The following is a 1,059,753-nucleotide window of genomic DNA, read 5'->3' on the forward strand; positions in this document are numbered from 1 at the left end:
AAGCGAACAATTTCACTATCAATTACTTCCTCTCTTGCTTCAAAGTATCTATTGCACACAGAAATGTCATTAGACAGGATTGCAGAAAGAAGCTACACAATAATATTCACCCAACTCGTTTCAATTTTCATTTTCTTCAATACAGTATAACATACTTCAAAGTCAGTAATCAGTAATCTTAGATTTGAAATTCCTTGCCTACTTTTCACCATCAGGGATACACGGTATTTCAAAAGCAATTGTTCTTTTAGTAATGCTGCAGATATTACAGTTTTGTTGTGAATGAAATGAATTATATTGCTATCCAAGAGCAGTGTAAGTTACAAACAACAAAACCACCTTCACTGAATATTTAAGACTTATCTGTGTTCAGATGCTCAACAGTTCAACATTCAAACTACGTTTCTGTGTCTCCTACATAATAAATTCAGTCATTTTAGCAGGTTTACAAAATTACCAGAGAGCAGAAACTCCTACCCTCAAATGCATCCCATTATAGCAGGCCCTGCTACATTGTTCTCTAGCACCTCTCACTCCTCCATTGGTGTCTGCATACATATAGCTTTCCTCGCTTTTCTGCACATCCTAGGTATTATTAAAACTCAGATCAAGATAAATAAGATATTTAGGACACCTACACACTTTAAAGTAAAATCTGTTCATCAATAAGCTAAAAAGCCAGGCTGAAGCAGTACCTGCCAAGAACACAATGTGAGCTTCTCCCTTACTGCTAACAATTTGCTTTCACTCAATGTGTACAGAAGAATGCTTATAGTAACAAGTTTGCATCTAGTGAGTAAAGGAAGAAACTATTACATCAAGTTTCCCTTGCCATCTCAGAATCAAATCACACAAGTGTGACAAGGAAAATTAATTGTTAGAATTAATCCCAACTCATTACATCCTTAATTCCTAGTTTAGCCATTCACCTAACAAGAAATATATAACATAGAATTTATAAAATTCCATTAAATTATTGCACAAGGTTATACATACATTCACATTCTCAGTGTTGTGTGCATGTGTCTATGCTTACACTCACAGAGACACAGGAAGACAAATACATTTATAGTGTATAGACAGATACATGTGTGCACTGCTGGATGAAATCAAAACATTTTGAAAGAAGAAAAAAATTCCTTGTTTGAGCACACTCATTACCTATTAGTGGGCTGTTCATTCAGGCTTTCCTTAGGAAAATACAGTCATGACTTTTACTATAGGTATATAAAGCAAACAATCAAAAAATTTCTTCAGCAAATTCGTAACATAAGCCTATCACATAAACTAAAATTTTCTCTTCAGCCTGAAGGAATAAAAGAGATACCTTTGGCTTTAAAATTTATCATCTCAATACCTGCGTAAGTAAAAACAATGCCCAGCACCGTAGCCCTTGCAAGTGAAATTAGTGTCTGCTATAAGAAGAGGGGCACAGGACCGAAGCTCTGAGTGCTTAAAACTTTTCTGATACACGTGGGTCAGTGCTCTCTTTCCTTTGCTATGCCTCTAATCCTATTTCTTGCCTTCATGGCAAAAGCTACTGGTTTTATGAAAGTCAAAGTAAAAGCAATCAGTAGTGCAGTACTCTCACAGAAAGTCAAAACGCTCATGGAAATATGGAAATGAAAACCTGCCCCCACATTCAACACCAGGCCAGAACATGACTTTAGGCAAGCTTCACTTCTTGTCTCCATGTTGTAATCTCTGAGCAACATCCTTGTTCTGCTTCAAACATAGAATCATAGAATGACAGAATCACCAAGGTTGGAAAAGACCTAGAAGATCATCCAGTCCAACCGTTCACCTATTCCCAACAGCTCCCACTAAACCATGTCCCTCAACACAACATCCAGCCTTTCCTTGAACACCCCCAGGCTCGGTGACTCCACCACCTCCCTGGGCATCCATTCCAGTGCCTGACCACCCTTTCTGAAAAGTAATACTTCCTCATGTCCAGCCTGAATCTCCCCTGCCGTAGCTTGAAACCGTTCCCTCTGGTCCTATCACTAATGACTTTGCTACATTTGCTACAGAGACTAGCTTTGAGCAGGTAAACATGCATGGGTATTGCCCACCAGCCATCAAACTGTTGTCGGGGTCAGGTATTCACAAAACAATAGATTAAAATAATGGGAATGCTGGGCAGTGGACAAATTACTCAGTTGAGCTGTCTGTAGTAACTGACCCCTGAAGGACTTTGCAGAGCCATACTGCTGCAATTCAGAACAACCCTTCTGCCATAGGGGTAAGACTTGTAGATTTAACCTGTCCTTGTTTTTATACTGCGTTTCCTCGGTCATATTTACCCACTGTTGGAATGTGTCTGTCACCAAGTTACATGTTCTTTATGTTATCCACCCAAGATTTTGTTGCCCAAAGGCACCAGCAGAACAATAACTGGTTCCAAGTAAGCTCCCCTTACACAGCAGTGGACGTGCTAATAAATGACCTGCTAAAGACTGATTACAAGTGAAAGGTGCTTGAAATTTATAAGTTCTCAAAACAGATAATTTTCATTTGTTCTGACATAAACTGGATGAAATCCAGATTTTGAAGAAGTCCCATTGCTGTAAAACAGAACAAAGTATCCTAAGTGGTGTTCAAAAATACTGAGTGTTCATTTCTATATAGAAGTCAACCGCTTGAAATAAAGTGCGTAAACTTGTCAAACAAAAAGAGTATTACAACAGCAGATCCACTGCTGTTCATTTTTACTTTCTCCACTCTAAGTTCTCCTGATTTCTAGTAACTAGCTTGCTGCCCCTGGCAATCTCTTTGCAATTTCATTTGTAATGAAAATAAACAGAAAACCAATTTTAGGCATAATATAAGTAGCTTGCTGGAAGTATCTAACACAGTGTTGTTGTTTTTTTCAATATACAACGTTTTCCTCCTAAATATCCCAGAGATAACAGGTACTCTTCATTCAGATTGATTTTTAAGAGCCCAGCCCTTGTCATCCCTTCCTTCCCACCCCCATCCAAATTTCTGTGTGTTTTAAGAGAGCTGGGCAGCAGTAAGAAGCAGCAGGTTGAAACTATTGAAATAGAACGAAGTGTGGACTCAAAAAGGCTTTTTCTGTATGCGTGTCTTCTAAATCTACCATTAAGCTTTTCCCTGAGTTTATAATGTGTGAGATACAGTGCAAGGACTTGACCATTACAGTCACTTCCCTACTGTGTCTATGCTGGTTGTTCTTATGTGTGTGTGTTTTCTTGGGACATTTGGATCATTCCCTTACTCAGATCCCAGAATATATGGTAAGAGGCGTTCCATTAAACATTTTTCCAGGTGTCCTAAAATACTATATAACTCCCCCACCCCAAAATAAATAGCTGTCTCATTGAGGTGTTCAGCATCTCTGACATTCTTCACAGCAAAACAAGCTTGCTTAAACAGCTTAGATGGACTAATCTCCACACTTTAAGTTACAACTTAAATAAAATGCCCTCTATGTGGTTTTCAGACTCTCCAAGCGTAGATTCTTGAAAGATAGAGTTAATTGTTTTTCCAAGACTACAGTTTTGGAAGTGCAGCATTGCCCTCTCTAAAATATTTTTCAAATTGCAACACCTACAGCAGCAATATTCTATCTCTAAAAGTACTTGCATGCACTTTTCAGGTAGAAGTGATACGCCATCACTGCAACTACCATGCCTACTGTATGCATAGAGAAAAAGAGCTATGGAATGAGGACTTGATTTATCCCATTCACAAAGGATGTCTGCAGTGTAACTGCAAGGGAAACCCTGACCTTTTGAGACCCTGCACCTTAACCACTCAACCAACATAAACACCCCAGTGCTCATTAATAATTATTTCCTAAGAAATAAGCATAGCATACTAGCAAAAGTGCAGCATAGATAAGACTCTGAAACAACTCTTCAGCTGCTTATATGTGCAGATATAAACAGTACACAGTCCATAATCCACCTGGAGATTTCAGAAGGTTTTGATGTCAATGCTGTTCAAACACATCCTCTAAAACACAGAGTATATAATCCCTCAATATGTGTCAGATAAAGGATTCCTTATTGATCTGAGGCCGGGATTTCAGCATAGTGTAACTCATGCAAACTTTAGGCTTTTTGTGTTGTTTCTCTTTCTTTGTCTGGCTGCTCCTTTTTCAGTTTTAAACATGCAATGCATGATCCTTAAGACTTAGGAAAAAATCCAAAACCGTTTTCCTTGTAATTCAGTACATCCAGATAAAACCATGCTAGAAGGTTATTGTTGATGCTTTGTTTGCTCATGCTATACACACAATCTATATATAATCCCTGGATATCCTGAAAAATCATTGCTAAAATCAAAGAACTTCTGTTTGAACTTGAAGTTTTAGTGACTGAAAGGCATCTGTAATTAGAAGATGACAAAAACCATGCAGAACATATACCTTGTTAACCACATTACTTCTCACAAGCTAGCCATTAAAAAGACTCTTCCTAGGTAATGTCAACAGATCAGTTCAGATACGTGAGATTAAGATTCACTGTACTTTCTTGGGACACATCCCCAGCACAGACATATCTCCTTGGCACATACAGAGCTGCATCATTAACTCATTCACTTTATTTAAAAGCTGTTCTCATTTGTGTGATAGAGTGCAACTAACAGTCTCTTTTGTAAACTATTCATGTCCGTTCTGTGCTTATGCCATTTTAAAGACTTGTCTACATACAAAAGTTATGCTTAGTTACACTGCCTCGATTTAATCAGCTCAGGCCTTGTACTGTGATGAGATCATAAGGTTGTTTTCTACCTTATGTGTGAAATTCCTCATTTTATGGAAAACAGACAGGGCCCTTTCAAACAATCACAGCTGCATCCACATCCAGGTTACACCTGCATAGATAATATTTAGCTGAAGTACTTACACTTCTCTAACACCCATACCTAGACCAAAGCATACACCTGAAAGTGTTCCTTAGGTATTTTGGTAAGGGATTTCATTAGGAACTAAAGCACTATTATTTTTGACACATACCATTTTAGAGCTGATGGAAAGTTCCAGGTATAAGAGTCTCTATGGGAAAAGAAAATGGCGTGAGTATTGGCACAGCCAGTTTCCTGAGTGTCTGTGTCATCCCAATGGCAAGATGGCATTTCAATTTACATGGCAAACTATCACTAACTTTGGATGTTTTCAAATAGTATTCAGGATGTAATTATAATTGTTGCTTAGAAAACTGACAGGCTGAAGTTGCCAAGTCAGCCGAGCCAATAAATCCTAGTAAATATTCAAAACATCAGAAAGTGTTGAAAATGTCCCAGAATTTCTTTAAACTCACGATGAGATTTCAGTATTTTGCAAAATCTAACGGTTCTTTGTTTTTGTGGTTCAGTGCCAGCGCTACCACACAGCAAGCTGGAGCTTTAATAATTTGAAATTTCCTTAATGAAAATATTTTGTAAGAAACTTTCGTCATTGATGACATTGCTGATTTAATAACTGAGCAGGAATCTCCATTCAAGGACATTAAGCACAGAGGGAAATACGAATATTTAGATATTACAAAGACCCTATAAAACATGGTTTCATTAACAGAATTTCAAAAGATGTGAACAGTTTTAATGAACAAACTGTTCTGCAAGCAATGTAAATGTTCACAGAGGGGCTACCGGTAGATTTGTGCTCTATGGAGCTCGCATGGGTGCAACCACATGAATTTCCCTGTTCTGCTTCTATCTCCTGTGACCTTTCTGTCTACTTCATCTTACCAGAATAATACCAAGAGTTCTGGTTTCCTTCAGCCCTTCACCAAGGAATGCAGTTGGGTACTCAGCAGGGCAATATGCAACAGGCGGCTCACACAGAAACTAAGACAAGCTGCCTGGCTGGCTGGAGATACTGCTGCATTGGTGCTACATCCTACTGGTACAGAGGAACATTTTGGATCACTCTCTGTTTCTACCTAGTCACCATTTTTTCTGAAGCCTGTAAAAACATAAGAAGTGTAAGAGCCTGCCCCATTGTCAAATTCTCATGAAATCAGACAACACTTTCTGACATACAGACTAGCATTGACAGTGCAGGCACGTTTCTTCCAGAAACAAGGTGAAAAGACAATTGGTAATGAATGTAAACATATCTGATTTTCCTGGAGGTATATGCTTATCCTGCTTTTCTACTTCAGGGCTCCTAAACTTTGTCCTCTTGTCTAGATTAGCACATGAGATCTCACATTACACGGCCACAAAGGTTGGTAGTAGAATGCTATATATTTGTTATTAAAATATATATATATATATATATATACATATATATATATATTTGTTTAATAAAAAAAAAATTAAATTTGAAATGCTATCCATCTGTAAAAGCAAGGTGACATGGACTCCCAGAACACTGGGCAACAGGATATGACATATCCTTTAGGAGTTTTTCAATTTTGGATAGATAATATTTTTGCACAGCAGTTGCTTGCATGTGGAAATCTTTAGGGATTATGTTACTTCCTCACAAAATGTCTGTAGAGGCAAAAATACACAGAAATGTAAGAGTTAGATGTATTAGATGTTAGCTAGATGTCATGTGAATGACAGAGGGCATGCAAAAGATTGCGTTATGACTCATATTCTGATTACTCACATTCTGTATATTAGTATGAGCATTGCACACAGAGCATATATGCATATTCAAATGTCAATTGAAGCTCTTAAGAAATTTTACAAGGTAACAAAAATTTAGGCTTCTCATTCTAATTTCAAATGCCCGCTTTAAAGCCAAAGCAGTCTGAACTGTTCAAACTTCTCTTCCACAGATACACCTTTTCTAACAAGGTACATGAGTGCTACATGTGGTCAAAGATCTTCCATGTCACAAATCACACTGCTGCTCTAACCCAAACAAATCAGTGGGATCAGGCAGATCGGGTGATGTACCTGCGTTCAGCATTGTTTACACCCACATAAGCATCAGCTCTCAAAGTTATTAACAAGGCATAAAGCTTTTGGAACTGCAGTATACTTACTAATATTCACATTTAAAATTTCTGTTTAAATCTTGTATCTTTCTGAAGTTTAATTAAGAAACATTTATTGGTTATTAAATCACAGGACAATACTGCGTGCTCATTCATCCTCTTCAAGGCTTGGGTAGCCTAACTGAGTCTGCAGCTGGTCTCTGACCCTGCTTGCTAGATATATTTACCTCACTTCTACCATTTTGTATGGAATTATTTGTCGGCTTCCATGCTGCTCGTTCCCCTGAGTTAGACCTTTCATTTTGTTCAATTTTCATCTTTTAGTCTCGTTTTCTCTCTTCAATGGATAAAGAAATTGAGGAACTAGCTGCAAATATAACTTCATCTCCTTACTCCTTACAACTTCCGTCTCCTTATCATAACCCTCTAGATTAGCAAGTACATTCTTAAAAGTACAATGACAGATTCCTTTGTATGGTCTTCCTCCAGATCCCACAAATAAGCCCCCAAAAATTCCTGTAATATGGAATTTCAGCTTAGATGATCGCAAATTAACCAGAGAAGGGCATATGTTAGCTCAAGCAAATTACTCACATTTTCCATTTTTGCTCTATACCAGAAGAAATTAGTTAATTTTAAATGCAAAACTTTGTACAGCGTGCAAATCATGTCTGTGTGTCAAAGTAAAATAACAAACCTAATGAGGAATGTTAAAAAAGCAAGACCCATTAGTTTAAAGATACATGGAAGCAGCCAAAGATGACAAACATGCATAAAATTCAAAACATGATGGAAAAGGGAACAGGCACTGAACCACATAAATCAGTGTTTTGAATTCTATTTCTCTGTGGGTATAATTGTACCTTAGTTTCTTATAATGATTTATTGAGGTAAATAGTCTGTATGGTTTAACAGCTACAGCTTCAAAGTGTCAGGCACAGACTCTCCTTTATTCATGAGGCAGCTGAGTATTGGGATGTGAATTAGCTTCTGTATTCTGGGACTTGGCAAAGTTTGTTATAAGGACCTTAAGGTCCTTATAAAGGATTCATGTTGATGCAGCTATTCAAATGTGAAAAACACTGTGCTGCAATGGATGAAATAGAAAAGCTTTACAGTAATTCTGGAGGCTCAAAAAAAAAAAAAAATAGAAACATTGAAATAAACCATTCAGAATTACTTTCAGCAAAAGAAAGGCATGTGCTACAGTTAATTTTAATACATTATATTATCCCGAGGAACACAGAAAAAAAAAATAATTCCTGATGAAGTAAAAAAAGTGTGAAGGAATTCCAGAATTTACTTTTAAGTTAAAATAAAATATAGTATGAAAAAGAAGCGGTAGAATGTTAAGCTGTGATATTCACACTTTGGGTCAATTGCCAAACTGCACATTCTATTGCCCTCAGACCAGGATAAACCAACCATTAACTAATCAAAAGAATCGTCATCCATGAAAGCTATGATGGTGTTTTAACAGTTCTTAATCTATTAATAAGAAAGAATAATTAGCAGAATATATTCCCTCTTCCGCTTATATTCGTAGGGCCATTCTTAGCAGAAATTATATGTAGGCTCCCATGGTGCAAAAGCCCTACGAAAGCCATGAAAATTCACTAAGCTTCCTTACGTACGGTGCCAAGACATTCAGCAGGAACCTCGGTCCTTGCCAAGAAACACGTGTGCCTCAGATACAGAAGCTCTGCATGTACCGGTATTTCAACATTCCTGGAGAGAAATGTGACCCCTTGATGAATACACTGGTTTGCTGGCATGCCTGCATTCCTCCCCATCTGTCAGAGTGGCATTCTGCCTTCTCACAAGGTGGGATGCCAGTTTCGGAGCACAGGTGCCAACCAAATATAGGTTCAGACTAATACTCTGCAAAATGTGGCAAATGACATTTCACCTGCAAGAAGATCGTCCTACCTCTGACCCATGCCAAATTAGGATTGCATGCCTCATTAACAAAGGGGGTCATCTTCTGAAAATCATGGGCAGCACCAGAAATGCTGGTTTCCTCTGCAATATCTAGCTGAGAGTCTTCAGTGCGGAGGCTTAATTTACAACACACCAGATTTTCCTAGCATTGCAGGCATGCAGCCCTTTTGAGAAAGCTGCAACAGACCATGGACAGGGATATGTGAATTCATTCTCCCAGACACATTTCGGATGAATTCCAGGATTCTTAAAAAGAGTAAATGAACTAACAGAGCAGAAAAGACGTAAGTAAAGATGTGTATTACCTCTAAGGGGTTTTGCTAACAACACAAAGAGAATTATCTCTGTTATGAATGTCAAGAAAAAAAATAAATAACCCACACTTGTTATCAATTACCAAACTATTCATATAATTTTAAAATTCTTATAAAATAATCAAAGATTTTAATTAGAAAAAATGACATAAAACACAAAAATGCTACAGTTATCCTTTAGTTTGAGAATTTATGTTCATCTGAAAGCACACTAGTAATGAACAACCACTGTATGAAAAACATTCATCATATTGTGCCAATACTGATTTGTATTAAGTGGTGTCTCAATATCCTCAGAATAAAGTTTATTTTGCATACTTTCTTTAAATAAAATATTTCACATTATTTTAATCTGACAAGTTAAATATTCACTTGATCAATAAACAGAATAAACCAAGAACAGTATTGGCTTTGCTCCCAAATTAGCTTATCTATACTGTATATATAATGCAAGCAACAAAAATGGAGTATTGTTAATCTAAAAAATATATATATCTCCTTTCTGGAAATAACTAATTTTATCTTCTTTGGCAATTTATTACTGTTTCTGTAATTTCTTTATCCCAGGTCACACCTGAGATACCAGCAGCTTTATCTTAAATTATGTTAAACTGATTATCGACAAACAAAAATCGTTATGTACAATCCCATATTATTTAGACTATTCAGAGAGCATGCCACTGCTTTCCCAAATGACAAACTCCAGGCTATTAGCTCTTCCTAGCACAAAATTGCAAACCAATACCTTGAATTCTATAATTATAATTCAATACATTGAGATGCAGAGTCCTGCATCTGAGATGAAATAACCCCATGCAACATGACAGGCTGGAGGCCAACTGGCTAGCGAGCCTATTTGCAAGGAAAAAACCTGGAGGTTCCTGGGGACAACAAGCTCATCATGAACCAGCAGTGCGTCCTGGCAGCAAAGAAAGCCAACAGCATCCTGGGCTGTACCAACGGAAGCAGTGACAGCAGACTGAGAGACTTGATAATTCCCATCTTTCTGGCACCTGTGAGCCTGCATCAGGAGCAGTGCCTCCAGCTCTGATCTCCCCAGCTGAAGAAAGGCACTGAAAGAGTAGAGCAGGTCAGCAGAGGCACCAAGGCAATCAGCAAGATGAGCAAGAGGAAGCTGAGAGAGCTGATGTGCACAGCCTGGAAAACAGCAGGCAGAGGGTACAGCTTATAGCTGCCTGCAGCTGCTTAATAAGAGGGAGTGAGGAAGATGAAACAAGGATCCTCACAGAGGTACACCAAGAAATGACAAGTGGCAATGGATGCAGGTTACATTACAGGAAGTTGTAATTAAACATAAGGAAAAAAGCACCACGAGGATGGCCAAACTCTGGGCTAGGTTGCCAAGAAACAATGCAGTATTACCATCCTTGGAGATACTGGAAACCACACTGGATGCAGCCCTGTGCTCTAATGGGATCTGCACCAAGCAGGAGGTAGCACCACATGAGCCCTGGTGTCCCTTCCAACATACAGGATTCTCTATGTTGCTGATAGACATGATTTTATATGATACACATAGGGGTTCTGGCAATGGCACACACAGGAATGTTCACTCATTAAGCTGGTTAGGGAGAGCACACAGCCTTTTTTTTTTTTTTTTTCCCCCATCTCAGCTTTCCATGCTAAGAAACCATCTCAGTCTTCTGTACCAAACTAACTTCTAGTAAATTAACAGCATTATATGTGACATTTTTACTAAGCTTCCTCACTTTGGATCCCAAATTCTTTATAAATAATGTATTATTTTAAAATAGATAAAGGCACCTGGTACACCCCCTGGGAAAACAAAGACCTGAAGTCAGCAGAACAGCTTATCTTTCTTTCTGGTACTTTGTACCTGTGGGCCATAACCACTCATCCTAACATAAAGCTTTCTGGGCAGGATACCATGACGGTCTCAGACCTGTCATAAAAACCACGATATAAAAAAGGACGTGGTCTTTCACATCCAGGTTAATTTCTTTAAAATTTATTATTTCAGACAATTAAACATACTCTGATGCTTGGGCTCAAATTCCTATGCTTAATGTCAAAATGTACACACTTTGCTGCAGTACTGCACCTGCAACTTTATGTTGTTTACTATAAGAGAAAGCATACCAAAATGTTAAAGTCAACCGCAGCGGAGGCAGAATGCACAGTAGGATCTTGGCAAAGTTTGTAGTTTATTAATACTGTGTATAGCTTGAAAAGTTCACTACATTAATTTTAAAGACCCGATGCAAGAAATAAGATGTTGGCATTAAACAGGTAAAAGCGGGTAATGAATTTCCCTTTTATTTTTGTATTTATTGCAGTCACTCAAAGCCAATAGGCTGTGACTGATACTGAATTAACAATCCATGGCCCAGCACAGGGACAAAGTAGAAGAGCAAATATCTATTCATACATCTTTTTGTATAGTAAAGATCTTACAGCAGCAAAAATCAAGGGGACATGCTCTCTGCATGTTAAGTAACACATGTCACCAGAACACATACAAACTGGCTGTAGTTTAGATCTAATTCATCTCTAGTGTAGATCTAATTCATCTTACAGGCTCCTGTAAGTAGGAAGGGTAGTGAACAATCACATACATGGAACACAGACTGTCAGGACACAAATTAATGTAGGTGTTTTTGTAGAAGGAAAAATGTTTGTATTGCAGTGGCAGTTGACAGTGCTGTGACACAGCCCTACTGTGGAAATGCAGATTTGTGTCAGTCTTCCAGGCTTATTTGGACATCAGATGCATGTGAAAGTTCTGCGTATTCCACTGAGCATGAAAATCAAGCAGGAACATTTCAGAAAGGACTCTGATTTGGGACTTACACACACATATCACAATGGTAATGCACCTTCTTTTTGTTTGTTTTTCAAACCAAAATCTTTTCCAGATCATTTTGAATTGACTTAAAAGCATCAGTATCAAGATACCTGGTGTAATGTCTTACACCTCTCTATGGACCACTTCCACTGTTGCTGAAGCCCTAATGAGGAGCAACTACAGTCACACAAGATTAGGAAGGAGACCATGCAGAGCCATGGTTTCTGCATTCCAACTACATTTCCTTCCCATTTTTCTTTGCTCATACAGAAAAAGATTCGAAGGTATTAGAAACAGGGAATCGTTATAAGAAAACACAGATTCTATACACAGACAACTTTCAACTGACTTCAGAGGCTTGGCTTTCACAGTGTTATATGACTCAAAAAAAAGACAATGTATCCAAGCTTTTTCAGAGAAGAAACTGTCACCATAATGTATAAAGGTTTGTCCGTACCATTTTCAAATCACCCAACAGTTTCAATTCCCTAAGAAAACCAGATGGAACTGTTAGATTCTCATGAGGAGTTTCACCTCATGGGAATTTTCCTTGAAATATTCTGCTTTACTACAGATAAATGAAGCAGAAGATAGAGGAACTACTGAATTTGCAGTCTAAACAAACACAATTCATTTTGATAATGCTGAAGGTTTTGTTTCACCATTCAGGCTCATGGTAGAATAACTGAATTTGGCAAATACTTTCTGTGAAATGTCTTGTCTTTATTGGTGCTTTTATGTGTTATCAAGCACAAAAGGAAAAGAAGGAAAAGAAGAGAGAGATATAAAGCTGTATCTTCATTGCAATAGAAGATTTGTACCCAGGTACAGTATTGGGTACAGTGGTAAATGAAGAAGCCCAGACAGTCTAATACGATGTAATAACTCAATGGAAGGAAAGCTCTCTGCTTTCTTATTTTGATGTAGCTGGTTCACATTCACTGCAAGTAAGAGAGATGCCTGGCCTTGACTGGCTGTCTTGATATAGAAGCTACCTGGCTCCTTGCTCCCCTAGGACTGTGCCTATAGAGAGCTGTCCTGACTTACCTTTTAACTTGCTAAAAAAAGGGGATTTTTTTTAATCTTTATATTGAGAACAAAGCCTAATACATGCAACAATACTGGAAGCCTACGTACAGCTGGGTTCAAGGACAACATTTCTCCGTTCTTTGTTTTCTTCATTTGTTAAGCTGAGGCAACAATTCTTACTTTGTTCCCTGTGGTACTGAATGATGGTGTCTCTCCTAGCCCAGAAATAAAAGTAAGTGAAGATAGTCTTTGTATTGATGTGCTGCCTGTCTTGTTTACGATAGAAACTATTTTGTTTTCAGAAAGAAAGCTTCTAAGAAAAGCTTTTATAACAGGTTCAGAAATATAAAAGCCATTTCAGGATGAAGACACCTCTATCCTTTATTTTGTTAGTCCTTGAAAGGGCTTTTTAAATGTTAACAGCTAGGACTGACTTCCCTCAGCTGATGCTCCCTTCTCAGCAATCCTTTTGTTGACATCTCTTTGTTTGCCCTTAGCTTGCCCCTCCTTCTTCCCAACCCCGTAAAACACAACTTAGCAAGAGCTTGGGCTGAACTTTTGGCAGACATCGTGACACTAAGACACACCGAGCAAGTACATTGTGTAAAGCAGGTCTCAATTAAAAATAGGTTTCCCCAGCAATACACAGAACATTTTCCACTCTTCTCTGTGGTAACCTCTTCATACTGCAGTGGTCAGAGAAGCAGCAGCATTTTCATCTTAAAGTATACTGAGAGAGATGTAACATTTCTGAAATGCCAGGGCAATATCCTGTTTCCACTTAAAAAAAAAAAATAAAATAGAGCTTCCTGCTAAAAAGAAATTTAATTTCAGCTGTGTACTTAAAATAGGTGTATGTGTACATATGAAACGTATTTCTTCTTAATTTCAAGCTAAAAAGATGCTTATTCTTGGGCAGAGCCAGGACTATAACTGGGGAAGATTCAGCTCTGAAACCATAGCTCCCAGACCAGGGTCGTCCTGCCTCATTACAGCAGCTCTGTCAGTATTGTGAAGCAAAGACATCCTTATCACATTGCACAAAGAAAAAAGGCCTCTTGGCTGTGAAACCTAGCTCTACTTCACTTTAATCCTCTCTACCTCCACAGAGAGACCTCAATACACATATGCATTTTTTCAAACGTTCTACATCGTACTCCTCTAAGATAGAACTACCACAAGATGTAGGTAAGCTTCTGCTTTCCCATATCTAGCTTTCCTAAGCTAGCATCTGCCCAGAAGCTCTTGTTGCTGAGGTTCAGAGCTTGTAAATGTGCTGGTGCAGAAAGTCTTCACTAAGGTAGTTTTTCTGGCATTTCCTCCCACCCCAAGACAGGAGCTCATCACCAAAGCAGAAGAGAGTAACTATGCAGAACAGCGAATAGTTTTGTCACCTTAAGAGTCATTGGTCCTCACCTCACTCTCCCCTCATTGTCTAGGGGTTCTTCCCTACTGTTGTTTAGCTATGTGGATGGGCAGCCATTTAGGTGAAGTCTGACTGCTGCATCACAGCCAGTTACTACTTGATGACAAAACTCTACCTCCTGTGCCCTGAGTGCCGGCTTCCAGAGCATCTCTTCTTTTTCCCCACAAATGTTGCCCAGGATCCTTAACTACTACTTTGTTTATATGCTAAAACAGTCTCACAGATTCAAGAAGACAGGTTTCTTCGTAAAAGCCAGTCTGTCTAGCTCTCTTGTGAATCATTCAATTTCATTTCATTTCAATTGTTCAAAAATGACAGGAAATACAACACTGGATCTTAACCTAAGACGATTTCCATAGCACTGTCCTTTCTCCTAATGTACTAGTAATGCTGGAGTTAAGTAAAGCTCACACATCCTCAGAACAGCCTGTAATATCTCTGGATAGATAAGTGACACTTTTGCATAACCAGTTTTCAGAGACAATTCACACTTTTGCCAGCATTGTGATCATTCCATTTTTAAGTTCCCCCATACGTACCTGGTAGCATTTAGTGCTAGAGATGTATGCGGTTTTTTTATTATTAATCAATAATTCAAAAACAGAATTTTTATCATAAGTGAGCAATAAGGTAATGAATATATTTACAGAAGTCCCTTACTAAAATGTCATTATCACATCGTTATTTATAATGTAAACAAAAAACCACCATTGCAGTCAGTGGTATAAGTAATATGTCAGCCATCCTGAAAACATCCTGAAGTTAACTGTAAGCCACAACTGAGACCCCATGATCAAATATGATTTTGATTTAGCACAAAGCCTGATTTTCTTGCATCTTTTTTTTTTTTTTTTTTTCCACAGTAGCAATCCTTCCCAGTTTGTAAGGAAACCACAGCCATGAACCTCAAACGTCCCATGTGTTTTTCTTAAGGAACAGGTCTTAAAGTATGATAGTACAAAAACCTGCCACAAAAGCTTAACTAAAAAACAAAAAAGAAACAAACAAACAAAAAAACCTGAAAAAATAAAATCTCACTGATACGAAGCTGACACAATTCCTATTTAACAGACTAAAAATGCTGCTAGGTACTATAAAAATAGAAGTGTGTTGTTTTTTTTTTTTACTTTCTCTGTGGCTATGCTATTAATTACACTTCTTGTGATCCATTTGTGATAAATCATTGTTAAAAAAACTGAAATTTCAGCTAAGCAAATCCCTTTAGCAGTCACTGTGTAATTATACAGATTCATTAAAATGGGGATAAAGTTGTAAATACAATATTATCTTACATCAGTGCTCCCTCCTCTTTATCATTGTCAAATTGTTATGGCAGTTTTAGAACAGGAGGAACAGCTGAGCCTGTTTGATTTTGCACACTCAGTGCAATAAATGTAAACATGAATTTAAATATCCCTATCCTATTGCTGTTTTGTATAAATTATATTGAAAGTAATGACAGTCAACAAATATCTATAATTGAACCTACCTACCTAGGAGCAGCAGGGCTGTATCAGCACATCTCTACATTAGTAGAGCTGCAGAACTTCTGTGCTCCATCTCAGGAGTCGTTTCTTACAATATCTTCTTTCTCTGCACTTCAGCCCTACAAAAGAAGGATGGAGGACATGTGAAGGACAGGGCACAGGGAAGATGCTAAAAAGTATCAAAGCGGCTGAATAGCTTCAAAGCCCTTCTCAAACAAACAAAGGAAAACATCGCAATGATACCTTTTTAACCTCCTCCATTTCTCCTCCTCTGCAACGAGGAAATTCATAAGAACAGCTTCGCTGAGAGCAGTTCACCCTTTACACACACACAGAGATCCCTCTCATAGACAGTGCAGAGCAGAAGCCTAACCTCGGTAGCCCAATAGGAGCTTTCCATTTATTTACATCTTTGCAATTCCATCGCAAAGAACTGAACACCTTTCCCTTGTGAGATAAGCTGTCCATCAGCACGTTTTCACTGTGCGCAGACCCCTGTGCTACAGGCTGTTTGCACCCAGTCAGGCTTTGTAGCAGTGTGGGCTTCTGCCTTGCAGGTGACCACATGTGGAGTTTGCAGGCAGAGCCTATCTTGTCCTTTCCTGCGCCCAGCCTCCAAAACTCCAAAATTTCCATGCTATAGCATAGATAAGTAGCACTACAAAGGAAAGCAGATGGACTCAGTGGCTCAAACCTGAAATGTTTAGCTGTTGCAAACAAAATCTCTGGAATAAGCCAAGCCAAAACAAATTACTAAAGAGAAGTATGCACAAAGAAAAGCAGCTTAGCTCTCTACAAGTCAAAAGGAAGCTTGGATTAAACTGAAAAGAACACAGGGTTTGGGACACATCCTGACTTACATACAGCATGTAGAAAAACTGAGGGGACAAGCACATGTGATTTCTGGGCACAGCAAGAAATGAGAGCTACTTGGCTGAACTCACTGCACAAAGGCAGTGTGAAAACACAGACCAAGCCACTCGAAGACCCGAGGAGGGCACCAACTTCAGCTCTCTGATTGAAAGAAAATGGGAGCCATTCATTTCGAACCAGGTGTTAAGCAGGATTTGAGAGGACTGAGAACCTTTATGTGTGTTTATTCCTGTTTCCATCTGCTGCAGCTTATTTCATTTTAGCTTCAAAAATCCATAACCAGCCAACTTCAACCCTTCAGCAGCCACGTGCAAGTTGCAGCAGGACTTTGCACACTGCACTTGCACCTCTCAGCGCTTGCACCTTAACCCCCTGCCACAGGCGGTGCCTCAGGGGAGGGACTGCGGTGCGGTGCGGGGATTTAGAGGCGAGGCGAGGCGAGGAGAGGCAAGAACTCGCCTTCCCTTTGCGAGCATTACCTCAGGCTCCGAGCCGGCCGCGCTCACACGACGGCAGAAGAGCTGCTCCCCTAAGCCGGGAGCCCCACCTCACCCCTTGAGCGCACTTCGCCGTCGGCGGGCGAAGGCTCGGCGAGCGGCTGCACCTCAGCGCCAACCGCCACTGTAATGCAGTAACAGACTCGACTCCCGGTGCGAGCCCCCACAGGTGCCTCGCGGGGGCGTGGCCGCCCAACGGCCGCCTCGCGCCCCGCCCTCGCGCCCAGCCCTCTTTCCCGCCCGCGGCGGCTCTCGGCTCCCGCCTACCGCGCTGCCAATCAGCGTGCGGAACGGCCCCGCCGCCGCGGGGATCTCTGGGAGCGGTAGTCCTCGCCCGCCGGGGTGGCGCCTCCGCGCTTCTTGTGAGAACTACCGATCCCGGCGTCCCCCGCGCTCAACCCCGGGGCCGCGACCCGACGCCGGCGGAGGGAGCGGCTTCGGCAGGAAGGCGGCGCGGCGGCCCGGTCACCCAGCCGCGGCCATGAGCTCGGCCCGGGAGTCGCAGGCTCAGCACGGCCTCAAGCGAGCGGCCTCCCCCGACGTAAACGGGCGCGGGGCCTGGGGCGGCCGCGCGGCGGGAGAGGGGAGGTGGGAGGGGACGGCGGGCGGCCGCGGCGCGAGGCCCGGAGCGGGACCGGGGCCTGCTAGGCGGCATGCCGCCCTGCGACGAGGGCCGCGCGGGGGGCGGAGGGGAGAGGCGGCAAGCGGCGTGTGCTCCCGCAGGGCTCCGGCAGCTGGCAGGCGGCGGACCTCGGCAACGAGGAGAGGAAGCAGAAATTCCTGAGGCTGATGGGCGCAGGGAAGGTGAGCGCGCTGCGGCTGGGCCGAGCTGAGCGGTGCGCGGTGCAGGAGGAGCCCGGCTGCGGCCCCGGGCGGCGCGGTCCTTCGCGTTAGCTTGTTTTGTTTGAATGCGATGTTTTCATAAGCTTCAGTGTTTGTCTGAAAGTTAGCGTTCCTTAGTGGTTGGCGATACAGCATTCGAGCATCCCCTCGCTGTACCGCTGCGCGGTGCTTAAGGCAGCTTGCCGCGCGGTGCCGCTGGGGGATCCGTTCGCCAACCAGCAGCTGCTCGGCGCCGTGTCGGTGAGACTGCGATGGCTCACCTGGTACGGCGGGCCCCAGGAACTCCCTCAAGAAATAGCAGCCGTTAGCCAGTAGAACTTACAGTCTTACCTTCGGGTATCAGGGAACTTTTTCCGTTCGAGATTTCCAGAATGTTGGCAGAGCTGTCAGTGCCTAAAGCTCCAAAACAAACTGCATTTTCTTTTAGAAAGAACATACTGGCCGCCTTGTTATCGGAGACCACAGATCAACCTCTCACTTCAGGACAGGTCAGTCTATCCAACAGCTGCTACCAAGTGGGAAAGCAAACGCTTGGGCAGGGACATCCCAGGACTTTCAGCTCTGTAGATGCTGCAGGGAGGGATTTCAGGTTTTGAGGCTGAAGTTGGAGACAGACGAGGCTGTGGAGCTGGAGAAATTCCTAGCTTCACATTAGGACACTGACAAGCAGCTTCTGTGACCACACATATTCACCTTCTGAAGTCTGGGTTTAGAAGAGTACTTGATGGTCACTTAAACCTGCATACGAATGCTCTCTACATCAGGGCCTACAGGCTCTTGTCATACTTTTTTATCAAAATAAGAAAGTAAAGTGCTACTGCTGCTGGTTAACAATGTTTTTATACTTCTTCCTTGCTAGCCAGGTACGGCTATTCTAATCTCTGCTTCAGTGTGTATGAAAAGTACAGGTTGATTTGTATTTTTTTTTCTTACTTCACCTGGTTACCTATTGAATAGAAAGCAGTAAGGTAGAAGTTAAGATCTGCAAGGTCATCTTTGCAATTAGCAGTAATTTGACATCCTGTAATGGATGATCTTAGCAACTTCTTATCAGGCTTGCTCAGATTGTAAGTCAGAGTACACCAGAATCGAGCTGGGCTTGACTAACAGAAGCTGTGGTAAAGCTGTAAAGTAGCTGTCAGCGTTCCAGAGAATTTGTTCTCCTGATATGCACTGCAAGTAACTTCTGAGTTGACAAAAAATGATTTAAAAACCAAAAACATCAAAGGAAGTTTGGGGATTGACTCCAGGTTCTGCTGTTACCCTGCGGAGTGCCTATGAATCACTTTGTCCTAGGATGGAGATGGTGCTTCCTCTAAGGAGTCATAAACATTCCAAACTGTATCAGTAGGAGCAAGCAGTTAAGATGCTGCATTTTACAAAAAAATCACTCAGCTATGTTCCTAATGCTGTGCTTCCTTTCCCAACACGTGGTTGTTATCTTTCTATAACACAAGACTCCAACTTGCAAATGAGGAAATGGTGAGGAAATGCAAGTTTGCTATAAAAGGTTTTTTGTTTTGCAGTGATACAGATTAAAATAGAAGTGTTGTAGGCTGATCTGTGGAGATTTTAGAGGTTCCTACTTGCACAAGAACAGAGGATTCCATGCTATTTTGGATTATACTTTCCCCCAATAAAAAAGATCCTCTATTTGTGTGTTCAAAAATGTAGTAGTAGAGGGCATGCAGGAATAGCTCATGTTCTGTTAATTAGGTATAGAAATTAGTCTTCTTGCTAATTCCTAAGTATGGGCAAGAATAAAAAGCTATAGTTTCTGCTCCTGGTAATTCAGGGTGCTTGTAATAATTTCAGATGTAGCTCTACAAACAGGACTGGTAGTGTTTTTCTGGTTGCTGCAAAATATAACAGTCACGATGTAATCATGGCAACCATGCGTTACGTAGCGAAGGGCAGAAATGTGGTCCTTTCTGTGACATATTGCAGTATTGGCAGGAGCACAGCAAAGTCGTATTTATTGGTTACTGTGTTGAGCAGAACGTATGCTGTGTGTAGCACATCTGAATGTGTTGAGTCTTACGACCTTCCTGTCCCTTATTGTATCAAAACAATTTTGCTTGCACACTCTTTAACACTGCTTATGAATCAGCATGGTTTGTATACAATACTGTTCAATCCAGGAGTTCCTGAGGTGGCTCAGTTTAAGTTTTCATCACATATAAGTAGTGATAAACTGAAAGTCTGATGACTTTGTGTAATTTGATGTCTTTGTTAATTTGAATGAACCATAACCAAAGTACACTGGACATGCAGGGGAAGAAGACAAGAAAATGAATGAAGAACTGGAGTCTCAGTACCAGCAGAGCATGGACAGCACGATGTCTGGACGAAACCGGCGCCATTGTGGGCTGGGTTTCAGTGAGGTAATAAGTTCATTATTTCTCTAATGATTTGGCTGCTGCTTCAGTAAGATGAGATGATGCGTGGTTTAAAAACCTAATCACCACAAATAGCAGTAAATCTGCACAGTTTGGGTTAAGTGAGAGACTTACTGACTTCTTGTGGCCCTTTTGATATCTGGAAACAATCAGTGCTTCTCTTTGTTCTGGAAAGCAATATAACGTGTTCTTTTATGCTCCACTGTAGTCAAGGCTGATCAGGACAGAAAGCTGCAAATACATTAAATCAGGGTGCTGCCAAAGAATGCATGAAAGAACAATGTAAGCATCTGCATTGTCCCAGAGAGCTAATTAATCTGCTGCTTGTTACTGTGAGGCGTGTCCCTCTCTGTGGCCCTGAAAAGCAAATGGGAATAGAGGAGTCAGATGGGGGAACTAGCTGTGCAGGGAGCTGAAGTCCTCCAGTGGGTTGACAGCCAGCTGGCCTTGTATTTGCAAGGAGCTACTTAGGAGTAAGTAGGAAGAGTGACAAAAAAAACACATTGGATTATTAGGAAGCCATCTTCCTTGGCCAATTAAAATGCCTGTTAATTTTTTCCTGTTAGCACCAATTATTGCATAAAAACATTGCCAGTGTTCCCACAGAGAGTGAGACAACCTGTGTGGTGCTTAGAGCTCTTAATACTATAGACGTGAAGGTTTTGCTCCTTAGGTGCATGAACAAAATGCCATTTGGGGATCATTCTTCTTAGCAGTAGCATTACTTCATTGTTCCTGATGCTGCTTTGTGATGCTGCGTGCTAAACTTATTTCCAAAGATTAGTCATGGTTATGAATTCCTGATGATCTGTCAGTTAGTTTCAGTATGTCTCATTTCCTGACAAACATCCAAGTGCCATTTTATACAAAATGGAAGTTTAACCAAAGTGATGGTGTCTGAAACTTTCCAAACTCATTTAATGGTACGTGTAGGATGGCTGCTGTAACTAAATAGGAAAGTGGCTGAAGAATCCCTAGATGTTGTGTTTGGTGCTCTCAGCCAGTCCAATAGAGTTGCTTTCTATGTAATAATTTGTTTATTAAAGACCCATGTTTTGCAAGATAGCCCATCTTAGTACTGAAACAAAAGAGCAATGGGCTGTTCAGGGAACTGAAATGGAGTTGCCAGGAAATAAAGGTTTACCTTTCTCATAATCTGAACTTCTAGTTTCAGGAAGGTGAAGAAGAGGCAGCTGGGCATTCCTCTGACCACGAGAGTTCAGAGGACTCCGAAAGCGGCTCTGATTCAGAGCAAGATGAATCTGCAGAGGAACTGCAAGCTGCTGAAAAACATGATGAAGCTGCGGTCCCAGAAAACAAAAAGGAAGCAAAAAGCAATTATAAAATGATGTTTGTTAAAGCCAGTGGTTCATAACTGCAGATGTAACAGCTTTGTATTTAAAGTACAGCAAGCCTTATTGTTACAGTGCAAAGTGGAGGACTGCTACAGCACAAATCTTTGTATTATGATTTTAAGACGACCCTGTTAGATGACAAAAAGTAGTGTTTGCTTTCAGTTGCCATGGGCACAGTGAGATTCCTGGTTTTTGTAAAGTGTATAAAATAACGGATGAAGAAATAAATTCTTTGTTCCTGCCCAATCTCTACTATGTTATCTAAACTATCCTTCCCCTTACTTCATGGCCAGATTAGAGAAATTCCTGCTTGTAGTTTCTTCAGTTATTACTCTAGTCTTGAATTCTTAACTGTGAGATTACACGTGACTTACTGGATGTTGCATTAGTTGTAAAATAACCAGTATTGGTACTTGCTCTGTGATGCAGTAGAGCTTTAAACAGTGATTTTGTCAATAGATGCTAGTGGTGATAGGACTAAGAGCAGAAACTGCTCACTTCTGTGACAGTATTAATCACTGTATCCAGCTCAAGTCCTACAGCAGTTGGTAGGAAAAGATTCTTTAGAACTGAATTCTACAACAGGGGACTCTAGTTTCTTCTTTCTTTAGGTTGATAGTAGCAAAGGGGTAAGAAACTGTAGGTTGTAGGCCTTTATACCTTTCACTAGAAGAAAGTGATTCTGAATGATTGGCTCCTGGTTAAAGGACTGAGCTGTTATTTTTTAATAATTCCTCTTAAAGAACTGAGTTTACTTTAAAAGAGAATATATACTTTGATAATGAGAAGGATATACAAATAATTTAGTGTTTTAAGGTGTAAAGTTGAACATGCAAACCTTGTTGTCTGAGTTACCATGCAAGAGTTGTATCTCTCCAGTAAATCGGACATGCTTACAGAGGCAGGACTTCAGTAACTCCTTTCAGCAAAAGTCAAGCACATCCATTTCCTCTGCAAATTTATTGTATTAAAGTAAACAGTAAAATAACAACTCAGACTTGGTTTCTTCTTAGTGCATCAGATGGAGGATCTGCCTTTCCTTGCTGGGGGATGGAATGTCAGATCCATACCTCTGGCACAGCCTCCTTCTACAGCAGTGTTTTGTGAAATCCCGTGTACTTACGGAGAATCTTCCATTTCTGTATACAATCTCTTGCATGCAGATACAAGTTGCAAGCCAATGAGCTTACACAAAAGCAGCAGGTTATACTATTGCATAGGTTTACTGAACCTACACAGTGGAGCACAAGTTTTTGAGGGAGATCTTGGAATAAAATGCATTATGGAAAAAATAAAAAGCAGTATGACTGTAAAAAAAAAACCTGTATCTTTTTAATTTAGGTAGTTATTTTATTTTGGCACTTTGTCCAGTTGTTGGTTTGTTTTTTTTTTTTAAAGTAATTTGGTTTTGAGAAAACTCCATACAGCAGTCATTAAGTTCAGTGATTTGCATGAATTTTTGGTTTTCCAATATTCCAAGAGTTTAATACATAGACAAACACTGCCTGCATACTGCAAAGAACAGAGACTTCACCGTGACTTGTGAAAGGTGTTCTGTCTTTAAGCCATTTAAAAGCATGAAAGTGGAAGGATGGTTCTTTTTTCTTTTAGTTTAGATTTGGCTGTCAGCTGTTGTTTATTGCCTTGAGTGGAGTGCAATTACAAAATCTCAGTGTGGGCTGTAAAGAGCTGCATATACACTGACCTGTCGTCTCTGTCCCAGCATTGACACCAGTGCTGCTCTTGCAACTTTTTCTTCTGCAACTGCTCAGCACCTACTCAGATCTCTTGACTTACCACCTGCAAGCATCTAAACAGACTCAGAAGGTGACAGAACCCACCCTGCTGCTTTCCCACTAGCCTCCGAGGAAGGGCATATCAAAACCTGCCCTGAGAGCTTCTCTCCATAGTGCAACCAGCCTGGAAAGAGCTGGGAAAAGGAGACAGCTGGCAGGCTCTGCGTGGGTCTCTGCCCACAGAGAAGGCTGCTGCAGTGAGTGCCATCAGGGCCTCCAGCACTCAGCGCTTCCCTGAATTCACTGCAGCCTCCTGCCTTGTTGAAGATTTGGACATCAATTCCAAACACAGATAGATCACACAAGAATGAGACTTTTCTGATAACAGCTCTTACCAGGAAGAGTCAACACAGCATCACTTCCATTCCCCAAGGACATGGCAGATAATTTTGATGAGGTCCAGTGCAATGCATTTCTAATAGTGAACTAAGACTAACTTGCTCAGAACAGGAGCTGTGCACATTCATGTCAGTTTCTAATACTATGTCAGCACCTGCAGATTCATCTCTGAAGCAGCCTGTCTATGGAACTTCTTACATGTTAAGGAAGACTGATGCAGTTCAGCACAGATTTCTAACTGCAGAGTCAGTTTTAACAATATTTGGTATAAAAACATCAGTATTAGTGGTGTGTTCAGCAGCAGAACAGTTTCAGCTTCCATTAGAACTGAGAGAAAAAAAAATAATCAAGACTCTATTGGTTGAATCTGTAGTTAGTTCTCTGCCTTTACAGGCTGCTGTGGAGAGAACCCCTGAGAGGACTGCAGAACACAAGCAGATCCCAAGTCAAAGAGACCGAGTTTGTCTTTCCAAACAACATTTGGCCACATATTCCTCAACTCAAAGACCTCTCAATAGAAAGGGATAAGTGCCCACACTCGAATGTGCCTTTGGAAACGACTGATGCAAGTCTCATCTGTCACAGAACCACCAGTAAAGGTTCTCATCTGGGTCTAAACCACACTGAAAATGTACCCACAGGTTAGTGCAGGTGCATTGCTGGCACGTAGCTTTGGAAAACAGAGCACTCGATCGGGTGGAAAGCAGCAGTGTTCCTGCCCTCCTCTCCTCTGCCCTCTGGAAGAAGGAACCCCTCAAGATGAGTTCATCTCAGCCCCTGGCCCACAAGGTCCTGCAATCGCAAAAGTGGGTATTTCTAAGCCAAGTCAAAAAGGAATCCATTTCTTTCTCAGCATCATACAGGAATTCTTCAAGGCCAAGGAAGCCTGGTCTATAAGGTGCCCTGTAGCTTTGTGCAACTGCTTTACAGTTTACTCTTCCTTTTTTTCCTGAAGAAGAGGCTGACAACTTGATTCCTGAAAGCACAATTTATAGGCCAGCTTCAAAGCTATAGGTCCTTCTAAGGCTCTGGTTGGGGAATTCACATCAAAGACGATGCGCACATGTTGTTCTGATGTCAGAGAGGACGGTTGGCAGAAATCTCTGTGGATTTACTGCAGTCCCCAGAACAGGGATTAAATTATGCACTGAAGCTGCCTCTGTAAACTGCAGGAGACAAAGAGAATAAGTGGCAGTGCAATATCTCATAATCAAAGCCTGGCACAGTTACCTGTATCAGCCTCGTCTAGCTATCTGGGGATTAAGAGAAGGGACATGCGCCACTGAAGGGGCAAAGCAGAAGATGGGTTTCTTTTCAGGAGTGTCACCTCACGTCCACTTTTCTTGAGAAAATTATCCAATATGTACAGCACCAAGATGGATAAAAGTTTCCTCAGGTTTTGCACAGTGTTAATGAACCAAAATACTTTGTGATTTAATCTAATTAGACCTGGTTTTGAGGTACAGAATGAGATCCCACCAACAGTTTGTGCTATTATCTATCCAAATCCAGTACCATTTCCAGTGTCTCATAGCTCAGGAAGATCTACTTCAGAAATAATAATAACTAAAAAAAAAAAGAACCTATCATGTAACAGAAAATAATTTTTTGTATCATCCATCAGTCAAGCAACACAGAAGCTCACGTATAAACAAGTTTCTCGCTTTTAACTTTTGCACATCTGTCTACTTTGACCTGCAGGGAATTGCTCTAACCCATGGTAAGTACATGTGCTCATCACAAGTGCATCCAGCCACACTGAAGACTGCAGGAAAAAAAAAAAAAGACAATCTGAACTGGTTTCTTTTCACTGTTGGATTTATTGCCAGGGAGGACCAGCCTCTTCCACCTCTGGCTCTGGGACAAACTGTTCCACAAGAAAAAAAGAGGGCTTTACTGACAATAGCTAAGATTTGTCTCAAAAGAACAAAGCAAAGCAGCTAGCAATAGAATTTTCCTCTAACCAAATCACTACCTTGTCATCAATGATTCCCTCCTTCATCCAGTTCCACCATCAGTACTGTCTTTTCATTAATCCCTTTCACAAAGTATCTTTTGTACTAGGAAATGGGTATTGCATTCTCTCACTTGCCAGGTGTTCTTACCTCTACAATTTAGGCTGAGTTAAAGGGATTTATTACAGTGATTTGCTTCAAAGCCACTGTATCCCAGCTCCTTCAACCCCTTTACAAACGTTCCCTCACAGCACAAGGCTGTTCTCCGCTCTCCCCTTCAGCCTCTTTCACGGCCCTGTTTGCAGACACAGCTGCCATCATATCCTACAAACTCACTACTCACCCTCATTTCCTTTTAACTTCTTTCTTCCTCCAGTGCTTTCTTACACTTAGCTACTGGTGAAACGTTTCTTCTAGTGGGCAAAAGAAGGCATCATTATCCTTTGAGCTCACATCTTAACACTATTTCATCAGTAAATTACTGCTTGCTGCAAAAAAACAAAACAAACCTAAACCAACCGCCCTTGATTCATTTAATGTTTTGTCTGGGGTATTTAACACTCTCTGTAAGCCAACAAGGACACTTACAAGTAAATAACGGGTGAACAGTGCACAAACATGCACATATGCAATACTTTCTGGATCAGTTTCCTTTTATAATTAGCACTCAGTTATTCTGTCATCTCACAGTAATTTCATGGTGAGCTTTATGATTTCACTTCCCTCTGAGGTTTACCTGTAGTTTAACATTCAAAGTTGGTTGTTGCACAGAATATCTCGACAGACTTGTATTAAAAATGCTCTTTAAAATTCCAAAGCTTTGAACTAAAGAAATATCTCAAGAAGTTTTCATGGAAAGTTCATCTCAGTTGGTTCAATTCAGCTACGGTTAGATGCACCTTTTCAAATAATGGAAAAAAATGTAAAGGGGTCAGACCCAATCAATACAGTTGTTCAAACAGAATTTCAGGCACTATGATGTGTGTACTTTTTGTGCTCTTTCTTTGTACTGCTCCACTATGAAGAAAGGTTGCTTTTGCTGGTAGAGCAATAAAACAGTCGTAGCCTTTTGAATACAGCCCAATAACCAATGGGAATGTTCACTAGGTGTGGAAAATATAGCAACTTTTCATGTCTTTCCTGTGCTTGCCTTTGTTCTTTTTATAACTACGCAATATACGCACACACACCACAAGCAAACACTTGAAAATACTCAAAGACAGACATAAATCAGAGGAGTAACATCAGATCATGCCTTCCCTATCTTCCAAGTTTTGACACTAAGTAAATCCGGTCTTTCTTTCATATAACATCCAGAAGTTAATTGCTAAAACACTTGGGAAATGTGTGGTTTTATGCAGAGCAAAAGCCACCAATATAAAAGATATACACATTTATTTAGAGATCTGGAAGTCAGACGGGTAAATGAGGAAGGTGGAAAAATAACCCCATAAACAACACCAATGGGAGCTGGGCAACCCATCCTCCCAAAGCTGATGGGTACTTGAGCCCACCTCATTTGCCCTCTGGCAATTTCTGGAAATAGCAGCACATGAGTTTAACAGTATCGTTCAGCAGCTTTCAGTTCCAGATAGCTGCAGCTTTCCAGAATAGCATCTCTCCATACAATTGTTTCCCCCCAAAAAACTTACTGGCAAAGTGTTTTTTTTCCCCTCCCTAACTGTTCCAAAGCAGTATGAATGCCACTCAGACAGACAGCTGTATGTCCTCGTACATAGAGAGGCAACAGCACAACAGGATTCCTGGCAGGCCGTCAGCACATGAAATAGTAAGAAGTGGGGTGGTGGTGTTACACGAGTTCAGGAAGTTGGAAGCTGTGCTACTTACAACCATCAAGCTGCATTTTTATGATAAAACACCAGTGCAAAAAACATAGGTAAAAGGTATGCAGTCTGCATAATTTTTGCCTGGTGTAACATTAGAAAACACTGACTAGAAGACAGCACCTTCAAAACAACTGTCACTGTTTCTGCTTCCTTATTTACAACTTCACTTAAGCTTCCTAATAGATTGGAGAGAAGCATTGCCTTCTGATTGAAATGCAGCAGTCTGCACATAGATACCTTTTCTTCCTTTCTAGCCTTGATATCAGAGAAGTAGTTAAACCTACAAAACAACATTTTGATGGGCAGAAACAACTGAAAAAGGAAATTGTCCCAAAGCAAATACTACAAGCAAATGAAAATGACCTATAATTATTGATGACTACATGCACTCCTACAAAAAGGTGGTCAATGAAGTATAGCATTTCACATATTTAATGACAAGTTTTAGAAGACCAATTTTCCCCCCCCCCCCCCCCCCATATATAAGATTAATTATGGACACAGACCAAAATCTTTGGAACAGTTCATTTCACTGCAAGCACTCGTGGTATAACTGGTTAATGCAAAAGCCTCCTCTTTAACACCAGCTTGAATGAGCAGACTCTGGGTGCATGACTGAAGGAAAGAAAATGAACATCTCCTGCAACCTGCAAAGCAGAGCTGCACTCAGTCCTTCCCTTTCACTGCCAGAGCAGCACAGGAATTAGCACTCAACGCCTGCAGTGGTTCAGGAGGCTGTGGGCTGCACTCCTCACCCAATTAGGGCTCCATTCTCTTCTACCCCTCACAACAAAGCCTCTGGAGAAGGAATGCAGTTTCACTGAACCACAAAAACACGTGGTCAAAGGCTCCTTTGTATTTCAGTCTGTGAATCTGAGCAACAGACAGAGCATGTCATAAGCAGCTCAGCTGGGAAGCCAAGGACTCACATTCCTAAATGCTCCATCTCGAGGTCCTGGAGTCGACACTAAGCCACAGAAATACCAACTGCTCCTCTGCATTTTGTTCTACATATCAAGTTCCAGAAGCATTAAACACTTCCACTATTCTCTCTTGAACTCACATCCACTGAGGGAACTGAGAGCAAAAGCTGCTGTAGGTCAGCAGGTCACTCTGTGGGGTCAGCTGGACTCCCAGCACCCCATCTGGCAGGAGAAGGAGCCACTGTTTAGATGGAGTTACTTGGGGTACCTTAATCACCAGGCACTCAGGGACTACGAATGTGTCAGACAAACACACATCTATGAGACAGAAGGGTCAGTGTTGCAGTAGTTGTATTTAGGACAGCGCCCTGAATAACCGTTCCAGAATAAAACAGATTTAATCAAATGGTAAGAAATATTTCTAGAAATTATGAATCTTTGGTGTAGGGGGAACGTGATTCAAATTCCAATGAAGAAAGTGGAAAATTCAGGAGCTTCCATGGGATTTACTCTTAGATGTGGTAACAGCACAAACAATGTGGGATGTCAAACTGCACAGATGCTGGTAAGAGCAGGAGAGACAGAGGCAAGAGGAGGCAGTTATGTTAATAGTTTAATCTGTACATAGACCATTTTCCAAACTGTTACATTTAAATTAATGTTTTCTTGCAAAATATTCATTTACGCTCTCAAAACTTTTTTATAAAGGCAAAAATAAATCATTGTTTTGGCAAAAAGGTTTTGAAGTTGATACTGGCAGTATTGAGGTAAAATAGATAACATTAGCTAAATATATATTTTAAAGAACATTTCCGACTACAGTGTTAAGATAATATGATTTGACTCAAAGTCTGAAACTTGAAGTTCAATCAGTTTCCAGGGCTTTGTATCTATTACTTGAATATGGCATATAAACAAGTTAGTAGTATCACAAAATACTGCAAATTATTTCTCAGCTGTTCTTTATCTAGAGCTGAACTCAACTACCTAATATTGGGCAATTTCTGCATCTCTTGCACTCAGTATTTTATTTTATTTTTTCCAGGTAAAGCACTTGTAGCCATTCATTTCATATTCTTTTCTCCTTTCGTAGCCACCTCACCTTCGCCATGTAAGTAGAATGCTGAATTTCAAAGTTTGGCAAAGTAAAGCATGAGGTGAACTTACATGTAAAATTAGCAGGTGCCACATTCCATCAGTTTTACTGTTTCCAGCATAAACACTAGTCAATACGTCATATTGTACTTTTTATTGAATAGGTATTCTGAAGAAAAAATATATATTTACTAGTAAAATGACACATCCTATTTTTCTTATTGCTTACGTGACATACTTTAATTTAAAAGTTTCCTTCTTCCATATCTCAACTTTCAAAAAATATATATACTTTGTTAGCTGGTTGTCACTACTGTCAGGAGCAATGTAGCATGCTGTGTATCAATACCAGCAAGCTAATCATACGCAATCAAAAAAGGAAACTGGAGTTCAAAATTGGTTTTTGTAATGGCTTTCATGGAAAATTTCAGCTACGCTGAGATTTAGGAAATCAAACTACAAGTTCCTTGCAATGTATTATTCCATGGGCAAAAGAGTGGGTGATTAACTCTGCTAAGGTACTCAGCCCAAAACACCCTTACAGCAAACCTCTCAAGTGGGGTTAGCTCTACCCATACCCTACAAACATGTTTCTAGGATTGTTCAACTTGCATTTTTTTCCATAAAACTTTACATTGTGCTTCTGAGCCTGAGGGGGAAGTAACAGCATCTCGTAACAACTATGCAAGTAGTTCCTCTTCAAATGAATTCAGCCCTTAATTTAAACAAATTCCAAAATACATTCTGTTCTAAAAATACATTGTCAGTATTTTACAGAGTTTATTAAAAGTGCCATTCATTCACATAAAAAGTCTGAACTAAACTGAAGTCAAAACAGGATGTTAAGCAATTCTCTCCATTTTCATAGAAAATCCCCCATTATTCTCTGAACATATTTTCCAAAAGAAAGAACCTGTGATCAGCCAGTGAATGCCTTCACAGAGTGCTTGTAATCAATCTCCTCTTTCTTCCACGTGGCGCCACTGGGGTGGGATTGCCTTCGACTCTTACATCATTGCTCACTTACTGCTTTGGCTGGTGTGAAGTAAAATAAAACATGGTTAAATATGAAAGCGAATGCACTGATGCCAAGCAGCAAGCACTTTCAGGAAATGTATGTTTGGATTAAAGCGTCCTGAAGATAGACAGAAAGAAGAAAATTAGTACTGACACGTTAAGCAAACCATTGTCACGTGATGTCACTGAGCTCACGCTCAAAACGTTGGGTCCCCTGCATATTGCTGGTTATTGCAATTATTTTCTTGGTCATTTTTCAAACACACACACACACACACACACACACACGTATATTTATACAGACATATGATAAATGTGAAGTCTGCCTGGAATCAGGTTGAGTTTGAAAGGGACCTCTGGTTGGAAGCTCACCTGGTCCATGCTCAAACCTGACAATATCCTAGCAGGGTCAACTGTTACTCAGTCATAGCAGAGACAGTTAGAATCTGGTTCTCAGAAAGATAAACAGAACCAGAAACACAAATAGCTATTTCCACCAAGTTCTGTAGAACTGCTCTGAATGTCTCTGCACGTCCTCTCTCGCTCTACTTCTCTCATTTACTGCAGCATTTCTGAAGACAGGTCAGTGCCTCATTGGGCCTTTCTGGAACATGCTCATTTTTATTTAGTTTGTATTTGTTGCAGAGGAACTTGATTCAGATTGGTGAAACTGAAAACAAAGGTATCTAAAGATTAACACTATTTAAGGCATTCATTCAATCCACCTGCTTTACTGCTTCATCTCCGTTTTAAGTTCTTATTCAGAATTAGTTAACAAATTAGTCCAAAGGAAATCAGGAACATGAAAACACTTCTGAAGGAAACTACAGATACACAAGTGCTATAACTACAGCACATCCAGCAGTTAGCCATTATAATATTGACAGGTTCTTCTATTTCAAATAGAAAAATCACTGCAAATACTACCAAGAAGAGATGGTAAGTATTTCTTTATATAACTTTATAAGAACAACAAAATTATCTTAACACTTGAAATGTCAAAATTACCAAGTCAGAGACAAAAATTAACACTTCTGTTAACCCAATCCAGCAAAGAAAAAAAACCAAAAACCCACAAAGACACAAAGCAGTCACAGTATTGCAGAATTAGTTATATAGGGCCAAATTTTCAGCTCATCTCAAACAAGACATGAGTTTTGGCCTGTGTACTTTTAGATATCAGCCCATAAACTATCCTCCACCCCCCCCCCACCCCCCTCCGTATACACAACATTGGTTGCACTTTCAATTCACTTGTGCAGCAAGTGTACACGTACAGGTCACATGTAGGTAAAACTGCCTTCAGAGCTCAGCTGCAGCCACAGCTGCATGCAACACTTGCCATAGGAGTACAAACGTGGCTGAAAATCTGGCCCCCCGCTACCAAGAGTGTAGACACCTCTTTCCTTCACCACAGCGAGGACATGGAAGTTCCTCATCTGGAAAGCTACAGCAGTTATTTGAAGACTATTAGCTGTGTTAGCTCATTAGAAGCAATATTTATTATACAAGAATGAAAGTTTTCTGAGAAATGGATGCATGCGTTGATTTGGATCTGATTTAGGTGGTAAAAATTCAGCAAGCCACAGCGAAGATACAATGGTAAATCAGACATGTCAAGAGCAGTTAGTTCTTACTTTTAAGGTGTTTAAACAAATGTGTAGTGAAATCCATTGCTTAAGGGAGAGTGAGGTGGCTGTGGTACAGAAGGTGAGGGTGCTTTGGGTGGATAGGTCAACTGCTGAGCTAGAAGGGATCACATACAGGAATTAGGCTGCACAATCAAACATTCACATTAAAACAGAGCCACCTCAATTTTCTAACACATGAATAAGGAACCTGATTAGTAATGCAGTGAGGTGTTACACTATTGTAGTTACATGGAACACAAACAACATTTCTAATTGCTTTAGAATTGAATTTCTATTAGTCACAGTAAATTACGCAAACGAACATTCTTCTTCTGATGAGAAGTTGGACAATTACCTTATGACTGGAACGTACTAAGGAACACACAACACTCGTGCACCCTAATCAAATCCTGCCTTTAAAATCAGATCTGGAAGGGCACCGCTGTTTAATAATTTGGTTTTGAGATTTTTCTGAGGTTGTACAGGTTCTCAGCTTTCCATTGGTTACAGATAAAAAGCAGAAATTAAGAAAATCACAAACAAAAATATTTTACAGATATATGTAACTTTTTATGTAATGCAGTGCACAATAAATCAATTCTCAGAGCTCAGCTTGAAACTTCAAAATAAAAAATAAAATAGAATAAAAATATTCTTGTCTATAAAGCAGAGTAATTTAAAGACAGTAACTCTGAAACAGTCTTAAATTCTGCTTTTTCATTTTAGAAGGCTAAAGGTTTCCAAAAAAACACAATTCAGGAACTAAATTCATAAAATGTGCACATCTTACTTTAATCTTTCAGATTCTTGGCAGGATTTCTATTTAGGAGGTGGATTTCCTACTAGCTCAGAGGAACTCTACAATGCTACGTGACAGACATTAGACAAATGCACAATCTATACTGAAAGTGAAGTGCATTATCACAGCATCCTAACGTTTGTTATCTGCTTCACAGAAGAAAAATGTAAGGAGTTAAGCCTGAGTCTCTTTCAAAGCAAATCTTGATACAAAATCTGGACACGTAGGTTTGGATTTTCAGCTACAGTTTGCTTCATTGGCAAAAAGCAACTTCAAAAAATATATATTTTAAATTCAAAGAACAAAATGTGAAGGAATATGTAAAATTGGAATAAATTAGAATGTGCAATCAGCTGTGCGAAGCATCACATTATTTTCATTTTAAATCACTTTAGATTATCATAAAATGCCCCATAATCCGAAATCCTGAATTCTTTTTATGGATTGCACACCACCAGTCAAAATTAAACTACTCTGGCTGCTTCATTGCTTTTTTAAGAATTTCCAAAATTTGGAATAATTTCAAGCAAGAGTGTTAGCTTTCCCCAGAAGAAGCTAGAACTCATATGGCAAAATGCTGTGTTGGTTCATACCTCCTGAAACACCTAAGACCCACTCCGTAACCAAAACATGAAAGTCAGTGGTACAGTACCAAGGACCTCATTATTAGAACTGTGACCAGAATGCCTGTGGAGAAGACTGAGGATCTGAAAAGCTATTTCTGAAATGCTTCCAGGACCTTACAATTCTGTTTATTTCTGTTGTCTACCCTCCCCAGTGAACCACTTTTATTCCTTCAAGTCAGTTAAATCACCCATTGAAACTCTCCTTCATCTCAAGATTCCTAACTTGAAAACGTATCCCTTCCCCTGAAAACTGCATTCCCCTTACGTTCAGTTGCCACTGAATCTGTGAGTGTACAGCCATATCCAATCCACAGTCTGTTATTACAGATGCACGTTACGTATCTGGATACTAGAATAATCTGTCTTTACTGGGAAAGTCTTGAGGGCTTTTGTGGCAAGTGTCATCCATTTAAACTGACAGCTTCAGATGAGAAATGGGCACACTTTTCTCCATCATAGTTAAGACTCCATTATTTCTATTCTCCATTGGAACAGTGAGCAGTGCCAGTTATAAATGGCTGCCCAGGTACTGGCTAGAATAACTGCTGCATCTATTACCGTGCCATACAAATCTGTTGACACTTTTTATTTATTTCAACCATAAAGCAATCGAGAGTGAAATTATCATCTTAACTAACATATTGCAACAGGTCTAGTAATCTCCAGACATCAAGCAGAGTTCATGCGTGCTTGTCTTGCTCTGGTCCCTAATCTTGATCACCAAACAGAAATATACCAATACCAATTTTAAGACTTTTAGCCTGCTGTCTCAAGCTGCAAGTGGTTCTACTGTACTTTGAATCACAGAAACCAGTGCATTTCTCTTTTAAATATATATATATATATATATATATATATATATATATATTAAGAAGGGTGTGTATATATAAATCCTTTTTTTTTTTAAATAAGGGACCAATTTACTTTTTAAAAATGAGTACAGAAATAGCTCATTTCATGTAATTATAGGGAATTCATTGGAACTATTACTTTTTTAGTGCTATTAGTGGAGTGAGTTTTCAAGTTCCAAACTTTCTGATCACAGCATATTCTCCCACTGAATGTCAAATGCTCAGCATAAACCTTAACTTCTCTTCATGTTATCTATAGACAGCACTCTGCTATTGTGAATATGAATGTTTTGAATATGAATTGCTAAAAAGTTCTCTTCGGCCAGGAGTTCAGCAAAAACCACACACAACTTTATGAGCAGATAGCTGCTTATATAAGAAACAGCTGTTAGTTGGTAAATAACTAAGTATTACCTGCTACCTCCTTGCTCCTCTGAGAGGCTTCAGAAGCCAAAGCGTATGATATGGTAATGATGCGTTCCTGCTCTTGGAGCTGTGAATCTAAATCAACTGAGTTGTGCTTGTCCTGGGCAACAGTAGGCTGTAGATTGTGCATACTAGCAGGAAAGTGCAAAACAACATTAACATTTACAAACATAAAGAAGAGCCCACTGTGCAGAAAAGAAAAAGCTTCAATTCATACAGTAGTGTTTGGATCTCATATGGCAAGCTCCGTATTCAGCTGAATTCCTTTGAAGCAGTGTTAGATATTGTATTTAACTATTGCAAACAAAGACAAGTAATTGCAGCCATTAACATATCAGTCACAATTTCTGCTTAGCCTTAAGTACACCTGAAAGTCCTTTGTAGCAAACAAGTTATTTACAGGAAAGCACTATAAAAATGTTATTTCTTTGTATCTGTTCATAACCTTTCTTGTTACTGTCCAGAGGAAGTGATGGTCCTCATGTTCAGACTCATTTACATTCTTTCTAGGAGACTACAGGTACTTGAGGTAACCACATTCATGAAAATGCATGTTTCAGCTGCCTCTACGTTAGCCTGAAGTAGCCAAATTTTATCCTGCTTTTGGCTGGATCTGCACCTTTGCCTCTCCCCCCTCTCACCTACAGATTGTGTAGTAACAACTTGCTACTATTTTAAGGTGCTCCAAACAAGAAAATGGACATATGCAAAATCTGTCATAATTAGAATCTCTGACGCTTGGCTTTAAAAAGGAACTTTAAGTATGCTAAGTACAATACATACATTCTGTGTGCATTTTCCCTGCTCACGTAATTAAATTGTACAGGAAATAGACTGTTGCATGAAGTTAGATTCCAGTGTTTAACACCAACCTCTGTGTAAGATCAAAAAATAACCGACCTTGATTTAGTAAGAATATTCTTTATCTTCTCTGCTTTACGCTGCCTTGCTGCCAGTTCTTCTGTAGAAAGAGGTTCTTCTGGCTCCAATTCAACATAACGTTCTGGAATTGCAACCTTCTCAGGTTTTGACAACTGTGGAACAAAAACAAGCATCAAGTTTTATCAGCCCAGACTTAAACACTTTGAGATTTAATCTTCTTAACACAAGAATATAGTAAAAACAATAAAGCACAGGTTTGCACTGTCAATACATGTAACCTGCTTCTAAACACTCCCTCTGGAAGTGAGCTGATGCCCTTTTAACAGTGTCTTTTTCCCTTCTTTTAGAAGATAAATCAAACAAATATTAAAGAGGATTACGGAAGAAATTTGAATCAATAGGGAGCCTTTCTTCAGCTCAGCTTTAGAGCCCAAAGTAGGACACTGCTTGTAGCTGTTGCAATAGGAAGAAGAAACGATATACAAGAGTGATGAAGCAACCAGAAATTGTAAATGAACATTGGAAGGTATTTATGTCACTCCAGGATTTCCTGTAAGTGAGAGGAGGTATCGCCTCAAGTTTTAATTTAGGTACCACTCTTCTGCATAATCTTTCTCCGTGAGCAGCAGAAAAAAAACCCACCACCAATTTATAAACACTTTTGGAAATTCCTGGACTGCAGAATCTGAAACGTTAGGTGTTCAAAAGTTGTCCAGGGAACTGACCCACAAATACACCAAGACAGTGCAGTTAACAACACATTCAATGCACAATTATGTAGGTTGAAAATTTTAATTATTAAAATTGATTGCAAAAAAGCTAGCAATGATTTTTGTGTCAGGATCAGTTTCCTCGCAGAAAGATTTTCTTTCACAGAAGATATCTGAACCACCTAATGAACATACGTGAACATAGTTTACAAATGGACACTGAAAGCCAAAGCATAGACTGCTGTTGAAAAGCACAAATAGCAAACATGAATAAATAAAAGTGAGAGAAAGAGAACTTTTCTCCTGCAGCTGGATCCAGCTTTGCCTTCAGTGATGAAGATCAGCAATAATAGGCAACGCACAAACTGCCAATGCACTCCATAAGTAATTGTCATTCATAACCTAAAACCGAGATCATAACCTCAAGTTTTTACAGTCCCTTTCAAAAAAAAACCCCTAGGTCAATGCTTTCTGAAAATAAGGATTTTTTGTTGCATTTCCTTACCTGCAACGCCAGCTCCCCCACAGAGCAACGTGTATATTTATAGTACAGCTAGCTGAGAATAGCTCACCCTGCCACTTCCAAAACAAGAGTTTTCACACAAACAGAGGATTTATCAGCCATAAAAAGTATAGCCTTATGAGGTACAGAACTGGCCAGGTGAAGAGGATGGATAAATGAAAAGGAAAAAGACAACTTGAGGAACTGGAGAAAGAAGCTTTAAACCCAGACCTTCAGACTGTTTCAGTCACATTGAGATATGACAGAAATGTCTACATGCACAGATGTTTCTTGCTAGTTTGGACTAGCAAGTGATTCAAGAAGCCCTGGAGGTCTCAAAGAAAACATGCGCTGGCTCACGTCTGAAATCTAACACACCCAGATTCTTCCCCACCATACAGCTTTCCAGCCACTCTGCCCCAAGCCTATAGTGATGCATGGGTGGGGTTGTTGTGACCAAAGTGCAGGACCCGGCACTGGGCCTTGTGAAGCTCATACAATTTTGTCCTCAGCTCAGCAATCAATCTGTCCAATCAATCTGAAGGCTGGGCCTTCCTACCCTAAGGTAGATCTGCACTTCCCCCAGTTCGGTGTCTGCAAACTTACCAAAGGCACACTCCATCCCCTCATCCAGATTATCAATAAAGATATTAAACAGGGATGGCCTGTTCAGTCCAAGTGCTTCCTACTCTCAAAGTCTTCCTACTGTTAACAATTTCATCGACTTCCCCTGCACTGTGGCATTTCATGCAGCACATACCTCTGCCTTCCACTAGCTATACTCCTCCCTTTCCACTAGATGGCTCAATCGCATTTCAAACAAATACTGCGCTCAGATACCAGAGCTGGAAGCAAATCTCACCCAAATCTCACCCCGGGAACAAGAAGTCACACGAAAAGCCAGCAGAACCTTTTCTGTCATATCAAAACCAAGAGCAAGGTAGCTCTGTGGAACTAGCTTTTACCTCTTAGCACTTTCTTATTTTAAATACTCTTTATGTTGTCATCTTATTTTTTTCTAATTCTCATATAACATTGCCTAACTACCTCTTTTCCCCATGAAGCCTATGTATTTCACAAGGTAGAGCCAACCTTTCCATTTTTTCTCCCCACAAACCTTATAGACATCTCAAGAGCCAGGCCAAAAGTATGCTTTCATTTCAATACCCAGAAGACTCCTTTCAGTTTGAACTTCCAGCTCACTTTTGAAATAAAAGGTGAAAATGAACTACATAAAACTTAAGGTCAATATCAGGGGGAATACATAGGAAGCAAAATTATGAGTGTTACCTCTCTGCTGATGTCTAAATCGTAGTCTTGAGGCTCCAGGTCTGTCTCTGTCACCGCTACTGCTACTGGCTGAACTTTTAACCATTCATTTTCATCCTTGTCTTCTCCACGAATTGCCCTCTCAAGTAGCTGCAAATCAAATTCTTGCTCTCGCTTCCACTGGTAACAGATACAAAACAATTAATAGCGTTCAACCACACTGACAAATTCAACTTTCAGCAATGTACATAACTGTGTCTGCAAAGGCTATTTTGCTGAGAGAATCCACAGAGCAAACTGTTCAACTGATAGAAAAAGAGAAAATGCTGCTGTATTTCTTGCAATTCCTGGCTGGGAGATATAGCAACGCTGAATGGATTTCAGAGTACTGTTTAATTTTATACACAGTGTGCAGCTGTATTAAACTCTATCACATATATTAACCACAATGTTACAAATGCTGATGAACGTGGCACCAGCACAAACATCCACAGAAGTACAGATGTCCGTACAAGCAAGTCTGCAGAGTGCTAGCCTTGTCCTAGGCACTCTAACCAGGCAGTGCTGTGCCACTGCAAATCAGTACACAGAAAGGACATTAATACTGCAGGCTGAGAATCACTGCCTGTTAACTCTACATGTCTTCCTAGAAAAAGACTTAGTGATTGAGGTTGGTATTTTTAGTACTAGCTTTAACTTGTCTGAAATTCAAACAGTAACTTTAATAACTTCTAAGCTACTTTACACTCTATTAACCCAGCTACCTGCAAAAATTAAAAATCTTACACATTCTCCTTACAAGATAAATATTTAGCAATAACATAATCAGAGCATAGTTAAATTAAACAGCATAATTTTAAGAGTCCCCACATTATTGCTTAGCAGCCCCTTCACAGCTACATACAATACAGCTCCATAGAAACTCAAGCTTGAGAGCCCTAACAATGCTTTTGCTCATAAATATCAAAAAACGAGGCTCTGTTGCAGCATCGCCCCATCCAGCAGATATCAGCGACTTTACCGTACGGACTTGAAACATATTAAAAGCAGTGGGGAAGAAAAGGGACAAGAACAATAAGATGACCTCCTGAGTAGGAGAGCATGCCATTATGTTTAATAAAAGTGTCTAATATTTCTATTACATCTCTGGCTTGTTTTGGTTGAAGTTTGAACTCTATATGAAGCCCTTAGCCTCCAGGATGCTACTTGCATTATTAAATCTACTTGAAACCTATTCATGCACAAGCTCTCGATATTCACTCAAAAGACACATGTCCTCCATGTATATTTAGGAAGTTAATATACCTAAGAAGGCAATTTCATCTCAAAAATTAAGATTTCTTTTTCGGAATTCAAAGGAGGAAAAATGTTTTATCGTTCTCACACTCCAAACTTGTTATTCTACTCATATTCGAACCAGGCCTGATTGACATAGTATACTTCAAATACACAGAATCATCTTCAAATTATGTTATGTAGGTAAGAAAAACATCAAACCATTATTACAAAGCAGAATTTTTATTGGCTTTGATGTTGCATTTTTACATTAAAAAGGCATTTTATATAACAAATGAGCCCATGTGCTGTGATCCATACTTCAAATGCCATTCTACACTTGCGAGCTGACTGATTAAAAATTCGAGTTACACATACAATGCATGTTTTAAGCAAATGTTACATACTGAGCAGCATTTCAATTATACATTTAACTGTTTGCCATTTTGGCTGCTAAATAATTGCAATGCTGTAAGTAATTGTGCTATTGAACATGCTTTTTGCGTTTTGAAGCCCTGTAGGTACAAGAGATGATCTCTGCAAAATACTGCTAGGGCTGAAAGACTCAATTTTAATTCTTTACAGCAAGAAAAAGACCAAGATGGCACCCAATCTATAGATAAAGTACTTGTCACAAATGTTAATAAGGAGTGTCACAAAAATGTTTAAATTCAACTTGTGTATGTTATGCCAGACTCCGGAAACATCAGAAGCTCAGTTTTAGTTCCTCTAATTAAAATATGAAAATAATGGTTCTACTGTAGTTCCATATTTCCCAAGTATTACATACTACCTTTAGTAAGTTCGTGATTGCAAAACAGAAGGCAAAATAGATGGATGTCTCCGAGTTGTGCACTCATAATTACTGGGAAAGTAAATATAAAGAACTGGCTGTAAAATAGTGTTACTGAGCGGTGGGAATGAAAGGCTGAATATTATAAGGGGTGGTTTAAATGCCAGCAACTGACACACATGTACTAAATGCAATTAAGCCTGGTAAAAATTGAGTAGTCCAGTTAGAAATTTTAAAATAACTACAAAATTCTGCAAATTAAAAACAAAACAAGCAAACAAAAAGAGGCATTAGGTATGATGAGTGACGAATCTAAAAGCAAGAGATCTTGTGCAATGAATTAGGTAAAACAAGGTGATCGTTCTAAAGCTCTAGTGGACCAAATGAAAAATAAATTAAAAGGCTACAGCGTAAGTGCAATTACAGTACAATCTTGGTTTAGCACCAAGTGAGCAACTGGGTAGCTTCACCAATTGGAATTGCTTTGGTTAGTATCCAAAACGTATCATTACAAACTTCGATTCTGTACAGCATTTAATCTCAGAACACAACAAAAAATCTTTTCTTCAGCAGCTTAGATTTGAGCCTTATTAGAATATTCTACATGTTGAGCTTTAAAGGAGGACTTGCTGCAACTGAAACAAATTTGATCTTAAGTTTCTAATGAGTATGATTAGGTTTCAAAACGTATTATCCATTTCTCCTTAAAAACAGAAACAAAAAAGAAAAACCAACCACACAACCTGCTTGGCCTAATATTAGCACAGCTCTCTTGCAGCCTAATTTGTGAATTTAAAAGAAGAATAACCATGGTAAGAACATTCTAAAAGGCCCATTCCATTATGAAGCAGTTTGAAAATTCTAAAAGTTTCTCACACTTTCTAAATACAATTCTAGTAAAAAACAATCACATCTCTGAATTCGCTCTAACAGAGTCTCACCTCCATCCACTCAGCACACTGACCTCTGACCAACTTACCTGCCAAATCTGCTACATATACTGTAACTACTAGTAAAAAAAAACAACCGTCTGTTAGCTGCACTGTCTCAACTCATTTTATACTGCATAACACTAATTTAATTATACTAGAAGCATCACACACACTCAAGTGAAAGTGCTTGCCAGGAAAAAAAAAATAAATCCAAAGGTATTTCTAGTTTAGTCCTTTTAAGGCATATCTAACATACTGAGCCTATGTCTGCAGAAATGGGCCTGATGAAAGACCGAGATGAAACAGACTGCCTTTCTCCTTGGCTAAGGGTTCTCTTGCGTTCACGAACTAATGCCTTCTGATGTCGTTTCATTCTTTCTAGTTGTTCCTCTGCACTCATCTTGCCTCTTTGGTGGTCTCCAGAGTATAAACGTTCCAAGGCACTCTTTGGTCTCTCCTGAAGAAGTTATAAGGCACACAAAAAAATGTGTTGGAATTAATAAGTTTATAAGGAGCACACAAATAAGCAGCACCTTTCGCCCACCTTATTTCTAAATTAAGACGATTTTGCTCTATCGCTTGGTATTAATTTGAATATTTCAATGTTATAATATCTATTAGTACAGGTGATTTTGGTTCCAAACTTTGTTTTTATAAATCTATTAGAAATGTAGTAAGTTGCTTTTCTACTTCCTGATTTATTTAAGAGAATTAGAAAATAAATAGTATTAAATCATTGGAGATGGGTCCTCTCCCATGGCATTAGAATCCCATCTCCAGCTATGCAATGTATACTCTGGATTTAAGAAAAATTTGGAAGATCAAGACAGTAGCCTTCAGATGTTCTTTTAAAACTTACCTTGGACCTATCTCTTCGAAGAGTTGCATATGATGAAATGGTAGATGACTGATGCAATCTGGAAGTTGATCCAGACAAGCCTTTATAAGGAAAAAGAAAATGCTTTAAAACCAAGATGTGTCAGATACTTTTTTTTTTCTTATGATAATTTCATTATTTTAGCTCACATTTCTCTTTTTTTTTTTTTTTTTTTTTTTTTCAGTTCAGAAGGACATGAGAGGCATGAAATTTCATTTCAACCACAACTGTTTTGAGTCACTAACAATCAAAACACAAAAGTCTATGATACTTTGATACTTTAAACATATATTAAATGAAGTATAGGGTGAACTCAGCTGTACAACAACATATATGCTTTACAAATAATCACATCTATAAAGAAAAACAAACCTTAACAGTGCTTAGAGTTATAGGGATAAAAAAACAAACTACTTTTCCCCAAATATCCTCTCTAACTTCATCTGTTAAATGGTGAAAAGACTTTAGCACAATGAGATCCTAGTGACAAGTCACATTTAGTGTTTGGAGGCATCGCATTTTTATTCTTTACTGCTTCCATTTCACTGACTTCTACATGTACTTCAATACACATACTTTTAAAAAAAAAAAATCACTTGAGTTTGTGAATACAACACAGAAATAATAAGGAAAAGCAATTGCGAATACAGGAGATATTCCAACTGCTAAATTCATTTTTTCACTATGCTTTTTGTTTCTTTAAGAATTACATACGAAGCTCCTTTGCCAAAGGGTGGTAATCCATAATAGCACCATTAAAATCACAGATTCTCTAGAACTTCCCAGCACTATACAGTTAACCTAAAAATAACAACCTCAAGATAAAGATCATCTCCAGCAAATCCTAAGAGAGAAGCTCCTATGCAAGAAGTTCTGTTAAAAATCAACTACGTTAAATCCTGGCTTACCACGAGTAGGCAATGTCTGGTATCCACTATCAACAGTTACGACACCACTGGAAGGTTGGCTGAGGTCACTGCCTATCATTGCTAATTCTGGTTCACTCACATACGAACGCAGTTCTACCTGTGTGGAAAGATATTTATTGGCTCAAATGACATCACAGACAGCAAGTCTGAAGTCTTAAAACAAATCCCAGCAATTTTGTTTCTGGATTACTGAATCTGTCTCTGCCATTAGTGTAACATACAGATCTCTTCCGTCTTCTCTCTCTTCCCTCTCGTTACAAGATCTAGCAGTACACATATTTCACAGACACTACTGTCTGTTATTGCTTCACACGTTCCTTACAGTGCAGATGGTCTATGAGTGCTCACCCTATAATCTCCGTTTACATACTGTCCTAGTTCTCTGTCTCTCTTTCTTTCATCCGACTGACGTTTCAGGCCTCGCACTGACGTGTGCCTGATGACAGTGGCTTCTCTTGGGAGTGGTGGAACAGCTGGTGGCTGATCTTCAGGACTGTATAACTGAGGAAGAGGTGGTCTGGGCGGTGCTTCATCTTCCTGGTCAGAAAAAGCACAGGTATGTGGCAAACAGTCTGGTCTGGAATAAACTGTCTGAAAGTTCATAACATTATACAAATTATTTGTAATTGCTTTACCATGCTCTTCTCTGTCCACCAGAAGCTTGAGTTCTTGAAAGCAAACAAGACCCAAGAAAGCAAATAACCAGTGAACCAAAAGGCATTAGTAACTAAACAGCAAGGAAGGCTCTGCTATGCTACATTCTAAAACACTATATGGCTACTGTGAGTAAGCCTCCAGGTTACTAACATAGGACTAGAGAAAATGGCCTCAAGTTGCGTCAAGGGAGATTCAAGTTGGATGTTAGGAAATACTTCTTCTCCAAGAGCAGTCAGCCACTGGAATGAGCTGTCCAGGGAGGTGGGAGTCACCATTCCTGGAGGTGTTCAAGGAATGTTTAGATGTTGTACTGAGGGACACTGTTTAGTGGGCAGTATTGAAGACAGGTGAATGGTTGGACTGGATGATCTTGGAGGTCTTTTCCAACCTTGTTGATTTTATGATTCTAAACACTCTCGTGTATTTGTTACTGCTCAGTTTGATTATAACCCTTAAGTCTTCCTTTGCTGTGCCTCTACATTGCATGCACTTAGCAACCATGAAAGCTTTCTGTCAGAAGCAAATGGAAGCAGCGGAGAACAAGGCTTACAACAGCAGTACTTACAACCTTTGGCATTAGCCTAACTGGCGACTGAAGAGGTGGCTCAATTTTTTTCAGCTGTGGTACTTGTTGCTGCGTTCTGGCCTGGAAGTAAGGCTGTGGATACAGTCTCACCTCTAGGGAAGGTTTGACCAGGCTGGATGGAGGGCTTTGTGGAACTGAAGGTTTGCTCTCCACGGTTGTGAGAGAAGCCGGTAAGGAAGGCACTGTAGACTGAGAAAACGAAGGCACTGTTTTTCTTTCTAGGGGAGAAATATGCATATCTGTTAGATTCTGTGTTTCTTCTATCTGTCAACAATGTTCATACAAATAGAAATCAATATTATTAAGCTCTCCAAATTATTTCCAACATAAATTGAGGGTTTTTTGATATAAAAATCTACAACTGCTGGCTTACGGCAGGGATGAGAAACATTTTCTTGATGAGGATCAAATAACCTTTCAGGCTAAAAATAAAAATATACATTAATACCATTCAAACAAATCCCTTGGCAAGAGGAAGAGGAGGAAAAGTTCACATGTCATATGCAATCATTACAATGGCTGGATATGGCTCCCTACCTCATAATCCTTTGGCTACAGAGCTAGACATACATACCTGTGCTTAAGGTATAAGCACCAATAGCCATACCTTAAATAAAACCTCACCAAGAACAATTTGATTTCCGTGTGTAAAATGGTAAGCAAAGACATTCAAAATACAACATAAATTTACAAGAGGCATTAACAGCCTCTTGGTATCCCAGTGTTCTCTTTTATTCGAAACATAATAAAGCAATTGAAATGCAGACCACACATTCTTTTCTTTCTTCTATTTCACAGCTGATGCTGCTGCCCTGCCCACCAAGCACCTGCCTGAAGAGGAAGGGGGAAGGCAACTGGGGCAAGGGCAGTCGGGCAGAATCCAAGAGGAAAAAAAAAAGCAGACGAGCACAGAGAGGAGCTCCCAGACAACATACAGAACAGATACTTTGGTATGAGTTTGGTGTACGTGTGAAGCTATTTCTGTGACCTGCATAACTAATCCCACTGCTAGTGTTCTCTTTTTTGTGGCTTGTTATGCTTCAGTATGTCAAACAGAAAAAACACACGCTTTTTTGCTGGCTCAACCAAAGAAATGCCAAAACAATGTGCTCAAGATACAGAGATTTCCAATGTAGAAATATCAGAATTAACTGTGTTTTCTGGTCTGGAACATACTTCTCAAGTATTCACATAGATTCAAAGATTCAACTGCATTTGTATATATATATATATACACATATATACATAATATATACATATACATAAATATACATACATACATATATATATATTTATTTTACATTTTAATTATGTTCTCTTTACCTGGATTCTTGATGGAGTCCACTATTGTTTTGTAATTTGCTTTATTTGCACTCAAGCCAGCTGTAACATCTTCAATTCTCCACAAGTCTTTTTGTATTTGTGTTTTCTCCTGATAGTTTAAAAAAAAAAGAAAGACAAAAAATTATATCCCTTTTTATTTACAATGGATTTGTATTTCTTTTACCAAAGCCAAACTAATGTTTCAGAACTTACATGAGAACTTACAGGCATAAAAATAGGTTATACAATTATTTTAATGTTTAAAACAAGCAAAAACCACATTAGCCACAGACCAACATATCTTGCACACAGATCCATAGAATTTAGAGCATTTTGAGTCTTGGGAGATTCCCTAGAGAAGACATGGAATGAGACATCTCTATATTGTTCCCTACAATATTATTCAGGCTACAAAATCCTGGTTCTACATAAACTGAGCTTACAGAGACTTTTAAATTGAACTTTTCTTAAATCCTTTAGCACATTTTAGGATGCTAAGGTTGCAGATTTATTAATTGCAGATTTAGATGAAATGTCCAATATCAAAAACAAAAAATATGTGTTCTCCATTAATAAGGCTATAAAATTGTCTAACAGCCTGTAATGAATTAAATATAAAACCAAAACTAACTGAGAAGAAATGACAAATATAATTTCTTTCTATACTTGGATGGTTAAGCCTACTGGATATAATATGTTCTTAAGTCTCAACTTGTGTCCTGTTTGTTCTACTAATCCTTCCCAGCAGGCAAGAATGGGAAGCTTTCTCTACCCCCTGGACTCTGCCTTTGTGTATCTTGTGGCTAGAGGCTGTGGCTACTGAAGCCATCACTTCAGATGTGTTTATTGCAATCATAAACCACAGGTAAAAACAGCTATTCAAGGCGTGTGGTTTTTTTGTTGGTTGTTCTTTTGTTGGTTTTTTTTTTTTCTTTTCCTCCACAGGTTGTAAGTAATGTTTTTAATTTACTGTAGTCTATTACTTTTCCTAAGGAATCAATGCCTAATAACTCTTCCTTAAAAAAAAAAATAAAAAAAAATAACAGCACTAAATAAAAAATAAATAATATTGTTGTCCACGTGGTTTTATAAAGGCAGAATGTTGTGCAACACTAGTTGGAATTGTTTACAAACTCCTTAGCAACACTAGGAATCTATCACTTGCCAGGAGCTGCAAAATAACTAATTAATCTCTTAAACCTGAAAGAGAAAAACTTTAGTAAAAGCTCTTACACCTCACAGAACTAGAGGAAGTGTATCAATTGCTTTCTACGCTCTGTTTTAGCTCAGAAAATATGTCCAGTCAAGTTATAGATCAGCAAACAGGGTGTCAAGAACACAAACATTTAAATGATGGAGAACGTTATTTGCCTGCAGTAATCTCACTCCATGGATGGGATATCGTGAAAGACTGTCAGGATACAAACTATAAATTTGCACATTTCATTACATTTTTCTGAGATTAATCACACTGCAAGGAACCGAATGATGGATTTACGGTGATCACGTCTCAAGAATGGTTAAAAATCCCCACATGCACAAAAAAAATCCTGCTTCTGAAATCACTTGGAGAAACTGCATGGTCAGCAATGTACACAAACCGCGAGATCTTCTAATATTATTTCCTACCATTACTCAAATCTCGATGCAAAGAGAATCTTTTTAACCAAAAAATGGGGTAGATCTAAAATACAAAAAGATTAATTTATTTTTGAATTATGAAAGTCAGGATTGCTGTTTACCAAAGGGTATGAAAGTACTTTATAGGTAAGCGGGAAAAGTTAGTTTGGAAAGATGTGTCAGTTTCTCTAAATTCCTTCACATAGAAACGTAATTTAGAATGATTTATAAACCTAGAGCAGAAACACTTAATGAGAGGTTATCACTAAAAAAATACTTCTATGTTAATTTCAGCATACCTGATTGTGGGACTCTTAAAAGACAACAAAGCTACACTCTTAAAAGTAAGATTTACTTTGAGCAAGTAGTTTGAACCATTTAGTTTTTAATCTGTCAATGCTATGTATAAATAACATCAGCTGCTTTCCATAGCAAAACGTTGCTGCAATTTTATGGCATTTTTAGTAATATTTATTGAAGAACACATAATTTTTTCAGTAGTGTTTATTTACCTAATGCTATTGCAAAAAGCTAGATAAATCATCTTGAGCCTATACACAGCCAGGTAGCAATCTAAAGACTGTAATGATTTTGGGTACTTATAATGATACTTCTTTGAAGGAATATGATTTTGAGAATATTCACTACTTTCTGGGAAAATCAGTTCCCCTTCATATCTCCAAAACAAATATTCAAAAACAAGTATGTATGTTTGTGTGTGTGCTTGTGTGTGCATATACATACAGATATATACACATACATATATCAGTATGCACACATGAAACACATCCTATGCATAGGTATGCTCATGTATAAGTTGGTACGAGATGCTAATTAAACTAAATTAACACTTGTTCTGTGTAAACCATCTGCCCATCTATGTGTACTGCTACATCACTTGCAACACAGGCAGTATTTTAAGCGAGTTCAATACACAACCAAAAACTGTTTGTTAAAGTATTTTGTTCAAATACATTCTGTGTAGAACATCCCCTTTGTTAATCGACTGAACTTCATACAGACCTGACTTTTATTCTAAAATACCTCTGCGATGTTTTGGAGGCATGTATTCTACAGCTGAGCTCAAATAAATGAGATTCTGGCTCTAGAAACTGATTACACACACAGAACAAAAATAAAAACACCAAATTTAAAAGTGGCTGAAAATGGAATCTAAAGATTGAAACATCTAAGAAGGTTTTACACCTCTTGTTTTGATACAAGTTTATCCATTAATAGTGAAAACAGATATACTAACTTGCCTCTGATCTGATACTTTTTGCAAATGTGTAAATTAAAAATGTTGGGTTTTTTGATCCAATATACTTGGAAAAGTATGCTTAGGTTTCAGCCAATTAAACACATTGGCTTTGTTTCTTATGTTTTGTCTTTTAAAATTCAGCAGTTGTGCACAGACATGGAAAAAACAACCTGGAGAGTATTCCTGGTCCTAAGAATAAAATCATCGGTTATAAGCAGGTATGCAGAATTAATCTCATATGCCACATCCAATTCAGCAAAGAGAATAGCTCTGCTTCAAACAAAGCTTCTTTGCAAGATTCAAAAATGAATAATTGATTTAAAACTGAGATGCTGTTAAACACTCATTCCACTTCACAAAACGATCTGCAGAGATAAATCTTCCATAAAGAGAAGGCATGACAAAGAGGAAGTAATGACAATAACAAGCCAAAACTGATGTTCTTAAAAATGGATAAAGAATCCAACAATGTCAGATCAAATAAATGTATGACTAAGAAGTCCTGCATAGTCTTATAAATTAAATGTTATCAATGTCAAGATGTCAGCATGTAATGAAAACATAATAAAATGACAAACTTGCATAGGAAACTTTTGAGAAACTATTAGACATCCAGAAGATAGCTAGTTAGTGCACAGCAATGCTGTTAAGATTTCAGAACTCTGCAAACTAAGATGTGACAGCTGAATACAATGCAAAAGTTACAGAGCATCTCTCTTGTGATAGCTTTCAAGTTCAGAGATAATTTTCTCACAAGTAAACCAGTGTCTGGAAACAGACTCACCTGAGATACCAATGAACTATTCATTTGTTCCTGTAAGGCTTTTTTCAGCTGGCTCACGTCCTTTTCTAGTTTCAGATATTCTTTCCAGGCATTTTCCATTTCCTAATAACAAAGATAATACTCTAGCACAATTACAATGAAACAGGATATCACTATCAATTCTCTAATTGAGCAATTGAGTGCTGTTAAGATGGATTTTTGCCTTTATAAAGAGAAGCAAAAAAATCTGTTCTGTAGCCTGTATTTTATACAAATATACATATACACACATATATGAACTTGAAGATACGCTTCAAAATGCTTTATTGATTGCAAGACTAGTTAATCCCTAGTTAAGAAATTCTTGCTAGCTTACAGACACAAAACCATTTCTTAAGCGTAAAACTGCTGTTTACAGTTTAATTCTACTCATTCTACTATACTATGAAGGAATCAAATTCTACTCCCTTTCTACCTTCTCACTCTACTACAAACAAATTCACAAATTCAAACAGGCACCTGAATCAGAGATGATATTTTAAGACACAAAGTTTAAAGTTCTGATTACAGTGTTTCAATGTCATTGTAAGCAAATAAACAAGCAGACACCTGGAAAATAAAGCTATCCAATCACTTTTATGTTACAGTATTTCCAGCACCCACGACACCACAGGATGCTTTCTGACCCAGAACTGTGAAAATTCAAGTCAGTGTAAAGAGTGATGGAGAAGGTTTCCTCTCCTCTGAAGTTTGGAAAACAGATAACTGAGGAGTTGAGCAGAAGAAATACTGGAGGCCTACAAAACCATGAGATGCAGTGACACATTGGATAATGACTGGTAGTTCCCCACCCTTGCACACAAACAAGGGTCTATCACATGAAACAAGTGCGAGTCAGGCTCAAAACAAACAACAGAGTGCCTGTCCACACACTGGGGAACAGATCTATGCAATCCTTTGTCAAATCATGTTTTAGATGCAAACGGTTCGCAGAATTGAACAGGGAAGTGGACTTGGAAGTTAGATATGCAGAGGATTATTAAACAGACATAAAATAATGGTCTCAGGAATTATTATTTTTTTTTTAATCAGAAAATAGAAGCTGGATTGATTATCACAGAAAATACTGCTCATCTCCTAACCTTGTTCTTCCCAAAACACATCCTTACGCCCACTGCTGAAGCCCTAACACTGCAGCTATTCTCACAGTGACTTGCTACTTGGCAGATTAAACGTGAAGAACTTTCACAGACCACCTGTATTTTCTCCAGGCAGAAAACATTGTACACATACATTTAATTACTGCTGGCATCTCAATGTTCAGATCTTACTACAGAAAAGGTGCTCAAGCAATTTTATGAAGAGCAGACCCTGCTTCTATTGAGAGATAAGATTATGTGTGAGCACACAGCACCCAGGTTTATATTATTCTTTCATCGCCAATTCTTACAAATATTTTTATTTAAGAAAAATGCAAGATTAAATTGCATTTGAATATTAAGTTGTAATAGTAACGGTAAATTTTGACTGAAATACAAAGAAACCCATGCCTTCTCCCTTGGAAAAATACCATAGATTCACATTTATGCACTGCGAAAAGGATTAGCTGAAAGATTTGTAATTTAAGGTCTATATATAGGAGGCAAAACTATTAAATGAAATTCTGAGCTTCTGAAGGGAGCGCATCGAAGAGGATAGCTGTAGTGGTAGCTCATATACAACTTTCTTCTGACTTAGTATCCTCCACTTTAACAAAATCAGTTCACAATAGGATTTTTTAAAAATACATAGTTTTCCTCTGACTGGCATCTTAGCTACTGTTTTCTGAAAACAACCTGAAATACATACCGTTGAAACCTTGGATATTTCAGCCCGAATATGTATAAGATCTTCTTGCAAAAGTCTTTGCTGGTAGGAAATTTTTTCTGCATGCTGTGGTTGGTCTTTGTATTGTTCCATCTGCCTGTGTAACACCTCCAAAACAGACTCCAGCTGATCCTAAGAAGAAGCAGAGAACAGAAAAGCAGACAACAGTAAGCTTACAGCACTGATGGCAAACTTAATAAACAAATTTACCTTTGTGAATATAAAAGCTGTACTCTTCACTTCCAATGTTCCCTCTAAGCCACTAGGTTAGGACTGCCCTGCTACTGTGGAGACTAAGATGTAAATGAATGAAACACTGCAGGAGCCTTAATCACTTAAAATTTTCTAATATTTTCTATAGCATCTGTTTAAGTTGTCAAACCTGTGGAAATCACAGATCAGTGAGAATTTTTCTGTTTGCAGTCTGTGCAAAACTATAATTTACAATTTTAGAAGAATCTCCTTAAGCAGCACAGAACTATGATAGCCCTAGCACACCACAGTATTAACAGTTTATTTATAGACAACTTCTCACTCATTGCTATAGCTAAAGCAGCCACGTGAGGGATTAAAACACTACCAAAATACAAAGTAGGCCTGATGCATTCAGTCAGAAGTAACAGTGGGGCATTTCTGCACAACAGCTCTCTGAAGGATCTACTCAGATGGCACTTCCATTTCAGAATGCATTTTTTCTGAACCACCTGGCCTTAGACTCTTTGACAGCCATAGCTCATTGTGAGGGAAGCACATAAACACATGCGAGGGAAGACACTTCTGGAGAAGACACTTCTGGTATTGTTTGCTGTTCAAACTATGAATCAATAGGGCATGGGAGGAAGTAAGAGGGTTCCAAGTACAAACTTGTCCAGAAGTATTCCAGAATTTCAGTCACAAACCTCAGAACAATGCTCAAAACTATCTATAAACCAGCATGGTTCCCAAATGACTACAAATGGGAATCTCACTGCCACACACAGCATGCTGCTGTTTATGCAAACAGTGCTTGCACGTGTGGGAAGAACTGCGAATGAAACATGACTGCCTCCCACTACATGAATCATAAGACATTACAAACAAAACCACACAGAAGTGTGCATACACCCTCATTTGTGAACAATACCAGATTAATTGTATATGGTTCTAAAACACTTCTCTTCAAAAACGTTTTCTAAAAGTAGGTACTCAATCTTACCATAAAAAAAAACTTCCACATAAATTTGATGTACATTTTCAAAGAAAACTACTACAAAGCAAGCGGCATCCAGTAATTTGGTATTATTTTTAATTCCATATTTTATAAATATTTTTAAGTTTATTGAAATCTCTTTACTCTTACTTTATTTTCCTTAAGAGCTCTTATTTTGTCCTCCAAATCCTGCAGAATTCTGTCCTGCTCACAGAAAACACTCAGCTTGACCTGAAAATAAAACCATATTGCCATATGTAACGTGAGATTTTTAAGAAGAAAAGTCTCCACTAACAATATTTTATCCCAAAGAGAATAATAAATGCAAACAATTAGCAGTACCAACAAATGGCCAAAACAACACCAGAGTTTCTGAAGCAGTGGCTGATACTTACATCAATATCACTTTCTGCAACCTTGACGGGTTTCGTACTTCGCTCTTTGAGCGTGTCACGTCCCGACACCTGTGAGGAACAGGTTTGAAAGATCTGAGAAATCTGCTGCAAACTAAAACTATGTTTCAGCCATGAGAACAGAAGCTTTGTTAAATGTGCAAGTCCAACAACGAAGATGAATAAGAAATAAAATCTTGGATATAAGTCTCTTAAAAGTGCACTTCTCAAAAACGTAACCAGAAAAGATTATCAATGATACCATGCTATTTAATAACTCTTAGAGTAGCTTAAAAATGTACAAATTAGCATAATCCCATTTGTCGGTGGTTACAAATGTCCTGTTCCTGCAAAACCTAACAACTTTATCTCTTTGCTTTTAATAACTTTCTTGAGCCCATAGGGACTTAAATAGTTATTTTAGAATGTGCAACTGCAAGAGTAACAGCATTAATTGATGACTGAAATACACCTTCCTGGCATCTATTTCATTCTACAAAGGATGGGCTCTTCCACAGCACAGGGTGAATTTTATTAAAGACAGACTGCTGTAAAACTGCAGGGTGAAATTCAAACGTCATTGACCTATTTTGATATGCTTATAATATTTCTAATTTCTCGTTCCATAAATCACTGTTTCCATATTCCATTTCTCATGAGATTACCTCCTCACGTAACTTAGTTTTTAAATTAATACAGACTGTACTGTATCACACTCCTTCCTTCCAGCAGCCTAAGATGAAGGCATGTCTACCCCTGTAGAAAAGTTTATTACTTCCAGTGCTTACGTTTGACACTTTTGATGAATAAACAAAGCCAAGAGAATGGTCACATAGTACGGCTCATGAACTGTACAATTTTAAAAGCCTTACTCAGTTAGAATACTAATCACTTATTCAATTAGAATACTTTTAAAGGTCAATTAAATCAAATCCTACCTTACCAAAGGAACACATGGTACTGAGAAGTACAGTGCTCAAACACACACAAGAATATAAGAAAAGATCACCTAATTATTGTATTGAATAACATAAGTGGTAAATTTATTTTTTGTTGTTTGAAATGGTAGGGATATTAGTTTTTGTTGTCAGTCTTTTGGTTGGTGTGGTTTCCTTTGTTTTACTTTTTTTAGTGAGAGAAAAACAGTTTAATATTTGCTGACTGGCAGTCTGTAGACCTAAGCAACACAACTTCCTAATTAACTTAATGGGATCACACTTGATTTCGGAAAGTAATTATTTTTTACTGCAAGTGGAAATCAATCTTTGATACAACTTCCTTTCTCATTTCACAAGCTGAGTATTTTCAGATAAACTACATTTAAGACAGGGTTACAATAACTATTGATGTTTAATATCTCCTCCCCTTTGACTGCAGGCTCCATTAACATACTTATGGTGGGATTTCACATGGAGAAAGTTACACATTTATTACTTCCCCACTCCAAAATCAAAAAGCACTTCACTGTCTCTCAAAAGTTATGTTCTGATTTTCAAATATTTTCAACAGTAAATACGTTTAAGAAAAATCCTGTCTTCAAAGGTACTAAATGGAATTGTTTAAGTGCTAGGTCCTATGTATAATAGTAAGAAATAATTACATAGAGGAAGAAATGTCAACATGTCCAAGTAATAACAAATAATAATTTTATCACCTGCAAACTAACAGAATGCAAAAGCCTTTTTCAAAGCAATGAAGATAACATAAAAAACACAGTCTACCAATTCTGAAGACTTAAAATTACATAATCACAGCTATACAGATTTTGTTGATTTTCAAGCAGTATGAGAACATAATGAAGATTCAGCATGCTTTCACACTTTCCAAATTACATATCAGACTCGCTGCTTGACACAATCATTTTCATGACAAAATGAAACCAAACACTGAGGTCAGCCATAACTTCACACACAGACTCCAAAAGGCAGTGGGGGAAACAAAGAAGAAAAGGAAAAAAAAAAATCTTACAGAAAGTTCTATTGTTTGCTATAAGACACCTGCAAAAGCCAGAATACGTACACATTGACTGCTATTTTAAAAAGCAATGGGATGAACGCATTTTGGATGCAAGCAATCTTACATGTATACTGGAAAGTAACCCCTGTGCTGAGTTCTTCAGCACTTTGTAAATCATGTTGATCAGAGGTCCATTATTTTCTATCTGTTTTAAACACAAGTTTGAACAATAGCTTGTTATAGATGTAAAGACTGAAGAAACAAAACCTTAGCACATAAAACTCCATAAGCAGCAGCAATTTCATGTTCTTCTTTCACACAGACCCTCAAGGTTTAGAATCTATATATTTTCCCATTATGGAAACTATAATTAGATACCTATCAGTGTTATTTTCAGTAGATCATTCATCCAACCATAAGACTTTTGTTTTTCACTTTCACAAAGCACACATACCAGCACACTGCACAATCACAGTTTAAGTGCCAGGGATGATGGCAAGACATTTTCTGTGACATAGAACATAACTCTTGCACCAAGAGCTCTATGTTGATAACTGGAGCAACGCAGACAAACCCTTTATGAACAAAGCCATCAGAATCGCACTCGTAATTACCATTACTCCCATAACAAATACCTGCTAGGCAGCATTTCCTTAGGCACCTGTGTGGCACAACCTTGTACTAGCAACCTCTTCCAACAGCAGTACAAACAAAACGGCTTCATGTGTGGCTGCAGAAGAACAAAGCAGCACCAGTGCTGAGCAACTGGAGAGGGACCCAGATTGCCTTAGAATGGTTGCACAACGTATACTTAGAAGCACAAACTTTGCACTTCAGCAGGCCATACTCATTCATGTTTTGTGTAAGTCTCCCAGATAAGTGCAACTGCAGTCCAGAACTCCTTTAGCCTGATTGAAACTTATTTCATCGTCTTGGAAAGGGAAAAATCTTTCCCTGATTGCGTTCCTCTGTTGTTTGCAACATCATCTCAGAGACTTGTAGGGAAAGAGTCACTCACTATTTCTGCTCTTCTTATACAGGGTCACACTTTTCCACCTTCATTTAAGGGATTTTAAAAAAGCTATAACACATTCATGGAAATCCATGTGCACAAAAAGCATGGTTGTGTTATAGCATAGAGATACAACATCTCTGTCGTGTCTTATATACCTATATTTTGTAAGTGAAAAAGGATAGAAGGCCCTGGCATTTATTTTTTTTTAATGTCAGAACTAGTTTGCATGCAGGAGAAAAATCCTGAAGTTGATTAATATTTGTAAAGCATATCTATTTCACTTATACCACTCTTACGACAAAGCGCTGTAATGTTGAACAATACCATCGTAGTATTAACATCAAAATATTTCTAAGATAATATTTTTCAGCTTTTAAATAATAATCAAAAATAGATCAGTAAAGTAGGATAAGACTGAGGTTTCTCTGGGGACAAAACATCTGACTTATGACAAATTACTAAATGACTTGTAACGAGTTACTGCAACCTATAATACATAATACTATGGCAGGAATTAAGTAGTTAATTAAATGTTTAATCGCTATTCCATGTTGACAAGTTGTATTTCAAAATATCTAGGAAGAAACATCTTCAGAGATAATGAAGTAAAAACATTTGACTTCAGCTCTAAATTTTTTAATCCTATTTGTTTCATTGGAGTAGATTCAACTCAGGCCAATGAAGTCAAAACTGATGTTTGAAATAAAGGGCATTATATCTAAGCCTCCAGTGTCTTCAATGAAAGGCACCCTGTATACTAATCATGAATTCACAATATTCCACCATTATCAAATCAATTTGTAATTTGCTTTGTTTCATTGATACTAGCTTTCCTCATACTGTGAATTCAATAATTTATACTCAGTGGCAAAGCACAAATTCAATAAGAACACAGACACCTACTCAAATTTCACAAGATCATTTTAATCTCTCAGCACCCCTATCTGAATTTTACATTTTCAGATCACCATCGAAAGAAGGTTATTCTTTTGAGCATGAAAGTATCTGAGAAAGAAACAGCCACCTTCAAATATTATATGATTCTTACGGAACCTCACTTGACACTTTGACTGTCAAGATTTGTCAAATGGAAACTCGAAGTAATACTACATTTCTTCTTGCATAAAGATCAGGTTGCCACCATAAATTTTTTCTTTCTGGCTGCTTTTCTGGGCACAAGGAGAGCTCTCGGGGCCAAGCAACTCTTCATACCTTGGCTGCAACAGATCAATCTGCAGGAAATCCACTAAAAAGTTAAGAACCCATCCTATTAATTCCTCTAAGCACCTAACATTTTCAGGCACTTACAACATGGTCCTTGTAACAGTGAAAGTCATCGCTTTAGGATGGGCAGAACACTGTACTTATTCATGACCTGTAAAATTGTGGGACCTCCTAAACTGAAATGTCACAAAACTCAGCCAAAGGCTTGGGATGCAGTTACATTTGGCACAGCAAAGAACACATCAAAGAACAAGGCCTGAAGTGAAACACGTCCAACTGATTTTACATTTGTATGTTCATGACTATAACAGTTTATATACGTGATCATTTCGTCTACATACACCGCAAATATGATGCAATATATATATCTGTATTGCTAATATTTTCCATTGATATATTTGGTTGTATATTCAACCATGCAAGAGCAGATGAAATTGAAGTTGCCATACTAGTGGTCCCAGCAGCTCATTAGTGGCACACAGGCAAAGCCTCTTGGCACCAGTGATAACTACAGACAAATAAACAAGGATAACAGGGTGTCAAACTTCACCTTTATTTTCAGGAAAACCATGTGATTTGTATATGGTAAGACATGCTACACAGCATGGAATGGGATAGATTGCTTTATTAAGCAAAATCACTGATTATGCAGTTTGATTTTTTTCCTTCAAATACCTGCTATCAAGAACTGCTTTCAAATTGCCAACTATCAGGTGTAACAGATACAGAAGTAATTTCATTTAGACAGACAGTCTGATGCTGAACACCATATTATATTTTTATTTTATCTTTAGGAAATATCACCTATTATTACATGGGCAAATTATATGTATGCATGAATAAATATATAGACCTGACATACAGATCTCTTAGCCATCAGAACATGAAAACAACGAAAGCTTCCAATTAATCACCACATTTTCACAAAAAAAATGCATTAGAAATGTAGCCTATTATAAAAACAAAGAAGTCAGCTTGTGCAGATTTAAAGAGATAAAAAGCTGAATTGAAATAACTTCTCTCTTAACTTAGAGCAGCTGACTTCATATTGGCTCTAAAGCAACAGCAAAAACATGTTGAAGCAGTTTGTAATCTTATTTCTTTTAAATCCACAAAACACCACCCATCTGAAGTACCTTGATGCAAATACTAACTAGAAACCGAACTATCAACATTTGTTTCCATGTCTGTTCTACAGCTACTACTGTAAGCACACATCATTTTAAGCACAATGAGAGCAAAAGACACAGAGTATCAGTCTCTGAAAGAAAAATGATTCCAAAACCTGTAGGTGTAAAGATAGCACACAAAGACAGCTAGGTTATAAAATAATGAAAGTAAACTTTTATAGAAGCTTACCTTCAGATCTAAATACTCCAAATCCTTTTTCAACTGGATATAAGTGTCATCAGCCTTCAGGTAAGTACATAGAAAAAAAAACAAACAATACATTTGAAGGTTTGAAAAAATAACTTCAAAATAGATTGGAAATATATAGAGAAAATGATGAAAAAGTAAACAAAATAACAGAGTAGGAAGAACATCAAAAGCACATTTGCTCCACCAGCATATTGCTATTTACAGCTGAAAAAATGGGCAAAATATTTCCTGAGATCATTACTACCTCATGTCCACTCTTTCAACAGATGGATTTGATTTTTACACTGCTAATATGATACACAACTACACAAACAATACATTTTCATTTATTTTTTTCAAGCCCAATTTCTGCTGGCTATCCCTTCCTCAAAAAGATGATGGAGTTGTCCTCCAGCACAATATATCTCTAGGAGAAGTTTTCTACCTAACTGAATGGCGCATATAAGTAGAAGCCAGTATATAAAAATAATTGGAACACTTTTTGATCTGGTTTCACATACGTCTTAAGATAAGCACTCCATTTAAGAAAGGCAAGAAATAAGCTTCATGAATAGAACACTAAAGATCTCACTCGTGATTGGAAAATCCATTTCACTTTTTAAGTGAATTAATTCAACTTGATCCCTCTTTTTCAGTGGCTCACCCCACCAGTTGTCAGTTTAGTCGAACAGGTACATTCAACTAGTAATGTCTTCCTTAGAATCACTTCAAGAAAAGCATACACAGATGTCATTTGAAAGTTACTTCTTTTTCCTAAGAGGTGTTTGTGACACATAATGAAGTAAAACTTAACTGCTACAAGTGGACTTGGTAAGAAGCCAAAATTCCTACAGTTCTTGCTGAAATTCTGACAATTTCCTACTCTGAGTTCACTAAAAATCAGACTAAAAGAAAAGTACAACTATACCTTTCTCCAGCTTGTGCCAACAAGACTGTGCATTTAAAAAAGGAAAGAAAACCCTTGCTACAGTGAAATCGACACAGTCCACTTACATTTCTTTAGATGCCGTCACCTAAATTATTGTACCTCCAAAAATACCTTTTGAATTTGCCAGAGGCTTTGACTAGAAAGTATGCCCATTTTTAAGGAGAAGTCCTTATTATTATAGACCACCTTAGTGCAATTGTTCTGTAGGTGAGGTAAGGAAAGTAAACTTTTCCAGATTAAAAAAAAAAAACACCTTGAATTCTAGGCCAATATAAAGTCTCCACCAATTCCAAAAAGAGTCACCATGTTTTATTCCTATTTTTGAGGTTCTAATATAAACTAGTGTGCTCTTCAAAAACATTTGTTTCATCCCACATTCAAGTTTCGTACATCAATGCAATCAAGAGCACCGTTCATGGTTCAAGGTGCCCACGAATCTTTATGAGATAACGTTCACCTGCAGAACTGATAGTTACAAGATCATATGAAGATACAAACTGGCTGATGCATTTTAACTTGCAGGTGTGGCAGCACATGGTACAGGGAGCCAATCTCACCATGAAAGCAGCACGAAGAAATGGTTTTGCTGTAGAATGAGCATATCTAATCTTGTAACACACATTTCTGAAAATGCAGTATTTTCAGAAATAGTACAAAGAGGAAGTATACATAACACTTTGAAACATACGCACTGGTACTCTGTAGATTCAAATGCTTATTTCCGACAGCAAGAATAGCAAAGAAAAACTGCAAATGATCTGGGCATTGCAGAATACCAGAGAATGGGCAAGAAAGCACAGACCCAAGCATGCCACTGACGAAGCGTTTGCAGAGTCACAAGATGTCATACGGTACAGATGAACCAAGCAGCAGCTGACCTGATAGGTGGAATTAGTTGGCAAGTGCTGCAGTAATTGTGCGATTGTGTAATTTCGTATACTAGCCAACTTAGCCTGATGTCTCCTTAATCGAATGAGAAGCAATGTTAGCTCTTCGGGCTGCAGGTATTTAGACACATTGTAAAGAGGAAATTAGCAGTCTTCAGGAAGAGTAACTGTTAATTATGTTTTTCACCTCAGTGCCCAGAAAGCAGTTACTTGACACGGTTAAGCAATTATTTCATTAACTCTGCATTTGGTCAAATAAACATAATAGAAGTTGAATCCTGTAATAATAGCTCACTCCTGTTCACACACAAATAAGAGCAAAATCCCTACGGGCGTTATTATTCCTACACACTGCTTAAGTTCAAGTTTCACATTCAAGTTATTTATGTTTTAATTAATGAAAAGAGAAAACCCAACTAGGAATGAGCAGGATTTTAAAACTTAACTACAACACAATGATGACACGAAAGGCAAAGAAATTGCTCCTTCAACTTACCGACTTGCCATGCAAACTTGGTGCGCTCACAGTATGGGTCATGTAGCCCATAGCTGGCATCGAGCGTCGATCAATGTGAGTTGAGCTCTGTAAGAAGCCCCAGGCAGAATTATAAGCATTGTCTCAAGTGAGATGTATGCTGTACTAGAGGGAGCGTTCTGAAGATATGCACCTCTGCTATAAATTTTCTGTTCGAATCCAAGCCATGCTTAGATCAGGGGCCAGCCGAATCCTCCAATAATTATGCAGAACTTATAAATGAACAAATACAACAAACGTAGAACCTGTGATGCTGGACAGGGCAGTGGATTCTGGCAGCACAAGCAGCTTCAGAAGCATGTGCAAAGCTGTTTTCACCAAGTCAAAAAAGAACACTCAAAATTTTCCACACCCCCCCACATATTGTCTCCCAGAGAAAATCTGCTTGGCTTAACACCTTTAAACAGCAGGCTTGTGCACCATATAGTAACAACTGTGAATGTCCTCCTTTAGCTATGGAGCAGTTCTCCACTGTTAAGCCACTGACAGGAGTGACACCTTGTGGCAAGGGGTCCCATCAATACCAGGTTGTATTAAGTGATTTCTTCTGTCTCTTTCTGCTTATACTATAAGTACCCATTTCACATCCATTCTTCCATCCTTCCCTTCATGCCAAGCTCTTATGGCTTTCTTAAAGGCAGACCAAATGTCTGAAGATTTGTTTTTATTCCTGTGTGAATCTCACTGAATGCTGTTTTGTTCTGGGCTGTTTTGTTGGTTTTTTTTTGTTTGTTTGTTTTTGTGGGTAGAATTAAATGAAGCGTTCCATTAAGGGGGAGTATCACAAGCTTCTGTAGACATACACATTTAAATGTAAAATGATGCTGCGTGCTTACATACAAGAACACAAACATTTTTCCTCAAGAAACCTCTGCAGAGAAATTTGGCAGTGAAATTTTGTTTTCATATACGGCTTCATATAAAAACCAATGTGACATGAAAAGATTTTTATTTTCTAAGTAAAATTTATGCAGCTACACCACACAGGAAGGAAGGAGACTACTAAACATACCCTCATAGGGGATGTAATGCTGCTTCAATTTCAACGTAGAGAAACTAATGTTTGATATAACAAGAGTTTATAATTTTCAGTGCTGCATATCACCAAACTGCTTCATTCCCCAACTCAGAATTATAAATGCTGAAAGACATCTGACAGCTACACAGCATATACTAGGAAAAATCTGCTGTGCATGATGAAGTTGGCACACAACTGAAATTCACGGTCCTGAACTCACGCTGAGTTTGTGAATGTACAAGACTCTTTCTTGGCAAATACTTTCCCCAGCAGAGCTCAAGTTTGAGGTTAAAGAATTGGCTGAATGCAGAGGCTTTTATTTCCACTTATTCCAGTGTAAGTCCTACCAAGACAAGCAAGTTCTACATTGATTCAATCCTTAATTTCCCTAGTTTTCTCAGACAAGTAGAGCCACACAAAGTACTAAGCGAAAAAACCTCTGTCACCTCTGGAGAAGAGGTTAAAAAAATGCCTACAGTCAATCACACTTAAATTCTGCAGAAGGTTAAAGTTTAAGACCAACACTACCTGACTGTAGTTAGTCCAGAGCTATCAACTCTGCAAAGCATGTAAACTGTCAAATGCATGAAAAAAAATAAAAAAGCGATGCTTTCAGCTGGATTAGCTATATGACCAACTATACAAGCAAAAGGTTAAGAGAAAGTAGAATGGCAAACACTTAAAACCACAACTGTAAGTATAAATCAAAGATGTGCTCATCCTGCTGTCTTTTATATTATTCTCCACACTATTCATTGAAACACTACAATTTGTGTATATTTTATATATACACACACACACCTCCCACGTTTTGAATGACAATATTCCAAGTCAGTATGATGAGTCACTAATTTGCCTTTCCAAAAACACACACACAAATGAATCTGAGATAATCATAAAGATATGAGTTTTAGGAGAAAATTACCCACTGTGTTAACTCTCACAGCTTGCAAGATCTTTCAGGCAGGATGCAACAAAAATTACTAAATTAAACAATCAACATATCACAGTACATGTAAAATAGCTTGAAATTACTGTTATGCTGCATACAAACCTTTAGAGCATTACTTTGAATCTTCCTAGGCGATCCAGCGAAAGGACTGTCTACAGTCTGTCTCTCGTCAGATGGTTTAACTGTAAGCCTTTCTGCAGGAGTGTGCGGTCTCCTCGGGAGAAAGCTTTTTGGAGGTCCAGGTGGAGGAATATCAGATGGAGAGGGTGGAACAGATACTGATCGTGGAACATCCAACGAACTTTTTGACTTACCCCGATCCATAAAATCCGAAGAGCCTACATAAAGCGGGGCAGTGGGGCTGCCATGCTTAAACTGCTGTCTCTGCTGCCACTCATAAAGCTGCCAAACAGTTCCATCCTTATTTGCTTTCCTTTCCTCCTGGGACATCTTCAAGTGGCTAACACGATCTTGTGCGTACTTGTAGTCACTCGGCAAATTGCGACTCAGTGGTGGCGGTGAGCTCCCTGAAGGCTGCCTGGTATTCTTTGGCAAAGTGTGATAGTTTTCAGAAAAAGGTGGTGGATTGGGACCCTGGCATGTGAGAGTCAGATCAGAAGCAAGGCTGGGAAGGGGGGAAAGAAAAGAGTAAAACTTGAGCGTACAAGGAGTGGCTGATAAATAAAAATTATAGTAGAAGAAAAACAAAATAAACTCTGGGATGACATTAGCTACAGGACTCCAAATACAGAACTCCTTCAAAAAAAGTTCACAGAAACTATTAATAAGTTAATGAAATCTACACTGCAAAAAAACATTACACTGAATTCATGTACGGATGCAAACAGTTTAAACAGAGGCTTTTAATTGTGTCTAGCCTGAATGACCTAGTAGAGATAATCATAAGGGACAGCTGCATTACCTTTACTTAGACCAAAATGAGTGTCAAAACACGAAGAGAGAAATTACTGTTAGTTTTAAAGAGAAAATCTTCAAATTAAAAATAAGGATTTTTTCCGAAAGCCTCCTCACCACCAGATGGTGCAGTCTGCAAACAGCAAATACAAGCTTGTTGCAAACAATTACCTTCAAGTGTGAGAAGAAATCTCACTCACCACGGAATGAGTGTCTTACACATTTTTTGCTTCATTAACATGAACAAAAATTAAGAATGAGCTCCAAGTTCCCAGGTCGGTACGATTTACTTTCATCTGATCAAATGCTATGAGTTCTACTACCATTTTAAGCAGCACAAGGATGAGCACCAAAACTTACTGACAAACTAGAATTTAAAACAGAATTATAAACAGAGTCACTACATGTGGATATTAGTACTGCTTCCAAAACTCTAGAAATCACTCTGTATCCACCAAGAGATTTGAGACAGAATTTGGGGAAAGTTTTGATAAAGTGTACTTAGAAGTAGGAGAAGGATCTAAGTCAAAATGTCTCCATAGCCTCATGCACAGGAACCTGCTTGTCTCATTTCTCATTCTACCACTAAACATTCATGAGTTTCCTCCTTGCAGTCACTCATCTCTTGCTTTAGCATTCCCAAACAGGAAACCATTCTGCTACATTTGCCAGAGTAACAATACAAACAAAAATAAATGAAATCAGTCAAACAGACACACACACACACAAAATCATCTCACAAACAGAAACAGCAAACAAAAAAACCTAAACTCAGAGCAGATTCCTCGCTTCACTCAGTAGGCTTCACTCTCTGCATGAGAATGAGATCTGGTACAGAGGGAACTGCAGGAATTCCATGCCAACAAAAGGGCAGGTTGAAAAGGAGCATCTTTGTCCAGCATCCAGGAATAAGAGAAGCATAGCTGAAGCAGGAAGAAAAAGAATTGATATCCGTAACTGTTGCTCAATAGTTGCCTCTATGTGTTTCTACTTGAAGGATTTGGCATTGCTGGACTGTGTTGAAACACTGCTCTTGAGAATGTCCATACAGTTACTTACGAGAAAGCAGAATAACTGCTGTACTTTGCACAGAGGATTACAAATTCTTAAAAGCTCTGCTCTCTCACATGTTACCTAGAATTCCAAAATACAGGTAAAACAAGCAGGCAGGATGGAACAGAGGCAACTAAAAAATCAGCATTTAGTGGTCAAGTAACCTCCTCTGCATTACTTCCTATATTTCGAGCTGCTAATTCTTTCCACATGAAGATCAAAGCAGCTATTAAAAATGTATTTTCTCCAGATAGAAATGAGAACTGAGAAAACTAGGAGCAGCAAAAGCTTCAAAAGTACATTTGAGACAGGCATGAAGATGACTTTCCTGTGGAAAAAAAGGGGAGAGGCTCTTCCAAAAGCCAGTTGTTCCTATACTCCATCCTAGTGAAGTCCTCACAAAGACACCACCAAGTTCTGTACGCTGCAAACCATCCATGTGCAGTTATGCTCTAATCAGTCATAAAAGGGTGAGGTGTTCAGATGAGCAGCAATTACTGTTAGTCAATGAAGTCAACGGGGCTAGCAGCTGTAGGAGCAGAAGCAGCCTGAAAACAACATCCCGAGTTGTTTCTTTTGTTTGTTTTTTTTGGGGGGAGGGGATCCTTTATTTCTAGGAAGAAAAAAAAATAAAGTCTGAGAGGAATTAAAAACAGTTTGGATTAGAGCCATGTTTCAAGCAGTAGGAAGCACTGACTTTATGTAATTCTTCAGCCTATAAAAGCACTGTACGCTATAAAAAAGAAGAAAGTTGCACACTGCGTGGAGAAAGTCATGCTCCTTTGATGCAACTGCGTAGATACAGGCAGGCTGTAATTTCTCATTGCATGAAGTAGGGACAAACCACCAGCTAAGACAACAAATAGGCTTTAGTCAGGTGGCACATCTGCTACACAACATTTCAGACCCTTAAAAACAGTGTGTTATATAAAAACAAGCACCAAGATGACATACAAATTTCTAGAAAAGGGAAGGAACAATGTCCTCAAATAACTCAAATTACTCTCTTATGAACAGTGAACAATGGCTTCTCTCAGAGACCAACAGTAAAACGAACAGAAGATAATCTTGAGACTCTCATTCTCTTGAATGATAAGGTATAAATAATCTAAAAAGGAAAGCAGACAGTGAAGAGTGAAAAAAGGGCCTGATGCCATATTACAAGACTATTTAGCATGGAAGTTGTTCAACATCAGCGGTGGGAAGCAATTACACGGACAGTACTGTAAAAAACAAAGATAAATGTCCAAAAGAAAACAAATACCATTATTGGAAACACCATGTGCATTCATGAGAATACACAGAAACTGACAAAGACATGTGATGTTTCTTCCTTAACTCAGAAAGGAACACAAAGTTCTGCACAAGAAAGTATGTTTAATACTCCATTACTGTATTTGCAAAAAATAAAAACATAAAAAAAAAATTCCTCAACATGACTTCATTTTGTTCAGAAATCTTACATTTATTTTTATCAGATTTTTTTTTTTTGTTAATGCAAGTAAATAGTGAATTCACTATATCTACCCACACACTGAAATCCAGTCAGAGACTAGTAATTTCTAGATAGCTGTTGGCTCTGACTTTCAATTATTTAAAATGCCTTTCAAGCATCTTTCCAAACTCTGTATTTCTCCTGGAGGCTGAGATGAACCTTACTGAAGTAGCCTATTGAAGAGAACAGAGAGGGTTTGGGTGACAGCATTGGACCACAGTGCATCTAACAGCCATCAAGGAGAGATGCATCTCTGAAGTGACTGACAGTTAACATCTGTTAGCTCAGCAAACAGTTCTGAGTGCTTTATAAAAAGAGGAAGTAAAATACCTATTTGAGAGATCTAAATATCTATACAGAGTGCAATCCTGCAAAGAATTATTGAAACAGCTGATGTATTTGTATGAGACACATAACTAAGAGAGCTCTTTCTTGTCATAGTCAGCTTGCTGGCAGACACTGCATCTTTATACACCTCAGCCAGGAGAAGAACTGTACTCAGTTTGTATTCAAAAATTCTGAAGGCTAAGTCCTAAGAGGTTCTTTATTTGTAACATTTCAGTAACCATGAAGCAATAAGAAATTAAGTGCTCCACTCACGCTAAAAGCAAAATGGAAATTCACTGAAATGATCACCTCTATTTTAAATTTCTATATCCTGAAATCAAGAGTACATCAGACAACTGCCATACCACTTATAAACATTACTTCAGTGCACTGCAACAACCTCAACAGACACCACGTATAAGATTGAGCCATTAATCTCTGAGAAATAACATGCAATTCAGATGCAAAGAACGTAATGCCGTTTGTCAGGGGAAGAGAAGGAAAACAAGGTCACCTGAGCTAAAACACAATGGAAATAAAGTTTGTATAAATTACTAAAAGACACAGATTTTGGTTACATCGCTGCAGTTACACCCCTGAAGGCTCCCTGCATGTTTGGTGGTGCCAGCTGAGGCAGCTGTTTTATCTAGGGCACCTACAGCAGCAGCACCACACAGCACAGTGCCTGGTACACACCCCGAGTCAATCTTACTGGAAAGACCAGTAGGGGAGAAAACAGTGCTTACTTCAATATTAGCCAAGGCTGTTCAGTGCCTACATTTCAGATGTGAAAAGCACCGATGAAAATTTCATTCAGCACTGGGTAGCTTGATAGTTTTCTGGATCACTTTAGACTGATACCTCTGTGCATGTACAGAACAGACACACCAAATCCTTTTTTTCCCCCATTAATGTTACATTTTTTTCAGGAAGCACTGACAAGCCAAGCAAATAAAAAGAGATGTAAAGTGACTCTAACATTCTAAAACAAATTAAGTAATACTGAGAAGCACAAAAGCTTCTTTAAGGGTAATCCCAAAAGAGTAGAAAAATGGATTTCCAAACAGAATTAGCAAGCCTTGAATTTCTCACTGGATCTATGATGACAAGTGTTAAGCTCAATAAGTCCATCATTGCACTAGTGATGCAATTGAGAGACTTCCAAATTCCAAAAGTGCATTCCAGCTTTCTGCACGACTTCTGTAATTTTCAGGGACTGAATAGGGAAAAGAGAATCCTGGAAACCATGAGAGCATCCTAGGATTTTTTCCATTAACAAAATGAACAGAGACTTTTCAATATGTGACATGCGCATTAACCACAAATGCAGCGATCTGATGTATAGAAACAAATGGATGTTGGGAAGAGGAGCACAAGAAAAAACAGCATTCTATGTTTTTTTTTTTGCTTTTAAGTGGAATGATAATCTATATTTCACCTTTTGTAGATGTTTATGAATAAGAGATAACTGGTCTCCACTTCCTTTTCTTACTCCTCTATTTCAGCAAATAAATAGTAAAGAAGTTTTTAAGTATCAACAGTGATGAAAACCTGTGTTGCTGTTTTTTCTTTTTTAAAGGCACTCTAATCTCACCTTTTTAATTTACAACACAGTAACAACATTAGAGGAATTTGATTAGCCAATCCTATATTGACTTTCCCATGAGATAAACACCTGAAAAATACCATTGTGCACTAGAAAAGAGAAAGCAAGTTTTGTTATATATTGCCTCTGTATTGTTCCAGTTTGCACTGAATATATTCCAAATGCATATTTTCCTTTATATTAGGAACATTCTGTTTGGCAGTCTATTTACAGACAGGGCCTATTACCAACCTTTTTGTATCTCCTTTTTGGACCTTTACCCAGTGCTCCACTTGAGCCATATTACTTTTTCTTTGAATCTGTTTATCTGGATTTGTCCTGGGAACAAACCCTCTTTTATATGAGCCGGTACCATTCTGCTCCACTAGGCCAGCACTCATACTTAATGAACTAGGAAGCGTTCCATTCTTCTCAATGGGCACAGACTGAGCTACTTGGGATCGTGGTGCATTCGTTAAATCTGGAAATAATGAATCAGCTTCTGTTAACGCATGCTTAGCCTTTCCCTTCTTAGTTTCTAGAGCTTCCTTTCTGTGGATATAACGCTCCTCCTCTTCTTTGTCTCTTCTTATCTCCTCACGCTTATCATATCCAAGCATTTCAGCAGATTTTTGATAACTTTCTTTTGTGCCGGTAATCTCTGCCTTCACACACACTTTACAGGCATCCACATGATTGACTTGGGGAACAGCTCGTTGATCCGCCTTTTCAGTTTCTCTGAAAAGAAAATATATGTTGGTAATGAACACCGTTTAGCTGTCAGAAGTTGATGCACTCTCGTTAATATTTTAGAAAGGATAGCTAGAAAAGCACCTTCTCTAGGTTGTACTGAATTTGACAGATGTTAAGACAGACATGGTCAACAAAACTCAAGTTATTATCCCAGTCAGACGAAAGTTACCTCTGCAGGAATCTTTTATATGCAGCTGTAAAATAACTGAAAATATTAATACTGTATGAAAATTGTTCAATTTGTGTAATACTACATACAAACAACCATAGAAAAAGATATCTTCCTATCCTAGGAAGCACAGAAAGCCAAAAAATAGAAAACCAACTGCCAGCTGTGCATCTTAAAGTGAAAAAATGTCTTTCATATATTCATAGATTCCCTAGAGACTAGTAATTTCTGGCTAGAGGACAGACCATCTACATTTGACTCTGTACTGCCATTGTCTATGAAAACTACAGTATTGCTATTCCCAAACAAAGTTAAATTAAATCTCAATTTTCCCTAAAACACACCATTCATGTTACTTTATCATCCAAATATTTCAAAAGTTCCATACCAGAATTCCTGATACAAAATTTGCAATGCACTACAAAATGTCGAAGGGTCCGAAAAAGCTTTACACTGCTTTTGACACGCAACACATTTCATTTGCCATTTTCTTCATCTCTTTATAGTCATAAATTTCCCTACCTCTAACAGTTTAATAGTAGCATCGTTCTCATTTTCTCTAAGCTATGTTTCCTCAAAGCTTTACAGAAGGTGGATTTCCAAGTAAATGTCACAAAACAATAGTTTTCACCTCACTCTGATAGTGTAGTAAAATTGTCTACTAGGAGAGCACTGAGCAATCTGATCAAGCTGTGGACATCCCTGCTCATTGCAGGGCAGTTGGATGAGGTGACTTTTTGTTCCTTTCACCTCTAAGAATTCTATGATTTTGTGATGATTTTGGAACTATCAATACTTCTAATGTGCCAGGCTTCCACGATTTTTCTTTCAATTACTCCTATCCTTATAAAGGACATAAAGAATAACAAGTAACAGGTCTCACATTACTCGAAATTAAAATTAATTCCAGAAAATTTTAACGAAAATCATATAGTGTGTAAAAGTCCAGAAGGGATGTTAGACTTTTGTTTATACTGTATTATATTTACTAGAAGCAATCACTAGTGCAAGATAGCCTGAGAAAATGCACTATGACATTTCAACTCTCAGAGTGCCATAGATAAAAAGCAGGGCTACCTCACAGTACAACAGAAGCTTCTTTCACAAGGGCTCGAAGGGAAAGAATCACACCAAAGTCAAAACTTAATCGAGAAAGTTATATCAGCTTTAAGAAAAGGGAAAAACTGGAAGCCCATGAAGGCACAGTGCTTCAAGCACTGTTAAAGAACCAAAGTACATCCTTCTTTTAAAACTGCACTTTTTTCTAGACTGAGGAAAACATTTAATTCATACTAACGGCCATCAAATTAAGCCAAAAATAAGCAAGTTAATGTCTGCATAAATTAGCTAATAAACTTAGCTCTGTGCATTTGTAATGTACTCATTTTTAACATTCTTTTCCCTCTTAGGAAGGCTCTGATCCTAGTTCTAAACACTTAGCTGAAAAGACTCGCTGCTTTTTGTTCTTTCCCTTCTATTTACCTTCCTTACAGCTGCCATTTGGCTGTTGCATGCGTATGAATTTTTCTCACAAACAATTGTAACTTCAATTCCCTAAAAATACGTATATAGAAAAGAAATCCGTGTCATTAAACGGGGGCATACAGTCTATTTGTTGCTAACTAGCCGATCTGCAACAGGAACAAGTTGCAGAAATTACAAGAATCATTTCTTTAAAATTGAAATAGGTTTCATAGCACACAGTTACAAGTTTCCCCTTCAGAAATCACCACCCAGTTTGTTTTCTAAGCTAGGAATTGGCCTATGGAACTTGCCTTCTCAGTGAAGAGCGTGTTTGCATAAGGGCAGCTTGGTTCATAGCCCGAATCCAGCTGTTCATATCCTCCTGGGTATCTGCACTGAAGTAGTACGTCCGCATCCCTGAATGCTCTGCCTGAGAGCCAATAACAGAATTCTTATTATAAATATATGCCCGCATCCCTGTATGGACAGCCTGTCAGAAAAAGAAACAAAAACAAAACACAAAGAAATCAACATCGGACAGCACTGCTGTTTTCTCTCCAGAATGTTTATTGCAACTTTTCCTGATATCTTTAAAATAAGTAAAACTTTCAGCATTCTTTGGCTGAAGTTAGGGTACAATTATCATCTTGCCACAACTGGTAGCTCTGCAGCAAACACCAATGGCACTCTCTAAATTTTACTGAAATTCTTACCCACACTATTAGGCTACAAGTGCAGCATTTCTGTTTTTCATAGTAGGAACTTCCACTTTTTAAATTTTTCTTAATTGATGTTCCATTTACTGCCAATAACACACAAAACAAATTAAATTAATTTTCACTGAGACACGTGTAAGTGAGCAAACCACCACAGCTTTCTTCATAAAGCAATTTAGTCAGACAAAACAAAGACAAAAATTTTACCATTCAAGCAATTAAACTGCTTCTTTAAGAACTGTTAAGATCTTTTTGTTAAAGCGTGCACTTGAGCCCCTTTATTAGCTGCAAAATCACAAGACTTACTGAGGAAGTTATCAATACAGATGGAATTACTAAAGTGCATAAAATACTGACAAGCATCTCTGTATATCAAAATGTCCCATGGAATTCCACTGAAGACTACAGGTATTCAGAAATTTCTCAATAAACATATCAAACACCTAAATAGTAGTGCTGTGCACAAAATCATGTTTGAAGCGGGATGTCTGTGCAACTCTAGGCTAATTGAATTTAATCAAATCTTATCCACCTTTGTATAAGGGATAGTATAAACATCACTATGTCACACAACTACGTTTCAAGACTAATATTTCCTCCAAATTACCTTGTGGATGCTGTTTAGCACTTCATATGCTCTTCACGTTCATTAACAAAACTAGTAGGAAAAGACTGATTTCCCTATTTCTTTTCAAAAAAGCTGAATCAAGTATATTCAACATGAAAGCTCTTGCAAAAAAAATCTAAATAAAACAATTTACATTGCTTTTAATAAAACTAAACCTGCTATAACAGAAAAAGCTAATGGCTAAGACAGCATCTTTTCTTTAACATTCAGTGCAAGAACACAGCAAGAAAAGCAGCTCCAGACAAAAAAGAAATCAATGACTTCAAGTTAGACCTTATGTCTACGTAATTCCTATATACACACTATTTTGAATCTAAAGGAGAAGATGCTAGAATACTGAAGTGAAGCAACTCTAGACTATACATGCACCAGTAGGATCCTAACCTTCTCTGGCTACAAGCTTGATGGAAATAATACAAACATAATAAACCAACAACGGGACTTTGGTTAACAAACTGGAGACTGTATACCCCCAGAAATACATGGATTTATTTCACTTGTATGTTATGTTCAACATAATTCATTTGCCTTTCATGCTCCCTTTCAGTGGTGTATAATGAACACAGCTGAAAGCATTGCTTAAAAGGCAATGGAGAAACAGAATAAAAACGCAAAGCATGTTGCACTATTCTCCTGTAAAAAACTGAAGCTATCGCAGCCAAAACCATTGATTGCTCCAGAAGGGAAAACAGAGATGGCTTGCTGTTACCAACAGACCCGACATCTTGAAGTTTGCAATATATAAAATCAGTTGAAGGAAAATTCTGATACGTTTCAGTTACAGTCATTTATTAGTAGCATGTGTAATAAGTAGAAAGCCACTTTCTGCTCGTGTCTTGTAGCTGTCCCTCCTAGTAGAAACAGAAGCCAGCATTTTTTTTTGTTGTTGCTTGTTTTTAAAGCCACAGCTATTAGGATGACTACAGCACATGAACAAGCCTAAAACACAGCACGTGCCACACATACATAGTACACAACAGGGAAAAGTAATACCGGTACCTATTCATGCATTCAGACGCCTTAATGCAGATAGATTGAGAAGGGAAGCAGTCTCTCTCCCAAAATGCACAGGAGAAATGGACAGTAAACCCCAAAAGCGTATCAATAAAATAAGACAGGGACAAAAAGTTAAGTTAAAATTGTGAAAAGATCCATGTTTCTAAAGAAAATATTCAATAAAAGATTATAGTAATATAAGTATACAGGAATAAGTATCTACAACTGCTATCTTTATTCCAAGTTGTTCTGAGGAGAGAAAAAGCCAGAGTTCACAGAATGGAGGGATGGCAAGAGGAACACTTTTTCTTTCCTTTTTTTTTTTATTTTTTTTTTTAAATGAAAACCAGTGAAATTGTCCTGTCCCATTTGGTCTAAGCAGTGAACAGATATTTGCTTTAGTCTGTCTTGAGTATCAATAATGTAAATATATTGAAAAAACAGTAGAGTAGCATCTTCTTGGAGTAATGATTTGGCCTGGCTGCCTTGGCTCTGAGTGCCCCCACACTGACTGGCTAAACCTCTGAAAAAACGCAAAGGATAGTATCAAAGTAAAAAGGAGTTTTATTTGTTTGGGTTTTAGCTCCAGTGTACTTCACATCTCTCACAGAGCATCAAAGCTTATTTCACTGACTTTATCTGGTGGCAAGATGTGCATATACATACTGACATCCACTCACATACATTGGCTGTGCTTAAAGTTTTGCAGCTTTAGAGCAGACGCTGGTAGACCTTCCAATTATCAACAATTTGCATTAATGTCAGATTTATAAAATGAGTTTCTCATATTTTAACATATAAAATCAATTAAAGTATCTTTCCAGACAGAGAGCAGGAAGACTTCTAAAGAGACTGCAATTACATTATCTTCTATGAATTGCTAATATTTATATGTTAAATTGTATTACTAAGAGGCACAGTACATTCTCTATTTGTCACAAGGAATATTTCCAGCTATATATGAATGTCATGTGAATTTTTTCACAGCGAAGTCCAAACATAGCATTTGTGGTATCCCACATCTGCATCAGCAGATAACTACTATATGAAGAAATAGAACTATTAATTAATACTTCTAAGATATTAGCTACAGAACTGAATGTGCAAAGATACTCAGTTTTAAGGGTCACCACACAAATTAATGACAGTAGTAACCACAGGACTTTGCTTGGGAGAAATAGTGTGAAAAGCTTGTCAAGATGGACACTTAGAAGTTGCTGATCAGAGCAATTTAACACACGTATTCCCACATTTCCAACAAGTTTTGAATGCATCTGAACAGCCATATGCTTTTCTACAGGCCTGTCATTACCAAGTATTTAAAGACGACACAAAATGCATGGGTCCTTTGGAGGTGATAGAAGGGCAGAAGAACTTCCACAGGGAATGTTTTACTTGCTAAAGTAGACACATACTTTACTAGTTTACTAGTAAACACATACTCTAGAATTTGTCTTCTAACTGCATCACGTACCAAAAACATTCATGTATTTGCTAAGTAAAATTCCTCTTAGTTTTACAAAACAACATTTTCAGAGTTTGAACACTTACCTAGCTTCAACAACTCACTGCCACTTAAAAAAGCCATTTAAGCTGAAACCTCCACTGTAACAAACAATTTACAGCAACCAGAGTAAGTGACAGGCCAAATGCAAAAAGTGATGCTCCGCATTCTCCTACTCATTCGGGACTTAAATGTGAGAAAGTCCTATCTTTATTTCAGGCTTACTCCCGTTGAGTTTTCTATTTCTGGCTGTGCTACACTGAGACAGAATGTCCGTCTGTGCTTTGGCTATCAAAGCACACTGAGATTAGATAAAGGTAATGGCTGGTGAGTGATGGAATGCCATCATGGCCGTGCTCCCACCACAGTCAAGGCTGCCATTGCTGAATGTTGGTATCAAGTGGGGCCCAGGCAGCAGGAATCATTCAAAATCTGCCAACTGCCGTAAGAGCTGGTTCTAAATAAAATGAAACTGCATTGCAAGTGCTTGCTTCTCTATTAACTGAAAATCCCAGTTTATTGGCTCAAACTAATCTTCAGAAAAGATTCAGATTAAAGATTTAGTACAGCTCACATAGGTATAATATCTTGGAAGGATCAGGAGAAGTCTGCACTTGCTTCTGAATATATTTAACCACGTCATAACCATGGGTTCTATTCTGCAGGAAGAAAGAGGCACAACTCGGCAGTGGTGACCAACAGCTTGCCTACAGAACGCATCATTTGGAAACTATGTGTGTGTATGAATGATTTTAAATTAAAAGAGAGGATTTTTAGATTAGATACTAGGAGGAAATTCTTTACTCAGAGGGTAGTGAGGCACTGGAATAGGCTGCCCAGAGAAGCTGTAGTTGCCCCATTCCTGGAAAGCCAGGTTGGATGGGGTCCCGGGCAGCCTGATCTAGTGCCTGATTTAGTGGGTGGCAACTCTGCCCATAGCATGGGGCTGGAACTGAATGTTCTTTCAGGTCCCTTCCAACCAAAGCCACACTGTGTGCATATATACACATATCTACATGCACACACACATTAAGATTCTTTCCCTAATGACTGATAGTCAGCTGAAGGTTAACGATCCTAAACCACGCTTGATTAACACATTAGCAAACACACTCCCAGGAAATTAAAAAGAATCTTTTCAAAACACTAAAACAGCAAGATTCAAGCAGATACTACTGCTATTTCACCTACATTCCCAACCTGCACTAAGATTTATTCAGTAGATGTAGAAGCCTAAGCATACATTAGGTCCTCATTTTGCACCATGCGCTTCTGCCTCAAAAAAGGCTCAAAGAGAATTTCATGAATCGCATTTGTTCAAAATTGGAGTAAAATGATTTTTAACAAAGAATCCTCTGTAGCTTATCCTGCTATCTCATGTTCAATATATTTGAAAAAGTACAACAAATACTTCCACAATAAGCAGCAGGTCTTTTTTTAAACACACTTCAAGTTAATATTTGTTTAATAAAATTCAAATCATTGTACACTTGAAAATAAATCCTAATGCTACTACAAAAGGTAGTCTACCATTTAAAAACACCTAAAAAAAAATTGAAAGCTGAACAGATGTTTTCAGCAAATGCATAAAGAGAAAGATTTCTTTCAGATCTCTTAAACTACATCTGCTAAAAAATGAAAAAAAAAATAGTTGTTTGTTTAGTAATATAGCTCACCTGCCACTTCAGTACACAGCAGAACAGGTTTTTTCTCCAAATACCAGCATAACAAATTTGCAAACATACACTGACATTTCTGATCTTTGCCTTAATGCTGCAACTTGGACAATTAGGCAGGATTTTCTACTGTTAAGAAGGAATGAATTTTGTATTTCACTTCCTCCATAGGTTTTTATAAGAGCTAATAGAATTTGAAATCATACAATTAAATTTCTTTTTAATTAAAAAAAAAAAAAAAAAAATCAACAGAACATTAAAGCTGCATTGAAAGAGTGCTTTTACCTTAAAAAAAGAAAAAGAAAAAAAAAGCAGAAAATTACTCAACATCCCTTAGGACAATTATCACTTCCAAAAAAGAAAGGAGAAATTGCATACTCTTTCTTCACTTGAAAGGAGGCAATTATATATCAGAAGTCAGTGTTGCTGTTTTATAACTATGAAAACTGAGCTGCTTTTTTTTTTTTTTTTTTTTTTTTTTTTTTTTACAGAAACCACAATAAAATTAAAATTTAAAAAAGCCATCAGATCAACCACCCTAAAAAGAAAACAAAAATGTCAACTCTTTCAATATCTAAAAGCAGTGGAACAACTTAACATGAATTTCTAATTATCAATCTCTAAAGACGTCTATACATAGTAACATATATTAAAAGCAATTTATAAGTAACAGAAAAGTGCTACGTGACATTTCAATAGACAAAGTCCCTTTGAAAAAAAATCATAATAGGAAAGAAGATATTTTTGCTTACAACAACATGATGATTTCTAATGCAAATAAGCATTTTAAAATACGGTGAGCTGCTAAGCTTTGTACCCATACCTTAAAAGAAAATTTGCGATTTATACGATCTTCAGGTCCAACAGGAGATATTACATAGCTGGGCAATGGTATGCTACCCAACACAGATTCTTCTCTGCTATCTGCAGAATAATAAAGAATAATTTTAAACAACAACAAAAAACACTAATTCACTGCACATTTCAGTGGAATATCAATACATTCTCCATTATGGACACAGTGGTCCATTACAGAAGGACAACAGACAATAGGCATGAAGTCTGAATGTGAGAGAATTAAAATGGATATAAGGAAAAGAAATTTCTACAGGAGGACAGAGAAACAGTGTGACAGGATGACCAAGGAAGCTGTGTCATCTCCACCATTGGAGGTTTTCAATGCATGAACGCATTAAACCCCAAAGAGCCTGATCTGACCTCCTTTTTTGGACTCTGGTTTGATGTTTGGATGCTCTTTGAAGTCTAAATTTTATTGTGACTCCATGGCAACAACACAGAAAAATGTTTCATTTTGAAAGAAGCAATATTGTATTTTTTAATAATAAAGTAGGTGGGGGTTTTTTGTTTGTTTAATTTGGTTTGGGCAAAAGCAGACTTCTGAACAAAGCTTATTTTGACAAATGAACCCTGATAGGCCATGTAACAGAAATGCCTTTCCATTTAGCATTTTATTATAATGAAAAAGCCCCTATTACTATCAACTCTTAAGCAAACAGCAGGAGAAATATAGTGCCCACATCAATTTGAGCTTAACATTCTACGTTTCCCAAAAATTGTAAAATCCTAATCAAAACCTAGAAATAACCTTATGTAATATTATACCATTATTCCTATTCAAAGTAAAATTGTGTTTAACCTGTAGAAATACTGACTACAGGATTTCTCACTCTTATGTTATCACTTGGATGAAAGTTGAATCGATGCCCTGATGTGGTTGCACTGTATTATCATAATCAGCCACACAGCCACAAGGAGGTAGGTAACAACTCCAAACATGAATGGAAAAAATCTTAAACTGGTATTGCTGCCAAATATTTTGTAACGTAAGCCTTGGCATATAGGAAAGACAAGTTATGTGACAAAACATCATACAGCAGCCCCCTGGGTCCCCACCTCTGGCTTGAAATTTGCCACACCTTAAAGAGGAATGGGCAAATCCTTGCTTTACGGTGCATTCTGTTGGAACACCTAACTGTACCTGAAACATTCAACTAGCTTATACTTGCAGTGTGATTTGAATAGGTAAACTGTTACAGGCCAACTCAGAAGAGCTACTATTATCTACTCACCTTTATAGTAAAACAAACAATAATCAGCAAGCACAAACCATCGTCTTTTCCATAGTCGCATACCAGAACTGTCCTGAAACGGAAGAAAGGTGATACATTTTTTATCTGATGAGAATGAGAGCTTAACATGCAGTGCTGTATCAGTGAATAGCTTACCAGAAATCCACCCAAGTATGGCATTAATTACAAAAACAACCATTTTATATTTTACAAAAAATACTGTATACTCAAGAAGAAGTAAAGCATCCAACTATAAAACGATCACATTGCTCATTTTCACTAAGCAATTAAACTTGCATCTAGAGTTCAGATAAACCCCATAAACGATCAGTGCATATTTTTATTGGACAGCTTTGTCCCGTAATAAAGAAAAAAAGGTATGCATCCTGACAGCACAAACTCCAACAAGGATTGCCCTTAGATCAAGATGAAAATCCCTACGACTGTGAAATATGACCTCAAGTTTAAGACAACGATCTCCTGTAATTCTGCAGTCCATTTTCCATACGTTACCCATGCCTAAAATGTAATTTAATAAATATTCCTAAGGAAATAGACCAGGATGCATAACATACAGACTTTAATGAAGTATAATTCAATATGCCTGTGGAGACAAATGTCTCCATATAACATACATCACCTTGTCAAAATGAGTAATATTTACATATAAATTAATTTTAGAAGCCTTTAAAATTGCCAAAATGTAACCTCAGCATGTACAACTGATTACACTGAAGGCTTTGATGAGACCAACTGCAGAGAAAGCATCTTTAGTCTTTAAGTGCTTGCAAGTAGAAGTAAGTGGACAGAAGGAAATAGCTAAATGAACACTATAGATACTATTTACTTCACTTATTTTTCCAGTCATATTAAGTATGCGATGACTTTCTTCCCTTTTCTTTTTCATGCTCTCAGCATAGTTCTGCCTCTGCCCTGAAAACCAATGGACTCACTTAGTGGATGTCAAATGGAACATGGATCTCACGAAGAAGGAAGTGTATGGCTGTCAGCAATTTTTTCCTTGGCATGTAGAATCATGCCTTTAGACTCAGACTTTAGACTTTTCCTACTTGTCCCTTAAACAAGCTGCTAGACCTTCATCAGCATCCACCAGGTTATTATCAAATCAGAAGCAAGTTTTCTTATATAACAGCTTTTTTCACTTTCTGCATTCAAAGATGTCTTCTGCCAGCTTCAAGATGCAGTAACTGCAAAATTCAATAATCCTGCCTTTATTTTGACACTGGTCTTGGTGACAGCAATGTGTGATGCATGAGGCCCTATCTACCTTCATCTTCTCCCTCTGCTCTGAAGGCAAATGAACTGGACTCAAGCCTTTGATCCAGAGCCTAAGGGCAAAGAAGGCAGATGGCTTTCACACCCAACCCCAGGTTAATGATGAGATCTCAAGGGGACTGAGATCAGCATGGTAGTAAGCTAGCAGGATAAAACAGTGGAAATCACCAGACACTGACAACAAAGCTATAGCTTAAACATTTAACCAGGATAGCAGCGTCCATTCATCACTTTTTTCACTTCTGTATCAAACGTGTATGCAAAACCTTGTTTTCACATGTATTGAGCACAAGTCCCTTGTTACAAAAGCTCATGGGTGTTCCTAACATTGCCCAGCATAACCAGCACGATGACTTAAGTTTTTACAGTTATCTGACAGCATGTGGACAGAAACAGATGATTGCATGCTTACCTGTTTGTGTAACCAGCCTCTTACTATCACAGGAACATTGGGATTTCTCCTGATAGCTTGTTCCCTCTTTCCAAAGCTATGAACTTTGTTTCCAGCCTTCATTACCTGTACAGAAGTATACAGTAGCAGTGTTTTTTAAACTGCTCTTACACTTCATATTTAAAATAACTTCCCTGTAACAAGTCATAACACATTAATAGACTATAGCATTTTTAAGGGCAAGCATACAGACAAAAATGTTTACCATACAGCAAAAGCAACTTCCCACTCTCATCAACACATTGGTGTCAGGATGGTGTGCTAACAGCAGTAGTGCTGGTGGCTCCAGTCTGAATGGCAGAATCACTAAGTTTTATTGTGCTTGGAATGTACTTCTGAGTGCACAACAACACCTGCATGCAAGCATCCCTCTACAACACATCGGAGTTTGTGTTCAGGAATAGTAATCTTGTTTTCAGTTGCTTGCTCTATGTTTGGTGGTTTTTTTTCCCATTTAAATTCACATTACATAGACAGTTCAATAAAATGCTTGGCTTTAACCCCGCAAGCAAAAAAGGGAAGATGTAGCAGCATGACTGCTAAGGAAGAGACCTCGATGGTAGTAAAGAGAAAATAAGGACTATGTAACGCTTTGTTTTAATACAACCTTGGTTTTGACTCACATCAGCAAACCAATTTCAAAAAGGAGCAGGGAAAGTCTGTGCAAAAGGGAGCAAAACTCTCTAGATGAATGATCTGCCTGTTCTTTTCCAATCTCAGCAGCTTGCTACTGCAATTGCTTAGGAACCCGAGGTGCACAAACTGCCCTCAGAGTTGCACCCAATCTCTCCAAGGAAAGAGCTGCCCAGATTCACTTCCTGCCTCCTTCCTAAAACGACCCTGCGATGTTGTCTTTGTTCAAACCCCTCCTTTTGAGTGGTCGGGGAACTGCTACTCTGTCAGCTGCAACAAACAGCAGCTCTGGAAATAAGCATGTTTGTCATATGCAAAAGATGATACAGAAAAACCTCAGTGCACTATTTCTTCCTGTCAGGCAACATCTGGACTCGAAGTCAGCACATATAATCATAAAACGCTCCAGCAATGTATGAGTACACAAAGAAAAATTCTCCTCATTTTGAGGCCAGGCTTTTCCAACCTATACTAAATTTCATACATTTCAGTAGATGCGAGCACAACTCTTAATGCAGAATTGAGATAATGACAATAACTAGTTAAAACAAAACAAAACCACCCAGTAATTTCCTTGCTTTGGTGCCACAGCATAAAAAGCAGCCATGTAAACGTGTAACTTGTAAGCAGATAACAAAGAACAGTTTTTACTAGGTAGTGTGCTGAGGCCTGTTTCTCAGGGAGCAGCAGAGTGCTTTCCGCTCTGCTGAGATGCAGGTGAGCTGCACGTCACCGTCATTACTGTGAGAGACACTGACACAGGAAGAGTGCCAAGCGTGGGCTCTTTCCTAGGCACAGTTGGCATTGCAGTGCGAGGCTGAACAAGGTTTACCTGTGGCCCAGTGCTACACAGAATATCTGAACAACCCAGCTGCCAAAGGCTAGCACACACCCAACAGGCCAGGCTGCCAGCAGAGCACCAGCTTTCTGAGCAGATGATCAAGCACTTGGATTCCTTGATCTCAATTCATTTTTCAATTTTACTAAATGCAGAAAAGCCACCATTAGACTAACATATAAAAAAAACCCAAAACACAACAGTTATTAGACAAGAAGGGGGTAAGTCCTTCTAGGGCTGTATATTTCATACCAAAACTCGCCGTAGAAATAACTATTCTTCCACCTAATTTAGATTTTTCATATTATCCATAGCATAAATTGTTTCATTCAGTTCTAGAGTAAAAACAACTTCATATCTTGCTTTCACTGGCTACAGTAAGAAGTCAGTTTAAAAGAAAAAGTGTAATTTTAAAACTCTTTGCATGTGCTGGAGTGATCTTTTCCTAACTTGAAATATTGATTCCACTGTCATGTGTTGAGACATGCAGGTCAGATCAGCTGAAGACAAGTCACTTTTAATTTCAACGCATCTGTTACACTGACTTGTTTGTGAGTGACTCACATTTCCACAAAGAAGCAAAATATCAAGAGCCAAAATTTCAAATTCCTTTTCATCACTGCTTCATCCTCTCCTCCATTAGAGTAACATCTAGCTGAGAAGGAAAGTTGTTAATTATATTTATATATATATATATATATATATATATAAAACTGGACAATCAAAATAATCAGCATTTCATCTGGAAGACATTTTCTAAATTGAAAAAAAAAAGACTATCTTGATGGGAAAAAAGAAGCACACATAAACACAAGAGAATGCACAACTTCACTTATAAAACAAAAATATATTATTAGTATTTAGCTCTATGTCCTAACCTGTTCTGTTCAACAATCTCAAGATGTTCTATAGCCAAATTAATTCATCAATTCTTTCTGTATCTTTAAGAAAATTAGACAGAATTCTTATTTTTCAAACAGGATGAACTGAAACACTCTGAGTTCCTGTTGTTGATAATGAACATTCCTTTGAAGTAGCCCTGACCTAATCCCCACATTCCAGCTCCAAACGGCTGCAGAGTTTGCTCCACTGCACACTTGCCACCATTATCAGTTTCTCTCAGCTGCTATACCAGTTCTTTATTTACTTGTTGCAATTCTCAGCTGTGCATATTGGAAAAATATAAGCAACTATCAATGTTAACAACAATTCAACTATTTCTCCTGGACAGAAACTACCAAAAACAGACACACCGCACTTAGTAAGTAAAAATTACATGACAGTATTATTCTCTACACTCCTGCCTTGACAAAAATAGTAGCATTTGCTGACTATATTCCAAATTATTCTCAAATTGTAGCAGTCCTTTACTCTTCCAATAACCTTTATTCATAATCAATATGAACAGCTTTTAACATGGTTCATAATGGAGAAACATGCTTCTGTAATTTAATCGTCTTTGGGATAGAGAGTGATTTTCATCAACATCCATTTTGAATTGTATTTCCGAAACTCCATACCCCTTAAGCTTCAAAAGGTGAACTGGTCTGAAGTCTTCACATGACTTATTCAGACAATACCAGCATGAAGGGGGTGAGGCTCACCCTAAGGACTGACATACGTTTCTGCAAAACTACCCATTCCCAGGTGTCTTATGAAATGAAGGCATGTATTTATACAGATATCAATAAAACAATGACAGCTTTGGTTTTAGTTTGTGATAGTTTTGTTTGTTTGTTTTCCAACATGCTCCTCTTTGTTGTGCAGTATACAACAGACATTGTAGTAGAGTGAATGCAAAATTCTCTTTGAAAACAACCACTTTTTATTTCCTACATTTGATTCACTCCCAAGCTCAGAATTGAATCTCGAAGCAGGAAACCAGTAGGCTTTGTCTCTTTCAGCATTCAAACCATATGCAGACAGAGTGCCAGTACTATAGCATTTCCAGCACAAAACCATGAAGCATTTCATAAAAGGTGATAGACAGCTATAGGTACCAAGAGGCTGTGGTAAATACAATGTGACTCTGGCTTCACGACTGTGCCCCAGACCTGTGCCTGGAAAGTCACTCTACAAAAACAATGATTATAGAACTCACAGAAACCTGTAGAGAACTGAGGAAAGGTTCGTAAAATCTACTCTTAGCGTGCTAACAAATAACCTCAAAGTGGAGGGCACAGATTATTCACTTTTCAGCTTTTCTTCTTGTTGCTGGTTAACTTGAATCAATTCTGATGGGTTGTGAAGGAATTTAACACACTTCTTTCTGATCCTACAGAACATAGGGAGCGTTTTCAAGCTTGGAAACCCGAATTCAATGATGAATCAAAGCGTATATGAAAAATACTTTAGTTTTCTGTCTTAATAAAAAATGAAGTACTTATTAAGGGTCCACAGCTGGAAGGAGTTCACATAAACAAAATTGGTGTGGAAGAAAAGTACTTGCAAGTCCTCTATGAGAAGTCCAGTCAAAGTCTAAAGCTGCAAAGTATTTTTTAAAATGCCACATTTGGCAGCCTGGCAGAAACATGCAAAGCCACACTACTACTGGACAGCAAACAAAGTAGCAAAAGAGATCATAAACAAATCTGTTGAAGTTTTGGGAGGTGACTGTGGTTATTTTCCGAAGCTGTAATGAAAAAAGCATTTCCCTCCATCTAGCTGTGCAGTTGTCGTCTCCCATAAACCACCTCTGTCATGTGGGTGGCCCTGTACATTGTGTCTAGTCAATTGTTGTTTTTACTGTTTGCAGAAAAACCAGATTAGATCGGTGCAATTACAACAGAGCAGCGGAGCACATTGGTTTCATGCTGGATTCACGCTTACTGGCAGAAGTAGGAGCCTGGATCAGTTAAAGACACTACACTGCTCAAAAAATCTCCATATCAAAGCAGAGCATCAGGTCCCCAACAAGTTCACCCATTTTAAAAGTGGAAAAAATAAAGCCTTCTCCCACTAATGCTGGCATTACAAAAATGAGAATAACAAGGATAAATGTAAACTCAAACGCACGAGTACTTGGTAAGTACTAGTCCTCTAGCCCAACTCAGAGCCCTATTATAATTAATGATAAAACACATCAGCATTGGTCTTAAAAGCAAGCAAAGTTCTGATCACCAAATTCAAACAACAGTCTGTTTCCTTTACCTTAGAACCAGGCTTTGTATCAACAGCAGACATAGTTACTGCAGTGGATGATTCACTGACCATGCTTGAAGGTCTTTGGTTTATTTGTGGCTTGGACATAGGTGAATTCTGTCTAGAAAACAAAAACAAACAGATACTCTAAAGTATATTGTATCAAACATTTATTTTTGCCTTCTTATATTTGAGATTCTAAATAATCAAATGACAGGCTGGTCCAGTCGCAAGGGAAACATTTTCCATGTGTCAGCTCCGTGGCACCATCCCTACTGTTTTGAGTTGGGGTATTTCTCAAGCATATACTGCCAGTGACATCTGATGACTGGCATTTTCCAGTGTATCAGGAGAAAGAAACCCGTCAAGTCTTCACATCCAACAGAGAACCAAGTTACAACCAACAGCATTCAGAGAAGATAAGATTAATGCTATGCCTGTTTCAAAGGCTTGGCTGCAAAGGTGAGGAAGAAACAAGACCAAGGAGGAAGAGGCAGGAGTCACAAACACTTTGCAGTTAGTGGTCTGTTGTTGAAATTAAAGGTGAGGCTAATCTAATGTCTGATCTTTAACTCAAAAAAACAAGTTATACTACAATATGAGTTATTAAAATAAAAATACTTTTATTTGAAGTGATAGAATTCATGGTACATACTGAAAACAATAAATAGCTAGGAGTCATACAAGTACTCAAGAAATCTGGATAACTATCTCAGACACAGATACACATTTAAAGCACAGGGAGATGAATCCGACAGTAAGAACCTGTCCAATAAGTAAAAATTCAGTACAGCTGCCCAGATGAAGAAATGAGGGCAAACGCAAGTACAAAATCCTGTGGCATTCCTTATGGAGATTACAAACAGAAGCCTCAGCAGCCAAGCTTGACGCTAACGTGTCAGCTGAGCCAGCGTGTGGTATTTTCAAAAAATCATTAAGAACACTTTAGCAAATTGTATTGTAGGAACATTAACTCATTCATTGCAAAAAAAAAAAGCAAAACCAAAAAACCAACAAACCAAAACACCTACTAACAAATTATGATTTTTTTCCTTTTTTTTTTTTTAAACAAACACAAGAAACAAAACACAATATAAGCCACAACAAGCATTCCTATAGCTGCTGCTGATTCAATCATATCCTCAATTTCAGCAGAAAACAAAGCAACTGTGAGTAGTTCTCAATCATAAGAACTGAAGTTTGTGACTGTAGTAGCCCAAAATATAGCTTTAGCTTAAGCAAGAACAAGTTGCTTGCCTTCCGTTGCACTCTCAGCTACAACACAATCACCTGTCCAAAAGCTTTTATAATTGATGTAAAAAAAAAAACCAAACAAACCACGTTCTTCCACATCTGTCTACAGTTTAACTCATCTTGCAAGGAATTAATACCTTAACCTTGACCTATTTCCCTCATACACTGCTTTATCTGGCATAAATTCCCTCTTTGTAAATACAGGACCAAGACAGGAGAATGAACTACAGCAAGCACCTAAAATCCTGGGCCAGCCTTCAGTGTGCAAGCACTTCATGACCTGAATTTGAGCCAATCTGCTGTACTTTTTAGGGACCAGCTGCCCTATTTCAGCAATTCATCAGCTTTAGTAATACCCATTTTCAGCAAACAGATTAAGATGCTTCCCATGCAAAACGTCACCTGACCGAACTATTTCTTATCAGTCTTACCTGCTTTTTGACTTGCACTAGTTGCTTTTCTATTCTACAAAGTTTCAGAACAGACAGAAAACACATGCTTGCAAGGAGCACATTTTACTTGCAAAAGCATAATACTTGCCATTTCCTAATATTTGCTTATCAAAAAGGTCCCATTTCCCTGCTTCAGGCAGTTTCAAAATAAGAAATTGAGAGTAGGCATTTCAAAGTAAGATGAATTCTAATGAAGAGTAAAGGCCTTCAACCCTGCCTCTTAGAATTGAACCAAACCACATCAGTGCCACATCTATGTTTCTTAAACACCTCTGGGGATGGTGACTCCACCACCTCCCTGGGCAGCTTGTTCCAGTACCTCACCACTCTCCCTGATGAGAAATTTTTCCTAGTATCCAACCTGAACCTCCCCCAGTGCAACTTGAGGGGGAAAGCTGGAACATATTCACATAAATATGAGAAAAAAACTTCATGGTGAGCATAACAGAACACTGGTACAGGCTGCCCAGGGAGGCTGCGAGGTCTCCTTCTCTGGAGATACTCAAAACCTGCCTGGATGTGTTCCTGTTTGACCTGACCTAGATGACCTTCTCAGGTATCTTCCAATCCCTGATATTCTGTGATTATCTCTCATCTCACCGATGTGGGAAAAAGAGGCTGACCTCCACCTCGCCACCATGCCCTTTCAGGAAGTTGTGGAGAGCTATAAGGTCTCTCCTCCTTGGCCCCACTGCTGACTCACGTTCAGCCAAGCATCAACCAATGCTTCCAGGCCCTTTTCCTCCACAGCTTTCCATCCTGTAGTGATGCATGGGATTGTTGTGATCAAAGCACAAGAACCAGTAGTTGGTTTTGAAGTTCACACAGTTGGCTTCAGACCATTGATCCTGCCTCTCCAGATCCTTTTTGTAGGACCTTCCCACCCTCAGGCAGATTAACACTTCTTCCCTTGGTATCATCTGCAGCCTTACTGAGGGTGCACTCAATCCGCTCATCCAGATCATTAATTAAGATATTAAACAGGACCAGCCCCGATACAGAACCCTGGGGAACACCACTCATGATCAGTCACCAGCTGGGTTAAGTCCATTCACCACCAAGCAACAATTAACATACACACTCAGGAAACCTGTAAAATGAAAAGCCTGCAGACAATCTGATTAGGATATGTTTCTTCACTTCATAGAGTAGCTATTTCAGAGAGAGAGAGGGGGAGAGAGAGAGAGAAAGAGAGAGAGCACGTACATGCCAACTTAGGGAGAAGAAAAATTAAAACTAAAACTTTAGTCTTAACAAATTAGAAATTAATTTTTGCAACAAAACTTATGGAAAAAGAAATGATCACCTCCCTCATCCTGGAAGAATGGCTTTAAGTGCAAATCGGTGTAGGCACCCACAGACTAATGACATGTTCATGTCTGCTGTTCAACAAGATACTGTTTTGTGGTGTTAAACTTGACACATTAAAAAAAAAAAAAGGAATTCAACAACAGAAAATGAGGAAGCTAAGAACTACAGAGAAAGCCAAGATTTATACAAATAACAAGACCTATCAGAGAAATCACTCTGAACTATCAGAAAACTGTAATGTAATACAGAACAACAAATCCACTGTTGCTAAGAACTGATCATTTTATCATTTAATGATTTCTCTTCCATTTGTTACTGAAAACAATCACTGTCAATAAATAAAGCTTTCATTTGTTAGTATCATCAAGATAAATGAAGAACTTCAACTTGAAAAATAACAAATTTTAAAAATAAAGGAGAAAAAGATAAAAGCATGCAAGGTTGTTGTCATGGAAAAACACAAATAGCCAGCAAGAGACAGTGAGTCAACTGAAACAGGAAAAAAAATAACAAACATTCTCCTAAAACAATGTCTTTGATGGCAAACACTGATAATCCAAACATTAGGCACCTAAGACATAACAGAAGACACAAAACAGTACTGAAAATGAATTTAAAATACTTTTACATCATATTTCAAGATTAAAATAGTATAACAGACTTGCATTAAATCAGATCACAATCAATCTCAAGGTCAAGTCTCTCAATAGCTAATTAGTGTTCTCAGTTTGTTTTAAATAGCAAAGAAAAATATATAAATTATACAGAATTACCTGAAGCATCTCTATGTGTGTAACAGAGTTAACATCAACCTAACAGTGCTTGCAGATTCATCTTCAAAAATGAGGAAATAAAGCATTAGCCCTGTACATTTAGATGCATTAGTTCAGAATCACGACTGCCAAAGATGTTTGATAATATCTGTTTAGATTCTCTTCATAGTGCTGGTTTTCTTTATGTTCTGGTCAGTTTTCTTGCTGCCTCCCACAGAAGCGTACATGCATAAACATAATCCAGTTCCTTGTAAATCTTTAGAAAACATATGAAAATAACTCCATATTCTAACATATATATATGCTCTAATATCTCCCTCCTATCAAGGAACTTCCTACTCTACTTAAACTGTGTAAGGATGCCTAAAAAAAAAAAAATCACAGAAAACTAACTCAAAGAGAATCACATTGACAGTATTTGATTTATTTAAAAAATTGAACAAAATGGGATTTTACACCAGTAGCTTATATTGAAAACGCAGTCCTCGAGAGAAAACAAATTCCTTTTCTCTAAAGGATGATAAAGATTAGTCAACTGAAAAGATCCACGTCCATACCAGTAACTCAGAAGGTTTATTTTGTTGGAACAAAACAACATCATGTCAATCCAGCTCTTACATTAATAAATCTCTTATTCAGATAGAAAAAAAAATTAGCTGTCCTCATATTTCTATACAAATAAAACATGACAGATGTTTATTTTGGGGCTTTTTGGGTTTCCTCTCATCTCTTCACCTGATACTTTTGCTGCTATAGTAACCAAATGTAATAGACAAGATGGCTTTTCTCTCTAGAGATACACAGACTTTATCAGTTGCACAAAAAAACAGGCAAAAAGGGATAACAGACATTGAATTTCAGGCATAACATATGTATTTTCTCCATTCTATACTGAAGTTTTATCCTTTTTAACTTTAAAGTACTGTTTTTTCGTTTGCAAGCGTAATGTAAAAAATATATTAAAAATAAAAGGCACTGTAAAATTTCTAATACACAACTTCTAGTGTTTAGCAACAGATGCAATTAGATATATGTTGTAAGTACCTATTTCTTCCTTTCTCTATAAAGTAATGAATAGCTGTTTACAGAAAAAAATAACAAAAATCCAAAAATTGCATGTGTCTATCCTAAGCAATTCTACCATGAGGTTTTCAAAGAAATGCATAACTAACAATGTGTTGAAACCTGGTCAGTAGTTTGAGAATGAAAGGTGGGGATTCAATAATTGCCTTAGCTAAGAATAGGTCAGGAAATGCTGATATTTTAAAAAAATCTAATTACCAGAACTGCCAAGAAGAAAGAAGTGCATAAGGATCAAAAAAGTCACGCAATTAAAAAGTTACAGTTCTAAGCAATACTCTTTGTCCTTGTTTTCCAACTGCAACGGAGTTGAAGAAATCATTTTGGCTTTAGCAGGAAGAATGACGTGATATTGTTTAAAAGGCAAAATTACTTGGGAAAGCACCAGCGAGGGACAATCTCAGCTATCTGCTGAAAGTGCCCAGTTCTCATTTGATCAAGTGAGTCAAGGGCTTCTGGTTCATAATTGAGTCATAAGTACACGAGGCTGAAATTATTCAATGACATCATTTTACAAATATCTTCTTTCCTTGCCAGTATGTTGATTGGATGAGGAATGGCCTGAGCATGCATCCATCATCTCCACATTACTGTAAAATACTTTTCTGATGGTAAAGGTTTCCTCTTAATAAAGACTTTTGTTGCAACCTGAACAAGTTTCTGCCAAGATCTCCCCACTACTCCTAGTCAATATCTAGTGACTATTCCAGGCTTTAGCCCTAATCTTAAATTAAAATCAAACTGTAAGGAATAAATCACGTCACAACATCACTGAAGAAGAAACTGCTGTATATGAAGCTCTTAAGAGTGCTGCTATATCAGACAGGATTCTTGAGCTACAGAAAAAAAAGGTACTCCTGCTCAAAAGGATCAGATGATGGAGTTACCTCAGATAATGGAAATCCAGGTAAAAACTTTCCAATTGTGTCTTGCTAGTTAAAACTTTTCATCACAAGATATGATCTACCACACTGATTCCAAATTAAAATGCAATCTATGACTCTGATCCCACACCAATCCTTGAGGGAAAGAGACATCTGCATATGTCAGCAGAGCATCTGACAGGAACTCGGGTATGACAACAATGAACAGCATCTGTGTAAAAACTACACTGTTGGAAGGAGTAGTAAAAATAAAAATAAAAATAAAAATCAAAGAAACCAGAGGATCTCAGGTTTCCATCTTTAAATCAGTTTTTGCTTATATATTAAAAATACCTAATTTTAAAAACACCCCGTGTACTTCAGATCAATAATAAAACTTAGAGAACTGTTCTCACAAAGACAGTTCTCTGAGAAGTCACTACAAATACATCTTTCTATATACATACCTCTGCAGTCATTCCCTCTTCACTTAAAATAGAACCCACTTGTCTCTACTAATGCTGCTGCATTGAAAGATTGTTTTTTCTACTTTTGACACCACCTCAGAGCAAGAAGTTGATGACAAGTTATGCCTGTTTATCAGATTGTCCCCCAAATAAACATATTCAATTCTTCTATGAAAATGCTTCTGATAGCTGTAGATCAATAAGACCATGTGCAATCCGTTGTTCTTCCAATTCAGCTTCAAATACTTTCTCTGCTACTATGATTACAAAACCAGAAACAACATATAGAAGTGTGAGTAACTCAGGGAGGCACCCTAAGGAGTTCTGTCCAAACACCTACTTTCCTTCACAAACATGAGTTTTCTCTGTACTAAATTTGAACAAACTTGTCCAGCAGATCAAATAAAGATCCATTAACAGCTGGAAGTCAGAACACAGATGTATAGTGTCTTGTTTATACTGACCTTAAGTGTTGCTCCATTGCAAGATACCTGTTTTCCTCACTAAATGACCGGAGCAGCTTCTTTGAGTACCTGTAAAAGAGCCAGTCCCTTCCCAAGCAACAAGACACGTGCATGACACTAAGCAGGGTGATCTCCTTCTAAGTAGCTATCTCAAACTCTTTGCACCTGCTCACAGACTTCTCCTCTCCCAGCAGAACACATTCATCCATTTTGTGCTGGTTCACAGCATGGGCCTTAAGAGACGACCCCTTGGATTTGCTTTGGGCTCTTGGGAGGGAGGTTTGTTTAGTGTTCAGGTTTTACTAAACTATTTGAGAAGCACTTTCTGGGGTTCTTCCTAAATCTCTGCACAGAAAGCTATATTGTTGTGCTCCACCTCTTCTTTCCTCCTCAGATTCACAACAGAAAACATTGTCACAAAAGCCTCAGACCCCTGGAAGCCTCACAATTTCCTTCTCTATTTAGGCCAATGAATTCAGTACCACTTAAGTGCTCTTAATGCAATATTGGTTTAAATTAAATGTGAATTAAATTAGTGTCACATAGTTTGAAATATAAAGCACTCAAACTCACAAAGGCAGCCTTACAAACCACCACAAGAGGCTATTTTACAGCATGATGTCTACACTCTGTGATGCAGGGATGCAAGTGAGGGCTGGAAGCTGCTGAAGCAGTGTTGCAAGACCAGGATGGAAAAGGGAATGATACATGTTGTTGCTCTATTTCTCTTCTTCTTTGGAATATATTCATAAGTGAAGTAGCACTGAAGTTCTGGATTTTGTATAGGAAAGATACCTAGTCATCCAGTTACAGAGGGGATTTCAGGAGCCAACTAGCATGCAGCATGGGTGATGCTAGAAGGAAATACACTGGGAACTAACATACATGATTCTGTGTCTACAGAATAAACTGAGGAATGCAGGAGCAACCATTTTCAATTAAACATCAGCCCAAGACACAATGAATGTAAAAAAGTTAAAACAAAGGAAATGTGAGATATTACAACAGAAAACAATAATATTTTTATGTATTCCAGTTTCAGTACAAGCATTTCAGTGCTTATGTGAAGATGTTTGAGATTTCTTTAATACAAAGATGGTACTTAACCACACTTCAACTTTATACAGGTATCCTATTTAAAATGCCTCTTTTTTTTCTTCTTTTTTCTTTAATTAAAGATCTGGGAAAGATTCCATCTCTAGTCCCAACATGGAACAGAGCTACAATCAAAAATATACTGTCACAAGAAGTAGTAAATTTTTAAGCATCAAGCAACTGTATGACATTTTTGCTACCCCACGTACCAGACGAATTGTCAAACCACTAAACCACTGTAAGTAAATGTGTCACTATTTCAGGATTCTTGCCATGGGTGTAGAGCTACTTACTCTTCTTGCAAAATAAATTCAATATTTTCTGGAGAAACCTGTCCTGTCACAGGATGTCTAAATGACGTGGTCTGCTGATTATGGCTGAAAGGAAAACAAAAAGAAAAAAAGAAAAAAATTAATATTGAAGTGCTGAACTGCTTAATATATACCTATGATACCCCAAAAGGCAAAACTGTATACGGATGCTTTACTTCTGCTACTCCAGCATTTCTCTTAGGTAATTTCCAAGCTTCTTGCTCCATTCTCGTTGACTGTCAACGGCATATTATACCTTTTAATTATTAAACAGGCTAATGTTTTAGCAGTAACCTAGTTGCAAACCTTACCAATGGAGATGCAATTGAAGTTGTGATTATTTAGATCCGATTGTAACCAGATTATTTAAACACCAACACAGAAACTACAAAGCAAATTATTCATTTGTACTTCTGCAAATATCACAGAGAAGACAAGTGACATATACTAATATGCTGTTGGACAGTTCAAAGTGCCACAAAATATGTAATATTTTGAGCTCAGTGATGTTGATGTTTTGTGGAAGTCACTTATTACATGCATTCTTTTCTCCCTGGTATGGTATGTATTAGTTGCATGCCTTAGATAAATGAACATTACTTAATATTTCATCCAAGTCGAATTAAAATTGTGGTTGTTTTTTTTTTGAATCAATTTTCCCCTCAGACTTCTATCACGTGTTTTGCTACCCTCTAAATAATATTGTCCATTAAAGGCTGTCTATTAATTCATCTATCTGTATAATTGTACTCATATAATGCAGAAATAGTGTGAAAGTTTATTTCAAGATAAACAAGTAGTCTTTTCTCCTCCCAAATATGTCATTTGAATTAGTTTTATAGAAGACACAAGGCAATTTCCACAGTTCTCCATACATAGTAAGCCTCTTATTCTGAAGCTCTATCCAAAGGAGCAGTCTACAAAAATCACAAATCTTAAAGAAATAAAATATGGAAGATCATATTTCTTAATTACTATGATTGTGCATTATGCACCGTTTGGGAGCCCTCGAATGAGGATGGACTTGTGAACAACGAGTTCATTTATTTAAGGTTCTGAAGTTTTACACCAGGAGTTAACAACATTTAGGTACAAACATCCAAAACTAGAATTCCCATCAAATAAAACAAAAGCTTAAAAGTATTCAAGAAAGCAAAAATACAAAATTATAAAATGTAAAGGCTATTAAAAAGCAACAACAACTAAAAACTTGTGCGTTTTTCTGTTTTAGAGAAGATGTGTAATGCTGAGCCACGTCAGGTCTTATAGATGTGACCTAACAGTCTAGCATAGCAAGATATTCCTTAAGAAACAGTTAGGAATCAAGAAATATTTTAGGATTTCAAAGTCAATGCACTCTAAAAAGATAATAGCCTTCTTACAGCATAGAGGATACCTAAAAATCAACCAGCACATGCATCCACAACATTCAGATGTAATCAGCTAAGGACAGACCTTCATCAAAGAACCCAAGTGGCTGCGTTTCCTCTCAGTTCTTACTGATATTGCTCTCAGGAAGTCCACTTAAACCACAAAGAGCAGAGGAAGCTTTCTGCACTGTAAACCTTTCACTCCTTTTCCAACATGCCTTGCTATGCAGCATCATATACAAAAGCAATATAATAAACACTGCCCATGATAAAATGAGAGCAGTGACACCTTATATTACACCAAAAGGACTTATCCCAGCCCCAGCCATTCCAAAACCGCAGCCTTATAGCTATTAAGAACAGAGAGGAACAGGAGGCCACCAAGCACCCAGCGCAGCAGGGCAAGGCTCATTGCCCCAGCAATGAACTGAGTCTGTGGCAGAGGTTTGAAGCAAACTCCTCAGCATTCCCATGAAGTCAGAAGTCCGGAGAAAGTGTTTACATCAACTCTGCAGTGTTAACATCTACAAAGTAGCCATCTTTTTCTTCCAAGAGGAACAAGGAGCACTGTATTATAAAGAGACAGCACTTTCACCTAAGTTTATTAGGCATTACTCTAATTTTGGGCATATGTGCAAAGATAGGAAGAGGAACTTGCAGATTTTTTTTTTTTTGAGCAAATGAATAAATAAACAATAGCAGAAACAAATTTCTTTTTCATCACACAGCCCAAACAGTTTTAAGCCATATCCTTTCCAGTCAGGACCAAAGCAGCCTATTTAACCTTCAATCCATAGGCAGCAGCTACCAACAGGGACGTAATTACGTTGTCAGCTGTAAAAATGAAAGCACGTTGTCAGCTTTATTCTCCAGAGGCTGACAAACTGTCAACAAATTTTCATCTGCAGGCTTTTAGTCATTAATAACTCCATAATTAAGAGTAAGAAAAAGGACTCTATTCCAGAAGTGCTCAAGGGCTAATCGGGACACGAAGTTTTTCATCATACCATACTTGCACTTTTTAAGCCTTGTATTATTTCCCATGAAAGAAATTCACCAGCCCTTCAGAAGGTGAATTACCTCCACTGCTGTAATTCCCAAGCAAGTTCTCCATTTTGGAACAGTTTTTCCCCTTTGAATGGTAAGAGCCGAGGAACAGAAAAGCGCAGCCACGTTACCACATAATGCAGAGATAGGAATTTCACAGATGAGGTCACACACACAAAACAAAAACTTTCTGCAATCTTTGGACCTGCTAGGAGGAGAGAAGCAGCAGCTTTGTACAACACAATGGTTTATGTTAATTTGGAAAGCCAGAGTTTAAATGTTTTGCCTCATAAGAACCATTAAGAACAAGCAATACCGTTCAAAACAATCTATACTATTGATGCTGAATGCCTCATAACAAGGAATGAGGGAGCTGGGAGATTTCTATCCACAATGAGGGCAGGCAGATACTAGAAGAGGTTGCCTAGCAAGGCTATGGAATCTCCATCCTTGGAAATATTCAGAGTGGCTAGATAAGGCCCTGAGCAATCTCATCCTAAATTGGTTCCAGCTTTGAAGCTGGGCTTACGCTGAACAGGAGGGGCTGCATCCAGGGAATCCAAGGATTCCTTCCCACATGATTTACACCATTCCATCAGTCTGTGCTCCTCCCCCCATCTTGCTCCCCAGTTAGCACTCAGTTCTTATAATGCCTCTGTACCTTTTCAGCAGTATTTAAATAGATGTAGTCCAAAGACATCAGAAGTGCCTTGTTTTTAATAGAATTAAATGAAGAAATCAAGATCTGGTATTATGTTTTTGCATTTAGATCACATTCCTCTTCTCACATTTTTCAAACACTGGCTTAGCAGCAATTTCTCTGCTTACTCAAAAGTAACATCTCCAGTGCCAGTGACCTAGGAAACTTGTTACAGTGACAACTATTTATCCTTCCCAAGCCTTGGCACCACTGTTTTTCATAGATACAAGATGAACAGGCCTCTTGGTAGTTCATCACCCATATTTATTCCAAACAGCAACTGTAGAATAAGTCCAGAAATCCACCATGTGTAAAAGGCACAGCAAGCGAGTCTTAATGAAGAGACGTGGTACGCTGTCACCACTCTTCATGCCTCTCCTGTTCCTTTTTCACTAGAGGGAGCCTTGATACATCTGGATAAAGTTGGAAAAGCTCACAATGCCTCATCCTCACTGCCACGCAACTTGTACTAGCACAGCACTGTGCTAACTCCCCTGGCAAACTCTAGCCCCTACGAAAGCCACCTATGAAAGCTTGAAGAGGTACCATAGCTTCACTTCCTTCACAGCTCACCTCCTGTCCAGCTCAGCTCCTGGGTGAGTGGGAGAGCAACACACAGACACTGATCCTTGCTGACGCCTTGTTGCTTGCCACCAGAGCACAGCCTACAAGATTTCTCAAGTATTACTGATGAAGCAAGTCAGCAAGTTTAACAATGCCTACCATTTGCTTGCACTAACATAACTCAGATCATGAAATGTAACCCATTTAAACACAGAAAACAAGAAAGAAAAAAAAAAAGAAACAACTGCAATTTGTTTTCCAGTCCCATAATTTTCAAAGCCAGATAACCACACGGGTCCTTTTGAGGAACTCAGTCAACACGACTTCACCTATTTCTCTCCTCAGTTCATTCTGCGTTTGAGTCAAAGCCAAATTTTGATAAATTTCTGGCCATGACTGATGTTGATGACATACATACAACATCACAGAAATTTATATATTGCTTCTAAACTAATTTAAATGCCCACACAGCTGAACCTTGAAATGTGTGAATTACTGATCAAGTCTACAAGACATTAGCAACAAATTTATAGATGGCAAGAATAATTCCTGTTGTCATTGGATGGACTACAAATTATTACAAGCCATTTGTATCATGTACATTTTTCCCTGCTGGCTGAGCACCTTATGCCTACCTGCAAGACCAGGCAAACATGAGCAGTTTTATCTTGAATGCCCCATACAGCCACAACAGCAATGGTGAGCATCCTGCTTCTATGGGAGACACTGCTTGGGGCAGCTGACAACAGAATCAAGAATTCAATGGAAGACATGTTGGTCAGCTGCACATTCTCCAAATAGGAAAAGTGCTTATGTCTAACCTGACCAGCAGTCCCACATAGCTTGTTTCATAGTATAAAACACTTCTAAAATATATAAGTAGCTTCAAAATACTTTCAGCATTGCCCTTTTTATATTAGTGTTGAGAATTGGTTGAAAAGACCGATTAGACCAAGAAAGTTGGTACCATGAAGTCCTTCTTTTAAGAAGAAACACAGTGTAATGCAAACAATTTGGAAGAATCTGGATCAATACCAACTGATTTTAGTACACAAGCAGTAGCACCAGCTACAAACTGCACACACCACAAACATCTTTTCAAGATTGGACATTAGTTTAAAATAACAAAGTGCCTCTTCAGACTAGCAGTAAAATCCTCACTCCATGGAAATCAAGGTCCACTAAATTTAGTAAGCTCTAAACTGTCACCCTCTCCTATCGTTTAATTAGCAACTTAACCTATGAACTTTTACAGAAGAATCGTGGAATAAACAATCCTCCTTAGAAGATCATGAGTTTGTACTTGCTTAGAACACAATTCTCTAACTGTCTTGAGCAGCTGTGCCTGTGACTGCAATCAGTCAATACAAAAGCCCATGTTTCTAAAGACAGTTGAAAGGATGACTTCCGCAATTCCAAACTGTATCACATCTGTCCATTTTTGTTTATAAATATAGACAAGAAAACTTTGAGAACAACAGATAAATGGGCAGTACACTGACAGACATTCTCATGTGTTGTCCCTTTTCTATCTAGCTCACTGACAACTTGGTTAAAAGGGAACTTGAAGTTTCTTTGGATCTGGATCTTCTTTTTTTCCCCCTTAGGGAGCTATCAGAGATAATCAGTAGGAGCAGGAAAGATTGGGTTACTAATAGGTCAATGATAAGCTAACACAGAGAACGCCAAGGAATCACCACAGATCTTTCCATCATTAAAAGAACAGATAAAACTATGAATACGCTATCATACCATGGGATCACTGCAGAGCTCCATAAATAATACAGCTGAAGTCAACTGCTGATTCACAAATCCTTTTGATGTATATCATAAGACACCATCAGGACTGTATTAACCCAATAACCTGTATTACAGTAACTTAAAATTAAGGAAAGAAACATGAAAGTTCTTAAGAGCAGGAAACCCTTAGGTGAGAAGAAACTCCTGGAAGGTAGAATGTGATTCCATTTCTTTACTTTTGCACCTATAGGAAAATTAGTATTTGCCTCTAAAAATGAATCGGGAAAGAAAAAAATTCTCTGATCATACCAAAAGAAAATCAGAAATGTAAAAGACCATTTTATTCTACTATATCATCCTAATTCAGACTTGGAGCTCAGTTAGGGCTGTTCCTTTCTTTCCCACTCATGTATTTGAGGTTAGTCCATAAACAAAAGTCGGTGCCTTCAAAAATATCCAAATGCGTTTGGAAACCTGTGACTAACAAAAGCAGCTTTGACTTTCAGTCAAACAATGAAATGACAGCAGTATGACAATGTGAATGGCAAACTGAATTGATTGTATGTTTGTTATAGATATCACGTGAACACCTATGCCAAAGTTTGAAATGGAAACAGGAGTCCAACAGATAAAGACATGTATTGGTGATACATGCATTCATATATGTGTATGCCTACACATATACCAACACACACACGTGTGTACCTATGAGACAGATGGATCTCTCTCTCCTGCTCTTCCCAGTCATCAACTCCAATGCTGGCACAGCTGTTTCTACAGAGGTGTAGTTAACTGGTCCCTCTGAGATTAATTCTCATCCCTCTTCCTACAGATGGTCCCAACAGGCCAATTGGATTTGGAAACTCTAAAGATGGATGCTCACTTGGAAGGCAAGGATTTTTTTTAATCAAAAATTTTTAGGAAGTGTGGATTTGTTTGGTGTTTTTTTGTGTTGTTTTTTTGTTGGCTTTTTTTTTTGTGTGTGTGTGTGTGTCTGTGAGTTTTGGAGTCAGGGGTTGCTTTTTGTTGGATTTTTTTTTTTTGCACTGAGGTCACTCATGAAACTGGAAAGCAGGCCCTTGTTTTATCATTGGGAAATACTACTATTTACTATAAGACTATTGGAGAAGCAGTGTTGACCGTGTGGTCTTTCTCACAATAGGCAAGGATACAGACAACATAACTGTAGAACTGTAGCTGAGCTGCAGAACAGTTACACACAGAAGTCACTGTGAACCAATCCTACCAAAAGAGAAGAACATGGAGAGCAACGTTGCCACCAATTCTTCTGAAAGCAAATAAAAAACTTTAACCCAGAGAAGAGAAAGTGGTGATATTCCCGAGTATTAGGATTAAAGTACTCTAAGTAAAAGCAGCTCACCATTAAATTCCAAAGTGAACTGCAATTCAGAGTTTAGTGAGGGAACAGCCCAACCAGCTCTGCCAGATAAGCAAACTATTTTGGAAGAAGCATTTAGGGGAAGCTTTACACAAATATGTTACATATCTCAATCTTTAAGCCATAACAAAGCTGATTAAAATAAAAAGACACGTTTGTATGCACACCGGGTAAATCTACCACAGGAGGCTGAACACCCTCATCAGTCCTACTTGAATACATTTCCCTTTGATGCAAAGGCTTACCCAGTAAGAGACACGATTATCTGCGTTGTTCTAAACATGAAAGCAAATACAAGTTTTTCAGCATTCAGCTTTCATCCAAGCACCAACCTATACAAACTGGAAAGCTGAAACAATTTAACATGGCAGCTACAAAAACAGAATAAAAGCATTCAAAAGCTTCATTTCTCTGCCATGTGAATTGCATCACTTCCAAACCAGCTTTCTCCTCACTGGCTTTACAACGTGGAACACAGATTTCTTTAAGACACATACACTTCTGATCTATTATTTATTAATTTTAATGCTTCAATGTGACTAAGTGATCATCAGTGGACAATACTGCAGGCTGACAGGCCTTACAGGGCTGCTGTGGGTAACTTCAGACAAAATGCAAAAAAACCAACACACTCACGTTCTTCCTTCCACAGGATGGAAATGCTTATCCATAACCTGCACCAGAGGAATACAATTTTACTCAGATTCTGTTTTCTTGCACAATCACCAGTATCCAAAACAGGATTAAAGAATACAATATCAAAAATGCAGCATTGGATAATGCATTCAGTTTTGGACCCCTCAAAAGACATCAGTGTGTAGGCCAAACCTTTCCACCCTGAGGACGCAAAGAGGTGCAGGCAGTAGAGCACTTACAGGCTGCCCAGAGGGAGTGTGCAGTCTCCATCCTTGGAAGTTCACAACACCAGAAGGTAGGAAGACCTGAGCAAGCTGGTCTGCTCTCATAGCTGACACTGATTTAAGTGCATTTACATGCAATTCCAGGAAAGAAGAGAATTTATACAGCCTGGATTCTTGTGGCTGCTTTCTACCTATGTTTCTATGCTTTCTAGCCTATGTTTCAACCCAAACATTTCCTGCAGTAAAATTTCATAATGCTCATGGCTCTGTCTCACTACTACCCTTCATCTCCACCTCACCTTCTTGAGGCATTAAGCGCAATCCTGCCAACTCCATCTCCTTCAGACATCAGGCTGAAGAATAAACAAAGATATTAGCATTCCATTCCCCTAAAGGACAGTTTAGCAGGAAGAAACCACAATTCCCACAGCACACACCTATTCTTGTGGGCTGGCCGTTCGTGTTCACCGGCACATACACTCTTAAGAGGGCCTCCATTGGCACCAAGCTGTTCCAGGAAATCTTGTGGTTAATTCTGAAACACTTCAAACTCCATATGCATACTCCAAGGATAGCTTAAGTCATAAACTTAATAAAAAAAAAAAAGACAACAATGAAGTTATTCCCTTTGGTTTACAGAACTCTCTATTGTTTAAAGGGAGTTCCTCCTTCCCCACTCTTGTGCAGCTCATTATTGGATAAAATATGACACATCTCCTTCAAAAGTAAATGTATTTGAAAGGGAAAGTATTTTTCCCCATCAAATTTTGAGAATAAAAGCAAGTACAATACTGCTGAAGGGCACGGAACATAAAGCTTCGCTTGAAAGAAGGCTAGTAATACCTGAACTGCTTGCCCCCAGAAAGTACAAATTAACAGACTCTATCAGACAAGCACTTCACAGCTTCGAATTACACAGACACTGGTTATTTTCCTTTCCACAGAGGTCCCAGCACTGAAATGCCTTGGCATAGGAAAGGCATTACCTTAAAGCATGAGTTTATTGGTCCCTACTGCACTTTACACACAATCCCATACCAATTCACAGCTGAATTGATGTTCCGCAACCCAGATGAGCAGAAGGCCCTTTAGCTGGACCGTTCTCTGCACCACAAATGGAGAGGGGGATCCCACAGCCAGAAGAAAGCACTATAGCTGCCACTGCCCTTCAATACAACTTCAGACATTACCCAGAGGGATTATTTTCACTGTCAAAGGCACTTTACAAAAAGAAAAAGTAGCTGCAGAGAACTAATACGGTATTACAAGGTCTTATGTATTAACCACGGCCTTTCAGACCTCACAGAGCACGATTCTGAGGCCACAGCTACAAAGCTGATAAAACATTACTAAACTGCCATTTATCCAAATGTTCGGGCAACCTTATGGTGGAAACACGTCCCCTCGGTGGAGTGAGAGACGCATCAGGATTCATAGCCTAAAACTAATCCCAGATAGATATTTTGGGAATTAGAGCTGTAAATGTGGAATATTCTCTTCTTAGATTAAACAGGTTATAAAATTATCCAGAAATGCATTCTTAATTCAATAAAAAACTCTTCAGCATATAAAAGGATTTATAGATGTATCAGTTGCAAAACCAAATCACAGAAATAACCTAGAGCAAACTCATCCTTTTACAGAGATGTCGAAGTCCTCGGGGGCTCCCAGTCAGGTAAGAATAGAAACTCCTGAGACATTTCCAAGCAACCACAGAAATACTGCCACAGAATTCATTTAAAGCATTCTCTGTACAGTGGTAAATATGCTAAGGCATACACAGTAGTGCTAGACAAGTTTTATACAATCAAACCAGTAGGAACCATAACAGCATACTAAACAGTTCCAAACTCTGTAAAACTACTTTTAACACTCATTACTTTATTCAATGCAGAAATTCAAGGAAATTGTTCTGAAAATTAACTATTTTGCGGTGTGTAATGCCCAAATTATCTCTGCTAAATGCAAATCAATTGAAAAAATCCAAAGAGAGGGAATGAATTATTTTTCACCATCAAGTATTTCCTCCTTAACCCCCAAACCCAGTGTAAAGTAATCAAAGCACATCCAGTCAAAATATAATCTCCAACAGTTAATAACCATTTCTATTACTTGCACAGTGTATTGGTGCTGAGTTTAGCATACTGAATGTCTAGCTATGAGAGCCAAACATAAATTAACAAAAGTTCTTATCATGCACAGTGTTCAGTTTAATTTCAACAACACTCTCATCGCACTTTTAGAAGGTGAAAAATTCAGAACGAGACATTAAAATAAAACAGAAGGAAGACAGTAGAACTGAAAACAATGCAGTGATGGAAGAAATATTTAAATGTTCTTAATGCCTCAAAGTAGATACACTAATGGTAGCTCAGAAAGAGTTTGCAGAAAACAAAGGTGATATCAATGCAAAGAGCTACTGGCTAAGAAGACCAGTGCAAGGAATGTATAAAGAAACATTTCCACTATTTCATTCTCAACACAGCTTTAGCTTGCAAACATTTTAAGACCTACTTTATTGGTTTTGTATGGAATACTAAGGAAGTTTCATCTATAGCAACAAACACTGACATGCATTGTCAGTAGCAATGTCATCTGGGGACAACATGCTTTAAAATCAGCTCTGAATTAGGCACTGCATGAAACCACATTGTCCCTCTGGGAAAGATTAAAACTTCTTCCTTAAACACATGAAGAGTGCTATTATTTATCAAAGTAACTGGAGGAATGAAGCAATCACTACCTTTCACAATAAGCCTGGAAATCAACGGGCGAATATAACAGCCAAAATAAAAAATGGCGAAGGAGATGAAATCGGGCTCCTTAACTTCAGTTCCAAGAGCAAGGCCGCAGCAAAACCCAACAGCCCTCAGCATACCACCATATATAGCGGGCTATCAGCTGCATTCCTCTGGCATCACTTGAGTAGCAAGTCACGGTTGCTTGTCTGGTTCTCGTCCTGTAGCTCCACTGTGCTGAACCCACACAAGTGCTTCACTGCCGTCAGCACCAAGCAGATGTTGATAATGCCTCTAAGAGTACAATGGCAGCTGCTTTATCGCCAGGGCCTCCGCAGTAGAGCTGGTGTGGCTGACTGTCAGATAAATGTGCCCTAGAATAAGACCAAAGCCAAGGGATCTACACCATTTACATCAGTGAGAAGGGAAAAGTTTCTCACCTGCATAATACAAGGACCAGCCAGTGCTCACAGAAGGCCAGCCTTTTGCTCTCAGCACTCAGATCCCCATTGCCCTGTGCTGTTTCCAGCCACAGGACAGAGCACGGCCCCACTCGGTCACCCTGCAGGCCTCCCTTGATCAGTTGCTGCCTCTCCTCTGCTCGAAGGGCATGCAGGCAGAAGCGAGGCTGAGGAGAGAGGATGAGGCAATGAGCAAGCTCTCAGCTTGCTGACAGGGCCTGGGGAGAATAGGGAGTGCTGGGCAGGGTTAGAGATTGAAATTCCATAAACTTTTTTGGATCCTATATTAACTGCTTTCAATGCCAAGTAAGCCTCTATCAAGCATGTGACTGAAACTTGGCAGCAAGGTAGGTGAAGTAACTCAACATGAAATGTTTGTTCTTTAGGTAATCATTTAACACACACAATGACCGAATGACTTAGAAAACTGTGCATCTTGCACTTGCAGAAAACTTGGCAATCTCTTGATTAAATAATCCTTTGCTACTTGGGAAACTTAAAAGATTATTTTTCCCCCCTTGAAAAGGGAGATTAAAAATAAAGTGCTCCAAAGCACGAGTGAGCAGAGCTGCACGCCCCAGATCAGGTCAGACTGGCGCTGTAGTTAAAGTGGTTTTGTTCAATTCTGAGTTTTAAAACAGAAAAAAAAGCTACATACTATATATGAACATTACATGTACATCAGTCTGGTCAAGTGGCAAAGCACCTCTTCATTTTTTGTTTTTCAGTCCCATTTTAATTTACTAATGATAGGAAACACATTTCGATAATTGCTTTAAACTTAGGTGTGTAATTTAGCCCCTTCCATTCTTTTCAAAGGAAGTTTCACTGTATCATACCACTGAAGCACCACCAGGCAATAACACTGCAGCGATTTTCTCAGTAATTCTAGGGATCTTCCCCTCTTCTCCAAAACTACATTGGACATTACTGCCATGGAAACAAAAGCTATGATCCATTTTCAACATCTTGGAAGGAGTGCCACACTGTATTAAATAGTTTTAGGATGAGCTTCGTAAGACATAATTAACTTTCTTTTCACTTTAAAGCACTTGGGTAATAGTACTTAAAAAAGAAAGAAAACCAATCTGTAAGTAGCACAGGAAACATTAATAATACTTCAGAATGACTTTTTTTTTTTTTAGTAGAATAAGTCATCATTAACTCACAGAGTGATTTTGCTTAAAGGTTAAATTCATCCATTTTCCATTATAAAGTTGAAGCAATCTGAATTCATTGAGTGATGACACTGTATCTGTTTCAGCCACTGGACCAGGACTTAGGAACACCTCTCTACACAGATACTGGCTTTTCCCACAAGAAAAGAGAAAGTGGCTACATTTGTAAAATCTTTAAGGTGTTAAGTTTTTCTGTATCAGTAACAGATTAAAAAAGTTAATGGCTTTGGCACTGCTACATTGGGATTTGGAAGACAGATTCAGATCTTAGCTCTGAAGTAGATTTCTTGTGTGACCTTGCTGAGTAATTCTATTTTTGAAAATTCATTGTTTCATTAACATTGAAGACCCTGAAAAGACAGACAAGTGCCTGCCAATTTAGACTCTTCAGCTCATTTGCAGCTTTCTGGGTGCACTACATAAAAGCAATATCATTCAACGCTTTTGAGAGCAGAAAGGACTACCCTGGTCCTCCCAGAAAATTCCAATCCAACCACAACGGAAAGGACAGCCTGGAATTTCTGAATCAAGGTGAGCAAGTCACACTGCTGCCTTCCAAGTTAAATCGCTCGCAAAATGACAGAAAAGCTGCATGGAAGTTTGTTTTTTCATAATATTTGTATCTAACACAAAATCTTCTTTATTCCAAAGACAACATTTTAGCTGCATCTATTATTTTTTCTACTTCAAGTACTAGGCATATGGTTGTGGAAAGAAGGTTGCCTATTTTACTGGTGTTCTTCACAGCCGTCAGGTAAAACAGCATACAAAAGGATAGAATCCTGCAGAAATGTAATAAATTCTAATGCATTGTGATAACCAGAAATCAAGTTCAGCAAAGTCATTTGACAAGATTAAACTGCCAGAGCAGTTTTACAAAATTCAAGCAATAACACCATTTAAAAACTTGCAGCTCCGTAAGTCTTCAAAGCTAAACTCACTGAGCTTAGCTTTCCAGTACTACTCAATGACAATCTTTCTGCTCAATTACTTACTTGCTAGTCACTAGCACTTTCCTTATAAAATCACCCAGGTTGGAAAAAGATCCTCCAGTCCAATTTTAATTCATGCAGGACTGGCTTATAAATAACCACGCCAAAACATCAAGTCCAGTCCAAGATGCCTCATACTGTGTTTGCTTTTGTGCTATCACGTACTGTCACATTGCAGCAAACTGCTTTGAAAACAATCTAAGAACCTAAATTAGTCACATCAATACAGCAAATTAAACTCCTAAAGGGATGAGTGGCAGTATTCATTCAACTCAAAGTACAGCATTGTAAAGACACAAATACAATCTAATACAAACTAATGTCAAATTGCAATTAGAGGAGAGAGAATGCCCTGCTTCTGAATAACAATAATTTATCTCTAGGAAAAATAATTGTTTTCATCTTGTATGATGCAGACAGCACCTCTGTTTTAAACAAAGTTCTGGGACTTGCACGTTAAATATTTTATGTCATTACTTTAAGTATCAATATCTCTGAATTATTTTCAGACAGTTTGCAAATTCTGCAAATATCATGAGCATATATTACATTCCTATGACATTAACAGGGGAGAGAGTAAGAAGCTGCATTCTTAGGACATGAAAAGAAGTATTAAAAAAAAAGAACCCAAAGATTTTGGCACCTTGAACTGCCTGGTCCTACATACCTTCCTTTATTTTCACCTTCAGATATTGATACTGACATGAATGCCAATTTTTTCTGTATGAGAACTGGAAAATAGACAATGAAAGCTATTTTATTGATACATTAGAAAATGACAGTTGAGAATTGCTGTGGAAAAAACCCTACTGCTGGAGTTCTGACTTGGAAATAGCTAACCATGCTTTAGGGACAGAAACTAGCAGCTCTAAATATTTTGTTGTGAATAGGATGAAAATAAAGTAACACAAGCAATATAACTGATTGACATTCTAAGAGCACCATTTCTGACTACTCAGCATGCCCTACAAAGGGTAAGAGAAATAGGAAAGAGAAAAAAAGGCATCACAATCTCACCTTCTGAGATGGAATTGAAAGGGACCCACTTTTCTCCATCCAGATTCCAATGCACACCCCTACTTCCATTAAGAATCTAAAGAGAACTTCCTCTCAGCAGGTATTCTGAAGAGTGGTTTCACCAAAACCAGATTCCCATGACTTAAATATTCCACTGTTAACCATCATCAGTCACCCAGCTGGAGTACTTCCTGACAACAAGGGATCCCCAGCTCCCCCACTGACAAAGCACCCCAAGCAGTAACCGCACCAGCTGAGTCTGTGTGCAGCAAAGAACATCCCACTGCGCTGCTGCCAATCGTGAGGCCGGCTCCCTGCACTTCACAGGGAGCAGTCATTGGAGGAAACCAAAAATAACCTTGCAGCAGGACCAAGAATCGCAGTATAGTTCTTATAGTCCTCTCTGGAAGCTTACCTGAAGGAAGTAAAAAAGAGTGGTGACGTTACAGTCAGATGATCTTACCCTAGCCACAAAATCACAGACGTAAGAGTCTCAGTCCCGCTTTAAGGATATTTCCTGTTACAGCTCAGAGCAGATTCTTCAGCAGAGAGGAGAATCTACATACATGACATGTAACACCAGCTATTTTTGGAAGCTAGGAACCTCCACCTAATGCTAAGTGGCATGTATCAGATGCGTGCAGAAGTCAGTTTTCCCAACTGCTTCCCAAAAGAAGAGGAAAACACTCAAGAACTTTTAATTAATACTTGCATTCATAATTTACACAACTTGACTCCACTACACACCTGTAGAATTGATACGTCCATATATTTGGTGGGAATTGACAAAAAGGGCACTGAAGACAACTGAAATTCACATTATCACTACCATCACCTTACATAATTATTTAAAAGCTTACTCAGGCTACCTCAGTCCCTAAGATAAAAGATCATTACAGCATTACATGGCTCTAGCACCACTGTAGCCCTTGTGGAGCTTATTGCTAAAGTTGAGGCCCCATATTTTGCTTCTGTTCATCTGAATTCCATTAAACTTCCTCTCTGTCAAAGTAATGAGCAGATCACACTAGCAAGTCGCACGTCCTTTGAAATGAAAGCAGCAGTGCAATGCACAGAGCATAATTCACAGGACTTTCCCTAAGGTAAGCCACAAGCAACCAAATTCCAGCACATAAAAAAGTCCTATAGGCATGAGAAGGATCGTCCTTGTGTCCTAATCCTCTACAAGTGAGATGCTCCCTTGTTCCCTTGGGCTGGAAGTACAGGTTATTCCAGCTCACAAAATATCCTGTCCTCTTCTTCATACAATAACTAAAACTGTAACTGCATTATAATCACTTTATTACAATTATATTCACATACACATATAACTACACAGATTTCATAATCAAGAACACAATTATAAATTCAAGAATAAGAAATTAACTGACCTATGAGATTCCAAATGGAACAGACCTTCTAAAATGAAGATATTCAGAACTCTGGATGTGGAACATGAGCAGCAGCAATTTTTCTGCAAATTAAATCTCAGTGGTACCAATTAGCAGGAAATAATTGAGATAGGATTCTCAATTCAGTGTTCACAACACTGCTTCTATTGCAATCTCCATAATCCAACAGACTTTTAAAAACTTTTCACCTTCAATTTCCAGAGAGCCCTTATTGGCAGTGTTGTTTTATAAATGAGACACTCTTATCTGCAAATATCCTAACGACCCTGCACACGTTCTGCTCCAGGCTCTCTCACCCCATTCTTCAAGAACTATTCACCTCCAAGCAGGACTTCCCCTTTGCACTGCTTTTAGTTCAACCAGTCTGTCACACGACTGGGATCACTACACGAATCCTGAACTGGGTGCAGGCAAACTGCACAGGTGTATTTTATCTTCAAAAAATGAGCTAAAGGTCTCATCTTTCTTAACCCATCTTAAGAATATTTTCCACTATCGGTCTTCATTCACAAGAAACCATCAGGCACTGCAACAGGCTGGCATCAGAGCATATAAAGAGAAACAGAGCACACTCCCTTAAGTTACCGAACAATGTTGCCCTAGCACAGTTTTCCTTCCCTAGCCTGTTTTCTTCCTCTGTGTCAGAAATACCATTTTTAAATCATGGGCTGTTTTCCTTCTCTCATCTTTTCCTTTTACTAGAAAGGTCGTAATGACCAAAGAGAAAAGACTGTAATACAGAATCTCAGGATTTCTAGCCGGAAATCTCTATGAAAAATGAACTTTAACAGCTAATATTTCTAAAAAACATAAATAAAACCTATTATAGCTGAAACCATAAATGTTACTTAACCATCCTCAAACACCTGAAGATAACTCTTCCTCATCGTAAATTAAGAATTACTACAATGTGGTGGGACTTGTAAGATGCGAGCTTATCTTGAATTGTGAACGCTTTTCTCCACTGTTAATTTCATAGATATTTCAACAGGCAAGAAATAATCTTCCTATCAAGGACTAAGCAAAGATGTGGGGCCACAGGCACTATGCAATGGAAAATAGGGTCATTTTACCTGACAAGCAAAGATTGTATCACCTGCTGACTGGATCACCAAGCAGGTGTGACTCATACTCCATATATTCACCATATTAAAAGGAATTTAGCTTTGAAATCTTTCCTTGCATTTATGCTTCCTTAAATGACAAACTTCTTCTTATACATTTTCTTCTTCACTGTCTTTAAGCCGAGATAACCAGAATCACCCGTTATGTTTTCTGAACCAGTGCATCACATATTATTCCAGTTACTCATCACACTAAAAACTCACCTTAATGCAAACAACTTCTGACATGCATTATGCCCATAATACAAGAGGAAGTTTGCCAGGAAGAAAAAAAGCACACGTACTAAGCAGCTTCTAAAACAAATTTAAAAAAACCACCAGTTTAAATGATTTGTCAGAAAGCATGTTACCTTCGTCAGGAAAGGGAAAATCTGCACTGACAGAAACCACAAGTTCCAAAGAACAGCACCTTTTCCAACCCAGCACTATAATAGCCTTTGCATAGCTGACACCTCTCAAGAGTAGCATTTGAAAGTCTAAACTACACTGCTGATTCTATTTCAGCTACTTAAGAGAGAAACAGATCAGTAAAAATGAAACATGAAAAAACTGACATGTCACTTAGCTACTACAGTGTGAAAACTCATTAAAAGTTAAGCTTAATTTACAAATGCTCCCAACAGGACCCCTTGTATTTCTCAGTGTTTGCAGCACTAGAAACAATGGCCACCTAAGCAGCATGCCTGCTTTTGTTATTAAAAGGTAGGCAGACTTCCTAAACATTAAAACTCTGCAAGTTCACAAAGTCAGTCCTTTGCATATTCAGGAAAATCATGTAGGTTTTGATTATAATGTTATGTATTTAATTAAAGCGCGTTTCAGAATAAATACGTCACAACAAATGAATCCAAGAAGCACTTCAAAGACAGAACAAAGCAGTTAAAATCCAGAAGAGACCTTCAATTCATTTTACTATTGGTAAGCTACTGATATACCAGAAGCTCTCCTATGAATTAATCTATGCTTACCAGCATTCAGAAGATCACAAAGCCAAGTAGACAGGCTAACACACTGTAGTTATCATGTGAAATTCTTACTTCAAGGGATTCTGAATCAAACTGATGTCACTACATTATATAAATTTGAAACGAACAGCAGATTTAAAATATTTTTCCTGCAACAACTCCCATGACTTTAGAAAATAATTCAGATTTGAAATCAAGTAGATGAATGACAAAAAGGATGCACGTAGGTGGGTTACCATTTTCTATATGGTAAGGTGAGACCAACACATTGGTTAGAGCATCACTACCTAATGCCAAGCACAGCCTACATGCACCCTTACAACTTGTGAATTTTACTTCCCTTGTCATTCTTTAAATCATGGACCAACAGTGGTAAAAATGCTTGTGGAGACTTCAAAACCAAGAATACACAACTTCACTCAGTAAATGCCTACCTTCCACTATTCAGAAACAGGATTTGTGGGCTTTGAAAAGCAAGTGTAATCCTAAGGAAACTTTTCTAAGAGAATCTAAAAAAAAAAATTAATTTACAAAACTTTTGTACATGCAATGAAGTCCTCATACTCCAATGCTACTGTCCCCACAAACGATCCATTAAAACTTGCTACCTGAAAAAAATTACAAGCCATCAAAATACAGTAAGTGCAATGTTGTATATGCAGACCGTGCAGACAGACATAGCACATGCACCTGGATAAAATGCATACATACCCACGCCCTGAGAGAGTGCTAGAGAAAAACTCAATATATAGGGCCTGTAGGGCACTGAATATTCCGATCACATATGTCAGGTTTGGGTCCTTCCAATCAAGGCAGGACAAGGAAGGAAAAGCAATTAGACATGATATTCCACATAATTAATAAGAAGAATCAGGTGAAAGAAAAAGACTACACGGAAACACTTCTAGGAAAAGACCAGGTGTTTTGAAAGCGGGGTGAATAAATTTCGTTTTGTCTTGAAATCCTCTCTGAAAGGTTGCAAATGTTCATGCCACTGCTCTCAGCAGCAATTACTCACTTGGAAGCTGCCACTCAGCTGTCCCCATGACAACAACAAGCCCTTCTTGCTCGCCTCCAGAAGACAATGGAAATCTTAATTACTGCCATTCATTCTGCTGACACTTCAAGTGAAGCAAAATTCGACTCATTAAAGAAATAGAAATACCAATTTCAGATTTCAAAAGCGATAGCTTTCCCTCAAGCATCCTGCTCTTTTCCATTTGCTCCCAACGGCATGCAAGAGCTCAGCCTTGGGGAAAAATAAACACAAAGCTCTTCCAAGTGATTGGGTTTTGGTTTGGGGTTTTGAGGTTTTTTTGCAGCTTGGTTGTTGTTGGGTTTTTTGTTTGTTTAGTGATACTCTACGTATTGTTTTGGAAATAAATCAATCATGCTTTAGACCTTGCAAACTCTTAAACTCAGATATTAGAAAATACATTTAGATTCACTAATAAAAACACACAAGGGAACAAAAGAGGAACAAACTGTGGTAATTCTACTCCACACTACTACAAAGCACAAATTTCAGGAGGTATTTAGTATGACCACATAAAAATGTTTTTCACCAAGCTGGCAAATGCATACAGCTCGATCATCTCATCATTTGCCACTAGTTGTAGCACACTTGGAACATCAGGTTAGATCACAGAGCAAAGGAGAGATTACTACCCTTCTAACATACGTACACTACCCTAATCAACAGTTAGTACCTGTGAACAGACAACACTTTCACTCCCTTGCTTGACCAAATACAATTTTAAAAAGTCAGCTCACAGAAGAGTAAGAAACAACAAATGAGAACAAAGGTGAATCTTCCAAGATCTGAAGCCTAGATGAACATTTTGAGCACAGACTACAGCCAACACGATGAGCTGCAAACCAAAACAAAGCAACAGAACCAACGTGCAGAGGAATAAAGAAAAGTTATTTATTCTGATGTTACAGGGTGGCCTGAGTAGGACATCTAAACCCAATCTGGAAAAACCTTCCAGTGGAAAAGTACCAGAACAAATATTGAAGAAGGACACTTGGAAATCATTAATACTGAAATATTTCAAGTTTAATGAGGAGAACAAAACCATACTTTCAACAAAGAGAGAAAGAATAATTATTGACCAGTAAGAGGTTTGTACTGATGGAAAGGCAGCATTACACTGCCTTTTGATACAACATTTATTTGGTCTCTCTAAAAAAGATGATGGGGAACTTAAAATTTTGTGAGAGAACACAAAACTGAGTGTTTGAAGAACTAAAATCTGAACTAAGCATACGGTTTTTCACTGACACCACAAATACTTCACAAGCCTGACCAAAATATTTCAAGAAGCCTCAAGTCAGCACAGAGACAGCATCCCCAAGACTTTAGGGAAGGGATCTAAACCACTGTTAAATCATTAAAAGAACAGAGGCAGAAATAAATAATTGTACACGCTGCTAGGTATGGTACTTAGAAATTTTTTTAAAAAAAAAGTCCTTCTTATCCCAGTATTTAATCTTCGACTAACTGGATTCCTACTCACCTGAAATTTCTTACCAAGGGCATCATTTCTATCTCCATCCAGAATTCATTAAGGTACTCAATACAGCAGCAAAGGACAAAGTCAACTTGACTACTCAGAAAACACAAGTTTTGTTGTTGTTTTGTTTTGTTTTACCTAAAAAAACATCCTTCTATGTAAACTGCTGAATTACTTATTAGTTCAAGGTAGCAGGCCTTTCTTTCTGCGTATTGTTCCAAACAACACTGACTGCTGACTGCCTTTCTGAAATGCACATTTAACAACAGCAAGTCATGATCTAAGCTAATGCACACAATTTTGCAGCCCTCTACAGAATGTTCTAAACCAGCACATACACAGAATGTTCCATGTATATTAATTTAAAAAATACAATCCACAAGTAAAGAACAAATCCATGGCATTAATAACCTGTACTTACTTTGTTTAAACTGTCATGCTGTAGAAGTTAATGATCAAGAGTTGTAGACTATGACCAATATCAACCTAAAAAATTTCCTTGAAGGGACAAATGATTCTGGAGTACTAAGGGAATTGTGTAAATCAACATCTTAATCTAGACATGTTTGGTAAAGACAGATAATAATAGAAAAATGGTGCTTGAATGCAAGTTTGTACAACATTTTAATGTAACCAATCCTTGTCACAAAAGTACATAGTGATACAAGTTGCCAGAATCACTAGAGAAATCCAAGCCTTTCTACAAAGCACCTGCATTTGATATTTGTCCAAGAGCTGATCACTGATGGCTGGCATTATCAGGAAGATACAGATGCACAAGTTCTTGGTATCATGCAACACCTAAAGCAAAGATTGCAGGCTTCACTTTGGCAACAGTTAAGACTGAAGAAGTGCAGTACAATACAAGAAGACTGGAATCCAGGTTGAAAATTTGACATTGTGACAGTAGTTTTAGAGTTACTCATAGTCTTTACAATGGTAGTAAAAGTAACAAGATGCATGCATATACAAGCTCATATTTCTCAGCTGTTTTCTTGTTGGTACTAGAATTTATTCCAATGCAAGGCTTAACTAGCATTCCAAATCAGGTGAAAAAGTGGTGATCTTAGCTCCAGCAAGATTTACTATACCTTTAACTAACTGAAAACGAAGCATTCCTGAAAGTCACATGTGAAATAAAGGAATAAGCTTGCATCCTGCCAACTGCTTATTAGCTTAAATCACTCTACATGCTTTGCTGGCTATCTTCAGCACCTACACCTCTACTTTAATCATATACTATCTACGTAATGCATAAATGGGATATGAAGAATGATTCTCTTGCTGTACTCTTTGGCCTTCCTCTCTTCCAGGAAACAGAGCTCATCTACTAGCAATAGCCAATTATATTTGTGTTCTGCATCTCTCTTACATCAGAGTCTTCGTATTTTTAAGTCTTTTTATAAAGTTACAAAGTGATAGAAGCCAGTATCAACTGTCAATATGCAGTCATAATACTAAATCCAAAAAACAATCCAGTAAAAGTGATTCTGATTTTATTTATTGAATTATAAAGCCCCTGTGTTTGGGGACTCATCACATTCTGTAAATGCTGCAATTTGTGCTATGCACAGAAGATTTAATTCCTTCCATTTCAGGAAGGCAAACACTGGTTTTACTAGTAGAAAGAAGCAACATCTCAGAAACAATAGCTTCCAGATACCAGTAAAATTAATATCAACCAGAATTCTGACTTCTAGCCCAAGGGGTATGGGAACTTTTTCAAGCATTGTCTGTTTTTCCTTAAAGACCTTAGAAGAACATTCCAATTTACAACCATCACTACACGTCATACAAGGCAATTAGCACAGAAGGAGCAAAATATAGATTTTAATATATAGATAATATGCTAGATTTAAAAGGGTGAAAATTCTCAGCACATGTTCATGTTCTAATTTTAGGGAAAGTGAATTCCAAGTTAAAATTATAACCATTTCTTCAAATATGGCAAATAGAAAAAACACTACGCTTTTAAGGTGTGCTCAGCACTTAACACATCTCACACCTACAGAAGGTGTTCCATGCTATTTACACCACAGAACTATTTGCCTCTGCAGTGTATTTCTGACGTACCCTCCAATGTCCTCATTCTCACACACAGGTATTTTCAGCTACACATTCACAACTATAGTTAAAAATCTTTTGCTCTTTACTAATCAAAGAAAAAAAATAAATCCCCAAGAGAACTCTTCATGACTGCCCTGTGATCACACAGGCATTTCCTGTCAGATTGAATTTCACATATATTCGTTTGCTGACAGCCTACCTTAGAGATCCTTGTGGGCAGCAAAGACAACTATCCATACACTGCCTGACATGTAAGCAAGTATATAACGTGCAACAAAGGTAAGACTCCATTAAATAAAAACATTTAAATCAAAAACATTCTTAAATCATAAGAACAGAACCAAATGAACAAGTTGGATGGGAAGAATGATGGCAGAGGTGTTCAGGATGAAATGGATATTTTTTTTTCCTTACATCTTTAGATGCCATCTGTGCTATTGCTTCTGCCCTCACCATTTGGCAACATCTTTTCATTAGAGAATACTTTCTTAGGCAAACACCAACATTTACCAATAACATCTGACCAAGGGACGTTTTGTGATAGTAATGCAGGGCCATGCAGCACCCCCTACAGACATCTGTCCAGGGACTGAACAGTCACCTTGGTCCTAAAGGCATTTCCTATTTCTCTCTTTACCCTACAGTTGTCAAGGAAGATTTCCTCAGATTCTGCATACATGAGAATTTCCCATAAAAGAGCACAACAGTACGTGCAAATGATGAACCTGAACCCTTCCATGGCTACTTTGAATCCAGAATATATCAAGAGCAGAAAGGAAGCAACGGCTGTCATCTGGAAACAGACAATGATGTTTTGAACTGAAAAGTGGCCCCAGGACTGAGTACCTCATCACATGCAGAACTCAGAGCATCACATCTCAATAGAGCAGTCCTACGGATTGTTTTTTCCTTTTTCTTCTTGAACACTGGTATAACAGTGCAGTGGTTCACAAGAAACATTCTTGGTCTCACAAGAAACTATCCTAACTCACTGATTTCAAACACCCAACAGCTTAGTTGTAAGGAAAATTTCAGTTTAAAACTTGGAAAATTACGACATTTCAGCAACTGACGTCTTTAGAACAGCTTGGGCTTAAAAAGAAAGGGCTTGTCTTCAGGAGCTTTTAGCATCTGAAATACAGAAAATCATGACCCAGCAGGGGGAGAGTGGGCAGAAAAATAATACAGAGAGAAAGCACAACTGAGTGAAATCATGGACCCTGGTGCATAGTCATAGAAAGGTTTACATTAGGCAAATGCACTGCAGATTTGTCTTGTTTTCAGCACATAGAAATTGGGCAAATCTGAAAGACAGCAGCAATAAATCCATTAGAAAAGAAGGAAAAAAAAAAAAAAAAGCATGTTGCCAATGAAGGAACATTAAAAACTAGTAGATATTAACAGACCAGTGCAGCTCATCAGTTTGAACAATTCTCAATTCTGCATGAAAATTTTAGGATTACAAACTGACAAAAGCTACATATTGAATATTCTACATTTTACAAGATTTCTTATCCACCTACAGTAACACAATGAAGAGAGAAAGTAAACCTGCTTGTAATCCTTCCATGTGCATTCTTCTGCGCTCAGAATCCGAACAAAAACTGGGTTGCCTCTTTCCCCGTCCAAAAGCAATACCAACACTCTTCAGACATCCCACAGCAGCTCAAAACAGCCACAGTTAAAGCAGAGGTGCTTAGCAGACACACCTGAAAAATCACTCTAATTAAAATCCAGTTGTCCTGCAAGATAATGTACGTCCTTTTCTCTAATCCTTACGCACACAAGTTCTTTTCATTAGTGTGAACAACTTACAATAGAGAAACTCTTAAGAACAATGTTCCCAGATCTCTGACATCACCTGGAACCCACCTTTCTTTGCATCTTGCCAACAGAAAACAGAGGCACAGTTAAAAGACTCCGCAATTATGAGCAATGCTCTTATGTTGTCTTTTAGTTTCCTCCAGGCTTCTTTCAAAGCAATGGAACAAACAGGCTGTAGGAAAATGAAGTGAAACTCTGTGGAAGACGGCAGGAGGACAGAAAGGAAAGCAGGAAAAACAATTGGCTGAGAAAGACAGAAGACAATTAACTTTTCAGAACAGTAATAAATGAAACAATTACTCAGACATATAAGGAGCTACAAGCACTGTAAATCACGCCATACTTCTAGTCTAGAAGTCTTACCCAGCACACAGCAGACAAATGTAAAACGAATCATTTTACTACAGCCACATTTGAACAAACTTAAACAAAGGGAGTAACCTGGCAAGAAACCAGAGTAGGGACAGAACTAATGACATGTCTTAAAGCAAGTAAGACAAGCTTTAACTTGATGCAGTTTAACAGGAGAGCTAAGGAACACATTTTCGAAAAAGAGTGATGAAGTTAAAGCAGGGGATAAAACATGGATTACATAGATGGGAATAAGGACAGGATAGGGAGGAAACATGCTACAGAGCACTAAGAAGCTACAGTCACCTAGCAGAGCTACAAGGCAGATACAACTTTTTAAGCAATGAAAGGGGCATCAAAATGAGGGCACTGTAGGAATTTGGAAGGTAAAAGGGAACAGGAGGTAGCAGTAGACTAGATAAATACAGAATTTTCATCAATCATGACACTGTAAGCAAAACATAATAGTAAAACACCTGAGAATCTGCAAGGGAAGAGGGCCAACGCACAAACATGTCTGGAAATGAGACCTTAATTTCTTACAAAAGGACCCAATTTTCCACTTGAAGTCAGTAGTGTCTGAGAGATGTGTTGGGGAAGCAGGAACAACTTGGAGCATAATTACATATTGTCTAGGCACCCCCCCACATGAGAACATGCACTCAGCCACTGCAGTCCTCTTCACTGTGATGGTATGTATACAGTAACACTTAGGTGTTATTGAAGTTATGAATAAATGGAACCACTAAGTGAGCTGAAAACCTGAGGTAAATTTTAAAAACGTTAGCAGCATCAACACTATCTGCATTGCAGTCCTGTGAGCAGTGTACAGAGGCATCTGCCTGTCAACAGGACTCCACATCTATTTCAAATAAGTGTCTTCAATTTAAGGTGGCTTTCCTCAGCAAACAAGGAAGCAGTGATCTATTTTTTTTTGCAAAAAAAAAAAAAAAAAACAACCAAACAAACTTAGAATATGTAAGTACTCATTTATTAAGTGCTCAAATTCATGATTATTTTCTGCAGGAAAAACGTCCTTCAAATGAATCTCAGAACTCATGAAACTGGATTCGCAACGTCATTAATCACACCCTGGTCAAAACAGCAGCATAGAAAGTGAGACTAAATATAATCTACACTTTATTTGAATAGATGCTATCTATTTTAACAATTTGTTATAATTCAGTCTTAGTTGACACATCCAAATTTAAACACAAATCACTGTATTGGTTATAATTTTCCTATAGTTAATTGTTTTAGAAACAACACATTTAAGCTACTACAATGTCATCATTTCTTCTTTAATAAGAACTTCTGAATTTGCATGAAGAAAAACGTGCAAATTTATGCCTTAGAAATTTTCTATCATTGCTCCAGCTTTTTTTTCTCCAAACCAAATTTTAACCAAATTCTACACTTCATATTTCACCAAGTACTTCACAAACCAGGACTTCTCTGTCATTTACAAGCCAACAGTTTCCTTTATTTATACTTGAAAGAACGGAAGGTTCTGTGCGTAAAGCAGGCTCAAAGTTAGTCTTGACAGTGAAGTTCAAAAACAATGCATTAAAAGCACAAACTCCCAGAACTGTTGGATGGTCCTTTGTTGCTGCATAACCTGGACCCCCTAACACACCAAGTCAACCCTGAAGACAAACCCCTGCAAGGAGTTCTAAGGGATGCAGGAGGCACCCAGGCAGTTTCACCTCTAAGACAAGCATCCACAGCATAACTCTGGGGAAGCACACGACTGAGGTAAGAACTATAATAATTCTTTTACTCTGTTCTGTAAGTACTTTTAGTCAAAATTGGTAACTGAAGGGAGTACCAAACAGAATTCTGAACAGCCATTATCACTCAGGACAGCAACTTAGTATATATTTACATGCATACGGCAAAAGTCTTCAAAAATAAGCAAATTGCCTTTTCAGAAATCCATAGAATAACAAAAATACAAACAGCTACATTGAGATCTCTAGACATTTTCTGAAGAAAAAATAATAAAGGATATATTAGAAAATTGCTGCTAGAAGAAAAAAGTAAAATAGAGCTTGTTGCAACTGGTTCTGCCAGCCAAATATCAATATCATTAGAACAAGAACTGCAATTACATTTCTGTGCACAAGAGCCTGAAATACTAGATATGACAAAATAAACACAAAGAAATATTCAAAGTTTTGGTAAGAATTAATTCAGAAAGTAAATAGTTCACATCAGAGCAGTTACTTTGCATCGTATGCAGTTCATACCTTTGTCTCCTTTTAAGGAGGCTAACAGACAGCATTGTTAGAATGCTTACGTTTTTCCACAGTTTCTCTTTCCTGACAGAATGAGTTACAATGAATTGTCGCAATCTGTCATGCATTCATGTGATTGCACCCTTACCGTCAAGTGTAACGCGAGCCATGCCTGGAATGTGGAAAGGGACTTGAGGAGCCAGAAGGTAACGCATGGTAAGCAAGCCAGAAGTGACACGCATGCCTAAGGAAGGCAATATCCAGTGTACCTCAGCAGGGGTAAAACCAGCAGCACTGCTCTGCAAACAATCTTGCAAGTGCTCAGTTTAACACTGATATAGCATAGACACTCTTGCTGTTCCAAAGTTTGTCCTGTAGGTCACAACACTGGTGTGTTGGATCATCTACTCAATGACCACTTGCACAGCACCCAGGCTTTTCATTTCCCATTGAAATCTGACAGCCTTGGGGAGATTAAAAAAGGGGAACACAATACACTGGGGGTAAAAAGGAGGGAATGAGATAAACAAGAGAGAAGAAACCTCCCATAGCAGCCACATTCTATAAGAAAAGCATTCTTACCTAGCACTACTTTCCAAAGGGAGCACCTGAGGAAAACCATACAGGAGCTGCAGTCTGCACCTTAACTGACATCTCTCAGTCCCAGTTTCAGGATTGGATCTTCTCAACAGAGTTTAGAGGTAGTAATCTTGCAATCAACTTCTTCTCTAACAGTTTTCCTATTATTTTGTCTTCTCAGAGAGCAGCCTGTACTTAAGATTTATTCCCTGCAAGCAAAACTCTTTTTTCAAGTTCAATCTTGCTTAATGAGTTACTTTTTATTACGTGAAGCTTTTTAATGCATTGTTTATCCTATCAAGGCCAAGTAACTGCCGACATTCTAATCATGAGGCTCCTTGGGGAAAAAAGAAGGGTTCTCTTTGTTTTGGTTTGAGTCAATTTAAAAGCAGTCTCTATACTTGCCTGCAAAGCAACTATATAACATTTAAACCATTTAAATATAAAACTAGCCTGTCCACATTTCAAATATTGCAGAATATAAATTATATAAAAGTTTCTTCTTCGTATTTTGATCGTTCCCTCTCAATTATGAATTCAGTGCATTCCTTTCTAGCCCTAAATGAGAATGCTAGCATGAGCAGCACCAGCTATCTGCGCCAGTTCTTTCCAAATCCCAAAAAATAAATTTTTACCCATCCAAAAACAGATGCCAATCTCCCTCTCCCCAGTGAGAAAGATTCTACAGGCATATATAAAAATCAAATTATATAGGGAAATAGCTTCTAAAACCAGCTACAATTTAGCATACTACATTTCTGAATATATTTCATCAATGGCTTTGCCTTCCACTTTCTCTTCTTCCTCCTACAGGGAAAGGGAATGACTGAATGAAAAGCAAACAAAATGCACAGGAAGCTTTGCTCAACTGATTGAGTTATTCCAAGAAAATGCAACTTTATATCCCAGTCATACACATGCATGCTTCTGAATATTCAGAACAACTGCATTCAATAGTCAGCCAGGAGTTTGGCTAACGCAATGCAAATACTTAAAGTAAGCAAATACTTAAAATGTAATTTTTGGCCTTCACTTTATTCTTGACCATCGTTCACTGACTTCATTATTTCTCAGAGATTTTAGTCCCACCAAACTTGACAGATGATGCTACAAAGGAAGCTCAGCAACTGCTTTGTTTCCTTATAAAAGCAATGGCTTTCTTCTACGGCCTTTGCAACACAGACTTGATTATATAAAGCAGCAAAGAAGTATTTTAGTATTTTCTTTCACACTGAAGGAACAGTTGCTAATTCAGTATCAACACTTGAAGTGGACAGCAGCTTCTGGCTGCAACACCTCTTTCCCGTTTCACTTAAGTGCCTACAGCTTGTTGCTTAGTTTCAGTTACAACAACTTATTTACCATATTCCTACAACCAGCTGGGATCTGCAATACTACATTTTGAATGAACTTTAAGAGACTTACCATCCATTCACAACATTCCAAGTTTTCCTTTTCCCCCGGATAGCTAGTTGCTTTATTTACTCAGTATTATTGTATGTCTCAACTTGAGCAGCACCGTTCTTGTGAATTTGGATTCTACCACCTTTCCTCAAAGGTGAAGTTCCAGCATTTCATAGGGCTGCAGAAGGTTTGGATATGGTTAAGCCAAAGGACTATGCCAAATGTAATAAGCCCTAAGAAGTATTAGAGAGAATGAAACACTGAAAACCATGAATTCCCCACACTATGTGGCTTTATATTCCAGTCATACAAATGCATGCTTGGGCAGCCTGGCCTGGTGGTGGGCGATCCTGCCCACAGCAGGCGGATTGAAACTAGGTGATCTTTGAGGTCCTTTTCAACACAGGCCTTTCTAGGATTCAATATGTACAACAAGGGCATCTTGACCTCTAGATGTGTGTGTCAGAAAGATTCTGCCTGAAAAGAAAACTCATTAAGAGCATTAGAGTCCACCAGCCTAGCATCAGTGACCTCACACAAACATTAGCAACTGCTCTACGGCTGAGACTGGGTTGGGACTTCGGTTATCTCACTTTTCTGCACAAGAAAAGCTATGAAGCTCTTACTCGAAACACTTTTCTCCTACTCCAAAATATTTCTGAATGTGTTTCTCTTTGAGGCTAATGTGAAAGTATTGACAATTTTCTAAGATGGCTATAGCATAAAAATTTCCTAGTGGATACTCTTGGTAAACGTGGCTCACACACTAGATCCTTCTTTTTCTCTTTGCTAAAGGAAAACTCATGAAGCTACCAACAAGAACCACTGGCAGCTTAGAACAAAGGGAAATAACAAAGGTTCTTATAAGAAAGACCTCTTGTCATGCCAGGTTAAAACTGGCATGACAAAGAAAAAAAAAAAATGCACGAGTGTAGTCTTGCAAGTCCTGCCAGAAAAAGCTTTGTTCTTAATCTCTACTGATTAAGGTTTATGAAAATCATAACACAATAAACATATTTTCAAAGACTATCTTTTGAATGGTCTCACTTCTGTCCTATCTGAAATATGACACAAAATTAGCATTACAACATCAAGCAGCTGCAGAAGATGCAAGCTACCTGGCCAGTGCCATCCCAGCTGATGTGAGATGGGAGCTGGTGTGTTAACTGGCACACTGTTGCTAATCAGCTAAGGCTCAGCCACTGGTACTGACTTTACACTTGCTGCTACTTATCTTAAGCTACAGAACTCACAGATGGTGATATTTTCTTTGAATCTCTACACTAAGAACCAATCATATAAAAAACAAAGACTATAAACTACTTGAGGAAGTGTTTTTCAATCATGCAGAATATTTTCTACCACTACTGTTTAGATCAGATCCCTTATGTTGTGCCAAGAAAGAAGCTTAACTGTCACACTCAACATAAATGCTGTTGTTTTGGTTCTTTTCTCAAATATGGAAATGCTGCCAAGAACTTCCAGTTTTGCACTCCATGGGTATCAGAAGTGAGTCGCAATATGGCTGGAGATGACAGCCACCAAGCCAGTGATGCTCAGTGATGCATTCTGCAGGCAACAGGCAAGCGAGGGCAGTGCTACCCCAAGTGACTCTGTATGGCAGACTGCTCCTTGGTCACTTCCAAGGCAGGAAAGCTTACCTATGCAAAAGGCAGTTTTCTGAAAACAGAACTTTTCCAAAACTCAAGACTTGGAACTGCTGACTTGACACCATCCCAGATGCAAGCCATATTAGATTAACATGCCAAAATATGAATTTAGCATAATGTATATTAATCCTCCCTGCTCCACAGAGCCATTTATGATAAACAGTGGTCTCATTGGAAAATCTTCACTCACCAGAGCCTAACTAGTTACTAGCTTGAAATAATCCTAATTCAACTCCATGTCTGCAAAGTTTATTGCACCCCAGTTGGAAATGGCCACATATCACTTTTCTGAAGGAATGTTCTACGCATGAGGCCAAGCTCTAAAATGACTGCAGGTAAAAAAAATTGTACATAGCTGGATCTGTCAAGTTATTCATGGTTGCACGCTATGCACAGGATCTGTTTTTATATTTATTCTATACTAAATCAGTAAGAATGACTTTGCAATGAAATACATATATCTACACAATTCTACATCTTCAAAACTGGATTTAATGATCTAAGATGCGTATCACATAAATCATCTGAGAATTATCGAACAAAGCTTCACTGAAATGCAAAGTAACTGCCTATAAAACCAAGGGAGAAACAAGAAGGAGAGAATTCAAAACTCCAAATGTCAATAAACAACAGGGAGCCAGAAGTTCAGTAACTTTAGTTCCTCTCTTTTCAGAGAGGTGAGGACTTGGAAGGCCCTTCATTCATTCTGCCCAGAAGGTAACAGAGAAACCCCAGGAGCTGGGTGGTAAGGTCCAAGCATTTTGAGTGCTTCACTGAGCAGCTAACAGATTACTTCTGGGAAGAGATGGAAAAAAAGAAAAAGAAAGAAAGGAAAAAAAATATATTGCTACAAGCAACCACTGTGGTTGACCTTAAATGGCTAACTCTGGTTTCAATAAAACTCTACTGCTACCTTTGACCAGGCAACCTGGTAGTACTACTGAGAAATAAATAAGGAAGTAAGTGAGGGTGTTTACTTCAGGGAATACACAGGAAAGTGGCCAAATGAACAACATGCAGAGCTACCACTCTTTCCATTCCCAAAAGGCTATCACTGCAGCCTTACAAAACTAATCTATGCCATTTTATATTCCACAGTTCACAACATCCATTTGCCAGGTGCAGTCTCTGGATATGAACGTGTTAATTATTAACTTATTCCCTCATGTTTCTCTTTAAATGCATTATAGAAAGACGAGTAACAGCAGAGAACTCCTGTTACAACTCAGATTTTTCCCTATGTTGCAGCACAAGAGGCAGAGACTTCAGATTTAGACATAATAAAGGGAGATCAACATTCCTTGATTAAGGTGTGCCAGAAACCTGACACCTCAGCCAAAAAAGTACTGTAATGCATTCCCACTGATTATTATGCAACATTACAGCCTTCTACAGCAGGAAAGGTAATTGCATGGGTAGAATCTAACCCACTCTACAAGACTGTTCAACAGCACCCTTGGAAGGAAGGATTTTTTGTAGGACTGCTGAATCAAAACGAAGGCAGTAAGAAGCCCACACAATTAAGCTTTATCACAAGCATCTATCACTTTTACGCACACAATGCATATGTTTTGTGAATTGCTGTCCTGAAAGCATAATGGCAGTTAAGCACTTTTGTTTACCCACTTTATGCCATTCTGCATGAAAACGCTTAACATGACTCATACTTTCTAGAAATGTGTGATTTCCAATTCTCAGCAACATAGATACCCAATTCCCAGTACAATGACTGAAAAACCAGGGTGCATAATTCACTTTATAAATCTCCAAGGTTACAGCTTGATTCTCCCAGGTAGAAAAGCTCTAAAAACATTTAGTGTTTAAAAATAAAATCTTGCTTAAAATAAATGCAAACCTAACTATAAACTCAGACACAAAGCACTTAAAATGAATTTATGTTATTCATCACCTTCATTCTGACTTCTTATACGTTTTCAGCCTGCAAACAAACCTAAACAACAATGTTGCAAACGCAAGCAGCATCCTACAGCCCGATCCAGCAGCACATGAAAAGATAAAACTTAAAACACGCTATACCTGCATGGCACCTGGTAGAATGGGTATCCTGGGAGAGGCACAGAGTTCGAAAATCCAGACTGACTCGACATTGCCTTCAAGGTATTGTATCCACTTAGATGGCTCCAACGCTCTGCATGTTAATTCCTTACCAAAAACAAACGTGTGCACGTATCCATCTGTACGTTCGCTCCGAGCTAACTAAAGAGAAACCAAGAGCATATTCAAAGGTCTTGAAAATACTGCCTGCATTATCAAAACTGCTTCCTCCGTAGCGAAATTCCTCAAAGCCAACACCCTCGTGACATCACGTACTACAACGCCGTCGACACGCAACTGTTTCAGCAAGGCAAGGGCAGCCCGGCGCTTCCGACTCGACGCGAAGCCCCGCACCGCATTCCCGCTGGCAGCGCGGTGCCGCGCAGGCGGAGGCAGCGACCGGCCGCCTCCAGCAGCAGCAGCCCGGCTCTGGCAGCCGCCCAGGAGGCAGCACAACTTATTGCCAATGCCGCAAATCCCTCCCATCGGCTAACGAGGAGCGGGACTGCGGGTGGAAGGCGATTTCAGCCCGCGACGAGGATTTCCTTGGAAATGCATGAGAGCCGTGACCTTGAGCACAGCGACAGTCAATCCTTTTAAAATTCTCAGTTAAACCCACGATGCACACGATTGTTTTATAAGCACCGTCAGAATGCATTTCTGCACTTTACAGGAGTATTAAAAAGCACATGGAGCTTTCCTCTGCTAATAAAGAATTGCACCATGCTACCTTTTCAAACACGGGAAGGCAGGAGGGGAGGCTCAGAGCCGGGATTTCGAGCAACATTACTTCAGCTACTGAATAGAGAAATGAAGTTATCTGCCTGCACTCCTGCAGGATTTAACTACAGTTTAAATCAAAGAAATATCAAAAGCAACATTTCTTTTGATATCAAGTACAATGACGAGTTACATGAAAGTTCATTCTGTGCATGCCTTCCTCGGGAAGGGGAAAGACATTTACCAAGCAGGAAGGCAGGTGAGCAGCCGGGCAGCATGGCCAATGTCAAACATAACCATGGGGTTATTTACCTGCACTGCTGAGCACAAAGCGGGGGTACGGTGCTCTCATGTGAAGACTCGCTTCCTTTTAGCAGAATAGTAACTAGAACAGATGTAAAATGCATTTCATTATCTGTTCCGCCCCCACTGGAGAACATTAAAATGGGTAATTTAACTCACCCACATGTTATTTATGTTTTGTCTCTTAGCTTTGGAAGACAGTCAAATGGATTTCACTTGGCTTATTGCAAGTTTCTAATCAATATCTCAGCCATGAGGAAATCCGTGCAAAACTTTGTCACTAACTTCAGATAACTTCTAACACTTGACTTAAAATAATGGAAACTTGTTCTTTCATCTTTAATGCACCTTAAAGTAACTCCAACCTCGCTGAGACGCTCTGTTACTGATTTGGAACACTCAGCTGTTCCCATAGTCTGAACAGCACTGTGATGTTTCACCTTACTAGGTGTTGAGGCATAAAAAAGGGCACTTTTATTTTGCAACATGATATCAACGTTTCAAATGGAGATGAAACAGTAGGGGAAAAACAAACAGGAGCAGCAATCAGAAAACACATAATGAGGACTTGGTGCTCAACAAATTGGGAACACTGATTAATTAACGATCACGCAGAGATCTATCAAGTAGATGACTGTTCCCAACACAGGAATCCACCACCAGCTGGTGACTGTGCTCACACAAATAGCACAGGCCGCTGCTTCAGGCACCAATTCCTCAAGTACCATAAAAGTGCCAGAACAACACAAGCACAGCAAGGTTTGCCCACAGAAGAACATTTTCTATAAGCCTAATGGATACACGTGCAGGCTGCTGGACACATCACTTAGCAGTTTTTATACCTCTCCCTGCTGTACAGAAGAAACTACACAAGGCAGGTCAAGCACAAACGATGCCTGCTATCAGCTGAACTTCTACAAATAGGCTTGAAAAATGGTTATCAGAAATATTATGTCTCTATGGAGCAGGAATTCCAAAACCCACTGCTATCATAACCCACACAGGCTGTGGGATAAGGCCACACAAGATGTCCTGCTACATTCAGACACAGCAGCCACCTCATACACGTGTCCCTAAAGCACCTTGGTCTCCATCTTGTATATTCACGCACCTTTTATCTGGTGCCTGCTTAGCAGCAGTCAGCATTAGCACATTCATCCAGTAATTCTCATCTCAGAAGGGTTTTCCTTAGTCCCAGCCAGGATTTCGGGGGCTCCCATTTGATTTGCCAGCTTAGTGTCAAGTCAGCAGATTGCAGGCTTATAAATCAGGGCCTGCTTCTGACTTGCCACACCATTCTGCAAAAATCACTTAGTAACCTTAACGCCTGGCTTATCCACATAACAAGGAAAATACTGGCTGACAGCAGAGGAATGATGCGAGGTTACATTTTTTTGTAATTAAGTATTGAAATCCTTTGATTAAAGATTTATGAAGGGATAATACGGCTGTAGTATTTGCGGGAAAGGATGTGTGGGAATATTCAGAAGAGAGCCTTCTTTTTGTCTCCTGCTCCTAGCTCTAACAAAACAGAAGCCTTCTTGGTCTGAAATTTCAATTTAGATATAAAAGCCACTTACCTTTTAAGATGTGGTATAAACAATACAGTTTTTAAATGGGTAAAGAGCATTAAGTAGCATTTAAAGATGAGAATATCTAAGCTGACAATATGCAAACAAAATCTGAATTTAAAGTGAACTTAAAGACACAGAATCCTTCACCTGTAAGCATCGTAACTGGAAACAGGAAAGGAACGTGAGGCACAGGATGGAAGAGGGATGGGAAAATCTGGTAAGGACCACAGAGAAAACCCCCACAGAGGGCTACTCGACATTATCAGGTGCCCCTGTCACTTCTTCACATGTGCCACTGGACTATAGCTGGACCTCCATTTGTCAGCCATCATCATGAAGGAGACAAAAAGCTTTCCCTTCCAAATGCGGTTCTGTTTGTCTGCATTTGGTGCCCGTACTTTAGTACCCATAAACAAACTTCTGAAAAACCCAGCACATTCGGGTTGTTTGGCATAGCATGCCACATTGTACTTAAAGGCTGTGCTGGAACAAAACTAAACAAGAAAAGCAAGTATAAGGCATCAGATTTGTAAGTTCCAGAACTTACAATGACCTTACTACTTGAAAGTAACTGAGCTGTTAGCTGTTACACCATTTAACCATGCTAGATGAAAATGGATGCCGTAGAGGAACTGCAGCAATTGCTTGAAAGACGGGAGAGAAGTACTAAATACAATTATTTTTTTAAACAACAAATTAAAAAGGTTCAGTATTTCAGAGAAGTAACATTCTTGGTAAACTAATGGAAAATAAGTTTAATTTTAAAAGGCAGATTGAAGGAGAAACAGAAACTAACCTCATTATTGGAATCTAAATTAACTTCATAAAATCTAGATCATAAGCTCCATCAAACCTAGGCACACTGCAGACAGTTACGTGATGATATATCAAAATGCATATAAAATGTTAGTATTCATTAAAAAATAAAATGAAGTGCTGTGCAGAATTTATTGTAAAATCAATACCATAAACCAGTAATTTACTCCTATATTTTATATTTGATATTTTCCCTGTCTGAAAAGAGATATTCCAGACACTAAAATAGGGAGAAAAAAAGGATACAGAAAATGGAAGGAAAAAAACTACATGGAGTTTGAAAATAAGTGACCCACACAAAGAAAATATTAGACAAAATACATCCAACATAACGAAAGGTACCTAGAAGACATAATGGTATTTTGATTGGTTGTTTTTTTTTAAAAATCTCACATAGGAAACATATTAATAGGGACATATACAATAGCACTGTAGAAGAACGGCAAATCTGTAACTGATGGAGAACACTATCACCAAAACCCCAAAATTCAAGAGTCAAAGACTAATTGGGTGTTCACACAGAAAATGAAAGTATCCAGAGGTGGTAAATGGTAAAAACATAGGAAGCAAAGAGGATTTGAAAAGAACTTGAGAGAAAATGTCCATCTGAGAAATCGGTGTCTAATGCAGTTGCTGAAGGATGGCTTTCTCTCTTTTCTGCAGCAGAACACTAGGTTCACTAATAATATCTCTGGTCTTGTAACTCATCACTGGAATGACTGAACGTTCTTTCACTTTAGTTTCCGAAGAAAACTGTAACGATGTAATGATTACTGTCGCTAGAGAAGGTGCAGAAAAGGCAGGCTTCTTGTTATTTTCAAGTAGGTTACATCAGGAAAAATAGAGAAAAGCATGCAACCTCTAAAAGAAAAAAGGCAGCACTTGAGGAGATGCTTGCATTCAGGCCTCAATTAAACTGAGGTTTTCAAAGCAAAATACACATCCACCTACCTCCTTTCAGGTACCCCTTTAGCCATCCACCTAATACCTTGTTCCCTGCCCACTTTCAGTAGCTTCCCACTCCTCCAGCCCCTCTTTCCCTCCTCTCTTTTACCTCCAGGAACTATTTCCAACGCAGTGCCCTTCTGTTAAAAGCAGCTTCACATCACGTGGGAGGCACTACCCACAAAGGCCTACTGACAAGCTTGTTAAGCTCAGCATCCCATTTGGCCTACATAAACATGGCTGTCTGTTACCCATCCTCAGCCTCCATTGGCTTTACATCATCACAGTAAGATCCTCAAATAGAAGTGAATATAGGAACGTTTAAGAGTAATCAACGGCTGACTGCACAACTAAGAGTGCATATTTTACAAAGAAATGGGAGTTTCTCCACAGTTTCTCCATATGATCCCTTTCCTATACTGCCGTGTCCTGCACAACCTCCACAGCTCTGACAGGTTCCAGTTCCACATCAAGGGAAAAATAAAAAAATAAAAAAATACATCTCCTGACAAGGATTCTATTTATGTAATTCTTATACCCCCTGCCTGCTCTGCCTGGCTCTACCTCATGACTAGTACTTGAAAGCACTCCTTTCTGGCTTTGAGCCCCAAGTGAGGTGCCACAGCAACTACCTTGCCTCTTCCACTCTCCTCAGATGGTGTCACTCCCCACTTTCAAGTAGCTTAACGCTCCATTCCATCTACTCTCCCTTAGATACTCAAGAACCCAGACCTTTCCTCTGGCTTCCCACGTTGAGACTGCCATCATTCTGCTATCGTCACATCCTGCAGGACCTCCAGACTCAAGTTACAGCAGGCTGTGCCACAGTGGCTCACCAAGCATGACAGAAAACACATGGCAGGTGGAGGGCCATGTGTTCTCACAATTACCCATGACAGCAAGTACAGGAAGTGCATGAGCTAGAGCTGAGGGCTGCAATATTCATCTAGATTTCAGATAACCGACGTATGATCTTCCACTGTTCAGCAAGCATTCAGGAGGAAGCCAAACAACTCTTCACTGTGACCAAAGGTCCCCAATGACCCACTGACCCATAAGCAAATCAACACGGCCAGCATCCTGCCCATCAACATCCACTAAGAGAAAAAAGGTAGCACATGAGTCATGGTAACCTCCACTGTCAGTACAAGCTGAAGAGAGCACAGACCAGACAAAAATGACTTGGAGGTACTGGTGGATGGCAAGCTGGACACGAGCCAGCAACGAACACAGCCCTGAAAACCAACCATATCCTAGGCAGCATCAAAAGAAGCGTGGCCAGCAGGGTGAGGGAGGTGATCCTGCCCCTCTGCTCCACGCTGCTGAGACCTCACCTGGAATACTGCATCTAGATGTGGAGTCTTCAGTGCAGGAGAAACACAGACCTGCTGGAGTGCATCCGGAAGAGAGACACAAAACTGATCCAAGGAATGGAACATCTCCACTGTGAGGACAGGCTGAAAGAGCTGTGTCTGTTCAGTGCGGAGAAGAGAAGGCTCTGGGGAGACCTGAGGCCTTTCAAGTACATGAAGGGGGACCATAAGAAAGAAAGAGACAGGCTCTTTAGCAAGGCCTGTTGTGACAGGACAAGGTGAAACGGTTTCAAACTAAAAGAGTGGAAATTTAGATTGGATATAAGGAAAAACTATTTGTACAATAAAGGTGGCGAGGCACTGAAACAGGATGCCCAGAGAAATAGCAGATGCCATATCCTGGAGACATTGAAGGTCAGGCTGGATGGGGCTCTGAGTACCTGATGTAGCTGTAGGTGTCCCTGTTTATTACAGGGATTATGTCCCTATTTATTACAGGGATTAGATGACCTGTAAGGGTCCCTTCCAATTCAAATGATTATCCTCTGTGTTAGAGGAATTGAAAGCTACTCAGAGTTGGGCAAGGCAGAACTATAGCAGTGCAAACCCATAATCACAAGAAGAAATTTGCTACTTTTTCCAAGTCCCATGTTCTTAGCCAGGCTGTTCTGCCCTGCAGCTGGCTAGATCAGTCCACACCAATTTGCAGGATAAACAAGAAAATCACCTCTTGTCAACAATAAAACACTGGGATGTCTCCTGGAACAGAAGATGAATATCTAGGCTGTAAAAGAACCTAGAGCAAGTAGTGAAACCTCACATTTGCAGATTCACTGGGTGTGACACCGACTGGACTAAGCACCCTCCTTGTGACCTTGCCCTCCCCTCCAACGGCAATGTCAGCTGAAACCAGAGCTGCAGGTAACTTGTGGCTGGAAACTATTAGCTTTTGGGCTTAACCTGAGCATTACCCACAGATGGGTATACACAGATGTTATTCCACACCTGTGTACAGCTTGCATCACATGTCTTGGAATTGTAAGCTACCAGTGAGCTCTGGAGGGATGTTCTCATCCTCAGCATTATAGGAAGTGCTGCCCTTCCTCAGCCCAAACCACCCCCACGACCTTTACTCTGGGTATGGAGTAAACATGTCATCTAGCCACACTGCCAGGCTCGTTCCCAGCAACCTTTCACCTGCTGGTAGACTACAGCAGTGACTACTGTTGCAGGAAAGCAATAGGTCAGGAAAGCAATAGGTGCACAGCAGTAGGCACCAATGACAGCATTTCACCAGTCAGAGCTGCTTGCCTGGCTTTGGATGGGGTAGCTGAAGGACAGAGCTGCAGCTCTTCCCAGCACTGCAGCGCTCACAGCACCCAAGGGCAGTGCTGCACTGCGCCGAGCTCAGGGCGCATCGAGCAGCCTGGCACAGGGAGGCTGCAGCAGGGCTGGGGAGCGTGCCAGCATCCTACCGGCCAGGAACTGGGGAGAGAGTTCCAAAACAAATCAAGCCAAAACAAAACACACACACAAGAAAAAATTTCACAACCCTAAAGCAGCCCCAAACAAACCAGAATCCCAGCCAGTTCCTCAGAGAACTTTATCTAATTGGCCAACGTGTGCAAGACTTCCCTATAGTTCTACATAGGAAAATATTTAAGACATGTACCAGGTACTGACTGCCTCCTGATACTATTTGGGCAAGATAGATCCATTTTCTGGGAACTACATTTATAAATAGAAGAGTATAAATCTCGTGTGCTGCAGAATTACCATGTATTCCACACTGTTCAAGGAGAGTTACAGAGTCATTGCTGTACAGCACAATTCAAGATTCCTAAAACTGAAATACCTCTTCCGAACAACCACCAAAACCATAAATACATTTCTGTATCCAAAAATATAAATAAATGCAGGGCCTGAGACGGGATTATCTTGCTTAAAAATAAATTATATGAGATAGAGACAAAAAAAATTACTTCCAGGTGAAATCATTGATCAAAAAATAAGCAACATAACTGAACTTAGATTTCTTTGGCAGACACAAATTCTATAGGAATACATTTTTGATAAAAGCTAGCAGGAAATGTGATATTTCATCAAACACGGATGCACACAAACTGTATCAGAGTGATAAAATACAGTCACCAGGAACATACGTACGAGGCGGAATGCTGGTATTATAGCAATTTTAAAAATAACTCTGCATTTAGAAGACAGCTCTGGGTTTCTCTCTCCCATGACCCTAACAAATCTCGATTTAATTGAGCTACCAGAATGCACTGAGTTCCCTGGTAGAACAGATCCAACTCTCATTAATACCAACCAAGCAGATGCTTACTTAACAGCATCCAAGCCTCGCTTTGCTGCCTCTGGGTGCAGACCCAGAGTAGGGAGTGTGCACATACAGGGCTACAAATTAAGCAGGTAGAGACTATTTTTGGTCTTCAGCATAAATAAGACAAAGTCTATCGAATGGGAGAACTGTCATTGTGTCCTTTTTGATTTTATTTTATTTTTTTTAAACTCTAAGGCATTTTATGGTAACAGCCCTGATATCTACGAGGAACACATTCATAATAACAGATCAACTGTAGCTAATGCCTTGACAATTGCTCAGATCAAATACCAGCTCATAGAACAGTGATGCAGATAGAAATCAAGCATTCATTTCATTTTCAAGTCCAGTTTGTAGAATTCAATATGGCTCTAAAGAGCAGGAGTGAAAAAAATAAAAATGAAGAGTGTACAAACTGCTGAGGTCAGTGACAAATGAAAGCCATTCCAAAATAAGCCTTCCTAATTAAGGCTTCTAAGCCAGAGCTGGCTTGCATTCAGTTAATTTCACTGTTACCAGTCACCTGAAATATTCTTGATAAAATATTTTTAGTATTGACTTCAACATATTAAAACCAGTTGAAGGTCACTGTGAGGAGGAAAAAAATAAAGCATCAGACATAGGAAGGATGGCAACATCATCCCTAAGGCTACAAAATAATTTTGAGAACTTCATAGTTAAATTAGTTCAAAGTTAAGTGAAGATAATCTTACTATATTGTAATCTGAGCACTTGAAAAGAAAGAAATCACATTCATCTGTCAGTCATTGGGTTCTATCCACTGAATTCTACCTTTTTGTCCCCAGAGGAACACCTGGACTACCAGAAGCAGAGAAGATGCCTTTCGCTTATGAGACAGAAATGTTGAGCAGTAGTTTTAATCAAGCTTACATCACCCCAATCTCCTTGAAGGAATATTTAATTGCTTAATTAGACAGATGGCACTTTCAACTGTACTTGTATTTTTTCATTGCACTGAAGAACTTTAATTCGCTTAGCCCAACTTTTACTTTTGCTTGGTCAACTCGTGTCACCACATGGCGGTTCAGCTCTATAAACTCAATTATTTCAATCCACTGTGTTCTCTAAAATTTGGATATTCATATGACTATTTCTGAACAGCCGGTTGTTTAAAATCCACATTCTATACTGGTGTAAGAACTTACTTAATTCTGGCATATCCTTTGCTCTGTCACTTTAATCTCCAAAAAAAAGTAATGCCAGCGAATCCTTTAAATTCTGTTATTTTCTTTTCCATTATCACACACAATCTTGAAACTGAAGAAATGAAACTGAAGTATGAAATAATAAAGTATACAATACACATTTTAATCACAGTCACGCTGTTAAAGACTAAACAGTCTCCATAGAACTCCAAAAGATTGCTGAGATCTATGGAAACCCCAAACACAAGCAAGCAAACTTCCAAACTTGGGTGGCAGTGTGCAAGAGAAGAGGGCCACATGTTTTCCAAGAACACAGAAGACACTCCTTTGCAAAACAAAGCACATAACTAGGACGTACCTTAAACCACACACAAACATCCCAGATGCAAACTAATATCACTGATTGTATTTTGACACAACTTCAAGTTGTAAGCAAGAATCTTTTTTTGCAGACGTCTGAATCATCTGAAGTGCTTCACTTCAGATAAGAAACTTTACTTTTCTTAAGAAAAAATGCATAAGTAAACTCAAACCTGGAAAATCTATCACCATTACAAGGCAAGGCAAGACTTCATTTGTAACTGAACTTCTGACTGCTACAGCAACCTAATCACTTTGGATTACAAGGCATTACAAACACTTCCACTCTTCATCCTCCTAACAAAACATATTCAAACGTTTTGAAATAATGGCAATATTTATTCACTTTGATAAGAATTAATCATCAATTTGAAAACAAAGTCCACAATGACCAAGAAATGATCCTACCTTTCTTGTCAGATCCTTCACAAACACGGAATGCAAGCACTGGGAGAGAGGTGGTGCTAACAGTCTGCGCCAGGAGTACCCAGCATCCACTGACACAGTAGCTTTGCTAAATTATTCCAGATAACAGCATTCAACTTCCAAGCAGGTATTCTAATCACAAAACAAACTTTGACAAACATGGTACCGAATCAACACAGCACATTTAAAGCTGCAGGGCTAGCAAGAATTTGGTACAAAACGCTTAATGTTGTCTGAGGCATTTTAGTACCCAAAAGCAGGAGAAAATAGAAGGTTTGAAAAGAACCACTGCAATCTCTTTGCAAGGAACCAGCACCAACACAAACCTAAGACAATACTTTTTCATAGAAGCGTTTACAGACCATCAGCTTCAGTCAGTCATTAACCTTTCTCATGATTAAATCCGAGGCATTCCTAAGTATTCAAAAACGAAGTGCAGTCATTATAAACCAACCACGCTTCTCCTCTCCCCATTTGCTGAAAGATTCATTAACTCCATCAGTCCCTCCTCTCCTTCTGCCTAGTGAAGGAAGGGAGATGAGCACAGCAGAACAACCACCTCCCACTGTCAGTATTTCCTCCTACCAGGCAGCAGGGAGAGAGCAGAGAAAGAGGACTCTGGTTTGTACACCAGTGTCAGAACTTTAAACTGGCTGAAGAGAAACAAAAGGAAATCAGCTCACACGATGCAACTTATAAAGCTCTGTGCACTTGGTATTAGTCCATTTTGCACTGATGGTATTACCTCTCACTCCTGGCGATGCCCAAATATGACCACATCCAGTGTATGCTTCAAGACAAAGGCAATCGATTTCAATACCAAAGCTATTAACTGGGATATGATATTGTAATAATTCCTAGAAACAGGAAGCCAACGTTTTAACAGAGTTGCATTATTTGAATTTGTTATGTGAGTCCTTATTCAACAATTTTGGATGCTCTGATGACAGCAGCTTTGCAAAATTCTATTTGAGAACAATCACTTTCTGTGTTTCCTCCCATCTAGAAGAAGCTAATCACCTTGTTATATGAAGCAAAATTAATTATTATCCTTGAAAAAAAAAAATAGCCCTCCTCAGACTAATTAAACCAAGCAGAGCAGAAATAGTTACTGCAGGAATGATTTTAAGGGAAGGCCTTACAAAACTGGATTCCTTTTGGGGATGGGTGGATTACATCTGTAAACTTCTCCTCGGATATATGAATTAAAAACATCTCTTTTGCTTTGCAAAATAGTACATTTATTAAAAGAACCTTGAAACGTTCCAATGATCACTTATTTAAAGTAACTGAGTTATCAGGAGTTGCTCTGCTCTTTCTCTTAAAGCTGCCTTCAAAGTACTGCTCATCACAGGATGGCTTCTGGTCCAACCACTCCAACCTGTTGAGAACTTTTCTGTAACAAACTTCCTCAAGAACCAACCAAAAATCTCACTGTAACTGCTCCCGGTAATGAAGTCATTTGGTCTCAATAATACCCCATGTTAAAATAATTATCTAACATCTTACGCTAATTTAAGTAGGCCACACTGTTTCTATTAAATTTGCCTTAAAGCTCTTCCTAATATATCTAGCTGCAAGAAAAGGTTTGGTTTGTTTTTCCTCTAAAACGTTGTTCATGTAAAATTATATATTATGCAACCCACGTTCTTTGAGAGCTTCAACACAGCGTCTGCCAGCTCTGTCGAAGTCCAGAAGATGCGTTACGTACATAACATCAATTTTGTTATGCAGCTGATACACAGAGAAGCCTTTGTGAAAATGCCATGGTTTATGACTGCACAGCAGAAATGCCTCCCATACTTGGAGCAGAAGGGGAGGGGGGAGGCACTGCGGAGCTGCTAAGAGTTTACTCTCATGGCTGAAATGCTCTTTGTAGCTCCCGTGACCCTTGTTGTTCCATGCCTTTGTAGTTGGGCAGCGCTCAAAGGAGCAATGTGTGAGACATGGCAGAAAGTCAAGGAGGTCTCTCTTTATATATACACTGTATTTACATACAGCTCACATTTTACAAAAGAAGGTTTCGACTGAAACAAAATACAACATAAAAAAGGCAAAACCAGCATGTTCTATTATTGAGGGATGCAATAAGAAACATTTGGAAAACTACAAGCCTTCTGCTACCTTTCCAGGTCACATATACAGGTGAGAAATTAAACTTTTCCCCAAGCTTTTATTCTACTCATCACCTCAGGATCACAACCTACAAAGCTGAGAAATGCTCCCATTACTTCTTATTTACCTAATGGATGAGAAATGAAAATACATGCAAAGAAGTGCTCTGGAAATAAATGCCAGGCAACCACCTCCACTGAAACCTAACTGACAAGGAGTCCTAGCAAAGTGACAGTCCCTTCTACCTCAGTGCTTGCTTTTAATCGCTTTACATTTAATTGCAGGTGCCCACAAAATTTAAAAGCTAATACCAATCTCTGCTTAATACAAAATATTTTAAGCTGAAATCATCACATTAGTTAACAGTAGCTTAGTCTCGCTTTGAAATAATATTTACATAATGTTACAACAGCAAATGTTGTCCCAGACATTCCTAGGGGTACATTAAAAATAGAAACAAGCACGTACAAGGCTTAGAGCAACATCAGGGAAGCCCCTGCCTGGCAGCTGTGCAGTGCTGACAAACGTTCATTCTTCTATTTTATCCAGAACTATCACTAATTACCTGTACAACCTGACACCCGTTTCCACGCTGTGCAATCTCACAAACTGCACGAGGCAGATGGCAATGAATTTTTCCCCTAAGGTCCCCAACGACATGCGACTGCTGGCAGAAGCACACAGCATTTTGCACATCACTTTCTAGTTCTAAGAGTAAATAGTTGATAAACATCCTACAAAGACCACACAGAACAGGACCACCTCTGCCTCAAACAAACACACATTCTTTTCCCCCATGTATTTAATAAGTTAAAGATCCCAAACTTACTTCAAGGTCACTCTATGCAACCTGAAGGGTTTTCTCCCTTAAAAAGGAGAAAAGAGACATATTAGCCTTTAGACTAGAACAGTGAAGAAAGCAATATACCACAACAGCTGATACAATTACAGGTTAATAGAAATGAACTTTGAACAGTGGCATCTGTGTTACTTGTGATGTCATTTAAACAGAATAGGAGGAGATTACACATCGTATGCATGCGATGATTACTGGACTGTTATGACATCTGAAAGTGAATGTACAGAAAGAAAGAAGCCAAAGCAGTTTCAGCATGCTAAGCTTCTCTTCTGCACAGAGAAAAGGTATGAAGCCACACAAAGCTTTCATACGTTTTAGACTTTTGGCAAAGAAAGAATGTTTATGTAAGAAGCTCAATCTGAAATCACAATGGCTCTAGAGGTATTTGAAGACAAAAAGAACTCAAATTGACTTCTCTACACCAAGAAAACACTTCCCTCACGTGCGGCACATCTGGTCCTACAGAGCAATTACAGATGGAATATCAGGGACTGTGCAAACCCTTATTCTCTAAGATCATACAATACACAAGAACCACAGTGTAGAAGCAGTAACAGATTTCCTCATGATGGCAGCACAAACCATTCTGATGCAGCACTAAATGACAACACCCATTGTTCTCCATGCAATGCAGGGAAATCTGAGCTGCTCCAGAAAAAGAAGTTACCATTATTTTTTTCTGCCTCTACATCAGCATTCCTACACAACTTTATGGAACCATCTTTGACTCCCAGGATTACATAGGAGAATTCACACATAGAACTGGTCAAGAAACAGGAGATTCCACACTAACGAGTGTTTAGACAAGTGATAATTAATGCAACTACCCTATATGTCTAATTGGATTTTGTACCATTTGTATCCTTCATTTTGTAAAGTCAGTGACAACTGCAGAATCCATGCAGTTGAGGCATCACCAAAGGTCCACAAAGAATGACTTGCCATTGTGTTTTGTCTTTTCTAAGAGGCTCTACATTGCAAGCAGGATGATACTGTGACTTCAAAGGCTCCGTAATTTCCTTACAAGTAGCAGTAATTTAAAAACTGCTTATAAGGATTCTGAAAATCTTGCTTCTTCTATTTTTGACCTTCCACACGATACAAAGGACAAGTATCTACGGCTAAGAGAAAGCTAGCTACATAACTTTTTAAGCTGTAAAATCTAAATTCCATCTACACTTGCATAGATTTTGGCGTACAAATAAATTATATCAATTAAGTCTTTGTTGATTAAGAACAGGTTTGAGATTTAAAAAAAAAATGACCAAGCTTGGAAAGACTTTACTTAAAGACTATCAATAGTGCATTCATGTTTTCCAGGTTATCCTGGAAGAGAGGAATTGCCATTCCACCTCCAAAAGCCCATCACCTCACTCTTTAAAAGGTTGATGTCTCCCTCACAACATGCCATGGCAGTTGCACTCACAGTTGTTCCATGGCCAACTTCCAACAAAATCAAAGTTTTTGATAATGGTTCAGTAGAACATAAGGTAACCCAGACCACAGACAGACCAGGTTAGAAAGAGCCTACAGAATACTGTTAAGCTGATTGCAGCAAGGGGACAGTTAAGTCCCAGAGGAGAAGAGGCAGACAAGAGTGAAAACCTGAGAGCAGTGCCATTGCTGTTTCCGGCTCAACTCCATGAGCTTCGTACCTGTCTGTGCCTTTACAAGTGCACCAAGCCTCACCACTTGTTTCTCTGTGATAACACCACGTAGAAAATAAACATCAAAAGTGCATTTTGCTTTACTACATATTCACTTTGACCATCTCTGCTAAAATATATTCCTGAATACTTATCACACAATTTGCAGTTTTACACTATCTCTGATTAGTCACCAACTACTTAGAGGAAGCAATCTTGAGACTTTATCAAACTGAAGATAAACTAGCACACACCCTATTTCTAGATGTTAATAAAGACTGAAAGAACAAACACTTAAAGTGAAAGGAAAGAGGGGGGAAAAAAAAAAATCAGTCTGCTTTAGGCAAAAAAGCAGCTGACAGAAACACAAATGAAAGCTTTAACCCACGCAATCAGAAAGGCTGCATTAGTCCCAGAAGAAGCTTAACTTGCAGTATGTATTGGAATACAGCAGAACTGCACAAATTGGCATTCCTGGACACACCAAGGGAATGTTCCTGCGTGTGGACATAAAAGCCAAAAGCAGCAGTGAGTGAGTAAGTTTCCTTAACCATAACTTGGCAATTCTACCTCCACTATGGTAAGAAGCAAGGTTAACACCAATTTTCTCAAATCAGACTCAGATTACAGTGAGTGAAAAGATGGACTGTATCTTAATTTGAGGGTTCACAGTAAGATTAAAACAAACCAGCAGCATCCTTAGTTTTTAAGCAATAGACTCACTGTGCAGCAAACAGACACCACATCAAAGATGAAGTCGCTTTAAAGTCTAAATCTCCTGAACATTTATTGTTTCTAATAGAATTATTATTGCTCCACAAACCTTCCATTCTCTTCCTTCTGGCAAAGACACAGGCAGAGCTTCACCACGTCGTCTCTGCTAGCAGGATTTTTCAGATGAGCAGCAAATATTGGGACCAGCTGGAGCTTCAGAAAAAGATTGCCTCTTTACTAGAGCCAATAAACAGAATACACCAGAGGAAAAAGCCAAGTATTTTATCTAAAGTAAGAGGTGTAACAGATTTTTCAACCTAGTACACTTGCGTGTACTAAGGCATAGTAAAAATAAGAGTGCTGAAATAATTTACTGTCTTTTGCTCCTTTAAGTGAGATTTGGTGAAAGAAACACGATGAAGTCCACTGAAGTCATATGAAGAAATTCCCCAGATGTTATTAGAAAACATGAATTCTGCTGTTTTCAGCAGTTTTTCAAATGTGTAATGAAATTGTCGTGGCCACACTGTGATAGAAAGCCTAAAACCATCAAAGGAAGCAAGTGGAACTGTATGACAATCTGTCATATTAGGGGGGAAAAAAAAAAAAGAGGTACGTATGGCAAGACAAACTTTCTTTTCCAAATTATTTTTCACTCCAGACTCATCTCTCATTGTTATGGTTTAGCAGATTTTTTTTTTTTTAAATATAGAAACTTTCTTCAGTTATCAAAGTTTCAACTTTCAGGGCATAATTCATCAAACACAACTTGAGGTAAAAGCAATTTGCAGGCTTGAAAAGCAAGTATAACATCCAAACTCAGATCCAAAGCGTGAGCTAGCAGCTGAAAGCAGAGATAATACATGCTGTTCACCTGACAGTGAGCTGCTCAGTAAGCAGAGGATCCCAAGCATGAGCCACCATCAGAACACGGCAGTGAAAAAGATAAACTTCAATGCCCACATGCACTGTGACATGTAATTCCAGAAAAAAAATATACAAAAAAGGGAAATATTTTAAACAGCCCTGTTTCAAAATGACTTCATCAAGCAGATTTACAGAATTTCTGTATCTGGAGCAAAGATCAGGACAAATCAAGCAGCCTGTCATTTACAACAGCTAGGGCACATTGTTCTATAGAACATAGCAGAAGGCAGAAGATGCTGAGCTGAAGCAAGGCCAGCCAGCATGTGACCCAGTGACTGGTGAGAGCCCTGCAAGGCCCTGATGGCCGGGGCATGTCACTGTGCAGCCATGGCTGTGCTGCATTTGGCTCAGAACTGGTGCTGCTGGCTTGTGCTGTGCCACAAGGGTACATGAGCTAGGCTGCCGTGCAACCCAGTGCACACTGCAGACAGGCATCAACACATACCTCAAGCAGCCTCTCGTTTGGTAGGGTGTGGGGCTGTTCTGTTTACAAACAAACCAACACAAATGCCAGTGAAGGGAAAGGTGCCCACATCAAACAACAGGGATGGCCAACAGATAGTGGATTGCCACTAGTTAGTACCAGCCAGAATCTAAAACAGCATTCCCAAAATTTCTTCATTCCCAACACAATCCAGTAGGTACAGGAAATAATAATTCTAAAATGGAATATACTAGAGGATGTTGGATTCCAGTTAACTGCTACATCAAAGAAAGTCACCTGCTCACTGCTGCTAAGGAGATTTTTGTTTTCGTAGGTAGCACTGTGATAACTACCCTTACATATATTACAGCAGTAAAGGACTATCACATAAAACAATATTGCAACATACTCTGTTAATATAAGGAAGTTAAAGGAATGCTTAATTTAGCTATCTTCATTTTTTTTTTTCAGATGGATCTTCTACTATTTCTTTGTCATTTTAAGTACATCTCTTCAAAAATTTGTCAGTTTATCCATTTCCATAATAATGCAATGCAGTGGAATTAATTTATTTATTTTTTTTAACTAAAAACTATTTTAAAACCTCACACCACCACTTACTATAGCAGTAGAGTGACAAATTAAGCTACTCCAGCTCCAAAACGTTTGGCAAAGTTCACTCCTTTAAAAACTCAGAACCTACTTTCTTCTGAATCTAGGATATGCAAAAGAAGTCTTTGGTCTGTAGTATCTGAGAAGATAACCTGCTACAGTTAGCTATGCTAAATACAAACTAAGATCTAACTCTGTTTTTTTGTGTTGATTTTTTTTCCTTAACTACCCTTTAAATGAGCAGTGAGTGAGAGATAACAAAGCATTACAGCAGAGCAAGAGGGCAGCAAAACCTTAAGACTTCAAGTCACATTTTAGCCTGCTGGGAAAAGAATACGGCTTTCCCAAGACATGAAGGCATTAGATTGTGTAATACTTTAAAAAGAAGAAAAAACTCCTTAGATTCTGAAAACAATTCCTTTAAGTCCACAATAGCCTGTTACACTTAAGTTTTTGTTCCACTAAAAACTTCCAAGAAAGCTCTAACTGGACAGTGACTGTTTCTAGGGTTAAGAGTTCACAAATTCCCACTCTTCAGCCCCCAGATTTTCATTTGTGACTCTAACATGGCTATGGATTTGCGATAGCATCACTGATAACAATGGAGTTCAGAAACAGTAGTTTGATTTAAAAACAAACAAACAAAAAAAAAAAAAAACCTTTTTTTTTGTAAACTTAAATGTCTAATTACAAATACTTTAGCACATACATGTCTCTCTAAGGAAGCTCTTTATCATTCTTCAAACATACACAAAAGTCTTTTACAAAAAAGCATTCATCTATGTTTGTCAAATGTGCCAAATTCCTTACTTGCATTGTTATACAAGCAAGCTGAGACAGAATAGCACAGCACTCTGCTCCAGTGCAGTAAGATGCTGAAATTCAGATGTCTGTACGGTATGGTTGTTTATTGTGCTTTCTTATAGCCATACTTCACAAATAAAGAACTAAAGAGGAACTCTATGCAAGAAATGACCAAAAACCAAGGTTACCAAGTCTTCTACAATTCCACAAAATACAGTTTTAAGCAACACAAGAGCACTAGAGGACACTGCTGCCATTTAGAGGGCTCTTGGCAGGCCGGAAAATATGTTGATAAAAACCTCACACCATACAACAACAGCAAATGCAGATTCCTGCAGCTGAGAAGGAATAAACCCCTGCAGCAGTAATGGTGGAAGGCTGGCTGGGAAGAAGCCTTGCAAAATGGTCTTAGGGGCCCTGGTGAAGAGGCTGAACACTATTTATGTAACACTATCATGGGATAATAATAGCAGGGTGGCAAAGTCTTTGGTTGCAGCAAATGAGAAGCAGTCCAAACGCAGCAGCCACTGACACAGAAAGGAAAGAAAAGAGCTGCTTACCTTTGGAAGGCCTCAGGTAGGCAGGGGTCTCCAGCAAGAGATACCCTCTGCTCCACTGCCAACCCTTAAATGAGGGCAGGAAAGGGATGGATCCTGGCTCCACCCTTTCTGGTCACTGAGTTACACTGCATACACGAGCTCCCCCGGGTTGGCCCTGCCTTTTCACCAGGTGCTCCATCACTGCTTCAGGCCATCACTTAGCATTTGCACTGCAGTTTATTACATAATTTTCATTCCTTATCTTGACATCTCCTCTACATTACAGCATAGAAACACAGAAGACATGCAAGCAAACAAATGCAACTGCCTATCCTCCTGAATTTTCTAACACAAGGAGTATCAGGAAAGTGGGCAGAAAGGGAAAGATGGCCTTTAGCTAAAAAACATCACTTAGTACACCAAAATAAGCTGGCTCACTGATGAAGAAAAGCTCTTGCAGAAAAGCATAGGCTAACAAAAACCATTACAGGAGCCTCACCATGCTCTGTAGACTAAAAGTTCCTTGTCCCTGTCATCCCCAGAAAATAGGTCTGTCAGAAACCAGTTTGAACAAGGATCAGCCTCTGTAGTTTCCAAAAGGACCTTCCTCACACACAGAGCTCCGTTGGTGCTTCAGCTGCAGTCTCTAGAATAAGAGCATACTAACACACACCACTATTTTCAAGGAGCTCAATGTTCCTGCGTGGAATAAGGATGAAGCTTCCATAAAGAGAGAAAAGCGAAAGTAAAATTACACTATTAATGCTCAATTATCTACCCAAGAGAGGTGCAAACAGCGAGCTCTCTGAAACATGAAGATTTGTAAGGTGCTTCCACTTTTAAAAAGACACTATGTTCCTCTAAAACCAGCTGGGATAAAAGTTTTTATTACACTTTATTTCAATATGTTCTCTCCTCTACGCCTCAAGAATGCCTGCAAATCCTGTATATAACCCTACACAACTCCATTCTACAGATTCATCAAGAAATTTTCCTGGCTTAAACCTATATTCTCCAAAGCATATTAAAAAACATTAATACTTATGCTCTGCTCAACTGCCATTTGTAAAAGTATATTTTTGTTTAAATCAAAATAAATTTGTTTCTATGATTTTATCCTTTCTTTCTTTTTGTACTATTTTTGTAATATCAAAAATTACAGCTCCTCATTAAAAAAGGGAGGCACCCAGCATCACAATCTTGCATTAATTACAATCTGATATTTCTAGCAAGGAAGAAATGCCATATAGATTGCACGGTCAGCTCATCTTTAGGAAATCTATCTTTTCCATAAAAAAAAACAAAACAACAAAATACCCTTACATAAACAGCACCCTTCTATTTACACAATTGATACCACAGAGCTTAAATCTGTAATCATCTCTCAGTGGTTATCATGCCATAATCACCTCCTCGTGTTAACTAAATAGTTTCTTTCTCAAAATAAAATTATTACCAACTCTCCCCCCACATACACAAAATCAGATACATCGTCCAATGCACCTCTTAACAAATATTATGATAAGATTTCTTATCTAACAGTAACATTAAAGTCACAAATCCTATGCTATTTGTTCGATTTCATTGAGTAATAGGAGTAGGTCAGCATCCAAATTCATCACCTTAATTTAGAAATATGAGTTTGTTTGCCATCTATGAAGCCAATTTTGCAGCTAGTCAATACCACAAAGACCAATAAACCCAACAACAGGCTTCTGACACCATTGCAAATAACACCACATTAGCATAGGAAGCAGACTGCAGCAGATCGCAAATTAGCTGCAATTTTCAACCTGGCTACATAAAACATTTAAAGCACAAAAAGCAATTCATGCTACTTATTCAGACGAATCGCTTCAATTTGCTCACCAGGAGCTATATGCAGTCAGGCAATCCTTCTGCTTCCAGGGATATGCAGCAGCGTGCCGCCTGTAACTTGGTTTTGGCCACAGATTCTTGGACAACACTACTGCAACGCAATCCCATATTCTACCTTAGCATAAACGTCATCTCCTGAGGAGTAGGAAAGCCATGCCATCTTGCAGGTTGGGCTCTCATTCTTCACATCTTTAGAGCCAAGCTGGTTGTTTTTGAAGCTGTTAGGCAACACATTTTGTTAAATGTCACACCAAGTACATTCCATACAGTGGAATGTACGTGGTGTCCCTGCACAAACCACATCCTCCCACCACAGCTGGAGATTTCAAAGTTTCTTTGTATTTATTGTTTGGAATAAAGGGACAAAACACCCCACTTTCACCAAAGTAACTCTCCACACACCAGAACAACTGTTTGGCATTTTGCAAAGATTTTGAAAAAGAAGTCTCAAAGGGTAGCTAGAAAACAAACAACAGGCACTAACACACGTCTACAGGAAAGTCCATGTGCCACAGCTGTCACTCAGTGAGCTGGGTGTCTATGCATCCTTACACAAACCAGTCTCTGCAATTGCTACTTTAAGGCCTAAACTATGTTGAAACCATGAATGTTTGTATTTGAAACGGCACAACACATCCGTTATCTGAAAGCATTTGTGAAGTGCCCATTTTAAAAACCAAAGCTTAAAACTATTCTGATATAGCTTAAACACAGCTATCATTTAACAAACTGCTAGTTCTTCTTGTCTCTGCCAAGGATTTTTGGCATACTAATTTCATTTCAAAGTTCACATGAAATCCACAGTAAGCTTTCACACTTATGACTATTTCATTTTAATCTTACATTGGTTTTATCTACTTGGAACTATTATAGTTTCCCTGTAACTGATGTGACAGGTGTAGAAAGCTAAGCACAGGTAAGAGGTATTTAAGAAAATGAATGTAAAAAATAACTATTTGAAGTAATTAATTAGGTAACTATATAAAGCAGCCCTTCGAGGACGATTGCTAAATCTTAAGGAGTGCCAACTATTGGGAGTCCTAAATCTCTAAGACGTGCTACTTAACGCTCATTTGCCATGCAGTTCCACTGAATGTGTAATCTTCTACAGGGCATGCGTCCAACAAAGATCCCAGTGCTACTGAATGGCACAGTCCCACCTCCTACATTCTCGACACTGCCTCTGCGCCAGCACTGCAGCTTGTGCAGCCATGCAGTGAGGTGAAGAGCAAGCAATTCAGCTGGTACTCAGCTCTGATAGGATTTATCTTCCCTCTAGATCAAACAGGTGAGCTCAGTCATACAATAATCCAAAACCCACCAAAATCAGCAGGCCTCAGGTTATACCTTTAACCACACAAGAGCACGGTGACACTGGAACGGGTTGCCCAAGGAGGCTGTGGATGCCCCATCCCTGGAGGCATTCAAGGCCAGGCTGGATGTGGCTCTGGGCAGCCTGGTCTGGTGGTTGGCAATTCTGCACAGAGCAGGGGGTTGAAATTAGATGATCATTGTGGTCCTTTTCAACCTAGGCCATTCTATGATTCTATGATATAATATTCTTGTCCTTGGCTTCTATAATCTGAAGAAGTTTATTACCATCTTACTTCCAAAACAGGGATTGAAGTAGCCTCAATGTTTTATCATGGATCTGCTGACTTGAATCTCTCTTGTTCTTTGTCTTTCACTTAGGTACTCCTGCTGACAGCATTTTGTTAGGGCTTTCAAATCTGAAAGTTCACAACAGAGAAGCAAAACTAGGGTCTTTGTTGAATGGTTTAGTTGTATGCAGGCAGAATACATTTTACAGTCAAAACGAACACTGAAAAACAGCAAGATATGTGAATTAGCTGAGAAAGAAAACTTTGCTTAATCCCAGAGAATACCTTCATTAAATAATAATAATAATGCTACAACACAGGAGCAAATACTCATTTTGAAAGAATAGGAAGCTGCAAACACTGGCTAACAAGGGGATAATCTCTCCTCTGTACCTAACTCACCAAGCTCAAAAACTGACAAGTACTAATATAAGGATTTTTGTTGAAAGCAAAGTTCCTTATCTCAAACAACTACAGAAATCAGGTGACTTCTCCAGCCTGTATCTGTACTGGCTGCCTAAGTCAGCAGTAAGCAGCTGTATTAAGTTTCCAAGTAAGACATAGCATGGGCTTCACCTGTGATATCTCTGAACATCAACTGCTGAGCCAGTCATCCGCTGCATTTCACAGAGCTAAGAAAGGGAAGTGGGGAGAACAATGTATGCAATCAACTTCATATATCTGCCTTAAGACAGATGAAATTGCCCCAGAAATGCCTTTCTTCTGCTGCCTACAAATGAATCCCAAAGCAACAGTCTCACATAAAAACAGAGTGATTCTAAAACAGCCTCTGCAGATAAACTTGCACATGGCACATGAGATGCCAAAGGCAGAACCAAAACTGCAATTCTCATACAGTAAAGGTCAGCAATTAAGAAGCACATTAAAACTGATCCTACTTGATTTTTCACAAATGCTTTGCTTATTTTCCTAAAATTGCAGTAACATTAAAAAGCTCTTGAATTATTTGAGGCACCTGTATTTATGAAGCCTAGTATGAAAATACATCTGCAAGTATAGAAATTCGATAAGGGATAAAAGAACCAATAAATTTGGCATTAATCTTCTCTATTTGCATTTTTAATACAACAGCATTATCTGGCTTTCTAAACATGTATGTATGTATACTTGTAGTTTAAAAAAATAAATATATGTAGAAGTATTCCACCAAAGCTGTTTTTTTATTTTCAGACTGCAACGAAAGGTTATGCAAGCTAAAATACTAAATCCAAAATAATTTATTAAATCAATACTTATATGTTCTTCAGGCAAGATCGGTGCAGTTGAATACCCTCAAGTCACACGGAATTTGTTCTTACGCACATACAACTACACAGCACACCCACTGACCACCTGGAAGTTTCCCTCATAAAACCTGCGAGGTTTTAACTATTTCTTTAAATAACGTATATGACTTAAATAACTCATTAAGTCAATAGCTACACATAGTACTAGACAATGAAATTAAACACAGTCATATTTATATATTAAATGCTGCTGAGGAAGTGCTATGGCAGCATGTTTAGCAGACAGTTATACTGGGCAAGATGTTGGGACAGGAATGCAGCAATACTGAAGAAAGTAACTTTCTGATCAGCCAGTAAGATCCCTCAGGATCAGACTACTTTATGAATACCCAAGAACATTAAGGAACGGGACACCATTAGAACCAATCTGGTTTAAAGCCAATTCCCCCAATACCTTTGTCTTTTATTCCACTTTTATTCATTATGGACTTTACAAAAAATCTGGAGCTACGCTGGCATTCACAGGACTTGCTACAACCTCCACATCCTAAAACCTTCACTCTTTCTCAAAATGCTTGTCTACGTAAAAGTAAAATCCAGTTTTAATACATTTCCTGTGTCTGACAAAAATTCGACTGCAGTAGAAATGCACATCAAGAGCCTAATAACAGATAAAAATGAATCTGCAACATGCCCAATTCTTATGCAATTGTGAATACATTTGTTTTCAAGAAATTTATTTTTTCCCCACTCATTTGAGCAGCCCATTATTTGGCATTCTCCCATTATCTATCTCTTAAAACTTCACTTATGAATAGGCACAACCATCAGCACACTCAGCTTACTTGAAAGGATGTTGCTAAAAGCTCCTATAAAAGGAGAGGATGGAGACAGATTGCTGGTTTAGCTCAGAGAACATAGTTTCTGGAAAAAAAAAATAAAAGCAAAAGATAACAGAATAAAACTTCTACTTTTTCTCAGCATTTCATTCAAGTATGCTAATCTGCTAGTCTGCAAGTAAACATATGCTTCTTAACAGTTTTGCTCTACTTCCCACACAATTTTTGCCTCCTATTTTTATATATATTCACCAGTACTCTCTATGCATGGGTAACTGGGTAGAAATGCCATCAGAAAAGACGCACACACATTCTGGCAAAGCCTTGTAGGCAAGGAGAACTCACTGGCTTTACAACACCAGCGAGGAGGATGGTGGGATCTGAGATGCATAACTTGAAGGCCAACACCTTGGTTACAGGCAACATATGAAGCTCTTTGATTGTCAGCCTTCACTTCCAGCTCAGGAGGCGACCATTCCTGCAAACACTTTAGGAGAGCAATGGACACAGATCTGTATCTAAAGAATTAACATAAAGAAATGATACGAAACATCTATTACTCTACTGAACAGCAATTTTCTACATGTTTACTTGTACCTGTAGTTTTAGTCAATACCTTTCTGACTTGCTGACAACTATTCCTCCATTACTAAGGCTGTCAGGGTTCTTGTCCAGGATGCTCCTGCATGAGCCACCAAGTTCCAGCACTACCCAGTAGCAATCACATCACTGCTTACACGTTTCTTCATTTCCTTTGCGTGGTTGCTGAATACAACAGGATCTCCACAACTTTTTTCAGACGGTTACAAAATCAACTAACTGAATGGAACTTGCAAGGCACACATAATGAGGGTTAATTATATTCATGTGTTGCAATCGAATTTATGATCACACAGAATTTCAGCTCCAGTAGCAATTACGCAGAATTAATTATGCAGACCTAGCAGATCCTCGTGCATAAAGAAATACACTGCAATGGTGGCAAGACATGATAAACACGTATGTCAGCAGCACCTTAACCTGTTCTAACCTATTTGCTTTGGAAGAATATCACCGTAACTATTTTCTTAAAAGTGAATAGTTTACCAATTTGATAATTTAAGTATTCACACAAGCTCCATTCCAGTAAGATTCAAACTTGTGAATGTGACCTAGAATCTAAGTTCATTATTTAGCTCGAGAACAAAAGGGCTAAACAAACACCATAAGGCATGACACGCTTGAACATTAACTACTGAAGAAATTACCTATTCTCAAAAAAGACACTTTTGAAGTCACTAGCTGAACTATCACTAAATAACATCTATATTCATTATCAACCCGGCCATCATTTGCTTGATTTCAAAATACCATCGCATCATCACAATAACCATCAGAGAACCAAGCCTGTAAGTGCCACTGCCCCTATCTATAACAGTATATATACCTCGGGCGTTGGCAGTGCAGGCATCTTGCTTCATGTCCAGTATAATAAATAGCATGGAGTTAGAGCTGAAAAAAACACATACATGTGCTGAGTAACATTTAAAAAAAAAAAAAAAAAAATTAGCAGCATTAACTTCATTATTCAACTAAATATTTGTAGAACAGACTTCTAAAGCAAGAAAAGTTTTGAAATATAAGCTGTTTTAATTTTCTATTATTGTTCAACTACTTCAGTAATTGCACACCATTCAAGTATTGCATGCATTTTAAGGAATACATGCAAAAACATTTAGGTCAAGTCAAATGGATATTTCTTTCAAGTTATAAAGGTATTTCACCTTGCCTTCTCCTTGTCAAAACCCTGGAACACCTCATACAAAGGATTTTATTATAGTACAGTGCCTTTGGTAAGACACTGCACTCTGTACACCAACCAATTTTCTCTGCAGGAGAAAAACGGAGAGCAGCAGTACATGATACGTATATTCTAAAGCACCACAAGTAATACCAGGAGCAACATGGCCAAGTGAACATTGCCAAGGTTTGGCTCTGGCTTTAAACCACAAAACAGACAGCTTTATTCACAAAGGAGACATCCAGCAACACCATGTTGTTTGGTTTGGTAACAACTTTCCCTACAGAAAGTGATACAGTAATCACAGAAATAAAGAGTGGACTAGGATTTAGTCATTTACAGACCAGCAATCTGCTGACGAATCCCCTAACAATGCCTTAAAAAAAGCTTGTGGCCAAACGTTATATGTTCAGGAACAGTTGCTCTCACTCACATCCCTCCACCAGTTCCTTCCCTCTCCTGCTTTAGTGACTGTGAAAAGTATCATTTCTGAGACTGTATATAAACATACCATCCACTGTTATTAACAGCGCAGGAGTGTAAGAACCACGTATGACTTTGAACATTTCAAACAAGGATTTTTACTGGTTACACATTGAGTTAGTAGAGTGTTATGAAAAATATTCAGTCTATTAAGCACATTCTAATCAATAATGAATCTTAACCAAAGGTATTGTTTTCCAAAGCCAAAAGGCAGCACCAGAAATTAAACCTGGTTACTTTGAGTAGCGCCATTCACAGTAGACTACGAACAAAAGTCATCATTGTGGTGTCAACAAGGCGGACTGCAAGCATTTCACATTGCAACAGGCCCTCCATTGTGCTATGCACCAGCTTTAGCAATTTGTAGTAACAATGAAGTTCTCATGGTATGTCCCTGGAATCTGCTGCTTGGATGCTGGACAGGGCTCCACTGGAAAGACTTCCAGCAGCATCTCCGTAAGCCCTTACAACACAAACCACAGCTCCCAAAATGGCACTTAATGCGTCTTGTTTTCTACAAATCCAATGCATTTTGCCCCCTTGCACGTATGGATACAAGTTCTGTAGTGCTGTGCTGATGGAAATGAGCAATCCTGTCATTTCTACACGTGCTTGTGTGGGAAGAGGGAGGGTATGCTTGTTTTTAAATGCAGCTAGCACAGCTTGTCATCATTCCCAGACTCTAGATTTAGAGCACAAAGGGTTTTGAAAAAGTGTTTTATTGGCTATACGAGATCCAAGGCATGCATGTGTCTACAGGCACATACATCTGTTGCATAGGTGTACAGCTCTGGATTTCTACCAGCTTTCCTGCAGTTTAGCACCAATTCATGTGAAGAGCAGCAGAGCTTTCATGAGTAATTCAAGCAAAGCCTCAATTAAAACTTTCAAAACAAAGTTACTTGGTGCCAATTATGACAGTACCTCTTCTGCAAACACGATTTATGAATCCACTCAGGGCTAACCACAGACAGCAGCTTAGCCTTAACTCACGTCTTTCTAGTTTCTTTCAAGTTGCATACAAACCCAAATCTCCAGTGCTTTTTACACTCTGGATTGTTGTCCCAACACTGAAAGGAAGAGAGCTTTAGTTTGGAGCTAGTTATGTTTGCACTTGTATGCAGAACCAAGCTAAACAGCTCTAGAACTGGGTGTTAATACAGGCTTACTAACAGCTAAAATGTTGCTCTTAAGGGGTAAGCAAAATAAGCTACCAGCACACGCACTTTCTCATTCCAACGAGATTAAAATTCCACAACAGCCTCAAAATGAAACTGTTAGAAGACACAGAAGCACTGCAGAACCCAGCTGAAAAATCTGTCAGGCAGGATATCCTTTTGTAGAATCGTAGAATCAATTTCTTCCAGCACATATTCAGTTTCCTTTTTTTTTTTTTTTGAAGCACATACATTGCAAGTGTATTCGCATACAATAAAGAAAATAAAGCCAATAAGGTAAGTTTTCTTTTAAAGGGAAAAGAAAGCAGTGAAATAATATGAATGATCTTTTGCAAGCAAACTACAAAGATAAACACACCACGTACAAAGGCACATACTCTTCAGGAAAAATACACAGCTCAATAAAAAAGAAATCCCAATAGAGAACTAGCAGAAGAACTGTAGAGAACATTGGCAGAAGAATGAATGCTTTTCATGATGAATCACTGCATGTCTAACCAAACAGAATTATTAAAAATTAGCATTCATATTATTCAACTGATGTAAGAAAATCATTAGTGCCACTGTACCCTTCCACAAGAAGTATTCAGAAAGCTTCAGCCATCCTTTGAATAACCATGCAGATGTGCTGCAGAACTGAACAACAAAAACAGAAACGTCTGTTTTCCTGATGCAAACTACTGACCTTTAAAGGAATGATTTAATATCAAATTTCAATTACAAGTCTGTTTATTTTAGAATGTTAACTACAGCAAAAAATGCCAAGTGACTGATGGCTAAAAAGGTATTCCCATACTTTAATTTTTTGAAGAGAGAGACCCAATACTTCTTTTTAATCTGGAAAATACTTCAATGCTTTGACATTAATAATATGGGCTTGTTATTAAAGAAATAAGGTGGGTTTTTTGTTTGTTTCTTGTTGGCTTTTTACTTTATGTGTGAATTTAGTTGTGCAAAAAGTACGTTAGACAATCATCCACGCTTTGCTGCGGAGAGAATTTTTGCTTCACCTTTTCAAATTTTTTAAGTTGTTTGTGTAGCATTGGCAAATGCCTTCCCTCCAACCTCAGAGCATGAGGAATGGTTTACAAGGCTTCAATCTCCCCATTTGGAATAAGCAAACACACCAAATCCTACCGCAATTATGCTCAGCGTTCAGTGAGATCGGAAAACCCCTGAAGATTAGTAGGGCTGGCATAACAAATCCAACCTGCCAGAACAATTCATCTGGCTTCTGCGCTCCTCCCTGTTGCCATATTTCCCGAGGGATGCTCAAAACCAGAGGTATTTCAAGTTGGATAAACTCTCCTGGCATTCTGCTCCTGCGTTCTTTTTTTATGAGTGGAGAGGACCCTCATCACGTGATGGTGAGACTTGGGAATGAAGGTGAACAACCGAAGAGCCTCAGCGTGCCCTCTGAGCTGCCAAGAGCCCATGCTGCTCTTGCAGGCCTTGCACCTGATTAAGTGAAGGCACACAGGCATCAAGGGGAAGGAGCAATACGTACAGGGCTGTAAGACTTCCTGAAAGAGCCTGGCTCATCCCTCTACAAAGAGTGGGCACCTCCAAATTAAATGGTGAGCCTAATTTACTAGGCACAGTCTACAGCTCCAATTATTTCTTCCACTTACTATCTTGCTGATTAGCAGTGATAAAGTGCAAACTCTACAAAATGCCTGCATGGTTGTATCTTGCATTAGGTGCAGTACTTCAGACTGCAGTGCTTATAGTGCTTGCAGTTACATTTCCTCCCTTTTTATCAGTCTTCCATATGACAGAACAAATGGATACACTGTTCTTACCAGCCAGCTGAATCACACAATAAAAAGTTTCTGGTTCCAGCAACATATTCTTGCCCTGCCTGATTTAATTCTACTCATCACTACCAGGTGGATCATTTATTGAAACCTCTCCAGGTGCAGAAATCAGGGAACACTCTACTTTGAATTCTTAGACATCCAACAATTCCAGGTTAACTATGAAAACAGAGATGTCAAACTATTTCTTTTTAAGTTACGAAACTAAGGAGTTTAGAGAAAAGAAACATCACTTCAGTCTTTTTTCCCCAGGAACGATTCATCCACAGGCACGCATGCCAAAGCCATCTATGCCCCAGCGGTAGCAGAACCAGCACCAGGAATGCCCTCTTGTGGCACAGCTGAAGCCTGCAGAGCCCCAATTTCCTCAACTGCAATTAACATAAGAAAGTGTTTCTCAGGGCTCGCTTTGAAACTGAGATACGAAGGAATACAAGAAATGGGACCAAAACTGCAGATGCTGTTCAAAGTCTGAAGAAACGTTTGAACTTCATTTCTCTTCATTGCTTGCTTGCTTCTTTGAGTGTTACTGTAAGTAGTGGGAACCTTTGGTCCTTCTCGTAAATCTGTGGGTAATCAAATTCCTGGGAAAGCTGTTCCAGGAACCGAACAGGAGTGTCTGTTACTGTGACACTCCTGAGAGAGGGCTCTTCCTGCCTTTTAAAGAGCCTGCGTAAAAGCAGTTTGGCTGCTCAAGAATCTGTGCATTTTGACACCTCAAACAATAGGAAATGTCTTGCAAGCCTGCCTCCTCATCCCCATAGGCCTTGCTGATTCTCAGTGGTACACCACTGAAGCCAGAGGAACAACCAATAAACAACAGCACAGCCATGTGTTTCCCCACAGAGCTAAGCTAACGCACAACATATTTTTCTGTTCAAGATGCGTGACTGCGAAGGTCTCCGTTCCATTATGTGAAAGCAGCATCCTTTGCACAGGTTTTATTTCTGCAGTTTTTTAACTCTCCATCTGCCAAAACGCCACTAGCACAGCAGTTTACATGCAAGCAAACAGAGGGGCAGCAGGAGAGCCTTCCAGGCACAGCCAGGTCTCAGAGAGCCAATGCTCGGCAAGGGGGGGCGTTCGCCCCGCACTCACAATGCTGCACAGTGGCGGGCGCATTCCTGAGCCCATCGCTCTTGGTTGCATTTTCCCAAGCCATGGGGATTCAGACCAGCTGGCGGCAGGCCAGATTATTCAGCAGCAGAATCACCAGCTACTTGTTTCCATCGTCCTGCCACAAAAGGTGTTACTCCACTTTTTCAGAACACAGTTCAAGTTTGTAAGCACAGGAACACCGGGTTTCAGCTGGCAGTTGCTTTGCAGCTGCCCAAGCCGTGCTCCAGTTTCCCTACAGCTTGCTGCAAGGAACAGGCAGCTCAGAGAGCATTAAGCCTGATAGGAAAAAGTATTTGGTTCTAAGAGGAAGCGATCCAATCAATATTTTCACCTCTGTGGAATAATTAACGACTGGCAAAGAAAAATACATCACTCCTTCACAGCCTATGATCAGCCCTCAATCAAAGCCTCAAAAACTCTAGTGGAACATTCAACCTCATTCAACCTCAGAAAAAGAACAAAACACTCTGATGATGTGCATGTCTGACACTTCTGTTTTCATAGAGAAACTATCCATGCTTGGGGTATAAAAAGGCATTTTCCAAGTTTCAAGTTAAGAGAGAAATTTGTTAGAAACACTTGTTATCAAGCAATGCATATTTAAATGAAGTTATTGCTTAAGCTTTAGTGAAAATACCACATCACTTCATGAGTGAGAGCACAGACAAAGTTAAAAATAATTTTTTGGACAGGTTTCACTGAGCAGTTTGTGTGTAGGTGAAACACATAAGCCTTCCTGCAAAGGACTTCCCCGTATCCTTTGATTTCATGACACTCTAGGATCCCCTCCCACCCCAAACTGCAGAGCAACCACAGAAACACATTGCTGACACTGAACATACAAGCAGGCTCTACGGACAAAGCTCACTGACCACACTGCAGAGCTCCTTGGAGAATTCAGAGCTACACAGCAGAAGGGTCAGGCTGCTCCCCAGCCCAGCACAATCATGTGGGAAACTAGAGGGACCTGAGCTATCCCTACCACTCTGCTCACACAGCTTTTACAGTAAAGATTCTCAAAGCAAAGAAAATCAGGAGTCATTAAGCTGAGATTTTCTAGGTGTAAACAGTTCAACAGCTCTTTTCTTTCCACGATCAATGAATTTTTTCACTCCACTTGAAATCAGTAGATCAATAGCCCCCTGCAGAGTTATCCTTCCCTGTCTATTTACTACACTGCAATCTTACTACCTAAAAGGAAACAGTAACAATCAGACTGAGTAAAGCCAGCCCATAAGAAAAAGAACAGAGACCTGACCAAGATGCCCACCTGCCAAAGTTGAGGTCTCTCACACAGCTTTACCTAACTTTCCTCCACTGCTTGGGGAACACAAGTACATGTACATACACCCTTAAAAAAGGAGCAGTATGGGTTGGAGAAGAAGAGAAAAAGCAATCACCAAATTTCCTTATTACCTCAGAGTAGCTGTAATGTCATACCTCAGACACCAAGCAGTAGTGCAGCAACTTTGCAGGCTTCCTCTTCACCCAGCCTCCCTCAGGCACATGGTAACAACATTCTTGCCTCCATAACCCAGCCCGGACCACCAACTGAAGTGCTGTCCCTGGTGTCCGCAGCTTTCTGAGCCTGGCTGTCTTCTGCTCCTGGAAGGAAGTGCTCAGTTTCTGTACCCACCCATCTTGACTCACTCAGCAAGTCTCCTCTCGGGGCACCAGTTCACCCATTCAGACAGAGAATACCGTTTCCCAACCCCTACAGGAAGTACCTCCTCATAATCCTCAAGCAGTTGAATGCTAAGGTTTGTCTGTCATTTACAGTTTCACTTCAGTGTGCGCATGTTTAAACAAATGGCATTGACTATTCAAGCCAGGAGTGTCCGTGTCTCAGCACTGCTGGTGGAATGGGAACAGTTTCTCATCAGTAGCGGCATCCACACTGTGGCTAGAAGCAATTCTAGGTTTATGCAAGTACTGAGCTGTGTGCTGTAGGTCCCTTGCTTGTTTCCAGCTACTTTGAGCCATTAAGACCATACACGAGCTGTGACATTTAAGCCTCTTCAGCAGGCAGCATAAGGAGACACTTATGCTTACAACAAATCTTAATTTTTATTTTTAAGTACCTACTAAGCAGTAGCCCACTTTAGTGAGTTGGCCTGCCTTTTTTCCAGCACATGAGCACTTGCTTTCCACAACAGACCATCCCTAAAACTGTTTGTCTCCTGCAGGTTTTTCTTTATTTTCCAAAGAAGCATTACTGAAAGACAAACCTGTTTTTCGTGCCCTATAGAAACTGGTTTTAACACCTTTGGGAAAGGCTGGGGGAAGGGACTATCAACCTAAGACCTAGAAAGCTTTTACAGACATTCCTCTCCTGTGGTATTTCAGATTAGGTACGAATGCCTTCCTCTAATTGTTGGAGTTGTTGAGGAAAAAGCATCCATCCTCACAATTAAATAGCTTCCATAAAAAGCTTCACCATAAGAATTACCAGAGTCTGAGTATCCAGTCAGTGATAAGAGTCTTTACCCCAGTCAGTGTTAAAGGTCCAGACATCAAAAAAAATCAAAGGAAAATTAACAGGACATCTACAACTAAAAAGCTTACTGCAAATCTCTCTGACCTTTCAACAGCTGAAACAGCAAAAATATCAAGAAAGACTTAGAACTGCTCCTATTTTTTCAAAGCTTTTGATTAAGACACAACCTTTTTTCTCAGCATCCAGAAAAATATACGAAGCGGAGCTATTTCCCTTACAGCCATCTGTCTCAGTGGGCAGGCAGCACGTTTGGTAGTGCTGTTCTAAGAAGATGGCAAGTGCTGACTTCTGAGAGGATTTACCAAGTATGAGACAGGAAGAAAAGCTCCTACTATACAAACCCTCACACTTTGTGCTGCTTGAGCTTTTTGAAGAATTTTTAGTGCTTTTCTTTTTGGAGGAGGAGGCGGTACCTGCATCATTATAAATGCATTTTAACATAGACTCATTCGAAAGCATCTAAATGTCAACTGATTGGGTAGTGGGTATCATTTCCCTGTTTTAATCTTACCAGATTTCCATCTCCCTTAAAGAACGGTAGCCACTATAAATGCATTTGCTGTCCTACATACAATGACATGGGGAAAAAAAAAAAATGAAACAGGACACTTTACAATTCTCTTATGTATTTAAAATTCTGGGGTTTGTGGTTAGTTGTTGGTGGGCTTTTTCCCCATTTACAGCAAATGAAATGCAATGGCATGCTTTTAGGAGTTGATGTGCAATCCTGCACAAATTTCTCCTATATAAATCTATTGTACAGTATCAGAAACCACATTTTAACAAGTTAACTTGCCCATAACAGATGGGGAATAGGTGATTCTTGTACCTCTGAACTACTTTCCAAAGTTTGTTCAATGCAAAGTTGTTCAATGTTCAAGGCACAGTGAAAAGATTTCCTCTTCTTATTCAGCTATGTCAGAAGCTCAGAAGAACTACAGGAAAACACTTAAGTGCCTTTTTCTTTCGACAATTTATGACCAGGTAGGAACAGAAGCCCAAAATCAGCCCAAAACTGGAACGTAACACATCAAGATTTGCTATTTACAATGATCTGAAGCACTTATTAAAAAAAATAATAATAATAATAATAAAAAAATAATAATAATAAAAAAAATCCATCAAGACACTTAAAAATCTATTTCTTCACCTATTGATAAGACACATTTTATTTTAGCTCAGTTCACAAATGAAATTCAATTGGGATCCACAAGTTTTCTGCTACAACAAAATTGATTTCAAACCTCTATTCCAGATCACCAAATCCATTTTCTGGAAACACAGATCTAGCACAAAATGCCCACTGAAGGATTTCTTATTTCACACAAATGAGTCCATGTAAGTGAAACTATTTCAACTGCCAAGCTGGGTAAATTTCACAGACAGAAGTAGTTTTGCTCGTGAAGATGGCAGTTCTGACTAATGCTACATTCTACCATCTCCACTTGATACAAAAAGTAATTTATTTGATTATTAGACAGAAATTGTTTGTGCCTACCCTACAGGTAGATAAAAGCTTGCAGGAAGGCTGGTTGTTCTTATACACATCCATCCCTACAAGGCAGGACTGGATGTTTCCTAACCATTTATTTTGTATCTGATGAGCACAGCTGAACCTAAAGAAAGCCAGGACCCTATGGAACAGCAAGCATACTACTTTCAAATCAGCTGTAATCATATGGGCTCCACTAACACTGCTGTTCCACTCTAATTCTTCATATGGGCACTTTTTGGAGATGGTAGCACTCAGAAGCCATACCTTCATAGCTGCGCTCACATCCCCAGAAGATAAGCCTTACACTGCAATTTAGTGTTCTCCCTGCAAGCTTTAGCAACCAAATGTAATGGAATATTGAGTTAATTGGCTAGGAGGCAGCTGAGCTGAATGAATAAAACCCAAAAGTGAGTAGTACAATAGAAGTACAATTTCTAATCTTTGCAGCAAACAGATTTCTATGCGACTGCAGAACCAGAATACTTTTAGGAGAATACTACATAATTTTGTTCAATTAATCCAACGCAGAACCATGCTCCATTTACCTCTTCACTTACATGTCTTTACAGGATGCTGAAATTCACCAAGAGCAGCATTCTCTGCAGTCAGTTTCTCTACATCAGTTTCACCCCAAACCATTAGGCAGACCTGACAACACGTGGAAACATGTTCATTATCAGTCACAGAACTAAAGGTGAGATGAAAGGAGGAAAGGTTAATTCACCATTTACATTCTACAAATAGACAAGAACTGTCTGTGTTGAACTTCATTCCTAAACCAACTGCATTACCTATGTTTGGACCATCAGTTTACTCAGCTCATTAGCAGACCTCCTGATTGCGCTTCTTATCACGCAAATCTTTAAAAATTCATCAAGAATAAAATGTCTGACATTTTGTTTCTACAGGAAGCAAACAAATATTCACTTGCAGGCCATTATTTGTAAAAATAACTTCCTATCCCCACACAAAAAGCATAACGTACCTCATCGTGGTACGTTATCATCAGAAGCCACTCTGGAAATAGCTGCCAGACAGCCTAAACAAATTTAAGTCACATTTTCCTACACAGATAGAACTCTCTTCTGTACATCAATAATTCAAAAATCCTTGTAGCCTCATTCTAGACATGACTTAAGAACACAATCTGTGGCTGTTTCTTTGTAAAAGATTTCAGGCAGTGCTTTAACTAACCTCTGCGTCCACAGCTCAACTGTCTTCCAAACACGGCAACGCAGGAAGCACATGCTGCTCATCACACATTCTCTGCATCCCCAAAGCCACTAACACTTGCAGCACTTCACACTTAGCAGAAAGGGAAGCTACCACCACAGTACAAAACTTAGTATGATTTGTAAACCTCTTGGCAAGGACTCCCCTGCATCAGTATGACAGCTCCCCCCCCAACAGATAGTGGGTATCACCACTGACATTCAACTGCAATAAGAATCCATCAGCAAAATCTGCATTTTATGCCAAATAATCACATACTGAAGAAAATGCCACCCATGGAAATATACAGGAAGTCAAAAAAAGTGACTGCTGTTTTCCTTCACTGTCAAACAGCACTGTCATACCCCTCGGTAATTCAGTCTTCTTACCCCCATTCTGTGGTTCCAATACTTTCTCAGACAACTCAGTATTCTCCAGGATACAGAAATGCAACTCTGCAGAAAGGCTTTGCTGGAGCTGTAGACACCCAGCTTCCCAAACAAGACAGTTTTAAGAGAAAGTAATAAACAGCCACCAACACTGAGGAACATCTGTTACTCTGATACTAGCACCTGATGAAATCAAGATTTATCACGTTGCATTTCAACTGGAAGGGCTAAATTACATCATAATTACAATGAAATAATTACAATGAAAAATGAATAAAAATGAATACACCAGAGCCTAACACGGTTGTCTGTAATCTATTTTTTTAAATAGTTTTATATAGTGACTTCACATTTGAGAAGTTAAAAAGTTACTGTGTGTTTTCTGTTCGTGGGCTTGTTTTTTGTAAATGAGCTTCAGCTGTGACTCACTGCATGAGTAATTCCACGAGCAAAAGGAAGGGGCTGAGACTATTCACAACTGAATACTGAGCCAAGGCACACAGGCACTGAAGGAATAAATCTTATCGCTCTCTGAAAATATTTCAGGTATTCAAGTATGCCTGCGCTAGAAAAGAAAAGCACAGAAGTAGCACTTGAAGAACAGCATCTTCCAAAGACGTGCGAGGAAGGAAATAAAGACATTGCTCCCAGTCACTTGACAAAACCATTGTCTTAAATGGAAAACAAGCAGAAAAAATCTCACTTAAGAAACGGTGTGTCAGCAATAGAACCTCTTTTTACAATGTAAATAACTACTTTAAGAGTATGTGAAGTACCAGTTTAAAATAAATAAATAAAACCAGTTACATTTATAAGAGCTGATATCCTGAGACAGCAACAATAAAAAACGACTAGCTGATGATAGCTGTCATCTAAGAAAAGAGGCTTTCATTACTTTGCAGTTAACTGCAGTTAATTCAGTCCAGGCAATTCAACGTGGTTTTGAACCAATGCATCCTCTGTGGAACAACTGCTTGCTGTCTAAACTCCCATGCAAACAGCTGGTGTAATGACGCCTGATCTTCAGAAAAATACACTGAAGAGATTAATGCTGCTTTACCAATCAGTGAATCACACCCATTAGTACAGTTCTGTCTGCTGATACGCTCTAACATTCCGAGCAGATCTATGTCGTTAAGTCCAATTTCTTCCTCTTTGATCCAAAGTAGGCACTGAACTCAGAGATTCATCTGCAGAACACACATTTCAAACGCCTAAAAATCAGCTTTTAAACATACCTATTAAAAAACAAAGAAACAGACAACCCACCTGCCATTGGCCTTTTGACCTCTGATTTACAGTGGATGATAAACAAACAGTGCCTCCAGTTCTTCTTCATTCTATTGACACCAACATCTTAAGTCAATGAAAAGGAGTCATTCTTCCACCCAGAAAAAGGGGCAGAGAAATATCACTCACATGAAAGTTCCTGCTCCGCCATTTTGCTAATTTGAAGACAGCTGTGAAAATATGGCATTTTGAAACAAATACACAACTTGCAAAAAGCCATTAACTCTACATTTTTTTCAGATGAAATAAAGTAGAAAACTATGAGCAGCTTTGCTGCTTTGTCATATTTCACCACAAAAGGTCCTGGAAAAATCACGGGCATGTTGCAGTACTGACATTATTCACAGAAAGCTCAATACTCTGTTCTTAGTTTGGCCTCCAGGAAGAGAATACAAACCATTATAATGCTTGACATAGCATCGTAAATTAAATTTAGTATTACTCCAGTAATTGAGTGTACCCAAAACTCATTCACAACTTTTTGGTTGAGGTTTTGTTGCTGATTTTTTTTTTTTCTGAAACTGCAGATAGAACCTTTAGAATACAGATAAGCAACAAGGAACGTAAGGGCTTAAACCTCCAGGAAGAAATGCACGTTCCTGCTACTGATAGCACACTTTTCCACCTGTCCAGACAAGTCAGCGATGTTCTTGCCAAGCATACGTGGTAGACAATCAAGAAAAGAAAAGAAAAGAAAAGAAAAGAAAAAAAAAAAGGTTGGGAGCTTAACCAGATTCTCCTTGGATTTTAACTTCTTCAATTAGCAATCTGCATTCAGATCAGAAGTGCTGTTTCTAAGGACAGCAGTACCTCAGAGCAGACTTTTTTAAAATAGTCTAATAACGCCGCAGGAAAAGACAATTAAGCTACAAGCAGGATGAGGTTTTAGCTCCATCCTTTATTGTTAACCAAGCCAAGGGCATAACAATAAAAAAAATTTAAGAAGCACATCTAGGAGGCAAAGTCAAACTAAACTTGATTCAGCAGCAAATTTGAATGTACAGCCATACTGGATAGTATCAGATATGATATTAGTAAATGTGACACTGCATTATTGCTCCTTGCAAGGTTGCAGCAGTACGATATTAATGCAACATACTTCATCTGTAGCAAAGAAGTGTAAATATTTGAGATGATGGCCAACTTTGATCAGTCGAGAAATCAAAACTCATTTTAGAATAATCCATCTGTAGCAAACAGAAGGATTGGGAAACGCAGGGCACAGAAGCAGGGAGAAAAGCCTGCACCCAAGTACTTCACAGCACACACTTCTGCCTTTGCTGAAGCACTTGTTTAGTACAAGGCTGTTTAGTATTGCCAGGCTCATCTGGAAAATGTACTTCTTCACTTTCTCCATCATAAAATACAAAAACATCTTATATGAGATATTTGTCTGCAAATAAGTAATCCTTTAAACTACGACCAGCTGCTGGAGAGTTCAATGCCTGCTGGCAGACTGAAGAAGCAACTTCCTTCAGCAAAATATGTCTTATTAAAACCAAGATTTTGCTGTACCAAATATTTTAAATTACATATATGTATATATTTGCAATAAACAAAACCAAATTAAGTGTTGAATAGATTATCTGTTTGCTCACCTGATGTGGCAGACATACCGTACGCTTCTAGAAGCAGTCTAAAATGTAACACAGGGTTCAAAAAGCTATTTTTTAAAACTAGGGCTATACCTATATTACAATTGCATATATTCCTCATCTATACATTATAGCAAGACTTTCAGAACCACTGAAACTCCCCACTGCAATATATCTGATTCAGACACGGGGTCACACACACACACACACACACACACAATCTCAGAGAATGCAGAAGCACACCTTGCTCTGCAAGGAATGAGAATGAGGAATGAGGATGAATGGCTGAAGTTTTTCTGACCGACTCATGTTAAAGATACAAGAAAGTGTACTGAAAGAAAGGTGCAAAGTGGACACCAGCAGCTCTGGAACCAAGTTTTACCCGTATTTCTGAGCCACAGACATAAGTCAGTTGTATAACCCAAAACAGAACAAAAGAATGTTCCTTTATTTACCAGAAGCACTCAACACCCAAACAGCATCTGAAGTTAATAGGAATTATGCTTTAAATATGTGTTACTCTCACTTCCCTCCTCAGGTAGTCAAAGTTCAGTTTTCCCAACAACTAAATGTGTATTTTGGAAGAAAGGCAAACAGGGGCTGACAAACCAAGCTAAATACCTTTTGGTGCAGTCACACTTTAAAAACAAACAAAAACTGGCACCTCCCCCTATACACTCATTCCCCCCCTCCACCAGGGAATGCACACAATGCTCCTCTTCATATACACCACAGAACCAAACCACACGTGGTATTCTCCCTGTGCAAAGTTCCCAGCCTGCTTATAGAGGGCACCCTGCACCAACCTCGCTCCCTCCCTTCTCTGAGAGCTACCAAGTACTTCTTTTGCTGTCTGCAATTTTTAGCAACCTCTGCCTGAGTACAAATCTATCAGCGTTTACTTGACTTTTTAATGAGTGATTTCTCATTTTAACCATCGACAAGGATGAGATGTATGTGTTGCCCTAACTTGAATGAAACACAGCTGCTGTACCTACCCAGCACACCCAATATTCCCAGTGCAGTTTTGCTCACCACCCAAAATTAATTAAAAAAGTCGTGTGCTCAAGCTGGAGATCCAAAGGGCAACAAGAGATGGAGAAACTGCTACAGACAGTGCAGCTTACTTTATGTAGCTCTTCTTCTCCACACTGCCCAAATAGGCCACTTGTTGGCTGATAGACCGGCAAGGACAAGAAGGCAAGCAGGCAGGCTTGGCCCCAGGCCGGCAGCTCCTCCCCGGCTCTCACCTCGCACCCGTGAGCCAGCAGATGCCGCTACAGACCGCCCGGTACTGCTGCCGAATTCCACGGCTTTTCTCCCCTCCTATCCCAACACAAAATCCAATTCCGGCATTTTTCTTCCACCTCTTAATTTCACACCTCCCATACGAATTACTTCAATGAAGCCCAGTCCCCGCAGTGTCAACACTTGTTCTGGCAGCGAATCGCAACCTGCAAGCTGCAGCACATCTAGCCAAACAGCAGCCTTTACTGCTGTGGAACCACATTTCTTCCCCCAAAAGTTTCTCCAGGACACTTTAGAGCACGCGGTCCTTTCATTTAGCCAGAAACCATCCTCAGAGTCCCTAACAGCAGAGCAAATGGCTGGGGATCACCTACAGCCAGCAGCTGGCAAATCCAAGCTCCTGCATGGTTTTCAGCAGCACGGTATCTGCATATATGTTTGACAGAGCAGAATCCCAGCTACAAACACAGATTTCAGTTTGCTGCTCACCACTTCGGTGTTCTTCCCATTTTTGGTATTTCATAGGATGGCCTGGGTTAGAAGAGACCTCGAAATCATCCAGTTCCAACCCATCTACCACACACAGGGTTGCCACCCACTAAATCAGACATAGATTTATATCCAAGTAATACATACCATGCTTTTTTCCTATATACAAGAGGGGGGGGAGGGAAGAAGGCACTTTTATGAGTTTTAAGAGCTACTCAAACAAGTTACCAAAGTAGATATTATCCTGTGAAAAACTGATTTCAGAAAACCATCAGCAAAAGGTCAACTTCAGCTATTTCAGTGCTGACAGCTGTTTGCCTATTCCTAACTTTACAACTTGAATGCAATTCTACCTTTGTGACATGCAGTATTAATGTGGCATTTTCTCCTTCCCCAGAAAGCCTGCTGGCCAAGCCTACCAGCTCCTATCAGCTACCTGAAGCAAACCACAGCAAGTGTTGCAAGTGCTCATTCAATCCCATATACGTTTAGCAACATTCTTTCTGCAGTGACTCCAACACAAAGCACTTGCCCAGCATACACAATGTATTTCATAAGCATTAGCAGAGAAAACAAAACAGGAGAGAGGTGAATGAGTAGTGCAAGCCATCATAGGCACTTCAAGTCAGAAAGTGAAATGCCTGCAATACTGTTAGGCAAAGAAACATTTGAACCTCTGACCAATCCTAAATCAGCATTCCTCTTAAAATGGATGAAAGGCTGGCAAGCCAAGCCAACCAACCATTTTTTGTTAGGAGATACTTGTTTTCCACACATTTTTGTCACTCGAAGAAAAGAGAAAATATGTCACAGGGGATGATACAAGTCTCACAGCTCAGAGGCAAAGGTGACCACATTGCAATCTCTTACAATTGATGCCTGTACTATCTGAGTCGAACTAATGATGCTATGCCTCTTTCTGATTAACAGTAACAAAGATGCTGAGGTTTTGTATACATGGAAAGACACTTAAAACCATACAAAAGTTACCCTATTCTTCTCCTTGGGGCAAGCTATCTAAGTTGCAAATAAACTGCAAACACGAGATTTTATCTAAACCACCAAGTGGAGACCCAAAAAGATTAGTTTCTACATCATTTATTTAGTGGTTCTAGGATAAAAGGCAGGACTACACTAGTAGGATTTGCTGCTATCAAGAAAAATTGAAAAATAATCAGTACAGAGAAAATCACTCAGAAAGATCTGGATGTGCAGAAGTGGGAAGAACCAGAATGCAGCCTCTTACATGACTTCCTTGTGCAAACTACAGTCCTAAAAGTTAAAGCAGCAAAGGAAAATAAAGGTCAGGATGCATCAGTCAATTGGCAGCACTCACACACGCTGTCAGTGTAGGTGTCTTTCCCAAAAAGGCAAACAAGTTCTAATGCAGAAAGCAGAGAAGTTTCTAAAGCCAGAAAGCCAAAAAGTCCACAAAGCACTTTTGCAACAAAGATGACTGACTTCATGTTGCAAAAACTGCAGAGAAGTGCTTATCAACTTTTGTTTTACTATATGCTTCTTCAGGACTAACCACAGTACTGGCAAAAAGAATAAAGACATGGAAGTAAATAGACATCAAACATTACTTTTAAAATTCAAAGACAGCTCACATCCAACACTCAGCCTAACATTTTGATTGCTGCCATTCTAAAAATTAAGTTATGTAAGTGGAGTTGGCCAACATATTTAAATATTTGACACCACGTCCCACACAAAATTAATTAAATTACAACTAATATAAGACCCAGAAGAGAGAGAAAGAAGTAAATCAAAGAGGAGACTACAACAGCTCACATTTAAAGTGGAAATTATGGCAAGAGAGAAAGGCAGCTCACAGCATTCCTCCCAGCCCCATTCAATAAATTAGTAATTAAGGAGCAAGAACTGAGCGCGTGCTCATGAAACATCTGTGGATGACACCCAACTGCAAACTATCACCAGTTAAAAGAGGCAGTTAATGAAGAGCTCGTGCTTTCTGTGAACTGGAGTGCTATTAAACGGTACAGGACAAGATGTGAAATCATGCACTAAGGGACCAGCAGCCTTTCTGTTCTGTAAGCTGAGAATTCGTCACGTGGGAGCAACACAGGAGCGACGAACAGAGCAGTGAGCTATGGAAATCCCTGCCTAAGGACGCTGGACTTCATGTGAGCAAAAGAGGGGCTCAGCGTGCTCATGGGAAAAAGAGGAAAGCAGAGAAAACCCACGTGGCTCCAGGGCCTCTGAGAGGAGCAGTGTGCAGAGAAGCATCACTGCTGCAAAAGATGCTACGTCAGGTGAATCTGAAGTGGACAGGAAAATGTTTGGCTGCACCAAAACTGCTATTGCTCTCTCACAGAAGTTCTTCAAAGGATGGCCAAGTTTATCGGACTGCTGTGTAAAACACGCACTCCCTTCAGTAATAAACGCTTCATTTTCTGAAGCAACTCCACCTCAAGCTGAAAAACACTATCAACACCAGTTGGGACAACACATTGTGCAGAAGCGGGTCAGAAACCAAAAAGTTTTCTGGCCGTCGAACACAAAAAGCCTTCCACACAAAGCATCTGGGACCAAAGCGCAGCTGGGGCTCTGCGTCAGCCATACAGGCACGGGGGGGGGGCTCTTCAGCGCGAGCCACATCGGCGCACAGCCGCGCGCGTCGCTCCCGCCGCACCGGGCGCTGAGTTGGCGCTCACACGGCTGCCGCCCCTCACACAAGCGGCGCCCTCAGGCCGGACCGATGCCGCCGTCGCCGCCCTCCCCGCGCCCACACACGCAGCGCCCACACAGCCGGCGCGGGGCCGGGGAGCGCTCCACCTGCCGCGAGCCGCGCTTATCACTACCAGGAAGATAGGGGGAGAGGAAAAAAAAAAAAAAAAAAAGACTAAGCAACCGAGCAGGCGGCCGGGGGAAACCTGTTGCCGGCCGCGCGCGCTGAAGGAGCCGCCGCAGCCCCGCGCCCAACTTTCCCCATCCCGCGCCCCTCCGCGCGGAGGCGGCCCGCAGCCCCGGGCCGCGGCACTCACTCGATGAAGTAGCTGGCGCCCTCCTCCGAGAAGCCCTCCTCCCAGCCGCGGGGCAGGTCTGCGGGGACAGAGACAGGACGGGCGGTGAGCGCGCGGCCCGCCACCCTCGGGGCGGTGGAGGGAGGAGGGGGGCGGGGGACGCGGGCACCCACCGGAGCGGATCATGTGTCCCGAGTTGACGGGCTCCCCGGTGCGCGGGTGCAGCCAGGTGGTGCTGCGGCTCAGGTCGCTGCGGGGGAGAGGCGGAAACGCGCACCTGTTAGCGGCGGGAAGCGGGCGGGCGCGCGGCCACCCCCCCGCCCCTTCTCCCGCCGCCCCCTTACTCGATGAAGAAGACGCGACCGTCCCTGCAGACGCCGTAGGACCAGTGCTCAGGTAGCGCGTCCCGCCCCGCCGCCGCCGCCATGTTCGCCGTGCGCGCGGCCGGCCGGCCGGCCGGGGAGGGGGTGTGCGGGCGGCCGGCGCTCGGCGCCCAGTGCCCGGCTCTGCTCTGCAGCGCCACCCCCGGAGCGGGCGGGGGGCGACGCCTCTCGGCCTCAGAAGGCGGGCGGCGGGCCCGGGAGCCGGAGGCGGCAGCGGTCCTTTGTCCGCCGGCGGGAGAGGCGGCATCCCCGCGGGCGGCCGTGGCTGCGTCGCGTCCCGCCCCGCGCTGCCTCCCGGCGCTCGCCAGAAGGTGCGCTGTGGGCTTCGCGCTGCGTCCCGGGATGCCGCCCGCCGATGGAAAAGCACGAGGGGGGAAAAGGCCGTAAGGGCTTAAAGCCTCGGGGAGGCTGTCGGCTCTCCAGCACAACGGCAGCTCCTGTCGGTCATGCAGCCGGCACACCGGGCACCGCCATGGATGGGATGGGATGGGATGGGATGGGATGGGATGGGATGGGATCCTCTGCCTCTTTAGCCACTTCTGGAGAGGATAATACGGTTCTAGGCCAGATGGTTCAGAATGTGCAGTACTATGAGACGCAATGCGGGATAGACACCAGACAGTGGTTTGATTGCATGTGAGGATGCGTGGGCTCAAATTCTACCTTGGAAGAGATTTTATGAAAGTCTGTCAGAGTCCCACAGCTGCAGAACTGCTTCTAACTTCGACAGAACCACAACCTTAATGTTACGTCATCATGATGCTTATCCTCAACATTTCCCTCTTCCAACAATTCAGTTTGGTTTATCCTCCTCGATAAAGGAGCCTTCCAACCCTTTGTCTTACATCAGAATTTCATTCAAAACTTGTAAGCCCAAAACTTCTGTGCTGCTTTTCTTTGAGACATTATCATTTTTGAGGCTCTCCGGCAATGCTGAGATGAGAAGCAAGTTGTCACATAACAAAGTACCCGCAGTAAGTTTGGTTCTCTTGCAACTACAGGAGTAAAACAAACACACGTTTCAGTAGTGTCATTACATGTTAAATCTGCCCAGAAGAGCCTCCTGCTTTGAAAGATGAACTTAGTGCCATAGAGCACTCTCTCATGCATAAACTCTTTAAATTTAGCTGGTAACTCCATCGTGCTTTGGCCACTAGACCACCAAATAGCGTGTGGCAAAGTGTTCCTAATGCTCATCTTACCTGAAGTGTATATAGAGAATCACCTCCTTTTGTTTGCTTTGAACTTGGTTCCTATGTCATTGATTTTCTTCAGTTCTCACAATGGAAGATCTGAACCTTCTGCAGGGTCAGCACAGGTTATAGACCAAATTTCTCAGGAGCTGAAAATCTCAGAAGACAGAAATTCTGCAGCCTGTCTTGGAAACTTGTTCCTATGTTCTTGTGGTGAAAATGCATTCCCTTGTATCAAATGAGAAACTGCCCTGTTTTAATTTATGATCCTTGCCATATAACCAAGTTTTGAGTTGGTGCATTATTGTAGGCATATGTTGCAGGTACTTACATTTCCTAATTTCAGATATAGTGTTTAAAAGCCATGTTTTGTTATAGAAACTTGCAGAGTTCTAATCTAAATTTAAGATCAAAATGAGAATGTAATCTAAATTTAGGCATTTACAACCTAACTTTTGCTGGCCTCATCATCAGGAGGCAGGTTTGTGATTTAGAGCAGTGGAGCGAGAATACCTCCAGGCATCATTCAGTAAGAAGATTACCAAATTCTTCTGATTTTTTTTCCCCCTGCATATAGCTAACGCTCAAGCTCTGGTTCCAGTCCTCCCTGGCTGATTGCAGACACATTCATTTTCTGTTGCATCTCATTCATTCCTCTCATGGGACACTACCTGATATAAGCTATGTGGGGTTAAATTGGAGTTCCAGGCCATAATAGCAGGAACTTGGCTAAAAGAAGTGAAATATGCTGTTCAACAAATGAAGGGTCTAATAGAAGCTAAGAATTTCCAGGCTTCCTTTGTTGATAATGGGGTAACTGAAAGAGATCTGTTAAGATCCCTGAATATTAATGCATGTTTGAACCCACATTTGACAGCTTTATCTGAATGCATTCCTAGAGTTATTTGCTCTGTCTGCAATCCCAGGAAGCACTGTTTTGTGTGCTTCCTTTAAGCACACTTCCATTAAGCTTTTTTCTGCCTCAAGAGTGACATATTTTAAAACATACACTAAAATCTGTATGCAGACCTTGCTATTTCCAGAATAAAATCAAACAATAGAATACAAGCATCCTTTCTATCTCATTTCTTTCTTTTCAGCCCTTTTCCTTGCAATCCAGCTTTATTGATCGTCCTTTCATTGCCAATATCCCAATGTAGTTTATGTTCTTGCCCACTTTTACATTATTCCCCTCTGCCCCCATTCAGGTCAACATGTTTCCCTGCTCTTTTCAACCCTTCATAACCTATAACTTCTCAACCAAAGATGCAATAGGAATCTGGAAATAACACTGGAAACACTATATAAGAATCTCCAACCAAAAAATCTGAAAGCATGATTAAGTCACAATCATATCCAGTGTCTAGGAAGTTACAGAATCACAGCTGGATTTCATGCTGCTGTGTACTTTAATGATCTATTTCCCATTCTTCTGTGAATTGAATATAATCAAATTTGATGGTCTCAGAGGTCAAAAGCTGCTGCTGTTTCGGGAAACTCCAATACACAGAAAAGCCTACTGGGAATGACTGTTTTTAAAGGACAAGCACAACCTATAAAAGGTGAGAGGCCAAAGGTGGAGCACTTGAGAAGCAGTGAGTCTGAATAAATAAATCTTGATTAAGAAAACTCTTAAGTCATAGTTGTAAAATGTGCAGTGTGCCTTTCAGCATGATTTGTGAGCTCTGCTCAGCACAGCTGAGAATGAAAATGACAAAAAGTTTCATAGTGAGACAGATTAATTTGCAAGGCCATTTTGGAGCAGTTTGCCCAATTTCTCATTACGTTCAGAGGTTGTGCAACTGAATTGTTCTTCAAGATTGTGCAGTGAGATTCCCATCCAGCAGTGACAAGTGCTTAAGAGACCAGAAATCAAAACACAGTCTTACGGGCACAAGGATATGTTAATCACACAATAGGGAAACATGACAGATCTCAGAGAATTAAGGGAAATGTGTCTTCCAGGAAAAATCTCTGATGCTGTTTTGCCAAAACTGCAATGCTGTTTCAACTGAAAAAGGAATTTCACTGAGGAACAGCTATGGTTTTTCATTCAAATTAAGGAAATTTCAGTTTACACTACTGAACTTTCAAAAGTGGAATGGGAAAAAATCATCTCAGATAACAACACTAATAATCCCCAAATAGTACAATAACAGATTTGCCTGTGCACTACAGGATTGCCAGGGGTCCCTTCCAGCCCCTATGACTGTAATTTTAGAAAAAATAAGATTTTTAGAGCTTGATTCTCTTGCAGTAGATTAAGAGGTTTCCCTAAATTTCTCTGGGACTAGTGTCAGCCAAAAGAGAGAAATACATCTCATATAGAAAGATTAAACAGTATCAAATCTATTATTGAGGGAATTCCAGCGATGGGAAAAAGAATTATTCATATTCCTGGGCAATGGAAAGAATATAAACAAATTCAAACTGTACGCACAATTCCTCCGAGGACATTATGGAGCATGGCAGATCCTGTGCAAGAGTATTATTCAGGCTCACCCTATCACTGTGCTGCATGGTCTGACTGATGACTGCACAGGAGGATCAGCTGAGGCTGTAACGCTGCAAGCAAGACAGATGGGAAAATGACATTGAGAAGGCAACGCTCGTGCTGCATCACAAATCCACGCTTCTCCTTCCAAAACGTGCTCAAGTCTCCAAGGACTAAGAAAAATGGTAATCGTCCTCAGTTAAAAGGTTTTCTATTCCAAAGCACTGTCAGTATTTAGAACTGTGCTAAAAGCACCTTTGTGGAATCCAGGAGGTATCTTCAAAACAGTTTTACCTGTTTGTGTTTCCTGTACAAGTCTCCTTCATTTGTAAAGACATCCAGCTGATTTACTTTTTAGATGCTAATGTTTGAATATATCCAATTATCTCACTTACCTGAATATCCCATGGCTCAGAAGATTTATATTTCAGGAACCAAGCTGAGCTTGTCCCCTAAAATGCACAAAAATGCATCTGAAAGCAAAAATGAATGAATACATTTCCTAATGACTCTGCCAATTTACAATTTCCTGTCACACCAGCTTTTATGATTACTATATTTAACACACTTTTATCAGTTCTTCTCTTCATTTTCTCTCTATTTCATTTCCTAAAGTCCCAATAATTTACATACCTCGTGCCCAAAATTCTTGAACCAAAATATATTTGGTAATCAATAATTAAACTAAAGAAGAAACAGTCACAATTTTGTCATCGTACACATAGTTCCAAAATAACATCAGTGACTGTAGTGATCTGACTGCACAGCATTCAACTTATTTGTAGAAGAGAAAAATGCATGAAGAATGCAGAAGAGCAATTGCATGCCAAAGTATAGGGTCATTCACAGAAATGTAAGCAAGGCTTGTATAAGGACGAGTCAAGGGTCTTTCTCATATTTTTTTGGCAAAGGATGCTGTATGTCTGGCAACCCTGAGAAGCCCTCAGCTCAATATTTATACATCTGCGACTGTCAGCGTTTGGTTCATTTCGAAGCAGACACCTCAAGTGTGTCATCACACAGCCATATGCACTTGCGTGGGAAGAGGAGATGCTCTTGTAAGAAAAGGGACAAACTCCAAGTTAGATGTCTCTAGGTGACCTTCTGAGACTAACAGCTTACAGTTTTGAATCCTGCTGTCGAATTCACTGAGGTTTTCTCAATGACCAAGCAGTTCTCCCTCCTTCCTCCAATGTGTGGCACATCTCAGCCAAAGATTTTTCCCAGCTTCAAGCCCACTGTTCTGCATAATCACTCATTGCTGATATTACCCTTTTCCAGCACCTCTGGCTACGGTCATTACCATATTTACCATCTTTGCAATTGCTACTGCATCCGGGGCAGCACAACATCACAGACCATCAGTACTCTTTGCTATGACATTTTTTCTAAACTAAAGAGCACGAGCTCACTATCCAGGCTCCTCCTTGTCTGCATTAAAACACCCAAAATGCCTCCTTGGAGTCCCCTCGATAGCAATATCTGCACAAAACACCAGACAGGATTCAATTTTAGTGTCTTTTGCCCAGCCTTTCCTGAGGTGCTGTTTTCTCAGCAGGCTCATAACTCACCGAGGTTTCAGCCTTCTTTCAAATTGAGCTTTTGCCAGGCAGAGCAATCTCTTCCCACTGTTCCATTTTCAAAGACTCCTTTGCAAAAGATTCTAAGATTCTGGTTACCTTCTGGCTCCAGGAGCAGGAGATTACTGAGGGCTGACCAGGCTTCATTTTTCTTACAGTGCACATACCTCTTCACAGGTTTCCCAATATCCGACTTCTTTGCTATTTCTTCCAGCTTTCCATTACAAGCCTAGAAAACGTGACCTCTTGCCAATCCTCCACATCTGTCTTTTCTCTTCCTGTGCTGGACTCAGGTCTGTCTTTGGTGTTCTGGTCTCCTGTTATGCACCTGTATCCCCTCCACCCCTGAGCTTCGATGGTTTGATACAATGATCAATCTGTTTCTAAAGATGAGGTGATAAAATAAAGCACCTGTATGTGAGCATGACACAGCCAGTAGCTATAGTAACAGAAAAGCATATTTTAAACAAAAATGAAACAAAAATAAAATCCAAGAGAGATTTCTCCTATTTTTGCCCTGCCCCCAAATATTGCAGGGTTCCATACATCTCCTCCCTTGCCCAAAAGAGGGTGAGACAGAAATAAAACATTCTTTCACCTAGAAAAGGAGGAAAACGAATAAACAATCACACACAGCAAAACTAAAGAGAAAATATGGTCTTCTCAGAAGAGAAAGGGAAAAAATAACACTGTAAGCTGCAAATCTGCTATAGATAAAAACGACACTATCCCAGTTCTGCCTCAATTTCTGGTACAGATTTATGCACAGCAGCCTTGCAGGTGGAAAAATAATTTCCACCGTTCTCTCTTCGTCATTCTGTTCTCTTAATAATCTTCCCTCTCTGCAGTAAAGCAGTTTCAGGGCAGGAGTGCCCAAAAGCCTCACCCAGGACTCAGGCTGGTATCACTGCCTGCTGGAGCTCCCATATCCCAGGGGCAGAGTGGCTCTCAGGGCCACAGCACCCGGCACGGGGATGAGAAGGATGGCTGCATAGAGCCTCCCTGCATTGCTGGGCACATGCACAACCCACCTCTGCAACAGCTCTTCACTTCAGGCTTTGGGATGCAGATCCCCAGGGAGCCCCAGGAGGATTTGGGAGGTTTGCAAGGGTTTGAGAGAGGACATCCTCCCAGTGTGGTGCTGCGCTGCCTGAAGTCATCTGTTTGCATACGGAAGCAGCAGGGATGTGTGCTGACGCTGGTGACCCAGCTCACATTGCACAAACCTGGGCTGCAGTCTCTGAGAATTCAGAATTGCACAGGTAACTTTTAAAACAGAAAGGCAATATGAGTTTTCTGCAAGCCCTTGGGAAGATCTCCTAAATCTTACCTGTCTGAGCCAAGGTATTAAAGAACAGGTGCTTCTTTCAGCCTTCACATATTCTTCATTCCTCTAGAGCCTATGTGGGTGGCCTTCCACAGAAAAGACCAAAATAGACTTGGTGCCTCAGCTTACTTTACAGGTCAGGAGGCTGCAAAGCACTATTTGGCAGTTTCACGCATTTATACAAGTCACACCTTTTCATTCCCTCTTTTTAAAATACGCATGTGGAAATCAATAAGCAGTATGGGTTCATTTTGTTAAAAAAAATGTTTCATTAACTCCTTAATTTCACACAAATTAAGAAAAGTAACGTTTTTCATTTACTGCAGCATCATCTTTCAACCAATTATTGTTTTTTATTCGATAGTCCCTTTGCTTAGGGACTAAGACTATTCCATATTGCTCTTGAATACATACAAATGTGTTACTATTTTCAATAAAACCCACCTGAAATAGATTTCCTTTTAATCACTGAAGTAACCTACCATGGAAATAAGGAGAAAGAATTATGTATTTCAGCCATTTATATTCTGGCAATTGGAATATTGTTATACCTGATTCAGTTTTGTACTTCGACATCTTTCCATTGTTATTGATTAATGGATAAAACTCTGTAAGTTTGTTATAAGACTGTTATAAATAACCTCTATTATTTAGATATATAATGGATGCAGTCTCTGCAAATGATAAATTATATCCTGCTTTTTAATTACGCAATCCTCTGAAATTGAATTTAAATAGTAGATGAGCTGATTAGGAAAAGAACAGAAGCAAAGCCGTTTCCAAAATGATACATTCAGGTTTCTGGCTCAACACTACAGTTTTTCCACAGACTGTTTTGTAAAGCATCATCTTTCTCACAATCTTCCTAGGTCAGGGTAATCTGGATTTCCATATTGATTCAGTTTCAACGATAATCATAACACGCAAATTTAATAAAAACCAACTCTAATTGTTCTTCAGAGACTCAGCAATAATCACTCTCCTACCATCCCAGTCAAGCAGTTGTCTTTCACATCTTCTGTTTTTCAAGCATAACAATTGTACATTTCTTTTGGACACTGCACACTATGCGAATCAGTGTTTCATTCATTGAGATGTTGATGACTGCCTTAACAACAGATCACTTAGGGATCACACTTGATAAAATCGGAACTGTGTTCTGTCAACAGTAATTATGTGGGTGTGCTGCTCATTTCCTGCCATAGTTGTCCCATGGCAACAGTGTAAAAGCAGTACTAATTTTGAAAATATGCAAATGAATCCTTACATGACACGTTTCTGACTAAGGTTAGGCAATGGCATGGTGAAAACAAAGCCTTTTGTGAGAAAACATCACAATTCTTCCATTACATGCAAATCTGTGGGGGAGGTTCCAGCTCCCCAGTGAAGAGTGCAGCTCTGCTCTCTGAAGGGGAAGCACGACCTGAGGCATTCCCAGAGACTGAGAATAAGCTAACGTGTTCACTTCAGGCCATCCTCATCACTTTCTTGTGAATTTCCCAAAAAGTGCCCCAACTGAAGGTCATTTTTCCAATTAACCTTGCTTCTGAGGTTGTTGTTGCTGCTAAAGCAAATCAGATAAAAACATGTGAACAATTCTACTTTTTGTCACAGGCCCCCTCCTGGGGTGCAGAAAAACAGCGACTGTTACTGATAATATCATCAAATAAACAGTGATAAGAATTGAAGTACGGTGCATGGGAGATCAGCTTTATGATTTTCAGTTGTAGCTATATTGAGATCAAGAGAAGCAGATAGCCCATGTTGCAGTTACAGGATGAGGCAGGATGCTGCAAGCTTTGCCCACGTGCTCTGTGAACATCCGAGTTCCAGTGACCTGGTAGCAGGATCCAGCGCACATCCAGCTCCACTCACTCATATTTCAGTTTTGGTGCCAAGACTACAGAAAAGGTACCATTCTGCCTATTTTTTCCTCAATATGAGCACCCTGACTGCACTTGTTTCCTTGAAGTTGATGCTAATGTAATGAGAAAAACCCAGCAACTAAATCAGCAGATCAAATTCAGGCTGGATGTTTAGGAGAAACTGTTTAATGACCCACCATACGTCCCTGGAAGCATCTCTTCTTTTTGTTCTAACGTTCCAGGAAGGTTTGAAGAATAAACTTTAGCATTTGCCAAGTGTAAGACTTGCAGATTTTAAAATACATCTGTTAGAGCATCCAGTGCACAACTTTTTCTCACTAAGGGGAAGAAATGCAGGTCAAAATGAGACATATAATGGCAAGCTGTTTATTGGTTATATTGACAGAAACCAATTTGCCTGGAATGTGGAGAGTGAGTCTTCTGTTAGTCACATATCAATTGTCTTTTGTACTGTCACGTGGACGTAAAGGAAATCGTGAGTGTTTGCTGTCAGCATCTGATTAACCACTGAATTGAAACCATAGTTTTGGAACAAAGAGCAATTTTATTTGATGCCAACTATTGTCTGTAGCAGTGCCACAGAGCAGTTTCCATTAGAGGAGGATGAATTTGAATTCTGACAGAATGCAGGGATGAAGTGTTAACTTAAGCCACATGAATATTCATATAGGAAAGTGAAAATAGGTGTCAAGGACTTGCTGCACTTAAGTCCTTGGTTACATGAAAACTGTACACCATTTGACAAAACAACAGTGGTTTCTAATGATTACTTTCCCCATATAATTTATTCATCTATTCCAGACCAGTGTTTCGGGGCTTAATGACTATTTGTAAAGCTCTGGCTGAAATGCACTCTCTAAATGCAAAACATTTACAATGAATGAAGTAGTGTAGATTACTGCTTCAAAAAGCCACCAAAGCTCATCAGCATGTGCATTGGACGGGTTCATTACTTCTCAGACTAGGAAAGCCCTCTGCTAATGTCCTATCCAGTTAAATGGCTGTGTGCTTCCTTCCCAGTGAGTCCTCTCTGAAGTGAAGACAGAAAGAACAAGTGGTATAGAAACTTTGTCTCTTCTCTTATTTTCACTCCATTTCACCCTTATTTTTCACATACGGGGACAATGCTGTATTTACATCTCCAAGAATATCTGACAGAGTAAATAATAAGATTAAATAGCAAAATCACCTCCCTTTGGAAACAGCTCTTCTTCATTTCTAAAACATGACTGACATCTTACTGACATGGTCTGAAGCTCTCCTCTATACTTTGTAAGTTCAAACACTTTTATTACCATCAGTAACACACTATGAAAAGTGCTGGAACACCAGGACAGTTGGGCACCTTCAGTCCATCTCTACCAGTCCTACACGCTATCGAAGTCAGCTGTCATTCTTTCTCAGCTTTCTGAAATACACATCTGTGAAAGTACAGACCATACCACAGACTTCCGTCAGCAGAAGGAGCAAACAAGATGATCTCACATTTCCATGTGGGATCTGCATGCTAATGCAATTCTCTTGTCCATTGTTGCACTATCATTACATCTCTTAAAGATCCTGAATGTCTGTTTAACTAGTTCAATATTGGTTTGAGAAACTGAGATTTCAACAATGGTCATTCTCTCAAACAAATTTTTTTTCATTCACAATATGCAGTGATACTTAAATATTATTCCTAGTGATAAAAACTTATATAACAGTAATGATGATGATGAATAGCTCCATTTAGTATGGAAAAAGATACATCAGGTACAATAAATACTACAGAATTAGGTATCTTTCTTCTCAAATTAACCATCTGTTTGCCAAGCATTTTCATTTCTACATCATGGGAATTTCTGCTTTGGACAGTAAATGAGAACTCAGGAAAAGCAAAGCTTTGGCTATTAATGTCTTGTAACTTTTTGTCCATTAATTCATCTTTCCCACTCCTGTAAAAAGATCCACAATTTACAGTTGCTCACACTTTCCTCATACCTGGTTTCTACTGCAGCTTGGGACACAAGAAAAGATACAAGAGAACTGTAGATTCGTAGAATGGCGTGGGTTGAAAAGGACAACAGTGACCATCCAGTTCCAACCCCCTGCTATGTGCAGAGTCGCCAACCAGCAGACCAGGCTGCCCAGAGCCACATCCAGCCTGGCCTTGAATGCCTCCAGGGATGGGGCATCCACAGCCTCCTTGGGCAACCTGTTCCAGTGCATCACCACCCTCTGTGTGAAAAAAAGAGAAGTTTATATTTTGTTTATCTAGAGTAATGCACTAACAACAATAAATAAATAAATAAGGTTCTTGATAGTTCACGGCAGCATCATAGGCAAAGAACAATATAAAACATTGCTATGTTCTATTTATTAATTAGCTGACTTTAAAGTTCAATATAATTTTTCTTCATTAGCTGAGCATGGTAAGTAGATTGGCTAAAATAAGTACCGGTGGTCACTATGGAGACTGCTTTCCATTGGGAAGTGGGAAAGAAAAGAAAAGCAAAGCAAAGAGGAATAAATTGCCCAGGAGAAAGATCACCAGAATTCAACACGATGCCAGCTTCCTCAGAAGTATCGTATACACAGATGGTATTTATAGAAATCAACATGCAGCAGAAAAAAGCATTACGTTAATTAAAATGTATTGTAGCCTAAGATTACATGTAATTAAGTCCAGTTTTCTAGAAGGTTACATCTAAAGATTTCCTCTTGCACTCACTGTTTTTTGCATTTGGACCAATAAAGATTTTGATTCTTGTTCTACTTGCAGAGTTACTTGCAAACACAAGTGCCAACACCCTTTGTCTTTCTGAGTTCCATTTAAGGTTTTGCCCCAACGTGATTCTCTTTTTCTCAAGATAAAACAGCTGCACGTACGGCATCAGGAATTGTAATTAATTTTACATCAGTGCAAAATAAAAGCCATGCATCCAGACAACCGGTGTACTGCAGCTCTCCAAATACCCAGGATAAACGACTGCACACAGCCCAATACTGTCCCCAGTTGCAATATTGCTGCTTTACCACAGCTGTGACAAACACAATTTCTTGTGAATACTTAATGTTGAGTTACGCCGTGTAAACGCATATTAAAGTACGAATGATGTTTTCAGAGACTCATGTATTCACAGCATTCTAGATGAAGGAAATGCAAATTACAAAATAATCAGCAGCAGTTGCAGGAAGGGGTTGTTCCTTTCAGTGCCGTGTGGCCTCACCTCGAGCACTGGATGTAGTTTGGGCACCACAGCGCAAGAGGGATGTAAAACTACTGGGGAGTGTCCAAACGCAGGCAACAAAGATGGTGAAGGGCATGGAGGGCAATACACACGAGGAGCAGCTGAGGTCCCCTGGTTGGCTCAGCCCAGAGCAGAGGAGCTGAGGGGAGGCTTGATGACGGCTGCAGCTCCTCACAGGGAGCTGAGGGGCAGCGCTGAGCTCTGCTCTGTGTGACAGCGACAGGGCCCGAGGGAATGGCATGGAGCTGCGTCGGGAAGGGGCAGCCAACATAGCTGCTTAAATAGAAGACAATGATTTGGCTTGAGCCTCTTCAGAATACACCTGTGTCTAACACTGCTAGCAGAAGTAGCATGTAAAACACAGCACATTCCAACCGTACATCTAAAATCCTTCCAAGTAATATTAATCACATTACTGACTTGAGAGATCAAACCAAAGGGAGTTAACCAATTAAATACAAGTAATCAGTACTAGCAAAAAAAAAAAAGAAAAAAGAAAAAAAAGCCCAAGTTTGCCTGAAGTTCTTTTCACCTTGACAACTGATGTGCAACTTATCTCATCTGAGCATACAGCATTATTCAGTCCAAATTTTACTGTTAGGAACACAATTACGCTCAGTCCTAGAGATTTGCCTATCGCACCAGGGTCTCACACTCGGTTGTTTTGCTAGTGAAGACATTTAAAAGGCCCCTGACTTACTTCCATTCTCCTGAAAGGAAATCTATGTGTCTTCCATAATGTATGGCCAGCAGAGATATCAGATGCATGGGGAAGAGGTCTTGGAACTTCATAACTATTTTGCACACCTTAAAGACAACTCACTTGCATTCCTCTGTATTCTGGGCATCACTGTTGCCTGTGAAGATTGGAAAGGCCTCATGGTACCATCACGGCTGTGATTCTGTGCTCAGGTTTCATTCTTGTGGCTGCTGTTAAAGATGCAGCCTCCTCAAACTCATACACAAGCTTCACTGAAGCTAGTGATCAATGCAATGTATGTTGGTACAGCAAGTGCAAATATTTGTAATCATATCTCACGAAGGGTGCCGCATGTCCTGAGAGCAAAGAGCAGCTAAGACTGAAAGACAGGGAGTAGGCTTTCAAACAGGTAAGGGGGAGCAGAACAGGAAATGCAGTTCCTACTTAATGCAATGTGATTCAGGCAGATTTTAAGCCTGAATAAGTTCAGTGATTTTTACTGAATTTATCTGTCATTAATTTGCCTTGTCATTTGAAAATCCTCATCCTGTTGTAAGAATGACATTTCCAGAACCTACTTTTCAGCTCCTGAAGGAAAGTCTCTCAGTGAAAGCTGTTCTCCTCCGAAGAGGCAGCAAATTAGAGTCGGAAAACAGTTGTCAGTGAGCTTCCTACTTTCCCATTCCCTGAAGCAATGAGCACTGAAAGGCTTCTTCAAGCAACAGGAAAAAATCAGATGCATACCAAAGGTCATGGACAATTTCTTTAATAATTTTAGTAAGGCTTTGTTCATGTAAGGAAGGATCAATGCAATGAAATCAATTCAGCAAGTTCTTTGGTTAAGTGTTATCTTCCCCTTGAGGGGACACATCAGATGATTTAAGATAGTCTGAAAAAAAGACATGTATTGTTTTGACCAAGGGCAAAGGCACGTGACTGAGCAGGATCCGGTTATGACTGCAAAGCAATTTATGTTTGAGGAGAGCCAAGATCACATGTCACAGCTTGTTGCCGGTCCTAGTTGGTCAACTTTCCCATGCCGGCAGCACAGCAATGGGGAGAAGATAGGAAGGATTAAAAATGGCCAACTTGCATGCATGAGAATAAACTGCTGTTTTTCCCCTGGCTCTTTGTGTGGCATTTTCCTGTCCTTGCAAGTGACCTGAGGTACTCAAATGTTTGTCTTTTTTCCATCTTCAAGGGACCTAAATGTTTGCCTCCCTTACTCCCTTCTTTTCTACAACTGACCTGAACCAAATTCTTCCTTTATATTTGACCAGTATCTTAAGACATCTCCAAAAACAACACAGTCGCAACAGTACGACTGTTGTCTGCAAATAAGGCTCTGTCTATTCCACAAAGCTTTGAAGATACAGTACATTTATTAAGAACATGAGTAAGAAAATACCACCACACCCCATCCCCATCACACACATACAGCTACAGAATATTTTCTTGATTTATGATATGGCTTTTAGAAAAGTGGGGAAAATAAGCCCAGCAGCAAAACTTCCCCTTGTCACATGGTGCATCTTCAATATGGGACTCTGCTATCCTGGGTACACTAGCACAGACGAAATCTAATAATACTTACAAGTGTGAAATACGAAGAGTTTAAAACAGACATCCACTGGGAGCAATTCTAGCTGTTTTTAAGACAGAACTTAGCCGTTTTAGAAAAGGAATTGAATGCTGTTGTACCTATGATAGCAGTAGGCTGGATCCAATGATCCAAGAGATCCAATATTGCTAAGCAAAGGAGGAAATGAAAACACTAAAGTGCTGGCAAGAAAAAAAAGGAAAGAAAAAAAAAAGAGTATTGGCTAAGAAAGAACAGCAGTAAAAAGCAGCTAGTTACACATTAGCTAACACACATGCTTTGACGTGGCTTCCATGGCTGGAAGCTCACAGAGAGAACCGTATGTCCCAGCAGGGCTGGCATGGTCACTGCTGTGTAATGTCTTCCCTGCCACAGAGGGTAAGAAAACATTACAAAGCACAAAAGGAAAGTGAAAGAGATAAAAGCAAACCTTATCCATTCCCAAGACACATGGGAGATAGTATTTCCAGGAACAAAAGTCCAGGGAAACGTACTCACAATTCTTGGCAGCAGGGAGGCTGAGCGAGCCATTAACTGTAGTGGCATTGCAATGACTGGAGACCTTTATCACAATCAAGGTGCTGCTACAATGTGCCTGGCAAACAGGTGCTCAGAGACCATTCCTATTCAGAAGAGTAAAGCACCAAAAGGACAAGGTAGACAAAAAGCAAGAACAGAGATGAAATGGGGAGTAACTCATGCGAAGTCACAGACTCCCAAAGGTAAACACCATCTCCTGTGTGCAAGGCCAGTGCTCTGTCTGCTGGATAACCCTTGTCTTGCTTCCCTTCCTTCTATCTCCATTCTTCAATTCAAAACCCGCACAGTGGAAGTCTAACTGAATTTCAGATTTTGGGACCCAGGGGTAGACATGGAATAATGAAGAACTTTTAAATCAAGGACCAATATACAGATTGTTCTGCAGAGAAGAAGAAGAAAATAATGGTTTCAATTCTGAACAGCAAATTCCCATGTCCTAAAAACCTGCTTGGATACTGAGGAAATTCTATTAAGTTTCGTATTGCAGAATAAGCAACGTTTCTGTTGTTTACAGTGAAAATCCTCCTTCTTGTTGGACTTCTACAACTTGTCATATTGTTTCCTCTGAGCATTACTTGAAACCTCAAGTTGAAAAAAAAAACTATATGCCATTTTTATAGCTGCCACCTACAGCGGCTACTATCTGTGAAGAGGGATAACACCACTCATACGTGGGTAGGAAGGAAAGAAATTTAGCCATGCAAGAATGGTTGCAGCATGGATAATTTATCAACTTTGCTTGAGCTTCATTAAATTGACTTGAAAAACATTTTGACTTACATTTGGTGCCATTTTTACTCTAGAACAGTTTCACTGGCATAAATATTTAGTGCACCTCTGCCAAAAACAAACAACCCAGCACACCACAGAAAATTAACATACAAGGCAAACAGTAAAGGAACAATTCAAACCCTCTTGGAATTTCCTCAGGAATCAAAAGCCACTTAGAATAAACGTTTGCCAGCTCAACAATTTGAAATGTCTTATACCCATATCTCTCTAATAGCCTCTGTAATAATTGACAGAGCACAATGTACAGAAAAGATGCCAGCACATCACAAATATGAGGCTGTTGAGAGGATTAAGCATAATCCTTTCTCGCCAATGAATAAAGAAGTAAGAAGTGGAACTGCATTATGTTGAGTAGCATTGAGTCAAAGGCATGCTTATGGCAAGGTTTGGGGTTTGCTGGGCTGTTTTTTGGGGTTTTTTTTGCTCAACAGAGCTTCTCTGAGAAAGTCATGCATGAGTTCTGAAAAAAAATGGCAGTATTGCTGCTGAGGAACGCCGGGCAGACGGGAAGTAATCTTTAATTAATTTGTGAGGAACTTTCATTTGGCAGACACAGTCTGCCAAATAAAGACAGAACAGTAGCTTTTTTATTAAGCTGATAATATTCGACCAAAAGTGAAGAAACCCCACAGCTAAAAACCATTAGAGCAGTGGATTTTTACTGGGATATGTCATAGAAATCCACAGGAATCCTGACAACACCCATCAGGGCTTTTATGTTGAAATCAAAGGTATTTGGGACAGAAAAGAACAGAAAAATGATTCTTTCTTTACTTCTAGACTCCAATTCAGTATGCGATCTCAGACACTGCAAAATGCAAGCATCTTCAAACCTGTTAATTCTAAGTTCAATGTACAATACTCTGTGAGGCTTTTTTTTCCGTCATTACTATTGTCACTGCAAATTCCATTTCCCATTGCCACCTCCATCTCCCAGCAGCACGCACAGGTATTAAGAGGTATTTTTGTCATTTGTACAATTCTGCAAGAACCTGAGATAATGGGCACTTCATAAAAGTAAGGTGTTATTTTAGTGAAAGTAGGACAAAGCATTCGTTTCGGATGTAATTGGCTACAACTGAAAAACTGGAGCATCCATAGGAAACTGGGGCATGGTGCGTGAGAGGTGCTAATATTTATCCTAATGTGGCAGATTTGGCTCTGGACAAACCTGGAGTTCACTCCTCTATGTAGGGGTGTGAGAAAAAGAGCTTTAAAAGAATCCCATCTCTACTTTTTGGAAATGTTTCCTGGGAATAGGAAGCAATTCAGCAAATCACTCTGCCTGTTTTTCACATCCAGAAGCCAAATCTTAAATCTAACATAAGCCCAAAGGGAAACAAATGGGGCAATTTCAACATAATCCCATCAGAAATGTATTCTCTTCACATGAAGGCTGCTCAGCACAGTAGCAGCTCTGTAAGCAGAAGCCACACACAGAAACGTAAGAACTGCTACGGTTTAGGGTAAAAATGACAGCCTTTTACTGGCAGCCTTTATAATAATATCCTATATAAATTCATAAATAACGTTAACATATTGACATCCTGCTAAGGAAATGTGAAGAACTTACCTATGACCTGCCTGCATTAATCTTCATTCTTTCCTTTGCTGGCATTTCTCCCAGTTTCCTATGCCCTACGTTCACAATATCTGTTTTTAAAGGAACACACTGATTCTTACAGAGTTGAGTCCAGAAACCCTGGTCTGCTACTCACTTTGTATCTATATCCTCTCTGCCTAAACAAATAGGTTTTGAGCTAGTTTCTAACGAGTCAATGGAAAGCAATTCTAGGTGAAAAAATTTGGTGTGCAAATCAGATGACCGAAGAATGTGGATTTATTGCACTGCTGGGCCTTATGGACAGATGCCAATATAAAGCAGCTGTATGCAGTGAAGCTCAGGCTTATGGCCCAGCCTCACTAGTAACACATCAACATAGGCTAACAGCCTTTTATCACAGACTTCAAGCAACTGCCCATTAACTGGGCAGTTATAGGCATCCCAGATATAATCACAAAGCTGTCTGCAGCCAAAATTCCTTGCCATGACAAACAGAAATTTTGCCTTCATAAAGCAGATTTGCTGTGGATATGGGACTTGTATTGTCTTCCTCTGAATGAGAAAGGGAGAGGTGAGATCAGAGCCAAATTGCTAGGCAGGCACACTCACAAAAACATTCCTGGAAAAATAAAACACTACATGCTGAGGGACAAGAAGGTTCAATGTTTTCTACACAACGGGACTACTTCACCAATCCAGGAAACTGCCACAGCAAAACACTCCTGGTGCACATTGAGGATCTACTGGCAGAGTCTGTGCTGATATCCCCCACCTCAGTCCAACAGCTCAAGCTGCCTATGTCCCTGTTTCAGACATGGTCCTCATCCATCACAGTTCTGGAGTCCCTCCAAGCTCACCCACATCCCAACACAAATGTACCACCGAGGCTCATTAAATTGATCCCACTCGCCCGTACCTATGCCAGGTCAAGGCATCAGTACTGCACCTGTAATTTGGGAGCATATTGCTCAAGGTAGCCATTGTGGTGGCACTGAACTCAAAATCCCAAAGCTTTCCCTCTGCTGAAATTTTCCCCATGCAGCACTCGGTTTTCTACCAGCACGTGCACTTCTTGTGTGACTGAGAGCATCCCAGATAGAGAGCAATTAGCAGGAATGGAGCACCACAGGCTCCATCCAATGTTGTGGAAGAGATGCAGGCAGGCTGCAGTTCCTCTTCTTGAGACCCAGGGTCAGGGAATAGGGCTTGCTGAGTTGTCTGATTTAGAAGATCTTGTGGCCATGTTCACAATAACTGAATGTATGCGTCACCAAGTCAGAGCACTATGGAGTCTGGGTTTGGTGCACATATGTAAAACCAGAGGGACGCTCAATGGCACATCTGTGCAGTCCTACCTGAGACTGCCTCAGAATGTCGCTCCAAGATCTTACTTTCTGCTTAATAACGCTGGTGTGAACTATTTTTGGGTTACCAGGCACCTTCTGAGATGAATACGCAGCTTCCATACTAATCAGCTCCAAGGTTAGTAAAGGATACAGCCTGCTGCTGCTGCTTATTGAAGCCAATTTATTGAAATTAAGCCAGTTTACCTGCTGGCATACAGGACGTGCACTCACTGTACTCTCTAACAATCCAATATAATAGCCCCAGGGAAAGTTTTGAGCAGCAGGAAGAAAGAGCCAGTACTATTTAAAGCTTTTCTCTACAAAGTTCCCCTGTTGCAAGGCTGTTCCCTTACAGCATTCAGATGATACATGTACTAAGGGGACACAACACTAGTAGATATTCCAAATCAGGTTCCATAGGCATCCAGCACAGCTACTGCAAGTTTACACTGGTAAATTTGAAAGAAGAGTTTATTCCTCGCTTGACACTGTGAGGACAATGCAAGATGATCACTTGAAGGAAATACAATGCGCTTTTTATCTACTGGACATCAAGAATATCTCTGTTCCCCACATTTTGAAGTCCTCCCTCTGATGCGTGAACACAATTCCCACTGATAGCTGCAGTGTGATCCGTGCCCCAGTTCCCATCGCCCTGGCACACTGCTCTCAGCGACAGCGGATGCAGAGGACAAAGACAGCAATGAAAGTGACATTATCAAAGCAGGTAAAACACGAGAGTAAGTCTTAAAATATGTATGTTAGATAAATGGGAACAGGAATGATTTGCCTGAGGTTGCCTTTATTATGCTACTACAAAGACATGTAGGAATAAAGTTAACTCCACTTCCTTAGCAAGGCACACAGCCTGTGACCACGCTCGCTCAAGGCTTTCCCTTGTTCTTATACAAACATGTCTGGTGCAGACAAAGGTTTCGCCCTCCACCTGATTTAATTTGCAGTTTGGCTTTACTGGTTATGCATAGGAAAGGTTCAGTTCCCAGATATTTCATTGACTTTCAGAGCGACCCTGCAACTCAGCTGTCATCTCACAAATACACAAAGGAAAATAATGTTTCCTCTTCTGGGCTCGTTCCACCCTTATTCCTCATGCTGCGAACCTGTCTCCTATAAAGCATTTAGCAAAAGGAAGTCCTGAGCTCAGCAGGGGCCCTTGGCTGCGACAATGGCAAACACCAACTAGAGAAATATGAACCACAGCCCACCTCAAGGCTTTGCACAAGTTCAGATCTGGATCTGTATTTAGGAACAGGAACGTTCCTTCTGTAAACGGACTTGTCCCTCTGATCCAGTTGTGAGCAGGCATCCCACAGTTCCTGTTCTACCAACCGTCTGATTTTTGATTGAAATACTTAAAGCAATCTAAAAATACAGCAGGAATAAATCACGCTGCCTGAAATTCTGCCTTCCCTCCCCTCACATCCTATGTCTTTTATTCTGAAATGGACAAATGGCAAAGGCAACAAAAGGCTGATTATTAATCTCTGATCCCGAGTCCCTTTCCCTCCAAGACCTGCTCTTAATCTCAGGAAGCGCGACACACGAGCACTCCCACAGACTGATTAGAGGTGCAGGTATGGGGTCACACAATGCACAAAGAGAACTGCCAGTTCGGAGCGTGGTGTGTATTTAATGTCTGACTAAACATCACTGTGATAAAGAACAAAATAATGAGCGTTCCCAATGGCTGCTTTAACTGTGAGCTGCCACAGAACTCTTTGAGCTAGTTACATTAAGAAACTGAATTGCTTCTTATGAAAGAAATTACCAAGGCTGTTTTCCAAAGAGTTAGCCTGGATGATTACAGATGAGAGCTCCCCAAGAATGCCAAATTGTTGAAAAATGGCACTGTGCCCTTCTCAGCAGAAAACAGCAAAATGGAACTAGGATTTACAGGCTTATCCTGAAAGCTAAGACATCAGAATTGGAAACAACGTGAGTGAGGTAGGTAGCAGCTGAGATTGCAGGTTTCTTGGTGAAGAAACACCGAGCAGCAGGGTCAGAGGTGGCTGGAGGCATGGAAGGACACAACTAAGCTCAGACAGGCATCAAACCCATCTGGTCCTTCAGAAAGCAAATCAACATTAAATCCATTTTTGATGAGAACACTTTGGCTTTAGATAAAATGACATTGCTTCCCAGGGAGGATGCTCAGATCCAGTTCTCCCCTTATTTCTTTTCATCCTAACTGAAATTTAAGAAGAAACTTTTTTTTTTTTTTTAAATCACATGAATTTTAAGAAGAAAGCACAACCGAAGCAGCTGTGGTGGGAGCCCACTTGATCCTGGCAGTTTGAAATAGCAACACGCCTGTGAGCTCTTATGACTGCTCTCAGTAAAATTGACTTCTATGACAACTCTTCTAACAAGGGATTTGCAGTGCTCTGAAAAGCACTGAAATTGTGGATGACAACAAAATTGCATCTCAGATAGCAGGATGTGAGGGAAGAACGGCAGCCTCAGAGCCAGCCCTCTTGGGAAAAGGAAGCTGAGTCCCACGCTGGGCAGGAGCCTCCATTCTCACCAGCAAGGAGGATGTGTGAGCATGAAATCCCCCTTAAGCACTGCTCACACCATAGAGCTGCACAGAATAACTGCTTTGGCTTGGCAACCATGAGGGGCTGCATTTTGAAGTTCAAAAGGTCAGAGAAATACCCTCCCCCCCATAATTTGTAGGATTTCTTAAGTTCTATCAGTGCTTAGGAATCCAACCAAATAACTTGATTCTCGGTGCCAATGGATTTGATGGAGTTTCCAAAAGAGAAGCGACTGCAAAGATGATAGGGAACCACTCTTACTGCTAATTTACAAGTCCCTGGAGATTTCCATGTCCCTAGTTAAGTGTGAAAAAGCAACTACATTCTACAAACTCGCTTTCCATATAACAATGCCAAACTTTTTAGCTGGTTATCAGAAAAGAACTGGCAGAGCACCAAGACAAACTCGATGTTAACCAGATCTAACAGCAACTAAGAACGTATCAAGAACTCTGCTCGTTTTTATCAGCAGATGAGCCACCTCCTAACTAAACACAGAGGCTTACTCACCTATTCTGTCAACAGATATTTTAGTCTCTGAAGGACATTCTGATTAGAAAGATGACAAAGAAGCTGACAAGTGTTTTACAGTAGAAATTCAGGACAAGCCATGGATCTATGAAGTACTGAAACCCTTTGTCTACTCTTGCCACACTTCACATTCCAGTTCAACTTGCAGCAATAAGCAGCACTGCAGCCTGACCTCTTACACCAAGGTACAGTTGGACAGCACAGTTTGTGCCCTGTGTGACTCATGTGCAATATTCAAAGAGGCTGTTTTACAAAAAGGCTGTCAAGGATGCTTGTAAGTAGCAAAAAAAGAAGCACTACCAACAGCTGAGACACAGGAAAATCTCTACACATTTTGCAGCCATTGTTTAACATAAGGAACAAACAAAAGACAGCATGAAGGTTCAACATAAGCACTGTATTATGTTTTTCTTACCTTTTTTTTTTTTTTTTGCAAAGCTGCTGCTCTGCATCCATATACCGTGGTGGAAAATTCAGTAGGATGAATAGTTCTAAATTTAGGCTGCAGGACACTGCAGCTGCGATAACATTTCGGAAGTGGAAGGCATGGTAGATACATAACATTGTTAGATAAGGAAAGACAAGTATTTTTAGCCAAAATGAAGCTCAGTTTTGGCAAAGCGCAGTCATTTGGCGGATCAGCTCAGATATGCTTTGGTCCTTTCTCACTGATAAGAGGCTGAGACAGCTACATCTGTTCAGCCTGGAGAAGTTGCAAGGGGATCTTTCCTGTGCCTGTAGATACCTACAGGAAGGTAGGTGGAGCCAGGCTCTGCTCGGTGGTGCCTGCTGCCAGGACACGAGGCAGTGTACACAAAGTGGAGCACAGGAGGTTCCTGCTGAACACCAGGCAGCATTGCTGTGCTGTGCAGGTGCCAGAGCATTGGCACAGGCTGCCCAGAGGCTGTGGGATCTCCTCCTTGGAGATAACCAAACGCCACCTGGGCGTGGAAAAAACATCCTAAAATTGCCACGAAGCATTTCCCTCTCCTAAGCATCCAGTAACAGGTGTTTCAAGATATGTCAGCTCCAAGTCCACAGAGCATCAGCCCAGCTCTGGAGAAGTCAGGAGGAATCTCACCTCACTGGAAGCTGTGCTTACTGTGAATCTACAGAACTGTTTATACGGCACACAAATATATGTGCATCACCAGCTACACTCTCTGGGATAATAGTGCTACAGCACTGATTTCATTGTGCTTGTGCCAGTGAGTATCAGAGCAAACATTTGGACCATCAGTACAGCATGGAAGAATTTATATAAGCCCCTTGCAATTCCACACAGATTCCACAGTCATTTCAATTGTCTGTAAAACTTAAAACTCAACACCTGAAAGTAAGAACCAGTCCCCATTTTTATCCCTTAATCCAGCTGAACTCCCAGGAGATTTGCTGTACCACACGTGAACTTCTCTCACAGTACTTTGTGTACATTTGGATGGAAGAATTAGGCTACCAGAAGCTCACATGCCCAGCTTATTACACCAACACTGCACTCTTGTGGCAGACACTTAAAGTGAAATATTGATGCTTTACGTATCACAGCTTAGTGGTAATACAATCTAATTGGCAAAGGTTGCACACGATAACAAATTGCCAGTAAAAACGGATGCTCAGATTTTTGATAGACAAAAGACACTAGAAGCAATCATTAGACATCACCTTCTCAGATGTAAAATATTCAGCTGTCCATCCTCGTGCCTGTATCAACACCAAGATCTCACGCAGAAAGCAGCGCTGCTCCAATTCTCTTTTCTGAACTGTTCTGGGATACATTTATCAGACCAAAGCTGAACGTCATTCTATGAGCTTTCAGGTGCCTCCCAGAAATTCAGATCATGCTCATCAGAATGAAAGATCTTTATTTCTGTCTCTCAGTCCTCGATTATCTCAACATTTGAATTTACACTATATTTGTAAACCAGATGCTCTTCCTTTTCTTTCCCAGAGTGAGTACAAATGATCATGGGCATAATTCATATTAGCAAACTCATTAGCAAAACGGACATGGGCATAATTCGTATTAGCAGACTCATGGCGATAACCATGGTAGACTAAACTGTGCATAGCATGATCAATAATCAAAAATTAAAGGGCAAATGTACATAAACAGGTACATATCAGCCCACAATGTAGCGTGATAACTCAGCGGATCACAAGCAAGGGCTTTTGGGACTCATTCCATACTTTGTTCTGATCAGCACATGAATGTAGGTGTGATCACAAGTGAAAGCAAGTGTTGGATCTTCACAAAAGAGTAACTTGCTGTTCCCATCTCCTGCCTTTTCCTTCCTCGATGCACAACTTGCAGAACTCAACACCACCATATCTGCACACAAATCTCTGACTTCAGCCAATTAGTTTTGAGACAGGTCTCATCTTCCTCATTTTTCCAGATGAAACCTTACAAATCATTGATATTTCACACCTTTTTAATGTTGATACAGATTTCCAGAAGTCACATTAAGATTGTGAAGACAAACCCAGCCAGAACAAAACAAAGCAGAGCCTACTTTCAATAAGCAATAACCCAGTTTTGTGACAATGCTTCAAATCATGCAAGTTTACTCCAATAACTGCCAGGCTTCTCAAGTGGAAAGACCATCTAAAGTGTCTCTTGGGCCAACCACAAGGGAAAGCCCTGCCTTCAAAACCAAGTATCAGTTCACATAATACAGCAGCTGAAACAAGCTCTGGGGCACAACACTCAAGTGCACAATGGCCAGCCTCCCTAGCCCTAAGGTGGCACTGCTGTGGTTGAGGTGATGCATTTTGGAGCAGCAGCTCCTTGGAGGAACAGCGCCCTGGAAGCGGCTCGCAAGAGAAGAGAGTCAGATTGGACTGTGCCATGCCAGCCCCAAGAAATGGAACCCTTCTGTCCAATCTGCTTTCTCTGAAATGTCTTAACACCAATGTCAATGCATACTTACACTTCACATAGCTTGTCCTCTGTACACAGGTAACCCAGGACAGACATAATCCTCCTCCAAGCCCAAGAAGAGCATCTGAAATACCCACCATCAACAGCTACCACAGGGGACCCAAGAGTCAGAAAACCCACTGGTGAAATGCATCCCATAACAACACTCCAGCAAAGACCAGCAGCACTATTTTTGCTCTGAAGCTCCAGAGATGAAGGCTGATGACAGTCATGGAAATCTTGCTATGTTCAAATGTGCACAACTTTTTTTTTTTTTTTAAATTCACATCACAAAGATGCACGTTCTTTAAAAAGGGTTCCAGGCTAAGACTCGTTTTGCTCTGCCACTGACAACCTGCCACATGACACAACACATGCGTCCAAGATTTCACTCAATTGGCATATTTTGATTGCATCTGTCACACACAGGTAGATCTTTAGCTTGAATGAGCTTTTAGATCTCCTTTCATATGGCTTCATAGCATATGCTGCTACAGGAATGAACTTGTCAACTCAAACGCAAAATGAATGAATGGCTTTTAATCACTTTGATAATGTTAACGTTATTGCTTTGACAGGATAGCAGCAGATACAGTTTGCTGATTCAGCCACTCACATAACGATCTAATGGGCTTTTCTGACTAATGCCACGCTCTAAAAATATACATGGGGCTAATAAATGAGCCTCTGCTGTACTGAAAAACAAGCTCATTAAGACAATTCCTCTGAAAAGTGGCATTTTATGACAAGGTACCGAAGCACTGAATTATCCTATACACAAACAGATCTGAAAGAAATTGAGAAAAACGTGTAGCACGTCTTGAGGTCTCAAGAAGAGAATTCTCATATAGATGCTCACAGAGAGTAGTGTGAAGGGGAGTTTGAGAGGAACTGCATGGTTGTTTCCGTACAGGAAAGGGTCTGTTGTCGGCTACAGATTGCCATCCATTTACAAAGAACAGAAGGCCAGCTCCTAAGAGGAGACTTGTCATTACAGATCAATTAATTCTCTCAGTTGTACTCTGTCAGAAGAGCAGCTGCTGCTGTTGAAGGACAGCAAAGACAGAGATTTAGGAGGACAGAAAAGTCTTTAGTGATAGCTGAGGTAAGGGACTTGTTTTCATCACAGTGTTTGCTCGGATTATCTACCCCTTAAGCTCATTCCCTCCTCTTCAAATCAGCATGTAAGGACAGTTAGAACACAGCTCATGCTGCAGCACGTAGCAGTGTGGTAGTGCAGAGACTGGGCAGCACACAACACAACTGTGCCTGGAAGCGACCCTGAGTGCCACCCTGCAGCATGGGCATAACCGAGGTAACAGTGCCATCATGTACTGCAGATGGCCTGGGGTAGCTCACTTTTTCTGGCCATGCCATCACCCATGAAAGTGAGCTCTACATGGCCCCTCTCTGTTGTTAGGCAGAGATCTGTTCCTACCTGTGCTCCACGGCACTATTTGTGTAGTGGCACAGTAAACCAGACCAGAGAACTCTAATTTAAAAACCAACCACGCCTCCAATTGATTTCCAGCATAATATACAATTTCTTTTTTCTTGCCAAACTACGTTTGTTCTCACACCAATTTACCATCCTGCTGCATCGGTAACTTTGCAGGCACTTCAGAAAAGGTGAAGAACAAGGGCTGAGGTGGAAAATGCCTAATCCTGCTTAAGCAACACCGGTACGAAATGGGAAATGCACAGCCTGTGCCCCCCACTGCTGCATTAAGGGAGTCTCAAGGCAACATTCCCTTGAAGGGATCAAGCTAAATACTTCCGCAGGTGAATGCAAGCTGCACGAGAGGCAGGGCTTTAAGCTGACCTTCATAGCACTGTAGTAGTGAGGACAGGTCCAAAGTGATACCATGTGGAGCAGAAGGCTTTTCTCCACATGAAAAATGGTTTCATTGCACACTAACACTTCAACAGCTGTTGTTTGATTTGGATCTTGCCTTTGTAGCAAATTTCAGCTTTAAAAGTAATACAGGCTGTTGTCTGCGTGCCACACGTGGTTTGTTAAGTTGCAGCCCACAGCGACAGTCACTTCCAGTAGTTCTTCCCATTTACATCTCAAGTACAGGTAGGTCACAGCAGGGAGCTCACAGAGCAGAGAAGCATCCAGCGCTGGCCCTCACCAGTTTGTCCAGCAATGAAACAGGGCTGATTTCTCTAACCATTCTCCATTGGCCATTTCACTGCTTGATTGCTGTTCTCAGTCAGCAACAGATATTTACCTTCACACCACAGTGACAGTGTGAGCATGAGAGCTGTCGCTGTTATGAATAGAACAGCTCACATTTTCCACTTACAGATTCACCCTAACAAAGGTAGCATGGCATTCATTGCTCTTTACATTTAATCCTATATTTCTGCAGGAAAACAGGAGTGCTTTCCATTGCTGACAAAAGCACAATATAGCTGACTGTTTCGATTCCTTAGGGAATGCTCATTGTTTGAAATGACACTCTTGCAGCACGTGTACAAATAGCCAAGCAGCCCTTCAGTAGCTCTAAATAACAGCAGAATCCAAGCCACAGCACTCAGAGAGGCTGCAGGTCATCAGTACCAATGGGAAACATGTAGCGTAAGCAGGACTCCGCACGTACTTTAACCACGGACACACACCTTTGCTCCTTGCCATGCTGCCAGATGCACCTGCACTGCACTCTGTGCCTCACTGGTGAGGATCTTAACAAGAGCAAATGAGGCATGGGGCACAAGCCTGTGACCAGTGCACTCTGGGGAGGCATGTGAAGAATGTGTAAGCGGCTGCTCAGGTAAACACACTGCCTAAAAAGATGGGGAAGCAATGAACTACATGGTCCCCCTAGTGTTTCCTTGCCTCTGATCATCACTGCAAAGCAGGCATGAGAATGTCCCTGCTCCCTCTCATCCTACTGCCAGTGGAGTGAAATAGCCCTGCACCTGCTGTGCATTACTGGCTGCATGGAAAGGTGACCCTTCACAGGAGGGAAGAAACACATTCCACCACAAAGTGTTCAGCACGGTTCTTTCCTGGGAAACGAAAACAGCTGAGTGAGCATAAAGAGCTCACAAATGCCTTATTAATAAGTGAGTTGGATCTAATGATCTGTGAAACTGAAATGAGATTATTTGGGTTATCTCATTAAACAAGAATAATAGCAACAATAACCAGGCAGTAATCAGGAGTGGGCCAACTCAAGGACAAACTAAAAACTAGGGGCCAAAAGGCTCTTAATTAATCTGCATGTCTGTGCCTCTATTTCTAGATCCAGAATTCATGAAAAAGTCAAGAACCACATCTAACTGAAAAGATCAATGTCAACAAGCAGGAATTAAGTCAGTGCCTACCAGAGCTGTATGGGTCTGCCATTTGCTCACTCAGCCTCAAACACGTGCAGATGCTAAGCACACAAAGCAGCAGAACTGCCTCAGTTCTTCATGTGATCTTAAGCTCTTGAGCAAGGCATAGTGAAGCCCATATTGACGTGCGTGAGGATCAGCTTTTTTTTGAGCCATGGATTTGTGCATGTTTCCCACCACCAGAAGCCAGCCTGGATGCCAACAGCTGTGAGACAGCTCATAACCAGGTTAGGCAGTAAACTAGTGATAAAACCTTTTTCCCCTCTCCTTCTCCTCCACAAAGAGATTCCTGCAATTTAAGACAGGTGTTGATGATCAAGGTTGAATCTACCTCAGCTTAGAGCAATAAAGGAAGAAAGATTGTGTTCCCTGCGAGTCCAGGCTGTGGGACTGCCAATGGAATCATAGCCACCAAAAGCACCTGTTGGCACAACAGTTGTGACTCCACTTACACTCCTCATAGAGATGCTGAAGAGAAGCACAGAGAACCAGTCCTCTTCAGTTGTAAATTTATAGTCCTTGCTTTGCCAAGGCTGTCAGAACTGAGCTTGATGGCATGGACTTCATTTTAAGAAAAAAACAATACAGTTTTTCCATTGTTTAAAAAAGCAACAACCAGAAAAAACCCCAACAAGTAGAGAAAGAGGAGACTCACAAAGATCATAGAAAGGACAAGCTGTGTCAGGACTGTACAGAAAAATATGAACAAAGGGAGCATTTGCAACATGACAAAGGTTTGCACTGATTCTATGAAGTCCAGCTACCGACCTCCACAAGTGACATTCACCAGTTTCTTGCTTCATTGGGATGACAGACATTTTGTCCTACAACCCAACGGGTTGTGGTTTCTTGTTTGAAACCAGAACAATTTCCTGGTGATGAGAAGTAAACACCCACAACTCAATTGGAAAGCTTCTGTTTAAACTGATTCTTAACTTGTGTGCTGATAGCACTGCAGCAAGTAAAGCTGCATTTGAACAGAGTGCTGCATGTATGACTGATGGAAGGGTCATAGGATTACTGTAATCACATCTTTGTGTCCTCTGGGCAAAGATAATATGGAAAACAGGTACTACTATTGCTGAGAAAGTCTTCTAGCCAGGGAATGAGGTGTCTTTAGCAGATGACCAGGACGTGTTGGCTTGGAAGTACAATGATGGAGGAGACAGCGCTCAGACTCTCCCAGCTATGTATTTGGCATACATCAGAGAAAGTCCCAATACAAAACCAGGACCACAGGTACTTTAACATGTCTTCTGATCAGTCTCTGCTCTTCACTAAGTGCAGAAGTACTCAGGCCTAGGGAGCAGAAATAAAGTCACTGCTCAAAATATGCATCACAATCATAATCCACAGTCTGTCACATTTTTCTGAGACAACAAGGTGGACAGTGCAGACCTGTAGGACTATATTCCTAACCCAAAAACTTCTCCATAGCAGCTACATTTTCCTATTGAATATATAGGGAGAAGAAAGTTCCCATTCCTAGTTCACATGAGAGGAAATAGGAAGACAAATTATATTGATGGCCAATATTTTTGTATGCACTGCAACTACATCATAGCTGACAGGGCTTGCTTTCCAACACCACTAGTAAGTTAACTCCATGTTTAAAGATTAAAAGCCAGGATGCAAGAAGGAATACTTGTAATTGCACAGTATTTTACTACTAAACTTGTAAGACCAGTACCAGTCTTAGTTATACAACAGTACTCAATTTCTACCTTTTCCTGCCCTATGTATCCTTTGTCATAGTTTGCCATACACAGAAAGACAAGATTGACAGGAGAACACATCATGTCCTGCTCTGAGGTGGTTTGAGCATGAAGTCCCGTGTCCCACAGCAGCACAGAGAGACAAAGCTCTGAGACAACATTTGGGTCCATTTCCCTGAGCTCTATCATGTAAGGAAGCTAGGCCCAGCCGACTCCACATTCTAGACTGAAAGAGACTGGGGAATTGCTACATTCATTCTTAAACTTAAGCATCCATCAAGGCAAAAAGGGGCATCAACCACTGCCCGCTATCATTCACCCAGTCACACTACAGTATCCTGCATCAGGATTAAGTATCATGGTTTACATCCCCATGTGCCACTTTAAACTGCCTCTGTGCTGCGCTGTGCACCACTTCCACATCTTCCATTTGCATATAAACACCCACTCTTGTTTAAAGTGTAACCTTATGGGCTCACAAGGACTCAGGGCTGGCGTTCAGGACATCAGAGCACCACACTTAGTAGTCCTCCCACCCCAGCCAAGATATTCCTGTTTTGTGCCTGTCTCACAGTAAAGGGTGGGTTACAGTGGTACTCTATCCCCATCCAGAGCTCTGCAATTCCTTGGCCAAAAGCACTACGTAAAAGCTAGACACCGTTACAGAGGTGTTATAATAGCATCAGAGCTGCAGTCCCACTTGGGGAGCTGCAGGAAGCCAAACACTTTCTCCAGCAATTGTCTACTCACGGTCATAACACAACACTGCCACACTCACAAACATCACCACAGCACTGGAAGTGGAGAACACTGAAATATGGAGTCACCTTCTTGTACATCACAGGACAGTTATGGGGGTTTTATCTGTTAATCACATACATTTTTGAAGAACTTGCTTGACCTGAACTACCAAAATGCTACTTTTAAATATGTTTTGTATTGCTTTCCAAATGGCTGAATGGGGAAATGCTAGAACAAAACACAATTTGGATCTGATTCTACAAGTGATACCTAAGGACTTACTTGTAGCACGAGTCTGAGTTGTAAATGAATAGTCAGTACACAAGATAGGAATTACTCTGTCATCAGTTTCTGAAACGTTATTATAGTCCTCCTTTTGATAAGACTGTCAAAAGCTGACAAACTCCACTTTAGGAAAAAAAAAGTTAGTTTTTCCATTGCTTAAAACAAACAAAAAACCCAAGTGCTCTCAGCTTTTAGTGTGCCTCAGTGTCCAACAGCTTATATTATACTGAGAGATATGCTTCCACCCCGTCCTGCAAATCTCAATGCCTTCACCATCAGAACTGATCCTCTGAGATTTGGATCTTTCCCAAGTTCGTTTAACTTGATCAATTTTTAATGGCTGTCACTGGTTATTTCACCCAGTTTCTACAGTTCAAAACACCAGCCACTCTCTTCCCTCTCTGGCATAACACAGGGGCTCAGAATCTACAGAAATTATTCATCTGCATCATAAAGAACTTGAAGGAACTGTAAAAGAGATTGATCCCTGACAGCCGCACTAAACTTGAAAGCCCCTTCCTGGCTCTGAAGAAGGAGAATTCTGACCTGAAAAGGGGTCTTGAGTGAGCAGCCTCAAAGGGAATAAAATATTAGCCTGTAAAACCAGCACTCACTAGAAAACACGGGTGATCTTTTAATGTAGGTACACCTCTTGCCTCAGGCACAGCCAGCATAATTACTTGTCACACTGTACCTCAAGCTGGAAGGTTGATGTAACAGAACACACTTCACCTCCTTTTGTCCTATGTCCTGAGCAAGCCTCCATGTGCTACTACCTGCCAGTGCTGCTATGCCAGAGACCAAGTCCTGCAGGACATCACCATTTATTGCTGTTCCCAATACATATTGCTATGCCATTCATGTTATACTTCTATAGTGATGCAACTCCAGTTACTAAATCTACGCTGGTTAACGTCTTCAGTATATCTGGAGGTGGCAGGAAAGAACTTGTGCTTGTCAGCAGCACTGATCCTTACAAGGGCTATAGATTGCTGAGCAGAAAAAAACATTTATCCCAAAAGCATGAGAAGATGGAGAAGGAGGGAAGCCTCCATTTATTCAATCCAAGTGTCTAGAAATCCTTTGGAAGCAAGAAATGGACATTCGCAGACTTCCCACTTGTGCAGCGAGCACTGCTGAACTGCTCCTGTTGCCAAGGTACATGGCAGAGGGACGTTACCAGGGCACCACAATGTATTGTCATGCAAACGATGCAGTTACTGGAGGGACTTCCCAGCAACAGAGCGCATTTTTGTCCACTAGTTTGATCCTAGCATTGAAAAAGAAACAAAACAACGGCATGAAAGGGAGGCACCAGTGGTCTAAACCAGAACCACTACCCCAGAGCTGTGTGTGTCCCAAACCTGCTTTCGGTGCGTTCAAGGGTCCCTACTGCTCTTTATTTAAGCAGGAACAAGGAGTTGGGCCCTGCAATCCAAGGGGTTACATGCAGTGCTTTTTAACTACGTTATTTTCCACAAGCTGTGAGTGACACCGAAAACAGTGGAAGACAGGGATACACAATCCTTCACTCAGAAAACCATTATATATTTTTCATCCACAGTTTGCTATTTGGAATTAACTCACATGAACTGATTTTGAGTTGAATACTGTCAAAAGCCCACTGATAGAAACTGAAAACTTCAGAAGCTCAATTCTCCAGAAAAAGCAGAGGAGCATACACTGCCAGTTACATGCTCATAAATCCAATTCTTTTCTGCTTTTAATGATTGTTAGTATTATAGCTCGGATGATACATTTTTTAGCCCCTTTCAGATACAGAAAATTATCATCTCCAGCAGCAGTAATGACTTAGCAGAATAACTGGTGCTCAATTTCCCTTACTGAAACGAGCTACGAGAACTACTTATTTTTTCATACAAGCTCTTGTTTGCATCCACAAGGAAACTAGTCACATACCACAGAAACACTGGTGATGAACAGATACTCAGAACTGAAAGTCCTCCAGATGTGCCCACATCAAATCTTTCCTTAAGCCCATGTCCAGTTAATTTTTCCCCATCCTACCAGACACTTCCCAGTCTCACTCTAAAAATGAAGGCACAACTTGTGGTGGCTATCACCTGTTTATTTAAGACTCACCTTTATGGACTTAACGTTTCAGGATGAATTGAAGGAGTGATGAGAATGTATCCTGTTCTTGCATTTGAATGCTGCTCTAGGTGAACTCCACTGACTCAATCCAAGCTAAGCTACATTCAGGTCATGTAGAAGTATGGAAGAGCATTGGCTTGACTGATTTACAAAGCAGTAAAGTTTCCTTAATGGGAACTAAGATGCACAGCTATTAGTGCCTGGACAAACACAGGCTAGCAGAGAAGCTTGGAATAATTTCTTATTCCAAGTCAGGTGCAGGGTGAGGCCAATGAAAGGTAACAGAGGGGAGCTTCGTGCTCCCAAGGACGAACCTGGAATAGAAAGAGATGAAAATCTGAATGGAAAAAGCAACCTATATTTCAAAGAACTCTCTTTTACTGTCTGCGTGCCACATGCAATGGAGAACTTTGTAACAGAAGAAAAACAAGTTTTCTCATGTCCCAGACGTGGTTCTGAAGCATCACCACCGTTAACACTCTAAGATGGTAGGGTACCTTAGCAGTGAACTTTCAAACGTAGTTGCTTACCAGCCACGTGAAATAAGCCTCTCATACACCCCGTAGCCCTGAATGATCTGGACAGATTGCAAGATTGGAAACACAAGGGGAGGCTTTTGGGAACCAACCTCACCACGTCAGGTCAGAGAACAGCTGCAGTGCATTAGAGGAGTCCTCGTGTACTGGGGCTCAAGAGCCCCTGCAGCTATTTTTCTCTGAAGAAAAGAGAAGCCTCCCTGCATCAGAGGAGCTGGTAGCAAGGGAGGCTGTGTGCCAAGTTCCACAAGAACACAGTGCTCCTTTCTGATGCATGCCCTGGCACAACACAAGGAAAACCTCATACTGGAATAGGGAAAAAAAAACAATCACTCAGATTTGTACTGGCTGAGGGAGCAAAAATACAGCAGGAGGCAAAGGACAACACTGGAGGGTCAGACAAGACTGCTAGGTATGAAGCAGAAACAAGAACACAACTTGTGAAACTTAAGCCAAGGCACAGCAAGGAAGAGAACAGTGGGGCCCCAAGCCCACAGACCACAGTCTGCTCGGGTGGTGCCTGGAGGTAACCATGAGACAGAGATGGTTTGTTGTGGTTCATCTGGATTTAATTCTATTACTCTAGTAAATTGCTCACTAGTGAAAGAAAATTATAATGCTCTTATCCAGAGAGGAAGGAAAGACTTCTCTGACTGCCAAGCGGCCGTAACATATGTAAGACCTGGGCAGCTGAATCACAAGTCCCAAACTGTCCAGGTACTTGGATGTGGTAGAGAAAATCTGACACTCAGGCACAGTCCTGTAACACAGCCCCAGAGATTAACCTTACCTGATGTTTCCACAGGACTAGGCTCCCCTGGTCACATGCTTCTCTTCAGACATACTCTGTAGGATCACATCCCTCCAAACACGTTGATCAGCATCATGCTCTGCAAGGTCTGCTCCTGTGTGAGCAGGACATATCCCTGCCAGTGGTGCCACGCATCTGGCCAGGCTCCACTGCCCATGTTCTGCTGGCTGCTGAGCAGAGCAGAGCAACTGCCAGGGCAAACGAGTCAGCCTGGAGCAGTATCACTCCTGGCTGAGCAAAAGGGGCTGACAATCGTGGGAACAGACCATGTACTTGAGCATTAAAAGCACACTCTACTTGAGACTTAAAAGCACACAGAATCTTCAGCAATGTGAACAGTAGAAATATATGTGCACAAACATCATTACAGTTCTTTCAGCAAGAGACTGCTATGTTCTGTAGCCAGCAAATGCAGTCTACCTTTCTTTATCCTCAGGAGTATCTTCAACATGGGGATTTCTTCTCACTGAGAGCAGTATCGTCGCTGCATAACTTCATCCCAGACACAACTGTACAGCATTTACACTGCACTCCCCCTTTTTTCCACTCCTGTCAGTACACACTGTAAGCTGCTCAGCCATTCCCTCTCCTGGCAGGATAAGCAACACACAGTACCAGTGCATAAGATGACATAGGAACATGGTGCAACCTGGTTCAGCCTCTCTCGTAAGCAAAGGACTCTTGTGCTGGAAGCAATGATGGACAGAAGAACCAGAGACCAAAATATCCCAGCAGTGCAAAATGCAAGAGCTGTGTGAACCTCAATCCTACGCTCAAAACCACTGTTATCATTTGGTACCACACAAATTTAGAACTGCAATACTAAGTGTCTTGTTTGCTGGGTTGGACTGTCAGTGTTGGCACTTCCTCACTAGGTGGCACTGTTTGCAGTACACAACTTTTTTTTTAAAGGAGAACAAGCGTTTGAAAGTGCCATCTGCTGGTATTTTAATTACTTACAGGTAGTGAATGCAGAGCAACAAACACTGCAAGCATGTGCAAAACTGTCCGGTAAGAACAGTTTACAGATCACGATAAGAGAATGATGGGTGCACACCAGCAGCACCGAAGGAAAACCATCAGCAAAGACTCTTAGGAAAAGCTGTTACTACACTAATAGGATCCGACGACTGTTCAGATTGCAGTTTGCATAATGTTCCCTATGCTCAAGTTCTGTAAGAGCTGCTCTTCTGCTTTCTTCTAGTGGAAGATGCTTTGTGAATTAACAGCTCTGTCTCTTTCATGTCTACAACACTGAAGCAAAAGGTCACATTACTAAGAACTTGACTGAAAATTTCTTAAGGTTTTGGTTTTTGGACGTGTTAGCCATTTTGATTAAGAGACAGAAAGAGAAAGCTTAACTCATATTGCCTTGTCAGCTGCAGAGATAAAGCAGCTTTTCAACTCACCACTTTCCAGTTACTCATGAAATAAGCGCATGTATTTCAACAGCTCAAAGAAGCTGGTAATCTCAGATCCAGGTAGATAGAGAGTTCAGTCAGAGTGCAGAGCTTTTCTTTAGAACTGTCCTAATCCCAAATGCTGTATTTAGCATCACGACCAGGGCAAAGGAAATACCTTTCTGCAAAATTGGATCCAGAAAGCACCAGCTTAATCGTTACGATTTAGCAAGTAGCTGCTACACCTTAGAAAAATGTAGGTCTCATTTAGTCTGATTTAGATTTACTTAAATGCTTTTTAATATGGCAAAGATTTAGAAGCAACAACTACAACAGTTTATTAAAACCTCCACTTACAGCTTCATCCTAGGAGAGGCAAAAGCTGTCAGCCCACCTTCTACGTTTCAGCAGAAAGATGACTCTCTTGGTCACAGCTATTTAGAACTTGGAGGCACAACTTCAGCAATGGTGACTGCACAACAGCCCTTTGGGTTTAGGTGAACTACCTCAGTGAAGACTTAACAGCTGAGGAACACTACATTGTTCTGCTTACTCAAACCTCAGAGATGATCCCTAAAATTACTTACAAGTGACAGCAACAGCTACTCAGACCATGCTCTCGGTTATGAGAAGTGCAACTGAGCCCTGAAACGGTCTGCATAGGTCCTCCCCAAAAGGAATAGATCTACACTAACCTGCAGTGATCCATACACCTCTTCAGTTCTGGTTCCCCTCCCTCCCCCTCTTCTCTTGCCAAATTATTTCCTCACCACCTTTTCTAAGCTTCCAATTCTCCTTCCTGTCCTTGTTTTCTTGTTCTCAGTTCTTCCTGCAGGACATACACAAGCATGGCCCCATATTAGCTAAATAAACACAATGAATGATTACATCACTTTTCTAAACTGAGGCTATGTGCTTAAAAATCAAGCTTAAGCAGACAAACCACACAAATGAACAGCGAGAGTCACTGTTCAGATCTGCAACAGCAGGACAGCAATGTGGAAGATGCTGCCACACTCGTGCTCCAGTCTGAGAGCTGCCCATTCACAGGCAGCTTCCTGAAAAGGGCAAATGTTTGTAAGACACCAACCACTTAGAGACAACACAAAGTTAATCAAAATTTATTCTTTTTCAGTAAGTCATAGTCAGCTCTTATGCGACCAGGGCAGAAGCTGTCGATGATTCACTAAAAAACAGAGAGAAAAGAGAGAAATATTAATTGCAGGGGTGGCTTTTACAAACTAATTCCCAGAAACACCACTTCAGTTCTAAGCACCATCAGCCCTGAGCTTATTAACAACCTTTATACAATTCTGTATGGGACAAAGGAAGATTTAATTCTTTCTTTTAGAACAGAAATACGATAACAGAACTAAACTCTATTTTTAAAAACCTGGCTAGCTGCACTTGAGACTTTTCAGAAAGAGAAGATTGCCTGCACTCCAACTGGAGCCTTCTCCAATGCTGGCTGGTTTTTCCTAAAGAAAGGACAGCTACCAATGACTACTTTTGCAAGTATTTTCAACATGTTGGACATTTCGACATTTCTCAACACATTTTTTACACAGCTGTAAGTTCAACAGATTTACCAGTTCATATTTATGAGAATAACTGTTCTTTGCTGCCTTAGGTGAACACCTGATCATAATGTGCTCCCGATGCTCTTGCCAACAAGGCCAGGCACAGCATTTGCCAGCCGTACAGACCTCAGTGAAACAGCAACATAAAACAGAAGACTTACTACTTCCAGTTGGGTGGCAGCACTCTCTTGGTTTTGTAGTAGCGAGCCAGCCTATGGATTCTGCTTTCAATCAGAATCAAACGGAATTTGGCATCTTTATCCTTTCAAAGAAAGTTGTAGCACAGTCACTGCTTTTGTTTCTAGACGACACGCATCCCACCTAAGCATTGGTGAAGTCAAATATCCAACACTACTGCTACAAAACACACATCCCCACCGCCAAACTGGGATGAGATTGGGACCTTCAGAGCAGGACAAGAAATACCTGGCTTAAGCAATGCTTTTCATCTCCTTCACACAAGGACTACAAAGTCCTTCATTAAAAGACCTCCCCAAAATATTAAATTCACTCAGAGGAGGCAATGGACAGGTAGTACAATTAACTTTTGGGTTTGTCAGGAGTGGCTCCTCACATTGCTTTTTTCCCCAGCTACAAAACAGACCAGCATAAATTCCTCCATAAAATGGAGATCTTCAAGTAAATGGCAACCACAACCCTTCACCCAGCATTACACCTGAAGATTACAAAAAATTTAAGCTGAAAGTGATCTCAACCAAGGCAGATAAAATACATTTATGGGCAGTGGAGGAGTGCTCCCCAGATCAGTTGCAATAAGTTTCAGCAGTTATTAAGAAGCTCCTGTATTGTTTGTGAAACCAAAGTGAAGTTTCCACTTCAGACCAGCACTCACCTTCCTGTTCCTCTCAAGATGTTTGCGAACAGCAACAGCCTTCTTGATCAAGTGATAAAGATCCTCTGGCAGATCTGGGGCCAGTCCCTTTGATTTAAGGATTCTCAAAATTTTGTTGCCTGTTACAAAGCGAACCTGGGCAACGCCATGGGAATCCCTCAGGATGACACCTGAAACAAACATTCACACCTTCATCAGACCTTACATAAACACATCTTGCTACCATATCCAACAAAAGTTCTCTCTGAATACTGGTTAAACTTTTCCAGCAGAAACTGTTAATAGCAGCAGATGATAAGTAAGAAAAATTCACCTAGCAGAAGCAAAAAGCACACAATAGACAACAGACCCACACGCCAATATAAGAAGACAGCACAGTAAGTGCTTCAATACTGTATGGAAGTTTGCAGCAGGATTTAATCAAGCCAAGTACTCAATCATTCTTTCCTCTATGGGTAACAAAAATTTAATGGATTACTGAGGAGTTAAATCTCTGAAAGCCAGTAAGCACGCATGCCTACCAGCTCTTAATACAATAATTTGCCGTTCTTCAACATTCTTTAATAAAATAGAAAATAAAAAATAGCCCAAACAATTACTACATCATAGACATCATTAATACTCTCAAAACTATCATTAAAAAAAAAAACATACAATAATTCACATAGCACATAATTGCACCACAGAACTCATGATCAAAGCTGCAGCACCTGTAAGCAGAGCTTTAGAGGGAGCCCCAGCACTGAGCAATGTTCTACCAGGCAGATACAGCATCTCCTTAACATGGGGTTGCTGCTACTTGAGGAATGCGTAGGTACAGCACAAAGTCTGTATCTCTCTGATATGTTATTTAGCACAGGTTGAGTGAACAATTACATTATCACCGTCAGAAAAAGGTATTTCACTTCCATTTAGGAATTATTTATAAACCTTACCTATTTGTGAGGGCGTCAGACCTTTCTTAGCAAGCTTGTAGATCTGTTCCTTTACATCATCAGAAGTAAGTTTCAGCCACTAAAGAAAAACAGAACAAACGTACAGCGCTTAATAGAGAAGCTCAGGCTGCCTATGAAAGCCTTCCATACATGATACAAACAGCTGTTCTGTACTGCTTAAGAAAACAACTGAGAAACCATGTTTCTAGTGATACAGAAACATACTGAAGTCCTACAAACCAAACCAATCATCCTCATGAAAACAGCGGGGGCAGGCAGAGGTGAGGGAAAAATGACCCTATTTAATTGAATGCACACAGCCTCCAAACAGCTGCTTTACCACTACTTTATTTTAACTGTCAGACTTGGTAAATGAATGTAAATTTAGAGAGAAAAATCACTACGGTCTTGGTCAGAAACCCAAAGCTGAGAGCCATCTGGCCTATTAACCAATTACAAAAAATCGTGCAAAAATCTGACCTCAAGTAGACAAAGTAATTTTAAATACACAAGTTGATCTTTATTCTGATAGCACTGTGCTTTTGCTGTCCTATTGTACTTTAAACTGTTGCTGGAACCATCGCTTCTGTGTTTTTTATGGGCTAAACAACACCAACAAGCTCAGTAAGTCCAGCTGTCTGTACAAGCTACAAAAGCTCCAGAGTTTTCCCACCTCTCACCTCCCTTTTAATACCATCAAATCATGAAATAGAAACACACACTAAAGCACACATTTGGAAATGCTGCGTAGATTGTAATTCAGAACTGCTACACCTACAAACAAATGCAAAGCATGCTCAAAACAAGTATAACATTTGAGCATCCCAATCACTGAGACGATGAAAACATAATTAGTGCTTCGAGTGGCTCTACGTTACGTTTGTTTCATCTTGGAGCCTTAATTCCATCTTCCTGTTTTAACCCCTGTTCAGCATGCACAGCCCCACGCATGCTCATCACAAATTACTCTTTTTTCATGCACATCCTCCAAGCTACAGCCTGACAAATCAAGCTAAATGAAGCAGCTACCGACTTAGTTCACCGGCAAATATTAAGTTTGAGTTAAGAGGACCCTGAACAAACCAATGGCACGCTGGGATTACTTGAAGTTAGAGCCCCGACCACCCGATTACAGTCAGCACACGCGCTAAAAATAAACCAGCAGCACCTCAATCATTTGAGCTGCACAGCAGAATCTTTTTTTTTTTTTTTGCTCTAAGAATCAGCAGGCCAGCAAACGATCCACGTTTCCAGAGTACCTTGAAGGCCGCAGGTACAACATTCTGTCACCCTGCAGCCCAACAGCGCGCTCCGGGGCAGCTACTCACCGTGGGCACGCTGCGGCGGTAGGGCAGCGCGGACTGGGACAGGCCCTTCCTGTAGGGAGAAAGGAGGCGCTCTGAGCGAGGCGGGCCCGGCTGCGCTGCCCCAGCTCCCAGGCCGCCCGCTACGAAGCCCGCGGGCTGCCGTGCCGCCGACAGGAGCCCGGTGCTCCCCACGCAGCGCCATCGGGGAGCCCAGGCGCCTCAGCGCCAGCACCACCACCCCCCCCCCCCTCCTTCCCGCCACGTTCCCCTCTACCGTCCCGCTCCGCTCCCGTGCGCCGCACCGCCCTGCCCGGCAGCCTCCCCGTTCCTCCTCCTCAGCCCGTCCCGCCCCCGGCACCCCGGCGATCCCCCGCCAGGTCCCCCCGCCGCTCACCCAGGAGCGTGCATGCGACCCATGATGGCGGCGGTGGAAAAGAAGGGACGGCGCGAGGGAGAGGCCTTTCTTCCGCCGGAAAGGACGTAGACGCCTCCAGCCCCGCCCCCCGTCCGCACGCCAGCCACTCAGGGGCGGCGAGACAGCTCTCTAAACGCCAGCCAATCAGGGGCGGCGAGACAGTAGTAGTTTTTTTTTCCCCGGAGCCCAGACGAACCGTAAGAAGCGCACCATGGTTTTAAATGATTCGGGTTTATTTGTGTTCTGTGCTGTAAGACACTGTGCTTTCATAGCAAACTGCAAAAAAGGCAGTACGTATTGCTTTCCTCTTATTTCGCAACGGAACGTTTCACAAAAACAGTAGACTACCTTCCTGTGGCTAAGTGACCGGTGATTCTAAGGATGGAATGCAGCAAGTCTCAAAAGCACGGGGCGAGCAGGAAATACCGAGTTAGGCACACGGAACGTTACGGACAGGCTCTGAGTGACAGATACGCAGAAGGCGCTCGTTACAGCCGGGGTTCGGGACTTGTTAGTGCCCAGCTGCAGCGACACAGCTTCTAACATTCACGGCGCTCTCAGCTTTTTAATCGCAGTAACTGCTAAGAGGTTGGACCACGAGCGTTGTAGGCACCAGGAGATTCAAGTTTACTTCTCGCTTCTGTGGTGAAGGGAGATTGGTCAGTAGTGGGGGAAGGAAAACCAGGCTCTGGAAAAGCTTTTTAGTGTTGGGCAGACAGAAGACTTTCCCCTGTTGTGTCTTCATTCGCCACCGCATGTTCTGCATTAAAAATCCATTCTCATCACAACCAGTGCTGACGATCTCTGACCCTTTCTCAAAATATGCATCAACGTTTACTACTGAAGTGTGCAGCTTAACTCTGTTGCTTTGTCTAGACAAAATATGATGACCACTCCACACTGAACAAAGGTGAACAAGGATTCCATACCTGCAGTGCAGAAGCAACCTATTTAAGTAACCCAGGGTATTAACAGGAGACGATATCTGTGCCCCACTATCACAGTATATTTCAGTGCTGCTTGGAATGGAGTTTGTTTTGTTTTTAAAGTGGAACTAGAATTGAGAAGCAGTGATGCTGTCAACTAAAGAAGAAAGAAAAGTGCAATGGAATTTGTCTCTCAAAAAGTTCTGTTAATGCAGCTGGTCTGCAGTTCATCCAGCAGTTGTGCTTTTTGCCTAGTGGCCACTTTTATCCTGGAAGTACAGGTAAGTAAATTAGGGGTAAGTGCCACTTTAATTCACTGTCTGAATCAATTCTACATTCAATCCACTGCACTACTGTCATTGTAGAAATTTGAGTGTTTCAAAACACTGAAAAGCTGGGTGCATTTCTTATGGCATCACATTTAGCCAGTCTTAGTTCACCTTTTGGAGTTCATGGATAGAAGAGGGGTTACAAATATTTACCATAAGTTGCACTAATTATGAAGATCAGCATAAGCAATGTCATTTGTAATGCACACATCTCAGAAGAAGCCTCCCAGTAGGACCTGCGGGTTATCAAATATGAGAACGTTTTCCTTCTTTGAGGAGCAGAAAGTTAACACGTATACATACATATTTAAATACCAGAAGTGAGGTAAAGAGAAGCATTTGAATTAAGGCACCATTATTTACAAATTCCATTACTGGCACTCACTCCAAGAAATCATAGAGATGCACTCATCTGGGAGTAAGTGCAATGCTAAGGATTTTTTCCAGCCCTTCAACCTTCATTTCTACAGGCATGTATGAAGCCACCAAAACTTTTACCCATCACAGCCTCTGTGATATCTAGTATCTAGATACTAGCATGAGAGTAGTCCTAAAAATATGTAGTTTCTTTAATATCCTCCAGCATCACGCCATGGATGACAAAAAACAAAGAAATGATAAAGCAAAAATGTGTTATATCCACAGGCCTAATGATTAAGTTATGGTTTAAGCAACCAGTATAGTCAAACTGTTCATCGTATTGTCAAGGATGGTTTAAAATCCCCTTCCTTTACCTGCAGCTCTTAAGAAAGGTTCAAAATAATGCTTTGATAACATTGCATAAGAATAATCCAGCAATTTTTTCTAGAAATCCTCCAAAATTAGGCTACATGAAGGGTTGGTCCAATTTATCTGTTCAAATGCAGAGTCTCTTATTTTTAAGATGAATGAGTTATTTTCAAGTCAGAAGATGCACAAAGCACAAGTGAATGCAACTGTTCCATTCTTACTCAGGTGTAGCAGTGAGTTCATAGATAGGGTACAGCAGTTAGTCGATACCAATTAACAGTCTCCTTGCTCAAGTTGAAGTCCTTCAGAGAGAGTGTAATTCCACCCAGGAAGAAGTTCTCACGCAGGGATTCCGCACTGAGCACACTCAACTGAAGTTCCCTCTGTTTCAGAGTTTCCACGCTATATCCACTGTACACGAGCTGGAAGGTAAGAAGTCAGGAATTTTGGTTATTCAAATGAAGTGATACAGATGGTTCCTTTTTCTGGCTGCCTCGTCACTGATGTCTGAATTGCACATCATGACCATTCATACGACAGCTTTTCTGAGGCTGGACTGAAGCACATGCATATTTTATTACGTGCTCTTAACTGTTGAAAAGAACCAATGTTTTTAGATGGAAGTACTGTTTACCTGCAGTGGGAATGTTCTGAATTTATTCTTTTCCACATTCTGAATCAATGAATTGAGGGAAGAATCTTTAGTTTTAAGACTCCTTCACTTCTCACCATCACTCCTCAAAGTCAAAGAATTTTTTGCTTATTTGTAACAACACATTTACATACTCCCATTTTATTTTATTTTTTTAACAGGGCACAAAGTTTTTGAAGCAAGTTCATTTTAAATTTATATATATATTTGCAGAGTGTTTTTAGACAAGATTTCTGCTTATTGCTGCTTAGAATAAAAGATGATAGCAAACTATACAGAGTCGCTACAAAAAATTTAACTTGCCATTTCATTGAAAGTTGGATTTCTTGTCTTCCGGGAGATTTTGGTTTTGCGTTTGGATGTTTTGTGCGTGTCTGGCAATAAGTATGTTTTTACATAAGGATTTGGATCTGCACCATCTTCTGTAACCTGGAATCCAAAACCAAGACTTGTTAGAAGATGAGTTGGAAAACTAGTTATGGCATGCCTACATGACTAGTTTCAAATTGCTGGCCTTAACCATCAAGCAGATCAAAACCAGCAGCTGAGGTAAGTTTGCAGTGGGAGAGTTTGGAGGAAGAGAGGTATGTCCTATCATTCCTACAAGACTGTCAGTCAAGAAGGCAATTGATAAAACAGTTTTTGGCAGTGAGCTTCTCTCCTCTCTTACTTACCAGATCTTTGATGTGCATCACCATGATAAACAGAGTGCTATTTCTGTATGATATGGATAGCTTCACTTCTCCACCCACTTTGCCTGAGGTAGGACTTGATGGACTTGCATCTGAAAAAGTACACAATTGTTTCCTCTGTGAATACTTGTACGTTTCATCAGTACTGCTCTGATGAACTATATACAGCTTAAAAAAAAATGCAAGGTTTAGTCTAAAGTTCAGTTTCTGATTTACATTTTCAATTCCCCAATAAGATGGCAAGGCTGTAGGTTTTAAAGATTTTTGGATTCACTTGTTAAGATTGTTGGAAAATCAGAGCCAAAACTTGAATAATTTACTTAAGCCATATCACATATATTGTTGTAATTCTTGGCATGTTTTTTACTTCCTTGGAATTGTATGCAACCATATTTGGAAAGGAAGATGCACACGCTTCTCAAAGAGGAAAACTTCCAGTTAATTTCCAAAGACTCTTTAGAAATTGCATTTTAAAAGTGCCATGCTATAGTCACCCAGTTTAGAAATACTCCACTCCTGCCCCACAGACACGACTTACCTGTAGACCTGGCTATTCCATCTATTCCTTCCACTTTGTCATCACGAAGCAATGGATGGAAAAATGTATAGACAAGATCACACTAAATTTGGAAGAAATTTCACATATTAGATGAAATGTTATTGAGCGCTTAGAAGCCAAAAGCCTCCCTTGGATTTGCTTAAGTTACTTAAACTCACTTCTGCCACCTCTGGAGAACTGTTCATCAGACTCTGTATGTAGCTGTTCAGCTCCACTTTTCTTTTAGCAGCTACGTCTTTTATGTGTGTTCTTCCCAGAACCATCTTATTAGGAAAGCTGTAAGAGAAGAACAAGATGACCTTTTTAGTTAGTTTTTCTGTAGCACAGTTAAATTTCATTCTAATTTCCATCCTGAAGTGCTGACATCTTTATGACATCAATCATAAATGGAGACACAAGCATCCTAACATATAATGATGTTAGAGAAAGGCAAGGAAACTTTTATGGTAATTGTTACAAATGATAAATCACAATTTGAAGACAGAGTAGCTCCTCTAGTTCTCCTCCTTCAAACTTAAAAATCGTATTTTTCTCCCTTAACTGCCACCTTTGAGGTCAAGTTCACTGCTCAGCAGTTTTGTCTCAGCTATCTTCAACTCTACCCTAACTAGGATCATTCTTTATAATAGTGAAAAACATACCCTGGTAACTTCCAAAGTGGAAAAAGAATGCCAAGTTTGTTGTGGAGCTCCTGGAACTCATCAAATGTTCGGAAAACAAAAGTTGGCTCAGCTTGTCCTTCTCTCAAAACTCTCACCACATATATCTGTCAAAAATGCACATTAAAAAGACAGAAAGTAGTAGCAATGTTATAGAATTGACTTAAACACTGTTCTTTTCTTACTACGGTAATCTTTCTCCCACATAAATTTCCCAATGTTTGCATTTTTCAATGCATTGAAGTTTGAATTATAAATCGCCCTACTGAAACGTTACTGCAAAGTAACATTAGGTGATTTTCCCATAAAGTAGATCTACATCTGACAGTGAGATAAAAGAAGCTAAGGCTGAGCTGTCTGCATTCTCCATTTTAAACCTCATTGTAAGTTCATACTCTGCATCAGGTGTACAGAATTGTAATACATCTAGACACAGCAGGAACTACTGTGAACATTTACAGTCCAGACTCTTAAAGCAACAGTTTGCTAGGCAAACGTTGGTACACTGCAATATATAAAAGGAAATTTTTCAAATGCTTGAGATACATCTCCAGGACTCAGTTATTCATGTCATTAAGAAAGGAAAAATGAAAACTGAGAAATTGCATGGAAAATTAAATTCAGTTAAGTTCAGAACTAATAAATGAGTCAAATGTGTATTTTAATCAAATGTGCAACTAAACAGAAGGACGTTACACTACCTCAGCAGCTTCCTGGAAGATCAAACACTGCCCTGGCTTAGAACTGGAATACTCAAATACATTCATCTAATGCAGTGATTCAATACAAAGCTTTTCTTCAGTTCTGTAAGCTTTACCTTACCTAAGTGGTGTCTCCCAGTTTAAGTCATTTGCAGGAAATACAACTTGGAAATAGATATACGTTAGCTCACTTTTTAAGGCAACTTGAGGAAAATTTAGCTTGGGCTGACCAGTCCAAAACAACAAACAGCAACAGGAAAAAAAAATAATAAATGGGACAAAGTATAGTTGCACAGAGTGGAAACAGATTCCACATACTTACATAATGCTTATCTGGATTATATCTCTTCTGATATGTAAATACAGACACTTGTTTGATGCGGCCATCTTGTTTAAGAGAATATGTTTTAGCAGAAAATGAGAGGATGGGTTCATCATTAGAAGGCAGTCCTGAGAAACGCAGCTGAGCCAAATTATGAATAAAGAAGTTAAACTTTGTGGCAACACTTCCCAGACTGGATTCAATCAACCTAGAGTAGAAAAAATAACTTCAAATTCTAGAACACACAAAATCCTCCTCATTACTCCACTCCAGGCCCATTTAAAGTGGGACAGAATAGTACATTCTGTAACACACAGCAACAGGTCACTTACACTACGTGCACACACTGATTTGCTCTTACTGGAAGTGTCATCCCTCCCTCCCCAGTGAGCAAGAGCTCTTTTGGGAAAGCTTCTTTATGCTGTGTGCATTTCAAGGATATCAACACGTACACCACTATTAAGCAATCTGGGATGCATTCAAAATGCAACTCTCAAACAGCAGAACAGAATTACTCTATTTCAAGCAATCCTTTTGCACAAGATTATTCTTACAGGCAAAATATTTTAGCACAGGTAGCAATCATACATGAAACTGATCTTATCTTTGCAGTTCACTGGTTATGTGATGGGTATTCTTTGGTTGCATAACCTAACTACTCAACTTCTACAGCCAACTTTGCAACATCTTTAGCACATTCATCCGAAGCAGAGAGCTCCCACTAAAAGGATGATGCTGGTGGATGTTTCCGTTCCCTCACAGCCAGTACCTTGTAAAGAAAATGGTAGCTTCTGCATCTGTTGTTTGAGGCTGGAGAGCATCCTGGACGTACTTCAAGTCCTGCACCCCACTTAGTTCTGGTAACCCAGAAGAAAGCATCTGCCCGAAAATTAATTTGCAGTTTTAACAAATAAAATGTGATTTTACATTGAAATAATTAAAGTCTTAGATTCTCAAAGTCATTTGAAGCCATCTGAGATAAACTGTTTAATGCTAACAGAGGTAGCCAACAATTACTTTCAGCCAGCAGCTATTCCCTTGTGTATCTCTGCTGAGTTAAAAGCAGCTAACAAAGCTTTCACAGAATCACAGAATTCTCAGGTTGGAAAAGACCTTAAAGATCATCAAGTCCAACTGCAACCTGACCATATTACCCTAACCCTACACTAAATCATGTCCCCTTTACAGAGTAATTTATAGTATCTTCTTAATTTTAAACTCTCAGGAGGTAGTGGAAAGGAAAGGGAAAAGGAAAGGGAAAGAGAAAAGGAGAAAGAGAAAAAGCCTAAAAAAATCATCACATACAACCTTCCTAAAAATATACATTTCTGCTTTTAAAGGAATACATCTGGAGTTCCTGCAGCATAAAGAACTTAGGATTTAATAACAAGCCAGCATTACAAATCAAGTCTCAACTAACTTTAATAAAAATGCTTACCAGGGAAAGCAGGTTAAGGAAGAGGTTTGCATGTTTCCTTATCAAATTGTAAGCTTGACAACAGAGATCCACAAACAACTGAAAGCGAATGGTGGGTTTTTCACCACCATTAATGACATAAGCCATATCTGATGTCAGCACAAAAGGAGCCCGATCCCTGTTCAAAAAGCACATAATTCATAGGTGACTTATAAGCTCTATTCACTTTGTCACGTTCTTCCCTCCACTCCCATTCCCATCCCCAGGTACTGATATCAAACAACCCATTAATACCACTTTACTTTTCTAGGTTGGGTTCAGCTGCTCGGGTTTCCTGCACATTCACACGGACCTACTTCAGAATCTCCTGGAGCAGCACTTGGAGGGCAGGTTAAATTACAATGCCTTTCATCCCCCATTTCTAGAAGCCGTAACACACAAACACAAGATGTCCGACAGCATATAACAGGAATTTAAACGCTAATGCTTAAACACACTTCATTCTGCTTAGCAATGGAAAATACCTTTTAAAGCTACCAAACATTTGAGCGTGACCCAAAAACTTCCCAAAGTCAATATGAAACATATGCCCTGTGTTTCGGAGCATTATGTTATCATTGTGGCGGTCACAAATTCCCAGCACGTAGGTAGCGACACAGCATCCTGCACAAGAATAAATGAAGTTCTCTGAAGCCTGGGAAGGAAAGAAAAAAATAAAAAAGAAAGCCAATTGAGAATAAACATCCATGAAGAAACAGCATTCATACATTCAACAGGGGTAAAAATTCAAGCCAGATAAAACGAATCCTAAGATTTACCTTTTTCTGCACAGTGTTCTCTGGGTAGCATTGCAACAATCTTTAGAAATTCATAATCTCCAGGAAAAAAACGTGTGTGCTTCGTTTTTCTTTTAAATAAATGCAAGATAAAGGAGGATTTGAAGGCAAAGGACAAAGTGTAAGTAGTGTGTGGGAAGGGAAGGGTACATGAGATTTATTCTCTAGTGCATATTAATAGCACCATAAAGAGTACGAAGCATTTTATTCTTGGCATCCTATGTCCCAAGAGACCACTGCTCCTAAACCACAATGCAGCTATCATTCTTTCCTATCTTCAACAAGATGTAATGGAATATTGGCAGGAAGGTTCAGCCTCTAATGTCATATCACCAACATCTGCCTCTGAGCCAACATAATACAGCAGAAGGCAATACTTTTGGAGCAGATCTCATAAGGAATTTCATTAACTCTACCTGAGGAATAGGAAAAAAGTTAAGCTTCCTAAAGATTAAAAAAAAAAAATAAAAAGCTTCACTGTAAGATGAGGAAGAAAAGGTGCTCTCCCAAGAGCAATCCTTATTTATCTCATTTTAAAATGCCTTCAAAAAAAGAAAAAAAGAAAAAAAAGTTACCTTTTCGTATTCCTCCTCCGTAGGATTATACTTCCGCAACCATTCTGCCAGAGGCTTGTCTTTAAAAGAACCTGTCACTCCATATTCCACTTGAATTTTCCTAAGTGTCTCCGAAGCAGGAACAAGTTCTACCATACCTTTACATAAAATACAACAAAATATCATCTCCATAAGTTATATTGCATTTTCACTGTTTGGTATAAAGTGTATCCAGCAGTGCTCGATTCCATAATTTAAGATTAGCTTATTTCAAAATCCAGCTAGATGTAGAAAGTGCTATTAATCTAGCAAGCATTTCTGCAGACTACATTACAATGCTTTGCCATGAGGCGCACAGAGATTCAATTTAGGTTTACTTTATTGCAATTAGTTATGGTTGATAAAATACACATATATTATACTTTTACTCAAAGCATCAACGCTTAATTACTCTCTAGTACATAAACTAGTATTGCTCTATAACCAATAACTGGAAAATATTTGGATAGTGTCATTTCTCAAAGACACTGCCTAGCAGTCTACTAACTTTTCATGGTCAGTGAGCATTGAAATAGACCAGCCTGCCTTCTTAAAGGAAAAGTGGGATTTACATGTGGCCTCATTTTGGAGACATCATTTACTAGAAATATTTGTAGAGCTACATAATTAAACATAAAACATTTTGTTAAAACAGCCTGAATTCTATCTTGGCAAGAGCTACTATGAGAAAACCTGCAATTTATGTCTATTTCTACTTTTCACTTTAATCCTTCAAGTACTTTAGGGATACTAATACTGCTACCAACAAAAAACGGAACATACTATGCAGTCAGGTCATCACTCCAAGTATGAAGAAATGCCATCTGCTTCTTTAAGAAGCAAAAGCTTTCCATAAGTTGAAGCTTTTGGTATAGTTTCACCAACCTGAATTTTCAACGCCTTCATATATATATTTGGGAGTTTTCATCACGCTGTTCTGACTGAAGAGATAAATTTCTGCTGACCCTCTTTAAAGACCCTGTTTCCTATTGGCTATCTATAGAGAATTAGGGACTTAACTTGCATTAAGCCTGGCCAAGGTGTGAGGCAGTATTTGTACTCAGAGTTCTGTAATGTTAAAGTTTCTAACTTAAAAACCTCATAATCCAAAGGAATTCTAAGTAGCACAAGCCAGTAATTCTGTGAGGGGTGTGGGAAAGGGATTAAGTTTAGTTTTCCTTCTTTTTGCACGTTTCTATGCTCCCTATTTCTATGACTCAACTGCAACAGATTCTAAATATCTTGGAATTTCAGTTTTGACTTGAATGTTTTCTTAATCCATGAGTAACTTGCATAATCAAAACTGCTGTTGTACCACTGAATTCCTGTGTTGCAGTAAGGATATCAGGAAAAACCTTATACTTTTATTGTGACATTTGTGCCACTATTCGTCTATGATAGATTGCCTAAGAATCTCAGGACTCCAGAAGAAACATTTAAATGCAACTCTGCCACGAGGAAATTCAAACAAATCAACTTTCTAGACTTTCGAGTACTGAATTTCCTTGTAAAGAAGGCTTTTGGCCTTCCAGTGTTTCCAGAGCCCGTCTGAGTAGCAATTTCCTCTGTGGGCATGACAAAAATTTAGGCAGTGTGAAAGACAAGCACAAAAATTATAGATGGCATCTGGTGTTGCACCTCGATCTTTTCCAGTCGAGAGACACTTGAAGATAACCATTCGTAGATCCAGTCCCTCCTGCAGCCAGATCTTATCCATGATCTTAATCATCTGTAAAGCCAACATATCTTGTCGCAGATCTTCTCCAACCTTAATGGAAATACAGAAGTTAAACAGAAACATGATATGCTTTCAGCAGAACTGAACTGGAGATCTGAATTGCTTTACATTTTAAGTGCAGGATACATTACCTGCTTATTTCCTTACAGCTTTGCATGTAGATAGACTACAAGCTAAGATTTCACATGCAGTATGCTGACTTTCACATTTTACAACCTGTTCAGATGTTAGTTAGCTTCTGAAACTGTAATGTTTAAAGATATCTTATGAAAATGCTACATCTCTTCTTATCCCTTTTTATAATTAAAGCTTATGGCTTCTCTCTGAGAAGACGCGACAGTACAGTTTTCCCTGGAATACCTGTCCTTAAAAGAGAGCAGCAGTAACTCCTACCACTACCAGTCCTCCCACACAGCTTTAAAGAAGTATTAAGCAGTTATGATAGATGCATCATGTGTAAGATACATTTTTTTTTTTTCCCACCCAAAGAGGAAATTTTGTGGATACTTGCAAGATTCTGAAACATTCATTTATGTGGTATCATGCCAGCACTCGGCTGGAAGTTTCCTGTTGTACAGTTATGAAATTGAGCTGCTTTCTGAAAAAACTAGCCATTTTCAGACATCTCTTTCTAATTGTGGAACTGATGAGATGGTTTTAGATATACAAGAACAAGCTTACAAAGTATCTAAGCTTACTGATCTATGCTGAAGTTAATCATTCTTTGATTGGTATCAACTACCATTTAACATTTTTCCAACACACGTGTAAGGCCTACCTTAAACATCACATTAATCTCTTCTCCCAGAGGGTCTGCATTTATCAGTGCAATTTTCAGAGGCACTGCATTGGAGCTGAAGAAGGAACACGCCTACAAGAAGATTTAGTGTTACTACTCAAAAAGGAGTAGCACAGCTAGTTCAGGAAACGTGACATTCTGACAACAAGCACGTATGACACAATGTGCATATTCAGACTAAAAACACTGCAATTGTGGCAAATGTGTTTCCTTTGAACAAAGGGCCCTTTGGCTGCTATTTGTTCAATTCCTGTACAAAAGCCAACAGTTCAGCACAGTAATGTTTTGTACTAAATAGAAGAATGAGTAAAACATGCATAAATATTTTACCATCAACTTTTTAAAACTTAAGACTATAAGAACTGGATATTTGTGCCTTTCACTATATTCTGATTTATCTGTTTTCAAGGACATGTTCATGATTTTATTATAAACACGTGTAATAGAGAAGGAAAGCAGAAGAAACTCTGTGTTTACACTGGATTAAATCCCACGCTCACAGACCTTTAGGTACTCAGTTATGCACAATGATATAATCAAGACTGTCAAAGCAACAGTCAAACTTTGCAGAGCTCAGCAAAAAAATAATTTTGTCAGCTTCTACAATATCATTGGTTGGATTTTTATAATGAAATAAAGCTACTGTCTGCTTCCCTGGCACAAGCAGTAACAGGCACATTCACTGATTTCATGGTATTCACTCATTGTTTTATCTTTACAGCGTCATTCACTTTTCTCTTTTGATTACTACTGGAAACAAGACCTTTTCATACATTTCCTCTCCTACTGCCACAATTACTGGTCTCAAAGCAGAAAAAGTCTGAAGAAATAATCACTGTTAATTATTTATTAACAGTACCTTTCCTTGGTATAAGTATTTATATAATTTTTCTTAATTTTACTCTCTCTTTCAATCAGAATTTTTTTAATTAAAACTCTCCAACTAATGTAAAGACCTTTCAAGAAAGTAAATTAATTTTGCTATTTGAAAAAGCTTTGCCTATGTGTAACTTTGACAAAAAAACCCCTATACCTTAATATTTAGTTCTTTTGCCACAAGACTGGGATTGAGAGGCAAACGGCATTTGTTCTTCAAGAAGAATGACTGCACACGTTCCATTCCACTTTGTAAGGCAGTCTGCAAACAAACAAAATAATTCAGCTGATAATTCCTAACTGGAGCATCTATGGGAAACTTCTGGGCAAAGTTACCCTGAAACACATCACAGCCCGTATTTTAGCTTCTCAGCATCAAAGGAATCAAAAGATGTTACAACTGCTTTACCTATTAAACTTACTGTATAAGTAACTTACTGTATAAACTTAGCAGTACAATATTAATACCACACTTTTTTTCTTCTAAATAAAACAGATACTCTCTATCAAAATGTTAGCTTGTAATTAGCACGTAAGTAGATATTCTGTTCTTTCACACAGCTGGATCATTCCTCAGCAGTAATAGCTTTAAATCCAAATCCAGCTTAGCATACACAGAAATCATTCTTCTTTCTATCCCACCACCTCACACAATCTTATGCTTCAATTGACAAGAAATTTAACAGACATTGACTTATTTAACTCATTAGCTTGCTAAAAGTCAGAGAGAAACTCACAGATCTTCCTACATATTTTATATATATAATTTTATCAAATTTGGACTAAAAACGTAATTGAGTGAATTTCTTTGAGAGTAAACTCAGTTTTATCTTCTGTAACAATACTAACATTTAATATACATACCTGTCGACCAGATACACTTGTTTGCTTTACTTTTTCTGCTACCATTCCAAAAAGCAGCACAAGCCTGGTCTGTTTCTCCAGCTCTTCTCTCAGCCCTTTCCCACAGACTGAAAGAAAGGCTCCAAGAATTTGCTCATATCTTAGGCCAAACTTTGGATCATATAATGTATCCTTAAGAAGCCTGAAATAAAAGACTTAAATTAAATTTTCACATAGAAGATACTGTGAACAATGCAGTACTAAAACAGTTATTTAGTTTAATGAATAGGTATTATAAACATACAAGTATATGGTAGAGAAGTTAAGTTTGTACTTTGTAGGGGCACTGTTTCTTCACAAAAAAAAAAACAACAAAACAACAGGATTTGTATTTTTTCTGCTTTCGATTTTATGTACCAGGCATTATTATGAACCTGCATATTAAGACAGAGTATTTTTTCTGAAAATACTGCTCTTATAACAAACATTAGACACATAATGGAACAGATAGTATCTTACCAGTAAAGGTAGTGTGCTATTCGAATATTTCCCAATGCCCGAGCCAAAAGAAATTTGACAAGAGCACTGTCCAGGTAGGTTTCATACTTCAATGCCTAAATGAAAAGAAAATGAAATAAATTGGGTCTAAACTTAATTCCAGATGAAAACAGATGTTATGACTAGGGCACTGATAGAACCGTAACAAACTGAGGGGACACTCACAGAGCAGCCATCTACTTACATTGTTTTCCACCCAGTACATTAGTTGAGGTTTTATATAGACTTATGCAATTGCACTTCCACGACTAGTGGCCAGGGACTCCTTTGCATTTTCAAGAGCAAAAGATTACAACTATGGTGTCAATGGTAAATCTTACCTGCACAAACTGAGGGAGGAAATCTGTTAATTCATCGTCGCTTAATGTTTCTATCCAGTTCACAGCTGTATTTCTCACCTCCTGATCAGCAAACCTAGAAAGTCACCACAAATCCACATTAAGTTTATTGTGCTTGCGTGACACACAAACAAAACTTTACTCTGTTTTCTTACTTTGAATCAAGTAGTTCCAGTGCAGCTAAAGGTGATAAAGGAGGCCACTGCTGAAGTAATGAATATATTTCTGGAAGACTTGCCCAGTCCCAGTGTGGGGCACTAGCCAGTATTTTTGGTAAGCTATTAGTATGACTGTGACAATAATGTCTCCTCTCCCACAAAAATTCTTTATCTTCTTTTGATAGCCTGCAAACAAAAGAATTTCAGTTTGTAGTGCAAGTTGAAGAACACCACACACATAACCCCAATGCGTCACTGTATACAATTTTACACTAAATTACATGACTTGTAAAATGGCTACTTCCTCCATAAAAGTCTAAAGATGAGCCAAAGCAAATCTCAAACATCATGGAAACAGTTGTTCAAAGCTGTGATTTGCACGAAGCAAGAATAGATTTTAGTGAAGTCAGAAAAAAACCAGGCAGTTAACATTAGGTTGGTGCAGATGACTAGGAAAACTTGTTAGAAATGTTTTCGTGACTATGAACAGCCTCCACTGAAACTGCCAACTCTTCTTACAACTGAAGAAATACCAAGTGGGAACAGGCATAAACAACAGTCAGAGTAGTAGGAGAACATTACAGCACTAGCTGCAGAGAATACAAACAAATTTATAAAGTCAGCAGCATTATTTTACAGGTTTTGTTCAATCTCTTGATTAAATCTCCACAGATCTTCAAAAATATAAGCATAATAAATAATCTCAAGAATAAATGAGCATTCTACACGCTAGCTGCACACTGTCATTGTACAAACAGACCAGAGCTACAAAGAGATGAACGTACCCAATAGTGTTATCCCTCGAGAGAATGGCAAGGAGACGTTCTCTCAGTGGTTTTTCTAATGCTTCTATGGAATGATGCACAGTAGTCTTTGCAGCTTGAGGAATTTTATATTCAATATCAAAAGCATGGGTGGGAAAATCAACCTAAAAAAAAAACCAACCCAACAACCTCCTAAGAAAAGTGCAGAGAGCTTCCCCTTCCAGCAGCATCAGGTTTTTGGGAATCTCAGCTCCTTAGTTCTGCGTGTATAATGTTTTCAGGCATGGTTACTGATTTTTATTCCCAATCTTACTTCTTCTACATAACTACTGTCCTTAACTGTATGACAACTGCATTGTTTTACAATCCAATCTTGGAGTTGGGAATTAATCCAAGAACTACTAAAAACCCCACGCCAAGTGGTTTCAATCTAATCATCACCTCTAATGACATGTTGGGACTGTGAAGCCATGCCTAACATGGTACCTTCTCTTAGGGAAATCTGAACACTGAATTGAGGACGAGAGGCACTTGCATTCTGTAAAGAAACTGGAATTGCTACCATTTGTCCCAAGAAATTCCTCTTTCACACACATCTCTATGGACAGTGTTTCAAAAGATACTCTCTGTCAGTACTGATAAGTAGATATCTAAGACCAAGGCATTTCCAATTTTTTTCAACTTCACCAGAGTGACTGTAAATGCATATGTTAACAGCAGCTTTCCATTCTTTGTCCTTAAAGTTTAGTAACTGCTATTCTATGCTGGCTAACAAATATGATTTAATATTTACACTTTCCCCAAAACAATCTATTACCACTCCTGTAAAAATTAGTCACAATATTCACAAAAATGGAGTCAGGACAAATCAGAATCATATATAACCTGCAGTACTATTCTTCCCATATTTTCTTTCTTACTGGCCATCCCTGAAGCATGACTCGGATGTAACGAGGTCCAGAGTTGCAGGAGCTTTGTCCCACAAGACAGCAATCTGAGAGAAAAAGCACATAGAGGTATTATATCACAAGCTGTTTGCTTCAACAGTATTATTTGTTAAAATACCATCTGACAAAGCCCAATGGTTACTATGAGGAAAACAAGTTGGACATATTAAAGCCTATCTATGACTTTTTATTCCTCCCTTGGTTTAGTTAGCTACAGTTTTTAGCTCCTGCCCACTGGCAACACTACCTCCAACTGCAACTAAAATATTTGCCTCATGTCTTTAATTACACAAATCTGGACTTAATTTCTCTAGACTGTAAGCATATTAGACTCTAGCAACTCTACAGCTGCCCTATACAGGCCATTCAGCATTCTCTTGTGCAACACACCTTACTGCAGCACTCTACATAAACAGAAAATACAGATCTCTCCCCAGGCTAACTACTATGACAATACGGTGCAGCATGAAATAAGACTAATTCTGCAATTTAAATTAAAATAAAAATGATGTTTGTAATCACATATTATGAAATGTGGCATTTAGGAGACCAAAGGAAAATATTTAGATTGAAGACTGAAAGAAAGATCATTTGTGAAAACAGATTGAGTTCTCAGTGGAGACAGAAAGCTATTTTCGCAGTGCAGGAAAGCCTAAACTGCTACATAGCTGCAGCCTTTTGGAATGATCAGCATAGAAAAGCAGAAATAGAACAAACAGAGCACCGTGTAGAAGCAAAAAATGCAAAACACACGTAAAGACATAAGCAGTATAGACTAGTAAGAGACCAAGAAAGACTGGGGGTCTTTGTTGACAAGTAGATAATATGAGCTTCTAGTAGGATCTGGAAGTCAGAACCATTTACAAAAATAAAATTCCAAGCGTAATTCCCAAAGTTGTTTTGCAACGCTGTGGTCATTTCTGTAACATTATGCCTAATTGTGGTATCCACGGTTCAAGCTTATTTATTGAAGTTTCATGAACCAGCTACCAGAACAATTAGCATTTTGGAATACATCCAGTAACGGAAGTTTCAAGGAGAAGGAAAAATCCAGGAACGCTTAATTGAGGACAATTATAGAAAACTTTCCATTTTAAGTGATAAAAGAGCACAAGAGGATCCGCAACTGCACTTGAAGAAATACCAGAGAGATCTCCGTTACTTTTACAGGTTAATAGCAGGAATGGTTTGTTCTGCCTATTTCTGAAAGTACATATGTATTTTAAAATATACATATGTTTTAAAATACACATCTTTTAAAACTTTGTAATATAGTATTTTGATTTTCTTTCTTGCTGGATTATTTATTACCATTCAATTGTCAGACTAGAAAAATTCATCTTTCCAGAAGGTAAGATACATTTAATCAAACTTAATCCTTTGGTAGTTTGGTTCCTACACATATAAACTTACTGAAACACACAGCATCAAATATTTTACAGCCAAGACAGAGATAACTCTAAAAAAAATAGTACTTATAAATACTGCAGACTTCAGATTAAAAGTATTTTATCTGTAATAGTTTGAGCCATCACCATATCTAGAGCTACTAACAGAAGTGAGTGAAGAAGTTAGTTTTCCTATCTCAAAACAGTTTCTGGCAGATTTCTTATCCAGTGACAGGGAAGGATAGTACATTTACCTGCTGTGAGGATTCTGCTCTATTTTGCACTGCACTCGACACTATTCCTACTGAATCCATTGCTTGCTGCAAACACTTTCTTTTGCATTCTCTATCACTCATGTACTGGCTGTCTGCACTTTATCTGCTAAAATATATACGAATAACAACTGAACTGCCTCTGGCCAACAGAACATACTTTTAAAATTCATGAAATGCCACACTCATCAAGACTGCATTCTTTCAATGAAGAAGGAAGTGATCAATTCAGCAGGTAGTGATGTCCATTGATACTTAAACCACGGATGATTTAGAAGTAACAGATCCTGATCTGAACGTCAGTGGATTCCTTGAAGGAATTCATTAATGTTGTGATTACATCCTCAGCTGCTGCATGCTTACAAACCTTGGTGCTAAGATGACCTCTTTTGGTCCACATTATCATGGGTCAGCAGTAGTATTACCAACATTTTAATTCAAACATTCAACATGCCCCTGCAGGCAAGTTTTCCACCAGTTAAAAGAAAATACCATAACGTATTTAACTGACAGTGTTATTTCTATATGAATACCCCTTAAGATTGCTACCTTTGCCACTTTCTACTACATTCAGCAGCAAAGAAGCAGTTTCTATAATTACGGGAGTAAATTAAACTTTATATAGAATAAATCATATTACTAAGCTTACCCATATTTTGGATACTTACCGCCTAAAATCAAAAAGAGGTAGAGAAACCTGACCCAACATTTCAGGGCCCTTTCTCTGCTTATTTGAATCAGGAGAACTTCCACTACTTTGATTTAGGATTCCAAACAAAGTCAGACATAAGACTGATTCCAAAGGCAGTTGTGAAATCTGGATGGGGAAAATTATTCTATAAAATAAAAGCATTGAAATAAATCAGTTGTAGAAGGAAAACCAATTATTAGTAAATTACAGGCTTGTCATTCATAGAATCAGTCAATGCCTTTTGCTTTCAAATTACCGAAGGACAAATGCTAAACTTTTGTGCAATTACATTCCACTCTAATATCTTCTGCACCAATAGTTCATAAAATCTGCTAAACTACAATTCTGTATGGTAGCTAGATTTAGAACAACCCTTTTTAATAGGCAGTAGAACAAGCCTCTTTAATCTTCTTCTATTAAATCACATTCCTTGCACAGAACTGCACAACCCAGCATAACCTGTCTTCCCACTCTGCTCACTACCAGGACCTTACAATTCTGTGCTAGCCACCTCCTCAACTCTCACATCTGACTGGAGAGCAAGCTGACAACAGTTTCCCATTCCAATGAAACAAGCCCTTAAGAACTACTGTAAGTTAAATTCACCAAACAGTACAAAGCTGGCAACCATAAAGGTTGCAGCTGAGGAGTATACACCTCACTGTATAATTCCAACCCAGAGTTTTGTTGGCACCTTCTCACTGCTTGAAGCGTTCTTTAATTTTCTGTAACTTATAGACTGATTTTTTTGGTATGTATTCACAGCATATTACTAAGCCAGTTAGACTATAAAACACCCAAACTATATTAAACAGCTTACAAGCAATCTGTCTAACATCTTTCACTTTAATACATTATCTCTTGTCAGCAAAAGATCTGACAATTAATTCATTGCATCATAAAAAAAAAGGTAGTCCAAGCAGTATCAGCTGTCAGGTATTTCAGAACCTGGAGCTTTCATTTCTGGTCTACGATAATTTGTTCCTGCAGGCTTTCAGAGTATTATTTGGAGTCCATCTCTGAGCTTTAAAAATTGTCAGGAAACAAGGTGTAGGGCAACATGGAACTCACCTGACTCTTCAATAATGACAGACTGCCTCATACTACTAAGTCAAAAGGAGTAAGTGTGTATAATGAAAAATATTTTCCCTTCTCAGATATTAACTGCCGTTCTGTGTCTCTTTTCTGCATGCCCTTCCTTCTACCTTTCTACTCTCTTTCCCTGCTCCAAAAAGAGAAATCCAGCTTAAGTAGCTCAAAACATTCTCATATGCTATAGACAGATTAAGCACTTCTGCATCTGATCTCTTTATAGAAATACTTTAAATTAGATTTATAAATTAGATACAAAATTGCTGTGATATATTTGGAACAAAAAACTATTCATCATCAGTGTCAATAGAAGTCAGCTTCTTTTCTTCCCTATTTAGAAAATCTGAGAACTGCTCAAAAAACAAGCTTTATTCATCATTCCTTAAGCAGTGCAAGCCATTCCCATTACAAGGAATCCTACAATCTTCCCAACTCATTATAGTTGTACTCTATAAATACACTGGCATAGGGCAATTGTCCAGCATTTCCATTCCCACTTTTAAAATGAGAGGTCAAATACCATTCAGAATAATATTTCTGATTTTGGTCACAAGGCTCACATGCTGTTCTTTCAACACTTTGGGTAGAACTAGGAGCAAGAGTTGACTGAATGAGTGCATTCAGCAGTTAGGTAGGTATAGCTAAGAAAACCAACCTATTTTGCAGGGGCAGTTAGTATTGTGAAGTCACTTACAGTTCATCCCATTTAATCAAGTAGAAGAAGTTCTTGTATGCGCCAGCCTTCTTGGACTGAACAGGTTTGAAGAGATCTTTTCCATTATGGGTCAAAGAACAAATCAAGTAGTATTTTTCAAAACTGGACAAAGAACAAAGTAAAGTAAATAAAAAAGAACTCCATAAAGGGATGATTTTCTACAACTGGAAAATTACTTACTTGGATACCCAATCAGGAGAAATTCTATGTGCAGCAAATATTGTGAACTGGAGATGTTCTGTGGCAGTCCACGCTTCCTTGGTAGTGTTATCTTTTGGAGAAACTGTTGCAGAACTGCTGCTACATGAATTCATGTGGAGTCGCAGAAGGGCCTCAACTGCTCTTGTCAACAGGTCTATACTCACTTTCAGAGGACTTTCAGGCTGCAGTGAGCCTAAATTGTAAGCGATCTTTAATGCATATCTTCCTTAAAATAGTAACCTTGAAGTCACTTTTAATAAAACTGAAGAACTCTACTCACCAGACGAGCTCTTGCTAGAATCATCGCGACATTTCAGGGATACCTACACAGTAAGTCAGAGTAAATTCCAGTACCAAGAAACCTACCCTTAAGAATCAACTTGGTCAGAAATTATTAAACATCTGAATTAGGACCACGTTTGTGTTCATTTAATACATCTTTTTATTCAATTGAAGTTCCTCATGATAACTGACAGTGTGACAAGTTCTACATCATGCAGAAATTATTCACCAAGTTCAAAACCTTTTGTTAGGTCACATATCCTGACATATCTTACAAGGCTCAGTACATTGGAATATTGCTCAGAGTACTCAAGCTTCTCTCAGTAGAGAGAAAACTTGGGGCTGTTAGAGATGAGAGCAGAAGCCAGTAGCTTAATTATGTATCAATTCAAGCTCAAATAGCTGTTTTGGGAAGGCATCTTTTGTAGGAGCAGTTAAGATTAAAAAAAAGTCAGACTGAAGAAGCTGAGCAGTAGGTATTGCCAATATCTGTTGTTTTTTTTGCTCCTTGGTCTGCTCAGATGGGAGTCTAAACATGATACAGTACTACCACAATGTCTGGCCTCATCAAGGACGCTGCTGAAGTCTGCAGGCCTCAAACTAATCATGGGAATTTACTCCCTTCAAGTAAGGAAGGACTTCATACCAAATTCAACTTCTGATAAGAACTACAACTTCTAATGAAAACTGAATTGGTAACTTAAAGGAAAACTTTGAATTCCTAAAAGCTGAAACAACTGCCACAACTGCAGAAGAAGGAAAGCTCTACCTACATCTTCCATGCATTAACTGAACAACTTGTCAACATAAAGTTACGTCAAAAACTTAAAACTTTCATCTTGAAAAGAAAAAAAAAAAGGCAGAAACTTTATATATCTTGAATTTCCCTAACCTTTCACATAAATGTTCTGCATTTCTCTGCAAGAGAACAGTTGGTAACAGCTGTATTTATTCAGTCTATGATTTTGCAAGATTTCAGCTTAGTATTACAAATACAGAACTAAACTGTAGACAACAACAACAACAAAAAAACGCAAGAAAACAGCACAGGAATCACAATTCCTTTTAATATGGCCTGAAATAGCATTATAAGACTATGTAGCTGTTTTATTTGAACATTCTTCCCTTTAGCGACTTTTTTTTCGAGTAAGTGATATGAGACCAGCTGTGCTCAAGTTAACTGTAAGCCAATTCTATCATCAAAATCTGCACTGCTGGTAAGATTTCATTTTTGTCCATATGCTCAGAAATCCAGCGATGGGACTGCTAGTGTTTTAACATGACACTGCTTTCCATATAAGTACTGCACAAAAAAACCCCAAAACATTATGTTAATTCTTCATCTAAGCATTACTGCATTGATTTTAGAGGACAGCTGGATTTCCTTTGGTAATATTGAACAGCAGTTGCTCTGACCCAAATCTGTAGTTACAGAACTAGAAAAGAGTATTTTAAAAATACCTTCAAGTTGGATTCCAAGTGATCACTACATTAACAGCAAATGACTGTTCTAAAAAAAACACTGAAACTATCAGGTAAAATAGCAATAAATATTAAAAAAAGAAAGAGAAAATATAATTCTTAATTGTTGCTAGTATTTGCAACTACCAAAGACTATGAAATGTTATCCTTTGGTTTTAAAAAGCACACCTCACAGTGTAATTTATAGTGTACAAGTTTACCTCTGTGTCTTTAATCCTTGGAAGATTAACAGCCCTCCGCAGCTTCTTTACAGATTCTGTTATTGCAGGAGTTTCTACACCATCCAATGTTGAACAGATTTTTCTGACAGTCTTAATCAAGTGATCCACTGCTTTATGTTGATTCTAATAAGAAATGTAAGAAAGAACAGACTGAGGTGGTCACTACTGCAAAACACAATATTGCTTTATTACTTTTAAGAAAGAATTGCCAAGAAGATTTTATGATGGTATGCATTTCTCAATTACATTTACCTGTAGTTTAACAATGTGATTAAACAAAAAGCTGCCATACTGAAAACTTCCTTATAGCTCAGTTAGCAATGCTGTAAACATAGAGCTAGCACAGGGTGCAGCACGGTGCCCCAAGAAATACGAAGATTTTTTACACAGAATCACAAGGTTGGAAACGACCTGCAAGATCATCCAGTCCAACCACCCTCCCATTCCTATCAGTACCACAAGCACTAAACCATCTCTCGTAGCTCCTCATCCAGGCGCCTCTTGAACGCTGCCAGGGACGGCAACTCCACCACCTCCTTGGGCAGCCATTGCAGTGCCTGACCACCCTTTGAGAGAAAAAGTTTCTCCTAATATCCAACCTAAACCTCCTCTGGTATAACTTCTTGCCATTTCCTCGGGTCCTACTACTTGCCTGGGAGAAGAGGCCAGACCCTTTTGCACCACAACCTCCCTTCAGGAAGTTGTAGAGTGCAATGAGGTCTCCCCTGAGCCTCCTCTTCTCTTTCCTTTAGCTCAAGGCAGATATTGTCCAACGAGATACTAAGCTCAAATTCCCATGTGATTTTTTTTAAAAAGCAGATTTAAAAAAAAGATATTCAAGGAGTGTGAGGAAAGAATCACACTAAAGAAAACGCTTCTCAATTTCAGTTCTTTCAAACACATAGATTCAAACTATATTTACACTATCTTCTAGTTTCTGTAACAGAACATATTTATCTTTTTGATAACCTTGAACCTACTGTTTGAAAAACACTGCTTGCAACTCTTTGCTGTGCATACTATTCAACCTAAATAGTTATTCGAAATCAAAGAATTGCAAACTGCCATCCTGAGGGTGAAAAGGAAGGGGAATTGTACACTTCAACATAACTTCCCAATATTCTCTTCAGAAAAAAAAAAACAAACCCTTCATTTAAATCCAAAGAATTATAGATTTTGTTTTAATATTAGCAGTCTTCATCTAAAATACATACGGATAATAAAAATATTTGCTTCAAAATATTTGCTTCTGTTTTCTTTCTGAAGGCCTGAAGTATAGCTTCTGTTCACCATCACTTAGGATCACTTAGAATAGGAGGAATTGGTGTAATATTCTCTTGCTAAGATATAAACTGATTCCCTCCATACGCACACACTCTCATGTGACCTTCATTTAAATGGATAACAAAACAGCCATTTGAATAATGAAGTTTTTGGATTGGGAGTTACCTGGCAACAATTAACTTTGCACTGGTAAGAAAATAACCCTAGAAATTGGAAGATGCTGTAAATGTTTAAGCCTGCTTTCCAAGCTGATGACTTGAAGACAACAGCTGTTCAGCATATGAAAAGCAAAATCTCCACTACTATTTTCCTCACCAGCTCTCAAATTATTACAAGGACACTAGCTTACATTTGAATGTGTCCACAGATGCAAATTCAAAGGCTACCTATGAGTTATTTACTAAAGACCTCACCCTGCTTTGCTTTGATTAACGAACTTCAGCTACTGAATATGTACTGAAAGTCACTTCAGGAAGTAAAAAAATTAAAAGCAATAATTCTTGATATTTGGACTTAGTTGTCACCTACAAAATGCATCTCTCATCTTCAAAAAGACTCTGTAGACAGAGCAGAACATAAGTCTGAAGTGCAACCTTTTATATTTCTCACCTCAACATGTGAACAGCTAAATAAGCAATCAGAGGCAGCTGCAAGAGCAAAGTAACAAAAACATCATCATATTAAGGGGCAGTTAACATCTCACTCTTCTATAATAAGATCGCGTTTGAAACTACCCTTGAGAATGTGGTTAAACATCAAGAGAACTGAAAAATCTGATGAACTAATGGTATTAAGGGAATATGTAAATAGTGGAGAGCAGCTTGTTGAGACTTGCATTCCTACAAAGTTAATAAACAGACTTAATTACAATACTTTTCATTTCCACCAAGTCTTTAATTTCAAGAGTGCTCCTTATAGAAACTTTAAGAAACGTACTTCTTGAAGAAGCTATTCAAGGTTTCAGTCTCCAAGTTAAATTACCATCAGGAGTTAACCTAAGCTGGTTGTTGTAGTTTAACCTGGCAGGCAGCTCAGCATCACACTCCCATCACTCCGAGCATCGGTGTGCTATTAACACTGTTTCAGTAGAAACCAGGACACCAGAGGAGCAAAGTAGGTTATCTTCAGCTAGACTTTTGCATTTGGGAAATTACTTTATTTTACAGAAAGCTGTTTCAAGTTAGAGTGAAATACCCACTATTTTTGACTGTGGTTTTTTTTAAATTAGTCCAGTTGCAGAGTAAGATGTTGTTATGCTTTGTGTAAAACTAACTTCTGTGTTCCAAACATGCAAATTCTACTATACACCTTACAGCTTAATTGTATAGACTTGGATCTGTTGGCAATGTATCACGAATAATGACAACTGACATAGTCAAGATACAGACCTTTTTCCCTAAATTCACCTTTTCCAGCATTTTTGAGGAAAAGGTTATTTTGCACCTTACGACTGGGAAGACACACTGCCATTGCAATGATTAGGTAATTATAAGATCACAGAAAAAGCCAGAAATAAAATTTTAAAAAGCAATCTAAAAACCAATTATTCCAAATTCACATTTGACTTCTTGTTCGGATCTCGGTTTTCCCAAGAACACCTGCAATTTCTTTTTTCCTCCAACTGCCTTATCAGTAAACATTCCCATGCTACTTTTGATTCAGTAATAATTTGCAATGACCTTACCTCGTTTTTCAGAGCTATTTCAGTTTGCTTATGATAGATATCAAGAAGCTCTTCAACAGAAGATCTGCAAGATACAGTAATTATTAAGCACATCTGTAAGAGCATTAAAATCTTGGTCAGAAATTCAGCATTAACTTGATAATGAAAAAAAACCTACATATTACCTTATATTGGGTTCTCTGAAAGGCTTTTCTACTTTGTAGAGGTGTTTGGTTAGGTCTATGGGTGTTCTGTCATCTTCTTCCTGCAGTAAAATATTATCTATTGAGTATAGTTCACAACTTCCTGTCATCTATAATAATGTTTTAGACATCTCATTGCTAATGGAATAAAAGTGGAAAGATATGAAGTTATTTCTTCAAAATTGAAAAGAAATAACAGATAGCCTCCAAAAAACGCTCACACTGAGACAGTGGAAAAGAAGAGAAACAGCTACTGAGTGTCCAACTCTGTTCCTCCCTCCCTTTCAGTTGTCAGATATATGTCTAATTTAAGTCAAAAACTGTCTTCAGCTTATCTTCAACTCTGAAATCTGCTGCTTTCCTCTAAGGCCTTAAGTTTAGATAAAAAACTTGTGCATTTTTTCCAGCTACAGTAATTGGTCTTACGACACATTATCCATGTTTCACATGCTCTTAGGAGAGGAGAACACAATTCCCAACATCATACAGATTTACTGATGGGTTAATTACAAAAGAAGATTTCATCTCAGATCCATCACCTTTAATGCAAACTCTCAAACTCTTTAAGATTAAATTGCTACTGCAGTTTAGAAGGTACTTACTGTTCGTGCCAGACCTCTGCAAATTTCAGTATGGGTCACGAGCTGCAGTTTAATTTCTGTATCCCATTTCCGACAGTTCTGAATGTATTCATGGCTTCCTACGCAGTGCTTACTGTAAAACAAATGAAAGCTATAGTTATTTACACCAAAAATATTCAGTGTTTTTCAGAGAACTCATGTGGAATATTAAATGCAACCTACTGAGCTCAAAATAAGGAAATGGTAAATGAGTTTCCACATCATACTGCTCAATCGCGTTTTTCTTCAGTGGAAGTTTTAGCACGCTACTACTGGTACCAGCATTTTTGCTAAAGCTCTTAACTGCTATGGTTAACACTGAAACCAAACATTCTAACCCAGAAAATGAATATGGATTTGCCACTCAATCACTTTGGAAAAAAAAAAAATTGGATTATTAGAAGTTATCAGTAGATTTTTTCCTGGTTATTGACATTTAAAGGACCTGAAAACTAAATCATCCATCTACAGAAATGCTTTAGAAGTCTGCATGTGAAGAAATTGTATTCCACACAACAGATAGCAGTTTAGAACAGATTTCTGGGAAGCTGTTGAGAATCTGTTGTATCCCACAGGAGCTCTAAAGACTTCTGTTCTTCGTGCAAAATGTGCACCTACATTTTGAAGATTTCTACTTTCACGCATTTAATCATTAAAAATAAATTTGCCAGTAACTGTGCCATTAAAAAGTATGAAGTTAAACATGAACGAGAAAGACTTTGGCTTACTTCTGTAAAACTTCTTCTTGGCCACAGACTTTCAGGAAATAGCTGCCAATGTCCACTTCATTCAAGTCATCATGCACCCAGCAAAGTGCCTGCATTATTATAAGCTCAACAGGAGAGCTCACTGTTTAAAGAAATGACATCTAGAAGTTAAATATAGGTGTATTGCAAATGATGCTAAACATATTTAGAGTAGTGTGGGTACAAAGTAGCCATTTTTCAAGAAGTACAAAACCACTTAACTCACTATATATTTTGCAGGAGTTTTTACACAAGAAATGCATTTAAATTTATTTTTTAATAAGACTGTGTTAAACAACAAAGATGACAAATGATTAAATGACTCTAGAGCGCTCTGAAGTTCAAAAACCATTATCTTAAAAGTTGATGACAGAACTTCTGTATTTGTGCTACTTTTGAGGAAATTAAAGCCTGCTGCAACAGAGAGAAATTGTACTGGAAATCTTTTCCCTTTTAATTTATCTAGAGCAGCTTTCACAATGAGATCAGATCAGTGATCTTAGCAAGCATCATCACGCTTTTGCAAAATACAACTCTTAACTACCAAAGCTTTTTTATCAGGTATCAAATGTTTTGAAAGTCAATTTTCCTTTCTAACCAGCAAACACATAGCAAAGGAAATAACCTCAGTCAAGCCTCACATTCACTCTCCTACAGGCACCAGCTGTTGCTGCAGGAAGAGAAGACAGATGTTTTAACACAGAAAGCTTGTTTAAAAAACATTCCTTATGCCTCCCTACCTACTTTCTGATTGCCTTTGAATCATCTGCCAATGATGTCAAAGTTCCTCAAAGTTCCCTAAAAAAACACTATACAGAAGCATTTATTTTTTTTTCAGCAGCACCCTCAGAGTTTTCTTTTTTTCCCCATTGACCTAATCTTCTTACTCATAAGAGATGCTACTACTATGCTGGATACACAGGTAAATCCAAACAATATTTTCTGTAAGAAAACAAGTGCTTCATCTCACTATCAGATGACTTACTATAAGCATAATAGTATTTGATGAATGAAAAATGAGTATAGCTTGACAACAAGTAACAGTAAGTTTGAACTCAGAACAGCAAAAAATATGGTGGATGATGGAATAAAAAGGTGCAGCAACAGCTTACAGCTTACGTGCTGTACTCATAGGCTCTGTTTAAGGTCTCTGCTTAAGGTCTGTCAGTGTTGTGAAGAATTACAAACTAACTGGAGACGTTACCACCTTTTTACCCCCTCTATCTTACTGAAAGATAATCATTTCTTTCTGACACATGACTGCTCAAGTAGGCTTGTACTTCCCTGTACAGTCTAACAAATAGATCAAAAGGTACACCCAAATGAACTCAGCAGTTGGCCTGTTTCCCCCCTCTACACACTGAGCCATAAGAACAGTGAAAAGCTACAGTTCCATCTGAGGAGGACTGAAAGCCATAATGAAGCTACTCCAGCATTAGGAAGCTAAAATATGCAAGAATTTACCAAGAAAAGGTGGACTTAAAGAAAGAGGGCAACTTTAAACACACCTATGTCTAGTAACAATATATGCCTCAGTGCTTATAGATAGGGATGAAAGATTTGAAGTTTATTGGTGATGTCTCAGCATGAGAAAAAAAGGATGTCAGCAGACATTACAAAGAATGAGGCATGGGTGAGGCTAGGAATAAACCACATTCCAAGGTTTCACTAATTTCTAGAAACAAAGGGCCACAGCTATAACAATTCTTTACATTACTAACACTTTTTGTAGGAAAGGATTAAGCCTGTAATATTAGTGAAGAGCAAATTTACAGATAAACAGCATAAGCCCTTCCTAGGCTACACTTAACAGAGGAGTATTAAATCAAAGCAGAATAACTGTAAGGTTCCACAGATTAACATTAAATGAAAATATTTATGCATTAGAAGCTTGTTTTTCAGTACAGCTTCTAGGTCAAGGGAATAGTATAGCAATTTTATATCTTCCTGAGAACAACCAGTTCTAAGGGGTCTACGCTTCCCAACAGAGGTGAATGATAAGAAGGGCTGCAGTACAGACCTACTGCCAGGTGACCTGGCCTGGGAATGGGAGCTTTCACCAAGCCTAAGAGATTACAGCAATGTACAGACTAAGCTGTAAGCTGCTCCTGAGGTAATTTATTATCAGCAGCAGTTATTTAATCACCAAGAACTGACATAAGTTGATGGCACCCAAAGTTACAGCCTTAATACAGACAGGCTGTGCAGTGTTGACTGCACAGAGAATATGAATTTATGTCCAAGGACAAGGCAAGCCTCTAAATTCCATCCCAAACTAATATGCTTCATTACCCATGAACTGGGCCAGCTAGCTGAAGTACAGCAAGCCAGCATCATTTTGATACATGTAGACAAGCATACATTGATCTCATGATAGCTAGAATAATTTCAGTATTTACAATTATTTCCCAACAGCAATTTGTCTGTATTTTCAGGTAATCTGAAATAACTTTAAGTATCCTAGCAAATGTTTGAATAAAAAAATTGATGAAAGTTCTGAATCTGTTTCCCCTCCCTTCTCTCCCAATTATCATAAAGTAGGTCAAACTCTGAAAGCTGTATTAATATTCCCAGCTGCGGATAGAACAGCACTTCTAGCTTCTTTGGTTTTCTTTTTTGAAAACTGTTCCAATTTGTCAGCTTCTCAGTATTTTCTGATGGAGTTAGTGACCCACATCTAGGTTCTTCCTTCAGCTACCTTTCCACATCCCCCCGCAAGCAATCCCTGTAACCAAAACCCGGGATTACAAGACTTTAAAAGCCACTGGCCTAGACCAAGTATGCAGTCTCAATCCGCCATTCTAAGCCTTACAAGCAAATTCCAGTTCAAAAAGTAGAAACATACCATCACATGTAAAAGTTACTGGCTGCTGGAATCCTTTGATTTCTATAGAAACCTTGATACTGGCACTCTCCCCAGTTATATTTCTTTGCAGCATGATTGGACTCAGCACAAAGCCTGGATTTGATTGCTGATTGGTGTAAGGAAACTTGGTCCTCAATCTGTAAATAGAAAAAGTTCATGAAGCGTTGCAATGGATAAGTTTATGACTAAAGCAAAAGAACACAGTAATAACCACAAGCCAGAGCAGTAAAGAACACTTACTGCTCCTACCTAAACCACGTATACAAAAGCATTCTATTTTTTCTACTCTCAACAGAACACTGCCCACAATAATCATACAATAGTAGGTAGAAGAATCATACAAAAGTAAGTAGGAAAAAGAACTAGATTATAGTCAGGCACGTTTTCCATATAGCTTACAGGATAAAAGCTAATTCACAACATTTGCCTGCAATTGAGTTAGAACACAAAGTAAATTCTTTTGTGTACAACAGACTACCAAACTCTTTGCACGTTTGAATTTGTGGATGTCTAATCTGAACTTCTGAGCAGCATCTAAACTCTGAAAGTTGAGAGAGGCTTGAATTAAGGTAAGGCTTTTCTTTAGGACACAAACATTATTAAATATGTTTACCTAGTAAGAAATACAGTCCTCTGATAACCTGCTTTTTACTTTCTACTATTTAACATGGACAAAGGAATTTAACTATCCATTAATGTTAAAGCAGCATTATAGGAGATTATGAGCAGAAGTCATTTATAACAATCACCTATCTCATTTTCTTGCCTCCTGACAAGAGCATGAGTGAGGGGAAAAAAGAAAAGGATCCCTTTACTTATGCAGCCATAAGTTTAGAAATATTTTAAGTGCTGGGTCTTGAGAAAGGGCAGCAATTAAACATAACTAGAAACTGTTCTAACAAGCCTGTTTCATTTTGAAATATTTGTCAGTGTTGTCAGCAAACTGTATGTGACTTCTCATTGCTTTTACACTCCTGTTTTACAAAGCAGTTAATAACCAACAAATTCAAAGAACTCTAATTTCCCATTTTTTTTACTGGATTTTGAATGGGTGAGGCACGACTCCTAGTTTGTCTTTCTCTAGGAAGAAAACAAAGATGCGACTCATTAAATTGCAGCAGTAAGTCAAATTAACAGAAGGAACACCAAGTTATCAAGTTCCATCTCCTTTGGTTCCATGCGTAAGAAATTTCACCACCCAAGCAAAGCAGGAAAAACACAAGGGATTTTGTCTGTTCTTGCTAGCTTTTTTTTCTACAGAGTTCCAGTGGTAGCAGTGATATAAAAGAGCATTTAAGGTTTAGAAAGACAAATGAGTGATGGGATTTGCCAAAGCCTATCAGTTAAGAAAAAGACTGAGTTATTTCAAAAGAATTTGTACTGAAAAACAGAAGGAGATAAAGACATAATGAAGATACAGAAAATACTCTAAGGTTAAAAATAAAAAGCTTTGCAAAACCAGGAAAAAAACAGTGAGAGGAAAGTGACTAAGGAAAGTCACAGGATCAGAAGAATAAAAAGGAGACTTCATACTACTGAACACTCTCAGGAGTGTTGCATTTTTGAAAATCATGATAAAAAACAAGAAAAACTGGGATAACCAAAGGGAAAATACATACAAAAAGTCTACTTCATCAAGCAAAAAAAGAAAACTAGCAGCAGTCCTCCTGACTATGTGTGTTTCCAATATAAAAGTAGTAATGATTCTTCTTCTGAATGCTACTTCCAGTAATTTCTTACTTTGTAACTGCTTGAGAAAAAGCTGACAGTTCTTGATTCTGCCCTTCAATTTCTTGGAGAAGCACATTTTCTGTCAGCGTGCCAGTGGTCCCATTGTCTTTCTGCAACTCAAAGATAATACAGTATTTAAATAGCTGCAAACATTCCTGGAGCCTACAAAGCCACATGCAGTACACAGAATTTCAGACAACTGAGTTTTATTATCAGTTTTATATCTATTTATATAAGGGGAAACATGTGCATCACTACCGAGTTTAAAAAATAAAGATTCACTGAAACAAAGACTTCTTTAAAGAAAGCAATTTATTTATCTGACAGTATCAATGTTAGTTAAGAATAGGCTACAAGTGTAACAGCTCCCGGGCTCTCAGCAGTGAGCAATGACATTGGGCATTTGGCCAGATTCTGCTGAACGTGATGAGGAGAGCAAATTGCTTTTTTTCTTCCACTTCTGCCATTCAACCTTCAGTATGGAGCCCCACAAAGAACCATTACACATCAAATCTAACCAGGACTACCTTCACCTACAAAGCAGCACAAGATAAACTGCATACTTAAAGCAGCATTCAGAATGCAAACTCAGAAGAAATCTCACGGTAACAAATTTGTGCTGTTTTGATCTCTTATGTCCCCAGCACTCCCCACACACCCATTAATGCAAACCATCTTCCCTTGAAGAATCCAGCCCAAAAACAATTCCTAAAAGTGATCTGCATTTTGAAAAAAAATAAACCCTGTAGCAAACAGAGCTTTCTTGTTGTTTTTACAAGTGCAATAGCTTTGAATACAACCTTGTTTCTGATCCAATTCACATACATACAATACACAAAATAGCCATACAGATGCCAGCACGAGCTGGAACAGGCAGCAGGGTTGAGGTAGAGCTAAAACCACTCACAGCCCAGCAGTCAGCAGCAGCTTGAAGCACTCGTGGAACTCCAGGCAACTGCTCCACAGAATAAGTTGATCCTAAGGAATCCTGTGTGCCATGCTCCTTTAGAGGATGATGCCTTCCCACCAATTCTTCTGCATGCAGAGCTTTTGCAATGCTTACAGAAACGTTACAGAAATTCAACCAGAAGTCCAGAAAGAAAGCAGATCATGCTATTGTTTTTATGAAAATCGTAGTAATCATTTCATCATAAAGATAAAAGAAATAGAGAACTACTTAACCAGTATGTGGGTTGTTTGTTACTAGCTGACAAAACGAGCTGAGCATCTCATTTCTTTAGATTGCGTCAGGTACAACCTGACAACGTTGGCAACTCAGACTGAAGGAGTCAAATGTGAAACAAATGCAGAGTTAAGATCTTTTTTCTTTCAGTGCTCATTTTAATTAAATTAGAATGATTAAGTATTACACCATTAACTTTGAAGGGAAAATATATACGCACCCAATGTTTGTAATCTGAAGTGCATTTAAATCTACTTATTGCAGCTAAAATGCCAGTTTTGTGAACACTGATCAGTTCAAAGGGATAAATCCTTTGCAGCTGGGGATTATGGGGATCAGCTACAGGAAGCTGGGAAGCCACAAGACCCAGAAAGAGACTCATGAACAGGGATGCAGGTATGATACCTTACGTTCAGAAAGCTTCATTCTAACTTCTCAGACAAGATCTATCAAACAAAAACGCTTCTGATCACATAAAACCTGCTGCCAAGCCTGCGTTATTGTTTCTACAACATGAATTCTTTAAACAGTTACACAATAGCAACAAGGAAAAGGGAAGCTAACAAACAAAGCGAAAGGTGAACACCTTTGATAAGGAGTCAACCAACTGCTGGTCAGAACTGGCCACAAAACTCCCTTGTTACACTGTGTGACAAGTTACAAATAACAAGATTTGCAGGTTAGTTGGCTGCTGAACCCGGACAAGTGTAGGGAACTACAAGGCAGTTGTTCACGCTGGCTAAGCTTGCCTGTGTACAATATGTTCTAACACAACCAGCCAAGAAAAAAAAGGTTTATTTGGTTATCCATAGTGGTTCTGAGAGTCGCATTTGAATGAGAAGAAAAACTGGAGGCTATTACAGATTTGTTTTGCTGGGAATTACCTCCTAGCATGACATCAAGAACATGAAATACCTACTCGTTTTTCTTAAGTTACATTTCACTACTTAGATTTGACCATTTTTCAGAAGATAATTTCAAGAGGACAAGCTCTAATGAACTAAGAATTTGTTCAACACACACTGGACTAATTAGGTGATCGATTAGGTCCTTAGGCTACAAGCGAGATCTGAATTTGTTAACCTTCTAGATGAGCCAATTTAAGAGGTGTAAGAACTTGCAGTCACAGGAAATAACTTGTAAGGAAGGCACTTCAGGCCAAAACAAATAAACAGCTGTCTGAGAAAAATGCCTCATTTCAGCACAGCCTACAAAAATAGAAGTGGTCTGCAAATACAACTTCTCTCAAGGTTTGATACAAGCTGTTCAGTGCACTACCAAAAGTCAAACTGAATTGGACCCCACAAGAATATCAAGTCAAAAGATTTCAGCTTCAACTTCTAGAGAAGACAGCATCTAAAATAGGACATAATGACTTTGCCTCCACTTTTAGAAAGGAGAGATGAACACTGAAGCATTTAAAGGGGATGCATGGATACTTTACTGAATACGAAATAGAACTCAAATCCTTCTATTGATTCAAGGGATTAAAAATAACATTACGGAATCAAAATTATCACAGGAAACTCTTACTAATGGTTCTGGCTGGAGGAATAGTGAACTATGAGGTGATTCAGAAAAAAAGTGATTCATACTAGTAAGGTGCAAGACTTCAGGAAATACTTTGAAGGAAATGTACTGCTGGAGGTCAGTGGGATAAAGTACAAGAAAATTGCCAAAATTAAGAAAAAAACAAAAAACTCAAATTCATACTATGCATGTTGAAATGTTATTTATAGAAGAAAAAGTAAGTGTGCACAGGACAAGCAAAAGCAACATGTTGAGTGGAAGTATCTCAATCTAAGAGACTCACGCTTAGACAAGAAGCAGAAACATCCCAGCTTTGGAATCTCAGGTAAGTTTATAATAGAGGCTAGAACTGGAATATTACACCAAAAGCAGGAAGGAAATCACAAGCTTGCAGTTGGGCATCCACTGCCATAAACCAAGAACCTGTCTGAAAAAGATGGTGAAAAAGATTCAAATACATTAACTGATCACGGGATCAACATTTGCTGATGTGATGTCATCATGAATAAAGCAAATACAATAAAGATATATGAAGCAGAAGGCCTCCCCTTGTTAGGAGTTTATTCATGTCCCTGCATAAAGCACGTGGTATATATATGCTCTCATACACAGAATTAAGATTTTCATAAGTCATCTTCAACATCAAAACCATTCTTATTCTTTAATAGCTGCTGTTTCATCCTATTAAGAAAACTGGCCAAGAACTGGTTAGGAATGCACTTCTAACGAAAATCAGAGGACTAACAACAACAGTGAGGGGCTGTAATAGCCTTTAAATGGGAGGTAGCAAGAGTTAAAAAATAAGGCACTGAAGGCAGAGTCTGAGCATTTAATGAGCTGGGTAGTTTTCTGCAAATAGCATGGGAATGGACCTATCAGCAAGTAAGACCCTTCCAGACTCTGATTCTTGAGAGAATCCTGGAATTCATAGAGAAAAGAGATTGCATTCAGCAACAGTCAGGCTCCACACACAGCACATCAGAAGCACCAACCAGTACAAACTGTCAGTAGTAACACTGCAACCAACTAAACATCACTGGAAGACAGACAATGCACACCACTGGATAAAATGACAAAGTGAAGAAGCAAACTGCTGAAGAGCCCGAATTTACCTGCCTCTCCAGACAAACACTAGCGAATAACTGAGCTCAGATTTCACAGCTTAACACTGGAAAGAGGAACAGGAAAAAAAAACAAAAAAAAAAGAAGTTAGATCCAAGATCTTCACATACTATTTTAAAAATAATGATGCAGAAGAAAAAAAGGAAAGGATTTTTTTTTTCCTCTAAGGTTTTTTTTGTTTCTTCTTCCTAGGCCTTCGAGTAGATGTGTGCCAGAACACTGACAACTAGTCTAGAAAAACAGGAAATACTCCAAAGCAGTGGCCAGAAATTCTACCTTAATGGAAATTCAGACATAAAGAATCAGCCTCACAAATATCCCTTTTCTTGGGGGTGGGGATGAAATAGTCCAGTTCAGGCTGGGGACTGAGGAATTAAGGAGCAATTTGGAAAGCACCCTTGATAGGTAATAGTTACTTTTAAAGCTTGTCCCTTTTCTGTTAAAAACACCTAGAAAGACAATAAATCAGATTTGAAACAGCTGCAATTCTAAGTCTCCAAGGTGAACAAATCTTTTAATCCCTGCCTCCAGCCAGTCTCTACAAATGTCATTTTCCTGCCACCACCATCCTTGCCAGGGTGTAGATTTTTCCACTGAAAACTTCTCCAGTCTCTGTACTCTGTCTATAAAAAAATATATATTTTTTTTTAAATGCACAGATCTTCATATTTACTTCATAGTGAAGTGACTGATGTTTTCTAAAGATACATCTTTCAGGAATATAAAGAGGAATTTAAAAATATAGGAAAAGCTAAATAATCAACCCTCACTTCTCAGATTTCTACTGGGCAAGGGCAGGGTGTACTTCTGGTGGCATAATTACCTGGACAATACCACCAGTAAAGTCATGATCACATGCTGCACAGTTTAGTTTCCACAGAAACCACATATGCTTTGTGTCCAAAAGGATGAGCATCATAACTTGAGGGTCCGCTGATATTTTTGTCTTGAACTTCTATTGAAAGAGATTGTGGTCCTAGAGCAGAGATGAGCCTTTTGCTCTGCACCTGAGCCAACTAATATTCCACAAAGATGGTTTTCTAGCACACAAATACAGGGTTTCTGACCTATCAGCACCCACAAAGAATCCCACCTTCAAGAACTGCATATTTATCTACAAGTTTCGGTTACCATATTTTTAGCATCCCTCCATTAAACAGAGTGGAGGAATGGTCTACAAAAGAGAATTAACAGTGATCCTGTGCAAGGGAGAGCAGAAAACGGTTTTGACTACAGCACCTTTTTTTCTTTAAGAAAAACAAAGCAGACAGGTTGAAATATAAGGTGAAAACACCACTTTTCTGAGTCTGAGATAGAGCCTGCTCAAGATGTAAGCTGTCAACATCTACCTCGCCACCTTCACTTTGCAGCCTTGTTTGATTTCCTCAGGAGTTTAAGTATTTATTAATATGGTTTAAATACTTCATTGATGTAAAGGTTATTTTCATTTCTCTTCTGTAACGTGTAGGAAAACCGCAGTTCCCTTGGTAAATTTGGAAAGGTAACAGAGTAGCATTTACTTTAGGATTTCCTTTAGTACTAATGCTCAAGTTTTTAAAATATCACTGAAGCACGCATATGTCAGTAACATCACATTGTCTGGACAAGTCAGATAGTATTTCACAAACAGATGTTAAAGTGCCCTTAAATACTGTGACTAATCATTATCCTTATAGCACTACTTAAAAATATTGATTTACACACCTGTGATGTTTGGCCTTGTAGCTTCCCAAGCTGAGCTGTGCGCATGTTTAAGGACTGGCTCCTTGTAACGGTTGCTCCAGAAGATTTCCCATTTAGCTTTCTTTCCAGATGACAAGTTACTAACAGCTTCTCTTCTAACAGCACAGCATCCCACGGATCTTCAGCTGTCATACCTGATGCCAGCTCTCCGTGATCCTCTGCCTTATACAAAGTCTCCACGCTATCCACTTTTGGTTTACTGAGGGGATCCAAATCTAACCAGTCAAATTTACTGATGTCTCTGCATTTTTCTGAGGCTGGTAGGCTGGAAACTGCAGACTTTATAGCAGTCATCTCTAGGTCTGTGCTTGACTTCCCATTTCTCAGAAACTCTGAGGTGCTTGCAATTTTGTCAAATACTTTTGCCAATTCTGGTGTAAGTACTGGAGGATATATAGGTAGGCTTCCTTGTGGATGGAAAGGTGTAGTAGCTGCCAGTGGATATGAAATGTATTGCGACTGCCTTGGAAGACCAAAATAAATAGGTTCTCTAGAGTGATAAGAGGACATACTCGGATGGAATCCATTCTGAAATACACCAGTCTGTTTTATATAAGAAGCTGAGGGGTAAATAGGAGGTAAAGTGCATGTCACAGGTGCTGGTATCCCAGGTGTCCACTGTCCTCTCTGACCAGTAGGCCCAATATAAAATTGTGAAGACAGAGATGGGCTCAAAATAGGAGTTACTGGTAATGCAGGTACTTTACTAGATTCAAAACTGTCATCCAGCAGCAGTTTCTCCAGTTCAGCATGAGTAAGCTTCTCTATGTCAATGGTACTTAGTTTATCTTCCATTCTCTTGGCATCAGACTCAGGAAACACCATGAGATCATGGTCGTGTTTGCTATGTGTCTGTGCTTTTTGCCCAGTGCTGCTTAACGAATGAGAAGTTTGTTTATTACCAGCTATACCTCTTTCTTTCTGCATCTTAGCTAATGCCTCAGCTTCCATCTGCAGTGCCTCCTCTTTGTCCACGTCTTTTGACCTTGCAGTTGCCAAAGAAGGTGATGAGCGCTGTTTAAATCCATTGCTACTGGATAACTGGGCCATACCGCGAGGGCAAATGTCCATTTAACGAAGCAACAAGTCCCTCCTACTGCTAGGTTACCTTTGGCTTCAGAATACGTTCAGCAGCTCTGGAAAAGAAATGAAACATTAGAAAAGCATAAAAGAAATTACATGCAAAGAAGTACTAAGCCACATACCACCAAATTACAAGGTTGCACACATCCTTCAGGAACTTCGAGCATAAATGTTTAAAGACATCACATTTTTTTTTTAAACACAACTTAAGAGAAGTCACAGAATTACATTCACAGGCTAAGCATTCCACAAGACCCATTTACTTCTCTTATTGGTACTTACAGGTAGGTAGAGTAAGTGCTTTGTTTACTTTTGTGCCACTAAACATCAGACTGAAAAAGATGCATTTGGGTACTTAATCAACTTCAGATTTGAAGCAATTCTGCACTCTTAATCAGTTTCCATTTCAGAGGAAAAAAAAAAAAAAAAAAAGACTGTTCTGATTTTTTTTTTCCCTGAATACTGTAAATTCCAGCATTGGTAAAGCACACAATCTAGAGGCCTCTCAGTTTACTTCAACATACGTTAGAGAAATGACAGGCCTAGCAACTTGACAACTGTACCACGATTATGAGGGCCATAAAGAAAGGAATAAAAAAAGAACGAACGGCTGAAGAACCTCACTTCCTTTGGATTTGACTTTACCCACCTAAGCACAGAATTAGCACTTAGAAAATGTCATTTTGTGGACAAGCGAGACAGATTATTCAAGTACAGCTGTCATTAATTCTTTTAACAGCTCCTTAAAAGAAGTGTCATTCACTTATGTAAGGGAAGAAACTCTGGAAGGTTACTTTTCACAAGGCCATTGCCAAGAAAATGACATCTTGCATTCCTCCAATTCCAATCTTGTGCTTGGTGCTATTATGCTGCTTCCTGCATTCACCACAATATCTATGCCTCTGTATTAAGATAATTTTACAACAGGTCACCAGAACAACCATCTGATTCTCAGTATTATTTCTACAGCTTTTAAACACGGTTGGGATAGAGTTGACTCCAGGAGATAAGCTGTCTTCCAGCAACAGCTAGCTGCATATCAAGTAGCAAGATAAAAATCGTGAATAATGAGTTTCTGCTAGGAGGGTTATGTAAACAGCAATCCTCATTTAAACACTGAACTAAATGTGCCCTTTGGAGGTAAATCATCGTGGGTTTAAATCATGCAGTAATCTACAAATAATTTAAAAAAGCATCTGCATGAAATAATATATAATAAATGTTATAATTATTAAATACATAGATACTGTCTTCTATCCACACCAATCAGACATTCTTTTCCTCCTTGAATCAGACCAGAGATATGTGGCTTCAGACAAACTGACTGTACTTCTGTCGACTGGCCACAGACAGCAAAATTCTTAACAGATTTCAAACAGATTCTTTAAATTCCTGAAGACTCTGGCCAACTTTTTGTTTCATCTACTTCATTTCAATGCCTATACTATGAAGGATAGACATCTTTATAAAAGATTCTATATTTCAGCTAAGACTGAAAACAAATTCAGGTCAAATCACTCAAAAATCAAGATTAAACCAGAACTGATAATGTCGGTACCAAAAGACTTCAAGGAAAAGTAGCTTTTTTTTTTTCCCCTCTACTACCAAATCTTTCCCCTTCTTCAATTTTAAACAAAGCCTGTTTCAGTAAGAAGTCAACAATTTTTATAACATCTCAGCCTGTAACAAAAAGTAGACAAACAAACGAAACGATATTTGTATCTGTAATGCCCACAACATGCTCCTAGGTCAAGTGATTTCCCTTAGGAAATAGGAATATTTTTAGTGCAAAGCACTGAAAGGCATACCTCAAACTGAACAGATGCCCTGGCAGCTCAAGAATACAATGTTTTTCTGACCTCAGTTGGACTAAATCCCACAGTACTATCAGACAACTCAGTTGTTTATCATCTACTTATTAAATTAAAATTAAAAGCTACCATAATCCTTCCACATCAATGTGTTATACCCCTTAGATATAAGTTAGGAGAGGAAAGGTTTATTCTAGCTTTAAAAGGAACCCTCTACTGTTTTAAACAAGAGAATTCCCTAAACACAGAGCTACCGTCTAGTATAAGAAAAAGAGAAAAACAAAACAAAGCAGCTATGCAAGCTAGCTAAAGAATTAAGTTTACTTAGACAATGAATACTAGCAAATGTAACTTCTCTATTAAAACCTAAAACTCGACTTTTTAATAGCTCTCTTAGAAAGCGTTAAGGCCACAGTGCACAGCGTATCTCAAAATCACACTGTGCTCAAGAAACATTTCATGCTTTTGAAGTTTCTGCTCTCTTTTGTATATTTCAGAAAAGTGCTGATGAACAGAGACTGAAACAGTGACAGACCAACATAGTTAAGAAAAAAAAGAAAAACTGAAAATCACACAACTGAAGTCCTGGATAATAAAGTCTTGAAGAGGAGTTTTGGTAGTGACTCATATAAATCCACTCCATGAAAAAGAATTTATTCCTTGCCAGTGCAGGGGAAATCTATGGTAAAAAGCAGACACCAGATCCATTCCCTCACTGAATTAGGCTGCACAGTTAGAATCACACAATCAGAATTGCCTGGGTTGCAAAGGACCACAATGATCAACAAGTTTCAACCCCCCTACGTACAGGGTCACCAACCACCAGACCAGGCTGCCCAGAGCCAAATCCAGCCGACTCATCACAGCCAGAACTATTGCCTCTAAAAAGAAGTCGTGTCCCACCTGCTGCCCATTGGTACAGCTGAGTGCTGAATGAACCAGGGAACTCATGAGGAACACAGTGCTGCTGAGCTACTCTACCATCAGGGCACGTCCCAGCCTGGATTACAGCACAGCTGCAGCCTGCAGCAACGTTCACTTAGTTACTATCCTCCTGCTAACACAAGTCTCTCTCCATCTTCTTCTCAAGATGTATTTTGTAGAAGGTCTAAGCCCACTAGCTACAGACAACATTCAAATGAGAAGCCTAATATGCTCTGCACCAGCTACTCAGACTGTCTGGATATCTAAGCAGGATTTAATCTCTTCATTAGCTTCCAGCTGGTTAAGATTCCAATGTCAAATTTTCAGAAGCAAGAACACCCTGTTCTTCCCAGTTTATGAAGTTCTCGTAGTAATTCCTACCTGGCTTTTCCAAGAAGCAGCAGCACGGAGTACCTAAGGATTCTCAATAGCAGCTGGATCTTCTCCATGAATTTTATTCATGGAGATAATGGAAATATGATCACACCTGCTAAGACAGCTGAGAACTATTTGGACAATAACTTTGAATGTTATCAGTGCATTCTGGTGCTCCCTGATAACAACAGCAGTGAGAACAAGTGATTTTTCCAAAGGAGAAAAGACATAGAGATTACATGGCCTTCAAAGTAACCATATATAAACCAAAGAACAATAACTTGGGCTCCTTAAGATCCAGGAAGCCTTATTTTTCTACTGAAACGAACAGCTTTGATCTCTGTGCTCACCAAGTAGCCTCCCTCTCTCAAGAAGCTTCTGTTTCAGCGAGCCATGCCCACAGGTAAAGGTTCACTGCTCTGTGCTCAAACACAGTTTGTATTTAAGTCCTGTCCTCCAACACTTCTAAGACATGTATAAATTTGCCTGCAGTTTTTAATTTTCAACTGTTGAAAAACATCTGATAACTTTACAATACCTTTTCCAAAACCTCATCCTGCATGCCAGTTTTAAACAGTACATTTACATGAGAGAAGATCAGAAGCTCCCTAGACATAAAGGTTACTAAAGAAAAGGCAAGCCTACCTTCTAATGTTAGCTACACTGCAGTAGCCAACATTTTCACTTAAAAAGACTAGCTCCACTTTGAACTTCTGAATTTGCAGCCACCTAAACTCAAAGGCAGACTGCTAGCAATATTTAAACTTCTTCACCATCTACAAAGAGAAGGAACAAAGTAAGGAACTACCCAAGCACTCAGAAGGTTTCAGTTCTAACTAAGGATGCAGGAAAAAGAGCTACCAGAACCATTAGGGGCCGTACTTTGAGAAATCAGCAGACCTCTGCAACAGCTGAAGGCATATACAGAACTAAAAGGAATATCTTCGAAGCTAGGATCGTTCTCTTCGACTATCTCACACTAACCTAAGCAACAACTTAAAAACAAATTTTTCAGCAGTTGATCTGCTCACCTTCAAAGGCACCTTTCTCTTCCCAAATACGTAAAGAATCAGACAAACACTTCAAATACAATATTTTCTGAGAGTATTTGATCAGATGCAGTACGGCAGAAACCCACAGACCTCTTCCTCTGACTCCAGCCATGCAGTTTCCCTAAACGTAGCACTTCCTTGGTGGTATTTTAGAACACACACGTTTAAATGCATTCAAATGCATTCAGACATTTAGAGTGTGAAATTCTCTTACTCAGTCAAGTATCTGTGTATTGCCATGTCATTTTATTTAATAGAGCAATGCTCATTACTCAGAATTTCAAAGGAGCCAAGTGCTCCTTTTAAGAGATAGGCAGGAAGATGTCTGGCAATCTCCTTCAGATCAAAGCCTCTACACAGGATTGAAATTAATTTCAAGAACATCTTCATTTTCAGAGGCTTACATAAAAATGAAACGTATCTACATACGCACTGCTCCAGCATTCATACCAAACCATGAAGCAGTTTTTGCTAATGAGAAACGTACAGACTTTTAGAAAGAACAAACATGTAAGACATTACATCTCTGCCATGACAGAGACTAATCTCAATAGGTTTCCTATCTAAATGAACAGGGAATGTCTTTATCAGAAACAAATCCCGCCACCTCAAGCAGAGGTAATCTCACCATCTGCTCATGGACACGTTACTCCTCCACTTAAGCTGAGCTGCACAAACATTTTCTTCTCAAAAAGCAAAAGCACGACAATAAGGCTTTTAGCATTCTATTTATAGCTTGTTCTAGTGATAAAGAAGCACAGAGTTCATACTATTTGTACTTCATTCTTCAGAAACACGTTACAGCTATCGCACATGAGTGCACAAACTCCTTGGAGTTCCAGCACTAAATACAGAAGCAATGATAACATGTCAGACCGCTTCCTGCCTTCCTTATAAAGCCTTCAAGCAGAGCTTCCTCAAAACAAGAGCAGTATCCACAAAAACTCCCTGTGGTTATTTTGCCATTAACTAAAACAGATTGTAAGCATCTTTCTGTCAGTGAATGTCAGCAGACTTAAGAATTAGCAGAGTAGCAGAAACAGCAGCAGTTCTACAGAATAGCAAGGAAAACTTCAGCAAAATAAGAAGGCAGTAATATACTATGGAAAGTACTAATCGCCTGGAAAGGAATTCATAGCAACACATTTGCCACAGCAGGAAAACTCCTTACCAAGAAAAAACACAGGAACTTTGATGTTCGAAAGCCCTCTATTCTAGCCAGATGCATTCACAGATTGCTAGGAAGTGAGAAAACGGAACAGATATTTCATCAAATTAAGTAAACCAGATGAGTTACTTACAGACTTGTAGTGTGGGCAATTTGGAGGGGGTGGGAGAAGCACTGGGAAGGAAGTATGACAAAATGTTAACTGAGAAAAGATTCTGACAGAATGATCACTATGCATGAAGTGGCTGAAAACAGAAGATACAGCAAAAAGCAGAGAAATCAGCCCAGCAATGCTTGAGAGAACAAAGGCTTTATTCTGCTTCATGTACACATAGCAGCTAACACACCAGATATTCTAATTCTTGAATATGCATTAAGCTTCCAGTGCTTATCCCTCCCATGCATCTAATAGCATAATGGCCTCCAGGAACATTAAACATTAGGAAAAAAGCAGATTCTTTGCTGGTGTGACAGGCTGCACATCAAGCATGCCTTTGGTATTAAGTGGTTTTCCATGCTTGAAACTATTCCCTTTTCCATGGTCATTCTCCTCAAAGTAAGTGAACTGTTTATTTGTTAGAAAGACTTTCAAAGTCTAATAGCCTAAGCAATAAGTATAAAATCAGATTGATAGCTCTGTCTCTTTAAAAAAAAAAAAGACAACCAACAAAAAAAGAAAAAACCCACCTCTTTCTACTGCTTTAATTTGGAAGAACTTATGTGCTTCAGATACACCTGATACAAAATGTAAATCATTGCAAATAAGATGTAAAGAAACGTTCTTGAATTTACTGACAGATGTGCAAGTTCTGGAACAGACAAGACATCCACTTTCTAAAAATACCATTAGTGCCAAGTGTTTCAATAAGGTGTATGCAAGTAGCCTGAAAGATCAATGTTTGCACTATAGTTCTACTGTGTTGTAACTCCACCAAAAGTTAGCAGCTCCTTGAAGTAACTTATTGTAGCAAAACTGGAAGATTCCTCCTTGGAGATGAGATTAACTGTTGGCTGAAAAGGTTGAATCCATTTCATTTCAGATCCTGTCCAGAGAATCTTCAAAGATGGTTACAGTAATTTAAATAAGGGTGTGATTTTTAATTGGGCACTAACTCTGGATCAGTGCTCCCTTCTGTTTTGCTCCAGTCACTCAGCCTCTAAATGCCCAAACAGCTGTACAGACCAACAACCACACATCTTCATTTAGATTTGAAAAATTCACTTCCATCCAGAAAGCACAATTTCATCACAAAGCTGCTGATTTTAACAGCTAAGGAAGAATACGGTGTTTCTAATACCAGAATAGGAAGCCTCCAGGAATGCTTTGAAGTCTTTCAACATTGGTAACAACTATCATGAAAAACAAACAAAAAACAGCATCAGCTGTTTCAGTGCCTATAAGAACGCTTCAGAACTCATTTACTTTGGTCAGTTATCACCCATGGCATTATGCAGAAGATTCTAGACACGGCATCCTTTGTCAGATTGTTCAATCAGGATTTTTGACCAATGTTCCCAGACAACATTTCCAAGAAAGCACCCACCACAGTGTTCCAGCCAAATGCCAACATAGGCGGCTGTAGCTACCTACAGATGTTTTTCATGGCCACAATCCATTCTTCCCCTTCCTGAACCAGCAGCTCGCACCCATAGCCACTGCAAGCCACTCCAGCAGTGGATGTAGATATACACAGATCAGGCATGGCAAGTCTGTGAGCTTCTTCGGCATATCCATGTTGTTACACCCCCCTTCCAAACTCTGAACCCAATTACCATTTCAGTTGTCTGCTGAAGAGATAGAGATCTTAATTAAATTTCACCAGGCTGCATAAAATCAAGCAACTGAAGGCAGCCAATAGCGGGCTGAAGAAAACAGCAGCATGAGCTTACATTATTGGACATCACAGATTTATTACTGGAAGAATCTTTATAAATACTTGAATCATTCCATGATGTCCTTAAGGCTGAGGACACATATCAACAGGAAACTTAACATCAATTTTGTCAGTAAGTAGTTTTACAGCTGACATTTGTATCTTTGTATTTCACCCCATTTTGTTCTCACTCTCTGCCACTACACCTGCAATTTTGCTCCTGCACAGAACCTCATAGATGCAGACACCAGAAAAAGCAATCATGAAACTGATGGCATCCCAGGCTGTTTCACTCCACTGCACTCAGTCAAGACTTTTTCCATCCCTTACAGCCAAGCCTATTACCAGCATTGTTAGACAAAGGCTAAGAATTTTGGTACTGTTGCAACATCTCTTCTTACAGAATAATGTTTTCATATCCACTCCTGTTTATTTTAAGAACTTTTAAATGGTTTCTTCTGCTTTTCAACCACTTCTAAAGTTGTGCATTTCTCCAGATCTGCCATACGATTCATGCACTCTTCCCATCAATCTCTCCTTTCAAAGTGCACTTGAAAACCCCCGTATAATGAGAAATACACCACACAGAATCAATATTAGCTAGTGCTTTAGGGCATGGCTTCTCTTTAAGCAATGCCAATGCTCCAGATAACTTGACTCCCGTCTGAATAATTCACTCAGTAATCCACAATTTGCAAAATAATTTCTTTCTAAAATGTCACATATATACAATCACAGAAAACAACAGACTGGACAGGACCTCAGAGGGTGTCTACTCAACCTCTCGCTCAAAACAGAGTCAGTTCTAGTAAATAATTATACATCCACAGCTACAGTAGAGGAATATATTTACAGACGTGCTACTGTGAAGCCAGTACTTCACTTTTGTTCACTTTTAATTTTGTTGTGTTAGTCAAGAAATAAACAAATCCATCTTAGAGTAACTTCTGCACTAACTGTGGGCACAGAGTTCTTGCCCTGTTCCAACTCTGAACAGTATGCACCTTTAACGCAACAAAAAGTAGAATAGTAGAATACAGAGAAGACCTTGCCATCACAATTCTAGTGTGGATTTACCTCTGCAGCATTGTATTGGTACCAGGCTACCAGTCTAACTAAATGCAATTCTGCTGCAGGAGCCAAATTACTTCTGCCACTTGCTTCAGCAGACAAGCTTCCCCCGAAGGCAGGGAACTTGCACAGTTTCAGTTACAACTGGTTGATGCTTCTCAGTCACCAACCTGGTATGTCTGAAAGTATTAAACAGTTGTTGATCACTGACCAAGCCAACACACTGTTTACATAGACGTCTTAGCTGTACATACTAAAATGCTTCTAAGATGTATTATTTTCACAAACAAAAAAGCACAAAAACAAAACACTACAATGGTAGATAGAAAGGTGACAGGATGGTTATATCGTGTCAGACCATAACTATATCTTGTCCTTGTCTCTATGGGTAGCTTCAGAAGTGCACAGGAACAAAACAAGTACTTGATAACTTTTCCTCAAAATACTCTTCCAGTTTCCACTAATTAGCAGCTCAAAGGCTTCCTGAATCCTGAGATAACTTCTCTAATATTTAACATCCAAGTTGGATTTTTCCTCCAGGAATCTGTTGAGTTGTTCATTGGCCTCAGGTAAACTTGGCAGCACCTTGTACTTTGCTGCTGCAACGACAACCTAAGTAAAGAGTGTATCAAACAGCACTCACCTGTTCTTGATGTGTCTGCTAAACACCAACATCAGTGCCACCACTGCAGCAATCAGCTACCAACTCTGTGCACATTGAGTTAGTTCATCAAGGTCAGCACGCAGCAACCAGTTTCTAGACCTGACCTGGCAACAGTCTCAACACAGATATCTAAAGGTCCTCATGTGCTACAGACTGCAGACTTCCCAGCTTTTTCTTTTTTAAACGGATCAATGTGACATTGTAATTTTAATGCTAAGCACCTGAAAGTATGAGCTACATGAAATGTGCAGACACACTTCCTCTCTCTATTCCAAATTCTCCATAAAAGCATTCCCAAGTGACTACTGCTTGGAACAAAGTGAACTTACTCTGCAGTACGTAAGTGCAGATTGCATTTCCACTAAAAAGTAGAGATGAAAGTAATATTTCCCATGACTTTTCTTTAATGTGAACTTTGAGGGAGATATTTTACTCTGAATCACTTATAGAACAAATGAGGTTTATATAGCACTGGCATGCTTAGAAACATTTCCTTCGCTGACGTGCCCAGTCTGGAAACAACTTCTGCATTCTTCTGAAGAAACTGACACTGCTGCAGCCTTCCCATGTACAAAGGAGCTGGATGAATGCTGTATGAGATGGATGACTGATGTTACTGGTCACTGCTGATAAAAACTGAACTCTGGTTCTGGTAAGTAATTACACATCCACAGCTACGGTAAAGGAATATATTTACAGATACACTGCTGCAAAGCCAACAGTTCACATTTGTGCTACTTTCACTCATTTGTAATTTTGTTGTGTTAGTCAAAAAATAAATCCATCCTGGAGTAACTTCTGCACTAACTGTGAACATTAAGAGGCAATCATTACTCGCAGACTCAAAACCAGAATATCTTTATCTCAATGTCATGACCTCAAAACAACACAGGATATGTTATGCTTACAGCATGCTACCAATCAATATTACTTCATTGTTGTTTTATTTTTTTTTAAAGCTCCTACAGGATAACTTTCAGATTGATCAGGACTAAAAACACACACAATATGCAACCCTTCTCTAATTACATTCAAACTCTTGATAGCATTAGTTTTTCTAATTAGTCCTGTAGTGGTCTACTTTTAGTCCCACCCCTAAACCTAACATGACAAAAAATCCTAAACATCATCCCAGCATATTTATAAGTAAGCTTTGAATTTGAATTTCTTCAGCTACAGAGCAGGAACAAATTTATAATAGCAGTATATGATTAAAGAATACCAGAAGTTGCAATTTCACTCAGTTTGAGAAGCAAGAGACAGATAGAGCACATATTCAGAAATAATTATTTACTTGGCATTTTGAAAGGTGTCATTTTCTACTAAAGGCATTCAATTTCCCTTGTTGCTGCACAGAGCTAACCAAAAAAGATAAAAAAACAAACACTAGATCACCAGTGTATACTTACATACACTGGTTAACTGCATTGATGAGCCTTAACGTCCGTGACTATAACAATATCCCAAAAGAGGAACCTCAGGTTCTGAGCCATGAGTACCAGTACGCTGTGATTAAGTAGGTCACTTTTATTTTATGAAACTACCAAGAAAAAAGTAGGGTGCTTTTTTTTTTTTTTTTTTTTTCCCCTTTCTTGAGACCTGTGTATATATGAATATATTTGAAATACAATTACCTTTACGTGAAAGATTTCCAAACACAACACAGCATAAAGAGGGCCAGGCTCTAATTTATTCAACAGAAGGCCGCAACGTCAAACATTTGTTACTTGGCTTCTTCTCCCTGCACTTTCTCCCGCTGCCTTTACCTTCTATGCAACTTCCTCTTATTGTCCACTTATTCTCGGTAGTTTGGCCACAACTTGTTTCTGACTTTTTTTATGAGCCCGGTGGACGCCGCATCCTCTGCCCCCAGCTGCAGTCCATCAGCCCGTGCCGGGCAGCACAAAGGAAGTTTTCCCAGGCCCACTGGCAGCGCTGAGGCGCTGGGCCAGGCCCCAGGAGCCCCAAACCCCGCGGGCAGCGAGCCACTGGCGGTTACTTCACCCCCCCGCCCGCCTCTTCCCTTCGGGATACTTCGCAGACCATCCATCCCCACCACCCGCGCACCGCACGATGAACTCTCACAAACAGCGCCGAGCTTCTCTTCCACCCTCAGCTCCGTCCCAAAGTAACACCGCGCAGGCAGCCAACAACAAGGGCTGCTACCGGGGGCTCCGTACCCGCGCTCCCGCAGCCCCCAACCGCCCCGACCGCCGCCACCCCCCTGCGGGAAGCCCCGCGCTCACGGGAACGCCGGCTGCGCCCGCACCGCTCCGCCGCAGGCCCCTATCGACGGGGCAGCGCCGCCAGCCGCGTTCGGACCCGCCAGGACAGCGGACGGTGCCGCGCCGAGGCCGAGGGTCGCGGGGCCGCGACCCCCGAGGCGTGAGGAGCGAGAAGCGAGAGGACGCCGGCGGGAGGGCGCGGAGCGGAGCCGCGTCCCGCCACCCACCTCGCAGCAGCGCCGCCGCCCCGCGGCCATTCCGCTTCCTGCCCCCGCCGCCAGGCTGCAGGCTGCACGCTCCCCGCTCGTCGCCCCCCTCTCGCAGCGCCGCCGCCGCCACCGCGCGCCCACTTCCGGCCCCGGCCCCCACCGCTGGAGCGCAGCAGGGGCGGGGAGAGGGGCGGGGCTTCGCTGTAAGGAGATGGGCGGGGCGCGCCCGGACACCGCCTCACCTGCGCCCCTCTGGATGGCTGCTGGCTCACGGGCGCTCCGCACGAACGCTCCTGCGTGCCATTCAGTAGCTCCCAGTCAGCGGGTACCGCCTCAGATAAACCGGTCCCATTTACTAAGGAGACTTCGTACACTAAGCTCCAAACAATACAAAACACCTGATTAAACACAGAAGACGAGTGAAAAGTATCCACTTAGAACCTACCACATCAGAGAATCATCACGAAGAAAACGTGAGTTGATCTGTTCAGCGTGAGTACAAGGCAGCAATTTCAACCAGACCATGACAATTCGATATAGTAAGTGCACCATAACATCATTTGCCACTGGGGCAAATAGGAACCACAGAAGTAGCAAAAAGGAAGATGATTTGGTCCCTTCTGTTGACTACTGCAGACTTTCAGACCATCTCCATGCCTGTTTACCAGAGGATCTTCTGAGGCATTCCTCGGGAAATTAATAGGAATTTTTCCACGTACTTAGCATGTATTTTAAAATTTCAGCTCAACCTTCTTAGCGATCCTTTATTCAATATATTTACACATTCTTAGGGTACTTCTCATGAAGCAGCCACTAATTTTCTACAGACAAACTGAATACACTGTTCTCTTGCTTACACTCCTTAAACTGAAGAGCAACCCCAATGCCAGCACTGTTGGCCCCGCTTCCATAGCTCCTATGACAGCTACACCACATGCACAGCTGTGCTCCAGAAGCCACACCAGCCAGCCCTCAGAAACAGCCGTCCAACATCAGACGGCAAGCAGCATTCCCCACAGCTTAGCTTTTAGTGATGGGGAGGGAAAACAGTTCTGCTTCCAGAGAGAGAACTGCCTGGCCCTGGGAGCCTGGCTTCTAGGAAGAAGGATGCTACCCCCAGCTGAGTCAATACAGGGAACAATGGCATAGCCTGCAGACTGCCTTCTCAGTGGGTAATTACAGACTGCACATCACCGCATGAGAGCGCGACGTCAGCTTGAAAGTATTTCTTACACAGGAAGTTACTAATATGTGGCTGTACTCGCAATGCACAAGGTGCACGTCCCAGCAGTCTCACTATCTTGTTACTATATATGTTTCCTGATACACTGTTCCAGTGTCATAGTTGGCCTGGGAGTTTTCAGGAAACGCTTAGTGACCATAACATCTGGTACAGAAGAAAGCAGTAAAAACAATCCATATAATGTTACTGACATTCTTACTGATATTTAAATGATATATTACAGGCAGAATAAACGTGAGGACATTTGTTCAAATGTTTGGAGAATAAGTGCTGTGCTCACTGCCCTTCATACTCAGTCTTCACAAAAGAACTCCGATGTAACACATGCAAAAAGCAAATCACCTTGTGTAAATAACCAGACTAATGCTGAGATTAACTGGCAATCTCATAAACTGCAGCTGGCAGATGCCTTTTAAAACAACTTCTAGGATAAAGAAGTTTTATGTGTATCCAGATTAAAAGGCCAACTACATGCAATGAAAACATAAACAAATGCTTTGGCAAAGACAACATATGGAAGTACAAACATCTTTCAAAAGAAAGTTGCCTTCGTTTTCATCTCAGCCTGAAACACATTTACGTAAGCCTCCCAAATTTAACAGATGAATGCCTCAATATAACTACTGGAATTCCTACTTGCCCTTCACTAATTGGAAGCAATAAACTTGGTGCCTATTGTTAGAGCATCCTTTCTGAGAATGAGAAGTTGTTAGTAGAAGCACGGGAATTTTAAAAGGACAAATGAGCTTCCTCTGCAAATAGGAAGAACGTATCCCAGCAAGGAAAAAATCTCTTAGCAGATTGCATTTTGCATACCAGAACATGCTGCATACTTTATGCACATCTATTCCAAGGAAATTCCCAAATGTTTGTTCATCAGGGTGGGAATGCAGCATGAAGTTCACCCGCATCCTGTTGCACGCTCTCGTTAGCACAGACCACATCAGGGCTTCTCACTGCCTCCTAGAGCAGTCTAGGGCAATGGCACTGCACAGCCCACAGCTGCATTTCAGCCCTACACTCCGTCCCAAAGCACTCAGCTTCAACACCACAGTCCTCCTGCGAGTCAAGGAAACCCTGGGCAGTTGTCACAGGTGGCAAACTGTAGCTTTTCCTGGGTCTGTGGTTCTGAAAAGCCTCATGGCCTGTGACTTGTAAGGACAGAGTAGTTCATGAACTTAGGTTGGAAAGAAAAAGGCACGTCCATGAAATACCCTAACTCAAACCATGCAGGAATTGAAAATTATTCATCTAGATTTCTTGAAAAGCAGCCTAACATTAGAGTCATAAAGCTACGGCATCAGGTGATGTGTGAATTCAAAGCTAAACAATATAATCTTTAATCATTTTTCATTAATGATGCAAACAAATTGTTTTAAAATATACTTAAAACTATTAGCTTGAACTACAGCAATCTACCAGTTTCCAGTAATCAAGACAGCTAAAGTTCTAACATCACCAAGGTGACTGCAGCTCTTAAAGGCATCAAGTTTCAACCACTACTTGTGGAATCTTCGGTAGTTTTTAAATCAAAATTTTAGCTGTAATTTTTTTTTTTTTGTCTGTACACTTATTTCTCTTCTCTAAAACCAGCAGAGGGAGACAGGTTCTTTTCTACTCCTAAAGAAAGGAAAATACATTTTCTGTGAAAACATACCTTCTGAGCATTCAGCATAATTTCCTACATTAGTCTCACAAAGCTTTTTCTTGGCAATTTTGGACTTTGTTATCAATCCTCATTTTGCTTGCTCTGTTTATTCAAGCTTAAACAGCTACTACTCACTGTTGAATTAACACCTCCAGATGCAAGTTACCAATATTTACTTGTGGAGATCTTCCAGTGGGAAACAGGATATCAGTGTTGGTAATGAAAGAAAAAACAACTTTGGCCATTGTTATGTTTTTATTGTTTCACTGTTATGCAACAGCTCCAGGTTTTCACTCTGCAGGTCCACATACAGCTTCCAAAAGCCACAAAATTATTTCAGCTACATACACGAGTTACATTAAGATCAAACAACATTCTCATCTGCAATCAGAAAAAAACATGCTAAAAATTTCTAGCAGAAGGACAATCTTCAGATAACTTCTTTGGAAACAGGTCCTGTTTCAGTAAGTGAAGATTTAGGTACAAGCAGCCAAAATACTATTGCTATTTACACTATTTAACATGGAAAATTCGTTAAGTCCCATCTCTACAGCAGTGGGTCAAGGCAGGCATTTCGAATTCCTAGAAAACAAGTTCATATTTACACAATTTTTAAGGAAATTAATATCCAGAAGAGCTGCTGGACCAGGGAACTGAAGAACAGAAGATTCCCTAAACTTCACTACCATCTCCACTGCTAATATTTTGTGATTTTATTTTACATAGAGAAGAAATTATACGAAATGGTTTTGGATAGGAATGACTGATCAACTGTACATATGCACAACTGGTACCATTTGAAAGCTTTAAATAGAAATAAGCTTCTGAACCTTCTTAAAATGGAGTGCAGGTTACAAAACACATGCAGAATCTGTGACAATGCTGCAACATGCTCTGCAGGTACCATGGGATAGTTTACAGTATACAATGGCAAGGACAATTAATGTAAGCATGACGCCAGAATAACCTGAGGGCAAAACTGTGGACAACAGGATGCATACCTGGGAACAGCTACCAGTCCTTGAGTAAAGGTAATAGAGGTAATTGGGAAGACTTGTGGCAAATCAGGTATTTAAAATCCCAATTACAGCAAGTCATGCTTAATCAGATATCCGAAGACAGAGGATGATAAAGCTTCATACCAACTACTTGCTAGAACTGCCCTGTGTCAAAGAATTAAAAGAAAATAAAATCAGCAACAGATGTAGAAATTCTACAGCATGAGACTTCCACAGTGATCTCTGGCAGATTATCATGAGAAAGGCTACTCTTGTCTTCCTCCAGCTGCCCAAACCCTGACACAAGCTAACTGCATGAGGCTCCCTGTAGTAACCCCACGTTCATTATTAACACGACTTCACAGTTCTTTAAAGCATTGTAAGTAAAATATTCTACCCTTAGGAAAGAATGAACAATTGTTTTTGCTTGTTCATAATCACACAGTATATAACACTGAAGAAACTGCCGTATCAAAGGCATTCAGCGAGCTCAGCTTTCATATTTCTGTCCAAGTCTGATTCTGTTATGGGCTTGGCCCTTAATCATTGTATTTCGGTGTACGATTTTTTTTGTAGTTTCCACAGGGGAAGTTAAGTTCACAATGTGCTTCCTGGAGGACATCAGTAAAACTGGTTACCAGGTTAAAGCTCAATGATTCAAACTCAAGATTTTATCTAATGGATGCTGGAAGCAGTGGAAGTAATTCAAATTGCTCGAAATCATTGCCAAGGTGCTTTAGTTGGTAAATAGCATCTCATGCTTAGGAACGATGGTTATGTAAGAGTAGGATACTGCATACAAGAGTACACATTACTTAGTACATATACACATTATTACTGCTTGCATTTGTTGCTTACATTAACGCACAGAAAGGCATCCGTGCATCCAAAGGACAAAACTGAATATTACTTTAATGAAACTGATCTCTGAGTTCAGTGGAAGACTTTTTAGATAGGACAGCAGTAGTTAGCACCCAGCAGACAAGTGAACAGTATTAATACACACTGCAACTCACCTGAACAACTTAAGACAGAGTGTGCATGTGGGAGAAGAAAGTGTGTGTTTATGAATTTTTATGAATTCACCTGCTCACTGAGAACTTCAAGGACTGCTCACCAGCATACCACACCCAGTCTCATTATTAACTCTGTCTTCATAGATGCTCCTCACCTGTCAGAATAATCCTACTAAATCTACAAGGAATCTTATCAGGACCAGGTTTATCTGGATGAGGAGCTACAAGATATGGTTTAGTAGCTTGTGGTAGCAATGGTAACGGGTGGACAGTTGGACTAGATGACCCTGTAGGACCTTTCCAACCTTCTGATTCTATGAACCCAAGCATGGGTGAACAGAACACATTATGAAAAAATTCACCTTTCAAGAAGCCAGTTGGAGAAATCACCTGGTCATCAAGTCTCAGGATCTACAGTCACTCCTCTACAATGTGACACACCAGGTCATTAAAAAAAAGTACAGCATTCATCCTAATTAAGAGCAGTACTTGAGCAGTACTGAAGCACTTGCAAACCTAGTATTAGCATTAAGAAAACTACTTATTTTCTAAGTATAAATGTAATACTAATTTCTAAATAGCAACAGACCTTTCCTTGAGAAACACACTGAAGAGTAGCTGAAGGATATGAATGAGAACACAGATAAGAGTATGGCATTTCAGTGTAGTGGCAAAGACTAATTCTGACTACAATACCTTATATGCTACAGTGCAGCAAGTATTCAAGTTAATGCTTGTGTTTGGTGAAAGTATGGAGCAGTCCAAGTGGTTTTCCATTAAAACAGAAAATCCTTTTGCTTTAAAATAAATACTGCTTCCAATAGAATATTTCCATTAGAATGCCTGCTCCATAGAGTAGAAATTCCTCATCATGCCAGGAGTGACATTACTGCAGCATTAATGCAAAAAATCAAGATCATGCTTATGTTTTTCCTTTAGTCTCATTTGCAGAAGAGCCTGAAAAGAATAAAATTACCTTTGCGTTAGTCCTCTAGAATCAATTGGTGAATCTACCTGCAGCATTTTGGCACCCCCTAAAGGTACCAGGCTGAATCTTTGACCTGTGAGAGACTATTAAAATGCCAACCTAATTAACAGCTAGGTTCTCCAGCTATTTGTTTACACTCTGTTAACGAAGCCATCCTGTTTTTTCTAGTTTCATATAATTAGGAACCAACTGTGGTCCTCAAATTATTATTATTTTTCTTAACCTCCTACCTGATATTAAAAGCCCTCCAAAATCTGCAAGGTCTAGGTGAGAAAAGTCATTTTTTCCTTCTAGAAACAAGTAGCCTTTCTAGATTTGAAATTTAAATTAAGACTAACATGCCCAGAGAAGCTGTAAGTGCCCTCTCCCTGGAGATGCCCAAGACCAGGTTGGAGGGGTCCTGGACAGCCTGATCTAGTGATTAGCAACCATCCCATGGCAGTGGAATAAGAACTGGATGGGCTTTAAGATCCCTCCCAGCCCAAGTCATTCTATGATTACAGAACAGCCATGTCATGTGGTGAAGTATTACACATTTATTTGCTGCTACTACACTTTCTAAAGCAGCAGAAAATATGCAGTACTGATGATCACCAATCTTTCTCTGGTTAAAAGAAACTTTAATACTTTCTTCTAAAGTCAAACAGAAGTGGAATTTTTTTCAAGCCCCAAAATACAAAAAAAAACATAGAAGCTATCATCTTCCTAGGCTCCTAGAGAACCTCCGAGATGGCTTCGATTATGCATACAGTATTTTCTTGCAGCTTCCACTGCAGCGCTAAGACACAGATTTGAAAGGGTTTTGTTGCTGTCCTGAAATTATTGCTATCACAGAACCCACATTTTGGAATAGTCAGGCTAAAATCCTACTCTCAATTCTATATTTTTCCTTAATACCACAGTTTCATGAGTTATGTAGTCATCATACAACATTCTAAGGAAAATGGCAGATAGCCTGACAGCTGTAGAGGGCTTACATCGAAAGCAGTTAAGGATCCTTCTTTAAGCTGGTTTTAATGGAAAATAAGCTTCACACATTTTCTATTTGCACTAAAATGAACAGGGTTATCGCACTGCTAACTAAGACTACCTGGAAGTCTGGAATCAGTTACATGCAATCTCAAAAATCATTGTATTGCTTTCAGAGAAGGGAGAAAAAAACAAAGTACTAGAGCAAAAAAACTGAAACTGTTTCTGTGACAACACATATTAGAAAGTAGTGTGTTAATATTACATGTACACGTGTGCTAGCACCTCTGCAAATAAAGGACTTGAAAGACAGACACTGCTTGCCTAATGGCAAAAAGCAGACAGATGTGATGACAGAGGTGGAGCTTGTACTGAAAGCTTTTTTTTTTTTATTAAACCCATGCTTAAGCTGCATGTCACTCCGTAACCATTAAGCACTGGGAATAAAAGCTTTGGGCTACTGCTATAAATTAGGATTTACAAAGATCTAGTATTGGCTTTGAAAATCCCCAAGCAATTAAATAACCCGATGGTGGGTAGTACTAACCTTTAGTGATATCAAAGTCAAAACATTTTAATGCACAGAAGACATCAATTCTTGCCTAAAACTTGAGTCTTACTGGAACTCTATGTTTGCAGTCATTATTAAAAAGGCAGCTTGAAAGAATGCTCCTTTCAAAGTATTTGCAGGGCCTGCGTGTGTTCTTTTGCATAAGTAGTTTTGAGGAGAGGCAGAGAGAAGCTAGATACGAAAAGGTTCTGTTGCTAGGTAAGCCTGCTGGTCCTACAGTAATGAGGCAACTAAACTTGAACAATCTCCTAGATGAAGTCATACAACTGCAGCACGCGATTGCCAAAAAAGCTCTGATAACACAGCAGATGCCACTTGTTCAGGCAAACCAGTTTGTCTTGCTAACAAAAGCTTTTACACTGCATGTTACATTTTAGTTGGTGGAGGGCACAGCATATGGAAGGGCAGTGCTGTGAGAATTAGGCCAGAAAAAGTAACAAAGGAAGTAAACCCCAGAACTGTCACTGAATTCTACTCCATTTCATAGGTCAGCATGTCTCACAAACATTCCTATCAGTTCTACCCTTCACAAGTGTAAACATTTCCAGTAGTTGCAACAGTTTCCATGAAGACAGACAGCATTAGCTATCTTTATTCCAACATCAATACCAGAAAAGCAAGCAGCCCTTAACTGACCTTTCTAGGAAGCTCTTCAGCATTGGGTCACAGTGCAATTCTCTGTCTTAGACTGTATCCACCAACTGGGAATAAAGTTTCTAGTTTCTTGTTTCCCAGTGTGGTGCTTGGTCCACAATGTAGAATAACTTCTTTGCCTCAGAAGTTACGAAACTCTTGGCTTGACTGTCACCTATCTCACACAATAAATATGAATAGCAGCTACTGTAAAATATTTTGTATTTAAACCGTAAGCAGAAATAGTGTCTAAGTCATAACAGCATGATGGCTACTTAGTTGCATAATTGATTTGCTATTAGTCTTCCAACAATTAGTTGGAAGAACGTGTAGTAACTCTGGTTTTCTATCCACAGAATGTTTTCCATACCCTTTCCTTCCAAATGCCCATCTGCAACCCACCTGGGTCACAGAACATTTCATCCAATCTGATATATTCAATAAAATGACCAGTTTGATGTCAAAGGCAGTGTCTGTACAGGCTGTGCCTTCTGAAATAAAGATCAACCCATACAAAGAAATGCCATACTGGTCTGTCCTTTTGCCTGCTCCAGGATATGTAGCTTTTTTTTTTTTTTTTTTTTTTTGAGTGAGAACATTACGATTTATTTTCATTCATCTACAGTAAGTACAAGTCTGCATCTTCATTTTCTAAACATACGGCTTGGCAGAAAAAATAATTACATACCAGGCTTTTTCAAATATTCTCGCCCAGTCAGATTTTTATGAGTACTTTTTAAGGCAAGAAAAGTATCTGTAGTGCAGCATTATACGTGTTAGAATTGACAAAGAATAAAGACTGACAGTTGATGAAGTACAACCTATGAGAGGTAAAGAGTGAAACTACTTTTAAAATATTTGTGTGTTTAGCTAGAGTTTATGCACATCAATGAAAAACACTCTGCCACACCTTCTGCAAAAATCCCTTTTTAAAGTTTCATCAGAGAAAGAAGTTGGATTGGTTTCCCTTTCTATAACCAAGTCACTGCTCCCTGTGATTATTCACACTTCTTGCTCATAATACTGCTACTGAAGAGCTAGCATTTCATTTCTAATGCAGACAAAATGTTTCCTGATGGATCCAAACCAACACAGGATGGAGCAAACCATATCCTCCCCTTCAAATTTCCTCAGCAAGTTTTTCAGGAACAAGATAATGCAGAGGCCCAGCAAGGACACCAACAATACTTTTTGCTAAAGCATGTTCATTTTTTTCCCCAGTGTGAGGAAGCATACAGTTACAATTTAATTCATTGTTATGATGAGAACACCAATTCATTTCTTTCAACTCCCAAAACCACAGAACAGTGCTGACAAACACGCACGTCAATTTCCAGGGTAGCCAGAAGAAACAACAGACAAAAAGGGGCTTGCTTTATGGTATGGAATGCCTGGAAAAATTAAGGAAGCAGCCAGGAGACCACAAATACTCCTATTATGGTTTCAGAGGAAGATTGAGTCTTCAGCTCATTCCCAGTGGAATAACAGCAGGTAAAAAACAAATAGGCTGCAAACACAGAGGACTGGGGAGCGGGAACCGCTTCTGCACAAGCATGGCTGCAGCATACAAAAATGAAAGGTGGCAAATTCTGGTTTAAATCCTCAGCTTCCTTACTCCCTGAAAAACACTCTTAATGCAGACTTTCACCTGCACGCTAGCTCACACTTGTGCGTGCTTCCATTCACTGCTCATGAGCGTGCACTCACACTGATCCCTCTTTACATTCACACACAGCTCCCACGTGTCCATTTGCAGACACACACTCAGTCCTGCTATCATACGCACATGCACACATGTAGTTACTAACACAACTGCACCTCCTCACACCTCAGAGGTGCTTCTCCCCCTCTTTTGGGATTTTCTTACTAAAGCAACTGCTCATTCTTCAGCTAAGCATTTTGTATGCTTAACAACAACCTGAAGTTCTGCCAATGGCACTTCTTATTTTGCTTGTACTTCAATACATCAGGGTCTAAACACCGTTAATTTAAAAGCTGAATAGAAAATGAAGACCTTTGGTTTGCATGATTCATAATGCAATGTAATAGAACTTTCCACCTGTAAGAGTAGAACTGTACTTTGCACAAAACACGTAGGAAAGTGAAGAGTGTGTGCTGAACTTTAATCTCAGACACATTAGACCCTACCACATCTTTCTCAACAAAGCAGTTAAAAAGCTTATACTTTAACTCTGATTTACCACCCAGTCCATACGGCAGAATAATTTCACAGAGCAGACATGTCAAACCAGCAATACACTCATAGCACATACTTTAGAATCTGTCACCCAATCGTTTATTTGATGGCCTTTTTTCTTGTATTATGAGAAACTGTGAACGTGTCTATGTAACTACAGCATGCTATTCATTACACAGGATCAGACCTGCAAGCCTTATTTCAGATTCTGTGACACAAAAGAAGTAAATATCAAGGACAGACTTTTTAAAAAATGCATACTGTAATCTTGCAAATATCTGGAAGGCATTCAGCTGTTGCCTGATCCTCAGGTGCTACTCATCTCTACTATGCCTGTATTATATGAACTGCAGATGATTTGAAAGTTTAAGAACGCACCAAGAATAAAAAAAAAAAGATTTTCTGGTGATGGGAAATTTATACCACTTCTTGTTCAGCATTAGACTGGTACGAGATATGTATTTTGCATTGCTTAACTACAATCAATCTGTTCTATTTTCTAGCGTTTCCGTTAAAGGAAATCAGAAGCCCCAGAAGAGCTGTAAATGACACACTTCTTTCTGCAACCACAGCAGCCTACCTTTGACTTCTTGTTTCTACTGCTACTCATTATTATCTCATCTCATTTCCAAGCCACCCTCTATTCTGTTGTGAGCAGCAAAATAACTTGCATTACCTCAGATGTCTTACCTCCTTAAACAAGATACCATTCCTCTTCTGTCTTCTTCACAGTTTTCTTACATCACCATAGGACAGAAGCTATCCTCACGCATTGCACTAGTATTCATGTTTTTTCCTCTATTTTTAAAGAAATTAGACTTTTTTGCCTCCAAACTTAGCTCCCTTCCTCAATTTACTGTTCTTTTCTTCAGAATGTTATAGGTCTTGCCTCAGTCCTACGCATAAATATTTTGGAGACAAGTCTGTAACCATTTCTCTGATCACATTGCATTGCAGTACCATGCATTTTTACCAGGTTTTAGTTAATGTGTTCGTAGATAATCTTCCTCTACAACATAAAAGCTGTCTCTTTTTAATTAGTATAATGGTAAAATAGTGAAGGAAGCCATTTTTCTCTTACTCCTAACCCATAAGCCCTGAGTCACTGACTGACTTGTTTAGAAATACATCTTCTATAATTTTGATAGAAATGCAAGGGGATACTCAGAAGTAGGCATGGACCTAAACAAACACTTTCAAGTTTTGCTGTACCAAGGCACAAATGTTGTCTGTTCCCAGATAAAGTCATTTGACAGGCAAGTTTCTGTGCAACAGTTGCTGGATTTAAAACAGATGCATCTAATTAAGCATTTATAAAACACATCCAAATACAACAGTAGCCTCAAGAATCAGACTAATATTATTTTTGTTCTAGAGTAGCCCCATATTACAATTCAGTAAATAAAATTTTATATCATGAAAATATTTATTTATCCTCCTCCTTTCCAACTCTACATTCATAGAACTTTCCTTTACACTTACAATACAGAAACAGACAAAATCTTACGTTTTTCATTTTAAACTCTAAAAGCCAGTCTAAAAGTGACTATATTGCACAACAAAATCCGCAGCAGAAGGACAACTCAGCACGAGCCCAAGAATGGACAGGCAGAAGATGACATAACATAGGATGGGCGTAGACTTAGAAAATTCCATAAAGATGTCTAATTCTGTGCCTGAGCTGTTCAGTACCTAAAATAAAGGGGTCCTAGAGTTCCTGGTCCTGATAAATACTTACAGTAATAAGGATAACTCATCTTTATTGTATTTTTTTTTTTTCCCTTAGTGCTAGAGGATGGATTTTGTCCCCACCTCTCCAAATTAACTAGTCTAACAAAATGCTCCTCAGGAGATGCAATAAATACATTATTGATACATGTAATTTAGTGATAACACCAAAGCAGGTTGAAGAGGCCTCTAATGACTAACTAGAACAACTCACCTAGTAATTTGTTCCAATTAATCACATGACATAACCAGAAGCAGATCCACCAAGACCAAACTGCAGGCACTCCCAGCCACCAGATAGGCACACATCCCACCCCCTGGCTGCAGTCAAACCACCAGATGGGCCACTGATTATGGGAAGGGGCATTGGCACAGCACCAGATAGTCAAGGATCTACTCCACCCAGAAATTCTCCACCCTTCAGTTAAAACAGTCTGAAATGAAGTAGCTGTAGTATGTGCAGAAAACAAAGTTACAGTACTTACCAGCTGGTCAGAGAAAGCATGAACACAACCCTGAAGCAGTAAAATCAGTGATGGAAATCTTCTCGATACCAAGCAGCAGCAAGGCTTACAACAGCATAGGACCTGAGAGAAGATAGATACGATAACAACTTTCAGCTGTTGGTTATTTATTTCTAGAACTACAAGACCTGTTGCTTGCTTTTTTTTCTACTACGGAGAGCAGAGATCTTAAAATGTGTTTCAGAACAGTTGTCATGATGGAGGGGCTTTTCTTAAAAGGCAACAACTTAGAAATACCCCTTCAACCCAGGCTGGAAGATCTCCTTAAAAGTGACAGCAATTTTCAACTCTAAGTCGCTGCTTTTGAGTTGCCCTCTCCAAAGTCTTATGTTCTACATTTTATTTGGCTTGTAGTAGCCAAAATTAATACACAAAGCAACTGCAGTTCTAGAATAGAAAGATTTGTCAGTAAATTCATCTCGGTTATACTGTAAATAATAAATGAGATCCACATACTATCTACTAGAGTGAGAATACCAACATATGGTGCAACAACAAAAGATCTGGCACATTTTGAGGCAAATATTCCTCCCTGCCTAAGGGAAAGGCAGATTAAGAAATTATATATAAAAACCAGCTCATTTTGATTTGTGAAGCACTGGTTACAGCCTGAAGCTCACTGAGTTTTCATTTAGGAACTCTGCTAAAATAAGGCTTACCTTTTACTGAGGAAATTCGTACCATGGCTTAAATGTAAGGAAGTAATTTTGTTGGAAGTCTAACCTTGTAACAACAGGAGCCAACCCAATATATAACTCTTGTATAGAACAGTGTCCAGAAAGTCAGAATATGACCCTAACTGACAAATTAGTAAAGATAAAGCATTTCCAACTATTTACATACACAGATAAACCTGCATAGTATTTACCAGGGAAGATGTGAGCTGTACTTATTCAAACTGGGGAAAAATTCCAGGCCTAAGTACAAAAGAAAAAGAAAATGTTTTGCCCATACACTAAACTAACAGAAACCTCACACAACTTTTCTGAAATCAGTGCCTGCTCAAGCAAATAAGAGGCACAGCAGAGTCTCAGCAGCAGATTGATTGTATTCTTGCCTGCCATTTTCATGTGAAATCCACAGCCTCCCTACACTGGACAAATTAGGCATTTAACCACAACATTCTTAAATTTACCATTACTGTTTCATTTCCATGTCAAGTCTGTGCTTATATGTATTAAATTCATTGCTGTTGAGAAACAGAAAATTAACTCAGCAGCCTCACTTCAGTGGCTGGCAGGTACTTGTACACATCACAGAAAACCACATGCTGAGCTAGCTAAGCATGACTATTTCAATAACATCATTACTGTGGTCAGAGAAGCACGGAAAATAAGTTTGTTTTCTCCCCTTCATTTCTAGTTGTGTTTTCCTAACTCAACTGAAAAAAGCACTCTATGCCTATAACATGGCTACTGTCACTACTGTTGCTTCCAGCACACAGACTGTGTGGTGAAATTAAGTAGCATCAACACTTGCTTAAGACAGCTTTGGTATTACCAGCTGGCTGTGGTTAAAACAGAAGCTAACAGAAGCAGTTGGCCTTTCTATCCACTTTGAAGAAATAATATTTGCCACTGTTAATGGCAAAAGAAGCATCTGTCTCTACATTTCACAGAGCAGAGACACAGAAGAGAAAGTCTTAGGAGTGAGAACTTAGGGCTCTCACATCAGAGATATGTGACTACCTAATTCTCTGCTCTGCTGATACAAGTCTAAATATCAATAACCTTCTATTAAATAAAATAATAAATAAGCACACTAGTATCCAGGAACCCTCTTCATATTCTACCCATTTACTTTAACATAATGCAGATAAACATAGCAATGATAGCCTACAACAGTCTTCCTACTCTGCCATGCTACATTTAAGAAAATGTTTCTCAATATCAGATTAAATTAACTGCCTCCTTTGCAATACTGAAATCCTAAGCAGTTCTCAAACCTTGCAACTTCCTGCATGTTGAAACTGAAATAACAGTTAAGAATCTAAAAAGCATATTCTAAACCAAACAGCTTTAGAAGCTAAGGGAACAGAGTCAGTAGAGATCTGAGCTAAAGGGACCCAAAAATCCCCCACAGAAATACAGGAATTAAGCGTGGGGGGGAAAAGCAATATCTGGAAAAAGAAGTATCTATTGTAATATTTATCACTATCTTGTAAGTCATAATAGAAGAAAGCAGGAAATAGAAATAAAACAGGAGCACATAATATAACATGCTTGGACAATGCATTAAAGTGAGCGTATTTTAATCTGTCAGCATACACCAAGATGCATTTGCCTGTATTCCAGGGCATCTCACAAACTGATCAGGTCAGTAGCAATAGGAACACTGCCTGGGCACCCTGATGGTTTAAAAGCTGTTTGTGTAAGTTGCCCACAGATATTTTAATCTCAAGAACTCCAGATCAGCTCAGCATAGAGCAACACAAGAGAAAATTGTGCTGGATGTCCTCTACTACCATCAGATCAAGGGCACACTTCCATAAAGCTTTGCCTTTGATGCCAATATTGGTTCCATCTCTCTCCCTTAATTTCCTTCTTTACTGCTCCCAGCAGAGGCAGAAAAAAAAAAGCAGCATATGTTTTAAACACTCAGCAACAAACTGATTTATCTTGCAGTCCTGCAAACATCTACTCAAACACAAAACAGCGTGGCAGAGCACCGTGAGGTTGGCTGGAGGGAGACTTGGTGGGAGCTCCTTAGACTGGCACACTTGCTGGGAAAAAGATGCACAGACTTCTTTCTCTTAATCTTCAAAGCAAGCAGAGGGGTAAATTGCGCTCATGTAGCCACATCATGAAAGCCTAGCCGTGCTCTAACACTAAACCAAGCTGCAAAGGCAAGGATGATTGCATTCCCAGCAGGCTAAAGTCACTTGTAGAGAAACATGAGCCAGAACACCAGCCCTTTCCTGCGTGAGCATACAGCAGGAACCGCTCCTAACAGCCTGTAGGTGCTGGCACTAGGTTCCAGCCACGCAGTCAGGACAAGTCCCCCTGCCAAGAACAAGTCATATTTGAAAAGTCTGTGACAAGTCCAAAGGAGTGGTCCCAACCAGCTCTCCTTGTGCAACGCTCTGGTAAACCACAGAGAACACAGAGCTGCCATCTTGCAGGTTCTTCTTGCGCATATTTTTGGCATGCTTTCAACTAAAAGTATCACTGCATGCTTGCTTCAGCTGCTCCATCAATGAAGTTACTCTGGCTATTGCAATAAGCCACTTGCAATTGCTGAGTGCTCACATGAATTCACGCTCAGTGAATTCCAGCACTTCCACGTCTCAAAAGTCATCTACAAGCTAACAAAGAATGCTGGCTGGCCAACAGACCTGTTTCAGAAGCAAAAAATGCTGTGGAAAAAGACTGAGTAGTAACAAACAGTATTTCCTTAGGAGAGGGGAGGCCTGAGCAGCACCAGCCCTACTGCTTTAACAGCTGTCTGCTACCACAGATGCCATTATTACAGTTTACTTTCCCATTTTTCTCCCACACGCTCAAACCAGAAGCTATGATTTCCAAAACCACTCTGGAATTTCAATGCCCACTGTAAGCAAGCACTGAAAACCTGATGGCAGCACAAGTACCTCGCCGGGACCACACAAATCCCTGTATTTTTCTTATCTGCATTAAGTGCTGCAACAAATTCGTCAGAAGTGACTTTCAGATACTCTGTAAGCCAGCAGAGCAGGAACGCACTGCACAGCAATACGAGTTCTCCAAGAATTCGTACGCAATGCCTCTGCTCAAAAACAAGCTGCAGGCTCAAAGAAGTAAAACACTCTGTTGACACAACTAAGATGAAGGTTTATTCCAGAAATTTCAGCCGCTAACTACTCTCTAAAAATAGCTTCTCCTACACACGCTCCGCCCGCGGCTGGACGGCACAGCGCTCCCTCACAGAGCGCCCACCCGCGACAGCCTCCTCCCGCCGCCCGGCTCCCACACAGCGCACGAACCCCCAGGCCTAACAGCTACAGCGCCTCCCGCGCAGCGCGAGCCCGCCTCCCGCTGACGCCAGGAGCGCGCGGCCCCGCCTCACGGCGACCGCCACGTACCTCAGCGCTCAGAGTGGCGTCCCGCCTTCCGCGCTATCACGCCGCCGCGCGCGGTGCCGCCCAACCAGAGCCCTCCGCGACGCCCGGGAGAGGGTCAGGGCTGACCAATCGCTGCGCTCCCGGGGGCGGGATCTGTCCCCATGGAAACGAGAGCCCGGGCCGCCGGAACGCCACCGGGCTGCCGCATCGTGACGCGCAGGTCCTCGGCGGGACCCCCGGGAGCTATTCCCTCTCCTCACTTCCACGCGCGGTTTCCATCTGAGAGGCAGCGGCTCCTCTCACGCCACCGGGACGCAAGGTAACATCGCCCTTTCGCTGGCGGGCCTGCGGCGGGCGGGAGGCGCGGAGCGGAGGCCGGGCCGCGGGGCAGCTCCTGTCAGGAGAGCCGCGCGGGGCCGAGCCGGGCCGGGGGGGGGGCGCCCTCCGCGGCGGGCGGTTAACGGCCGCCACTCCTGTCAGGTTAAAAATAACGGTAACGCGGCGGAACGGCGCGCTGAGGCAGGGGCCCTGCGACGCCTCCGGGGCTGAAGCAGCGGCGGGGAGGGGGGAGGTGTTGGTCCTCAGGAAGTAACGCGCCGGCAGCCCCGCGGGTGGGCGTGCGAGCGGCGCTCTTCAAAGCAGCGGGGGGAGTTGAGGCACACCTGGCAGCGGCGCGCCTCGATGGGCGGCATTGCACAACCTCGGGAAAACGGCTGCTTCGTGCCACGGACGGGGATGGTCTCGCTAGAAATGCTTGACGTTGTACCTGCTAACAGTACTACTGGAAGAACTTAGTAAGATTCTGTAGTGCTAGCTCAAAAATAATTCAGATAGTGTGGAATCGTGTTGATAAAGAGGAACGCGAGAAATACCTTCTGTTGTCTGAGTTGTGTTTGCTGTAGAGAAATAAAGCCCGATATTTCTAAGATCAGACCATCACCGCACCAAAACTAGGGCAGCAGGAGTGCATCATGGCGCTGAGCTTAGCCTGGAGAGTTGCTGCGTGTTGTTTGGCATCTACTTTTCTCACACGCTGAACAAAAATCCCATAGGTGACTCAGTATAGAAACACTTCTACCCAGACTCTGCAGTGCCTGTCTCTCTCACCTAACCTGGTGAGCACAGGAAGGCTTTCTACTCCTCAGTCTGGGTAGGAGGTTCTTTACTCAGAGGGCTGTGAGGTCCTGGTACAGCTGCCCAAAGAAGCTGTGGGTGCCCCATCCCTGGAGGTGCTCAAGATGGGGCTGGGTGCAGCCCTGGACAGCCTGATCTGTTGGTGGGTGGCAACTCTGCTGACAGCACGGGGTTGGAGCTCAATGATTTTTAAGACCCGTTCCAGTCTAAGCCTTTTCATGACTCTATGAAAAGACACTCAACATTTATTTGAAAGCACCTTTAATTATAACTTTTACAGACCTCTGCTTAAAGCTCAGGAAAGATTTTGAGAAACACTCATGTTTGTGTGAATGCTTAAGATCCACTTATATCTCTTACTATCAGTTGCTGCACACTGATCTTGTAGTCACAGCACAAGATCTGCCATGGACTGAAACTATAAATCTGATTAAATACAGTAACTCCTAACTGTGATTCTCTATTTTCCCTTTTATGTGCTGCTATAATCTTTTGGACAGTGGGAATACTTTATTTTATAATTTAAAAAGATAACTATATGTAAGAAGTGATAAGTCTATTGAAAAAAAAATTGTTTTGTAGTAGAACTATGTAGATCTCATTCACTTCTAACCAAGTTAATCAACATAAAAAATGGGTGGACAGATGGACGTGACACAACGCTATCCATCAGTTAATATTGCCCATTGGTCTTCTTCAAACTTCTATTAGCAATTGTAGGCAAAGGCATCTTCCGTAGGCATCAGGTGTGAATTTGCTTCTGCCTTGATGCTGTAATAGAGGTTGGCAACTGATTATTTTGGTATGTGAAATTATGTTGAGAAAAAAACCCTCAAGGAAATACAAACTAAGCAACAACAACAACAAAGGGTGCCTTCCAACCCTTATGATTCTGTGAAACGATTATTGCTGAATGAGAATAAGGGTGACTTGTCGCATCTTGGCTGCATAGTGATGGCAATAGTGCTAAACCTAAACTTTTGAAGCATATTAAGCCAAGTTAAAAGTTTTATGTCTAAAGCTGCCCCCGTGTGATGCATACATGATTTAAATTGGATTTGTGAAAGGGAAGAATGGTAGTTCTTAGTGATAATAAAAAATGTAGAATATTTTAGTATCAACTCAAATGTCGGAAGTGTGAAAATATTGACCCATACTTCTAGTGATATACTGACTAAACAAGCATGCTTTACAAAAGAAAGATAAAATCCTTAACTAATAAGTTGAAAGCCTGTATCAATGTTGCCTTGATATGAACTCCTGTGCAGCAGTGGTGTTTGTTTAATAAAGTCCTTCCCTATTCGTTTGCTCAGCAAGCAGCAGAGATCCTGGGAAGCTCCTGTAAGATACCTAACAGACAGACAGATGCCTTCTGCATAGGGATATTCTTACCTGTAGCTTAAAACACTGCTGAGTATTTAAGACAGATCAAATGAAATTAGGGGCAAAAGTCATGTTAGTTTTCAACAGGAGTAGTTATGATTCTTATATGCATGCTTTGACAGTTGGAAAAATGAAATAAAATTGTTAGAACACTTTTACACTTGTAAATATGTCTTCATCATAGGTAATTCAGGAAACGTGTAGTCCATTTTTGTTATTACATTTCTGATACTTTGTGTTCTTTATAAAACAAGAGTGAAATTTTTGGCTTTGACATTTGGATTCCTAAATGTGTAGAAATCCAAGTGAATTAGAAAATGATGGCAGCTATCATTAAGTGGTTGAATATTTTTACATCTGGCTCCATGTTATCACAGAATCACAGAATGGCCAGGGTTGGAAGGGACCTCAAGGATCATGAATCTCCAACCCCCTGCCACATGCAGGGCCACCAACCTCCCCATTTAATACCAGACCAGGCTGCCCAGGGCCCCATCCAACCTGGCCTCGAACACCTTCAGGGAAGGGGCATCCACAGCCTCTATGGGCAGCCTGTTCCAGCACCTCACCACTCTCTCTGTAAAGAATTTTCCCCTAACATCCAACCTGAATCTTCCCTCCCTCAACTTAAAACCATTTCCCCTTGTCCTGCAGTTATCAACCCTTTCAAAGAGTTGACTCCCCTCCTGTTTGTAGGCTCCCTTTTGGTACTGAAAGGCTGCAATGAGGTCACCCCACAGCCTTCTTTTCTCCAGGCTGAACAAGCCCAGCTCCCTCAGCCTGTCTTCATAGGGGAGGTGCTCCAGTCTCCTGATCATCTTCGTGGCCCTTCCTCTGGACCCTCTCCAACAGCTCCCTGTCTTTCTCGTACTGGGGGCTCCAAACTTGGATGCAGTACTCCAGATGGGGCCTCACAAGAGCAGAGTAGAGGGGGACAATCACCTCCCTGTCCTTGCTGGCCACCCCTCTTCTGATGGAACCCAGGATCCCATTTGCTTTCTGAGATGCGAGGGCACACTGCTGGCTCATGTTAAGCTTTTCATCCATCAGGACCCCCAGGTCCCTCTCTGCAGGGCTGCTCTCAAGGACCGCTCCTTCCAGTCTGTATGGATGCCTGGGATTCCTCCGGCCCAAGTGCAAAACTCTGCACTTGAGTGCAAACCTCTGCACTTGAGTGCAAACCTCATCGGGTTCACCCAGGCCCACCTTTCCAGCCTGTCGACCCTCTGAATGACATCCCTTCCTTCTATCCTATCAACCACACCACTCAGCTTGGTGTCATCAGCAAACTTGCTGAGGGTGCACTCGATTCCATCATTGATGTCATTGATAAAGGTGTTAAAGAGCACCGGTCCCAAGACAGACCCCTGGGGGATGCCGCTCATTACCAGCCTGTTAGTTCTAAACTTACTCCTTACTGTTGGCTATATACTGTTTCCTCTCCAAAGAGGAAAAAGGCTACTGAAGTCCTGATGAAGTGTTTAATAAGATAATTTCTTGTTGTCTAGAGCAAAACATGTACTAGTGGGTGATCCCATAGACTTCTTGAAAGGATTTTTACTTGAGGTGAGAGTAAAAGCAAACTTTTCCATGCAATACCTGTGTTGCAGGTGGTAGCATACTGGAAATTAGGTTGGTTTTTATGCCAGAAGTGGCAGAATTGCTGTCCTCATTTATACAAAATGGATTTGGATCAGTGAGACTCCACGTTTGCTGGTGCATTTTGTTCTGTGTATTTCGTTGTAGTACAGGAAGCTGTATTGATAGTAGATTTATTTTGTTTTGCTTTACTTTGCGTTTGAAGTGTGTAAGAGTTTTATCACTGAATTCAATGTAAGTTTTTGCTTGCATGTTAGTTTCATAAATCTTCTGAGCCAGCTTTCCTGGTAAGAAGTGATAAAATCAAGCAGGTTCCTTTTGAAAACAAGACCGATATTTCAGCATTCTTCAGTTTGCAAGATAGCTGCATAGAAACTGATAGTGTTTTTCTAAAACAATGTTTGTAGTTCCTTAGAGGCAAGTATCATACAAACAATGTGCGTGCATTTGTGTGCACACGGGTTTTAAAATAATGGACTATTAATGTTGCAGGCTGTGTATTTGTGTGTATGTATGTATGTGTTTTTGCTTCTCTACCATCATTGCTTCTGGATATAGTTGCCTTGTAAATAGTATTTCCTTCTTTCAAACTGGAACATTTGTATTTTCATTCCCATATAGCATCTCCCGTCATTTGGGTGACTCATTTAATAAAACAGCTGAACTGGTGAGAAGAAAGGATTCTGCCATCTTTATGTACTTCAGTAATATGAAGTAAAGCTGTATTTATGTGCAGTCTTATTAAGTAAACGCTTCAAAAAATGAGAGCATGTTCTTATGCAGAGCAAACTAAAGGGGGTATACTCTAGTAAAAGATGAGGAAAGCACTGCAGATTGAAACCTGCTGGGAATTGCTAGTGATGGATAGAGAAAAACTGAACATATGAATCATAAAAAATAATGAAAGGAAAACTCTTCTGTCTTGTGTGGGAGGGACATTTACTGCAAGAGGAGTGATGGAAAAGAGTGCTTATGTATTAATTAAAGTGCTTAAATCTCATACAAGAAGAAAGCTATGCAGATGTTTTTGTGATTTGGAAGATAACTTGTACAGCAAAAAGCAGTGCAGATTTTAGCTATTTCAGTTCCCACCTTGTTTTCTGCATGTCTTTATGAAATCTAGTGTTTTAGCACAGCCTTGTCAGCTGAAAGGGACTTTTGCACTTGTTGCTCCAAGTTGTTGCCATATTTTAGCAGTGCTAATACCCATTTAACTTACAGACAGACGCTGTGAAGCAGATGCATTACCTTTAGGTTCATTAACTTCTGTCTGTGGTTAAGGTATGATAACTTACAGCAGTCATGCATCAAGTCTTCCTGAAAGCACACGAAGGTACTGTTATGTCAGGTGTTTCTGAACAAAAAATGTGACAGAATAATAATCTGTTTATGTCTATTTCACACATTTTAAGTATTTTATTAATGAATTGGTGAGCCAATCAACATTTATCTTTTCAAATCATTTTTAAAGAGGTGGAAAAAATATGTGAAATTGAACACTATTTAAACTGCAAAATTGTAAGGCAAGGTATATTGTTGAGAGAGCTAGCTGAAAGTTCTGAGGGAGTGCTTTATATGTTTCATGTATCTACTTGTAATATTCCCATTCTAGTAGTGAGTTTAGTATATTCTTAGAAAGATGAGGATCATGAGATCTATTGTATCACCCATTTTGTTTCTGTTTTTTAAGGCAGCACTTCCTGTGAAGAGTGTTGTTATCTCCCACGTACAGCATTAAAATAGGAAGTCGTGGTACAGACATGACTATTGAGAGTATTGCTATCATCCTGTGTGTGCACTGTTGCTCACATAGGTTTAATTATTTGCATATCAGACAGAACACGAGTGCATCAAATGTGTGAGTAGGTCAGCTTATTTTTGTATTCTGCAAGTGTGTGTTCATGATGACGTTACCCATCACAGCACACGTTGGTTTGGCAGGTACAGACATGCAGTGTAACAGCGCTTTACAGCACTGTGCTGTTCTGCTTCGTATCATCTGCAGGCACTGTGCACTGATATCACTGTATGAGTTCACCCATCTCAGCCTTTGAAAATTTGACACAGACACTACTGATCTAAAAAATAATTGTTGTTTTGCTAAGGTGATGGAGACATCAGCTGAATCTGTGCTGTTTTCTGGACAATGGTTATTAAGTGAATGAGAAGTACGTCTGAAGCTGTGTAAAATAGGTGCACTAATGCCATACTGAACTGCTTGTGCTCGTGTTGCAAGCTTTAGAAGCTGCATTTTGTACATATCTTTCAAAGGCCTTAGCTCTTTGTAATTCCAGTGCCTGATTCTGTTCCACTGAAGCTGATAGGAATTTCTGATTATGTTTATTGGGATCAAGATCAAGGTTGCTGGCAGACAGCCTACTTCTTTTTTTCTTTTCCAATTCTGTTTTTCTGTCCAGACAAGTACATGGGTAGCTCTGTTTTCTGCTACCTCATTCTTGTACCTCTCACTAAGAGTTTGTTGATTTTTTTAATATGCTTTCTGCTTGGAGAAGTTCTGATTTTTTGTTTTCCTCCCCAAAATATTGGCTTTGTTTATGAAGTACAGTATTTATCACCCCTAGAGGGTTACTTTATGAGTAGTTCTCTTTATAAAGTATGAATATTTATCTCCCTAGCATTGTGGTGCTTAGCTAATTTGGAAATTTAAGTTTGCTTAGTTTTGATAAGAGCAGTCTAGAGTTGCAATACCTTTCCATCTAGGTGAGCTGCGTGTTTTTCTCTAGAACTGCTTGGTTTCCAGATGAAAATTGGGTGAAAATTGTAACGTTAGCTCTGTTCATGGATCCAAGTTGAAGGAGGGAAGATTTAGGTTGGATGTTAGGGGGAAGTTCTTTACAAGGAGAGTGGTTAGGCCCTGGAACGGGCTGCCCAGGGAGGTTGTGGATGCCCCGTCCTTGGACGTGTTCAAGGCCAGGTTGGACGGGGTCCTGGGCAACCTGATCTGAATGTGTATGTTTGGTGGCCCTGCTAGGCAGGGGGGTTGGAACTACATGATCCTTGAGGTCCCTTCCAACCCGGGTGATTCTGTGATTCTGTGATTCACATATTGTTTACAAAGTAACCACTGGATTATTAAAGTCAGCTGGGCAAAATTTATGTTTCCATTAAATTATTAAATAGCAGGAGGAAAATAGTAGTTAATAATAGGCTAGAGCAAGGCACCCATGACAGGGCAAGAGGATATATACTGTGCATTATGTATCACTCATGACAGTGACCAAATTGACATTGCTTCTCTTCTGCAGCACTGAGACTGCTGATTGGCTTGGTGGCTCCTAGTCATGGTAAAATGCCTGGGAGGGATGGTCATCTCTAAATGGGTTTCCCAAGAGTCAGAAACTGCTCAGGGTAGCATGCTGAAGATGAGTTGAACTCTTAATGGTAAAGTGTTAAGAGGAACAAAACCCAAAATGCCTCTTTTCTTCTCAACCTGCCCCTCGTCACTTCCCTCTGATTGCTGAATTTGCAAATCATGCTGAGTTGTCTGTTGCAGCTGATTAATGTCAGGCTTCACAGTGGGACTGACTTGTCTCTCCTAAAACGTATCAGAGTAGAGCACGTGACTCAGTTCTGACTGTCACTTTGGGCTGTCACTGTGACTGTCTAAAGGTTGACACATCTTAGACATCTGCTCTTAGAGAGATAGTTTTCATGACTATTGTCTTGGATTACTGGAAAACTAAATACAGTAACTCTGGCTTTACTTAGTACTTATTTTTTTGTTTAATCATGTATTTCCAGCTTACTTGTTATAGCACAGGTTGTATAACCAGGTGAGTTCCTCAAAATGCTACTGGAAATCCTGACTTTAACATAGTACTCTGCAAAGTCAGCTGCAACATCTTGTTACCCATTTAGATCTTCTCTGCTTCTGATTCTTTGTAGTACTTGTGGAATATTTTTGGCCTATTTTATCAAAATGCTGATGATAAAGCCATCCCTGTGGACAACCTGAAACAAAACTGTCTCATGGGCACTAGATAGTCTTTTTTTGTTGTTTTTTTGTTTTTGAGCCGTGTATTGCATCAAATAGATGTAAAAACATTCTGTGGTATTGTCCAGTCTTTCCCATTGTGTATAACAGCACATAATTACAGAGGCTGGTACTTTCAAAGGAGCCTAAATTACCTGTGAGCAGAAATCCCACTGAAAGCTAGAAGATACAGTGGCAATCAGTTTGATTACAGCTTTTGATAGACAAGCTTTGTGACTACTGCAGGGTAGTTGAGGATGATACAGCTCCAGCTGCCCATCTCAGGTCCCTTCTCTTGCCTACGTGCCCCATTACTACCCTACAGAATTTCAGCTTTTTGTTTTGTTTTGTTGTGTTTTTTGTTATGGTTTGTGGGTTTTGTTTTGTTTTTTTTACTATAATACTTTGTGTTTAGAGAAGTTATTGTCCTGGTTATTCAACCAGAAACTTTCAAAGGTTCAGGTTTCTCCTAGTTATTTTTCAAATGCACCAGGTTGACAGATACCAAGTGTTTGCCTTACTTTTTCATCTGAAAAGGCAAGTAAAATGCAAAATCTGACTTACTCATAAATGCACCTCAGTCTGCTTTGGAAATGAATCAACACCTTACAAATAAATAAACAGGCAGCAGCGTTCAGAGAGTGTCTTTAACACCAGGCATGGCCATCTACTTTTGGAGAAAAGAGGACAAGATTAGATGACCTTGGCTGTGCAAGACAGGTAACAATAAGTAATGGGAGGTTAATGGTTGTCTGCCTGCTAAAGGAGCTGATCTCCTACATAATATATGTTAATTTTCTAATATTACCCATGCTAATGAGCTGTTCCACTAATAGATACAAACCCAGCAGATAGCTCTAGCACAGTTCAGGATGACAGAGTTTGAGGGCTTTTTATTTTTGCTGTTGTTAGTTTGGGTTTTGTTTGTTTTAAATGAATGGCAAAGTCAGTCTGAGTTTCTAATGGGGAACTGACAGTAGTGCTGATGTTGAATCTGATGCTCTGAATGTGTTTTTTGTAGCATAGCCAAAGACTGCACTTTCACACTACTGGATGAATTGTCTTCAGAGAAAGACTTACAGTTAGATGCTGCATTACCACATTTACTTTTCTGCCTGAACTCACACTGTTAAAGTATTTTATCTTAATAGATTTTGAATGAATGAATCTGTTTTCAATCAAATGCTTCTTTTGGGAGTCTCAGTCAACATGAAACAGACAATTTGGCTTATAAAATATTTTGTCTTGCAAATAAAATTTGGAGAGGATCTTGGCTCCAGATTAAGCACTTGCTTCACTGCTGAAGCCTAAGAACTGTAAGCATTACTACACTAGGATCTGATTCTGTGCCCGTGATTATCTGTAAGAATTTGCCAGTTACTTCAGCAAAGACAATTCAGAGTAGAAACTCTGGTATTATTTATCCAAGACTTGGCCATCCTAAACAAGTACATGAACACCTCTTCCTATTTGCAATGCAACATTGCTGTGTGCACAACGGTCAGCTAATCTGCTTGTGTCATAAAAGCCTTTAAAAATTAATGCTATATTTAATTCTTTGAGTTATAGTGTTCCCTGATAATAGCAGAACACATGGAAAGTAGGTTATTCCAGGTGTCATATAGGAACATCAAATAATTCTAATCAAACAGTCTGATAACAACATTCTTGATAATTTTTGTGACTTGATCTCATTTCAGATGAAGCGGCGATCTCTCCTGCCCCAACAATGTATTTTGCTGATACCATGTCTCCTAGTGGCTTTGGAAGCTGTACCTATAGACATAGATAAGACAAAAGTCAAAGGAGAAGGTCACGTGGAAGGAGAGAAGATAGAAAATCCAGTAAGTGTAATGAAATAAATCTTCAGTGAGATAAGTAGTTTGTTTTAATTATTAGTAGTCCAGCCATAGAAAGCTCCTATCCTGAAATTTAGATGTCTTTTACCGGAGCTGTATTCAGGGAAGAAAGGAATATCAGCTGGGATTATCAAACATGCTACTTTCTGCTGGGGTGGGGTTCCATTTATATTTGTTCTATTTTCTTGTCACTTCTCTGATCTGCTGAAGGTGAGATAGCAAACTGAATTGAATTCCCCAGCATACAGTGGAAAGAACTGTTTATTTTTTCGCAGGACTTCTTTGAAGTGACTGACTGAGTGGTGGCTTAGGAAATTCCATTCAGTGTTTCCAGTTCATTGCTTCCAATCGAAAAGGAAAATATTTGATTAGAAGAATTCAAGTACATTTCAGAAAAAGGAATTTTTTTCAACAGCAGACATACTGTGTTTGTGAGTGCTACAAGCACATCAAATAAAGATGAGTTTGAGATCTCAAATTTCCCGAAGTGCCAACTGTTTTTGTCAAGAAACAAATCTCCAATATCAGCTTTTAATAGCTGAACAGCGATGTTGTGCTATGAAAGCCAAATAAATTCTTTTGTTGAAGCTGACTTTCTTTCTTTCCGGAATGGAATTATTCTGTCTAGCACAGTTGTATTTGCTCTGGATTGGTCTTTTGGAGAGTGTTTAATTTGCACCACACTAACATAGGAAAAATCAGAGCGTAGCATATGCCACAGGAACCTTAGCTGATCTAGTAGGCTAAGTCCTGGGTGTAGCTCTGGTTTATCTGTCCTCAGTGCAGATGAACTAGTGCAGTTTCAGTAATTTTATCTTTGCTTTTAAATGTTTCCCAAACAGGCTATCAGCTTCTTTTTTTGAAAGATATGCTGATTAAAGCCAAGTAAAACTTCTGGCTGTTGCTTCTGGCAGATTGGAGGTGGCTGCCTTTAAAGGAGGTTTTCTAGGAAATGCAGCAAATAGTCTCAACATTCTTTTGCATCTGGAAGAAAAGAACAGCAGTATTCTGAACCACTCTTAAATTCTTATAATTAATGAATTGCACTGTTTGAAAGCCCCACTATGCTAACGTGATAGATGCTTGCATACAACATAGTTTCCTCAATGCCTTTCTCCTCTTTGTCATCTGTTGCTGAAACAAATTATTTCTAGGTTCCTACAAGACAAAGATGCAGATCACAAAAGTAGAAAATATATAAAAGAGCTGTAATGCTTGTATTGCGGAGAATTGGATTTCAGTTATATGATAGTATTTACATGAAATGTATTGTTTGGCAGTATATTCTATTCTAAAGTTAACATTCTTTTTTGAAGGATACAGGGCTCTATTATGATGAATATCTCAGACAAGTAATTGATGTCTTGGAAACAGATAAGCATTTCAGGGAGAAGCTCCAGACTGCTGACATAGAAGAAATAAAGGTAAGTTGAATATATTAATTGAGGCTAATTAAGTCTATCATAATGAACCCTGCAAGATGGACGTTATATATATATATTTTAAATCTCCAGATCCCTCTTGTATTTTGTGAGACACGTTTTCTGTTTACCTAGGTATTTATCACTTTCTGAGCTTTGTCTTTAGTAAAGGAACAGCAAGTTTTCTGTTAATTAAAGAATATCCCGTAGAATAATAATAATAAAAAGTACTCAAATGCATGGTTTCTGACTTCTGCCCATCGATTTAAAAGGCTGTTTGAGGTTCAGCACAGGTAGATACATCCTGATGTACCACAAAAAAGCTGCAAGCCTAGTTCTCACTCAGTTTTTCCTGCTGGGTGATTTGGAGCACTGTTTCAAACAGAGGTTTATATGCCTTCTGAAGTGAAGATGGTGCATCATTTGTTGATATGAAGTCATGGAAGGGAATTACAAGAAAGGAACGTTTTCTAGTCTGAGGAAATTGAGAAGCTGTGCTGGAAGCAACGTCAGTGTGCTGAAGCAGGTTTAAGATAGACTTCTGGCATTCTCTGCTGCTGTCCTTTCTTGAGTACCAGTCCAAATAGCGCACGCTCCCAAAACCTCATTGTGTTTTTGTCTTTGTACTCCAGTGGCTCTGTATGGTAGCTGTTCCACGTTCTCCTTTTATGAGCTAGAAATTTTGCACGAGACAGGCAGGAAACAGCCTAAAGCGCCAGAGAGGAAATCCTGCCTTTTGCATTTCTTTTAATCCCTCATGTTGCCATTGGCAGCTTTTGATTCCGCTTTCTTCTGTGCTATAACTAGGGTTACTCTTGCAGATTACTACGAATTACCAGAGCCTGATAAATATTCGTGCAGTGCATATTAATGGCTGTTGCCTTGCTTGTGTCTTCTCTCAAGTGTTACAGCTGTCATCAGTGGCTGAAGAAAAAGCACTGTGCGTTCAGCTAGCAGCTCTTTTGAATTAGTTTGAGAATGTTTGATCAAGAAATTTATTATTTCTGAACCTCAGAAGGTATTTCTGCTGCAAGGTCAAGCTTGTGCTCTTTAAAAGGAACAAATGTTTCTGGAGAGAGTTTCTAAACCTTTCTGGATTCTGCTCTGTGTCTATAACCATAGGCCTAAAGTGTTTTTAATATGTTCATTGAAAGACTTTTGAGATCCTTGTACGTATGGGCTACATTATGAGAAAAGCTAGAATTGGTCTGCTGTCTTGCAGCTCATATACAATGGGAATAGTAAAGGCTGCTTTCTTTTATGTTTTTATAGATCAGTTTTGTTTTTTGACAGAGTGGAAAACTAAGCAGAGAGCTTGACTTAGTAAGCCACCACGTGAGAACACGACTGGATGAACTCAAGCGACAAGAGGTGGCAAGATTAAGAATGTTAATTAAAGCCAAAATGGATTCTGTTCAAGGTAAGAATACAAAATCTAAGAAGGTGAACTGGGCACCTGTCCAGTACAAGCTAGACAAAATCGAAGTTACGCTGTCTTTGATGTCAATAGTAATAACTGTTATTTGAAAGTAAGAGTGTCCTTTTCGATCTAGACTATGGACAACAAATATGTATCTTTATAGGAAATTGAGGAGAAAATAAAAGCCATCTGTATTTTATAAATAGCTAAACTTGATTTGGGCAGTGGATTTTTCAGATACATCTAATCCTTTCTCATCTTTTTTGGGTATTTTTGTAGTGCATCAATTTACAAATAACTCACTGAGAAATAGCCATATTTTGATTGTTTTAGAATACAAGACTATGTTCCATGTATTTCAGGTAGGTTTTTTTTAATTAATAGTCATTTGACATTATGTTTTCATTTTTTCTTTTTAAGTTTTTACTGGTAGGAAGAGGCGTGTTTTACAGATTTATATCAAATGTTTGATATAAAGATTTGTATCAAATTCAGAAGATGATTTTTCTTATTTTTTGATGATTTTTCTTTTTTTTTTATTGCCTGAAGGCAATTTGAAGGTCCTGAGTAAAGAGGAACATTTAGGGTGCAAAAACTTATCCATAGCATTTTTTAATTATTAATTAAATCACTGAAACTTATATAGTTTTTTAAAATGAATTGAGTATGCATGTTCCTAAATAATCTGTTTGATGTATACTTAGCTGGGAAATAACACATACTATCTCTTTTTACTTTTTACTGAAGAAGTTTTAAGATTTTTACTTAGAACAAAATCTGTAAGTTTCTTCTTAAGTATCACTTTTTGAAGTGAATTAGTTTCCCAGAGATAAAGATCATAACAGTGGACTGCATGTTCTTGTTTTCAAAATGGTGTTTTTCACAAAGATGATGTAAGTACTGAATTTGCTTGAGCAGATTGTTTTCTTGCTCATTAAAAACATTACCAGGTTGCAGGGGGGATCCCACTAACTGGAATAGGTATTGGATCAAAAAGTCCTCCAAGAAGAAGGATCCTAATCCCATTAAGCCAGTCTTAGAGGTGGCAAGTAGGCCAAAGAAGCAGATATATGCATATATGTCTAGGGGTTATTATTGGAGTCAGGAAAAAAGTCAGATTAATTTGGGAAAGGAGCAATTTTTAGTACAGTACCTTTCCAATGAACGCTTTAGATGCTATCATAATACAGTGAATGAAGAATATAGAGTTTGCTGAGAACTTCAATATAACCTTCTTATCCTTTGCTTTCTTTTTCTGAAAGTTTTAGTTCAGAGAGTACAGTCCACCAGTAGCTGGACAGTGCACACCAGACCTCCACAGGAAGTGAGTGCATTGCCTCACATACCTATCAGACCCTGTGGTTCTTTTTTAAGTGGCTTTTTAGCTGCCAGGAGCCTAATCTCATGCTTATATTGCAAGCAAGCACTCCAGCAGCCGCCACAGATCAAGCGTGTTTACACATTCTGTCACTGTGTAAGTAAGTGTGATATTATATTTGGAAAGACCCAGAGCACATTGTACCTTTTCAGAATATTCAGATGGCTATTAATGTAATGCAATGCAATTCAGAAGAATTTTGTAAAGTTTATAGTGGGCCCTGCCACTGAATATTTCACATCACATGTAATTGTATGGCCAGATTATCTACAAAGCACAGCTGCATCTATGTGCTTATGCAGCACCTTGGGATACGTACAAAAATGCATTCTGTAGTAACAGCAGGTAGAGCTGTTTGATTTCCTTGTGTTTGTTCTTCTAATATTTTCCATGTGGTACAACTTAATATCTTGGTCCTTTATCTGATTAAGACCAGCTTTATTTGCACTCAGATGGATCAGGTCCAACAGACTTGGACATATGTTTTTCATATATTCAGTCTTGATCCAGATGTGTTTTTAAACATTTGTACCAAGATCCTGCTAGACTGACTAGTACAGGACAAGAATGTTAGGAGTTGGATGACTTTCTCCAGGATCAGCTCTTAGATAATGCAATAATGTGACCAGTAAATACTGTCAAACTGAATGAGCTGTTTCTCTATAAATAGATTTGGGGGGATTTTATTATTTTGTTTGTTTTTAAAATATTCTAATACTACACTTCCAAAAAACGTTCCATAAACAGACTAAGGCGTGTATATTTCAGCAAAAATTATGATCTCATCAGGGATAAATGTGCCCTAGACAATGTTTGCTGCTCTGTGATAATATGAATAAAGCACTGAGTGTGAGAGTAATAGTTTGCCATAGGATAACAAGTTCAGAATTATCTTTTCCTTTAATTTATTTTTTAAGGCAAATCAAGTCTTTTTTACTAGCCCATTTAGTAAAAGCTGTTCACAGTTGTTACCCATAACATACTAAAGTGTATGCTGCTTAAGATAACATTATTATTTAGCATTAACAGTCAGAAAAAGGAACACTTGAAAAGCTTGTAATTGTAGAAATGTACTTTATTGTTAATGCAGTTTGTATTGATATTACTGGATGTCCCTGTTGTAAGAAAGGAGAAATGTTTGCAGCTTTTAGACAAAGGACTTGACTCTCTGCTGTCCTATGTTTCTTGTTTTGCACAAATGAGATTTGAATTTCGGGTTATCAGATTTCATTTTCAACCATGTATCTTGCCACGTCTATCTATCTGTTTATCTATCTATCTATCTATCTATCACACACACAGTGAATGTTTCATTCGCAAAATATACCAGGCAAGTTAGAAGAGTTACAATTCTCAGATACAAGTTGTTAGCTGTAATAGCTGAAGTTACATCTCATTTTTATAAACAAAAGAAGGATAAAATGTTTTGGTTTGTAGAGCTCAACTGATTGTACATTTCCTTGCTGAAAGGCAACCTCAGTATATTAAATTATTGTGTGCAGTGCAACACCTGGCACACTAGAAGGAATACAGTGCAAATTGCTGTCAAGTGTACTGATCTCCTTCAGGGAAATCTGCTTTATAAGTACTAACATAGATAAGACACTCAAGGCACAAACACCTTGTGAAAGTACTGAAATTCCTGATCTTTCTTGCTTTCAAACTTAGTTTAATGTTTTATGTTTGTACCTGTGCCTCCTTCTTTCAGATACTGGCATAGACCATCAGGCTCTCCTTAAACAGTTTGAGCACCTGAACCATCAGAATCCTGACACGTTTGAGCCTAAGGACTTAGATATGTTGATCAAAGCAGTAAGTGCTAAATAAAAAGTGCTGGGGGTTATATTTTATTTGCATTAATTACATTTTTTCATCTGTTAAAGGCAAATGCTTTATATATACTTTTTCTTTTCTTTTTAAAGGAATGAGTTGCAGTTTTCTGTTTCAGAGAAGAGTCAGTTGTCTGCATGGCACGCTTGAAAGCTTTGTTGCTAAAGAGACCATACATTTTGGCATGGCATGCTTACAGGATTTGCATTCATGTGCCAGTAACGGCCAACTTTGGGAATAAAAAACAACTTTCTGAAATCATTTGAATTAAACATAGTATTAAGAGAAGCACATCCCTCCCAAACCTATTTCAAAGTGATTTAAGTGTCTGACAGATTGGCATAAATAGTCATCCCTAAAGTAGTCATTTGAATTTGGGGATCTGTTATACATACATCTGAAGGAGAGCAGAATTAAGATATCAGTATCAGAAGTTGCATATATTGAGCATGGAATTTGATGTCCAAATAGCATCAACAAGTGACACTTTTTTTTTTTTAAATTCCAGTCAGTGTTTATTAAGACAGTACAGTTAAACTAAGCATGGAATAGGTTTTTTCAACTGCTGTGAAAAAATATATTTTCCTGAGAGGGAAAAAGAGGATGTAAGTCTCAGTTGTATGACAACACTGCGTTTCTGAGAAGGCATTTTATATTTTCAAAGTAAATGGGAAGACTCTTTAAAAATAAAATCTGTTTTAAGCTTTGTTCATTTCTTGTAGATTTTTCTACCCTTGGAAATTTTAACCTCAATTTTTCTGTAAAATTTTTCTCTCAGTATATATTTACATATATAGTAAAGTTTCTTGCTGTTTCTGAGAGCATCGCTGCTGAGAAAATTCTCATTGGTTAGGAGAAGCATATCCTCAGCAGGGCAGGTCTTTCTCTTGGACGTTGTTTTTCTTCTCTTATTAGCAGAGATGTTGACCTGTTGTAATGGGTAATGGGGGGTAGTGGAGGTGTTAGAATCATTTATGAGGAGGTCCAATTGATCAAAAAATTACAGATAACAGAAAGACTTTATCAGGTACGAATGTGTTACTTTGAAAAGCACTAGAAGACTATAACTTTTAATAACTTGAGCTGAAAATGATACAGCTTTAAATCTTATATATGTCAGAAATTCTCACACTTTTCTCTCCATTTAAATGGTTTTGTTGATTTAATCTGTAATAAGCTGCTGGATAGTAGCATTGTAATACTGCATTAGTAATGGAAAGGTAAACTAGAAATTCTTATACTATTTGATGCTATGCTTATTTTGCCCAGGACGTACTTTATTGTTAACTAATGAGAAAGAATACCTCAATGCTTTCTTACTGAACTGTAGTTGCAAAAGATTTCTAAGCAGTCAAACTTTTGCAAACTAAGTTCTTTGAAAGTAACAGAAGGAATGAGGAAAGATGTTTTCTTTCGCTGTCAAGTGAAGGAGGACCACCACCAAGTTTACTTCATGCTTAAGAAGGGAGTGGCAATATGGACAGCCTTGTCCACGTACCTGGATGATTGTTTTTCACATGGTAATGTATGACATGCATTAACATAATCACGTGGTGTTTTCATGTGTACATAATATCTATATTTATAGGCTACAAGTGACCTGGAGAATTACGATAAAACCCGCCACGAGGAATTCAAGAAATATGAAATGATGAAAGAACACGAGAGGAGGGAGTATTTAAAAACATTGGATGAAGAAAAGAGGCAGCGCGAAGAATCCAAATTTGAAGAGATGAAAAAGAAACATGGAGATCACCCTAAAGTTCACCATCCTGTAAGGCTACAGTCTATTCTTACGCGTTTGGAAGGAGGGTTTCCTTTCCAGTTGATAATGAGAAGGATGTATTATGTTTCTTCTCGTGATTTGCTTCTTTTCATTGACGTAGAAGCAGAGGAGTAGTGCTGAGAGCTTTAGAAAACCCACCACATATACTTCCTTTATTTCTGTATTCTATTTACTGTCAGAATCATTATTTACAAAGTAGCTAAAATTCGAAAAGAGAAAAGAGGGGTATTTGAAAATGTAGGGATTCCTGCAGGGAACTGCATCACAGCACAATTTGCTGTAGGAGCAGCAACTGATTGAATTTACTTCAGCTGTTGATTCTAGATGAATCTGTGTATCCATGACTGATAATTATAGGCATTCCTTTCCTCAGAATATACCTTTTTTTTGCCTTGTCTTTTTCCTTGAGCCTTTCTATCTAATAAAAGTATGTGACCAGACTTAAAGGAAATTATAATGATTATATTTTGAACATTACTAATTAAAAAAAAAAAAAAAAAAGCCTGTCAGAGAAATTGGAGAAACTGTAATACAAAAATGCAAAGGAATGTAAAAGTACACTTAATCATCTTCTGAATATTTTTCTTTGTAACCAATTTATAGGGAAGCAAGGATCAATTGAAAGAGGTATGGGAAGAAGCAGATGGGTTAGACCCAAATGAGTTTGACCCCAAAACATTCTTCAAATTACACGGTAAGAGATTTTGTTTAACATTAATTTAATTAGCAAACACTCTGACTTTCTTTTATGTCCTCAGCAAAAGATATGTTCAGCAAATTTGCATTATGCGGGGAAAAAGACTTAGAACTCAAGCAAGTTGAGTGAATCCAGAGGTAAAGAGGAGAAAATATCTGCTGTCATCCACATCTACTGTGGAGTCAAATGGGGCCTACATGTTGAAAATGGAATTTTGTTTAAATGCTCAAAAAATGAAACAGCAATAACGAGAAGTAGTTGCTCAGTGAAGTAAGAGTATTTACAGGTCTGTCCACAGCCATAACTTTGCTCATACACTGTACACCAAGGATAAGACCTCAAGGGTGTGTTGAGGAAGACCTGCTTTCTTCACGTCTTTGCAGAGAAGTACCCCTTATGTTTGAAGGGGTAAAATTGCTTGACGCTTCTAACACTGCCTTAAAAAAAACTAAGTCCAAAGTGCTTCTCAACGCTTTTTGAGCAGTCTGCAGTTAGAAACAGTGAAATAGTAGCTGAGACAAGGATGCATCTCAGTAGGCATTTTGCTTTAAATGAGGTTATTTAAATACGTAGCAGTCTAATGAGTGCTTCATAATCAAGTATCCTTAAGCAGAACCTGTTATTATTGGGCTGTTAAGGGTTAGATGGTACAAAGAATTTGACCAATGCCAATGATGATAATTTAATTAAAGTGTTACAGATTAAGTCTAGTCTTTTATTTTGGTTTATAAATATATAGAAAGAAAGCCTTATTTCTTCTTCCTAGAAAGAGATCGTGAAACATAATTGTCTGAAATTTTTTGGTACTTATTTTATGCATGTTATATCAAAACAGCAGTAGCCAAAATAACCTTTTCCTTGGGAGCTTAGGGCATCAAAAACTTTGAATTAAACAAAAAAGACTGCATAATAATAGTCATTTGAAGTAGCCGTTCCCTTTCTATTTCAGAGGTTTTATAATATTATTCAGAATTGAATGTAGCATGCAAAGTATATTGTTACCAAGTAGTCTGTTATTTGCATTGGTCATCAAGACTAATTTTATACTGCTATTTTTTAAAGCATTGCATGTTTATGTAGATTTTTACAAAATTCTCTTGTTATTTTGGAGTTGTACTGTTGGCTAACAATATTTTTCTGTTCACTTCTGTTACTCTTGGGTCTGTTTACAGATTTAGTTGTTAAATTAGGACGAATTGTTCTCAGCTATGTTTTTTGGCAGTTGCGCTGGGTGCAGTCTTGTGACCTAATTCATCTTGCTGAGGACAAGGGGCAGTACTTCAGACTTATTCAATCACTTGTTAACAGCCAGGTAGTGAAAGGTGGTGATACGGATCAACTGACTCTTGATAAAAGCCAGAACAGAAAAGCTGGCCTATGAAACCAGAATCTCCTTAAACTGTATTTATGATCTATGTGGGATGTATGCATTGATGCTTAATCCATGGAGACTTTCTGTCCATAATGAACACGTATTTTCAACACTTCTTATTTTAGATGTCAATAATGATCGTTTCCTGGATGAGCAAGAATTGGAAGCTCTGTTTACAAAAGAGGTAAAAAAAAAAAAAGAAAAAGAAAAAAAGACCAACCTGAAGGTTCACTTGTTTAAAAAAATATTTGAAGGAATGCTTGTTTTTTCTTCAAATGCATATGGAGGTTTTGGACTACAAATAAAACAATTTGTTTTGATACTTAAGCACCCTTAATATTTATACGCAATTGTAAAAATATACAAAAGCTGGAAAAATAAAGTATTTCAATCTTAGGACTCAGATAATAGACATGTATTTATAGATGATACAGTCTTCTGCCAGAAGTTCAATTGAGATTTCATTATTAATCCTCTGGACAATATACCTGTAGAATTTGCAGTGTAGAGCTGCAAATCTGCTTTGGCTCAATGTGGTCTAGTAGGTTTTGAAGCTGAGTAGCTGTGCACATTCAGTGCCAGTCATAAACCTTATAGAGAGAGAGAAAAAGGGTCACACTCACTTGAAAATACTTAGGTTGTATTTCTTGACAAAGAATCAAAATGAATTCATTTGCCTCATCAGATGTAATTGCTGTACAATGATGGACAGCACACTGTAGAAGTGGCAGCAGGGATTTCACATTATTTACATCTAGCTAGTTTGGATCACAGGTACGTTTGGTAAAGCAGGCAATCCTTAGTTTCTTTAAGCTGCACTTAAAAAGCAAAAATATTAGTACTTTTTTGCCTCCCAGAGTGGCAGCAAGATGCTACAGAAACAGTTAGTAAACAGAAGGCCTTGGCTTTCATTTTATTGGTAGGTTCTGTCTTCTCGTAACAAAGAAAAGCTTCCCATGCAAAGATCCAGTATTATAGCTGGCACTAATGAGCTTTAGAATTTGTTAGAATTCCTTTTAGATTTCATGAATCAGGGAGTAAATGTGCTTTAGCATACACATGCAAGATTATAAATCTGAACTACTGTGGAAGTGAAATTTTCAAAATACTATTTTTTAATGGTACGTACTGGTTGTTGTAATCCCTTTATGTGCTACAAAAATGTACAGCAGTCTTTTTTGATGTGTGTCCCAGCATTTCACAATCTGGGGCCTTTTTACCTGTGACAAAGAAAGCTAAGCTAAATTGCTTAGAAAACTGAAGAGAAGCAAATAAACGTGTGAACTCACCAGAAAGACACTGTTTAAGAAAAGAAGTGGACAGTTAAGCTTAGCACTCAGTTTATCTTGTGATATCCTGAATGCTTATGCTGTGGACAGCATGCTCTGATAAAACAAAGAACTGCTCTTTCCTGTTCAAGAAACTCTGGAAACTCAACTTGCGTTGAATCAAACATGAATGCAGACTGCATGCTGAGGTCAGTGTCTAAAGCACTGAATTTCAGCAGACCACATGAATTAACCGGGAACTTCTTCCTTACCAATGATGACGTGCTCACTTGTTACCTAAGTACTATGGTAAAAGAAGTGATTTACACTTATACACATGCTTGGAAAAATGATGAACTCACATTTTCATCTGTCTCAAACTACTATTCCAAATCCATCACTTGAATGAGCAGTCCTTTCTCCAAAATAACATTTTCTAAATTTGAATTTCAGCTAGAAAAGGTTTATGATCCGAAAAATGAAGAGGATGACATGGTTGAAATGGAAGAAGAGAGGCTGAGAATGAGAGAACATGTAATGAATGAGGTATAGACTAATGTTTAACAAACCTGATGTTTTCCTACTATGTTAAAAAAAAATAGTCCTAATACTAAGGATTGTCTGAGTACAGCAAAAGGGCTTAACACTGTTATTAGTGCTGAGATCAGAAAGCCACAGTTTTCAGGCCCTATCTTTGGTCGATGTAAATGCCTGCAGACTGGATCTGTTTTCATTTAAAGAAATTCCAGAGGAAGATTTGTACTATAGCCTCACTTTGCAAGTACTCAGATTTAATACAAATTCCCAGTGAATTTTGTTAAACAGGGAGGACTGTGAATGTCCTCTTACACTTGGCAGTAGGGTAGCATTCTGTGGAAAGACAAAGGAAAGCACTATCTTCAGGTTTTTGTGCTTCCAAAAGAGTCGTGAGCTCAAGGCATTATCTATGACTCTGAGTATTACTGGTTCTCATTAGTTTTTTGTTCAGGAGGCAGAGGAAAGGGAAGAGGATGTTTTGAATCACTCTTTTTTCGAATGTATTTTTTCTCTATTCAACTTTATTTCTTAAGCTTGAGGATTAGAGCAAGCCTGGACTTCTTTTACTCATGAAGGAAGGAATTTCTTCTATTCCCCTTAAGGGTTTCTGACACAGTTTCAGCCTTGTTTGTTTTGAAATCTCCCTATCCAACAGTAGAGATTGCTCTGACTCAGAATTACACTGTTATTATCAAAAAGCTACAATTTTTTTTTCTCAAAAACATCAGGCATGCTACTATGAAGCACTGGGGCTGCAGCCACACATTTTTCCGATTAATTGCCAAATGAAACGTGAGGATTTACTTTTTATTTCCATTTTTATTTAACTATGTGAACTTATAAGAAACATCTTTAGAATATGTTACAGGCATTCATTTGAAAATGGGATAATTTAAAAAATAAAATGGTTGTATTTGAAGGTATTTATGTAACAAAATTAAATGTTTTCTCTACCAAAACCCATCCTGAGTTTAATTTTTTGCTTCAAACAGGTTGACATCAACAAGGACAGATTAGTAACTTTGGAAGAGTTCCTACGAGCTACAGAAAAAAAAGAATTTTTGGAGCCAGATAGCTGGGAGGTAATGAGAACGTATTCCAAGTGCAACATACAGTACTATTACCATCAGTCTAACCAGGAAACCAAATGGCTTGTCTGACCTTTGCCTTTTTTCAGTCCTGTTTTGGTATGCGTGTGGTTAAATGCTCTAGCTAAATGCGATGTACAAAATGTAACAGTCTAATACAGTGCAGATGTAATCTTTGTGGTCCACACTCAAACAGAAACAGTCTTGCACTGCCACCACGTGGATCCTAGAAGATCTTGATCCACGTGCTTTTCAAAGATAAAATGCACATTTCATTTATGAATCACTTTAAAGGGGAAATATGAGCTCAGTTGGAAGCAAGAGGATTTTTTTTCCTCCTACCTCTGAACTTGTAATAGAATCTTGCTAAGAAAATAGCTGAGAAATAGCTATTTTACTGTTTAAGTGAACATACTAGCTCTTTACATTACGATTTAGTGTCTTCTAGTGAACTGTAAAATTCAGCTAATAATTATTTCAGAGGAAAGATAATCAAAATAGGTATGCGTTCCTACCCAAGTATTCCTGTTTGTGTTTTCTTGCAGACACTAGATCAACAGCAGCTGTTCACTGAGGATGAACTGAAGGAATTTGAAAGTCATATTTCTCAGCAGGAAGATGAACTCAGAAAGAAGGCAGAAGAACTTCAGAAACAGAAGGAGGAACTACAGAGGCAGCATGACCAGCTTCAGGCTCAGAAACAAGAGCTTCAGCAGGTACACTTGACACAACAGTATTTTTTCTCTCCCTTCTGTGTTCTCATACGTGTAAAGGCTTATGACAGTCCCCAGCTCTGGAGCATCTTTCATCTTGATTTCTCTTAGGAATCTCAGTTGAATTTTAATCAGCAGTAGTACTGCAGCATGTCATAATCCATTACTTCAGATTATAGCAAACAGTGAAAGCATCTCAACTTAGTAGTTTTCCCGCTAACCAAGACTCAACGTAATGATGTGCATATATTTCCTGTGTGTATTCACTCATATCAGAGAAAGTTGACAGAGTGAAGTTTTTCAACTGTGTTACTTTGTTTTTTACTAGGTTGTAAAACAGATGGAACAAAAGAAACTGCAGCAAGCAAATCCACCTGCAGGACCAGCTGGAGAACTGAAATTCCAGCCCCGTATGTATCTTTCTGTAAAGTTTGTGTACTTTAAGATCTCCAACATTAAAGTCATTAAAAATACATTTTCTGTTCAAACTCTTAATATAATGTGATTTTAATTATCTCTGTAGGGAGTGTTATTAAGATAGAAGTATGGAAGCCTTTTAAAATGTTACTGAAATCTCAACAATTTTATATTTGTAGGGGAAAAAAAAAAAGTTCTGACTTATAGCATCAGATGGACAGAGAAAAGATTGCATTTTTTTTGGAGTGTTTTGCATGTCAGTCTAAAAATAGTGAGATCTAGGATAACTCTGATATTCAGAGAAGAGTAGGGGCATACAAATGACCACGCCTGTCTAATGTCCTATGGCTGCATTACCAGACATAGGTGCATTCAGTGTATTTTGCCTTGTGCAAACATGCTGTAATATACCTCAGTTGAGTAGCAAGAATGTGAAATTACAGTAATTTAAGCTTCACTGCTTGTTGTCCAAGCATGCTCCTGATCCCAAGATGTCTGCACAAGCACTAATGTTGGTGCACCTATCATTTAATGGCTATCAGTAGTTAGGCAGCTAGATGAAAGTTGTCTCTTAGCTGTTACTCTCTTAGCTGTATCCTAGAATTTCAGATTGTAATCCAGAATTGTGGTCCCAGTCCCTGACTGGGAAACAAATCAAAACATTGAAATGCTTTCATCATGTTTGTCCTCTGTGGTCAGTTTATCTGCATTTGAGCACAACACGATGTGACAAGTTTTAGACAACATGAGCAACCAATTGCTTCAACGTGCACAGACAATAAGGTCACAATAAATCATTCCATATGATTACTGATAACAAAAAAGTGGTCAGGTATATTTTAACACTTCTTAGTTCTGTTCTTCCATACATGCAAACATTTTCTTCCCCATCTAGAAACTAACATGACTTTATTGGCTTCCATGTTTATGTGCTAACATTATCAGCACAGCTCAAAGAATTTTTAACATATTGAACATGAATCTTTGGGCTGTATCCAGTCAGCCTTTTGAATATTGGAAGGACTTAACAGCACCTTTGGGGCCAACAGTGAAGTTTCAAACCTGAAATGCCATTTTCAGTGATTACAGCTCACTTTGCTGAGTATCCTGGAATTATATCCTCAAGGTACTCAGTTCTATGTGCAAAGCAAGAAACAACGGAATTTGAACATCAGTTTCATTTTGTCTTTCATTTGCTTCAAAGCTGCTTGGGGCTAATATCAATTTATATCCCTTAGTTACAATAGCTTCTCTTTGTCTTCCCTTCAGTAAAAACACAGTTTGTGATAGCAGATTCCTTGGACTTGGTTCAGTGATACATTTTTTAACACTGGCAATAACTGATAGCGTTCTTAAAACTTTACACAAAAATAATACAAAAGTTTTTGTAAAGTCATTAGACAAGTATCCTAAGCTCTCATTTTATTAGCCAAAACTATTCACTATTCATTGTCTGAGTTAAGGAGGTCCCAACTATGAAAGCTGGCATTCTGAGGGAGGCAGAGGGAGAAAGTTGTAAAGATTGTCAGCGCAGTAAGGATTAAAATACAGAAGCAAGTTGCTCATTTTTTTTTTTTCTTCAAGCTTGCTATGTTAGGATTAAAGGTTTCATAAACATGTAGTATGTTTTAGAAAGAACAGATTAGTATCCAAAAAGAGATTATATAAAAAAAACATTTTTACTGAAAACAGAAGCAACTAGTAATCTAAGAAATCCTGAATATAATCATTTTGCAGCCTGTTGGGTAAACTCAACCTGATTTCATTGTTAGTCTTCCAATTACAAAATAAAAACAGGTGGTTCAATTTGATTGTCTGTACACTAGAAACATTACTTTAGAGACTTCTCACATATGGAGCTCATTTAATTGAAAAATTTTAAGCAGTTTTATTCCTGTTTTACAGCTGGCGAACACAAAATTGACGAAGCACCAAAACATCCTGCAGGAGGTGATCAGCCTTTACCACCAGGACATATCCAAGAACCAGCTGCTAGAACTGATCAAGTTCACCCTTAACCACTCGTGCCTCAACTTTATAGCATCTTTATTATTTTGGGGGGAGGGTAAAAGGCAGGAAAGGGAGAGGGACAAAAAAAAAAAAAAGGGTAATGAACTCTCCACTTTCTTTCCCAGATTGTAAAATCACTGGGAATGTTAGAGATTAAATATCAATCAGACTTGAATCATAAATCAATTTTCTCTCCAGTACATCAGTAAGAAAGGCAGTGGGGATTATTTAGCAGCTATAATGGAGGAAAAAAAATAAGGAAACTTATTATTAAAGGTTTTTATGGCCAAGGGACTCAGCTCTTGGACTTCTCTGTTATGAAAAGAGGGAGGAGATGTCTGTCATTGTGTGTTTAGGCATGAATTGCTACCTTTTCTGAGAAGCAGCAGCAAACTGAACTGAATATCAAGTTAGGTCTTGTTTTATGTAGAGACTCTTTCCAGAAATGTTGAGAAGCAAAGTACAGGGAAACAGATCATAGACAAAGGCCTACCGTTCCCAGTACTACCAACCCCTTTCTTTTGAGACCAAATAAAAATGAAAATTCTTACTCTCAACTTTTAGAAAATTTGCACTTTCTAAAATTTAACCACCACAAACAATTGCATGGGACAGTGAATACTTTTCATGTTTACAGAAGCCTAAGAATTTCGCTGTAAGCCTTCAAAAGGAATACTGTACTTCTAGTGGATTGGTCTGAACTCTCCTTGTTAAGATTAATTCTGTGTAGCGTTGGCTCACTCATTTGGCTCTGGGGATAGTTCTTTTGTCCCTGTTTCTTTCATCAGGTGCCAAGTGATCTCAAAATTTTGCATGCGATTAAATAAGCTTTTTATGTTGATGGAAATTTGTACAAAACAGAACAAGACTCACTGTCTTTTTCTGCACAGATTTTCCTACCTCTTGTGGTAATACCAGATTTTTCAAAATGCACCTTGTGCTTCTAAAAGCTGTTCTCAGACATGAATCTTTGACTTAAGAGTCTCACTGTTAATATGTACTTGTCTTTCAGCAGTTAGTTGATGTAGGTTTATGAAATGTCTAAAACAAGGGTGCTACTTGATTGCATTGTTTTGGTACAGAACCAGGATAGCTCCCTCATATCGTAAGCCACGATTTTTCAAAAACCAAACAAAAAACCAACAACAAAACAAAAACTCAGCAGCAAAAGTTGTCTTTCCTGTGGGTTTCGCTATAATGTCAAAAAGCTGTGTGATTGTCCTTCCTTGTCATCCACTTCAGCCCGAGTGTAAAGCCTCCTTCTTTTTCTAGCTTTGTGTTTGTTGTTGTTAAAAAAAAAAAAAAAAAGAAAAAGGATTGCTCTGACTGTATAACGTTGGCTCTGAACTGATACACACACACCTTGGCAAGCATCCTTTGTATTTTCTTCCACTTCCGTGGCTAATTGCTTACACTGTCATTCAAAGAGATCATTTGGGTTTTGAGCAAAGAAATAGGCACGCATCTCCTAAGAAAAGATGTTCCTTTCAGAGTAATACTCAAACATTTTAGGCAAACTCAAAGACAGGTGGCAGTTAAAGTTTTGTATTGATATTTCATATTTAAGTTTCTCACTGAAGACTTGTGATTGATAGAGGCTAGTCATATTCCTTACATGCTTAATGCTTCTTGCAGCAAAATTGAGCATATTCGTGTTCTTTACACAATGTAAGAAAACTCGTTGCTGGAATGGATTAGGTTTCTTTATCTGTTTCATATTGTTAATTATGACATCACATTTAATTCATTTCTACCAGTCCAGCAATTAGATTTACTTTGTTGTTGTTCTCTCTGTGAGTTGTCAGTATCTTAATTTGTTTCTAATTTTAGTTTCAAAAGCCACTGTTTGTTACTTTCATGTAATTCTAACATCAGTTTATATCTTTGTCAGGAGGCTGAAGTATGTTTCTACAACTGTTTGAGAGAACTAGACATAGTTACAACTACAACCAGAGTAACATCATTTCCCAGTGCAGTCTTGGCTTTAGGTGTGTAAGCATAATAATCAGGAGCAGAGCAAGGAAAGAGGAGAACAAAGGGTGAGTTATTCTAACATCACAAAAAAAGGAGGGAACATTTTTCCTTCTCCTTGTACCACATGAAATTTTACAAAGACTGAGTGATGCAGCAGGAGTTTTCAGAGAATCAAGGACTGAAACTTTGAATGCATTTCTACCATATAAATCATTCTTCCTTCATGTTACATCTGCCTCATCACTAATGTTACTATAGGTAATGCAGTATATGCTCTCAAGTGCTTGCCACAGTTCAAGCTTTGTTTTCATTGCAGCGTTACATTTCAGTTTTAAGAATCTCACTCTCCCTGAAATGGAAGAAAAGTATTTTATCCCCTTTACATTATTTACTTTATACATTATTATTTAAATACACAGAGAATTTTATAAAGAACTATTGTAACATGGGTGCTGAACTCGTCTCATGCTAGCCACAGGGTAGTGTAAGTTGTGTCTAAAGGAGATGCCTAGAAGAAGCCAGAGTTTTCATTTATTATTTCATCACGAGTTAACAAGAGTTCCCAGTTTTGCATTTCAACTAACCACTGAGCTGCATTCAGCATAAAATAATGCATATCTTTCCTTCCATTGCTGTCTGGTACCTAAATGTTCTCGTCAGTGTTAATTTTATTGATAGGCTTGCATTTTAACAATATACTTAGGTTCATTTTTTAGAAGTAAAAACAGGCAGTTTTCTAAACTTTAGAATTATTGATTGGATTTATTTCTAACAACGATCAAAGTTGCAGTCCAGCTGTCAGATGTTTGTGCTAAATTGTGAGGAAGTCAATGCCTTAGTTCACAGTAACACTTCAGTCTCCTACTGAGCAGACACTAAATTTGCTGCCTAAACGTTTTTGAGATGAGAGTTCAAATTACAAATTCATACTTGTCTGTCCAATTCAGAATCTGATATGAATCATTATCTGTTCCACAATTCTGCATAGATAGCGAGGACTGAGTGGGTGTTTTCCCAGAAGATGGTCAGTCAGGTCTGGTCTACCAGCAAACAGGCCTGACCTGGTACTGCCCATCTTGTTGTCCTCTGGGGAAAGGACATTATTCTTCAGACCTAAGCTAACGAGATCTCAATCTGAGCATAATCAAATTATTTTTGAGGATTAATTCTGAGATAAACTTTATCTCACTGTAAGGAACATCTGACTTAGAAGTTATGCAACACGCTAAAGTCCTACCTACACAGGGGAGATGTAACTGATTTGACCCTTCTTTAACACAGCTTGTTTTCAATGATGACATCTTTCATTAGATTCTCTTGTCCATAACAGAGACTGAAAGTATTACATTATCCACTTAAAGCATGTTTTCTTCTATGGTATGGATTTCTCAGGAGCTTTTTAAAAGATTTTTAAAAACTTCACTTACAGCTGTGTTGGAAAGTAGAATGCTACAATTGCAGATAAACAAGGGACTGGAATATCATGGGCACCAGTGCTTTGACCTGTACTCTGTTTTTCCTTTAGGAGGTGATTTACAGGAAAATTGAATGTAACCTCATAGAGGCATCACTTCCAAGATAAATGTGCAGATATTTTGTTCTGTACTTGGCTGGGATTTCAGTAGGAGGATTAAGGGGTAAGATTTGGTCAGTGGTGTATAAATTTTTATCTTGCAGTGCAATATATATGTAAGAAAAAAAGCCCCAGTCCATAGTTTGTATTGATTAGTTTTTAACTGGATTAAACTGAATCTCAGTGCAGTCACAGACTTACAGTGTTTTATTTTAAGTGGGTCAGAATGAGGCAACTGCTGCCAGCAGGCAGCACCACGGCCAAGGAGCATTCCCTTCTGCTTCCTCCTGTTGGCCCACTAGCTTGGGGACCAGAGAGGGGCATGACTCAATGCAGCCCCAAGTCTGCTCCCAAGAGAGAACAGGTGATGTTTCAAGGTGCTGACACTGCATTGTTTTTGGGTTTGCATAGGGGGTGAGCATATCCAGCCAGGTATGGCTGGGCAGGCTTTGGGCTGTGCACAAGCACGTGAAGTCTTTGTGGCTTAGATCTTGTGTATAAGCTCATTTTTGCCTTCCTGTTTGTTGCGTGCTTTCTGGAAAGAGGTAAAAATATTTCACAAACAAATAGACATCTTTTATTCTTCCTGACACCGGCTGCATCACCACAATAGCTATTCACTCACTAAATAAGTATTTGAATGCTACACCTCCTGTATTCATAAAAAAATAAACTAATGAAACTGCACCACCATGAGAAACTAGGTATTAACATCACATACTTCCCTGAGATGTTCCAGTTCAAAAGAGAAATCCTGGAAAAGTAGAAATACCACATGCGTTACAGTAGCAGATTTTGCTATAGGTTGCTTGTTTTTATTTACAGATCCTGTCTTCAAATCCAGGTATCAGCCATTTCAGGATATCAGAATTGCAGTGACAGTGTGTATTTTGGGGGAGATGCATGGGACATGATGGCTCATGGAACTTCCATTGTGTACAGTATGTAAGCATAGTGTTGGTAAGCACACACTGAATAAGAAAAAAACAATGTATGGTGACATTCTTTAAGGAGATGAAGCTCTGAGGTGTATGGAGTGTCCTTTTGTAATGTAAGCAAATGCCAGGAGCTGTCATTAATGTTTACTCTAGAAGTCCTTTCTTGTTTGCATCTTCAAATGTCTGTTGCTAAAATTAAGAGGTAGTCATAGCACTGAAAGATGAGTCCCATCTGGAAACACAGCAGCACTTAGCAGACCTAGGTTACATTTCTAAAAGATTTTATTTTGCTACTTAGTAGGAAATAGAGAAGTAGCTTGAGTCCCATAATTTACACAATTGCAGATAGCAAGCACCAAAACAATTTACTAATGCCCTAATTTTTTATGTTTTAATGCCTTAAAAGCTGCACTTAAATGATGTGTTAAACAGCCTGCATCCTTGCTTATACAGTAAAGCAAAATATCATGATGGAAAGAGGTTTTCTTTTTTAATTGTTTGTTTCTCCCCAGATATACCCAAGTTTCTAAACCTGGTACATTTGTCATTTACAAATACACAGATAGAGCAGCATTACAATGCTGATCTCTCCGCACATTAAGAGGGCATCAGTTTCTGAGTTCCCCTCAACAGGTGACACTGGAGAAAGCAGGATGGAGGCACAGGCAGCCATCTACCATCTGTATCATACCAAGCTACCCTGCTTCATGAATTCAGAGCCCACGTAGCAGGAGAGGAAGTATTATTCAGCCATGACTTTGATACTCTATGCAAACTTGTATGCATGGAAATTTCACAAAAAGACTCCATATACTTTAGTAGCAATGAGCGAAATTCTATACTGCATCTGTACTAGAGACTACTCAGACATTGCCAGTGCATTTAGTACCACGGGGGAGTGACACAGCGTCTGTTATAAAATTGGAGTGATTTCTAATCATGTATAGTCGCATACCATTTTTTTCCACTAGAGGGAGTTCGAGAGTGCTCAGTAATCCTAATCTCAAAAGCGCGTTAAAAAGCAGTCCGGTGGCATAATAAAACAGGAGGGTGAGGACTGAATGATCCCTCAGAAGCCAAATTAAAACTGCCATGTTTTAAAAGGGCTCTTTCCACCCTTAGAGATTTCTTAAAATATGCTGTTTCCTTTCTGAAGAGACTCTGAAAGTAAGAACTAAACGAACAGTGTTTTTCCTGAACACAGACATCTCCATACTGTACTTGATCTCCAAGTACAATCCACCATATCTGGATATCAACACCATGTGAATCACCTCGTATTTTAAAAAGCCCAAGATGAGAATCAGGAAAGGACACTGTTTGTGTTTATAGATGAAAGCCCTTGTCATTCTAGCATAGGATTCTACTCATCAAACAGCAAAATAAAAAAAGGAATGCTGCAACATTTCTGTCAAAAATACAGCTAGGAGATGCACATACCAAGTCATGTCATTTCAATGCTGCTTAAGGACTAGCTTCTTCAGCAGTAGTTGGTAAGCTGTTTCATATCAGCATTTTGGGGGGAAATCCTAATGGTAAGAACTGCATACATCAGAGCCAGTTTAGGAAGGCTAGTTTGTTCAGTCTTTAAAGCTTGCCTGGAAGAACAGTTACCAGTAGTCAAATGAACTGATAACATCATGATGTTATGAGAACCAGGATAAAGGGATAGAGTGTTGTGGTCAAAACATGCCTTAGGTTTTTGATAACATTTCCCTGTTTCTCTAGTTTAATTGGCTATGGTCAGTGTTACACTACTTAACCATAAGGCCACAGCTCATTTTCACCTACAATAGCTTTACATTTCTTTAATTAAATACAGTCTTTCTATGCATTTTACTTCTTTAGTAAGAATGAAAATCTGTGCTGTAAGTGTTCACTTCTTGTTCACTGAATATTACAAATTTATCAAGAATTTAATATTCACATATGATATTCATGGTGCAAGTCCCTTTGCTATGTTCTTAACTACAAGAAAATGTTAGATGTAACGACTTCTGTCTTCAATGCACATATCTAAGGTTCAGCTCATATGTGCACGTGTGTACAAATGCAAAATCAGCATGCATGAAGAGAAACAGCTTCACTGACACTTATTTCCAGGCTACTCAGCCATCACAGTGGAGTCACAATAGAAAGGAATAAGACAGCCTTTGTATACCAACTCAGAAAAGGCTGTCTGCATTCACCTGACACCAAGTTGATAAAGATTTCCAAGAAGAATCTGGTTACTACTGTGACTGTTATCTGCCAACAGTTAAAGGTTCAACTATCTCTGCAAACAACAGCAGTGTTCAGTAGATATTGTGAATCACAGATCACTAACAGATAACATACTTCTTGGGTGCTATCTTGAAAGTCACATGTATTTGGGCTCTCAATTGCTGCCATCCACAGCTTATGTTCCTTCAGGTTGTACACCCAACACATCTGTTAGGAAGCTGAATGATTTAAGTGTTGTCACACATTGGCCTGGATATCTTTCTTCAAAGAATTATTTTCCAGGCAGACAGAGAACATTCAGGTTTTGTTGAGTTCTGTTGGGTTCTGTGTTTTGTGCTCACTTTATTTATTTTAAGATGGTAGACGTAAGAAAAAAATCATAGTGAGCAAATAGAGAACTTTCAGGAAGGTTCTACTTGTTTTGGCTCAACATGCAGCAAGTCTGCTTCCTCTGCTCATAAGCCACCCTGTTTTCAGGGCCTGTGGCCACTGTGTTCTCCAGTAAGGTGCCTTTTTGCAGAAAACAGCTATGCTGTGGACAGTCAGCTTCACATCCACAGATGCATGAGGATGATGCTGAAGTGGATCAGAAAGTGCTCCTCCTTGTAACATTTCACAGGCTTTCTCACAAACTACCTTAATTAAGCATTATATAAATATATAATGGCATATATACATATATACCATCCCACCCAGATCTAATTCTCATTTTTCCCCAACGTAAAACACAGCACTTGCAAACTAAAACATGCAAGATAATAATAATATACCAGATACAGATTGAAATTTAACTTGAAATGTAGGTTCAGCTTCAAAGTTAGCTTGAGAATTTCAGCTTTCACAACATCTGTATTCCTAAATCTAGAAATCTGGGAACCACGTTCCTTGAGCAGACTTGAAAGATTTTAGAGTTTTTAAGAAATGCTTCCAAACATAAATAAATAATTAAATGCATAATTATTTGAGTTTTTCAAGTATATTTTTGAACACATGCGAAGCTATTTTTGAGTAGTATGACACAGCTGCTTTACCAGAAACTAAGTAGATTGTTTCTTCTGCAGCAGGAAAAGTGCTTATACTTCATAACTGACCACCTTTTAAATTGTGCTGTTCTGTGGACTGTGAGAAGCATTAGTAAAGAAACTTCATGACTCAGATTAATTTCCAAGGAAAATGTAGCATGTAGTTACATATTTTGTTACAGAAGCCCTGCACCTGAACAATTATTGCACTATTATGTGTTCATTTTCTTATATAAAGAACTAGAAGTATGTTGTATTTAGGCTGCCAAAAGAACATCATGCCTCATGCTTATTGCATTTCTGAGTAAGACTGAGCAAGACTATATAAATGCTTCCTGTATAAATACCCAAATATATAAACACCAAGGCTGTGAAGAGCTCTATATAACTGAGTTTCTTCGACCTCCTTTTCACATTCTTATCTGCTTATCTGACATTAGAAAATACTATATCATCTGGGCCTTTTGTTTACACAAGTTTACTAAAAGCCACAGATACTGTTCTTGGTATGTGAGCCAGAGTACAGAGCATGCCTATCTCTGAAGTGATTCAAACCCAGTTTCTGAGGAAAGACACAGTCAAGGATAATGTCAGCCAGGAGTTTCTGGACAACTGAAATGATTGTTTCCACATAAAAGTCGCGCTTCAGGTAATTCCTACAGCTTTCATGATTGACAAAAAAAGAATTTGCTTCCAAAGTAAGGCAGAAAGCCCTGGGAAAACTCATCACAAGAATCTATGTTTTTAAGACTTCCAGAAACATAGTACATTTTTAGGTCCTTTCCCTGCAAAGGAATTATAGGACACTATTGAATTTAACTTGAAGGGAAATTATTTTTTTTCTGATGCACAGAACCATTTGGGACAGGAAGGTTTAACTCATAGTCACTGAGCAAGCATGATTGAGCCCCAGTTTGCTATTGAATTAGTCCACAGTGTGCTCAAGCTGATATATTCTCTTGGCATGTCATTTTGCCACTGAGACTCTTTGCAGGAGTTCCAACAACCAGTATAAACAGAAGTTGAAATGGATTTACTGGAATAGTTTTATTTCAAATGAGAGAAAAATGTTTTACTCCCTACTACAGAATTTGTGTAAAATTGTTGGTTAAACGTTAAAGAGCTCCAAATTGACACTGTTATCTGTAATTCAGCCACTCTAGCACTAGTTTGCTTTCTGAGGCATTCCCCATTGACAGAACCAATTTCACTTTCCCCTCTCAAGCCCAAGATCTGATTTCATACTGTAGTATTCTAGTATTGAGAAAATGATATTGATTTTAGATTTTGTACTTAAAAAACAAACTCAGGACAAGTGTACAGTGGTAAAGCTTCTTAACTAGCTTAGTGTCAAACTACAGTGCTTTCTCTTCACTCTTATTTTTAGCGAAGTAACAGGATATTTTGATTGGTAGAAGTGATGATGAGCAGGCTGGAAATAGCCTGCTCAAGGTAAGTGCTTATGTTGATACATAATTCCTACCTTCAGTCTTATTCCTGCTGCTGAGATGATGGAGGGATAAATACATACATACATACATACATACATAGAAGAAACAACCATTCTTTAACAAAGAGCAAAATTTCTCTATTTTTACTATATGCAGTAATGACCATGCATGCATATGCAGGTCCTTACTGAGAAAGGTTACTGAGGACTCCAAGACTAGCAGGTGAATCCTAACAAACACTCTTAGCTTAATGTCTCAGGACTATCTTATTTCAGCAGCTTTCTAATGGAGTCTTTTCTCTTTCTTCAGCAGTCCCCTGTTGTCTCAGAGATGAAATTCTTATACAAAGTACACCTAGTAAGACAGTTTTGAAGTTTGCATATGCTAGGATCAGAGGATATTAATCCAGCAGCACACCAATATGTGAAAAAAGCTTTTCAACTCAAATTTGCAGGTAAAATGTTTTATTTATTATATATTTATTATTATATATAAATGTATTAGTTTAAATCTGACTTCTCTTTAGCAAGTACTTAAATTTATTTTAGAGCAGTTGGATGAGAGGATGAGACATTCTTCAGAGTTACTATAGATATTGGAGCCTTAACTAAAAGCGGTTACCTTTTTATGTATTGCTATATGTCATAGGAATGTGGAAATCACTGAACTTCCCATCCCCCAGTTATGCACTGAATAGCCCTCCTTACACTTGAAACGCAAACATTACTTTTCCCTATAACTCCTGAAGGATCAAATCAAACCCCTCAACCGATGCTGATCAGCGGTAGCTTTATTTAAACGCTTTCTGAAAATGAATTTAAATGTATGTTCCAGCAGATCATTTAAATCAGACATTCTCTGAACTGCTTCCACGTTTTTTAGAGTCAGAAAAAAGGCATCTGCTGAATTTAGAATATTTTGGAGCAGTTTTTCTGTGAATTGATGTGAAAACCAGCAACCACTGAATATAGGGGAGTGAGAACATACCGTTACGTATCTTTGGACTGATGTTAATTTGGCAGTACATCCCAGTGCAGCACTATGGATTTGTGTATAGGTACATTCATTCCCTTTGTGACGAGTCAGTAAAAAGTAATTGCTATTTTAAATCATTGTAATTCTTCCTATACGCTAGGAGAACCTAGGAGGTTTTTAACAAGCTGCTAATAAGCTATCTCTGGCTGCAAATTAGAGCCACACGCAACCCTCTGAAAATTACTTGTTTTAAAACAGGATAGCATTTATTTATTTAAAAATTCTCTTAAAAAAAAAAAAAAAAAAAAAAAAAAAAAAGTAATTCTGGTTCTTCTGGTCAACAAGAAACTACTCCTTGGAAAATATTTTCCAACATACAAAGAAGTAGGAACAGAAACTGGACCATCCTTGTAATCAATTCCTAAGTAACTACAGAAAAGTGAGGCAAAAAATATAGGATCACATGTAATGTTACCAGTAAAGAACAAACTTTTGGTGAAACCTATGTTTTAAAACTTCACTGAGCTCCACTTAATAAAGGAATCAGGCTCTCTTCAGTGAAGGCAGATGCACACAACTGTAGAAAGAATTAATACCACAGAAAATACTTGTAATGGTGAGATTGTAAGAGTTCTGACTGCAAATCACAGGCCAATTACAAAGCAGTTAGTTTTCATTTTCCTTAAACAGATGCTGTTCAAGAACACAACAAAAGCTTTTTAGACTCTATACAGCAGTGAACCAAATAAACAGAAAAATCAAGCACAGGAATAACAACTTAGCAGGAATAAAAAGCAACAATATTACAAACTGAATGATCAGATTTACAAAAGTTTGTAGAGCTATATAAATAACTCATTTAAGAATGCATTACACACAGATGCTGAGTATAATTATTTCAACCTAGGATGTCCAGACAACATCCAATAGATGAGAATCTGTGAAAAGATAGTGACTACTTCTTACAGACATTTCTGTCTTTCGAAAAATATCTGCTTACTGCCTATAGTTCTAGATGAATGCTCAACAAGCATGAGCTATCTTCATATCCTCATTCACTAATCCTTGGTAAAGCCAACCATTACGCCCTCCAAATCAAATCACCATTATGCACTCAGCAATCAGCATGCCTACAGAGTGCTTGCCATCATTACAAAATCATCATTAGAATTGGCTAGAGAAGGCAATTTCTTTATTTCCTTAGCTTCTTCAAGATCTAAATTTACTGTGATGTTCTGTAAGGAAGCTGTTCTTAGGCACATCTTGCTCTTATAAAACCCATACATTTGTTTGAGAAACATACTAATCTTCCTACTCATTTCCCTGGTCCTTGTTTCCCCCAGCCCTCTGAAACACATGTTATTTTACCAGGAGTCTTCCCTCAAGTTTAAAGCCAGAATGGAGCTACCAACAATTGAAAATTGCATCTGGGGAAAAGGCAAGATATTGAGAATACTGGTACACTGCCTGGGAGACAGCAGGAGCTCAAACAACAGATCTCAAACCAAGCTGTGAACGTTCAAGCAATTGAAGTTCCTCAATCAGTAGGCATATACAAAATGCACAATAGACATAATCCCACATGTCAGAGAAAAAAAGTTAAGACTTTTACTTACAAGACAGAGCAAAAATCTCCTATAGGCTGCTAGAGAAGAAAAAGACTTTCAACATAAAGTACAGGGAACAGCATGTTTTGATAAAAGCGCCATCAGAAACTATTTGGGTCAGCTGCCCACTCCCATCAACTTAACAGGAGTCAACCCCAAGAGAAAAATCCCAGTGCTAATGAACCTGGCAAACTCTTGGATTTAAAGGCCTAGCATTTAAAATGGGGGCCTGATTTGAGACTTGTTGAAGATAAGGACTTCTGCTGCCACCCCTGATATGCAGTGATATTTCTCTGTGCCTCAGCTCTGCTCAGGGATAACTATCATAACTAACAGTAATAAAAACGCTGTTTACACATTTTGTCTACCATGTCCTGGATAGAGGAAACAAATGCCACTTAAATGGCAGACATGCAAAGAATATCCAGGGGAGGAAAAGGATGACTTCACGGCCACCGCTGTGTGGCATTGGGATGAGTCAGGATACTCAATGCCTCCAGCCAGGGCAAGCTCCAGCAAAGAGGGGGCATCCCTCTGTGTGGCCACCACTGTAACACCTCTGACTCCACCAATTCACATAGGATTGCTGACTTAGAGCTGCTCAGCTTGAGGTAGCCTCCTGTGGATATGCCTTCTGCATTTAAACTCTGTAAGCCAGGTACAAAAGCAGAAAGCGGCAAGTGGCAAAGAGGAGCTGCACAGTTTTAATATTCTTTTGAAGAATTTTTTTTTAAATGAGTCGTTTTCCTGTGATGACTCTTCAAAGTTGCATTATGCATCAAAATAGCAGTGTAAGCAAAAAAACCAGGCAGTGTGCTGTGCTGTCTTCCATGGGCACCTAGCAGTGCTACAAGCAAGACTGAGGCAGTGGTATCTACAGCCTCTCAAGAATGTCTTCTGCACTTTTAATAGTTCTACTTGGGTGGGGGAGAGGGGGAGGTGGAGGTTTGTATCACATATCTTTCTCCTGTTGCTGAATCAAAAATAGTACGCTGAGTCATGTGTTATAAGCAGCTAGGCAGTCACCAGCCACACTGAGCACGTGTCCCAGGTCTGGATTCCCCACGGCCTCCTTCCCGTAAGGGTCTTCCCACCTCAAACAGCAGCTTTTCTTGAGTGACGTCTGTAGTGCTGATTGAATCCATCTTAATGCTGCAGCACAGGCTTTCAGCAGATCCTTTGATACAAAAATGCATTCAAATAGGTGGGAATTCTTTTACTGCCTTCTGGGTCAGAGCTGTTGTGTTCAATGTATCCATCTTGGGATGGAGCATCTGCCATTTGATGAATGCAGGAACATGAACTACAAAGAACACTGATCCTTTCCATTTTTAGTGGCAACACCTATATGACTTTGAGTACAGGAAGAGAGAAAGGTGTGTCAGTAATAACCAGGAAACCTAAAATGCAGCATTTCTTCTCTTCTCCCTCAACCAATACCTGAAGAACTAAACCACTTTTCCTTCTGCAGCAACCTGTAAAATGAACAGGAAATAATCTTTGGTGAATTTTCTTCCATGCTTTGTACAAGAAATAACTGTGACAGTTGCAAGCTTGGCAGTTTCACAGATTGTTCTCTAATATCAACTTTATTTTTATATTTTATTTCTCTAAGCACTTTTTCCTTATCCCACACTGAAAGTAAGCTGTGCCATCTGGCCTGCAATAATTATCTAGTAGGGGCGACTGGCATACAAAGAACGAGTGGAAGAGGAAGGAAAACACGAGGAAACCAATTCAGCTTTCAGAGGACTATTAATTTTTCATTAGTTTGATATTATTAACTATTAATAAGTAACTAGCCACAAGAATCAGTCACCACAAATGCTGCCTCCAGAAGGGCTCTCTTGTGACTGGTAACTTGCCCAGAACACAGCAGTATTTACCCACTGTCCAGATTGAGCAATGAGGATCATGGCTGGCCTTCACTCACCTCTCAGGGCAGACTGAATTTTGACACTGACCCTTCTGCTAATCTATCCCAATATGTAAGCACTGGTCTAGTTAAACACTTTTATGTGAAGCTCCCACATCTACTTTAACATCTCTGTTCTCTCATTTCAGCATCTTCACACCTCTGCTGGTATGAATCACTTCAAATGAAAACAGTTTACTGCTTCTTGACATCTTCCCATCATGTCACTGGTGGATTTAAAATCTGTGTCTCTGACCATCCTTTGCCATAATACCCAGCTTGCTGAGCTCACCTCTGGTTTTTATCTGCTTCACAGGGAGGTTTTCCTGCTGAAATGCACTGCCATAATACTATATTTATCATATGCCTAGGGGGATAAGGAGACCAAATCAAACCTTGTTGTCCTCTAATTTCTTACACATATGCCTCTTGATTTCATTAGGAAACACAACATAAAACAGATATGCCCCATGGCTATGCTGTCACTGCAAGTATTTTAGAACGATGACAAACAAATGTTCTTCAGCTCCTGTTTCTTATTAATAAACCCCACAATTCTTTTGTCCTTCTTATCGACCTCTAAACTAAGTGCATTAAACAGTGTGAACCATGTGTATAAGCTGGTAATGGTCTCTAGATTCCATAGCACATGAAAAGCAATTTGCATGGACACAGCTGGCTTCACCACACCCTTAAGAAATCGAGCAGTGGGTCACTACAAAACTCAAAGCTTCCCACTGTCTCTGTCCATGTTCTCTCCCAGTCAGGGCAACCCCCAAGCACGTCATCCGCAGCTTCCCTCCCACAGGTTTCTGTGCAGAGGAAGTGTGGAGGGAGCAGCAGTAGGAACTGCGGCACACCGCCCCAAACTGCTCCCTCAGCAGGACCCCAGGATGCCACCTATCAGAAAAAGAGTAGCAAGTTCAAAAGCTTGCTCGTGTTGAACCTCAGCTACAGAAAATGCAGCTTTGCTCGTTGCTGAGAATGAGGACTTTTCTACCTCAAAAGACAGCACTGATGTGTTCTTCAGAATGCATCATACAGAGGATGTGGGTGGTCAGCATAAGTGCAACTTCATGAAAATCCTTATAAATTTCTGTTCTCAAGTGCTTAGTACGTGGCAAAATGAAAGAGCCCTCCAAAATAAGCAGTGCCCTTTTTTCTTCCTTGCTCTGCCCGACTGAAATACTGCTGAATGTTGAAAGTGAAGAAAGAATAATTTAAAATTACAAGATTTCTGGGATTCAAAATCACCAACAAATGGACTGAAATAATTAGCTAATGATTTTAATAGAACAAATCCTGCCTTCCTCTTAATATGATAGTGCCTTTTTTGTCTAAACTTCAGAAAATTGAGCAGCTTCTTGTAAAGGGAGTGACGTAAGAGCTGGTTCTGAAAGCAGCCCAACAGAGGCAAGCTCTTTCCTTCCACCCATCCCCTCCCCATCTCACAAAGAGAATTTTCTACCTCTCTGTAGCACAGATCTCCCTGAGGGAAAAGGAGGCTTGCATCAGGGCCTGAAAATAGTTGCTGAAATTGCTTCACATTTAGGTCAAATACTTCTCCATCTGAAGAGGTTTTATGTGACAACATTGAATGTATCTTACATGTTAATGCAAGGCACTCTGGAAACGGAGGAGAATCCGATGGTTTAAGTCCATGGAAAGCTAATGCTAGAATTGTATCTGTGAGCAGTGTAAAAACAGAACAGGAATAAAGAACAGTGAACTTTCAAAGGAACGAAGGTGCTGAGGAAAAGCAACTGGCTTTGCTGCCAGTGCCTCTCGATGAGTGATGGAACTGGTGCAGAAAGAGGGAAAGCTGGAACATGATGTGTCAACTGGACTCAGAGAATAAATGTCATACACAAAGGCACTGCACCATTCCCTATTTGATAAAAAAAAGGTTTCTTTTTTTTTACTATTACAAATGTAAAATATGCCTTTTCCTGTTTTCTTTACTAACTACTTGCTAATGCTACTTTCACTGCTTTTTCATTGTGAAACAGAACAGTGCTGGTCTATGGGGCATTTGGAAATTGAATGGATACTTATTCACCTAACTGCAGTCTGATCACACTGACACTGACATTCGTGGATCTGAAATAGAAAAGTATTGAAAATATAGATACAATTTTATCATTTTAAATCAAACTGTGATTCTACCTGACCACATTTTCATTTTATTAGATCCCTAAAGGTGTTCTATAGTCAGAAGGGAAGTTCTGTGACTCTGGAGCATCAGTCCCATTGTTACACTGACCAGCTGTCAAAAATGCGGCCGTGTTATCGCTCAGACGGATCACCGAGCACACACGGATCTGATCAGGGAACTCCTTCAATCAATGCCCTTCAGAGGGGATTTGCTGCCATCTCTGTGAAAACAACTGTAGTCAGGCATCAGGTCAGTTCCATAAAGCTTATTTAGGTTTTGCTTACAGAACGTTGTATTCTTTAATTGAGTGGCAGTTTGTCCTGTTAATAGCATACTGCAGTCAATGCCACCGCTGCCCCTTAATAGCGCAGGAATAAAGCTGCTGCTGGTGCTGCCATCCCCACACAGAGGAGCGTGCAGAGAGGAACCACTCCTGCTGTCACCGGCGGGGCTGGCAGGGTGAACATGGCTCCTCTGCTCTTGAGTTCAGCTAAACCAGCACCGGCTGTGCAGAGGTCAGGATGGGAATGGAAAGGAAACCATTTCCTCAGCAGTAGTATTTGTGACCGGCATCCCAAGAGAGACCATGCTGTCCTGCACAGCCCTCCTTCCTGCTGCACAAACCTCTGCTTCTGCTTTTACAAAAGGGAGAGGAGTAAAAGCTTTTGTCTGCCGCATGCAGATACATTCCAGGATTCAGCACTGCCTTCCCATTCAAAATACCGGATTCTATTTATAGTCCCTCATTCTCTAGCAGAGTTCACTCCAACCTAAAGCAGAGATTCATTTCCTACTGGGTGTCCCTACTGCCATGTGAGAGGGGGACGTTGCTTCTCATTTAGACAATTAGAATACAGAATGTTTCCTATTTATGCTTAGCCTCAGTTGCACGTTTTCTGCTGTTCTTTTTAGGGAAAAGCGATGCTTACTATCAAGAACACACAGCCCAAAAGGTACACTTGACTGTTTTATTTGGGAAGTGTAAAGGGTTTTAAAATAAACAAAAGGAAATGTCCAAATACATTTCGTACTGCATGTGGTAGGAGTGGCTCCATACAATACAATATGGATGCAGCAAACCCAGCCATTTATTTAAGACATTGAGTATAATAGCACACAGTCCCAGATCTGCTCTTGTGTCGCACTACGCTGCCTGACCTTCTCGTTACTGTTCAAATTCAGCCTACTTCATTAATTATTAATACTTTATTTCTCGATATTGATTGTTCAAGTTAGAAAAGAGCAGTTAAAAACTACCGACTTTAAGACAGACACTGCAAGACCCCCAGAACTGCAATCTCTGAGGATATAGAAACATTTGTTTCTTGAGAAAATACGTAGTTACCTAGAGATTAATCAATGCAGAATGATCGTGCAACTCAGCATGACAGTCGGAACCAAAATTTAAAGCTGCAGATTGGGATTTTCCTACTCCCAGTGCTGCCTGAAATTTCGCACCTTTAAAAAAATATAATTAGCTTTACATTTACCCCGCAATAAATAACAGCAGAACATACCTTGTGCTACCGACCTGAATTTTTTAAAAAGTAATAGAGGCCACCTCAGTGTTTTGAGTTCACGAGATCTTTCAGACACAAAGCCCTAGCACAGTTTCCCAGTCCAAAGGCATCAGGAAGGCTCGTCAGATAGGGTGAACTTGGGCTTTAGCTTGATAGATCTCTTCCGTATGGTACTTCTAGGGGAAAATGGCACTGTGTCCATAATGCTCTTGTCCTCCTCCAGCTGCCTGGCAGTGCACGAAGGGGTGGGCACTTTCACCGTGTTACCAAATTTAGAGTAGTCCACAGAGTATTGCCCATCTTCCTCGGCCACGATGGGCACAAACCTCTGGCCCCAGAGGATTTCATCCGCCAGGTAGGAGGTTCTGGCTTGCGTGGTGATGCCGGTCGTCTCCACCACCCCTTCCAAGATGACGATGATCTCCAGGTCCTCGTGGTGGTGAAGGTTCGAGGGGGAGATGTCGTAGAGGGGGCTGTTCTTGTCTATCACGTGGTAGATGATGAGCGGGGAGACGAGGAAGATGCTGTTGCCCCCCACGGGGTTCTCCATCTGGATGTCGATCTGGTTGAGGGGCACCACTTCCCCCTCCAGGCTGGAGGTCTTCTTCACCACCTGCATGCGGATGGTGGCACTGATGATCATGCTCTTCCGGAGGTCGCCCACCCGCAGCATGAAGCACAGCTTGCCATTGCGCAGGGCGATGACCGCGTGCTTGCTGAAGATGAGGGTCTCGGCACGGCGGTGGGCTTGCGAGGTCTTCATGAAGATGCAGCCCAGCATGATGGCGTTGATCACCAGCCCCACGATGTTCTGCACAATCAGCACCAAGATGGCGGCCGGGCACTCCTCCGTCACCATGCGCCCTCCGAAGCCGATCGTCACCTGCACCTCGATGGAGAAGAGGAAGGCGGAGGTGAAGGAGTGGATGCTGGTCACGCAGGGCACAAAGCCGTCCGGGATCTCCGTGGCCGGGGTGCGCTGCAGCCGGGTGCCGTGGTCCAGGTCTCCGTGGGCGAAGGCGATGAGCCACCAGACCATGCCGAAGAGCAGCCAGCTGCAGAGGAAGGACATGGTGAAGATGAGCAGCGTGTGGGGCCACTTGAGGTCCACCAACGTGGTGAAGACGTCCTGGAGGAACCGGCCCTGCTCCCGGATGTTTTTGTGGGCCACGTTGCAGGCGCCGTTCTTGCCCACGAAGCGTGCCCGCCGCTCCCGGGCGCGGTACCGGGCGTGATCCGGCACATCCTCGGCCAGCCGGGTCAGCACGTACTCCTCGGGAATAATCCCCTTCCTCGACAGCATGGTTCCCCGCCGCCGCTCCGCCGCTCAGCGCCGCCCCATGTCCGCTGCCGGCCGGGGGCGGGGGCGGCGGCCGCGCCACGGGGCCGAGCGGGCGAACGGCGCCGCCGCAGCCCCCGCCGCAGCCGGACCGGCAGAGCGGCAGCGGGGACGTGACGGGCCGGGCCGCGGCCACCAGGGGGAGCTGAGGAGGCCGAGAGCCGGCGCGCGTGGCTGGGCTCGAGCGGTCGCTCCCTCAGTAGGGCTGGGCAGGTGCCGGCCTCGGCCCCGGGCGTAAGGGTTAACCGGAGATCTGGAAAAGTGCTGTTCTCCGCCTGACGGCAGCTCGCAGCGGTTTCCAGCATTTTAAAGTGACCGTAAAGAGGCTCTGCTCCATCACTCAGTACTCAGCGGTGACGATTTGCGCTCTTACAGTGATGGAAATAGTTACACAAGAGGCAGCTGTGCCTTTGGTGCCTTTTTTCCCTTCTCGTTTCTCATCGTCTTATTCTGTACCTTATCCTCCAGAGGGCGGCAACTGCATGAATATAGAATCAAAAAAATGTGTTTGGGGGAGAGGCTTAAAGAACGCGGTTGTTAGGAAGAAGCTTTTCACAGTAGGGTGGTGAGGCGCTGGCACAGGTTGTCCAGAGAGGTGCTCAATGTCCTATCCCTGGAGACAAAGTCCAACTGGATGGGGCTCGGAGCTCCTGATCTAGTGTAGGTGTCCCTGCTCGCTGCAGGGCTATTGGAGCAGGTGGCCTTTAAAGGTCCCTTCCAACTCAAACCATTCTGTGATTCTAATGGTGTTACCGAATGGTGAACCGCTTCACAGTCTGGTTGATGATGGGATGACCTGTGCAGCCCAGTGCAGCAAGGAGTGCTGTGTGAACGCACCACGCTGCGTTTAGGAATCCCGAACTCCACAGGGCTAGAAGGGCATTCCCTTGTTTCCACTTCTGTTCTTTATTGAGATTGTCATTTTCCACTTACCTCCTCTTGCCTTCACCTCTTGTTGGCTGAGATAGGACAGTAAAGCAAGTGGCTTCTGGTGGAGAATTTCTAGAGCAGAATGAAAGAAGCCGTGTCTTTGTGGATCAAGTAACAGACACTTAAAAGAGAAAAGTGACAGATCTTCAGTGTGAGCCAACATATTTGTGTTAAGTACTGCATGACAAATTGGGCTCATGGGAAAAACCCCATACTTGAAGGCTGTGTACAGAATCATGAGGGGTAGTCACAAGGGGTAAGATTTTGAGCCCTCAAAATAGGTTTTACATTTCAAAATTTTTTTTATCATTTTTTCCTAATTGTAGTAACTTTTCCTAATTGTAGTAACTATTCCTAATTGACTTTTCCTAATTTATATTGCCATGGTAAAATGAGGGGATAAAGTTATAAAGATTTTTATTAATTTATAGATGCCAGCAGGGTGGATCAAGCCCTATTTTCATCACCATGAGCAGCCCATCCCACCAGTATCTTTGGGATGGAGCCAAGCCTCAGCCCAGAGAAATGAATGAGCCTGGATGGGGCAGTTCCCCCATGCCATGCTGCTGCTCTGGGGCTGCTTTGCTCCCATTTCAGTACAGCACTTTGATTTATTGCCCTGCTAACGTATCTGTGAGTCTTCTTTGGTAATAACTTCTGGATAACTCAATAACAGCAGCGAGCCTTCCATCTTCTGGGGCTTTACAGATCCCACCAAAGAATAACTTCCTTGGAGATGGCTTCTGATCACTGTTGAGACTTCAGCCCTTTGGAGTTAGGGGGCAGAAAACCCCTGGGATTGGATCCCATATAAAGGGACTAGGTAAAAATACACTAAGGAAACGTGCAGTGTATTCGAGCCAAGTGGTGGCTAAGAGGCATCTTGTTCACACGTTTATCCAGCAGTGTTCTACCATTAAGAAGATACATAAACTTTGGGCATGAACTAATTCTACCATGCTATCTTCCTGCAGTGACGCCTTATGACATCTAAGCTCCATTTACAACAGAAACCAGTCATTTCCTCTTTGAGATCTTATGTCTTAATACTTCAAGATCTAAAATAGTCTTCCACTTTCAAAATCCATGATATGTTGGCTCCTTTTCTCACTTCCTTTCCATGCAAGTCTGTAGAATAGGAGCTATGCCAAATTGCAGTCTTTGATCCTAGGCACATTCTTAAAAGTGTATGAAACCTCACTGTCCTGTATTTTACCTCCTGCCATTTCATTATGGGATCTTCCATAAATGACTGTGAAGTTTCTGAGGGTATCTCTGTTCAGCATGAGGTTCAAGACGCTCTGCAGAATGGTGTCTTCCTAAGCCTTTATGGGATGAGCTCCTGCCTTTTGCCAGTGCTGGGCAGGAAGGAGACAGCACACGTGGTGCAGCATGGGGCAGCCGTGGGGTAGCTGCAGTAGCAACCTGCTTGGCACTTGCTGTGCCCTTCTGATGCCCTGGAAGGAAAGCTACCTGTCTTCAATTTCTGCCCCCACTAGGCCTAATAGGTGCTTAGTGCCTCAGGGTGAACACACACCAATACTTCAGCAGCTGGTTTTTCTTTGAAGCTGCCCAGCAAAATGATACCCTGGAAGAAGAGCTCTCTCTTAACTGCCCATTTTCTCCATCTACAGTCACAATGACAGAACTCGTGCATTTTATCTGCATAACTGCGTTCTGCCTCCCCCCTTCTACCATAAAAGTAGTATTAGCACAAGCCACATTCTCCTGTTCTCTAGGGCCAGTTTAAAGCCCTTAGATAGCACGCAAGTAATAGAAGCATAGAATTATCTGGGTTGGACCTTCAGATCACTGAGTGCAATCATCAACCAGACCTCTCAAGTCTTGCCACTAAACCACATCCCCTGTGAAACTGGTTATTATTAAATAGTATTTCCTACAGCAGCAACAGTTCTTCCATTTCCCTGCTCTTTGCTGTGGTTCTAGAAGAGAAGTAACGCATTATAAATATCATGTATCTCTTGATAGTGTGCATCTAGAAAATACTGTTAAAACAGCATCCATATTAATTCATTTGGCTAAAGAGGAACAGCAAACACACACACACACACACACACACACACAAATCAACCAAACAAACAAAAAACAGAAACAAAAATCAGTCCTCAATCCACTTCCCAAATGCTGAGCTCTTCAAAAAGGGGAAAAAGACAAAAAAGGATGTGAAACAAAAGTTGCTGTGAAAAGAATACCAGTGAAGAATTCCTTTTAATCTCTCATTGCAACTCTGCCATTTTAACTGCTAGAATGAATGTTACAGTCAGGTGACAGGGCAGGAGCAGCTGTCCAGTTAAGCCACGATAATTTCAGTGATTACAAGTTTTCTTAAGTGTACATAATTTATAGGTAAGGATCACAGGGAATCCAGAAACAGTATTGGTGGGCGAAGTATGTGACAGGAGCAGAGAATGAGTCAAGTCCCCAGGGCTCTGAGCTACACTGAAAGGTTTAATGCTTTTTGTTTACCATCTCTGGAGGGATAATTTAGAGATTAACTGCTGTATCTGGAAACAGCGTGCATTAAATACTGATACTTCATCACAGCCTCCCTCCTCTTAGCTTCCTCGCTATTTGGGAGGGAGTCTGGCCCTTGGGAATCAGTATAATATAATTCAATAGGGGTAGGGTGCAAGGCAGCCTAGGAAAACCTAAAGAAATCAAATTGTGATTAATTTTTTAAAGACATTAAGGGAGAGACCAAGAGACACAAGTAGTATCAACGAACCGCAATGAAATGTTTTATAGATTTTATATTTAGATATTAAAGCTTTACATAGTCGTATCATTAAAAGAGCAAATAAGCTTTCCAGAAATACCTTTGGTATATTATTTTTTCCTTCTGCATTTAGTCAGTAATAAGCATTATCTATGGTGGGGCTACAGTGCATATAAAATCACACAGTAACAAAATGACAAGAGAGATTTAAGAGTTACACGAAAGCTCCATGCTGGCCACACTTCTGTTTGATGTTATATCTTGTCATATTTCATCTGTGCAGGTTTGGTCAACAATACTTCACGATTCTTTGGTAGCAAAATAAAAAAGAATAGTTGTATACAAAAAAGAAAGGTACAGGGATAATTTATTAATGCTTCAGGTGCAGACACTGCTCATTTTATTATAAAAGGAAAAGTTCGGATTTATTATGAAATAGTATTTACATTTTTACATTTATAGGTATTTTACATTATTAGAAAATGAATAATACAAGTGTACTTTAAAATGCTTCATTTTTTTAAATTACTTATCTGCTTGTACAAAAGAAGCAAATACACTGTCTTCTTGTTCCAGCAGAACCTCGGGTTTGTCATACTCCAAAATAAGCCCTCTCTTCATTACAATGACCAAATCTGCATTCAGGATCGTGTGCACGCGGTGCTGAAAACAAATAAACAACATGCCAGTTCAGGGTACCCACCGAATCTATTCCTGTGTATGACAGCCTTCCAGAAATTAATCTTCCTATCGAGGTTAAGACCACGTAGTCCTACTTTTCATCCTGATTTACCATGCAAACACAGCAGACAAATATGAAGACAAAGAGCCATACAAATACTCAAGTACTTCACTTGTGTACAGGTACTTGAGTGTGAAAGGTTCTACGGGTTGAGTTTAAGGACATCCCTGGCCCAGGGTCCTGTCACTGAGTGTTGCCACAAGAAGGCAGTCAGGAACATGGGAATGGGGCAAGTGTGTGTAGCACTGCTCTCAAGTGTTCTCCCAAGCCTGTACTGCTTCTACTCTCAAAGCCTTCTTGAAATTGCTCTCAATCTCTCTCTCTCTGTTTTGTTAGCCTCCCTTATTTATTTTCACATCATTTCTGGTTTTATCGTTTGGCTGTGGGTTCAACTTTTATAACAGCAAGTGGTCACGTTTGTAACCGTACCTTCTGCTTCTCCCTTAGTTGAGCTATTCCTAATAAAATAGTATGCACTGGCCTTGGGATTGTTTTAACTCATACTGTTCAGTAATTTTCACTATCCCAATCAAATTCTTTGCTTCTTAGTTTTTTCTTTTTTGTTCCTCTACCCTTTCTCCATTAATTTTTCTCCATTTTTATGGAATTCCACTTTTTAGTGTTGAATGTAACTGCACTGCAGTTTTGGCTTGCATTAATCCTGCAGGGCTGTTTTACCTCAGAACTCTACAGTACCCTTTACACAGTCACTCTTCAGCCAGAAGGTTCTCAATCAGATTCTGGGCACCCTTCATGTCAAAACAGGACTTGTGCTTCCTTCTTTTCCTTCCTAGCCAGGTGCTCCATAAAATAACCACCGATAGCATCTACACATCTCATGCCTGCTGCAGTCTTTGTGCGACATTAATCCAATCTGCAGACAGGGGAGGGAATGAAATCTCACATTCCAGTGCAGCACCGCTCAGTATTTTCATGGAGAGAAATCAGAAGGTTTTATGCTTCTTATTCATTTGCTTTTCTTATAATTGCACGATGGGTACCATGAGAGAAATCAGGTTTTCTGTGATACATTTGCTAAGTGAAAAGAAAAAGATGCTGTAAGATTCTTGAGCATACATTTCTTGAATCGGGCTTTATTTTTAAATGTAAAGAAGCAAATTTACTTTTTTTCACCTCCCTGCAATACATGTATTTTTAGAAAATAGAGGACTAAAAGAGATGTGCAGTTCTGACATATTTGTCAAGCCAGCTGCTTTGATTCAGGTCAATAAACAATCTTATTTATAGATACTTGAGAGCTTTGTACAATCACTTCAGGAGTATGCAAACCTAAATTCGATCACATTAAGCAGGGATGGAAGGTTTATTTTTATAAGTCAGTAAAATTCTCTTTCACTTGTTTAAATACTGAAACAAAATTGATCCCTCCAGTGGCAGAAATAATCAAGTAATTTTCCTCTTCCTTAGTTAAATGATTATTGTGCCTTGAGAAAACTCATATTTCACAACAGCCAATGTCACGTTACATTTGAAATTAGCCTAAGATATGTAACAGGAAACAGACCACACGCTGAATTGTCTTCACAGGCAATCAGACCTAGCACTGAGCAATGTGGTTAAGAAGCTGTTTGTATGTATTTAAATAAGAAAGCTGTTTAGATGGTTAAGCACTTCATTTAAAAACGAAAGAGTAGTGGCCAAATTAACAGATTTCTTAACACTGACAAAAATGAAGAAATGCAGCATTTCTAATTCTTGTTTGGATCAGAATGGTAGCAGAGACTACTTACTGCTATTGTAACCACAGTACGATCAGCAAACGCAGTCATGACCACCTTCTGGAGTATGTTCTCCTACAAAAAGGAAAACGTTTGCTGCTTTTCAAAGAGCAGAAGTTACACAAACAGGCACACAGATACTAGGAAAGTTTAAATAACCACTGATCATTACATGCTTTTATTGATCCTTTGCAGCAGAAATGAGAAATGAACTCCACGGCAGAACTTTGGTCAGAGCCTGGCCCCCAGGTGGCCCCGTTTGCTGCTGCTGCCCTCACTGCCCCTGGCTTCAGTGCCATCGCGCTGTCCACAAACGGGCTGTGCTCTGGCTCCCAAAGAAAAGGCTGCTACCCAAATTCAACCTCATAGAGAAGGAAATTGAGGACAAATTCAGGGTGCTGCCCGGCTGCCTGCACACTGGCCCCTCTATGGTATGTTCTTCACCCTGCTGGAAGCCCAGGAATGTCCCAGCACACTGGGGACATCTAACACCATGAGGTGCAGGGAGAAGCATGGGACTGTACCTGGTATGCAGTGAAGAAGAATCTGTGATAGTTTGAGAGTGCATAGTTCTCACTCAGCAAGTACTCATCCATTCCTATTTAGGAAACACATTGTCGTGTACCAAACTCTGCTTACAGATGTCACTAGAATGGATATCTTTATTTGCTATTAATTTTTCACTACACGCATATCCCAAGGAATTAACTGTGTTCAAAATTCAAAACGTGTTTCAATTGTATGGTGCAATTCCAACCTTACCAACACTTACCCCACTCACATTTTAGAGAACTAAAAATTTTGACTGCTGTAATAACCCACTTTCATTATATTCTTCACTTATAGAATACTGTCATTATGAAGAACACTGAAGTTTATAACCAAGGAAGAATCTTAAGAATGTACTGTTCCATTTGGCTAACATCCACTCAGTGTGCTCATGCTGTGTGATTTAACCTCTGTCCAACAATTTCTGGCAATTCATGCAATCATCCAGTATGTCTTTTCTTTGTCCTTATTTCTTCAACCCTGTTTTCAAGACTTCTAACTTCCTGACTCTTCCTGTCCACCATGTTGGGGAAATTTCTCTGCTCACCAACTTACCCTCCACTGACGACTGCAGCTGACCTTCCAAAGCTTTGTTTGCTTTAGGAAATCAAACTGCCAATGAAAACAACACACTTCACTTTCCTAATGCAAACAGTGTTGCAATAACTTTTCAATTCTTAGTAAAAGGATTTAAAAGCACGTTAGATGAGTTACCAATAATGCAGAACTGAATGAGTCCACAGTAAATATGGTGTAAGTCAGTTACAGCATAGATAGTATCATCTTCCCCATTTTTCTTTTCATGTAACAGCTGTCACCCACTTCAATGAAAACAAGGAACTGGAAACACTTCAGACTCACGGTTGCCATGTCAATAGATGCTGTGGCTTCATCCATGATGAAGATGCTGGTCTTCCGCACGAAAGCCCTCGCTAAGCAGAACAGCTGCCTTTGGCCCTGGCTGAAGTTTTCACCCCCTTCTGTGACAATAGCGTCTGGAAAGGGTACAGCAAAAACATCACTTCTGTGCTGTGGACATAGGTGTGTTTATGAGAGGCACAGGTCAGAGCAGGGCAGATATCTCACTGTCAACATTTTCCAATATTTTCTGATGCTGACCCAGTTTTATCTGCTTATATCTATTGTTCCAAACAACCATAACTTCCGACTCACTGTAACTCAACGTATTCTTTATTAGATATTAAAGTAGCCAACCATGTTTAAGAGTAAATTTCTCTTGGCCACGTGCAACCCAGAGCACTGCATCCCTGTCCAAGTGGCCTCCATCCTTTTTTTCCACTCTAAGGCTTTATAACTTAGGGACACCTCCAGCTCCATCAGGCACTCACAGCCCCATCCGTCCTGGCCTTGAGTGTCTCCAAGGCTGGGGCATCCACCACCAAAGTTAGATGGATCTAGCACCCCTGCCTGCAGGAAACCATTTTTTTCCACTTTGCATAAACCTAAAAAGCTTTTTCTTCAGCAACTGCCTTCCTTATAAATAGTAAAATGTGAAACAGAAAGGTTGGGAACAGAAAAAGCAGTCTTCTCCAGCAGGAGGTCTCATTACCTAGGCCTCCAGGCAGTGCCTTCACCACATGCTTGAGCTGAGCTATTTCCAATGCTTCCCACAGCATGCTGTCAGTGCACTTCTTCTCAGGGTCCAAGTTAAACCTACAGTTATGTGCAATTCAAGAATATCAGTCAGCATCAACTTCTACAATGTGTTTCTTTCAGCGTGCTCAGAAACAAACCTGCAAATAATTGGAATCATGCTGGAGATCTGGGCCTAATTCATATCTCTGATTGGTATAAATCCTCTGAATTACGCAGACTTGGTCTGTACTTACACTGCTGGGATTAAGAACAAAATGCCACTTCTCCAGTTCAGCAGAATGGGAAAGAATGTCCTGTTTTGCAGGTATCTCCCCTTGCAGAATTTACTATATTCTGAATTAAGTCAAGAAATCATTATGTTTTATTACAAAAAGCTCTGAGGAAAGAAATGTTGAATATAATCAGGCTTTTTCTTTTTTTAATGCAAAAATTCTACCATCCCTCCTTTTAGATTCAATATGTCCTTTTGGTCCTTACTGCTACGGAAATGCTAAACAACAATCGAGCTTCACACTGAATTATAAAACGTGAGTCTTTACCACAGCTGAATAAATCATGGATTTATGAACGGATGAATATTATTGCAGTTTGCTGTGGCCCAAAAATGGTAGCCATAAATGTGACTCTTGGATCATATTTGTATACAGAGCAATAACCAGAAATAAATGATTCAGTGCCATGTGTACTTTTTTTGGTTTTACTTTTTACTGCTACCATATGTGCTGTGAACAGCCAGTGCTGACCTAAATGTATTTCTGAATAGCTGAACGATTAAAACAAAGGGATGCAGTCACTCTGTCTTCTGCTACGAAGGAATCATGCTGTATTTCAGCCAGTTCAGAAGATAATCCTGGGACCCTTGTTAGTCTCAAGTCAGCAAACTCAGAAGCCTGTATCATTTCCATTCAACTCCAATGACTTTTCATGCAGAAACTACACCTGCAGGTGCTGCAACTCTGCACTGAGGACTGTACTGTTCCTTTCTAATGCAAATGTCTCAGACATACGAAGGGGCAGTTTTTGGAAACTAGAGCTTTTTGCTCATTGTTTCTACTGCATTATCAACTCAAAGAAGAAAGAAGAGAAAAAAAGAAGAGCCCAAAAAGCTGTTTGATCATATAGATGAAAGAATGGCTGGCTAGAGGAGCAACAGAGGATAGAGGCTCCAGGATACAAAACCCCGCAAGTCCTACAGCACTTGTCATATTGTTCTATTGCTTCCCCTTTCTCTGCATTAAACCTGCATTTTCTTCATATTTTATAAGGCAGGCAGATGCAAAAACATGGAGGAGGATTTCAAGAATGGCTGTATAGTTATGGATCAACGCACTAAACTCAATCCTAAAGGAATAAATAATTACTTTCTCTTCTTTCCAGGCACTGCATGCCTCATGCTGACAGCACACTAAGCAGGCACAGGCAGTGAGGAGGTGCACTCTGGCAGGGGTTGATAAAAGCACCAAAAAAAAGCCAGTGATCCTCCAAAAGGAGACCCAAATCAAACAGCTTGCTATCAGCAGTTTTGTACAAGTCGTTGGGATAATGTACACTGTCTTTTTATTGCTGGTGCTTAATGCTTACCGGATTGTTCCACTGAATAAAATAGGATCTTGGAGAATGATTGACAGCCTGGATCTCAACGTCTGTAAGGGGAGCTTAGCGATATCTATGCCATCAATGATAATCCTTCCTATTCAAAAGAAAAATGACAGTCTGCTAGACTGCTGGTCATGCCACACAGCCACTGACAAAGACATGGCTCACTTTCCGTTGCAGTACACTGCAGCAGGAACAAACCTGGAGTCACATATCCCTTCATTCAATAACAAAACAAGTTCTGATTAAGCAACAAGCACAGTTCTCTTAACACTAAGCCACAGCCATAAAGAATGTGAAGTACACCTGTAAATTTTAAGGAATGATTAGAAATGTTACTTATCTGCTTGACCAGCACAAACACATAGCAAACAACAAGGTAAGAGGTTACCTCAAACCAGTGACTAGTTACAGAGGGGAACAGTTGTTTCAGGAAGCCAAATCACTATTGAGCACTTGGAAATTTCATCCCCAGCTACAACTGTCTGGCTTTGCCCTGTGGACACCGTTTTTAAGATGCACATGAAGGCACTCTGTGTGCGGGTGGCTGTAGTGAACACCAAAAGAAGTATGGCAGGAAATTCCAGGGCAGCAGGCCTGACTGCAGACGAGTCTTCCAGACCCAGTGAGTCCTATTTATTATGCCTTGTGTGCAGATCCTTGGTGGAACTTGAACATTTTCTCATTCTATTCTTTGCTCCTACTGTTGGGAATTAACAGCACTGTCACCCTCTGTCACTCTTGGACTTCTTCTGTTACAGAGACTGAGAATTTTTATTGATCCAACTCGTCAACGGCACAACTGTTAAATGGCAGATGACAACACATTTACTCAAAGGTGGCCAGATAGTATATCCCACAGATTCCAAAACTGCACTTCAAAGCTGATGCTGTTCAAGAAAGGGATATCAATGTATCTCCAGAAGCTAAGCTTGACGGATATAGAAAAAGTGTAATCTTACCCTCAAAAGTGTCAACCATTCTGAAAAATGCAAGAGAAAAGGAAGATTTTCCACTGCCTGTTCGGCCGCAGATCCCAATCTGTGACACAGAAAGAAGATGAACATCAGCTGAGTGCAAATGAGCAGTGTGTTCGACACTTAAGATGACTGGATGGAGATGCTATTCCAATCCACTGAACAGTTCCATCAGACTGAACTGTTTACAAGAGAGTCTCTAAGCTGTCTCTTTGTCTTTACAGGTCTGAGCGTTTAGTTATAAATCAAGGCCAGTCCTGTGTACAGGGAACCATTGGAGTGATGGAAAGGAGCTGGCCAGCGCTGCCAGCAAAGGACACAATCCAGAGGTGGCTTTGCTGAGCAGGAAGGACGCAGGCAAACAGAATTCAGGAGGAAAAAAAAAAAAAGAGAGCAAAGAGATGCAGCCAAGCGATAGAGAAATGATGAGAATAAGGGCAGGGGAGCGACATGGGAACGATGGAAAGTAGGTCAACGTAGCAGGGGGTCACTGTCACTTCTTTTGTCACTGCGTGCTGAGAGCAGGGCACTGGGATACTGACATGTGGTGTGTAGTTCTGACTTCTCACTATAATGTACTTCTAAAAGCTAAGACACGCAGCAGATTTCTTCCCAGTGCACTACATTCCTTCACAGAAAAAAGAATATATCTGTAATTCTGTCCTTAAAATGAACAGCGGTATATCCTTCCAGAGCTACGGTCTCTATGGTGCACTACTCTAAACATATTTTCAAACTCACTGCATTTACTTACCTTTTGTCCTGGAGAAATGTGAGCATTGACATGCTTCAGCACTGGCTTTAGGTTGCTGTCATATCGGACACTAAGGTTCTGGATTTGGATCTCGCCTCTGTCTGGCCAGTTCTGAGGAATCTGTGAGGACGCTACACCAGAAACACAAGAGAAGGAAAAAATAAACCAACAACCCTTCTATGATAAATTCATCAGCTCATTAAGTGATTTACTAAGTTATTCATGGTAATACACTGCAAAATCATTAAAATTTCAGCAAGCTCTTTCTGCATGCTGCACAAAACTGCACTTACAAAGAAGCCCTTCGTAATTTTCAGCTTCTGTTTTGAGAAGGCCATGGATTCTTTTCACTGCACCCAGCTGGATCTCCATGTCAGCCAGGTTACGAACCATCCAATTCAGATAGTTAGACACCTGATGTAAAGCAAATAAACTCCTAAATTCCAGATTTTTAGTAGTTGGCATCATTTGACCAGCATGCAGCTTATATTTCTCCAAAGCAACAACTGTTCAGCCTTGACGAGCTGAAGTGGTGGACAAACAGAATGGTACACATCAATAGGGTGACAATGACTTTGGCTTAAACTTCCTAACTGCAGTGCACAGAGACTTTGGTACTATGGATACGAGTAGAGAAAGAGAAAAAGCAAAGACAGGTGAAAAGACATCATCTTGCTAAATAAAACTGTTTGACAGTCCAGAACGATGTACTGGGACATAATTACAACTGATGCACTGAAACATTATTCTTCACAATGGAAAATAATACCAAAAGTAATGCAGCCTGGCCGTATTTTTATTGACATATTTGAACTACTGTTTCAGTGAGTATTTTATCTAGAAAATGAAAAAGTATATACTCAAATATGTCAACCTCTGAATGTGCATTGAAGTTAACACATGGTTTCAGTGATGTTACAGTACCCACGGAGAGATGTATAGACACCTTCAATCTTCCTGTTCATCTCTGTGCCCTGAAGAATTATAAAAACATGTTTGGGAGAGACAAGAAGGGTCCTAAGTTTCTTACCATAAGAGCATAGGTTAGTCCCAAGCCTACAAGTCCTGAAGAGAGTTTACTATACAGGCAACTGGTAATAGAAGTGACAGCTGCTATGAGTACCACACATGCTCCAATGTACTCCTGAAGGAACATGAATAAGCTCCATCACTACAAGTCTACCAATGATGACAACGTTCTCATAACTGCATAGCAAAACACAAACCCATTGCACAGTTCAACATATAGGCAGAAAACACCCCATAACTTTATACAGACCTTGCCTGAGAACCTATTTGTATTGCTGTTAGCATAGATGTATTGTTTGGAAATGCTTTTGTAGACTGGAGTTGTACCAACACTCCTATCTTCTAGAAAAGTCAACACAGGTATGTTAAGCATACGAAGGAGATGGCCGAAAAAACTTGAGGTAGAGAGGTGAGAGAAATGCCCACATGATCCTTTGAGAGCAGATCCTCTCTAATGAGAGACAGCTGGGAAGCACTGTAGTCTCTTCTGGGTGCAACCATCACATTTGTTCAAACAAGCTGTTCTTGGACAGAATGCAACTATTAGATTGTGTCTCTCCAGGATGGCTTTTGCAGCTTTAATTAAAACTGTGATTCAACTTCTCACAGAGAAGACTTTGATTAAAATTATGTAACAGACTAGAAAATGACCTCTGTAGGAGGGAAGTTGTTATTCTATATGTGTACTTTGCATTCTTCTATGCTTTGTGAACCATTAATGGCACTTCTGCATCCTGTCATTCACAACACAAAACTCCTTGATTTACTTTTCAATGATTTATTTTTAATGTTTTTTTTTTTTTTTTTAATGCCAGGCCACTTTGTTGGAGAATTCTAAGGAAATGGGCACTTGAGTATCTCTGGCACTCTTCAGAGGACCCAAACCAAGCAGAAACTTGCCTACATCGTTCTGCTTATTAAGAGTTTCAAAGATACTGAAATGTTCCTGTAGAGCAACAAGGCAAAGGCCTGCTAGCAGTGACTGACAGTTTCTCAAAGGCATTCTAGCTGGCAACACTGTCAGACCAGATCTCCTGATACTCTTCTGTACACAAAGGAGACAGTGCAATCTTCAATAATTATTCCAGTCTTGTAGAAATAGCAACAGGTTACAGGAAAAATTCACATTCTGTTCAGACTTCTGGATGGGAGGGCATGTGTTCATTACAGATACACATAGAGGTAAGGGTACAGCATCAAAACTCAAATGTGGCTGCAAAACAGTTGGACATTTTCTTAGGTTGCTTGGAATAAAGTGAAATCAATTCACTGTGTATACAAGAGAAAAACTAAACACAAAAGTACTTGCCATGCGGACTTCCAGCCAGCGATTAGCAGCTGTAAGGAAAAGGGAAGCAATGTTGTTGGAATCTGTGTATTCAAGAAGCTTCTGTCGAAATTTAGCTTCATACCTTAAAAAAAAGCAAAAACAACAGCAATCAAAACCAATCAGAAAACAGTCAGGCCTTGAGTCTTGGTAAAACAGAAAGCAAAATTAATTTAGAGGGGTTTGTGTTCATGGAGAGCCTGACTCAGAAGTTTAAGTCCGTAGTTCAGGAACATCATGCACAGATTTGTATCTGACATATGTATACTGCATTTGGAACTTCAGGAGTAAATGGGTTCTATTGCACTGGTAGAACTCCGTGCACGACTTCTGTAATGTGGGGTATTTTCTAATTATTTTATTACATGGCAACTGTGAGAAAGACAAACCTGAAATGAAAAACAAAACAGAAATAGGCCATGCATGTACTTGTGAAAAGAAGTATGAGTGCACGTAGAATGCAGTTCTTCTTCTCAGATTAAATTTTAAAACTTCAGCTCACATTGCTGTAGTACCTACAGACTCTTCCATGTTTAAAGCATAAACTTAAAGTCCTCTGGTCGTGGAAGCTCCAGTGTTAATTACACGTTTATCCTCATTGCTAATGAATGGAGCACTTCAGAAAACAAAAAGCCAACAAAATGCAGCAGAGTGGAAAGAACCAAATTTTTTACCTTCAGTAATGAACTAGTCAGAGAATACAAACTAAGAGCAATTGCAAACGGGTCTGTTTACAGCTTCTGATGGTGGATCTGCACCCACTCATAACAAAAGCTGCATGAATGAATTCTGCCTTGAACACAACCGATAAGAAAGGTGATGACTCCTGGCTACACATATTTAGATGGGGTCTTGGCCAGCACGCAAGCCCACCAATCACCTCTTTTAGCTGGGCGTATTTATTTGCACAGGTATAACTTAATGTGATCTTAATAAAGGTGTCAGTAATTACATCTAATAATGAGGGAAAGGTATCACAAAAGTCATTTTCAGGGTAGTAACAGAGGTTTGTAGGCCTGAAGATTATGCATCTGTAAGCTGACCGTTTTATAAACTTTGCCCTACTTACATCCTTCAGTATGATGCTTGTAACAAGCACTGCTTATTTATAAACTCATCTCCTGGTACACTGGTATGAAGGAATGATACGCTTTGCTTAATTATGAAGTACGTTTCAAATTTGTCTGCTGCAGGATATCCAAACCGTTATTTTGAGTACAGTGTAATAAAGTTCCAATGTAAATGGTTTATGCTTTTCAGACAAAAAAGCATGATTCTGTGCAAATGAAGAAACAGTTCACATAGTATAGCCGTGTGTCCAGACATAACAGACGTGTTGGCTGTATGTAATGGAAAATGGCTGCTAAGGGCCTGGGCTGGCTCCACACATATTGGTGTGTTTGGACAGTGTAGAAAGGTCGCTCCTGAAAGCAAGCAAGCACTCATGTCACACCATGTTGCAGCTGGAGGGCCCTGCCTGTCCACAGGACACACTGCCCTCAGAGCTCTACCACTGGGAGACAGCCGTGCTGCTTCTAGAACCCCCCCTGTTTAACTTTGGTACCTCCGTACCACAAGGCAAAACATGATGTAGATATGAAGTGTGCATCATGAGTCAGCCACAAGTACGCATGCGGAGCAGTGGTGCAGACAAAGTCACTGTTGTCAGTGGGGCACTGCAGAAATACCAGAATCTGTCCACAGAAGGTATCCCTAGCTTCTCCGGTTTCTCTGAGTACAGCCCTGTCTTTGCAGAAACCTTCACATTTACAATTTATTGATTACTTAGCACCAATGCTATTTGAGGTGCCAGACACGCTTGCAAGCTATAAATCAGTCCATGGCATCTGCTGAAGGTGTATTTATAGCTGCAGCAGTAGCTGTCTCTCTGATCTCCCTCTGGATTTTTGCATGTTTCTTTCCCTATGCATTCTCAGTAAGTACAGGATGGAGAGCAACTAAGGAACAACTGGCACCTAACTAGATGACTAGATTCCTGAGTTAGCGTTATTTTTAGGGCCACTCAAGCGAGCAAGTCTGAACTGCACTCCCACTAATATGTTAGGCAGCCGAGAAGCTTCGCAGGCCTATAAATAGGCAGGTTAGCAGCTGATGCGGGAGGCTGGCAGGCAGATGGAGTACAGGACTCACAGAGCACATAGCTGCTTGGGTCACAGATGCATCGTTAGTGCAGAGTACAAGAAAAAAAAAGAGCACAGAAAAAAATTCTTTAAAGGGGGAATTCATCTCAAGGTGACAGGAAGGACCAAGAGGGAATGGTCCAACTGGCTGAGAGCATTAGCCAGATGGTATTCAATAGAATTTACTGCGTCATCAACTGAAAATATACAGTCATAATACTCTAAAGATCCCCTTGATAATGTAAAAGATTATGCAGGTAAATGAGAAAAGCAAGAATTAAAAGAGAAATTGAATTTCCTTAAAAGTGAACGCAGACATAGCTACAAACTACAGAACACTGCTGGCACTTAAAATAAATATCTAATAATAGTAATTTGAAAATATTTTGCTGTTCTACCTCTCTTTAGGAGGCTATCTTCAGCCAAAAAGAAACACGGTTTTGTCCTGGTAGTTCCTACATTCTGCTGTTTATATCCTATCTAGAATTGCTTAAAAATAGTCTAATTTTTGCATTAATTGTATTATAAAATTAAATCTGCAGGTTAAGAAGAATAAGCAGTTTCAAAGAGAGAACAGTAACAGCGATAATTAACTGGCAAAATGTGTAGATATCTAGAGGAGATGGGCGTGGAAGACATTCGACTGCATTTGAATCAACTGGGAAAAGCCAGGAATAGCACCAATGCAGGGAGAAAGCAGCTGGTGAGCGCGCAGTAGCTTCATTGGAACTCTGTGAGTATCAGTGACTGCCATTTTGTAACAGATACACAGCTCAGGCACGTTATCAGGTGTTCTTAGACTGCTCCTGTGAGCTCACCTTGGCAGAAAAATGCATCAGAACAGATGATAAAGACTGTATCTCCAAGTTGCATATTTTCAAAACCAATCTGAACAACCACGTTTTCAGCTAGCAACCTGAACTATAACTTGTAGCTTCTGAAATTACCAGCGTGCACAGTTTATCTTAGCAGGACATTGGCCCATACACAGATTATCCTGGCATAACATGTTGCTGCATATTCGTTGTTCCATGGAAACTGTCCAAATACACAGCCTGCCACAACACACGCTGCGGTAATTGCAAGCCAATTTAGCTCCTTAAATCACATTTACCCACAAAGTTTTTTTCAGGTTGCGTGCGATTGCGTGCAGGGTTAGTACAAGCACAAGGTACATTAGCCTGGTTTTCTATAGTAGCTCCTTCACACGCAAAATATTTAGTCCTCAGTGTTTCACTTTCCCTTAACAGTGCTTTGGGGACCATGGATTTCTGGGTGATTCAAATGACAAACACTTGCACCTGCACACTTGCAGAACAGAACCAAAGAAGGACGCTCAAAAGAGGGGTAAGAAATGTTTTCTTAAAAACCATACCTGAAGGCTCGGATGGTGGTCAGGCCTTCAACAGTCTCTGAAAAATGGGAAAGTAATGGGAGCTGAGTGCTGTCATCCAGCTGCTGAAGGTCCCTACAGAGAGTTATGAAAATAATTTTGCAAAAAGTCAGTTCTGTTGTCCAGTTATTCTCCTGGGAATATTAGCACAATAATGACACACATAGCATTCAGGTGGGCTGCAACGCAGCACTGCAGGTCTCTAAGCAGGGAATGAAGTCCCCAGGTGGACTTTCCTCTTTAAACCCGAGCACACAGTGCTGGACTTCTGGATAGATCTTTCCCCTTCACTGCCTTCCCTCGCTTCTCTCCTGTTACTAATTCTTATATTCAATATTTTATTCATTTAAACATAATTGTGGCTCAATGCTGAATATGAATTTAATGAGATACTGCAAGTAGGAGTTCCAGTTAAGCAGAAGGCAAAATGCAACTTCGTCTTTGTTCTCTCCCCACCCCCAGAGGACAGCACAACTTCACACTGAGCTAACAGTACACAGACCCTGTAAATGAGAACTTGCAGTTCTCAATTTCATGTTTAGTCATCAAGACAGTGGAAGTACACATTGGGTGAAATTCTATTTAGACTCATGTCCTTCCAAGAGGAACTAAGAATTGCTTGCAAAGAGTCCTTGATCAATGCATATACAAAAGGAAAAATGCAGTGCTGCTGCAAATGCTTGTTGAGCACCACCACAAGAGAAGCAGCACAATTGTAGGAGAAGAAAATCACAGATGTGGCTAATGTTTTTAACTTGCTGAGTGCTAAAAGACACTCAGAACGAGTGAGAATGTTTCCACGTGCAGGAACCACCAGGAATAAAGGGCAGTACCAGCAAGGCAATGCTCCATTTGCAGCCTCTCTGCCTGGCTCTATGGACTTCTGCTTTCAATTGGACAGGTGAAACATCAGCTTCTCTGTTCTGTCCCCACATTTTTTGGACATGTCCAACATGCAACCCCTGGGGAGGACAGAAGCTGTTGGTTTTTATTTTTTTGTTTTGATTCGTCTTTCTTTTCTTTTTCATAGAATCACAGAATGGCTTGGGTTGGAAACCCAAAACCCTGGCCTTAAACACCTCAAGGTATTGGGCATCCACAAACCTCTCTGGGCGTGTCAGTATCAAACTTCCCCTTGACATCCAACCTCAATCTCCCCTCCTTCAGTTTAAAACCATTTCTCCTTGTCCTATCAATATCTACCCATGTAACAAGTTGATTTCCCTTATGTTTATAAACTCCCTTTAAATACTGGAAGGCTGCGATGAGCTCTCCCTCATGTCATGTGAACTGAGAGAAACTTTCATCCTGGACAAAGACCTGCTCCTGCCTCCCAGGTTTGGTTCAAAGAGCTGCAGCCAAAATGCACTTGTAGAACAACAAATTTTACTAGATTGGATTTTGCTCACCTTCAGATAAGACAATGCCTTTGACAAAAATAAAGGCCCTTTGCAAATCTGCCATCATGCACTGCAAAAGATGTTTCAATAGCCAGAATGACACAGGTCTATATTCTCACCGTGATGCGACTCGGAAGTATTTCTGGATGAAGTAACACATGATTGCAAGGGGAACCAGGGCAATGAGAAACATTGGTGTGACGTACGAAATCACGGCCAGAGCAGATACACACAGCAAGGTGGAGCGACTCAAACACTCCAGGGTGGCAGGAATATGCTGGGGACATAAAGAAGTACACAGAATCAGAGAAATAAATGCATAGCATATAAGACTCCCACAGTTACAAACAAATAAATATATAAAATCGAAGCTTTGAAACATTAAACAGACAGGTCTGCTTTTGAATTTACCGCTGGATTTTGGGAAAGCATTGCAGCCTGGAATAAACATGGAAATCTGAATTTCAGTCATTAATATTTCAAGCAACAGCATTTGCCTTTTTCTCAATTCATTTGTTCGCATATCTGAAAGGAGCAGGTTTACCTACTTTTTAAATGAGTGGGTGCTCTTAGTTTAAGGATATTGATATTGATCTACTTTCTCTTCCCTTTTCTATAAGATGGAAAAAAAAAATAAGCAAAGCTTTTTATGACTGCAGGATATCTTAATTAAATAAATGTTTTTCCAGTGTGCATTTAAAGCTGAGGAATTCATTTGGAATCCAGAAAGCTGTGAAGCAAAGTGATGCAATATTCAACATTAGAGATCACCTGCAAATTTCACCTAAATAAGAGAATGCAATTTTTCAGACTGAAAAAATAAGGTATCATGGGAGCTCAGATGTATTTATTGAGTACCTGGTCGATGGTGTTGCAATCAGCTGAAAATCTGTTTAATATACTTCCCAGAGGTGTTGTTTCAAAAAACCTGAAATGAGGCAATGAATGAGAGAATCATACCACCCATACTAAACTAGTTCTTAATTGCTTTTCTGTCTTTCATAAGCTATGCACTGTGCTACAGACACAAGGCAGTAAATCAACAAACATGGCAAAGTTTCTCATGTTTCCCCATAAGCACAGCTTCCCCAATAGAACAGCAATCTTGACCATCCCCAACAACAACAGTCTCCTCAGCTGCCTTTACTGCCCAACCTGTGTAAATCACATGATTACATTTGCTTTCATGTTTGCAATTTTAAACTCTTCAGTTTATGAAAAATGCAAGCAAAGCTCAATCCCAAGTTTTGACTTTTTCCTGAGAATAAAAATGCATAATAAGAACAACTGCTGGCATAATGCATCACAAGTCCTTTCCTTTACACTTGCCCATCCAACATACAAACTTCGTTATTGCTGTGTAGTTGTTAACTGTCCCCTAGCTTGTGATGAATCTAAAGTCTTAATTCTGTCTTGGGGGGGGAAAAAAAAAAAGAGTGTTTGTTGTTTTTTTTTTAATGACATTTTCAATATTTATCCTTTCCTCATGACTTCTGAGCTAAATATGGTTAACACTAAAATAAGTATTCTTCCAAGTGTTCAACACTTGCAGGTTTGAATAAAGCTACAGCTGTAATGTGGCAGCACTGGAAATTAAACGCACAAAGGACAAAGGCCTTTCCTGCTATCTGTGCAATCCCAGCGTGCTCCACTGATGCCTGTGATGACACTCATCCAGGCTCCCTGACTTTCATGGGCTTGCACAATCACTGCTGACAGTAAATACTTCCATGATTAAGATTATGACACGCGCTCTGCATGAACTGCACCACGCATCTCCAATTATTGTGCTTTCTCCTTCATTAAAACAGCAAAGAGAAATAAAAGATGCTGGGAAGTAACTATCTGCAGCCACAGTCAGACAGGAGAGGCACTTGACCACCGTCCAGGAACTTGAGCAGGTTGGGTACCATTTATCAAAGTTTGCTCAGTAGTTTGATACTTGGTGACCTTCAGTGATGCATTATAAAACGTGAATCACGACCACTTTATAGAAAAAGGAGACTGCCTTGAAGTAAGGAATACAGAATGATGACAATAGTTTGTATTCAATCAGAGGAATACCTCATTGGTGCCAAAATAATCTTATTCAATAAAGAAGCGTGCAGCTTTTTGGTGACTTTCAAGCCAGTCCACTCCACTGCTATGGATGTGACAAGACATAACACAATCCCAAGGCAGCAGAGAATGCTGAAAATTTTTGAATATGGAGAGTGGTTGAAAACCTAAGAAACAAAGAAAGAGCAGCACATTATTCACTGTAAATTAAACTTAAAAACCAATGAAAACAAATGCAGGACTGAAAAAACGTAAGGAGTAAATCCTTCCTTCTTCCCCAGATTTTCCCAAAATTAAATTTCCAGTGATTTCACGTTAAGCCCAAGTATTTTTTATCCTTTGGAGAAGTGACTGGTTGCAGGAAAGTAAGAGAAATTCAAAATTTACAATGATAGAACACTACAAAAAGAACTGATTGATAATTTTGAAAATTTTGTCTCAAGAAAAAAAAAAACATCTTCAAAGCATTTGCTATGGCTCTGGTGACTGGGCCTATCCTTTGAGTGAGAATAGAATAGAATAGAATAGAATAGAATAGAATAGAATAGAATAGAATAGAATAGAATAGAATAGAATAGAATAGGCTATTATTTTTAAATATTAATTTCATATTAAAATCCATCATCAATAAAGCTTTTAGAGAAGAAAACTTTTAGAGAAGAAAAAATGATCCCAGTGAAATCAGACATGAACCTCCCAAAACATCTGTGTGGGATTATTTAGAGGCACTCAATTCCCACGAAGAAAGCAATCTCAGTTCTAACAAAATCCCTCTGCTACAACTTTGTACACACAGAGAACCCTGCTAGGTAACCCTGAGGTCAGCTCCATGTGAAATTTATCTGTAGAACAAGGAAAACAGGGTAGTGATCATAAAAATCAGGGTTCCTCATATATTACAGAACCCGAATGCCCTACTGTAGTGAGAATTCTATCATATGGGAAAAACAAAGAAGTACAGTAATATCAAAATCACTTTAGAGACCAAAGAGTAAGGATATCAGCTAGATGATGAAAACGTAATCAGTCTGGCAACAGGAGAACAACAATGCACACAACTTAATTGTTAGCTTTATTGTGTTGTGTGCCCGAAAATGCATTAATGTCCAAAATGCTCTGGAGTGGCTCCATTACTGGGAACATAGCACACTGCATACAAATCTTGGAGCAGAGGCTGAGTGTGGGAGTTCAGCACTGCTTACACCTGAGGAGGGGCTGTGCAAGGTGTCTCGTACCTCACAGTGAGAGCAGTTTTTCAGCTCCACCTCCATCTTCTCAGAAATGGCATCTGAAGTCCAGCGCGCCAGGCAGTAGTCAATGGCCACCATCACCGTGTGCTTCAGCAGCTGGGACAGAACCAGCAGTGGCAGGAGGAGTATCCCTGCTGCACTGAGGTACTTCCCACATGCTCTCCAAGGCATCTTTGCTCTCTGATGTAGCACAGACGACAGGTTGTCTTCATCATCGCTTTCTGTTGCTTCTTCTGCAATGTCCAAAAAAATAAATAGAAAAAAAGAGTACAGTCACACTGACTTCCTCTTACGCACCTTTCACAGGAGCTGGCAAGTGGCAACTTCAAAATACAAGTGATCATACAGCAGAAAGGCTTTCAGGTGAAATTATTCGCTCAGGTAAGCACGTATTACCTTGCTAAAGTTATAATAATAAGTAATACGTGCTAAGAAGATGCACTAAGCACAGTACTAGCTGTTCAACGTCTTCAGCCACACTTGGCAACTTAGAAGTGCTGGCTTGATTTAAAAAAGGAAGTGATTTTTTTCCTATGTAAAACCTTAAACAAATGTGCTCAGCTGTTGACAGGTTTGAAGCTCATCCAACATGAATTAGTCAAAATTAATTCATCTCTCGCAATCGAATTATTTTAAGTATATTAAAAATCCCTCAAAAGTTTGACAGATGCTATGACTTCTGATGGTTTGAAAACATTAATCCAGAGATAAACTCAATGGAAACAGCACTCTTAGAAACCACGACCTACCTGAAAACCAAGGACTCTCCTGCTGGTTTGAAAGCTGTTAATTCATTGCAATATAATTAAACTGTAAAACAGCAGTGTAGTGGTGCTGGGCATAAAGGGTGCCCTTTTACCTTCATCTTCTTCGTCATCTTTCAACAGTGCTTCACGGGAATACATAGTCCTCCGGAGATTTGTTCTTTCCAGAACAGTTTTAGTTTCAATTGTAGTCTCCTAAAAAGGAATGGTTGGCGTGCTTTCAACCACAGAATTCATCAAAACATGAATAACTGTGAGGAAATTTGTTTTCAAGCAGAACATCAATGAAAAATAAAGGAAGCAAGAATCTTCCATCATGCAGTTACAAAGGACTGATGTGCCACTGCTGCATAAAACCAAGGGCATCGATTATGTAACTGACATTCACTGCAGTTTGTCAATCCCAGCTCTCTGTCTTGGGCTCTCAACTTGGACAGATAGTTCTAAATTAATAAGAAATAACACTAACATCTTGTCCATTTGTGCCGCAGTATTAAAGAGAAAAAGTGATTTGGAGAACCTCTTACGTGCAAACGTGAAAAAACGTCACCTAATGAAATCAGTAAACTCAAGTACATCCTACACAAACAGCTGTCAGCACTGCGCCTAAACAATGCTGTTCCCATTACGTGGCCCAGTTTAGTATTCCTTAGACAGGACCCAACAAAAACCTTCTCCAGCTCCTGGTCCTGTCGATTCATTAGTGTCTTCCAGTGTTCAAAAAGCTCAGTCTCAGATTTCTGTATGTCCTTGAGTGTTCCTTCTCTCTGGATGTAGCCATCCTTCATCGCTATTATCTAAGAAGTCAGAAACAAAAGTTGGGAGGTCACATACATCTCTCTTTGTTTTAAGGGTACTCTGGTTTTGGTCAGAATTTTTCAAAAGAATATTTGTATGAACAAATTTGTCTTTTAGAATCAGTCTAGTCATCTCTCAACTTCATCCCTTCTACTTGAGAGGCTGAAAAATACAGAGCTTCCTCCACCTCACACTTTCCAAAAGGAAGGCTGCTGTTAAGTAGGAAAAAAGAATGGGGTCCTCTTCAGCAGACAGTAGAAAGCACTGCTGTCTAAATACAAGTCATTAGCAAGATAAGATGTTAGAGATCTCTTGCCTCCTAAAAGGAAAAGGCTTTTAGCAGCACACTGCGCAGCGTGCGTTGCCCTCATTCAGGCAATTAGGTATGAGCATACTGGCTCCACCGTCTGTTTGATACCATGGGCCTGATAAGGAAAAGCTCAGGATTTTGAATCCCTAAAGCTTTTAAAAGCATAAATAGTGGACACAGGGTAAAAAAAACTTGTGTCTACAAGACAAAGTCTGAAGAGTGAGGTTTCCGGGTTTGTATCAGCGAAACCACATTGTACACATAATGCAGCTACCTTAACTTGGTATCTGACAAGGAGAATTGGAAAATGAGGCGTGTGGGCTGTAAACTCACATGACATCATTAGAAGATGGTTAATGCGGTGTTTATTTTCTCCCTAGAAACTGAGAAATTTAGATGGAAATGAATAGGAAGCGCATTTCATTTATTAGTGAGAATTTTTACACCACAGGAAAAGTAATAATAAAAAAAAGCAAATGGGTCTTTTTGTGGTCGATTTATTCACAAAGTCCTGAAACAGAAGGGACTCTAAATTCTTACAAGGGTTTTGCTACGCACATATAGGAAGGCCATCACATGTTTCAGATATTTCTATTTAAAATTCCTTAAACTAAACCAAAATAAAATATTTTATCTGCACTGTATAAAACTTGCTGAGGCTTATTGAGACCTTTGCTTTGGTAAAAATTCTCAACTCTCTCTTAACAAATAGTAATTATTAATAAACTTAACTAATACAAACCCTTCCTGTCCTACAGAGTATTTGAAAGTCTATTTCATGAAACATTACTGAAACCTACTTAGAAGGTAATAAAAATCTTCTCATTGATAAACTCATAAAACAGAGACACCTAGAAACGAGTCTGAGATTTGGAAAATAAAATGAGAAAGATGATACTGGATACAGGAACATAGCTGTGCACATTAAAAAGCTAAGGCAGACTTCAGATGGAGAGGAAGAGGACAAAATTCCTGTACTCAGAGACACCAGCAGCAAAAGCAGAACTGCACTGAGAACAGTGTTAACTCGTAAAGATGTACAGCTGAGGGCCAAGGTCACAGCAGACACAGTAGAGGATAAATGCTTCCCACTAAACATATGACCAGAACAAGATTAATGGCTATCTGCAGCTTTACAGCAGGCCAATATGAATCACAGAAAGTAGCCAAAATATGATTATTGCTTGAGACACAAAATAACTGCTTCTATAGTCCATGTGAGCTGCAAATGACTGAGAATTCCTGCTGGGAGGCAGCACTGCAGTAATCAATCTTGGGCGAGGTTTTGTGGCTACGTAACTGCAGAAGTGCAATGGTGAGCCAAGAAACTAAAAGAATTCCAACAAAATAAATCTCCTTATCCTACACAGTCTGTTTTACCTTTATCATTTGTAACTACAAACTGCTACAGGAAGCACGCTTTCATTTTTTTTCCTGTAAACTTCAAGATGCAGCAAAGAAACAGAACTGAACAATGCCTATTTCTTAAAATTCCGTCATCACACAATGGGAAGAAGTTTTTGATGTGCTATCTACTGCTATCAAACCTAAGGAAATGCCATTTTTCCTTGCATTTCTACACGTCTCAACAACCAAAACCATCATAAAAAACACCTTTTTCTGTGATACCACAAACAAGTTCCTGGTAACATCACAGACAGAGGCAAATATGTCACTGCAACATCTTGTTGTTCTGAGAACAACATTTTACAATGTTAGAAATGGGTTGAGATGCTTGTATTTTAGCCACAGCCCATTTTCATGAGATTATCAAGTATCAGCTCTAGGAAAATCAGACCTGTTAAGGTGTTCTACAACAGGAATTCCAAAATCACACACTCCAGACTCACTGTCTAACTTCTGCAAGACCTTAATTATGACTCTTCTCACTAAACTACCACTTGGTAGAAAGACGAAGTGTGAGTCTTCTTTGTGGAAGACTTATTTGTGCCACTTCCTTGCCTCTTAAAAATATATATATATATATATAAAATGAGTTTTCTTACCCAGTCAGCATGGGGCAAGTACTGCAGTTTGTGGGTCACCAGCACAACTGTACGCTTGTCTTCTCGTAGCATTTTCAGGATTCCTTCTTGCATGAGATGGTCACTTAGGTGAATATCCAGTGCAGAAAATGGATCATCCTGTCATGAGGAAGAAAAGGCCAGCTTGTGAGTTGTTTTAAGGAAACTGGTGCATGTTATTACTGGTAAAAGCAATTAGATCAATACAGACAATCAAAAGAGGTCATGAGAAGATCAAAACTGTTCAAAGGAGAAGTCTTCTGAACGTTCCCCTCAGAGCTGCAGGCAGTCTGTTGTTGTTTTTGCAGCGAGTACTCAGACATGCAGTAACATCAGCTGTGCAAATGCCAGATTTCCCGAGGCCTTCTGGAAACTGCACTTCTTAAAAGATGCACTTCACAGCCTTGGTAATTGCAGTTTGTGATTTCTGTACAACTCAAGACAATGAAGCAGCGTGTACTGATGGCATATGTTATCTAAACTGCTCCAGAGACAGTGACAAATAGAACAGTTTTATTTCCCATACTTTCCCTCTTCTGATTTTTTAAATTATTTTTTAAATTCTTATAATGAAATTTTATTAACAAAGCATCACAAAAGGAAAAGTACTGATCTGTTTGATGATCCTCGTCAGATGATTTATGGCCTATGCTAACTTCATCTTATTAAAACAACCCATTACAAGCAATTAATTTAGGAATAAGCTAATCTGTATCATCATCTATAATTTTTTTCACTTAACCTACTGGGCTTTTAGAGCCTGCTCTCACTCTTTTCCACAGTACATCTGCTGAAATTTGGGCAGGATACACAAAGAGCAGTTCAGGGAGGGAAGACAGCTTAGTTTGTTGCAGAAAGGAAACACCTTTGACACAACAACATTCGTTTTATGCCTGAGACAGCTTAGGAATGTTATAAATATTGCTGAGACCACCAAACTTCTGGGTACAGATTTCTGGATAAATACAAGACTCAAAATAAACTTCAACAGAGAGAGGGTAAGCAACAGCCTTTCAATTTGTATCCTAGTATCTGTCTGTCCACGGCATTTACAAAACACTCCATACCTGCAGGCTAGCTGACAACAGATATAAAATAAACAGAGCACGTTTAGCTTAGCTTAGTGAAGCACAATGTTCTGTGTGCCTCCCATGAAACACTGTAAATGTTTACATCTTGGGCTTCTGATTGCAGCATAAACATAATGGCATCTACTCACCAGGAACACAACGTTTGTCTGCTGGTACAGTGCCCTTGCCACACTGATACGCTGGCGCTGCCCTCCAGACAAATTAATACCCTGGAGATAAGCAGGAAAAATAACATCAATTAGAAGAACATCAGCTGAATATTTATATTTTGATTTGATTATCTGGACAAAAACTCAGAGACGTTTCAAAACTGTAGGCCTGCAGGGGAGCTGGGAACACAGCATGCTGACTGTTGGAGAAGCCTGAGAAGGCCATCTGAGCTCTATATGGATGAGGAGTGAGAAATGTTTAATGGCTGCTGGCAGCACAATGGTGCAGGCAGCACGTGAGTCTAAATTGGCATCTGAAATCTGCTACATCCTATCTGCATTTTACACCTGTACCTGTGTAACACCGTGTTAGTTCCATCAAGCTCTATATCACAACTGCTGCAATCAGTAGCTCCTGCAATCCAGCTGCAGTTTTACCAACACCATAAGCTCTCACAAGCCAGCTCTGCTACCAGAAGGTCTGCTCCTCCGCCCTGCCACTTCATCCCATCCCTCTACTTTTCTCTTTCTGTTCTACATTCATTTAGCTACACAATGAACCAATGCTCTGCAAATTAACATGGCAGTCAGTGTGGCTATTAGGCATGGAAACGTGTCCTTGTTGCTGCTGTGTGAGTGCAAGTGTCACTATGTGTCTGGGTGTACTGTTGATGGAATTGGCACTTATTTTTAGATTACCCCCAAATAAAGCAAAATATGTGCTGTCAGCAGAATTAGTCAAACACTTTGATAGCAGCACGTTTAAATCATGGCACCTCACATAAATGACAGTGCCTCTTTGTTTACCAAGCAACCAGCTTTCAGACTAATGACTCAAATGTACACTTACCAAAAGATGACCTTTCTTGTCAAATAGCTGGTAAGATTTTAAGAACATAAGAAAATAATAAAAAACCTCTACATATCTAAAACAAAAATAGAAGCCTGTAGCTGTTTACTGACCCTCTCTCCAATCTGGGTTTGGTCTCCGTGAGGGAGAATGTCAATATCAGGCTGGAGGGAACAAGCATCAATTACTGCTTTGTACCTGTGGGAACAAAAAAGGTAATGCAAAATCCACACAGATACTGCTACAGAAGCACATTTCCTACCTGAAGAGGAACAAAGTTAACCAGCTGGAAAAATCACACGGTGGAAAATGTATTTGTTAGCCACTAATTGTTCTAATGGGATCTCTTTCAACTGCAGGCAAGCAAATACCATTTCAGCTAAGAAAAAGAATCTTCCCAAATACAAATACTGAATAGCTAAAACCAGGCAAAAGAAGAATAGCTTCTTCCATACTATATCATTACTGTTTGGCATTTAGATGCACTTCTAACCAGAAGCTTTGTTTCTTGTTTTAATACCCAAGGATGGTAAAAACAAAGGAAACGCAGGCAGGATGTGAATGAGCGGCTATCTACTTATTCTAGGGTGGGGAGAAGGGGGAACATCATGGAATACCCACAGAAACTTCCAAGTCTCTTAGAATGCTTTGTGGTCATTTACACAGAATAAAAAGGCAGCCCATTAATCCTTCACAGTATACCAAATACAGAAATCTTAACAGACCTTACCCCTGCTCACAACCTACCACTGACCAAGGCAATTAAACTTGCCAATCAGGGGTAAGGAGAAAGTACTGCATGCTGCACAGATGCGGCCCTTGGAAACCAAAGTAGTTCCACACTCCAGGCCAAGTGAGAACGAACTCTGTCTCGTGTCCTTCAGGAAAATCATGGTCCAAGCTGGCTGTCCAGGACTCAGTGCCTTCTGTCATGTTCAGACAGGTGAACTGTTTGTTACTGGAGTGGGATGGGGCCAGTGTGTCTGTGCAGAAGGTGTAGAAGTACGCAGCACCACAGTTTAGCTAAAAGAAGAAAGCACACAACAGGGCTGAACCCTATTACCTCTGTTTGTTGAAAGAGCTTTCAAATGTGATATTCTCTTCCACTGTGGCGTTGAGCAGCCAAGGCTTCTGTGATGCATATGCTACTGATCCTCTTTTCCTGGAAAAACAAAACAGGAGTTTCCAGCTTACCAGTGCAGTAGGGATTATTGGAAACCTTTTTTTATTTTTGTGTACAGACCAGTAACAAATCTCAAAAAATGCTGCCTTTCCTTTCTGCTCTTTAGGACGATTTCCAACAGAACACTGCAACTGATCACCTAACTTGAGAGCTGGTTCTCTTGAATGTCAGTTTGCTCCCTCATTTTCTGCTGTGAGAGTGTTTTGCAGAAGCTAACTCCTTCAGCCTGAGCAGTGCAGGTGACAGGATAAAAATTACAAAAGACAGAATCCCAGCTCTGTCTGGAGAGATTAATTAAAAATGTATAGCAGATGATACCAGTTAGGCAGCACATTTCAGGAGAGGTGTTCCAATGAGATGTTTCTAATGTATTAAAAAAATGTATTAAAAAAATATAACGACTCCACACTTAAGCAAAGGCAATTCTCCCCCGAACACATTTATTTTCCTTGCTATCAAAAGAGAAATTGAGTCATAAGGATTCCATGGTTAACATTTTTCTATTTATTTGTCTCTGTGAAGACAAAAACAAGGACACAGACAAAAGCTAGTTGCTAAATCTCTGCTTGTGGAATTGCCCCCATCATGCCACAAAAAAGAACGCTTTTCAGAAGATGGCAAACGAGATCTCTTGATGCAGATTTTCTTTAATCTGTGTTATTATTACTACGACTTAAAATGTATCTGCCTGCTAACAGTGCTTCTGTGGCTGTCTGCGCTCTGAGGGCTCAGATGGCAGAGCTGGGAGAAAGGCACGATGCTTTATTAGAACACCTGATACTGCTGGAAAAACAGACAAACTCATTGGCACATCATTGTTTCTCCAGAAAAGGGCCAAAGGAAGGATCATGTGCCTGAAAGTGTATTTGTTTTCCTCCCAGCGATATCAGCTAATCCAACAGAAAGCTCTGACCTCTCACCCCGCACAGCCTTTGTCTGCTAGACAGCCTCGTTCCACTTAGACCTGAATGCAACTCGAACCACAAGGTGGAGGAAAAAAAACCTGCTTTATAATTTTTGGTAATTCCTATCAGGAGGTAATGTCACTTGCCCTGCTCATTTTTTAGCCTTTCCCCAAGCTTGCTTAGGCGTCATTATAGGATCCAGTTTTCACTGATGATCTGAAAGAACACAGTTGTGCTACCTTGGTAGCATGCTTCCCTGTTCAAAAATCTGATTGCTCATTACAATTTAATTTTGTTCTGTGAATTCTCTTACTGGAAAATGAAACACAGATGAACACACACACACATACACACAAACCCCTATGCAGCTCAGCCCAAACCCTCAAAATCTAATTCAGAAAGCATTAATTTCTGACTCAGGAGGGAAAGTATTTTTTCAATTAGTATGCAGTGCTCAACTCCGTGATTGAGACAAAATTGCTCTGAGCATTCCAAGATGAACGTCTATTCCCTTCCCCTCTTTTTATTGCTTCAAATTGTGTTGTGTCTTTCCTGCTATTAACTCTCAAAACAATCAAAAAGATATTTCTATTTTATCTTTGAAAAATGAATGTTGAAGTTTTGAGGAAAAAGGTCTAAGAAGTTTTCTAGGCAGTTCTCCTTCCTTCAGAGGTACACTCAGTCACACTCACTCCATGCTGAGAGCCATCACAATGCCTGCATACACCACTCATATTCTGGCTAGGATTCTGCTGTTAGGCTACTGATTGCACTGCAAGGGACTGGGGAACAAGCAGGGAACTGGGCAAAATTCATTACAATTTAGGAATTTAGTAAATGTGCTTCATATAATCTGAAGTGCAAACTGACACTGGGATGACACATCAAGGCAGAAAGGCACATCATGCTTTTTACATGAGAAGGGAGTTTGTACAAGGAATGTACAGCGTGTCTTCAGAGCTTCTCACAGTGAGCACACAGTAAAAAGAACTTACTGAAACTATGAGATAAACAGAGGCACGAATTCAGAGAACAAAATATTCTGAAATGGAGCGTGCAAGGTTTTTTCTCTGAGCCTTGATTCTACCTCAAAACTATTCTATACTCAAAACTGAGCATTCTCCAGACACGAGCAAAACATGCCCTGTTCCTATATTAATGTTGCATCTACATAAAGAAAAAAATATGCTTCCATTATTTTCAGCCTGATGCTAGGATGTGGAACATTTTCATGCTTGGAAGACTTATGGCCGGCCAACAAATGGCTTAGCAGACAAAAACTTAGAAGGAATTTATTTCTGTAGGTGGAATTAATTGCCTCCTACCTCACAGGACTGCATAAACAATCATATTTTCATCACTGGAGTGTAATATTTCTCCTCTGATAACACATGATATACTGAGCATAGCCTCTTAACGATCACAAGGATGCAAACAGCAAAACCCAACCTTAGAATAATCAGGGAAACCCTCCCTGGTCACCCTGGAGAGGACTTCTTTCACGAGATCAACTCTCTTCGTTAATTTAGTAACCGAGAGCCAACACTGTCAGGACTGTCTGAAGCTACTTATCTATCTACCCTCACACATCGTCTTGCTAAGTCCAGTAGGCTCAGAACTGAAAATAAGATCAGTTATTGGACATTCATGCAAGAACCTCAGTGCTCTAGCAAGCATCAACAACTTTAAAATGATGGTGATTTTTAAAGGAAACAAAAATGCAGTTATAATAGAAGTTAAATTGAATTATAATGCAAGAGGAAATACTACACAGTAGAAGATTTTTTTTGTGTGCATTGGATTGATGACTACAATTTCATCACGGTTATTTTGCACAGTTCAGGAATTTCTAGCATTAACTCAAAACTGAGCATTCTCTAGACACGAGCAAAACATGCCCTGTTCCTATATTATTGCTGCATCTACATAAAGAAAAAAATATGCTTCCATTATTTTCAGCCTGATGCTAGGATGTGGAACATTTTCATGCTGAACGCCCTGATTATTAAGGAACAAATGCTTTTGCCATTACTGAATGGTGAGGTCACTGCTAGTAGTGTGGTGGTTGCATACAGACATGTTTGGCTTCTAAAGAAGAACAGTTCATTAACAGCAATCACTTCTGAAGACTATTACCGTTAAGTTTTTAAAGTGCTGTACCTGAATTCCATTTCAACAGGAGATTCTTTCTCTGGGCTGCAGGAAACAGATAGATTGTTATTATTATTTTCAATTCAATAACTTTAGACGATCCAAAAATGCCTTAGGGTGCTATCCCTGCGTTGTAACTAAAAACACAACAATTTAACTACTCTCTTAACTATGCTGGACTCATACAGACCTAAGGCTGGTATGGTTAAAGCTCCAGTTTTGACAAGTGTTAAACAACACTGCACAAAGTATTTCAACACCTGTGAGCAAATGCTCAAGATCTCACACAATTTTAGCTCAAAAAAACCACAACCCACCTCTGTTCTGAGAGCACCAGAAGCATTCTATGAGATGCCAGTGCAACAAAGCCACTACACGTATTCCTACAGCTTATAGCCAACACGGCAGGGACTCGCAGAATCTATGATAAAGTAGGCAATTGCTTCATATAACCTTTCATGGCTTTTTTAATGTACTTACACAATACATACAGTTTTAATGTACTTACTTACACAGCTTTGTGTGTTACCTTACTTGGTTGTACCTCTTCAACAGTTTCAAACCTGTGAATGTCTAATTCTGATCATATTTCTTTTGTACTCTAATGGGTTCAAATGGTTTCACTTTTATTCATTCCAAAAATTGTTGTTTCTCTTATTCAGAAAGAGCTACAAGATTTCCAAGTACCCTTTAGCCATGAGATTTAGGTTGGTGCACCATGTGAAAATGACAGAAAAACATCAAAAGAATTTGCTCTCTAATAAGTTGCTAAGCATTCCCGAAATATAAGCTGAGCTATGTCAATCAGGTAGAAATAATTTCCACCCAAGCATCCCTTGCCAACAGATGGACTGATGTGCAGCTTCTCACACTTCCCTTTTTGTGTGTGTCTGAGGAATGCTAGTTGAAAATGAACTCAGGACAGGATGCAAACAATGAAGAGAAGGGTAAAGAGGAGAATGTGCTTTAATAAATAAAACCTTTAAAACAACACTTGATACTATATTCTCAAGTGCAGCATTAGGAAATTACCTGATTACCAAGAGTGAGATTTTCAAAAACATGCAGAAAAGTTAGGATATGATTTTCAGAAAATGGAAACATTTTCATAAAGGAAACCCAACTCCTATTTTCATGAGTCATATTGGTGGTTTAAAAAACTGCATTGTAAAGCAATGAAAGTTTCAAGGAGTTTTAGAATCCCGACTCAGAAAATCTGAAGTGGGATTTTAGAAATCTTTGGTTCCTCCTGCTGTGATGAACTCAGTCAGAAGAGCAACACGCGTATGTGAGACCATACCTGATATCTTCCCCCATCTCGCTGTCAGAAGTGCAGCTGCATCACAAACAGAAAGCAAAATTGTTTACTTAAGTAAGCAAAAGCAATCTGCCCCAGAAAGGAAAGCTATTAAATTCCATTTAGTGCACACACTGCAAACAGTATTTATCACAGAGCTGCAGTGCAACATCTGTTCCTTCTGCAGAAACTGACTTGATTTCAGCAGTCCAAAAAATTGGCACCTTTTCTTTCCTTACAAACACTTAATTAGACTCAACAAGTGAGTTCACCTTGATTCTTTCCTGGAGGTGCCACCAGAGCTGAGAAGCTGTAGTGTGATGAGAACAGAGATCCATTAAGTAGACTACATTTTTAGGGAAAACAAACAGATAATTTGTGATGTTGTATTTTTCCATGACAGGAAATGCACCTTCGGAGGTCAGCATGAAAACAAAATCCCACCTGCAGATGACTTGCACTGTGCTGCACTCTGCAGCTGCGCTATCCTCGGGGATGCCTCTGCAGAAACAACCATGGGCAGGTCTGAGGGATGAACTGCTTTGTGTTTTGTGATTTCTGAGCATGTGCAAAGATGCTCACGGAAAGGGCAGGGCTGTCTGACTGAATGATCACCCAGATTTACTACTGAAGGCAAAATCACTTCCGCTGAAAAAAATATGAAAAATCTGTGTTCGACGACAGGAACAAAATCAAGGAGGAACAGAGCTCTTCATGCTTTAAAGGAAACTTCAGGCTAACATTACTTGATTATAAGTGGGCAGGAAGGAGAACTATACCTGCAGTTTAAGAGGCTGGCTTGAAAAACATTTAGAAAAATGAATACGTAGTAAAAAATGACTGTATCTGAATTCAGTCTACTGTAGAATCTGAGAGACAGCTAGCACTGTACACAGTTACATAAAATGAAATTAAGTGTCTGGACATTTCTGAAAGTTCCAACAAACCATGTTTATAAAAATCAATGTACTTTTTAGCCATCAAAATCACATCTGTGCTGTCATTTGACAAAAACAAAGAGACAGCTCCATACTGAGTACAGCAGGAAGAAATCCACTGCAAACAACCTTAATGAAGCCATGAGCTCCCTCACATTATAAGACTCACATGAGAGTATAGATGTCTTGTTTAGGAACAAATGATGTAACACTGTGCTCATTATTTCTCATTTAGTTCCATCTTCTGATGTTACTTTTTCCAAAAAGACACTGCAGACTGCTCCCTGGAATTGGAATGGTGCTTCTTAAAGTGAGATACTGCCCAGAAGCATGGGGTACACTATTTTTTACTCAATAACCAGTCAAATCAACACTATTTGCCATCTGTTCAGAATGTAATCATGTCTTCTCTATTTTTATAGTCTCTGACCACACTATAATATATTCATGCCACACATGTTCTCAGCCTGCTTTGGAAAATGGGCAGTAATGCGTTGGATATTCCTGGCATGCAATGCAATACAAATAACAAAATAAAATACAAAATGAGCCAATGCTCACGTCTGATTAGCTGATTCCTATTCCAGTAACAGGTTATTACATTTGAAGGTTTTGAAATAAACCATTTTATAGGAAGCAAATAAAGTTGATATACTATTAATCCTGTTTTATCAACAGAGCGTGGAATCTCAGAGGAGGGAAAAAGATTTGTACAAGGTTATCCATTAGACCAAGGGAAGGGCCAGGAACAGCACCCAGATTTCCTGGGCACCGAGTGACATGTCAGCAGGGTATGTCCTTCACATCCATAGCTGCAACCTTGGAGGAAAGGAAGGGGACAGAAATTTGGAGTGAAATAATGCAGGACCGTTCTGTAACATGAATGACTGAAGCTAAGTGTTTGTTTCAGCCCAATGAAAGAACTGTAACAAGGATCTTAATGATTTTGGTGACACTGTTGCTTCATCTAAGGCTACACAGCCCGGTGATTACTTGGTAAGATCACTCTCCTTGCACCTATGATGATATGGCACACGCCTGCTCAGGCATTAATGTTTTCTTATCAAATTAAGGGAGCACACAGGTGCACAGCCTATACCAACTACATCCATCAATCTGATTCTACCACTGCACATGACAGCAGCTCTGAAAGGTGACTTGAAAAAATAATCTGTGCCAGTGTTGCCAGCAGTTACGGTGCTAAGATTCTTTCAGCTGCATGCCCCGTTGTGCTTGTTGGACAGATGGCCAAGCTAATGTGATAACAACTGAATTTTACCTTGTGATACTTTGACACATATAAAAGGTATGAAAACAGATTCTGACCTTTATGCTGTTTAGAAGTATGTACTTCATAACAAGTGCTATTTAAAAACACAGTCTAGAACCATCATGTCATCTGCTTTAGTTTAGTATCAGACAATCAAATTACTCTTCTTACTCATGTAATCTCATACACAAAAAATTGCAGCCTTGCTGAAACGTAATTAGTTCACTCAATAAGGCTTTTCCTAGCTATACTCTGATTCTCTGTTTAGCAAAATTTGCATTAAAGGATATTCTGCAACTTCAGCTCCCATTCTTGACACCCTCACAAGCCAAAAGGGTCACCCTTCCTCTGTTTCATTTTCCACAGCTATAAAACAGGGAACCTTCCCCCCTTGTACTACCAAGGGATTTGGTAGTTCTGAGCAGTGTGACTGGCATAAGCACAAAGGCTAGATATAAATAATGTCTTTACAAACACTCCAGGAATTTGTGAGAACAAGTTCACAGAATCAGCACAGAAACCATTAAGTAACAATAGCCTTCTGTCAATCAGAGTGACTTAGGGTTGTATTGCAACTCATTTCCAACTGAATCGTTCCTGTTCAGCTGAAAATAAAATTGTTTCTTTAGATCCTCCCGCAGTTCATCAAGCTTTACCTACAAGTAACAGCAGGTTAGCTATAAACTGCAGATCTCTCAGCAGTTTGTCAATGTTTACCTACAAATAATTGCATCCCTAAAGGCAAAGCGTAGTCTGTGTAACTAGCAAATCTAGTAAACAGCCTCATAAACAATCCAAAAGTGTTCACACACATTGGTCAGATTATGAACTAGAGATGGCACCAATTATCAAAAAATACACTTAGGGGTTGCAATACATGATGCAATCTGTCATTGAGTGCAAGGGTTAAGATCAAGCTCTGGCAGCACAGCCATTGGACTGTAGCACTGTTTCCTCCTTTCACGGTCAAGGCTAAAGTCAGAAGTATAGCCCAGGACAGACTGTATCTGGCTTAGGAGCACAGCTGCTGTGCAGGGAAGGAAGGCCATGACTATCTTCCTCTCGTCAGATCAAGCAATGCATAAGCAGGATGCAACTGGGGACTATCCTGAGGTCACTGCCACTTATAAAAACGTTCTGAGTTTCTCATGCACTGAACCTGTGCTACACTGGAGCACACACCTAAAAGCACAGCCCAAGACATCTCCTGGTGAGCTGTTATCTCTTCACAGCGCTATTCAAGGTCCCAGGCTCAGGGCCTCAAAGCAGAAATGCCATTCTGTAGCAGCACATTTCAGCTGATCACTTCTAATTGAAAAGTATGATGTTGCTAACACTGCTGGACTGCAGAATGCCCACCTATTTCATGGTGGATAGAGATGGCCAGGCTGGACAGGGCTTTGAGCAACCTGATCTAGACAGAGGTATCCCTGTCGACAGCAGTGAGTTGGAAGCAGATGATCTTAAAGATCCCTTCTGACCCAAACCATTCTATAATGATGCTTCTATGACGATTCATCCTAGCTAGGGGCTCTTTCTGAAGTGCTCACCTGCCATTAGGGCAAGGTTTTTCCTCTGGACTGTACACTTACAAAATCCTTGACTCCACAGATTCCTGGGACAGATGTTGGTCTTTTTGTGCATTACTATTCAACTCAGGTTCAATTTTTTAAATAGCACTACCTGCTCCAGGATATGTTGCCAGAGATCTTCTGCATCTCACCAAGTATGGCCAACAAGAGAGATGACTTACCACAGCCAACTTGTCCTACAATCATCGTTAGCTGACCTGCAAGAGAAGGCAGCATATAAAGCCTCAGATTTTCCAAGTGCTCATGGAACACCACCTTACCCTGTACACTTGATGTCATTTTGTACCTTGAGGGATTCGGATATCAATGTTGGACAATGCTGGAGGACCTTCAGGTGTCCAAGTGAAGAACCCATTTGTAATCTATACCAAGACAGAGCAAAATAAGAAAGAGAAAACCAGCTTTAGGACTGACTTCTTTTTTCAACGAAGAGACACGTCCATTGGTTTCATCACACTGAGTATCAGAACAGAGTTAGCTTTTTCTCAACACAGGAAACATTTGAAACATTTTCAAGTGACTGATTTTCTAAAGGCTTGCATTCTCTTGTGCTACAATCTCTGAATTCAAGCAAGCACAATAATAAGATCATTGTGGAAAATTCCCAGGGAAATAACAAAGTTTCTTATTAGGGTTTGTTTTGTTATTTGCAAGATGAGCACACAAAATAAGTGAAATGATTCCAACATGACTAAGCTTCATAGAGGGTCATGGTTTGCTCTCTGCAGAGCACTGAATGTCAGCCTAGATACACTGCAGCATATTCTGCAATTATGCATTCCAAATTCTGAGGAGACCTGCAGAACTGTGCTCAGAAATTAAATGTTGCTGCCTTTACATTTCTGATTTCCTTTATATTTCTGATACGATTCTCAGATAATCTAGGCTTTGTTAGATATAAACAACATTTTCATTTAAAAAGATAAAAAGAAACAAATCTGTTCAGGACTCTAGCTGGAGATTTCCACCTGATACTGTGAAAAACAGGAAAGAGGAGACAATTTTACAGCTCTGTACTTCTACAGGATTCTCTTCTCTAACTTTTCAGAAGCACTGAAGGTCTCAGAGCCTTCCAGCAATGTAAGGTACAACATTTTTGATTCAGGAAAAGAGTGAAATGGGACACTTCTACCCTACCCTCAAATTCTATTTCTGCTGGAGAGAAAGCCTTGATGGCTGTATCATCTCTGGAAACAACCTGAAAAATGAGCAAAAGAAAATACAGTGCTCCTCCCTCTAGATTAACAAAAACAGGCAGAGAGTCCTCTCTCAAAAAAACGCCCTTTCTAGAGCACGAGCTGCAGAAAGCACTTGCTGCAGAAGTTCCTTGACCCCAGTGCAGCCTGTGACAACGATGACAGCAGATGGAGCCAAAGATTATGGATCCTCACCTTCCATACAAGATCTTAAAATTGCTCCTCACAGAGCCTACTGCTCTGTCCCACTCTTTTGTCATCAGTCCAGGCTGATCTGATCTAATTATCCTCTCTCCCCACCCCCCCCATGCTTCTGCACTAAAGCAGGATGTCGACAGCCTCCAGAAAACCCTGAAAGCACTGAACAATTATTATACTTGGTCCCACTAAACCAAAATTACTCATTGTCTTGTGACAGAAATGCAAATGTAATAGCCAACTTCTTAAATAAACAGTATCAACACTGTAACAACCATCAGGATTTTTCTTAATTCTGGTCATTTCTATAGCTGATCAAGAGCACTGGTATGAGCAATTTTAATTTGCCTTCAAAGAAGTGAGAAATTCTTGTAATGAAAAGAGGACGTTCGATATCACAAACAGAAATTTGCTGAGTGAAATTCAGAAGGATGTACACAATCACAATATAAAGGTCAGTAGGCAATGGTTAAAATCAAAAGGCATAAAAAAGAAAGGTGGAGGGTGATCTTTGGTACGAGTCCAAGCATCTGACAGCTTCAGATCAATTACTGGATCTTGAATTTGAAGCTCTTACTGGAATACAAAAGCGACTGTTCATGTGCTATAGTAACAGTGTTATTACAGTGACCTTCATATCACCTTTACACAAAAATCATCCGGTTCTGTGATGTTAATTGGTCTTCTTGTGTGAGAGGTGTAATTGTTCCACTCCTCCCTGGCAGGCCTCTTGCGGTTCACCACTTTGAGTGGCTGTGAAAACACAGAAAGGCAGAAATAACAGTAATTGGTGGCAGCACCAGCAAAGCATCCTAAGCACCAGCAAGTGTGTTGCCACCTATACTTTAGAGGGTGCTGAAACAAGTTTTTATAATCGCAGTAATAACCAGTAGGAGATAGAAAAGCAAAAAAGTTACTCTGGGTAAAAGTGACTCTCGTCATTTCACCTGCAATTAAACATTATTACTCACCACTGCCTGATATTTGCTCTGAGCATCTGCACTTCTTAGCTCTGGACATTTATCATGTTCTTCAATCTCATCACTTGACAGGAATTCACTCAGTTTCTGCACACTGAAAGGAAAAACAGAATTACAGCTTGAACTCTGGTTCAATACAACACTTTTGTCCACTGCAACGAGCATCCCTTCTTGTACTTCAATCACTGTCTGTTGTATGGTTTGTTTTCACCTTGTTACAGGCCTACGAAAACATTCAGTGAGACATTACTGCACCAAAGCTGAGAAAATGTGCTTGATTGTTTTATAAGAGCTGTGACTTTCTAGTGGTTTCTGCAAAGGCTTCTCGGGCCTTTCAATTTCTGATGCCATCAGAGAGGTTACACAAGATTTTTTCAGGTACTTGTTGTGATGGAGACTAGCCCCAACAGTAGCTGCTTTTGAAGCCATGTACTGATGTAGGATTTGTTAGCTGTATTACCCAAGCAGTGCACAGACAGCTCTTCCAAACAAGCACTAAGAATCATGAAACCTGCATAGCATGAGGTAACGTGGAAAAGGAGAAGAGCGTTCAGTAGGTGAGATATAGAGTAACACACCAACTTTTCCCAAGCAGTTTAACATTAAATTATTTAAGAGACAGCGTGCCTTTATTATGGCATTTAACAGATCATGACATCATTTTGATCTCTTTGCCCGACTCTGTAACATTTATGTCTAACCTTCTTATAAAACAAGAAAATTGAATTTCTAAACCTACACAGATTGAACTCTGAGCTTAATGATAAAGGGGCTGGAAATAAGTTTGTTAACAATCCAAATTTGTAATGTATAAGAAGGCCCTAAATTCTTAAAATACATCTACAGAGAACAACTGAAATAACTGATTTTAATACTTTCCCTTAGACTAATCGTAGTATTGTACAGTGAGATGTGCTGACCTGTTGGTATGCAAATCTAATATATATATATAAAATCAGCATTTATTTTGCATTCATCTACTGGGGATTCTTTTTTCATAAGGAAGAAAGTGTCTTCTAGGAGCCTCATAGGATACTCTGATGGTGCCAAAACAGTGCATGGACAAAGGCTTTATGAGATCACCTAAGTCTGGCTGCCTGTACAGTCAGCACGTGTCCTGCAAGCAGGGATTGTGCCCAGCTGGGAAGTGTCCAGTGAAGAAGTTGTGCTATAGGTTTTCTATCAATCTGCTCACTTGGATAACTGCAGCTATCTGAGTACTGAGAGATACAGTGGGTGGATTTGGGTACAACAGGTATTACAACCTAAGAGATTTAAGAGAGGAAGAGGAACTAATTGGGATGGGACAAAAGGAATAATAAAAGAATAATAAGTAATTCAGGCCTGATGCTAGACCACAGTTTCTTAAATGTAAAGGCCTATTACTTCAAAGGAAGAGGTGATAAGCCTGTCTCTAGATATTTACACAGGGCTAGGAATGGCCCAGGCCCCTTTTTTCAGGGAACAAGATGTTAAACAGAACATTTTAAATGTTCTTAAAAGGACCAAAACGATGGTCTAGCCACCACCTACATGGAACTGGGACTCAGCAGCAGGTGAACTCTTTACAGGCATACATTAACATCTGAGTAATTGCTCTGAAATTGAAAAGAGCACACACAAAAGACCTCTGCTTATCCTCTTCACGACAAAGAAGGGAGGAAGAAAAGACAGAAAATATATCCTTGCATCACGAACCCAAACAAGACCATGTCCTTATTAAGCTATTTGATAGTTTTGTTGGTGCTCCCTGCTCATCGGTATTATATCAAGTTTGCTGTGCTCTAAACACCAAGACTTTTCTCTATAAGCAACCTGCCTAACGTTTTTCTTAAATCTGGTATTACTGCCTCTAAGACAATCACTGAGGACATGCAGTGACAAACAGTTGTGAGCAAATCTTAGAGGCACCAACTGCTACTTCAGAGTGTCTCACCACTGCACACTCATGAAGAATAAAAACAGAGAAATTGTGCTCTCTGCAGAGCTCCAGCCGACACAGCAATTTCACCAGAACTCCAATATCTCCACTGGGAATCTTATTTTTAAGCTCCACGCTCGAGATATTGATTAAAACACAGTTATTTGCACAGCTGACTAAAAAAGCAGTTTCATATTAAACTCAGTAAGATACATAATGCCACTCTCACTACTTGACCTTTTCTGATAGAAAACTCTACACCATTTTCCTTGGTCCTTGAAGACTTCACATGTAAGAAATAAATGAATTGGCTGTTTAAAATTTAAAGACCTTACAGCGGTTCCCTCTCTCACCCAGGAGCAAACACCTCGGCCCCGAGTTGGGAATTTTGCAGTATCCTTATGTGGAACGTAAGCTTTAAATCTCTTCTGCTACTGCTGTGAATCACATTGTTCTCCCGGATGTCAACCACAATCCAAGCTGCTGTTTTGCAATTAGGCCACTATCTTTCTGTCACATGACACATCTGCAGGTTCACTGGTGGAGATTCTTGTCTTTAAGAGCATCTGGCATTAGAGATTCTAGCCAATATTAACAAAGCAGTGACTGCAAAATGCCCAAGATTTGAAGCCAGTAACACATTTCTTAATATCATTTCACAGGCTTGTTCCACTCCTGGATCATTTTCTGCATCACTCAGCCAATTCCTTTCTGCCACTGCAGGACGAGCTGTTTTGTACACTTGCTAAACACAATTAGAATATCTGAGCCTAATGAAAGCTAAGTAATAGCTTCGTGAAGTTAATTACCCTTATCAAATCTTATTGATCAGCTACTTATTGGCAGCAAGGTGTAACAGCAAGACAGTTACAGCAGTAGACATTACTTGTGCTCAATTAGTACAGACACAGCTCTCTAGCACCTGTTTTACCAAGGTATTTAAGTAAGCATGTGTTTGTATGGGCTGAAAATATCTGGCATTTGCTTCCAATGAACTGCATTGATTGTTGGGGAATGCAGAACAGCACCAGTAGCACTGGTGAGCAATGCACTCTGTGGCACTAAGTGAACCACTAAGACAAAGACAGCCAGGAAAACAGGCTTCCTGTCTACTCTGCTGCACAGTTTTAACTGGGGACTCCTGCCTGCACTGTAAACAGCAGGGCAATAGCCTGCCAGGAAAAAGATAACTAAAGAATCACTCATGAACTTGGCTAGCGGTTGCTGCTTGCTGACACTAATCATTTTAGCACTGATTTGTGGCATTACCAGGCACAGAACTCAATGACAAAAAAAAAATCCATCCACAAATCCAAATAAATGACCATTACCAGCATGAGTCCCTAGATACTTAGCTGGCTGCACTCCTAGCATGACAATTTGCCACAGCTCAACGGGCTACCACTGTGCCTGCAAAATATTTCAGGCCAGATGCTGATGCTCTCAGATTTCACACTTGTTCAGAGAGTGAAGACAGCTGTGACTTTGCACAGTCAGGGAATTTTTAAACAGTGAGGGCAATCTCACGTTCCTGCTGTAGTCTCCTTTCCATCTCCAAAGCGGCACAAAGACCATTAAGCTAGAGCTGGTATCCAGTATCTGTCCAATACTTCAGCCAAGATTTTAGACAGCTATATTTGAGATCACAAAGGAGTGTAACAAAGTAAGAAGCCCAAAGTGTCCTTCACTGAATACGATAAGTATCAGGAGTTGGGACTTCGTTGTTGTTTCAAACACCAAGCTGCTGATAATCAATGGAAAACTAGTAAACACGTTTTACTGAGAAAAAGACTCAAGTACTGATTATTATTTCAGGTGTTGAATGCTAAAGCTAATGCGTTCATAACAGAGTTAAAATTCATCCCCTCTAGAGCAGATGTTCTGTCATTTGCTTACTCCCACACCTAATATTGCCACTTTTATGTCCACAATGTCATGCTTTGGTTTTATTTGCTTGTTTTAAGTGCAACTCTCTAATAACAGGCCAACATGCAGAGGTGGTTGGGAGAGCAAAGCCTAAATGACACACACTGAAACACATGCTTTCCTGTGATCATCTTCTACATGCTTCATGTAGGAGGAATCAATTGGGTGGTTGACAGAACCACACTCTCAGTAAGTTTTCACCTCCTTTCTTGTGACCACATGTATGTCACATGTGGTATCAACACAGCTCAGCCCATTTTACACAATAAATCAGTAATGGCAGACCACAAAACATTGTTTGTGACAATTGTACCAGTGAAGAACTTGGCCTGCACCCTACAGCCGAGGGCATTATGCAAGGCACAAGGTAAGGAAGCAACTTAGAGTGATCACTGATGAATAATCAGTGTTATTTCTAAAACTACAATTGCAAAATGAGCTGTAGTCCAAGAAGTGGAAGCAAAGGTATTCATTTTATGGTTCTCACCTTACTAATGCTTTGACAGTCGATCTAACCACACTGGAGAGCAGGAACAGTGGAGACACGAGAATGTGAAACAGGGAGAGGGAGGCAAATGCCACAGATGGAGAGAAGTCAGCCTTTCTTGTCAGATGAGCATGGACCACAAATGTCTACAAAGATATAGACATTATCATCAGTATTTAGTCATAAAGAAGGAAAAAGCACAAAGACTTCAAATTCCACAAGCATTCTATTTACTCTCTCTTATTTAAGAACCACTATTTATACCCTCTTAACAGTTTGGAAGAGTGCTGCATACTCCTTGTTGCCTCTGGACACAGACATAAAGTGAACATCTTCCATTCTCTCCCAGTGGAAACGCAAATGTGTCAGGTTTGCATCTTTTCCTTCTTCCTCATCTCTACATCATTGACACTTGAAAATGTGTTTGCAATTAACATTACTTAGAGAAGTCTATACTTACTATAAGCACAGCTGCAATTGGTATTGCTGCATTCATAAAGACTGTGAAGGAAAACATGTAGAAATGTTTAGACAATTTCCATTCAGACAAGGTAAATGTTAAAATACTACTAGCTGTTTTATAATGATTATTTCCATGTTTGAAATAGGGAAAAAAGACAATTATCCACGCACAGAATTCTTCTAAATACCTTCAGTTTATTTCTCCAGCTACCACAAAACTAATCAGAATCCAGCAGTGCAATCTAGATGAGATGAACAATCTATGGATTTTAAAGCACACTCTGCTCACATACAGCTCAGGCATGGGACACCAGCAGGAAGACCGAGCTGGTTATGAGGTCTGGGAAGCAGCCTGAGTGCTTCACAGTGCAAGGAAGGGATTCCAGGAGAGACTGTGCAGGTCATGCCACTGGGGCTGCCATGGAGGCTGGCTACTTCAGATGGGAACCTGCACAAGACCTCATGCTTCCACACAAATGCTACAGAAAGTGGAACTAGGTGGATTATGCCATTTGGTTAGGCATAATGACACTGGCTTTGTCAGGCTTCCTACTTTGATTATGAATATCCTCAGCAGACTGACAGACGTTCCAGTAGTATCCAAGCATGGTAGAGCTTTGATTTCAGATGGGCCTTGAGTTACTAAAAGGTAAATAATGAACCTGTCCTCCCCTTTCCTGTAACAGCGTTTGTCTCAGTGCCCTGGATTCTCTTACTGTAACTACTCATACATCATAGCATTTACAGTTTATTTAACAGATGAAGAGGGAGAAGCAAGCCAATAACATTTATGTACAGGAGTCTTTTTTAGATGGGTCAGGAATATGGGTTAGCAGTGTAGTAATAACCATCCATTCATGCTTTATGTTGAAACGCAACAGAAGCATTTCAACACAACACTCCTACAAGCACAGAGAGCTCAGGATCCCCAGAGAGAAAATCTGGTCTTGTACATCAATGAAAATCTCAACATCAGCAGAATTCAGTGAGATCAAGACCTTGCCCTCTTACTCACAAGATCACTTGGCAGAGAAGTCAGACAACTGTGCCTCTTTTGGGCAAATGTAAGCAAATGACACTAATTAGACCGGAAGTTATTTTCCCAAGTAATTGGTTCTCCTTTATTAGTCTAGAAGGTATTAGTACAGGTAGCTTGTAGCCTTTGAATACTTCCTGCTCAAGTTTCCAATTCATTAATATCTCGCAGATTATATAAATAATGTTCTTCAGCATGACTTGACTGCCTGTTAGAGCTTCAAAGCAAAGGCATTTTCTATCACTGGATTGTGCAGGAGGGAAAAAAAAAGATAAACATCAACAAAGGCTTCTATCTGAATGTTATATTATAGGAAAGAATAGTACTGGCTTGAGCTAGCCTCTGAAATGCTTCTCCCTTAAAAGCTCTTTAGAGCAGCTAATGCTATGAAACTTTGATTTGACTCTCTATTTTAGGCTTATTTCCTGTACAAGCAAAACTCTACTTAAAGAAGTGGAACACATGATTAAATAGAAAGTGAGGAGTATGGGATCAGGGCCTAAAGCAACCAAAAATGATCTCAACAGAGAAACGGCAAACTTGTTAACAGCTAATAATGCAGTTGTCCTTTAGCTGAGTAGTGGATAAAGAATGAAAGAGACTTACTAGATATAGAGGTATAAAGGGCAAAAGACTTGAGGCTAGTCATTTCTTTTTGTCTGGTTTCCTCCACACTGCTGTGAAAGATGTGTTCCCAAGCATAGAGTTTAAGGAGCTTAATGCCTCGGAGCATCTCATTTGTCTTCTTCAGTCTCTCATTGGAGTACTCCTGCAACATTGGCATACACATTTACTTCAAGAGCATAATTAAAGCACCTGGCCCTTAAACATAAGGACCACAAAAATTGTATGCAGCCTCTTGTAATCACTCAAGCATTCTCTACTATTTGCTATATCTATGGACACAACGTTTATTTGGATGTTCTGCTGTTCTTTGCAAAGATTAGGAATCTCACCTTCCAAAGGTGAGAGTTTGAAGGAGAAGTCAATTGGCTTTTACTCCCAGTTCACATACCTTGTTCTGAAAATTTTACTCTTCTGAAAGCTTTCTGATCACTTGTACCCTCTCATGACTTCATCTGACAAGCACACTGGCTGGGTTTTCAACAGGCACTCTGAATGCGTACAGAGGAGATCAGAACAAGCAGATAAGCTACAACTGGGCACGCTGCACTGCCAAATCAGCATGAAGTGGAAACAATGGTGCCAGGCTTCAAAGCAGCCAGGCTGTATTAGCAAGAAGCTGTGTTTCTGTAGGGAGCCCTGATTCTGAGCAGGGCTGCTTGGCTTTGGCACTACAGTGCACTGTAGTTACTCTGCTTCCAGCTTTCAGGCAGGCTCAATGATCTTTGTGCTGCACTTCACTGCACAGTACAGACAATCCAAGCACAACATACTCTTTTCCCATCTGCAGGAACTTCTGATGCTGACTCTCTGCTTGGATGATACAGGGATGAATGCTGTCTACATTACTAGAAAGTGTATACTGTTGATGCACTACATTCCTCACAGGAAGGCACGCAAGTTTCTCATAACACATGATTTGTTTCAGAAGAGATTTCAACAACTACATCCTGCTGTCCAGCATCATTACAGGTTCATAAGGCCTCCCTGGCATTGCAACAGATATCAAACATGGGGAAAATGTTCTGAATAAGGTGGACAAGACAAATTTCTCAGCAGTGATACAAGCAATTCAGGCAAGATAGAAACCAAGACACAACTCATGACTAAGCAGATCTCAAAATTCCCCAGCTGAGGAACATGCTGCAGGAGATAGGCCTCAGGTGTTAAATAAGCTACATCCATAGATTTCCACATCCATTTCATCCTGAGGTTGAATACAGCTTTCCTACTTTCTTGGACAGATTAACCTGCATGATTTATTTATTTGGACATCATCCGGCTGCACAAGGTCATTTCAGTCAGTGATCACTGATCACTTGTATTTGCAAGGCAGAAAAATCTTAACTTTTTCCTGTTAAGGAAAGATGTACTGGTTGAAAAATACAAACCTGAAGACAAATTGCATCTTTACTGCTTGTCATTTTTTCATGTTCTTGCATTTCATATTCTTGAACATTGCACAGTGCTTGAGAATCAGCTTTTGGTTAATTTCACAGCATCTGCTTTGTAATTCTAAACACATGCCAGTGCATAAAGATCAGTGGTGATATTAATATCATATGCCAGTGTGAGGACACTTACCAATGTGCTTCTCTGGGCCTGTGAGAGTTTTGTTGCTACAAAGTACTGAACAGGAGCAAGTACTATGATTACTGCTGCTCCAATTAAGGCACTGATTCCTAGAAGGTAGTAGAGGAGAAGAACTCCTACAATTATCTGTTGGGAAGAGAAGAAAATGAGTGAAAGGCTTGGGCTGACTTTAGTTGGGGTACGTTCCACAAAAATCAATCACTGGATAAACAGGCAGCACAGTCAAGCCACCAGCACTGCAGCCAGTCCTACTCCCAAACATCCTACATTCTGCATCACTGTCACGGTTTCATCAGTCAAATATTCTGTCAAAGGATCAAATACACCTAGAGCAGTTCTCCCCAGCTCGTGGATTCTCTGACTTTAATCTCACACTGCAAAACAATTAGAAAACTCCAGCTAGCTACATAGTTTAACTTCTCATGGACCCTCCGTGATCAACAGTAGAAAAAGATGTGCAGATTTGTATATCCTTTATAACAACTTCCACAGCTACCTAAAACATTTTTACTTAAAAATAAGAACATTAAGATATTTAAATAAAATATAAAAGTTATTTTAAGATGCTTGTAAGTCAAACATCAAGCTACTTCCCTTCTTTACTACATTTCCTACAAAATATTCTCAGCTGACCAGATGACACAGCATCTTTCTTCGACATTTAAGCCTTTTTACACCCAGGGAAGAATCTGCCTTTTCCAATATGATTGGAACCCACTAATCTACAACACCTTCCTTCTCTGTAGAATTCTCATAATTCTTTGCTTACTATAGAAACTAAAATGCAATACCATTAAAACGCAACTGATATATTTTAAATGATAACTGCCTTCAGTGTTTATGACATTATTGCTGAGGAGTACCCAAAAAAGTAACATCATAGGCATATTAGTAAGAATCCCCAATTCAGATAAAACAAACTGTTAAAAGGTTAGGGAAAAAAAGTTGTCTTTGGATAAATAAGGATTTGGAGCACAAGCCAGAGTCTTGTTCTCTGGAAAGAGATGCACAAGCTGCTCACATTAATTACCTCTATTCTAATGTCTGACTCCTGAATGATCTAAAGCACTGACACTCTATTACATAAAATATAGTAATAGCTAATAAATTAGTCAGATCACAAGACACAGTAATAGAAATTTAACTGAGTACATCATTGCCTTTAATTAAAAATAATCATTTGGAAATTTCCATAAACCATTATCTATGACTCCTACAATATTTGCATACTCATATAACCCACATGGAAACACAATTTTCCATCATTCCAGAGTTCAGCAGTCACAAGCAGGTCATTTCCCATATATATTCATGTCAAATGGGTGCTTCCATGAAGAAGAACAGCATACATACTTCACCCACTCCTGTATCAACACTTCAACAAATGAACAACAATTCAAGGTGCACAGAGAATAAATCAGTTTTTCTTAGTCATCTTTTGATGCCTATCTGCAGACAAACTAAATGCAAATCTTAAAATGAGTCACAGTGTGAGCAAGTAATCTGCTTCCAAGTGTAGTCAGGGATTTCATGAGGGTATGAAACCAACAAACACATGCAAGGACCTGCATACCATAGTCCTGGAAGAGCTCCCCTCCAGAACATGAATTGTCTTCAGAGATCAAGATATTAATTCCCAACTGATTCTCCACGGGCAAACAAGGAGGCACTCAAATTACAAGAAAGCACTGAATAGCATATGGTCAATAGATGCTCAAAAATACAAAGTCTACATGGAAGAGTGACGTCTTGATTTACTGCCACCCCATCACTGGTTGGGACTCCAGTCACTACGGGACACACTAATTCTAGAAACAGAAGCTCAGCTTCTCACAAACAAGGGGAAAGCTTCTCTAGCTACTGGATCCGGAGGGAGTTGTTAGCTTGACTTATTCTTCTCTAACTTGGCCACTGAAAGGGTGAATCTTTGCAATAAAATTTATGTTTTCAATTGATTAAACATGACCTCAGTTCAATTTTCTCTTTTATACTAAAAAGGCTTTCCCCTAGGACTATATATTTACCATGTGTGGAACAAAAATATATTCTCAATAGAAGTACATCGATAGAAGTATCTGAAAAGTACTGATATCTGTAAATGTTAATGCAAGTGCTTCTAGTCTTATACACACACTACAAGGCTGACAATAAGCAGTAAGTGGTAACATTTGATTTGGCAGAGGACAGTATCTATCAGCTGGGAAAGCTCTCATCAGTAATCCTGAGAAGGTAACAATCATATTTTTTTTAACAATTCTGTCATGAAATGCTTTGCTTACCTTTCATCAGAATCCCAAAGCTCTTATCTGCCAGAGATACACAACATGAACTTGGTGATACCTCTGATTACTTTTAAAAAATCAAAGAAATCCTTGGTCTAGTGACTGTATTACTGAAGATAGCCAGCACTTATAAGCAGAAATTTCTTTGTGGCCAGTTTTTAAAGAGACAAGTTATCATTTCATTAGTACTATAAACTGTCTCTGCCAATAAACCAAAGATGTGAAAACACAGGATTTTTTAAAATAATCCCCGTGGAATCAAACACAAGTGCTTATAAAATGGAAGGGGAAAAAGCCTTTACGGGGGGCTCCTTTTGCTCCCAGGGTCTGATCAAATCTAGTGAGGGCTTCTTTCAAGTAATAAGCATCTTCAAGCCTCGCTTCAACTGCTGCTTCTTGTTTTTGCCTCTTCTGCTGGGATTCAGAAGGTAAATGATTGCAATATACTTCAGTTAACTCCTCAGACATAATGAACAACAGAATAGGAATAATATAAGCTACTGCACATTATAAATCCTTGTTACAAATGCACAACATACTTGGCAGCAGACAAAATGAAGATCCTAATAAAATCTTAAATACCTACAGTCCTCTCATAGATATGGATTATGGTATCTATAACATCTATGGATATTAATAGATTGAAGACTTTTTTCAAGCTTCAATTTCAAATTCAAAAGCAAACAATCATTATAAATCTATGTACATTAATAAGCAAAAGACATGCTCACCTGTACTGGCATAGCCCAAAGGTTAGGGCAGAGGAAAAAGAACCACATCAGCTGGTTTGTGTCTATGGCAACCAAATTACAGATCTGGCCTGCAGTCATCTCCCCCATAGACATGTTAGAAGTTGAAAGCTGCATAATCTTATTGTATATTTTTGTCTGGAAGACAGATGAAATACTGTTAGCATAAAGATATAAAATAAGATTTCTAATTCAAATTATAACACAGGCACCATCCAGCATGTCAAGGAACCAAAATCCTCAGGAACTTGAATGTAAACAGGTTAAGTTTTGCCTTTTGTGTTATGATTAAAAATTTAAGCTAGTATCCTATTGCTTGCCCACAGGAAGCACAGTGAACAATTAGGTACCTAACTGTTGCCTAAGTACTCCCTTTTTGCACCCCTGGGGATCATTAAGAGAATGAAACTATATTCCAGGTTCAGAGCTGAGAATATTCTTATATTTTGGCTAGAAAGCCTAGTCCCATAGCAAACATTAATTCACAGGCAAATAATGTAAGGTCTGATTCTACACTGAATGAGTTACCTTAGTATAGAACCAGGCACTATGAATAAACAAACAAACAAAATGAACCACATAACACAATAATGAAAGGGCACTTTTACCAGCTTGTTAGCTGAAAGGCTGCACAATCATGCTTTACAGTCATGAAATTTTACTGATAGGTGGCACATTGACTCAGAAAATGTCTTCTGATCGAGTGCCAACTATCCACCATGAAGCATGAAGTCATACTGGGCATGTGGAACAGGTGTAGATCCATACAGGGGGAACAAAGAGACAAAAGCTCTAAAGAAACTCAAAAATTACAGAAAAAATAATTTATCATTAAATAACAGCTGGGAAAGTGCCATTAACATTAATTATGCTGCTTCAAATGATGTCCAAACATCTTCCAGCCTGAATGGTATGACTGTTGGCATTATTTGAGCTTCTGTGTAATATCTGAGTGCACAGAATGAAGATTTTCTTAAACAACATTGATGGGAATGGAACATTATTTTCTTGCAATTCCCCTTTTACTATTTTCTAGTCGCTGCAGTCTGCATATTTTTCAGTCAGTTATCCTGCCTCTGCTTGATATGTTTTGTGCCTTGTATGCTTTAAGTTTTTATTTCTTCAGGTATTTTCTACCACACTCTAGTAAGAGAAAACCAATAGGTGTAATCCAGAAGTCTGGCAGCTGACAACTGCTTCCAAGTGCACGATCAAAAGAGGATTAAATCATTATGCTGCTACTGAAAGCGTCCACCTATATCAAGACTCTCTGAGGGTCTATGAAGTTCAGTGGATAAACACTGTAACTTATAGGGTTGGCTTTCAAGATGTCAAAGGACAGATATCAGCTAGTGCAATTGGAAGCATCACACTGTAATATAACTCCTAACTCTCCCACTTACTCATCTTTCAGGCACAGGTTTTTGTACACTATATACAACTTTGTCTGACTGTTCACAGTTACACCATTTTACAAGGCCTCCATTTTACTGATCTGAAGTTCAGTAATTACAGACTTCACAGCACCTAGTAGTTTGATGGCACGGCCCACGCTACTCCAGGCATTGTAAATACAATCTATCTTTATGCCCAAAGTATATTTATATGTACACTACCAAATATAATAAATGGGTATGAAAAATATCATATAGAATAAAAGTAGAATCTCAGTTGAAATTAAAGCAATCTAACAGCAATGGCTATGCTCAATTTACTTCGGGAGAGCATTCTTTCAGTTGCCTTACCTGACCTGAACTACTACAGATATAATATATATTTACAAATATATATGTGATTGCATGAAAACAAGTCACATGATACATTGGCTACCTGTATTGCACCTCTCAAGTTGATTCCTGTTTCAATAGCAACATAGTATGATGCTTGGAGAAATGTCCTTTGCAACAGTAGGGCAAAAAACAGGAGTACAGCCAAAACATATGCATTGGACAGGAACTCTTGAGATGAAATGAAGAAAACACCAAGAATTTTAGTCTAAAAAAAAAAAAAAAAAAGTTAAAAAATTAGAAATCAGGTGCAATTGCAATTTACTCATCAGTTTTGCTTAATTAACAAGCAGATAACCATTGTTTATTACTTTGGAAGTGCTTACAACCTGACCTGAAACCTCACCATTTAACAGTTCAAGGAGACAGTCATACAATTTGCCAGCTCAGTAAGTTCTATTTAAATGCAAAGTGACATTCATAGGATTTCTGGTATCCTTCCAAAATTCTAGGATGTTTTGAGAAACTCAGTATCATCGTTTGCTAAAGAAATGCAATGCCCACTGTCAGAAAGGACTAGTTAACACCCTTCAGAAAAACTTGCCACCCTACTTTGACATCTAAGGTTACCAAACGCCAAACTGACCTTCTCCACTTGCTGTAAAACACATCCTTCCAACTCCTGGAAATACACACGTTATCTCAGTTTGTGGTATTTAACAGGTTTGTTCAGCACTAACTTATTTATTTTATTTGTGGTCACTATCTCCTAGGATGTTTGTGAGGTCACTGGAGAGCATTTTGAAGCATGTCTGCAATCCACTGGGAAAACAGTGCATTTATTCGACACGCTCAGTGCCACAACTAGTTCAGAGTCAGCCTCATTTTGAGAACCCCCTGAAACTAGAATGTCTCTTCCTTCCTCTTCCTCCTCTTGGTTCCTTCAAAACATTGATCGTTGGCTTACGCTGCCATTAAAGGCAGAAGAAGGAAGCTGCTTTCTTCTATTTCCTCCCAGCAGGCTTCCTCATCATTTCCATTTCTGCTGTACTCCTCACTGAGCACATTTCTAGTCTAGATGGTTTATGTGCTGTTAAAGCTTTTAAGACTGCTGTAACACTTCATAAACCACATTTCATAAACACTCATTGACTAATGCATCTGATTTGTGTCTCGCAGTTAACTTTATAAAAATCCCACCTGAGAAATTAATACAGAGGCTAAACCTAGTTTTGAAGTTGTGGTTTTGCAAGATCACGTTGAGCCAGCTGAAAGAGGAGTGCACATCTCTCTGCCTTTAACTGCACCAAGGCTGCTCCAAGCTGCATGCTTCTGTAGTTTACTGTGTGCTACTCTGGGATCTTATGGGATCCTTCGCTGAGCCAATTCGAATCACTAACAAGAAAAGCAGTACAGGAAAAATAACCTGCTAGCTTCCTTTTTATCTTGTGGGTCAAGAATGGGGTGATGTGTACCAGAATTAAATCAAAGGGGGAAAAGAGTGCAGGGTCAACAAGAAATATGAAAGGAGGGGTGAGGCCTTATAGCTATGGCAACCCAACAAGTCACTTCGTTTGCCTGAAGAAGAAGAGCTCTAGGACACTTTTTCCATCTCTTTCTATTCCATCTTACAACAGCCATGATGGTTCCTGCCATTATGTAACAAGCACACCATCTATCCCCTTGACACCACTATGGTAATTTATAGTCTTAAAAGCAAAGAAAACTACGTTTGCCTTTGCAATAAGTAAACCAGTTAATGAACAAAATAGCTTTTGAAAAGATCCTTTGCATTACTCTGTCAGACACATAAGAACACACCCAGCACATGCTTCCTGACACAGTGCCTTCCACCATTCCTTCTCAAGAGAGGAAACTAGCCTGATCCACACACACAACAGCTTAACCATCTCATGGGATGTCCAGGAGGTCATCTACTGACACCAAGGACTCATTCTCCATAAACATCTGATCACTTAAAAATGAATTGTGGTTGACTCTTCGAACACTAGCCAAAGTAGACACTAGCCAAAGTAGACACCAGTCAAAGGACTTTTTGTCACCATGCAGCACAGATGTGACTAGATAGTTTTATTTGTTACAAGCTACTAAGTTTCTAACCAAGGCTTGGACACAAAGCTAGTAATTATGATTCCATTTCAGTAAGTCATTGTTGACTCAAATGCCCCTTATTCATGTGAGGAGGCTTCTTCATGGCCATATTCTTTTAAGCAAGCGTACAGTGCAATACCTTACAACAGCATGGAAAATTTCCTTCAGCATCAAATTCCATATTTGAAAACAGGGAATAAATTCAATAACTTATTTCCAGCTCAGCCAGGTGCTTTGTCTTCAACCAGTTTTGAATGGGAACACTGAATTAAAAATAAGGCATCAGCACTCAGAAAAGCCTTCCAAGAAAGCATTCAAACACACGGAATCTTCCAATTCAAAGAAAACACAGGCAATAGCTGGATGTGCTTTTTTCCTTCAATTTGTATCAGATGTAAAACTTTCTGAGCAATTGCAGTACATGCCAATAGTTATGTTCAGATACAGACTTTTAATTATGGATTTATTTGTGACTTAAATAGATTTTAAGCCATAAATGACCGTCACTTCTACAGTAATTCAAACAGGCAATAGCAGCATTATATACTACAAAAGGTCTGTGGTGAAGGAAGAGCAACTCTTCCAGATTACTGATAGCCTTACAAGTTCAGTCTTTCGTGTCAGATTAACTTGCCTTTGACTCCTGCAAGATGAAACAGTGAACATAAGCTCTTCATGCTGTAATTTTAAAAAATAAGACAACCTAGGACTTAATATTTAGCTGGAAATGTACCACTTTTAGAAAATGTACCACATATGAAAAATTTTAAGTGTAACTAAGTCTTCTCCTGTGTTATCTGTAAAGCGTTAACAGTGGAAAAGAGCAATTGATAAAGTGGCCAAGTCCATGGCCAATTACATGCTTCCAATTTATTTTCACACTTTTTAATATCTATGCTCCTAAGCATAAGGCACATGTAAGGTGGACAAACTGTACCTAGTACTTAACTGACCAAGAGCCACCTGCTGTTTCCTGTTCACTGCATGCGTTCTCAAAGTAGAATATAACTGCCTAAGTCAGCAGTTTGGGTGAAGAAAGTAAAAAAGACACATTTGGGATAAACCCAGCATCATTTACATTTGTTATGTAAATGTGTGACATGTCCTCAAGCATAACTTAACTTGTAACTGTGACAATATTTCCTCTGAGCTGCCCTTTCACAGATCAGCTATAATTTTAGCAGTTCTTCTTGATAATTACCTTTTAATTGAACACAGGCTCACCCAGGGTGAAAGTCATATCCAACATAACAACATACATGTTTGCAATGCTGAAAGATTACAACCGTCAAAGACATCCCTTTCTCTCTGCTATCATGTTAGTGTATCACAGCCACAAAGCTTGCAGATTACAGTGTATTATACCAAAGGCAGTGAAAAAGGCAGTTGCTGACCTACATATACTGCTAATTACTGCAGCTAATACTACTTTTTCATTTAAAAAAATTTTTTTACATGAATACATTTTGTCAAATCATACTTTCCTAGCAAAGACATTTTGACTTAATTTTGATTCACATTAAAACATCAGATAATAGGTAAGCAGGGAGGAAAAGGGAAATTAAAGTCCTCGTTTTTTATTCTAGCATACAAATTGAGAGAAAAGGAGGATGTACACATACACACACACACATATCACACATATATATAAATATAAACATCACACACAGAGACATTATTCACCAAGATATGCACAGTTTCACGTGCACCATCAGGCTGTGACGGTTTACAATGACTGAGCACCTGTGTAACTAAACTACAATAACTGTTTAAGCACACTCACAAAGCCTCTGGGAAGTATAAAGAAATAACTGAACAACTACTGAACCTTTTCAGTGTATGGCAAATAACTTTGAGAAACTAATAGATAGAACTAATTAGGTGTTTTGTTCTAAAACAAAATGGTTCTGGAGACATTCAGTATCCCACCTGCCTGATAACTTCGGGATAACATAATTTCTAAAGTTCTAGCAGGCACAGCCCAGAGGAAGGCCAAGCAAAAGGCCACTGTTCCAAATATTTACAGTCCCTTGACTAATATAGTCTTAAATGTCAATATTGGGCCTTTTCTTACACTGACTCCTATGCCTTCTTTTTAAATAATGATTCTGTAGGTTTAATGTATCATTTCAATTTATTATGTCAACAGGTACACCTCACAGTACAAACACCAATCCTAATGCTGCAAAACAGAAGACACTAACATCAAAACATAAAGGTTATTGTTCTGACAGTCTCTTCTTTGGTGTGAAGTGCTTAACACTCTGACCAATTCGTGTCACAGGAACGTTCCAGGGGTGGCCATAAATATTGATACTGGAGTTATAAATAAACATGAAGAATGTGACAGAATTTAAGATGCTATCGTAGCTAACTGTAGCACAAACTAAAGCAGTTAATACCACCTGTGACACCCACGTGATCTCAGAGCTCCAGCTCTGTGGCAGTTTTCATTTGTCACAAAGGACCTGAAGGACAGAGCAAATGTATTTTAAGATTTATCTCTCTGCCTTCAGTTTCCAAGACAGAACCTCTGTTTGAAAGATACAAGTTTGCTGCAATACCCCCCAGTCTACACTACATCAAGTGAAGAAAAATCAGGATAAGTGATGGCTTAGTAGATGCTCCCCACTGCACTCACATCTTACTTTGCTTGTCTGATTCTGTCCAACTGCATGGAAATTCTCTCCAAATCCATCAAATGCAGCAGCACATCAGAAACAAGCAATTATTCCCAGTAGCTTTACTTTCATAACACGTTGTTTTAAATGGTTTGTTTCCTACAGCTATGAAGCTCTCAGGAGCAAATAATTTAAAAGGCATGGTTCTCTTTTCTGATTTTTTACAAGTAAAGACATAACATCCCTAGCTGTAGAGCAGGTGTAGATTTTCCAGACTAGGATCAGCTGACTAGCAATGTGCATATATATATGTAAGAGATTTCCCTGAACACACCAGTCTATTTACAAACAGCTCAAATAGAAAACCCTAGTACATTTTAAAAAGGTAGTTCATCTAATTCAGAGAAAGCAGTTTTCAGTCAGAAAAGTCATTAGGCTCTTACCAGAAAAACAACATTATAAATCAGGCTGAAACAGAAGAAAAAGCCTTGATGGAGCCTTTTAATCAAAGGTAAAATGAACTCCTAATGGTCACTCACGAACTATCACCATCAGTGAACACTGCTGCTATGTGATCCCCCAGTGGTATACATTACAACCACGAGGCCACACTTAGCCAGACGTGGTGAAAATATCAAAGCTGGATGACACTCCACTAGGAGCCTATCTACCAGACAAGCATTTTAACAGGGGAGTACTAGCTGGCATTTCAGTAGGAAAATTAAACAGGATAGCCTGTAGATATTTGGTATAATTTCAGCTGAGATGTTTAAGTGTTCCAAACAAATTATCAAGAAGCACCTTAAAAGCTTCCATAGCACTTTGCCACAACATACCCTCTATAGCCTTAGTTTTTTAATTTCCTGCTTTGACTGGTTTTCACTGAATCTATTTGATATATAAAACTCTCCAAATATTAGGACAAAGATTGCAACGTGTATAAATAATTCATTTCTGCTTAAGGCTTTTTTTTTCTGAAAAGCATTCAATGTATTTCAATATTTACAATGGATCTAATCCAAAGCCTACTTGAGTGAATGACTGTATTTCCAGCACTGTCAATAGACTTCAGAAATCCATCTTTTACCAAACAATAAAGGAGCTGGAAAAAAAAAAAAAGTGTTATTTCTCAAAAATGAGGACCAAGTAACCCCACCTTCTGAAAAAACACTTCCTGATATTTTTCGGGGTTTTTTTAATATTTATAAATCAAGAAGTTTCTTCTTGGGGATCATTCAATTAAATAGCATCTTTAAAAACTTTGCTTCAATTGATCTTTCAAAACAAATACTTCCAGAGCCATTAGCAGAGATTCTTTCTCACACCTATACCATTTGGTATTTTATCATGATGTTAAAGGCGCACTTTAATCCTCCCAGACATCTCTTAATTTTGGAAATGAAAAGCCATTTGGAAATAAAAACGTCCTTTTGCTTTTCCAAAAGCACTTAATCACAGTTGGTTCAATCTCTGTAACAACTGTACCAAAAATACTGACAGCATGAGCAAGATTCTGAGTGTTTCACCATTATCCTGAATGAGATTATCTTCCCAAATGCAAGCCTGATGAAATGTGTAGGTAACACATTTATGTTCACCACCCAGGTAAAAATGTAAGTAGCCATTACATACATACTAGCAAACACTTCTAGTATTCAGAAATACATTGCAGTCACTCTCTTCACAAGGAATCAATAATATACAGTTTTAGCACTACTTTTTTTATTCCTGTTCTTATGACATTTTTACAGTGCAATGGTTTCACACATAGACAGCTGATCTCCACCACACTGCTCTCACTCTCCCTCCTCAAAAGAACAGAAAAGAAAATACCTTGAAAAAAAGGTTCATGGGTTGAGATAAGGAGCATTTTAACACAAGGGGGAAAAAAAATGGAAAAGCTGTGTGGAAGTAAAATGAGAGAACTATTACACTTGATGCTGTGCCAGAGTTGCTCAGGAAAAATCACTGGTACATTATGAATGCTGTTCTTGCTACAAGTGCAAAGCACAGCACTACTGGGCTACTGTGGGGAAAGTTAACCCCGTCCTGGCCAGATCCAGTACAGACTGTACCTGTGGGCGGATGGTGTTATTTCCTTTTCCAACGTTGTGAACAATCCCAGAGATGCAGAGGGGACCAGCGAAGCCAAGCAAGTCAGCCAGAATACGGAATGTGCTACTGAGAAGTAAGGGTCTCCCAAAAGCACAGCAGAGAGCACGCCAAATTGACCCGGATCCCTGTGGAGAAGATGGCCTTTTGTTCTGTCCAGAATATGAAAAGAAAATCTAAGGTTATATAATTGTATTCATGTACAATACAGTATTTTCCCCCTGCTTTAATTTATTGACAATCAGCTGCAATCCTTGAACTAGAAAAGCACAGAAATCACAATTACTCCTTCTACAAAGCCTGAACTTGTACTCTTCTCCACTTCACAAAAAAAAGCTATTATTTCTTTCCTGCTCTTAACAGGCATCAAGTAAGTGATGTTTGTGTCTTGCCAGAAGAGTAGGAAAAAAAGAAAGGGAACTGACAGGTTTTGTTTTCCTGTGAACACAGAGAATGAAAAGCTTACCTTCTTCTAAATAGGCTACAAAAGACATTCCTGAATACACTTGGTTCCCAGTAGGGAGCCAAGCAGAATCTGAGCTAAGGTAGTTTTGGTCCTAAATTCTCTTATGGACAAACCGTAGCTCAAACAACATCATAGAACAGTGCTATGAGACCCCATTAATATTGACTGTGTTATTAAATGGCTTCAAGGTTTTATTAGGAATAATGCTAATGGTGTTTTAGAGAGTACAGTCAGTAACTACTTTCTGCATTGTAATAGAGGCCATATGGATTTTACATGCATTTAACTAGTAATGTGTTTGATCTGCATACTTTTTTAGAGAAATTTCATCTGTTCAAGCTAAAACTGAGTGACATTTCTGTACAGAGAAACCTATAGTAATGGATACTTCATTAATACGACTGTTCACACAGTTTTATATCACAGTCATAGCATAAAAAGCAGTGAAAACTGTAAACAGTGAGAAAGTTGACTGACAATTCTATGCTTCACATACCTTCTGTGCTTCAAAAGCCTCATTAAGGAGAATGTAATTGGTCAGAGCTCTCATGGCAATGGGAAGCTTGCCTATGGTTTTCAAGTCTATTGGCTTTTTATGGGCAGTCTTGATGAATGTGTTCATCCACCAATATGTTCCTTTGGATAACAGGTTCACAAACGGCTGTAGGAATCGAACACCAAGGTCCTGGAGATCCTCAGGAGGTTTAACTTCTTTAGGAGTTTTGAAGAAAACATATCTCTGAAATTCAAAAAAGTCCCCCAAAAGAATCACACTCATATAGAAAATACAAGTCTACAACAAATATATAAGAGATAAGGACACAGCAGATCATCAGGGAATCAAAGGCTTACATTCTCAAAAGTACTCATGGAATTTAGGCATTCAAATTCAAACAATATAACAATCCAGGTACCTCCAGTACCATGGCAATATTGGAGGCATCTAGCCCAGAAATATATTACCCTAAACATTCAGCATCATTTTCTTTACGAGGCACAAACTTGTATACTTGAAGAAAAACACAACAGTGCAGTAGTGGTTCATCTTCTTTACCACAGTGCCTCACTTTTAGCTAGCTCAAAACACACAGTGACCTGAGCTGCCCCGAGTCCAGAAAACCACAGTACCACAGTGCATATGGCACTAATAAATGCTTTCACTGGCTTAAATGCTGAAAAAGCAAAGGAAAACTCCTAAGAATAAGGGAAAATTCCTAATTATTTCCTATTGTCAAGATAAAACTTTTTCAGATGCTGTTTTTTTTTCAAAAATGAAACATCTCTTAAAAATACACCTCTTAGAAGTTCTCAGTCACACACTTCACACACTTCACTCCACTTCTACTATCTCTGTATGTAAATTACAGTATTAGTAGGATTTCTGGATATGCTTCACTGGTATACTTTCTCCAGCCATAGCTGAAGAAATAATTCATGTTATCCTAAAGCTGGAGCACCTCTCCTACGAAGATGGGCTGAAGGAACTGGGCTTGTCCAGCCTGGAAAAGAGAAAACTGCATGGAGACCTCACCTTCCAATATTTAACAGGAGTTTGTAAACATAAGGGAGATCAGCTTTATATAAGGGTAGATAGTGATAGGGGGAATGGTATTAAACCAAAGGAGGAGAGATTTAAGTTGGATGTCAGGGAAGTGGGTTTTGTTGTTGTTTGATTGGTTGTTTTTTCTAAGGAGAGAGTGCTGAGGTGCTGCCACAGGCTGCCCAGAGGGGTTGTGGATGCCCCCCCTCCCTGAAAGTGCTCCCAGCAGTTGCTGACTCTCCATTCAACCCAACCCTTTCCTTCAGCAGCTGTAACAATAAGCCTGTCTCTCCAAACTTTGGCATAGACACAACAGGCAGTAAAAAAATCCATGCTGCTGGTTAATTTTTATGCACCAGTGACATCCCTTAATAATTAAATCCAAATTAAAAAAAAAAAATTAAAAATGACAGTAGACAGTGACCATTTTTATTCCTCTTTGTGGCTTATAATTCCACAATGACCAAATCCAATTTAAAATGCAGTTTTATTACATGAAGAAAAAAAATATATATGACACATATGTACATCTGATGTTGCTTATAGTATTACTGGAAATAAAACATATATTAGGGTGAAGGAAGCAGCAAGAGCATCTACACGAAGAAATTCTCTTCCCTCCTAAGAGTAAGTTTAATTTGCACATACAGTTAGGTGAGAGACAGCTGAAGGCAAGAACTTTGGCAATTATCTACCCAGCAGGTTCCAAAACCACCTCTTTTTTGGATTATGATTGGATTATGACTGGAGACACAAAGAAATGCACACATCTGGGAGGCTATATAGCAATTTTATTTGCCCCAATTAATCAGCTACTGAAATTATCTCCTGCAAAATGAAAGATGTTAATTGTGCATCTAATACGACCTCTTAGAGTAGACAATTATTTTCACCCAGTCTTTTCTTGCTTTAGAAATATTTGTTTTTGATAATTGAAATTGTGAATTTGTAATATACGCTTAAACAGGTGAAATTTATCTACAGTTGATTCTGGCATTTTTAAGCTATGACTGAATAAAACTGGGTTCCTGTTTAGCTCTCGAATATATTTCTATTTATCACTGGATTTTCTCTCTCTCACTTACAAATGTGTTTCATACTAAGCACCTGGCAACATGGGAAAAAAAAAAGGACAGGAGGCTTACAACACTCAACTTACCCTCACTCTGATTACATTTATTTCTACAGCCAGTAGCATTCCATACAGAACAACCAGCAGTCCTGTGAGGCAAAATCGAAGCTGAGAAAATCCAACTCCATTATCACAGAACTTTACAAATTTGATGGTTTTAGTTATGAAAGCTAAAGTCCAGTAGAACAACAAAGCTGTAGGGAAGAAAATAAAATTAATCAGCTGCGTAATTGTGAAAATACACAAAGGCAGTACTTACTTATTAAATACTCATTCAAAAAGAATGCAACAATGTATAAAACCAGAGTGGACATCCTCATGTCAAAACAGAATCCTCGTTCAATTTTGCAGACACAAAAATGTTAAGATAATGTTTGATCCAAATTCCTTTCCCATTATATCTGGTGATCCTTGGAAAGCTTTACAAATTGAAATCTTATGAAGGAAATTTCTATCTGTTGTAAGAATGCAGCCACACTACGAGCTCAAGGGAAGAAGCTTCCTCAAAGAGAAGGTGGCTATAAATGGTGCTTTTCAAATTGTGTTAATGCTGCAAGGCTGCTACAACTCTGGTTTGAAGGAAAACTGACCTCACTAACCCCGCAAATCTCTGGAGTGTATGTAGGAACATAAAAGTATTTTCTCCAAACTGCTGCTGCTCTTCATCTTTATTGCACAACACAAATTCCATATATGTAATTTATAACAGACATACATTCACAAGGATGTTCAGACCTTCATAAAATATAATTTTAACTTTCCAGAGTACACAGAAGGGCCTAGGATGGAAGGGACCTTAAAGATCACCAAGTTCCAAGCCTCCTGTCATAAGGAGGAACATCTGCTAGATCAATCTGCCCAAAGGTCCATCCAACCTGGCCTTGAACCTCCAGGGATGGGACACCAGTAATCCTCCAGGCTGTTCCAGTGATTCATCACTCTCAGAATTTCTTCCTAACATCTAATCTAAACTACACTTTGAGTCTAAAAAAAAAAACACCACCACCTAGTCCCTGCACTCCCTGATAGAGAGTTCTCTCCACCTTTCCTGTAGGAGCTTTTTAGGTACAGGAAGGCTGCTAAAAGCTCCCTGGAGCCTTCACTTCCCCAACTCTCTCAGCCTATCTTCACATGCTCTGAGCATCTTCATGGTCCTCCTCTGGACCTGCTTTAAGAGCTCCATGCCATTCTTATGCTGAGGGCCCCAGAGCTGAATACAGTACTCTAGGTTCTAGAGCTTTCCTGAACTTCTTGTCTAGAAGTGCTTGTGCTACTGATAACTGTAATCCCTGCAGTAAGCCCTGGTGATTTTAGAAATGCATTCCATGTTATTTACTACACAATAAACCAGTTGCTGATCCCAACTCTAAAAGAAACAATTTATGGGGTCATGATATTCTACATGGTTTTTGGTTTTTTTGCTGTTATGTTGTGCCATGGCACAACAGCTGAGATGTGCTCTAAATGACAAGAAAGGCATGTATTTGCTTTCTCAGTGTCTTGTTGCAACACTAGAGAAAGTGCTCTAAGGCATCAGCAACTGTAAGTCCAGCTTACAAATGCGGAGAGCCATCAGCAGCTTGCTGATGCGAGCGAATGAACAATGATGCTAAGGTACAAGATATTTAAACTAGAAAACTAGATTACTGTCAAGAATAAGGAGGCAGTCCTATAATTATGATTGGTAAAACAGAAAGAAGAGCAGAAATCCTTATTAAATTAAAAGAAAAGTCACGTGTCCTCATACTACTACCTCATTCAGCATAATAAGTCCTGTTATTTCATAATTTTCCCCAAATGTTTTATTTCTGGGGTCAAGAAAGCTAGCAGATTTTCTGTATGAGAATTTTAAAATGTGTCCTGCTAAACTGTACAACTGTTTTGCATCTATTCTGCAGCACTACGCAAAAAGTCCCCAAATCAGCATTATGACGAGAGCCACGCGTTATCAGTGTCGGTCTGGAAAAGCGATGTTTGATGCAATATAATTACAGGTCAAGATCATACACAGAAAAACAGGCTCAGGTAAGATCAAAGCTCTCCAACAGTTTGGATACTCTGGGACCCTGGACTCAATCGTTAGCTTCAGAGAACAAAAACACTAAACCTTGACAACTTTTATGATAGAAGATAAAAAGAATGACTACTTTAAAGTAGCCTGAAGCCTGGGCACAGAGCTGAGAGGCAGGATCTGTACAGGAATTTGCAACCCTTGTTCTGAAATACCCCAAGAGAATGTGCTAATTCCCCGAGTTGACAGGATATTCATCCCTTGCTTGCTTATGTACAACAACAAATGGATTTGATTTGTTTACTGTGTAGAGTGAAAAAGCTTTCAAAACAAACAACAAAAGCTCCCTTTGACAGGATTGGAAAATTGTATCTGTTCAAAATGAATGGACAGACCTGTAAGGGTTTCTGCATAAAAGAGAGCTTCCCCACTGAATGTGGTAAGTTCTGAATGAGGCTCTTTAGCCAAAGAGCCTTTGCTCTATGCTGTTTCCAGTTAGCCTGCTGTTTTATACTGCTACCAAGTGCAACTGCAGGCACTGATCCTCCAGCTGAGGCAGGTGACACCTTCAAATTAGGTGGAATTTCACTTCTCTGTGTGTGTAGAGTATTACATCTCCTCTGCAACATCTTAGTAAAGAAGAACCCTCTTTTGGTCTCTCTTCTTGTCCACTCAACCATAATTATGATTAATATAAATTCTTCCTCATTGCTTCCATTTACCTTATTTGTGTTAGGCTCTAAGAGAAAGCTGCTTCATGCACACACTGCACTCTAGTGAGTTGACAGATTTAATTATAGCTATATTCAGCTCCATACACTCAGCTAGTTTGCAGAAAGGTATCATTGCCTAGTCTCAGCTCCCAATACAAAGCAGTTGCAATTAACACTGAAAGACAACAACTCATAAGGTTAAGTAATAAAAAATTCATACAACTAAAATAAACATAATTAAAACTTAAAAATGTTTTTTTGGCATTCTCACAAAAATATGACAATGAAGAGAAAAACAAAAAATACTCAGAACAAAGATCTGGGACTCAGTTTATGAAGACTCCGGATTGGGATTCAAATTAGGTTAACTAATTAGAATAGAATGTAGTTTATTTTTTTTTTTTTTTTTCCTAAGAGTTAGCATTAAGATTAGATTTCCTAAATTCCTTGGAAATTCTTGCAAAACAAAAATTTCTTATGATTAACTTTAGCACCATAGTTACTAATTGCACTTATTTAAGTTGCTGACATTCACTGACATATTTGTTTATCATTCAAACATTGTCCAGAGCTCCTCCAGCACCAGTACTCAAAATACCAAACAAAATTATCGTGAGAGAAATCTTTACAAGGAAAGGATTATACAAATAAAGGGTAACAACTGGATCCATGCTTGTGCTACTCTTAGTGATCTAACAGCAAGAACATGGGAACAACACTAAATTATCAAAACCTCTATTGAACATCTGAAAACAAACTAACAAAAAACAACTCAATAACAATGAAAGCTTGCTTTCTATGGGCGATTGTAACATATGGGCCATGCTCTCCTAAAACATAACATGTAGAGCTAGGAGAAGACATTAAAAGTAGGGATGTCAACTTGCCAAAAATGTGACTGTATAATCCCACCTAGTCACAAAGATAGAAAAGATCCTGCTTAAGAGAAGAGTGCAAGAAGAAAAGCAGTCCCAAGTAAGAAACCATGAAGGCTGCCATGCCTAGATAGAAACCCTCATTTAGTTTCTTATTTGCTTGTAGTTGTTTTATTCTTTATCACCTAAATTAGACCTTTCAAAAAGGAGTGACTTCGTTAGTGAGAGATACAGACTCCTGCAGAAAAAGATGCCTGCATATTGCAACATGCAGTCTGTTGGTGTTGAAAAGCTTTCTCAAATCAAACTGTTGCTGACTTTTTACCACTTGACAGGAATTACAACAGAATGCAGATTCACAGTCACTACAAAACAAGAAAGCCTAAGGATCCATTAAAATAGAAAATGAGCTGAAAGTGAATTGAATGAGGTGACAGGAGGCTAAACACGTATTCTTCCACAGACTGCAATCTACTCCAACTGTTCAGAACCTATCACCAACTGTGATTGTCAGCAGTAACATTTCCTACAGTTAGCTACAGCTTATTTACAGTCTTGCAGGAAATACGAGGCAGTTCTTATATGTCCCCAATGGAAAATGCCCTGACTTAAAGCAATTTAGAAAGGATGTTTTAGGAAGGAGAAGAAAGAACCAGCAAAGAAAGAAATACATCAAAGTCACTGGCATCATTCATTTCTTCTGACTCCTCACATATTTCAAGAGATCACAGACAGGAAGACAGCTTCAATTTTATATCATGATTAAACATAACATGCCGACAAGCAGAGGGATACTGATAGCTTTTAGAGTTTGATTTCTAACATGTGCTACTTTTCCCACAAATCTAGTTTCTCTTAAAGAAGCATTCAGCCCAATGGATCCCTGGAAACACACCATACAGAATATAACTGTAATTCAAAAGCACTGAAAACAATGAGCCATTTCAGGAAAACTGCTCTCCAGAACTGAGACTGGTAATGGCAACCAGCAGACCAGAGCATAGGTGTGGCTTCACTCAAGCTGAGAATGCAGCGACAGATCACAGAAGGAGCAGGTGCACAGCACCAGCAGTCACACTCGCAAGCTTCTCAAGTCAAGAAACATACCGATTAATAACTTTGGAAAATTGGATGTTTCAATGTTATGGTAATAGACAACAGACGTGATGGCTGCCAAGAACGCCATCCCAGCCGGCATGTACAGGTGTAAATGGCGGGATTCTGAAACCCTAAAAAATACAAACAAACAAAAACCAATTAGAATCAATCGCAGCTATTTAAATGCTGCCTTTTAAATCTATGAATTCTGTTTTGTACACAGTTTGGAGGTAGGACTTTCTAAGATGGTTTATAGATGCAAAGTTATCCAATTTTCAATGGGATTTAAATCGCACAGTCGGATTTCAAGCTCTTCCCCCACACTGAAAATGAAATGTGCACACTCTTATTTCCTACTGAAGTTAGCGGGAACACTGTTTAAATTAGAATAAGCAGCTCAGTTCCAAAATGAGAAAAGTTAATTTAAGCTAAACTAGTTTGGGAGCTGTCCATCAAATAATGTAGAGAACACCAAGTGACAGCACTGCTTAAGATTTCCTATAGAAACATTCCATGAAAATGCTTGATTTTCCTTCTCCAGTTTCAGAGAAGAAAACAGCATGACAGAACAGAACTGACTTACACAGTGCACTGTTTTCAGTACTTACCATTCATCAAACAAAATCTACCACAGAATCATATGCCTCTAAGTTTTGTCCTATAAAGCAAAAGTCTTGACACTTTGCTTCATGTAGGAGTGGACAGTATTCTGGAAAACACAACCTTTGGGAACATGGGAATTCTCAGCCAGCTTTGTCAGTTTGTATAAAGAGAAATAAAATCACCCCCCCACCTCTTTCCTCCTACTTGCCATTTTCCCCTCTATTCCTTCTTTCACAAAAGCAATAATGTTTCTTATACAGTCAAGAGGTACAGTTTCTCTGTCTCCCACTGCCAAAGCCTTTAGCAACCAATCACTGTCACAAGGACTTAGCAATATGGTACATTTTGGTCTCAGAAAGCTGGTGAATCTTAAAATCTGTTTTTATAGACCAGCATGCTCACTAGCCTGCTCACAGCACAATTGTGGGCTGGCACTCCCTCAGGATAGCTAAGAGCTTAAATTCCTGTCAATTGACACTTATTACTGAACAGCAGCATTCTGAGCCAATTTAAGTAGCAAGTGATCATACTCTCCCATTATCTTTAAGAATAAAATAAAACAGAAAACTCAAGGCAGGAGATGCTGCTTTGAGCCTCCCACATCCTGATAAGCTTGAAAAAGACTCTCAAAAAACACATCAAAAACCTGGCTCTGAAAAAAAATAATAATCCTATTTATACATATTGAAGAGAAGTTATAATAATAATGGTATCAGCTTTTACAGCAGAGTTCTGCACTGTGTCTCACATGGTGAATGGACATTAGTTATGTAAATGGATAAACTTCTATTTAACGAGCAACTTCAACCTCATAACCCTCAGGATGGAAATTCATGCTGTTTATGAAAATCAGACCTTTCTTTAGAAGATGATGATCACAGTGAGCAGTACAGGCCTTTACCTTTTTTCACAATAAATCATTTTCCCGTATCACTTGTTTTACTTAAAGTAATTTTCCCCTTCAGCTAACTGTTGAAAGATTTTCCTCACTTGAGTAACAAGTGATGGATTAAAGGAAACACGGAACAGATGTTCACATAATAGCCTTTTCCCCTCTATAACACCTAACTCAACTGGGGAGGAATACAATCAAGCCACAAGCAGTACCAATCAAATCAAACGAAGGCTCTAACAGATTTAAATTTGGGGAAAACAAATCTTTTTCATCAAAACAATGCGAGATGTTCTGCTAAGGCAACAGATGTACTGCACCTTCTGGAACCTCAAAAGCAACTCTATCGGGTGAGATGATGACCTCCAACAGACCTGCTCCATTTATTACGGTGAACAGGACTGAGTCTGGGGGGGAAGTGTTGTGATCTACTGCGCTCATAGAAGTTCAGCGTGAGCAAAGACTGTGGGACTGGATCCTCAGACATAAAACACATCAGGAAAATGTCACCATCTGCTTGAATCATTAGGATTTATCTCTGATTATTCTTTGGAAAGATACTGTCATTAAGCTGAACTAAAAATGATTAAGGTCAATTTTGTGTATGCATACTTGGCAAGATCTGTGGGATTTCTGATACAAGGTCGGTAGGTTAATCATCAAAAATACAGATTTCACTTTTATAATCACAAGGAATCAAATATAGGGAATACAAGAATTTAAACAGGGGGGAAGCACCCTGAAATTATTTGGAAACGCTCAATGCTATCAGGAGAATGGAGACATACACTCACCCATCAGACACTATGCCCTCCGCAATTTCACACACCAGCACAAACAGAAGGATAAAAGTTAGAATCCAGCGGAGATTGTGGCCAGGAAAATGAAGCCATGTGCTGTGATGGATATGGACTTTGGAGCTCTGACTTCCCCATCCTGAATAGGAAAAGAGTTTTCTTTACAAAATTGACATATGTACTTTTCCGCATGCAGGAATTATATGTAAGAAACAAAGTGTACTAAAACAAACAGAACCATGATGTTAAACATGCACACACTCGAATCCTTTCAGAACTGCGTTCTTGTTTCTTCATCTTCACACAGGATGAAGCAAATGAAGCAGACAGGACGCTGCCTAGAATTCCCATACTGTCGGCAGCTTACCGCGCAAATCAAATATTTTCCAAACATTTTAGCACATCATAAACTCATAGAACGGCTTGTGTCGGAAGGGGCCATAGAAATCATCCGGTTCCACTCCCCCACCACGGGAAGGGCTGCCTCCCACCAGTTCAGGCCGCCCAGGACCCCATCCGGCCCGGCCTGCAGGTGCTCAGAAGCAGCGGCGGAGCCGTGCGTTAAGCGACTGGGCCACCTACCGGCAGCCCCAGTTTCAGGTCATCAGATGATAGCCACTGCGGACACGGCAAGTTAGGGCAGCCCTCCCCCGTGGTTATCAGGGCTGATAGCCACAGGGCTGCCGCACAGGCCGGCAGCGGTTTTACCCGATCGCACGACGCTAACTTGCCAGGTTTGCGGCAGCGCTTCACAGCCGCTCCGCCCTACCCCGTGTCCCGGGCACGAACCGCGGTCGGCGGCACAGAGAGGCCGGGGCATCCCGCGGCGGGGAGCGGGGCACGGCCGGGCGGGAAGGGGAGCCGGGGTGGACAAGGCGAGACGGGCACGGGGCGGGAGGGGTCGAGGAGGCGCTCACCGATGAAGAGAATGGGGAAGGTGATGAAGAGCAGGAAGACGTGCGGCACCACGTTGAGCGCGTCCACGAAGCAGCCGTTGTTGAGCACGCCGTGGTCCACGTTGTAAGCGGTGGAGTTGCCCTCGTCGCCGCAGAACGCCAGGGCCATGACGGGACCCTGCGCGCAGCCCGGCGCAGCCTCCGCCTCCGGGCACATCCAGGCGGGGCCGGCGCGGGCTGCGCGGCTGCGGCTCGCCCCGCACCTGCGGACGGCCGGCGACCGCCCCTCGCCGCCCTCGCGGCCCCGCCCCACCGCTCACCCCGCCTCGGGGACCGCCCCGTTTCGGTGTGCTGTCGCCGTTGACGGCCATCAGGGTTCCGCGCTGGCTGAGGGAGCCGAGATGCCGCGTAGTGTCGCGGCGGCTCCGCCTCACGGCCGGGGGCTGTTTGGGCGGGAAAAGGGGCATCGCGCGGCACGCTGTCCTCAGCGGGAGAGCGCTCTGTAAAGGCGCTGCGTGAGCGGTGACCGCGGGCCACAAGAAGTAAATTCAGGTTTGACCTTGTCTGGCTTGAGCTTTCCCACGTGTCTTGAGAAGTTAGGCTCAGCTGAACCAAAGCTCAACAAAAACTAGTCAAATACTGACAATAAAAACGTGCCGTGCACCAGAAACTATTATGTGGGAAACTGCAGGCCAGTCAGCCTCACCTCCATCCCTGGAAAGGCGATGGAACAGCTTGTTCTAGGCGCCAGCTCCAAGCAAGTGAAGAGAAGGTCATCAGGAACAGTCAGCATGATTCACTAAGGGAAAATCATGCTCGACCAGCCTCGTAGCCTTCTGTGATGGCTTCAGCAGCTGGGTAGATAAGGGGAGAGCAGTGGGTGTCATCTACCTTGACTTCAGCAAGGCTTTTGATACCGTCTCCCACGACATCCTGATAACAAAGCTGAGAAAGCGCAGGATAAATGAGTGGATGGTGAGGTGAGTTGAGAACTGGCTGAGCTTAGAGGGTGGTGAATAGCAGTGCAGAGTCCCGTTGGAGACCCATGACCAGTGGTGTTCCCCAGGGGTCAGGGCTGGGTCTGGTCTTGCTCAATATCTTCACTGATAACCTTGATAAGGTGATAGTGTACACCCTCAGCAAATACAGTGATGATATAAATCTGGGAAGAGTGGTGGACACAGCTGAAGGCTGTGCTGCCATTCAGTGAGACTGAACAGGCTGGAGAGCTGGCAGTAAGAAATCAGATGAAGTTTAGCTGAAAGCAAGCATAGAGTCTTGCACTGGGAAGGAATAACCACAAGTATCAGTACAGGTTGGGACATAACCTGGCAGAGAGGACCTCTGTAGAGAAGGACCTGGGGGTTCTGGTGGATGACAGGTTGGTGATGAGCAAGTAGTGTGCCCTGATGGCCAGGAAAGCCAATGGGATCCTGGGGTGCATTAAATGGAGCACAGCCAGCAGGTCAAGGGAAGTGATCCTCCCTTTCCTGGTCAGGCCTCACCCAGAGAACTGTATCCAGTTCTGGGCACCCCAGTGCCACTTCTTCACAGTGAGGGTGACAAAGCACTGGAACAGGCTGCCCAGGGAGGTTGTGGATTCTCCTCCTCTGGAGATATTCAAGACCTGCCTGGACACCTACCTACATAGCCTGCTATAGGGAGACTGCTTTGCAGGGGAGTTGGACTTGATCTCTAGAGGTCCCTTCTAGCCCCTGCAATTCTGTCATTCTGTGATCAGAAGTTTGTACCTGGTTTATTTATGTTTCCAAGCACAGGTTGAGTCACAGCTTGAGCTCCAGCATCTCTCACAGTATGAGCTGTGAAATACTCTCTGCTGAGGTTCTTAGCCAAAAAAAAGCCTTATCTCCAAGCTCCTCTTGCTCCCAAGTCACACTTACCAGTTGCTCAGCCAAGTAACTAATACTGCCACATCCTACAAACAATATCTGCAGATCCAGGTGTAACTCTTCAAATTGCAAGGGTATCAGCTGGCTCAACATCAGCACTGTGCTCTTAGGGAAATGACCCCAAATGCAAAAATTTGTGTTTAGGGAATGTTTCCTTGTCTTTTATTTAATGATGAACTATGAATGCTCCACAAAACAGGAAAAGAGCATCTGACTTACAGGACAGACAGTTCTGAAATTACTGTAATTACTGAAAAGTCCTGTAATTACTGAAAATTACTCTTTCTTCATCACACTGCTTTTATTGATCTTGCCATTAGACAGGAGGAAAAAAAAAAAAAGAACTTTCTGCATATGGCATATTATTTCTTATGTATGTTCTTTGGGGGCCACAGCAGTGTGGTTAATAGTAATAATTAAAAGCCAAATCCCCTGTGTTTGTATTAACAAATGTTAGAATTGCTCCCACACCAGGAAGACTAGAATTATTTTAAGTTTTGGATGGAACCCAGCATTCATCTTAGCTTCTGGTTAAGCTTATCTCTGTTATACTAATAATTATTGAATAAACAAAACAGCATGTGGATTTTAAACATAGATAATTTTAAAATCATGTACTTCAGAGTATCCTAAGGCCTCAAGCAATGCAGGAGCTCTGTATTACAGAGAAATAAATGGTAGCAATGACTTAACAGTTTACACTCTAGGCTAAAATTGTAGGGTTAGAGTTGGAGGGATGAATCAACAGTATCTTCACTTTGTGCCTGGAGAAGTAAGCACAGAAATGGAACAGTTTGGTAAAGTCTCCACAGGAATCCAGGAACTGTGCTCAGATCTCCAGCCTCTGCATTGCCTCTGAAACTTGATCTTTCTTTACTACATGGTATCAAGAGCAGTATTTCTAAAAAGTATTTCTTGAATTATAAATCACGAGGAGACACTACAGATTGGAATTTGAAATGTGTCTTTTCAGTGATTTTCAGATGTGACAGATATGTAATTAATACAACAGGTACCTGCCGGTATATATCCAGTGTATCTCACATTCAGGTCCTTCAACAGATAGGCACTAATCAAAGAGCTATAGGTGAGTCAGCGCTGTGCTGGCAGTCTGGGTGGAAAGGTGGTGGATGAAATGAGGAGGGGTATTGGCTTACAGCTGACTACTTAGGAAACACTGGGGAAAAACAACAACAGCCCAAACTGAAAATCTTCCAGTAAACTGAAATTGGTAAACTGAAGATTCTTAGCAACAAATTCACATGTGCACACATCTGGAAACACAGATCAAAAAGCTTGTTTTGTTTTATAAGTTCTGAACCTGTATTAAAAATTAGGCACAGAAGTTGAGGCATGGGACAGGCAAGTTTTAATTTCCTGTGTATTTTGAAGGCCTTAATAGGACCAAGAATCAAGAAGAAATCTTGATCAGAAGAATCTAATACAGCACCCTCATCCTTACTGTGATTCAGAATTTGCTATACAAGATGTACTGATCTATCCCTTTTGCTTGCTATTAAATTCTGCTCTTAGAAATAGAGAGGAAAAGAAATGTACATGAATAGGATGATGTCTTATGTCTTTCACAAACTCATGTAAAAAGTTGAGAGGGGAAAATGCAGAAAATCATAACAAGAGAAAACTGATATTTTATTCTTGCAGAATAAATAACTCCATTCTATTATTCATTGAAGATCTTACATAGCAAATTGAATTGAAGATCTTACATAGATTCATTGATCTTACATAGCAAATTAAATATCTTTGTAAAAATAGCCTAAGGTACAACTATTAAAAGTAGTGTAAGCAGCACAAGAGTACTGTGCAGACAATCACAGAAATGGCTGTTTTTCTCTAAATAGATCTTATTAATTTTTAATTGCCAGTCCTCATGAAAAATGAAGAAAGAACTTCCGAGTAAGTAGATCTATCTTAGAATGGAAACAAAGCCCAAGCTTTGTTGGACAATGACTGTCAAGCACTAGGCAGTGAGTGTTTTAGAACAGCATATGTTTAAGCATGTGACAACATTCTAATTTAATTAATGAACGGGCACTCTTCTGCACTCACTTGTAATATCACTAAAACCACACCAGAAAAAAAACATAGATATACATGTTATACATGTATGATTCAACTGTTGAGTTGGTTTCCTTTTTTTTTTTTTTTTACCATGGCAAGAATGTTAAAACTGCATATTTTACCCACCTGATCTGCACAGAGTGGCATTCTCCTTTACCTGCTGCCAAGGAAGCCATGCCATGTTATTGTAAGATGATGCACACGAGCTCTTGTATACTCTTCTGACCTCTTGTGGCTTTAGCTACTTAATAAAACATGACCTGTATCATTAAGTTGTTTTATGAAGCATGTTTGCCAGCAGAACGTTTAAGCAGCTGTAATTGCTTCAAACAAACTCCTCAACTGGAAATCAGCTTCCTAGTGTAATCTAGTCAGAGTAGAGCTGACTTGGCAGTACCACACTTAAAATCTGGGAAGAGGCTTATTCTCCTCTTCACTCACTGTGCTTTGAAGTGTTAAGGAAATACTTAAGCATTTGGTGAGACCTGACTAAACGGTGAGCCAGCGCAAGGGTTGCAGGATAATTCCCTTACTAGCATGACCAAAGCCTACACCTGATGCTCCACTGCCCTTCTGCATGAGAGTTCTTCACAGCAATTAAAAGAATTCTCTAATGGTGCAGTGCTTTCCCTAGGTGACAGTATTTTGCATCTTGCACCCTCTGGGCAGAGAAGTTACTGTCATGCTCATCATTTTCTCTCTTAAGGCATCCACTTCTCATCCCAGAAGAGCAGCCAGCATTTTCTCTTAAAGGTTTGCTGCTTACCTGCCTCCTTCTTTATTCCACCTACTGCTCTGATTCTTCCTGTAAGGTTTTTTTGTTTTTTTTTTTAAAGTAATCAGTTACCTCCATTTCAGTTAGCTTGAAACTGCTTGAAAATACTTGAGTTGATAAAAGCATGAGGTGCCATAAAAGCAGCTGTCATTTGTGAAAAATCAGGACTCAGGCAACTTCCTATTCACTCCTAACCATCTTAGTAAACAAATGTAAGCTTAGAATTTCCACCCTGTACCTTATTTTCCAGCACTTAGATGGTTAATGTCTGGAGTACTCCTTGTGCAGTACTTGAAGTACAAGCGTTGTGTTTATCCTTGGGAGAACAGTGCTGTGAAGTAACACATGCCAATAACAGCTCACCTGCTGGCTCTAGTGTGGTATTCTTTAGTAAATGTTATTTTAGTTACTTATTGTAAAATGTCATGTTAGTTATTTAATTACTCAAAGTGCCTTTGTGATTCTTGCGTTATATATAGACTCATATCTAAAAGATCTTTTTGGCCTGTTTATACTACAAAAATCAGGTGCACAAACAAATAAACATATAATCAGTGTTGATTTCTGAAAGACAGCAGGGCTAGGAGTCACCAGTCTCTTTAGGAAGTCCTCAAAAAACAGGAACTGGGTTGAAAACTGAAGTTTGAATTGCTTATGTTAAAAACTTTTAGAGACAGCTTCATTTTATCATCTTTACTTTTCAGAATAGAACACTGTTTTCTGATTAAGCACATTACAGTTACCATTAGTTGTTTTGTTTATTCACCACCTGGGAATTGGCCCAGGTTATTTTAGATTTAACCAGCAAGTAAAACTTACTCAATGATTAGAGCTATCAATTCAGACTTGGATTTAGAGTATGTAAGTCCTGTGGCACTATTTGACATATGTATAAAAAACTGAAAAAGCTGCTGTTGCAATGTAATGATTTTTTTTTGCTGTACAATCACTTCTTCCATTCACCCTGAATAGACCTCAATATGGTATTTATTTAAGCTCTTCAAAGAACAGCAACACATCACATTTTGGATTTGCTTTAAAAAAAAATAATAATATCATAAGTATGCATAGAAAAGCTTGATCCTCCATAGCCAAGGCTGTTTATTCTCTGCTGTGAGTCATCCTATCACCAACTAATTGTCAAAGGCCTACAAGTCCTATTTCAGAAAGCTTTCCTCTTGAGTTCAGCCCACATGCAGGCTACGTTTGGGATTTTCAGAAGCTCAAGGGAATTAAACAATACAAAAAGTAATGAAAATTAATTTACTTACTAGTTTATAATTTAATTCCTAAGCTAATGAGACCTGTTTTTTTTTTCCATGAAAATTTTAAGCAGAAGCTTATTATCTCTTAGAAAGCACAGTGTTGGTATCCATTGTTTTGGAAGCTTTGCATGTAGTATGCAACTCTGCTGTCTGGTGGTAGGAAGTCTTGTGTCCTCACACCAAATAGTGCACAGCCTCAGCCTTCACATCAGCCGGAGGTTCACCACTCTGGGCAGGGAATATTTGTGTTCTCAGTCTGTTGTGGAATCAAGTGGTTTCTGTCAAAGAAGAAATTAAGATTGCTTCAACACTTCCCCCAGCTAATGCAAGTTGGCACTACTCTATGCTCTCAATAACAGGAAAATAACATTTAATGTTAGTGTTGTCCACAAAAATGGTGAGAAGCTGAATATCAAACTCACAAATCAGTGAGCACTGACAAAACTAAAATAGGGCAAAAAATGCAGCATCAAGAGAGCTAAAACTGTTTGCAAATTTGAGTCACATTCCATCACTTTTTTTTTTTTCCAAAAAAAAAAAAAAAAAGAGGAAAAATTCTAAATACGTGTTGGGTGATTTTTAATTTATTTATTTACTTTGAGGGAATGAAATAAGTGGGAGTTTTCATTCAAGAACAATTTCCCCTCCCCACCTGGGATTTGATGTTTTTCTGTGAAAAAAATAACATTTTTTTTTTTATTTAACTCCCACCGATTCTGTGAAGCAGTCAGCCCCTGAACTGGAAAAAAAATTAGTCAGCACCAAGAATTTGTCCTTGTTTGACAAGAAACCAACGTGCCATCTGACAGATATGCGCTGTGGCCCCTAAAGTTCATGAGAGATGAAGATCAGTTCATCAGAGGATCAAACAGCAGCTTTGTTGCAGACTTGCATTTCAGCTGCTGCTAAAACCAGCTCAAAATATTAAAAAAAAAAAAAAGAGGGGTGGAACCACTTGAGAACCAGGGCAAAGAATAATGGCAGGAATCTTCCACTAATAGGAGTCAACAATAAGTTAAAGCAACAATGTAGACAGCTCTACACAGCAAACAAGGAGTCAGAGGTGCAGTTGTACTACTGTTAGGTCCAGCTGGGACATGAGGAACTGTGCAGCAGGCTCACATGCAGGATCAGTGCCACAGGAAAATTGGGCCTCTTCCTGCTGCTACAGCTCAACAAGACCAGTAGGAACACTTACCAATCTAGCAATCTCATGGCAACGCAAAGGTCATGCCTGTGATTTATAAATCACTAAGCTACTCTTAGCTCAAAAGTGAGATGAGGAAAAGCAACAACCCAACACGTATGTCAACGATTTACGGGCCGGTTCGGCCCACATTAAGACCAGCCAATGACAGTTATTTTTGTAGACTGAAAACTGGCTTCCATCAGAGGGGTGAGGCTATTTGTTCATGATCCATCAACAGCTTGTCCTTGGGAGTTGGGGTACAGTTCCTCAGCAGTGTCAGAAACCTCAGCTGTTTAGGCTAATGTCGTAACATGCTAGGAGTAACAGAAGACTTATGGAATGATCCTGTTAGGATACTTTCAATTCTTAATGCACTCTTACAATTCAGAATTCCGTAAGTGACTGAATCAAGGGGTGGGCACAAGTTGTGGATATTCACAGAACTGAGTTGGAAGGGACCCTTGAAGGCCATCTAGTCCAACTCTCCTGAAAAGAACAGGGAACCAACAGCTACATCAGGTGCTCAGAACACTGTCCAGCCTGATCTTCAGTGTCTCTAGGATCAGGGCATCTGCCACCTGTCTGGGCAACCTGATTCCAGTGCTTCATTACCCTAATTGTTAACAACGTTTTCTTTATATCCAGTATAAATCTCCCCTCTTTCAGCTTGAAACCATTTCCCCTTGTCTCATCACAACAGATCCTGCTAAAGAGTTTGTCCCCTTCTTTCCAATAGACCCCCTTTAGATACTGAAAGGCCACTGTCCGATCTTCCCAGAGCCTTTTCTTCTTCAGGCTGAACAGACCCAGCTCTCAGCATGTCCTCATATGGGAAATGTTCCATCCCTTGGATCATTTTTGTGGCCATAGGTTAGCATTAATATATTATGCACTGCATTTAAAAGCTGCAAGTTTTTGTTTGTTTGTTTGTTTTTGAATGAATAAGAGAAGGGCTTTGTACAGCTACAGCATCCCTCTAAAATGTACCCTGGCATAGAAAGTGCTGAAAGAGAAAGATTCATTTCCAGCAGCATTTAAAATAAAATACTACAGCTAATCCTATTCTTATGCACAATTGTTTCCTCTGTGAAATCTCTTGAGGGGAAAAAAAAAAAAAAAAAGATATAAAGATGGGAGGCTGTTTAAGATGCAATAAATGTGCACCATTATCATACAAATAGAGTTGTAAACAACTCTAGGTATTCAGTGCACTACAGGACGTAAAGCGACTGCCGATTTCTCTATAAGAACTGCTCTCAGGAAAGTATGAGCTATTGTTAGCTTTAAAAAACAAGTTGGAAAATCTGTTTTTTCTGACTCTAGCTGTGAAAATAACAATCACTGTTCCCTCAAAAGTAATTATCTCCTTCAGCACACGTATTAAATTTTTGCTGACACAATGCTTACGTTTTGTATTATGTATCTCTTAAGAGAATATACTCCCTCGATGTTGATAAATGTTTTCTTTCCACAGCAATTATATGTTCCACTGTTTCACTCTAAAGCTTTAGTGAAGAAAACAGCCCTGGCTCTCACTGTAACCAAGGTTAATTTACAGTGTGCTAAAACAGTAAAAGAGCTTCAAAATTGCACACAATTGTGATTGATAAAGCTAAAATCATACTGAGGCCATAACTGGAATTCACAAGTAACATGAACGAATGTTGTTTTGGGTTTTATATCACCTATATAGGGCATGATTCTCAGACCCTATTCCTACTATTTCCAATTCTTTATTTTTCTCATGATTATAAATAGCCTGTCTCAGAATGTTTTCTGTTAGTTATATTTGTTTTCCGTGATAAGAAGGGCAGTGTAAAAGTTAATGGAAAATTTCAGCATGTCTTCTTTTTGTCAGTCCAAATGCGAAAGTTGATGTCATGCACTGGTGTTCAGCCACCAAAGTTTTCATGTGCAATCATCTGCAGTCTATGTTTTCACATACAGGATAACAGCAGTGCAGTGAGGAAAATGAGAACAACCATCTCCAACCAGTTCTCACACGTGGCAGGGATGAATCCTCAGTACAAACTCAATGGAACCGGCCAGAACAGGAAGTTCCCAATCCTCAAACTGGCCAGGGATTCTTTAACAGATGCAAAACTTCCTATTCTGTCAGGTGGGATATCAGCATGTCACAAAGAGCACTGGCCATTTCCCTGTTTGCCTCTATTTTGGAGCCATGAAGACTACAGATACTAGAAGATGAGAAATGCATCGTGCTAGAATTAGATATAAACTTTGCCTTCATCTGCTACGTTGACAACACAGCTCACTACACTGAGTCATTGCTCTGTGATTAAGAGAATACATCAATAATGAGTTAGGTACACTTCAGACATATCTGCTCACTTGCACCTGGGTTTAGATACACCATTATTAAAAGCAGCACAGTTAATTCTGTGATTTAGAAAGTATATCACTTTTTTTGTTTGGTGAGAGGTACAAGATTGTCAATTAGAAAAAAATTAAAGCTTTACTGCAACAGTGCAGTAATACAGGTTTAATAGTTACAAGTACATTAAGCAACTTAATACACTGAGACAGCTTTGCACTGCCAACAGTCCAACCACAAAATATGCTCAACCCATTTTAATCTTGCGATCAAATCCTTGAATAAGACAAATATTACAGATTATCTGTACCCACCTGTTAATCCTGAAATCACTGCTGAAACGTACGTTGGATGACAAATACGTTTGTTGCAACAGCCCTTCTCTCATTCTGGACTTCATTTATACTTTAATAATTTTCAGTTAGGATCAGTCTAAAGCACGCTGACTTACTTATAATTTCTTTGAAAATAGAAAATGTACACATACCCAAGGTATGAACTGTGTGATGGGGAAGCTGCCTTCCCCTGTGTAATGCTATAATGAGACAGAGAGTACCGCAGTAACAGCACAGTGGCAAAGTCTTTGGCTGCAGCAAATGAGAACGAGCCCAAGTGCAGCAGCTGCGGAACAGAAATGAAGGAAAAGAGCTACTGACCTTTGGAAGGCCTTAGGTACAGAGTGATCACTAGCAAGAGATGCCCTCGCCTCCACTGCCAACCCTTATATGAGGTCTGGGAAGGGGCAGATCCTGGCTTCACCCCTTCTGGTCCCTGAAGTACTTTGCATACACCTGAGCTCCCTGGTTGGCCCTGCCTTCCCACCAGGTGATCAATTACTGCTTCAGGCCATGACAGCATTTCCACTACAACCTACGTGAAGGAAAAAACTACTTGGACTCGTGAAAACAATAAACAGAACACCTCAATTACTTCAGTTTCTTTTAACCAACTACAACATCTGTATGAACAGTTTGATGTCGATTATAAGTGACTGCCCTGAACTGGAACAATCTCACCCACCTTGAGGAGCTCTTCAGTTCTCAACTCCTATTATGCTAATCCTAATATTCCTATTATCAATCCTAGTGCTGTCTGATTTTCAGTAGAAACAGCACGCAGCTCCTTCTGTCTTACCTGCATGACAGTTCACACTTAGGAATCCACTTAAACACAATTCTTTGTGAACAATGAAAATGGAAATCCACATCTTTCTTCCTCTTTCTTTCTCTTATCTCCCTTGCTGATGGAATTGTTGCTGATTAGACAATATTCCTTGTTCACTCTCCTCTGAAAATTTTGATGTTTATACTAGGAAATAAAGGTAACAAAAAGAGACTGCTACTTGAAAAATTCAGCTTGAAAGGATAACCCTCAGAAGTTATTTCATACTGTCAAGAAAATACTCAGCAGGAGAGTTGGATCAAAGCTTAATTTTGTGCCCAGTGTTACTAAAGAACATTTTCTATCTGTTCTTATTTACGTTTTCTCTGCTGGGTGGCAGTAATGGTTAAAAACCTCAAGCTGTTTGCCAGCATCAATACATAATACCAGTCCCCCTCTTGCTAAAGCATCCAGGACTGCTTAGGGGAAAGGGGACAGAATTATGTCAGAAAATAGCAACTTCTGAAAGGATAGGAGGAAGCTTTCCCTAAACAATCTTTTCCTCTCCCTTCCCTATTGTTTAGAATAATCCCAGACCTCAAAAGAAGTTTTCTGATTTCTATCTGTACTCGATTTGTTGGGAATATCTCAGTCTCTCAAACTTTCTTTCAAGCACCACATAAACAAAACAGCTATCTCTATTGAAGTATAATGAGATCTACTGTCATCTAGAAGTGAAATGGTGAGAAAAGATAAAAGGAGGTTAAGCCAGGAAAGTGGGCAGTTGTGGTCAGGGGAAGGAATAACTTCTAAAGATTATCTGAGAAAATGAAAAGGGTCAGAAATACATCATGTATACATCAGATGCCACATTTTTTTTCATATAGACACGCAGTTGGAGTTGAATACTCCAGCCACTGAGACTTAGAGCTGCCAGGCTGCAATGTACCTGATAGAAATTAATTCCTTAAAACTTCATTCTAGTGGTTGCTCACATCAATACAGTTCCTGGGGTTGAAAGATGACTAAGAGTTCCACAACAGCTACTCTGAGCCTGTTTTATCAATTCAAGGTCAAAATACAGCAAGCATGTAACAGCTACTGCATACAAAGCTCTTCTCAACCACATATACACACTTTGACATTGAACTATGGTTGTCAGTTCTGTTTTTAGTGCAAAAGACTGTTTAGATTATTTGTATTCAGAGATTAAAGATCACATTTGCAAAGTGCTGAGATTATTTGTTACGTGTGCTATTGAAATTGGTTAGAAAGTATACTGTTGGTATGCACCCTCAAGCATATAAATTTGTATATGCACATAGGTTGTTTTTTTTTTTAATCTTTAAAATGTACTTGGATGTTTTATGGTTATATGATAAATAATAGCTAATTGGAATTTCTTAGAGTGGCAGAATGCCAGCAATAAACAGATCAAAGATTTCCTATGCTAGTGTCCATGAATATTAAGCAGTGACATTTCCTACTCTGTAGTGAGTGTCATGATTCTGGTCATGAATCCATAAGGATTCATTTTCTGTTTCCTGCATACAGGCACGCACAGGCTCACAGAGCAGATGTGAAAGAGAAGACTAATGCAATTCTTCCTGCAGTTCAGCAACTGTCAGGGTACTCTGAAGTCGACGCTGTGACTGACATGGCCAAAAAATTCCTGAGAGAATAAGAAAGACTATTAACAGCTCTGAGAAACCTCTTCCTCTGAGTAATTATCCCATAGAGACAGTGGGTCTTAGCCATCTTAACCAAATAAACAGTTCTGAGAAACTAAACATGTTCTCTCCAAGATTACAGTGAATGAAAAAAAAAAACAAACCATGTTGTGTTAAAAGCAGTTTGAAACATATGTGCTTCCATCAGTGAAACACTTGGAGCTCTTCCTGCTTTGTGCATCAGATCAGAGTTTCCATACTCCCAAAGGAAACAAAGCATTGGCTGAATAAAGGAGAAAGCCCCATTTTACTCTACTGTTACCTTTTCACAGCTGGTTTGATCAAACAGGAGTGAGGCATGGGCACTGTTACAGCCACCAGGAAACAGTGCAGTGGCAACTCAAATGGGCAGCTGTTCTGTCTGGGACATGCTGGTCATACCCATCAAAGGAACCAAAAAGGGAAGTTGTTTTAAAAACTGTATTGCTTTGTCCAACTCTTTGAGCTTGCTGGCAAATGAAAGATGTGATCTAGTCCAAAGCAATGAAAGCCATTAATAAAGCAAAAATCTACCTGACTGAAGGCTTAAGTAAGATTTCAGAAATAATAGCCTTTTTCATTAAAAATCAAAAAACCAAAAAAACAAACAACACCACAAAACACTCCTTACATTGTCATCTCAACAGAGGGCGAATGCACACAGTAACATTTACTTAGGTATATATGAAGTAATGAGCAGTAATTGTTTCCTTAGCTGCCTCTCATGCATTTTAAGCTGTATCCAAGCAAGAAAGTCAATGGGTAGACTGGGAAACGTAAGACAGTTTTGTGCTACAACTCAACTGTTGGTCCTCCCACAGATTTCAGATTTCTCAGCTCAGTTTTCTGTGCTCCTTTACTCTCTGGAAAAGCATCAATGAAAACACTTCTGGTCTCTAAGGTTTCTGTGTTATATTTCTTATGTTCCAAGACAATGATTAGTACAACCACTGGTTGCAAACTGAAGTTCACTACTGGTGCCTTACTGTGGTTCTATTTGCTGCTAATAACGTTAGAGCATCTCCTAAGAGAACATCTTATAGCATCACTCATTTGCATTGTCATAGTGTGCAGATGGTCACGGAACATAGGCATGGAGGAACCAGAGCAGGAGGAATACATCCTGCTTGAATTTCTCCTCTAGTGCTAATTGTAATGCATTTGGGTTAGTTTTTTGTTTCTGAAGTCTACAGCTCTGGGTGGACACATCCAAAGATGTAGCAAGGGAAATATAAGGGAGCAGCTGCACTTAGCAGCATGCCAACTACCAAGTGAGCAGATCTGCCCATAAAAAAAAAGTCTATAAAATGTTACTGCAGCTCAGACTAATGACAATTCATTCCTGTGCAGAGTGAGTTCTCTTTTGAAATTTACGAGGTTGGCATTTTGATGCAAATACATTTGTTATTAAACAACAACTGAAATCTATACACTTCAGCAGATTAGCTATTAATACAATGTACAAATTCACAAAGAGGAAGCAACACTTCTTTTCCATTTGGCATATGCAATTTTATTTCTGGATTAGTTGTGAGAATTACAGAATTAAAACTTTTAAAAGTTTAACATGTGTACCCTGCCTGACAAACTAATTGGCATACTGGAACAATACTGCAAATAAAATGAAGTCAACAAAATTATTTATCTCTATATAAGCACAGAGTTCTCAGAAATGTAATTGTTACTTTCCTGTGTTACAGAAAGGAGGGCTTCCAAATGCTGAAGAAGCAAGACTTCAGAGTGATAAGCCAAAGAACTACGAACTTCAGATCTTACTAGTCCAGGTAAGAAAAATCTACACACAATATGAGCAACCATATACAAACTGGCAAATACAAGGAAAGAAGAAAGACAACTGCATTTCCAAGGGGACACACTGACAATATAAAGAAATGACTAAGTCTACAACTGTAATCAGACTTCCTTATAGTCAGGCAAATATAGATTCTAAGGTCTGGAGACAATTTCTTAAGCAGAAGACCATCACCAACAATGGACTTGTATGCTTTCTGACTACACAAGTTAGTTGTGTGTAGATTTACTGAGCACAAAGTACACAACAAGACTGTGATTCAGACCCAAATGTTCCTAATTCTGTTATGGACCAATAGAAATATACATTAGCATAACTGACTGCACACAGTGATGTTGCTGGACTACCTGCTTGATATTTATTTTGCTGGTAGAGTATTCTTTATATCATATAAGCATCACCAAAATTATTCCAAATAACACTAGCACTGCTGGTATAGCTAGAATAGAGGCTCTTCCACAGGCAGGATTTTCACAATCAAAACAACTCACAACCAAGCTACAGAAATGTACATTACAAGGATATCAGTGAGAACAGAAATTACCCATATACATCCCAATCCTCACTAGATAGAGAGTAAAAATATAGTCCTCGCACCCAAACTACCCTGTGGATGTGTAACCACAAACGCTGCATGTGGGAAAAGACATTTGTGATCTATCTTCATCTGTCATTTTAGTGTCTATTTCCAGGAAAACTGGAATTTTTGATAATTTTTGATTTTGTCTTCTAAAAATAAAGAAAAATATGTATTTTGAGTTCTCACAGATAAAGCTGTGTTCACTGGCAGCCCTTCTACATGCAATTTAAACAATTTTTTTGCTGTATGTCTGAAGAATTACTTGAAATTAATCATATAACCCAAGGAATATGAAGTTCAATCTGCAGATTCCAATTGTTCATGTTTCTTTAAAATCAAAACACATTTCATGTGACTTTCGATTTTCTATGAAATTCCAGAGCAGCAGGTTTGTTCAGGGAAAGGACCAAATTTCTCTTGGGTAGTCTTCGTTAAAAAAAGGTCCTTCAGGAAAAAAAGAAAAAGAAACAGATACTGTTAGCTGAAGTGCAGTAAGAACAAAATTGTGTAACGAGATTTCAGTTGGCCAACTTTTATTTGCATTGTAGCAATTGATAAAACAAATACCACATGCAACAAGAAACCTTACTCTGGTTTTCCAGACATCTATGACTCTACTTACAACTATTACAGTAGAGAGAAAACATTCATAGTATACTGAGCCTGTAAAGCATGGGTAATTTTGGGACAAATCAACAAAGGTAAGATTCAGTGAAAACCACACAGTTCTGATCAGTTGTTCAGAAGCACACTGCTGAAAAATACAAAAGAAAACTTGTTCTTTGGACAAGCCTTAACAAAGAAATACTTATATAGTTACGAATTCACAAAGCCACAGCAGTGGTCCACAGATGAGGAAAAAAACATTAGATTAATACTAATCATTTAGGCAGAGCCTATTTATTTTATAGTCTGGCAGATGATGAACCAATTCTGTGGAGGATCTCCAGAGGACATTAGAAATACTCTTTTTTTTTAGTAGGATAGGCATGGCAAAAGCCCAAAGAACACTCCAGCGTGGCAGAAACAAAGTGGAGCGTAGCATGCAATGTGCAAGCAGGCACATGCTTGAAGTATAACGCGGCCCCAAAATGGACAGTCATGTTAACCCGGGTCTGGCTATTCACCATGAGGGAACACTGCAGTGGCTACAGCTGCAGGAGATACCCTTGTCTGTACACAGGTGCACTGCCTTCAAAAACCTTTCTGTGTGTGTTGGGACTGACTGCTGAGGTGGGGATAGTAGGGCTAAATATACAAAATATGAAAACAACAGAAAAATAATGACAGTTATTAAACATCAAACAATTTTACAGCAGTTTTCAGTTGGTGTTAGTCAGTAAAACTACACTGATTTACAGAAAGCAATAACTGGTATTCTACACAGAACAAGATTTGGGGCTAACAGTGCCCATAAATCTTTCCTCCACCATTTTATTTAGTGGCAATGATATCTTGAAATTGTTTTAATCGTTGCTTTAATCAAGCAACAAAACCTTAGTTTTGCTTTTTAAACTTTGTCCAATATAAAACAAGTTATATCGACTTGATAACTGCATCACACTATGTCGTGGATTCTTGTTTCATACCTACACTATCAAAACAAACAAACAAAAAATCATCAAACCAAAGCAAAGCAATGACAAAAACAATGAAAAAAACCCAACCCCACTGTTAGAGATAGTAACTGTGATCTAACATAAAATGAAGGCTGAAAAAAACACCAAAGGAAAAAAAACAAAAGCCCACACCACAGAATCAAACATCTCACTGCAATGAGGAATGCTTATGGACATTTGTTTATCCAGATTCCAAACTACGATCCATTGCATTATAGTAAGTGATCCAGATTTGAGATCAGCAATTTCTCACCCCAAATTCCTTCAGCTCTAAACCAAAAGCATAAGAGTGTAGTCATGTACACCCAAATTTGAGATTCAACATTTTGAGAACTCTGAGAACCACTGCTGATAGCTACTTGTAACTAACAAATTAGCAACCATGTGATGCAAAAGGTTATATAGTCCACAGTAAATGAATACATTAAGCACTATCTGTCCCATAAAAAGCATACTGTTGTTACTAGTCTTTTAATCCCCACAAAAAGAAAGCTTATGCACTTACATTTCATCATCATATTCCTTTGGAGGTGACACTGCAATGACTAAGTCAATCCAATCCTGCAACAGAAATGAACAGGAAATGTGTGCTGCTAAACATTCATCTTAGAGGTGGTTAATGGACAACCATGAAATATCAGACAGATGATCACAAAGACAATCTATTCCTGGAAAGCCACAGGGAAAAGGGAACCTAAGGAGATGCCTGGTCCTCTAAAATACAGTTTCAAGATAGAGCTGTTTGATTTTTATCCTAAAATTAGAGAAAAAATTTACTGGTCTTGCAATAAGCTTTCAAAAAGAAAAAAAAAATCATTCTAAGTATCATACTATGTTTGGTCATTGTACCAATTAATACAGTTCAGTACTGTAGCCAAAGTGCCCTGTAGCTATTTGCACATTTAGAAATCAAAGATTAGATAAGCTATTATCAAAGTTCAGATCAGCATCCAAATAATTTTCAATATTAAAGAGAGATTCCACAGATAAAAGTATTACAGTCACTCAGAACGTAATGTGTTTAAGCACAAATTTGATGTGTGGCAGTCATAAATTTTTGGAGTAAATTACAGGCAAGACTTTCAGAGTTGTTGTATACCAATATCATCCACAGATTTCAACTCACTCTGGTGATATGGCATACTGGTGCTTTTGACATTTTCAACTTCTATCGCTGTGACAACATTGTGAAAGAAAAATACACAATACACAGAGTTACAGGTAGAAAGGAAAAGTATTCCCACATACTTACCCCACCCATATTCCAAGCATTTGCCAGAGTTGCTTGTGCTTCTGCCAGCCTGCAGTCAATTACTATCTTGCCATTTACAGCCAGTATTTCATCCCCTTTCACTATGCCTCCTGGTGACAGATGAACACGGCATACATACACATTATCAAAATAACATCTGCGACAGACGTTGGGTATTTATGCAGTACTGAGTATGATGATTATTATTAACTAGATGTGAGAGCCAACACTGAAAGTTGACACACTGTATGGGGGCTGCTGAATCACAGCCTGAACCTCCAATTGATCACTTGAGGCAAGCAATGAGTCAGCCACAGGAGCACAGGTGAAGGCAATTCACCTGTGCTGCTGGAAGGTGGAGCCTGGCTGCACCTCTCCTTGACCCCTTTAAGAACTGACTACCAGTAGGGAAGTATCTCTTCTGGAGATCTGCTCCACTGGAGTTTCTTGTGTGAGCAGTCCTCTTTTCTGCTCTAGTGTAATAGCTACACAAGCCAAGCTCTCGGATGTACTATATCATTTGTATATTCATTGATTAAACACACGTGCATTATCTACAGGCAAAAATAAAAGGAATTAGTCAACAAGTTTAGGAAGATTTTCTGTAGTAACAGTTTGCCTATCTGGGCAATATATCCATACTCCTTGTAAACTGTGGTTGATTGTAGTCTGCTACCATTATTAAGAGCAGCATTACTTAAAAACCTGGATGGTTAAGTGGTGTTTGTCAAGGTTTTACAGGACTCCCATTCCTTTCCAAAAGTGTGTGTCTTCTCTAGTTCTTTGAACTTATTTTGGTTTGCTGATCTAGTCAGCTAGTTGGGACTGGGTTTGAGAAGGGGAAAAATATATAGTAAGGGGTCAGCCTCAGCTATAAAGAGAGGTCAACAACAGTGACGAGTCAAAGAAAAACAGAGCACCTGAAAAAGAGACTAAGGGGCTGAGAGCTTTTCAGAGAAAAAAGTGATTTGAACATGTTTATGGCTGGGACAAAGTCATAGTAAGCAATCTAAGGAGATGTCCTGTCTATCTACCTGTTCATCAACATGGTTCTCAAGGTTAGGATGCCAGAGACCAACCCACAGGAGCATACCCTCCAGGTATGCATGTTCTCATGGCTTTCAGAGCTAAGCTGTCAGAAGGCCTTTAGATGGATTTTGGGAGTAAAGACACATTTTACAAAACAAATTACCATTGGAAGTAACATTAAGAACAAAGCTAAACAATGTACTACAGCTATTAGCTAGTATCTGCTTTGCACATTAATGTAATTACAAATGTACTTGTTTGAGAAGTGTGAAATAATGAAGATCAAATTTGACTTTCTTTAATGAACAGAATAAGTGATTTTTGATATACAACTAGAAAAAGGGGAATCATTGAAGAGAACAGATCTACATTTTTGGTCCATGTTATTACAGTTTTTACCATGATAAAAACACAGCAAGAGTGACTATTTCTTAAAGACAGTTTTTAAAATTTATGTATTTATCAGCTTATCAACACTTCTCAAACCATGAACCTCTCTTTGTGCTGCACTTAGAGCACAGATAGAATTGGTTGCCTTGGACAGTCTAAGTGAGCTTCTCAGTAACAGCTATAGCTCTGAAGTCAGCTAAGAAATCAGCCAGTGCAAGAAGCCACTTTGAAGCAATGCTCAAATTCCCCATTGTTACTCACCATGTTTGTCTGCAGCACCACCCTCATAGATTGCAGATACAACTATCTTTCCAACAGGAGAATCAATTCCTCCCTCAACTGCAAGGTCTAATGATCCTTCCTATTAAACAAGAGTTTTAGTACAGAAGAAGCTGTGAATTTTTGCTTAATCTTTCATTTTTTTCTGTAAACATACCTTGCTTATATGAACTCTTTAAGTATCAATCAGTGAGGTAGTATTTACCTTTCTAATGCGTAAGAGGCGTACGTCTTTTCCCACAATCTGCTCTGGAGTAAACTATAAAAATACATTGTTAGTTATTTCCATCTCAGCAACATAAAACAAGCTGATCTATGTAGTTGACTGGTGAAAAGGGTCTTTTGCCTCCTCTAGAATAGTCTTAAAGGAAGAGCAGAACACTCACTAGTGTTTTTTTCCAGTAAGAAATCTTTCTTTAATAATGTCTAGAAGAAACAGACAAGGTCCAGCAAGCCAACAAGAAAGACTATTACCCCTCCTAGGCCTCATAATCAAATATGTTTGTATTTTTCCAATGTATACTATATTAAAATAAGATGCATGAATTCTCTCCTTACCATTGAATGTGGATCAAAGTCTTCCACATATTTCTGGAAGCCCTGTGAATAAAATAAGACAGTTATAGAAACACGTGCATGAGTCTCACGTTAAACACACAAACTCCATTTTAGCTATTAATGAGAAAACATAATTCTGTAAGATAAGAAAAAAGACTGTAAATGGAGAAAAGCACAGAAAGGTAGCAAATAGTCTGTCCTGACAGTCAGAAGAGATTTTAAAACCTTACAGTAAGTCAGCAGTTAGAACTGGCCACACTATGGAACAATTTTGAGGACCTGTTTACTACTATATATACTGGTATATGGTATACTGGTTCCTTTCTACACCTGATGGAGCTGAACATATTTATCACAGGAGAATATGTTCTGCCGTGTTCTTCTAAGTAACCTTTCTTGGGACTGTCATCACGTTGGGCACTGTTTTACACTGACAGAAGTGACATTGTGATTTGCACATCACCAGCTCTGCTCCATGAACCAGTTGTAAGACCAGACTCAAACTCCTTCGTTCCTCCTCTTCACGGCATTTCAGGGAGTTGGTTGCACACCATGAGCAAACAAAGGATAAAAACCAAATTTGTTTGTGTGCAGTTTTGCAGAGAATTGAGAGTCCACATCTTAGTATTTAAGTAAGAATTGGTTGCACTGCACTTATGAACTGCTACTTTTGATGAACTAAATATTTGCAGTTTGATCACATGCTTCAATGAGGACAGAATTTCATCATGTGGGGAAAAAAAAAACATAATCATTCATGATTTTAGAAAGCATATTAGTATTACAAACACTTTTTCTAAACTGGGAGAGACGTTTTACAATGATAGCTAAACAACTTATAGATTGAATAGCTGAATTTGTAGTACAAATAGGTACAATTGTTGAAGTAGACATCTATGGTCTTGGAGCAAACAACTGAGAGGAAAGGACTCCAAGCTCAACCAGGTCACTAATTCATTACGTAATGTAAAGCAAGTCATTGAACTCTTTGTCCCAAGTCATCCTCACAGAAAACAGATGTTGCCCTTGAAGAAAATTTTCCTGGGAAAGCCACTTTTAAGCAGGACAAAAACTAAAACTTCGCAACAAAAAAACCTACAAATGAAGAAATTACGTGATCTGGATTCAACAAATGTACAAATACAGCCATGATAAAATGAACACATCCTCTGAACAAGTGTCGTAAGTTTACAGTGTAGGCAGTGCACACAGTATGCAAGCAAAGGCTAATGCACCAAGCAATACTAACTGGAAACCAGTGGGCTATTTCTACCTCTCACACATTACAGGGGAAAGTTATGAACATCCCTGACAATATTGTCAATTGCAAGAACATTCAAAGGAATAAATATCTGTAGAATACAGAAGATTAAAATGTTTGTCTACACTGAAACAACTGTCTGGACTTCTAGATGAAAGTTGATGCTGCTGCTTTGAATGGAAAAATAATTTTTTTCTAAAAGCACATAAGCCAATGGTATGCTCTGATTGACATAAGGAGAAAAGAAAAATTAAAACATACTAATATTCAGTTTCAATCAAAGTCTTCAAGTTTGATTTGCTATCTCAGTTGAATCTAGTTTTCCATTCTGACTAAGCCTCCATCTGAAGTCACCTGAATCCTCAGTGGGTCTGTTCATCGAAATTCATCTTCTCAAATGGACACTTGAAAGATCTTATTAAGTTAGCATATGTATGGTGGACATATCTTGTCTGGGGGGAGTTTTTCAGTGGAGTAATTAAAATCTTAAATATTTGACATTTTGCTAGCATTTCACATATTAACTTGACTGCACCTATGAGACAGCTCGAATTCATCATTTTCATAAGGATACATAATGGTTAACCTTGAAGTTCTCAACAAAAATCATTTTTATTTTCCTTCTTCTGCATTATAATTTCACTTATCTGGAAAAGGTGCCTATGTAATGATTCTACATATTAATTGACCCATGCTGAACATCAAGAAAGACTAAAACTAAACAAAAGAAGGAAAAAGTCATGATTGATCTTCATGGTTTACCAAAGGTTCACCCTGTGAGCTTACAACTTTGCCTTAACACTTCCATATAATGTGATAATGCACATAACTTAGCTTGCACTAGTAAAGCTGTTTTGGATAGAAAATGGCACCTTTAACAGCAACAGAGAACTTAAGCACAAAGTTCACTTGACAGCACAATCTATTAAAACAGAGCAGTCAACCAAAGAGGGGGAGATGGAAGTTTTAGCACTATGGTTATTTAAAGCTGCACAGAGGAAGGCAATAAATACAGTAATATGGTAGAAAGTCCTACAAAATATGTATACATTACATATATATTATATATATAATGCTATATGAATAGGTGCTTTCCACCATCAGTGCCTCTGATTTCCTACCAACAACTACGTCATGATAATAGATTTATTTGTTTAACTAAGAAAATATTTTATTACTGAAAGCATTTTAACTGGAAGCTGAAAGAGGAAAAAAAACAAACAGCTGTAGGAATATATTTTTAAAAAACCACCCAATCTGAGGACATTTATCAGTGTTAAACAGTCTTAAATATTGTGTTATGTAAGTAGCTAGAAGATGGTTCAACCTGAAGCTCCTGTTAGGCTACAGGAGCCACATGCACACGCTGCAATCTTACCAAGGCAGTTTTCATGCACTAGTGCTGCCTTAAGTCCTCTGTTTTAGAAACTGAGCAACAGGATTAGAAAAGAGGGTTTAAAATCTGCAACCAGTCAAAAGAAGTACCACACAAAACATGGAAAATGTTATTTTACTTGTTTTTTGTTAGATCTAAATGATGAATTGTAAACCACCATCCTTTTAAACATCTCTTGTGGCTGCAAAAGAAAGAACACGGCCAAACCAAGTATTAACTCCTTGCTGTAGACAAATATCACCTGATAACATGAACTCAATGTTTTTTTGCTCTTCTTGGGACTGAATCATACTTGCACTTTTTAGTACATGTTCCCTACACAACTGCAAGTGAGAGAATACACATAGCAAAATGATATCAAATCATACAGGAACTATGTAGGTAGTGCACATTTCCATATCCCAAAACTGTCGAGCCCCTTCCCAGCCACTTAATAACAAGGAATTATTTTTTCTGTTCAGATGATCTTGTTGTAACTATGGTTAACAACTGAAATTTCTGACTATGTCTTATTGCTGCTACATCTGATACACTTTAGCTGCAGTCCTGCAGAATCAAGCTTCACATCTTGCAAGAAAAGCTTAAATATTAACCGTTCCTTTCCGAAACTCCATATCAAACCACAGTGGAGCTCAGGAGAGAAATCATTCACAATTGCATCAAGGCCTTCTAACACAAAAACAGATGTTTGTGATATCTGGGAGAGAAGACTAGTATCCATGTTGGTTTTGCCCCCCTGAAAACCTTACCGCTGAATCATAGCCATCCTCCCCTGTTCTCTGAACCAAAACTTAACTAGCCTTGCCGTGAGTGTATTTTAATTCACTCCAGCACTATGGAGCCACACAGTTGAAACTGATTTTGATCCAGAGAGCTCTATGCATTCAAGGCCACATTCAACATTTAATTTCCATCCGTTTACTTTATAAGTGAAAATAATTTCATTTTCATGAAATATTAAGAAACCTGGAAATCCTAGCCTGAATTCAGTTACTATAAAGATTTAAGTAACAACAGTCATCAGAGCTCCTGGATAACAGGAGATTTGGAAAGTTTTACCCATTCTTGCAAATACATATATGTATAGATACATACACACACACACACTATATATGCAAACATTACATATATAAATATATATATATATATTATAAAATATATATGCATGCATTCTATTCACAACATATAAAACAGAGTCCGTGCAAGTCTTATTCTACATACTACTACTGTGGCTTCAAATGCAGCCAGGATGAATAACTCTTATAGCATTAAGATATAAATAGAGCAAAGAGGTAACTGGTCTGCAAAAACAATTCACAGACAGATGTTTTTCTCAAAGTCCTATTAGAATATTACTCTCAATGAACTGTGATCTTCCAACTCATGTAAGGCAGTTGAGGAATTAGGATTATTGATATTAAAACATTTTAGTACTCTTGTGGTCTGGACAGTGTGCATAGATGCATAACAAATGGTAAGAAATTTCCCTATGAGAATGAATCTTATTGCCAGTTTGTCACACTAACTGTACACAGTGACAATAAACAAAGCAATATTTCCGTTTTGTATCAAGACCTTCTCATCACGCACAAGGGTATTACCAAATTTTCATACTACTTAATATTTCTATATCAGATATTTATTTTTCAACTTTTGATTGTATTAACTGTGGATTATGCCTTTTACACTTTTTAATCCTCCTCTACGGAATTTCAAATTGCACAGAAGTTATAAATTTCTAAACATAACTAAAATGGAAGTTCCTTGCATACAACTGAAGGAAATAACTATGCTAGAATGATTTTTATCTTTTTTTCAAGCTCATCCATCTGCCTCATCTTGAGGAACTTACAAAACCTGCTTTAATTTTTCATTTCAATCTATTTATAATAGAGCAGTTTCACAGAGAAGAGCTGATTTGATAGCATTTGAATCTTTTCAAACTTAATTGGGAAAGTAGAGGAACAATTGTGGAAGAAAGTAACAGAAAAATCCATCCCATTGTCACAAAATACAGCTACGAATGCTGTGCATATCATTTATTGTCAGATATAGCATAAGCTTTTAATTAAATGAATGGAATGCAAATGTGATGTTTTGTGCTACATGAAAAGCTCACACTACAATATACAGCCTTCTTCTTGTAACTGTGTACATATATATGCACACATCTACACACATACATATAATTGACACATAACACCAATGGTAACAAAACAAGCCAAAATTATCCTCAATAATAACGTTGTAACTACTGATTTCTCCATCAATTATCTTAGATGAAATTTCTGGGCTGATGTGTGGGAGTTACCACTTGCCATAACAGTATTTCCTTCTTTTCAGAAAGCCATAGCTTATCTTCCCTCATAAAACAGTTCTTGAAGATGCTATATGTTTGGTCAATAATATTTATCTTCAGGTTTTCTTCTTCATTTATATTTGAAACAGATATTGGTAAAATAAAAAAGTACCTAACTGTGAATAGACTTTGTACCATCCATTTATTGATATCTAAGATACCAACATTGTTTTCTCTCTGCCAACAAAAGAATGAGATGCAGAGATACATTTCAAGTATATTTATGACTATTTACAGAAGAAAAAAAAGCAGTATAATAAGCTTTTTACTATTTCATTTCTATTAAAAGGACTCATGAATTATGAAAATGCAAATCAATGCACGAACAAGTGAAAAAATAACATCTGCACACTCTCCTACAGAGATTAAGGTCTATATTGCTCTGTAATTCTACACACTAGTGCAAAAACTGCCATTAATGTGACTCTTAGATTATGAACAACTGGAAAAATATCCTTTTGTACTTACCATTAGTGATTACTTGAAAGTCTATATGACTTTTACTTAGCGGAAAATGAGACAAGCACTGCTTCTTTGAGAAGAAATCAACAACAAATCCCACAGTACTGTAACATTCACAAGAAAATAAAAGCATTAAAAGGCTTACCAGGGCCTCTGATTTGATAGTTGGCCTGACCATAAGGTTTGGGTCAGGATGAAGCATGACTGGTTTAGAGATTATTGGTACCCCTGGATGTCGTTGGGTAGGTGGACTTGGAGCAAATTGCTATGGGGTTAATTTAAGATAATTACAATTTACAGCATAATTTATTATAAACCATAATTTCACCAAATACTCCAACATAGTTTACGGCAATGAATTTAATGATGCTAATAGAGCAAAAGTCTTACACAAATATTTTAAATGAAATACTGTCAAAGTTAACAAATGAAAGCACAATTTCTCTTAAATACCAACTACAACTTTTTCCCTTAACTTTTGGCTTCACCAGCAAGATTATGGAAAATAATCTCATCTCTGCTTTTGGCATTCATCCCATTAAAGCAATGAACTGAATGAGAAACCACAGAAAAAATGCTAAAATCGAATGCAAGAAGATAGAGAACTTAAAATGAAATTTTAACCGACTGGTGGCTAAATGGATTTACACAAGATGAAATTCAATAGGACTGTAGTGATTACCTTTCCACATAAATAACTTCAAGATAACTCAGAGTCAAGAACAAAGATTAGCTATGCTAACTACTCTACAAAGTACAGATGTCCAGAAGCATTTGAAATTTAATCATGCAGCATGTACTAGCTATGTGACTGATTCCACACTTTTTACTCAGTCAAAACTCCTACTGACGTCAAGTGTAGCTGTGCTCAAGTAAAAAGTTCAAAACTGAGCCCTGTGGGTTTAGTTTGACTTAACCCCAGCATCTCTCAGGACAGTCTTGTCAATGTTTCTCATCAGAAACATGGTCTATTCCAGATATTATTCACATGGTACATGCTGTATCTTCTAAAATTATTTGAATTGCTTCCAGTAAATTGTTTTATTTATTTATTTAAAGCATTTTTGGAACCAGTTCTTTGAAAGTCCCTCAATCCATGTAGACATCCCTCAATTAATGTTGCTTCCACTCCATAAAATATATTATTACTTTCTGGTTTCAGAAGAGAGAGAAAGTTTACAGATTAACTTTGTTAAAGTCACACTGGAACTGAATAATTTCTCCTGGAGTTGCGCAACATGGAGAGTGCCTCAGAATGGGGAAAACTGACATCCGGTCATCCTAAATTAAAATCAGTGCAAACACTGATGAAATAAATGCAGTTGTTCTCATGAAAAAGAAAAAAAGAGCTCACTTTGTAGCATGTAGCCATGATGTTTAACATACAGCTCAGTCCCAGCTCTTTGTCTTAGCAGAAAAGCACTCTCATGTGGTCAGCAGTGTAGAGACTTTGCATGGAACACACAAACTTTGACTGTATATGGTTGAAAGTTTGAAATATGAAATCTTCAGACCATTACAAGTCACTATCACTACCTGGCATTAGGTATCTTGTAACAGGATATAGACATATGACGGCAAGTGCCAAATTTGAAATAAATCAGCCATGCAGAGTGAGACCCTTAACCTTTCCTTTATGTTACCATTACATGGGAAACTCATAAAACTACATTCATTATTAACAACACATGACATACCAGCGGGCTGCTTGACACGGCAGACACTTTGCCAACGTGGGAGGTGTTTCTTACAACCTAAACAGTAGCAGACTTAGTACTGGGTTCAGGTAAAAATATACAGTTGCTAATAATCTTATGAAAGAGATCCTTTTATACGAGGTGTTTTAATAGCTAGTTGCCAAGAACATACTTGACAGGAAATTTCGTTCTTTTTGTCAGGTATTTGTTAAGAGCTGAATTTGAAATACAATGATCCTGAGGGAAAAATAGCACCAAAGAAAAGATTTACAGTTTTGAATAAAATGAGAAAAATATTCTTAGTGGACAACACGAAGTCTTCCTTAATTTTTGCTTTGGTTGGCGTAAATGCAAGATGTTTCATTATTGAAATCAAACAAAATGTTTTTGTTTTACTTGCAGCATTTTTTAAGATGAGGCAAGGAGAAGCTGTCCACCTTCTGATTTTACTATCATGTCTGATGCCCCATTAGCAATACTAGGTTACTGATAATACTGCTTATAAACAAAGCAGCTCTAGTTCAGTATTAGTAGTTTATTAAGAGCTTAGTTATTTCCTTGTATACACAGCTAATTATATTCAGTGAGAACTAGCCTACCATTACTGAAGGCTAGGTAATTTTTGTTGTTCTTGCCAGCTGTGTTTTTCTTTAATTACTGACCTTTTGCTCAAAGACATCTGGCAGTGAATAATTACCAGAAACACATATTGGAATATGTGAGTTTGAGGTTAGATCCAGTTTAGAAGCTCCTGTGTTACCTTTAAAAATCAGACCCTTAGCATTAGATGCACACGCACTTATTTGTGGACAACAAGGGACCTTTGTTATCCATAAGAACGTGCGACATCTCCATTTCAATGGATCTAGCATATTCTTGGCACTTCAAACTTGTAACCCACATAAGAGGAAGCACTGTAAGAAGATAATAATGAAATATATGTAGTTTGCATTAAGGCAATTATTCACATAATCTGCCGGTTTCCCCCAAGAAGTGATAAACTTGCATATCCTTTCTCACTTCAACCAAAATCACGCAAAAGCAGAAATCTAGTATTTCCAAGTAAAAATGCAAGAAAAAAAAACAAGCAAACAACACACACAACAGTGCAATCGATAAATCCATGCAGGAAAAACAACATGTAGGAAAGACGTGACAATACAGGACCCTCTTTTGCTTTGATAGAAACAATAATATTTTGGTACACAAATTGGAGTACAGAAATCCCATCACAGCGCAAGAGAAAGTGCAATGCAGCAGCTGCCATTTCTCTCCTAGAATGAGACCTGGCACAAGATTTCTTACATATGTGATCCTCTTTTAGACTGAGATTGTAATAAAGTTGGAATATTCTTAAGAAGAAATCTCTAGCTCTTTTGTGTCAGTAAAAAGTCAGCAAACCTGATTTACAGAAAGATCACCAACTCTTGTTCATTTAAAATTGCTTTACTGATAATTTATGCTATGTTGAGGTTTTAAAAGTTGGGTCTTCTGATTTCAAGCTAATTCTCTTCTTCCAATCTTTGCAGCTAACAAACAAACCTGATAAAATTTTAAAGACTTTCAGAGCAGTGATTTTCACTACACAGATATTTTTTCTCAAACTTGAATTAAATTTGCTGCCTGACATTTTCTTTTTTAAACACATCCAAATATCTTTTTAACTATTACATTCTGCCCAACATATTTGCACGTGATGGGTCTGCAACACATGCAGGAAGGAGAGAGCAAAGCCCTCTAGGCTTAAATTTCAAGAATAAATAATGAAACAACCTCTGGACTGCATTCACGGACTATCAAACGACAGAAACACTTCATTTATTTTAATGTTACAAATAGTAGACTGGCTGATCCAATAGATGAAGTGGGTAATGGAACCAGGGAGGGAGGCCAAGCAGGGGAATGGTAGAGGCACGTGCATCCAAACAGATAATGAGGTCACCTGGGAAGCTGGTGATACTGTTAGGACTGGACCTTTGGATAGTGGAACATTCAATACAGGAAGTGGATGAGCTGATGATATCGGAGTAACAGTAAGTGGTGGTGGTGGTGGTGGAAGTGGTGCCACATGTTTCTCAACTTCATCTAAGTTTATATCATCAAGATCTGTGGTATGAAGCTGTAAGCCACCAGCAAACCGCCTCACCGATGTGGCAGAGGAAGAAGTGGCAGGACGTCCACTTGCCAACTATGCATGAGAAAACAAAAATCTGCCTTACTAGTTAATATCCTCAACAGCTCTAATGAAATTAATGGCAAATCCTGCACCACCACCCAACCTAACTGCCCCTGCTCTGAAAACTCCTGGATTCTTGCACACAGAATATCCATGAAGTGTTTCTATGGAAGCTTTTTTACATATCAAAGAAAAGCAACTTAAGGCATCCCTGAAGTTTCAAGACATTAAAAAAAAAAAAAAAAAAAAAACGGAGGAGAAAACAATTTGCAGCAGATCATAATGATGAAGGGGGAAGTAAAAGCAAACAGCTATCAAAACAAAACAGCTTTGGGTTCCATGAAATCCAAGTCTTCAGGAAGCTCTGGACTTTATAATTTCTATTGATCAACACATGACTTGCAAATTCCACAATTTGAACAGAATAAGCCACTCACCTCGCAGAAACTTAAGAGAAAGCATTTACAAGTATAAAGAAAGATTGCATATGTGCTGTTACAGTTACTAACGTTTTGTTTAGACATTGATCAGTGGTATGATTTAAGCAGGTAAGAAACTCCAGTTGATAGATGCAACTTAGGAAATATTAAAGAGAGATAAGCTGTTCTACAGATGCATGCATCTTAGCCTAATCTGACACCATTTTCCCCAAATGGATTTCTGTTGACGTTGAGATCTCATGTGGCATAATCACTTTTTGGTACTAAAAAAACACACACATTTCTTCCCAAGTAAAATAGATGTTGGTTGCTCTTGTACCCAAGCAGGAGTTCAGGCCTGTAGTACTTGAATACAGTTCAGCTGCATCTATTCCTCAGAAGCATTCTATCTTTACATATTATATGAGTGTAACTGCTTGAGTAGTTTTGTAGAAGTTCTACAATAGGCTAATTATACATAATGTAGAAGAATTGGTAGCGCAAATACAGAATATTTGTCTCAAATGAGAGTAGAGCTCTGCAACAGTGACTTTAGCCCATAATGTGCCAACTTTACTTTCCAAAAAGAGGGACCAAAATCCAGTAGAAAGCCGAAGAAAAACTTAGCGTAATCATTCCACCATTCTGGAGACCTGCACTAAAGAACAAAGTGGATCCAAACCTATGAGTAGGAAGAATAGAAGACCAGCTGTTTTTTTCAGGGGTGCTGCATATTGACCCTTAGAAAATTTGACTCAGAGGGTTCCCCAAGGGTCCCTTTGTGGTTGTGTGGTTACAATTGCTTGGAGTCCCAGGGGAATTCAGTAGATTGCAGTGTTCCTCCTGAAAGCAGCTGTGCTTGGAAGAAAGCCACACAGCAGGATGGTGGGAAAGCCTCTCTCCACACAGAGAGGCACGTAGCTAAGGCACAATCACTCTCTGCAACTTTTCTTCATCTGAGAGGACTACTTAAAATAAAGGATCTGATTATTTGGGAGGTTTTTTCTTTTGTCAGTCTCTTAATGTCACTTAGTTAGTTGCAATTAGTACTTGAATTGTGATTACAATTCAAGCAGGCATTAAAGAAATGATTAGTGATGTTATTATTTGTGTAGAATATTAAAAAAAAATACAGCTGGATATTCTACTCTCACTTAGTAAATTTTATTGGCAGCATGTTCTACCTATCCCAAAGAGTGCTCATGAACCAATTAAGTTATTTTGTAGCAATAGCATACTGAAATGTACAAACCAGAAACACTAGCATTGACCTTTAACAGATGACATCATCTCTATGAACTACAGAAACATCAAATGCTATAGAATCATAGAGTCATTAAAGTTGGAAAAGACCTCTAAGATCATCTAGTCTAACCATCAGATTTACATTGCCATTCACCAACTGCTGACAGTTTTCCTCTTCTTTCCTTTTTCCTTTATTAGGATGAAGGCTGAGAAGGAAAGAACAAGACAGTTTTTTTTTTTTTCTCTATTACATCTGGTAAAAGCGGTTGTTCTTAGGAGAAAACCAGTGAGTAATTTTGAGATCGTGCAGCATATAGAAAAACTAGCATTTTACCTCAGGAGATTCATTTTCCACAGAGGAAATCTGTTCTAACCGTGTCTGACAAAGTCTTTCCACCCAATGCTGCACTTTTTCTGATTCTTCCAGATCTTCACGTTCTGTTTCAGATACCTTAAGCATATCACCAGTGTATTAAAAAAAAAGATCGGAGATATGGTTACAGTACAAAGGCTTCAAACTTAGGATATGCCATTTAGATTAGTTTTACAACTTGCTGTGCTTTTGAGAATGACTTCCTATTCTGCTGTCTTCCATTAAACTCACCACTAAATGTGGACGCTAGAAATGCAGTTTTTGCCTCATTTGAACAAAAATTGACGGTAGCAACAATCGAATTTGGAAACAGAGGTTTGTAGTGAAATGTAATTCATTTTTAAACTTTGTTATCTTTCACAATTAAACAAGTGCCCAATTCAGGTAATTCCACTGAAAATTCACCTCATTTTTCTCAAATGCAATTTTTCACCTGATAGAAGAATACAACATACCTCCTGCACAAGACGATTTATTTTCAGTTGTTTTTCTTTCTCCAGCATTCCTTCTTTCTCTTTGGCAAGTCTTTGCTCAAATTCCATTTCCTTCTTATTCTTCTTCTGTTCACAAAAACTGTCACTTTTTGACTTCTTTCTCTCCTTTCCTTTCTGGGAATTATTATTATATTTAAGCTAGAATTTTACATAAACTAAAAATATGGCAAACTTCAAGCTCAGTACATGAGTGCCTGCCTTGAAAACTGAAGTATAGTGCAAGTGTGGAATCAGTCTTTCAGGCATAATTTTTAACTGCATTTCCTCAGCAATTTGCTAGAAATTCAACCTCTTTTGGACTGCCTGTGCACAGCCATTTAGCTTAGAGAAGATCTGAGAGTTCAGCGTATAGAAGATTTGAGAGTTCAGCTTACTTCTCTGCAAAGCTACAACTGTAGAGCCGATAGGTCCATTACAAAACTTCAAATAGTCAAACAGTTTTGATTAGTTCTCTTTAGTTAGTTTGGTTTGGTTAGTTATTATCTCAATTTTTTTTTTACATCAGTAGGAGACTGACTGCTTTCAGACACTCGTGTACACATAGATGCGAACGTTTTGCTTAAAAAAACAAAAAGAAATGCTTCATACTTCATACATCGTAAACACACCATTGCATGCCTTAATACAAACGAGCATCTTTAAAGGAGAGGTTTAGATCAACAGAGGAACTAAACTGCTCTCGGGAAAGAATTCCAGATTGTGAAGACCAGTCCCTACCACCAGCAGCAAAAATCAGCTTTTGTGTGAAATAATACTGTACGTAATAATTCTAAAATGTTGAATGCACAATGCAACCAAAGGGCAAGATTTCTTCATAGTCTTTTAGCCCATGATCCTGTTGGATGAGTTCAGTGGTAAGTTGACTACTGCTCTGCAGTTAAGTGTAGCTACTGTTGGAAAACCAACCATTTTTAGAGATAAAAAAGAAAACCACAGAACAATCTTAAGTCAAACAGCTAGCTTCTCATGTTTTAATAACATTCTGTTGGCATGTTTTATGCAGAGCTAGTTAGTTTAGTTACAATTTTTGATAAAATTTTACCCTCTAATAAATTAGAAGATACTACATTTCATAGATAGCACTTAATGTATCTGGAAGGTGGTAGTCAACCCACCAGCTCTCAACATTTGAAAAATTACTAAACCTAAAGGCACGCTAAGCAGTATGCATGCCAAAGAGTTTCAAAATATCAACATCAGAGACAATCTTAGCTGCATTTATTGCTTTCAGATACAACAAGACGAGTCATCTCTTCTGTCCTTTTCCCCATGGATTCAGTTAATTTCCTATTAAAGATATTTTAAGTACAGAGTGAAATTTTGTTTTTAGTGCACACGCAGGAAATCCATTTGCAATTTTCAGTAGGAAGAAAATTTACCGTTTGAATATTTAAAAGTATTTCTAAAAGTAAAAGGTTAAGGTACTTTCAAGTTTTAGTCCACATTGTGTAGCAGAGTTCAACAAGAACTGAGCTGAATCTTTATTAATATATGAGAAGGTATTTGGAGACTCTATAAATTATCTCGGTCAGCAGCCATAGCAAAAATCCTCTATTTGTGTGAAGAGGCTGAATTTTCATAATGTATTTATCTTTGTCAGATGATCCTAACCATACTGGATTTTATGTGTTTCAGATCGAAGATGATTTACAGTCACTAGCAATAAGAAATGGCATCAGAGTACACTGTCATTTTCTTATTCTTGTTAAGATCAAAACCCCTGGCATTTCTTACCCTCCTAGAAGGTTAAAAAAAACAGTCATAAATGATGATTCAAATACTTCCTCTGTCCTTCTCAGAAATTTTGAGTTCTTTGAAGAGAGATCTATGAGCCCTCTTTGACGGTTTGTCCTACCCCAGTAAATTACTATCAGCCATCATAAGAAACAAACAACACAGAAACCTATGATATAACTAAGATATATTGAAAGAAATAAAGAGAACAAAGCAATATCAGGAATAAAGTACTACTTGGAACTGCAGTAATGTCTTAGATGTGACTCTACAGATTTAAGAAGTATTCCATCATACTTAAAGATTTTCTGGTACTTTTCCTCTCTGTGTGTGATTTACACAAGCCTTTTGCCTTCAGCACTCTCAATGGGAGATCTGCACAAGTTTAACTGGAAATGGCACACATGACTTCCATTGAATTTTTGCATCTTCAAAAACTTTTATTATTTATGGATTTATTATTTTGAGGACTTTTTGATCTGTGCTGAACAGCTTCTGCAAAGTAAACACTCAATTCTCACTGCAGCTGGCAGGTTTTGAGAAGTTCTAAGTGTTCAAAAGAGTGCATTCATAGGCAGATATATCTGAAAAGCATCTAAATTTCTACGTGTTAAAGAGAAGAAAGAAGAGGAATTAAAATTCAAATGCACAGCAAACAAGCTCACTTATCACACTTTGTACCTTACGGATTGTGGGAAATTTTCCTTCATACCGATAAAACCATCCAAAAGCTACAAAAAGGTAAAGGAAAAGATGTTGTTTTAAGAAGAGTTGATGTCTAGTTCAGATTGATCCCTGTTGATACATATAACTGGTTAAAATTTATTTGGAGGCACAACGAATGTTCAATATTATACAACAAGTACTTAAACCACTTGTTCATTAATTGTGCTAGCACATTTAGTCACAAATATCCCTTATTTTGCTGATACACATTTTGTATTAAGCTGATACACATTTTGTATTAAGCAAAGCAAATGCAACAATTAACTATTATACAGAACCATACAGCCATATGCATTGCTGAGATTTCTGTAGTCCAAGTCCTACTTTACACAAACCATAACAAGTAATCAAATTATTTCAAGCTTGCAGAACGCATTGGTGCTTAGGATGACAAGAAAAGCTGTTTCCCACAGTGAACTATGCACATGCAGATGCATAAACATTCAAAAAAAAGTGGAGTAAAATCAGACAAAATAATATAGTATAATAATTGTACATAATAAACACTGACAAAACACAGAGTTCTCAGTATAATCCATGTTTCTGTAGGATTGACATGTTTTGTATTCTTGTCGAAGTATCTTTAGAAAGCAGTGACAACAGCAGTATCATAACCTTTCATCATACCAAAGGACAACATATATTGCTCTAGCAAAATCAGATCATAGCTCAGTGTCAAGACTGACTGTCAGAAGGAAGAGAAACATAGGAAGGATCTGAATCAGGATAGGAAGTTAAGGCTGGATGGCAAACCTGTTTGTCCTGCTTCATGATCACTTCATCCATGTCATCTGTTTCAAGTTGGTCATGTGCAACTCCCTCTAAATCTACTAGAGAAACAAAGGAGGAAGGGAATGAGGAGACAGAAAGTCAACTGGAGATTCCCATGAAAAAAAGAGACCAGCAATGGGTGACTAGTAGTTTTCTTGAAATAAAAAGAATTAGCAATGAGGTACCTTGCCTCAAAAAAAAAAAAAAAAAAAAAAAAATTGTAGTCCTGCTCAGATCAAATCAGATTCTAACCTCCTCTAACTTCAGAAAGCAGTTAGAATTTACACATGGCCAATTAGTCTGCTCTGCAATAAAGATAAATGTGCAGGTGGCTTCTCCTATTAAGCCATCAGAAGTCCTGAGATGTCTGGCTTCAGAAACAGATAATGGCCTTCTGTTGCACTGCCAGTATGGCAAACACTGTACAGGGATAACACTGTCCAGAAGAGTCAGAAAACTAAATGGATGAAACATTTTCCCCAGCTCAGTTTCTTACCCATGGAAAGAAAACTGACTTGCCCACTCATGAAAAAAATAATGTGAGTTCAGAAATGACCCAGGTTTCCCTTAAATTTTGCAATACCTGCTCCATAAGCATTTCCCACTACTTACTTTGTCTAAAACCGTTTTAGTACACTCTCTGGTCATCATCTATAGCTTCCAACTTCGCTTCTTAACTGCAAATTAAGCTCCATGCGCCTTAAATTCCCTTGGACAACTTAACACCTCAATGTAATTCCTCACTGAAAAGTTGCAGTGTACAAAAAAAAAACAACACTCCCTCAATCTCTCAAATAATTTTGATGCAGACTTGCAGAGTTGTTGCAACAGATGAAAAAAAGATACAAAAAGGAGGGCTGGGAAGGAAATAGAAGATTAACAACAGGATCCATGAAGAAAGGTGACAACAAGATGGGAACAGAAAAAGAGGAAAAAAAAGCAGGATTTCTTTCTCCCACTAACAGATGGTCTATTAAAGATGTTAACACATCTGCTACACATACTAGCTCACAGACAAATGCACAGATTTCTCAAATGCTTACAAGTATCCTGGCTTCCCAAAGGATTAGGTCACTGGGAATTGGAAATTCTGATTTCTTTAGTGGATGCTTACGTCCATACAAGCTCTTAGCATGCATCACAGACAGATACAACAATTTTTGTATGAACTCCAAACATTGTTATGCCATTATTTCATTTTCAACATAGTAATCAAAAAAGCTCAAAGTCCAGAAGATGATATATTAAATAATTCAGCCTTAAAATGAATAAAGGAGGTCTGAAAGTCATAACAGTAAGAAGTTGATTTGTTAAAAAAGAGTGGGAAAACCACTTAAGATGTGTTTGATTTTTTTCATTTATCCAGTGCTCTACTGTCATCATGCAGTAATAGCTTCTGTTGTAGTCACATTGATTATATTAAAGTGCTTACTCAATTGTTTACTTAAAGGTTATAACTAAATATTGACCCATACAACACGACTTGTAGTTCAGTACAAGAAGTGAGAATTATTATTTTTTTTTTCAGGCAATAGGAAACACATGGCCTCATGCTGAGTGAGAATGGGAGATGCTAAGAATGGGCTCAGTCACTTCCTCCTTGTAAAAGAGAAGTGAGGAAGCTGTAAGACATCCCAGTGGTTCCCAAGTCTGCCAAAATAAAAGATAATCAGGTTCTGGTGAAAAGAGGACAGAAAAGATATCTAGAATTTTATGAAAGTTAAACATTGCATTCATTTCTTTCAAGCCAAAAGTAGCACAAGACAAAATACAGAAAATACACAAAACTGTTATCTCCATCCTTCATAATACTTCAATTAAGTAATTAACATAATTCTTCAATTAAGAGTGAGGGAGGAAAAAAAAGCATTAGAAGGAGCACAACAAAGAACATTCAGTCACTCCAACTCAAACTGCAAATCTTGTATTAGTTTTGTGTTTTCAAAGTTTACCTCCCAACGCCTCTCACTAAATTTAAAAAAAGAAGCTAAATTACGTAGTGCTATGAGTAATATATTAAGTCAGAACTATTCCCAAATGAGAAAAAAGAACAGAAACATTTATCTCTTATCCCTTCTTCATACCTTCCTTTTCAGAAGTAACAAACCTATGACTTCTTACAAATGGAAGAAAACTATAACTTACTATAAGTGACATCATCTTCAGTGAAGTAAATACTCTTTTATGTATGTAATTCAGCATGTTATGTTATGTGCATTATGTGTACATTATGTTATGTACACATTATGTACATGTACATTATATATATGTACCATCATATATATAAAAAATATAAACACACCATTTTCTTTTGGACATATAATGGAAACCGCATGTCCACTTTTTCAAGAACACCTCCATTAGAAGTTTGACAAATGAAACTCAAAAACAACAAGGAATGCAATGTATCTGAACCCCAAATTAAAGAGATTGTATCTCAAGCAGTGATTTCTTAGTTAACTGATTTTATTCTTCCCTGCAGCTGATTGTAAAAAAAAACCCATGATTGTTTGAGTAGTTGTAGCATCTGTGAGCTGGGTACCTCCTAAGAACCATTAAATACAATTTTCATGTGCTCCCAGTCTTCTGAAAATCACAAACTGATCATTAACCCAGCTTAGACATACAATATATTCCATACAACTTGATGTGTCTGAAACAAAAAAGTTACCAAGGAATCAGACCAAAATCAATTACTTACTTTTGTGTTTAGAACGAGGAGCAGAGTGCACTTCTGCAGTTACAGTTTTCAGAGGTTTGGGAGGCTCTTTAGGCCCCCAGTCTTCTTCCCACTCCCTTTTAAATTTCTCTTCCTCTGCTGTTATCCTATGTGGAAATAAAATGCAGCTATGAATACAAAGTATAAAAATAACAACACAGACATAAATTCATTAGAATTGTTTACTCTGTAGTACATCTTGGTGTGTTTGTTTTCCATTAATGCATCATAAAATGCCTCTTGCACCAAACCAAAATCCTTTCAGTGATTTAAGAGTCATTTTTTGAAGAACCTAATGACTTCTTTCTGATTTGCTGGAAATACGTTCAAACACTAAATGAGAATTTACTTACACACTCCAACATTACAGATGGGAAAAAAAGCTATTTTAATGTTATCTATTATCAATGGCTATTAGGATAACTTGGAAAATCTATGTAAAATACTCTGATTTTCATATTAAGTTAAGATGTATATATACAGATATATAAACAAATTCACAAATTTTAAGCCAAGAGGAATCCACAACAACACTACCACCTTAATTGAAATCGCCTGTTTCTTCTTAATTGAAGAACTGTTTCTCATTTTTTTTCCACTTCAAAATTTGAAGTATGTATTAGAAAAATAGCATTTCAACTAAAATATGGAGTGTAGAAGTATCTACAACATGCCTAGAGTCAAAAGTTTCAGATGTAAATTTTTAATTGGATCTTACTTCTATTTTGATGATTGCTTCCTAAAGACATAGTTCTAGGCTACACTAAAAAAATGACTCATTTGGCAATGAAATATAAACCTTGTTGAGGCACAAAACACATTAAAGTCAGCATTTTAGATAAACAGTCACACCGCAGGAAAAAGCAGTTCATAAAACAAGGAAAAAAAGTAGAAAGGCACCACCATAATAAATGGACACTTCGAAAGAAAATTCTGAAAATCCCACGTCACAACAGTACTATCACATAACCTAATAACTCGTAGCTTCATATACAATACCTTTAAGTGGCCTAAGATCTATTCTTGGCTCCAGCCTATCTTGAACTGATAAACTGACAAACGGCGCCAAAATTTACCAGATCTTATATGATACTATTTGCACTTGGATTTTCTTGTGGATCCCAAATTAAGCTAAGATAAATTTAAAACATATCCACGTGGCCAAAGCACTATTTAACCTGCACTGAAAGTCAGTACTTAAAATTGGAAGCACAGTCAGCAGCAAGGCACATTGAAAATAATGTTTAAACTTGTTATATTTAATAAAAAAAAAAAATCTATGGTGTTACAATGTAACTTGAAGTATACTGAGAATTGATGACCTCTGTCATTTAGGCATATCTGATTTTTTTTTTCTTAAAATTTATGTTTTCCATCTCTTCAGCCATTCTTCCATTTCTTTCTTGACCAATTTCGTTGCAACATTCATTTCTTCCTTTCCATTAAAATTAAACACCAGAAACAGAATAATCAAGTTCTGAGACACCATTTCTTTTATCTGGTGTTCTGTACATACCTGTTCGACTCATACCTTATAACATAGTTTTAAAAAAGAACATTCAACTTCATTCAACTTGAAGTTTACATTATTTATTATCAAGATAACATTTGTGTTTTCCAGGTGCTGCTTTTCAGTTTCCCATTTTGCAACTCTCTGGTGCTCTTATTGAGATCCATGGGATACTACACTTCATTAAATATACAATTTTATTAGAAAAGAATGTTTTTGGCCAGATCTAATACATAACAATCCTGGTTTTTTGTTTTTTTTCCCCCCTTCTTTTTCCAGGCAGCATATTGCCTCTGTAGTCTGTTACTTACTGCTCAATTTCTCTGCGATATCTCTCTTCTTCCTCTGCAGCCTTCTGGGAAATTTCCATTTTTCTTCTGTAACAGGAATTAGGACACCGTGATAAAAATAGTATTTTCTGAGTAAGAACTTGCACAAAATGTGTCAGCATATAATTACTGAAATATATGGTCAGCAAATACATACACATAGGGAAAGAATTTTCTTTTTTTTTTTTTTTTAATAAAGTCTTTAAGATACCAAGGGTTCAACGTACTTTTGTTCGAACCTTGAGGACATTCATGACCATATGATAGCAAGGACACATTATCTATTTAACTCTAACTCTCTATCTCCTTCTGAGACAGTACTATAGGGTGTTATTCCAAGAGCACAAATTTGTTACCATCCTACGAAAAATCATAGAGAAGGGAATGGCATCAAGAAAATGCCCAATACTCCAAGCATTGGGAGTATGACAGCTGAGGAACAAAGTAACCCTTTAACTCAGTACACCTATTTGAATGATGCTGGTTTTGAAAACCCAAAACATCGGTGCAATAAGGATTCATTATTAGAGACTCCATAAGATCAAGTTCAGCTGGGAATCTTCTTACAGTTATTCCTGTCTTATTTGCCCTCTTCAAATCTAAGCTAAAATTTTTCAGACCCTCCTGGACAGATTCCTTACAATCTCTCTTTCTCTTGCTGCTCTTTGATGATTTTGTTAGTCTCCAGTGCCAGTCGCTTCTGATGCATTAACTCCTGGCGTTCCTGCTCACGAAGATGTGCTTCTCTCTGCCTCTCTTCTTCAGTCATGAATAGTTCCTTTCCCTGCAACCAGCACCCCAACACAAATCAGTCACTAGAGAGTCTCACAAATGCAATTTTCCTAGGAAATAATTCAGAACTGCTTACATAACACATAAGTACATTTGCCATTACTTCCCATTACTTTCAGTCAAGAATGCTTTGTGAAAGACAAGAAGATCGGGCACTTCACTCCAAAGAAATACTCCAGTTTTGGAGTAATGTATGATGTGCATATGCACATATGCAACTACTTCGCAGCAGTAGTGCATTTGTCATGCCCAACTCACACTCAATACATCCCACAGAATGTGAACAAGGCATCAAAAGAATCCAATAGTGAAGACAATCACACAGTAATCATCTTTTAACGTTCTTGCGCCTATCTGCTATAGAATACCATAAAGCAAGGTATGTAGTTTGTAAGAGGTTATATTAGATGATGTGTTTCAGCTGGTTTTAGTCCTATTTTATTTGCTTTACAGATAAGAATCCAGAAAATACTACTCAAGAAAGGTGTATCAGTGGTTCTGATTGTGGAATGCGTTGAAAATATTTAGTTATTACTGAAATATAAATAACATTAATTATCAATGCATGAGTTTTCAAAATTCTGTGGTTTTAAAGCTCATAAACAAAAATAGGCATTGAAGAATGCCTTTGTGACATGGTCTTTATTTAACCAGAAAAGAGGATTAAAGCAACAAAGTTTATCTATTGCAATTTCTTATTTGGTACAGAAACATGTCCCAAAGAAACGAGAAAAAAATGAGGTGAAGTACAGTGGAGCTGAAGAGTTCCACAGCAAAAATTTTAATGAGGCCAATGGCACACACTTTTTCTAACAGCTTGTAGCATCTCTTGGAACTGAAATCCTTTGGATGTTCATTAGGAGATGATTAATCAGCTAGCCTGGAGCATTTCTTTAAACAATTTTATCATGCCTTTGAACAATTGTCTCTTCCAGTAAGAGTTGTTTAATTAAAATATGGATTCCTTCATACAGATAAACAGCATGCAACAACCCTTATGAGATAGTCCAAATGATTTATTAAACCTTGTTTCTATTTAATTCAGTTGTGAGGTAATTATAAAGTGTCTTCTTTGATTAGTCTACTGAACTTAAGAATGCTGTTGTATAAACCTGCGCATTTTACTGTCAGGATTAAAGCAGAAAAAGTATTGAAATACTATTTGAAAGCCACACTGAAATCAGCAGAAATTAATTTCAGCTGACTTTAGATCAGGACCCAAAGGCATATTGTTCTGTTGTACAAACAATGAAAATTAAAAATTGAACAGTTTTCAATGTGTTGAATAAACACAATAAAGAGAAGAGATCTAACAGTTGTACAAGGAATACATTAACTATTCAGGAGAAAACGTTAATTGACTCAAACTTTCAGTAGAAGAAGCTATCTGTCAAAACACAAGCTCTAAAATCAGAAAAAATCATTACCATAAAATTAATTCCCAGTCCTTGCAAGTGAACAGTATTGTCCTGACACACTTCACATGAACAATACACATTCCTGGCACTGTTGTATTTGAGCATACTGTGGATAGTTGGAAATAATAAGAAGCCACTCCAAATGGCTTCAGTTCGACCAAATTTGGAAGTAAAAACATCGTAATGAAATGCAGCTTTGTTTCTTATTTATTTTTACTATTTATTTGTGCACACAGTAATTTTCACAAACACTGTGCTTCTGTAAACATACTACTTACAGCGCCTGCCACTACAGAGATAGTCAAAGTACGGCTACTTTTGAGCACTCTGACAGCCTGCAAAATAAAACAAAATAAAATTTATCCTGCATTTAGTGGTAAACATGCTGTGCACATACGATGAAAAGCAGCTAAGAGAATCAGACAGAAGCTTAAAAAACAAAACAAAACAAAACAAAAAAAACACCTGACAATTACATATTAATGGAATTAAGTAGTTTTAATCCTACCTCTTTATGATCCACATTCGAAAAGTCCACCCCATTCACCTCAACAATCTGATCACCAACCTAAAGGAGTAAATCCAAATCTTAGTACAGATTCTGTACTAATACACATACTAACTGGAATGAGAGACTGTCAAACATTCTCAATATAATAATTACATGTACTGGCAGAATATTCACAAGGGGAAATCAGCCAAGCATGCAAGTTCTCCCACCGGCATTTCCAATTGCCACTATTTGAGATGGAATTTTGAGTTAGGTGGACTGTTGTTCTGACCCACACATTTTGAAAGGCAGGGAACTTTTTTGACTGGAAATCTAACCACACAGTATTTCTTTCCCATAGAAAAAAATAACAGCTAACATCTCTACAGTGATCCGGAATCCCTGAAGAAATAAATGCCAAACAAGATTTCTTTGTAGTACCAACACTGTAAAATGGTATACTTACCTCTAAGCCCACTTCTGCTGAAAGAGAACCCGGCTTCACATTACTGACAAAAATGCCTGGTTTTTGTGTTGGACCACTGGAAATACTGGTGGAAGATTAAAAAAATAAATTGTAAAAATAATAATTATAGACTGATACAGAAGCAATCAACAAGTCTTGTTTTCTTCTTTCTCATTGAGAAAGTATTTTTATGGTGTAGATTACTCTGAAACAAGCACTGGACTTTGCAAGTACAGAGAATACTTTTCTATCTTTCTTGCCACAAAATCATACTCAAAAGAACAACATCAAAAGAAAAGTATTCAGGCTTCTGGAGATTGCTTTGGATGCTGAAGCTAACAGAGTACATGGTCCTAACGCTAAGGGACTGAGGGCGCTTATGGTATTGAAAAGTCAGCATGTAAAGCAGTGAAGAGTTTAATAACTGCTTGCATAATTATTTGTTGAACTATAGTATACTGTGTACATGTATAACAGTATTATTGTTCAGGATTGTTTACCAAAAACAAAAAGGATATTACAATCAGGGTCCAACATCTAGCGTTGAAAATCCAACCTGCAATCCATGCTGGCCCTCAAGACAACAGTCATTTCTGTTAATAATACGTCCTGCAGGTGATGTCAAATCACCCTTCCAGGTTTTGTAAATATATTTAAAACTTTTTATCTTCCTAACAATATTAAAGAAAAATTATTCTTTTGAAAATATTCTGTGCAGGCAAATCTTGCTAATCTCAGCTGCTACACACTGCAACATGCAAAGAAAACCTACAATTTCTCTTCTACCTCAAAATCTTCACAACTAGATGAAAGGATACAAGTCTGAGAAGAATTTGCTCATATTTCAAAAAATGCTAGATATTCAAAATTAATATTAGGAAACCACTGCCTCTTAGTTCAGAAAAATGTCACAGAAAGTAGTCTTGGTGAGTCAATTTGACAGTAGACAATGCTAAAACCTACTATATTACAGAGCAGCATTTCAAAATATTGAAAAATTTAGAAATTTGAAAGCATTTAAAAGATCTAGTTCCACAACACATCTTTTGTGATGTTACTATCATCTTCCTTTGATTTTTAAATTGAGATTTTTTAAAAATTTTAAGTCAGAACCTGAGACGCAGTTACTTATATTTGTCTAATAATATATACATGACACAGATGCCCTCCTTTTCCTGTCAAGTTTTCTTGGTCCTCTGTGGTTCTTTATGTTCTACGTATCACCTCAATGAACGAAGGAACAAACTGCCCTGGATGTTTCATTTAACAAGCCGTGGACCCACCTGCATCCCATGCCTTTTGTGCCGATTAAGCTAATGAAGACTTTCTTCTCTTTACTGTCTCTTCCTCCTGAAGAAGCAAGACCAGCCACACTGCCCTTTCCTTCCTAGAGAGAGATTTAAAAACTGCAGGCATTACTCTGTGTTGAATGAAGTTGTACGAAGACCAAAAGCTAAGAACAAAGTCTGGCAATACCAAATTAAGATTCCTCCATGGATCAATTAAAAGTGTATATGAATTACAGTAGTGCAGTGTGACTGATGTGAAAGATGAACATCTATTCAGAGAAAATTGTTTCAATAATCCAGCTTTTTCTCCAGACAAGGATGAAGGAAAATTAGAGGAAAGTGATACGGCAAAATAATAATTTAGATGTCCCCTAACAAAAAAAGCTTGAAAAAAGACTTGATAATGCTCACTACTTAACGTAATTTTTCTTCCTGAAAGACAAATTAGATAATTGTGGTATTTCTCCACATGTCTACAATTCACTTGCATTCACGTTGTCATTCCTCCACCAATATAAGAAAGATACATCAAATCATCTGTTAAATATTTATACAGCTAAAGAATGGCCTGGTCAAATAAAATAAGGTACCAATCAGTGAGTAAAAGTTATTACACTTGTATCTGGCCCTTTCCTTATCTAGTGATTCTAGAATCATTTCATATCACAAAAGATGTTTTTTCCCAAACACATGTAATAAGATACGGCATCTAAAAAAATAAATACAAAGACTTCTGTGATAAGTTTCAAGGAGAAAATGATTCAGAACAATTACAGACTTCACAGAAAACAGCATAATTCATCTCTTACCCCAGAATCTGACACAAACTGATCCACATATTGCCATTTAAGGGGTTCATCTGCTGAACTGAAAGGAAAGAGTGATTAAAAATGACAGTGAAAAAAGAACATGAATGTGTTCAAAAAGCTGTTTTGAAATGAGGCATTCTGTTTTGCATCCACTCATTCCTTAGGATACCATTCATTATAACTTGTATGTTTTGCTCAGCTATTTAAACAGAATATCAAGCAAGCATAAAATTATTTAGACTAGTAAAGTATTCAATTACTTCAGTGAGTAAAGCTGGCCAAATTTAAAACTGAGTAATCCTCTTCAACTGAAACAATAATGAGAAACTCCAGGAATAGCAAGGAAAATAATCATAAAAACTTAGTTTATATAAATGTCTATGCTGATGCACACTTCATCAACATTTGTCAGATGTTCCACTTACAATGTCAAACTGTCAACAAATTGGATGAGGACAATAGTTTGATCTTTTTCTAAGCTCTAAAGCAATTCTTGAATGCCATATACATGCAGAAGTAGTAAAGCTCCTTATTAAGCAAGATGTGTTGAGAATAAAATTTTCAGGAAGCAACAACTATTAACAAAGAAATCAGAATTTGTTCATTTAAGAAAGCAGCCATATAATAAGTCAGACCTGTGTAACAAGATAACACACTAGACAAGCCATTTTAACTAGCTATAGAGATGCATGGCACAAATTTTCAAGCATACAGATAAACAAGAGTGATACCTTGAGTACTGAAAGGGCTGTGTGAAAATTAAGTATTATTACCTTTTGACTGGTATCATTCCAACATCTGAAAAGGAGAAATGCTGTGTTAAGTAACATTTTCTACTGGTCGCTGCTTATCTATTAACAACCTTTAGTAACAGAGGTGATTTTTGATGCCACTTACGTCTCACTTTTATGGACACTATTTTCTTTGTGCGAATGAGGTTTATGACTTCCTCGTGCGTGCATGATGAGATGGAATATCCATTTATACGAACTATCTCATCCCCAACCTAAACAAATGAAAGATAAAAGGAAAACGTGAATTAAAGTAAAAGTTTCTAAGAAATGATGTAATCGACAATAATTACAATGCAGGAGTTTGATAATGTTCTGTTCAGTACTTTAGGGATTTCAGGTAAACACTGGATGAAATTTACTTGTACTTGCTTGAACTTAATATTCAAAACCAATAGCATAGATTAATGGCCAGAATAACAGTTTTAGAAATAATATACAATGGAATGCATGAAGATGAGCCAGACTTCTGCCTCACAATTTATCTTAAGTTCAGGTGTCCATTTTCCAGTTCAAACAATTTTTGAGTGATGATTCTTTATGTTTTAATAGGCTAAATTAGTTTTTATCACATGTTCTTTGAGATACCTTTTCAACTATTTTGGTCATTAGGACATAAAACTTGGTCTTATCCAGTTGTCTGATTCTAGATTCAGAATACTATGTTATTTTAATGAATTTAGCTCAATTTCAGATGCAATATCTTATTGGCTATAAGAGTCATACACTAGCATAATGGAAGTTTATTCTGGGCTGCGGTAGCTCAAACCTTCTTGGATTATGTACACTAGTTACAAAAGAGTACATTATTCATCTGACATCCTTTCATGAGTCTCAAAGCAGCAACCCATTGTTTTTCATACACTGTGGCTGGGGAGATGGTACTGCCACACTACTGCCCCAACTCTGTTGTTGTAAAACACAAAAAAAATAAGCGGGACACTTGGAACAGAACCATACAAGAACTCTCCCACCAAACGGAAGACAAATTATTATTTTATTCCCAAGGCTACTCTGCATGCATGCGATACATATTTGGGCTACATGGACGACAGAGAGCACGATCAGCTACAGAACAGACCAAGAACAAGCAACCTGAATTGCAGCAGGAACAAAACTAAGGTTATTCCCAAGGCAAATTCAGCTGAAGAAAGCTCAAGTGAAACCAGAATTAGCTGTATCAATAGCTCATGTTTATTTAGTGATAAAACGACACTGCACCACTGCAAAGCTTTCATTTAAAAAGGCCTCCTCTCCTTTAATTCACATCCATGCATATTATTTGACAACTTTGTCTCCCCCATGGAGACTTTCCAGCTTTACTGTTCTAGGACAGAAGATAACACCACCAACCTTAGTCACAACAAGAAAGTGATCTACTGCGGCTAGTTTAAATCATGAAGTGTTTCCACTGTTTTTTCCATCATACAATTTTGATGGGAGTATCTGTGCCTGAAAAGGCTTTTAAAAAGTGAAGAAGTCACAGTTCAGACCACTGAAGAGTAGCTTCTTTGTACCTTGCTGACAATTTTAAGGCAAAGATGGAGACAGATAGAAATTCCTGCTGTGGCTCTGCACACTCTATCAGTTCTATTTAGCTCTATCTAAATCCTACCATTTACTTTGCCACGTTCATGGGAGAGGAAGACAACGAACAGGAAGCAGGAATTCTTCAGTATGGCTTGTGTCTTGTACACCAACTTGTTTGATGGGATATTAGACATGCCATCATCCACCATCTCTACCTTTATTCATATGGAATAAATATCATATTTTCCAACTGTGCTCTGTTCAAGTGGAACAAAGGAAAAATAAAACCCACAGTCTACTTTTTCAATTCTTTCCCAAACTTTTCTACTTTTTCTGGGAAGTGTCATATGATGCATAGCAGTATGCAAAATACTACATACATAGTAGTATACGAAACCTCCCCCTCGTGCCAAAATATCTCTTGAAGCACAGACTCCACTGCACTTCAATATGTTTAGCTAACACAGTATAACTTCAAAAGACCACCAAAGTGGAGGAGGAAAAAATAAACAAAAAGCAATCTACGACTCCTGAATTAGAGAATATTTTGCAGAGGCACATGATGACCGTAGTCCACAGCGGGTGGAACTGCTGCCCCACCTGCTGGACACTCAAAATCATACAATCAGAATCGTGTAACTATAGAATAGCCTGGGCTGGAGGGGATCTTAAAGATCATCCAATTCCAACATCCTGCAATGGGCAGGCTGCCACCCACCAGTCCAAGCTGCCCAGGGCCTTATCCAGCCTGGCCTGTTCTTTCATGAACAGAGTGGTCAACACTGGACTACCTAGGAATCGTCAGACAGGGCAATGACCCACGTGCAATTCTCAGCACTCCTGGAGCTTAACTTTTTTCATTTAAGCCAGTAAGATCTTCAGAAAGAAGGGAGTTAACTCTGCACTGAAGGCTTTTGAACATACAATCTATGATAAAAATCAGAGCATCTGAGAAAGAAAAGCACACCACATCTGCAATGTAGTGTCACACCTCTTATTGCTCTATTTATGCGAGAGACACTTCTCTTAACTGTCTTGTTGCAAATGTTCAAAGCCACATCCATTCACTCATTCTTAACTGACAGCTATTGCCTTTCCTCTGAAAATCCACTGTGAAACTCTAAGACAGTTCCCTGCCCCAAAAACTAAGAGAGAATATAATCTAGATCTGTTTCACTGCCCTCCACACTTCAGAAAATCCATTGTAAGAAAAACATTTTTAAGACCAGGCTTCTCATTGGCAATGGTTGTACTGCCAAGAAAAAAACAAGCTGTGACTAAACTCAGACTCTTGTGGCTTTGTGCACAGAGACTTAACATTCTCTACAAATCATTAAGACTTTCAAATGTATTTAGGATTCTACTGCTCAAGCTAGGAAACAATAAGAGAGTGAGTGACCCTAATTTTCAAAGGAAGGCCGGCTGAGTCCTCAGTAATAAAAAACCTATAGAGCTTCATCCCTTCCTACCTTTGGCCTCTCTGGATTACACACTTTAAAAAATACCAAAAGTTTGTGTAAAATAATTAACACGAATATGTACTATTGTCTTCAGTTGTTCTGTCTGCTCAGTTCACCTTACACACTTGTGTTGGTGGTTTTTATTGTTTATTGCTTTTAAATATTTTTAAGAACAGTTCAAGATCTGTCCTTTATTCCCCGCTTCTAAGCCAAGAAACTACAACAGCCCATGGAGCCTACATAAAAACAAAAAGACAAACTTAAGAAAAGTAAATTGTTCTTCAGGAAATAGCCAAATTCAATGCGATCAATTGCAGTGATGTGACACACAAAGGAATCTACTTTTGAGGAAAAAGCGTTACTCTGAAGTAAGCTAGCCGTATCTGTTAGCATTACATCATTGTCCTAACAGACGCAAAATTATAAATGTAGCCAAGAGAGTTTTTTCTCCTCCCATAGAGCAATGAATTTTTCCCACGTAGATATTTTCACCACTCATCTTCACTATGTTGTCATTCCATTTCTGAAGCTTGCTATGCTTAACTCGTTCTAAAAACAGCTCCATTATTGTCAGTGAAAACTGATGATGCCTTAGAACAATGCCAGTCTAGGCTGAAACTACAGGAGACAGCATAGGAATGTAACACATCACTTCTTGTTACAACATTTGAATTGCTTTTTCTGGGGAAAAAAAAAAGGGAAAAAAAAGTGTCCACATAGTTAATTCGTACCTGTTTTTCATATATCTTTCTTACTTTTCTACCAGTATTATTCCATACCAAATGTCTCATTCAGAAGCAGTAAAAAAAAGTTTGCACAACTGAGCAGAGTAGAACACTAACTCTTATGTCACTGTATATTCCTATTTCTCTACAAACAAGGAGACATCAAACTTTCAAAACTCAAGCTGCAAACCTTTTTCCCCAAGTGAAACACCCTTTATTTTCAACTTTTAACATGAGAAATACAATATTTAGTGCTTCCAGGAAATTGAATGGCTTTTACACAATAACACCATTGTTTCAAACTTCTCATTTGGTATACTACTTCTACTTTCATCATTCATATCAATCTAATCTCTTTGTATTCAACAGAATCCTCACAGATATTTATATCTGAGAAAGCAGAGGAAAAAAAAATAGTTCTTCATGAAAGGACTAAGCACTCGCCTTTTTTGAGAAAATGTAGCTTAAAAAAAAAAAAAAAGGTCAAATGCCTTAGAAAAAAAATCCAGATTATTCTGCCATTTTCATGTAGCTTGGAAAATACTTCAAGGAGAAAAATTTGCAAAATTAACTAGTTTTTTTTTTTTTTTTTAAGCACAATAATGGACTGATGTTATAAAGAAGATCATTATATCTTTCTCAGACGGCATTTTCTGGTTAGAAAATGTGTAGAGATTTAGTCAAATAAAACAAGTGGATGAAATTTCAGTAGCAGTTGGCTTTACTGTGAGACAGCAATTTAGAACAATGGGCTGCCTGTCAACTCCTGCCACTCAGATGGCTTTAGAAAGTGCCCAGTGCCACCTATTATGAAGGCACCTGAAGGCGATCTTTAACAGCATGTATCAGGGAACGGAAATCAGGCAGTTACTTTAGCTGTGATGCACCAGCTGTTAATATATATAATCTAACCCTAACAAATTCATAGTCTGAAGGATATTCTGTGCTTGTTGTCCCTGTTACGTCTGCTAAACTCTAGCTAAGCTTCTAAGTTGCAGTACAACTTGTAAGAGCAGCCCAAAGGTCCTCCTGTGCAATCCCATTCACCATCACTATTTGTCATGTCCAAACATTAGCCTGAAACAAATGAGGATCAGATCTGCAAGATAGCATTAAGATGAATGTACTACCATGACAGCTGAAGACAGTGGCCATTAAATCCTTTTCTGCTGGGCATTGTCCAGGAGATACTTTTTTTAAAAAAAGCAACATAGATGACTAGTCTTTTTTTTTTTTTCTTTTTTTTTTTTTTCCCCCCCAGGAATGAAGGAAGGATGCAGCTGGAATCTCACTACCAAACTTGCTACAATCCAGGAACATCAGTGCATTGGTGCCCCTTTCTGAATAACCCACAGGTACCTCCCATGCTTAGGAACAGGCTACTGACATTACAGCCTATGTTAACTGTGTCTGATATACCACCCTCTCAATGATAAACTCAGAATTTTTGAGTATGTTCCCTGAATTTGAGGTTTTGTTCCAAAAGGGAACTTCTAAGAGCGTCCAGGAAGCTGGTCATGTTCAGAGAACACTGCCAAAAGACAGGACTTATTCAGTGTTGATTCTGAATTGGTGAATGGCATACATAGCTGTAAATGCACAAAAGAGCATGTGGATATAAGGAAACGTGTACAGACGTGCGTATAAGGAAACGAGAACAACATGTACATTTTAGAAAGTTCTCAATATAATATGCAAACATGGAACTTGTACAGTCAGCAAACGTACAATGCAGCTAGGATGGTACTTTACAGGTGTCATAGTTGGAAAGATTATCATGGTGGGAAAGAGATAATCAAGGAAGAAATGCACACCCATATCTAAGGATATAGGCTCACAGTGGAAAACTCTACAAAGAAGGGATCTCCAGAAAGAGACCCTTCCCCTGTGGCAGTCAGCCCTTAAATGGGGTCCAGGAGAGGTGCAGCCAGGCTCCACCCCTTCCAGTCAGCAGGTGAATTGCCTTCACCTGTGCTCCCAGGGCTGACCCAGTCCTTGCCTCAGGTGATCAATCAGTGGTTCAGGCCGTGACTCAACAGTTCCCATACAGAACTCTAACCGTAACAGGCGTATCATTAAGGGTTAAAATGAAGCATACCTACAAAATATAACTTAATTAAACACTGTATCAAAGTATGATGATTAACACATTTTGAACTAGTATTAAATAGAAACCTTGAATGTCAACTCTTTCAACAACTATTCACACTCCACAAATTGAAATTAGCCAGACTTATCAACTGTTCTACTCGGAAACAGACCTTCAAATACTCCTTATCAGCTACAGAAAGATTTATGTAGACAACTGCCACAGCAACTGCTCATTTCTCTCTTCACTATGTATGAAGAAGGAATGACACACTAAAAAAAAACCAACAACAACAAAAAATACAAAAAATACAAAAAACAAAAAACAACAAAACACCACAAAGCAAAACAAACAAACAAACAAACCCCATACAACTACACAACCTCAAACGTACAAGTCGGAGAAGTACTGAATTAGGAAAAAGAAGTGTTCCTATACTTTTTTTTTTTTTTGCCAGCACTGTTACAGTTCAGATGCCTAGAGTTCAATCATTGGAAAAGCAACTCTATACAGTATAAAATATACTTGTAATGGCTAAATAGGGAATGTTTCTTTTCTGCATTTTCACTGGGAAAAAAGCCACCACCACAATACAATTTATGTAATGAGGTGTTTATTTGAACTCCGTGTATAAATTATATCAGCACAACATGGAAATAGCATTCTTAATATTTATATACTCTGTCCTAATTCTATTGCCAAACGGAATTGCCAAATTCTGAAAAATGAGAATTTGGCAAAATTAGAACAATCTTCTCTGTCTGCTTACATTTAATTATTGCAAGTAACAAAGTATAAACTCCAGAAAAACCTTTTATCGTCCAAAATGATCGCAGCCCTAAGATGAAGAAGGTTTTATCATCTACAATTAAATAAAACTGATGAAGAGAACAATTTGAATAACTGCATTCACCAGTGGCATTTGCTGTGACATCAATGTACATATCTTACATATTTTGTTAGAAGAGACAAAAATCACCTAGCAACTTAGCTTTTTCTGAACATGAAAGAACAATTCTTAATGCCTGTTTCTCTAACGTCACAGAAAAGCTTTTTACAGCACAGTATCAACGGATATAATTGTCTTACCTGCAGTCCAACATTGTCTGCTTGTCCTCCTTTAACTAACTGGGAAATAAAGAGGCCACAGCTAAATTCCGCTCCACCTCTCACACTTATTCCCAGTCCTTCAGGGTGCAAACGATCCAATCTCACTTCCTTCAGTTTTCTGAAACAGGATAAGATACCTAACTGCCCAGCTGCATAACATTTCCTAGTAACAGCATTTCATATGAAAGCTATGTATTATTTTCCTCTTAGAGCATTCAGATATGAAAAAAGAACAAGTTGACTAAAACTTCGATGGATGTCTATTTATTAAAACCACAAAGTAGTTCCCGTAAGAAAAATCACTGCAATCACTGAAGCTGTCAGTGCTCCTAGGGTGTTAGAGCAATAAGATTTTTTGTTTCTATTAAATGCAGGAAAAATGAGAAAAGTTTATTTCAAAAGAGAAGCATTGTTTTTGGACTCCCACACCCTACTTTTACTAGATTAAGCTACTTTGCAAAAAGTTTCAGGTAGTTCAAGTTTTTCTACAAAACAAAGCAAAGTTTAAAAGCGCCTGTGTGCCCAGCTCTGCATAGATAAACTCCAAGTAAAATACTTGCTGTCTTAAAACTCAGTCAATATTTCTTGTTTGTATTTATCTGGAGTTAGCTACATTGTTCTGCATTTCTCTTACCTTGATCTTTTGGGGGTAAGCTGATCGTACTCCACCTGGTGTTTTAATGGAATAAGTGGGCGGATAGCATCAAACAGAGGCAGCCTGCTTGGTTCATTAATTACGAGTTTTAGGTCACCCACAAGCACTGGAAGGTTCATAGATCTACAAAAACACAGCGAGAAAAGAGGTAGGGGTCATCAACACAAAGCACTATTAAATAACTTGCTGTTGATGTGGCTTCAATATTGGTGTGTCCTTGCAACTAAGAAAGTTATTTATACAAGTCTTCATTTAACCAAACCAAAATACCTCTGGAAAAGTAAACTTTCTATAAGCAAACAGAAAGAATACCTCCTTCAAAATGACTGACATCTCTTATCCATTGTCTTTATCATTTAAGGTCACATACATAACTTCTATCAATGAGATCTGTAATTAAACAAAGCTCCTAAAAGAAAACTTATACAACATCCACTTAAACTTAGTCTATAGTAGTACCAGCTGTTCCCTTTCTTATAGTTTACATTTCCTGGCATAAGATATTTTCCAGGCATTTGCACTGAAAATACAAACCAGGAATGTATGTTACACAGCTTTCATTTTGAAGTGCTTTTCACAAAGAAGAAATGTAAAAATGTGTTTTGTCCAACAGTGATTGCGTGTAATTTTTCCTTGGAATACTCCATAAAGGGTTTTTTAAAAATTGGTACTTCATCAATATATGTTCATAGAGATATGGAATTTCTGCTTAAGCTATTGCCATTTTGGGAACCGAGGAACAGTTATACTATACACGTTGTTAGTTCTATAACTGGAAGAAGATTTTAAATAATTAAGAGATACTGATTCAACCTGCTTTCCAAACAACAGGCTTTATGAAAGGAGAAGCAATTAGGCAGACCTGAGTGAAACTGAATCAGATATGCAGCTGAATACACCAAAAGCTATAGCTTCGTACAAACATCTGATCGAAACGTCTGCATTTCACTCAGCTTAGATGCTATTAAGGTATGAATGGAAACGATGTCTATCAGTGCCACTCGTCTATGATGAGTGGAAAATACTTTCTAATCCTCTTTGAGAAACAATGTATGAGATGCTGATCTCATCTGCAGTGACACAGGTCCAAAGAAACTGTGGTTTAAATCAGTTCAGCAAAAGAACTAGTGACCAGCCTATCACCTTACAGTTTCTTTCCATTATATCATAATAACTCAGAGTTAAACAAGCCAGAGTCCCACCCTAAGTTTTCAGCTTTTGGGTAAAGCAGTTGAAAGTAAGTCTTATCCTAAGTAGTAAGCAAAAATCTTTACTCAACAAAAACCTCTGCTATAAAGAAATAAGCATCACTGGGAAATAATTAATTTGATAAACATTCTCTTCCTGTCTCTGAAGAACTGTTCTATCATTCAGATGCTTCACTCCCACAGTCCACCCCTAATCAACCAAATTCATTTCCAAAACAGCCAAGTCATTACGTCAAAATAACTTTATGAGCGACAAAGAAATGCCCCCTTAATGTCTGCAGGCCAAATTGTAGAAGCATAATATTTCATTAAAAAGCACAAAAAAATACTACTTCTGCTGTAACTTCCTGAAAGAGCACTTAAAGTCTTGACTCCCAAAACATTCTCAGTATTCTACACAAACATATATAAAGCTACTTACTGGTGGTACATCCGCAGCACATCATAAAGGTAATCCTTCTCCGCTTCATTGTCAATTAGCAGATTAACCTAAAAAGCCAAGGACGTTACTGTAGATCTGATTAAACAGCCACAAACGTCATATGTACAAATCTTCAACAAATTCTTACGTCACAGATCAAAGACTTTAGCAGGGAATGGGTTTTTATTTTTTCTAAATAAAAAAAATATATAAATAAGAAGTTTTTCTAACAAAGTATCCTTCAAAAAATGAAATTGACAAGACTTCTTTTAATTTATTATTGCAGCAATTGGACAAAATAGTAAATATTGAAGTCCTCTTGGCCGTGCAATACCTCTAAAATAACAGAATATCAGTCTTACCTGATAATCGCTGTACTGTTGAATAAATGTTTTCAGAAACCTTTTTGGCCATTCGTTAATATAGCACATGCTGTCACAGATAAAAACATTCCTCTGAGATAATTACAATCTATGTTCTGTGGTTCCAATCCACTGATTTCAGGCAGTACCTCATTTGTAACATTACGTAAACAGCTGCACTACCTTTCCTCTCAGCTACAGTTCTTAACTGGTAGAACTTGCCAGTTATTCTTTCCTCCCCCTGTAATAGTACGTTTAGTTAAACCAGTGTCACATTACAGTGCCTGTTCTCAAATGCTTACAGGAAAATAAAGATATATATAGATATAAATATATCAACAACAACAAATAGAATTCTTATATGAGGAATTCAACTTACACTCTGTGATGCTGGTGAGACCTTCCAGTAAGAGGTCACAGCGCAGCAGCTTCACATTTAGACAAGCTCAATATTTAAGAAAAGAATTTACATTTGACCTAAAGGCTAATATTACTGTGAGGTGTAGACTGAGGACCAATTTGCATAGCTAAACAAAGGCCCTTGCTTTCTAAGTTTGCAATGCTTTATATTATATTCTAAACTAAATACATGCTTCACATTCCATTTGTCCCTTTTAGCAATTTACCTAGGGCCATCAATAACTTCTATCAGCTGACTCCAGCTTCATAAATCTGTTAAAGATCATGCCTCCACGTTTAAGAAAAGAGGAAATCAACGGTGACATAACTTGGACAAGTGAAATATTCTAGTATCTCTTTTTTTCAATAAAAGTTAATTTTGAAGGCATGGGATAGGTGATTCCACAGCTTTCAAGCCAAGAAGCGTCCATTCTACTTGTTTTTCTTATATGAAACTCCTATAAAACATCTGTTGATTTGTGCTCCAGGACCATAGCTTCTGGTTCAACTCCACTGTCCCTTTTGGAAATTAACAGACATTAAAAGATTCTAAGAGTTCACCCAATGTATTTCTGTGTCGGAGAGACAATAGACAAAGTTTATTTTCACACATGAAAAGTTACTTTGCACGATGAGCGTAGAGCATCTCATACTCAGTGTTACACATGTATACATGCATGGACAAGGTAAACTTGTCTACAAAGACACCAACCATGGCCAAGACATGTCTGTACCTACTAACCTTGTCAAAGATATACTTCTAATCTTTCTTCAGTGCAACAGATTTTTGCAACTTCCAACTTCTCCATGTTTTTTTATTGTGTTCTGTCAAAGCAGTGCTATCACAAGACTCACAGCATACTAGCAGCTTTATAAAAAACAAAGAAGCATTCAACAGACATCTATCCGAAAAGAGGTAACACCTGAGATTAAAACAGAAAGTGCAACTGATGTAAACTCTCTTAACTGTAAGAGCAGACCAACTTGAAGAAAGTAGTTACCACAAAGTTCTCTCACTAGCTGAAGAAATGTTTTGCTGTTGGCAATCACAAAACACAGAGCTGGCTGCTGCTGACTAATCATGTCTACTAATTTCTTTTACTATCTGTAAAATTGTTACGAGCTTTGCCTTCAAGCATGCTTTTCATCAGAAAACTGATATAGAGAAAGATTCTGCAGGTAGAAGTGAGTATTTAGAAATGGATTTACTGATTCAGTTTCCGGAATGAGCTTCAATATACGGCACCATTTAACTTGAAACACAAGACTGCAAAGCGAACTGTGTAACATCTGCTGCCCTTTTAAAACACTGCAGAATCAACTTAAAAGTAAATCAGTTCTCAGGAGCCTTAATAAAGTGAAAATACATTTTTACTGTTTAAAATAAGCACTTTTTGGTGTGAAACAGGTTCGTACTACAGTGATGGGGCTGTTGCAGCAGCAGCGTGTCAGTCAGCTTTTGCAGAACAATATCAAGCTCCATGTGAGTTTTGAGGCCTTGGAAAGCTAATAAGGAAAACTGAAAAGCGGGCCAATAGGTTTACGTATATAACTTGTATTAGTGCTTCATCAGTGGGGAGAATTGATTGAAATTACTGAGGACAAAAAATGAAACGAAAGAGACAAATATCTGAGTGGTAGATAACTGGTCATTTTCCTCGTTTTGACCAAGGAAAAAAAACAGTCAAGACATCGAAATCCCCACAGAGGCCACTTCAGCATGATTATACAAACCAACCTAAAGAAGTGTTCCAGTATCGTCTTACTCAGAGGAAGAACTTTCACTTAGGCATGAACCCTACGTACTTGCACCAACACATGCTGACAATAAGCCTTTCTTACTCGATCGGGGTGGGACTGGGGTAGTTTATGAATAATTGCAGCAGCAGTTAAAGGGAAGAGGTGGAAGAGGGTTTAAAGTTCAGAATGGCAGCCATCCGCCTAGCAACCTGAGCCCTTACAGATACCTTGCACAACCCACTGCTGGGTTACACAGTAATAGATATCAAAACTGAAAGTACTTGCTGCACAGCTGCAGCCATCATTATTCAGTATCCAGGTTCTCAAAGTCTTTGGAATTCATTTCGTTGTTTTTTTGTTTTGTTTTGGTTTGTTTTTGTTTTTTTTTTTTTACAGCCCCTCTACTTCATTCTAACATTTCCTTGTTAACAACTTCATTACCAGATGATATTTCTACAAAACACTTCTTCTCTTTTCAGGAGTTATCTCAAAGAAACTCCTCATCCGAGGAAAGCAAACAAACAAAGCCAGCACTCACTGTTATGAAAAACAAAATCCTAAACATGTAAATCACTTTTCTCCTCGTTTCCTTTTGCGCTTATTCCAGTCATGCGCTTTCGATCTCTGCCAAAGGCTTACTTGATGGTACATGATACAAGATGTGCCAGGCAGAGGGAGCCGCTCCATGCATCAAGCGCCTTTGCACATGGCTGCACACACACAATTGCACTCCCAAGCATTAAGGAGGAACTGAACTCCTGCACAGAAGCTGCCTGCAGAACCGTGGGCCTGGACTTCAACACCTGCACCTTTGCCTTCCACAAACCACGCTGGGCGCTACACTTTCGATATGATTTTATTAAAATAATACAACACCCACTGTATCAACGCTCATGCTTCAAAGAATGGTTTTTGCTGGTGGTGGTTTTGTTTGTTCGCTTACTTGTTCGCGGTTTGATTGTTTGTTTTTCTCCTCCCTCCCACTTCAGGGACCCTCTCACAGCAGGCTCACCCTGCCACTCCTGTCACCCGACCCACGGGCGGCGCACAGCCCAGAGCCGTGCCCCAGCGCGGCGCTTCGCTTCGTTTCCCCCATCCCGAGGTGAGCAGCCGTGCCCCGAGCTTTCCCTACCTTGTGCCGGAACTCGCGGGCGACCCGGCGCTCCATGCTGCGCTGCTACGCTGCGCGGAGCGGCTGCGCCTTCGAGGCCGCGCCCCGGCGGGGTGGGAGGTGCGCCCGCCACCGCCTCCAGCAGTCCCGGCTGTCGGTACCAGCCGCTGTAAGCGGGTACCTGAGTGCGAACCGACGGGATGGCTGCTTAAGGGCAAATCGAAAGAAAGACAACAGGAGATAAGAGAAAAAAAGTCACCCCTTTCTGCAGGCTGTTCCCTCAGCTCGCACCGACCTGTTGGCTGCGGGATGAATTTACAGCCTGCTCTCACGCAGCAGGAGCTGACGCCCAGCCTTCTCCCTGGTCCTGGTTGGCAGGTGTGCCTCTAGCTCTGCTTTATACACAAACTGCAAGATATAAAATGTATAGCATGCTAACACCCGGTGGAAGGCGAATTTGTTTCAGTGAATTATTCTACTGAAATATATCTAATATATATTTAGGTAAGCTGTGTGATTGTGTTGTACCGTAGTTGGGTGTTCAAGTCTGACTTCATTGCCAACAGGCTTTCCTATGAAAGTAAACACCACTGCTTACATCGGTAGCATGAAGCGCCTACAATGAGTGACTGGATAGGAATCAAGCTCAAAGCACCTGAAAGGGAAGCTCTTTCACACTAATCTCTTGTAGGTCATTTTGTCCTGGGCTCCTGCTCCTCCTACCTTCCCTGATCTAGTAGCTGATAATAAAGACTTCTACAATGAAGGCTAGCAGAAGTGCAGGGGAGCAGCTGCCCCATGTCCTTGAGCCTCACAGCAGAATGAGCTTTACCTCCCTAGCTCCGTAGGGAATGTTACTTAAGCACTGGAAGCTCCCCTGACTGTGGGAACCTGTCGGGATGTATAGAAAGGCATGATAAAAAAAATTAAAAAATCCAAGCAGCCAAATACAAACCATATAACAAATACATTATCTGTGTTAAGTGACACCAGCTCCCTTGGAAATTGCTCCTGCCCCTTTTTGCTGTGTAGGCACATTTCAGTGGTAGGTCCGCTGCCTGCTTTGCACATAGGTGTCAGGAACAAGAAGGAGGAATGCACTGCCAACCTGTGTACAAACACAGAGAGCTTTCAGAAAACAAACTTCTCTTAGTAGCACAACAAATAGACAAATCACTTGTCTTCTGCCCACGGTAAGCTGCAATACCACACCATGCTGAAAAGTTGTTCTAACGGAGCATTTTACACATTGTGAAATAATTTCATCCCTGCGTAAGTAAAATAAAATTGTTTTGTATTTGCCAACAGTAGGAAGGAGATGCACAACTTTAAAGGACATTCCTTACTTTGTACGCGTCCTTCAGTTTTACATTGAACTCTATGTCAGTGATGTCTGTCAATCACTACAAGAGGACTTCACAGAAATGGATCTTTTGTCAGCTGAGATTATGTGTATTAGAAAGAAATTGACTTTTTAACTCTAACTTTCAGCTGATGAAAGAATAATTTCTGTAAAATCCCTGCTTCAAACAGTGAGCTTAATAATCAGAAAATTTGTGACATGGTTCTGAATCATTCATTACTTCAAATAGGCCAGATTAAAAGATGGTATAATTTTGACTGCTTATTAGTTTTGGTAATGAAATCTTTCATGTTGGGAAATCAAATTATGCCTAGATCAGCTTTAAGCTCATTCCAGTTATTATTTTTACATGTGGCATTAAGGAAAGATGAATAAAATGGTCAAGCCCATTTGCAAAGCAAAGAAATGAATTAAAATGTTTGTTGCTCAAACATTTTTTTGCAATGTTTTTTGCACTTTTGTTGCACAAACATGCTTTTGATGAACTCTCTCCACTTCCATTAACACGGTCAGGAACAGAGAAAGCACACCAAAGCCAGGTGTGTGGTGTGCCCAGAGGAGCAGGGCTCTGCGCCGTGGGCAGAAAACAACTGCAAAACTCTGTTTGAGGTTATTTAGAAAAGGATCTTTTCTGTCTCCTCTTTTCATCTCTCATACACATTCTTCCTCTAACTTTTACAGGAGAGAACAGAATCCTCGGTGAAAACATCGCTGGTTTTCCATCATTTCATTAGAAATGAAACACTTGTTGCAACAAGAAATACAATCCTCAGGGACAAATTACAAAGGCAGAAAAGAGACCTTTTTAATGACTTTCTGTTAACAGACTTCCCAAAGCAGGCAGAGAAGGCCCCTTTTCATTCAAGGCAGTTTCTCACCCGGTGTGGGCAGTTTCTAAAGCTGCTGTCATAGGATATGTGCACCTGCAAAATGACTGGGGGAAACGCAGCAGCAGATGGGAGAGGGAAAAGCACAGAAAATAATAATAATTAAAAAAAAGGCAACAGGGAGAAAGAGGGGAAAGGGGGAAAAAAAAGAGGGTAGGGAAGGTAGAAAGAGCAGAAAAGAAAAGAAAAGAAAGCTCTAAATTCAAGACTGAGTGTGCAGCTGTGAGAAGCTGCAGAAAAAATCACTAAACATCAGCTGCACACCGCATTCTGCACCAGCACGTCTGCTGTGGTTAACAGAGTTCTGTCGGTCACTCCAGCAAGCAGCCTCGAGCCTTCAGCTCACAAGGCACTGACAACCGCTGTGCCAGCAGCCGGTGTCGGGAGCCGTGCGTAGCCAGCAGCAGTAGGGCAAGACCCAGCAGCATGGGCGTTATAGCATAGAGCTCAGATACGCAACCCCATCGCTGTACAGGAAATGCGGGCAGCGGAGGCGCTGCGCGTGCCCCTCACTTGTAGCAGATGCAGGGCTGCACGATGAGGGGTGGTGGCTCGGGGAAGGGCCGGGGCGAAGGGCGGGAGGCCACTTATACCCCCCGGCCGCTGCGCCTGGGAGGGCGGAGTGAGCTTAAGTAGCGGTCGGTGTGAGGGGCTGTTGTTTCTCAGGACATCACTGCCCGTCCGTATGGAGGCCAGGCTGCTCCTCGGGGCGCTGCTGTGCGCCGGGCTGCCGCCGGGTGAGCTCCTAACTCGGGTTAGCGTAGTATAGCGCGGTCTGACTGCCGTTAACCCGGTGCTTTTGCTTTGCAGCTTGGTCTCCACGAGGTGCCAGCGCGAAGACTCCCGCTGGTGACGGCTTCCCCATCCACAGGTAAGAGCAGCCGGGGTGGAGCGGGGCTCCTGAGAGATGGGCTGCCCGAGCCGACCAAACCCTGCCGTGTTCTGCCCGCAGCCCAAGCAGCGCCGCGGGACCTTGGAGAGAGGACGGCCTTGGTGCGGCCATGCAGGTAGGAAGAGCGGGAGAGAGTGGGGGGTCTGCGCTCAGCCCTTTGGACCATGGGGTGGTGTCTTACGAAGCGTGAATGGGGCAGCGGTGGGTCCTTCGTGACACGAGGTGATGCCTCGTCCTGCCTGTCTGGTGGAGGTATGAGGCAGGGCTACTGTGGGGTCACGGTTTTAGGCACGGGTAACACCAGGTGCTTGGGGACTGAGGCTCCCCCCAGGGGGTCACTATACAGGAATAAGCTTCATTTCCTTCTGTGGTGGCTTCCGGGGCTATTAATACTTCTTCTGTAAGAAATATGTGCAGGAGAAATGGGAAAAAAATACATGCGTTTCTTTTCTTAATCAAGAATATGAGGTAGAACAAACCATTTTTACATGTTCTCTCTTTTAATAAGCTGTCTTAAAAGAAAGAGATACAGCAATGCTAAGGTTGTTCTTACACTCTCTGCAGGGTTTATGTTCACGGAGACATAGCTCTTAATGTCAGTTTTCAGTCAGATGTGTCAATAGATATGTAGGGCATGGAAAGCACTTGCTGTTTTACAAATACTTTATAGAAACCTTCACAGGACTGAGAAAACCAAATAAACATGATAGGTATGATTGCATCCTTAGCTAAAACCCCATAGATGCTGCTGTTGGTGTTCCTGGTGGGATTTGGGCATGTTTATTGCTATTTCTATCGCTTTGTGCACAATAAGAGGTAGATAATATGTTATCCTATTTTACTGAGTAACATGTTTATTATTGAATTTACTTTGATGAAATCTGTACTTTATTTCAGTGGCATAGTAGCTACTTATATAACCACTGTAATGATGCAGCTGCAGTTCTTCAATCTTCAAAATTCCACGGTGGAATAGATGAAGACTTGAAATAGGAATGGCTATAGTGTTTGTTTTACTGTAGTAAATAAGCTATATAAATGAAAGTAAATGCATTTATAATAAGGGAGAAACTTATGATGACAAGTTTTAGGCTTCTGAGGATAGAAATGTCTACATTGACTTGAGAAACATGTTAGTTGCCTTGGATGCAGGCTATGGTAGAACAAAGGTAGGTTATTGTGAAGATAAGGGATGTGTTTTTAACATAGTCATGCTAATTATTCTAAGCTGTAGCTAATTGTTATTCTGTGAATTACATGATAGTCTAGAGGCAGTTAAGAGTTGATGGGGAGGATAGGAGTATAGGATAGGGTACACAAGAAAGTATGCAGATGTGAGTTTTGGGTATTTTAGTTAACAGGCTGAAAATCTATTTGCTCTCTTTGTGCCTATTTTGCCTATCCTGTGCCTACTGATAGTAGCTTACTGGAGTCATGGGAGTAATTATACATTTTAATATGCAGTAATGGTTTTTTGGTAAATTTTCAGTAAATTAAATATGAAGAGTGAGGTTTATAAAATTGGTAAATTTGTGGAGAGATTGGGAAGAGTTTTTGCCACTCTTGGCTTTAGCAGCTTAAATAGCTTTCTTCTTCCTTAAAGGAGTCTGGAATGACAGTTCATAATGCTTCAGCTACTGCAGTATCGTTGCCTCAGAACAGAAGACTTCACAGTATGAAATGTGGACCATCCAGTAAGTTGAACTTTTTACATGGAAATAACTTCGTTTGTCTCTGATATTCTGCACAATTTAATTATTGCTATGAAGGAAAAAAGTTGAATAATACAAACCTGTTAATAATAATAATTAACATGTAAGTTGGTGCTAAAAATTATGCTGAGAAAATTTATTACTGCTGTGATTGTAATGCAGAATTTAGTTCACTGTGTTTGTTGCTAAGTGAATTTTTTTAATGGCACAAATGAATTTTGTGTTCTGCTTCAGAGAAAGCGACTGAAAGGGTTAAGAGTCATGGTCCTACTTGAATGGAAATATTGCAGAAAGATCATGAGATCAATCACTTCAGAGTAGGCCTAGTACTAAAGCAGAGAAGAAATCTAGAGTGGAGAATGAAAGTGTTTCAAGCTAACGCATCATGTCTGAGCTTTTAAAAGAGGGTGTAGTTATGACAAATAATTGTTTCATTGCCCTCTGTAAATGCTATAGAATGAACCTCCTAGAATCATAAAAAGGTTTTGGTTGGCAGGGAGCTGTAGGACCATCTATCCAAATCCCTGCTATAGGCCACTTAGCATGGTCTTGAATGCCTCCAGGGAGGGGTCGTTCACAACTTCTCTGGGCAACCTGTTCCAGTATCTCATCACCCTCACAGTAAAGAATTTCTTCCTAATATCTAGTCTAAATCTATCCTCCTCCAGTTTAAAGTCATTTCCCCTTGTGCTGTCATCACTAATTGCCCTTATATAAAGTCCCTCCACAGCTTTCCTTCGGGTACTGGTAGGACTGTTTTCTTTCTCTATAATGCATTTCTACTGGTCAAACATTTCATAAAAGCTTTCTATTTTTGATGTCCTTGCTTTAGCAATATAAAGTTGTTGGAGACATGCTTTAAAAAAAATCACTATCTATATTTGCAGGTGGAATATTTTTCTCCTCTGTGTAGCGAGTTCAATATCTAGACTCAGAAGTGTCCTTCTAAAATCCCAGTGAACCCCCTGTGGGAAATAGAATCCATTGTTGCCTGTTTGTGATAGGCACATATGAAAAACAAAGCAAAACAAAGCAAAAGAAAACCCTATTTTCTGAAAGAGTTTAGATTTTCTAAACACTTGAAGTTTTTTTTCAACCCTCTCTATCTGGAGGGAGATGCAAGTTACTGTTGTTCTGTCCGTAGGTTTCACTTTGCGCCAATCTGGGGATATATAACATACTCAAACCCTTTCATTATTATTTTTTTAAGCCAGAAAAGGAAGCTATCAACTTCTTTCTCCTAGTTTAGAGCTGTCTTGTGTTGGAGATGTTTTTCAAAACTGACTATCACAGACATATTTCACACTGACTGTTGCAGTCGTTCATTGTTACAGTAGTATTTTTCTTCCTACAAATGTCTGCATAGATAAAACCAAACATGTTTGATATGAACTCTTTATATGATATGTGCAGTAAGTGTCTTCACTATTGTGTTCTATTACTCAAGTATGTGCAGTTTAGGAAGTAATATAGTGTCTTAAGTCAATGGAACAACAACAGCAAAAGTTATAGGTAAGTATCAAGAGGTGAATTGTTGGCTTAGTTTCTTGTCACTGGGGAATATAGGTTTTGGTTTTAGATATTAATCACAATAATTGATTGCAGTTAATCACAAATCACAATTGACAGCAGTTAACTGTCCGTAGCTCTTTAAGCTACAGCTACCTTCTGCACATCTGTTTTTAATTCTATACTATGAACTAAGAAACTCAACCGAACAAAACACACACAGGCAGATGCACACACACCTCAAAATGTACAAACAAAACCAACCAAAAAACCAACCAAACAAAAACAACTGGTCAGCATGTTAAGAACTTGAAGTGACCAAAACTAATATTTTCTGGAAGTAACTTCCAAACTATTGCTGAAAATTCCTAACAAGTTAAATACTTTAAACACTTCTGTGTTGAAATGCTGAAGGAGGCCACGTTGGAGATTTATGTAGATTCTGTTAGATGCTTACAGTGTATGTGTCATGATGGTGGATAGCAGAAAATCTGCAGTTAACTAGAATGCTGTGAGTGAGGTGTTAAAAAATAACATCTCATTCATCTCAGGAAAAAGTTTTGCATCCTGAAGTAATGAGGTCTTTGTCCTCGTGTAAAGGTTGCATTGCAGCCTGCTGAAGACTGTTTCAGTAGACTTGTGCCATTACTAACAGATTCTTTGGAAGACTATTATTATGCTGAAGGTTAAAAGATAATGCAAATAGTAGTTGTGTTAGTTCTCCCATAGTTAAAGTGATATCTGAAAGCACTCTTGGGGGAAAGTATGCAGTGGAAATTATGCTCTTAATAAAAGCAAACTTTTGAGGATATTAACAGTTAATATTCTATATATTATATTCTATATAGTCTAATATTCTAAGCATTCTTCCTACTCTTGTGAAATGAAAGTAGCCTGGTTGATGCTTCTTGCAAAGCCTGATTTCAAAATGCCATGGTTTTCTTTCATTTTACTTTTCCATTTCAGAATAAAATTTGCTGCTTTTGAAGTAAAGAATCTTTTTAGTGCTTTGATAATTTTCAGGTTGATTGTCTACATTTGCTTGAAACTTTTTAATAGCTTAGATGAAACTTGAAACTCTTGAATGTTTGCTTTTACATTGTTTGAACTTTTGAGTGTCTCCTTGGCTTATTATTTTAACTTTTGTGTGAGATTAAGATAATGGCTTCCTTTGCATTCAGCTCTTTGTGGTGCAGGAGGACTGCTGTCCTTTAATGCCTGTATCCTGCTTTCTTCTGATGGACTTCATATCATATGAGTTATTAAAGCTGTACTTTTTTCTTCTGCTAAGTATGTGAACAAATTTGAACAAACTTTGGGTGAGGGAACCCAAACTTGTACTTGGCTAACAACAGAATAGGTTCATACCTTAGATGCTATGTAGTTTGTTATGCCTTATTGCCATACTGATTCTCTAACTGAATACAAAATGTTGTGATATTCTGAAGTACGTTTATTTTGACAAAGATGCAAGATTTCTTTGACCAGTTGCCATACAAAATCAGCAAGATTTATAGTCAGAGCCCAGGTGTTGAACACTTGAGAAGCCAGCCAGAGTTGGATGGGATTACAGGGTATTTCAAAATGGATTTTATAACATCCTTTTGTCAAGTCTGCATGATGTTGTTCAAGCATCTCTATTCAGAACAAAAACAGCCACCTCTGACTCTTGGACATTGATTGTCAGGAAATCTTTACAACAAAGTACAAACAGACTGGGTTATGGTGTCTAAAGAGCTGTAGTGATCTTAATTAACATACTAGTCCATACCGGGTTGGAATGCAGCCTCTTTCGTAGTTAAGAGATGTTTAGGCTTAATGAGAGAATAAGAGGAGCAGAGAACTCAGACTTTCTCTGTAAGATGGTTCTAAATCTTCACCTTCTTTAATAAAGGAGTTTCTGACACTTGGCTTTGTGATGATGATGGTTATGTTATCAGGGTGACCTGCAGAGTGTAAGGGTAGAGTGCATATATTTCTTTCGTGACAGAGATCTATGTTAACCCTTTATTATGGGATGTCTATTCTTGTTAGCTGAGGAATTTTTTCAATGTTAATTGAACAGAAATAGATGTTCTGAGTTCCTGATTAAAGGAGCCTACACTGTTGTAGTAAGATCATTGAATGTAATTGGAATTAACTCTATATTCTTCTGATTACCTAATGAAAAATTACTTTGGCTTTGCACACAAATTTTCCATGCTGTGGAAAGATGCCCTGCAGTAATGTAAAAAGGGATATGAGCAGACACAACAGCTCAGTTTATCGTGTTGACTTAGAATCACATTTGTGGAAATAAAAGAGGACTTCGTAAAGAAGAAAACACTTTTCAAACTGAATTAACTGACTTCTAACTGGGAGTTGATTTCTTTCTAAAAGGAAGCAAGCAGCTTGTTTCCCAGCTACTGACTATGAGCTTGCTGCTGACAGATCAGCTGACTATGTCCACAATTGAAATAAATGCAGCTTCAGGCAGGTTACCTGAGCCATGCTTAAAGGGGAATCGTTCAACCTGAAACATCAAAAGGGAGCAACTTTGTCTACAGCAAAGAGGAACATGACTTGCAGTCTAATTGCAGATTATTGTAGCTTGACAGGCAAGAGGGTATAGTCTTAGAGAAGCCAAGAACAGAGACCTGAGCTCTGATTACACAGGTCTCACAACACTCAAGATGAAAGAGCTATTCTGCCCTTCTTGACAAGAGGGATAAGGTTATTGTATTAGTGACAAGATTGGTCACTGTGAGGATGTAAATGAGGTGGCTCAGTAGGGACCTTTCTACATGGTGCTTGCATTAGTGCATGAACTTGCTCAAGCTGGCCAGGCAGGGGAAGCATTCCAGCTCAGCAGTTTCTGCAAGTAAAAATCGCCATAGGAAACACCAACAGTGTACTGACAAACTTGCACAAGCTAATTTAGGAGATTAGAATGAAGCTGGAGTTTGTAATGTTTTGTTAAAATGTTGGATGTTCTTGTCAAAAATACTGTTTCTGATCCTTGTTAGAAGTTTGGTTATTTTTTCACAGGATGCTATCTTTCAAATTTAGTGAGTTCAAAGCTTTTAAGTATGGCTTCCTGGTTCCTTTAATGTTCTCTAATGCAGGTAAAGCAAACTAAGTCTTTGCTCTTAAAATACGTTGATTAGAAAATTTCTATTGATAATACATCAATAAAATGAGATTCTAGAAAGGAAAGAAAAGTTGCATTGGTCTTACTGGAGTGAGGAATTCAGCATCTGTTCAGCAGCAGTAGGTTGTCAGTGTTCAACTCTTGACCTGTTTGGATGCATTTGTTAGCTTTATGGAATTAAACAATTAGTTTGTGGAAAAACATTCCAACCATTCCATAAAACAGTTTAGAATCTACTTTTGATATTTAGATTTTCCATGCATGTTTAATGAATGTCAGCATTGAGAATAAAACCTGACGATGGTGTGGCCCATGAAATCATAAAACAGTGTATTTTGTTTAAATAAATTGCAGTTTGTATAGATTTTTCAGAAATCAGCTTTGCCTGCGTTGACAAAGCCTCAAACCACATTTAATCACTATTTCTCAAAAGCTTACAGGGTAATCTAGGTGCGTTAGGGCTTCTGTGTTCCCCACTGATGTTAACATATTTCATATGTCAGGGTTTTACCAAAGTGGAAGAAAAGGTCCTTTTCTTTATTTAGAATTTATTCTGCTTTTCAGAACAGCACTTATGCAATACATGTTTTATTTTTCAAGAAAAATGTATTTTTAGAGGTAAGGGAAATAAAAAGGATTAAACTGCCTTCTCTTCCTGAAATAATTTCTTCTGAACTTGCGTGCTTATCTATCTTTAAATATCTATCTTTAAATATCAGTATATTTATTCTTACATGACAAATAATGCTTTCTCTAAACAACAGAACTTACTAGATTTTTTTTTTTTTGCATAATAGGCAATTATTAAAATACAAATGCTTTCCCAAGTAGACTTAAATTTTAGAAGGTCAAATTTTAGAAAAATAAGTGATTATATTGTAAGATTGAGAATAGCGTTTGATTGTAATGTCTAAACTTGGTAGCAAGAAGCTTAGAACTTATGGCATGGAAGGAGAGCAGTTGAAAGATGTATAGCTGGGATCTCAAGATCTGTATGTCTGTGACAGAGCTGGCAGAGCTTACACATCCAGTATTATTTGTAGCATTCTTTTAAAGAAGGATATGGGCACTGAGCTGTTTTGTGTTATGATAACTGTTCACTTCATTTATTCAGTATATGAATGGACAGAAAGTATGTCAGAATGTCAGAACCCACAGCCATTTTGATTTGTCCTTCTGAATGAGTAATACGTTCATAGCATCTGGTTGTATTTCTTAAGATGGAGTTTTTTTTCAGCATGTTTCCTGCTTGTGGGATCCTGTGGCATTCTCTTGGGCTCATGCAGAATTTAAATGCCAAGACATCGTCTGTCATTTGTGGAGGTAAAGATCAGTAACAGAACTGGGTCGTAAGAATGAAGATTGTAATTTATTTTTGATGTGCCTTGTTTTTCAACTCAGGTTCATTTGCATGTTTTAATGGAGGTGAATGTGTCTACAGGGAACTCTGCAACTGCAGTAGATTTAATGCATCTGGACCAAGATGTCAGACAGGTGTGTTGGGAGGAAACAGAATGGATTTCTGTGTAATTGCATGTGGGTTCCCACAGATGCAAAAGTTACTTCTGCCTGAAGTTTCCTTCATCTTCTGGTATTTTTCCTTTCCTCTCCCTTCTGTGGTACTGTATTGCTCTATGTTACATTTCACACAGATTAAATCTAAACGACAGCAGTACTTCTCAAGTGACTCTCCTTTTATTAGTGTACAACACAGGTGCTGAAAGGGATCATATATGCAGAACGTGGGGTCAATATCACTTTGAAACTTTCGATGGACTCTATTACTATTTTTCTGGGAAATCCACATATGCACTTGTGAGACAAACTGAATTAGATGAGCAGAGTTTTTCTATACAGGTAGGGATTGGACTTCTATATTCCCTTTTACTGTTTTTGAACATACTGATGCAGTAATTTTAGTAGATTAAAAATAACTTGAGATGGTAGTATAGAGGGATCTAGAATGCACATGTAATTCTAACATAATATATGCTACTAGCTAATCTTGCAAAAATTATAGAGATCTGTAAGAAAACAGTTGTCTGTACTTTCTAAACCAACTGTTGTTGTGTAAAGACTGCTAATTGTACTCAGACTTTTGGGAAGAGTGGAATTCTTTTCACATGCTGAAGGTGGGATTGTGAGTTTTAGTTGTGTATCATATGCACTGTGAAGAATTCAATTATAGTCTTAACTTTTGACAATAGTAATTTTGTTTTACAGGTGAATAATGATCCTGAATGCCTTTCTTCTCCATACTCTTGCAAACGGTCTGTTAGTTTATTCTTTTCCGGAGATGAACAAATAAAAATGAGCAGTGAAGTCACCTATAAAGGATTTGGGTAATGGTACTCACCTTTCTGAGGCTGTAATAATAGTTGTAATTTCATGATACAGTTTTAATAAGATATAAACAAGATTACTTACTTATAGCTTAAAGAAAAGAAATAAATTCATACCACAGCTGTAACCAACCCTCCTCAGCTAGAGGAGTAGTACAGATAGAGTAGTATCTGAGGGTGGAGGTATCTAACTAAACAGTAGTAATGTCAAGAGTCGTTATATCAAGTAACTAGTAGTGGTATTCCTTATTTGAGGTGTGTTGTTTTGTTTTGTTTTTTTTTTTTTTAATCCTGTCTTGCTTCACAGACTTCAGTTGCCTTCTGTTATTGGAAACTTACACATCCAGAAACTAGCTGGATATTTTCTAGTCAGGCACCAGCATGCCTTTACTCTGGCTTGGGATGGTATATCTGCAGTGTATATCAAAATGGCACCAGAGTACCTGGGCAAAACACATGGACTGTGTGGGAACAATAATGCTGTCCTGCAGGATGATCTTGAAACTAGTTATGGTGAGTATTCAAAATAATTTCAGTGGTGTAATACATTTTTTTTTCCAGGTAACTGTTACTTTGTTTAGTTTTCAATTGCAATGCTAATTGAATTTAAATGCACCATTTTTTGAAATGAAAAATGTTGTATGGAAGCACTACTGTCAACGAACAGGACTGAATTCAGTATGAATGGGAGCCTGGAGGGTTATGAGCTTTTGAAAAGCATAGCTAGAATCTGGAGTACTCCACTACTTACAGTGGTATTTGCACTTCAGATTCCTGGGACCTAAAAAATGCAATTGTACCTTTAAATGTTCACTGCGCTCTAAGCAGTTTTACATAGGAACCTATGGAAGCCTGAGCTATTACTATTGGAATTGAATAGATAATTTTATTTAGCAAATAATGAAGATCGCCAATTCCCATTTGATACAAAACTTCATTTATACTAATACTTTCAGAAGTGACCAGTGATTCTCAGAGTCCCAGTCCCTTAGATGCCAACTTCAGATACTTGAAGAGTCTTGGCTTTCAATAATTTCTAAATAAAGACCTCTATGAACTAAAAAGAACAAGGGGGAAAACAAACAAACAAACAAAAACAGGCCCACTTAAAAAATATTTCAGTCTAGGCAATCAAAACTTCTGGAGATTGTTGCTTTGGGCTCTTTAACTCTTCACTCCTCTTCTTTAAAAGTAAAACATTTCTTTAGAATACAGTTTCAAAGATCAAAGTACAATATATATAGTAGGTTTCCTTTTGCTGTTAAGGCATGTCACTCAATTTTGTAAAGCATCAGCCCATTAAACAGTTAGCTCTCTAAATCAAAATGCTTTTAAGTTAATTCTGAGATCAATAGCTCGTTGTGCTCGTTGCCATCAGACATTTCCCTACCCTCTCAACTTCCTCATGGTATCTCAGTTGCATAAAGCTGCAATTGTAGCACAAGTAGATGCACTGCATACTACTTTTATCTGAATATCTTGAGGAGAATTAGTAATGCAGATAAGGCATGATACGCATTTATGGATAATTTGAGCAGTAATCAATGTCACCGTATCTCTTTGGATTATACCATTCTTACCTAGTTAAAAGCTGGCATTGGACATATCTACTCATGAAAAGGCATACTTGTAGATGTTTACATAGATAATGTAGATAATTATATTGTACCCTTGCAGTGACTCAGGAATGCCTTATTATTCTCGAGTTTTAGGCTATCTGTTTAGAAGCATTTTAAATCTATGCATATTATTACAGATTTCTTTCCTGCTTTCATTCAAAGATGGCAGTAGGCACAGTCCTACTCCCCTAATGTCCTTCCTTGTTAGATCACCTGTTGAGTTAGGGTCTTTCTGCCCTTCTAAAACTTTTTCTCTATATTCCCTTTTAAAGGGCTTTCTGTGTCTTATAAGGACCAGTATGTTTTCAGACTTAGACCTGATTCATCTTGTTGTAGGTAGTTGTATGGTAACTACTGAGTCATGGCCTGAACCACTGATTGAGCACTTGGGGAAAGGACCCAGGCAGCCCTGGGAGTGCAGGTGAAGGCAATTCAGCTGTGTGACTGGGAGGGGTAGAGCCTGGCTCCACCTGTCCTAGACCCACTTATAGGCTGACTGCCACTAGGGGAGGATCTCTTTCAGGAGATCCTTCCCTGGTGGAACTTTTGCCTGCAAACCTGGAATCTTCTGATATGGGTAAGCAATCTTCTTCCTTTGTACTTTTCCGTAGCGTCAATCCTCCCATCTTATTTTTCTGTCCAATTGCTACAGTAATATTTGTTTGTCTCTTGTTAACATGATAGTATGTTTGTTCAGATGTTTTCTTAGTATAGCAGCATTGTCAAATCACTCTATTGACTGTGTGTCTTGTTTAGGAAAACTGACAGATGATATAACAGAGTTTGTGGAGAGTTGGCAGGAAAATCCTCCGCAAGGACAACCCACATGGGATAATTCTTTTCTCAATGAGCCACCTTGCCTGACTCAAAGCCATGAATCTTTACAGGTTTGGATCCTCATGAAAGGATTATTACCATAGTCTATATTTCTTACAAGAATTTGACTCTAAATATTCTCAACTCTCCTTTGGAGAGGTGGATTAAGAAGGCTGCTGTAACAGCATGTAGTTTATTCCTCTCTTTCACCATGCTGATCTTCTGTATAAGTTTGTAATTTAATATTTGTTCTTCTGGGGATATTATGCTGTCTGGTTAGCAGCCAAAATAAGTGTTTGAATTTTGGCTTAAATTAGTGAGAAGTTGTGAACTAGAAGCTTGTTCCAGAGCTGATTCCCATTACTTCCTTTAAGAAGGATAAGAAGGAGGCATATGAAAATAGAGTGAGAGCATGTTTTATTTACTAGTATTAAAAAAAACCAACAAATTCTGTCACTTTTGTTCACCACATCAAAATATTACTTACAAAGGAGAACTACTTTGAAGTTATAGCCCTGAAATGAAGTACTTTGAAACTAATGGTGATATGAGGCATCTTATTTCTGTTAGCTTATATTTTTTAATTTGAATAAAATGAAGACTCTTGCATTTTGTCTAGGCTTAGTTGCAATACTATCTATCCTTTTCTGGGAAAGGATATATTATTAGCATTATTATGACCTTGTATAAAGTTTCAATATTATCAATACTCTGACATGTGGAGCACTGCGTTGCTAGCCATAGCTTCTAGTTGATGAATGGACAGGGATTCCTGGTCAGCCTGAGAGAGGTCTGTTCTGTTTTTGCTTAGTATGTTATTCTGCTTAGGTTTACTTTTTAAAACTTTCACAACTCTCTTTAATTTCAGAGAGCATATGCTCTGTGTAATATTCTACTACATCCTCCATTTGAACAATGTCACGAATATGTGAGCCCTCTTCCTTTTATGGCAAGCTGTACCAGTGATCTTTGCATGTAAGTGAATGTTTTTGAGAGAATATTGAAAATTATGAAAAACATTGTCCTTTATTGTGAGAGTGAGTTCTAACTAACTGGTAACAACAGTAATGTGGCTCTTTTCTGTGTACTGATTATCTGAAATTCTTTTAAGAAGTTAGAATGCGTTGCTTTTTTCACTCCTAGTTGTACTGTCAGATTTCTGTGGAATTGTTTGTTTGGTGTAAGCATGGCAAGGCCCAGTTATTAGTTTATTAGTAGTAATAAACATTTATTAATTTACCTTTCCTTGAGTATGGCATTTATTTTCATGCTGAATATATGACATCATTAGTATTTTGAATCTTAATGAAAGGTAACTGTGAATAGATTAATTGGGCATTCCTAAGCAGTAAACATTAATTGAACAAAACTTGAAATTACTTGCATGCTCACAAACTATTTGAGTTTATGCTATCATTTAAAAATCTCCTTTCAAAGCAGCTTTGACTGTTTGTAAGGCAGGGCAGAAAACTATTTCTATTTCTTGCACCATGACAACACTCTGGTGGAAATCTTATGCCTTCTTCTGAGTGTTCTGTTGGACACTGTTTCTCTTCTAAAAACCCAGACCCCTATTCACATCTCTCTTTATTGCTGTATTGCTGACTTCAATGGATTTCATGTCAGGTTTCCAATATATCGATCTTCTGTCTTCAAGCATAGTAGAATGACATATCCATTTAAGACTTTTAGCCTCTTCAGTAAACACGTTAAAGCTATATTAATGTAAACTCAAACTGTTCTAGTAGGCAGTGTAGGAGCAGTCATGAGATTGAAAGAAAGACAAAAATAATATGACAATTTTTGTTTGTTGTAAGGTCAGCAGTTGATAATGCAACTTGGTGTCGAGCATTAACTGAATATGCCAGAGCATGTGCCCAAGCAGGGAAACCTCTTCATGGATGGAGGAAGCACTTTCAGCCATGTGGTATGCAGACATCTCAGTACTTGGAAATACTGCACAGTAGTTGATTGCTCTTCACAATTTACTTTCTTTCCTCCTATTATAAACAAATATAGTTATCAGTGAAAGCATAACTATGGACTCCATTGCTGTGTACAAGTTGGGAATTTTTTTGATATGTGTAATCTGTGCTGAGTATATTAAGTATAAGCTTAGTCCTTAAAGAGTCCCTGATAATCAGTAAGATTGAAATGTTTTTCTCATGGGGCTACTCTTTCAAATATTGACCAAGACTTCATAGATTTCTGATATGCAAAATAAATCATGACTGTTAAAAATCAATTTGAATTACACTTGAAGTCTTCATGTTAGAAATCACAAGAAGTAAATTTGAAAGAGATCGTCTTAATTTGTCTGTCTGGAAAACAAGAAACAACATTGTTTTATCTTTCATGAAAGAAACATTTCCCATGTGCTTCCAGCAATGTTGGTTAATGAATATTCTATTGTTTGCTATGTTGATCTCACAGCTTTGCTGTAAGAAATGTCCTACCTGTCCTGTGACTTAAGATTTGTTTCTTGATGCACCTGCAACAGACAGACTATGGATATATGAATATTCTGTTTGCATGTTAGAAAGTCATTGTATTGTTGGTACAGATAACATATTCGGTTGAGTTACCAAAGAGTAAATACCTGAAATCAGTGTGTGCATCTGTTCATGTCATGGGCCAGTAGCCCAAGAGCTGTTTGTTTCTCTATCTTTTCTGTTTTGTAGTGATTACCTGTCTTGAACCACTGACCTACAATGAGTGCATCAACTGTTGCCCTGCTTCATGTCATCAGCAATCACAGTGTATTGACAGTGAACTTCCTTGCATTGATGGATGCTATTGTCCAGATGGTAATAGTTTTGCTACTCAGATATATATTAGCTGGTGCTACTTTATTTTCTGATTGCTTTCCCCCAGGTTTACATGGCCTGTAAAGCATTCATAATAATTCTTTATAAACACCGTGCAAAGAGGGTGTGGATAACTTACTGTGTTTATCTCATTTGGTGACAAGAGGCTTTTCCTCAATCTAGCAAGTAGGAATATTTTCAGCACAGATCCAAATTCCAGGTGTAGAGTTCTGTAGTTGGGTAAAAAATGTGCTTTGCTCTGGTGATTATTTTATGTATAGTGAAGCCAGCCTCCCAATTCTTGTGGTTGCTGCTTGGTTTCATTTTATTTTTTCCTCACAAAGGATGTCTGCGGTTTCAGGTGTTCATGAGAGCATGAGTAGAAATCATTCGTGAGGCTAGAAACAAGTTTTATACTGAGACATTTACTGTTGTATGGTTCTGGCAAGCAAGATATTTGGTAATTCAGCCTATAGCAAAACTCTGCACTTGATATTTTTATGTCTAGTTTTCATCTTCTTACTGACTTCTTATGTATATAATTTTATCTGATCATTATAGAGAAAATGATATGCCATAGATCCTTGAACCCTGTCTGCTCTAAGTGTGATCATCTTTGTCACATGCTTCATCTTATATGGGCTAGTAATCTCTTTTAGTTTCTGGATCTCTAATAGTTGAATAATTGAAAAACAAAACAGCCCTTTCCTCTACACCTTCCCCCCCTCCAAAAAAAAAAAAAAAAAAAAAAAAAAACAAACAAAAAAAAAACCAACCAACAACAAACCTGCTGTAGTAAAATAAGGGCCAAACAGTGCCTTAAAACAGAGTCAAAGATTTATTAAGCTGTCAAAAAAAGTCAAGTATACCAAATAAAGCAGCATGTTTTTTTTTTTTTTCCATGTTATTGAGCAGTACTAATACATCTCAAGCAATTTAGGAATAGAATATAAAATGACTTCAAAATAGCCCACAACTTTATATCCTACAACTTTATATTCAATGGAATATGACCATTTGTTGCTCCCAGTTGTCTATTGATATTTATAAATATTTCAATCTTTCTTCCTTTTTCTTCTTCTAGGCTTAATTTATGAAAATGAATTGTGTGTCAAGCCTATGGACTGTCCTTGCGATTACCATGGCAGTTCTTTTGAAGTAGGCTCTGTGGTTTATGAGGAATGTAATAATTGGTTAGTACTCTTTCTTTTAATACTGTAGACGTACTGCTTCCATTGTTATGAGAGAGAGGGAGAGATGGCACTTAAGGCCTATTGGACAAAATTGACAAATCACTACATTTTCTACATACAAAACTGTTGTTCCCTAGACAACTAGTTGCTATTAACAGACATATAAAAGAAACTATAGATCTGTTAATGGAGAAGAAGAGCAAATCATGGATATTGCAGAGAGTAAGGGAATATTTAGATTTTTTTTTTCTTGAACTCTAAAAGCGATCTGGAATTAAAAATTTTAGTAGGAAAATTACTTTGACTTTTCTTTCTTCTGTTGTTGCTTTTGGAATCCAGGAAAAACAACTGAGAATAGCCATATACCTTTCATATTGAGATTTTATTTTGTAACCTTTTTGCCTTTATTTCAGCACTTGCATTGGAGGAAAATGGATTTGTACCAACCTTACATGTCCAGGTATGTTTTTTTTTTTTTTAAAAAAAAGTCTTGGTTACTTAACCTTTTTCAGTGACTATGAATTTTTGAGATAAAATATTGATGCTCATTTTAAATTTTCCCCCAGTGCATTTTCTATACAGTTGGGTTTTTTGTTTGTATCTGCTTATTAACATATTCATACACAGATTAAATTAATAAGTGCTCTAAATAGCAGATGTGCCTTTCAACTTAGCTCAGTACTGCATGTGCCCTTAGGTCGCTATAGTGCCTCTGATAGATGATACTACCTGATTGTTCTTGGCTTTCAACTGAAGCTTCCTCTGCGGTCTCCAATTGATAGACTTGCAGATATGTTTCATGGAAGAGTTTCCAAGTGCAAGAGTACTATTTTTTTTTATTTTTATTTTTTTTTTGCTTTTCCTCATGGTATTCATGCCTAGTGATGTTGTAGCTAGGCATTAGACAAAAGCCTGTTAATTGTTTTCCAAGCTGCTTGTCAAACGAGGAATGCAGCTCTCATTTCACCCATAAACAACAAAGCTACAGAGCTTAGTTAAAAGGATTTTGCATGTTAGAGGATACTCATAGCCTCATGGTTTATACAGCTATTAATAGAATCAAGCACTGATCTAAGAGTTGTGAAACAGTGTTTCTGGAAATTGGTTTTTAGAGCCACACATCACACTCAAAGGCAAGGAGTGTACATTATTGTGTCATTGCAGTGGTGGAACTGCTTCAATATTTTGGCCTGGCATCAGATACAAGCTTTTTTTTTTTTTTTTTTTTTTTTAAATAAGGCTAGGGTTCAGTTCCTCACCGTTTTCCTAGTTCCTGTTTATAATGTAAGCACAATTTTATAAACTATAGCATATATCAGGAATAACACTTCATAATACATAATACTTTGTCTACATACTTAATTCCATTATTGTATTTCTCAGCTGAATGTTCAGTTTCGGGAGACATTCATTTTATGACATTTGATGGACGTGAATACACTTTTCAAGCCACTTGCCAATACATTCTAGCAAAAAGTCGTACATCTGGAGAGTTTACAGTATCCTTGCAAAATGCTCCCTGTGGACAGGTAAGGCTTAGAAATTCCTTGTTACGTTTGTATCTTGAAGGGAAAATATATATTAAGGAAGAAACAATGTCAAAGCCATTGAATACATTGAAATTATTAGCAACAGTTGTCCTCACTGATGAAATAAATGGGAGCAAAAGCATTCAACTAATAGGAAGGATCCTGCCAGTGTTCTCATCTGGTGTTCACTGAAGTCATTCAATAGTGCGCTGTGATTTTTGTGGCAAATCTTGGATGACTTGTTTTCTTTCAGCTTTCTGGGTCTTTGTGGCTTTGCAATGAGCCCAAAACTATCTTACTGCTTATTACTACTAGAAAGAAGAACGAGGCTGTCAGTTTTTTGTTGTGGGTTTTTTTTTTTGGTTTTTTTTTTTTTTTGCATTTAGAATATAGATTTCTCATTTGGCTTTGTTCTTGCAGCTTGAAATTCACTTTATGTTGATGTAGGAAATTTTGGGTAGCTTTTGAACAAGTCTCTTGGCTTTAGGTATAGATATGTGTCTGTGTTGCTGTTGAAAGTTTGTAGTCTGTACAGCCAAACACCCATGTGCGTATGTATAGCTGATGCTGTGGATGCTACTTCATTGGAGTTCTGATACTAAATACAGAAGTCAAAAATGTATTTCATTTGCTTTACATTGAAGATCTCATCTCTTGTTCTGTGTAGATTGCTGAACGTGTATTATACTGTTGTACTTGTGAGGTATAGAACACTAAGATTTTCATTGGAATTGCATGTTGCTAGTATGCTTTTTCTCGAGTTGCAACAAGGTATAGTATTTTACTCAGTGCATTTCAAGTCATGTTGCAGTCATGAAGCTTCTCTGCAACTTATATTGTTCATACACTTGACATTGCCTTGGGAAGACAAATGGTCATGCCATGTTTTCTGAAGTCATATTTCAGTGAAATCTATTTCTTCTAGTGCAACAAAAGCTACCTGAGTCACAGAGAAGACCTTTAAGTAGAAGGAAGTCATATGAAACTGTCACTGAAAGTTCACCATAATAGAAATTTTATAGTATTCAATGGAATAAAATAGAGTAGGTAGAATTATAGTTAAAAAAGAAAATAAAAAGTAATAGAATTAAATGGTTATCTGGACACAGATACAGGATGGGAGATGAGTGACTAGAAAACAACTTTGCAGAAAGGGATCTGACAGTCAAGAGTGCTGACTGCATTGTAGGGTGTGTTGAACACAGTGTGTAGACACCAGATCACAAGAGGTGATTCATGTGCAGTATTTAGTGCTGATGCTACTTTGCCTTGAATATTGTGCGCAGTTCTGGGCTTCACAATATAGAAAGGATGTTAAAGTCCATGAAGCTTGTGACAGTCTCTTGTATGTTTAAGTTGTCCTGTAGTACACTGTTACCAAAACTGGCAGAAACTTGCTTTTTGGTTTAGTAGTTCTAATGTTTTTGTTGAGGAAGGTGAGAGACAAATTAGTTAACTATCTGTAACACTCCTGACACTGCAAATGCCTTGTATATTCTTTGCCCTGGGTGAGGAATTGTGCTTAAGGCATTCAAGTGGCTTGGAGGTGGGGAAAAAAAGACTTTGGCTTTTACTACATGTGGGCTTCCTATTTCAATTTGCTGTTAAAAAACTAACCTGATCAGTCCCTAGTAAGAATAGACTGCTACAAAGCTTTGAATGGAGTATTCTGAACATAACAGCCAGGTAGTTGAGCCAAGGCTTGGGTGATCTTTTCCAGAGTTAAATGCTGCTAAATCAGTTATTGGTAGGAAAATAGCGAGAGAATATGAAGATCAGTTTGTGTGTACTGTAATTCAAAAGCCTGGAGTTTCAGTGCAGTTGTTTGGGTGCCTAACTATCAAAAGGATACCACTTGGCAGAAGGACTGCTTTACAGTTCTGTAGGCACCAGACAGACTCTTTGGCGGGGTCTGTGGTAGTAGAACAGCAGGTAAAGGTTTCAAGATCCAAGAGGGTAGATTTAGCTTGGATTTAAGGAAAAAGTCTTACACAGTGAGGATGAGGTACTAGAACAGGTTGCCCAGTGATGTGGTTGATGCCCCATCCCTGGAGACTTTTAAGGTGAGGCTGAATATGGTCTTGAGCAACCTGATCTAGCTGTGGTGTCCCTGTTCACTGCAGGGGAATTGGAATAGTTGGCCACCAGGTGTCCCTTTCAACTCTAAGAATTCTACAATTCTTGATTCCCATTTATAAAAATGAATGAATTGAAATGGGAAGCTAAAAGATTTGTTATGTAGAACCTCATTTTCCAATAGTTGGAGATTTGTATGCTTTTAAAATTCTGACCATCTTTTCAGTTATCAGTTCCATGGCATTGAAGCAGATTAAAAAGCGTAGAAAGAAAACACCTGAGGAGATTTTTTAGTTCTGAGTCACAAAGAGTTCAGTCATCTCATGCTTTAGAGCTGATGACATGAACTGTCATCAGGCAACAAGTGATTTGAAAATGTGGAATTTTGTTTAAGCGCTTCTCGGAGTGAGAATCAGTCAAGAGCTCAGCACAGCTTAACCTTATCTAGGTTTCAGGTGACAACCTCGCTGTCTTTGTAGTCTGTATGATGAGAAAGTAGTCTGAATATAGGATTTTTTTTAAAATGTGGAGTGAGAGAAATGGCTGTCCTTGTGAAAACACTTGCTGAAAGTTGGCAAGGGCAGTGCTGTGAAAGGAGCAGTTCATTGAAATGGAGAATAATTGTCAAACAGCATTTCTTCAGTTTTGAGTATGAAGGAATAACGCAGCTTTTGTACTATTGTGTAGCAATGTATGTACTATGGAGAGTTGTTCCCTTGGCTCTGCTCTGTGGGTAGGAGCTTGCATGTTTTATTTTTAGCTTCTTAAAAGGTAGGTGAAATTCTGTATTCGTAGCTGCTATTTCTGAATGATATGTACAGAAACTCTTAGTGAAGAAGCTGGAGAACAAAATAAATAGGAGTGTTGTTTGGCAATTCAGATGTCTATCTTTGCCAGCAGTCTAGGTGAGGTGGTTGAACTGATGAAATATATCTCCATATTATTATTATAATTCAATATTTTAAAGTTTCATTCTGTAATGATGGATGACTTGCATTATTTTTTAGAGATGTTGAAATTCTGAATGCATTTTTTTTTTTTTTATTCTTTACTTACCACTTTGCATTCATGGTACTTGAAGGACAGAGAGATGATCACTGTCTATTTCAGCATGTGTCTGCCACCTAGTAATGTTCAGAAATCTTGGCAGCTGTAGTGGCTGTTCTTGGGATGTAAAGTAAGACTTCATGTTAGGCAAATCTTAGTGAAAGTCACTAGGAATACAGATCTTTGAGCTGAAAGTCTTCATCTACTATGTACTGTTAGTGGTGCTAGTTTGACTGTCCAAAGATAGGATTTTTTTAAAGGGATTTTTGTTCAGTGCCTTTTTCAATGTTGAAGGTGCTTGACATTTTACTTGATAAAAACATCAACAGGTAAGTCTTTACTGCAAGCAGTGGAACTGTAGCGCAGCCCCCAGCAACTCTCCTGGAGGTTTCTGTATAGCTACTCAGGATTGAAATCCAATCAAGGAAAAATTTCCCTCAGAAAGACCTAGGTCACACTCCAGTGACTTCTGCATATATCTGCGTATGTTTATCACAAGACTTAAAAGATGCATAATCAAGAACAGAGTAAAATGAGCTTATGCAGTGTACCAAAAGTAAATAGCCTTTTGTCTTTGTGCTTGAGTGTCTTTTAAATGGGTACAAGATCTTGCAGTGACAGAGCTGGAACAGAAGAAACAGCAGTTAGGTGCTGACCTCTTTCCTCAGCACACTAAGTCAGTGTAAATAAGCCTTAGAATCTAGAGCAGAGGTATAATAGGAGTGGCAGAAATTTAATTCCTTCCTGAAACAAGGAGAATGTAATAACTCCCATTTTTGAGAAAGGAAGATGTGGGGATCTACAGGCTGGTGAGCCTCATGTATGTGACTAGAAAGATCATGGAGCACATCCTCCTGTAAACTTTGTTAAACCACATGGAAGACAAGGAGTTTTGATTTGAGACAGCGTAGCTTCACCAAGAGTAGATTGTTCCTGACCTATTTGATGGCTTTCTATGATGGAGTGACAGCACTGGTGGACAAAGGAAAGGCAACAGATGTTGTCGTGTAAAGCCTTTGATATAGTTCTGCACTACACCCTTATCTCTAAATAGGAGATAAATGAATTTGAAGATTGAACTGTTAGGTGGATAAAGAATGGGTTGGATAGTCACATCCAGAGGATTGTGATCAATGTCAAGGTGGAGGCCAGTCACGAGTCCAGGGTTATGACTTGGAACCTGTGCTCTTCAACATCTTTATCAATGACAAAAACAGTGGGATTGAGTGCAGTTATGTAGATGACACCAAGGTGGGTGCTACAGAAGAAAGGGATGCTATCCAAAGGGACCTGGACAGTCTTGAGAAGTGGGCCCAAAAGAACTGAGTGTGAGATATTGTACTTGGATTGGAGCAATCTCAGGTGTGTGTACAGACTGGGAGAAGAACTCATTGAGAGCAGCCCTGCAGAGGAGGACTGGGAGTCCTGGTGGACAAAAAACTGGATAAAAGCTGTCAGGGTAACTTCTTGTAACTCTAAAGACCAGTTGTATCTTGGGCAGCACTTAAAGAGGACCTGCCAACAGGGCAAGGGACAGGATTGTCCCCCCTCTACATTGCCCTTGTGAGGCACCATCTGGAGTACGGCTTCCAAGACTTATGTCCCCAGCACAGAAAGATGTGGAGCTGTTTGAGAGGATCCAGAGGAGGGTCATGTGTATGATCAAGGGGCTGAAGCATCTATCATATGAAGAAGGGCTGAACGGCTGGGCTTGTTTAACATGGAGAAGGCTCTAGGGAGACCTCATTGTACTTAAAAGAAGCTTATAAACAGGAATGAGGACTTTTTACATGGACAAACAGTAATAGGATGAAGAGGAAGGGCTTTAAACTAGAAGAGGAGAGATTTAGGTTAGGTGTTAGGTGTTAAGTTTTTTCTTCAGGGTGTTTGAGGCACTGGCAGAGACTGTCCAGAGAGACTGTGCGCCCCATCCCTGGAGGCATTCAAGGCCAGGTTGGACTGGACCCTGGGTAGCCTGGCAACCCTGCTAATTGCAGGGGCTTTGGAACAAGGTCGTTTTTAAGATTATTTCTAGTGTGTGCCCTTCTGGGGTAAAAGTAGATTCTGATTTTTTTTCAGGATGTAGCAAGGTGAGAAAGTAGCATGCTGAGATGTCAAAGATTGAAACTCTCACTCCATCTCTATGCCTGATCCACTGTGCTAGAGAATTTTTCTCATAAAATTGATGAATTATCAGTTTCATTCTAATAATAAAATTCTAATAGTCTTCTGTCACTAATGAGCATTATTGTGTCAGATGTACTGAAAGCAAAGGATAATTAGCTTTTGAAGTCCTAACCTGGAAACTTTGATAGTAACCAAGTAGTGTTAATCATCTCTCTGGCTAGCTGCCCTGTTATCTGGTACAGGTGTATTTGTTACTGTGATACACTAGATAAATTCAATATTTGGTAGCTTGTGCTGCATTCCAGCTGGTATGTTGTCTAGATGAAGATCGCTCATGTAACATGAGTTGTGCAGGAATACTAAGTAGCTTGGGACTTCATTTAAGTATCACAGGACTTCTTTTAGGATTTTTCTTAGACTATCTCATGAGCAATTCTATCTACTTATTTGATTTTTTTTTTTTTTCTTCCTGCTGAAGTTTATAAATTGTCAGCTGTTAGGCTTTTATGTCTTGCTTTGATCCTGGGAATCATCCATCTCCAACTGTAATTTCATTAGTTTTAGGTCAAAGTATGCTCTTTTTGAAGTTAAAATGACTGAATGAAGGTTTGAAAATAAACAAATCTATCTGTAACTTAGCTTAGGCCTTAAAGAAGTTCCTTAGAAATACACAAATAATGGGCCAAAATCACAAATGGAAAGAAATATCTAGTTTCACATAGCACACGTGCTATAGCTGATTCCTGCTTTGATGGAAGCAATTAACTTGTATTAGACTCTTCATCTTTAAGCTGATGTAGAATTTTCCTGTGGCCATCAATTTTCTTTCTGTTGTGAGACTTTAGCACATCAGCCTCAATACTTTGCTTTTAGGATTTTGATTGATTAGATTTTGATAATGTTGACAGTTGAGTACTGAAGAATAAAATGTAAGTCGGTAAGGCAGATGAAGTTAATCTAAAATATTTTTTTCAATATATTTCCTGCTGAGTGAAGTACTCTTTTTTTTTTTTTTAATGATTTTCCTAAATTTATATTTTCTTTGAATTAGAGAATTGAAATTATGGGAAGAATAAGCAATGCAATGGTAATAAAAGCAAGTCAGGCCAGCTGGGTGCTGTGATATGTTGCTGCTTTTTTTTTTTAATCAGTATTAAATTAGGGAGCTTATGAATATATTCCACAATTCTTCTCTTAGAAATAATGAACTTAAAAGCTGGAGTGTGGTGGGTTTTTTTTTTGTTGTTTGTTTGTTTGTTTTAGAAATGAGTGACAATATAGTTTTATCTTTCATTACTTTGAAAAAGTGATGTACATTGAATATGCTGTAAGGGAACCTGGGTTTATCAGAACACTTTAAAGAAAAAGAATTCAAAATCAGACTTGTGTCCTGCTGTGTGGATAATGCAGCTTTGTTTGTGTACAGGAACTCACCCACAGTGTGTTTTGGATCAGTGGATATCATGAATCGCACATGTCTTTGTAGTAAGCCCTGGAAGGGCTGTTTACATTTTTATTTTCATATCCCACTTTTAAGCTGTGTTGGCTTAATGTGGTAGAGTTGCATCTAAACATACATTTGAAATGATTAGAAAATTGGTTTTATCTTAACAATCATGCTATATGTTTTTAAAGTGCAATCTGCCAGGAAGCAGCATAAAGCCGATAATTTTCAATTTCTTCTTGTTAACTTGCAGTCTTATTTAACATTCATCCTGCTTAAAATCAACTGTATCTTTAAATTGCTGTCTTTTGTAGAACCAGGATGGGTCATGTATCCAATCAATCAGCATTATTCTTAAGCAGGATCCCAAGAGGCAAGTGACTCTGACTCATTCAGGAGATGTTTTGATATATGACCAGTACAAAATTAACCTGCCTTATGCAGATGGTAAGGAACAATATATGAATGTACAATGCTTATCAAGTGCTGAAGCAGTGTTTTGGTGCCATGTGTATGTTGCGATATCATCAGTATTGTTAACATACTAATGCTAAGTGATTGTTGATGATCATTTTTGATGAAATATTTCATAGTTTAGCTGCTAGCATATGTTGTGCTCTGATGTTAGGAGTTGTACTGTGCTAGTTTCTCTTATGTTAAGATAAAGTACGTTGTGTCCCCCCCAAATACCATCCTTCATAAGGCTGCTTAGTTTTCTTGAGGCAACGTGATTTTCTCTAATTAATTTTCTCTACGTAATTTTCTCTAATTCTCTAATTTCTCTTTTTGTTTCAATGAGGTTTGTAAATGTTTCCCTCTGAAGATACTAGCAAGTATTTTACATATGAATATATGGCTGTGTTCTGTGAGGATCGGTGCTCGCTTTAGGATGATATGCAAACCACGAGTTCATTTGATGTCTGGGGGATATGTGACTGTTTGGGAATCCTTACAAGGGACTTCAATACAGGAAGAACATTGCCACTGCTAGAACTAGGTTGTCTGAAAGAAGTGAATGGAAATACTGTCTCCAGTGTTGACATCTTGAAATTGATGTACTTTCTTTAGTTAATTTGTATGAATATTTTGGTGAACTCCAGATGCATTGTTACTAAGTTTGACTGTCATTAATTTCTTACTTTTTTCTTTTAAAACATAACTTTTTGTAATAAAACAAGAGTTTGGGGCCAGAGTATGAAAAAAGTCACTTATATTAAACAAAAAAAAGTAAAGTGAAATGACAAGAACAAAATGCAAGTTATAGGCAGGTTTTCTTTGCCCTTCAACAATCTCTATTCTTATTCACTAGATTTATTTGAAATACGAAAACTCTCCTCTGTATTTCTTCAAGTAAAGACACACATTGGATTACAGATACTATATGACAGAGAAGGACTGAGGCTTTATCTTCAAGCTGATGGACGGTGGAAGGATGATACTGTTGGACTTTGTGGAACCTTCAATGGAAATATGGAGGATGATTTTTTGTATGAGTACATGAATATTTACAATTAGAATGGTGAATCGGCTGTACTGAGCTAAATAGATGGCTGAAAAAATGTTTGAAGATTCGGTTTTAGTTGGCTAGATAGTAGGTTTTAGTTTGCAAACAGAAAAACTGTCCTTCAACTACAGAATTTCAAAAACACGTTCTGTATAGAGTATTTTAATGTAAAAACACAGTGAAATGCATACCATTACTAAGGGATAGTTTATCTGAACGTTTGTCCAGAAGATGGACTGCCCTCTGTAACAGACTACATCCCTGCCCACAATCCTTTGTCTGTTCAGCTTCTATTCTCTACTGCAAGTTCTAATCTGCTTTTGCCAACAGAGCCTCCTTTGTTCAGTGCCTGCAGGTCAGCAAAAGGAATTGACTGTTACCTGAACTTCACTTGCAGTGTTGCAGTGAAAGATGGTCAGAGCTGCATGAGCATCATAGTAAATAGGCAATTCAGGCTAAATAATTGGCCTCCAGAAGGTGAAGAAGCCTCATGGAAGAGGGGATAGAGGAATGGGAATTTAGAATACATCAGAAGGCTTGGTTAATGAAGGAAAAATAATCAGCTTTAAAGAAGACAATAGGAGAATTAGTCTCAGATTTGGAATATGAGTCAAAATTGATTGAAAAAATAGCACTAAAAAAATAGAAAAGAGGAAATAGTATACTGAGTTTTCAAATAATTCATTTTTTAAGGTTAGAAGAATTTCCATAGACACTGCTGTCTTTTGCAGCACATCCACCAGAGGTATTACTAGTTATGTGCCTATACAACCTTTTACCTAGTGTGCAACACACCACGTTTAAGATATAGTTTTGATTATTCTTTATACATAATGTGTACAGAGTTATTTCAATCAAAATCTGTTTTTCAGTTTCTGCTACACGTCTTCTTAACTGAGCCTCATGGATATCCAATTGCTTTTTCACTTATCTCTGGCCCATTGAATTTCCATTCCCTCTTCCTCCTCCTCTCAGAGAATTGACAGCCAGAAAAGTCAGCTACTCGGTGTCAGTCATGAAATTATAGACAGAGGAGAGATCAAAATGGATCAAGTATCACTGAGGAGGCAGAAATATGAACAAGAGAGTGCATACTTTCTGGACAGCAGCGCTACTTGCAAATCCTGCGAAAGTGGAACTTGGTCTGATTTGATCTGAGCTTTCATGCAGAATATCTAATGATCCTAGATCACATCATCATTTTCTTTTCTGTGCTTTTGCCTGGAAAGAAAGAGACAGGTCTGAAACTTTACCTGATGGTTTAGTGCTTTGGGGATGAGTGCAGTGGAAAGGGAACTTGAATTAGCTGTGTTGAAGGCTATAGTAGAACTGATATTGATTACAGTTCTGAAAATTCACTGTCTCTTTTGTGACTGATTTATATTTTGTTAAAGATCTCCAGTTGGAGTAACTGAAAGCACTCCACAGCTGTTTGGAAATGCGTGGAAAACATTATCAGCATGCGTTCTTGTGCACGATAGTTCACAAATGGATCCATGTGATATTCATCTGCAGTCAGGTGGGCAGTGATCAATTTTATTGTCAAATGCATTAGTACTTATTGCATCTGTGACGTTTTCCTAATTGGAAGAGAGAAATGAAACAAACCAGTCCTTTCCACTGACAAGATATAGTGAGATTTATTAAGCTCAGTCCTCTAACAAACCACATTATTGAAGTGTGTTCTGGGACTTCCGTAAGCACATGAAATACTCTTTTTTTCTAGTAGTAACGTTTTTATTTTTGACCATTACTGAGCACACATTAAATGCATTCCAAAATAAGATATTAAGGTGGGTGTTGGAGCTTATGTAACAATTTCTTAATATTCTTGTCTTCTTTGTGGTGGTGTCACTCCAAGCTTGCAGCTCTAAGCGTGGTTGCAGCCTTACCTAGCGTGAAACAATGTGTGACAACAGGTTATTCTTTACAATGCAGACTGAAGTAGTTGCTGAGTATAACTTAAACTACAGAAATACGTACTCCTGTGTTGTTATGAAAGGAAGTGGATAGAGTTTAGTGTCTTGTACCTAACCTACATCAATGAATAAAGATAGATGACTGCCTGCATGTTGTACTTCTTCAGATATCTTAAAATGATTCTAAGAAAAAGCTCAAAACTGAGTAGCTAACTTTTCTATCCTTCAGTACAATTGTGTTGATATGAAAAATAGTAATGTATATATATATAGAATTTGTCTATATCAATAGCAAAGATTAAAAAAAACACAAAAAACAAAAACAAAACAAAAAAAAAAAACCCTCTTCTTAAACTCCTCCACTGAAAGTGTTTTATCTGTTATTTGTGTAGCCTCTTATGCAGCGGAAGCTTGTAGCATCCTTACGAAAGACGTTTTTGCTCCATGCTACCCTTATTTGAGTCCCATTCCCTATTTTGAGCAGTGCAGGAAAGACACTTGCAAATGTGGACAGAATTGTTTTTGCTCTGCTCTGGCTCATTATGCTCATCATTGCAAAAGATTTGGAATAGTAATAGATTTCAGAAGAAGCGTTCCAGACTGCGGTGAGTTGTCTTTAACTTCTAGTCATAATAATTACTCTTTGAGGACTTGAATTAATCCACTTCTGTCTGATACTCATTTAGTTTTATTTTCTGATTGTCATTTTATCATGGTGCACAGGACAAGGCTCTTTTTCTTGGTAGGAAAAATGTGACTTTAAATGTCTCATCATACCTGTGTTACTATTATTCATTGGCTGTGTAAATATATTTCTTTTCTCATAAACACTAGGTTAATCTAATTCTTTAAATGAACCCTTGACAAATGAGAAATTTTGTTGCCGTACATAGCAGTTTTATTTGGATTGTCATCAACTTCTACTCTGATAATCTCCAAGAGCTTATTTTCTTACTGTCAATAGCACTAACGTGCATATTGACTGCTGACATACATGTGTGTAATTCATCTCACTGATATTTTAATTAAGATGAATGGAAGAATATACGTACTATAGAAATAGCCAAAGCTAACTTCTGTTTCTGGTTTGTAGTATTTTCACCTGTAGAGGAGTGGCTAATGTTATTTAATTCCTCATTTTACATGAACTTTTAGTGATGCCCTTGTGCATTTTTGGAAGTTTTAGGGTTAGGGACTCATAAAACAGCCCTTAACTGACAGCTGTGTTGTGCTAATAGGCTTTGCTCCATAAGCAAGACTGAAAATCTTATCTAAAGAACATTCAGAAATTCCACATTGCGTAAATCATCACGTCATCTGGTTATCCATGTCATAATGTATAATAAAGAGGATTTTTGAAAGTTTGTCCTGCTGAAGTATCTCATGCCAGATTATCTATATATGTACTCTAAAAAAAGCCCAGCTTGATTAAACTTTGTGGCAAAGTTGGTGGTGCCTACTGTTACGGAATGAAGCTGTTTCAAAATATTTAATTTTCTTTTGCTTTTAAAAAAGCAAGTGTAGATTTTCTAGAGCATATGTAAAAAGTCATGCTTGTGGGGTTTAAAAGATTAATCTTTTTAATATAACAAGCACTTCAAATCTGTTTTTTTTTAATGTAGAACTTTATGGAATGTATAAGAAAAGACGGTATGTGCAACAGCTGTAAAGTGCACACATTTCATTTACAGTTTCTAATATTTCCACTAAGATGCTGTATGTCTTCCAAAGGCCATGTAAAAAGCCATACATTTGGGAGTTAGAGGAAAAAACTTGAACAGTCCAGTTTTCCTAATCTGTATTCTGGATTAACTGCACAGACTTAATTGTATCTGTTATTACTGTAGATTTACGTCTGTGTAGTGTACACAGTGTAGTACCCAGATAGCAATTTTAGTGGAATTTCATGTAATTGGGAATGAAAGAATGGAGATGTTTATCAGAAAACTGTTGGGAGCTACTCGAGTCTCTTGCATGGTAATCTGAGAGATTTTCTTCATTTGGACAGCTCTTTCATGTGAAGATACAAAGGAGTACAGTACTTGTGTATCTACCTGTGGCAGAACCTGCCAAGCACTGTCTGTGCCAGAGACATGCAGCAGTGATTGTGTTGAAGGCTGTGCTTGTCCCTTTGGAATGTACTTGGACTCCAAGACTGAAAGATGTGTAGAGAGGTAGGTAAAGTTGCGCTTCTGATAGTTACACTCACTGTCTTACACCATTGCCTTTACGTGACATTTAAACATCAATAAACATGAAACACATAGATACTGTGCATTAGCAAAATTGGCAGGAACTTAAGTACATGGAACCTGCTTGTTGATCAAAAACAATTGGAGTATTTAAATTCATCAGGCACTGACAAAGCTGGTGGTCACATACTGCCTGTTTCTGGCATATGAGAAACACAAAATGTCTCCATTGTTATATGAAGGTTGCTGATTGTTTGTTGCTGATTTCGCAGGGAATGCAATTAATTTTTTCCTTCAGTTTCTGAGGTAATCAGAGTTACTTTTATTTTCTCCTACTCTAGAAATGAATGCCCCTGTTATTTTCAAGGAATCGACTATCCACCTGGAGACAATGTCATCACATCTTTGGGCAAATGGTAAGAGAATAAAACTGTTCTTTCATCTGACAGAAATGTGCTCTCTGTCTCTGTTCTGAAAACTCTAGCAGATCATTCTATTTACTCCGTTTTTTGTTGTTGCTGTTAATGTTAAACACAGAAAAATCCTGCATTGATTTCTATGCATATTTGGATGGAGCTTCTTTAGAATTTAGTTTTTCAAGTTGCTGTGCTTGCATTTCTTTATGCTGAAGTGCAGATTAGAATGAAAAGCTGCTGTCATTAGATAGATTCATACTAACACAGAGCTCTGGAAAACCCCAGCTTTTTTCTGATTTAAGTATGCTAAGCACTATGGTAAACAATTGGCTGAGTCACACTGTTGATGTGATTGTCCACAAATGGATTTTTATTTTTAAGAAATGGCTGCACATGAAAGTCATCTTTCTGTTGATTTCAGTGGATTTATATTGGAATTTGGTAGCTGGGATTTCAGATAAAATAACAGATGTGTCTCATTTAGTCAGGACTTTTGCTTGCAACATTTTTGACAGCGGCAATCAAATTTTCTAACGTTATAAAAAAAAAAAAAAAAATACTAGAGCATTTTGGCTGGAATTTTCAGATGGATAGTTTGTTAATGGCCCATGATAGGAGTGGGTGAGAGAGGAATCAATCTATTCTTACTGTGTTTTGGTTGGGGAAAAGTCACCCTGGTTTAGCACAAGAAATGCTGCAGTTTCAGTAGCTCATGTATGTATTATATTCAGTGCTGAAATTTACCTGCAACTGTGGGATAACGTGGGGCTGTTGGTATGGTTCTAAGCTACTGTTTAAGAAAAAAAAAAAAAAGGAATACTTACAATAATGATATGAATGTTTGTATAATAGTACATACACAGAGCAGAGTAGCTTGCTGTAACTGTGTATGTATTTAAGACCTTGTTTTATTTTGCTACTGTTACTGCATTTTCTTAGATGATGATGATAATCCTATTTATAGGGCTTGGTTTGCTATTCCTGCACTAATGTCTTAGGGAGCAATATAGTGGTATATTTCTGGAGATATTTTTGTGTCAACTCAGGTACCCTAACTCCTCAGAATAATACTTGTACTATTCAATGGCTGTTATCTGTAGGGTTTATCCTATAAAAGATTGGAGTTCAGTACTTTCTGAGATAATGAATATGTGCTTTTATCATAGTTCTAATTTTCAATGCAAATCTTACACAATTTTTAATTGATTTGTACTGTACATTTCATTACTGAACAGAAAATAGCAATATCTGACATCTTCCCGGCCCTCATATCTTATATTTTCATTCCAGCCATTGCAGTAATGGAGTCATGAATTGTGATAACAACATAATTGGTGAGTGAAGCAGCACAGGGAGATTATGCTTGAAGTCTAATGAATATTTGCCCTCTAATCGATGTGAAATTTTGTATTTGGTACAAAATGGTGCTAGATGTAGAAATATGTTAGATAGAATCCCTGAGAACTGTCTAAAATGCTTTAAAATCTGAGCAACTTTTTTTCCCCAGTGCTCTGAAGTAGTTTAATATATTTTCTTTTTTTAAGATTGCTAATGTAAATGAATTTAAGCTCATGACAAACGGCAGAACTTGAGTAGAGATTACAAAGGCTAGCATTATCACTTAATATCATTGTAGGAATTGAACACTAATTTCTCAGATACTTTTCTTTCACTCTACAAATTCTGAATAAGAGATAAAGACTAATACTGCATTTCTCATTTAAATAAAAATCAGAATTGCCTTTTCTATTAAAGTATATTTCATGTTAAGTTTTATGGCCTAGGCTCTGTGATGGTGCTCATTTTATTTCGTTGCAACTGCTGAGAAAGTTATGTCCCTTATTAAATATATGTATAAATTTGAGTATTTTGTATGAGGTTTGTAGAGGTACTGGGAAGTTAACTATGCTCAGAAAAGACAGTTGGTCAGAAGTTACAGACACTACATTTGTAGCTTTGTTTGAACAGTGTATTGCAGACCACTGTTGGATACAAAATTTGAAGTGTGGAGAACTAATGTGTTTGTCAATTTATTTCCCCCCCAGCACAGAACTGCCCAGTTGGGCAGATTTATATTAACTGCAGTAATCCAAAAGTTGATGCTGAACTCAGCAGAGAGAGAACTTGTGAGAACCAACTGCTAAACCTCACTTTTTCAGCACACCTTCCTTGTGTTTCAGGTTGTGTCTGCCCACCAGGGTGAGTAGTATTTTGTATTGTGTTTTGGTGCACAACCACAGTTCAGTAACTTTAGTAGTTATCTCTACTGAAGATGTACCATAGCATTACTTGGAGAACTTGGGTTGACTGATACCCTCCAAACCCAGTGGCTACATTCAGCAGCACTGTATGGCTGAGAACTCAGAAAAGAACAGAAAGTTTATATGATCTACTCTTTTGCTGTGACTGGCCCTAGGATTATGAAAATTTTCCACTGCTTCCTGAGCCAAGTTCTTGCACTTAAGTAGAGGAAAAAAGTGTCAGTAACTGTTGATGTTAAAGATCTTGTAGTGTATTTGTATGGTTACATGAGGGAGAGGCTTGTAATATTTTCAAGACAAATCAACAAAGTAGAAAGTTCCTGTAGAAAGTTTAACTTGTGCAAATCTGTTTGTAGGACCACATCCTCAGTTTGTAAAGCAGAAGTAGGAAATGGTATCCTCAGGCCCAGGATTTTGACCAGAAATATTACTCTGTACTGCTGAGGTAGAAAAGCTCTGGGGAGACCTCACTGTGGCCTTCCAATATTGAAGGGAGCATGTAAACAGGAGAGAGAATGGTAGTTTACAAGGGTGGATAGAGACAGGATAAGGAGGAATGGGGAGACGGGGAGTTTTAGGTTAGATATTAGAAGGAAGTTTTTCATACAGAGGGTGGTGAGGCACTGGAACAGGTTGCCCAAGGAGGCTGTGGTGCCCCATCCCTGGAGTATTCAAGGCCAGGCTGGATGTGGCTCTGGGCAGCCTGGTCTGCTGGTTGGCAACCCTGCACGTAGCAGGGGGTTGGAACTAAATGAACATTGTGGTCTTTTTCAAACCAGGCCATTCTATGATTCTATTCTATGAATCTATGAAATGTCTGTTTATTTCTTTCCATCCATCTTTCTAGGCAATCAGTTCATACTGGAGAAACACAAAACTGAAGTCACACAGTCAGCTTTACAAGAGTAAAATAGCTGTGGAATTTCTTTGATCTTAACATCAGCTCTTGAACTGAAATCATTAGTTTCCACTCCTTTATTTATGCTTTTGTGATATCTTGCATCAGTTTTGTTTGATTTGCTGCCCATAATCTAACCTGACTTAATCAATAGTTAGGCCAGTTTAGCATGTTTGATTAGTTTTAATTGATATTAGGTAAAGAAATGGGGAAAAAGTAGTGTAGAAAATGAATATATCAGAATTTAAAAATAGTTACAGGAAGCTACATTTATTGTGGGAGGAAGGATCCTTCCAATCTGTGCAGTGATTATTTTGTGATATAAGGAAAGGTATTTAACATGTACACCACAGAAGGAGAAAACTTTTTGCTGAAAGTAATGTGAAGACTTTAAAGGGCATTTTTTAACTTATTTTGCAGTCTATCTAAGATCTAGAGTCTGAAATATTCTTTCAAATAGATCACAATACTTCCAGCAGTACTCTTATTTTTGTGCTCAGAGTGCATTCTAGTGCAACTTCTATGAAATAGAAGTTAAATACAGTTAAGAAGTAAATCATAGTGAAATGTAGCAGTTTTCTTCGTCTTACTTGACTCCAGTTTTAGTCTACAGTGGATAGATCAGACATAACTGTGCTCTAAATACTTTATGGGAGATCATTTTCAGTCTGAGTTACAGTTCTTGCAGTATAAAAAATTATGATCATATAGTCTCCCTCTAGTTTAGAAGAACTGAGAGCATTTAATTTCCTAGAATACACATTCTAATATTTCTCTACTCTGCTTTGCTGACACCTTTAAAGCTACTGTGCTTTTTAAGATTAGCACTTCTGTCTATTTCTCAGTTTCTCATCTCATATAAATAACATTTTCTCCCTTGCTGCATTTCTGAAGGATTAGTACCCTGTTCACAACCATTTGCAACTTTGCCATATTAGTCCAAGTTGCGTTTTCTGCTTCTGTGTTGTTACGATTCAGATGACTTGTCCTTCCAACTTGAAGACTGAGTCTTCAGTTGGAGAGTAAAGAGTTAAAAAAATAAAAAAATATATATATATATGCAGAAATATGAAACGATAATACTTAAAGGAATTTTTTTCTTCCTCATATGCAAGTTTTAGTTGCTATTGATATTTCTTAATATATAGTTGGGTAACTTAAATGTGTCCATTTAAATTTCTCTGCTAGGAGAAAAAACTGAATGGTTGAAGTACAGCTGCTATGTTTTTGTTATCCATTTGCTGTCAGGGATTTTTGTCTAAACTGACTTAACCGAAATACTTAATAACCAGAAATAAACACTAATATATATTATCTACTCATGTTTCTGGTATCAGAGATATTTAACAAATCTAGGTATGTATTTTTCATTAATTCAGTCTTTCTATAGAAAAGAAGAGGCTGTTCTGTACAAACTCTGAGTTTTTTTTCAATAACTTGCAATACATGTGGACCCAGTTGCAAATATTAATTTCCTGCTTCTGTTAATTTCTGCTACTACTTTTATTTTGTAGTTTCAGGGGGAAAAAAAAAAAACACAAAACATGAGTTCTTCTTTCCTGAACTTTGTGACGGTGTATTTCTTTAGACTTGGTTTGCGATTGGCACTCCCAACATTGGCAGTGTTGATTCATGTTATAATTCTTTTGGTGCAAGAGTATATGCTTTTTAAAATTACGTACACCTCATGGTTGGCAAAATGAATTATAGTCTTTAAGACACCATAGACATATAATTTTCACTTCATTTTTTTTTCTTGAATGAGTGTTGTAGCATCACATGGAGTTTCCAGGTTGGTTGTGATGTTCTCCACCTCTGCAGGCATCTATTAATGATGGCAGAGGATACTCTCCAGTTAGATGAACTTGGACAGTATTACACTTGAGCTGTTTTAACATAGAGTTTTTTAGGTCTGTTTCTTTTTCTCTTGCTTGCTCTCATGAAATGGAGCTGTGAAAATACAGTGCACTGGAGGCTGTAATAACCTGCAGTTGTAATGAGGTTTTTTCTCTAAGAAAGAGATATTGAATCACTTTACTCAAAAAATATCTGATTTATCACTGTGTTTCTAAGGTGATGTACTGTATCAAATAACATGTAAGGAGCTTAAATACAATTTTGGAATGTTTCATTGGAACAGAAAAAGTTCTTATTCAGTTCCAGTGTTGCAGCATTCTTTCCAAAATTGGAATTAGGTTGTGCTTTATGGGGGTTTTGGGGGAGGTAGAGGCAGCTGGGTGAGCCAAACACTCTAAAGCCTCTTGGAAGAGTTAATGAAAATGCATAGGAAGAGGGAGGAATCTACAAAAGAGGTTGCAGAGTATGGGAGCTTAGATGAAACTTAACCATTCCACTTCATTATTTTTCTTACTCTCACCTACCTTTTGTATCTAAGTTGTTAATGCTGTTTTTATCAATTTTATTTTTTATGGCCTATGCTGCTTAGCACTGATAGTATGCTGGTGGTAAAGGTTAGTGCAGGAATTCTACCATTACAAGATGAAACAACAGGAGTGCAGGTGTCTCAGTTGAAGAACTGGAGGAGTTGGTACTCAGAGGGGTACAGCAAGGGCATGATAAAACCACTCAAGCATTATATAAAATTAACTTTACCAAGTACCTGGCATATTATTGATAAAATATGAAGAAGAAAGGAATGGGTAGATCTCAAAAAGCTCCCCAAACAATTAAAAGATTCAGAAGGATTGTAGTAACTCCTCCCAGCTAGACAGTGAGTGAACCAAAATGAAGTCATCAGGCACTATACTCATATTATCAGCATTTCATGCTTTAAAAAGAAAATAATGGTTTACCTATTTTCTTGTTAGAGAAGTTGTGTGCAGTGATTGTATTCTGGTACTAGAGACATGTTGTTTATTTCATTCCTTTTACCTCTCTTGCACTCTATCATTGGTCTTTACCGGAAATGCATAGAAATGTGTAGATGTGGCACTTAGGGACGTGGTGCAGCCATCGTGGTGGTGATAGGTTGATGGTTGGATTTGATGATCTTAGAGATCATTTTCAACCTTAATGATTCTATTGTTCTATGGTTTGTGGGCATCTCAGACAGCAGAATTGTTGGTGGGCCATAAGTGTCCATGGCTGCGTGTATCAGTTGGCAGTAGGCTGTTACTCAAGGGCAAAAGCTGGATATTCACAAACTATTAATAACTGCTCTGGTGGATGTTGTTGGAGACTTATTATTTTGCCTCAGATCTATGAGCTTTCCAAAAGTGAAGATCTCACTCACAAGACACATTTATGCAAACTATGACTTTACAAAAATTATTTATGTGGTTATATGAATGAATAAATATGTAGTTAATAAAACAGTAATGAAATTGAATATTGGTTAGGCACAATGAAATGCGATAGCTATCCTTGTATCTTTGGAGTTCACTGGGGGCTGGACAGTAAAATATAGGTGTCAAGAAAAATGTCTGATACTTCAAAGGGGAACAGTGCAAGGCCTGTCATGTATTTGTGGTGAATTCTTAGATTACTGAAATCTATCCACTTGCTTGGCTTCACAAGAGAGAAAGCTGTTATCGCCTGTTTTAGCCACTCTGAGGGAAAAACTGCATTTAATGTTGCCTTGCCAGTATGATGCTCTTCGTGTCTGAATGTTCTCTTCAGTTCTGAGCTTTAAACCAGTGGGAATTTCAGTCTTCCAGTCGATTGTCTTCCAGTGGCACAATAGTTGAATTAAGTATGGATTACAAAGAACATGTCATGTACCCTGGGGTAGCACTGTAGTTCTTCAGTTTAGTGTAGGGTTTTTGCTAACGACTAGACCTTTGACTAGATCTTTGCTCTTGGAAATGAAGGGAAAAAACCCATCATCACTCCCTAAAGATGTCTCATACCTCTGGTCTGTTGTCCTTGGTCCAGTGTCTTGCTGAAATTGCAGTGCTAAGTAACAGAAATGCTTAATCTGAAATTACTGCTGTAGCTTATCAAGAGTTCAGATTTACAAAAGTTGCATGTCATTAGACTTATTTGTCATCAAAGGTGTTCTATCAGTTGTTATGCCAGTAGGTCTCATGTATGGAAACTGTTCAGTCATGGCCTGAACCACTGATCTGGGGAAAAGACCTGGTCAGCCCTGGGAGCACAGGTGAAATCAATCCATCTGTGCAACTTGGGGGAGGTGGAGCCTGGCTGCACCTCTTAGACCCCATTTAAAGGTTGATTTCCATTGTGGAAGGATCTCTGATTGGACTCCCCTTGTGGAGTCTTTGCTGTGAGCCTAGATCTTTGGAGATGGGTGAGCACCTTTATTTTTCCTGTGAAATACCATCCTATATGTGCTAGTCCCTTTGCTGTTACATTCCTATATTGCCCTTCCACTGTGTTAGTCTTTCCAATTACAACAATCCTATCTTGATATCTACTTGACTATCAAACAGCATTAAAATAACTTTGGAAGAAATACAGCTAGAAAAAAAACATTTAAATGAAAACATTCAATATTTCTGGTGTATTTCCTGAGACTTGTTTGTAGAATCTGAGATCTCTCTTTTATAAAATACTGCTATTTCAATTTCTATGGATATCATTAAAAGCCACAAATATTTTACTTCAAAATGAAGACTGGCTGCTTTTTGTCTTGCTGGACATGAATTCTTCCTTCTTTTCTACTGGAATTTTTTTCAACAATATTTTTTTTATGATTCAGCTTTTTATCTGCTTCTGTAGGAGTTGTAATTATTTCTAAATACAGATTTATAGCTTGAACTACAATTATTTTTTTTAGCCTTGATCTACAAATGCCTGTGCATGTTGTCTCCCTTGGAGGCTTTTTTATAAGTATTTTTATGATTGCTTGCTTAAAGGTAAGAAGTCCTTCATACAGAAATATGTACTCATTTAATGCATCTGAGAAAGTTCTTTTGATAATCTCATTATGTTATTCATAGAAAAAGAGGTTAATAACAGATATGGGAAAACTATGCAGCGTCTGAAAGTTCTCTAATTCTGATGGCTAAAGAAATACACATTTAAATCTACCCAAATTTTTACAATGATTAAGTCACTTTTTTAAAATGGATTTATACTTCTAGAGGAAATGTCTGTGATGGCAATTCTGCTATAGTTAGAATCATAGAAACGCAGAATTATTTGTGTTGGATGGGACTTTAAAGACCATTTAGTTCCAGCACCCATGACATGGGCAGGAACAACTTCTGCAAGGTCAGGTTGCTCAAGGTCCCATCCCAACATGACCTTGAACATTTAAGTGACTAAATTCAAAGAAATTTGGAGAAATTTGTGGGAGGTCTGATAGACCTTAGTTTTCATGGTCTTAAGGCGTGTACATCAACGAATGTTTTCAGAAGATTACTGCTTGAAGAGCTAATGCCCCACGTGCTTGTATTTACTTACTAAAGGTACAACATACAGCTGCTGTGAGAGTAAATTGCCAAATTACACATACAAGTATTACTAAAACTGTATGTACTCAGTCTGAGATTTAAAATATTTTTCAATAATAACATAATTTGCAGCTTTAGAAAATATTTTTGTATATACGTATCTGGTTTGGATGTACTTCTATTGAATGCATATATCTTTTTTAATAGTCTTGTTAAGCATGGGGATGTATGCTTGGAAACAGATGAATGTCCATGTTTGTGGAAAGGAAAGGAGTACTTCCCAGGTGACAAAGTGATTTCATCCTGTCATACATGGTAAGCACAGATCTTTTATTTTTCATTTTAACTTTTAACTATGTCTTGACTACTCTTTTGTTTTTTACCTTCATCTTTCTAATTCATAAGTACACACTAGATTCTTCTTATCCACCCACCATAATTTTGTATTGCTCTCATGTGAAGAACTATTGTAGCTATGTATTTTTTAGAGTTTATTTCGAGAGACTTTTACATAGCAAAACAGCAATATGTTGTTTAGGAATAAAAATAACTGGATTTGGACAAAAACTTGATTTGAAAAATCATGGTTTTGACTATTAGCCTATCAAGATTCTTTAAATATTTCTTGGAGAGTGTTTCTAGAGCACAGGAAGAAGTCCTTCAGGTAGTACACCTGTATGGCATTTGTGAAATCGAAGCTTTCTATCTTATTTTTACTTTTATGATGGAATCTGAACGCTCTGAGGGCTCAAAACATAACCCTGTGGCCTTCTATGATAGAATTGTAGAATGGCTTGGGTTAAAAGGGACCTCAAATATAATCCATTCTAACCCCTTGCCATCAGCAAAGTTGCCTGTTACTAGATGAGGCTGCCCGGGGCCCCGTTCAGACTGGACTTAATTGCCTCTAGGATTGGGGCATTCACTGCTTCTTTTGGCAGCCTGTTCTAGTGTCTCACCACCTTCTTGAGTAAAGAATTTCCTGCTAATACCTGATCTAAGTCTTCTCTCTTTTTAGTTTAAAACCATTCCTCCTTTTTTTTTGTGTATCAGTATCTATGTGAAAAGTTGGTCTCTCTCCTCCTGTTTACAAGCTCCCTTTAAGTATTGGAAGGATACAATTAGGTCTCCACAGAGCCTTCTCTTCTCCAGACTGAACAAGCCCAGCTTCCTCTACCTTTCTTTGCTGTAGGGATGCCTCACTCCTTTGATCATCTTTGTCACGAGAGATTAGAGCATTGTGCTGAGCACAGTTAGTTAACTTGTTTTATTTGTAGGTGAGATAATTGACGAATCAATTGGCTTCTACTGGAATTGGTGTAAATAAGTGATGGTTGATAGAATCACTGAGTGACCTGCAGAAACCTAGTTGTTCACTGTCCAGTGTTGCCCTGGTGCATGGTGCCTGCCTTGTAGCTAGGTTACTCTGTGGAGTTTCCTTCAGTGCCCTCAGTAGAACACTATACACTACCATTTCAATAAGCTTCACTGGAAATAGGATGTGAAAAAATACCTGACTGATGGACCTGCCTGTTTTGATCTTTGTCTAGTGTTGAATTTTGCAAGCAAGGCACTAAGTCTTAACAGAGGCTCAGAAAAATCAGCTCAGAAAAATGTCAAGTACTGAGATACTGTGGTAGTGCTGTAGCCTCCAACCTCTCAGCAGAGTAATCTGCCCTTTTGTCCCCTTATTCTAAGCTTGCCAGGAGCATTTAACAGATGTCACCTGGTAAACTATTACTTCTGGCCTGTGCAGTTCAGTACACCCTTGTCCAGTGAAGGCTTGTCCAGTCAGCGCTAGACGTTGCCTTGTCTGGATATCAGTGCCCCCTCCAGCCTTGTGCTGACTGCCTACCTCTGCCTCTCGTCAGGTCCTCAGTATCTGCTCTAGAAGATATTTGTAGCCCTTTGGTCGACTGGTGAAGCGTCTTACAAGCCATCTCCACTGGGCAGGCAGGTAAAGCGACCCGGGTTATTCACCCCATTATTTCAAAAGCCATCTTCACACCAGTTGGACCTGGTGTGTTATTGCTTACATCAGAAAGAACTACTATATCTTATCTGTGTCAGAGTTTGCCAAAGGCAGCAGCAGAGCAGGTGGAAATTCTCTGGATTTTTAGCTTGATGTTATTTTTCTGAGGCCAGGCCCATGAATTCCTTAAGGTTGTCATGGTTTTTCAATGCTTCCACATCCAAGAAGCAAAGAAATGTGAAGTGATAATGTCTTTTTGGCGATCAGTAGTTTACTGATGAGAAGTCTGTAGCCAGCTCTGTTTCCTTCAGAAGTGGCATACTTGATAAAAGATGGAGAAAGTCTTTGAGAATGCTGTATACGTATGCATAGATATGTTTTATATGGCAAGGGAAAGGTGTGTTTTTGCCTCTGTAAACACAGAGAATACTCAGTAAGCCCATTAAACATTTCTAATAGTTGTAATGATGTTTATGTAATTTAGTGTACAGAAATAGTGCATTGGTATTGCATAGCATTGGTGTTAAATACCATTATTGTCATTCATATCTGATTTAATATTAACAGCACGACTACTAATCTGATTTCTCTATGGAACAGTAAAATGACAAACTTCTTAAACTGGCAGAGCTACTGTTGGAAGACTGATCTGCTATCGGAGATAGCAGTTTTGGGATGGGCTAGTTTTTTTTCCAGTGCAACTGCCTGAATAATATGCTGGCTCGATTAAACACAAAAGGTTGTGGTAGCAGCTGACCTTATCAGAGCAGCATTTTGGTGCTGTGTTGTGCAATGTAACATGGGTGGTGCAGTTAGCTGTGCTGGTTTGCTGTCGTACATTGAGAATATAGGAAAAATGCTGTTCAGTTGCTGGGGGATGCTGAATTGGGCTTTCTGTGTACTTATAATACTACTTTGAAATGCACTGTTATAAAACAGCTAGTCAAAGTCTGAAAGCAGCCTGTAGCTCTGCTTTTTCAATTTGAACTCCCTAGACTCTGTTAATGAAATATCAGTTTACTTGATATGCAAGAAATGTGGAGAGTAGGACACCCAGGACATAACGTACCTCTGAAGCCCTTCATTCTGACTGTGACTGTGTTAAGGCTTCTGAAAGGGAGCTCTCCATTCTTTGCATGTTGAGAAATGTTTCTGCACAAGAGTGCATCTGAATCCTAATGTCTCTCAGAGAATGTGAGAAGCATCAGTTATTTTTTCAGCCCACATGTGCTTTCATCACTTTTTTTCCTCTCTCCATTGGCTTTGGTAGGTTCCTGCCTTAGGTGCTGCTACAGAATGACTATTAGAAGCTGGGTTACAGCCTGAACTTTTCACCTAAAATTTCTAAAAGTCAGGCTCATACATAGTTGTAAATATAGAATGTTCATTTAATGAGGATATTAATTGTGTAATGTTTTTGTGAAAAAAATTTAGGTATGTATTGAAGTTATTTTATGTAATATATTTATTTTAGCCTGGATCTATAACACGTATCTAGTTGTGTCTGTAATAAAGCTGTCAGGGCACCAACTTGCTGTCTTTGTTGAGGACTGTTTCTAAAATGTTCATGTGGCTTAGAAACTTAAAATGTAACATTTAAAAATTTGCTTGTGGAAAGCTGACATAACTTTGTCCATTATCTATAAATGCTTACATTTCCAAAAATTATATTCAAATACCAAGAGGATGATGCACAGGGAGACACTGTGATTCTTAAGGTGAATGTAGGCAGAACCTGAGCTACTTCTAAGCTAGACTTAAGGGACAATAATACCTATATATAAGAAAAAAAAAAAAGCCCAGAACACAGTTATTTAAAGGAGCCTAATGGAATAGGACCACATATAAATATACGTATAATTATAATGTATAATATATACATTTATTATATTATGAAAAAGCTTATGTAAAATCTCTGTTCAATCAGGAAGTGAATAAGGACTGCAGTAATAGGACACATTGCCTATTGATTCTAAGAATCAGTTAGAGTACAGACAAATGTACTGATAGTTAGCTTCATCCTTGAAACACATCTCTGGTGTGTGCGAGTAAGGAATAAATTGTTACATTGGGTGGCATTTTTCTTGCTTCAACAAAATAAATGCTCTTTCCTTATCTATAGTGTCTGTATATTTTGAAACCTATTGATTCTTACAGGACAGAACACAGGCTACCTGAGTTACGTATGTAAAAACAAATTCTAGGGAATAAATTTGTTCAATCTGCTTTTAGACGAAACAGTTGTTGTTCTTTTGTCATTCTTATGCATTCTTGGTGGTTTTGCTTCTCAGTGCAGAAGCTGTAATGGTTTGTTGGAGGTTACAGTTGATATTACCACTGTTGGTCATACATTTTTCAGCATTTGCCAGCATGGATCATTTCAGTGCACCTTCCATCCCTGCCCATCCATGTGTACTGCTTACGGGGATCGGCATTACAGAACATTTGATGGACTTACGTATGACTTTGTTGGAACTTGTAAGGCTTATCTAGTTAAGGTGAGACATTTTATGAAGCCTCTGCAAAATGGGGTTTAAAATCTACCATTCTACTCATTTTTTTTTTATCAGTGCCACATACCACATCCAACACATTTTTTTTTAAGCTTTGCTGTGTTTTAGATATTGAGTTACACTTAACATAAGTGCTGAAGTTTCTGCTAATTTATCTGTGTAACAATATATGTAGTCATATTAGTATATTTTAAAGTGCCTTTTTTTTTTTTTTTTCCTCTGCAGAGCACTTCAGCAAGCTTCTCAGTAGTTATACAGAATATTAACTGCTTTAATACTGGAATCATTTGCAGAAAAGACATTTTCATAAATGTTGGAAAATCTTCTCTAATATTTGATGATGAAACTGGGAATCCAGTAAGTGTCAGTCTTGAATATGGCAAAAAGGTAGCAAGTATACATCTCTAAATATTTTTTATCTTGATGGCTAAAAAATGACTGTATCACTTAAGTAGCCAAGATGTAAATATCTTTTCACTGAAAACTGATTCCATCCGCATTGTTGAATGGGAACCTTCAGTAAAATCTTGGCTGTATTTCATGAAAATGTTAGATTTGACAATTATAATTCTTCTATTTTAGCCTTGATGTGTCTATGAAAATTATTTTGAAGCCAGTGGGAGTCTTGATATTAGTTCCACTGGAACTAAGGTTTTAGTCTGTTTTGGAGTGTAGTTGTATAGGAGGAATGCATTTCATTTTTATCATAGCCAAACTGCAAGTTTTATTACTGTAAATATTTAGTATTTATAGTAGTCTAAGTAGTACTATTCATAGTTTACAAACCAACTACATAGAAAAGTTATTTTTGTATGAAGCTTAATGCGGCTCTGTGCAAAGCTGTATGTAGTTAAACCAGGCATTTTATTCTGTGGTTTAAATAATTTAGCATCAAAATGATGCTGATAAAAAAAAAAAATCTTTATGTATAGAAGATCTCAATCTCTAAACGTACTTAATTCTAGTGTGCTGCATGCGTACTTATTCCTATCTGTATTCAAAAAAGCATGTCAGTGGTTAAGACCTTCTGAATGTAATGTTGTGTATTTAAGTTAAAATCATAGCCAGGGACCATTTGAATTTTGAACATTCCTGATGACTCAATAACATTTTGACCTTAACTTCTCTTGTCATTACCATCCTGTGAATTTGATATAAAACGAACTTTTAAGGTAATTCAGCACTGTTTATGGTCAAAATCTAGAGCACTTCAGTTCAAGTGTTTATTCCTGCATGACCTTATGTCAGTTTTGAGATGCATAACCATCCATGTCATTTGTTTTATCATATGTTTCAGTTTCTCTCAAATGAATATTTTGTGAAGATGTTACATTTTAAGCTGCCTTCTTTTATTTTGAACAGAGCTCATCTAGTTACATGGACAAACTACAAAAAATACAGTTATGGAAAGCTGGGTTTTTCACTGTTGTTCATTTTCCTGATGAACATATCACTATTCTTTGGGATCAGAGAACGACAGTTCATGTGCAGATGGGTCATCAGTGGCAGGTAAGGGGAAGTTGCCATTCTTAATGCCATTTCTTCGCAGTATGTGCGTGAGTCTTAAGTTTATGCTATGAATGTTTGTAGAAGAGACAATGCCGTGAATCCTATAGGAACACAGTAGTAGAGTCAAGGAGAGAAATATTCAGCTGCCTTGACAAATTAATCATTCTCACTGGCAATCTTTATTCACTTTTTAATAATTTCTGTAATAGCAGAAACAAATATCTTCAGAGGTAATGTTCTTCTTCAGTACTCATTTCCTATGTGACTGGAGCAGATGTTATTTTGCTGCAAGTTGCTAGCAAACAGGTTGCTTCTCTGAACAAAAGATCAGTCCTGTTCTCAGAGGCTCAGTGACACTCAGTCTAAAAAAAATTGTCTCCTTTTACTCTGCTCTTGTGAGGCCCCACTTGGAGTACTGTGTTCAGGTCTAGAGCCCCCAGTACAAGAAAGACAGGGAGCTGTTGGAGAGGGTCCAGAGGAGAGCCACAAAGATGATCAGGGACTGGAACACCTCCCCTGCGAAAACTGGCTGAGGGAGCTGGGCTTGTTCAGCCTGGAGAAAAGAAGGCTGCGGGGTGACCTCATTGCAGCCTTTCAGTACCTAAAGGGAGCCTACAAACAGGAGGGGAATCAACTCTTTGAAAGGGTTGATAACTGCAGGACAAGGGGAAATGGTTTTAAGTTGAGGGAGGGAAGATTTAGGTTGGATGTCAGGGGGAAATTCTTTGCTATGAGTGCTGGAACAGGCTGCCCAGAGAGGCTGTGGATGCCCCATCCCTGGAGATGTTCAAGGCCAGGTTGGATGGGGCCCTGGGCAGCCTGGTCTGGTATTAAATGGGGAGGTTGGTGGCCTTGCATGTGGCAGGGGGGTTGGAGATTCATGATCCTTGAGGTCCCTTCCAACCCTGGCCATTCTGTGAAATAATACTGAGACTATCGGCATAAAATATTTCCAACTGTTTTATTATCACAAATAGCTGAACTTCTCAGGCTCAGAAACTGGTGAAAATGTGTTGAGTCCTGACAAATTTTGATTGAGCAACTGAAGACAAAAACATAAAAAGCATGTTTTGAAAATAGTTGGGATGGATAGCATTTTATATCATGCAGGAAGATGATTGGTTTTGTTTTCCAGGGTGAATTGTCTGGGTTGTGTGGAAATTTCGATTTGAAAACTGTAAATGAATTGAGGACTCCAGATAATTTTGAACTAACAAACTCACAAGAATTTGGAAACAGCTGGACAGCTGTAGAGGTACATAGTAAAACAAATATAATTGCTTATAGATTTTGGACGTTTGCATCATACAGTTTATCTAGAATCAGAAATCAGAAGTTGCTGGAAATTTCAGTCAAGCATCAGTACAACCACCATTTCTTCAGACTGTGTATTTTTCATTTTCCTTGTATTAGTGGATAAGCCTCTTTTAATTCCTTATCTGAATCTCTTAATTTTCCCAAATGATGTGGGTTTTTTTGTTTTACATCTCTTCAAACAAACACTGACAAAACAAACCCATTTTGTAAGCTCAAACACGAAGTACTAATTAAACAAGCTGTTTCTTCCCTTGATTTTACTTTCGTGTTAAGTGTATTGACAGGTCTGACATTCAGAATCCATGCATTTTGAATCCACTGAGAGAGCCATTTGCAAAGAAGGAATGCGGAATACTCTTTAGTGAAGCATTTGAAGCTTGCCATCCAGTGGTGAGTTGTAGTCGCATGTAAAGAGATGTTAAAGTCATTGTCTTACTGCAGAGGAACTGCTCTTCAGCTCAAATCACTTTACATCTTCTCCTTATTTGCCATACTTTTTCTTTTTCATTACTACAGCAATAAAGAACATGAAATCTGAGCCATCCCTGTTTAACCCTGTAATGGGAATGTTTAATTAGATCTGCCACAAGGACTACCTACAATTAGCTGACTTTGCCTCTATTTTATTATTTCTTATGTTTTATGTATATTTATTAATGTTTGAGATACATTTTCTTGTGGTCAGTTGAGTCTCTCTTATTAAATAAGATTCTAAGTACCTTATTATGGTTTAAATATTACGAAACCATGAGAAAACATCTCACATAAGCATCTGTGTATTTTGTGTTCTAATAATGTATTTCTCTTGTATATAATGCAGGTATTTAAATTAAAGCCCTTAATGCTTAAAAGTCTTATGTTAAAATTTTGAAGTAATCACAGGTTTGTGTGAAGATGATTGTTGTCTGTGTCTACGTGAGTATTTTCTTATATTTCTAGATTGATGTCACTTGGTTTTACTCGAACTGCTTGGCAGATACATGTGGTTGTAACCAAGGAGGAGACTGTGAATGTTTCTGTACAAGTGTATCAGCATATGCTCATCAGTGCTGCCAGCACGGAGTTTCTGTAGACTGGAGGACTCCTAGAGTGTGTCGTAAGTTTACTTAACTAGCACAGCCACTGCTTGCTGTTGTATTTATGAGATTTAGACCTGAGAAATCAAACGCTGAATTGCCTGGGGGTGTGAATCTCTAAGCCACAGTATCAGAACTGATATGAGAATGAGCTGCTTGGGGGATAGGAGAGCAAGTGAGTGCCTCTTACTGGTCTCCATGTTCGTTTTTTGTCTAGCTAGATTGCATGCTTCTTTCATATTGCTGGTAGGCACTTAGTTTTTCTTCCTTGTCCCATGATGTGAAAGAAAAAGTCATGGAAAATCCATATATTTATGGATATGGTATGCAGGGCATCCCTCAAACCAAAGTTAGGCAATTAGCAGCTTGTGTAACTTATCTTCAGTAGGACTGTATTTATTAAGCAGGTCTCAAAAACATAGGTGTGACTCAGTGCTGCCCCTGGAGCATGTGTGGAAGATAAGTCTTCTAAATGAAAACAAGTAAGATTTTAAACTGGACTTTGTTAGCCTGTTAGTATCCCCATTCAACAATGATGAGAGGTAAAACATTATCTGAGGCCTTTTTCTATGGCACCTGGGTCGCATGCTTGGCAGGAGAGAGTGACTGCCTGGAAATTGTATTGAAAGAGAGCAAGAAAGGAAAAAACAGAAGAAAAAAATCATTTTTCTAATTTTGTAGTGTCTCAAAGAAAGCATGTAGTTTGATCAAAGTTATAGAGGAAATTTGTTGTAAAGCAAGAGGTATATTCAATTTTGTTTTGTAGAAATGGTGCATGTGTTTTTAATTAGAATGGAAAGACAGCAAAGCTTAGCCTTAAACACTAGAGGTCGCAAAAAGACAACTTATGGGAATGTGTATTTCTTGCTGGGAAACAATATTTAAATCAGTATGATTTAAGAATTTTATTAAGGTAGTAAAAAAATTTGGCAATAAATGTTACAATAAATTGTCATGTGTGAACTAACTTGACCAAGCAGTTGGCTTAGACCTTAACTAGCAAAGGGTAGTGGCAAAGCTGTTAAATGTAGAATGCCCACAGTTTCTTTTTCCTTTCTTTCTATTTTTCAGCTTATGACTGTGAATATTTCAACAAAGGTGAGTCCTAAAGGCCCTGATAAAAGTTCATTATACCAAAGTTATCTTTATATTCCTTGTTGCATTTTGTATAAGAATAATTGCAAATGATGAATTTTTTACATGTGATGTTTTACAGGTTCATTTTTTTCCCAATAGCTTGTAATTTCATGATCCTTTTAATATTGTCTTTCCCAAAAGTCTGATTAACTCAGTTGCTTTGCATTTATAGGTAATGGTTAAATAATTAAATCACTGTGTAATTTATATAATATTCCATTCAAGTGGCAGTATGCTTAAAGGTTTACTGCAGTCCAGAGTTGATAACTGCTTGTTCTGTCAAACCATTCAGCTCCTGTGCAGCCTCCAGATGGAGCTAGTTACAAAGATAATTCAGCTTTCTGTGATATGGAATAACTATCTATTTAGGTATCTCCGACCTGGCTTTACATTTTTGAGCAAGTTTTATTGCTTACTAGAATTGATCTCAGAGGGAGGTGCAAAATTTGTGTAAGCTGCTTGAATAAAACATCAGTTGCTAATTTGTGCTGGGTGCTGCACTACTGCAGAAGTGCTGGAATCTCTATGCAGACTGTTTCAAAGTTATATGGAGAACGTCTGCATCGTTAGACATGGCAAAAAATCTAAGCACTGCAAGCCAACCTGATGTGAGGAGCAAACAGGATTCCTGCTGTTTATTCTGTAATTACTTTTTGTCAAGCTCATCGAGCAATCTGCATATTTAGATGGTCCATAATGTTCTGATCTTCTGCTAGACTTAGCCTGAGAAAGATCCTGGGAGGAATTGTCTTAAGCAGCAGCTGCCCCCACTTCCTCTCCTCTTTATCTAGTGAGGATGTATCAAGCTGTAGCCCAATATGTAGTATGAATGTGACTTAAGCAACATGTCAGCTTCAAATTATATGGCTAAATAAATAACCTTTTCTGATACACAGATGGCTGAAAAGATTTGAAATTGATAGTATAGAGATAGTATAGAGAGTGTAGTGGAATTTAAGTTGAATCACATTTAAGCCCTTAAAGTGTAGTTAAGTGAGTTGACTGCAGTTCTGAATTTTTGTACTGTTTTGTTTTATACGTGCAATCTGAGACTTAAGTGATCTTCTTGCAGTTATAACAGATTGGAAGCGCAGCGCCCCTAACACCTGTGCTGTAGTGTGGGGTAGTGGTGAAAAGAACTTGGATGGTAACAGATATAAAGTGTGGTATTAGTTTTCTTACTGAATTTTTATTGGCAAAAACTTGTTGATATACTGAAGTGCTGTACATGTGATAAGCTTGCAATAAATATAGTTACTATATACCACTTCCTGCTGTTTGCTTATCCAGCTCATCAGTACTCCTCATAAGATGTTCCAGAGTGGCCAATGAGGGGACAAAAAGCTATTTCTGTGCTAAGTATTTTCTTTTCTACCCGAGTAACTGAAGATTCATCTAACTTTGAAGTGGATAAGAACAAGGGAGAGAAGCTGATGACAATTCCCTAGAATTTAAGATAGGTAGTTTTGAGTGTGAATACTTTCCAAATGTGTAGTTTTGTTTGCCAATAACAAATGGCACCTGGAGTTTTCAGCTGTAGTTTCTCTCTATATCATAATATTTAGGACTCAAGCACTTGTGACACTTGACATGAAAGGTAATTCTGCCTACTTTTTTCTCAACAGCTCTGGGAAAGGGCCCATACAAACTTCTCAGCTACGTCAATGGAGAATTTGTAATGGCAGCAAAACTGGTGAATGGTTTTGTTTTCGCAGTGAGAGAAGATGATATTGTTCCTGGACATATAGTGAGCTTTATGCTTACTTCAGGACTTTATAAACCCAAAGCACATGGTAAAGTGATTGTAATGTAGAGGCTTAAGCCAAAGCATGTTCTATCCTTTAATACTTGCTTATATCTAAGTGTAGATCTGGGTTAAAAAAATTCTTTTCTCTTTATCTAACTCTGCACCTAAATGTCTGCTGAAATTTCCACTTGACTAATTTTAATTACATGATTTCAGCTTTATTAAGAGATACTTTTATTTGATAAACAATCATCCCTCCCTAATTATAACTTTAACAAGCTTCACAGTCAGTATTGTAGCCAGTGCCTCAGGTGTGTATTGCCCCCTCCACTCTTCCTCTGGGAGAAGAAGAAGGGGTGATATAAGAAAAGTACTTTTATTCACTTGGTCACCATCACATATTTTCTACTGTCATGTACAGAGATGGCCATTGGCTCTATCCTGAGCTAAAGGTACTGTGCTATGAATTTGTCTACTTCACATCCTGAATTAAGTTTCTCAGTGAATGAATCTTGTTTATTCAGAAGATGGAATAAATCTTGCACACCTTCAGACAAATATAAAAGGCTTACAAGAATGTATTCAGCACTTTGTGACAATGATTAAATGCTGTAGTAGCCTGCATACCCAATTTCACTGCCCCCAGAGCACTCAAGCCTCAATGAAATTTTACTACAGATCAGGAATTTGGACAGTCTGAGTGTAGTTGTCACTTGTATAATCAGAAAAAATGGATGTAGGTCAGTTGAAAAAGCAGGCATTTGATTAACTGTTGTCTGTAGAACACACAGGAGCTCATGTAATAGAGTATCCAGGGCCAGACTGCTTTTATTAGTCATAGTTTTGAGACACTTGTACTCTATTTGTTTTAGGCTTGGAAAGTGAAGGTCACTCCTAGTGTTCTACTTGTATAAAATCTCTCTCTCAAAATAGAACTTAACAAGTGGATTTTGTGTCTTATAATACAAATTAGGAGAATGGAATTTCATTTTTTGGACATAGAGGAGTTTGTAAAATCAATGCAGTAATTGTCATGTTTTTCATACTCATTTATATTATCTGTGTTCTTGGTTGTTCACCTCCCCCAAATTGGATGTATTTCATCTGTTTAAGACAAATCATCAGTAGTAGAACGTTTTGGGTCTATAAATTATGGTGATTGTCTCATTACTTTCCAATCACTAGCAGACATCTATTAAAAAAGATAGTCTTGTTTTTTCAAGTAAGTCATAGTTTTTTTACTCAGAAAACAATCAACTCTTCCAGAATTGTTATAGGAGAATATAAAGTATCTGTTTAATAGAGATCATTTATTTTCTGAGCTCTTTTAAAAATTTTCTAAGAAATGCTATCTAGGCCTGGTGAGTTAGTTGATTTTACACTAGTTTAATGGCTGCTTTCCACAGAAGAGCAGAATTTACAGCAAAACAGAATGAAGTAATTCTGTGAGTAACAGATGCCTGTAACAGGCTCAAAATCTGCCACTCTGCAATTGATTGTACAAGGGCTTGCTTGAAATCAACAGTACTGCTTTAAGGGTGAGGTATGGTGTGGGTACGTTTGTCAGAAGACAGACTTTGCTGTTGTTAGGGGGAAGGCTGGAGAGCTGGCTGCTTAGAGATGCAACACAAAGCTGCAAGCTGAATGCGAAATAGCATTTTTGAATTTATTTTTAGTGCAAGGCTGAGCTCTTGAGCTGTATGCTTCTGATTGCAAACGTTACAAAAAGATTATTTTGTTATCTGCAGTGAATTTAGAAAAATAAACACTCGTTAATCTAGGATTCTGTAAAATATATATAGAATGTTTCCTTAAATTCTGTTTTACTGATAAGGTCAATGCTGTTTACATTGCTTATGCTACTGATAGCAATAATGTTACATTTGAATGAGTTTAGTTTATTAAAGAACATTAATGAGTCCTCTGTTTTTCAGATTCCAACTTGGTTTCATTTGAAGCAGCTGAGAGACCTAATTATTTTCTTCAGTTGTCCTCAAGTAATACCCTTGTTCTTTCTAAATGGGAAAAAAGTGAAGAATTTCACAACAAATCAACATTTGTTATCCACAAGAATACATGGCTTTCAGGATATAGTTCCTTTGAGTCATTTGCAAAACCAGGATACTTCATCCACATTTCAGTATCTTCAGTTAAGCTTCTGAAGTACCATCATTCAGAGGAGTTCAGACTGTCAGTACTTCTGAAACTTGTGGGTAGGTAATCAAATTTATATTTGCTTCCTATGGAAATACAGGCCAAATATTATTGGCATTTTTAAGAGGTGATGAACTTTTCCCTGACATAACTGGGAGCTGTTGTTAATCTCTTTGTGACACTCTTCCTGAAAATCATCTTTGAGCTCTGTAGAAAGACGTGATTGTTTTCTTGTCATGAGCCATTAAATATCCTCATGACTACACTGTATTTGCCAGTGCTTTTGGGTATTACTAGAAGAGTACAATGTTTCTGGGCCATACTTACTTTGTGATGAAATGCTTAAGGAACAGGAAATTCATTCAGATAAATAATTTCATAAAAAAAAAAGAAAAGAAAAGAAAAAGAATACTTCTCTCAAAGATAAGGTCTGTGCATGATGTTTTTTTCCTTCTTTCCCGCTGATTGTCACTGAAAGAGTTTTCAGTACAGTGAGTTCTCCTTGCAAACTCTGTAGCCTTCTTACTAGAGGTCATGGCATCCAATGCAAAAGACAGCCTGAAGACTGTATTCCTTAAATCTTGCATTTCCCCTGAAAAGCAACTTTAGCTTTATCTATGTTCCCATTCTCAAAAGCTCTGCCTTTTCAGCTATTAACTGCTAGCATTTCAAGTGCAGTGGAAATAGAGGCCTCTTCTTGGGGATGTAGTTGTCTGTTTTGCTGAATATGCAGCAGTCTAATTAACTTCAAGAGCTGTAATGGAGATTGCTGTGAGACTGTTTTGGTTTCTGCCTTCTGGAGAGATTCCCATGCCTATAACAGTAATCACATTCCACTGAGTGTAAAGATCAGAAATGTAGGCAACGTTCTTAGGACTTTTTGTCAGAGCTGGATGCAGAAGTTGCTCCACTAAGAACCAGTGACCAACACCATACATTTAGGATTCCATAACTGATCAAACTTAGCTAGTTTTAGATTAGTAAGGAAAAACATACTCTTTAACTTTTAAACTTGAAAAGAGCCATATCCTGAAGTGAAGATGGTGTTAAAGATCAGAATGAGACGCAATAATTTATATTGTCCTGTAAAGCAAAAACACAGCATATTATTCATGAAACTATCACTTGCATTATTGTCAACTTGGGTTAATACATCAGATATTTCTAGTGAATCTATACGACTTTATTTACAAACCTCGATATCAACTACTACTTGCTGGCTCCCATGGCGTTTATGTAGTATGTAAAGTTCCCAAATCACCATAACTATTACTTTTATGTTCTAATGCTTTTTATTTTGTTGCAATTTTGAATGTAATGGTAATTAATTTGTTGGGATAGAAGAATTTTAAAGATGTTCTTGGTAATACGATTTTCTTAAATCAGTTCTTCATTCTCTGAAATAAAAACTGTTTAAAAAAAAAAAAAAACAAAACAAAAAAAAACAAAGAACGAAAGTGAAATATTTTAACAAATGAATCATTGCCTGGCTGTTTTATAGTGATCAGTTTGAATCTCTTGGCACAGGCAAATCTGAAGCAAGCACTGACTTCTGTGACAGAAGAGGCCAACTGTATGCCTCATGGAGCTTCTTGTTATCAAAACATTGAATTAAAGTGTTAATGGTAGTATTGTGAATCTGCTGCTGTTTTGTGGTGCATTATGATGACAGCCTAATGCAGCTGTTGACTGGCACACTCCAACTTCTGAAAAAATGACAGATTTTGTCATTGCCAAATGCCTGTTGTCTCTTGACAAATGCTTGTAATTGCAGAGCTGTTGAGGTTTTCGAACAGCAGAGTTATGAGCTGAGCCTGTTACCAGGATGTTCTTGCAGCATTTAAAGCAAAGAACTTTTTTTGGATGTAACAAAAATATCTCCTTTCGTCTTTTATCTTTGAGACAGGAATGAAGAAGGTTAAAACGTGTTCCAATTCTCAGTGGTCATCCATTAACACAGAGTGGTATATCTTTTCAAGTGTGAAGTCTTTACCATTCAGTCATTATAGCAAAAAATCCTATCTATGCCAGTGGAAAACTAAAACAATTCACCTCAGCATGTGGGATCAGATCAAATGATCGAGGCATTTCATTAATCACCACATCCGAGGGCTTGGGTTTCAGAATTTTATAAGCAGAGAAACACAGGGCTCGAATCTTTCTCCAGTGTACGTTCACAAGGCCCAGCCTGCTGATGTAGGGTAATTACATGGTCTAAAAATACAGCAGCATTTGTTTTAGTTAATGGAAAAGTTACACCGGCTCCAGAGTGCAAGGCAAAAGCATATTGGGTTTCCTGCTGACTATTGTAAATGCTTTGCATATTAGATCAGAAACCCTTGAACCAGGAACAGCTATTCCTCTGGAATCAGAGGATAAGTATCAGGAGCAGAATAATAGGCCCAGTAAATCCCCTTGGCCAGAAAGTTCCTCATGAGACTTCTTCATGCTCTGTGACGCACGTTCAAAAGGAGGAATTTTAAATGACCCTATCATCACAGCAATAGATACGTGGTCATTGAAAGTCAGCTGATGAGTCACTTTTTTCAGTTTCGTGGCAGTAAATATTGTCACATTCAGATACCTTGACTATGAATTACGCAGATAGGATGGGCTAAACTGGAAAGTGTTTTCCAGATATAGTCACTGCAGTTTGTAAATTCAGTTGTTTTAATTATGATCAGATTTCTTTGCCCTCCTTCCCACAAACATTTGAGAGTCTGAGTTGATAATGGAATTTGTCTATCTAGAGTGTGTATTGACAAGAAAATATTTATCTTCAGAAGAAAATAGACTGAATATTCTATGCAGGTTTTTTTTTTTTTTTTTTTTTACAACCAATGGATTATTACTCATTAAGCTGAAAGAATACACTTAGTCTTACCTTAGTCTTCTAGAGACAAATGTTGTGCAAGAGCTGTCATTAGTTCATCATTAGAAATCATTAGTTAGGGAAAGTCAGGAGGAAGAAGGAAACTGTTTTTTTTTTTTAATGCATATACCTGTAGTTTCCTTATCTTTATTTTAATCATATGCTCAAGCTAGTTGATTTTTATCATTCACAGAGTGATAATAACATACTTCACATTTTAATATGGCTGTGGGTTAATATTATAAGAATGTGACTTGTTTTATATAAATTCTGTGGCAAAGCTTTTGTGGAAAGTATTGCTAGCTATGTGCTTTAGAGACTAAGTGGCTGTAAATGAAAACCTGTCAGAATTTTCAGCAAAAATTAAAATCTCAAGAAGTAGGTGGGCATATGCACACTGCACACAAGTATCTATCAGTATTTGTGCTTCACACAGGACATTTTGCATCTTTGTAGTATTTGTACCTTAACTGAAATATTCAGAAATTGTGCAAAACTGGAAATGAAAATATATACTTTAACAAAAGCCTCTTCCATCTTAAGTCAGGTTTCATATATAATGTAGTTGACTCGCTAAATGTTAACTTAGTTTCAACATTTCCACCAATATAATTCTTTTTTTAACCTATCCTGTTTTAATTACAATGCATTGCTTTGAAGTTTAGTTCAAGCTCTAATGCTTTGCCAGTCCCAAAGATAATGGCCTGGACTTGATACTGGATAATTCTGAGCAACTCTTGTTGTACCTGCAAATTCCACTATGACCATTAACACACCTTCTGTGTAGCTCTTGAAACTGAACTGATGTTCCCTGGAATTATAAAATCTTTCTTACTTATACTGCAAATACAAGCATTTGACCTTCTGGCTTCTGAGTGAGTAAATAGGAGGAGATTAGATAATTACGTTAACAGGATTATATCAATCTAACAGTATAATAAACTAAAGCTTAAGTATTTGAGGGGTAGGCAATTATATTCCATTTTCAATTATGTTTACGCTGGGCACAGAGTTCTTTTTTTTTTTTTCTGTGATATTTCCTTACATTTCTCATTGCAGAAACTTGAAAGTCATGAGCAGAGTTTGTTGGTAGTTTGTGTGTGTTAAGTGGCTAGATAGGATTTCATGTTTCTAAACTTGTAGCAGAAGAGATTGGCAATCTGAGTTACTAAGCAGAGTTTTGCTGCTGTTATAAATAGAGGTAACTCTGAATCAGATTTTCTTCCTTCCAAATTATTTGAAGTCTGAGGGGAAAAAAAAAAAAAACAAAGTGTCAGATGAGAATGAAAGTTTAAGTATTTTTTTTTATGTTTTAAAAAAATTTTATTCTGAATACAGTCTTTTATAGTTGAATTTTTAGGTTCTTCCCCTTTCCTCTCCCACTCACCCCTTTTAAAGTAAATTGGAATTTTTTGAGTGTAGCAGAAGTTGCAAATATATCAAAACTCTGACAGCAGCAAATGTTGTCCTTGTGGTAGATGTCAATATAAAAAAAAAGGCAGGATGGACTTGTAAACTAGTAGGAATTGTGAAAACACAAAATTGTGGCCAGGGTTTTTGTAATCAACATCACTAGCAGACTCTGATGTTATGAAAAATAATATTCTTTATCAGATCCAGGAATCAGAGAATGGCTTGGGTTGCAAGGCACCTCAAGGATCATCAAGCTCCAACATCCTGCTGCATGCAGGGCTGCCAACCTCCACATTCAATGCTAGACCAGGCTGCCCAGGGCCCCATCCAACCTGGCCTTGAACACCTCCAGGGACGGGGCATCCACAACCTCTGTGGGCAGCCTGTTCCAGTACCTCACCACTCTCTCTGTAAAGAATTTTCCCCGATTGTCTTCCCTCCCTCAACTTAAAACCATTTCCCCTTGTCCTGCTGTTATCAACCCTTTCAAAGAGTTGATTCCCCTCCTGTTTGTAGGCTCCCTTTAGGTACTGAAAGGCTGCAATGAGGTCACCCAGCAGCCTTCTCTTCTCCAGGCTGAACAAGCCCAGCTCCCTCAGCCTGTCTTCATAGGGAAGGTGCTCCAGTCCCTGATCATCTTTGTGGCCCTCCTCTGGACCCTCTCCAACAGCTCCATATAGTAGTTGTTGTTTTTATTACCACAGACCTAAATTTGAAAGCCAGTAGGAATGAAGATCCTGAATGCTTCTCTGATGCTCAAGGAAGTGAGAAAATTATGTATAGGTTTGGGAAGTATTTTTTTAATGTATTGTCTTTGGCAAAGTGTAAACTATATTGTTACGAAAGCTTTCTACAGTACCATCACACTTTTATATGTTTAGCTCCTATTAGACAAAATAAATGAGGGGATATTTAGTGGAATATTTCCCATCCAAGATACACTTTACCATTTTATTAAGGATTTGCTATGTCACCAAATAGAAGACAGTGCTGATAGACTTCACTGGGATGCACGTGGTTACTTCTGAATGACATGACAAATCCTTTTGAGGAGCATATACCAGATATAAGAGCCATGACTCTGTATGATTCTTTTGTTGGGAGTGAACTGTACGCAGAATACGAAGCTCCTATTACTGTTTGCTGGTGGGGGAATTTAAGTAGTATAAAAGTGGGAAGCATGTGTTGGAGATGGCTGATTAAATTCCTCGGGAGCGTAAGGCCTTCATGCTATTACTGGTGAAATCCACAGTTTTACTGGTGAAATTTTCTGTAATTGGATTAGCAGTACTCTAGGTCTCACTGGCATGAAAGTTGATGTCTAAAATCAAAAGAGAGAGAAAAGGTGTATTTCCTTCAGTTTAGGAAGTGAGAGGAAGATTTAAATGGCTTTAGAGCATGTTTTTGTCATTTTTCTTTTTCTTCTTTGAAGACATTTTCTATGACAAGGGTCCTGATTTCATCTGTTGTCTCTCATGTTCTGCAGATGCAGAGGCAAAATTTGCAGAAAAGCATGATTTTGTTAGTTCTTTGCAGAAAGTGGTATTCATGAGCAACAAATTATGTGCAGGTTCTCACCATTTCCTCCCAAGTCATGCAGCACCTGCAAACTCCATGAACTTAATCTGCAGGAGTACTTGAGGCAAATGTGGCTATCGCTTTGAGTCTAAGCTCATGTGAAAAATAGGAAAAAGTATGTCAGTTCCACACTTAACAGTGTTAATTCAAGATCACTCTTCTAAACTCAGAAACTAACATTCCTCGTGAGGTTTGTGTATGTTCTCTACAAAGCTTGTGCGTTTGTTGTGTGGAACTTTTTTTTTACTGTTAGTGGTGAGGTTTATGGCGCGAGTTAGAAGTTATGGACCTGTGTACTTACCTTTGGGTAATCTGAATGAGATTTCCTAGGTTGCACTAGAATATTCTGTGATTGCTGGTCCACATTAGGATGATGATAACCTGCTCCAGTAAATCTTGGGTATGTTGTCTTTTTGTCACACATCCTCTTCATGTATCATTAAACCTTTTCACTTCGACCTGCCTTTTTATGCAAAGCTCCAGGCATCTGTCAGCAAAATGTACAGAAATAATTCCCTTCCTCCATTAAATGTTATTTAAGTTGGCTTCACTAGAAGGGGTTAGGTTAGTTCAGTGAAGCATGTTTAGTTTTATATAGGGATGTAATTATGTATAAGTGCATTTGTTACTGTCTTTGAAGTCATGTTTTTGAAAATGGTGACAGTTTAAGTCCTTGGACAGAACACCACTGAAAGGATAACACTAGATGGCAACATGCACATTCTGTGACTATAAGAAGGATGTAGGCAGCTGAGTTTGAGTTATAGTTTGTTTTGAAGAGAATTATTTTTACTAAGAAGAAAGATGTTTATGATTAATAATGGCAGAGAACTAACTATCCATGAGTGCAGATGTCTGAAATTTGCAGGGAAAAGCAATTTCTTAGGATCTTCAGGGAAGGATGAATGCCTTCAGGAAGATGTAAAAGAGCTAGCCACAAAACTTGAGAGCAAAAAAGACTTAAGACAGAAGTGGAAATTCTTTGTAAGCAGTAATCATTTCTTTGTGATCATTAACATAAATATTGTTCAGTTGCAGTTAGACTTCACAGACTCTTAACCATATAGGTCTAAAATCAGTCTTAATACTCTGATATACATCATGGTAGTGGTCTTCTCTGTATAGACATAAGGAAACTGTCACTGCCTTGCCTTGGCTGCTACAGGAGGGAGCTGTAGTGAGTTGTAGTTCAGGTACCAATATCCAGATGGATAGCTTAAGCCACATAGACTTGAAAGAGTCTCTTGGCTGTGCACATAGCACTGACATGGGAGCCATTCTGCACACAAATGGGACAGGATTGTAGTGAAAAAGAAAACACAATGCATTTGAACATGCGAGCGTATACACCATGTGTGTTATCCATATGATTACTGAGAATTTGCTTCTCTGAAGCTTTATATTCAATCTAAGCTGAGTCTGTTTATTTTTCTTCTTTATGTTCATTCTGAAGAAACTAATAAGCATTAGAACTGTAGCTGATCTTTACTTCCATTTATTTCCACTTTGAAGTTTAATTCTTCCTCTATCTGAATTTGCACTTTGAGTTTCAGTTATCTGGGCTTGAAGTATTTCAGTAAACACTATCTATGTGCTTTAGATATTCTGAAGGGAAGTTGGGTAGGTATGTGTGATTTTTGGGTGGGGGGGTGGTTGTTTTTTTTTCATTTGTCATAGTGTTTGACTTTTTTTGAAGTATTCAGTTTGGAGGAATGTTTTTATTTTTTCCAATCTATGTATGTGATCATGTCTGAGTTGCTCTGGCATGTTAGGAGCAGTTAGGCATTTCAAGAAAACGATTTAAACCTCAAGTCATTTTGAGTCTGAAATTCTATCTTATGCTGCTTCTGAACTGTTAAGAGACGTGGTAGTAAAGAGCCTAAATTGATCTCAGATCAGATTGTTTGTTTTGATTTTTAAAAGGCAGTTGCATTGCAAGTTATGTACCTTCTATCACCTGATTTTACACAGCAGGCAAACCACTTTTGTGATGCACAGTGTTAGTGCGTTGGTGTGGTGCTGGTGCTTTTAATTTTGATTATAATAGCAGTAACTGTTCAGAATCTGTATCTTAATTTTTCATCTTGTTTGAATAACCCAAAATACAGATTGATTGTTGACATGGTTTTTAAAACAAGAAAGCAGCGCGCTGACTTACCTGGCTTTATTTTCAAGTGACTGTAATATACGGTAAGCGTGAGAAATTCAGTGGCAGGTTTTATCTCTGCTAAGAGCAAAACAGGTTGCAGAGTATTCTGTACTGTGTGTAAAAGTAAACTTTCATTTTAAAAAGAGCTACACAGTTTGAAAAATGCTGCTATTAATTTTGTTTGTAAAGAATGCTGGTAGAAATAGTGAGTGTTCTAGAGCTGCAGTGAACTTGAGCTATCTTTCCTAGTGAGATGTGTGTATGTTTTTAGAAATAAATGAGATTAACAGATTTTGGTTGTCTTTCAGATGTAAAATTTCTATCACGTTCTGCATGTGAATGGCATTATGATGCCTGTGCAAGCCCATGTTTCAAAACCTGCAAGGATCCTTTGGGAAAAAACTGTCAGACAGTACCAAAGTAAGTTTTTGTAAATGTAAAACTTTATAATTTGCATAATAATAGGCATACAAGTAACCAAGCATAGGATCAGTACAGAAGGACAGTGTTAATTTGGAAGATGAGTAAAGGACGAAAGAATTGAAACTGCTTATACTTATATGTAGCAGCTACATATAAGTGAAATTTCTAGATGCCACCAGTAATAAGTATTGTCAGAGTCTGTAACAACAAGTGTTTGTAACTTTGAAACTGGAGAGAATGAAAGTGCACTGATAAAACAAGTTATGTTTGTTTCAGATAGTTGTGCCCCTATGTTTTTGTTGGGGTAGAATTACAGAATGGTTTGCATTGGAAGGGACTATGAAGATAATCTACCTTCAACTTCCCTACCATAGAAAGGGATACTTCCAACTAAATCAGGCTGCCTAAAGCGCCCCGTTCACTGGCCTTGAGCACTTCAAGGAATGGAAAATCCACAGCTATTCTGGGCAACCTGTTCAATTTTCTCACCACGCTCAACTGTAGAGTTGCAACAGCCACATCTCTTTGACTTTTCCCTTTATGTACTCTGTGCACTGTGCTTCTCAGCAGGATTGAAACTTGTACTAAGTCTTGTAAAAGTGACATTTGGACTTTGGTTTGCAAAAAAGGTTTGGCATTTTTTAAGTGAGTGTTTACAATGTGAACTTTCATTTCACAAGCTAATTGCAATGTTCCTGCTTTAGCTTTGGTCTGTGAGAATGTATGCCATATCAGTGACATTTTGAAGGAGAACACTGAGGTGATGAGAGCAAGGATGTCTGTTAAAAAGGATGCTATAAATAGTGTTTGCCTGAAATTTAATTACTTGATCAAGAAGATACTGTTCACCTAAATGATATTGTTTTTCTTTTAGAGTGGAAGGCTGCATCCCTGCATGTCCTCTCAATATGTTGTTGGATGAAGTCACTCAAAGATGCGTGTATTTTGAAGACTGTATGTGTGAAAAATTGTGTATATATGCATGATGTATTTAGCTTATTAATGTCTGAGGTGATATCTTAGTCAAACTTTTAAATAAGGGTGCTTAAATTGGTATGACTCTGACCTCAGTTATGCAAATCTTAAGATTCACTGAACATGCAGTTTAATTAAAATAGTTTAGCTCTTTGCAAATCTAACATTTTACAATATGAAAGATATTCTTCATAAAACATTTCAGTAACATGAAAAATGAAGCAACTTATTGAAATTTACTTTTGAGTTTGGCTCTGAATTTTCAAAGAATCATCACGGTTTGAGAACAAGATCACTGAGTCTAACCGTCCACTCGTCACCAGCAGTTCTCTCTAAACCACATCCCTCAACATGGTGTCTAAACATGGACACCTCTGGGGTCAGTGACTCCACCACATCTCTGGGCATCCCATTTGAGCACCTGACCACTCTTTCAGAAAAGCAGTATTTACTAACATCCAGTCTGATTCTCCCTTGGCACAACTTGAGGCCATTCCCTCTAGTCCTTCTCTAGTTACCACTAGAGAAGAGGCTGACCCTCAGCTCACTACAACCTCCCTTCAGGTAGCAATAAGGTCTCCCCTGAGCCTCCTCTTCTTCCAGACTAAACAATCCCAGCTTCCTCAGCTGCCTCCCTTGTAAGACCTGTGCCCCAGACCCTTCACCAGCTTCACTGCCGTTCTCTGGACATGCTCCAAGGCTTCCATGTCTTTCTTGTAGTGAGGGGCACTCAAAACTGAACACAGTACTCAAGGTGTGGCCTCACCAGATCTGAGTACAGAGGGACAGTTACTTCCCTGCTCCTGCTAGCAACACTATTTCTGATACCAGCTAGGATGCCTTTGGCCTTTTTGGCCACCTGAGTGCTCTGCTGGATCATGCTCAGCTGAGCATCAACCAATTTTACAAGCTTAAAGGTAGTTGAAAAGATCAGAGCTATATGAATTGTTATGTAATCTTTCTAGCTTCACTAGCTTTGTCTGTAATTTAGCTGCTAATGTCAGACTACCATTTATTTATCTGATTCCAGGCATTGAACCTGCAGATGGTACTTCACCTTTGCCTGCCAGCATTCAAACACCAGCAGTTTCCCACTTAACATTTAGTACAACTTTGGCAGCCATCAGTGAAGTAACTTCATTTCCCTTACGTGCAACAACGGACATGAAAACAACCCTTGCTTCAAAGTTGAAACTCCCTGCAACTACAGAGAAAACTAAATTTTCAGCTATAACATCTAATACAACTCTTCTAGCCATAACTTTGTCATATCTTTCTTCACAGCCAAGAGAAATGACATCAGCTGAGAAGAGAACTACAACACTGCCTGAGATAGCAAAATCTAATGTAAGCTTGTCTTCTCTTGCTGATGTTTCTCTGTTGTTTCCATCTCCTGTCACTTCAGAAACCTCCACAAAAATACAAATGATCAGTAGTGGTTCCACTAAGCTTCTGAGGGCTACAGAACCTCTGATAGTAACTGCTCCACATACAGCGTCTAGAGGCCCAGAATTAGAAGGCCAACCAGTTTCTACTTTTATTTTTACTGGGACACCTGTTACATTTAAAACAACGGAACTGCCAGTCAAAACTAAAATGATGGAAATATCAGAAATAGCCACAATGGCACTTCCTACAAAGGAAGCACAAGTAAAACCAGAAGGACTTGCAACATTTACACCCTCTTCATTTGAATCAAGAACAGAAAAAACTACTGTGTATCAGCCCAAGGATTTCACCTTATCACCTCTGGGTGTACGTTCATATACATCATCAGCAAATGTAACATCAACTTCAGAAATGACAAAAACAAGCATAGGCCAGTCTTCTACCACAGTACCTAATGTTACAGTAACATCATCTTCTCCTGTGATCACTACTTTGTTTTTGCTAAAACCAGTGTCTTCAGAAATGACAAAAACAGCAGTTGTTTTAACTGAGCAAAGCACTAAGACTGTACTTTCACCAGCATCCACACTGCCTTCATCACTAGGTAAGGCAATTACAGAACTTCCTCTTGAAAAGGTTCACCATCTGACAGATGCTGTGGGGGTACCTTTCTCTACAACTCTAGGTCCAAAGATGACAACTCTGCAAACAACTTTGTTACCTTTTAAAACTGAAGAAAAAGAAACTCCTGAAGTAACACCTCACGTGCAGCATACATCTAGCTCCCATTTCCTTCCATATTCACTGCATCCGAGTTCTACAGTTGGAAAACCCATCAGTCTTTCTACAGGAAGGCCTTCAGAGTCAGTTCCTACTCCTGCTACTCCAGCTTTGACTGAATTAAAAAAAACATTTAAAACTGTGTCAACTACAGCATATCCATCATACACAGTTCTAAATTCAACAGAGTTCTTGACTACATTATACACTAGATACCCTGTTTTGCCTCAGACTACCACAATGCCACCTTTGTTTGTTAAGGTAACTTCTGAAATAACATCACCTTTTGAATTAGAAGCAAAATCAACTGGAAAAGCATTTACCGATTACAAGTCACCTCTGGTTTTAAGTACAGGGAAGAGAAGCACTTCAGTGTATTCAGGTAGCATTGCCACATCAGCAATGAAAACCTTTATCTCATCAAAAGAAACTGCTACACTTCCTTCCATATCTACTAAAAGAGAGTCAGCTCAAACGATGTCCTTCACTGGATCTCCACATATTCTCCTTAGTGCATCTGAAACCACATTGTTACCAGCACAGCCTGATGAATCGGAAGAGGAAAGAATTACTAGCATCTCCACTACAAAGACATCTGTTTTTCCTTCTTCACCATCAAGCTCTCTAATCTCTTTGAATATTTCTCTTCCTTCACTGTCCATATACGGAAAAGAAGCAGTGACACCTCTCAGTCCTGTGCATACATCCCATGCTGTACTTCCAGTAACAAAGTCTTTTCACACTTTCTCTACCTCTCAGCATCTGGAAGACCAATCAGTTTCTTCAACTTCTTTAACACAATCGATACTGAAAGTAACAACCACACCAAAATATCCAGCAGTAGAAACTAAAGTAGTTCCTACAGCATCACAGTCTACAGTTGAAAGTATAACAATTATGGTAAAACCTGCCACTGCTACAGCTCAGACATCTCTTATTCCATCTACAGGAGATAAAGTTCCAGTACAGACCACAAAGGCTATGACTGTATCACATCTTCCTCCTACAATGGTAATGGAACTTGCTCATCAGACATCTAAGCCTTCCTTGACAAGCAAAAGCAGTATCTCAACTTACCAGCATCCTGAAGAAACTTTAACAAAATCCACTGATCAGCCACAAATTCTATTAAGCACAACTGAAGCGACAGTAGAATCAACTTTCTCATCCTCTTCAACTACTTCACTACCTAAAGATATTCATTCAAATGTATTATCTATCTCATTGGACCCTACACGAGTTATTTTACCAACTGAGAAAGAGTTAATTTTAAGTGATTCAGTTACGCAGCCGTATGTACCAAGAACTACTGTTTTCCAGTCTACATTCCCACCTAGAAAAACAGCTGAAGTTATTTTTGGAACCAGTATTCTCCCTTCCTCACCAGATTTACTTGCAATTTCCTCTTCTTCAGCAACCATCAAAAAAGATGCCTTTCCTTTTATTTCCACAGATACTGGTCTAAAATCCACATGGCAGGCCCCAGTTACCAAATCACTTGTTTCAAGTCAAACTCCTAAAACAACTACAACTTCATCTGTTTTACTACCTGAAACAACAGAAATTCCCATTGTGATGGAAAGTGAGCCATCCATAGGTGCCTTTTTAACACCTGTAGTTTCAACAGCATCCACATCAGTGGTTAAAACTACTACAGAGAAAATTGTTGTGTTGCCAAAGCAAGACACACTTTCAACCACTGCTCACAGTTCCACTTTTCTAGCAACTACAGTGCTTCCAGCTACTACCCATTCATCACACATATCTTCAGGCTCTTCAACAATAAGAGGTACGGGGCAAAGCATTACTGTTCCATCAGCAACATATGACAAAACAGAAACTCTAACAAAATCCACCACAACCTTGGTGAAACCCACCTATTTTTCTGTTTCTTCAAAATCAAAAGAACTTATGTTCCCTGATACAGAAAAATCAGAAGAGCTGGATGTCCAACCTGTCCACGCCCAAGGTGTTGCCATTACCTCAGAAATACCTCAGAAATTTTATTCTCCATACTTCACAACCACAACTGCAGCTCCTTCTAATGGAAGCGTACTGATACCATTCACCATACATTCATCCTCTGAAACAAAACCTTTTTCTTCTGTAGCTGCTGCATCATTGGCCACTCAAACTTCCAAGCATGGAATAACATCTGAAGTACAAACACCTTCAAAGAGTTTGCTCTTAACAGTACCCAACTACTTAAATGATACAACAGCTCCATCAGTTTCCTCCTTTGCCTATTTATCTGCCAAACCACTTTATGGGTTACCTACAACAATTGCTGATGGATTGGCCACAGCTGAAGCCATGCCAGGAGTCACACAGCCAGCTTCAGTTCTCCCTACAGAAACAGCAGCTCTCCAAACCTGTATAGTGAGTAACATCATAACGTTATTGCGTTTGGTTTTGAATAAATCCAGGTTACTTTTATATGCTGATAAAACCATCATGTGTGAGGCATACTTTGATCCTCATGATTTAAATGTCTGCATTAAGTAGGGCTATTTGTTATTTTAACAGTTATATCTGTAAGTCTGAACAACTTCAATTGCGCATGATGATTTTTCATGAGGGTTACATTTCACTGTGATTTGGACCTTGGTTTTCTGAGTGTGACTGTTACAGGAATGTTTGGGATTGTTTTGGTAAAATGCAATGCTTCGTGTGGTTCATGTACTTTGTATATCATATAGCCTTCCTGCCCACACATCCATGTTACTTTCTTCTCAAATTCTTTTAATTAAAAGTAAACAAACAAAAAAATGTTATGCACTTTACAGCAGGACAGAATTTTAAACTATTCTCAGAAGGGTCAGATTTTCAATGATGCTCTTTGCTTAAATCTTCCATCATTGTTGTCATGAGGATTTATAAATATTTGGTGCCTGAAGGATGTGAGCCTCTTTTATGAGCAAATACTATGCATTATTGTGATATTACTTGTGTCTTTTAAATATGTCTTAGCCACTTACAGAGAATGAGTGCATAAAATACATTTGCTTGGATGGACAACTGATTCAAGTTAATAAGTCACAGAACTGCCCATACAATGCAACTCAACCTAGCTGTGGAATTTTAGGATATGCTACTCAAGTAAATGGGGACAAATGCTGCCCAAAGTGGGAATGTGCATGTAAGTTTTAATTACTTCGTTCTTTTGAAGTGAATTTGAGTAACAATTTAATACATGTCAAAGAAGGCAAAGCTCCCATAACCATGGTGAAGAAAAAAAGGATCTGTATTGTAGAGATTGTTGCTTAATTAAATTTATAATTCTAGTTCTGCATCTAGTTAAGTGAAATGAAAATGCTCCTTTACTGTAGGATAAATATCTTAACTAGCTTCTGGTAACATGAGGAGACTTGTCTAGGTGTGACTTAGACCTGTCTTGTTTTTAGTCAGATGAGATACAGTGGATATAGGCAGTGGATTTTGTGGGATATCTTGTAACTACTTCAGGGTGAGAAGTTAATTGTTAACAATTTATGTACACTAGCAGCATAGCTGTGCTGTAGTCACTCCTACCAATGATGCAGAACTAGGCAGAATGAATCCTAACCTCAAAGAAAATTGAATTTAGTCCATAATGGCAAAATTGTTGTGCAGAGATAAGCGAGGTAAATTTCCATTTATGAACTCCAGGCTCTGAAACAGAGCAGTATGACTGTAAAGAAGAGAACTTGAAACAAGATCTCCCTCCTTATGAATGAGACTGGAGAGAAACTAAAGATCTGGCATGGTTCTCTGTCATCTGTGTTTTTGCTGGTTTAGGGTTGTGAAAATTATAAATTTATGCTGCTAAAAATTGTATGAATAGCAGAGTGCTGTGGATTGTGCCATTGGACTATGTAGAATTTGACTATGCTGTCCATTTACAGGGATGCAATAGTAATAAAACACATCTGAAAATGTGCTAAATATCTGAAACTGTACAGCAAAGAAGTTGGTCTTAGTTCATTGCTATATCTTCATATCTTTGTATTTGGTTACATTTACAGAAACTATAAAATAAGTGAGCAAATACAATTTTTTTTTTTCCTTAGGTCGTTGCACAATTTTTTCTGATCTGAGTGTTGTAACATATGATGGAAATCGTTTGGCTTTATTCAAAGAAGCATCATACATTGTTAGTCAAACTCAAGATGAAACTATAACCATCCATGTCCTTGACTGTAGAATGGTAATTATAATTTATCAACTAACGAAGGATGTTGAGTATTGCTAATAAGATGCATCTTGGGAATGAGTTACACATATATTCCTCTAAAGTGCATCCTTGTCAATAAAACTGCTAGTATGTAATTGTAGTAAATTATTCACTCCTTTGCAATGTCTGTGAATGATACTTGCAATTTTCAGCATTTGAGAGTTGGGTAGAGTTCCTTTGGAAGCAGCAGAAAGGTAGGAGGCAGATCCATATTATCTTATATGTAGAATAGACAGTGTTGTGAGAGGGTAAGTGGATGATGTTTATTAGTCACTTTTGTGAGTACTGTCATGTAAAAAGTATTGATGTAGAGTTCTACTTTTTTGTGTATCTAGGTTTACTCAATTTTGCTGCGCTAAAGAGGCTCTACACAGAACTAAAAAGAACTTTCCAAAGCAGCATTCACTCTCTTTACATTTCATCAGGCTATACCTTGCAGAGTGAGGATTCACACACCTGAATTCCCTATATTAATTCAGCTCTAAATTGGTTTCAAGACCAGTACAGTATTTAAATGCACCACTTTTCCATATTTTCATATGGAAAATTTACTGGAATGACCAATCTTGAGAGCCCTAAAAGTATGTAGTATTGTTAGACTAAATTATACTACCTTGCACATTACAAGTTTCAGACAAATGCAAGTATTTGCTATTTCAGAGAGGAAAGAGAGAAACCCTACGGGATGCAGTTACAGAGTATCCTATCCTAATGGATAGTATAGAGGTTGGCTTTATGTTGTGAAGAGTTAATTGCTCATGGGCATTTACAAAATTCTTTTAACCCCAGTTTCTTCTATGAAAGCTAGGCAATTCTGGTGTCCATATAGGTGTTCATCTCAAGAGTTGGTCGTGAATAGTACCTTATGAAAGTTAATTTCAGAAGCCCAGTATGATTGAAAGGAGAAAGCAGATCTGCTTCTGACTTTCAGAATTTTTGTTCTCCACTGTATTAAATACTATTTAATCCTTTGGAACCTTGAATCTCAACATGTGCATGTATTTCTGATTCATTTCTTCTTTAAGATTCGTTTATCATATAAATTCACCAGTCCTTGTCCCATTTCTGCTCACCTTGGCTATGTAGTTCTTATTTTTCAGTATTGTCCTGTATCTTTTCTTTTCCAGAATGAAAGAAATAAGAGGTTTTACAAAACAGTTCATGAATGCAATAATATTATTTTTGTAATATTTTGCAAGAATGCTATCTATTAACCTCGTAGACTGGACTTGAAAGTACAATAATCAGCAACTTTCATCTCTTCAAAATACGTGCAAACAATCCTCATTGTCCCAGTACCTAAAAATATTAGACAGCTAATGTATACATTTTTATACATTATAACTATGACTAATAAATTTTTGCTTTCTCCACAGAATAATTCAAATTCCACTTCCTTGTGCCTGGCAATGTTGAATTTAACCTATGTATCAAACCAAATTATTATCAATCGTTTAAGTAGAAAAGTGAGTATTTTGAGGCTTTTTTTTCCTCTGCAATTTAGATAGCATCTTACTTCTGTAATCATCAGCTGCCTTCTCATGTGCGTACTGAAGATCAGAGTAGGGCATGACAAGAAATGTGTTTCATTGTTACCACTTTGGAGTTTAGTAAACTGCTGATAAATTCAGAGTCAAATTATGATGAAAGGACAGTTAATGAGGTAAGTCACAAAGCAAGGCATTTAAAATGACCACTGGTCCCTTTAATGCCTTGATAACTTTGTGGAGATGAGCCTGAGTTCTTTTGAAATTAGTTATGAGTTAGATTCCTACTCTGTTGAAAATCCAGCCATAGTTGTTCTTCTGCAGCATTCAGTGCCTGACATTTAAAATCTTCTCCGTGTGTGTTTTAGATAACAGTAAATTCAAGATTTGCTTGGCCTACTGTTAGAAAATATGGATACAAAGTAGAGGATTCAGGCTTCATGTATGCAGTTGAGACCCCAACAAAAATCAAAATTCAGTGGTTTCATTACACAGGTGTGATGATTATAGAGTTTAATACTACCAGAGAACCAAAAGCTTTGGGACTATGTGGTAAGTATTGAGAACTGCAAAATTAAATACATTGAGATGCTTTTCCAGAAAGGCACATTTTCCTAACTGTATCTTTTGCTGGATATTGCTTAAAAGAGTTATTGTAGATTATTGCAAATTTTTTAGGTACTATTAACATGAAATGATTCATCATTTCGGTAGTTGTTGACATAAAGTTCAATACCTGTCAGTGTAATCACTTTTTAATGACAGTTCTGCTTTTAACTGTAGCCCGTTTGAATCACAAGCATGATTGCTGTAACCAAACCCAAATAAGTCAAGCATAAATCTATAAAGTCAAATAAGGTCATTTAAAGATTTAGTGTTTGCTATCCATCTGATAGGAAGTGATATGTGCTATTTTCAGTATCTAAAGGTCAGAATTCACAGGAACTGTTAACTTGAGATAAGCTATTTTAGTTTATCTGTTAGAAGAAATATTTTAAAGGGAATTTTTGTAATTGTAATGGGTTAAATAACCCTAATGCTGCACTGTCTCAAGTCTGCTGAATCACCTCGTGTAGTTACTTTCTCTTTAAAACCCATGAACTTGAATAATTTAACAGAGCAGTAGCTTTTGTAAGCATGTTTTTCTGTTGTTCTAAATCTTTACTGTGACACCTGAATCTGTAAATTTATCTGCTGTAATTTGTAGCTGGAAAACAAGGTTACAGAGTTCATAATTACGGTGGAAATCTTGCCAGTTTCAGAAAGGGCAAATGCCTGTAGCTCAATATCAAATACCAGTGATAGCTTGGTTGAGTTCCAAGTCCTGCAGACAGTAATGTGCTCCTTGTAAAGGAAGAGAGCTTAAATTTATTGCCATTTTGAAATTGGATTATTATCTGCAATTGCTTCCGTCTTTTTTAACATCGTTCTTATTCTATGTGGCTGTTATTGTAATTAGATCACAAAGAAACAAGAATGTAAAGATAGTGTTTTTCAGTACGTCTGATTCAAACGATTCTTCAAAGTCTGTTTTGCCTTTACGTACTTGATTACTGTAATGGGGAGAATTAGAGACACCACAGTCCTGGTATATGTGGCCTATTAACAAGATGACAGCATACCTCTCTGGCTTCTTTGGAGAATATGCTGTGTTTTTCTAGTATTCATCTCTAATTAGGGTTCTCTGCATAAATCTGTGCAGTGCTGTCCACTGGGACTCACCAGAACCTGCTTTAAATGAGGTGGTTGCTCTGCACCTCTTCACGGTAAATTAATCTATCTGAAGCTCCTGTGCTTGCTATGCTACTCTGCTTCTTGTATTTGAGTTTTCTCAGAATGTCTTTAGGCTGCAGTATTGATGTATCCCAATTTCTCAGCTTTGTAGAAATGAAGGCACTGTTCCAGTTTTGTAGCACCAAGTATCACTTGAAAGAGTCTTTTTCTGACAGCAGGGTATTTTATAGTGACTGGATAAGGCAAAGATGGCAATTGGTGAAGAGCTGATGTGGGAGATGGGGGATGTCACAAGGGAGCAAGGGATTTCTCTGTAGTAACACTGGTGGAACAGAGTGCAAGTGTGTCAGTGATGTAGGTGCAGCCAGATCCAGCCAAGCCAAATGTGAAACTTTAGTTTTGCTGTGTTAAATCTTGTCAGTGTATGAGAAAGGTGGAAAAAGGTAAATCAGATATGGTAGCAGTCCCTTTAAGCCAAATAATTCCTCTTTGTGCTGTATAGGCTCACAACTTCAAAACATTCAAGCAGAAACATTTTTGATTGATTAATATTTATAGCTTCAAAAGCTATTTTACTCTCAGAATGATTACTATTCTCCTTGATTGTCAGTGGCTTGCTCATAATGCAAAATGCTCAAACAGACCCATAATTATTGAACAGATATCCTTAGAATTGCCATGAAAGTCTATGGAAGCATCAGAAGAATGCTTTCTAGAAGTCAATTACAAAATTATCAGCAATTGAGATGAGGAATAAAGAATGGGAGACTGATCTGTTATTCAGTTTTTGTATAACTATTGGCTCTCAAAGATAAAGTATCAGTAAGGTACTCTTGTAATACTTGGATGTTCTGTGCTGACCAAATTGCTCTCTCTGTTAGGATTCTTCCCTCATTCCATAGTCTTTTGAAATTGCCAACTACCTTAATGTAAACAAAAAACAAAATGTGATGCTGCCTTGTGTGAATCAAATACAGAAAAAATTGCTTTCTTCTTGCTGTGTGCTATTATAAATGTTAGCCTGGAAGTGACAAAAGTTACATTTCTAGGTTAGCTCTTATGCACAACGCTGCCCAGAAGCGTAAGTAGAAGAGAGTATTAAATTTTTGAACTGCAGTTTCAGATAGGCAGCTTTTTTGTCAATCTTAATTGGAATTTAACAAGAATTGCCTTTTCTGATAACATTTTTCATTTGTCGCTATACATGGTTGTGCTCTGTAACCTTCTTTTATCTTTTTATTTTTTTTTTAAACATATGTATTTTTTGTGCTCGTGCAACTGCGTGGTGAAGGCTGTGTGTCATTGCTGGGATCTCTGAACCTCTCTGGTGTGATAGATCTTGTTTCATGCATGTGCAATTCACAGGTGCATCTTCACTTTCACTTTGTGTCATTTGTGTGCAGTTTGTGTATTTTGATCCTACTAGACTTTCCACATCTGTTGTGTTTTATGAGACTGTACATTTTTTTAAAGTTCCTTACTTACTGTAAGTTTCTTAAAGGAGTTTACTTTTTGAATGAGGTATTTCAAATGTACTTCAGAATAAACATGTGTGGCGTTAACCAGCTTTTTCTTCTGTTCATACATAGGTTTTTGTGATGGAAGCTTGGAAAATGACCTGATGCTACCCAACAGGACAGTGTTAAGCAAAAGTGATGCTTCATCAACATTTATAGACAGCTGGCAAGTGCCAGACACATTAAAGTATGTTGGAGAAGACAGACATCAGGAAGCTAATTGTTCAGTCATGGACTGCTCAGAGTGCTTAAGACTGGTGTTGAACCAGACCTTCAGCAGCTGTCATCCTTATGTATGTTAACTATTTTGGAAGCTTACATTTTGGGAGAGATGCAGTTCTGATATACTTTTGTACTCTTGATAATTTAATTAATGCGGAACTACATGTAACCACATCTGTGGAAAGAGATACATACTTTTCTCTATCTACAGTTGCAAGATAAAAAGAATTGAAGAGTGCAGCAGCTTGGTAGGAGAGTTGCAGTAAGCAGCTGACAATTTCAGAATTCCTAATAAATCTCTATTAGTTTTGCTAATAGCATCTAATTTATAAATCAGTCCCAGAAAATTCACTTGGACCAACAGGATGTGCAGCGAAGTAAGATGAAGTAATTTTAGTATTTACTTCTTACTTAAACATTCAGTAATTTAACCAATTCCAAATCACATTAGATAATGTAAGGGCCTGAATTCTCAAAGGCTGTAGAGAGTAGGAGATCCAGCTTAGAGTGATGAGAGGGTAGAGCAGATCCTTTACAGCAAAGTTAAAGCAAAAAAAAAAACCCAAAGTGTAAAGAGAAAATATTTATTTGTGCTCATTCAAGAATGTTTATCATTTCAACTTTTGTATATTGGTGAGTTTGATGAACAGGAGGCCAAAAACAGACAAAAGCAAGGAAGAACAAAGTTCAGTGTGTAATTATGTCTTCTGTTGGAAAATTTCTATAAGCTGTTCCTTTGGCATTTATAATACGTGAAACAGAAGAATATAAGGATGTCTTTTTTTTTCCTCATGCTCAGGAAGCCTTGCTTTTAAATAGCAGTAGACTCTCTTTGTAGACCAATAAAGGCTAGCAATTTTATTTTTTTTTTTACTGTCAGCCAAGAACTTTTTACTTTGCTGTTTGTAGCTGATATTTACAATTTTTTTTTGCTACATACCAGAGTCTCTATGAAAATATGTTTTTCATTTTTTTCCTTTTTAGGTTCCACCTGAGATATTCTGTGATATCTGGGTTCAAGATACTGAGTACATTCAAAACCCATGTGTCTCACTAGCTGCCTATGTGGCAATGTGCAACAAATTTAATATCTGTATAGAATGGAGGAGCAACGATTACTGCCGTAAGTATTCCGCATGTTTGTGTAACTCTACTGTATTCTGAGACAAAACCTACCTAGTAATAAGAGTTAGTGTAAATTGAAACTATCTGTGTTCCCTGGGTTCTCAGATGCTTTGGAAGTTATTACTGAGATTATAAATTCAGCAGCTTTTATCATATAATTCAAAGTAGCACGTAGAAGGAATCATGCTCATTATGCCCACTTCACAGATGAAAAAGTTAAGCTGAAGTGACTTGCTCATGGGCCACTCTCTGGCTTGCAATGTATTTAATTGTGGAAATTGAATCCTCTTCCATGCAGTGTTCATTTATCCTAGTCTCTATTCATTAATAAAGCCAAAACACAAGAGAATTGATTTTGGAAAGGAGGAAGCCACAGAAACTTCACTAGTATTTTGAGCTGGCACTTTGAGTCTGCTTGATGCTGCTCCAGAATGCTGCATCTTGACTGGAGAAAGCATTGTAGTAATTGGGAACCTTTGTAATGAAACAGAAAGTAGGGAGTAAAACACTAAGAGCTTGTGGATCCCATGAGAATCTATTTCCCAAAGGCCAAATGGAATCTGTAGTTGTCAGTGATTCTCTGGGAAAAGTTGTATGCAATGATAACCCAGAGAGGTCTGCAGTTTCAGTATCAGAAAAGGAAAGACCTGTTGGTCAGCTGTGATCACCAGATCACACAATTGATTGTGCATAAGAACTGTGTTGGTAAAAGTGGTTTCAGGTGAATATCTGCATACAGGCTCCATGTGAACGTGTCATAATGAGCTGCAAGTTGAACCAGTAGTCATGCAGTCTAAAGCTTAAAAATGGTCAGATTTAAAACCAAACAAACAAACAAAAAACAACAACAAACCAGCCTCATCACCTCTTCAGTTTTTGTGGTTTTTACTAGCAAACACCATTTTAAAAAGATACCTTACAAAATGTATCTGTATATACAGTTAAGTACTGCGCCCACTGTGAGGGGACACATACTCTATATTTTATACCACAGTGACCTCTGGTGGTGCCTACAAAGGAAGAACCATGAAGTCACATCTGGATTTTGTGATTACTGTGCATTGATGTGCTATAGAGTGATTTTCAAAAGCCCAAGCTTTTCTATTTTTACAGGGCTGTGCTAAGTATTTCCTGTGGGGCATTACTGTCATTTATAGCAGGGAGGAACTGAACAGAATTGACCTCCACTTTAATATATAAACTGGAACGTTGTTTACAGTTGAGCAGGTAGTCTCCTGTGTGAACTGAACATCACCTCATTTGCCATCATTCCAGGTTGGATTACTGGGTGATTTACATAGATAAGGATCCTATTGGCTGTTCATAGAACCATATTGTTGGCATTTGTAGTCATTTTCTTTTAGTCATATTTATGTAGCTTGTATACAATTGGCATTTAAACACTATTTTGAACCAATGAAGTATCATAGTAAATTCTCAAAAACTTATTCTGACATATACCCATTTGATACCAAAGAATTTACATTAAAATTATAATGCATTTTCCATTTAATTCTGTTGGTTCACTTTAAAATAACAATCTTCATCCATGAGAGTAATATATGTGGATGTCTGCTAAATATAATCGTGAATTTATCCCATTTTTTATTATTCAAGGTAAAACAATGCTGAACTGGACTTTACATTTACCTTTTTTAGTCATAGACTAGGCTTCGTCCTTTAGCAATCGCTTGTCTTTGCTGCAAAGTACTTTGAATGTTTAAAAACACTGTATTACCAATCTGAGGTAGATCAAAGTCTAAGAAAAAGTGCTTGCAGAATATTATTATGTTTGAATTCATGTAGAAGGTCTGTGTCAGTGTTTCAGGTTGGCAGATCCTACTGAGTTGGCAAACATCACGAGTTGACAAGGAGACAACAGTGTCTTCCTTTAGGTAGTACATGGTTCATGTGATTACATCTTCAGATGAGTGATTTTTTTCCTTTCTAGCCTTTGCCTGCTCTGAAAACTTCTCCTATCAGGCATGTATAGCTGCCTGTGAGGTTGCAGAGAGTTGTCAGAATAACGAGGTTGCTGCTTTGGACTCAGACACCTGCTTGGTGTTGACAGAAGGTTGTGTCTGTGCTGGAGGGACCATCCTTCACCGAGCTCACACTGCTGTCTGTATTCCTGAAGAAAAATGTGGTATGTTTTGATGTGATTTTCCTCTTTATTATCTACGAGCTGGGGGTCAGATTCTTCACAATTAATAAATTCATACGTGGCCTGATGTTGTGAAGGTTTTGCATATGTTATTCAGTTGAGGATTCAGGAGTTTTAGTAAATATTGGCTTTACAATTGAGAAAGCATTAAGTGTCCTTCTGACATAGCATTTTGCTTACTTTTCTGAGCTGGAAGATGCTCTTCAAAATGGTTGTTTTTGGCTTATGCACTCCATTATTGGAAGTATGTCAGTTCTAGCCCTCTTTTGCCAAGGAATCCAACTACTGATATTAAGTGGCAATCAGAAGCTTTGTAACGGTTAATTATATGGTTTGAATTATTTATGTCTTTTGTTCTTTTTGTGGTCATTTTTATTTATTCTCATTACAATTCTACTTGAAGACACCATATTGTGGACAAATACTTAACACAAATCTTAAAGATGCCATTTATTATAAATAAAATTGCACAAAGCCCTGTAATTAATAATAGCTTTGGAAATAAAAAGGAATTACTTCAATTTTCTGTTGTCCTCATTGTCTAGCTTGTACAGACAGCTCAGGAGCACCTCATGCAATAGGTGACATCTGGAAAACGTCTTTGAGTGGATGCTGCATGGAAAAATGTGTTGACACTGAGACTATTATTCCAGTGGAGTACGACTGTTCCGATAGCCACAATTTTGACTGCCAGAGATTTGCAGAAGTGGTCTTGCTTGTTCCTGGTGATCAGGCATGTTGTCCTCAGAAGACCTGTAGTGAGTATTCTTTAATGGTTACGATTAGATTACAATTGTTCTTAGACAACAAAAGGACGGGGCCCTGGGCAGCCTGGTCTGGTATTAAATGTGGAGGCTGGTGGCTGTGCATGCGGCAGGGGGGTTGGAGCTTCATGATCTTTGAGGTCCCATCCAACCCAAGCTATTCTATGATTATGATGCTCACTGAAATACATGGATAATCTTTCCTGTGGTTTGTTGTCATGTTACCTTATTTTTGAAGTGAATGGTAATTATCTGAATTCATAAGTTGTGAAGAAAACTGTGAAAACTTTCTATCACTGACTCAGAATCTAGTGGGATTTATCAGAGAGGTAGGAGGAGGGGGCACATTTTAAAAGGAGTTACATAGCTCTGTGATTATTTGGTAAGCATTTATTTATCTCAGCAGTACAGTCTAGTGATACACTTTTAACATCCAAATACAAATCAGTGATGTAAGTAATGACTAGGAAAAAAAAAGATCAGATGTTTGTGTATGTGCTTTACAAATTTAGCAGTAAAAAAAGGATATAAAAGCTTTTATTCATAATTAGGTTAGAAAATTCATCTTGAAAACAAGTTGCAAAGGGTTTTACTCTTTTTGCCATCCGGGTTGATATAGTTATCATGAATTTTCCACTGGAATTGCAATTTTTAAGTGGAGTTTCCAAGACAACTCAACTGTAGCTTGATTTTTGCCTTAAGACAGTGAGGCTAGACAATTCTGAACATAATCTGAGGGGTTTTTGCTAATTTGTTGTGGTTTCTCAGAGATTTGTGTTATCAGACTGCAAATACTGCTTGCCACTACTCCATTTATAAATGCATAAAGTAATTTAGATGTTTTTTTTCTTTCCTTTTATGAAATAGTTTGTAATCAGAGCCTATGTGAACCCCTAATCCCAGAGTGTAATGGCTTGGAAAAACTGGTCACTTACTACAATGAAGAATCCTGTTGTCCCAACTATGTTTGCGGTAGGTGACAGTAAACTAAACAGATCAACTTATAAGCAAAAATTAACTTAGTATAGAAACCATTTTTAAAATGTCAGCTTACAAAGTTTTCTTTCATCTAAAAACTCATGGTTGGAACACGCCTCAGTGCAGACATAACGGAGTCCTGTGTTCAAGGATCAGGCGAGAATGTGTGCGTCACTCTGTCACAGAAAGTTCTGTAGTACTTCAGTTCTCTCATTTCTTACTGATGCAGCAATACAAAACGGGAATGATGTACATAAATAATTAAATCTGTTGTGCTTGTTTCAGAATGTGATCCAGCAAAATGTGAACCAATGGAGCACATGCCAAGCTGTCAAGAGGATCAAACACTTATTGCTGCTCGGGTGGAGAGTACATGCTGCATATCCTATATATGTGGTATGGAATCTTGGCTGGTTGAATCTCTAAGAGTTTTAATGCATGCGATGATATCTGCTAAAACTTAGCAGTTAAGATTACTCGAACTTTCTTGAGCTCTCCCAGCATAGTAAGGCTTGAAAGTGGTTAAAGAAAAGAGCATTAAGTTATAGGACATAGGTAATGACAATTACCATCAAGTGTCGTAAAAGTGGCTTTGTGTAGCTGAGTAGTACTTTTAGGTCAAGTAGAAGATTAATGATGTACTACGTGAATGAAATATCTGCCTTTGATCTTGGCCTTTGAGAGACTGACCATGCATTGTATGCGACTGTGGTAGTTTGATTGTTTTCCCTAAAGAAAGACTGAAATTATATATGCTCTGGCTCTCTGTATCCCGTTGTTGTATCATCTATGGCCTATTTTAACTTGATGGTAAATATCCAATATAAAAGTATTATGCAAATTTGTTCAATTTTCTTGGGATTTGGTCCTTACTAACTTAATATAGTAATAAAATGGCACTTTTGGTATCAGTTTAGGAGTTCTATTTGCTATCAAGTAGTTGTTTTCTTTATGATATTAAGTTTATAATTATATATCCCATATGTTTCTCTTGAATGGGTTCTGTTTTTGAACATAGAATTCTGTCAATCACAGACTGATTCATCTTGATTAGCATTTCTGTGTGCAAAATTTGAACCTTAAAAGAGAACAAAAGAAGTCTGAAATAAACTTCTGTCATTTGCAGTATTTAGGAAGCACTCTGAACGTGTTACAGTAGTGTTCTACCTTTGACTCTTGTTTATCCATGTAATATCCTTCTGTTTCTTTTTTTGATATAAGGAATCTTTGAACTGGTATTTGCACAGAATATATCTGCTGTGATTTTGCCGTGTGTTTAAGTGGGAGGATAAAACCGGGATCACTTTTAATTGCCTTTAATTGAGGATCAAAGATACTGTATTTGTAGCAGAGGAAGCATTCCTGAAAATAGGTCTTGATTGGAGAGAAAAACAAAAAGCATGGAGAGAAAGTCCTGTTCATTATGATCTGACACAGTTTACTATATTCTTTTTTTTTTTTTTTTAAGCAGATGACAAAGAAAAGGCAAGCTGCACTGAAAATTAGCATCTTCTGTATGGGAGGAACAACTTTACAGTACATCTGCTCTTTTTAATGTGTCTGTGAGGAACTTAATGGGAGTGTGTTTCTAGGCAGTGATAAAATTTCTTCCTGTGTTTTAGATTTAATTTTTTTTTTTTTTCTAGCATGTGGGGCTTGCTCTGATAAAATACCCAAATGTCAAGAAGGAGAAGTTCTTATTGTGGATGACAACACTACAGAAAGGTGTTGCCCTACCTACCAGTGTAGTAAGTTTGACTTGATTTTGTTATTTTAGGTAATAGGGAACATGGCAAATTTTGTAGAGTGGATGTTCAGTGCAAAAAAAAAAAAAAAAGGTAGATTAGAGATACAGCTTCACTGTGCATATGAGCAAGCAATCATCTGCTTACTCTTTTAAAACTTCACGTGTCTGAAGCATAATCTGAACATCTGTATCATGGAGGCAAACTTCATACCCCAAATTCTGGAAATATTTAATTTTGGCTTATTTTATTAAATATTTATTTGGCTGTGTTGAATATTCGCTTAGGATAGCTGTGTTCCACACTACTGATGGCTAACACATTTCAATCATCAGTCTATTCAACTAACGTGTTTTCTAAAGGTTTCATTAAATAAACCATTTAGTCTCTCTTGATTCATATTTCTGCTCATCAAAATATGACATCCTTGTTTTTACTGGACTTTCTTTTCTTTAATTTTAGTTTGTGAAATACATCGTTGTCCTGAATTCAAATGCATGCTAGGCATGTCTTTGGTGGAGGTATGGAGCCCAGAGAAGTGCTGCCCCTTTCGGACATGTGGTAAAATGACTAATTTTCATTTTAGTTGACAATAAAACACAATAAAACACAAGAGCTTTGGCAACTTGTATTTAAGTCTAAGACTTTATTAAATACATGAGCCAATGATGATGCGATATGCATACAAGCCAGTTCTATAAGGGTGACTTATTCATGAACAGGTGAGATTGTAAATCATCTCATGGTGAAGAGCTTGAATCTGCCTGGTTTGGTTTTTTTCTTGCTTCATGAGGATGACAGCATACTGTAGAATTTGTCCATCCAAAATGGGTGACTTCCTACTTTGGCATTTTCTTAACAGTTAGTAATTTATTTATGGCTCAAAAAAAAGGGTGAAGTGTCTATGGGTCAGGAATTTGCCAGTTTACAAGGGTGGCAGAACAACTGTTTATTATGCACTAGACACAATTCTCCATTGCTTTGTGTTGTTTATGAGGACTGTCAACACTGCAAGGAAGCAAGAAGCTGTAATGATCATATTTTTATCAATATATTCCGACAGACTGTAGGTGATAAAGCACTGCAATTTTTTCTAAATGGGTAAAGGTGGTCACAGAAGCTGGAATTCGTTTTTATGGTGGATTAGCAACCGGGCATAATTCTGGACTCCCCAAGTTATGTATTTCAAATAGCTGCAAAGCTTCTTCAGTGATGACTCAAAAATGTGGAGCTTCTTTTTTCTTTGATGCTCTGTTTAGAAGAAATGGTATATAGATTTTTTTTTAACCATTGTTTCTGTAATTGTGTTTTGTTTTAGAATGCTCATGTGAAACGATCCCCAAACCTCAATGCAAACTGGTATGGAATCTATCTTTCCTGTCAGAATTCTTTTATAATTTTCTCATGGAATCAATCAGTATTTTGTTAAAAGTTAAATGTGGAATGCTGTGTCATTCTCTTTTATTGAAATTGTTTTACTAGAAACTAGATCACTTTTTAAGAAGCCAGATTTAAATGTCCTGCAGAATAAAATGACTGTATGACACTGATATTTCTTCAGACTTTTTATTGCCTGTGGCCCCTGAGTATTCATGGAATGGAACTACTTTCATGCTTTTGAAGACATAATTTTGTTCTTCAGTTATCGTACAGTGCATCAGTGTTTTGTTAATCCTATTTGTCATAGTGACAAATAGTCAAGTCAATATGTGCTTATCTGTAGCATGTACTCAAATCATTGACTCACCACAGTGTTTTTTAAGTTGTATTCCACTGTGACTTGTTCTGCACTACAGAAGTGCTTATTAGCATTATTGGGTTAGGTTCTCAGTCAATATCAGATATTTTATCCAGAAAACAATGCTGCAAAGGGAATAATTAATGAAAAATCTAATTGGAAACTCTCTGGATACTGTACTTAGATTTTCTTCAGGGTTTCTAGTTAGTTAACTTCAAAAGGCTTTGCAAATGATGTTGTTGTTAGTACTTCCATCTTACAGATGAAGAAGCTTAGGCACAAGATATTACAAGGTGTTAGGAAAGTCTTGATTTTCATCTATGTAAACCAGTAAAAAGTACAGCCATACAAGCGTAATACTACTTGTGTCTGTTAAGTCAATCCATGCAAAAATAAACTCCATATTGCTTGGAGAGTTCTGTATAAAGACAAGCTACTGCATTTCTTTTTTTTTTTTTGTCTTAAATGTTTCCTGTACTGACACCGATAACGGCTCCTACTTTTCAGATGTAAAACAAAAATAACAAATATAGTATTTACTCTTCGTTACTAAATTAAATATCACTGTGGAAGAGCAAAGTAAATTCTAAAGTAGTTACTGGGCATCAAGAGATACTGCTACTTGAATCCCAGAGGAAAGATGTCTAAAGTAAAAAGATACAGATGAGCAAACTCCACTTCTCTTTTTTCTGCTTTTATATCCACAGGGACAGAAACTTCAGATAGATGAACAATTTCAGAACAGTTCAGAAAATATATGTAACTGTGTTAAATACAAATGTGGTAAGTCCAGAAATAATCTAATTCAAAGAAATACCCTTTCAAGTGTAAAATAAAATTAGTAGTTGTAATTTGGATGTTTCAGCTTTGCGCATGGTACATAGGAGGAAAGAATTGACTGACATAATTCACAAATAGCAGGAAAGGGCAAGAGAATAGGATCACTCACTAAATACTTGGTTGATTATAGCCTATCCTTGGATTCTGTTAGTTCCTGAAGCAAAGTCTGTGCACAGAAATAGTAGACAGAATTTGGGAAATGTTGGGTGGTGTTCACTGAGCAGGCTGTGCATTAATGAGCTGGATGGAGAACTCCAGCAAGAGACTAAAATCCATACTTGATGTCTAGGATTAGCCCCATTAGCCCATTTTGAGGTTACTCAGGAACTGGTTAGATACGCTTACGTGTTTTATGTGAACAAGGAGCTGGTATTCAGTGCCATGCAGAGCTCGTCTTGGAGCATGCCCAGTAGTGCCAGAGAAAACTAATTCTGTGGGGCACGCAGCTGGCTGACAGTTGAGACTATCTTTGCATAGATTTCTGCAACAAAGATACATACTTCTGAGCTAATTGTGCTCTATTCCCTCCATAATCAGTGGGGAGAAATAGGCATTTACCAGGCACAATTCTTCTTACCATAAAGTAGAATTAAAGCCAGTTGAAGTCTCCACTGTCAATTTTGTGGTGCTGCTGATAAAATGTTAAATTCATGAGGAATTATGTTTGAAGTAATTTGGCAACTGTAATGAAACATTAGGCTATTATTATTAGCAGTTTATATTTGAAAATCTCTCCCATAATTCTTGAAGAGGTAGCTTTTTCCATGCCTATTTTACTCTTTGAAGCATTTTTATTTAATGTTTTGGATACCAAGGTAATTGTACTGAGTTTGTTGGTGTTTTTTTTTTTTTATTTTTTTCTGTGTGTGCTTTTTTTCTTGCAGTGAGAGACAAAGTTTGCCTGAGTAATGAGAGAGGTGTGCTGCTGCCTGGACAGACAATTGTGGAACACAGTCTAGATGGCATTTGCCATATTTCTTACTGTACAAATGTGATTGATCCTTCCACTAAGTACTACAGAATAAACACTTCTTCAGTAGCCTGTGCTGTCAAGTGCAAAGCTGTAAGAAATTCAGATTCTAGACGTGTATATTGTGACTGGTGTTTTTAATTACTATTTTTTCTTGAGTAGAGTGTAGTCATGAGAACAAGATGGAAAAAGTAACTGTGAGACCCCTCTCCTTCTCCCCCTAGTGATTTACTACCTATCTTGGATAGAAGTTTTCTGAAATCTCTCTCCCTCCACTGTTTTCCCAGAATATAATCTGTTTATGCTGTCTTTGTTTCTGCATGTTGAATGTCATAAATTCATGAAGTGTTTTGTTACGTGGTCTCTCTCCTCTCTATTTACTCTCTCCCTAAATTACCCATTTTGATGAATAATAAGTACCATAAATGGATAAAATACCAGGTGCCTGGCTGGAGCACAGAACAGATACAATTAAGTCATTAATAACTATACTATTGCTCCTCTTTAGAAAGACAAGAGGGCTTTATTTGATCTTAATTTTCTTAAAACTGCAATTGTATTTAGGGAGAGTTGAGCACTAGCCCTGTGGAGAGATGGCTTGAAGGTTTGGACAGATTTATTCTCACTGAGAATAAAGAAGGTGACAAGCTCTGTTACCATCTCATGCATTTGAACGAGCTGCTGCAGAGACCAAATGCTCAGCAGGGTCCCAGACAGAGTAGCAGTGGACTAAGGGACTAATACCATACTGCCTCTGTGAATCTTCAGCTTTAGCTGTGTTGTGCTGGCACAAATTGCCAGATATGGCAGCCATTAGGTCAGTAAGAACTGAGAAGAGAATAATCAGAAGAATTTTAAATGCGATGAAAACAGCTACATTAAATTTGGAAATTGGTAGTTTTTTTACAAACCATGATACATAACCATGGGAATATTATATGGATTACTTTTCAAATTATGTTTTTGTTTGTTATCTAATGTGTAAAAAAGTTAAAATTTCAATGGTTGTTGATGTAAGTTGTCAGACTAACATTTAAAAATTATAGAAAGACTAGTTAATTCTATGAGCTGGATCTTCTTCTCATTTTAGTTAGCATCAATGGTATTTCATATTTTATAAAAGGTTCCTGAACATACAGAGCATACAAGCACAAACTGTGTGCTTTGAAAGTTATTTTAAAACTGTCTCTAAAATAAAATACCCCTAAGAAATCTGCCCATTACTTTAATAAAATGTCAGGTTACTCAGTAGTTTCATACAAGGAATAATCTGTTTATATTGGCAGAACCAAGTCTATCAACCTCCAAAGGATTTAACAACTTGCTGTGGTAGCTGTAAGAACATATCATGTCTCCACACTTTCAACAATGGCACAGTTTCCAATTTTAAGGTAAGTTTATAAATCCCTCAAAGTATTCAGAAGTAAAGAAAAAAAAAACAGATAATACTATACACACATTCCCAAATAAACTGTGCAAAGAAGAGATACTTTTGGCTAAATACTAGGAATAATTTTGCATTTACTCAACATTATTTTTTGGAGTGTCAATCATATAGCTGTCTACAAGGATTAAGGAATTTTGATACTTATTAATTATTATTATTTATAATTATATATATTATATATATAATTAATTTTTATTATTGGAGAATAATAGCTTGACTATTTTAGAATCTCCTTACATGATCTAATAGACTTTAAAAGAACTTTAAGGTGCATCCAAATCATATTTTGCTCCATTACTTTTGTTTCAGACAAAGTTTTACTCAGTGGAATTGTATAATAAATATTTGTAGTACTGTTTTTTCTGAGTTGCTGAGTATAGATTTTGTCTTAACATTTTTAACAGCCTGGTACTACTTGGATTTCAAACTGCATGAGGTATGAATGCATAAACACAGCAATAGGATCAGTTCTGGTTGCATCTTCAGTTGGCTGCCCACCCTTTAATGAAACCGAATGTGTAAAGGTCAGTGCTTAATACGTTGCTTACATTCCACCTATGATTCATGATTTCATGAAAAGATTAACAATGACAAAGGACTGTCTGATCTCAAGAAGGGAGACATTCGTAAGTTCTTGCAATGCCTGGAGTTTTGTCCAGATATTTGAAGATGAAAAACTCTAACTGTACACGTATAGCATGCCACCAGACTCCCCATTTACACAGCTGGAGATGCTGCATTCTCAGAAGGTATTTTCACTTCTCCTGGAGGTTTGTAACATCAAACTAGTTTTTCATGCAGCTGTCTGAACTTGGATGATTTTCTGGGTTAAATAACTTTATAACTGACTTCATCTGTAGCGATTTATTATGGTGGTAAGGAACGTTGAAGAACAGGAAAGATCTCATTATCATTATCATTAAAATTTTCAACATTCAGACATAAGGCTTTTGGGACTAGATTTGCAGGGGAAGCAACAGTTCTTTTAATTCGTGATATTATTTTGGACTAAGTGCCAGCAAATGTATGCAGGGAACAACTCCATTTCACTCGAATTCTACATCTACATGGTACACAAGCAGGGAGCAGTCCTAGAATAACTAGGTGGTTATAGTTCTTTGTTACTGATAACAATGGATTGGTTCTTCAGAGAGAATCTTTTGCCCATGCAAGGTTATAAAAATATATTTGTATTAAATTTGTAAATTTCTATTAAATGTAAATTTGTAGAGCTTTCCTAATAAAGACTTTCCTAATAGCGAAGACATGCAGATATATGTGAACAAATGTTTGAAAAAATTGACTTTTTTTTTCCCTGTCATCTTTCTTGATCAGGTTGGAGGCTATGTTGTACCATTCCTGGAAGGATGTTGCAAAACATGTAAGTGATTAATGAAGCTCACAAATTTCCACTTATTGAGACTCACCAGACTGTCTGATCTGTTGTTACTTTAGAAATATGTTTGATTCCTTACTGCCTGGAAGCTTGATTCTGATCTCAAAAGATGTCCTCTTCTCAATCACGTTTATGTGAACACTAATTAAGCTAGTGCAATTAAACCAGAAAAAAAGTGGTTTAGCACTGAAGGATTTACTCCAGTGACACACACTCTGGCTAGCCAAGTCTCTAACCTTGGTATCTTGAGTGCTTTCTTCTTCTCATGTAAAACTCTTAAAAATAATTTTTTTTATTTATTATTATTTTTATTTTTATTATATATTTTTTATTTATTATTATTTATATATTATTAATATACTGCCTCTAATGCTACTATAATTTGGAATGTGCCTTAAAAAAATGCTTCAGCTACACTCACATCTTCATATCTGGCTAAAAAAAAAAAAAGAATTTATCCATGCTGTTTGTAAGTTAACACTGTAAATACTTAATTAATTGTCATGTAGTCTTGGATTCTGTTAATAGACACATTTCAAAAGCTTTCAAGCAACGTCTTTTAAAATAACTTAGAAAAAAAAACAACCACCCTTACCTGATACCAAGGTCTGTTTTTATGTCTATGAGAGCTAGTAAAGGGGTTCTGGAAAAAGTAAAATAATTCTTTACAGAATGTTTTCTAAATTTCATAATTCTCAACTACAAATCATGGCCTAAGTACCCTTTTTCTTCATGTCCTGGTACATAAATATACGTAACTGGGGCTCATGCAGTCAATGAGCCCAACACCTAACCTGTAGAAATTACGTTCTAATTCTTGAAGTTGACCACCTTAAAAGCAGTGTAAAAGGAGATTTGTGTTACTGGACAGTATTACGTTATCTTTTTAAAAAGTACAAAATTCTTATTCTATTTGCGTAAGTGGGTAGAACACTGACCTAAGAGCTAAGGATAGGAGATAAACTGTAGGAGAGAGTTGGAGAAGTGTGCAAGTATTTCCTACTGGTTGGGGTAGGACTTGATCGTGACTACCAGCTATGACATTCAGAGTTACTGCAGTGAGGTACATGTTGTCAGTCAGGACACACTTCTTCATTTCATTTATTACGTATTACGCGCTGTGGTACAGAGCTTCTTGAAATTGTAGATTGCTTTTTTTTCTGCTCCCAATCACCGTAAGGTAATAGTACTACATCTTCATGATTGAAGATGAAAGATTCATCTTTCATTGTAATGGACCTGTGCTTTAAGCGCTTGTTCCCAGTTCTTTAGCTGACTCTCGATTGGCTCTTTGAGATCAGTTCTTTGACATTATCTGACATTACTGTTCAATGCGTTACTAGCCAGACAATTTCTGTACAAAACTTATTAACACAGCTAAAACTCTATTAAGCTGATTCTGATTTTCAGCAAGGCAGAAGATACTACTAATATATTTAGGAGGGATCATAACCACACTCTTATTTATTTAAGACAAATTAAACTTTTTAATGTAGGCAGAATAGAAAATTAGTGGTTAATATAAAATTAGCCACTTCAAAATAGCCACTGACTTTGGAGATTTGCTTTCACAAGTATATTCATGTTATTGATTTCACAGCTGTTTATAGATAGCATAGCCGGTGAATCATGTAGTTAAGTTTGACTCAGAACAAATCTGGCATGAGAGCTATCAGTCAATTGTTATTGTGTGAGACACTTTATGAGAAGGGTTATCAGTATACCATTTTCTTTTGAAATACTTTATGATTAGAAATCGTTGTGATGTTTGCTTTCATTTTAAAAAATGAAGTCCTCTCTGTAAGCCTCAAGAGTTCCACAAAAATCCAAAGAGTTTTTTTTTACCAACACAGCTAGAAAAAAAAATACTGTTTCTTTCTCGCAGTCCCAGAGAGCAACTTAAATCTGGGATACTAGATAGTCTTACTTATACTGACATAGATCAGAAATAACTTTTTTTAAGGTATCTGGGCTTGAACCAGTTAAACAAATAATAGTAGAGCCACGATGTAATGCAGCATTCTTAGCAGTATGTTTGAATTGTTCCTGGCTTTGACATTATGCATTGCAAATAGTACACAGACTTTTAAAAGTTGAATTCCTTTCTCAACTATGTTGAAATCTAATAGCTTCAAAGTGTTTCATATTGATAGGGAATCCTTTGTAACATATAAGCTGTTCAACGTGTAATATTCTTACCAGGTTCTTCCGTGTCAATGCTCCTCCCATTCCCTGTTAGCCCAGTCACTCCTACAGCCTATGCTAGCTGTAATAAAGGTACATTTTCCTGAAATTAGTAGAATCAACCCAAACAGCATCATTGTTGATTTCCAACAATGTACTCCCTGATAGGAGCATCAGGCCTTATGTCATCCGGTTATACCAAAAGCTGCAGTGTAGTAGAGCTGCTTATGGTTCAGAATGGCTCACGTTGTGGTTTGGTTCTGTTTTTCATTTTGCACTGCGTGGGCAGTGCATTGTTGTTAGCCAACAATATACTGTTGGTAGTAAGCACTCGCATAGTCTTTAGCTTGCTGCATGTGTAAATTACTGTCTTTGAAAAACTTATGCTGATTCCATTATGTGTATGGTGCTGTAGAACATAGACACTAATGGCTTTGCTTGTTAAAGTTAATTGAATAAATAACTTTTTTGCATATGCTGTTTCATATAGCTTTGCCTACAGTGGCATATTTAGTAGAAGCAGCTCATTTCTTTCCCTGCTGTAGTAGGGGGAGCTTACTGAAAATAGCAAGCCTGTGCTTACTCCATGAAAACTGGAGATTTTATTTGTTGTGTTTAATAGAGGATGATAACTTCTAGAGTTGTAAATGGTATGAATGCGGTTAGCTTGGCATTTATTTTGCGAAAACATCTCTCTGTATTTCTGTAAGAAAAACAGTGTTGACTGTAATTTTGTACGTTGCTGAGTGACACATTTTTCATTAAACTGCGCTCCTGATTCTAGGAATACTCCATTGAAGTCTGTATTACTCCTTTAAATTGACATCACTTTAAATGACAGAGCTGTTGAATCAACTCAACATGAAAAAGAAATTCATTAACACAACCCATACAAGAAAATTTTCACGTGTTTTGAAAGGCTCTTCAGAGAAGAGCATTCCATAGTCAGAGCTCATTAAAAGCCACTGGACATTAAAATACATACATGGAAATACTTTATATATTTATTTCTATGTGAAATGTGATGCAGTTTTGCTGTAGCCCAGATGAAGTCATAGCCACAGCTTCACTGATTTCTGCATCCTACACACCATGCGTAATGCAAGAGAAGAAAGTACATGAAAAAGACTGAGAAACGTAAAACAATGGTGAGTTTTTTATATTCAAAAGTATTTTTTTCTTCTTTTCTCAATTTCTTTTTTTACCTAAGGAAATATAATTCAATAATAGTTGAGCCACTAGCAGCTATTTCTGATTGTAGATGTTAATTTCCTCCCAGGAAAGTTCATTGCTGTCCTTTCTTTCAGATTCTAGAAACTTATGCTATGCCTAGAACCAGTAGCAGGTCCTCAAGTCCTTATGTTGTTTGCAAAGTGGAGAGAAAAAAAAGAAAAAAAAAAAAAAAAAAAAAAAAAAAACCCAAAAATTCACAAAAAATATTTCTCTTTTGGAAGCAGTTTAACCTGATTTGACAGTGATTAAAGCAGGAAACTGGACATTGGGCATGAAGATGCAATAAAACTCTGTCACACTTTAGTATTAGACAGTGGTAAAACCAATGAGTCTTTAATTGCCCTGGCTTTTCTGAAGCTAACACCTTTGGTTTGCTTAGCTGAAAGAAAATGCAGTTTTCTAAGTAGAGAGATGTGGGAGTGCATCATGTGTGTAAAATATGTTAAACTGCAGTGGAAGCTTTTATAGTGGAATGAACTATTTGTTTTTCTTGCAGATCTTCAGTGTGATGTGATTTCTTCAACACAGAGAGGATCACCTTGAGAAAATACTGTGCTTTCTGATTTCAGACAACTGAATTCTAAACTGAACTTCGTTGCTTTTCTTCAAAATGCCCAGGATTCTCTCCTTAAGTCAAGTTTAATTGCTTTTATTTCATTTCTTAATATCTTTTGTTATTTCATCACATACTTTGTAAACACTTTCGTGAGATAAAATGTGATCAGAATGCAAATGAAAATGTAAATAAAATATTTAATTTATTCATCTATGTTCTTTTTCTTATTAAAAAAAAAATATACAGAATCCGCTCCCTCTGCTGAGCCCTAATTACTTTCAGATCCTGGTGTTGTGTTCATTTTAAAGTTTATTTACATCACTGGAATTTGGTTATTACTATTAAGGTTTGATTTATTTAATAGAAAATGCAGTTTATGCATCTTGAAAAAGCCATTTCACATGAGTAATTGATCAGTTTTACAAAATGTTGTGAAAGACAGCATAGACTTACTCTGTAAAAGGATTCTGAATGAAGAATAAAACTTTCAGAGATACAAGATAATGGAGACACAAGGAGATGTATTTTAATGAGTGAACTAGAATGTTTTAAAAGCAGTGACTTCAATGCAAAGTACAGCTAATGTCACAAGAACTTTTGTAGAGATGTATGGGGTATATTCTTTGCCTCTTAACACCATAACACATTCGGGAATGTTCTCATCTCTGAAATGTTAAGAAGTTTGAGCTCATATTTTTTTCAATCAATGCCCATTTTGCAGGTAAGGAAGATGGAAAATTCTGTAAAAAGGTGACTGTTAGGATGACTATCCGCAAGAATGACTGCAGGAGTAACACACCAGTAAGTAAATAACTATTAAAATTTCTTTGATAATAAGAAAAATAGGGTGAAAGGAAACAAAAATCTCAAGGTGCTACTGTCTGCATCTCTCTGTATCACAGAGATGGAAGTCTGTGTTTCCTTATATTATCAGCAATCATCTTCCCAATTAAGAAGAAGAATGAGTATGTCTCCCCCACTTTTGAACACTTCTAGGCTGAAGTTAATTTAGTGCAAATCCTAACTCTCATCTTTCCCTACAATGCAATTAGTAGGGTACGATGCAGTTAACTTTAATATAACAGACACTTGCCAGTGATATACTGCAGTTGAAACTACTGCAGATGTGTTTAGTTTTCCGTCTGTCCCAGGAAAGTGCTTCAATGCCATCTTAAATGCCAACAAAGAAAGGAATCTCAGCTCCTGAAGTTCATCTTTAGACAGCAGCATGAGCATATTGTGATATATATAGGAAGAACGAGGCGCTATCTGTGTGTCTACTGAATGATTTATGGCTGGAAGACACCAACCTCTTGCTGGGCAGTAAGGCAATGTGAGCAGTAACAAGAGTGCAGATGTCTTGTGTGAGATGTGCAAGAGCACCTGAAAAAGCTGTAATAGAAGAGTATAGCATAACAGCTGTAACCTCCAAAGTGACACTGAGCACATTTTGCAGACTGAATTGTTGTACAGCCAGAAAATTTAGTCTCAGTGTTAAGAAATGCATCAAGCAATGCAAAACCTGGTTACTGAACTTGAAAAAATCACGAGTTTTGGTGTCTTTTTCTGTCACAGGGCGTCCTGCTGTTTTAACACAGTGACGATTGTTGGCTTTTTCGTTGTATTCCTGCTTACTGCTGCCAGCATATTGACACCACATGAGTATATTGCTGAAATTAATACTGTAGGAAGTTGCTGGGAGCATTCAGTGCCATGCTCAAGCCACGGTTGCTATGAATACTTTTAAATTCAAAACTGAAGTTGTTTCTTTGTGTGTATTTATAGGTAAAACCTGCTGTTACTGAAATCAACAGGAAAGTCATCATTAAGCTCAGTGAGATGAAGGTTGAGACATATCTAGGCAACATGCTTTAGTGTTTGTTTATTACTCAATTGCAGTGGAATTCCATAAGAGGATAAAATAAATACCTACTTTTTCATTGCTTTGCTGTTGGTTTGGGGTGCCTAATTTCTTTAGACTTTTTTTTTTAGGAACTCCTAATATTATTTCCTAATTGCTTAATTTTGTTGATGTTCTTTATATTTTTTTACCAGGTGAACATTGTTTCATGTGATGGAAAGTGCCCGTCTGCAAGTATATATAACTACAACATCAACACATATGCAAGATTCTGCAAATGCTGCAGGGAGCTTGGACTACAGAGACGAACCGTGCAATTGTATTGCACTAGTAATTCAACCTGGGTCAGCTATTCAATCCAAGAGCCTACAGACTGTTCTTGCCAATGGTCTTAAGAATAAATAAATACAAGGAAAGTAAACAGTCCAGCTGCTGCTAGCATAAGATAATTTGAATGTCTGTAAAAAAAAATTTACCAGCTTAATGTTAAAAGATAAAGGAACAAAAATATTTTTGGACTTTCCTCTATTTCTAAAGACTGGGTTTGCATCATTTTTGTTGGGATTTGTCTTCACTTCACAGGCATTATTTTAAGAGTTCTTGTGATATGTGCCAATTTAGAAGGTGATTTATATTTGAAACACCTCAAGGGAAAGAACACCACCTATTTTGTTCTCTGAGGCTGACCCAGTGCTCTGAGGCACCCATTCCTGTTTTAAATCATTGATACATGGGTATATCTAGCAGCAGTCTACTATTTTGAATGCATTGCAATGCTGCAAATACATTCAGTGTCTTCTAAGAAAAAATGATTGGACAATATGAGAAGAATTTTTCAGTTCAAATCATCTTCCTAATGCAAAATAGAGTATGAATGGGAAATGAAGACACAGATATTATTTTTTAATCAGGGAAAAATTCTTGCTATTAATAACAGTATGCAATATTCCCTGGTAATAATTTCAATATTTTGTAGTGTATTTTATATTGTAGCAAAAAGTAGTATGGCCAACATGTAATGTATAGCACAGACAGACAGTTTTAAGTTAGTCATCAGTAGTAACGTTTTCTTTTTTCTAAACAATATGATACAAACTGAAAATACAGAGATTGAGCAAATAAAAACCATTTTACATTCATTAACATAGCTAATACTTTAAATGAAAATGGGCATCTTAGGAAACATTTACAATATTTCTTTAGCAGAATGAACTGTGTTTTACACCAATATTAAAGATGTGACAATTCATTAGGGAATTAAAAAGCAGGACTATTAGTTTGTCTAAAAGAAAAATGTAAGTAGAAATACTTTGTCATCAATATATTTCAAGTGTTTGATATTGAAAATGTACAATCATAAGACTTGGAATTTCAAAAGCAATTCTGTTGATGAATTTGAACAATTAACATTTTGTTGTAACAAACTACTCTTTTTTTTTTTTCCCCTCTAAGCTAATGTTATTGACCTGTTCATTCCTGATGCTGCAAAAATTTAGTTGCTTTAGTTTTGTAGATCAAACTGTAGATAGCACAGTGATATGCTTAAAATTGGAAAATGTAAAAATGGATCTCAGCAGAACTTGTTAGAAAGCTGCTTGTGTAGTTAATCCAAAGAAAAATGTGTTGTCAAAACCAGTTGTGAACAGTTTTGATATGAATTTTTATACTGTGCATTTCATTCTTACAATATCTAATAAACAACAAGGAGTCTTATTTTGTTACAATTAATTTTCTGTCATTGTTGAAGCACCTTACTATGTGATTCAACATGTGATGTTTACTGATTTGTTTTTCAGCAGTGCACATGCTACAGAAAAGTACAAACTGAGGAGAAGGAAAATGCTGTTTACGGGATGCTGGGCCAAATCTTCAGTTGCCTAAAATTCAGAATTGCGAAGATGAACTTCAGCCACTCTTTATACCAACTGGCAGATGTCATCTTAGAGGGTAGGAATTAAAAGAAAGCTGCTTCTTTTGCTCTCAAGTAAGGTGTTTCTCAGCACAAAGTGCCAACCACCAAAATGAGAGACTGAACAAAACAAGAATTAGTCTTGCCACCATGCTTCCATGGGCCCTTCTCTTGCTGCTCAAGCTATTGGTAGAATGCTCGTTGCTTCCAGCACAAGGCACTTACTTTGAGAGGCAGACATTTCTTTGCTGCTTTTAAGAGCAAGTAAATACTGGCTTCTGTCAGCAACAGTAGAAAGTAGAGTGTGGTGTCCATAAACCATAACCGAACACTGATTTGTTTCCACTTTGGGAATGAAATAATAAACACTGTGTTAAGTCCCTGCTTCTGGATTTGTAAACATTAGGCTTATGCTGAGAGAAACTGGAGGAAAGATCCATGCTGCTTATGGCATGACAAAGGAAGCCCCTTTACCCCTTGATTAGCATAAATTCCTTCACAGATGCTTGGCCTGTCTGTCTGTGGTTAGTTCAAAGCAATCCAAGCCCTTCACATGTATTTACCTTACTTGGTGTTTGCACAAAGCAACTCAGCTGGAAAAAGATTTGGCTTTATTTGTACTTCAGCATCTTCAAAAGCAAAGGCAACCCTAACTGATGGAGGAGTTTATCTGACACTTGCTTAGAGGAGGCACTATATTGCCTTATGGTTATGTAGGTGAAGTAGCCAAGGTGGGCAGCATTGAAGCTGTGCTCTTGAAGATAAATACATTCTACCATAATGGTGTTAACTCCAGTTTTTTAGTAGTGCAGCCGGGCCCCAGCACCCTGATGACTGGGCTGCCTCAGCTGTGTGCAACTGCACAGCTGTGTCAGGAAGGCTGTGAGAAGTTACACCTGCATCTCCTGGGCTCTCTGCTAAATTAAAGGTGCCCTGCTTTCCAGGCTAGCTTCACCTGCCCCTGGGCTGCCTTGCTTCTGAGAGCCATACGTTGATATTAATTGGTTCTCCAGCGAGGGGCACAGTGCCTTAGAAGTTAACAAACCAACCAGAATTTGGGTGCTAGTCCTGCAGATACTGGGTTGTTTTGGAGGGCTACCTCAGCTAGGGTAGGAGTGGAGTTGAAGGCTAGAGCATACCATGCTGCCATGGGGAAGGGAGGAAAGTTTAACCAGCATAAAGCAGGAGAGCATGTTTGTGCTGCTCTTGTGGACTCACTACATTTCTGAAAGATGGGCACTGGTGGCCACAGCCTGGAAAGGGTTAAGGTGCAGTCTGAGGCAGGTGAGGGAGCTGAGGCTGATGAGCTACAGCTGGATCCTCCTTGTGCCCCTGTAGAAAGGCTGGAGATAAGGACGTAGGTGCTACTGGGGCGAAGCACAAGAAGCATGGAGAGTGGCCTGCAAGGTTGTGGTGAGTCTTGTTTTCCTAAATTGATCTTTATTTTTAAGAGTGAGGATGGGGGGGGGACTCCTGGGTTTTAAAACTGAGGAGAGGAATGTGGCCTGTGGGGCTTTCCTCAGGTCTGCTCCAGCGGGTCTGTGGGCAGGTATTGAAAATACGACATTTTTGTTAGGAAAGCTGAGTCCAAGTGGTGAAAGCAACAGGGAAATAAAAACAAAAGCTGTTGTTGTAGCAATCTGTTTGCTTTTAAAGCTGTACTGAATTTTAGTAGCTTGCTGGTGTAGCTTACCAGGTTCTTGCCAGCTGCTGATGCCTTCTGGTTTTCTTGTAGTTGTCTTTAAGGCAGCCTGCAGAAGCAGACTTCAGGAGTCAGATTAATCAGATTGCATAAATAAATGGATTGTCTGGCGTCTGACAGGGTGCACTGTGAAGTTGTTTCTCCTGAACAAACAAAACCAAATCTAGATTTTGAAACATCCTCTTTAGAAGCTGGCAGCAAACTTTTTTTTTTTTTTTTTTTTCTTTCCTTCTCTGCCCCCTTGAAGAAGGTGAGGGGGGAATAAAAATGTGCTGAAGTGTTTTTCTTTCCTTCTTTCCTGATCTCTAATGTCCCAATCAAGAACTTATGGCTTAACATGAAATTAGATGCTGTGTGAACAAACCCCAGTCTTCTGGAAACTGAGGGTTGATACATGTTCTTCACAAGCCTTAGAGTTTTACTCCACCGCTGAGGGTTATATTCTTCTCATAAGTTTTTCTACACGTTGATTTCTCTACCAAAGTTATTCCTAGTGCGGATATGAAAATACCTTAGGCTTATATCGTGTTAAAGTTAGGACTTCATATCTTTCCAATGCTAGGCTGTTTTACATATTTACATAAAATATTCATTAAGTGATTTGAATATGAGAATGTTACTTTGTTATGGTATTAATGTCTCATTGGTACCTCCTTTAAAAAACACTTCGCTTGCGTTACTTCAAATAAGCTTACCCAACTTGATTCATGGAACAACAGAATTGATTTGGCACCTGGAACTTCAAGTATGATGAATATTGGCCATTAAGGAAGGCTTTTAAAAAGCACAATTTGTATCACTGTATTTCCATCTGAACTCTTACTGTCTAGCTTGTTAGTATGTTATTTGGTCTCAGAGTAACAGCCTCTTGAGTAATGATTCATGTAATTAATGATACTGCTGCTTGGTAAATTGACTAATTGGCAATACTGGCATCTGGTAGTCTATAGTTTAAAGTAAACTGTTAATTACAAATTAAATAACTTGCATCTCCTTACAATAGTATGCAGTCCGTGAAGTCAGACAACGCTCAGAAAATTCCATTCTCATTCTCTCTACCCACACCATCTTCTTTATTCCTAGTACAAGTGTCTAGACATGAATAATTAAAAATGAGGTAACAGCTGCTATGCAAAGGGTGACTGGGGGGGGGGAAATCCCCTCTCAGTGTGATGATAACATCTAACCTGTTTAGAAATAGTACCTGACAGACTGTCATCCTCTTGGGTCTGGTTTCTGAGCAGACTTTGACCAAGGTTTTGATCATATCAGCTGACTTAGATCTGTGAATCTGGAAAAATGGCACCCGCTGACATTCATCAACGCTTGCTGAACATTTCTGGAGACAGTAGGTGGTATATTTCAGCAGTGAAGACAGTGGGTCTCCTTTGCTGGTGCAGATGTCTACAAGGATGGCATGCAGGTTGTTGTCTGTGTCTGGTGAAAATATATATCTAGTAAGGGTGACTGTGTTGAAAGTCAGGGTTTTGTACCTGAGCATTTGCTGTATCAGTGTTGTTGTGCTCTTTGTATCTGCTGTACGTGGAAATAAATCGGGGGATGTTTAGCAACAGGATGAGAGGATGTGGTTTTAAACTGGAAGAGCGTAGACTTAGACTAGATATTATGAAGAAATTCTTTACTGTGAGAGTGTTGAGACACTGGAATAGGTTGCCCAATGAGGTTGAGGATGCACTTTCCCTGGAGGTGTTCAAGGCTATGCTGGATGGGGCTTTGAGCAACCTGCTCTAGTGGGAGGTGTCTCTGTCTATAACAGGGGGTTGGAACTGAGTGATCTCAAAGGTCCCTTCCAGCCCAAACCATTCTATTATTCTTTCAGAGCAACCCAATATACTTTGCCTTATGTAGCTTTTCCTGTATGTCTTAAGGTAAAGTAATTTATTAGGACATCTATACTGAAATTATCTCTGTATCTCCAGAGCTAAAGAAAGTTGCTATCATCTGCCAAATCTTCAAGCAGGAAAGGCACAGCTAGCTGCATTCATTACCTGTCCAGCTGAATTTGGAAAGATGTACTGCATTTATCACCATTACTAGCTGGAAAAAGATTTGGTCAGTGAAATTTTAAGTACTTCTGTTTTATAGGCTTTTATAGCGTAAGCATTGGCTTGAAATCTTAGAATCCTGGAGCTCTTGTCCTGGGCAGGATTGTCATCCACCAGCTCAGACTGCCCAGGATCCCATCCAGCCTGGCTTCACCTCCAAGGATTGGGTATCCGCAGCTTCTCTGGGCAGCCTGTACCAGGGCCTCACTGCCCTCTGAGTAAAGAATTTACATCTAATATCTCACCTAACTCTCCCCTCCTTTATTAAACCATTCCTTGTTGTCTTATCACTGTCAGAACTTGTAAAAAATTAGTATCCCTCCTGTTTATAAGATCCCTTCAAATTCAAATCCTAAAAGGCCACAGTGAGGTCTTCCTGGAGCCTTGTCATCTCTAGGCTAAACAACCTCAGCCTTTCTTGTACAAGAGGTGCCCTGAGGAGCTCCATCCATTAGCAGCGTTCACAAGTTGTGTCATCTGGCCCCATAGACCTTACGTGTTCTGTTTTTGCTGCTTTTCTTTCAAAATAGTTTTAGACCTTTACTATTTTCAATAGTAGTAGGTAGTCTTTCTACTCTGTCTCAGCCCTGTGTTGTGGACCTAAATAAGAGCTTGTACCCTTCAGGTAGACTTAGTAGTATGAGTCCTATAATTACCTACAATGTAAATGCATCCCTAAAGCTAATGCTCCATAAATACTGTACTTGATGTAAACTCTGGAATTAAATTCATAGCACTGTTTCATATTTATTTCTCTGCTCTATGACCACTGTGGGAGAAGAGGGGGGAAGAAGGAAAGTAGTGTTCTTAGGCTTTGTTTGGCTGTGTTGCAGCACTTCTAAATCTTCTGTCAACACTGGCATGATGTTGCATTCATTAAAAATGCACGACCTTTTTAAAGATCCATCTGTTATATAAATATAAATAATGCAGCCCTATATTTTTATGGTATGCTAATCCTGTGTAGCCATGGTCTAATTATCAAATGATTTCATGCCACCCTGGTGGCAGGCAACGTCCAGACCACTGAACACTTGCTATGGATCTGTTACTAAATCCCTCTTGCACAGTTTCATTCATAAATTTACCACGGCTTTTAAAACAAAATAGTTTGATGCTTATACAGCAATATCAAATAAGAGCAGTATGTTTCCAGAACGCAGCAACACTTTTCAGATGCTCTGCTTCATGCATGACTGAATAATTGGTGGCAAACTCAGTTATTGCTTTCTTCTGCCTTAAGTGGAAGCCATACTGCGTGGCAGATAATGCGTGCTGTTGTGTTCAAAGGCGAGATAGAGGCCTTGTGTGCAATTTGGCCATACCAAGCTGTGAAGCTTGAACATTTGACTGTCTGTGTCAAGCTTCATTTTGGTGATGGTTGTCCTAAGTCAGATGCAACGCTCCTGATCAGCAGTTGTTTTTCTTGCTCTGTTTTAACTGTCTTGGAGCTAGTGTAGGTGTGCCAGGTCCTGGGGTGCCTGTGGTTCTTGCCTCCTCTGGTGTTCCTTTAACGCTGCCCTCTATCAACTCCCAAGGGAGACAGTCAAAATTCAAAGAAAATGCCATTTTTGTTAGTTAAGTCATTGCTTTATCTTTGAAAAAAACAGAGAACATCACTTGATGGAAGTGATTGGTGAAACTGCTTGTTTGTTTGTTTGTTTCTATAAGGCTATTTTATTTATTAATTTATTTATTAATTACCATTGACTTCAGTGCAAAGAGCTCGCTCCCAAGCAACCATGAAATCAACTCCGGAGTAACAATGGAGCTATTAAGAACAGAATTGAAGTGCTTTGCCCAGATGTAGTTTAGATTTCAATTTAACTTGAACAGTTTAATGTCATCTGTGCCAGTTTAGTGCCATCTGGTCACTTACAAGATGAGATTTGCAGCTTAAATGAAATTCTTCCTTTTCTTGTGTAACTGAGAGCGTTCTTGTAGTGTCATTTTCTCTGGGTTCGCATCATCCACCACTGTGTGGTTTTTTTTTTTTTTTTAAGGCTGTATGTATCTCATAAATGCATTTTTCTTTGGCTACAGTGAAATGTACAGAAATTTAAAACTTTAATAATTATATATGTTTTCAACAAAACCTGCTTCTAGCGTGGAATTGAACAGGATATATTTTACCTCTTTGTTTTTGTCCTGAATGTTTCTGCCCTTGTATAAGGGCTGGTGGGGACCTAGTGTGCAGTACATACAGGATTTGGTGTTGTGACATGGAAGAGCCACTCTCCTGGGGGACGTGGAGGCACTGCTGGCAGCAGGGAGCATCACATGCAGGCAGCAGGGCTGCTGACCAGGCATAGAGGGTATGGCCTGGAGATAAAGCCCATGAGCAGACTGGAAATCTGAATTGATTTCCCAGTCTTTTTGCAGTTTGTCTTCTGCTCAATGAAATGTTTGTTATTTCAAGTACTTGCATATTCTAGTTCAAGCTGCCTGGAACAGGCAGAACATATTTTTATTAACCTTTTCTGTTTGCCCAGATAAATCTGCTTCATGTAAATCAGAGCTAGTAGCACCACGGGAATGTTTTTCACCCACATGTTACCAGCATCCTTGATCTCTTGTGAGCATTTAACAAAGTAATTTCCATCTTCTCTGACACAGCTAATCCTGATGTATTTGTAATAAACTGGGAATTTCATTGAGCTGAATGCTTACTCACAGAAATGTGACTTGCTGGTTGCTCGCTGGATCTGTTACCACGCCATTTGGAGCTCAAAGGAGTTAATGTCTGCCACATACTGTTCTGTGTAAGAAAATCCAGAACCCTTTAAGAAGTTTTTACAGGACATGGAGTTCAAGCAAAATCTCTTCTAATTAATTTGGATGAGAGGTGGCTGGAGACCACCTTGGAAATTTTGCTGGTAGTGCCAGTGCTCAGGCCTGCTTAAATAGTGGGTCATGTCCTCAGGTGGCTCAACTGCCACTCTCAACAAAGGCACAGAGAAGGCAGAACAGATCTTCTTTTTACTTACATAAATAGATATATACAAATATTTGTCCATGGTTCCCCAGTGTGCCAGTCTCCTTTGCAAACTGTCTGAAAGCTGCAGCAATGCAGATAATAATAGACTTCCAGAACTAGAATTTCAGCACTCGCAGGCATTTCCTCCTTGTTCCCATCAAGTAGTTCACTGAAACACCTTTCATTTTATGTACATGCCTGTTTATACAAGTAGGTAAAATTAGATACTATATATAATATGTGAAATAATACATTTTTTTAAATTCAAAGCACAAGCACTAATCAGATTTTCAGGTCATTGACATTGTCCCATCTCTGGTGGGTTTCAAAATGATAAGAATATTTTCCAAATGGTCAAATCTCGTATTTAAAATTCTGATGTACTTTACATAACATAAGAGATTTGCAGTACCAGAAAAATTCCATTTTCCTCAGCCCAGTTTCAGGTTCCTAACCTGATTTTCTGGGCTTAATTTTCTTCCTGTTGAAATCAATAAGTACATTGTAATATAATGATTCACGTTCAAGGTTCGACCATAGAAAATTAAGACTACATGCTGATTTGACTGCCATTGTTGAAAGATGATCCCTAGAAATGTGTAAATGCACAGTAAACTCTTTAACTCTTTCAGCCCTATTCTTTTTTTTTTTTCTTTCCCTTTTCATTGGGCCTAAATACATAAAAATGGATCTTTGTGTAAGACCTAACGATGGCAGGAAGATTTATGCTGAGATGTTGTTTAGACATGTATATCTTCTGTGGTTTCAAGTACTTTGTAGTGGATACTCAAATGCAAAGATCCTGTCACTGGGCAGCATAGTGGTGAGGTGCCAGGGAAACTGCAGCCTATCTGTGCGACCTGTCTGTCCAATCTCCAGCACTGCTTTTCATTAGAACTTTCTGTGCAGCATGCTGACATCCTGGTACTGTGTGGCTCCTTCCTGGGGTTAAACACACATCCTATAGCTTCTGTTCCCTAAATCATGAGCCAGTTAATGAGGTAAATCTACCTGCAGCGTGAACTTTAGGTTCTTCAGCATCCCAGCTGAACTCCTCTTGTTTTCTTCTTACCTCACAGTTTTGTAGGAAAGAAGGAAAATCATCTCTCTCTCTCTTCCCTCCCTGGCCTCAAGTCATTCCAAAGAAACCAGACCCTTCCTTCTAGGTTTGCCAGTCTCATTTGGGCTCAGGGATTTTCCCTTCAGCTGCTGAGCTCTCCTCCCTTTCTGACTCAGGTGGAGAATATGCTGCTGAAATATGGCCTTTTCCTGTTTTACAGGAGCAGTCAGGCACTCCTGCCCTGTCCATGGCTTTAGGGCCCCAGAAGGAAATACGGAGATCTGTACAGGAAAGCCTGTGTCTGCAATGTGGGGGAACAGCACTGTGCAGAAAGGACAGGGAAAACAAATGATGTTTTCATGTGTTCCAGCTGGCAGAATTACATGCTCTTGTATCCTGTGATGAGGGGATGAGTAGCTGGGTTTTGATTTTGTTGTTTTTGTTTTTTTTTTCTAATTTGTTTTAAACCCACAGGCTTGTGGAAAACTGTGGACTGAATATTTCCAGCGCTTGTAGAGCCATACCTTCTCCTAAGGATGGTAGTCAAAAGCTTAGTCTGAAACTATATGCTACCAATGAAGTATACTTGCTTTGGAGACCACTCTTGATTCTAGTTCAAATATATCCATTACGGTATAAAACACTTTCTTCCACTTTTTTGCCTTTTTTTTTTTTTTTTTTCTTCCCTCTGGTGGTTTTCCTATGTTAGACCAGTGAAGCTCCACTGAGGAGAAAAGGCTTTAAAAGGTGAAAACCAGGAGGATAGGAGAGAGTTTGCTGTCTTATGGGGTGTTTTGCTTTATTAGCAGAAGAAATGAGTTTGCGGGTTTGAAAAGGGTGGTAGGTGCACAAGGCCAGAAGAACCAGTCTTCGAAACTCCTTAGTAAAAAGAAAACTATTAATAAGAACTAATTTCAAGGCCAAGAGCTGCAAATATCCTGGACTTCTCTGAGTACCATGGTAGAAATGAGCAATGAAAAAATCTGGAGCCTTTTTTCCCACTCATATTAGTGAAGAATACTTTGATACAAATAGTCTTGTCTTGGTGTCTTTTTTCATGGGGGTAGGAGGCTTTCTCCTTGCTTACCACAGCATATTTCATAAGTCTGAGTCTTAGATGTAGCTCAGGGACACTGTAAGGTGGGTCTTGCTTCATTCCAGAATTTCTTTGACCATAGTCATTCTGGCTTCTTTGGTAAGAGAGGAAGTAAGATGGTTGCAAGGAGCCAGTGTTGCTACTCTGCTTTCTGGACCAGAGGAAATTAACTTATTTTTAGAATGGTCTTGGTGTGTCTGTGGGCTGCTAGTACACTTCAGGAATTCATGTTGCATAGTTTTCCCAGCAGAATCTAACCCTTGACTTCTAGAAATGTAATACAATATATGTCCTTGATAAAAGCCTCCTGGTGATAATGCTACTTGGATTCAGAGTGAAAATTTTGGTGCAGATGGGAATAATTCTTAGAAAGATGCTGCAGGAAGTACTTGGAAAAGCTCCAATCAATTTGCAATATGTACTGATATTTTTACATGCTTTTTAGAGCCGCACAGAATCACTCAGGTTGGAAAAGACCTTAAAGATCATTGAGTCCAACCACAACCTAACCAAACTATCCTAACTAACAACGCCCTGCTAAATCAGGTCCCTGAGCACCATATCCAAGTGGTTTTTAAACACATCCAGGGATGGTGACTCAACCACCTCCCTGGGGAGCCTATTCTAGTGCTTAACAATGCTTTCTGTAAAGGAGTTTTTCTGATATCCAAACTAAACTTACCCTGGCGCAACTTGTGGCCGTTTCCCTTTGTCCTGTCACCAGTGAGAAGAGACCAACCCTGCTCTCGTAAGCACCTTTCAGTTACTGGAAGAGAGCAATAAGGTCTCCCCTCAGCCTCCTTTTTCCCCACACTAAACAGCCCCAGCTCCCCCTTCACAAGCCTTGTTGCCCTTCTTTGGACATGCTCCAGCACCTCCATGTCCTTTCTTTACTGAGGTGCCCAACATAGTACTTGAGATGAAGCCTCACCAATGCCAAGTACAGGGCAGGTTGACTTCCCTAGTCCTGCTCACCACACCATTCCTGATACAGGCCATTGGCCTTCCTTTTAGAGAAGATCTTGGAAACAATGTGATTTATAGGTAAATAGCTGTGGTTTATAGGTAAACAGAAGTTTTTGTTATTGCCTATTGTGAAAGGAAAGGTTGCATAAAACAAGAGAAATAAAATAAGAGAAAGTGGTTATCTAGATCTTGGAAGCATTTGGCTCTGGATCTAACAGCGAAAATACTGTCAGATCATATTGAAGATGGTGGCTTGCAGTTCTGTCAGGGCTGGTTTTGATGAAGGGGCTATTCAAAAACAGTATTAAACTGCTTATTCCATTGGTGAAAAGCCTTTATAAAGCAAACAAGAAACATTAAAAAAAAAAAAAAAAAAAAAAAAAACCTAAACCAACCCAATGGAAAAAAAAACAAAACACCCTATGATTAAATGTTACAGACTGGTAGAATCTAATTTCTAAGTTAGTTGAGGACATTGCTGTATTTTCCACCTGTGGTTGATGGTTGAAGTATATTCTGTATCTGGCTGTCTGCTGTTCCTACACATGGAAGCAGGCTGACTTCAGTCCTGTGCTGGGTGGCAGCTGGGCTTTACAAAGCAGTGACTCTTTAAGATGTTTGTGAGAAAACGCTCGTAGGTTGCAGTGTGCTTTTTATGTTTTTGTTTTGTTTTTAAATGCTGTAATTTTCATGCTATGTCTGTTAACTCAGGTTTTTGACTGACATGACAAACCTCATAGCTGGCATCCAGTTACAAATGAAGAGCTGGGGAATTGGCAGAATTTTCATTTGGTGGGTCCTGTTTGAAGTTAGATTGAAGACTCATCTGAGTTGCACAAGTGTTTGCATTGTTGATGTTAAGACAGAGCTCTGTATAAGGGGTCTCATTAAGCTCCATTTCTAATTTATTTTTCATTCTTGTTCTAGCTTCATTACTTGCAAATTGTCATTTTGTGAAACAGATGTCTGTGTGTTGAATATGATAAGCTCTTGTCTATTGTGAACCTTTAAATAGAGAGCAGAGCAGCTTTGAGTTGGCGGGGGAGTGAGCCAAGGCCTCTCTTGGTAGAAATGGATAGGGCTTCACTGAGGCTATTTGCAGTAGCAGAGAATTTGCTGCAGTGTCAAAGTGCAGGTGTTAGCATTGGAGCAGGAGTTGAGAGACAGAGCACTGACCCCAACCAGAGAGATAAATGTTTTTATGTGAAGTGAATGTAAAAAGTTACCTTATATAAATTATTTTTATATTACTGGAAAACATAAGATGAGAAAAATAAAGCCATGGGCTAAAAAAATGGATTTTAAGTAGTCAGGATGTCGTTACTTCTTGCGGGTCCGTATAGCTACATTTTCATTATTCAGGTTTGTCAGAAGTTGGCAGTCTCTTTGGGCTCGTATTGGTGGCTTTCTTTTTTCACTGCGCTTTGTCTGGCTTTTCACCTGAGATGCTGTAGTACCAGCTAAGGCAGAGCAGGTTGCCTTACGTTAAGATTATCTATTAGATAGATTGTCTGTGTCTAGACTATACTTCAGTGTTGCTGAAATGATGCTTGCGTATTTAAGATGGAACTACTGGTTTGGATTTAATCGTACTACTTCTGCTCCTGAGGTCCTTACGTGGTTCCACGTGTAAATGCCAAAATCAAGTGTGCTAAGAGTCAAGATGGGCAGAACTGCTATAGGAGTATTGCTCAGAAAGGGTGGTGGAAAAGCTCAGGCAGATTGTTGTAATGTGGCTATTCCTGTGAAGTGGCAAAGAAGGGGCCAAAGTCTGCAGACCAAAGAGGTGCGTGTTGTCTTCCCCTGTATAGAGGAGGCTAGCAAAAGTCTTCATTTATGAGGGAAAGCTGAGAAACCTGACAAGGAATTCAACCCTTGAGCACAGATTGATGGCTAGTCCTAAAAATTACCACCAGGCAGAAGTAATTAGTGATATAAAAACTGTCTCCATTACTCAGTTTATAAGCACTTCTGGTAAGAAAGAGGTTAATAACTCTGTTTATAGTAAGAAAAGACCCTTGCCCTTCAGTACACACACTTCACTGTACCCAGATAATCCCTGGAGCAAGGAGGTTTAAGGTAATTTGTGGCGCAGCTGTCCTTTTCTGGAACATGAGCAAATTCTCCTGCACATGGTCAGCTGCAAGAACAAATGTCTATAACAAATGAAAAAACAAGATGTTCAACCCCAGCCTGCTGCACTCGCAAGAGGAGCACATGAGCTGGGCTGTTCGTCTTGCTCGAATCAACTCCATGGCACGAAGGGGTTTAGTGCACAGCTTATGGCCAAGTGGAAGCAACGTGTCAGCGGTGAGGGAGGAATGCTGGTGATGGAAACCTGACTGATTGACAGACGGTGGCCATACAGTCATAGGCAATCTATTGTTTCGCCAGAAGGAAGCAGGATTAGAAAATGTATAATCGTTACAATCCCCAATATAAAGCTTCAAGTGACGGTTGCTTTGCTGTTGCTGGTGTGACTTACACTAGGTCTAATCCCACCAAGCCTGTACTTAAGCAAAATCTTCACGTGTTCCGTGTGGCTCGTGCCTCGCTCCCTGGATGTCTCACTAAAAAACATCTCTGTGGCACTGCAGAAATGAGCTCTGTGATTTTCAGGAGCTACTTCTGGCGGTGTTGCTGCAGAGTGCCACTACAGTGCACACAGCAAGTCCACAAATTATGTTCTGGGAAGAAATTCTCATTATTAACAAAAATCATCTTAGTCGTTATGAGCAGCAGAATTCATTGCTCTGAAACAGATGTCATTTATCTACCAAAAAAAAAAAAAGTAACAAACAAAAAATTGGCAAAGAAAAGTAGTAGGGCAGGAAGGCCAATGGCATCCTGGCTTATATCAGAAGCAATGTTGCCAACAAGAACAAGAGGTGATCGTCCCTCTGTTCTCAGCTTTGGTGAGGCTGTGCCTCGAGTCTGTGTTCAGTTTTGGGCCCCTCACTACAAAAAAGGCATCAAGGCTCTGGAGCTTGTCCAGAGAAGGGCAGTGAAGCTGTGAAGGGTTTGGAGCACATGCCTTATGGCAGGGAGCTGAGAGAGCTGGGATTGTTCAGTCTGGAGAAGAGGAGGCTCAGGAAGCACATGATGGTTAACTACAGTAAGCTGAAAGGAGGTTGTAGTGAGATGGGGGTGGGGGCTTCTTCTCGTGGGTCACAGTGATAGGATGAAAGGTGATGGTGTCAAAATGCACTAGGGGATGTTTGGGATAAAATTATAGTTGATGGCTTTTTTTGGTTCTGTTTTGTTTTGTTTGAATAGCTCTCTTTGCTACCATTTCTTGTTTGACCTGTATTGTGCCTGAGCTGTGGCCTGCTTCCTGCCTGAATGCTGGCACCCTGGTTTCAGCCAAAACAGTGTTGGCTGGTTGGTACAGAAGTTCTGCTTATTTAAAAATGCTGAATAGTGTTCAGTACTACTGGTAAAATTTTCTGAAAGTCTCTCTAATGTGGCCATAACATCAGACCAGTCCTTGGCAACTGAACGTTTCTGGCAGCAACTCATAAAAATGGCAATAGTGTGTTCTGTGTATAGGACAGAAATAGTTATTGGGAGCAAATAAAAATGTAGTGCTATTAAGTAAAAATAAAACTGCTGAAGTACAGTGTCAATGCTCAGGAACTACCCTGCAAGTGAAATAATGATGCTTGAATCTCATTTGCTGGAGAAGGTGGAGAAGTTTGATAATTACAGACAAAAACAGTGACATAGCACATGATGAAGTGATTCCATATCTACTTCTTTTTGTTTTAACAGAGATATCTTTCTTAACTAGAATATCAAAAGCACAAACCATATGTTTAGTTACCACAAGCTGTATGTAGGAGGGTGTTCTGCTGGATGTGGGCAGTGATGCCCTTTTGCACGAACAAGGCTGGACTGACAAAGGTCTTGTATAGAGTGCATATAGTCAGGGCTTTTTGCATAGGATCTGAAGAGCTGGCAAAATGACTCTGTTTAGAGTGAAGTGAAATAATTACACTGCCTGTGAAGGGGAATTTTCAATAGTATACTAAAGCCATTTTGTTTTAGCAAATCAAACCTGAAATCCCAATGCTCCAAGCTGAATGGAGTTTTTTGAATAAACGTTAGCAATATGTGTGTTTTTGTTTGTAGCTTTTGGAGTGAGAAGCTGACAACATGAGCAGCGCGTGATGAGTGCCTCCTAAAGTTATATGTGAGTGCTTGTTGGGTGGGAATGCCTGTCCAGAAGCTTACGGGGCAATGCCTCCATCTTTTGACTTAGAATAGAGCTTGCTTTTGCAGTAAAATGCTGTGTATCCTAGCTCAGTATTGAGGTTTATTCTCTTTGTTTGTTGATGCTGATGTCAGCCTGCCCTTTGCAGCATGGAATAAGGAAGCTTTATTTAAACTTTCCATAACCTGGAGGGCTGAATTTAATGACTGATTGAAACCTAGAGCAACTCCTTGTTTGGAGTGGGTTCTGCTGGGTGTATGTCAGTGTAAATCTCATCCAGGCTTCTGGAGAACATTGAATTTCTCTTCCTTATTTGAAGTGGAGGGAGGACTACCTGCGCTCCCAAAAAATTTGGTCACAACAGGGGCTGTTGAGATCCTTGACTGAAAGGAGGGAGGAAGGAATTGGACTTCAAATTCATTATCCCGATATGTGTGAAAGTCCTAAAATGAATGGGGGGAAAAATAGATGGAGGTGGGGTGGGATGTGGAAATAACTGTAATTCATCCTTGGGTTTTGCAAGCAGCTGAGCTCCACTGAGGTGATCTCGTGAAGGGTTAATGCAGCAGCAGCTGGCCACAAGGCTTGGTCCTTATCTCACTCTTATCCTCTGCTATTAACTGGCCACAATTACGGGCTGTATCAGTTACTGCCATCTGTTTTTTTCGTGAGGCGCTCGTCGGATTGCGGCCAGCAAAGGGGATTAGGTGGAGAAAGGCTGAAATGCCAAAACGGTTCCGCAGCGCCGGGCTCCCGCGTGTGCCCGCGGCCGCTGCGCGCCGCCCGCCTGACAGCTGCGAGGAGTGAGCGTAAAGATAAACTGTGAAGGCTGGTTCAAAGCTCTGCAAGGGAAGCGCATTTCTGCCTGCAGTTGTTGTAATGAGGGATTGTGCAGAGAGAATTGAAGTGTGGAACGTGGGTGTTCGGCACCAGGGGGGTGATTTTAGTTTCCAGTGTGGGTTGCTGCTGGTAGGGTTAAACTCCAGCATGAGCCGTGTGCAAATGGCAGCAAGAGGTGGGCATTGGGTGTGTTGAATATGGGGGGGCAAACAGCCACAGGCAGTGGGTTGAAATGAGCCTTCAACTCTCCGTGTTGCACTAGGTGTTGCTGTCTGGGTGCTGGTCAAAGACTGGGGCAAACTGGGCTGAGATGCATGACCAGGCAGGGCGGTGTGATCCAGTCCTGATCATCAGCGTTTTAAAGAGCGCTGAGACTTTCGATAAGTACTGACTGTAGTGGTTGTTCTATTGTTTAAACTTTGAAATGTCAAACCAACTTGTAGTAATGAGAGAAAGGAAAAGGTTCCAGTGTGATATCGGGGATTCAGGAATCATTATGGCTCAACAGCTGTACTTTGATTCTAGGTTTTACTTAGACCAGATTAATTACGTTATTCTGAAGTATGGCATACTGCCGAAATAAGGCTCTTTGGATTTTATTATTTTGAGTAAATTAAATTAAGGATAATACAGATCTTATTGTTAGAAAATTAATACTTAACTAATATTTAATATCCTTTCATAATTTTTAATTAATATATGTTAGTCAATATCCTAAGGATTAACATCAATGGAGGAACAAATCTATTTCTTTATAACACATAAGTTAAAGGAATAACTGGGGATGCCCTGCGCTACTCCTTCCCCTCTACCCTTTCCTGATAGATATGATTAGCAAATTGGAGAAATGATTGTAGACTCATAAAATGGCCTGGGTTGAAAAGGACCACAATGCTCATCTAGTTTCAACCCTCTTGCTATGTGCGGAGTCGCCAACCACCAAACCAGGCTGCCTAGAGCCACATCCAGCCTGGTCTACAATGTCTCCAGAAATGGGGCATCCACAGCCTCCTTGGGCATGTTATATGATGCTCTAATGCCTTTGGTGTGCTCATCTTTTCAGATCAGTTGAAGCTTTTTGAGTCATGCAGTGGAGCACTGATGCTCCAACCATGGTGCTGGCAGAACTCAGGTGGTCGCTTTCCTCTGGAAATGTCACTTCAGCCTCTGTGCCAGAGAACCATCTTCCACATCATACAGAGAGAGGCCTTTTTCAGCTTTGTGTGTGAGAGCTGGTGTTGCTGAGCTCTGTGTCCTCAAGAGTCAAAGTTAATCTCCCAATGGAAGTCACAACTAAACGTTAACACGTTCCATCTGGTAAAACCAGTTTACTTTTTTGTACCTTCTTTCCTTGCCTCACAGAAATAGCGTGCTCTTCATTTGCCAAAAAGCACAATGGGTTGTACTGGTACCCTGTGAGTGATAGAATCCTTGCCAGGATTTCTTCCTGTGTAGTTAGATTTCTATGAATGAAAACCTTTGCATAGAAGGTTGTGCTATGTTCACATAATCGCATATCAGGCTGCACTGTGTTTGAGGACTTGGATAAAGTATTTGCTAGCCAGGCAGTAGCTCTTATTTTCCCTTTTTTCCTCAGAGAAAATTCATACCTCACTTACTGCTGCTTCAGATGCACCCAGGCCACCTTTCTGATCATCAGGTAACATGTGGCTTCCAAGTTGTTAGTATAAACCTCTTGTCAAACTGCAATATTCAGAGATCTTTAGGGACGGAAAAAGCCTCCAATTTTTGCTTGAAGCTTTTAATTCTATTTAATTTGTAAACATTTGCAAAATGATGTGAATTTTGTTCCTCTTTTAAAAAAAAAAAAAAAAAAAAAAAAGAAAAAAAAAAAAGGGACATTGTGAGTAATAGTTCAAAGCATAGATATTTCTTTGCCATCATTGTGCTTCAGCAGTGATGCCTTGGAAAGAAAAGAATAAGTTCTGAAGTATGTTGCCATGTTGACCCTCTGGGTTGGAGTTTTGGAAGGCATTTGCTGCCAAAGGGATCTGGTTGTGTTTGTCACACATTCCTGGGGGTTATGGCTGCCCGCCTTGGCTGTGGCACTGCTGGTTGGCGGGCACAGGAGCGACCAGCCTGGGCAGGTGGGACCCCAGCACACTTGGCTCAGGAGGGCTGCCTGCAGAGCGGGACAGAGGGGAGGTCAGGTCATGGCAGCCGCTGGCTGTCAGGGCTGCGAGTTGCGCACCTCCCCTCCAGGCAGGGCAGGATGTCGAGGAGGTGCAGCCCAGTGTGCAGAACAGAAAGCAGCTGGTGGTCCCGGCGTAGGAGGTCGGGCCACGCTATCGGTGCTCCCCTGCTATGGGGTAGAACTAATGAATGCCCATGCTGCTTCGTGGGTGGCAGCATCTCACAGCCAGGGCTTGCTGGTAGCTCTGCGGGAGGGAAATGATTTGTGAGTGACCCGGGTTCACGGCTATCACGGCCTCCCTAACGAGATGTCTCCTCACCTCGCCGTGTAAATGGGGCTGCACCTGCCGGCTCTGCCCAAAGTGAGCACAGTATGTAAAGGAACTTAGAGGTGGTCAATGTGTGGAAAGGGTGAGTTTTTTGCTTTTTATTTATCAGTAGCATTATCTCTTATTATCCCTTGGCCTGGAGCAGTGGAGGGGAGAATGTTTTCTGCAGCGAGCTCGATTAACAGAGGGTGTAACAGAGGCTGTAACAGAGGGTGTTACAGACTGGAATGCAGAATGAGCTAGCATGACTTGTATGAGCTGTCACAGGGAGTGTATTGGAGGAGAAAGGGAGCTGCAGTGATGTTCTGTAAGTTATTCTTCTTGGAAGGCACACAGGGCATTGCTGGCCCCTGTACCACGCTACTTGTAGGGCAAGCCCTGCCCTTGCCCCAGCACAGCCTTACAGGGGATCTGCCTCCCCATGGGGCTGGGTGATGGCTGCAGCTCTGCGTGGGTCAGGGGGGAGATGCCTGCAGTCAGTGCAGAATTCGGTGCCAGCTAGACTCTTCTTGCTGGGAGGGAGGATCAGCTCTTTCACACATCCTGTGGCATGAAACAAGATCTCTCCTTGCCCCAGCAAGGGTAGGAGGTCACTTCTCCAGCAGGTGACATGGTCTTGTGGCGCACTTGGCTAAATAGATGAGGCTGGGCTTGGTTTCTGTTAACTTATTTATTTTCCACCAAAAAAATTCAACTTCTCTTGAATAGAGGGAGGCACTTCTGAAATGTAGGATATGTATGGTTATAGGCTGAAACCTATATAAAAATATAAACTATATAAACTGGATTTATTTTCCACGTATCCTGTAGGCATGGAGAAACTGTAGAAATCTCATATGTGTTAGTAAGCCAAAGAAACCTCATTTGTTTTCTTATCCTACATTTCAAAACATATCTTTTTGATCCTTTGGGTATTTATATTAATATATAAATATATATTATACGTCCAGTCAGGTTGTGGATGCCTCCTCCCTGGAAGCATTCAAGGCCAGGCAGGATGCTCTAGTGGGAGGTATCCCTGCCTATAGCAGAGAGTTGGAACTAGGTAATCTTAACGGTCCCTTCTAACCCAAACCATTCTGTGATTTCAAACAGTCTTTTGAATGATTAAAGTAAATCCACTGGATTTGTTTGTATATATTGATGCATTGTTTAGGGCATGATACAGTGATCTGAAATCTCTTTTGTAGTGAAAAAATAAAGGTACATGGGTGAAACATAGCTAATATGGGGAGAGAGTGGAAACTTTATGAAAGTCTCAGCAGAGGTAAATGATGTTTAAACAATGAAAACAGCAGTTTGAGTTCAATAGGAAAACAAAAACTAGTTTCACTGAAGTCACATTTTAATCTATTCCAATAATTCACTTTCTTTAGCTTGAAGAAGAAAAATAGCCGTGTTCCAGTTTCTGCCTTCCAAAGAACTGATACAGACTGCAGCAATGAGCTTACCTCATGGCACTGATCCCTGGGAATTAAGCAGCTTCAGAAAAATCACTGGTAAAGTTAGGTTGTTTCTTTGAACAGAAGGTGCCTTTTGTCTTTCTTCTGTTTGCTTATTCTGTGTGATACTGTTGTTTTTGCTGTGGCAGTGAGGAATGATGAAGGTGAAATGTTATACTGCAGTACTTAAAGGTTTTCTTAGCCCAGGAATTAGGGTACAAATGCAGAGACTAAGAGGAAGGGAGTGTGGAGTCTTTCCTGTCCCCTGTTTGGATTCATCTGGAGGGATAAGTGTAAGCATGGAGGTGAAGCATGTGTCACTCAAACATACTGTGCTATTTTATAGCATTGTAAGTAACCAAGTCACTATACTGAAAGAAAATAAAATCCTTTTTGAAATAGAAATTTATTTTAAATCCTGATAAGGAATCTTTTATTTAATGAATGCTGACAACTTCAAGGCTACAGCGTGTAACAGTATCCTTATAAAGGGCAGAAAAATATGTGTTAGGCCAGGCAAGCTAGGCACCATTTGCTATCTCAACAGTTAGACTTTTAATCCTATACAGTGTGTAACTTAAAGCTTCACTAAAATATATAGTGACATTTAATAATATTTATGTGTGTGTATATATATATGCTTATAATTGTACTGTACCAAAAATCAAACCATATCTCTCAGTCCAATGTCCATTTGAGTCTGATGGTGCATTTACAGAGAGCTAGCTCCCCTGGGCTCAGGTGCCTGCAGATGACAACAGAGCCCAGCCATAACTGCAGTGCTGGCTTGCTGTGACTTCTTTTCTACAGCTGTTTGGCACAGATGAAGGTAGGATAAGATACAGGCTCAAGAAGCAGCAAAGGCCCTGTTTTAATGGCATCTGTGCAATGTGCTTGGTTAGAGAAAACTCCTGCAGGAGAGGAGAAGAAACTCAGTTGAAGGTGTTTGGCAGCAACATTCTGACTGATGACAATCCAGCTTCACCCAAGGATTGTGCCACATGCCATTAAAGAATGGGTCACATACAACAGTGCCTGCTGTTAATGCTGCCGAGCACTCTGGATGTCTTCTGTGCTTCCAAGTGCAACAATGCCCTGTGGGGACTAAAAGGCCTCACTTAATGTATCTTCCCAGATAGAGAAAAGGGAACCTTCAGAATGAAAAGGAGATGTCTCTTAAGGAAAGCATTCTTCCCTCTGCATTACCAAAAAGCAGGAATTGTTTGAAGCAGAACAAAAACACAGAACCAAAAAGAAACATTTGCAATATTTAGCGTTCAACGTTTACGCTTTCAAAAGATGTTTCCTTGCAGAGCCAAGCATTTGACTCCCTGCCACTAATACCATTATTTATAGTGTGGCACAGGCAAAGGGACTTAATCCAGCAGACCCCAAATAGGTGGGTAATATTTTTACACTCTGATGTTTCAGTGGAAAGTAACCAAAGAGGGACTCGCATTAGTCACAGTGCAAGTGGTTTAAAAAAGTAATCCTCCAACTCTTTTCTCTATTTCATCACTTATATGTGCAACACATTTCTGTGGATAGAGTTATAGTTTTTTCCTTCCAGAGTTGTCGCATAACTTTCAAAGAGCCTAGTGTTCAGCATAACAGCTGCTCTTGCTTTTTTTAAACAGGGCTTCTTCATTCATAAGAAATATAAGGAAAGTGTGTCTGTACAGCGTCTGGCAAAGTAGTCCCCTGATCCCTTGCTGGACAGGGAGGAGCTGCCAGCATTAAGGTATGTTGTGATGGAGCTGGGTAGCAGCTTGATTTATGCTTTCAAGAGGCAGGGTTTTCTCCTTTGTGACCTTTTTGAAACACCCATATTCACTGTTCCTCCATTAAACACAGAGGTTTAAAAATCTTTGGCACATAGGGGCAGAAATCCAAAAACATTACACACAGCACATGGACAGCAAAAGGACTGTTTGCTGTTATGCTAAACATCTGTCTGGAGCTGTGCACTTTGCTTTTCTGCTGGCAGCTTTTTTGTATTTGCCTTTGACCAATACCTGAATGTGGTGGAGGGTGAATGCAGGGCTGGAAGGAGAAAGCTGCTTACGTATCAAGACTTCTAGCACCTAGAAGCAATACATGGGAAAACTAGCCTAAAAGTTACTAAAAGCTTAGGTTGGTGTGTTACTGTCTTAACTTGCCTTTAAATGTGCTTTCATTGTAGTCAGTAACAGAGAGGCAACTGTTAATTACAGTAACATTTGCAAATAGTCTCATACCCTGTTGCAAATACCCTATTGGTTATTGCCAGTATTTCTGCCTGCCTTCTTATCTCCAAGACAAAGTTTAAATGGAGCTATTTTAGATTTGAATAAGAACAGCATTACATGTATGTAAAAGCATTTTCACATCCTCCAGTACACGTTTTTCAACAACAAGGAGGTACTGCAGTGCTTCTGTTCTTTGCCACTATTTTTGTGAGTGAGTCTCCTGCCTCTGTCTTGTGTGTTAGGCATCATGTCAGCATTTCAAAAGAGGGGGGAAAAAATGATATTCCTCATTTCTGGTGTGGCTGTGTAATCTTTAGGTCTGTTCTTCCGTGAATTGACAGTGAGCTAAGGTTGTCAAGGGGAATACAAGTTTATCCCTGTCAAGTGAAAGGAAATAGCTTTATCCTCTATTCTGAACTGCATTGTATTAGCCAAATACCTATTAAACCACTGCAATTTTATTGCTTCTCCATGATATTCCAGAATGCCTGATCTCCTTATATTTTTTTTTTTCTGATTATAATTTTTTTTTGAGACTGGGAACAGTACCATGCAAAGATAAAATCCTTCCACTGAATTCTACATCCTAGCCTAATGGATAGGGCTGTTTTTAAGGGCAAGTGCTCAGCTGGTATGTCTTGCTTCAGTTCCATGTTTTCAGTGGATTCCTGATAGCTTATCCCAGCAAAGGGCCTGCCCTTTCCTCCACAACTATCAGATTACATTGACCAAGCATTTTGTTTGCAGCAGAAAAGTACAGCAAATTGTGATTAGTAACATCAACTGAATGCAGTTCAGAAAGCAGCTTCAGTTGTATTTTTACATGACTTATTTTCAGCAAATGAGAAATGTATTTAATCAGATATTTTAGGATATCTGTTAAGGAAACTGATAGGGTAGGACAGAGGACTGTGAAGATCACTTATGGTATTGAACAAGGGCTGAATGTGCCAGTGAGCCATGACACAGGAAGGTAAAATTGCATATTAAGTCAGGAAGAAAGATGGATGAAGTTGGAAAAAGAGACCAGGCAAAAGAGACATGGTTTTGTGCCAGCCACGTGCTTGAAGTGGCACTCAGAGAATGCCATAGCCCAGGGCTCATGACATGAATCAACAGTCAGAGTGCTGGGGTCAGGAGCTGTACATCTGGGCTCACATTGGGGAACTGGGATCCTGAAGTTCCTTGAGGTGCAGGGGCTTTAGGCAGCTTCTCTGTTGCCGTCAGTCCTCTATTAAACGGTCAGATGAGATGCTCTACTTTTCTGGCTCTGTGGCAATGCCAGTGATGGAGGAAAAAAGGTCTGCTGCTGTGGGGCACTTGGATGCTGGGTGTGTCATGATGAAGCAAAGCATAGTTGTTTTTTTCCCCTCTTAGTCGTGCCCCCAGCCTGATGCTAGCACTTCAGTTTGGTTTTCCAGTTCCATGATGGTGTAACTAAAGGTAGAGTAATGCATCAGAATTGGGATGATCTGCATTGCCTGTGATCAAGTTGGAAATCCTACAGGCATTAAGCATTTCTTGGCAGGGTTTTTTCACTGCTTATGTGTAATGCTGAAGGAAATATCAGCAATAATTAGAGATACTATTTTTTATTTATTTCTGGCTTAGTTGAATGTAATGTACCAGAAGAAATCCTGTTATCCTACCTAGTGCTTTGAGCTGAATCAGTGGCACTCTTTGGCCCTAAATTTTGTACTAGAGAGTTTATGGGTTGTATTTCTACAGATATTTACTATGACAGAACACTTTTTTCCCTGGCCTGTCTGCTAGACAACATAAACCATCCAGGAGTACTGCCCGTATGTTGTGACTGTGTGTACTGCTTTTGTACACACAATAGTGGTTCATGAAAAGGCTTTTGAATCCTCAAGCAATACAGATGTATATGTCCGGGTAGCTGTTGCTGTGGTTAGATGTATTTTTATTAATTTATTTATTGAAATAGTAAGCTATGAGATACAAAACCAAACTTTACTGGCTTACAGCTTGAGAGCAATCCCAGAGTTGAGTTTATAAGCCTCTGGGAAGGATTTTGCAACAGCTTTTTTTTTTTTTTTTTTTTTTTTTCTGAGGGGGGTTTAGGTATCCCAGCTATGACAGGACTGAATTTCATGCTCCTCCAGTATCAGACACCATTACTTAAAATAGTTCCACCCTGCGGTGGGCTGAGCTGGTTTCCCTTACTCTGTGGCGGATGGCAGCTCCCTGGGAGAAGGGCAATGCAGGGGCATGCCTGAACTGCTCAGGAAAAATTCACTCAAACAGTGATCTGTAGATGAAAGTGAGGGATTACTAATCAGAAGGATCAGTTGTTAAACTGTTAATAGTACTGATGGAGTATCTTCGTAAGACACAGCCACGTGCCTTTGGGTATTTCTAGCCAGAGCAGTCCCTGATGAGAATTTGAGTGGTTTCTGTGGGCTTTTTCCTCAAGCAGCCCATATGGGTTGGTACAGTGGGATGTCCTTTGGAGCAGGTTGTCAGGGATAATGATCAGCAATGCACCTTTAGTGAAGCTCAAGTAATTTCAGTGGTTGAAGACTTGGCTTTAATGCTGCTTGGTGTTGCTGTAAGAGTGTAGTAAATAGTACCTGGTGAGCATGTGTGGTTGTACCTGCTGTTCTTGCAGCTGTTTGCTTTCCCTAGAAAGTTTTTCCTCTGAAAAGTCTGGATTGTATGGAGCATTGGATGTGAAATGGCTGCAGTGAAAGAGCAAGCTGGAGGAGCATGGCATTGTCTTCCATGTGCAGGGATGCGAGGATAGCATCCTTCAGTATTGGCTGATCTGGCTGAAAGGACTGAGTTAGAAATGAGACAAGAATGTGGGTCTGTGCACAGCCTGCTGGTTTTGTCAGGCATATGCTATTTGCCAGGCATATGCTTTGCTGATGGAGGAGTCTTGAACGTCAGAGAAGTGCTACTCTGACATTCAGGGCCTCTTCTGGTTTGAGCTGTGGAAAGTAGAATTGAGAAGAGGAAAGAATTCGTGAGAAGAAACGTTCCTAGCTGGCTGATGCCCACCGCACTGCTTTTAAACATTGTTTATGTAACTGCTGAGGAAGATGGAAGGTTTATCTGACCTACAGGGAGCTCTAAAATATCTCCAATGTTTCCCATACAGTTTCTTTTCAAAGAAAATATTTGCTGAGACTGAAACAGTCACAAAATGCGCTGCTTTGAGGCCACTGACAACAATGGAGCACTTCCAATCTGTAAACTGCTGCCTACATCCTAAGCAGACGATGGTTCTGGAGCTTTTAAGAGAGTTTGCATGTTGAGTTAAAGAGAAGCTGCTATTGTCTGCAGTACTAATAGTAGCCAATTTGAGTAGCCAGTTATGTGCAAGAGGTTGCAGTGATGATGAAGTCAGATGCATGAAAGAGCAGCACCTTGGTTTGTAGATAAGGTCACGGCATTAGCAATGTTTAGAGTTTAGTTGCTTAAATTATCAGGGGGATTTTTTTCATCTGGTGACTGCAAAGGAAAATGTTGCACGAAAGTGCAGCTGCTTGTTGGAAAGGCAAGCAGTTGCTTGGTTGAGCAGGAATACAGAATATCTGTCTTTGTGCAACACTGTAGTGCTTGTTGAGCAGAAATTGTTTAAAGTTCAGGGGCTTCTAAAGAGCATATCCATATATATAAATTGATGGACACATCACTACTCGACCTTTTGCAATAAATGAAGTGTACAAACACGTTAAATGTACATGAGACAGTCACACATTGAGGAAAAACCCAAGTCAAGCATTTTTTGTCTTGAAAAGATCAGTTCAAGATCACTTCTTGGACACTGAAGCCTTTCAGAAAACTTTGAAATCGTAAAGCATAACCAAAAAATGTCTCTCTTAAGAAGGGTCAGTCCTGCGTGAGCGCACTTTTTGTGAAAGTCAGGTGAAAGCAGAAGTTATTTTGCATTTGGCGAATGTTATCCAGGCCCTGAGCAGTGCATAGCCAGCAGTTTGGAAGGATCCATCTGCCTCTGGTGACTGTGAGAAGTCTGTTAGCCCAGCCCAGCATGTGAACCATCGCTGCTGACCCGGAGTAAGGCATTCAGGCCTTGTTTAGAACAGCCTGGGGAGCAGAACCCTCTGAAGAAGGTAGGGCAAAGGTTCATAGTGAAGGTGACTTCACAGCCCCAGAGAGTGGTGATTTCAGCATGCTGCTGCCTGGCTTAGCCAAGTGGGTGCATCTAGAAAATCTTCAAGTTATGTTTGCTGCTGTGGTCGGTGACATTATCAGATTTCCTAGTGCGAATGCTTTTGAGAGGAGCAAGCATTCAGTTTTTCTTCTTAGGATCACTTAATGAGTCATTATTTACTTTTGTCTCACAGCAACAAGAAACTGGATTTCTGGGAAAAAAAAACCTAATTGTGCCAGGGTTGGTGCTGAGCAGAAGCAGCATGCTTCCTGTAATAAAGTGTCAGCTCATCACTTGCATAGTTTCCAGATACAGCTTCTGTTGTGATTTCTTATTCGCCACTATGGTGCCCAGGGACAACAGCCTCCTTTCAGATAAGGTTTGCTCTGTCAGGAGCTTAGAAAGCGCTGCTTCTGCTTGAAAAAGGGAAATCCATTAACAACACGGGGAAAGTAGTATAAAATATTAGGATGCAGAGTTGAGTACAATCAATTTTTGGTTATGACAGCAGGAATTTTCAGCTGATCGGATGCATTGTTTGCAAGGAGGATGTGCATTTCCCCAGTTGTGATTTTGGGTTGGTGTTTTGCTCTGACTCTTGAAGCCAAGAAGTTACGGGAGTCTGATCTTTCAGTATCTTGCTGGTGATACAGGGGGAGAAGAAATTCGCTTGTTTGCCTTAAACTCCATTAGTCTGTTTTTCCTCATACAAACTGTGGTTGGATTTTTGTTTTTGTTTTCATTCTCTTTGGTTTGTTTGTTTGTTTTTTAAAGCCAAATAATAAAACAAACATGCCAAGCAAGTTTACAGGGCGCTCTCAGACTTGAAAAAAGCTGAGTGGACTATGCTGTGTCCAGCTCAGCTCTGGAGTGATGGAGAACAAGTGCTCATGTTCATAGTCAAACATGCATCAGACAAGTGTTGACCTTCCTACTGCTGGACAAGAGTAATTGTTAATCTTCATTTACCTAGAGAACTTGTTTATAAAATATCCCAGTCAGCAAGCAGGCTGTGAAGAACGGAAAAGGCAGCCATAATAATATTGATTTAGGAAGTTGTTTAGGAAGAAGTAGGAATGGTTTTTGACACCGTGACACATGTGACGTCTGCCTCCTGTCTCCTTCTTGGCTGCAAACTGAGTAGGAGCTGTCTATGTACAAACCAGCTCTTCTGCATGACTACAGGGCCAGAGCCTGACCTGTCATAAATAGATGCTGACTTCTGCAAAGCTACTCTGATTTGTGCCAGTTGGGGATTTGGCCCAAGATGGCAGGCTGAAATGTTGCTAGGAAGTCTCTCTGGTTTTGTTTTCAAAGACTCTTCAGTCCAGCAGCTCTTAATCCCTTAGGGCTACCTCTTTGTTCCCCCACCTCCCCCCCCATCTTTCTTGCTGCTCTTGTACATTTTGTTTTCTCAGCTTTGAAATTGCATCAAATTAAATTGCATATATAAAAAAGTTTTTGTTGTTGTTGTTGTTGGTTTTTTGTTTTTTGTTTTTTTTTTTTTGGTTCCTAACTTTTTCTCCTTTTGAATGTCAACTCCAGTGGTAATACAAGAAGTTTTGGCTCAGCACCTGAGGAATGAACTGACTGTAGCCTGTTTCTAAGATGTCTTTCTCTTAACCAAAATGTGTAATGGATACCTTGTAGCACAAGGCTGCAAGACACTCCTTGCAGCTTTCTTTAAAATAGATCTAGGCAAGCAGTCAGCAATCTTACATGAGTCTCCCCAGTTCAGGAACTGTTTGGACACAAACCATGGGTCACTTGCAGTGCTCCATTAGCAATTACTACTGGAGCTCAAATAATAACATGAAAAATATGAAACAAGAATCTGTCTTCACAGAGCAAGACTGGTAAATTTTGCAAACTGATAAGGGAGTTCTTGACATGCTTACAGGGATGCTTCTTAGTTGACGACTCACTTGAGCTTACAATTGCCACCATGAAATCTTGACTGTTTGCCCAAATCCTATTATCATTCAGGAAGTTCGTGATGAGTAGATTTAAGCACTAATCATGCAAAGCATAGGAAAGTATGTGAGAATACCCACCTTTTATGGCATAGCATTTGTTGGCAGTATCAGCTTGGTTGTAGCTGATGAGATTAAAGGATTAGGAACTAAGCCAGATACCAAACTGCTGCTGCTAAAGTTGTAATTTGCCAGTATATTGATTACAGTGGATTTTTCTTAAGCCTTCAGCACAGCATCCCGTATCCTTATTTCTCTGCTAGCTTGTAACCGTATATCTTTAATAAAATGGAGTCCATATTTCATAAGAAATGTGAGGTCTCCTATTGCTGATGTGTAACCCATTCATTTGATCTATTTTTGTAGCTGTGTGCATGATTTTTTTTTTTCTTTCTCCCCTGTAATATTTGCTGTGAGAGCAAAAACTAGGCTTTGTAAGTGTTAATATGAGCAGAGAGACTTGAGCTAAGTCTCTTCTTTCTGATATTGGAGGGAGAACAAACTTCTCAGCCTCCTTTGCTGAGGATCCTGAAGGTACTTCCTGTCTGTGATCCAAATTCGTTCCTAGAAGACTTTGCAGAAGAGAGCCCTGAAGTTTGTCCCAGTCCCTGACTGATTTACTTGTTTGCTATTATTATTATTTTTTTAATTAATAATGTAAATGTAAGGAATTGAATGTGAAGTTCTAGGCTTTCTATTCTGTGTAAGGTTATGCTTAGTCGGAAGCATTTCTGCAGGGCTCTCTGTCTGGGAGTGTGTGTTTGTTTTTTTAATAGCACCAAGGGAGCAAGCTGATAGGAAATGCATCTGACCTATTGAGGTGGCACGAAGGCTGAAGTGTGATCCTGGTGAAGGGGAAATTCAGAGAAATTGCTCCATCAAGTGTTGAAAGGTAAAACTGGCACTGTTACTGGCAAGCACACGAGTCTGCCTTGAGGCCAGGAGCAAAGTGCTCTACTCGTGTCTCATACAGGTGAAACCCACAAAATCCCTACTAAGTTTCCTAGGGACAAATTTCACTCTGAGCTGCACAGCATTTTATGGGTGGCCTTCTTTTTAATCTCATGTTCACTCTACTTTAAATATCCACAGGAGCATTCAACTCAAAGCTGCCTTTTTTTTTTTTTTCCAACAAAGGCAAAATATCTTGTATGCGTATCTTGTATGCGTGCAAACATGTTCGAATGCAAAAATTAGAGGTAAAAATTCATATGCTTTGCAATTATGCAGTAACATTTGCAAGAACTTTAGGGAAAGAAAAGTAAGCAGTCAACTCACCTTGGATTTTAAGAGTATTCTGTTAAATGTTGGAAGATATATAAAAGATGATGTACCTGTACAAAATTCCCTGAAATAATGCATAGCCTTAGATTATCGCCGGCTTTGTTGCTTCCTTCCATCATGGAATCAGTACCGATGTTTCGCTTACTCATTTAGGATATTTGTACTGTTCATCTCCAAGGAAAAGTTCAGCATCCTTGCATAGCCCTCGGTTTCTATCAGAGTGAATCAGCTCTCAAGGAGCTAATTCAATCAAGTGAAACAGTTTATTTTAACAAACTTTTGACTTCTGGGGTTTTGTGCCAGGCAGCTAGACTGAAAAGGTGCATATCTGTATATTTGCTTTCTTCTTTTAGAAAACAAAGCATTCGCGAGTAGGAAATGGTCAGGAATAACCTATAATGGTGACTTGCTTTATTTTAAAAAGCAGTGTGATGAATAATTGCATTAAAAATGTGAACAGGGCTCTTAAATATTGTTTCTTCAAAACATGATTATTTAGCTTTAAAAGCTCTTGCTATTAGAGACTTTTAGCTGTGTGATAGATGATATATAAATGGTTTCTTCTAGTATTTTCAGCTAAAGTCACTGAGTGCCTGCTTCTGCCTGCTTCCATTAGCTGCTTAGGATTGTAGACAGTGCACTGCACTGCTGTATCGCCTCCGTTCCCAGATGGTGAATGAAGTTAGTGGAGTGTACAAATCTTGCGTTTTCTGGTCAACCTCAGTAACAAGTGCAGAATGCTTGTGCTGTTTTCTGGCCAGCACTGTGAATTCCTTCTCACTTTACCAGCACATAAGGTGTTGCTTGAATTTCATGTTGGTGTGAGAATGATCAGTACAGAGATCATCAGAAACCCCAAATCCTACTTCTTCTAGCAGTGTGGAGGGTAAGTTACCTGCACAGGGCCTCCTGCCTTCAATGGGATGCAGAAGTGTGCAGTGGAAAGGCTTTAGGTGCCTCCGTCATTTCAGTGAGAATATTTTGTGATTTTTTTTATTTTTTGTAAATAGTGCATTTTTTAACACAGTTGAAAACCAACCTGGAAAGGAGAGTGGTAATTGCTAGGAGACCTATCAACCAAGAGCAAAGGAAAGGAGGCTGAGTCACAGCAGAGTGATACTTTTTTTTTTGGTCTAAAATCCTCCAAACCCCCTCCACTACTGTGCAGAGTAACAGGTGTAACTGCAGGCTTTCCCTGCTGCTACCCTCAGCCCAAACTAATTTAGATTTCTAAGCCTATGGAATGAATACGACGTGATGGAGCCAAAACTTACAAAAAATATCCGTGCTAATACAGACTGTAAAATAAATGTAAGCTAAAGCAAAACAGCCTTTATTCACATGAAAAAATAAACCTGTTAGCTCTGATAATCGATTAAAATATTATACAATCAGGCAATCACAGATGTAGAAGCTTATCCTCCTTAAAGTCATTATAAATCACATCCTTTCCTAAATCTCTCTATTCCCCCTTATTGCTTATATTATAATCCCTGCCTGGGTATCATTTTCATTGCTAAACATAGTGTTTGCCAGTCAGTTTATTAAGGTTTGTCTTGATAGTGCCAAAACAAATGCCCTTGTTCAAAGATAAAAGGAAGCCTAATATTAAAATAATAATTTCACTTCTTTGCTTACAGAGCCTAATTATTGCAGAAATTGGCACATGAAATCTCTGAGGTGATGTGGCATTAATACATCAACAGGAGCCTGCTTTGAAGTTGACCTGTCTCCTCCTCTCAGTTGTGTTGGATGTATGGGGTCTTCTGAGATGTCATGTTAGGGAAGAAAACCTTTTTTTTTTTTTTTTTCTTCTCTTTTTTTTGGGGAGAGGTTTTATGGAAGGGGGTGGTGGGAAAACAACGGAACTCTTGAGGCTGCCCTACCTTTGCCTTATACTAAATGCTGTTTTCTCCAATAATTATACAGCCTTCGCTTAAATCTGCAACTGTATTCTCCTGGGTGTTTTTGAGGCATGTGAACTTCTTTCTGAGAAGTGAGTAAAACAAGTATCAGTTGAGCGTTCAAAAGTCCTCCAGTAGAACTGCATTTCACTCAGCATTAAATGGAAAATTTTATGTACCTTTAAACATCAAAACAGCAAAAAAAACATTGATGGTTCATTATTTTCATCAGGTTGAAAGTTACTTCTGGTTTTATGTGAACTCTCCCCTGCTGGCAGTCTGGATCCTACTTCCATAAAGGCTGACAGTACGGCAGCTTAGAGACAGGTAAATGTTTTGAGTAAAGTGAGGAGCTGTGGTTGAGCTCTATGCTTGTGCTGAAGTAACTCTCCTGATTTCAGTCACTCCTTTGAATTGGTCAAGAATAGTCATGTCTCTTAGGGTTTATTTATCAGTGAGGCACTACCTGTTTAGCTGAGGAAAGCAAGTCTTTAATTTAGAAATACTATTTATCTATGGCTAAAGATGAAGCATAAATGCTGTCATCAGATTTGACTGCTTGGTTTTGTGTTATGGAATAGGATGGAGTCGCTAGGACAACTGAATGAATTTCACCTAAGAATGTGTCTGAAGTTAGTCTGTATTTTAATTTTATGCATGCTGTTGGACATTTCAAGCTTTGATGCAAGTAAGCTCAATCCCAATGTGATCAATCTTACCTTGGATGTATTTGGATAACTCTAGAGAGAGAAACATGAGCTACCAGTTCCTTTCTTTAAAGCAGTAATGATGAGTTTATTGAGTTAATTTTCTGTAGGAGTTAGAAATAAACTAAATTTATCTTCCCCTGTTCAGAGAAGACAATGTGATGGAAAACTTTCTTATGTTTTAAAATGAATTTTGATTTGAATAATTCTGCATCTATATTAAGTTTTCAGTACAGAGGGAGGAAGAAGGCTGTTGATAATTTGGTTTCTGAAATGATTTTCAAAGAGGAGCCAGGCTGGTGATGGGCCCTGCATGGCCAACTTCAAAAAACAAGCTCTGGTCCTTTCTTGACACGTGTGCTCTGGATGGAAAGAGATTCTGATGTTTTTAATGTCACGTGGAAACACGGATATGCTCCCATGAAATACAATGAACTTAAATCTTTTATTTCGCTCTGCTCTGGGACAGCTGGGACTGAGGATGAGCTGTAATTCTGACCACCATTAGTTCTTTTTTGTTTCCATTGCTATGAAGCACAACCTACCTGCCCCACCTGCAATGACTGCGCATGGAGAGGTGCCAGGCCAGCAGAGGCACCTGAGCTATCATCTGTAAAAGGTTGCATTAATATTTTCTGGCTCTGCAAATGTTCAATGAACACTTGCGCCTTAAGATCATTGGGAAAAGTTCATGAGAGAGCTTTCAAATTTTTGTATATTAGAAAACAAAAATAAGAGGGAGGGGAAGTAAAACCAGGTTGCTGTACATAAAGTGAGGCTTTGGATTAAACAGGGATCGTTTCATGAGTCCCTCAAAAATCTGTGGGGTTTATTAAGGTATGTTGTTGCTGTCAAGTCCTAACAGGATTTTAACTTTTTATAATTGTTCTCTGTTGACCAAAGCTGAATTTCAGTGTCGAGTAGCAGTGGCGTGGTTTAATTTATTTTGTCTTTTAAAAGCAGTGTAATGTGAGCTGAGGCACAGCAGTAGCAGGAGAGTCTCTGGGGCGGTAAGGAGATGTGTCTATGGGAGGCTGCTAGCAGAGATTGGAATGCTTCTGATTGTCAGGGCACAGCCAGGGGACGAGAGACACAGCATGGCCACAGAAACAGGGACAGTCAGCAGGGTGGGGACTCCTAATGGACACATGCTCTGATGGAGCAGTTTCCTGAGCTTTCATCATGTAATGTTAGTAGTGAAGGCTGTTGCCTTGCTTTGGGTACCGTGCACAGTGCAAGTGCTGGGTAACAAGCACACCAAACTTGCTGGGTCTTGAGGCCTGCAAGCAGAACTAATGGCTTGGGGAGGGCAGTAGGCATGCATGTGCTGGTGAGCCCTCAGCCCCTGGGCAAAAGCACTTCCCTAAAGCCCTTGGAAGGGGAGAGCTCCTCCATGCTGGGCTCAGCTTGCCCAAAAGCACAGCTCCAGAGAGCCTTTTGCAGCCGTTAGTGCTGTCCCATGCTGCAAGATGACTGCAAGGAGCATATCAACATCTCTGCAACGTGCTCAGATTTCAAAGGCGGTCCACCAAACCAGCTGCATCTAAAAAAATTTAGTATTTTTTTATGACTTTTTTTTTTTTTTTTTTTTTTTTTTTTTTTTTTTTGAAGATACCATGCCAAGCCTTTTGAAATGAAAGCTGGGGCAGGCCTAGTGGAGATTACTGTAGGAAAAATGCTGCTGGCTTGATAAGCCGCAGATGTCTGTGAGATTTGCTGAGGCTGCTGACAGCTCATGACGATTCACAGCTTGCAAAGTCCTCCATGCATGGCTTGTGTGCTGGGTACATGACTGCTGGTGGGGCAGGGGTTGGAGGAAATCTACAAGAAAAATGATGAGATTTTTAGACTTGATCTGGACCTGTTTTCATAATAGGCGTTTCTTGCAGCTATTTGGGCAAAAAGAGTGATGTTTTTGACAAAATAGCGTTGCTACAGACAACTGTGGTTATAGCACTGTAATGAGAAGATGTAAGCTGATGAAATTCTCTGAAAGTATGAGATGGTGGAAATATAGCTTATTACAGTGATGTATTTATTATTATTTTAGAGAAGAACTTGATTGGGTCTTACCAATTAGTAAGTCTTAACAAATCAGCAGCAACTAGTATGACTTCTTTTCCTTTTTTTTAATAGCATCCTCTCATCACAGTGTTGCAGTCACTGTGCTGAGTGTGACAGCAGGTCCCCCTGCAGCCCATTAGGAGACAGGATTCATGGAAAGATCTCAAGTTTCTGTGAAGAAAAGCGAAGCTATACATCAGTCTCAAAATAAGGCAATTAAATGGTTTTGCTCTTGTGCTGGTTCACATACATACGCCTTTATTTTTTGGACGATGCTACTAGTTAGACTATTTCTGAATCAAACTGTTGTTTTTGCCATAGCAGTGTCTTCACTGACTCTTAAGATGTAGATGTGAAATTATCCCCTGCACACTGTCAGTGACCTTTCCTGCAGAAATCCCGTGGGTATTTCATCCTCTGCTCAGATTAACGTTCTTCCAAGCCTGCACTCTTGAATGCCCTGATATCATGTGTTCAGGTTTACTTTAGACAAACAATGAATTTAATTAAATTTGATGTTAGTTTTAATTTAAGTGATGCTTGTTTTCCATCACCTTAAAATACCTTCATACGCTGGTGTTCACGTTGGACCTTCTTTGTCCCAGTACTTTGAGCATCTGGATAATGGGTTGGAATTAGTACAACCACAGCGCTCAGCAAGTCTCAAAAAACTGCTTTTCCAAAATACTTTAAAGCAAAGTATTCTTTGCATCATTCACCGGGACGGCAGAGTTCCCTACTAAATCGTGATAAACATCAGGCCAGAAGGGATATTTGCACGATCTTGAAAGGGATTTAGCAATTTAAAAGCAGATTTGACTCTTAATGTGAATCTCTACAGGTGTAGGGTAAGACAAAGATCAGTTTAAGGCTCTAGAAAAGAATATGTTTAATTGGTTTTGAGTAATTCATGTGTTCATGTGATTTCTGACAAACAACTGTGCTGTAGCTGAGCTTTGAATTCCAAATGGTTCTTAGTGCCTTCAGTCTCATGCTTCTATTAGTTTTGTTTAATTTCATTATCTGTTGGGAGTAATGGGTCTATAATGTGAAAATGTTTCAACAAAATGGGTATCTGAATAAAATGACAGTGCTACATAAAACCCCAGCAGGACGTTTTGTTAAAAGAGAAGTAATTTATGCCTAGATAATCAGTGGTGTTTTACCACCAAAATGTGCACCACTTGGAAGAATAGGCACTGGAGCCTTTCTCACCTGCATAGGATATGAAATCCCAAACAATTAAAGCAATTAATATTTCCTTCTGAAAAGAAGGCGTCCATTGTGCATTAACTAACAGCGCATTGCAGGAGTGAAAACAAATGTGGTAAAGCAGGACGTGCCATCAGTGGAAAATGTACTGCTGGAGATTTTCTGACACATCTTCTATTCCAGAAACATGGAGTGATTTTGTGAGTGAGTGGCATTTAAAAGGCTGAATTTATCATAATATTTCTAGTGCAAGGCTTTGCTTTTAAAGAATGGTTCCAAAGAGTTGTGGGTTTTCCTAATAAGAATTAAATGATGTTTTGTCTTTTGGTTGAAAACTGAATACAAGTAGTATATGGGGTTAAAAGTAATCTTACAAAAAATAGAATCATAGAATGGTCTGGTTTAAAAAGGACCACAAATGATCATCTAGTTTCAACCCCCCTGCTGTCTGCAGAGTCACCAACTACCAGACCAGCTGCCCTCTATTTCCACTTTTAGTCTAGGTCCCAGTCAGGGCCTTTGGAAGACAAAAATTAATGATGTTATTTGACTGAAAATGCTATGCTTGACTTCCACCAGTTTGTGTTCTTGTGGTCGTCTTAGCAAAGAGGAGGAAAACTGAAATCCCCTTTGCGTTTCCTGTGCAAAGCGGGCGCAGTCTGTGGGCGCTCAGAGCCATCCCTCTCCTGGTTCCCTATTTTTGGAAGCCTGTAGAAGGTCAGTGGGAAACATAACCCCCAGTTCCTAAGGCAAAAGCAGCCTGGATTATCATTCACAAGAAACTAAAGACGGAGAGCTATTAGAGAGCAAATAGCTATTCCTAATAGTATTTCCTAGATGAACGCAAGCAGCTTAAATTTCGGTGGTTCAAAATTAGTTGCTGAATTAGAAAAATGTTCAGGTCAATTTTTTTTCCTTAATTACTGCCGCTGTCTAACTTCTGAAATCTAACTTGTTGCTGAGAAAAGACTTCAGGAACCTATCCACAAGAAGCCTTTTAATATTAAGAGCACAGTAATTTATCAATTGCTAAGAAAAATGAATACTATAGCATATATTGTTAATTTTTATGTACCGCTTTAACGTGCGGTTGCTGCACTTGCATTAAGAATCCTAGGTTTGGCTGTAACCAGTATTTTGTGCCTTTTACTAGAAAACAGGCATTGAAAGCTACATAAAATGCTTTGTTTCCCTGATGGCTGTCTTGTGTTGGAGCCTCATGGATGTAATCTCTGCTCTGAGCAGGATGTGCAAGACAGAAAGGTGCTTACTATCTGCAAGCCTTTGTCTTTAATCAAAACAAAAACAAAAAAACAAAAGTAAAAAATGAAAAGGAATAATGGTAGAAGAAAAAAGGGTGAGGGGCAGGGATAATTGTGATATGTGGTGGGTGAGAAGCTTTCTACACCTGTATTTTTAATGCCTGCTGTCCCAGGAGAGCATTGCAGAACTGTATGCTAGAGGTGGAAGGCAAAACATTCTTCTCTGTCTTGTTCAGTGAGACACAGGGAGGGTTTGACTTGGGTTTGTGATCCTAGAACACTCAGTCCCTGTGCTACTCAAGCTCAGCTGCCCAGCCAGTGTGGCTCTGCCAGTGCGGTAGTGCTGGGAAGCAGCTGTACTGGGGCCATGGCTCTGCTCGGGGATTCTGGCTTCCATCTTCTTGTGCCTATTGGGGACTGTGAGTCTCTTCAGGGAAGGACGAGTCCTCTCCAAAAAAGCTGGAAAAAAAGAAAAATAAATTATATCTTTTAGGTATTAATTAAGTAATGTATGCTTTGAATTCACCTTTTAAAGTTGTCATCCTTCAGAAGGGGAGAAAGCACCAAATTCGTTGTTTGGTGAACAGCAGAAGTTGATTTATGGCTCCTCTTGACTCAGTCATGCAGCAGAGGAGCAGCTGGTAATGTGACCAGTTAAAATAACATAAAGAGGAGGAAATGCTATATAACCGAAGCAAATGGATATTATTAGCTCCTGTACTCTGCTAGTGAAGATCCAGGGAATGAGAGAAGCTCGTTAGGAGGCCAAGGAAGCTTCCCTGCAGCTCCCATTCCCCTCTCCTGCAGGCTGGCTCCCAGGACTGTGCAGCTGTCTGCAGCAGGCAGCATGTACCTGGCTGAGCTGTGCTGGGAGCAGAGGTGCTGGGCAGTCCTATGGAGGAGTTTGGCACTCGTGTGTTTCTGTTGAGAGGGATTTCTGCGTTGTGCTTTGCTGTGCTGTGTCAGAGACAAAAATGTCATGCGTTGGAGCAGCTTTGAGGATAGAAAACAGACATTTTCTATGTGTTGTGTTGATCAAATTGGGCAGGAGACAAGTGTTTGAAGGTGTGGGGCAAGGCACTGACCTGCTGGATGGGCAGTGAAGAGGTTGCTGTGCTCTGAGGATGCCACATTAGTAACGTGGCAAATTGGGATTCCTGTCCTATACAGCCCTGTCATGGGTACATAGGACAGACATTCTCCTAAACTTCATCTTAAAGTGCTGAAGCTTTTGCTCATACCTCTCTCAGAGAAACAGTTCTGGACTTTGCTTGCTCTGACAAAACAACCTTCTCCTATTTGTTTACTTGCTTTCTAATGCAAGCCACGAGCTCAGCAGGCCAGCTGTGAGATACTGCAATGTGCTCAAATTCCTACAAGGACTAAAAAGGAAAACGAACATCAGTGATTTTCAACTTAAAATGCAAACCCACAACTCTTCACCAACTTCATTAAAACAAGAAGCTCTTCTTTTTGTTTGTTCTACATTTTCCTATATGAATTTAAACCCTGGAGAATGTGCATGTGAGGCCATCTGAGTCCAGGTTGGCTTAGGATCATTCTTGTGACTGTGCTCTGTGTGCATTTCAGATTAAATTCCTCTTTCATAAATACCGGGAGAGCTGAAGCTTGCGCCATATACTGCATGAGATATCACTGATGCTTGCGTGGTAGCATGAACGCCTCCTTGTTTCTGCTTGAGGATGTTTCTAGTGACATTCTGCTGGACTCGTGGTTGTCCTAAGTGTATCCCACTGATGCTGACAGCTATTGCAGGATCACCTCAGTCACACAATAACAACTCCATTTTTGCAGCTTTAAAATGAGGTATCAAATGGTAAAGTCAATCCTTTCAACTAATCTCATGCTTCTGATATTGCATTTTATGTTATGAAAAGGCCATTCTTTCGCATTTTTTCCTTCATTCAACCATTTCCTTCCATACAGTAGTTCCCAGATTCTTTGTGTTGACAGGACTCTTCACCTTATTTTGTTGGACTAATTTGGTTTTGTCTCAAGATGCTGAAGAAAAATATTTGGACCATTTGTCCCGTACCTATTTTTGACGATCTCCGCTAGTGAGTTTTCTCCAGCTTGATACCAAACTTCTCAGAAATGCTCATTTCCATTTTGTCTTGCTTCAATTCTCATTCAGTTTACAGTTTCTCTGCTAAACTTTAGTGTTCTTCAGAGAAATGTTTTTCCTAAGCCACCATTTCAGGTAGTGCATTAATATCTAACCACAAGAGATCTGTTACATCAGCTTTCTTTGGTAAGTTTTTTAGAAAAAGTCACTTAATTGGACACACACCATAGGTGTCCATATACACAACAGTCTGTGAAGGTCTGTCTAAGACATAAATTCACTTCCCTTTTCTTCAGGTTCTTTACTCCTCCAAGATTTCTTCAGAAGAATGATTGACTAGAATATAATTGCTTGAAGTAATTTCTCAGCCCTCTTCATAAATATCAGCGCTATGTTCTTGCTCTCTGTTCAGCTGGAATCACCGGTGACCTGATGGATCTTTCATAAGTATTTAATGTAGCTTCTGCTGTTCTTTTGTTTCTGCTTCTGCCAGCCCAGATGTATTAAATCTTTTGAGTTTTGCTTCCATCTTAGCTGCGATCATCTCATATCCTCGTTGCTACCTACATAAACCTATTTCATGTTGAAAACTGACATCAGATTCTCATGTAAACCTGTACCTAGATCCTCATTCTCTATCCTACCTGTACCATATGTTGCCCTTTTATTGCTCCCTTCCTGGTTCTCCTTTTATTTGGATGCAATGAACTTGTCGCTGTCTGTTCTGAGATACTTTTCAAATTTTGCAGAATCACATTTGCTCAAGATGTATGCAAAATGAAATATTTTTTCTTAATGTTTTTCCTGTGCCTTACATTTTTCTTAATCTGCTTTATGCTTCCTAAAATCATGTGTGCATAGGCACTGTCTTAGTGAGACGTGTTTTATGTAAATGTAGTAATAAAAAAAAATGTAAAAAGAGAACAACAGCTCCCAATCTCCAGATTGAAAATTAGTTTGTCCTTAGCAAGTGAGATGGTTTTGGCAGCAATCACACTAAACAGGGATTTTCCAATCTTGGCTGCTAACATGAGATTCCTTGTTTAGGATCACATTGCTTGTAGATTACAGAATTGGCCACAGAATAGACACACTGCTCAAATGACAGATTTGTCCAACCTGTGCCGTGTTACAGGAAACGGGGCCATGTTTTGTAAACCAGAGCTAATATTTTCCATCTGTAACCAAGTAAAGACTGATGAAGGACATAAAGAATATTATGCAATGGAGAATGACTGAAAGGAGAAATCTCAAGTCTTAAGATATTGTGTTTCACTTATGTGTTACTCTCATTAATTTTCAGGATGCTTCAAATAATAATACAATTCTTACCCAGCAATAAACAATCCAAAGCAGCTATAATCAGATTCTCCAGAGAAACTTTCACAGCTATTCTGGGCTTTAAGACAAACATTTCCATTTAGTAGCTGGCTTTGTAGCATCCCCATGGAAAGACATTGTGTATGTTATTGGGTAAAACATTTAGGTTGTGCTTTTTGTCTCCCTCCTTCTTAAAGGACTGAACAGGCTCTGCTGAATTTCTCTGCTGAATTTCTCATAACATAAAATATGTTATGAGAAATCCAGGACTCCCATTTCTGTCCTAGCTATCCCCCCTGAAGATGACAAATTTAGAAATGAAGTGCCTGGTATTAGCCACAAAGAGCTTTCTATTTCTAATTAGAACAACAGTCAAGTCTATAATGCACATCTACTTCTACAAATGCCTTAGTATTCAAGGATAGTCAACTTTTGTCAACTGTTAATTGGATATTTGCTTACAGTGGTACCAAGAAAGCTCTGCCAATTCAGGTGTATGAATGGCAGGTGGGGAAGGAACTCTCCTAAACAATTTGTGAGATAGTAGCAGAAATAAAAAATAATCTATTCCTGAAGTATTTCTAGTAGGTCAGATGATGCATCACAGGCTCCAGAAACGGATTACGGATAGATGGATGACCCCATATCTTTGGACGGGTGTTGGGTTGTGTGCCACCTCTTGGTTGTTGAATTGTTGGGTTTTTAATGGTGACCATTTCCTCAAGGGTTTTCCTGCTGGCTTTTTTTTCCCTCTGCATAGAGGAGAGCTCCTTCTCAGGCACTGTATTCCCAAAATTTACTTTGAGGGAAGAGAGGCTCTGGTTTGGAGGTTCTCCAGGACGAACTCTTACTGAGTTCATCACATGAGCACCAAGTGTATACAGACAGGATCTCAAACCTGCAAGACTGGAACCGTATTTTGGAAGACAGTGCCTGGAAGTGCTGATGTGAAAGTATGGGCTGAGCAAAGGAGACTGTGAACTTTATTTAAAAAAAAATAGTAGAAGACGACTGCAAGGTGTGAAGGGAAAATGCTTGCCAGGCTGGGTCTTTCAGGGAGCTGGGACAAAGAACCTAGCAAGCATTGCTGGCTTTGCGCTGAACAGATGGCCACAAAAATGTCATGCTCATAGAAGGGGATTTCCAAAAGGGCAGAATTTGGCTCTGTTTCTTCTAGCTTGTGGTGTCTACAACAGTCGTGGGGCTGTGTTTTAACTGCAGAGTGAAAAAGCTTTGTAAAGGAAATAGTCCTCTGCTAGGTTGTATTGATAGTGAATGAATGTGTAAAGACTGAGTGGTGTGCAATTTTTTTCCTTTCCTACTGTAAACCATTTCAAGTACTTCTGCCCTAATTTCCATCTACCTCCAGAATACCGCTTGACCAGTCTAGGACTGTGATGATACTGTGTAAATACATGTAAGTGCTTCTAGAAAGCAAGTTTTCTGCACAGAACTATGGCAAATAATTAAAGAGAAAGAAAGAAGCATAGGTGACTTTCTTTTACTGGACAACAAACCCAGATATAAAATCTGGGGTTTCTAATAGTATATTTCTGATGTATGCAGAGAATGATAATTTCTTGGTGCTTCCAGAATGCGTTTTCAAGCAAAACCAAGTATCAAACAGAATGGTTTTCTTATACTGAGCAACAAACTTTTTTAGGTGCTAAAAGCTTGCAGTGATGCTATAGTCTACAGTAAGCTGTGGCTGCATAAGGGAGAGAAATGTTGGTACCCCTTTGTGTGGTAACACTGCTGAGGGCTGCTGCTTCAAAGAAGTTGTCATCCTATCTCAAGCAGTCAGATGTGGAAAAAATGAAAGGTCAGTCTTTAAAAGAACACCCCTAAACTCCTTGCTGGTTGACGTGACAGGGGTATGTGTTTCAGGGGTAGGTATGCTCCAAAAAGTAATTGTTGACAAATGTGAAATATAGAGCATCTGCCTGAAATCAGCTCCTGCCCATTGCATTTTCCCCTCTAATCCATGTGCTCCTCTCACACCTCATGCTTTCAGCAGTAAGACTTGTAAAGTTTGTTTTGATATTTTAGCACTTTCTGAAAGATGGAAGATCAATAAGAGTGCAGTTGTGCAAATTTCGTGGGGTAAACTACTCGTGTCTGCTGTTAGATAAGGGCACAGTTGCTTTCATGGCACCATCTCAATCTCTGCACATAAGATGAAGTAGTGATGGGACTGGGCAGGACTCAGGGTTCGTTTCTGCTAGTATTCTACAAAAAATCTAGGATAGATAACAACTGTGTTGGCAGTGTCCTCCAGTTACAGGAAGCATGTATGCTCTGGACAGAAGTTTGGAATTGGTTTTCTCTCAGTTGTAAGTTTCTGGGATTTTTTGTTTGCTTGTTTCAAAAGAAATTCCTTCATTTAATAATTGTTTCTAAATATCATTCGTTATTCTCACATGTATGTTTGTCTCTTCCACCTTCCTGTTTTATATATTTAACCCAGTCATCGTGGTTCTCTATCACCTTTGTCACTATGGCTTCTCCAAGTAATAGAAAAATATACTGTATTGGGTAGTCCTTTCTGCTTGAGACCGTATTATTTTGGCAAATTGCGATCTTTGACTCTAAAACCTATCCCTCTTGCAGACTCATTCAAATGCTGGTGGTCTGATCATAGTTCACACTGAAAAATTAAAGGTGAGCAGGACTGCCCTCAGGCCTCACACTTCTCTTTGAAAAAAAAAAAAACAAAAAACAGCTCATAAATAACACAGGCTCTCCCACCCTGCTCTTTAGCAACCCTCGCACACAGCCCTAGACCTATTCGCATTTGTCACAGCATGTCCCAAGAGCTCAGCCAAGGCAGGAATTCAGCTTTACTAATCCCAAGCAGCTTCCTGCAAGATCAAGTATCAGGGAAAGAAATATGTTCTTTTATAGCAAAACTAAATTTCTAACCCCTTGCCTCATGCCAGAACCAATGCTGCCACTCGCTCCAGTCTCAGTGGTGAGTCAAAGGTGGCAGATGTCCCTGCTGCCTTCAGCCTTCCTCTCCCGTTTGATCTGGAGTCTGCGAGTTGGGAGTGGTAATTCATGCCTATTGGTTTCCCAGCCCTAACCTGTGCTGTATTCACTGGAGTCCCTCAGAAGAATCCAGATGCAGAGAGGGAATTGTCTTTATGCTTTCTGGAAGTGCTGACTTTACCAAATGCTGTTCCATCTCTCCTAGAAACAATCTGAGGCTGGAACGTTTGAGTTTGCTTTAAATTAGAGCTTAAAGTAAGAGTTCACCTTTCATCTTTGGCCAAGAAGTAGATGTATTCTGTATTTGGTGACACTAATTCTTCTACATGCTGATATTGTTGTAAAGTAGTACCTTCTTCAGCTTATAAAGCTCTAACTGTTGATATGTGATTGCTTTTTTTTTTTTTTTTAAGGGTAAGCCTATGCTTCAGGCCCTGCTTAGGTCTGATTTGAGAAATAGAGAAGACTTTTGATACATGTTCATTTTAGTCTCTGGGAGCTGGGACAGCAGGGCTGAGTGCTATTTCCCACTTGTGTAGCCTTTGTTGGTCACTGTTTGGAGGCAAAGTTAGGTTTGGAATCGGAGATCTTAATCTGACCTAAATAACAGGGACCACAATAAAGCCAATCCTTCCAAAATGAGAGGTGCTGCTGGAGTCAAGTGCCTCCTTGATGCTGGGAACAACTGGCTTTCTGTTTTCTGGTCTGGGCTCATTAGGGTGGTGGTCTATCTGGTTCAACCAGGTGTGGGTCTGCTGCCTTGGAGCAGTTCTGAGGCAGTTTAAGGATAGATGTTAGTTGCTGTGTGCATGGACTTTACCTCTCGTCTTATTTTAAGGTGAGTAGCAAAGATAGACAATAGAGTTGCTTCAGAAATAAAGCTGCTTCAGTGGTAGTGAGCCTCTATAACTAGCTGATCTGACACTTGCTGCAACAAGCTAAAGGCCAGCTGCAGCTGTGCAGTGTTTGCTAGAAAATAAATACCTGTGATGATTGTGACAAGGGCTAGCACTGAGACAGGGGCTAGGACTGAGAAAAGCAGATCGTCTTAAGCTTATTTATGGGGGTCTTGTTGATTGTAGTTTTGATTGCAAATGACTTGATACAGGGGATTGCAGGATCCCACTTCTCCTTGGAGCACAATTAAGTTTAAGTCTTCCTAAACCGATTAAACATTTTCATAGTGGTTAAGACAGTGGCCAGCACTTGACATGGAGGCTCCAGCTCAGGAAAACCATGGCTGTTAATTCAGGTCTTGGATCCTTCATCTAATTTGGATGAAGGAGGATACTTCGCTATTTTCACTGCTGATCAGAGGTACAGCTATGTTACTGAATGGAGTCAGGAAACAGGTTCAAAGAATTCATAAAGGATGGTGCCTGAATTGTAAAGTTGGAACTGAGATGTCACAACAGAACTAAAAGCTGTCATGGCTGTGACTTTGAGTCAGATCTGTGGGCTGATTTATTGCCAGCCCTTTGCAGCTCCTCGCACCAAGACTCCAACTTATCCTGATAACTGGTTTTCCTGTCTTGATTCAAGACTGAATTGGTGAAGGGCAAGTGCAATGATAAATAATAGAGGTCGGTAGCAGGACACGACCCTGCTCTTTGCGCTGCCTTTAGGTTTGGGCTGAAGGCTGGGTGTGGGTGTGTGGCTGTCCAGTGACTTACTCCATGGTTACAGGAAGGAAAATATGGGGCCAGAATGAATTGAACACCTTATTTGTTCAGTAGTTCCCATTGTTTCCCATTTTCGGAAATTCACTATTCAGTCTGCATCCAACTACCTTGGAAGCCTCATGTATGATACATGGATCTCTAAGAACAGCTCTGACCCTTTACATTTCTTTTCAATGGTAAAATGTTATTTATAGTAAGGAGTTTGAGGCTATGAAGTTATTGGCTGTATGTCTTATAAAGCAAGCCAAATGGGGAACCAAAATAATTCTGATTCAAGTTTCTCTAAGCCCAAGCTCTGCTGCTATTTGTGGGATCCATTAAAAAAAAAAACAAAACAACAACCCTCATTAAAGCTTTTCAGAGCTGTTCAGTTCTTTATCTTGCAGAATTTTGACCTTTCATCCAATTAAAGCACTGAAAAGCAAGAATTTAGCGTAGCTGGAAATTTTAGGGGAAACAAGTTATGAAGTTATGCTCTCCTTCTGTGAGAAAGGTTTATTGTATCTTTCGCTGGTTTTCTCCCTGGATGTGAGGTGAGGGCACGTGGATACCTGAATCTCCACAGTGGAAAAGTGGAGGCACTGGGGAAACGTGCGTCTTTTAACCCAGGAAACTGCAGATGTAGGATGCCTCAAAGGACAGAAGGGCAAAGGATGCTGCAACAGGAGACTAAAGTTTGGTATTTCACTATTTCAGATGCTCAAGTGGGCTGGGTTCTGTGTTTTTTTTGTTTTTTTTTTTTTTTTAATTGAAGTCTCTGTCCCTACTTTGATCACCTGCTTTCTGCTGAGTATTTCCCTTTACTTGTACAGATGTAATTGAGCAACCGTATGACAAAAAGCCCCGGATTTCTTCTTCTTGTCAGTTATAATAATGCAGGTAGGCATTTGAATTCAATGCCACGGTGAGCAGCTCACAGAAGAGCAAAGGTGATGCTGGGTTTGAATCCTCTTTGTCTGGGCAGCAAGCTGGCACTGGGCCTGGACCAGCCGGGGTTTACCAACTGAGAGCTGCCCATTTCCCTGCTCCCCAGGCACTGTGCTCCATTCGCACTTTCCTCCCCACGGGGCACATCCCTGAAGGCTGATATTTCATATCACCACGTTGCCACAACCCTCCATGACGGGGAGAAAATTTCAGTCGTTCGCCTCATTTACTTGCAAACCTTTATAAATACCGCAACTAATAGCCCGGGTGAGTGGAAGATTAATTTCCATACCACCTGGCGGCAAGCTGTGGATTAGGCTGTTGTCCCTCTTGTGGGTTTAATGTTCGAGGAACAGAGCACTCAAGTGCCCAGACAATTGGCCTCTTGTTTAAACAATGAGCTTATAGGTCTTGTTAGCCAGGGCTCTTAAATTTTCATTTTATTCCGGTATGCAGGCTTGTGTGATGTGGAGAATTGCTTCAGTGCAGAAAGACTGTAAACCTGTTCAATTAAAGGAAGTGCTCAGATCCAGCTGTTGGTGTCCCATGAATGCCAGCGGTCCCAGCAAAGTAAATAAGGCAGACACACTCCGCCTTTGGAACAGATACGAAGATTTGCGTCTTAATTCTCCTGAAAGAAGAGTCTTTGTTTGGAAAAGACCGTTAGCAAAAGTAAGAGGAATGTAAAACTTGATGCATAAAATACCCGGTTAGACAAAGTCTTCTGCAGATAACAGAGAGGGCTCTATAGTACGGGTCTAGTTAAAAAAAAAAGAAAAGCCACTGTAAATATCACGTACAGTACAAGATCCTGTTACAGTTACAGCATTTTCTTCTAAATTCTGAATGCCTTCCTCTCTTATGGGGAGACATATGTTGCAGATTAATTTATGCTATACTTTCTCTTCCAAGAAAGAGACTAACAAGCATAGCTGTGGCGTGCACACACTTGCAGCGGGTGCAAGAACATTCTCTGCACGGTCTGCGTGTACTTTTGGAGATCTTTGTGCCGTTTTCTCTTGGGGTTTTCAGTTTCCTTGCTTTTGGTGACAGTGGAGCACTTATTCATGGGCGACTGAAGGGTTTTTGGAGGCACTGAATGGTTATGGCAAGTGTCTTTGTAGGGGTTGGAGTATATATGTTTGTTTTTATGTATATATGTGGGCTGCTTTGAAAAGTAGTGCCTCTTGTTTTAGAAGGGGGTGGTGATGCTATGGCAGTAGAGTTGAACCTTCCTGACAATATTCTCTTACGTGTTGTTGCAGTGAAATAGATGGGAGCAGAAGGGCAGTATGACACAGAAGAAGCAAAGGTGTGTCACTGAACTCCTCCATACAGGAAAAAAATGGCACTATTGAAAACAGAGTGAACACAAATATCCATAAAGCAAATGCAAACAAAAACAATGCAAAGTTAACCTAAACGAAAAATAAATGTAAGCAAAGTTAATGTAAACAAAGTCAATGTAAATGTAAACAAAAACAATGTAAACAAAAGCAAACAAAAAACAATCTAAACAAAATAGAAGCTAACATATGCAAACTTAATGTAAACAAACTAAAGGTAAACTAAAACAAAGTAAATGAAAACAAAATTAGTGTAAATGCAAACAAACTTAACATAAATGTAAACAAAGCTAAAGTAAACAAAAACTTAATGTAAATAAAAACAAAGCTAACATAAGCAGAGTTAACATAAATATAAACAAAGCTAATGTAAACAAAATAGATGCTAACAGAAACAGTTAACATTAACCAAGTTAATGTCAACCAAAACAAAGCTAATGAACTTAAGGTAAACAAAAACAATGTCATGCAAACTAAAAGAAAGCTAATGTAAACAAATTAATGTAAACATAAAATTAACATAAACAAATACAAAATATAAACAAAAGCAAAGTTAATGTAAACAAAGGTACCGTAAACACAAGCAAAGCTAATGTAAAGAAAAACAAGGTGAACGTAAACAAAATAGGAGCTTATGTAAACAAAGTTAAAGTGAGCATAAACAATTTTAATGTAAAGAAAAACAAAGCTAATGTAAACAAACTTAATGTAAATGAAGTTTTAATGTAAACAAAGTTAATGTAATTGAAAACAGTTAATGTAAAGAACAGCAAAGCTGAAGTAAATAAAGCTAACGAAAACAGACCAGGTAAATGAAAACAAGATTAATGTAAACAAAAAAAACGTGAACATAGAAAAATCAACGTCATCAAAAACAAAGTTAGCATAAACAAAGGTAATGTCAACAGAAATAAATTTAATGTAAACAGAAGGAAGTTAAGGTAATGACAACGTTCATGTAAACAAAGTAAATGCAAACAAAGCAAACGGACACAAAGAAAGTTAACAAAAACTAATGGTGAAGGAAGCTAAGGTGAACAAAAATAAACAGAGAGACAGTTAATGTGAACAGAAACAACGTTAATGTAAACAAGAACAAAGCAGGCTTCAACTTACTGTAAACAGAAACAAGGGAAATGTTCTCACGTTTAATGTAAAGAAATGCAATGTAAATGTAAACACACCTAATGTAAGCATAACAAAGTTGAATCAAAATCAAGTGAAATGTAAACAAATCAAATTTAATGTAAACAAAAATGAAGACTGTAGACAAAAACAAAATAAACATAAACAAAGTAAGTGTAAATACAATCAAATAAGCAAAGTACACATAAATAATAAAGAAAACAAACTGTGCTATGAAATAAATATTTTGTTTATTGTTTATTTTTATGTTGTCTATGTGTGCTTTATTGTTTCTTGTTTATTCATTTAATTTTATTATTTTTGTTTATTTTATTCATTATTTTTGTTTATTTTTATTATTTTTTGTTGTATAAACAATATAAACATAAATAATGAACACACTAGAAACAATGTAAACATCAAATTAACAAGCGGGTCCAGAGGAGGGATCTAAGATGATCAGAGGGCTGGAGCAGCTCTTCTAGGAGGAAAGGTTGAGGGAACTGGGCTTGTTCAGTTTGGAGAAAAGAAGGCTTTGGGGAGATCTCATTGTGGCCTTCCAGTACTTGAAGGAAGCATATAAACAGGAGGAGGAATGGCTGCTTACAAGGGTGGATGAAGATAGGACAAGGGGGGAAGGGTTTTAAACTGAGACAGCGGAGGTTTAGGTCAGATTTTAGGAGGAAGTTTTTCACACAGAGGGTGGTGAGGCACTGGAACAGGTTGCCCAAGGAGGCTGTGGATGCCCCATCCCTGGAGGCATTCAAGGCCAGGCTGGATGTGGCTCTGGGCAGCCTGGTCTGCTGGTTGGAGACCCTGCACATAGCAGGGGGTTGGAACTGGATGAGCATTGTGGGCCTTTTCAACCCAGACCTTTCTATGAATCTGTGGTTATAAACAACAAAAATAATAAAAACAACAAAAAATAAATAATAAAATATAAAGAATAAGATATTATAAAAATTAAAAAAAACCCAAAATATAGCAATAAAAGTAGAAAATAATATACAGTAAGAAACAAAAAAGAAACAACAATAAATAGCAATAAAAACAGAGATAAAAACAACAAAAAATAGAAACATTAAAATTAATAAAATACAAAATAAGGACAATTAAAAAGAAAAATACTTACGTTTACTATAACGTATAATTGTATTTTTTAATACCTCAAAGATATTATGTATTTTTATACATACATGCACACACATGTGTATGTATGTATATATACATATAGTCTCCATATTTTTAAAGCATTTCCATAGACACAGGGCCATGCATATATTGAGTAACCCAACACTTGCCTGCCTTGCCTGGTTTGGAAATGCCCACAGTGTGTCCAATAAGCACAGAAGATGCTTTGACCTAACAGTCAGTGCTTTGCAGCTTACCTGATTTTTGCTGAAGAAATCCCTTCTGCAAGTGCTCAGTAGCCCTCATCATCTTTATCTAGTGTACGGTGAAGCACTGAAAGACCCCTGAAAGGCTGTACTGGAGGCAAGGAGGTTGTAGCCACCAGGTTCATCTTGCTGTGTAGGTGAGGTGTAACTGTAACAGCGGTGGCTTTGGCTTTGTTCTGTATTTTAAGTGTGCAACACATTGAAAGAGGTGCTCTGTAAATTAAACAGTAGTTACTTCCAGACTCAGCATGATGTCATGCGTTTGTTTTCTTTCACCTAAGATCTTCCCCCCCAAGAGGGGATGATCACCTCCCTCTGCCTGCTGCCTCTTCTCTTCTAATGTCACTATGGCATAAGGCTACACTGCGAGGGTGAGGTGATGGGACTGAAAGCACTGAGTGTGGGACGAAGACTTTAGTAACGAAAGAACTTGCAAATGAGTAAACAAGCTTGGTAGCTACTTACAGCAGATGTAAACAGCAGGAGGCCCTGGCTGTGAGCACCTGCAATAAAGTTCTTCGTTCTGCACCAGCAACTGAGACTGTGACTCTCCTGCTACAAATGACACCCAACCAGGGACCCTGTATTGGTCAACCTCAGGATATCATCAGCTGTCAAGCTGACCAGTGGCAAGGAATTAGGGCCGCTGAAAGAAGCTGGACCCAAAAACTGCTGGATGAGGCAGCACAGCCAGAATCACTTCTGCAGGATGGAGGTGAGCAATGGGAACAATGGAAAGAAGTATGACAAAGGTGCAGGAGGCGGTTTGCCAAATAATGGAAATTATTTTGCAGAAGCACCACGCTGAAGTGATGCTCGTGGTCAGCTGGTGGGAGCTGGAGCTGTGGGAAGTTGCTGCTGAGACGTGTGCTTGTGTTTGGACCCTCGCTCATTCCGGCTGTTAGCATTGATGCAGTGTATTTTTCTGAACCTTTTACCTGTTGTAGCAGTTGCTCAAATGCTCCAGGAAATTCTAAGATAAAAGATGATGGTATGCAGATTGAGAAGGCCCAACAACATTGGAAGTATGTTTGAAAACCGTGCTATGTCTGAATTCCTCTGATACCCAGTCAAATGCACAGCTGAAAGTGGTGAAAATACATTGCCTTGCAGATGTGAAAGACACCTCAGTAAACAGGTTCCTGATTTTAAAGCTGTTATTTTCTACAGTAGGTAGTACAGTCTCTCTTACAAGAGAAGCAGTCTTTCACTTATAAACAGATCTCTTTTTTCTTTCTGTTAAAAGAAAACATTATGGGATACTTGTGGGAATCCAAAGATTCTCTTATTTACAAAAAAGGATCAGAGATTGACTAGAAGCAGATATTCAAGGTGAACACTGGCAATGTAGGAAGCTTTCTCTTATTTGGTTGTATAATCCAACTTGACAGGCTGAATATCTTCTGGCATTTAAGAGTGTAATGTGTATATTTACAACTGTATATCTTACCTGCACCTGCCTGGCTTTCATAATTCTGGTTCTGAAGGTGTAATTTCAGTGATTTAATAATATATTTTCCCATCCTTGGAAACAAAAGAAAAGGGAAGGGTGGTGGAGGAAGAGGTTATACCTGTGTTTCCACAGGTGTTGGACCACGATTGGTTCCAGCCAGTCATAAAGCCCTGCTTGACTGAACCATCAGCATCTGCTGCTGCTGCTTCAGATCCATAACAACCTTCTGGGTATTTTCCCAACTGAAGCCTATGGAGGTATCTGGACTGTGGATAGTGCAGCCAGTCTCTCAGCATCGAGCAATGCAACAACTACCTCAGAAAATGTTTGGTTTGTGGGGCAGAAGCTACGTTTGAAAACTCATGGGTTTAGTTTGAGGGGTGGTATCAAGGTTTGGGACCGTGGGTTGGAAAGGTGATGGGGATTATTGTTTTTTTTGTTTTTTGCATGTTTAATGGTATATATTCTTTATATTAACAAGGTTATCAACCACCTGCTTGTTGTTCAAACTAATAAAGAAGGGGGAGATGTGGGAAAAAGAAAGACATGAACTAAAGACCTTGCATATGAGTAAACAAGCTTGGTAGCTACTTGCACCAGATGTAAACATGCACAAGGCTCATATACTTGTGACCAAGGGGTTTTTGTGTGGGTATAAAAGGTTGTGAGCATCTGCAATAAAGGTCTTCATTCTGCACCAGCAACAGAGTTTGTGACTCTCGTGACAAAACTGAGTGCTTCCCAAAGATGTGGCTTTGTGTTTTCATCAACTGTTGTTGTATTGTAGGAATCAGAGAGTCAATGGACAAATAGCCAAGCAAGTGAGGAGCCAAAGCACCACTGAGGTTCTTGGCTCTTAACTGAGATGTTTTCAGACTTCTCCTCCTGCTAGCTATCAGGTTAACTAGTTAACTATCTAGTTATCAGGTTTATTGCTATTATAAAAGTATTTACAGAGCAGAGTAAATTCTGATTGTTATTCTTAAAAAATATTATTTCTCTGACATAAGTAAGTGACCAGCAAGCAGCAGTGGCCTCCACACATTGGGAGTACAGTGACTGCTGTGCAGCTGGCTTCTGGGTAACGTGCTGCATCTAGCATCCTGGTTGTTCTAGTGATGGAAGGCTCCAGCCATTACCCTTCTTCTGGCTTTGGCAGATGTGCTGCCATCGTGCTGTTCTCTGGACAAGGCAACCCCAACCCAGTATTCTCCACAGCTGAGCTCCTGCTCACCAAACTCTTGACAGGTCTATGCGTGCTCCTGCAGTTTGCTCCAGTTTCAGCACAACACTGGCGTGTTGTACAAAAGTAGCATAGGTTTCAGGATTATGGCTGAGAGCGTGGGTCACACTGTGCAAAAACAAGTGCTCACGTGCTTGGATAAGGCATTTGCAGGGTAGGGCCTTACCCAATCCACTGAGGACTCTCAGCTCCATGTGGCTGTGTGGTACAATGGTAGGGGGCGGGGACACACGACAAAAGTGCAGTCTTCCAAAAAGCCACCAGGGATCCTGGCAGTGTCCTGTTGCAAAGCAGTCAGACTGGCTGGCACCCCAACAGGGGCTTCTTCATCCCCAAACAGCTGCAGCAAGGATATGACGACGCACTGCACCAGTCAGCAGCGAGCTGGATGAAATCTGTCAGAGCACGCCCAGAGTGCATGGATGCCAGCGCCAAAGAGCCAGCTGCTCGGGGACAGTAAACACCATTCCGGCTGCTGGAGGACAAGCAGCACAGCCAGGCAGCCACAGGAGCCAGCAGCTCTGTGCCTCAGCCTCTTCCACACGTGCTCAGGGGAGAGGGCTGCCGAGGGGACAGTGGCAACAGGACAGAGACCACAAGACCAGAGGAAGACAGAACAGGAAAGAAGTTAATGCATCACACAGGCCTGCAGTGGCCACACACAAACCCCACAAACAGGACACACACAGCACATCTGTACCACCTCAGGGCTGTGCCACGCGTGAGATACACAACATCCATAGCACAAATAACACATGCTTTACAAACGCAATACAAATACACTGCATAGCATGTTCACACTCCCTTGCCTCTCTCCCCTTCATTGGTGAGTACCAAACCCACTGCAAACTGCTGCCTCTCACTGCCAACTCCCAGCAACCTTTGTGCCTTACTGCTATAGAAGGGTGCACTGAATACCACCACCAAACCCCAAACTAGTTACAACATGACATCACAGGGTGAGTGCTGCCATGTATGAAGTACAGCCATTGCAGATAAGGATGCAAAATGCTGACTCTGTTAGGCTACGTTTCTTCCACAGCTTTTTATATTCAACCACTTAGAACCACAGTACGTTTTTAGAGTGACCAAAGCAAAACCAAATTTCACCCACAGAAGCAGTCAACCCCTTTTTAAACAACAAGACCGCATTAAAACCTGCAATTTTGCTCTGACATTGTATCCAGCATGTATTTGACAGCTTAATCATTACCACAGCATCTTCCAGCACATCACACCACAGTGCCATGACATCCCAACACCTGCTAAGCTGCCACCACCATCATTGAGGCGGTAAGCTCTTTCCACTAGCACACCATGGTCTGAGCATCTCAGGAGTGCGTGCTTGAGCCCTGCTCTCCAGATCCCCAGCTCATGCACAAAGCCTCTAGGGAGGGCTGAAGGTAAAACCATGATCATAGAATCATAGAATTGCTCGGGTTGGAAAAGATCTTAAAGACCTTAAAGATCGTATCTCAGTTCAATGCTACTTGTTTTATTGTCTAAAGAGTTTTTCCTTTGCACAGCTACATTTCATCTGACAGGGTCTTTTTGAGAACAGTAAGTAGCCCTCTCACACACACCCCGCCCCCACCAACCCCCAATATCAATTTTCAAGGCTCAGTTATTGAAAATATAACTGCCAAAAGCCAGAGAAAGGCCAGAGAAAGCAACAACTTCCTCCATCTTTGCATAACGACTGAAGTCACACAGCAAATCCACTTAATCAGTAGTTTTTACCCTGCGACATTTTTGCGACATTTCTGTCACAATTTAGACAATATTTCTGGAGCAAGGTAGAAAATACCATTTGTTGGAGGCCACACCCTTGGAAAGGTTTCCTGCTCATCACCACACCTACCAAGGGCAAAAACAAGTTGTACATCTGTCTTGGGCATGGCCATGGTGGGAACAGAAGCCAGCCTGCAAGCATCCTTTCAGGAGAAGGACAGACACCAGTGAAGCCTAAGGCATACACAGCTGGTTTATTATTTAGAATAGAGATTAGACTGGAATAGTTCCATTGGAAGAGACCTTCAGAAGGTCTTCCAGTCCAACTGCCTGACCACTTCAAGGCTAACTGAAAGAGACCTGTTTCCCCCAGTATCATGTCAGGCAGTGGCACACCACCCCATTACACCACACACACAGCCAGCTTTCAGAGCTTTACATGCACCTTTCTTTCCCAGCATCTACAGAAGCTCTGTTAGTCAGTCTAACGAAGCAGTGACCACTGAGCAAGCTGAGTGCAAGGCCACGTTTAGTCCAGGACTTTGCACCAAAGCACTGCAGCTACTAAAGGTACTCGAACCTGGAACTACAAAGCATCAGCCTTCACTAAAAGAAAGGCCAGAAGGTTTGCTTTGCCCTCCTCCCCAGCGCATAGACACATCATATGTTCTGAAGACAATGAGCATCTGAAACAAGAGACAGACATTTGACTTCACGGGCTGCATCAAATGGCAGATTTAAAACAGTTGGAAGTGTGCAGAGCAAGGATAGGAATGAGGAAACATTGCTTGCTCCCTTGGTAACAAAATCTACAACACGGCAGGATAAGGGAGCATGATAATTAGGGAATTACAGCTGTTAGTCACAGAGAATATGCTGCAGTTGCAGGTCAGGGCCCTGAGGTCGTGGCACAGGAAGCAAAACTGTAATTTAGAGTTTGTGAGGAGCTCCCTGCAAGCATGAGGCTCCTTGCTACTTATAGCAGCTCTACACCTGTTTTCCAGGATGGCAGTCAAGCTGACAGGAACGTTAATTACACACAAGCATGAACTTCTCTAGAAAGAGGGCTCCAAACTAGAACCACTTCCCTAAGAGTCATTAAAATAACTAAATAAATAAAAATTTAGAAAACCCATAACCGGAAGTTGAGGTTTCACCACTTATGCTTATTGCCCTCATTTTCTACTGGCTCTTTCTAATCAGGACAATTTTAAGCATGAACCTTTAAAGAGGGAGATGACAAAACTCAATCCCCAGAGTCTCATCCTGGGAAACAGCAGCTCCCATACATAGCACCCGTCCAGGCTCGCTAGAGATGAGCCCAGGGGCAGCAAGCTGCCAAGTGTTCATGTCTGCTGCCCAGCTCTTGCTCTTCCACTCACTGCACTTACACCTAAGGACATGAACTTACTTGGCATCACTCCCATGTCACACCCAGCTGCAGTCTCCAGGTGCCTCAGCTTCTTGCACTCGCTTCAAAAACGCGGTCATTCTGCAGACACCACAGCCTTGGAGAGGAAAATAGCGCAAAGATTTTTTTCTGACCCTGCTTAGCAGGCAGCTCTGTGCTTTGATCTTGACTGCCTTTATAAAATAATCAGGGAACAGACTGGCACTCTCCCATTAGGTCTCTTGCAAACTAGAAGGACCCCAAAGCAGAGGCTCATCTCCTTACAGCTTGGGACAAGCTGACAGACACCCACAACAGAACAGGCACTGGTGTACATAATTGAGGCCCCTAAAGCACAAAGTCAATATTCAGCAATCCCTAATTTCTCATCCCTAAGGATGAGAACACTGAATCCTCCTGGCAGTGCCTTCCACGCTGTGGGCACCAGGGCAAGAGCTGCAACTGGAATAGCAAAGTACTGCTTTGAAACACTGCAGCTCTGGACATGATGGGAAGAGCTCTGTATCAGAAGATTGCAGTCAAACCAGGCAGGACTTTCATTATCCTCCTGGCCTCCCCAAGAAGAGGAGCAGAGGTTCTGAGGTCCATATCATGGGTAACAGCCCCAGTGAGAGCTCTGAGCACGTCCTGAGCAGCAGCCTGGTGTTACGTGTGAGGGATTATAAACCCCACAAACATTACTTTATGGGAGTTTTAGAGAGCAGCCAGTGTCTTTAAAGCATAGAAAGGAAAGCTCACTTGAAGAGGAGGTGCTGTTACCCAACTGCTGTTAAGAGAGTTATCTAACAGGGTGACCTGAAGAGAACATTGCAGTACATAGCAAAATTCCACCACAATTTTTTTTAGGTGTGTCCAATTATTTCCAGTATGATTTAGCCAAAGAGTTGAAAGCAGGTTTGTAGGAAGTGAATTTAATAGTATTAGGACAGGTAAAGATTTGTTTCCCACGAAATATCTGTAGAAGACTGCAGACATCATGGAGCTCTCATGCACAGTCCTTCAGATTTCTCAGTTTCCTGCTGAGATCCGGGACACCAGTGATAGCACTTGATGGTTCAATTTGGGAAAACAGAGCAAGTCCTGTTGCACAAAAGCACTACAGCTCACTTCAATGCACACCTCTGAGCACTGAGCGATGAGATTCAACCCAGCTAACATGTTGCTGACAGAGTTACGGAACTGCTGTCACAACCCACCCTCCTCCAAAGCCCTACTGCAGTTTCAGTGGCCACTCATGCCACCAATAAGACAGCCCCAGCTCCTCTGCAAGGCCAGAAGGCAAATCTGCACTTGGCTGCTTGCACCCGGGTGGAACCAGCAGGCACTGCAGGCAGCTGTGTGTGATGGAGATGGGAAAAGACGTGGCTCCAACCCCCCGGGCTGTCCCAGAGCATCCTGTCACCCAGCATAAGGATCACAGCAAAGAGCTGTCTTACCTGAGCTGGACATGAAAAAGGGCTGTCAAAAGCCAACATTAATTTAACGAGCACTTGCTTGAGCAGAAGTCAGTAGCACAGAGGTAGGCCAGGTGGTTCCTGTATTAGCACCCAGTTTCAACAGGAAAGAGCATGCAAGACCAGAGAAATGAACCAGCTGTGCTGCACCATTATCAAACCGGAGTTCTGCTAGGGAATGTTTGTACTGCTTTGTTCAAGGCAGAGTTTCAACCACTGCAGGGGCACTAAGACCACATTATTTCATGGCAGAAGGGCTATTCTTCAAAGTAACATTTCTTGCTAGTTACAAAACTAACAAAATACTGATACTCTGCTGCAAAATACTTCCAATAACCAAGTTAAAGGTTACGATGTTTCATACGGTAGTCTATGATACTTTATCAGGAACAAGTGAAAGCTAGAGCCAAAGTTGGTAACGCTATCTTGACTAGACAAGAACACTCAAAAGGTCTAAGAAATCCTGCTATTGCTCCCCACCGCAGACAGAGGGAGGGCCCCCTGCCCACAGCATCAGGTGCTGTAGCAGCTGCCTGAGGGGCTCAGCCATCCTCAGGCAGGCAGCTCCCACAACAGCTCTTGGAAGCAGCCACAACAAACCCCATGGCAGAAAGCAGTCACAGCCCCTGAATGAAGGCAGGAGGAATGGAAGCCCTCCCCCATGGCAGCACAGTGTGTCCTCCCCACCATGCAGCTCTATGGCAGAGCTGGAGCTCAGCCCTGTAGTCCTGAGCTAGGAACACTGGTATTACAGGAACAGCTGTTTGATTACTGGAACATCTGTTTTCACCTACAGTCTGATTTACACAAATATCAAACCTTCCCTCTCTTGCATCCAGACCAGGCACTGCTTAATCAGCAAAATCCAATTACAGAAAGTCTTAAACTAGCTAGGAAAAGCAGGTAATGATCTCAAATCCCACGTACAACAGTGAGCTGATGTTTGTGAGAGAGCCACAAAGCAGCAGGGGACATCCAAGATGTCACAACAGCCCTAATTCAGGGCAAAATTGTATTGCTTTTAGTCACGTGCAGTATGAAAGCTGCATAGCAGATGGGGTGACACATGGACAGAAGTCAAAGGAGTAGCAGATTACAACCTCCAGTGGGTCTGTGACTGGTGCTATGTGGAGTAGGTGGGTTGCACTGATCACACAACAGGCTTGAATAGGGAATCCCAGACAGGAGTGATGAGGAGGTGATAAGTGCTGAAGAGGCTCCTCTATAAAATAAACTGCCAGAGAATGAGAAGAAATGTCTTGTTCACTGATGAGTCCTGTTGCATTGTGGGAAAGCGCTGGTGGTGGAAGGCTGCTGTATGGAGTCCTACACAATGAGTTGCAGAAGCTACTAAAGGAAAGGGTGAATCGAGCCAAGTTGCAGAAGTGGAGGCCATCCAGGTGGCTTCAGGCATTGCAGAACAAAAGAAGCAGCCAGCGCTCTACCTCTGACTTGTGGCTGGTGGCAAATGTCCTACAGGGGTGGTTACAGCAATGCAAGCACAACTGGCAGTGCAGAGGCAAACCCAGGCATCTGGGTTGCTGCAGTATGGAGATATATTGCTGCCCAAGAAGAGAACATGGTTGTAAAGGTACATTGTGTAGATGCTCACGTACCTGAGTTGTACCACTAAAAATCAAAACAACCAGCAGGTGGATCAGGCTGCTATGATTAAAACTGCTCAAGTATATCTGAACAGGAAACACAACTATTACTACATCGGTGGGCCCATGACACTTCAGGCCATCAAGGAAGAGATGCAACATAGTGATGGGCTTGAGACTGAGGGGTGGATTTGACTATGGACACTACTGCACAGATTGTTCATGACTGCGAAATTGGCAGGGGACCAAACAGGACAGCTGACCTAAACTGGCCAAAGGGATATTCCATACCATAGGGAATCATGTGACAAAAAGCTATGTACAGGAGTCTAATGGATGGGGCCAGGCCCTTTTCAGCAGTGCTCTGCAACAGGACAAGGGGCAATGGGCACAAACTGGAATGCAGGAAGTTCCATCTGAATATGAGAAAGAACTTTACTTTGAAGTTGACAGAGTATTGGAACAAGCTGGTGTATGGGAACTGTTGAGTCACGGCCTGAACCATTGATTGATCACCTGAGGCAAGGACTGGGTCAGCCCTGGGAGCACAGGTGAAGGCAATTCACCTGCTGACTGGAAGGGGTGGAGCCTGGCTGCACCTCTCCTGGACCCCATTTAAGGGCTGACTGCCACAGGGGAAGGGTCTCTTTCTGGAGATCCCTCCTTTGTGGAGTCTTCCACTGTAAGCCTGAATCCTCAAATATGGGTGAGTATTTCTTCTCTGTTTGCTTCTTTCCCTTTCTCAATGATATTCTTTCCAGCTGTAATAGCTGGCCAGAGAGGTTGTGTAGTCTCTTCCTCCACTGATGCTCAAAACCTGCTTTGTTTCCTGTGCAACCTATGTAGAGAACTTGGAGGGAAACTACATCAGAAGTGAGCTGGACTAAGGTCCCTTCCAACCCCTACAGTTCTGTGACTCTAAAAACTGAGGGGGGTTGGTCTGGAGGCAGCTGCTGCTTGGGGACTGGTTGGATATCAGTCAGCAAGCAACTGTTTTGTGCGTCACTTTATATATAATTGTTATTATTGTTACTGTTATTTCTATCTTTTCTATTTCTTTTACTAGAAGTAAAGGTTTTATCTTAACCTATGAGTTCTACTACCTTCCCTTCCCCACTCCCTCTCAATTCTCTCCCTCATATGATGAAAGACAAGAGTTGGGGGGGGGGGCATGAGCAAAGGGCTGTGTGGTGTTCAGCTGCTGCCAGGTTAAACCACAATGCTACTCCTTAATCATCGTTGCATTTCTGCCCATGAGGGAGAAACAAGGGGACAGAGGGGCAATTCATTTAGAGGCTTTGCTCACTGCCCACTTCCATGCAGTGACATCCTAAACAGTACCAAAGCTTTATGGGACTTTTTGGAAGTTGCAAGAGACCTCACAACACCCCCGTGCAGCTAAGAAAAGGATATTGGCTCATGCCACCCACCATTGAAACAGACACCTCTGTGCTGGAATGAAGCAGCTGTATGACACCATGCAGCAATACTTCACAGCATTTTAGGGTAGACAGCAATTAACCTTTGGTTGAATCTCCTTCACCCCAAGCCACAAGAAAGTGTTTGTTCTGTTTTCTTCTCTGCCCCACCTCCGGAGTCTCACAGCTCTGGTGTTCTCATTAGCTGTCTGCCCAGGTTGTGTTCCGGATCCTAGTGCTGGGAATAACAGTCCTCAAATGAATGGGCTGTTTATTCAGATACTAGTTTTGGTTCTCTGTGACTGACCCAGAGTAGAGGCAGCTGATTCTGATGAAAGTAAAGGGAAGCTGTACAGCACTGTACATGTTTTCTAAGAGTTGAAACACTGAGGCGGAGATCCAAGTCTTCAAGTTGAAGGAGTTAGGGCAGCACCTTCTCCTCACAGGCCTGAAATGAGCCACTATTTCTGCTCAAGGAATGCATCTGTTCATGACAATGGAAACTGAGCAATCGAAACTCCCACGAAGGTTTCATCCTCAAGCCCTCACTCAGGGCATAGCTAACCAGGATTCAGGTCTGTAAGGCACATTTTGAAAGCCCAGAAATTCCAGAGCCAAATGTCCCTTAGGTTTTGAAGTCTGAACAAGGATCCTGTGCAGCACAGGCAAAAGTTGAGTGCCTTTAAGAAAGTGGGGAGGCAGGGAAGCAATGAGTCCAAGAGGGTCTGGCTCACCAGGAGGGCTTCCTTCCAGTTCAGTCTAAGCATGTATCTCTACCTTCACCTGGCCTGTAGCCAGGGGATTAGCTCATCTCATGCTAAGACTGCCACCTAAGACAGGCCTAGCAAGTCCTGCCATGAAAGACCAGCACTTCCATCACTGTGGCTCACTCTGGTCAATTGAGCTCACAGACAATTCCTATACTGCACTACAGCAGCCATCTACGTGCCCAGTTCTTCCCACAGTTCTATGTTTTTGCACAGACAGGGACTGTGTTGTCTAAAAGCAGTGCATAAAGCTCCATGGTTTTCACCAATTAATGACTTCCACGCCATGAAATCCAACTGGTTCCCTGTTAGCATCAAGGAGTGGCATTAAGTGTCCGTAAAAGGTCGTTTCACACAAAGAAAAGATGTAAGCACTGCTTCAAGTGATGTAATGATGAGAACGCACTTGGATACCTCACTTTGGTGCAGGCTGCTCTTTCTGTTGGGTCTCACAGGAGCAATGCGGGCAGGAAGAGCTCAGGCAGGATAGTGTGTTGCTGGGGGGCTTGTGGGAGGAGGCACCAGAATGCATTCCAGGAGGCTGAGCACCAAGGATCATGTTCACAGTTTAGGAAACAGTTTCACTACAGCCCCCACAAACTGACCTTGGCAGAACACTGTTTGCACATAACAGCCATGTTTCTGCTGTGAGTAATGCTGTACCCTCAGTTAACACTGCGTTGTTGGTGGAACAAACATCTTGTTATCAAGTGCATAAGGCATGGGAGGGCAGAGAGGATGAATCAAACCATGTTAGTATTATGATATTGATGAAAATATACAAAGTTCAGAGTGACACAATTGTTCTGCCCTTGGAATTCCATCGTTTTATGCATCTTCTCTTTCTGACGTTCCAATTGTACACCTCCCCACCTTTCCCAGTAAGCCAGAAGCAGAGCTCATATTTCTTGGGCTGAAATAATGCACACAGGTCAGTTTGGTGGGAAGCTTCTTCATCGGAGCAATCTGCACGACTGCTGCATGGTGGCCCACAGTTCAGATAATGGGGAAAAGGAGGTAGCTGTACACTCAGAGACAGTATGCGTTGCTTTACATTATCCCACTTCCTACTTTGCCAAACCTATTGCATACACTCAGAAATAACCCCACTCCACAGCAGAGGCTGGAGACCCACTGTGAGCAGAGCAGGCATCTATTTCCTGCTACTAATAGCCTGCAGGGAAAGGAAGAGCACACCTGAGCAGCCAACATGGGAAACGCTGCTCACACCCATCCTAACAGGCAGCTCTGGCAGAAATCAGAGAGTCATGTTTAATGATCTGTAGCTAAATAAATCGCATTTGTTTATTATTCATCTCACCCCCTAATTCAACCAGTTAAAGACCACAGTACATGGGGAGGAAATGTTAAGAGTCATCTCCATATCCTGGAAATGCACCAGGATTGCAAACCTCCACCTGCAAGGCTTGCTTCCGCCCCTTGGGAAGGCAGCAGCTTTAGCAAGGAACCTGGGCTGACCACATTAAAATCAGGCCGGGTGCCTCACCGCCAACACAGCCACGCTGTAGCCAGCTCAGATGCTCCAGACACAGGGTTTCAGGAAGAAAAATCCAAGATTTGGCCATGTAAGCCAAAGGGGCAGAGAAGTACCTCCAGGCTGATAAGGAGCTGAAGTTCAGTTGAAGAGGTGCCTGCTTTGCTAATAAATGCCCATTTCGAGGATAGGCATTATGTTTGTTTGTTTTATAACTGCTTTTTAAAAGCCTGAATCTAGAGCCAGCGACAAGATCTTGCTGTGGCAAGATATTAACATTCAAGTCACAGCACACCTTGGGCCACAGAACACGTTGGGCTGTTCTCTGCACACAGGAGGAAAAATAATGCACTAAGCAGGATGGTATCACGGCTTCTCACATTCTCACAGAATCAGCACATTCTCCATACCTTTGGCTGCGTTTAATGCTGTGCTTATATTAGTACTAATGGTATTCATAGGCAACCTTTGTCTCCCATCTTTTCCATAACACTCTGAGCTGTATTACGATTTATTCTGTAGGCAGATGCTTCCATATGAGTAGCACAAACTTGTCCCTTTGAAAACCCACCGAGAAGGGCAGTTCCAGAGGCAGGTATGCAGCATTTCTGCTGCTTGAAGAGGGGGGGAAGCAAAGCAAGAAGAAATGCATTCAGTCCAGTGTTATTTGACAAGGTTTGAAACAAGAGAACAGGTATAAAGACTCAGAACTTTCATACAAGGCACTCTGACGGGCGCCTGGAAGACCTCCCAAACGCCCCTTCCTTCTTGCCTGCCCCAAGAGAGGCAGCTGCAGGCACAAGGCAGGAGTGCGGAAAGAAACTCTTAGTCCTCCAGACAGTACCGTCTCCGGAGCTGATGTTATGGCCAAACAGAGCAGCCTATAGAGCAGCCTCTTCCCGTCTGTCATCGTTCCTGCTTGATTGTGCCGGGCTCAGCTCGGCGCGCAGCACGCTCCGCTCGCAGCCCATGGCAGCAGGCAGGCTGGCAGGGCGCCCACAGCCAGCGCCGCGCAGGCAGGATGGCGCCGCCCGTACTTAAACCAATAGTTACTGTTTTACATCATCGAGGGCCCGCAGATTATGTTCTAAATCCATGAAGTAACAGCGGATCAGTGTGCACTAATGCCGTGCTAGGAAATAATGCATGAGGGGGAAGGGATTAGTGCACAGCACACGGGGCTGTAGTTGGCATTAGCTGTAGAACAGTGTATAGCAAGCAACACGCTGCACGTCCTGAGCTCCATGGGGCAGTCAATAAGTCCACATGGAGGAAGGCTACACAAGCATGATGCTGCTGTGCTCTTCCTGTTCTGCCCTCTCTGAAGTCCTTGAAGAAAATTTTCTTTAGAAACAAACACTTGCTGCCTATCGGCAGGAACATTCCAGCAGAGAGGATGCAAGTTCAAAACCCAGGAAACAAGCCTGCTTCATGTGCATGATGAAACCCAATGGCAGATGGTGAAGGCTCCAGGGACACCTATTGCGGCCTTGAAGGGAGCATATAAAGAGGAGGGGGAACTGCTATTTACAAGGGTGGACAGTGATAGGACAAGGGGGAATGGTTTTAAACTGAGACAGAGGAGGTTTGGTTAGATATTAGGAGGAAGTTTTTCCACACAAAAGGTGGTGACGCACTGGAACAGGTTGCCCAAGGAGGCTGTGGATGCCCCATCCCTGGAGGCATTCAAGGCCAAGATGGATGTGGCTCTGGGCTGCCTGCTCTGGTGCCTGGCTATCATAGCAGGGGGTTGGAACTAGGTGATCACTGTGGTTCTTTTCAACCCAGGCCATTATATGATTCCATGGTAAATGATACCCTCAGGTTGATGTGTACCACAGTGTACCGCTCACCCTGCTGGCAGCCTCAGATTCATGCCTACTGAGTGACTATAGGTTTATTTTCTGATACTGCTTATGGCCCAAGCCAATACCATGGCATCGAAGTGATAAAAAGTAAAAAATTGTAATAATTTTAATAAACGTGGTGTTTGTTACTAGGAGACAGTTGCCACAAGATATCTTGCATCATCTTCCCACCTATATTTGCTCATTCAGTGATCAGCACCACTCCAAAATTAATTTCACAGGAATGGAGAGAAGTCCCACTTGGTGATCCCAGTGTCACTGAGGAGGTGGGCAGCGAGAAGCATTTCCCAAACAAGGGTTTGATAACAGAAGTCTGTCTGGGACAGCAAGGCTTGCTGAGACCTAAATCAAGGTCAAATTCAATCCTAAGCACTCCAATTAAATAAGTCATTGTGGATGAGTGCAACAGCTCCTCAGCAGTTACTTCAGTGTGTGACCAGCAGCAGTGAGACGTTGCCACGAACACCAAGATCAAGTGGGAGAGCAAACTGCTCCCCTGGCAGGAGACACCAACAACAAAACAGCTTTTCATCACAGTACTAAAACTCACTGAACTCACCTCAACCCAAGTGCTGTGGGGCAGCAGCCGTCCCTGGCTCTGCAAGAGCTTCCCTGCAACTTTGGGACTTCTCCCCTTTAGCAAGCACTGACTGCTTGAGTCACCCATTCATGTCTTTGTTGCTTGTTTACAGCGCAGCAACAAAATGTATTTTTGAAGACACCTTTATCACAGTTAGAATCACCACCCCAAGCACTGCTTCTTGTTGGCCTCTTTGCACTTTGCTAATAGCATTCTTGTATTACTTCTCTCCAAATGTTTCCAACCATAGCTGGACACAAAATGCATCTAAACCAGTTGTGCGCTGGAGATGCACTCCTGCCCTACTATCACATTTTCCTCTAAAAGTTGGTAGGGAGACGTGTGCTGCTTTGCAGTGTGAGCCATTTCAACTGTGTTCCAGTGAGGCAGGTAATTCTACACTACTCAGTTTTGTAAGAATCCAGACAATCTGAATTAATAGCATGAGCACAGCACTTGCCATAAATATGGAACAGTTGCTTTATTGCACTTGTCAAATGCATTCCTCTCTTTGGTCACAGCTATGGTCAAACCAAGAATTAAAAAAAAAAAAAAATTAACAAGTAATTCACAATAAAAAGGAATTCAGAAAGTCACAAAAACAAGGAGCTATGGAAAGCATCAAATCCCTATGCTTTCCAACTAGTTTTCACTCTTACTTCAGCATGTTTCTAACCAGCTGCATCCCCTGCCCAACACCATTCCACTTCACACTTTGGTTTGGAGGACACTACTTAAAGGGAGCTTAGAAAGAGGAGGGTGACAAGACAAGGGGGAGTGTCTTTAAACTAAAAGAAGGGAGGAATTAGATGAGAAGTCAGAAACTCTTCACTCAGGGAGTGGTAAGCCCCCAGAAGCTGTGAATGCCACATGGAGATGCTCAAGGCCAGACTGGATAGGGCCCTGGGCAGCCTGAGCTGGTACGAGGCAGCCTTGCCCACTGCAAGGTTGGGGCTGGATGGGCTTAAGGTCCCTTCCAGCCCAAGCCATTCTGTGATGATCATTTGCATAATACTTAAACTGAGCTAAAAGCAATCTCATGTTTGCTGCAGTAGAGGCAAACAGCTTGACAGATCCACTGTAAAGCAAACACCTGACCATTTTGATGTGGCATAGCAGTGGCAGAAAACACAACTCTATCTGCTTTTCCTGCAGTGACCTCTGGACCCCAGCAGCACCAGCTGTGCTCAACTCAGGACACCCCACAGTGTGCCTCAGCCCCAGGCAGGCACAGAATACCACTGGAGGAAGCAGCTCAGTCAGGGGACCCGATGTCCCCAACCCAGCAGTTGCTCAGTGCTTTCATGTTTTCAGTACATATTAGAGCTGACTGTTATCTGTAACTGTAATGCTGACCCACAAGAGCCCCCAGTGGGTTGTTTTTAGCATCACATTTGTTCCCTGCACAGGCTCACTTCCTCCCAGCAGTGTAACAGGAAGGTACTGGGATGAGAGCTGAAGATACCGCAGCACGTTCTTGAACAGAAGAGAAAGTATCCTATAAAAGCTAGTCTGAAGTCAACGTAAAGATGTTTCTGTCAAGTCTTCATACAAGAATAATCTTCAGCGAGTCCCTGGTAAAGCACAAAGCTCACAGCACAGCCAAACCTCATGGGCTCATTACTGTGAGACTGTCTAACACTTAGCACCCAGCACTCATCAGTCACAGCTCTGTCAGTAGCCCCCAGCCCGGGGGTTCACCAGAGGTTACTTGAGAACAACAGGGCACCCCAGCTACAAGCACTGGGCCCTGATCCAAGAAAGTACTTAAGCACATGCTTAACTTTAAGCACCTAGCCACATAAAAGGCCCACTTAGTGAAAATTAAGCATCTGCAGAAATGCTTTATCAGCTTCTCCATTGAGCATCTTACAGGATTACACAAGTGACTCTCAGAAGGGTCACTGCTCCTGAATGGAGCACGCAGGTGGGATCACCAGGGCTGGGGCAGGCTCCTAACACCTGGGAGCAATTGGGCTGGGGAGGGGTGAGAGCAGCCCAGAACTCATCTCAAGGTATCTACCATGTGCACGTTTGACTATTCCACATAAAAAGGAATGTGATCTAGCACAAGCTGTTTCCCTCCCACAGGTGCCTGGCAGGGGTAGAGATCAAGGGCTCTTCCTTCCCCCTACTTGAATTTGTGTGGCCTCTCCGTGGCAGCAAGCTGCTTGTTCCCCACGTGGCCCTGCTTTAAAGCAGGACATGTTTGTGTAAGGCACTGATGGCGAGTGCAGGCCCAGCACAGTAGGGCACCGGGGAACTGTCAGGGAGGAATGGCCAGCCCTGATTGACGAGCACAATGTAGTTACTCAGGTGGAGCCCAGGGCTGGGCAGCCAGCACTGCTGCAGGGATCAGATGTGCTCTGAGTTCACAGATCAGCCTGATGTGCGGCTCAGCCCCACCAGGCTGCGGCAGGGGAACTTGCCCTCTATTTTTAAAGTGAAAAGCAGTCTAAAGGAGAAAGCCACCCTCCTTCTTAAACATGAGGGACCAAGATCCTAAACCATCCTTATGGACATCGTTCTACAGCTTGATGGCAGCACATATGCAGATTCAGAGCCTGGGATGGCTGTGCTCAGCCACAAGCTTGACTTGTAACACCATTCTTTAAGCCCTGTTCACACACTGCTTCTGGATACTCTGTCCAACTACTTACAAAGATTCCTCCACTTCCTCCCTGTATGGGAACTGTTGAGTCAGGGCCTGAACCACTGATTGATCACCTGAGGCAAGGACTGGGTCAGCCCTGGGAGCACAGGTGAAGGCAATTCACCTGCTGACTGGAAGGGGTGGAGCCTGGCTGCACCTCTCCTAGACCCCATTTAAGGGCTGACTGCCACAGGGGAAGGGTCTCTTTCTGGAGATCCCTCCCTTTGGAGTTTTCTACTGCAAGTCTATGACATGGGTGAGCATTTCATTTATTTTTGATTGTCTCTTTTCACCATGATAATCTTTCATACTATAAACCTGTTAAATACCGTTTATCCACACCACTCTTCTAACTGTACATTTGTTAGTTGCACACAACCACATTATGTATAACAAGTACATGAAAAAGCAATGTACCTTAGAGCTGTTTTCAAGGCGAAATCTGCAGTCAAAGCCCACCTGCTCTCCTGGAGCCCTCAAAAAAAAAAAAAACAAAAAAACAACCCAACTCTGGGGCACCACCCAGCAGCCAGCCCCATTCCCAGCCTTGGGCCTGACCCTCCTGTGCAGGCACTCTTCATTGAGAGCTGAAGGTGTGGAGAAGAATTTTCTGCATTTCCTTCATAGTGTGAACAGTTTTGCAGCTTGTTCACAGCTGAAGCTTGCACCTTCAATTAGGAGGAACTCGACACCACAGTTCATCCAGGAGCCCAGGCCAAATTAACATGCCTGCTACAAAACCACAGGAGAGTGCACTTTATGAGGAGGGGCAGAAAACTTGTTTTTCTTTCTCATGCTAAAGCTTATGAAATTAATTTAAATGAAGTTTTTGATGATGTTTAAGAAACATTTGTCCTTGGGAAAAGCATACAGGACTCCAAAACCAGCCCATTTACGCAAGGCTTATGCTACTGTTCTCCCAGATTGAGTCAGTTATCTGTCTCTACACAGCAAGCACACAAATGAACGTTTATTGTCTTTACTATTCCTGCTGTAATAAAAGACCCACAAATACCATCCTTTCTGGGGGGGGGGGAAAAAAAAAAGAACCACAAACCAACACAAAACAGGAGCCCCCTACACTAGGGGCAACACACTGCCAGTTCAGCTCAACATACAGTCCCCCACCCAGCAACAACTTGAAGCAGCAGTCCTTGAGACCATACTGACTTTGTACCCACCAGAATAACCCCACACCCACCATTTATTGCTTTAGAAGAACATACCTTTTAGATGCTGATTTTAAGCCAGCTCCCTTCCAGCAGGGCTAGCCTTGCTCTGTCCTGCTGAGGAAGCTGCCGTGCCTTTATCCCTACAGCCATCAAGCCTAAGTGCCTGCAGCTGTGTGGCTGGGTGGGACAGTGCTGGGCCCAGTGCTCAGACCTGCACACACCACAGAACCCAGAGGTCTGTGCTGGGCTCCAAGCAAGCAACCGGACGTGAGGCATCAGGTGGCTGCTCGGGCTGGAGCTCAGGTGAACCTCATCAGTGACACAGCTAGGAAAGATGCAAAGGAGCCACCGGCAGCTAGTTTTGCTACTGGAGTTCTTTAACTTCTGCTACTTTTTTCTTTTCTTTTTCTGGCGCTAGTATTACTTACAATAAACCTAATAGGTAAGGATACAAAATACAAGCTTGATGATTGCCCCAAAATATTTTCCTGGGAACAAGAGGATAACTTCTAAAAAACTTGAGGACCAATGAAACATACCAGGTGGTGGGGGCTGCTTGGCTCTAAAGTGTGCTACCCCAGCTGTGCTGAGAGAGCAGGGGCGTCTGTGGGTTCATTCTGCTTTTGTTTGGTCCCCAGAGATTCTAATTGCAAATGGAAAGTCTGGTCTGCAACTGAGACCTTGCAAATGTTATTTACCAGCAGAGTACAAGAGTAATCAAATGCTAAGAGGTCACTGAGCAAGAGCTTGTTTCTTGAAGAAATATAGAATTCCAATGTTTTTTTCTCTCAGCTGCTCTTCAAAAAAGTCATGTTCGGAGTTAGGTGATTTTTTACGATACATTTCTATAATTATCCAAAAACTTCAGGCTATTGGAAAGTAAAATGAGTTATTTTAATTAACTACCATTAAAATGATTCCACCTCCTCTCTAGGCTCCTGCTCCAAAGCCTAGCATGCTCTGAGGAGTACTTTTGTCAAGCACCCACCTGGAAATTCCCTTGCTCCACTGGGGTGGGTTTGTTCCCCTTCCCTCTGTCCAAGCCCAGCCCTTACCTCCATGTACTCCCACACCCCACAGCAAGTGGCTGTAGGCAGTGGTAGGCAAGATGTCTGCTCTGCCTTCTCTTCCAGGCTGAACAGGCCCAGCTCTGGGTGTTGCGTGTGCCCCAGCCACTTCGCTCTGGTGGCCTGTTCCAGCACAACAATATCTATCTTGCACCAATAAGACCATGATGCTTCAGATGCCATCTCTCAGGTGCTGTGTGGAGGGGAATAATTGCTCTTCTTCAGCTGCTGCTCCTGCTGGTTTGGTGCAGGATGATGCAGTGAGGATTAGGCAACTGACTATAGACTGCTTGTGTAAAACTTCCCAAAGAAGTTGTCCATACAAGTCACTGTTTGGGTATCAAGCTAGATAATTGGTAAGCACGTGCAGATTACATGGATTTTTCCATTTAATTCTAATAATTTATTGGTGTGCAAAACTAAAAATTGAATTGTGTTCCTGAACTTGAGGTTCTTGCACTCAAACGTTCATCTCTCTTTTAGAAAGGACCTGTAGGCAATGATGTGTTTTGTTTTTTATCTTAGTACCGTAGAGAATACAATAGACTGTGTAGCACTGCAGTTGTCATCACAGTGTCCTTGGACCATCAGGCCTTTCACAGCTGGACAATCTCAGTGTATTATTCGTGTTTTTCCTTTACATATTCCTCTATGAGAACTACAGTTGCGATCTTCTCCATAATGCTGATCCTCAGATGGTAAATAAAGACATAAAAATCCAAGTGAAAACTGTAACATAAAACCTAGGTTGGATGGATTTCACAGGAGTTTAATAAAATTATTTGAACCAGAATTAGGAGACTGTTTCCTTTCTGAGTACAAAATAATTGAAGCTGAGATGTCCTTTAGTCCAACCTCCTGCTCAAATCAGGGCCAGCGTCAAAGTCAAAACCAAGAGGGGCTGCCTCTCAATGTCCACACTTCAGAGAGTCACAGTCTTTTTGAAATACCTTGTTTCAATTCCAGTGCTGTCAACTCCTCCATGACCCTGCATTGCCATATGAAATACCTGCTTCTTTTGGGGTATAAACTGAAAATAATGCAGATGACATATGTTAGTTTACCATTTAAGTGGCGTAATTATCTTAAGAAAAATCACTGGTGCGCAAATGATTCCTTCAAAATCTCATCATCTGAGTTAGCACTGTGAGGGCTTTAGTAGGAACATACATACATAGCATTTTAAATCTACGACGACAAATCTGTTCTACAGAAACCAAACAGGAGCAAAAAAAAAAAAACAAAAAAAACCCCCACACCCTGCTGGTGCCTATTAGATGGATGCAGCCAGATCTTTCCCTAGTCCTAGCATACTTCAGCATTTACAGATGTGGAGCAGCCCGATGAGCTGGTCCCTCTGCACTCACAGCTTCTTTGAGCATTCTGCTGACAATGACCACAGTGCTTGCATGGTATGAAGCAGGGCTGTGTAAGCCTAGCTGACCATCCTACTTTGGTTCCAGGCTGTGCAAAGGAAATAAAAGCTTCCTTTTTTTCATCTACTGAAATGCTTTTAGCTCCTTTCAGATTCGTCATAATAACAATACCCTTAAGGAATAATCTAACATTGGCTTAAACCAATTGTTTGGTACAGACTGCTAAAAATGCCTTTCTCAATTTGATATGCTACACTGATGTATTGCACCTTTACATATCTGTTTCATTCCCTTATGGTGGATGTAATTGAAAGGTATCACACGAAGTAATAGCTAGCCCCAAGTGAGTGAGCTAAACCTACAAATCTGGATGTATAATGAATACGGTGTAGTCAAAGATCATTAATTGTTCCACATTCAACATCATTCTGCCATTACAAAGTTCCTCCTCCTTCCTCCCAAGGGCTTTTCTCCTTCACTCCATGCCATTTCTGACTTCTTTCCTCTGGTGTCCAAAAATCTAAGGCACTCTTAAATAACATAGGCTTCTCCTCCAAGTCTGATGACACAATTCTCATGTTTGTCTGAACTTCCAGGTTTATTTCCTTCCAAAGGTCTTTAGTCTTGAACATCTGAGTAGCACAAGTCATCTGTGCCTTCTGAACATGGCTCAGTAGCACCATCTCCTCTCCTCCTGTGCCAGAGCAGTGATGACTAGGCAGGGAGCAGATCCTCAGACGTTCACAGCCTTTTGGAGCAGAGGCTGAGGCGCACCCACAGAGAAGCATCACACCAACTGGCAGCTGGCACTGTCTGTCTCCCAGCAGCAGAGCATTAATAACCACTGACAAAATGCTATGCAGTTCCAGCATGATGTCAGCGGTGTTAACCTTTGTCAATCCTGTACCAGCTCTACTGAATGACTATTTTTCATTGTTTTTCTTTAAAACATACCTTCAAAATACTCCATTTGAACAAAACAGTGGCTACTTAGAATAATTCTCTGTTTTTCTCTATTTCTCTGTTTTTGAAAGCGAACCATAAGCAATCCCTACTGACTGTGTTGAACAACAGCTGAATTCATCCCATGTATGACTTTTTATTGAGCTTTAAAAAAAAAAAAAAAAAGAGGAAAAAGGAAAATCAACCAACCCAAGCCAACTTCTACATATCACACACAGTTGTTAGCACCTTTTGGGAGGTACTGGTAATTTTCCATCTATTAGATAGCTGAAAGAATTTGAGGGGTTTTCTGGAACTTGCAGTGTATGAACAAATTGCTCTGAACTGGTGCATTACAGTAAATCTGCTGCTGCTTTTAAGAATATGAAATATGTTGTTTTTTGTTTGTTTTTTTTTTCTCAGTTCCAACTAGAGAACACAAAGAATTATTTTTAAATGACATAACCAGAAAGCCCCATTTACAATCTTACAGGATTTTGGTATTACTTGCTTCCCAGCTTGAAAAAGAAAAATGCCAACACTATAAACAGGTGAGATAAAGTCTAGAGGGAGAGATAGTATGGTTTATTACAGTAGCAAAGAATACCAGAAGAAAACAGTTTTCCACATATGCAATCAGATCTGTATTCTTAGTCCATTAGTCAACATCCCTGTTGAATTTCACTGTGATGATACAGGGTCAATAGGCATTCAGCTTATTTGAAAGGTAAGGATTTTTAAAGAAAGACAGGATTTTTTAGACTTTTTTTTTTTTTTTTTTCTTTTTTTTTTGTGCTTGCAGATTGATTAGTCATATTTTTGTTTATCATATACTTCATTATTCACTGGCAAACTTCAAGATAGCTACAGAATCACAGACCGAGTTCAGGTCAAGTGCAGTCACATCCTTCTACCTCCTACAATCCTTTAAGATGTCAGCTTTACCATAGGGAAATCTTTGGTTCTAGAAAACTGGATGAGCCCATAAGGAAAATGTCTGGCACTGCAAACTACTCCTGCCCATCTCTGTGCTTACACTTGTGTCAGTAGCTGTTGCATTCAGTATGTGCAGGGAGTGGAAGCACAAGATCAGATGGAACGCAAATGCTCTGCACTCCCAACCACAACACGTGATGCAGTTGTTTCTCCTGTTTGTTTTTAACCTGCTTTTCTTAAAACAATAAAAGCTCAGCCTCTCCAAAAAAAACAAACCAGTTGATGTGCCATAAACTTTCCAACGTAAATTGGAAGAGGATGTAAGAGGATTTGCCACCTTTAACACCTGTGTGTAGAGCAACTGGTCCCAGTGGAATCAAAGCAAGAATAAACCCAAAGAATATTGTTATCACATGTGAAGTCTTCTGTGCCTGCTCTGTACTTACTTCCATTGCAAGAAGCATTTGCAGGGCGAGCTAAGAGCACAGCACAGGCTCTGCAGTCACGTGGGACCAGATAACAAGAGGGAAAGGATGCAACACTAGCAACTCTTCAACCTCTCGTAGACCTCCTGAATAAGTTTATACTTCAGGTTAAATCAGCTCTTAGGGACACCATCACCAGGCAGTAAACAAGCCAGCAGCACCTCAGTATGAGAGGTAAATCACAAACTTCTGCAACCATGTGGAAATGGCAGAAGACTGATTTGTTTAATCCCATGCCCTTTCTGACAGAAGATAGAAAGAGACAGTGATGGGCAAAGTTCATATGAATGCACCAGCACCTTCTGCCTTCTTTGGGAGAGAAAAGGAGGAGCGGAGTCTACATGTCCACCCCTCCCCAAATCACAGCAGGCGGTCGAAGCAGGGGGGAGAAGGGGTTTTCTGCAAAGCCTGTGCCTTTGAGGCAGCAGAAGGGCAGAGCTCAGTTTTACGACTGCTGGCCCCAACACAATTTACCATTTACAAACTAATCCTCCTCCCTGCGAGAGCACAAGGCCTGCTAAAGCTCTCATGTCCACTTCTCTGATTCTTCATTGTCCACACTGACAGAGAGAAGCCCAGGACCTAATCGGTGTGTAATTCAATCGCTGTCCAGGCTGTGTCACAGCACAATGCTCTGCTTGTAGAGCCATGGGTTAACTCAGCCAGCTACTGTTATGCACCGCAGCAGGTGTGAAGAATGTCCCTCAGCCTAACTGTGCGTTGCCACTCTGTCAGAGTCCATTTCTGATACTACTTTCACTTACCACTTAATGACTGTTTTTCTTACTGGCAGCAAACTAATTGTCGGCTGTATGGTAAAAGGGCACTTACAGTATTTTTGATCTTGAATTGCAAATTCCTCAACAGCATAACATAGGTCTCACATGACGTCAAACACTCTGTCTTCCAGATGCCCAAAACACGGAGGGCTGCTAAAAGTCTCTTTTCTTCCTTTGTCTTAATCCAGCAATTAATAAGTTATGACATCTAAAATGCTTCACTCTGTTCCTCACACCAGCTCAGATCTGCAATGTTAATTCCATTTAAATCAGCATCGGGAAGGTGCTCAAAAAAATCCTATCCACAATTGAAGTAGTTAAAAATCTCTGGGAAGTGAGATTATATGTACTGCCATATTTAAATGCAGATCAGGCTGCTCTGAGAATGGCATTTGGTGTGGGTCTTTTTGGTGGGGAGCTTTTTTTCATATTTACCACACTAAAAGGAGTAGAAAGTTGAACTTCCACTACGCTGAGTTAATACCACAATGCAAGAAAGCTGGGGAACACTTACCACTCCATCCCCAGTGAAGAAGTACTGGGGGTGTGTAGCACCCAGCCATGCCACTGGGCAGATAAGGAGACACTGGGGAACTACTGCTGATAAGCCTGCAGCGGTTAAAACACAGGGATGATAAACAGGAGAATGGCTGCCTTCTCCACACATGGACCTCACGCACTTTTAAGTCACACACAGCATTTCTTTCCAGTGACAGGCCCAAAGGCTGTGAGCACAGAATGAGCAGATACCACCTATTTCTAATGCATCTATTTTTCTAAAAGCCTTAAGTATTTCTTTCGTGTAGAGAGAGCCAGCTTCTGACGTTATTTCTCTAAGCTTCTAATGTTAATGTGGAAGCAATAAATACAGGAGGAATACCTGATAGAAGAACTACACTGGGAAAGAAACTGTACAGGTCTGTAGCAGGACAAGCAGTTTTTAGTTCAAAAGAGCAAACTGAAGTCAGCTGGATAACCTAACTAATCCAAGTGGTAAGTAAAATAAAATGGCAATAATTTCCCTGCAACCACATAGATGATCTTAAATCAATGCATCTATCTGGAGTTTTAGTATGTAATTCCATATGAACATTACAGTTACTAAGCTTACCCAATCCTGTGAAGGGATGAAATACTTCGCCACTCTTTCAAATCCTGGGATGGCAGAAAGGAGCTGAAGAAGGGCTGTTGAACTTCTTACCAGTAGCTGCACAAAAAGTCGTAATATTCATTATTCAAAATGTGAATTGGGCCACCTGTACTTACAGTGTTCAACAAGTCTTGCTCCGTGCTGAAGTCAAGCTGCTCATTTCACCCATACTTGTCCAATGCCATCACTGAGGGCTGACTTCCAAACATGGGCGGACAACAGTTTACATGGCAGGGGCCACGAGACATTCTTGCATCCTGAATCAGGATTTAGCAATGCCATATGCCAAGCCTTAGAAGCATGCACAGTATTTGCAACTGAGCACCTGCGGAAATCCCATTTCCTGACAAAGAAAGGCCTCTACTATTCATGTTTTTCTCCTGGGTTTGCGCCACACTGTAATGAAAAATGAAATATGGGAGTTCACTGAGAGCTTGCTTGAGCAATTAGCAAAGGCACGCAGAATGAGAAGCCAGGCTGATAGGATCTGACCAAAACCATATGCAATGTAGAAAGAAGAAACATGCATCCTTTGCCCTGCTCCCTTCAGTCTAGCCCTCCCCGGATTACCACTGCTCTACCTTTGGCGTTGCCTTTCTATACTCCTTCCTCAAACTCTGGCTGCTGCCTTCCCATCTTCCCTATCTCTGAATGCCCACACGTCTCCTCACCCTCCACTGACCTGGCACAGTCCCCTGCACTCCTGTGGCTGCATCTTAACCCATTTCCCTCTGCTTTTGTCATCTTCCCTTGCTGCTGGTTTTGGCTGTCACACCTCACAGGTGTCACCCTGCATGCTGCTCTGCACCTATCTCACCTCTGCCAGGCAGCTTTTAAAGCTTTGAACCAATGGCTGTAAACACTGAACAACTGTTAGATGCCAGCAGCAGTCTCACATAAGGCCACGTAACTGACAAGACAGATTCAGCATCTTACAGATCCAGCATTTGTCAGGGTCCTGCTGGTCTCTCATTTTGGGAACCAGCATCCATCACTGGGTCATGCAGGCTTGTTGCATGCAGAATGCCAGCCACTGTTTCCCATTTCCACCATGATATGCTGGAACACTGTCTCCCTGCTAAACGCTGGGTATAAGAAGCACAACTCTGTGGCACAGTGCCTTTTCCTTGCCTCCTGCTGACCAGCTCTTCCCCTGGTAGTTCAGAGGACTCACCCCGCCTATTGGCCAGGACACTGTGCATTCAAACAGCTGCTCAGGCTGGATGAAGCACCTGCTCCGGGCACAGCAGCTGGAGTTCATTTTGGGTCCAAAGGGCTGAGGCCAAGCGGGCTGACCGCATGTACACTAATCCAGTATCATCACCAGCTCCTCCAACAACAGGTGCCTCTTTGAAGAGAGAGGGAAAAACTATTTGGGGAGGAATCAGATCTTTATAAAGAACATTATGGGCCAGGTCCTCAGCTGGTACATGCTCAGTTCAATCATGTACTCTCTTTAAGTTGTATGAGTAATGCTCATATACACCAGTGAAAGATTTGGCCTGCTCTTAGTGCTGCCTCTCTGTTTAGTTTTCCTCGGAACTTTTCACCTATCTTTGCTCTGCACCGATCTTCCTTTAAAAAGGCAAAAAAATCTTCCTGTCTCCTGCTTCAAAGCAAACAAGCTACAAGTCACAAGCTACACATGGCAAACCTCACTACCCTCCCTCTGCCATTTACCATGGCCTTACTGAAGCCTCACAAGACATGTCCCTCAGTCCTGTTTGCATCCCAGATTGTAGACCACAAGCATCCTTCCACAGAAACATGGACGATCCCATTCTGGGACACATCAGACAAAATCCCTCGGAGCCCCTTAAGAGAAGTCTGTCAGCCCAGACATCACAACAGTGGCCACATACTTGCTCTGGCCAGTGGTCCATGTGCCCAGTGTTTTATTTCAATCAATGGCCATGACAAAATGATCTGGAAAGCATGCAGGAATCCTGCCAGAAGCAGTTATTGGCTCAGCTGGCTCCAAAGAAAATTTTCTTCTTATCTTTTTTTGCCAGAAGCTGATTTATGAAGCAACGTGTACAAATCTCTTTTTGTACTCTCAGCATCTTACGATTGGTTTGGGCTAATGAAAGCCTCCATGATTTCTCCTTCCTGAGTGCTGCCACACCGAGCTCTACACAACAGTTTCACACATTTGGTCTCACTCCTGGCAGTGACCCTAGTGCCTGTTTCAGGAGAACCAGGGAGCTCTCTCCAGCCTGAGCACAGAGCAAGACTCACACAGGTGGCCTTGCAGGACACTGCCAGGAGCAGTCCATAAAACATGAGCAAAAGTAGGCTTTCCAAAGTGCTTCAATGCACTGTTAGGGGAAAACACGGCCTTGCTACAAGCTGCTCATATTCACAACTTGCCTAACTTTGTATTCTAACATTTATTTCCCTGAACTGCATCTCTTTTCTTTTGTGACCTTCTGAGGTTTGATTGGTTTGAGTCACTTTCCACTTGGGACCATGTCCCAGCTGGGTTATATTACAGAAAGAAGCAAAGTAGAGTCAGTTCAAGGAGCAGAGCTGGTGGCCAGAATGGCACAGGCAGAAAAAACAATCTCAAATCCAAACAGTCATTGACCTCACCACAAATGCGCACAAGTGTCAGTGCTACTGTGTTGGCTTTCACATTTAAATAAGACTCAGAGAATCTCCCTTGACAAACACTGCAGTTCATGATCACTGACACCATTTGCTCACCACATTCACAGCACGGCAGGAACGCCCTGTGCTAGAAACATAGGCTCAGCTGCTGTGGACTCCTGGATTCCCTTTGAGGCTTTAACCACAGCTCCAAAGTTGGAAAATATCAAAGCATATCTAAATATACAAAAGAAGGCAACGTGGCCCAGTTATGCATCTGTTTTGTCCACACATATGCCTGAGGGAGCTGCATGTGATCGCACCCTGAGCACTGAGCACTCTGATACCGCTGTCACTGCCTTGCACAGCACAAGCAGTAAGACCCTACCAGCATTCGAGAGACCCAGAAAGAGGGACCCTTGCAATCCTCTCCGTGGCGTACTGTCACTGGGCACATTTCACGCAGACCAGCTGCACGGGATTTACGCAGCCCATTTTGGAGTATCAAAGCTAAGATTTTTGTCTTTGCCTCAGGCAGGCGCTTGGTATGTGGGATTTCAAGCGGAGAACAAACCGTTCTGTGGGAGCGTTAAATGCTCAGCACAGTAATTTCTGAATTACACAAACGATAGCAATGGGAGCTAGTGGTTTAAAAATCAAGAAGGAAAGCCCTTAAGCGCATCGCTGTGGGCAGTGCCACAGATTCCTACAGACCAGAGTAACTTCCCAAGAGTACCAGTTAATGTTGCTGGCTGCCTTAAGTGAGATGAGCCAGATCCACCCTATGTTATATCTCATAATTACGAGGAAATCAGGCTAACGCCCAAATCAACAGGTCCTCTGCACAAAGATAATGAAATCAAAATCAATCTGCCTGAGCTGCACAGAAGGATTTGCCACAAACAGACAACAATCTAACACCTACCACTGTAAGAACTTTATAATATATTGAAAATCATTAAAATTAGGCAAAATGTGATAGGGAAATAAATATCCTAATGATCTACACCTTCACTTCACTGGAGTTTAGCACAGTCTTTAAGGTCAGATGTTTGAAGGAAGTTATCCACTTCTGTTTTGTCTGACTCACCTCCACTAAATCATAAAATCATAGAATCATAGAATGGCTTGGGATGGAAGGGACCCTAAAGATCATCTAGCTCCAACCCCCCCTGCTGTGGGCAGGGCTGCCCCCCACCAGCTCAGGCTGCCCAGGGCCCCATCCAGCCTGACCTTGTATACCTCCAGGGATGGGGTATCCACAGCTGTGCCAGGGCCTCACCACTTTGAGCAAAAAACATATTCCTAATGTCTAACCTAAATCTCATCTCTTTAGTTTTAAGCCATTCCACCTTGTCCTGTCACTATCAGACCATGTAAAAAGCTGGTTCCCCTTCTGCTTGTATGCTCCTTTCATGTACTGGAAGGCAGCAATGAGGTGCCCCCAGAGCATTCTCTTCTCCAAGCTGAACAAGCCCTCAGCTCAAATTTTCACAGCAGAGGTGCTCCAGCCCTTTGATCAGCTTTGTGACCCTTCTCTGAACACAATCCAACAGCTCCATATCTTTCTTGTGCTGCGGCCTCCAGGCCTGAATGTGAGGCCAGATGGGGCCTCACAAGGTCAGAATTGAGGGGGACAATCCTCTCCCTCTTGCTGCTGCCACCCCTCCATTGATGCAGCTCAGGTTGGCCTTCCAGGCTGCATGAGTACAGTGCTGGCTCACATCCAGCTTTCTGTCCATCAAGACCCCCAAGTCTCTCTCCACAGGGCTGCTCTGATACAAACCCATATGAATCCCAAATTTAAAACATTTACCTGATGAAAGTACACTTTAAATAAAAAAGAAAGAAAAAAAAGAAGCTCAGCTTCATAGAAACTTTCAGAAGGCTTTTCCTCAAATAAAGACTGTGAATATGGCTCACTCTCAACTTTTTGGTGAATGCAAAACCAGAAACACTTGGAACAATTTCCCCTTCACCTGCAACATCTTGCACACCTCTCTCCACAACTGTGGCCTCAATGCCTTCCCTCTTTAGCCAAACAGTAAAGGGTATCAGTCAAACCATTCAACTCCCTGGAGTACCTGCATTTTGGAAGCAGGTGCTCTTGGTACCAGCGAGAACTCTACGAACATTGATTGTCAGTGACACAGAGCAGCAAGACAATAAAGGGTTCCTGGACTTTCATCAGAAGATGTTGTTTACTACTGGCAAATATTACTGCAGTCTCAAACTCTGTGAACAAGTACAGAGCGCATCTGCTCATGCTCATCTCAAAGATGTCTGATGCTCTTTCAAGGGCTGCTGAGCATAGAGTGCACCTACTAGAGTTCACACTGCCTGGAAGGCATTACCTGCAGTCACTGACTTCAGTGGCACAAACTGTACCAGAAAAGGGCAGTGCCTCTTCCAAAACGTCAAGTCTTATTTTCTCATTTGTCTGAAAACAAGCACAGATTCTTATTCATATCTGTGCAAAGAAAAGCAGAACAAGAAGGGGAAGGGCTACAAACCGTGAGAGACTCCAGGCAGTTGGGGATTGCACAAACCCCTTATGTAATGCATTGCCTGGGGCACACCACATGTTTTTAGAAATTCCTCAGAATCCCTTTATACTTGCTCCAGCTCTAAGACCAAGTAGCTCCATCCTCCAAAAAGTGACTGGAATTACAATGTACCATGGACAGATCGCACTCACAAGCCTCAAGTTTGCTGTCCAATGCTTTTTAAAATATAACTTGAAATAACAATTGCAGTATCTCAGAGGAGGAGTGACTGGAGATGAAACTTGGTGCAGGTAAATTGCCAAAATGTAACTCTACTTTGGAAAGAGCAACATGTGCTTAAGAGAAACTGGAGCTATACAGCTGGTGGCCACAAATCAGTAGTGTCTGCAGTGCAGTTTTACCAGAGGAGCCTATGAGCGTGCACAGTCACAGAGGTTCCAACAAGGCCTGTGTTTAGCCTGACAGAGACAAGCTAGGGCTGCCTCATCTCTGCTCCAGGCTACCTGAAGTACCCTCTTCTGCAGGAAGGGAAAAGACAGCATTAATTACAGAGAGCCTCACTTAGGTACTGCAAAGAGGAAGCTGCATGAATTAGGAAGCCCTTCTAGACCTGCTCCAATACACAAGGTTAAAGATAAGGACAATTTTAATCAGCAAAGATTTCTCTAAATAACACAGTAGTTTCAATTATCCAGTTTTGAAAGTTCTTTACGAAAGAACTTCATTGCAGAAGAAGAAAGATGGATCAGCCAAATTCTCCATACCCGTGTGATGCAGGCTTAAGTAGAAAGAAAATCATGGAACAAAACTAACCAAGATAAAGCTTACATCACAGCTGCAAAAAGTGTCACAATTTTATTCTGCTACTGTTGCAAAGTGGGAAAACTAGATGATGGTCAGCAAGACATTCCATGACAACTGAAAAACATGCTTGCACACCTCAGCTGACTTCTAGCACTGCAATATGGTTTGCATATGAAAAAGTATCGGTGAACAGAAGAAAATGGAAGAAAATTCTCTAGAAAAGGAAAGCAACGAAAACAAAGCTTTGGAGTATTCGAGGCAAGCTCCACAAAAATGCACTTAAAAAATGACTTCAAAATGAATCCAAGTAGTTGCATACAGGATTTCAGTGTGATATCTGGCCTTAGTAAATGGAATACATAAATAGTAGATACTGCACAGTCACACAGTAATGTCCAGTACATGAGCCCCCAAAATAGGCTCCTGTCTGCTCTGTTTGACATCAAGGACAAGATACTTCAGAGGAACTACATTCTAGCTTGTACTTTTGAGAAGCTCTTACCTTGTATCGCTAAAGCATACTGATTTCACACCATTACAGCAAAGCGGACCTTTCTGAACACTTTACATTTGCTCAGAAACACAAAAATAGAAAATATATCCCAGAATGACCAACTCACAGCTCAGTCACAGGGCTACAGTCATCCCAGGGCCACCCCACGTTTTGTTGATGACTGTAAAACCATTTTTAAGAAAGCCCAGATTTCAGGCTGCTTTTTTAACTCTATGAGTCATACAGAACAAAAAAGCAAAGAACTCAGAAGTCTTGCTGGCTTTTCTTCCATGGAAAATGGGAAATAAAACAGAGTGGGATCAGACAAAACAGTGAAATGAAGCACCTGTTGAGCGTAGCAAAGCATATGGATAAATGGGTAAAGTGACTTCATGTCCAATAGAAGAGATTATGAATTCACGAGTGCTCATATGAATCATCCTCCATTTCCTGCCAGAGAGCTTAGGTTTCACTTAATTATGAAATAAAATCATGAATGAAGAAGGCTAATTTACAGGCATACATATCACACATTTATTTACAGCTTTTTGTTCATGTAGCCTTCAATCTTCATTATTGCTATTGATGGGCACAGAATGATCACATATGAAAAATATTTGGTGGCATTTGATAGATCACTTACAAAGCACACAGCTATAAAGCAGCTAACAGATGGTGGCTGGACAGAAGCAACAGCCACAATTTTTGCTACCTGCGGTTACAGAACAGACAATGCGATCTCCGAAGTACAACTTCAAATGACAGAGAATCAAGTCAGAAAGCAGCCAGATACAATTAAATATCTGCAAAGCACTCTCAGCAGAAAAATATTTTCAGGTGACTGCTGAAGCCTTTTGACAATAACTCTGTCCTCTCTGCTACTCTCAGCCAACAAATTCACGGGAGGGGTGTGTTGTACGAGAGCTTCTTTTTCTGGAACATGAACTGCACTCCTGCATACCATGCTGTGGTTGCTTGGGCTCCCACTCTGGCATACCACTTTGAGCACTTTAAAATGTGCTGCGTCAATATCATCCCAAATCATAGAAATAAACTGAGGCATGTGCCTAACGTAACACATTTAAATAATCCTGGATTTTGGGGATAAGGAGGGCCAGTCTTGTCACCAATCCTGTTTGCAGAGTCCTTGTGTGCAATGGCTTGCACAGAACTATCTGCTCTTCTCTCCCTCAGCATCCATCCCCACCACACCGTCGGTGTCTGTTCGTTCAGGATTCTTGTATGGCATCTTCATACTTCAGGACATGTGGGAATAAAGTTCTGAAGCTGATTCACTTGTACAAAAGTAATATATGGACACTTGTCTCAAGTGACTAATAACTTTTCTAAAGCATAGAGTTTGAAAGAAATACCTGAAGCCTTCCCTCATGGTTAGTGCAATTGACCAGCAGTTCCTCTACCTTAAAAGCCCCCACCTGATAGCAGACAGTTGCCCTTATTAAAGACCATGCTGCAATGTTGTAACTAACTAAGAAACTGAACAAAGCATTTGTCGCCTAGGATACAGCTTTACTTAAAAACCAAGATTTGAGATCATGTGTTTTTGGAACAGATGGTACTGTCCACCATCCAGATACTATCAGTGACACTGTCTCACCCTGTATAGCAAGAACCCCTATGTTACTTTGTATGGATTTTCTCCATAACAAATACAATTGCAGTAGAAATGGCATGTGTTTCCTTTAGTTCTGTGACGCAGAATGGAAAACCAACCAAACGGTGTTCTCATGAAAAACAAAAAAAAGGAGTTAAGGAATAACTGGAATTAAGGAATTCCGGAGTGAGTCAGAGCAGGCCCATGCTTCCTATATGGCCTTAAAAATGTCTTTGTGTCACTGCCATGCGATAACTTAAGACACGAACTTCCAAAAGACAGCATGCAATCAAGTCTACTATGCTCAGAAATTGAACATTAAAGGCTCACCAAACAAAATAAACTACAAGTTTCTCCAGAGGTACTAATTGGCTTTTAATTCTGATTTCACACTTCGTATTATAGAATCATAGAATCACTTGAGTTGGAAAGGACCCTTAAAGGCCATCTAATCCAACCTCCCTGCAATGAATAGGGACACCTACAGCTCAGAGCTCCACTTAGCCTGACCTTCAATGTCTCCAGGGGCAGGGCATCCAACAGCTCTTGGGGCAACCTATTCCAGTGTCTCAATCCCCTACCTGTGGAAAAAAAAAAAAAACAACCTTTTGCTTACATTCAGTCTAAATCTCCTCTCTTCTAGCTTGAAACCATTTCCCCTTGTCTTATCACAACAGATGCTGCTAAAGAGTCTGTTCCTCTTCTTTCTTATAGACCTCCTTTAGACACTAAAAGATTGCTCTCAAGTCTCCCCAGGTATCTCCTGCAGGTGTCCACAGGAGGAGATCCCCATGAGCCTGTTCTCCACGCTGAACAGCCCCATCTCTCTCAGCCTTTCCTCTTAGGGGACCTTACAGAGGTGTTCCACCCCTTGGATCATTTTTGCGGCCTTCCTCTGGACACACTCTAAGAGGTCCACATCTCTCCTGTACTGAGGACTCCACATCTGGATGCAGTATTTCAGGTGAGGTCTCACCGGTGCAGAGTAGAGGGGCAGAATCACCTCCTTTGCCTTTCTGACCACACTCTTTTTGATGCAGCCCAGAATACAGTTGGCTTTCTGCCCTGCAAGGCCACATCGTTGGCTCACATCCAACTTGCTGTCCACCAGCACCACCATGTCCAAAGCCAAGACCTTGCCTTTGGCTTTGTTGAACCTCATGAGGTTCACGCCTGGGCCAACTGCTTGACCCTGTCTAGGTTCTCTCTGAACAGCACCCATCCTTTAGGCATGTCCACTGAACCACAGAACCACAAAGCTTAGTGTTATCCGCTGACTTGCTGAGAGAGCACTCAATCCCACTGTTGATGAACAGCAATGGTCACAGCACTGACCTGAGGCACTGGCGCTTGTCATTGATCTCCACCTGGACAGTGAACCATTGACCACCCCTCTCCAGGTACAATCTCACAGCCAGTTCCTTGTCCATTAAACAGTCCACCCATCAAATCCATAGCTGTCCAATCTGGGTGGGCTTTAAGATCCCCACCAACCCGAGCCATTCTGTGATTCTAAGCACTAAAATATGATTAGTTACATTAAACAAGGGCAGAGTACTGCAGAAGATGGAGGGAAGATGGAGGCACCAAAGTGGAAACAGGCATGTTTCTGCAGAGCAGCTCTCACACCCTACCACCAGCTCTCAGGCAGTCGAACCCAATTACAATTACAGCATGGAACAGGCTAACAGGGCTGCCCTTAATCCTCAGAACAGGTCTGAGAGAGAGCAGAACGAGCTGCTAGAATACATCGCACAAAGCGGCACGCAGGGTTGAGCTGACTCAGCACAAGGTCCCACGTGAAAGTTATCCCATCTGCAGGGCGTTGGGCCACATTTCCACTCCAGCGGCTTCTATGCGTTGAAAGCAAACGCTCAAAGAACAGCACGCGGAGCTGCACCTCCGTGACATGGCGGCTGAAGGAGCCTAGCTTTGGGGCCAGCGTGCAAACGGAGCAGCGCCGCTAACGCACCTGACGTGACCCTGCAGGGCTCAGGGCGCGCCGCCCACGGGCACGCAGGAAATGGCGGCGCCGCGGCTCCCTCCTCCCCCGGTCGGGCGGGAGGCGGGCGGAGGCGAGGTGCGGCCCAGGTGCCCGCCGCTATATCAGCCGGGGCGGCGCGGCGGCGCGGCTGCCCCATGGCGGCGCCCGCTATGGCCGAGCCGCGCTCCAAGCGGCCCCGCGTCACGCTGCCCGCCTGCCCGGCGCACCGCCCGCTGCCCGGCAGCCGCGTGAGGCAGAACTTCCCGGCTGCCGTGGAGGAGGGCCTGTGCGGGGTGACCGGCGCCCTGCTGGAGCTCGCCTACAGCCTGCAGGCGCTGGTAAGGCGGCGGGAAGGCCGGGCGGTGGGTGACCCTGGTGGCTGGTAGGGGCGTGGGGTGGGTGCTGCTCAGTTAAGAACAGACGGTGGATAAATTAAATAAAAAAAAACCTTGAAAACGTTAACATCCTATAAGTAGTTAATTATGTACATAAAATATTTACCTGAGCGGTTAAGCAGGCATGGTAACTTTCCTTCTGTGGCTGCAAAATATGGAATCTTGTTGCTTCTGTGAACAGCAAGGTGAAAGTGAGCGCAGGACAAGGCTTGTTACAGCAATGGGGGTTGTTAATGCAACATTTCCAGCGTGGCCCTGCTCTCAGAAGCTTTATTGCCATGCACAGGTTGGGGCATCCCAGCTGCTTATCACAGTAACAAAACACTGTCTTGCACGTGTAACTTTTCTGCAAGTTTTTTTAAAGAGATGAACAACACAGATGAAGCATTTACTTTGTATTTACACACAGCAACAGAACAAGGTGAGCAGCACAGGAAGAAGCAGAAAAATCTATGAAATCATAGAAGCACAGAATGGCTCAAATGGGAGCCCACCCAGCCCCAACTCCCTGCCATGGGCAGGGCTGCCCCCTGCCAGCTCAGGCTGCCCAGAGCCCCATCCAGCTGGCCTGGTGTGCCTCCAGAATTAGGGCACGCATTTGTCCTGTATCCCTCCTAGACTATAAGCATACAGCAGAGCTCCAGTCCAGAGCCCATCCAAGAGGCAAAAGCTGTGCTGTACTGCATATGCGTACTTAGGGAACTAGTAGATCACAACACTGTAACTCCCTCAGTTCCACTGAAGCCCCTCTCCTATGAAGGCTGATGGAGTTGGGCTTATTCAGCTTGGAGAAGAGAAGCTTCTGGGGAGACCTTGTTGCAGCCTTACAGTACTTGAAGGGAGCATACAGAGAGAGAGGACTGGCTTTTTACACAGTTTGGTAGTGGTAGAACAAGGAGGTGTGGCTTTAAACCGAAAGAGGGGAAAATTAGGCTAGGTGCTAGGAAGAAGCTTTGGAGGTGGTGTGGGCCTGGCACAGGCTGCCCAGAGCTGCCGCAGATGCCCCATTCCTGGAGGCATTCAAGGTTGGATGGGGTCCTGGGCAGTCTAAGCTTGTGAAGGCAGCCCTGCCTATGGCAAGGGGTGTTGGAACTAGTTGAAGATGCAAAACTGTGCTTGTTCTCTTTTGCACTTGCCTCATCTTAATAGTTTTGAAAGCTTATTTTTCACCTATGTTCCCTGTTCTGGGACTATGCCTTGAAATTTATTTGTATTCCAAGGATCTCTGCCAACAAGAAAGAACATCAGTATTGGAGACAAACAACAGTACTATATCAGTATTACAGTTACCTCTCTAGAATTAAAAGCCAGAAGGATCTGTAATAGAAGTAAACAGACTTTTTAGTAAAGACACCAAACTTACTGTATTGTAGAAATTTGGATGAAGGTCTTCAAAGTGATTGTGGGTAGATAAAGTCCCATTGGAAAAGTCTCCTGGATTCTAGCAAGTCTTAACAATCTGTGTGGTGTGGGTTGTTTTTTTTTTTTTTTTTTTTTTTTTTTTTTTAGGGTGAATATTTTGATCAGTCACACGTGGCTCTACCAAATGTTTCGAAGTTCTTCCTGCATCAAGCTCTGGAAGAGAGAAAAGCCGCAGAAGCTTTGATGAAGTATCAGCAAGAAAGAGGAGGCCATTACTGTTCTAAAACCATCCAGGTGTGTAGCAAGGAATGAGCTTTCAAGCATTTGCAATAAGCAGTAGTTACTCTAATTTCTTGCATTATATTGTTGGTACTTCAGATCTCTGCGTTCATCCCCTTAGATTTCCAGGTTTAATTTTCTAGGAGTTATAAAATCCTAAAAAGAAATGCTCCAGACTAGGAGTTTTAAATCCTAATGTGACTTCTTGATAGGAAGCTGCAGGAAAACAGTGAGTATGGAAAGATGAGCTGTTCTTCTAAATAAATGTAATTCTGTCTTTGTTTCTAGAAACCAAATTGTGACTATGCTGTTGGTTTGGTGAAAGCTCTGGAACTAGCTATGATGCAGTGGAAAACTCTGACACGATACTTTGAAGAGCTTTATGCCCTAAGCATTGAAAATGCAGATCCTCATAGTGCAAGCACTATCAAGAAACAATTTATTGGGCCCAAAATCCAGAAGATCAAGATGATGGGAGATCTCCTGACCAATGCTCGCAGGCTTGATTGTTCCCAAGATGGCAGAAATAGTCTTGGGGATTACTTTATGGACCAGTTGCAGAAAGAGTTCAGAACAGGCATAGAACCAGAGTCTAGTCAGCAGTGCAGCCCCTGTCCGCCTCTCCAGCAGTGTGCAGGAGCTTCAGAGGGTCTGAAGCGACCGCAGAAAGAATTTTCCCAGCACAGGAACAGCATAGGGCCAATATATGCAACCATACACTGCACTGCCACACTGCCACAGTGTAATAACGATGGGATGGGAGCAAAAATGAAACGGGAGGGAGGTACTTTAATGCTGTAGCTATTATCACTGTGGTCCAGCTCTGAAGGCAGACCTGCACAGAGAAGAGTGGCCTGGAGACTAGAACTTGGGGGACTCGATGATTTTCACTTCCCCCTCTTTACAACCTCATCCTCATTTGAGCCACAGCTCAAAATCCAGCCCATTCCATTGTCTTGTTTAAATGACAGCAAGGTTGCTAGTTACAGAAATTGATAAGCATTCATTGCATTTTTACCTATGCAATTCTTCCTAGAAACCAAAAGCTTCTAGGCCTCTTCTGTCTTAATAGGGTTAGCTAATGCAAATTATGTTAGCAGTATATACAACTTTTATTAAAAACAACAACAACAAAAAAACTTTAGTAAAAAGAAATGTCTATATGGGAGGAAACTCAAAGATTTAGTTTTATATTATCAGATTTTATATTAGAAATTTTATATTAGCATACTAACACAATGTAATGGACTTTTTAAAAGACTTGCTTTAAGACAAGGTTTTATTTGCTTATTTCTATCATAGTAGCAGTTAAAATAAGTAGTCCAATTAATTTACTTACAACCCAGCTGTTTCTATAGTTGTATACTTCTCCAAGATGAAGGATGCAAATACTTCCTCCACAGCAGGAATAAGACCAATGCTCTTAGGCACATGGCTTAACTCTTACATTGTCCTGTGTGGAGTCAGGAGTTGGACTCGATGATCCTCATGGATCTTTACCAACCCTGGATATTCTGTGATTCTAAATTCCTTCCATTCACCTCCTACAGGAGTGCCTCTCTTTCACTATACTGGCTACCAAGGTCACCTAGGAAGAGCAGCTGGCTAGATCAGCTGTTTGCAGCTAGGTTGTGAATTGTTTTGTTTTTTTTATACCATATTTTATGCATTTGGGGTTTGCTTCCTTGAAAGATTCTTAGTTTTATGTAATGCTGCAAACAGTGTTCCTATAATGTTTGACAATAAATTCAGTTCCATATTAAAAAATGGTACTTTGCATTTGCATTGTATTCCTCATTTTATATTATAAGCATGACAGTACTTTCCAAGAGATTTTGCATACGTACATGAAACAACACCAGTAACTGTGGTTGAGAAGGTTGCACGGATGAATTTAAAGATGAAAGCAATAGACTACAGAATGAAAATAAATGCTAGAAGACTGTAGTAAGGTGAAAAAAAGCACAATGAAACACTCCCAGTAAATGCTTTGACTCCCTTACACAGCTGCAGTTAAGTACCCATTGCTGTAAAGCTGTGTAGACCCCTTAATTTCTGTTAGTGTTGCAACACAAGACAGATGATTACAGCATTGATGCTTTCCTCGTCTTTCTAGTACAATGACTCAACGTTTTTTCTTTTAGTTGGGAAAATTTAAAACATCTCCTGTATTCTCCAGTAAAAATACTGCATTGTGCCACAAGAATGGTTTGAAATGCTTTTAGCAACATGCTGGATTCATCTGTTTGGGGTGGCTGCTCTCAAACACAGCAGTAGTTCAACAGATATTTCCATCCGGGCTAGATTCCAAAACCCACCCTCACGCTGAGCATACCTTATTCAACAATCAGTTCCACTGACTGCAACTCAACATGAATAAGAGCAATGGAATTCGTCCTTCTCAGTATTAATACATAGCTCACTAAGTATGAACAGACCAAAACTGCTAGTTGAGTTATAAACTACATGGCTAGTAGGCAACGTTTGATATACAGCGGTCTCCTTTAAGAGTTGTTAACCTACAATACAGGCATCAGTTTCAAGTACTGAAGATCTTAAATGAATTCCAACAGAACCAGGAGCCCAACACTTAAACTTTTCAGTGTGAGACTTACTTGCTGCTGCTTCTTCCCTGAAATATTGTCAGTCGTGCTTCTCAGAGGCTCTTCTCTCATTATCTTTGTAGCCAAACATGCCAGTACTCTTTCAGATTTTAGGCCTTTCTCTCTCTCTTCTGAAATACCTTCCAGATTCTGCCCGAAGAGACAATTCTTTTTAGGTAATCTCGCAGTCAGCTGTTTTCCCAGTGTATCTTCTGAAAAAGAAAAAATCAGGTACCGTAGATAACCAAAGCTTTTCTTGTTCATGTGACAAGGCTGTGAGGCACATGTGCCTGTGATCTCTTTGTCATCAGTACCTGTCTGCTGTGTACAGGATGATCCCCTCCATGCTTCGCAGTGCAGGAAGTACAACCTGCCACTCTTTTCTCAGCTTTGTTTCAACCATGCCCTGTGAAAATGAGATGAAGGGTCAGAGTAAAACAGGTATAAGGTCAACAGCATTTAGAGCAGCTGTACAGATACTCTTCCTCTGCTGAACGCTCGGTCATACATGCACTCTGTATCTGCTCTTGCAAAGCAAAGCCCAAATAATCCAGTATAGCCACAGAAGCATCACTGCAGTAAATATAGCATTCAAATTGGAAGCTCTGAAGAGACCTATTCTTTACTTAAAATTATGAGTTACTGCAACAGAGGCTTCCAAACAGGAATCAAAAGCGGTGTATTTCCAAATGCTGCCGTAAGAAATTCCTGTGGTTGTAGGGAAAGGGAGCTTGCTGCTGTCTGCAACCAGAGTGTGGAATTCACTTCAAGTCTCTTGGAGAAGATCATGGCATATCCTTCCTCTTCTCCACTCTGGCCACACAACATTGAGAAGAGCATCTTGGAATACCGTTCTTTGCTTTTTTCTGGCCCACAACATCTTTTTGGACAAACCTATCCTTGGGCAAAATACTAGAAAGATAATTGGACTTTTGGTGCCAGCAGCAGGGAATGCATCCTCACAGAATCATAGAGGCCAGAAGGCCAGGGGAGATGATCTAGTCTAACCCCCTGTTAAAGCAGGTTGAAGCTGCTCAAGGGCAGCTTCACTGCAAGACAATTCTGAGCAGAATTCACCAGCTGGTCATGGCTTTCTCCTGACTTTTCCACTTAGGTGAGCTCATGCACTTAGGAGCATTCATAGGCAATTACTGGCAGTCTCTCAGTATTGCCTGTCCAAGTCTCACCATCTGTTACCACTCTGCCCAAATTAACCACTATGCGTGCCAGTCCTCAAATGCCTTTTCCTGGTGTCCTGGGGTCAGATACAACCTAGATGCACACTCACAGTGACAGATTATGCTGTAGCTTTAGGTAAATATTAGCAAAATTAGCATTTCCACAAATTAAACCAATGACCTGAGGAAAGTTTCCGTGTTTTGAGTGGATCAGCAAGGCCAGCACCAGTGCTTGACAACCAATGCACAGCTGTTAAACCATATAACTATTCATCATTTTTACTTGTTTTGTCTTACTGTATACAAAACATTGTTTTGAATACAAATTATTTTTACTTTAGCTGTTCTGTAAAGGTTAAAACAAACATTCTGTTCTCTCCTTCCGTATCAAAGAGCCTCTACAATAACAGTAGAGTGTTTTCATGAGCTTGCTGCTCTGCCTCAGAACAGCTGGGAGATACACTTCTGCATGTGTAGGGCTGATTAATAGCTGCTCTCCTTGGGGTGGATTGTTTTTCAGCACTGGATGCAGTGAAAGAACAAACTTGTACAGAGTCCAAAACATCTACTTTAAAAAAAAAAATTGATCTTTGGGGTAATGACAGAATGTGACTAACAATTCTTATCTCTGTACTTCAAAACACGTAAGTAAGTAGAAAATGAGGGCTGCAGATTGGGAATTTTTGCAAAAATTGAATGATAGAACAGCAGAAGAACCCAGCATAGTGACAGCCCATCTGAGCTGCCACAGGTGTGGGGACCATGGGCCCGACCGCCAACTGATGCCTCTGTCACCTTCTGAGATGCTCTCAGCTTTGCTGCAGGGGGAGCTTTGTCTTTGATTTTAAAGGAGTAGGAATGTCACCAGCACTTATAACTGCAGAATGGAGGCTAATTTTAGCCCATGGAATCCATAACTCCCTGAATCATAAAGTTAATGAAATCACAGAGCTGAACTGCTGCAGTACTTCTGTATTGGAGAAAGACCCAAACTTCCCAGCTTAAGTGATATTCCAAACCCAGACTCCGGCAGCCTTAAGAGACATTACCAAAGCCGTCCTGCTCTTTCACATCCCCGACCGCCATGCATATCGGCCCGAAGCAACACACCCGTATTGCACAAGCAATAGGGCCGCAGCGCCGTTACACGTGCAGCACAACACTACTCACGACGCGACGTCAATCTCTTCAACGGCTTTGGAATTAAGGTAAGCTGAGTCTCGAGCTCAAAGAGAAACCTGAAACGCAGATGTACACACGTGAGCCGAGGTGCAAAGAGTCACTTACTGTAACTCAGGTGTGTCACTGCAGAGACACGGCCGCAGGCTCAGCTGAGGAGCCACGCGCTTCCCGCAGTCGCCGTGCCCGCAGCGCGCTCGGACAAGCCTCGCCCTCCCGCTCAGCCCCGCGCCTCAGCCCGAGCTCCGATAGCCGCGCCCGAGCCCCGCCCGACACCTCGCGGCTCCGGGGCCCATCCTGCGGGCGCTGCGCTGCGGTTCTGACAGAACAGCTCCCGCCCGGCGTCACGCGCCCGGCCGCCGACGGAAGGCACGCGGCAGCAGCCCCGGCGCCTCGCTGCGGGGCGAAGGGCGCAGGGCTCCGCGAGCCGCCGGACGGGCCCGGAGCCTTTTCCCGCAGCTCCGACGGGGCGGTTCGCTCCCCTTCCCTCCACTTCGCCGAGCTCCGCCGACGGCCGCGAGCCGCTACTCCCCCCTGCAGGCGGCCGCGCCGCGCCGCAGCCCCGACCCCGTTGCCGCTCTCGCCCCGCCGCCCCGGCTCCGTCGCGGACGCCCCCTCAGTTACCGCGCGGCCGCGGCCGTCCCGCCGGGCGAGGCGCGGGACTCCGGCACCCGCGGGCCGCTCGGCCCGAGCCGTGCCGCCGCGCGCAGCTCCCCCTCCCCACCCCGCAGGGGGCCGAGGCTCCGGGGGCTCCGTCAGCCGCGGCCCCCTCCCCGCCCCGCCGCGCCCCGCCCCGGCCCGCTGGGGGCTCCGGCATAAATACGGCCCCGAGCGGCGCTCCCGGGGCGGCGCGGCTGGAGAGGGGTCGGTAGTGGTGGTAGTGGTGGTGGTGGCGGCAGCAGCGACTTGCGCCGGTAGCCTCACCTGGCTTAGGGTGCAACGGCCCCGCTCTGTGCCTGCCTCATACAGCTGCCCTCGGGACCCCCCGTGCCCCCCGACCGCCGTCCTGCCCCGCTCCGCTCCCAACCGCCCCCATGGACTTACTGGGCCCCATGGAGATGACGGAGGGCTCCCTCTGCTCCTTCACGGCCGCCGATGACTTCTATGATGACCCGTGCTTCAACACGTCGGACATGCACTTCTTTGAGGACCTGGACCCCAGGCTGGTGCATGTGGGCGGGCTGCTGAAGCCCGAGGAGCACCCGCACCACCATGGGCACCACCACGGGCACCCACATGAGGAGGAACATGTGCGGGCACCCAGCGGGCACCACCAGGCCGGCCGCTGCCTGCTGTGGGCGTGCAAGGCCTGCAAGAGGAAGACCACCAACGCCGACCGCCGCAAAGCTGCCACCATGAGGGAGCGGCGGCGGCTCAGCAAGGTCAACGAGGCCTTCGAGACCCTCAAGCGCTGCACCTCCACCAACCCCAACCAGCGCCTGCCCAAGGTGGAGATCCTGCGCAACGCCATCCGCTACATTGAGAGCCTACAGGCCCTGCTGCGCGAGCAGGAGGATGCGTACTACCCGGTGCTGGAGCACTACAGCGGGGAGTCAGATGCCTCCAGCCCTCGCTCCAACTGCTCCGATGGCATGGTGAGTGCCCCAGGCAGGAGATGAGGTCCTTCCTCCTTGTAGTCCAGCAGCAGAGGGAGGCAGGGTCCCCACACACCAGGTCTCTGGGAAGAGAAAGGAAATCTGTTAGATTCCTGGGAGGAAGGTTAGGCAGTCCCTGTGTGCCTGGGAGCTCTGTGGGAGGTTGCCTGGGAGCACATGGTCCCTGGGCACCTTTGATTTCATGCTCTGCTGTCTGTTCCTCGAAGGACAGCAGTGAGGCAGCTCCCCTTGGTGTGGGAATTGCAGAGGAAAACACGCAGGGCAACCTATCAAGTCTAAGGTTTGTTTTCTGTCATTCATCAGGATAACAAGAGGATGGCCCAAGTAGCGGGAGTTGTTTTCCTTGACCCTTATGAAGAAGGCCAGCTTTCCTCTCACTTGATCCCTCTGCAGACATTTACTGGCAGCAGAAAAAAGAGCCCAGGCTTAGAGCCTTGGGTTATGGGGAGAGGACAAGGGTGGCTGCAGGACTGCTGCCGAGAATGGGACCACAAGAGCACTTCTGGGATTTTTTTCTGTTTTCTAGTGGGGTTAATAATCACTGAGCTGAGTACTTGGGACTGTGAAATAGTTGGCAGATGGGAGAGAGTTACAAATGTCCCCTCTTCAAAATATAGCCTTTTAATTGTAGATTCACATATTGACCAGATACATATTGGTCAGGGTTTAACGGTTTTTCTTTACAAAACCAGAGTAGGAAGAGAAACTGAAAGAAATCCGAAGGTAGAGTAGTGGCTTTCTCAGAGGAAAAGTGGCTTTCTCATGTTTGGGAAACTCTTTCAAAGTTAGATCAAAAGAATCCCTTCCTCTCTTGAGTTGCCTTTTCTAAACTGACCACAGGCATACATGAGACTGCTGGAAAACCTCATCTCTGAGAAAACCACAGCGTCAGTCATAGGGATGGTGGTAATTTCCCTTTGGAACGAACACGACACATAAATATTCTAGTGTAAATCCATTCCTTTTTTTTTAGTTAATTCTGTCTGCTTCATTCTACAACACAAACTTGACAGCATTTTGGCTGAGAGTGATGGCACAGATTAGCCACTGAAATACAAAATCAGATGGCTCCTGGGACCTGTGGAATAGGCAGTCCCCCAGCCTCACTCAGATTATTCTCCTTTCTAGATGGAGTACAGTGGGCCGCCTTGCAGCTCTCGCAGGAGAAACAGCTACGACAGCAGCTACTACGCGGAATCACCAAATGGTGAGTATCTGCTGTTGAGAATATGGCTGTGTGAAGCATGGAGGATGGGGGCAGCCAGTGGCCTTCTCTGTCCCCAGTCACTTAGCCAGGCTGGAGAAGGAGCCTCACTGTCCAGCCAATGAGCTGCTGATGCTGGCAGAAGCACTGGATTTCATGTAAATGTATTTGCAAGTATAGGGGATATGTTAGAGCTGCATTTCCTGTTTCGCAAATAGAGCATCTAGGTATACATCCCTCTCTGCGACTGATTTCTAGTCTTAACCCCATTTTGCGTGAAGCCTAATACCTGTTCTAACCAGGTATCATTAATCCAAACTGGAGAGATGCCTGACAGAATTCCAATCTTCCATTCCCTTTCTGAAGACTGAATCCACCCTCCCTGAGTAGCAGCGTGTTTCACTTGGGTCTCTTCTCTGTTTCAGAGATTACAATTCTTTTCCTGACAGCTGGCACCCTTCACTCATACTCATTTCCTCTGATTTTTTGCATGCTCTCAGACACGTACTTCAGCTGCTTGCTGGGGTTTTATGAAAGATCTACATCTTACAATTTAAGTACACAGTGGATAAATGGATCACATTTCTCTTTGTTTTTAGACCCAAAGCATGGGAAGAGTTCTGTTGTTTCCAGCCTTGACTGCCTCTCAAGCATTGTGGAGAGGATTTCCACAGACAACTCCACATGTCCAATACTGCCTCCAGCTGAAGCTGTTGCTGAAGGGAGTCCCTGTTCCCCCCAGGAAGGAGCAAGCCTGAATGACAGTGGAGCCCAGATTCCTTCTCCCACCAACTGCACCCCGCTTCCCCAGGACAGCAGCAGCAGCAGCAGCAGCAGCAGCAATCCGATTTACCAAGTGCTATAAAGGCAGGTCCAGCTGGACTGCGCCGAGAACAAATTGCTCCATTCAGCCAAGCTCCAAGACTTGCCTTCTAAAGCAGAAGAGACTTCAAGACTTGTTTCAGTTTTAAAATATCATGCAAAATTCCTTCTGTAAGTTTTCAAACCTGTACTACTACAGAATACACTTAGTTATTTATTGGTTGCTAAACTAAATTTATTTAATATGTCTAGAGATAAAAGCGTATACGGGGAAATGGCCAATGTTAAATTTGGGCTTTGGAGAATAGGAACCTGGCTCTTGAATACGGAGGAAAAAAGAAATCTACAACAGCAGTGGCGTGACAGATCCTTCTTCTTATTACCCCTGTTCTGGCCAAAATAAGGTTGTGGACCATTTTTTATAAAACTTTTTGTATAACTGTAAATAAGAGTTGCTTTGCAAAAAAAAAAAAAAAAAAAAGAAAAAAAAAAGAAAAGAAAAAAGGAAAAAAGAAAAAAGAAAAGAAAAACAGAAGAAAAAGAGAAAACAAAAAGAAAGCTAAAATTAAAAACAAACATAGGAAAAAATAAAAATATATATATTTAATGTTGCTTGGTTTGTTGTGCCAAACTTTAACTTTATATATTTATACGATGTGATTGCCAAGAATGTCTTCAACAGTATTCTAAATAAAGACCCTTATTTATAAAATCTGTGGCATTATCTTGACTTTCATTAGAGCTTCTAGAGTTACTGGTGCATTTAGGAACGGTGTTAAGATCGCTGCCTTGGCAGGAAGAAGACACAGGCTCTGATTCAGCAAAGAAATCAAGTGCTTGCTTCAGCTGCGCCACTTTCAGTTAATTTGTGCAAAGACATTGCTGAAAAGGGGTTGGCTTTCTTCCTGTGGTATCCTAGTGATTTCTAAACCAAGTCTTACACATCAGAGGTCTTCACTAAGAAGGTCTGTGAGGTAAATAAGCACATTTACCTCACAATTACATGATGAGAGCTTACAAAGCCGTAATAGAAGTGGGAGTCCTAATAAATTAAACTCTCCAGATTCCATTGCAGCTACTATGAATTAAAGCCTTACAACAATATTTTGCAAGATCAGGAACTACATTCCCAAATATTCAGATTTTCCATGTAAGATCTAGTTTTAGGTGACTTACCATATTCATATACACTCAGGCATTAGAAAACACTTAGAAGTCGCTTTCTGTCACAAAGTTCAAGGTACAGATCACAGTTTTCCTCAAGTTCAGGTTGGAATTTAAGCCCAAGATTGGCAGTTTTAATTTGGATTTGAACTTTAAGCATCTCTGGCAGCACTGCTCCAGGGATTTGCTTCTTGTTTAGAGCCTCTCTAAAAATAACCGGTGGGGTATGTTTCATTCAGGGTATATATGTAACCTTGCAAGCTTGCCACAAAACTGAAAAACATGAAGCTCTGAGCAGATTGTCATTGATAAGCAAGTATCAGGGTGTATCTGTACATTTGGACAGTTGCTGAAGCCCACACACAACAACCTGATCCTTCTCATATCCCTATGACTTATGGCTCTTGTTTAAACTTCACAGAGAAAAGAACAGCCAAACAAATAAACAACAGATACCATCATCAGCTCTGAGCATTTGATGACAGATCAGTCACTGTATTCCCCCTTAGGTGATTATTACTGAAGGAATTAGTGCAGCTTGTACCTCTTCAAAAGGAAGAAGGAAGGAACAACTCATGAGCTCCATCGTGCATACGGCGGTGACCACAGTGGATGACGAATGGGGGCACAGAGGACACAGGGCTGCTGTGTGGGCACACCAGGCTTGACTGGTCAGAGAGGCTGGGGCAGGGCTGCCCTCTCGGCACCTTAACCAACATCCAGCTTTGTAAGAGTCTCCTGTTGGCTTCGCTGTGGGCAGAAAACACAGTCCAGCTTGTAAAAGTTCAGCTTTTCCCTTTTTTATTCCCCTTATTTACATTCATTTTTTCCCCCTAAAAATAAGAATTAAATGAATTTCAGCGTTCTAATTCACACTAGCATGAATCAGGAGCAACTGCTAAGATCAGAAAAAAGTCCCACTTTAGTCTGATTGGAGGCAGTGTCATTGACTCACAAAAACTAAAGAAACACAGTCAGATCCCCGCAAATCAGAGCTTCCCATATAGATGATAATTCCATTGCCTCCAGTGAACAATCAGGCCCATATGGAAAAGACACTACTGAGAAGTACTATAGACCTTGCCATCCCTGTGCTCTGTGGCTGGTGAAAGTGTCATGAATTCAAACGTACAGGCACAGTAATGGCAATCAAGAAATATTTTCCAGAGTCAGGAACTAAGAAGATCCAACTGAGAAGCACAAAGCTCACCCCTGCCTCACTCTGGGACCCCGTGGGGTACAATAGGAAGCACCATGGGTCCAGCTGGCATGGCACAGCGGACACAGAGTGCTTGTGCTCAACAATGTACATGCAGTTCTATGTGAAGTCATGTATATTGCATTTCACTGATTTATTTTAGCAACCCAAGTTTCCACATACTGATGTTAATGTTACAACAGAGAGCAAGCATTTAGCACATCCCAAAATAGATGGATGGATAAAGAAGAAAAAAGTATTCCTAGATTTACTGTGCAGAGCCCATCTTTTTCCCACTGATGTCAGTGAGAGAAATCCACTGGAGTAAGGCCAAGGGGCATCAGTGCTGATAAACATACCTTTAGATTACAGCTGTATTTATTTTTCAACTTAAGAAAATGCGTGCATTTTTTCACGTCTGTTTCTAAGGTGATATATTTAAAATAAATGCCTGAAGTTACTCCATGCATCAAGGGGACGGCACATTGCTAATACAGCCCTGCCAACGTGGAAACATTTCAAAGTTGGACATCATTTGGACTCAGAGCTTTGTTTCAGTGGTGACATGGGACACAGGCAGAGCAGAGAATGGGCACAAGGCTGACCCAACATTTGCAAATGTTGCTTCCTTAATTGGGATCCATTATCATCCCAGTTAGGATCATGTAGGGATCATCCTGCAAGACAGAATGCAGTCTAGCTTGACCTACAGGAACACACAAGTGTGCACTACACAGACCAACACTCTGAAGTCATCAACTTATAGTACAATTCTGAATCAATGTGCTGCAGGATGGGAAAGACCAAAAAGGACTGAATCTGGACAATTGTACTGACATGCAGAGCTTGGGGAGAACTGAGGACTCTGCAAGCCTGAGTCCTCATTTATCCAAGCTGATTTGACAAGACAGGACAGGGCCAGACGGATCGTGGGTGGAAAACTTTTCAGTGAAGGTTTTAGAGCTGTCTGGCATTTCCTATGGAAGGCCACCTCCAAGGAAAAGTCAGCAAACTACTAATAATTAAAGGAAAGCAGCTGTTCTGAATGTGAAAAAATATTAAAATATTTTATCTTCTGTATCTAACACTATTAAATAAATACAAAGTGGGCAATTGCCTTGTATCAGTGCTGCTCTTTTAGAATGACTTGTTATTTCAAAGACATGATAGGCATTGCTGAATGTGGAAGGGAAGGGAGTTTTCATTTTACAGATTGCATTTTGCAGAGATATTTCAAAGGGTCAAATATTGCAAAGGGGAGAGCTGGCTCATTCTACTCACAGAATTGGTATTAACATCTCCAGAAGAACATCATCCAAAGGTGAACCTTTGGATCATGTGCTTTCCTGTAAATCTCTTCCACAGCCAAGACCTTCCCTCAATGGCCTGTGCAGAGCCTGTTGTACACCTGGGAATGTTGTTGAGTAGAAACTTGTGGTTTGACAGTCAGTAGTCGAGATTCAGGGCTAATGGCACGAAATGAATCCTAGTGTCATACAGAAGAGCCTCCTTTGCCTTTTCCCACCAAGGTCTCACCAGGAGTTAGCAATGTCTGACAAAGCTATCTGAGCCAGCAGAAGGAGCCTAGAGACATCCCTATGGGCAAGACCCAGAAATAAAACTTTCACATATGTAGACACTTCTGAATAACGTCTGAACAATATAAGTTAATGAATGCTGATCTACCCTATAACCACAGAGTTACAAAAAACCTCAGGGTCTTCCCAGTAATACAGTTGGCATGACACTAAGCTCACATTTCTTTCTAAAACATCACCAACTTATCTTCCTCGTGGGTCTTATCAACATCGGATAAGACTCAACAAATAATCCTATATTTATCAACAGGAAGGAAAATGCTGCCTGTGAAGTGAAGCTTTCCATTACTTATATGAAAATGCATTAAAAACTGACAACCAATAACCACTTCATCAGAGAGAGGGAGGGAGGCTGTAATGGCAGTGGGTTTGGTGCTTTGGTTGTTTTTTTTTTTTGTTTGTATTTATTTTTTTTGCTTGGAGTCAGATTGAATTATTCAGAGTTCTGGGGCTCAGCACAGTCACCTAATATTGCAAGCACATGGTTGTGAGATGGGTCTCCCAGTCTCTACGAACCAGATCTGAGGGGCTGAATAACAACCTGGAACTGCAAAAGCCCTCTGAAGCACAGGTTCTCCCTAATCCACTGAAACTGACCTTGAGCTGTTTGGTTTTCTTTGTCCAACAGCAGCATCTGCTGGACACCGTGCAAATTGCAGTTATTTCCGAAATCCCTTTCGGTGAGTTCAACGTTCTGTTTTCTCATCTTTTCAGTAACAGGTAATCAATAGGTGGGGAAACAGCAAAAACAGTCACAGCCTTCATTCAGCACCTGAAGCCCCATAAACCAGGAAAAACATGTTGGAAAAAGTCAAGTATTTCATTACCAAAGAGGCTTCTAAGGAGAGAGAGTGAAAAATTGAAGGAATAGCTAGGTTTTTGTCTATTAATGCACAAATTTGAGAAAAGCAGCCTATTTTCCTTTGGTTTATTTATGTGAAAAAGAAGACAAAAGGAAAGAGAAAAGGTTTGAACTCACTGCGCAGTAGAGATGTCAGAAGTGCTGGGGGAGACTGTTTACATAACAGAAGGCACGTGCACAAGAGCAGGAGGTGGCAGAAGGATTGCAGTGCCATTCTCTGGTGAAGGAGTCCTTCAGCAGGGTGTGAATTTCCTGGCATGCAGTCACCTCCACCTAAAATGGAAGTGTAGAACAGGACATGCTGAGAAATGGTCTCACACGTTTGGAAAGAACATTTCAAGCCATGCAAGGAAGTGTGGAGGCAACACACCTAGAGATTATCTACCTTACACTTTGGTCATGCAACATTCCTTCACATTGATGCTTTCCTAAAACAATCGTAATGCTGCTTGCCATATTCAAAAGACAAAATCTGAATGACTTGTGCTTTACGTGTGGCTCATCAGGATTTATACTGTGCATCAGGATTCATATTCTGGGAGGATAGAATGGTCCCCTTGGTTGACTGACAGCCACTGAGTGCTGCACTGTCTCTGACTGACTGCCAGCCAGGCTGCTTTTGTTCAGAAAATCCAAACATTTGGGAACAAATGCTCTCTGAAACCTGTATGTTCAACTCATAACTATTTCCTCACATGTGGTTCTATTTGAAGTCAGCAGTTTTGACTGTCATTGAGTGGCAGAGCATTACGATTCTGCCATTAATGAAAAAGAATTTATTTTCAGCTGATCATTCACAGAAAAGAGCCAGTAGGCCTATACTGGTAAAGCAATACCCTGTTGTTACAACTGCCTTCACCTTGCCTTATGCCACGTGTGGGTTTCCTGAGGCTGGAGCCTAGACAATCCAAGTGATACTGAGAGGTACAATTCTTTTCTACTTGCTACAATGTGAGCAGAAATTACATTCCTGCAATCAATAAGCACTGTGTTTATCGGTTGTTGGTTTTGTTTTTCCAGACCACTGGAGGGCAGCATTTGTATAAAAAAAAGAGAGAGAGACCATTTCTCCAATGGACTGATCTATTTTTTTCCTAAATTTTTATATATACTTCTTCAATTCAGGTACAGAATATCGTCTCATGCCAAGATAACTGAAATTAATGAGCTGGATGTCTGTCTACTGTAACTCCATCAGTCTTTCTTGCCAGTTGACACAACTTTGGTACCCTTATCTGTAGGAATTCATGACTTGCAAGATTCACTTACATGTGAAAAACCACAGGCTTTTATGTCTATATGGTAACATGTCCCCATGAGTTGCATAAAGGTGATTGGGACAAAGACTATAGTATAGGCAAATATTATCACAGCAGCTTGTAGATGAAGTTCTCTTTCTCAAACAGAGCATTCAATGTTCCCATTACAAGTGTAATGCCATAGAAATACAAATGTACACAGGGCAGAACATGTGTCACACCAGTCATTTCCTTCATTTTGGAAAGGAAGCATGGGATGTACTTAGCACAGATGTTCTACACTCCAAAGGCGGTCTTCTAGAGAACTAAACGCTTGAAATAGCTTGCAGATCAGAGCCAGCTGTACAAAATGTAGGCCCAAACATGGCTTTAAAAAGCTGCACAAATGCCAATTACATTAAACTATGTGAAAAAAGAAACAAAGTAATGTGCTTAATTAACAAAGCTAGAGATGGAGTCAGCCATTTGGTTTAGAAGTACTCCCAAGAGAGAGGTTAAATCCAACAGCCAGGGCAACTCTGGAAGAAATAAATTAACGTGCTGGGTTAATATTTCAAGCTCTGTGGGAGTGAGCAGTGTGTTTGGTGAGGAGAAGCAAAGGTAAAAATATCACAGGGTGCTATTTTGTTTGTTTGTTTGCCAAGGACACTTCAGCTTCTGCAATTTATTTATTCTTCATGGTGTGCTAGAAAATATGCAAGATAACATAAAATTATCAGCATTACGTCACTGGTTTTCCTAAATTTATCTTTTTGCCACCTGTTAAATCTTATCTCAAGGTCAAGAGAAACCACTGCTTTGAGTGAATGAATTATGGCACAAGCATATTCACAAAAAATACATTAGCAGTGTTCTTTTAATTTTAGTACTATGTACAACCACAGATTAAAGAAGCCTCTTACCGTAGGACTTCTCTGAGAAATAACCTCTGGTGGCTTGCTTCCATCCAGGCAAAACTCACTTATAGCATTACAGGCTCCTGTGGGGGGCTTTGACTTCATCCTGGGCACAAAAGAGGAAGACACTGTTCTACCAAAAGCACTGTTTGGTTCAAGTGCTGAGAAAGGTCATCAGGGCTCAGTTTTCCAACGTCTCTCTTGGTATCCTCTTCTGTAAGAAAGACAACCGGATTAAAAAATTGCAAGCTCCTATTAGTTAAATGCAATCCACCTGAACTCTCCATGTAGAAGTGTAAGCAAGACTTTACAGACCCAACAGCTCAGATCTGTTTTGTCTGGGAGCATGAAGGAATTCAGTTTGACAAATTTGTTCTGGAGCACTGTGGTTAGAGACGTACTTTACTTTTTCATACTGGAATTACAAAGATCCTGGAGAATGTCTTGTAGATGGATTTCATTCTATAGCAGCTTTTTCTGCTCTCATATCCAAGGATTGACCGACAGCTGCCTGGTTCACAATCTTAATACCTGTCATGGTAAGCTCAGGCCTCTAACTCCCGAGTTGCAGCAAGTACTGTGGCTTGAATCTTTTCCAGTGTTCATCTGTTGGCAGCTGTTTCCATCTGTTCTTTCTGAGGCATTTCTGCCCCATCTCCAGGGAAGAGCAGGACTGGCACGCACTGCATTACTTGTTGTGAGCCGCCTGCTCATGTTTTACCTGAATCTGTCATTTTGCCTCATTTGCTCTCTGGCATCTTTTTGCAGCCAGAATTCAGAGTTCTGCTGCAAATCAATGACGAAAAAAATTTCTGTATCTCAGAAATGAACGACAAAATAATGCTCCCTCTTTTAAATGCAAGTTATTGGATAGACAGGAAAGATTGATCAGTTCATTTAACCCTCATGCCTCCCAGGTATGTAGTATTCCTGCATATATGTTTTGTAGCTAAAGCAAAATAACTTTGACATATCTTTGCTTTGTTGTGACTTAAGGCATATGCCTTTCAAGCAATTCTTGACCACCACCATTACATGGGGCTCTGGTGTGTTTGTGTGTTCGTCTGTTGGTTGGTTGGATTTTGCCTCCTTTCTTTTTTCTTCTGGTACAGCATATAATATGGGAAAAAAAAAAAAAAAAACAACAAAAAACAACCAACAAACAAACCCACCAAAAAAACAACTTCTGCTTCCCTATCTTCTATTTTAGACACCAGTGGTTACGTTTCCAGACATGCAGCTGATCTTTTGGAAATCTTTGTTGGCTGAGCAGATGTCTAGCTACATAGGATTCATCTGTTAAGTTTTCCTATCACTACTTATTGCTTGTTAACTTGCTGTCTATGGACTGTTCATTGGCTGGAGTGAATTAAAAGACTGTACTTTTTTTTTTTTTTCTTTTTTTTTTAAGCCAAGGTCGTTAGCTTTATGTTTTCAACACTGAAAGTTTTAATTCATATTTGATATACCATCCCCAGCCTGATTTCCAACTGGATTAAATGCTCTTCAAACCTCTTGGACTTTTGCTGTGTGTGACAAAAAATGAAAGCCTTTATGTCTAAACATTTTTTCTTTCAAACTACTTCAAAATACCTCTAAAAAATTAGACACGTTCTGCAGTTCTTACTCAGACTTAGTGAGGATGGGGGGGAAATAATCAGTAGGATAAGAGATGTAACATAATGTGGAAATGAAGCTGAAAAAGAGACTCATCCAGGTTTTGTCCCAGTGAGTATTATACACATTTTTGTACATACGGACAAATACACCTGCTAACAACTGTATAAACATACACTCAGGAGAATGGACAGTAATTTCATTGAATTCCCACACCATCTTTTCTAGGATGCACTGTTCCTTTCAGGATGTATTTCTCTGCTTGCTTTATGCGATAGTCAAACTGAGCTACAGAAGCACAGCACCACTGAGTACTTCTGCATGAGATCTCTTAATCTGCTGAAGGGATCTTAAGGGATTAACATAATAAACCAAATAAAAGGCTGAAACACTTTGACATTAATTTTAGGAAGCAATATTTTTCTCTATGTTTTAAATAGGCTGGATGTCTGTAAGCTGGAGAACAACTTTAAAATAACCTGTAGAAATATGTTTTGTTTTTAATTACAGGCTGGAAAATTTCACAGAAGACTGGCCCTTATGGATTTGCAAACTGGGTACCCCTTTTCTCTCATCCCTTCATAGGAAAGCCAGTAAGTATGCTCCTGCAGGCTCTGTTGCAGAACAGGCATCCATCCTAAAAGCACAGAAAGGCCCAGCTTTCCATGAGAACAGAGCCTAAATTAGGAGGACACACTTCTGAATTCTTGTTGGCCAACTCTGAGCACCTTGTGCCACCATGATATTTCTTTGCTTCCCTGTTATTCCCTAACCCTTTACTTCAAGGATACCTACAGGCGGGGAGTACATCTGCAAAGCCTGGCAGAACCCACCCATGAATCATTCCATGAGTAAACAATGACTAAACAAGCCGTGTCTTAGGAACAAGCATAGCACTGTGCTTAGTAAGCCAACCATTTAAATACAGACCTGCTGAAAATCTTGTGTGCTAGCAGGAACATCAGCCACTATCTGCTGGGCCAGTACAGCCCTTCTGCACTGCGATTCCTAGAGAAGGCTTTTTCCCACAGCCAGGAACCTATGGGTGGAGCATCTTCCTGTTCCCTGGAGCACAAAGCTACAATACATCCTGGCACTATTAGCTCTGATCGAGCTCTCATTGGAACAATAGACTGCTGGTAGTGCTGAGCCACAGGTTCAAAAACAAACAAAAATCAGGAAATCTACATGCCCAACAGCTGGCTGAAGATTTGTGTTAGAATGTGGATTTTGCTTTCCATTTACTCGCACTTGTATTGTATAAATCCTGTTTACTTACAAAAGAAACACAGTCCATTTTAGCCTTAGTGCCAATTGAACTACAACCATATGCAGCATGTAAGAATTACTTCAACAGGATTAAACGTCATATTTCATGGCACAGCCCACATAAATAATCACTAAGCCAGAGAAAAGCAGAGACATCTCAAAATTATTGATCCATGTCAAAAAGTGAGGAGCTGGGTTAATCAAGAGATTTAACCAATGCTTTAAACGTTGGAGTCAGCACTGCTCAGATTTATTTCAACTACGCTTACCTTTCAACACCCAGCTTTATGAACCATTTATACCAATAAAGATTTACAGGCTATTTTCCTTCTTGTTTGTCTGAGAACATTTCAGTTGCTGCTGCAGACTCAGTGTAAGCTTGAGAAATAATAACAGTTGTGAAAAGTGAATCATTCAACAAAAGTAAACCTCCCGTTTCAATTTAAAAACAGAGAAAGAAATGTTCTAATTATTTGGATGTATTAGAGAAATAGTCAGCTGTTAGGCAAGCATGTGTTTTGTGCATAATGCAACATGTTCTGTCCTCTTCCATTAGAAAGAGACCCTCATTTTTGCATGCATGTGGTCAAATGAAAAGGATGTACTTGAGGCACTGAGAACGGCACACTTTGCTCAAGAAAAGACCAGTGCCTCCTGTTCTGTATTCTGTAAATAGTCTGTGTGATGGGTTTGTGCCTATTGCTATGTTCATGCACCTGCAAGTTGGCTAAGATTTTAAAAACGCCACCCACCCCATCAGCAGACTTTCATTTTCAGAAGGAAAAAAAAAAGTTCATTAGGTCAATCTCAGAAAGTCAAGGATCTCATAGCACTCCCCAGAACAGATCAACTACAAATAAAGCAAAGCCAAATCACTAGCCACTTTTGGAACTGCAGTGGTAGCACGTGGTAGGAGCTACACAGTTCAGCTCTACGTGCATGCATTTACTCTTTTGAACATGCAGATTTAGAGCCTTCAGGATTCCTGCACTCAGCTCCTAGTAACACACATTTAGCAGCTTCTATAAGCATGTTTTCGCTGACACGAATCTTCCAATATTGTAAGTTGACTTTTCCTCATCACCAGCTGCTTGTTTTGTTGGATCTCTCTTAGATCAGCATCAGGAAGACAGAGACTAATCTATACCCTTCATAGAACAAAGCATCACATTAGCAAAGCTGCATGCCTTATTTCAGTTACTGAAAGCAGATTTTTGCTGTGATTTTGCTCCATGATTTCTTGAGGATGATTTCTATGTTAGGGAATGTTCATATAAGATAAATCCTGACACTTTTACTATGGTCTTGAGTAAAGTATATCATGAAAATCATTTGAGGTTAATACATGCTCCAAGAACAGCACAGTGCCTGGCCCAGCCCACTTATGTGCTGCTTTCAGGCAGGTGCTGGCTCTCAGGCAGATTATAGCCATTTTTAGTGTTCACTGCTGCTCTCTCTCCCTATGAGAAATAGGGTCTGGACAGCATCCCAGGCCTTCAGAAAGCAGAACATTCCTGCCACCTTGCCTTGTGTGCATGTGCAATCTCACACCAATTTACTCAGTTGCACCTCCCAGGAACTTTCAGTGAAATCAGATCATTGCAGGTGGGAATTCCACTAACTTAACGGAACGAGTAAAGACCTGTGATGATCTCTAACATAACATGATATCACTTTCTTCTTTTTTTTTTTTTTTCCCCAGGACAATTTTCATTTGTCTCACAGTTTGATATGCATCGGTTCAATACCGATATTTCTACACTGGAACTCTTTGTTAAGGATCCTAAAGGGATTCTTAAAACAACCTTCACTCACAATCGAATGCAGCCCAGTACAAACGGATGGAGAACAAAACGCAGTCAGCAGGTGCAGCACAGCAAATAGTTCTCAGCTCACAGCAAAGCCAAGCGATATTTGAAGAACACAGATAAAAACGAAGTACATATTTAAGCAAAATTTAAGTAACCATATGAAAATAACCACCAAAGCACTGGAACAAGCTGCCAAGAGAGGTTGTTGTGGAGATTCCATCTCTGGAGATACTTAAAATTCCTCTGGATTCTTCCCTATGCAACCTACTGTAGGGAACCATTAGCAGAGGGGTTTGGACTAAATGATCTCCCGAGGTTCCTTCCAACCTCTATAATTCTGTGCTTCTGTGAAGAAAGGGAAAAAAAAATGCCCAAACCTAGCCAGGTAAGTGTGCAGGGGTTGCAGTGCAATCTGTCTAGCTTCTATTTCTGTGACTAAAAGCAGGATGACTTCTTTTGAATCAGGCTTTGTGACTGTGATGTGAGCCCTTCAGGCATGCGGCACCTCTGTGTCTCCCTCAGTCAACATCAAGCAACAACAAATTATTTTCTCCCTCGTTCTCATTTTTTTCCATGGAAGGCTTTCATCCAACTATTGATAGTCCAAAAGGGTAAATCTCACCTTGCAGAAAAGTAATATCATCTTTGCAAGTGCAGCTTTGTTTGTTTTTAAATCAGTTTCAAGGACAGAGTGAGTACATTGCATGTTGAAGTGCATCACAGCTTTCCATTTGATTCCAAATGATTTACAAAGATCAATATTAACAGACAGCAATTCACAGCATGATGTAATCTAGAACTGATAAAGAACTGCATTGCAATACTGTTGAATTGTCATGAATTTAATACAAGACAGCACAGACTGAGTTATAGCATTCGACCATTGCAAAATCGGTGCTCCAACCCTGGCTGCTTTTTGTTTTGAGATTATAACTCTCAGAAATAAATCTCTCCCTCTCAGCTTCCCCCAGCTTTAAAACATTTTAAATGTGCTCTCAGATGTATTCATAGTTGTACATAAAGTCATAGGTTTTATAAATGTCTCTTTTCCTTCTTTATATTGTCACTTTTCTTAGAATTGGTCAATAAGTTTTTATAAGAAGCTGTGTCTTTGAGTACAAACTGGTTGATGAACTCTGAATGGCAGGCTTAAATTTAAGGAGTGAGTGTTTCATTACTTATCACTACAGTTGGTATGTCCTTGTTAAGTACCTCAGGTACTCTCAGGTATGCAAAATGAGACACTGTTATACTAGGAAAGTACCAAAGCATAAAGCAAAGCTTCCCTGTGTGTTTCTCGTGCCTACACAGCATTCTAAAATTTTGATCTATCAAAGAAAACAAAGCTATAATTTTGCTCAAAGGTGAATACTTACTAAATACAGAAATATTAGGAAATAAATGCTCAGTCATCCCCCCCCATCCACTGAAAAGAAAACTCCTTTTAAACCCTTTTGGAGATATGATTAGAAATCACTGCAATTCTCAACTGTATTATTAGGTAGAGACTTCTTTCTGGAAGACAACCTACCTTTCATTGTATCCTGTTACCCTGGGGATGCTGAAGCATAGGTCAGCAAAGGTGATGCCAGGACTCCAGAGACAGAGGCGAAAGAAAGACTTCCTCTGCCTGTATCATCACAACACAGGAGGCAGTAGGGTGACCTAACACAAAGGATAAAATTAGTAAGGGGACAGATGATCTTTTGCATAGGAGTTTGAAAAATAAAACAGATCTATGGCTCAAAGCTGTATTTCCACTGTCACCACTGAAAGCGTTGATTCAGATGAACAGCTAAGGTTGTAAGCACTCCCAGTGACTTTAATAGGGCTGCTCAAAGCACATCTATTCTCTCCTGAACAGCAGCTGTGCAGCTCCAGCCTCTCACATTGAAAAGTCTTTCTGAACTCTACAGCTGTTTTTCTCCTACTCACACCAGGCTTTGGTTAGCCACAGCTCGAGGCAGATGACCATCAAAATCTGTCACCAGTATCAGCTAGGGAAATAAAACACAATTCTGAGGCCAACATCATTTGGGAATTTATGATAACATTACCTCCTCCTGCTGCTGTTTTACCAGAATCCTTTTCCAGACTGTGATCTCCTTGCTCAATCTACCAAATCCGTGCCTCCCACACAGGTCTCCCAGAGCTCTTAAAACTGTTTTCATTCCTTTTTAGCACGTAAATCTTAGTAAGCTTAACTGCTAATTTAACTTAAATCTGACAAGAACTAGCAGAGAAAAATAAGGTGATTCCTGGACATGCGTATCTACCTTCCTATAAAGTCCTCCCTGCACAACTTCTTTTTCCTGGGTAGAGAAAACACCCAACAGGGATACACAGAGGACTTTTTTCAGGTGGTTGACATGAAACCCAAACTTTTACTCTTTCATTCATTCTTTAATTGAAGTCAGTGGAGCTATATGGGTGATGCTGCTTCCACAAGCGAGTGCATCGTCTGTAACACAAGTCTGAAAGCAGAGAAGAGGAGCCACTGCTACTGAAACTGAAAAGGCTGAATGCCTGACTGTGATAAATATATACATATGTTCATCTCGTGTGCACACTGGATTACAGAACCTCATTACAGCCCTGGAAAACACTGCAGAGTTAGGGGAGATCCTTCAGCATCCCAGCAGGTGGAGGCTGGTGAGACAGAGCAGAGGAATGGTTGCAGCACCATTATGGTTCAGTGGGGTGAGAGGAGCCAGGAGTGCCACGATGCAGTTTGGTATTGAACAAGCCTCTGTGGAAAACATTTTATCCCTAAATTTGACAATCTTTGAAAATGATTTGGTTTCTTTTATCTGTTGTAGTCCAAACCTTTATATCCATGGAAAAATATTTTGTTAAACAAAACCAGAATTTTATATTGCTACCAGGCAGGCTCCTGGCAGCAAAGTTGTTGTTTTTTTTTTGTCAATATGATGTTACAGTCTACGTTCCTTGTTTAATAAAGATCTTATTTTCTGATACTTCACCTCCCAAACTGCAATATAAGCTTTGGAAATGATGCTATCTTTCATTTTCCCCATGAAAATAATGTATAAACACAAACTTATGTTTCCACTGTATGCTTTTAAGACAGTTTCCTGTTTTTGCAGCTGTCTTGCTCCAATCCTCTGCTTCCCCTCACCCACAGACCTATGATTTGGAGCCTTCTCACTCTCTTTTTGAAATACTCTGCTCATCTGCGACTGCCAACTCTCCTTTATCAACTGCAGCCTTTGTATCTTCAAAGAAACCTTGCAGGTCACTTAAGCATGGCCTCCCCACCTGAGCCCATGAAAAACGCCTTTGAGCAAACTTCCAATTTCTTAACGCACGCTTTCAGGTTCTTCTGAGGTCCTGCAGCACGCATGGACAGGCAGAGAGGAAGATGGAGTGCCAGAAGCTGCAAGGGGCTCCTTTCATCCTCACCGCCGCCTGAGAGCTCAACACTGATGTTCCTACAGAGGAAATGCTGATATGGGTAATGGAAGGCAAGACTAAAGGGCTGCGAGAGGACCTCAAATTTCTTCTGGATTAACCCCCATGGCCCTCAGAACCTGCCCTGCTCTGCTTCCCCTTGGCCCCTGGATCCATCACCATAAGAAACGATAGGTGAGTGGGACTATAAGACAATTACCATCATTTTATCAACAAACTACAATCTTCATTTCCTTTCTCTTTCCAAATTTCAGGTTCGAGCTCACCACTCTCCTCTCATTCTATGCTTTCCTGCTGCCAACTCTCAAGGACTTTGGATGGCCTTTCTGTGCTGGGGCTTCTCAGACCCCTCCCTGTACCTCAGTCTTTCATGTTCAACCCCAGCACTCAGCTGCTGCCTGGCCGCTCTTCCTGGAGGCTCTGTCAGCAGCTGAGGGTGGCTGCAGTGCAGCATTGCGTTGGTTCAGCCTCATGTTCCTTAACTTCACCGTGCTTCGGATTTCCGTGCTCTTTTTCCCACAGTTCAGGCAGACAAACATCCAGCTCCTCTGGCCTTCCTTCTGTCCTGCCAGCATCGTAACCAACCTGTTGCTATTCACGCAGGGGAAGCAGGCATTCAGGCCTCTCCGGTGTATCCTGCCACAGCTCCTGCAACGCTTCCCTCAGCACCCAAGCTGCTGCCACGCCCGTCTCCTTCCCCTGCACACCGCACGGGACACGTACCAGGGCAGACGAGGGGTTTTGCCGCTTTGCACGAAGGTGAGCGGCGGGGATTCACCCCAGCGCCGCCGAAGTCGTCCCGGAGACGCCACTCGGGCGGGCTCTGAGACGGGGGCACGGGGCACCGCTCCCGCTGGCGGGCAGCTCCGGACTCTCGCCGTGAGGGGGGGGGGGGGTGAGCGGGCGCGGCGCCCTCGGGGCGCGGCCGGCATTAGGACCCGGCGCGCGGCGGCGGGAGGGAGCGGCGCGCCTGCGCGAGCGAGCGGGCGGGCTGCACCGAGCCGCCGGAGAGCGGCGGCGGCAGCGGGAGGAGCGGCGGCGGCGTCGCGGGTCCCCGCCGCCCGCACCGGCCCCGACCCCGGCCAGGCAGCGCGCTCGGCACAGCGAGGAGCGCAGGAGGAGGAAGCGGCGGCGCGGCGCTGTCCGTTCAGCACCAGCGGGGCCCCTCCGCCCCCGCCAGGCGGGGCGGGCGCAGCCCCGCCGCCCCCGACTGCCGCCGGCTCCGACCCCGCAGCCCCACTGCCGCGCGCCGGAGGGCACCGCCGCTGCCGCGATTTTTCTTTTTTCCTTAGTATTTCTTTTTTTCCCCTCCCTCCCTCCTGGGTGTCTTGGCCACATCCAACCGGCAGGGACCTCCCCCTCCGCCCCGTCCCCGCTCCCCAGCCTCCGCAGCTCCCGGAGCATGTCCCCGCCGCCCCTTCCCGCCCCACCGCCGCGGCCGCAGCCTCCGCGGCCCCCGCGCCCCTGACTGAGCCGACGGCGGCGCGGCCCCGGCAGTCCCCGGCCGCGGGCGCCGAGCGGGCGCGGGGCCCTGACCCGGAGCGGGGCTCGGCATCGCAGCGCCTGCCGCCGAGCAGCCGTCCCCTCGCGGGCTCGCCGCCCTCCGTGCTCGCTTGGATGAGGCTGCGACATGCCTGATAAGAGACGAGATGGGCCAGGGCGACGAGAGCGACCGCATCGTGATCAACGTGGGAGGGACTAGGCACCAGACTTACCGCAGCACCCTGCGCACCCTGCCCGGCACGCGGCTGGCCTGGATCGCCGAGCCCGATGCCCACAGCCACTTCGACTATGACCCCCGCACGGATGAGTTTTTCTTCGACCGGCACCCGGGCGTCTTCGCCCACATCCTGAATTACTACCGAACCGGCAAGCTGCACTGCCCTGCTGACGTGTGCGGGCCCCTGTACGAGGAGGAGCTGGCCTTCTGGGGCATCGATGAGACCGACGTGGAGCCCTGCTGCTGGATGACCTACCGGCAGCACCGCGACGCCGAAGAGGCTCTGGACAGCTTTGGTGGGGCGCCCCTGGATAGCAGCGCCGAGGACGGAGACATAGATGGCACCGGAGACTCTGGTGATGGCGAAGAGGAGCTGGAGATGACAAAACGCCTCGCGCTCAGTGACTCCCCGGATGGCAGGTCTGGAGGCTTCTGGAGACGGTGGCAGCCTCGCATCTGGGCGCTCTTTGAGGATCCCTACTCCTCCAGATATGCAAGGGTAAGCTACGCAACCAGCACCCTCACAAAACGCTTCTCCCCTCGGTCCCACCTCCGCCCGGTGGCACCAGGCTTAGTGCCACAGGCAGAGTAGAGCAGGCATCCCAACAACTGTATACAGGGCCTGGGGATGCAGGCCACACTCTCAAGAAAGTCCCATGTGTGGGGCCCAACTGGATGCCGTGGCATGAGCTCATGTACTTACGTGAGCTTCTGAGACCCTTGTTCTCCAGCGGGCTCCTAGTAATACACAGCATGGGGCAGGTCCCATTCATAGGCCAGGCAGTCCTGTGGGAGGACGGAGATCTCTGTTACACCAGGTATTTCCCTCCATACACAGGCTTCCACAGTCAGCTATGCCCCAGCAGAGAGGCATCTACTCCAGCCCTCTTCCTGTATGAGATGGAAAAGGGATCATGGAAACAGGGAGCTTGGAGAGCTGCTTAGCTTGGACTGGAGAGGCTGTCTGTTCCCTTCTCTTTTCTCATACATATCATGTTAAATATTTATGATCCTGCTTCTCCGAGAATGGATAATTCAGTTGCTCACTTACCTCCCCACTCTGTCTTTTCCCTTGAGGGAAATGCAAAGTATTAATCAGAGGAGAGGGTTCATTCATGGTGAAAGGACACTGTCTGGGAGGCTTCTCACCTGGCTACCAAAGGCCAACCTCTCCCTCCCGGTGCCGGCAGTTTTGGAAAGGGAATGCACACATTGGTTCACCACATAGATGGCAATAAAGATGGCCCTAAATAGGCACCCAACTCCTCTAAGGAGTGCCTTGGTGCTTTTACATATGGGAATGGTGACACTGATTAGGGCCTGATTCTGCATGTGCAGTCAAATGTAAAGAAAAGATCAAGTTCAGAGAAAGAGAGCAGGATTAACCCCTAAGGCATCTGTCTTGGTAAGCAGGAGGGATAGGTGGAGGACAGTGCCTTCAGAAAGTCATCAGCTTGGACAGGTGTCACTTCTCTCCTAAACGTACCTTTATGGAGGTATAAAATTGCTGCTGGCCCTCCATGGTGACGGTTGGTGCTTCAGTGTGGGAGGATAAACATTGTTCCTGAGGAGGATCAAAGGAGTCAGCAGATTAAGGAGCAAACAGGATGGGTGGAGGGAAGTGGAAACACAGGGCACAGAGATAGGGAAGCTGCCTGGACATGAATGGGGGGGCACCGCAGCTGCTGAAGGCTGCTGAGCTGAGCAGAGATCTCCGTCAGGGAGCCGCCAGGTCTGCAGGCTGAATGAATGGGAAAAGCTGGAGCAGAGCCTGCACTTACATCTTGGTGCATTTCTAAACGTTCTTGTTTGCATACCCTTTGGAGGTTTCCTCCTTGAACAAAGAAGTGAATATTTTAAATGAATTCTTTTAAACAGCATGGAGGGTAAAGGAATAATAAAATATTTACCACAACATGAAAGGATGATGCTGTTGAATTGCAGCTTTCAAATCCCCGATTTCTGCCAAGGGAACATGGACACAGAGAGGGAAGGCTGGAGGGCATCCTTCAAATGGCTTCATTAGCTTCCTTTAATCAAGCCCAACATTAGCAGGCGTTAATTTGAAGAGCAGATCTCTAGTGGCCAGGAATCTGTCGGTAAATAGATCTCAGGTCAAAGCAGTGTTCTTGTCCAAGATGTTGTGGAATGGTCCAAAGGCTAAATGGATAAAGCTGCTCCAATGAAAAGGCTACAGAGACTAAAACACCGTTTTTCTTGGAAGCATTCCAGTATTTTAGTTTAGAGGGCAGAATATATGACTGATAATGAGTCTTTCTTTGTGATCTGCAGGCTGGAATCCTAGGAGGATATAAATCCCATTTCCTAATTCTCTATGGGGATGGGGTATTTCCATTTAGAAACAGGCATTTTATAGACAGATTTTTTTTTCCAGTGGTTGCCATATCATTTATTCACAGTTACATATGCATACGCGGTAGAATTCAAGCCCTGATTTCCCTTTAACTCCTTCCTTCCCTAAAGGATTGTTAACTATAGAAAACACAAATTCTGAACTTAATGTATATACTGAATATTTCATAGGTTAAATACCATTCCTTACCTTGTATCTATGGAGACACAGGCTCTATGCATTAATATTTTGTATGAAGGAAGATGGCTTTCATCATCAACACATGCACACACTGTCCATTAAGAAGACATTAAAAGACACTTAACATTTTCTAATAAAAGCCATACGTTATGGTTATGGATGTAAAAAGAGATGGGAGTCTGATTTATGCTCCTGTAACCTAATGACACACACTGCAAAAAGATCTCAAGCTCACAATAGCTAATTTACAGTAAAATAATTGATAGCATCATTAACAAGTGAATGGTATATTAAAGCAATCCTTAGTATAGCCAGGCAACAAATGATGCTGCCTCCCTTACAATTGTGTACGCTGCTTTCATTTGCTAACTGTATCCTAGCTTTGCAAAGATTTAGATTCACACTGCCATTTTGTCAAAAGTTTACATCACAAAATTTGTCATCCTAATACATCTTAGACCTGTAATAGTGATGATTACTGTAAACATATATATTGGACACCAAACGGTACGTCTGAGTAACATCTTAATATAAGCACTGATTTACATAATCCTTATACTGTATTACACTTGGGCAAGTACTAGTACTAGGAACGTGATACATGAATGTTAAGTGAAACCCTGCAGAAAACAAGATTTCTCTGGACTATATGGGGCACATGAATGCAATGAACATTCAGGAACTGTCTGTGGAAGGCTCAGCATTTACTCAAACCTAGCCATTCCTGGAGGCCTGTGATGAACACTGTTTACAAACACAAGAACCTACAACTACCTTGCCTCACCAGCATCCATCTCATACTAAATATCTGATCTCATTGTAGATCTTGACGTAGGTGGCCAGGGGAGAAGGGAAGAGCACTTCTGTGTTGCAGGCAAAATCAGCTAACTGCACATTTTGTCTGTTCACAAACTTCAGCAAAGCATGAGATCCCAGTTACTAGCAGTTTGTACTGGCTGGGTTTAATTACATTCATGTTTTCTAAATACTAATTTCTTAATATAGTGCTTTCTAAAAAGATCAAACGTAATAAAACTGCTGCATGGGCTTCCAAATCTTATGAGAAGGTGGCTTGTTTCACATCACACCTTGCCTCAGACGCCCATCTTAGTAAAGTAAAGCATAATGCACTTCTCCATAACAGAAAGGCTCCATGTTTTAGGTAACAGAGGCCAAGGCAGGTACCCGGAGGTCAGAACAGAACAGCAGATAAGGTGGTGGAAAAGATCATCTTTACAAAGATACCAGGTATGCATGCAGACAGGTGAGCTTCCAGGTAGATTTTCCAAAGCATCTCCTCAGGCAGCTGAGTGCTGCCTCACATTCCAGGCACCCGAACTGGAGAGCCATTTCTTCAAAGCTTAATAGAAATCTTTTCACATCTTCAGGCAACTTTGAGAATTTATTTTCTGCAAGTAGATGCAAAGGGAAAACCCTGCTCAGAGCTGCACAGAAAGCTGCACAGACTCTGGAGCAGAGTATCTGAGAGTTATGTTGTAATAGTTCCTGCCTTCTGCACTCATTAGATGTCGCAGGCTGCTCTGCACACACACAGTGCATGGAAAATATTTTCCTAGCACCCTGTCTCCTTCATTTTTACATCTGGGCACGCTGTTTGTACACAAGCAAAGCTCCCACTGACTTCAGAGGGAATCTGGCCAGCATGTATCTAACATCTCTGCCCCCTTCCTCCTCCTTCCCAGCAGGATAAGATGGTGCTGGTGTTCAAGCACAGCTGCTAGGTTAGTCAGTGGTTGGGAATTTGGAGCTCTCAGCTGAGATTCCATGTCAGTGCTCACGTTCAGATTGGAGAGTTAAGCTTCATTAATGGATCCTAAGGAAAGCTTTGCAGTCCTTCCAAATAAACACTTGAACTGTTCTTAAACAAAAGCTGGTTGGGGTCCCATGGAAAGTCCTCAACAGCTTGACTTGCCATTCTGGCATACGCTATATGGCTCTGATCTGGAGGAAGAGAGGCTTATGGCAAACATCACTCACTCTTCCCTCCTCTCTCCCTTTGCAAACCTGCTTTCCTCAGCAGGCGATTTCTGAAAGATAAATTTCTGACACAAGGAAGGAGGTAGTAAAAGGATAGCAGGGAAGAGATGAGAAAAGGGTGGTCCCAGGGACTTCTTCCAGCTTTCTTTTGAATATTCTAGAGTGCTTCCACCTTGTTGTGATCATTTCTCTGTACCGAATACATCCTGTAGGTATGAGAAAGGCTTACGGGTCCCGGCTCCTGACAACTGTACTGTCTTGGTGCTGAGAGGCTATGGGGATATTCCTGCTCATCCCTTAACCTGGCCAAGCGCAAGAGAGCATCAGTGCACAAGGAGAGCTTCTGCTGCTGCTGTCCCACAGGACAGCCTAGGGATATTCCAGGAACAGGTGCCTCAGGTGGTCCCACTACATGTGAGCAGATAGGGAGGAAGAGGAGATCCTCTCCCCACCTCCCCTCCCCACAGGCACCCCTCTCCTGGGGGGGTTCTTCCAAGGGGCCCCGGTGGAGCTGCTGTCCCTCCCTGGGCCCTTCTGCAAAGCTTCCCTGCAGAGGCATGTCTAATCCTGCACTGAAGCGATTCTCACTGCACACTGACAATTAACCAGACAGCCTAATTTTAACTGCACGCTGCATTACAGCTCTGCAAAAATGAGAATCCTGCATAAAATGAAGTTTCCCCTGCGCTTGTAGTATAATGGAATTACAGATAGACATCTATTAACCACCATTCTGTCATTCATTATTAACACAGCTCCTAAAATCCCATCTTGTTCCTATTTTCTCCCATCGAGCGGAAAGCTACTACAAATCCTTACATAACCCATGAGGAAGCCGGGTATTGGCTCCTCTGCATGCTGTCCAAAGCAGCCTCTGCCATCCCAGCTGGAAAGCATTGGCCACCTCCCAGGCTCTGTCCCTGCTGAGTTAGCCAAGGTGGGAACAAGCACACTCACAAATAACTCCTGTGAATTGTTCCTCTGGCTTCAGAAGTAATAAATTGTAAAGCCACCGCCAAGAAGAAAAAAACTGATTGTGGCAGCTGTGCAGAATCATGACTTCATTGGTTCAAGTTGTTCAAAAACACACAGGAAGATGTGATGTCTGCCCGCAAAGTCTGACAGTCTTTGAAGTCACAACCTCACAGGGAGATAAGAGGGATGATGTTATCCACCTGACAAATTTCTGGCTGCGTAATGCATGCTTAGCACTTCTAATTCATGGAAGGGTTGTTTTCTAATCCATTTGCCCATTTCCAATTTTATTTCTATTATTTTGAAACCTTAAAAAAGAACGGCATCTGTTGCCATTTTCATAATATTTTTTTAAATCTTACTTAATTATAATGTTTCTAGGTTACAAAATTTACTCGATTTAGCCAAGGCTAAGATTGCATGGATCATACAATCATATGCATACACATATATATGCCTTCCTATCACCACCACCTCCCACAGTGCTGAGTGGGACTTCCATATGAGGAAGGACTTCAGAACTAAACAATCCCAAAATACTTCTAGAAATGTAACCTCGGTGCCACTGAAATCGATGCGAATTCAGCGACCGGTTTCAGGATGGTATTTGGGCTCTTCCGTCTTTAATCCATCCCTACGTGTCTTCAGTTACTTTCCTTGCCCTTCTCCTGACATTTGCTGTTTTGGTTTTGGTTAGGAATGAAAGGCAACAAAATGCTGTATTCTGTGTTGGTGCATCACGAGTCAAAGGATAAAAAGATCTCCGGATCATTTATAATATTTCTATTTTAGAACAGCTCACAAAAATGTGATGCATTAGACTATGCCTAGGAAAATTATTTTCCTAATTTGTTTTTCCTTATTTTGTATGGTCTAGCAGTGAGTGATACTCATCTTTTTAGCTTTTTTAAAATACGTTTCTGATCTGTGTATATTTATGGTACTACTTCAGTACAGCCTATACATACTGCCTTTCTTTTAACATAAGGAGAGATGGTAGCAAATCAGCAGAGAGGGAGCAGCCTTACTGTTGCTGAAATTCAGTGCCAGCATTTCCAGCAGCTTCAAGGATAGAACTGCATCTTCCTGCAGTGTGGTTCAAGATAACAGATTAATTGCAGCGTACTGCCTTTTTAATAAATGGATTGCGTATTTCCATTCCAGAGCACTGAGGTGTGATAGATGTTAGCAATTTATTAGGAATGTACGTATTTAAATATGTATTTTCATAATCATTTAAAGTCCTCAGAATCTTTAGCACATTGCATCTAAACACTGAGCTCTGATATCGACAGAGCTCTTCATAATCTTAATGGCATTTTTCACTGCAAAGGGCTATAGAATACATCCCCATTCAAGCCACATGACTTCAATTAATACTCAATCAAATCATATCCAAGTGCTGTATTTCATAATAAGAAGGGCAAGAGGGGTATTCAGATTGAAAAATTGAGCCCTAATTGATAATCAAGTAAGTAATCCTTTCTCATGCAAATACAGATGGCAAAGCTGAGTTTCCATTTTGTATAGGCTTGATTTAAAGAAATTTCAGTGCATTCTTGTGGAATCACACTAACAGAACAGCCATTTTGAGATCTTTGCAACTGTATTGCAATTAGCTTAGATGCTATATGCTGAATTTGATCTGAGGAAAGAACAGTATTAGAAGGCTGACTGGGTTTTCTCTGCCGAATGCTGCGTTATATAAATATGTGATTCACTCCAAATGGTACCCAGGAGGTACAGTGCTAGGATCGCATGAAATCAGCAATATCTCTCAAGCTATGGAGAACCACCCCCTCTCCCCAGAAGATCAACAAAGCGCTGTCATTTCTCAGATAATTTGTGCATTTCTCTCCTGTGCTCAGTAAGGACCCAGATTTGGCTGTCTGTAGTCTTCGTCTCATAGCAATCCCTTACTCCAGGAATGTCCCCGTTTCCTTCAGGCTGAGCACAAGGCACTACCCAGCACGGGTAAAGGTGAAAGGGCCAGGTCCTAATTGATTTTTATTTCCTTCAGATATGAATTATAAGATATAATGGGGGCTCTAATAAATCATGCTATAAAAATGAAGAATAAATCTCAGTCCGAGGCTTTTTACAGCGATTGCTTATGATGTAAGACCCTTTAATGACAGTAAGTTAAAATTGCACTGTAATGGCTCTTTGTAAATGCAATAAATCTCTGCTTTCAGTGCGCTGCGGACAGCCAGCAATGTGTGTGCTGCACATGATCCACCAGCACAGGCACCGGCTGCTGGCATGCACTTATGTAATTATGTTGATACTTCAGAAGCAGCTGCAAACCTCAGCACTGCTAGATTTACATTGAGGAAATGCTCAGTCGAGACCATCGTGGTGTCTTGACAATGCGAAACAGTTTAAAATATCCAACTGCATTCTTATTTGAAAACCTGGGAAAGAATGCCCCTTTTAAAAAGAAGGGAGATGGATTGCTTGCTTTTAAATAACAAAAGGCAAAGCCTAGTCCTGCTGAGTTTTAGGATTTCCCAGAGACAAATATGAGCTACGTAAGGCATTTTGGTCTGCACAACCAAACTGAATACATCTTCTTTACTCAGTTTCCTGTATCATCTACTCAGCATTCACACACACAGGCACGCACACACCAAAACGTGCACAGAAATACACCAACAGAATAACAGCTCGTACTACTGCAGCAGAATCCCTAATCCTGTCCATCTTTGCCCTCTGAAGCATTACCTTTGTTACCCCAGTTAAATACAGAAAGATCTAGTCAGATCAGGTTGCTTATTATTTCACATGCATCAGAAATTCAGCTGCAGATTTCACTTTGAAAAACTCATTCCATTAACCCTATTCTGTTTTTCACCTTGGATTCTTGCACTGTCTTCATTATGCTAGAGCAATTGACAGGTATGAATGGTGGAGGCCACTGTTGTGATTTGTCTGGTCACAAATTAAATGAAAAACTTCAGTCTGAACGTTCTGAATTTATAACAGACTTCAGGAAAATGTATAAGGAGAAATCTCTAAAAATGCTGAGCACCTACAACCTCCAGTGGATTGGAGGTCATGTCTACAGCAGAGAAGGACACAAATGAGGAGCTAAGAGACCTTCAGCCAAATCCAACCCCAATGTGTGGGGACATGAACACAGCTACCACTGATGTTAATGGGATCCAGCCAGAGACCCTTGTCTCTGCCGAAACTTTTCAGGACAAGGACAGTTGTGAAATTGCCTCAACACTAAAGGCAAAAGGACTCACAGCAGGCTTTGATCTCTACTCCAAAAACAAAACAACATATCGGCCACATTGTGCTGTTCCGCTTTCTTTTCTTAGCACGGATCTCCCCGTTGCTTGTAGTGTGGAGTTTTGCAAGAAACCTAGTGACAATACATCTTAGCACTTCTTGGCAATGTGTCCTGCATACTGCAGAACTATTTTAACTCAAGTTCTTTCGGTAGAGCACTTGTCAGGACAAACCTAACAACCTAACTATACTACAACTCAACCATTACCAGATTGAGTCAATTGCTCTTGTTTTTGTTGTTGTTGTCTGAGAGGAAAGGGAGGTAGCAGCTAACTTTTATTCAAAAGTTGCTTAAGCAATGCTGAAATCATGCGTTCAGCTGATAAGAGTTCAGTGTTCATCCTGCCAAGGAGTCCCAAAGGTGCTAGTGATTTTATTAAAAGACCTAAGGTAAATTTTAATCATGTATAGATCTCCTGAAATGTTAGTTATGTCTATGCAGCAGGAAATCAATACTGCAAAAGTGCACTTGCTGTTGCAAAGAAGAAAAAAAAAATCTTTTGGAGAACCTGCTTCACTAAGAAAAGCCCATTTTACTTTGTGTCAGTGTGACACAGACTGAAAGCAAATGTTTGCATTTCGGGAGCATTTCTATGATGCCTTCAACTCCAAAGCACATATTTACCTTCACACATATATAATCATCAGCTATCATAACTCCTAACCAGCACACTGTCTTCAAAAGATATCTGGGATAGGACAACAGGGTAAACCTTTGTTCTGATAGGGCATCTTTGGTGCTCATGCAGACCTGCCCACACACTGCACTTTCAAGATCTCATTTAAACAGAAATATACACAGAGCTACATGGTGTGAGTTTATTATAAAGCAAATTAAAAAAAAAAAACAAAAACAGAGATTTGGACAGATGATTGAGATGATTGCAAGCAATTGAATTAATGCAGATTATCAAGAGAGCATTTGTTAGCAGTTCTAACTAAAGTCATTATGTATGTGCCCTGTATGACTGTGCCTGTTAGTTCTGAAGAAACCACTCTGGGGTTTTGGTTAGCATTTACAGCACACCGGCTGTACGAGGGAAGGCCTCACTCATGTAGCTCAGTGGAGGAACATTTGCAGTGAGGCACAAACACACAAACAGCACTTGGTATTAGCTCATTAATCCACATCATTTGGTTATGTCTCAGCCCACCTCACCTTCTATGAACTTTACTTCACAAGACATTGAGTCTTAGTACGTCATTTTTAAAACAGGAGAACTTTTCCTGGGTTACTTGCATTCTTTGGCTTCCCCTTACAATGCATGCGTTGCAGTAACTAGCACAATAGGCTTCAAATTTCCACTGAGACCTCGAGATGCTATTGCCATAAAAACACCAAGTCATCAATAACCATATGTGGAAGGATTTTGTACTATGCTTAGATAGTTTCCCAAACGAACCTGGACTAGTGGGGGAGAACACCTAAAGCTAGGATCCTTCTCAGGGTACAATGTGCATATGAGATGTACCAACCAGTGCAAGGACAGCAGGGGGTGGCACCCTCATCCCTCCTGCATCATGGGGACTTAGCACTTAGTTCCTGCATCCTTGCTTCCAAAGCCATACTTGTGAAAGGATGTAGCCATCTGAGTACTAATTTACAATTCTCCAAGCACAAGCCCTGCAGACTTAATTTTTTCAGATGCACATTAAAACTTACCAGTTGCCTACAGTACTGCTTCTGCATGTGCCCAAAATTACCTTAGTACTGCTAATAGCTACCTTTTATCCCAGTCTCATTAATGCTGACAACTTTTTGTCACTAACAGGCACAGTCCTTTAAATGTACTTGAGCACACCAACTACAGACAGAATATAAGCTGCTTTCAGAAATGTGCTGAAAACACTAGGATCCTAGTCTGTGTGCAAGTTTCCCTTACAGAGTAATCCAGAGGCTATGGAGGGTTTGGTGTCTTTTATTTCTTTTTTTTTGCTTGGAATATGAAATTTGAAGTTCAGTAAATTTCTATAATTGCGGGGTTTCGTATTTTCATCTGTCTCTGCTCAAGAGACTTCCTGACTTAGAAAACTGCATCATCCAGACAGTGAAATTGGTAGCTTGTACAGCTTGAGGAATTCACAAAATAATACGGTGGGTACGTGACAGAGCAGCATTTCCCAGAAAGATGGAACTAAGAAACTGTCTCATGTGATAATTCTATGCTGACTTCAGCAAGGTTAACAGTTAGCAGATAATAGATACAGGTAGTAACGTTGCTAGAGACCGCTCAGCTTAAGTTTTGTAGTTCTTTATGTTCAATTTCTCACTAGTTCAGAGTTAGTTCCTGTTACGAAGTGACCAAATGTCATCAGGTGGCTCCACAGTGAGCTTTAGGGGTCTCTGCACAGTCTCTATGGAGAAGGAAGGTACAAAATATACAAAAAAGTATCATCTCAATGGACATAGAGAGGATTCTTGTTATCCCAGAGCCAAGGCAGTTCTGCCACGCTGGAATGCGAGCTCCCAAGTGAGCGTAAGGACACATTGCATGATTTGTTCTGAACAGACCTGTATTTCCCAAGGCTATCAGTCACCTTATAGTCATGCCATGTAAATACAAGTATTCTCAAAATCTCTGAAGGCTGCGTTTTCATCAATATTTTAACATAAACATTCTTTTCATTTAAACTGATATTGATCTTTTGCATTTTATTACTTTTGAATGTTTCAAAGTGCATTGAAGAAAAGCAATCTCAATTAAACTACTGCCAGGATAAGCTTAACTTGGAAAAGCACTGGAACCAGTCTTTGCAAGGTTAGTGCCTTTTACAGCACATACACCTTAGCTCTGGAATAAACAAATAACATAGAAATAAGTGATCAATAAGCATTCCTGCTATTACATTCACTGCCTTCAAGATACACACAAAACCAGTCCAAAATCTTAGTGGAAACTATGAAAGGTAGATTGTTAAGTCTCTTCCTACTGTAACTTACCTTGTATAGGAGTCTTGGAAAGTTCTCCCATGAAGCAGAGGCAGTTCTTCAGTTTTGCAACACTTCATCAAATCTTCTCCTGCTATAATAGAAACAATTGGGATAGAATTCAAAAGTGACAAATATCGGAAAAACAAATCGGTGCTTCAGTAGCTTTGTTGTGCAGTCAAAAGAGCAAAACATTGGCACAATAAAACATCTTTAAAAATGATTTAATTAAAACAAGATACAGCAAAAGAATAAATGCAATCGTAAGAATTGTTGTACGTAACCACGGCACCAAAAAGAGGAATAAATAAGAAATGATGTTTTAATCCACAGCGTTTGGATTTAGGATTTAATTCAGTGTAACACCTTATTTTTATACCCCGATGAAGAAAAACAAAATAAGAAGAAAAGATTTTGAAATGTGAACATCGTTGAACACTTTAAAACCACCACGTTTACCCCATTTAATGTATGGCCATAAAGCCACATTGCAAAGTATTCTCTAAAGGAATCTGCCTGTCCCATTTCCCAGACCTAAGGAAAGACCTGCAGGGTAAAACTCCAAAGAACATTACAGTTTAGCTTCACTTATGTGCAATGGACTAAAAATGAATACTTAATATTTATATGAATCATTGTCAGTGTCAAGTAAGATGAAGTTTTTAAAAATAGAACCAAATCAGGGAAAGAGATTTAAGACTCAGTGGGTAAATGCCACTTTATGTACGGTATTATTTATAGGCGTTTTTCTAATCTGTTCTGTCATCTTGTCTCTTAGATTATTAGAAAGGGAGAAACTGGGAACTACGGCTAATGCAGATGCAAAAGAACCTTGCTGAGAACAGTGGCACAAATATGAGCAAAAGCTGGAAAATGTGGAGCTGTGCTTGTTGATCTTTTATTGTCTGTGTGTACTACAAGAAAACCATTTCAGCCTATTTTGTATATATAATCATCTGCATGAAGTAGCCTTCTGCACTTCCTTCATTCAAGTAGTATTTCTCAGTAGCTGTATGGTGGGAGCAGCATACACAGTTGTTCTTTGATTTTATGGCATTCCTTGCAAACATAAAGTTAACTAGCTCTTGACTTCAGTGGCAAGGTCCAGTTCAAGCCATCAAGGATTTTAATCTTCTCTCTTTTTGGCAAGACAGTCCTAAATTTATTTTAGCAGGAAGATGTATGTGTTTACAGGTGTGAGAACTGTGGTCAATGTAAGCAGAGATCCTAGACATGAGCGTGAGGAACAGCAGCTCTTTTTTTAGCCACCATGATATCCTGTTTGTGTTCTTCATCCCAGGAGCCCAGGAGGTTTCTGCCAGCCTAGCAGGCGATTTCCACTTGCAGTGGCTGTGGGCATGTCACCAGTTCTCATAGCTGCAAAACTTCTAGTAGAAATCCCTTTTTCTGTGGCATCCCCAGCTGTCCATTTTGACAACTTGAGCAAAAGAAAAAAACCAAGATTTCTGCTTTGTGGCTGTGCACAACTTTGTCCAGATACAGCAGAAGTTTGGTGTAAAGATTTCTCTAAAAGAGCTGCAATGTACACAGATGGCACAAGGCTGAGAAAGATCTTCAGGAAAAACTCAGTAGATGATTTATAAGCAGAAAATACCTTCCCAAGCCCTGTACCAAGTTTAGTGGAGACCAAAAGCTGTAAAAGCAATAAGATTTGGATACGGATGGAAAATGAATCTTCTCATTCATTACCTGTGCTGCTTGTGATGCGAGCTGTAATCAAGAACAAATTCCAGATGACACAAAGCCATCAAGCTGCAAAATCCCTGTTAGTGCTCACTGCAAGTCCTCGTCACAGGCCTGCTATTAAAATGCCCACAGGCCACAGAAACACTCCCAAGCCAAGCCATTAGCTCCAATGACAAACTCTACTAGTTAAAAGTAGTCAGCACTGACTTGTAGCTTAGAGTATAATCCTCTTTTTAATAACTAACAAACTAAGAAAAAAGGATCTCTCTTTCTAATATCCTGTGTGTTGTTATTTCTAAATTTCATCCCATGTGTTTTGCTTGCAGTCCTTTAGCCTGTTTGAGGTGTGCTTTTCTTATTTGTTTGTAAATCAGTTGAGAAAAAAACAGGCTTCTATGTAGATCAGGAAGATAAGTGCTTGCTTGTGAACTTTCATCACACGATTCTCCACCTGGCTTTGCATTTCTGTAGCTCTTTCTGGATACGGAATTGCTCTCCCTTTAGAGAGATCAACATCTTGTCCTTCTGGCTGTGCCCCTTTCACCCGGAGTCTGCGGCACCAATTATGTTTTTAGGCAATGTTTGTCACTGGATAACTGACCAGCAGCACAGAGAGCACAGGCTTATGCAGGAGGAACAGCACTCATCAGCAGACATTCAAAAGACATTGTGTTGAAGCAGAAGTACAGAAAATTGCAGGTCCAGTGTAAGCAATAAGGAGGAAAATGGAGGAAACGGGACAAAGCAACATGAAGACAGGCTTTAGAATTAGAAGAACAGATGACTGTGAGAATGGGGAAGTCCTGCTCTTCAATGTTCTCTGCCAAAGAACAGTGCTGGGACACTGGAAGGGGAAAGCAGGATGACAGATCACCTGCCTAGTGGCAGAGGAACGAGACAGTCAAGAGCATGAAATCTCAAACTGTGTTAACTAACAACAAATCCCCCCTTCTTTTTCAGCAAGGTGAGAATGACCTAATCAGAGTAGTTCTAATGACAGCAATATGCCATTACATTCTGCATGTGCCACAAGCAAGAAAGCAACCCTCTCAAGAGGCCAGGAAGAAGGGAATTTGCAGTAATAGATTTTGTGGTCAAAAGAGCACATTTTGCTGTTGCAAACTTGCCAATGAATAAAAAAAGGGTTAGGCTCCACAGAGAAAAACCTAGTGTATTATTACCAGTGCTTGCACGGGAGAAGTCTTTGCTGTAAGGACATTTGAGGATTTTGGACAGTGTGTTCTTATACACTCATTTTTTACTGTGGCATGTGAAGGTCAAACATGTTGATAGCTGGCACAAGAGCTTGGCAGAAAGAAATGAAAAAAAGAAAGTCAATTTCATCTCTTTAAGAGCTTTACCAGCAGAGGCGTCACCTTTCCAACCTGGCCAGAACAGCTTTTCCTCTTAGGAGTCCTGCACAAGCATTATGGCCACCACCACGCACACATGCACACACACTCACTCCTTTTCAGCTGTGATCCAACACCAAATGGGATTATGAGATTTCAATAGGAAAACAAAACAAAAGAAAGCAAAAAACCTGGCATAATAACTATATAGGGTACTCATGGACATGAGAAGGAGCCATAATCTCTTGCTCTGTCAGACCAAAGGAGGCAAATGTCAGTGTCTAACCCCATAAGTATTATTCCAGGGATGATTCTCATGGCACATTAAATCTAGGGACAGTTAGCAGTCCTCGGCCCTTAACACACATTACTCAAGAAGAAGGCATGGAATAAACAGGCAGTCTTTAACTGAGGATATATGCTGTCTAATGAAAAAATGTGGCTTCTTATAAGTCTGTTCACTGAGGACTCCAATATGAAATGCCTAGGGTTCAGTGACAGGTACAGCAATGGAAACAATAGGGAAGAGGCATGGTAGCATAGAGAAGCAGTACCATCTCACATAGGAGACATAGGAATGCCCCAAGTCTTGATCTGACTTCAGAAGTGACCTCTGACTACTCCCAGCTTCCTGACAGTGATTTTTCAGCTATAATCAAGATAATAGAACATTATTTATCTAACTTTTCTGAGTATCCTGATGTATGCACTGTAAATTGGAGATAAAGTTTTATGAATTTTCAGATCGTGTTTGCTTTAAGCAGGTGATGCAAGGACATCATTTTGACAGCAGAAAGATTTTCTCAAAATAAAGTTCTTATCAAAATAAATCAGGCGGACCGGAAGGTAATCTTATCTTTGCTCTGTTCTGATTATTCAGCATTCCTCAATAAGATTGATGAAAAATGAGAAAGAAAAGCTTTAATGATTCAAGAAAGTAGAATTTAGGACAATTTAAGGCCATATCTACAAAACTTATGCCAACAGTTAAAAATTCAGAAGATTCTTTTTGCTCTGTCAGATGAAAAATTAATGCAGGATGCTCTTAGCAGATTACTGACACTGTTGACTACTAAATAATATTTAGGTAACGATAGATTTCAAAAATAGAATACATACACCCCCAAGTTAATATTCCAAAACAAAGCATACAGAATTCAAGCTCTTGGTGAGCTTGAATTCAAGCTCACACCCCACATTTTAACTGGCCCCAGTTTGTAGGAACCTCATAACGCCAGAAAACAATCAAAGTGAATTAACCTCTTACTTTCATAACCTTTGCAATCTGAGCAGAGATCTCAAACTGAAGGAGGAAGTGGCAATGGGATGAGCCCTTGACTTTCATCTTGCCCACTGCTGGAAAACACACATCCTTCTCAGAACAGGCAAACTTAGTAAGAGCTGAGGGCAGCATCTAAGCAGAGTGGGTCTCTTCCAAGAAGCCCAACACCCTACAGAATGAGATGTCAGAGCAGATGATGTGCACACTGAAGGCTGACATACACTGATACTCCCTGAGCAATTGCAAGAAGGCAGAAAGCACAGTGGGATCAGATACATTTTTCTCAGCTGGGGCGGTCTTATCTCTGGGAAAATCTTCAGTATTATGTGCCCTCTGACACGAAGGCAGCAGACAGATACTGAGGATAAACTAATAGCTTCCTGAGGAAACATTCAGCTGGAGGTGGTGGAGGTACTGCTACAGATCAAGATGAGAGGCAAGGCAGTCAAGAGGGACACAGAGGAATGACACGTGGACCTTTTCTGTCACTTGCAGCGTGCTGGAACAAGCAGCAATGTAGTAGCTATTCCCCAGAAGACTCAGGGAGTGAAGCAGACAACACAAGAGTTGCACATCTCCTTTGGAGATACGCAGACTACAGAGTGTTAGAGGTTGTGCAGGACCTCCTCCCAGTGATAGCCCAGTAAGTCTTGTAGGCAAGCAGCAAATGCCTAGGGGTCTGGTACTGCTCAGGGAACATTGTGTTCTTCAAAAGAACTGCACTGATTTAAAAGAGTTCATTCTAACTCACTGTTTGATTTTTCAGTATGAGATACAATGATGGACTGTAGTTGCCTTTATCCTGGTTGTCTTATTCAAGGGATCAAAACTGGCAAATCTGACCTCCCTGTTTGTTTTCTAGATCTGTCTCTGAAGGTGTCGGAAAATAACTCATTTTCTATATGGAAAAATGAGGGAAAGCTGCTGGAAGTTTAACAAAATAATAAACTTTCTTCTCCAGTGTTCACTGATTAAAATTAATGTGAAGTTAATCAAAACTCAGAGTGAAACAAAAACAAAAAAAAAAAAAACAAAAAGGTCAGAAAGAAATTATATTAGAAATATGTTCCCCAGTCAATTGCTTGCTTTTCAGGCTTCAGCAATGCTGTAATTTCAATACTTATGCAACCACCACAGAATTTTCTAGCTCTGAATTTTACTTTGAAGGCACCCATGAGCAGAAACTTCTCAACAAGCAGTTCCTTCATGTCTAAGCCTAAAAACATTATTTTTCCTAAGAAAAAATTTAAAGGAATAAAATTCCTTTCAAGTCTCCTTCATATTTTCAGCCTCCTCAGATGCCACTGCTGCATCAGAGAAAAAAAAATACCAGGCACCTTCCTTCCTGCTTACTGCAGATCAAGTCAAGGGCACTTTGATTCACACAGGAGACACTGCCTCACAGCACGCAGCTCTTGCAGAAGGAAATCCACTGGGTGAATCAGTTTGTAGCAGACTTTGTGTTGTGCCAGGTTAACAACATATGCATCCCTGTCCTTGTAGCACAGACTGGAAAAAAATGCTATTTGCTAAAGCGACGTAGCCACAAACATTTTAAACATATACACAAATGTCTGTGTGTAACATTTATGATTCCGCAAATTAACTTGCGCCTCAGGCACACATTTTGATGGTTAATTTTGAGCCCTAATGCAGCAGAGCAGTCTTCTATCTGGCTGGTGTCTATCCTTTTCAAAAGGCAAAGGAGTGCATAAATTATGTTTTAAAAGAGGTAGGCATTTTCTGCCCACGGTGTAGAGTCACCGTAGGTGGATTATTACCCAGGAATACCAATGAGGTAGGAAGTCTGTGATTTAACCCATTCTTTGTACTGTCTCTTTGCCTGTTTTGTTTTTTTCTTTTCTGCTGATAGCCTGAAATTATCCATATGACAAGATTTTTCAGGTAGTACAGCAGCACCATAGCTACATTTCAGAGAGTCAGCAGGAGTTAAAGCCCTAAAGCAAAGATTTTGTTCTGAAATAATACCAGGTAAGCCCTGCAGGAGCATCCAGTTGCCTCTGCTGATGTTGGCACTGAAATTACTATTTATTAGCAGGACAAGATGGACTCTGAACCATCCTGCAGATAACCAGCAAGATTTTGAAGACTATTTCTTCAGCAGGTCAAAAGCAAGAATACTAAATTCATGAGAATCTCTCGTGCTTAGTTTGAAAGAGCACTGCTCTAAAATCTAGTGATTCTTCTCACTGAGATTGTCAGACAAGACCGAGTATCTTCCAGGCAACCTGGCATCTTCCATGCTACCTTGGGGCTTACCTGAATACTCTTTTTATCTCTAGAAAATAAACAAGCATCTTATTAGATTCAGCTAGTGCCACAAAGGTAAAGGTTGGGACATAGGCCTGCCCAGTCCCCTCCCATCACAGCGAGGATGCAGAGAGCTGCTGGGCAGCTTGATCTCCATGAGAAAGACCAAGGCAGACTCACCTTATGAAAGGAGAGAGGAAAGGTATTTTTCTCTTGCAATGAAAGTAATAGCTACAACCATGTTAGTTCACACATCTAGTCATGCTTGAGGACACCACTGGGGGAGAACCACCCTCCCCCGAGGGGAGCACAGGAACATTTCACCCCTGGGTGGCAGCAGCACAGCAGCTGCCCTTGCCACCTTTCTTGCCCTCTTTGGTTTTAAGCTGTCACCAACAGGCTGAAATTCTCATTTTTCACTCTGATCCTCAGGGGACACTTGGCAGAGTTTCAATCACAGTCAGAGATTTCCTACTTAATCAAAATGGATGCTAAATAGCACCAGACCACCTTTCCTTCCTTCAGCAGCCTGCACACGGGATTGCTTAAGGGACCCGTTTTAAATCCCCTGTGAAATTTTTTCTTCGTATCCCAGTTTCTGCTTGCAGTGTTTATAGAACACAGTTATTTTAATTAGCCAGCTGAAATCAGCCATCACATATGGAACATTAGAGTCAGGCTCCTTGCTAAACTGAAATTTGGGCAATGGCTTTCTGACCACAGTAAGCTCTTCAGCTCACCTCTTCTCCTGAAGTTGTATTTTGTTCAGTAATTGACCCTATCACCCTGTATGTGCTCGTATAGCTGAGCTCAAATTCTCACCTGTCATCTCGTCAGGGCTGAAATTTCTACTTTGCAACTATTTCCACTCAGGGCAGAGGGAACACATACCTCAGCTTTTATCACTTTATTGCTCTGAATGTTATTTCATATTTGTTTACTGAAACAGCCAAAGGTGCTGATAAAGAACAAGGTCAAGCTGTGCTTGCTCACTGAACTGAGAAGACTAAGATTTTTTTCAATGGTAATTAATATAAGCAAAAGAACCTTAATTTACGTTCATCTGTATACCTGTATATAGATGTGTGTGTGTGTGTATTTAAACTGAGAAACACTTTTTTTTAAACCTACAAATATGGCATTGTTCTGCACTAACAACGCATTGATGGAGACTAGAAAAGATGTACTTCTATAGAAAATAGATCCTTTAGAATTAACCTCTTGGAGCTTAAGCCACTCCATGTTTTAATTTAGGAAAATTATTGGGAATTTTACAGAATTCTCATACTCCTCTTACTGCCAGAAAAGATGAACTGATAACAGCCAAGTTTTTTTCTAAAAAGGTATGACTAGTTGATTATTAACTGATCCTCACACGTTTCTCTAGCATTCATAAAGTAGTTGTGTAATACAGACCCATGTGAGGTAAAACTATTGACTTCCTGTATCAGAGTCCTCTAATTATTCTAGATTTCTTTTTGTTTGTTCCTAAGTTTGTGCCCATCTGCATGCATAGGATAACACCAATGGAAATAGGCGTTTCAATGCCACTGCTCATTCATGACCTGAAGCTGTTTTTTTATTGCCTATATTCTGTACCCTTTTCTCAGCAGAACAGTTTCCCATCATAATAAGACAAAAATGTAAGACAAGACATTAGTACCTGTGTATCCAATTTTAAATCCCATACTACAGCCTATCAAAACCAGCTTCCCTGGGTGCTGGACGTTTTCCTCAAAGACGGCGACCATCTTACGCTTCATCAGAATTCTGCTTTCAGCTTTCTTAGTCAAGCAGTTATTACTAGGTTATTAGCAGTTATTAGGTACTTTAATTATTATTTTTAAAGTCATCTTTTAGCAAAGACCATCCTAAAAGGAAAACACATTCAGAAGCTTCTGGTTAGAGAAACTGAACACAGAGAGGCTCAGAGCACAGCTGAATGCTTGTAAGGCATCTGATGAAGTCAAGCACTAAAGTGCTTCTGTATTATCTTCAAAGCATTAGATACCATATTGCTTATATACTATATGCAATTGTAGCTTTCTCAGGAGGTTGGTTTTACACACCTTCAGCGTGCACTCACTTTTTAAGAGACCAAATGCAGAAGCAAAGCTGTAGGTTTTATCCAACTGAAGCAGGATGCGTTAGCAGCCACAATAATGAGAGCTCATGGATCCAGTGCAGCAGCCTGGATGTTATCCGTCTCATTTCAGTATCTAATCTCTCTAGACACTTATAATATGCCACTCACTGGTGTGCTCCATCTTAGCTGATAGTGAAATCATTTAATAGAAGTGGGTAGTGAGGTAGGTGACAGGCTGATTGATGGCAGCGTCTTCATTTAAAGCTATACAACAATGCCAGACAGAGGTCTAGAGCAGCTCAGGATTACAGCTCTGCCTAAAGTTGTCGGTATCCATGCAAGTTTATCGTGCTGAGTGTGGCCTATACAGTCTAGCAAAGTATTTTCCTAAAAAACAAGTTGAGATACTTCATTTCTCAAAACAAAAAGCATCAGCATTTCACAGGATAGCAAACGGTGAGACGATGGTGAGAACAGTCATTTCTCCCTCCTGACAGCGAGAATCTGCTTTTCTGCTTCCTTAGAGAAACAAGAAAAAGTACCAGGCTCTTGAAGCTACTTCTGACTTCACTGATCCCTAATATCTCACTGGCAAAACCAAATACATACACACCTCGCGACTACTCACCCTCAGTAGCACAACTCCGTCCCACATAGCAGGCACATTGGTATCTCACAGATCCTTCAGGACAAATTTTATTTCCTACAGATAGATAAGGGATGCCAGCAAGCATCAGAAATACAAATGCTAATACAGTCTAATCCTGTAGACAGCCATTCCTGCACAACAATAATTATTATCACAGCTCTGGAAAGCCTTTGCCTCTCTGTCTCTTCATGGTGCTCCTGCTTAGAGATCCTGTGAGGATGGCAGAGCCCACAGGGATTGCCATAGAAAGTCCATTCTTGATATGGCTCCAGCCAAAGCCTAAAGACAGGTTCTCACATCAAGGAAAAGAGTATTTGAGTTAGGGAGCAGGAAAGTTTGTTCTTTTCTTTTCTTAAGAGTCTTGAGTACATTAGGTTAATCATTCATGGTCACCTCTTCCCTGTTCCTTAAAGCCAGCTGGTTCTAGGGAAAGTAAAGGCAGGGGAGTCCCTGCCCACCCTTGTACTTTAATGGAGATATAGCCTGACTTCAGCTTCTGCTGCAGCAAATTCCCTTGAATCCAATGGCTTTTCAATCCATAACCAACCTCTTGTTCTGCCTTAAGGAAACAGGTAAAGATGAATCTGGTCCTTTCCACCTCCATCAGTGCTCTCACAGAAACTTTGAGCTCAGATCATTCAGTAGTGACCAGCTCAAGAGTGTTTGAATGCATATTTATTTAGTCCCTCTGGAAAAAAAAAAAAAAAATCAAAGCATATTTCACTTAATTTATAAAAGAATATCTGGAGGTGGTGGCTAATTCAGTCCCGATTATTCCATGCTCCATTCAAGCTCGACCTTGTGGAGCTCTTTCCAATCCAACAGCAGCACAAAGACAAGATTTCTGTAAAACTAGTATTGTCCAAGGTGTTCAAATGGGCATAACTGAAAATATTTCCTCACCAGAGGCTCATCTGCAATGAGACTGTGACATACCAGGTGTTTTACCTCCTTTAAATGGCAGCAATAAGATGGAGAGAATTTGTTTGCCTATGATTGACTTTCTTAATGAAGGAGCTTTATCTCGCCCAGTGCCATGTGTTGTTGCAGTTTCTGTGGTAACGACTGACTGCAGAGAGCAAGAAGTGGTGGCACAGAAATCACTGTGAACTGCTAGCATGTAAGCAAAGGCTACCTTTGGGCATGTCTTACATACATACATTTTTTATTCACTTAATGTTCATTTTCTGGAATGCAATTGTTAATGTCTATGATATTTATTACTTGTATTTTGGAAGTCACTGACTAAATGTCCTATATGACGTATTTTATGTGCCATCCTTTGCCAGTACGTAAATGCAGCTTCTAATTTAGGATAAAACCCATTTGATTTTTGTCCATATAGTCAAAATTCAATCTTTAATCCAGCCTAGAAAATCAGAGGAAAATCTCTCAATGAAAATCAGAAGCTACTAAATATAAAAACATAAAGTATAAAAATATATACATGTATTAACATATATGAGCTAACCAAAACAAATAGAAGCTGACATGAAATGGAAATTAGAGCAGGTAAAGCTTTTTTTTATTCTGTTTGCTTGGAAGATATTGATAAACATTAATCTCAGGAGCGAGCTCAGGTCAGAGCACCAGAACTGTGTAAGCACTTTAAGTGACTGAAATGAAGTGCTGAGGAAGACTAGGCTGAATATCTTTCATTTAAAAAGACAATTCATATTCTGAGTTAAGATTCCAGCAGCCATACGCAAGACCTTTAAAATAACTCAGGAAATGCCTTCAGAAATCAAGACTGCAATGGTTGGTGCCATTTCTTTCACTACCCACATTTACTCACACCCTACTTCTCTAGAAACACATTCTCAAAATGGAAGCAAATTCTCAAGCACCAAGTCGAGATTCCAGTTTACTAAATTCTTGCAGAGTACTGAAGTTTCATTGAATAGAAACTAAGGCATCTAGAGCAGTTTGTTTAGTCATGAAAATACCAGAAGAATGGAAGACAAACAAGTTGCAGGAATGGAAACTCCTGAACTAGTTTCCTACCAGCTTCTCACAGTCCACATATGCTTTATGAAATGTGTTTGTGTTGGCTAGGAGACAGCTGCTTAAAAATGGGGCAGCTATTCCGTTCTTACAGTCCAGATCTCAAGAGGGCTCTTCCACAGAGATTTCAGGCTGCCATAACCACAGTATTAACTAAATTATTTTCTTACCTAACGGGTAATAGCAATATTAAACATCCCATAAAAATATTCTGACATACACTAACTGCTTGGAAGCCCAAATCCTTTGTAGTCAATGGCTGATTGATGCTCGCAGAAGCAAGACCGAGCTATTTATGGACATCACTGTGTGTAAGAGTTACATGGCCAGAATCAAACGGTGTTAGCACAAGATAGTGTGCTTGAAGCATCCAGTTGTTCTGCTGTGAGATCATACCAAAGTAAAGTCAACTTCACACAACTGCCAGCTGCAGTCCCTGTAAGCCGGGGTGCCATAACGGAGGTTTCCAGTTCGTTCTGCAACACTCAGCTTGAACAGTGCTACAGCTGCATTTCCAGCTGGTACAGCACGTTCTTTAATATTATATTACCTCAGTTTCTGAGCAGAGGTGGACCTTGTGTTGCTTTTCACAAGGGAGTCCTCCTAGGCAGTGTTGCTCTTTGGCTTTTAGCATTTCCTTTCACAATGGGCATGAGCTATTCCTGTCACCTCTTGCCTGTTTTGTCACCATGATGTCCTATCAGCAGCAGGACTGCTACTGAGCTGCTAGCATACTGTAGTCCGTGCAGCTTTGCATCAAGAGAGGTGGCCACAACAACCCTCCTTATCCAGCTCAACAGCTGCTCCACTGGGAACAGCCTCAAGTCACCCAGAGCCATTCTCATACCACCTGAGCAGTGCAAACGAGAGGAAAAAAGCAAAGTCCTAAAGGCCAAGCTAACGGAGCCCCCATGGATTAACTTTGTTTCAACCAATTGAAATTACACAGCTGCCACGTGTCTGCGTAGCCTTCACTCCTCACCGTTCCTTCTCCTTGGTCTCACAGCACTATTGTGCAATCTCCCTCATTTGGCTCAGAACACCAAACGTGGGCCAAACCCAGCTTTCTGTTTAGGCCTCTTCCTCCTCATCATTTTTAGAAAAAAAAACCTGCATTTGAAGGCAACTGGAGGCCTGATTCGGAACAAAGAGGTTACTGCCTAGTTCAGGCTGTGATTTTGAGGACATATTTTACATGTTGGATGCTCTAAGGCAATGCTTAAGGCACCTGATGGATACTGAATGAGGGCTTTAAAGCATTCTAAAAGTACAGGATAACCCAAGTTTCCCAAATTTAAATAATAAAGAATGATTTCAAGAGGGGCAGGTATCTAAGCTAATAACAAATCCCATTATGGATTTCTGCGTTTGAAGAATGATCCTCTGATTAAGTTTTTTAATTGTAGAACAACTTCAACAGTTGACATTTTCTAAACAAAGAAGACAAAAGATGAATAACCATTCTTGTACAAATTGCTAACTCTCATTTTACTGTAGGTAATGCAGTTTTTTTTTTTTTTTTGAATGAAAATGAATGTAATTTGCAAGCTAACTGCAGGTTTGCTATTTATTCGGCCATCATTTCATCGTATCTAGAGAAACATCATTCCCAGCTTTTATCCAGGATAAATACATCTCATTGCTTCAGTACATAAACCATCACCTACCCTTTGGCTTATGAGATAACAGCCTTTAAATTATGATCAGCTAATATTTACTCTAGAATTAAAACAATGATAACATCTATGCCATTCCTTGGACCTAACAAATCGGACTATTATCCCCCTGCAAGCAGAAAGAAGATGCAAGTTATGTGCAAAATGATCAAGCATTTCAAGTTACTAGTGACTATTTCAATATGTCATGGGTTGACATGGTTTGAAACCCATGACATCCTCAGATATTAATTACAGTGACCTTGTAGATCTGTAAACATTTCATTATCTACTGCAACAGGAACAGCAGCTCACCTGTATTCTGCTCTCCATACTCAACCAAACAATTCATTTGGTATTGACAGATGTCTAGGACAGCAAGACTTTTATGTTGCACTGATACTAAATACAGCAGTTGGCAGTGATCTCTGGCCAAGTGAATTTGGGCCATCAGATATAGCTCCTAAACTGAATGACAAGTTGGTGCCAATATCTTTTATGGTTTTGTTCAGAATCACTTAGCAGCCTACTTTTTAAGGAAAAGGCAGATGATCTTCATGATCTCCTGTGATTTATGAAGAAGACTATATATCATCAGCCTAAAATTCTCCAAGTCTTTCAAGTATCATCGGAACGCTATAAGAAGAAAGGTCCTCAGACCAGTGCCAGCCAGGCGCAGGCTGCTGCCACCACTATCACAGTCCATTTCTCATGTGCTTGGAAGTCACCATGAAAAAACATGAGACTGCTTCAGGCTTCTGCTCATCCAGATCTGCTGAGGAGGATGCTAGGGCACGTGGGGGTACCCCATGCTTATTTAGGCAGAACAGTAAGGTCAATAATAAACGAGCACCTCAGGTGTTCTAAATGCATGCAGTCCATCTTTTCTGCACATATGGAAGGGCACTGGTCGGAGTGCAGCCTTATCTTCTGCTTCTGGCTTAGGCAACACTTTTTGGGAAACAAAGATGATCAGAAGAACAATATGTTAATGATCAAGGTTTCACGTTTCTTTCAGCTGGTGGGGTTATGGCTAGAAGCAAGCCTTGGATGCCAAGAGATCTATATAAAGAGCATAGCCTTAGTGATTAAGTCCTAAGACGTGGGATGCAAAACAAAAACAAACAAGAGAAGAGAAAAAGATCTAGATTTACGACCCAAACCAGGAAGCAAGAGCACCTGGGGAGATTTCCACAGCAAGGAAGAGCAATGAGTGAGAACACGAAGTACTACAGAATTGTCAGTTATTTAAGGCTGAACTGGTAAAAATGAATTGGAATGTTTCCAGAGGATGCCTTTTTTTCTCTATTATTTATAATGGCAACTGCTTTGTATAAACTACCTTACACGATTGTTTTTGCCTTCACCCTGATTTATCTTGCTTTCCTTGACAGATTCTGCCAGAATTGTTTAAATAATAATTTGATGTGCTGCATGCAGATTTCCCCTCGTCTGCTCTCTGCCCAAACGTGCACTCAACCCAGTAGTCTTACTGCACGTTGCACAGGGATCAGCCATACAGTTTCTCTAACGTGAAAGAGGCCACTGATTTCAGGCAGAAGCGGCTTGACTTTCTCCTAAAACATCCAGAGATCCTGGAAATTAGAGGAGGGGGGAAGATGTTACTACTGTGACACTTAAAGAGATTTGTCTCATTAGAGATACATCATGCTCCCCATTCACACACTCCCCTTCATCTGCATGCAGAGCTTTCAGCAACACTAGAGAAAGAGTCAGAGAGTGAAACACAACTGAGACACAAAACTGGATGGTTAACAAAATAGATTTTCGCCTTCTGAATACTTTGCCCTATTTAAAAAAAAAAAAAAACTCGGTCAATTTATTTGGTATGGACTCTTCAACTAGTGTTTTCTAAATTGCTTTGCAGAATTTGAAAAAGAATATTAAAAAAAAAAAAAAACAAGGAGATTGAGAAGGAGTACAAAGAATAGAAACTCAACAAAACAATTGGTTTAATTTCTAAAAAGTAAATACACAGAAGAGGATTAAAGTGGCAGGAGCTGCAGGAACTAATAGCAGTGGGTGATGTAGAGCTACAAAGACTTTAGACCGCTTTAGGACAACCAGAAAATGTGCAGGCAGACAGAATTTGCTGTATGGGTTGAAGTAAGCCATGAGACAACAAACAACAGGCCAGATGTTTAAAAAAAAATGACAACTGAATTTGTTTGTCAAAGTAATTTTCTTACAGTTGACAGTAGTAAGAAATCACAACCGTGTTCTTTTGAGCAGGGTGAGCACAAAAGGACACGTTCAAACATTAGGTGCAGTTTTTTTCATTTGTGTTCAAGTCAAATGCGAGCTCCCTCAGTTAACTAAACATAATGGCAGCGTTCCAGACCATGTATCTGATTTTGCGTGGATTTTACATGCTGAGTTCAGATTTTCTAGGATGAAAGGAAATAAAACAGTCACCAGATCTTGATGAGGTGCTAACTAGAGTAGGAGAAAAGTGATGCTTTTATATACACAGCCTGTTAGCTAACGTCACTTAAACTTACGGTTAAGAGTTACCAGCCAGGCTGTTCACTTCTAGTGGTGCTTTACAACAGAAATCTTACTTCCCTGTGTCACCTCTGTGAAGCAATGACTTGCAGATATCCATCAAGCTTTTCCAAACAAAAGCTAAGAGCTTTAAGTATACTTGAGACCATGGCACACTTCAAAGGTCATAATTTATCACCATTCATCAAACAGGAAGCAATTAATTTTAATGGAAAATCAAGTCAATACATCATGGTGATGGTGATGGTGGTTGTTTTTCAGCTTTATGAACTGCTGGAAGAAAATGAAGTAGCCCATAGGACAGCAGGAAACATTTTATTTACTTGCCAGGAGAATCCCTCGAGGTGGGGATCAGGGAAGCAAAATCCCTTCCACTCTAAGAGACAGAACAAGTCCAAGACCACCTCACAAGACTGAACATGTGCAAGGTCTATAGGGCATGATGATATGAACCCCAGGGTACTGAAGGAACAGCCTAATGTGGTTGCCAAGACTCTCCATTATATTTGAAAAGTCGTGGCTGTCAGAAGCAGTCCCCAAGGACTGTAAAGAGGGAAATATCATTCCCATTTTTAACAACGAGAGAAAGGAAGTCCTGGGGAACTATAGGCCAGTGAGCCAGTTGTCCAGCTGCAGAACAAACAACAGATAATGCCCAACACTGGGGGAGCACCTAGATGAACAGGAGTGAGACTTGCTTGCGATGGCTGTCATACTCTCATGGATGGGACTTGCTCACTCAACAGCTCCAGGCTGGTGCCTACTGAAAACTTCATTTAAAAAAAAAAAAAACAACAACAAACAAAAAAACCATCATGAACTCTGAGATAGTTAGAAAAAAAATATTTAACTGTACATGAAGAGGAACAAAATAATTATTTTTCCACTTCAATCCAATTTCCCACAAACAATTAATATTGTTGGGGCAAGATAGGAAAACATGATGCAGTGTTGTACAGCAACAAGGATAAACAGGATGCTGAACTCAAATTAACTCTCAGAAGGATCATCTAACAAAAACACAACAGAAATGAAACGTTTCTTAGACCTTTTGTGTATGTTATTGCTCCAAAACTGCAGAGCATCTAAATGAGGCTGTGACATTAAGCTCAGTGTTAACCATTTTGCCATGGAGATCACGGAGCAAATTTCAGACCTTACTTTGTGAAGGAGTGAAATCTTTATGTCAGTAATGATTTTTTGATACCAATGGGAAAGAAATTGGAGGAAGACTTTCCTTAATTTGAGTCTAACAGGTGGCAATGTTTTGGGAAAAAGAAAGCGGAAAGCAAATTCACTGCCACCAGGACATCATTGTTATTTTACAGTTGCCACTCTGCAATACTGCACAAATGCTCTGAATATTTAAGGCAGTTGGAAAGCCAAACAGGGAGACAAGTATGGAGGAATGAGTAGTGATGTGTCAGCTGGACCAGCTGGGTATGAACCAAAACTGAGAAAGCAACAATGCATTTCACAGTGATTTGAGAAAATACTACAGTCTCAGCCCTTCCATACTGACTGGAATTAGGAGATAATGGATCTGAGTACATTCTCACATTGCTATTACCACTGCTACTATGTTAATTTTAGATTGGCTTACTGATTTATGGAAGTCCCAAGAGATCAAAACCAAACCACTAATCTCCCCACTCCTTCCCTTCTTTTATCTTACTGCCAGAGAATCCATAACAGAGCTGCTCAGACTTAGCCTGAGCATAATTCTAACTTCAATCCAAAAGCTCTACTGTAATGTGAAATTTGCTCTTATTTACTGTACTTACAGTTTTAAAGAGATTATGCTAAGCTTAGTATAAATCACTATGGAAGAAAGTCTGCATGCAAGAGTGGGGATTTACAGGCTACTTAATGACTTATCTCAACTCTCTATTTCATTTTAATGAAATAACTAGAGTTCTCTGACCCTGTGAAATATCTCCAGTACCAAAGAATCTTTATTAAAGATACATAACTGTGATGCTAGAAAAAAAAAAAGAAATAAAAATCCCACAACCTTGTATCCCTTGTTCTGTAGTTCTAAAACTAACATAACTTCAATGTAGTCCATAAGCAAGACAAAATATTGAAAGTCTGACAGTGTCCACAGGAAGATTAGTGCTAATTGGTAATGATCTTTGAAAATAAATCAGTTTGGGAATGTTAAAAGGGAAATATAAAGAGGCGACTTACCACTAAGTCATGGGAAATATCTTTGCTAAGCAGTTGCGCTAATTAGTGGATAGGGGCTGGGAAATGACCCCAATCAAGCAGAGAACTCAAATAACTTGAAGCCATGTGAACCGGACATCAAAGTTTCTTGCTCTTAAGAATTAATTCATGGTTTTTATTTGCCTAGCTGGACAAGGGCCCAGAAATAGGAAACATAATGTAATTGAAGCTGTTTTCAGAATGAAAAGGAGAATTATGTGCTGGTGATCTAAGTAAGAATTGACCCCCAGCTCTTTAGGAGCAGCCTTCAAGTTCTGCAGTTCTCAGCCTGCCCAGCTTTTGGTTCACAGGAAAAAGCATTATGCTGGGTACTTGCAAAAGGCCCAGGTGCCACCTTCCCCGGATCCAAGTGCCTCCAGCCATCAGCCTGTCCCTCACCAACAGCCACACAAAGCCGACATCCCATGGCCCAAGTTCTGCTCCATCTCTCCTTGTGTCTCACAGTAACCCACCCCATTTCCTGCAACTGCTCCTTATTGCAAATAATTCTTTAAATTCTGAAAGATGTGTCTGTTCTCCTCAGGCTCTGTGACATTAGTTAAAGGAGAAAAGCCCAGGAGTGGGATCCTTCTCTCATGAAAGAACTAGTGACAAGTATTTAAGATCATTTTCTGACCCAGGAAGATGGTCAACAGCTTTGAAAAATAGGTCCATTTTTAGCCAGACAACCACGGGCATCTTTAAAGTCCAAGAAGCCAAATTAAAGGAAATGTTCCCTGGGCATCCCATTCTGCACTCCTGATTTCAAAGGCAATGTATTCCTTTGTCATTTTGCAATGAAGAGAGAGGGTTTCACACCATTTTCATTTTATTTTTCTCTGTTCAAAAGGCCTACAGTAAAGAATAGCTTTCACTGAAGTCAGAGCCATCTGAGTGTGGTATTGAAAAATGGACCAGAATTTCATTTCATACTTCTTGCTTTAAGGCTAGTTTCTAAATGTGTGTAAGGACTGCAGGATAGTATGGCTTCATGACAATGTGATAATCCCAAGCTATCAACAGGCCAGGAACTCTGCTTGTGCTCTGATCAATAGCTTTCATAGACAATGAAGAGTTCATCCTCATCTTCAGTACAGAAGTGGCGGCCAGCACCACTTATCTGCTTATTCTCAGGTACAGAAGTAGTGGTGTTACTGGGTGGGCATATAAGATGATTCCTATCTATTATCACACTCTAAAACTCACTGAAATGCAATAACATTGTTGCACATTTATTGCTTTTAACCAATTGTAAAAACTAAAATATAAGCTTAGTTTCTCTCCATTGGTTCTGGGAGAATGCCAACCCTTACTCCACAAAGCATTATTTGCAAAGTGTTCCTGCCTTGCCAAACCATTAGATGTAAACCTTTTTAACAGTGCACCGGATATCATAAACCATAGATAGGCTTTGAATGTCTTTTCATCTCCATTCTTTCCCTTCAGTGTCATACAAGTGCTGTTTAAACACTATACATGATTTAATACAACATCATTACTTCATATCTTTAGTCAATTACTTCCCAAGCACAACCAAAGCAATCCTTTCTGCTTAACATTAAGGACTTACTGACAGGACTGTTAAGGAGAAGGAAGGCTTCCCTTAAGGACATAGGGAGATTCTCCAGATAACCAACCATGGAGGAGGGACGACGTGAGGAGTGGGGTCTACAAGTCAACTCAACCACTGTAAATCCATGATTGTGTCTTGACTCTAATGTTAACTGTGCATTCACTCGATTGGCCGTAGCAGTCATCCTTTCCTTAGTAGTTATTTTTACCTCATCACTTTAATTTTGGGGAAAAAAAAGAGGAGAACCTCAAATCCAGCATCTGTAGGAAGCTTGAAACCTGCCATTCAAAAGAAACAGCAATGACAACCACTTGATCCAAAGAGGATTAGAAAAAATATCCGACCGGTAATATTTTCTTGGCTTTCAGAAAGAATGCTATTCTACTTGAAATCCATTCACACGGCAGACCAGAATTGCCTAGACGCAGTTCTCTTCTGCATAAACTTTACATTTTTAGTCTCTTTTAATTACTTTGATTTAGACAAAATGAAGCCACTTAAGAGCTGGCAGGAAATAACCCAATTATTATTTCCCTTCTCATCAAGTCTGGAGATTAATTATGCATTCTAATAAAGGCTTAAGGACTTGTTTCTAACAGCTGCTGACCATTTTCATCTTAAACCAACAATGCCTTTAAACACATCCTTAACTTAATTGCTTAAATACTCCTTTCAGAGTAAATGGCTCTGAAGTTAGGCAGCTGAGATAGCCAGAACTTGAGAGCTCAGAACCTGTCAAACAAATAAAAAAAACAAAGAATACATATCAAAACATATTGTTTTTCTCAGCACCACTTAGAATGTCAGTTATTCAAATACTCTGTGTAAAGGATGACAAAGAAATACCATTGTCTTGTCAATAAAATTAAAAAAAACCCTAACTGTTAAAGTCTATCCTCTCTGTAGTGCAGAAACCAGGCTACGTAACAGGCAGATCATACAGTTATAGAAGGGTCAGAGTTGGAAGAGATCCTCAAAGAACTGGACTGAGACAACACAGTATACATCTCCTGCCATGGGCATGGACGCCTTCCACTAGATCAGGCTGCTCAAAGCCCCAGCCAACCTGGCCTTGATCCTATGAAGTCTCCTCATGAAATTTCACTGACTGTTAAAGCAATTCTGTGCAAGAATGAGAAAAACAAATGCAACAGAAGTATTTCTAAGTGGAGTTTAAAATAGAAATATACTCATTCCAAGTTTCGTGCAAAACACAGGTTCAGTAAACTGACAATCTGTGTTGCTACACAGTGCAAAGTATGTCAGCTAGTGAAAATTAGGGTAGCAATGGACCAATCACCACCAAGTGACACAAGATTTGCAAAAGACCAGGTAAATTAAAATGTACAAAGCCTCTAATTATTAAACAGCAGTAGAGCTAAACAAATACAAATCTTTCATGTGTCTTGATGGCAGGTACATGCCAGCCTTAAGAGTACACAGGTAGTCTTCCTTGTGACTTCAGTACAATGGACGAAACATACATATGATGTTCTGCTTGGCCAGGAATTCAGGGACTGTATTCCAAGTGCAAAAATTAAGTAATACCTTACGTGCTTTTACAAAGGAATAACTTCTAACACAGGAAAAAAGGGGATAAGGGAAGACAGATCTCACCACCTTTGGCAAAGAGTTTCCCATGAGCTGCTAGCAGGTAGATAGCAGCTGCAATCCTGACCATGACTGCCTTCAGCTCTCACATACATCACTTGGAAGTGAACAGAATTAGAAATACTGGATATTTTCATTTGTCTTTGATTTCCTTGCTTTAAAAATGGAGATAACTAACCCCTGTAACTTGCCCATGATTAAAACAGGTAGTGCATTTAAGCACTTTAAACAATAAAAGTTTCCTATGGATTTAAGCATGAACAAAGCCCACTAAAACAGGGCTAAAACTAGACTTCACATCAGGATTTCACCAGTGCAGTTTGTGGTATCCACAGAATGCAGGAAGGTGGCAGCTTCTTAGTGCAATGATTGCCAACACTGAGAGACAAGTGTACCCTGCCCCATACACCAATAATGACCGTGTTTTTAAAAACCAAGATTAGTATTAAAAAAGGAAAAAAAAAAAAAAAAAAAAAGGGAAAGCAGAAGCAAGATTACCAGTCCCATAATTTCATGAATGGTTGGTCTGATACAACTGCACATCAGAACTGACACAAAACTTGCTGAAATGAGGGGCAGTCTTTAACCAAGCATTATGAGAGCTCTGCCAGACACATGCTTGTGTGTTAGTGACAGTTAATCAAGTAGTTATCTTCTGGAAGAACTCTGCACCTCTTTACTTTGCTGAAAACATCTGGAATAGATCTGCTAGTGGAAACTATGACAAACATGACACAGTGAACAACTGAAACAACAACAAAAAAAAAAAGAAAAATCAAACCAAAACCTAACTCCAACCCAAACTAAGACTACAGTCCTCAGATTTTATTTATCAGTCTTCATGGTGAGAAATAATTGGTTATCATTCTGGGAGAAAGATCTCAGTACGAACCCAGGATTACCTAACAACTGCTCATTACAGTTCCAGTACAGCTAGAGCTGCCTTGATAAAAGCAAAAACAAAGCGACTTGGAATTTGATTTCAACTCTGCCAACATAATCAAACAAAGCCATTACTGAAGAAATATTTTGTAGTTTCTCAATCCAGCCTTATGCTTCCGGTGTTTGCTATGAATTTCTTTTTAATTAGAAATGAAATAGCTTTCCCTCCTCGCTCTCCTACATTGTACTAGCTCACTAAGCTCAACACTGAATGGGCTAATGCAATGTTCTTCATTTATGCCCTAGAATTTCTATTTGGTACTGAGCCACTGCTGTCAGGTCATTACATGTTTTCACTCTGTTCTCCAAATGCTGCTCACAGGATGCAACCTGAATGGAAAACAGCAGGAGCCTGAAATGCAATAACAGAAGTTCACACAGGCACTGAAAGGGAAAAAAATTAGTGCCCAGTTATTCTTTAAGAATCCTAAAACTGAGAGGAATAAGAGGACCAACAGTACATTGTCCACTGCTTTTAAAAACAGATGAAGATCTGTTAGACATCCAATAGAAAACTTGCTGGTCAGAAAGCTTAGCTCCAGTTTTGAACTGCTGAAATTCAGTATTGTTCAGATAGCAGGTTTTAGCTTAGGACCCATTTGAGTGTCTCCACATCCATACAGAACTGCTTGGAGAAAGTTTTCATGTGAATAAAATTATTCTGTCAAATGGCTGGGTGCAATTGAAACTACTTTCCTGGGTACAGAAAATAAAATCTGCGCAGGAAAGATCATCTGAATTCACTGCAGTGGCTGAGTCTGGGCTGAGTTCCAGTCTCATTAAAATCAGAGAATCATGGGCCAGTCCAGTATGTTGGCACAGACACATGAGCAATAGAGAAGTTCCTCCCTGCTTTCCTGATCTTGACATTCACAGATGAGGACAAGGACACGTGCCGGTATCACCCCACGCATTAATGTAGTGGACTGTACAAATGAGTTGGACCTGAAGTTTTTGACTGATGGCCAAAAAAAGGTGGCAAGTGTCTCTTCTGCAGGAAAAGGTAGTTTTGAATCTACAGTTTGCTATTCATAGGATCACAGAATGGCTTGAGCTGGAACGGACCTCAGAGTCCACTCAGTTCTACCCCTGCCATGGGCAGGGCTACCCCTTACCAGCTCAGCTGCCCAGGGCCCCATCCAGCCTGACCTCGAGCTTTCGCAGGGATAGGGCACCACAGCTTCTATGGGAAACTGTGCCAGCACCTCACCACTCTCATCCTCACTCACCTACTCTGGAGATGCATTCTGTTCCATCCACATATCCAACTCCAACCCCTTTGGAAATTTGAAGGAATTCTTCTTTTGACTTAGATAACCAGGGAACAGCGGGGAAGTGGGGACAGAGTATGACTGTGGAAAATATCAGACTGTAAGGCACAGTTTTCTTCCCAGTTCTGCTCAGGTAGAGGCCACTACGTACGCTGTGGCTGTTTGCAAAGTCTTACATTGCCCCTTAGGCAGTAGAGTAGAGAACATCTTTCCCCATTTGTGAAGAGTTCAAATTAATGTGATCATTTGGTCAGTAGCTAGTTTTCCCCCACACAAGTGCACACACACACACACAAAACCTACCAGCACAGGTGGACTGAGGAAAGATAACAACGTTAGAAAGTTGGGTGCGTTTTGTACTATTCTAATATAATTGCTCCTCTCTGAGAGAGCATCCCCACTGAATTAGAGGTAGTCACTTTATTTCTGACAGATCAATGCCACTGCAACTAGACTGGTTGTGAAGTTGCTATGGAGTATTGTAACTTCAAAGAATCTAATACAATTACTATTGCTATCCTAATTTGCTTTCTTATGACGCAGATTTCTAATGGAAAAGAGCTTCTGATGACTGATCCTTAACTGATGTGAAGGAAAAAGGAGTTTGCTTTGTCCTTCAAGCAGCTCCTTCTTTCATCTAACATTCAGAGCAATTCTCCAACTGGAAACAATCCTTAAAAAAAAAAAACCTCAAAACATTATGATGTCAAAGAGTTTGGTACAAGCGAAAAGACTGCTTTGAAAGACAATCATTAAAGATGTACCCTGCACAGAGCACTTGTCGTTAATAACATCATAAACTTGAAGCTGAAATTGGGAGCAGTTTTAAAATGCAAAAAAGAATCCATAGATCAAACACTACAAAGGAGGAGAACATAATGTAGCTTTCACACAGATGCAGATGGAGCTGATGGGGAGAGGTTAACTTGGGTTAGAAATATTTTCTGAGGGGAATAAAGTTCAGGGCATGTAACTCAATTTTATTGTTAATTTATTTGACTGGGCCCTACTTAAGTGATTCTTTTCATTTAGATATTTTTATTGTGGCTTTCTTGTCCTTTTAAAAATGCTAGTGCTGGGGCGAGAGAGGAAAGGGAGAAGGGGCGTACTCACTGTGCAAGCACAATCTGGGATAAAACTCAATTTATGTTAAATTATTCTGCTGAAATTCTTAAATTGTTTTCAAACGTTTAAATTAGTGACTAAAGCCTGTGAAACTAATAAGACATTAAACCAATGTTATTATTAAAAGGAGATTACAACTTTTTAGAAACTCAGTGGCAGAGTTGAGATTTAAAGGAATAACCTCCCTTTGGAACAGGGGAACTGGTAAAAACCACTGGTTTGTCAACAGCATTTGGTTTTAGCCTGCCTTTGAGATAGGAGAGATATCTAAGAGGTGTTCTCATTCTGTTCTCTGGATCAGTTGTAATTTTTACCTTTTAAGTCTGGGGAGGAACATCCCTGACTCATTTTCTCCAGTAATGAGATATGCCTCATAGGAATTACAGGGTTGTTTCCTGTGGTTACAATCAAGAAGCAGCTTTACCCATGAAAGGCTGTAGTCCCATCTCAATATGTGAGTTGCAGAAGCTCACCATACAGCTAAACAAGGGTGAGGCAAAAGCATCAAGGTAAAGGTGAGGACAGTAAGATAAGAATAGATCATACGCTTATCAAAAAGTCAAACATTTACTGGGAAAATAGATGCATTCTCTATTCCTATGAAATGATTAATTTCTGAATTTACAGTGGCTTTTTTGCAGCTCAGCTCCTGTACTGTTAGGATCACAAGAATGCTGAAGACTGCTAGACTGGGGGAGTTGATGGAGATTGCAACCCAATAAAACACCACTACATTAAAATAGTAAGGAAATAATTGTGCAGGTATTTTTGATAAAACTTGTTCGCCCATTACCCACTTTGCTTAAGTTTCCAATGCCATTTTTCTTCAGAACAGCTGTACAGACTCTCAACCTCTAGCTATTTGCAGGCTGGCTGCTGGCTATGCCATATCACATGGCAGCAAAACCACCCATCACGCACCAACAGCAGCAGTCTGTGTGCTGCTGTGACCGGTCCTTCTGCCACAGCCACCACCCATACTAGTACCAAGGGCATGGCTGCACAGTGCTGGAGGAAAAGCCTGAGGAAGAAAATACCTCCGGCAGAATAGCGTTCCTGCTTTCAGTGCTACTCTTTGCTTCTCCCTCTGCATTGCAGGGGTGCAACGGGGAATACTGTTAAAAAGTGAATGCAGAGCAACACAAGTCTAACCATGAACTAAGTAGTATTTGAAGGTCATTTCTACCACTAATTTGAGAGTAAAAAACAAATCTTAGTAAGCCATATTCGCTACTACAATGCTAAAGATCTAAATGAAGGTACTTACCATGCTGGAGATTTAGGGCATGTCCTCCTCTCCCAGAATACAAAGGAGTCTGGTAAAGCTGGCACACAGCAATTTTAATTCACCCCAAATTAGGGGAAAATTAATATGGATTATAGCAACTCATGGAACAGTTAAAAGCAGATTGTTCTGTATCATGGGAAAAACAATGTGAGCTCTCTAAGTAGACTGTAAAAGCAAGAGTCAAAGGAAGCAGCAGAATTCCCACCAAGCACGGAACTTCTACCATATAAAGTCTGATTCATTTTGAACAGATCACAAGTGTTATAACTTCAATTGCTGTTTCTCTAAGAGAAGATTAAAATACTTCAACTGAATTGAAGTTTTCTGAGATAAAACTGAGATAATACAAAAGGGAATAAAAATCAGATGTTCCAGAACATGCAAATTTAATTAACTGAAATCTATCTCAATGGAAAATTCCCAAATGCTACCACCTAGTCCAGAAAGACAGACGGTCCCCCACCACCGCCACTATACAGCTATGCTTTGTGCAAAGGGGTGCAAGAAGCAAGGATGCCTGCCGAGCTCTGACTGCCACTTCCCAGGTGTGCCCCCAGGGCTCAAACGTAGGCAGAAGACCTCTCCTCCCCTCACTCACACCATACTTCAGCCCAGGACTGTGGAGCTGGAAATGAGAAGAAATCATCAGCTAACCCTCAACTCTAAGACCGCTCATTAATTATTTTTTGTAAGAATATTATTTTGTTCCTCCATTATTAGGAATAGTGTGAGGCAATAGACAAATGCATTCTCTTTTCAAAAACAAAATCATAAAATGTATTTCTTTGTCAAGTGATTTCAAGAGGCATGTGTCTCTGTAAAACAGAGTTATAGAAACACTGCTGACTTGCATTCAGTGAAAACTCATCTGAAAATGATTAATTCCGTTTTAAGTCTTCCAGACCCACAGACAGCAAGGAGAGAAATTCAGTTTTTTGGAAAAACCTCCTATTTGGAAGATTAAGAGGTGGAATCTGTGATACGTGACAATGAAATTTTAATTGTCGGAAGTTTGGCACAGCAATAGATTTTGGTGCACTGCTTTGCCAGTAGACTCTGTTCCAGAGTCCCAGCTTCACACCCAGCCTTGAGCTCTGTCTAGTTTGTTGTTTGAAGCCTACCTCTCTCCAAGGTGCTCCTTTTCAGAACTGATGAGGGAGGAAACAGTCATTTGCTATTGAGAAAGGCCTCCGGGTAGCTTACTCACTGCAGTGCTACTGGCCCTCCTGCAGTCACATGGGAGAGGAATTTCTGCATCTGATTCTTGTGGCTGGTCCCCCTCAGGGAAAAAAAAAACCTTCTGCAGCACAAAGTGAGATCTACAGACCGCTCTCTCTGCGCTGACAGGGCTATCATTGCACGCACCCTTCTTCTCCAAATTCCCTCCACGCTGAAAAGCAGTGGGTCAGTGAGTACAGTAACAGGTGCATGAGCTCTGTGCCAGCACACCATTCCTTTTTGCCTGGTAAACTCCCAGATGGCCCTCAGCATCCAGCTATCAGCTGTATACTTTCCAAAGCACATAACACAGTGTCTGCACTCATGCCAGATTCCCATAGGGTGATCACAACCATACAATGCTCACTGCAGCTCCTCCAGCAGTTTTGTTTAGATGTGGAGCACACTTTCAGTCCATACTTTCTGTCGATAAACATACTCCATGTTCATTCCCTTTCATTCCAGAGGTGAGCCAAACTCATTTTCGTATTTTATGTACCTGTGTTGTGTATAGCTTTCATATTTGAGAGTTGGATTCTTGTTTGAGTTAAACCAGAATAGCTTTAGAAATACGCTGATTTATGGCAAAAGAATTCTTGCAGATAGAAGCTTTAGGATAAAAGGCAGTACAGAAAAGATGGACATTCTTAATAGTCTCTGTTTTAGCCCTCCTACATAAAAGCAAAAATTCAGTGTTGTGAAAGCTGCTCAAGAGAAAACATTTTCTTGATAGTAAAGAGATTAAGTATGCTGCATGTTAACTATATATTCTCTGCATGGCCTTTCATAGACTACTGTGCTATTCACAATCACTTTGTTTAGGATAAAGCTCTCCCTGGGGTCCTCATCCAAGAATAAATAGTTACTTCAAGAATTAAAATAGATTGCTGGAACTATATCACACTTTATGGCAATTGCAGCTTTTCTCTTAAGTATGAATCATAGAGATAAAGCAAAGGTCTGCAGCAGAAGTAGGGCTGGAAAGGGGCAGACCTCAGAGCAGCTGCTGGAAACACTGTCTTTTAAGAAGTTCTTCCTCCAGACCTTCCTGGTATTTCTCGGCTCAGCCCAAGTTGATACCTGGAGTTAGGTTTGGGATAGAGAAAATGCCAGTAGCTGCTTTTGGAGCAGGGCTGGAAAAGGGCCACAAATTCTGCTACTGAACTTTGGTTTTAGTTGAGTACCTTGAAAGAAAGGGTAAGAAATGCATATTCCCTCTTAGGAATCTCAGAAAGGATAAACCTCAGAAAGGACCTGGGTAAGCTTGAGACCTTCTAAGGTTAAGACCTTGATCTGGAAGGAAGGTACAGCTTTCTGAAGCTAAGCAGAGCTGAGGAAATTCAAGCACTCTCCAGTTTGCTAGGAGTGAAGAAAAATAGCTTACTTTGTTAGTAAAGAGAGGCAAATAACCAGAGGGACTTGAAGAATGACACCCACTCACCTGCAAGGAAGGACAATTTTACATATAAAGAAAGAACTAAATGTAATTGTTGTTGATCTTCATAAGAGCTGGAAATAGAATAAGTGGATCTGATTGTGGCTTTACAATCTATATAAAGAAAACCTTCCCTATTTTTTTTAAATAACAAGCTTATATTTAGGATCCTAAATCTGTATTTGGAAACCTAAGGAACTGACCTGATTTTCTGAAGTGTTCAGCACCCACAGAATGAGTGGAAACATTTGAAAGAGACTTCTGTGAGAACTGCTGGATTCAAGAGCTTTGGATGGGGAGAGGGAATCAAAGTTTCTCTGTATTTCTTAATTTAATTTCTTGGCTTAAAAATTTAAGCCAAGATTTGCATTTTCAGAATTCATCATTCTGCACTAACGTCTACTTTTACTTTAAAGAGCATGCAGCTAGAACTGGTTGTACAATCTTCTAAAGAAAGCTTTCAGGCCTATTGCTACCATTTAAACTGGGATATTTAACACAGAGTAAACACTTTGCTGCAGTGCTAGTTAGAAATCTAGATAAAATAACCCTTACAGCAAAAGCAAAGCCATATGAAAAAGTCGTAACAAAGCCAAAGCAAAGTCATGTGAAAGCCACCAGCAATCATATTTGGGAACGTTTCTATTAAGTAAAAGATAAATCTCTAATATATCAGTTGAGGACGAAAGGAGTATTCAATTATTAGGTAAATTCTGCAGGACTCTCTTTCCCTAGAAATGGCCTTTCCTCACCAGATTCTCAATTATTTTTTGAGACAATTTTGTTCACACACTGGAAAGGGTGCTGGTATCTCTTCCATTCACAAACTTTCTTTTATCCTCTCAAGACCACAACAGTATTTGAAAATAGACTATACAGGGCCTAGCCAATCCATATCAAAGCAAGGGGCACGTGATGAATTACTCATCCCCTCTTTCCACTAACAGCATGGTTACATGAAAATGCAAGAGATCTCTCATAATATTTGCAAATGCTAACATTTTTCAAGTGCCTTTCTTTAGAAGTTCTGCAAAATGGGAGAACAAAAAGGCATATATGCACTGCTTTCTTCTTTTTAACTTCACAGTGATTACTTCAAAGTTTTAATCAGATTAAATTAAGAATTGAATCCCACCAAATGCGTCACAGAAGCATCGGGGCCTACAAATCTCATAAAAACCTGCCTGATAACAACCTGTACATTGAATCCACTAATGCAGGCACTCTAAATTAGGCGATTTTCTACAGACAGAAGTTTTACAGTTTCACATACTCCTTGTATTATAAACACCATTATCAGCAGTTGTGAAGCAACTGGAGCCTTACGTTATTCTCAATGCGGTAACGCAACTACCCAGGACAAGAATAATGTCAAGACTGTTATTTTAGGCATAGAAAGGTCTACAGGCCACAAGCAAAGCTGGCAACCTGTTCTGGTAGGCTGCACAAACACCAGCCAAAGGCAGTCTTTACATTTGTAAGCTGACAGACAAAAGACAAAGCGGAGCAGACAAACAGAGATGATCTATTGGGTCAGATCAATGAGGAATTAAATAGATCCCTCAAGTCAGCCCTCCTGCTATACCAGCAGCTTTACCCCCAGACAGCACTGCCATTTCTACAGCATGCTTTACCACTAACTGTAACTAAAGCAAAGAACAACTCATTTTTCTACATCAAAGCCTTCTTTTGAAGCCTTATCACCTGTTTCCAAATTCCCTATTGACTGTGGATTGCCACTATACCCAGGCAAACAATTTGCCACCCTCTTCAATAATTCAGTGGCGTATAGATCACAAATTCAGGCTCTCTGCTGTCTGAAAGCTTTTATATCACTCCGGGGCAGAATTTCAAGGCAAGATTTCCAAAGCACTGCATAATATAATTGCTCCGTGCTATTTTCAGTGGAAGACACATGAAGCAATGCCTAGGAACCCTCAAAGAGTTTAGGCCAAGCTTTCCATCTAATCCCTGCCCAAGTCTTCACTGAGCAGTCTCTCAGACTCAAACTTGTATCTATACTGGGTTTACTGTTCATAACATGACTTGCAGTAATCATTTCTTACATTTCTTTTTACTTCATATTTTAGGCAACCCTTAAGGCATCCCTTAAAGCATCACTAGATGAAATACGTGATCATGATATCTACAGACCAGTTCATTTATGAAGTCAACTGATAAGTGACAAGGGATAACTAGAATAAAAATTTCTGCATTTCCAGCAGATACTACAGATGCTCAGGGGCTGACAGCTCCAGAGGTGCAGGAGCACTGGAAGAGAGGCTTGTAAAGGAAAGGGAAGTGACAGGAAGGAAGCATTAACTCTTCAGTTTAAAGCTGGTTACAAGAAGCCTCCACAAAGCTCAGCATTACCTTCAGCATAGGAAGTAGCATCACAGCTTTTCCTAATTCCATCCTGCCAAGTCATTGTACAGCCCAAAACACTCCTGTCTCCAAGATTTATAGTCCATGCTACAGAATGGAAGTGGTCTTATGGATGTCAGGATGTCACATAACCAAAGCCCAGAGGAAATGCATCAGAAATAGGCTGCTGTTTACAGAGCTTGTGCAGAACTGATTTGTCCACTGAAAAGCAGCAAAGTTTTCCATTAAATTGTTGGCTCAACTGCTAGGAAAGAACCCATTAGAAAGGAAATAGATTTCACTGTTAGAAGTTGCAAAAGTTAAACGACAAAGCTGCTTAGCTACAGGAACAAATGGGATAATACTTGAAGCCAGAAGAGCAGACTTCACACAGGCTATTCCATCCCTTGCAAAAAATATCTAGCGAGGAGTATGGAAATAACTTTCGTAATCAGAACTCCAGTGAAATAGTAACATTCAAAGCTTTAAGTGTCAGTTACCCATAACTATCCCTTACATTTTAAGTCAACTGAAGTGGACTTCTGAACTCAAGCTCACAAATCTCAGCACAGACAGAGGACCAGCACAATCTATGAATAACAGCCTGCCTGCAGCTGGTAACCAGCTGTATAGTCTAACATTCTCTGCACTGGAGAGGGGCAGCTGATGGTGTTTAAAATGATTCAGTAAGCCACAGCATTTCAGACTGAATCTTCAAATCAAAGGGAACTTTTCAGAATTAAGGTCTGCCTGACTGAAGCAATGGCCTTCCTTCCCTACGTGGATGGCACAGAATTTCAGTGCAAGGAGAACAAGAAACACACAGCGATTTCCTCCTGAAGTTACTCCAGTAACATCAAAGAGAATTCATGGAAGAGGCAGCCAAGTTCTATTTCCTCCTGAGATGTGTCTGCCCAGCCAGTTCTGTAGGGCACAAGTAGGCAAAGTCTACAGAGAATCAGCTGACGAGACATTAGTCAGGGGAATGCACAGATGTTACAAACACCTACCCTGCATTCCAAAATTAACTTTTCTATTAGCAAACATTTGACAGTCTCAGGTCTGCCTCAGAGAACACAAAGAACAGGCTGCTTGTGAACACGGATTGGGAAAACAGGACCTATTAGTTCAGGTAATATAATCTTAGAAGATAGATACATAATATTAATGTGAACCAATAGGCAGAGAAAAAGTGCCATTTAACCATATCCTCAGCACTACTCATTACTTCTCCCTAGCCTGCTACCAGTGATTAGTCATTTATTGCACATCGTGATGTGTTCTGGATGGTTCAGATGCACGATTATGGCAGTGGAACCATTTCTGATGAAGTTCTCAGGGCAGCTTTCCTGCCAGATTTAGTATTCTCTTGTCCTGAAGTTCAGACTCCCATATACTGATTTTCTATATGAATTGCACTGTCTTCCAGGACGTTTGGTCAGACTCTGATCTGATGTAAGTGAACCTGGCAGCACTGCAGGGAAGAGAGCGATTTCCATTTCCACCAGCTGAGTGTCTGGCACATACTTTCTTCTAATTACTATTCATCTTTAGGTCCGTTGAATTTATGGGAGGGATTTTGCTGCCCATGGAAGTCCTAATTGTTTAGAAATCTGGACAGTTTCCCTTGTAGTCTGCAACCTATTATATCAACTGTACTCAAAAAAACAGAGGATATGCAAAATAACATAGAACTTAACAAGTATTTGGGAGACCTTTCATCTTCTCGTATCACTTGATTTAGCATCTAAGCAAAAAGCAATATTATAAATGAAAGATCTTGACTATGTCTTTCAATGGAGAAATATTTAAGGTGCCTGCACCCAAGTAGCAGAGTTGCCATGCATTTTTTTGTTCCGATTCGTTCCAAGAAGAGTCACAGATTGTCAGCACTTCTACCAAACACAATTATGCAGGCAGCTCTCTTTAGCAACAATTGGAAAAAGTTGATAGTAACTACAGAGCCTTCAGTCTTCTATAGCAGCAGATCCTTGTCATTCAGCAGCGTAGCCAGAGTATAACTTGCTACAAGTTTTGTTGTGAAATCCAACAGAACTTTTTCAAAAAAATATTTTGGCTACAAGTTAATGAGAAAGAATTGACCCATAGCCTTGAAAGTGCCCTTCCACACACGAAATACAGCATGTCAATACTCACATGGAAGGAAAAGGTGGAGCAGAAGCCTCCAGGAAACTAAAGATCTAGATACTTCATGGCTTTAGATAATCCTCTGCATGTACTAATTTATAGCTCAAAGGAGTTTATCAAGCTAGATAGAAAGCTTAAAAAGAATTAGAGATCTTGAATGCAGGAGGTAGAAGAAAAATAGTGAAAGAAATCTCTGAGGTACTTTTAAATTCTGTTCTCACACTCCAGAGGTCTCAACAGAGCTAACTGCCAAGGCAGTAATTGAAGGGACAGAAGCCCACTCAGTGCCTGCTGCCCAGGTTTGCTACTCAATGGAAACAGATTAATCCAAATAAAACATATCTTCTCCAGCCTCAGGTCACTTCTAGGTGCTAGAAAATTCTAACCATATCCAGATAAAACTCTTTTTCATTTAAAGAAATTTGTGGATAAATTACGGCAACTTGGGAAGGAAAAGTAGTCCTGAAAAGATTTAAAATGTTTTCTAGAAGCACTAGTGCTGGACAAGCCAAAGTTGACTTTATCAAAAAGCAAGAGACTTCAAATCCCACAGATATTCTAACAAATATAACTCAAATCTGGCTGAAAATGCCCTCAGACTAAGTCACTTGGGTACACTTGCCATTTTAAAATCAGATACACACCATATAATCAAAGAATATTAGAATTTTGTAACCACAAAATAAACAGGAGAGTTAGGCAAAGTAGACTATGATAACAAAAGAGAATAAATAGTAGGCTTACCCCTATCCTGGGCTCACCCACAAAACACCAACAGAGACGATCTCCAGAAGAGATCCTTCCCCTCTGGTAGCCAGCTCTTAAATAGGTCTAGGAGGGGTGGAGCCTGGCTCCAACCCTTCCAACAGCACAGGTGAAGGCAATTCACCTGTGCTCCTCTGGCTGACTCATGGCTCGCCTCAGGTGGTCATTCAGAGGTTCAGGCTGTGACTCAGCAGTTCCCATACACACACAATACTCTAGACTGAAAATCACAAGGGGAAACATTCAGGTATGAAGAACAGTTACAGGGAAACTCAGGAATGCTTTATGTTCTCTCCAGCCTCCTGTTAACATCATCATGTAGCATGCAAACTACAAAAATATAAATTTTTATTTTTTAGTCCGTTTAGGCCATTTATTTTTCTGCCCAAAGAAACATTTGCTCCAATTTTCATTTAAGTCATCATTTCCTCGTCTTCTTTTGTTTTCCCTCGTTCTCTCCTTTTTAGCTCCTCCTATCAAACAGAATAGACTTTCATGGCTAAGGGACAAAGTCAGACCTTCTGAAGCATGAGTGATTTGCTTAGGTGCTAGACCAACACCAACACTAACACTGACTTCAACAAGTGCTCACTCAACACAGACAGAAATGGCACGACCTTCTCCAGACTTTGTACTTGGTTGTAGACCTAACAGTGTTTCAGTGTAGACCCCCAGAAGTATTTCACTTCTCTCTCTCCTCTCTGCCCTTCCCAACATTTCATCTACTGTAAAGTTCGAGTGAGATTTTATTTGCAGATAGTTTGGAATTGAAAGAGGGCCACAGAGGCAATGTGTAGGGTACAACCTATAAATATATTTTTAATCACTTTTCAATAGGGATGTTCCTGGCCTTTCAAAATGATAGTTTCAGTCTGAATGAACACATCAAATACCACTGCAAAATAGCACTGTTTTTTCAAACTCTGAATAGATTTAATTTACTTGCAAAGAGTTGAAGACACGTGCAACACAAATCATAGTTCTATGAAAAATCTCTGATACAACCACGCATAACCTCACCTAAAAAGTGAAGCCTTTAACTAAAAAAATGCACATTCGTTGTTTGACAATAATACACCTGGCAGAAAACATTAGAAGGTAATAGCTTCCATCAAGGATTACCTTCATTAAACTCAAGTTCTTGGTTCATACAGGAAAATTGCAGCGATTTGTGTGAAATTTTCTTCTGCGAATGACAACTGAATTCTACTGTATACTTTCCCGGGAGAAATAGCAGCTGCAACCGTATAGTTAGGTTCAATTTAAAGCCTTTTATTCTGGACACCTCTCAACAAAAGTCCACGTTTTAAATTAAAAAAAAAAAAAAGCAAAGCTGACAAGAACATTGTCCAAGACATGGCAGAGCTCCAGACCTGGTACAGGATGCTAATTAATAGCTCCTTAGCTGATCATTACCCATGCGCGCTAAGTTTTATAATTAATATTTCAGTTTGGACTGAAAAACTTACAGTTAATTATACTGAATGCCTAAAATAAGAATTTAATTTGATCTCTCTGACCAAACTTGCACTCCAGGAATCAGTGTTCATGACATGTGGCAACGCTTGAAAAAAGGCAGTAAAGAATAAATGAGGATATTTGAGTGCAGAAAAACGTTAAAATTGCTTGTTTTCCTTTTTAAAGAAAATCTGAGTTGTAATCTTAGCAGCTATCTTGATGTTTTACCACTGTCAGGTCATCCCTTTCTCACACTCCCAAACATCATCCTTGCTCTATGTTTTGACCTAAACTCTCTGAGGATAGGGATTGCATCTAGATACCATGCTGGGATGGTTCCTAGCGAAACAAGGCTCCAGACCTGAAGAGAAAAGGAGATTTTCCATTGGCAGACCAGTCAAACACAGAACTCAGAGCTTTCCAGCTGGGAATGATCAGATTCCCACCAGGGACAAACCATGCAGCTCACAGCTTATCACTAGAACCTATGTGATGGAGAAACCAGTGAGCATAGAGTTATCTGGCAGATGAGGAAGATGATGGGGTCCATTAAGTCAAGAGCTTGGTGTCACTGGCAATGCAGCTATAGCCTTTTATTACAGGAACAATCTGCTCCACAACAAGAAGTAACATTTCTTATTTTCTCCAATAAAACAACCAAAGGCTCACTGTGAACTATTCAAAATGATAGCAGAATTTTTCCTTTAAATGATCTGTAGCCTAATATTGCTTCAGCGAGGAGCAAGGAGGATGTTGTCAAACTAAGTTCTCCAGAAGAGAGTTCTTTCAAAGCACTCTGTAACAAACAATTATGTTTTGCATCTGTTTGTTTCCCCACTCCCCCTCACACTTAGGAGAGAACTTTTAAGCAGAAGGCATATGCAATTTGATAAATCTACATTTTGGATACTTGCAATTAATCTATGAGGATGTATTTTTTTCATCAGAGAAAAATTATTTTAACAGCCATAATCAACACCATCAAATATAATCAGTCTGTCAAGTTAATCACAATTTAGAATCACTTACAATAATTTTGTACCTTGCGAGCTCACTTCTATGTGAAGCTGATTACATCTAGAAAAGATATACAACTCCAAAGTCTTCCACCTCTATTGAAATAACAGTGCTGTTACATATTTTGATTTTTGTTCCTTCTGTATCCTCATTCCATCCTCCCCCACTCTGTTTTTAACTTGCTGAGACTTTTACTGTTGGCCTTTTCTTCCTCCTTCTGCACTCTCCTCTGCTTTATGCATAGCTGTACCTATGTACAAATGATTAGGATAATCAGTGAAAATTTTCCAAGAACCTCAAGGAACATATTAGCTTTGCTTCCTAAACTTACTTTTTCCTATTTATCCCCTAGATCTATGCACAAACATGGCCATTTCCAACCATGCCCAAGACATACTCGGTTGTGTTGGCCAACTTCTCCTTTTAAATTTTATTCCAAATATCCCTCCTGTGCTCTTATTCTGAATCTGCCACAACACAGATATCACCTTCTCTCTCCCATCCTACAGCAACGCAGTACCTGTTCCCATGCCTTGTTGTCATTTAAATTTTCCATTGCAGTCTTCCACTCTTGATCCCTGAAGTCCCTTCCAACCCAAGCCATTATGTGATTCTATGACTCCTTTTCCTTCTTCAACATAAAAAAAAAAAATTTAAAGAATCCCATTCTACTGCTTCAATCCCTTTACTTCTGCACTATACATTTAGCTGCCTTTGCTGAGCACTGACAACCATCAATATTAAATTGAAGCTTACCTTTGATTCTCCTCTTGAGTATGCTACACTCTGCACAGACTTCTCTGACTGCGGCTCAGATCTCTGCCTGTTCTCAGTTTCTCCTAAGCTCCTCATCTTTGCTCTTGACCTCTCAAGTCCTTTTTCTCTACCCCTGCTTTCCACCTCATGTTTTTAACTAGAACAGTTTGAATTTCCTTGGCCAAGAATTCCCCCTTTTTTTTCTTCCAAAGAAATCCCTGGGTGCCCTCCCTCGCTTTTCAACAAAAAGCCTGTGTGTCTTCAATTTATCAGTCTCTGGAAAAAGATAATTTGCAATGCAATCTAAGTAGAGACAACTACAGCAGGTAGAATTCTCTCTGTAGAAATACAAGTCCATTTGCAGTAGTTCATGTTAATGTAAGATACAAAATACACCATGCTTACATAGTGTATTAATACATAATTAATAATAATTAATACAATTATAGCTTTGATCTCCTACATTTTGACTGTTCTATCAGAGTCTTCATGGACAGATGATCTTCTAATTGAAAAAAAAAAAAAAAGAAACGATAAACTTAAGTTAATGCACTGGAATCCCTCTACATCAGGACAGCCTCCTGGTTGCTACAGTTGCAAAAACTTGTGTTTACACTACTTTCATTAATGAAATGTATGATTTTGATTATCTAGTCAACAGCTTCTAGTGCAGGAATTAAACCGAGTTAATTAGGAGAAAATATTGCACTTTACAGAGATAGGTGAAAAAGAGCAAGACAATACAATATACAAGACACATTCCTCCCTCCTTGAAACCATTATCTTAACTTCAAGAATCAAATGAGGAAGCATATCTGAGCACTCAGTCGATTTTGTGACAGAAAGTGAAAGAAGAGAAGCCTTTTGCCCTGGTTTAAATTATTGTGATAGACTAAGAAAGTGAAGTTAGGTTGATTTTATCACCGGGGAGGACATTCTTTCATTACTGCAGTCTGCAGATAGTAACAAAAATTGCAGCTGTTGTTCATCCAGATGTCTCATTATCTAAATAAAACAATTCTGTTCAAAACCATACACTATAGACCCACAGTAGGTCAAAGTATCATACTGAAGTCACAGACGTAATAGAAAAGTGAAAAGAGGAAGGAGGCGAAAGTACTCAAAACCTATTCTGGAGACTGATGTTGTTCCTTGAGCACCTTTATCCTACCTGTTGGATCTATTTCCCACAAATACACAAGTAATTTCCTAAAATTAAGTGGAAAAAATCACATGTTACCATAGGCCCATATTATATTAATGTGTTTTTTGGAGGTTGCATTTTTGTGGGGTTTTTTGTGGGGTTTTGTTGCCTTTTTTTTTTCCTCCTTCAAACAAAGAACATCTAGAACCAGTCCAAGAAAGATGCGCAGTCCAATGGAGATGCCTGTTATTCTTTTTTGTAATAGTCTTCTTTCCTAATCATTCAATATGCAAACAAACAAACAAACAACCTTAAGATGCTTGTGAACACTAACACTTACTGATTGTTATTGATTCTCCTTCACGATGAAATGGAAGCAAGCCACATTCCAATCAGCATTATAGAAACTGTCCACACACAAGTGATGACAGCACAATCACAAATCTTGGCCATATTTCCCTTCTTGCTAGAAGGAAGCCTTGAGCTCTTTCTGAAATTCTGTTGCCAAAAGCAGACCTAAACTATCCTCTTCAGCTGATCTTAATTTACAGGAGTGTTTGTCCTAAAAGCTCAAAGTGCTGAAAACTAGGAAGGTCTGGACTATATTTTTGAGGGATGATATACTATATCATGAAAGCGTAACAAAGAGCTTTAGATGTAAACAACTTCTCAGTATACAATTCATCAAAATGTAACAGAGATTTCCCCTTGCTATTCTCCTACTTTGCAGTTGACCTTACCTAGGGCACAAACCTACCTGCCCTAAGAGACATGGCTGAGGCATTTTATTGCCATGGTAATCCCAATAGCTTCTGCTTTCAATGCTAACAATGTCTTCTCCAGTTTCCTGAGATGACAGGTACAGTTCTGAGTATAGTACAGTATAAGAAACAGACCACATCTAGTTTACAGTCTTAGCAGAACTGTCAAAAGCTATCAAAAAAATGGAAGTACTATGAATCATATTTTACCTATAATTACTAAAAAAGACTAAGTTAAACATCACCAGAAGGAAGTTTGTTGCAAAGCTGTGAAAAAACTTTGACATCATCAGAGCCTTGGTCAAGCACTTTGACTGATTCTGGGTACTTACTCTATTAGAAGCTTTTGCAGGGAAGTGGATCTGGGAGTGAGGAGGAGCGTAGCATGGAAAAGGACACTGTATATTGTCTCATGAGCCCTAAGCTAAGGCAATTTATGACAGCCTTATGGGGCATTATGGTACCTAAGCGTAGGTCAGTAAAAAAAAAACACTGTGCAATTCTATGTAACAGAGATCTGTCTCGTGTATAAGAGTGAACAGAGAGCTTTTTAGAAGGTTTTGACATCTTAAAAATAATTTTTGATCCAAAGAAAAATACAGAAGGTAAACGATCACCATCCCAGATTTATCTAACAGTGGTTGCATTTGGAACGTTGCTAAGTTTCTCAGGTATGTAGAAGCAGATGTGCAGGCATTGATATAAATAAATCTCTACATATTTCAAGGAAACATAATTCAAGGATCTTGTCATTAAATCACAAGACCAAGAGCCAGAAAATCTCTTTCCACTTGAACCACATATTTAACATGTGAGAATGAGAGACAAAATACATCAGTAAATATTTGTCTTTTCACAGTTCAGTATCCAATCTTCGGCAACTCTAAACAAATGGACCACGTACTGGACTTATTCCTGTCTTTAGACTTCCAATATTTAAAAAAAATAGAAAATATCTTCTGGAAGTGGTACCTGGCTGGTGCCTCAGTATCTTTCCTGAGTAGATGAGTAATTTGGGGAAGAAGGAAAGGGCATGGCTTCAAGTTTGTTTTCTTGTTGAAAGAACCCACTGCCAGTGTCTAGGAAGGTTCATTACCAAGGTCACTGCAGTCATTCTGGAGACCAACCAAGTCAAATTCCTGTGAAGCAAAACAGCTTTTGAAACACAACCTCCCTATGCATATACTAACAATTAAACCACATAAGGACTTCCAAAATTCCAAAATGGAAGAATTAAACCAGTCAGTTAAGATGAAAGCTATCAATGCTAGCTTGAATTGTTCATGTTAGCGTAGAATGTAACATACCTACTAAAACATGAAGGTTACATATTTACTATCAAATTCAGCGTAGCACGTGTCTCCTAATTAGAAAGGCATTTAGGTATTGTCAGCACCAGCTTTACATTACATGTTCTGAAACGTTTAGCAGAGTGTTAACTAGGTGTTGAAAGCCAGGTGAAATCACAGCACTGCTGAACCTTAAATTAAGCAGCAGGGGCAGCTTTTGCTGCAGTGCTTGCTCAGAACAGAGAGAAGGCGGGCAAGGCTGACCGGGGAGCACTGAGGGAAAGCAAGACTAGGATTAGCAGACCCAGGGGACTGGCAGAAGGAGCCAGGAGACCAGAAGGAGCCGAGGAAAGTATAAGGAAGGGAAGAGGATAACAAATAAAGGGTATTTGTACCTCTGTGCAAGAAAGAGCCAAGTTCTAGAATACGAACAGTGAGAGAGGGGGAAAAAAACATTTCGCCATGAAAACATTGGTGTCACTTGAAGATATCCCACACGCTGAGTCAGTGTTAAAACTGCCATACATGACAGCTAAAAAGTAGAAAAACAATGTAAGGATTACTTCAGTCAGAAAAGGAAACACCACAACAATGAATGCTGACTTTCCTACCTTTGGTTTCATAGCAAAAGAACCGTTCTAATTCTCAATGGAAAACATGCATAGAAGTAATATATACTTTTCAGCAAACTCTTCAATGTGTTTCAATGAAAATAATTTTTAAAAATGCTTAAAAACAAATAAGGAGTTTTCCAAAGTTTGTTTTTTTTTTAAAAAGAAAAGTGCTTAAATTTTCAAAATAGAATCTGCATTGGTCAAATACTGTAAAAATATACCTGTGGAGGTAGACAACACACTACCAGAGAGGATAGCTTCATAATGTGAACAATGAATTTAAACATGTACTAAAAAGGCAATTAGATCTGAAATGATTTGCACAGTCCCTAGTTGGCATACTGAAGTGAGGTGCATTCTGCCTTATCAGCAGTTGAAATGTTTTGGCCACAAGCTGGAAAGGTCTTTATTTGTTGTGTGTGCTCAATGTGACGATCCAGGGTGAGGTGAACCTCAAATTTTTGCAAATGCTGCACGTATTCCTGCTGTCATTTGGGTGCCTCATCTTGCTGTACATAAAATCCAGTGCATTGGTCTTGGTCTTTTATACATACTACAGCACAGTGATTTTATAGATAGTCTTCTACTATACGAGCATTTTGCTAGAAATGGAAACGCCTGCCATGCAGCATTACTGGTCGATTTTCAATGACACTTATGGTTGTCAACAATGTGAAGTGAAGAATTTAATTTCTGGTGCTGATCTTACATGTTCCTTTATTGTTTAAATATACCAGACTCATTTTTACATGTAAAAATAGTACCTCTGCTTGCTTGGGAGCTGAAAATGCAAACGAATAGCTGAACAGTCAAGTCCTCGTTCTGCCTGAGCAAGCGTCAGTTTTGGGAATGTTCGTATTCCCCTGCAACAGCTTTAGGCACTGAATATGAAAATCCACTCCTAAAATGGAACAGATCTGCTAATTATGTGAAAAGAGTTGCTATAAATATAGGAGAGAAGAACAGTTTAAGTCCAAAATGTGTTCTGTAGATAAGTAATAGCTCAGTTCTGCCCTTATCAACCTGAGGAAGTTTTTAATGCTGAGATGGAATATCAGAACTGGTTGGATAGAACAGAAATAAACACAAAACTAATCAGAAAACATACTTTGCATTCTTCATCCACTCTCTAGTAGCAGCTGTTTTGAGATATTGCTGTAAGGATGATCCCGCTGCAATTCTGGCTTTTGAAAGCCTTCCAAATCCTGTAAAATGTATTAATTTCCAACACTGATATGAATAGCATAGACAAATGAAAGCAATTACTTTTTCCTCTTCATTCTGATTTGTTATCTCTGTTTAATATGGATAGTCCATGCCAAGCACCTATCAGTGATACTTTCATGATCTGGTTTAAAGGTTTGTGTTCATTTTTTTGTTTGGCTTTTTTTTTTTCTTTAATATTTTAAATATTTAGTTATTTTTAGGCTTTAAATAATAAGCGAGGAAAATGGAACAGTCTTACGACGTAATAAAATAGATGACTGATTCCCTTCAGTTCTCCCTCAAGTACCTTGGATTTGGAGGCCTTTGTTAAGCTAGCTTTTGGAATTAAAAAAAAGACAAGAGTGGGAAGGAATGGGAGGGAAGATCATTTTCCCAACTACTGCACAATCTGCTATCATCAGCAGATCTCTACAAAAGTCTGAGGAGAAGGAGAAATTACTGCAAATCATAATGGAGAAACATTTTTAGAAAGTTGCAGAAATGCAGCAGAAAGCCTCACTGCAGAATTCCTGGACCAAGCCAGAGGTTGCCCAGTCTATGTTTTTTCTTCCACTGATTAAACATGATCAAGAAGAAGGAGGCCCTTCTGTCTGTCCTGAAGACAAAACACGAACAGTAGCAGCTGCCTGGATTTAGGGGACAAAGGGAAATGGCACCATCATCTCCTCCTGCTGCTGGAACTCAGGATACTCTCAGAGCTGTTTCAAAAACGTGGCCAACCCCAGATCACTCCACTGCAAATTGCTAATGCTTAGTGAAAGGCTGCAGGAAACATTTGAAATCTGCAGAAGCCCTGTTAATATAGCTCTATCTCCTATGGATGTCAGTGAGCTCAGTGTGGAAAGGAAGGGCAGAAACATAGGGACAAGGTGCAGAGGCTACATATCAGAGCTCCGTGGTTTGGCTTCCCATCCCAAAGCAATGAGATCTCTCCTCTATGGGAAGCATCTGGAAAATCCCAAGAAAGGCTAGTGGCCATATTTTGAAATAATAGAAGACAGAACCATTTTCTAATAAACAAAAGTGAAGGGAATTGAGAAAAGGACTGCCATCAGGCAGTCACCAGAGGAAGGCAAGGGAATGGCAAGCTTGGAGGGCTCTCTCTAACATCCCAGAGTAGCAGGCTCCTGCTTTTATAGAATCATTTGAGTTGGAAGGGACCCTTGAAGGCCATCTAGACCCAAGTCCTTTGTAATGAACAGGGACACCTACAGCTACATCAGGTGCTCAGAAGCCCATTCAGTCTCACCTTGAGTGTCTCCAAGGATGAGGCTTCCACCATCTCTGTTTTGCTGCTTCTTTTCTTCTACCTTCTGAAGCAGTCACATTAGCTAGGATACAATTTGGATACTAATTGATTTTCACCCTTGCAATGCACAATTTGTTAAGATAAAGGATGTGAGGGGAGAGAATTCTCCTTGACGAGGCTAAAACGCTTGAGAGATTACTGCCATCACAGCTACATGTACTTTGTAAAAACAAATAGATTGGTGACCTGAAGCCAAGCTTGCTCAGCACAGAGTCCCCAGCCTTGCTGCCAGTTTTTAAAACAAAAGACAGGATCCAAAAGCCCAAATGGCTTTGGATCACACCCTAAGCCTGCAGCATAGCTTATGTCCCTGGCATTGTTGAAGCAGCATGTGAAGGCAAGGCTTCCAACTGCCCTGGATCAAAACTCAACCAAATGGCAGAAAGGGAAGGGGCAGTCCAGGACAGGAAAACCTGACAGATGCAAGCCAGTTGGGAGTGCTGCTCTCAACGGGCACAGCAAGGGGACAGGAAAGAAGGGGTCATGAGCCAGGGGCGGACAGGATGGCATGAAAAATATAAATAGTTCTGTCACATATTGTGTTCAAGGATTAAAGATTAGAATTTGCTTCTGACAGTGGTTTTACGGAGGTTTTGGGTTTTTTTCTTTTTTTCTTTTTTCTTTTTTTTCTTTTTTTTTGTTATGGCCTCTTTTTTTTATTATTATTATTTTAAATGCATACATCACATTACCCCAAACTGACAACTCAAGTCAACCGTTATGGCAGAGCAGCAACCCTGCAGATCCCCTTCTGTGCATTCTGCTTGCCTGGGCGCCCTGATGCCTCCTTCCTGACAGCTCTGGAGACCTTAAGACACTCTCCCTCTAATGCACAGGCACAGCTCCCAGGAGTGCTGATCGTCATCACTACTCAGGCTAATTCGAGCTTCTTTTTTCCAGTCCCCAGCAGGTGTCCTTTCACGGGAAACCCATGTTGGTAAGTCATGCAGTCTTTCACTGCATACCACAGATGTCTGATGTTTGTCTGCTATTGCTACTCCTGGCCCACTTTTCTCACAGACCCTTAAGAAAATGACATCCGAGAAGTAGCTGTTCGTAGTCTGCCACAGAAGGCAAGAGCAGATATAGAGGAATGAAATGAATGATTGGCTCCTCAAATTAGACTCCAGTAATTATTTCTAAAGACCTGAATGCATCCATTTGTATCTTATAAAGGAATACAAAGCCAGCTTTTTGCAAGGAATCCTTGGAAATTGCAGGTCTCATTCCATTCGCTGGGGAAGAGTGCTGGGTTCCCCCTGTACTTTGGTTCACTTAGGAAAATCCTAGCTCCTGCAGATAACGCCCTCAGATCTGTATTCTATTTCTGGCACTGTCACCACCTGTAAATTTGGACAAAGTCAGAATTTTCTGAATGACTCATCCCTAACAACTGGGAGCAGCAAAACCTGAGCTCCCAATGCAGTAAGAAAGCCAAGAGTACCCCCTAGTGTTCTGGGTACAACCTCAAAATTTGGCCAGATTCAAATTGGAGACAAGCTCTTTTTACACAGCCTTTCATCTTCCTCCAGCAGAGGACAGTTGCACCGCAACAAGTATCCAAACATGCCTCCAAACCTTTACATTACTATGGCTTAATCATTAATATCCACTTTCATGATTTAAATTAACTCCAGCGGATTTATACCACTGAACCCTTCTTTGCATTGGCAACAGATTAAGGGCACTCCCTGTCACCTAGAGTCGCTCACATGACATTCAAAACTCATTAGGGTACAGTAAGTCAATAGTTTTTGATGCACTACAGATCTCCTATGAGAGTTGCATGCCTTAATTAATCTGTCGAGTGCTTCAAAATCCATGGAGAGGAGGCAGAGTATAATGCAAGAGATTATAATTTATAACTCTCCCTCCTTTCTGTACAAAAAGGCACGTTATCTCAGATTAAATCCTATTTTAATAACAAGGTTACAGCAATTGTGTAACTTCTGTTAACTGAAAGCTGTCCAAACACCTCACCTTCTTGCCTGGAAGGTCATCAGACCTGCAGGTTCTACCATTAATCTCCTGCTATGCAAGCATGCCACCTCTTGGAACTCCTCTGGACTTTTATTTCTTTCAGCTCATTTCAGCTGGAAATGATTTGTCAGGGTTTGTGGCCATGTGCATCTAGTAACAGTAACTACTTAATCAATAACAAAGGAAATCTGCCCCTGATATTAGCAATAGTCTTAACGTACTTAGTCTTAATTTCTTTTCTGGAAAAACTGGAGGGCAAGTTTAATTTAAAGTCAGGGAGGCACACATGGAGTGCAGCACGTTGCAGTACATATGCAGCTGATACCATGCTTGAGCAGCCTAATCAATGGGGCACTTGTAGTAGCTCATTTATCAAGACTATGTTCTAGAAGATGATGTAAATTTCAAGATTAAACATAAAACCTTAAAAAGGCAGCTAGTAGCAGGTGCTTATGGTGCAAAAAAAGTCATGAAAGCTCATCACCTAAACTTCATGCCATATTGAAAAATACCTTCCTGTAGCAAGGCAAGCACATTAATAATGCAGCAGCACTAGCTGAGAAAAATGGCTGGTTTATAAAAGCAATTCCAACTCTAAGGGTCCAGGAAATGGAATCTCAACAGGATAAGCAACACTTACAGGCTCCTGCTAAGATGACTCCTCCTGCAAGCCAGAAAATAACTTACAAACAGTTCACAGTTTGCACTTCTGCAGTACTTTGTGCATGTTTCAAGAGTCCAGCTTGGAGGAAGAAACACTGCAATTATAGAAACACTGTAAATTATGCAGGCAAGCGCCCACAAGATGCACATTGTGGGTCTTTCAGAGCTTCTAGATTTGCAAGAGGTGACATTAACACTCAGGGACATTAAAGCTCAGGGTGGTTTTCACTGCAGACACTGTAAGGCATGCTAACACTTCACTTTCTGTGATTTCTGCAAGTACTGATCTTTGAGATGTTAGCTTTTTGGGATAGCCAGTTTTGCAGCTTGTCTGGGATAGTACATAATCCAGAGACGTTTTGCAATTATTAAGTTATCTAGTTGTCAATGCTTAAGGCTCTAAATCAGTTCATCAATAGCCACTTAAATCCATGCAAACTGCTTTGAGCATAGGAAGCACTGAGATGCTGAGCAGCTTTACTGTGTGATACCTTACAATGCTCTTGAAGCATCTGGTCAGTCCTCAAAAAGGCAGAGAGGATGAAAGCTCTGGTGGTTATTTTTGTTTGTTTGTTTTGTTAATGGACTGCATAAAAACTGTTTACACTTCACATTGTGCACAAAAACTCCCAGAAAAATAAAATCTCCATCTCTAAACATCCTCAGGTAAAACTAACCGCTCCATCATACTACTGTGCCACCTAAATACTATTATGCCACCCAAACAGCCTGCTATGGGTGCACCACACCATAATTAACTGCAGAAAAATGAGAAGGAAGAGAAAAATCAGTGGAAACATGGAAGACCTCTCACTACACCTACCAGGTGGCAATTTGTTTACTGTGGATTTTTTAGCATGCTAGATCACTTTATTTTTACTATTCCATCATTTGCTGAGTTCACTTCCCATTTTATTTGACTTGCTCATTGCCTTATTACATATGAAAAGGCTTTTTTTTTTTTTTTGTATTGTCACACATCCCTTAGCTTAGCAGGAGAAAGCAGCTTCTCAAAGAGCAACATGAGCATGGCATGCAGGCCATCGGTGTACACACCACAGTGCCTGAATGCATTTGTCATGGTTCAGAATTACACAGCCCTGAGCAAAACACACTCCAGCCACTGTGCTTATTTTCCTGTCAAGAAGCTGAACTGAAAATAAACACAAAACTCACATAAAAAGATAATGCAGTTTTCCTAGCTATATGAAGAACAAAAAAGCAAATGGGATATGTCCCATCACTTATCTACTCTCCAGTTCACCTGTGTATACCCAGTGCTCTACAGCACATTCACAGATAGCCCACCGTCTTTTGCTGCCCCATCCACTACAACCTCAAAAGTGATGATATGTGCTGCACAGATATCACTTAAATTGTGCACTGAGCCCCTCTCTGCACTCCCATGCTAAACTCTGCTTCACTGGAAATTCTGCTGCAGCTTCAAGGAAAATTAAGGAGAGCATTTTTGTCAAATGGAGTCTCACAGCTATTTAGCTAATAGAGAACTTTTCGCATCGTTGTGCAACATCAGTGTGCCACGCCAACAACTCCCTTAAGGTGGATGGCAGAAGGTGGATGATGTCAGGCAGAAGGCATTCAGCATGAGAAGGTGGGGATCAGGTGAGAGGAGGCTGAACCTCTTTGTTGAGAACCAGACTCTGAGGATTGTTTAGAGGCTGCTGCTTCCACTGTCAAGTCTTCATTTTTGTGCGTACAACTTGCAGCTGTTCCAGTGACCCCTCCTCCCCACTATCTCCAATTCCAATTTATCAAGGATTAACAAAGGTACAGCATGCTGGAAAAACACAGGACTGCTCCATATAACAGCTACAAAGGCTGACTTTCATCAGATTGGGTGAGAGATCAGTGCAGACTGTTTTCCTGATGCTTCATAAGTTAAAACGTATACATGAGTTCAGAGAGAGCTATTAAGCCTGGATATTTCTGCTAGTTTCTTGAAATGATCAGCACACAGGCAAAGTATTAGCAATGATGTTTCTGCCTTTTGCTACCTGCTGTCAAATGCTCTCATTTTGGCTAGGAAGAAAATAATACCAACTGTAACCTAATAAAGGAATAATAATAATAATAATAATAAAAATAATAAAGGAAAAAGCCTTGGACTTTGCATGCATAACCATACTTGCTGCACTGACACAATAACCCTGCTATTGCAGGGCTTGTGTTCTCAAGAACATATAGTTGAGCATAAAATGAAGGGTGACAGAGGAAGATACAGGTATCTTTACTGCACAGACCTACGAACACACGCAACCCAATATTTGAAGCTGAAGCCAATAATGTCAACTTGATGTATGGATTTTGACGTGAGATTTGCTTAGCACTTACTGTATATGTATTTTTGCTTTAACTCAGCCTCTTTCCCTCCCAACAAAAAATAAAAAAAAATAAACAAGTGCCAATCTCTCACCTCCCTCCTACCGGGAACTGGCTGCTTTCCTCCTTATCGCTGGCTCTAGCCAGCCCTGAGCGTGCCCAGGAATCTCACTGCCTGCATCACTGATGCTATTTCTTGGCAGTCCCTCAAAAGTATGGGACATCATGTTCTGCCCTCAGGAGACCCACACCACTTGAGTCAGGAACCTAGTCTAGTTTAAAGGATAGGTATTCCCCTGCATGAGGGACCAGTATTTTGGGCTACGTTAATTTGGGTGCACATCCTCTGGCAAAATGTGGGGACAAAGCAGTGGAGAAGGGGAGAAAGCTTTATTTATGTTCTCATCCAGGTGTTTCACAGGTGCTCTTCAGAGACAGAACTGATCAAACTTCTAGGTTTGGGTAGTGGGTTAGAAGGATATTTCTGTTATCTCATTATCCAACTCAAACTACTAACTAACAATATCCACTAGTTCTGTCCTCACAGGATAGCAGACTTCCATTTCAGCAGGTCTCTAGTGTTCTCTGTTGTATTCGCAGATGGAAGAGCACTGGTTCTATTATGGAGCATAGGTTTATCCCAAATGAAATACCCAACCTTTTCACTCATCACCTACATGCACCCAATACATCAGACAAAGCTGTTTCTCCATCAAACCCAGCAATTCAGAGTTTTGGTATCACTTCAACACCTGCTATGAAACATAGTTAATCCATTACAAGTAGAAAAGGTGAACTTTTCCATCCACGACAAGCTCAAAATCAAATTCATGACAAGAAACTGAGAAAGGAAAAAGCTCTAGACTGAGTTTTTATGAGTCTGGCTTGAAAATGAAAGGTTCACAACTAATCTAGTGACTGCAAACAGCTTTGGACAGATCATGCAATTTACTGCTCCACAGACACCAGGAGCTGAATTTTCCACTCACTGAAACAAGTCACAGAATATCTACCAATTTCAGCCACAGCATGATTCTGGCATAGCTGGATGTTCTCTCTGAAAGAAGGAAAATATGACCAAAATAATAGTCTTGCAATTGGAGCACTGAATCCAAAGAGTCACGTGTAGCTCCTTACTCTTTAACAAGGTTCTTAAGACATTCAGGAAAGTTGCTTCAGAGTAAAGTCATCTCCTCTGGGGCGTAAATGAGCAGACAAACTCTATAACCTGTGTTCTTCCTTTGGCCACTATAGAAAGAATGGCTTCTTGTCCCAGGTTAAAAAAAAAAAAATTAAAAAAAATGCATGCACTATTTTGTAAATATAACTTTCTGTGACAAAGAAGTCTATTATGAATATCTTGATGCTCAAGTTAAAAGGACAGCCTGCCAAGAAAATTGTGATCATCCGTCCAGTCTGCGAAGTCCTACTTTTTCCACTAGACCTATTCTGTATACCACATGCAAGCAGAATTTATATGAATTTTCCCCAAATAAAAACAGTGAGCAGACTTGAAAAGTACATCATATGCATGTACAGTTTGTCCTTGCTCTCCCAGCAGTCTCACTACTCTGTAATAGCTACTCAGGAATTGATTTCCCAAGGGGCTCATTACCTTCAATTGTGATATTCCTGTTATCTCACTAACCTCCTTTGTTACCACAGTGTGGTCTGATGTGGACATTGGGGAGATAAAAAACACATGTATGTAATTTTAAACCTATGGTTGAGAAGCATAGCCTGAATGCAGCCTCAAATATAATAAAGTACTTTCCCAAAAACTGCTGCATTTAGTCATACCAAGGATTAAAAAAAACAACCCATCAGCTAATGAAAGTGATGTCTTAACCAACTTCATTATTCAACTATGTTATGTTCTTTTAAATAAGTTACAAGTCTGAAAATGACATTGTGAAATGAAGCCCATTTCATTTACTGGTTTCACTAGTTCTTTAATTAATGAACCAGGGGAAAAATAAGCCGTCAAGCAATATCCTTTTTTTTGGAGACACAACATCTTTGAAGTAATGGGCAAATGTTCTTGTTTAAGAACAGAATAAGATGGACTACAAACCTTGGTTTTCTAAACAGTCTTAGATTCAAGTCATGTTGAACAAGGTAAAGCCATTGCTGACTAACATTTGCATTTTGTTTTTGCCGTTGTATTGTTAATGCAGTAAATGAATAGAAGCATCATAAGTCATAGTACTCTGCTACATCAGGAGTTGGCTGGCTCCTGCTCCACATTTAACACAACTTTCAAAGAAATAGAATTAATGAATGTTTAGTCAAGCCTTAATGCTCACTGCCACCATAGCTTAAAAGCAATACCAGCTCTCCAGGGACACTTTTACCATATCTGTGTTCCACGCTAAGTCTAGAGTTGTATTTATTTAGGTCCTAGGATAACGTACACTTCACTGGAGAAAAAAAACCAAGAGTTTCATCCTTGTTGCAGAGTTCTCCCCGTCTGCAAGTGGGAAATTAATACTAGCCTACCTCTTTCGTAAGTCATTTGAAGATATGGGAAAAACTACTTAACACAAAGCTACTACTCTTTGCTATTGGTTGGTATGGAAGGAGAAGCAGGACGGTGACTGTTTCTTCTCTTTTTTCCAACTATTTCTTTCTCTCCTCCTTAGACTAGTTCAAAAACCCGCAAATGCAGGTAATGGAACTGAGGCGAGCTCTGCAGCTTGGCTCCACTGTGAAAGTAGGTTCCACCAGACTGAGGTTTGGGAGCAGCTCTGTTTGCTCGATCAGAGGCTATCTAACTGTGAAACGAGAGAGAAAGTAAAAAGAATCACTAATATAAAAATCAGTACACACAGCTATCAAAATTTCAGCCTCAATGCATCATATTGGGCTTTTACTCAGGAATCATGCTGCCTCACTACATCTTCTTCCAGGTCCAGAAACCAACAGCAAGAGCCAAATGGTCAGTGCGAGCAGGAAAATGGCCCAACAGCCAGTGGAGTGGCTTCTGCTGCATATGCTGCTCTGAAAAACTGGTTTTCAGAGATGATCAGCTAAATACCAAAACCTAACGCTAGTCTGAAAAGCTTTCACAAGCAGTAGTAGAAACTTTCACTAATTCACTGGTTTCCAATCATTATGCATTTTTCTATAATTTTAGTGTAGTTTAGTTGCATTGATGTTCTTATCACAAAAAACAAACAAAACAAAACAAAACAAAACAACAACAACAAAAAAAAAACCATATACCTTACACACACTTAAAAGCTACAAAGCTCATCATAATAGATGAAAAAGGCCACTACCTTCTGACACCTGGTAGGCAGCCTCATACATCTGAGATCCTCTACAGCATTAACATCACAAACTGCCAGGAGCATACCTTGCACAGAAGGTTTATAGCTGCCTGAAAATTAACGTGCCACTTGCAAACAGAAAAGGCATAAAAGTGTCTGATCTAATTCTGTGGTAAAGGGAACAGCTGGAGCAACTGAGGGCGAGGGGTGTGAAGGAAGAGCCAGCTGTGTCCTTCGCTGGGGCACTGCAGAGGAGGAAGGCTGAGGAACAGCTCAGGGCATCCCAGCCAGTGCTGCAGGTGCCATCAAGCACAAACCTGGCTGCAGACGATCTCTGTAATTGCAATGGCATGTCCTAGGTTACCACATGAAACATGGCTTGTGAGGCGATTAGGGTGAAGATTTTATTTTAATACATTTTCTATATTGTCAATCTCTTTCCGAGCCAATTATATCCATAGTAATTAGATTTCATTTTTTTGTCCTTTCCCCAGTGCAGCAGAACAGGTTGTCATTTCTAGTCTGACTTTGCTAATTCGGGGAGAAGAAACATTACAAGTTTTTCTTCCTCAATTCAGCTACCTGCTCCTCTTCAGTACTGCTCCTGTTGCTCCCAGTATGTATTTGTTGCCAAGCAGCAGAGAGCTAATTAATGCAATGTCATGTTTCCTTGTTTTCTTCACTTGCTCCTTCCCTGCTTTATGCACGCTGCTCCTCACTTCAGCTTTACAGGATGAAATCCCAGAAAAAGGGAAAGGAAGACTGGCAGCAAGAAGCAAGACACTGAAAGCACAGCCTTGCACTCAACCTATACAAATACCTCATTCCCTTAAAGAACTTGCTCTTGTGAGTAAATTACCCCTTACACTTTGGCCACGGACGAGGTACTAAAACCTCTTGCCAAGCAGCTGGCAGGCTTGTGCTGTGTTGCTGTGCCTAGCCAAACCAGGCAGCTGGAAGCTAAAGCAGGCAGCCTCTCAAGAGACACAGTCACTGCAGTTCTGGTGAAGCTCCTGTTGAGGGCAATTTAGAGAACTCAGTATTTGTGCTGCAGAACACGTTGGAAAAAAGGCTGCCAGATAATCTAACAACAGCTTCTGTCAATCAATTTGCTAGAATAAAAGAGAAGTCTTATTTTAAACTACCCACTATGAACCATTTAGACACACCACCTTCTCCCCATTTTGTCTTTCTTTGCTACCTCACAATAGTAATCTTCTTCAGAGTGGGAGAGAACAAACAGATTTTGTCTTCCAAGACACAGACTAGTTTTGTATCAGCAATTTATTTTTTCTTCCTTTTAATACAGCAATATATGTCCCTGGTGTTGTAAGAAAAACTCGCTGTCTTCTCAGTAGGCTCCAGTATATTCCTCTTTTTGAAATGGCAGAAGGACTTAGGAAGAAATATCCCTCTCCTTTCATTGTTTGAAAGCCCAGAGGATCCCACAACACAGAAGCTGACTGCACATTTTAAAATAACATCAAAGGAAGAGAAAGGGTTTAGAAGGTCAAAATAAGGCAGCCATAGCAATGCCAAGCACAGACTGGCTGCACTGCAGACTGAGTTCACCCAAGTATAGTAAAACAAGGCAAGATGTTTTCCAACTCCCACTGCCACCATACTTCACTGCCCAGAGGCTGTATTTTTCTGTGCTGTTTTCTATCCCAACACTTCTGCCAAATGCTATCAAGTTATGGTGAAATAGAGGCTTGATCTAAATTTCTGCTTATAAGACTGTTGCCTGAAGAGTCAACCCAAGCGCCCTTTATACCTTAGAAAAACGAGATAATGAAATTAATTGTGTCAGGAGCAGAAGGAATCCCCAGTATGCCTTCCAGCAGGAGAGCAACAGTTAACCTCTCATTTTCATAACTGCAGACATACCACCTTCCACTACAAGAGGAAGTGGAAAATAAGGCAGGTGTTACGAAATAAGGAACACCTCTCTGCATGCCCATCTTTGACCCAATTATCTTCTGTTTTAGCTCTGCCTTAACTGAGCAGCTCACTTACGGGGTTCCCTGCCCCACGGGATCGATGAAAGCAAGCAATTTCTAAATCTCTTATGTAACAGTGTCAGCTGGCATTTTCAAAGCCCAGAGTGGAAAGTCCAGCCACCTGGCTTCCATTAATTTTGATGAGGGATGGAAAGAGAAGCCCCCTAGTCGTTGTTGAAAAATATTCAACCTCAGAGAGCCAGCCAGGAATTCAAGTCCACTGATAAGGGCATGACACTAACAAATGCATTGCATGATACTTCTTGCACCCATGTGCCACTGAATCAGCTGAGATACTCTTTATGTTCAGGCAGCTCAGCTATCTCCATACAGATCCCTGTCTGGCAGGCAATGGGGAGGGCTGGGGAAGTGCAGCAGATCTGTCAGTTGCAGCAGACAAGAACATCTTGTACTTGAGCTGCTTGTTGAGTAGCTTTGAGAGGCAGACAAACCGGCAGACTAATTAGATTTTTTAACCACAGTATTCAAAAGTAAAATCCTCATAACATGCTATCAACTTACACATGCCTGTTTGTGATGTCAGATCATCCCCTTCAACCACATTTAAGCTTCAACAGAAATATCAGGGAAAGGGTTAATATTCGAATGAAAAATATTCCAATTTAAATTGAGCTTTGAAGAGATTTCTGCATTCCCCTTCTTTATTTCTTAGGGTATTGTGGTTAAAACCGAAAGATCTCTGCAGGCTGGAACTGAGACTAAGGAGACTGAACGAGTTCAATATATCCAGATTTGCTGAGCACTTACTGAAAAGATAACAGAGCAGTACGCAGTGACCTGAAGGGCACTTGACAGAAGGAAAACGAGAGAAAAACAAAGTGGCACATAAATAGGAATCAATGGTTGAAAAAAGGTGGTGAGGCTACAAAACATTCCACTCTGGAATTCTGCCTCAAAGGAAGAGATGTTCATCTCACATAATCCTCTAAATAACCCTGGAAAGGCCTCCCAGCTGCAACAGGAAGTATAAAATACACCTTTTATCACTTCTAGATTTCAAGATTTGTAAGAGTGGTGACTCATCTGATATGCCAGAGACCCAGGTTAAAGCAGCACCTATTAACAGATTTGTTCATCTTTGGTACTAATGGGAGTTTTGTATGCATGTGAAGAAAAGAATGAACAGGATTTTCTGAGTAAGCAGCAGTGACTCACACTAATAGCCATTACACAAGGACACTGAGAGTACTGTAACATCATACTCACAGGAAAGCTTATGTCGCGCAGAGAAAATAAGCCAAGCATCTTTAATGGCTACATTAAATCCTATGACATCTGGCTAAATATTTATGGATTTTTAAAGACATCTTAGTCTAGTCAGTCCCTTACACCTGAAGGAATGGTGGGTGACTGAGCTGAGAAGCCACTTGAAGGTTAAGAAAAAGGCAAAGAACGAAACCATGGAAGCTTCCATTTTTAATCTCTCTCCACTTGTTTTGAGAACTCTCTATGCAAGTTGTTCATATCAGTTCTGTGCTGGTCCATCACGTGATCTTGCAGCATTGCTGACACCACTGTTCAAACAACTCAGCTCTTCAATAACTTACAATTGTAGAATTGTAGAATGGCTTGGGTTGGAAGAGACCTTAAAGATCATCTATTTCCAACCCCCCCGCTGTGGGGATTGACCTTATTTGATTTCAGACTCTAAGCTTTTGCATAATTATTGAAACAACACAGCTATAAACACTGCCACATTTTTGAAGGGAGATAGTTTGCTCCCTTCCCAGTGATCTGCTCACCCCATGTCTCTGAACAAGTCATTTGTGCAGGACAAACACCTCCAAGTTGGCAGATGAGGAACAGCAGTTCATGCAGTCTTGGGCACAGTGTCAGAGCCACACTTCATCCAGATCTGAGCTGCCTCTGCACACGTGTGGCTTTGATAACCACAGGTGCACATCCCAACAGGGCTACCTTCTGCTGAGCATCAGGCAGCATAGAGTATCAGCATAACATTCCACTGAGACAAAAAAAAAAAGCATTGACAGCTCATTCTACTACAAGGGCACTTCTTCCTTTGTGTGTCTGGACAGAGAGGAGAGACAGGACATAGGGAAGCACAGTGCATAGCCCTGCTGCACCCATTCTAAGCAGCACTGCAGGTTCAGAAGGCAGCTCCTGGCCCTCGCTGCAGATCTACTCTGGGACACAGGTGTGTGAGCCAGTCCCATCCCCTGCACTGAGTTATGCAGACCATAAGGATCCGTTAACTACCAGATGCTATCACCAGCTATTAGTGAGAACAATCTAACAAGGGGAATTCCTGAATAAACATGACCTGTTTTAACAATATGCAAACCATGACCAAGCAATCATGCAATTATCCCCGAAATAAAAGTTAATGAGCTAAACAGTGACTTCTAGTATTGGGAAATACACATCTAGGAGTATGCTTACTTGCATGAATTGTAGTTGATCTTATTTGATAAGAATACAAATGTCCTGATTTGGTTTTAAAAATAAAATCAATTGTAAGTTTATTTAGAGAAATTTACCTGCCTGCCTGTTATACATCACTGAGCCTGTATTGATTGTTTGAGATGGAACTCATTCCAAACTGTATTGATTTAATTCATTAGCAAATTTTTAGCAGAACTTACTTGGTAGTTCTAGGCCATTAGTATGGAAGGCTTCGTTTAGAGACTGTAGGACTGCAGGGGGAGCGTTGGCAAGGGGCTAGAGCTTCTCCAGTGTAGAAGATTTATAGCCAACAATAATGTGAATTACCTGTTTTGGACAGAAGAGTCATTTTCCAAACAATGAATGAGGAAAAGCCAAGAGTGAAAAAAGCCTAGATATATTGATAGGGGAAAAGAAATCCAGTTGGTGAAGATAAGAGCAAAGTGAATAATTCATAAATAGTTCATCAGTCATTTTAAAAGACACTTAGGTTTGTAAAATTAAGTGCGTAAAGTAGCTCAGCAGCTTACAAAGCAACTCAAAGCCAACAGCCCTGGAGCTGACCTGTGGACCTGCCCAGCCCGGCACCCCGCAGCTCACTTCTGTGGCTTCAGCAGGGAAACAACTCAGTACTGCATCAGCTCCTGCTGGAGACAGCAGGTATGCCAAGTGCAGACGTCCTCAGCCACAGGACCACGTGAAGAGCCAGCAAATGTTTCTGCTGCAAATCATTACCTGACTCAGCCTGTGTGCCACAAGGAAACAAACCGCCATGTACCCAAACAACAGGCGCTCTTTGCATTGCAAACAATTCAAGCGCAGTCATTCTTTTTTCAAATTCTGGGTTTCAAGGCATATGTTCTGAAAGGCATCCCTCGATGTTGCCCCAACCAGAGACATTATTACTGGTAGCTGTGCAGTCAAAATTAAAACAATGTACTTGAGAAACATCTCCTGTAACTTCTCAGCCCCCCAATCACCTTCCCTGTAAAACAGAAATAGAATCTACTCGTTTTGTCTTACAAAATGGTTGCAGACTGATTTTTAAATTAACATTTCAGACCGATTTTTAAATTAATATTTCAACAGCACTTTCAAGGTATAAAGGGTTGCACAATGTTATGCAGTATCTTTGTAGCACAGGTAAATGCACGATACTCCAAACAAAGCTATTCCAAATAAAGAACGTTTCCCTTATGGCAGAGGATAGCATTCGTAAACTAAGTTGGTTCTTCAGCTGTGGTTCACATCATACCTGCTCATGTGCTTGAATAAACCAAAGACAAGCAAATAGACCGTGGCTGGTACAGCCAGAATGCAGCAAACAGTAAAAGATGAGAGAATCAATCCTATTATCCCCCAAGATGTTCGGCATACTGCAGGACACAAGCTAAACAGTTGCATAACACAGCTGGCATACTTCTCAAAACACTGCAAATTCCTTTCATCTTATGTAGAAAGCTCTGGGTTCAGGCTATGACTTACCTTGTATTCCTTTTCTAATACTTTCAATGGTTTAATTTAACATTGAATGCACAAGACATTATTTTAAGTCGAAGCGTTTTCTTGTTGATTATGCAATGTACCTCACAGTAAGCGTTGAAAGGTCTCCCTCTCTCAGAAGCCTTTTACAGTCCCAGCCAAAAAGCCCTGACTATAGGAGTTAATGGAGAGCGGTCCTTAACTCAGCACCAGACAAGACAGTAGCTCTTACAGCAGTTACCTGCAAAGGGCTGTTGGAAAACCTTCTGAACTGCTGCAAGCAGGTCAACCATACCATAGGATTAATCCACAGTGCTGTAATACCCCTAGAAATCTTTTCTCTACAAGAATTTCACAGCTGCTAACACAGTTACTAATGCTCAGAGGAGAGTCATTGCACATACCCCATAGCTGGGTTAGTATCACGGGTTTTACACATTTCTCATCAGTGCTCCTTGAAAAGCAGGTGACCGTGTCAGCTTGGGTTCTGGCTGGTTTCTTCCTGAAGTTCTCTATGGCTGCAGCATGTCTTTAATGACTGAATGTCTTAGACAGGCACATTACTCACTGTAGTATTTCAGAGGCTGTAGTAGCTTTGCGGGCAAAATCAAAAACCTACTAAAGTTTCAGTGCCAAGCTCAAAATAATTCTTTCTACGTAGGCAAATTGAAATTCTCAAAGGCATCTTTGAAATGTGATGTGTTGCCTAAGCTAAGAAAAATTATCAGAACATCCTGAAAAATAGGAAACCTAACTAGTGCCATCAAGGTGTATAGCAAAAGGATATTTTCCTTGTTTTTCACCTACAAAAGCAATAACATCTTAAGGCAAGGGTCTAAACATTATTCAGAGACTTTGAGAAAACACCCTAGGATACTTAAAACAGGTGCTCGCTGTTGGAAAAAAAAAATATGTCTTTCTCTAAATATCATATATGCATCTGAACCTTACCACAAAGAAAATGAGCCATTTTTTATGAGAAGTGAGAAAAATGAAATCTACCTGGGAATCAAAGTGCTTGACCACTTGACCACGTGACAAAATGACAAAGCTGCAAACTAGCATAAAATGGCAACCTTACTGGCTCCAGCTGTTTATTTCCAGCACATTTAAGAGCTAAGCCCCAGAAACATCAGCATGAAAACTCTCCACTTCAAAGAGACAGAAGAATTGATGCTGACAAAAGAGGGTGATGAAATACCAGATATCATCACCGTAACACCTTCATTCCCTGATAAATATGAAAACACAGCAGAAGAGGGTTCTGCAGGTAGGAAGCTATCACAAGTCTAACTTGTTCCTGGGAACAAGTGAAGCAGAACACCATAAAATGAAACTATTAACTGCCTCAGCAGGAAAAGCCGAGACAAAAGTTTGTACTGCAGAGGACTCGTGGTCAGATTTTGGAGCAGGAATCAGACGGTTTCACACAACTACACTTCACACATCAACTTGCACTCAGGTAGCAGATGCCACCTCCTATCCATAGTGCCCATGTCTCTCCAGTAAGCAAATACCTGGAAGTCCATGCTGCATCAAGAGCGCTGGCAGTAAGGAGGGCAATCACCTTGTCTGGCCCCAGGTCTGTCCTCTTGGTGAAGCCTCATTCCAGAGAGCAGTGTTTCCAGCAAGTTGCCCTTGCTTGGGAGGTGCAGCCCTGGCATACCTGGAAGGGAAGAGAGGGGCTGTGTCTGACAGAGAGGTAGCATAGAACATAGAAGTCAAGGAAACAAGTCCTTCCTCTCTCTGTTTAGAAGAGGAAAATCCTAGGAAACACAGTGACAGAAAAGTCATAGTAAAAATTTGAGGCTGTAGTGATTTCATGATAGCAAGTACATTTCCATAAGGTCTCTGGTCCCCCCAAATGGCTTCTGTCTTCCTCTGGGTAGCATGTCCTTCCCATTTAGAGGGTTCTCTTAAACGTAAGGACTCTTCTAGTAATTACTGCTACTGCAGGGCTGTGCACAGAGGAGAGGCATCGCCAGACTTCTTGAGACAGGCATTAGATACTTAACATACAAGGGCTCTCCAAAAGTAATGCCTCTTATTTTATTGTATCAGCCTATAACTTAAGAGGCAGATGTTGATGGTATGGCAGTAGAGGTTGAACCTTCCCACCTATATTCTGTTACGTTTTCTTGTGTGACAGACGGCAGCAGAAGGGCAGTCTGACAAAATGGTGTCTGACATGGAAGTGTGGATTAAGCAAAGGTGTGGAATTGAATTCCTCCACATGGAAAAAATGGCACCCGTTAACATTCACATACTGTTATTGTGCTATTTCTATGTGTTGTTATTTCCATGGAAATAAATAATTGGCATTACTTTCAGAGTGACCTATGTATAAACACATAGTTAGCGTATTTCTCTGTGTTTTAGCAAATAAGAGTTTATATATATATAATAGCATAATATTTACAGCACATACTACATATGATTGTAACTATAACATGAATAAGTTGTAGGACATTACAACAAAAGAGTCTAGAATGCACTGGTAAGCATAATCCAGAAAATAAAATTGATGTGAAAGGTTTTCACCAAACAACGTGAATTTATCTAACATGAAATAATCACTGAAATGTCTGGGTTTGGACATCTAGTTGCCATCCATTTTGCTAAGAAGCCCAGCTTTTCAAGAACTACTTTACCTACCGCGTCTTTCTATATAAACTACAGTGAAAACAGGAAATCCTGAGCTTAACATTTTGTGGCACTCAGAGCTTTCGGTCTTCAGTGATGAGTTATTTTGAGTTCTTCAGTTCTGATGTGCTCAGCTGAATGCTCAGATAGCAAAAACTCATCCGCTCCTTGAATTTAAAACTCTGGAACATCTCTTGTGGAGCAGTCAGAAATTGATGTTGCAAAAATCCATGGTCAAATATGAAAAAGCTTGGTCTGTGCCTCCATCAAGGAATTTTACAACTATTTTTGCTACAGTATTGCTCTGGGGAAGAAAATGAAGTAGGGACTTCACCTGTGCAGGTTCTGCTCACCTCTGTATGCTGATATTTTCTGAATCTTCCCCTTAGTCTTACATAGGAACCATCAGTATCCTACTGAATGAGCCTATCAGTCTGCTCACGGAAGACAAGCAGGTAGATTTCACACCTTGTTCAAGGGTGGTTATGTAGCCAGCCTGGCCACATTTTAAAGATCTGAGAGCTGCTTGTTCTAATTTGTCTCGAAGCAAAAGCATCGTTGTCTAAATGCAAGCACAATCTGGCACATACTCCAAACATCTTGGCTTAAAATCTACAGGAAGTAAAGACTGCCTTGTTTATTATGTTAGAGTGTTCTGTATTCAGAGCAAGGACTCACTGCATATTTCAAGTGTCTCCTTGTGGAGTTTTGCACTTGGCAATTTCACACATTGGAGTGTTTGTTTCTTCTTGTAAAAAATAAGTAAATCAGGTGTGCTCTTTCTATGGAGTTAAAGACCAACAGGCATTCTGCCTGCTCCACACTTGTAAAAATTTCATTCCTTGAGTGTATATTCCTTGTACATCTGATGTTGGTGAATCAGCCCTCACTTGAGGTGGGCCTGAGAGGCTACAGAACTATTTCATCTGTGCTTTGAAAGCCTTCTGGCACCCCATAATGAGATGTAGGTTTGAGAGAGGCTGTACTTCTTAGAATCGCGAGTGTATGAATTTAGCCACTCTTAGGCAAGTCACAGTGCAGAAGCTGTAGCAAAAATGTAAGTAGAAGGGATTCCTGAGTTAATAACTGAAGAGTTTTTGTGCATGCTTGTATGAGAGTAAGACTTGTCAACCAATCATCTATTTTCACACTTTTGAATTCCAAACGTGAGTCTTAGGCAGATACATACCTAGCTTAATCTGGCTGCGCAGGATCATAAGCACGAGCACATGCAATTTCTATTCAGTCTGGAAGAAGAAAGACAAAAACAACTCCTAAGCCATAGGAAACCTTAGAACTAAGCATATTTTGCAAAACCTTTGAGTTTTCCCAGTTGGATTCTGCCAAGCTCTAGTCAGGAATTCCCCTCTCTTGTTAAGGAGTTGCATAAGAAATGGCTCTTCCTACAACGAAGGACTGGCAGTGAGTTAGAGAGGGAGGAAGTGTGATATTCTCAAGAGATAAAATAGCATCTAGCACAAAGGTAGTGAGGCAAGATCCTGAAAATCATAACTCCTGACACTGCCACCAGTCACCGCTACAAAACTCTTCAGCTAAGAACAGAAATTGTGCCTAGCACATAGTGTACAAAGTTACCTAACAGAAAAGACTGAAAAACCTAGTAATAATGAGCAGTTGCAGAAAAAGTTGCCTAGTTTCATTTGTCATGCTCCAGTGCATGAGAGATTAAATGGCTTCTCAGTTTCTTTAATTCTAGAACATTTGACAGAACTGACAGCATAAATGTCTGTAGCATCATCTGAAAATGAGATTAATAATTATATTGATTTTATGCAGCAAAGTATGAGAATATGAGAACATAAGTCTAGGACTCGTGAAAAATTTGAATGTTTTGTGGCTGTTAGCTTAGAAAAAAAGGAAAATATCTACAAATTTCCAAATCCATAGCTGTCTGTGACAGATAAGACAAAAGCAAACACGCTTAAAATGTAGCAGAGATGATTTATGTTAGGCATTAGGAAGGAATAATTACAGATAAAATATTGTGAAGTACTGGGCTAAAGTTCTTGCAGAATGTTTGGAATATTCACCACTGAAGGTCCTTAAAAACAGCCAATTTAGCTAACGTTAGAGAATGAACAAAGACAGCTTTGGGACAAGGACATGGCCAGATAACATTTGGAGGTCCCTTCAAAAATATAAGTTTCTGCAGTCCCTTAAAGAAATGCAACATTTCCTTTCAACACTTGCAGCTCTTTCTGCAGTGTCCCATATACCTAGGTGCAGAATTCTTGGGGCACTTTTGGATAAGGAATCCATACGTGTTAAGATGACAATTTCGCACTGAGCTGTTGCTGAGCAATATGAAACATTTCTCACTCCCGCCATACTATCTCTATACAGTTCTCCCTAGCCAGACTAGGCAGCTAGCAAGAAAGCTTACAAAATAAATTCACATCCCTGCGTTGACCATGCATGGTGCTCCTACTAAATCACAAGACTGAATCTATCCTAAATAAGACTGGAAAACTTGCCTGTGACCTACAAAGAACCATTCCAAACTTTGCCTGGTGACCAGCTGGCTGGCCATGTGGTTACAGAGAAATACTGTACGTACTACACTTCCAGTTCTGATTCAGTCTTGCTTATCCCTGTAACTACCTTCTCAAAGCACATGGCTGCCTGCTAGGACTAACATTTGAGAGATCTGCTTCTCATTTACTTATTGCAATGTCAACACCGAATAACTTAAGCATATTTTCCACAGATGACTGCACATTTTTTTTAATATGCTGTTTCATGTCTGCATGCCAGTAAGCGTTCCAAGATTTTTCTGCAAGCTGTCACATATTTTTGGGGGACATTACATAATCATTTCATCCATGAGCTGCTAGTTGGACTAGCAACTTATCTGACTACAGAGCAAGCTCTGTTTATCTGTAAGTTTATCTATAAGAAGTCTTACTTCTTTAATTAGCCTCAGCTAAGATGCATGACTTTGAACAACCTCATGACTGAACCAGTGTGTTCACAGAAGTGAACTGTATTGATTGTCTTTATTATACCACTGACAGAAGAAAGACAGACAGATGGACTGCTAAGGTGGTCACCTGTCCCTTCAGAGACAAAGGCTTGGCAGTTACATCTGATTGTGCCCTTGGGTACTTATTTCACACCTTCAAATGGATTTTCCCCCTTTCAAACACTTTCAATTTCATAATTGTCACTCAGAAGATCTGCACACATCTTATATTAGGATTAGTATTAAGGAAATGTTGCCCAAGTGGCTTTTTTGACAAAGTCCTTGCTTTTGCTCACTTTCACAGCACTAGCAGGTTGCTAGTATCGTGTGCCCACATTTAGTCATTTCATCAGTCATACAGATTCAATATTTCTTTCAAAAATTCAGCAAAATTACTTAGATATTCAGAATGAATCATTTGCTTGAATCAGGATCCATATCTCTAAGTGAGGCTGGAGAATCAGTCTTGACAGATTACGGAGTTGTTATAAAGTTCAAGTAGCTTTCATTTAACTCAAGCTTTGGCTGAGCTGTGACGAAAAGATTTCTCTATTGTTATAAATTTTGTTAATATCTGAGCTAAGTTTTGAGCGAAGAGTGGTTAAAATATAGTCTTAAAAGTAAGTTAGAAAGGCAAAGCTCAGCTCAGTGATTCATGTCACAGACAGGCAAAAGTTGGCAACTTCAAGCAGGCTTAACAGGAGTTCCAGACACAAACTTTAAATAGATGAATACTGATGCTTTATAGAAAACAAGCTCATGAGTTACCAGACCTGGGATTCTTTTCAGCTGAGAGAAAAAAAATAGAAAAATGAAGCATGTAGGATCTAAATAGTGTCATAATTTACATTTATGTAAGCACTGCAGCACTAATGGCTCCACCATTCCTCCTTTGGAGATGAAGATTTATGATCAGAATGTTTTCTGCTCCCATTTTAGTCTTGCAAAGTCCTTGGTTCTCTTGTGGGAGAACTTCATGCTCAGAGGCCCTGTTCATACTAAGAAGACAACTTCTTAGCTCCTGTGCTTTGTATATTCAACAGGACCAGGATAATTATGATCTAGTAGATTAAGTATTTTTGTCACTAAAACCATAACTCACCAGAATAGAGTAGCAGAAAGTCAAGGTGCCACTTCTATTGAAAATGTTCTGATGCTTGTAGTTAAGGCAAAATGCTATCTTCCTCTGTCTTTCATTCAGAGGTAGGATAGGGTAGAATTTTATGAATTTCCCTGCAACATGAGAGGGATTAAGAATCACATTTTAGAAAATACTTCTGTTTGCAGTTGCAAAGTCTGGCAAACCTCCTGTGAGTGTCATCTGTTCCTTTTCTCCTCTCTAGCTTTAGCCAGAATTGTTATATGTTTCTGAGCAGTACCAAAGGAGAAGAGTCCCCATCTGCAGTGCGCAGTTTCTACCAACTCACACTGAACACGTGATCTAGAATGAGTAATGAATGGTGTGTTTTGTAGGTAACTGTTTCCCAGAAAACAGACTTTGTGGTAACTGAAACTTGATTTGCAAAAGCAGGGCTCCTGCTGCCACCACCACCTTCTCTTGCCTATGGTCCAAGAGCAGTGTCTCTATTACAAAGGACTCGGTCAAGGCTTCCCTTCACAGGTCTCCATGCACACTGAGTGGACATCAAGCTACTGTCAAACAGCAGACAGAGCCAAGCTCCGGGATGTTTGCTGTTTCACTTTTAAAAAGTAGATAAGCAATGGTACAAAAGATTCAGGAATACATGCTTGAAGGCAAGAAATAAGCCAGATGCTGGAAAAGAGACTCAATCATTTAATTTCTATCCCAATGTTTTAAACACCAGCCTTCACTGCCTATTCTGCACTGAAACCTGGTAATGCCAGGCACTATATTAATGAATTCTAGTGCGCTATTGGGCTTATTTTTAAAGTGGAACATAAAAATGCTTCTTATCTTCAAGATAAGAACTGTCTCAGAAATGCAAGATGAAGTACTGTTTTAAAAGGTGATTCTCAGAAGCAGGCAGTCACACTTAGGTATTTAATACTACCCGGTCCAATCCTCAAACTTTTTCTTGAATCAACCTGGTCTCCTAATCCTCGTGTATTACAACCTTTATCCGTGTTTTTTATTCACCTGTTTCCTTTCCACAATGAATGGAAATATACTGGCTGATCATGAGAGGCTAGATCTGATTCTGTTATCTTGCACCTTTCACAGCAATGCAAAGCAGGTGTGAAACACTACTATATATGAACTAACTTCCTATTCACGTGGCACTGACAAAAATGGCTGGGCTAGATACATGGCAGCGGAGAAGCAAGCCATATAGAAATACACACATATGTATGTATGATATGTATATGTATGTACATACATATATGTATGTATGCTTTTTTATCATAGAACAGCTTGGGTTGAAAGGGATTTAAGAGATCATCTAGCTTCAAGCCCCTGCCACGGGCAGGGTTAGCACCCACGAAATCAGGCACCAGCTCAGACTGCCCAGAACTTCATCCAACCTAGCCTAAAGCACCTCCAGAGATGGCATCCACAGCTTCTCCAAGCAGCCTGTGCCAGCACCTCATCATCCTCTCAGGAAAAAATTTCCTCCTGACATCTAATCTAAGTCTCCCCTTTCAGTTTAAAGCTGCAATATAAATTAGATGGTGAAATTCTCCACTTTATGGGCATGATGCATTTTAGCATGTTTCAAAATAGCCTTGTTGAAAAATAGAACCTCTATTAGCAGAAATTATGCAGAAGTGTAATGTTTTTTTCTCTTCATAATGAAGGCATTTTAACAGAATTTACATTTTAATCAAAACATCCCTTTAAAAGTCTTTCTGCCTTCTCATATGGTTTCTGCCATTCTGGACAATCTGAGAATTTTCTTTGTTGGTATTAAAGACAGAAAAAGCAATGGAAGCACCATCTCCGGGCTAAGTAGGAATCATTCACATGTGTCAAAGCAGATAAAAGAGTTTTGATCACTTCAAACACATTACCACGATATTTTCTTTAATTATAGAACATTTTAGCTGCCATTATGTAACTCAATAGCACATGACATCACTCTTTTACCCCAGCAGATTCTGGTCCTAGAGATTCTGAGAGATTCTGTTGTAAAATGTAAGCAGAAGGAAGATTAAGAAACACTAAATATCACTAGAACAATCCACTGAATCAATCTGGGTTTGGGCTGTTATTACTGATAAAAAGAGATAGCCTTATTTTCCAAGACAGAAAACAGATAAAAGTCCAAAATCTTCACTAGATTTTACCAGCTTTGCTCATCTCTGGATTTGTCTAGCTATCATGTTAGGCATGATAGCTGATTTTAGTTTTTTGATAGAGGGATAATGATATATCATTAGTATATTTTTATGCCAATTATATATTACATTATACGTATATTACGTTCATTTACAGAAGGCTTCCAAATTTCTACATCCAATCGTGGGTAAATGCACCAGAGGTGGGTGCCAGTGAATGAACTATCAGGTGTGGTTCTCATTCACTTCTGCACTTCTTTGGATCAGCCAAAGGACTGGGAAACTCTAATGGGACGTTTATTAAGAGGCTGCTCAGTAGTTGCTCTGTGTGTAGTTTAGTAGAACTTTCTGGTCTTTTTAAAGTCCCTTTTGTGGGATGCCTTGGTAGGAAGGGCACTGAACACCAGTTTCCATCTTATGAGTGGCCCTGTGGCAATGGAGGCAGGAGCCTTCTGCAAAAAATCTATGTTACGTTACCAAAATGTTGTCACAAAACAATTGTCTCCTTTGCGGCTTACAGGGCACATCTGCTTCCCTGACCACTGAGCTGCTATATCTTGAGGATATTTCTGGATGAATATACATTGCTGAAGAACTGTAATTTGCTTGTACAAAACAACCATACACTACAGAAGCTGTAAATTTCACAGAATCACAGCATCACAGAACAATAGGGTTTAGAAGGGACCTTTGGAGATCAACTAGTCCAACCCCTCTGTAAAGCAGGCTCCCTGCACAGGAAAGTGTCCAGGAAGGTTTTAAATATCTTCCAGAGCTGTGAAATGTAGGTAGCACAAGGCACATTCTAGACCTGGCAAGATGTAAAAATACTCATTGGGACACATTGGTATAATTGTTACATTTAAAATCAAGAGCCTTTCAGTACTGAAGCGTGGAATGGCTTAGGAGTATTTTTTCTTCTCAAACACAAAGTAGGCTTTATGATTAGATAGTAATTTGACAGTGAAAAAAAATATGAAATTGTGATCCATCTTGTCAGTAACATTGCTTGGAGTCAGTTTTATGAAATCTTGAAAGCAGACCTACAGCTCCAAAGAAGCAAAGCATTTAAGAACACACCTGTATGTGTGAAGGAACTCTGCATGTTCTTAAATACAGACAGAACCATTCATGCTCATTCAACAGATACTTCCTTGCTCTGCTGAACCGGAGACTAAAAGTTCTCAATTCCCCTCAGAAACCAAAGAGAACGCACACAGCTAACAGCAAGAGAGAGGATGGTTGTGATGTTCTCTACTGATAACACCGCTGGCATGTACCACTGCAGAGAATTTAAATATCCTGTCAGAATTGGTCATTTCTTCCCTTCACTGCAGGAAAACAGCACTTTTTAACACAGTTGATGTGAAAGAGCAGCCTGACAGTTATCCTAAGCAGGAAAAACTCACTCGGGAGATGTATTCATATATGAGAAGAATCATATTTTGAGTCAGCATAAAAGGGCCTTTTCACAGATGCCTTAAAATGCAAAATGGTTCAATTCCCCTCTCTGCTTCTTATCGGCGAGTGCTACCTGGTTTAATGAAGTGTCAGCATTTCCTTCTGCATCCTGAATTCTCAAGGCTCCAAAACTCTACAGTAAAAATCTGCTCCAAGCTGAAATGGAGCAGCCATGCTCCAAGGCTGCTGGGAACATATTCCTGAATTCTTATTGAAAAATGTTTTTTGGTTCTTGTTTTACTGATACTCAGAAAATTGGGCAACTAACCCTTGCTTAATTATGCTCTGAACATTAACAATATCATGCACAAACTGACTTCGACCACTCAAAAGACTCTTTGACTTATTTTTCAGAAAGACTATTGAGAATTGGTGAAGTCAGTAACAAAAAAATGAAAACTGGGCAACCTGATTCAGCTGTGCATATCCCTGTTCATTGCAGGAGAGTTGGACTAGATGACCTTTAAAGGTCCCTTCCAACTCTAAGGATCCTATGATTCTATAACATATAGGAGCTGTTTACCTAGGATCACAAAGCACATACCACAACTTATCATTTTTTAACCTATTTTACAGATGAAGACACTTTGCCTCAAGAAATTTCCCTAATAGGACAATCCAATAAAAAGATACCAGCAGTCCTACTTCTTACCTTCCCTAACCTCTAGTTTGCTTATCTTCCTAGACTACCATATCTTCCTAGACTACCATATTAAGCTGTGATTTTAGCACATATTAACATGTACATTGGACCATCACTTAAGAATGCTCTGATAGACTGATGCAAGGGAAGGTACTTGGTTTTGTAACAGTGGGTAAGTTTCTCATCTGTTTGGCAGTAAGGCTGGATTGAAAATGGAGAAAAGCCTGTTTGCTTCTGTATCCTTCCAAGCTTATTTGCTCATACTGCTTAAATACTGGCACAGGCTGCCCCAGCTATGGAGATACTCAGGATCAGACAAGGCCCCAGGCATGCTTGGGTCCAACTTTGAAGTTTCCCAAATGACCTACAGAGGACCCTTCCAACCTAAATAATTCTGTGATGTCTCTCTATTAAACAGCTTACCTTAAACTTAGCAAATACTTGCTTTTGACTTTGTTTGCTAATAGGGAAGGTCAAGTGCAGTTTTGTACTATGTCTACCTAAAAGAGCAGACAGGAGGAACTTCTCGATTACAGGAGAGCATTGGTAGCAAGAAGCAGAAGTTATTTTTAACTACTCTATTCCTTTGGCAGTGATTTGTTTCAGATTATTGCTCTGCATTTACTGGCAGCAGACAATTAAAAGAAACTAGCTCTTTTTAACCTCTGCTCTGGCTACACTACTGAAAAAGGGACAGTACAATTAATGGAATACTACAAGAGTATCTAAATAATATTTTAATTTATATAGTTATTCGTGTTTATACAGTGATCTACTTGATCTATTAAAGGAGGATTGAGCAGAGAAAGTGTGGTCGTTAGAGTTGCTAATTTCATCCTGACTGTTCCCTCAGTTATTATGGAATATAACCAAGGGATCTCTTCTAAGATGAGGAGAGCAGGAGCTGAAGCAGAAAAAGCAAATAATTCTTACAAAAACATTCACTGACTTTGGGGGCTGCTTCCATCTTCAGCATAACTTGGTTAACCAAACTGAAGTCATGTGTACTGCAGGAAAGCTTGGTTTGGTAAGTGCCTGTTCCTTGACCTGTCCCTGGGATTTAGTAATATAACCTAACAATGCCAAACCAGACTCTGATCCTTACTGTGGAAGCCACCTGAGACTGCCATTTGCATTTACCAGCACCTTACTGAGGAATCTGAAGTGCCACAGCTCTCACCTGGCTGGGAGCAAGAGGCAGCCACCATACCTCCGACACAGTGCTGTGAAAGGACTCCTGCATGACCACTGTCCTGGGAGGTGTTCACTATCTTTAAGACCAGAAAGACTCAGTTTAGGCAGGTACAATTTAACTATGTTCTTAAACTGAAATACCAAAGAAAGCTCTGAGATTCAAATGCTTGCTTAAATTCATACTCACACTGAAGCACTGTCTGTATAGGAATGGACATCAGCATGTACTTGTGTACTGGTTTCCCTTCAAGTTTGAATGTCAAGCTATCTTTGCTGGTGAGACTTGGCACCTTCAGTCCAGAGGAAGAAGGCTTGGTATAGTCTTCAGTTCTAGCACAGCTCTTGTCTCTCTTTTTTGTCAGAATCAAAGCTTCTGTGCTTACCATTTCTCTCATATCTTTCTTTTCACAGTACGTGGCATTTGCCTCCCTCTTCTTCATTCTGGTCTCCATCACCACCTTCTGCCTCGAGACCCACGAGAGATTTAACCCCATTGTGAACAAGACAGAAACTGAATTCATCGGGAATGACACCCAGGTGCGGCACTACAGGGAAGCAGAGACCGAAGCCTTCCTCACCTACATCGAAGGTGTCTGTGTGGTCTGGTTTACATTTGAGTTCTTGATGAGAGTCACTTTCTGCCCAAACAAGGTGGAATTTATCAAAAACTCTTTGAACATCATTGACTTTGTGGCCATACTGCCTTTCTATCTAGAGGTTGGACTCAGTGGCCTGTCTTCCAAAGCTGCTAAGGATGTCCTGGGCTTCCTCCGCGTAGTCCGTTTCGTGCGAATCCTGCGAATTTTCAAGCTCACCCGCCACTTCGTTGGGTTGCGGGTCTTGGGACACACCCTCCGTGCCAGCACAAACGAATTCTTGCTGCTCATCATATTTCTGGCATTGGGCGTCTTAATCTTTGCCACGATGATCTATTATGCCGAGAGAATAGGTGCTAAACCAAATGACCCTAGTGCCAGTGAACACACACACTTTAAAAACATCCCCATCGGCTTCTGGTGGGCTGTTGTCACCATGACGACCCTGGGCTACGGAGACATGTATCCTCAGACTTGGTCAGGCATGCTGGTGGGGGCCCTCTGCGCTCTCGCTGGCGTGCTGACCATTGCCATGCCTGTCCCTGTCATTGTGAACAATTTCGGAATGTATTACTCCTTAGCTATGGCTAAGCAGAAGCTACCAAAGAAAAAAAAGAAGCATATCCCGAGGCCACCCCAGCTGGGATCCCCCAATTATTGTAAATCTGTCGTAAACTCTCCACACCACAGTACTCAGAGCGACACTTGCCCACTGGCCCAAGAAGAAATTTTAGAAATTAACAGAGCAGGTAGGAAACCTCTTAGAGGAATGTCCATCTGACCGTTAACCTCCATCCCGCGTAGTGATTTAAGATTCAGCCAGACTGCTTTCTTAGAGCAATGGGTAGCACATTTATCCATTCTAGTCCCACCATCACACAGTGAATAATATGTGTGAAATCTAGGTTGCAGGGACAAATGGTACAAGTGGAGGCTGATCAGCAAAACTAAGCATGAGAGCACGCTCTAGGAGCCCAAACTTTGGTCCTGGTTAAGGGCATACAAGTCTCAAGATATTCTGAAGAGCTGTTACATCTAGTGGAAGAATTTTGAGAGTTCTACAGCTATTTTGCTGGACTGTGTAATGCATCTCAGAGGCTCCTGAGAGCTGAATGCTTCATAGAGCAGAGTAGGAGCCAAGTACTCAGCAATTACAGAGTTCTCTGACAAAACAGGGCTGGAATTCGAAACAGCCAGATGCTTTCTCATTTGTTCCCAATTGGGACCTTTCAGCTGTTTTAAATGGCAGATATTGTACATCTCATTACAGAAACTAGGTGCCTAGTAAGTTGAAGGGACAACTATACCATCATGCATATTCATGAGACGATCCGTCTCTTTCTGATGATTAACTGCAAAGTAGAACAACAGCTCAAATTCTTGACACTAATACAAAATGACTCATTCTGAGACAAGACTAGATGTAAGGATGTTTATTCCATGGCATGTTAACCAGTTATTCTATAATATTCCACTAGAAATTAGCATTTAGAACTATGAAGAGTTTTGAACTACATTTTCTAAACCACACTCCTTTTTTGGGTTGGTGAGTTACAGCTCTCAACCTAGCGGCAGAGGCTGACTGGAAAAGGTCTGACTGGTCATTACTGGCTGGTTTGACCTGAACAGTGATTGCCTCATATTATGGTATTTTTACTTTTAATTATACTGATTTATGTCAGCAATAGGTGAAACCAGAGCAAAATTAATCATACTAATTCTACCAGGGGGGAGGGAAATGAAAAAAATACTAGTCACCATGGAATATATTATAATATCCCATGGCTAGTGGTTAATTATGGGAATATCTCAGTTTTATGAGAATCCTCCTATAGCACATAAAGTTACGGGGCTCCAATTTGATTGTTTCAACCCCATAATCTACCTCTACCCACGGAATATCACTATTTATTCTATGGAGTAATTTCAAAGTAGATAATAATGTCAAAAACAAAGCCAACTGCATTTTTGGCAGATGTCCCAACCGAGTTGCATAGTAGACATTTTACAGCCTATTCAGAATATTCCCCTGTGTTGCATTAGATAAAACAGATCTCCAATCAAGTGATTTTAACTGACATCTAGACAAGGGATGTTTGGAAAGAGCTAGAGTATACCTATGATGGTCTTGTGTTATCATTTCTTTTACTTTGAAGAAAATTCTAATTTGTTACTCATCCTGAGTGAGGTATTTTCTTGTCATCTCATAGCCATGCATGTTGATGTCATTGTGAGAAGCACAAAGAAAGTGAGACTTTCCTTTGTGTATAACTTCACCTATGCCAATGCTAATTTTGGAGGGGAAGAGCTGGTGGGAACTTTTCTCTCTTCTTTTGTCTTTTTCCTTTTGTGCAACTGTGTAAAATCCATTCAGAAGGTAAAGAGCTTTTTTTTTTTTTTTTTTTTTTTTTTTGTTAAAGACTATTCCATTGCAACAGGCCAATCACAATTCACGTGACTGATAGACTGTCTCTTTCCTATTGTATCTTTGGTGCATAAGCGTATGGTTTTATCATCCATTCCCTTCAGGTTGCAAATGCTTATCATGAGTCATGTCCAAGCAGCAAACTTCCTCGTAAGTGATGCCCATGTGGCATCATGTATCAAGAGGGATAGAGTGCACAGACAATATGGTGCATTTTCTACCACAAGCAATATGCCAACCACCCTCTCGTAAAGTGTGTAAGACATCTCACTTCTGAGTACTTTAGCAAACAGCTACAGAGTGACCTTCTCAGAAATCCTTTCCTTTATAAAGTTCCTTCCATTACATATCCTGGTGATCTCTGGGAACTAGAGGACTAAGAATTCTACAAGTTCAATGCAAATCCACACTGGTATCCTGAGAATACATGTTATTTTGGTTCAATGTGGAACTGTTTTGCCACCACCAGTGCTCTAAAATCAGCTGTTACCACGATATCCATGAAATATTGATAGTAACAGCAACGTATCTATTTCTGCAATAATTAATTAGAAGAGGCTATTTTTATACATGTGTACAAGCATATACATTTTGAGAAGTAACAAAGCACACTTGTATTTCAGCTAACAAAATGGACTTGGTAACACTGTTGCTGAAGACCTGTTTCTGATAATTATTATGCACCACTAGCAGCAAAAAATATTGCCTGCATCTCTCAGCTTTCTCACAAGGAAAGATCTATATGTGTGCAAGAGATAATTGCAAAATAATAAGATCAGAACTAACTGTTAAAACAAGATCTGCACTGCCTTGGATGTTGAGGTTCACTTTATGTATATGAAGCTTTCATAGGCTCTAACTTGTTCTTGAAACTATAACCATACATCATATAAAAACAGAGACTTGCAAGTAGTGATGCTCCCCTTACTGTAGAATATTTGCATTAGTTAACCCCACCTAGCTGTAGGCAACCAGTTAGCATCATGCTAGGTACTCAGAATGAGTCCTTCAGACCTAATGCTTCTGAAATAATGCTGAGTTGCTCATGATATTTTTTGTAATTTTTAACAGGAAACGTTTGGTGTGGCGGTGTCTACGTGATATACAGCCATACTATGTACATCTAATTACATTATTCAGACTCATAAAAAGGCCTATTTACCTGCTCAAGAGTAAGAGGCATCACATGAAGTTACTAATTCCATATATTATTTTTGGTGGAATGATTAAATTCTTCACAAAACAATGATGAGTATGAAATAGTTCCATGTATGATTACCCCTTCACAGCCAAATGCCCCCATCCGTACTCGGTCAGTAGTTCACAGCTGTTCTCAGTCCATACACACAGGGCCAAGGGGTCTCTATGGAGAGCTCTGCACAGCCATACCCCAGTGCCTCCTCACAGGCTAAGGAGCACTTTCCTGGCACAGACATGCAAAGAGCAGAACTTTGCCCAGCGGCTGCACAGCTGCTGCCAATGATGCTATGGTGATTTGCATGCAAAGCAAAGATGTTTTGAATTGAAATTAGGGTAGGTTTGAATTGAATTTTTAAATAGACCCCAACACTCTCAGCAACCCAGTCCTGTGTAATCTACATCTGGCAGGAGGTATCTTTAAATAACTGCTCTTGGTTTTAATTTCACAAAGAGCTCTATCACGCCCTTCCTTGTCTGCAACAACTCTCCCTGCTCTCCACTTTATCCCTTCCTGCCAGTGGGCAGGTGGGAGAGCAGCAGAAGGGGAGGAAAGGCATTTCAGAGGCCCTCACCAGTAGCATTAAGAAAGCAAAGATTACCCCTATAAAAAAAACGTTCTCCAAGATAGCTTCTGGTGTCCTTAAATTCTCAAGATAATGTTTATATAGTGCCAGGAGGAACTGGGCCTATGACAACACAAAGGAGCAGATCTTCATCTTTGGATATCTTTAGTGTCCAAAGGAGGGCTACAAAGATGGTGAAGGGTCTGCAGGGCAAGAAGTATGAGGAGCAGTTGAAGTCCCCTGCAGCTGAGGGGAGGCCTCATGGCAGCCTATAGCTCCTCACAGGGAGCTGAGGGGCAGAGCTGAGCCCTGCTCTGTGTGACAGCAACAGGACCTAAGGGAACAGCATGGAGCTGTGTCAGGGAAGGGGCAGATGGAGGTTAGGGAAAGGTTCTGCACCAGAGGGCTGTGGGCATGGAACAGGCTGCCCAAGGCAGTGGACACAACCCCGAGCTGCTGTTGTTCAAGGAGCACTTGGACAATATTGTCAGACATAGGGTTTGAATTTTCCACGATCCTGCATGGAGGCAAGATTTGGAATCAGGGGACTTTGTGGATTTCAAAATTGGGATATTTTATGATTCCAATATTTTCATTTTATACAGGGTGTAATTTAACTGAGCAAGATCATGTGAAAGGTCTGTGACAAAGCTGTTAGTAGAACATAACTACTGAGCAGCAGTCACAACCATAGTGCCCTGTACTGCAGTGTCTTTCATCTTCATAACAAAGCAAAATAAGAAGAGGGGAAGGGGAAGGCAAAATTAACTTCAAATAGAAACAAAGCAGAAGAAGACAGACTCTCCAACAGCCAAACTCCATGATTTCTACTTCAAACCACACACCATCCTACAGATACTAAGTAATTTATCTCAGTAAACACAAACTGACTTCAGGGTACAAGTTTGTAAGAAAACCTTAAAACACACAAAACAAATACTGAAAGTTTTGCTATGAAAATGTTACTTAGCTCTTAAGGCTCTCTCTTCTGTGAGCTGTGCACTTACCTGAAGTATAGGCTGTCTGCACAGTTACATCCCAAAGGTGACGTAGATGAAGAAATGAAAGACATTTTCCAACACTGCAAAAGAAATTAAAATATGAATGGAATTATAACTTCATTTGATGTCTGCACACTCTCTAGTGCCACAGAGTAATGATCTTAAAAAAGTAAACGTAATACACAACCAGAGATGAAGGTTATTTGGGTTTTGCTAAGAAGCCAATCCCAGCCTTTTATTATTTCTGTATGTATATTTAAAACATCTGCACACAAAATGCTTATGTTAATTTTAACATAGCCAAAATAAGAACTTGTCATCTCTCTGATCAATTCTGCACACAGCTTCACATAAACTGTACTCCAAGAATATTGTATCTTTATACAAATGTGTTGTGCAGACACATTTGGTAACTTTTTCACAGTGTACTGATAGCAAAATTTCCTGCTTTATTGCATAGCTTGAAGAATTTCCGATAAATATTATTAGAATTCAGGAATTCTAAGAGGAAGTGAAAAATATCTATTCTTACTAATGTATCTTTAGCTTTGGAAAAACTTCTGCAGTTGTTTTAGTTCCCTGCCCCTCAAACTTTTTCCAGAACCCACTCCATAACTATCCTGCTGTCTGAATAGTTAAGGCCATCTTACTCCTGACAGAGAGGAAAAACACTGCTATAGTGACTTCATTGTACCCCATGGGCAGACGAATGGGAGCAAGCTGTGACATTATAACTTACCATTTCAATGCAATTTACTGAGATAGAGCTGATTTCTTTTAAAAGAAATAATGCGGAGTATTTCAATTTTATCAGTCATGTCTTCTGGAAGCACTGCTCTTTTCTCAGAGTTTCCTTTTTCTTCCCTTCTGTCACTGTAACCTAAATAACCTGTATTTTTTGTGCAACGCATTGGTTCTAACGTCAGAAGTGTGCTGAGCCTTGTAATTCCAGTGCCACTGCTCAGTGGGAGCTGAGGAGTCTTGGCAGATCTTGTCACGGGCCTATTATGCTGCTTAACATATAGCTGTAGACTGTGAACTTCAGTGTTGTTTTTTTTATGGATAGCAAACCATTGTTGAAGCATAGGTATGCAGTCACTGTGGTGGTCCTTCCATCCACAGGAAAAAAAAAGGTTGCTAGATTTTGTGTCATAAAATCTTTGACCATCTCTGTAGGAAGGACTGTAGATAGCAGTGTAACTGCAAAGAGTTTAGGTCTGTTTCAGCTCAGATAGCTTTGATGTTTGTATACATTGCACACCAAATATGCAAAAAGGCAGTGAATATAAGATAGCAGGAAGATGCTTTTCTTTCCTCCTTGTACTTAATCTGTTTGGCCTTTAAAACATCAGAATTCATCATTCCAAATAGCAAATAAGGCAGTGATTTCATCTTAACATTACTGAAGATGGGGGCTGGTCCTCAAGATCTAACACAGAAATGTCGACAACTCAAAAGTAATAATGCTCAGTTCTTCTTTTTTAGATTAAAATGCACTTGCCTGAGGTCCCCCCATATGTTGAAGGAAGAATTAGGAGTCTCAGAGAGTAACTTACTCATTTATGACCTGAACTGCTCTCCAGAGGTGGTTTTCTCAACAATTGATCTCAGGTGACTGCAGCTCTAACTTAACTTCAGTTAAGTGCCTACAGATAGGTGAAAATAATTTGGACTTTTTTCTTGCTCACCAAGTAACATTTCTGCAATCTCACTGCTGTGGATCACACACAAAGCAGAAATTATAACCAATACAATGTAATATTTTCTTGCACAATTATTCATTTATCATTTCCTGTAGAGATAAAATCAGTGGCTGCCACTTGTACCGCATGCTTGTTTACATTAGGATTTGAGTAGGAATATCAGTCTCTGTACCATATCTATTGAAAGCAAAAAGGAAGAGCAATGAACTCAAGTACAAAACTTTAGGTTTCTATTTTTTTTTGGTCCACATGCATGCCAAGTCCACAATGGCTGAAGAGTTTTGCCATCCAGTGAGTTAAATGAAAGTGTGCAGTAGCCACAGCCAAATCCCTAATGAGGAAGGTTTGGACAAAGCCCCAGAGCAGTACAAGTAATTAATGAGAAAGTAAAAAGAGCCCCTTGCAGCTCTGAACTGGTTTCTGTCCCTCTGCCAGCAGAGGAGTCTGGGGATTTCCTTCAGCACTGCTGTCCTTTCGCTGTTGTTTCCCATAGCAGATGCAGGAGAATCTTATTAAACAGTCCCCTGTGGCCCGGCCACAGTCAGACATAATTATGAGGACAAGCAGGACTATACTGAGCTGAAAAACAATCCTAGAACTAAATAATAAATCTTTGGACTTTTCATGCCTTAATAATTTAATGAGCACACGAGACACTTTTAGTGATGGGAAAACAGAAACAAACACTCCAGTCAAATAAGTCTAGCCAGTGCCAATCCTCCAGTGTGAGGCAGCTGTAAATGTGGTAAACCATCTTTCTCGAGTGCCCTTTCAAACACATGTGCCTGCCACCATAGCTTCCATGCCATCCACTGCCAAATGCAATCCTGGGATATGAAAGAAGTACTCTTGGCATCTCTCCCTCCTGCTGGATTAAGTATGAATGATATTTGTAGGATAGATACAACAAAAGGCATCTTTGCTGCAATAGCACTAGTCAGATGGGGTATCCATTATTACAAAAGAACAGGGGAAAATAGAGCCTAGGGTATGATATGATAGTGCTGTGCCCAGCCCACTATCTTATATCCCTCTTACTCTGTACCTAATGGACATTTTCTCCATTGGCTATTTGCTTGTCTGTTTATAAGAAAAAAGCTGAACTAACAAACAATCCACCATTCCTCCATTCTCACTGTCATTGTTCACTGTATTCATCCATGTTCCATGTCTCAGACACCCTCCATACTGTACAGATCATCATACTGTATTCTTCAGTCAGGGTGGTGTTATAAGAGTGTAGCATTCCTCACTCAACTGCAAGCTGTACCTTGAGGACTACAGAATTTGCTGTTGATGGGGTTCTCAGAAGGCCAGAATGAGTGCAAGTGAATCCACAGAAGGGTCAGGATACAAGTAGGAGGGATCTTCCAGAGCTCTTTGCACTGCAGCATTTCCAGGAGAAACAGTTATCAGTACTGCATTAAGCACATATCCATTACTAAATCTGTAATGGCAAAATGCACTGGATCTACTTAATTAGAGCTCCTGTATTTCCTCCAGCATACCGGTAGGTAGGCAGCCAACATACTGTCACCTCACTTCAAGATGTAGTGCCTCTCAAATTTGATACTCTCTGGGAGTGATGTTACTATGTTGGTCAGTTAGTTCTGGGAGAGGTGGTCAGCACTGTCACTGGAGTGCCTTTCCTGGGGGACACGGCTTCCTGGAGGAACCCAGGTCAACAAGGTGGTGAGTAAATGCTGAAGAGGTAGGTTGGGTCGGAAGGCCGCTGCGTATACATGTAGCGTATTAAACTCTGCTCTCGTTTGTGCCAGTGTAAAGTCCATCAGTGTGAAAGCTACTCAGAAGAGCTTCCCAGTAACTTTCAAAAACTGCAGTAATTTAAAGATCAGGAAACCTTAATAAAGATACCTAGAACTAACAAACATTTTTGCATTTTAATGGCCTTAGAATATTGGGATAACTAAATTGAGTTGTTATATAGGAATCTATTAATTCTTTTACATGTTCTTCACCTTTTCTCTCTCTCTTTTTTCTCTTTCCCTCTTTCACTCTGTTTGTTAACATTTGTTATTACTGTACGTTGCTTGCAACTTGTGTATGTTACAGACTGTCACTTTTTATTCTGTGAAGCTTTCCTCCAATTCCCATCAACCTGAGCTCCATGTTGGGCAGCCGAGGAGATTACAATACAGTTATTAAATGCAAAAGAACAAGGAATGTCACAGACTATAGGTAACTTCATTGAGGTTGTGACACAAAACCTGATGCAAGGTATTAATGCAATGAGTAAGTACTTGGTATGACAACAGAACTACTTAGTTAAATTACTTTCTTTTTTTTTTTTCAGATAGTCTGCATGGAAAAAATAAAAATGTAGAAAAATTCCCAAGCCTACCAATTTAGGATTTTTTTCACTGTCATTTTGAAAACTAATGATGCCCACATTGATGCATCATTATTCATTTTTAGAGGCTTATATCCATATATTCACTGTTCTCCTCTATGCTATACTTCCTTCCATACTGTCCAAGCCATCATTTCATCATCCTTTGTCTGTGGTTTACTATATCTTCTTCATAATTCTTTTTTATAATTTAATAAAGTTATATCCCTTTCACTCTAAGGACCTGCTTTAACAACAACAAAAATGAGCCTCTACCCATGGGATCCATGTTTCTTAGTCCTTCATGAGACTCTGGAGCCCATAAAAATTGATTTCTGCAGCCAAAAATGATCTGACACACAAGGGTAATTGTTATTTTGCTGAATCAGGTCCTGACCAAGGTATTTTGTTGCAATCTCCCCCAATTACACAAACAATACTTTAGAAGAACAGTAAAAAATAGGTGATAGACATCTCTGGCAATTTCCTAGAGGGAGAGCATCAAATCTATTGCTTCTAATTGTCTTCTTGGATGCTAATAAATTCCATGTTAACTCAGAAATCACTATAAAGAAAAACTAATTCAAGAAAAGCTTATTTTTTTCAGTCTGCAGCTTCTTTGTTTCCTAATTGGCTATTATGTTCTCCCTTAACCTATTATTAGGTTAACTTATATATGATACATATATATATACATAACTTATTATGAGCCTCCCTTAACCTGTGAAAAAGTTTAGATGGAGTCCAGTTTTAGAGAAAAATAAAATGACGTATACTAATGCAACTGTTGAGAGGCCAATGAATATTAATGGCCTGTTACTACTATCCAGGCAGCCAAAAGAGAAACAACTTGATATCACAGGGGTGAAATCTGAGTTAAGGAAACTTGAGAGAACAGGGAATTGAGCTGTGGTTACTGTCTTTCTACACAACATCGCAGAGAGAAATAAAATCAATGGGGAGTTTCTCAGTAGCTCTTAATTGCACCACAGATTAGAGTAAATGTTTTTGGAAAGTTGCATTCACACCCTGAGTTTCATCGTAATCATATATGCTCAGCCTAGAAATATCAGGCAAAAGTTGCACTACAGAAGCAGGATGCAAAAAAGGAACACAAAATCTTCGCATTTTGTCTACAGCAGTAAAGATAGCTGGGAAATTTTCTGTTCTCCATCAGCAGCTGTAGCAGCCTCATAACTACTCTATTGTGCACTTCCAGTGAAAAGCCTTGTAGCTGAGAAAATCTAGAGCACAACAGTTCTCCAACCTCACCTTTGCCGTGTCGTCCCTTTTCCTATATTATTCTGTTAGCCTGAGACAGGAAAGGCCATCGTTCCAAGTATGCCATCTTCAGTATAGTATGACATTGTTAATGTTTGCCACATTAAAAGTCCTTTGATACCATCAGAAAAGTGTAAAAAGACTGAAAAACAAGAGAGTAATTAACTCATTAAATGGACAATATAACATTGCTTTCTTCAGAGATCCAGTTGGATTAAAGGTCTCTGCTGACAGGGACCTCACAGATTCTTCTTCATGAGAGACTTCTGGCAGCTACTGAATGTTAGGAGCCATGCAGAGTGATGTGGGTTGAAATTGGGCAGATGCTCAAGCTGCAAATGAGTAACAAAACACTCTCAATTGATCAGGAATGAGCCTATCCATAGACTGAAAACCAGGATTGGGATCAGGGCTATAAGAGTACAGTTGATATCTCAGTAAGTGTAGATTCATTTTTAGGTCTACATAAGATGGTGAGATGGAACGTAACTTCAGTTACATCATGTTTCCCTAGTAAACAGATCTTCATCTTTCAAGCAGCTTTCACAGTTTTAGCACTGGTTTTTCACTTAACTGCTCCTACCTCCTTCCTGTGCATCAATCCCCTTCCCTGCAGGCCCTTCAAGTCTCCTGAGTCGTCGTGAGATGGCAAAAGGCTGCTCAGGGAAGTTGTAAATACTCAGCCTGGGTTCCTGTCACTTTTAATCCTTAAACAAGGGTGGCTAGGAGGAAGACAGTCTGTTTCCTTCTGGAAGAGATTGCTAGTGACCTAGTGGGGCCGAAGAAAACAGATCTAATTGCTGAGTTTCTGATCTGAGCCTGTGAAGGCCCTATCTTCTTTAGCACAATGCCAGTAAACCTGGAGCGATTCACAAAACCAGTTAAGTAAAGCCAGTAAGGTGACTGTGATAATCTACTAGTTGTAATTGGTGTATTTGAAATTGTTTGTAACCAATGCTATGAGCAAAGAGAGAGCAAAGAGACAAGTTGTGCACTAGTGGATGATCTCTCCAGAGCTTCTCCCACATTAAGCACAAGAAGATACCCTAAGTCTTTTTCAAAACACCCCCCAATTTAAAATTCTTTGTCTGCTTGAAAATAACTGAGGCATTTCAACTGTAGTTTTCTGCAAATGGAGGCTGAGAAAACAGGAAGGAGGAGGTTAAAAAAAATAATCAAGTGGAAACCATACAAATGTAGCTGTGAAACGAACTACACACCTGGGAGTTCTGCTGAACACTTTCTTCAGCCTCTAAGCCAAATCTCTGCAGGAGAATGTTTTAAGCTGGTGCAGTTAACTAGGTATTCGCAGATAGGATGATTATGGAGATAAGGTTCCATGCTGCGAGTCAGAAGATTTTGTTGTAAATAACTTCTTACATAGCAATGGGCTTGTCGTTTCACTGCAGGGTAGTTTTACCCATCTGTAAAACAGAGATGATAACACTAGCTTTTCATCACGGAACAGTATATGATACAAAGAGGAAAAAGGTTAGACAAGCCTACAAAAATGTTATACAAGCCTAGATTCAATTCTGCTAACAGGGATGGAAAGACTTGTAAATCCGGTAGGGCACAATCAAGTGTGTGAAATTTTAAGTGCCTAGAAGTTGCTGTCATTGGTATAACTCTGCTAATAGTCACCAGACAGTCATTATTTCAGGATCTTTGCCTTGTTTAGAGTCCTCTCAAAGCCCTGGTCAATCTTGGAAAGAACAAATCAAAACTTCAGAAATCAACCTAAATAATATAATTTCATTCCATCTTTAGACTTAATACGTGAAACTGTTCAGCATGTGGGTCTGCTAATGAAAGCAATGAAAACTTCTCACTGTTGACAGATGACATCAGAGAGGTTTTCTCTATTTGGATAAGTTATTAGGCATCATGTGATTCCTGAGTCTAGGCTTTACTGATTTAGGTGCTGCAGAGAGTGGTTTGGAACAAAGCTACTCTATCAACATCTGCTTACACGCACAGCTTTCTGTGCTGGTAGTTTAACTCTTTCCTAAGTACTCTGAAAAACTGCTCTTGAAGATGACCAGGGCTGTCCAGAATGTGGTCCTTAGGGCACAGCCCATGCATGGAATAACCCCAGGGATGTTTGAGGTTCAGCTTAATGATTTGTGCACATCACCAGCTACTTTGTTCTCTTTCTATTCAACAGAGCTAAAACAAAAAGGTTGCAGACTTTCAGCAGCAAGCACACAGAAAAATTCATCAGCATTAAAGAGCCCTGAGGAGGCTACTAGAGCAGCTTACAGCTCAAGTTGCTAGGAATGTATGACACATCTTAAGAAATAAATTCCAAGGTCAACTTTCTTGTCAGTGAGCACAATAGAGCCAGAAAGCTGCTTCCATAAGGACCGATGGCTGCTATTAGCAAGCTGTGTGACCCATAGCCAGGCTTCTCAGAGGTGTTTTGAGCTCCAGAAACAGACCAGTGTCCGTTCCATCACTAACCACTTAGTTTACAAACCCGGGCTCAAATGTGGCAGTGGGGATTTCAGAGATGTCAGTGCCTCGTTCCTTGTAGGATTAGAGCTACCTGCCTGTAGCAGTCGAAGCTTATGAAGAAGCCCAGTGCTTTGTTCTTCCCCAAAAGGCCAGCAGTTCTCCCAAAACACAGTTATGTGATATTAAAAGCAACAGTTCAGTACCTGCAGTGTCACGGTTACCATGGCAGCTGTGCCAGGCTTTCATGCTGATAGTAGTACTTAATACCAGTCTTACAAACAGAAAGGAATTGCAGTTCATTGCAAACATCTACAAACAACAGAATTCCCCCATAGCTTTTTTCAGGTTTTTAAAATATATTGAGAGATATTGAGAGACAGAAAATGTTGCTACCTCTCTATGGGGAAATAATTGGCTAAGTCTACATGGAGAAAAAGGAGGCAGAGGTGAGATATGCAGAACAGACTATTTCTTTCTCTGCAGTGACAAACCAGTGACATCCAAATAAAAGTAAATGCATGGAATGCAATTACTGACACAGGGATGGATGTATATAGCACATGCTGTATACATCTGTGTGTGTGTCTGTGTGTGCTCAACCGTTGTTTGAAAAGGCTTTTGCCTCTTATTCATCTGTCCTGTCCATCTGACACAGAGGAATTGTATCTCTGAACCCCACCTAATGCCGTTTCTCTTTTGGTCTTGTATTATTACTTGGCTTCAAAGTCACTGAAAAATAAATAACAGTATCATGTAGCATTCAGAATGAGACAGTATGTAAATCTAGAATAGGCACTGGAATTGAGTTTACTTACTGACTTTATCTTTCTCTAAAGACTTGCAGGACCACCCATTGCCTTACAGTCTCTAGTTAATAAGCATTGTGCAACCAAGGTTTAGGATGCTGCCTACAGTTACTGGGTCTCAGCATTTGGAAAACTTCAGAAAGCACACTTGGACTGCTTTTTCCTCCCTTCCACCAAAATACTCTTATTGAGCTGTGCCATATTTCGAGTATATTCTCAATGTACCAAATTGCACTTTAAAGTAAATCCTACAGTAAATAGCACTTTGAATTGTTTTACAAATATCATACAAGTCACACAGAGAAAACGTACTCTTCTCAGTCTATCTTCATGGGAATGTGTGGAGCAAAATGGGCAAATCTGACAACCTATTTTCATTATTTACAGCCAAGCATAAATTTGACTCCATCCATTTTCTAAATTCATGGCCTGCTGTAGTGTTTTCTATATGTAGTGTCCCGTGCTGGCATTGCAAATACTGTGCATGTTTCAGATGAGAACATCAGAAAATTGATTTTTTTTTTCAAATCCACGTTCTGCTGTCTTATTCCCATACATAATGTACTCTGTGTGTCTAAAACGTGTACAGCCATTCTGCACGACTGATATCAGAAATAATATTTCAAACACCTGGGGTAAATTCAGGGAGGGAAAAAAGCAAGGATTTTTCCCTCTGGGAACATTGCACAAAGGCATAAACAGAATATACTCAAATGCTCAAACACAACTCACAGTCCACTGCCTCTCCCAAGCTGTGAGCAACAGAAGGCTTCATGACGAGCAGGTCATTCATGCACCATCTGTCGTCATGCAAGCACATGATCCGATCTCTAACCGTGGTCTTCTGCTCGCAGGACTAGGAACCACTGCAGGCCCGTTTCCGAAACTGCCCCTCTATGCGGAAGTACAGGCGGCGGCTGTCACACCTAACGCGATCACGTTTTGTTTCTCCTCCCACTTAACAGACTTCATTTTATTTTGGTGCAGTGCACACGAACGCAGTGTCTAGGACAGACGTGCTACCTTTTATAGTGTCGCTATAGAACTCATTAGCTGTGACCCCTTAATTTGCAGCTGGAACTAATAAACAGTGCATAGTGTTTCAATAGCCTTCTGCTTATATGTTTGAAGATTCGAAACTGAATGGTGAGGTGGCCAAGGCGGCGCTGGCAAACGAAGACTGTCCCCACATAGACCAGGCTATTACGCCTGATGAGGGCCTGCCCTTTACCCGCTCTGGCACTCGGGAGAGATATGGACCCTGCTTCCTCTTATCAACCGGGGAATATCCCTGCCCACCTGATGGAGGAATAAGAAAGGGTATGTAGCTGGGGTCCTGTAACTATGTAGTTAGCAACCGTTTTAAACGAATAAGAACAAGTCAGCTATAGCTCTAGCACGCAATAGTGCGCTTGCTGTAGAGATGCACGTTTGGGCTGGAAACCACCACTTGATGTCTGCATTTGGAGTTTCTAACCTATTTCTTTCAGAAAGAAAAGCCTGAAGAGCTGTAACTACCCCTTGCAGTTATGCTAGACAGCTGAGACTTCCACCCTAACCGGTGCTGTAAGCTTCAGTGCAGTGAGCTTCAGTGGAGAACGCTCTACAGTGCCCTCAAATTAGCCCATTCTTTAAGGAGAGGCCAGTTAGCATTTGACAGCAACAAAAGTTTGCCACTTTAAAAGCTCACAGATTTTACAGGCTCTGAGGAGCAAATGCCTGGGAGGTAGCAGACAAAAAAAAGTTAAAACGCAGAAGCAAAAGATCCTCAAGAAACATCAAATGATTATTCGGCTACCTTAACAGAGCACTAAAGGAAATTATTTGGATCTTCATCGCTGTTTTGCTCAATAGAGGAAGAGAAGCACACAAGAACATCTGTTAGCACAGGTGTCTTCAATCGCAAAATCATTCACCTAAAATCACTTTCTTTTCATAAATAAATCATTACTAGTTAGTTTATCTGACTTCTGACAGCTACAGATCTCTCAGGAGTCATTTCATTTTAGTTTCATTATGGCCAGAATCATTCATATAGTGGCAAGAAGTCAAACTGAATGAAAAAAATACCTTCCCTTCTTAAAACAGGCTACATTTTGTTTAAGTTACTTAAGCTGAAGAAACCGTACAAACCAAAATTAGAATGACGTGCATATGCATAAAAGTCAGTAAGAAATGGGGAAATTGGAAAGGTCTGTCTCTTCAAATCAGTGTTTATCACTGGTGTACTGTATATAGTATATGATACAGTCAATATTTTAAAACTTCAAAGATTGTACGACGTAACCATACGCTGAGTATGGAGTATAGAATTCCCATGTGCCATTGTATGATGGGCAATAGTTGTAGTAAATGCCAGTTATAGATAGTGTATGTATTTCTAAGTTTAAAGCTTATCATCAACAAAGATATAGTTGGACCACAACACTTTCATGTGAAAGTATAACCTCTTAAATTTACCTTTGTAGCAAAGTGTTTTACTTGATTCTGTATTGGATAAGCATTGGCCGCGTTCATTCAGCCTGGGCGAGTTTGGGTGGTTCCAGTGGATCAGGGGAACACTCCAAATGGCACATCCTTTGGGATGAGGAATGTATGGTTTTCACGATGCACTGCAACTGCCTCTCGTTACTGAATGAAACAGAGGCTGGTTGGCTAAAGAGTAATATACGTCAGCATATTGTTGGCCTGTTTGAAACACGTTGAGAGCATCTTAATTGTTGTTCCAACAGAATTTCACCCATAGTTTGTGCAACTCTCCGTACACTTGCTGAGCTGTTTACGTGCATGTCTGACAAAGGCGGGGGGTGGGGGAGGGAAAGAAAAGCATGCAATTTTGTTTTCTTTTTTTTTTTTAATGCTGAAAACAAAGGAGTAGTATCTCTATAGCAACAAAATAAATTACATGGGTTGCTGCCTTTTTTTTTTTTTTTCCCCCCCTTTCTCTCTCTTGTCCTCCTTCCCCAAAGCTACCAGAAGTCTAAATTCTGCCTGAAGTCAAAATGCATGAGGTGACAGGGAATGGTATGCGTGAGTGTGTGATTGAGACATCAAAAATCCCCCTCCTACTGACTTTGTTTTAGGGTACAACCACATTGCTGCCCGTAGGATCAATTACACAGCCTGACTATCCTTGAAAAACGATTTTTTCTTGTTTTTTATTTAAACTTATTCTTTACTTCAGTGGCCACGCAAGTCAAGTTGCAAGCGATACTACTCTAGCATGTCTGTGCATGCAGTTGCTATTGAACTGGCTACAATGTTGACCTCATTCTTAGTCCATTCTGTCATTGATCCAATGCTGTACTTTGCATTTTTCTTTTAAACGAAGGTTACGAAATGTCACGGAGCCTTAACAGCATAGCTGGCATAAGTGGAAAAGCGATAGGATTATCCTCAGTGTCTGCGCCCTACAGCTCTCCTAGTCCAGTGAGACGATCTTGGTCTCCCATCCCATCTATTTTGTAGCATGGATCAGTAGCAGAGAATGGTCTAAAAAGCTTTATTTTCAATTAGCCTATGCTATGTTGCATATAATCCAGGTGACTAAGTCTGAAGATGCAATGTCTCACAGTAGCACCTGCTGGGAATGGTGTTACTACTGATGCTAGGTGACAACACTCCTAAATTGCACTCAGATGACAGTAGGCAGGCCATTCACGTGGTACTGGTGGGCCATAATGTGCTGCATGGTATCAGTACATAGGATGAAGGGTAGATGCACCAGATAGCTTCCTTCCTGGTGCATCGTGCTAGTCTATGCTTATTGTGGCTAATGGCGGATCTACTGGCTCGGTATGGAATGGGTTAGGCATATAGTCGATGCTGAAACATGCCAACGATGGAAGATTTTGCTTTTCTCAGGATACTTTTGAGCCATAGGAACCCTGCAAGAGTTTGAGCAAACAAGCACAGTAGGATGAAACTTTGCATGGGCGCCTATCTTAAGCTGAAAGCAATACTCAGACACACTGTAGAGAGGTCTCAGTCTGGCTGACTGCATGGAAAAAAAACCCTGTTGAAGAAGAATATGGCTGCCTCTGCATGTAGCTATTTCACCTTTTCCTCCTTCCTTTAAAACTAAGATGCCGAGCTTGATGTGAAAAGCACAGGGAAGAAGCTCAAGTACTGATTGTATTCTTTACATGCAGATCTTTGCAAAGAAAGTCCAGTCATTGCTAAATATATGCCAACAGAGGCAGTCAGAGTGACCTGACAAGGCAAGATGGAGATGAACATTGATGGCAAATAAACATCTGTGTGGAACTGTGCAGGCATAGAAGACCTTCTCATTTGGACAAAGTTAACTCGCTCCATGCAGGTTTTATGGATGATTCTTCGTGGTTCTGGAGTTGTACTAGAGATGCAGGCTTTTTCTGCGGCCAAAACGTAACAAAACTGTAGAAGATCTCTTTTTTTTTTTTTCCTTAGTCTATTTTTTTTTTTTTTTTCCATAGCATGAATTGCATGAAGACAAAAATTAAAAAAAAAAATAAAATAAAAAAAAGCAAGAAACACTGCAAATGTATGATTAATTTTAAGGAGAAAAAAAAAAAAAAAAAAAGCAAAGTTATATATTTTCTTTCAAAGCTCTTTACTTTTACATACATTGTTGTAGCCAAAATGTAAAACAGAACTGTACATTTCTTTGCTATGGATCGCTTCTTTTTGTATACGAGATACTGAGTAATGGTTTTAAAAAGTGCAATCAGGCAGTCATGGGTCATATTGACCACGCCTTCACAGATCATCACACCGACATGGAAATCAAGAACTTTTAATCCTAGATGTGTATAAAAATAAGAAACTATTTTCTGTCTGTTTTTGTTGGCATGCTTGTGACACATGGGATCTTCCTTCGGACCTGACAGTAACAGCTGGTCTAGATTTAATTTTCCAGCTCTGGTTATGTTGTATTTTATTGATGTATAGATCCAACGTAAAGACCCTTCATAAATTGTTCATATTAAGTAATCAGTATGAATTTTTAAAAAGAAAAAGGTGTTATTTTAAAACTGGGACTTATAGTACAAAAATCAGGAAAATACTCAAGTATAAATTGTCTCAAAGTTTAAGAAACAAGACAACAGCATTGTATGCAATTTAGTACTGAGTAAAAATGCATGCACAATGTTATGCAAAACAATTCTAGCATGAAATAAATTTTGTATCATGGTTTCAGTGCCTGCTGTATAGTGTTAAAGGGAATCCTTTTCAGAAGTGATCAGAGGTTTCCAGAGACTTGCTTCTAAAACCTTGAATAAATACAGTGTTCTCAACAGAACTGTAGGAGAAAAGCTTGGTATTGCTTTGGTTCTAAAACGCTAACTTGGGTTAGTAGATAATAAATGAAGCCTGCAAACACTTGATACAACCAATGTCTGAAGAATCCACATCATTAGTAATTTTATGAGGAAAGATTAAAAAGCTCTATAATTATCTAGGTATCTTCCTTTTCCCTCCCCAAGAATAATAAAAGTTTGTCTTTTTAGCTGATGAAATGAATTCAGTTTCTTACTTTCTTGGACCTCATCGTTCCCTTGTTCTTCATTGAGCCACAGCAGTCCACCTGATACAAAACCCTGAAAGAAATCCAGGTGCCCAAGTAGTGCTTTATTTGCTACACAAAACATGCAGCAGTAAGAACCAAGAAACACAATAGGATTGGGTTTCAGTTTAGATCCTGGAAATAACAGCTATGGACTATGTGTCAACAACATTTTGGAGAAGCACTTTCTTGAAGGAAGGATACATCCATCTTTATCCTCACATGAAGCTCTTTGAAAGAGTTAGAAACCTTTCAGACAGAAGCTATGACACCTGGGGCTGCGGAAGTGAATGAAAATGGAACAGAGTCCCTAAAGCTTGGAGAAAGTAGAGATTAAAACAAAATAAAAACATAAGAAACTCTCATGGCTCCGGTAAGTGCTGAACTATAAGCAACAACAACAAAAACCAGCTGCAGATGGACTTTGTCTTCATAAAACTGTTACAAAAGAAGAATGAAAGAGACCTCCAGCTGTGTTTTAGGAACAGGAGAAAGGCTGATGATGTGAACTAGAACATAATTAGATGAAGGACTGCAAAGAAGCTTTCTAACAGTACGTACTCAATTTCTACTTCAGTCAACTATCCCCTCTCCTAAGAAGTATTTTTCTCCTACTGCCGTTAAGCTGTTTTTCACAGCTGATGAACGGACAATTTTCTTACCTTCAGAGACAAGATCCAGGTTAATCCAGGATCCAAAAGTTGTCTAATGAACATCTTTCCCTCTTATAGCATATTAAGAAGCCAGAAATAGATTTCCCACATTTTTTATTTAATGCTAGAACTCAAGGGCCTAGTGTGAAGACTGCTCCATTACCATAATAAGGAACATGAACAATTCAGCCTTGTAAATCCCACATAGGTCTTCCCCTTCTGCAGTGCTTTGCATATATATGAGCTTTAGCTATAATGAACAGGTTGGGTACACGTGGCCTAAGGCAACTGTAATTCTGCGCTACTTTTTGCTCTACCACATCTGCCAGCCCCATTTTCCTTTCAGTATTCCTTTTTCTAATTCAAGGTATCTGTGCCTTCAGGCACTCCCTGTAAACCCTTCAGAAACTCAATGGCACTTCCTACCTGGTGCTCCTCAAGAGATGCTCTGCAGCTTAAGACCCTACTGCTTCCCCTTGCACTATAGAAGCAGCACCAACAACTGGAAAGTCGATGTATAGTTGATGTATAATCCTACATTCAGTAGGATCTGCTGCACCAAATCCTGACACTGAGTTTAGTGAGAAACTTAACACAGCATACAAGCTGCTTTACATTCAAAGAGGTTTTCTGGGTTATTAGAACATTAAACTCCTCAAACATGCTCACTCCCATCACAGGGGGTATATATTTTAATAGAAGAATTAAGATGTGTGGCTAAATTCTGGCCTCACACTTGCAATAATGCCACCAACTGCTTCTAATGTCAGCCAAGGTAAAAACAGTAGCACAGTCAGCAGCTGAGCTGAACTCTGCCCCTTTCCTGCTGAAAGTGAACATCCAGGTTTCTTCCCCTGGAACCTCATCTCCCAGCAATGGAGAGCCAACCAGCTGAGCCTGCCTCAATACTGATGCTTCCTCCGACTGGCACTCACCATGGGCTGCTGTCTATCACAGGCAGCTCACCCCAGCCAAACATGTGCAGCCCTGTGCCCTTCTTTTCTTGGGCAACCCAGCTGTGCAAAGCACTCTCCACAGCTACCACTTTAGACAGCACGGACCTGAAGAGTGGTTTCTGCTCCCCCACTCCAACAAAGAACCCAGCTACTACCACTGTGGTAACAGTCATGCGCAGCAGTCATTAATCTGGATAAAGTGATTCTTCACATAAATTGCCTTCTTTCTCCCTAAAGTTTCAGGTCCAAGAAGAAAATACATCACTGAAACAAATGTCTGCTAGGACAAATGAGAAGACTGAAATACAACAGAGAGCGAGCAGGACTAAGGCAAGGACGCTCACAAGGAAACTGAGATCTGAGCCGCTTATGAAAGATATCCTGAGGCAATCCCAAGCACAGTTATTAGCCTGCCACTTTGCATATCCTCTGCGTGGTTTCAAAGCGCAGCAGCACCCTGCTCTGCTTTCCATTTATACGCTGAGAACAACTTTGCCTCTGCACTCCCAGAAACTAACTTCATTTCGTGAAGATGTGCTTCAATTATGTAGGTTATTTTTAAGTCACTCATCTGTTTGAGTTTGGGCATGAAACACCTGTCTGTTCAGAAGCCCCAAAGCTTCTGCACTCATCTAGGAGTGTAGGTGCACCCTTTCTCTTTCATGGGAATATGAATGCTTGTTTGTGATCAAGAGCGATATTTAAATTCAAATTCAGCCTCAAATTACAAAGTACATCCAGGAACTGTAGCTCTTGACTTGCTTTGCTTATCACATAAAACACCGGAAGTTTCCTGGCCCTGGCTGAGCAGGCCAGGCTTCCAGACCTCAGCTCTCCCAAAACTGTATGCAAGTACTTAGGGCCCAAACATCTCCATACAAAGGGCATGTGCTCCAAGGCTTTCACTGGCTTCTCTACTGCTCGCCATGGGGTTTGTCAGTCAGCCACAGGCAGAGCGTTGCTGTCATATTGGCACAGTTACCGCTGAGGGCACACATGGCTGCAGGCATGCAGCTCAGCTGTGGCAATGTGACACCAACAGCTATGGAAAGAGGAAGGGATGGCAGGAAGATAGTGGTGCAGGGAGAATAGAAGGACACAGGACTGGTCTAAAGAGTGGGGTGAGCAAACAGCAGGGTTGGGAGTACGAGAAGAACCAGCCGTGGGGGTAGTGGGGAGGATGAAGAAAGCAAGGAGAGAGGGAAGTAGGAGCACGAGGCTGACCTATAAACTTCAAGGACCGCTGGTCTGAAGCAGAGCCCTGGGCCTGGGCATCATAAGACTGGAATTTTATTCTTGGTTCTGCTGTAGACATGCTGAGTTACCTTGGCTGGGACTTGTCAATTTTTTGTGCCTCATCTCCTGTTTCTACCGTGTTGCCTCTTTTTAAAATGTTCTGAGGACAAAAGATGAAAAGCAGAATTTAAGTAGAAATAGTTTTTCATAATTATGTACTCAGAATTAAGGCATCAGAGGAGAGCAGCAACTAGATTATGTAAGAGACACCATGCTTCCTGGTCTGCAGAAGAACACCGTGCTCTTACAGGGATTCCTTTCCTTTAGTACTTTAAAGCAAAGTATTATTATGGAAAATGATTAAGCACCCACACAGTTAAAATGACAGAGCATCTTCATTACTGACTGGCAACTCCTCTGCTGCCCTAATTTAAGTACCACATGTCTTCATGCGTTCAAATCAGTACAAACAAAACAAAAGCTAAACTCATTTGTCATTTGAAGCAAAAGAAAAAAAAAAATCATTTCAGAACATTCAGATTTCAGAATTGGGAGATTTCAGAAAAATCTCCCAATTCTTGATTCTACTTTCAAATAATAATAATAATAATAATAATAATAATAATAATAATAATAGAGTAAAAACAGTCTTTCAGCAAAGTGTTCATATACACTTAAATTATGATGATCAGGGAACTGTCATCATACAGATTGTGCTGTGTATGAGTAACAAGTTGGTCTATAGACAAAGCAGTCTGGAAATAGAGGAGAAAGATGAAAATTGAGAGGCTCACAAACACAGGAATTGGACTTAGGTGTTTCCAACCTGCAAAGGCTTGCCTGAAAATGAATCAAAATCCAACAAGTCGCAAACCAAAAATGCCTAAAGTTTCAAAAAAATAGATGTTCATCTCCATGGCCAGCTTTCATTCAGGAATTACTTTGTTGCTCTTGATGCTAACTAAACTGAATAACATCTTCCCCATAACTCTGCAAATACATGTTTCCCCCTCTCCCATAACACAGCACAAGGTCCATCCAGGTCACAGTTCCAATACTCAAAGACCATCTTCACTGCCGAGTACTCTGTCGCATATTTTCTTTCAATGTTCCACAGAGGCAGAAATGAATAAAAATTGCCTCTGCATTAAAATTGGGCAAATGCAGAAATGAGTGAAAGACGAATCTGTGAACAAAGTTAGCAAACAGCTGAAAACATCCTTTGGTTCACTGAATAGCTGACTAGCAGGGTTACAAAACAACAGCAGCTTCACCTACCCAGTTTCTTCCATCAAATTCTAAGGTGCAAATGGAAAACACCTCCCTTTATTGTTATATTTTAGGGCCACTTCCATGCTAACTAACCATTTCATTTTAGGACTATTAAATCGTTCTTTCTAACACAGAGCAAGATGTCAGCATTTATCAGGAATTAAGAAAAACACAAAAGCTATTATAAAAAGAACAAAGCATGTACTTCCATGGTTATTTTTGGAAATAAATTAAGAGTTTGATATGTCTAAAGTTCCAATCTCCAGTTATTTTTTGAATCAGCTGCAGTCTTCTATCAGTCTGGCATAAAGCCCATTCTCTACTGTACATATTTTTAAATCATACCAGATGATTATCTACCATTTCTAGCCTTTGGGAAGCAAGTCATACATTTTCTTCGTAAGTATTTTTCTTCCCTTTTCAGCTGCTCTCAACTATAAGCTGATAGTAAACAACAAAAGCATGACTAAAAACTGGTGAAGAAATTTAGAGCCTTTTAGAAGACATTATCTAGTTAAGAGAAAATGCATGAGGCTTGCCATATGAAGAGGGCTTTTTATTGAAATCATAACCACAATGTAATGAGAAAGATCTGCCATCATCTTGACGATGAAACTGACTTGAAGTCTCGCAAAAGTCGGGTAAAAGTTTGACCCAGAATTTGTGGGATTTAGTGGAAAAGTAGAAAAGATTAGCTTATGTGCTGTCTCACAGGTCTGAATTAAAGATTTCCAAGACTGGAAGGTGAGAACACATGATGCTGTTTCAACTGAAGAGAACTGGAAATTTCAAGATGCCTTATGTGCAAGAACAAAAGCTCACAGCAAGTCTAAAATTCATGTTCTTAACAAACAATGAGAGAGGGAGAGCTATAACATCCAGAAAGCAGAACAGCTTGTGTTTGTACCTCAGCTTACTTGCATCATACCAGTATGAATGCTGTACAGGGCCTTCATTTTGAACTCCTGCCCTCCCTTCACCTGCTTTACCCGACTATGCTAGGCTTTTTCTACTGCCACTCATTTAAATGTTTGTCCACAGTCTCCTTTCTTCTGTACATCCAAACTTACCTCCTTCCTCCGTTTTCCATCCCCAACTTAAAGTCTTATGTCTCCAAAATGTCAGATAAAACAAAACCAAAGCACATTCCAAGCAGAAAAGCATAAAGTCAATCAAGGGACTACACAAAGTCAAGTAACTTAGTGACTGCTAAGTGGCCTAAACAAATCCTCCAAGAAAAAGAAACTTCTGAACCTAGCATCTTCCTACTTGCAGCATTTTTTAAAATGGCACAGAAGTGTCTTGCACAGGTTCACATGGAGGTTGGTTGTGTAGCAACTGCAGATGTCCTATGGCTTCAAACAAGAGAAATATGTACAGCAGCTTCCTTAGCCTCCTCTGCCCAAAAGCCTAAGATCTCTCTGGTCTGAGGGCAAAGAGTTCAAAACTTCATCCATCTCCTCACACACACACCTCACTGGCATGAGAAGGGAAGAGAGAATGGCTAAACAGACACTTCTTGCCTTCTTCCAGTGTTACACACTGGGAAAATATTACAAACCTTGTTAACTTATTTGCATCTGAACGTATCTTTCTTAAGAAAAAAGCTTGTTTAGCACTAAAGACCTGCATAAACACATCCTCTTTGCACTGCAGAAACATTAGCATAGCATGCTGGCTCTGCATTTTGCTTTGCAAAGACTGACCTTCTCCGGGACACCGATCAGCAATATCTCCTGAGCAGCAGCAACAAAGAGCATTTCTTTGCTTGACTGAAAGCCTTCCACTGTGTGCTCCCTTCCTTAGGGCAGAAAGACTCTGCTGATACTGTACAATGTTTTATTCTGCAAACAAAGCATGCTGACATACAAAACACAGCATTCGTTTCTGAATGAATAACTTTTTCTCTTTCCACATTCAACCACATACAGTCTACAATGAGCTGTCATTCATTCCTTCTACTACAGCAGCATCTTGAGATCCTGACTAACTGCAAAGGATGTACGTAGTACATCAAGTTCTCAAGACAAGATATTACTTTCCAGTGTTCTCAATATATATAGGCAAGAGAAAGAACCAGAGAAAATGCAGTTCCCCTCCTTTGAAAAGATTAACAACACAGGCAACATGAAACTCAAGAACAGGACCAGGAACAAATAAACAGACACTTTCTTCTTTAAAATGTCAAAACATTCTTCACATTTCCAAAGGCAAGCATGAAAGAATGACCAGTTCAAATAACCACGTCCCATTTATTTGTTACATTAGTTAGATTCCTCTGAAAGGGACTGCACCAACAGCTTACTCAACCAAAACACACCTAATACAGCAAAACCCAGGGCCTGTGGGTCACATACTAGCTATCATTGACCAATGAACAAAATTATTCTCAGCATACTTCCCACTGAAACAAGATAATGTTTATTCAGTGCACAGATCTGAGGAAAATGAAAGAAGGAACTCCAGATGAAACTGTCTAAAAAGCATGAGCAACTGTTCAGTGCATGTATCAGAGAGGTTGTTTTAGGCAGAAAATAGTACTGAGGAGTCAATAAATAGCAGCCTGGCAGAGAAGTAAAAAGTGTCTGAAGTAGCAGTCTAGAATAGGGTATTACTGTGAAGAACCACAACCGACAGAGATGAGAAAATGGAAGATTAAATCTTGCATACAATGGAAGATTCAATTTCGCACTTTTTGCAGTTGGTCCCATTCTGTTATTCTAACAGTTTCCTTCAGTATCTGCAATGCAGTTATAACCAGCTTCTTACTACAGATTTCTTCTCCACTGAACAGAAAGACAAAACGTCTGAAAATGAGGCCATGAACTGTAACCACTGAAACAGCAAGGAGAAAAAACCCCAAAGCCCATATACCTCCCTCCCCCTTGTGAGTTAGCTGACAGGTCAATACAGTTTTGCCATCCTATTTTCTAACAGCCCTTCTCTTAGTATTTTGCAATTCTATAAAGCCTCCTCCCTGGCAAACCCTCATTTAAAAATTAAACCACTGTTTAGTAACAGTAGTTCTCATTAAAAGGTGTGTTTACCACACAGTAGTACTCCCTATATTTAGAACTTGACATACATCACAGCAAATTTAACTATCGTGGGTGGTAAACATCTAGTTTAATGGCATCCACTGCGTTTGTGTGGAAGAGTTTTATAAATAGCTTCCAAAATTCTGCTCACCATAGGCAGTTAATAGTATCTGAAGACAACTTACACTTTTCTCCCACCACAATCAGTATAAGGCATATGTTTCTCTACCCAGCACTCACCTGGGGCTAGTATTGTGGGCACACTCTGATCAGAACCTCAGATGGACTGCCAAGCTGATGTGAAAGCTGACGCTACCAGGAGCATTCTGGTCTGCCTCTTAAGCTAGAGAACTTGTAAAAAGTTTCTGTTTATATCTGGAAGCCTTCCTATTCGGCTGCAGCTACAAATACATCAGCTATGTTGGATCAAACTGTCCTCAGCAGCTACAACTGACTTACGCTCTTTGACAAGACCTCTTCTGTTGTTTCCAAGGGCTCTCAGAAGATTCTCTTTCCTATCAGTAGCTTCAAGAACTTTAGGTTTAATTTTCAAGTTAATAATAATTTGTGTGGATCTGCAGCCCTGTGAATATCTATTGAATGGATGTCTGGCACAGAAGATAATTCCTCAGAAACGCTGTTCCTCTCAGTTTAATCAACACGTAGCTTATTTCAGAAGAGCCTCATTTTCTCCTTTTGCCAGTCTTCTAAATCGTATCTATTTTCTCAAAATTCTGATCTTCTGCTTAAAATGTGCATATGCCTCTATTTATGTTCACTGGCATTTCTCTTTTCAACTGGATTTCTTAAGATGCTGGGAGCTCAAAACTTCAATAAAAGCTGGCAGGTGCAACACATGCTCATCGTGACATGCAGATACATTAATAAAAGACCAGAGCTGGCCCCATGTTTCCACCTTCTCACATTGTTTCCTCAATCTTTTTTTTTCACATTAGACTGAATTTTTACACTAACGATAAGTGATTAGACAGGCAGTTTCCTCCTCAAAGACTTCTTAGAAAGACAAGAAAGAGTCATTCTTTCTTCAATATTGCATCGAGGCAAAACGTCATTCTACCTGTGGGTAAGAAAGTCAATTCCTGTACAAAGAACCCATGACATAATTTTTTAAAATAACTGTTTGATTTTTATTTTTCCCATACTGTTCTAAGCACGCTCATTTCTTATAGTTTGGGAACAAACTTCCACACTTTCCAGCTGCCATGTTAATCTCAGGCAATCTTCTTGAAGAACTTCTGAGCTACGCAACCCAACGACGTCCATCCACATCCATGTTGCTAAGATTTCTCGTGTCCTGAGTCTAACGTGGAGTTTTGACAAAGAGCCAAGGAGTGTCCTGCCCCACATCCAATTAAGATCTGTTCTGCATAACCAAGAGCTTTCACTGGCTTTGGTACATGAATGTTTGCTTCTGTGCCGTCACCACACATCCCATGTTCGTTCCATCCCCAAGAGAAGCAACAGCCACCTAGAAGAGAAGATACAAAACACTGAATTAAGACAAAAACTACAACAGTTTACTAGTTTAAGGAGAAGGATTAGCCATGTTGTCTTCTGACTAGATTTTAATAAATTCTGCGTAGGTGAGAAAAAAATGTTCTCGTTCTCCTGAAAATTTCAATAAAACAACATGTTATTCTTTATCACTTCATATTATAATAGCATAAGAGATGAAAAGAATAAAGACTTTTGAAAATCACTTAGTAAATACACTGCTCAATATTTATCCCGTGCCCACAGGAATCACTCAATATTTTAATAACCCTTCCTGAAATGGGATTCCTATCTTTCAAGTTCACTTTTGTAAGCAAAATTTGGTAGCACAAACTGAACTTAGTGACTTCAATTCACACAGCACAGCCTGTAAGACTGAGGGACAAGGGCCATGAGGCAGAAAAACAATAGTTCATTGCTGCTTTCAAGTGAGTAGGAATGAAATCTCACCTTTTCCTGTACACGGACAACATGCCTTACTTGCGAGCAGCACACCTCTTCCGTTTGCTTTGGTACTACTATACTGCTGTTATTATTATTCTTATTTTCCTTCATTATCTTTTTTTTATCTCCTCTTTTATATCCCAAATCATGGTCCATGCATTAACATTATCCTACAGTACTCTTTCTTAAAGCACAACATGTAAATTCTGTCCCATAAATAGCTAGCATAAGAAAAAAACCAAACCAACCCCTGTCTTCTTTTATTAACAAGGGATATTTCTTCCCAACTTCCTTTTCCTTATTCAGCCATCACAGAACTGTCTGTGAATTTCTGTAAAGAAAAAGGAGTCCATGCTGTAAGAGAGTGATGTTTCTGATGCCAGTGTAATTTCTGATATGCAGCAGGTATGACAGCATGAAGTGCCACTCTGGAGTACAAATAATCAGAAAAAAAGCCAGAATTCACCAAATTTAATCTCAGTCACAATTCTAAAATCATTTTACTTTCCAAAATTGGCAAATCAATTGCTCCATAGGTATACTCTCCTCCAAACTCCACTCTCATCCTGTGTCTCTACATATTACTCTATCAAAAGTTCTCTTCTGTAACTATTTGTAAATGTTACTGAAATCAGATAAAGAGCTTTTATTTTCTTGATGCTCTTTGAAGAAATAGACTACTGCAAAACACTGCTAGAATGCCACAGTGAGCTAAATACAGCTCACCTCATCCAGAAATGGCAGTTCTCATCCTAGAAGGCTCCAAATTCTCTCAATAGCATGCATGTGCAATATCAACGGCTGAACATACAGCACAAATGCACATGCTGTAGAAATATACTAAGAAGCATGCAACAGATCACATGTAAAGACCACTGAATAGAACATCTAAGAGGTTAACACTTTTATTTTTATTAAGGCACCAGGTAAAAATATTTACGTAGATATTAACAAGCAGCAAAAGGTCATCATTAACAAAGAGACTAAAACTGATCACATAAAAATTATTCAGGGAAATTGTCAAGCTCAAAACCATCTGCATGTAAGGAAAAGCATTCTTTTGCACAGTTGCTAAAACATGGATCCTGCAGAATAAGCCTAATGAGAGTGGGAAGACTTCCAAATTTAATGAAAAGGGAACGTAACATGCTCTTACATTAACAAGATGACTATAGCAAGCCTTTTGTGATGAGGCCACTAGCAATTAGTACAATGACTACAATGCAGCGTGCTGATTTGCTGGTATGGGGACTCACTGCATCTGAATGGTTGTGGGGTTTTTTTTCATCTTATTCCAGCAGGACAAAAGAAAGGAAATCAAAAATTTTGTTCACTTTCAATTACAAACTGCTCAACAAGGTATTTATGATACAATAAATATATTAAGACACAGATAGTAGTCTCTTGAATTGAGAAACAGACCTAAACATCTTTTTAAAAAATTTACAAGCTAAAAAAACCACAGACAAGAATATCTGCCAGAGTCAGAAACACTGAATCTTCTACACTACTCTCCAAGCATTCTCCCAGCATGCAAAAAGGGCAACAAATGCATCCCTGCATCCAGCTCCAGCAAGCTTCATGTTAACTGAGACAGGCTGAGAGGGAAAGCTGGCAATAGGGCATACATGCAGAGTAACTAGGATTTATGAAAGGCCACGCACAGATATATGGGGAGCCAGGCAGGAACCTGAAGGGCCGAGGGGGGAGCTGACAGATACAGAATAACAAGGCACAAAGAGGGCTCTCATCAACATTGAGTCACATTTCCCAAAAAGCTAAAAGGCAGAGAGTCTTTTTGGCACAAAAAGGAAGGTGTGCGATACCTTAGATACCTACATCTGCCTGGGGAAAATGTTCTGAAAGGTTTGGGCACAATGAGGCCAGCTGCTAGATTTCTGTCAGAGAATGTGCAGAGAGCACACTGAGGGCATTTTTTGCCCTCTCATTAAAGAACCATGCAGGAGAGCCAACAACATGGCCATGGGGCACTGGCTGAGAGGGAATGTGCAGACTTGGAATTCACTGGCACAGAAGCTGAATCCAGTGAAGACCAAAAATAATGAAGCGCTTACTGAAAAAAAACTACATAGAAGGAATAGATGCAGAGCTCAATGCCTTCATTAAAGGGAACTAAGGGTTATCCTCTGGCCAAAGGAAGCCAGTTTCATTTTAATTCCTTTTTCTTCCCATACACACACATTTTGTTTTATTTTATTTTAGTTTGATGGGGGGAACTATGAGAGGGCTGGGGATGGCAAATGTTTCCTGCTCAGAATAGAAGAATTCGTTTGGAAGGGACCTACTTTCACCACGTCCAACTGCTTGACCAGCCTCAGGGCTAACCTAAATGCAGTTCAAGCATTTTCAATTCTTTCTGTTCAGTTTATTACTGATAAAAACCTACAAGTCTGTCAGCTTAGGTCATGATGGCAAGAAGAGGTTGCAGCAATGACTACCAGGCTTTTCTCAGTGTAACTTCAGTGACAGCTGCAATCCACAGCTTGATTCAGCTGGAGGGATGCACTCTTAGTTAAAAACAAGCTGCAGTATCTTGGATGGGATTCTGGGGCAGCGGAGGTTTAATTCGCTCCTTATCACCAAGTACTCCGTTCTTCAGATGAGAAGACTGAATGCTAGGAAGTAAGCAGCTTTGGATGAGATTTCAGTGCATTTCAACCACCTACAAGACAAGTGATTTAGCTATAGGTACCCTCAAGTCTTCTTTAATAGTCAGTGGAGGCAATTCATCTTACCTAAACACCGATGTCAAAAGCAAATTTATCTCACTCTGGTGATTACAGAAGGAGACCAATTGTCTTAGCCCAGGCAGATCATTTTAAACAGCTGAAGATAGGTTATGACAAATCACATCTTGCAATGAGTCTGAAGGTAAAGTAAAATCCCTTGGAAACAAGGAATCTACAAACACTGCTGCTGCCTAGTTTCAGGCTGCAACCTGTCTGCTTCTAACCCACTGTGCCCTGGAGACCAACCAGTGAGATCTTTAAAAGCCTCTTTCTTTTCTTTCTCTTTGCACCCGCTCCCACTCTTCCAGCCACACATACACAGAAGGAAGCTGGCTTTAAAGACAGCTCGAGTATCTTGAACTAAGGTATTCAGCAGACAAATCTGCATATTAAGGATACATCAAAGTATTTTAGCATCGCTCTATAATTAAGCTCTGCGCTCTTAGCAGTACTCCAACATTTCAAAAAATATTCTCTTAACTTTCAATCAGTGCTACTCTACAGATGGTCACAGATAAAGTTATAGCTGGCAAGAGACTGGCAATTTGCTAGGAGCAAATCTGAGAACTTCAAACAGAACCAGGGCAGAACCAAGAACAAAATGCATTGTATCAGCCACCCCTTTTGACTACTAGAAAACACTTTAAACCTCACAAAGCACAATGTAATATACAAAGGATTTAGACTGTATCTCCCCTAAGAAGTGGTAAAATACAAAGAAATAAAGTCTTCCTATGTTTTCATGATACCTAGTATCCAAGATTATCATGCAAAATACAAGTATAGAAATATCTCTACCACTACTGCATTTTCATTAGCAAGAGTTATTCTGTCATTAGAGGAAAACATTTGCAATTTTAAAACATAAGAAACAGTTACTATCAACTCTTTTCCGCAGAAAGACATGGAAACATAGAAGTAACTACAAGAACACTCCAAACATTCTGCAAAGTCTTGTAACAGGCTAAGTTTAGTAAGTGGAATATAAGACAATGTGACTCCAAGGCATTTTATGTCACCTCCCAAAGTAGGAAGGAGCCCCGTGCAATGCAGCACCCGCTTCCTTGCAGAGCTGCACTCACACCCACCTCTCAAGAAGTGAGTTGGCATGGCCTCCAGGCAGCCTCACCAACTGCCGTTGAAGTTTCTCAGGACCATGATGCTCAGAAACATGCACCTGACTTCACTGAAAGTTAGAGCAAACCCACGGGCACTGCAGCTCTCACTTGAAGTGCAGATAAGAAAAAACATGTCTTGATATCAAGCATGAACTCAAGTTGCTAGAGACATGCTGACTTCCAAGTTGGCCTCCAGACAGTTAGCATCCCCAGTGTCTCTCCCAGACACCAGACCAAGATCACTCATTCTCTCCCCAGCACAGTGGTACCCAAGTGACAAGTCAGCTGCCCTCATGTCAAGCACCCTGGCTGAGCCTAGGCCCTAAGGAGGACAGCTTCCCACTGCCATCCAGCAGGGACTCACAGCACACACCTGCAGCAAGCACCACATGGATAGAAGGATACACATCTAACGCAAATTTCACTTGAAATGGTAAAGCCCAGTTTATAGCTTCTCCTTCAGCACCAGTATCCATTCCTCTGTAGAGAAACAGGGAAAAGACAAAGCAACAATAGTCCTTATAAAAAAAAAATTGTATTCTCATACAAATGTGATGCATTTGCCTATACACTGTTTTTATGCATCAGACAAATAAGCCCACTCACTAGTGGTAGAGGCATCTTGTTAATACACAACAGGAACAGAGATTTCTTTGTTTTTACAGAGCAAAAGAAAGCAGTAGCTCAGTGGCTCACTGCACAAATTAGCATGCATCTACTGAAAAGAATCCTTCCACATTATACCAGACAAGCCCTGGCTTAGGTCCATCACAGTTCTAGTTCACAAGGAACTTTATTTGCTCCTTCACAGTTATCCATTGCCATTCTGAAAACAAAAAGCCGAAGAAATGCACAAAATTACATTCTAGGATTTAAAAACAATGTACTTGTAACTTTAGATTCCTTGTTTCCACATTATCAGTTTTTGTGGAAGAACTGAAGTTCTGTAAGAGGGAGGTGTTTGCTTTGCTGTGAGTAGGGTAGCAAAAAGGTGAATCTATTGCAAGCATTAATTGTTCACATTTCTGTTTTCACAGGCAAACGCCAGTGGTACTTCTTATGACTAAGGCTCACGGGTGCTGCACAGGGTTTTCCTTTTGGTATTACTCAAACATTTCAATTCCTTCCAGCAGGAATGCATCTCCACCTCAACACCGAACAAAATGCGGACTCACGACTCTGTGCGAGGCTGAATGTATCTGGCCCACTGACAATACATGAGGATTATATCATACATGAAACTGCTGCAGTGCAGAGAGGAATAAGCATTAAAGATGCTTGCTTTTTACACCTGTAGAAGATGAATCTTTACATTTTGCTCTCACAGCATAGGACAAGAACACCTCGCAAAGTTGTCAGTGAGGAGATTTATCATAAGGCTCTGAATGCAGCACTGCTGTCTGCTCCATCGGAACATGAGGTGTGGCAGTGACGTTCCTACCCACAGCTTCCATCCCTGCTTCTCAGACTGACAGGCATGACATAAGTCAGTGCTCTAACTCTGTATGACCAGCACTAGGCAATCGCGGCCTCAGCACTGAGACAGGGGCTGCAGTCCCATGACTATTTCTGTGTGACGTCAAGAAAAACAAATGGAAAATGCCTGTTACTAAGTGCTTAGTAAGAGGATGCCCATGGAAAGTAAAACAGCCCAAGCAATATGTCAAAACACACCAAGAAGTGACGAGTCATTTCAGTGCCCCAGACCACATGGTGCCACAGCCATTTGTGCCAACGTGGGCATAACGCATTCCTGTGTCAAATTTATATATGCTTTAAACAGAAATAAATGATTATTCAAAGAAAAGGAAGGGACAGCTGCAACTTGTTCTGACCTAGAACACTACAGCCAAGACCGAGAACTGAAGGAACTGAAGGCCATCTTCAGCACAGCCTAGGAAAAGTAACAGATAATGAGAAGTACAGAGATGAACACATGCAAGACTCTGACAAGCCCTTCAACCTGCGCTACAGCCACATGCAACTTACTGCATACGCAGTGTAAACCAGAAAGGCAGAAGTTACAGACAGCAAGGTGAGCAGCAGCATGAAAGTGAAACGGTGCTTCCTTATCTGTTGGTTGAAATTAGAAGAGATCACGTTGGGGTCTCTTAGGAATCCTCTCCTCAAGCAAGAAGAGCTAGGTAGAAGAGCATTTTGGAAATGATTTGGCACTTTGTGGTTTTTAGAAAGCAGCTCTTTGTACCACACCCCAGTCTAGTTACAAGCCTGTCATTTTAAGGAGATCATGCATGTTAGGCTGTCAGCCCTTGGCAACTTATAAAAAATAAGTATGATAAAACAGAAAGTAAAAAGACATTTATCTCCAATTTCTTCTTGTCTGACTGCTACTCCCTTTCCCTGAAGGGCTGTTTGCACCAATAAAAGAGAATGTTTTGTTCTGGGATTTGTTTCTGAACATGTCCTTTTCTGGAGAATGCAATTCTCTGTAACTCAGAACCAAGAGGTGACACACATAAACCTTCTGGCCATCTTCTGTAGAATAGCTTTGTGCTTAAATGGGCTTTAGTTTGGACGTATCCCCTTTCATTTTCCTTTATAACTGCAAGGCTGCATTTTGGTCTAGCTACAAGACACATTATATGAATGTGTGTTACTGCTGAGCGAAGATTAAACAACTGCTTGCAGATATTAAAGCGAGGGCTTTTCTTTTTTTTCCCATGCTTAACAGGTGGGCTGGACTTTGAGGTGAAGTCCAGAAGTCATGAGCAGAAGTGTTAGAAACACAAGAGCAAAGTTGAGGAAAGAAGCAGGCATTGAGTTTCTCAGTTCCCTCCGTATTGATTGTACTGGCAGATTTGCTCACAGCTATGGAAACCTCACCTTATAGAAGCAATTAAAACCCAGCAGTTAAATTATTAGGTTACCTTACTTTGACAGAGTTTCAAGCTGCAATGTTAGCATAGCACAACGGCTCAGATAATAGTTCCCTGCAAGAGCAGGCACTGCAGTTTCAACAGTGATAGCACTGCAGTCTATGTGTACATGTGAGAGCTTTAAAATACCTAGCTTGGTGCAAGCTACAGCATAGCTGGAAAAAAGGGATTCAGGACGAGCTGATTTACCCTCCATTCTGGGCAGGATTTGTGGATTACTTTTTTGTGCTGCACTGTTGTTCTTGATTTAGGCTACTTGTATCTGGTTCAGACGTGCCTATACCACACTGTACTGTAGTGCAAGTGCACATCTAATAAATCTCCTACAGACCACGTGCCTTGCCTGTCTCCGTTTTTGTGTCTGCTGTTATGGGGATTCTCAAACTAGCCATCATGCTGGGTGTCTGAAGGGGTTAACTCAGGATCTACTCAGAAGCAAAACAACAGCTGGGTCACTTAGGCACCTAAAATGAGCAAAAAGTAAATGACTTAAGACAGTGTTAACATTAGGATGTTCACTCTGCTGCCACTTAAAACCATCATTTCCCTCACACAGCACGGTCTTGGGAACTAATCACATCCCTTTCAAAGAAGGAAACAGAGTGATTTTGACAGAGTTATGAAAAGAGATGAAACCAAGCAAGCAAAAAAAAAAAAAAAAAAAAAAGAAAGAAAAAAATCCCATGATTCAGACTTCATAGAGCTTAAGTGGTTTACTTCAAGTGCGTGCACCAAAAATAAGCTGCATTTGTTTAGACACAGATAAAGCACAATGGTTTGGTCTTTTTTACCCTAGATTGGCTCTGATGGGCTGTGCTTGTGTTAACTTCCAATTGCAGGTAAAACAGAAATTGAAGAAAAGCACCTTACAAAACAAATAAAAAAACCAATAATAAAATCCTACAAAGCAATCCCACCACAAACTGCACCCTGAACCCCATCCACATGGTTTGCCTGCTTTGAAATCAGCGAGTTTTCAGCAAAAAAACTTTCTCTAAAGCAGAACCCAAGTGTTCTAGCTCTTTCAATTCCTTAAGAGATAACAAAAGTTTGGAGGCTTCAGCCGTATCGTTCAGGCAAGCAAATTATGCCAGATATTATTTATCAGAGAAGACACACAAACTCTTTCCTTTTCCAGGTAACCAATAGCTCGGAAGACCAGAAGCCTAAGAATATAGCCACTACTTTTCTGCTGTAGTTTTCAAGCAGTATTTGAAATCCAAGTAAGCATTCTGGAAAACCTAAGCAAATGATCAATGGCAGATGTAGAAGTAGTTGGAGAATAGGCTATCTCAGGTATGGAGGGCAAAAAATGAGCATCATACCATAAGAATTAAAAATGCTCAGCAAGAGAATCAAAGCAGACAGCTTCAAAAAAGAAAGTGCCCAGGAGGCAGGATTGGATCTGTTTCTCCAAACATCACTTCAATTCCATATATGACTGCTGAGTGAAGTCCAGGGGAATTGCTTGCTGATATTAAGCAAGGGAAATGTTCTGCCATCCGTATCCATTAAAAGCCTAGACCAGTTGCATAAACACCAATTTTGACATGCTTGTTTTTCTGGTGAACAGAGACTCTGGGCAAGATGAGAAGCACAGCTTACCAACTTTCACCTTTTTATATTCTTTATGTATTACATTGTGTTTCAGCTACTTTTATCCACTAAACTATTTAATTTCAAATCCATTATTCTTATTTAAAAGAAAAGCAAAGGAGCTTCAATATTGAGTTGGCAAAAAAAGTGTCTCAGAAAAACACAGGACTAAACTTTTGCCACTTAGCTGAGCAGCATCACCACCACAGAGCAGCTTCTCCATTTTTGTCCTTGCGGTGCTCCCTCCAGCCTCCTCTGCAAATCCCAAGTCCATACATATGCTTCCTTTTCGCACCACTTCTTTCCAGCCTTCTCTTGAAGGTAAGCAATATTGGGAAAGAAACGTCAGAGAATTTGTGATGAAATGTGCAAATGGCACCATTTGAGTTACTGTGGTTAGGAAAAACAAATATCTCTGTTACAGAAGGCTCAAAGTGCATTCTAGGGGCACCTCAATGCTTTCACAGAATCACAGAAACACCGAGATTGGAAAAGACCTACAAGATCATCCAGTCCAACCATCCACCTACCACCAACAGTTCTCACTAAATCATGTCCCTCAACACAAAATCCAAACATTCCTTGAATATCTCCAGGGTCGGTGATTCCAGCACCTCCCTGGGCAGCCCATTCCAGTGCCTGACCACTCTTTCAGAGTAGTAGTAGTCCTAACATCCAGCCCAAATCTCCCCTGGTGCAGCTTTAAGCCATTCCCTCTAGTCCTGTCACCAGTTGCATGAGAGAAGAGCTTACTACAACCTCCCTTCAGGTAGCTATAGAGAGCAATAAGGTCTCCCCTGAGCCTCCTCTTTGTTCTTCTCTTTGCTTCCACAAGTGTTACAGACACCTGGATTCTGAACTGGGAACTGCTCCTTAAGTAGAAGGAGCAAGCAGAGCTGGTCTTTGGAAGAAGGCAAGAGTTGAAAAGCATCCTGAAATGAAACTCTCCTGCCTGTAATACTGCAGAGATGTTTTCTAAAAGTTCCGCTGTAGCACCATTTTCTGGACCCTGGCAGAAGAGCCACATCGAAAACAGCATTTATACATCAGGTGCAGGCATCTGAGGATGGAAAATAAAATGTCTTTGGCATAGTGACAGTAAAGACAGCTGATGGGCAGAAGGATCCACAGGCTCCATGCCAGCTCCAGAAGGTCAGAGGATCAGAACAGAGAATGCAAGCTGAGCCCCTAAGACACTCTTTGGCATTGTCTCATCCAATCCACTGCATAACCTCAGGGTGAAGAGGAAACCAGCTGGAGTCAGGACAGGAATATCTGGCACCATTTTGGAAGGACTTTCTCTGCCAGAAATCTGGGGTAACAAAGTATTCTTCAGAACAACAACAAACTATGACAAGAATATTTGACCATATAAACAATCCAAAGCTTTTTTCTCCTGTCTTGAGAGGAAATGGAAACACTGGAAATAGAGCATCTCCGTAATTGGCCTCGCTGCTCTTTCGCGTGTCCACAAAGAAAGCCAACTTCTTCCCTCTTCCTCTGCAACTTATGTAGGTTAATCTCAAGGTAGGATCAGTCATATAGACAATAAGCTGAACTGGAAACCATACTCTTGGTGAAACAGCAAGCTTCAGTTGGCAGCAAAGACGGCCAGACATGATATACATGCACTCTGCACATAGTATAGAAATAAATGAATGCTATACAACGTAGTTGTCACTAACTTGCCATGTGTCTATGTAAGAAGCTTGTTTCACTCTTTATGATGTTGGAAAAGAGAACAACCAGCCAGGAAAGGACAAACGTCAGACAATGCTGAGGTATCTCAGGAAGCTTTTGTTTGTTTTTGGCACCACTTCACAAGTCTCGTGATAACTTAAGATCCCCCGAATAGTAAAGAAAACACCATACAAAATAACCAAGATATCCTTATTCTACACAGCCACTTATTGACAGACCTGTTCAATCATGGGTAAACCAAGACGCCACTTCTCTCGACTGCTGGTTTCTTAAATATACTCAGGGATAGGAGACACAAGTACTAAGATTTTCAAGTGTCAAATCAATTTTGCAGAAATCTTTAACAGATATGGCCCATTCCCAAACCATTTAAACACTTAGATATGCTATCTTACCCTACAAGAGAGCCTCTCCCTTTTTTGTGTGTGTGTGTCAGCATTTTAAAACTCTCCCCAAGGAATTACAACTGGCAGGCCCTACAGAATGCCTACACTGAAATACAGACTTTGCATATGCAAAAAAGGATATCTGTATCTAGATCAGGTTTGTTCCTAGTATCTGCATATGCTGAATAACCGTGGAGGTAAGGCACTACATTTCAGTAACTGCTTAGGAAACAGGGCTGACTTGCAGCACTTTACTGTTCAGAACTGTCTTTACATCGTTGTGCTGAAATATGGTTCCATTAATGTCAGCAGCTCTGATTTTCAACACCTTCTCTGTGAGGCAAGGCGTCCTGCTGAAAGGCTGCTGATTGAGCTAAATGTTTACTTTTCAACATGAAAGGCAGAGCTTTTCACAAATTTTGCAGGAGATCCTTCTAATTAATTAGTTCTCACAACACATTCTTTTCTTTCTTCCCCAGAGCTGAGGTTGTGGGGAGCGGAGTTTGTGTTTGTTTTAGAAAGCTCCTGGAGCTTCCACTGGCAAAAATCTTTCTTGCTGTCTCCAAGAGATGCTTTTCAGACACTTTTGCTACCAAGAATCTTTTTGGCTCTCCAGAGAACAACTAAAAGATGATGACTTGGCATCATAATTCAACTTCTGAGGATTTCATTTGATTACCTGATACTGACCTCAACCCTTCAGCCACAGGCAAGCCCAGTGCATCCACGTCAGCCTGACCCAGGTCCCAGAGCCAAGTCCCAAGGGTGTGTGACTGATTTCTCTGGTAATGCAATTAGGCACCAGCTCTGCTGTAGGCTGGGTTCAACACTGCTTCCCCAGTTTGTCAAATGTAAAGTTCTAAGCAGGATTTCAGCAGCAAAGGCGAGCCTTGATGGGAACAGCAAGGGGACCAATTGCTTCCCCTTGAAATGAGAAAAGAAGCTATGAGAAAAAGGACTGCCTGCAGCTCAGAGCAGAAACCTGACTCATCACTAATTCCTTCATTTTCAGCTATCAGTTTCTCTCCCTAAAGCCCTGCACCTCTTAGCCCTGTGACTCCAAACCTTCTCATTATATATGGAGAATTCTGCCTCAGAAAGCCAAAACATAATCCCCCCATGAGCTCTGAAGGGATCAGTCAGATTTTCCCAGTGAATGGTAGAAACCATCACAAGAGGAAGCAGATACCAGGGGACTGAGTCGCTGAGCATGGCAAAACTGCTCGAGTCCCAGGCAATTCACTTAGTGCTGCTTCTACATTTTCCCACCTGGTCTGGACTATTTTAGCTACTCATATTGCTGCCTTTTTAGGTTTTAGGGCACAGAGCATCTTTCACCACCTCCTCTACAACATGGTGTGATCTCTCCATGAGCCCATGGATGTTAGTAATGAAAATAATAATGAAGCAACTGTAAAAGAATTCTGTTTTATTTATTCATCCATGGGATTAGATATTTGTTTTTCTTCATGTCTGGAACTTAAAGTGAATAAAAACCCTGCAGAGAAGGTGTTACTGGGTCCTGGAATCTTGGCTCATCTGTATATTTGGAACATACTTGAAAAAAATGAACATTCAAATTTAACATAAGATGAGACATCATGCACTTACTTAACTGTCCTTTCTCACATGGTAACTGATATGAAATAAACCTGTCCTACTTCATTCAGTCACAAAAAGAACCAGAAGGGAATCATGAAGGTAAATATGCCCTTTATAGGCCTGCTTTATGGAGCGATTCTGTAGGAGAATGCTCCTCAGTGCTTTTGTTTCCTCGTCTGCAGTCCAGGGACATTTATCTAACCCAGGGTACATTATAAAGCCAATGGTTTATAGCATTATCTCATACCAAACTCTACATTTCATGGCCTTATAGAAAAAAGAAAATAATGCATAGGAAAAGCAGAACTGAGTTACTAAGTTTGGTACAGACAAGCCACGTTAAAGGACATTTTAGGCTTCTGAATGTATGACCTGACAAAGACAAAAATCTGCTCCTAAGACTCAATATTCTTTTCCACACCTGCACTAGTCAGACCCTGAGGATTGAGCACTGAATTCCAGCACCAGACTAGCAGCAGCACTCTGTAAGCACAACATTTGTATCTGTACGGAGGATTAAAACTTAGCAGGCTTTAAAAAGCACTTAGCTCCTCTTCTGCTTTTAGTTCAGTTTGGTATTTATCCCTTGTCTTCTATGTGCTGTGAGCAACCTGATTTGCCCACCACAACATCCAGTTCCCTCTCTGTCCTCTTTCCATCCACAAAGCATTTCTGCAGATCTGTGCACAAATACAACGTTAGCTGCAATGATTTCAGAGCAACACAGAATCTGTGCGGTACCTGCACATCAGCACCATTCCTTTCAATTTCTCTCTGCCAATAAAGGATCTAAGGAATTGCAGGTGGTTTTGCTTTCTGAGCAGCAGGCAAAGGGCTGCACCACATCACTATAGCAACAGCTGCTGTGAACGTTCTCCATTTTTATCGGCAGTGCTCAACGTGTCTCGTGGAGCCTCATGAAAAAATTTATACAAATGGAGAAACACAAAATGAAACATCCCAAAGGCCAAAGGAAAATATTGTGGAGATCTGCATCTTCATGCATTGCTTAACCACTTCCCCTGTGGCAATTTGCTACTTTCCCTCTGTAGTGATAACACTAAAATAGCATTTTAAAATTCACAGTTTCAGAAGTAATTGAAGCCTCCACAATGCCAAAAGAGAAGACATGGCTGTGATTGGCTCCGGAGACACTTTAGCACATTGCTGTATTTGACAAAGCTTCAGCACTGGGAAACTGACACTACACAAATGGAGAGAGAAAAATCAGGCGCACGCACGTTTTTTCATGGAATAATTTGCATAGGGACGTACTGAATTATTCATGTCTCTCAGGCAAGACAAAAGAAGCACCCTTCTAAGAGAGATTTCTCATTACTGAAATTATGCACTTTTACAAGGACTTTTCTGCATTCCCAGGAGCTGAGACCTGTGTGAACACAGCACTGGGATGCTCTGCCCCAGTCTTAGAAATCTATGACTTGATGGACAAGTTCAACATCCCCAAACCAAGCAAGCAGAGTTGAGTTCACAGCAAAATATGAATATGCCACAGTTTGAGGTGGCTTCAAGTATCCTGGAAAGCTACCAAATGGATGATGCTGAGCTGGAAAACATCACCTGCAAGTGTGTTTCCAAGGCTAAGATCCACTGGGCTGGAAAACTGGTTCTTGCCAATGATCACCATTCATAGTTTTCAGCTTTACTCCAGTCCCATACAATACAAATCAAAAACACTTCCATAGATTTTAGCAGTAACCATCGGCCTGAGAACTATTGCTGCTAGAGTCTCACCTCATTGAGGAGCATTAACACGGTCACACCAATTGTTTCCCCCCATGCTGGTTATTCTCCTGTTTTCAACTCCACTGCCACAATTTCCTTCTCAAAAAAAGCACAATTGTCCCAACCACTTTTTTATTCTAACAATCATCTAAAATAGCTATATTTAATAGCAAGGTTTAGGGAAAGCAGCCGCACTGTTAAGGCAGCTCTTCTGAATGCAATACCCCTGCAGTACACAACGTGATCAATCTCTGCTGCCTTGAAAGGATGAAAATGATGTGCTGCCATGGAAACAGGAAGGCAAATGTTTAGGCTGCTCATCCCTGAAGAGCTGCCCCACCACCGCCTTTAAAGCCTGCTAATAAAATTTTAATCAATGATTAGAATGAAGTGAATTTCACCTCCTGCTTGACACCACAATCTCAGTTCAGACAGTGTCAAGCTCTTTTAATGTTCCCTGTATCCAGCTATGCCATGTAACATTAAGAATGAATTTATGCACAAACAGAAATGTCAACATGTGCTTATCTAGTTCAGCTACTCAAAACAATCATTCCACCCAGCAATAGACACCGGCTTCCTGACTTGAAGTTTTGTGCATGTAGGAATCTGCGCTTTGATTTATTTATGGATGCACTGTACCTCCACTTAAAGCAAAACAAAAACACACAACAAACAGCCAAATCAAGCAAATCCATCACTAGCAACTGATGGCCAGTGACCAGGAATACACCCTTGGGCAATGTGACAGTCAGCCCAGCACTGAAGTGATCCCTCGCCAGCACCCCTAAACACGCGCTATTTCCTAGAAATGAGTTTCCATCTTAACATGATTTACATGCAGACAGTTATTTCAAGACACTGCGGCTGAGGAAGTAAAAACACATTTCCAGGCAGCCAACAGAAAACAGGCCAAGCTGTTTGCTGGCAAAATTCCATTTGTTTCACCATTACAATAGCAGAGAATTTGCCTCCAAACATGCAGCCATCAATTAGCTGTACAGCTAACTATGTCAGTAAATCTATTTGTTATTACACCGGGAAAATGATAAGCAAAACTTTGTTACTCTCTTTTCTGGTCTATTAGCTCAGTCACTATAAGTAACGAAGTGCAACGATAAGAATATCAGAGCACACTAATAAACTGTTGTGATTTGTATTCTCAGCCATAGAACAGTAAGGTAAAGCAGAGAAGACAAAGAATCCATACTGTAAACAAAAGATATACATAATTTTTAATGCAGTCACACATCATGAACGACTCTTTATATTTTCAATTGATTCCCACTAAAGTGTATTGTATTTATCTCAGCTTCAATATTGCTGGCAGAAGGACTTCAGTGGTCCATTCTGGCACAAAAAAAAGCAGCCCCCAAGCCAACTAACTGCAGCAGAATACGATAAAGGCCGATGTCACAGGTGATACAAGTGACAAGAGGAACAACATACCCTTTACAAGAGGACACAAACCATTGCTTTCAGCTTCAGAGACTTAGAAACAGGATGATTTCACACATTTCCCCCAGAAAATGCCAGTGCTTGCAGGAACATGGGTGGCCCCTACCTGCTGGCACATTTGGCCTTCAAGTTTTCTAGAAAAAACCTCGACTCGAACCTTCTGCTCAGCTGCACAAGATGTTTAAGGTGCTCGTCATTTTTAAATTAAATATCAGATACACTGATTTCCTCCGAGAAGAGGAACACCGCTGCAATTTCCTTTTCCTGGCTTTGTAATTAATATCAAGACTTAATAGTTGCAGGGCCAGCCCTCCTGAAAACCAGGATCCCACTGTGTAGGCACCGCATAGCAGCACGCAACAGAAGATTGCTGAACACCAAGATGGCCAAGGAGTATGAACATAATGGAAAATCCTGAACCTTCCAGGCCAGTACATTTCCAAGGAAATAAGCAATCGTACTGTGCCCACCTTGCGAATGCTTAGCACACTCAGATGTCTGCTTTCCAATACTATTTTGTTTTAGAACATACAATACCAGATGAATGCTAATTCAGGATAATTTACCTTTAGAAGTCTTCTTTAACTTGGGCTTATAAGAACATATTCCATCAAAGCTCTGCAGAATAAGCACTCTATTCTTGATGGAATGCATTTATCTATAAACTTACTCAAACTAAAGTTGTTTTCATTTTCACCCTATAGAGCTCTATTTTTGTATTTGAATAAATCTGATACAGCACCTGTGAAGCCTGCATTTTTCAAGAGAAGACAAAAATGACAAAAAAAAAAGACAAAATCCAGATTTCTGTTTAAAGGCTACATTGTTTTCCAGTTGCTTTCATTTCCAATGCATTTGTTTCCTCCCCAAGGAACCTATTGCCGTGATATTTAAAAGGACTTATTTGCTCACAGCTAAGCAGATGATATTTACTCACATTACAAAACTCCTGTCATACAACATCAGCACTGTTTAACCACCTCCTTGTAGGAGGCCTCTCGTACTGGGGACAGCAGTTGGGACTATCATGAGCTGTCTGGACAGGTTCAGCACACACAGTACATGGGTACTGCTCCTTCTCCAACTATGAAAAAAAGTCTGAAATGTCATTATTCAATTATTCAGTTATATCTGCAGGGCAAAATACAACCCACTCCCTATGCATTTTGCTGAGCATACTAATTTAGCCCTTTTGCAATAAAAAGCAGATATACAGTTCCCCTTGGCTCAGAGGGTTCATAGGACAGCTTCACTCCCCATGGTTCTTAAGGGGCTGGTTGCTCCATAGACATCTGCACTGGCTACCAACTTGGTTTTCATATGTCCTTCCATTCAGGCAGCAGCTCCTTCCTGAGCAGTTACAATCACAACATCAAAATAAATGCTTCAGATGCAACAGTGCTAGCTGTGGCTTTCCAACAGAAAATTTTGGAATCAAACAGCTTACAGAAAGCAGAGAATGACACCGTGACATGTGGAGCACAGTGCCCCCAGCCTCACTTCCTCAGAAAGATTTCCTTCCAGTCATGATACTGCAGCTCCTTCACACATATACAGTTCTATGTTTGCTGGTCCCAATCAAGTTTCCCATGTTTCCAAGCCTGTAGGATCTCACTTTTCCTCCTCTAAGCGTTTCTCAACAGCTAGCAATCTTTGTTCTTTACTGAGAAAAAAAATGTGACTCTGCAAAAACAAAATGCTGTGCATTAGCCAGCCAGTTCCCAAGTTGTATCCTTTCCAAAGAGAGTTGGGTTTTCAGAATTATTATTTTTTAAGAGCACATGTGAAGTTAACTTCTGCAGATGGAGTAAAAAGAGTACTGTGTGAACAAGGCAGGCTGGTTTTCTTGTTGGACCCTGAAGGGTTGCTATGATTCAGATATTACATTTAATATTTAAATTTTCACAAGGTAGAGGTGCTGACATAAGAACAAGCGTCAGCAGGTCGATCTATTCTGAGATCCATCTCTCAAGAAGGCAGACAGCACACTCTGAATTCAGGTTCTGTTTCTGTCTATTAGAATTTGACACTTTTCAGTCACTTGAGTCTGACAAGATTGCCAAAGGGGAATCCAACAGTACACTGCAGCTTTCAAGTGATCATGAGGGGACACCAACCATCATTCTTCTTTGTCTTTGGTGGAAGTCATAAGAAATGGCAAATGCTTTTATCTACAGATATTAGGGAATCTTTGCCCTCATTTTCTTTCAAAGTATCATTTTGAAACCAGATTCACACTTACTTACATGCTTGAATTTTGCAACAGCACCATAACACACTATGCAGGAAACTTACTCTGTAGTGTCATTTTAGTCTTCTCTGAAATTTGGCAGAGCTGTTGAACAGGAAGATTCGGGAAGACTCCTACAGCTCAGGTTATCAGAACTAGGAGGTATCAAACTATTCAGGTTTGGTTTGGGGGTGTTTTCTCCCCTCCCCTACTTTTTTTCCTAAGGAATGAAATCCTTACACTGACCCTAATCTTAAACACTGCATCTCAAACAGCGTGACAACTGGGGAAAACAAGATCTACAGTGTCAGCCACTTACATGTGTTCTCACGTAGTCACCATCTGCTCGGCAGTCCCAGAAGTCAGCAGTTCGGATCACAAAAAGCACTGTCATATTAAACACCCTGCTGACACAGACTACGGAGAGAGGAACCAGCCCGCAAGCTGCTGAGCCATCAGGTTACGGCCTCACAGCGTATCAGCAAAGAACCATGAAAAGATCATCCTTCAAGGGCTCTTCCTTCCCTTCTTTCCCCAGCTGTGGGCTTCCCACCTGTGATGAGACTGCTGCTGCTCACGCCGCAATTGTTTAGCAAATGTATAAAATTTTACAAACCTGCAAGTTCACAAATGTCTCCCACTGCATGAGTTGGCAAGAATGAGTTTATGTGGAGAGAAAGAAGAGAAAAATGGAGACGTAACACTCCTTGTTAAAATCTGCCCTTTGCTCAGGACAGTGACTAAGTGTTGCCTGAGCTGACCAGGAACTGAAATCATTGTGATGCTGGATGGGTCACCTTCAGGGCTCTCAAGGAGAGACGATCCGGAGCTTTGCTGTGTTGTAGAATTTAGTTTGCTTTTTCCAGCTTACCGGGCCCACTTGGCACTGGCACAGCTGCCCAGAGAAATTGTGGAGGCATTCAAGGCCAAGTTAGATGGAGCCCTGGGCCACTTGATCTACTAGGTGGCAACTCTGTTCATGGCTGCAACTAGCTTGGAACTAGACGATCTGTAAGGTCCCTTCCAACATAAGCCATTCTGTGATACTTAAAGTGTGTGGAAGAGCTCTAATCTTGGCAGCCGGCTGTCCTCAAGGCTTTAAGCAACACAGTACTCCCTTCATGACCACACTGCTCAGGTCTGGATCCTGACAAACAAGCTTTTCTAATGATCATTGTACCAGCACGTGATCACTACATATGTAGTCATGGTGAAGGACTTGGAAGCAATACCTGCTACACACAGTAACAAACATTTCCCATTTTAAATGGGAAAAGGAACAAACTCAATGGGGATAACCTACTAGCTCCTTCATACACAGATGTACATTTCATATACACATCTTTAAAACAGAGTAAGGATTTATCAAATATTTATTGCTCAGTACAGTATCTTATTTACCTTACAAGATGTTAGAAAACCTCCACATCTACATATTTTCTGACATTTTAGAGTTCTATCTGGAAATCTTATCTCAGTTGGTTTCCCAGGAATAAGAAGGCCTGACAACCTTCAGCCTCACACTTTGGCTCATCTTGCCAGCAGAGATGATGAGCATTTACATTTCAACACTTGCCTCAGCAGATAAGCACATTTCTGCTTTTGCAGAAATACAACAATTGTATTTATGCTAAGTATATACACACCTATTTCCCTAATGTCAGTTCCAGAGCATCTGTGCATAAAATCAGAATGAAAATCTTCTTAGACATGCAGTTCCTTTTCTAGCAACTACTATTTGCCAGCTGAACTGCGCAGCCTTCTCCTCCTCTTTCTCCTCTTCCGTTTCCAGCCATGCAAAAAGACCGGAGCAGCTGACTCTGCTCCTTGGAGGGATCACCAAACATAACTGCTTCAGTAATGAGACCTTGTTCCCCCCCCAAAAATAAGTAACTCAGCAATATAGAGAAGGGTAGGCATGGAGACATAAGCAGATAATCCTGGAAAAGCCTCCAAATTTTTCTCTAAGTTCTACATTCTAATCACTGAACTCTCAGCTCCTAAGCAGACCATGCTAACAGCTCATACAGTCTGATCTTACAGAACCACAGACAGGTTCAAGAGGGTAGGGTCCTCTGCATCCTCTGGCTCAGCCACTGCTCCAGCACGAACACCCAGAGCAAGGTGCCTAGTCCCACATCCAGGCAGCTTTTAGACATCCCCAAGGAGGAAATTCCACAGCCAGCAGTGTTCTGGTACCTGCACAGCACAGCAATGCTGCCTGGTGTTCAGAGGGAACCTCCTGTGCTCCACTTTGTGCCCACTGCCTCATGTCCTGGCAGCAGGCACCACTGAACAGAGCCTGGCTCCATCCTCTATGCCTCCTTCCTGCAGGTATCCACGGGAGGAGATCCCCATGAGCCTCTTCTCCATGCTGAACAGCCCCAGCTCTCTGAGCTTCTCCTGACAGCAGAGCTTTCCTGTGACCTAGAGGTTCCCTCTGTTAACCTAGAGGCTATTAGAACACTACCAATTATTTCCCTCATGGAGCAGTGTCCCTGCAGGGCTTCTGAGCACCTTGGGATCCATCACATCCCAAGCACCAGTCCACACCACAGGCACTGCTGCCACTCTCCCAACTTCCCTTTCTACAGCAAACCTGAGCCTTCTTTTTGGGACTGCTTTCATGGCTGTGCTCAGAATGTTCAAGCAAATATAGGTCCTGAAGGACAAGAGGCAGCCAGAGCAACCTCACAGTTAAGATTTCCCTGGCTGGAGACAAGCAAAGAGAAGTTGAACAACACAGACTCAGCAGAGAGCAGCAGCAGGAGATGAGCAGGCTTTCTGCTCACTGCAGGGGATCAGAGATAATTCAGAAAACAGAGACAAATTCAATTTAATACAGTAAATTAAGAAGAAACCAAGAGAAAAATTGGGGTCAATCCAGCACGCACATGGCATTCTCATTGATGAACACACAGACAAAGTTTTTGCATTTCATAGATCTCCAGAAATGAGCAGCACCCACAGGCTCAGCAGATGGCCTCGAAAAAGCGGCCTGTTCTCTTCAGAGCCCCAGTGGGAGCTGAACCCTTTCACAATCATGGGATCAGTCTCTAGCTAGCAAGCAACCACCAGCAAAAGAAGTGAATTTGCTTTCACAGCATTTCCTCTGGTTTGTTCCAAGTTTTCCCTGCTCATTTCTGCATCTTCAATGCAAATGCCATTCATTTTTTTTTCCCCCCTAACCAGCCTTACAGTTACTGGCAGCAGGGGAGGCAAGGAGTACAAACAAAGCACTCGGTAATTCAAGCCCAGAAATGCACCTGAAGCTCTGTCTCCAAGGTTCTGACAACAGCACTGAAAAAACACACTGCTCCCCTTGACATCCAAGGGGACGTCAGTCCATACGCTCCCTGCCACTGCTCTGCCCCTTCTCTCTGCCCCTCAGACACCCCTAAGCACTGGGAAGGGCATATGAGCAACTGCACTGTCACTGCCTGGCAGGGACAAGCCCAAGCCAGAGAGATGACACGGGACAGAGCCACGTCTGACATGATATGCACGGCTCTTGACATGCCTGTCGCTGTGCCCGCTGCACTGCGGTGGGAGCTCACTGGCAGACGCCTTCTGTCACTGCAAAGAAAAGCCCTTTGTCTCTGCTATACACACTGCATCACAATCCTGGCCTCTTGCACTTCAAAAAATTACGTACAGAGAGATGATGCATGGGTTACGAAATATTTTCCCATGCCTACTGCAAATCTGGCATCTCTCTGCGACTGTAAATATTGCAAAAATAAAATAAAATAAAATCTGGGAGAGAGAAGATAAGGCTTTGCTAAGTTTCATTTCCATTTGGAAGCAAAGGAAGCCCTCATTGAGAAAAAAGGCAGAGGAGATAAAGTAAGATCAGAGATGGTGAAAAGACATCCATAAAGGGCATGGGAGGAAGAAATCAATCACAAATGCAGACAAGATCAAACAGCAGCACACCAGTCACAGCCGTATTTTCCTGGGGAAAAAAGCTGCAGGATGGCAAGGCAGCACAGCACCATGCTGCGAGGAGTGCTGCTTTCTGCACCCACTGCATAGCAGAGAGTCGCTCATTCTCCATAGCAACAAGATACTTAAAAGCCAATCTGGAAACCGAAAACCAGCTTAAAAACAAAACAAAACATGGATCAATTTATTATCTCTATTTTAAGCCTCAGCTGCGAAGTACACAAGGTGGCGCTTGCTCAGCTTGGGGGAGCATCTTCATGGAAAGCTCTTCTCTTCCATCACATACCCATCCTAGAACTGACCCCGGGTGTGCAGCACACTGCACGCACATGCATGCTCCCTGCCCTCACAGAACACCAGTGCCCCATACACAGGCCAAGTACATGCAGCCAGAGCTGACCAGTTGCTGCAGGAAGGTGCTGACACCTCCCAGCCCCTCCCAAAGGGTTCAGGAAGAAAGTTACTGCCTTTCACTGCAAAAAAGAATAAATTACAATCTTTCTGTTCAGTAGCTATCAGCTCAAATCTCTGCTTATAAGAGCTCAGGATGTGCTCGTATCCTGACCTTATACCTGCTTGGAAACACCTCTGTTCAGGTACCTGAATGACTCCAATAAAGCCGCTGTGTTGACTTCATCAGCAGAGCTTTGGAAGTACTACAGAGCTTGTCTCTGTCTCAAAGGCATCGAGGGAGCCCTGCACAGCACATTACAGAGTACACCAGGATTACTCAGAAGCTCATCAAGTGGAAGTGAATGGATCACACTGAAAAAGCTGCAGCACAGTGAGGGTTTCAGTCTCAGCCCCAGTTCAGCTCTGCTGCTGAGACTGGTTTCCTCATGGAAAGGGGCAAAAAAGAATGCTAGCAAATCACAGCTCCTTAAACACAAATATTACAGCTACATTTTGCAAGTTAACCACTCTACTCATCTAAAACTCTCTGCACATCTACACACCAGCCCCAAACAAGAATCCTAATTCAACAACAACCTTCCTTCGTATTTAAATAGCACAGCAAAGAAAAGAGCTGGAGCAGGAGAGTTTACTCAGAGTGGTTACTCCCCAGTCCAGGTACCCCTCAGCCTACTGAAAGATGTTCTACTCATCTGCAAGGAAAGCACACAGCAGTGTTAGAGTTATTTAGAACAAACACAGCTGAATGATAGTGCACAGCACTTTCTGTCCCCAGCTGGAAGTGCTTCACAAACAAGTAACACAACAGGGCTGCTGCAAGCAAGGCTGCTCTTGCTCATTCAGTGTCTCCCAGGGCATGACAGAGCCATACAGAAGGAATGGGCTCACACAGCACCCGAGCAGGCAGGCTTCTGTCCAGTGGAAAATGAACAAAACATGCAGAGGACTTGGAAGCACAAGGCTGAACCCCCTAACTGAAAAACAAGGTATGCTGTGCTAGTTCCATTTGCTTTATGGCTTCTCTGCCACTGCTATAAGGAAGGAAAGAAGAACCTGCTTCAGGATTAGGCAGAGATGTATTTCCACTGTCATGAAAGCCCTCTTCTGAAGCATTCACATTAATATTAAGATAGTTGTAGCATAGATTCATCCTCAATTTAATGAGTCATAAGTTTAAGAAAAAAAAAAAAAAGCATCGCACTCAGCAATTTTGCCTTGGCTCAGTTCTGCTTTATCTGTATGTCTGTTAAATCAAGAATTCCAGAAACATTTGATCCACAAATGCAAAACATCCATTTGTCTGCTTCTTCTATGGCTAACGTATGTGAACGAGCCTTTGGACTTAAATGACAGAAATTTTTAATCAGCCAATCTTTAGCCACAGTATTTATTAGCAGAAAAAAAGATGTTGCCAGTCTTTTCATTTCCTTATGTAATCATTTATTCAAGTATAAAATATTAATTTTTAAGCCACAGACCAAATCTACCCTTATTTCTGAAGAAAATGATTTCAAGAAGTAGTTCATGGAAAGAATAATTTTCATCTGCATAGATTATGAGGTAGAAGGAAAAGTACCCTCATAAAAACACATTTACTAGTCAAACTCTCTTTCCTATATGATTAGTTACAAAGGAGGAATACTTCTTTTAATACATTGGTTCAAAGGTTGTCAGGAGCAAACCTCTTTCTGGATGGCATACAAAGTAGCTCTACTTCCATTTACATGGGATACCTTACTGACCTCAAAACTGAGGTATGTTAAGAGCTTTTTAAGGGAGGAGGAAGCCACACAGCTCACGCAGATGTCATTTTTCTGACAATCAGCATGGAAAATAATGGCATTTAAGTCTTCAGCTCAGAGCTGACAGCAGCCCCAGGAAAGCTATCTCCCATCCAGTCAAGTTTTACCCTGGCTATGGAAATATCTCTTCAATCAAAGAGACAGATGCCACACACTACAAGGCCTGAATATTCAAGGTAATCCTCCAAATCTGCCTCAAAGTTCTGTGGGACTGCAATGCAGAGCAGAGGGCTGCCCTAAGTGCTGCACTGCAAGTGCAGGCAGCTCTTGCACACGGCCAAACCCATGTCCTGCTATGTCCCACCACTTACAGTACAGCAATGACGGAGACATCGGCAGCATGGTGAGAACATGCTGTCCCAAAGAGCTCCTAAGCAAAAACACTGCCTACAAATAAGCCAAAACCACACTTCCTTAGGAAGTGAATTTCTGGTCAGATCCTGGAGCATGTTCCTAAGAAGAGGATTCTGCAGGACTCTCAGGACACTTCCCCCTGTCTTGTGAAGTTGCAGCTTTGGCCAGTGCACATCAGAGAGCCTCTCCACACTGCTGGCACACGTGTGAAGGTATCCAACGCAGCACAAAGTCACAAGGCACAGCCTGTGAATCACAAGGGCTTACTTGCTCCATCTTAGGAAGTTTAATTATCCTGATGATGTTATCTTAATTAAATGGAGTTCATATTTAAGTCTGAAACATGAATATATTTTCAAAACTCTTGATGATAGCAAACCTGAAGAGACAGCGCAAGGAAAGGAAAACTACCAGAGAAAGTAGGGCTGGCTGGATATGACAAATGCAACTGTATTTCTGAATGCAGGCAATTACAGCCCAGGTGGCTCACTGTTCAGGGCCCTCTAGGTCAATCAGATTTCCAAAGGGGAAATGGGAGGGTCTAAAACAACACTACTTCGCTTAAAAGCAGATAACCAAGACATAAAAGCTAAAGAAAAAAAGTAACCTATTGAGTTGGAGGTTAGCAGACCATCTCTGAACAGTCCTGCCGTGCACATAATGATTTACAATTTCCTAGCAGAGGAAACGCTGTTGGTCTTGTAAAAAATGTACAGCAATCCACCAAGGTGCCACACGTGCAGGCCAGAAGCCAGTTTGAGTAAATAGGAAATGGTAACCTTCCCAAAAAAGGAAGAAAAATAGCTTAGCATTTAAGGAGTTACTTCTTGTTTATTAAAGAGTGAGGGAAATTTCAGTTTTTCACTATGCTGTCCATGCTAAAGCCAAGAATTTTATCTCCAGCCATTACTGAATAAGGATGATTGCTAAATGGAGACATCATCTCCACACCTGAGCAGCGACAGACACTTGGCACCCCAGTCCTCCATTTGACCCAATCCTAACAACAGCTGGGATTCTCCAGGATTCCGGATCACAAGCCAAAACTCTGGTGACATCTGGTAAAAAGAAACACAGAAGAAATGGCAGGAAGAACTGACAGTGCCTGGTGGTACTAAGCCCCATTAATCCTTTCTGATTCTGACAAAGCCTTACAAGCCCTGGTGACGCCAGGACAACTTCTCCCCTTGCAGTGATGGGAAGCACCAGGAACAGGGCTGTGCCCCTTGCTCTCCTGCTCACCCCATCTCACAGCGCTTCTCCTTCTGAGCCAGGAAGACTCCCATGTTCGCATCTGCTTGTCAGTAATACAGGCTGGGAGCATCACAAGGAAGCATGCTGCATCACTCCAAGTCGAACAGCAGGTTTCCCATCAGTTCTCGTGCTAACTTTGGCCACTTCTCTAAAACTTGAATCTCAAGAATTTAGTAATTACTTCTGTTGGCCTTGGTTCTCTGATGAGCCTGAGATAGCAAGTTTTACTTCCAACCTGTGTCTGAAACAGTTACTAAAAAAGAAATCTCTTATTAAAAAAAAAAAAAAAAAAAAAAAGCCAATGAAAACAATCACACTACTGCCTTTCTCCTTCTTTGAAAACTGAAATACAGAAACTAACAGAAAAGCAGACTAGAATACAGTCATGCTAGGAAACAAACAGGTTCATCTCCATGAGAATGATGGTTCAGCAATGTACACACTGGTACAGGTATGACTTGCATTCATTGATCCACATGTGCACACAAAGATGCCTGAAGTGAGTTCAGAACATAGAGCTTTAGTCAAGTGAGTATTTTCAAAGTTACCTAGCTACTCCTGATGCTCAGTTTGGTGCTCAATTAAGAAACTGCAACTTTAGGACAGGCCCTTCCTGCCCTCTGGAATCAGGGACCTCCATTGCCCATTATTACTATCTCACGTAACCAAGAACTGAGGACTTCCAAAAACCATTAGCAGTCACTGCTGTGAACACTGAAGGAATAAAGTGAGCCAAACGAAGCTTGTAAACAGGGAGCTCCTCATACCGTTAGCATGAGTCATTATTATTTTGTTTTCTTGTTATTCTCATCCAGTTAAAGTCATTATCTTCAATTAAGAAGGTTATTTTTTCCTGGATGTACAGCAACATTCAGACCATACTAGGTAACTTGAGGTTTGTACAAAGCTAGGATGTATCTCTAGGAGCTTGCACTAGTTGGTTCCAAACTACCAACTCGTTGGACAAAACAGAAGCCCCTTGAGAAGGAGCAGCACAAGAGAGAAGAGGCAAGTCCCAGCACAGTGGTGATCATTAATATGCTGTGGTTGTTGAGATCCCAAGAGGCCAGGCGTAAGTGTAGGAAATGCAGCTCAGCTTTAGATTCAAGACTGGTGGAAAAATTAAGAGATAGTTTAAAATATTTACGTTCACATAGAGAAAATCAATTGTAAGACTGAGCACAAGTTCTGAGCAGACACTCCTGCAAATATTAACTTGGGATATTTCATTATTATTGTCCTGTGTCATATCTCAGACAATGAGCTTTTGCCAATTCAAGGAACTGTTGCTTATTTCAGCTGACTCAAAAACAATTCTAATCTTCTTTACTCTCAAAACGTTTGCAAGACAGAGTGGAAGACCACATTGCTTTAAATCTTCATCATCCATTTTTAAGTGCTGTTGGCAGTAAGTACCCCATTTGATCAAGCTGAGTGCATTAGTTGAGGGATAGGCTTCTGTTCACAAGTCTGACTATTCTGACCCAAGTGATATCAATTGCTGCTGTCACCTGCAGACGCTGGAAGTGCTTTGCTGCTGAGCAAACCTTTGTGCTAACTGTTAACTGCTAACTTAACCACAGAGGCCTGAACAGACCTTTAAGCATTGAAGTCTTCATGGAAACTGCATGGGAATCTATAAGCAAGTCATCTGAAAGCATGTTCCAATTCCAATTAAAAAAAAATCCAAAGTATGTGGGAAGACAAAGCTTTAATTGTTACACACTGAAATACAACATGAGCGCAGGAAGAGCTGGCTCGGGCTGGGGATACACCATGGTTTGACTTCACTCACTGTGGACAAACTTCATACAGGCCTCAGACCTGCCTGTACTAATGCAGAGACTCTTACAAATGGTCACTGCAGGAACTGTTTACATTTTTGTTCTCATCACTGGACCCTTTCAACACTAAAAAATTTAAGGTAATTTTAGGCAATGGTCTCAACTCTTCCCGTTTCCTCATCTCTCTGATCCTCCTGTCGCTGTGCATAAGCTCCTGAGATAACGCAAGCTCTGTCTGGAGCTTAGGGAACATGGCATAAGCACTGATTCTGAACTTGTCTTGCAGGCAGTCACCATCCTGGCCATACCACAAAGCAGTCCTGGCTGTAACCCAGCCCTCCTGGAGCAGTTAGCATGGGGCTTTGCATTCCTACCTGCCTGTGGATGGGACAGACCCTATCATCAGCACTTTTCCCAGAGAGAAATCCAGTAAATCACAAAGCCTGCAAGACCACACAACAGGTGACCTCTCTGTTCTTCTTCCTATGCGAAAAAATATACAGCATTGCAACAAAGGAATGGAAGCAACAGAAATATGAGTTCTCCTTTTTAAAACGTCTCGTTTGCAATGTGGAGGGAAGGTTGCTTTTTTGTTTGCTTGTTCTATTTAAATAAAGGGTGCTTTTACTGGAGTGTAAGAAGAGAAAACATAGAAAAAACCTCAATTCAAAAAAAAGGTAACATGATAAATCTGGCTTACCTCCCACAGACACAAAGCAAACTGTCATTAAATTACCCCTCTCTGCACAGGAATTGAAGTTGAGCCCAGTCTCTCTCCTTTTCTCACACAGGATTAGGTGCTAAGTTAGCCAGAAACAATCTGAAAGAACTCCAAAACTATACCTTATATGGCAGATACTTTTCAAAGTCCCGTTCTGCCACTGATTTTGGCAGTTGTGAAGAGAATCTGTCCCATTTTTCCATATCATCTCTCTCCTCACAGTACACTGACTTTGAGGGGGTGCAGCTCTCCTGATGTCATCGCACAGCCTGGAAGCAAGATGTTATGCCAAGGCCTGAATCTCTACCATTTCTGCAGTTCCCCAACTATGATGATTTAAAGAAAAAACCCTCAGAAACAGTCTAAAATTATAGAAACCATGACACAGATCCAAACTGAATAAATATTAGAAGGAAAAAAAAAAAGCAACTGACATCAAAACCTCACAGTAGAGAAATGTCTGTAGTGACACACTGCAGATTCAGCGTAGAAAAGAAAATAACAAAACTTCTGCTATCTTTAGTGCTGACTCACCAGATTCTGGCTGAGGGATCTGATATCCCTGAGGATGTTTGGGCTTTGGAGATGTCCCTAATGAATACACATTCCTCACTGTGCAAATACACTGCCTAGAACTGAGATAAAAATCCATGCTCTTGAGTTCTGAAGAAGGTGGCTTATATCCTGCAGGGAGTGGAGGCAGTTATTAGGACAAGAGTAGGAAGTAACAGGCATGAAATGGGGCTTTTCCCTGCTGAGGGTAAGTGAGGTCATATCAAGTCAGAGCTGCAGAAAATGATCAATGTGCCTAACTTTCTCATATTCTGTCTTCCCAGGACTGAAAGCCATTTTCTCCTACTTGCATTAACCAGCCATAAAAGCACATATCGGGAAATGAGCAGCCAGAGGCCTTGGTAAAAGAGGAAGCAGCTGGAGTGCAGTAAGGACATCTGCCCCTTGTACAGCACTACCACAGGCCAGAGGCGTCAGGAGGCAACAGGGGCCTCATATGCTGCAAAGAAAAAAAACTCATCTCAGGCTAGACAAAGAAGTGCAAAAGTATTCTGCAGGTACTGAAGAGTATTTAGCTAAAATGAAGCCACAGCCACAGAAATACCAGGAAAAAAAAGAAAACCAAAATAAGAGCTGAGCCCTCTTTAAAGGACATGCACACATACATCACACAATTACATGTATACAGGCACTCTGCCGTGCATGCTAAATACGACCCCAGAAGCAGCTTTCCATTCTCAGCCTTCATCACCCACAACAGACTAAATTCCTTGACTGTCAAGGCCAACTCATTGTCAAGGCTCATCCATTCAGCTAAGTTTTCTTGTTAAGCCTATTTGCCAAGAGGGCAACTGCTTTTGACTCAGACTCACTCTGATGAGTCCTACGCCAGAGAGATTCATTCCCACCCCTGTCAAAATTAGTTTGCCTCTCAAATTATGGAGTGAAGGTCACTTACCTAACTCTGGAACGGGATTAAACTCAGGATAAAAATAGGATGGCACCGCCTCTTTATTTATCAGCTACATTCAGATCAGTTTCATCCTTTATGTCTTTTGCTACATTTCACTCTCAAAGTATATGATTACCAAGATAAAGCTTATTTAATCATTCTGAAATACAGTTTATAAATAATACAAATGATCAAAATGAAGACTTTTGAAACAAAGTAATACAGAACTCTTGAATTTACTGCTACATGATTTATTCCTGCATCTGCTTAATAAACTATCCACATGTACGTAGTATAATTGTATTTCACCAGACAGCTCTCTGCATTCTGTATCCACAAAGCAATAGACCATGGAGCACAGACCATTATTCCAGTTTTGGAATCCAGTAAATAAGATGTAAATAAGTGTTTGACATTGCAGATATGTTTCTGTGAGGTGAAAGCAGAGAAAAAGCAAGTCACACACAAGGGATTAGGAGCTACCACTGGCTGACACGAAATGGAAGCAGTGCCTGCCTCTCATTGCCGCAAGCAGGACCAATGCTTCCTACCCAGGCCCCTGCCTATCATGTCCATATGTTTCTTTTCTCGCAAAACTCCCCTTTTTCTATTTTTTGTTGGTATCACACAGGCAAAGCTTGTTCTCGCAGAAAACAAAGTAATATTAGAAGTGTCAGAGCCCACAGCAAGAACTGATTTATCAAAACATCACAGTAGCCTCCACTGCCACAAAGCTGACGTGGGGATTCACCCACCCCATCTGCTATACAAGCGCAAAACAGGGGTCAGCAAAAGCCAAAACTGAGGGGGAGAGAAGGGATGACATCGTCCTCATCTTGCAGTCTTTTACAGCTCTTTGTTCTACTTGTAGACACATGACCTGAAGATGTGGGCTAGGGAAAGAAAAAAAAAAGAAAAAAGCAAACCTGAGAATTTCTCAATGCTCTCTTTTCTTCTCACTTTCAGGAACACCCCTAAGAAAGCACTAGATTCCTAACACTGGTTTCTACACTGGTGTTCTCCTGTGAGAACATAGTGGCCTTCCAGGGACTGCTGCCCTCCAGCCAGGTCACAGCACTTCTGCCCTGCAGCCTCCAGGGGATGACCATACCCACACAAAGCACCTTCAGTAAGTGTTTCTACTCCACACAGCTCTGATAGAGATCCTCGAAGAGAGGCATTTGCAGACCATACTGTTTGCAAGCTGTCCAGGAAATGAGTCTTTCCTATAAAACTGTTCCAACAACAAGCCAAGACATTCAGGATCTCTCCTGCGCCATTTGATTTCTTGCAAATGCTATATTTATATTCTTACTCACATTGATCTGGATATCATGACCTCTCATTCTACAAACGCAGACACAGAAGCACTTGAATGTCAAGTGTTCTACGTATTTCCACAGTGTTTCAAAAACAAGTCTCTGCCTCATCCTTCACCATCCAGGTAAAAAAGAGTCTTCCAGTCCCACACCACTATTTAGAAAAAAAATGTAACAAGGAACATGGCAAGTATTTCAATATTTTCTTTTTTAGTCCAAGTAATGGCCACAGATAGATAAAACCTAGGTTTTTGCAATCTAAGTGAATTTTTCTGCAGTTTGTAAAAAGCATGCCATGAAAAATACCAATGTAAAAAGGAGGTGCTGAGCCTCCTTAACGTTTCCATGTATTTAACTTTGGATGATAAGAACATCCCTAGGAAAACCTCATCCAGTAATGAAATCTGTAATAAAGAATGACCACCCAGAAGTAAAAGCAGTTATACACAGTTAATGAATTTATTCAGCCAATCACTAAATCAAAACAGCAAACCAGACTCTCTTAATCATGCAGAGAAACAGTTTTCAGTGCTTCTTATATTGTACTTTGCTCAAGGCCTGTATTACCAATTGGTTATTTCTACAATTCTTAACCACTTACAGAATAAAGTTATTTAAAATTTAAATGTCATTCAGTGATACTGCTTAAGAACATATTGTTCTTTCCAGGTTTCTAATTCTGAAGGAAATTAATATCGGATTTATTTTCTGGGTCAAAAAAAGACTGAATATTCAGTAAGTCAGCAAGTTATTACTGCACTATTAATTTCAGATTTCCAGAAAGGATCTCAACTCTTCCCTTTGAGGGTAGGAACTTGGTACAAACAGATCAGGCATTCAGAAAGCCATCACTGCCTGAAGCTCACACGTTCCCTTTCCACCTGGGACAGGAGGGGCCCTTGGGTTATAGATGCCGTCTTCAAAATTTGTCAAAGACACTTTGAAAGTTTTCACCTACTATTCAATATTACACTCAACAATGGACATTAAAAGTAACTCTGACAAAGCCCTGAGCAAGAGAATATTAAGAAACAGCTGCTTGACTGAAGGCCAAAGAACAATCAGATGTCTTTTTCCTTTCTGCTGTAAATGCCCCATAGCCCATCTCTTCTGCATTCCAGTAGTTCCCTCACCTAGTTTGCACAAAAAAAAAGAAATAAGAAGGAACATCCCTACACTTTTCCACCAAACTTTTCAGAGGAGCTCTGTGCACTCTTCCCAGAAACACACTATCAATTTTAGACGGAAAAGGCAAAATCCATGACATAAAACTTCAGAAGTGTCACTGAAGGACAAAGCTGTCCAACGCTCCCTGGCCACCTCATTGCCATCACACTTCTTCATGCTGAAATCTTAGGGTTTTTTCTTTTTCTTTTCTTTTTTTTTTTTTTTAAATAAAAAAAAAAGCTTTTTCCCTTTTGGATGCAACTTCTACACACCTGTGACTTAAACCAGAACCAACTGAGCACAAAGTGCTGTGCTGATTCTCCAGGCCTTTTCTAACAGCAGGGTCTAGCTACTGCCATTTTCTAGTGCCAGCTTGGTAACAGGAAGTCACAAATTCCTCTTCCAGTTTCCACTTTCTGAAGGACAGCAGTCAGGAGAGACCCTACAAGGTGACTCTTAATCAAAAATCTGCCTCCAATTACAATTATTGCAGTTATGATTCTGGAGTGAATCTATTAATCAAAGTCTCTGCAAATCAAGATCTTTAATCTGACATAAATCCTTTCAAGTCACCTCCAAACCTGGGAATAAAACGAATTTTCTTCCTCCCAAATAATTTCAACAATATCCAAAACCCTCCCTGCCTGCAACAAAACATGTGTGCTCTCATTCATAGTTGATAGACCATTTCTGGGCCAAACTTGCAAAGCTTAGCTTCCACCTGTGCTGGCACTGCTGCAATCAAGTTGCAAGTCCACACTTAGCCACATTTATCACTGTCGCGTCAGCATCTACAAATTCAAATGTGAACTAAGATCTTGCCACGTGCAGCCCTGAACAAATATAGGAGAAAATAAAAGGCATGTCTGCCCCAAGAAGCCCGGGAAGTACATCTAGAAAGGAAACCCATCTGTACCTGACCTTAAAATCATGTGGAGCAGGTACACTCTGGGGTGTGCAAATCCAAACATCAAGGGAGAAAAAACAGGCCTCAGTGCAAACACAGCACCTCAGTGCTTCTTTAAAAATCTTGCCTGTGGTATTATGGACATGGATCGTGCACTGAAGACATATGTACAGAATTTGAAATAACTTTTTTCAGGTGTCTTAAAATAGAGTGTGAATCAACAGAACCAGCAAAGAAAACCAGAAGTTATGTATGCACGAGCAGCTTCACATATGCTGGACAAAGCCCTGAAAACTCATTAACTGAGATAAAATATAGAACAGGTCCCTGAACAATGACTGCTAGTGTTAAGCAAGCCAATGCACTTGCTGCTGCAGTAGGGTTTGCCCTGTATGTTTTCTGACCCTAACAGTGGTCACCCCACCGCAACCAGCCTGCTCTGCAGGCACTAAGTTACACAATATGCAACTGTTTTCTGAATAACTTATGATCAGCAAATCCACCCACACTTGCCTCAGAGTTCACCACTGAATTTCCCAGCTTAGGCACAGCAAGAAGCATCAGTTACAAGGATCGCCTCAGGACACTGTGGTTTGGTACTGAGGACACAGTTGGCTACTCTTGTAGCCACACACTGCTGCTTGTCTGCCTTCTCATACAAGTTGCCTCCTTGAGGCAATACACCTCAGAGTGACAGGCAACAACACAACGCCCTGAGAAGCAGCTGAGCCTGAAGGAAGAACAGGGATGCATTTTGTATTTTCCTGCTAGCATATTAATTTTGCAGGTCTTCTCACACTCCCAGTATCACTTATCCCACACCATGGGCCCACAGCCACCCTCTTCCAACAGCTTGGAAAGGTCAGACTACAATTTTACTACTGATATACATGTGATAATATTGATGAAAAGCATCAAATCACTCCCCTTAACCCCCCAGAGATGACTACATACCATAAGCAAAAAGGGAGGAACCAAGATGGAGGCCTCACATCACCTAAACACCAGCACCTGGAATGAGATCTGCAAGACCATGCTGTGGCCAGATGATCCAAAACTACAACTCTACTTATACTGATCTGAAAAGAAAGAGACTGGAATTAGACTCAATCTGAAGATACACTGAGTGCTATCAAGAAAGGGCTGACTTCTCCACCAGATCTCCCACTGCTGTATTGTCAGACAGTGCCCTTCAGGCTCCATATCCCTCAAATACACAGATGGTGAGGTGCCATGAAACCCACAAGTTGGATGGGCAGAAAGACAAAAGAACTAAACTAATATGCAATGCTACTGTTGAGTTTTCTTTTGCAAAACAAGGTTAACAAGGAAAAAGAATTGCTGTCCCCTTCAGATCAAACGAAGATGCAGGACAGCAAAAGATCTCCCTTAGAAGCACATTACATGACACTAATTATGGAATGTGACTAAAAGCCTCCTCCTGAGACATCCTCCACTGTTTTGATCCCACTGGAATTTGTACTTTTGAAATTAATCTCAACTAACCATTGAAAAGCCACTTGATAGCTGAGGCATGCAGTGTTTATTTGCAGTACAAAAACAGATCTTGACTGTAGGAAAACGCAGCAAGTAGATACACATATTATTAAGCTGTTTAATCATTTTTTTGATACTAAAAGATAATACAGAAATTCCAATCTTAAAAAAAAAAAAAAAAAAAGCATCTTAAAAAAAAGGCATCAAGGTTAGACTGGGCTTAAAATTTTTCCGCCGGTGATCAATATCTAATATAGTTTCCTTATCAAAGTGGTATTATCCATGAAATTTTAAGAACTATCAGAACACTGCTAAACAGTACTTCTTCACAGCCCTCACCAGACAGGTCTGAATATTAAAAACATCTTGCAAGGATGGGAGATGAAGGTAAGGGAAAAATTTAAGGGCATGCCAGCTCAAATCATACAGCCACACCAGTGAGGACACAGTGTAAGGCAGGAATAGATACACGAGAACCAGTGTAGGCCTGCACATTCACAGAGCAGTAAGTAGCCTCTGGAGGGGTATCTGCTCAGTTCCGAAGCAGGAGAGTTGGGCAGCCCAGCACACCTCACCAGGGCTCACTGATTCCTGGAGACAGCTTCAGCAACAGCCAGAGCATCTGTACTTTGTTATGAGAAGTGACACCCTGATAGAGAATGAGCTGCAGGAAGCACTGGAGATCTCATTTTTATTTTTTTCTGAGGAGAAAATCAATCTTTAGGATCAAGCCTAACTCTGGTATTTCTGGTGTTTACATGGAATCAACATGCTCTGCTTGACGCCTAGAGCTTCCAGGGACTCTTCCATGCTGCTAATTACTAATGAAATAGTTTATGTCAGTGTATATAAGCTACCAAAAAGTGCTTTCATCTGCACTGAATTGCAATTTCAGAAAAAAATTAGTATGGAAATGCAATAAATTATACTGTAGATTCATACTGCTCTGTTACACAAGAACTACTGGGCAATCAGATCCTTTGCACGCTTCTTTGAAATTACCCAAAGGTACAGAGTAAAGCAGCTCCTCATCTCTGACACTGCAGGAGGACTCTGGAACTCATGCTAAGTGGTAATGGAAACAAATTTAAAAAAACAACACATAAGAAGAGCTAGTAGAGAAAAGCAAAAACTGCTTGTCACATGGCCAACACCACAACACAATGTTTCCAACAGTAATAAGACCAATTCTAAGGGGTGGGTTCAGAACACCCAGCTCTCTAGCCTGTTTTGCTCCCATGAATCCCTAAGCAAAATAATTCTAATATTTTACCACTAAAATGAAATGAGGAGCTTTTCCTGAGATTGCTTCACAACAGAAGAATTCTAACTCTGATCATGTGACAGCATCAAATCTCATTTTCCCCTCATCACAGAGCTGCTAGTCTGGAGCAAAAAATCCCCAGAAGTGAAGGGGAAAACTACTCATTTATCAGTTTGCACTGCCACGTCCCCTGACCTATTTTATTACTAAAAATAGTCCCTCTTAGGTCATTGCTGCAAATTGAATTCTGCTGCTTCATTGCCCACTGCAATCTCATGGAACTGCATGCTGCCTACACACAAAACACTAAGTAGGTTGACTTATTCACTGCCAAAGATGCAGCCAGTCTTCTCATTTTGACAGAAAGAAACAAATCATTTTCCATGTTAAGTGAAGTATGTTTCTCTGCAGTGCAGTTTAAGCCCAAATCCAATTATTTATACTGCAATTTGAATACAAACATAACTGCTTGGTGCAGCTTCCCTTTTGTTCATGTTTGCAATATGTTCTCCAGTAGCCTATTTTGCAAAATATGTTTTCAAAGGTATTCACTTTTTTTTTTTTTTTTAAATCAGCAATGGAATAGCAGCCCTAATGATATCTATTGATTAAAAAAAAAAACCAGAAAAACACAGCAGGAACAACAGCCAAGTCTCTCTCATTAAGTCCTTTCATTACGACAAGTCTAGGAAAGCATGAGACAAGAGGCAGTAAGTCAGAATGTTCCAAGTTCAACACATCTTCTTTCTAAAGACTACCTTTATTTGTAACACTGCATTTGTAATTGTCAATCCAAAGCACCTAACGATTATCACAACACAAAGAAAGCTGGTAAATTCAGACCCAACAAACACAGTGCTATTTAAAAGAGGGAGAAGGAAGAAAGCATGAATTTAACAAAGCAAGAACTTACTACAGGATCCTGGAGCAGAAGACGGAGGTAGGTATATTACTAACCACTTTATGCATAATGCTAAATAAATACATAGAATACACTATGCCCTTGCCATGTTATTTGACATAGACAGAACGTGACTAACATTAGCAATACGACTTACAGCCCCTGGGCTATTATCATATCTTCATTTCTCCAATAGCTTCTCGATTATAAACCAACACAGCCCCCCTACCACCCAAACAAAACCCACAAAAGATCACAGACAACAGATGCACTTCATGTCAGTTTTCTGCTTAAACCACAGCAAATTCTGGTGGGAACCTCAGTTGCACACAGAGCAGAACCACTGAAACAATGTGCGGCCTCATTAAACTAACTTCCTTGTCATGTGGTTACTAAAACAAGTTTCTCACTTCCGTCTCTACTAATGCTGCCCAGATCTGTCAATCTGGGCTTTTATGACAGAGAAATTCCCTTGTTTTCAGGGGACAAAACTCTTGGTTCTGCATGAGGTTCCGCTGGTGCCATTTACTGAGATGCCAAAGGCACAGTGGGTCACAACTTGTGTTTGACACTCACATCCTCCCCATCTGATAATGATGAGCTGAAATTCACATGGCCTACTGCTACAAGGAGAAGCACACAGCCTCTGATCAAAGACATCTCAGTTCTGCTCAGAGATGCAAGAAGGCACCAGTCCTGTCAGCCAAGGTACAACTTCTCACTCACTTCACAGAATACTCACTGCAGTGCCACCTGTACATGCATCTCCAATAACCACGTGCTCCAAATTTGTTATCACGGGATAAAACTATATTCATTTCTGACTACTGGGTTAAGATGCAGTTATTCTGTTGATACATGTTCGTTCAAAATGCATTACTCACTTCAGCAGCATCAGGTCACAGAGCACAGGCCTGTCTAGCATGAGAACAGTTGTTCTTAAACTTTTTTTTCCTCAACAGAATGAAAGAGAGAGGGATGTTAAGTTACTTACAGAATCAAGACAGGGAGTCCTCATTACTTTTAATGAGAATAAGCATGTTTCGCAGCTTTAGCTAGCGGAAATAATGACTCCTCTCAACATGATGTTCCATCAGACCTTTAGCTCCTCTGAGATGCCACAGCATTACTTGCCTTTGTATTTGTTATGAAAACAAAAAAGAGTTAAGTTGGAGCACTTTTAATGCAGTCAACCTGCTTGAAAGATACATTACTTCATTCTCTGAATTTTCCCTGTAATGTCTGTTGTATAGCAACTTCCTCTATTAGAAATTCCATTTATAGGAACAAGATATTCTCAGAGATACTACCAAAATACTCTGAGGTCATGTGAGATTGTGTAACATGCCAGATGACTAACAAGATTATCAGATAAATTAGGACCAGCACAACAATTAACAATCATACTTGCGCAACAATGCTCAGTGCAGATGAAAATCAGCAACTTGCAGTTTTTCCACGACGGCAGTACATAGCCAAGAGACTATTTGCCTAGGTATTTAACTACCTAGTTAATCATACCATCAGCAGCTTGGAAGTATCCAAGCCTTCTTGATCATGGTTAATGTCATATTCCACAAGTCAGAATTTAATATCAATTTGCAAACCCATTGCTTACACAAAGAAAAAAAAAACACATCAAAATATAGGTCACGAAGCTCAAAGGTCTTCCAAGACCTACCTATTCTGGGGATTATTAAAATGAAATCCATTGAGCTTTTCAAGTACCTGAATATATTAAAACATATTTAATAGTGCTATGGAAGCACACATCCATCAATTTTACAAAGTTCTGTGAGAGAAGAATAGGAAACATGTAAACTATTTTGTGCTAAAGATCAAAACCAACACGAAACTAAGACTTTTCAGAATCTAATTCAGTCCAAAACTCTGCAGTTTAATACTAAAAACTTCAATCAGCTCATCATTCAGGTTGGGTTCTGCATGTCACACTCTTCTGACTGCGGGGAGTTCCAAAAAATCAAGTCTTTTGTGTTTCAGCATCCAAGAAAATGTAGGACTGTTACCAACCATCTGTTAAGCCCACACCACTCAGAGATACTAATTAAATTAACTGCCAAATCTTAACTTTTATCACAGTGAATTATAAATTAGAGAAATACTGGCACAAAGACAAAAAAAAAAACTTCTTGGAACCTGAACAAGCACTCAAGGTAAGTGAAGCAACATGTGAGTATTTTAACAACTACATCTCATTGTGCCTTCCATCCTTGGTCACTTTTGACAGTGGTAGACTCCTAAGCTCACCAGTTCCAAAGCCCACGTAAAACCAAGCACAGGTCACTGCATCACTGTAGGGTTCTGCATTGATCTTCCATTTTGAGCTGGGAAGTCAGTTCTAAAAAAAAAAATCAGTTGGGGCTGAGCTGAACATGGAGATGCTCCTCGCGGCCAAGAAGTCATGCTACTTTCTCAAGGAAAGAAATATTCTCCAGCTAGATGAGCCTCTGGAACTAGCACTGCTCGGAATACACAGGTGCAGGAGGCAGGCAGTTCACCATCACACTTGGTGATAAAGTAATTCGTTACCATCTCATACTCCCTTTTGAATGCCTGCCTGCAAATACTAAACCAGCAGAATACCTCTATCCGATATTACTGTTTTGCCTCACACTTGCTCACCCTGTCCCCAGGAAGCATCACTGCAGTGAAGAGACCCTTTGGAAACCCCACATTTCCTAACACCTAAAAAAATACTTGCAAAGTAGCTGCGTGATAGAGATGCCAAATCATCAGTTGCAAAACCATCTCATCAGCCTGTACACATTTCCATAGTCTTCAGCAGCTGCAAAATTAAGAATAGCTGTCATAAGCAAAACACTGAAAAAGAGAATGTTGGTTCACTTATTCGGGGCTGATAATGGTGTCACTGTTGGCATGTTTGGGCTCTGAAAGGAACACTAATGAGGAAATGGACAAAATTATAAAGGCAGAATACGGAACGTTCTAAAATAGGAACATGAAAATTATTCTCCTTTTACTTTTACACAGCAAATCTGACTAGTCATGACAAAATAAGCTTATAGGGCTCTCTGGGATGAATTACTTGTTAACTACTAGCAGAGCCATCATTTAAAGTAGCACTGTCAACTCTTCAACATTGCTTCTCACCCTACACAAATGTTACTATTTTATCACGTATCAAAACTATACGTCATCCTTGATTCCTCATGACTTCAGAAAGATACATTTAATATGAAATGAAATAGTATTATTGCAGAATTTTCTATTTTGCTTTTGCTAAAAGCTTGGCAAACCCCAATGTTTACACAAGATACTTTCAGTTCAGAGAAAAGCAGCCTTCTACAAGAATGAGAAATTATGTTTTATCTGAAAGCTGAATGATCTACATTTCATATATGTTTATCCTGTTACATCGCCTATATCATTCTTATTTTGTGAACCAGACATAGAAGATGTGTATAAAAACCACTCTGGGATCCACCTGCTTCATTCATAAAACACCAGTAGTAGCTATGTAGCTACATGTTTCAATGGAACTATTTCCCAAGGAGAAACTTGGGAAGTTTCTAACACACTGATTAAACTTGGGAAGTTTCTAACACACTGATTAGACGCGTTAGACTCATCTGTCAGATTTTCTCTATTACTAATTAGCCATGTAGTCAGGCCTTGGTTAAGCCAAGGTCACATCTGCCTCCAGGTCTCATATATCCTTGACACAGTAGAAAGATTGAAATTTCCAAATCATTTCTGAGCTACTACTGCTTTCCATCACTGTACGAAAGGGAACACATACCTCAGGAAGAGTCAGGTTCACTGAAAGGCTACCTGACATCCAGAGACAGGAAAATAGCCAACCTTCTCCATCTGATTGTGAAAGGTAACTCTGGAAGCCTTTGCATCAACATATTCCCAAAAGATACAGAATTAAATGCTGCTAAACCAGCAGAAAAGCATCAGTACACCTACACACTCACAGGTACATTTAACTGTCCTTAAATCATTACAAATATGCGCAAGAACTTCTTTACAGTGAGGTGACGGAGCACTGGAACAGGCTGCCCAGGGAGGTGGTGGAGTCTCCTTCTCTGGAGATGTTCAAGACCTGCCTGGATGCCGACCTGTGCGACCTGCTGTAGGGAACCTGCTTTGGCAGGGGGGTTGGACTCGATGATCTCTGGAGGTCCCTTCCAACCCCTACAATTCTGTGATTCTGTGATTACATTTGAGAAAAAGGCTGAAACAGTTCTTACATGGCTGAGGAGTGGCCACGGAGGCAAGGTGCTCCATCATCACTGGACCCCTACCAGGGCAGCTAGGACAGCGAAGTGGAAGCTCCCTGCTGCTCTGCAGCCTGCAGTAACAGCCCCAGAGCTGTGCTGAGCTAACCCAGTGCAAGGGCTGCTCAGCCCAAGCCGAAACCACAAATACAAGCTGTAAGCATGAAATTATATTAACATAAACACAGCTCATAGCTGGGATTACATGGACCTGCATGCTCTTTGACATTTGGACCACAACATAGCACAGACTGCTGAAAACGTGCCACTTCTGAGAGGACATCCTGACCAATATAATAGAATTTATCTTTTCTGTTCCCTCACTACATTTAAATATCGTATTTTGAATAGTAGAAGCATGTCTAAGACAGGTCAGAAATAAGCAGGATCACTCACTAAGATCTACCTGCTGTGTATTCAAAGTAGAAAGGAAATTTTGACTTAAGTTGAGAAGTCCCCTAAGGTATAAGCATTCTGGTCCAGTTTGTGTCACTTGTATCTTAGATATCTCCCTTCTCCTCTGGTGCAGCTGTCCTGAAGTAACAGATTCACTGACAAGGATGGACAATTTGCACATGCCAGAGACTAAAGTCTTTTACTTAGCTACAGATCTAAAAACAGCCCTAAAATTCTCCAATGAGAAGCATATGAGAAGATCATCAATTGTGGGCATATGTTTCTAAGGGATTAGGATGAAACTCAGCATATTCACTGCCACTCAACACAACTGTCAGGTTTCGGCTCCAGCCCTGGAGACGTAAATGAATGCACAAAGTTTCTGTAATGATTACAGCTTTTTTGTTCTTAGGCTTTAATTGCTCACACTGAATTTGCAAGCCAGCATCAAGGCAGAAGCAGAAGACATCTTGCAAAGGGAAACAATTCTAAAAGTTAGAAAGTGACAGCTTCACAAAGAACAAGTTCACAATGTATGGAAATAGGCAGCCTCTGAAGCAGGATACTTCAATATGAGGTACAACATATACTCCAAAATGGAGCATCCATTTTAATTATGATACTTCAGCTAGTTACCCTTGTTAGTCAGAGAAAAAAGAGCTTGTTTGTTTTCTGTCCTTTAATTTGCTTGCTGGTAAATCTCTACTTATCTGGCATGTATGCTGCTTTCCTTACAGGGAACATGCTAGCTTGAGCATCAGCCAAGGGAACCAAAGGCCACTGGGACCTCAGTGAACAATTCTGCCTGCCTGCCTCCCTTTTTCAATTCAATATCCCTCGCTGGAGAGACTGCATCTTACCACGTTAGCCTTAACCTTTTGCTAGGTATTCAGAGCACAGCTATAGCGGGCTGTGACTACACAAATTTGTTTTGATTTCAGTGAACGGCCTCATCCAAAACCTGCTCTTAAAAGCCCTTTCTCATTTTTCACTGGCACTTTGCTTTGACAGAATGGAGTTTCCTTTCTTTAGAGTGAGAAGGTGGCAGATGGGAGAAGGAGGAGGACCCAAAGCAGACAGAGAAATATTACACAAGACTCATGCTGAACTTGTCAACAGAACAAGGTTACTTTACTACAGTGCTTTAAAAAGAAAAAAAAAACTGGCTGCCACTTTACTCAGCAAAGCAAACCTACACAGGATATATGGTAGTATTTCACCTTTCTTGTTTTATCCAGAATTTAGTTATGAAGAATCTTGCATGGCAGTCAGTTTGACCAGCAGTGTCCTGGGGAGACTGAGGAAGACTCAGTGTCATCACAGAGACAGCAAACCATCCTACCACTCCTGTTACAAATTGCAGATGCCACAAGACTTGGATATAAGCAGAACAAATTTGGATTCGTGCCTCCTTTAATCAGTAGGTGGTGAAATGAGTATTAGGGCCAAAAAAAGCTTAAAATAAGGTGAATGGTAGAATAGAAAGGACATCAAACTCTGATTTCTTTAACTTTTTTTCCTCTTTCAGGTCAATAGAAAAGTTTCATGCGAACTTTAAGATTACAACTGGTAAGATGAACCCCCCAAAAATACTGTAAACTGAGAACTATGCTTTTATCTTAGGGGCACCTGCAACTGCCTTCTTCCTGCCTGCTGCTTTTTTGTACAACTGTACTGCTGGGACTGAAGGAAAGCTCCAGATTAAGTGAGCATGCCTAAGGGCTGCATCAAGTACAAATTCTTTCACTACCAACCAAAGTATCCTGTAACAGAGGAGGCTGAAGTCACATTCAGTGATCACAAGTGAGACCGTGACAAAGCTGTCCAGCAACTCATGGAAGGACACAGTGACTAGTGAGACTTTTCTCCTCCTCTCTACAAAAGAGAGGAATAAAATTGCTAATTTTCTTCCCCAAATACGAACTTCTACTTCTAGGAAAAAGCCAAAACTGCCCCTGCAGTGAGCCTGCCTCACTGAGTGCTCTAAATTTGCTGTACCTCTTCAACATAGAACAGAAACATAGGAATTCATATGCAACTGATTTCTAAAATAATCCCATCTGGGGGGCTCAGTTACACAGCTCTCCTCAAAGTAAAGGTCACAGCTTTGATCTACTGTATTTCATCAGCAGGAACAGTACCAAACTATGAATTAGTCTTATCAAAGCTAGGAACAATTTCGAGGGTTCAAGTAAGCACCTATTACATCAGTATCACTCAAAAATACACACGTTGGCAAAAGCAATAGCTACCAACTTCCTGGTTAATACAACCAAATTCAGCAGCAACATTACAAAACTGTCCTTGCCCCCTTGCGCATACGTGTGTCTTTTACCATCAGCACATCTCACAGTGGTTTTCCCATGTGTTCATTTAGAACTACAATGGGTTGGGAGGCCTTAAGAGATGCGCCTTTCATCTCACTCGATTTAAAAAGACAACCTTGAAATGTTCAGAACTGAAAAAACAGTACAAGAGAAACAGCTTAAGGAAAAAGACATAAAGGAATTTGTAAGCCAAAGCAAATGTACCTTTCAAACCAAGTGAGCTCCTTACACAGAACTGAAATATTACATGGATTTGTGTTGCTTGTCATCCTGCCCATTTTCTGAGATGTCTCAACTCAGCAAGACAGCAGCTGGTGTCACTGAAAATCAAAAGCACAGAGAAGGCGACCTCTAAAAGAATATCTTCTACGTCTACAGTAAAGTATCTGCTTCCTTGTTCTGTCTCTTGGCAACTCAGATTTGCCATTAAGATCATGACAGTCTAAACATTTTGAACACCATTAACAAAACACCTAAAGGAGAAGGAAAGGCAATTAATGATGTACCTTAACAGAAAAAAAAAAAAGTCAAGTTCTATTAAGCAGGTGTTCAGAATATTCACATGGTAAAAAGAACAAGCTCATCAGGTTCAAAATTTGAGTGACAGAAGTTCTTCCTCACTGACAAAATAGAAACTGAAGTCTTCTAGCCATGCATGTCCTTCACTCATCAGAAAAAGATTGCCTTGCATTACAGAATGTCTCAGTGGTAGCAGCACACCGGGGAATAGAGAACAGCCTAATTCACTTTTATGAGGTAAGAGGAGATTTGAGAATAGCTCATGGATTTTTAAGTCACTAGTACCAGAGGTCATATAATACCAAAAAGGAGAATCTGCTGTATTTTGCAAAGTTCCTCAGCAGAGCCTGAGTCTGAAAAGCCCGAAGGAAAGGTCATAAAGAACATCAGATGTCACTCTTGTGGCTGGTAGAAGGATTAGAAATTTCACTATGGCAGATCATTGTGTGAGCCAGCTGAAGATATTTTAGGAAAAAAAAAAAAAAAAAAAAGGCTTAGAAATAGCAAATATATCTGCTAGGCTCCCCCACACTCAGAGCAAGTGAGTATTATCAATCTGTAAGAGCAGAGTTGTAAGTGCAATTTTGTGTCTCTGTATCAGTTGATGCGGGAGTTTCATCTCTTTCACCTACTGCCTTAGGCTAGTGTTTCCCATCATCATAATTTTATAGCAATCTAGGAATTTTTCCAACACAAGGCTACACAGTAGGGATATAGGAAGATGCTAAATCTGCACTAAGAGGAAGGACAAGCAAGCAAAGCTGAAACATGAACTCTTGGCATCATGTGAATGCCTTCCTAGAAAACATTCCATTTAGCAAATAAGTGCTGTAATATATGTAAGTTATGTTCAAGCCAAAAATCAATACATCACGTATCATCTTCTCAAGGTAATTAATCCATGAGATTTGTAGAGGAAAGGAGACTTAGGCCAGAACGCTTACTACGCTGTGGAAAATGTCACTATCTGTACTGGGAATCTATAGAAGAGGACTTGTCATACTATTTTTAAAACCAGTAGGGTTTGAGGATGGTTTTTTCTGTTGTTTTTGTTTTTTAAGAACACTGACAGCTACCATCTTCAGCAAGGATGTATCACATAAATATTATATGCAATACAGGCAGTTGCTCCTCAATGATTGATAGGCACCAAGAACTTCTGAAGTAGCAGCAGTCTCTCACTTCATTCAGCTTCTTGCTTGCTACACTTATGTTTGAGCTGTGCCATAAACAACTAGCGCACTTGACCTGATTCCCTTTTAATTTGCTTGACTCACATAAACATATCAATCTTTCTCGTGGTTCCACAAAAAATGTTACACGTATTGTGCTAAATGTCTCTTAATGTCCCATTGATTGTAGCTGTCTGTCCTCACCTTCTCACTGTTTAAGTAAATCCAACAACCCAAAAATATTTTTCAAAAATAAGTCATGGTTTAGCCTGGATGCTCCTGAGAGACCCTGCAAAAAGGAGAGGAAAAAGGACAACAGAGAAGAGAGTCTCAAAAGCATTTTGAATTTCAATTACTTTGCTAACTCCCCTAGATAAAGAAGCATTTGAATGAAACAAGTTTAAAAAAAAAGTCAAGTTGGCCTAATTGTAAAAGTTACCCTTTACTTTTCAGCACTGATTTGACTTTTCTGTCCTAATCATTGAGGAGATACCTCACTAGAGCCAATCAGATTTAATCAAAATGCTGTACTTTTACCCTGAAAGCTTGCTCCAGGCCTGCAGACTTGAATGGTGTTTGTTTTTTGTTTTTTTTTTGTAGAAGAGCTGCATTGTTAATAAAACAATCGTGTTTGCCAACTAGTACTTCTGGATTTTCTCTGCTACAATTTCCAGTACCTTTAAGTTCAAAGTCCTATCTTCCAAAGCAGGAAAAGACTACCCTTGTGGAACCTACCCTTGTGGAATCTACTGAATCTACCCTTGTGGAAAGCTGGAGAAACAATTCCATGTCCACCTTGCTATACAAGACCATGCTTTGAGACATGCATTTAATCCTGTGCAATTACAACCAGCTTTGTAAGCTGTGTCAGAGACACGTGTCCTATCCCAGGAGCAGCTCTGTTCATCACCAGCCTTGCTATGTATTCATACAGCAACATCTCTCAGACCTAGGTCACATACATGGTGGGTGCACTGACAGAAAATACTCATAGTGCTCCATAAAGGATCTGGCTAGTGAGTACATGCAAACATGCAGGCAGCAGCCTAATCACTAAGGTTGCTGCACACACAGCCTGGAATTATCAGTACAGTTCACTTGTGTGTCACTCAGTTCTGAAGCCTTCAACCGTTCTGCTGGCCTCATGCTTTTACTTCAGCGTTCAGTGAGCATTCCCCCTGCATGCTCTAGATAACTCCCTGAAGCTAGACATTAATTCTTTCCCTCATTCCATTTTATAAATAACAAACTCTTAAATCTTTCTTCAGTGAGAAGGGTGACTTTTTGTTACTCCCATTTGCTTCCTTAAAAATTAAGATAAATATGCCTTGGATATGCTGGATATATTTTTATTCTATTTTAAAGTAATTGCTGCACTTAAAAGCCTCTGAGTGAACAAATATAATGAAATCTAATTTGCTTTCTAAATACTTATATCAATCCTCCGAACCCTCTGACTGAGGAAGAATTGCATGTATCTGTACTGTGGCTCCTTCTCTCCTGATTCTCCATCATTTTCAAAAATCAGGAGGAACAACCATTCCTGTTCACCAATACCTATAAGAAAGGGCTTCCCTCATTCTGCTTCGATGAAATTCTTGCCTAGCATTTGCTGGTTGTTTCCAAGCTTCTCATGATAATTACCTTGCCTAACTGCTACTCATAGTTCCAGTTGGCTGATTTTAGCTGTCACTAGAGGTTAACATTGCATGCTTACCTCTTACAGGGTTCTTGATGAAGCACAGTTATCCCCATGGATGTGGCACAGTGTCTTGCAAGAAGTGTAATGACAGCCACTGCACAAGAACTTAACTCTACACAAACTGTGAGCTAGAACCAGGATCATACGTGAGGTTCAGTGAAGGCCTTTTACAACTGGGAGCTTTGTACACAGAAAAATATAATGGCTTTTTCTTTTCTGAACCTGTACCAGGTAACCACAGGAAATCATTCTGTAAACAATGTGACAAGCACTGCATTATTACCTGTTTATATGCCAAGTGATATAAATTAAGATAGAAACATACAAACAAAGATTAATCATATTTTAAAACTGTCTCTCCGAGAGAAATTGATTCCAAGTATTATTTAATACTGCAGTATTAAAAAAAAAAAAAAAAAAAATCAGATCCTGTTATGGTAGGTAATACTAAAATACAGAGGCAGCTTTTCTTCTTAAGATTTCACAACTGAAATTGACAAGACACACAGAGAAGAGAGGAAGGTGAACAAAGCTTCCTGCTGAGTCAGACTGCCCCAAATCATGGAGCACTGGAATGACAAAGCCTGAAGCAGGTGGCAGCTCTCAAACACAGGCTTTAATTCAGACAACTGAAGATGCAGTGCAGGCAGGTCTTGTTTTAAGCTCTAGAATTTTCCTGCAGCCTGAGTCCATTTTATCTGGTGAATCTAGTTAGTTTTTGCAGCAAAGCATCCTCCCTTGCCTATGGTCAGTGGCTGTGTCCACTGACTTCAGACAATTTAGTAGATACAAAACTTTCTTTAGTCTCGTCCAAGTGTTTTTCCAGATGCTCAAGTCAGTAAATCTCCACACTTCTCTCCTCATCACCTATGCCCACAAATTTATGAAATAGCTGGCAGCTTGGTTTACCATTAACCTTGGAAAAGAAGCTCCAGGAGATTAGGGAATCAGACTCATGAGTGTAACTTGCTAAAAGTAACAAGAAATCAAACATTTCAAATTACTTTTGAGCTTCTTTCCTACCAGAAAACAATTCATTGACCTGAATTATGAAATACGCTGTGAAAAAGCATCATCAAGTAAAAGATATTTGAACAGCTCTCTTTAGGCTCACAGAATCTAAATGCAACAGCAGAACTGCGGTGTCAGACCCATGCTTAAGTAGGCAGAAAGCACCTGCACATAGGCAGGTGCTCAGGTAATTACAGAAGCATGGCAGCTTTTGACAACAAACGGTACCAAGGCAGTCTGTATCTCAAGGAGCTATTTTAACAGTTAAAGTCACATTAACAGACAAGTGACACGCAAAATTCATTCTCTCTGCCAGGGAGCAAATTTAGAAGGCTGACATATAACCCCCATGAAAACGACAACAGCGATGGTTACTCAAAGTCCTGCCAGGTGCCCTTTAATAAGCAGAGAATGAGATTAGTGCAGCAGTGCAGAGACAGCATGCTGCAACGTGATTCCATGCTGCTCTGCCAGGAATCCTCACAATAGAGACCCTGGCTGCACTGGGATTTTTCATGCATAATAAATAAAGCAATAGAGGATCAGACTGAGGCTCCTTGCTGAACACCAGTGCCCTCCGCTGTGTATGCTGGAGTTTCCTCCGAACGCTATGCCAATATGAAAAGAGAGAATTTATGATTTTCTCTTTGTGACAGCATGCTGAGCACCCCTGGGACCGAATGACTACATCTGCTGCTTCAGAGGGCTGCTGTGAACATCTAAATAATGCTGCCACCACAGCAAAGATCTGCCCAGCAGCCTCTCCCAATTGGTTCTCGCTCTGTCATAGAAGCATGCCTTTCACAGTCTGTTACAGTGCTTCCTCTACTGATTCTCTTTACAATAATTTAGTTGGACTCACAGAACTTCACTAAATAATGTTAATTATTGTTTTTGTTATTGACCTTGTTAATAACGAGGCAGGGGCTCCAACAAAAGAACCCTTCAGCTTTCTCATTCCAAAGAATGCGAGCAAAGCATGCACGATGCCACCACTTCCGTGACCACTTCAGGATGCTTATTACCAGTTCCCAACCAGTTTGAGTTTGTCATTTTGATCACATCTGTTTTCCAGTCCATAACTGTTATGCTCTTCCAGCATAACAACATAAGAAGCAAACATTAACAGCCGATGCAGTAACTGCTTTTAGTCTCTCTAAAGATGCTACACACTTTACTCCAGGGGATTTGAAGCACTACCTGCCACTTGAGAGGAGATATATTTTTTTCCTCAATTTTCCTTGATGAAGAGTGTTATTCTATGAAAACTTAGTATTGCTTGCACTCCAAAATGACATCTTGCAGCTTCAGAGGAACGTGAACACCCATGTCAGGGTATCTACAGCAGTGTTTGCATGTGAGTCACAGATGAGACAATTCTCATGCATGAAATAGAACACATGCTCTGAAATACAGCAAGCATGGCTACAGTAGAAAAAACTGAAAGGGGCTCTTATTTACAAGAAAGTTGAGAAGTAGTTTTAAAAGTGTTTTGAAGTCTCCAAGAAAGAAAACAATATAACCCTCAGAGAAAAACCACACTGAGTGTGAAAATGCCAGGAAAAGTCATGCTAACCATTTCAGGCAGCCACGTTTCCCAACACTTTTCAAGATGCCTTACTAGAAAAAACTTACCTGAAGAATTCATGTCAGTTTCACAGAAAAACACTTTAAATCCCCAAGTCACCCATTAGGTTAGCAGAAAAATCACCGAGCAGACGTGGTACCAGGCACTGCACTACTGAAATCATGCACAAACCAGCCAGTAAGCTTTTAAAGTTGTGCTTTGTGTTTTTAAAACAAGAAGTTCTCCCTACACATCCTCCAGCAGCTTTCTTTTAAAAGACTCTTAATATGTTATAAAGGTGAGAAAATGATTGAAAAGATGACCAAAAATGGATACATTATATTTCAGCAGATTTTTGGAAGCCAGATAGAGAAGCACCGTTCTTGTAATTACTTCAAGGAAGACTAAATAAAATTTATGGGTTTAATTTTTATTAAAATAGCACATCTGCATCTGGGGGGTTTCATGGAGGAATCCTGTCCTGTGCCCTGTGGTTACAGTCAATATATGCCTGTTTTTATAGCAGCTGTACATTCGTATGGCTATTTGTGTGGCTTTATTATTTAAGTAGCAGCAAGGGATGAGCCATATGTGGCACATTAAGTGTTCTCTTAAAGCATATTTTATTCTCATCAATTTTAAAAAATCTTTTCCTTTTTTTTTTTTAAAAGGAAGATCTATTCATAGTGGGGGCAAGTAGGAGGAACCTGGTAAGAATCTTCCCCATAAACAGAATTTTTAACCACATGCTTTTCAGGATAAGAATCAAACCTTCTTTCTTCTACTTTTCCATTCTTGAAAACACCATAGATTCCCAAACCTGAAAGCACTCAGCTTTGTCACTGTGATTTGGTTTCACACCACGTTTCAATCACTCTCTTAATATCATGACATTCAGTGCTGCAGAGTGCAGCTATGAAACCTGGGCAGTTCTCAGCATCAGATGTTTTTCATATGTGAGATGTTGCCCAAAATTTGTTAAATAGATATATTCTCTACCAAAAATAGGCTGGATCCTACGATGATTAATCCTTGACTGAAATGAGAAGTGCAAGATTCTGTCATATTAAGTAGGGATTTTCCTTTTCATGTAAAAAGTCACAATACTTCCAGATACTCAAATCAGTATCCCAAGACAACTCCAAACAAGTGTTTTCATTGAAAGTTAGCACATGAAAAGATATGAATTTCTTCAGTTGTAAGCATTACTTATAATTCTGTTAATTCTATAATTCATTGAGTTATCCAGATCTATTCAACACATTTATAAATAATAGACACATACCTCACCCCTTCTACAACATTAACCTTGTGATCAAATGAAAACCGAATTTATTTCCATTTACCCATGAAAAAGGACTTGGTGCCATTACAATGAAGACAACAACCAAATTTTGCTCTTTCAGTAAGAGGAAGCAAGAAAAGAAAATTAAATAACTGAACAAACTGGATATAAACTATATAAAGTAACACGAGAACAATTACCTGCTAGCTAAGCCCTATGCATCTGTTCATGTCTCCAGCAAGATGACTGGAGCACGGATTCAGTATTTGTGAAATGAATGACAAATCTAGCTGCTCCATCTTTGAAGTGCTTCTGATTAAAAGACAAGACAACAAAGTAGGTACAAACATCTGTATATGCAACCAGAAATCTCAGCTTGAATATTCTAATATTAAAGGTGTGCATTTTGGTTTGCCCTTCATATTGAATCTGAAAGTTATTTCAGTCTAAAAGTCTATCACTCAAGCATTACCAATTAAAAGAGAAACTTATTATACAGTTGTTGTAAATAAACACTGCTTGAATGATAAGTTACTATGAAACAGTACAATAAAATAGAAGTACTTAATGAAAGCTGTATGTAAAACACCTAACTGCTTTTAATGAAGAGTGACACGCAATGGAGAAAACCTACCATAAAGTGTTCTAAAAAGTCAAGCTTTTAAAAGCCTGTACAAAAGTTCAATTCAAAAGTAAAATGTATAATAGTACTTTAGTTCAAAAAAGTAATGTATTTCCATTGTTCTTAGAATAAAAATGACCGGCTTCTAGGACTGATAATTTTCCCACTGAATTCTATGGAAGTAGGGCAAAGCTTTAAAAGGAATATGATATGATTCTGTGTTTAGAAATCCTACTTTAACATACCTTACTTCTACAATTTCTCTCCTCTATCCATTTTTTCCCAGAGATTTTAGCCTAAAAGGTAGGAAGCTTAAAAGAACATAAGGAGAGAGAAGGTTGTCCAAACTCAGAGCTTGGCTTTCACACACTGGAGGAATCTGCAAGCAGTACACTTCATCAGCTCAGCAAGAAACACAATGCAATTCTTCAGATTGCTCTTCATTTGACATTCAGAAGCACCAACTTGAAAATTAAGAGATGCAAGTGACACTGAACCAGTAGGGAGACAAAGGACAAAACTTTTCTATAAGCCTGCCGTATAAATTAAGTAGAACTTTAAGAAGTTTGATGTAGGGTTGCATTTTAGAGTCATTATTAGAAAATTACATATTATATATACAGGAAAACCCTTCAGTGTCCACTTAACGAAGCTGACAATAACCGAACCAAAACAAATCAGGATATGAAATGCAGGTCTCCTACCAAATAGCCAGTTTTTGCAGACCTGTCATATTGCACTCAGGAAAATAAAGGATATTCTTCCTTGAACACCTTAATACATCAGTGATGGCAATCAGCAATGCCTACATGGATGCTGACTGAAATTGATGGTTAATGCTGGTTTCATTATCAGCTCTGATTAGCACAGCATTCCTCTGTCTCTCTCACCCTGTTAACCAGGATGGTTATGCTGACCTTTATTACATATCTGAAAATCCACAGTTAAGAGCTTTTTTTTTTTTTAACATGTAAATATAAACAATAGCAATCACATACCAAGCTTCAGTTATCAACTCCTCACATGAAAGCAAGAATCTGTTGAATTAGTATACAAAATTCAGTTCTTTCAGTCACATTAGCTTCCTAATAGTTCTACCATTGTCACTACAGCAGCATTATAATACGGTCTACTAAAGAACCTACCAAGCATTGATCAAAACACCAAAGACTTTCCAAGCTTAAAAGAACAAAAGACTCAGGATTTTTTTCACTGAAAATTTCCCTGTTAAACAAAGATACTTTTGACAAGCTTCAAGCTTAGATGCCACCCCAAATCTGTGGTTTGAATTGTTACAATGGCTCCATTCTAACAGCAAACTGAGAATGTATTTTGCTGTTACATCCACCAATCCTCCTCTCTCCCTCTTCCCCACTCTCCCTTTCCCCCTCTCCCTCCCTCTCTCACTCTTTCTCATTACAGTGGCTGGTCAACAAGGGCATTATTTTCATCAGCACCAGTCAGGCTACAGATTTCTCCTCCTCTTTTCCTCCCCACCTATACACTGCTTTCCTTCTCCCAGCTGGTTTGCACAACGCCCTCACTCACTCGATATGTTTGATGTGCACATTCTTCTTGCATCTTGTGCTACTTATAAATGAAAAAAAGGTGACAGAATTGATATAAAATCAAGCTACTTACCAACTACTGCCAGATTATGCTCAGAGCCACATGCGATCTGAAAAAGAAGTACGAATGAATGAAAGAGATTCTCCTTATCAGTATGAAGACAACCACAGTTATGACAGGAAATTAAAAATTAACCTGAAACAAACAACTACTGTTTGTAGGATGTAAAATCAAGGTTGAAATGACTCAGTTTTAAAGGAAATTTCATTATATATCCCACTTGGGGGCGCAGGGACAGGCAGCATGCTTGTTTTTTTTTTTGGTAAAAAGACTTTATTTTCAAGACCTAGTCACATTTCAATCTTTGAGAGCTAAGCTGGACACAAGCCTGCAAAAGCATTCAACAAGGCTATTGGAGGGATGGCAGGGATACAGATTGAGCCTTAGCAAGATGAGAGGTATGCAGAGGCAGTTGGGAATCAAATGGGCGATGAAGAGCTCCATTTCTGTCATCCACACTGTTTTTCATATGATTCCTGCACAGGTTCATCGTGGTAAACAATGAAGACAACAAAGAAATGCCGTGAAGACATCAGATGTTTAAGCTGCTTTAGCACACATCCCGCAGTCTCGTTTGCTGAGCTTTCTCTCAGATCCATCACAAATGATGGTAACACAAACACGTAGGGGGCAGCCACTGCCCTGCTGCAGGGGTTCTCTCTCCCATCAGGCTCTTTTGCAGTGCCAGTGCTGACACAGATGTCTGACATAATAATGACATCACCTTACTCTACAGAGCACCCTCAAGGCTTTTTTCTTTAAATCTGTATCCTGTTCACTGCCTTGCATCTAGCTGCCAATCACATATTACCAAGCTGGAAGAAAAAAAAGTATATTCTATTTCTTGAAAGTAGATTTGCAGTGATAAAAATACAAAATAGAAATATATATTAAGTTACAGAGTTCTTGTCATCTAAATTATATACCATTTTACACATGCATAACTTTACAGATTGTACTACCAGTGAAACTACAGTGATCACCATAGAATCTGCATAACATAAACCCATACAAGTACCCATAGAAGTTCACCAAACTTGTATTCAGCTCCTTGTTCTTGAGTGCCAGCTGGAAAAAAGCCAAAGCTGGCACACAGATTGTCTCAAGTGATCACGTAACAAACGAATGCTGCAGCCACTACTATGCACCTGCACCACAGCTGTGATGCACTGCTTAGTGCCAGCTTCATGCAGCATACTAGGGAGGTAAACCAGTCTCATTAGGCTGGAGGTGCTGAGCCAAGAAATCAAATCACTTGGGAAGATGGAGCTGCAAGCGTAACGCAGGTGTGTGATGGCCCCATCTCCAGAAAAATCAAGAAAAGGCAGCAGAAATAGCAAAGTCTTTGCAATCTTGAGCAGGGTAGCATAAAGCCATCCACCCAGCAGTACTGAGGCAGGCAGAGCCCTATGCCCTGACTGGAAAACACACCACTTCTCACCATGTTCCACAGCACTGCCCTCCCTGCTGCTCTTCACTCGAGGCTGATGCCATGGAAACACAGATGATGGCTTCCCAGCAAAGAGCAAATCCTGCGCCTCCATCCAGAGCTGAAATGTGAGGATTCTGAAGCTGCTGCTAGCTAAGTAAACTGATGGTTGCAAATAATCCCATCTCAGCTAAACTCCTCTGGAAATAAGCTGAACGCAAGCACCAATCCAGAAAACTTTGGGACAAAAGAGGTGCTCAGGCTGGCTCTAGCTTACTGTCCCCTTCAGAAACACTGCATTTCAACCTGGAACCAGGCACAACTGCAGGCTGATGAAGGCAGTGCCCTGCTTCACCTCTGTATCCAGAGCTGGGGCTGTGAGCACCACATACAGCAGTACCATGACCCAGAAAGGAGCTCACTGTGATTCACACAGAGCATCTCCACTTTGTGGCAGAACATCACCACCAGACAACACAGACCAATGCCATAGGAACCCCAGACAGACAACACAGCCAAAGGACACTGCAGTCAGCTCTGGGTAGCAGCACTCTCACCAGCAGCCACACTGCTCGCTACGACAGCATGCCTCTGGCTCCAGCCTCAGAGACCATTCTATGGAGGTGAACCAAGGCTGCTGCTGCTGCTTACTGAGCAGTGCTGCCTTGCAATTTTTTTTTTTTTTATCATAATAATAGGCTTTAAAATGTGGCACCTTTTCTTCATGACCACCCACAACAATCAGCCAAGAACAGTCTGCTGGTACAGATGCAGGGCAGCCAGAGAACAGCACTGTCGAGTTGATGTTTTATGCTTGTATCAGATGTAATAAGCTCTGCAGTCAGCACAGGTCACTAGGAGAAGCCTGGTATTTACTGCAGCAACAGTGATTTTCTGGCTACTTCTTTTCTGTCCCCACCCCCAGCGTGCTGCAGAGAAATTCCAGCAGACATCTGCGTGCTCCCAGCGGACAGATAAATACGTTCAAGGATACTTACAAACACACCATTGCTTTCTAATTGGACAATACTTTTACATTCTGTTTTAATTGAAAAAAATCACTAATCTTACAGCCAAATTGGAGAGACTGCTAGTGAGTGAGGCATTCCGGGAGCCTAAGGAACATGGACAACCCCTCAGCCCAGTAACAACCCATATTAAGATTTCTCCTCCAGAGAGACAAAAATTTGAGAAAAGTTGCATGAGGATATTGTGATCTGTATACATGATCTCAAAACACTTCACAAACACCTGTGAGAAAGGCAAAGAATGCTCAGAGACCATCTCACCCAGAACCCTCCCTCATAATCCATGTCCTTTCAACTATGCATAAATTGTGTGTTTCTTCCCCTGTTATATGTTAGCAAGCCATTTTCTACCTAGCAATGGTCATAGTTAAGATGCATCCCTCCATACAGATAAACCAGGAGCAACCAAGGGCCCAGCATTTTACTGTCTCAGACCTTTAGCTGCTTGAGCAGTGAGCAGAGACCCTGTAACAGTGACCTCTAACCTAGGCAAAACAACAGCATCTTTCTGTAGCCTTTTCTAAGTACTACAGCAAAACAAAACAGTATTAAAGTCAAGATTCAGACTGGCACTTTGACCACAAGGCTGTTGTGTTCTTCTGTCTGTACTCCCAGAGCTCAGGCTGAGGATCCACTGTGCCACCCCCATCAGGAAAGGATCAAGGCAGAAGTGCAGGCAAAGCTGCCTCATGCTGCAGCCAAGGGGAAGGAGCAGGACACCAGGACAGGGGCTGAAAGGAAGGGGAAGGGAGCTGAGCTCCCAGAGGGGACTGTGAAAATACACAGGAGTCAGCATCAGGATACTTATCTGAAACAACAAAAGCATCTCCAGACTACTTTTGGTTCAGTGCCCTAACAGTGCAGGTTAATTGCCTGCAGGGTAATTATTTCCCAGAATATTCAAAGTTAGGGAGGCCTCCATCAATTCTCCAAGGGAAGAGCAAGACATACAAAGTCAGTTTCTAAGGCAGAATGAGGATACGGTATTTAAGAAGCTGCATTCAGATTTTAGCCAGTATCATTTCCAACTTCTAAGTGCACAAAACTCAAGAGAGAAAGGACCATTAGGAACATGTGCACTTAAGTACTTTTACCCAGCGGTTCTGTATAGGCCTTCAGCATGGCACCCCACGCCTTCTGATAAATTTCACTGCAAACAAATTGTCAGCTCCATAAGGTGGCTCATTTTATTCCTCTGGGGATGAGAAGTCCTAAGGGAAGGAGATGAGGTGACTGAGAACCTGCAGCCCGATACTTATGTAACACAGAGGGATCCTTCCCTCAGCACTGTTCTTCCATGCCCTTGATTAATGGATTGTTACAATGATTTGTACACTGCCTAGTTATATTGATATGCAGAATTCTAGTGATGTAAAAAAAAGAAAATAAAAGAAAGCTAATTAGCCAAACTGTCCTGCTTGCAATGATCCTTCACTAGGAACTCTGTGTTCCTCTTCTGGATCATTTGACTCCTGATTGATAAGAGCAGCTCACTAACCTCTTCACAATCCTTGGCGAGAACAAGGCTAAGTGCAGTATAATACAGCACATTAGCAGCAAACCAGTATGACCTCACCTACAACAGCACACCAAACTTCTGTTGGCTGTATCAATTGAAAATGTCCTACAGCTCAGTGACTTACAGCTCACTTGGCATTTTCCATCCCTCTAATCATCTATCTAGGATAATTTTTTGTTGTTGTTGTTTGGTTACAATGACACTAAAACATATTTTATGTGTAAATAATATATAATATATATTATAAAATCCCGTAACAGCAAGAAAATTCACAATTTAAACAGTGCACAGGGGCCCAAAAGAAAATTTCCTTCTCCTAGACAAATCTGACCTACAGCTCTACTGCCACTGGAAGATCAAGACATCAGCAGGATGCAGTAAGCCTTCAAAATAAAGATTCAAAACTCTTCAGAGTGCTGGACCTGTGGTTTATGTGTTCCCTGCCTGAAATTAATTCCAAACCTGCCTTCACTTGTGCTCAAGATACAAAATGAAAAGTGCAGCATTTCCATTGCTTCTCCATCTACTATTTCAGAGTCTCACCTCAATGTGGTCAATATCCTGCCCTTCCAAACATCTCATAGCTTCCAAAAAGCCAGCTGACCAACCCCAAGATCTTGCCTTTACATCCTCCATGCCTTAAATCACACAGATTTAAGTCCCTGCACACACACTCTCGCTGACATGAACCAGACGTGCCAAACTGTGGTATGCACTCACTCACTGAGCACCGTAAATCCAGGACCAGGTTCTTGGGGACCCAAGTGCACTTCTGATTCACTTGGTGCAGCTTTGATATCAGGCGCTTGTAGGAGATGGGAACAGTTACAATTTCAAGGTAAAAGGAAAAAAAAAAAAAGTTTCTTAGTTTTAGTTAAGTCCCACATAAAGCTATCATTACAGAGATCAAGTACAGAAATCACGAAATTAAAAGGAAGAAAGAAAAACTTCAATTGTCAAAACATTCCCACTGAATCTTCACATCACACCATCCCCCATGTGTACCCGTAGGGTCTACTTGTGAGGCAAGCATGCTCATGTTGAGAAAATGAATTATATACTGCTTATTTAAAGGGAGGAGGGATGGATTGAGATGTCAAGGCAAAGCAAAATCCATGTCCACCACCAAAAAACCCTCATCATCAGATGACAGTAGGATAATCAAAAAGCTGCTGAGATCCCAGTAGGAATGCCTTGTGGGATTAGAGTTGAGCACAGTGGCAGAAATGCAGCCAAGAGAAGTGTGATAAAAATCTTTACAAGTCAGTAAGGTCAGCTGGCTCTTCTCCAATGTCTGAAGACTTTTTAATTAGCTCTTATATCCTCCTTCTAACAGTTCCCTTCCATCCTTGATGCTTTACTCAGTGATTGGTGAGGTGCTGGCAGAGGCTGCCCAGAGAAGCTGTGGATGCCCTATACGTGGAGGAGATCAAGGCCAGGTTTGATGAGGTCCTGGGCAGCCTGAGCTGCTGGGTGGCAGCCCTGCCCATAGCAGGGAGTTGCAACTACAGGAGCTTTAAGATCCCTTCCAGCCTAACTTATTTTATGATACTATGACTGGGGCTCAGAAAGCATCAGCACTTTCAATCCTGGAAAACCAGGCTGCCTCACCCCTGCACCTCTCAGCCCCTCTAAGCTTCTTTAAGTCCATCAAAATTTTCCCTTTATAGCAATCAAGACCTGAGTCACCAATGAATTTTTGCTCATCCTTGCACAGGTATCCTTATCCTTATAAAAGGTATCGAGTCATGGTCAGTTAATCCCTCTTTGTTTCCTGCAACACAATCCCTTCAATCTTTATTATTTTGTGAAAATTAAAAATATCACTTCAAACTGATAAAAAAAAATTCCCAAGCACATCAGGCCTGACTGCTATCACGTACATATTCCCTCATCTCTGTGCAGTGCAAAACCCCACAAGGCCAAAATCTTCACTCATACAGATATCTGTATGCACATCCAAATAGAGCTAGTGGAACAGGATCTTCACCAGATGTACAGTTTCACCCAAGGGAACTTCATCACCATTTTTCTCAGAATGATTTTTAGATTGTTTCATTCACACAATTGCTTCCTTGCTCCCTACAGTCTCAGTGACCCTCCCTCATAGCCCAAATGAAGCTCAAAGAACAGCTTCTTACAAGGTGTTTGATGCTTGCTTTGGAGACTACTAGCTTACTCATTATTGAGTTCACAAACAACGCCTTACAGATGAAACAAAAGAAGCCAAGAATGGAGAACAAGCAATTAAGCACAAGTAGTTTAACAAGTAGTTAACCACAAGTAGTTTACAACTGACCACCTGAAGTTTTCAGATCCAGCATGCAACATATACCAAAACCAACTTGGTGTCTGTCTTTTCCTCATATGCCATTACTGGCAAACAGCAAAAAAGAAATAACAAAAATCATTACAGCATGTAAATATCATCTACTTGAATGTGTGCACTTCTAGTACTGTGACCTTACTGAAATGAATGGTTCTACTACTAAACGACAGCTGCAGGCAAACACTGTCCAAATCCATATCATTACACAACTTTATATGTGCTTAGAATACAAGGCACAACAGCAAGCACTATTTGATGACAAAATACCAAATTTTACTTAAACAACTACTTCCAATGTGTTTTTGTGGATACATATCTGCAGTTTGAAGTTCTTGGAAACAATTATGGCCCCACATTTCACAGTCCACCATTTTGAATTCATTTGGAGTATTTCCTGGAATATGTCAGTGAAGCTGCCTAGAATCACCAAGAAATCAAATGCACAAATTGTGGGAACTCTGCTCTTCCCTAGCCATAGCAATACTCATTACCATTCTTCTACATTAAAAAAATGCAGACTTTGGCACCCACAGCCTGCAAACAGCAAGGAATCCTGCATTTTTGTAGAACTAAAAGGAAAAACTAACACTTTTCCTGAAATTCATACCTTCAAACAATTCACTTTGAATATTTCATTTGGGTGTTCAGAACAGACAGACACGGTCCCTTAGAAGATCCCCTTACTGTAGAGCAGCATTGCTATGGCTGGGGCCACACATCTTAAGCCAGCAGCTGCCCCCTGGGCAGCCCTGCCAACCACACTGCCTGGAAAGAAGCGGCCTCACTAATATGAGGTGAGGCTGCATGGCTCTGTCACCCTTCCTTTTTCTAGTGTGCATTTCTCCTCAAACCTCCTTACAGTATCTGCTTCTTTTATATTATTTTCACCTACGATATTCTTCCTTAAAAGCTGCATCCTGAACACCAGGCAGCATTAAAGTATTAGCAGGAGAATATCACCAACAAGAAGGAACGCTACTCTCATTCTAAAGCTTTTTTGCTTCTTCCAGCAATAAGTCCAAATTTATTACAGCATTGTCAACATCTTGGTTCTTCACCACACAACATTAGGATGTGGGAGGCCTAATTTTCAGATAAATTGTTAAATGATTAAGGAAGCTCTCAAGCAGAACCAGACAGTCCTCTCATCTTGCTGCCAGTTCTAATGACTTCAGTAAGCACTGCTGCTTGCACAGACTGCCTGTGTACAAACATATTCTCACCAAAGAGAATAAAAAACTATTTAATCTCCAAAGCATCGAACGTTCTTTGAAAGAAGTGAGCAGGTTACTGGAAATACAGGACCCCCAAATGGTGTAACACCATTTGAAGTTTGCATCATTGCACCCAATGCTTTTGGGAAATATATTATCTAGTACATCATCCATCACTTGCTCAGGAACACAAGACTTTGCCTCACTTCTAGCACCACTCTCACACGATTGTAAATGTAATGATCAACTTCGTAGTTTAAAAAAAAAAAATCAGCACAAGATTTCCTCTTAAAATATAAGAAAACAAATAAAGGGAAAAAGGTTTTCATATACCAAGTAGCTGAACGTGGAGTGAGTTCTCTTGGTTCATTTATTTTCCAGCAGAGCTAAAGGCACACAGCTTCCACAAGGCTTTACTTTGTACAAACACATCAAGCCATGAATTTTGCTGACTGTCCACTCCTTTACCTCTTCACACAAACAGTGCTGATGCCTTCAGGGTGTCATGTAACTGTCTACTTGCGACTGTTGACTGTCTTTCTGCAGCTCTTAGTACTGTTTCCTGAAGCAAACTTACTGGAAACAAATATAAACTTGCTAAGACCACAATCCAAAGATGAACAGAAAACCTCTTGCAGATAAATAAGTATACTTTCTAGAAAGACTCAAAGAGACTAGAGAGAAAATGAGGGGAGAAACAAAAAAAAGTGAAGCAATTCTACAGAGCTGATAAAAAGGCATTTATTAAGAAGCTGAATTATCATTAAGCTTTCAAAATTTCAACTTGAACATTTTTGCTATGACTACTGCCAGAGCATGCTGTCAGAAAGTCTTATGGCAGCACGAGAAAAATGGGTGTACTAAAGTAAATAGAAAACAAAAAAAAAAACAACTCACAGAGCCTTGCTGCTGCTCTACCAGAGTTAAGGTCAGAACACACTCTGGGCTGGAAAGCACACTGCAGCCGGTCAGTATCAGTCAGGCTGGGAGCCCACCAACAGAACTCCCAGTTTTTCTCATTCAGGAGAGCTATCCATCTGCCTCAGATGGGTTGGTCTTTAAGACCACACATTCCCTCCACAGTTTGCAGCTTAGCAGCTGCCAAGCTGTAAAACGTTTCTATCTATGCTGTCTCTCCCCCCACGATACCCACACATTATCCACTGCTCTTTCCCCTTTGATTCTACTCTACCTTTGATGCACAATCCCTTCACTCAGGTACTAGTGCTTTGGTTTCAAATAACTTTTACTTCTCTTGTTTTACTAAAAGAGAGCAAGTAGCAGCCTGCTCAGCTTCAAAGTTTGCTAGATGATCCAAGTGCCCTGGGAGCAGAGTATGCTTAGAGAAGAGTCTCATCTCACAGGCTGAAGGATGCACAGCTTGGTCAGTTAGTTGGAAACTTTTCCTGCCCCTCTGAGATGGGGCTGGTCATCCTGTAGTGTTGTGGCTCACAACAGGCTGCTGCTGATGCCTCCCTTCCAGGGAATGGAAAGGCCTTCCTCCCCATAAGGATACAAGACCTCTTACTTTTATCTTTTTAATGACTGAGGAACAGGTAGTGCAGTTTTTTATTTAAAAATGCCCCTTCTGCTCCTACAAACCTACTCAATTCTTCCCAAATAAACTGTAACCAAATCAACATTCCAAGCATACAACTTTTTCCATAAGTTTTTGTACTGAAATATTCTGTAGCACTATGGCCTAAAGAATAGTGCTTCATTTTTTGATATATACCTCAGACTACAAGTGACAGGGCTAACATGAGCAAGGTAGGGAGGACAGAAGGATATGCTATCAATGTCTTCCTGCATTAGCTCATCTATCTTCCCAGTGCTCAGCTCAGGAGTACAATCACCATGTTTCCACACATGCATGCCGCCAGGCTTCCATGCTCAATTATGTCTTTACTTCAGTTTTCACAGGATTGCTTTCTATCAGCACACAGGAATCAGAGAGAAAAGATAAACCTTGCATATTTTGTTTTATAACTAGTAGTATGTACTAAAAAAAAAATACTTCAACTTTTGAAGACAAAAACACTTTCTTTAACATATCCAGAAAATTACTGGGAAATGTGATCAGAAATGCCTTTACAAGACCCATTTTCCTTTTCAACTTATAAAATGTCACTTAAATAATGTATTTTTTTAAATTTCAACTCCATCTGATTCCACAGTCCATGCCACTAGAATAAAAATTACAATAACTGAAGAATGGAGTTTTCATATTTTATTCAAGCAGCAGCATTTTTGCAACAGATGAGAAGTACTACAGGATATATTCCAGTCAGCAGCCCACTAGATTTCACAACTAATTACAAAACACACCCACTTATCACCCATTTCTAATTTGAAATGGCACCTCGCCTCAGTCCGAAGTCAAGAAGCAGCACTTCTCTCTGTATCAGAATCTTTCAGAAATCCAGTGAACTCATTCAACCTGAAGTGACATATGTGACACAGCTAACAGGAATAACAATAATGAAGCCTTTTTGTGGACATTTTGAGACCTGATAAAACTGAAACATAGATGTATGACAACTAAAATCTACCCCGTCTGTCCTGAGTTCTGAGGCCATCAACTTCAAGAAAGCTTTACTCTCACGATGAAAGTCACAGTTCAGGAAAGATTAAAAATACTCCTGAGAATGAATTGAAGCATGTGTACTCGTGCCTAGGTACATTGCTTACCTTTGCAAACATGAGAGTCAGCTTGCCAACTGCCAAAGCTGTTGCTGTTTTGACTTTAGAGCTCTCAGGCCAACATACATTTGGACACAGAGCAGAAGGTTGAAGGCAACTTCTCTTCAACCTCTACTGATCCTCACAGGCTTTAACACTTACTCTTTTGCCCAGCCTCTCCAATACAAGCTACTTGCCTGTAACAGAGGTGGCACATGCATGGCTGCCCTGCTACTACAATTTCAGGCAGCTATGGGAATTGAAGTGTGTTGCTTCCAGTGACTCCAGACGCACTAAAGCACCATGGATAAGAGGAACAATACAACAATTTTAAGCTGTTTCCATATACTGGATTAGTATCTTCTGTAGCAGATTTCACCACAAAAATAGCTGAAGTGTTCTAAAGTATACTTTACTATCTGGCCAAAATTGATTAAAGGTAGCTCCCTTGCTTTTCACAGAATCACAGAATGGCCAGGGTTGGAAAGGACCTCAAGGACCGTGAATCTTCCAAGCCCCCCTGCCACATGCAGAACCACCAACCTCCCCATTTAATACCAGACCAGGCTGCCCAGGGCCCCATCCAACCTGGCCTCAAACACCTCCAGGGATGGGGCATCCTCAACCTCTCTGGGCAGCCTGTTCCACTCACCACTCTCTCTGTAAAGAATTTCACCCTGACATCCAACCTAAATCTTCCCTTCCTCAACTTCAAACCATTTCCCCTTGTCCTGCAGTTATCAACCCTTTCAAAGAGTTGATTCTCCTCCTGTTTGTAGGCTCCCTTTAGGTACTGAAAGGCTGCAATGAGGTCACCCCACAGCCTTCTTTTCTCCAGGCTGAACAAGCCCAGCTCCCTCAGCCTGTCTTCATAGGGGAGGTGCTCCAGTCTCCTGATCATCTTTGTGGCCCCTCCTCTGGACCCCCTCCAACAGCTCCCTGTCTTTCTTGTATTGGGGGCTCCAGACCTGGATGCAGTACTCCAGATGGGGCCTCACAAGAGCAGAGTAGAGGGGGACAATCACCTCCCTGTCCTTGCTGGCCACCCCTCTTCTGAAGAAGCCCAGGACACCATTCGACTTCCGAGCCGCAAGGGCACACTGCTGGCTCATGTTAAGCTTTTCATCCATCAGGACCCCCAGGTCCCTCTCTGCAGGGTTGCTCTCAAGGACCGCTCCTTCCAGTCTGTATGGATGCCTGGGATTCCTCCGGCCCAAGTGCAAAACTCTGCACTTTCCTGTGTTGAACCTCATCAGGTTCACACAGGCCGACCTTCCCAGTCTGTCAATGTCCTTCTGAATGACATCCCTTCCTTCTATCCTATCAACCACACCACTCAGCTTGGTGTCGTCAGCAAACTTGCTGAGGGTGCACTCCATCACTGATGTCATTGATAAAGGTGTTAAAGAGCACCAGTCCCAAGGTGCAGTACTGTAATCCTAAAGTAGAGACTGGATAAGGAGGAGCTTGGTTACTCATGATGTGTTTGCAGCTACATAACCTGAAAAATATACAGATGAAATAGACAATCCTACTTTGAATGTTCCATTATTCATAAGCCGACTAAATTCCTTTTAGATTTTAACACATTGTTTTCTTTTCAAACCAGAGATTTCTAAACGTCACAACATCACCAACTTTGCATAAAGCATGTATCTATTTTTGTTGTAGTAAAGCTTTCCCCACCCCACCTACTGTCTCCTCAAAAGAGCCTGCAACTCATTCCAGTTTCTGAGAAGATAATTTCACAGTCCTACTGTATGAGAGAAATAACTCACTCTCTAGATCAGAGAATCAAAACTTTCTAACTCAGCTGCTGAGCATCACTCAATGTAGGTGCAGGAAAGCTTTCGCCACTCACTCGTTGCTGAATTCTTCATATGATTTGTGTGAGATGAAGCAAAGCATCTGCAAGTGTCACACAAACAAAATGTTACACACTTCTTTTTTCTAGACTACTTTTCAATTTTCCATTCACTTTCTCCTTTCAACTCTGCCATCCCTTTTTTTTGTTTGTTTGTTTGTTTTCCTATGTGCACATATCAGAATTCTTACAAAAAGGACATCTTACATTCTTTGTTACATTCTCCAGCCCACAAGAAAAACTAAGCTAAGCTACTGGAGCAAAAAGACCAAATAAAAACATACTGTGTGTCTGTGTGTGTTTGAGATCACCTTAACCGAAACTAAGGGAGTAAAATATTCTGGATGTCTGATGCTTGATATTACACTGTATTCTGCAATGAGGAAGAGATCTGCTAAAGCTGACAGGAATGTTCATGCAATGCATTTCTTTTCCATTCCCACCTCAGAAAAATCATCAGGTTTTTTAAAACTCCATATATATTGTTTCTATATTCTTTTCCAATTCATCATTAAAGACCAAGAAATCTTGTATGCAGAAGAAACCAGACTACAACTGCTAATTTACCCATACAGAGGAAAATATTTATCATATATCCTTAACTTTACCATTATTAGGAATATACAGAAGCCCATAATTAGAAGCTAAGTTTCTGTTCTGGAGGTTTCTGAAAACGCTACTAATTTTAACACAAACATCAATCTACAACTGATTTAACGAGTGCACAAATTATACTTAGAATTATTTTTAAAGGAACAATTTTTTACGTGCTTTTCTTCACAGGCTCCTCTCTGACTCAATGGGAGCTAAGAAACATCAAAGGCTAAATTGCTCATGAGACTGCCTGAAGGAAAAGGTTCTTTCAGGTCAGCACCAAGGGTAATAACATTCACCTCAGCCTCAGCAATTAAGGAAATGGTTTCCCTCTCTGCAGGCATCAGTCTCTCGAAAACCAAAGGAACAATGTATTCAACACAAGCATGAATGAAATGTTGACCATATTAAAAAAAAACTAAAAATACACTTGGATAACAAAAGAGTTTTTTGGAGGGGAAAAAATGAGTAGCTAGGCAATGCATTAAAATTATTTCCCTGGCTTCTGTTCAGATGCTGTCCAAGCACAGTTCATTGTTTGGCATGTCACTTCCATCCCCTCACTTCACCTTCACTCTCTCACTCAGCTAACCGACAGATAAAAACGCAGAGCCTTATTCTAGCATTCAGCAATATTAACCCAGCAGCCGGAAGCAAAACGGGGGCTTTCCTGATTCATAAAGAACTTGTGTGATCCCTGTCAACCAAGGAAAGGCAAAAGCTCCCCATCAGACCAAAACAGCTGGTGCTTGGAGGTTCACTCGCAAGGAAGACGTATGGTGAGCTGTGGCAAGAGGGCTTGCCTTCCTGCACCTGCTTGTTCCCACAGAAAGGGGCTGCTAAGGGGGACAGGGAATGCTCACTGACACGCATTTCAGCAGCCTGAGACTCTTTACATAAATGGTGGAAAATTATTTTACATTTCATGTTCATATCAATGAATTGCTTTGCTGCTGCTCAGGTCTCTTTAAAATGCACAGCACTGGTTCCCCTCAGCCATCTGCCACTAACACACGGCCAGAACAGAACACTGGCACACATTTCACACATAGGTAAGGAAAGAAGAAGGGGAGGGAAAAACACAGGTAAAACAGGAGACACAGATCCTGCTTGACAAAAAACCCCAGCACCCTATCAAGTCACAGAAGCAGCACCATAGAGCAGGTGGCCGCACACAGCCACTTCACTGCCCTTCTCAGCATGTTGTTCAGGTTTGAACAACACGCCTGTGCTAGTGAGCACACTGACAACTAGGGGGAGACCTTGTAAGCCTCAGTTGCCCTCAAAGCCACCAAAACGGGGAAGGGAATTGGGCAGGCAATCCTTTCCCTCAGTGCAACATGACCCGGCTGCTGGGCGCAGTGCAGCCAGGCAGTTTCCCTGGCAACAACATTGCTTTCTACCAAGGATTGTCACTTAGCACAGTGAGCAGCGTTGGTCAGACAGCACATCGCATCTACCTTGGACATGCCTGCAAGAAGTGAGGCCCAGCCACAGCAAAGGATTAAGAAAAATACTGTACAAGTCTGCCGGGGCAGCAGGTGCTCCAAACTCCCAGCATATCATCTGGCAGCAGCAGCCTGCTGGTACCTCAACCAGCAAAGCTGCCATCATTTCTCACGAAGCCACGGGGTTGTTTTCTTCACAATTGCTAGCGTCAAATAAACAGCTAAATATATCTGCGCCAGATTTTGTTATAGAATCATTAAGGTTGGACAAGGCCACTAAGATCACCAAGTCCAACCTCCGGCCCATCCACACCTGAGCCATATCCTCAGTGCCACATCTCCACAGCTCTTGAATACTCAAGGATAGTAACTCCACCGTCTCCCTGGGAAGCCGGATCCAATGCATCACCACTCTAAGAAGAATTTTTCCCTTACATTCATCTTGAACCTCCCTGGCACAACTTGAGGCCGTTACCTCTTCTCCTTCTTCTGCAAGGAGAGACTTAAGTTTTCCATACACGTTGTCACCTCGATAAATATCACAAATGAAAAATTAAAAATAAAAGCAGAAAATATCTAAGCTGCTTATTTTTACACACACTTGTTGGTTGATGAACACATAAAAAAGGCAGTGAAAATACATGGTGCAGCATGAGTCTTCAAAAATTTTGGTCATAAGATCACCTGAAGAACTGGCAAGCTTAACCCTCACCAGTGATCACCTTGCCTCGTTTGGTCTCCCCAGCTTTTTCAGATGAAGAAACATGCACTTTTTTCCTTGAGATGCAAGAAAAATTTTGTTACACAAATCATTTGTGATCAATTGCTACTCCCAAAAAGAGTAAAAATTCAAATAAAGACTTGTACAAAATATTAGCGACCATCCATAAGACGCTTCACCACCTCTTCTTCAGCAAGGAGCAAGTTTCAAACTGGCCTTTTCAGGTTTTTCAAATGTAGCCTCCTGCCCAAGAGAAAGCCAAGTCAGAACCACTGAACAATTGCTAACAGAATGAAGAAATTTGGTCAAGAATCACAACTAGCCAAAATAAATGAGGCTGTTTCTAAACTCGTCTTGCCATATATAAAATGTTTTCCAAGAACATACTGCTATGACAAACAATAGATAATTTCAGCATCAGTTGAATATATATAGCTCCAACCAAATGGTTGTCACACCATAACAGATAGCTTCATTAGAAAAGAACATTTCAGGCTTCACTAGAAGACAGGCACTCCAGAAATTATCTGCTACTCAGGTTTGCAGAGACCCAATTATAAATCTAATTCTTGACCGTTTTGGGGGGGAAAAAAAAAATCATTAATTTTGATGAGCTGTAGAAAATCTTCAGATTTCATGATCTCATTTTAATAAAGAACAATGCAAAACAGATATTAACTTTACCTCTGGAAGAACACACAAGCATAAGACAAAAGGAACAACTGTAACAGTCTTTGAATTTAAGCTTATAATGGAGATAAGCTATCTCTTACAATGGAAGACATCTTTAACAAACAATATTCTACAGAGGCAAAGCAAAAGACTGTATGTAGGAAGAAACTAACTCTTGACGGGGCTGTGAGAAAGGAAAGAAGATAGCCTCTTGTTATGTACATTTACAGCGTTCCTTCCACTGCAAGTTAGAGAATTCTAAATGAAATCTGTGAAGGAGAAAGATAGATCTCTATTTACCAATACCTCTGCAGAAGGAATTCAATCTGAAAGGACTGTTGTGATCTCCAGCAGGAAGCAAACAAAGAGCTTTACCCCATTTCAAACACTGCAGACTATTAAAAAGTAAATGCAAAATCACAAAACAAGGGATTTGTATATATTAAGTTACCTACTGCATTTTCATCTGAATATATTAGCAATTCACTTCTTCCCTTGAAAACAAGTAGATAGATTTCCTTTCTCCTCACTTAACTTCTGACTAAGACTTAAGACTGTCTGGAAGTTCTACATCTAGCCTAAATCAGTGTTCTCTCATCACCTTAACTCACATTCTAAAAGTAAAATACAAGGAGGAAAAATTTTAGTTTACAGCAGAAGTCTGCCACTCCTACTCATATATTTATAGCATCAGGGTTGAGCACAAGGGTAAGAATTTAAAATAACAATAAGGATGTTAAGGACTCCGAAGTCAAGGAATCAGAATTGACAGCATAATAGGCAGAAAGAAAAAATGTATTCCAACAACGCAGAGAAAGTCACAATGCAAATATCCCACTACCTGTGAAAGCCATCTGAAGCACTGGAAGACTAGAATCTTCATTAGTAGACAGGGTTAGCTTATTTCAAGATATTCTCAGCCAATGCAGTGCTACGAGTGAGTATTCTTATTACAAGCTTTTACAGAGAACAAAAGTTTAGATCTCTGAATTCTTACTGATGCAAAATTTCCTGAGGCCGTTCTTGTTTTTAATGTGGATTTTTCAAGTTGGTGGTTGGTGGGTTTTAAAGCACTAGTACTATACTTTCAACATGAAAGAGAGTTATTAAGCTGAATGTATGGAGTTGTGTCTTTTTTAAACAGATTAAAAATAAGATGCACTTTTTGAAACATGCTGTTGGCTTTTTGTTTTGTTTTGTTTTGTTTTTTACTATAATACCAAAAACAAGGAAGAGATTTGCACAATCTAATTAAATTTATTAAATCAGAAAGTTTATTTATCTCCAGAAGGAAATTCTTGAAGAACTGCTTGTGACACTCTAATACATAGAAATCTATTCAGAGCACTTCTCTTAGCAATCAGAAGGGCCTATCCACACATTCATTCTTACACTCCTTCATTATCTTGCTATCTATATCATCTCAGTGCCATGGAGCACATTTCATAGAAACTAGGCTGTCCGCCTTAGAATTGGGAAATGGGATTTAGAAGCCCCAAATACAGTTACTGAGGGATGCCATACAGTTTCAAGTTTCAGCTCAGCCAGTATAATTCTTTTGGGATGAAGTCAGAGAGTAGGACAGCATCTCTCCTTACAGGTGATGCTCATCAGCTGTCAGGACTGAACACATTATTTCAACTCCAAGGAAAGCCTGGAGAACTTAAAATGAAGAAAACAGAGAGGGGAAAAAAAAAAAAAAATCACATCTGTCCTCAGGAGACCTCAAATAAAACTTACAAAAATCCATCTACAGGTCTGCCTGCAGTATTGCCAAGGGATCTCTATTCTTTCTAGACAAGCAGCCAAAGAATAAAACTTTTTTTTTTTTTTTTAATGAGGTCTGATTAAAATTTAACACTGTTAAATAACATATCTAGCAGCTCAGCAGCCTACTTTTATAAATGTTAAGTGGAAATTGCAAGACAAGTAGCATCTTTAAAGACTGGCTTTTTTAGGAATCTGAAACAACGCAGAGGAATATGATCTATGCCACAGTTCTAAAAATTTGAGCCACTACCTGCTCATTCCTATCTCAATTGTCACAACATATTGCATAAATGTGGCAATGTCCAGGAGCCTTTCATTACAACTTCGCTATTCTAAGCTGAAAAGTTCTGTCTGAAAGCATTTAACCAAGGTTCAAGATGGAACACGCAGCCAGAGTTCACGAAGTGACCCATATATCACGTTCTTCAGTTACCACATTAAGCTCTATATCTGTGATTAAATGCAAAACAGAGACTAAAAGTCTTGAGTGCTTAGCAACAACTTTTGAGCACAGATAGCATGTAAAGTACCATGCAATTCTGCCTACAGCCTATGGTGGATGCTGCAAGTTATACTCTGGAGGTGAATTCATTTTACTATGGAAGCCAGGGAATGCTGTCATTGCTACCATCAGCACGCTCTTGCTTTCTTCTGTGTTTGTTTGCTTTCTCAAGGTCTGTGAGCTGGAATAGCTTACAGCACTGTACAAATGCAAAACTGGACAGATTAGAAAGAGCTGTTTAATGCAATAGGTGAGAACAGGGCAGAATGTCCACCACAAGAACATTTCAATTGAGCAGCTGAACAGCACCAGTACTGTGTGGTGCTGCCCACTTTGGTCATTCCCACTGAAGGCTTCACAGGATTTATCTGCTGTGACCATGGCTGGAAAGGGAGCTCATGTGTTCTGTACTCTGCTGAACCCATAGAATCACAGTCACAGAAGCACGTAGGTTGGAAAAGAACTTGAAGATCATCAAATCAACATCATCTACCACATCCCATCATTGTACCTTGTCCCTCAGCATCACATTCATATGTCCCTTAAATACCTCCAGCCAAGTAGATCACTGCAAAACTACTCTCAGGCTTAAACATAAAACTAACACTGCTAGACTTCTGAAATTTTCAGTTCTCTAAACTGTCTACATCACCACCAAGAGAAAGAGTTGCTGGCAGAAAAGGCAAACAAGTTCTAGGCACATCACAATACCATGATCACTCACCTTTTCTTCATACTGTTCCAATATCAATGTATTACTTTTCTACACAACAATTCAAACAAAAATGAACCCAAGTAGATTCAAGACTGCATTCTCCGCCTCGCTAAGCAACTGTCAGTTGCCACACACAGGATCCAGCCCAAGGTAGAAATGGAACCTGTCCTTTTTAAGGACGTTTTGCTTTTGACACCACACAGTAAGGAAGGGGTCTGAGCAATAAACCAACAGCATTCTGATGCTGTATTTATTTCATAAAGGCAATTCACACACCCATCACTGCCCTGTTGTCTACCAGGAGGCCTGTGTGGATGGGTGGTACAACCTTTCCTCAGCATGATGGCATCCAGCACTTCTAACGTAGCTTTGCGATTCTACACCCAGAACTGGTGTGGGCATCCCATCTCCTTTCATCACCTGAGATCCAAAGTTCAAGATGGGGAAGCAGTTCAACTATCTCCTTCCCTGCCCCTCCTCCCCCTCCAACCCTCATTTTGTTAGTTTTTTTTTTTTTAACCTAATTAGTAGCAATCCTTCCACTTAACAAATGTTTAGACTTCCAACCTCCACCAGTTTAGACTCACTCTGATGGAAGCTGAGGACATAAGAACCTTGTAGGACTTGGCAAAAAAACACAGGAAGAAAACAAAATGAAAGATATTTCTTTCGACATAAGCTGAATACAGTTAAAATAATTATGCCTAAGAAAAATAGAATTTTTTTTTTTTTTTAAGTGTATTTTCCCCTGCATTAGCTCTCTCCTACAGTCAGGACGCAAAGAAATCTATCATATACCAGAATTCTTCCCAAACTGACTGTTTTGAGCTCCATGGAGAAAAACAAGAGGCAGCAGAAGAAACAGAACTCTGAAATGATCTTTTATGGTTCATTTCACCATTTCCTCTTAAACTCAAGCAAAAATCCTTACCGTCACTCTTGTGGGGTTTTCACTGCTTTTCTTCAGTGTTTATCATTCAATCTACGTAGGTCCCATTTTTTCAGGTAATTTTGGCAGGTCTCACTGCTCACTTGAGATGCTTCATTTTTGTGTGTACTGTAATTTTATTCTGAATGTCACCTCCAGCAGGATAAGAATTGCAAGTGAAGCAAAACATGCTCAGAAAAGTCTGCTCAAACTTTCAAACCAAGGTCTATGGAGCAACATGCTATATGTTTTCTCCCCTGCATCTGAATGCTGTATGAAAGAACCTCAGAATCCTCAACACCATGCAACTGTCTCACGCAAAACAGCAAGCATCCTGACTCATAGGACAGGATGGCTTTGATTTTCTAAGGTAAAAGAATATGTTTGTGGACGTTTTTATGTGTAGAATGAAAGAATAAAAAGGGCACTGCGAAACCACGCTGCAAAACAAGTATGTGCACTGGGAGCAGGGCTTGTGGGGAGAGGAGAGGAAGAAAGGCTCCCAGCTGTGCCAGCTCTCTGCTCCCGATGCTCTGTAGGACAGTGCCATACTGTGGCCGCTCGGCTTCGCTGCTGCTGTGCTCTGCAGTCCCTGCAGGTACAGTAGGCCTGCTTCCTGACCCACTTTCCTCACCAATCTCTATTTAGCTCTACGCTAGTGATGCTCCTGGCATGACAATCAGATACTGCAGCCTGCAGTGCAGTTCGTTACAACACATTCACAAACGCCTAGTAAATCCAGTGGAAAAGTACTGTATCAATAAAGCCTAATTAAACTGAAGGCATTTTCATAAACTTATGTCAAATGCAACAACAACTACAAAGTGCTCCCCTGAGATTTAAAAGGTATCTTTTTCTTTTAAATCTGCTAGGCATGAAGTAAATGCAAAAGATCTTTTCTCCCCAGGGTCTCTGAAGGGAGAAAGCTATTAGAGCTAGTACCTTTGCTCTGGGTTAGCTCATTGATCTTATAACTTGCGCCACTTAACACCTGCCACAGTTCCTCCCACAGTCATTTATTTCTCCAGAGAAGGGCTCCACACCTCAAAGTCCAGTTGACCTGTAAATTAAACCTCAGCACAGCTATTAGAGTTATCTTCTTACATGTGCTAGAACAAAATTCCTCCCTCAGATACTATCACCTGCAATTAACTTCAGGTTTTACTTGAATATTCATGGATCAAGGTAAAATTTGTTTCAGGACATGCACTTCACATCAAGGAGGACAGTTCTGATTCAGAAGATCTGATTTTTATTATTATTTTTTTAAATCATGAGACCAAGTAACTGAAGGCCAACCACATTCTACATATGTGCAGAAAAGAAGCAGTAATCTTCCTTCCTCCAGAGGGAAATAATCTAACCAATGGCTGTAACCCAGACCTCAGCTAAAAAATTCATCTTCCCAGCCCATACATTTTACGGCAGTTCGTTACAATAACACATGTCTGTGCTTCCTTCTTGTGCACCCAGGTTAGCTGCAGATTCCTGTAGTGAATGGAGCCAATGCAAGCAGGCCATACACACGCGGTGACAGCATTTTTCATGTAAAGGCACTGAAACACAAGATGTGTAAGGGTCTCACCAACCTTCTCTTTGACACAACGCTGTTTCAAGTCAGTGGAATATTTTTGTACTTGCAGAACTCCCCTCCTCATCAGAAACATGCATTGAGAATTACTCAAAACAGTGACACCAAAGGATTTTGAATTAGTAATCTTAAGATTAGAAACAGTGAATTCAAAAAGTTTTAAGAAGAACATTAATGGTGTATGGTTAAACACCAAATGGTGTATCTGAGACAGACATTCTGGAGCAGTGAATGGATTGCAGGAGTAGATCATTTATCGAGGGCATTACGCAAGGGAGAGAGCCTGGGGGACAATCATTCACAAAGCAACCCAGGGTACTTGATGGACAATCACAAATTCAAAACCTTGCTGGAGTTTATTCATATACAATACAGCCAGTTTTGCAGAGGAATAAGAAATTGCTAAAAAATTCTTGTAGTTTGGCACATGCCACACAAACCAACACTGTTTTTTATTTGCACTATCGTAATCACACTCATTTACTGAATCAACTACAGAATCCCAAAAACGGACCCCAAAGTGCTTATGTAAAGATCTCTGCAGCAACTAGTCTGATTATCCATTAAATGGGGTGATGCCAGCCAACAGCAGGAGAAAACAAAATTAAACATCTATCAGAATGTGCAATTCATCCAAATTTCATACCACAGGCACCTATAAATATATGAGTCATTATAATAATGTACAAGGTAATTATATTTCATCACTCATTACCTTGACCCATGGACGACCTCTAATCTTCAAATGGAAGACAGAATCCAGACTTGCATTTTTATGACTAGGAACTCTGCAAGGAGCATAGCTTACATAAAGCAACATCTTTAGTAGAGCAGGCACAGAAGAAACTCAATGTTGTCAATCTACTGCAGATTTTACCTTTTACCTGCCTATGGCCTGTGACACCACCAGTGACAAACAGACCACATCTTTCACTGGAATGCTCAGCCTGGGGCCAGATGGTGCACACCTTCTCCTGGAGTGCTTTGTGTGTAATAATACTGCACAAGCAGGCAGGAATAATGCAGGACATAACAAGGTAGATGCGAATCTATCCCAGCTCAAACCCTGCAAACAATAGTTATTTGAGGGTATGCAGTCTCTTTGCTGCTACTCATGCAAAAGTCCCAACAGCAAAACGAAGAGATTATTTTGATGCTTTGTTGCTTAATAAAGAGTTGGTAGGCTCATGCTTCAGGGAGTCCGAGGCAAAAATTCTGGCAAAGCAGAATGAACAATTTTTCCCAGATAAAATTCTATGCTTCAAATAGCTTTTACTGAACCACAGGCCACAAAACTAAACCTAGACCTCAACAAGCCACTTCTCTAATCTCATGCCCACCAGACAATACAGAGGATACATGGTGAAGCTCGGGAGGACAGAAAGAGCAAAGGAATTGCTATATTGGATCAGTCCACTTCAGTGACAGCTGTTTCACAGGCACACAGCAGAAACTCTCAGCAGACGGCCACAGAATAAACTTACAAGTTTATTCTCAGGGTCCATAACTTTATACCTTTGAGCATGAAAGTTTACATCTTTTCAAGAGAATACAGAAGTTTGCTTCCTTTTCCCCTGACAATTTGGATATTCTCAACATGAGCATCCAAACATTTATTGACCCCTGCTATATTTCCTTCTCTAAAGCGTTTGTTATTGTTTCTTTGTTGTCGTTTTTTAATCAAACAACAACTCTCTAGGAACCCAAGAATGTAATCTGAATTGTTCCTGCCTGAATATCTGGTAGTTGAAACAATTTCAACTGTAAAAACTGAATGGATTCTGGTTCACACAGAAAGCTACATAACTAATAAATACCTGGCAAATCAAGAAAGAACTTTAGGGGACGTAACCTAAGAAGTAAGCATTAAATTCCCTCTTAGTCCTGCAGCATGGAGTCAGAGTAAGAAGAAAACCACAGCAAGAAGTATTAGTTTCAATGGTTAATTTCAATATTACGGTGTTTAGTATGCTGACTCTTGGTTCATTTGCAAATAGGCACATGCCCATGGGAGTGGGATCTCAGATCATTCAGCACCATGGCAGATTTCCAATTCTTGGCAGGAGGGTTGCTTTCCTCCATGAATCAGCAACTGTCCATCAAACTACAATCTGTGAAGAGGAAAAACCCACCTCATGAGCATAAGCTACGTGCACGTACATGTGTATATATCCAAGAGAGGATGCGCTGGTCTATGTATACAATCCACACACGAGGATTACCATTTGCATAGACAACCACATCCATGCTCTTAAAGCAAACAAAAGTGATTTCTCCCAACTTCTGCCTTCATAAAATACATTGATAATGCACCACATCATTTGCACTGTAAGACTTTGAATGTTATGGTAAACAAAAACATCAACCCATCTTATTTACTGCTTTTCCCCCAGCAGACGGCTCCAGGTTCCACTCCCACTGTGGCCAACTGGAGCACAGCTGATGGCTTGCCTGCTGCAGAAGAACAAGCTACATTTGCATTTAGAAATGATGCTTACCAGTGAATGTTTCTAAATACCCATCAGCAAGGAAAACAAGCAGCAAGAAAGTTACATTTGAAACATCTTTGTGAAACACGCTCCAGAATTTTAACAGCTCTCTAAAATATTAGGTAAATACTTCTGAACACAATAGCAAACGAGGTGAATGCTGCCCTAGTAAGATGAACTTATTCTCAGAAATACGCTGACAAGCAAATCAGACACTTTGGAAATACATTACAGAAAAGCGTGTACCAATAATTCCTCATTTTATTCCTTCCGTGTCTGTCTCTCTCTGATACACAAGAGATTGCAGTACTCTTACTGTACAGCACCACTGCACCGATATTAAATAACAGCAGTTCTGCTGGCTCAGAAACGCCACTCTTTAAAGAAGGCTGAGGGACAACTACTATGATCCGAAACCCACTGCTCACATTCAGGAATGATTCACAACTTGAACTGCTAGCAAAATTACAGCCTAATCAAGGGCTCAAGTAGTTGAGCTCCTCATTGTTTCCTTTGTTTGAATTATATGTCCAGGGCGCTGCAAAATTTACCAAAACTGTATCTCTTTCCCAGAAAGTAATCATAAAACCTGCACCTCGTGGATACAGATTAATGATTTGAGGCTACACATAAATTCTCTCAATAAACTGCTTGTGTTTCTTGCAGCATTAATTTGCACATGGGCTGAAGCTCATCGAGTACAGAACAGCCAAGTTACCAAACTGCAGCAATACAGATGAAGGGGAAGCACTTCTAAAAATGCAAAAATGTATGTTAATATTATTAGATACATAAGGGCGATCCATGTTTACACAGCTCAAAACTGGATTCAAAGCCTATTTTAATAGCCAACTGTTTCAACTTGCACGTAAACAAACATACTGCATTTCTTCATTAGCTGGAATTTGCTGCAGTCTGTCAGCCATCTGTACTGTCTTGCATTCTGCTCTCTGCTCAGAGCACCGCTATCAAATGTTGGTGATATAGCATTGCTCTCTTTGGAGACATCATGACTACACTATAAATAGTTTAGAGACATAAAATGCTATTTCTTACAGTTCTCTTAATATCAGTGTTCTCAGATTGTATTAGGTTGTTCGCTTTCTCATCCAATTTTGGTTCTCCATGGCTTTTTGAGGTAAGAGATTTAATTTTGGTGCTCTCAGAGGCGCAGAGCAAAAACTGCAGCCCAAGCACAACTTTATTCAACTTGTGCACCCTCCAACTCTGGGCTGCAGAGGCCGACGCCTCCAGCAAAGCCCTGCAAATATCTGCAGTGCAGTCACAGGGGTGGCTGCTTAGCACAGCATCCAGGCTGGTGCCAGATCAGCTGCTTGGGGTGCCAGTAGCAGCCATGGGGAAGACATCATCCAGAAAGCTGAGCGGTATGCATGTGCTATTTGCAGATTTCCAATGGCAGGTGATGGCATCTTTAGAAGAACACAGCACAAAAACCCCACATATCTTTGAAGGGCTTTTGTAGCTTGCCGAGTCATTTCCTTTTTTTAAGGAAGTGAGGAGAACTGGTGGTGAGGCAATGACAACACCCCTTATATTCCAGGTTTCTTTCTCCTAGGATCAGCCAAGCACTGGGATGCTACTTGTATAAGAAACAGCATTTGACCAATGACACAATACAAAGCACACAAGGTGCTTAATATCTACATTAGTTGTCAAAACCAAATGCTACCACTTCAAGAAGGTCTGTTTAGTTAATTTGGTCTTTAGTCTCTCAGTGGATGAGTTGATAACTTTCCTGGAAGGCCAATGTTCTGCCTCTAAGCTGACTCTACAATTTAAATCATGCTTTTCATTTCTGCAATGCTGCAAACCAGCCTTCTCATTTGAGAAGGAATTTGCAGCCCTCCAGGAATGGACTCATGCCATATTCGTGCAACACATCTCAGCTACCCCCACCAGGTGTGTCAGATCGGGGGGGAAAATCACTTAGTAAGAAGTCAAAGTACTATGCTTACTCTTACAGTGTGATTTCTGTTTCATTTCTCAGCTTCTGGCTGAGGACAGCACGGTAGAAAGCTGTCTAATTTTATTACCCTGTCAGCCACATACACAGCTGAGCAGGACTCACTGACAGTCAAACCAGGAGAGCAAAAATTTGCCATCCAGTATTCCCTGATGGGAACAGACTCTTAGCATGCAATTCAGCAGAAAAGTTACGTGGGTTTCTAAAGAAATCCCCTCTGGAGAAGTTGTTTTTTTTATAGACATAGCTTCTAGTAAAGCTGTCACTGGAAAAGCTGCCCTTTTCCTAACTCGTCATCCTTTTCTGGAACAGCAGCATCAAAAACGCCCATGTCCTTGCATCCTGATCGTTTTTAGCAGAATTTTGCTATTAAATGCTATTAAACAAGTCAAGCTGCAGGCTTGAAAGCAGGCTGCTAGGCAAACTCACTGCCACAGAGTGCTTCTGCAAAGCTGCAAAGTGCTACTGCTGCAGTGAGGAAAATTAACTCAGACATGCAAGCATTTAGGGGACAGGAAACAAAACAATTCCTCCAATTATTTCTTTCTTCTGTATCCACACTTACTAGGCACTAGATTCAAGGAGGTCTGGGGGGATAACAGGAGACAGGTCTGCTCAGTACTGCCACAGAAAGAACAAAAAAATGCAATACCATTTTCTAAATATTCCAACTCTGTTTTGGCACATCATACCTCAAAAGCAGTCTGGCATGGAAATTTCAGGCATGTATAACTCAAGAGCCCTTGACAACATCTAATGCACAGGCTGCTCATCATACACTGAGGTACTTATTTTCAGCCTTCACCTTGGAGCACGAAAGAATCAGTTTTGTCAGCACCAGAAAAGTTAGTAAATTCTGCCAGATACATCAACATTATGCATTTCATCAAAGGCACCTTACGTACGTTGCAGAGATATCCACAACTCTGCAAAGTTCAGCATTTCAAGATTTCTGCCTGCTCCAAACAATGTGAAATCAGGTTGTGATGTTAGCCACCAAAACCTCCCTTCTCTATAAGAATAATTTGTGTTTTGCAGCTTTCATATCACTAGTGTGATTGCCAACGTAGAATTGCTTCTCCTTTGCCCACCTCACAGTTCCTAAAACACACTTTAATTTGGGGTGGAACCTTCTCAATTACGTTAATAAGTGCATTAGCCCTCTGGAGTTCTGAAGGCAGCACAACTTTGGGAAGCCTGCAAATCTGCAAGAGACATTCTTCATAGCACTGGACTATGGAAAGACAGCAATTTTGGAGCCTCTCATTATTACTGTTTTATTTAAATTTTTGAAAAAGCCTTCCATATACACCACAAACATCTAATCTCTCCTCCTTGCTGCTGTTAGGATACTTACAGAAAGAGGTCCACTACAAAGCATGCTAAATGGTACTGCTATTGTTTACTTTCTGTGTCCTCATATTATACAGGCCACAAAGTCCTTGAGAAATAGTTTTGCTTTTTTTTTTTTTTTAATTCCCTCTGTGTACCAGCTAGCCCAAGATTCTACATAGATACTCCAAGTCACTGTGAGAATACAAATAAAAGACATCTTACTTCAAATTGTTACTGAGAACTCCAAGAAAATTATATTCTACTGCCCAACACCAATGATCTGTGCCAATTATCACACTTGGGCTCCTTGGGCTTCATTTTGTAGCCCTCTGGAGCATGAATTCTATTTGTAGTCAGACTTTCCAACCTCCATTTGCAGTAGGTACCCAAACCCTTCACAGAAATGCTTTACCCACCATAAAAAATTGTCAAGTGCAATTCCCTTCCTTATCGTCTTCTCCAGGTGGAAATTTCAGGGAAATAAATACCAACTACATGCTATGCAATCAGCCTTGGAAAGCCGAGGCAGCTCTTAGAAGGAGACCAGTGCTTTGAGTGATTTGTGAATATAGGGCTCTTCAAATACTAGTGAGTTCATGCCAAAACGAAAGCTATGGCAGTGATGCTGCTCTTACACAAAACAGAAGAGATTCCTTGTAATTGTCTTGCATGTTGCAAAAGGAAAGTCAGAATTGTTTTTCCACAGAATTCACTGTGAAGCATTAAATTCAAACCTGAAGTAGAAAGTTCAGGCATAAATATACAAAAAATAGAAAAACAAAAGCCATGCAGCAGAGCTATTTGAGGATACTAAGCCAACTTAATATGTCGAGTTAACTGAGATGAAAAAAACTAGCTTTGTGCTTAGAGGTTTGTATACACCAGGCTAAGAAGAAAAATTAAAGGAACTTCTTCAGACAAGTGAGGATCCCTAAAAAGAACTGCAGACAGCACGCATGATTCCAGATGAGTAATACTGTAAGTGAGAAGAAACATTCAAGATTGATTCTCATGCATCTGGGCATGTCTTCTCCAAGGAACACTGTAATGATGACAGCCGCTTCGGTGTCACCTCTGAACAATGCGGTCTCCTTTCGGCTTCCTGTTTACCCTTGTAGAAGAACACAACCTTGCGGACATCAGGCTTTTTAATTTTCTGAAGAGCAGAGGCTGTGCTTTTAGTCAACTAATTTCAATAGTGTATCCATCATTCAGACTGGGCATCTATTAATACTCAAAACAGGGACTATGAGAAGGGCATAGACACACACACAAAAAAACTTACACAATGAGATCAAATCTGTCAGCGTAAGCTAGAGATGCTTAATTTGATAAAACCAAAGAGCAATTTATGCTGAAGAAGAGCATGCAACTAGAGAAACGGCAGAACAAACTCTGAAAAGCAAACAATCATTTCAAGCATCTCCATCGAGGGCTCTGACTTTCCGTGAACGTACAGATAGTTTAACACAGCTCCTTGACACATTTTCTGCTTTGCAGACTTTGGACAATAAAAAGAGTAAGAACAAAGAGGACAGCTAATGTTAGAGCTGCTGGGTTAAAACAAAATAACAACGAAGACCCACTGAACCATGAAGCTTTTTTTTTCCAAGCTGCTATTTCAGTTACAGCCTCCATCTCCACGAGCCAGTATAACAAATGCCAGCTTCTACCCTATCACTGAGTAATATGAATACCTTATTTTATCCAAAGGGGCACATTGAAAGCTCTGAACTGCTTACATAATTCTTCTATGCGTTTTCCTGCACCCAATATGTGTATTACAGCTGACAAGAGGAAAAAAAAAAAAACAGCCTGATTTCTTTAACTTCCCATTCTCTCCTTGGTTGCCTTCCCAGTAAAAAGCATCGCTTCTGCAACCTGAACTTATCTGAGCAATGCCCAGATAAGTTATTTAAATAATATGAAAAACCATTTCTCTGACAGCTTGCTATCTTACAGCATGGGACAGAAGCTTCGTATTTCTGAATTTTGAACATGTGTACAAACAACTTTTGAGGATAGATAACAGGATAATTCAGGTTTGACGGGACCTCAGGAGGTTTCTAAACCAATTTGCTCACAGGCAAGTCAGTTATTAGGTCTGACCACACTGTCTGGGCTTGGTCCAGGTTGGTCTCGTAAATCTCTAAGAATGAAAACAGTACAACGTCCCTGGGCACCACTGCATGATTATCCTTGTGGTGAAAAAGGTTTTCCTTGCATTGAGTACAGGCTTTTGTTCCAGATTGTACCCTCTGTTTCTCTGCCTCTCAACTGACTCTGCTTCTTGAAGAACATCCTCATAGGCACTGGCAGGCAACTACTGCATGCCCCAGAAATCTTCTCTTTTCCTTGCTGAATAAATCTTGCTTGTGAGATTTTCACTAATTAGTTCCCGGTTGAAGAAAATGTTTAAAAAAAAAAAAAAAAAAAAAAAGGCCAAATACTTACTCAGGACAACTTGTATTTCCAAGACCACCAATACTATCCAACAGCAGAGTAAGCTTCCTACAGTTTAAAGATGAGTGGGCTGGTTTTGGTTATTATCCAAGAGAAAGTCAATTCAAAATAAGGAGCAGGCCTGGAAGTTTCCCACCTGAATGGCAAACTACTTCAGTAAATTTTAGCAAACAGAGTTAAAGTAGAACGCAGAGAAGCTTCAGCAACATTAAAATATACTGATTCAGGTTCACAACATTGCTGATAAAGTTCACTTTTCTCTAAGGATCTACGTACTGTTACTCCACAAATCTTCACAAGAATAAATTACACTTTCCAAGTGTTAAGGACACATTAACATGACATAGATCATAGAAAATTCAAATTTCAAATACTTACTGAATCCAATAGATCAGAGACCAAATCAGTATTAGAATGAAAAAGAGGCCTGCATTAACTGAAATAAAGCTCTCTGAAATGATTAAATAATTTTTCAGTCACTATGATAACATACATTCCAGTGACTTAGATATCACAGAAAGTCATTTAGACATAATTTCACTTCTAGTCGTTAACTGGAATGCATAACTCCCTGGACCAATTCCAGAAGATTTTTCAAATCCAATACAGAAAATTTCATGTCAGCCTGAACATCAACTAATAATCTGCACTATACCTCATGAACTGTGAGCTGTAACAAGACGGGCACAGCAATATGGCTGCACATTTTAAACCATCTTCATTCTTGCGCTCTTCAGTTGCGCTAAAAATCAGAAAGGACTTGGCAACAAACTTTCACTTCTCTCACCAACTCTTTCATCAAACAAGTTTAGACAATTCACTCACTTGTACCTAAATGACCAAAACAATATACTTATTCTTGCTTATAAGTTTAATCCTTTTAAAACACTTGCACTGCGCCAAAACCTGCTATGCTTAATCACCTTCAGTTTTCCCTTACATGTGAAATCAACTGGACTAATCAAGCACGCTGTGCATAGCTGAACGTAAAACCGGATGTTTGTCAAATGACAACAGAAATGTTGTTATCCAAGAGCATTTACAGAATACTTCTGAACACTTGAAGCTACAACATAATTGTGAAGCTGGCTTCAAAGCAAAGGATTGCCTAAAATGGGTCTCCAGTCTTGCTATTTGCATTCGGTATCAAAAAACAAAGTTTCAGGTTTTCAAGATTAAAAAAAAACCAAACATTTGTTTTCAAATTATCACAGTTCCGTCAAGAGCAACTTGCCTTAACGTATGTATCCAGCCTCTCACAGATGATCACTATCTTCACTGCCTAATGCATCTCACATATTGAAATATGACAGCCACCAGACACTGAGTGATTGTATGACAGCTCTGCTGGATGCTGTGAAGCCCTCCACTGACCTAAGTGTGCCCTTCCAGCAACACTGAACTTGATCAAGAAACTCCTGCAGCATTTCAGATCTCTAAGATCACAACAGAGTTGTGTTGTCTGCAAATACATACCAAAGGATTCTATACAGAAGATTACCTACACACTGGAATGCTTGCTGATTTTCTTTTTCTCTTTCTTTTCCCTTTTATTCTACTCTGGCCATCAGAGACCCAAGTACCAGGGCTTTCTCTTATCTAACCATCTGTGTTTTGCTCTCTCACTTTTGTTGGCTGTTTCCTTAAGGCACACTTTGAACAAGGCTGTTGATCAAAGACAGCTCACCCACACAGGTATTTTGCACTTCCTATCTATGGGGAAGTGACTCGGGGCAGAAGGCAGGGACAGAATGCTTTCAGGTTTTAGCACGGCAACAAAACAAGAGAAGCAGTACGGGTTCTCTGCAGCTTCTAGATGCAGTTGGGCTAACTGCAGACTTGGCTAATAAAAGAGTTTTGCTTAGTCACCTAAAACCACTGGTGCATTCCTCCTGCTCTTCCAGGCTCAGGCAGTTTGCCCTGCTATCACTGGCAATGTGCTCAAGGTGCTGGTCTAAAAATCTTCACTTGTCTCCATCCAGCAATGCAAGGCTTGAAGTCACTTACAAAGACAGGAGAGAAGCATTCAGGGATTTTTCTACACGTAGCAGAGGTGTAGAATACAATTATTGACCACCTTAAGCCTTCTATTCATTTCAGTGATCTGCCTGTGGGGAGCAGGGGAAATGTGCTGCTACACTGCCAGAGGAAGGAAAAGATTATTTAAAGACCAGGCAGGTCTGCTCTGAAACAGCTGAAAAGTCTGACGCTGATCCAGGGCAAACAAAGCCCCCACTGCAACTCACCTTGAGGTACTGCCCTTGGCTGAAAAATAGATTAGCGAGGAAAAAGGAAAAAGTGCCCCTTTGGGTTTCTGCAGAATGAGTTTCTTCTCTCGTCAAAAACAGTGCGAAGGAAGGAGGATGCACAGAGTGTGGAAAACGTGGCCCTGCTAATTTCAAAGCCCCAAGCATCCTTGTTTATCTGCAGTTTAAGTTCTGCTTTTCCCAAAACTTTTTCCAAAATAATGCACTGAAGTATGAAAAGGTTTATGACCAAACATTTTTGCAAACACAAAACAGCTGTGTCTGCAGCCCATCTCTCCCAGGTGCTGGGCCCAGCACTATGACAAATGGGAGCTGTGTGCCAGGCTTGTTCAGGTGCTGCACCAGATGGCTCTCAGTAGGTCTGAACAGGAACTACAACTCTCCTGGGCAAGAGAGCAAGAGAAAGGCACAGGGGAAAGCACTCAGAAACAAAATATCTCACAGGAAGCATCAGCTGAGTCCCGTGTAATGACTGCGCTCTTGCACCAGAGATCTTTGCTACATCAATTACGAGTGAAAGCAAATTACCTGAATTGTTGGGAGGCACGACTCAGACAAATGGAACACAACTGTGGGCTTTCTTACACCGCTTCTCTAAAATCAAAGTATTCCTCTTCAACTATACTTCAACTAAATTGCATTTAACAACACACTTGTGTTTTTACTACTTCTGACATCTGCCTTACTAGGAATTTAATTAAAAATAACTGAATGGCATTAAAATAGTCTGATTGAAGATCCAATCTGGGATTCACAGATTCATTTTTTAGCTCAAACGTAATAGGAAGTTAACGATACCATTCCAATTGTTTTAATGTTTCTGAATCATTTTCTCCCTGAACATCAGCCAACATACAGCACTGAATACAGAAGAAAATAAGCAAGAAAGACAGATGGATCCAAGCTTGAGTTGTTTCTCTTAGGGAGTGTATAAACATACAAGTGCATCACAACAAATCACATCTATCTAATGTGAATTAAAGGTTTTCAGAACTTGGTCCTGTTTTATCAAACTATCACAATTGAGCGCTCAGCCCAGAAATAACAAAAGAAGAGAAAGTAAGCTGTTCCTCTCTCAGCCAAAGGATTCAAAGAGAAAGCTGATGCAGTCTCACTCTCTGAAAGATTAAAAGACATGGAACTCGCACCACATCCCATTTCATGTTTCCATTTACACCTAACCACCTAAGTACAATTCTGCACATCCCTACATTTTTATTAACAGAGATCCCAGTGTAGCAGAGATCCCAGAAACAAATACTACATAGAATAAGCAGTATGAAATTGGAAAAGCTCTTAAAGATGCACAACAAAACTTAAAAAGTGACGGTCATCACAGATCTCCATTTCCTTGTTTAAGGTTTCTTCTATTTCCCCATGATACGATAAGCCTAAGATTTTGTGTCCTTTCAAAACAGAATTAAGAATAAAAAAACACAACAGATGTCACGACACCACAAAAAAAGAGATTGTGAATTTTTCTTTCATGAAGACTTAAGAACATCCCCTCCCACCACAACCCACATGATTTGCATTCCCAATGAAAACATCAGATTCACTTAGAAGCAGAAATCAATCTTCACGCTCTTAAGAAACTGGCATGCGGTTTCAAAATAATCTGTTCAAATACAACAAAGTTTGAGACAAGTTGACAACTACTAGCTCAAAATCAGATCATAAATAAGACTTAAGCTCCTGCATCCCCATATTACTGCAGGAAATAAGAATTATTTTAATGAATGTTCTCTTAGTCCAACAACCCACTCAGGAACATGAAGCAAAGGGCAGGATCAGAAGAGTTCTTAAGAGTTCTTACGACATGAAGAACCAGTTCTTTATAGCAATCAACACAGACCACTCCAGGTGAAAAAATGGCCTTTTGCCAACTCCTTTAACTACAAGATCTGAGAAACACAGATTTGTCTCATAAATCCACAGCAGAATCCCTTACATATGATATATTGTACTAAGGCAGGCTGTTTCTTATCACCGGCTACTGATGATTCAGTGCATGAAACCCAGCAGTTGGAAATTACTGTAATGCCTCCCAGACAAGTTCAGAAACACTTTTACTCCATAAATTTAAGGTGCAGAAGTCTAACACTGACTAGGTCAGGACCCAAAACATCTTCACTAGTTGTGGATGTACAATGAACTGCAAATTGGACCAGATTTTTAAGAAATGGATTTTGTAGAAATTTAACATATTTGACAACAGTGGAAGATGTCAAATTGAGAAGAAGGCACTCGTCTCCAGCAAACACATTCATTCCACTTACATTTCTCACAGTTAGCTTTCAGTAAGTTGTGAGAAGACATTGGTCAAATGTCTGAACTGTTGACCTTACCACACCAACACTATTTCTTCCCCCTGAGGAAGGGACAACAGCAGGGCCTAGGGGCTCATGTAGAGCCACAGAGAGCAGTAGATGTAGCTCAGCAGGATCATATGCAGTCAGGTGAGGAACTTGTGCTCCTGCAGCAGCTGTCAGCCTCAGCAGTGCAATCCAGTGAGCAGAACAGAAAGCCACTGCAGTGACATGCCCCGGAGGAAGAGCCACCTACCAACCAACATTGGTTTCATGGAAAGGAAGAAACACATTTAACCAAAAACTGAAACATCTATGATAATTAAAAGCCTTGTAATGCTTTCTATTCACTTTCTGTTCTTATTTGCTCTGAAAATAGTGAAAAGTTCTCTTCACTACTCCCAGAAGTCATGAAGGATGCGTTTGGAAAAGGGTTGCGTGCTTGTTTTTTAATAACATTAACCCAGTTATCATATCTAATATTCTATATTAGATATTAGATATATCTAATATCTAATCATATCTAAGTTTCATATATTTGCTCTAAGAAAGGGTACTCCATTTTTCCATTTTAAGTCCATTACCACAATGAATAATGCATCTTTAAAAAAAAAAAACAGAGATGCCTTCATCAGTTCTTTGTAGTGGTTACGTCATAAAAATTGGGCAATAGCTAAGAAAAAAGGCAGAGGGGAAAAAAAAAGATCAATTCACTGTTCATTATTTCTGGAATTTACTTTTGTGGGTTTAAATCAGAAAGCCATTTCCTGAAACTACTGAATAAAAAGGATTTTCTTCCACACAGAGAAGAAAATAGAAGAGCCACAAGAAATTGAAATAGGAGAGTGAACAGGAAAGACATGAAAGGCAAAGGACTCAAGAATTAAAAATATATCCCATGCATTCACCTGTACAAAAAGCAAAGTTATAAGCATTCATTGTGGCATACACAGAAGCAATAAAGGAATCGCATCCTTATGTACACTTGCAATGTATCTTGTTACAGCAACCAATCAAATAGTTCTGACTTAAAGCGGCTTAAATCTGTTAGACAAAGTTTGTTAGATGGCTTTCAGTCCTTCCCCCTCAATCTCCATCAAGGTCCAGCAGAGCCCAGCTTGTTCTTTTTTTTTTTCCCTTTCCTATAGAAATAAACCAAGGTTTCAGGTTTTCAAGGTTTTGAGTGACTTCACACTTCCAAAGCGTGAAAGGAACTGACAGCAGAAGCTGCAGGTAAACCTTGGACAGCTTAAATAAGACGGAGAATAAGGATTTCCACTGAAGTAACTGTAAGTAGGAACTGGCAAGCTAATGCTTGTCCATCTAACACTAAAGAACACAAACACTGTGGCAAATATTCTGGTAAACAAACGCATTTTAAGAACTCCTCACAGGCTCCCTATACAGTTGTTGCCAAGAAGGGATCAGTTCTATTAGCTATACACCTGGAAACAGAAGGACAGATGGGATTTGGAGCTGAAGTGATAAAACACTGGAGGTGGCATTATCAGATACATACCACTAAAGAACTATCACCTTTTTCTCCTGTATAATAAAACAAAAGTTCTCATTAGAGTTTTTATTTGCTTCTTCTGTGACAGACTATCCTCCAAGGCATCAGCAACAGGAGCACAGGTCTTAGCAATCTTTGCTGCTATCTGATTACGTGCCATAGCCTCTGAATTTAGTGACACCTCTGCAATCAACTGCCTGGAGACCAAAACCAAACCCTTCACCACGGTTTAGAGCAGGAGACACGTTACCACTTCTTTCCTCGCAAGATTAGAGGCATAATTTTTGCTTTCACTTCTCCCTCCTCTCACAAACAAGCTGCACTGGTTGATTGCTGGGGCAGAGACATGGGCTATGCTAGACTCTAAAAGCAAGCACCGAGTTCAGATATCGCTCCTGCATTGGATGACTTCAATTTCAACTAGAAGTGAGGCACAAGAGATGAAGTACCAGGTGAGAGGACAGGCAGACACCTGCCATTTAGCAGGCTGCCTAGTGAATGTGGTGTTTGAAACCTACTGCGTGCCAAGGTACTGACATGGCATAGCAACAGCTGTAAGCATTACAGAAGAAACACGAGCTTTTCCCTCTTCTGAACCCTCCTTTAAGCAATAGCATTACAGCAGCTTACAGAATAAGCACAAAGACCAGCAAGACCAGCAGGGCTCACAGTTTCAATGCCGCAACGATAAGCAAAAGCTGCAAACATCAGACAAATGAAAAGCAAAGCCATCACTAGTGTGACCTGAGTTCAAATCAAATCTCAAACCCTGAAATTAAAAGCAAGGAGAAACAGCCTGCAGGCTGGCCAGAACAGCATTGGCTCAGTGAGGTTATGGCCCCACAGTGACAAGTGACTCGGCAAAGCGACGAGGAACATGCAGAGGAACAAGCAGTGTCGCAGCCACCAGGACCCCCCTCACCTCAATCATTTGTTGCACACTACCCAGCAGCCCAGCACAACCCTGCCCATTTTTTTAGCTATGTAATACATACAATCCAGCAAGGAGAAACTTATGAAGTAACACTTGGTTTTCGGTTTTTGTTGTTGTTGGCTTTTATTTTGCGGGATTTCTTTTTAAGAAAACAAGGCAGAATAAAAGAACTAGTGAAATCACCTCTACTAACACAAAAGAGTAAACAAAGAGCACACTCCATCCGACTTCTAAGAGTAATACTCTCTGAATAGGTTGGTTTTTGTTGCTGTTTTTATGAAAATATTCCTCTGTTACAGAACCAACCAGCAATTCATCAATGCAACAGACAAAAGAAATATTACCATTTACACCCAGAAGGTTTTTTACCTGAAGTTCTAGGGTCAGGCAGGTAAACTAGAACTCATCTAACCCCCAATAATCATTTTAACATTATTTTTCCATCCTTAAAAGAAGATACTGATGAGATTTCTTTGCAGAGAATGCTGCAAATTGATAGCTTTGTTCCAGTTCACTACAGTTTCTTATTGATTTTCTCTCGTTTGAGCCTGCATTGATTTGTTAATCCCTTCTCTGTAACAGTTTTAATGACAAATTGAGAATGAAAAACTGCATGCTTTAGGGCATTTTCCACCAACCTCTTGCTTCAAACCATAATTTCACATAGATTTGGAAAACATCTATACCCTGGGTCAGACCTGACTTAGCTCATACTAAGATAATCTTTACACTGCAGCCTTTCTACTTAGGCTTCTCATAGATGGACAAGGCAGCTACTGAAAGAACTCTAGCAAGGCAGAAGAGGATTTCTGCATTTAGGACAGCCCCCTTCCAGAGCTGTTGCTTACACAGGCTTTGTCTTAACACTGACTAGATTTTTTTTTAAGCAATTTTCACCACAAAACCACAGCAGAGTCAGCAAAAGCAAGGCAGGTACAGGCTGCCACACGCCAATGGCTTATTTTTGTTCCCTGACACAAAACTGGCCCCCCTTCAGTCATCACTGCCAAGAGTCAGGCTTGGTGACTGTGAAACTGAGCAGGGAATTAAGTCCAAGAACTCAGGTATCCAAAAACGACAGCGATACAAGTTTTTGTAGTTTCCTAACTGGAACTGGAGATCTCAGTCCTCAGCTGTAATCTAGCACAGCTTTCTTTAATTACAGAAAGGGTATAATGAGAGCACGGCTGCATGTGAACCGTGCTGCATATCCAAAATGACCGTAGACTTCCCTTCCATCCAATTTAGTGAGGAATGTTCAGCACTGCAGGATGATTTCTTCTCATTCGTTTACTGCTGCAGCAAATGCTTGCTGCAACGTGAATGACATGCTGAACATACCCCAAACAGTAGAATGATAGCTATTAAAACCAAAAATATCAAATTGGCCTGGAAAAGCATTTTGACAAGGAAGAAACATTAAGCCAGGTCTTTGTAGCATTTGCTAAATACAGAGGCTCATCATATTTCAGGCCATTCGTATTTAATTCTCCTTTCATCTGAAGAGCAGTGGCTGTGAATGCACATCAGGCAGCAGATGAGTCAGATGTTCTGAAGAGGTCCAATCAAGGACGCCCCACAACATAAGAGCACTGCATGCATAATGCCTCACACAACTGATTCTGCTACAGCCCCAAGTTCCTTCTCCGTGTCTCATCCTATTCCATGGCGGTTTTGCACAAAAGCACTAAGAGAAAAACAATAAATCGGCCCGCAGACTCTTTATTTCAGGAAGTTAAAGGCAGGAGACTACAGGAGCCTGATGTTCATGCACACTTAAAGCTGATTAGCAGATAATCATCTTAAGTGCAGGCTTTTGTTCTTCCATTGTTTTGGATGAAAAACAAACAAAAAAATCCACTTGTATTTCCAAGGTCAATGTTTCCAAACGAATTTGTGAGATGAAGTCAAACTCAGTGAAAACAGTCTTCCACAACACTTCAAAATTCAATTTTGGAAAGGTAGACAGACTGCAGATACAGAGATTATAGTCATTTCAGCACAAAGAAGAGAGACTCCCCAGTCCTTGGTGAGGGTATAAGACAAGTCACAGCACAGGTTATCTCAAGGACAGCACAGTAGACTTAAACAAGTGTGCCTTTTATACTTTCCTCTAATTTCTACATCACTTTCTCCACTTTGGCTTTAGCAGTATTAACACAAGTTCAAAGGGAATCAATGGACTAAAACACGGTTCAACATTTTTGTTCAATCGTTAAAAATCATTAGTTGTAAGTGTCAGCTATTAAATTGGTCCTCTTTAATGAAGTGCATGATGGAGTTGATAATTCACAGTAAGCATGGAAAAGAACTCATCCTCTCTGTGTCCATTTTAACTCAAATCAAACCTCATCTCTATATGAAGACAAATGGAAAAAAGGATAGTTTGCGTGCAAAAAAAAACCAAAACACCAGCTCACACACTACATAGTATAAACACTGCAACTTAACACAGTTTTAGGTATAAATTCTAACTCTGGCATTATTTTGTAACCTTGAAGTGAAGTGATTTAGGCTCTTATCTGTTTGTTCCTTTTCCCATCAATGCAGATCCTCTCAGCGTACAAATGATGCTAGCTCTTGATCACACTCTTCTTAAATCATCTTCATGCTGTTAGCTCTGCAAAGAATGATGCCTGCTCCAGAACACTGCCATTGCTAATCACTCAAATCAAGTCTCTCACAGGTGTATAAGAGGAACAGCGCTGAGGGCAGCAGAATGAAGATGAGATGTTGTTTTTACTCTTTCTTTTCAAAGAATGTTTCTGATTGCGTCTCCTTCCTTCACCTTCATGGATCACTCGTCCTGCCAAGCTTAAGTTCCCCTGGCAAAAACTACAGCTGCCATGGCTTTGTATTGTACAAGGGACACGAGAACTACTTCAGGCATTGCCCAAAGCTCAAATGAAAAGCAGCACAAAACAGGTTTAATGGTGGTGTTCCTATAGCTATCCAACAATAAAAGCAAGGATGTCATTCTCAAAATAAGTTAGACTGCTGCTTGAGACTCAGTGGAGTCAACACCAACCACACAAATTATTTGTCAACGCATATCCTATGCTCTAAGGTTCCACTTCTCATCCGAGTGCCCACATCTGCAGAACGCTGATGACAAGAAAGGGCTGAGGCTGACTCTGCTAGCTGAAGTCTTGCTGCAAAACATAACCTGAAGGCAGAGCAGCAGTGCATGCACTGCAGCTGAAGACCTCAACCTGTACTTATTCCTTGCATTCTGACTGCCACAGGGACCTGCACATTGCCATCCAGCAGGCCAATTGCCACATGCTGCTTCTCAGACACTAACAAGCCAAGAATACGGTTTGCAGGCAGTATGGGTTGCAAACAACTTTTGAGTTCCTATGCAACATCCACTTTCCCACCATCTTTGTGTCTGTGATTTTCTCAGTCATACAAAAAAAAGAAACCCTCCAACACAGCTCAAGGATGTTATGAAGTAGAGAAATCTTCATTCTTGCTTAGTCAACCTGAGACAGAAGCTGCAATATAATTTATCAGCTAGAGAACAGCCATTGGCTAAATTGTTACAGAGGGCTTCAGCAAGAAGTAGCGCCACACCTGGGCAAGGTCCCACCCCAGCTGTGAGACTTCAAAGCTGCAGCTATCTCCAGTATGCATTTATATGTGAAAGAACTTGGCATCTGGTTCAAACAAGAGAAAATCAGCTTCTTAATGCAAAAGCCTTTTATGAAATTTGAAGTAATTGAATCATTAAGTTCTGAGCTTACAGGAAGATCAACAAGGGCTTGCGCTGCAGCAATTGAAAGGTTTCTATTAGGAAATTGTTCTGATTATCTTAATGCACCCAAGAAAAACCTGGAAAAATGGTAATTTCTTCATTACCTGAGATGCTCCATTTAGGCAAGACAAGGAAATAGGAATGTTACAAAACAGCTTCACAGATTGTTCAGATGCTGTGCACGTCTCCTGCCCATCAGGAACCACTGCATGTCTTCCAAGCTGTCCATAGTCTGCTCTGCCCCAGGTGAATACCTTCCCAGTTTCTAAAAACAAAGCACATTTCGAGATTACTTATTCACTAGGTTCCTGGAACATCTGGATACCAATTCAAAGCTAGAATACCACTTTCTAATGCATCTTATCTAAAGCTTCAAAAACCTAGTGGAAACTTATTTGCTTCTGGGAGCACAAGAAAAATTTTATTAAAACTAAAGATGAATTGAGTTGCTCTTCCACACAGTTTCTCCAACTTCATTAACTTTCCAGCAGAATGCCAGCTGTGTGGTGGCCTGGGCTGTAAATGAAACCACTTCAGTGAAGCTGCTTAACTTGTATATACTGCATGCAATACACATAATTTATTTGTATAAAGAATGCTGGTTTTTAGCTTCACAGAAGCACACACAAAACACCTGTTTTTGAAGCACAAAAGATTGTTTTCTATTCTCAGTATTTGCCATAGAAATATCCATCCTATGTCCAGCATTTAACATATGGTTTGTTTTCCTGATAGAAGTCAGGATACCTTCTGTCATAACTCCTGCTAGCAAAGTTATAGCCCTCAGGGCAGCAGCTGATTAGTGAGGAACTCCACCACAGTCATCATTAAGCACTGCAAATACAACAGTTTGTTCTCACAGGAATCACATTTTTACCAAGGCAGTTTTAAATGAAATCAGCAGCATTTAGATCATCCTTCTCCCCACATTACAAAGGGTTTCACTGCTGCAGGACTGACACCCCAAAGTCCATCCTACAAAATAAACAGCATTCATAAAGTAATGCTTCTTACCTTCCATTCCTATTTTGAAAGAACATGCTAGGTGCAAGCTTTTTTTTTTTCCTTAATGACATAATTGCATTTGCAAGGAAGTTGGTGAAAGCTCTCCTTCCACGGCCTCCAATTTAAAAAGTTATATATACACAATATAAACAATATGCTCTTAAGTGGGTTTTTACTAGAAGCAGCAATCCCATCACAGCCCAGAAGGAAGCCTGCACTGACCCTGAATTCCACGTGTACTTCAGCCAAGCCTCAAACTTCTGAGAACTGGATTCCCCAAGTCACAAGCTGAACAATTTTAATTTTCCTCAAATCATAGAATCACAGAGTGGCTTGGGTTGGAAGGGTCCTCAAAGATCATCTAGTTCCAACCCCCTGGTGTGAAATCTGTGAGAAGTCAAGCAAAGCAGCTCTAACACTCACTTCTACCCTTGCCCTTCACTGAAGACATACCCCACAGAGCCAAGGGTTTCCTTAATATGCCGTAACACAAACCTCAGGAAACCTGAACAGCTCTGGTTTTTTTGGGTGCTGTTATACCATCTCAGAGGGAACAAAGCTAGGCACTGCTGGTTTGGGGGATTTAAGCTGGTAACGCATTTCAAACTGGAAATCTCTGACTCTGTAGAAATGTACATGAAGTATATCCATCTTCCTTGCAAATCTGCTGGTAGTGGTATCTTTCACTCAGATCTTTCAAACAGTTTTTCAGATTCATTCTCTCAGTTCACTGATAACGCCTTCCCTGAAATAATTAAGGGATAAAATTAGTTGTCCTTTTCTTTCAAGGGCACAAAGATTTTTTGCCTTTGGAGGCTCTCTAGCACTTAGGGAGTAGCTGAAACCAATCACACATTGCTTTCAACCTAAAAAAGGTCTTTTAATACGCACGCTTTGTTTTGTTAGGTTAAAGCACTAGAAGGTTTCATTGATAGAACACCAGCATGCTTTAAAACTTGGAGGAAATAGTTTGTAGCTTAAAAAATGTATATGCTTATTTTGTGGGTACTATATTTATTTTATAGTTGGTATGGATCTCTGCTAAAAACGTCTGCAGCTGCAAAAATGTTGCAGGAAAGCTCCTGTGTCAATATGTTCTGCAGCAAACCTAAACGTAGATTGAGTCTCAGGCTTTTACATCACACCAGATTACTGCACCTATGAAGAAGTTTGTGAGCAGATTAGAAATGTGCAGGCAGGCTGCTCTACTTTGTATCAACTCCAGGAACTCAAGCTGATTTTTATGGAGGATAAACCCAGAAAGAATTTTTGTAGCATCTAGTCAGATCATTAACATGCCACAGGCTCTCAAGCCCTACCCAGACACTGCTGCATTGACCTGTAATTCAACTTAAAGCATTTCAACCCTCAGAAGCCAAACACATCAAGTGCAAGAGAGACAGACGTCAGCAACCCACAAGGCCTCCAGAAAGGTGAGCAGGATATGTGATGACACATCCAGATTCTCCCAGACCAATGGTAGCACTACCTCAGACACAGGAAAGAGTCCTCTCCAGTCGGACTTTTTTCCCAAAAGCAAATTGTGTGTTTCTTCTGGACCCAGACACTCAGAGAAGCCCCAACCACTCAGGTAACAGTAAGGATCCTGGGCATGCTCACATCAGAGCACTGCCTTGTCTAAATTCATGCCTACTGCTAGTGTTCATGGATTCAGATGAAGGCAAACTAAAATTCCACGATACATCTGACCAGTTACTCATTGAGAGATTTTCCTGCCCTGTAGGTGACCAGTCGATAGATCTGTCTAACTACAGCTGCCATCAGCTGTTTATTTTGTTTTTATCAGCAATGAAGACTAGAAAAAGCTCCTTTACCCACCATCTCCACCTGCTGTATGTTTGGTTTTGTTTTTTTTTTTTTCCTTCTACTATTATTTACTTATTGGTGCCCTTCAGGTTTACTGCAATTCTACTATTTGATCAATTTTTGAGGCACTACATTAAACTTTCAAATAAGTTGAAATATAAATAACAGGCCTAGAAACGGTACGATGCTCATGATTTTACTCCTCCACAACCTTACAATGGCTTAGAAGTGTGTTCGTTATTATTATTGCAAATTATTCCAGCAAATTTGGTGGAAATAAAGAACATGAGTATATCAGAAGGATTGAAAACAGACAGTAGTAGGGCTTAGCTACAGCAGAACACCTCCAATGCCCAGGTTCTGTTTTCTTTAACTGGAAAAGCAGCATAGAAATACTTACACATTCAACATCAAACAGCCTTTAGCAGTCTCACTGTTCACAAGCAGAAATAACTAATTTCACTTTTTTCCATTTTGCAACTAAGGGAAACAAGTTTCAGGTGGTTACTGGTAGGCAAACACAGAGAATATCAACCTTAAATTTTAAACCAGGTGATTTTTTTGTTTGTTTTAAGAAGAGATTAAAAGTTGGCCCAAAAAGCCAAATCCTCCTTTAGTTCTCACGAACCCCAAAATATCCTTTCCGTGAGAGAACCTAATAGAAGCTGATTTAGAAGTGCCTCCTCTACAAAACGCCAATTACATTTTTAGCTAACAGACCAACAAAAAAATTTCAGTCACAAGTGGAAATTTCAGGCTGAGGCAAACACCAATGCATGGAAAATTCCAGCCAAGAAGGTTAAAGTCTTCTCAAAATCCTAAGCGAAAGAAAGCATTGAGTTATGACAGAAAGTGTTAAGCAACTGTAATGAGAGGTATTGCTACTGTGCTGCTTATAATATAGATGGTATTTTAAAATGTTCTAAGAATATTTGAGAAAGACATTAGTCATACAGAGTAAGGAGGCTGCAGGATGAATTACTTAAGAATGAAGGGTGATATAACAAGGAACGTTGGTCTAATATTAGAATAGAACAGATTTTAATTAGAAGTCGAGAAAACATACACAGTGATGAGTCAACTGGACAGAGTACATCAACCATGGAAGTGGCTGAGGCACCAGAAAAAGGTATTTTGTCCCAGACTCCATACAGTAAAAGAATAAAAGGCAGGAGGAATTTCTTCAGCTTGTGTGAAAGAAAGACGCATACTACATCGGCAGTTCTTGGAAGATACTAATGATGCTTCCTAAGACCTTGATCTTACCATGTTCTGAGCACATGGGCCTCGATTCCAAAAGGTTCTTTAAATCCTCAACAGTGAAGATCAGCGTCACCTCAGAAGACACTATCACAACTCTCTCTTTTTTCACAAAAAAATCATAGAATCATTAAGGTTGGAGAAGACCTCTTAGGATCATCCAGTCCAACCGTCTACCTACCACCAACACTGCCTGCTAGGTCATGCTCCTAAGTATGACATCTACCCTTTAACACCTTCAAGGACAGTGACTACAACAATCCCCTGGGCAGCCTGTTTCAAAGCTGACCACTCTTTTTGAGAATACATTCTTCCTAACATTCAATCTGAATCTCCACTGGTGCAACTTGAGGCCTTTCCTCTAGCCCTATCACTATTACCTGGGAAAAGAGGCCATACACCACCTTGCCATAGCCTCCCTTCACCAGCTTCATTGCCCATCTCTGGAAATGCTCCTAGGCCTTGAAGTCTTTCTTATAGTGAGGAGTCCAAAACAGAACACAGTACTCCAGTTGCAGCCTCACCAGGACTGAGTACAGAGGGATGACCACCTCCCTGCTCCTGCTGGCAACACCATTTGATACAAGCCACAATGCCACTGGCCTTCTTGGCCACCCGGGCACACTGCTGGCTCATGTTCAGCCAAGAGTTGACAAACACCCCCAAGTGCTTTTCTTCCATGTAGCTTTCCAGCCATTCTGCCCCAAGCCTGCAGCATCGTATGGGGTAGTTGTGATTAAGTGCAGGACCCGGCACTTGGTCTTGAATTTCATTCTATTGGCCTCACCATGAAAGTGTGATAGTATTCACTGGAAATCCAGCATCAGAAAGGCTCCTGTGTTTTCCTCAGTTCAGCCTTCTATCCTTACGCTACCACAAAGCATACACAGTTAAAAACAGCCTCAAGATTACAAGTTTACAATCCTCAGAATTTTGCAAATCCAGCAACCTTGCATAAAGCACCTCCAGTTGCTTCCTGCCTGACTGTCTCTTACTGTGCTCTATGGTGCTGCCGAGACTGCAGATTATGTCATCTGGCACTTTCTTAGTCAGCCTCCTCAGCCATATAAATACTTGGTGAAAAAATATCTATTTGGAAAAAGCCTTTTGGTTTTAGAAACAGCTTGGCTTCACTGTTAAGCAACAGGCGGACAGGGACATTAAAATTTACACCTTTTCACACATTGATTAATCTTTCTATCAATTTTTCCTCTTTTAAGATGATACCATGATTGCAGTAGTATTATCTCCTTGAAGCCTCTCTTCAGTACGCAGACAAGCTTGGAACTATGCTTTCATAAATACAAGATGAAAGAGTTCATCTAGGCTATCTTAAGTCACGGTTATATTAACAATTACTTTGCAAATGAAGCCTGGATATCCATGCTGAATGCGTAATCTCATTCAGATCTGAAATAGGATCTTCTATATTAAATTCCCAATGTCTGCTTTCTCATGAAAATTCACAGTAACATCTATTTAAAACTGGCATTTATAAGGAGCACAGAGAGCAAGTCAACCCTTGTCCCACAGCTACACACCTCTGCCATTCTTCAGGACAATCATTTACCCTCTATCATTTCAGGACAATCATTTACCTTTCAGCAGCTGGAAATCTGGCAACACTACTGCACCTACAACACTGTACTGTGCAAGGTTCTGAGACAGTGCAGGATTAGCAGAACTGACAAAGGTTTCCATGGCCCCTTTATGCTCTTACACAGGAGTCCAGTACAACAGAGCTGCCCAAACCCCTGAACAAACCTTTCTACATGACCTTCATAGAGCCTTCCGCATCTTTACATAATAACCTATTTCATTGCTGGGTGTTCTTTTTTTTTTTCTATTTTGATTTAAAGCAGCTATTAAAAACATCACGAAAGCACAAATCTGCATGTGATGCTGAGGTCATGCCTCTTCTGTCAGAAAAATTCAACAGAATAGGAAGCACACTCCAAGAGTTGTCAGCAATAGAAACCTCCAGATAGGACAATTGGCATTTTCAGCCTTCTGCAGTCACAGGCTGTAATATGCTTCTAGTTCAGAAGAGTCCACAGACTTCAACATGCAGCAGCTCAAGAGGGCTTCCAGGCTTGCAAGCAACCTATAAGTAGGATTAAAACTGCAACGAGAGGCCAGCAAACAAATGCCAATGGAAGAGAACCGTAAAAGCATCACCAGTGTTCCTGCAGCAGCTATGGATACTTTGTCAAACTTTTGTGTGCTTTAAGTGGGTCAAAAACTGCTGCCACTCTCAGCTGCATAAGATATCCCCAAGTCTGATGACCAATTGAACCTCGTGTGAAAGCAAAACAAACAAAAAAAGACATCTAATGGGTTTCACGCCACTAGAACCAGTGGCTCATAGCAAACAAATGGCTTCTCTTTGTGATCCACCTCTATTGCCCAAAACACTAATAAAAATTAAAAGGAAACAGGAGAAAAATCAGCCAAGAAGACAATTATGTATTTATGAAAGAAAATTCTACAAACAAGGAAGAACTATAATACATGACACAGATCTAAACAGCATAAGAAAATAACATCCAGTTGCCCTCAGAACCTCCTGGAAATATCAAAATACTAAGCATCCAGTGTATCAAGATGGGCAACATTTAGTTAACGTGATTACTTACATACTTAATTGCATGCCTCACTGCTTTGAAAAATTGGAAAAAAAATATCTTTCAAGTATGGAATATTCCAAGACATTCCAGACACCCGCTAAGTCTTGCCCCTGGGGTTGGGCTTTAGCTGGAATAAAGGCTGTTTTGCTTTTAGAGAAATTGGAAACATGAAATATTGCATGAAGCTCTGACTAAGCTGGAAGAAAAATTACAACAGGAAATTTAGTAGATCTTAAAATTATGTACATGTAGTTGATACTAAGCAGATATACGATCCTGGTTCAAAAAAGAAGGGGAGGCCATCTATTACCAGACCAGGTCCATGAGATGATGAACCAAAGCTAAGAAAGCAGGGTAGGGGGCAGGGGAGGTGTTGGAGCACTTTTCCCACTTTGCATTCATCTGCAAGATGAGAAAATTCCCTTCTCATTTCTCTCCACTCATGATTAGAGTCATGACTGCCTCACCAGCTGTGCCTCTGGCTCATTTTAAATTCAAACTACGATGCATATCTTACTTTTAGACTTTTAATAGCAATGCCTTAAAATGCAGATTGCTGGCTAAATTTAGTTACATGATTAAAAACAAATCTAACTCATCTCTACCCAGCAAACAGATCTGCTGCATTCAAGGTTCAATAAAGGACTTAACTCTTCATCTAAACACAAAGCCAAAGCAAAAAGAAGAAAAAAAAAAAAAAAAGAAAAAAAAGAAAATCAAAGCACAATTTAGCAACGTCTCTAAAAAAGCAAGATGCATAAAACATTAACCAGCTATGGAAAACTAGCTGCAAATGCATCATAGTATACCATAGGGTTTTTGTTCTGTACTTCTGCAAATAAATTCAGCACTGTGCTACTACAGCAGTATGAGTCATACTCCTTTACTGACGTTCTATATTTATATCTCCATGCACTTCTGCACTGTTATATGCTTTCTTGCATACAGGCCTCCCTAACCTGGAATCTCCTTGCTGCTGCAGTCCAGCATCTCTTCCCCTAACGTGTCACAGAAAAGTGAATAGGTATTTCTTTCTAAAGACGTTCAATTATTTCTGAACAGCACTTTGAAAAACACAGTGCAGATGCTTTCATTCATTCACAGTGATTTTCTTGAGTCTTGTTTCCTGCTTATTCTCTGTAAGCAGACTGCTCAGATGTTCATCACTTTATAGGTATGGTCCACGTCCTATTCACTAGAGTTAACATGGTACAGTGCTACAGAAAATGTTATTCAGACGTTACAAAATGCAGTACAGCCATCGTTTCCACATCATTTTATAACAAGCGTTACCTAAAGCCCCAATATTGCAAACATTTACAAATCTGCTTTGTTTGGAGAACCCACATAGGCCTATTCCTTTCAATATCCCATTACCATCTGAGTCCATCTAGGAAAGAACAGACATCTGTCTAAAAGAGATCAACAAAGCGAAGGCAATTAAATTCTAAGTGCTAATATTTACCTTGTCAAAAAACTCAAGGGCATGCTGTGGAGAGACAGACACAGAAACATCACAAAAAAAGCCTGGAATGACAGTCTGCAGGAACAGCAGGCTTTCTTCACATTGCTCACAACACGCACTCCCAAGAGCAAATATTCACAAGTTTTGCACACTGATTTGAGTACATAACAACCCTCAGACATGCATGATTCTGTAGCGTTAGAAAAGTCACAATATCTACAAAGAAATAGGTAGCATTATGAAAACAGTTTTAAATGATCAATCCTGCACTCTCCTAAGGGGTTTTAAACTTCTTAACCGTTCCCAGAAGCAGCTGAGTTTGATGTGCAATGGAATTCAACCCTAATTGTGTATCATTCTTAAGAAATTAAGTACAAAACAAAAACAAAATAGAAAAGTATCACAAAGCCAACAATAGCACCTTCAGAGCCTCCCAGAAGATCACCCTGCTAGTTCAGAGTCTGAACCATTAGAACAGCAACCACTAAGACAGAGTGGGCTGCTCACCTCATGCAGTGAGCAGCTGTAACTGCAGCATTGTCACTGACAGGAGGAACAAAGCAGTCTAAAAATGGATGGGAAGCAGAATTTGTGTCCTTTGAAGTCAAGAGACGAATAATGAGCAATGAGGTGATGTATTCCCTCCAGAATACTATCCCCATTTTTTCTTCACCCACAAAAGAGTTTAAGAGCACAGGAAAAAACAAAAAAAACAGGTTCTACCCTAAGTTACATGTGGTCAAGGTGCTTAGCGTCAAGGAGACTGCAAGGAGAGAGGGGGGAAAAAGGTGTAAACGTCTGCATAATGGTGCAAGTATTTATAAATACCATTTATGCCCCTAAAAAGCTCCATCACCTACCAGAACTCACAATCCAGCTAGCAATATCCTTTAACTCGCTCATTCTTGTTGCAACTCAGACCTGTAACTCTACACAATTCATATATTAAGAGACTGTCCAGGAGATGCATCCAACATCCTCGAGCCATAGGACGCGGAGCAGAAGAGGAAGAAGTTTAGATCTGGAAGTTTAGCATTAGAGATGTTTCTACCCATAAATACAACGAATGCAATGCAAGCCCCTCGTATAGGAATCTGCCACTTGCTGCAAAGGGGGAACAATACTAGTGAGGTTTAATTTGGATACCTACATAATCAGTGATTGTTTGCAGTGCCAGCATATCTGTGTTTCAGGATTACCATGTACATAAAGATGTAAGAACTCACAAGCTGTGCTGCCCGTTAACAAGAGAGCTGCATGTTTGAAAGCAAGAGGGGAGAAATAACATAACACATCTCCTCAGGAACACAAAAGGAACAACAATGAAAATAAAAGCAACAAAAAGCTCTCGGCTCTTCGTGGCCTTCTTTTCTTTGACATGAAAAAGGATGTTGATTGAAAGAAGCAGTACCGTCACATTCACGCTTCGCAGAACGCAATGAGATTGGACAGCTTTTAATGATACCCTGAGCTCTCTCCTGCCCTAAAGCAGCTGGCCAGGTGGGGAAGGCTCATTGCTTTGAAGTAAAAAGTTCAAATAAATAAATAAAAATATAAATAAAAATCAGACACTCTGAAAGCCATTTTACATGTCAAATTTGTGCCTACACAGGATTAGCTCACTGCAGGGACTTGAATCCCAAGGGCATGGGGTGACCTGATTTGGATGAACACTGCTCCAGCTCTGGTGGATTGCAAAGTTTTTAAATAACTATCCTAGATTCTTAAGTTGGACACAGTTTGTTACAGATCTCAACTATCAGCTTCTGCTTGTGTGCATGCCCACAGTGGTTCGGGCTCTTTTGGTTGAGTTTTTAATCTTCAACTAAGTGAGCAAGCAAGAAGAGACAAGCACAACAGCATTTAACATCCTCCTTTGTACTGCGTGACTTGTCAAGATGATTCTTCAAAACAGATGAATGACTGGTAATCCATGCTGCCACCTTTATGTCCTCCCCACAAGCTTGCCCTTCTCTTCTGGCAGTTTTTTTTGTCCATTTTCTTTCAAACCAACTGCTTCAGCTTCAATCAGTTGCATCAGCAGCAGGCACAAGTCTGAAAGAAAACATTTATGCACAGGCAAACTCCTACATAACAACCAACAGCTGTTAAAAAGGTCAAATTATGACGGCAGAAACATGAGAACAAAATGATTTTCAGTTTGCTTAATATTTTGGGATGCAAGAAGTAAGTAGGAAAACATACTCCTAAATGTGTTTCTGTGTATATTTTTCCTGAATTTTTGTAAATGTAATGTTTTGTTGGATTTTTTTTTTAATAAAGAAAAATAAGATTGCCTATGCTCATTAGAAGAAGAATTTAGCAAAGCTGATAAAAGGCACTGACCCTCAATCGACCTGTCTTTAGCAGGTTTTGTACCATTTTTCTTATAATAAAGTGACATTGTGTACATAATATCCCCTTTCCATGGCTTCTAATCTGCATGAATCAGATGCTAGCACCTTCTTAGTATCATCCAGGTATTTCTCCAGCCCCCAGAACAAAGTAAACTTTTCTCTGTTATCATTTACTCTCAGTACATACTGTGCCCCCTATAGCATTAGACAGACAAGTCCCCAAAAAAGCAGCTGGCAGTAAAATGTTTTTTCCTTCCTCCAGATAGAGACTTTATTCTCTCAGAAGATGAAGAAATTATTAGCAGCTGATTTTATAAAGGCACTTGGACTGCAAATTTGAAATCATACACGTGAATCCTGTATTTCATAACTTGGATTTATGTGCTCAATTTTGAGAACAAAAACTTCAAGTCACTGTAAAGCAAGCTTCCACCTCTTTGTCAGCACCACTAATGACAGTGTATAGTTTCTTGTAGTAGAAAGCACCCTTTCATCAATAAGTGAAAACAACCAATTTATTAAACAACAGTATAGCCTACATCAGGCTGCTTGTGGTCAAGACCAAGAGGATCACAAGGGATACAAATAAAACTGCTGTTACATCAAGATTATCTTACAATAGAAAAATAGAACAGAATGAAAGTTTCAAAAACCTGCCATATAATTATGAAGTAATCTATTTGGAGAAACTGAAGCCTGAGTGATACTGGCTTATCAAAGCAGTGATGATAAAAGCTTTGCATGGAGGAAATCAAAATGCTTTCCCACATAGCAGGTCAAACCAGCCACTGTCTTACAGAAAATCAGTATAGTGCCATTGGTGCTACTTCCTATTCCTCTCTTTTGAAAGCATTTTTGTTTGGGGATTTTCTGTATCATTGTTCTGTACTGATGCAATTGTTTCCCCACGGAGTTGTCCATGGCACGCAATTTTAACAAGCTTCAGTTCCAAATACCTCCTCAGCTGCTAAGATTTAAGTAAGGTCATGCGTGAGAACAACTTCCTACAGCTTTTCAAGTCTCTGCCTAGCTACTGCAAGGAGAGATGGTCAATGGCAGAAATGCTGAAATAAACATGCATGGAAATTTCCATACAAGAGCTTACAACAAGAGAGAAAGCCTGGACTTGAAAAAAAAAAATAAAAATGTAGACTTGACCCAAACAGGCTCTTCAATCTATCAGAGCATCCCAAAATCCTCAATCTCAGCTCTTTGGGATCTGCACAGAATACACATACAGAATCTTCGCACTGATGTTCAAATATGAACCACAAAAAACAGATGAAATCCCATCTGAGTTTCAACTGCCATGACACAAACTGGACATCTCTTTTTCCTGTTATTACACAAAAGAACTTTTCAAAAACACAAGTGTGCAACTGTCATAGTCTGCAAAGTCCCCTTCAAATTTTTCCTTGGGGTAAGAGATCTGTTTATTCTTCATGCCACTGAGACTGAGCCTCGCTCACCAACCAGAGCTGCTGCACAGCAGCTGGGGGCTGGCCCTGGATCATGCCTCTGAGCAGGCACATTCAGTGTCCAGCCTGTTCTTGAACCAGGGATGACCTCAGGTTGTTGGTTTGGCTCTCCTCATCTTCTGGCTGCAAACTTCTCAGAGTAGCACATTAATCCTGCAGTATCCTATTTGTGCTTACATGCATATAATTATAAAAAACGAGTGCCTGAAATATACTGCCAAATGAAAACTGCTCTGGAGATCAACATAACTCCAGGTCAGCAAAACCAGTACACATCCCTATCATATAGCACGAGTTAATCATAAGGCTTGGATTTCAGCAGTATTTATAAGAAAAGCAACGTGACTTTTTTTCATGGGTTGTATTAAAAAAAGAACTCCACCTTTTAATTTAAGGAAATCAAGGCACAGAGCAGCATGGAAAATAGTAGAAAGAAAACTGACTTTGCTTAAGAGATATAAGAAATATTGATGGCTATCAGTTGCTAATCAGACTTGTATATGTACAAGACATGAGTGCTAGAACATAAACATCAGTCAGGATATTTTCAGGGCACTCAAATCCAGCTGCATGCATGCAAATGCACAAAAAACAAACACCCAAGTACTAGAAAACATCTATTTGTTCATACATACATCAGCACAACTTCATGCTGCAGCAGCACAAAGTCATTCCCAGCATTCATACAAGCATGGTTACTCCCTCCAAAAAAAGCCTGACTTAATTTTTTCATGTTGGGCTTATGTTAGATTATTTCATGGCTCCTCACAGCTGGAGTAATTCAAACAAGAAAAGCTACCAGTCTGGCTACCAAATGGAAGGAGCAGCTATACCTGCCTATCAGATCTGCATCTGCTAAGTAGCAAAGAAGGGGAAAGAAAACATCCTACATGACCACAAATGCAGTACTCAAAATTCATAGCTGCTAATATATCTCCTGGACTCGATCAGAGCTTACCTCAAATCCACTATTTGAGAAGTACTTGAAGGTAATCATGAACAAAAGAAGCCAGATGGTTAGGATTTTTGTTTGGTGTTTTTTGTTTTTGTTTTTTTTGTGTGTGTGTTTTTTTTCCTCCATCCTTGCTTTGTTTTTGTTCTGTTTCTTAGGAAAAAGAAGTCCCAGAAGACACTGCTTTTCAGGAACACTCAATTCTCACTAAGCTTTTAAAAAGCGCATTACCTATGCTCAAATAATAAGATTCATTAGTGAGTGTTAACCCTGCATAATTAATTACACCATAAAAAAAGTGTCATTCAAAAGGTTAGGAAAACAAGTATTTAGTAAGTCTTAAGATGCTACTAAGGTTAAATGAAAACTCTAGATCAATGCACGTGTATGTACAGATTGTGTACACGTAGGCAGTTCCTTCCAACAGTGGAACTTATCAACAAAAACATTACAAATGCACAACTTGAAATATAACAGCCATCTCTCTTGCACGCACAGCTCAGAGACCAACAAGGCAGAATATAAATATATATCCTGTCTGGAAAACATATGTCATGCAGATTAGTTTTGCTGTTATGTAATGACTGGTTTCAGCTTTCACATTATTGTTTCATGAATGGTGGGTGCAAAGCACTCCTACTTCACATAATTTCTTCAGTGCACATTCTTACCAATTGTTTGCTTCACATCAGTGCTTTGCTCTACTAAGGGCTTTGAGTTGCTGAAACTTCAGACAATTCTGTCATTGCTCTGCTATATGCAACTATGTCATGTGATGTGATAACATTAAATGCTCAAAATAAAACTGCCATTCTTTTGCCCAGAAAGATCAGCAGCCAGGTCAAATAAGGCACATTGTATTTCTAGTTAAATGTGATGAGGGCTGACAACACTGATTTGTCTGCATTACATAATTCACCTACCAAATTTTTCCATACAACAATTGAGGTTTCTGTGGTCTATGGTCTTTCTTTTCACCTCTGTGCAAAGCTTCAACTCCAGTTTATAGCAACTTAAGTATGAACGAGTTAAAATGAAAGTGAAACAATAAGCATCAGTCAAGCTTAAACTGAACTAAACACCTAGGCACCAAGGTAAAGCCAGATTTTAAAAGCTACACAGCTTCCACTCCCATACACTTCCCGAAGCAGTTTGCACAAGGCCTGACAGGATAAGCCAGAACTGGACCACCTATAAAGTAACAAGTCTCCACCTAAGTGGTTTTAACACCAAGACACAATCCAACCAAACTAACCTACCCCAGCTTATTCCTCACTTTGCTTCCCTGGACTGCAGACATAAATACCCCTATGAAGGTCACTTTGATTCCAGATTTTCCCAATCACAGATTAGGCTTCAGTAGCAATGAGAAGAGAAAGACTCAGAATCCAATGACAATCAACATAATCTCCATTCTACAGACCACAGTACCAGTCTGACAGGAGTGTCCTATGTCTCTCAGATGAAAGGGAATGTAGGGAGGAATCCTCCAAATCAGCCTTTCTATCTGTGCTCCTGAGTGACAGAGCCTAACGAAGAGGTGTCATGGTGGAAGCCACAACACATGAAATCTGGAAGCTGAATTCAAACATCTGAATTGTGTTGGCATAGGCTGCCCAGAGAGGTCGTGGATGACCCGTACCTGGAGGTGTTCGAGGCCAGGTTGGATGGAGCCCTGGGCAGCCTGGTCTGGTATTGAATGGGGAGGTTGGTGGCCCTGCATGTGGCAGGGGAGTTGGAGATTCATGATCCTTGAGGTCCCTTCCAACCCCGGCCATTCTGTGATTCTGTAAAAGCTGTGAGGCTGGCAGGCAGAGACTCAGGTTGTTACTGCCTCTTGTTCCACCTACCAGAACGACAAACAGCGGTCTTATAAGTTACTTACTCCACATTTGGATCTTTCTCTAAAAATATAGTGGAGAAGTAACTTGGGAGCAGTTTGATGGAAATCAATAGGGCAGCAAGTTCTCTTGCCTTCACTTCTTCTCAGCTTCATATAGGTGAATTGGCAGACATCAGTATAATGTGATTGAAGCAATGTCTATGATACATGTGTGGTTTAACACACAAAAAATAGGACAGTATAACAAAATCACAAGTGGCTCAGGCAGTGGCAATAACTTCAGCCACAAACACATAGAAGAACCAGAAAGACAGAGACGTTTACAGCCAAATTCTTCCTCTTCTGAGTAGAACTTAATGTCACCTTTGTACCCTGATTAGACAATAGCTGTAAGATGGGAGGTGTTTCCAAGACAGTTATCACCGCAATTTCAACAGTTTAATTTGCATTAAGGGAAAAAGAATAAGAGAAAGAAATCCCAAGAAATTGCTTGGAACCAATAATCTGCTCTTCTGAGCCCTCCAAAACCACAACTCTTCTTGACATTGACTCAGGATATAGACAACACAAGGAAGACCACATTTACAGTTCCTTGTAGGCAATTAGCTCATCAAGGTTTTATTTTTGAGACAAAAGGAAGCCACTGCTACTGGTAAAATCTTTCAGCAGACATGATGCCCAGATACGGCTCAGATATCACAACCAGGAAGAGATTGTGTCTTATTTTCAAATTGAAATGGTAGGGAATATCCAAAGCCACTGTCACACAGATCATTGCCATTGTGAACAACTGAGTTTGTTTTCAAAGAGCGAGGGATAAGGAGGGTCTCTGCTTCATACAGAGTCTGTGCTGTCAGCAAGATCCCATTAGAACCTTCTTACTCATAACCTTCCACATGCTTGCTAATGTTACTGACCTTGTTTATTATGTTTGCAAAATATATGGCTAGCCATAAACTGCAGCAACCCAATCACAGAAAGCAAAGGAAATGAACAAAAAGGGGGGAAAAAAATTTATCTTACACTCTAATGAGCTAAACAAAATCTATACCACATCTACACTTTACAGGTTCATTTTTCTGAAAGCTTTTTAAGATCAAAGTTCTTCCAAGCCAGGGCAGACATTCACATTGCCAGGTGCACAACAATCGTCATTTCCAACAGCAAAAAAGATGATATGGCAAGGGAAAAAAAAAAAGAGGAGAGAAACTGAATATAACGGAGCCCTTCTACCCACAGAAAATCTCTGTTAAAAAAAGCCCTGAAGTGTTCTGCTCAACAGGAACTGAATCGCCCTCTAAGCTCATCCAGTCACACAGTATTTAGCAAAATGCACCTGGACAGGCGTAAGCAAGCATGAGGAAGTCATGGCCAAGATAACCTGGCCAGAAAAGCTCCACGTTGTACCTTTCCCTTCTACTGTGGGAAAGGAATTCTATAGGCTGCCATACACATAAGTGAGCAAACATGATCACAGTTATTTCTTCCAGTTTTACAATTCTTGTTTAAATTAAAAAAAAAAAACAAAAAAAAACCACCCTTTGTCATTTATTGTGAAGTACATTTAACAAAAATCCATTTAAATCCTACTCTCCACAAGGCACCTAAATCTCCATTTGCCGATATACTCGTAAGATAATTTACAAGGGAAAGAGGGTTGGAAAGCAGGGAGAGGGAGATGACGGGCTCTACTTCACCCCCTGTGAGGTCCCTTCTGGAGTACTGCGTCCAGGTCAGGGGCCCACAGCACAAGAAATCTGCTGGGTCCAGAGGAGGGACACAAAAACGATCACAGTGCTGGAGCACCTCTCCTTTAGCTTAGGGAGGTGGGCTGGTTCAGCTCAGAGAAGAAAAGGGGACCTAGGGAGATCTCATTTCAGCCTTCCACTCCTTAAAAGGAAATTAAAAAACAAGAGGGAGATCAACATTTTACACAGTCTGCTAGTGATAGAACAAGGAATAATGGTTTTAAACTAAAAGAGGGGAGTTTGGATTAGCTGTTAGGAAGAAATTCTTTACTCAGAGGCAGCGAGGCACTGGCACAGGCTGCCCAGTGAAGCTACAGATGTTCCACCCCTGGAGGTGCTCAAGGCCAGGCTGGATGGGGCTCTGGGCAGCCTGAGCTGGTGACTGGCAACCCCCTCATGCAGGGAGTTGGAACCCAGTGATCCTTAAGGTCCCCTACAATCCAAGCCATACTATGAGTGTATGGTATGCATAACTACTTACTGTACCAATTGAAAATTACTAAGAACAAAGAGGAGCAAAAGAGGGATAATTACCAAAGAGATATCACAAATCACTCAAAAGATTGTTACTAAATATCTATGGAGAAAACAGAATATATGAAAAACTGAACACTTGATAGGATATGATTTCAGAGACAACTTTCAGTTCACATTGAACCAGGCCTGCTCCTTGATTCATAAAAAGAATTTCTTCAAATGTTTTACCAAACTCATGTAGAAGTCAGGAAGCAGCACAAATAGGTGCAGCAATACACAAATACACGTAGACTCACCCTAGCTATAAGTTTAAAAATAAAGCCAAGGAATGATGCCAGTTCATGGCATGAAGTCAAAGAAAATGCCAATCCTTTCTACCTATTTGTAGGAAACTTGAACTCAAATCCATACAGTTCTGAAAATAAAATCCAGAATGTTTTAATGTTCAATCTGCTAGAAACTCATTAACTTGGTAGCAACAGCTTGATATTATAAAGCAAGAAAAACTGATTGGCTGCATAAGCAAGATACAACTTAAAGGTCCTGTTTACTTAGTTCCTGTTAAAGAACAGGAAAAAAAATACATGCAAGACGCACACTTGTGTTGTCAGACAGAACTAAACAAGAGGGGCAGAGACAGAGAGTGGGATGTAATAGAAAGCTCCTGTTGTGCTGCTGAGACGTAGCTGTTGGAAACAAGACCTGCTGTGCCTCACGAGTGCAAATAGTGGAGATCCAAGGTTTACTGTGATCTATTTGTTGCCAGCAGAGCTTCCCCAAGACTCTCCAGCAAATTGGCAGTTACAGGAACAAAGCTCTACAGCGGCCCTCACAAGATGCAACCCCCTGCCACCCTTCCCCAAAGACAAGTTGTACCATTTGGCTTTTGCATCTCACATGCAGAAATCTTCCACATATAAACAGTCTACAAAATTCATTTCTATGCAGCCCGATGAATGAATTCCCATCAAAACCCCAAAAATAGATAACAATGTGATAAACTCCTTCAATGTCTGATGAATGTGGCTCTTCATGTCACCAGCTCAGGTCTTCTGGGTTTTTGTTGTCGTTTTGTTGTTTTTTCTCCTTCTGCAGGAAACACTGGCTGAACCTGTACATTCAAACCCTCCCAGAATTCACAGCACTGGGGCTGCAGAGATGCAGACTGGCCCATAGCCAAGCAAGTAGCAAGAACAGTGATTTCAGGAATGGAAAACATCAGTTCCCGTAAGTCATCGATGCTTCCTGTTTTCATTCAGTTTTCCCAATCACCTCTAAATATTGATGCCAATAAAAGTCCTCAACTCATGAAAACCAGGTTATTCCTGGAAGCAAGGCAAAAGATGATCAAAATTGCAACAACAAAAAGCAATCTTTTGGGAGCTCAATTCAGGATTACCAAAAGACATGGCTGAAGACCATATAGTGGCACATCTGGACATTCACCTTCACAGTTTTCAAAATGGCAGGATTTTGATTCAATTCATTAGCTTTACTGCATCTTTCTCAAAGCTTTTGCATTAATGGGATGACTTGCAATCAGAATGGAACTGTCTGTTAAAACGTAAATTACTTTAAAAAAAAACTCTATAGATGTGGCCACAGAAAACAAATGGTAAATTGCCACAGATATTCAGAGTATAATAATTTACGCCCACATTTTGCAGAGTTTAGTTACACGTGTCTACTGAAAAAGATAAAATGAATCCAATTCAGAAGGTGAACTCCACACACAAAAAGTTGAAGTATAACAAATATCTCGTCAATTCAGTTTGTCAGCACACCTCTTTACACATGTAGATCTTACGTCCCCACACAATGCTGAGTAAGTGTTCATTTCTATGTATTTGCACTCCCAGACATTTCAATTCTCAGAGCACCCACAGAAGGTGCAGCCCTGACACCAATTTAACCCCAGCCCTCACCCCCAAGATCTGGTTCTCAGCTGGCTTCCAGCCCAGAACTGGCTTCCTGAGTTACAGGTTGCATGCTTCCCATTAACCTTTGCTTCAGCAGCTTATATAAGCTTCTCCTAAAAATAATAATTACCTAAGTTGAAACAGCAGTGAAAAACTGGCGATGGAGCAAGGAGGCAGCTTTGAAAACAGTGCAAGAAATAAGGCAATTCCCATACGCACCTTGAACCTCCAAACCTGTTGCTGCCAACTGTAAGTTACCCACAGAACCCGTATTTACTGCAAAGTTTTTATCTCTGAATTTTGGTTCCCAAGCTTCTGTGTTTCTTTTACCCCTCTCTTCATGCTGCAGCCTATATAATCAAATACAGGACCTTCAGGGTTTGCCCTCAAGTTTGAAAACTTGCCAGCCAAAAACATATGCATCCAAAGATACAGATAGATAGGCAGATAGATAGATATTTGTGGGGGGTTTTTTTGTTTTTTTTGTTTGTTTGTTTGTTTGTTTTTTGGAGTTTTTTTTGTTGTTTTGTTTTGTTTTGTTTTTTACACTTAATGTAACCAGAAATTTCATTATCAGTCAGAACATGAGATCTACCCACAAGGAAGTCACTTTGAAGATGGACACAAAATCCTTCCTGCTTTCTCACAGGCAGCAAATAATCACAAACTCTCCCATCATTTGAAGCAAGTGGAAAGAAAAAAAAACAAAAACCATCAAGCATCAGAGCTGTAGAATCATTAAGGTTGGAAAAGACTACTTAGATTTTCTAGTCCAACAGTCAACCCATCACCACCGTGCCCACTACTCACGTCCCTCAACAAAGCATCATAGGGAGACTCAAAGATTGCAGAGCATTCCTTATCCCTTTCCTCCTTTCCTTATGTGCTTTATCTACAAAAAGAAGGAATCTAACCCGTCACATTATTCCAGAGATCAAAAGATAGCTAACATTAACATTCAAGTCCTCTTGGGGTCACAAACAGATACTTTTATTCTCAAAACTGAAAATTCACCAATTCTCAGCCTTGTAGACCAGTCCTCAACTAATACTTACACATGAATATATATACACAAGGCAAATTAGTATATGAAAGTGCAAGTGTGCATAAAAATTAATACACAATATCCTTATATGGCTCAGAAAATCAACAGCTTACCCCACCAGATTACACCCCATGACATCCTACTGGCCAAACTGACATAGCTGGAAACAGCACTAATTTTGCTCTTCCATCTAAACAAGCTAAATTCAGAACATATATTTGATGACCAGCCTGTAAATACACAGTCTGGCATTCCATTTCTTCAGTCGTGAAAGTAAATACCCAACCTTGCTGTGTGTGGTGTTGCTTTAGCAAAGGCAATCACTCCAAATGATCCTTAGAAGCAGCACTGCTGTATTATCACTAACCACTAAGACAAAGACCCAGACCACCTCTTAGGTACAGCCTCTAAAAGATCTTAAAAAGCAGAAGGAAAATAAGAAAGAGGTTTTGTCATTATCGTTTTTCATAGGGATAATAGCAATATCAGCATTTTGACTTAGTTTTAAACAAACACAGTCTCTAGAATATCAGAGCTCAAACTCAGACGACTGCAACAAGATCTCTAAACTATTCACTGTTCAAAAATGTCATTTCCCAACTGCAGTTCCTTTTGGCAGAACACTGTATAGCAGCTAACAGGACAAAAGAGTCCTCACAAAACAGATGCCTTATTGGTATAGCAGATAAGGTGCAAAAAATAAAATACAAAAGTCAGGATTTGCTCTCAGGGAGCTGCTGAAAATTTCAAGGCAAAGATGTATGCTTTCCAGCAGCAGGAAGGCTGCAGAGCCTTGATTCAAAAGAAATCTGGAGAGGCCCTCTAGCGGGCTGACACCGCACTGCTCGGCACCACAGAGCAGCGCCCGCACACCTCACCCGGCTGCAGCTCCATCCGCTGCACCGCTCACAGCAAGGCTGGAGAGCCGCTTACTGACTGCAGAAAGCCCAAGTGCAAACAGAGCACGAAGCCCCTTCTTCTAGCCTCCGATTAGAAATATTCCATCAGCCTGTTCTCAGCCTTTGGATGCATTCTCATTTGCTTCAGAAAAACAGAAGATAGGCTTGTTTTACCATGTAGGTCACTAGCCTGCGAGACCACCCCAGGGCTTTCATGCAGACTAAATGACATCAGGTCAAGGGAGGTTTGCAGGAGCACAAACTCAGATGTGCATTTAGAATAAGGATTCCAGACATTATTCAGGCTACGTGAAGGGGTCTGAAGTATGCTCTGCCAAGACTTTTTAGCCACTGGCAGTTTCAGGTAGGAAGCAGATAGATCATTCTAACTGCATTCTTAAGGCAACTCCTTCTGGGAGAAAGAGTTTGGAATTCTTTACGTGAACTCAAGCAGACCACCATTCCATGTGCTGTCACATGAAAAATAACCTAGAGAACACATTGCAAACACTTAGATAACAGAACAGGGCAGCTTAAGAAGGCCTATTAACAAGATCTCAGAGTTAAAAAGGAAATCGCTTGTTTTGAAACGAGTTGATGATTCACCTTTCAGTCTTTAAAAGTCTTTTCTTGCTGTTTTTAGGTTTGCCTTCAACTCACATCAGTTCTATATTTTTCCAAATTCCCTACTTTGGAACCTTCAGCATTACAAGCTACAACTTAACTCTCTTATAAATAACTTTTGTGATAGCCTCTCTTTCAGCTGCTACATTCAAAGCGTCTATCAATCGGAGAAGGACCGCAAATTAAAGTAGACATTGTTAAGAAGATAAGCAAAGAGCTGACTGTTCTTCAAAACAGTATCAAATACATGGCACTGGTATCTTTGTGCCATAGAGCAGTGCTTTGGGAAAGAAACAAACCATATTACAGAGCAGTCACCTGTAAAGAGAAATACTTGCACTCGCATTCTTCTGACTTTGGACTCCATCTGGTCCATCCCTCACCTAAGCAGCATTAACAGCGCTGCCATAATGGAAACTCACACCTTGAAAATCACTTGATACAAGCATTCATGCAGCAAAAAAGGAATAAACTAATGTGCTTGCTAGTGTCTTATCATCAGATACCTGATCAAAAAACAAGCACAGTTTCTTAATCTTTTTGGACCAACCATCACTGACCAGGACCATTTCACACAGCAATTACAACAGCAACTTATTTTGAAGTGGTTCTACGAAGGTCTAGTACGTCTAGTGTACGTCCTTGGGAATCAGTAAAGGGTAGGAGCTACTTGGAAGGATTCTGAGTTACTTTAAAGTAAGTTTGCAACAGAAAAAGTCCAAAAGAGACCTCCGTGATTAAAAAGAACTGGATCTGAATAGGATCAGTTAAGGATTCTATTCTATTGATGATGATCCCATCCTATTGATGATGAACAACACAGCACGCTATGAAAATGCTCCTTAAATTCCTTGAGTCAAGCAATTCCTATCTCAGGAATTAACTTCTTGAAACTGACCTACTTTATGATAGACATAACAGAAGAAAGAGTTTACCAGACTCTAAGGACATTGGAAGGAAGGAAGGATGGATGGACTGGAAACATAATATTCAACACAGCTGCTGAATGAGATATAAGACAGCATATTAAAAGAGATGCATGCATTTGAGTGATTTCAGGAGCAGCTGAACTCATTTATAAGGACATAGCAGGGAAGAAATAGATACGTTTTTTTTTTTTTTTTTAAAAGCTTTTTGTGTGTTTTGTTTTAAGTCACAATGAAAAATTTTGGCAATAGTTTGAAAGAAAAAACAAAGCAAGTCTTTTTAAAAGAGGGTGGTCTACATAATAGGGAGAACTTAAAGAAGAAAACGTTTAGGAAATGTTCTTTCTTGTCTGATAAGTTGGTAACTTGCTCAGACTTGCTCTAGAAGTATTAATCCACAGCACCCACTACAACTGCCACTGCTCCTCCAGAGGGTTGCTTCTACCATCACACTGAACCATTTCAGTGCTCCATGGCTGTGCAGGCAAACGCTGCTCACCCGGCACATAAAGATCCAAGAGCCATTTTGAAATGGCAACACTTGTGAATTTACAAATGAATGTTTCGAATGTTTCAACATCGAAAGCAGTATTTTACATAGTGTTTTCAATAGCATTTCATCCTCTTATTCATCCTTTAATTTCTACCTCTATGTATATTATTTGCATAGTATGCTACAGTAGTAAAAGTAATGCATACTCTCAAATAGTAAGTACACTTAGAGTGGGGGTGCACGAGCAGAAAGTTCTGCTGTTTTGTGTTGGTTTTTTTTTTTTCTTACTGATAGGGATTTGTGATCAAAGTCGTTTGGAGAGCACTGCTTTATGCAACTTCAGCAGCAGCAAACTGGAGCACCATTTCCTCTTTTGCTAGGATGCAGTAAAAATAACGGAGGGAAAATGACACGCAGGGAGAAGCATTCGATTGGGCTGCATTTCCAGTTACTCAGAGAACTGCAAGTTTATCCGCAAGCAATTAGTGATTTTTCAGCAAGTTAAGTGCTTAGCTTACACTACATCTGGCAGATGAGCAACCTTTGGAAGTCCCATAAGGTTCTGATTTGTGTCTGGATGCTGCCAAAGGCCATTCAAAACCTTATTCCAAATAATTTAAGACTCAGGTCCGCTGACTTCCAAAGAGATTTAAAATTCGAAATACAGCAATAACTTACAGCACTACACCACTTGGCCAGCTCTGATGCAGACGTCAAGCCAGCCTATTTAAATCCCTTTCAAACATTTACCCAAAAAAAAAAAAAAAAAAAAGAAAAAAGTACCTCTGCTAGTCAGTCAGCAGAATTCCACCCTCCCCATCTTATAACCACCTACCAGAATATTCCCTTCAGTTCTGTAATGGCCATGGATAAATAAGTGAAACACTGCAGTTTCTAAAATCTCAGGGAAGTTTTATTTCATGGATATACATTATTATAAGGAATAATGAAGCCAGGCAAACCATGTTGACAAGACCTTCTGCTTAAAGAATAGGCTGTCCTGACTAATGTCACTTCTTCCACCATTTCTATTCCTGTGAGAGTGACATGAATTATCAAGAATCATGCATTTTGAGAGAAATTCCTATCTGCCTGAAATGCTTCCAAGCAGTACATTGCATTGATTCCAGCTAAGAAATTTTCAGTATGCATCCTCTGAAAAAATAAAAAAAAAAAATCAGCATTCAAAGCTTTCAAATAGCTGAGAGGACAGGAAGAGCAATGCCTTTCACATGGCACCTCTCTCACGTACTTTGATGTCAAGCAACAAACACCATGAAACAGAATGATTAACCAATTTGTTTTTCCAGTCATGCATCACATCTCTTCAAGTCCTACCACCAAGAGTTCACAATACACTGTAATTAAAACAGGCAGTTCTCTCCCAGAGCAAGGACATCACTGTGTGACCATGTCATTATTTACAGCGCCAATTTAATACCACACTTCAGCACACTGTGACGTTTGAGCACACAGTGACCAAGGAGACTAAGCACTCCTTGAACCAGTATCCATAACTACAGAATCCAGTAATAACAACAGATCTGTGTCCCCTCTGTAGGTTTTTAATGAACTGGTTGTATCCTGACAGACCAGATCCTCTTAAATCTCCGACACAGCTCTAAGAAAAATGTTTCCATCTGTTCTTCATTTCCTTACCTGGCAGTCTGCACAAGCTAAAACAAATATATGTAACCCCTGCAAATCTAACTCTGGCTGCTCTTTTTGTTTTATAAAATAATAATCCTTTTGAGCATCTTAACTCTCATACCTCAGTACAGATACTGCACATATGCACATACTATTCACATATGATAACAGCAAAACAGTTTCAGATGCTTTACCTTTCTCTTCCAACTTTGTATTTCACAATAGAGCAGCAATGCAAATGCATTTTAATGACCTTCATCAGATCAATCATCATTTTACATGGATGTCATTAGTACACAGCATTCCTTATCTACTTCTAGGAAAGAATCCGTCCCTATAAGTCTTCTGCACGCAGCAATCTTTCACATTTTCTTTTCCCAGGAAGGTACAGCCAAACATGCTCAGCAAAGTCATTTCATCTTAGGATAACACTTTTCAAACTAACAAGGTCTCCTTTTACTTATCTTTTCTAAACACTTTCCACATTTGACCATAGAAGCAAGGCACTCTAAACCAGCTCAGTTTGTTTCTCTTCTGAACACATTATTTTATTCATTTTTAAGCACCCTACTACAAAAGAGCAAGGGCAGCACTAGAAGGTACGCCCAGTATTGAAGTATAACAAGATTAGCACAACTGTGCTCTGGTGGATCTTCAGATCCTCAGCTAAGACTCAGGTATGAACCATTCCCTGGTTACTTATGACCCCCTCCATGCCTTTCAGGCAGACACTTGTTCAGGATTATCTTCTCCCTCATTCCTGTGTTCAGTTAATATTAGTAAGATCACAGTTTGCATGCAGTGTAGGCTATTTGCAGATCTGCTGCCACATCTGGCTGCTTTTTACACATCCTACCTGTCTGCGCCACCAAGTGAGTCCAACCACTCCAAACTGCTCCAATCTTTTCATGTGAGAAAAACTGAGTGTCGATCTTCTTGGGCTCAAGAAGAAATATCTCTTTGCTCACCAGCTGCCCATGTTTGTTGCTACCCCAGACATAGAGGAGTCCTTCACCTGCAGTTGATAAAGAAGTAAAATAAGCTGAAAGTGACACACACAGAACAACACCAGATACATTACTTGACTCAGCTCACAGAATGGCCAGGGTTGGAAGGGACCTCAAGAATCATAAATCTCCAAACCCCCCAGCCACATGCAGGGCCACCAACCCCCCCATTCAATGCTAGACCAGTGAACAGTTAATGAATATACCAATGTTACGGTATAGCAGTGTACAATTAAAGAATATACAGATTTTATGGTATAACAGAGAGCTTGGCTATGATGTTATTACACCAAAGCAGGAAACAGAAATGATAGGTGCATTTGCCCTACCCTGGGCTCGTATGGGAAACTCCAGTGGAGTGGATCTCCAGAAGAGATCCTTCCCTACTTGTGGTCAGCTCTTAAATGGGTCTAGGAGAGGTGCAGCCAGGCTCCACCCCTTCCAGCAGCACAGGAGAATTGCCTTCACCTGTGCTCCCAGGGCTGACTCAGTGCTCACCTCAGGTGATCAATCAGAGGCTCAGGCCATGATTCAGCAGTCCCCATACAACCAGCCTGCCCAGTGATTTTGAGGAAAGGAGGGTCTCTTTACCACATGCACAAAAGCTGTAATCAGAACATGAGAAATATTTGCCAGGGTTTTAACAACAAAATGTGTTTTCTGAGGGCTACGCTGACTTCCTGAGACAACCAGGGTTTTGAGGTTGAGGTCCATCCAGGCTTAATTTCTGCTCTGAATTTCTGAAAGATGACTGAAACACAAAACTTTGCCTTTGCTGTAAAGGTAAGAGAGCTAAGTAAAGTAGAAAATAACTTAGAGAAAAAGCTTTAAGTATTTTGAGGTCATTCACTGAGCACTCCCTCTCTGCCCACTCTGTCCTTGCAGGCCAGCTTTTACCTCCAGCCCAAAGCTTAGACTCAGTCCAGTAGATAACCTGAAGAGCAGCAAATAACACAACTCCCCTCAAGCGCTTGGGAAACTTGAACAGTCTCCCAGTCTCTTTACAGGAGCTACAGGCTCCCAACTCCACTTGTAACTCTGCTGCTGAATTCAGCTTGAGCATATTCAGTAAATCCTCAAAAGCAGGGATGGTCTAATGCTCCCTACCCCATCCTGCTCAGTCACTTTCTAAAGGAATATGATACACAGCTAAGAACAGGTAGGTAAAGCAGGTACTACCCATCACAAAGCAAAATCAAAGTATTATCATGTCTGAAAGCACTACTATACAACTACTAAGAGACTTCTGTAAGTAACTGTCTTCCCCCACTCTCTTTGCAGAAGAAGCATTTATGCAAGTACACACTCCAGGATTCCACCCACAGGGATAATTATATTTACAGAAACATGCATTTGCTTCGTGTGGCTCCCCAATACGAGTTGGAGAAGCTCACAGCCTAACAGCCAATTGACAGTAACGAGGTAAGTGTTCAGATGAGTCCTTCTGCAGATACTAATCATCATTAATCCAATCTTTTCAGCATCAGATGATTCAGCTCAGGTTCTAGACCTCCATATTAAAAAAAAAAAACATAACCTGTAATAAGCAGAACATGAGCTGTGCCAGGCCTCCTGAAGTCAGTTCATTCTGCGCAAGCAAGAGAAGTCATGCACACACCAAGTACATGTTCACAGGCCAAGAAAGTCTGGAGATTGAAATCTCCAACACAAAGTGTCATTCAGATCCCCCTGCCCCCTTTATTTATTGATAAAAAGAAAAAATAACATTTGCAACAATACACTTCAACCCTTGTATCAAAAGCCTCCCGCTGACTGGTGTTCAGTGTCCTACCAGCAGGTGGCTCGTGGGACAGAGCCCAAGAGAACTGCATTGCTCAGCAGGAAATTCCTAGAAAAAAATCTGCAGTGATGCTCACTTAATAAATAGTACACTCTACAGTAACTTAAATAAATAAGCATCCTTAGAAGCTAATGCAGATGGAAGGGCAGCAATACCAGCATATCATTGAAAGCTTTGACCTACTTTGTTAGATGTGGTTGCCCTGTTGCCAAATAGATTGCTCTCAAAAAAAAAAAAAAAAAGAAAAAAGAAGCAATGATTTGCTCACTCTAAACACACAGAAAGTGCTAATTAGCCAAAGCAGATTCTATTTGTCCTGCCAGTTGTTCACTAATCACATACAGACTTTGCATCTCAGAACTCACTGTAATTCACATCTAACGTTTCCCCATGCAATTCCATCTCTGCATAAGTGTAAGCAGGCTCTGCAGCACTCCATTTGATGATGGCAGAGGTACCAGATGGCTGCATATTTGCAAAGAACTCCTGACGTTCTGTAAAGATTTGTTTTCATACAGTTCAATACACTTCCCACATTTTAGAACTGTAAGTTTACAGATGCAAAGCTATTCTCTTTCCCCATCTCTTGGTCTGCCAAGAAATAAAAATAAATAAATAACTTTTCTTACACCAGCACAACCAGATACTTAGCACCCAGAGCAGGAGCACTGGGTAAGGAACAAATGCCCTAAGTTATGCAAATGTCTAAGTGATAAAGCAGTTTCCCACTGCTTTTAATATGCTTGGAGCTCTTACACCACCTCACACAGGTGTGTGTGCACGCTGTAACTGCAGAGCCAACAAGACCTCTCGCTCATGCACAGCACAGCCAACTTTCCAGTTGCAGGAGGACAGCCACAGCAGCCTTTCACAACACAGCCCCATAACACTCCTTCCCATTGGCAAAGGGTTGCACTCGGGCCAGGGCTCATCCATTCGGTCACCCGACGCAGCAACGCCTGCTGCAGAAATCTATGCAACCAAGTGCTTTCACAAATCTCTGCAGTTTCTAACCACTAAGAGCCCAGAGCCTTGCTTATTTCTAAGGGCTGTGTCATACCCGACCCCATGAATAAAATACAAAGAACACAGTGAATCCAAGTCTTATTAAGATGGAAGGCCCCAGAATCCAAAACCACTACAGGATGGCTAACCAGCATTATGCCACAACACACCGATCAGCCAAGCCGAAGCTGACAGACACTTCCAAAGCACAGAACCCCCTTATATGTTGAGACAAGGACTTCTATGCCTACACCCAGGGCCTACCTGTAAGAGACACACAATGGTAGGAGCCTGCGGCAACTCTCTTCGCCTTCACATCTTCCAGGCCTAAGGAAAAATTAGTCTTATAAACTTGTACAAAATATATCATTTTGTGCACAGCCATGAAGTTATATCAATGTATGATTGTATGATAATGAATTTTATAACGAAAACCCCTGCTTCTGGGTCACAGGTGCTAAAAGACGCAGCACCATTGTTCCCTGTGGATTATGAATTTGTACAGATTCTGTTTCAGATGCTCCATACTTATAACACCAAGCAGCTTCATAAAAAGAAACATTACATATCACTGCAAAATATATTTCAGCTCTGTCACCTTGACAAAGAAGTCAGACTCCAGGATTACCTTTTATTTCACAGGGTTCCTTTGCAGTCCAGAACAGAGGGAGGCTTTTCCCCTGGTGCGCACGCTTTGCCCGAGATGCCATGCCAGTTCCCCACTGAAACACCAAACCACTCTCTTCCCAAAGTGAACACACAGAGATTAAAACACAATCACCACCAATAAAATCACTTAACTCAACTGAATAATTAATTAGTTTTATAAGCACTTTCATTTTCACTGATTCGAATTATGCTTTGCATGTTCTTTATGCCAAAACCAAACTTTACCAGGGTTATCCTTCTAGACAACAACTACAGTCTCATTGCACAAGTATAAATAGTAGCTAAAATTCACCCTTTTTTTTAATTTTTCCACCCCATCTAGGTCATTAAAACACATTAAGAGTGCTCTTCATGTGTTCCAGAAATGAGAAAACAATAACATATTTACCTGTAGCAGCAAGGGCATGTCTCAGTCCTGCAGCAATACCCACTACTTTCTCTTTGAGGGACTGCTCGAGTAAAGAAACAAACAAAAAAAAATGTTTCTCATATTTTTGCCTCTAAAAAGCAGAATATGCTGAACACATTTGTGGGGCACAGTGAAAATAGCTCTCGATTCCAGCCTGCACATCACAATGCACACCAACGTATTACTGTTTGCTTTTAGAAGATGTTCCTATTAACTTTTGTCAGCCATGCTTCACTTCCATCCAAGCACTTAAAAGGACACAAAGCAAAAGAAAATATTTCAGATGAATGAATGGTCCACACTGTCACTGCCACCACTTTCAAGGCACTACACTGGAGTGATGTTCTGTACCCTTGTTGCTTCCTGGGTGCATCAGGTGAGGAAAGCCCTACTCACTAGAGGACCAATAGCTGTCCTTCCTTCCCTACAATAACCAGACTGTCACAAAATCCAAAAATCACAACAGAGCAGTGACTGGCATAGACCACGAGGCTACTGTTCCTGTCTGAGAGTCCTTTCTGCTCTCACTTGCGTTACACAGAGAGGATGTAAAAGCATTTCATTAGCATTCTTCAAGTAAGAAGCTACAGTGTAAATTAGGGATTAATTAGAATTCCCATGAGAAATTTATTTACACTGTTAGGCTTACAGCCAACACTAAAGAAGATTTTTTTGGTATGGAAGTCTCAGTTCTTACCACTTAGAGCATTTTAATGCAAACAGTTTGAGGCTACATTCAGAGCTCCCTACCCACAGCGGTGCCTCACCTCCAGGTATCACCACAGATCTCCACACAACCTACAGGAGCAGCACCAGCTCTGTTGCCTTTAGCACTTACAGTTGAAGGTAGTGGACAAGAGAGAAACTGTTAGCTAACTCTCCATCCTATTTCCTTGGAAGCTCGTTGACAAACTAATTTTGTTCAACTTGGACACAGGTTTTTTTTTCCAAGGGGGGATTACTGCTGGTCTATTTTGTTCTACATGTTCCACCCTTCAAATTGTGAGTCACAAATGTTGAATGAGGTATAGCAAAGGTAGGAACAGCCTGCAGGCGTATAACCTATCTGGTCTCTTACAGACTCAAGGTAAAACTGCAGCTGAAGTAAACTTCTGTGGTTTTGGTAGCTTTAGCATCACTTTACAACACCTGAACAGACATTCTGCAGATGTTATCAAGATGTGTTACATGAAACACCCTCAGCTCTAAGGACAAAGACAACTTTCTGTTGTAAGTGGGCAGCTCCCTCACATAACAAAAGAAAGCAACTGTAGCATTTCATTTCTGGGTCAAAGACCACCACTGGTTGTCTACTCAGTAAATTTACTTCATCAGATAGACTCCTTTAAAGCAGTTGAAGAGTCAGGCTTAAAAGCTCACTGAGGTCACCAGACCTTGTCAATGCTGTAAGCAACAGAATGCACAGAGCTATAGAGCAGTTCCTTTTAAATCCTTACCTCGACCTTTTGTGGAATCAAGCACGGGCCTGAAATCTGGGGAACTCCTAGTTGCCCAAAAGCATTAGACCCACAGGACAGAACAAGGCCAGCTCCTGCAAACGAAAGCATTAGAGAGTGATCGGGATATCTTTGAGCAAAAGCAAAGTATTGTAACATTACAGTAGGCAAAAAAACAGTGAAATAACTGGAAAAAAAAAAAAAAGACCTAACATCTCCCCTTCTCAGGTCTCTGAGGCCACAGACTTCTGATTTTACAGCATAATGTTAAGGTCTGCAGCTCACACACAATAGCTTTCAAGCAGCTTAAAACCTGAGAGTGCACAAGCAACAGCAATGTGAACTGTCAGCGTGTTCTCCACACCCCCATACTCCCCCAACTCCTGCAAAGATGGGCTTACCTCCTAGTATGATTGTAAAATCCCAGCCACAGGCCACTTCTTGCACACAGAAGCCAGACAGGGCAGCGCACAGTGTAAAACAGAGCACATTTTCTGTGTGATTCAATCCCAACTGCCCTTCTTTGTTATGGCCACATACAAAGAGTTCTCCAGCACCTGGAATAATTAAAAAAAAAACAACAAAATCCCACTCAATTCACAGAGAAGCACATATGCAATGAGATCCTGCAACAAAGACAGTAATGATGTGTCATTTAATACACTGAATTGCACAGAGACAGCTACTTCTGATGAACCAGAAACATCTTTGAGTAAGCACAGATGTCAAGAGCCAAGGAGGACAGCTCATACAGCAAAACAAAAACCTGTTTTCAGAAGAATTTCATACCATTCACACCTGCTCATATCCCTTTGTTCCCGTAGTTAACTATGGCATAGAGCAGAACCTTCTGAAGACCAGATGCTATTTCCTGTTCCTTACCTTCTTCAGATTGAATAACACCCCATTTGACTCCTTCCCTCCTCATCCTCAACAGAGGACAAGTAACGGTTTTGTATTAAAAGCTATTCTGTCAAACAGGTTTAGAAATTAGCCTCACAAGGTCATTAAACAGACACAGAAGATAAGTAAACAAAGGAATTTCTCCAAAGTATTAAGTTGATAGGCCCAGGGGGAGCCTGTTTTACAACTAAGAATTGATACTTGCTCAGACACAGAAGCAGCATATAGGTGGCAGCACCGCACCAGAAAGGAAAGACATTTTCTCCTGGCTGTTCAAGTCACGCACTCCTTGCAAGAGCAATGATCTTACCAGTGATAACTGCAGAATGTCCTCCTCCTCCAGTGATGCTCCTGATGTCTTGACATTTGCAGGAAACATCTTTCAGTGTCTGAGGTACCAGCACATCCTCTTTATGACCAAGGCCAAGTTGTCCATAGCTGTTTGCACCCTTCAAACACACACAAATAACATGGGGAAAAAAAAAGTTAACGACAAGAGATGCACGTAGCTCTCCTCCTGCACCACCGGGTTCATCGGGAACATGGCACGGGTTAACCTGACACTACCTGCTCCCAAAGGACAATCTTCACTCTTACAGCCATCACACAGGTGCTCAGAACTACAGAGCAGGGCCGTCTCAGATCTGCTGCCACTAAGGCCACCCTTGCAGCCCATATTTCACTGTTCTGTACAGGAATTATGCTTGCTAAGACTGCAGGCTAACACCTGGCAAGGCTGAAGGCCTCCTTACAAATGAGAGCCACCTGTTCAGTGCTAATGGTGCTGTTCGTGCCAGCATAACGCACCATGAGGTGACAACGACACGCTGCATCGTCCGGGAACACAAAGCAGCAAAGCAGAAGCACTTATCCATCATTAAGTGATTCTTCTACCTTACAGCGGACAGAACAAGAACGTGCCGGCACGCTTTTACACACGCGGCACGGCAGTGATGCACCAGGGAGCTTCTCAGCCACTTTACGGTCTCCGAGACCGAGACGACCGCAGACCAAGAGCCCGAGCAGCACCCCGCGCTGCCGCAGGTGGAGGCCCGAGGCGGGAACAAGCCTGCCCCGCCTGCTGCCCAGAGCTCCTCGAAGGACTTGCTCCGATCCCAGGCAGGGGCTGCTCTCAGCGCTGGCTGGCGTGGCAGACACCTAACTCTCCTCAGAAGGTCCGACACAATGCGGACTCCGCGCGCCCTCAGGACGAGGCACGGAACGGCGGCAGCAGCTGCCCTCAGCACAGCGCGCTGCTCTCCTCCCGCCTCACAAGCAGCAAACCAGCGGGCACCGGCTGTCAGAGCCCGTCTGTTTACCCGCCCTAGAAGGCTCGAAAGCCCGTCCTCACGCCGCTCGTGCCAAAGGCCGGGCAGACCCGCAGCACGCAGCCCGGCCAGAGGAGCCGCGCGGCGCGCGCCCTCCTCCCGCCGCCATCTCGCGGCCGCAGGGCGGGCTGACGGCCGCGCGCAGCCCTCGCGCCCACCTACCCACGCGCGGAGCACCGCCTCCATGGGGCTCGCGCCCTTCTCGCCGCTGCCGGGGAGGAAGAGGCGGGGCGGGACGGGGCGAGGCTGCGGATCAGCACGGACGGCCGCCCGGAGGCGGTCGGAGAGGAAGCGCCTTCAGTTGGGCTGCTGCGCCTGGAAGGGCTGGGTGCCGTCGTGGCTGCGTGCTGCTCACGCGGAGCCCGAAGCAACCCGCCTGCATCCAGACAGCCCGGCTGGGCGCCGCGGCCGATCACGCAGACCTCAGCGGAAACCTTTAGAAGGGAGAAGACAAATCGCTTCTCACTGAAGCAGTTTGCAAGAGAATGAAGGCACGGGTGCAGAAAACCCCTTGTCGCAGTATAAAACACGCAGCCTCAGTCAGAATGGTTTGTGTTTATTGCTGAAGTGGTGAAGGAAAATTCTACCTGTTCTACCCATTTCCAGCAGGATGGTACACGTTTACTTAGTTGACATTTAAAGCCTCCACAACGGTTTAAAATATGTAAATTGTTAATGCTCTACCTAGCCAGAAGGGTTGGATGTTGAAGCTGAAGGTACGTGTTGTTAACAACGCGAAAACGCACCTGCCCTACATTGCTGGCAGCACATCGCTGCCATGTTTTGTTACACTGATGCAAATAAAGACACCATTCCTGTTTGTTTTCTCCCCAGCAGTACCCGTGCTAATGCAGCAGGTGTGAGGTCTGCGGCTCACAGTGTAGCTCAAAGATTTCAAGTAACACAGACCTGTATTCCAACACCGTAACAACCTTATCGTTTCTAAAATGCAGCTGAATGGTTGCTGTTAGCACAGAAGCAGACAATACATCTTCCCTTACTACTTCAAAGAGAAGGTTTCTTCTTCAGAACGAGGAAGATCCTAACATCTATTTAAAAGTGTAATGTAAGCTGTAGACCACATTTTCATGCATCCAAAATGTTCTTAGAAAAAAATAATAGCAATGGTGGATTAATAAAGTCATAGGAGAATCATCTAGACTGGATTTAAATAGTGAATGTATTTGGAAAGATGGCTTACAAAGCAGATGCAGCTTATGGGAAGGCATATGAAACAAGGGGAGGGCCAAGAACAGAGGTTCTTGAAAGTCCTTTCCGATTCCCAAAGGACTTGGACCAGCGTATTTAAGATTCCAGTTCATTTTTCCAGCGACCTCCACAGTTGCAAGCTGGATTTTCTCATAGGAACCACATATGGAGAACCAGGGTCTAGGGTGCTATTAAATATACCCTGCACTTCACAAATCATCAATTCAAATTTATTACACCATCCACATGCATAAATTAACTTCATAGACAGGGTTGGCAGCAACAGCAGACAGTACAGCTCCATACAGCTCTACAGGATGCTTGGAAATATGCAGTCCTGAAATCAGGCAACTTTACTGCTATGCTATACAGACAATTCAGCAGGACACCGCTTCCCAACATTCATAAAGAGTTCTTTAGAATAAAATCTCATAGCTGAAAGTATAAATATTTGTGTTCATAGCCACAAGATCCCAGTCACAGAATGGATTGGGTTGGAAGGTATCTTAAAGACCACCCACTTCTAATCCCCTGCAGAGTCACCACCCACCAGATTATAATGCCCAGAGTCTCATCCAACCTAGCCTTGAATGCCTCCAGGGATGGAGATTTCCATCAAATATTTCTACCTTTCACTTATTTGCTTGATGGGGAATACAAGTGTTCAGGCCTAGCAAGGAAGAAGCTAAATTTATCTTCATGCAGTTTGCAAGGTTAATAAAGCAATCAATGGGATGTCTAGGAGACTACAAACTTTGGCCCTCATTTTAAATTCTGGTGTTACTTTAGCACTGGGCTTCTCTTAGTCCTGTGAAACTACTTTGGATATAGGACTGTAATTCTGAAATGGTTTTAGGCTTTGTGCTAAGTCAGAACCTGATGGCTTGCTATAATCCTGGCTACATTTATTCAGCGAGGGAAAAGGCAAATGATATTTCCTTAGTGTCTTCCCTCAGGTGTAACACCATGGACAGCAACAAAAGTCCAAGCTCTTTGAGGTGACAGAAAATCTCCTGAAATAATCAGTTAGGCTTTCACATAATAGCTCTGTACCTCTGTGTTTTACTAGAAACAGGCCACTCAGTACAGCTGCAACTCTTTGGGAGCAAGAATGATCCCTATGAAAGGGAGGTATGACCCCTCCATTTTGTCATAACAAACTTCCAGATATTTGTGTCCCGGTACCTGAGCTGTAATCATTCAAGTTCTGAACCGGAATATTTAAACTTAATAGCACAAAGAAGCACTGATTACTATAGCTTCTATGTTATGAGGTCTACACTACTGCAAAATTAGCAGCACAGGCTACTAGCATCAGAAAGACATTTCCCTGTGCCAAATTGTTCTACAGTTGCCTCATGAGCCACTCTCTGAAGCATCTGATCCTAGCCCTGATCCACAGACCACAGTTTTGCTCCAGCCTAGTGATTTCTCTCTTCCTCTGCTAGCTTCTCCAAGGCAACACCAGGACTTTATCCGCAGGGAATGGAGGTGAAGGAAATACATTCTGCAAGGGACTTTAAACAGAAAAATAAGTTAAAGTGAGTTAAAGTGATTATCTTTACAGGCTATTCACTCTTCCATTAGTAAAGGAAAGTTCTGCATACAAGACGTTACGTGCCTAGAAAGAGACAAGTGGGGAAAAGAAAGAGTTGCTGAGCGCACAACGCAAATGATGGGACTGTTAAACTTCCAGCTGCTTGCCCATCTTGCTGAGGGCATCGCTGACAATGTCCAGCTCATGACGCAGCTCGTTCACCACACTGGCAATGCTCTTGGTGTCTTTCAGGATCTGCACGCTTTGAGTATATGGATTGTACTTCACACCAAATGGACGTTTGATGGTTTTTGCAAACTCTCTATTAAAGCAAACAAAAAAAAAAATAAAGAGGAAGTTTAACCAGAAGACAAACTTATCCTCTGTGTGCAGTCAGTATCAGTAATGACTTTTCAAATCACTTACTTTCTTAATGATCATTATAATTACTACGAAGTTCATCATCTCTCCCATCCAGTACATGGGAGACCAATTAAATATTAAACTCAGCTTTTCAGCCCCATAAAAGGTTATTATAAAATTGTGATAAGAATGAAAGGATCTGGTGCTGCCTCTGAGAAACACAGGAAGTCAAGAAAAAGCGTACCTCATCTTCTCCTTTGCTTCTTCAAAGCTTTCAGAAACAAAGTAAACCTCCTGGAAAGTTGTAATGAGGCATTCTTGCTTGCAGGTGATCTTTGGATCAAAAGGCTTGACTTTGGCACTGCCAGAGAGCGAGTGCTAAGTAACACATCATGTGTTATCATGTGCCAGAGGAATATCGCCACCAAAAGAATCCACAAGGAAGATGATACAGATTAAAAAGTGAATTAAAAAAAAGATGAGGTGAGACCATATTTAGTGCATTGCCTCTTAAAACATGTCTGCAGCTGAACAATGGCTTAAGCATAACAAACGTTATCTCTAAAGGACTGTGTTCTGCCAATACGGGTCAAAGCTGCTTTTAAACAAGAACAATATTTTCAGAATCTGGTTAAAACAGTAGAGTCTTTTTCTGAAAACAGGTTACTTGGAACTGAACGTACATCAATCATTCATTCTGCTTCCTCAGAAGGACACAGGAGCTACTCAGCACATACCCAAAAGCACACTGCCCTGTGACTAACCCCAGTGAACTCACCTAGAAGTCATCCCCACAGTAGGTATATTCAGAATAAATATTGTTAAGAATTATACCTGATAAATAAACGTGGCAGAACAGCGACAAAAATACTCAAGTATGAGCCAAGTAAAGAGGGAAGTAAGCAGTGGATATTCTTACCTTGAGCTCACTAATAGAAGAGAGCAAGCCAGCCCCATAAACTCTTAGTTGTCCCTCTTGCTTGCACAGGCCAAACTCTACAGTGAAAAAGTAGCACTGAAACAGAGAAGGGAGTAAAATAATTTATCCTTCAGCAAAGGTTTTGTGGTGAACTAGATGGGGGCCCTTCTACTCTCGGGAAGTATCAAACACCTGCAAGCCATTACTTGGTTATCGTTCTCAGATATCTAAAGCGAAGGGAACCTAAATAGAAGAGAGAAGAACCATAGGATTATATGTTTCTAATAAGAAAGTCTGATGACATAGCTGGGACAGAAGCTGCTCATCCCAGTAGAAATGTGGCAATTCAATCTGTTTTGAGAAGCACTGTAATGACACGAGAGATTCGGCTTAAAAGAAACACTAGATAGACAGGACCTCAACAATTGAAAGCATCAATCCAATACAGGTTGTTCCTTAGTGGTCTAAAATGTTAAAGATGTTCAGTTTCCTGATGTTCAGGACTCCTGCAGGTATGTGGCAAGGAATGCCATTTTCTTAGATGCTTTACTTCTGGTCTCACTAAAGGTAGCAGAAGCTTTACCACTAGCTATGACTGGCAGTTCTTTTGTAACTGGAATCAATTATTTTTCATGTAAAGTTTTCACCTTTCAGTATTTCTGTCAATGTATCAAGAAACTGTTATCCCAGAACTAAGATTATTTATTTGAACTTCTTGGCTGAAATGTACCGAGTGCTAGTTTCACATTCAGTGAAAACACAACATTTCAATTCATTTTACACACTGAAGTAACAGTTCAATGTTTTTATATCTAATCTATGTTTTCAGAAGTAGGAAGATATTTTCTGGAGGAAACAGACCACAGAATTTCAAGCTGGAAGAAGTTATCTACCCCTAGAAGTTGCATACTTACTTGACCTATGTGAAGTAAGAAAAATACCTGTCACATCATTCTTAAAATGTATTTTTTTCCTAGCATGGAAACTTGTTCTATGCTCTAAAGCTAAGAGTCAGGTGTAGCAGCTGGTGCAGCTAATGTTGAAATGAATCTCCAAATTAATTAGAGCTAGAGGGATCAGCTGAATTGAAGCTCCAAGCTTTAAGTGGGATCACTGGGCACTGAAACACTCACTGTTGCCAGTTTTTGGACAGCCTCATCTGATGCCCCAAGTGATGCAAGACCAATTTCCTGGGAGAACTGAGCAAAACTGGGTTCAGCCAAAAGAGGGACATGGCCTAGGAGCTCATGGCAGGTATCACTGGAAAAGAGGGAAAAAAAAAAAAAAAAGAAATCTCATCTTTCTTTGTGATGGAGAGAAAAAGTAGCACCACTAAACACACTAAACAGTGTCTTGTGTGAAACTTCATTATCTGAACAATATCCCAAATACAAAGAAGTATCAAATCAGGTTTAGCTAAAAGCACATCACCCCATTTCTACAGAAGTACAGCTGCTCCAGTTTGCAGATGAAGGTGTCTAATATTAAGAACACAGTTCCAACTGAACTTTAAACTGCCCACGATGACAACTGCAAGAGTCCTCCAATTACATGCTCTCCTGATAATCCCATGCTTATGAAGGTGGCACTTGAGTATGCTAAAACATCACTACATTCAGTGCGAAGACTGAAGTCTGCAGCACCTTTGAAAATAAGTTTTCTTGCTGGTATTCTTGAACAGACTTTAAGTAGCTTGGTATTGGGTAGCAATACTCAGAAACACACGTTTCATTCTACTCACGGCTCTGGTGTGTAGAGAGGGTCCGAGCTGTGTCTAACATACTGTGTGCAGTGAAAAACTCTGAATGCTAATCCTGCCAAGAAGTCTCTGGGTGACAGATACCCAGCAACAGGGCGAATGGTGAAACCTGTGCGCTCTAACAAGGAGTGGAGAAAATATATGTTAGTTTAAAGTAGAAGTCCATAATGTTCCCATCTCTGCTACAAACGGGGTAAGATCCACATCACTACTTTGGCTTAAGAGCACATGGAAAAATAGGCATGACTAGAAAATTTAGGCCTAATCTTGAGGATGGCCAACATTCAGTAGAAGTGTCCCTACCTCTGCGTAGGTGGATTTCTTAAGATTTCATGCCTACAACCAACAGAATACAGTTAAGTATCACTTTAACCAGTCCTAAGTCTCTTTAGAGTTAGCATGGCCCCCCAAACCATCACTGCATATATTCACGACATAATACATTAAAAACAGAGAGGCCAAAAAGCCTCTTAAATGACCAGAATGAATACAAGCAAACATTTTGCTTTTAGGTTTCCAAGCCAAAACCAAGAATCTTTTTTTTGTGCCCACATAGTAACAGTGTGATCTGCAATGGACTTTAGTTCTTCTCCATGTGAGAGAAAACTAATACCCTACCTTTCAGGAAGCGGGACACATCTTCCAGCTGGGGGATATTGTCTTCCCTGTACCCACAGTATTTGGTGAGCAACGGCAAGTTTTTAAGGTACTCTCTGCAGGCATGAGTTGGGTAAAGCTTGTTAAGCTCTCGGTACACAGTCCCCCAAGTCTTGATCTCCTCCTCTGTGAATTCAATCTTGGGAATTGGGTCACCACTACAAGGAGATGAGGACAAAGGGACATTCCTTGGTAAATGGCTTATAAGGATGACTCATTTACTTACTATTATTGTTCAACATTCATATGGCTGGGACAGCTGGTCAAGCTTAAGATTTCATTACACTGTCAAGTACGTGGGTAAGATCAGGTCTGTGCCCTGGAGAACTTTTAGGCCTGCTAACTCTTCCACCTAAATCAACAGATAGCAATCCTTGCATTGATTTCAAGGGAGTCTGAAAGCTTCAGTTGTGTAAATAGTTTCTTAAGTGTTCAAACAGTAACTGCAAAATCTTTTGTTTTGGGAGCTGGGAACACATCTTCTTCCTTGTAGTATCTGTCTGTCTGTATACAGTAACTTTCCACTATCTTTTTTTATTTATTTTAGGAAAAGATAATCCCCTAAATTAGCAGCACAATAAGTGGAAGAAACTAAACATGCATGTTAGGTAAAAATCATGCTGCCGTGCAGAGGAGACAAGTGTCTGCCTGAATATATCGACTGTGGTCCATCCTAATCAACCCTTAGGACCTTGATTAAAGTAGATTAGAGCAAGGCTGTGATTTAAAGGCTGCTGAAAGCAACTGGAGTGTCATACATTGCCTCCACTGCCAGCTAGATAACCAGCACGGCTGCTGCTTTCCCAAAAAAAGCTCTGTTAACAACACATCTGCAGTAACTGCCTGCATGCTGTGGTGGCCAGCTGCATGAACACAGAGAGCCATAAGCTCTAGATATCTGCCATTTCTAAGTCATTCCCAGTTGAGGAATTTGGTGTCAATATTCACACAGGCAACAGTAATGCAAAAAACATGTTCAGAAAAAAATGTTTAGCGCTGGGCTATGAAACTCCTCCAGCTTTAAGAGCTCCCTCCCCCAAGCAGAATCTCTAAAGACAGAAGCTCTTTGAATTCCATTTCACAGAATTCTTATCTACGCATCGCATGCTCTATTCTAAACCAGGAAATAAAACTCAAGTATTAACACTTGCCCAGAGAGTTTATAACTCAGTGGTCAACGGGCTGTCTAGCAACTTTTCCTCCCCTTCCTCTCCTTTGCAAAGGAGATCAGCCCTGGCAGCGTATGCATGTCCTGGACAGACAGCTGTGTAGATGTGCTGCCCACTCCCTTCCTTTGCTGCACCCATTTCCAGAAAAGGGGGGAGAGAACCCAGTGCCTTAACACACCCCACTGCAGGAAGCCCATGCTGACATTGCTGCCTGTTTGGGGATTAGTGCTGCCACAGATACCACAATGCCTATGCAGCCGTGAGCTGATTCTCAGACTGACTAGAGACCCAGGAAGCTGTAAGGTGGCCTAGATCTACCTTTTAATCTTGCATTACCTAGATCAACCTTTAAATCTTGCATTAAATCTCCCTTCACTTTATCCTTCTAGCTCTGATTCCTGAGACAAGTGTATCTCAGTGAGATCTGAGCCCAGGGAACATGTACCAGTCCACTCTGTTGCTATTTCAAAGCACCTAGATGGCTTTCGCTGGAAGAAGTTGAACTTACTGCTTGTAGTTCATAGCCAAGTCTGCAAAATACTTTCGCCTCTTACGATAGACATTGTCTTTGAAACCCTGGGGAGAGTGAGGAGGAAAGAAAAAGCAAAGTTAAATGGGTTTGCAAGCTGTAGTATATAAGTTAATTTAAAGCAAGATACTTGAAAGTTCTTCAGTGGTAAATATTAAAGTATACTATATAAGATGGAGAGGAACCTCATAGCTGTAGATTGAAATGTTTATTAACTGTAAAATAAGCAAATATGTCAATTCAAAGAAAGCATCAGTGGTTTTATGCATGCAGTATATATTCAGAAGACAAGGCTCCTTTTAGACACGTTAGTATATACACAAACTTGGTCACTCTCTTGCTTATTTCAAATTACGAAAGAAATTGTCCATTTGTACCGTGCAAATTCTAATTAGTTTGCTCCACCTGTAGTAAGGAAGAAATAGAGAGGAAAAACCAAGCCTGTCTCACAACAGCATTTTGTTTTTGTACTTATGTGACCGCTCAGGGCCCAGCCCCAGTCCTCTACATGAGCAAGCTTCACAGAAAGGCATAGGAGCCACATTCAGTACCAGCCTTGCCTGAACTAGGAAAAGACATGAAACCCCCACGAGAAGGTTCTTAGACCCCCAGAGACACTGCGGAGGGAACAAGAGAGAGGAGGAAACGCTTCATGTCTTAAAAGCGAGTTCCACAATGTACTTTTCACTGAGCGTTGTGCATGGAAGGGGTAAGGTACTTACTGGATGGTCAGCATCCAAATCGGACCCGTACATCAGCACTCGGTTTGCACACTTATCCAAATCTGAGATCTTCTTTGGATACCAGGGAATGTTCTCCATCTCTACGGAACGCATGGAATCCACAAGGTTATTAATAATGCCAAGCGTGCTGACGGAGGAAATGCTACTTTCAAGTCTGGCTATGGCGGTTACAGGCAAAATCTATAAATTAAAAGGGTTACAAACAGGACAAGGGAGCCTGCTGCCTATCTGGCACCAGCCTCCAGTTCATACTTCCTCCTCTGTCACTGCCAGTTTGCCCACAGACTGCACAGCATACTCCAAATCAGAAGATTTGGGGAGGAAACAGTTAATATGGGTTCTCAGTGGCCCTGACTGTTGTTAGTATTAATGTTAGAGCAGCAGCTAATGGCTGCCACGGAGCAAAGGCCTCCTTGTGCACAGCCTTCCAGGGCACAAAGCACGTAAAGGAGCAAGAGAACTGATTTTCATGCAGTCCTTGGACAGAGTGGAGAAGGTTAGAATCCTCCCATCCTGCTTCACTGACAAGAAACTCTGCTCTGTGCTTATGTGCTCCAGAAACATCAGGCTTTACAGAGGGAAGAGGAAAAGAAGGAGGCAGCTTCAGCCATGTAGCCTCAGAGAGACGCATAATTAATTTCACTACTGAGGATTTTTGGGGTTCATTCCTTTGGAGGCGATTTTTGGTGTTGTTTTGGTTTTTAGTCAAAAAGCTTTTAACAAGCTCTTGGCACGGCTGCTAATACACTGTAACTACCAAAGGATTTTTTTCTCTCCTAATGCTCCTCAGTTTCCTTAGTAAGGATGGGGAAATTGTTCAGATTGAGATTCTCCTTTCCTACAGCTAGAATAAGAAACTTTTACCAAGCAAACACCAGATCTTCCCTTTTCATGCCTACTAGCCTGTGCCAAGCATGGTGGCTGAGAAAAATATGACACTGATTTTGTGCTGCCCCGAGTTCTGAGCACTTCATAGTCTAAGAGCAAATATGAACAAGATTTGAAGCATCTCCAATTATTTTGGAGAAGCCCCCCTTCTCTATCACACTGATATAAGCAACCACATAATATGAAAAACGTTTTAAAAAAAGTCTTTAAGTCAAGAGCTGCATGAGGAAATGGCAGAACCCATCTCCCACACCGTCCAGTACCCGAATTTAACTGGTGTATATCAGTATGGCACCTCTGATGTCATGGAGCACCAGCCCAGCCCTCAGTCAGACTCTGCCCGAATGTGGCAACATCACAGTGGCCTGCATCAGTCTCTGCTGGTGCAGGGACCCCCACTTACAGTAGTTATACTGTGCTGAGAAAAGCCAGGAGAGCAGATGGCCAAACAGCCAGCTCTTCTAGAAGACACCAGGCAACAAAGCCCTGCTCGTGTCAACCAAACCATGCAGCGATGGCACAGAAATACAAAGCTAACAGCTACCCATAGCTGTCCGGAGCTACCCATAGCACTATGCATGTGCACATACAGACAAAGTAAAAAGGTTTCAAATCAGCACACTGAGAAGAACAGTAATGCCTTCTCTTTACCAGCGCTGCCCCCTGTACTTACCATCTTCCTGCACATTGAAATGCTCTGCTGGGTTCATAGAGACGATGCTGACGTGGGATTTGAGGAGCTGGAAGATCTCATTCAGTTGTTCTCTATTACTGTCACAGTCAACAAAGATTTCAAACTCCGAATTTCGTCTCTTGGATTTCCGTGACTCGATGTGCACCAGGTTCACATGCTTTTCCTGTTTTGTAAGAGGTAATGTTTTCAAGCAGAACGACTAAAATCTAAATTTCATTCTTTAAAAACAAAAGTATTCTGCTGACACAGCATATTCACCACCTACATGAAGGTATTTTAGTTAATTGGCTCTCCTGGTAGTAGCCTGGTTTTTGCTAGTGGTGAAACTGATTTTTAAAAAGCCACCTATTCCAAAGAAAATGAAAGACTTTGAGTTATTTTGGTTTCATTTGAAGAGAAACACACTAAGGATGTTTAATTTCACAGACCTTTTTTCTTTCATCCTGCCCATAGGAAGCTGATCAGTGACTTGGTCTAGGGAAATCCACAACAATGCCAATCACATTGCCATGGAATTATCTCACAAGCAAAGGATTTAAAAGCAGTCATTTTCCAGACATGAACTTCACTTTTCTTTTATTTGAAAAACGATTTAATCATACGTCTTACACCAGGATCATGCAGGAACCCCCAGGCTCAGACAGGCAGGGCCAAATGACAGCACAGTGACAGTGCCACGTTCCCTGCAGGACAGCAAGGAAAGTCAAAGGAACACAGTGGGACTGCTGCACTACCTCTGCCACCTTCAGTCCAGCCAGGCAAAGTGACAGCAGCACTGCAGGCAGCTCATCAGCACCCCAGGTGTGTATCATCAGCAAGTCCACTTCTTACATGCAGCAGAAACAATGAGTGCAATCCTTTTTCATGAAGGAACAAGAGGAATCTGTTCCAATTTTTTGTAAGTGCAGAAGAGTTTTTAAGACATTAAGCCAGCATCCAACTTCTGAGGCATACGTGTACGTTTGTGGATAATTTTGGGTGCAAAGCGGGAGGCACGTTAGGAATCACATCCTTAATAAACGGATGTAATTAATTCCACTGTGTACCAAACCTACCTTTAAAATAATAAACAAAAAGTAGATCCGTTATAGAAATATAATTATTGCATACCTGAAAGAGTTTTAGAGCTTTTACAAGGCCTCCGACTTCATTCTTCAAGGAAAAAATGATGGCAGTTCTTCCCCTTTCAGGCACGTGGTCTTTGTTCTCTTTATTATCTTCAATCATCATGTAGTTGGACTTACTTAGCTAAACGTAAACAAACAAGGATCTGGATCACAAGGAATAGGCGCTGAGCAGGGCTACTCCGGGCAGAAAAGAAAAAACCCAAACCCCACAATACATGGGTTATTAGCTTTGCCCAAGTGCAGACACTGTTCTTTGTTTAAACCTAACCCCACTTGGATGATGCTGCTGTAGAAGCAATGAAGTGTCCATCATAAACACACAGTGGATTTTGAAGGCATAAACCATGGGGCTAATTATTCAACATGATTTATAAAAAGCAGGGTGGTTTGATTCCACACTCAGGATCACTGCCTTCAGCTCATGAGATCTAGTATAGCTGCAGGTAACGTTACAAGGTGCACAGCTGGGACAAACCACTGAAAACGTGTGTTCTTATTTTATATTTTAGTAGTTTAACTTTGTGCTTAGGGTTGGGTGACATCATTTATTAAGCAACATTTCTAAGAGGCAAACAAATAAAACACAACACCACGCAGAGTATCCTTACACTAAATTCTACCAGTGACCTCTAACATAAATTTGAACAAATTGCAGAAGAGAAACTCAGATGCCTGCTATGCCAGATGCACATCATTTGCACATTTAACCCTAAACCAGCATTAATCTTTGGCTTTTAGTACAAGAACGGACTGCTAACAGGTCTGCATTAATGCAGCCACCATGTTGGTGCAGGACCAGAGCAAATGCGAACGCAAAAGCAACTCCTCCAGTTTCACTATATTCCCTATCAGTAACTGAGCTCTAATCATGCCTGACACCCTTCCTTCATGTGCCATCACTTGCCAGCCCTTAGGAGGGTATGGTGGCAAGGAATCATTATTGTGCTGTATTAACTGACCATGAAGGCATCAACATGACTTGCCTTCATGAAAGCACGCAAAGAGGGCCTTTCAAGTTCAAAAAGCTATTAAGTGCTTTCTGGATAAAAACTGCTCCTCCTGAAGCCCATAGCAATCTCTTCCCTTCCCCCCCCAGGAAAACATTACTCCCCACAGGATGGATACTTAGCAGCTCAGTTCTTTGTATCGGTAGGTATCCAACATTTAAAATTACCCAAAAGCACCTGTCTGAAGGAAAGTACATTGCAGAGCTGAAAGCTGAACACCGGAACACCTTTCAATCGGGTATTTGTCACAGACTGCCATTACCCGTACTCCTTACGCAGCTGGCTGCTTTCTCGCTGCACTCCTCACACCCTTCCTAGCAGGGAAGGATGAAGACATGTGACCCTACAGGTGGCTGTAACTCAGCATCACCTTACAGGCGCGTTTTTCAGCCCCACCGAAGATCTTGGCAGGAGTTTTGTTCTGACAAGAGACCCAAGCCTTTGCCAAGCTGTTTTTTGTTGCCCGTTTGATTTTTTTCCTCCACGTGCCGTATCACCGACCCGTGCCGACATGCCTCTCCCCGTCTCCTCCAGAAGCACGGGCCGCCCCCAGCCCCGCTCGGACCTCCGTCCCAGGGCAGCACGGCCCGCCCGCCCCGCGCCGCTCACCTGCCCGCCGGCCTCCCGCGGGCACGGCGCCCCCTCCAGAGAACCGCCGCGCCGGGTCACGGCCTGCATGGCGCCCTGCGACGGGATGGGCAGGGCCGGCCGGGCGGCCGCTTTATGGAGGGGAGAGCCGGCCCTAATCCCCCCGCGCGGGGCGGAGGAGGAGGCGGGGGCAGGAGGGGCCGCCCGGCGAGGGCTGCGGGAGCCCGCCGTGGTTTTTCCCTCCTTCCTCTCCCACTCCCTCATCGCACCCTGCGCGCGCCCGTGCCCGCTGTTTGCTCTCGGGTCAGACGTGGAACGAGGGGATTTGCGCTACTCAGCTGAAGGCAAAGCGCTCCCCGGGAGCGAAACCCCTCAGAGGCTTTAGGGGTGCAGCCCTCCAACACTGCAGGGCTGAATGAGCACGGCCCTAAGTTGCAATGAAGCTGGAAAAGCCAACCTATTCCAGCTGGGAACAGGATACATTTCATGACCGGGTGCCTTGATTTTCCTTTTCATACAGCACACAGTACTGCCTTTTCTTTATGTCTTAGCTCTACACCGGACGGTTTCCCCTCTTGCTCGCTGAACAGCTCTCCCTATCATACAAGCTGACTCAAAAAGCAAACAGTTCGTATCACTTTTATGCAGAATCTTAAACATATGAGATACGATATTCATCATGAATCTGCAAACAAGGCTCAGCAAGGTGCTTGTGATAGATGACTGCTCCACCGGCTCTCCCTGACCCATCGCACACAGCAACAAGGACCGGCATCGCTCTGCTGTGACTTGCTGGCATTACGCCCTGGGTAGCCCTGCAGATGCAGGTGAGCATCTTTTACTGGTTGGGTGCTCCCTGACAGCAGCCAGCTCCGTTGCCCGTTTTCTTTTCTATCAAAATGCTGAGCTCATCCCTCATAGTATTTCCAAAGAAAACACAAAATACAGTTCTCATTTCCTCAGAACTGTCAGAAGACAGTTGAGTTCAGACCGCTTTAACTGTGCTTTTTTCTCCAACAGCTGCTTCAAGGCAAGCAGCACAGCAACAGCCAAGGAAATTTAACCTAACATGAAAACAGCTCATTACATAAAAAGATAACCTGGGCACCCAGAATCTCGTGGAACTGATTAAACTCAGCTCACTGGTTGAGCAAGAAGCCCTCACTGACCACAGCTGATGCTCTACGATCTGAAAAGGCAGAAGCGTGCAGCATGAACTGACTCAATTATAGCCTGCCCTCACTGGGTGCTCACTGGAGCCTGCTCTGCTCTCTACAATTGGCTTCCAGGTCCTGTGCACGCACAGATCGCTTGGGATGAGAACTGTGTTTCACTCCAAAGCCAGCAGCATAACCTACTATGTCAGAACAGTAGCCTTGGCCCCCATGACAGAGAAGAGCAACATGGCACAGCAAAGCCACCAGCAGGTAAGTGTAGAGTGCAGCACAAAGAATATTACCACGTTTGCAGTGCTGCCCACCTCACCCTAGGAGGTAAAGAGTGACCCAGAAAGCATCTGAACTGGCATAGAGCTGAACAGGAGCTGCTGAACAGGAGCACTGACACGGAGAGAGGCCACAGGCTCTCAGCAGGATGTTAGAAGCCTTGAGGGACCCTGCAGCAGGAAGGAATTGGAGAGGACAAAGAGAACTTGGGGCACAGGGAAACAGCCCTCTCCTTGTGTCACAGCAGAAGGCAATACTGTGATTTTTATTTTCGTTTTTTTAAGCCCACCAGAGATTTCTCACATATAGCCTCTCATACATGCAAAGCCCTCCAGACAGATGATCGGCACCAGAGGATCAAATGCAGGTCTGACCCTGCTCAGAAGTGGGTCAAGCTGATCACCGTTTTGCAAGGCAACGTTTTGTCAAGCAGGGCTGCCATGAGACCTGTCACACTGGCACCAAGCAACCGTGAATGCTCCAAGAGCTGGCTTTCAATTACATTATCCGCTCGTAATTCCTCCTGTTAAATGAATCCTCCTTTCCTCAGCAGCCTCTGGCTCCAAGTGAGAGGGGGTGGCAGAGAGAGAAGTCCCATGCCTACTTGGCCCTTCATGGAAATAGCTCCAGGAACGCAGTTGTAGATAAATGCATAGGGAAACATTTAGGCTGATAAGAGTTAACAGAGGCTGTCGCACATCCAGACTTTGCCCTTGATAGTAAAGAGACTTTCCTTTTTTTGCTATTCTGTGAAACGGACCAACATAAACCTTCAGTGCCTCATCTCCTTTCCTCCCATGGGGAAGAGCTCTCCATAGGGCATAGGTAAAATAAGTAGGGGCTCATCTCAGCTGTTACATCTTTCCAGACACAGGACAAGCTTTCCATTCACCAACCCTGGGAGAGAGGTGGTCTATGGAGATTAAAACAAAGAAAACAAAAACCCCAATGCAGCGCAGGGGTTCCTGAATGCTCCAGTGCTAGGGGAAAGAGAGAGACAGAATGAGAGGGTGATTTTGTTCAACAAAACCACTCATCATAACTGATGTGGCAAGAGCCAAGGAAAATCAGAAGAGAAATGAGCTGCAGATGTTAATCTTCTGCTGAAAAGTGGGATTAACAGCTCAGATGCTGCAGCACTGAAGGAGAGAATCAGTGAGCCCTAAGGCTCAATCCCATCAAGGTCACCAGTGTGAATTACCCCTTCTCCCTGACTGGCAGGAGAAAGTGCTCTAATCTCCAAGGTGGTAATTTTACAGCATCACTGCTGGGATAGAAACATCTTCAGCCATCCTCTGGGCTTCACTGGTCCAGCCATCTCCCTTTCCAACCAGAGCATTTGCCTGAGGCAATGTGACTACTTTATACCTTTTTCTGAGAAAGGTATAAAGTTTTAAATCCCTGAACAAAACAGGTTTAATGCGATTTATAACTAAGTCTGCCCTTATCATAATTACCTTCCCCAGGAAAAAAAAAAAAAAAAAAGCCAAAACACATTCTAATCACAACCCTCTGTCTTTCCATTAATTAACAAGCCATATCCAAGAACCACAGAGTATTTTGGCAAGCACTATGGAAGTCACAGGGAAGAGTGAAGATGAACATCATCATGCATTCCTCTGAAACTATTTAAAAAGTCCTAAATTTGCCAGAACTAAGAATGAAGAGAGGGAGTTCAGTCATTTCCTGAAGATGTCCACCAGTCACGGAATGATAAAGTGGTTTGGGTTGGAAGGGACCTTTCAGCCCCAGCCTGTCCCAGCCCCCTTGCTGTGGGCAGGGTTGCCCCAACCAGCTCAGGCTGCTCAGGCCCCATCCAGCCTGGCTTTGAAGGGGCATCCAACCTTCAGGGATGGGCATCCACAGCCTCCCTGGCAGCCTGTGCTTCACTGCCATCTGAAGAAAGAATTTACTCCTGACATCTAACCTCAATCTCCCCTTTCTTAGCTTAAAGCCACTCCCCCTTGTCCTATCTCTGTCAGACCATGTGAAAAGTTGTTCTTCCTCCTCCTAATTATAATCTCCTTTCAAGTGCTGGAAGAAGTCATTTCTTTTCAGTTCAGCTTTTACAGATCTTCATATTCTGCTCGTGTTTTATAGATGCTGTCATGTCCTGGTGCCTGAAAATCTAACTCATTTTCTTCTACTTGATTTTCATCTTCACGAAGCATGGATCATAACAACACCTAACCAGCAGCACTCATTTCCATTCACTTTCAGATCTGATCCTCAGTATCCCAGCTTTTGACTTAAAAGAGAAAACTTATCATTATGTTTCAGATTTTTATTTTTTTTTTTCATGGCTGGGAGTTCAACAGATACAAAATCCAAAAACTTTTCAATTTTGTCTGAAAATGCACAGATCTAAAAGCCTCAGCTTTCAACAGGGGAATTCTCCCATCAGCTAGTTAGGATGCTCTTTGGGGCAGGGGAGAAACCAGGTTCTGCCATGCTTTCACCAGTGAATGTTATCACTAATCTTCTTTTTCAAACACAGCTGTTGTCTGATGGGGAACCAGAATCCTGAAAGAGCTCTCTATGCTGCTTTTGTTGTTTGGTTTTTTAAATCTGCTCATTGTTGGCCAAGCGACCTCAGGTTAAACGTGCAGGGAGTGACAGATCTCTGGGAGAGTGCAAGTCAGAAAAAATTCCCATTTTTATTACAGCAAACGGCTTCAGTCCAACCACAGCCATGAGCCAGGGCTGGGGAAAGCCAAGAGGGAAATTTGGCACGTCGACCTACGTACTGCAACTCTGCATGTAGCTTAGAGAGGATGGATAAATACTGCATTTCCAGCAGCATGACCTGAGCATTATAAGTTCTGCTTGTGGGCAGCACCAATTCTTCCCTGCTAGTGCAAGTGACCAATGGTCAGCTGGATGGTAAGGCTCACACGTCCACACCCCTTCTACAGCACCATTTAGGACTGCTCACAGCAGGTGGGTGGGCAGTGCCCTGTACCTGAGCAAGGGGAGCAGGGCAGACTCAGGGCACAGCAACTGAGTGCCACCAACAGATCTCCAGAGAGTCCCGTGGTGGTGACAAGGCAGGTCTGCAGCCAAGATGGACCAGTGAGGGTCAAGGCCAGCACAGCTTGTCTGCAATGTGACTCAGGCTCTACTATTTCATCATTGCTACTAAAAGCCCTCCAGAATTATCCAATTCTTTCACATCACAGGCAAACCCCAAGTGAAATAGTCAAATGCACAAATAAGGATGATGATAAGAGAAGCAACTGAGTGTTTGTTAACCTCAGCCAGTTGGCCTAATTAGTATAACAGCAGAATATTTTGCATTCAAAGTGAGCTGGAAAAAGCTAACAAAGGAGGAAGCTTTGTACCTCCTAATGATATGAGTAAGCACAGCTCAGAAAGCGATTCAGCAGGCTTTGATCCACTCAGAAAAGAGAAAAGGAGCTCTTCAGGCTCTTCTGACAACACAGGCTTACCATGAGCGTGCACCAGCATTCAGCCTCTACTGTATTCATATTCATCTGGGAAGTTTATCTCACATTAGATTTGTCACAGCACAAAGAAGCATTCAACATATTTCATACATCTTAAACACAGCACGGCCAAGGAACATCAGGAGTCTACTCTAAGGTCCAACCAAACAGATGTTAGTTCTGACTGCTGAAATAATTTTGCACTTTGCCTCCTTGCTAAAAATGATCAGACTATCAGAAACCGAGGATGAGTCCAGATTTCTACTTGCAAGCCAATTGTTTATGGTCCTCCATTTATGTTTTGAAGTGAAACAAGCTTGGAGGATTGTTCTCAGCACAGAGGCTTTAGCTCCCTCCCCAGCCTCTGAAATCCTCATATTCACACAGCAGAACAAACTATGGAGGTGCAGTTTTGTCTAAACTCTAACAGTGACCACTGGTCAGCACAAACAAAGTGAATTAATTCATAGTCACCTTCTGCTGTAAGGATGAAAAACAGCAAGCAATGTAAAACCATCAATTTCCTGTAGGGACTGTAAACACAGGCAATTGCAGAACGTTCAGCCTTGGAGCTGTAAGGCAGATCATCATTTCCAAGATTAGCAAAAGCTGTTTGTCGCACCCTGTTCTCACAACAGCTGTTTTTTCCATCAGAGTTTCTTTTATCTTATTAGATTTAAGCTCCCATTACAGTTAAGACGATTTTGCAGTGGGTAAAAATTAATTAGTTTGCATCAAAGAAAGGTTTTTTGAAAACACAACACTAATGAGCTTCATCTGCCTGATTAGAAAGCTTTGCTTTTAGTAACACTTGGGCACAATTCTGTTTCAGAGAAATATGGCATTAAAAGAATATTCAAAGCTAAAAGCATTAGCTAAAGAGTAAGCAGGATAATGGATAAAAGATTAGGGTGGTAAATTGTGATCAGACACGTAACAGTGAACACTGACAGGAGGATGCCAGTGTAAATCAGGACAAGTTTGTGGAGATCGAACAAAGCTGCATCTGTACAAGCAGGGCTTGGTGCAATTTGCAGAAGTACAGTTAGTGGCCTGATGAACACTGAACCTCTCACCTATTCACATTACCTCTAGGTATTAAATGGAAGAGAGCTAGAGAGGGACAAAGAAAGCACTAACTTTGAGAAGAGAAAGATGGGGAAAAAGTTCATTAATAGTCTTTACTATCTGGCAAATTCCATGGTCAGAGCATTTGCTTGTTTGTAAATCTGTTTTTCAGTCCAGAACAAATTATGTTTTATAATCTTTGTTGTAAACTTAGTAACTGAATTAGTCCACAAAGGGCTAATTAGAACATACAACAGAATTAGAGCACAACGGCCATCAGATTTGGTATTCCTTGCCTTTTTCACCTTACCCATTTCTTCTCACTTTATTAACACACAAAAGTAGAGTCTAGAACGAATTTCCTGATAGGCAGGTCCAAATCTACCTGAAAACTCACACGATGAAGGCAGTTGTCAGAGATTTGCTGGTAAGTTGGACTATAAATAACACCTGCATTGACACATGCTACATCATTTGAGCTGAAAACAACAAGCAGGTGATGGAAGTGCTCTCGTCTGTTTTGATAAGGCTCCAGCTCCAACATCGCTGCTGTTATTCAAAATCATCTTGACCTGCAACAGGCACCACTGACACCTTGATGGCTTTATGCTTTTGCCAACTTACTGTAGAGATTTACATTCAAAAAACCCAGTTTCAAACACCCCCACGGGCTCCTCCTCTGATCCTGTGAACATACTACACCTGTGCACGGTCCTGCCAGCCTCCTGCAACAGGTCAAAAAAAAGGACAGCAGCTGTTACTCATGAGCCTTTTGTTATCTCTCAGTAGAGGCAAGAGGGACCAGAGCATGTTTGCAAAGAAAATGCTTTGTTTAATGTAATTAAGTTTACTTCTTTTAAGTCTGAGTAAACGTGGGGATCGGCAGAATGACTGGAAGTCACGACTGCGGTGCCTTTCCCTGTAAGGGCAACCAACCACTTCATGCCATACTGCACTCAGCAGGTTCTTCCAAAAAAGCTCTCTCAAACTTCAGACCGTGGACCAAAAAAATCCCACCAAGTCCACCACCTGAACACACTGCAGTGTTAAGTGCTCTTCCAAAGCAGAAGCTGACTGCTGTGGAGCAGCCCTGGGTTATTTTCAGTCTGTTGCTACTCTTGTAACTATGAGAGAGCAACTGGTTTTGTAACACTGAGCTCTAGCAAAAGGAGAAATCTCCCCTTCATTTGGGTTTGGGATTTTCTCCCACAAACAGCTCACATCACTCAGACTCAATGTGTTTTGGTGGCTTTGAAGACCTTGCATGGATCTGCACCATTTTATAGCTCACAGGCAATTAAACCATGTTTCTTTTTCGTTTTTCCCTTCTTACATATTCCACCAAGAGAACCCACAAAGCTCACATCTTCTCTTGCTCTTCCCAGTTTTCACCATTCATTTTTCTCCTTCCCTTTAGTCCCAGTGTTTCTATCCACCCTTTTACCTCCTTCCATTCACTCATTCTAGTGGCCTCATCCCAAATGACAAAATAGAGATATTTTGCAGTTTGGTCTTTTCCCACTTATCCTGAAGTGTTTTGCCTTCCTTTCTACTCTCTCAGCTCACGGAATTTTACAGATCAGGTCAGGACAAATGCAGCACTTGCACCCAGCCTTCCCACCTCATTGATGAGGAAACTCTTTCATGTTGAATAAAAGAGTTTGCGCAATACAGAGAACTCGTAATGGAAAATAAAAGCCACTGACATCATGGCTAATTACGATTTGCTGCACTAAAACACAACACCGAGGCTATACTGCATACTGGGATCAACGTGTGTGTGTGTATTTTCCTGTACGTCTCAATATCCTCCTATTGACAGAAGATAGGAGGACTGGGCTACAGCTGGAGACAGGAAATGATTTGTATGATTTCATTAGAGTAACCAACAGAAGCACTTCCTTTCTATGAAAGGTTAACAGACAGCTCATTAAACTTACAGCTGCTTTAAACAGGGTTGCCACCAAAAACAGTGCGCACGACAACGTAAGTAATGTTGATATAAGCTCAGTGCAAAATTAAAATGGAGCTTGCATAACCTGAAGCACAGAATAAATGACAGCTATCATTGCAACACAGAACAATGTCAAAGCACCTTCGCTTTCCTAAGGTTTCTTGGATGAAGGGGCAGGAAGTAGGTGAGTGCCAACTACATGGGACATCAGTAATGACAGGAGCAAACCTGCAGCCCCTTATCAAACGTACACCACATGCACAGAGAAACTATCATAAATGTAAGAGATTCAGGCTTTCATTTTAAGCCCCATAGAATGTAATAGTCACACAGTTTTCAATTTGTGCCATGTAAAATTGCTGAAGTCAAATTCAAAATTGTAGATCTGTACTTGGAGTGAGTGGTGATAGAGGCTGAGCAGGTTTTAGTTCTCCTCAATTAAATGCAGGTCCCTACTCTTTGATACCCAGCTAGTTATTCAAACCCATTCTGCTCTGCTCAGAGCTGAGTGCAACACAACCACTATCCCTGCAGGGCTCTGCTTTAGCAACTCACCTCAGGCATGTGCAAGGCCAGTGCTGTGCAGGGGGAAAAAACAGCAGAAACGACTTCCCCTCCATCATGGAGGGCTCTGCACCTCTGTGCTGCAGCCAGTCAGCAAAACTGGGGGAAAACAAGCAACATGAGCTTGCCCACCTGCTGTGTGGTCTCCACCTTTAACTTGTCTCACTGCCACACAAGTAGAAAAAACTACAAAAGAGATTCAACTTCAAAAACACAAAATGTGATCAACATGAGACCTTTTCAATGGGCGATCACACATGAGATATTCTGCCTGGACAAATCTAGAATCCTAACAGTACTGCTGATAATACTTTCCTCTTTCAACATCACAATTAGTTGGTATTTCTCCCCTTTGTTATAATTCTTACAGTTTTTTTCCTGTTTTACATCCTCTCTCCTTCCTCATCAGTTTTTCTAGTGTTATTGCCTCACTTCACCTAGCACAGTCTCTTTTTCAAGCAATCTTGTTTGCATTGGTGTCTGTACAGAACTCAGTTCTCAGAGTTTGCTGCTGCCCAGAATTGTGACAGCTAATTTCTGAGATCTGAACTGGAAGAAAGAAAGCAGAAAGAAGCCCAGCAGCTTTTTTTCCTGCAATTGTTCATTTTCTTCACAAGCATTCAGAAGCACATCTTTTCTCTTATCAATCTCAGATGTTAGCTCCCTGCTAACAACAACAACAACAAAAAAGGTAAGAGATGAACCATTTAACTGGGGAGGCAAGAAGGAATAGCAACAGTATTTCCCATTGCAAGACCTTCACTGATAGCTGTTGGAAATAACCTGGCTTATTTTACCAACCTTGCAATGTCAGGTTCACTTAGTACACGCCTCATCAGCTCCAAGTGATGGGCACTAACTGCATGGCTGATGCACAGCACTGTGACTGGGGAGTGAATAAGCAGCTGCTCAATGCCTTTTTCTTTTTTTGCCTGCACATGAAGGATTTTGGAGAAATTGTATAACATTACAGCTGGCTGCTCCTCGTCCCAGGTGACGTAGGCTTGTCCTTTATCAATGAGTTCAGCTGAGCACATGAATTTCATCATCATCTAGAACAAAAAATTAAGTAAACAGCAGACATTAAAAAGGAAAAATTGACACTATTTAATTTTCTTAGGAAAACAAAGGATGGGCTGTGGAATTGCCATGACTAGGAGACAAAACAACAAAAATAAACAGAGTGAAAGTATCATGGAGATGCTGCTGCCTTCATAACTCTACCTCCATAAAGAGCAAGGAACTAGTGGGAAAGAGTATGGATTTCCAAGACATAAAAAGAAAACACACACACCCCAAAAAAATATACAAGAACACAGCCAAGGTACCACACTTTTTTCACATCAACATCAAACTACGAATGTGGTTGACGTACAAATATTTGGAACATTTTGTGTGTGCTTGGCTTAGTTATAATCAAAGGTAGTTATGCCCAATTAATGCTAACAACACACAATCTCAGAGAAAAAGGAATTACCTAGCAGTTATAAGAATACATGAACTAAACATGTAATGAAAGAAAATTAAGAAAGCAGACTGACATGGATATGGAGAAGCATGGAAATTTTCAGCATATTATGTTTCATGGTTTAGGTTATCAGAAATGAATGGTCCGAGACAAAAATGTTGTCTCAGCAGCAACAATCTCCTCATACCATGAAGGGAGCAGATTAAGCGTTTCTTACCAGTTTTCTTCCCCACACACCAGATTTCTTTGGATATACGTTGCTTTGCCCCACCAGGAGCACATTGCTGTGTGGGATAAAGATGCTAGATGGACACAAAACAGGAGTCAAAAATAACACCAATACTCCTATCTCTGAGTGAAATTATTACACCAATATTGCAAGCCTTGTGGTCCAATTTCTACCTCAATTTTCTAGGTGTTCTCATACCACAACTCACATGCAGCTCAGCCTAAGCAGGACCAAGTTCCTGTAACTTTAGTTCAATGCTTCATACAGCCACTTATTGTCTGGAGCTCTGCAGAAGGCACTGAGGATGAATCAGCTCTTTGGTTTGCAAGAAAGCCGCTCTCCTGATTTTACAGATAAAGCCATTCTGAAGCAGCAAGCTCAGCGAGTCCTGACCTGACAGAGTGTCAAAGGATGGGTAGGATGGAGGGAAGAAAATGAACGGGCATGTTATGTTCATGAAGCACAAGCACAGAGAGATCCCTGCTGGCAAGATGCTGTAATACATGGGCACCGTTGCAGATACATCACACACCTGATGTCACAAAGTTTCTTCCACACCAGTCTGAATGACAAAAACATTGCACATTTCCCTCACGAACAATCTGGCATCAACTTCTTTCAGTTAAAGACAGCTCTGCCTCACCCACACAGCACAGCTTACACAAGAACAGCTGTTTGGTGGGGTAAACGACTGAAGTCTCCTTCCATTAAGTTCAGAAAGGATAAAAATGCCAACGTATTTGAATTTGTATTCTGCAGAAGCAAGGCTGATGAACCTACTTCTACAGTTCCTTCCACCACGTGGAAGAGGATAGGACCCAGCTGGATTGCCATTCATGGAAACCACCCATTTGTCCTACTACTTGACAGGCTATGATCCAACTTAGGCAATCCCATCAGGAAAATGCTGCAAACAAGTTGGTGGTGGGCTACTGTGAAGATACATGAAGATACATACAATGTGTTTGGGGATGAACTAATTCAGACAAGCCAGCAAGTGGGTGAGAGGCATTGACTTCCAGACCATGAGAATGGCCAAGCAAAGACAACAAGAGACGGTTAAAGTGAGCATCCAAGGAAGAACAACATATTTTACAGGACAGTGATGGGATGAGGAGGTTCCACTTTGCTCCTTACAAAGGACATGTTTAAGAGAGTAACGGATGTTTCCAGCAGCCCAGGAAATGAATTCATTTGATACCTGGAATGAAGAAGAGCGTACAGATTTCTTTTTTTAAAAAAAGAAACTTTATTACAAATCTGAAGGTTTAAGAAAATATCCAAAAACTGTCAAAGTAGTATGAAAAATGTTGTCATCCTATTCACAGTTACCAGTTTTCTCCAATAAACACAGCGTACAAAAATTCATAGAAACCACTGCACTTCTTTTTGGTAACACAAACCAGACTCTTTAACTCCAAACCCCATACCAACAATTCAGAAGTTGCTGGTGGTCCAAAGAAAAGATTGAAATGTGCTTTTTGTTTTTTTTTTTTTGAAAACTTGAAGTTTGGATGACAAGTCCATATGCATACACAGATACTGTATTTGCCACATGTACGTGAAACTTGGGGCAAACAAAACATGGCCCAGCACAATACTTAAAAGCCTATAAAAACCTGAAGTGTTGGGTAATGTGTGTACAGTGGTACTGTTATTCTCTATGCTCTGGTTTCTAGTTCTCTTTACATCCCAAATCTGATGAAGACCAATTGTTTTCTCCTCCAATTTACTGAAACACTGATGTGCTGCTCATGCAGACACAGAATGTTAGCTGCTCTGCATGCAGGAATGTGAACAGGAAACGCAGTTTAAAAAGAAAGTAATTAAAAGCATGGTTCTTAGAGAGACTCTGTACACTGAATTCACTGACTACAAGTGATCTAATACCTTAACTCCTTGAAAAGCCAGGCTCACAAGGCATTTCTGATGTCCTTCACAGAGGACTCATAAAACACACAAACAAGGAGAGAACCGTGATAGGTGTTGTCTTCCCAAAATGAAGTGCAGATCGCTTTCAAAAAGCAAAAAGTTGGCAAGTATGCCAAGGATTAAACCAAACCTACATCATTAACTCCGGGTAACTGGCTGCTGTGGCTGGAAGCTGCAGCACACATCTTTGGAAAGCACATTCTCAATCCCTTGAAATGCATGGGGCCTGCATGTCAGGACTCAGCGCTGCAGTGCAAAAGAGGCTTCAGTATCAGACACAAAGATTCTGAAGGTGCAGGATGAAACATTTGTTACTATAGCTGTTCAAGGTACTGTTGTAAGAAGAAAAAACAACTCTTTGCTGTGTAATTTAACTCTATTTTCATCAGGTGCATGAAAACGCTTGGCCAAAAGACATCTGAGATTTCCCATTAGTTCATTTTTCTGCTGCCAGCAGCAACTTGGAAAATGCCAGCATCACGTCAGGAACAACTCAGTGTGTTTAATTCATTTTGCTGATTCAACCTAACTTGAAAAGCACAGGACTAAGAGTTATTCAAACAACACTATTTTGCACAGGAGCAACAAGAAGTGAACAGTCTTTCGTCACCAGAGCAAACAGGATGGAAGATGCAGAACCAAACTCCAAATAATTTCCTTCACCATGCAGACCAAGTAATACCTTACTCAATCAGGGCTACATTTCTTAAAAGCCACCTGCTGGTAAGGAAGTTGCCCCATTCTTCCACATGTACTGAAAAATTAATTTCTGAAACACTGTAGCAAACAGTCAAAAAAAATCTTCCTTCCAAAAAAGGAAAAGTATTTCATGTACACTCCTAGGTGGGGACCTTCAGGCTTGGGAAACGTTTTTCTAGATTTTCAGCAAGCGTTCCATCAGCCTCACGCAGGACTTCCAGGAAACTCTCCACCTGGAAATACAATTGCAAGCACAAATGTACACAGAAGAATAAGAAGAAGCCTGCTTGCATGGACCACAACTCTCATATTAGGTTTAAGAATATTTCTACTCCTGTATCTTCCTACCAACAGCAGCCAGCAGTAGCTATTATAAAGAAAAATGAACAAATGTTCCATTGTAAATGCCTTCCCTCCTCAGCTCGATAGCGTCAGTTGGCTGATATTTTATTGTTTAAAAGTAGATAAAGAGAAGTTTCCTACATGAAAACAATACCAAACATTATGATTATTCTGTAAGAATATCCAGGGCAGATTCCCAGCAGGCAGACCTCTGCAGTCCTTCTTTCATTCCAGCACAGTTTGACCCTTTGCCTAGCTGGTGACCTAGGCAAAGCTCTGGCTGAAGAAAGCCATAAGATAGAGGATGAGACTGCCTGAAGTGGTGCATTACCTGTGCCTGAGCAATCCTGTCCAACCTCTATTCTACACCTGATCCTCAAAGGACTTCCAAGAGCAGTATTTTTTAAGCTATCTTATATGCTTTACCACATACTCACTGATGTGAAATACAGGGGCAAGAGGTTCTGGAACGCACAGGAACACGTCTGTTCATTTAGATGTCCCTGGTTTAGTCCTTCTAATGTATTTTCCTAGAAAATTAAATGAGAAATGTAAATAGAATATCCTGAGTGGCTGTCAAAGAAAAACACAGAGCTGTGTACACAGTGGCTTAAGGATGTACTTCATTCACAGAACAAGTGAAACAACCACAAGCAAGTAGAACTTGAAGAGTTCTGAGAGTACCAAACATTAATACAATAAGGTGTGAAATCTCACACCTTACACAAGTCCCTTCTTCTGAATGAAGGCTCCTATAGTAAAGAAGTCTTGGCCCAAAGGCACATCCCTCAGAAAACACGTGTCTCTGCTGACACACATTACAGACTTTCTGATCAGTTCTCTAATGAACTTCCAGAATGCTGTTTCACTTGCTCAGAAAAACGTCCCATTAAAACAGAATCATAGAATCATAGAATGGCCTGGGTTGAAAAGGACCACAATGATCATCTGGTTTCAACCCCCCTGCTATGTGCAGGCTTGCCAACCAGCAGACCAGGCTGCCCAGAGCCACATCCAGCCTGGCCTTGAATGCCTCCAGGGATGGGGCATCCACAGCCTCCTTGGCAATCTGTTCCAAGGCCTCACCACCCTCTCTGTGAAAAACTTCCTCCTAAAACCTAACCTAAACCTCCCCTGTCTCAGTTTAAGACCATTCCCCCTTGCCCTATCTCTATCCACCCTTGCAAACAGCTGCTCCCCCTCCTGTTTATATGCTCCCTTCAAGTATTGGAAGGCCACAATGAGGTCTCCCAGGAGCCTTCTCTATCTATCAGCAGAACTTAAATGATTCTTACCTTGGTCAGTTCTTGAAACATATTGGAAAGTAATTCACAACAAATATCCTTCAAAATTTTCAAATGAAAATCCTCCTCCTTTAGTTCAGCCTTTCCAGTTTCTTCTTGTTCAGATTCCTTTGAGTTATCAACAGATCTCTTCCCACAGCCCTCCATGTATTGTAAGATACGAATCAAGCTCCCAATCAGAGGCATATCTAATATAAGAGAACAGAAAAGGGAAAGTTTAACACTAATTTTTTTACTAATTCTTTCAAGGAATTTCAATTCTGAGGCAGATGGGAAGATTTTACAGAAAGGCCATAGGAATGTGTATTCTGACATTGTTATGGCTTTTAATCAAACATTGTTTCAAAAAAAAAAAAACAAGTGGAACAACTTAAAATCCAAGTCATTCTTTACTGCAAGCTAACCTGGATCTATTAGCATTCTACAGTAATGGTAGGGAATAGAAGAAAGTGTTTCTCCACAGTAACCTAAAGCAAGCCTAATTATTTCTAGAGTCCTGTGAGCAATAGTGCACCAAACCCACTTCTGAGCTCCTGAGAACACTCTCTGTGTAGGTCTGTCTGCAGAAGTAGCAGGGATGGTGAGGACTGGAGCCCTCTGTGCCATTCTCTTATCTCTTTTATCTCTCTGCTGTACCAAACTACAAGCAAACCTAATGATAGCCAGACCTCACTTAGCACCTTTAAAAGAGAAAAGGGGAAGCTTGTATGTTAAATTTGCACCATGATAATCCCATTTGATAAACAAAACTGGCAAAACCTCTTTCTGCTACAGGTGATGCTGACTCACATTCCCACAGAAGCCTTTTAATTCTAAAGACTTCTCAATGGACTGAAAAGTAACAAGTGATTAAATGGATTCAAGTACAGAATTTCCCCCTCTTGAGAAAAAAGACTAGCAAGACCTTATTTTAGCAAAGACAAATTCTGCAATTCTCATGCACTTGGCCAGTGGAGAAGGCTGAAGAGAATGTACAGATTCTAATGCCACAACTGTTCAGAGGTATCCAGGACCTGAATTTTGAGCTACCCGTGATTTTCAGATTTGCCACTGAGGAGCCTTACTGCATTCAAACATGCATCTGAGTTACGCGTTCTGAACTGACCTATTACTAAACAGCAATTAATTAACCATCTTTCACTCCATCGGGTCAACTGTAACAGCATTAAAATAGCAAAAGGAACAACAACAAAAAGGCATGACTTGCTTTTCCTCATCTTGATGTATTCCTGTTCTGTCTGTGAAGCAAATATGGCAGACAGCACGGACAGAACAGAGGCCAATACAGTCTTCTGCTCCTGCACAATGATTGGCGGATCATCCGGCTGGCAGAGCTCGTGGCAAATGAGGTCATAAAGTAAAGTCCAGGTCTCTTTTCCTCCATCAGGAGCCTGCACTTGAAAAAGAAACAAAGAGAACCCATCAGATTTAATCTGGGCACGCTAACTGTTTTTCTTCTCACTCAACATCTGATGAGCTGGAAGTTGCTTGCATTCTTAGTCCCACGATATGCAGCAATTCAAGTGTCTTACCAATAGCCTGTATGCCCTCATCCACTGTAGTGAGGAGCTGCAAGATATGCATATAAACATCAAGTCCTTCTGGGCTATCTGAGCTACATAGAACGAAAGAAGAAACGAAGCCAGATTAGCTTACCAAGCTAACACACAGGGTTACAAATCCAGACAGAACTCTCACATACCGGACTTGTTTGGCTGCTTCAAGTATACAAGGCACAATTTTAAAATCTGGAAGCTCTTCAGGGGAGTCATCTGTAGATGGTCCCAGAGGCTGACAAGTGCCACTTTTAATCCAGTTTAACATCACCTCTTCATCCAGATCAAAGAGTTTGTCCACCACTTCGCCCACTTTTACCAGCAATTCAACTGCACGAAAAAGAAGAAACCAAAAATCAAGCAAATAAAGAGCAGAAATTAGTTCACAAAATGCTAACACACAAAAGTATCCAAATAAATTAAGTGCTGAAATACATCTGTTTCATTCATTATCTCCTAAGGGTTGCTACGCTCGTGTGCTTTTTGTGGCACAAATGAGGTGAAAAGCTTGATAGATAGGGACTGCTGGAAAGCCCACTGATACATTATACCCCATCATGCCATTTATAAAGTAGGATCTTTTTTTGGTGAAGAGACTTCAGGTTTCTGAAAAGTCAAAACCTCTGCTTCTGAAATAAAACATGACAAAATTTGTCCCTAAAAATGTATTTTTCGCCTGCTCACCTCCATTTTACTCGGGTAGATCTGGGATTTCAGTGGGAACAAGCATGACTTCTGAGTCATCAAAAACAAACAAAAAAACAACATGAAGTTGGCATTTTTCAAATTCTAACAGCTAAATTAGCTGGAGTCCTGTACGTGCACAAGAAGGCTGTGGGGTGACCTCATTGCAGCCTTCCAGTACCTAAAGGGAGCCTACAGAGGGGAGGGGAATCAACTCTTTGAAAGGGTTGGTAACTGTAGGACAAGGGGAAATGGTTTTAAGTTGAGGGAGGGAAGATTTAGGTTGGATGTCAGGGCAAGTTCTTCACAGAGAGAGTGGTGAGGTGCTGGAACAGGCTGCCCAGAGAGGTTGTGGATGCCCCGTCCCTGGAGGTGTTCAAGGCCAGGTTGGATGGGGCCCTGGGCAGCCTGGTCTGGTATTAAATGGGGAGGTTGGTGGCTCTGCACGTGGCAGGGGGTTGGAGATTCACGATCCTTGAGGTCCCTTCCAACCCTGGCCATTCTGTGATTCAGTTTATATATGTGTACTTATAAATCCTGCAAAGGAGGGACAGATTTATGTTGGTGTCTTTCGAATTCAGGAGGCTTCCTTTAAAGATGAAGAAATCTCGTACTCCCAAATGAAAACACGTGGCTTTGTAATTGCATAGTGCAGTTCTTATCTTTTCTGCAAAACATGAATGCAAAACATTCATTCTCAGTGGCAACTCACCATTTGTAGAGCTTGACATGATAAAGCAAACACAGTCATACACTGAAGGGCTGTCTCGGATCCTCTCAACCCAAATGTTGGCCACCTCAGGTTGGGAGAGGCAAGTCAGCAACAGCCTAGGCAGAAATTGCCCACAGATTGTAACAGATCAGAAGCCAGATCACTGATCTTAGCTGTACAAGTGTAAATCCAACGTAACAAGCATGAAGTGACAGCAGACAGGAACCGAGCCACAGAAAATCAAATCCAGAATAAAGTGGAAATGACAAAAGGATAGGATGGGAAGACATTAAAATAATGAGCCCGCTTGCAAAACTTTTTCCCAGGACCTCAGAACAGAGCAGAATTACACTAAGGATATGTTAATTTCTGAGATGTCCTACCTGCTTGTTTCCAGGAGAGTTGGAGAGTCTGAATCACACAAACGTTGCAGTAACACTTGGCTTTAAGTAGAAAATCCAAGATAAAAATATTAAGAAAAAAAACTTTTAATACCTTTTTAAAAACATACATTCCAAACTTAATTTCATAGCTGCAGCAGTGCACTATGATTAAAACTAGCTCTTCCTTACAATGCATCACTGGTGCTTCAAGATTGCCAGGCTCAGAGATTGAAAATGCAAGAGTTTGACAAGTGGCTATAAAACATTACATCAATAACATCAAGTGGGCATTCATTTCATCTTCACTGAACACTTTCCAACCACTAAGGGTTTGTCAAAGATATGTGAACAAAGGCAGTGCAAGGAAATTTAGTTCCTTTTGTAGTATACAATGTGAGAGCTTATAAAAGCAGTACTTAGCATGTATAAAGTACACACACACCTACCCGAGATTCTCATCTTTACTAATGGACATGCATATGTCTTGGAAACAGGCCATATTGCCCAGTATTCCCACACAGATCTCCTGAAAAGTCAATGCACAGTACAGTGAAATATCTGCAACGCAGTTCACAATTTTATTTCCACAGCCATAAGACATAAGAAAGGTTCAAAGCTGCTTTCCAGTTTGGCTTTCAAATACTTCTGACTTAGCAATGTCTAGATAGGTACAGATTTCCTAAGGGACGTTGTTAGGCTAGACTGAAGTACACAACAAGTATTGTGCAGATATTTAGCACAGTTCAGGCACTTCATAAAAGCAAATATACCTTGAAATAGAAGTTCTCTTGCAAGGCACATATACATTGTTTGGAAGTTAGACTAGCATTGCTATTATTAAAGCAATAACAGAGTCCTAGGGACAACTCTTATTTCCCCCTCTACAGATGAGTCATATAATAGGTTTGATACCATTAGTAATGATGTGTATCAGCTTCATCATCACCAAAATAGCTGCTAACTGGACCATACTGAAGACACCGTGCTAAAAAGCATCCTATAATTAAATTGTGTTTTCTCCTCGTTCTTCAAAAGCGCAGTGGGAGGTGGGAGCTGTTTAGGAACGCTGGCACAGAGGTGTCTGCTGTTACTATTAGTACAGGCCAGTTTTTGGCAGCCCATACTTACAGTCAGACGAGGACATTTGGATTTGGCAAAAACTCCCATGAATATATCGGGGGCATTGAACTCCTGAAGAAACAAAGCAACGTCCTGCGGAGAAAATGAACGACAGAGCAAATGAACCTACCCATTTTACAGTTTCAGAACACAAATCGAACCTTTTCTCACAGATCAACGACTGCATCAATGACTCGCTACAAAAAATGAGGCGTTTATCTCATGGTGTGAATAAGCCCTGCTGCTGCCGGCTGAGCCAAGGCACGACCCGAGGGATGCCTGGAGGGCAGCTCAGGCAGATCACAGTAGGGGGCCGGAAGCCAGGACTGACAGAAGGCTTTTCCATATTGCTGCTGGGCTCAGAAGCACACAAAGCATTTGTTCCATCGGAAGAGAGCACTGAGTCTCCTCACAGAATGGCCAGGGTTGGAAGGAACCTCAAGGATCATGAATCTCCAACCCCCTGCCACATGCAGGGCCACCAACCTCCCCATTTAATACCAGACCAGGCTGCCCAGGGCCCCATCCAACCTGGCCTCAAACACCTCCAGGGATGGGGCATCCACAACCTCTCTGGGCAGCCTGTTCCAGCACCTCACCACTCTCTGTGAAGAACTTGCCCCTAACATCCAACCTAAATCTTCCTTCCCTCAACTTAAAACCATTTCCCCTTGTTCTGCAGTTTTCTACCCTTTCAAAGAGTTGATTCTCCTGCTGTTTGTACAGTACCATGGAAGAACAGTTTACAAGATACTAAAACGCTAGGGATTAATCTTAGTGACTCTGAGTTATTCAATGCAGAAAACATACAAGAAGTTGCAGTAAATTTTAGACAAACAGTCCCAACTGCACCAGACCATGGAAGGAGAGTTTACATAATCTGGGTCTTGGGAAGGAGAATCAGCACAGGTCTCCCCTCTGTTCCTTCCCATCTCCTATTACACTTAATCCACTTCTACAATTTAAGTATCTTTGACCTGGCTTACACTAAAGCCCTGAAAAGCATTTGTGTCTCCACAGCTTGAGACAATGAGACAGGTCAGATGGGCAGAAACCTTAACACACAAGAAAAGAAACGACATCACCTCCTGGATTATAAGCACTACTTATTTTCCTGCCCTACAGTATTCTCAGTAAACTTTTTATTGTTATGCCATTCCTGTCTCTGATTTTATATCTTTCATCCTCAAAATATTTTTTTTCCTACTTGCTGCATTAACAATAATAAACCGCCATATTCTCTTTTTATCTCATAGCATACTTGTCATTCACAACTACGAAATATGCAAGAACATTCAAAAGTTCACAGCATGCATCATTCTGACACGGCTTCTGAATTCCTACCAACAAAGGTGTTGTTGCGTTGTTTCCTCGGTGCCGGGCACCTCACCTGCTCTGCTGGGAGACTCCGAGGACGCCGCCAGCCGAAGCAGAGGGGCGGAACCGCCTGAAATACCTTCAGCCCGCACCTCCACTCAACTCTTTCCCACAAGACTTCAGACGGATAAAACTAAGGGCAGCGGTAACACGGCAGAAGTGTGACCGCACCGCCCAGCTCCTACCTCATCCATGGACATGTCCCACACCTTGCAGATGTCGTTCTCCATCTCCTCATCCAGCTCCGTCTGGATCCCCTCAGGGTTCTCGCTGGGCTCGGATTTCTCGGGGCTGATGAGCTGGAAGGGGGGGCGGGGGGTTAAAGGCCACGAGAAAGACGAAGAACCGCCAGAAGCCCAAGGAGCGGCGTGTCCCGCCCTCGCAGCGGGCTGACGGCTCCCGGTCAGGGCAGCGGGCCCGCTCACGGCCCTCACGCGCTGCCACTCAGGAGCCGCGGGCCTCAACCCTCGCCCCGCCCCACGCTCCGCACCTCGATGAGGCGCGTGAGGATGCTGAAGAGCCAATGCTTGCTGTACACCGTGCTGCCCACCGCGTCGCCCTCCTCCTCCGCCTCGCTGGAGGGCGGCGATGGGTTGCGATCCATGGCGCCGGGCCCCGCCGCCTCACCGGCACCAACGAGACGGCGGCCAGAGCGGCGCCTGCGCTCACGGCGCCCCACGGCGCCCCCGCAGCGCCACCTGCCGGCCGGGGCTCCGAGTCCACCTCGCCTCCCTCCCGTCCCCGGAGAAGACGCTCGAACGCAAGATAAAGCAGATGACAGCGAGTCCTGGAAACGCAGCAGCTTCTTTATTGGTCTGCACAAGGGAGGGGGAACAGGGGAACGGAGCAAGTTCAATATTTATTGGGAAGGCCTGCGGGCCTGTAGCGGTTGGGATCACCGCCTCTTCTGCCCCATTCGTTGGCCTCTTGGTCGAGCCGGGTGTCCTCCGCGCCTCTGCCGCTTATACCGCTCTGCCAGAGCTCCCGGGCATCGCTGCAAGGACAGCACGCCTGAATCGCCGGCACCCCGCCGGCACCCCGCTGCCAGCCGCGGTCCTGCCCCGTGCCGGCTCCCTCCCTCCTGGAACAACATTCCCTCCATTCCCCTTCTGGATGCAGAGCTTCGTGTGTACCGAGAAGGATTTTGCTCCGACTGGGGCGCCTGGATCCCTACTTACTCCCTGTTAACGAGATGGATGCCGTTACCTGATCGCTTTGGCTGCCCAAGCACCACCGGGTCCTCGCCGGGCAGCATCATAATTGCCACGAGCATGGAAATACTTGTCAGCACCAATGTAGTTTGCGTCACGCATGTCCCGGTATGCTCTCCACATATCCTGTGTGCCTGGAGGACAGAACGAGGTGACATCAACTTTGATGTCCCGTTCCAGCAGCAGCCAAGCAACCGTTTCAGCCAGAAGCCCGTGGCTACTGCTGGGCCAGAAAGCCCCACGTGTCCCCAGGGATCCCTGTGTGTCCCCACAGAAAAACCTCTCTAATCAACCTCTACTAAAGGAGGGAAGGTTAGCAAAGCAGAAGAAAAGGGACTCCTTGCGGAGAATTTCATGGAGACGTGGAGGCTTTGCTTGGCTCTGATGCTTCAAGGGCTGGAGGAGTTCTGTCTCAAAGCAAGCTGGCAGTGACAATTTAGATCTGTAGTGTGCATTAGAGAAGGGACCAGCTTTATTCTGAGACTTTAGCAGTAGAGGATTTGTGCACCCAGTTGGTCCACAAAAAGTGCTCCATGAGCACGTGCCTATTCCTGCAATCCTTTTTCGGCTGCAGGGGTGTCCCTGAGCTTGAGCCCAGGCCTGCCATATTCTTTGTGCTGTGCTTGGAAAGACCCAAGGAGCACAGAGGCATTTGTCCAAATGGGCCTTCCAGTGGGAGATGCCAACTGAAAGGGCCTGTGGAGGCTGATCAAGGTCCTCTCCCAAAAGCAGAGACCAACAGGGTCCCTTATGTGGAGCTGCCGACCTCCTTGACTCAGGGATTGGGTCCTGAGAGGAAGACCAGTGGTGATGGAACAACTTACCTCCAGCTGCATCCTTCATAAACTTGAAACCCCTGGAGAATGGGTTGTCAGCATTTGCATATAGAACAATGGAGAGCAACACGAAGAAGATACAGAGCCTCATGGTTCCCTGCCCAAACCTGACACAGAGCTGTAAGAAATTAAGAGAGATTAGCAGTTCTAGAGCACCTCTTAGAGATCTCTGACATAACATTCATCACATCCAAAGCTGTGCCCAGGCAGCTGCAGGAGCATTCACACAGCCACCCCAGAGCCTGCCTAAGAGCTCAGCATAGGACTCGTCAACAAAGGCAGACACACAGGAGAAATCTGCATTTTAGCATTCCCTGCTGCTTCTTCCATGAGAGCAGAGAAGTCTCACATGCTAAAACATCAGTCCCGTTCCCAAATACCAAAAACAGTGCATGCATCACATAATTTCAGAGTATCACTCACCACTGCAGAAAGGCAAAGCCAGGAGGCCAGGTGAAGTGAAGCCCGTCTTGTCTGCTTTCAGAAAGGGTATTTATAAGGGATTTAAAGCCCAGAAAAGAGGAAATTGAAAAGGATACCCAGGGCTGGGAATTTCCCAGTACCAGCCCACTTTCAACACAGAATTACAATAAGCCTGCCCTTGTCCTGTCTAAAAGTTCATGAATCTGTTACACAATTTTTTGTAAAGTGTACAGTACTTTGTTTTCACAGGAAATTTGCTCCTCATAGCAAGCAGATTGAGAAACTTCCACAAAGACTGAAGTGTTTGAAATGTTGTGGCTGACTTCAGTTTTTTGGCTGTTATGCTAGAGTGACCTCAGAGGAGAAGCTGCCTGATCATCTGCCTTCATCTTGAAGTACAAGATTGGGTCTGTGCCTTTGCTCGAGCATACAAGCTTGGTTTGTATGGCCAGATTTTGGTATTAGGGGGCTATAGGGATGGCTTCTGTGAGCAGCTGCCACATGTCAGATTAAAGCCAACTCCAGCTGCTCCAAAAGGAACTTGCTGTTGGGCAGAGCTGAACCATGAGTGACACTGAGCATGCCTCTGGGAGAGCAGACTGAAGGAAGGGAAAAAAAGCTGCACAAAATCAACTGGGAGAGGAGAGTGAGAAATGTGAGAGAAGCAGCCCTGCAGCCACCAGAGTCAGGGCAGGAGGAGGACAGAAGGTGCAGGACAGATCAAAAGTTCCCTGCAGCCCAGGAGAGGCCTGCAGTAGAGCAGGCTGTCCTCCTGCAGCCCATGGAGAGACCCTGCAGGAGCAGCAGTGTGTGGAAAGGAGCCCACGGTGGGACAGGAGGGCTGGGGTAACTGCTCCCTTAGGGGACCCATGCCCCATGGTACTGAGCCATTTTGGAGCAGTGCTTGAAGAGCTGCAGCCCGTGGGAGGCCCACGCAGGATCAGTTTGGGAAGGATGGCATCCTGTGGGAGGGACCCCATGTTGGAGCAGGGGCAAAGAGCAACCATGGAGGAGCAGCAGAGACAAAGCGTTATGGATCGTCCACAGCCCCTGCTCCCCTGTGCAGCTCAAAGGGAGTAGGGTAGAAGAGGGTTGGAGGCAGGTAGGAAGGTGATTTTAATTTGCTTTTTAGTTCTCACTGCTCTAGTTTGCTAGCAATAGGCAATAAATTACATTAATCTCCCTTGCACTGAGTCTGTTGTGCAAAATGTTCTGAGTGAGCTCCCTGTCCTTTCTTCAATCCAGGAGCTTTTTTTCATGGTTTCTTCTGTCTTTCTGAGGATGCAGAACAAGGGAGCAGCACAGTGACCTTAGCTAGCCAATGCATGAAACCGCAACAGGGAATGGTCACTGGCATTACCAGAAATGCTGCAGGAACTGCTAGGTGTTGGGAGGACAAGATGGATCCGAGATGACAGAACATAACTCCACTGCATGCTCCTATATCCTTCTTGGCAGCACTTTAAAACAGTGCATTCTCATGCTGCCACAGAGAAAGCTCATTCTTCCTTTGCTTGCTCCCACAGACTCCTCGTAAGGAGCACGAGCCATCCTGCTTCCACAGTGGCTCAGTAGAGTCCCAGCAGGATAAAGGAAGGAGAGTAATGCAGTAGCAAATGTTTTAATGAAGGGGAAATTCAAAACCATATAGCCAAACCTCTGCTCAACTGTAAGATTAGCACATTAACCATCAAGCCCTGTTGGTGTGGTTCACACCTTGAGCACCCAATATCCTCCTTTTGTGTTTGCACCAGGTCAAAAAGTGCTTGACGCCTGCTTCCCTTGTTCAACAACCAACACGATTCCTCTGCAGAAGGCTCTGGACAGAACATGCAGAATGCCTCCCTTTACACAGTCTCATATGTGATTTAACAACTATAGAGTTCCTTTAAATGTTGTGCAGAACAAGTATGTGTAGCTGTCCCATTCACAATTCTGTCACTTAGTAAGTGGCTGGAGCTGAAGTGCTGAAGCATAAGGTAAAAGAGGTGCAGTAACAAACAGGGCTAATAAAATACCAGCAACTATCTTCTTTTCCTTGGACATCTCTGACTCCAAACAAAAACTTAAAGGAGTGCGAGACACTTTCCAGAGACAGGCCTGGAGCAGAAGGACATAATCTCTGAATAGAACAACTTGAGATGAGGAGAATCTATATCCTAATGCAGAAAGGAAAACTTTGCAAAAGCCATGAGGCAGACTTGCCTGTGCCATCCACGAACCTCATACCTAACATACACCTTAGCTACTGTAGGGACTGCAGTGCTGTTTTATTACAATTCTGTTTAAATCCTACAGACGACTTAAATACCTTTCAGCACCTATCAGCCCAAGTTCCTTGTCTGCTGGCTGCAAGCTGCCCTGTCTGTCTCCTCTTCAGTTTTAATTTAAATCAAGTCCCTGCTGGAAAATGATTCCTTTGAACTTGGATAGAACTCAGCAGAACATAAGTCACTGTGTCCAGGGACCTGAGAGGCACCCACAGTACTGACCTAAGGAACTTTCTGGAGCACAGAAGGCATTTCTGAGTTTTCAGACCTGGTCTGATATTTCACATTCTCATCAAACCACTGTTTTCTGAAAGTGGCAAAAACATGAGGATAACTGCAACAAGATACGAACTGGCCTGGAACTTTAGACTGTGAATTGCTTATTCCTGACTGCCTGGAAAGCACTGCTTTCCCAGTCACAGCCCTTGGCCCACAGAAGCAAGCTGCAGCCAACAACTGCTGCCTCTGCACAAAGACATGAGCAAGGTGCCACGGAGGAAAGAAGGATGGAATATTCCTGCCTGTATGTTAGGTACATTTAACTTACCTAAGACTGTCTTCTGACTTTGGATGTTCTGATACAATTAAGACAAAAGCATAATTTGGAAGCTCTACCCCTCAAACTGGCCTTCAATTTTCAATATCTGTAAATGCAGTCATTTCACAACCTAAGTATTTTGCAATCTAAGTCAATAAGCCTCTGAATGGGAAATGTAAGGTGAATTCCCAGCCCAGGCACAGCAGCAAATGCTGTTTTTCTATCTTCTGGGAAGTAAGACGACTATGTCTTAGCTTACCCAAACAAAAATACACCTTTTTTTTTTTTCTTTTTTGTAATGCTGCTCTGCGCAATACTTGCTAGCATTGGTGCCAGGCTTGCAAAATGATTGCAAGCTTCCTAATTTTGTAAGATACAGATTGCACACACAAATATGTTTACCTTTAATAAAACTCATTTACCAGTAGGTTTTTGATGATTCTAACAGTGAAGTTGCATTCTGAGGCAGGTTAAGGACTTCTACTTAAAGTTGCTCTGTGCAAAGCCCCGTTATTCATTTCTGCTTCTTCAGGGTCCTTGCTACCAACAGCCAGCAAAACAAGAGAGGAACCACAGCCCATCTGCTTCAGTGCAGGCAGGCTCAACCCATGAGTGAAGTATGCTTGACTGGTTGATGAGAGGTGGTAGATGGCATCCCTCAGGGAGCCCTCTGATGATGGCATTGTGCTGTACAACTGAATTCCAGACATGAAACTATTTCACATCGTGTTTAACTTTTCTTCAAGAATGAACTCTTTACTGACAAGTTAACTGAAGTCATCAGGACTTCAGGCACCAGATTTTAACAAATGCTTCCCATTATGTTAGCTGCATGATTACTCCAACACAAAGTTAAGGAAAAAAAACAAAAAACAAAAAACTTTAAATGTAAAGTTATGATTTATTGTTAAAAAAAAGAAAAAAAAAAATCTACACCCCAGCCCTCACCAGTACTGAAGTGTACAAAAACTTCACAGAAGCAAAAAAGAGATTATGTATACAGTGTACACAGAATAAAGCAAAGCAGTTAAGTCCAGAAATAAGGCAGCTTCATTGTTATGAAATCAGCACAATTCCCTGATAAGGGCAGCAAGAGCACTCAGCTGAAGATATGACACACTGCAAGAAACAGTTAAGCCACTGAGGTAGCAGCACATTCACTTGGCAGGTAGGAGAAGGTGACCTATTTAACCTCCCTACAATGCAAGTGCCTGGGTTCTATTCTAACAGTCTTACCATAGTGTAACATGAGGGTGTGGGGTGTTTCTGACAGAAGGATTTGGGCTGTTTCCAACGTCAAAACATAGAACTGAAAACTATTTAACTTTCCTTTTTTAGCAGTACCTTTTTTCCACAAGCAACGTTATTAAGAGATGAAAGCCTGCTACTAATTCTCTATCTGTAGCTTCATATCCTCTAGTGAAATAAACTCCTCACAGTAGTCTTTCCTGCAAGCGAGATAAAAAGTCAGACCGTCTGAAAGCTGTATTACTACAGTCCTATCTTGACGAAAATAAAAGCATTATTTCCCAACAGTATAACAGCTGCAAATATAGATAAGATTATTCCTAGATCTCCATAAATATTAGAACTCAGTTCCATTGCATGCATTAATTCATCGTTCAACTGATCTTTGCAAACATCAGCTGCTGACTGCAACCTTCTGCTAAAAGGGTGAGAACGTCACAGAGAGAAGGGCCAAAACCAGTGACCTGCACCAAGATCTGTTCAAATATGTATTTAGTGCAGAAACCATGTTCATACAAACTAAATTCTGTAGATGTGAAATTAAACCCAGGTGATTTTATAAGCCTTCATATTCATATTCTAGCTGATATTCAAAAAGACTTCCTGCTTGATGGCATCAATTGAACAATACTTTCAATGTTCAGGGCTGTTTCTTTTTTTTTTTTTTCCAGGGTTAAAGTAAGGTGAGGTCTTCTTGCTTTCTAAAGGTCAAAATGCATTGGGGAATACTGTTGTCCTGAGCTTTATTGAAATAGCACAGCTGAAACCTACATGAAATCACATTTTGCAAACAGCTGTGGGCAGTTTAGAAATATCTTACAGTTCAAAAGTGAATCAATTTAAGTGCTATCAATCAGTACTATTATCCGTTCTGAAAAATATCAACACAATTTACAGGAAGATAAAAAATGACATGCTTGGGTGTTTCTTAGGAACAGCTTCTCATGTTTGCAAACGAACAACAAAAAATAGTTTTATACATCAGAACCTGATTTTGGGGGATTCATAACCTTAACACTAAGGTTGTACAGACTCAGAAAATAAATTTTCATCCAAGAAATACACCAGCTCAATTGTGAAATAGACACTGGATTATTTTTTAAGTTTTAGAGTGCAAAATTCATCTCCAAAGAAAGAAGGAATAACTGTGAATGGCTTCCAGTCAGATAGCTGCCAGATGGACACTGGCTCAATACAATCAAATCTTTTGAGAGAAGCTCACTTCTTTAAGAGCCTGTGAGTTTCAGAGGCAATTTAACATACAATCATTACAGTTCCCAAGGCTTTCCCAGCCATCTCTATGCTTGCTGAGACCACAAGAACCGGTCACACTTGTCCAACATGGACAGAATCAGGGCTCTGCAATAAAAGCAAAGGAAAAGTTAAACAGTATAAAAAGAAGCTAACAACAGAAAGAACAACACTTCTGCTTTTTAAAGCAAAGTTTATCAGAAATGCAATTACACTTCAGAGGTGACAGCAACATGCATGTTTTCTTTGAAGGCAAGCAGCAGGGGCTCAGTAAGACAGACATCTTCAGAGAATCTTCCTCATGTATATCTAGTTTCCTACTTCCCCTCTTTTCCCCCCTTTTAAGGTGCCTATATTGCACAACACACAGTTCTTAAGAGGTAAAACTTTCAGCTGAGTTTTCAAGTCAAGAATTCAATACAAGAGTGAAGTATTTTTTTTTAATCTGTTAACTACAAAGTTTAAAGCACGAAGATCTCAAATAAATGGTGTGCATACACAGATCTTCCACTGATGCATCATCTTACCTTTGCCTTTTCTCAGCAATTTTCAGTATCTCACAGACACCAGTAAATCTTTCAGACGATTCCAGCATCAAGCCACACTCTTGTAGTAGAGGTAAGGCACGATTTGGGCCAATGGCCTTGGCTAATAAAAGAGCTACATTTTCCACAGTGATACAATTTGGCCAGCTAGGGCTACCACTGTTGCTGACAGCTTCTCCATTCTGTGGGCCATCGTTGTGGAAAGCACTGCTGTGATTTTGTGCGAGATGCAGAAGAAACTTCCATTCTTCTGTGGTCTCTGGAATTGAACCTGGATGCAAAATGAGTTTGTTACATTACTTGCAAAGCACAGTTTGTTACAAGCCTACATTTAAACATGTCTGTAGTTTAAAAGAACATAAGCTACTTTGTTCTCCCTTTGGAGACGTAAGAAAATCAGCATTATAAGTTAAGAAATGTTGTACAGAAGGGTACTGCCTTGACTGACTCTGTGTAAAAATTCAGTGCTGAATTACATGCTAAGTTTTGCAATGCTTCACTATTTAAGGCTTTTTTTGAGTCAAAAAGCAAATAATTGTTTTGTCCATCTTTAAGAGCATAACAGCCATTTATGTTTTTCAAATATGCTGCAGCACACTCAGCTAGTGGAACTGTTTCCAAAACACTTACTGGAAAAAAAACAAACAAACCAGAAACAACAGTTGTGACAGACTTGATCAGTAAAGACTAAGGGCAGTTGCAATATTGCAGAAAAACATTCATATTGCTTAAGATTCACTAACCATCTTCTTCATTCAACAGGTTCAAATCATCCAAATGAGCAATATTAGTAAAGGCTTCTTTTCTTCTATCCAGCTCCAGGCAGAGAAAAAGATATCCAGGCCAAAATCTTAAACAGGAGAGGAAAGATTTCCAGGAATCAAATATTGTCTGAACTGCAGTCAACAACAGTAAAGCATTCACTTAAAAAGATGGAAGCAACTGAATTTTCTGAATGCCAGCAGCAATACTACCCATGGCAGCAATACCACCATCCAAAATGGGTACTTGGTGCATCGAGTTGGACTCTTAAAATTCACCCTCAAAAGAGGAAACACTGTTCAATCAAATGTGCTTGTGGAAGGAGCAGACAGGTGGTTTTCATTTGTCTCTTTTCAGGGTCAGAGTATAAGTATGAAGTTTTTTGTCTCACCCGTGTGATTTACAAACATCAGCCATCTTCTCTTTTGTAACAAAATCAGCTGGGAGTTTAATCAAAAGCAGAATGAGTTGGCTGTATCCCCACGTAAACAAATGCGACCGTGGCCTAGAAGATAAGAAAATCTGTTTATATCCATTAACGTTTTCTTCAAAAACTTCTGTTTCCTCTATGAGAAAATCAGATGTATCACACAACAGAAGGGAAACAAATGAGAGACAGTGTCTCACTGTGTTTCACTAAGAGCAGTCATTCTCTAAAGCATTATGGACAACGTTATTTAGTCCTTTCGTTGCTTCTGCTCAACTCTGCAATATGCAAAATGCTCCAAGGATTCACTGACATCATAACTTCCATATAGAACTTAAGCCAAAAGCCCAGAGAGCAGCTTTCTGTCGCACTCAGGACCCAGGGCAAATCCTAATTTACCTGGGATTTCCTTCTGCATCTACAGTGTTTGCTCTTTGTGGTGCATCGTGAGAAACCGCCAAGCACAACCAATCCAGTCGTACTGATTCTGGCTGCAGAAGAGATCTAAGGAGAGATGACCTAGAAAACAAAGCATGTAGGAAAAATACTATTTTTAAGTACACTGGCCATATAGAAATATGAGAAATTGCACTTGGACGAGAAGATCACCATGATATGAAATTAAATATGGAAAAATCTAGAATGTTTTCTGTTTCTAGGAACTGAGGGGAACCACAGGAAAACAAGCTGATGGGTTACAGGTTGCATTCCCTCCTCATCTCCCCCCTCCCTCGACACACACACTCAGTAGACTGAACTGCAGGCACAGAAACAAAACCATTTTATTCAAAGCATCATTCATAAAAACTCTGTCAAAATTAGCATCTAAGCTAACAAAACCCAGTTTGAGAAAGCAACTAAATCTGGCAGAATGAATAGGCATGTAATGCTTGAGAACATCAGAGATACAGAAACAGTTGAAAACAAACAAATAAAAAACCCCACAGCTACATGACAAAAGATACAGATTAAGAGATTCTGCATTCCACTTACCTTGTATCTTCTGGCACTGACTTCAAAAGGCTATCCAAATATGCTAAAAAGTGAGCTGGATTATTCCTGCAAAGCTGCTTGATATCAGAAGGCACAATAGAAGGATAGAACTTGGTCAAGGGCCGAAGAGCTGTTTCTCCAAATTTTTCATAAAGTCTACAGAGAGGGAGAGAAGAAAAAAAACAACAATTCTCATTGCCAAACAGCAACATTATTGACTTGCAAAGATCTTTCAAATTCAAGAAAGGTGATCTTCATAAAAAGATTCCCAGAATGCTCTACAAAATGTTAAGTGACAAGCTCTCATTTAACAGCACGGAGGATAAGGGAAAGGAAGACTTAGCTACAAACCTTTGAGCATGTACCAGCAGCAGAGGGCTATCATCCCAAGGCCCCAAGTCATGCAGCTGTTTCAGTATTTTCAACATATCTTCATTTTCCATTGCCAAAGTCACTGGACTGTGACATGTTAGCTCTGAAATAAATGAGTGCACGTGTTACAGGCACACAGCCACTGATAAGAGTAGGGAAGTTATATATATATAAAATATATATATGTACTGTTGGATAAAACACAAATCTGCATTTTTTCAATATACAACAATTTGCTTCTATTAATAAATAAAAGCTTCAGTTTGGGCGCTGATGTCACAGAAAGCAGAGCTCAACACAAATGTTGCTTGTGATGGAACATGGGTATCAGTCCACAGACACAAGTCCCACTGAGGATAAAATAGGAACGCATCCATCACCTTTATCTTTAAGGCTCTCACAGAAATGCAAATATTGAACTAATTCCCAGGAGCCCAGAAGAAGATACCAACCATCAAATGTTATGTTCCTTGACTAATCTCTGCTAGTTCCAAATCAATGCTGAAACTACTTCACTCTTACAAGAAAACACACAAAGAAGCAGCTGAATACAGACAACAGGCATAGTTCTGGTTTCCAACATTATTGGGAAGAGTGAATTTAATGAGGCTAAAGAATTTTTGCAGAAAAAGAGCCTGAAGTGATCACAAGCCATTCACTTGCATAGAACCATTCAGTTTTGTTTCACATTAATGACATTATAAGTCAAATCATCAATTGCCAGTGCAAACACTGAAGCCTCCTCTCCCACCTTTTGCCTATTACCATTTACATTTGATTCCTATTACATTATTCTGCTTACTGAAGAATACATACTTGGTTTTAAGTAGAGCAGTTCTGAAACTATAACAGTTTTTAACCAACAAACTCCATCTAAGCTGAAAGTTCAAAAGCAGTTCCTGTGGAATTGCAAAGAGAAGGCAGGAACAGTCTCTCCTAAGAGCCAACAAGGAAAAACACACAAACCACCTCAAAACAGAACAAAAACTTCCACCCACCAATCAACCTTCCCTTCCCCCACATCACACTGTAACACAGAAGGAAAAGAAGAAACAAATGGATGTACCTTTGAGTGTTTTTCCTCCCCTCTTTCCTCCCAAACAAAACCCTGCTCTGAGTTTATTAGTAACAAAGCCTTCATTAGTTACCTTTCAATCCTGTAACGTATGTTTCCCATACATTAGGGCTGCTGGTGTACATGGTTATAATACACCGCTTTAGTCTTTTTAAATCCAGAAGAAAGAAGTAGTTTTGTATAAATCTACAAGCAAAGGTGCACGAAGCTGCTGGGGGCAGACTTTGATCAGAGCTTTCCTCTGCATCACCATTCCCACATGAAAATACACGCAGTTCAAAGCACAGCGTTGTCAACTCAGTCAGATCTTTGTGAACATCTGGTTCTAGGTCACATGGAGGGGACACCTGAAAGCAGCCATCCAGAAGTCCCTTCAAATCAGAACCACTTTCATGCATGGTTTGACTTTCACAGGTTTCATCTTTGTTTTCAGTGCAGTCTTCCTCTACGCAACCTGGTTCTTTGCCTGCCAGGTCTCCACCATTTGGATTTCCTTGCAGGTTTTCCTCCAGGACTTCCCTCTGTTCTTCAGCACATACAGTCTTGCTCTTCTGAACAGAGGAAGCAGAATGCTCTTTGCTGCCAAATCTTTCTTCCAGAAAGACAAGCCACTCCTGTAAAGCCCTTTTCATACACTGTGGTTCTAACAAAACCAGGGGATCCTGGAGTTTGGCTCTGTAGAACAGAAAGCTGCTAAGTTGATTGACAGCTCTAAGAGGTCACAAGTGAAATATTATCTGTTTTGTGTAACTCTTAAGTATACTCCAAAACTTGACGTATAGCCAGTAGCTGTTCTTGTGGTTCCAATTGAATCAGATAGAATTTAGGCTAATCGCACCATGATTGTTTGATTTTAGTATATCATTACTACTTCCCCAAGCTTCCTTTTGGAATTGGTTTTTGTTTGTTAGCTGTGGGGTTTGAGTGTTGTTTTTTGGTTTTTTATTTTTCCATTTTTTTCCTATGCTTTTTACCATTTTTATTTTTGGTTTGCTTGCAGTTAGGATAAAGTTATTTCACTGCTATCCTTTTGTCTAAAGCAAGCTTATAGCATTCTGCTTGGTTTTAAATAGGGGTAACAAATCACTAGCTAAAACAAAAGCCTTACTGGTAACACTAGAAGACATTTACAACATTATTCTTTCATACATAATTAAAAAGTCTTTTTTCTACCAAAACCCAATGTATCTAAACATTACATTTTTCTTAGCTTACATAGCTTTCGCTGTTGCATCCTTAAGATCTTTTAGATGATCCTCCTCTGGAAGCTGGTGGTTCTGCAATTCTGATCTAGAAAAACACATCAATTTTAGTCTTAAATGATGTATATACAATTATCATGAGGATTTTCCTCAGATTTGTCAAGAGATGACATGAATCTCATTATTAAGAAAATGGAACATTTATTTCTAAAGAAGCTCAATAGGAATTATCAACATACTGGACATCAAGAACAACCACTAATAACACACCTGTAGCCTTTATTAAAACTTCTGCTCTAACTACAGTTGATTTCTGATGATGCTAAATAAAAACAACTGTGTCACCATATGAAAGTTTGGTGAAATTAGCAAATCACCTGAATATGAAAAAATTTAGCCCTGTTTTAATTGGACAAACATTAAGGCAGATGTTTTATAGACAGAATTTAAAAAAAAAAAAAAAAAAAAGTTTTAAGGGCAAAAAAGAATTTACTCTCTGCTCAGGAAAGAGAGGATATAAAACTACTGGACCTGTATCCATGGCTATGATGGGCATCACAGAACCACTACCTAAGAGTTGCTGAATACACCGCATTCTTGCTCGTCACAGCTCTGTGCAGTCCCCACAACATCCAGACTCTTTCATAGACTGAATCAGCTTCAAGGTGAGCAGTCAGGACAATCAGTGAAAGCCACTGGAGTAATGACAGCAGCTGGAAACACAGCAAGCTCCCCATTCAGCTCAAAAGGTAGGTTTTCTTTAGATTTGCTATCCTCAGAACATCCAGCAAATACAATTGCTAAGAAAATGAGGTTTTGCACTTACTCTTTCTCTTCCTGTGGACATGCTACCAGATTAACAGACACCTCCTGCTGCTGCTCGTCATCCTTTGCCTCTTGTTTCCCTCTACTGTCAGGACTCACATGAAGTGTGCCAATCTTTTCAGTAGTTTTGCGTACAAAGCTGGAAACACTACAAGTCAGAAGTTCAAACATTGGAAACTGAAAGTTCACATCTAAAAGAATCAAGCAATTTCTTTCTAGATAAACCATAATTTCAGAAATCTTTATAGCCTGAACAACTCTTGAAAAAAGATCAAAAATCACTGAGAAACTGCTCAGATTTCATACTTCATTTGCAATTCCATGTATAAGACTTGGGGGGTTTTGCTGCTTGAAGAAGAGTCACATACTAACATTTAGCACTTAGATTTTGACATGCATTTGTACACCAACAGACCCAGATTGGCAACATTTCACTCTAGGGCTGATAAGGCATCATTAGGAGCTTATGGTCCTCTGGTGGTGAGAAATGGCTTTGCAGTACTCAAAAGTTAATTTTTCAGATTATAAAGCTGATTAAGAATATCCTTTTCATGCCATCAGTTCCTATCCATTCAGATATGTTAAGAGAAATCTCAACAAGAATACAGAAATCCAATTATTTCTATCACTGCCACAAAGAAAACCTGGTCACCAAGAGCTGAGAACTCAGCCTTTTGCTTTCTGACTAGCTTAGGACATTAAAAACTAACAAACAAACAAACAAACCCAACAAGCCAACCCTGCCAACCCTTTCACTTGCTCACCAGAGAATATGGCATCTTTTATTATACCAAGGAATAGCTAAAGCTAGATATTGCTGCATAAGAGAGAAAGGCTGCAAACAAAAGACTGGACTTTAAACATATGTGAAGAATTACAGGGAAACTGTAAAATATGATAGTGCTTAAATCATGAATAGAATATAGCTGGTACTTGAAAGTTCAGTTCTAAATATTATCAATAATTGCTTGTGCTTGATCTCTTAAGAACTGCTCATGGTTTTGGAGGAATTCAAAGCAGTGCACGTACATCTGAAAGTTCTTCTGAGATCTTCTTACTACTGATATCAGATCAGTCTTTTGCTGCAGAATATATTTCACATACCTAGTAATCATGGGAGAAGTATGCCATTTCTCAGCCCATCATTATGGACCAGAAACATTTTGAGTAAGAAACATACACATCTGAAAATAATTATCTAAGTTATGTATTTAACACCATCTGCTTCCCATTTTATAATGAGTTTTTTTTAAAGCAAATTGATTTCTACACAAAACAAAGTATAAGCTACCATTATTCCATAAACACTTGGGAAATTAACTAGATTTACTGAAAGGTGCCTATGTGAGGAGAGAAAGGTGGCAGGCTAGACTGCTACACAGGCTACGTGTAAGTGTGTTCTGACAGTATCTAGCATCAATTACATATTTTAACTTCTGTCCATAAGAGCCTAGAAGAAGCCTTCTCTGATTCCTCAGAAATCCAACTACCAGCAAAGCTGAATTTCAAAGCAGCATTTAGTAAATTTGTTTCAAGTGCAAACCACAAGCACAGTTTACAAGACAATGTTAATCATTCTTAGGTATTTAAAAATCTAATGGTCAAAATCTTAGCTCCACTGAAGTTCACAGCAGTTCTTCACAAATTAAAGCTTTCCTCTTGACACCAATTAAGTAACTTAGCAAATTAGACTGCATCTCAAGCCTTTCATGTCAGATGCCACATTTTTACAGAACAGAATATGAACTATAGGAGACAATGTTACAAATTCAAAGGACAGAAAAGGGAAAGATGTAATGGATGAGTGAACGTCCTGCAAGTTTTACCTTTCTTTGACAGCTTGGAGAGAGACGAGAGGAGATGGGGAACGAAATGATAAAGGAATGCTGAAAGGGAGAAATGTTTCACTCCGGTCAGCCTCAATCGTCACAGATGCATGAGATGCATTGTCTAACAAATGGAATTGAAACAAAGAAACATGAAAGAAAGGCCTGGCAAAAAACGAAACAGTGAAACAAACACAAGTATTTCCTCACTACATAAATTACATAAGATACTGTCATACTTTTTAGTGTTTCATGGTGATGATTCCAAGGAAACAAAAATGCTACGTGGTCTCAACAAACGTCTTATTATTAACTTTGAACCTTGCAGGTCTGCTCTGTTAATGCTCTTTTGGCTCTACAGCAAGGCAAGCGATGACGACAACTGCCTGAAAACTACTGCCACAAAACATAGGCTTACAGCTCATTTAGAGGACAAAAAACTTGATTTAATGCACCAGTAGTTATTTAAGCAGTTAGGAAAATTGTGATATGTACCAATTCACATTGTCCTATTTCCTAAAAGCTAAATAATGCATGAACATAAACACCATGAGCCATGGCTATGGTCTAAATCACTCTTCTATTTGATGCAATTTCAAAACATGACTAAAGACACTGACTTTTGATAAGAACCACAGGAAATACAGAACCACTGATCATTTCCCTTTCACTCCTTTACACCTACTAGTATCTACAATGTGTTTTGATTAGTCATTTCCTGTTAAGAACAAGCTGCCCATTTAAGTGATTAAAATGAAGAAAAAAGAACACTTGTGCAACAGTCAGAACTACCTGCAGTGTTGAGCAGAAAACATGCTATACTGTTACAGAAATTCCATTAGAATTCACAAGCCTTCTAAGTAGTGCCTGAAGATCATAACTGATTGTGCCTAAAAGGCCACTTTGTTCATGCAAGTTAACAATCTAAAAGCTTATGATATCTTACGTAAATGTGACCAGGGAAACCAGCATCACTGCAGCAAGAAAACAGAGCTATTCATTAAGTCCACTTCTCTTAAATACCAAATGAGAGACATATGCTTCAATGAGCATCTAGAATCTTTCTATCCTGAAATAATCAGTAAATTTGCTATCACTTGTTGAACACACACAACAATTTTTACTCCTAACGTTCAAAAACTACAACTCTTCATTTTAGAGTTTGAACATCAGAAATGATGGGCTTCCTGAATATTTTCTCGCTTCTCATTTTCATGGTGAAGACGGTTAAGAAGGCCAACGTAAACTTAAAAGTACAAACATGAAGTAATCCAGTCAGCAGGACTACATTACTGACAAACAGAGATGTAAAAATCCCTATTCCCTCTGTACCCACCATGGTTTTTTCCCCAGCAAAGCATTTATGCTGTCTCCCTCCTCAAACAACAACTCTGTAACAGCTAAGGGTAGATTTTTACTGGAAGAGAACATACATTGTCTCACTTGACCTTTCATCCAGTCACAGATATTTGGTAAGAAATGAAAAGAAGGTCCCTGAATAGTCTAAATGTTAGTTATTAACTATTATATCATTCCCATAACAACATACAGGTATCTAACAGGCAATCCCCCTTACAAATGAAAGCCTGCAAGAAAGCTAATATTCCTCTCCTAAGCCTACAGCTAATTCTGAAGAAAGAAACCCAGAGACAAGATTAACAAATAATTTCCTGGAGCTGAAATTATTGGAAATATAGGGACAGAAAACAAATCTCATCCGAAACTCAGTCAACACCTTCATTGTCAGCCAGTATAATCTTAGCATTTATGCTGAACTGTACACAGAGGTGGAAAATAAGTATGAAATTCTAGTCTGGGAAATGCTCTCTGCCTTCTGCTTTCTTTCTCTGTTTGCTTTTCAAGTTCTCCACTCTGAGGAGCCAACATTCCAATGTTTCAAGAAAGAGCTTGACTAGAAGGCGGGATGACTGATCAAATCAGATTAATGGATGACTTGAGAGTGGAAAATAAAAGCAGAGAGAAAAATAATCAAATTCTTGTAGAATACATAAGTACTGCGTCCGAAGATCATATCTGCATTAAAAAACATTACCAAGTTCCACCTGCTCGTCCTCCTGGTGTGCATGAAATTCTTTAAGTCTCTCATCTTCTGAGAACGTTTGACTGTGGAGAGAACACGAATCGTCATCTGACTGACTGCCCCTCCGGCTGATAACACGGTATATTCCAGAGTCCAAGACACTGAAGCTCTCCTGTCAGACAAGAGAAGAGTTGGACATTCTTTGAGTTGTACTTTCTTGTTAAACATCCTGCAACAAATTAAAAAACAAAACAAAATCTCCACATAAACAACCTCACAGTACTTCTTAATTCACTATCTGGGAAAGACACGTGCAATGTCTTATTTCTGGCATATCCAGAATGGATAAGTAAACACTTGCTGCTAAGCGTGTAAGTCCAGAGACTTTATCAAGATGTAAGCGTTGCAATTGCTCTTAGGAAAGTAGGCTGCAGAACAACCAGTGTATTTAGCACAAGACTATGAGACAAAGCCATCTTGGCTGTTGTGTCACATACACAAGAGTCTGTATTCTTTTTACTGTTTAACCGTGCCCAGGTAGCACAACTAAAGAGCCTCCAACACTGCCTGCTTCCAGGACATACATACATTCTTTGGCTTGCATCCAGCAAAATTACACAGACTTTCTTATTTGCTAATGGAAAAAGAAACAAAACAAACCAAACCTAAACTTGTTTCCCCTTTACATTACTGCTTTTCAAGCTTCACTTCTTAAACACTCAGAGTGAAAACAACTCATACAACTCAGGTTGTATTAATTAGGGAATACGACCCTTTTCTTGAAGAGCTTCCAGGCACCCAAGTCAATATCAAGCAGATAAATGTATAAGACAATGTTAAAAAAAAAAATCAAGCATATTTCTCTACAGACCTTCCTGCTTCAGCTTCATGGAGCCAGACAATTATTTTTTTTTAACAGAGCTAGGATAGTTCTCAGTATTCACATATACTGCTTTCACCAGAGGAGACTACAGTTACAATTGAGATGACCTTCACTGAAACACTGTAAGATACAAAATTCAGCTGTAGAGAAAGCCTTCTTTGTATCAATCTTTGTTCACATCTCAGCCACTAGTCATAAAATAATACAGAAAGAAGGTAGAAATACAAGAGCTTAAAGAAGTTCAGTAGTATTCCGTACCTCTCTACACCAGTTAAGTTTAGAAAGTAGCATTATCATGCACAGTAGATACGGTAAAACTGAAAGCCTCATCTTCAAAGTGAGCAATGAGATGGCTATAAGCCATGAAGATAAGGCTTCTGGGTAACATTTTGAGCACTAACAGTGCACTTACATGAGATGAAATGCTGCTCCTCCTACTGCTGCATGCAGAGTCCAGAGGTTCCAACTTCAAGATGAGTTCTTCCAGATGAGAGATGAGATCCTGCTGGGCTGAAGCATCCAGCTGAGACTTCAGGTGCTCCAACTTTTCGAGAGGCAAATTTTTTCTTGCCTAAAAATACACAGTAAAGCAGAAGCATTATTATTTCTAATGTCTACTTAAAAAAATAAAAAAGGCTCATATAAACAGGCTCATTTTCATACTAAATGTATAACGCCCAGCAGACTTTTAAAAAACTTCAAAAATATGAATTTCAGAACTTAACAGAAGAGAGGGTCTGGAAACACTGGAGTTACACTGCATACTTCAAGAGGTATTTACTCACCCTGCAGGAAATAACTGAATTTTGGAAGAGACAACAGACCCTAGCAGCAAGAGTCCAGAACCCTCTTCTCATCAGGCGCTCTATGCAGCGGTCCACCAGCAGAAGGGAAAAGCGTGCAACTTTTCCATTTGTATGCAGACAAAACAACTCATTCTTGTGAACTGCTATGTCCTGAATATCTGAAAAACCAGATGCACAAAAGCATCTAAGAGACTGAAACCATCAGCCAGGATTCCCTTTTATTCTTGAAGGAAGCAGAATACTTATTTCCCACCTGAGCGGATGCAAAAGTCGAATACACTGCAGCACAAGTGGTGTGAGGAACTAGCACTTAGGAGTGCTACACTAGCATTTAACAGCTATAGAGCAGAAATACTAAAACTTTCCTGAGCTCCATTTCTAGAAGGGAGCTAGAAAGGCTGGATTCTATTTAGTTTTCTTTTACCTCTGAAGAAGGATAAAAAACTAAATCAAGGCAGAATGAGCACACGAGAGAAATGCACCATGATCAGCTTTGAAAAAAAGAACGAAAACATTTGCTAGGAGAAGGAACACTCTGACCTTTCTGCAGATTGCCCTCCTCCACAAGAGGTCTAAGAATAAACAGAAATGAGGAAGAACTATGGAGATGTGGCTATTACCTTGTAGCATTTGATTACTGTGCTGTATGATCAGCTTACACCAGGTTTTGGTCCTCCTAAGTATGGAGGGAAGGTTGGCGGGAAGGGGTAGGGAGAAGGTCACTATTCAAGGATATAGCTGACAGACGACAAGAAACTGAGTTTTGTAATAAACATTCTGCAACCCAGCTGCAGAAACAGAGCTCGAAAAGGTTCTGTGTTAGACAAGGACTTCATAAGTGACAAATGTAAGAGATAATATTACAGAACTAAGACTCTTAAAGTTTACCTTTTACTTCACTCCACAGCAAGACTTGAACATTCTGGGGAACAAAGATATAAACGCCTCTTTCTGTCCAGGTCAACAAATAATGCTCACTGCAAGCAAAGCAGATGTTACTCAGCCAAAAGTTAACTATGGTAGTAAACTACTTCATCAACAGGAAGCTGTGCTGAAAAATACTCACGTCAAATATAGTAGCTTGGAGAAAGATAAAGATTGTGCAGAGCAGATGGAACTAGTGTAATGAGGATCTGTCCTATAAAGAAAAATCATTGTGTGTTACAAAGCCTAACTACAACAGCACCACATTCCTAATATAGCCTCAGCTCTTCAAACCCAAAGCTGGCTTAACCTGTTGCAGTTACACAGACTCCTACAGAACCAAGGCTTTGGAATTTTTAATTTAGTAATCAACTTCCATTATTACAGGAGGACGTAGTAATAGGGCAGCTGGGATTAACATCTGAATCCACTGGGAGTTCTCAGGGAGCCTAGAAGCCCCACGCTGCTTTATCACCAACAGCACACGCACACATTACCTGAGAGAAACAACAGGGAGAGGCGGAGATGAGAGCAGCTGCTTGAACTGATGTGTGCTCTGCACTTCCCCATCAAAGTTCACCTCCCACATCCTCGAGCCAGGCCGGGCACAGTATATTAATGGCTGCTGATTCCCACTGTTTTTTCCAGCAGGGAAGAAACACGCTCCAAATTCTCCATCTCTCTCTTTGTTACCAATTTTCCAGAACTTCTCTCTTTTGGAGAAAATGCATTTGTTAAGGTTGCATTAATAAAGGCTCTCATTAATCTTGTCTTATTTTTCAAATATAAAAGAGTAAAAAATTAATTACTGCTATGGTATTTTTCGTTTTGTTTTTGCTTTAGTTCTGCAGTGAATACACTAAAGTCTGCATGAAATTTATATAAGACCAGGTACAGAAATACTTATTAATTTATACAAGTGCTCAGATCATAAGCCTCTTCTGCAAACACTGAAGACAACTTCTGTGGTCAACCCATCTGAGTTTAGTCATAACAACCAGGGGAGGTTCCTGTTAATGGCAGAAAGCAAATGTAGCTCTGAGAAAGGCAAGAGGGAGGATCTGTGGAACTAGCCAGACAACCTCAGCTAGATCCCTGGGAAGGCAATGTTGCAAATGATCCCAGAAATCACTTCCAAGCATGGGAAAGATAAGAAGCAGATTACAAACAGTAAGCACAGGCTTATGAAAGGAAAATCACGCTAACAGCCTTTTGCAAAAGAATGACTGCCTTGTTACATTAGAGGAAAGCAGGTGTGTATCTTGACCTCAGAAAGGCTTCTGACACTGACTCCCACAACATCTTTACAGAGAAGCTAAGGAAGCACAGGTTAGATAAACAGCACCAGCTGGCTGCAGAGCAGCTTTCTAGGGAAGGATGTTTGGTCATGGTGGACAAGCTAAGCACAAGTTAGCAATGCTCAGCACTGCTCATACATATCTGGGGTCTGATCTGGGCTCCCCAGTACAGGAGAGCTATGGACATACTGGAGCAAATCCAGCGAAGGTTTACAAAGATGATGATGGGATTACAGCACCCACCACCTGAGAAGAGGCTGAGAGCTGGGCCTGCTCGACCTGGAACAGGAAAGCTGATGGAGACATGCACATCTTATCTGACCTTATCCATGTGTATAAGTACCCCAGGCTGGGTTAAAACAGTACAGCAAGCAGAGCCAGGCAGTTCTCAGTGGTACCCAGACAGCACACAAGAGGACAAGAGGAAACAGGCACAGTCTACAATATAGGAAATGCCATTTCAACATAAGAAAAAGCTCTGATGAGAGTGGCAAACTGTGAGCAAAGGCTGCCCTGAAAACTTGTGGAGTCTCCTCTCCTGAAGATGTTCAAAACAGTCTCATGCAATCTGTTCTATTAAACTGTGCTTGAAGCAGGGAAGTGAAAGTAAATAATCTCCAGAACCTCCTCCCAACTGTAGCAATCCTGCATGACTCTGGAGATCTCAATATTTTACAAAGAAAAGATAACTTGCCTCTCAGTATCACATAAATAAGTGCGGGTAAGTGAAGATATGAGCAATCTTCCATCCAAATAATCCAGCTGAACAACCCGAGAATCTACGGTGGTTATAATCTGAACAGGAAACATCACAAACGTAGCAGCAGCCTGTGATTAAAAAAAGAAAAAACAAAAAGAAAAAGCAACAGATTGAGCATCAGTTTAGTGTAAAGACTATTTGAGGTTAAAAATTGCAAAATTCAGAAAAGGCTCATGTATACTATGAACAGAAAGCACAAGACAAAGTGAGTCAGTGCAGTTCCTCTCTTCTCTCCCTTTAGAGAACAAGGTTCTATTGCTCAGAGATACCTAAGTTCAAATTATCCTCTTCCCAAGATCATTACTGAAGTCTTCAGAAAAAAAAAGATCATCTTATCCCATTGCATCCTGATATTTGTTGATAAAAAGAGCATGGCTTTTGTATCACTACGAGGTTTCTTTATTCCTCTGTAAGCTTTCTGCACTTCTGTCAATTGTTTCAATTCCACTCATGGGTACTTTCAGCTAACAGTCTTATGAGACATCTAAGGCGTTACTGAATGCAAAACAAGAACAAACAACTTCCACCAGATTTTGGTGGTTCATATCAACACACACTTTTTTTTTTTTTTTTTTAATTACTCTGCACCAAAGTATCCAAATGCTCTATGTTGCACGAGTCTCCCAGTTTGCATGGGTGGCAGAACAAAGTCATAGACAGCATTCTCATTCATAAGAAACTACTGGGAATTGCTCTCCTGTTTTCTAGTGGACTGTCTCCTTATCTGACAGCTACATGCTGTCATCTTTGTTTGGAATGCATAGATTCCTTGTTCTGAATGAACTGCATTACACTTGAGACTCAGCAGTCTTAATAGGCACAACCAGATGTTGCTCTATCCTACCTGAAGGGAACTCCACAAGACCATGCTCTACCTTGATCATAGCAAACTCATTTAAGACACACTGTGGATTTGCTCAATCCCTGAAGTCTGGACAAACTTAGGTCAGAACATCTGGAAAAGCCTGCTGGAACCCACTGTTTCTTTGTACTGCTAAATCATACAGAGTTTTTAATGCTCTAGATTCAAAATCATTTTCTGCTGAGTTACAAACTTGGCTAAAGCAAGGGTAGCAAATTTACAAGTCATCACTTCCACTGTTATGAGACTGTTTTTCATCCCAGCAGACAAAGCTACTAGAAGTTTTCCTCAGTTCTATATCACTTAAAGAAACTCACCCACGTCCTCAGGAACCTCTCAAACTCAAAGAAAGTAAGCAATGCTTTACCTTCCCTTGTTTGGATGTGTTAATTTTGATGGCTGATACTTTCCCTACATGATCTCCTACGAAAACACGGAGGGCAGCTGTATCCCAACACAGAGCTGTAACTTTTCTGCCCTTATGTTCAGAGGAAACATATATCCGTTCTGGCTTCCCACGACGTTCCTGATTCAGCTCCCACACTACCACAAGCCCCTGGCTGTAAAATTTAAAAGAAAACACAAGTTGAGAATAAATCTTGTAGAGGCAGGCATTCAGCACTTTATCAGTGATAAAAATGTCTTACACCAAATGGAAACCTATACAAGAAGTCCCCCTCAGATCTGGCTACATTAGAGACTGCACCCTCTCAAGAAGTGAAATGTCCTTCCTTGTGCTACCCGGCAGCAGCAGCTCTGGTTGGCTCCTCTTACACTGACTGGCATTGCCAACAAGGATGCTAAGCTTGAGGAAAAGTGCATATTCACATTTTAAACAATGTAAATGGTACCAGCTACAAATTTCACTGTGACAAGTCAATAAAGTCAATAAAGATCTTTCTTCCAAGGCTGAATGGACTCAGAAGAACGCGTACCATCATATCTTCAGGTGTATTAGCTCTCAAATAGGTATTCTGTTACAGAAGAACAATTTCTTCTTAAAATAATTACTCTTGAGATTTATTCTGTTGAGGCATCTACCAGTTAGTTTCCTACCTTGCCCCCTCTCCCTTCAAGTTCTCAGTAGACATTAATCTGAAATTTAGAAGTTACTTCACAACACTGAGCCAGCATTCAGGTTTGTAAGTATATTGCTCACCTGGTGGCAACAGCAACATAGTCTTCATCGTGTAGGCAACATGCAACTCGGGAAATGGCACCCTCCTGAAAGCAAATACAGCAGTGAGTGCAAACGAGAGATGTTCTTGTACTACCTCCACCAGGCCTCAACTTTTATCTCTATGAAATAACACAGATTAAAGCCAACAGCTGCTACTGCTCTGGTGTGGTGCAGGTGCTTTTGTTTGGATTTTGTCTGCACACAGTGAGCTTTCTCTAAAACCAACCATATATCAGCCTCTAATGTGGAAACTTAAAAGCAGTCCCTTTCTGTACGTGCAGGCGTTGCTTTGCCAGAATTAAGCAAGATGTTCTTGATCCTAAAAGATGACTGCATCCATGTTACAGAGCGGGCAACCCAGAAAACAGAATCCAGATGTAGAAACAGTAATCCCCCTTTCTTGACTTCTTTCAGAAAATAAAAAAAGCATGCTAGCTTGCTTTTTCTTTACTTACACAGAGAGTTAACATTTTGGTACTCAAACAGCACTGTTATCTACGTGTCAGCTGCTCTGGTGTCACACTGAATGGTTTCTCTCTAACTCTTATATATTCAGGTGACTTTGAGGCTGCTGTTAACTGGACCTAGTCTGCCCCTCAAACCACCTCTCTCAAACCCTATGCAAACTGTTACACCGCACACTGTGCCAACACCTCAGCACCACAGCCTTTTTCACAACGCAGCACTATGAAATCTCACCTCATTTAGACAGCTCACCAAGCTGAAAGCACACCTCCCCCAGGCTGATTTGGTGCAGGACATTACAGAATCACAGTATCACAGGATGGCTTGGGCTGGAAGGGACCTCAAGGATCATGAGCCTCCAACCCCCCTGCCTCATGTAGGGCCTCCACATTAAATACTAGACCAGGCTGCCCAGGGCCCCATACCTTATGAGTAAGGAAAAGCCTCTGCTTCCAACCATCTTTCTGGATAAGGTTCAGCCCTCCTCCTGAGGTGCCGAGAGCCAGCCACTTCTTTGACACGGTGATGCACGTGCACTGCAAGAGACAAGGGCACAATGCAGAACCTGAGCAAGAGCTACAAGAGGCACCTTTTGTTTCTATTTTAGTTCTATTTTCAGAGTCCACCACTTGCCAACTTTGCATGCTGCTCGTGAAACGCTGTCAGAACAGCCAACAAGGAATTAAAATGGTGTTCTTAGAGACTTAACGGAACTGCAAAAGACAGGACCGAGCAGAAGACATGTTTTTACCCTACGAGGACACAACAAACACAGGCTCGGAGCAGGGCTCTGCCTTCACTTCCTCATCTCCTGCAGCACCCACACAAGGGAGCATGCACACACCGAAAGGGATTACGCGTGGAGCTTAGTTAAGACAACAACCCACGCAAGGAAACCACGCGAATTAATTAAAACTAAAAGCAAACCGCTCATCACGCACCTTCAGCCGAGCGGAGTCCAGCCGCAGCGCAGACAGCAGCGGGTCTAAGCACTCCAGCTCCGCCAGCACATGGCTATAGGACTCCGGCACGGCTGCAGGCACTGCCGTGGGTGCGGCCGGCACCGAGGCCATGGCGCGCAGGGTTACAGCGGTACACGGCCAGGCGCCCCGCAAACACGCGCCGCCGCACGCCAGCGGCCAGCAGCCACCGCCTCGCGGCACGTGACCCGCGGAGGGGGCGGGGCGAGCCACTCGGGGCCGCCGCCCGCTGCGTCACGCCGGGCGCGCGGCAGGAAGCTGCGTCACGCGCGCCCGCCTGGCCCGGCCACGTGACGCTGACGCGCGGCGCCCCCTCCCGCCGCGGGCCGATGCCGAGGGGAGGCCCCTCCCCCGCAGCGCGGCGGCGCCGACCTGGGAGCGGAGCGGCGGAACCGTCGGGCCCCACGGCGGGGGACGAGCGACGCCCGCGAACGGCGGGGCCGGGTGACGGCGGCAAGGGGGGGAGAGGCGGGCGCGGCGGGATGGGGCGGGGGGGCGGCGGCGCGGCCGAGCCCCCGGGTGCTCCCCCCTCCGCCTCACTGTCATGGCGGCGGGGGAGGGGCCGTCACGTGAGCGTGAAGGGGGGCCGGCGGCGGGGGAGGGGAGAGCGGCCACGTGATCGCGGAGGACGCGCATCGGCGGCCTGCGTCCTCGTCACGTGACGCGGCCTCCCCCGCCCTGCCGGTGCCTCGCGGCCCGTTCCGGTCACGTGTCCGCCCCTGCCCGCCCCATGGCCCCAGCGGCGGCGGCGGCGGCCCGACCCCCTTAGCGCCCGCACCGCCCCGGGCCCGGCCCGGCCTCCCGCGGCCCGCAGCGCCCGCCCGCACGTCCGCCCGCCCGGAGCAGCTCCCGCCCCACGGTAAGCGGCGCGGCGCGCGAGAGGCGGCGGCGGGCACTGCGGGTGCCGGTGAGGGTAGCGAGGCCGATCCGCCGCGCCGCCCCGGGCCCCGAGCAGCCCTTACTGAGGAAAACGCCTGGAGGTCCGTGGGCGGCGAGCCCGGCCCGGCGGGTTGCGCCGTGGCCTATGGCCCGTCCGTCCCGGGGCTCCCTTGGCCGCCTTCTCCGCTCGGGCCGGGCCCGGCACCGCGGCAGCCCCTGCACAAAGGCGGCCCGGCCCGGAGCCCCCTGGTACGGCACTCCCGGTGCTGCGGGCCGGGCCCTGCGGTAGAGCCGCCGTGTTGATGCCCCGCAGAGAGCCCGGCCTACGTGACCGCGACTCCGGCCTCCCGACTCCCCGGCCTCGCGTCTGCGGCGCGGCGTGGGCCCTCGGCACCGCCGGGTACCGGCCCTGAGGGAGCTGATCGCGGCTGCCCCGGCTGATTACCACCCCAAGCACATCCCCAGCGGGGCCAGTGACAGTCCTGAGGGTTGCTTTTATTCCTGCTCATAACCCGAGCGCGACGGCGGTACTGGAGAGCTCTCAGAAGAGAGCTGTGAAATGCAGCGGTGGTTAGGGAGAGGCTGTGTGTTAGAGGAAAGATCGCTGTTGGAATGTGATGGTGTTTCCAGGTGGTCCTCCTTCCAGAGTTGGGGAGGAGTGGCTGTAGGTGGTCAGCAGCCAGCACCCCGTACTTTGTTCCGGCACAGACCCTGCCCGTTGCAGGCTGCAGCCAACAGTGCCAGCCCAGACAGGCACGATGACAAATAGGAGCTGGGCATTAGGCCTGCTGCCTGATCCCTGTGATCTTCCTAGCCATTAACCAGCACTTTAAAAATTCTGTCACTGGAGAACTTGGAATAACCTGTGTCTGGTTATCCTATTCAGGAAGATGCTTTAAACCAAAGAAACATCTCTTCTGAAATTCGCAGTTGAATGACTCCAATGCTGCTGTCTTCAGCAGCAGACTAAAATTGCTATTAGAGCTGCAAAACAGCAGAATTTCTCCTGTGCACATTGCAGTCCTTGCTTCTTGGAGCAGCACTGCCACGAACTGCAGCACCAATTGCTGGAAGCTCCAGAACAGTGATCAAGCACAGATATGATGATGATGAGGCAGGCAGGCAGGAGCAGCTCACTGAGGGCTTTAACCTCCACAGTGTACCTAAGGTCTGAATAAAGAAAAGAAGACAGCGTGCTGTGTGAGGACATGGCCTTCCTCTCAGCAGCAGCTAGGAGTGTCCTCATGCTGCTCTCACAGCTGGGTGAGATTCTATTTTAGAATTGTACTGGTACTTCTTGTAACAAGAGAAGCCATCTTGTTTGCGTTAGTGAAAGATGGTAGTTTCACTAAATCCTGATTATTGTTCCTTTTTTTTTTTTTTTTTTTTTACTGATACATTGTTCAAAAGACAGCTGGTGGCTTCCTACATTTTGTGTGATGCTGGCTGTGCTTGTGAGTTTTATGATCCTGCTGCCACTATTAGTTGCTGCATGAGAAAGAGAGCATGACAGTGATAAGTATGAGTGTATGCCCTCCATGCCCTCCCAGCAGGCAGAAGGAGACACTTGTGGGATCTGTGCTCACTGCCTGCATGCTGCAGGCATGGTGCTGGCAGCACTGCGGCTATCAGCAAGAAATTGCTGCTGGTTGCTCCGTGCCGCAGCAAAAAGGCTGCTTGTAGGTGGGTGAAATAGCACAGTACAAAAGCAAGGCACTCAGCACAGTGAGCCCCAAATGCTTCTCTTTCTGTTCTGTGCAGTTTAAATTCCTTTGCATTCTGTGGCTTTGTCTCTTTTGCATTTGATAATAACATCCTTGAAGGACTGCAAAGTAAAGGCAGAAAGAAGTGAAAATCCTCAGTCTTGCATATATGTAGGTTTCTGGTCTGTTGGAACATGTGGGCAGCTGTCTCTTTCTGGTAAGGATGAGGTGCTGATGGGAGACCAGAGACCACGATAGAAAATTCTGCATAAAACGGGAGCACGAATAACACTGAAGGATAATAGTGCTGTTGGGGAGACTGTAATGGATTGTGCTGAGAAGCTGTTGTGAAATGATGCCATGTGGTTTTCCTTGAGAAAGCAGCATTAGCGGGGCTGCTCAGCGTGGCACGGCCTGTTGTGGTTGCTGCTGCAGTGGTGTGGATGGGAACCCCCACAGTCAGAGATCTGCACTGTTGAAGTGTTGGATGAGGCTTCAGCTGATAGATGCCACAGAGGGGTGAAACTGAAGTGCAGGATCCATTCACCACAAAAGCTTTCCATACGCTATTTTACGTAACACGTTCTGATGATGGGTTTGCAGTACTGAGGAGAATGCTGTGCTGCTATACGAGCTGTCAGAGCCAAATCTCAAAAATAAAAACCCCGCATGCCCCCACCTCTGATTTTAAATGTTCAGAGGCATCATTCTGTGCTAGGTAATATTGGTGTGATAAGCTGTACGTGCTGTACAATGCAGGCACCAGCAAATAATATGAGAGGTACTCTTAAAACCCACAAAACATACTGGCTTTTGAAAATACTGTTTTGTGTTTCAGTGGGAAAGTTCATGGTGTACAAAATATGTTAATTGGACAGACAGAACATTTTCAACAAAGATGTCATTTTTTGATGGGCGTGCAACAATATGTTGATAGAATCTGCTGCGCATACCTATGGTGCACTCATTCTCTTGAGAAATTTGAAGCTGTAGGGTGAAGATGTAAAGAGCGAGGGATAATGACTGCTGGAAATGTTACAGCAAGTATTAAAAGGCTTCTGGATGTGAGACAGGTGAAAAATCCCATTCTTTTGAAGCAGATACAGCATTTTATCCCTTGGTGTTCAGGGGGAGAGGGGTAGGGAGCTGCCCAGCCAACGTTAAATGTACAGAATATTGTTGAAGCCCTCAGCAAAAAGCACTGCAGTAAGAGCAGGGCTGTCACCCAGCTGCGCTATCTTTAGTGCAGAGAACTGAAAATCCATGATTTTTCACATACCTTGTATCCCTCCCTCTTCTGAAATGATTTAGCATCTGCTGCTCATGCTGAGGGAATCGCTGCCAAATGCCGGAGGAGATCTGCAGTTTGTGTTTCTGCATAGCTTTGTTTTTTTTTTTCTTCCTGATCTGCAAAGAATAGTAAAGAAATATTAAAACTTGGTTATCAGTTTAAGGTTTGGGGGGTCTTTTATTGGAGCACAAGCAGTGTCAGCTATGTAATTACATGAATTATTTAAATAGCTGGCAGTATTCTGTTAAAATAGATTTGCTAATTGTGTTGTCAGTGGGGAGCATGTCTGTCTGGAATGGTTCAAAAATGATGTGGGCATTAACAAGTACGTACAAGCCATAGTGCCTTGACAAGAAAAGTAAGAGAATTACAGCAAATAATGATAATAATTAGTTCTACTGTATGTTTTGGTAGCTCCTTGTAGCCACGATGGCAACGTCATCAGAAGAAGTGTTACTGATTGTAAAGAAGGTCCGCCAGAAGAAGCAGGATGGAGCTCTGTACCTTATGGCTGAGAGGATAGCGTGGGCACCCGAAGGCAAAGACCGCTTCACAGTCAGCCACATGTATGCAGACATAAAATGTAAGTGAAGACATTCCCTATTTCAGTAGGTACTTCAGTGAGTAGTATTTCAAGAAATGTTGACATACAACCCAAAGCATATTGCCCTAAAGCACTGGTGTGTTGTTTGGGAAGGTTTCAAGGATCTGGAGCTTTGGCTGGGTTGTTCTATACAGCAGCAGTGATCAGGACCATAGTGAATGATTATTGGTTTGTTAAGGATGTGACAGCAGAGCTTCTATACTCTGCAAATCATCTATGCCATATGCTTGTGGAGGGAAGGGTGGGAGGAGGGTTGAGAAAGAGTATAGGATATTCAAACCTAACACAGAAACTATTAAGCTGGTCTATTAAGTCTTTTAAGCTATGTATCTAAGGCTGTTCCAATCTGCTTATAAAATGAACGTGGCTTATATTTTCACCCAGCTGACCATAACTTCAGAAGTGCTAGCATCTGTAATTTGGCCTGACAGTAATTTACCAAAGAAGCATTTGCTGCTGCACAGTTCTTGCAAGTCACAACTGAACAGTAAATGTCTATATGCTGTTTTTCTGGCTACAATTAGTATGAATGTTCCATGTGTTGCAATGCCAAAAAAGGAATGAAGCATGTTGTGTGCATCGCTTGGTTCAGCCTTAGTAAGCATTGCTGTCAGAAGTTATATGCAGGTACTGCAGCATGAACAAAAGTGGATGTAGTAAATCAAATCTAAGTTGCTGTTTTCTGAAATACACTTGTGATAAATAGTCTGTTCACTCATTATGTTCAGTTTTGTGAAGGCTTTATCCAGCTATTTAGCTTATGTGTAAGTAGCTTATATATTAGATGTTGAAGCGTGCAGGCAAAGAAGTCCTTATGACTTAAATGAAAGGTGTTTTTTTTATGTCTTTTTACAATCCAAAAAAGAAAAATGGGATGGAGGGAGGGGGGCATTTGTTCAGTGGTGACACTCGTTTCCATTCTCCTAGTTGCACTACAGAAAGGGCACAAGATTGGAAGTTAGGTCAGTGCTGTTCGCAGTGCTCTGTTGAAGACAGTATCCATAAATGCAGTTGTTTACGATCCACAAGCACAGTTGTTCCAGCCTCTTCTCCCTCTAGTTACAGAAAAGGAAGAAGTCCAGTTTTCCTTATGAGTCATTAGGGTGTAGCAGCACCTTGGAGGCATTGGGATCACCTTTTAGGAATACCTGTGGCTAACTGCTTAGCAAACCACTTGAAACCAGCATGCTTTTGCTGTCAGCATCCTGTTACCCCACCCTGATTTCTTAGTACTGTTCTTCTGTGGAAATTGATCCAGCTGGAAAAACAAAAGGGGATGCTTCTCAGTGGATCACTTCCTTGGTTTTGGTTACTGTACAAACATTAACACCAGGACAGGAGAGGCAGCAGGAAGGGGTGGAGAGGGGACATGAGGCTGTCACCTCTCAGTAGCAGCAGCCTGGACTTGTACCAGCTTGAAGCCTCCAGGTGACTGGCTTACCCAACAGAGAATGTAGAGAATGCAGAGATAAATCTAGGCTCCTGAGGTTTGGTGGAAGGATACTGAGCGATGGGCTGCTGGTGGCAATGTCCTGTGTTTTGGGCTGACCATGCAGCAATGATACTAATTTAAGGGGAAGACGATGTTCTACTTGCATGGCTGGAGTTCACACACACAGTAATGATATTTAATTGGAGGATGTGGGTATTTGCTTATAACCAAATACTCTAGGGAAGAGACTTTCCACTATAAGCTTGCTGTCTCTTGCTAATTAATACTCTCTGTGCAATCTAGGCCAGAAAATCAGTCCAGAAGGTAAAGCTAAAATTCAGCTTCAGCTAGTATTGCATGCAGGGGACACAACCAACTTTCACTTCTCCAACGAAAGCACAGCAGTGAAGGAGCGAGATGCGGTAAAAGACCTTCTTCAACAACTCTTGCCCAAATTCAAGAGGAAAGCTAATAAAGAACTTGAGGAGAAGAACAGGTAAAGGGAATCTGAAAGCTGCTTTTCTTATTTCTTAGTTCTTATTTAACCATAGTGTGTTTCTGCCATCAGCTGTGAAGTTGTATTGCAGCATCGTTAGTGATGTTGCGTTGGTGAAAATCTTTCCACTTTCAGTTTCAGTCCTCAGGGTTTACATAACTGTAACATGTTGAGACTGTCCCTGCATTCTCAGTGGCACTTCTCAAGGTGTGAAGGCAATCAGCCTTTCATACCTGAATGAGATAAAAGCACCCAAGTGGCAGTCTGTCTCTTTAGCATTCCTGAGTACATACTTACCAGTTTAATAAGCTGCAAGCACTTAAGCACTTTTTTTTCGCCAGAATTTGTTACCTTCCTTCCCCCCTGTCCCCCACCCTCCCTGCGTACCCTAATCACTCCTTCCTCCCTGCCTGCCCAGATGAATCTTCTGTCCTGCTATCTTGTGAACTCCACTAAATTGTTGTTTTTGTTGGTTTTTTTTTTTCATGCATCTCAGTTGATATGCAGTAGTTTATTATTTGGCATACAGGATGTTTATTCTAAAATAAATGTGAAGAAAAGAGTTTCAGGAACCAAGTCATTTTCCCAGAAGGGCTTTTAAGATACCTTTGAAATGCTCATTTCAAACTGGTCCTTGTGGGCATAGGACATACTTCTCTCTGCCACTCCAGATGAGTTTCACTGGCATCTCATGTGAATCCTCCACCCACTAGCTTCCATTTTCAAAGACAGGTTAGTTCAAAGCTACAGCAAACTTAAATGTTTTGGATTTTTTTTTTCTAGAAAATAGGAATATTGCTTCACCAGGCAGATTAAATCTTCACAAAGGGAAATCTTTACACAGGCAAGAGCTTTTGTGTAGTAGCTCTAATAGATATGAGTTATTTTGTTGTTTTCAGTACTGCTGGGACAGTCAGCATCTACAGCAGTGCAAACTGCTTCAGCACTATTACCAAACAGTTTTTTTATTGCTCCTTCCTTTTCTCTGACAGTGATAATAGTGAGTAGTTGTACAGCCTCAGCTCTGAGTCCTTGCACCCCTAAATGGAGCTTTATAGTATTTTATCTTTTGGCATTAAAAGCTTTTCTAGTTATAGAAAAGTGGAAGCAGAAGAGGCAGAGTCTCTGTATGCAGTCTGTGCATTTGACAGTTGTATCCCAAGTCCAGTAATAGGACTTTACTGCTTAGTTTGGAACAGATGAGGCCCAAAGTCTCAACCTATTCTGGAAGTGTTCTGCATTCTGAGTCCCTCTGGCACTTTTTCCATTTATTGATAGAAAGGGGTGAGGTGTATGAAAACTCCAACATCTAATGAGCTATTTCAAATTGAACAGACTACTGTTTGCTGCTCTAACTTGTAGTCATTGTCACTAATCTGTACTTCTAAGAAGAAAAATTGAATAGGAAGAGTAACATGGTGTGAAAACACACCAGGCACGTTTTGTCCTAGAAAGCTACCATTTCTATCTCATCCTACTTCACCCTCAAAGCAGCTGCAGACTTCAGTCCAAATTGTCATTTATCCCCATTCTTCCCATGTCTACATAGTATGTCCCGTGTATTCATAAGACTCCTCATTGTTTATCTTTTGTTCACAATCAGTATCCTGAGAAACATGCTTAAGCTTGTTGAGATTTTTGCCTAACTGTCCATACGTATACATGGATCCCAGTAAATAATCTGCTGGGCTTCACATTGGGTATGCAGCTTCATGAAAAGAAGCACACGAATCAGCTGAAGTTTCTGATCCATACATTGTTTGCATTTTGGACAGTAACGATGGTAGTTGTCATTTGGATTGTAGCTTTTGTAAATATTATCCCCTGGTGGATGGAGGCAGCAATACTGAATGTTTCTGCAGCACTTGTGCTGCACGTGAAAGTTAAGTGATGTCACCAACAGAAATAGCCAGAAGACCTCACAGTAATATGCCATCTTAAGGTATCATGCATACTTTGTAATATGTACTCTTGTGCTAGAATAGAGAACTGTAGGTACCAAATTTTAACATTTTAATCAAGAATTGGGCAGTGTCCCAATCCCCTTTTTCTACCATATGACCTTTGTTATTCAAGTTCAGGAAAATTAATTTTGCTTTTGTGGTTCAGAAGACTGCAGTCCAGGGCGTGCAAAGACACGTGCTTCACCATACTGAAGGACAAGACATTAATCCCACCTTAATGCTTTCCTAGGCGTTACTTTTTCTAGCACTTAATGCTACCCCTGAAAGATTTTGAACCCTTTCTTTGTTCTTTTGAGACAAATATCATTATTGAGGTTGGTTGGTTACACATTCTTGTTAAGAAACACAGCATTTTTAAAAGAAAAGTTAGTTTCTGTTCCTGTTGTGAACTCATATTAGCTATGGAAATCCTAGCGATTTATCCTGCAGCATTTCAATTCTATTCAATACATTCTTTTACCAGAATGCTGCAAGAAGATCCTGTTTTGTTTCAGCTCTATAAAGACCTTGTTGTGAGCCAAGTAATCAGTGCTGAAGAATTCTGGGCCAACCGTTTAAGCCTGAATGCAGGGGATAATTCTGCAGCACCTAGTAAGCAGGATGTGGGCATCTCTGCAGCATTTCTGGTATGTTGAACCTCTCATTGAAAGCATTTTAGAGCAAACAAAATGGGGAAGTGAGAGTTCTGCTCCTGTACTTTATTCCTATATACTTGAATGTTCTTTCCGGGTACCTCAAGCATCAAGGAGGAAAAAATGTAAAGGTATTGTGCATATCTGCAACCTCAAAACTGTACTGATTTAGCTTGCTCAGATTTAACTTAAAGATGTAACACACAGGTGCTGTTTAAACTGCTGTTCCATCTTTCATATAATAGGAAAAAAAGACAAGTTTAGTCACTGGATTGGTGTCTTAATGCAATAAATTAAAAAGCATCTCTTGCAGTGTCCACCTGCATAAGTGAAGCTGCAAAGAGTCCCACACAAACGGTCTTATTTTTTCCCCACGTTTGTGTTTTTATTTAATCTGGCACATGCTTTCAGCTGCTCAGAGACCCAACTTGTACATCTGAAAGCCTGTTCCATCTCTTCCCCCAGCTCACAGTTACATTACCCCATGTAGAATCTCAATACAACTTAAGACACTATAACCCAGATACAGTCTTCACATTCCTCCCACAGGCCAATGTTTTTACACAGAACTCGTACAGATAACGATTTGTTAACAGACATCCCATTTCTGTCTCTGTAATGACTTGTGCACACAGCAGAGGTTTGGGTGGAAAGGAGGAGATGAGAATTGTTTTTTGACATACCTGCTATACACTCACTTTTCCCCCCTAAATAACAAGAATTTGAGCGTGCTGAAAAAAAGACAAAAGCCAGAATATGTCGGCACCTGCTTTCTCCTCTTACAGAGAATGTGACTGTGCTTACTGGCTCCAGAAATTCCTAAAGAGGTAACTCCAAGTTGCAGGTTCTAGCCAAGGCAGTTTTCAAGTTCAGTGTTACCATTTGTACTGAGATGCTTTTAATATATAAAAAGAGGAATAACAGCCATAAACTATTACTGATTCTTCACTAGATGAATTGTTGAGTAAACACCAAAAGATTAGGCATACACAGTACATATGCCTATTTTTACTTGGATATATTAAACTAACTACCTCTCAATTGTTCTTGCTTTCATCTTTAAAATTTAGTCTCCTTGAATCATCCCTTAGGTAGTAAGTATAATAAAGTAATTAATGCACACTTTTGTGTTCTGTAAATATCTATTTATGATCAAATATGCTATGGTTATTGTAGGAAGAAGATTATTTATCTGCAGCAGAATTTGACTGCAGAATGCCAGTATTTTCCTTCTCCTCTTACAGAAGATATTCAGACTTAAGCTGTTTCTCCTCCCCGTGTGCTTTTTCTTAGGCTGACGTACGACCTCAAACAGATGGCTGCAATGGTCTGAGGTACAATTTGACTTCAGATATCATTGAATCCATATTTCGAACATATCCTGCAGGTAAGAGTAGTGCATTGCTTTACAAATACATTCATGTGAGATTTGCTTATTACCACTTTACTGCAGGAAGTCAAAGCCTTGAAGTATAAAGAACTGGATGATTTTTCCCTACCAAGTTTCCTTAATTTGAGGAGGGATGGGAAGAAGCATGTGCTAAAATACGTTTCAACTAATGAAATTGAGTTTTCATTTCAAAAGGATTTTAATTTGTCCACCTACTTTTCTTTTTAATTGTAAGTGGAGATTTGGCTCTCTCAGTACAGAGTATCGTGGATCTCAATTCTTTGGAGGGGAAGAGTGATTTCCACCCTTCCCTTCCAATACACTGGACACTGACACTGGTTCATTTGGGCAGTAGGTTAAAAATGCTAGATCCATCTTGAGAATAACTAGAAGTCTGTCAATTAAGACTTCTTGTGCGAGTGTTTAAATTGGAGTATTCAAATTTGTGATATGCATTTCTTTTCAGAGCATTAGGTAGCATAGCAGAGCATAGAAGAGTACCCATTAGCTGGTGTTTAACCTCTGCATTCCCTTACACTTAACTGGCATGAATGACAATAGCACCAGACAGAAAGCTAGGAAGCAAGTAAGAAAATACTAAAATAAAACGCTGTATGAAGATTTGCAGAACACCTTGTAATCATTACTTGTTTGTTCACAGTGAAAATGAAATATGCAGAAAATGTTCCACATAACATGACAGAAAGGGAATTCTGGACGCGATTTTTTCAGTCTCATTATTTCCACCGGGACAGACTCAACACAGGCTCAAAAGACCTCTTTGCTGAATGTGCCAAACTGGATGAGAAAGGTAAGCTTTGGGACTCGGTTGCTGCAGTAGGCTGTTAGCAGTCTTACAGAGCAAGATGAACAGCCAGTACACCTTGCAAAGGTGAAGTCTGCGTTTTCTTATGTCCATTTATTGGACATCTTGTTGAAGGGAGAGGCAGAGATCGTGACTGGAAATTGTCTGTAGCTTTGCTATTCTTAGCCTGCCTACAAATGCATTCCTCGAAATAAATGGGGATGTGCTAGTGCAAGACATACCCTTTATCACAACCCATGCAACAAAAATTAGTGATAAATTCCAGTAACTTACCATCATGACAGTTCAATTATGCTCAGCCATCAGTTACTACGGAATAAATCGGTTTACATAAACCTTCCTTTTGTGGTTGTGCACAACTTACAGCTGGTACAGCTTTTATAATAAATGGAGTGTTTAGCAACAGAAAAATATGGATCCTGTCCCATATTTTCCAGAGGAGTTGCCATTCCTATTCTGTCCACCTTTTTAAGAGAAACTTAAGTCAGATGATATCTAATCTGTAAAGTTATTTAATCATACAGACATATGAAGAGGTAAGATCACTTAATGTCATTCCTTAGCACGTGTTAGAATTCTGACAGGATATGGATTCTACTAGGAATCCACAACCTTTCACAAGGAGAAGCTATCTTAAGGTACCATTCTACCCAAAGCAATACGGTGCCAGAATTCAAAGAGAAAAGTTTCTACTAACAACTGGTACTAAAGCGTCCTCCATTTTAATACAGAACAGTGTACAGTGATGAGCAGAAGTTGATGAGAGCTGCTGTAATTAGGAGGCTGATCTCTTACAACAATTTTCCAAGTTTATTGCTTATTTCAAAGGGAACTTTATAAAGGGTTGAAAGATTTAATCGGTGATATTTGAGCATATTGATTTTTAAAGGTTAAATAACAATCTAATAATCCCACACATTTGTGGTGGCTTTTTTTTTCTGCTGCTCCCATACAGGGTTAAAAGCAATGGTGTCTCAAGGAGTGAAAAACCCTATGATAGATTTAACAGCTTTGGAAGACAGAACGTTAGATGAAGTAAGTAGTTGCTAAAAACAAATTTAAGGGGAAACTGGGTCCTTCCTGTTCAAATTACTACAAATGCTGTTTCCAAAACACATCACTTAAAAGGCTGCTGCACTTGTTCAGTACTCAATGTTTACACAGCTGTATGCGTGTGAGGAAGCCTGTGCCCAACTGCCTGTGTTAATGTGCTGGGTATACTGCAGCACCTCTTGCTTTTCAGAATGAGTTCTTTCACTTAGTATGGCTTTTTTTTTTCTATCCCTAGCAGATTCTCTCTGGCTTCTTCCTAACTTTTAGAACCTGGGGCCACGTGCAGAAAAGTAATGCAAAATGGGAAAAAAAAAGTTTTAGCCTTTCTCCTTACTTTGAGTGTTGCTGTTACATTCTGCTTAATTTTATGCATGCTGTATAGAATTTTATCTAGATTTAATTATTGTATTTTGCAAAAAATATCCTAACTTGAAGTTACCTGCCTTTAAGTATAAACTAAAACAATTTTTATAATGTACCACAATATGAAATATTGAAGGATACATTTTCTGCAGCTAATTTAATTAAATCTTTAAGTTATAATTAATAATAGTGCTTTGTTTCAAAAGGTTCTTTTTCTTCCTTGAGCTGTACAGAGCTATCACTCTAAAACTAGAATAGGAGTCGAGAATATGCATGTTTGAAGTGCTGTGCAAAGTGCTGTATTTTGCATTTGATGCTGGTTAATTGCAAGCATGAAACCGAGTACAGATTAAAGTGAATGGCTTTCAGCCACTTGGTAACTGGGGAATGCTGCCAGCATTAAGGCTTGAGGTTTCTTGAATTCCCAGTGCTATCACATCTTCCTGACGCTTAGCCTGGGGGCCGCTGGTGTTCCACAAAGTGTTAAAGAGTCCATAAATCAGTTGCTACTTCTCACTTGCTATCAGTGTCTGTTTAGTACAGGTGGTTTCCTTTTTAAGCTAGTTTTAATTTACAGCAGATTATAGTCCTATAAAATATACTTTTGAGATTTATTTGTTCTTCTTAAGATACCTCTGAACTGCCATGAGTTAGCAGAATAAAATAATCTCTGGAGGTTTTTTCCCCAAAGCACCTGGGAGTCACAGTCAGGGGAAGGTAAGAAAATGCTTCAGATGATGATACAGTACCAATAAAACTCAGAGGAGATGGCATGGCTTCCTGACTCACTGGAAAACAGAATGGTCTTCTAGGTTCAGGAGGAGGAGGTAACCAGTGTTATTCTCTTTACAGGGCTATGGTGTTGCTCCTGTGGCCTCTACATCAAATGCCTCAAAAACTGCTAGAGAAAGTAGCAATGCTGCCATTATAAAACGCTTTAATCATCACAGTGCCATGGTCCTTGCAGCTGGCCTCAGAAAACAGTAAGTTTCAATGTTGCCTAAAAGCTAAGTATTTTTAACAAATTAAAGAATTTCCAGAAGGAAAATACATCTGCTGTTACTCATCCAGCCCTTTCCTGTAATTTTTATGAATGAACTATTATGTTCTGGAAATAAAAGTACTATTAGGTTCTATTTTACTTTCTATAAAGTTCTTCAGATCTGAGATGACAGGTGCTATTTTTAGCTGAGTTGCTCTCCTACTCTACAAACATAAAAGAAAAAAATGGAAAGGATGTTTCTGGCTCTCTCCTCTATCCCTGCTGAAGGCTGCATCAAGGAGAAGATTTGATTCAGGGGCTCCTCCTGCCACCTTCCAGGAGTGGATCTATTGTGGCTTCCTATAGTGGGTTGCATGGGAGAAGGCAAACAAGGAAGTAAAAACATTGATATAACTTGTGTGGATCAAATTAAAGGTTTATCTGGGGTAGCATCCTGTCCCTGACTGACTGCTGTAGTTTAACCCAGCAGGTGGCTGAGCACCACACAGTTGTTTGCTCACTTTCCTCCTTCCCAGTAGCAAAGGAGACAGGACCGGGGGGAAAAAAATAGAACTTGTGGATTGAGATAAAACTATTTACTGAGATAGAGTTGAGGGAAATAGTTATGAGAAATACATATAAATGTATACAACTAGTGGTACACAAGCAATTGCTCACCACCCCCAAACCAATGCCCACCTAGCCCCCTGAGCAGCAGAAGAGAGGCAGATGAACCCTCTTCAACTCTCCTTCCACATGATGTCATAAGGTATGGAATATCCCTTGGGCCAGTTTAAGTCAGCTGTCCTAATTGTTTCCTCCCAGCTCCTTAGGCTCATTGCTGAGAATGGCCTTGGCTCTACAACACTGCTTAGCAGCAACTATAAACATACATCACTGTTACCAACATTGTTTTTGTCCTAGAACCAAAAACAGTGTCATACCAGACATTCTGAATACTTCTTTCCCAACTGAAATTAAGACAACAACCAAAAAAAGTGTCTTGTCTGGTTACATATGTTTATAGTAAAATCCACAGGTGAAACTCAAAAAAAAAAAAAAAAAAAAAAAAAAAAAGAGGGGAGTGAATTGGGTTTGGGTTTGATGTGAGGTCTGCTGTACAGCTAGTTTACAGACAACCACCTAGTAGATTACTGTATCCAGGTCCTACAGACCTTACATGTGAGAGATCTCAAATACTTTCTTCTGTATAGCTGAGCTCTCTGACAACATTCTCATATTTTCCAAATGGACCAGTGGATCTCAATCTCTTTTGGATAATACATGTCTCTACTCCTCAGTTTTGAGAGGAAAAAAAAAAAAAAGTAATATTTATTCTAAAACAGCAGATTCTCAGTGCTCCCATAGCCCTGCTAGTGTGTGATAGGCATAAGTACATATGCAAATCATTTGATTTGCATGATTTTGCCATGTCCCACTTGCACTGCTGGCAAGCCACTATTTCTGCAGGAAGGGAGAAACTCCCTGCTACTTAGTTTCCTCCTGGACAAAGCATTATTTGAGTTGTTGGTTCCATTTATCTACATAAACTTCTTCCAGAGAAGACACAAGGGGGGGAAGCTGGTGTACAGTATAAGTATTTTTGAAGCATATATTTACTTTGTCTCTAGCTTGTGTCTTAAATTTCCTGTAAGGTGAATTCTTCTTAATGCTGTTTCTCTATTTTAAGAGAAGCACAAAATGACCATTACAGTGAGACCAGCAGTACGGATGGAAACTCCAGGGATTCAGATTTCTTTCAACCACCAATGAAAAAGGTATAAAGTTAGATGCCATTCTAGTTGAAAGAAAGTGGATGTTGTCTCTTAAAACATTGCTGAAGGTTTATTATGTGTTTTAAGAAGCACCTAAAACAATACTTGTTACTCTGTATGCTTCTAAGCTAAATAACTAAGGGCAAGTGAGAAGCTTTGAGAATAAGAACATCTGTTAGTAGATACATACTACACCCTGAAGTATTGTGCTGTTGATCTGTTTAGTAGGGCCCCCTGAAAGCAAAAGTTTCCAGCATGATTCTGATAAGTATTTTTTTCCATACTGTGCGGTTGTATTTTTGCTGTTTGCCTGAACAGTTGAAGAAAACATCCATTTGAAAGGAGTAGGGTGTTTGAGAGTCAATATTAACCTATCAAATGTATAGAGAATGATTGAACTGACACATAGCAGCCTTCATCTCAAGGTTAGAAGCTGGAGGAAGGTTAAACAAAGAGTGGTGATGCATAGTGCACTGAAATAGAGCACCAGCCTGTTTTAGAACAACCACAGGAACTCACAAAGTGGAGAGAAAATACTGTAATTGCTGCAGAGATTCAATAATCCTTGCTAGAATTGACAGTTGAAATAGGTTGACTCAAAGCCTTCATATATTGCTAAGAAAAGAGCATAGAACACATGTTAAATGTTGAAGAAGGCAACAGCTTTGACTTTCAAGAAAGGTAGTTTTAATTAGAAGGATAAACATACGAGCCCTGGAACAAGCATGATGATGAGAGGAATGAGAAAAGAGCATAACAGTAGGAGGCTCTAAAGGTAGGTTTCTCATTCTTTGAAGTCCACTGATGCTGTCCTGTTACCTCTCACCACTAATGCTCTAGTGCTGTTGTCACCAAACAGCTTGGATAATTATTGCTGCGTCAGTCCTATACTCCTGGACTCCAGCAATTAAGTTATTACTATTTCTGTTTACATAGAGGTAAATGACTTAAGTAGAGAAAACAAAGAATGTGTGTGTATTAGCAGAACACTTCCTGGAAGTAGCAGGGACTGCAAGTTTTGGTGACAATCTACAGAAAAAGCAGTAATGCCAAGACTAACATGTACAAAACTGTACACGTTAAACAGCATTGGTCACACCTCCCTCAGGAAGGTAGACACAAACTGTTCCAGGTAATTTTGTTTCATTAAGGTGTGTCTAAACCTTTCACTCAAAAAAAATCTGAAGTGAGAAAAAAAAACACCAAACTCATCAAATTGTGTTATTAGTAATGTCTGTAATTTTTTGGCTTATTGTAGGTGAAACTACAGGAATCCATTGAATATGAAGATTTAGCGATGAATAATAGCACTAAAACTATTGCACTAAATTTAAAGAAATCTGACAGGTAAGTTAACAGTAAATGCTGGCTATTTCAGTATATTTGATATGGCAAGTCTGTGATGACTTAAGAATCAGGAGATGTAGTTCCCAGTGTGCTACTCAGCCAAGCACTTCCATTTAAATTTGTATTTTGATTTCATTTCGCTTTTCAGCGAGTTTCTGTAAACCTGCTGGGAAGGCTTTGACATGTAATTTCTATTTAAGTCTTAAGAGACTGATTGTCATAGTTCAGCACTTTGCTGCAGCTCATAGTAGAGAAATGAGTGTGATGTGTACATTTACAGTTCCAAGCAAAACAAGCAGCATGGGAATAGTTTGAGCCGGTCACTGGTCTGTTACTGTTCTAGTAATTGTCCTCTTGTTTTCTAGACCATTAAGCTTGAGAACCATAGAGAAGGACAGATGCCACAAAGAGAACCAATTAAAACATACACGTTACTTCCTTTGTCTGAGGTTCACATTGGTGTGAAGTCCTTTGCTACAACGCTGTTCCCAAAACTGAGCACAGTGGATGGCAGAGCTTTTCATGAGCTTGCTTGCAGATTCAGTGATAGAAATTGCAGCCTCTATTGCTGCCGTACCCTTCCCTCTTGCCACGTGGCACTGCATTTTATGTTTTACGTCAGTAAATAGGATTTAGGTAGCAACATCAGCAGTTGCAAAGCATCCCAAACTGGAAACATTTCTACTGTCCACTGATTTTGGCATCCATTTTATGAACACTGTTATCAATGTACTTCTCTCCTTACCTCACAGGTATTATCATGGTCCAACTCCAATTCAATCACAGCAATATGCAACCAGTCAGGATATAATTAATTCTTTTCATAGTATTAGGCAAGAAATGGAAGCATATGTACCCAATCTAACTCAGGTATGTAAGAATTTTCCAGAAATTCCTTTCTTGATGTTAGCATCTTCTTTCTATACAGTTTTTTGTCTCGACTACTGGAGTTTAAATTCTTCAAGATAAACTTTGTAATCTCAAATAGTTTAATGTCAAGCTTATTTTACAACTTCAGGTGGGGTACCTTTTCAAATATTGTGTTTAAGATCTAAACATGAAAAAAAGGAAAGAACTGAAAAAAGCAGCATTTCTGATATTCAGTTATATTCTACTGTTACCATGTTCTTTTGAAGTAATAGTGAAAACGTAAAGTAATAAAATACAGGCTAGCTGACTTGAAGTACTGGCAAATATTACTGATCCCACCCTCTGAACTTTAGGAGGTAATGGCCTTAAGTCATTGTATGCAGTATATAACTCAATGGGTCGTTGTCCCAGAAGGCATTTAAGTGCAGGACCTGCTTTTCCTTGGGCTGCACTCTTTCCTGGCAACTGGAGGGCAGCAGCGCCACCAGCTGATCCTCACCAGCCAGTAACTGAACTTCCTCTCTTCATAAACCCACATTTGGCCCTAAGAGAAGGAGCCACAATTGTGGCTGAGTTGCCACAATCTGTATTGTAAAAATCAACTTCATCTTAATTTGCACAGCCAGTTCACATACTAGGTAAAGATGTGTTCATTAATTGGGGAGCTTTCTCTGAAAAAGGAGTGAATGCTTGCATTTAGTTCTGCAGTACAGTAAGCTCTTCATCAGGATTTCTATTGTATGTCCCCAGTTGCATCTCCCCAGTTAGAGCTAACCTGTGATTTATTTTTAAGGTATTGCTGCAAAAATTCATTCCCTCTTTGCTTTCAGGTTCTTTCAAGTGGTGATGCTACTAGCACAATTGCAGTCCTGTCACCTGGAGGAGCACTTATGCAGGGTGGAACACAGCAAGCCATAAACCGTAAGGATTTGAGATATGTAATACTTCAATCACTTCTTATTACATTACAGAGCAGTTTGCTGTTTTATCTCCCTCTTAGATTATGTTACACTGATACATGAAATTTTAGAAGCTGGACTGTAACTGGAATAACACTGGTTAAAGAAACAAAAGCAAAGCAAAAACAGCAAAAAAAGCAAAGCAGCCCAACTAAGAGGCGGCGCTGGCTAAAACTGTGCTGTGGCAAGTAGGTGACAGAACTTCACAGAGCAAGTGAGAAATGATGCACCCAGTACCGAGTCCCGTACAGTTGATGGGTTTTGTGTGTACAGCATTTTTATTTTGTTTTTCTCTATATTTTAATGATGACATACTTTGAGAGAACTCCAAGGAAGTGTACTGTAGATAGGAGTTTTGAACTAGTGGAACTTCTGCAGCCTGAATTAGAATCCACAGCTTGCTGAAAGGATGACCTACCTGTGGAGTGCAAGGACAAACAAGCAACCCATCCTCCTCTCATCTCCACCTGCCTACTCCATCCCCCACTGTCACATTTATGCCACCTTGAGTTCCTTTCCCTTTCATCTCACAGCAGATGAATTTCTGCTCTCACAAGGCAGGGTTTAGAATAGTTTCCCTGTTTTGTACTTGATCTGAAGGATAGCAAAGACTATTCAGACAGCTGAAAAAGTATGCATTCCCAGTGGTAATAAGTGGAGTCATCAAGCAGTAAGGAAGCTTTCTTACCCTCCCCAGCTGACATTCCCCTTCAACCCAGACCACCTTTTCTTTTAACAGCCTTATCCTAGAGTTCCCTTTGGACTGTTGAGATGACTGCTCCTGTCATTCTCAATGACTGTGGGTTGTTTTTTTTTTGTTTCTTTTTTTAGGGTTGTGGTACCCTCCCTGTTTTTTAACCATGTTACCATTTTTACTTTAAGACACTGTTTGAAAGATAGTTCCTTATTCCTTTATGTGTTGTATCTGACAAGTGTCATTATTGTTTTCTCATTGCCAGTGAGAGAGGGAAAAAAAAATTACACTAGCTTGCATTATCTGCTGTACAGTCCATTTAATATTAGACTTAGAATAGAACTGTCCATGCTGCCCCATTTACTAGTTCTGGATTAAAGCATGATGTCCATCCTTTGCCTGGCATACATCTGCCTGAGTAATATACAAGCCTCCACACATGCTAGCCATAAATAAGCAGCTGACCTGATCCAGTACTGCTAGCACACCTCCTTCAGGTGTGAAGCACCTCAAGAGTTCCCTCCCAGCCAGTCTTTCTGTGATTCTGATCAGAAATGTGTATTACATTGCTCCTCCATTAGCCTTACCTTCTCACTTTATGTATCATAGTTTTGAGTGATACAGAAAAACATTTTTTTCCTTTTGCAGAGATGGTGCCAAATGACATTCAGTCTGAATTAAAACATTTGTATGTGGCAGTAGGGGAACTGCTAAGACACTTCTGGTCCTGCTTTCCTGTTAACACACCATTCCTAGAAGAAAAGGTAAGGTCTCCTCGTGTGACTCTGGTTATGATATGGCCAGATATGGTTTAAGATGACTGTCATTAACTTGAAACCTAGAGCTAACGCACACGTGTTAAGTGAGCACTTACTCATCCTTAGAGCTAAAGGTCACAAAACAATATAAAACATTACATTTATCAGCAGTTCTGCTGGTGTTACTTGCTACAATCATCTGCGTACCTCTTAACCCCCAGTAGGAGCGTTGGCTGTTCACTAGTTTCTAACATAATTGTCAGCTGTAGGCCAGCCACAGATTTAACACTGCCAATTTAAAATAAAACTACAGTCCCCCTCCTTCTTCTACTCTAAGACATAACTGCCACAGTAATGCTTACAGGAAATCTTCCTTATCCTTCCATCCACTGTAAAGTTACTCAGCTTCAAAATCTGTACTGTTTCTAAGAACAGAGTGCCTTCATCTTAGATTTTACTGCTGCAAAATGTGACCAGAAAACTCACAGTATAGTCTTTGCTTGAAGCAAAAAGGGTGTTTTTGTTAACATCTTATCTGTTTTACTTGCTGACAAATAATGATGACATTGCTACGCTGCATTTTCAGGCACATTGCACTTGCCTCAAAAACAAATATGGACTTAATTTTTAAGTTAGAGACAGATGACTTAGGAATTTTTCTTCCTTGAACCATACATATTTCAAGCATGCCCCAGAATTACTTACAAAGTGTTTTGTGCAAATGATTACAAGATTGGTTCCTTTCTTTCAGGTTGTGAAAATGAGGAGCAACTTGGAAAGATTTCAGCTTACAAAGCTCTGCCCATTCCAAGAAAAGATTCGGAGACAGTATTTAAGCACAAATGTAAGGGAAAAATACTCTAATTACAATGGTGCATGTTACTAATGTGAATCATAATTATCAAAGGATGGTGGCTTTGTTTGCTTCTTATTCTGGGTCATCTTAAATTTGTTTACTAGGAAACTGGCAGAGGGAAATTAGTTACATAATTAACTATTCTCTGACTTTCCTTTTCTACACTGCTCAATAATAGATTACCCAGCAGAAGACGGAAGTCATGTTTCATTTTCTACTTCTGTCATGACTTAGGACTTCAGCTACTTCGAAACAGTCTCCCACCATTCCGGATTTGAAGTGGTCATAGCCTAAATAGTGGAAAACAGCACAACCAAGTGCTATTTCCCTGAACCTTCACAGCTTAGTCACTGTGAATTACCCCCTCAACACAGACTTCACAGTAGAGCTTCAAAGTCCTTTCTCTGTTAATCTGGCATACCCCCTTGATCTTAGTGAAATCACTTCTAGTGAACGAAGGGAATAATCCAACTGAGTGTGTTTGATCAAAGGGAGGGTGATGTATTCTCCAGTAGCTGTGACATTTACTTCCTTTTCCCTCTTAATCTTTCAGTTGATAAGTCATATAGAAGAGATGCTGCAGACAGCCTACAATAAGTTCCACACGTGGCAGTCCCGGCGTATGCTGAAGAAGACGTGAGAGTGCATGCTGTACAGGTTTGAGAACAAAAATCTGCAATAGGGATAGGAGTACAACCTAGCACACGTGCAGATCTTATAGTTGTTGCAGGAAGACCTGCAACCTATGGACTTCTGGAAAAGATGCTAACTGAACTTGCACATTTTTTGGAAAAAAAAAAAAAAAAAAAGAACTGAGATTAAACTTGAAAACTAGGGAGAAGAACAAGAGCGAACCAAAACAGAAGAGCTGAGGCGCAAAACTATTTAAAAGACACTGTTTACTGCAGTTACTCAGGAACTGCTTTTGATTTGCATTAAGAGCTGCTTTCAGAAATAAAAAATTTAAAGAGGGCGTATTAATAAAATCTGTTTTTGTCTAATTTTTTTTTTTTTAAAGAAATGTATGGCACAGGGTAGAAATCAAAATGTTTTCACTGGATTCTGACATTTTGTTGAATTGTTTGTATCTTCCGCAACCATTTAACAGTGCTATTTTAAAACAGAGCTGAAACTGGTTTTACTTCAACCATCCAGGAGAGCGTAGCTGTCCACAGATGAGCTACTGCCATGTTTCCCCCCTCAATTGGAAGCAAGAAACATTGCACTGAAAGCTGTTCACGATCTGGGGCCCCTAAAGGCACATGATGGGGGCAAACTCTCACCTGAGACTTTGGATTTTTATGCAAAACTTTTTCAGCCATCCGTTTTGCATGTTTTCCTCTGAGTGCAAGTGTGTGCTACTGCAATCTTCTTTTTTTTTTTTTTTAAGGTGGCATTTGTTCTGAGGAAAGAATACTTTTTTTTAAAATGAAATTAAATAAAGTTTCTTACAAAAGTCACTTATTTTCAATCATTAGACTTCTTGTTTTGAATTTCTTCTCCTAAGTCTGTTTTCCTTCACTCTCCCCATTTGACTGTTACACTGTTTTTGGCGAATCGATAATCATGGCAAAGAAAAAATGTTATTTACAAAATGTGCATAAATATTGGGAAGCTGTGCCATACTTTGTTCCAAATAGAACCAGTTCACCGTTCAAACCAACTTGTCTTGTATTAAACGTGACTCAAATGCAAAGTGAACCTGTTTTCTATAATATATGCAGTTTAATGACATCCTTGTATTTTGCTGTCATCCTGACTGTACTAAGGCTCAGTACAGGCTACTGAATTTTTTTTTTTTTTACTTCTAACTAAATGTGACTGTTAGAGTATAAGATGCATTTACAAAGACAAATCAGAATGACAATACTTATTTAAAGCAAGCACAGCAGAGTAAGACGGAAGAGATCTCCACTAGCTTGCATAATGACTTAATACTGGGTTCTGCCATCACTGGTATGATGTTAAAACATTACCGTATGATGCCAAGTGGAGGATTGTTGCAGATGTATTTGTATAGCCAAGTCTGTGCTTGTTCTGTGCTGCTGCTCCATTTATGCAAGAGGGGCTTTTCTTTACCCGGTGCGTGGAAGGCGGCAGCTTCCTTGTTTCCGGTGTTCTTGGATTTTTGTATTATGCTACTATTTTGATAAAAGCTGAGTTTCAGTTAAATGTCACTGTCTGCACCAAATTCTGTCTGGAAGTGTATGCATATTGTTAAGCCCAGTTTCCTGGTCTGCTTCTGCAGACAGATGCATGATACCTGCTCTGTGACGTAACGTGGTTTGCTACAAGAAGCAATGGCTCTGCAAGAGGGACACACTTTTTTTGACACGGTGAAAGTGTTACTGGGAATAAATGGATGCATGAGGGGAAGAGGTGCACATCTTGTCAAGGTTACCTCTTGTAGATAGTGTGTGTAAAATCTAGGCTTAGAGTAGGGCTTTATTAAGCCTGATACTCTTAAAAGTGCAGGCAGTTCACAGAAAGAAAGGGTAGTTTTGTTCCCCTCCCTCCCATTTCAAAGTATTTGATCTAGAAATATTGTGGCCAAATTTCAGCTATATTGTGAAAGCTATCATTGCTTTCATCATTATCAGAAGAATACAAAAAATATCCCATTTGCATTCTGACTTTGCCTGAAGCTACGACCAGATGTGAGTATTCAGCTGCACTGAGGCTTTGCAATAATTATTTCATTTTAAAATCAGACAGTTCTATATTCAGAAATAATTCACCTTTGAACTGAATCACTATTTAGCGTTCCTGGAACACTGAACAAAACGCTGAGCACAGTGCAGAAAGTTTCAGTGCATCACAAGATGACGTTACAGTTCAGAAGGCTGTTTGCAGTCGTGATGGGGGATAGTATTGCTATAGCTTTAAGTTATTGGCATGATGTCAGGCTATCAAAATGTACCTTAATTACTAGAACTGTGGGGGTGGGAGGAGAGGAGGAAGATAGTGAATTCAACAGTTTTGCCTAGAGACTGCACAGGCAAGGCTGCTATGCACTCATACTGCTTTTTCAGGTATTGTGGCAATAAGGCACAGGCCCCTCCTGAACTAAGGGAGGTAAACTGAATATCCTTTCTTCTACATAGCGCTCCCCTTCTCTGTAGCATGGTCCAAATCCTAGATTCATTCCTTAAGTTTTGAAACAGAATCATCATGCGTTATATTACTATTGGAATCTTTATACTGACTTGTATTTTTAATGAGAATTCATAAAACTTGTACATTGGCATTGATCTAAGATTTGTAGAATAAACCCTACTGAATTCTGAAGTCAAGTCTTCTCTAGTGCTTAGGCTGTGTATTTTCTGATGTTCTGTTAAACCCCAGTCTATTCAGGCCTAAATTGAAATAGAACAGTGCATAGCACTGGCTCAGCCACCCCCTCGTGCTGGCAGAGCATATCAGGAGCAAAACAGTTGTAATACATTTCCTCTTAAATTGTTTCATTTTCAGAGGTTGAGAACTTCTGCCTCATGAGGAGTCTACACCATTATTCTCTACAGCTGTGCCCGTTACTGATCACAAAAAGCAGGCAAGGCTCCATGGATTAATATTCTGCTTGTTCCTTATATCAATGTAGCAGCTGTTGTTCCAGGAATGCTCACAGGCTGCTTTGTCAGCCATTCGCATCCAAGCTTTCCTCATAGCAGAGGATAACTTGAAGCAGATATTAACACAAGTCTGGCTTAGCTTATCTGCAGCCCGTAAATTTAAGCAATGAAAATACTTGGAAACACCACAAAAATACTGCACTTTTCCTCTCAACAAGAACTCTGCAACAGCCAAGGGAAGGAAGTGAAATTGTTTCCCTGGAGCCATTCCTACGAGTGGCTGCCTGCATGCTCAGAGCAGCTCTCTAGACGGTGACCTTCAACTTCCCAGCGAGGCAAAGCACCGTGCAACTTACTTCCTCCCACCCCCTTGCAATAAGGTGCTTTTACAGCTGCATTGTCCCATATTTATACTGTAACTACATCCTTACAGCTTCTATCCTGAGGTACTGTTATTAGCTAGAAAGCACACCTTATCCTTTGCCAGATCTCTCAAACAGCACTTCATCCAGAAAGTCACTTCTGCAAGCAGCAGAGGTGACAGCAAGAAAGTCTGAGTTTCCCGTTACCTCTCCTGTCTCTCTCAAGGTAAAACCTTACTCAAATGTCCCACTACCCGCAGGCAGCATGTGAAGGGGCTTTGGAGCCCAGTCTGAAGCACAGTTTCAGAGGTGAGACAGTTCTTAACCTGATTCCAGGCTCTAACCACACAGTAAAATATAGTGATTGATAGAAACAGAACACAGCAACTTCAGTTTTTGACAGCAGTCAGACATCAGAGGATCTACAGAGGTGTTTGTCCATAAACTCTAACAAATAATGGCAGACATGCTCCTGCAGTAGAGGTTAAAAAGCTGGGGAACCTTTAGGTTGTCTATTTCCTCCATCTTTTTCAAGACACTGCATTTCCCTCAGCTACCTCTGAACACATCACTTCCAGAAAATAGCCCTCGTATGAAACACTGCAAAGGCAAATCACCATTCTCCTTGCTAACAACCTAAACAGAAAATACCATGTCAAGGCTCCCTTGGGCTCTCATCTGCTGCAGAAGGGCCAAACACGTCAGCAGCAGGGCAGACAGACAGCACAGTGCTCACAAAGCACCCAGAGCCCTCCCTGCCATGGACCAGGGCTGTAGAGCCAATGCAGCAGGCACCCTGCAGGCAGTCAGAGCTCAAATGTGTACAGAGGCTCTTACCTTTGCACCCCTTCAAATGACACAAGGCAGGTTTAGGATGATGACTGAACTGCACAGTGTCATGGTAAGGCAGTGATGTGAAAGACAGAAGAACACAGCTGAGGCTGAAGCTCTTTGCTGGCATCCTCCCAGCCCACATGTCCTTAGCTGCTACCTTTCTCACACAACAACCATCCCCATCCCCTCCAAAAACCACACAGGGCCAACTGCACCCACAGCTACGCATTTCAATCCTTAAACAGCAAGGGAAAGTGTCCTGCCTTTAGCAATGCTCATTGTCTTTTCTGCCCTATGACTACCAGTCCACACCAGTTTGACAGGTTTCTGACCACAGATTTCAGAGATGAGAGCATTTCGAGGCTATAGCTTCTGCTAACACAAGATCCAAATACACTCCATCACTCCAGGAACTAGCCAGATATCAGCAGGTTTCACGTGAAGGAGCTGCTCCTCAGCATTGCACAAGGAGTGGTGCCTCGGGATTTGCATCCTCACTGCAGCATGAAGCACAGCATGTTTCCTTCCTCCTGCCCCAGGCTACAACTCCAGCTGACTGGAGTAGCCAGATAAGGGAGAGCTGATAACAGTTTCATTGCACACATGGCACATCCTGTGATCAGAATTGACAACTCTGACACCGCAGTCCACAGTACACACTTTCCACTGGGGACTCCTCCCATTTCTACCTTTGCCCAACTTCTGCTGATAATAAATTACGGAAATTAGCACCAAGTTGTAAAGTCACGTGCTCTGTAACTGACAACCCCCGGGCCTGGGCACAGCCAAGCCACAGTCCCCTGCCTGCCACATATGCAGGCACCATGCTCTCCTCCCCTTGCAGTCACGAGCTGATCATCCAGTGAGCCAGCAGCAGATGAGGAGGGATGGTGCCATCAGGTTGACTGTGTGCACAAGGTGTGCACGCAGCAGGGGCAAAGATTTGCTGTTTAGTTCTACCAACGCACGTCACAGCTGGTGAGCACCAAGCACCCTGCTTTGCAAGAATGGAGCATACACAGCATGGCACTGTGAGAAATGCACTTTCTTTACAGCACTGTAGCATGGGCATCTGGACATGAGACAAAGCAGGCACCCTCCAACACTTCACACAGAGTAGATGTCCACACGTGTCTTGAATACTTCCTTAGAAGGAGACTCCACAACCTCTCTGGGCAGCTTGTTCCAGTGCTCTGTCACCCCTACTGTTAAGAAAGTTCTTCTGCATGTTAGTATAGAACTTCCTGTGTTCAAGTTTCAGGCCAACTTATCTCAACAAAAGCAAACACACCACAGTCCAAAGACTAACACAGGAATTACTACTACATTTTGTAATAGCCATTCTTAGGTGATTGGCACTGCTTTACACCAACACACTGGAGTGATGGAACAAGAACCAACTGTGAGAGCTGGGATCCAAGCCTTAAACAAATGCCTGTTCAGCTCTAAGTATGGGGACATCACTATTTAGCAACGCAAGAGTCATTTTTCCACAAGGAATCCCTACAGACACAATCCTTCTCTCCTGTATCTCACACTCTTTATCTCAACGTGCAAAGTCTGGAGGAGATGCAGAAGAGGCAGCCAGCTTCTTTGCAGCCTTCCTGGAAGGAAGGGTGACCCATGGAACAGCACAGCCTTCATACGGGTCAGTGGCCAATTGTGTTTGGAGACCTGCCAGATACACCCCTCTCACTGAGCAAAGCTACTTCTCAGCAAGTCTACCACAGGATGCCATTTGAGTGCAAAACCAAGCCCCCTGGCCTGCAGCTGTTTGCTGTACACAAACAATGACACAGGCTTATGAAGCACTGGCCTACATTCAGAAATAGCACACTTCCAGGGAGGCAGGCAGGCACGCAAGTAGGAGGGGTGAGTGATGCTCATCTGACACACAGCCCCTGCCTGCATTTCCACAGATGCTGCAGGGTACAGCGTGAGCACTGCAGCACTGGCACTTGTGTGTGCAGCTCCTGCTTCCAAGGATCTGCAGCACGCATGGGCAAAGATGCTGTAGCACATACCAGCCCCTCAAGCAGCCTGTCAGCAGCTTGGATATGGCTTCTGCAAGGGAGGTTTGGAGGTACGGTGCTCACCCAGGCACAAGGGCTGCAGATTGCCCTGCTGCTCCAAGAAACCTTCGCCCACTCCAGCATCAGATATGACTGTCTCAGCAGCAGTAAACCTGATTGTGAACAGGCAGCCTTTCACTAGATAAAGTAGTGATTGTGAAGCTGCCGCTCATTACAATACAGTGGTTGGTTTTCCAACAGCTTGTTCCTCTCCAAGGCTAAAATGGAAATCACAGGACAAGAGGAGCATCATGCCTCGTGCCTCTAACCAAGACTGTCCAATGCTCTTCCCACATGAAACATCATGGAAACAAGGAATAGAGCTCACAGCACTGAGCAGAAGCAGCATGCAGTTTTGCTTCCATCCTAGTCAGATTCCCATCAAATCCTAATAGAGACGGCATAACACAGAAACTGTGTTCAAACACTGATGTTTTCTGCTCTCTCCCTGCCCCAGTTCAGAGCACATCCCTCACCAGCACACCGCAGTACTCCAACATGGACAGCAGCTGCTCAGCCTGGGGACACAGCATGCCAGGAACACCACCCTGCTGCCCTGGTATTTGTGCTGCCGCCCAAATTGAAGTTCATTATTGCTCTCTCCCAAACATGCCTCCTTTTTCACTACGGGACGTTGATCTATTTGAAATCAGACTTTGATGCTAGGATCAGACGCCTTTCAGGCACACAGTGCTTCACTACACAGCTCAGCTATGAGATCTGGCACTTAATGAACCTACAGGAGCATTTTACTCCCACCAGGAATGAACTCTTAATGCAAATCTCCCAGGTGTTAGACACGCAGTAGATCAGTCAGTTCCTTAGTATCAGTCGCTTGTTCAATATCTGCCCCATTTATTGCTCAGGGCTCACTAATGCAGGCAGGGCTGGGCAGTCACAGCCCTGTGGAATTCTCAGCAGCAGGAAGTACTGCTAGAGTCTGTCTGTGGTTGATTGTTCTAAAAGATCAGCCTAAAACAAAGGTCAGGGCCCCCAACCACAAGGTCTCAGCACTCAGCCCCATTTCTGCTTTCTCATCCCAGCACTAACAGGGCAATTCCTGTCTCAGTGTGTTCTGCGCAGCAGCACCAGGACGTAGAGTAGCTGAAATAACTCACTTTCAACCCCTCCCCCCCCCCCCCCCCCCAAATAACCTGGATAAATATTTCACATTGCTCTCAGTCACAGCAACTCTGCTCTATTTAAAAAGACTGTGCATAAGGGAGGCCTCCAGGCAGCGACAGAGGACCGATGGCACTGCAATCAGACAGCTGCACTGTTGTGAGCTGCAGACACTGGGCCCCATGCAGCTCTCCCACTGCCTGGCACAGTTTGTAACAAAGAATTTCAGCACCTGACTCCCACAGGATCCAGCACAACTACATTATATTCAGGTTCTTCAGAAGCCCCAAGGGCAGCCCTCCTTCGGATTGCACCTGGCAGGATTTGATGTCCAAAGGGGCAGCACAGGACCCAAATCACACACACTCAGTCTGTTCAGCTAAGTTGGAATCCACATCTACCAAACAATAGTGTGAGGGGAAAAAAAAAAAAAAACCAAAAGACATTGCAAAATATTTTAGATATGCCATTTCTCAAGCTTGCCATCAGCTATTCAGTATACTTATGCAATCAAGAGGGAGGTAGCAGTAAAGAGCTCTTCAGCTGTCTGTAATCAGCACCCTACTTTTTTTTTTTTTTAAATAGACTATTACCAAATTCAACCCCTAATTGGATGATTTCTCCCAAATGCAGACTGTTATTTTTATTTTGCATTACATGCAAGATGGGATCTAACTAATTGAAAACTTCAGTGGATCTAGGTCACTGCCAGAGGTTTGTTTTACAGCAAAATGCCTCAGAGGGAATGGCTAAGGGTTTGTTTTATTATTATTATTATTTTAAATCTTCACTTACTTCCAAATCATACCTCAGGCTACCCAACAGCAGACAAAGGGGATGAGATGAGGAGGAGGAATACCGACCAAGGCAAACGCCTTGTCAAACAGAGCTCTTTCTCAGCCTCATGGAAGATGGCTCCTCTGCAGGATTTATGTCACCCCTCACAGGCTAATTGTGAGATGGGTGAGAAGTCTCAAGAAGAGCAAGTGTTTGTTTAGCTTCTACTTGCAATGCGAGGATCTAAATGTGCTTAGGGGAATTGCCAAAGCCACAATGCTTAAAACCTTGTTTCAGGGGAACAGACATCCATTTCAGCTCTTCCCACAGAAGGAACTGCGGTGAAAGTGCCACTGCTGCACCAAGCATCTCTTAGAACCACCTTCAGGCTTATTATTAGCATTATATGCTTTACAGAGGAACTGCCAAGGCAGATCTTTAACTTTGCAGTATTTCTGTGCATGCTTGGAACCACTCCAACACACAATAAGATCAACCATCGGACTCCGTACATTCAATTATGTTGTTTTTTTCCCTGATTTATCTGCATGTAATAATAGCAGGAACAAGTGTCTGCACAAAGTTCAAACCAATTTCCTTATTGAACACCTTGCACAACTGCTTATCCAGGAGGCATTTAACAATATATTTGGTCCAATTATGGGACTGACATAGAAGCATTTTCAGGTACCTCAGCATTAGCTGGAAAATCAATTTTCTTTTTGACATTTCTTTATCAATGGGGACAGCAGCTATGATGTTTCACAGAAACCAGGAGATACTGTATCTTAAAAGACTAGAAATCACATGAAAAGTGCTTTGCTTCCATTTGAGACCAAGAATTTTTCAGAGCTCCTTTATCAAAAGCAAATCACTTACACCTTAAGTACCAGAAAGGCATCCGGCTGTTTCATGAATCAGCCAATATTAGGCATCTAACAACTTTCACACACAGTACTGTACAACAGATTAAAAAGACTAATGTTTAAAGGAAATGTTGGCTGTCCAGGCAAGAAACCCCAACCTCCAAGAACCTTCTCTCTGCAGGATACCTCCAACTAGACACAAGAATAGACATTAATACCATGAGTTACATAGTAAAATATTAGCTTTTTATTTCTCAAGACCCTGATTTAATGTCCCATGTCCAGCAGAAAAGCATAGGAAAGAAAGGATATATATTAGAATTATCCAACTAATAGTAGTCAGTTAGCTCCAGTCCCATGGGCACCTGGCAGAACACAGCACCAAATCCATTCATGCTGTCAGTTAATGTTTCTAAACATTTCTTTTTCAGCACCCTGACTTCAATGGGTGTTTTGTACCAATGCTTTCCACATTATTAGACCTTCAAAGGATAAGATACCCAATATCTTAAATGGTTAAACACAAAATTGCTTGTAGGCAGTAGAGCCACTGGCCCATCAAAATTATCAGCAAGTAAAACCAAATCACAATTATTAATTCCCAAGCCTCCAAGTGCTTTCTCATCTACAACCAAATAATAGCAGCTAAAGTATAAAACGCAACGTTGACTTTTGTTTGCTTTTTTAATGACTGACCAACCTATATAGCTTGCATGCCTCTCCCACTGTTCAGTCATTACCTCATGACTGGGTTGCTGCACATGCCATGAGCCATGCCTCTGTAACACACATTTCCCTGGGACATGCAGCCATATCCACCAGCTACTGCACAGCTTAAACAACAGAGCCACTATTCCAGTGCCTCCTGGCCCACTCTGTCCACCAAGGTTTCTGCTTTTCAGTTTCCTTTCAGTGCTGCCTTGTCTGAAAAAATCCTGTGGCTTTGCCTAAAGCTCCATCTTCTGGAGTCTTGGAACTTTGTTGAAAGAGAAAACAGTACTAATTAAAAAGTAAAATAGTTCCTGACCTGTGAAAAAGCAGCAAGAGCTGCGCAGTGGGAGCAGGGCTCTGCAATCTCCACATGGCTTGTAGGCACCTGCAAGGCCTGGCTCCACGGCAGCACATGGCTTGATAGACCTTGCTTTTTTTCTCCATAGCCCTTCTCAGGCAAAAAACCATTCCTGGTGGTTCATTTCCTGTCACCCTTCATTCACATGGGCATGCAATTCACTTTGTTGCATTGGTCAGAAACATGTAAAATCACATCCCAAAACCAGAAATCACTGGTGCAAGTCTGCATTTGCCAGTGCTTCTGCTTTTAAACGAATGTTTTAGCATTCACCTGGCTTCAAGCTACAAAAACACTTTTTATCCACGCTGTTAACAAAAAAGGCTGCTAAAAAAATCTCTTCTCACAGATACCTGCATCTCAGTGGAATAGTGCACCACGAGATCTGAGCAAGGAAACTGGCACACAAGACTGAATTAGACGTGCTTGCATGGCGTGGCACTTCCTGGCAAAACTGAGACATTCACTTGGTCCTGAGCCAGGAGCAGAGCATTAGAGAAGCAGGGTTATGCAAAACCTCCCTGGAGATTCTTAGTCTAGAAGGGTTTGATTTTGAGCTTTTGGCTAAATTCAATCCCATGACAGAACGCAGAAGCAGACCTGCAGATCTACATCCTGCCCCCCAAAAAACACAAGTCACTGCACCTGGTTCCCCCATTAAAATGATTAAATAGAGTTGCTTGTCCAGATCCAGACATCAAAAAAAAAAAATTAAATCACATTTCAGGAAAGATTTCAGCTACAAGTTTGATTCTATACACAAGTCACCAAAGTGCTTTGGTTCTCAATCCCCCCCCCCCCCCCAGTCTCAATGGGCATTGCCCATTATAGATGGAGATGAGGGCATTTCCAAGGCACGCAATCCACTCTGAGGACCCTGCAAACCTCAAGGCTGATCTCCAGAATCATGACACAAAGAGGGCCCAGGCTTGCCAGCACAAGAACACAGCAGGTGAACGATTCTAGCTGTGTGCATGCAGGCTCCCTGTTTCCCTATCTATCTATCTATCTATCTATCACTGCAGTAGATCCATCTGTGCTATTTTTCTGTGGCTTGCAGCCAAGTGTTCAAGAGGATGAGTGCAGAAAGCGTCACTGCGCAGAGGCGTTCAGCACACACGGCTTTTGTCTGTGCTGAAACGACCTCCAGCCTCCCCCCAGGATTAACCACTGTGTTTCAGGCAAATGTCAGGCAGAGCATGCTCCCCCACGGACTCAGCCTCCTACAGGCTCCCAAATGAGTGCTTGGGGAGGGGGGTGCTGCTGATGGCGGAGACCGCTAATGTGTCCAGGCTGAGCACAAAAGGCAAAGTCACTGCCCTATGGCACAGTCTGGGAGGGAAGATAAAACATGTCAGTGCGACAGGTCAGAGACATCCTGCAGCCATCCTGCTGTGATCTTGGGAACACTGCCAGAGGGAAGCTTTCATTTCTGGAGCATCCTCAACCCACTCTTGCTTTCAGAGTGCCCTTCTCCTCCTTTCTATCCTCCCTCTCAACTGATGCTGCATTCTGCTTGCTCCTGGAAAGAAATAGGGCAAACATAACCTGATTAACCAAGGGGACTTGGACAGAAGGGGGCGGGAAGTAGGGGATTAATGCAGAGAAATACAGAGCCCTTCCCAGCTGTGTTAGCTCTTGCCTATTCAATAATTAAAATGCTTTGTGGTGACTTTGGAATTTGCTATGAAAGCTTCTCGTAAACTCTGTTTCAGCATGCACACATCAGAAGAAAGAGAACATTTGCTCTGACAAGCTGAATTTTCTTTCCTACTCCAGGGTCAGTCAGGAGCTTAATAATCACTTGGACGTGAGCCTATGGCTCCATTTTAAAACATAAGGGTCCCCCTTGCTGTTGTTCATCTATCGACAGCTCAAATCCAGCTTTTATTTCGCCAGCCATATTTGAAGCGTGGGTTGGAGGTTAACACAGACTTTCTCCCTTTCACATGCAGAAAAACCCTCAAGGCAAACAGCAGTTCCTACAGGTTTATTTGAATAAAGAACACATTAAATAGGCCCCGACTTCCTTCATTCCCTTTTTTCTTTCTAGCCATTCTTGTTTGCTTACCATATAGATGTTTCAGGAAAGTGTTCCCATATGCAGAAAAAACGCCTTTCCCAACCTTCACGGAGCTATTTTTGGCTACTCTTACTGCTTAAGAACTCTTACTGAGGTCACACACCGAATTAACTGGCTGTCCGTAACCTTTCCCTAAAAGATATTGAACCCTGCTGAGGGATTTTTGGTTTGTTTTTGCTCTAAAAAGAAAAAATAAAAAAAATCATCCCCTAACATAATATCCTATTGACTCCAGATCTCCAGGTGTTCTGCTTGCAAGAGAGCATATCTTAACAGGGGATGCAAGACAGATTATTAGCCAAAGAATGCACATTCAACATTACTGCTAGGCATGTACAGACAGAAAAAAGAGAGTAAGGACATATCTTTCACCTAGAAGATCCTAAAAACGCATCGAGTACCTTCAGCTTTCACTTCTCAGGACCAAATCTGGGGATAGAAAGACTGTTTAGTTCTACAAGCTGCAGAATGAGAGAGATTTTTCTTCCTCGTAACGCTGGGGGCACAAACAGCTGATAAGATGAAAAATGAAAGAACTCTGGACTGGCAGCAGCCGAACGCACAGAATGCTATTCCATGAGATGCAGCAGACACAGCTCCTTGTGTCTAACATGTAAATGCATCACATCACACCCTGGCCACCAGAGACCCAGGCTCTGCTCCACCTCTCATCTCACAAATTCTAATGCTGAAATTTTCCTGCCTGACTCTCATTGCACTGCCCACAAATACTTGAGCCTGGAGGCCGAGAGAAGAAATGGGTGAAGCCCACCGCCCCAGAGACCAGTTTAAAGCTTTCATGTGGCAAAGCCAAGCTCCAAGGGAACTGCACATCCCTGCTGCTCTGCAAAAATTGTTCACTCTCACACACTAAGCAAAAGACAACTCATGCCAGTATCTTTTCCCTTCTAGCATCAGAGCATTAAATATCAAAGGTCTTCCACAAATACACCATGAATCATGCACAGACTGTAGGATGTATGGAACAGAAGTGACACACAATTAGAAAAAAAGGGATATGAAGAAAGTAGTAGGTAGGGAGTGTTCAGGGGGTGCAGTATTCAGAAACTGAACTCTCGCAAACACACACCTCACAGAAATCACAATCCTATCTTCCAGTCTCTCACATTTTCTTTTTCATCAAACTGATGCATTTTAAAAGGGCACCAGCACTGAGATACTGCTGCTTAGGGCCAGAGCGACACAGGGTCTACAAATACAGCTGAGCCTGGATAGAAGTAATGAGAAAAACACAAGGTTGGAGAGAATCAGTGAGGAGTGGCATACCATGCATTTGCCACACCCAGGACACAGGCTGACCATTCCTTTTACCATTAGGCCCAAGCTAGAGAAACAACACATTCTGCAAGCATCAAGACTGCTTCTGTAGCAGCTCAAAATCAGGCACCCACTCTCTTTTGTAACACCCTCCTCTTTAAGAAAAACTTACAGAGTGCAAAACAACAGGACTATGCCCTGCAAATATTTGCTAAATATTTGTGAAGTTCCATCTAAACACATGAATCAAGGCACCACAAACCGGCAACTCCAGGGTCAGCACAGTGATGTAGAAATGATTTGTTAGCAGCCTGTATGCAAGCAGCAAGATTTCATTGCCTGTTTAAAATTTAAGTGCACATAAAAAGAAAAAAACAAATTGATAGGACTATGGGTCAATATTCACATAACATTCCTGAAAATATCCAGTGTGCTAACACTAGAGGCATGTTTACGAACCATTTTGCCCTTCTGTGGTTCCAATTCCACTTCTCAGCTTTGTTTTACCTCTTCAGTTAGCAAGCTTTTTGCTAAGGAGAGCCACTGCATGTCTGCACAATGCTGTGCCACTGCCAGAGCTGCTGGTACCTGCCTGGAGGACATTAAAAAAGCCTCTGTCATCGTGTAAGGAAACAGAGTCAAAAGACCAGTCAGTGCTCTTCAGCCACACAGGTTGCACCTCTCACTATTCAGTCTCATCTTCCTTTGAAAACGCTGCCATATTTTAGACCTTCAGTACTGAGTCATCATGCAGCATATCATGTTTCAATTAAGAATTAGGGAGGTTTGAAATTAAAAAGAAGAAGAAGAAGAAAAAAAAGTCTATGGAAAAATTTATGACCATCTTGAAAATAACCACAAATCAGCCCCCTCTTACTGCCACACCACGCCACACTTTGAACCTCTACCTGAGGCACAGCAGAACCTCAGAGCACACACCTATCTTTGCTGTAAAAAGAATGAAGTACACAGCAAAAACTCCTGTGAGGAAAACACAGACCACATAATACCTATGGCAGTCAGCTAACATAGAACTACAACATACCTAGATGATGGGGTAAACTTCTAACAGGTAACATAAACTAGGAGAACTTGGTCATTAAGAAAAAGTTGTGTGTCTTTCTTTCTCTTAGCTACCTTCTGCTTATAAAATAAAATTAAGCAACAAAACATAAAAGCCTGGGAAGCAGAACTCCTTAAAAGATAACCTAACAGATCTTCTGGAGCCTTGTTCTATTTCCACTCTAGCAGCACATTCTGCTGGGAGTACATATGATATAGATGGTATTTAAGAACCCTGCCCCATAACCTCTCAGTACAGTACCTGCCTTCCACCATCTGCCCGCAGGGCTGCGTTCACCCACAGAGAGACCAACAACCACCACCACAAAAAAAAAAAAAAAAAGACATAAAAGAGTACCTTATGCAGAGACAGTGAAGCCATTTCTCCCATCTGAGAACAGCAGAAGAGTTCAACTCTGTAACACAAGCCGCAGCCGCCCCCCAGGACTGCTATCATCCTAGGGCAGAGCCAGCCCAGCTGCAGCTCTTTTAAAGAGCCTCAGGTGTGGGGGACTGAAATGAAGGCAGCTGGTTGCCTGGCTCCATTCTATTGATAAGTTTGCTGAACTGTAAGTTAAGCTTCATCTTTCTTCTCCCATAGCCTTTCCCAGGGAATGAATAATCATTTATTGTGTAGTCATTCGTAGGCACACACATTTTCCACATCTGCTGGAAAATGTACAAAACCAGAAGGTGATTATGTCCTGTTCTCCAGCTTTTCTACTCCAGGTACAGAACTGGATTTTATTTACCAGGATCCACAAAGAGCTACAGGAACTAAGCCATGTATTACAAGCTCCAGAAACCACTATGAGCTGTAAAAGTTGTATTTTTATAATTTTGTAATTGTATAGCACTGATGTCTGAAGCAAAAGCTTTGAGGAGAAGCATCCTCCGTACTGAAGCGTGTCCCTCAGGAAAACATGGAACAAACTATTTTTGTTGTCTAGGACTTCCTTGCCCATCCAACTTTACGCTGCTGAAGAGTCCTGACTATGATGCTACTGTCTCCTAAACAGATTAAAGAGAGAAAGGGATGAGTTCACGTTTTGCTTGTGTGGTTTCTGGAGGGCTGGCAGGGCAGCAAGTCTCTCCACCATGCCTGTATGTGTGTAATATTCAGACAGATTCTCAGTTTTCTACACTGGTCATATCTTCAGTATCTTCAACTACCAGATGTCAGGTTTCCAAAAGGATAACTTGGCATTTTGTTTCATAGAAATGAGAGTTCTGCCATAGTCATATTTGCATGGGAGAGAATATATAACCTGCTGTAATCCTGAATGTGTCCAGGGTCAATCAGATATGCAAAATCTGGAATGCTGGAAAGTATCTTTGAGAAAGAGAATACTGTGATGAGACTTACTCTGCTGTCACTTATCTTGCTTTTATTCATTGGCTCACACTAAGCCCACAGAACACTCAAGCCTGTTCATGTGTTCCTTGAAGGGTCCATTATCATCTTCTTTGCTGTCATCCCTCTTATGGAAGGAATAACAATGACGTATGTTCTTCATCGGAGGGGAGACCAACACTGTCCCAGTAAGTGCACTGTGTCCCAAATGGCAAAAACCAGTGAAAAAAAAAAATTGCCTTTATGGGACTCCACAGCTCTTTACCCTGAGCTAGCCATCATGCTGGCATGGGATGTACTGAGAAGGGATCCTGGGAAAATCAAAACTGACAGCTGCAAAATATGAATATTAAAATAAAGGCAAGGAGACCTCTGCTCCAGATGGAATATAGGGACACGCCTCTGACCTTTTGCTGCTGAACCTGCCTGCCCTCTGGAATTGGCAAGCTGCAGTGGCAGCGGTCTGCAGCCCTCCTCTCATATCCCTTACTGGCTCCTTACTGTAATTTATAGAAAGTCTCCACTTACTGCAACCTGCCAGGCACTCAAAAACAGCATGAGAAACAGGTCTTTCGCTACTGCCAGTTTAGAAGGCAGCAGTGAGGATGTGTTAAGGATTATGCTCTTTTGACAATCAGTGGAAGGCAGGTGCTGAACCAGCTGAGACTTCTTGGCGACTTTGTTAGGCAAAGACTGAGTAAGGATTCTCACCCACCAGGCTGCCCTTACTCTGCTCTCTGACCATGTGATTTATCTGAGCGTCCCATTTCCTTCAGTTCCTAAGCAAATGAGTAAATATTCAATTATGTAAAAGGATGGATTTGGCTTGAAGAATTCTGCACAGTGACTCATGCTTCCATGAGTAAATTCCGTCCTTTAGAGAGCAAGACAGTCATGTATTCTGTTTTGTCCAGTGACAGTTTGGGAAGCTGCTACAAGAAAAAACGTTTTCTTTAGCTTCATATAGAATGCGTAATCCTTTGCCCTTGTGCTAGCAAACATAACTAGCCTTGTTGGGTGAACAGAGAAACTGATGAAACTTGGAAGTTCTGAGTATTGAAACATCAGCTAGAAAAACCAGATTGCAATTTAAAAAACAAAAAAAGGTCCAACAACAGGACACTGGGGAAATAAAATCTTCAGAAAATGACAATTATTTACACAGGTTTCCATATATTTTGCCCTAGTGCACACTTACAAATAGTAGGCTGCAGAAATACAGATGTATAAAACACCCGGAAATGAGAATTGCATCAGCTAGCACATCACCCCACCCCAGCCACTTGCCACAATGACAGTGCAAAGAAAGAGAAGCAGCAAAACAGATCTCTGCAATAGCAGTGCCCTTATTGTAACATGAATGCACGGAAACGTAGGAAGAGGGATCCAGTGGTGTTCAGACTGTGGCTAATCAGTTATGTGTAGTGATACCTGTTAGTGCAAGCCAAAGTGAAACTCATCCTTCAGCTTTTAGTGTTCTTAGGACAGTTCAAATGAGGCTGAGGAAGGGATAATCTTCCCTGGAAACACATTTCAGACATTTTCACCACTCTAGCTTCAGCACTTCCCACTACTGCAATGGAAGGTAACAGTGAAAAAATAACAGGAAGAATAAAATTCCTTATGTATACAAGCGAGGAAAATCGACCCCATCCCTACAGTCAAAGTCAGTCACTTAAAAGCAATCACAACAAACCTTGCCTCCATCTTCCATGTGCAAGAACAATACCTTTCATTTGCTCATCTCATTCTGTGGTTTTTTTTTCATGAGTCTGTCAATCATGCCAGATGACTGCTCACCTCCTGAGCTTCCACTGCTGCTCCTAAGATCATAAAGGACACACAAACAGAAAAATTTGGCATTTGCAACCTTCACATTTTTGTAAGCCAGGCTAGTTAACACTAGCATATTAAAACCTGTAACTTATTTTTAACGAAACAAGGCTTCTATCTGCTGACCATCACTGAAGACAAATTGGGACCATAATGGTACTGAAACATCCTACTCAGTTTGCTCTGACCAACTGTATTAAAGGCAGGCCCTCTGGTATTTGAATAGGTACTAGACAGCTAAGAGGAACCTGATGCTCTAAGTTACCCTGTGTTATAAATAATGGAGATTTGGTCTCACTTCTGTTCTCAGTAACAAGCAGCACAAACACGAGCAAGTAAGATTTTACTAGAGCCTATGCCCCAAAAACCAAATCCAATTTTATTTGCCTGAGCCACAGAATTAGAACTGTCCTACCATACCAACATTTTTATCTTAAAAACTTTGGTTTCACCATGACAGTCGTAACAATTCTGTGATTCTGTGATTCTGTGAAAAGTACCATTTGATCTATGCTAGTTACATATTTAATGTACCCTATCCAGCCAGCCTTGTCTTATCTTACATTCAGAATCTTTGGAAGCCAAATTTTTTATTGGGAGAAAATGTTTATTGGTGTTTTTCTGTCAGTTGTTTGTTTTCTATCCTTCCAGACAGACACTAGCTCTTACAGCGTTGTGTAATGCTGATGTCTAGAACTGGATGAGATGTTCACGCCCCCCCCCACACAGCATCAATGTGAATTCCTGGGATGCAGAACTTAACTTCCTTAACTGCTGACGGAACAAGGTGCTCAGCGAACCCCACGTAATACAGAACAGCACAGCTACATGCTACGGCTGCCTTCTGTTCTGCATGCAGGTGGCGTTAGGGCTGCTCAGCAGCACCTTCCCCTCTGTCCCACAGCTCCTGCAGCCCACCCTGCTCGCCTCACAGCAGTCACTCGTCCCCCCAGCGCCAGCAATGCACAGAGCACTTCTGGTTTTTGCAACCAACACGTCCATTGGTGAAAGGACCCGTCTTTATGGTGAGAACCAAAACTCTGTGTTTCTGGCTTGAGACTGACGTACATCTCTCCTTATCCTATTTTTCAAGCCTTTTCAGATGTTTCCTCAGCTGCGTTTCTTGTTTCTTTGGTTTCACTAACAGACTCCCAAAGAAATGAGGCACCGTCCCCATCAGGTCGCCATGGCAGAACATGGCTGGGATGTCAGTGAGGTGTCACAGCAGCAGCAAGTCCCTTCACTTGCAAAGTGCGAGCCTTACACACAATAAGATGCACCCAAGGGCACATAAATGGCACGGGTCGCCGAGAGGGGTGGTGCAGGCCAACCCCGTACCATATGGCGGCACAGGGCACGCTGTGCGGATCCCCTCAGACGGGCGCCCACACGGAGGGCAGCGCAGCGCTCACTACACCGCTCTCAGCCCCACAGCGGGCGCGCGAACACTGACCGATACGCGCCGTTCTGCCGCCGCCCGCCCGCTCCGCTCCCCCTCCCCCGCCGCCTGCCACCCTCCGCCCCGACGTGTCGGCGGGCACGTCCCCATCTCCGCGTCCCGCCCGCCGCACGTCAGCCGCCCGGCCCTTACTTAAGGCGACGGCCGCCTCATCCGCCCCGCCACGACCGCCGCCGCGCTGCAAGGGAAAGATACCGGGTAGGTGCCGGCCGGGGCGTTCGCTGAGGGGGAGAGGTGAGGGAGGGGAGCCGCTCGGCGGAAGGTGCGGTGGGCGCTGGCTCCCGCGCGAGGCCTCGAGCCGCGCCCGCATCGCCGAGCACCCAGCTGCGATTCCTCTCCTCGCTGCCCGAGTGCCTGTGTGCCCTGCTGGGAAGCGAGAGCTTGGCACGTGGAGGTTACGGCCCTCTAGGCACGTCGATGGCTTAAAAAAAATTAAAAAAAGTGAGACTGGAGAGCTGGTAGCCGTACTCGGGAGTATTATTATGTCCTGGGGACACGAGGAGCAAGGTGCCTTATGCAGGATGGAGGTTCTGCTTGGAAACAAATCCATAAAGTAGACTTTGAGGAGCACAGCGTTTCTGCGAAGGCCTTGCGAAGGTGTTGTGTAACTTCAGCTCCGAAAAGGCTTGAGACATAGAATACCGGTTTTTCAGGGCAGCGGGACTGGAGGTTGGCAGGCTGTACTGTCTGTAGAAGCACTAAAATGGCTTCCTTTACCTACATGTGACATGGATGGTCGCTGAGAGCATTCTGCTAATGCTGCTGGAGTGCCATCCAGCTATATCATCAGTACTTCTCAGGCTGTGTTTGCAGGAACAATCTTAAATGGTGGATTGGCAACAGCAGTTCAGCTTTTAACCGTTTGGTCTTATTGCCACACACCTTAGGCATGTAATTTAGACGCATTTTCCTACTATCTTTTATCATCTTATTTTACTATCTGCTTGTTGTGAACATTCCAGTGTCTGGAAGCTCCAAAGCCTGCAGAAATAACGCACTGCTTTTCTTTCAGCTGTGCACCATGTCTCTCAAGGAACATCTCATCCACAGTGTCCACACAGAGGAGCACCCTCATGCCCACAATAAGATCAGCGTGGTTGGTGTGGGTGCAGTTGGAATGGCTTGTGCCATCAGCATCCTGATGAAGGTAAGTGTCAAGTGAGAATGAAGCAGTGCAGTTCAGACTACCTGAAACCTCAAAGGGTGGGACAAGAAGTAATCTCCCTTACTAGACTAATTGAGCTAGCATGTATGACGACCTTTTGGTTGTAATTCCTTTACTTGAGCCTGAAAAGAAGCAGCAAATTTCAGCAATTTCCTGCTGATGGCTTGTAGTTCTTCTAAACCAGGTTTTCTCCAGTATCAGATGCAATATGCTCTTAGGAGCTGTATTTACCATTGGCTGACTTCCAGATGCCCTTCTAAGCAGAAGCCATCTAACATTCTAGGCATACAGAAAAAGTAAGAACTCAGGAGTCATTTTGTCTGAAGCTGAGAAAAGTAATGGAATAATTCTTTGAAGAGTGAATTGTAAAAAGAGGTCCAAGGCAGTCTGAATTGTCTTCCGCACTGCATTATTACATTGAAAATACTGTGGCAACACCAGTCTTGTTTTACTTAATTGCAAACTAGGTTGCTTATGAACAAGTATTAAGTTATTCTTCATCACTGTCCTGCTAAATTGTCCAACTATTTGACATACAATGTAGATATGAAAGGTATACAACTAACTCAAGTGGATATCCCAGGAGACTAATTTAAAAATGCAATTTGGGAGGAAATTAAGTCATGATGAATTCAGTTGGTTAAATTGATCGCTACTCATAAAAGAATCATAACTTCACAGTTTTCTCTGAGTAAATAACTCAATTCGTAATAAACGGAACTCTTTAATGCTGGTCTCACACAGGAGTTGGCAGATGAACTTACCCTTGTTGATGTTGTGGAGGACAAGCTGAAAGGAGAAATGCTTGATCTCCAGCATGGCAGCCTCTTTCTCAGAACACCAAAGATTACATCTGGCAAAGGCAAGTAGTTGGTTCCAATGGAGTCACCTATTTCTAGTCGATAGCGACATCAAACCGGCCATCCACGTCTAGCACTTGTCCTGTCATCCTAATCATGAGGGATGCTAGCTTCATTTCTGTTCCTACAGAAACAGTATTCAGGTGACACAGTTTCATGCATCTTTTTAAGGTTGGTCCAACTAGTACTTTCAGTACAGAAAAATAAATTTCTTAAGTACCCATGAATCTCTAAGAATTTCCCAGGCAGTTAGCTTCTGAATCCTTTGCTGGTTATTTGTCAGCTATAAATGGTGGACGGCTTAAAGCTCAATGGTAGCTTGACCAGGGCAAGTAATAGGCAGTCTCACACCCTAGTAAATATGTGGCTCCAGCATCCACACGTAGTAAATGATGAGTACAGTGCCTTCTTGCTTCTCCTCCTATGCAACTGTTCCACTAGAGGCCATCCCAACAGCTACCCTGGATGCCCACCAATGGCTGACAAGTATGAAATACTGTTAGTCAATTTCTGCTTAGTAAGACTTGAACGTGCTTTTAAGGTTGCCACTTGCAGCGATAAACTTTTTACAGAAGCAAAAAACAACCCTCAAACTTGGGAGTTTTAGATATCAATGCTAAAAGCAACTGGACTCCTGAACCGTAAATAGAAAGAGGTCACGTTTGACACGCAGCCTTTTGTTTGCAGATTACAGCGTGACTGCACACTCCAAGCTGGTCATTGTCACTGCTGGTGCCCGTCAGCAAGAAGGAGAAAGCCGTCTTAACTTGGTCCAACGCAATGTCAATATCTTCAAATTCATCATTCCCAACGTTGTGAAATACAGTCCTCACTGCAAGCTGCTGATTGTCTCAAACCCAGGTTTGTCTCGTGTTGCTTATCAAGAGATTCGGTTTAGAATACTATTTTCTTCAGTATAGTGGTGTCAGTATATCAATATAGCCAAGCATAGGTTTTAGTAAAGTAGCTATGCCAACTGAGTGCATAACAAGAAGTGTCATCTTCCTTCTCCACACTCAGCAAGTTGATTCTTTGAGAAACCAATTAGGCTCCCTCCAACTTTGGGCTGCCAGTTCAGCACAGGACAAAGTAGGGAGCACTGGTAATTATATGCATAGCAGCATCTTAATTTTGCATTTAAAATAGTGCTCATGTTAGCCCACTGCTGGACCTGGTGATGAGCATTGCTTCACTCTCTGTGCCACCTGGCATGCACATAAAATCCCTACAAATAAGCAGAAGATACTACCCCAGATATCAAACTGCTTGTGACTGGCACTTATCCTCCCTGTTCTACTTACAGTGGATATTTTGACTTACGTGGCCTGGAAAATCAGTGGCTTTCCTAAACACCGTGTTATTGGTAGTGGCTGCAATCTGGACTCAGCCCGTTTCCGCCACCTCATGGGAGAAAAACTGGGCATCCATCCTCTGAGCTGCCACGGGTGGATTGTTGGAGAGCATGGAGACTCCAGTGGTAAGGGCAAAACCTGGCTGTTACACAGAGCTTCTTCTCATTTATTTTTTTTATTATTATTATTTTTTTTTTTTGCAAGAAACATAATCTGCAAGGGCTACACAAGAATGCTGCTCAGAAACTTATGCACTGCAGGAACTTAAGAATGCAAGTCCTACTTTAAGTCTTCTACAGCAACAGAGTAACCTTAGATGATCTATATTTGACCTGAGTTACTCTGCTTAGAAAAGGTCATTACTGTAACCTAAGGAGACTAAAAATGTCTAGGCTAAGTTGTTCTCATAACTCTCTAAAAAGCATACTGAAGAAGCAAGAGGGTGAAGATCCCGGCAAGAGACTCCCAGAGATTCCCACTATATCTAGAGGGAATCACTCAGTTGTCTTCACTACTTCAGGAGCCATATTTAAGAATGGAAGTGTGAAGTCTAGATGAGAACAAGAGAAAGAACAATACTCTTCTCACTTAGTCTGCACTTCTCTAGCAACAGCAGAGCAGCACTGTCTGCTTCCTGACACCCAATAGAGTGCATTTGGAATCCATCTTTATTTTGAGGAACTGTTGCAAAGCATGGACTTACTGCCATTTTTAGTTCATGAGTTGTGGGGTTCTTACCCTACAACTTCAATTGGTCTCACATTTTATACTATTTTTGGAATCAAGTCCACGTCTGTGATGTGTCACAAACTAATCCAGGTAGTTCCTACCTTAACTGTTAATCTGAGAATTACATTCTTGTCTTTTGGGAAGATTCTTTACTTTGTGAGGTAATTTAATCTCTCTGCAACTCAGTGCCTGTCTGGAGTGGAGTGAATGTTGCTGGTGTCTCCTTGAAGGCTCTTCATCCAGACATGGGAACTGATGCAGACAAGGAGCACTGGAAGGATATTCACAAGCAGGTGGTGGACAGGTAATACTGCTTTTAGTTCTCCATTGTATGATCTCATGTTGAAGAACATCTCTGAACTGCATTACTGATTTCTGGTTTAGTAAGTGGCCCAAAACGAAGGTCAAATAATGCAGAAATAATACAACTTCAGTGTTTTAAGGACTAACATAGATTTGGCAGTTAACTTTTCATGGTTAGTGAGCTTTAAATAAAGAAAATGTTTTAACTTCCAAGTTTCTAGTGTTAGTGAGGGGCACGGTGTGAAGTGCAAACAGTGCATTTCAGTCCGGTCAGCTATCAGTCAAATCTCCGCTGTCTCCAAATTGTTTAAGGGATCAAAAGCCTTTCCTACAGCTGTCAATTAGTTCCACTGATGCTACTTGTTTTTTAATAAGTAACTTTCACTCTGCAGTGCCTATGAGGTCATCAAACTGAAGGGGTACACGTCATGGGCTATTGGCCTTTCCGTGGCAGATCTAGCTGAAACTATTATGAAGAACTTAAGAAGAGTGCACCCAGTCTCTACAGCTGTTAAGGTGAGCAGCTCTTTCTTGCTTACTTTTCTTTGTTTTAACTGAGAACTAAAAACTTAAGAATCCCGAGGAACAGAGACAACATTCAAATTTCTCTTAAGCTTACTTGAATTTTCCACATTAGAATACTCTCTAAAGTAGACGTGCACAAATCCTAGCCTAACTATCCTTACCTACTTTTCAGGGCTTGCACGGAATAAAAGATGATGTCTTCTTAAGTGTTCCTTGTGTACTGGGCAGCAGTGGCATCACTGATGTAGTGAAGATGATCCTAAAACCTGATGAAGAGGAGAAAATAAAGAAGAGCGCAGATACACTCTGGGGAATTCAGAAAGAACTGCAGTTCTAAAGTTGTCCAAGCAATTCACTATTTGCGGTTTAACGGTTTAGTGGTTTGTCTTAATGTTGCACTTTCCAAGTAGGTCAAATCCTTTGGTGTATTTCAAATAGAACACAAACTAAGATCTGAACAAATGAGTTTCCTAAAGATCGCAATTAGGAAACTATTCTAGGGTTTTCCCTGTCCTCAGACACTTATATTCTTAGCCATAGCTCCAGCCACCTAGTATTGTACAGTGAAGTGGTGTGACATCAATCCAGCATTCAAAGCAGCACTGCCTTTTCCTCACGTTGTCTAAACATTAGCCAGAACAATAACTAACCAGCTAACTAACACAATGTGAAACCAAAGACTATTTTCTTGCAGTCACAGGATTGTCAAACTGATTGACAAACCTTCTCTGCCAGCTGAATAGCTTAAATATTTCACTGTTGGTAGGTCCAAATATTTTCCTAACACTTCTTTGGAACTTGTGTATACCTTTTTTTTAGAGGAACTTATTTTTGTGTACTGTATCGGACTAGTTGTACATTTGTCTCCAAAGCACATTTAAAGAAAAGGTTAAAGTTATATATGCAACAAGACAATGACCTGTAGTACCAGCTCCAACACCAAATAAACCATAAAATGTTTTTCAGCCTCCTGAGTCTTTTTTGAGAGGGCATTCTGGTCCATCGTATTCTTGGCCTTGGAGGCAGTACATCAACAAATGCAGAGGTCTTTGTTTTTCCTAGCATTCTTTTTTAGAAAAACAACAACTAAACATTAAGGCTTGTAAGGTACTGTATGATACACTCTACAATGGTCATAACCTGAGGGTAGAACAAGGCAAGACAAGAGAACCATTGCTAAGCTTACTTAGGAAAACAATCATTAGATGTCAGCAGCTACATCAAACAGTGGTGCCTTGAATTTTTGAGGTTTCCAGCTTTCATCTGTCATAAGGGAGTTTACTTACAAACTCCTGCTGTGAATTATTCTCAATCAGGACACTGGCACATTGCAAGTATCGTGAAAGAATGGTTAAGCTGATACCACATGGGCTGTTTGTGAAGAAAGTGCATTCAACACAATTCTATAGAGGAAGAAAATATGCAACAAGTTTTATTCAGCTTAAGTCCACCAGCACAAAGATTACAGGAAATAGAAAGTGCATTAATAAAAGCTAGTATTTACCAAAAAGAAAATATATTATTGATTCAAAATATTTTACAGTTGAATGATGCAATAACTTATTCTGGGCACCTACTGATTAAGAGAAAGATCAAGAAAATGGCTGCTTCACAAGTAAATCTAACTTCCCAGTTAAAGTCTGAGAGTTTAGTAGAGATCACTGAGTCCAGCAGTCTTCCTTGCTTTCTGCATTAATGCTCTCAGCTGGAACTGCTTGCGAGACAGAAGACGTACATGCTGCAAAGAAATAATAAGAAGAGCTGGCTGGTAAAAATGGTAACTCTATAGCGATCCAAGTTTTGAAAGCATGACCCAATGAGATGTCTGTTTTGGGGAATATTAAATGTGTTGGTTCATTAAATGGCTTTTTCTTGGCTTAGAATGACTTGCTACCATATACAATCACTATAGTGTATTTTTATAATTTTAATAATCAGATCCTCACATTCCTATCAGAGAAGTCATACGTATTCTAAGGTGAATCAAAGACAAATACAATTCCCATAGCATCATTTCTTTTAGTAGAAGCTGAACAGAATTAGCAAGCTACATAAAAACAAAGTATGTCTCTACTTAGGACACCGTCCACTGAACGTTTAAAGCAAACCTGAAGTGGTAATGAGGTGGAATCTCACCAGTTAGAAAGGGACCTGACTGGCAACTCTGGTTACTACTCTTGGCCAGGGGACCAAGTGAAGAGTGTTACACTTCGACACACTGATCCTTTCATATCCAATGGCTACACTAGTTACTAGACATTTTATGAAGTTCTAGTCTCCATGTTAAGTGTTCTTAATAAATTCAAAAGTTCAAAATAGAAATAGATATGAAAGAAAACTCTAAGCATTAAGAAAAACAAAAAGAATAAGTGACCTAAGTTCTCTACTAAAGGCACAAAATGCATGGGCTTCTCAAGAACAGCTCTTCTTTTTCTTCTGTGAGCCTAACACTCCAGTGCCTGCTGCAAGAATGGCATCAACACACTGCAAGTGGAAAGCTGACAGTTCTCTAGTCACCTTTAAAATTGGTTTCTCCACAATCAGTAGCTCAGACCAAAGGAAAGTGTACATTGACATTAATAGTAAATAACCTCTATATATCTATAATGCTTTTAAATTAGCCCATCCTAATCCTGATATTCTTCTTTTGAGACTCATGTTTCAACCTATATGCACTTACTGTATTTCTTCAGAAAGGACATCATTAACATCAAAAAGCTGAACATAAGAGTTCAAAGTACTTACACACATTTAAAGTGCACATATTAAGAATATCTCAAGAAGCCTACCTTTAAAAAGACATCTAGATCTATCACTCCACGCCTCAATGCTTCCCCAAGATAAAAGATGGTGTCTTCAATTGCATTTTCCTCTGCATACAAGTTCAGGATCTGCTTGTAAAGTGGTGCCGTAGGAATGATAACTTCATCTATGTCGTTATTTTCTGATTGACTTTCCATTTTCTCCAAGGCAGAACTGAGCTCCTCATCCTTCTTTTTGAGAAGCTCAATGTTCTTGTCAACTTCAGCCTAAAAACATTGAAGATTTTTATTTCTTAACTCTCAAGAGCTGAATACCTGCTTCTGCCAAGATGACTTTAGATCTATGAAGAGTTTTAGAAACACTGCTTGATTCTTTTTACTTCTATATTCACCTTCATCATGACTTTCGTAAAAGAACGAGCTAGCAACTTACAGATTTGAGATTCTACCATCGAAAAAGTAAATGCTCTTTTAGATTATAATGCCAATCTATTGCCATTTACAATTTTAAAGAAGGCATGCTAGCAGTCTGAGTATTTTGAAGACACCACATAAGGAAGAACCATGGTTTAAACCAATTAAAGTAATAAAAGCAAAGCGGAAAAAAAAGGGTTTCTTTTGAGGTGTATGTGTTGGAGCAAGAAGTCCTAACTGATTTAGTCATGTCTTATATGGAAGGTAGCTCGTACATTTCTGCCTTTTTGTCACATATCAACAGTTCTATTATGTCCCTCATTTCACCAATTACACGCTGCATTTACTGTGGTCACATCGTGGATTTACACGACACAATGGTACTTCCTGTTCTTTGTTCCTCATTCATAACTGCAAATAGTCACTTAAAAAAAAACACACACAGAATTTGAACATGAAGCTGATTGTTTCAGAAACTGGTCATCAGTCCCAAAACCTTACCCCAAGCAGTAATGCAAGGAGCAGACACAGGATGTGGAAGTTAGGCCTTCATTAAAACTCTGCAGCCATTTCTGAGCACGAGGAATAGGAAAGATTCTTGTTCAGAAAAAATCTGAAGTTACAAAGGAAGCTGTGACTAAAATCAGTGTGTCTGCAGTATGACACTGAAATGTTCTCCAGCACTACTGTCATGCACTATTAGCTAGAAAATGACAAAGAAGTACTCCTATACCACTTATCATCTCGGGGGGGCGAGCACTGATGCTGTTCCTCTGCTGCTAACAGTAACATTTCTAAGACATCAGACAGTGCATCTTAGGATCACTGGGATTTCCATCTTTCATCTGTGTAAACACACGCACCTCAATTTGGAAAGAAAATACCCACTTCAAAAGCAATACACTCTCATGCTGATACAGATCAGCGTTTCAACTCAGCTTACCACTTCTTGATCGAGACGAGTTACCATCTCTTCCAGTTTCTGGTGTCCTTTCTTCAGGTCCTCTTCCGTGCGCTTCAAGGCATTGAGCTCAGCCTGAGCACGATCCATTTCTTCTTTCATCCGCCATCTCAGTTTATCACTGACTGCTGAAATAAGGGAAGCTCTAATGGTGTCTTCACTGATTGTTCCATCTCTACTGGGTCCTGTGCAAGAAAATTCACCAGCACACAATGAACTCTCAGTTCTGCACCAGCTTCAGTACAAAGCCAGTTTGGAAAGAGCAGTGTACAGAAAACTTCAACAAGACCACACACCTCAGAGAATCCTTATAACATCCAAGGAATTGTTTGGATCTCCACTGCTGAACAGAACAACACTGCATAAATCCATCTTTATTCCCTACACCTCTTATATTATTCCTATATGCTTTCTAGCACACAAAGCTTACATAAAGCCATGTATTTGGGAAAATAAATCTATGCAACTGACAAGAGTTACTATGAGAAAATTTACATTGTGCTTACTAACCATCAATTTCTTCTGAAAATTAAGGAAGCATCACATGTTGACAATTACTAATGTTACTACTTCTTACATACAAATTGTACCAGCACATGTATAATTTCACCAGCACATGTGTAATTTCTTAAAGCTAAAATGAACTACTACTGAGAAAAGAGACTGAATAAATAAAGTACTGCAAAGATAGGCTCGTGAAAATGCAAATGGCACAAGAGTTGACCTGCTCTACAGTTCTGGCTTAAGCAGTTCAACCTGCTGCCAGTCAACATGACCATTTTTAGCATTTGGTCAAGTATCAGAATCAGCAGCAGAAGCTGTCAAACTGCACCACACATATAAACTCAAGAATTTAGCACCACTACTTCTTATGGAAAGGAGTAAAGAACAGCATTTTGTGCACTGGCAAGTAAAACTTAAATCAAGCCAGACGTAAACCATGAGGGACAAAGAGTTCATTCACAGTTTAGGACTGTAACTGTAAGGCAGCCAATTGTAAACATACATCTTCCTAATCCAAACAAAAGGTCTGATTTCACTTTAAGAACAGCATTAGCATGAATTCAGCTACTGTTTAATTTATCTAATGAATTATTCTCTATGCCAGAACCATCAATCAATTCTACTTCTTTTTGTCCTCCCCAGTCTCTCTCACTCTTGGATATTTTATGCAAAGTTCACTTTGTCATTAAAGCAGGACACAAAAAAATCACAACACAACTAATGATTAAAGTTCACATGTAAGTGCCAACAGACCAGAAAAAGGTCTTTGCACGCAGATCATCAGTTAGATTTTATATATCTTCCTAAAGAGCATGAACCCTTAGCATTTTCTGCCACTTCCATAATTAGTGCAGCTTGGGGAAGACTTTGTGGCAGAGAGCCAGTAAATCCAGAGAGCACTGAAACCCTTAACCTTTACCAGGCAGAGTCTGGTTTCAGAACTGACCTTAGAGAATCAGACTCGTATCTGAATCAGATCATTAGTGGCACACAACCGAACTGAATGAGAAAAAAAACTATTTGAAAAAATAATTTAAAAACTGAAGCAAGTCTGAGTATTTTTGTCCAACTCAAAATAAGCTCACTGAAGGAAACACTCCGGCACCATACATACAGCTTTGCAAGTTGTAGCTCCCTGTAAGCTCCCAGTAAACTGGCACAGTAAACCATAGTTCAACAGTGGGGAAAAAAAAATCTGAATAGGAAAGAAACATTTGCAGTCTCAAGGAAAATAAGTTCACTGTAAATACACTGGATGACTATTGAGGCATCTCCACATTTCATCTGGTGTGGGAGAAACCACAGTCATGCACCTGCTACATCTTAGTTAGCTGCATCTAGTGAATCTGACTTGTGTTAAATTGCTACTACAAAATCTGGCATTACAACATGGTACCAGATGACCTAACAGAGGACTTCTGAAGTATTCTGTAATACCTGGCATATACTCCACCCCTCTTCATCTTCACTGAGAATGAAAAGGAAGAAAATAAATGAAATGTGACATCTACTTTAAATTAACTCTTTACACACAAAAGCAAAACAGGATTTGTTTCCAGAGAGTGACATTGTGGAAAGCCAATGTTCCCTAGAAAGGTTCCCAACACTTTTCTGTATGTCTGACAATGAGAGCCAGCATGGATTATCAATCCTCAAGGACCCAACGACCCCACAACAGTGAGCAATACTTGGCTTTCTTGTAGGTTGTGTGGTAGCCACAACTCATGTCAGAGTGGAAACAACAGCTGAAATGACTTTCAGAGAACGCTTCTGTAATACACAAATCTGAAAGATGATGGACATGAAGGATGGGATCAGGCACAAAAAATAAGAATGATCATTTCCTGTAGTTTCCAAATTCTGTAACACAACAATTCCTCAATATTGTTAAGAGTAAAACTAAAGCATTCACCTTTCTTTGCCAATCTATGAGCTTGCTTTGTTCCCAAGGCAAACTAAAGCTTCAAGGGGGAAGAGCATATATAAATAACTGGGAGTTCACACATGAAATTACAAACCTGTGAATACTCTTTTAAATTACAGAGCAAGAGATTATGAACACTTTATACTCTGAAAAAAGACACAAATGTCTGTGTCCTTACCATGCAACTGTTTCAAAAGGACTGTCCAATTGCAAAGTTATGCACCTTCCTACTAGAGAACACTTTCCTGTGGTTCCCTATCCATCACACATACCCATATTATAAATGAGACAGAGCAGAATCACAGAATGGCCAGGGTTGGAAGGGACCTCAAGGATCGTGAATCTCCAACCCCCTGCCACATGCAGGGCCACCAACCTCCACATTTAATACCAGACCAGGCTGCCCAGGGCCATATCCAGTCTGGCCTTGAACACCTCCAGGGACGGGGCATCCACAACCTCTCTGGGCAGCCTGTTCCAGCACCTCACCACTCTCTCTGAAAGAATTTCCTCCTGACATCCAACCTAAATCTTCCCTCCCTCAACTTAAAACCATTTCCCCTTGTCCTGCAGTTATCTACCCTTCCAAAGAGTTGATTCCCCTCCTGTTTGTAGGCTCCCTTTAGGTACTGAAAGGCTGCAATGAGGTCACCCCGCAGCCTTCTTTTCTCCAGGCTGAACAAGCCCAGCTCCCTCAGCCTGTCTTCATAGGGGAGGTGCTCTAGTCCCTGATCATCTTCGTGGCCCTCCTCTGGACTCTCTCCAACAGCTCCCTGTCTTTCTTGTACTGGGGGCTCCAGGCCTGGATGCAGTACTCCAGATGGGGCCTCACAAGAGCAGAGTAGAGGGGGGCGATCACCTCCTGGCCACCCCAGAAACAATGCTAGTGTATTTTGCTAGTACAGGATGACTGAGCAGCAGAATGGGAAAATATGAATCAATGCTCTTGGTTTCACTGCTTACAGGAGGTAAGAAGAAAGTAAAACAAGGAGCAACAGCAAAGAGGCAGAAAACAATAGACTTAGGTAAAAGGCCTACCAAATATGCACTGAAAATCTCAGCTTCAGGACTTTCAAAATAAATAAAGTATAAATAATGAGTAAATAAAGCAAGTCCCATAGACAATTAAGCGAAGACAAAAGCATTTTAAAAAGCAAGACAAGAAAGAGCAGTACAGACAATCAAAAGACACCTACAGTTTAAGAGTGAAAGGAAAAAAAAACCCTTCAGTTGCTTATATACACTGTTTTTCAACATATTCATAGAGCAGACAATGCACTGCACATAATCAGGAATTTTATGGGTTCCTGAGTGAAAAAAATACGAAGAACATAAGAAGTGTCTTCTTCTGGGTAACATCTTCTTCCCCATTAAAAAAAAAAAAAAAAAAAATCAGTATTTTGGAAGGCTGGATTTAAGAACAATAAATTCCTTTTCTCACTGGTGCTCTTTATGCATCAATTACAGTGGGAAGCTTTGCTTTGATGAAATAGTTACTCACCAACAGTAGTCACAGGGGGCTGAGAAGGATAGTATGGAACGTTAGTGGTAGGTGGGAATGGAACACCAGCTGGGTAAGGATAGTTCGGGAAGCTGCTTTGACAAAGAAACACAGGCTGAAGTTATTTAATTACCAGTAAAACTTGATCCATGTCATCATGTTAAATATTCATTCATATCATGTTTAAACTACAGGCCGAATTACACTCTTTTCCTGTCCCCTTTAACATCTCTCACAACTTGTAGTTCTGACACAATGTATGCTGATATCATTTTAACTGAAGCCCTACCTACTTATTTGCTGGTCAATCACGTAGATCATTCCAAATTCTCAACAGGCTGCCTTTCAATATCTAAAGTGCCCTTCTAAAACCCAGAAGTACCCAAACCAAATTTTACAGGAGACTTTGATTGAAGTGCTTCAAGTAAAAGAGAACATGCTGCATGCAGAACACACCATGAGCACTTCCAATAGGTACACTTAGGAGGAAAATGTCTGCCACACCACCTCTCTTTTTTTTCACTCCTTAAAGCATGCTCCCAGTGCTTACAGTTCCTTTGCTTTTCAATACCACAGTGTTATGTACTACAGCAACTCCTCATATTATCCTAACAGAATCAGGACATTAGGATGTCCATAATTAAAAAAAAAAAGGTACAAACTAGAAAACAGGCAGCATTTATTTGTCAAGAAAGAATGCTATTTGCTAAGAAAGAACGCTAATAGTGAGTGGCAGAGCTGATGCACAAGCTGCTCCTCTTCTAATTTCCAAAGAACACTGCAGAAAGCAACAGTTTATTTCAAACTACAATTGAAGTCACTACTATATTTCTGAGGAGTTAGTTCTGTTGGACTCATTTTCAGTTTTTAATCTCTGTGAAACAAGACCTAGCACTGGCAAGAACAAAACACATCAAGATTCATCTTAATCCAGTAGCTGCTTTGTTCAATTATTTGAGTTGCTCATGACCCAACCAATGCTATCAATGCTGTTAAGAAAAAAAAAAAACCAACAACTTTTAGGAATGTGTATCTTTATACAGCATATGAGCACAACTACCTCATAAAACTAATTATGTAAGTGAACCAAGAGAACATGCAGGAATTAGGTAATCATTCTTCAAAACATAACTGTCACCCAGCTGTATGATAACTGAAGTAAGCAACACTAAGAAAATGAAATCTTCCCAAACTTTCTCTTGGTCCTTAACAAAGAGTTCAGTCCTCTCTTCTACACATAAAGCTATCACGATAATTACATGATAAACACCAAGATCCAAATCCATGGTAATAAATAAATAAACAAATGGAACAGAAATAAGACTAGATTCTGTTCAGTGAAGCCCCCCGTTATGTCAGTGATGATGAAAAGTGCTCAAAGTGGCTCTTACCTTGGGTTTGTAGTGCTTCCTGGTGGATAGGGAGATATTCCTGGCATGCCAGGCACGTAGGAAGCTAAATAAAAGAATGATTTTATGTATTTCTGCTTTTCAGAATTTTACCACATACAAAGATCACACCAGTGAGAAGCATTATGCTGTGATACTATGCTTCTCAAAAGACTGAACAATATTTATTAAGATATGAATTTGAAAGAGCAGTAACTGTACTGAGTAAAGTATGCCTGCTTAAGGAAAAGTATCTGCAGGAAGGGAACTCAAACAGGAGGCACGTAAAAGATGACAGACGTGACTCTGTTTTTAGATAATAGCTGAGAAAAATAAGATAACCTTCCCAATGAGCCACTGTTCTCTACTCTGCTCATTAAATAACAAGCACATCATTGAAGTAGCTTCAGAATAGACAAGGGTAGCAGTCAGTTAGCTGTTTAACAACCAGATGTTATTCAGTGATTTCTTCCATTTAGAAATCTAAATAGTTCTAAAAAACTTTTACCAACAAACACGCCTTAGCAATTTTATGTTTCTTCTTAGAAAGCTGACAATTCTATTATAAAAATTGCATTTTCAATGTATTTATTGCTGATTAGTAGTAATTATAGGAGCATTACATCAAACACAGGTGTTATTTTTTTCCCCCCTTTTTCTTATTTTTGTTGAAGTCTCCCTAGCTATTTTCACCTTCTAAAACTGCAAATGATTCAGGGTTTTTATTTCTCAAAGTGCACCTAGAACTTCAGACAAACTGTCTATAAAATAGATTTTTAAAAAAGACTACACTAGTAAAACTAAGTAGCTATTAATCATGTAAAATCCAGAAACACTGTTTGTAAAGTTACTTCCAATACACCAGCCTTCAATGACTACAAAAGAACAAAGCAGTGATGTTTCAGCTGATGATCCTCATCTTCCTTAAAGCACCATACAGGTCACAGTCCCCACCAAAACCATACTTGTAGTGACACCTGCTGTTCTTGGAAAACTCAACAGCTTGTTCATTGAATCACCTGGTGCTCTTACAACACCAGACAAGCCATAAAGCCCCACGCACTTACCTTTAGCCAATTATCTCCACCGGTCCCATCTAGTTATTCCTCTTTGGTCCCACTTGGTTATTTGTTTGTGGCTCTCCCTCGCCAATACAAGCATTAATTTTGCCCCCACCTCCACACAAATTCTTCCAGTAGTTCAAGTACAGCACAAGTGAACTACTTGTGAATATCCATCAATGTAGAAAGCCATTTTAGAATGATATTTATCAACCATTGAGGCAGAAAGCCTTTGGTACACACTCTGGAGAGTGAGGATTTGTATAAATCAGCAGCCCAGAGCACTTACTGGTTGGTGGGCCAGTTGCCTGGTACGGTGGGTAGCTGGCTGAAACAGTGGGCCGAGAAAAGACTGGAGGCTCCTCAGCAAACACCACAATCATAACTTGAATCAGTTCCAGCAGGTCTGACTGGGGCTGCAAGGATACACACATCACAAGTTGGTGCCATCTGCTAACAGCTGGTTTTACTGACTGTAACAACAAAATGGGACCATTCCACACGCACACATATACATGTATTTATTGCTATTTATGCTACGCAAACGCTGAACTACCACTCACGTTTATTACATTTATTCCTCCCAATCACTTTTGATAGAACTAAGCCAATTCTACAGTTACGGCCCCGTCAGCACATTTCATCTTTTTTGAAAGTTCACATTTTAGTTAAAATGTCTGAGGCCTGCACTGCTGGATTTAGTTATTAATAAATTCACTCAAAGCCCCAGCAAAGTCTACCTGAAGCAGTCATACAGCACTTCATCTTAATCTGAGATCAATTTCAGCCCAGAGATGCGTCAAAGAATTTGTAGTTCACCTTCAGTAAACATTCTGGTCTCACAGTAAATATTATCTTCAGGTCAGCTCCCTACTAGGCAAGGAAGCCTATGCTGCACTGTTCAATCAGACAGGCTGTCGCTAAAGGCACAATTAACCAGACAACAAAACCCACAGCATTCTGAATGTTAAGATATTAAAAATAACAAGCACTTGTTTCAAAGGAAAAAAAAATCTGGATTAATATCTCAGAAAAAGAGAGTTATTTTTCTTGTTACAGATTAAATTGTAATTTTGTAATTGTAAATTAACAAGCTGAATTTCCCTCTACTTACGTATTTCCACTCATGCAGGTAAGGAAGGTATATCTTTCCATTAGCATCAACATGCTTCCCAGTTTTTATTGTCATTGAGCTAGTGGGTTTAACAAAACAGATTGGGGGATTGAAAGGGTAGGTGTCCAGCAGCCACAAGCAAATGGGGATATTGTATATGTTACCTAGAAAGATGATTTGAAAGATTTTAGGAGTGCTGTCCTTTTATATTCAGATGTTTAAAGCATATATAAAGTACCAAAAAGAGTACTGAAATATAAACAGAAATTAGAGAGCTGCACAAGCACAGAGCAGCAGTGATACGCACTACAGTTTGGTTCCATAACAAAACCAGAAACAAATATTTAAAATACAACACCGTGACAAGTGAAAGCTTTCACAAAAATGGTGATCACTGAAGTAGTGTAACTGAAGCATTACGAATATACACAGCTTCTCACGTGATTCCGTAGAATAAATATAACAAGCAATAAATATAACAAGCATAACAGTGACTATATTAATAATAAAGGCATACCTCTGTAAGGCACAGGAATAGTTCCACTGAGGCTCATCAACTCTCTAGATGAACCGTCGTTAAAAACTGAAAGGGAGCAGAGGGCATTTTGAACACAAACCTATTTGCTGTGTCAATCCCTGTGCAGGCGATAGCCTGTCTACTTGTTAATGTACATTTTCAGAAGTCACGTGTGAACACACATACACAGATACACGCTGTATCAACACAGCTTGAGAAGTTCTGCTCTTGCACATCTCCCTGGCAAATGGTTGCCTATAGTCAGAATACTCCTTATGAGTAACATATTCCTGAGAGATGCTTTACTAATTATCGACAAACTACCTTTACTGCAAATAAAACTGCTTCCTTCTTTACAGCTGAAGTAACACATGAATTTTCTCATTTCACCCTACCAACCAGCTGCTGTTGGCTCTGTGCTCAAATCTTTCAAGGCAGCTTTGGAAGAGACAGGTAACAGAAATGAGCTTCTTGCTACAGCTCAGTGCTATTCTTAATTCTTAATCTTCATTCAAACTTGCATACTTTAAAGCACTGTCACAACTGTTCATTTTTAGTGAAGTATTTACATTAACTTACAATACTTTTAAAACAGACAGAACTGTACATGTATCTTTGCATCACAGCAAATCTGAACTTGTAAGATATCAGCAATCTCCAGGGCTCTCAGCAATAGGACATATCCGAGTGACCAAATGGAAAAACATACCACCTCCTGGCACCTTTCTGTATTACTGAGTCTATTTCAGAAAATTAATGTCTGTTCCAGGAGAGTACTGACATCAAAGTTCAAAAAGAATAACTTTAAATTCTAAATTCTAGCTTTAACTCCCTATTCTCCACAAAAACTATCAGATACATCTTAACAATGAAAATCTGATAAGAAGAACTGGCTCAAAGCCTTACCATATGAATCCATAACAGGCTTGAGGTCCTTGTACTGAGAAATGACACTGTTTGTCTCTTGTATAGTTAGGTCTCTGTACTTATACTGGAACACAAAAGAGAAAAGAAGTCATTAGAGCCTAAAGATGCAGTGTAAATTGCTTTTTATTTCACAGAATAGCCTCTGTTTATGGAAGTTACCCATGGGCATTCTTCAGCACTCTTACTTTTGAGTGAGATTTTATTATTATTTTTTTTTTTACATAATCAAACCAAACACTCCATTAACACCTTGAACAAGGCATTAGGATGTTTTCATTCTTAAATAAGAGTCCACAGATCAAGTTCTGGGGAAAGCTATCACATTTCATTCATATTCTGCCATAATCAACACTGCATTTTAAGCAAAGGCAAGTGTTGGGACAAAGCATTTATCAGAAGTTAGTTACCAGCATCATGCAAGGCACACATTAGAAGAGGCCATACTACAAAAACTGGTTTCATCCCCTTACTTTCATCTCAGCACAGACCTGAAGTCTCAGAACTATGACCCACAGACAAGAGGAGATGCTCCTGGCTAGCAGAGAGCTGTTTCACCACATGGTGTGGATCTTCACCCTTGTGGCCTTTCTTCTCGCTAATAACCACTAAAACCTAACTATGAAGCCCCTTGCCCATGCTCAATGCATTTCCAAAGAAGGCAACCAGCAGGTGGCTCAAGGAAGGGATGCTGTCTAGTCCACCAGCCATGGTAGGAAGACAAAGGGCCCTGCAAAAGGTGATGCCTGATACCCAACACTGCATGCCCTGCAAACAAAACAAATGAATTCCAACACTCTCCAAGAGCAGAGGAATATAGATCATTACAAGACTATCTTTTTCTGGGTTCATTTAGTCAATAACTGAGGATGGATAAGAAATATTAAAACCTCTTTGGAAAGAGCAACACCCTGGTGACTTCAATAAAGATAACTACAATTGATTCATTTAAACACAGTTTTTTTCCTCCTGAAGTCTCAGACAGCAAACACACCTTCCCCATTTTACCTATCAGGAAACAGAGCAGAGAGACGAAGCTGTCCGGGATCAGCCAGCAGGCAGATGCTGATATTTGTGTTCACTCAGAGTAAGGCCTTTTGCTGTATCACATACTGAGGGATTCCTATAGGAAGTACCACCAAGCTTCCCTCAATAGAACAGAGCACGTAACTATTGGTGGAAAATGAAGGCAAGTGGTGAAATAGTAACTTTGTTTTTCCATCAGGTGCAAAAAGTTCCCCCCACTTTTCACTGGGCTGACAGGAAGCCAGATGCCACTTGTGGTTTAAGAAGGGCACGAGGTGGAGTGGGAAAAGAAGGCACCGCACTGCCTTACCTCCTTATGGCACGTCGCACCTCAGCCACTCCTTTACGGAAGCCGGGTGAGTACAAAGACGCACACCTGCTTACACCACGTTAGCGATCAGCATTCAGTCTCCAGCCGATGACAGAAGGACCAAGTGAAGGAAAGGACCTCCAACCGCGAGCAGCCCTTAGCCCGCCACAGCTCGCTTTTGGGCGGTACCAACAATACGACTGAACGGTAAGAAGGCAAACGCCCCCAAGCCAAAGCCATGGCTCCTCGCAGCTACCCGGCCACAGGGATTTTGGTTTCAATCTGCTGGACGAGGCCCGGTTTCCAGCTGACTAACAGCGTACCGCTACCGCACGGCTCGCACCGCCTCGATGACCAGCAGCCATTTACCTCACCGCGAGTTTTGTTTCCTCAAACGTCACCCATTAGAAAACAACACCCCCCTCCGCCGCCCCGCCGCAGCCCGTGCCCGCACTCCGCCTCCCGGCCGCGTCCGGCGGAGAGGGAAGGGCCTCTCGAGGCACCAGGCCGCCGCCTACCTTGGCGAGCATTTTCTTCAGCTGGCTCTCTGAGAACGCCATGGCGGCGGCTGCCGCCCGCCCCCCCAACGCAGGCAGCGCCGCGCGCCCGCTTCCGCCTGGCACTGATGGCACTTCCGGGCGGGAACAGCGCCGCCCGGCAACACGGCGCGGTACGACTACGGCCCTGCCCGCATGGGGCAGCGCCCCCCCTGGAGGCGGGACGAAGTGCCGGCTGCTGCTGCTGCCAGCTCGTCAGTGATTGAAAAAGGGCGTGCGGCATTTGGAGATGAAAACCATTACCAAGAATCCCCAACACGAACACCTGGACCGTTCACGCTGGGATAACAAACGGAGGAAAATAAACACACAAACCAACACAAGTCCGGCCCCAGCACTGGGCACTTGTTTAATGTAGTGTTTAAGTCACACAGCTGCTGTTAGCACCCATTCTGCCCCACCAGAAAGGAAACTTTAGCATTCACTGAAAACCCACCTGAATCACCCAATTACTATATATGTATATAGTAATATATATATTATATATTATATATATATATATAATTACACTATTTTTACCAATATAAAATCCTGGTTTATGCAGCGCTGGCTCTTTGTAGATACAAATGGAAGGCAGGAAGGAATAATCTTTGGCTCTGACAAGTATTCTACTTGTTCTCTGGAGGTTCCACTGCTATTTCAGAAGCCATAGTTCAGCACATGCCCAGGGAATGACAGGCTGATGCTGCACATAGCAGCACAGAGACCCATACTGCTCTGGTTCTGCAGCCCGATGCTCAGCTATACCTGGGCTGAATGCAGTCTGCTCTCTCACCAGTGCAACCATCCCAGAGTTTAGAACACAGAAAGCTCTTCACCTTAAAAAAATACGTGCTTTTTCATCTAAGAATTTGCATCTTTTTCCATCGTGTCTTTGGCCTTCCTGTGGGATACAGATCCTGTTGCCTCCTCAAGGAGCTACCCTCTCCTCCTCAGTCGGGCAGCAAGTAGCTTTGGATCAGAGCTTGAACTCCAGCCACCTCCACGTTGTCCAATGGGCAGACCTCATTCCCTACCTGGTGCCCATTCTCACTTCTCCTTTCAGGAAGGGCACTCATTCTGATGCTGCATGGGACATACCAACACCTGCAGATACTTTGGTGCTCTGAACACCCTTAGAAAATAAGAGCTAACAAGTCACCCAATGACAGAGACTCAGATATCAGTAAATATACAACAGAAATTCATATGCAATACTTCATGCTTTTACGTTTTCTTCCCCCGTAGTAATATGCAAGAATAGAGTCCATTGACATTAGACTGCCTGCAATAGGTTGCTGCCCTGCAACAACATTCTGGGCAAGCCCATACCAGCCCTCAGAAACCAGGAAGAGCTCTTGTTGGCTCTGCATACCAGAGCTTCCAAGGTGCTGGATAAGTTCTTGTCCTAGGCTGTGTCCTAATGAGGTGCACAGAGCTACGAAAAACCTAAGAATCAAGCCATCATTAGCAGCAAAAACAAAACAGAATACAAAGAAAAAGAACCAGGCAAATGTTACCTGATCTTAGATAAAGTATTCTTGCACTTCACTCTGCCCATTTTGGCTACCGAAAGTGCACTTTTCAAGCGAGACATTCCTACCAGGCAGTGCAGTATTAAATTATTTCAACCAACAGTAAGGAAAACACTTTTGAAAGCAAGTTAAAAAAATTTGTTTTGCATAGAAAAACGTATGCACCAAGCAACCCTTCCTGCCTAGCAAAGCTTCAACTTGTGTGAGCAGATGCTGTAGCTTCCTTTGTGCTTACAGTTTCAGCTGCTGCTGAAGGTCATGAATTGATCCTGCGCTGCTTTGCAGTTTCTCTTGTACCAGCAGATCTTCTTCTAGTGTGATCGTTTCAATTACTCCACTGGTTCCAAGAACACATGGAAGGCTTAAGAATACTTCACTGTTTATACTGCAAAATCCCTAAAACACACAAAGAACACTGTCACACAAACACATATTTCTGCTCTGTTCTTACCTGAAAAGCACGAAATAACTTTTTTAATTTTAACTAAGCAAGGACACTTCTTCACATGGCATGACTTTGTAAATCTCCAATTATTTTAGATTCTGTGCAACAGATTACAGCAACAGTAAAGTATTACTGCACAGGTAAAAAAAACTTTGGTGCCACAGGAATTATTTCCCAATGCAAAAAATATCAGACCTCTGCAATGCAGGCAAAGCTTATTCTACAAGATACAGTTTAAGCAGTTTTCTGGGTAGAACAAGCAGTGTTACTTATTGTATGATCAGTTCTCCTGAGACTGAGCAAAATGATTGTTACAATACAGCCAAACAAAACTATCCAAGGAAAAATTTTCAAATACTGATCATGTATTCATTCTATAGAGACTTTCCCAAAGTTACATCACTATAATTCACTAACAATATTGTCACACTATAATGGGATGATAATAGCAGGGTGGCAAAGTCTTTGGCTACAGCAAATGAAAATGAGCCCAAATGCAGCACCATGGATACAGAAAGGAAGGAAAAGAGCTGCTTACCTTTGGAACGCCTCAGGTAGGCAGGAATCTCCAGCAAGAGATGCCCTCCCCTGCAGTGCCAACCCTTAAAAGAGGTCTGGGAAGGGGCAGATCCTGGCTCCACCCCTTCTGGTCACTCAGATACACTGCATACACATGAGCTCCCCTGGGTTGGCCCTGTCTTCCCACCAGGTGCTCAATCACTGCTTCAAAATGTGACTTAGCATTTCCACTACAAGTACAGGTTTTGTTTCTTTATAGGAGCTGTATGTGAAATTTTACATTCTGTAGTTACTCTACAGTTTAAGAAACGTGGCATTCCTCTACTTTTGTGTTTCATTTGTAGACAGTTACAAACTTGACTTGAAAAAATGATGAAATTAGCTGTATATCTGTTATAATTGATACAGTAAGAAGTTTTGTGCTCCATTTCTCCGCACTGAGAACTGTGAGGGGCATAGAAGCAACCAATAATGGTTTCTACAACTTTTTTCCCTCCTCTGAAATGCCTTAAAACTTTAGTGAAGTTTCTTTGGATGAACTTAAAACTGTGGGCTAAACCTTGTATGACATTACATGTACCATAATCATCTAAAGAATGCAAAAGCAGATAAACCTTTCAAAGCTGGTCAAATAAAGTACTGGCAAGAAATGCATTTGATACTTTCCTAAGTGATACTGAACTCTTTTGGCCCCTGGAAAAATATACACCGAACACTTGGAAACTGTGATGCATTTCTCTTCATTTGCCAAACTGAGCTGCTCCTGGGGAGCTGGTCAGCAAACATGAACACATTTTCCCCCAAATGCTTCTATTTGTTTTGAAAACAATCTACTTCCAATGTTGGTTTCAGGTTAACGCAACAACTGATCCGTACTTCATCTGGACTGGAATTAAAAACTCCTGTTGGAAGACAGCAGTAACCATAATGCTACTTCCAAACAGCTGCTTTATGCAGCAGGTCTGTGCTGATAAAAATTAACTGTCACATCCAGTGTAAATCACATAACTGTAGTGGCAACCAGAAGATATTAATAACACATTACCTTCGCAAGAGTGGATACAGAATGAACCTTCCTTTTATCTTTCAGGATACTGTCAGTTAAATCAGCAACTGAGAGCCCAACAGACCAGGACCTCTGACCTTTTCCCTTGAGAACTTCCACAGCTCTAAATAAACCAGGAAAAGGGGAAACATAGAATGTTTAGATTTTAATTAATCTTGTTTTGATTCATATGTTGAAACCTTATAGGCAGGTAAGTCTACATAAGAAGATGATTCTTCATTCTGAAAAATTACATAAGAAAATAATGAACTGCTAAAAGAATGTCTTCGTATGTATTTTACCCAGAGTAGTAACAATTCTTTTTTCTGGCTAATTAAATCATGTAAATTGATCCAAATTTCTCCCTAGCTTTGAAGTTTACTGCTTTCACAGAGTCTCTGAGAAGTGTGCTAGAAAGCTTGCCTCTTTCTTTCTTTTCAGTGCATGTAATCTGTAATTGAACTGGAAACTCTGAAACTCTGGTGTATCTTCCGCCAAGCTCATCATCTCATCCTTAGGGATCACTGTGGGCAAAACATCGTTTAAAGCAGAAGAACATCAAGTGTATACACTTGCATGGAAATGAATGACACACACACCTATGGGCTCCAGGAAACTCAATGTGTGAACATTTCCTCCTATTTGTAAGGAACTGAGGAAAAGAAAACAAAAAACCCCAAAAAACTGCAAACCAAGTGTTAAAGCATGTAGAAAAACTTGAAAGTTATTACAGAGTTACCTGTTAGCCACCTTTTCTCTGGAGTCATGAGCAGCAATTGTTTCTGTTTCATTTGTAACTGACTTAGAGCTGGTCCATGATGGTACTGGACAGAAACAAACACAGCATTAAGTGTACACCTAAGCAGCAACTAAAATAAGGATGAAAAAGGTTGGGGAGAGATAAAAAAAAGGATATTAATTAATTAATTAAAAAGGAAGCTTCCAAACCTCCCTTTCCTCATAACAAGCCAAATGTAGGGTCTCTAGATTGCAGAATCTAAATGATAGCAGCACTGTTCCCAAGACACTTGCTTAAAAATGAATTGCTATGCAAAAAATGTCACATCAGCAGTAGCCTAACATATCTTACACCACACTTCCTTCCTCTTTCAATACCTCTAATCTGCATCGCTGCACCGAATACAAAGCATTTGAGGTTATATACGTATATTTTTTTAAACAGTGACAAATGCAAAACACTTTTGCAACAACTCCAGGCCTACAGGCTTGGGCACAGACCAGAATCTTATTCTTTAGAACCACTATTGGTAAAAATCACTACTCTGCTCATTACTACCTTTAGTACGTTTTTCAATCACTCTGTCATTAATACCATTAGTTAAGTACTGTCAGGACATTAAATACCCATAATGAGTATCACTTTACCTTTGTCTTCCCCTTGTTCACCAACAATCCAAGCATCTTTTCCCAGCGTCTCTGCTTGCAAAAGCTTTGTGAGTATGTACTGAAATCTCTCAGTATCCAGATTGCCACCTACTCCAATAACTCTGCTTTTGGGAAATGCGCTCAGCTTCCATGATACGTATGTCATAATTTCAACTATATACGAAAGAGAAAAGATGTTGACAATAAAGGATCGATCAAAATTCAGCCCATTTGCAAACTGTTAGTCAGAGTTACGTAACTCCAGAGCAACTCATTTACTTTAGAAAAGGAAAAAGCATTTTTTGAGAATATTTCAGTTTATTTAAACCAAAACAGCAAGTCAGATGGGGAGATGATGAAGGAAACTCACAGCCCACATGAAGTTTTCAGAGAAGTCAAGTGAAACCTCAGGATGAGTCACTATGCTTCCCTTCACCACAAATCTCACATACTTCTAAATTTAATGCACTCAGTGGTTCCTTTCCCTGATCCCCATTTGGCAAGAACTCTTTCCCCATTTTTACAAGTCTAAAAGATAAGAAGGCTAAGAAGCACTTGAAAAACAGAAAAGGGCTAAGGATGCCTTCAGCCTGTTTAAAGGACAGATGGATTCACTTGTATTTCTCTTGTAAGAACATTTTTGCTTTTCTTTTTTCATAGTAATACTGAGCACACAGATTTAGACTTTTCCTTAAAATGTAGCTGCAATATAGACCATGAGTTTCATCACAGAACACACAACACATACACACATGCATCTACCCTTACTGCACAGGAGAAATGTAAAAAAAACACTCACAGCTGACAAGACAACAGTCAGTGGTTGCTAATCTTGTAGATACAGTGACATTTAAGCTACATACAGAAATATGCAGAAATACATACCTTTCAAACAAATCAAAGTACACTATTTTCTTTTATCTTGGTAACAGTTAAAAAAACACTGTGTGCTGCTCAGTGCTGTAAAGGAAAACATCTTTCAGAGTAGCAAGAATTTCTGACTAAGAGTGCATATTTGACAGTAATGTGTTTTTTAAACAGCCCAAAGAGAAGCCATCACAGGGACAGAACATCAGGTGAAGGGCCAACACACCTGGCTGAGAAGCAACAAGCAGCACAGAGTTCTGACTGTAATGCGATATTGCTGGGATAATTCCTCTGAACAAATCCACATTGCTCTGTATGACATCCAGGTACGTCTGAGCATTACCCAGAGAGTTCACTGTAAGCACCACAACTTTTGAATCAGTTGAAGTTGAAAAATCTGAAAATATAAAGAAAATGTGTTTTAAGAACGTGTGTAATTGTATCAAGTTTTAGGTGCAAAACCAAAACACTACTCTAAATGCTGAACTTCAACATCCAATTTAAGTTGAGGATTCTTTCCTTCCTATCTTGCCTCCAGCTCCCTGTCTGCAACATGGAGCACTTCTGCAGCACCTGTGAACAGCTCTCCCACAGAGCTAGTTTTCCCACCTTCTAGTTGACAGACAGAAGAGAATGAAGCTTGGCCAAGATGACAGAGCACAGATCAGAAAACAGTTCTGACACAAGTTTCCCATCTTAATTTTCTCAGCAAGGGAGAAAAAAATACATTTGTGGAAAAGACCCTTCATTTTTACTCCAACTTAAAAAAGAAAGGCAGAGACTTCATTTCAACAACATAGAAGCTTGCTATATCACAGCTAAATATAAATATTTAATACGTAATGACAAAAACAAACAGAAATTTGTGGCATGGTTACACAAGGAGAGCTTAGGAAAAGAATGCACAAGCATCACAATTTGCAAGATAAGATCAAAGGATGTAGAACAGGCAATGCCAGGTGGAAACAGAACAATCAAGTAGAATACCTGGTGGAATGGGAAACTGAGATAAACTACGTTAGAGGCACATGAAAGCCTCACTTCTTGTCTTGCAGAAGGTCTGAAGCATGAAAAAGCACCGTGGACAAACAAGAAGTGAGGATGAAAAAGGTCATTCTACTCGCTTCCATCTTCTATTGTAGAAGAGCTTTTTTTACCATCTCAGCCTCTGCAACTAAGCTTATCAAGGACTGTACTCATCACCACTACGTATGGGGACATGATTATTGACTCTGCTGAACTGTACACTAGCAGCTAATTGACAACCAGGTCACAGAATCATCTGGACTGGAACAGACCTTCAAGACCACCAGGTCCAGCCATCCATCTGACCCAGAGTCCCATCACTAAAACATGTCCCTTAGTGACACATCCGCATGTCTTTTGAACGCTTCCAGGGATGGGTTAAGAATTAATTTCTTGAATACATAATGATAATGATTAAGAATTAACCACTGGTCATAAACTGATGTTTAACAAACATCAGCTGAGGAAGGTAGTACTTTGAAACTCACATTATTTATCAGTCTTTCCAACATTGCTGTTACGGCTAGGTCTAATTCCCTACATACATACCTCTCCTCACCTTGCCCTCTCTGCAGCAGTGACATTGATGCACTAGATTGCTTTTCTACATTTCTGCATGTGTCCAAATTCAGAAAAAGCCTCTAAACCCAGAAGCAGGCTCAGACACTTCTAACTCTATCAACAACAAAGCCTGAAACAGAAGCATTTCAAGCTTTACTGAGTCCTCCCTTACCATTTTTTCCACAGGAAGATACGAAAAAGCAAGAAGCTATGAAAAGATAACACCCTTTTAGAAACATGCCTTGTATACTAGAGCTTCTATAGCACCCAGGGTGCCCCGTTCTCACTGAGACAAACACAGGCACACACACTACAGCATCAGCTCCCACTCTAGCAATGACAGCCAGCACCTTTGCTGATCTCTACGTTTGGCAAAGCAAAGATCTCCAAATCCATGGTTCCTCCTTTTGCTGCACCTTCAGAAAGATCCAGAAGAACCACCTTGTCAGCAACACCCTATATGAGTAAAAACAATACAGATCAACAATAAAACCTAACTTGTTCCTGCCAGTGGTAGGGAACTATAAAAATATGTTTCTCCAGTTCAAAACAGTGTTTGTTGCACTGTGTGTACAGTAACTTCCAACAAACCACAGCTTAGGCAACGAACTCTTAATTATGGATTTTCAAAATAAGTGCATTCCTAGTTTATCTGTCTGTATTTACAAAAGCAGAATGAGAAAGCATAGCAGAAACTAACACTTCTGTGTGTCCATAAATTAACAGGGCAGAAGAGGCAAATGATATAGGCAGTGGCAACAATGTTAAAAGTGCTGAGCTACTTCTGTATCAGATACTAAGAACTAGACTGGAAGCCCCTGTATTAATTAATCAGGTGTACAGTGACTTACATTAATTACATACCTTTGCTGCAACCGCCAGCACACATGCAATGCCCAGATCTCCAGCTCCAACCACAGTAACTTTGTTAAAGCACCCTCCATTTCTCACTCCACCCATTTTACTCTTTGATTTTATGTCAGTCTCTCCTACAGTTAAAAGGGAAACACAAACTTAAGTGCTGATCCATACTACATCAATACAGCTACTGATGCTTCACAAAGGGTCGCGTCACAAAACACAACCCTCTTCAAAACAGTGGTCAAGTCTGATAACGCAACAATTCTCATACTGAGCATAATTCATGGAGACTTGTAACAGAAACATGAAGATTAATTGGACATATGTATTGCATGCACAAAGATTCAGTTACTAACATTAGGTAGGCGTTTATGTTGGGAGGAAGTTCTTTACAGAGAGAGTGGTGAGGTGCTGAACAGCTGCCCATAGAGGCTGTGGATGCCCCGTCCCTGGAGGTGTTCAAGGCCAGGTTGGATGGGGCTCTGGGCAGCCTGGTCTGGTATTAAAAGTGGAGGTTGGTGGCCCTGCATGTGGTGAGGGGGAGTGGGCATTCACGATCCTTGAGGTCCCTTCCAACCCTGGCCATTTTGTGATCCTTATGATATCAAGTAATAAATAAAACATACGTTGCCTTAGAACTACAAATATATGAAGACATCTGCACCTTCAGTAATCCTTGCGATGTAGGAGAGAAGTTCTGATTGCCTGTCTGCATCAGAAGATGACAGTGAATACAAAGGCAGCTCCTCCTCAAATTTTGCAATCATTTCCTTGATTAAGCCAATGATAGTTGATTTAGGCTGAAATATAGGAAGAAGACAAAACTGTTGAGGAGCTCTTTCATATCGTTTGGTACTTGGAGCTGTGAAGTCAGTAGAAGTTAAAGCAATAAAAGCAATTCCCATCCATGGGAATTTCTATAATAATCAGGGAAAATACCTCTCATCATTTTTAGAAAACCAGCTTTCAGTAAATCACTACCGTGGGCCTGACAGTTGCATTTAAGTATGTTATCTAGATGGAGGACATAAAATCATTTAGAAACAGCAGTGGGTTTTAAATCTCCATCCTATTGATTCATAATTTTATAGTCAGAAGAGACATCCCCAAAAGATAGGAATTTCTGTGGAACTTAACTGGAGATAACTCCGTTTGCCAGGTATTATACTATTCATTATTCACTGCAATATGGGGGAAAAGAGCCAAAAGGCCCACGTGGCACTTACAATGTCTTGTAACAGAGACAATCCCCCTATTTTTTCCCAGCTGAGAAGAGTTTTCCTTACGATCACCTATAATCTTCCTTGTAAACCCTTTGGACGGGCTGAAAGCTGTAATTTTATGAGGTGTAATATCATTTCTCTTAGCATAAGCATTCCATATTTAGCAAGCAATGCAAAATACAAAAAGCCTCCAACCAGACCCACTGCTCTGCACTGCTCTCCATGTAGCATTGTGCATTATTCCCAGACATCTCCCTCCTCTTACGTGGCTCCAGTTCTGCAGATAGGGCAAATAAATCCTGCCGTGAGCATCCACATGCTTCCCCACTGCAATGCCCATGTTGGCAGTCGGCTTCAGGAAGCAAATGGGAGGAGCAAAGGGATGAGAGTCCAAAATCCACAGACGAATGGGTATATTATAGGAGTTACCTGTTCAACATAAACCAAAAGCCATTACAAGCTTCCGCACTGAGAAGAAACACTAAGAAACAGGTCTGTGTGCATTTCATAATAACAAAGAGAAAAGAAGCCAGACAAATAAATGTCCTGATTTGCACTTAAAGCATTTATGTCACTTAGGCTGGTTGACAGAAGCAGACTTATCTGGATCATCTTGGAGCGTCACTAATGAGTTGTAATTAACACAGGAATTTTTCCTCTTGTTGTTTTTCCACTGGCATTTTATCAGCCAACATGACCAGTTCTATAGGCAAATAAACTTCTTGCTGCAATCTTTTATTTATTTTTATTTTTTAAGAACTTACGATAACTGATACAAAGAGGGATCTATTAAGAGCTTTATCTCAGCTTCAAAGGCTTTAAGTTCAGAAATAAATACTTACTAGCTCTTTTTAAGCACTCTCCATACACGTGTAGGGCTTTCAAAATTCAAGCTATCTCCATTGGAACCAAAATGTTTGACTACACTGTCTCACGCTACGTGACTTTTTTAAAATAAAGTGTTTACTTGACTTGAATCATAGAACGGCTTGAGTTGGAAGAAACCTTAAAAGTTGCCTGGTCCAACTCCTCTGCAATGACCAGAGACACCAACACTACATCAGGTGCTCAGAGCCCCATCCTGCCTGACCTTGACCTGTCTCATAGCACCTTATTTCAGTATCTATATGTACATAAAGAATAGAAATGGCTTCTGCCAATTCAGGCAAAATCCTAAGCCACTTTTAATGAAGAAGCAGTTCAAAGAGCAGCACAGGTTATACCAAATCCCCAAAGGCACAATTTGCAGACCTGTATTCACATTCTCGAGTATTTGATCCTAGCGTGTGTAAATTAGCCCTGAGCACACCCAAAATGAGAAAGGATGCCTCATCTCATACATGTAAGCTTAGCACAGCCTCATCTAATAATTCAGAGGCGTAGCTGGCATGTTGGAATCTGCCGTTCCACTTCATTTACAGCACATTTAGGAGCAAGCTTAATTCCCACTAGTTGCTGGAAATGAGGTGCAGCACTCTCCCTTCTCCCCTTTTCTCCAGCCTGACTCCCAGAGGAGAAAGGCCACTGCTGCCACTTCAGCCATGCCTCTTTCTCAGGCTCTCCACAGTGTGTCGCTGGGATGCACAGCAGGTAAGGAAACTGTACACAGCAACTCCTACCATATTTCACCGGGACAGTGCCACTGAAATTCAGGAGGTCTTTCTGGGATCCATCCTTGAAGGCTGAAATTAAAAAAAACAAACAATCCTAATGCAGAATGACAACAATACGCTCCTAAGCGCAGAATCATAGAATGGCCTGGGTTAAAAAGGCCCACAATGCTCATCCAGGTCCAACCCCCTGCTATGTGCAGGGTCTCCAACCAGCAGACCAGGCTGCCCAGAGCCGCATCCAGCCTGGCCTTGTATGCCTCCAGGGATGGGGCATCCACAGCCTCCTTGGGCAAGCTGTTTCAGGGCTTCACCACCCTCTGTGTGAAAAACTTCCTCCTAAAATCTAACCTAAACCTCCCTTGCCTCAGTTTGACCATTCCCCCTTATCCAAATGTGTTCCTAGAAACCAGAAGCATCACTCTTGGCACAGACAGTACAGAATTCCACCCTGCCCCGCAGTCACTGGTGCTTCCCCACAGAGCCGGGCAGGCAAGAGCCCACTCTCCCCTCAGAGTAGCGCATCCCTCCTTACTGTAAGTGTTCATGGAGAAGGAGAAGTTCGGGTGCGCCCTGCTGACAGCCGTCACTTCCTCTACGGTCAGGTCTCTGAACTTGTACTGGGAGCGGGAGACAAAAACCCAGACAGAAACGTTTCGTCTCGGCGGCCCCGCCTTCCCCTTTCGCTTTTCCCAACCGAGGACGGCCGTAGAGCCGTGCCGAACCCCTCCCGGCCCCGCGCGCCCCGTCCCGCACCTTGCCCAGCTGCTTCCGCAGCGCCTCCGCCGAGAACGCCATGGCCGCGGCCTCCCAGGCGGCCCCGCGCCTCCAGCCCGCCCCGCCCCGCCTCGCCTCCTCCAGGCGCCGTGCGCCTTACGCGGCCGTGGAGCTCGTGCGTTTTGTTGGAAAGCCGAAGGTTCGCAATACGCCGTTGGTAGCGACTCACCTCCAGGCTGAGGGGCTCGGCTACAGCTGCTGGCTGTTTTCTTTGAGGCTTGATAGAAAACGTGGCCAGTTAGCGGAGGAAATAAGCTGTGTTTTCTCACGTGCTAAGAGAGGGTAAAATAAAATGAGGGGCTCCTGCAACGCGGAGCACACAGCTTGCCAGTTCTACTCGGTGCTACACAAGAGGAAAATAGCATCTCCTCTGTCTTGCAATGGCATCCTTTAGGTCTGACCCTCGGCTTAGCCTTGGGCATTCTGTATCTTTGTGCTGGCTCAGAGCACAGAGTTCTTGAGAACGTGAAACTACCCAATAAATTATTTCAGATAATTCCCCACGGCAGAAAAAAACCATGCAGTAACACAAGCGGTCTGAATTAGGAGTAATGGAAGAGGAATTGCAAGTTACACATATTACGTGCTTTGTGCAAAATGCACGCTTCTGGAACGGACCCAAGTGAACTCTTGCAGATACTGAAGGTCCCAAAATAAATGAAGACCAAGTAGTGGGAGCAAAAGTTTCCTCACCAAACCCATCATGTTGGCTTTGGCTCTGGCAATATCACAGGTAAAACATTTAGCTCGCTGTCCACCTCTGTCATCACCTAAGAGATGGTAGATACATGCCTTTCCTCAACTTAGGAACACAGAGAAACTGAGATGTTGCATTCAAGATGTAAAAAAAACTTAATGAAATCACATGTGGGAAAAGGATATACATTAAAAAAAAAAAGACCCTTACGAAGAACTGGACAGAGAAAATCTCCAAAGCAAATAAATCACCAGTTCAAGAAAGCCATCTAGCAGCTAACCTAACAGAGGTTAGGACCAAACCAGGGATACATTTCATTACCTCAGCAACCTCCTGTGTTTGATTTCATTCTACTCAGTACATTAAGCATGGTAGTTGAAGGTTTTTTGGATCCCCAGACTTGTGGAAAAAAAAAAAGATGAGCGATTCCATATGCACTTAAACTGGTAAGTAAAAGGCCATCTTTTGGATGACTGAACTGCAGTTCTGCCTTGTGGGATTAAGATGTTATTTCAAATTCAAGCCACAACTAAAAGCTGCCCTCCAATAAGGAAAGGAATTAAAAAAAAAATATGTGAGTAAAATAGCTCTACTGCTTCCAGAGAGGGACAGCTTCATCGGCTGGATTATGCTAAATCAATGTAGAGTGACCTACCTATTTTGCCTACTTTGCTTTAAGATAACAACTTACTAGAACGTTGAAGGTGTATTAAAAATCTCAAGGGCGTTCCATTCAGGGTAAGATTTCATGCCTGCAAAACAAGGTGCTGGTTGGCCACTGATCAAACAACTAAGGGGCAATATAATGTTATCATTATATGGCTTTTTAAAAGCACAACAGAGTGCAAGCATCCTTTTTTTTTTTTCAAGCAAAAGGAGGCAGATGGGCTTAATTTGAGGGAAGGTATTCATTTACCCATTTGGAATAGTTTGCAATGCTAGCTAACCAGAGCTAGCACTGGCACTGACCTCCAGCTGTCAAAGCAGTAAATGGTTCCACAGCAGACAGTGGTAGAAAAGTGCAGGTTCTTCACATGGGAAGAAGAGAATCTGAGAAAGATGCTGCTCATGAAACTGTAAGATGAAACACCATATATTTCAGGTGGAAGAGATGAAAGGCAGCTTATATACTTGTTTATATCATTTTTAAGTTCATGTTCCTCCAAATATATATTATATTAGAAGCCTAAACCGTAGGAGATGCCAATCAATTTCAGCTCCTTTTTGAATGCTTAAGGGAGTCCATTAATTTTTTTCTTGCGTGCTGCATGGGAACAAGAGAACAGTTTTTCTTGGAGAACGTTCAGCCTAATGCTGTTTTATATAACAGCTCAGAAGAAAACAGCAGGAAAAAAAATGTCTTCTATAAAGCAGACCAATGAGATGTAGCAGTAAAATGTTTAATGCCTGTAATTTATTGTCTGCAAAACTTATATGCATTTGGTGTGCAAAAGTATACACTTTCTTGACAGCACCAGAAAACAGTTAAGCTATGTAAGTTTTTAAACCTGATTTGTCACATTGTGTAAAAAGACATTGTGCACAATGGATATCCCCAAAGGAAATCATTGGCTAAACCTAGAAGCACCCTTATTTACAACTACCACTTTAATATTGCATTACACCCACTCACCAAAATAAATAGAAATACATTCATCACAACTTAAACACAGTCTCTCCATATATTTATTTTCTGACATGTTTTGGTCTCCAGAAATACGCTGTATCTAGAAATAGGCATCAGCTACTAGATTATGTTACAAAATGCAAAAAAAATAGAAAATTAGTTTTCCTGGACAATATTTTGGGCTTTACACAAAAATAAATCCAGATTTCCATAGAGATCTCATAAACTTCTTGAAAGATTTTTATTTTAAAGCACAGCACAGAGTTGCACACTAAGGCTTCCTGTGATATGCAAAACCCTGGCCTCCAAAAAGACTGCTGTAAAGTGAAATACAGCTCAAGCGTAAGTACAAGACATTTTCAAAAAGTAGTCATCAATAGAAAGTGCCCTTCGTTTGATTTAGCCTTATCAGTACAGAAGTAGCTACTGTAATTGTGCAATCAAAGCCAGACCTGGAAGGGCTTTACGCAAAGGACGTCACCATCTCACACTACCAGGCTTAAGTACACAGAATCTGAGATAGCAGAAACTGACCGACCTGTTCATACTCTACATTCATCAGTTTTTGACGCAATTTAGTATAAAAGGCACATCGTCAAGCAGTGAATTAAAAAAAGAAAGAATCTAAAATCCAAACCAGAATTTCATTAAACGCAATTAAGTCATTAGCTTAACATCAGATCCTCATAAACCAATAGAAGAATTCTTCCAGTTTTTTTCTTAACCTCAAATTCGGACGCACTTTGGACGAGTACCAAAGTACTCCTGTAAAGATTAATAATGTTAATCTGGCAAACAGCAAACATGACTTTGAATACGAGGCCCTCCCAAGTCCATTTACAAATACGCAGCACATGCAAACCCAACAAAACCCAAACACTTGTACAAAATTTGAAAGCCACTGGTGTCCCGTGCCAATTATGAGAAAGTACTTGATTGTAAAATGACAAATGTGTCCTTGAGCAATCTTTCATACGAAACAAAAATCGAGCGATCATTGTGTGAAGTTAAACAAGTGTCTTAGGGAGGCTGGAAGAAGAGACCGCATTCCAGTCAGCACCTCAAAGACCAAAGTGCTTTAGATTAAGAAATTTAACCGACCGTGTGCAAAGCAATGAAATCATCAGGGTTTATTTAAGCTTCGGTTATCTGAAATGCAGATTTAATTCCAAACCGAATTCCAATTTCAAATTATTACGTGAGCATCTTTTGCTTCATAAGAGACTGCTTTCAGCCGGGCAGAAAATTGCTTGCAAGTGATAGTTGTCCAGGCTGACAGACCTAGGAGCCTTTCTCCAGCTAAACAAACCACAAAAAATCCACACCAAGCAAACAAACAAACCCACAGTCAATCATGGTCCCAGAGATCATGGCCATGTTTGGGGAATTCGGGGAACTACAACAGCAAATGTGAGGTGGTCCCATTAAGCAGAGTGAATACAACGCACTTGCAGACAAGCACTGAGATTACACTATCTTGCATGGTCTCAAGTGTATACACTGAGAAACACCTTTTTGTTAGTTAATATACAAAGATAAAAATACAGAGGAGCAGTGACAGTTACCATCCGTGCTCCTACGCAACTAATACTGAATTAGTTTATAGAATCCATCCCAATAGCTTACTCATGTCAGTGCTTCGCTAAGGCAGTGAAATGCTACACCATCAACAGAAAATGCCTCAAAAAAGCAAATGTTTTTTCCTTCATTAAGAGTTAGATGTGTAAATTCCAGCAGCTTCCAAGCTGTCTGAACTGTGTTCTGGAAGCAGCGCTGTTTAAAAAAAATTGCCCTCTGAAGGAATCTTTAAAGTTTCCTTCACTATTTTTCTAAGTAATTTTTTCTTTTTCTTCATTTTTCTTTCCCCCAACATATATCCAAAGCCCTTTTTGTACTTTTCTAAGTACTTCAAGTATTAAAACATAACAGCTTCAATAGCTATAGCTGAGGGGTTATCAGCGGGGTCTTACTGCTCACTGAGCAGTGATACTGGTGAGCTTTGAAGGATAACTTGGTGAATCACAGCAGATACAACACCAGCTTCGAGCTTCAGACTCTTCTTACAACCCCTATTGATTTTGATGAACCCCATGCTGATAAGTAAACAAACTCAGTTACTGAAGGAAACAGTCTTCAAATGCATAGTTAGAAATAATGTGCAAACATGGGCATTGGGTAACACAACTAACTCTCCTGACATGCATTTTAGATTTCTGATTTGATGAATTTAATCAAAAGTATTCACTGTGTCATACAAAGAGATCGACATCCAAGAGCTAGCTGCAACTACTTTGGAAACGTGTTTTCCAAATAGTACACCTCATTAGATAAGTGACTGCTCCACATTTTAAATCATTTAACACACCTGATGCTTAACAGAAGAAAAAAACATGTGCACAGCACACAACCTGTAAAAGAACAGAAGCTTTTAGACAAATGCAAAGACTGACAGGGCAGAAAAAGAATTCCTAAGCATATGCTTCAGCTCAAAAGCACAAGTTACACACAAACACTAGAAATTCCTATTTTCAGGATGAGTATTTATCCTACTGAATGTGATTGGCATTGAAATTCCAGACACAGCAAAAGCCAGCCTAACCTTTTGGTGATCTCTCTAACTGTACATTTTGCAAGTGACACGCACTTCTCCATTAGGAAACAAGACGATTCCAGTTCAGTTATTGTGTATGGGTCCTCAAATCAGAAAAATATATAGCACTTTATTGCTTTGAACATTTGTGGCAACGGCTGAATTCACACCCAAGCTGCTTCTGTATAGAAGATGATGTTTCAGAAACTTTGAGGCTTAACTTAGGAGACAGAGCAGGGTATAAAGCAATTTCTCTCTACATCTCAAAAAAATATCAGGGAACAAGAACACTACTCCCCCAGTGCTATTCCTTCCTTTCAAGTGAATGCTAAATTGGTGTACTTGTATACGGGCCCGCACAGTTCCACGTCAGTGCATAGCTAGTCAATATTTCTGCTGGCATCTTGAACTGATTTAATCAATGGAAACATTTCTTAATTTTTCTTCTACTTAATAATATGCATTAGTGCATTAATTTCTCCATAAAAAAATCAACCCTTGGCAAGTATTAAAAATAAATATCTTATATAAGTCAAACTAAAGCCTTTATTTTTCAGTTCTTTTATCCCTTTACATATTCTTTTGCCCTCTAACAAGCAAATGGAAACTGAAGAACAGGAGATGTATGGAGGCAGAGGGTAGCAAAAAATGAAAGAAGTCGACGCTGTAAGTCAGTTAACGGGTCCTCAGCTTCTTAGACTGTCTCTTGCGTTTTAGTTCTTCCTCTTCCCGTCTCAATTCCTCAAGGTCTTCCTGAACACCGAGTCTCAAGCTGCCAAACAAGTTGAAATCCTTTACAAACTGCTACTCAAACATGCAATTTGACTTCTCCCCCAAGAAAAGAAATCCTAAAATTATTGCAGCTGATTTGAGCAAAGGTGTTTTAGATCAGTTCAACAGTCATAGGTTTTCTTCAATTACAGTAAGCATACAGCTTAAAGGAAGCAAAGAGCATACCTAAGGAAATCAAGATGCTCTCACCATTAGAGCAGAATCAAATCTTTTGAGGGAGAAACGATTTAAAGTTTTCTTTAAAGAAAATTATCATTATTTAAAAAAGGTTTTACTAAGATCATTCTTTTTTTTGAAAAGAAGATGTTGGAACATGCATCAATTCCTGCCAACATAACTTAAATACAAGTCACAGCAGACAGACTCAGTTCAGCTTTTCTGAGAACCACCTACACCTTTCTTTAGGCAAGAGTGAGAATGGATCCATCAAACAGAAGCAAGAGGCTTTGTGGCAACTTCCTGACTACATGAACAATGCTGCCTCACCCTCAGAACCCACCCAGTTGCCCTGCCTCTGATGAACAGGCAAAGAAAAGAGATGCTGCTGAGCACTGCATGTTCTAGCTGTGTCCTCATGTAGCCTCTTCAGCTTCTGGGCAGCCTGCTGAAAGCCGTACTGAAAACAGCACCTACAATCACTGACCTCTTCACTTAAGAAAGGCTGGATGGCCTTGCTAGTTTGATGATAGGAATAGGTGTGACAAAGCTCCTATTTTGTCATCAGCTACTGCCTGCCTTGTGTGCAGGCCTGCTAAGTGCATTTGTACTTCCACAGTTCATTAAGAAGCAGCTTAAGGCAGTTTGCACCTCATTACTACAAGGTCGATAACATGACCACCTATCATTCAGCTGTTCAAGGGTAACTGCTGCAGTACAGGCTCTGCTTATGCCTATAACAAGCAGAGAGAAATCATCGTGAATTCAGGAGACTGCAGTCATCCAAGTTCAGACAGTAAAAAACCAAACACTTCAAAGATCTACATGATTGAAGTGTGGCTAGAAGCATCATTTTCCATTTCAATTTAGAACTTAGTAATTTTAACAGGCTCTTTTGGTTAGAGAAAGCTCCTCATGTCAAGGGTCACGATGCTTTTAACCAAATTCTCAGTGAAAAGCTAGCTGAAGACAGATTGTTTTACTGAAGTTTCCTATCTGCCCTTTTTTATAATAGCATGCATTAGAAGCTTAGTCAGGTGTTAAACTTTGCAAAATCCCACTGTAGGTCTTCAACACAGAATTCAGTGGACAGTAATATCACTGTAAAATTCCATTTACTTCTCTGATTAAGAGACTACAGCATGAGCAGCAGCTGTCCCTAAGAGAAGGAATAAGCTGTCCCTAAGGGAGAAGTAAGAACACTGACTCTAACTTCCAGAAGGCTCTCAGTACTCAAGGCACTCTGGATAGCAATGTAAAAAAAAATAAATCTCAGAAGTAAAAATTTGACTTTACATTTCCAGTTTTCCTATTGCTTATTAATAAATACGTAAAAACCTTTTGTAACTCCTACAAGGCTTTGCAAAGTGTATTGCAGACATCTTCCCATCAGGCATGGAAAAAGCAGAAAGCAAATCACCTCGTGAATGCCAGGCTTTCTAACAGCCATGTAAGGAATGTGCAGCTCTGGAGGCTGAAACTAGTGCTCAAAACCAATATGAACATCAAGCCTTCGTTTCCGAAATCTCTGGTTATAAATGTGTGTCAGAGTATTCTTTTTATATCCATACACACAAAACACACATGAAGAGATTGTTAAGTTTCCTCCCAGCCCTCAGGAGCTAACAGTATCAATGTTTGGGACAAACCAAAGGGTTTAGCATTTCAACTGTAATTCAAATTACTTTTACAAAAGTTTTGGGCATCAGTTGGTATAATTCTCACTGGTAAAGACTGTGATGCACTGGAATGAACATACAGGATTTATTTACTGTACTCACTATCCCACTGGCAAACTAGTTGGCTGAGCTTCTACCTAAGCTTTCTTATCAAAGATGGGAAGACTTAGCTGCTTTGCTATAAGTAGCAGCAGATATCCCCATGACTTGGGCAATAAATAAACCTCCCACTTCCTATTTTAACTCAAGTCCATGCATACCTCCTGGCTTCTTCTTTCTGTTGCTCTCTCCAGCTGCTCTCCATGTAGCGTAAGGCATAATCGCTTTCATCTTTATATCTGGAAATTAAATAGTAGCATTTAGACACTAAAAAAACACGATCATATACAGCTGAGGGAGGAATTCACATCCTGGTAGAAAGAAAACTTAGCTTAGATTGTAATATTTTGAAAGAATGACTACAAGTGTTTAAAATGTTTGCTTTTTTATATCTTGTTATCAGACAAAAGGAAAATAAATAAGCCAGAGTATTGATTTTGCAATGGTTCCTAGGTACACAGATGCCAACTTCAATTCTCACAGACCTGCTAACACCATTGCATTTAGCCATTCATATTCAGGCTGCAACACCTGATGTTTTCTTATAGCAGTAGCGTTCCAGAATTCATTTTAATACATGCTGATAGAAAAGAGTTGCTATGGGTTACATAAGTGACAAGTTACAGAATCTATATTGTTTTCCATTATGTCCCATTTGCATCAAACTTTCTCTTGCCTTCCAGAAGAGCATGGCAACAAAAAAAACCCAAACATTTTTAAGCCAGTAGTTTGCTTATTTCTAATAAATTAGCCCCCAGTGACCTTATCTCTGTTGTTCCATTGCTCACTTTACAGTATATCAAAATTTACATTTTTTCCTACCTTTTCCGGTCATAGCCAAAGATTTCCCGAATATGTTTTGATATTTCTTCTTGGGGTTCCCCTTCATCTTCAATAAAATCATCCATTTCAGAGTCATATTCATCATCTTCGTCATCATCATCTATTTGTCTTTTGTAACCAACAGGTGGTCTCCCAATACCTAAATGAAAGGGATGTGAAAAAAACATCAATGAGTAACACACATTTATCAGTACTTTTTGTTGCTATGCTTTGGGCTTTGAGGCAGAAAACTGCTGCCTTGAGCTAATTAGAAATTCTTCAAGTCAGTAAAAGGAAACACTTCCTCCGCTAACATCAACTGCACCCCAAGGAAAAGCACCAGACATAACTCCACATTCTTGTTCAAAGTTTTCTAGGTACTTATTTGCTAGAGTTCATGCTGCTTTCTCCTGTTCAGGAATCCATTTTTAGAACTACTCACTTGCTGATAAGGTGAATCAGTGAAAACACGTAGGTATCAATCGCAGGTTTGCTGTGAATTAAGCCCCAGGCCCTTACCTCAAAGAATGTGAGCTGGGGTCAAAACAAATGAAGAGTTGCAAAGGGAAAAAAAACCCACCACATTCCATTGCTTAATGCATTCTTTAAAAGACAAACACGGTATTTTGTCTGAGTTTTCTCGGATAAAGATCATCACTGACCTCAACTCAGATATATCAGAAATATGGGACAAACAACTAATTAAAAAATTATTTGCTACAGAACTTTGTACCTTGTGAGCGAAACGGAGGCCTATGCCCTTGAAGAGATCTCATTCCATTCATCTGTCCATTGCTGGGCCTCGTCACTAGGTTTTTGGAAGAAATAGTTTCTGATACGACAGTACACCTGGGCTTTGCAGCTGTAAAGCCAGGTCGCCCAGGTCCTGCACTCGGGCTGATTCCTGGCCTTCCCGGCCCCGTTCCTGAGCTGCTGCCCGGCCGCCCAGGTCCTGCACTCGGGCTGACTCCCGGCCTCCCTGGTCCCGTTCCCATGCCACTGCCCAGTCTCCCAGGTGCTGTATTTGTGCTGTTGCCCGGCCTTCCCGGGCCAGTGCCTGAGCTGCCACCTGGACGCCCAAGTCCAGTGCTTGAGCTGCCACCTGGCCTTCCAGGTCCCACGCCTGAGCCGCTGCCCGGTCGCCCAGGTCCCATGCTCGAGCTGCTGCTTGGCCTTCCAAGTCCTGCGGCCGAGCTGCTGCCCTGTCGCCCGGGCCCTGGGCTTGAGACGCTCCCTGGCCTTCCTGGTCCCGTGCCAGAATTGCTGCTTGATCGCCCTGGTCCTGCACTTGATCCTCCGCCTCCCTTTCCTAAACTACTGCTGGATCGTTTTGTGCTGGAGTTCATTTCGTGCTGGAGGGCTGCAGCATTTCCTGGTTTCGTATGGACAGGCTTTTTCAGGCTGGATTCTTTAGCAGACGGTAACCTTTGAGCCCCATTGGCCATCGGCTTTGAGGATGGCACAGGAAAGCTTGAGCCAGACTTTCCCATACCGTTGACAGGTAATTTGCTATGACTGCCAGCAGTAGGGGTTTTCAAGGAACTATTTTGTGAGGTTTTTACTTTTTCCATTTGACTCAATTTAGAAGAAGATAACGACCGCGAGTGCTTTTCCGTCAATGCTGGTGCTTTGGATTTCTTATCAGTACCACTCAGAGAAGAGAGGCTGCTTTTTGGAGAGGCATGTTTATCTGCTGCACTTTTGCTAAGTTTTGCATCTGCACATTCCTTCAGGGAAGTTGCTTTTTTTGAAGAACTGGATATCCCTGTATTCTTAACCTCCTTCTCGGTTTTCTTTTTCTGCATTTCTACTCTCTTATTTTTGCGTTCCAAATACTCCCTCTCTCTCAATTCTTCCGCAGTTCTGGGTCTCTCTTCTATTTTTTTCACTACTTTTATTTCTACCGGTTCATACTGTTTTTTTTCAGCAAGCCTTAAAAGATCTGCAAAGTTGAGGGGTGCTGGTGCACTTTTGGGTGGTGCCTTTGGTTTGACGGCAGCTTTGGATGGTTTCTCATCATATTCTTCTTGCTCAGACTCCGATTCAGTTTGAGTAAATTCGAGTTGCTCTGCCTCATTTTCTGTTGCATACTCAGCCTCGGGGGCCTGAGAAACATTCTCACAAGTCCTCCTCCTCTTTTTAGACTTCTCTTCAACGGGAATACCGTTATAGCCATAAAAGTTATCCTTTGTTCGTGAAGCCATAGCTCTTGCCTTCCTGTCATGTTTCAGTTCAATTCGCTTAGCCAAGAGTCGTTCTTTCTTTCTTTTTTCTTCCAGTTCTGTAAAAGAAAAATCAGAAGAAAGTTAAACAAAAGCACTGCTTTTTATTTCAGGGTCTTCTAAACCGATAAACCATCTGAGACAATAGGGTATCTGGCTAACAGCTATTCAGAATAGACCAGAACACCATCAGAGGTCTGCCAACAGGGCAACGTGATCCATCTGAGTCAGCTGTTTTTACAAAAGTGAACTATTAAGCCAAATACAGCTCCTACCAAACCTGCTAAGCTGACTCAACAGAAGCAACTCTCCAGAATGCTACACAAACTAACGAGAACTCCGTGGTAAGGATAAAGAGTTTTGACACTGACTAAAAGAATTTTGAGACTGTACAAAATTTACTATCAGATGTTTAAGTAAAGGTGGGGAAAGGGAGGGATGGATGGAGGAGTTTTAGGGTGAGGGAATATGCCCTGGAAAGTAGACTGAGGTGGGGAAGCAGGCAGTTACTGATGAGCAAGCTGCAGGTCACTGCTTCTGTGTGACAGTGCCCTGTGCACCACCTCCACACCCTGCCCTATATTCTTCCTAAATTGTTTTTACCTATTTCCTGCATGATTAGGCTCTCCATCTTATGTGTCTTGTGTATAACCTGCTGATGTAATTCAGGCTGAACTCAATGGTGAAAAGATGAGAGGTCTGAGCACCGGATACTGGAGAGACAGGGAATAGGGGCCAAATACCACAAAGGCTCAGGAGAAAGGGGCATCTCTGAGCATCAGTTCCTAGAAATCGGACGGGGCAACTCATGCTGTGCTTTAAATGGATTCCTGTAAAGGTACCATCCCCAGCCTATGTTGTTCTATTTGTCAGTGGCCATGACTGACCACAGGATGAGTAAAAGCATGAGTATTTCCTATTCACACTCGATCTTGCCTTTGGCTGCACTTGGCAGCAGGGATAAGGAGCTGGCTCATGGCTGGCCCAGGAGAGGAATACTCTGGACTACCCAGTCCATCTCACTGTGTTGTAACATAGCGAGGAAAAAATGTGTCTTAAAGCCTTTGCAATTTAAAACCCAAGCATTACTGAAAGAGAAGATTAAGACATCACCACCACAAACTGTTATCATGTTTAGACAAACAACGGATTTTCAAAATTAACAGAAATTCACGATGGTTTCTTGCAATCTTTCCAACTTAATTACTTCCTGATGTCCAAGAGTAAATGCTAGTGAGCTGATTAACATTTAAATCCTTAGGAAAGCATGTAAACATCCCTCGCAGTGACTTTTCCACTGGTGTTCCCTCAGCATCAGCAGTTATATGCACGAATTCCAAAAGCGGATGTAAAAGTCCATTTGCCAGAGCTCTTAATGGGATCAAAGTATCAAAGAGTTAGTGAATGCCTTCCACAGAATGTAGTTTAGGCTGCTTTAAAAATTACCTTTTTTCCTTTTTTCTTCTTCTTTCCTTCGGAGAAATGCTTGTACTGCTGCAGACTCAACACCCTTGACCTTTGGAACCTTTTTGGGAGGGCCAACAGCCAAACTGTATCTTTTCTGCAAAGAACAAATGAGTATGTCAGGGAAATTAATAAGTATCTCTTTTCTTGAAACTGAGGGATTTCATATCAGTCATATTTAAGCATAAATAAGCATAAAGTTCATTTTAAGCACAGATGGTACAGAATGATAATGCAATAGCTGCGTCAGCAATGGAATAAAATTATTTCAGGTCAGCCTTATGAAGTCTCATACAGCCTTATGAAAGTCATCTAAAAAATTATCCAGTAAAGATATCTACATCCAAATATTTCAGAGGCAATAAGCCGACAAGTTGGTAGCCTGATTTCCTATATTGATTTCAACAGTTCTAACCTGATCCATTCAAACAGCAGCACATTACTCAAATTACTTGACGTTACTGATATACAAAGCTATACATTACCTTACATACACATACACTAAAAGCCAAGGTTCAGAGATGATCCTAAAATACAGCCAACACCGTTGGCAGGCAGGGTGGCTACACACCAGCTCTTCATAGGCACTCTACTAACTTGCGAATGACCGACACAAAATTACAGGATGCAACATCCATCTACATCACAGCTGTAAAACCTGACAGGTTTCCTCAGCATATTAAAGAGCTTTTACAATCAAGCCCAGCTATTGAAATCTATCTAAGCACTACCAGCACTTCGCTGCTACCTGAGAGCTGGTTTGGTTACCCTTATGGCCCTCAGGAGCCTCATTTTCTGCAATGCAGTCCTGATATAGACAAGGAAATTGGAACAGACAGGCAAAGCAATCCTCAGGCTTGATTGAATTATCCAATTTCTACACAGTTTTTAAAAAGAAAGTCAAAACAGAGGATTTCCTAAAATGGCTTTAGGCAGAAGGAGCACTTCTAAATGAAAACTGCCAGGCAGCAGGGGACATGCGTAGATTCATCTCTCCCATTAGGAAGCCTTATAAAGAATTAAAATGATGGGGAAGCAGTTTTTGGGCTTTGTTTTGCTGCACTCCAACTGACAGTCCTATCCAGAAGTGGGTTTGTAAAGCAGCCTGACAGGCAAGCTGTTTTCTCACTTCCATTAAGGTGAGAAAAGGTGCAAAATTCAAGATTTCTGTTCTTCCTAGCAGTAGCATTTTTTGCTATTGATGCCCAGCTGAAAGCAGAGCTAAGTGTTTCATCAATGAAGATGGAAGCAAATGAGGTTCTGCACTGTGTACCACAACAGCTGTTGACAGAAATGAGCACTTTGGTTAGAAAAGGATTAAATAAACTGTTTTATTCTTTTTAAAAGCATTGGAACATACACATACTCCGCAACTACTGAGAAAAGAGTTAACTTTCAATGCAAACCAATGTGCATCAGACTCCAGGTAAAAGTGGCAACTAAGTCAGGACATGTCACTGCCTTATCATCCAGGCAGCAGCAGCTGCACTGCTCGGGCTCAGCTATCTCTAGGGTGGTTAAATAACAGGGAAACAAACATTCTGCCTTTAGAGAGCAGGTCACGCTACTCCAGAGCACTGTGCTACCCAAGCTGTGAGCAGCACTCACCCTGGCAGGCAGCAGGTCCAGCAGCTCATGGATAATGCTGAGGCAGCACGGGCACTGCTTGAGCCAAAGAAAAAAGGAAAGGCTGTGGAGGTGCCCTTCTTCAGCCACGCACCCTCAAGTGCTTCCTGTTAGTCAAGGGTATTTTCCAGAGGAACCAACCTGTGTGAAGTGTGCCATAACCACCTCCCCAGCAATTGCCTGGCACGACACGAGTGGTTGGCTCTGCACAACCTGATCTTGAAACACAGCACCTGCGTAAGCAACAGTTTTGCTGTGGACTCACACACCCAAGCTGAAGACAATTCCCACTTGTCCTATCACGTACAGGCAACTTTCATAGGCTGTCACATAATTTATGCTTTGTTCTCTGTATCTTACCCCACTTATTGTCTTTCCTTATCACACACCAAGACACGCAGCCTTCTGATGTGGGAAGCTCCTGCTCCCAACCCTTAGACATCCTTCAAGGTGCAACATGGCATCAGTTAACACAGCTAGCAGCTCGAGCACATCAAAGCCCACACACGTCCCTGTGGGTGCTGCCCTGCAGCCAGTTCTGCTCAGCAGGCGGCCATCACCTTCACCTGCACGTCAGACAGGAGCTCTGCTCTATGGCAGTGCTCCACGCTTCACAGCCACTCCTCATACTCCTCTGGAAGGGCTTCTCTTGCCTACAGGCAAGTATTCAGGAGTTTGCAAGTTTCACAGGAAGGCTTTGCAATGTGTATCAGTCTTCTGAAGAAATCCTGGATTTTACTACAGTTTTACTTCCTGAAAAATGCAGCCACTTTAAGCAGTTGAGCAGCTTGTTCTAGGAAGTGAAACGCAAACCAAATTTCCAACAACTGCAGGCACTCATCCATTGTGCTGGAGGTTATTTTGTGATGCATAAGTTAAAGTGAGGCTTCAGCAAGTGCTGACGTGGACGATGATGACAAGCTGTTTCACTTCTAGTCACCTCCGTGGTCACATCTGTTCCGGGTTCCAAATTCTGTCTGCCCCCTGCTAAGGGGAGCAGGGACCGAGGTGAGATTGTTCCTAAAAACTACCAGTGACGACAGAAACCAGATAAAACAGAAGGATGACGGGCTGACTTGGCTCTTACCTACACCCTTTTTTTTTTTTTTCCCCCCATTTTAAAGTAACTGCAATATTGTTTTGTACAGTCAAGAATACCTTCCATACAAAGAGCTCAAAGTGCTTCCCGACATCCATTACATCCCAAAACACCCTTGCAGCATTAATAGAGTACCGACATCGCTGAAAAGAGGCATACAGGCAGGATTTAAATCTTAAGGAGGTCAGCAGTAAATGCTGTTACTGTTACCACATCTGATCAAAGCAAGCCTGCATTGAAAATCAGTGAACCACTGAACAGAAACACGTGTAAGGAGATACATACAAAACTTATCCTTGCAATGTTACAAGGGAAAACTGAGCACAAAGATTATGCACAACACGTGGCTAGTTACTACTCTAGCTCACAAACACACTACTGTATTTAGAAACAAAACCTGATGCAAATAACTGGGCACTGGAAGGTGTATTTTAGCAGTTCCACTGGGAGATGAACAAGCAGATCTATTTTTACAGGGACATGATGCAATCCTGTCCCTGTTTCATGATACAGAGCTATATTATTTCTGAGGTTGAGCTTTTCTGCAGCTTCTACACAAGTACAACCTGTGCACATTACTCTACTTTCCATTACAGTAAATGTGGGATATCTGAGTGCACCGTAAAGATGCTTTTAAACTTCTGCAAGGGAAATTCTGGGGGCGTGCTAATTAAAGCAGGAATCAGCATTTCTGGAAACCTGTTAATGTTACACACCAGTACATTTCATAATTAGACTGTGCAGTGTTTTTAATCAGAAATATTCAAGACTAATTTTTTAGTCTTTTCATAGGGACAGGTGTTGTGCACCAGTTTCAGTAGAGTGCAGTGACTTGGATGTCAACTGATTGGCCTTTTTGGCAGGCAACTTCAGATGGTGCCAAGCACAGCTCCATTTCTGCTCAGAGATTGTCTTTAGAGTTAAAGGCTGCACTGGCAGCATGCAAAGAAGGCAGGAAATTAAAACTGCTTCAGCTGGGGATTGAACTGCACTCACTGCTGAGTTACCAGGTAAACCATAACCCTGCCTTCACTAAAAACAGCACCAAAGCTCTCTTGTACTGCACAACAGGTAGGGCTGCCTCCCAAAAGTACCATATCTGGATTGAGGATGTGGCAGATAGAAACTGGGATGTCAAGTAGATGAAATATACGTGTGACAGAAAACAGTGGTGCAGCACACAGGAAAACTAATGAGGTCAAAGGAAACTGTACCACCGCAACCTCAAGTCAACAGTGAGATACCCTGGCTTACAAGACACAAAACATCTTCAAAAACATACCAATGACACCAAGTTAGGAGGAAGTGTCAATCTGCCAGGGGATAGGAAGGCCCTACAGAGGGATCTGGACAGGCTGGATTGCTGGGCTGAGGCAACAAAGCTGTGAAGGGTCTGGAGCAAAAGTCTCACAGGAAACAGCAGAGAGAACTGAGATTGTTTAGTGCAGAGGAGGTGCAGGGGAGACCTTATCGCTCTCTACAATGACCTGAAAGGAGGCTGTGGCAAGGTGGGGGTTGACCTCTCCTCCTATGTAACTAGCAATAGGACAGAAGGGAATGGCCTCAAGCTGTGCCAGGAGAGATTCAGATTGGATATTATGAAAATTTCTCCTCCAAAATTCAAGTCAGTCAATTGAATCACCATTCTAGAGGTGTTCAAGAAACGTTTAGATACTGTACTGAGGGAAGTAGTTTAGTGGGAAATAATAGTGATAGGTGGACAGTTGGACTGGATGATCTGGCGGTCATTTTGAACCTTGGTGATACCATGATTCTACATTTACGTAATTGCTACTTTCCTACGTACATTACAAATCACATTTCTACTCAGAGTCAGTCTGAGACCAACTAGATGACGAAACACTGAACGTTTCCTAAGGTACTTCAAGAACCCAATGGAACCTGATGAGTTACGCACCTCTCCCCTACAGCTGCTCACAGTGCTGCTGCACATCCACCACGCTTAGCCAGGGCCACGGACCACAGGGCAGCGCTCGGTGCCTCTGCCTGTCAGTGCCAGGCGGGGTGCTCAGCGCTGCGCAACTCCTCCGCCTTCACCAAAAGGCCGGCGCGAGCTGCCCGTTGCAGAGCACGGCTGCGACGCTCGGTTACGCCGAACACGAGAAGCAGCGCCTACCGAAAACATTCTTTATGCAAATGAGCGCGCAGGCGGCGAGGGCCGCCCGTCAGCACACGCCCCATCGGGCTCACCCGGAGCGAGACGTGGCAGCCCCGCGGCTCCAGAGCGAACAAAAGCGCTCCTCCGACTTTTAAACGCCAGCATCGCCGGCGACGGCGGCTCCGCACTCGGGATCGCGGCGTCCCAGGCCCGGCGGTACCGGACGGCCGGCACGCAGCGGCTCCCCGCGTCCCGCTCAGGACCGGGGTGAGGCCCGGCGGAGCCATGGGAAGGAGAACGGCGCTTCCTCCGGCCCCGGCCCGGCCGAGCACCGGAACGCCGCCCCAGCGTTCCGAACGCCTCTTCGCCCCTCGCGACCCCGCGGCTCACCGGCACGGCGTTCAGCCCCTGCTGCTCTGAGGCCATCACGAGGATGTTGTGGAAATCCATGGCCGGTTCCGCCGCGGGGCTGAGGCGCCCGCCCCGCTCCCCCCAGCCCGGCCGAGGCCCCGCCGCGCCGCTCGGCTCCGCTCAGCTTCCGGCCGCCGCCGCCTCCCCCTTATATCGCCTCGCCTCGCGCCGGCGTCACAGCTGTGCGTCACTTCCGCTGGGCGGGACCCGCTGTGAGGGGCGGGGCCGAGGAGCCCCGAGGAGCCCCGAGGAGCCCCGAGGAGCCCCGAGGAGCCCCGAGGAGCCCCGAGGAGCCCCGAGGAGCCCCGAGGAGCCCCGAGGAGCCCCGAGGAGCCCCGAGGAGCCCCGAGGAGCCCCGAGGAGCCCCGAGGCTCGGTGCTCGCGGGCTGATCGCTCCCGCACCGCTTCCTGAGCTACGGGCGCCCGCAGGGGCTGCGGTCCTTGCTGTGATGTGTGCATGCGATGGCTCTGCGCGGCGTTCACAGAGCCACACCTCACCCACGCTGCGTTCTTTTCGCCACAGTGCCGATTTAACCCCTTACCCCATAACAGCTTCATCTTTCCCTCCTCCCCTTGTGTTTTTGACCTGAGAAAGGCTCTGCAATGCCTCTTCTGACTCAGCGATGGGTGACATCTCCTGGTGTCCGCCCTATTTGCTGTCCTCTTTAAATCTTCCTTTCCAGCATCCTTTCCTTTAAGACCTTCTAATCAGTCCTCTCTTACAGGCGGTGCTTCACCAGTTTTTCTCCCATTTTCCTAGCTTTGTTTTCCTGTGATGATCTCAAGAAGGATACGATGCCACTGTTCTGTACTCTTATCTGCCATCTCATTGCTGCTGCCGAGCTTCTTCAGTCAGAGCTCCCCTGCCCCGGCTGGAATTTCTTGTCTCCGCTGCTCCCTTCTTGAGCAGCCTCTCGCTGTGACTCAGATTCCTGTATAGCAACATCAGTTTAGGCAGTGATGACTGTTACTCTCGGGTCTTTTTATTTGCTTCCTTTGGGCTGTGTTGGGGTTGGCAGGAGCACCTGGCTCCGTGCAGCCTGCTTTCTGCTGACTGTAACCATGAGGACGAGTGGCGGAAATCTCTCCCCGTGTCTCAAACAGATCTCTGAGCGGGGCAGGGGATGGCATCGTGGTTGTTGGAAGCCTTTCACCACAGTTATTACCTTTTCCTGTAGATTGCAATTACATCCTGCAGCAGAGATTGACGTCTGCGTGGTTACCATTGGGAGCAGCGCTGTCGCTCTTCGTGCCCGCAGCTGGCATTTTGTAGGGCGGAAACCAATGCTGAGCTGTGTGAGGAGCCCCAGGGGCACCCAGGGAGTAAAGGGCACCAAACCTCAAGCCTAGCATGACACATCAGCACAGCGCCTCGATGTGCTCTGCTTTCTTTTTGTGACAGACGTGCAACAAATGGGAACCTCGGTGCTGCGTCTGCCTATAGCTGTGTCCTTGCAATACCTTAAATCATTGCCCAAACCATCTTTGTTCTTTGTAATCTCTTTGTATGCTCGCGATGTGATGATCTGACGGAGACTGCAGGTTTGCCAGGGTTTCCAAGAACAGTGAGTCTGTCAGGGGCAGGAGAAGGATCAATTGTGGTGCTTTTAAGCCAAACTGGTGTTGCTGCTAAAAGAGAAATGAAGATAGATAATGCTTCTTATTTTTGTGACTGTGTGATCTGACTCCATGCAAGCTTAATCTCAAGCTTGGTTTGAACGAATGGTGAAAGTCAGTGAGTTTAAATCTACATATTCCAGAAAACCACAATAACCCCTTTCAAATCTCCCAAGCCCCGTAATTTCTGCCTCAGAAATAGTTCACCCATCTGCTCTTTCAGTGTACAATGCTTTTTCAAACAAGAACTTTGCTAAGTTTTATTTTTTTAGACATCTTCACGTTAGGAAATTACTTAGGATTAGAAGTCTTTAGAAAATACTTAGTATGCATCAGATTCCACTGGAAAATGTCTTTGTCACAAGTTTTTTCACCAGCTGCACTCTATAACAGTTTTGCACACCAGCCACACACACTTTGGGCATACGGTTAATCCTATTAACTTCAAGTGTTTAGAGGATTAAGAGACTTAACTGCAGTCTATCTGCAGAGGTCAAACATCAAAGACTATTCCAAGCCCAAGTTTTAGCATTTTCAGGATGAGTAATATATGTGTAAGTTATCCTTTCCTCTTTTCATCCATCATCCTTTCTGCACTAAGTTGTGTGGGTATACTAGTAAAGCCTTTATTAGATAAACTGGATCATCCTAATGTCCAGCAGATGGGTCCCTAGATCATAAACCATTTAGATGTCAGCAGAACTGGCAGTATATGCTCAAAAGAAGCCTGGGACTTGGAAAACACAGGTTTGAATGAATAGAGTTTAAACTGCATTGTGCCAGCCTACATTATAGCTACTTTGGATTTAAATTATTGACTTCTAAGATGTTTTCCTAATGATATATTAAACAGAAATGGAAAGCAAGAGTCTCAGGATGATAATTAGCTGGTATCCACAGTGTGTAATTTAGACTTCTAACTTAGGTGTCTTTGGCTCTAAATAGGAATATCAGCAAAATCGGTTTGGGAAGTGTCTCCTTCCTTCCCAAAAAGCAGGATCAATCATGTTGAGGTAATTTCTGACATAAACATGTCCAATCTGCACTTGAAAACTAACAAAACAGGGCTGTCATACCCCATAGTAATCTTTCCCTCTGTTTCCATAACCGCACCATGAGAAAGCTGTTTCTAGCCTGTAACCCAGATCTCTGATGCCCACCGAGCCTTTTCAGCAGTTGTTAGGGATGCCCTGCCACATCTCCCCCCTCCTTAGGACAAACCACTCCTATTCCACCAATGTTTCCCCACAAGACCTCTAATTCTCTATTCTAGCCAAAGCAGAGTACAGTACACCAATGGGATGTTTACCAGCCCCAAACATAACAGGAGAATGACTTCATCTGCCTGTCAAACGCTCTTCCTTTTTATATACCCCCTGGTGCTGTTTGTTGTTTTTGTTATGGCATGACGGGGCTGACTCCTGTCTGCTTTGTGACCCACGCTAACCACCAAGCGTGTTTACATTGTGATGCCACCAGACCAGTAATTCCACAACCTGCATCTGGGATGTTGGTAATTCTGCCAAGAGCAAAGAGTGAAAGCATGTCTTTTGAGTTATTTCTTCCCCCTGACCATACTTTGCCAAGTTCTACAGCAGTATCCTACAGCACTTGCTGCTCTTCCCAGCAGTGGGTTTGCTAAGCAATTTTTCTTTTACACTATCCAAATTATCCAATGAAAATATCCCATTGGTGCTATGGGAATACTCCTGTAGAATTCTGCTGGATGTGTCTGGCCAAGTTAACAGTGTGTTCACCCAACCATGCACTCTCCCATTCCAGACTTTCTACAATTTGCTTGTGAGACCACCAGTCCCATGTGACAGTGCTGCAAGTCCTCCTAAAAACAAGATATCTGCACCTGCTTTTCTGCTATAAACACTGCTACCTAGTCAATGGGAAATGAACTCATTTGACAAGATTTATTCTAGACAATGTAATCTCACTCATATATTTGCAATCTTTTAGGTACTCAAAGGTGTTAGTGGAAAGAGGTTTAACTAGAGCAGTTCATTGTTTAATGGCTCAGCTGGACATGGGAGGGCACAGCTACCTTACAAGGAATGCAAGGGAATTCAGAGAACACGAATTCCTGTGTATGTGATCTAAAATTATTGCCAATCTAAAATGTTACTTTTAAATTCCTGCATTTGGGGGACAGAAACAAGATGCCAAGAAACAAACTTCACTGGTCTTTGAGACAGATTTCCAAACAACTGCCTTGATTTGTTTTAGGACAATGGCAAGTGCACACAAATTGTGCCTCACCCAGCAGTCAGCCATGCAGCGCTCTGAGTCTGCATGTGAGCATTAAAATCAGTGGGTGGACTCCATCACAAGGATGAAGAACTGGGTCCTGTGGACTATCTAGTACATAAGGACACTACTGATGAAAGTCCACCTTAAGAGAGAAAAGAAAGAATGAAATCAGATATGCCAGAACTAGAGGATGATGATTCTGAGTAAAACAGCTGAAGGAATAGCCGTATTTGCAGTGTTCTCTTAGCTGTAGATGAAATAAGAATAGGAAAAAAGAAAGCTATTATGTTTAATGTAGTTGTTTAGCTTATTTAATAGTTTAGTTACCAAAAGTATCTTGTTGCTTAAATATGTCAAAAAGTCCACAAAAAGAAGCATACAGGAAATAAAAAAATGCCTGTAATACATGTTACGTGCATATATAGAGTACCCACCAGCCCATGGCACTGCTCACCAGTTTGTTCTTTCTACTAAAGGGAGCAAAGAAACACGTAAGGTATAAGAATTAAGAACAACGATGGATATTAGAAAGGTGAAGTTTAGAAATTAAGGCGCTGACCCATCTAGCCTCCATGAGGACCCTTCCTCCTTGGTTGAGTTGGGTTTGAGAAGGCAGATGGCGCTGGTGCCTTTATTATAGCAGCAGCCGGAGCCCGCAATAGGCGGCGATGTTGCACAATTGCACGTTCGAACAAGCATCTGTGACCCTTTCCTCGTGCCAGCCGCTGTTGTTCGTGCTGGCTGCTTGACAGGAACTTTTGTATACAATGTCTTGCCTTGAAAGGCTCTGCATCGCTTCACCGGGGATTTCGAACCCTCCAGAGTCTCCAAAGGTGGGGATCTTTCCACAGAGAGCTGCTGAGAGAGAACAAAAAGAGCATACTGAAGGTTTATCTATTCTACTGCGAGTATTCAGCACTCTTTGCAATCATACATGCCTGCGAATCTGAGAAATATGTGTTTGCCACATGCAGTTGCAGATGGTTGTGGCATCTGAAGCGGATCAAATAGATTGTACATTTTCTCATATTGCTTTGGAGCCAAAGCATCTTCTTTGCAACTGAAATATTTGGATTTATTTCCCAAACAGTGCTGAGAGCCTGACTGGAAGGTCTACACCAGGACCATGGCATTCCTGAAAGCCGGGATCTTGGCTGATTTTACAGATCTGTAATATCTTATATGCGAAAATAAAAATACCATAAGCTGCCAAATGAAAGCAACCTAAAAAATAAACTGCTTCTTGCTAGATCTCTCAATCTTAGCCTCTTTTCTCTTAAAGAAACTCATGTCCAGATTACCAAGTCCCCACATACTCCAATATTAACAAACCCAATCTCTTTTGTATATAATTACAGAACAAGGTGCAGAATCAAGAACACAACATACCTTCACCTCTCCATCAAATCGGAGTACTACATTCAGTATTTCCACTGCTAATGTTTAGCCAGTGTATCCAAGGATGATGCAAAACAGCCTAGGTAGAGTTTCACTCACTATCTCATACAGACTGATCCAACCTTTCCTTTAATGTGAGTGAAGCTGGAGATGTGCTCTGCCACATACGTGCATGACTTGCACTGGTACAAGCCAGGAGCTGCTGTGCCTTCACCAGCTGGGCGCAGTCCTTCACACCTAGATAATGATAATAGAATCCACCAAGAGTCCCATCAAGGCAAATTAATCAGGTCCAGGGTCCAAACTATGCGGGTCAACTAATGGGCTTCAGGGTCCATCCAAGAGCAGCAGGAGATGAGACCAGAGGAAAGGCTGAGACAGGGCTGCAAAACAGTTCTGAGGTCTACCTTTGGCTACTGCTATAGGGCTGAAGACAAAGCTACAGAGTAGGTTCAAGGTCCACTAGGAGAGAGAGTTGGAGCCAAGCTGCCTTCACCTGGAGGCTCACCAGAAGGCAGCCTGAGGTTTTCCAGAGCCAGGTCCTTGAGAAGCTGCACAGTGTATGCTGCAATCTTGGTGACCTGATTTTGGCCCATCTGCTCATGCCTCTCCTTTATCCCTTCTTGTTTTTCTTGATGATTTTGCACTTGTACATTGCCATTCACACTTTGTCCATATCAACCTTAATGTTTATCTGCGAAATTCCTAGGCTGTACAGTTGCATTAGAGAAGTCTTTATCTGGTGGCCAGGCTGTAAGCAGTTAGCTGCCAACTAACACTTCAGACATCATCAGGTAATGAATCAAAATGTAGTGCAGGCTGAAAACAGCAGAGTAAGGTGTCACCTGTGTGAAACAGAATGTAGCAAACAGCTTGCTGCCTCTGCCATGAGCTCTGTCTTCTGTCTGCAGCCCCCACACTGAGCTCTTTACAGTCCCCTAATCACACACGCAGTTTTCTCAGCATGGCTGTGAGTGGTGACAGGCAGTATTTACTATGCAGCTATTATTGTCAAAAATCAAGAGCATTGTATTTAAAACTAATGTAATACATTATTGACTGTCTTCCTCTGGTGAGTCTGGCATCTTGCAGTATGTTGAGCCTCGATGCGGGGTTGGTGGGCTTAGAAATAAAGAACGTGAGGTCATCTAAAGCAATGTAGTTTCAGTTAAGCAAACAGAAACGTATTTTCATTCCAGAACACCTTCAGCAAATCCCTTGGCTGCACATATTTAAGGTTTTATGCAACTGTTTATTAGCTGAACATATTTCAACCTCAGTTCTTCACGTTCATCTCAGATTTCCTGGAAGGGCTCTGTAATTTGTAGAGCTCATTGCATTCATTTAGTGCAACTTTGAGAAATAAATAAAGTGTGGCGCTGCAATGAACGACGCTGTCACTGCCTTCTCCAACAAAAATATCCTCTCAACAATTTTTTATCTAGATAACCCACCATTTTATCCCTGGCACAAAAAAAAAAAAAAAAATCGGGGAGAAAAGCAATCCATTTTGTCTGAGCATACCTTGGTAAATCTAATTCCATCCCAATAAATGAGCAGTGCAAAGAGGATTGGAGCTTACCATGAAATACTGAAATAAAGGTCAGATTTGTAGGAAGCATAAATCAACATTCTTGCATGGCTTAAGTGGATTTATGCCTATTTATTCTGGGCAAGAATCTGGCTCATTACCACTGGATGAACTACAAACAGACCATCAAGCAGGAGTTTGAGTTTTAATACTGATTTCCTTGACTTTGTTAGCTTAAATCAGTTTCTAAATATTTGCAAGACTTTATTCATCTAAACTGAGAAGGAAGTTGGTCTCTGCAAGTTGGATATATTCCCTCCCTTGAAAACAAGCTTTTGAAACAGGATCTGTGAGGAGTTATTAAACAGCTTGAGCAGAATGAGTTGTCAGCTTTTCTAATCCATACACCTCAAGTTTCAAAATGCAGCCGTTAGGGCAACATAAATAACACAAAATCAGCCGATCGATCATTCAAGGTTGAGGTGCTTCGGTGGCACTCAGCAGCAGATGATATGGTGTTATAGACTCATTCCCTTCTGAAGCACTCTCCTCCTGATAGTGCCACGTGAATATTCAGAATCATAGAATGGCCTGGGTTGAAAAGAACCACAATGCTCATCTAGTTTCAATCCCCCTGCTACGGGCAGGGTCGCCAACCACTAGACCAGGCTGCCAGAGCCACATCCAGCCTGGCCATGAATGCACCCATGGACAAATTTCAAAAGCATGCAGCACATTCAAAAGCATGCAAGCAAAGTGAAGCACAAGTGAGCCAATACTGGGATCTGTGCAGAACGGCGGGAGGATTCAAATGATAATCTCAGGGTTTTACATTCACCGAATTGGAGCAGGTGTCCCACATTTGTGGATGGCTTCAGCTAGCCAAGCTGGCAGCGCAGAGAGAAGAAACCTGGCCAGCAGCACTGGCTGTTTCATCGTCCCTTATTTGTGCTGGCACCGGTGTTTGTACAGTTGCGCAATGAATCCGGCTGGGGACCATTCAGCTGACAGCAAACCCAACAACAACAGCAGTATGTTAGTTCCCCTGAGGCCATAGCTTTCAGCAGAGCAGCCAGGCTGTTCACTCAACTCTGCCCTCTCAGTGGGCTGGAGAAGAAGGTTAAGGTCACTGCTCTGCAGAAGGACAGCTACCTGCCATTTTCCCTTTAAATGGGCTCAAGTGCAGCTGGGACAATGAATTCCAGGCTTGAAGTCCTGACTGTCTGGCCCTCAGCAGGGCTGGAGGGAAGCGGGGCATGGATGCACAGGAGAAAAAAACTGGGCCATAGGAATATGCCTGGTGGGCAAAGGGGAGATCATGGACTGAGCTACTCACTGCAGGAGCTCTGCCCTGAGACCTGGGTTCTGGCAAAGTCAGATTTGCTTTGTGAAACCCCCAAAATGCTCACAGTTGCTTTCTCTTTCTTTTTTTAATCTTTCCTTTTTTTTTTTTTTCCTGTTTTTTTTCCTTCTTTTTTCCTTGGTTACCAATTGATGAATCATGAATGCTTTTCAGCTGTGCCATTATTTCAATTTCCTTTGCTGTTACTAAGGTTGTCTCACTTTGAGAGGGCTTCTCCTCTCAACTTGATTTCTATAGCCAGATCCTTTAGCCTCTAGCAAAGTCAAACTCTTAGATATCGTTTACTGCCACAAAAAGTGGAAAATCCTAGAGTTTCCTGCACATAGCTAAGAACAGTGAAGAAAGCCATTATTTGAACAGAAACCTTGTTTCTTTTTTTTTCACTAGTAAAACTGTTCGAAGCATTTGAAAAACACCACACACATACATGAGCAAAACAAGATTGTGCCAGAATTGTGTGATTATATCCCAGAAACTTAAAGGCAGAGCTGTGCTGAGCAGGCAGGAACAGCCTCTTTGTCCACCTGATCCACCTTTCAGATGAATCACAAAGCAGACGCCACTGCCGCTAACAGATGTCACATATCTCACAGTATTTCCCATGACCACAGAAGTTTTAGCCTGCATGACTTACTTAGCTAAGGCTGCCATGAGTTATTCTGTTTCCCTTGTTTAAATTCCCTGGCAGTTTTCAGTTCAGTTAGTTAAATAAACCATCATTTCCTGTCTCAAATGTCAACCATTGTGGCCCAGGCCTCCCTAAGGATCTGCACTGCCTTCAGATCAGCTGCTTCACAATCTGAGCACATTCTGCTCCTTTTTTAAAGCATTCTCTGTGCTTTTTTACAGGAGGACTTCCCCCATAGAGGAAATCCAGGCTTCGGTAAATATAATGGGCAAGACATCTCCAGCATCAGAGGGATTGAAGGAAGCATTGCATCTGCGGCACCGAACCTTGGATTCAACAAGACTCAGATCGTGCCACTCAAGGAGACATCCTTTGGACGGGGTTTCAGACACTGGAGGGGCATGGCAAAGTGCTGTCTTATTGGTAGTTAGAGGCCTCCACCACATCACAACATTTATTTTGGCCCGTATTTCTAGGCTACTGCCCTATGCAGATTTCTGCACTTTTGCTTTTTGGGCAACAATCCTGAAATCTCCTGAAGATAACTTTGGACTTTCCACTACAGGTGAGGTCAGGGCTCCTTTATCAGGCAAACTGCTGACCCGACAACAAGCTGCAGATTGCTGCCCATTTTGTGCCTGCAGATATACAACTTTAACTCTTTCCTGTGAACTGGTATACTGGAGGCGAGGAACCGATACCCGCTTTCCTGGTAAATGATATCTGAGATAATGATCTCATATACGTTGTCAGTGTTGTCAGTGCTAATCAGCATTCACTAAATAAATGCCACATCCTCCTGAAGCATTGCTGTGTTGGAGCAGCAGAAGGATGGATACCATCCCCCTTTGGATCCAGTGCCAATGTCTGATGTCAGCTTCTCACTCCTCAGCAACCTCCCACTCTACTATCTCAGCAGCACTTGGCTTGGCAGGTCAGCAACCCTCCCAATCTCAATTCAAACCCACAAGCATTTCTGTTGGGAGCAAAGGGCACTGATTTATTTGTGTGTTTGGAAATGTGATATAGATGTGGGCAGCATTAGTCAGACTGATAGTGACTCCCATCCAATGCAACAGTAATACCGGACTCCATCTTAAGCAGGGGGCCATCTGTCTATTGAATGTTTTTGTAATGACCAAGTACACAAAAGTCCCAGGCATAGATTATTCTGTGTGTAGGGATCTGAGCAGTGCTCAGGGCCCTGGCCACACAGCTAGGCAGCTCTTGCTCCCAGTGGCACAGAGATCTCTGCCCAGAGGTTTCTTCTCAGCCTCTTCCCCTTACAAACTGAGCTCCGTTTTCCACTTCTGTGGTAGGGTAAGGAAGTCTTGTGTCCATAGAGAAATCACTGAGCTTGGTTGCCACAAGAATCACATCTGCCTAATGCTTACCTTCAGGTCCTTTCTGTATGAATGGTCTTTGTGACAAGCACAGTGCAGACTAATTGTGATGGCTTATTTATACAGACACGCGTCCAAAATTAAAGGTCATATTCCAAGGTCGTTAGTGAGGCAAAGCTCTTAGCCAAGTGTGTATTTCACAACTTAGCCCATACTGGGTAACTGGTTTGCCTGTGGGAAGCCTCTCAGATTTGCACAGAGATATGTGAATAATAACTGGCTTAAAACCTATCATTATTGAGACTTCTGTCAGGTGCAAAAAACAAACAAACCAACCAAAAGCATGTCTTTCCTCATATCTATACAATATAAACTCTTCCCCCAGTATTTTCCCAAAGCCTACATAAATGATCAAGCCATTGAGTCTTCTACTTTATGCTTTTTGAAGCTAAAGAAGCAGTGACCACCTGAGGTGCAGAGAAGAGAAAGGTAGCAGGTGGGAGGTGGGGACCCTGCCCTGTGCCTGCAGCTGGCTGTGCTCTGCTCATGCAGCGTCAGGGAAGGGAGCTACTGCTCATTCCTTGCTGATCTCTAGAAGAATTAAGCTTTCTCCTCCTCACTCTAGTTGTCTCCAATCTTATGTCAACTCCTGGCAATTGTCATCCAACACATAAGTTGCTGTGATTCTAAGGAAAACCAATCCCATAACAACAGCATGTTTCTTTCTAAGTTTGAGTGTACACAGGGAATCTGCTGCTTCTTGAATCTTCCACATCAAACATGCCCCCTCTTCCATTTACAGCCTAGCTTTTTGGAACTAAAATCAGGTTCTGGAGCTAAAATCGGGGTATGGAATTGCTATTGTCATCCCATTCATTCATTTACCTAAAATTCAGGGGAGAAAATCTCTTTCAACTGAGCTGGGCTACTTTCAAGCCCTTGCTGATAATGCCCTGGGCAAATTCACAACTCTGACATTTAATGAGCACGGCTGATTGCCTCCAAGAGTTTGACTAGCTGCCAAATTGATATGCCTGTGTATCCCATCAGTGACTGTTATATCTCATTTGTTTTTTCCTTCTGATCTCTGTTCAATTGATTTTTGGCCAGCTTGTTTGGCAATTTTGCTGAGGCACTGCAAAACCAACTGGAGATAGGAGCAACACTAAGCAACCAGATGTAGCATTAAGAAAGTGTATTTGTTTTCCACTGTTTAAACACAATTTACCAGCTGGGAAGCTGTCTTGCAGGTTGTATTGCAGTTCCATTAAACTAATCCAGGGCACAAACATATCAGACAGTGTGGTCTCAGGAACATGCCTCATGCAAATACCCCCGCATGCAGGAAGTGATACGGTAGGAATGGCTTCAGCAGCAGTAGCTGAGACACAGGCAGGAGTGAAGGGCTGCCAAGGAGAAATGGGATATTGTGCTTAATATGCCACAACCAAGTAGGGCTATATTTTCCCCATGCCTTGAATTTTTTTCATCTCTCTTTATCTTGGCTCCGGCCCTGGCGCTGCCAGTGCTCCAGTGATCCCCCAGGATCTCAGAGCAGCTGCTGAGAGAAGGATGGATGGAGATCCCTATGGTGGGAGAAAATTGCAAGGAAAGAGGATGAGGAGGGGACTTCAGTCACTCACCTGGAGCATGATTGCTGAGTTCGTGCCATAAGCACAAAACTAAAGACCCTAAATATAAAATTAAAACAGGCAGCTAAAAAAACAAAGCACTGCCATGACAGATTGTGTGCTGCTCACCTCTTGCTGCTCACTGCTGCTGATCTTACCAGTGAAGTTACTTGGATGAATAACTTCAGGTAGATGCCATTTTGAAAACCTGAGGACAGACCATTAATGGCAGAGATCTCTGCTGAATCCCCAATTTACTGGCTTGCCTCCTTTCAGATTCTAAATGTTGACTTTCCTTGCACACATCTAAACTCTTTGTGTTCTTCATTTGATATCCTGTTCATTTCCTGGTCTGAGAAAGAGAACACCAAGCAGAATAGCAAACTGCGTCACTGGGCAGGGTGATGTTGCCCAGACCTTCTCTTGCCAGGCCTGAAACTGCTCCCAATTGCAATAACAAAAACTAGTTTGTGAGGCAGCGGGTCCCACTGATGGGGTAAGATCAGTATATTTCACATGGCCTGGAACCACAGACTTTTAAGGCAACAACTATGCTTAAGTTAGTGGGAAAAAAATCATAGCCCGCTTTGGCCCCCCCAATTCTGCTACCATGTGTGCAAGATTAAACAACTCTTTCTTCACTGTTTTAGTTCTTCCCTGACTTCCCCTGGCCTTCTCACCACCTCCTGTAGCTGTCTTCTCCCCCTTGGCCAAGCAGCAGCTCCTCTGACCTGGCCAGGCCACCTCTTTCACTCAGAGGAGAATGGCAGGGAATGGGCACAGCCTCGGCTCTGCTTCTGCCAGCTCTGCTCTGAGCTCTCCTGGCCCAGTAAGGTGGGTCAGACCCCGTGTGGCAGAGCCCTGTGTTCCAGAACCCTGGTGAAGTACCTTCACCCATCAGCAAGTTAATAATTCTTCTGCAGAGCTGCTTTGTACCCATCAGTCTGAAAATCTTAAGGATAAAAAAGGCTGCAGTCCACTGTGGGAAAGGGGACGATTTTGACTTTGCCTTGTCAGATTTATTTCTAGGCTCACGACTTCACAAGAAAAAAATCCATAGAAATTGCATCATTCTGATTCCCATCACACCCTTTTCTTCCTTCTCTGTCTTGATCTTACAGGCTGCTATTTTAAAAACTGTTTGCAGTTGAAAATAATGCTGTGCAACACTGAGAGGGCTGGAATGCTGCCTTTCCCAAGGGAAAGCACTTGCCCTCCCATCCCTGTGGGATGGGGCAGCATTCAGCCACATGTCTCTGAGCAGATCTGCTGCCTCCTGCTCATTGCTCCCTTTGCTTGGTCTCCTCATGCTCTCTGGACAAGGTAATTCACAACCAGAGCAGGGTAATGTGCCTTAGATACACTGGTGTGTCTGTGTGCAGGGTCTTTAAAGAGCTGGGGTATATGGGAGCGTGGTGGTTAAATGCTGATGTGTGCATTAAGTTGTTGTGGCCTATTTTTAGCAGTTGTGGTCACTGCATGCTACAACCCAATGTCACTTCTCAATTTATAGTCACAAAAAAGCAACTAAAAAAATACATTAATCAGATCTGTAGACTGGCCAAAAGGGGATTTTGTCTCAGTATTTATAGGACAAACATTAGCAACCATAAGAATGTCTTTGTTTTAACCAAAGAGAGCCTCCTCTGCTGCCGACCCCTTGGCTGTGCAGTACAAGTCCCAGTGTTTGTTCTGTGAGTAGCTGTCACCGAGACCTGGTGTTCTTTAGAATGGTGCCACAAAGCTATGATGGCCATTAATAAGTAGGAGGCCAGGTTTTGCACTTAGTATTTGAGGCCTGACCCTTTTATTTTTGACTTAAATAATCATTACTGTAGTGTATCTGTGCTGAGATGAGTTCCCTGAGTTCCTTCTCATTTGCATCAGTGAGAATCAGAAGAGCACCAGGCTGCTCATGCTCTCTTTTCTTGTCTGGTTTGAAAAAAAGCCCAAATCTGCATATTCCTCTGGCTACTGGAGTGCTGGGGTTTCTCATCTCACACAGTTGGCTTTGTTGGCTTTGCGCTGTGCTCTGAATGTAGAGGAGCCTTTTTTTCATGTTTGCTATCTGATTTCATGTTTTCTCGTGCCCAATCTGTCTGACAGCCTTTGCTTTTCTCAAAATGGCTCCAATAACCCCTTTTTGCCATCTCAGAGGAAAGGCACAATTGCATTATTGTACTGTGTGAATGCATTTTCTCATACGTGTAGCTGAATGGGATATTATTTAAATATCTTAAGCATTCTCCTAATTGGAGTAATGACATGCTAGGAATGGGAGAGTGAGGAGAATTTACATTCGGACTCCTGAATTTTGGTGAATGAGTAATCAAAGCTCCATCACTTCCTGCACGGTTAAATATTTTGTTAAGTGAGTGGTAAAAACACCATTTGACCGTGTTAAACAAATAAACCAAAAGCCAACAATGGTTATCTGTGGTGATCTTCAGATCACGTGAAACCTTTGCTGAGCCCTTTGCAAAGGAGAAGCTGACTTGAGGTGCTGAGGGCCAGCCAGTGCCTGCTTCTGAACCAGCCATCCTGCTTCAGCTCACCTCGTGCTACCCTGGGATGGTTGTCAGTGCCAGCACCTGAGAGCCCACGCTTGGTGGCAGACCAGGGGGATGATTTGCAATAAAAAATAACCCGATAAGATACGTTTCCTTGTATCTGTTTGTGCATGCTCAAAAGTAGGCTCAGTTTCACTGCGTGATCTGTGAAAAATCTGTACCAAGTTCAGTGCTGGAGTGAAGGCAGGCAGCAGCAAGGGGTGAAATGGAGTATCCCTGGAGCCAGGAGGGAAAATAACACTCACTGATATTGCTGCCCACTATGTTGTCTTCTGAAGCCACTGCCTTAGACCAAAGCAGCTCAGTTAGTGCCTGGAGTCTGGTCTTCAGTAAAGCTAAGTAGTGTTCCTACTATTTACTTATTTTTGCTTACAGCTTTATTCTCAGCAACAGGTTCGTCATTCCCTTGGTAAGTTTATTGCTATGAATTGAATTATATGCAGTTATTCAAAAGTCAGTGTGTCATGCTTTAATCACTTTTTTAAATAAAAAACCTAATCTTTTATCATCATAGTTGCTATAATTACCTCAACACTTTTCATCATTCAACTAAAAAAGCCTTCAAGCAGTTCTAAGTAATTAAGTTTTGTTACCATCATTCTCCTTTGCATCCTCCAGTGCTATGCTTTCCTTTTCATTTTTGTTTTCTGAAAAGTGTTTCTGTAATTAATTTCATTGGGTTTGACCTGAAGCCTGTGGAGGTGAATGCTGGGACTTTCATCGTCCTGAACAGGCTGCAGATCAGACAGCCCATGACTGCTTGAGGAGGCAAGGGTGAAGGGTTTGAAATGAAAACCCACCTGGTTTGCTGTGTGTTTTTAGAGGGGTTTTGGTTTTTTTTTTTTGATAGCTTCATCCAGCTAATGGTATTGCTGCAGAAGTGCAAATGTGTGTAGGCACAGCCCTGGAAAGCAGAAGTTTACACTATATTTCCTGTAAGAGTACTGTGTCAAGCACAGAGCACACTGCACTGTGTTTCACTCAGACACCCTCCAAGACACAACGAAAGACAAAGGGGAGGTTTGTGGCAGAACTGGGACTAAAATCCAGGTAATGTGAGTGCAACTTTTGTTTCTGACCCCAACCCATTCGCAGCTCTGCCTCTCGTTCCACTGAAGCACACATTTATCTGTAGCATAATACTGCAGTATTCTGCAATCATTTCTTTGTCTGACAGCGTTACAGGAGGGATGACATTGATCTTAAAAGAAGGGTTGACTCTTCGGTGTCTTTATCAGCCTTGGTGCTGTTTGCTCCAGCAGCAGTGTTTATGGACTCTGCCACTGACAGCAAGGAATAAATCCCTCCAGTGTTTCCCTGATAAGATGACTCTTTGTAACAGATCACGCACACATATCTCACAGGGCTCAAAGTTTCCTAATCTTCCTGCATTCCTCTTTTCAGCATTATTGGATGCTCTGCAAAGTCCAGCCTGGGAAGAGAGGCTTGAGCGGAAGGGACTTTTGGTGCCCACTTTATATGGTGCTGTTAGAAAGCAGCCATTGTGATTTGTGACTGTGTGTAGCAAAAACATACAAAGAGCTGTACTTGTTCCCAGCAGCACAAATACACATGGGTTACCATGAGATGAAAAGCACTTAGCAGTGCACCCTGAAGTCAGCAGTTCTGGACAGAGACACGGGCTGATCTCAGCATGTTTCCTTCATAGCAAAACCACATTGTTGTCTTCGGACTGTTTCCAACTCAGGAAAACAAATGAGCATTAACAACCCAGAAGTTTTAAAAACTTTAAAGCTTAAAAAGTGTGCAAAAAACCTATCTTTAGCAATGATGATAAGTTTTAAAGCTCTTCTTGAAGCTTCTCAAGCATTTGAAATTCTCTTGCTGCCAGTCTAAACTCAGATTCATGCTGTTATTTATGCTGGATCTATTGTTCCTTACAATTTGGCCACTTGCTGGCCCTTTCTCAAGGACTGCAGAAACTGGTGACAAACACAGTGTCCTTTGTGCCAAACAGGAAAAAGGTAATGCTTTCAGATAGGACTATAATGATAACAGTGGGGAGAAGCACTTTGGACTTTTCCTGGAGGGTATGCCGATCCTCCTTATCTTCCTTTTGTGCTTTCTTTTTGCCCTAGGAAAAAAAATATGAGGAGAAAGGCAGCTTAGCTCTGTGCCCAGCAGGAATACAGAAGGTGATATTCCAAGTTCTTCAGCTGCCCAACAAGAGCAAATTTGGAGTGCAGTCTAACATGCTGTCTGAAGCATTCCCTTAGTCCAGCTCCTAAACACTACCTAATTCTCATCTCCCAGAATTGGAACGTTAAGTGGCTTGACTTCTACAGCTGGTTAGAAATAGAGGCAGGAGTCTGTAGGCACCATTCAGATCTTTCTCAGTAAAATCAGCTTTTTTCTTTAACTAAGCCTTCAGTGGTCTAAAGAAAGCATCTAATTTAAACCATCTCATCCTGCATAAGGTAAGGCACGTAAGTAGAAGAGCAGCTGGGATCACACAGATAAGCTGTGGTCCAACATGCAAAGTACAACTCTTGCAGTATTTCCTGGAGTGAAATGTCTTGTTAAAGCAACCTTCAGGTAAGGCATTCCGGGACAACCATCCCAAAATCAACGAAGTTGGGAGTGCAGGTGTTCCCAGGCCAGGGCACAGTGTGACAGCAGTGCTGAACTTCCATGCTGGCAAAGCGCCTGAGGCCTGACAGCACACCCAGGAAAAGAAAAAACCCTAAGGGAAAGAAAGCAAAACAGCTCAAAAATAAATGTGAGCCCTTCAAGATCTCCCTTATGTGAGCTGGTATCTACCAGCTTGTGCTTTGGTTTCAAAGGGGGGCACCTGGGGCTGAGAAAGCCCTTCTCACCACTGTCTCTGACCTCTCCTGTAGTCCCAGCTGCAGCACACAAGACCAGAAATGCTGTGTTGGCCTTGGACAAGAGGGAGCCTCTGGCATCAGCAGTGCAAATTGCCCTGTGCTTCTGGCTCTGACCCCATCTCCAGGCATGAGCAGGTGCCTCACTGCACCAGTACCTTTCCAGGCTCATGTCTCTCCTCCCTGGGTTTCCTGTAGGCTGTTTGCAGAGCTGAGGGCTCCACAATGAGATGCAGACTTGGTAAGCGGAAGGGATGGTGAAAAGGCTTGAGAGATCCCTCAATGTGATGGCCATGTGATAACAGAGTAGCATTAAGATGTTTGGAAAAAGCAAGCCCAGCTGCTGATTTACACCATTACATCAGGTTTTTACTGGGGCAGCACCGTATGGGGCTGTAACATTTCTGTTCCTACATTTCTTTCTCCTAAACATGGATTTATGGATTTATTGTTTCAGGACACGAAGAGGAACAGGAGTTTAGGTGCCTAAATTCCAAAGCGATGGAAACACCATGCCTTGTCTTTCCAGCTTTTTTTTTAATCATCTGTTATTCTGTGTCTTCCCTGGAGCAGTTTTCATTTCCTTCTGCATATGAAAATTAATCACTCTGAATCACATCCTGGAAACTGGCATCTACTAATTAGGTGTCTGTAAGGGCTGCAAGTGGGGTATGCCTTGCACAGGGCTTCCTGAACTCCTCCCAGAAAGATGGTTATGTAGGGCTTCCTCTGGTGGCAAAATTTGTTGGTGAGTCTCCTCCCTCCCTTTTCTCCACCTGAGCTGCTCCTTGCCCCCTCCTGGACATTTTCAGCCTACAGTTTTTTTCCTTATCACTTCACAGAAAGTATTTATGGGCACAGTGATGAAATCAGGAGAGGAAAAAGGCTGGTAGGAGCCCCTTTCTTCACAGAG

General features: G+C 40.4%; 21 protein-coding genes and 3 long non-coding RNA genes across 66 annotated transcripts; 9 read left to right on the forward strand and 15 right to left on the reverse strand.

Annotated features, from left to right (window-relative positions):
• The first annotated feature begins 17,726 nt into the window (after window positions 1-17,726).
• CUNH11orf58 (chromosome unknown C11orf58 homolog) lies at window positions 17,727-22,908 on the forward strand. Its single transcript, XM_052694750.1, has 5 exons — window positions 17,727-17,861; window positions 18,044-18,124; window positions 18,591-18,651; window positions 20,438-20,547; window positions 21,731-22,908. Exons 1-5 carry the CDS (start codon window positions 17,802-17,804, stop codon window positions 21,935-21,937), a joined length of 519 nt encoding a protein of 172 aa, XP_052550710.1. The 5' UTR covers window positions 17,727-17,801; the 3' UTR covers window positions 21,938-22,908.
• A 6,464-nt stretch (window positions 22,909-29,372) lies between these two features.
• On the reverse strand, window positions 29,373-169,219 carry PLEKHA7 (pleckstrin homology domain containing A7). 6 transcript variants are annotated; one of them, XM_052694730.1, is made up of 28 exons: window positions 169,106-169,219; window positions 168,935-169,011; window positions 168,783-168,840; window positions 92,726-92,809; window positions 84,683-84,794; window positions 80,023-80,127; window positions 78,315-78,387; window positions 77,048-77,148; window positions 71,016-71,194; window positions 68,571-69,056; window positions 63,046-63,568; window positions 60,935-61,021; window positions 58,603-58,656; window positions 53,052-53,120; window positions 52,807-52,887; window positions 51,450-51,599; window positions 49,623-49,724; window positions 45,958-46,066; window positions 44,614-44,852; window positions 43,740-43,928; window positions 43,371-43,488; window positions 42,445-42,524; window positions 41,842-42,042; window positions 38,607-38,765; window positions 36,123-36,256; window positions 35,211-35,353; window positions 32,527-32,635; window positions 29,373-30,907 (listed from the first exon to the last, which is right to left on the reverse strand). In XM_052694730.1, exons 1-27 carry the CDS (start codon window positions 169,186-169,188, stop codon window positions 32,538-32,540), a joined length of 3,894 nt encoding a protein of 1,297 aa, XP_052550690.1. In that variant the 5' UTR covers window positions 169,189-169,219; the 3' UTR covers window positions 29,373-30,907; window positions 32,527-32,537. The 6 variants fall into 6 exon arrangements, with proteins under 6 accessions (XP_052550690.1, XP_052550691.1, XP_052550693.1 ...); XM_052694731.1 differs by lacking the exon at window positions 92,726-92,809; XM_052694733.1 differs by lacking the exons at window positions 168,783-168,840; window positions 168,935-169,011; window positions 169,106-169,219 and adding exons at window positions 124,996-125,175; window positions 125,290-125,431.
• A 36,239-nt stretch (window positions 169,220-205,458) lies between these two features.
• RPS13 (ribosomal protein S13) lies at window positions 205,459-209,532 on the reverse strand. The gene is made up of 6 exons (XM_052694751.1): window positions 209,423-209,532; window positions 209,050-209,098; window positions 207,722-207,800; window positions 206,787-206,956; window positions 206,095-206,195; window positions 205,459-205,539 (listed from the first exon to the last, which is right to left on the reverse strand). The coding sequence occupies exons 1-6, from the start codon at window positions 209,443-209,445 to the stop codon at window positions 205,506-205,508; spliced, it is 456 nt and encodes a 151-aa protein (XP_052550711.1). The 5' UTR covers window positions 209,446-209,532; the 3' UTR covers window positions 205,459-205,505.
• Window positions 209,533-209,655: 123 nt separating this feature from the next.
• PIK3C2A (phosphatidylinositol-4-phosphate 3-kinase catalytic subunit type 2 alpha) lies at window positions 209,656-270,942 on the reverse strand. 3 transcript variants are annotated; one of them, XM_052694727.1, is made up of 33 exons: window positions 270,847-270,942; window positions 245,876-247,050; window positions 240,346-240,452; window positions 238,585-238,742; window positions 235,722-235,842; window positions 234,976-235,087; window positions 234,356-234,435; window positions 234,192-234,255; window positions 231,203-231,346; window positions 229,519-229,561; window positions 229,218-229,431; window positions 229,017-229,139; window positions 227,208-227,375; window positions 224,818-224,926; window positions 223,954-224,096; window positions 223,166-223,354; window positions 222,993-223,086; window positions 222,634-222,728; window positions 222,136-222,316; window positions 221,429-221,533; window positions 220,375-220,467; window positions 219,497-219,626; window positions 217,841-217,977; window positions 216,954-217,123; window positions 216,451-216,607; window positions 215,782-215,891; window positions 215,013-215,220; window positions 213,972-214,096; window positions 213,489-213,606; window positions 213,310-213,391; window positions 212,754-212,863; window positions 212,383-212,508; window positions 209,656-211,849 (listed from the first exon to the last, which is right to left on the reverse strand). In XM_052694727.1, exons 2-33 carry the CDS (start codon window positions 246,983-246,985, stop codon window positions 211,667-211,669), a joined length of 5,109 nt encoding a protein of 1,702 aa, XP_052550687.1. In that variant the 5' UTR covers window positions 246,986-247,050; window positions 270,847-270,942; the 3' UTR covers window positions 209,656-211,666. The 3 variants fall into 3 exon arrangements, with proteins under 3 accessions (XP_052550687.1, XP_052550689.1, XP_052550686.1); XM_052694729.1 differs by lacking the exon at window positions 270,847-270,942 and adding an exon at window positions 258,389-258,516 and having other exon boundaries at window positions 240,346-240,446; XM_052694726.1 differs by lacking the exon at window positions 270,847-270,942 and adding an exon at window positions 258,389-258,516.
• A 4,139-nt stretch (window positions 270,943-275,081) lies between these two features.
• On the forward strand, window positions 275,082-304,565 carry NUCB2 (nucleobindin 2). The gene is made up of 13 exons (XM_052693873.1): window positions 275,082-275,243; window positions 284,735-284,878; window positions 286,210-286,317; window positions 287,608-287,734; window positions 290,821-290,924; window positions 292,531-292,716; window positions 293,332-293,422; window positions 294,923-294,981; window positions 296,519-296,611; window positions 297,595-297,684; window positions 298,236-298,406; window positions 298,732-298,813; window positions 300,726-304,565. Exons 2-13 carry the CDS (start codon window positions 284,735-284,737, stop codon window positions 300,836-300,838), a joined length of 1,368 nt encoding a protein of 455 aa, XP_052549833.1. The 5' UTR covers window positions 275,082-275,243; the 3' UTR covers window positions 300,839-304,565.
• A 13,052-nt stretch (window positions 304,566-317,617) lies between these two features.
• KCNJ11 (potassium inwardly rectifying channel subfamily J member 11) lies at window positions 317,618-319,545 on the reverse strand. The gene has a single exon (XM_052694902.1). The coding sequence runs from the start codon at window positions 319,484-319,486 to the stop codon at window positions 318,293-318,295; it is 1,194 nt and encodes a 397-aa protein (XP_052550862.1). The 5' UTR covers window positions 319,487-319,545; the 3' UTR covers window positions 317,618-318,292.
• Window positions 319,546-323,203: 3,658 nt separating this feature from the next.
• ABCC8 (ATP binding cassette subfamily C member 8) lies at window positions 323,204-390,397 on the reverse strand. 4 transcript variants are annotated; one of them, XM_052693324.1, is made up of 39 exons: window positions 390,154-390,392; window positions 389,234-389,375; window positions 386,954-387,075; window positions 382,275-382,441; window positions 380,072-380,314; window positions 379,073-379,261; window positions 372,368-372,532; window positions 370,520-370,675; window positions 367,498-367,632; window positions 365,896-366,058; window positions 364,252-364,292; window positions 363,792-363,937; window positions 359,449-359,551; window positions 359,120-359,230; window positions 357,370-357,445; window positions 357,175-357,280; window positions 353,287-353,322; window positions 351,996-352,031; window positions 348,811-348,909; window positions 347,861-347,945; window positions 346,877-346,957; window positions 345,640-345,777; window positions 343,197-343,322; window positions 342,621-342,720; window positions 341,747-341,994; window positions 340,518-340,678; window positions 339,312-339,381; window positions 338,573-338,730; window positions 337,036-337,128; window positions 333,502-333,604; window positions 332,194-332,307; window positions 331,457-331,577; window positions 331,164-331,294; window positions 330,395-330,473; window positions 329,418-329,526; window positions 327,790-327,893; window positions 327,081-327,214; window positions 325,683-325,745; window positions 323,204-323,852 (listed from the first exon to the last, which is right to left on the reverse strand). In XM_052693324.1, exons 1-39 carry the CDS (start codon window positions 390,347-390,349, stop codon window positions 323,715-323,717), a joined length of 4,788 nt encoding a protein of 1,595 aa, XP_052549284.1. In that variant the 5' UTR covers window positions 390,350-390,392; the 3' UTR covers window positions 323,204-323,714. The 4 variants fall into 4 exon arrangements, with proteins under 4 accessions (XP_052549284.1, XP_052549285.1, XP_052549286.1 ...); XM_052693325.1 differs by lacking the exon at window positions 332,194-332,307 and having other exon boundaries at window positions 390,154-390,393; XM_052693326.1 differs by lacking the exons at window positions 323,204-323,852; window positions 325,683-325,745; window positions 327,081-327,214; window positions 327,790-327,893; window positions 329,418-329,526 and adding an exon at window positions 329,533-330,234 and having other exon boundaries at window positions 390,154-390,395.
• Window positions 390,398-403,985: 13,588 nt separating this feature from the next.
• Window positions 403,986-448,692, reverse strand: USH1C (USH1 protein network component harmonin). Of its 5 annotated transcripts, none has more exons than XM_052694089.1 (21): window positions 448,576-448,692; window positions 444,943-445,010; window positions 443,293-443,436; window positions 442,638-442,776; window positions 435,851-435,959; window positions 435,727-435,751; window positions 434,954-435,011; window positions 434,139-434,242; window positions 432,856-432,940; window positions 432,408-432,467; window positions 432,178-432,234; window positions 430,331-430,473; window positions 429,672-429,737; window positions 427,833-427,957; window positions 425,114-425,187; window positions 410,019-410,060; window positions 409,666-409,719; window positions 409,443-409,542; window positions 407,763-407,872; window positions 407,016-407,071; window positions 403,986-405,335 (listed from the first exon to the last, which is right to left on the reverse strand). In XM_052694089.1, the coding sequence occupies exons 1-21, from the start codon at window positions 448,609-448,611 to the stop codon at window positions 405,323-405,325; spliced, it is 1,668 nt and encodes a 555-aa protein (XP_052550049.1). In that variant the 5' UTR covers window positions 448,612-448,692; the 3' UTR covers window positions 403,986-405,322. The 5 variants fall into 5 exon arrangements, with proteins under 5 accessions (XP_052550049.1, XP_052550048.1, XP_052550050.1 ...); XM_052694088.1 differs by having other exon boundaries at window positions 425,114-425,190; XM_052694090.1 differs by lacking the exon at window positions 448,576-448,692 and adding an exon at window positions 446,446-446,589 and having other exon boundaries at window positions 425,114-425,190.
• A 2,771-nt stretch (window positions 448,693-451,463) lies between these two features.
• On the forward strand, window positions 451,464-544,652 carry OTOG (otogelin). Of its 3 annotated transcripts, XM_052695212.1 has the most exons (56): window positions 451,464-451,541; window positions 451,615-451,675; window positions 451,757-451,811; window positions 453,300-453,390; window positions 459,449-459,541; window positions 459,750-459,904; window positions 460,271-460,389; window positions 460,697-460,902; window positions 462,765-462,895; window positions 463,693-463,799; window positions 464,642-464,751; window positions 465,506-465,631; window positions 466,716-466,824; window positions 467,238-467,284; window positions 468,208-468,353; window positions 475,362-475,494; window positions 476,357-476,534; window positions 477,946-478,070; window positions 478,863-479,075; window positions 480,479-480,644; window positions 481,004-481,078; window positions 482,369-482,412; window positions 483,124-483,277; window positions 489,823-489,930; window positions 493,947-494,085; window positions 494,326-494,457; window positions 495,463-495,609; window positions 496,745-496,864; window positions 497,200-497,316; window positions 497,866-498,022; window positions 499,074-499,100; window positions 500,765-500,932; window positions 502,821-503,099; window positions 511,361-511,472; window positions 512,350-512,429; window positions 513,481-516,998; window positions 517,590-517,758; window positions 518,669-518,805; window positions 520,209-520,298; window positions 520,688-520,871; window positions 523,643-523,863; window positions 524,777-524,915; window positions 526,869-527,063; window positions 527,627-527,839; window positions 528,713-528,817; window positions 529,109-529,219; window positions 530,470-530,571; window positions 531,031-531,129; window positions 531,887-531,927; window positions 533,014-533,089; window positions 534,031-534,209; window positions 535,403-535,507; window positions 535,968-536,087; window positions 536,899-536,944; window positions 541,654-541,733; window positions 542,988-544,652. In XM_052695212.1, exons 1-56 carry the CDS (start codon window positions 451,490-451,492, stop codon window positions 543,186-543,188), a joined length of 10,413 nt encoding a protein of 3,470 aa, XP_052551172.1. In that variant the 5' UTR covers window positions 451,464-451,489; the 3' UTR covers window positions 543,189-544,652. The 3 variants fall into 3 exon arrangements, with proteins under 3 accessions (XP_052551172.1, XP_052551173.1, XP_052551174.1); XM_052695213.1 differs by lacking the exons at window positions 541,654-541,733; window positions 542,988-544,652 and adding an exon at window positions 540,873-541,079; XM_052695214.1 differs by lacking the exons at window positions 517,590-517,758; window positions 518,669-518,805.
• A 1,362-nt stretch (window positions 544,653-546,014) lies between these two features.
• Window positions 546,015-591,664, forward strand: LOC128087410 (uncharacterized). Of its 2 annotated transcripts, XR_008209838.1 has the most exons (6): window positions 546,015-546,115; window positions 563,482-563,604; window positions 565,185-565,288; window positions 572,666-572,781; window positions 589,782-589,997; window positions 590,591-591,664. It is a non-coding gene; the product is annotated as an uncharacterized LOC128087410 (long non-coding RNA). The 2 variants fall into 2 exon arrangements; XR_008209837.1 differs by lacking the exon at window positions 572,666-572,781.
• A 5,812-nt stretch (window positions 591,665-597,476) lies between these two features.
• Window positions 597,477-636,916, reverse strand: LOC128087409 (uncharacterized). Of its 10 annotated transcripts, XR_008209830.1 has the most exons (10): window positions 636,390-636,466; window positions 635,757-635,824; window positions 633,723-633,814; window positions 633,421-633,620; window positions 630,528-630,739; window positions 629,271-629,335; window positions 619,952-620,125; window positions 618,739-618,834; window positions 617,680-617,873; window positions 613,613-614,139 (listed from the first exon to the last, which is right to left on the reverse strand). It is a non-coding gene; the product is annotated as an uncharacterized LOC128087409 (long non-coding RNA). The 10 variants fall into 10 exon arrangements; XR_008209836.1 differs by lacking the exons at window positions 613,613-614,139; window positions 617,680-617,873; window positions 619,952-620,125 and adding exons at window positions 597,480-598,306; window positions 599,032-599,128; XR_008209829.1 differs by lacking the exons at window positions 619,952-620,125; window positions 636,390-636,466 and adding an exon at window positions 636,810-636,916.
• LOC128087408 (ferritin light chain-like) lies at window positions 628,850-632,584 on the forward strand. The gene is made up of 3 exons (XM_052696961.1): window positions 628,850-629,107; window positions 630,674-630,820; window positions 631,094-632,584. The coding sequence occupies exons 1-3, from the start codon at window positions 628,925-628,927 to the stop codon at window positions 631,604-631,606; spliced, it is 843 nt and encodes a 280-aa protein (XP_052552921.1). The 5' UTR covers window positions 628,850-628,924; the 3' UTR covers window positions 631,607-632,584.
• On the forward strand, window positions 636,646-639,912 carry MYOD1 (myogenic differentiation 1). The gene is made up of 3 exons (XM_052696959.1): window positions 636,646-637,360; window positions 638,510-638,588; window positions 639,185-639,912. Exons 1-3 carry the CDS (start codon window positions 636,800-636,802, stop codon window positions 639,448-639,450), a joined length of 906 nt encoding a protein of 301 aa, XP_052552919.1. The 5' UTR covers window positions 636,646-636,799; the 3' UTR covers window positions 639,451-639,912.
• Window positions 637,341-729,095, reverse strand: LOC128087411 (uncharacterized). The gene is made up of 11 exons (XR_008209839.1): window positions 729,035-729,095; window positions 726,720-726,868; window positions 723,921-724,047; window positions 667,999-668,080; window positions 658,144-658,326; window positions 656,937-657,019; window positions 652,613-652,746; window positions 646,391-646,598; window positions 644,347-644,502; window positions 641,116-641,321; window positions 637,341-637,443 (listed from the first exon to the last, which is right to left on the reverse strand). It is a non-coding gene; the product is annotated as an uncharacterized LOC128087411 (long non-coding RNA).
• KCNC1 (potassium voltage-gated channel subfamily C member 1) lies at window positions 656,010-771,696 on the forward strand. 5 transcript variants are annotated; one of them, XM_052696948.1, is made up of 4 exons: window positions 656,010-656,732; window positions 737,796-738,729; window positions 752,898-753,086; window positions 755,098-756,335. In XM_052696948.1, the coding sequence occupies exons 1-4, from the start codon at window positions 656,163-656,165 to the stop codon at window positions 755,232-755,234; spliced, it is 1,830 nt and encodes a 609-aa protein (XP_052552908.1). In that variant the 5' UTR covers window positions 656,010-656,162; the 3' UTR covers window positions 755,235-756,335. The 5 variants fall into 5 exon arrangements, with proteins under 5 accessions (XP_052552908.1, XP_052552909.1, XP_052552910.1 ...); XM_052696949.1 differs by having other exon boundaries at window positions 755,918-756,335; XM_052696950.1 differs by lacking the exons at window positions 752,898-753,086; window positions 755,098-756,335 and adding an exon at window positions 771,430-771,696.
• SERGEF (secretion regulating guanine nucleotide exchange factor) lies at window positions 763,664-892,708 on the reverse strand. 4 transcript variants are annotated; one of them, XM_052696956.1, is made up of 12 exons: window positions 892,595-892,708; window positions 891,415-891,553; window positions 890,603-890,758; window positions 890,202-890,296; window positions 888,724-888,784; window positions 888,295-888,408; window positions 887,931-887,993; window positions 884,710-884,868; window positions 859,363-859,523; window positions 819,214-819,250; window positions 772,286-772,369; window positions 763,664-765,958 (listed from the first exon to the last, which is right to left on the reverse strand). In XM_052696956.1, exons 1-12 carry the CDS (start codon window positions 892,616-892,618, stop codon window positions 765,768-765,770), a joined length of 1,284 nt encoding a protein of 427 aa, XP_052552916.1. In that variant the 5' UTR covers window positions 892,619-892,708; the 3' UTR covers window positions 763,664-765,767. The 4 variants fall into 4 exon arrangements, 3 of the variants coding, with proteins under 3 accessions (XP_052552916.1, XP_052552918.1, XP_052552917.1); XR_008209826.1 differs by lacking the exon at window positions 772,286-772,369 and adding an exon at window positions 766,677-766,759 and having other exon boundaries at window positions 765,856-765,958; XM_052696958.1 differs by lacking the exon at window positions 884,710-884,868.
• Window positions 892,709-892,967: 259 nt separating this feature from the next.
• On the reverse strand, window positions 892,968-905,761 carry TPH1 (tryptophan hydroxylase 1). 2 transcript variants are annotated; one of them, XM_052696954.1, is made up of 11 exons: window positions 905,643-905,761; window positions 904,010-904,147; window positions 902,879-903,062; window positions 901,297-901,397; window positions 900,554-900,621; window positions 898,838-899,034; window positions 898,202-898,337; window positions 897,594-897,720; window positions 896,461-896,556; window positions 895,786-895,919; window positions 892,968-895,500 (listed from the first exon to the last, which is right to left on the reverse strand). In XM_052696954.1, exons 1-11 carry the CDS (start codon window positions 905,709-905,711, stop codon window positions 895,326-895,328), a joined length of 1,425 nt encoding a protein of 474 aa, XP_052552914.1. In that variant the 5' UTR covers window positions 905,712-905,761; the 3' UTR covers window positions 892,968-895,325. The 2 variants fall into 2 exon arrangements, with proteins under 2 accessions (XP_052552914.1, XP_052552915.1); XM_052696955.1 differs by lacking the exon at window positions 905,643-905,761 and adding an exon at window positions 905,296-905,453.
• An 11,259-nt stretch (window positions 905,762-917,020) lies between these two features.
• On the reverse strand, window positions 917,021-926,550 carry SAAL1 (serum amyloid A like 1). Of its 2 annotated transcripts, none has more exons than XM_052696156.1 (12): window positions 926,394-926,550; window positions 926,113-926,202; window positions 924,536-924,619; window positions 923,854-923,933; window positions 923,408-923,467; window positions 923,025-923,140; window positions 921,775-921,958; window positions 921,605-921,687; window positions 921,280-921,468; window positions 920,064-920,260; window positions 919,206-919,298; window positions 917,021-918,659 (listed from the first exon to the last, which is right to left on the reverse strand). In XM_052696156.1, the coding sequence occupies exons 1-12, from the start codon at window positions 926,505-926,507 to the stop codon at window positions 918,567-918,569; spliced, it is 1,383 nt and encodes a 460-aa protein (XP_052552116.1). In that variant the 5' UTR covers window positions 926,508-926,550; the 3' UTR covers window positions 917,021-918,566. The 2 variants fall into 2 exon arrangements, with proteins under 2 accessions (XP_052552116.1, XP_052552115.1); XM_052696155.1 differs by having other exon boundaries at window positions 926,089-926,202.
• Window positions 926,551-926,688: 138 nt separating this feature from the next.
• Window positions 926,689-928,523, reverse strand: LOC128087017 (serum amyloid A protein-like). The gene is made up of 4 exons (XM_052696157.1): window positions 928,374-928,523; window positions 927,939-928,068; window positions 927,110-927,248; window positions 926,689-926,897 (listed from the first exon to the last, which is right to left on the reverse strand). The coding sequence occupies exons 2-4, from the start codon at window positions 928,039-928,041 to the stop codon at window positions 926,756-926,758; spliced, it is 384 nt and encodes a 127-aa protein (XP_052552117.1). The 5' UTR covers window positions 928,042-928,068; window positions 928,374-928,523; the 3' UTR covers window positions 926,689-926,755.
• Window positions 928,524-933,060: 4,537 nt separating this feature from the next.
• Window positions 933,061-952,089, reverse strand: HPS5 (HPS5 biogenesis of lysosomal organelles complex 2 subunit 2). 2 transcript variants are annotated; one of them, XM_052696143.1, is made up of 22 exons: window positions 951,868-952,089; window positions 951,352-951,462; window positions 950,441-950,505; window positions 949,649-949,841; window positions 948,350-948,487; window positions 946,859-947,070; window positions 946,504-946,575; window positions 946,326-946,414; window positions 945,417-945,595; window positions 945,044-945,202; window positions 943,761-943,920; window positions 941,708-941,831; window positions 939,883-940,029; window positions 939,070-939,144; window positions 937,928-938,529; window positions 936,759-936,882; window positions 936,408-936,563; window positions 935,814-935,933; window positions 935,379-935,492; window positions 934,969-935,075; window positions 934,208-934,496; window positions 933,061-933,788 (listed from the first exon to the last, which is right to left on the reverse strand). In XM_052696143.1, the coding sequence occupies exons 1-22, from the start codon at window positions 951,997-951,999 to the stop codon at window positions 933,728-933,730; spliced, it is 3,429 nt and encodes a 1,142-aa protein (XP_052552103.1). In that variant the 5' UTR covers window positions 952,000-952,089; the 3' UTR covers window positions 933,061-933,727. The 2 variants fall into 2 exon arrangements, with proteins under 2 accessions (XP_052552103.1, XP_052552104.1); XM_052696144.1 differs by having other exon boundaries at window positions 946,859-947,074; window positions 948,354-948,487; window positions 951,868-952,088.
• Window positions 952,090-952,659: 570 nt separating this feature from the next.
• Window positions 952,660-974,240, forward strand: GTF2H1 (general transcription factor IIH subunit 1). Of its 3 annotated transcripts, none has more exons than XM_052696145.1 (16): window positions 952,660-952,765; window positions 956,194-956,362; window positions 958,119-958,311; window positions 960,739-960,901; window positions 962,201-962,294; window positions 962,959-963,108; window positions 964,079-964,158; window positions 965,392-965,522; window positions 966,225-966,290; window positions 967,212-967,299; window positions 968,555-968,643; window positions 969,396-969,513; window positions 970,344-970,434; window positions 971,815-971,930; window positions 972,676-972,768; window positions 973,334-974,240. In XM_052696145.1, the coding sequence occupies exons 2-16, from the start codon at window positions 956,209-956,211 to the stop codon at window positions 973,418-973,420; spliced, it is 1,713 nt and encodes a 570-aa protein (XP_052552105.1). In that variant the 5' UTR covers window positions 952,660-952,765; window positions 956,194-956,208; the 3' UTR covers window positions 973,421-974,240. The 3 variants fall into 3 exon arrangements, with proteins under 3 accessions (XP_052552105.1, XP_052552106.1, XP_052552107.1); XM_052696146.1 differs by lacking the exon at window positions 952,660-952,765 and adding an exon at window positions 953,934-954,048; XM_052696147.1 differs by lacking the exons at window positions 952,660-952,765; window positions 966,225-966,290 and having other exon boundaries at window positions 956,033-956,362.
• An 18,002-nt stretch (window positions 974,241-992,242) lies between these two features.
• On the forward strand, window positions 992,243-998,413 carry LOC128087014 (L-lactate dehydrogenase A chain-like). Its single transcript, XM_052696148.1, is given in 9 exon segments — window positions 992,243-992,561; window positions 992,564-992,718; window positions 993,533-993,667; window positions 994,430-994,547; window positions 995,233-995,406; window positions 995,849-996,022; window positions 996,813-996,930; window positions 997,322-997,445; window positions 997,627-998,413. Coding segments are annotated over 9 exon segments (1,467 nt in total). The 5' UTR covers window positions 992,243-992,257; the 3' UTR covers window positions 997,792-998,413.
• A 442-nt stretch (window positions 998,414-998,855) lies between these two features.
• TSG101 (tumor susceptibility 101) lies at window positions 998,856-1,024,308 on the reverse strand. 5 transcript variants are annotated; one of them, XM_052696149.1, is made up of 13 exons: window positions 1,024,231-1,024,308; window positions 1,024,010-1,024,094; window positions 1,023,484-1,023,546; window positions 1,022,130-1,022,293; window positions 1,021,306-1,021,441; window positions 1,020,645-1,020,769; window positions 1,020,131-1,020,236; window positions 1,018,420-1,018,590; window positions 1,017,327-1,017,500; window positions 1,016,680-1,016,764; window positions 1,015,941-1,016,064; window positions 1,014,167-1,014,327; window positions 1,010,507-1,010,591 (listed from the first exon to the last, which is right to left on the reverse strand). In XM_052696149.1, exons 1-13 carry the CDS (start codon window positions 1,024,270-1,024,272, stop codon window positions 1,010,573-1,010,575), a joined length of 1,455 nt encoding a protein of 484 aa, XP_052552109.1. In that variant the 5' UTR covers window positions 1,024,273-1,024,308; the 3' UTR covers window positions 1,010,507-1,010,572. The 5 variants fall into 5 exon arrangements, with proteins under 5 accessions (XP_052552112.1, XP_052552111.1, XP_052552109.1 ...); XM_052696153.1 differs by lacking the exons at window positions 1,010,507-1,010,591; window positions 1,014,167-1,014,327; window positions 1,015,941-1,016,064 and adding an exon at window positions 1,016,084-1,016,464 and having other exon boundaries at window positions 1,024,231-1,024,289; XM_052696152.1 differs by lacking the exons at window positions 1,014,167-1,014,327; window positions 1,015,941-1,016,064; window positions 1,016,680-1,016,764; ... (7 more) ...; window positions 1,024,010-1,024,094; window positions 1,024,231-1,024,308 and adding exons at window positions 998,856-999,192; window positions 1,000,244-1,000,483; window positions 1,001,574-1,001,776; ... (4 more) ...; window positions 1,009,601-1,009,666; window positions 1,012,379-1,012,517.
• A 2,024-nt stretch (window positions 1,024,309-1,026,332) lies between these two features.
• On the reverse strand, window positions 1,026,333-1,041,763 carry SPTY2D1 (SPT2 chromatin protein domain containing 1). Its single transcript, XM_052694586.1, has 6 exons — window positions 1,041,634-1,041,763; window positions 1,036,382-1,036,496; window positions 1,033,447-1,034,994; window positions 1,032,714-1,032,873; window positions 1,032,053-1,032,130; window positions 1,026,333-1,029,937 (listed from the first exon to the last, which is right to left on the reverse strand). Exons 1-6 carry the CDS (start codon window positions 1,041,691-1,041,693, stop codon window positions 1,029,841-1,029,843), a joined length of 2,058 nt encoding a protein of 685 aa, XP_052550546.1. The 5' UTR covers window positions 1,041,694-1,041,763; the 3' UTR covers window positions 1,026,333-1,029,840.
• Between the last annotated feature and the right edge of the window lie 17,990 nt (window positions 1,041,764-1,059,753).

Source organism: Tympanuchus pallidicinctus, unplaced genomic scaffold (assembly GCF_026119805.1).
Source record: "Tympanuchus pallidicinctus isolate F22 unplaced genomic scaffold, pur_lepc_1.0 scaffold3, whole genome shotgun sequence".
Classification (NCBI taxonomy): Eukaryota; Metazoa; Chordata; class Aves; order Galliformes; family Phasianidae; genus Tympanuchus; species Tympanuchus pallidicinctus.

Coding starts and splice junctions, on each gene's coding strand:
- GTF2H1 (XM_052696145.1), top strand. CDS start 956,209: ATGGCAACGTCATCAGAAGAAGTGTTACTGATTGTAAAGAAGGTCCGC. Junction 962,295..962,958: donor ATTTCGAACATATCCTGCAG/GTAAGAGTAGTG, acceptor GTTTGTTCACAG/TGAAAATGAAATATGCAGAA. Junction 967,300..968,554: donor TTCAACCACCAATGAAAAAG/GTATAAAGTTAG, acceptor GGCTTATTGTAG/GTGAAACTACAGGAATCCAT.
- PLEKHA7 (XM_052694730.1), bottom strand. CDS start 169,188: ATGGCGGCGGCGGCGGGGCGGGACGCGCTACCTGAGCACTGGTCCTAC. Junction 43,929..44,613: donor TTAGGCTAATGCCAAAGGTT/GTAAGTACTGCT, acceptor TTTTCTGACCAG/GAAGATGAAGCACCGCCCAG. Junction 32,636..35,210: donor GAGGAGCAAGGAGGTAGCAG/GTAATACTTAGT, acceptor GATCCCTTCTAG/CTCAGCAGTTGACCTATCCA.
- SAAL1 (XM_052696155.1), bottom strand. CDS start 926,507: ATGGATCGCAACCCATCGCCGCCCTCCAGCGAGGCGGAGGAGGAGGGC. Junction 921,469..921,604: donor TGAGGGCATACAGGCTATTG/GTAAGACACTTG, acceptor TTCTTTTTCAAG/TGCAGGCTCCTGATGGAGGA. Junction 919,299..920,063: donor TGTTTCAAGAACTGACCAAG/GTAAGAATCATT, acceptor TTAATTTTCTAG/GAAAATACATTAGAAGGACT.
- PIK3C2A (XM_052694727.1), bottom strand. CDS start 246,985: ATGGACATTTGCCCTCGCGGTATGGCCCAGTTATCCAGTAGCAATGGA. Junction 235,088..235,721: donor CAAGAAGAAGTTTTACAGAA/GTAAGCCAAAGT, acceptor TTTGTTTTACAG/TAAGCACTGCGTAGGAAGCC. Junction 229,562..231,202: donor CAAGGATTAAAGACACAGAG/GTAAACTTGTAC, acceptor CTTACTGTGTAG/GTATCCCTGAAATGTCGCGA.
- TSG101 (XM_052696149.1), bottom strand. CDS start 1,024,272: ATGGCGTTCTCGGCGGAGGCGCTGCGGAAGCAGCTGGGCAAG. Junction 1,016,065..1,016,679: donor AGAGAAAAGGTGGCTAACAG/GTAACTCTGTAA, acceptor TGGTTTATTTAG/AGCTGTGGAAGTTCTCAAGG. Junction 1,014,328..1,015,940: donor CTGTATCCACTCTTGCGAAG/GTAATGTGTTAT, acceptor TGTGTGTTTTAG/GGATTTTGCAGTATAAACAG.
- HPS5 (XM_052696143.1), bottom strand. CDS start 951,999: ATGGCCTCGGTGCCGGCCGCACCCACGGCAGTGCCTGCAGCCGTGCCG. Junction 941,832..943,760: donor GGACGAGCAGGTGGAACTTG/GTAATGTTTTTT, acceptor TCCATTTGTTAG/ACAATGCATCTCATGCATCT. Junction 936,883..937,927: donor ATACGTTACAGGATTGAAAG/GTAACTAATGAA, acceptor CATTTATTTCAG/AGCTAACATGTCACAGTCCA.
- TPH1 (XM_052696954.1), bottom strand. CDS start 905,711: ATGCAGGCCGTGACCCGGCGCGGCGGTTCTCTGGAGGGGGCGCCGTGC. Junction 899,035..900,553: donor TTGGCTATGAACTACAAGCA/GTAAGTTCAACT, acceptor ATCTCCTTGTAG/TGGTGACCCAATTCCCAAGA. Junction 896,557..897,593: donor CTGTCCAAAAACTGGCAACA/GTGAGTGTTTCA, acceptor TCTCTGTTTCAG/TGCTACTTTTTCACTGTAGA.
- ABCC8 (XM_052693324.1), bottom strand. CDS start 390,349: ATGTGCCCGGAGGCGGAGGCTGCGCCGGGCTGCGCGCAGGGTCCCGTC. Junction 367,633..370,519: donor TTTGGGCTATGCCAGTACAG/GTGAGCATGTCT, acceptor TCTTCCCAACAG/ATAATTGTAGGAGTTCTTCT. Junction 323,853..325,682: donor GTACTGTGGTTACAATAGCA/GTAAGTAGTCTC, acceptor ATTTGTTTTCAG/CACCGCGTGCACACGATCCT.
- LOC128087017 (XM_052696157.1), bottom strand. CDS start 928,041: ATGAGGCTCTGTATCTTCTTCGTGTTGCTCTCCATTGTTCTATATGCA. Junction 927,249..927,938: donor TATGAAGGATGCAGCTGGAG/GTAAGTTGTTCC, acceptor TCTGTCCTCCAG/GCACACAGGATATGTGGAGA. Junction 926,898..927,109: donor TGGGCAGCCAAAGCGATCAG/GTAACGGCATCC, acceptor CTGTCCTTGCAG/CGATGCCCGGGAGCTCTGGC.
- CUNH11orf58 (XM_052694750.1), top strand. CDS start 17,802: ATGAGCTCGGCCCGGGAGTCGCAGGCTCAGCACGGCCTCAAGCGAGCG. Junction 17,862..18,043: donor AGCGAGCGGCCTCCCCCGAC/GTAAACGGGCGC, acceptor GTGCTCCCGCAG/GGCTCCGGCAGCTGGCAGGC. Junction 18,652..20,437: donor AACCTCTCACTTCAGGACAG/GTCAGTCTATCC, acceptor CTGGACATGCAG/GGGAAGAAGACAAGAAAATG.
- SERGEF (XM_052696956.1), bottom strand. CDS start 892,618: ATGGAGGCGGTGCTCCGCGCGTGG. Junction 887,994..888,294: donor GGAACCCTGTGAAATAAAAG/GTAATCCTGGAG, acceptor ATTTTTCCTTAG/GCCTGGAAGATGTGAAGGCG. Junction 884,869..887,930: donor CCATTGTGTGTCTCTTACAG/GTAGGCCCTGGG, acceptor TATCAACTGCAG/GTGAAGGACTCCTCTATGTC.
- USH1C (XM_052694088.1), bottom strand. CDS start 448,611: ATGGAGCGCCGGGTCGCCCGCGAGTTCCGGCACAAG. Junction 435,752..435,850: donor AGTGTCCATAAAAGTGAGAC/GTAAGTGGCATC, acceptor TCTCCTTTTCAG/ATGTTGGAATGATACCAGTC. Junction 427,958..429,671: donor TATCGCAGAGAAATTGAGCA/GTAAGTAACAGA, acceptor ATTTCCACATAG/GATAACAGCAGAGGAAGAGA.
- SPTY2D1 (XM_052694586.1), bottom strand. CDS start 1,041,693: ATGGATTTCCACAACATCCTCGTGATGGCCTCAGAGCAGCAGGGGCTG. Junction 1,034,995..1,036,381: donor AGAAGAAAAAAGGAAAAAAG/GTAATTTTTAAA, acceptor TTTCTTTTACAG/AACTGGAAGAAAAAAGAAAG. Junction 1,029,938..1,032,052: donor CAGAAAGAAGAAGCCAGGAG/GTATGCATGGAC, acceptor CTTGTTTGGCAG/CTTGAGACTCGGTGTTCAGG.
- RPS13 (XM_052694751.1), bottom strand. CDS start 209,445: ATGGGTCGCATGCACGCTCCTGG. Junction 209,099..209,422: donor GGTCGCATGCACGCTCCTGG/GTGAGCGGCGGG, acceptor TTCTCCCTACAG/GAAGGGCCTGTCCCAGTCCG. Junction 205,540..206,094: donor CTGCCACCCAACTGGAAGTA/GTAAGTCTTCTG, acceptor TCTGTTTTTTAG/TGAATCATCGACAGCTTCTG.
- LOC128087408 (XM_052696961.1), top strand. CDS start 628,925: ATGGCGGCGCCCGCTATGGCCGAGCCGCGCTCCAAGCGGCCCCGCGTC. Junction 629,108..630,673: donor CCTACAGCCTGCAGGCGCTG/GTAAGGCGGCGG, acceptor TTTTTTTTTTAG/GGTGAATATTTTGATCAGTC. Junction 630,821..631,093: donor ACTGTTCTAAAACCATCCAG/GTGTGTAGCAAG, acceptor CTTTGTTTCTAG/AAACCAAATTGTGACTATGC.
- KCNJ11 (XM_052694902.1), bottom strand. CDS start 319,486: ATGCTGTCGAGGAAGGGGATTATTCCCGAGGAGTACGTGCTGACCCGG.
- KCNC1 (XM_052696948.1), top strand. CDS start 656,163: ATGGGCCAGGGCGACGAGAGCGACCGCATCGTGATCAACGTGGGAGGG. Junction 656,733..737,795: donor ACTCCTCCAGATATGCAAGG/GTAAGCTACGCA, acceptor TTCTTTTCACAG/TACGTGGCATTTGCCTCCCT. Junction 738,730..752,897: donor TTTAGAAATTAACAGAGCAG/GTAGGAAACCTC, acceptor ATATGTTTGAAG/ATTCGAAACTGAATGGTGAG.
- MYOD1 (XM_052696959.1), top strand. CDS start 636,800: ATGGACTTACTGGGCCCCATGGAGATGACGGAGGGCTCCCTCTGCTCC. Junction 637,361..638,509: donor CCAACTGCTCCGATGGCATG/GTGAGTGCCCCA, acceptor TCTCCTTTCTAG/ATGGAGTACAGTGGGCCGCC. Junction 638,589..639,184: donor CTACGCGGAATCACCAAATG/GTGAGTATCTGC, acceptor CTTTGTTTTTAG/ACCCAAAGCATGGGAAGAGT.
- OTOG (XM_052695212.1), top strand. CDS start 451,490: ATGGAGGCCAGGCTGCTCCTCGGGGCGCTGCTGTGCGCCGGGCTGCCG. Junction 467,285..468,207: donor TACCAACCTTACATGTCCAG/GTATGTTTTTTT, acceptor TGTATTTCTCAG/CTGAATGTTCAGTTTCGGGA. Junction 531,928..533,013: donor CCAAACCTCAATGCAAACTG/GTATGGAATCTA, acceptor TTATATCCACAG/GGACAGAAACTTCAGATAGA.
- NUCB2 (XM_052693873.1), top strand. CDS start 284,735: ATGAAGCGGCGATCTCTCCTGCCCCAACAATGTATTTTGCTGATACCA. Junction 294,982..296,518: donor AAGCTCTGTTTACAAAAGAG/GTAAAAAAAAAA, acceptor TTTGAATTTCAG/CTAGAAAAGGTTTATGATCC. Junction 298,407..298,731: donor AGAAACAAGAGCTTCAGCAG/GTACACTTGACA, acceptor GTTTTTTACTAG/GTTGTAAAACAGATGGAACA.